The 1153433-nt window shown below is 44.2% G+C and overlaps 1 protein-coding gene across 3 annotated transcripts; it reads left to right on the plus strand.

Annotated features, from left to right (window-relative positions):
* The first annotated feature begins 152378 nt into the window (after positions 1 to 152378).
* B3GLCT (beta 3-glucosyltransferase) lies at positions 152379 to 785244 on the plus strand. Of its 3 annotated transcripts, XM_068267036.1 has the most exons (15): positions 152379 to 152528; positions 325783 to 325838; positions 410367 to 410406; positions 415315 to 415424; positions 544556 to 544632; positions 579607 to 579718; positions 583916 to 584052; positions 647935 to 647998; positions 709884 to 710015; positions 726712 to 726781; positions 727610 to 727723; positions 740533 to 740632; positions 765226 to 765345; positions 768537 to 768681; positions 780128 to 785244. In XM_068267036.1, exons 1-15 carry the CDS (start codon positions 152480 to 152482, stop codon positions 780287 to 780289), a joined length of 1488 nt encoding a protein of 495 aa, XP_068123137.1. In that variant the 5' UTR covers positions 152379 to 152479; the 3' UTR covers positions 780290 to 785244. The 3 variants fall into 3 exon arrangements, with proteins under 3 accessions (XP_068123137.1, XP_068123136.1, XP_068123138.1); XM_068267037.1 differs by lacking the exons at positions 152379 to 152528; positions 325783 to 325838; positions 410367 to 410406; positions 415315 to 415424 and adding an exon at positions 511793 to 511986; XM_068267035.1 differs by lacking the exons at positions 544556 to 544632; positions 579607 to 579718; positions 583916 to 584052; ... (6 more) ...; positions 768537 to 768681; positions 780128 to 785244 and adding an exon at positions 425283 to 427414.
* The last annotated feature ends 368189 nt before the right edge of the window (positions 785245 to 1153433 follow it).

Below are 1153433 nucleotides of genomic sequence, written 5' to 3' on the forward strand. Positions count from 1 at the left end.
TTACTACTATTCAAAGCATCTATAGACATGATTATTATCAGCACAGGACCAATAAAGAGCTAATACTGCGGATGAAGGTGGGCCCCTCTGATCCAAGGGCCCCGGGGTGTTGCAACCTCAGCACCCTTATTGCTACGCCACTAATAACATGCACTATAGATTACTTTTTTCCTATGTTACTATCGCTTACAGCAAGCAGTAAAAATCTTACAGACCTGACCGGTTTTGGACTAGTCCAACTTTCATGGGTAGTTCTCAGCAATTCTATTATTCTTTACAAAAGCGCTCCCTGTAAAGAATCTATACAAACATACCAGCCAGCCATCCTACTTGTTTGCACAATGTTTTGGAAGTTGTACTAACTGCCGTCCAGTAAGTGCTTTTGCAAATAAAGAAATCCCTGAGATTTTCCCATGAGGAAATGGACTAATCCAAAAACTGTCAGATCTGCCAGATTGTAACTATCTATTCTAAGTGACAAACAGACGCAGAACATTTATATCGCGCTTTTCTCCTGGCGGACTCAAAGCGCCAGAGCTGCAGCCACTGGGACGCGCTCTATAGGCAGTAGCAGTGTTATGGAGACTTGCCCAAGGGTTCCTACTGAATAGGTGCAGGCTTACTGAACAGGCAGAGCCAGGATTCAAACCCAGGTCTCCTGTGTCAGATGCAGAGCCCTTAACCAGTACACTATCCAGCCAAGTGACAGCATCAGCATCATAGTGAAATATACATTTGCAGTAAATTTTATTCTGGATCAAATGTACATTTTATGTGTATGAAATTTACATTTTTACAATTTTTCGTGGGGTTGGGATACATAAATCTTTAGGTCAGGCCAGAATAGTGTTTATACCAAAACCAGGTTAAAACGAATTGCATGAGTCCTTTATCAGGGCCAGATTTACCAGAAGGCACTGTGGGCACTTGCCTACAGGCACCTGATGATGGAAAGGCGGCTCAGTCCCCTCCCCTAGTGCTTCTCTCCTTCCTTCCTTATACAGAGTCCTGATGAGTGTGTAAATGAGAGGTTACTCACCCAGCTCTCGGCATTCCAATGATGAAATCTCCCTTCAGTCAGGGGCACCTCTAGCTACTTAGATACTGAGGAAACCTTTGGCTACTTAATGCTAAGTGACACCTGTAGCTATCTATGGCAGGGAAGGGAAGTAAGGAAGAAGTGAGAGTTTGTAGGTTTATGGAGGGCGACGTCTAGGGGTGCCAGGACATCTGTGCCTATAGGCTCCTGTGAAGTAACTCCAGGCCTATCTTTTATAAACCAATTACTGTATGGCATCACAAAATACTATGAGCAAGGAGGGCTTCCTAAATTTATGACATTAAGATAAGTAGTTTATTCGCCAAGTACGGCCGAGCCGTACTCGGAATTGCTTTTGGTACACATGGCTTAGGCAAAGAAGAAGCACTCCACATTGGCGGAGTACTGTACATGATAAATTATTAGTTGAGCCATTTAACATTAATTGAGCAATGTAATGATCTGTGCCTGTGTCATCCTGCTGGTGGCAGCACTAGGAACTTGAGGTGGACTTCCGCTGTCTACCAGCAGATGGCTCTCATATTGCTGGGAGCAGTGCAATTCCTAGGCTCACCAGCAGATGGAACCTGAACTGAAAATTAAAAGTCAAAATAAGCATACACAAGTCATACTTACCTTCCATGTAGTCTACTCCTCAGTGTCTTTCTCCTGTCCCGCGTCCTGTTTGTTCACTGTGATCAAGGGAATTATCCGTCCTCCATTTTGAAAATGGCCAGTACACAAAACAGCTTTCTGGTCAGCACACAGTTAAACTGTAACATCGCCCACTTGAGCCATAGGGAAACATGGACATTACCTGGTACATCAGTTTTCCTCTCAGCTATAACTGACAGCAACTGATATTTTACTGACAGCAACTGATATATTACAGATCTGACAAAATATTGTCAGAACTGGAAGGGATTATTGTCAGAAGAAAATGGTGAGCTTCTGAGAGGAACTAATGGCAAGGTAACTATGTAATGTTCATTTGAAGTTACCTCATGTGTTTATTTTAAATATTTTTACTCAGTACAGGTTCTCTTTAAGGCCGGACTTCCTAGCAGCACATTGCTAGGTCATTCCGTTTGTCTGCTCGCTGCAGTTGTGACTCTGGCCATCAAGTCCTGTGTTCCTGAACTCTGTTCCAGTATTCTGTACTCCTGGTATTTGATCCTTGCTAGTCTGACTATTCTTTGTCTTCTGCCTTTTGTACTTTGTATTCTCTGATTACTGATCCTGGCTTGTACGACTATTCTTCCGTGTGCTGATTCTGCTGAGACGTGTCTGTGTATATTTGGTATATGTATATATTGTGTGACCTGTGCCCTTGCATATTCACTGTAAATATTAGTTAGTTAGTTAGTCAGGGTGATATTGGGTCACAGTGGTCACCTTGTACGATTGCATGCATATTGGTTGTATGTGTATGTGCATTCTTGTAAATAAACACATTTATTATTCTACTCTGTTGTGCAGACGTCAGTATTTCAATTGTGATCTTCCAGTTTGTTTAAACCAAAACGATTGCCATGCAGAGATCGTGGATCTGCCAGTCTAGTTCCAGTCACGACCACGATCTGCATGGCCAATCGTTACAAGCAAGATCAATTATTCAACATCACAACTGCTGTAGTCAAAATATCAAAGATTTTATTTATAACAAGAGACTACGAAAGATTAAACAATCCTTATTTATCCCCACAAGCCACCCCATAACCACCCCTCATAAAAACATTTCCCCTCATCATGGCAATGAGACCCACGCAAAGCAAATGTCGCCCACAACTATACTGCCTGCACTGTGTCCACAATAAACTGGGCATCCTCAGTCAAAAGTGGAGAAAACTTAAACTTGTTAACAAGTAAATCTTTATAGATAGTATGATTGGATTGGGTCGGGCAAAACCCTAAACCTCTGGACAGGACCTGAAGTTCAAATGCCTTTAGGGTATACCCTGAAAGATTTATAACTTCTAATGTTTAATCTTCTCCGCTGGGTAGATGTACAGAGGGATCTGCCACTGTTATCGCAAGCATCATATGGTCTGTTGTTTGGAACTAATCTGTGGATAAATGGCTGTGATTGGGCTGTCGTCAGAAGGCATACAGTTGCTTCTTTGATCTTTACATGCTGTGATATAGTGATGTCTATGGACTCTTTATGCAAATCCAACAGTTGTTGATCCATACAATAATACATAATTGCTCTTTCTAGGAGCTAACAAATTTTCAGTTTTCTCCACTTTTGACCGGGGACGCCCAGTTTATTGTGCAGGCTGTATAGCTGTGGGCGACATTTGCTTTGTGTGGGGCTCATTGCCATGATGTGGGGAAATGGTTTTATGAGGGGTGGTTATGGGGTGGCTTGTGGGGATAAATAAGGATTGTTTATTCTTTTTTAGTCTTTTGTTTAAAATAAAATCTTTGATATTTTGACTACAGTAGTTGTGATGTTGAATAATTGATCTAGCGGTCATGTGGGAGACAAATGCCTGAGAAAGGTGTTGGTTGAAAAGGGGAGTGTTCCTCTCAAGTTCCAAAGAGGTGTGTGATCCCCGCCCTAACTCCTCCTTGCTGAAGTGAGGGATATAACTTGACAGAGGGCAGAAAGCCCAATGTCCAAAGTCCTTCATCTAAAATCTGATGTCGAGTTAACATCAACCGGCAGCCAGTTGAACACTGGCAAATCACTTGGATTATTTCTCACAAAAGGGCCTCTTAGCCTCTTTGGCAATCGGCCGTCTTGGACTTTCGCCCAAAGACTTGCGATTGCCGCATGGACTACCAATAACGGTATTTGAACTGTACATTAAGACATTCTGTTTCTTTTCATCTCTACTCTCTTTCTATCAAACCAATCTGTTCTGCCGGACAGGTATATTTACCTGTGGGCTAAAGTATGCTGTGTGTATGTAGTTTTAGAATAAAACTAACGATTTTATTGTTCAGTCTTGTCTGTTCTGGTCATCTGATTGCTGCTACAACGAATCTGCCCTCTGAAGAGTCAGTCATACTACCGCATTGTTTTATTATTTTCTTATAAATTGTTGATTTGCTAGCTAGGTTGTAAATAACCGTTTCTCTTTAAGTGACTTTGAGTTTACCTCGCTTTTGCAGATATGGCTGGCTGATTACATAACATCAGGTCATGTGACTGGCTTCTCTCTATACTGCATACCTAGGAAGTTGGGAACCTGCCATTAAATAACAGATATCTTGGTAAGAAGGAGCCTTGTAATGGGGGTAGATACAGATGAATAGTGATCTATCACCCCGTGAAGAGAAAAAAAATCAGCTCATTGTCCTTTGAAGTGGCAGGAAACAGTTTTAATTAAAAATAAAGATGCGCAGTTCTACAGAACCAATCAATTTTCAACTTTCATCATTTTATAAGCATAACAGCAATGATAGATCATTTCATTATACGATGATATAGTAGTGGGTTGTTTTGCAGATTCATTTTTTGTCACATTAAGACAAACCTCACATGTTCCGGAAAATGATGGATTCTCCCTTTTACATTTATTTGCGGTTTGTTTTTCTTGAAACATCAGTTATTCCTGGAATAATGTGTTTATTTCTGAGGCTTTGCGCTGCATTTCCAATGGCCAATTTAGATCATTAAACACCATGTACTGCTGACAGCAGATGACCTTGAAATGCCCTTGTTAATTAGAATGTGTAGATGACTGTACGGGTCCCGGTGTGTCCCCGTCTCTCAGAAATGAATATGGCATCTGCGATGCAGTTCTTGTTTTGCGGAGTGACCTCTGCACTCACAGAATGAGAGGCTTTCTGGTGTGTTTAAAACCCAGTAAGACTTTCTGAAAAATATAATATTATGAGGAGGCAGGAAAATCATCACCTAGATAATAGTTTCTCTCCAGTGCCGGTTCTAGACTTTTTGCTGCCTGAGGCAAACTTGTGAGGATGTGCCCCCCACCCCGATTTGAAATGATCGCACAGCACTCTCCTTCATTTAATGTTCTCACATGACATGCTGCAGCTCAACACAATAGCACGCTTGCTGGCTCTGAGTCTGTGACAAACAAACTGTTCACCCTCAGTCACTCCATTCCTCCTCAGTCAGGACAGCAGTGCCACCGCCTCCCTTCTGCTGTGCGAGCCAAATATAACACTGCTGCTCTCGTGCCTCCCCCCTCCTCACTCACTGTCAGACTCCTCACACAGCACAACATGCTGCTTTTCCCCAATGATGACCTCTTCACCTTCACCAGGGGGTCTTAGGGTTTGGCACCACCAGGGGGGGTCTTATGGTTAGGCACCACCAGGGGGATCCAAGGTTTAGGCACCACCAGGGAGGTCTTAGGGTTAGGCACCACCAGGGGGTCTTAGGGTTAGGCACCACCACCAGGGGAGTCCCAGGTTTAGGCACCATCAGCGGGAGGTTAGGGATAGGCACTGGTAGAGGGAGAGTGCTGTGTGAGAGTAAGATTAGGTTTAGTTGCAGTAAAATATTATCGGTAATATTTACCAATGTTTTACTATGCTTTAGACTGTACATATATTTTTGTTTTCTATTGTTATAGACAATATTTTGCATTTTTATTACTGATATTTTAACATATTTATTATTCTATCCCAGACAAAGATGAAGAAACGATAAAAATATTGTTATAGACAATATCTTAAAATTTGGGCTATACCCTTTTTTCCTGGCACCCTTATTTGATGTATGCAGCTACATGTGCCTCTTAGTATTAGGTAGCCAGAAGTATACTGCATAGCTAGAGGTGCCCCCAAGTATCAGCTTCGTAAAATAACCACAGAATGCCGAGAAGGGTGAGTAACCCCATGTTTACACTCTCAAATAGGTCTCTGCATAGGCAAGGTGGGAGGGAGACACTAGGGGAGGCGAGTGAGCTGCCTTTCCATCATCAGGCGCCTGCAGGCATGTGCCTACCGTGCCTTACGATAAATCTGGCCCTGCATGGACCTCATGGTCCTTAGTATACCAGGTCTGTCTATCAGTCATTCATTGTCTGATTCATTACGGCTTCATTTAGTTTTTGTATGGTTGTATGTAATTCTTCATGAATGGAGTCTATGCATCTCAGCCTGCACCTCCCTGTTTTGATTTTTCCAGCATCAGGTCTTCTCCCATGAATTGTGTCTTCACATTTTTTTTTATATTTTCAAAAGTATTTATTGAACAAAGCCTCAATCGGACATACTGTGTAAGTGTGTCATATGGATCTCCCTTGGGGATCAAGAGAATAATAATTTACAATGACTAGATAGTTCCCGAGTGCAATTTCAAACTGAAAACTGACCACTGGAAAAAGAGATTCACTTACCTGGGGCTCTGACCAACCCCCTGTAGCCGTCCTGTGCCTGGCGTGCCAAACCGATCCTTCGGTCCCACGCCGCAGCTAATCTGCCGATGGGCCACTGCCTCGTACGCATTCATGTCGGCGAGCAACGAGGTCAGCAAAGGTTTTCTCTTACTGCACCTTCGCACTCGCCTATGTGAATACGTACAAATATGCGCGCAGCCAGGGCCCCGCAGGCGATCAGTCGGCAGAAACTAAACTAAGCCATTGACAGGGGACCGGAGGATCAGTTTGGCACGTCGTGTGCACGGGACGGCTGCAGGGGGGTGGTCGAAGCCCCGGGTAAGTAAAAGATTTTTTCCTGTGGTCAGTTAAAGAGAACCCGAGGCGGGGTTCTTACATCGCAATCCCCATACAGAGGCTGGGTCTGCCTATAGAGCCCAGCCTCTGTTGCTATGTAGCTTCCTCCAAAGCCCCCCCTGCGCGGTGTGAGACCCCATTAATCACAGCCGCGCTGTCAACACGCAGCGTGTCGCAGCGCGCTGTGTTTACCTCAGTAATGCCAGTCTCGCCGCTCCCCCGCCTCCTGAATCGCTCCGGTCCCCGCCCACGTCCCTTCTCTCGCCGCTGATTGGAGGGAAGGGACACGGGCGGGGACCGGAGCGATTCAGGAGGCGGGCCAGAGCGGAGACTGACATTTGTGAGGTAAACACAGCTGCATAGCGCAGCTGTGTTTTATGGGGTCTCGCAGCGCGCAGGGGGGGCTAAATAGCAACAGAGGCTGGGCTCTATAGGCAGACCCAGCCTCTGTATGGAGATTGCGATGTAAGAACCCCGCCTCGGGTTCTCTTTAAGGTTCACTTTAAAGTGTACCAGAGATGACATGTGACATGGTGAGATAGACATGTGCATGTACAGTGGCAAGCATACAGATACTTGTGCTGTGCTCCTTTTCATTTTTCCCTGCCTAAGGGCTTGTTCACACTGCAGGCGTTTTCAGGGTTTTTTTCGCCCGTGTGCGGTTTTTAAAAATGCCCCCAACTGCGTGGACAATGAATGTCTATGAGAAGGTTCATATCAGTGCGGGTCGTGCGCTGTGCAGCTAGCAAAGCGGTGCGTGTACCATTTTTTGAAGCGATTCCGCCTCAATGGAAAGTATAGGAGAAATGCAAAACGCTCACAAAATCGATTTGTGTAGCGATTGCGTTTTTAAGAATAAATACACAGTATTTATTATTTTCCATTTCAAAGAGTCCACTTCCTGACTTGCGCCAGGGAGTGAATTACAAAACCGCTCGGAAAAAAACGCTTTAAAAAACGCTAAGCACAAAAACGAATCGCCCACCCAAGCGACAGGAATCGGAAAAAAAAGACACCCCAAAAACAGCCCAGCGTGGAATGGAATGCAATGTGAACAAGGCCTGAGGGCTGGTGCACACCGAGCGGCTTTTTGGGCGTTTTCAGATCCGCTTGCGGCTGCGGATCTGCTTGGTCAATGTATCTCAATGGGGTGGTGCACACCAGAGCGGCAGGCGTTTTGCAGAAACGAAAAATGCCTGGGTGAGGCATTTTTTGGATTTCGGATGCGTTTCTGCCTCAATGTTAAGTATAGGAAAAACGCAAACCGCTCTGAAAAACGCCTGTTCAGAGCGGTTTTGCAGGCGTTTTTGTTACAGAAGCTGTTCAGTAACAGCTTTACTGTAACAATATATGAAATCTACTATACTGAAAACCGCAGCAGCAATCCGCAAAACGCTAGCAAAACGCCTCATAAAAATAAAAAAAAGCGTTTAAAAATCTGCTAGCGTTTTGCGGATCTGCTTGCGGTTTTTGGTGTGCACCAGCCCTGAAAGAGTTTATAATTAGCTATGGAGCTGACAGTTTTTCTCCAGTCAGGACTAAGGCCTAGTGCACACCGAAGCGTTTCCGCTGTGGTTTGCGATCCGCTTGCGGGTGCGGATCCGCTAGGGTAATGTATTTCAATGGGCTGGTGCACACCAGAGCGGGAGGCGTTTTGCAGAAACGCATACTCCCGGGCTGCTGCAGATTTTGGATTGCGGATGCGTTTCTGCCTCAATGTTAAGTATAGGAAAACCGCAAACCGCTCTGAAAAACGGCACTTCAGAGCGGTTTGCCAGGCGTTTTTTGTTACAGTAGCTGTTCAGTAACAGCTTTACTGTAACAATACATGAAATCTACTATACCAAAACCGCTACACAAAACCGCAAAACGCTAGCGGAAAAGCTGCTAGCATTTTGCGGATCTGCTAGCGGTTTTTGGTGTGCACTAGGCCTAAGGGCTGGTGCACACCGAGCGGCTTTTTGGGCGTTTTCAGATCCGCTTGCGGCTGCGGATCTGCTTGGTCAATGTATCTCAATGGGGTGGTGCACACCAGAGCGGCAGGCGTTTTGCAGAAACGAAAAATGCCTGGGTAAGGCATTTTTTGGATTTCGGATGCGTTTAGTTAATGCGTTAAGTATAGGAAAAACGCAAACCGCTCTGAAAAACGCCTGTTCAGAGCGGTTTTGCAGGCGTTTTTGTTACAGAAGCTGTTCAGTAACAGCTTTACTGTAACAATATATGAAATCTACTATACTGAAAACCGCAGCAGCAATCCGCAAAACGCCTCATAAAAATAAAAAAAAGCGTTTAAAAATCTGCTAGCATTTTGCGGATCTGCTAGCGGGTTTTGGTGTGCACCAGCCCTCAGTCTGCTCACTGATAACAAATTACAGCTATAAAACACTTTCCTAAGCAGATACCTGGGCTTTTTACTGTGAGAGGAAAAGATAAAAAAAAATTCACTCTGGGAGACTTGAGACACTGCAATTGAGCAGAGACTAAGAAACATTAAATCTGCTTTGTAAATGTTTGTACATAAAATAAAACCTTGATATATCTAATGCTGGGCATACATGGTGCGTTTCTGCGGCTCAATTATGCCGCCAGATCGACTCCCGCACGTCCCCGCACGCTCCTGGATCGATTCCCACTCGTCCCCGCGGGCGCTTTTCTTATCTTCTGCTCATTTTTCCCATTGTTCCGCCCACGGTATCGAGCGCAGAATCGATCCGGCGGGTGATCGGACACGTCAGAAATGATCAATCGAGGCATCTAATGGCTTGATTCAGCCGCAAAAATGCACCATGTATGCCCAGCATTAAAGAGTCATTTTTAGGAGTAGAAGGACAGATCCAATTGTTTTATCTCATTAGTTTATTTGCATAGTTTCATTATAGGCTCTTCCCCATGGAATTAATTGTCCCGCTAGCACTAGTGTGTTTTAAAATACCTCTGAATTTTTGTGCACCTATTCCATACATTGTATATCACTCTTTTTATACCTGGCTTCCTCTCTCCTGCACACAGGGGAGTACAAAGCTCAATGGCCACACGTCCTTGTTTGTTTAGTAAGGTAATAACTTTTTCTTTCGGATAAAAGCCCAATTTCCATCCACAATCGCGGCTCTTTCATGACTATTACAATCTCATTGTTGAAATTCCTGCCTTCATTTTCATTGAGAACCGAAATGGGTCACACATGCTGAGAAAACACGGATATTGAGAATCCAAGCAAGAGGTTACCGTAGCAACAAATCCCATGTGACATTTTCTTTTCACCTCTGAGTCCTTCGTTTGTATTGTTATGTGACGGCTGAGGGAAAAAGTAGTGAACACAGCCAAAGTTAAACGCATTAATATGCATTTAGTAATAAGCTGCAACATTATTGTTCTGGCTGGCGTGTTAACATTTTAGCGACAACTTGGCTGATATTAGACAGAAAGCTTTTGTACCATAACTTTGCAATGTGCTGTTTATGTACAGAGAATGTGTGCGTGGGGGGCGATCCTGAACTTTGCCTTTATAGTGGGTGAGAGCTTTGTTCTCTCTCCTTCTTTATTTTGTATGAAACACAAAGTTCAGTGGAGTTCAGTCCATTCAGTGATATTAAATTCTCCACAACTCTGTTGTTTCTGTGGAATGTCAGTACCAACAAAAGTTAAAGGAGAACTCTGGGCAAGTGTATAAAAAGACGTACCGGTATGCAGTATGTGTACAAATAAATAGGAATGCTCATTCAGATTCTGCGGAATTGAAATGTCTGCATTTCCCATCGGAATACAGTAATCGGAATTTGATTTACCGCAACTTGGTAATTTTATTCTAATCACAGAACTGGGAAGCATCAAAACCAATCAGAGAATGCAGAATTTTTCTGCAAAAATCGGATTACAGTAATTTTAGACCAGTCGCAAGGCTCCGCTTTTTCGATTTTTTTTTGTTTGTCATTTTATTGTATTAATCCAAAATTTCATACAGCGCTCAGATGCCAACAACAATCAATATGATTTATATTATTAGAACATATACAATGTCTACACCAATATGGTGTGTACTCCGGATAACCAGTATGTGTCCCCCAGTTCCTGAGACTGTGGGTGCGCTCCTAGAAGAAAGGCTTGAGTAAGTCCTTCAATATAAATATAGTCTCTGTGCCAGGTCAGCGCCTCAAACCATAAGTACACTCTGTGGGAATTACACCACCACCAGGAACACCCTAAAGGATCCCAGGAACACCCCGTGCGGCCTCCCCTGTGAGGGAGCGAGCGGGACCCCAGCGACATCGATACGGCGGTCAGCCCGGGAGGCCACACGGGGTGGAGCCCGTTCCAATACTCCACAGGCTTACCTATAGCTGATGGCATGTGAGTGGAACCTTTTTAATAAAGTGTCATTTTTACTGCTATCTGCGCAATGATAGTGTTTGTTTGCATTGAGGTATAACTTGCTCTAAGAAGATAAAAAGGGAGATTGGATTGGGAGAGACAAGCCACAGGGTGTGGGGAGCCTTGAAAATACCATAGAGGCGCAATAAGGCCACTGTAATATCTGGCCCACAAGTATTGGTGAGTGTGGATCCTTTAGGGTGTTCCTGGTGGTGGTGTAATTCCCACAGAGTGTACTTATGGTTTGAGGCGCTGACCTGGCACAGAGACTACATTTTATTGTATTGTCTGATGCAAAACATGACAAATAAAATACTCACCAGAAATGTGAAAATCGGAAAAACAGAAAATCGTCAATCAGAAAAATGGAAATCGATAAAACCGGAAAAACAGAACATTTGGAAAAATGGAAATCGGAAATTGGCTTTGTCAGAAATCGGAATTTAGGCCGAATCGGAAATAGGCATTTCCTAAAAATAAATGATCATATTGTGGTCTATTTGCTCTGCTGTAATTTCTTGCAGTTTCTGCAGGTCCGGGCAGTGCGCCTTCTGTGGCCGGGAGCCTTCTGCGCATGCGCAGTTACACAGACTTGTAGCCCCGCATGCACAGAATACTCCTGGCCACAGGGGTGCGATGGAGGAGGCCTACAGCCTGGAACATGCGCAGTAACCCCTGGTAGAGGCCTGCGCGGGTCTAATTTTTTAAACCTGAACTACACCTGCAGCCCCGCTACCCGCACCCGACCCGCAACCCGCATTCTGGAGAATCTGGTACCCGCACCCGCAGATCCGCACCCGACCCGCAACCTGATAAAAATCAAAACGGGTACCTGAACCCGACCCACATTTCGGGTACCCGACCCGATGGAGGCCTCTAGCCCCTGGATTGCAGACTTTAATTTGGCTGCAGCAGTACAAAATTTCCCGAAACTGTATCCCAAGCTGCTGAAAGATCTAGCAGTCAGGATGGAACACTCACCTTAGTCTCTTGCCATGAGCGAATTACTGCAGATCTGGATAACGACTGTTGCCTGAGGCCTCTTTTCCATGGATGGCCAAAATGCTAGTTTGTGGAGCAGTTCAGCTGCCTGGCTGCCGTTCGGCTGCAATTAAATGCAGCCGAATAGCAGAGTTGGTCAAATGTGACATGCGGTGACGTTACTTGGTGGCGAAAAAACATGTGGCTGTGCTCACATGCAACTATATTGAGGAGTGCCTGTCCACTGTGTGTCTGATTGCAGAGCGTCAAAACAAGAAAGAACAATACAGAAGAATTTACTAAGATTTACATATTTTGTAACATCTTTTTATTACAAAAGGTATAAAGATGAACATTCTACACTCTTAGGGCTGGTTCACACTTGTGCGATTCTTCAGAGCCTTGCTGATCACCGGCAATCAGCAAAGTGCTGCTACAATGTATCTCTATGGATACATTCACACTGCAGCGGTTGCGATTTTGATTAATTGCAATTGGGGGCGATTGCTCTGCGTTTCTTGTTTTATTGAACGGGAATCACAAGCGCAAATCGCGGCAGAATTGTGAGATTTTAGTTAAAATTGCAATTGCGGAGCCGAACATGATCGCCGAGTAGCGGTGGTCCAAGCGCCGAGACTGAACTAGCCCTTAAAGTGACCTTGAAGTGGAAAAAAAAGTGCGCCTAAAGCGTTCTTTCCTCAGGAGGAGGAAGCCTCTAGATCCTAAAGACACTTCCTTCATCCTCCTCCACAGCCTGGTTCCAGTGCTGGCTCAGTGAAATAGAGCTTGTTGGCAGGCCCACTAACTCCGTCCTGCCCAGCTTTTTCAGTAGAAATTAGGTCCAATCATTTCCATGCTCCATGCACAGTAGCACGAACCCAATTGCACTTGGCTATTCCTGAGCCCGAGCGGGACGGTGCTAGTGCATATGTGCCAAGGAGGCATACATTTGGGGTCTCAGCGCTGGAATGGAGCTGAGGAGGACAACGGAGAAGCTTCTTTAGGATCCAGGGGCTTCCCCCTCCTGAGGTAAGTATCAAAATCAGTGCAATGAAAATCTCCCAGGTTTGCTTTACGTTTGCAACAAAGCATGTAAGAAAAACAGTACCAATACATATTTGTGATTCTCTTCTGCTTGCATGAGAAATATACTACGTAATAAATAGTAGCAGTATATCCCTGCTCGATAGAATAAAGTACTGTTGCAATATAAGTATAATCTTCACCTCAATGGACCGTACTCTGGATTGTGTAATGGTTAAGGGCTCTGCCTCTGACACAGGAGACCAGGGTTCGAATCTTGGCTCTGCCTCTTCAGTAAGCCAGCACCTATTCAGTAGGAGACCTCGGGCAACACTCCCTAACACAGCTACTGCCTATAGAGCGCGTCCTAGTGGCTGCAGCTCTGGCGCTTTAAGCCAGCCAGGAGAAAAGCGCGATATAAGTGTTTGTCTTTGTCTTTTTTTGTCTTAGCCAAGCGGGAGATTAAATACAAGGAGGAAAACAATAGCCATTAAAAAAATATTTAACCTCTAAAATGGCAACTTGAGTAAACCACAGAGGAAAAGAGTGGCATAGATACAGAGATGAAGCTATTCATCATGTTACCCTTACTCAGTAAGGCTTACTGTATCACTACTACAAGTTTCTGTCCCCCGAACTCTAACCCATACAAGGAATCAGAGTGAGGGTGGACATTTTCTAAGGATTTATTATTTTTGAAATAAAGATAGCTCTTCAGATAAAACCACTGTTAAATTTCCTTTCAGACACATGTACGTAACTTTGCTTATGGTTTTGTCGCATTTCTTGCTCATCTCTGAATGTTTACTTTTGCACCATTTCTCTCCTTTTTTAAATAAATCACAATAAAAAAGTATAGCCCCTTCACCTTGTGCAGGCTGATATGGTCATATGACTAAACCAGACTGCATTGGGGCTTTGCCATGCTGATCCATACTAGTCTGCATGGTCCATGAAATGGGGGGACTCTGCAGAACTCCTTCCTCTCTCCCACAGTGCAGGAGATTTGGGCACACACTGAATAACTTTGGCGTTGTCAGAAGACGGAGCAGCAGTTACATTTAAAACACTATAATTCGACCTCCAGCAGCGGCTGGAAGCCGAATTACATCATTCCCCACTATCCACGTGGACCTAGAGGGGGAATAGTAATAAACACCGCTGGGACTTGTGCAGCAGCAGGATAAGAAATCTTTACCTTTTCTCTAATAGATCATCTGAAATCTGAATCATCTCAAAGATCAGTCTGTATGGCTGATATTGTGGTGAAACCCCTCCCACAGTGTGATGTCATGACCAAGGTCCTGACAGTGTGTTGTGTGTGACCCTCGTTGCATTGGGGGAGTAACAGCTTTTTAAAACTGCCAAGCATGCACAGAACTCTCAGTAAGCGAATATTCAGCACAGATCGCCTGGCAGAACTAAAGATGTAGCCACCTGTAATAAATGTAAAGATGTACATCAGAGAGAGGAAACATTTTACAATAGGCAAACAATGACTGAATAATCTATAAATGAATATTGGAAACAATAAGCAATTTTATTTATTATGTCATTTCCACTTAAGTTCCTCTTTAAGGATTATATACTCATTTGCATAAGCCAGGCCAGAGAATTGGACTCAAGTAACCCTTGTCATAGGCATCCCCTAATTGTATATAAATGTTTTCAGAATCTTCAGATAAGTGACATGCTTGGTAAGATCTAATTTATAGATTTATTACTAAAGACACTTTAAACTGTTATGATGAATTTTCCTCAGCAAGCAGAAATAGCCAATGATCCTGCCAAAGTTAACCCCCTGGGGTACGCATACTGCAGATTGAGATCGCAGTCTCTAGATATTTGTCTTTCATGGAGCTTGAGTTTAATTATACAGAAGATAGCAGCTTTCCCCGCTGTGCCAAAATCCTCAGTGAAAGGCTTGTTTTCAACCCATTTTCAATGTACGGTAAGTTGAGCAAAAAAGTTGCCCTGTAGGCAAATTTGCATACAACAGGATATGCAAATGTGAAGGGGCTAATCAGAACCCTGATGTGTCATGCAATTAGCTGCCAGCTGTTTCAATGTACTGTCTGTTGGTTGATTAATTGGCACTTCAAAATTCGATAAGTCACTAAAATTTCAATTACTGTATATTCCGGCGTATAAGAAGACTGGGCATATAAGACGATTCCCCAACTTTTCCAGTTAAAATATAGAGTTTGGTATATATGGTACTTGCCATATAAGACTACCCCTCTTCCAACGCACACCAAATAAAAATTAAAAAAACATCATATACTGGTGCAATGAATGAACAGATACTAGTGCTGTATTGTATGTGGTACCTAATATATAACAGTATATACTGTAGGTGATTGACTGGTTGGATTGGTCAACTCTCCCTCTCTCTAAGTGGATTGGTCAGCTCTCATTGTCTACCTGTTTATCAGAGCAGTATGAAAGAAGAGATTGCGTTGTGCCCAAAACACTCCTTTCACCCTTCTGGCCCACCCTTGTATCCTTATTTACCTCCTTCTCTGCCTTTCAGAACTCTCATATGTGCGCCTGTGCCACTTCACTACAGTTCTCAGCAGCGAGATCTGAGAGGTGGTAACATGATCGGGGGTATCACCCGGCATCAATGACACCCGGCGTATAAGACGACCCCTGACTTTTCAGATGATTTTTAAGGGTTAAAAAGTAGTCTTATACACCAGAATATACTGTACTCAAGAAAAAATAGCAGTAAGACTCCTTTCCCACTTGACTTCTACATCACCTGCAGACAGTATAATGTCCGCTCCGATGGTCCGCAGTGATGTTGCTGGGGCCCGGAGCAGATGCGCTCCCCCTTAGGCAGGGCCGTTTTTAGCCCCATTGGGCCGCCGGGGCAAAAGTAACTTGGCCCCCCCCCCCCCTAACAACCCACCACCACTGCAGGAACTCCCCCCCCCCCCCCTTCCCTGTCTCCCACCTAGCATAGATAGCCAGACATGTCCTCATGACTAGGTAGCCTCCCCCCTCCCAGTATAGATAGCTAGATGTGTACTCCATGATTGGGTGCCTTCCCCCTAGTAAAGCCAGTTGTGTCCCTCATGATTAGGTAGCCCCCCTCGTTGTATAGATAGCCAGATGCGTCCCCCATGATTAGACAACCCCATAGTATAGATAGCCAGATGTTCTCACGTGGTAGGTAAATAGCTAGGTGTGCCCTCACCCCGTCATGATTAGGTAGTCTCTTCCTTCCCCCCATATGCAGAGCAGTGAGGTGCAGGGATGCAACCTTACCTGTCAGCATCGCTGTGACCTTCGGCAAATCTTTTCCATATTGCACAGTCACAGCGTGTCCTCTGTCCTCCAGAGGCGTAGTACTGAAAGGGGGCACTAGAGGCCGCAGAGAGGAGACGCTAAACTGTGGAAAGTAGAGAAGACCTGCTGAACTTCCCGGCGATGCTGACAAGTGAGAAACCGATACTTGCCGTTACGCATCTCTGCATATTTGCAGATGGGGAGCACTTGGGGAGGCCCTTCCTGTCGCTGCTGCCTCATGTCCTCCACCACCCGCACCCTGCACAGAACTAGTGTTGTCCGGATCATGAACGATTCGGATCTTTGATCCGAATCTATTTTATGAGTCGATCATCCGAATCATCAAAATGAACGATTCGGATCGCAAAAGGGGCGGGGCCATGAGCGACACGCCCCCTCTCAGCGGGCAGCGGGGTCCTGGAAGCAGGGATCGCTCTGTTGGAGGGGAGGCAGCCTTGCAGGGAGACAGGTAGATGAGAGAGAGGGGACATGGGTGCCACTGCCAGATATGAGTAGAGCACACATACTGGCTATAACGTGCTGCTCATTATAGGCTGTCTGTTCCGTAGTGCTGCACAGTGATCACATTGGAAGCTTTTGGCTCAGCACAGCTCAGTAACTTTGCAGACAGTGTGATTGAAAGGCAATATAATCCTCCTGCACTCAGCACTAAACAGCTGCACTTATCTTCTGGGAATGCTTTATTTCACTGTGCGACCTTTTCTTTCAAAGTGTACAGATGAACATGTAGGTGAAATATATGTAAAGCATAAATGTGGGTATTACGTGCAAACATTTCTGCTCTCTGCTCGTCCCTCCTCCCTTCTCTGTCCACTCCCTGCCCTCTGTCCATCTTCTCCCCTTCTCTGTGTGTCCACCCCCTCCCCTTCTCCTGTCCACAGACCTGTCCTGCTGTTCATTTCACCCCCGAATGCTTCCGGTAGTAAAATGATCCGAGATTCGGATCAAAGATCCGGATCTCTTCAATGATCCGATTCGAATCATCCGGATCATTGAAAAGATCCGAACTTCCCATCTCTACACAGAACCCAGCGGACAAATTACATTTTTATATAAGAGAAGCTGGGAGGCCCCCCCTGGGCTCTGGAGCCTGGGGGAAATTGCCTTAATGGTATCGCCGGCCCTGCCCATAGGCTATATGGGGGAACGCATTCGCCTGGCCCATGATTATCACGGACTGCACAGAAGTGTGGTCCGCTTACTGCCATACTGCCACGGATCCCGCAGATCGGTTGCAGAGTGACAAGTCAAGGGTGAATGGCTCCTAAAGGTGTGAATGAGCAGTGACAGAATGTACTGGAGAATCATTTCCACAAGCAACCATGCAATGGGTTGGGGGGCAGCTACAAACATGTAAGTGCAAGGATGCATATTTATCTCTGAGTGCTTCAGAGAGCAGAGTTGCCATTGCTGGAGAATAGCTGGTGGAGAACCATGTGATTCCTTTGATTAGGTGTTAGATTTGTATGCCTCTGATTTGCTTTCCTAGTCCACCACTTAAAGTAAAACTACACTCAGAATGTCCTCTCTGCTCTGAAAGATTAGCCACAATAGCATGATAACTTGTAAAATGTATTTGTTACAGCTGATACAAATTCTAAAATAAATCTGCACTGTTTCTACTTTCTGATTCATGGAAGCAGACATATTGTTTACAGCCTGTGCTTTCAAATGAGCTTATCTGCCATCTCTGCCATGGCAGTCAGGTGGTCCAGGGGAGAGATCAAATTACAACTTGTGATTAGACACAAATGAGGCTGCTTTCCTGCGGTATAAGCCAAAGAGAGGAGAGAGAACGCCTGCACTGCTGTGAACTGCTTTATTGGAATTCTATGTCGGTGTACATCATGTAGATAAAGTATCGTGAAAAACAAACATGTCACATACCGGAAAGTATCTGGATGCAAGGTGTGGTGGGTGCTAGCCGTTTCGCGCAATGAGCGCTTCTGCGGAGTCAGCCTCCGTAGAAGTGCTCATTGCGTGAAACGGCTGTAAGGCTTTCACGCTCAGCACCCACCACACCGGCCTTGCATCCAGATACTTTGTTTGTTTTTCACGATAATTTATCTACATGATGTACACCTATATGGAATTCCAATAAAGCAGTTCATAGCAGTGCAGGCGTTCTCTCTCCTCTCTCTGGCTTATACAGATTTGACTACAGCCTGAGCACCAGGGCCGGGCCGAGGCATAGGCTGGAGAGGCTCCAGCCTCAGGGCGCAGTGTAGGAGGGGGCGCACATTTCATTCAGCTGTCATTCCTAATTGTGTTTGAAGCAGAAAGAAATAAGAAAAGGGGATACATGGCAGTGACTGCAAACCAGGTAACTAGATATTAAGGTGTTGGGGAGGTTGTGGGCCCTGTGGCCCTCCTAGTCTAATAGCAATCAGTGTGTGGCGGCTGGGGTGGCAGGGATGGAGGGGCGCACTTTGGAGTCTCAGCCTTGGGTGCTGGAGGACCTTGTCCCGCCTCTGCTGAGCACGCTAAGAGGATTGCCGATATACTGAGTGTCTGGTTTGCTCCCCTGTTTCCATCACCGCACGTATCACTGCAGTGCCAGCACTTTTCTTTTTGCCCTTTTTTTTGCCTTGTTTTCCTTCAGTCCTGCATAAGAGTTCAGGTCCACTTGAAAGTGGAACTAAACTCAGAACGTCCTCTCTGCCAAAAAAGATTAGCCACAGCATGATAACCGTTAGGGGAAAAAAAATCTTCATTATAACATATTGAAATCCTAAAAAGCTTACGTTTTACTTGATTTCAAATTCCTGGGAGCACTGAAAGGGTTAAACGTCAGTATTTACTTATGAGCAAAGAGCTACAGCAGTCTGATTCACAGCTGTTGATAAGATTTAATTGGACACTTTGTGTTTGGTTAAAAAGATCGCACATCAGTGATTTTTTTTTCAGCAACTATATGTGGAATAAACACATTTTTATTGTGAAGGGAGATGGCAGTGCTTCCTAGTTAGCCAAGTATACCCTCCATACTGTGTATCTGTGACCAGTGACATTTATTTCTTTATTGTGCAAACTTTGGCGGATTACCACATTCTTGCTGGAGGGAGTCCTGTGGCAGTCATGTGTTACCACTGACACTGAGCTGCTGAATGACTGTATTTATACCGAAAGACATTTGCTGCACCAACAACTGCGCATTGGAACTGTTTTAGATGCATATTTTATGTTTCACTGGCTGGTGAACTCTTACAGAAATAGGGAAGGATGTGGAACAGACATTAAGGCTACATTCCCACCAAGACATTGCGTTTTAGGGAACGTTAGGCCGGTTACACACCCAAAAACGTGCAGGAGATGGGAGTGCTTTGCCGTAGATCATTTCTGGACTAGAGTTATCTCATATGCAAATGCGATCTGCGATAAGGCCATACTCAAGGAGGTGAAACTATGCCTGTTTAACTACCACAGTGGCAAAGGGGACAAAAGCAACACCAAACCATCGGCTTTGTATCATATTATCCTAGTGGCAGCTAGAAGAGTTCTTTTTCAAGTTTGGATAACCCCACAACATCCCTCCATTTTATTACTAAAAAAGGAACTAGCACAACTTTTCTTGATCGAAAAACTATACACGTTACAAGCAATGGACAAACGGACTAAAGTTTTTTTTAAAATCTGGAAAAGATATATCTTGGGAGCCTTTACACAGCCTGAAATTAATCTGCTTATGGGATCTTTCATCTGGACCAAATGGTATCTATTGGAACAGATAGGAGGAAGCTTAGGAAACCTAGAATATAGGCCAGGAGAGCCAAATCGCACCCTTTCGTTGCCAACATAAAAACTATTAAGCTCGCAAACCCACATTGGTCTTCCTTTTTCCCTCAGCTCTGAGAAAAACTTGAAAAATGGCAAAATTTCACAGAACAGCCCAACATGCAGATCTTATGGGTCTTATGTAGACCTCTCCTTTATGACTTAGGAATGTTATAAAAGCACAGCAGCCTGAAAAATTCACACTGAGAGAGAAGAGGATGGGGGGCGTTTCTCTTGGTTATCGGGGATTTGGGAAGGGGGGAGGGCACGGGAGAGTTCTTTTTTTCTATGTGTTCCTATAACTGCAAATGACCATACAGTAGTTGACTCTATGTATCCAAAATATGCTTATACTAGTTCCCTGCGCGGAACTATTATCTCTTTGAGAGCCAATTTGCTGTAATTTTTGTGAAAGGGAAAGAAAAATGCTGAAAATTTTGAAATAAAATATGTTTAAAAAAAACAAACGTGCAGGAGAACGGCTCCTGCATGCGTTGCGGCGTGTCGTCGGGAATCTGCAGTGCGACGCTGAGTAGCGGCGGTAGTTTTTAATTAACCCAAAGGGGAAAAGCCAATTCCCGACGATAAAATGTGTCGGGATGCCGGGGTACCGCAACGCATCGAAACGCAGCGTCTGGTGTGAAAGGTAAAATTAAAGTCTATGGACTTTCATTTTACCTTGGTTAACGCAAAGTATAGACTTTGCGTTAAAACGCCGAAAAAGGGCTCTGGTGTGAAAGAGCCCTTATGGTCACATAACGTGCCCCTAACGCAACGTATGGTGGTGTTGAAGTTGGACGTCAGGTTGAGCTGCGTTATGCGGATCTCAAAGCAGCCGCTCCAGGTTAGTGTTAGGAAGTCCGGATCTTTTTAAGGATTCAGATCATTTGAATCGGATCATTGAAAAGATCCGGATCTTTGAACCGAATTATTTGAATCATTTTACTAGGGAAGCAGACTGGGGGTGAAATGACTAGCAGGACAGGACTTTCCTTGCACTGTACATTCTATATGTTCCTGTTTCTTCCAGACAGACATTCACTGTGAACCGAATCTTTCATTGTGATGATCCGGATGACTCGACTCACAAAAAAGATCCGGATCAAATGAACGATTCGTTCATGATCCGGACAACACTACAGTTCCACCACCAGTCACCACAGTGCAGTGAATATTAATTAGCCATGTGGCTGGCCGCAGAGGAGGAGGGGAGACCTCCTCCTCCAACATTACTGAGCATGTGCAAACAGTCTAATGTGGCTTAGCCCAGTATAATGTACAGCATGCAGGACTTTGTTTAAACGTGCTGCGTTACTATGTAACGCAACGTGTACACTGTGAACAGCACATTGATTTTACAGCGCTGTGAGTTAGGCTGCGTTACTGGCTGCTGTAACGTGGGATTTTAACGTCCCTGTGAAACCAGCCTAAATGTATGTAACACAAAGGGGAAAAGAGGCGCTCAAAGTATGATAAAATTGAGTTGAAAACAACTAAAATGAAAAAAGTGTGAGGTGGCTTACCTCAATAAAGACAAATTCGTATAATAAACAACAAACTTTAATTTGCACTGGCAATGCGTTTCATGGGTTTATGCCCACTTCCTCAGGCCGAATACAGTGCCAAAGTAGTAATAAGCCTGAGCAAGAGGCGCCTCTTGCTTTTTTTATTTTAGTTGTTTTGTAATACAATTTTATCATACCTTGGGCGCCTCTTTTCCCCTTTGTGTTACCCACCCTCCTTCTGGAGGGGTGTTCTTTTTGGTCAAGAGTATTTTCACCACCCCCATAACCATCTAGAGTTTTTTATAAAGAAAGAGACAGTGTCCTGCTCAACTGGACAAACGAGAGGAGTCGGGTTTGTGCATCTCCACCGGCCTATTGGTTGCCCATCTGCAAACTTCCTTTGTGAGTACCACAATTAACATCTTCACCATTTTACCACTGTTTTGGCTTACCGCGCCATTTGAGCCCCCATTGTCTCTGTGCTTTTTTCCCCCTCCCTGGTGTTCCTTGATCACCCTACACACCTGCATTGGATGTATGTGACTAAAAAGTACTTTCCTGGAATCCCTTATTTTTGTTTAAAGGGTTAAAAAAAATCAACAGTCAATGATAATGTTTATTCAGCTGTCATACAGACAAATCTCAAACTATTTAATTTATAATCTATGCCCTGCTCTCAGAAGTGTTTTTCTCAGCCACACAGGAGTTTTTTGACCTGTTGTAAGGATCCCTAATTTTTGTCTGTCTGCAGTCCTGCTATGGCAATAGGTTTGGTGCTCTGTCATAGCTGCTCTATTGCTGTGTGCGTTACCATTCTGTTTTGATATGTGTGTGAATGGACATCCGGCTTATCATGTTAATAAACTTCAAATTATACACTACTGAGTATGCAGACTTTCTGGATTATCCTATATGCTTTAAAACTGGTCCAACACCTCTGATGTGCAACTTTTTTTCTGCTAATGGACTCTGATATGGCAATAGGTTTGGTCCCAGCTTTAACAAATTATTGCGCAGTCATACAACTTAGCACCCAAATGAATTTGACTTCCTTTTCTTCCCACCAACAGAGCTTTCTGATGGTGAGAGCTGATTGCTGCTGCGATTTGTTTTGTTTGTTTTTTTTAATTAATTTAAAAAGTTTTTTTTTTTTTTTTTAAATAAAATAAGCAAATTTATTCTTATTTTTTCCCTACCCCGAGATTGCACCATGTCATACAACTCTCATAGGCATCAGCCTATGAGAGGGAATCGACTGTGTGCCTCTCCTGGGGACAGCTCAGTGACAGAGCTGTCCCCCGCACAGCGCTGCGGTAGATCGCAGCACTGTACAAATTATTTTGGCCGTTTTTTTCTATGTACAGCCTGCCAGCCACGATTGTTCGCGGCCGTCTTCCCATTCCTTCTGTAGGGAATGAGCGAGATGACGCACCGGTGCGTCGTGTAGAAACAAGAGAGCCACTCTGCAGTCGCCATGCTGCGTTAGATGGTTGAAGAGTGGTTAAAGGACTCCCGAGGCGAAACCTTTAGGGCTGGAACCCACTAGAGCGATTTTCTGAGCGTTTAGGGAGCGTGAGAAATCGCTAGCGATTTCTCTAAACGCTCTGCCAATGTAAATGGATGATTCAAATGCCACAGAAGCGATTGCGATTAGCAAAATTGCAAACGCAGGACATGCAGCATTTTGTTAGCGGTTACGCTTCAATGTATATAAATATATAATCACTGGCGTAATCGCTCATCAAAACTAGCACAGAGCGATTTTGCTAGCGATTTAAAGATAATGTACACTGTAACAAAATTAAAAATAATTGAAAGGACCAAGCAGACTTTAAAACGCTAATCGCTACACAACCGGTGGCAAATTGATTACACTTTCTAAAATCGCTCCCTAAAACGCTCATGAAATCGCTTACAAACTGGTCATACAAAATGCTAGCGATTGCGATTAGCGACAGCGTTTTGTAGTGGGTTCCAGGCTTGAATGTATCTTTACTTACATGGGGCTTCTTTCAGCCCCTAGAAGTCATCTGGGTCCCTCACCACAGCTCTGGGCCTCCCCGGTGTGCCGATGGCTGCCTGTAAGCATCACCGACCCATCGTTGGATCAGCGCTTCTGCGCATGCAAGCGCCCGCACTTACACCCATGTTACTGGGCGCATACTGCAGACTACTGTGTAGGGGCAGTATGCGCTTGATGACATGGTCACATACGCGAGCGGGTGCTCGCATGCATCCATACATGAGCAGAACTGACCCACCAATGGGTCTCCGATGTTTACGGCTGCCAGCGGGACACCAGGGAGAACCAGAGCTATAGCAAGGGACCCAGATGACTTCTAGGGGCTGAAAGAAGCCCCAGGTAAGTAAATAAACATTAAGGGTTTCGCCTCGGGAGTCCTATAAGAGAGTGATTAGGGATTGGATTTCCCAGCCAGCAATCCCTGCTGTTACATTGGCAGTCCTGCCTTGCTTTAATGAAAGCTCAGTACCCAGTTCCTAGATCCTGTCTTGCCTTGCCTGATCTTGTCTTGTTCGAGCCTGGTTGAATGCATCTCGGTTGCATGCATTCTGAATCCTGTTTCTCCTGTCTAGCCTGGAACCTGCATCTCGGTTGCATGCATTCTGAATCCTGTGCCCGGCCGAGCCTCGTCCTGCCTGGAATCATCTGAGTCCTACATATCCTGTTGTATGAATTCTGTGAGTCTTACAAGTCTTGTTGCATGAGTTATGCAAATTTACAATCACGATTAGACCGTGTTTAGCTGCATAACAAGTATCCTGAATATCCTGTGTTTTGAATCCTTTTCCTGGATATCTAGTCTGCAATCACTGTTCAAGAAACCTGCATTGAGCTGTATTCATATCTGCTTGAATTGGATGTCCTGAGTATCTTCACTGTAAATAAACTGCACCATAAAATCTATCCCAGTTTTCTGCACATCATTGGGAGTATCAGATCAGCTAATCGTGATACCTGTAATTACTTATGCATGGTAGTTAGTCAGCTCCAACTGCAGAGAAATTGTCATTTAGAGCTCTGGATTTTTAACCCTTACAGTGAGAAAAAAAGAGGAACTCTTCGAATTTCACTTGGGACAATATAAATCTAAAATATGGTGACAAGAGGCTTGATTCACTAAAGCGTGCTAACATAATTAGCAGCACGCCAAAAAGCTTTGCACATGCAAACTAGGGTGCTAAGTAGTTTGCACGGGCAAAGCTGTTACTGATTATGCATTACGCGCTACCCGGTGCGTGTGAAACGTCGCAACGGTGCGCACGAAAAAGTATGCTTATCAGGCTATTTTGCACGCGGACGGTGCAACGTTTCTCGCTCACCGGTGCGATGTTTCCCGCGCAACGCGTAGTTCTACATTTTGCGCGCAGTAGAGCATGCAAAGGCACTTTGCACATGCTAAGGGGCATTTCACTGGCGTGCTAACATGTGAATCAAGCCCAAGGTGTACAACCTGAAGTTACCCACAGTGAAAACGCAATGTAAAGCAGGGAACACACTCGGCAGAAACACTAGGGTTACGGAAAACACAGCAAAAATGCACATAATGCAAGTCAATGGGCCGCATGGAACAATGCATACACTTGCGTTCTGCGATGTGCGTTTTTAAAAACGCTAGTTTTGTTGCATGTTTTTAAAAAAACGCATCAAAAACGCACATAATTAAAGTCAATAGTGATGCAGTGGTATTGCAGTTTAGGCCCGGTTCACATTAGCGGTCGCCGTCCGGAATCGCCGTGCCGGAGCCGGACCGCATGCAGAACGGACGGAACGGATGCACGGCATAGCAATGAAAGCCTATGCGTCCGTTCACATGAGTCCGTTTCTTCCGGACCGGATCCGAACCGGATCCGGCATAAGACCCAACATGCGCTATTTTTTGGTCCGGCTCCTCCGGCAGCCGTATCCGGAGCGGAGCCGGACTGCACCATCCGGCCAATACAAACCAATGAGAACCGGAGAGCGCACAACACACTGGCTAAAAATCCGGATGTTCTACCCCACTTCCTATGCGTATTGAAGCGGCGATTTTGGATGGGGACACATGGGCAAGCATTTTGGAGTGGAGCAGCAGTGATTTTAAACGTGCTGGAGATGTTGGCAGTATGTCGGAGGTGGAGGTGAGTGCTAAACAGCGGAGGGCCTGATTCCACAGGTCCACCTTCTGCTGACCTCCCAGACCCCAACATTTTTATTCTATTTCTACTATCTTTTGCCAAACGGATCCGGATCGCATCCTGATGAACACCTGATGCAACCTGACCGGATCCGGATCGGATCCGGATCAGAACCGTACGGTTCCGATCCGGATCCGGTCCGGATCCGGTCAGGTCATCCGGTCCGTTTGGCAGAGAACCGCAAGTGTGAACCGGGCCTTAGAGTGTTTTGTATGCGTTTTGCATGCGATTTATATCTGTTTTAAAAAAAACAAGTTTGATATATTTCCGCTTTGACTATGCATGAAAAAGCACATGCGAACCGCAAACGCATTCAAACTCATGCAAAACGCAAGAAAAACGCATGTGCGGGGAAAAACGCAAAACGTATTAAAAAACGCAAGTAAAATGCACTGAAAATGCACAAACGCATATGCAGTAAAACGCTACGTTTCCTGCACTGCCAAGTGTGCACCCAGCCTTAGGATTTTTTTGTTGTTGTTTTGTTCCAGGGCAAAACCCAGGGGATAAACAGTAATATTGTTCTTAAAGAAAACCTGTACTGAAAAAAAGTTCCCCTGGGGGGGTACTAATACTCACCTCAGTAGGGGGAAGCCTCTGTACCCTATCAAGGCTTCCCCCATCCTCCTGTGTCCCACGGCGGTCTCGCTGCAGCCCCCGGAACGCACAGGTGACAAATCCGACAGCCTGTGCAATATTTACATCTTTGGGCTCCAGCGGGGGCGCTGTTACGGCTCTTCTGACGGAGATAGGCGCAGGAGACTTGCGCCTGCGCAGTAGAGCGGCCCGACGGAGATCGGCTATTTTCGCCTTTCTCCGTGGGAAGAGCGGATACTACGCCTGCGCTGGAGCCAAAAGGTAAATATTTACATCGCCGACGCTCCAAGTGGATTTTCTCCGCCGCCGTGGGACCGAGGAGGACGGGGGAAGTCTCAATAGGATCCGGAGGCTTCCCCCACCCGAGGTGAGTACCCCCCCAGGGGAGTTTTTTTTCGTTACAGATTTTCTTCAAGACTGTCAGGAGGAAGTTCCCCAGTGTCAGGAGGAGATCTTTGCAGGTAGACAGACATTATACATTTAGCTATTTCGATTGAAAATACGAACTCTCAAAAACTCCTAAGCAAATAGGTTTAGAAACAAATTTTTTTTCCTAGAATGTAGTCAGCCATAATACTGACAGTCACTGTAGTATTTTTGTGCTATTTGCTGAGCAGTGAATCTTGAGATAAATGCTGGTTTCACTGCCAAACAACCAACATTAATTCATTGTCTTACAATCCCCCCTAATGAATTCATAGGAGGCAGGGACAGCGAGCTCAACCATCTGCGGATAAGAGCTGTGCATACTGCGAGTGGATCCATTTCTATTGCTGCTCATATTCCTTTTATCTCCCATCGTCTAGCAGTCTGCACATACCAGCACCTCGACTTACTGTACATGTTTTATTATATTTGTCTTTCTCTGTGCCGATACTTTTACATTAAAGGACAACTCAGCTTTAACTCCACATATTTTATAACTTCCTTCACAAAGCTGTATTGTAACAATCAGTATCAGCTTCAGTCTTCAATTGCTAAAAACATTTCTGTAAACTTTTTTGAAACCATGGCAACAGTGCATAGCTTGGGGTACAAGACTACCCAAGGTTTTTATTTTTCTGTGTGTCAATGGTTCCCAAAGTCTGCACAAAGCAGGATGTAAACTTTGATACATTCCAGCATCCTCTAGTTTTACTCCAATAACACATTTCTGACACAGTGAGGAGGGACCCTGCCCCTCTGTTGGTGAGCTATGTGTACAAGTCACTTCTTGAAATGTATAGGGAAACTTTTGTGTGTTTTTGTTTGTTTTTGTAGGGAAAGTGGAATGGCTCTTACAAAGCATTCTGAATAGAGCTCTTGGTGAAAGGAATTTACGGTGCCAGCCCAAGCTGGTTATTGGCAGGAACCCAAAAGCTCACAAACTTGGTCATTGAGTGACTGTGTGTCCAGGTTACAAAAAGTGGGTGGAGTTAAAAACTGTTTTTTCTGGGAAATTGTAAACTGCAGCCCTTCTTCACTGTTAATGACAGGGTTCCCAAACTTTGCCCACATGGTCACTGGGTGACTGAGATTAATAATCAGGGAAGTGGGTGGAGCCTAAAAATGGCAATCAAAAATGACATGTCGCTTTTCAAAGAGAATATTAAAATTGCTGCCATTCTTGCACTGTTAATGGCACAAGCCTCAAACCTGGTACAGTTGGTAATTGGGTCACTGGGGTTTAACCACTTAATGTTTACAGTACAGTATATCTACTCCCCTAAAAACTTCATCTAAGCCTCAGGGGAGTAGATATTCGTAACTCTGCTACAATCGCCGCTGTGCGTGCTCTCATGTGCTCACGCACTAGTTCTCACTGCTACATGTTAGCCTGGAGATCAATCAATGGGAACGCAGTTCCCATTCATTTTTCTAGTTCCCCGTGTCCATGATCGCGACATCAATTAGATGCCTGCGGTCATTTGTAAGCACTGTAAGTTACACTTACACGCATTAGTGCCTGTTTGTGTACTAAAAACATGCACAGTAATCTAATAACTGAGGACATCTTGTGGCCAAAGAGTAAAATTACACCTACAATCATTTACTTTAATAAAGAGACCTACACATAATTTAAAATTAACCCCTTACCTCCCACTCTCTCCCATAAATGCCCAAATAAAACTTTTGCATTTAAAAATAATAATAAAATAAAGTAAAAAAAACAAAATGACATAAATACTTACCTTAGGGACTGAACTTTTTTATATGTATGTCAGGAGGGTATATTATTGTTATTTTATTAAATTATGGGCTTGTAAATAGTGATGGACGCAAAACTGTAAACCTGCACCTTTATTTCCAAATAAAATATTGGCGCCATACATTGTGATAGCAAGATAATTTAAATGGCGTAATAACCAGGACAAATGGGCAAATAAAATACGTGGGTTTTAATTATGGAAGCATGTATTATTTTAAAACTGTCATGGCTGAAAACTGAGAAATAATGATTTTTTTAATTTTTTTTCTTAATATTCCCATTAAAATGCATTTAGAAAAAAATAATTCTTAGCAAAAGGTACCACCCAAAGAGAGCCTAATTAGTGGCAGAAAAAACAAGATACAGATCATTTTGTTGTGATAAGTAGTGGTAATGTTATTGGCAAATGATTGGGAGGAGCGCTGAAATGTGAAAATTGCTCTGGTCCATAAGGTAAAAATACACTCAGGGCTTAAAGAGAATCTGTATTGTTAAAATCGCACAAAAGTAAACATACCAGTGCGTTAGGGGACATCTCCTATTACCCTCTGTCACAATTTCGCCGCTCCTCGCCGCATTAAAAGTGGTTAAAAACAGTTTTAAAAAGTTTGTTTATAAACAAACAAAATGGCCACCAAAACAGGAAGTCGGTTGATATACAGTATGTCCACACATAGAAAATACATTCATACACAAGCAGGCTGTATACACCCTTCCTTTTGAATCTCAAGAGATCATTTGTGTGTTTCTTTCCCCCTGCAGCTATCTTCCACTGAAGTGTCAGGCGGTTTCTTCCTGCAGAGTGCAGACAGCTCTGCCTGTATGTAATTCCTCAGTATGTGAAAGCCCAGCCAGCTCAGAGGAGGATTTATCCAGCTTGTAAAAGATAAGAGAGAAGAGAGAAGCTGCCCTAATCTAAATAAAACACAGGCAGTGTGCAGAGAGGTTCCTGGAGGGGGGAGATGCATCACAGAACCACAACACTGAAGAACTTGGCAGCCTTCCAGACACAGGCCGACAAGTCTGACAAGAGAGAGATAAGTTGATTTATTACAGAGATGGTGATAGTAGAATGTGCTGCAGTAAGCCAGAACACATTAGAATAGCTTTTGGAACTTGTAGGATGATAAAAAACAGGATGCAATTTTTGTTACGGAGTCTCTTTAAGTGGTTAAATTCAGAAAAGGGGACAGAGCCACAAACAGTTAATCAGATTTGTTTAATTTCATGGGAAAATACAAATTATTGATGCCAAGGACCCCAAAGCTCACAAACCTGGTCATTGAGTGACTGTGTGTCCAGGTTACAAAAAGTGGGCGGAGCCAAAAACAAATTTTACTGGGAACATGTAAACTGCAGCCATTCCTACACTGTTAATGGCAGGGTTCCCAAACTTTGCCCACATGGTCACTGGGTGACTGAGATTAATAATCAGGGAAGTGGGTGAAGCCTATAATAGCCTATCAAAATTCACCTGTTGATTTTCAAGGGGAATATTTAAATTACTGACATTTTTACACTGTTAATAGCAGATGCCTCAAACCTGCTACAGTTGGTCATTGGGTGACTGGAGTTCAAATGCTGGAGAGGGGTGCAGCCACAAACAGCCAATCTGATTTGTTTAATTTCTATGGGAATATACAAATTATTAATGCCAAGGACCCCAAAGCTCACAAACTTGGTCATTGAGTGTTTGTGCGTTAGGGTTAGAAGAAGTGGGTGAAGCCAACACCAGTCAAATACCTACACGGGCAACGCCGGGTCATCAGTGGCTGGAGACAAATACAAATTTCACTGGAAAATGTTAACTGCAGCCATTCTTACACTGTTAATGGCAGGGTTCTTAAACTTTGCACAGTTGGTCACTGGGTGACTGGGATTATTATGTAGAAAAGTGGGTGAAGCCTACAAAAGTGAATCAAATTTCACCTATTGCTTTTCAAGGGGAATATTTAACTACCACCATTCTTGCACTGTTAATGTTAACCTGCTACAGTTGGTCATTGGGTGACTGGGGTTCAAATTCAGAAAAGGGGGTGGAGCCTAAAACAGTTAATCAGATTTTTTCATTTCAATGCAAATTATTGATAACAAAGACTTGGTCATGGGCTCACAAACTTGGTCATTGAGTAATTGTTAGAGATGTAGCGAACAGTTCGCCAGCAAACGATTCCAGGCGAACTTTGGGGGTTCTCGTTCGCCTGGACCAAGCGAACTTTTGCGGAAGTTTGATTCGCCCCATAATGCACTATGAGGGTCAACTTTGACCCTCTGCATCACAGTCAGCAGGCACATTGTAGCCATTCAGGCTACACTAAGCCCTGGTGCTCCACCTCCCCCCTTATATAAGGCAGGTTTGCCGGCCATTACACCCACTTGTGTGCCTGCTAGAGACGGACTAGGGACAGCTGCTGCAGACTTGTTCTCCTAGGGAAAGATTAGTTAGGCTATTGGCTTGCTCTTGGCTGATTGTTATTGCTAAAATAGCACCCCTCAACAGCTCTTTTGAGAGCTCTAATGTTTTCCTGATGTGTTTTTTTTTTTGTGTGTGTGTGTTGCTCACTGACATTATACAGCCCTATCTTTTGCAGCTGGACCTTGGTTATTGTTATTACTGTGCCAGCCAGGCCCTTCCTAACTATCTATACTGGGACACCTACCTATGCCTACCTAACTACTGGGGCACCTACTTACCTATACGGGGACACCTACCTACCTATACTAGGGGGCCTACCTATGCCTACCTACCTATACTGGGTCTCCTACCTATGCCTAGCTAACTACTGGGTCTCCTACCTATGTCTTGCTAACTACTGAGGCACCTACCTATGCCTACCTACCTATACTGGGACTTCTACCTATGCCTACCTACCTATACTGGGACTCCTACCTATGCCTAGCTAACTACTGGGACACCTACCTATGCCTAGCTAACTACTGGGACACCTACCTATGCCTACCTACCTATACTGGGTTTGCTACCTATGCCTAGCTAACTACTGGGACACCTACCTATGCCTACCTACCTATACTGGGTCTCCTACCTATGCCTAGCTAACTACTGGGACACCTACCTATGCCTACCTACCTATACTGGGTCTCCTACCTATGCCTAGCTAACTACTGGGACACTTACCTATGCCTACCTAAATATACTGGGTCTCCTACCTATGCCTAGCTAACTACTGGGACACCTACCTATGCCTACCTACATACAAGAAGATAATAAGGTCGTTGCTTCATTGTGGACAGACCAAATTTGATCAGCTGGACAGTCACTGTTGTTCTATCATGGAGGCTACCACAGCCCTGCGACCATATGGGCTTGAAAACCGCCACGGCCTACACTCTCGCCAGCATGGCCGTCACTACGCAAACAGCTGTTTGCGGTGCGTTACACAGTGAGTTTGGTGTGTCAGTGTGAAGCAGAAGTCTAATTACACTCCCTGATTGATGTATACACATGCAAGATGTTTTTAAGCACTTTAGGCCTGCAATTTAGCATTCAATGTCATTTCTGCCCTTAAAACGCTGCTTTGCGTCACATCCAGATTTTTCCCCGGGACTTTGGGCATGTATCCCACTCCGCCATGCCCCCCTCCAGGTGTTCGACCTCTTGAAACATCTTTTCCATCACTTTTGTGGCCAGCATAATTTTTTCTATTTTTCGAAGTTCACATCCCCATTGAAGCCTATTGCGGTTCGCGAACCGAAAATCAAAGGTTCGCGACATCTCTAGTAATTGTGTGTTAGGGTTAGAAAAAGTGGGTGGAGCTGACACCAGCCAAATGCATACCCAGGCAACGCCGGGCAATCAGCTAGTTTTTTATAAAGTTATTGCCACTTATCGTTTACACCCCGTGCCCTTTCTTCCAGACCCCCTTTTTGCATGTTGTCTTGTCAGTACAGTCAGTGTTGTAAATTGGGCCTCAGCAGAGCTTTAGTAGATCCCCATTATCATTAACAGGAATTGAACTAAAGTTATACAAAATAATTCTGAAAAGGAAAAGTTATACAAACAACTTTCGTTTAACCCTTTACTCTATGACACCCTTTCTCTACGGTTAGGTTCTAAGAGGTGGATTCAGTCTATGTATACTCAGGACAGGATGATAGCCTTGTAAATGATTTTATATAATTGTATAAGAGGTACAATAGTGCATTAAAAGATTATTGAAAAATGTGAAAAATAATTAACAATGAAACACCAGGGCCAACAGTGATATAAAAATGAAATAAAATGTATTTTGTCGGTCCAGTGTTGGATTACCTGGAACTGCATTTGTAATGTCTGCTGACTTACCTGATTTATTCTAGTAAATATGTAATCTCCTCATATTTCCACATGTACAGATATGAAACATGAATGTAATAGCGCACTCTCAAAAGTTAAAATAATTCATCTTACCACACTGCCAGAATTAAGACCCTCTTGTCGTCCAGCTTGGAAACCTCCTCTCAATCTTGCATCCAGGACTTCTCACGAGTGTCACCTCTCCTACCACAAGCTATCCATCATGCTTCAAGCCTGGAAATTTTCAGATGTACCCTTAAAGGGAAGGTTCAGGGTAACCTTTAAAAAAATAAAAATCCATATCCACTTACCTGGGGCTTCCTCCAGCCCGTGGCAGGCAGGAGGTGCCCTCGCCGCCGCTCCAGAGGCTTCCGGTCGTCTTCGGTGGCCGACCCGACCAGGCCAGCTGCCAGGTCGGGCTCTTCTGCGCTCCAAGGACGGGCTCTTCTGCGTCCCACGCGGGCGCGCTGACGTCATCGGACGTCCTCCGGGCTGTACTGCGCCTGCGCAGTAGTTCAGTAGTTCTGCGCCTGCGCAGTAAAGCCCGGAGGACGTCCGATGACGTCAGCGCACCCGCGTGGGACGCAGAAGAGCCCGTCCTTGGAGCGCAGAAGAGCCCGACCTGGCAGCCGGCCTGGCCAGGTCGGGTCGGCCACCGAAGACGACCGGAAGCCTCTGGAGCGGCGGCGAGGGCACCTCCTGCCTGCCACGGGCTGGAGGAAGCCCCAGGTAAGTGGATATGGATTTTTATTTTTTTAAAGGTTTCCCTGAACCTTCCCTTTAAGATACACCTTTTCAGACAAGCTTATAATTGCTATAGCTAGAATATAAAGCTCACTGCCTTTTCTACTAACCCCCTTGTCTACTCCCTCCAGTGTCTCAACCCAACTACCCTCTAGATCAGGGGTCTCAAACTCGCGGCCCGCGGGCCATTTGTGGCCCTCGATACAATATTTTGTGGCCCTCGCCGGCAAAAGCTTCCTTATAGTTCGCTTCAGTGCTCCCAAGTAATCCGCCGCATCCCCGCTGCTAAACGAGGGCTGCAGAGCCCCCAAATCGCCCGGGGGGCAATCCGCCGGCATTTCCTGCAAGGGGCAGAGCTTTCAGCTTCAGCTCTGCCCCTCCTGACGTCAATCGCCGCCTCTCCCCGCCCCTCTCTGTGAAGGAAGATTGAGAGGGGCGGGCAGAGGCGGCCATGCGCCGCAATTGTGAAATTCCTTATGCGGCCCAGCCTCATCCTGACTTTGCCTCCTGCAGCCCCCCAGGTAAATTGAGTTTGAGACCCCTGCTCTAGATTATAAGTTTACACGTGCAGGGACCTCCCCCTTTTCCTTCCTGTTTCTATGCAATTTATCAAATGAACATCCGTCAGTATTGGTGATGTTATTCAAACTACACATCTATTGTATGTATCTGTACTCGTGTCACTGGTTGGCTTGATTGTACAGTATGTTGAACTGCTCATGTATCCATGCTCTCCATTGTTGTATGGATACATGAAAGAAATGTTGCAGCTGCGTAGCAATCCCCGCAATCTCAGATCCACAGGTTCTAATAATCTAGTCATACCCAGAGTCCATTTGGAAACGTTTGGTCCCAGAGCCTTCTGTCATGCTGCTCCTACGTTTCGGAACTCCTTACCTCAGCAGATCAGGACAGCTCCATCCCTGGACATGTTTAAATCCAGACTGAAAACCCAACTGTTCAGTTTGGCATTTGCAGAAATGTAACTTTTGTTGTGTGAATACTTCATCCTACTACCAATTACTCAATCTAAGAGAGCCTAAGCGCTTTGAGTCCTATGGGAGAAAAGCGCTATACAAATGTTATTGTATTGTATTGTATTGTATTGTATTGTTGCATGTTTTGCAGGTTGTACAGCTCTACGGAATATCAGAAACAGAATCATTTTATTTTGCCAAGCATGACTGGGTTGTGCCCGGAATTGGACTTGGCACATACAGGGCTTACCGTAGGTATAGGATAGGACACTCAATATACAGCAGAGAAAACACCATTAGGCTCCCTGCACACTGCACATCCGATTTGCGATTCCAATTCCTATTTGCGAATTCAATTTTCCTGAATGCTATCAACAGAAAAACGCAGAAAAAATTGAACATGCAGTAACGATTAAAAATCGGAATCACATGCAGTGTGCAGGGGGCCTTACACATACAGCAAAGGTAGCACAGCCTACAAATACTGCAAACGTAACACAAAAAGATAACCGCTAATATATGCAATGCACTGCTGTGTGAACATTATTTGTCTTTAAAGTGTAAGATAAAAAGAAAAACTTAAAGGGAGGGAAAGAGGGCGGCTGGGGGCTGACTCTGTGCCTTGAGGTCCTGGTGGAGATGGACCGAGACCTCCGGCCTGAAGGAAGTCAGCTGAAGAAGCAGTGGCTAGGGTGTGCGGGATCGTTGGGGATTGTTTAATGCCCTGGAGCACTGTCTGGAGATGTGGAGGAGGTCTAGAGGGGTAAGTGGTTTCCCAATGATCCTCTCCGGTTGATGTGATGACCCTCTGTAGTTTGTGTCTGTCACTGGCAGAGGAGCCAGAATACCACACCAGAAACTCCTGGGCCGTACCAAACTTCTTCAGTTGGAGGACGTAGAACAGTCTCTGCTGGGCTTTCCTCTGGGTGGAGGCGGTGTTGGCCTTCCAGCTCAGGCCGTTAGAGATGGTTGTGTTGACACGCTATAAATAATAATAATAATAAAAATGATTGCTTTGTAGAACTTCAGTTTGAAAACAAGCACCTGCAAACAAGGCTTTGGGGTTTTTGGGGTTTTTTTTATTAAAGAAAGCTTTATTAAAGCATAAAGAGAAAGTGGATATACCAACAAACAAACAATGAACAGTACAATATTCATAGAGAAATAAAAAACAACAGGGGGAGCATATACATACTGCTAAAGAGAAAGTACAAATCCGATCCACCTGGAAAATGGGTGACTAAAACCACCCTACTGAGATTCCAGGGATCATTTCAAATATAAAGTCCAATAAAGTCTGTAAGCTCACCAAACCTGTATAAAAATAAAAGGAAAAAAACAACAAAATAAGACAAACCATGTCATGTCAAATAGCATCAATAATGGGTCCTGATAACCAATAAAGGGTTTAAAGAGACTCTGTAACAAAATGTTCAGCCTTATTTCTTCTATCCTATAAGTGCCTATACCTGTTCTAATGTGGTCTGTCTTACTGCAGCCTTTCCTAGTTGCACAGTAGCTATAATATCTCTGTTATCTAATCTAATCTTCTTTACTTTGTCAGCTTTGTGGGCTCAGGCTGGAATGTTCTGCTCTGCTGTGATAGGATAGAAGTTATGCACACCCTCTCCATGCCCCCGCAGGCTCTGTATGAGTCACAGACTGAGCTTATCTGAGCCTATCACAAGCTGGTTAGCAGCCATGTCTTTTGCTTGTAAACACTGCCTAAAAATGGCAATTACAAGCCAGGATTGCAGCAGGGAGTGGTAGAAACAGCACAGAGGGGCCCAGGAGAACATAATGAATAGAATGGTATGCTTTTTATTGTAAGAATTTTAGAGTACAGATTCTCTTTCAGAGAAATACAAAAAAGAGAGGATCCAGTGAATGTAAGAAATCCATAATAAAATGATCATGTAGGCCTTTCATAATTGTCTATAGAGTTTCCAGTTTTCCCAGATAAGATCGAATTGAGTTAGATTCCCAATACTAAAATAATACATTCTATCCATTAACATAATCATGTCCAATCTCTGAGCAATTAAAGAGATGTCAAGGGTAGATGATTTCCTTTGGTGCAGCAAGAAGCATATATCTATACAGAATGCGAAAAATACCAGGTACATCGTCACTGGGAATATATAAAAGAGCTTGAGAAGCCATTAGTGAAATCGGAAATCCAAAAACCTTGCGGGCCATAGTTTTCCATTTATCCCAAAATTTAATAGCCTCGGGGCATTCCCAAAAAGTGTGTATAAGCGTACCATTAGAATGACATCCGCGAAAGCAGAGCGAAGACACAGAAGGATAGAATTCATGTAATTTGGCTGGGGTGTAATACCACCGAAAAAGGAGCTTAGCTGTGTCTTTAACAATATTAGATTTGACTACTTTAGGAATTGAGGCCCATGAAACTGACCAGTCTGATAAAGAAATCTGAATTCCCAATTCACGTTCCCAAGCTCTCATATATAACATTTTTTCATCAGGGTTACGTCCGAGGAGTAATGCATAGAGTAGTGAAATAAGACCCCTACGTCTAGAACCTAGGTTCTCAACGTGTGGTACCCGTACCCCAGGGGGTACTTCTGATGGTTCCAGGGGGTACTTGAGCTTGATACATTTAACCACTTCAGTCTATCTGGACGGATATATCCGTCCAGATAGACTGCACAGCTGCTGCGGGGCCATGAGCGCTCCCGCTGCCTTTTGCTGCCCCTCAGATCAATGAATGGGAATACAGATCCCATTCATCGATCAATGTCCCGCTAAGAAAAAACGACAGCTTTCTCCGGAAAGCCGCGATTTTTCTATGTCCCACGTCACCCCTTCTGTTCCTGCAAGCGAGAGCCATCTTATGGCCAAATAGTAAAACTACATCTACATATATTTTACATATTTTTTTTATACACGCACGCACGCACACACACACACACTCTTTAATTTAAAATCCCCTGTTTACATCCACATTCTGAAAAAACCCACAAAAAAGTTTTTTAATAAAAAAAAAAAATTACAATAAAAAAAAAACATAGTTACCTATAAGGGTCTGAACTTTTTTAATATGCAAGTCAAGCAAGTGTATTACTGTACTTTTTTAAATTATTAGCTTGTAAACATTGATGGATGCAAATTGAAAAAATGCACCTTTATTTCCAAATAAAATATTGGTGCCGTACATCAGGGCTGTGGAGTCGGAGTCGGAGTCGTGGAGTCGGGCAATTTTGGGTGCCTGGAGTCGGAGTCGGGAAAAAATGCACCGACTCCGACTCCTAATTAATTTGTAACTGTAATTAAAATAGAAAATATGATAAAATGTTCTATTTTTTAGATAATAGTCATAAAAAATAATGTATATATACAGTATATATACAGTAATAGCTGTGCTTAGTCCACAAAAATGAAATAAACCAATCAAAATTAGTTACTTGTGCTGCTTCAATAAAGCAGTCCCCGTATTTTTAAGGTCAGATATACATATCTGATTGTGACTGTATAGATGTGTACACAGGAATCTCTTATATATACTAAATAACATCTATGCTGTAAGAATAAAGCCTGATGTGTAGCTGTGTCACTAATAGAGATGGTCAACGAGATGGAAATAATTCTGCATTGATGCTGATTCATGCAAATGTATGCACTCCCTTTGCTGATGAAATCAAATAATTTGATATGTTATTAAAATTTGGTTTGGTGACTACAAATTAAAGGGTAACTGAGATGGATGAAAAGTAAAGCTTTATACATACCTGGGGCTTCCTCCAGCCCCCTTCAGGCTAATCAGTCCCTCGCTGTCCTCCACCACCCGGATCTTCTGCTATGAGTCCTGGTACTTCAGCCGGTCAGCGCTGTCCGGCTGCATGCCGCTCCCACAGCCAGGAAAATTCTGCACCTGCGCAATAGTGCTGCACAAGTGTAGTATGCTCCTGGCGGCGGAGTGTGTGCATGCGCACTACGCCCGACTGGCTCAAGTACCTGGACTCATAGCAGAAGATCCAGGTGGTGGAGGAGGACAACGAGGGACTTATTATCCTGAAGGCGACTGGAGGAAGCCCCAGGTATGTATAAAACTTTAATTTCATCTGTCTCAGGTTTACTTTGTTACACAGTAGTACTATACTCTACATATGCACTCCCCACAGAGCTGCAGGGAATCCACTGAGAATGTTGTGCACATTGAACACAGAGGTGTTGTCTGTTTACAATCTCCTTATTCCCCTGCAGGGAACCTGCACATCATTCTTACATGTACCCACACTTGCATTGCCTAGGGCCTGATAGATGTTCTTTGTTCCGGTTTGTACCTTTTACAAGTACTCTTACCAAGGACTAGTTTTAGTCTAAAGGGAATAAATATAGTAGTCTACATATGCTTCTCACTTCAGTTGTCTTGTAAAATTCCTAAGCGTTGGCAGTTAAGAGACAAATTTCATGTTACATACTTTTAATCAACAAAATTGTAATATGCAAATTAGAGGAGTCGGAGTCGGTGGAATCCTAAACTGAGGAGTCGGAGTCGGTGGATTTTTGGACCGACTCCACAGCCCTGCCGTACATTGTGATAGGGACATCATTTAAATGGTATAATAATTGGGACAAATGGGCAAACAAAATACATGGGTTTTAATTATGGTAGCATGTAGTATTTTAAAGCTATAATGGCTGAAGACTGAGAAATAATGCATTTTTTCAATTTTTTATTAATATTCCTGTTAAAATGAATTTAGAAAAAAATAATTCTTAGTAAAATGTACCACCCAAAATTAGTGTTTTAGCTAATTAAAAGCAATAGTAAATGCTTGGAAATTGTTTAGAACCAATTATTATGTACTACAATTAAATATATATTTGTCATTGAGTACTTGTGTTAATGTTCACTATGCTAGGGGGTCCTTGGGGAGTACAGGGTTTAAAAAGGGGTACATACCAATAAAATGTTGAGAAACACTGGTCTAGAAGACCCAAAATAAAGAGATTCTAATGTTTTTAGTTCATTATTGGGAGGGGAAGGGAATTGGGAACAAAAGAAATGTCGAATTTGACAATACCGCAATGTTTCACTAAGGGGGGCATCTGTACCAAATCTGAACACTGAAAAAGAAACAAAATTTCTCCCCCAACCAAAATGTATTAGCTGAGGTTAACCCCCCCCCCCCCCTTCTCTCCACCAGGAAAATACCTGAGGGCTATTAAAAGCAGCGGGGAATCGAGGGTTCCCCAAAAAGCATAACCCAGAGGAAGGAGGGGATATCAAATCAAATTGAGGGGCTATAGACACCCAGAGTTTAGCTAGGGATGATACTATCCTGTCTTTGTGAGCAAGGGAAGCTATGTCACGACCAGTTACCATTGTGATTAAAGAGGGCAAGTAAAAAGGAAAAATAGTGATGCCTCAAAATGATACCACAGAGGGGGAGTAGATTCTAGGCTTCAATCCAATATCTGTCCCAGTTTAGCTGCCAATAGTGCCATAGACTAGGGAGGCCCACACCACCCTGAAGCAGATATTTGTATATTACGTGAGACCTGCAAACAAGGTCTTAAAGAGGAACTTCAGCCTAAACAAACATACTGTCATTAAGTTACATTAATTATGTTAATTAAAATAGATAGGTAATATAATCTCTTACCCACCCTGTTTTAAAAGAACAGACAAATGTTTGATTTCATGAGCGCAGCCATCTTTTTGGTTGAAAGGAGGTGACAGGGAGCATAAGACACAGTTCCAACTGTCCTGTGTGCTGATCACTCCTCCCAGTTGCTAGGCAACGTGAATAACAACATAGGAAATCCCATCATGCTTTGCACAGCATCAGGGAAAAAAAGCCCGGGCAGTTTTCTTTGATGGGTGGAGCTTAGCTAAAAATGCAGCTAAAAATTATACTTTGGTAAGAAAAACAAAGTTCTGATGCTGTGAAACTGTTAAAGAAACACCAAGCCTTTTAAGTTCTGCTGAGTAGATTTTTAGTCCGGAGGTTCACTTTAACCTTGTTTTGTTTTCCTTCTTTATTCACCATTCTACAACAAACGTAAATGATGTTTAAACATCCCTCATCCCTCACCACGGGAGAGTGCGCTGTCTGCTTTCAGCCTAATCCATTCACCAATGCCACCATTTATTAATCAATTTAGCCTCTTGTTTTGCTGGACTGTCCTCTGTGAGGTCACGGCTGTCAAGAAAAGCAAAGGGAAGATTTTTCTACTGTGATTATTTTCACCCAGCATGACAGCAAATTAACATATAAGCACTCTATGGATAGAAGATATGTGCACTCTGAAAGCTAGACAAGTTTATTTCATTTTAATTCAAGCACAAGTGCCATTTTGGAGAAATATATTCTCTTTTTATTCTACACAAGCATTCTTAAAATTCAATTTGAAATAGAGCTGACCTTTCAGGATTTAGATTTCATTTATTGGAGCATAATAGAGGTGTCCTTTCACAAAGCTCTTATATGGGCTCTCGCTAGACTGTCACAGCAAGAAAAAATCTTTAACTATAACCGCTGCTCTCACGCTCCCGGGTTACTGTACTTTACACGCTACACAGTGTTTTACTTCCCTGTTTTAAAGAAGCATGATGACAAAAACCTCTAGATATTAAAATACTTATATACATCTACCGTATTGCTAGTCATGTAAGATGCACTTTTTCTACCCCAAAATTAAAGGGGGGGGGGACCAGTCATCAGTGTGTTTTATATGCCGAAGGTCTGTCCAGGTGTTCCACCCCACAAGCTCTTACCCATCCAATTATGCCCAATCTCTTCCGTCCATCTCCGTCGCTGTGTGCAGCTGATTCTGCCACTATATCCACTCGTCCTGCATAACCTCCGTCCTTCCGGGTTCACTGGTGCCCTCTCGCTGCGCACGGCGTCAGGTCATGCATGACATGCACAGCTAGATAGTGCCAGTGAACCTGGAAGCATGGAGGCCTTGCCTGACGAGTGTATAGAGCAGCAGCACCAAATACAGTGGCAGGGATGGATGGAGGAGATGGCGCACATCACTGGATGGGTAAGAGCTTGTGGGGGAGTAACACCTGGTACCTAGATGGTAGTGTAGCCAGTGTAGATAGCAGTGTAGTCAGTGTAGATAGCAATATAGTCAGTGTAGATGGGAGTGTAGTCAGTGTAGCTGGGTGTGTAGCTGTATTAGCTGGGTGTGCAGACAGTGTAGCTGGGTGTGTAGTCAGAGTAGCTGGGATCGTAGTAAGTGTAGATAGCAGTGTAGTCAGTGTAGATGGGAGTGTAGTCAGTGTAGCTGGGAGTGTAGTCAGTGTAGCTGGGAGTGTAGTCAGTGTAGTTGGGAGTGTAGTCAGTGTAGCTGGGTGTGTAGTCAGAGTAGCTGGGATCGTAGTAAGTGTAGATAGCAGTGTAGTCAGTGTAGATGGGAGTGTAGTCAGTGTAGCTGGGAGTGTAGTCAGTGTAGCTGGGAGTGTAGTAAGTGTAGTTGAAAGTGTAGTCAGTGTAGCTGGGAGTGTAGTCAGTGTAGCTGGGAGTGTAGTCAGTGTAGATGGGAGTGTAGTCAGTGTAGCTGGGAGTGTAGTCAGTGTAGCTGGGAGTGTAGTCAGTGTAGCTGGGCGTATAGTCAGTGTAGCTGGGAGTGTAGTCAGTGTAGTTGGGAGTGTAGTCAGTGTAGCTGGGTGTGTAGTCAGAGTAGCTGGGAGTGTAGTCAGTGTAGCTGGGAGTGTAGTCAGTGTAGTTGGGAGTGTAGTCAGTGTAGCTGGGTGTGTAGTCAGAGTAGCTGGGATCGTAGTAAGTGTAGACAGCAGTGTAGTCAGTGTAGATGGGAGTGTAGTCAGTGTAGCTGGGAGTGTAGTCAGTGTAGTTGGGTGTGTAGTCAGTGTAGCTGGGAGTGTAGTCAGTGTAGATAGCAGTGTAGTCAGTGTAGACAGCAGTGTAGTCAGTATAGATGGGAGTGTAGTCAGTGTAGTTGGGACTCGGAGTGTAGTCAGTGTAGCTGAGAGTGTGGTCAGTGTAACTGGGAGTGTAGTCAGTGTAGACACATCATGTTTTGTATTTGGTTTTTTTCTAAACCTAGGTGCATCTTATATGCCAAAGCGTCTTATATGCTGAAAAATACGTTATATACATTTGTCCCAGATTAAAGCTCCGTACACATGTCAGATGAAACTCAGCCGAGGTGGTTGCTAGCTACCCTCTCTGCTGAAATTCGAGCATGTGTGCAGCCCCCGATGCCCTGGCCAGCAATCCGCCAGGCGGATCGAGTTGGGCGATCGCTGACCAAGTGCATTGTTTTCTCCACTCATCCCATTGCCGCATGGTGACACTCACACGCCACGCTGTTGTTCCTCTTTTGCATAGCAAGATAACAGGTTGCTAGTCTGCTGGCCAGTGACACGTCTGTACGGTGTCAGCCCCGTACTGTTGCCCAAGGTATCAGGTGACAATTCCTTGCTGGCGACTTCCTTTGTGTATGTGTACGGGGCTTAAATGTGATATTCATTTTTTTACTTCTTATGTAGCTATGTCACTTACACTAGGTATTGTTCCACGGCCCTGAACCTCTTCCTGACAGGTTTAGTCTATCTCCTCATGGGGGTTTTCAAGTTTCCTTGTGGAAAGTCGGTCTATCTTACAACAGTCAATCAAAATTCACCTATTGGTTTTGAAGGGGAATATTTACATTGCTGCCATTCCTAAAAAGTTAATGGCAGACTCCTCAAACCAGCTACACTAGGTCATTGGGTAACTGGGGTTGAAATTCAGAAAAGGGGTCAGAGACACAGACAGCCAATCAGAAATGTTTGATTGATAAACTGCTCCCATTCTCAAATTATCGATGACAAGGACTCCAAAACTCACAAACATTTGTCATTGAGTGACTGTGTGTCATGGTTACAAAAAGTGGGTAGGGCCAAGAACAACCACATGTTTACATGGGAAAATGTAAATTGCAGCCATTCTTACACTCTTAATGGCAGGGTTCTCTAAGTTGGCACAGTTGGTCACCGGGTGACTCGGATTAATATTCAGGAAAGTAGGTGGAGCCTAAAACTGCCATTCAAAATTCACCTATTGATTTTCAAGGGGAATATTTAAATTGCTGACATTCTTACACTGTTAATGGCAGAGACCTCAAACCTGCTATAGTCAATCATTGGGTGACTGGGGTTCAAATTCTGAAAAGGGCTTGGAGCCACACACAGCCAATCAGATTTGTTTGATTGATTTTAAATGGGAAAATGTCAACTGCTTCCATTCTCAAATTATTGATGCCAAGGACCCCAAAGCCCACAGACCTGGTCATTAAGTGACTGTGTGTCAAGGTTAGAAAAAGTGACTGGACCCAACAACAACCAAATACATACGGGGGAAACACTGGGTCTTCAGTAAGTATACTATATAATGAAAGACTGGGCTGTCAGATTGCAGCCATAAAAGTTGCAGATTCTGTTTTGACAACTTTTTAAGATACCACAATGTACCACGCATTCCTGGAACTGAATAAAAGACCTGAAGAAACTTGCACACCTGGACAGCGACATCTTTTTCTTGGCTACATGCAAAAAGGAGAAACTCATACCTCAAGGACTCAAGATACAGAATCCCACTCTGCATACATATAACAGCAGCTTTGCAGAAAACCTCAGCAGGAGGAGCTCGGAGAGATTACGGAATACCTTAATAAAATCTGCTATATCCTAAAGATAATTGTAAAGAATAATAGACAAAGCCTGAAATGATCTCTGTATAATTTAACTGTTTATTAAAAATTATGTTTTTGTATTCAATCTCTAAGAGAGTTAACATTGTGTTTAATAGCAGTGGAAAGAAGCAAAGAAAGCAAGCATTAACAGAGCTGTCAGCACTCACAATATTGGGATGAGGTGAGTATACTCCAATTTGATAACGCGCTTAACCACTTCAGCCTTCAGTCATTTTTCACCTTATGCATCCGAGCAATTTTCACCTCCCATTAATTCGCCAATAACTTTATCACTACTTATCACAATGAATTGATCTATATCTTGTTTTCTCCGCCACTAATTAGGCTTTCTTTGGGTGGTACATTTTGCTAAGAATAATTTTTTTCTAAATGCATTTTAATGGGAATATTAAGAAAAAAAAATGGGAAAAATTCCTTATTTCTCAGGTTTTGGCCATTATACTCTTAAAATAATACATGCTACCATAATTAAAACCCACGTATTTAATTTGCCCATTTGTCTCGGGTTATTATACAATTTAAATGATGTCCCTATCACAATGTATGGCGCCAATTTTTTAATTTGGAAATAAAGGTGCATTTTTACAGTTTTGCGTCCATCATTATTTACAAGTTTATAATTTAAAAAATAATAGTAATATTCCCTCTTCACATGCATATTAAAAAAGTTCAGACCCTTAGGTAACTATTTATGTTTTGTTTGTTTTTTATTGTAATTTTTTTTTATTAAAAAAATGTATTTGGGTATTTTTTGGAGTGTGGGGGGTAAACAGTTAATTTTAAATGTAATAATTTGTATTTATTTTAAAAAATAAATGTATGTAAATGTAGTTTTACTATTTGGCCACAAGAAGGCCACAGTGAATATTTTTTTTTTATTCCTGTAAGCAAGCGCGCTCGCTCGCTTCCAGGAAGTGAAGGGAGGATGGGAAACTTTTTTTTTTCTTTAGAAAGATTGCGGATTCTGAAAGAAGCCGTCGGTCTTTCTAACGGGGAGTTAGATCAATGAATGGGAACTGTGTTCCCATTCATCGATCTCCGGGCTAACGGGCGGCGGCATGGGAGTGCGCGCAGCAGCGCACAGAAGCGCAGTAGCAGCCTTTTGGACGTATCAGCAACGACCAAAAGGTGAAAGTAGTTAAACAAGAATGGTCCAATCAATGAGGGTCTCCAAGGAACTCATAGGCGGCACCAATGTTTGGGGTGTGTAAAGCAATCTACAATGGGTTGCAAAAGTATTCGGCCCCCTTGAAGTTTTCCACATTTTGTCACATTACTGCCACAAACCTGCATCAATTTTATTGGAATTCCACGTGAAAGACCAATACAAAGTGATGTACATGTGAGAAGTGGATCGAAAATCATACATCCTTCCAAACATTTTTTACAAATAAATAACTGCAATGTGGGGTGTGCGTAATATACTGTATATAAAAAAGGAGCGTTCTATAGTGCATGAGCCAGACTTTAATATTTACTTATAACATAAAAGCAGAAATTGCGCTTGCCAACAATCTTTGGAGAAGGATCCCTCAGATGATGAAGGCGTAGTTATGCCAAAATGCCTAATGATGATGGAGGCATGTTGAAGCTAGAACCTGCCCACTTTTCACAAGCCCGGAAGTCCTGTCCATCTGAACATCCGTGCTACTGTCCACAGCATTGAGGGGTGAGCTGCGCAGTGTTGGGAGAGAGATCCTGCTCCATAGATTGATGACAAGCGCGATTTCTGCTTTTAACCACCCTGGCGTTCTATTAAGATCGCCAGGGCGGCTGCGGGAGGGTTTTTTTTAAATAAAAAAAAAACTATTTCATGCAACCAACTGAAAGTTGGCTGCATGAAGGCCCACTAGAGGGCGCTCCAGAGGCGTTCTTCTGATCGCCTCCGGTGGCCAGAAGTAACACGGAAGGCCGCAATGAGCGGCCTTCCGTGTTTTGCTTACTTCGTCGCCATGGCGACGAGCGGAGTGACGTCAGCCGACGTCCTGACGTCAGCCGCCTCCGATCCAGCCCTTAGCGCTGGCCGGAACTATTTGTTCCGGCTGCGCAGGGCTCAGGCGGCTGGGAGGACCCTCTTTCGCCGCTGCTCGCGGCGGATCGCTGCAGAGCGGCGGCGATCAGGCAGCACACGCGGCTGGCAAAGTGCCGGCTGCGTGTGCTGCTTTTTATTTCATCAAAATCGGCCCAGCAGGGCCTGAGCGGCACCCTCTGGCGGTAATGGACGAGCTGAGCTCGTCCATACTGCTAAGGTGGTTAACTTGTAAGTGAACTACTTTTTATCCGAATATTAAAGTTTGATTCATGCACTATAGACTGCTCCTTTTTTATGTAGATTGAGGTGAGCACTATATATACTCGTGTAGAAGCCGTCCTGTATATAGGCAAACCCCACAACCTTTGCCCCTGAAAAAACATAACGTGTGACCCGCGGATAAGCCAACCCACCAATGTCTCCTTCCTCTATGATGGGCAGAGTGCCTCCCCCCTCTGTGGTGCAAAATGTGGTGCATGTGAGGCAGAGTGAAACATGCTGGCAGAGTAAATGTATGTCATGATGCAGTGTAGTTCAGCATAGTGTATGTATGTGATGATGCAGTTAATGAGTGTATGTATGTTCAGCACAGTGTATGTTCAGCACAGTGTATGTTCAGCAAAGTGCTGTGAAGTGTACATATAGCTACCTTTCCTGGCCGGCCATCTTCCCATCTCCTTTGCAGCTCTGTACTTGCTACAAATGCAGGCTTCAGTGTCTTCTGGTCTCTGGGCAGCCATCTTCTCTTCTCCCTTGCAGCTTTGCACTCACTGCTGGCATCTAGTGGCCAAGTATGGAACTGCAAGAGAAAAAGGAAGTGGCTCCCAGGAGAAGAAAGTGAAACATGACATCTAGCAAGGAGAGCTGCAGGGGAGACAGTGCCAGGAATGAGGAGAGGTAGGTATCCCCACACACCCTCACACATGACTCGCATATAAGCTGACCTCCTAAATTTTGGGACACTTATAGTACCAAAAATTGGCTTATATGCAAGTATATACAGTATACATTGTTCTTTGCCTCTGCAGTGCTTTTTTTCCTTCAAAGTACCACTTTCGCAGAGTTTGGTTACACGCACAAACTTCAGCTAAGTTTTATACATGTGGAGTCTTTTTAATCCTTACCACTGCTGGTTATGATTCTGTCTTGAAACAGCTGCGACAATCACTGTACACTAAAACTGTTTTTCTCTCAGACAACAATACTGATGGCAGGTTCCGCATGACAGATATTTGACGTTGAAAAATAAGGCAATAATTTAGAACCATTTCTTTTATTGCGCTTTGCGGAAAATGGGCTATAATGTTCAATTAGGCGTTTTCTGCCCTTGCATGATGCCTAACGTGCCTTAGCGTATGAGGCCCCAGAGCTGAAAGCTGTCTGCCGCCGTCAATAATACCCTTTTGGATGTGCAATCTGCATCACATACAGAAATTGCTGAGGGCAGACTTTGCATGGTAGAAAATTGTACCGTATGTGGAAGCGTGGCGGCACATTTCATAAAAAAGCGCATTCTTCTTCGCAGCTATTAATCTTGGTAAGCTTCAATCTCTCCTTCTAGGTGATGATTTTACTGAGAGTTACTCGTATGGAGGCGGGTGATAATGTTATGTACAGAAAGGAATCCATCAGCCAAGCAGATAAGCTGTGAGGAAAGGACACCTGAATGTTATGCGGCGGGTGTCTTAGAGCTGACGACTTGCTGCAAGCACAGCACCTTGTGTCGCCCCACTGATTACCCAGAATAGGCTATTCGGTGATATTGGGATGCAGCATCAGTCCGTGGTTTATGTCTCTGCCTCTAGCTCAGCTCCTACAACCTGCTGTAATTCTGACATAACAGATGGCCTGTAAACAACCGCATATTGTTTTACATAATGCTCAATATTTGTACAGGGTGATTTATTGCACACTGTAAAAATACTTTAATGCCCGACCGGGGCCGAAACTGCACAGAGGATAAAAAAAAAAATGATCCTTCCTTTCCACAAAGCATTAAATAAAAGTTTCTCTCAAGCTCTATCCTTTACTACAATTCATTTTTCAAACACCTTTTTTTTCCTTTTGCTTATGAGTCACTTTGAAAAGATCTTTTAAATATGTTTTTATTTTATTTCTGCACATGGAAGAAAATAGTGCGTCTTGAAGTTAAAGTGGACCTGAACTTTTGCACAGGACAGAAGAGAAACACAGAGAAATGCACTCTGTATGTATTTAAAGGGTTTAGCCTGTTTAATTCCCCAGAGCAGCTAATTTGTAAACACAGGATGTTAACCCTATGGGTTTGTTCATACTTGCCGATTTTTCAATGCATTGCTGATCGCCGGCGATCAGCAACGTGCTGCTACTAATGTATCCCTATGGATACATTTAAACTTTGCTATTTTGATCAATCGCAAACACGCTGCATGCAGCGTTTCAGGGGTGATTGTGCTGTGATTCTCATTCTATTGAACGGGAATCACAAGCGCAAATCACGCTGAATGGAGATATTTTTCCCGCAAATCGCGGATCTGAACATGATTGCGGGCAAGCGGCGCTCCAAGAGCCGAGTGTGAACTAGCCCTTAGTCTGCTTCCATGAAAGCAGGAAGTAGACACACTGCAGATTTATTGCATGATTTGTATGAGCTGTAACAAAGAAATGTTTTTTTTCTTTAAAGGTTATTATGCTGTTGCTTATCTTTTAGAGCACAGAGGAAGTTCTGAGTTTAGGTTTCGCTTTAAAATTACCTTCCAAAAGGTGTTTCTACCTCCTGCTAAGATAAACAAGCTCTCCCAGACAGAGTCTACTGATCCTTAAATGATACCCGAGTTCAAAATAACTTACCGGGGCTTCTTCTAGCCACCGAAGTCTTGTAGGTCCCTTGCTGTCCTCCCGGTCCTCTTCCTTGATCCACCGTGTGGTCCGGTAAAGTGCGCACTACAGCACATGTGTTAGCCGGTGGCGCGCCTCCTTGATTATGCTTCCATGGCAAGGAGCATTCTGGGCATGCATGGTTACTAGCCTTATTATTATTTAGTATTTATATAGCGCCGACATCTTCCGCAGCACTGTGCAGAGTATATTGTCTTGTCACTCAACTGTCCCTCAGAGGGGCTCAGAATCTAGTCCCTACCATAGTCCTATGTCAATATCGTGTAGTGTCTGTATCATACTCTAGGGCCTATTTAGGGGGAAGCCAATGAACTTATTTGTATGTTTTTGGGATGTGGGAGGAAACCTGAGTGCTTGGAGTAAACCCACACAGACGCGGGGAGAACATACAAACTCCTTGCAGATGTTGACCTGGCTGGGATTCGAACCGGGGCCCCAGCGTTGCAAGGCGAAAGCGCTAACCACTACGCCACCTTAGCTTACTGCAAATGCACAGAACGCTCCTGGGCCACAGAATGGATGGACCAGGAGGACAGCGAGGGACCTACAGGACTACAGGGGCTGGAAGAAGCCCCGGGTAAGGAAAAGAACACTCTTTATTCAAAGGGTCATTAGCTCTGCGCTGTTTTATAGTTTAAAATAGAGTGTGATTTGTTAACTGCAAATATGACAGAAAGATGCAATGTTATAAAAAAGCTATATAGCTGAAAATAGAAATAGAGGATCTAGTTATATACTTGGGGGGATCTGGTTATATGCATTAGAGGGAGGGGGATCTGGCTATGTACTGGGGGGATCTGGCTATATGCATTAGGGGGAGGGGGATCTGGCTATATGCATTAGGGGGAGGGGGGTCTGGCTATATACTGGGGGGATCTGGCTATATGCATTAGGGGGAGGGGGATCTGGCTATGTACTGGGGGGATCTGGCTATATGCATTAGAGGGAGGGGGATCTGGCTATGTACTGGGGGGATCTGGCTATATGCATTAGGGGTAGGGGGATCTGGCTATGTACTGGGGGGATCTGGCTATATGCATTAGGGGGAGCGGGGTCTGGCTATATACTGGGGGGATCTGGCTATATGCATTAGGGGGAGGGGGATCTGGCTATGTACTGGGGGGATCTGGCTATATGCATTAGAGGGAGGGGGATCTGGCTATGTACTGGGGGGATCTGGCTATATGCATTAGGGGTAGGGGGATCTGGCTATGTACTGGGGGGATCTGGCTATATGCATTAGGGGGAGGGGGATCTGGCTATGTACTGGGGGGATCTGGCTATATGCATTAGGGGGAGGGGGATCTGGCTATGTACTGGGGGGATCTGGCTATATGCATTAGGGGGAGGGGGATCTGGCTGTGTACTGGGGGGATCTGGCTATATGCATTAGGGGGAGGGGGATCTGGCTATGTACTGGGGGGATCTGGCTATATAGTAAAGGGGGATTTGGCTACCACCACATATATAAGACCGCCCCGAAAATAAGCCCTAGCACATATTTTTTATGAAAAATGAATATAAGACAGTGTCTTATTTTAGGGGAAACATGGTCTTAGACTCTATTCTTTACTAATGTTCTATTCTTTACTACACATACTATTCATTATATCATAAGGTTTTTTTTCGCTTTAACTCACTTTGGGCCGCACACTACTGCCCATGCTTGGTCCTGGCCCGCGCACACCACCATATTGTACTCCTGTTTACGGGAGCATTCTGAGCAAGCGCACTTACGGTGTTTTCAAACTGCGCAGAACATTCCCGGCCACAGTGTTATCAGGTTGTGCAAACGGCCAGGACCGCACATGTGCAGTAGTCTGTGACTTTATGGAGCTGTCAGTGGCACAATGGAGGGGACCGGAATAATGGCACAGGAGCGGATGGACTACAGGGGGCTGGAAGAAGCCCCAGGTAAATAAAAATCCTTTTAGCAATTTGTCTCAGGTAACCTTTAAAGCAGTAGGATCAGCCATACTATGCCAGGGAAAAAAACACATATATAAGTAGATAAATACTTGATCTACTTACATAACACATGTATTATACTGTCCACGTTTTGATTTTAGTGAATGTTATATAGTAAATGACGAGAATTCTGTTCCTGGTGGGGGCCATGTCTTTTGCCCACAGTTAAGGCTAACTCGTGATGTCATTTCTGCCCTTTACTTTTTTTCTTGTCTCCTCCAATCGCTGAGTCGCCTCAGCCTTGCTTGTAAACACAAGTGAGTAGGGGATTAGGTTTCAGATAAGAAGCTGGCAGGGAAATAAAGGGAAGATGAGGAATAGATTATAGATAAAAAGAACCCCCAGCATGCAATTCTTTGGCACGACTACAAATGGGCCAGTGCTCCTTAAGTATGTGATAACTCCAAATCATAACAGCAGAAAAAGTTTTGAAAGTTTTGAATGCAGGCAGGGGTGTAGCAATAGGGGTTGCAGAGGTAGCGACCGCATCGGGGCCCTTGGGCCAGAGGGGCCCCATGGGGCCCTTTCTAAACCAAAGTATAAGCTGTTTATTGGTCCTGTGGTGGTAATAATCACTTCTATAGAAGCTTTGAATGGTAGTAATCATTAACAAACTGTTCCCCATCCCCTTCTTGCACCTCTAATACTGTAGATTTTGTTACGCCGTATCAAGTGTTTTGTATAGAGTGCCTTGGGGGGCCCAATGTAAAACTCGCACCGGGGCCCCGAGCTCCATAGCTACGCCACTGAATGCAGGATTAGCATCTTTATCACTTAATACACTCAGACCAGTTGCTGTTGAAATTTGATTTTTATGGTGACGATACCGCTTTAACAGGTGAGTTATTATAGGCTTGTCTTGAGTGTTATTAGCCTAGGATGCTGGGCTCTGTGTCCTGTTCAGAGAGCTCCTTATCTCTTCCCTGTACTGTAATCCATAATAAGACAAAATCATAAAGATGTCAGCTGTGAAAGGAATACGCGAGAGAAAACTCCAGGTGAGAATATGAAAAGAACAGAAAAGAGAGAAGAGGCACAAATCTGCCAGCAGCACTAAGGTCAGGCAGCACATTAGACAGACTTGTTATTTACTTTCAGCCCGACGCTGAGCAGAAGCTTGTAACTGTAACACAATTAACTAACAAGTGAAATGGTCATTTCAAGACGGTAAAATGCCACTGGAGGTGCTGTGTGATGCTTGATCTCAGTTACAGAACTTAAAGTGTAACTGTCGGGCATAAAATAAAAGATCAATTCTTTATTTTTATCTGGTAAACAAGTAATAAGGATGCTAACCAGGCAATCCAAAAGATAAAATCACTGTTACTTTTCTTGTTGATAAATGATCATTCCTCAGTTTACCTGACTCTTATTTGGTACACACAAAGGAAGTTGCAGGGCATGCTGGGTTGTCCTTATGTGCTTCTTTACTTTCCCTCAGACTTAAAGTGGTTTAAAACCCTGACATAATATTCAATAAAAACATGTTTTCCTACTTTTTATATGCCATACGGTTATTATATTTGCATTTGTGCATAAGTATTATTATTCATTTAGAAGTTATAGGTTCCCAAAAGTACAGTTTTTTGCTTTGTGAGCTGACTTTGCATCTTATTAATAACTGGTTTTATTCATTGCTGTATTGCAGGCAGAAATGCTTTCAGTGTCTCTCTGTCTCCAGCAGCTTCTCTGCAGTCAGAGAATGTGTCACATTCCTCACTTGATACATTTAAGTAAACACAAGATAACATTATCTAAAGTTGGGATGCCTCCACATGTCACTACACTGAACTTTCAAGCTCTGTGTGTAACCCTTCCAATGCTAGTCTAGTAAAAAAAATGCTGGTTACATATAATATTCTGTAAATAATGTTTTAGAGCAAAGATAAAATGCTGGGTTATATTCCGCTTTAACTAATGTAGCCTGATTGGCTATGGCCTCTTTCCCTCCTGGTTTCCCCTCCCACATCTGTTCCTCTTTGATTGGCCAATATTGCTCATGCTGAGACAATGCACTTTCTATAGTGAAGGGCGGGCAAATCAGGCAGAGGAGAGTAAGGGAGGAAATTACATCAGGATTGGCTTCAAAATATCCACAGTTAAAATGGGAACTGCTAAGAAGTATTTTCTCTTTTTTTACTGTTGAAAGATCACTAAAATCAAAACGTGGACAGTGAAATGCATATGTTATGTAAGTAGAGCAAGTATTTATCTACTTGTATATGCATTTTTTTTCTGAGTATGGATGACAGCTCATCTTTAACCTGTACCTGAAATGGTGTCTGTAGCTGGGGCGAGGGCACAGGATGTCTGTCAAGGACTGGAGGAAGCCACGGGTAAGTCGATTTTTTAATTTTAGACAGCTTGGACCTTCTCTTTAAGGCCATATGCACACCTAATGTTAGCGGTGTGAAGCTGTGCAAGCACCACATCACACTGCAGAAATCAGCCTACTTATGACCAAGTGCCATGGGGCGGCTACAAGGTCATATGCATAGCACCGCCCCCAGCTAGTGACGTACTCCCTGCTAACCACTGGGATTTCCATCGGTCCGCACATGCACGCCGCGTTGCAGCATGCCCCCGTCGTACACACTAGGGGCTTGATTCACAAAGCTACCTGTTAGCACGCTTGTGAAAAGCCCCTCTTCACGTGTAAAAAAAAAAAAAGCCGCGCAAAGGCCTGCGCGCAAAACTTTTGCGCGTGCACAGCGTGGTGAGCACGAAACGTCGCAGTACGGTGCAACCTTATAGGCACATGATGCGACGTTAAGGTCGCACCCCATACGACCTTATAGGCGCATGGAGTGCACCGTTTTCATCGCACTGCGATGCGATGATTCGCGCGTGATTTTAAAAAATGGTGCTAACCTACTTAGCACCCTGGTTAACATGCCCAAAGTCTTTAGGCATTCTAAGTAGGTTAGCATTGCTTTGTGAATCAGGCTCATTGACTTGCATTGCTTCCCAATCCATGTGGTAGGCATGGATAATGCGGTAACGCGCTGCAAATTTTACGTCGGGATTGCTTTGGTTTGGATACTTCCGCTGCACTGCGTCGCACCGATTTTGCTAACATTGCAACTGTATATATGAAAAGGGATGTGAACAGGTTAGGGGTAAACTATGGGTACACTATATCCCATCCCCCCCCCCCCTTCTCTGGGTCCTACAGCAGCTGTCATGACTATTGTTATATGCTTGATGCTTCCATTTCAGAACATTGCTAGTCATGGGTTGTTTAGCTTTAAATCTGTGGGGCCCGATAACAAACTGCCCTTGTGGGCATATCATTTTTTATAGTTGAATAATTTAGTTCTATAGTTTGAATAATTCATCTCCATTTATAAAATGTTATAATACAGCCCCATTGTGCGCTTTTCATATCACTGGTGGATTCTGTTCCAGGCGCAATATGATTCGCCACAAGAGCTTTAGCAGCTTCAGTCAGTGCTGTCAGTCTACCACAGCAGTCAGTGGAGAATCCAAACATGAAGACCCTGTCACAGCTTGTGAATAAGATGTGATTTGTACCACTTTCAATTATTCTTGACATGTTTTCCACACTTCATCCACTCTTATTTCCTGTATTGCTTCACTTATTTATTTCTGTATAACCTCTGGCTACCTGTTTTAATGGTCTTATATTTAGCCCATCTATGCACTAACAAGGACAAGAACCATTGGTATCTGAAACACTGTAGTAAATCCCCGTTCCGGCACTCAGGGCAATGAGCCGCTCGGGCAGCCTTTCCTCAAGGGACTGCTATGAGGATTAGGTACTTTAGGCGCACAGGCTTATGGTATTGCCATAGAGGACATGCAAAAAAGTGGTTCATCAGCTCTATGTGTTTAAATCGGGTGCCAGCACTTTTTTCTTTATTCCCATTTTATTTCAGACTCTGGCTACAACATTGCTTAGTCATAACATTTTTCTATAATAATCTTGTAATGCACTAGTTTTACTTTTGCAAATAAATTATATAAAATCACTTAAAGCAAGTCTGAAGTTAAAGTTAAAAAAAAAAGATACCTAAGGAGAGGGAAAGCTCTGGGTCCTATAGAGCCTTCCAGTTCTTCTCACAGTGTCCTTGTTATCCCGGGAGACTTTGGAAGTCTTCAGAAGCACTTGGGTTCCCCGGAGGCTCTGTATTGCCCACGCGTGAATGCGCGAGAGAGGGTGAGTGTGCAGTACAAAGCGGCCCGTCTTCGGAAGCCCAAGTGCTTTTGAAGACTCCCGAAGCCAGCCCAACAAGAGAAGAAGAGATACAACCCATGGATTGTAGACTGCTAACGGGGGAACCTGTGGGGGAAGGAGGACACCGTGAGGAGACCGGGAAGGCTCTATAGGACCCAGAGCCTTCCCTCTACTTAGGTATCTTTTTTAGTTTTTTTTATTTTAACTTCAGACTCCTTTTAAAGAGAACCCGAGGCAGGTATTTTGAATCTTAAGAGAACACGGAGGCATGTCCTGTGCACAGGGACGGATTTGTGGGAATGCCCCCAAGGCACAGGACTAGGGCGATTAAATTTGTAACATTCCGTGGGGCAGCCGCTGGTGACAGAGAGGCGGGAAACCTTGAGGACTGAAGAGGAAATTGGGAGCAATGCGCCGATGAACTGCTGGCTGCTGCCATTGACTCGAGTGAGCCTGCCTGCACCTGGCAACCGCCATCCGGCCGGTACACCGCAGACTCTCCCACTGTCAAGCCCCAGGCAGCTGAGCTCCGAGCTTCTAACTTGCGAGGGAGAGCACATCTTGTAACAAGGCGTCCTCCGCTGTCAATCAGTGACGTCACGTCACAGCACAGGCGCTGGCCAGGAGACTAGGATGGGGAGGTCTCGTGGTGCCGCTGGGGCTGATGGATCCGTAGGAGCTTCAGTGCACCGGCGCCCTGGAGAACGAGACCTCCCTTCCCTATTTACCAGCTGTGCACACACCCCTGGCTCCAGCTTTGTGTCTGGAATGCACCCACCCTGCACCTTTGATTGTAAGTTAAATATATATAGTTTGAAATCATCTGCTGCCTTCAACATCATGTCATGTGCCACTGACTGCAAAAATCAAATGTAAAATGACAATTGCTGGGTGGTGATGTTTACTGAGGCCCCCCCTCCCCTTTAGAATTAATGTGATTTTATATTAATTAGGTAATTATATATCCTAGGACTTCTTACCACTCCCCATCCTCTGTCTTTGCTGACTGTGGTTCCCTAATGGTCTGCTTCTGCCCTGTCCAACCCTTGCTCTCTGTCTTGTTCAGTAGCACTTTACAGCGTGTGTGCGGTCAGGGAGTGTTCTGCGCCTGCGCATTTTGCTAACTTTGCTTGTGCAAAATGCTCTGAATGGTATTTCAATCAGGGGCCCTCCTTTACGGCACATGCACTCTGACGTGGGCTTCATTGATTGGCTTCTGGATTGTGGGCTTCATCGTGGGTGAATGGTGATGACCAAGCAAACCGGTTACTGGGGGCTGGAGGAAGCCCCAGGTAAGTATAAATCTTTTTCCTTTAAAAAAAATCCCTGAGACGGGAAAAAGTTTTAATTTACGTACCTGGGGCTTCCTCTAGCCCCTCATAGCTTTACAGGTCTCTTGATTTGTTCACGGTCTGTTAGGCTGTGTCGCTATCCCCCTCCAGAAGCTTGTCTACTAGACCACTTGTGGCTATTGCACATGCGTGACCCAGGCCGTGCGCCTCCTCAATCACGCTCCCATTGCTTTGAGCATTCTGCCCATGAATAGAGCAAGATTAAGGAGATATGCAACCTGGGCAACATATGCGCAGTAGCCCACTACTTGTGATAATTCAGAGGAAGTAGCAACACAACGGAATGGACAAGGCGGGAACCATGGGACTTACTGTATAAGGCTATGAAAGGCTCAAAGAACCCTCAGGTAATTAAAAAAGAACTTGTCCCCCCTCTCAAGTTTACTTTAAAATCACACGCTGAAGGAGTTGCTGCTTTTTCCTTGTTGGGAGCATGGATGAGTGTTCCAATTGGTACCGCTGTTTTAAATGGTTCTGAACAGAACTCAAATTTAAACTAATGCGCACTGTGAAAGGTCAGTTAGTAAACAATGCGGGAAGGGGGGGTGGGGGGGGCGGTTGGTGATACTGGACCTAGGGTGTAAAAAAGTACAAATCCGGCCCCGCCTGTGCATAATCACATGCCTCTGTGTCTTGCTGGTTGGTCTTCATCAGTGCATGGCATGGAGAAATGTGGCTCTATGGAGTAGGACTTGAAACACTCAGAGGTACAGACTAACCAGCAAGCTCATGGTGAACCAGAACTCATCGGAGTGTGTCAATTAACAGCTGACACATCATTGCATTCCAGTGGATCTGGAGGTGTGTTTAGCTTCTAAGGAAGACAATGGCTAATTTGCATATTTCAGCAGTGATGCATTGGGAGACATCTCAAGCTCACTCCAACCTGAATTATCGCAAATACTTTCTGTTTTCAAAAATCAAACTTTTGTTTTTAAAATTAATTTAAACTGGTTTTAAGACAGCACAACCTGCAAAATAACTTGTAAATCATTTTTTCCCAATATATTTGTTGCTGCATAAAGAACAAAACCCCCCAGAAAAACAATTATTCAGAGTATTAACTATTTTTCCACAGTGGTTACTTCCAAATCCTGTCAGGGTTTATTGGGAGAGGACAGCTACTAAATAATATTTTCAGCGGTTTACTACCCTGCCGCACTGTATCAGATTTGTCAGGAGCGTGGAGATATGTGTAAATAGTTTTATGACAATCTGTCACAGTGTCCCTTTTTAGGGCAGCGCTCTGAAAATTGCTGAACGCTGCTTTTTTTTCCCAGTAATTAAACTGCCAAGAGAAAATGCTGCCCCTGGAAAATCAATATAAACAAGAGGACGCGTGTCACACACAGCAATTACATCTCTCGCAGGCCCTTTTTACCCCCATCCAAATTCCCTCGAATGTATTCTGCGTAGAATGGATATTACCATAATAAAAAATATCACGGATTGTTGCACTATAGCACCTACGGTGAAAACATTTTACTCAGCCAGAAAAAAAAACCATTGTCATGCGCGAGTGATCTGACATTACTATTTTCAGCCATAAGCAGCAGCATTTAATTCACTTGCCCCATCCATTACTTGCAAGTGAATTAAATGCAGCAGAACAGGTTTACGCTTTACCGGCCACGCAAGAAGAGAGACTTTAGCCCATATGCAATTCACTTTTTCTCCTGAGTTCTCTCCTTGGTGATATTTTAACACCTGATCCCATATGCAATTAATGTATTTTTTGGACTATAAGGTTCACTTTTTCTTAACCAAAAGTGGGGATAAAAGTCACTTATAGTCCAAATGCAGGGAGTTCCTGACTTGTGAACGCTTGCCAATACGAACCTCCAACTCACCGCAATGACGGGGACTCCCAGTACTGCAGGGCATGCATTTTTCAGTCTAATAGAGGCGGTGTATGCCTATGCGATTAACCATTCCATTGCAGCATGTGTCTAGGGATGCGCAGCCTTCCCCCCACTTTTTCTTGACTCCCAGTACTGGGCCCATGCAGAGGAGGAAACAGGGGGACAAATGGAGGACACAGCGGGACACAAAGGGGCATAAAAAAGGACACAAGGAGGACACAAGGGGGATGGAGGAGGACACAAGGGGGACACAAAGGGGCACAGAGGACACAGGATGACACAAGGGGGACAGAAGAGGATACAGGGAGACACAAGAGGTACAAGGGGGCATGAGGTACAAAGGGGGGCATAATCCACAAGATGCCCCTTCACCATGGATGCACCAGGTTTAGTATATATTTTTTCTTTGTTTTTTTTTCCTCTAAACCTAGTCGCGTCTTATGGTCAGAAGTGTCTTATAGTCCAAAAAATATGGTAACTTTTTCTCCTAAGTTTTTTCCTTAGAAATAATTTTTCATCTTCGGTTTACAATAACTTTTATGCACTTTGCAATGAAAAAAGTATCAAAATGTAGGTAAAAAAGTACTACTAAGCTTATTTTCAGTATTTTCTTTCTTGCTGGTGGTTTAAAAGACATGTCATTGACGTGTTTAAAAGTATCACATTGGAGAAAACTTTTAGAGAAAAAGTGAATTGCATGTTGGTTCTTGTCATAAAGAAAAAAATACTCAAAATAAATTTTGATTTGTGAGTGTTTTTTTCACCAACTTTTAGGTACTTTTTCAATTGTAAACTACTTAAAAAGTATCTTAAAGAGAACATGAAAATTATCTGCTAGGAGATAACTCAGGAGAAAAAGTTATTTGCATGTGCGCCTTTGCAAGATGAGAGGGTCTTCAGGATTACGACAGGAATGTAATTGGCAGCTGCTTCTAAGGTCAGTATAAAGATCTGCCCAGTGAATGACAAAAGGGGCAAGAGTTAAGCAGGCCATACACTGGCTCGATTCACGGCCGTTTCGACAGCAGATCCGATCCTGGGATCGGATCTGCTGCCAATCGCTTGCGCTAAACGCACCCGCCGATCCGATTTCCTCCCGAAATCGGTTCGGTCCGTCGATCGCGCCGTGCGGGAAATTACCCTCGATCGCCCGGCGGTAGGAGCGCGTCGCTTGCGGCGTACAATTCGGGCCCGATCCGAGCATGTATACATTACCTGAAGCTGGCTCCGGGGTCCTCTTCTCCTCGCTGCACCGCATTTCCGCATGTCCCAGTGTACGCTTATACTTCCTGTGTCACTCCGGTGACCAGGAAGTTGAAATAGAGGGCGCTCTATTTGAACTTCCTGGTCACGGAGTAACACAGGAAGCGCCGGGATGGAGCAAGAACAGCGGTGCGGTGCAGTGCGGAGAAGACGCCCGGGAGCCAGCCTCAGGTAATGTATACGGGGGGGGGGGGGGACAGGCGGCAGGAGCAGCTGAACAGATTGTGATCGGTTTCAGGCTGAAATCGATTCACAATCTGTTTGCAGTAAAGGCAGCCATACGATCCCTATCTGATCAGATTCGATCAGATAGGGATCTGTCAGCTGGTCGATCTAATGGCACATCGACCAGTGTATGGCCACCTTTACTGTATATATGAAGGTGAAAAAAGTTTCATTACAGGAATGGTACAGTTAGCTGAACTAGAGAATACTCTAGTGTATAAGGCAGTAATTGGCACAAATGGAAACCGTGTACATGAAATCAGGCACTCAATTCACTTTTTCACCCAAGTTTTCTCCTAGGAGATAATTTTTCATCTTCAATTTAAAATTTCAACTAAAAATGTACCAAAAAGTAGGCTAAAAAGTATTTCAAAATTATTTTGAGTATTTTCTTGCTTTTTGGTGGTTTAAAATGCATTTTAATGACAAGTTTGAAAATATCACCTAGGAAAAAGCGCAGGAGAAAATGTTAATTGCATATGGGCCAATGTTTCATATACTGTTTAAAATATCTTTTCAGCACTCTGCCATTGAAAAAGTACCAAAAAGTCAGTGTAAAAGTACTGTCATGATTATTCTGAGTATTTCCTTGCTTGCTGGTGCCTTAAAAAGCATTTTATTGACAAGGTGTAAAGATATCACCTAGGAGAAAACTTAGGAGAAAAGGTTAATTGCATATGAGCCCAGGGGCCATATGCAATTAACTTTTTCTTCTGAGTTTTCTCCTAGGTGGTATTTTTAAACTTGTCAATAAAATGCCCTTTAAGACAAGACAAGACAAGACAAATAACATTTATATTGCGCTTTTCTCCTTGCGGACTCAAAGCGCCAGAGCAGAGCAGCAGCCACTAGGGCGCGCTCTATTGGCAGTAGCAGTGTAAGGGAGACTTGCCAAAGGTCTCCTACTGAATTAGTGCTGGCTTACTGAACAGGCAGAGCCGAGATAAGCCACCAGATTTAAGCCACCAGAAAACAAGAAAATACTTAAAATAATTTTGATAGTACTTTTTAATTTACTTTTTGGTACTTTTTTAGTGAAAAGTACTGGAAAGTTGTTTTAAATAGAAGATTAAAAATTATCTCCAAGGAGAAAACTCAGGAGAAAACGTTAATTGCATATGGCCCCAGGGCCCATATGCAATTCACTTTTTCTCCTCAGTATTCTCATAGAAAATAATTTTTCATCTTCTGTTTAAAATAACTTTGTAGCCCTTTGCAACAACAAAAAAATACCAAAAAGTAGATGAAAAGGGAGTGTCAACATTATTCTGAGTATTTTCTTGCTTGCTGGTGGTTTAACCTCTAGAGGACCGTGTCCCGCCGATGGGCGTGACTGTGGTGGATCCCCCCAGGACCACCTAACGCCGATTGGCATAAAGTCCTGGGGGAGTGTTTTGGAGGGGATCATGCGTGCCGCTGCGCGCGCATCTCCACTTGGATGACGGAGCTCCGCTCTGCCTTTACTCTCCCAGCGGCGATCACCGCTCAGAGACCATTGGACGGCAAAACCGCTGTATTTTATTGCTGTACAACGCTGTGATGTATGGCAGCGCTGTACTGGGGACAGCCATGTGACATGGCTGTCCCTCTGGCAGGCTCAGGGGTGATCCGCTGTCATAGGCTGAAGCCTATGTCCGCCGATCACAGTGATTGGCTGGAGCAAGGGAGGGGGGAACATAAAATAAAAAAAAAAAATACTAGAATTTATTAGCAAAATAAACATAAATATATATATATATATATATATATATATATATATATATATATATATATAACATCCTGGGAGCGATCCTTGCCCACCAACAGAGAGCTCAGTTGGCGGGCAGCAAAGGAAGGGGGGGGGGGGAATCACTTGTGTGTTGAGTTGTGCGGCCCTGCAGCGAGGCCTTAAAGCTGCAGTGGCCAATTTGTGAACAATGGCCTGGTCTTTGGGGAGGTTTAAGTCCATGGTCGTTAGGTGGTTAAAAGGCATTTTATTGACAATTTTGAAAATATCACCTAGATGGAAAACTAAGTAGAAAACGTTAATTGCATATGGGTAAGTAAAAAGAGTTTTATCACAATTATTTTGAGAATTTCCTTGCTTGCTGGTGTGGTTTAAAGGCATTATATTAACAGGGACTTAAAATTTAACCTAGAAGACAAAAAGTTATTTCCATATGGGCCCATATGTCCAAGCTCCCCTTACAACTCTGGTTTCACCCAGACCTTTGGTTGCACAACTAGAGTGAAGTTCAAAATACTGCTTTAGGTCGGGAGAACACAAAGTAGAATCTTGAAGTCTTGAAAACATGGCAAAACATGTACTGGGTTCATTCCTGTTTTTGCTGCAATGTTAAATTGCACAGCAGTTTGCTTATTCCTGCACTACACACACGTTTTCAAATTAACTACATTGTACTGCAATGAAATATATTGTGACGCAATCCGAAAGATTGTGATCGATCGTGGAAAACCAGGTGTAGAAAACGTGATCGCAAATGCAGAACGAAAACACAGAACGCCGTGAAATCACCAACACAAGTGTGCTTCCGACCTAAGTGTTTGTGCCCATTTAGTGTAAACAAACATCTGCAGTGGGAGCAAGAGAGGCAGAGTGTAATGCTGGGTCTAACGTACACACAGAAAATACAATAAATCAAGGTCAGGTCGAAGCTTGGGTCATACACGAAAAGTCAGAAATGCGCGGTACAGAAGGACTAATGTAGAGCTAGGTCAAAAACGGGCTAAGATTGTTACACAGGTAATCAGATGACTACAGTACAAGGGATAGAGACAGGTGTTAGGTCAATATTCAGGCAGACGTCATACACATAGGATCAGATATACGAGGCACAGACAAGGATGAGACAGAGACAAAGTCGTTAAGCTAGCCGAGGTCTATAACGGGCAACAGATGACTGAGGTACAAAGGGATGAGACTTTAATCAGAGTGGTGGACTTGCCGGATCATACACAGAAATACAATAAATACTATAATTACAATATATATATATTACACAGTTCTAAACTGACTGGCGTACATATATATATCGGGCTGATGCGCAATATATGAAATGTAGCTCTCAAACAACTATCTCACTAGGATATGGACCAAGAACCAGCATACTGATTAGTATCAAGGCCAACGAGCAAGTGAATACTATGGCCTTAAATACCCAAGAGGCAGGGCAAAAGCCCAGCCCCCAGAATTGACATCACCTCCTGCAATAAGGTGTCAGCTGATGACATCACAGCTGACACACCATCAGACACGCCTCCTCAGCCTATAAAGGCAGCCCTGAGCTGTGCGCGTCCTGCCAGAAACAACACGCCGACCCACATCTACAGGGGAGCCAGGAATGCGAACATTCTGATTCACGTCTACAGGGGAGCCGGGGATGCGACTGACGGAAGCTTCCTCCAGCTGCTCCACACTATCAGAACAGTCTCCAGAGACCACAACAGATATGTTTGTTACACAGAGATAACCCATTAGCATCTGCAGCAGCCACCAGATCTCAATCAGAAACATCAGCACTATAGGTGAGGGGAATTTTTCAAAACACAATACAGTTACCATATTTAAAGAGACTCCGTAACAAAAATTGCATCCTGTTTTTTATCATCCTACAAGTTCCAAAAGCTATTCTAATGTGTTCTGGCTTACTGCAGCACTTTCTGCTATCACAGTCTCTGTAATAAATCAATGTATCTCTCCCCTGTCAGACTTGTCGGCCTGTGTCTAGAAGGCTGCCAAGTTCTTCAGTGTTGTGGTTCTGCTATGAACTCCCGCTTCCAGGCCCCTCTATGCACACTGCCTGTGTATTATTTAGATTAGGGCAGCTTCTCTCTTCTCTCTTATCTTTTACAAGCTGGATAAATCGTCCTCTGAGCTGGCTGGGCTTTCACATACTGAGGAAATTCCGACAAGGGCAAAGCTGTTTGCAGGAAGAAACGAGCAGCCTGAAACTTCAGTGCATGAGAGATGCAGGGGGAAAGAAACACACAAATGATCTCTTGAGATTCAAAAGGAAGGGTGTATACAGCCTGCTTGTGTATGGATGTATTTTCTATGTGTGGACATACTGTACATCAACCTACTTCCTGTTTTGGTGGCCATTTTGTTTGTTTATAAACAAACTTTTTAAAACTGTTTTAAACCACTTTTAATGCGGCAGGGAGCGGCGAAATTGTGTCAGAGGGTAATAGGAGATGCCCCCTAACGCACTGGTATGTTTACTTTTGTGCGATTTTAACAATACAGATTCTCTTTAAGTATGTAGAAAATGGCAGACTGGAATGGCTGAAATGGAGATTAGATCATGTAAAGGAAAATCACATCTCCTTTTAAAAATGCTGGAGGAGTTTCTTACAGCTAGGCCTCAATTCACAAAGCTTAAAGAGAACCTGTACTGAGTAAAAAATATTTAAAATAAACACATGAGGTAACTTCAAATGAACATTACAGAGTTACCTTGCCATCAGTTCCTCTCAGAAGCTCACCATTTTCTTCTGACAATAATCCCACCCAGTTCTGACAATATTTTGTCAGATCTGAAATATATCAGTTGCTGTCAGTAAAATATCAGTTGCTGTCAGTTATAGCTGAGAGGAAAACGGATGTACCACGTTTCCCTATGGCTCAAGTGGGCGATGTTACAGTTTAACTGTGTGCTGACCAGAAAGCTGTTATGGGGTAATGGCTATTTTCAAAATGGAGGACGGAAAATTCCCTTGATCATAGTGAACAAATAGGACGCGGGACAGGAGAAAAACACTGAGGAGTAGACTACATGGAAAGTAAGTATGACTTGTGTATGCTTATTTTGACTTTTATTTTCAGTACAGGTTTTCTTTAACTCCTGTCTTTAATAAATCTTCTGAGCTGTTTTACAGCTCAGAAGAGTTATCAAAGACAGGAGTTAAAGCGGACCCAAACCAAACATTTTTTTAATTAAAAATATTTAGTTGCACCACTCTGACACGTACAAAGATAAATAAACACTCCTTCAAACCTATGAGCATTTCAGTGCATGCTTTTCACCCTTCTCTTTTCATAGCTAGGGTTATACTGGGGGCAGCCATTAGCAATTCCTCCATTGCCGGACACCATCTACTCCACCAGTTTGCCGGAAAAATCCCGGCAATTTGAAAGGTAGGGAGGGGTTCCTCCAATAAATGTAAAATATTATATATTTGTCATCATGCTGCTGAAAAAGGGCTGCTATTTATTATTATAATTTAGAAAATAGATTTTATTTCTGAAATCTTGTATTTTTAATTTGGGTCCACTTTAAGCTAAGTGAATTGAGGTCATTATCATTATTAAACGATGGAATGGCAATATTTTGACCCAGGGAATTGATCCAGTTGCCTTTGTGGGGTCAGGAAGGTTTTTTTCCTCCTGAGAGGTAAAACTAGTCCTTTATCACAACAGCTGCAACACTGACAAGCTCTCCCATGTCTTATCTCAGTTTGCAGTTATTTTCCTGGCCGTTAGAGGTGCTGTAGCAGGAGGATAACAGTCTTTACCAAGACCAACTCCGTGCCTAGCGAAACACATTGGGCTTGATTCACAAAGCGGTGCTAACCTAGTTAGCACGCCTAAAGACTTTTGGGCGTGATAAGCATTGCACTAAGTAGGTTAGCACTGCTTTGAGGGAAAAACTCGCGCACAAAGTTTTGTGCACAAAGTTTTGCACGCGAGTTTATTTTATCACGCCTAAACTGAGTTTAGGCGTGGTAATGGGCTTTTCACCAGCGTGCTAACAGTTAGCACGGCTTTGTGAACAAAGCCCAATGTATGTAAAGTACTGCTTGACTGCATGGAGGATGTCACAGTACAAGCAGTTTTCTTCACTACAGCACCCCGAGAGGTAACCAAAATGACAAACAAAAAATGATATAAAATACAGAATACAAAATATAGACTTGGTAACGACAGTGATAAAAGTGGATCCATCTGAAAATGGCGCCTGAGAATAATGGCGCACGGTGTTGCCGCTAATCCGTTTGCCGCTTATCGCTATTTAACGTTAAAGCCTTATTGTTATTTAACGTTAAAGCCTTATTGTTATTTAGCGTTAACACACAGAACCCTCTCTGTACCTATCCCTAACCCTTAAACCTCCCCTGGTGGTGCCTAACCCTAACCACCCCCCTGGTGGTGCCTAACCCTAACCACCCCCCTGGTGGTGCCTAACCCTAAGACCCCCCTGGTGGTGCCTAATCCTAACCACCCCCCTGGTGGTGCCTAACCCTAACCACCCCCCTCGGTGGTGCCTAACCCTAAATCTCCCCTGGTGGTGCCTAACCCTTAGACCCCCCTCGGTGGTGCCTAACCCTTAGACCCCCCTGGTGGTGCCTAACCCTAAGACCCCCCCAGTGGTGCCTAACCCTAACCTTGACAGTGTTACATTAAATCCATTCACCGTTTTGCAGTTAAATAACGTCTGCAGTTTGGCTTATGTAGAGCGCTATTGATAAATAACGTTACTGTGGGCAATAACGTCTGCTGTTTGGCAAATGAACGGCACTATTGATAAATAACGTTAGTGTGTGCCACTATTGGTAAACAACATTAGTGTGTGCCGTTTTTCTTCTTTTTTCCCTGTGCGCCATTATTATGCAGTACTAACGATAAATAGCGATAAGCGTATCTTTTTAATGCGGCGTCATTTTTATGCATAGGCGCTGTGCGCCATTATTCACTGATCCGTTTTATTGTATCTGTGTCACGACTGGTAAAGAGTTCTTTTCACTTCTCTTTCTTGATGGCTGTTACTGGGGAAACTGAACCAAGGTGGCAACAATAGTCTGACACCAGGTCTAAACTACACCTATGACTCTGAATCTAAAATGAAAAAATTGGCTTGTGTTTCACTTTTGCGGTGACTACCAGACCCACAGTACCTGTAAATCCCCCAAGGAAGGCTCTCTGCTGGGTTTTCCCAACAATCTACTCTATACAAACAGTACATCAATACCCACCATCCAGTGCAGTCATGGGGAGCTTCACTACTGGGGGTTTTATGAGAGATCCACAAAGTGCAGACACAGTGTGTGGTGACCAAAATCATTATTAGTGATAAGTCTCAAAAAAAGTTTGATGTACACCTGTACACACTTGGAATAGGCATCCAAAATGATTTTTGATGATCATTTCTGGTTACCTAAGTTGCAAATGTGTTGAGGCTTTTAACACACTCTAACCACACAGGCAGGTATCCCCAGAGGAGACACACACGGCACACAATTTATCCCTAGACGCACCACAAGAGGAGGATTTACACATAGTTGACTTCAATGAAGACACAAACATTTAGGCCAATTCGTTCTAATTTTATTTTATACTGCCTGAATACAGGTAAAATTGTATTTACAATTGTCATGGGGTCATCTCACCCCGGGATCCAGAAGAAGGCGAAAAAACCCCCAGAGGCAAGTTAGGTCTGATTTGTGCCTCGGAGGGGAAAAAATTCCTTCTTGACTCCTATGTGGCAGTCGGCTTTTACCCTGGATCCCAGGTATCTCCCCAGATCATGCTGCCTCGCTGTCTCTGCTGGGCATCTTCTGTCTTCTCTTCTTATCTGGTTGGGAATCTTCTGTCACCTCTTGCAGGGACATCCACAGATGGTGGGGGGATTCTGGCTACATATACAAGGAGGGGGGAAGGATCAGCCTATCTATACAAGGGGGGAATTTGGCTACCTTTGCTGTGGCGGATTTGGTTACTTATGCAAGCGGGGACTCTGACTACCTATACTAGGGGGGACTTTGGGGAAACATAAGTGGCAGAATGCTACCTTTATCGGTGGGAATTTGGCTACTTATACTGAGGGTAGGAGGCACATAATGTTACTTTTACTGGGGGGGGGGGGGGAATACAGCTACCTATACTTAGGGGGGACTCTGGCTAACTATACAGGGAAAGGGAGGGGGAGGGGATCTGACTACCTATACAAGGGAGACTATGGCTGCCTATACATACCTCTCGCTATTTTTAATGGAGTCTCTTGTTACTTATACATAGGAGCGGACTCCTACATATCGGAGGAGACTCAGACCTACCTACGCTAGGGTTGTTTTTGCCCAACTATACTGGGGGGGGGGGGCTAAAAGGCTCCTTAACTGGTGGAATATAAGGCTACCTATACTGGTAGGAGTCTGGATACACATATGTGTATGATCAGAGCGTCTTGGTTTGATCTAGACAAGAGAGGTCTGAGCCCCATAAAGTGTCTGCCACGGGGCTAAAAAGCCTCCTCTGGCCATGCGGTAAAAGAATGTCAAATCCAGTAATATGGAAATCCATGGAGGGAGACCCAGGTGCACTCGATATGAGCGGATGTTCTGCCATCTGCCCTAATCCAGGAAGCGCCCCTATGTCTTCATGCACCGGTTACATCACCTCAACTAGGAGATCCACTATGTGTCTGACCAGAGAGTCTAGGTCTGATCTATACAAGAGGGGTCTGAGCCCCACAATGCGTCTGACCAGAGCGTATAGCTCTGATCTATACAAGAGGGGTCTGAGCCCCACAATACGTCTGCCACGGGGCTAAAAAGCCTCCCATGACCATGCGGTGAAAGAAAGTCAAATCCGGTAATATGGAAATCCATGGAGGGAGACCCAGGTGCACTCGATATGAGCGGATGTTCTGCCATCTGCCCTAATCCAGGAAGCGCCCCTATGTCTTCATGCACCGGTTACATCACCTCAACAAGGAGATCCACTATGTGTCATGTCCGATAATAAAGTGAATATTCAGTGTTTGAAGTGGCCTAGATGGAAATAAAGCTGCGAGAGCTCTCAGAATGTTTCTGGCCCTCCCACTAGCCACATAGCATTCTGATGGTTACCAAGGACTCGCCATGCTGCTGCTGCTTCAACCCCATTGGTGGAATAGGCTCTTCACCCAGAGAGTCCTGCACATCCCCCCACTGACCACCTGGGAAAGAGTTGTAAACCCCTGCTGGCCACCACACTCCACCTATCACTACCTACTGGCCATTATAATCCACCCATCATTACCTGCTGGCCACTTCAATCCAACTATTACTACCTTCAGGTCAGTACAATCTACCTGTAACTCCCTACAGGCCACTACAATCCACCTATTACTACCTGCTGGCCACTATAATCCACCTAATACTACATGCTGGCCACTACAATCTACCTACCATTACCTGCTGGCCACTACAGTCCACCTATTACTACCTGCTGGTCAGTACAATCTACCTGTCACTACCTGCTGGCCACTACAATCTACCTGTCGCTACCTGCTGGTCAGTGCAATCTGCCTGCCACTACTTGTTGACCACTACAATCTACCTATCACTATCTGCTGGCCACTACAATCTACCTAATACTACCTGCTGACCACCACTACAATCTACCTATCAGTACCTGCTGTCCAGTACAATCTACCTGTCACTACCTGCTGGCCACTACAATATACCTGTCACTACCGGCTGGCCACTGTAGTTTACCAATCAGTACCTGCTGTCCACTCTACCTGTCACTACTTGCTGGCCACTACAATCTACCTGTCACTACCACCTGGCCACTACAATCTACCTGTCACTACCTGCTGGCCACTACAATCTACCTGTCACTACCACCTGGCCACTACAATCTACCTGTCACTACCTGCTGGCCACTGTAGTTTACCTATTACTACCTGCTGGTCAGTACAATCTACCTGCCACTACCTGCTGGCCACTACACTATACCTGTCACTGCCTGCTGGCCACTGTAGTTTACCTATCAGTACCTGCTGTCCACTCTACCTGTCACTACCTGCTGGCCACTACAATCTACCTGTCACTACCACCTGGCCACTACAATCTACCTGTCACTACCTGCTGGCCACTGTAGTTTACCTATTACTATCTGCTAGTCAGTACAATCTACCTGTCACTACCTGCTGGCCACTATAATCCACTTATTACTACCTGCTGCCCATTACAATCTACCTATCACTATCTGCTGCCCACTACAATCTACCTATCACTATCTGTTGATCACTATATTTTACCTATCACTACTTGCCAGCCACTAGAATCTAACATTTGCCCCTTACTAGAATTTAATGATCAATACCTGACTGTCACTACAATCTGCCCATAACTACCTGCCAACATACCTATCTGCCCATACCTACCTGCCAGTAGAATCAGTTTCTGACTTTGTATGTGTGTGGGGTGGACACAGGTTGCCTCTCCTGGGGAGCCAAGTAGGTCGCACATGGTCTTGCAAGCTGGCAAGCCACAATCACTGAAAGAGATCAGAAAGACAACGTGTTAGTTTAGTCCAACAACGAGATAAAATAAATATTTCAACATCCAGTTGCATATTATGCATACTATTATGCATGGTCACACTGACCATCCCTACTGCTGATCTCAGTGAAGGTGGGGGGAATCAGACTCCAGGGAGGTCTTTCCTGGTTAGTGTAGTTAGGATCCCATTGAGCAATATGTACAGTGTGCTGTACTCATCTGCTGGATGTATATCTACAACCTTATCTGGAGATCATATATTATTTATGTTGTGAATACTGTGCTGGAGTGGTAGAACTGTGAATTATGGGACAAAATGAAGACTTACCACCTCCATGTCACCAGTCCTCCAGGAACAGGCCCGCCCGGGAGAAGGGGCCGCCAAACGGTCGCGGAGTCTCTGTCAGGGGGGGAGAAAACAGGTTGATTAGTCATACTGTTCACACAAAATAATGATCTAAAGATCAATTGAGATTACATTGAAATAGTTCTAGTTTTGTAAAGGAAAGTGTCTTTTTCCCCCCTAGTTATTACAGTTCATATTTTGCATACAAAAGATGCTCAACTTTGTTCAAAGCTGCTCAAAAAGTCTCACTAAATGTTGCAGCTGCATGGTATAGTGCAGTCAGCATGAAATCTAAATCTATGGATATGCAGCTGTGACTGATTGATGCAGTGCAATGCTATGTGCCACTGATCTACCGCCACGCCTCCCCCACCTCTATTTGTTCAAGTAAAAATCCATACAAATTATGATTGATGTGTCACATTGTGCTATAGATTCCCATGACAGGGAAATTTGATGTGTGTATGGCTCACTTTAGTATTGGTCTGTCAGAGGCAAAATACTAGACAATGTGACAGAAATCCCTATTTATCACTTTAGGGTAGGTATGATCCTAACACCAATTAGATTCAGCTGTGGGGATAAAAATGTATGTTGCAGTTACCAATACTCCACTATATAAGCTTTGTATAACATTTTTCATGTGCAGCTTTGGCTCTCCTTTCCCATTGCTCAACTCAATCTGCTTAATCCTCTTACAGAGAGACCTCATTTCTAACACATGACCCTAAACTCCCATCATAAGGGGTAACCTGTTTCCTGACAGCTAGGACTGACCTCTTTCCAACATTAACCCCTTCCTTATGGCTAATCCTAACCTGCCCCCCTAATATTAATGTCTTTCTGATGCCTAACCAGCCTAGCGTCTAAAACTTACTAAACCTAAATCCCCCCCAGCACACACTACCTACCTAATGCCTAGACCCCCCCCCACACACACACACACACATACACTACCTGCCTAATGTCTAAACCTAAACTCCTCCCCCAGCACACACTACCTACCTAATGCCTAGACCCCCCCCCCCCCCCACACACACACATACAGTACCTGCCTAATGTCTAAACCTAAACTCCTCCCACTCCAGCACACACTACCTACCTAATGCCTAGACCCCCCCCCCCACACACACACATACAGTACCTGCCTAATGTCTAAACCTAAACTCCTCCCACTCCAGCACACACTACCTACCTAATGCCTAGACCCCCCCCCCCCCACACACACACATACAGTACCTGCCTAATGTCTAAACCTAAACTCCTCCCCCTCCAGCACACACTACCTACCTAATGCCTAGACCCCCCCCACACACACATACAGTACCTGCCTAATGTCTAAACCTAAACTCCCCCCCCCCCCGCACACACTATCTACCACACGTCTAACCCTTCACCCGTCTGCACAAACAACCTACCTACCTAATGCCTAAACCTAAACTCTTCCCCTGCGCACACTGCCTACTGAATGCCTAATCCTTATTAACCCCCCACACACTCAATCTACCTACCTAATGCCTAACCCTTAACCCCCCCCCCCCAGCACACACGCACACACGCTACCTGCCTAAACCCCCACACATTAACTACCAAAGTGCCCATTTCCACTAGCCGAGATACGATGCATTTGTGGCAAAAAAAAGCCAAAAAATGCTAGTTCTCGGGCGCCACCATAGACACCTAAAAATATCAGCATTTGGGAGCCTGCGGTGCCCGATATATAGCGGGTGCTGTACCATCACCTGCTATTTACCGTGTGTCCATATTTCTGCTCCGCCGCGCAAATACTGATATATTTCACATTGCGCCTATTGCGGCACTCAATTAGTCCACTTGCTGCATGCGCCCTTTTTTATCCTTTACTTATGCGCAGGAAAGAAACTGACATCCTGCTGCATAATTCTGCACATTCTGTGCATCTTTTTTATTACATTAGCGGCTGTGAAAAAAATGTGTGCCTTTTTCTGCATACAAACACACATGGTGTGAAGAAAACACACACAGAAAACTGAAAGCCAAGTGTCCCGTGCATTACAGTGGATGAAATACGGTATTCCCTTTACTAATCTCTTACGTGTAGGAGCAGGTTCACTCAACCGGAAGAGTGGGTGCACTCTCCGGCCTGTCTTCTGATCCCAGGACTTCTGGATAGCCAGGGCAGTCGGCATGGCATTCCTGGTTCTTTCACGGTGCTGGAAAAAGAAATATATATTACATTTTGAATGAACACAGAGAACAATAAATATTCTACCTGACTTGCACTAATTAGGGTTAATTAGCTGCAATAGGGAGGAATAATAATACTCACCAGAGATCTCTGCACTTCAATGAGCTGTGAGTACAGCAGGATGGCGTCAGGGCTGGGTGTGATGATGAGGGGTGGTCTGGAGAAAAGACGCCTCACTGCAGAAAAAAAAAAACATCACATTAAGCACAAGAAAATGTAAATTCATTGTGGACTTTTGATGAGAGATATAATAAAGGCATGCCTATTGCTAGTTTTGCCCTAAAAAGCATACCTCCCTCTTATTTGACAAAGTTGGGAGGTTTGCTACAGACACACTGCCAGGTGTTTTGCAAGTGTTTTTGATGCATTTGCACTTTGAAAAACGCATTCCAATTGACTTGAATGATACTTGCCGCAAAATCACCATGATTTTGAAATACCGCAGCAAAATTGATTTCAAAACACAAACACATTGCAAGCAAATGATTTGCCGTGTCTCTCAGCCTAAATTACTATGGTACATTACCCTGAGGATGCAGTTGCTATGGCAGCTGAAAAGCCTCAGTGGCCTCCCTGGTGGTAAGCCCGACCTGAGCTCGGGCTGGGAGAGATGAGCTGCGAGCGGTAAGCCCGAGCTCAGGTCGGGCTAGGGAATACTCTGCCATTTAGGAGTCCCGCGCACGATCGCTGCTGCGTAGCGGGACTCCAGCATCTCCCCAGGCTCTCCCCGGCCTTTCTGCGTACATCACTGGCTGCCGGGCTCCCCATAGCCCTGCTCTTGTTCCGGGGGCCAATCAGAGCAGCGGCGTGATGTCACGGGGCGGGACAAAAATGTAAGGTGGCCCTGAAGCGTCGCACAGGGCAGAAGAAAAGAAAACAGATCTGCATGTGTTTTTACATATATACTGTGTAAATATGTATATACTGTGTGTGTGTGTGTGTGTGTGTGTGTGTATGTATATATATATATATATATATATATATATATATATATATATATATATATATATATATATATAGCGGCTTGCAAAAGTATTCGGCCCCTTGAAGTTTTCCACATTTTGTCCCATTACTGCCACAAACATGAATACATTTTATTGGAATTCCACATGAAAGACCAATACAAAGTGGTGTACATGTGAGAAGTGGAACGGAAATCATACATGATTCCAAACATTTTTTAGAAACAAGTAACTGCAAAGTGGCGTGTGCATATTATTGGTCTGAGTGCACTCAGTTGCCCATAGACATTGCCTGATGAGTGCTAATGACTAAATAGAGTGCACTTGTATGTAATCTAATGTCAGTACAAATACAGCTGCTCTGTGATGGCCTCAGAGGTTGTCTAAGAGAATGTTGGGAGCAACAACACCATGAAGTCCAAAGAACACACAAGACAGGTCAGGGATCAAGTTATTGTGAAATTTAAAGCAGGCTTAGGCTACAAAAAGATTTCCAAAGCCTTGAATATCCCACGGAGCCCTGTTCAATGGATCATTCAGAAATGGAAGGAGTATGGCACAACTGTAAACCTACCAAGACAAGGCCGTCCACCTAAACTCACAGGCCGAACAAGGAGAGCGCTGATCAGAAATACAGTCAAGAGGCCCATGGTGATTCTGGACGAGCTGCAGAGATCTACAGCTCAGGTGGGGGAATCTGTTCATAGGACAACTATTAGTTGTACAGTACACTGCACAAAGTTGGCTCTTATGGAAGAGTGACAAGAAGAAAGCCATTGTTAACAGAAAGCATAAGAAGTCCTGTTTGCAGTTTGCCACAAGCCATGTGGGGGACACAGCAACCATGTGCAAGAAGGTGCTCTGGTCAGATGAGACCAAAATGGAACTTTGGCCAAAATGCTATGTGTGGCAGAAAACTAACACTGCACATGACTCAGAACACACCATCCCAACTGTCAAATATGGTGGTGGCAGCATCATGCTCTGGGGTAGCTTCTCTTCAGCAGGGACAGGGAAGCTGGACAGAGTTGATGGGAAGATGGATGGAGCCAAATACAGGGCAATCTTGGAAGAAAACCTCTTGGAGTCTGCAAAAGACTTGAGACTGGGGCGGAGGTCCATGTTCCAGCAGGACAACAACTCTAAGCATAAAGCCAGGGCAGCAATGGAATGGTTTAAAACAAAACATATCCATGTGTTAGAATGGCCCAGTCAAAGTCCAGATCTAAATCCAATCGATAATCTGTGGCAAGATCTGAAAACTGCTGTTCACAAATGCTGTCCATCTAATCTGACTGAGCTGGAGCTGTTTTGCAAAGAAGAATGGGCAAGGATTTCAGTCTCTAGATATGCAAAGCTGGTAGAGACATACCCTAAAAGACTGGCAGCTGTAATTGCAGCAAAAGGTGGTTCTACAAAGTATTGACTCAGGGGGCTGAATAATTACGCACACCCCACTTTGCAGTTATTGATTTGTAAAAAATGTTTGGAATCATGTATGATTTTCGCTCCACTTCTCACGTGTACACCACTTTGTATTGGTCTTTCACGTAGAATTCCAATAAAATTAAATCCTGTTTGTGGCAGTAATGTGACAAAATGTGGAAAACTTCAAGGGGGCCGAATACTTTTGCAAGCCACTGTATATATATATATATATATATATATATATATATATATATATATATATATATGTATATATATATATATTTGGGCGCATGTGGCAACTAGTGGACAAAAAAGGGTCGCCATTCACTTCCATAATAAATCTAATTTGATGGGCGCCGAATAGGAAAAAAGGTCGCCGGAGATTAACGTTTTAAAACGGTGCCTGGATATTATTAACGTTTTAACACTGTGCTCATGATGATTAACGTATACAGAATGCGCCTGTAACGAATCGCGTTTATAAAAATACTAAACATATTTATCGTATTTAACTAAAACGTTATTTAAAATTGTATCCCTTTGTTTGTAAAACATTATTATACACATAATAAAGTGATCAGTAAATATATTGCAATATATTTTTTACAGTCACTATTTGTAAAACATTATTATCCACACAATAAAGCGATCACTAAGGGGGGTTTTAGGGTTAGGGACCACTAGGGGGGTTTTAGGGTTAGGCACCACCAGGCAGGTCTTAGGGTTAGGCACCACCAGGGGGGGATTTAGGGTTAGGCACCACCAGGGAGGTCTTAGGGTTAGGCACCACCAGGGGGGATCTTAAAGTCACGCACCACTAGGGGAATTTAGGGTTAGGCACCACCAGGGGGTCTTAGGGTTAGGCACCACCAGGGGGGCACCACCAGGGAGGGTCTAAGGGTTAGGGATAGGTAGAGGGAGGGCTATAAACAATATTTTCCGATTTTATTGCATGAAGAAACGATAAATGAAGGTTGCACACAATATTATACAATTATAATGATTATACATATATTATAATTTTTTAACAAACGTAATTATAAGTTTTACTTTTAAAACAGGGAAAATTATCATTTTCACAATTTGCGATTTCATACACATTCCCTAATGTTTTATTAATTTGTAAAACATTATTGTAAACGAATTACAACACAATATTTGTATATGTTACCGCTTATCGTTTACACCACGCGCCCTTTTTCCCCGATGCCCTTTTTGCATGTATGCCTCAGTATCTATTACTTGACATAAGGGTGCAGTTGCCACAGTAATGTTAAAGTCTCTTGTACACACATTTTACATCAGCAGGAGGATGTTGCTGTGGCAACATGGAAAGGCAGTGGCGTAGCTAAGGAGTTGTGGGCCCTAGTGCAAGTTTTCCATTGCCCCCCCCCCCCCCCCAGCACTCTATACGTAACAATTGATACGGCACACCAAATCCTGCCAAGAACAAGCACAGTGTCAGAGGTGCAAGAAGGGGATGGGGAACAGTTTGATTACTGATGATGATTACTACTATTCAGAGCATCTATAGGAGTGATTATTACCGTCACAGGACCAATAAGGAGCTAATACTGTGGTGGAAAGTGGACCCTCTGGCCCAAGGGCCCTGGTGCGGCCGCTACCTCTGCATCTCCTATTGCTGCGCCACTGTGGAAAGGCCTAGATTTAAAAAACAAATGAACCCTTGATAGGGGTAGCCATTTATTATATAAACGCTAAATACTACTAATAAATGTCCTCCCTTGGAAACCCCCTATGGCTGATAATGTGAACATCTAGTGGAGATATGTGGAAACATAGTGTCATATTGTGTGTACTGCTGATACTTACAGTGTCCAGCCAGAGTCCAGATTCTGCCACAAATGATGAAAAACTGCCAGGCAAGGACTGGTGGCACAAGGCAGAGCCAAACGTAGCAAAGCAGTTGGAAAAACATGTTGTAGAAGTAAGATATAGCCAAATTCAGGGATCAGTTCAGGGAGAACACCAGGTATGCTGCTGCATCAAATGCTGCTAAGCCTGGAGTGACAGTTGAGGTGGCTCTTGCAGCAGCTTGAGCCCGTAACTGCCACTGCTGGAGGCTGGCTCATGCAGCAGTGTGAGACCATAACTGGCTCATGCAGCATCATGTGACCATAGCTAATGACAACAGATAGCACAGCAGTGATAATGATTAGAATGGTGCTTTTTATCTACTATAATGTGCAGAAAATAGAAGCAATGAGTACAGTGCTCCTCAGAAGCGCCTCTTTCAGGCTTTATATACAGGTCTGTGTAAATAAATGTATTATTTAAAGCCCAGTTTCAGGATTTTTAAATAACATTTTTTAGTATATTCATAATGTATATTTTCCTGTATGTGAAAACACATTAGCTCTGACAGCACATGTTAATCAATAGGCTGGTTCACATCAAATGTTTTTTTGTATGCATGTCAAAAAAAGCCTTAGTAACTATTACTTTCCATGAGGATGCAGTTACTACAGCGATAGTAAAGGCCCTGGTACCACTACATCAGCAGGGTGTTGCTATAGCTTCTAGCTCAGGGTACAGAGGCCTAACAATGGCGGGTAAAACATTCCCTGGGGAATACAAGCATGCATGGGGCACAAGTGGTTAGCAGTGGGAGGGGGGACTGTAGGCTGTCCATTTTCTTATTTACTGACAAATATGTTGAAATCTGGCATTTAAGGGGTTTATACATCACTTTTTCATGCCAAACTTTAAAATCTGTTTTCTCAAAAACTACAAAGGGCCTTTTTCCACAACACAGCTGAATCGCAAAATCGCAAATCGCTAGTGATTTTTAAATCGCTAGGGTTGCTACTTTATCATAGAAATCATGAGAAGTATTTTCCACTATAGTCATTCGATTTCTAAATCGCAAATCGCGATCACTTTCTGGACCGATTTTCAGAGGGATAATGCAATGCAAATGAAAATCGCAAATCGCAATCGCCTAACAAAATTAATGAAAAATCGCAATCGCTGGCGTTTGTGATTTGTGATTGCGATTGCTAGTGGAAAAGGGCCCAAAGTGTTTTTTTCTTTGCCATAAATAGTGAATTTGTGTCGGGGGCTTCGCAATTAACGTGGACAGTCAGCACCATAGACTTCAATGCAAAATTCATGGAACTCTAAATGTAACTCTTGAAGGATACCAGAGCTGAATGAAAAAGTAAAAAATTCCTCCGCTCCCCTCCATTATTGCGCAACCACCCATCCCCCCGCAGCCAGGTCAAGCATTAGCGCGCAGGCGCTGACCCAGCTACCTTCTGGGCATGCGCGCACAGCACTCCCGGCTACGGGTGCATGATTAATGATGCGTGCTTTCTGATGCCTTATGGTAGCCACTAATGATCCAATCTTTTTCATCCAATCTTACCAAATCTTTGTAGTATAAGGGTAAATTGAGTGAATATACTGAATGGATACTTCAGGCAGTTACCTTATATTACATAGAAATGGTAAGATTGGATGAAAAAGATTGGATCATTAGTGGCCACCCTAACTCTAATCTCTCCCCACCCTAAAAGCTAAAACTTACCTCCCCCTACACTTCTCACTAAGCCTATAGCTCTTTGTTGCCCCTCCATTGGTCTGATTCAAATGTAAGGTATTTCCTATACCTCTATACTGTGAGTCAGACACAGTTGTCTATATTTGTGCACGTTTTTTCTGCATAGAAAAACTGATTTAAACTGAAAACTCATACTAATCAATGGCCTAGTTCACAAATCTATCAAATAAAGGCACCTGGAAATTTGGGCGCGTAGTAAGGCTGATGGTAAAATATTGGTATTAAATACCAACATTTTACTATGACTATGTCTAACCCCGATGCCTATCCTTAAAGAGTAACTGCCGGGCATAAAATCAAAAATCAGTTCTTTATTTTTATCTGGTAAACAAGTAATAAGGATGCTAATCAGGCAATCCAAAAGTTAGAATCACTATTACTTTTCTTGTAGGTAAATTGTCATTCCCCAGTTTACATGACTTTTATTTGGTACACAGAAAATATGGTACACAAAAGAAAAGTTGCAGGGCATGCTGGGTTATCTTTTTTTGCTACTCTACTTCCCCTCAGACTTAACTAATGCAGCCTGATTGGCTAAAGCCTCTTTCCCTCCTGTTTTCCCCTCCCACACCTCTGTTCCTCTCTGATTGGCCAAAATTTCTCAGGCTGAAACAATGCACTTTCTATAGTGAAGGGCGGGCAAATCAGGCAGAGGAGACTAAGGGCGGATATTACATCATGACTAGCTTCAAAATAGCCAGAGTAAATATGGAAACTGTCTAGAATAGGATTCTCTACTTTTCCTTTATAAAATTCACAGGAATCATTAAGGGGACAGTGCAATACATATGTTATGTAAGTAGAGCAAGTATTTATCTACTTATATCTTTAGTTTTTTCCCCCTGAGATAGTATAGCTGACAGCTCCTCTTTAACCCGCCAACACACCCCTCACACATATTATGTGCCTAATGAGTAAACCTTAATCCCCCCCCCCACACACACACACTACCTATGTAATGCCTACCCCTTAACCCCCCGGCACAAACTGCGTACCTAATGAGCCCCCCCAGCACACACTTAACCCCCTTGGCATACACTACCTGCCTAATGCCTAAACTTAAACTCCCCCCCCCCCACCACACACACTATCTACCTAATGCCTAACCCCTAACCCACCCACCTGTACAAACTACCTACCAAATGCCTAAACCTAAACTCTTCCCCCGCGCACACTAACTGCCTAACCCTTAACCCTCACAACCACTCAAACTACCTCTACCTAGCTAATGCCTAAAACACACACACACACACACACACACACACACACACACACACACACACACACACACACACACACACACACACACACACACACACACACCACACACACACACACACACACACACACACCACACACACACACACACACCACACACACACACACACACACACACACATATATATACACACACACACCACACACACACACACACACACACACACACATATATATACACACACACACCACACACACACACACACACACACATATATACACACACACACCACACACACACACACACACACACACACACACACACACACACACACACACACACACACACACACACACACACACACACACACACACACACACACATATATACACACACACCACACACACACACACACACACCACACACACACACACACACCCACACACACCCACACACACACACACACACACACACACACACACACACACACACACACATATATACACACACACACCACACACACACACACACACCACACACACACACACACACACACACACACACACACACACACACACACACACACACACACACACACACACACACACACGCACACACACACCATTTGCGTGAAAAAAAAAACTAATCAGGCACCACCATAGGGGCCTAAAAATATCAGCATTTGGGAGCTTGCAGTGCCCGATATATAGCGGGTGCTGTACCATCACCTGCTATTTACCTGGGGGCCATATTTGCTCTCCGGTGCGCAAATACTGATATGTTTCACATTGGCGCCAATTGCGACACCCAATTAGTCCATTTGCCGCATGCACCCTTTTTTTCCTTTTTTACTCATGCGCAGGGAAGAAACTGACGTCCTGCTGCATAATTCTGCACATTCTGTGCATCTTTTTTTATTACATTAGCTGCTGTGAAATAACGTGTGGGTTTTTTTTGCATATAAACACACATGGGTCTTGATTCACAAAAGCGTGATAACTGATATCACGGTCATGCTATGCAGTTATCCTGCGATCTGCCGCGTGCGAAGGTTTGCACGCGTAAAGGATTACGTTCACGTGTAAACATGTTTGCGCGTGAAAGCACGCGTCAGCGCATGCAAACCTTTTTTTTTTTTAACAGACGTATTTTATTGAAATTTTTTTTCCAAAAATACATACAAAACATACATTGCCCATCCCACCCTAACCCAACTCCCTCCCCCCCCCCCCCTCTCCCAGGTGTGCATCGCAAGGATCATGTCTTAAATAGGTAGGTAGGTAGAACCTATGAACCGGGTTGGACAGTCTAGTGATAATAGTGTGCGAGTATAAACTATCAGCATTTATGACACATCAGAGGAACACAATTCTGCTAGTACACCAATGGAGTATCACCTTAGACTAGTTGAGTGACAGCATAGTAGAAAACAAAAAGAGAGTACAAGATGTGACTTTCCCTTAGGCCCTAGGCATCAGAGAGAACATCATGAGAGGTAAGATGGTCTAACCAGGGTAACCATATCAAATTGAATTTCTGGGGACAATTTCTATTTAAATATGTTAATTTGTACCATGTCATTGCCTTATTGATTTTCTTAATCCATAGGGCCCTAGAGGGAGGGTCGTCAGAGAACCATTTATGGAAAACTTCCTTCCTAGCATACATACACAGAATGTTAAATAGGGTAATGTGGTGTGTGGAAAGGGTAGCATCAGTGTATAGCCCCAAGAGTAGACTCCTAGGATCTACCACAACCCTCTCTCCCAGAACCTCGGTCAACAAAGCAGCCACCTGTGTCCAGTAATTGTGAATCACGTCACAAGTCCAGGTCATATGGAAGAAGGATCCAGGTTCCCTTTTACATTTTGGGCAGAGCTCCGATCTATCTGCATAAATGGCATGTAACTGAAGTGGGGTGCGATATGTTCTGTAGATTAATTTGAGATGCAGAAATTTGTCCACAGCAGAGATCGAGACCCCTTCCATGCAGCTTAGGAAATCCCCCCATTCTGTGTCGGATAGAGGACCCACATCGGACTCCCACTTGGTTCTGGCTTTATCGAGTCTAGGGGTGGATAGTGGGGCCAATCTGGCATAGACCTCCGAGAGGGGCCTGTCCAGATGTTCCCGCAGGAGGTTGCTTTCTATTGGGTCAGATTCCCACGTCCAGGAGCCTGGGAACTGGGTCTGCCATGCATGCCGGACCTGAAGGTACCGGAAGAACATTTTGTTCGGCAGGTGATATTTAGCTTTCAGTTGTGGAAAAGTTAGTAACGTTCCAGCTGGAGCCAAGTGGACCACCTGTTTGATACCCTTGGAGGCCCATAATTGCACGTCAGGAATGGAGGTAAAATTTGCCAACTTAGGGTTGCCCCTGAGTGGTGTGAAGGGGGAGAGGGTGTTCGGTTTCCGCAGGTCAGATCTGCTATTCTCCCATGCCTTGATGGTGGTTTTCATTGGGGCTGTGATATTGGAGAATTTATTGATTCCCCTAAAGGGAAGGTTGGTGAGAGATTCCTGGGACCCGACGACTGCCGCTTCCAATAACGCTGCAGTGTTGCGTTCATCCTGACCAAACCACCATCTTGTGGTGACGAGAATCGAGGCCAGGAAGTACTTTCGTAGATTGGGGAGAGCGAGCCCACCACCGTCAATGGGGAGTTGCAGTGTGGCCAGCGACAATCTCGGTACACCCTCCCCCCAGATAAAGCTGGATAGTATCGAATCCACCATCCGAAAAATGGATTGGGGGATCCACACTGGCGATTGGCTCAAGACATAATTGAACCTGGGGAGAAATAGCATCTTGGAGAGATTCACCCGCCCCACGACTGAAAGCGGAAGAGAGCGCATGCAAACCTTTATTTAACACGCACACGTAATCCTTTAGGCTAGTGCGCGGCAGGTTGCGTGATAACTGCATAGCACGGCCGTGATATTAGTTATCACATATAAATGGCGCTGCATTAAAAAGATACGCTTATCGCTATTTATCGTTAGTACTGCATAATAATGGCGCACAGGAAAAAAAAAAGAAAAACGGTACACACTAACGTTATTTATCAATAATGGCACACACTAACGTTATTTATCAATAGTGCTGTTCATTTGCCAAACAGCACACTTTATTGCCCACAGTAACGTTATTTATCAATAGCACCCTACATAAGCCAAACTGCAGACGTTATTTAACTGCAAAACGGTGAATGGATTTAATGTAACACTGTCAAGGTTAGGATTAGGCACCGCTGGGGGGTCTTAGGGTTAGGCACCATCAGGGGGGTCTTAGGGTTAGGTACCACCAGGGGGGGGGTCTTAGGATTAGGCACCACCAGGGGGGTGGTTAGGCACCACCAGGGGGGTGGTTAGGGTTAGTCACCACCAGGGGGGTCATAGGGTTAGGCACAACCAGGGGGGTGGTTAGGGTTAGACACCACCAGGGGAGTGGTTAGGCACCATCAGGGGGTCTTAGGGTTAGGCACCATCAGGGGGGTCTTAGGGTTAGGCACCACCAGGGGGTGGTTAGGGTTAGGCACCATCAGGGGGGTGGTTAAGATTAGGCACCACCAGGGGGGTCTTAGGGTTAGGCACCTCCAGGGGGGTGGTTAGGGTTAGGCACCACCAGGGGGGTGGTTAGGGTTAGGCACCCCCAGGGGGTCTTATGGTTAGGCACCACCAGGGGGGTCTTAGGGTTAGGCACTAGAGTTGGGCCGAACGGTTCGCCTGCGAATGGTTCCATGCGAACTTCAGTGGTTCGCGTTCGCGTCCCGCAGGCGAACCTTTACGGAAGTTTGGTTCGCCCCATAATGCACATGGAGGGTCAACTTTGACCCTCTACATCACAGTCAGCAGGCCCAGTGTAGCCAATTAGGCTACACTAGCCCCTGGAGCCCCACCCCATTATATAAGGCAGGCAGCGGCGGCCATTACGGTCACTCGTGTGCCTGCGTTAGTGAGCGTAGGGCGAGCTGCTGCAGACTGTCTCTCATAGGGAAAGATTAGTTAGGCTTAGCGTGTTCCTGGCTGCATACCTGTTCTGTGAACCCACCACTGCATACCTGTACTGTGAACCCACCACTGCATACCTGTTCAGTGAACCTGCCACTGCATACCTGTTCTGTGAACCCACCACTGCATACCTGTTCAGTGAACCTGCCACTACATACCTGTTCTGTGAACCCACCACTGCATACCTGTTCAGTGAACCTGCCACTGCATACCTGTTCTGTGAACCCACCACTGCATACCTGTACTGTGAACCCACCACTGCATACCTGTTCAGTGAACCCACCACTGCATACCTGTTCAGTGAACCTGCCACTGCATACCTGTTCAGTGAACCCACCACTGCATACCTGTTGTGTTCAGTGAACCTGCCACTGCATACCTGTTCTGTTCAGTGGACATGCAAGATGTTTTAAAGCACTTTAGGCCTGTCATTTAGCATTCAATGTGATTTCTGCCCTTAAAACGCTGCTTTGCGTCAAATCCAGATTTTTCCCGGGGACTTTTGGCGTGTATCCCCCTCCGCCATGCCCCCCTCCAGGTGTTAGACCCCTTGAAACATCTTTTCCATCACTTTTGTGGCCAGCATAATTTTTTTTTTTCAAAGTTCGCATCCCCATTGAAGTCTATTGCGGTTCGCGAACTTTAACGCGAACCGAACGTTCGCGAACCCAAAATCCGAGGTTCGGCCCAACTCTATTAGGCACCACCAGGGGGGGGGGGGGGGGGGGGGTTTAGGGGTTAGGGATAGGTACAGAGAGGGTCTGTGTGTTAACGCTAAATAACAATAAGGCTTGAACGCTAAATAACAATAAGGCTTGAACGCTAAATAACAATAAGGCTTTAACGTTAAATAGCGATAAGCGGCAACCGTATTAGCGGCAACACCGTGCGCCATTATTCGCAGGCGCCATTTTCAGATGGATCCGATAAAAGTAACACGATGAATAAAATGTATAATGATTTCCAAGACACAAAAGGGGGAAAGAGCCCTGCCCTTGCGAGCTTACAATCCAAAGGAAATTAAGGGGGGGGGGGGGGGGAAGAGTATACGATAAAATATATACCCTTATGATCGATTTGTACCAATAAGTCAAAGAAACAATCAAATAAAACTTTTAGTTCTTATATCTTTCTATGTTTCTGTAAAAAAATTATCATTTTTTCTCAATTGAGTAAAGTTTATTTTTGATTTAAAATTGGTTGTTTCTATCCAAAAAATGGAAAAATTTAAATATTTGATTGTTTTGTGTATGGCCACCTTCAATGCCACTCATGGATGGTGACAATCACAGAGAACCCCTTTAATGTAAGCCTAATACACATGGGCAAACATTCACTGTAATATTTAATGAAATTATCAGATTGTTCAATACTAGGGAGAGCGTTAGTCTCCTGACTGATTGGAAATGACTGATAAATGTCCACTTTGTCAAGTGATTTGATATAGTGCTAAATATTGATCGCTCATGCGCATAACATATGGTGTGTACGTGTAAATGATTGATTTCTGCAATGTGACAGGAGCAGGAAATCTGCTGTAATTACCTGGGAACAAAACATCAGCCATTCCTGGGAATAAGGAAGCACTATCTGTGATGATTTGCTCAGCTGCCTGTGCAGGCAGGCAGCCCTTTGACCATTGTGTAGGTTTGCATACTGCAGGACTCTGGAAAGAAGAGTTTCTGTCAGTTTTGCAGCTTGTGCTTGCAGAGGAATTTGCATACGTTGTCATGCAAATTGCCTGGCCACATTCATTGGAGGCGTGTACTATAAGTACTATGTCTTTCCCACAATGCTTCGCTGGTCATTTCCTTTCCATGGTCTGTTCCTGATGGACACTGCTGGAGTGTCAGCCATTGCTATCTAGTATAGTTAATTCCTGGGGGTTGCTTTAGGCTCCCCTTCTAGCCCAGTCAGGTTGTATTATCTGTATTGCCTGTTCTGTCTTGTCTTGCCTGTTGCCATTGTCCTGTCCCAATGGTGGTCGACAGGAAATGGTTCTGATCTCTGTTCTTGGAGTATAGCTGGTGCAGCGGTTGCTACCAGCTATCTCTTCTGTTCTGTCTCCTGGGATCGCGCTAGCTACTTTTCGCTAGCGCTGGGGATCCTTCTGTTCTGTCTTCTGGGATCGCGCTAGCTACTTTTCGCTAGTGCTGGGGATCCTTCTGTTCTGCTACTCTGTACCTGGATCGCGCTAGCCACTTTTCGCTAGTGCTGTGGATCCTATCTCTCGTTTGTCCCTGTTTTCGTGTGTCTGTCTTGTCCGCTACGCTTGCTGCAGGCTCGGTGAGGTAACTGTTAAGCAAGCGCTCGCGTCCTCTGTTTCATGTTTGTCTGTTAATGGTTAGTTAGGCGTGCTTGTCTCTATTGTGCTTATCACGTGGAGATCGCGCATAACCGCGTGCACTGTTGCGAATGAGTGCGGTGTTCGCAGTTAGCAGTTCTCCTTATTGTATTTGCTGTGCCTTTTCTACCCTCGTATTCTATTCTGATCTGCCTTGTGTCACGTCTGGCGATCGCACCTCTCGCGATCGCGTTCCTATTTCGTATCTGCTGTTGTGTGTGCGTGGTTGCGGGGTGGTGACTGGATTGGCGCACACACATACAACCTATCCCTTTGCTCAATCTCATTCGCAATCGCCTCTCTTGCGATTGCGTTCTGCGCTTCGTACAATTCCTGTCTGGCACTTGTGGAGGTACAGAGGATTGGTTCCTCTGCACTCCCCAGCGCCATCTGCCGACAGGAATTTCCCTCTACAGGTGCGTAGCACCTTTTGCTGGGTGCCTGCAAATATACGCTTGTGGAGGATTTCCGCCGTGTCAGCGCACGTGTTGTGCGCTGATCACGGAGAAAGTTCCACAATCGTTACACTATCATTGTATTCAGTATCCTTGCATGCATTTGAATAGGAGTTCTTTGTAAGAAACATTATTGCACATTATTTCCTGTCGCAGTATTTGCTGAAAACTGGTCTTGCACTGGACCTCTGGTCCTCTGTCCAGATGGTAATACTAAACATGGAAGAGGGCGGGGGCTGCGCAACAGCGCTGGAAATTTGTGCGCACCAAGCGCCGCCAGTAGACAGCAATTTGGGTGCCGTCAAAAGATGTAGCCCGAAGTATTTTAAAAACAGCCAGCAATAGCTGTCTTTCCCCGGAGTCCACGGCGGCCTGGAGGGGGAATAGTAACTCACGCCGCCAGGACTTTTGCAGGAGCAGGATGAGACTTTTTTGATTTCCCAGCTGCCGTTTTTGCATGTATGCGGAGATGTACATGTAAGGGTGGAATGAGAAATTTGGCCTTGTCGGGCAAGTATAATAAATCCTGCACTGGGTGAGTGGGAGATGTGCGCAGTGAGGTGGATGGGGAAATCAGCTGGTACAGATACAGAGTCTGCAGGGAAGCTGTGCTATAGATAGTGCATCTTATCTCCTAGATACATAAGCAGAGAGTTAATTTGACATCCGAAGAGCATTTTCAGGAGCTCTCTGGAACAGCAGCTGTCATATCCCGTGCATCACAAGTAACGGAAAGAGTTACACTCTTGTTTAAAGGGCACCTGTATGCAGGGCAAGTCTTAGGTTTCACAGCGCCCTGAGCGAAACCTGATTTTGGCACCCCAACACCACAACCCTCCCCTTCCATTATTTTATAATAGGACACACATCATCCCACCTTCCCGGCTCCACTCCATCCTTTTCCTTACATTAACTTATAATAATACTCCACCCCACCCTTTAGAGTAGAGCTGTGGTGAGGGACACATTGGGCTTGATTCACAAAAGCGTGATAAACCAGTTATCACGCCTAAAAGCTTTGCATGTGCAAACTCACTTAATTCACTAAACTCACTCAATTCACTAAAGCGTGATAAGTGCTCTCACAGCAGTTATCACATGATAAGTGCTCTCACAGCAGTTATCACATGATAAGTGCTCTCACAGCAGTTATCACGTGATAAGTGCTCTCACAGCAGTTATTACGTGATAAGTGCTCTCACAGCAGCTATCACATGATAAGTGCTCTCACAGCAGTTATCACATAAGTGCTCTTACAGCAGTTATCACGCGATAAGTGCTATGATATGTGATAACTGCTGTGAGAGCACTTATCACGTGATAACTGCTCTGAGAGCACTTATGTGATAACTGCTGTGAGAGCACTTATCATGTGATAACTGCTGTGAGAGCACTTATCATGTGATAACTGCTGTGAGAGCACTTATCACGCTTTAGTGAATTGAGTGAGTTTAGTGAATTAAGTGAGTTTGCACATGCAAAGCTTTTAGGCGTGATAACTGGTTTATCACGCTTTTGTGAATCAAGCCCAATGTGTCCCTCACCACGTGTCCCTTATCACGTGATAACTGCTGTGGTAGCACTATCACAGCAGTTCTCACGCTTTAGTGAACCAAGCCCATAGACTTCCAGGGGCTGGAAGAAGCCCCAAATAAGTAAATCTGTTTTTTGTTTATTTTAATTTCCTGATGATTTTTGTAATACAGCACAGGGAACATTTACGACTGCATCACATGAAAACGTTTAACTTAAATTTAAAAATTATAAAAATCCATTTAAATCCATTTAACCAAGGATTGAAGTTTATTCCAATCAACCAACTGATACCCCCTTTCCCACAAAAAAGTCTTTACCTTTTCTCAAATAGATCATCAGGGGAGCTGAATGGCTGATATTGGGGTGAAACTCCTCCCACAGTGTGATGCCAGGACCTAGGTCCTGACAGTTTCCTATCTGTGAGCCTTGCTGCATTGTGGGAAATAACAGCTGTTTCTTACTGCCAAGCAACCAGTATATTTCTCTGTGCATATGTACTGTAAATCTAAAACAAAAACAACAACCTTTTAGCCTATGGCAATGTTAGAGGGTGTGATTATTGATAATGGATGTTGGTGCTGTCTAATTTTTTAATGTATGTCAATCAAACAATATAAATAATTTAATTAAGGTATTGAGATAACAAATACAGTTCATGCCCACATGGTCAGTGGGTATGTTCAGTGCTTGGCAGCTTAGCATATACAGAAACCGTGCCTCCACACATAGCAAGCATATATCTCCAACCAACAAAACGAAAAAAAAGAACTGGCAAAAATTGCTGGCAATAACAACAGCGGTTGCATTTTACCGGTGCCCCACGCTTTATTTTTTCGTTTTGGTGGTTGGAGAAATATAAATAAATTACATGGCGAATATCAATAATTTCTTGATTTCTCTTCTATCTTTTAACTTTTTACTTTGCAATGTATTGATTTATTTTTTTCCCTAATTTTCCTCTTTAATATCTTTAAAGTGAAGGTCCAGGGTGATCTGCACCGGAGGGGACCACCGGAGCTGCGGCAAGGGAACAAGAAGCTGCCAGGGGCTGGAGGAAGCCCCAGATAAGTACATTTTTATTTTTATTCATCTCGGATCTTCCAGCACATAAGTGTTTGCTGTTTAGTGGCTGGCACTGTAGTTCTAGATTCAGAGCTCCAAATTATAATCTGCTGTTCCGTATCCCCAGAAGTCTTCTTGTGATGTGTGTTTACAGCCTGACCAGCCATTGCACAGTATGTTATCTCAGCAATAAATGGACTCTCCAAAATTCCATGTTGGATATTATCAGTAGTGCAGCTGGGCACTGGAAATGTGGGAGTAAAGATTCTCTGTGCTTTATACTATATGTTTTAAGAAAAAGCTGATGCAAAGCAGTTAGATGGGATTAGGGTTCGTTCATGATTGTCACTACTATTACTACAGCCATGATAGAGATTTATTAACAAATCCCTATTTATTTACCAAGAGAAGGAAGAAAAATGGGACCGTATTTTGTATACAGTTCCTAAAATGCATGTAAGCCAGACGTCAGCATTAAACCTCTGGGTTGTGTGGTCCCACACTCGCTTTGAAGGTTATTAACACTTAGGGCTTGATTCAGAAAAGGGTGCTAAGTGTTAGCACGCCAGTGAAAAGCCACTTTGCATGTGCTAACATGCTTTGCACGTGCTAAGTAGTTAGCACATGCAAACTACTTAGCACCGTAGTTAGCACACATGGGGAAGGAGAGAGATGCTGCTGAAGGGAGCTGTACATAAAAGACAAGGACTGCTGTACATGAATGTTGCACCCAGAAGAGGGGGATGCACATGGGGTGGGAGAGGTGCTGTCATGAATGAATAGGGTACAAGAAGAAAGTTGGCCTCGGCAGAAAATTTATAAATATAACCTTTAACTTCCTTAGCAGTAACCCCAAGTCAGGCTTGGGAAGGAAATCCGCAGCTCAGAGAGGTAACCCCGAGCCTGACTAGGGATAGCTGCCCGGATGTATATGCAGAGCCTGTGAGCAGCGGGCATTTGTAACCAGGGGCGCCTCTAGCCATTTTATCACTCCAGGCAAGAAAACCTGTAGCGTTCCCCCCCCCCCCCCCCCGTGCTGCCCCCTCCCCCCATGAAAATAATCGTAATACGGCAGTGTTTCACCCAAAAATAATCGTAATCCTGAAGCACTTCACCAGAAAATAATCATAATACGGCAGCGTTTCACCAGAAAATACACATATTGCAGCTTTCAGAGCAAATAAAACTGTACTTTGGGAACTTGTCAATGGGATATAAAAAGTGGGAAAACACATTTTTTTTTCCGAATATTATGTCAGAGTTTAATACCACTTTAAAAGGTATTCATGCATGCATGAAAAAGGGAGCCTTGAAAAAGAGCTTGGCTGGATAACGAAATGGCACAGTGGATAACAAAATCTGATAACGATTAACATCGCTGTCAAACTTGGTTAACGATAAATACCTTTGTAAAAACAGACGAGGAATAATAACAAAAAGATATTAACCACTTGAGGACCGCAGTGTTAAACCCCCCTACCGACCAGGCTCTTTTTTGTTGCACTGGGCTGTGCAGGCTTTTCAGCCTCCTGCACAGCCCGGCTATGGAGCCCAGCGATCAGACTCCCCTCCTTTTTTTGTGCCGCCTGAGGTGTCCGATCGCTGTGGCAGTATTTTTTTGTTGTTGTTCAGCCTGTATCAGGCTGTTTCACCCTCCCTCCCTCCTCTTCCCTCCTCCCCTTCGAGATCCTGCATTGAACAGGACAGCGATCCGTCCTGTTCCGCCTCTCATAGACATCAGCCTATTAGAGGATGGCGATCCCCGGCCATCAGAGGATGTAAACAAAGGGGATTTCTTTCCGCTTTCGTTTACAAACAGCCTGCTAGCCACGATCGGCAGCTAGCAGGCTAATCACGGAGCTCACCTCCGTGAATGGGAAGGGAATGATCGCAGCTCTAGGACTTGACGCCAATTGGCATTAGATGGTCCTGGGGCTGCCGCCGTGTTCACGCCTATTGGCGTGACACGGTCATTAGGTAGTTAACATTAAAAATCGTTACGTAATTCAACAATACAGCTTAACCCAACCCTACTCTCACACAGAACCCTCCCCTGGTGGTGCCTAAAACCAACCACTTCCCTGGTGGCGCCTAACCCTAACCCCCCCCCCCCCCCACCGGTGATGCATAACCCTTTTACACGTAGGAATTATATCTTTGATAACGGAAAATCTGTACATACAAATGAAATACTATGACTACAACTATAATGTTGCAAGCTTCTAAAACGATAACATGCTTCAAAAACGGTAATGTTCTAATGTTGTTAACGATATTTATCGCAGCGCCCTTTTTTTCTGCTTTTTTCGCCGTATTAACGATAATTGCATTAAAGTCTACGGCGGCGCCCCTTTTGTCCACCCTCAACCAGCGCCCTTTTTTCCTGCTACTGTATTTTATTCATGATGAAAATATAATCTAGGAGAAAACTTAGGAGAAAAAGCAAATTCAATAAAGGTTATAGGCTTGGGAAATGTCCACCCAAATGCTGCCAGCCGGCTATCACACATGAATTTTATCCTATAACAGTTTCTACTCCTCCCCAAATAGCAGTTTTTCTGGCAAGAGCAGTATTTGGCACGCTACCCATCCAGGTGTCATAAAACATTAGGAACTGTGTAAAAGGGCATCATTAATAATGTACACATGGGGCAGTGTGAATGCCGGACCTGATCACCCGGGTGCATCGCCAGCACAAATTAAGATAAGACATACAGAGAGATGAAAATGCTAAAATAGCACTCAAAGCCTTAAATAATCATAGTGAGTAATGACCCTGCCTTGGAAACGTTTATGTAGAAGATACAAAGCAAGCTCTGGCTCTCTGACACTACCCATATGCCAGATGTCTCGCAGAGGCTTCAGATGGGTTTGTTAACTGGCACCTGATCCCATTCAGTCTTCCCAGAATGTCACTGTGACTAGATAATTTTATTCTGATTCACCAACTTAAAGCACATCATGCGCCTCTCTGTAGCTACGTCTAAATGTCATAGATGTCTGAATAGCTAAGCTATACGGATAACGCACACCTGCAGGGCACTGATGTACCCATCTATCCATGCTTGGCTACGCAAGTGGCAAGGCAACAGAAGGAGAATGGGAAGAGGTCATTCGTATTACTAAATAAACATATGCTGGGGAGGAAGCACGATCGTTATTGTGTAACGATATGCATATGTTGTTGTTTATTCTACTTTATGTTGCTTTTTGTCATTTTTCTCACTGTGTTTAGTGTCCTCAGGGATGACATCCCATGACGGATTTCTGATACTCCGATGACCTGGAGACGTTTGAAATACCCATTAGAGGAGTGTTGCATTTCTCCCTGTATCGCATCTTATTTCACGATCTGAAGAATGCTTCAGCAACCAACAGAAAAAACATTTAGCAAGTCGGTTCTTGAAACCAATTTTTAAGACTGATGTGACAGGCTGACAAAACCAAGATGAATATACTATAGCGCGCACAGAATAGGATGCACCCTTGTCAGATGACAGAGAGGAGCGTTTAGCGGGCTGATAGTCACAAAGCAATTTCTCCTCATGTATGGATATAGAATAGATTAACCACTTCACTATCTCCAGTACTAAGGCCCACAGTCCCAAACTATTCCTCGTGCTTATTTCTGTGCTGCTTTCTCTGATCACAGGGCATTTGTTGCATTATGTTTTCTTGCGGGGGGGGGGGGGGGGATTTTTTTTAATTCTACATTTGTAAATACACACATGAAAAAAAAAGATAAAATGGGAAATTTGGAGAGAAAAAAAATTATATACAGTATATATATATATATATATATATATATATATATATATATACTGTATATATATATTATTTCAAGGTGGTCAAAATATTTTAAAGAAAACCTGTAACGAGAAAAAGTTTCCCTGGGAGGTACTCACCTCGGGTGGGGGAAGCCTCCGGATCCTATCGAGGCTTTTCCCCGTCCTCCTGTGTCCCACGGCGGTGGCAAAAATATAAATATTTACCTTCCCGGCTCCAGGGCAGGCGCAGTATCGGCTCTCCGCTCGGAGATAGGTAGAAATAGCCGATCTCTGTCGTGCCGCTCTACTGCGCAGGCGCAAGTCTCCTGCGCCTGCGTAGTAGAGCGGACCCAACGGAGATCGGCTATTTCCGCCTATCTCCATGTGGAGAGCCGCAACAGCGCCCCCGCTGGGGCCAGGAAAGGTAAATAGATCAGCGCTTGTCAGGCTTGTCGAGGGAGGATTCCGGGACACTTCGCGGATGCCAGCGCTGGACTGCCTGCAGTTACAGGGGAGGGGGAATACTCATTGGGACCCTGAGGCTTCCCCCTCCCGAGGTGAGTACCCCCCAGGGGAACTTTTCTTTTGTTACAGAGTCTCATTGCAATGAAAAGTATGCTTGCCTGTACCTGGTAATGTGTGTGTTTAGAGGTAACGCACTGCAGCAGTGCATTACCATAACGCAACACGTTACAATGCGACGCTAACATGGCACTGTGAACATCGCATAGACTTTTTATTGCAGTGCGTTAAGCTGCGTTATAAGACTTTATAATGCAGCACCACAACTTCCTACTGTGAACATAGCCTCAATCATACACCTGAAACAAGCATGCACCTAATCCAATCAGCTTTTTGTGAGAAAAATCTGATCTGCATACTTGTTCAGGGTCTATGGCTAAAAGTATTAGAGGCAGAGGATTAGCAGGGCAGCAAGGAAATGTGCATCGTTTAAAAATAAATAAATATGGCAGCAACCAAATCCCTCTCACGTAAGGTTCCCTTTTGTAAGGGACTTACCTCTGGGATCCAGCGATGTGGCCGTCTCTGCCAAGTGCGGGTCGCGTCCTGGCACTTCCGCATGTCGGCAGCCATCCTCCACTGGTGACGCTCTGCGCATACTGGTGGGTGAATGTCTCGCTCCTCTCGGCCGCAGTATGGTCTGAGGCGGCGACAGAGGTAGTGTCAGCTGACAGGATAGTCAGCTGACACTTAGGCAGGGGTTTATATAATAAATATAAATATGGTGGATGCTGACCCTGGCTGGGATTGAACCCTGGTCTCTTACGTCGGAGGCGATGCCCTTGACCAGTATGCTATAGCTGACACACAGTCAGGATGTTTTGCTGTTCAGTATTGGTTATTCAGCTGACATGTATTGCCACCTGTGTCAGCTGATCTCTTTGTCAGCTGGCACTTAAACAGGATTAATGCCTGAATGTGATTGGCTGTTGTGTGCATGTGGCCGGCCACTGATTGGATGCTGTCAGTATTTAAACCTTGCTGTGACAGTTGCATGTTGCCCATGATCAGTGCCGGCCCTAGACTTTTTGCCGCCTGAGGAAAAAATGATTGCTGCCGCCACCCCCCCCCCCCCGTGGGGGGGACCGCCGCCGAGCTGGAGGGGTAGCGGGCAGGGCGGGGGTATTGGGCCTAGCGGCGGGGAGGGGGGTCGGACCCCCCCCTCCATCGCCTGGTTCCCTCGTCCTCCGCTCCCCTCCAGCCTTAAATAGATAAGAAGCGCAACTCGTAAGAGGCAGTGGGCAGGGAGGACTCACCTCTTCCTCGCTCGATCCAGCGTGCGCTCCACTGACGTCCCTTCCTGCAGCGCCGTGGGCGGCGTTGCAGGAAGTGACGTCAGTGGAGCGCACGCTGGATCGAGGAAGAGGTGAGTCCTCCCTGCCCACTGCCTCTTACGAGTTGCGCTTCTTATCTATTTAAGGCTGGAGGGGAGCGGAGGACGGGGGACCCAGGCGAGGGAGGGGGGGGGTCCGACCCCCCTCCCCGCCGCTAGGCCCAAAACCCCGGTCCTGCCCGCTACCCCTCCAGCTGGGCGGCCGGCTCCCCGCACCCACCGATGGGCGGATGCCGCCTCTAGAAATTTGCCGCCTGAGGCAAAAGTTTCACCCCGCCTCATGAGCGGGCCGGCCCTGCCCATGATAGCTCTTGCTTGCTGGTTGCTCTGTATACCTGCTCTTGTTATATTGGATTATCTGGATTTCGACCTCTGCTTGTTTTCTGGACCTCCCTTGTCTGCTGCCTGAACCGACCTATTGCCTGGATTATCATTACGACTGTTTGCTGCCTGGTTTGACCTCAGATACATTCTTTGACCTCTCTCCTGCCTAGCCCTCCTGTACTGCGATATCTCTGTTTACCCGTGTATGACCCTGGACTGTTGCTGGACTTTGCTACTCTGTGTTCTTGTTTAGGCCTGGAAGTTTATTTGCTCACCCTGCATTCAGCTCTAATACCTTGCACACTAAAGGCCTGGGTGTAACTGAAGTCGAGTAGGTGTTGTCTTCTCACCTCTCGTTCAAGCGGGGATGCCCCACATAGGGTGAAGCGTGTGGAGGTAGATTAAGGCATTGGTGCTGATTCGTGAGTGCATATTCCTACAGGCCTGACACCTTTAAAGTGGATCCGAGATAAACTTTTACTTATTGCACAATTGTGTTCCTTTCATATAGTTTATAGGGCATTACTCAAGCCAAATACTTTTTTTGTTTTGTTATAATACTGTTATTCCCTATAAACTAAACAAGCCTCGCCCACAGCTTCTCCAGAGAGCCTTGGCACTCTGAGTCTTAGTAGCAAGAGCTTATGGGAGCTCAGTCTGGGCAGGAGGAGGAGGTTACTAGCCAGAGATTTCAGAGGCAGAGGGGAGGAGGGAGAAGGAGAGGGGAGTGAAGATTTCACAGGCTGAGGGATGGAGATACAGATCAGCTTGCCTGTGTGTAATGTGACAAACAGAAAATGGCCGTTGTATCACAGGAATAAATAATCATAAACTGTAGAAGTTGAAGCTAGATTTGCTGTGTAAACTATCTAAACTTTAGATAAGATATGTAGACAAGTTACTTGGTATAATTAGTGTTTCATCTCGGATCCGCTTTAAGTGTAGGAAAAAGAAAACTGAATACTTGTTTCTAATTAGGTAGAATTAGATGACCAAAGAAAACTTGTATTGTATAGATTTAAAGAGACTCTGAAGCGAGAATAAATCTCGCTTCAGAGCTCATAGTTAGCAGGGGCATGTGTGCCCCTGCTAAAACGCCGCTATCCCGTGGCTAAACGGGGGTCCCTTCACCCCCAACCCCCCCCCCTGCAAAATCAACGACCAACTTGGTCGTAAATTTTGCTCTTCCTGGAGGCAGGGCTAACGGCTGCAGCCCTGCCTCTTAGCGCGTCTATCAGACGCGAATCGCCGCCTGTCCCCCGCCCCTCTCAGTGAAGGAAGACTGAGAGGGGCGGGGGAGAGGCGGAGGTATGCGTCTGACAGACGCGCGGGAGGCAGAGCTGCGGCGGTTAGCCCTGCCTAAATGCGGAAGCGCTCCCCCGCTGTACGGAGGGGATTTGGGGGATCAGGGACCCCCGTTAAGCCGCGGGATAGCGGCGTTTTAGCAGGGGCACACATGCCCCTGCTATCTATGAGGTCTGAAGCAAGATTTATTCTCGCTTCAGACTCTCTTTAAGTTGTGAAAACGTATCCATTTTTGGCATCGCACTTCAATGAAAGTGATGTATAAGTACCAAGTACCTCAAATATCCCCCCCAAATAACTCCACCTAGAAAACTATACCCCTTAATAGAGATGGCCCGAACCTCCGATTTTTGGTTTGTGAACCTTCTCCAAACGTTCGATTTGCGCAAACTTTCTCGAACCGCAATAGACTTCAATGGAGAGGCGAACTTTGAATACTAGAAACATTTATGCTGGCCACAAAACACCTGGAGGGGGGCATGGCGGAGTGGGATAGACGCCAAAAGTCCCTGGGAAAAATCTGGATTTGACGCAAAGCAGCATTTTAAGGGCAGAAATCACACTGAATGCTAAATTGCAGGTCTAAAGTGCTTTAAAACATCTTGCATGTGTATACATCAATCAAGGAGTGTAATTAGAGTACTGCTTCCGGTCCAGGCGTAGGTGGAGGGTGGATCCGGAAGTGCTAAGTCGAAACGTTGTCTGGTGATGTCCGCATGTCCGACATCACCGTGAGATCGCTGGAGCATCCTGGCCTTGCCTGCATGGACATGGTAGAAGGATTACTGGCAGTGGTACCTTTATTGCGTTGTGCTGTGACACACCCTTAAACGCATTGTAAAGCATAGTTGGCAGCTTGTTCTGCAAGTGCTGCATCCTTTCTGCCTTCAGGTGAGTTGGTAACATGTCCGCCACTTTGTGTCTATACCGAGGGTCTAGTAGCGTGGCCGCCCAGTACAGCTCATTCCCCTCGAGGTTTTTTTAATAGGGGGGTCCCTCAACAGGCTGGACAGCATGAAAGACACCATCTGCACAAAGTTGGATCCAGACGTACTATCCATCTCCTCTTGCTCTTCCTCAGTTACGTCAGGTAAGTCCTCCTCCTCCCCCCAGCCACGAACAATACCACGGGAACTTCGAGCAGCACAAGCCCCCTGCAACGCCTGCTGCGGTTGTTCTTCTGCCGCCGCCTCCTCCTCCAAAGAAACACTTTCCTCATCATCCGAGTCTGACGCCTCTTCCCTACATGACTCTTCCTCCTCCTCCCCCCTCTGTGCTGCCGCAGGTGTTGAGGAAACATCTGGTTCTGTTGAAAATTGCTCCCACAACTGTTCCTCCCGTAACTGTTCCTCTTCACACCCCTCCACAGCTTGATCCACCACTCTACGCACGGCACGCTCCAGGAAGTACGCGTACGGGATCAAGTCGCTGATGGTGCCTTCACTGCAACTCACCAGGTTGGTCACCTCCTCAAACGGCCGCATGAGCCTGCATGCATTTTGCATCAGTGTCCAGTTGTTGGGCCAGAACATCCCCATCACCCCAGATTGTGTCCTTTTACTGTAATTGTACAAGTACTGGGTGACTACTTTCTCCTGTTCTAGCAGGTGAGAGAACATAACCAGGGTCCAATTCCAGCGAGTTGGGCTATCACATATCAAGCGTCTCACCGGCAAGTTGTTTCTCCGCTGAATGTCTGCAAAGCGTGCCATGGCCTTGTAAGACTGCCTGAAATGGCCACACAACTTCTTGGCCTGCTTCAGGACGTCCTCTAAACCTGGGTACTTTGACAGAAATCTTTGAATTACTAGATTCAGCACATGTGCCATGCAGGGTACATGTGTCAGCTTTCCCAAATTCAACGCGGAAATGAGATTGCTGCTGTTGTCACACACCACGTTGCCGATATCCAGCTGGTGCGGGGTCAGCCACTGATCCACCTGTTTGTTAAGAGCAGCCAGGAGAGCTGGTCCAGTGTGACTCTCTGCTTTGAGGCAAGACATGTCTAAGATGGCGTGACACCGCCGTACCTGGCATGCAGCATAGGCCCTGGGGAGATGGGGTTGTGTAGCTGGAGAGGAGATCGCAGCACCAGTAGAGTTGAACTGCCATGCAGCCGAGGAGGAGGAGGATGATAGTGAAGAGGATGTAGCAGGAGGAGAAGGAGAGGAGGTGGCAGGAGGCCTGCCTGCAAGCCATGGAGGTGACACAAGTTGGTCCACTGCACAGCCACATACTCCCTGCTTGCCTTCGGTCACCAGGTTGACCCAATGGGCTGTGTAAGTAATGTAGTGTACTAGCGGCCCTGACCGTGCTTGGCAGACCAGGCATCCGTGGTCAGGTGGACCCTTGACCCAACACTGTGTGCCAGAGATGACACCACTTGCCTCGCCACTTAACGGTACAGTTTGGGTATCACCTTTTTAGAGAAATAATTGCGGCCTGGTATCTTCCACTGTGGTGTTCCACTGTGGTGTCCCAATGGCCACAGAGTCCACCAGCTGGTATGGTAACAGCTGGCGAGCTAACAGTTCCGCCAAGCCAGCTGTCAGACGCCGGGCAAGGGGGTGACTGGCAGAAATTGGCTTCTTCCGCTCAAAGATTTCCTTCACAGACACCTGGCTGCTGTGGGCAGAGGAGCAGGAACCGCTCAAGGGCAGAGGCGAAGTGGAGGAGGGTGGCTGTGAAGGTGCAAGGGAGAAAGCGGCTAAAGATGATGCACTTGAAGGAGGAAGAGGAGAAGGAGGGTGGCTTTTTTTTTGCGTGCTGCTTTTGCTCAGGTGCTCTTCCCATTGCAGTTTGTGCCTTTTCTCCATGTGCCTTCGTAAGGCACTTGTCCCTACGTGGGTGTTGGCCTTTCCATGGCTCAATTTTTGGAGGCAGAGAGAACAGATGGCATTGCTTTGATCTGAGGCAGACACACTAACAAATTTCAAAACCGCTGAGCCCCGCTGGGGTGATGGCACTATGGTGGCATCAGCAGCTGACGTTGAAGGGCATGTTGGCTGGCTGTCCATAGGTGGCGATACATGCTGCCGGACACTGCCACCAGCTGTTTCTGATGACGAGCTCCCCCTGCTTCTTTCATGAACTCATCTCCTCCTACTCCTCTCTGACTCCCCCTCTGAACTGTTCCCCTGTTCATCTCCTCTATTGGGAACATACGTGGGATCTGTATCAACGTCATCAATCATCATAATCATCCTGCACAGCTTTGTTTGCCTCAGACATCTCCAAAACTGCACCAACAGCAGGTACTTCATCATCCCCCCTCCGCACACGTTACGTCCATAGTGTCGCCTAACTCAGACATATGAGGTGGTGTAACTTGCTTAGCGCCTTCATCTGGTTGTAACAATAATGGCTGTGCATCAGTGATTTCCCAACCAAATAACTCCTGCGAACTGTTAAATGTAGCGGATGTGGTACTTGTAATAGCGCTGGTGGCTGCGGAAGATGAGGTGTTCTGTGCTAAATAGTCAAACACGTCCTGACAATCTTGGGGGTTGATGGGACATGCCTTCTTCTGAGCACTGTACTTTGGTCCAGGGCCGCACAAAATCACATTAACACGACCTCGTACAGACCTGCTGGGTAGCCTGCCTCTGTGTCTGCCTCTACCTGTTATGTCAGTTTTGTCCATATCGGGGGGGATGAAGTGAAAGGTGTGCACTGACTTAACTAATACAATGTGCAGTTACACAGGTGTAGTTAAGGTAAGCACGGAGTGGTATATCACACTGCGTGCACTCACGTAGGTATGTGGGTGCACTGAACACAACAGGTAAGTATATGCAGTGATGAGGTGGGTTCACTGAGCACAACAGGTAGGTATATGCAGTGATGAGTTGGGTACACTGAACACAACAGGTAGGTATATGCAGTGATGAGGTGGGTGCACTGAACACAACAGGTAGGTATATGCAGTGATGGGTATTACAATGTGCACCTGTCACACACAGACAGGTAGCGGACAGGCACAGTGACACTGTGTGCGCTCAGCTCACGCAGGTAGGTGGGTGCACTGTGAACAGGTAGGTAGGTATATGCAGTAATGGGTATTACAATGTGCACCTGTCAGACACAGACAGGTAGCGGATAGGCACAGTGACACTGCGTGCGCTCAACTCACGTAGGTAGGTGGGTGCACTGTGAACAACAGATAGGTAGGTATATGCAATAATGGGTATTACAATGTGCACCTGTCAGATACAGACAGGTAGCGGACAGGCACAGTGACACTGTGTGCGCTCACGTAGGTGGGTGGGTGCACAGTGAACAACTGGTAGGTATATGCAGTGATGGGTAATGTTCACCTGTCACACACACAGGTAGTAACTGAATGTGCTGGGCCTGGCAGTGGCACACCACAGTATGAATTATCAAGGCTATCTATGCAACCCAAGTGTCAGTGGGACACACAGAAACAAATATAGATCACAAGATTAGCTCTCAAAAGTGCTGTTGTGGGGTGCTATTTTAGCAATAAGAAGGAGCAAGCTAAGAAGCCTACAAGAGCCTAACTAATCTTTCCCAATGAGAGAGTCTGCAGCAGCTGTCCCTTCTCTATTTACTCCAGGCACACGAGTGAGTAAAATGGGCGCCGATGCCTGCCTTTTATAAGGGGGGGAGTGGCTCCAGGAAGGAGTGTAGCCTGATTGGCTACAATGTGCCTGCTGACTGTGATGTAGAGGGTCGAAGTTGACCCTAATGGTGCACTATGGGGGGCGACTCGAACTTCCGGTAAAGTTTGCGGTTCTCCGATCGCGAACATCTGGATGTTCGCCTGGAACCATTCGTTTTTACAGAAGACAACATTCATTTTTTTCTAAATATTTTAAAAGAAAACAGGGTACACTGCATTCCAAATTATTATGCAAATCGTATTTAAGTGTCATAAAGATTAAATATTTTGTTTTTTAATTAAACTCATGGATGGTATTGTGTCTCAGGGCTCTTTTGATCACTGAAATAAGACACCTCTGACAACTAGTTTGCCAGGTGAGCCCGTTTAAAGGAAAAACTACTAAAAAAGGCTGTTCCACATTACTAAGCAGACCACTGTTTTCAAGCAAAATGTGAAAGAAAAATGTTCTCTCTGCTGCCGAAAAGTATGAAATAGTTAAATGCCTTGTGCAAGGTATTAAAACCTTGATATTTAACGAAAACCTAAGCATGATCATCGTACTGTTAAAAGATTTGTAGCTGACTCAGAGCACACATGGGTTTGTGCAGATAAAAACAAAATGAGGAAAGGTTCTGCCAAACAAATACATCAGATTAAGAGAACAGCTGCTAAAATGCCATCACAAAGCAGCAAACACATATTTGAAGCTGCTGGTGCCTCCGGTGTCCCGCAAACATCCAAGTGCAGGATCTTCCAGAGCATTTCAGTGCATAAACCTTCTATTCAACCACCCCTTACCAAAGCTCACAAGCAGAAACAGCTGCAGCGTGTAACTACACGAATAATTATTTTAAAATAGTCTTGTTTACTGATAAGTGCCTTGCAACTCTTTATGGTCCAGATGGTCCAGATGGATGGAGTGGTGGATGGTTAGTTAACAGTCACCACATCCCAACAAGGCTGCAATGTCACTGAGAAGGTGGCGGAGTATTGTTTTGGGCTGGAATCATGGGAAGAGAGCTGTTTTAGGGTCCCTGGATGTGTGAAAATAACCTTTGAAAAGTATGTGGAGTTTCTGACTGACCACTTTCTTCCATGGTACAAAAAAAGAACACTATTTTAAGTGAAAAAAATCATCTTCATGATTGACAATGTACCATCTCATGCTGCAAGTATTACCTTTGCATTATTGACTACTATTGGCATAAAATGAGAGAAACTCATGGTGTGTCCCTCATTTTTCCTTGACCTCAATGCTTTTGAGAACCTTTGGTGCAGCCTCAAGCAAAAGAGCTATGCGAATGGGAAGCAGTTTATATCCAAACAGCAGCTCTGGGAGGCTATTTTGACATCCTGCAAAGAAATTCAAGAAGAATTCGCCAAAAACTCCAAACTCCAAAAAGTTCAATGGATGCAAGAATTATAAATCCACTGTCAAATAAGGGCTCCTATGTTCATACATAACTTGACCAGTTCTGATGTTTTTGATTTAAATAGATTTTGATTTCAGTACATATGACCTCCTAATGCTGCTAATAAAACTAAGGACCATTTTCAGTTCTTTACAACCTATAAAATGTTTTGAAACTATGCTGTGCATAATAATTTGGAACAGTGCATTTTAAGTTTTTTTGTTTTTGGAAAACATAGCATTATCATTTTGGAGGTTTGTTCAATGACATTCAAATTATACTCTAATGATAGATGATTCATGCTGACCACCACTTGCATCAACTGTTTTGAAAAATAAGAGAAAAATATATAATTTGCATAAAAATTTTCCAAAACCCACCTTAAAATATATTTGACCAGTTTTGTACAGGGATATTCCATATTATAGTGATTTGCTCACATTTTAAGATACTGTTTGGTTATTTTGAATCTCAGATTTTATGTATAAATTATTTTAAAGCAGGAGGATCAGCCATACCATGCTAGGAAAAAAAACACGTATGTAGGTAGAAGATAAACACTTAATCTACTTACATAACACATGTATTGTACTGTCCACAGGGCCGGATTTGTACTTTCCAGTGTCCTAGGCCTGCTGTCGCCAAGCTTTTGAAAGTTTTGAATGCAGAATTAGCATCTTTATCACTTAATACACTCAGACCAGTTGCTGTTGAAATTTGATTTTTATGGTGACAATACCGCTTTAAGCTTTTAAGCTTCAATACATGGTACCATTGCATATGTGTATATTGTGGAGATACACTGCCTAATCATGTGTATTTTTGGGGAAGTGTTACCTTATTTTGTGTATTTTGGGGGAACGCTGCATAAGTATGTGTATTTTGTGGGGAAATACTGCTACGCTATGTGTATTTTGGGGTAAATCACTGCCAAATTATGTGTATTTTTGGGGAAAATGCCGCCTAATCATGTGTATTTTGAGGAAAACCCTGCCTCGTGTTATATAATTTTGGAGGAAACTGAAAAATGATGTGTATTTTGTGGGGAAACACTGACTTATTTTGTGTATTTTGAGGGAAACTCTGGCAAATTACCATCAAACGTTACCATCAAAAAAATGACCTGCTAATACTGCAGTGCATAGTATGCACAGAGGAAACAGCACTTCCCTTACCTGCTCTGGGCTCCTCCAGCAATGAGCAGCCTCCTCTCAACATGAACGCACACTCTAATGCTGGCATTTCCTTCTGCATGTTACGTGTAATTACACAACGCAGAAGAAACCTTCAGGATGAGCGGAGGTCGCTAAGTGCGCAGTTTCCGCTGCACATACTCTGCACTGCAGTATAAACTGGGCTGGGGGAGTGCAGCAAGGGAACAGGGACAGAGAGAGGCACAGAGGCTTACAGAAGGAGATACAAAGGTTAAAAGGAGGCACAGAATGAAAGAAGGAGGCACAGGGTGACAGAGGCAAGAAGGTGGAGAGAAAGTTGCACAAGAAGGTAGAAGGAGGAATGGGGGACAGAAGGAGGCACCTGGGGACATAAGGAGGCACAAAGGGAGACAGACAGAGGCATGGGAGGGCAGAGGTGGCATAGAGGGGAACACTGAGGGCACAGAGGGCCACAGAGGAGGAACAGGGGATAGAGAAGGCAGTTTTTGAATTATACAGCCCAAAACCGTGGCCCAAAAGATCCATACAAGCAACAGTATCTAAGGATGTGTAAAAATAAATACAATATAAATATTAACACGTAGTATGTATACAGTATATATACAGTTCTAGGTGGCCAACTGTAAAGTTTGCACCAGGGCCCACCAGGGTTCTGTAGCTTTCCCGCTGCATAATGTGTATAGTTTGTATATATTCTGCTAGTTGACAACTTGTTCATCGTCCAGACCGTCTGCATAAAACTCTACCTAATAAAAAAATCTGTGAGAAAAACTTTTAAGATTTATAAGATAGTAAATGACTAAGTTGCTTTTATTAGGATATTTCGCTGTGCTAGATTTCATTACTCTAATTCCGCCCTCACTGCAGTTTATTGTTTTTTATAGTTGAACAGTTGTGCTGCCTCTGAGCCGCACTCCTCTTTATGAATCTTTCAGGTTCTTATTGAACGGTGTATTCCCAGAGCAGCTTTGGTGTGTGGAATTTCCAGAGATTTCTTTTAATGCCTTTTTCTCCCGATCTCCGTGGCCTTCTGTGAAATTGTAACAGCGTGACAAATACGCCAGTAACTTTCATAATTGTGCCTGGTTGATGCATGAGGCTCCCATAGCTGGCGAGAGTCGTGGAGGCAGAGTATAGTTTTCCTCTCAGAGAAGCAACTAAAGGTTGCTTCTAATGGGGTTTATCAAAGTGGAGGTACGAGCGAGCTTCTGCGGCGATGACAATGTTCCTTTATCACAGCTTTTACAAAGTCTATCAATAGAAATGTTTGTTGCTGAAAAGGTCTCAGAGTTTCAAATCTTACCAGTTGCACAATAAAACTTTTTCTTTTGTGTGGGCTAAACAAATGTCTTTACTGGCTTTTTTTTTTTTAATTGAAGGCCTGTGTTAATTGAAGGCATGTGTATGTATATATATATATACATACACACACATCACATACATATATATATATATATATATATATATATATATATATATATATATATATATATATATTGGTAAACAGTATATTGTTTAAAGGGGACCTGAACTCCAAACCTCTCTGCTCTAAAAGATAAGTAACAGTATAATAACCTTTAAAGTGTACCTGAGATGAATTTATAGTAAAGATTCATACATACCTGGGGCTTCCTCCAGCCCCCTTTGGCATAATTGGTTCCTTGCCTCCGGCTTACGCCTCCTGGATCCTCCACAATCTTCCTGGTAACTTTGGCCAGTTGGGGCAGGCGCAGTGAGGCCACAAATGCTTTCCCGTTGATCCATGGCTAGTGCCAAGGGTGCCATGCCTGCCCCCTCCTCTCCCATGCTGCAATGTCCATTCCATGTCTGACCAGCTGCTGCCCACCCCCCTGATCTGCCGCATGCTGCTCCTGCCGCGCCCGCGTTATGTCTGCCCCCCTCCTCCCCGCTGCGTCCTCTGTCACCCGAATCCAATAACAGACCACAAATCATCAGCACGACGAAGAGACAGAATAGCGGCTTGCGATTCACAGTGACCACGTGTGAGCTTCAAATGCAGGAAGTGACTGACTAATGACATCACTTCCTGCATTTGAAACACACCACGGTCACTGCTGGCCGCTATTCTGTCTCTTCGTCGCGCTGATGATTTGCGATCTTGTTAATGAGTTCAGGTGACAGAGGACGCACGGGGAGGAGGGGGGCAGACATAACGTGGACGTGGCAGGAGCAGCATGTGGCAGATCAGGGGGGCGAGCAGCAGCCGGTCAGACATGGAATGGACATTGCAGCAAGGGAGAGGAGGGGGCAGGCATGGCACCCATGGCACTAGCCATGGATCGACGGGAAAGCATGTGTGGCCTCACTGCGCCTGCCCCAACTGGCCAAAGTTACCGGGAAGATTGTGGAGGATCCAGGAGGCGTAAGATGAGGAGAAATTGGACAGGCTAAACTCTCTAAATACGTACAGGGTGTATTTCTCTAGGCTTTCCTTCTGTCCTGTGCAAGGGTTTGGGTCCACTATAAATATGAACAGTAATGATATATATAGCAGAACATAATAAATTATTCAGGACATCCATTTCTGCTTATTCCGGTTTCAGTGCCAGAAATGCTTCTTATATCTATTTATTGCTTTATATTGGTATGTAAATAGGTACTTCCAGTGATGTTTAGCCTAGGCTATGATGTGATGCAGCCTCCTTCTTCAGAGCACTGTGTGGGGGGGGGGATCATTCGATGTTCTTGCTCACTTTACTGATGGGGAAAAAAACATTCCACAGTGATTCACATTGCCATTACTAAAGATGTCGGCATCACTGATAGATTTAGGTAAACAAATAAAGGAGAGGAAATATTTTACAATGGACAAACCTTGGATTGCAAGTAACTTGGCTTGCAAGCCTTTTGCAAGGCAAGCAAACATTTTATTAAATTATAACTTCATAAGCAAGCAAGGTCTTGCAAGACAAGCACTTTACATATTGATGTGGTAACCCCCACCTTTTACCCCTATTCTTTACTGAACACTTATCCAAACACTTACCATTCCAACTTGTCCCTAATACAAGAGTCATCAGGAAAGTAACAGCTGTTTTCAATAAATTAATTCTGTTTTTTTTTACTTTTTTTAGACACACTGTATCTTCTAATTATTCCTCCATGTTATTGCTTCCTTAATTTAAAGGAGTTGTGAGGTGAAAAAATAAATGTAGCTTTACTTACCTGGGGCTTCTCCCAGGCCTACAAGTCTCTCTGGTTCCTCTCTGGTCTTCTCTTGGGTTTCGCTGGCAGCCTCTGAAGGATCGCTGACCCATTGGGTTGGTGTTTTCTCAGTTGTGATTATGTGAATCGCATATATATATTATATATATATTTTATCAATTGTGGGGGTTGATTCATTAATAGCATTGTGCCTGTCAGCTAGTGTTGGGCGAACAGTGTTCGCCACTGTTCGGGTTCTGCAGAACATCACCCTGTTCGGGTGATGTTCGAGTTCGGCCGAACACCTGACGGTGCTCGGCCAAACCGTTCGGCCACATGGCCGAACTAAGAGCGCATGGCCGAACGTTCCCCGAACGTTCGGCTAGCGCTGTGATTGGCCGAACGGGTCACGTGGTTCGGGCCCGAACGCGCTCTGATTGGCCGAACGGTCACGTGGTTCGGGTAAATAAATACCCGAACCACGTCATATCTCCGCCATTTGTCTGTGGGTTTAGCTTTGGGTAGGCAGGCAGGGTAGTTCGCTCTCCAGCCACGCTAGCCAGGGTCCCCCCCAGTCATTGTGTGTCGCTGCTGGGAACAGTAGTACACCGCTCGCTCAGCCACACTATATATATAGCATTGTTTACTGCCACTGTGTACCTCACTCAGCCACGCTATATATAGCATTGTGCTTTCTGACACTCTGTGTACACGGCTTAGCCTGGCTATATAGCATTGTGTGTACTGCCACTGTGCACCTCGCTCAGCCACGCTATATATAGCATTGTGTTTTCTGACACTCTGTGGACACGGCTTAGCCTGACTATATAGCATTGTGTGTACTGCCACTGTGTACCTCGCTCAGCCACGCTATATATAGCATTGTGTTTACTGCCACTCTGTGTACACAGCTCAGCCAGACTACATAGCATTGTGTGTACTGCCACTGTGCACCTCGCTCAGCCACGCTATATATAGCATTGTGTTTTCTGACACTCTGTGTACACGGCTTAGCCTGACTATATAGCATTGTGTGTACTGCCACTGTGCACCTCGCTCAGCCACGCTATATATAGCATTGTGTTTACTGCCACTCTGTGTTCACCGCTCAGCCAGACTATATACCATTGTTTACTGACACTCTGTGTACACGGCTCAGCCTGACTATATAGCATTGTGTGTACTGCCACTGTGCACCTCGCTCAGCCACGCTATATATAGCATTGTGTTTTCTGACACTCTGTGTACACGGCTTAGCCTGACTATATAGCATTGTGTGTACTGCCACTGTGCACCTCGCTCAGCCACGCTATATATAGCATTGTGTTTACTGCCACTCTGTGTACACCGCTCAGCCAGACTATATACCATTGTTTACTGACACTCTGTGTACACCGCTCAGCCAGACTATATACCATTGTTTACTGACACTCTGTGTACACGGCTCAGCCTGACTATATAGCATTGTGTGTACTGCCACTGTGCACCTCGCTCAGCCACGCTATATATAGCATTGTGTTTTCTGACACTCTGTGTACACGGCTTAGCCTGACTATATAGCATTGTGTGTACTGCTACTGTGCACCTCGCTCAGCCACGCTATATATAGCATTGTGTTTACTGCCACTCTGTGTACACCGCTCAGCCAGACTATATACCATTGTTTACTGACACTCTGTGTACACCGCTCAGCCAGACTATATACCATTGTTTACTGACACTCTGTGTACACGGCTCAGCCTGACTATATAGCATTGTGTGTACTGCCACTGTGTACCTCGCTCAGCCACGCTATATATAGCATTGTTTACTGACACTCTGTGTACACGGCTCAGCCAGACTATATAGCATTGTGTACTGCCACTCTGTGTACACGGCTCAGCCAGACTATATATCATTGTGTGTACTGCCACTCTGTGTACACCGCTCAGCCAGACTATATAGCATTGTGTGTACTGCCACTCTGTGTACACCACTCAGCCAGACTATATAGCATTGTGTGTACTGCCACTCTGTGTACACCGCTCAGCCAGACTATATAGCATTGTGTGTACTGCCACTCTGTGTACACCGCTCAGCCAGACTATATAGCATTGTGTGTACTGCCACTCTGTGTACACCGCTCAGCCAGACTATATACCATTGTTTACTGACACTCTGTGTACACCGCTCAGCCAGACTATATACCATTGTTTACTGACACTGTGTGTACACCGCTCAGCCAGACTATATAGCATTGTGTGTACTGCCACTGTGTACCTCGCTCAGCCACGCTATATATAGCATTGTTTACTGACACTCTGTGTACACGGCTCAGCCAGACTATATAGCATTGTGTGTACTGCCACTCTGTGTACACCGCTCAGCCAGACTTTATAGCATTGTGTGTACTGCCACTCTGTGTACACCGCTCAGCCAGACTATATAGCATTGTGTTTACTTCCACTCTGTGTCTGCTGGGCCTGGGAACAGTAGTACACCGCTCACCTGCCACTGTATAGCATTGTGCTCTGTGTCGCTGCTGGGAATAGTGGTACACCGCTCACCCGCCACTGTATAGCATTGTGCTCTGTGTCGCTGCTGGGAATAGTGGTACTGTATAGCATTTCTGTACTGCCACTGTACTGCTGCCAGTCAGCGTGTACTGTAAGGATAAGTGAAATGAGGAAGAAATCCGGTGAAAGAGGAAGGGGCAAGGGAAGAGGTGTTTCCCCTGACGGTTCACGTACATGCCACAGGGGAGCACCCAAGAAAACCCACTCAATACCGCCCATGTTGTCCAGGACAACAACCCTCACAGATCCAAAAGAACAGGACCAGATAATTACTTGGATGACCTCTCAAGCGTCCAGCAGTGGGTTAAGCAGCACCAGCACATCACGCACGAGGTCCGAGTCCTCAGCCAGTTACAAGGAGCCAGTGGGCACAAAGCTGACACAACCGGCAGCGACACCACGCACACAACTGCCAGATAACCAGTCCGATGAATTACCTCAGGACACAATGGGGTATTCGCAGGAGCTATTCCCAGCCCAACAAACTTCCACCTTTCAAAGGTCAATGGAGGAACAGCCAGAAATGTTGTGCCCGGATTCACAACCATTAACTGTGGGAAATGCACCGCGCACTGAAATACAAGGCGAGTCCGAGGAGGACTCGGAAACCCAAATCCCAGAGCAAGTTGGGCAGGAGGGGTTGCAATTGCAGGAGGTCGGCCGACAAGATCTGGAAGACGACGTTGGAGTGAGCTGCGCAGAGGTTGTTCTGGGGAGCTCTACTCCACGGCGGCGGCCCCCCACAATGACATATGACGAGTTTGAGGAGATGGAAGAGGAGGGTATGGACAATGTGGACAGAGACCCAGATTTTGTTTGTGAACGAGAACATCGCCGTCGTAGCAGCAGCACAGATGAGTCTGTTGAAGAACCCACTGCTGCACGAGTTCGCCTTGTGCCACAAGGTAGGCGGCGCGCAATTTCAGGCACCACAAGCGTGGAAGTTCAAGTGAGAGGCAAAAGAGGAGCAAACAGAAATCGCCAGCAAGGAGGTAGGTGCTCCAAAGTCTGGGCTTTCTTTGAAGACTGCACTGAGGATGTTACCATGGCGATTTGCAAGGTGTGCAAGACCTGCCTGAGCAGGGGGAAAAGTATTAACAACCTCTCCACCACCAGCATGAGCCGCCACATGCTATCCAAACATCCCACTTTGTGGGCAAACGCGGCAGGACAGGGTACCAGCAACACTGCCTCCCTTGGGTTCACCAGACTCACCACCAGACCCGCCTCAGCAGCAGCAGTAGCCCAGCCATTGCGTGGTTCACAACATTCACAAACATCAGACGACGCTGACACTGTCACTTTCCGGAGTAGTGCTCTTGAGGTCTCCCAGTGTTCATCAAACACAACAACCAACAGCCCTTCCGTGTGCAGCGCTACGGTTCAGTTGTCTGTGTCGGAGATGTTTGAGCGCAAGAGGAAATTGCCAGCAAATGACCCCCGGGCCGTGGCAGTAACAGCCAGCATAGCCAAGCTTCTGGCCTGCGAAATGCTGCCATATCGAGTGGTGGAGACAAACAGCTTCAAGGGCATGATGTCAGTGGCCATCCCACGTTACGTGGTTCCCAGCCGCTACCACTTTGCGCAGTCTGCAGTGCCTGAGTTGCGTGAGCACGTGGTCAGCAAAATAACCCAAAGTTTGAAGAATGCCGTTGCCTGCAAGGTTCACCTCACCACTGACACTTGGACGAGTGCGTTCGGACAGGGTCGATACATCTCCCTTACCGCGCACTGGGTGAACCTTGTGGAGCCTGGCAGCGATTCCTCACCTGCTACGGCGCGGGTGTTGCCCACGCCGCAAACAGCTGCACCGCCGTCCCTCCCACTGGATAACAACAGCAGCACCTACCTCTCTGACTCCTTCTCCTCCAACGCATCTCAAAGCTGTACCTCATCCGGAAACGCTAACCCAGCAGCAGTAGGATCGTGGAAGCAGTGCAGCAGAGCTGTTGGCATGCGTCAGCAAGCGTTGCTGAAGCTGATCTGCCTTGGGGATAAGCAGCACACAGGGGAGGAAATTTGGAAGGGAATAAAGGAACAGACGGATTTGTGGCTGGCACCGCTGGACTTGAAACCGGGCATGGTTGTGTGTGATAATGGGAGTAGTCTCATTCGCGCTTTAAGGTTGGCTAAGCTGACACACATCCCTTGCCTGGCGCACGTGATGAACCTAGTAGTTCAGCGGTTCCTGAGGACATACCCAGGCGTGGCCGATCTTCTGTTGAAGGTTCGTCGAGTGGCCAAACATTGTAGAAATTCCAGTACTGCTTCGGGGGCACTCGCCAAGATGCAGGAGCGCTTCATTCTCCCCCACCATCGCTTGCTGTGTGATGTCCCTACGCGCTGGAATTCTACGCTGCACATGCTAGCACGCTTTTGTGAGCAGAAGAGTGCAGTGCTCCAGTACATGACGGCGCAGTACCGAGGCGCATCCGGACAGCTGCCAAGCTTCTGTGGATCCAATTGGGCCAACATGTTGGACCTCTGCCAAGTCCTCCAAAATTTTGAGCAATCCACGTTGCTTGTGAGCAGTGACAACTCTTCAGTCAGCATTACCATACCACTGCTGTGTTTACTGAAGAGGTCAATGTTGAAAATCAAGGAAACAGCTGTCATGATGCAACTGGGGGAATCTGAAGGAGAAAACGATCAGCGTGATGGTACCAATATCAGGCCATCCGCCTCAGGGAACGCTGGCCCCAGCAGCTATGACGAAGAAGAGGAGGAGGAACAGCTGGAGTTGGAGCAGGAATTTCATGCCACCACTGACGAGGGCCAGAGCGGTGCACGTTGGACTTCCACAATTCAGCGCGAATGGTCAGCAGAAGCAGACCAGGAGGAAGGTGACGACTATGATGCATCACAACAACTATCACAACGCTCACAAGAGGATGATGAGGATTCTGGTAGGACTCTTGCACACATGGCTCAATTCATGCTAGACTGCATTGAACGCGACCCACGCATTGTGCGCATTCTGGACAACACCAATTACTGGGTTTATACCCTTCTGGATCCACGGTACAAACACAATGTTCCAAAACTGCTTGAAGAAAGAGTCAGACAGGTCAAAATGGAAGAATACCAGCAGGCCCTTGTGGAGACTTTAGAGAGGAGATTGACATCCTACCCCTCCTCTAGCCAGTTGTACGCCGACAGACTGACTTCCGCAAACCCAGGACGACCAGGAGGGCAGCAAACAACGCAAGCCGCAGCTAGTGCCCAAAAGGGAATGGTATCGGCAGTGTCCTTGGAGTGGGAAAATTTTCTGACACCCATGCAGCAGCAGCCCACTGAACAGGAAGCGTGCAGATCCACCTCCAACACCGATCGCCTGGAGAAGATGGTCAAGGACTACATGTCAGATGACGTAGCTGTGTCGAACAATCCATCTGCACCCTTCAACTATTGGGTATCGAAGCTAGACACCTGGCACGAACTGGCAATGTACGCAATAGAGGTGCTGGCTTGCCCGGCAGCCAGCGTTATGTCGGAACGCTGTTTCAGTGCTGCCGGAGGCATCGTCACAGATCGGCGTATCCGCCTCTCCACAGAAAATGCAGACCGTCTGACTCAAATTAAAATGAATCAATCCTGGATTGGAAACGACTACGCAACACTCCAGGACCCCAACCAAGTAACATGACCAATGAACATCTGGGATGGTGTAGCGTTTCCGGTCCCTGTTTATTGAACCTCTCAACTGTATTACATTTATGACTGCATGGCGGCAAAAAGCATTGCTGCTATATCCGCACGCTTTTTGTCCTCATGCAAGGCCTGGGTTGTTGTGTCTCAAAAAGCATGGCCTTCTCCTCCTGCGCCTGCTCCTGTTCCATCACGTGTGCTGCTGCTGCTGCTGGGTTAGCGTTGCCGGTCCCTGTTTATGGAACCTCTTATCTTTATTACATTTATGACTGCATGGCGGTACAAAGCATGCTATCCGCACGCTTCTTGTCCTCATGCAAGGCCTGGGTTGTTGTGTCTCACAAAGCGTGGCCTTCTCCTCCTGCGCCTCCTCCTGTTCCATCACGTCTGCTGCTGCTGGGTTAGCGTTGCCGCGTGGTCCCTGTTTATTGAACCACTTATCTTTATTACATTTATGACTGCATGGCGGTACAAAGCATGCTATCCGCACGCTTCTTGTCCTCATGCAAGGCCTGGGTTGTTGTGTCTCACAAAGCGTGGCCTTCTCCTCCTGCGCCTCCTCCTGTTCCATCACGTCTGCTGCTGCTGGGTTAGCGTTGCCGCGTGGTCCCTGTATATTGAACCACTTATCTTTATTACATTTATGACTGCATGGCGGTACCTCATGCAAGGCCTGGGTTGTTGTGTCTCACAAAGCGTGGCCTTCTCCTCCTGCGCCTCCTCCTGTTCCATCACGTCTGCTGCTGCTGGGTTAGCGTTGCCGCGTGGTCCCTGTTTATTGAACCACTTATCTTTATTACATTTATGACTGCATGGCGGTACCTCATGCATGGCCTGGGTTGTTGTGTCTCACAAAGCGTGGCCTTCTCCTCCTGCGCCTCCTCCTGTTCCATCACGTCTGCTGCTGCTGGGTTAGCGTTGCCGCGTGGTCCCTGGTTATTGAACCACTTATCTTTATTACATTTATGACTGCATGGCGGTACCTCATGCAAGGCCTGGGTTGTTGTGTCTCACAAAGCGTGGCCTTCTCCTCCTGCGCCTGCTCCTGTTCCATCACGTGTGCTGCTGCTGCTGCTGGGTTAGCGTTGCCGGTCCCTGTTTATGGAACCTCTTATCTTTATTACATTTATGACTGCATGGCGGTACAAAGCATGCTATCCGCACGCTTCTTGTCCTCATGCAAGGCCTGGGTTGTTGTGTCTCACAAAGCGTGGCCTTCTCCTCCTGCGCCTCCTCCTGTTCCATCACGTCTGCTGCTGCTGGGTTAGCGTTGCCGCGTGGTCCCTGTTTATTGAACCACTTATCTTTATTACATTTATGACTGCATGGCGGTACAAAGCATGCTATCCGCACGCTTCTTGTCCTCATGCAAGGCCTGGGTTGTTGTGTCTCACAAAGCGTGGCCTTCTCCTCCTGCGCCACCCTCCTCCTGTTCCATCACGTGTGCTGCTGCTGGGTTAGCGTTACCGGTCCCTTTTCCTGGAACCTCTTATATGTATTACATTTATGACTGCATGCCGACAAAAAGCATGTTACCTGTGCAAAGAAAACAGACATTTCCCGCATTTAAAAGACAGTTTTCCCTTTGAAACTTTAAAATCGATTTTCTCAAAAACTATAACCTCTTTTTGCTAAAAAATTTTTTCCTCTTGTACCCACTCCCAAGGTGCACATACCCTGTAAATTTGGGGTATGTAGCATGTAAGGAGGCTTTACAAAGCACAAAAGTTCTGGTCCCCATTGACTTCCATTATGTTCGGAGTTCGGGTCGAACACCCGAACATCGCGGCCATGTTCGGCCTGTTCGGCCCGAACCCGAACATCTAGATGTTCGCCCAACACTACTGTCAGCGCACAGTCCTGGCAGCCTAATGCACGCTTTTTAGTTAAGAACGATCCTTCTGAATGCCACGTAATAGTGACATAGCGCGCCCACGATACTTCACTAGCTTCACTAGCATGGGCGATGCTACATGAATTAACGCAGCAGCGGCTATGCTAGTGAAGTATTGCGGGCGTGCTGTGTCACCATTCAGAAGAATCGGCCCTAACTAAAGAGCGCACGGTACGCTGCCAGCAGGGGCGTAGCAATAGCCATAGCAGCTGCCATGGGGCCCTGGAGCATAGAGGGCCCAGGTGGTACTTTATTTATTCACTATTATTAACTTTCTTGTGTTTCTCCACCCATTGACTGTGTCTCAGTGCCCATGAACTATGTGCAGTGTTGATTGCATGAGACGGTAAATTGTCCAATTAACTCATATCCATAGGTAGGGGCAGTTGGCATTGCTCAAGAGTACATAGCAAGAAAATGAACAGCGCTACTTAAAAACAGACAAGTGCCTACCTGCAAAAGTGTGCAAGCCCCACTTGTGGGATAAAATACACACCGAGCATACACATGACCTGTCTACCACTGGAGGATGTTGGTTTCCTGTAACAGCTTGCATGCAACCTATTAAGTACTCGTCCCTCCCACTTCGAAGAAGTCAATCCTCCATGGGAGGGGCCTAACACTAACTAAATCCTAACCTATGTATATGCATAGCCTGGGTTCGCTACCAAGTAAAATTGAAAAATTGAAAATTGCGCAAAAGGTGGATCAGTGAAACACCAGGCCGCACTTGGCACTTGTCTGTTTTTAAGTAGCGCTGTTCATTTCCTTGCTATGTACTAATTTAATTTGTTTTTGGTCAGCTGCTCCCACTTAACAGCCATGCTTTTGGTGTATATGCAGAGCTTCTGTTTGGGTTCAAGGTGCGTTTGTAGTTCCTGGGGGGGGGCTCAGCGCACCTCTGATTGTGGGCCATTCGGAGGCGGCCTGGTGTTGCGCTGATCCACCTTTTGCGCAATTGCTCAAGAGTGCCTACATCTGAGGGCCCCATGAAAGTTTTGCTATGGGGCCCCATAATCTCTAGCTATGCCACTGGCTGCCGGGACCGCGCAGCATGCGATTGTTAAATTAACTCACGCTCCTTCAAATTAACATGCACTGATGGGCATGCTACTTTTAGGCTGCTTTCACAGTGGGAGGTTACAGGCGCACGTTAGAGCAGCCTGTAACGCAGCCCACCGCACAGTAATGAAAAATCAACGGGCTGTTCACAGTGCCCACGTTGCATTACAGTGTAACGCTGCATGTCAAGATAAAGTGCTGCATGCTGTACGTTATACTGGGCTAAGCAGCGTTAGACTGTTTGCACATGCTCAGTGATGTTGGAGGAGGAGGTCTCCCCTCCTCCTTCTCGGCCAGCCACATGGCTAATTCATATTCACTGCACGGTGTGACGTGCAGTGTTTACTTCCTGGAGCGCTGCTTTGTGCGGCGATTGGCTGGCGGGACCACGTGATGCGGATCACGTGGTCTCCGCATCCATAGCACAGAAAAGGCGCACCAAGAGCTGCATAACGCGGCTCTAGGTAGCGTCCTCCTCCAACACCACCAGGCGTTGCATTAGGGGCACGTTATGCGAACTATAACGTCCTCTAAAATGCAATGTCCTGGTGGGAAAGCAGCCTTAATGAATAAACTCCCTTATATGTTAATATTTTACTAGCAGACCTAAGCCTGTTTAAAAATGGGCTCTATGCCACCCTCACAACCCCCCACCCCTCCCACCCATGACTGCCGCTGCCGGCCACATCTCAGCACCCCCCACACGCACACCCATGGTTCAGCGCGTGCCAGCACAGGCCCTCCCCCCCTCCCCCCCCCCCCCCCCGGCCCTGTCCTTCTCCTGTCCCAGCGCAAAAGCAAGGATACAGGGACAGGGGAGGATGCAAAGACACAGATTTTATAGTATAGGATAGTAAAAGCATAAAAATAAGTGAAGTGGAATAATGCATGTAATTAGTTTAGTGAAACAACCCCACTGTACTCAGCTCTACATCCTTGCAGACTGTAATCATCAATTCCCGACTAGTTCCTCCCTGCTCTGTGTGTAATACAAAAAAGGTGCACACTGGGGAGGATCAGAGGACTATACGATGTATTGGAAGCGTAGTTACATTGTTTGCCACAAGGGTGCAGTGTGAGGAGGTGGACTGGGTCAAATTACTTGCTGAGGAAGAACCTCCCACTCCCCCTTCTTGTTCTGGCAGAAACCAGACGGGAACTTTCAATATACTTATTGCAGAAAGAACAGACATGCAATGTTCAAAACTTCCTGCTAATCAATGCAAATTTGCTATCTCATAAAAAACTGAGTCTGATGTAGGGCTTTAATTTGACTGAGCACAGCCCTTTATCTAAATGTGTATCCTGGATGGGAAACTGTATTGATCGTATAGCATTTTCCTGAGCTGTTCAGTATGACCAGGGTGTCGCTGCAGAATCATTTCTCATTATTAATGTTCAGTGTTTCTGTGTCTTAGAGTCTAAACTCCAGAGTTTGGTTTTATATTAGAACTTTAATTAAATTTAAATTGCTTTGAATGCGGTACATGAGTATTACCACAATATTGGATACTAAATTAGTGGTTCTACGCCCCGTGAATATTAACTGCGGCCATCCAATATTCCGGAGCTGAGAGAACTTCATATATGTTTTATTAACTTATATTTTATTAAAGAGACAGACGTAATGAAGAGTTTTATGGTTCTGTTCTTGTGGTCTTTCAGGTGTAGTCAGACTGTTCTTCTGAAAAGTGATACATTAAATTGTGCTCTGTGACAGTTGAGCAATAAGGAAAAGGTGGGGGACATTTCTGTTTTGTTCTCTCGCAGCTTTATTCACTCTAATTTGAAATGTTGGGAACAGAACATACCAATAAAAATAAAATTAAGCTTTTGCTGAAGCCATCTTTAGCTCCTCCTCCCAAGCTGGGGGGCTTTGGGACTCAGAGAAACTTACAACACACTGTAAGTTTGCTTTGTTCATACAGAATGTATTTGCTATTATTCAGCTTTATGTGAGCAAAGAAGATCTTGCATGATGCATTACTAATGAATATGCAAATCATCCCTTCATGACCCTTAAAGAGGAGCTGTGATGAAAATGACATAATGAATAAAATTGCTTATTTTTTACAATGTTCCCTTATAGACTCTTTAGTTCTGCCATGCGATCTCAGCTGAATGTTCGGTACTGAGAGATCTCTGCACAGAGGGAGATATTGCTTGCTTGGCAGTTGGAAAAAGCTGTTATTCCCCACAACCCAACAAGGTTCACAGGCAGCAAACTGTCAGGACCTTGGTCATGACATCACACTGGGGGAGGGGATTTGCCACAATATCAGCCACACAGACCTTTCTGATGATCTATTCGAGACAAGTTAAAGATTTTCTATGGGAAAAGGGGTATCAGCTACTGATTGGGATGAAGTTAAATATTGAGCTCAAGTTCTTCTTTAAAGAGAATCTGTATTGTTAAAATCGCTCAAAAGTAAACATACCAGTGCGTTAGGGGACATCTCCTATTACCCTCTGTCACAATTTCGCCGCTCCTCGCCGCATTAAAAGTGGTTAAAAACAGTTTTTAAAAGTTTGTTTGTAAACAAACAAAATGGCCACCAAAACAGGAAGTAGGTTGATGTACAGTATGTCCACACATAGAAAATACATCCATACACAAGCAGGCTGTATACAGCCTTCCTTTTGAATCTCAAGAGATCATTTGTGTGTTTCTTTCCCCCATGCACTGAAGTTTCAGGCTGCTCTTTTCTTCCTGCAAACAGCTTTGCCCTTGTTTGTAATTCCTCAGTATGTGAAAGCCCAGCCAGCTCAGAGGACGATTTATCCAGCTTGTAAAAGATAAGAGAGAGAAGAGAGAAGCTGCTCTAATCCTAAATAACACACAGGCAGTGTGCATAAAGGGGAGTTCATAGCAGAACCACAACACTGAAGAACTTGGCAGCCTTCCAGACACAGGCCGACAAGTCTGACAGGGGAAAGATACATTGATTTATTACAGAGACTGTGTTAGTAGAAAGTGCTGCAGTTAGCCAGAACACATTAGAATAGCTTTTGGAACTTGTAGGATGATAAAAAACAGGATGCAATTTTTGTTACGGAGTCTCTTTAAAGTAAACCTGTGGTCAATCAAAAGAAAAAAATTATACATACCTGGGGCTTCCTTCAGCCCCCTTCAGGATAATCGGTCCCTCACTGGCCACCTCCGCCGCCTAGATTCTCCAGTAGATGCCCCGTTCCCTTGGCCAGTCTGTGCATGTGCGGCCCTGCTGCACGGCCTGTCGCAGGGAGCATTCAGCGCCTGCACAGTATGCAGGCACCAAATGTATGTGCACCAAAACTTGCTAAGGACTGCCAGTATTAGAGGGGTAAGCAGGGAACGGGGGACAGTTAGTTAATGATCACTACTATTCAAAGCATCTGTAAAAGTGATCATTGCTGGTACAGGACCAACTAAGAGCTAATATTACCATTGACGGAGAGCTCCCTTCAGGGCCCCTCAGGCCCAAGGGCCCCGGGGCGGTCGCAACCTCTGTATCCCCTATTGCTACACCACTGGATCCAGAGGCTGTACATGTGCTCAGTAATTGGGCAATCAGAGGCTCTGCACTGTTACACTAGTTTTCTTTTGCCCCCACAGTTTGAAGTTAACAAGAACTTGTTTCTTTGCACTTGTAGGGAGAAGTGATTATGGAAATATAAATTCAGTTTCTTTCACGATTGTTCTTTGTATCCCTTATTTTCCAATAAAAGCCTTATCTTTCTTCTCCACTTAATGTAGCCGGAGTGAGTGATAAATCCTAATACAGTTTTTCAGCTCATTTGAGGGGAAGGTTCCAGTTTTCTAATTACTGTACTTGCTGCATGGAGAGGTAAGCTGTTCATTAGGTTTTGACTCATTTTCTTGATTGCTTTTCCAAGCATGGGTCAAATGTCACTATAGATTTTCCCATATCCTGGCATTTACCTTTATACCACTCCTTACCAATTAATTACTATTTTCATATCTAAAAGGTTTCCACTTTATGCACCAGATTGGCATAAGTAGATTATAGAATGCATGTAAATCCATGCATGACAACGTGTCAAGATGGTCAAATTAGTTTTCTGCGTCACCCACAGACCACAGTACAGCACCTCTCTGTTATTAAGAGCTATCGATGTCAACTCTGGCATATTTCTCTTTTGCATATTCACATCAACCAAACACTAGGAACAGCAAGTGAATCTGTTAATGTTATTTAATATGTACAGTATTTGTGCTGTACAGAACACTTATAGTATTGTCACTACCTGTCCCTCAGAGGGGCTCACAATCTAATCCCTACCATAGTCTTACAGTATGTGTATGTATGTATCGTGTAGGGTATGTATCGTAGTCTAGGGACAATTTATGGGGAAGCCAATGAACTTATTGGTATGTTTTTGGGGTGTTGGAGGAAACCCGAGTGCCCAGAAGAAACCAGGGCAGCTTCTAGGCTAAATTGCACCCAGGGCAAGGGATGATATGTTCTGGAGGTCTCTTGTCCCCCCTGCACACCTGGGCGGAGCCACAAAGCCAATCAGATTGGGAAAATGGAAAAATGTAAAAGGCTGCCATTCTCACTATAATAAAGCCAGAGTCCCCAAACTTGGCACAGTTGGTCACTTGGTAACTGAGGTTACAAATTCATAGAAAGTGGGCGGAGCATAAAACATCCAATCAAATTTCAGCCGTTTTAAATGGGAAAATGTAAACTGCAGCCTTTCTTACACTGCTAACAGGCATTTCACTTGCTGAAGACAAAACGTAAGGGAAAATGCCCCAAGAACAAGCCGGAACTGAAGACAGTTGCAGTAGAGGCCTGGCAGAGCATAACCAGGGATGAAACCCAGCGTCTGGTGATGTCTATATGTTGCAGACTTCAGGCTGTAATTGACTGCAAATGATTTGCAACCAAGTATTAAAAAATTGGAAGTTTGATTTATGATTAATATTATTATGTCCCATTATTTTTGGTCCCTTAACAAGTGGGAGGTACATATGCAAACTGTTGCGATTCCTACACTGTTAACCTGATTTGAATGTACTGTAAATACCCTCAAATTAAAGCTGACAGTCTGTAGTTAAAGCATATCATAGTTGTTTTATTTCAAATCTACTGTGGTTGTGTATAGAAAAATGTTAGAATTGTGTTGATGCCCCAATATTTATTGACCTGACTGTATGTAGTCTCAATATCAGTATTGCTGCCAACTATGGTCTTCCCCTGGTCCTCAGTCCAGTTTCATAACACTATACAGATGTAGGAAGTGTGGCTTTAAAGAGACACTGAAGCGAAAAAAAAATTAGGATATTATGATTTGTATGTGTAGTACAGCTAAGAAATAAAACATTAAAATCAGATACATCAGTCGAATTGTTTCCAGTACAATAAGAGTTAAGAAACTCCAGTTGTTATCTCTATGCAAAAAAGCCATTAAGCTCTACGACTTTTGCTGCTCTGAAAGAATCATTTGATTGAATCAATCATTTTGAATGCTGAGTATTGTGTAATCTGCACATATTAGAGAATGATGCAATGTTAGAAAAAAACACCATATACCTGAAAATAAAAATATGAGAATATTTTCTTTGCTGCTAATCTTCTAGTAATTATTCATAGTACACAACCAATTCATTATATCATATTTTTTTTTTATTCGCTTCAGTGTCTCTTTAAAGAGAACCCGAGGTGTGGGTTATAGTTTAACATGTTAAACATGCTACCCGATCCGGGGGGCAGGCTGGATCAGGTATCCGCTATTCCCACCGGTTTCCGACGCTCCTGTGGCCTGCAGTCCTTTAGTTTCAGTTTCATGACCTCTGGGGTCACGACGCTGGAAGCTCTGCTCTGTCTCTCATCACAGAGTAGAGCGCAGGTAGGCGGAGGGAGTGGCCGGGGAGAGGTAAAGCTGCCCAGTGGCAGCTTGGGAAGGGGTATCAGGAACGCCCCCAGTGGGCGTTTAGCAGGTAGTGCCTCTCCTGTATGAAACGTCCCTTCCCCTCGAGATTGGCGACAAGCTGAATGTCGGCAATTGTGGAGGGTTGCAGCATTGCGTGGGGGCAGAGAGGGGCGCATAGGGGACACAAAGGTATGTCATAGAGCAGAAAACCTGCCTCTGTGTCAAACCTGCCCTCCCCCTCTGCGTCACCTCGGGTATACTTTAAATGAAAAAAAAATATATATGTATACTTTTTATAAAGCAATATCCCCCTGGGCACTATATATATATATATATATATATATATATATATATATACAGTGTATATATATATATATATATATATATATATATATATATATATATATATATATATATATATATATATATATAAAACAGATGTAATTTCAACAATTTTACTGAACAATTCAGGTGGAGACTGATGGGAATGCTTTGCTCTGTTAGGTGGAAAGTTAGCTAACCTGGGATTTTCTGTAACATTTCTATAAAGGAGGAAGGTGGGCAGATCTGACAGATGGAGGTGAGCGTGTTCTACTGGAAAAGCACGCAAAGGGAGAAGCGAACAAAGCACTAACTCTTCTTATAGATCCTTCAGAAATAATGTACTTTTTCTGCTTTCCTTGATGGCGTTCTAACTGAAAGCGTTTGGCAGAGTTCAGTGAAAGCTGCATCCATAGGACAACCAGCTGTTCTAAGTAAAACACGCCGCTGTGTATATTCACCCTCATAATGTGCGATTTCAGGCTTTTAAAGCCAATTTTCGAAGTCAGTGGATGACTTTCTGCTAATGGAATTTAAATATTATGGCTCCTGAGACCAACTAAGACTATATTGACACAGTCATGTGATGCAGGCATGCATATAGCACCTAATGCCATTGCTTTTTCGGCATTCGGTGCTTTTTTTTTTTCTAAGGCGTAACACTGTTTAGAGCACAGCAGTGTCAGTACAGACCGAAGGCGTAGATGTTCTCATTTGAGTGCAATGCAAATAAAAAGCCTGAATGAATGATTTGGCTCATTACACTCCTCGCACACCAGAGAGAGCTCAATACATGGCTGTGAATTGAATTCCACCTTTTTGGCGCACATGCAGCAGCCTAACTATCTGTGATGGGGCCCGATAGCAAAATCATTACAGTGTCTCCTGACTTGTTAACCTGCAAATGAAAGGCAATCACTCTGGAGAGACCCTGCACCACGCTAAAACAGCAGCCAGGAACACCACAGTACGGAATACTGATCCTGTTCATCAGAAGCAGCTGAAGCTCGGGTTTACACAACAAAAACAAAAGGACTGGCCAGTATAGATGGCTCTACTGCAGACGATTTATTAATATATATTTTATAAACGATCACGTCATTTTAGGAAGAACCACAATGACCATATGCTAATTACTGCTAAAAATTATAGCAGCACATAACACCAATTGTGGTCCAAATCCCAATAGTTGTGTCAACTGGAAGGCATGGTCTACAATTGTAAATTTCCAATGAGGCAGTTAGTGACGAAGAGGTTGATTCATTAGTCATAACGTGCTAAGCAGTGCGGATTAAACACTTCAGGGCCACAGGCTTACACCCCCCTAGTGACCAGGCTATTTTTTTTACAATTCAGGGCTCTGCAGCTTTAACAGCTCGCTGCAGGGCTGTACAACTTAGCACACAGATGATTTTTTTCCGCCTTATGTTGTCACCAACAGTGCTTTCTGTTGGTGGCATCTGATTGCTGCTGCAGGATGTTTTTTTTTTTTATTAATTTATGTTCTATTTAATTTTAAATAAATATGTGTAATTTTTCCCCCTCTCCCCGAGAACCCATCAGCCTATGAGAGGGGATTGCGTTCGGAGCCGCTCCAGGGGACAGCCAAGTGACAGAGCTGTCCTCAGTACCGCAGCGCTGTACAATCTTTTAGTCTGCCAAGAATGATCGCCGCTGGCAGACTGTTGATGGAGCTGAGCTCCCTCACTCAGGTGGGGATGCGCGTGCATCCGCACGCACGATCCCGCTAATCTCCTCCCCCAGGACTTGACGCCTTTCGGCGTTACCACTCTGCGGCCGCCAATCGGCGTTAGGCGTTTGTAGAGTGGTTAAGCCAGCAAGTGACCACCCGTGATATTTTACTAGCGCGGTCGTTGCTACCGGAGCAGTGCTTTTCAGCGCTGCTAGATTTGGGCTCAGCCGGCGCCTCCATAGACTTCAATAGAAATCATTCCTATTGAGGCGCTCAGTGAGTGGAGCCGAAGTTGTTTAAAACATAATAATTCGGCCTCCAGCAATCGCTGGAAGCCGAATTATTTCATTCCCCCACTATCCATGTCGGCCTGGAGGGTGAATAGTAATTAAATCGGCCCGGACTTGTGCAGAAGCAGGATCAGCTATATACCGCTGTATCCTGCGCCCAAGTCTACCGGCGCCGATTTCAAATGTACTCGTTGATACGTTAATTAGGGCTAGGTTAGGGACTAGGTTAATGTTAGGCATAGATGCAGAGAATCAACAAAACAAAAAATCAGCACCAAGGAAAAACAATAGTTTGATCGCTGCCGAGAAAGGACAGAGTCCAAAAGTCCAGACATATAAAAGCTATTAAAAAGTCAGTGCAGATCGTAAATGAATTCACTGTTTTACAATCAATCGTCTTTCACCAAAGTGATCATTGAGTTCTCATATCCAAGTGGTAGACCGTCAGTTTATAAATTTGGTGCCAGCCGCCTGCACTCTTGATCCCCTGATGACGCAAAACCGGTCGGGAAAGAGACAAGCGGCACCTTTTATACTTTCTTTGTGGCTGTTTCGGGGTTCCCATTGTTTGGGCCCTGTATGTAAGTTTTATTGAATTTTATTCTTCCTTTTTTATGGCTATGTGCTATGCTTTTTAATAAACGGGTTACACTTAGATCTACCGTTTATTTGCATGTTTCTTTGGCCTTTATCTTCCGGATGGTGTACCCGAACTAACATAAGGATTTTTGGAAGTCATGGATCCTGGGTGGTTCCTGGTCCTCTTCTTACTACTAAATGCGAGACATACAACCTTATAACATGGGTTGTCAGCAGTTGGTAAGCTCCCTCTAATCCTTTGGGTTCTCACATCTACCATTTGGATGTGAGAACTCAATGATCACTTTGGTGAAATACGATTGATTGTGAAACAGTGAATTCACTTACGATCTGCACTGACTTTTTAATAGCTCTTATAGATGCAGAGAAGGTTAGTATGAGAATAGGCTGGGATAGGTGATAGAATATCGGTAACACTACTGGTAGTGGCTGGATAGTGAAATGGATAAGGGCTCTGCCTCTGAGATAAGTGACCAGAGTTCATATCTCAGCTCTTCCTGTTCAGTAAGCTCCCCCTATTCAGTAGGAGACCTTGGGCATGACTCCCTAACACTGCTACTGCCTATAAACGCGCCCTAGTGGCTGCAACTCTGGTGCTTTGAGTCTGCCAGGAAAAAAGCGCTATATAAACATTCTTTGTCTTGTCTACTGATATTCTACTAATGGCAATAGTCACGCCCATTTTAACTTGCTTCTTTTTTTTTTACATGTACACCAAATAGCCATAGCAGCCTACGTTTTTGGGTATTCACACTATGTTCAGGCCATGCCATTGCTCTCAGTGGGTAGGCTTGGAACACTGCAACACCATAGCTCTGGGCTGATGATGCTAGGTCTTTTCCCAGTGACGCTAGCCAACCCTTGTAGTATAACTTTATTAGCATCCTGGGCTGTTTTCTGTTAACTGCAGAATGGGTATGACCCTTTGAGTTGATGTTCTGACCAGGGGCGTAACTAGGCCCCACCGGGCCCCCCTGCAGATTTTCTGAGCGCCTCCCCCCCCCTCCCCCCGGGGCCCGCTCGCGGCCGTTTTGTGGGTGCTGGAGGGGTGGCAGCATGAGGGGAAAGCCTTGCCCACAGTCGGCGGGGAGAGGGGTAGTTCCCCCCTCTCCCTCACCTCGGGGCTCTCCCCTCTGCGCTCCCCTCCAGCTCGTAAGTGTCTGTGTGGCTGTGGTGGGCAGCGAGCGGCGGGCAGATACATACCTGCTTCCGTGCGTTCCATCGGAGACTTCTCCCTCTAGCGGCTGACGTCACTTCCAAGTGACGTCAGCCGCTAGAGGGAGAAGTCTCTGATGGAACGCACGGAAGCAGGTATGTATCTGCCCGCCGCTCGCTGCCCACCACAGCCCCACAGACACTTACGAGCTGGAGGGGAGCGCAGAGGGGAGAGCCCCGAGGTGAGGGAGAGGGGGGAACTACCCCTCTCCCCGCGGACTGTGGGCAAGGCTTTCCCCTCATGCTGCCACCCCTCCAGCACCCACAAAACGGCCCCGAGCGGACCCCAGGGGGGGGGGCCGGGCCCCCCCGCGGGCGCAGGGGCTGCAGGGCCTATTCCTACGCCCCTGGTTCTGACTTAGTGTTCCTGGCTGCATACATTTGCATTTGGCTGCTAAAGAACTGTTCATCTTGTTAGGAAACCGCTTGGCTAATGTTTTTCAATGGAATGGTGCACACCAGAGAAGTTCGTTTTTTCCCCAAACGCAAACTCGGGGGCTGCAGCATTTTTTTGATTTCTGAGGGGTTTCTGTCTCAATGTTAAAGTACAGGAAAGTGGAAAACCGCTCTGAAAAACGCTAGATCAGAGCAGTTTTCCAGACATTTTTGTTACAGAAGCTTTTCAGTAACAGCTTAACTGTAACAATATATGAAATCTGCTACACAAAAACGCTCCAAAAAACGCTAGGTATGTTTTGAAAATCTCTTTGAGGCCCCATTCACACTTAAAGTGATTTTTCCGCGATTTCACGCTGAAAAATCACTGGACACTGCAGCGATTTTCCTGCGATCGCTTTTAGCGCTTCTATAGCACTGAAACGTGATCGCCGGGAAATCACCTGAAAATGGTGCATGCTACGCGTTTGCGTTTGGCGATTTGTGTTAATCGCTGGCGATTAACGCAAGTCGCCTAAGTAAGAACGGGCTCATAGGGTTTCATTGCACTAGCGCTTCAAAAAGCGCTAGCGCTTGAGCGTTTTGCCGAAATCGCTGGCAAAACGCTCTAGTGTGAATAGGCCGTAAACATGCCTAGGAATCGCTCTGAAAATCTGCTTCAAAAACCTCTAGCATTAGCAGATCTGCTAGAGTTTTTTTGGTGTGCACTGGCCCTTCAACTGTCCATGGAAAAGAGGCATTAAACAGCCAAGAAACAGTGAGAGATAGAGTGAGATAAGGTTTTACTGCAGGAAGGTTCAATGGGTCATTAGCTCTGCGATGTTTTATAGTTTAAAATACAGAGTGTGGTTTGTAAACTGCAAATATGACAGAATGATACAGTGTTATAAATAAAGCTATATAACTGAAAATAAAAATATGAGACTCTTTTCTTTGCTACTAATGTTCTATTCATTATCCGTACTACACATATAATTCATTATATCATAAGAGGGTTTTTTTTTCGCTTCAGGTTTGCTTTATCAACTAACCCTCTTTACTTACCTATTTTCAGCAGATACCCAACATTAACCCATTCGCGTTCTGTCGTTTTCACTTGAGCAATGTTTACCTCCCATTCATTAGCCTATAACTTTATCACTACTTATCACAATGAACTGATCTATATCTTGTTTTTTCCGCCACCAATTAGGCTTTCTTTGGGTGGTACATTTTGCTAAGAGCTACTTTACTGTAAATGCATTTTAACAGGAAGAATAAGAACAAAACTGAAAAAATTAATTATTTCTCAGTTTTCAGCCATTATAGTTTTAAAATAATACATGCCTCCATAATTAAAACTCGCGTATTGTATTTGCCCATATGTCCCGGTTGTTACACCATTAAAATTATGTCCCTATCACAATGTATGGCGACAATATTTTATTTGGAAATAAAGGTGCATTTTTTCCGTTTTGCATCTATCACTATTTACAAGTTTAAAATAAAAATAAAATCTTTACATTGATATTTAAAAAGTTTAGACCCTTAGGTAAATATTTACATGTTTTTTTATTTTTTTTATTGTATTTTTTTTTTATATTAAACATTTTATTTGGGTATTTTTGGGAGGGTGGAATGTAAACAATAGTTTTATAATGTAAATGTGTGTTGAGTTTTATTTTTTTTACTTTTAGTTGTAGTTTTACTTTTTGGCCACAAGATCGCAACCATGAGTTTGTTTACATGACGTCACTCCAAGCGTAACATACGCTTAGAGAGATGCATGGGGACGCAACAGCCAGAAAAAGCAAAGCTTCCGAGAGGAGCTGTCGCTTTTTCAACGGGGGACAGGAATCAGTGATCGGGCACCATAGCCCAATTCACTGATTGCCTGGCTAACGAACCGCGGGCCGGGAGCGCGCGTGCACGCACGCGTTCGGCAGCGGGAGCGCGCATGGTTCCTGGATGTAGTTTCTACGTCCAGGAACCAAAATAGGTTGACTATGTATGCATCCTGTTTTACATGCAGGCTGGTAGATTTGATTGAGTATGTTGCCTGTTTTTAGACCTGAAGCAGTAAAGCATAGGCTCCACACACTAGAATTAATACTGGGTTTTGGCAACTGGAAGCTCTGCTGATATACACCCTCAAGGAAGTGTTGCCTATCTGTAATCTGCATAGATATTGATGATTCTCATTTATCCCAAGAGTCTGATGCTCCTGCTTCTGCCTGGAGCAGCAATATATGAGGTCTATGCATCTGATTACCGAGTGGTGGTATCTGAAGACAATGAATTTTACACAAGAATTGTGATGGAAGGAATATAATTAAAAATCATGGGGCCCTCCAACCCAAACAAAAACAGAGGAAAAAATCCTAATAATCCAATACATCATGTCACTGCTTATTATTTGCTCTTTCCTGCACGCTGCCCACAGCAGCTTTAAGGCCCATACACACGGGCACAACTGTCGCCACAAAACACGTGGCACGTGCATGTTGCGGCGACAGGTCCTCCTGTGTATAAGGCGCGCGCCACGAACTGTCGCTACTCAGAGCTGTCACCTGGCGATTGACTTGGCCAATCGCCGGCAACAGCTGTCGCAGCAACCGTCGCTAGTCCGCCACGCGTACTGTGTGTGTATGTGCGGACTAGCGACAGCTACCCAAAGCGAGAAGGGAGCTTCCGGCGGGGGGACGAATCTTTCGGCGGCAGCTTCCGCCGCGTCTCTGCCTGTTGGGCAGAGACGAGTAGACAGCTGTCGCTCAGGCGGAGCTGTCGCCCAGCTGTTGCGCACACGTCTCCTGTGTGCTAGCAACAGCAACAACGGTGCCCGGTGTGTATCAGCCTTTAGGATTGTTCCAGAAAAAATCCAGATTGTTCCAAAAATAAACGTATGATAGAATGAATTGTGTGTGTGTGTGTAGTACGGATAATTCATAGAACGTTAATAGCAAAGAAAAGATTATCCTATTTTTATTTTCAGTTATATAGCTTTGTTTATAATACTACATAGTTGCAGTTTAAAATCCTCATTGTGTATTTTAAAGCATCTTTTTTTTTGTCCTGGTTTCTAATACAGTATATATAGGAGCTGCCATTTTCCCCCTCCCCTTCCCTCAACCACTTCAGCCTTCAGTCGTTTTCACTTTATGCATTTGAGTAATGTTCACCTCCCATTCATTAGCCTATAACTTTATTACTACTTATCACAATGAACTGATCTATATCTTGTTTTTTCCGCCACCAAGGCTTTCTTTGGGTGGTACATTTTGCTAAGAGCTACTTTACTGTAAATGCTTTTTTAACAGGAAGAATAAGAACAAAACTGAAAAAATTCATTATTTCTCAGTTTTCGGCCATTATAGTTTTAAAATATTACATGCCTTCATAATTAAAAAAACACGTATTGTATTTGCCTAATAGTCCCGGGTATTAGACCGCTTAAACTATGTCCCTATCGCAATGTATGGCGAGTCTGGCGACAATATTTTATTTGGAAATAAAAGTGCATTTTTTTCCGTTTTGCATCAATCACTATTTACAAGCTTATAATAATAATAAAAGTAAATATTTCATCTTTACGTGGATATTTAAAAAGTTTAGACCCTTAGGTAAATATTTATGTTTTTTCTTTTTTTTATAGTAATGTTTTTTTTTATTATTATTATAAAACATTTTATATGGGTATTTTTGGGAGGGTGGGATGTATATTAATTTTTTTATGTAAATATGTGTTTATTTTTTTTATTTTTTTTACATGTATATTTAGTTTTACTTTTTGGCCACAAGATGGTAACCTTGAGTTTGTTTACATGACGTCACTCTAAGCCAGGGGTAAGGAACCTATGGCACGGGAGCCAGATGTGGCTCTTTGGATGGCTATATTTGGCTCACATACAAATCAGTAGGGATTGATTCACTAAGCTTCACCTCTCAAGCAGCGCAGCTTAGTGTGGCAGCGCAAGTAACATTTTAAAAGTAGACACGCTACTGCTGTAGCATGCACTACGAACTTACTCGCGCTACCCCAAAACAAACAACCACTGCTCCAATTGTCCCACTCTGGACCCTGTCAGGTCCAGTGACTTTGTAGGACGAAATCTCCACACTTTGATTAGGCCAATAGGCTGCCTGTCATTTGACAGGCAGCCTATTGGCCCAAAGTGCGGGGATCTTGTCCTACAAAGTGAATCAACCCCCAAGTCAGCTAGCTAACTGTACAAGCTGTTAGTCGGTATTTCTCCTCTCTGGCTCTCAGGAAAAATGCTGATGTTGCTGGAAACCAAGAGAAGCTGAATACTTGTATGACACTGCCGCTGCCTGGCAGATCAACTGTATACACATCACTATGGCAACAGGGACGTGAGCCCTACTGTCCCAGTTTGAAACATATGGTATGGCTCTCACGGAATTACATTTTAAAATATGTGGCGTTTATGGCTCTCTCAGCCAAAAAGGTTCCTGCCCCCTGCTCTAAGCGTAACGTGTACACTCAGAGGGACGTAGGAGGCAGAAAAAGAGAATCGGTCGCTTTTTTTGCCGGGGAAAGGTATCAGTGATCGGGTACCATGTCCTGATTCATTGATTCCTGGGCTATCGATCCGCGGCTGGGAGCCCGCGTACACGCACACGATCGGCCGCGGGAGCGCACATGGACTTTTGGACGTATCCTCTACGTCCAAAAGTCTTCAACGGTTAATTATCCAGGGTAAGGTGTGAAGGTAATCAAGTGTGACTTTGCCACAGAAATAGGGTAATAAAAGCCTCTAACAAACATTTAAGTGTAAAAAGCGGAAGATTGGATTTTTTTTATTAATTATCCACAATGTTAGCATGTATTTTTAACGTGCTATTGAGATGCCCTGGGGGCTAAAAATGCTGCTCGGTTCCCTTTAAGCTGTAAAACAGAGCAGAGGTAATGATATTTTGAACTTTCCTGCAGTAAAACCTAAAGTAAAATCTCAAGCAAGCTGTATCTCACTGTTTCTTGGCTGTTTAAGTTCTTTAGAAAATGGAACAGAGTTCGACCAACTTGGTCCTCTAGCTCAGAGAAGCACTTTTGTATAGATAACAACTTTTCCTGTACTGGAAAAAAATATTACGATTTGCTACTAATGTTTTATTTATTATCTGTACTACACATACAATTCATAATCTCATAAGTTTATTTTTGCTTCAGATTTACTTTAACAGTGGCAGTGAAGCATACTTTTCATTGACTGTATGCTTCACTGTATGCGACACAACGGTCAAATAATGCGTTGTGTGGTATGACTTTTTTGTTCCATTGCATTGCTGTTTTTACAGCGACTCCCACTGTGAACCTAGTGTAAAGGTTCAAAAAATATATTATTATTTATTAGTATTATAAATTCACATAAATAAGCCCCTCACCTGGCTTCTGTCATGTTTTCGGCTGGCTTGCCTGTGTGCTGTACTCGGCTGGCGGTTATGCTGGGCTTGCTGGTGGTGATGCTGGGCTGCCTTACTGCTGGTGATGCTGTGCCGGCCTAGCTTTGCTGGATGCTGGGCCTGGGGCTTTGCTGGGTGATTTGCTGGGGGTTTTGCCGGGCTGGGCAATTTGCACGGGGTTCACTGGGGTGAGGGCATTTTTGGGCATTTTGCTTTGCTAGGGGCTTTACTAGGCTTTGCTGAGCTGGAAGCTTTGCTTGGCTGTACGCTTTGCGGTGCTGGGGCCCGATGGCTTTGCTGGGGGCTTTGCTAGGCTGAGGGTTTGCTTTGCTGGGGGCTGTGCTTTACTGGGCTGCCCCCCCCCCCCCCCCGGGGCTTTGCTTTGCTGGTCTGGGGGCTTTGCTTTGCTGGGCTAGGGTCTTGGGGCTTTGCTGGGCTAGGGGCTTGACTTTGCTGGGCTGAGACCCAGGGGCATTTCTTTGCTGGGACCGGGGGCTTTGCGTTGTTGGGCCTGGGGGCTCTGCTTTGCTTGGCTGAGGCCCAGGGGCTTTTCTTTGCTGGGACCGGGGCTTTGCGTTGTTGGGCCTGGGGGCTCTGCTCTGCTGGGGCTTTGCTAGGCTGTGGGCTTTGCTTGTCTGGGGCCCAGGGGCTTTACTTTGCTGTGGGCTTTGCTAGGCTGGGCTGGGGCTCAGGGTCTTTGCTTTCCCCTGGGTTTTGCTTCAGCATAGATAGCTAGGTATAGATGCCTTCAGGATAGGTAGGTAGGTATAGATGCCTTTAGTATAGATAGCTAGGTATAGGGGGTTTTTAGTATAGGTAGGTAGGTAAGTATAGGGACCTTCAGTATAGGTAGGTAAGTTTAAGGGCCTTTAGACAGTGCAATTCAGCTGCCAGAAATTACATCTTTTCAGAGTTCATGGTGGCCTGGAGGGGGAATAGTAATAGTAGGCCGCCTGGAAACTTGCAATAGCCGGGTGAGACGTTTTTTGGCTTCACCCTGCGACCAAATATCCCGACGCCTTTTTTGCATGTATATAATGTCCATGTCCAGAGTGAAGCTCTTCCAGTCACATGCTCTCTGCTCCGTATCCTGGGTTACCATTGCCCATTCCATTCCTAAGCCACACCAGCAAGGAAGCGTGTATGCCTACAGTGTGTCTGCTCTTGATGGAGAGGGGGTTGGCCATTGATATCTTGCTTGGGGCATTAAAATAGTTAAAAGAACATTACCAATTTATAATTTGAGCCTTAACGTTTTTAAAACCTTGATAACATAATTTACATTAAAATCTATCTCTACCTTCAATTTCCCATCACCTTTTGAACTTCCTTTACTATGATGCGTCCAATACATGGAGTTGGGAAGGGATTTTTTTCCCTTTTGGGGCTAATTGGATCATGCCGTGTAAGGGTTTTTCGCCTTGCTCTGGATCAGTGGTCCTCAAACTTAGGCCCGTGGGCCAAATGTGGCTCCCTGAGGCTTTTTTACCGGCCCCTAACACACACAAAATGTATTACTTATAGATGCGGTCAACTACATCTTTAAAGTGAACCAGAGACGAAGCACCCTCATGTATTTTACCATATATATCAGTGGGAACATTAGAGAAAACACCTACACTGCTTTCCGTTTCATTCTTCACTGCTCAGCCTGTTTCTTATCAGCCCTGATAAAATCCCCGACTGAGCATTCAGTCTGGCTTTGCTCAGGAATCATTATAGCTGAGTCTGTCTTCTCTGATGTCTTTTCAAGCCCAAGCCTGCCCCCTTCTGACTTTGCTATAATGACTCAGCTATAATGATTCCTGCAGTGGTATCATATTCCAGGAAGATTTGCAAAAGGCAGTCATAACTCTAACTTTAAATATTGGTGGTCCGCATACAGAATAACAGTGCTGGCACCACCCATCCACATGGAAGCCAGAAAGCAGTAGTTCGCTGGTTTCCAATCAAATTCCACATCAGGTGACACTGCTGTCCAATTGGACTGCAGGTTGTCAACTGGGTATGCTTCACTGTCTTGCTCGCAAAGACTTCTACATCTTTACATCTTTATACTATATGTATACTCTGGCCTCTCAGCAATCTGAAGTATGTTGACCCAGCTCTGGGGACCCCTGCTCTAGATCAACAGGGATATGTGAGGGAGTAGGCTGGTGTTGTACTTTGTTTCTGGTTGAACTCGATGGACGTATGTCTTTTTTTTTCAACCCAAATAACTATGTAACTATTTAATACATACTGTATCTTTACTGACCTATGATGCTTCTTATTTGGTCTGCTTACTGGCTGAATTTCATTCCCCTCTTCTTTCCACTAACCCTCCACCATGTATCCAATGTGGTCAGGGGATTGAATGGCACCTTGGCCATGCCCCCTTCAAGAGTTTTGATTGGAAGGAATGCTCAGCCTGCATCTCCACCTGAAAAAGAGATCAGGACTGCTAGATGCAGCTAGAGTCACATTTCAAATATTTCATTGTACTATTTCAGGAATGAGATGGGAAACTGGTGCAAAGAATGAAGCAGGGTGAACACTTGGCAGTGCGTGAAAGGTCGCGTTTTCAGGCATGTGCATTTTTATTGCGTTTTCTTTGCGTTTTCTTTCCGCACATGCATTTTTCGTGCGTTTTGTATGCGTTTTTCATATGCGTTTTGTGCAAATCACTAGGAAGTCAACAGGAAGTGGAAATACATCAGAAAACATTTTTTTTTACAAAAATGCATATAAAAACGCATGCAAAGTGCAATACATTGCATCACCCTTGTCTTTCATTATGTGCGTTTTTGAAAAATATGCAACAAAACCAGCATTTTAAAAACATTTATTAAAAAACACATACACGTGCGTATATTCATGTGTCCCATTGACTTAACATTATACGCGTTAACGATGCATTTTACGCAACAGTAGCGTTTCTGCTTAGTGTGTTCCCTGCCTGAGGTTGGAGGTGGGCTTTAATCTGATCCTATGCTAATGATCGATGGAATGCTGTCTTTTTTTTTTTTTTACATATCTAACTATATATTCACATGTACATCTAAAAAAAACCAAAACATAAAAAAGACCACAGGTTTGTGTTAAATACCATCATCTGTCAGGTGATGCTATGGAAGGGAAATGAGTGAAGGGGACATTCGACAGAAAATGTTCCAATTGTTAGTGACTTAATATATATGACGCCGCTCAGTATGGCTCCATGCTCTTACGCAGGTGATCAGGTAGGGTCTTCAAAGCCAAGCACCAGCTGAGAGGCTGCTGGAAAGAACATCAAAGGCAGATGAAAGTCAGTCAGTCCAACGTGGTGACCTCCTCCAATGTGTGCAATCTGCTATAGGATTTCTCTCTGAAACCTAGTGCATAGGACGTGCTGAGCAGACAATGAGAATAGTGGGTTTTTTTTTTTTGTGAACAATTTTGAAAGAAAGTGTTTGATAGGCTCCATTCACACTTTGAAGCGCAAAATGCCGACGAGTTTTGCCAGCGTTTTGCGGGAGTGATTTTTTTTCGCGATTTCATGCAGAAAAATCACTGGACAGTGCAGCGGTTTCTCCGCGATCGCGTTCAGCGCTTCTATAGCACTGAAACGTGATAGCCGGGAAATCGCCTGAAAATGGTGCAGGCTACGCATTTCCATTTCGCGATTTTGGGTAAGAACGGGCCCATAGGGTTTTATTACACTAGCGCTTTCAAAATCACTAGCGTTTGAGCATTTTGCCGAAATCGCCGGCAAAACGATAAAGTGTGAATGGGGCCTAAAAGGGTCACAAACATGCAGTCTTCATGAACGTAAGTGTACATATATGACAGGATACACCAATGCTCATTCAAACACATTCCAGCCGGTACTTCCTTTATGTTAGGGCCCATTCACACTTGCTGATCGCAAAACGCTAGCGATTTTGCTAGCGTTTTGCTCTGGCGTTTTTTGGCGATTAACGCCCCCCCCAAAAAAATCACCATTCACACCTGGCAATTTTTTAGCGATCGCGTTTTGCACTTCTATAGCCCTAAAACGCGATCTCTGGGAAATCGCCTGAAAATGGTGCAGGTTATGCGTTTGCGTTTGGCGTTTTTGGGCGATTTGCAGCGATTAGCGCAAATCGCCCAAATGAGAACGGGCCCATAGACTTTTATTACCCTAGCGCTTTGAAAAGCGCTAGCGTTTGAGCATTTTGCCAAAATCGCCGGCAAAACGCTAAAGTGTGAATGGACCCTCAATGTGAACTCTTGCACAGGACAGAAGGAAAACAGAGAGAAATGCATCCGGTATGTATTTAGAGAGTTTAGCCTGTCTAATCCCGCCTCATGCGTGACTACTCACAATTTGATCTCTCAGCTGTGTCAGCTGGCTGCCTCAGTAAAGCAGCTAATTTGTAAACACAGGATGTTGACCCTATGTCTGCTTTCATTAAAGCAGAAAGTAGACACACAGATATATTGCAGGATTTGTATCAGCTGTGACAAAGTTTTTCATTAACCCTTTGACCCTTTGCGGACCAGCATAGTTTCCATCTGCGTCATGCTTGTGGCTGTTAGGCGGGGGGGGGGGGGGGGAGCATTGCCCATGGAACAGGAGGGATGCTGCTGCACATAGATAGGGGGCAACCAGAAAGCTGGCCTATTGGAGGCAAAAGTATAATCCGCCCTTGGATGAAGTAGTGAGAATATAATCGGAAAACCAGAAGAAAGTTTGATTATTTGATTATGCAACTTTATATAACATGTGCCGTCTATTGTACAGCACCATAGAAAAAGATGGTGCTATACTAATCAGTAATAATAATAAGTCCTGACAAAGCAATGTGATAAGCATAAAGCGATTGTAGACTTTGTATCCCTACATGTATACATGAAAATTAAGGCGCCTGGAAAAAAGACGGTGGGAATTGTCGCCAGTAAAATATCGCTAACGTTAGCGATATTGTACTAGTGAATTTAGATAGTAAAATATCAATAATATTTACCAATATTTTACTTTGGCTAAACATAACCTGGTGGTGCCTAAACCCCAAGACCCTCCCGGTGGTGCCTAACCCTAAGACCTGCCCCACCGGTGCCTAACCCTTAGATCCCCCCTGGTGGTGTCTAACTCTTAGGACCCCCCCCCATGGTGCCTATCCCCCCCCCTCCCCCCGGTGGAACATAAAACTTTTACCCTTAAATCCCCCTTCTAAATGTAGCCCCCCCCCCCCCCCCCCGCGCATGCCATAATGTAGTTATCTGCAAGCCATTTTTTCCGCAATGCCTCTCTGCAAAAAATGGCCCCTTTTGCCACTAATCAGGTGCTTTGCGGAAGCCACAATTTGTGGTAAAAAAGGTAAAATTGGGCACCCTGAGGCCACCGCCCTAGCCGCCACAGACATACGCCCAAATTTCCATTGCTGCTAAAAGTGGCTTTTATCACAGGTGCCTATGGCAGCACCATATTTTCTGTAAGGGCTCCAGCGCCCCTTTTTCCTGCCTTATTATTATTATTGATTTATATAGCGCCAGCATCTTCCGTGGGCTGTACAATAGCATACAGGGTATAACAATACAAAGTATACAATACAACAGTTGATATAAGACAAAAGGGTATAACAGCTAAAGCAGTAAAAAATTAACTACATATTTTACAAGAGGTGGAAGGTGTGTACACCCATTACACAGCGTTGTGAGACAAAAGGGGGAAGAGAGCCCTGGCCATAAGGCCTTAGGCCCCTTTCACATGGGCTGTAGTTGAGCAGTGCGTTTACTGCTACTTAAACACTTATGGAAGCAGCTCAAGTGTTTATGTGAGTTTGTAAGCGTTATTGTGCGTTACTGATAGGCATTTAGTGGGCGTTTAATATGCGTTTGCGTTTGGATGTAAAATGCTGTGTTAACGCATTTAGTAAATGTTTGTTGTGCAGTAGAAAGCGTTTTTTTTAAAAGGCGAACACCTTCAATTTCGAAAAGTTGTCTTTTTGAGAACAGGAAATGGCCTAGTTGGCCTGGAATTAATGTTTAGGCACTAACCTGGAAGTGTTTACCTTAACTTGGAAGTGATACTGGTTGTCATAATAGGAAATGTTTATATGATCTAGGAAGTAAAATAAAATGTGTTGAACTTGGAACTTCACCTACAAAAAGAGGTGTAAACTAACAGAACAGTGAAGATTACTTTCTGTTACACCTCAAGGCATTATGGGCCACTTCCAGTCCTCCAAGACACTCACCAAACACTTGCCAAATGATTGAGTAGCATTGGCAAGCATTTAGACGCGATTGCATCACCTCCAGGCAAGCGTTTGTAGGCAGTAGGCGTTCCCAGACGCGACATGCAGTGGTTTACAAACGTACGATGACCGCACAGCTCATTGAACGCCTACAAACGGTTACAGTTCAAAAGAAAATAACACCCCCATTCGCTCCTATTATAAGGACAGCAGATAGGCGTTCACACAGCTTACAAACGCCTGGAATAAACGTTCCTGTGAAAGGGGCCTTACAGTCTAAACATTTAAGGTATAGGACAATAGGTAAGGGGAAGCTGCGTATGGAGTGGTAGAAATGGTGGTTAGTGGGCAAGGTGTCCTAGGTAGGAGAGTATGCTTTCCTGAAGAGGAGGGTTTTCAGATTGCGCCTAAAAATAGTAAGTGTGGATGAGTGGTGGATGTGTTGAGGGAGAGTGTTCCAAAGGAGGGGAGAGGATTGAGAGAAGTCTTGTAAGCGGGAGTGGGAAGAGGTGATCAGGGAAGAAGACAGAAGGATATCATTAGCAGAGAGGAGATTACGTTTAGGATGGTATCTGGAAATAAGTTGATTAAGATAGGAAGGAGCTATATTGTGGAGAGCTTTGTAGGCGAGAGTTCCTTTGTGTAACTGGCAGCCAGTGAAGGGACTGACAGAGGGGGATTGGGCTGGAGAAGCAGGAGGGGAGGTGGATGACTCGGGTAGCAGAGTTAATGATAGACTGTAGCGGGACTAAACGGTTGGCAGGGAGGCCACAGAGCAGAGAGTTGCAGTAGTCTAGACAGGAAATAATCAGGGCATGCACCAGAAGTTTGGTAGTGTCGTGTTAGAAAAGGGCGGATGTGGGAGATGTTTTTTAGGTGAAGGCGACAAGAGGAGGATAGTTTGTCATTGTGTGGTTTGAATGTGAGACTTGAGTCCAAAATTACACCTAGACAGCGAGCCTAGGGGACAGGTGTTATGGAGGTGCCATCAACAGAAATAGTGATGTCTGGCAGGGGCACTGAGTTGTGAGGTGGGAAGACTACTATTTCAGTCTTGTCCATATTGAGTTTTAAAAAACAGGAGGACATAAATGAGACAATAGCATTGAGACAGTCCGGGACACGAGCTGTTAAGGCAGGGGCTAGCAATAGGGGGTGCAGAGTTTGCAACCGAAGGGCTCTCCCTCAACTACAGTATTGGCTCTCTATTGGTCTTGTGCTCATAATAATCACTTCTATAGATGCTCTGAATAGTAGTAATCATTAACAAACGGTTCACCATCCCCTTCTTGCACCTGTGACACTGTAGTTGCCATTGGCAGGTTTTGGTGCGCCGTATCAATTGTTATGTATAGAGTGCATTGTAAAACTTGCATCGGGTCCCACAGCTCCTTAGCTACATCACTGTGTTAAGGTGTCCAAGTCAGGTGCTGAAATGCAAATCTGGGTATAGTCAGCATATAGGTGATATTGGAAACCAAAGGAGCTGATGAGCTGACCAAGACCATATGTGTAGATAGAGAAAAGGAGAGGTCCAAGGACTGAGCCTTGGGGAATTCCAACAATGAGGGGACGTAGAGAGGAGGTGGTGCCGGAGAAGGCAACTCTGAAGGTCCTATCTGAGAAGTAGGAGGAAAGCCAGGAGAGTGCTAGACCCTGAATGCCAATGGATGAGAGGATTTGAAGAAGTAAAGGGTGGTCCACTGTGTCAAAAGCGGAAGAGAGGTCTAGGAGGATAAGAATAGAGTAGAGGCCTTTAGATTTAGCAATCGCCAGGTCGTTGGTTATTGTAAGTAGGGCAGTTTCGGTTGAGTGGCTGGGGCGGAATCCAGATTGGAGGTCATCAAACAGAGAATTGGCCTTATCCCTACACTACTCATAAGTCGTCTTTCCACAATAGAGATGACCAATAAATTGCACATTTTTCCAACAATGCAAATTGTGTTGCATTCTGAATGCAGGGTCAGATTTGTCTTATTTATGCCTGCATGCAAACAATTTGAACCAAGGTGTAAAAATAAACATTTTGCTTCCATTTTACTGTATATTAACTATTTGACATTCCTGGACGTGAAACTCACGTCCAGGAAGCCATGTGCGCTCCTGCGCGTCCACGCGGCCGATCGCGCGCGTGCACGCGCGCTCCCGGCCGGCGGTTTGCTAGCCAGTGAATCAGTGAATCGGGCAACGGTGCCCGATCACTGATTCCTCTCCCCCGCAGAAAAAGCGACAGCTTCTCTCGGAAGCTACGCTTTTTCTGCTTCCTATGTCGCTCTAAGCGTACGTGGTACGCTTAGAGTGACGTCACTGTAAACAACTCATGGCTGCCATCTTGTGGCCAAAAAGTAAACTACATCTTAAGGTTAAATAAAAATAAAAATACACATATATTTACAAAAAAAATACAATTTCAATCCCACCCTCCCAAAAATACCCACATAAAATGTTTAATTAAAAAAAAACAAAAACATTACAATTAAAAAAAAAAAAAAAACACAAATATTTACCTAAGGGTCTAAACTTTTTAAATATCTATGTCAGATTGAAATATTTCTTTTTTTTTTTTATTATAAGCTTGTAAATAGTGATGAATGCAAAACGGAAAAAATGCACTTTTATTTCCAAATAAAATATTGTCGCCATACATTGTGATAGGGACATAATTTAAATGGTGTAATAAACGGGACAAATGGGCATATACAATACGTGGGTTTTAATTATGGAGGCATGTATTATTTTAAAACTATAATTGCCGAAAAGTGAGAAATAATGATTTGTTTCCGTTTTCTTCTTATTCTTCCTTTTAAAATGCATTTACAGTAAAGTGGCTCTTAGTAAAATGTACCCCCCAAAGAAAGCCTAATTGGTGGCGGAAAAAACAAGATATAGATCAGTTCATTGTGATAAGTAGTAATAAAGTTATAGGCTAATGAATGGGAGGTGAACATTGTTCGGATGCATGAAGCGAAAAACGACTGAATGCGAACTGGTTAAGAAGAAATAAAAAAGGTTTTATGGACGTGCTTCTACTGCTCTTCTTTGAAGATTATATGGTATCAGAGGGGAATGCACTCCTATCTTTAATGTAAGAACATACAATATATGCATAGAGGAGGATGTGTATGCCATGCTGAACCTTTATGTTTGCTACAATAATAAGAAGCCCATCTCCACAAACAGATGTTCTCTTTCTTCAGTTTAACTCAATGGCCAGGCTTATTTTTATTTATAGCTGATGGCATAGAAAGCATGCTGTTCTATCTGAAAAGTGAAGATGACTAGCATGACTATATGTGTAGGATGGATAATAATTGAATGTTATTGTTGTATCTTTTATATTACTGATGCTTAACCCCTTTGGGACCAAGGACTTACAGTTACGTCCTTTGTGGCTGACAGGACGTAACTGTAATGTCCTTGAAGTCCAGCCGCTCCTGACACAATCGCACACACCCGAACGGGAAGATTCAGCTGTCATATGACAGCTGACATCTCCCCTCACTGATAAGGAGCCATGGCGATTGGCTCCTGATCACGTGATCACTATGATCACTGCAGATCGTAGTGATCTCTGAAGCAGTGGCGGCGGCTGAAGAAGAAGAGGACCCACTCACATCTCCTGGTGTTCCTCTGGCGATCGTCGCTCCCCGTCTGCTCTGCCCAACATCCAGCCTTGCTCTGCAGCTAAGTTGTGGGTTCTGGCTTGATGACGTCATGATGAAGCCGGGACCTGGAACTTAGCAGCAGTGCAAGACTGGATGGTGGCAAGAGAGGAGGCGGGGAGAGCTGCTCATCGCTGGACCCAGGAAGGTGAGTAAATAAGGCTGCCTATACTGGGGACACCTATCTATACTGGGAACACCAATGCCTGACTATACTGGGAATACCTATGCCTGGCTATCTATACTAAAAAAGCTAAATTTCTCTGGTCCTGAAGGGGGATTTCCACCCCGCTCCTCAAGTGGTTAAAGCATCACTATAGCGAAAAAAGTAAGCAGTTAAAATATGACAGAACCGACAGGATTTTGACTAGTCCATCTCCTCATGGGGGATTCTCAGATTTTATCTGCTTACTTTTTTTCACTGTAGTGGTCCTTTAAAGTAAAATTGTAACTTAAAAAAAGAAGTTATATACCTACATCAGTAGAAAAAGGACCCTGGATAACCAAGGTTTTTTTTTATTGTGTGGGCTTTTGTGGGTGCAGTAGGCATTTACTTACCAACCAATCTATATGGAGGCCTCTATTTTCTATCTCCTCCTGCCGCAAAACTACAATGCATGCTGGAAGACGCGTTGATGTGATTACATTTACATTTCCTGGCCAGGAGATGTAACCCCATCAATGAACTACATCTTGGGGCCTTCATCGCACGCCCCCAGCATGCATTGCGCCTTCCAGGGACACATCATAGATGTGAAGATAAGTCTGCAGAAACTGCGTGATGCTATGGTGCCAATATGGACCAGGATCTCTAAGGAATACCATGAAGAATTAAGGCAGTTCTTCAGGCAAAAAGGGTCAAACTAAGTACTAGCAAGTACCTAATAAAGTTGCCAGCAAACCATATAAATTTTCCTGCCTGGTTCATGTATTAGTATCCCATTTAGTAATCATGAGCTCCCAAAATGCCAAATGCTGCAACAATAACCCCCAAAGAATCAAATGCAGCCACTATCAAACAAACTAGCAAACGTTACCTTAGACACGTTACCTTAGACACATGAAATGCAGCAAACGGTACCTCCAACACATGTCATGCAGCAAAACAATCCATTACTTCTAACACATGAAATGTAGCAAACATTACCTTCCACACATGAAATGCAGCAAACATTACCCAATGTGGAACCAGGAAGCCTCTGGAGTATCTAGAGGCATCCCAGTACTTAAAGTGGGTCCGAGATAAACTTTTACCCATTGCATAATTGTGTGCCTTTCATATAGTTTACAGGGCATTCGTCAAGCCAAATACTATTTTTGTTTTGTTTTAACACTCTAATTCCTTATAAACTAAACAAGCCTTCGTCCACAGCTTTTCAGAGAGCCTTGGCACTCAGTCCCAGGTAGCAGGGGCTTAGGGGAGCTCAGTCTGGGCAGGAGGAGGGGGAGGTATTACTAGCCATTGATTTCAGAGGCAGAGGGGAGGAGGGGGGAAGAGAGGGGACTGAATTTACACACAGGCAAGCTGATAGCATCTCCAGCCCTCAGCCTGTGACGATTTGACAAACAGAACATGGCTTCCCTCATTGTATCACAGGAATAAATATTCATAAACTTTTAAAGCTGTTTGCAGCTAGATTTGCTGTGTAAGCTATCTAAACTTTAGATAAGATATATAGACAAGTTATTTGTTATAGTTACTTTTTCATCTCGGATCCGCTTTAAGCTACGTTTTGAAGCTACCTTCTTATCATCTGTGGGATGCACCTTCAGAGCAGATAGAGATAAGTTGTGGACACTTGCCAAAGACTTCACAATCATGTCAGTTAAGAGGGGACCAGGTGTACCAAAAATTAGATACTTACCTTGATATTACTGCACAGAGGCAGAACACATACAGAAAAAAGTTGTATTTTTTTCCAGAACAAAAAAAGGATATTACCAACTGTATCAATGTATACTTCCGCAGCAACCAACAGCTGCCTGCTTACTTCCAGTCTAAACCACTTCCTTTTGTCAGATGGACACGCACAGGAGAGTGTAATTGCACTATCAGCAGAAACCACGCATCTCTGCTGACTAGCACGCAACACACCTTTAAGTCTCTAGCGAGGAGATGTGGCTGCAGAATGACTGGGGGCTAAATGTGCAGGCAAGTTCAGTGTTCTCCCCAAGCTCTTTTAGGCGGGTGCTCCACCCGGCTAGTTTTGGTGACCACCCGGCTGTTATCTGCTCACCTTCTCCTCTGCTGTAAGCAGAGAAGCGCCAGCCCTGCCTTTTTTCATCTCGTCCCACCCGGCTACTTTTTCATACCACGGGCTGGAAAAAAAATTCTGGGGAGTACACTGAAGTTAATGTAGAAAAAGCCTGCAGCACGCCAAGGGGTCCATAAACTGGCTTTATTAGGAGTTGCCACAGATGGAAATTCGAGGAGATTGCTTGCCCAGCACTGCATATAAAGCAGCAGCAGGAGAACAGCTGACAATAGCTAATCAAGGAGCTTATGCAAAGATAAAAGCATGCTCTGCCAGATCGCTGTTGTGCCTGGAGATAAACAACATTAATAGGTTTATGGCCCCGGAGCTGGAGAGGTTAAAGAACAACTCCGTACAATTCAGTTGGATTCCTCAGACCCCCATAACTATAAATGTAGCTTACATCCCTTAAAAAAAGAGAGGCTGTCACAATAAGAAGAAAACTCACCAAATCCTCCTCCCTCAGAGCTGTATTCCGACCTTGAGAAATGGTCAGATGACTAACTTACAATCCCATTCCCCCCCCCCATCCCAGAAAACCTCACAGTATGGTGAGTGATTGAGTGACCTAGCAAAAGTCTATGGGAGCTAACAGTGACTGCTGGGGGTGTTCTGTGGCAACGCAGGTGGTGGGGAGAGGTTCCACAGTGCTTTAGAAATACTTCAGGTGAAAACCTCCGCAGTGGCTCTCGTTGGGGGCGGAGTTTCACAATTTTACTGAGCAGGGGGGTCCCTTCCACTAGCAATCACTGATTCTAGCATAACTTACAAAGAGTATTAAATTAAATGTGTTGTATATTACCTACTAGATAGTCTTTAATAATTACCACTTTTCAAGGCACATACAGAGCTTACCAATACCATAATGGTACCAATGAAGAAAAAAATTCATGCACACCTGGAGCTTCCTCCAGTCCCCTCCGGCCTGATCGCTCCCTCAGCGCCATCCTCTGCCTCTTGGATCTTCGGTATGGGGTTCCGGTATCTTGGCCAGTCGAGGCTTACTTCGAAATGCGCAGCCCGACCGAGTGCGCCTGTCGCCGGGGCTTTCTGCACTTGTGCAGTACTACTGCGCAGGTGCAAGACGGGAGCGTGCACAGCCGCACTGCTAAACTTACCGCGACTGGTGGAAGATAGCAGGACCAAAGGAGGTGAAGGACAGCGCAGAGGGAGCGATCAGGCTGGAGGAGGCTCCAGGTGTGTATGATTTTTTTTTACATTTTGTCTCTGGTACACTTTAAAGCAAACCCGTGCGAAACTTAGGAGAAAAAGACAGATACTTTCCTTGAGGGAAGCCTCTGGATTCTCTAGAGTAGGGTTTCTCAGCTGAGCTCCTGTGGGACCGTAGAGTTCTAGAAGAACCCTTTAGGGGTTCTGCATCATTTAGATACTTCTACAGGACAAAATAGTCCACATTCCCATTTCTGCAGGACAAAATACTGCCGCTTTGTCAGTGAAGCAGCTGGCGTATTGATCTATGCAGTGCCTCATCACCCAACCACAGTACACTTAATTTTACTGATGCATGGGACCACTGGCATAACCATGGGCGTCTGCACAGTCTGTGAGACGATGGTGTCGAAGCAAGGTGATAAGAACAGTTTATAACACAGGCAAAATGGGGCAGCCTTCTCCCCCTTGCCATCAGCCCCCCTCCCCCTGGCCATCCCGCTGCCTATTATGTAACAGGCAGCGTACCAGCAGCCAGCATCAGACCTCCAATCAGCCAGCGAACAGGGAGAAGCGGGCGCTAATACCTCTCAAGTGATGTCGTGTCACTTCTGCATATGCAGCACGGTGTCCACAGAGGGTACCCTGCGCCCGCTTCTCACTGGTCGCTGACTAATCAGAGGTATCATGCTGGCATGTTGCCTGTTACATGATAGACAGCGGGGGCGGACGGACGGCCCTGATCGGAGATCATCATCATGGTGAATGGGGTGGGGGTCCCTGTCACTACCTAAAACTGGGGAGCACCTGTCACTAAACACTGGGGGGGGGGGGGGAGGAGGTTGGGCCGTTTGCTGGCGAGAGGAGGGGCCCGGACTTCTTCCTTCCTCCTCCACCACTAGGCCCCCCTCCTGTGCTTCCCTTGCTCTGCGGCTCACACCTACAGTAAAGCGGCAGTGACAGAGCTTACCTAATGCCCCATTGAGTCTCTCCAGGTGTACGAGACGAGTCACTGCCGGGAGACTTGGGTGCAGGATACAGCTGGTATGGCTTATCCTGCTTCTGCACAAGTTCCTGGCGACGTTAATAACTATTCCCCCTTTAGGCCGCCATGGATGGTGGGGAATGAAATAATTCGGCTTCCAGCAGTTGCTGGAGGCCGGATTATAGTGTTTTATAAGTAACTTTAGCTCTGTCTTCTGACGGTGCTGAAGCTACTCACTGTGCACCGCTATAGCCGTAATTACTATTACGGCCTATGGTGGCGCCGGCTGCGACCAAATCTCCTGCACTGGAATGGAAGTGTTTGCTCTCCAGTGCTCCCGCTGCAGCCACTAGGTGTCACTGTCCTCTCTGCCTTCCTATCGGTCTGACACACATTGCGTGATGTGCAGAGAAATTCAGACCAAGATAAAGGCAGAGAGCAGAGAGGACAGTGACACCTAGTGGCTGCAGCTGGGGTGCTGGAGAGACATGACAGGGGTATAGGTAAGCTCTGTCACCGACAAGTTAATCCATAGGTCTGAGTGGCAGGGTCAGGGGAGCACAGGAGGGGGCCCCAGTAGAGGAAGCAAGATATCCGGGCCCTTCCTCTCTGCTGGGCACAGGGGTAAGGGGAGACTGATGAAAGGAAGGGTCCTCCCCTAAAAGTTTTGAAGGTGGGCCCCAACAGGCATATTTCCACCAGTGTGCGACTTCAGAAAAGCATGGCCAATCAGCACAAAATAAAAAATTGAAATGTGTGCTGATTGGCAGTGACGGAGAGCTGTGTTATAATGGAGGGCCGGGGGCGGGGTAAAACATGTAGCCTGAGCCTGTACTCTGCACCATGTCAGAGCAACACAGGCAGTGAAATCTCATTTGGCTGCTTTCTGCTGAAACTGGTGATCCGAATGTATTGGTGTGAAACCTTTGTAAGGCCTAGTGCACACCAAAAGCGCTAGCAGATCGTCAAAACGCTAGCGGTTTTGGGAGCAGAGAGCAGATATTTGGCCGGGTGCACACCAAGCGGATTTTGTATGCGATCCACCAGCCGCATCAGCCAGTAAAAACGCTTGGCTATTGTATTTCAATGTGTGGTGCACACCGGCGGTTTGAGGTTTTTTAGCAAACCGCAAACGCGCAGCAGGAGGCGCGTTTGCGGCTTGGCAAAAACCTCAAACCGCCGGTGTGCACCATCCCATTGCAATACATTAGCCAAGCATTTTTTCAGGCGGATGTGGCCGGCGGATCGCTCCAAAAACCGCTCGGTGTGCACTGGGCCTAACAGGGTGAGGAGGAGAAACAGAGCAGCAAGGGAGGAAAGAAGACAAGGCAAGTGAAGGAACAAGAAGCAATCAAATTCAAGATGAAGGGCAGAGGGGCTGCACTATGGGGGGAGGGGGGGGGGGGCACTTGCTGCATGGTCAGTTTTAGGGCCACTGAGCACTAATGATGGGGCAATGGCTGCAAACATCACACCATAGGGACAAGACTGCATTCCATGTGGGATGATAGTGGCTGCATTTCTTGTGTGGGCGGAGATTGCATTTCTTATGTGGAGTGATAGTGGCACAATTCTTATGAGAGGTGATGGCAATTGCAATTGTGTGGTGCGATGGTGACTGTATTTGTTTGGGGGTAGTAACTGCTGTATTGATATTTGGGGGGCACTGTTTCTGCATTTATAATGTTTGTGCTAATGGTTGCTATGTTTATCATTTTGAGGCCCATGACTAATAAAAGGCTAATATCAGATCAGTTCATTTTGGCGCGCGGTTCTGAGAGCCGAGCACCGAAGCTGGGCGCCGTCATAGCAGCAATGCTATGATGCATGCCCCGCGTTGCGGTAATTTGGGGCTCTGGCGGCTGCCAGACCCCGAATTACATCTCCCTCCAAGTTGCGACAACTCGGAGGGAGAATAGTATTTAACGCTGCCTCAGAGTTTAGCGGCAGTGGGGAAAGCCGTAATTCGGCTCTCCCCGCGCCGAACTGAGCGGCGCCGACATAATATGTACCTGGATAATACACATATGTGTAACATAAGTTGTACGTGTAATTTTTATGTAGAGGTTCCCTGAGATATGAACATTTTTAGAAGGGATCCTCCAGGCAAGAAAGGCTGCTCCCGAGGCTTCACCTCCAGCTTTGGGACACCCTATAGAATAGATCATTGCCATGCGTGGCATCAGGTTCCATGGAAAAAGCAGAGGACATTGGCTCCATCAACAAGGGCTTGTTGAAGAGCTTAAGGGGTCCCACCGCTGGAGTGGCAAGGTGGTCGGGCACCGGAAGCCCCACTACTTAGGTAAGTACCCAAACTGAGGACTTTTTTTTCCTCTCCAGGTACACTTTAATAAAGGAGGGCCCCTCTACCCCCGGATGTTCACATGTGTACATGGCACTTTGCCTCCCATTGAGCTGAATAATGGCTCAATTCTGGGCAGAGTTAATAATTATTTTTTCCCTGAGTCGTAGCAACTCGGAGGGATAAGTAACTGGGGGTCCAGTGATCGCCGGATCCCCGAATTGCCCGAGCCGCGGACTAAAGCAGTGTTGCAATAGCTGTGCCAAACTCAGGCGCTATGCAGGGCTTATCAGGCGACGCACTCGGTTCTCACCTTCTACAACCCTATTGCTATGCCACTTTTCAGGGGCGCCCCCAGCCATTTTGTCACTCCAGGCGAGAAAACCTGTGCCCCCCCCCCCCCTTCACCAGAAAATATACATAGGCAGGGCTCCTCTCCCCCCCTTTCATTAGTTACCCCTATTAGCCCTGATACCTGCCTGCACCTATAAAAAAAAAACACGTAGGCACAAAGGGGGACAGAAGGAGGCACAAGAGGGGGACAGAAGATGGCAGAGGGGGATGTAAGGAGGCACATGGAGACAGGAGGCACAAGAGGGGAACAGAAGGAGGACAGGAGGATAGAGGAAGGCGCAGGGGACAGAGGTGGCACATGGGGCCTGAAGTAGCACATGGATACAGAAGGAGGCACAAAGGGTAACAGGAGGCAGAGTGAGACTGAAGGAGGAACAGGGGGGCAGAGGTAGCACAAGGGGACACATAAAGGCAAAGGAGACATAAGGAGGCATAAAGGGGCACAGGAGACAGAGGTGTCTCAGGGAGACCAAGGGTGGCAAATGGTACAATTTTTCATTTTTTTTCGATTAGATAATTTAGTTCGATTATTCTGTTAGATCGAATATGAAGATTTTTCCAGCATGTCCGATCTGATTTTTCTCGAAAAAACAGGTTAATCGTCTACATAAAAATATTTTCAACTTTCATTCGATTCGATCATTTAGATCGAATAAACGGGATAATCGAACGTTTTTATTGTACCATGTATGGCCACCATAAAGGAGACCTAAGGAGACAGGAGGCAGGGAAACAGAAGCACAAACAGGGGGTCAGACATGACACACGGGACTGAAGGAAGCACAAATGGGACAGAAGGAGGCACAAAGGAGAAAGAAGGGTGGACAGGGCACAGAGATGGCAGCTGCCTGCAACTTGCGATAAGTAGATTCTGCAGAAGCAAGTATTAGAACACCCACAGGGTGTGGCTTAATTTGGGGCAGGGCTCAATCCAGCAACCTGGCGCCCTCCAGGACCAATGGCACTCCAGCCAATAACCTGTACTGCCTATGCCTAGTAGAGGCCCTGTGCCACTTTCAAATAGGCATGGGCGTAGGGCCTGGGGTCGCAGCAGTCGCCTTCGCGACCGGGCCCGGCTCCTGAAGAGGCGGGGGAGGGGCCCATACCCGTTTCCAGGCCCGTGCTGCCTGTGCCGCTCGCTGCCCTGAGGGTGTGCGCTGTAATGGAGGGGGGAGCCGGAGCCGCGGGGAGGGAAGCCCGACCTCTCCCTCCCTTCCTCTCCCCGGGCTCCCCCCTCGAAATTCTGAGTGAGCGTGCAGGGTAGCGGCGCTATACTAAACTACTCACCTCCGTCTCAGGTTCCAATCGTCGCTGGTCTCCTCCCTCTCCGCATAGATGCTGATACACACGCTGCGTACACGCTGACGCAGCGTGTGTACCAGCATCTATGTGGAGCGGGAGGAGACCAGCGACGATTGGAACCTGGGACGGAGGTGAGTAGTTTAGTATAGCGCCGCTACCCTGCACGCTCACTCAGAATTTCGAGGGGGGAGCCCGGGGAGAGGAAGGGAGGGAGAGGTCGGGCTTCCCTCCCCGCGGCTGAGGCTCCCCCCTCCATTATTGGGGTGGGGGCACCTACCTAACCTGACCTAACCTGGCGGGCAGCTACCTATCCTGGGGGGCACCTACCTATTCTATCGTGGGGGGCAGCTACCTAACCTATCGTGGGGGGCAGCTTCCTAACCTATCCTGGGGGGCAGCTTCCTAACCTATCCTGGGGGGCAGCTACCTAACCTATCCTGGGGGGCAGCTACCTAACCTATCCTGGGGGGCAGCTACCTAATCTAACCTATACTGGGAGGCAGCTACCTAATCTAACCTATACTGGGGGGCAGCTACCTAATCTAACCTATCCTAAGGGGCACCTACCTATCCTATGGGGCACCTACCTATCCTATCCTGGGGGGCAGCTACCAAATCTAACCTATCCTGGGGGGCAGCTACCTAATCTAATCTATCCTGGGGGGCAGCTACCTAATCTAACCTATCCTGGGGGGCAGCTACCTAATCTAACCTATCCTGGGGGGCAGCTACCTTATCTAACCTATACTGGGGGCAGCTACCTAATCTAACCTATACTGGGGGGCAGCTACCTAATCTAACCTATACTGGGGGGCAGCTACCTAATCTAACTATATACTGGGGGCAGCTACCTAATCTAACCTATACTGGGGGGCAGCTACCTAATCTAACCTATACTGGGGGGCAGCTATCTAATCTAACCTTTACTGGAGGGCAGCTACCTAATCTAACCTATACTGGGGGGCACCTACCTATCTAACCTATACTGGGGGGCAGCTACCTATCTAACCTATACTGGGGGGCAGCTACCTATCTAACCTATACTGGGGGCACTTACTTATCTAACCTGTATTGGGACACCTACCTACCTAGTTAGCCTATACAGGTGGCAACTATACTGGCTACCTATATTGGAGGCACCTACCTAACTAACCTATACTGGGGGCATCTACCTATCTAACCTATGATGGGGGCAACTATTCTGGCTACCTATATTAGAGGCACCCACCTAGCTAACTTGTACTGGGGGCACTTACCCATCTAACTTATACCGGGGGTGCCTGCCTATCTTACCTATACTGGGGGCAACTATACTGGCTACCTATGCTGGAGGCACCTACCTGGCTAACCTATACCGGGGGCAACTATACTGGCTTACCTATGCCTGGCTACCTATACTGAAGGGACCTATAGCTGGCTATAGGGATTTGTGTGCGTCGAGTGTTGCTGGGAGGGGGGCCCACATCCAGATTCCGCATCAGGGCCCAGAGGTTTGTAGCTACGCCACTGCAAATAGGTAACATTCATCACCGCAAAAATTAGGCCATACCAGGAGGAAAGAGGGACAGTTGGATTTGCTTTGAATAGCAAGGACTGCCCCTAAAAAAAGACCTATAACATGGTGTTATAAGGACTCCAATAGCTGACAGCAGTCTGAGAAAAAAAGTTGGAGAATCCTAAATACCTATGACTTTTTTTTTTTGTCTGAAAAAATTACGCAATAGGGTAAACAACCCTGATAGTGAGCAAAACGCCTTGCCTAGGTCAAGGCCATGCCCAGCGCTACGACCAACACTCCCCGCACCCTCCTCTCACTCTACACACCGTCACCAAACGCTAACTTTCTTCCCTTTCCCTCTGATCAGGGATACGGGTCTCGGCTCAGCCAATCAGAGCGCTCCTCTCGGCGGCCAATTAGAATGTTCCCTGGGCCGGCCAATGAGGACGCGCCTCTCATGCGGACGTCAGAGGTTGGCTGAGCCTGTCAGAGTAGTGGCAACTCAGCTCAGTGCTGCTGTGTGTAGTGAGGATGTAAGCTGCGCTGTGTCTCCTCCGCTATCAGTGTGTGCAGAGATAGGACGGTGCTCCAGCAACATGCAGGGCGGCATCTGCCTGCTGCTACCTCTCCTCCTCCTCCGCTCAGGTAAGCAGCGCAGCCTCCCTCCGCTTCTAGCGGGGGAACTTTCTGTGGCTTGTAAGCTCTTCCAGCAGCCGGGTGAAACTTTCCTGAGCCGATCTGTTCCAGCTGTGCTCCCGGTGCTGAGAGCTGGACCCACTGCCAGAGTGACTGAAGGCGGCTGCTGTGCCTTACTGAGGCTCCCACCACTTCCTCCCCAGTCCCCACTACCCCACATTAGGAAGCCCATTATGCTTTATGGGATGCTGTTCATCTGACCCTAGGACTTCAAGGCTGAAGGGTAGGGATGGTCAGAAATGCTGATGTCTAAATTCCGATGAAATGATCTCTTTCTGAGAAAAGCACATTTTTATTTTTTTTTTGCAATTTTGCGGATTTCTGCAGAAATTCAATGTCCACTTCCGAATAATTTTTTTTCAATAAAGTTAATTGCACAAATATAAAACCAGGGCTGTGGAGTCGGTACAAAAATCATTTGACACCGACTCCTCATTTAAAGGAATACTATCGATACCCAAGTGTTCTAAAATGACAGTGTGCAAATAATGTCTAAGTAGCTGTGTAAACATTTTCCTACTTTTTTCATGTTAAATATCAGAGGCAAAAACTGTAATTTGTTGAGGGTAGGATTTAGCTATATTGGGACAAATCAATTGCAGAAGGGGTGTCTGCTTCAATGCACAGCCAGAGTTACATATCAGACTACAGAAAGCAAATATCAAACATATCAAACTCTGAAAGCAAAAACAGTATGAAATGCTGTGAGAATTAGTTACATTTCCTCTGCTCTCTTCAGACAGGTCAGTCAGAAGCACAGGACACAGGAGCTGCAGCTGTTCTCTCTGTCACACACAGAGCTACACATAGAGTTAACTGATCAAGTGTGAGGGGAATTTCCCCTCTCCTCATGGCTCAGAGTCAGTTTTGAAAGTATTTTGATAACAGTAAACAAAGAGGTTGCTACTAAAATGTATACACCAGTACCTAGCAGCACTTCCCAAACAATTCGTGTGTCAATTGAAAAAAATATGTGAATCGATAGTATTCCTTTAAGAAACCTCCGACTCCAGGTACACAAAATAACTCTGTCTTCTCGACTCTGACTCCTTAGTCTAATTTTTACAAATGCTATGGATTTGGCTAAAAAAATCACCTGACTCCAACTCCTCAGTTTACTGAAACCACCGACTCCAGGTACCCAAATTTGCTCTGACTCCTTGACACCGACTCCACAGCCCTGTAAAACATTGAGAAATTGCAATTTTTTGCAGATGTATGCTATTATGCCGAAACAGCGTTTTGGATTGGCAACAGCGGTAAACGTCTGCATTCTCTGATTGGCCTAATACTTACACAATCTTGTCCACGGTAATACGATTTCCACTGAAAATGTATGCGTTCTCTGATTGGGCTAAAATTTGACATGGTAATCTGATATCCGTGAAAAAATTCTGCATTTCCTGATTGGTCTAATGCTTCCGAGTTCTGTCATGGGGCTAACATTTCCGAGTTGCGATAATGCGGTAGTTCCGTAGAATTTTGGTTTCCACCACAGTGCGATGAGACAAATCACATTTATATTGTGCTTTTCTCCTGGTGGACTCCAAGTGCCAGAGCTGCAGCCACTAGGGTGTGCTCAGAAGGCAGTAGCAGTGTAAGGGAGACTTGCCAAAGGTCTCCTGCATAGGTGCTTGCTTACTGAACAGGAAGAGCCAAGATTTGAACTCTGGTCTCCTGTGTCAGGCCCCGTTCACATCTAAAAAAGCATAATGAGAGCAATTAGTGTGGTAAAAATCACTGGACACTGTAGCGATTCCATAGTGATCGCGGTCAACGGCTTATAAGTACTGTACCGTGGTCGCTCCAGAATCGCCCAGAAAATACTGCAGGTAACATGTTTGCGATTATCGCTAATCGCAAAATGCCCGTGATTGGTGCCAATAGGATAACAAAGCTCTAGCGCTGTAACCAGCTTAGCGGTAATGACGAGCTCAGCTCGTCCATTACCGCTACTCAGGATTGCTCAGGCCCCGGTGGGCCGATTTTTCACAATTTTTTTTTTTTTTTGAAAACCTGCAGCTAGCACTTTGCTAGCTGCGTGTTATCAATCGCCGCCGCTCACCGCCGATGTGCCGCTAACCACCGCGTTACAGGCCCCCCTGAGCAACCTGGCCAATCAGCACCAGGTAGCGCTAAGGGGTGGATCGGGACTCCCTCCGACACCATGACATGGATGATGTCATCCCAATCCTCGCCATGGCGATGGAAGCCAAACAGGAAATCCCGTTCTGAATGGGATTTCCTGTTTGCTCTGATCGCCGGAGGGATGCCGCTGCACAGCGGTTATGTAGCTAGCGCTATGCTAGCTACATGATTTAACAATTTTTTTTTAAAATGTGCTGTGCAGCCTCCCTGGCCATTCTAATAGAACGCCAGGATGGTTAGAAAAAGCGCTAGCCCTTTAGCGGGGGTATCGCCCGCTAATTACAAAGTGTGAATGAGCCCTCAGAGAGACAAAGCCCTTAACCAGTACACTTTCATTTCTGATCGGAAACTCAGAAATTGGCATTACGCTTACATTTTCTGACCATCCCTACTGGAAGGCTTGGAAGGGTAAAGTAGAGATACTGTAGTCCTCTATAATAAAACCCCTGTGTCCCTGCGTAGCTGGGTCCGCGCTTTTTGCTACTGCGCATGTGAGCAGCACGGACCCGGACAGCAGTTGTGACTGGAGGACGGGGCCAGTGATTCGGGTGGACGGGTGTGCGCACTAACATGCGGTGGTGGTGGTATCACTACCTAGAGCCTGTTTTTTAATTGGCTTAGGTAGACTATAAAGCTGGTGAGAGATGGGGTTTTCAGCAATTGCAGTACTGAGATTTGTCTTTCTTTCACTGCGTTTCAGATATTGTCTGTTTGAAATGGAGCATACCCCCAAATTGTAAAAAATGATTAAATTTGTCACTTATTTTGGCATTCTGTTTATTTTTATTTTTCTACAAATGCATTTATTTTGGTTAACCTAGTACTAAATAATCATTTGATTCTTGTCACACGGTTTTGAGAATGTGATCTGAAGTTTGACTTCCCATTTTTTTGGGTTTGTAATTATTGGGAATTAGCTTTGCAGAACTGGATCTTTGCAAAGAGCCCATTGGATTTAAAGGGAACCCAAGGTGAGAAGGATATGGAATCTGACATGTTTGTTTCCTTTTAAATAATGCACATTGCCTGGCTGTCCTGATGATCCTTTGCATCTAATCCTTCAAGCCATAGACCCTGAACAAGCATGCGGATCAGATGCCTATGACAAATCTGACAAGATTAGCTTCATGCTTGTTGCAGGTGTGTGATTTACACCGTGCTGAGCAGAAAGTTCAGCAGGACTGGCCGGAAACTGATATTGTATATAAATTATAAATATGGCAGCTTCCATACGTATGTCTCACACCTCGGGCTCCTTTTAAGCCCCGTCTACACGAGGCGATAGCCTCTCCCGCATCCCCGCCCGTGCGCGCCGCGTCCCCGCTTGCTCGTGCGCGCCGCGTCCCCGCTTGCCCGTGCGCGCCGCGTCCCCGCTTGCCCGTGCGCGCGTCGGATTCGATCCGCCCTCGACCCCGCGCCGCTTATCTTCCGCTCGATTCCCTGCCATTGTCCCCTCATGGGGAACGAGCAGTGACTCGGCGGCGGCAAAATCGGACCACATCATCGGCTCGATAAGTCACATCGCCTCCACATCTCCCCATGTACACGGGGCTTTAAGCTAGTGATCAGTTAACTGGTAACATTAATCATGGTGTCAGTTAATCATTTGTTTCTGAATCAGATAAGCCCCCTGCTATTCCAGTTCCTGTAGATAAAATAAAAATCTATTGAGAAGTTTAATTGTTTGCCATTCTCTGCTTAAAGTATGCACATTTATGCTTCTGTATAAATCTCACACTCTTGGACTGCTGTGACGTATCTGGGGAAGCTGGGGGTGTTAAGGCTGACTGGCAATTATTGCTTATTCTGTTCTTGCAATCTTCTTATCAGAAATGTGCAGTTCTGTGTTGCTTTTATTGCTGATCTGTTCTTTATAAATCCTCTACATATTGCTCAGAGCTGTACAATAACTGAAACAGGGTCAACTATAAACTAACCTCATCCATTGCAGCATACTTGCTAATACTGATGGCACATAGTAGAAAGATAATAGGCTGATTCATCATATTTTTGACCTGACAGTACTAGAATGTCAGGAAATTAAGGGCAATTTTTTCGCTCCCTGCAGAAATGAAGCAATCAGTTCCACATTATGGATTGCTTTAACAATCCATCAGGTTGGAAATTTATTTCAGATGGGATCTGAGAAAAGATTGTATTTTGCAAGAACTGTTGTCATTAGTTTGCAAATGAGCAATTCTTCATCAGCTGCATTGAAAATTGTTTGACCATTCGAATATTGCCTGGATGGGTGTGTTATTGTAAGAGGTGGTGAGGCATATAGCTTAGGCTCTAGTCTTTTTTAGGGGACCCAGCGGGAAATCTCATTGGTAACAAATTCTCGAATCACAGCTCCCTCTACAGAACGAAGCTTTTTGATTGGCCAAATAGTGTGAGTGTAGTGTACTACAATCTATCTGAAACCTAAAAGTTCGAGAGAGTGCCGTCTACTCAGTCATGTCAGCAAAATTTCCCTATTAGCTTTCCTGCTAGGTCCCTGAAAGTAGAAGACGACGACGACGAGGGTCTTTTGCTAATGCCATGCTACATATCCTAGTGGTGATGAACGCTGTTTAAAGTGTACCAGAAATGTAAACATAGGCAGAATCGATACTTACTCAGGGCTTTCTCCCGCCCCATAAACGCGAGAGTCCCATGCCATCCTCCTGCAGTCTGCTGTTCAGCCGCGATCAGCCCCGGTAACTGGCTCAGTCGGGTCCAGTCTTGGTCTTCTGTGCATGCGTGGACCTCAGCGCATGCGCAGGACACCCAGACTGAGACGACTGAACCTGTTTCCCAAGTGGTGTTCTCCTGAACCCAACACTGCTTGCTGGGACCCTTGTCTTCTTTGCGCCCATGCTCCTGCCATTGTACGCGGGCTGCTGCACTGCGTGGTTGCCAGTATGGCTTGCACCTGTGCAGTAGCACAAAGCTGCTCATGCTGTTCTGCAGCACATAGGCACTGTTGACGTACTGGTACATGCTTGGAAGCACAGACTTGAGAACATATTCGACAACTTCTAGTTGAATACATTTAGATGGTCCCACTGTTGGATTGGTGGGGTCGAGGAGGATAAGGGAAACTCTGGGACTATTCAGAGGCTTCCCACTACTCAGGTAAGTGTTCAATTTTATTTCTTTCCTTTTGCTTCAGGTCCTCTTGAAGGCATATCTAGTGGGATAAGGAAAGGAATGTCAGAGAGTGGGAGCATCATTAGAGAAATTTTAAATGCCAAATTCCATTAATCTCAGGTGTGTAAGCAAGAAGTTTTTAATCATGGATACCATTTATTGGTTAACTTAAAAAGGAACTCCAGTGAAAATAATGTAATACGTGCTTCATTCTTACAATAATTATGTATAAATTATAGTCAGTGTTTGCTCATTGTAAAAGCTTTCCTCTACCTGATTTACATTCTGACATCACATGGTGACATTTTTACTGCTGTTAGGTGAAGGCAATGAAAGTAACTGCTGCTTGCTTTTTTGGCAGTTGGAAACAGCTGCAAACGGCTATTTCCCACAATGCAACAAGTTTCACAGACAGGAAACTGCCAGGACCATGGTCCTCAGTTTCCTGTGGGAGGGGTTTGACCACAATATCAGCCATACAGAGCCCCCTGATGATCAGTTTGTGAAAAGGAATAGATTTCTCATGTAAAAGGGGTTATCAGCTACTGATTAGGATGAAGTTCAATTCTTTGTCACAGTTTTATCTTCAAAAGTATATATAAAAGAGTAAGCTTTCGGCCCTTGGGCCTTAGACTGAATCCTGTATGCTTACAATACAGCTTTATACATACAACATCAAAGGGGATACATGGATTTTTTTAGGAAACATAAATACATGTCATGATGCCTTCATTGCAACAAAACATCCAAAACTGTGTCAGAGGTTGTTATTTCACAGGCATCATAAATTCCTAGTTCAAGAGTTTTTTCAGTTTGGGCAGAGAAAGAAAAATAATTATGACATTAAACATCATCAACCTCATACCAATTTAAGAAATTGGCATCCTTGTTCAATATTTTATCTACTGAATTGAACCAACGTATACGTTTTGTCTCTGCTATCAATCTCTAATTTTGTGATGTAAAGCCACCCTGCAAGGCAGTGACCCGAAGATCATTCAAGCTGTGTCCATGGGAACTGTGTCCATAGGAACTTTTACTGATGGCTAACACGGTACTATATTCTACTGTTACTACACAGGTGTGTACACACCTATTAGTAGCATGAAAGCTGTGACAGACATTTGTACGATTGGGGTGTCATGTAGGAAATTCTATGTCCCGGGTGAACAGCTTGTAATAATCATCCTTAAATTGAACGTGAGACTGGTAATTTACTTTGCTGGGTTTTCCTTTAGCCCCGTTAAGGGTGCTCCTCCCTCGCCGCAGTAGTACCACACAGGCGCAGATTTCTCCTAGGGACAGGAGCATGGTGGGGAAACGTGCCTGGCTAGGCCGCGGATGCGCAAGAAAGCACGACTCAGCCAGGCTTTCGGGGACAATTGCGGGTGACCGGAATCACCCAGGGAGACGGCGAGGGAGGAGCTGCCTTAACGGGGCTTAAGAAAGCCCCAGGTAAGTATGGAACTTGAGACGCTTCTCCTTGCCTCAGAAGGGGAAGCCTCTGGGTCCTAAAAAGGCTTCTGTGCAGGCGCATACGGCTTGCACCTGCGCAATAGAGCAGACCTGATCGGGCTCAGCTATTTGCGCCAGAGCCCAATTGGAGAGCCGCTACTGCGCATGTGCGCACGCCAACAAGGAGCTCCCCAGGTGGTGGTGGTGGTGGTGGGGTCCCAGCGCTGAACCTGTCTACTGAGGAAGAAGGGGGAGGCCTCCTCCAGGGATGCTTTCTTCTTATTTTTTTGTCATTTCAGTTCCACTTGAAAGAGAATCTGTAACAAAAAAAAACAAACAAAAAAAGTTTTGCTTACCTGGGGCTTCTGCCAACCCCGTGCAGTCTTCCTTTCAGTTTCCGGTCCTCTGATCCTCCATTCTTCTGCCGCCAGCTACTGCGGAAGAACGCAGGACACTATTGTGGACGGGAAAGATACGCGTGGCTTGCTGTCGACTTACTAGTACCAAAAGCAGCTGGCGGCGGGAGAACGGAGGATTGTCCTTTCAGTTCCGCTTTAAGGTGCCCATAGTGCAATCAAATAATTTGATCTTCCCGTTTGACCAAAACAATCAAATAGAGATGAAATCAAAGGTTTAGTAAAATAATCTAATGCTGTTGAAATTTTTTTTATAAAGTACAGAGGGGGGTGTGTGTGTGTGTGTGTGTGTGTGTGTGTGTGTGTGTGTGTGTGTGTGTGTGTGTGTGTGTGTGTGTGTGTGTGTGTGTGTGTGTGTGTGTGTGTGTGTGTGTGTGTGTGTGTGTGTGTGTGTGTGTGTGTGTGTGTGTGTGTGTGTGTGTGTGTGTGTGTGTACTGTGTGTGTGTGTGTAGTGTGTGTGTGTGTGTACTGTGTACGTGTGTACTGTGTACTGTGTGTGTGTGTACTGTGTACTGTGTGTGTGTGATTTAACAGCCTGAGCAATACCCCTGCCAGCAGTTTGTTTATATTCCTCTCCAGAGCAGTATGTGCCCCGTGTCCCCTCTGTGTGTTTTGCACCTCTGACCTGCGGTTTCTCCTGAAGCGCCCCTCTGGGTATGATCGGGGCATTGAGTGGTTAAACACAGCTCTGTACTCTGTGCGGGAATTTTGACTGCATTGTGGAGGGATTGAAACTTGAATTTGAGCTATGGACACGTTGGCTCTATCCCTATATAGATGTTTGGAAGCTTCTCCAAATATTGATCAATCAGATTGCCTAATGCTTAACTAGCTTGTAGCTTCCCTGAACCCTGCGGAGCAGCACACATGCTGAGCACACTGCTGTCTGATATTTTTACAGAATGGAGCTGAAAGCAGCTGGATAGCGTGTGTTATTTTTGAGCTGCTATTCACTATGCTTGCAGTGTGATATGACCGTGCACCTTGTGCAAGCGCTGCTCCGCAACATTCCATTAACACTTACGGCAGCCTATGGGTGCCCTGCCATGCCTCTTGGCCACGCTATAGGAAGTACAATTAAAATCAGTGGGGTTTTGATGAATGTGCCTGTGTGTCGGTAATCTCATGGTGGCCAAAGGCAAGCCAGTACTAGTTCAGTTAAAGGGAACCCGAGGTGAGGGGGATCTGGAGGCTGACATGTTTATTACCTTTTAAATAATGCACATGGCCTGGCTGTCCTGCTGATCTCCTGCTTCTATTACTTTAAAGAGGAGCAGCAACCAAGGATTGAACTTCATTCCAATCAGTAGCGGGTACCCCCTTTCCTGCTAGAAATCTTTACATTTTCTTGAATAGATCATCAGGGGGGCCTGTATGGCTTATATTGTGGATGAAACCCCTCCCACAGTGTGATGTCATGACCTAGGTCCTGACACTTTGCTGTCTGTGAACCTCATTGCACTGTGGGAAATAAGAGTTTTGCAACTGCCGAGCAAGCAGGTCCTCCCTCTGTGCATAGAACTCTCAGTAACGAGCATTCCGTACAGATAACCTGGCAGAACCACCAGTGATGGATTTTAAAATGTAAATAGGGAGGAGGAAAGATTTTGCAATGGCGTTTTGGGATCACTTTCAATCGCTAGCGATTTTTCCAAAACGCTTTTCCAATGTAAGTGGATGGAGCAGATTCCACTGCAACGATTGCGATAAAGGGAATCTCAGTCATAGGACATGCAGCATTTTGGAAGCATTTGTGCTCTAATGTATTGTATTGGGGGCATGGGAATCGCCTCTAAAATCACTTACGAAGCTCTATCACAAAGCCTATGGCAGCCGATCACACTGATTGGCTGGCGGGGGGATTATAAAAATAATTAAAAAAAAAAAAGGGCACTAAAATATTAACATAAATATTTACAAAAAACAATCATCCTGGCAGCGTTCTTAGCCCACCAACAGGGAGCTCTTTTGGTGGGCAGAAAAGGGGGGAAGGAAATCACTTGTTTGGTGAGTTGTGATTAAAGCTGCAGTGGTCTATATTAGTAAAAATGGCCTGGTCACTAGGGGGGTTTAAGACCGCAGTCCTCAAGAGGTTAAAGCCGTTCTGTGGATTGCAGTGTGTTTTTATGGTCCTAGCTTTCCTTCTGCTCCCTTCTTTTATTGAAACACATGAAACGTATGATCCCATGCATGCGTGGACATTTCGTTCTGACCTATAATATAGTAATGTGTACTGAAGCTGCAATGCTGCTGAAGTTGAGGTGCTGATAACATCTGAAATGGCTCATTTTTGTAAATAGTAGCTGTGATACATTTTTTTTTTTTTTTTAGTACAGAAGCAAACTCACTATACCCATACATTGCATTATTCATCAGGACTTCATATTTAAGTCATGTTAAGGACCCCTAAGTATTTGCATCTCTGGTGCCCATTATAACATTTAGGGCTTGTTTACACTATCAGCGTTTGATGATTATTTAATTTTTTTTAAGCGCTGGTGATTTTGCAAATCGCCCTAAAAGCGTTTGTGTAATGATTTCCTATGACAGTGTTCACATGTGTGCATTTTGATTTTTATTGAAATAGCAAACGCGCTACATGTACCATTTTTCTGAGCGTTTTTGCTCAATGGAAGGGATAGATAAATCGCAAAGCGCTTGAAAAATCACTTTGTATAGCATTTTCTTGAGCGCTTTTAAGAATAAATACATTGTATTCATTCATTTCCCGGGTCAAAGATATTACTTCCTGACTGACGTCAGGAAGGGAAAGTCATAATCGCTCAGCAAAAGTGCTTAGAAAAGCGCACGGTGCAGAGAAAAGCGATTTGAGAAACGCTGTAGAAATCACTCACCGCTTGTGATAGCGCTGGCGGTTTGTAATGTGAACAAGGCCTTAGTGTGGGTGCCTAATTCTTGCGTCTAAGCTTGTCTGCCTTTGCCTTGCCCCTCAGTCCAACCTACAAACCTTGTACTACCCACCTTTTCATCTCTGAACTGTCTGCCAATCACTGATCCTTAAGGTGCGTACACACATGCGACTATAGTCGTTTGTAACGATCGTTCCCCGATTTTTACCAACGACGATCGTTACAAAAAACGAACCACCGACTATTAAGGCAAACGACGAACGAGCCAAATCGCTACAAAAGAAAGTTCTGTCTCGGCGGATTTTAACCAACGACGATCGTTTGCAAAAGTAGTACATCATTGGAAACGGTCGGTCGTACTAGGCTTGACATGCGCATTTCACTATTTCTTCGTGAAACTTCTTTTTTATGCGCAGGCGCAATAGTTGCTTTTTGTGATGTAACGTTCGTTCTAACGATCAGATCGTTACACACCTTTTTAAAACTAACTTTAGTTAGGTCGTTCTTTCATCAATTAAAAGTTCGTTCGTCGTTCTTAACGAACGATCGTTGTCGCATGTGTGTACGTAGCATAAGGCTGGGAGCACACTTGTCTGTTTTTGTGAAAACTCCGAACCAATGTTGATCAATGGGCAACACTTGAGAGCTTGTTCACACTGCAGGCGTTTTCGGCTTTTTTTCACCCGCCTGCGGTTTTTAAAAACTCCCCCGACTGCATGGCCAATGAATGTCTCTCTGACATTTGTCTGATATGAACTTTCATATCAGCGATGGTCGTGTGCGGTGAGGCTAGGAAAGTGGTGCGTGTTCCATTTTCAGGGCGATTCCGCCTCAATTGAAGGTAAATCGGCGGACGCATACAAAAATGCGCAATAAGGCAATTGTGCTCGCGTTTTAAGAATAAATATATTGTATTTATTCCTCTCCGGGTCAAAGTTCACTTCCTGACTTGCGTCGGAGTGAATTACAAAACCACTAGGAAAAAAGGCTTAGAAAACCGCTATGCACAAAAACGAATTGCCCACCCAAGTGTCGGGAATCCGAAAAAAGACGCCTAAAAACCCAACGCAGACGGGCACGTGAACGGAACGCAATGTGAACAAAGCCTGAATGTGTGTTTTCCCATGCAGAAAAACACTGACAGCAGGGAAGCACTTTGTGCCTTCCCTGGGTAATGGAAAGCATTGTCCAAACTTGCTGCATTTTCCTTGAATGGCCAGGAAAATGTAGGCAGTGAAGGCCTATGACAGTGTCCCTTCTCACCAGGCTGGTTGACTCATTTGCTTCGATCGCCGCTGTCCTGCAAATACGCATGTGTACCCCAGTTCCACCTCTGCTAAATCCTCCACTCAGTCCCGGGAAACTGATTGGTGCCCGGCAGAAGCATGGGAATTCTCATCAACATGGAATATTCTCATTGGTTCGATGTGGACCAATGAAAGTTACCCTTGTTGCTCGGCAGAATTGGTCTATTTTAATCCTGTGGAGAGCCCCATGCTCCTGCCGGCCTCTGGTCTGTTGAGTTCACTGGATGCAAAACGGATGGTGCAGATGTGCTACGTAGCAAAGCATGTACTGTCCTGTTTTGTATCCGCTGCAAGTGGGAGCCCGGGCCTCCGTGCTTGTTTTGTTGCAGTCAGTCAAGTTGTGATATGATGTTAGGGATAGTTCACACTTGGTGCTTTTTTAGCGCTTTGCTGATCGCCGGTGATCAGCAAAGCGCTGCTCCTAATGTATCCCTATGGATAAATTTACAGTTCAGCGTTTGCGATCAATTGCAAACACTCTGCATGCAGCGTTTCGAGGGCAATCGCGCTGTGATTCTCATTCTATTAAACGGGAATATCAGGAGCAAATCGCAAGATTTCATCTGTTGAATTGCGATTGCGGACACAAATGTGATCGCGGGGAAGAGCCAAGAGTGAACCAGCCCTTACTTGTTATGACTCTTAAAGGGAATCTGAAGTGAAAATAAACTTATGGATATAATGAATAGTATGTGTAGTAAAGCTAAGAAGTAGAACATTAGTATCAAAGATATGAGTCTTCTATTGTTTCCAGTACAGGAAGAGTTAAAAAGCTTCTCTGAGCTCTCTGTTCGGATGCAGTGAAGCATTTATACATCAATAAAACAGTAAAGACAACTTCAGATAAGGTTTTACTGCAGAGACGTTCAAAGGGTCATTAGCTCTGCTCTGTTTCATAGTTTAAAATGTACAATTTATCTTAGAGAATGATGCAATGTTATAATAAAAAAGCTATGTAACTGAAAAAATGACCCCTTTCTTTGCTACTAATGGTCTATCAATTATCCGTACTACACCTACAATTCTTTATATCATATCTTCCAGATCCCTGCCTCAAATAGACCATACTACAGATGTGTAATAGTAACATACAGCCATGTACATGTGATGTTATCAGTTGGGTCTCTACTAGGCTGGAATTGTGTCCTGAGGGGAGTTTCTGTAACAAAGCAGATCTCTTGCCTTTGGCTGTACATTATATGTTACTGGGATGTGTCCCCTATTCCCTCGCTCAGGTGAGGCTGTATTCTGATCTGATGGTTGCTGAAGATGTAACATCTGTTCTCCAAGCAGGGCTGATGATTCTGGGACGTGACATGCTCTGCTTCTGACATCCATACGCCATAATCCATCAATACCACCATTAGCGTGCTTCACCCTATCATTAATCTGTGAGCGTTCCTTCTTGCATAAAGCACTGTAATATGAATCTGTGTCAAATGGAATTTCTGAGGAAACATACAGTATATTGTACTGAAAGACTGAACACCTACAGGCTGCCCAGAGAACTGGCAGCCTGTACTTGCTGATGTAATGATGGCGTATGACGAGAAATGGCTTCGGAGAACATCTGGTGACTGCAAGTGACATCTAGTGTGGAATTTGGCTAAATAGTCCATTCTTCCACATTGGACTTTCATTAAAGTATGTATATAGCTGCAGTGTTCTCCCCAGGCTCTTTTAGCCGGTTACTTCACCCGGCTAGTTTTGGTGAGCACCTGGCTGTCATCGGTTTACCTCCTATGCTGTAAGCAAAGTTGCGCACAGAAGCACTAGGCCTGCATTATCTCATATTACCCCAACTGGCTACTTTTTCATGCCACCCGGCTACTATTCATGCCACCCGGCTGGAAAAAATTTCTGGGGAGCTGTATGTTCTAACATCCCGTAAGCATAGAGGATTCAGAAGGCGCGATAGCTGAAAACTTACCCTTATGCATTTTTAAAGTAAAAGGGAATTGACCCCCCAAAAAATCAACCAGATACTTATGGAGAGGGAAGGCTCTGGGTCCTATAGAGCCTTCCCGCTCCTCTCATGGTTCCAGTGCTGGAACCCCCGGTAGCAGTATACGACCAATTGGTCAACTACTGCTTTCTGCCGCGAAGAGGCTTTGGGAGCCCAAGTGCTCCCGAAGATGGAGGCTGCTCCATACGGAGCACTCACGTGTGCACACTCACGTGTGCGTAGTATGGCACCGTCTGTGTTCGGAGAACTCAGGCTCCTGAAGACTTCTGAAGTCTCCCGCGGCGGGGGATTCAAATGGGGAGCCGGTGCTTAAATGAGGGGACCGTGAGAAGAGTGGTAAGGGCACTATAGGACCCAGAGCCTTCCCTCTCCTTAGGTAAGAGTCTGGTTGACTTTTTTTTTTTTTTCTTTTTTTTTTCTTTTGGTGGATTCCCATTAGCTTTAAGTTGGCCAATAAATGATATCATCCTGATTCAAAACTTCTTGATTTAATTTTCAGTTTTCCTTCCCTGTGCAAAATGCTAATCTGGCTCTTGTAAATCCAGCCTGGCTAATTAGTTATCTGTTGCACATCCACCACAGTAGTTGTGATCTCTCACCTAATAGTTCACCAAATAGGTTATTAGCTGGTTTGGGTGACTATATTATCATTTCCATGCTATCACTTTGCATTGTAAGCACGTTTGGTCAGAGCGGTCTCTCCTGCTGTTTCTAGTATTGCTGTATTTTTATTTTTGTTCTGCCTTTCTTTGCAGTTTGCATGTTGTGCTGCTTACTTGTACTTTTGTAGTCCTCTTGTTGTATGGGATAGCTGTGTTTTCTATCTGCACAGTGCCGTAGAAGATAATGGTACAGCAAATGATGATAATAAAAGGGTACCTTAAAGCAGCAGAGACGGCCATACTTTTCCAGGAAACAAAAAAACATATCTAAGTAGATAAATACTTGTTCTACTTAAAGAGGAACTCCAGTGAAAATAATGTAATAAAAAAAGTGCTTCATTTTACAATAATTATGTATAAATGATTTAGTCAGTGTTTGCTCATTGTAAAATCTTTCCTCTCCCCGATTTGCATTCTGACATTTATTACATGGTGACATTTTTACTGTGGGCAGGTTATGTAGCTGCTGCTAGCTGTTTTGGCTGTTAGAGACAGCTGTAAACAGCTAATTCCTGTCTGTAAATCTTGATAGATTGTAACAAACTGCCAAATGTACCGCGGGCCCAGTGCTTCTTGTGGGAGGGGTTTCAGCACAAAATCAGTCATACAGCGCCCCCAGATGGTCTGTTTGTGAAAAGCAATATATTTCTCATGTAAAAGGGGGTATCCGCTACTGATTGGGATAAAGTTCAATTCTTGGTTGGAGTTTCTCTTTAAATAACATATGTATTGTACTGTCCATGTTTTGATTTCAGTGAATTTTATATACTAAGTAAAGAGAAAACTGTTCCATGCATTTTCCATCTTTACTGCCTCTGACTGAAGCCAATCCTGATGTCATATCCTGACCCTTCTTTAGTCTCCAATAAACTGTACAGGTAGTCCTCGGTTAACGAACGAGATAGGGACTGTCGGCTCGTTCTTAACCTGAATCCGTCCTTAAGTCGGGACTACCTGTACTGTTGACATTTTTTTATGCAGAGTAAGTGCAGCGGAAGATAAATAGAGGACATGTTTCCTATTCCATGGCTGTAGAAGGTCCCATCGTGCTGCCTGGAAGCTCCGCTGCCCGTCCTCTTGCTCCGTCCACTGTTCCCTGGCGGCTTCACATGTGTCGCATAATGATGCAATTAGGAGGCGCCGCCACTAGGGGGCTTCTGATTGCGTCATTATGCGACGCATAAGAAGCCGACACCGGGAACAGTAAGCAGAGCGAGAGGACGGGCAGCAGAGCTTCCAGGCAGCACGATGGGACCTTCTACAGCCATGGAATAGGTAAGATGTCCTCTATCTTCTGCTGCGCTTACTCTGCTTTAAAAAAATTACAATAGTACAGGTAGTCCCCGGCGGCGTGACGTCATCGCGGTGGGGCGGAGCTATGGGCGGGTCGTTCGTATCGGCGGGTCGTTCGTAAGTTGGGCGTTTGTAACTCGGGGACTACCTGTATTGTCATATCTAGCTTACTTTGTAAACACGTGAGCACAGCCTGGATTGTATTTCAGCAGCTTCTACAGAAGGTGTATTTCCCATCTCAGCTTCATGTCACACTGAGCTGCCCTCAGCCAATCAGTGAGGAGCAGGAATGTGGAAGGGGAGATAACAAGCTTCCCTCTCCTTTGCAATGTACTTGTACTAAATAGAGCCCGGCTGACTAAGTTAAGATTCGTTCTAGCATAAACATTTGATTATATTGGAATAGTACAATAATTCTCAGCGCAGTCACTTTAAAACGACCCAGCCTCTGTATAGCCTGCCGCCACCCAGGGGGGGTGATTTGGGGCAAGACTGTCACGTGATCATCAAAGCTGTGGTTTTCCCAGCACTTAAGAATGGGATTCAAGTTCTACTCATGAATCCTGCTTTGCCCACTGAAGCCCGCTGTGCAGTAACAGCTCGCTGCTCCATGCACAGTAGCAGCGGCTCAGTGGCTCTTAAAGGGAACCTTAACTGAGAGTGATATGGATGTTTCCTGTTAAACAATACCAGTTGCCTGGCAGTCCAGCTGATCTCTGTGGCTGAATCACACCCTGAAACAAGCATGCAGCTAATCCAGTCTGACTTCAGTCAGAGCACCAGATCTGCAGGCTTGTTCAGGGGCTGTGGCTAAAAGTTTTAGAGACACAGGCTCAGCAGGTGATTCAGGCAACTGGTATTATTTTTAAAGGGGTTCTGTATCCCTATATAAAAACAAAAAGTGTAACTTACCTGGGGCTTCTAACGGCCCCCTGCAAGTATCCTGTCCCACGCTGTCACTGAAGAATAATCCGTTCCCAGCCGCGGGTCACTGTCCAATTATTCGTCTAACTAGACGACTGTTGCTGCGCGGCCGTGCATGGCCTCGCTCATGCTTTTTGTTTTTATATAGGGCTACAGAACCCCTTTAAAGGAAAAATCCATATCCTTCTCAGTTTAGGTTCCCTTTAACACTACCGGCGGCTCACTCTCTTCTTCCGCCTACGTCCTCAGCTGGGCCGGCCGGCCGCATGAAGTCATGATTTTCTTTAAATCAAGCTTTAGCACTAAATTCACAATGCAGTAACGTTAACAAACATGACAGAAAATCATACTATAAATTTGATAGTATTATGTCATTTTCTGTCAATGCATGTTTGAAAATGTTACTGCATTGTGAATTTATTGCTAAAGCTTGATTTGAAGAAAATCGAGAATCGAAATCGCAATTTCTGACAGAAATTGGGCAATTCATTATTTTCCTAAAATCATTCAGGCGTATGGGGCTTACAATTTATTGCTCTTGACACAAAAGAAACAATCAGAACATAAAATCACATTGAGGGTCCATTCACACTGTACCCTGATGCATAAAATCGCTTGTAAGGTATTGCACTATTCCCAATGTAAAGTGCACCTTATATCAAATAAAACCACTTTAGATAACATCAATAAAACAGTCTCTGGTGTGCTTGAAAAATGAAGATAGTAAACCGAGAGCCCAATATAGTGTAGTATTTAAGTCAATTATGCAGATTGTTATACAAGCAATAAAGTTATACTCACAAACATGGGTCACCACACAGGCAACCACTATCAAGGCAGGTGGGGGTGCATTAGAACCTGACCCCACTTAGGTTTAAAGGAAATGTCCAAGCAAAATAAAAAAATGTGTTTCACTTACCTGGGGATTCTACCAGCCCCATGCAGCCATCCTGTGCCCTCGTAGTCTCTCACTGCTGTTCCAGTCCCCCGCTGGCAGCTTTCTGACCTCGGAGGTCGGCGGGACGCATTGCGTACATTTTTACGCATTCCCGCTAGTGCAGGAACATTAACACATACATTTTTACGCATTACTGGTTCAATGCGTAAAAATTTACGCATTAAACCAGTAATGCGTAAAAATGTATGTGTTAATGTTCCTGCACTAGCGGGAATGCGTAAAAATGTACGCAATGCGTCCCGCCGACCTCCGAGGTCAGAAAGCTGCCAGCGGGGGACTGGAGCAGCAGTGAGAGACTACGAGGGCACAGGATGGCTGCATGGGGCTGGCAGAAGCCCCAGGTAAGTAAAACACATTTTTTTTATTTTGCTTGAACCTTCCCTTTAAGAAGTCGCTCTCTGTAGATAGGAAAACAATGGGGATTCAATCCCCCCCCCCCCCCCCCCACCAAGGGTGGACTAAACTAAATACAAACTTTTGAACAAAGGCGCCAACAAGAATAAAAATGTTTAAAAGCCGTTTAAAAGGGGGACGTTTTGGTGGAGTTGCCTCCCTTGGAGATTAACAGACTGAGATCTGTTATCTTAATTTAGAATAACATTTATTAGATGCTCCAATATGCAACTCGTTTCTCAGGTCTCTATCGGGCTTCATCAGGCAAATGATTGGAGAAAACAAATATGGTCTGTACAGCAGCCAAGCGCCTCTGTGTATGCAAAGGATTTACCTGTACTACTTACCCAACCAGGTTTCGTACTTCCTAAGGTTTACATTAGTGGAATTCTAGTGTTTCGATAGTTGGAGAGAGTCGGGAATTTTAACGTGCATCTCAGATACTCTGTGAAAGCAAACCGATCAGCAAGCACATTGACCGCAATATAACTGAGAGAGATGTTTTACCCTGAGTTAGAGGAATTCTGAGGTGAGAGGGATATGGAGGCTGCCATATTTTTCCTTTTAAGCAGTACCAGTTCCCTGGCTGTCCTTCTGTTGGCATTCCCACGCACAGCGTGAAGTGCATTACCGCAAAATGCCCACGTTGACAGTGAAGCATCCTTTTCGTTTACTGTATGCTTAGCTGTATGCGACACAACTCACGGACAACGGGCACTGTGGTGGCTTTCCCATTCTGTTGTGTTCTTGCTTTTACATGGAAATGAATGCAAGGCCAGATGTGAACCTAGCCCACACTGTAAGCTCATCTGTGTGGTTTCAGTTTACCTAACTACAGTATAATCTTGTTGTATTAAACTCTGCTATAGTAAACATTCGGGTATAGTAGACTTAATATCCAGGTCCTGGAAAATCTCCAATATAAGTATATTGGAGTAACGCCTGGCATAGTAAATCTTGATATAAGAGAACTTCTGTTATAGTAAACCTGATTTTTGGCCCCTGTGGTATTCTGTATCCAGCTATAGTGGAAAGTGGGCGGGCACATGCGTCATACGTCAGTTGGAGACCCATGAGCTATGGGCAGGCTGGATGCAAATTGTACCCTGCTCGCTATCTGCACGCTACTCTGGGACAGCGAGGATGACCTCAAAATCACAAGCCGGTGAGACCTATGCTTGCTGTGTAAACTGCTGCATGATTACTGCAGGAATTGCCTGTCATCTGTGACTTGCTTGTGCATGGCTGCAACACTACAGCATAATCAAGGCTTCACAGAAATGTGGACAGGGGAGCACACTATCAGTACTGCACCTGCATTAACTGGTGAGACCTAATCTTCCTGTGCAAGCTGCTGCCTGTGTGTGCATGACTGCAACACAATAGTATCATCCAGGCTGCACAGAAATGTGGACAGAGGAGCACACTAAATACTGCACCTGCATTATCTAGTGAGATCTTTGCTTCCTGTACAAGCTTTTGTGAGATGATAGCATGCATGTTCCTCACTAAGCACTGTGCATTTTGAGCAAGCCAAGACACTGTCTGTTCTCACTTGCTGAAACATTGAAAAGAAAAGTCTCCCAATTATTGACTGAATTACTATAGTATACTATACGAGTATGACAATTTCTCATAGTAAACTACTTTGCCCGGTTCCTTGAAGTTTCCTATGACGAGATTACTGTATATTGTATAACTGTAATATAAAATCACTTTGTAAACCTAAGAAAAAATAAAAAGGCCAAAGACAGTATTTTTTTTCCTCCCAGTAATATGCTTTCTGCCATGATGAATATTTTCTTCTTTCCATCACAGACATTTTTATACGTGTTGAAAATTGTTTTAGAACCTTGTATATTACTGTACATTTTTTTTTTTGATTGGAATGTACTAAAGAACCGGTTAAACAAGCTATCGCTGCATATTTATATCTCTCGCTAACAAATCTATTTTAGCATTTGCACATTGGTGTTGTAAGCTTATGAATTCTGGAGAACAATGAAGTGGAAGCTGCTGTAGTCGGGCCTTCAGCTCAGTTCTCGGGGGTCTCGCGTAGGAGGCTGGTCTGCCAAGAAAGTGACTTTGCACAATAAAGTTTGCTAAAATAAGCAGTGTGAGCATCGTAATTATTGGTAAACTTTACATTCTAATTAACCACTTCCATACCAGCAGTCTCTGGCCCCCTTAAAGTGAACCTCCAGACTAAATATTTACTCAGCAGCACTGAAAAGGCTTGGCGTTTCTTTAACAGTTTCACAGCATCAGACCTTTGTTTTTCTTACACAAGCCTCATTTTTTGCTGCATAGAAGCTAAGCTCCGCCCCACCACAGAAATCTGCCCGGGCATTTTTCCCCAGTGTAGCGCTGCCTTAGATTGCAGCGCTGTACAGTGTAAATAGACAGCGGTTTCGCCTTCTAACAGTCTCCTTGGGGCGCTCGCCGCTGGGAGACTGATGACGTCGGTCAAGTGGAAATGTGCGCGTATCGGTGCATGCGATCTGCAAAACTCCCCCCCCCCCAGGACTTGACGCCAATTGGCGTTAGGCTGTCCTGGGGCTGCCGCCGCGTTCACGGCAATTGGCGTGGCGCGGTCGTTAGGTAGTTAAGTAAAAAAAAAAATAGCTGCCTGATCCGGGCGGCTGTACGCATCAGGTAGCCGCCGTCTCCGCTGCTCCCGTGGCCTCCAGCCTCTTTATGACCCCTGGGGTGATGAAGCTGGAAGAGCTGCTCTGTGTGTCACACGGAGGAGCGGCAGGGGGAGTGGCTGTGAAGAGTCAGAACTGCCCAATGGCAGCTGGGGAAGTCCTGCAAGAACACCCCCAGTGGCGTTTAAGCAGGCAATACTTCTCCTTTCCCTTTGAGATTGGCGACAATTGCATTTAGCCAATTTTGGGGGATATGACGTAGCGGTTTGGGGGGCAGAGAGCAGAGGGGGGTGGCAATGAGGCATTTCCTGCAGCAAGGAACATGTCTGTGTCCCCATCCCCCTGTCGCAATGCCTCAGGTACACTTTAACCCTTAACTTCCTGATAAACCAGCAATTTTTTTTCATAAATTTAAGTAATTGAAGAATCTCCCCCAGCCCCCTCCCCCAAGGTTATCATGCTGTGCCTAATCTTTTATAGCAGAGAGGAAGTTCTTAGTTTAGGTCCACTACAAGAAGTGGTTCATATTCCCTGATAACCAAAAGCAAGAAGTCAGAATTTAGTTTTTTAGGCCCCATTCACACTTACAAAACGCCGGCGATTGTTTTGCAGGAGTAATTTCACGTGGAAAAATCACTGAACACTGCGGCGAGTTTGCCGCGATCACGTTTAGCGCTTCTATAGCACTGAAACGCGATCGCCGGGAAATCGCCTGAAAATGGTGCAGGCGACGCACTTGCGTTTCACATTTTTGGCCGTTTTGCGGTGATTAGCGCAAATCACCCAAGTAAGAACGGGCCCATAGGGTTTCATTACACTAGTGCTTTTAAAAAGCGCTAGCGTTTGAGCGTTTTTGCCGAAATAGTGTGTGAATGGGCCCTTAGTGTTTCTGGTGCGTTGGATAAATGCTGGCATCAGTGGAGACTAGGAAAATCCTTGTAGATAAATCAGTTACAAAGCTCTCCTCAAGCCTTGCATAACTTTATAAGCACACTGTACTAAACAAACAGAACAAAGCTGTTCACTTTAAAGCGCAAACGTACTCTTTACTACACTTGACCTGTTTCCCCTTGCTCTGTGAAGTAGCTGACAGAAGCTAAACAGGCTCATTCTAATTTTTTGTGAGGAAAATGCTGTGTTTGAAACATTGCAGCCTAGAGCGCTGGCAACTACTTCCATCCGCCGTTAGATGTCTGTTTATCCACTATAGGCCTGTAACTTCATACTGTATTAAGACATTAACGCTGTAGTTCTGTACAACTTAATGCTCATCTTCCTACAGTGGCCGCTAATATCAAGCAAGTTAAATTGGAACTATATTCCCTTTGCACCACTCCACAATAACTTGAAGAAAACTTTATTTGCTAGTTACTGATAAGGTTAATAGAATGTCTTTTACTTTGCTATGAAGCGTGTCAGCTAAATGCTGCACAGCTCCCCAGATTATTTGTTTTGCTACCTGCAGTTAAATGGTACCTGTAATGAGGGAAACAAGCTACACACTCACCTGAGAAGTGGAAAGGCTTTGAATCTCATAGGATACATGTCAAACTCAGGCCTGTACGCTAAATTTGGCCTGCAGACCTACCATATTTGGATATTTGGCTTGCAAGTGGTTTCCCCACTTTGTATCAGAGGCGCTTGACCCCAATACAGACCCTATTTTGCTGTCTCCAGTTAATTGCCTGAAGCAGGATTGTGACCTGCGAAACGCATTGCACCTCGGAGATTGTAATAAATGTGATTTATAGTGACGTTCTTTAGTCTTTTTCTTCGAGGGAGGCAAGTTCACCAAACTTCCCCCTTTTAAACGGATTTTAATCGTTTTTATCCTTGTTGGTGCCTCTTTATACACCTTGCAACCAATTTGTATTACGTTTGTCCCACTCTAGACCATCAGGGAAGCTATATTAGGGGTGGATCCCTAGATCACCAGGGAAGCCATATGGGGGATAAAGAGGGACTTTATTGAGAAGGGAGGCGGACCAATAGACACGAGAGAACTGTTTTTTTTAGGGGTGTGAAGAGGACCACTAGAAACCAGGGAACTGTATAGGAGCGGGAGGGGGGAACAATAGAAACCAGGGAACTGTATAGGAGAGGGAGGGGGACTACTAAACACCAGGGAGGGAAGGAGGGGGACACCAGGGAACAGTATAGGGGAGGTAGGAGTGCCAGTAGACACTAGGGAACTGTGTAAGGCGAGAAGGGGGGGGGGGCTACTAGACTCAAGTATATTTACTCCAGTAAATATGGCAGCTTCCATAGGTTTCACACCTTGGGTTCCTTTTTAAAGAGAGCCCGAGGTGGGCTCAAAAAAAAAAGAAAAAAAAAAGTAACAACAACCTGCAGGAATGTCCCTGGCGGGCGTTTTGAACAGGGAATTCCACTCCCCTGTGTTTACCTCCGAGTTGGCGAGAAATCTTGTCGCTAAATTCAGGGTGTGTGGGGGGGGGGGGGGGGGGAATTAGCGTGGCGGTGGGAGGGCAGAGGGCGGTGGTTGGGGCATACAGAGCCATGTCATTAGGCAGAGAATGTGCCGCTGTGTCCCATCTTGCCCCCCTGAAGATCCACCTCTGGTTCTCTTTAAGTATCTTTCTGAACCTGCGCCTAGGCTTGGGTTCTCTTCTCCCTAGCGGTATGGACAGATATATCCGTCCATAAAAACATGCTGTGAACAGTATAAACGTGCAAACACATCAATACTCTCCTGCACTGTATACTAGACCCTTGCTTGACACATTTTGGCAAATTACAGGGAAAAAAAAGTTTTTTTTTGTTTTTTTTTTAAATAAATTTTATCACCTTTTTGCACAGAAATCCTGGGAAAATTGAACGCCAGGGAGTTTAATGTGGTAATCTGTGGCAAAAGGGCAAACTGTGGTTTGAAGAAAAAAAAAAAAACATTCCTCTGTTCTGCTCATGAAGTCAGTAATGCTCTCTAATTTCAAAGAGATGAATGTTCAGTGGTGTATAAAGAGAAGCTGGCGCTGGTTGCAGCCTCCCGTGGTGGTCACGGGAAACAGGTGAACCGTTGTACAACTGAGGATAAGCCGATTGTCACTAAATATGTCAATCAGCTGATTACTTACTGTATAAATCAGGCATGGGCAAACTTGGCCCTCCAGCTGTTAAGGAACTACAAGTCCCACAATGCATTGCAGGAGTCTGACAGCCACAATCATGACTCATAAAGGCAAATGCATTGTGGGATTTGTAGTTCCTTAACATCTGGAGGCCCAAGTTTGCCCATGCCTGGTATAAATAGGTCTGTCTTATTGAGGTGATCCTTCACATTGCATGTGTGCCTTTATTCTTCTGGAGCTGATAGTAGCCGTGGCTGACCATGGATGCCATTTATGAGCTTGGTGTTTCCAGAGTTCTCCTGTGCTGTCCCTGAAGTAAATTTTTACGAAGTATAATTTGGTTAGAAGTTTCTTGAAATCGGTGAGAAAGAAAAATGCAAAAGTTGGATACTCCACTGCTTATCACCGGGACCCTCTTCTTCTTGTTCATGTTCTGCTTCCCATCCGTGTATGAGTGCGGCCACAGCATGCAAGCGCGATGACAGTCCGCTCCTGTGCAGTAGCATAGAGCCACGGAGGATGAAGTCGAGCACAAGCAGATCCTGTGCTACTGTTCAGGTGTGGGCTGTCCTTGTGGCTGTGCTCACACACCGCTGGAGGGTGGATGCACAAACATTATTTATATGGCGCCAGGATATTCCGCAGCGCTTTACAAAGCACAATAAGATGACAAGGGGAACATGGATACAACCAAAAAATGTACAGCTAACTCAAGCAGCACAAGGATTTCAACAAAAGCAGTAAACATTAGGTTTACAACAACTGGTTGTTGGTTCCTCTGATGATATGTTAGTACGCTAAATGGCTGTCAGGCCAGCCACCTAACCCCACTTGAACCCTCGGTAAGTGATGCCCAACTGGATTGAATAAAAGGTGTGTTAAAGAGACTCTGAAGTCTCTCTTTTTTTTTACCAGCTTTTTCCTTATACTCCAGTTCAGCATGATTGCCCCACTAGATTCGCCGCATCCCCGCGGCAGATGAACGATTTATTGCTGACAAACAGCCCTGCAAAGCTCCCGGGCTTCGCAGAGCTTTTCTTCCTGGAAGGGCAGAGCTTTGAGCTGCAGCTCTGCCTCCTCCGCAGTCAATCTCCTCTGACCGCCTCCTCTCTGCCTCTCTGTCTTTCTTTCACTGAGAGGGGCGGAGAGGAGGCGGGGATCCATGGAGATTGATTGCGGAGAGGCTGAGCTACAGCGCTAAGCTCAGCCTCTCCAGGGCACCACAATCCGCAACCAGCAAAGTCCTAGAACTTTGCTGGTCTATTACAAAGCAATAAATCATTAATCTGCCACAGGGATGCGGCAAATCTGGTGGGGCTATCATGCTGAACAGGATTATAAGGAAAAAGCTGGTAAAAAATTAGACTTCAGAGTCTCTTTAAGGCCACAGTGCCTCTACAGGGAGTTCAGAATTATTAGGCAAGTTGTATTTTTGAGGAATAATTTTATTATTGAACAACCATGTTCTCAATGAACCCAAAAAACTCATTAATATCAAAGCTGAATATTTTTGAAAGTAGTTTTTAGTTTGTTTTTAGTTTTAGCTATTTTAGGGGGATATCTGTGTGTGCAGGTGATTATTACTGTGCATAATTATTAGGCAACTTAACAAAAACAAATATATACCCATTTAAATTATTTTTACCAGTGAAACCAATATAACATCTCAACATTCACAAATATACATTTCTGACATTCAAAAACAAAACAAAAACAAATCAGTGACCAATATAGCCACCTTTCTTTGCAAGGACACTCAAAAGCCTGCCATCCATGGATTCTGTCAGTGTTTTGATCTGTTCACCATCAACATTGCGTGGAGCAGCAACCACAGCCTCCCAGACACTGTTTAGAGAGGTGTACTGGTTTCCCTCCTTGTAAATCTCACATTTTATAATGGACCACAGGTTCTCAATGGGGTTCAGATCAGGTGAACAAGGAGGCCATGTCATTAGTTTTTCTTCTTTTATACCCTTTCTTGCCAGCCACGCTGTGAATTACTTGGACGCGTGTGATGGAGTATTGTCCTGCATAAAAATCATGTTTTTGTTGAAGGATGCAGACTTCTTCCTGTACCACTGCTTGAAGAAGGTGTCTTCCAGAAGCTGGCAGTAGGACTGGGAGTTGAGCTCGACTCCATCCTCAACCCAACCCATCCATAATCCCCATGGACTAGTCTAAAACCTGTTGGTGCTGTCAGATTTTAACTGCTTACTTTTTTCGCTGGAGTGGTCCTTTAATAATGACGTGGCAGTTAATGGAGCTGAGGCTGCTCTCCAACTCCGAAACAAAGCTCAGCAGGTATCTTTATTCTCTATTAGGCAGTAGCATAAAATAAAAGGGTGTATGTAAATAATCCATAAGTAAACCTGCACAATTCTAATAAGTAATAATGTGCAAAGTCCCCCACAAACCAGTCATGATCATTCCCTTCTTATTAACCAGTACTGCAAGCCTGACTGCCATTCCATTGTAAAATGACTTTCATTCTGCAAAGACGTCCCCTCCTTTCCTCTCTGAAGCCGGCCTGTATATTATTCCTGGTAGGTAGGCAGACAGCTTGTCTGTGTGAAGTAGCAGATTTATGAGGTTCAGAAGTACTGATGTATTTACCAAATCAATATTGTTATAATTGGATTTAGTGTTTGCAGTGTGATGGTACACATTGATATTTATTAAGGAGCAGACAGAAGTTGAAGTATTCTCGTCGTGGGAGACGTGTTAGTTGTCATCGCTACCTTCCTCCTGCAATTTTCCCGCTACAATGCGCTCCACTCACCTGGAACAGATATGCAGATGAGGTCAGGGAGATGTCAGAACTCTTGATGTACCTACTTGTCCTACTGGAGTCATTCAGAGAGGATTGTAGTCCGATAGCGTGTTTGAGTTCTGAGCTGACAGCTTGGCGCCGCAGTTAATGTCAGAGTGCGGCGTAGTGTAAATGTTGGCAAAACCTGCCAATTAGTTCAGACCCCCACCGTTTCCCTAGACTGATGTAAAAAATACAGTTGTCTTTCCTTGACTTGGCCATACTTTGTCCCCTCCTTCTCCAACATTGTAGCAGATCTTAAAGAGAATCTGTACTCTAATATTCTTACACTAAAAAGCATACCATTCTATTCCTTATTTTCTCCTGTGCCCCTCTGTGCTGTTTCTGCCACTCTCTGCTGCAATCCTGGCTTGTAATTAACAGTTTTAGGCAGTGTTTACAAACAAACTAACCAGCTTCTAATAGGCTCAGCTAAGCATAGTGTGTGAGTATGCAGGGGGCCTGCAGAGGGTGTGTATCGCTTCTACCAATCACAAGCAGCCCTGCACATTCCACACAATCAAAGCCTTAGCCCGACAAACAGGACAGAGGAAAGATACATTGATTTATTACAGAGACAGTGTAATTAGGAAGAGCTGCAGTAAGCCCCAGCACATTAGAACAGGCATAGGAACTCATAGGATAGAAGAACTAAGGCTGAAAAAATTGTTACAGAGTCTCTTTAAAGGACAACTGAATCAAGAGGAATATGGAGGCTGCCATATTCAATTTATTGTAAGCAATACCAATTGGCTTTCCTGCTGATCCTCTGCCTCTAAAGCTGCATCTACACGCGTAAATGAGGCGGCGATATTCCTTATTAATCGAGCTGCTGATGCGGCTTGATTGATAAGATCCGACAGGACGGATCTCCCCACCGCCGATTCCCTGCTCATTCCCCGCGAGGGGACAATGGCAGGGAATCGAGCGGAAGATAAGCGGGGACGAGCGGGGAATTGAATCCAGCGCGGCGAGCGGGGACGCAGCGGGGACGTGGAAGAGGCGATCCGGCTGCTAATCGAGCCGCCGGATCGCAGCCTCATCTACCCGTGTAGATGAGGCTTAATACTTTTAGCCATAGACCCTGAACAAGCATGCAGATCAGATGTTTCTGCCATTATTGTCAGTTCTGATAGGATTAGCTGCATGGTTGTTTCTGGTGTGATTCAGAAACTACTGCAGCCAAATGGATTAGCAGGCCTACCAGTCAACTGCTAATAAGGCAGCCTCCACATCCCTCTCGGTAGTTATCCTTTAAAGTGGACTCAAATTAACAATACAAGATTTCAGAAATAAAATCTATTTTCTAACTTATAATAAATAGCAGCCTTTTTTCAGCTGCATGATGACGAACATAAAATATTTTACATTTATTGTAGGAACCCCTCCCTTCCTTTCATATTGCTGGGACAGAATCCGGCAGACTGGTGGAGGAGATAAAAAAACAGGCTGCTACTGATGATGTCACAGGGGAGGTGATCTCAGCTTGTGTGAGATTTCACAGATGACGCTGCTGTGAGGGAGGGTAGCTGATGACAAACACACCCATGATCTAAAACCTCCTACTAAGCTCAGAAGTAATTGCTGCCACCTGTATAACCCTAGTTATGCAAAGAGGAGGGTGAAAAGTATGCACTGAAATGCTCATAGGCTTGAAGGAGTGTTTATTTATCTTTGTGTCAGTGGTGCAACTAAATATTTTGAATTAAAAAAAAGTTTGGTTTGGGTCCGCTTTAAGTGGCATAAAACGTAAACCTAGCCCCATGTTCAGGGGTGCATATATTTACTGCGAGTCTTTAACCCATGAGCATCTTCAAACAAAATATATCGTTTGAAGATGCTGCACTCATTTTAACCTCTGCTGGTAGAACTTCTTCTGCCTACTGAAGTCATGCAGAGCGGTGCAGAGAACATTTTTATAGTTACCTATTTTTCGGCTGCTGAACAGACTTCCTGTCTTCATCCACCCGCAGCGCTGCACTCCTGGCATCAGAAGATACTGTCAGCGGTGCAGCACCACCCGGTGGTGGAAGAGGGGTGATGGCGTGGCAGGAAAAATTATACAATACAATAACATTTCTATAGCGCTTTTCTCCCATAGGACTCAAAGTGCTTAGGCTCTCTCAGATTCAGTAATTGGTAGTAGGATGAAGTATTCACACAACAAAAGTTATAATTCTGCAAATGCCAAACTGAACAGGTGGGTTTTCAGTCTGGATTTAAACATGGCCAGGGATGGAGCTGTCCTGATCTGTTGAGGTAGGGAGTTCCAAAACGTAGGGGCAGCATGACAGAAGGCTCTGGGACTAAAAGTTTCCAAGTGGACTCTGGGTATGACTAGATTATTAGAACCTGTGGATCTGAGAATGCGGGGATTGCTATGCAGCTGCAACATATCTTTCATGTATCCAGGGCCCAGATTATTCAGGGATTTAAATGTCACTAGGCCAATCTTGAATAGGACCCTCCATTCTATAGGTAGCTAGTGAAGGGAGTGCAGGACTGGTGTTTTGTGGCAGTGACGGGGTTGGTTTGCAGTCTGGCAGCAGTATTCTGTATCAGCTGTAGGCGGTACAAGACCTTTTTTGGAAGGCCGGTGTAGAGAGCATTACAGTAGTCCAGTTGGGATATGATGAAGGCATGGACTAAGGTTGCCAGATCTTCTGGGGGGATGAGGTGCTTGATTTTTGCAATGTTCTTCAGGTGAAAATAGGATGATTTCACCACAGCAGAGATTTGAGTTCTGAAGTTTAAATTCCCATCAATTAGAACTCCCAGGCTATGCACATTTTCAGAGCTGCGTAGATCCGTGCCTCCTATTCCCAGTGATGAAGACTGCAAGTTAAGTTGTTTTGTTATCATGCCCTGCCCTCCAATCAGGACTTCAGTTTTGTCTGCATTTAGTTTCAGCCAGTTGTCATTCATCCATTGCTGTAGTTCACGTAAGAAGGCGTTTATAGTTAGAGTTGGGTCTGTCACACCAGGCTTGAAGGAAAGATATAGTTGGGTGTCGTCTGCATAGCAGTGGTATGTAATGCCATGTTTTTGGATTAGTTTTCCAAGCGGTAACATGTAAATCGTGAAAAGCAGGGGAGAGAGGATTGAGCCCTGGGACACCCCATACTTAAGTCATACAGGGGTGGACAGGAAGGGCCCCATAGACACTTTGGGTTCTGCCACTCAAGAAGGATTGGAACCACTGAAGAACTATGCCATCAATGCCGCAGTATTCCTGTAGCCTGTTTATCAAGATGTCATGATCAACTGTATCAACGGCTGCAGAAAGGTCTAGCAGTATGAGGATCGAGCACTCTCCTCTGTCTCTTGCCATGAGCAGGTGGTTGCATATTTGGATGAGGGCAGTTTCAGTGCTGTGGTGTTTCCTGAAGCCAGACTGGAATGGGTCATAACTGTTGTTTTGTAGGATTTTGGCTTCTAGCTGGAGATAAACAGCTTTTTCAATTAGCTTGCTCAGAAAGGGGAGGTTAGATACAGGTCTGTAGCTGGTCATTGCATCTGGGTCCAGGGAGGGTTTTTTGAGGAGAGGCCTGATGATTGCTTCCTTCAGTAAAGCAGGAAATATCCCTGATTGTAAGCAACAGTTAACAATTTTGAGGAATACCGGTACAAACAGGTCGGGGCAGTTCAACATGAACTGTGTTGGGCCAGGATCCAGGTCACAGGTAGTTAGGCAGAGGTGAAGGAGGATGCTTGATGTGACTTCTTCATCAATTTCTTTGAAGTTTGACCAAGGTGTTACGTTGTCTCTGCTAATGGTCTTCAGCGCTATATTAGGCTCAGATGCTGTAAGTTGGATGGCGGACCTTATAGCGGAGACTTTGTCTGTGAAGAAATGGGCAAATTGGTCACAGAGGTCCTTTGAAGACTCGATATTAAGTTTTTGTCATGCCGGGTTGCAGAGTTTTTCCACTGTGCGGAACAGTTGGGCTGGTTTGTTAACTGCATTTGCAATCTCTTGTGATAGAAAGGATGATTTTTTTTTTCCCGTGATTACCTTTTGGTAGTTTTTCAAGTGGAGGATTAAGGCATGTTTGTCTTCTGGGGACTGAGATTTGCGCCACAGTCTCTCAAGTTTTCGGCCTTGTCTTTTCAGCTCTTTTATAGCGTTATCAAACTACTGTACATGATGGTGTGGAGTAAGATATTTGTGCACAGAGGAGTAATGGTCTCAAAGGTGGAGGACACACATTTGTTGTATTTAAACACCAGAGTATCAGGGTCCAAGCTGGAGTCAGTCAATTCATCAAAGCTAAGGTTAAGTCGGATATGTTGAGGTGTTAGCCCTTTTAAGCGGCGGTATTTTATTTGATTCTTGACCTGGTGTTTGACAGCTGGTATTGAGAGGGAGAAGTAGATAGTGTGATGGTCTGACCAGGCAACAGGATTAATTTCCACATTGGCTATTGACAGCCCAGTATGGAATATAAGGTCCAGAGTGTGACCTTTCCTGTGAGTAGCAGAGCTGATTGATTGGAGGAAGCCCAGTTCATGTAAGGCATGAGGTAGCTCTATTCCAAATTGTGAAGAGGAGTCATCCACCCATGTATTGAAATCTCCAAGAACAATCCATCTGGGGTGTTCCAGTGTTAGGTTGCATAGGAGGTCTACAAGTTCCTTAAGGAAGTCTGAGTATTTTTCTGGTGGGCGGTAGATCAGCAATATGTTAATGTTTTTTTTTCTCAGCTGAAAGTTGCACCCTCAAGCATTCAAACGAGTTAGTAGGTCCTACAGTAAGTGGTCTGATTTTCAAATTCTAATAAAGTTTGAGTTTATCTGGCTGCTAAAAGGTTAAATTGTGAAGAAGGCTTGAGTCAGGTATCTTAGATGTACAGTATGGGGAGAATATTGGTATGTTTTATATAAGAGTCAAAAAACTTGTACTGCTCTTGTAATTGGGAAAAGGGCAGTACAAGTTGCCTCTGCCCAGCCTCTTCCCTATGCTCCTCCCACCTCCTCTGCCGACACATCTGGAAACCGCTGATTTACGGATGCTCCATCGGATTCTGCGGAATTTAAATGTCCGCATTTCCCATCAGAAATCAGCATTCTCAATCATAAATCAGATTTACGCAGAAATTCTGCATTACCGCTACTCTGCAATTTTAGCCCAGTCACAGAACTCTGAAGCATTGGGCCAATCAGAAAATGCAAAATGTTTCCATGAGAATCAGATGCAGTAATTTCAGACCAATCTCAACACTCTGATACTACCAAGTAATGAAAAGTGCGCTTGACCTTAAATTTCCGTGGTATTACAAATACCGCGTTAAAATTCTGCATTCCCTGATCCAATACTTCCAATTCAACTTGAAAATATGACGATCCTCTTCCTCTTATAATTTTTAGCTGTACAGGGAGTGCAGAATTATTAGGCAAATGAGTATTTTGACCACATCATCCTCTTAATGCATGTTGTCTTACTCCAAGCTGTATAGGCTCGAAAGCCTACTACCAATTAAGCATATTAGGTGATGTGCATCTATGTAATGAGAAGGGGTGTGGTCTAATGACATCAACACCCTATATCAGGTGTGCATAATTATTAGGCAACTTCCTTTCCTAACTGGCAGAATGGGTCAAAAGAAGGACTTGACAGGCTGAGAAAAGTCAAAAATAGTGAGATATCTTGCAAAGGGATGCAGCACTCTTAAAATTGCAAAGCTTCTAAAGCGTGATCATCGAACAATCAAGTGTTTCATTCAAAATAGTCAACAGGGTCGCAAGAAGCGTGTGGAAAAACCAAGGCGCAAAATAACTGCCCATGAACTGAGAAAAGTCAAGCGTGCAGCTGCCAAGATGCCACTTGCCACCAGTTTGGCCATATTTCAGAGCTGCAACATCACTGTTGTGCCCAAAAGCACAAGGTGTGCAATACTCAGAGACATGGCCAAGGTAAGAAAGGCTGAAAGACGACCACCACTGAACAAGACACACAAGCTGAAACGTCAAGACTGGGCCAAGAAATATCTCAAGACTGATTTTTCTAAGGTTTTATGGACTGATGAAATGAGAGTGAGTCTTGACGGGCCAGATGGATGGGCCCGTGGCTGGATTGGTAAAGGGCAGAGAGCTCCAGTCCGACTCAGATGCCAGCGAGATGGAGTAGTGGTTTGGGCTGGTATCATCAAAGATGAGCTAGTGGGGCATTTTCGGGTTGAGGATGGAGTCAAGCTCAACTCCCAGTCCTACTGCCAGTTTCTGGAAGACACCTTCTTCAAGCAGTGGTACAGGAAGAAGTCTGCATCCTTCAAAAAAAACATGATTTTTATGCAGGACAATACTCCATCACACGCGTCCAAGTAATCCACAGCGTGGCTGGCAAGAAAGGGTATAAAAGAAGAAAAACTAATGACATGGCCTCCTTGTTCACCTGATCTGAACCCCATTGAGAACCTGTGGTCCATCATAAAATGTGAGATTTACAAGGAGGGAAAACAGTACACCTCTCTGAACAGTGTCTGGGAGGCTGTGGTTGCTGCTGCACGCAATGTTGATGGTGAACAGATCAAAACACTGACAGAATCCATGGATGGCAGGCTTTTGAGTGTCCTTGCAAAGAAAGGTGGCTATATTGGTCACTGATTTGTTTTTGTTTTGTTTTTGAATGTCAGAAATGTATATTTGTGAATGTTGAGATGTTATATTGGTTTCACTCAGGGCTGTGGAGTCGGTCCAAAAATCCTCCGACTCAGTTTAGGATTCCTCCGACTCCTCGACTGCGACTCCTCTAATTTGCATATTACAATTTTGTTGATTAACAGTATGTAACGTGAAATTCGTCTCTTAACTGCCGACGCTTAGGAATTTTACAAGACAACTGAAGTGAGGATATGTAGACAACTATATTTATTCCCTTTAGACTAAAACTAGGCCTTGGTAAAGCATTCTTGTAAAAGGTACAAACCGGAACAAAGAACATCAGGCCCTAGGCAATGTAACTGTGGGTACATGTAAGAGTGATGTGCAGGTACTCTGCAGGGGAATAAGGAGATTCTTCCTCTATTACACATTCTTCATGCACAATCTGAACAAGGTTTATGGGTGACAGATAACCTCTCTGTTCAATGTGCACAACATTCTCAGTGGATTCCCTGCAGCTCTGTGGGCAGTGCATATGTAGAGTATAGTACTACTGTGTACCAAAGTAAACCTGAGGCAGATGAAATTAAAGTTTTATACATACCTGGGGCTTCCTCCAGCCCCCTTCAGGCTAATAAGTCCCTCGCTGTCCTCCTCCGCCACCTGGATCTTTTGCTATGAGTCCAGGTACTTGAGCCAGTCTGGTGTAGTGAGCATTCACACACTCCGCCGCCGGGAACGTACTACACCTGCGCAGCACTATTGCGCAGGTGCAGAACGCTCCTGGCTGTGGAAGCGGCACGTAGCCAGACTGTGCTGACTGGCTGAATTACCAGGACTCATAGCAGAAGATCCAGTTGGTGGTGGTGGACAGCGAGGGACTGATTAGCCTGAATGGGGCTGGAAGAAGCCCCAGGTATGTATAACACTTTTCTTTTCATCCGTCTCAGCTACCCTTTAAATTTTGTAGTCACCAAACCAAATTTTAAAATATCAAGTTATTTGATTTCATGAGCAAAGAGAGTGCATACATTTGCATAAATCAGCATCAACGCAGAATTATTTCCATCTCATTGACCATCTCTATTAGTGACACGGCTACACATCAGGCTTTATTCTTACAGCATAGATGTTATTTAGAGTATATATAAGAGATTCCTGTATACACATCATATATACTGTACAGTCACAATCAGATATGTATATCTGACTTTAAAAATACGGGGACTGCTTCATTGAAGCAGCACAAGTAACTCATTTTGATTGGTATATTTCATTTTTGTGGACTAAGCACAACTATTACTGTATATATACTGTATATATACATTATTTTTAATGATTATCTGAGAAATAGAACATTTTATCATATTTTCTATTTTAATTAGTTACAAATTCATTAGGAGTCGGAGTCTGTGCATTTTTTTCCAACACCAGGCACCCAAAATTGCTCCGACTCCACGACTCCGACTCCACAGCCCTGGTTTCACTAGTAAAAATACATTAAAATGGGTTTAGATTTGTTTTTTGTTAAGTTGCCTAATAATTATGCACAGTAATAGTCACCTGCACACACAGATATTCCCCTAAAATAGCTAAAACTAAAAACTACTTTCAAAAATATTCAGCTTTGATATTAATGAGTTTTTTGGGTTCATTGAGAACATGGTTGTTGTTTAATAATAAAATTATTCCTCAAAAATACCACTTGCCTAATAATTCTGCACTCCCTGTAGACCCTGAACAAGCATGCAGATTAGATGCTTCTGACTGAAGTCTGACTGGATTAGCCACATGCTGGTCTCAGGTGTGTGATTTAGGCACTAATGCCAGAAAGCTCATTAGGACTGCCAGGCAACTGGTAACGTTAGAGGGGAGAGATTAATGAATGGGAATGCAGTTTCCCATTGATCTAATTCCCTGTGTGAATGACCGCCGTCTATTGTTTTTTGTGAATGACGCAGCATACCATACTTACACGTCCACGCATAACTTCCTATTTATGTACTGATAGTACATGCAGGAAAGGTATGCGCGAGGACATCTTGTGGCCAAATAGTAATATTACACCTATACATACTTTTTTTTTTTTTTAAATAGACCTATATTTTCATTTAAAATTAACCCCTTGCCTCCCACACTCCCCAATAGTTACCCAAATAATTTTTTTGTAAAAAATAAAATACGCACGCACACACATATATATACAATTAAATACTTATCTTAGGGACTGAACTTTTTTTTTTAAATATGTATGTTAGGAGGGTATATTACTGTTAGTTTTTAAATTATTGGCTTGTAATTAATGATGGACTCAAAACTGAACAAATGCACCTTTATTTCCAAATTAAAATATTTCCCTAGTACAATGTATGGCGCCAATATTTTAACGTTGCTATAACCGGGACAAATGGGGAAATGTGTAGCTTTTATTCACAGTAGAATTTTTTTTTTTTTAAAGGGAAGGTTCAGGGAGGGGATTAAAAAAATAAAAATAAATTTCCACTTACCTGGGGCTTCCTCCAGCCCGTAGCAGGCAGGAGGTGCCCTCGCCGCCGCTCCGCAGGCTCCCGGTGGTCTCCGGTGCCCGACCCGACCTGGCCAGGCCGGCTGCCAGGTCGGGCTCTTCTGCGCTCCATTTCCTGGGACTTCTGCGTCCCACGCCAGCGCGCTGACGTCATCGGACGTCCGCCGGGCTGTACTGCGCATGCGCAGAACTACTGCGCATGCGCAGTACAGCCCGGCGGACGTCCGATGACGTCAGCGCGCCGGCGTGGGACGCAGAAGTCCCAGGAAATGGAGCGCAGAAGAGCCCGACCTGGCAGCCGGCCTGGCCAGGTCGGGTCGGGCACCGGAGACCACCGGGAGCCTGCGGAGCGGCGGCGAGGGCACCTCCTGCCTGCCACGGGCTGGAGGAAGCCCCAGGTAAGTGGAAATTTATTTTTATTTTTTTAATCCCCTCCCTGAACCTTCCCTTTAAAGCTATAATGGTTGAAAACTGAGAAATGAGTTTTTTTCCTTTTTTTTTTTTTTTTTGTTTGTTTGTTTGTTTGTTTGTTTGTTTGCTTATTATTCCATTAAAATGCATTTAGAGTAAAATAATTCTTAGCAAAAAGTACTACCTAAAGAAAGCCTAATTGGTGGCGAAAAAAAAATAATCTATAGATCATTTCAAGTACTTTCAAGTAAGTACCGAAAAAGTTATTGGCAGATGAATGGACACAGCGCGGAAAAGTGAAAAACCCTTAGAGGTGAAGTGGTTAAATCACAACTGTACATATGCCCCATGATACAGTTAATGGTTTGAATCAGTGCCACTGTGAGAAATCAAACATTTCATGTATTTTACTCCATATTTTCACTTCTCAGAGATCGGACCACATATTTTATATTTGCACTTCGCTACGTATGTAGATGGCTTTTGAACAGGGTGTCATTTGTTTTATCTATAAAACTAATTAATTATTCCCATATCATCTTCAGTTCAATGCAAGATTTTTTTTCCTGCACTTTTCCAGTCAGAAGTTCTTGTTTTTCTCAGAAGTGAGGCAGCTATATATTTAGATATCTATAAATACCAAATTCTCTATTTGGCAACTGGATAAATGTTTTTGTAGGAATGTGTATACCATATATCCATTCCACTTAATGCAGAGCTCCACTTGTTTTTATAAGAAAAATTAAAGATGAGTTAACGGCCTAAATGGTTTTGGGGATTTTCAAAATGTTCCACCATGAATTCTGCATTGACATCAGTATATCCCCCAAATGCACTTCATTCTGCACTTGAAAATGGCAGCACAGAGCAGGAAGCAAAATTGTCATCCCCAGGCAAAAAAAATCTTTTTTTTTTTTTTTTTTTTTTTTGTGTGTGCTTCCTTTGCAATGATTCATTTTTTTTATGGGGATGTTTTGTATATTAACGATAAAAACGTGTATGCATATTTTGCACAGTGCTTTGCAGAGTTTATTTAACAATTCATGTTGCTTTCTGACCTTGTGAGGAAATGGTTCTAAAGTTCTCATGGAATAAGCAGTACTGAACTGCACTACAGGTGATAGGAGGGGGGGGGGGGGGGGGGGGGTGTCATATTATACATAATCTAAATTCTGAAATGTTGGTGAGGTTTTAATGTGTAAATGTTCTTTCCCATTAAAATGACTCAGGTTGTGTGGATTAGAGCAGAGTTTGATCCTCACACACAACACAACTTTAAAGTGTATCCGAGGTGTCATGTGACATGATATAAACGTGTGTGTGTGTGTGTGTGTGTGTACAGCAGAGAACCTATTAATAACCAGGCTATTTTACTTGCTTTATTTTGCTACCTGAAAGAGTTAATTTTTAGGTATGGAAGTGACCGCTTCTGTCTTGTTGGTACCTTGTTGGGAGTAAACTTCACTGATAAGCAAATTACAGCCATAAGTTTTCCTGACAGAATACAACTTCTGAGAACAGGGGAGATAAAAAACTTCAATAGTTCATGTATTTTCACTCTGGGACACTAAATAGATTGCTGCTGGTTAGAGACAGCAAAACATTTAACCTACGTAGTGAACATTTCTTTTTATAAAAGAAAACCATGGGATACGGTACTTAGTCCTTTTTAGGAGTAGGAGGATAAATAGAATTGTTTATCTCATCCGTTTATTTTCACCTCAGGTTCATTTTAAAGTGGATCCGAGATGAACTTTTACACATTGCATAATTGTGTTCCTTTCCTATTGTTTATAGGGCATTCCTCAAGCCAAATACTTTTTTGTTTTTGTTTTAATGCTCTAATTCCCTATAAACTAAATAAACCACTCCCACAGGTTTTCAGAGAGCCAAGGCACTTTCAGACAGTAGCAAGGGCTCATGGGAGCTCAGTCTGGGCAGGAGGAGGGGGAGGTGTTACTAGCCAGAGATTTCAGAGGCAGCGGGGAGGAGGAGGGGGATTAGTTTTCTTTGCTCAAGATACAGATAAGCCTGCCTCTGTGTAATGTTTACAAACCACATGGCTTCTGTCATTGTATCACAGGAAGAAATAATCATATTCTATTAAAGCGGTTTGCAGCTAGATTTGCTGTGTAAACTATCTAAACTTTAGCTAAGATATATAGACAAGTTACTTGATATAGTTCGTTTTTCATCTCGGATCCGCTTTAAGAAGCTATGCTGTCGGTACCTTGATTCCCTATGTACACTTAAAAGGATTCACAATCTGCCCTCTAGTGGATTCTGCACAGCAATACTCGAAGAATTTGTCCTGTAACCACAATACATTAGACAAGACACAAGACAAATAGCATTAGCTGGACATAGCTATGTCAAGGCTCTCAATCACACAACAAATACATGATTGGGCCTTAATCACACCATATAAAACAAACAAACGTTTCAGGTCACTTTTTATACCCCCATCTAACTGTGAAAACATTTTCAATGAAATTCAGGACTGGACAAATCCCCAGGAGTCAAGTAGCCAGGGCAGCATAAATATTATAGCAGCAGTGTAAATCTGCCTATACACTGTCTAGTCTTGATAGTTTTTAGTGTTACTAAATCTGTGCAGTTTTAAGGTAATCAGATCTAATTTGTTAGATTGACCCTTAAGGTGGCCGTACACTGGTCGATTTGCCATCAGATCGACCAACAGATAGATCCCTCTCTGATCGAATCTGATCAGAGAGGGATCGTATGGCTGCCTTTACTGCAAACAGATTGTGAATCGATTTCAGCCTGAAACCGATCACAATCTGTGGAGCTGCGCCGCTGCTGCCGCCCGCCAGCTTTATATTACCTGCATCCGACCGGAGCGTATCCCCCAGTCTCTGCTGTCTCATCTCCGCTCTGGCCTCCAGGGCTGCAGCTTCACTGAACTTCCTGTCCGGGGAAGTTTAAACAGAAGAGGGCGCTCTACTGTTTAAACTTCCTGCCGGGACAGGAAGTAGCCAGCCGGAACCCAGCACGGAGAAGTGACCGCGGAGACCAGGGGATACGCGCCGGCCGGATCAGGTAATTTATTGCTGCTTTATTGCGTCGGTCGTCGGACATTCGAACACCGCTATCGACGCACTCCCGACCTGCCGGCGACCGAGGGAAATCTTCTGCACGGACGGATCGATGGGAATCATCGGGAACTATCATTTTCGGACGGAAAGAGCACCTGAGGATCCTCTGCCTCTAATGCTTTCAGCCATAGACCCTGAACAAGCATGCAGCAGATCAGGTGTTTCTGACATTATTGTCAGATCTGACCAGATTATCTGCATACTTGTTTCTGGTGTTATTCAGACACTACTGCAGCCAAGTAGATCAGCAGGGCTGCCAGGGAACCTGTTTCTTTTAAAAAGAAATAAATGTCACCCTCCATATCCCTCTCACTTTAGTTGTCCTTTAACTTTTAGGCTAAGTTCACAGTGGGACGTTAAAGTCGCGCGTTAAAACAGCATTTAACGCAGAATAACTCACTGCAATGAAAAATCAATGCCCTGTTCACAGTGCACACGTTGCGTTGGTGTCTAACGCTGCACGTTAAGTAAAAGTACTGCATGCAGTGCGTTATACACGTTATTAGCTGCGTTGGACTGTTTGCACATGCTCAGTAATGACTTGGAAGCATACTTTTCATTGCCTGTATTTTTTACTGTATCTGCTGTATGCGACGGTAACGCTGCGTTGCCACTTTTTGGGCGAGTTGCGTTGTAAGCTTGCGGTGCGACTTTAACGTGGCATCAAAACGCAACGTCCCACTGTGAATCTAGCCTCAGGCTAGTTCAACATTGGGGCATTGTGTTGCGTTTGAGCGTGCACATAAAACAATCATAAATAACATCGGTAGAGGTATGCGATGTAATGCACAAACATTGGGCCTGTCACCATGTGTGATTCTAGCAACACACTGCATGTTCTGCGTGTAACAATGGAATCCGTTACATGGCATCACAACTTATGAGATGTGAGCTGTTCATAGACTTTGAATCACACCACCTTACCGTGTGCTGGTGGAAGATGGGTCCCTCTCAGATCATAGTTTGGTCAGAGAGGGACCAAGCTGATTGACTCCCTCTACATCAGGGGTGCCCACACTTTTTCGGTTCGCGAGCCACTTTAAAATTTGCCGAGGCTAGGAGATCTACCGGCGTTTTAAATGCACGCACCCCCCCCCCCCCGAAAGGTAGTTAAGCATATGTGCCTTCAGTATAGGTTGGCTGGGTATGGGATAGCTGGGTATAAGTGCCTCAGTATAGGATAGCTGGGTATATGTGCCTCAGTACAGGATAGCTGGGTATAGGTGCCTCAGTATAGGATTGCTGGGTATAGGTGCCTCAGTATAGGATTGCTGGGTATATGTGGCTCAGTATAGGATTGCTGGGTATATGTGGCTCAGTATAGGATTGCTGGGTATATGTGGCTCAGTATAGGATTGCTGGGTATATGTGGCTCAGTATAGGATTGCTGGGTATATGTGCCTCAGTATAGGATAGCTGGGTATATGTGCCTCAGTAGAGGATTGCTGGGTATATGTGGCTCAGTATAGGATTGCTGGGTATATGTGGCTCAGTATAGGATTGCTGGGTATATGTGCCTCAGTATAGGATTGCTGGGTATATGTGCCTCAGTATAGGATTGCTGGGTATATGTGCCTCAGTATAGGATTGCTGGGTATATGTGGCTCAGTAGAGGATAGCTGGGTATATGTGGCTCAGTATAGGATTGCTGGGTGTATGTGGCTCAGTATAGGATAGCTGGGTATATGTGGCTCAGTATAGGATTGCTGGGTGTATGTGGCTCAGTATAGGATTGCCGGGTATATGTGGCTCAGTATAGGATTGCCGGGTGTATGTGCCTCAGTAGAGGATTGCTGGGTGTATGTGGCTCAGTATAGGATTGCTGGGTATATGTGGCTCAGTATAGGATTGCTGGGTATATGTGGCTCAGTATAGGATAGCTGGGTATATGTGGCTCAGTATAGGATAGCTGGGTATATGTGGCTCAGTATAGGATTGCTGGGTATATGTGGCTCCGTAGAGGATTGCTGGGTATATGTGGCTCAGTATAGGATTGCTGGGTATATGTGGCTCAGTATAGGATTGCTGGGTATATGTGGCTCAGTATAGGATTGCTGGGTATATGTGCCTCAGTATAGGTAGCTGGGTATATGTGCCTCAGTATAGGATTGCTGGGTATATGTGCCTCAGTATAGGATTGCTGGGTATATGTGCCTCCGTATAGGATTGCTGGGTATATGTGCCTCCGTATAGGATTGCTGGGTATATGTGCCTCCGTATAGGATTGCTGGGTATATGTGGCTCAGTATAGGATTGCTGGGTATATGTGGCTCAGTATAGGATTGCTGGGTATATGTGGCTCAGTATAGGATTGCTGGGTATATGTGGCTCAGTATAGGATTGCCGGGTATATGTGGCTCAGTATAGGATCGCCGGGTGTATGTGGCTCAGTATAGGATTGCCGGGTGTATGTGGCTCAGTATAGGATTGCCGGGTGTATGTGGCTCAGTATAGGATTGCCGGGTGTATGTGGCTCAGTATAGGATTGCCGGGTGTATGTGGCTCAGTATAGGATTGCCGGGTAGATTTGGTGTGTGTGTGTGTGTGTCTGTCTGTCTGTCTGGCCTTCTCTCTGTTCTCGGTGTTTGGCATGGCTTGAGACTGTTGAACCGTTCCTTGCTGTGTTCTGCAGCAGCCTCCTGGTTACCTTCAGGCTAGTATGTGCTGTTGTCTGTATTCTGCTCATTAGCTTGACTGGCAGAAGGAAGTTCCTGCCTGCCCTTCAGACAGAAATACATATTTACCTCAGTGAGCGAACATTTCAGAACTCACTGACAAAACATCTCACAGCAACAAGTATCTGCCACCTCTCCTTTGTTTTAGGATTGCATTCACAAATGATGCCTTTTGTGGGAAATAATGCTTCTGCTGCTAAAATTCTGGCTTAAAGTGAACTTCCAGACTAATCATCTACTCAGCAGCACTGAAAAGGCTTGGTGTTTCTTTAACAGTTTCACAGCAACAGAACTTTGTTTTTCTTACCCACACCTCATTTTTAGCTGCACAGACTCTAAGCTTCGCCCCACCAAAGAAATCTGCCCGGGCATTTTTCCCCTGATGCTGTGCAAAGCATGATGGGATTTCTGATGATGCTGTTCTCGTTGACTAGCATGCTCAGCTGGGAGGGGTGATCAGGACACAGGACAGTTGGAACCGTGTCTCATGCTCCCTGTTACCTCCTTTGAACCAAAAAGATGGCTGCCCCATGAAATCGCAAACATTTGCCTGTTCTTTTAAAACTGGGTGGGTAAGCCATTGTATTACCTATCTGTTTTGATTAACATAACTAATGTAACTTAATGACAGTATGTTTGTTTAGGCTGAAGTTCCTCTTTAAAGTGAATGTAAAGTGACCAGAAAGTTAAGTCAGATACTTGCCTATGAACAGGGAAGGCTCTGGATCCTATAGAGCCGTCCCTGCATCTCTTGCTCCCCTTATTCCAGAGTTGTCACACTCCGTTGTGTATATTCGATCAACTGTTGTATTAAATGTCCATGAGCCCTTGGGAGGCTTCTGAAGATGGAAGGCTCTGTATTGCGCATGCCTGAGGTCACATGCACAATATGAAGCCACCTGTCTTCGGAAGCACTTAGGTACACAAGTGCTTCTGAAGCCTCCCGTGGTGGCAAATTTAAATGGGGGTGATGGCATTGGAACGAGGGGAACAAGAGGACAGAGATGTCTCTATAGGATAAAAAATAAAGGAGATACTCGCCTGTTTAGAATGAAGGCTCTAGATCTCATAGAGCCTTCCCTGTCCTTTCTGCATCCCATTGCTCCACGGTTGTCCACCTGGTGAAGTAATCCAACTAGAATTTGAGTACACCTTCGAGACTCCTCAGAAGGCTTTGGAAATACTTGCATCCCTGAGTGCGTGTGGAGACTCCCCCGTATTGCGCAGGCATGAATCTGACCTGCCAGGAGCCGCCCATGGGCACCGGACAGCTGCTGGGAGTTGTAGGATGCATAGAAGTTGGTATCCCGAGGATCGGTATGTAGGTTCTGCCCTGCAATCCCACACAAGTTCTGTCCCCGTTATCCCCTCAGGCATGCCGGTTAGTTGAGGCTTCCAGTTGCCTGAGTCCTCTATAGCAAGGACCTTGCTGTACTGTAAGTGACATCAGCATAGGAAAAGGTAGCGAGTAGTGCATTTTTTTTCTGTGGGAGAAATGTACATTTTATATGTATGGATTGTACATTTTACAATCGATAACGATAGCGATCCTTTAAAATACGGACTAGCGTGGCAGCCAGCGAAACATAGAGCTTCTGTTAAAAGTTAGCAGCAGAATCGGCAGTGTTTTTTTATCATGACAGATTCCCTTCAAGTTGCGTGCCTGGATATAATGCTAGCAGTGAGAGGCAATAGAATATGCTTGTGTGTGAAGGCAGCACACAGTGATTTGGCAGGTTGGCACAGCCAGCTAACGATTGCCTGAAGAAAGCAGCCTACTGAGCAGCGTGCACACACAGCATCTGCAGCTATCCTGCTCTCAGCGTGGTGGAGGATCATCATCTGCTCTGTAGCCGCACTGCATTGTCACATCACATTCTGTCTCTCCATGCTGTGCTACAGATCCACATCAGCCTGTTGATAATGCACTCGGCAAATGAAATCACAAGCTTAGCTGCCAGCCTCTAATGCGGCGTGTGCGCACCGGCGCTCTGGTGTGTGGAAGTATTAAAGTAATGAGCTACTGTGGCAATCAATATACACAAAGCATGAGGAGTTTAAAGTACAAGTTCACATATCTTTAACAGAAAGAAAATGAATGTGTGCTAATTCTGCCCTTAGGTATCTGTTTATAATTTCCAATGATTATAGTGTTGACATATTGAAGGAAACCTGAAGCAAGAGGGATATGGAGGCTGACCTATTGATTTCCTTTTCAACAATACTAGTTGCCTGGCTATCCTGCTGACCCTCTGCCTCTGATACTTGTAGCCATGGACCCTAAACAATGCAGCAGATCAGGTGTTTCTGACAAGATTAGCCACATGCTTGTTTCAGATGTGTTATTCAGACACTACTGATGCCGGAATGATCAGCAGGGCTGCCAGGCAACTGGTATTGTTTAAAAGGAAATAAATATGTCATCCTTTTATATAATTCTTGCTTCAGGATTCCTTTAAAGTGTACCTGAGACAGTGCCCAGCAATAAAATATACATACCGGGGTCTTCCTCTGGCCTGATCGCTCCCACGCTGTTGTCTTCTGCTTCACTGTTCGCCCACTACTGGCCACAGAAAATCCGTCAGTCGGAGCCAGTCGGCACATGCGCAGTCGGGCCAGGCGCCTCCCTTTGTAGCTCACCTCGGCGGGAGTGTTCTGCGCCTGCCTAACGACGTAAATGCGACCGGGCCGCGCATGAGCATTTGGCCCTGGACTGGAGGCCTTTGGGGGCCAATTGTGGGTGAACGGAGAGTCAGAAGAGGACGGCGTGGGAGCGATCAGGCCGGAGGGGGCTGGAGGAAGGTATGTATATTTTATTGCGGGGGCTTCATCTCAGGTTCCCTTTGAAGTGTACCTGTAAGAAATATATACATCCGCTATGGTTCTCGGTAATTCGGACGACAGAGCAGTGCTTGTGGGGGGGATGGGGGGGGGGGGGGGGGGGCGGCATGCACAATTAGGTTGCCATCACCTGGCCAAGGTGACCGGCTGGGTGAATCGCTTGTGAAACGGCTGTTGGGGGCTGCTGTACATAGCTTCAGGGACACTGAAATTGTGTTAGAATATGAGGCACTACAATATTAAAAACTTAGACAATCGATTTAGGAAACGCCCAGTTAAAGGACACTTGAATTGAAAAAAAGTTACATACTTGCCTCACTAGAGGGAAGCCTCTGGATTTTGCAAAGGCTTCTGGATCCTCCTGCAGCCCACCGATCCAGTGCTGGGACTAGAACTATAACTGGCTAAGCGTGTGTCAAATAGTCTTTCTTCTGCCATTGAAAAGGGAGTCATGGCCAGGAGCGAGGTCAGAAAAAAATCTAGTCGACATATAAAGGGATATATAGACCTATAGGTATAGAGTCCCTGCCCTGGATCGGTGGGCTGCAGGAGGATCTGGGAGACTTAATTGACCATCCAGATGTTTGTTATGGACTTAAAGGGGCAATAAAGTGAAAAATTTTAACGTTATCATTATCTTTTTGTATCATTTTTCTGGTTGTTCGGTTCTCTAAGCCTGTGTCCACCCTGTAAAGTCTGATATCCTTGTATGGGAGCAGCTCTTAGAATGGTGATGTGGCAATATGGTATTCATTCACTTTAGTTTCGGAAGCCTCCTTGTTAGAGACAGCATGTAAATTGCACCTTTAAGCTACACTTTGCAGTCTGTGAAATGCTGTGTAATTAAAACTGCATGTAGAATATCGTCTGCATGCTGATTTAGAACACTGTTTTCAGTTATGAAACTTTTTATTGTGTGCTACAATTAATGTCTAGAGATCGGTTTTAGCTCGCAGCACATACCAGTACTTTATACCAATTCAAAGAGTGTATGGTCTGCCGGCACTACAAGACTTTTGGCTCTATGCGTACGTAGGTACGCATCAGCGTGCGTCCCATGGTGAGATGCATGGTCTACGCTGACGCGTAGCTTGTGACGCTTTAGCGGGACGACATCTCTCGCAGTGGATCAGCCTCCAAAGAAGGACCGCCGTGCGAAATGGCCGTTAGGCTACCGTCTCTGCCCTGCACCCACCACCACCACCCTCTGATATGGTAGGACATTCATCTTACTCAGAAATGTTGACGTTGTCATCCTAGCACGAGTTGTTTTGCTTATGACTTATGCACCTACCAATGAACACGTTTACATGTTGTGGTTCATACTTTATACCGGTGGCTCTGGGTGTAGTGTCCATCAGCTCCTGTTGTCTTTTTAGTCTGTACTTTTTTTTGTTTGCATAACATTCCTCCAGGCAGTCCAGTTTCCTCCCATATTCCAAAGATCTCCTGGTAGGTTAATAAACTCCCCTGGTTTACTAAGAGCCAGTAGACAAGAACTCTGGGCTCCCACAATGCTCTGGGAAAGAAGAAAGGGGAGGGCATAACAAACAGCATAAGCTAAGCCGCAGAGGGAGGGCGGGGGCTACAAAGCAATATACAGCAATATGTCGCTAATAGATGCGTTTTTGATGCTAAAAACAGGACCATTATTCTGGAGTAATTTGCTGCATTCTTGCTACGGTTCCTCTTTAAAGGTAACATTGAGTTTTCATCTTCTGTTCTTCTGAAAAGCCTTATGTCTGGAGCCATTTCTTACCAGTCGTCATCCCCCCCCCTCCCCAATTTCACAGTCACCACACAGTCATCACATGAGGTAGAAGCTGCAAATCTCACCTTGGCTCAGTCTTTCCATGAAGCAGTATGCTTCCTGAGCAAAGCCTGATTATACATTCAAATAGATTTCATGCTCAATTTGGTAAGTAAATGCCTCTTCTAGCTGAAATAACCTATAGTTTTCCAGAGTAATCTCAATTTCCATAAAGTGCCCTCCACCCCTCCATTTACATAGGCACCACCTTTCTTGTGTTTTGGAACAATTGATTTTTCCCTTCCTGTGAGTGTTCGCGGGAGACTCCGGTTTCCCCCCCATCTCCGCTCCTTCCTTAGCGTGCATAACTTGATCTTGATTAATAGGCACTTTTCCATTTCTGCGCGGCACACATCAGGCTTATAAGATATGAAAGAGAATGCATGACCGGGGTGATGAAAACAGCATATTCCTTTTTTTCCACTTTTTAATAGGAGTGGGAACCTTTTAGCCCCGCGGAAAATATGCTAGATGGGCTATTTGTGAAATTAAATCAAAAGGCGAAAGATGTACTTTTCTACTTGCAGGCAGAAGCGAGCTGCAGGTTTAGGTTAGCGTTAATGTTTAGGCTGCAATAATAAAAAAAATAAGACAAAGGAGCTGATTTTATCTGAAGAAATTGGATGACATGGGACTATAATTGTGCTCTGAGTCTGAGAGAATTGTGGTTTTGTTTACATGACAGCAATGTGTTTTCAATGTATGCCATTCATGTATGCGTAATAGATCTGATCACTTTGTAACATTCCGAATATTATAGGGTGCCTGATCCCAGAGGCAGTTTCAGACTGTCAATCGGTGTTATAGCTGCGCTGGGGTGTGATGATGGCACCGCAATGCTAAAAATAGCCTGTGGGGGTTACCCTGGCAATGCAAGGTAGTTTTACTTCTGGCTGCAAGCCAAACAGGAAGTGAGGCTCTCTAGCGCTCACTTCCTGCTTCCTGTGACCAAAATTAGAAATGCACGGAAGAGTATTGAAAAAATATGCCTCTACGCATGCGCGCGCCGCACATGTATGTAGTTTCTGGAACACTTACATTGCACCATGTATTGTGTTTGAGTGGTTGTAGTTGGAGACCAAATCCTGGTAAGGAAAGAGTAGTTATGTCAAATTCTGTTCTGAAATTTATCCGATAGCAAAGTCCTGGTAAATGGGCAGGAGAGGTTTGGTACCTTTTCCAGATGTTTGAAGACGAAATAAACCCAAATTTGAACTGAAACATTTTGAAAGAAGTACCCTAATGTTGATTAGTATAAATTAGAAATACATTTTCAAGTTCAAAAGTCCATTGTGGTGCTGTGCTTGCCTGTAGCTGTGCACCTACTCATATGGATTTTAGGCCACTTGTTCAGTGTGTGGCGTCATTTGCGCTGGGGCACAACATATAGGGGTGTATTCATTGGGGTGTACATTGTGTTTCTATGATGAGCTGTGTGCAAACAAACGTGCGATTCCTGTGCTGCTACAGATGTTAATATGGTGGGCTTGTATTGTGTGTACAACTTCCTGCTTTTTATGATGTTATCAAGGCCTAGAGCCTACCTGTGAAGAACTTGTGCTCCTGTAATCCCTCACCAACTCCTCCTCTGAACTGCAATACTTTGCGCTGTTGGGGGGTATAGTAGCCAGCATTATGGCTGCAATAATCTCCTGTATCTGTTATGCATAAAATGGAATATTTATGACTTGTTTAGGCCGGTGGGAGGATTGCTTTCCTGCAGACTGAGCCTCTTCACTGGTGTAACAGTAAAAAGGGTGCCGCGATAATTTGGGGCTGGAGATCTCACATCCATTTAAAAATTGCCATTTATTGAAAAAAATTCTTAAAAATAGGTACTATTCCATAGCCGTATTCAAGGAATGAGAGAAGGTGGTAAAAGACATGCACAGGTCAACAGCCGGTGTGCACGCCTACGCTGGGAGCTTCTTCAGGACACCGAACCCCCCTATTAGCTACCCTTAAATAATGTACTCACTGTGGTTTGAGAAGATGCAGGCCCAACGCCCACGCCGCACGCTCCCCCTCTGTCTATCCACTTCCAGTTCCTGGTCGCATGTGCGCTCCAATGGCCAGAAGCTGGAAGTGGTCATTCAATCCGGCGGCCAATCCGCCGCCATCGGGTGAGAGAGGGACTTCCCTGGTTGTATAGACGCTAGCGAAGCGTCTTGGGGTACCCGCCCACCACTGGGACGTCACTACCAATGGGAACCCCCAGCAGAACCCACCAATGGGGCTATAAGATGGTTGAAGCCGCTGCCGGTTGTCAAAGCAACCCATATTCAAGGCTAGAGGCTGAAAATAATCCATCCAAGGGAAAGTCTGCTCCACTAACACAGGGGATAAGGAAAATTTTGCCCAATAAACATTAATCTAGTGTATTCAATAAAAATTGGTATCCCCATGAGAAGCAACTCTCCCAATTATATGCAGACATCAGGGGGTATGCTGAAGTAGGTGATTCCACCTGCCAATATAACAATAATTATACATTAACCCATTCAGGTTCCGTCGTTTTCACGTGAGAAATGTTCACCTCCCATTCATTAACCTATAACTTTATCACTACTTATCACAATGCACTGATCTATATCTTGTTTTTTCCGCCACCAATTAGGCTTTCTTTGGGGGGTACATTTTGCTAAGAGCCACGTTACTGTAAATGCATTTAAACAGGAAGAATAAGAAAAAAATGGAAAAATTCATTATTTCTCAGTTTTCAGCCATTATAGTTTTAAAATAATACATGCCTCCTTAATTAAAACTCACGTATTGTATTTGCCTATATGTCCCGGTTATCACACCGTTAAAATTATGTCCCTATCACAATGTATGGCGACAATATTTTATTTGGAAATAAAGGTGCATTTTTTCCATTTTGCATCTATCACTATTTACAAGTTTAAAATAAAAAAAATATAGAAATATTTCATCTTTACATTGATATTTAAAAAGTTTAGACCCTTTGGTAAATATTTACATGTTTTTTTTTATTTTTTTTATTGTAATGGATTTTTTTTTTTTTATAGTAAACATTTTATTTGGGTACTTTTGGGAGGGTGGGGGGTAAACAATAGATTGATAATGTAAATGTGTGTTAATTCTTTTTTTTTTTTTTTTTTTTTTTTTTCAGGTGTAGTATTACTTTTTGGCCACAAGATGGCGGCCATGAGTTTGTTTACATGACGTCACTCTAAGCGTAGCACGCACTTAGAGTGACACATCGGGAAGGGAACGGCCAGAAAAGGCGCAGCTTCCGAGAGAAGCTGTCGCTTTTTCAGCGGGGGAGAGGAATCAGTGATCGGGCTCCATAGCCCAATACATTGATTCCTTGGCTACCGAATCTGCGGCCGGGAGTGCGCGGTAGCGTGCATGGTTCCTGGACGTAGAAACTACGTCCAGGAACCAAAATAGGTTAAAGAGACTCCGTAACAAAAATTGCATCCTGTTTTTTATCATCCTACATGTTCCAAAAGCTATTCTAATGTGTTCTGGCTAACTGCAGCACTTTCTACTATGACAGTCTCTGTAATAAATCAATGTATCTTTCCCCTGTCAGACTTGTCGGCCTGTGTCTGGAAGGCTGCCAAGTTCTTCAGTGTTGTGGTTCTGCTATGAACTCACCCTTTCTGGCCCCTCTATGCACACTGCCTGTGTGTTATTTAGATAAGAGAGAAGAGAGAAGCTGCTCTAATCAGCTGGATAAATCGTCCTCTGAGCTGGCTGGGCTTTCACATACTGAGGAATTACAAACAAGGGCAAAGCTGTTTGCAGGAAGAAAAGCGCAGCCTGAAACTTTAGTGCATGGGGGAAAGAAACACACAAATGATCTCTTGAGATTCAAAAGGAATGCTGTATACAGCCTGCTTATGTATGGATGTATTTTCTATGTGTGGACATACTGTACATCAACCTACTTCCTGTTTTGGTGGCCATTTTGTTTGTTTACAAACAAACTTTTTAAAACTGTTTTTAACCACTTTTAATGCGGCGAGGAGCGGCGAAATTGTGACAGAGGGTAATAGGAGATGTCCCCTAACGCACTGGTATGTTTACTTTTGAGCGATTTTAACAATACAGATTCTCTTTAAGTACAAAAGATGGAAATAGGGAAATGGATAATCTTAAAGTAGCAGAAAATATTTAAAAATATGAGAATGGGAAATACAAGCAGTCTCATCTATAAAAAAACAAACAGATAATTACGCTCATTTAGGCCAAGAGGACCTGTTGCTTCAAAAACTGAAATCCAGAACTTTCCCTCCTAAGTAGTTTTTTATGCTAATCCCCTCCCCTTCTGTCCACTGTCACCTTCTCTAACTCAAAAAACCTCAATTGAGTAGAATCGCTCCCATGTACTGTGTTCATATGCTCCATTACTTTGGAGCTGGTTGTGTTTACTTTTAAATTTAAATAGAAACTCCAGTGAAAATAACAATGAAAAAAAGTACTTAATTTTTACAATAATTATTTATAAATTATTTAGTCACTTGTTTGCCCATTGTCAAATCTATCCTCTCCCTGATTTACATTCTGACCTCTGTCACCTGGCAACATTTTTACTGCTAGCAGGTCATGTCTGGGGAAAGAGATGATGCAGATTTGGCAGTTGGAAATAGCTGTTGTTTCCCACAATGCAACAAGGCTCACTAACAGGAAACTGTCAGGACCATGGCCCTGACATCACACTGTGGGAGGGTTTCACCACAATATCAGCCATACAGACCCCCCTGATGATCTATTCAAGAAAAGGTAAAGATTTCTCATGGGAAAGGGGGTATCTGCTACTGATTGGGAGGCAGTTCAATTTTATGGTTATGGTTTCTCTTTAAGCTGTACATTTTGTATTTATTGTTAATTTGTAAATAAAAATGTGGCTTCAGGAAAATTGATCCTTAACGCACTCCTTAAATTAAACCTAAGTGAACCTTGGATAAAAACTCCAACATGATTGCCTAATGCTTCATACACACTTGAGATAAAAGTCTTTGGAAAATGCAAGATCACAGACCAATCTTACCCCCTTCCATGTAGTATGAGAGCCATACTCTACACAGGTTATTCTATGGAGCTGAACTCCCCATCAGATAAAATCTTTGCAAGATGCTGCACACAAAGATGCCCGTACACTTTCAAAAGATCATTATCTGCAAAAGATCTGTTCCTGCAAAATATCCATTCCTGCAAAATGCATTCATAGTCTATGAGATCTGCAGATCATCATACACACTTGGTTTAACAGACTTCATCTGCATATCTGGCAATCATCTGCAGATCTGAAGATCCATCCTGGTGGATCTGATCTGCAGATGATCTGCAGATGATTGTCTGTTAAACCAAGTGTGTATGAGGATCTGCAGATATCATAGACTATAATGCATTTTGCAGGAATGGATCTTTTGCAGGAACAGATCTTTTGCAGATAATGATCTTTTGAGTGTGTGCGGGCATCTTTGTGTGCAGCATCCTGCAAAGATTTCTATCTGATGGGGAGCTCCGCTCCATAGAATAGACTGTGTAGAGTATGGCTCTTATACTGCATGGAAGGGGGTAAAATTGGTCTGTGATCTTGCCTTTTCCAAAGACTTTTATCTCAAGTGTGTATGAAGCATAAGAAGAGGGAAGCCTCCGGATCCTGTAGGGGTTTCCCGTTTCCTCCTCCCTGCTGCTGGCACTCGCCGGGACCATCCGGAAGATCCGGGCCACGCTCCTCTTGCATAAATGTGGAAGTGCTGCACCCTTGCAGGGACCTTTTTGCTCAAAGGAACTTCAGGCTGTTGTCTGGAGCGCTATTGGCTCCCATGAGCACTGCCAGAGTGCATAAACTTTCAGGATTCGCTGTGCGGTCCAGTAGCTGCTCACTGCCTGATATGCAGTGGTGATTCCGATTAGTAAAACATCGATAACTTTACTGATATTCTTCTATCATTAAACATAACCCTATACACACCTGAGCTCTCCCACTACCGATCCTTAACCGAATCCTCCCTGGTAAAATCCCCGGCAATATCTGTGCCACCCTTATTGCAAAATACTCACTCCCTTTGCTAATTATCTGGCACCGGCTACCTAATCCCGCACTGCAAAAATTACCTCCTGGGCACAGCTATAGCTGCAATTAACATTGTGGTCTATGTGGAGCCCATTTTAGCATACTGTTGCCAGTACCCATATTAAGGAACCAGGGCTTTTTGGGGCCCGCCGCGTAGCCCCGAAGCGTGACGTGGCTATAGCCGTAATGGTATAGTACACACCCAGTGCATGGGTTATTCGGGGATCCGCCGATTGCAGCAGCAGAATAAAACAAGACCAGTGTGACAAGCACTGGATTGCTTCTATGCCCTCTTCATATTTGCTTACAAACCCAGCTGCTGTTAGCATTTGCCTTGTTGTATTTTAGGTTTAGTTGGGCTATGAACCAACATTTTGGCTGCAATTTCTAACCCCCCCCCCACAGCTTAGTTTACATAGACCTTTTCAAATGCCTGGGCAGGTGAATGAAGCATTTGTATGTGCTTTGTCCAAGTTGTTTTCAGTGCGTCAGTCATCAAAGCATATGAACTCTTATAGATGTGTATTGGTGGTATTTGGCCGCATATTCATGTATTCCCATCCTTTTCAGTGCATGCTGTATTTGCTTTGACAACCCGCAAACATGACAACCTTTTTGGGAGAATTGAAATTTAGTATTTACATGTAAACTATAGCAAGACATACACTGATTGCCACTCGATGTGGCAAATCCCTTTCTTGATTGAAATCTGATCAGAGTGGGATTGACTCCTACCACACACTGGACATTGATTTTCAATAGATTTTAGCAAGAAACCCTATGGACCATCAATCAACTGCTGCTCCTGCCCCAGTCAGCTGGTCATTTTGGTCAAAATCGATTGAAATTTTGATTGTTTGGACATTAGGCATAGATTTTTGGCTGTTTCAAGTAATCAAACCTGCCGGGAATTGAACGAGAAAATGGATGCGTATTTCCAGCCTTCAGGTACACTTTATATATGGTCAATCTATTTTCCACAGTGCTTTAAACAGTGTAAAGGGAATAGTAAGAATGTACTTAACATATTAGGTAAAAATTTTTTTTTTTAAATATTATGTATTGCAGGAGAGTGTTCTAGTAATTTACAGGACCACATTGTGAGTTAGTTAGGAACGCACTTACAATTTTTTTTTCCCTGGTCCAATTTTACTAGACATAAACATACTAGCATTTCAAAAATTGTGCCAAGATATCCATATTAAATTGCAAATGGTAAATAGTTTTTTTTTCCACTTGGAGACACTACAGTATATGGTTACATCAGTAGCAGTATTCGACAATACAACCTCATTCTTCAGCTGTCTGTATGTCTTGTTCTATAACATGCCCATCATAACCAACATAGCTAAACTTGCTAGTTATACAATACAACATTATAAAAGGGAGAAAAGATAGAAGAAAATAGTTGTGAAGAGTTCCATGGCCTTCTCCTATGTTTGTTCCTTTTGACCCACCCTTCATATGATCAGTTACAGAGGAGACCCCATTTTTTTTCATTCTCCCATCCCTCCGAAATCTTGCCATAATTTTTAGGAAAGCTACAATTCGTTTGTGATAGTTTGTACAAAGTGGGTGCTTGAGTTATTTTATTTAATCCACATTAATTGGGGTTTGGGTTTATCCACTCTAATACCACATAGCCTAGAAGTTTCACAGTGAGTGGCTTATATTTGTCTTGCATGATATCCTCCATTCTGACCGGAAGCATCATCTGGCATTGGCTTAGGTTTTTGGTTCAAAATTCTATTCCTATTTTTTTCCATTCCCTCTTCAAATAGTTTTACATTTAAGCAATCCCAAAATATGTTCCTAAAGCATTAAGTTTCTTAAGCCGGTCAGGCATGTAACATATGCAGTGAAGGAATTTAATCTGCCTCATTTCGTCTCTGGCTGAGACAATTTCCCAAGGAAATTCCTCCAAGACCTCCTCACAGTCTTTAGCAAAGTTCGGAATATCGTTGACCCATTTTTGAAAGCACCTTTCTAGTTTATTTGTATTGAGTGAAAGTAGGTCTTGGTAGATTGAAGAAAGGCATAGGAATTGATTTCTGGAATAGAAGGGTTTCCAGATTTCCTGATTTGCATCAATTTAATTTCCAGATTGTGGCATTAAGGCAGGATGCACTGACAGATATCTAAATGCGTACATGGAACAGAGGTGGCCAGTGATTTGGGCGCCGCATCTAGTGGTAATGCTGATTGCTAGTAAATTATCAGTAACATTACCTTTATTCTACTACAAGGGTGTCAAAATTTGTCCTAATTAGTAATTATATTTGGCAGGGCTGTGGAGTCGAAGTTGAGGCGTCTGGGTACCTGGAGTCGGTGGTTTCATAAACTGAGTCGGATCATTTTTGTACCAGAGCAGAGCAATTTTAATAATAATCCTAACATTTGTATAGCAGTTTTCTCCTGTTGGACTCAAAGCTAGAGTCACTAAAGGGACGCTCAAGAGGCCGCCAAGCAGTGTTAGGAAGTCTTGCCCAAGGAATTCTTACTGAATAGGTACTGACTTTAGCCAGGAATCAAACCCTGGTCTTAACCACCCTGGCGTTCGATTAATTGCGGCCGTGGGTGGCTTTTTTTTTTCCTTTTACAAAAAATGTGTCTTCGTTGGTGTAGCTAGCACTAGGCTAGCTACACTTTGCCCCTAAGTATCCCGGCACTGTCCCACCTCCCTTCGCTCCATATTTACCAGGCCGCGATCCCGCGATGGCCAAGAGGGGGGGGGGGGGGGTGCGGTCTGTATAAAACAGCGCAATTGGGGGGGAGGGGGATGGTGTAGCTAGTCAAGTGCTAGCTACACCCACTCTGAACATGTGGTGTAAAAAGGGGCTGAGCAATCCACCACGGCGGTAATGGACGAGCTGAGCTTGTCATTGCCGCCAAGGGGGTTAACGGGAACACTATTCTGCATTTTGGCTACCTGGAGCCAGAGTCGTGGTTTCATAAACTGAGGAATCGGACTTGGATAATTTTTGTAACGACTCCACAGCCCTGATATTTGGCCAGCGAGGGTAAATGTGAGTTTAAATTACAGCTGGCCCTGTGATATTAACTTTTTGTGGCTTGTACTGCAGCATCACCGTTCACTTTTAACCTCTAAATGTGCATTTAAAAGCACTGCATGGGCACAAGATCTACTTGATAGGATATTGTTAGTTACTGATTAGCCTACTATATCCTGTTCCTGTTAAAGAGACTCTGCAGCGGCTTTAAAAACGGCTTTTTACCTTATATTCAACAGGGGCATGTTTGCCCCTGCTAAAACGTTGCTCTCCCGCGGCAGAACGAGGGGTCTTTACCCCCCAAATCCTGTTTTTGTTTTGTCTTTTCTTTTTAAAAGGGTGAATCCCTCCACTGGCTTCCTATCCAGTCCAGAATCAGATTCAAGATACTGTCTGACCTACAAATCTGTCCACAAAACCTGTCCAACCTACATTTCCGATCTTACTCAGAGGTACACACCTAGCCGCTCACTCCACTCTTCCAATAAACTTCGCCTAACCGCCCCCCGCATCACCCAGTCCCATGCACGCCTCCAGGACTTCTCAAGAGCTGCTCCAACACTATGGAACTCCCTACCTCCACCCATTAGGGCAGCCCCCTCCTTCAACATCTTCAAGAAAGCCCTCAAAACTCACCTTTTCACTCTGGCCTACTTCCCCTCACACGTGCTCTAAACCCACAGCTGAACTCTGGTCTCCTACCTCTCGTGTCCCTACCTCTCCCTTTAGATTGTAAGCCTTTGGGCAGGGTCCGCCTCCTTTTGTGTCCAACCTGATCGTGCACCTCCATTACTGTGAACCCATGCTAGGCATCTGAGTGACCCTAACTTGCCTAATCTCCATGCTCCATCCAGTGACTGACTAAGCATTACCTTGTACTCATACTGTGCTGCATGATCTGATCTTTCTTGTATTCAGATATTGTCATTTTACTTTGTCACCCCTAAATATTGTATGTATCCCTATTTATTGTCCAGCGCTGCGTAATATGTTGGCGCTTTATAAATACAATAAATAAATAAGAGCGACATCAGCATTTAAAGCTTGGAAGAACAAAGCGAAATCGAAAGCCCAATATGGTGTAATATCATTAAGTTGGTTGTGGTTTAAAGCGAAATATTTAGATATACTCACAAACCTGGGCCACCCACAGGCAACCACTTCAAGTGCAGGTGGGGAGTATTAGAACCCGACCCCACTCAGGTTTTTAAGATGTCGCTCTCTGCAGAAAGGAAACGGGGCAGCACCCCTCCACCGAGGGTGGAATCAAGATTTCAGCAAGGCTTGGTGTACAGAGGCGCAAGAGTAGAATAAAAACGTTTAAAAACAGTCTAAAAGAGGGGGATGTTTAGGTGGACTTGCCTCCCTCAAAAATATAAAACTCAATTGAGTCACAATATATCAATACAAAAATTGTATTTAACTCCACTTAGTGCAATGCGTTTCGCAGGTGTGGTCCCGCCTCATCAGGCAAAAAGGAGCATAACTCAATGGGTCTAAATGCAGAAATTAGCGCCTCCGAGGCACTCACTTCTGCATTTACATCCATTGAGTTATGCTCCTTTTTGCCTGATGAGGCGGGACCACACCTGCGAAACGCATTGCACTAAGTGGAGTTAAATACAATTTTTGTATTTGATATATTGTGACTCAATTGAGTTTTATATTTTTGAGGGAGGTAAGTCCACCTGAACATCCCCCTCTTTTAGACGGTTTTTAAACGTTTTTATTCTACTCTGGCGCCTCTGTACACCAAGCCTAGCTGAAATCAGCATTTAAAGGGACAGTAATAAACTATCTCATAAAAAGCATTTTAAGCTAAAGTCATCATTAGGTCCATTCGGTGATGGATTGTATTTTGGTAACACTTGAAAAAGGCCTTGCGGCCGAAACATTGTTTTCTGCTACTATGGTGCTAATAAACCCATAAACCAATATCCCCCCCCCCCCCCCACCAATAGACAATATCATTACATTGATTGTAAGTTAATTCTTCTGACTTATCAATATAAAGCAATATAAACCGTATTCTTCTGCATTTACAGTGGTTTGCAAAAGTATTCGGCCCCCTTGAAGGTTTCCACATTTTGTCATATTTCTGCCACAAACATGAATCAATTTTATTGTTATTCCACATGAAAGACCAATACAAAGTGGTGTACACGCGAGAAGTGCATTAAATACTTTGTAGAACCACCTTTTGCAGCAATTACAGCTGCCAGTCTTTTAGGGTATGTCTCTACCAGCTTTGCACATCTAGAGACTGAAATCCTTGCCCATTCTTCTTTGCAAAACAGCTCCAGCTCAGTCAGATTAGATGGACAGCGTCCTGGCTGGGATTTGAACCGGGGACCCAGTGCTGCAAGACGAGAGTCATATCCATGACATCACCATGCTGCAGTCGCCAACCTTGAGGTTTTATTTGACATCTGAGATGTCAGGTGGATTTGTTTGAAATTACATTGATTATGCACTGCTCTGGTGAAGTGAAGACTAAAAAGCAGTTAAGGGTCTGTGATCAATTCTATGGGCTTGATTTCTAAATCCTTTTCAATTAAAAATGGTGTGAGACACGGATATCATCTCACACTTGCTCTTTGAATGAGCACGGACTGTTTCTCTCAAACTCTCACAACTGCTCACTGCGGCCTGGCAACTGCTCACTGCTGCCTTATAACTGCTCACTACTGCCAGGTAACTGCTTTCTGAGCACACAGCTCAACAGTCCGTGGAAAAGAGGCGTAAAAGTCTAAAAGTATCAAAGGAGAAGTTCTTTGAGCAAATGAACATTAAATGTAACTGGTTGCAGGTTACTTCTCCAATTTCAGATACCAATCTAGCACATACACTATACCTAATGTCCCCAAGATTTTAAGTAGCACTTAAAACAAAATCAAGACAAAACAGAAGCTATTCCAGTTAATATGACCCCAGAGCAGCAGCCTGTTCTCACGCCAACTTACTCAAAGTTCAATTGGAAAACTATGGGGTTTGTAATACTTTGGCATATTGTTGGCTAATAGCAATTAAAGAGAACCCGAGGTGGGGTTCTCACAACGAAATCCCCATAGGCTGGGTTTGCCTATAGAGCCCAGCCTCTGTTGCTATTTAGATCCCCCCTAAATCCCCCCTGCGCTCAGGGAGACTCAATAAATCACAGCCACGCTGTGCGGGCTGTGTTTACCTTTGTAACGTCAGTCTCCGCTCTCCCCCGCCTCCTGCAGAGCTCCGGTCCCCGCCCACGTCCCTTCCCTCCAATCAGCGGGGAGGGAAGGGACGGGGGAGGGAAGGGACGCGGGCGGGGACCGGAGCTCTGCAGGAGGCGGGGGAGAGCGGAGACTGACGTTACAAAGGAAAACACAGCCCGCTCTGACAAGCTGTGTGTAGACAGACCCAGCCTCTGTATGGGGATTTTATTTTCAGAACCCCGCCTCGGGTTCTCTTTAAGTCTCATAAAAAATGTATTATGCTTGGATTAAAGAATAGGGTACCATATCCATGCTGCCACTTGGAAAATCGTCCAAAAACATGGTCTAACATACCTTTGCTATGCTGATTACACCCAGTTATATTTATTGTTCAAACTTGGCGGGAGAGACCCTACCCCACAAATAAATGCGTGCTTAGCTGAGCTTCAGGAGTGGATAAATAACTGGCTAAAACTAAATGCTGACAAAACTGAGGTTCTTGTTATTGAAGGTCAGTGCTTGACAGCAAAGCAGCTCCAGTTTCAGCACCACTAAAGATAAGGAGCTCAGACCTGAACAGCTCAGACTTTGTGCGCAGCCTAGGTGTACTGACTGGGGAATTAAGTTGGGGAATCAAATCTCTGCTTTTGTGAAACATTTTCTTTCACCTAAGGAACATTGCAAGGATTAAGCACCTCATACCTCCAGCAGATCTTCCAACCCTATTTCATGCTGTCAACGCATCATGGCTGGACAACTGCAATGTTCTCTACACATGCTTTCCAAAAAAAGACCTGCACCGCCAGCAAATAGTCCAGAATGCCTTCGCAAGACAACCCTGCTGTTGCCACATAGCACCGACTCTTTTCTCAGTCCACTGGCTACCGATAAAAGGGAGAATTCTATTTAAGATTGGCTTATTGACATTCAAATCCTTGCACAATCTGGGCCTGGTTACCTGAAGGATTCTTTACAGCTGTATTACACCTCCCACAATCTTAGATCGAAGGGATCTAATAATTTGGTCAGCTCCAACTGAGGACCATCTCCGAACTTTTGGGGACAGAGCCTTCTGTCATGCTGCCCATACACTTGGGAACTCCCTGCCACACCCAATCATGGTATCTCCATCCCTAGATGCATTTAAGTCCAAACTAAAAAGCAACCTCTTTAGTCTGGAATTTATGAACACCTGACTTTTTTTCCTCTAGAACACAGTCCAGCCTGCGACCATGTGTTGATACGAGACATATCTACAAGCTGAGTTCCGAAGGGAGAACAGTTATTGTATTGTACATGTCAAACATCGCTAATTGGCAAAATTAAAGAAAAATTCCACTTTTGTTGAGTAAAAACCTGATGCTTTTAGTTTGGCTGAATCCATAGCAATTATATAGGGTTTAATAGCAAAGATTATTTTAACTTGATTGCCTTTTTAATTTGCAAATGAAATAGTCTTTCCTCAGTGCTACCAGCAGCCTGGGAGATAGTTTGCTGCTACAACTACTTTGAGGTTTCTGGACAGTCCTATGGCAACAGTGCTCTAGAGCAGTGTTTCTCAACATTTTATTAGTATGTACCCCTTTCAAAACCCTGTACTCACCAAGTACCCCCTAGTATAGTAAACATTACCACAAGTACCCCTAGACAAATTTATATTTAATTGTAGTACATAATTGGTTCTAAACAATTTCAAAGCATTAACTATTGCTTTTAATTACCGTAGCTAAAATACTAACTTGGTGTTTACATAAGATTTATAATTTTCTAAAAATCTAAATTTGTTATTGTAACAAAAGGTCCTAAATATCTTGTACTATATGCTTCCTGGGTCTAAGACCTTATATAAACATTTTATACACAAACAGGCTTGGGAAGAAAAACTAAATTAACTGAAAATGTCAAATTATCAAAAGTAATTTATTTATAAATCCATAATAAAAGGTTAAAATTTGACCACAGCGCAAACACATAAGAGATGCATTGATCTGATATCTACTATTCCAGCCACCTGGGCCCAAGTTAACTGTCCATGACTCGTCAGTCACATGGGAGGTATAACCATAATTGTCCAGAAAAAAAGTTGCATATGCATATATGTGTGCACAAAAAATTATGGTATATAGATAACTGCACTCTTGAATAGCCTATCGGGATTCCCAGCCGGATGTTAATAAAATCCACTTTTTCTTTGCAGTGGTTATAGTAGAGCCTAGTCCACCAAAGTAGTTCCTTGTGCAATATGCGATTTATAGTTGAAAGAGGTCCCAGAGTCTTTGACCACATATATTATCACTGTATTTGTTCCTCTATATTGGTCAATTGTATATTGTCCGCCAGGAAAGTTTCTTATTTGACATTTTCAGTTGATTTAGTTTTTCTTCCCAAGCCTGTTAGTGTACTAAATTTGTTATTCTTGATTAAGTATATCAAACCTGAGTACCACCTGGAACCATCTGAAGTACCCCCTGGGTTACGCGTACCACATGTTGAGAACCTAGGCTCTAGAGCAGTACTGAGATTGTTGGTTTTGAAAAATCTCAGCTGGCCCCAGATTGAAGTGGGAATATGCTTTCTAAGAACATTACTTTGATCTGACGGCATCCATAGCGCTCTGTTTGACAGCAGGGGCTGGTATCGTGAATCTAAAGGACGAAACTCTGCCGGGCAGGCCAATAAAGATTGCCTCGGGCCAGAATGTAGCGCGGGTGCCGTAGCCCACCGATTTGTGTAACCTAAATATCTTGCATGTCAGATCTTAACCCATTCAGGTTCCGTCGTTTTCACGTGAGAAATGTTCACCTCCCATTCATTAGCCTATAACTTTATCACTACTTATCACAATGCACTGATCTATATCTTGTTTTTTCCGCCACCAATTAGGCTTTCTTTTGGGGGTACATTTTGCTAAGAGCCACTTTACTGTAAATGCATTTTAACAGGAAGAATAAGAAAAAAATGGAAAACATTATTTCTCAGTTTTCAGCCATTACAGTTTTAAAATAATACATGCCTCCATAATTAAAACTCGCGTATTGTATTTGTCCATATGTCCCGGTTATTACACCGTTAAAATTATGTCCCTATCACAATGTATGGCGACAATATTTTATTTGGAAATAAAGGTGCATTTTTTCCATTTTGCATCTATCACTATTTACAAGTTTAAAATAAAAAAAATATAGAAATATTTCATCTTTACATTGATATTTAAAAAATTTAGACCCTTAGGTAAATATTTACATTTTTTTTTTTTATTGTAATTTTTTTTTTTTTTTATACTAAACATTTTATTTGGGTACTTTTGAGAGGGTGGGAGGTAAACAATAGATTTATAATGTAAATGTGTGTTAATTCTGTTTTTTTTTTTTCAGGTGTAGTATTACTTTTTGCCCACAAGATGGCGGCCATGAGTTTGTTTACATGACGTCACTCTAAGCGTAGCACGCACTTAGAGTGACGCATCAGGAAGAAGACGGCCAGAAAAAGCTCAGCTTCCGAGAGAAGCTGTCGCTTTTTCAGCGGTGGAGAGGAATCAATGATCGGGCTCCGTAGCCCGATACATTGATTCCTTGGCTACCGAATCCGCGTCCGGGAGTGCGCGTGCACGCGCACGATCGGCCGCGGGGGCACGCGGTAGCGCGAATGGTTCCTGGACGTAGAAACTACGTCCAGGAACCAAAATAGGTTAAGAGATGGGCTAGTGATGCGTCTGTACAGAAATCATATCTAAACTGTCCCCCGAGGGATTGATTCCTAATCCCTGTAGGTAACAGTCCATGTATGAGGCTTAAAGTGTTCCAGTAGGCAAAACAAAAGTGCCTCTGTCCTCCTCCAACACCCCATTCCTGCGCTGAAACACCTGACAAACCGCTTGCGCATTACTTCAAAGCCACTTGGCCTTCGGGCAAGAGCTGCGCCTAATCGAATCTGTGCTACTGTGCAAGTGCGAGCCATCTGCGTCTGAGCAGTAGCATGGCCGCAATTTTCATCAGGTTTTTTTTTTCATCAGTGATCCTGTCCTGTTACTACGCGGTCAATGCAACATATCCGTCGATTTTCAATCAATTGCGACCGTCACAAACTCGTTGTTTGAATAAAAGTGTGAATTGATCCTATTGATTAACATAGGAATCGGTTCACCTCTGTTAGGATCCGGTCCGTTTAACGGGCTGTTTAAGATGCCGGTGTGAACAGGCTCAAAAGGTGCCAATTAACAGTACAATTTTTCACCGTATGTGATCTTTCGATGCGATTTTTTTATGATCAAATTGTATAGAAAGATTGCTGTTTATGAAGGCAATTGATGGTGAATGATTCATTGATTGCTTTGGCTATCATTCATAAAGCATTCCCGCAAGCGGAAATGCTGAAAACAGCTGACTTTACCGAGCACTTAGCAAAATGTCTATTCATAAAAGCTGTTTCCGCATGAAAAGCTGACGTTCCCGAGCAGAGCGATAAATTACCACCTTGTGCGGTGATTATCTCAACACGTCGCCATATGTCAATTCATAAAGATTAGAGCAGGCGGAATCAGTACGGAGAATACCGCTCCCTTTGAAGACTCGATAGGCATGCATATAACAGCTAAGTTGATGGAGACAGACCTCCCAGGCAGCAGCAGTGAGGCCCGGTGCACACCAAAAACCGCTAGCAGATCCGCAAAATGCTAGCAGATTTTGAAACGCTTTTTTTTCTTTTTCTGTCGCGTTTCGCGGTTTTGTGTAGCGGTTTTGGTGTAGTAGATTTCACATATTGTTACAGTAAAGCTGTTACTGAACAGCTTCTGTAACAAAAACGCCGGCAAAACCGCTCTGAACAGGCGTTTTTCAGAGCGGTTTGTGTTTTTCCTATACTTTAAGGCAGAAACGCATCCGCAATCCAAAAAATGCCTCACCCTGGGAGTATGCGTTTCTGCAAAACGCCTCCCGCTCTGGTGTGAACCACCCCATTGAGATACATTGACCAAGCGTATCCGCAGCCGTAAGCGGCTGCAGAAACGCTGAAAAAGCTGCTCGGTGTGCACCAGCCCTGAGAGCAGAGCAAAAAAGGCATCCAAGAATACCCAGGCTGTGTTTTTTTAACCCCTTGGGTACCTGTTTTCAGATATATTTCACATCAGAAAGCCTGGCATGTGTAACATTTCTTGAAGTTCTTCTAAGCTGTGGCAATTAAATAGATTGTTTAGAAAGACTCAGGGCCTGTTTCCACTTGTGCGGTGGGAATCGCCGCGGTAAAAATTTGCATGCGGGTGTGACTTTCGCATGCGGTTGTATGCAAATTTTCATGCAAATTCGCATACGATTTCGCATGGATGACGATGTATGCGAATTTAACCATGGCAGTGCCTGTGTGCTTTTCCATCGATTCCATGCAAAATCGTATGCGAATTCACATAAATTTGCATACCAATGGCGCATGCGAAATTCGCTATTAAATACATTGTATGCGATTCGCATAGCGTTGTGCCGTATGCAAATTCTGATAGCTCTGCCGTGCAGATTTTTTCTGCACAGAAAAACGCAAAGGAATCCTGACACGGGGAAACAGTCCCATCCACTTGTATTGTCTATTCGAATTCGCATGCGGCAAACGCATAATGGAAACGGACCTCGTTCACACTGCATGCGTTTCCAGCCGCGTTTTGGGAACGCGTGCAGGAGGCCGACACGCACAACATCAGACAGTGCATAGAGTGCACTGTCTGATGTTCACACTGCATGCGTTCCGGACCAGTGCGGTCCGGGAACGCATGCTGCACGCATTTTTTCTAAAAACGCGCGGCTGTCCCATTCACTGAAAGCCATGCAACGCATACAAACGTGGATGGCTTGCGTTCCGAACGCACAGCCGTCCGCTTTTATAATGTGAACGGGGCCTAATGGACAGATTCAGCGCCGATTCAGGGCAAACAGAGGCAGTTTATAAAAAAAAATGCACATCTAAAGGGATTCTGGGGCTGCCTCTTCTATTGTAACGCTGTCTCTGGAGGAGAAAATGTAACAACTCGAGCAGCTTCTCCTGTTTCTGCCAGCCTAGTTCGGGAAAATACCGCACTGCTATCGCAACTGTAAACATTTTTATGAATGAGCACACAGAAGTCTAAAATACCGAATGCGGTATTTTCCCGCATGGATTTTTTTTTTTACTGAACACACTTCTATGAATGATAGCCTTTATAGGATAAAATCGATCCGAAAGTTGGAAAGTATGATGGCATAAGTGAATCGTTCAGTAAATGTGAACATTCGATATTGCCTTCAGATTACTTGCGATCATTCAAATCGCATCGAAAGATTGCATTTAGTGAAAAATTGTACCGTTAATGGGCACCTTTAAAGAGACTCCTGATCGGTTTGACAGCTTCAAGCTTCTTGTGCCTAGACTGGTCATCTGCTCTTGTAACATCAATAACACGATTCCCCTTGTATACTCAGTAGGACCTGCAAGAAAAATGCTTGTTTATCTTTTCAGTTTTGTGCTCATCTTCCCCTTTTTTTGCTCATATCTGAAAACGATGCAATTCTGGTGTTTTTGTGGGGGAAAAAAAAAATCATGCAGGTCTATTTTTTTTTTCTTTAAACTTGAAATTGGTTCAAAGGCAATGTGTCCTGCAGTCCATGGGACTAACATTGTGTAATGTGTGTGTTTTTGCCCATGGCTTTGTCCACATATCCAAGTGTTGAAGAATATCCGCTCTAAGGGCCCATTCACACTAGAGCGTTTTGCCGGCGATTACGGCAAAGCGCTGAAGCGCTATCGCTTTTTAAAGCACTAGTGCAAGAATACCCTATGGGCCCGTTCTCACTTGGGCGATTTGCGTTAATCGCCGGCGATTAATGCAAATTGCCAAACGCAAATGTGTAGCCTGCACCATTTTCAAGTGATTTCCCAGCGATCTCGTTTCAGTGCTATAGAAGCGCTAAACGCGTTCAACGCAAAAAATCGCCTGAGCAAAACGCTAGAAAAAACGCTAGTGTTTTGCATTTTACAAGTGTGAATGGGGCCTAAAATGATTTCAAGAGTAGTGAAGCGAGGCCCGAGATCCTTGAGTAGCACTTTTCTGTAAAAGTTTGTCCATGCTTATCCATAAATAGGAATAAACTGGTACACTTCATATGTGCGGCTGCCAAAGCATTAAGGGTCCTTATCCAAGTAAACAGCTTTTAATAGACAAAGTCTGGCAGACTTATCATATGGCAGAGATTGCTTGTATAAAATATTTAAATAATGGCATCTGCAAGTCTGATGCTCTTTCGAGTAGATTGGAAAATATGTTCTTTATTAAGGTTGTTTTGCTTCTTAGAATTTGTAATTTTCTTAAAAATTTTGCATTTCACTGTTACTTGACTAGTCCGGTTGCATCATCTGGTGATTCTATATTGACGCTGTTTTTCTGTGGAGTCTTTTCAAGCCCAAGCCTGCCCCCTCCTGGGTCAGATTTCCTACTCAGAGCTGTTGACATGGGAGGGGCTGCTGCTGTGGAGAAAGAAGCTCTGAAACAGACAAGTGTATCTGTGTGCATTGTGCAGCCAGTCATTATCTACTGTATGCAGTTTCATTTCTATGAGAGACACTTCCTATAGGCAGCCACACAGCATGCCAGAATAATACAGTTGAAAGCACACAGATTAAAGCCTGCAGCAGCCCTGCTTGTCTATAGTCTCATAGAGCCTAAACAGCACATCCAGAACAGTTTATATCCTGGAAGCAGAAGGGATATGAGCCGGCGGCCATATTGGATATTTCCTGGAGCAATAATGGATAAACACTCAAAAAGGCACACCAGAGTGGCGAAATTATCAGGTAGAGCATTTATTCTTTTCAAGCTATCGACCGATAAGTTTATTTTGTGTGAATCGTTCATCTCTGGTTCCCTTTAAACTCTAGATTTGTATTTATTGTTAAAGCTAATGGGAACCCATATGTAAATAAAAAAAAGTCAGATATTCTCCTAAGGAGAGGGAAGGCTTGGTCCTAATGAGCCTTCCCTCTCCTCTCCAGGTGCCCTCCGCTCTGCGCTGGCTCCTACGTTCATATCCCCCGCTAAGAGGACTTTGGAAGCAGAGTCCTCCCAAAGACAGGGGGCTCCACACTGGGTATGTGCGAGTGCGTCATAGAGGGCGCGAGTGCGTGCGCAGTGTAGAGCGGCCCGTCTTCGGGAGCACTCAGGCTCCCGAAGCATTTGCAAAGCCTCCCTTCGGCCGGGAAACAGCTGTATTTGACCAAAACGGTCGAATACCGCTACGGGGGAGCCAGAACAACAGCGGGGACCGGGAGAGGAGAGCGGACGCTTCATGGGACCCAGAGCCTCCCTCTTCTTAGGTGAGTATCTGACTTTTTTATTTAAAAACGGGTTCCCATTCACTTTAATTAGTAAATAAAAATGTGGTTTCAGGAAAAGTGATCCGTTCACACACTTTTTAAATTGAACCCAAAGCGAACCTTGGCTAATAACCCCCAACATGCTTGCCTAAGAGGGAAGCCTCCGGATCATGTAGGGGCTTCCTGTTTCCTTCTAGCTGCTGCTGGCACTTGCTGGGACTCCCTGTAAGATCGGGGCCACACTCCTCTTCATGCATAAATGCGGAAGTGCTGCATCCTTGCAGAGACTTTTTTGCCCAAAGGAATTCCAGACTGTTGCCTGGAGTGACATTGGCTCCCATGAGCGCTGCTGGAGCGCATAAACTTTCTTACTATATGCTGTCCGGTCCAGTAGCTGCTCTCAAGCTCCAGAAGCCCCCCTTACCCCCCCCCCCCATATCCTCCCCTCCTGTTTTACATCATAGACACCCTGCTCTTCCTTCAGCACCATGCCCCAGTGCCAATAGAAATATTATGCTCCTCCTTCATTGCCTCCATCACCACCCCTCAGTCCCCAAGACAAATAGAAACATGCCTTTGCTCCTTCACATATCATCTCATTGCCATCCAGCTCCACCTCTAGCCCTACCCCCAGGGCCAATAGAAAGTTAATGCTCCTCTGCTTAAACCCGCCCCCTTCCCATGGCGGCTAATGCAAATTGATGCAGCCGAATTAACAACTAAAATGTTTTAGTGCAGCTTGGGGGAGACTGGAAAGTGTGTGGCAGCGGCGCAGCACAGCCAGCTTCATCCCAGCAGTCGGACATTGAAGACAATCCAGGATATGTAAGAGTCTGCACAACAGAAACAGCTGCTGGAACAGCACAGGCATCCATGTGAGTGCATAATGTGTGTCACTGTGCACTGCATGGGGCCGACAAATTTTCTTGATAGTGGCCTTTTAACTGTGTAACCCAATGCAGTGTTTTCAGGTGAGTACACACGGTTTGACACTACCCCACCCCCCCACCCCCCACTAGCACTATACTGTTGTCACACACAAGAACACTTAGCAACAGAACTACAGGAGCACTTTAGACAGAAACGCCTGCACTGAACATCGTTACTGGCAAATGACCGAAACCAAATAAGCGATGTTCACCCCAGAGGCTGAAAGGGAACAGGATATTGCGGGATTCGGAGCAGTGGAGGTGAATTGATTTAAAAATAGAACTTCAATTAGTTAATGGGATTGCCAATTACCTGGTGCCAATATTGTACGCTGCCTCTGAAGTCCTTTGTACTGTAGTATCCTTTAAGGTACTTCAGAGTTCATGTTACCATTCCTAAGAACCACCGTTCTGTACAAAGTGCCATGGCAACATATGCAAATTATGTGCAAATTACGCTCCATTTGCTTGATGTAGCAGGAGTATGGAATGCTGGCGTTTTTTAACTGGGTGCTAAAATGGTGCGAAGCCTTTAAGGAGCTCTCCGCGGCTTTGAAAATGTGCCAAGTTGATTGGCAAGATCTCTAATTTGTGTGTATAAAACTATTTTTTGCGACTTGTACAAGGTGAAAATTATCTGTACTTTCCTCCCGCTGGCGATGAATATGTTTTTCTCTATAATCAAGAAAGCCACTTTGGAAAATATCTTACAACAATGCCAGGAATAACCAGCAGCACATAGGGCATTAAAAACCAATTTAAACAAATTCATTTAGAGAAAAGCACGGACAATGGACCTGCTTCTATTTGCTGTAATAATGAGGTGAAAGCTGAGCATTAGCACTTCTGCAAAGGAAAGCCGTAATGAGCCATAAACACTCGGATGGATGCTATAATATCTGTTCTTAAATTTTCATATATTTATGGGAGCGACTGTGCTGTTTTCATCCTGGCAAGACACTTCAATTTCTATAGTGAAGCTTCGTACCTACTTCACACTTTTTTTTTTCTAGCTGAAACGCTTGTGCACGATTATCTTAGCCCAAAATCTACAGCGTGTACAGGTGTGTCCCACTATTGTTGCAAATTAATCACACTGAGGCTCCCTGCACACTGCAAATCCGAATTGCGATTCCGATTTTCCCTGGATGCTATAAACGGCGCAGCATGCAGTACCGATTAAAAATCGGAATCTCATGTGAAAAACTTTAAAAAATCGGAATCGCATGTAGTGTGCAAGAGGCCTAAGGCCTCCTGCACACTACATGCGATTCTGACTTTGATTTTTAATCAATTTTCATGTGATTCCGATTTTTTTATCGATATTGCATGCTGCGTTTTTTCTCCGTTTTTTCTATTCGATAGCATCCGGGGAAAATTGGAATCGCGAATCTTAATCGGATTTGCAGTGTGTAGGGAGCCCAAGGGCCAGCTCACCCTCGGCACTTGGAGCGCTGCTAGCCCACTGTCACGTTCGGCTTCTCGATTTTAACCAGTTCGCATTCAGTCGTTTTTCGCTTCATGCATCCGAACAATGTTCACCTCCCATTCATTAGCCTATAACTTTATTACTACTTATCACAATGAACTGATCTATATCTTGTTTTTTCCGCCACCAATTAGGCTTTCTTTGGGGGGTACATTTTACTAAGAGCCACTTTACTGTAAATGCATTTTAACAGGAAGAATAAGAAGAAAACGGAAACAAATCATTATTTCTCACTTTTCGGCAATTATAGTTTTAAAATAATACATGCCTCCATAATTAAAACCCACGTATTGTATATGCCCATTTGTCCCGTTTATTACACCATTTAAATTATGTCCCTATCACAATGTATGGCGACAATATTTTATTTGGAAATAAAAGTGCATTTTTTCCGTTTTGCATTCATCACTATTTACAAGCTTATAATAAAAAAAAAAAAGAAATATTTCATCTTTACATAGATATTTAAAAAGTTTAGACCCTTAGGTAAATATTTGTGTTTTTTTTTTTTTTTTAATTGTAATGTTTTTTTTTTTTTTTAATTAAACATTTTATGTGGGTATTTTTGGGAGGGTGGGATTGAAATTGTATTTTTTTTGTAAATATATGTGTATTTTTATTTTTATTTAACATTTAGATGTAGTTTACTTTTTGGCCACAAGATGGCAGCCATGAGTTGTTTACAGTGACGTCACTCTAAGCGTACCACGTACGCTTAGAGCGACATAGGAGGCAGAAAAAGCGTAGCTTTCGAGAGAAGCTGTCGCTTTTTCTGCGGGGGAGAGGAATCAGTGATCGGGCACCGTTGCCCGATTCACTGATTCACTGGCTAACAAACCGCCGGCCGATCGCGCGCGTGCACGCGCGCGATCGGCCGCGTGGACGCGCAGGAGCGCACATGGCTTCCTGGACGTGAGTTTCACGTCCAGGAATGTGAAATAGTTAAGCCAAAATCTTGCTATTCAGTGCAATTTGCGTTTGTGATTTACGTTCAGTAGAACGAGAATCGCAGCGCAATTGCACCCCGAAACGCATTTGCGACTGATTGAAATCACAAACGCTGCAGTGTGAATGTATCCATAGGGATACATAAGTAGCAGCGCATCAGCAAAGCGCTCAAAATTCGCCAAGTGTGAACCAACCCTAGAGGTGGCTGTACACTGGTCAATTTTTTTTTTTTTTTTTTTTATTCATGTCTAGCCGATTAGATCATTTGATCTAATCTGCTAGAAAATAATGCTGCAAAAGATTTCTGATCACTTGATCTTCGTCTGAAATGGATTCGGTCGATCATGCCGTATGGAAGATTTTGCTCTGTGGCGCTCCCTCCAGTGTCTTCTCTCCACCTCAGGGCTTCTCCCCTTCTCTTCTCTGCTGGGGAGGCCGTGTCATTTTACAAATGCTAGAGGCCAAACATTAGAGGCCTCTAGTGGTCAAATAAGGTACGTGCAATGGTGCCCCTAGTGTCTGTCTATTCTTGTATAATATTGTCTGTGTTTGTTAAAGCGGATCCGAGATGAAAAACTAACTAGAACAAGTAACTTGTCTATATATATATATATATATATATTTATCTTATCTAAAGTTTAGATAATTTACACAGCATATCTATCTGCAAACTGCTTTAATAGAATGATTATTTCTTCCTGTGATACCATGACAGCAGCCATGTTGTTTGTAAACATTACACAGAGCCCGGCTTATCTGTATCTTGAGCAAAAAAAAACTAATCCCCCCCCCCCTCCTCCTCCCTCCTCCCCCCTCCTCCCCTCTGCCTCTGAAATCTCTGGCTAGTAATACCTCCCCCTCCTCTTGCCCAGACAGAGCTCCCCTGAGCCCTTGCTACTGTCTGAAAGTGCCTTGGCTCTCTGAAAACCTGTGGGTGTGGCTTGTTTAGTTTATAGGGAATTAGAGTATTAACCACTTCACCACTGAGGGGTTTTACCCCTTGAAAACCAGAGCAATTTTCACCTTTCAGTGCTCCTTCCATTCATTCGTCTATAACTTTATTATTACTTATCGCAATGAAATGAACTAAATCTTGTTTTTTTCGTCCACCAATTAGGCTTTCTTTAGGTGGGACATTATGCCAAAAATTATTTTATTCTAAATGTGTTTTAATGGGAAAATAGGAAAAAATGTGGGAAAAAAATATTATTTTTCAGTTTTTGGCCATTATAGTTTTGAAATAATGCATGCTACTGTAATTAAAACCCTTGAAATGTATTTTCCCATTTGTCCCGGTTATAAAACAGTTTTATGTCCCTATCACAATGTTTGGCGACAATATTTTATTTGGAAATAAAGGTGCATTTTTTTTCAGTTTTGCATCCATCCCTAATTACAAGCCCGCAGTTTATAAAGTAACAGTGTTATACCCTCTTGACATAAATATTTAAAAAGTTCAGTCCCTAAGGTAACTATTTGTTTGTTTTTTATTGTATTTTTTATTTTATTTTTTTTATTACAAAAAAAAAAATTGGGGAGTGTGGGAGGTAATGAGTTAATTTATTGTGTAAATGTAATGTGTTTGTATATGTAAAATGCTTTAGGGTGTAGTTTTACTATTTGGCCACAAGATGGCCACAATGTGTTTGTTTACATGCGACCTGTAAGCGTCCGAAAGGACGCTTACAGGAAGCAGTACGAGGCTGAGAAGATCACAATGATCGCACTGTTTCTAATAGAAGCAGCGGATCATTGCGGGGGCTTAGATCAACGAATGGGAATGGATTTTCCCGTTCATTGATCTCCGGGCGAGTGGGCGGTGGCATGCACGAGCGGCGGGAGCGCGCGCACGAGCTGCGGGAGCGCGGACAACGGCGGTAGCGTGGAAGGTACGGATTTCTCCGTCCCTGGTTTTTTAGGGGGGAAAAAAGGGACGTAGAAATTCGTACCGTGGGGGGGTTAAGTGGTTAAAACAAAAAAGTATTTGGTTTGAGGAATGCCCTATAAACAATAGGAAAGGAACACAATTATGCAATGAGTAAAAGTTCATCTCAGATCCACTTTAAGCAACTGCCAAGTCAAATTCCTTGTAAATACAAATGTACTTGGCCAAAATAAAAATGATTGATTCTGGTGCAACATTCTTGGTGAACTATAGTTTGTGCTTGTTTTATGTAATGGTACAAATGTAGTAGTGGGATTGAAGCCACAGATAGGCCACATTAATGCACCACTGTAGCGCAGATTTTTAAAATTTAAAACACATGTAAACGCATACAAATAAGTATGTTTCTTCCAAGGTAAAATGAGCCATAAATTACTTTTATATTGCTGTGGGGGGTTGCTTCATGGGGGATTTTCAGCTTGGCCTTTATTCTTTATAAAGACACTCTCTGAAAAGGATTTGTACAAAGATGCTGGCCAGCCTCCCTGCTCACTGCACACTTTTTTGGCAGTTGGATGGAGCAACTGCCATTCACTAAGTGCTTTTGAAAATAAAAAACACCGAGAACCCCCCATGAGGAGATGAGCTAGTCCAAAACTGTCAGTTCTGTCAGATTTCTACTACTTACTGTAGGTAACAGCAACATTGGAGAAAAGTAATTAATACCTAATTTTAGCCTGGCAGAAAAGTACTTCTTATTTGTATGCATTTACATGTATTTACAATTTTTACAATAGTGGTCCTACCTCCTGGGCATTACGGACGAGCTCAACTGGTCCAGTAACACGCAGGGCACTGCTCAGGCCCTGGTGGGCCGATTTGGACATTTTTTTTTCTCACAAAGTGCTAGCTGCGTGTTTCTTCCGATCGCCGCCGATGCGCCGCTACCTGCCGCGAAAGAGGGCCGCCCTCCGCAGGCCCCGTGCGCAGCGTGGCCAATCACCGCCAGGCTGCGCTGTGGGGTGGATCAGGACTCCCCCTGACGTCATGATGTCATTACGATCATTGCCATGGCGACAGGGGAAGCCCATACAGGAAATCCCATTCAGGACGGGATTTCTTGTTGTACATGGGCGCCGGCGGCGATTGGAGACACTGGAGGCGATCGGAGACACTGGGGGGACGCCGCAATCATGTAGCTAGCGCTAGGCTAGCTACATGATAGAAAAATAAATAGGGCCGTGCGGCCGCAGGAATCAGAATGCTAGGGAGGTTAATGCTCGGTGAAGAGAGGTGCAGTTGACGTACAGTCACAGCGCTGGCTGGTTATGCGCCAGTTTCATGGTATTTAGATTACCTGTGTTTTTTTCATCTTACTATCCTGATGTGTGTGAAGGTCTGTGCAGCTCATTATACACTGCATATCCCATCTTCTATCTCTCCATTCATCCACTTCACAGGTGCAACTCTATCCACCATATCTCGTCTTCTGCTGCTGTGAACCCTCTGAATATGCTGGTGAAATGCATCAGGCGATTGCAGCTTACATAAAATGATATGATGATCTGTTGGAACAGAGTGTGTAATTGTTCATTATGGGCTGAAATAGCCTTGTGTCTGACCATATACAGCACAGTATGCAGGACTTGCCTCACAGCTGTGCTCCAGATTGCTAATGTAACCCAGTCTGACACAAAGCTAATATGATTAAGGATTACAGAGCGCTGTGTGTGTGTGTCATGTTGTTTTTGAGCATAAGCAATTTCTGTGTTTTTTTTTTTTTTCAGTAGGAAGCTACATTTTTATAAAGTACTGTATTACTTTAGATATACTATGTACACTAAAATGCATTTTATATTTTGTATTGTAACACACCCCTACCTTTTCACTCCTTCATTGGGTTTCAATGTACAGGTAGTCCCCGGTTAACGAATGAGATAGGGACTTTAGGTTGGTTCTTCACCTGAATCTGTTCTCGAGTCAGAACATTGTGCTATCTCTGTCCTCTGTACCTCCTCTGTGCCTCCAGTGTCCCCCTCTGCCCTCTGTACCTGCTTATACAAGCCATTTTTTTTTTCTTTGAATTAAAAAATCCATTTTCTCAAAAACTAGAAGTCCAACGTGAAAATGTTTTTGACTTGTTCCCATGGAAATACAGAATCCATGCCGTTCATATTGGCGGGTCGTTCGTAACTCTGGCGTTTGTAAGTTGGGGACTACCTGTATTTGTCTAGGTATTGTACTCTAACCCTCCCACTGTATTGGGTGTTGGTTTATCTGCCAGTCACTATTAAACTGTACCTGATGGGAAAAAAGTGTCCCTAGTGGGTACTTACCTTGGGAGGGGGAAGCCCTTGGATACTAAAGAGGCTTCCCCCGTCCTCCTCAGCAGAGGGGAATCCTGTGCTGGGACCCCCAATGATCTGCCCACAAGGGCTTGTCAGTGAAGCACGCAGGCGCAGTGTAGTGGCTTTCTGATGCGCTCTGGCAGAAATAGCCAATGCCTTATCGGGTCTGCTTTACTGCGCAGGCTATTTCCGCTGGAGCCGCTACTGTGCCTGCATCGGCAGACGGGAGTAAATATTGTCTTCTTGTGATCAGGGCTGCCAGTGTTGGATCAGGATTGCGGAGGGAGACGAGGCAGCCTCATTAGGATCCAGAGGTAGGGACCCACCAGGGGCTGTTTTTTCCCCTACAGACTTACTTGAAAGCATACCTGAAGTGATGAGAGTTCTCTATGCAAATGACCTTGTAGAAAAGCAAGTAGAATACAGCTAGTTATCCTGCATAGTAAATAGAAGGCAAAACCCTTTTAACTGTTTTTAACTTTCCAGCACTAAAATACTAACCGCACTGTTTTTTCTCAGAGAGACTTTTGTTTGTGTTGTAGCTGAATGAAGTAGATTTTAAATCAGACTGTCATGGCTGCTGTTCAGCTTTTAGTCTTAAAAACGAAACTCTTAGTGGCCACAGGGGTTCGTTGGATCATATTGTTTGGTATTTCCTAAAGCTAGATATTTTTTGGAAGGCGGTTAGGGACTTATTTTGCCAAGCAGATCCCTCTAGATCCCTGGATATTGATTTTGGGTCTTCCTCTATGAAATAGTCTCATCCCTACTCAGAAATGGCCAACATTATCTTGGTTTGCGGCCAGATTGAGTGGTGCTTGCTGGAAATCAGCTTTGCCTCCAACTACTGCTAGTGTCCATAGCAAAATATTACATTTATTAGGAATATAGACTGACTGCCCCCAAGAATAATGCCATGGCTTTAAATGAAAAGGTCTGGGACTTTTGGGACAAATGTTGTAATGGCGGAAATGAATGTTCTTAGAGGGTTGGCTACTTTGTTTTCATGGGCCTTTATTCACCTTGATATTAAATATCAGTGATGTTGCTTACCTGATGCCTAAACCTACCTTAACACTATCTACATTCCTAATGCTACCCCCCCCCCCCCCCACTACACCTAGCACTAAACCCCTACTTATGCTTAACACTAACCCTCACAATGACTTCTGCTAACGCTATCGGAGCTCGGCTGTATGATAGCTGAGCTTCCAAGGCTAAGCTATATAACCAAAGCCCTATGTTATATCTAGAGCTTGGCTAATAGCCAACCTCTGACACCAAAGTAAACACTTGGCTCTTTACGTTGTGGTCTTTGGAATAGCTGACAGACGTGTCGGGGCGTGCAAATTTACCTGATCCAGTCCCTTAGATCTTTTTCGTAAGAACAAATTTTGTGCTTTTTCTTTGGAATCAATTTACGGTAACCCCCTTTTCAGCCAGGCTGTGGAGTCGGAGCAATTTTTTCGGTATCTGGAGTCAGTGGTTTCAATAAACTGAGTAGTCTGAGTCTGATGATTGAGTCTGATGATTGAGTCTGATGATTGAGTCTGATGATTGAGTCTGATGATTGAGTCTGATGATTGAGTCTGATGATTGAGTCTGATGATTGAGTCTGATGATTGAGTCTGATGATTGAGTCTGATGATTGAGTCTGATGATTGAGTCTGATGATTGAGTCTGATGATTGAGTCTGATGATTGAGTCTGATGATTGAGTCTGATGATTGAGTCTGATGATTTTTGTACCAACTACACAGCCCTAGTAAGAGACTAAGGCCTTGTTCACATTATAAATCGCCAGCGCTATCGCAAGCGATGAGCGATTTATTGAGCTTTTTTAAGCGCTTTTCCCTGCACATAGAAAAGTGCTTTTGTAAGTGCTTTTCAAAGCGCTTTTGCTAAGTGATTCGTTTTTTTGGGTTTTTTTTAACTTCCTGACGTCAGGAAGTGAACTCTCTGACCCAGAAATGAATAAATACAATGTATTTATTCATAAAAGCGCTCGGGAAATTGATATACAAATCGCTTTTTCAAGCGCTTAGTGATTTCCCTATAACTTCCATTGAGCCATAGTGCTCAGAAAATGGTACCGTATTTCGCGCCGTATAAGACGCTCCGGAATATAAGACGCACCCAGGTTTAGAGGGCAAAAACCAGGAAAAAAAAAAAACTAAACCTGGTGCGTCCATATTCCAGGAGCGTCTTGTACATATCCTTGTGTGTCCTCGTGTGCTCCTGTGCCCCCCATATCCTCATGTGTCCTTCTGTGTGTCCTCCTGTGCCCCCATGTGTCCTCCTGTGCCCCCATGTGTCCTTCTGTACCTCCCATGTGTCCTAATGTGCCCCCCATGTGTCCTAATGTGCCCCCCATGTGTCCTTCTGTGCCCCCCATGTGTCCTGTGTCCTCATGTACCCCCCCACGTGTCGTTCTGTGCCCCCCCACATGCCCTTCTGTGCCCCCCATGTGTCCTCCTGTGCCCCCATGTGTCCTTCTGTACCTCCCATGTGTCCTCCTGTGTGTCCTAATGTGCCCCCCATGTGTCCTTATGTGCCCCCCATGTGTCCTCATGTGCCCCCCCACGTGTCCTTCTGTGCCCCCCATGTGTCCTCCTGTGTGCTCCTGTGCCCCTATATGTCCTCCAGTGCCTCCCATACGTCCTCCAGTGCCCCCCATACGTCCTCCAGTGCCCCCCATACGTCCTCCAGTGCCCCCCATATGTCCTCCAGTGCCCCCCATATGTCCTCTACTCCCCCCCCCCCCCACCCCCCAGCCTTCCTCCCTCCCTCCCACCTGCGTCTCCTGGCCCCCCCGGATGGAGTGTCAATAGCGGCGGCAACTTACCTGTGGCAGGCTCCTGCGCTGATCCTATATCATCGCGCTGCCCCCCCCCCCCGCTAGCCTCCTCTGCCTCCCCCCTCTGTATCTGGCCCCCCCGGGTGAATGAATAAGTATCGGCAGCTTACCTCCGCCGTGCGCCCGCGATGACTGCAGACGTCCGGCTTCCAGGCACTTCTCACTCTAGTGGCCGGCTTTGAACTGCGCGTCATCAGTTCAAGCCGGCCACTAGAGCGAGAAGTGCCTGGAAGCCGGACGTCTGCAGTCATCGCGGGCGCACTGCGGAGGTAAGCTGCCGATACTTATTCATTCACCCGGGGGGGCCAGATACAGAGGGGGGAGGCAGAGGAGGCTAGCGGGGGGGGGGGGCAGCGCGATGATATAGGATCAGCGCAGGAGCCTGCCAAAGGTAAGTTGCCGCCGCTATTAACACTCCATCCGGGGGGCCAGGAGACTCGGGCAGGCATGGGGATAGCAGGCAGGGAATCCCCAACATGGCGGCGGGTCGGCGGTTCGGAACGACGGGCGTTATTAAGTTGGGGATTCTCTGCCTTTGCCGTATAAGACGCAGGGACTTTTTCTCCCCATTTTTGGGGGAGAAAAAGTGCGTCTTATACGGCGAAAAATACGGTACATGTAGCGCGTTTGCGATTTCAAAGAAATCGAAACGTTCGAATGTGAACACTCTCATATGAAAAATTGCACAAGCGCTTTTAGGGTGATTTCTAAAATCGCTTGTACTTAAAAAAAAATCCACAAACGCTCATAGTGTGAACGAGCCCTAAGGGAAAGGAGTTGAGGAGTCGGAGTAATTTTGGGAGTCGGAGGTTTCTTAAACTAAGACGTTGGAGTCGGATGATTTTTGTACTGACTCCACAGCCCTGCTTTTCAGATTTGAGATTATCTTCTTGATTATTATTGAAACTATACTATCAAATAATTCAAATTTTATAAGTAACATTTTTGCGCCAGAAAGCAGAAATAGCGTTGGACTTTGTGTTTGGGCAGAGCAAATCCATTTTTTTTTTAAAGCGGATCCGAGATGAAAAACTAACTATAACAAGTAACTTGTCTATATATCTTATCTAAAGTTTAGTTTACACAACAAATCTAGCTGCAAACAGCTTTAATAAAAATGATTATTTCTTCCTGTGATACAATGACAGCAGCCATGTTGTTTGTAAACATTACACAGAGGCAGGCTTATCTGCATCTTGAGCAAAAAAAACCTGATCCCACCCCCCTCCTCCCCTCTGCCTCTGAAATCTCTGGCTAGTAATACCTCCCCCTCCTCCTGCCCAGACTGAGCTCCCATGATCCCTTGCTACTGTCTGAAAGTGCCTTGGCTCTCTGAAAACCTGTGGGCGTGGTTTGTTTAATTTATAGGGAATTAGAGTATTAAAACAAAAACAAAAAAGTATTTGGCTTGAGGAATGCCCAATAAACCTTAGGAAAGGTCCCAATTATGCAATGTGTAAAAGTTCATCTCGGATCCACTTTAACTTGCAAGTCTCTGCTCACCCGGGAAATGGAGGCCTCCCCAGCAAATGAAAGACACCTGTGAGCAGCTGTTAGTCTAATCGGACTGGAAATTCAATCAAATATCTTTGATTTCATTAACTTTTCAAGTATTCAGATTGCCTGTTAGCTATTTATAGCTCATTTATACGACCAAGGTTTGTACTGTTGCTTTACCGCCTCTGCACAGATCCGCTGATATACAGTAGCTTGGAAGAAATAACGTATTATGAAAAACTTGTTACCAATATGGGCAGATCTCATTCTCTCTGTGCCAGGAAAGGTGTTGCAAACAGAAATTGAGTTCTGTTGGTTTTATGTTTCCCAGTTGCTGATAAGATATCTGCTATGTAGCCTTCCAGCAATATTCTTTTGATGTGTTGCTGTATAACTTACAGACATTGTGGGCATATTTCTTGCAACCTGTTAAGTTTGCTGCAGATAACCCATCATTCATTTCAGTTTTTATTGATTTGTTTATGCTTAGAATATTTATGGATAGAATAAGGCAGTAACATTTCTAATATCAGTAGTATTTCTATATATTGAGTCAGGAGTGATGCGCGATGTGACAAAATTCAGACGGTTTAGTGTGAGAGTTTTTACTATATTAAAGAGCTGCTCTACCCAATAGAATTTTGGATAGATTTGGGAGCATTCTGTCTGGGAATTGTATGCATGCGGTTCCCTACTTACAGACAGGTTCTGTGCGATTGTTTTTTTTTTTGTTTTTAGTTTTCTTTTTTAGTTGAATTTGTACATTGAGTGTTAACCTACCTAGCATTAGGCCTCGTTCACATCAGGGCCGTTTCTGTGCGCTTTTTACAGCGCACTGCCCTGTGCGATCAGCAAGGTATTTATTTTCCCATGTAACTAAATGTAGCTGGTTCACATCTATGCGCTGCGCTGAGCAGCGTTACAGAAACGTAGGGTTGCATGCATTTCTGTGCGTTGAGCTAGAAAGTGCACATCAATGCAAGTGAATGGGTGCGCTTTTTTAGCGCATAGAAGCGCATGCGTTTTTTACCCCTAATTGGAGAAAAAAATACATTTACATACAAAAACAAAGTTTTATTGACAACTGCTGCTGGTACAACAAGCAAAACGTGCTTTAAAGACGCGCAGCGCACAGAAACGCGCACTAAAGCGCGCACAAGCGCATGCGTTTTTTACCACGCGCTTTCACACATTTTTCAGCGCAGCAGATGTGAATGAGGCCTTATGACTATTTCCAGATTTAGGGACAGTGTCGGGCATACCGTTAAGAAGGTTAAAGTGAAACTTAAGTGAAAACTAAATGATATAAACAATTGTATCTATCCTACTCTTAAAATGATTTTTAGATATACCACAATTTTATTTTGTTTAAAAATGTAAAAAAATGGCAGATTTATAATTTTGACTCTGCTGAATGTTACAGTCTCTCTGTGACCCAGAGTGCTCAAACCTATGAACTATTGACCTTTTTTATGTATCCTCTCCTGCCAGAGAACAGGTCTTCCTAGAGCAAAGTATCTTATGGCTGTAATTCCTTATCAGTAGTTTGACTGGAGAACAACTGTCAGTTGCATAGCTAAATATTAACTCTTTTAGGCAGAGAAAGAAGAAAATCATCACAGCATATTTGTGCTTAGCACTGTACATATGCACGTCTAGCTCATTATGTTACATGTCACTTAAACAGACTCTGTAACAAAATTTTGAGCCTTATTTCTTCTATCCTATAAGTTCCTATACCTACCTGTTCTAATGTGCTTTGTCTAACTGCAGCCTATCCTAGTTGCACAGTGGCTGTATAATCTCTGTTATTTGATCTAATCTTCTCTCCTCTGTCTGCTCTGTCGGGCTGAGGCAGTCAGGCAGGAATGTGCTGTGCTGCTTGTGATTGGATGGAAGCTATACACACCCTCTCCAGGACTCTATATGACACACACTGATCTACTCTAAGCCTATCACTTGCTATGTCTTTTGTTTGTAAACACTGGATAAAAATGGCAATTACAAGCCAGGATTGCAGCAGGGAGAGGCAGAAACAGCACAGAAGAGCCCAGGAGAACATAATGAATAGAATGGTATGCTTTTTATTGTTAGAATTTGAGTACAGATTCTTTTTAAAGCGGAACTGAATATCTTAAAAAATAGTTTTACTTACCTGGGGCTCCTGCAAGCCCCTTGCAGCCGTCCTGTTCTGCGCCAGTCCTCCACGATCCTCTGTTCTTCCGCCACCAGCTACTTTCGTTTTCGCCAATGGGCCACTGTGCGGCTCTGGCCACGCCTGTCCTTCGCGTTCCAGTCTGCAATAGCGCTATTGGAGATGGGAACGCAGAAAAAGGATACGCTTGGCAGGGCTGCGCAGGCACAGTGAACCCTCAAATTACAAGTAGAGTAACAAAACTAGCTGGCAGTGGGAGGACGGAGGATCGTGGAGGACCAGCGTGGGACAGGACGGCTGCAAGGGGCTGGCAGAAGCCCCAGGTAAGTGAAACACTTTATTTTTAGAAAATCTTCAGTTCCGCTTTAAGCTTTTCTTTAAAGTTTTTAAACTACTTATAACATGTGACATATACAGCATATCTCTGTGAAATCTATTACAACAGACACAATAGAAGTGATTGTAAACTATTGAGGTTGAGCCATGAGTGGTAGTGTTCTCACCAGAATAGTTTTTTCCAGCCAAATGGCATGGGGTGGGTTGTAACAAGGAAATTTGGTGGTGAGGAAAATGTAAACATTCGCTATTTTTATTAGATTAAATAATTCCCATGCATAATTAGGCATACCTCCCTCCAAACATAATTAGGCAGAATCCTTCCACCCCACCCCCCCACCCCATCCCCCCATCAGATTGTTAGGTATCTAGTTGTACCCCCAAAAGTATTACTGTAGGTAGACCCAATACCAATAGGTTTGCCCCCAAGTATTATGTAGCCTGAGGTGCCCCCAGTATTAGTTGGCCAGAGGTAGCCCTCCCCAAATGCATACATATGAATTCGGGCGCAGGATACAGCCGGTATATGGCTTATCTTGCTGCTGCACAGGCGTTAAATACTATTCCTCTTCTAGGTCCACGTGGATAGTGGGGAATGATGTAATTACAGTGTTTTAAAAGCAACTTCAGCTCAGTGTTCTTACTGTGCACCTCTATAGCTGTAATTCCTATTACGGCCTATGGTGGCGCCGGCTACGCTCAAATCTCCTGCGCTGTTATTACATTGCTCGCCCCAAAGTTGTCTTGTCTATGCCCCTAGCCTAGATCGCCAAAGGTCCCCCCCATATATGTAGCCCCCCAGCTTGTCAATTCCTACTAGCCCAGGGGTAGGTAACCTTGGCTCTCCAGCTGTTAAGGAACTACAAGTCCCACGATGCATTGCAGGAGTCTGAAAGCCAAAGTCATGATTAATAAAGGCAAATGCATGCTGGGATTTGTAGTTTTATCACAGCTGGAAAGCCAAGGTACCCTACCCCTGTACTAGCCATAGGCAGGTCAATTGAGGCTCGAGATGCCTAGCTGATCGATAACTGTTCCATTAGAATTTGATTGGATAGTGATAGTAGAATTTGATTGGATAGTAATAGACTCCAATCACAGCAAGCTCAAATTATGACCAATATTGCGGGTTGATCGCTGAAGAAAACGCCTATCCCAATCATGTGTTGTCACCTGCAGGATGATGTTGATGCTTTTGTTGAATCTAAGGTATAATTGGTCAAAAAGATTGTATAGTGTATGGTCAGCTTTAATATGAACTTTTTAGTTGGGTTCAGGTCATAGTAGGAGCTTTTAGAGAGGAACTGGTTTTGATTTGCTGGCTGTACTGGATAAGCTAGTGGATGCCCAAAGTGTGGATTACAAGGAAGCCGATTATTCCCCGGTTTTGTCTTTTTCGTCAATGCAATCATCCAGAAGTGTATAATGTAATCAAGGGTAGATGTGGACTTTATAGTTGAATGGAATCCAGAATTTTATATTTTGGGTATTAAGTCATGAGAAGAACTTAAATCTGATTGAGGCACAAGAGTTGTACAGGAAAATAACTTGCAGTGTGATTAAAACACATTGCTCTGTGAGCAGTGGGAGACATTTCTGTAGTAGTTTGAATTCGAGGCTAACATAGCAAGACATTGGAAAACCCAGACCCCACCTTCACTCCGGGACTGTATTGGGGATGTCAGTGGGGATCCCAAAAAATGGAGGACTTGACCTCTCTGTGTACGCAAGAGACTGGGAATTCTGGGAGACCTGGATCAAGTGGATAGAATTTAAATTCCAAAAACATACGGATAAGTTAATTGGCTCCCCCTAAAATAAAAATTGGCCCTAGACTACAGTACTTACACTACATAATATAGACATATGGCAATGGTAGGGATTAGATTGTGAGCTCCTTTGAGGGACAGTTAGTGACAAGATATATATATATATACAGTGGAGGAAATAATTATTTGACCCCTCACTGATTTTGTAAGTTTGTCGAATGACAAAGAAATGAAAAGTCTCAGAACAGTATCATTTCAATGGTAGGTTTATTTTAACAGTGGCAGATAGCACATCAAAAGGAAAATCGAAAAAATAACCTTAAATAAAAGATAGCAACTTATTTGCATTTCATTGAGTGAAATAAGTTTTTGAACCCTCTAACAATAAAAGACTTAATACTTAGTGGAAAAACCCTTGTTTGCAAGCACAGAGGTCAAACGTTTCTTGTAATTGATGACCAAGTTTGCACACATTTTAGGAGGAATGTTGGTCCACTCCTCTTTGCAGATCATCTCTAAATCCCTAAGGTTTCGAGGCTGTCTCTGTGCAACTCTGAGCTTGAGCTCCCTCCATAGGTTTTCTATTGGATTAAGGTCCGGAGACTGACTAGGCCACTCCATGACCTTAATGTGCTTCTTCTTGAGCCACTCCTTTGTTGCCTTTGCTGTATGTTTTGGGTCATTGTCGTGCTGGAACACCCATCCACGACCCATTTTCAGTTTCCTGGCAGAGGGAAGGAGGTTGTCGTTCAGGATTTCACGATACATGGCTCCGTCCTTTTTTACCGTTAATGCGATTAAGTTGTCCTGTGCCCTTAGCAGAAAAACACCCCCAAAGCAAAATGTTTCCACCCCCATGCTTGACGGTGGGGACGGTGTTTTGGGGGTCATAGGCAGCATTTTTCTTCCTCCAAACACAGCGAGTTGAGTTAATGCCAAAGAGCTCTATTTTGGTCTCATCAGACCACAGCACCTTCTCCCAGTCACTCACAGAATCATTCAGGTGTTTATTGGCAAACTTCAAACGGGCCTGCACATGTGCCTTCTTGAGCAGGGGGACCTTGCGAGCCCTGCAGGATTTTAATCCATTGCCGTGTAATGTTTCCAATGGTTTTCTTGGTGACTGTGATCCCTGCTAATTTGAGGTCATTCACTAACTCCTCCCGTGTAGTTCTAGGCTGCTTTTTCACCTTTCTCAGAACCATTGACACCCCACGAGGTGAGATCTTGCGTGGAGCCCCAGAGCGAGGTCGATTGATGGTCATTTTGTGCTGCTCCCATTTTCAAACAATCGCGCCAACAGTTGTCCCCTTCTCTCCCAGCTTCTTGCTAATGGTTTTGTAGCCCATTCCAGCCTTGTGCAGGTCTACAATTTTGTCTCTGACATCCTTGGACAGCTCTTTGGTCTTTCCCATGTTGGAGTCTGCTTGATTGATTGATTCTGTGGACAGGCGTCTTTTATACAGGTGACTAGTTAAGACAGGTGTCCTTAATGAGGGTGACTAATTGAGTAGAAGTGTCTAACCACTCTGTGGGAGCCAGAACTCTTAACCACCTGAGCGGTCTGGACGAGCTCAGCTCGTCCAACACCGCCGGAGGCTGCCGCTCAGGCCCTGCTGGGCCGATTTTAATGAAATAAAAAGCAGCACACGCAGCCGGCACTTTGCCAGCCGCGTGTGCTACCTGATCGCCGCCGCAGCGCGGCGATCCGCCGCGTGCAGCGGCGAAAGAGGGTTCCCCCCAGCCGCCCGAGCCTAGCGTAGCCGGATAAAACAGTTCCGGCCAGCGCTAAGGGCTGGATCGGAGGCGGCTGACGTCAGGACGTCGGCTGACGTCCATGACGTCACTCCGCTCGTCGCCATGGCGACGAGGTAAGCGAAACACGGAAGGCCGCTCATTGCGGCCTTCCGTGTTACTTCTGGCCGCCGGAGGCGATCAGAAGAACGCATCCGGAGCGCCCTCTAGTGGGCTTTCATGCAGCCAACTTTCAGTTGGCTGCATGGAATAGTTTTTTTTTTATTTAAAAAAAACCCTCCCGCAGCCGCCCTGGCGATCTTATCAGAACGCCAGGGTGGTTAATGGTTAGTAGGGGTTCAAAAACTTATTTCACTCAATGAAATGCAAATCAGTTGCTATCTTTTATTTAAGGTTATTTTTTTCGATTTTCCTTTTGATGTGCTATCTGCCACTGTTAAAATAAACCTACCATTGAAATGATACTGTTCTGAGACTTCATTTCTTTGTCATTGGAGAACCTTACAAAATCAGTGAGGGGTCAAATAATTATTTCCTCCACTGTATACACTGTACAGCGCTGTGTAATATGTCGGCGCTATATAAATACTAAATAATAATAATAATAATAATAATAAAATACGCTAGGCAGTATGCTTTTCTCTTTCAATAAAATAACTTTGAATTTACACCAGGCATACGATTTGACTCTCCTGCATCTTCAGGCGTTCTCTTTTGGCTGTCCCCAGTTCTTGCAAATGCTCTACCATACATGATCTACAGTGTTCTACCCAGGCCCTTTTAGGCGGGTGCTCCACCCGGCTAGTTTTGGTGAGCACCTGGCTATCATCGGCTCACTTCAACCTATGCTTTAAGCAGAGTTACACAGAAAAGCACCGGCCCTGCATTCTCTCATCGTGTCCCACACGGCTACTTTTTCATGCCACCCGGCTGCAATAAAATTCTGGGGAGGACATTGATCTAAACTGTTTCTTGTCGTGTTCTGTTTACTTTTTTTTCTGTATGTGAATCTAGAGGGTGCAGTAGCACTAGCAACTAAGCTACTACTGGTATGGAGGATAAATATTAGATCTCTTATATCACAGATACCCTGCCCGTAAAAAATACCTGATATCAAGCTATCGCCCTGGTCTGTCAGCTTTCTGTGCATGTTTTTCTGTGTGGAGAAGGGCGTGTGCGTTTTTTTACAGAGGGTGCTGTAAATGGTGAGAGGAGTACCTGCAGTGCAGTCTTTTGTTCCAACCTGCATGTGTGGGGGGGGGGAGCGCATTTGGGTGTGGGCTGCGCATAGATGCAAAAACGACACAGGGTGAAGCCTAAAATGTCTCCAACTGTGTGGCATTGTAGTGTGAACTGACCCTCCTCATTGGTTGCTTATGGAGACCAGGATGCTAGTCATTTCAACTTGATCCCAGGGTAGTATGTGTAGCATGAATGGATTATGCTTCCTCTGCAAAAATACATTTTCCTTTAACCCATTATTTTTATTAATCATGAATATATCTAAGGAAACTGAAGGAAAAGTGCGTCAGTTGCCCAGAGCAACCAGATACAGTATAGTCTCGTTATAATAAACTCTGGTACAGAACGCTACCTCTCCAGATCCCAGCCAATCTCCATTACATATGGGAGAAACTGCTGGTATAGTCAACCCGGATATAATAAAACCTCTGTTATAGGGAACATGTTTTTTGGCCTCTATAGGACGCCACCTCTGGGTACAGTAAACAGTGAATAGTTAATGCATTATGTCGTGTAAAAATAACGTATGGTCTGCTGCTCTCTTCAGGCTGGTGCTGCAAGTCCCGCCCACTGAGGTAGCGAGCCACTCACTTCTGCAATTTTTATGTAGCCCTGGATACTGTACCAGCAATTTGTCCAGCCTGGCTATGCAGCCATAAGATATGCTTAAAGAGGAACTCCAGTGAAAATAATGTAAAAAAAAAAGTGCTTCATTTTTACAATAATTATGTATACAGAGAGTGCAGAATTATTAGGCAAATGAGTATTTTGACCACATCATCCTCGTTACGCATGTTGTCTTACTCCAAGCTGTATAGGCTCGAAAGCCTACTACCAATTAAGCATATTAGGTGATGTGCATCTCTGTAATGAGAAGGGGTGTGGTCTAATGACATCAACACCCTATATCAGGTGTGCATAATTATTAGGCAACTTCCTTTCCTTTGGCAAAATGGGTCAAAAGAAGGACTTGACAGGCTTAGAAAAGTCAAAAATAGTGAGATATTTTGCAGAGGAATGCAGCACTCTTAAAATTGCAAAGCTTCTGAAGCGTGATCATCGAACAATCAAGCGTTTCATTCAAAATAGTCAACATGGTCGCAAGAAGCGTGTGGAAAAACCAAGGCGCAAAATAACTGCCCATGAACTGAGTAAAGTCAAGCATGCAGCTGCCAAGATGCCACTTGCCACCAGTTTGGCCATATTTCAGAGCTGCAACATCACTGGAGTGCCTAAAAGCACAAGGTGTGCAATACTCAGAGACATGGCCAAGGTAAGAAAGGCTGAAAGACGACCACCACTGAACAAGACACACAAGCTGAAACGTCAAGACTGGGCCAAGAAATATCTCAAGACTGATTTTTCTAAGGTTTTATGGACTGATGAAATGAGAGTGAGTCTTGATGGGCCAGATGGATGGGCCCGTGGCTGGATTGGTAAAGGGCAGAGAGCTCCAGTCCGACTCGGACGCCAGCAAGGTGGAGGTGGAGTACTGGTTTGGGCTGGTATCATCAAAGATGAGCTTGTGGGGCCTTTTCGGGTTGAGGATGGAGTCGAGCTCAACTCCCAGTCCTACTGCCAGTTTCTGGAAGACACCTTCTTCAAGCAGTGGTGCAGGAAGAAGTCTGCATCCTTCAAGAAAAACATAATTTTCATTCAGGACAATGCTCCATCACACGCGTCCAAGTACTCCACAGCGTGGCTGGCAAGAAAGGGTATAATAGAAGAAAAACTAATGACATGTCCTCCTTGTTCACCAGATCTGAACCTCATTGAGAACCTGTGGTCCATCATAAAATGTGAGATTTACAAGGAGGGAAAACAGTACAGCTCTCTGAACAGTGTCTTGGAGGCTGTGGTTTCTGCTGCACGCAATGTTGATGGTGAACAGATCAAAACTGACAGAATCCATGGATGGCAGGCTTTTGAGTGTCCTTGCAAAGAAAGGTGGCTATATTGGTCACTGATTTGTTTTTGTTTTTGAATGTCAGAAATGTATATTTGTGAATGTTGAGATGTGATATTGGTTTCACTGGTAAAAATAAATAATTGAAATTGGTATATATTTGTTTTTTGTTAAGTCGCCTAATAATTATGCACAGTAATAGTCACCTGCACACACAGATATTCCCCTAAAATAGCTAAAACTAAAAACAAACTAAAACAAACTAAAAACTACTTTCAAAAATATTCAGCTTTGATATTAATTCGTTTTTTGGGTTCATTGAGAACATGGTTGTTCAATAATAAAATTATTCCTCAAAAATACAACTTGCCTAATAATTCTGCACTCCCTGTAAATTATTTCGTCAGTGTTTGCCCATTGTAAAACCTTTTAAATCCCTGATTTACATTCTGACATTTATTACATGGTGACCTTTTTACTAGGCAAGCTTTGAAGAAGGTAGGTAGGCACTCAGTAAATTACAGATGGGACAGATCACTGAAAGGCAGTGTGCAAAACTTCAGCAGAAGCTACGTGCTCACGACATGAATAGTTCAAGCATTGTGACCATTTCAAGTAGGAAAGAAAACAGAAGATGTCTGGCACTGTAGCTTTAATGTGTGACAGCAGGTGTACAGTTGATTGGCAAGCAAACACACAAGGACAATGTCCGTGAAGATAATACTTATCGTGCTCTGCTGAAGGTGGAGAGGCGACTGTGGGTGCACGGCCTTACAGCCGTTTCACAATGGGGTGAGCCTTGCTTCTTCGGAGGCTTTTCGTGCACGAAAAGCCTCCGAAGAAGCAAGGCTCACCCCATTGTGAAACGGCTGTAAGGCCGTGCACCCACTGGCGCCCACAGTCGCCTCTCCACCTTCAGCAGAGCACGATAAGTATTATCATCTTCACGGACATTGTCCTTGTGTGTTTGCTTGCCAATCAACTGTACACCTGCTGTCACAAATTAAAGCTACAGTGCCAGACATCTTCTGTTTTCTTTCCTACTTGAAATGGTGACCTTTTTACTGTTGGCAGGTGATGTAGATGCTGCATGTTTTTTTGGCAGTTGGAAACAGCTGTAAACCGCTATTTCCCACAATGCAGCAAGGTTCCCAGACAGGAAACTGCCAGGAGTACGTACTCAAGATTTTCTTGTGGGAAGGGTTTCACCACAATATCAGTCATACAGCGCCCCCTGGTGGTCTGTTTGTGAAAAGGAATAGATTTCTCATGTAAAAGGGGGTATCAGCTACTGATTGGGATAAAGTTCAGTTCTTGGTCGGAGTTTCTCTTTAACCTTGTAGTCCACCAAATAAGCAAGTGCTTGTACTGTACCTGCAATGGGGAGAACGAGTTGCTTTTTTGCAGCAGAGAATTTACCAGGGCATGCTGGGCCATTTGTAACAATTTCTGATATAGTAAATGTCAGAGTAAACCACTTTACCTGGTCCCTTGGAGTGTACTATAAAAAGATTATACTTCAGTTAATTTTTTTTCCTCCTATTTACCATCTTAAACCGGATTGCTTGCTCCAGGCAAATCCTCCACGTTCTCATTTAGCTTTCTTTGCACCTGCTCCATTCCCTTATACAGTCAGAGAAAACTTGAAGAGGAAGAAACTCTCCCGAACATGTTTCTAGTCTCCCGTGATAAGTGTGTGCCATTGGCTTACAGCCACTGATGTAGATAGAGGCATTATACTAAGCAAGGTTTTAGACAATATTCCCTTGATTGTAGAAGTCTCTATGAGTAGATGGTGGGTGACTTTGCCTCCCGCGGGGTTCTCATATGAATGCCGCGTCGCTATTCTTTTTCCAGTTCGCTGCTTTTTTTTTTTTTTCTTCAGCTGAATGTAACTAAAGATTGCAGCATTTTTATGTATGGCTTTGAAATAACTTTCACTTGTTGAATGCATTTGAATGCCTCTCTGCTCTTGCTTTTCAGTGCATTCATGCACAGGAATGCCACCAGCCTTTCATCATATAAAACAAAATGTATCATTTTTGCTCGGAGTAGCACAGAGCTCTCAGTGAAATAGTCAAGTACATTGCCGATAAATTGCTTCTGACCTGTTCTTTATTTAGTAATAATAAAAAAAGTTTTAGTGGCTTTATGTAGAAAGTTTTATATAGGGATAATACCGATTGGCTTGCTCAATATATTGAAAGATTAAAGGTTTTGGTACAATATCCTCAGGCTGGTATGCTGTATAATGGACCTAATCCTAAAGTGGACCTGAACCGAGTAAAATGATTTAAAATAAATAGTGTTGATGTTTGAATTGGGAACATCGAGTTCACCTGAACACCGCACTTCAGCACCATTCAGCGCTGAACCTGCGGATAGGGTCATGGGGAGTTCACTCACTAGCGCTTCACAGCGAGTTTCACATGACTCACAATTCCTCTTTACTGCTTTTGAAGGGGGAAGTATCAGAGTCTCGTGAAACAGGCCGTGAAGCACAAGTAAGCGACCGCCCACTGATCTTGTCCACAGGCTCAGTGCTGAATGGTCCTGAAGTGCGGTGTTCAGCTGAATTAGGGAACAATGTTCTGGATTTGTACACCAAAGCTATTTAGGAAGATATCACAGAAAATCAAAGGCTTACAAGACTATCACAGGCTCCCCCATGAGTTCTGGCACAGAAGAGCTACACCATGCCTAGGAACGGGTGTGTAGTGGTTAGCCCTCTCGCCTTGCAGCGCTGGGTCTCTGGTTCGAATCACAGCCAGGCCAACATCTGCAAGGAGTTTGTATGTTCTCACCGTGTCTGCATGGGTTTTCCTCTGGGCACTCCGGTTTCCTCCCACATTCCAAAAACATACAGATAAGTTAATTGGCGTCCCCCTAAAGTGCCCCTAGATAATGGGGACTTAGTTTTGGCAGTGTTTACAGCCTTTTATATACTAACAGAGCCTCCAGCAAAGTTTTGCAGCCTCCCTCTCGCTCCCAGCGGGCTCCTAGCGGCTTCTGGCGTCTGTACACGGTTCTGTGTGTCGTGTGACACAATGTGGGTCAGGTGACTAGGAGCAAGAAGAAAAGGCGCCCTTGCCCCACACTGCTTTTATTTAAGGTTACTTGTTTGTACTGACCTGAGGAAGCGGGCTGAGACCCATGAAACTCGTTGTCTACAACTAACCACTTGATGATAAATACTCATTACGTTATATTCAAGTGAGCCTTCTTTGGAGGTAAGACACCTCTTTTTATAATACCGTAAAGTAAGTATACTCAGACCTATTAGTAGGGAATCTGGGCGCCTCCCCAAAACTTTTTTTTTTTCTTCAATAGAGTTTTTATTGATAATATCAATCATGAATTGAAACAATCAGTACAATACTGTAAATGAATTGGTAACATCTTGCATTTTTTATCCTAAATAGCTCACAGACATATAGCATACAAAGTATTCTCGCTACTTTGGTTTGCCTTCTCAGAAACTGGATTGGATTATGAAGTTGGTGCAAGATGAGGCGTTTGTTGTGCACTCTTAAGCATACCTCTTATGTTTGCTACGTGAAAGCTTATTTTCTAATAGAGTAGGAGGACCGGTGGATGGTGACCTCCTGTGTTCTTGTAGTTATATGGGCCTTGAGGGAGGGGTTGATGTTGTTCTGGGGGTGGGTTTAGGTGGGTAGGGTAGTGAGTAAGCTTAATGCTGGTTTAGTTTCAGGTTAGACTTATACTCTGTTCACTTTTCATGACCACTCTGGGTGGAACAGAGTATACTATATTAGTTAATGGGACTGATTTCCCTGGTCTATGGGGGGAGGGGGGAAGATAGGAGGAAGAGTGGGGTTTGTTAGCTATTGCTGTATCTGCTTTGGGCCGGTTACATGGGTATTTTGCCCTGGATTTTCGTTCGTGTGTACTTTCACGATTTCTATAAGGTTGAGTTCTGAGGTCATCTCTGCACCAAGTTCTACTGAGAAGAGTCTTATATTACGTTTACTGAGGCTAATTTGGCATGTAACTACTACATAACAGTGTAGGAATTGCCTTACTACGTATAACATATAACATCATAAGTTTAAACAGTCAAGCTCAAACTCAAGTACCACCTGTAGGAGTAAGGGATGTGGAGGAGGGGCCAGAGGGTAAAAACATTTACTCAGTGCTGGTTAATTGAGTGTTACTTTTATGGGATCGTTGTTGGATTCACTTTTTATTGGTAGCTCCAATGGGAAGGAAGCTCAAAGCTACATTTATGGTGTGTGACCCCTACTCGAAGGCTTTGTTCTAACCTCAAGTTGTTTTGTACTAGGTTCTTGAGGTGTTCCATCTGAATCTCCTCTGGAGATTTCCATGCGGCTAGGATTAAGTGTCTCGCAGCTAGAAGAATATGACAAACCACTGGCTGTGAAGCTTCTTCTAACTCGTTCAGGCCGATGGTTAGGAGGGCTAGTTGTGGAGTTAGTGTGAAGGAGGGGTGGGTATTATTGAGCTGATTAGTTGTTCAATCTTAGACCAAAGAGTTCTAGCCCTGTTGCAGTCCCAGACCATATATTTTAGCGAGCCCACCTCAAGTTGGCAATTCCAGCATAGGGGTGAGAGTTGCTTGGAAAAGTGAGCTAGTTTCCTAGGGGATAGATACCATTTGGATAGTAGTTTTTGGGATTGCTCCCAGTGGGAGTTGCATTTTGAAAATTTTCTTATGAGCCTATTGGCTGTTGGTATGTCAGTTATAGTAATGTTTTTATTCAGGTCCTGGGCCCAGCGGTTTGCGTATTTTATAAGAGGGTTGTTTCTATGGGATATGAGATTTTCATACCAGATAGATATGTTGCCGGATGTAGGCAATCTTGTCGCTAGTCTGGTTGCTAGTAGCGTGTTGATTTGAGAGATTCGTAAGGACGTGGAGTTAATTAGGTGGAAGATTCTGTGGTAGGTGAATCTTTGGGACTCGGAGATTAAATTTTGTCCTTAAGTCGGAGAATTTCAGGAGCTGGTTATCTATATATAGATCATTAATGTGGGTTATTCCCTGTTGTTTCCACATATTTAGTGATAGTTGTGGGCTTAGTAGGGAGAGAGTGTCTAGGGGTAATCTTGTGGAGGTTAAGTTCCGTGGGCTGTCTGGGGGATGTTTGGTAAAGTACTCCCATGCTTTTAGGGTTGCCTGAATTGTTGGGAAAGTGGATTTGGGGGTTTTTCTTCCTAGTGATAGGGAGGCTAGTAGTGCTTGAAGGTCACATTTTAGTATATCCTGTTCTACTCTGGCCCAGGGTTTGTTAGCATAGTTGTTCCACCAGTGTTTTGCCATCTCTAGGTTGGCTGCATAGTAGTTCAGTTCTAGGTTCGGAAAACCCATCCCCCCTAGTTGTCTTGGGAGGTTCATAAATTGGCCTGCTAGTCTAGGTTTCCCCCCCCCCCCCCCCCACACACGAACTTGGTAATTATTCTGTTGATTTCTGTGAAGTAGGATTTTTTGATGGGAATTTGGATAGTGCGGAATAGATAGAGGATCTTGCGGAGAATAAACATCTTTACTGCTGCTATTTTACCTGACCATGATATTGAATTTTTCTAATGACTGGCATTCGTTCTTGACTGATGATATGAGAGGAATATAATTGTGTTTGAACAGGTTATTAAGGTTTTGTGATAGACTGATGCCCAGATATGGAATAGAAGACTTTGACCAGGTGAATGGGAAATGCTCTTGGATTTCTTTCTCCATCTCTGGGTTCGTGTTTATACCCATAATTAAGGATTTGTGTGTGTTAATTTTGTAATAAGAGGCATCCGAAAATTGCTGTAGTTCCTGTAGTACCTGGGGGATTGACTGTTGCGGTTTTGTCTCCCCAAAACTTTTTAACAGGAGCAAGAAGGCACAAGAGGTTACTGGAGGCTCGGTGAGTATTAGGTGAGGGGGAGGGGGGATTTGTGCTTTTTCAGCTGTTTGCTCAAGCAACTGGCAAGCACATGTACCCGGCAGCAGGCAATCCCCACTGGTGCTGGATGCTGTAGACTTTGCTGTATTTTTATGTAGGTGATTTTACATGCAGAAGCCTACTTTAAAATAAAACATGTCAACATTTGGGAACTAGAATTAGCATGCTATCCTATACAGGTATGTAAATGACAACTGAAGTGACAAGAATATGGAGGTTGCCATATTTATTTCCTTTTAAACAATAACAGATGCCTGACAACCCTGCTGGTCTATTTGGCTGCGGTAGTTTTTCAATCACACCAGAAACAAGCATGCAGCTAATCTTGTCAGATCTGACAATGTCAGAAACACCTGATATGCTGCATGCTTGTCCAGGGTCTGTGGCTAAAAGGATCTGCGGGATAGCAAGGCAACTGGTATGGTTTTAAAGGAAATAAATATGGCAGCCTCCATATACCTTTCATAGTTATAAAATGTGATTTATTAAAAGGAAACTATGGATTTTATACCTATGGTTTCTAAAATATCCTCTTCAAAAAAATTCCTTTTATCATGACAACTTGTACAAGATGGCAAATATTTTGGCATATCAGCCTTGATTAAGTGCTTTGTGTTTCTATTGGAACATGCTGTGTGCTGGAAATAGTGAATTAATATCTGAAAACTGAATAAAAAAACCAAAGGATTAAGCTGTGCGAGTCACTCACCCACACAGTCATTGAAACTCCAACCGCTCTGTGTTAATATTTGGAGCACTTTTATGGAATCGGTAGAACTTGGAAGGTTATTGCATCCCAGCAAATAATCCTAAGCGATGTGCTATTCATTTTATTTCAATACTAAAAATGCGTAGTATTGATAAAACTGAACTCCTAATAGACTCTGCTAGTCATAAAATGCTCAGAATTAGTGAGGTGATATCACACTGAAACGACTACATAAAGAGGCATTTTATAGTGTTGTTTTGGCTCCAGTCCTGCAGTTTGCTAAAGAAAGCTCGCCGATATTTCTCTAAGTAACCATTTTGATAGGCTATTGTAAAGTTTAGTTTCAAAGTCATCTTTGTGATTGTTTTTTTGTTTTCCTCTCGGGCAATTTTTTTTTTTTTTTATACTGCAATGAGTTTTACTAGTGAGTAATCTTTCAAAAATCCCTTCAAGGATAATTACAGTGGTTAGGAGTACAACAAAGTTGCATTTGAGGCTTGTGCGCTTTAGGTGCTGAATCTCAGCTTCGTCAGCAGTTTTGGCAGTTTTTTTTTTTCAACCATAATCTTTTACCTAATCTCCAACTCCCCCTCAAGGAAAATTACCTTTTTGGTGCCCAAATTTAACCTCTTACTGTAATTCCATTTCTGTAGCCTAACCTTAATCCTAGGATGTCAACTAGTGACTCCAGTCCCAAGGGCCGAGGTCCTCACGCATTCTTGGCACAGCTCAAATTAATTTGATGGGAGTGAATCAGGAAAGGTGGGTTTCATCAAGTAGAAGACAGATTCACTGATCTGCATGCTTCTTCATGGTCCATGGCTTAAAACAGGATCAGCAAGCAAATGTGCTTAGTTTTAAAAGTGGGGAAAAATGCAGCCTTTTGCATCCCTTAACTTAGTGTCCCTTAACCTCTAGCCGACCGCATCACGCCGATGGGCGCGGAAGCCCCAGGACCGCCTAAAGCCGATCCTGGGGCGTAAAGTCCTGGGGCGGGGATTTGCATTAGATCGTACCCGCATCGCCACTTGGATGACGGAGCTCTGCTCCGTCATCAGTCGCCAGGAGACTGTGAAATCGCCGTCTATTTCGTCTGTCAGGAGAGCAATCAGCTCTCATTGGCTATAGCCTATGACAGCCGATTGTTGTCATAGGCTGGTGACGGGAGGGTGATAGGGAGAGTTATTAACCACTTCGCCATATCTGGACGCATATATCCGTCCAGATAGGCAGTGGTGCTGCATCCATGTGGTGCGCGCGATCGGGCGCGCTCCCGCTGCCTCCCGCTGCCCCCCCGATCAGTGAATGGGAATATAATTCCCATTCACCGATCTAAGTCCCCAGCAGAAATACCGACGCTTTCTCATCAGAGAGCGTGGTATTTCTGCCCCCAGGAAACTTCTTCTCTTCATTTTAGTTCCTAGATGCGACATCGTTCGCATCCAGGAATTTTTTGAATGTGGCCATCTTGTGGCCAAATAGTAAACTGCACCCACATACTTTTATTAAACAAAAAAATACCTTATATTACATCTAAAATTAGCAGTTTCCCTCACAAACTAAAATTACCCAAATACATTTTTGTATTAAAAAAAAAAAAAAAAAAAATTACAATAAAAAAACAAACGAAAAACTACATAAATAGTTACCTAAGGGTCTGAACTTTTTAAATATACATGTCAAGAGAGTATCTTATTAAATTTTTTAAAATTATAAGCTTGTAAATAGTGATGGACGCAAATTGAAAAAATGCACCTTTATTTTTAAATAAAGTATCGGCGCCATAGATTGTGATAGGGACGTAATTTAAACGGTGTAATAAGCGGGACAAACGGGCACATAAAATGCATGGGTTTTAATTACTGTAGCATGTATTCATTTTAAACTATAATGGCCAAAAACTGAGAAATAATGATTTTTTTCCATTTCTATCTTAATCTTCCTGTTAAAATGCATTTACAGTAAAGTGGCTCTTAGCAAAATTTACTACCCAAAGAAAGCCTAATTAGTGGCGGGAAAAACGAGATATAGATCAATTAATTTTGAGAAGTAGCGATAAAGTTATTAGCGAATGAATGGGAGGTGAACCTTGCCCGGATGCATACGATTTTCGGAGATGTAGGCTGAAGTGGTTAAATTTTTTTTTTTTTTTTTTTTTTTTTTACATATTCTATTTTTCAATAAATAAACATTCTGGGAGCAATCATAGCCCACCAACAGAAAATCTCTGTTGGTGGGCAGAAAGGGGGGGAATCACTTGTGTGCTGAGTCGTAAGGCCCTGCAGCGAGGCCTTAAACCTGCAGTGCCTTTTTTGTAAAAAAAAGTTGCCTGCTCACTAGGGGGGTTTAAGCCCGTGGTCCTTAAGTGGTAAAAGAACGGAAGCGATAGGGATATGGAGGCTGCCATGTTTATTTATTTTTATGCAATACCAGTTGCCTGGCTATCCTGCTGATCCTCTGCCTCTTAAACTTTTAGTCATAAACTTTTAGCCATAGACCCTGAACAAGCATGCAGCAGATCAGGTGTTTGACATTGTCAGATCTGACCAGATTAGCTGCATGCATGTTTCTGTTATTCACACACTACTGCAGCCAAGTAGATCAGCAGGACTGCCAGGCAACTGGTATTGTTCACTTCAATAATCACCTTGATGTCTGCTCTAAGTAGCTCACCTGGATAAGGTAGCTGGCCGATGCACTTTCCCTGCAGGTTCACCACTCCTGCTCCATATAATTCACAGTCAATAAGGAAAAGGCACTCCACAGGCTTCAAACTTCCGTTTGTTTTATTGCGAGCAAAGACACTACATGTTACGGGTCACCTGACCCTTCCTCAAGTGTACCACCCACAACACTTCCTTCCCTTTTTAAAGGCCCACCCTTACAGGTAGTCCCACCCAAGTGCATCATTACAACATCACACAGTCAATATATACAGAATCTTATATTCCTATACAGGGAACTACTATACTGTCTACCCTGCAATGATTTGTGGAGGAGTCATCAATAATCCCGCAGCATTTACCATCCCACAATTTATTCTTTCCTGAAATAAATCACAGAAAACATGTATAACTTACATACTCATTTAGGCCCCTTGGGCTCACACAATCCAATTTCCTGATCCACTCCACTTCTTTACGAAGCAACACCTTTTCTCTCTCCCCCCCCCTCTTTGAAGAGGGGGGACAGTATCTAATACCATCCATCTCAGCTGAGCGGCGGAATGCCCAGCCAGAACAAAGTTCCGGCCTACAGGGACATTCTGCTTCTCAATCCCCTTCTCCAGATTTTTACGAACATCTGCAATGCTCCGTTTGTGTTCCTGAATGCGAACCTTCACACTACGGGTTGTTTCCCCCACGTAAACCAATCCGCAGGGGCACTTCAGTGCGTAAATCACATGTGTTGTATCACAATTATAACTGCCTCTCACGGATACCCTCTGGCCTGTATGGGGATGGGACAGATATTCACCACGAATGATCCCAGAACAGCAATTACACGAGTAACAGGGATGGGTCCTCTCCGACCCTGCAACACAGGTTGTTTCTCCAAAGCTCGTTTGCACACATGATTGGCAATAGTCCTGCCTCTCCTATATGCAAACAGGGGATACTCTCTAAACAACCTCCCACACTCTGCATCTTTTTGTAAAATGGGCCAAAACTTACAGACAATCCCCCTTATTCTCCTGGACAAATGCCCATAGTGGAGAACAAAGGAGATCCTACCTCTGCCCTTCCTCGCTTTCCCCTTAGGCTTCAACAGGGACTCTCGTTGAATGGCAGCGACCTCCTCACTAACCCTGACCAAACTAGAAAGTTCAAACCCCTTTGCAAGAAAATTGCCAATCAAACGGCCAGCAGCTTCATGGTATTCAGCATCAGTCGATGCAATACGACGTGCCCGCAAAAATTGCCCTTTTGGGATGCTTTTTTTCAATCGCTCATCGTGGAAACTATCCATGCGTAATAAATTATGCCTTTCCGTCGGCTTTCTGAACAATTTTGTGCAGAAACGTCCCTCTTTTTTGGATATGGTCACATTAAAATAATCAATGCTCACCTCAGAGCATTCCGCAGTGAATTTGATGGTTGGATGCATTTGATTCGCCTCATCAACCATCATTCTGAAGGACGACTCCGTACCGTGCCACAGAATCAAAACGTCATCCACAAATCTGAAATAACCATAGAGCTGCTGCCCATACTTTGTATTATGGATGAACATACGATCCTCAATATCAGTCAGAAACAAATTTGCAAAGGACGGAGCAACCGGTGATCCCATGCTCGTCCCCTGCATCTGAACATAATACTTGTCACCAAACTGGAAATAATTCTGTCTTAAAACCATTTCAAGACAATCCAATATGAAATAAATTTTATTGTGATGCAAACTGGTTTCCAGAAGCTTGGTTTCAATACACGCCATCCCCTCATCATGGTACATCCAGGGTGCATAGCAATAGATCATCAGGTACACTCTCCATAGCATTCAATCTGACCAACAGGTCAGTCGTATCTTTTAAAAACGTTGGAATCCTTAAAGCCAACAGCTGCAAAAAGGAGTCCACATATTTGGACATCGGGTACAAAACCGAATTCACACTGGAGACAATTGGACGTCCCGGGGGGGGGGGGGTCAACAAGGCTTTTGTGTATTTTAGGCAAAAGGTACAACTCGGGTATCTGTGGATACTCTGTCACAAGAAAGTGGGCAATAGATTTGTCAATGGTCCCCAACAAGAGGGCTTCATTCACCATCATATCAATCTTCTTTTTAATTTCCCAAGTCAAAATGAAATCACACAGCCTATAGTGCCCCGGGACGGCCAACTGTCTCTCAGCTTCTGCCACATAGGCAGTCCGATCTAACACTACGATTGCACCCCCTTTATCTGCCTTAGTAATATACACATCTTTGTTCTTAGATAAACTTTTCAAAGCATGCTTTTCATTTCATGACAAATTATCTCTATACTTTTTCTCTTTAACGTTCTCAAACACCTTCTCAACTTCACTAAGTACAACAGACTCAAAGGTATCAATGGCATTACATTTAACATCAGGAGTCCAGGTGCTTTTTTTTTATATAAGCCCCCTTCAGAGTTTTCTAAACCAGTCTCCCAATCATCTCTGAAATGGACCTTCAGTTTTAAATTCCGCACAAATCTAAAGAAGTCCACCTCCCATTCAAATTTACTGTCCCAGGAAGCGGGCACAAATCCTAAACTCTTCCGTAATAATGACATTCCTCTTTCAGTTAAATTATATTGTGACAAATTCACCACCAAATTGCTTACCTCGCCCCCTGCTGCCCTCTCTTTGGGTATTGATCCCTCGGGATAGGGTGGCGAGGGTTCTTGCGTGGGTAGGTTTTGTCCCCTTGGGCGCTGACTGCGCCTGAACCTCCGGCTGCAGGGTTAAAGGAGTCCCCTGGTTGCCGAAAATCCTCTCGGCCACTTCCTTGTGCTGCTCCAGCGGAACCAGACGAGGAGTCCTCCTGGGTTCCACTACCACTCGGTCCTCCAGCTCCTCCACGCGGATAACGTTTCCACCACTTGCGACGTCTTCCAGCCGGAGGTTTCCTGTGAGCTGCTCCTACTGCCGATTCACTTCCGGGGTCACCTGCTCCCTCTTCCGGTTGTGGTTGCCGGCGCCAGCGTCTCTCCACTTTCCACAGGGGATACTCTCTAAACAACTTCCCACACTCTGCATCTTTTTGTAAAATGGGCCAAAACTTACAGACCAGGAGAATAAGGGGGATTGTCTGCATCTTTTTGTAAAATGGGCCAAAACTTACAGAGTGTGGGAGGTTGTTTAGAGAGTATCCCCTGTTTGCATATAGGAGAGGCAGGACTATTGCCAATTATGTGTGCAAACGAGCTTTGGAGAAACAACCTGTGTTGCAGGGTCGGAGGGGGACCCATCCCTGTTACTTGTGGAATTGCTGTTCTGGGATCATTCGTGGTGAATATCTGTCCCATCCCCATACAGGCCAGAGGGTATCCGTGAGAGGCAGTTATAATTGTGATACAACACATGTGATTTACGCACTGACGTGCCCCTTCGGATTGGTTTACGAGAGGGAGACAACCCGTAGTGTGAAGGTTCGCATTCAGGAACACAAACGGAGCATTGCAGATGTTCGTAAAAATCTGGAGAAGGGGATTGAGAAGCAGAATGTCCCTGTAGGCCGGCACTTTGTTCTGGCTGGGCATTCTGCCGCTCAGCTGAGATGGATGGTATTAGATACTGTCCCCCCTCTTCGAAGAGGGGGGGGGAGAGAGAAAAGGTGTTGCTTCGTAAAGAAGTGGAGTGGATCCGGAAATTGGATTGTGTGAGCCCAAGAGGCCTTAAAGAGACTCTGTAACAACAAAAACCTCCCCTGGGGGGTACTCACCTCGGGTGGGGGAAGCCTCCGGATCCTAATGAGGCTTCCCACGCCGTCCTCTGTCCCACGGGGGTCTCGCCGCAGCCCTCCGAACAGCCGGCGACTGTGCCGACTGTCAGTTCAATATTTACCTTTGCTGGCTCCAGCGGGGGCGCTGTGGCGACTTTCGGCACGGAAATAGACGGAAATACCCGATCTCCGTCGGGTCCGCTCTACTGCGCAGGCGCCGGAAACTTGCGCCTGCGCAGTAGAGCAGACCCGACGGCGATCGGGTATTTCCGCCTACTTCGGCGCCGAGAGGCATCAGAGGTAAATATTGCGTCACGGCTGTACGGAGGGCTACAGCGAGACCCCCGAGGGACGCAGGACGGCGTGGGAAGCCTCATTAGGATCCTGAGGCTTCCCCCACCCGAGGTGAGTACCCCCCAGGGGCCGTTTTGTCGTTACAGTTCCTCTTTAATGAGTATGTAAGTTATAAATGTTTTCTGTGATTTATTTCAGGAAAGAATAAATTGTGGGATGGTAAATGCTGCGGGATTCTTGATGACTCCTCCACAAATCATTGCAGGGTAGACTGTATAGTAGTTCCCTGTATAGGAATATAAGAGTCTGTATATAATGACTATGTGTGATGTTGTAATGATGCACTTGGGTGAGGCTACCTGTAAGGGTGGGCCTTTAAAAGGGAAGGAAGTGTTGTGGGTGGTACACTTGAGGAAGGGTCAGGTGACCCGTTACATGTAGTGTCTTTGCTCGCAATAAAACAAACGGAAGTTTGAAGCCTGTGGAGTGCCTTTTCCTTATTGACTGTAATCTGGTATTGTTTATAATGAAATAAATATGGCATCATTCAAATGTATCTCACTTCAGTTGTCCTAAATGCATAAACAGTTCAGATACTACTGGAATGTAACAGTGGAACTTGATGTGCATTGTTTGTCTTCTGTTGGTAGTTAATGAGGAGCAGGAGGATAAAACCATCTCTGCTTACGGCTACGCAGAATATCTGATTCTATACATCTGAAGGTCACAGGCAGAGCATAATACATTAATAAGCTCTTACATACTTAATTAACTGAACCAGCCTTGGTTACTTGTTCATTTGAATAGTTAGCCTTTCAGAGCCTGGGATAATGCTGTAAAGAGTGTTCAGGCGAAGGATGCTAAGGTGTGAGATACAATCATTTTATGTAATCAGTCCTTGACGCCTATTGACTTGTACATTCAGGGGTACTGTGAAGACATCAGAGGTGGTAAACATTTGTGTGACCATTGCTGATAAAGACCTTGGCCATGGACCTGTCCTCCCCCCCCCAATCTTGTAACCGCTATATTTTTTTACATAGTTATCCAGGAAACAGTATGGAAAGAACCTGACCCTTTTACAGCGCACCTCCGGTGCAGATAAAAAGAACTGGGTATGCTAATGATTACGTTATAATTACGTGGCACGCCGTACGTGTAATAATATTCACTGAAGCCCTGAATCAGCTGGGTTTTGTTGCGAAGCTCTGCCTCCTTGCCCAATATGTAATTTCTCAGCACCCACGGCATCAAAAATAGGAACAAAATGGAGTGCTATGACCTGACTGTCCTTCAGTACCTCTCAGATGGCAGTACACAGTCCCAAAAGATAGGCCAGCACCTCCAAAAAACAGTCCCACACTTCACAGTGTGGGACTGTCCAGCCTGAAGAAGGGCTGAGAGGTCTGAAACAGCGAGCTGTCGCTAGGTAGCAGCCCCATACTACTAACCATTTTTATGGATTTTTAAGGTTATTCTAATAAAGAGCTATGTTTTTTTTTTTCTGTACATAAAAGAGCTGACTTTTTGGCCCTTGCCAAAATGGCAGCAGCCTTTCTCTGTGATCTGTAGAAAGCTTGAGGGCTTTCTGGGCAAGGTAGGTGGAGCTAGGTGTCAAAACACAGTTGATTTGGGGCTTCAGTGAAGATTACATGGATGGTGTACCAGGGATATTTAAGCATTTACATACCTCAGTGTTTTCTATATACCCAAGAGGTAGTAAACGTGTAATGAAAAGAGCCCCTGGGGTGTACTTGCCATGGGAGGGAAAACTTCTAGATCTTAATGAGGCTTCCCCTGTCCTTTTTGCAGCCCCTATCCAGTGCAGACAGTCCTTGAAAATCCACTGACAAGTCCTGGGGCACTTGTTCGGCTTGGTTCGGGCTTAGACATAAATAGCCGAGGCCGATCGCATCTGCTCTACGTCTTCACCTCTGCAGTAGAGCGGCTGTGCAGGCGCAGACACTTCGCAGCTGGCAAGGGGTGAATTTACTACCGTCAGCTGCTTGTAGAAAAGAGGTCTTTAAATAATACCTCTGGTAAAAAAGGACAGGGTCTGTCATGACACATCCTGTCTTAATGATGGATTTGGGGGAGGCGGCCCCCCTCAGCCTTAAATACTTACCTGATCCGTAGTCATTGTGTCACAGGTAATGCCCCACCTCCCACTTCTTAAATCAAGGCCATGTCTCTGAAGTCTGCCGAAGCTTACCTAAACCATCTGCCCGTTGCCATGGCTCATCCCTCAGCTTGGCAACCACCAATTAGGCTGCAGCTGTCGAGGTGGGGATGGGCCGTGGCAACACAAATGGGCATGGCAAGAGGCTCTGTGGCGATTGTGAAAAACTTGTCACACCCACAATATCAAAGGGGCAGACCAATCACCTGCCTGGAGGGATGACAACAGAACAGGTAAGTATTTCATCTTGACCCTCCCCCCTTCCCCACCAAACAGAATCATAAAGACAGTCTGTCATGACAGACTCTGTCTTTTTACTAAAGGTACTTTTTATGCCATTTGTTTTTCTTCTTAAAGAGACTCCGTAACAAAAATTGCATCCTGTTTTTTATCATCCTACAAGTTCCAAAAGCTATTCTAATGTGTTCTGGCTTACTGCAGCACTTTGTACTATCACAGTCACTGTAATAAATCAACTTATCTCTCTCTTGTCAGACTTGTCAGCCTGTGTCTGGAAGGCTGCCAAGTTCTTCAGTGTTGTAGTTCTGCTATGAACTCCCCCTTCCAGGCCCCTCTATGCACACTGCCTGTGTGTTATTTAGATTAGAGCAGCTTCTCTCTTCTCTCATCTTTTACAAGCTGGATAAATCGTCCTCTGAGCTGGCTGGGCTTTCACATAGTGAGGAATTACAGACAAGGGCAAAGCTGTTTGCAGGAAGAAAAGAGCAGCCTGAAACTTCAGTGCATGAGAACTGCAGGGGGAAAGAAACACACAATGATCTCTTGAGATTCAAAAGGAAGGCTGTATACAGCCTGCTTGCGTATGGATGTATTTTCTATGTGTGGACATACTGTACATCAACCTACTTCCTGTTTTGGTGGCCATTTTGTTTGTTTATAAACAAACTTTTAAAAAACTGTTTTTAACCACTTTTAATGCGGCGGGGAGCGGCGAAATTGTGACAGAGGGTAATAGATGTCCCCTAACGCACTGGTATGTTTACTTTTGTGTGATTTGAACAATACAGATTCTCTTTAAGTCTAGCCACTAAACCAGCAAGACACAAACTGAACAGGCTCAGATTAAGTCCTACAGCTGGATATAAAATCTTTGCTAGCTATCCCTCCCATTAATGAACTAATTAGGATAAGCAAAGACCTGCTGGAAGGATATCAAAGGGAGAACGAGTAAAATGTAGACAAAAACACCAGATAAAGCGAAAATACTAAAACGGAACAAAAATATTGAATTTTTCTTTGAATAGGGGATACTCTTTAACAAAACTGTTACCTGCATTTACCTCCTTGACACATGATTGGTATTTGGGCTCCAAATCAATGTTTATTTTTTTTCGTTTAGTTCAGTTTTTAGGCTAGGTTCACAGTGGTCAGTTGCAGAACACATACCTTATGAGTGTGAACTGCAATGGAGATTGGACATAGACTTTAAGGCCTCTTTCACAGTGGGACGGTGCGTTTGATGCGACGTTAAAGTCGCACAACGTGCACCTAACGCAGCGCATGTAGGTTATAAAATTGGATGTTATTTTGTACTACGTTATGGGTCTCTTGGTGCGCCGTTTTCGTCATACTGATGGAACGAAAATGGTGCATGCGTTACATTTAAAAAAAAAACACATTACTGAGCATGTGCAACACACATAACGCAGCAAATGTATTGCTAAACGCACAGCATGCAGCACTTTCTAAATATTGCTACACGTTACACACAACGCAACGTGTGCACTGTGAATGTCGCACAGACTTAGTATTGCTGTGCGTTAGTTTGCGTTGGAACATTTTCTAACGTGCGACTTTAATGTCACACTGTGAAAGAGGCCTAATACAAAGCCTGCATGCAGCGAGTTAGAATAACGCTTTGTTACAATGCAGTACTGTGAACAGGCCCATAGAATTGTAATGGCAGTGAGTTGCCATGCAGTAGGTTTCTGCAATGCAACTGAGCACTGTGAACTAACCCGATATCATGATCTTGCCCAAAGGAGCCAATTAGTGTTCTTTACCTCAAACTTTTCCCCCTCATGATTTGGCTTATGTTGCTTCACAAGCTGTCCCAAAATCTCTTCTGCAAAAATGCTGCTGAACTGTACTTGGGCATTTATGACTGGTTTTTGCAGTTCTGCCTGCAGAGAGTGAGGAGAATTTCCTACTAAGGATACAGGTGGAAATAATGGTTAGTGATGGAAAAAAAATCTCCTATTTTCCTTTCCCTTTTTTAAGGGAAAAAAAAAAAATCTATTTTGCAGGCTGCCATTGACTTGGAGGTAATTACATTAGGCCAATTAACTCCTTAGCTGCCGGTCATACAACTAGCAACGTCTCCAATTGGCTCAAGTTGTTCTCTTTCTGGGTAACTTGAAATGTATTTGTTTAGGGAAGTTTCTTGTTCATCACATAGTTAGGACTGGAACCCACTAGAGCGCTTTTTTGAGCGTTTAGGGAGCGCTTTAAATTGCTAGCGATTTTTCCCTAAACGCTCTGCCAATGTAAATGTAACAAATTCCACAGTAGCGATTGCGATTAGCAAAGTCTCAATCGCAGCAGGTCATGCAGCATTTTGGGAGCGTTTGCGCTTTAATGTAAAGTATTGAAGCGCTGGCAAATCGCTCATCGATCGTTACACATCGATTTGTATGTGATTTTAAATTACTGCATACTGTAAAAAAAATTTAATAAATTTAAAGGACCAATCAGAATTAAAATTGCAAATCGCTATCACAATCACTGGCAAAAAGCTTACACTATTTAAAATCGCTACCAAAATCGCCAGAAAACGCTCATGAAATAGCTTGCAAAATGCTAATTAGAAACGCTAGCGGTAGCGATTTGTAGTGGGTTCCAGGACTTGGGGTCCTTTTCCATTAGATATGATTCGATCCAAAAATCTGATCTGATTTTGCTGATCACAACAGCACTGCAAATAACATGTAAATCTTGGTGCTGTTTTTTCACTAGTACAATTTTTCTCCTTGAATTGCAATCACCGGCTTGCATGGTTTTTAGTGCGTTTGCGCTCATATCCGACGGATCACAGTAGTGGAAAGTGAAATCCACTATTGAATTTTCTAGTGGAAAAGGACCCCAATGGAGATCCTGTTTTTTTTTTCAACCACTTAAGGACCAGGGGATTGTTGTTTGATCTGTGCTGCGTGGGCTCTCCAGCCTGCAGCACAGATCGTGATTTAGGCAGGGCGATCGAATTTGGTGTTTCCATGGAAACACCACTTCGACCTGCTGACGCCTATCGGCGTTAGGCGGTCGTATTGGGTTGAGATCCATGTCAACGTTTACACAGAATAGAAACCAAAATAATACATGTATTGCATTACAGCTGTATGCCAGCAGATGCCTATTTGTTGAGACAATATATTTAGCTTTTTATTTTTTTAAGTTTATTACAAAGCGGTTTTAATATGGTGTTTTTTTTTTTTTTTTTACAAGTTTAAACCAATAGCTTTACCAACAAAATCTAATTACTTGGTGTATTTAGTTGCCAGCTGCAGCTTCCTCTGTTGCTTCAGGCAGACTTTCAGCTTCCTGCTTGTTGCCCTGGGCAGACCTCATAGCAGTCAAGCTGTTCACACTTAGGCCCACTATTTCTGGTGCTGTCATAGCCATGTGGCTGCGCTTCTGCCTTTTAGCTAAAGCATCTGATACACGTCAGGGAAGAATGGTGCCATATTGTGCCAGTGACCATGGCAAAATTCCTTAACACATGAATGATCAACTCAAGGAAATATCTTTATTTAGTTTTTAGATGCTCTGGAAACAAATTAGAATCTGCTGCAGTCTATATTGATTTTTTGTTTTGCTACCTGGGACAAATTCCCTGTTTTTTCCCTACAGGAAAAGGTAAAATTCACCAGTGTAGGTAGACATGGCACAAAATAAACCACACACTGTAGTGGGGGCGTTAAAACCTTCTTCAAGGTTTTATTGTTGTATCTTTATTTCTGCCCCTGAGACATTATGGTCAGTATGAATGTGTACCTGAGGCGACATGTAACATGAGATAAATGTGTATGTACTGTGTACCAACATATTACTAACCAGGCTGTTTTAATTGTTTTATAGTACTACCTAAACGGGTTAACTTCTAGGCATGGAAGTGACAGCTTCTGTCTTGTCTGTACCTTGTTGTGAATATAGTAAACATCACTGATAAGCAAATTACAGCCATACATGTTTTCCTGGCAGATTACAATTTCTCAGGGCAGGGAGAGATAATACATGAACTATTGACCTTTTTCTAACTCTGGGACACTTAAAGGGAAGGTTCAGGGAGGGAGACAAAAAAAAAATCCATATCCACTTACCTGGGGCTTCCTCCAGCCCGTGGAAGGCAGGAGGTGCCCTCGCCGCCGCTCCGGAGGCTCCCGGTCGTCTCCGGTGGCCGACCCGACCTGGCCATGCCCGGCTGCCATCCTGCATTCATCTGTTCATCATCTGGGTCACAAGGAAGAGTGTTTTTTTTTTATTTATTCCAAAATGGTCCGGGTCACAGCACGTCCATTAGGGCACAGAGCCTTGGGAGCAAGTACAGAGAGGTGAGGAAGGGCGTCCCTAATGTCACAGGGCGTTCTGCATGAGTGCCTTACCTGCTAAGGACACCCCTTTCTGTTTCAAGCTACCGACAAGCTGCTATCTCCGGGCCATCCTAAAATACCTCTTGACCTCCCAACAGATACTCGACTTCTACTTAGTTTTTTTCTTTTTTTTTTTTTTTTATAGCAGCACCAGTGGCATAACTACAATTCATGGTGCCCCCCAATGTTTACACCCCTTACCTTGCCTGCCCTTGATGGCCTTGAGAGATGGCCAATAGGAGTTGCTTACATTGAAAGACAGGGCCAGGAGCCAATGGTAGCGGCTTACATTGAAAGACAGGGCCAGGAGCCAATGAAATCAGCTCCTGACCCGCTCACAGGGCTTTGCCGTCATAGAGACAGCGGCGAGATTGGCGGGAGGGTTGAAAACGGTGGATGCGCGAAGGTGCGGCTGATTGAAATCTACGCCCTGCCAGCCAGGTAACCACCAAAACAGGGCGTAGTTTTCAATCACTGCGGTCCTAAAGTAAAGTTTCATGCAGGGGTTCCCTGAAGGTCCAAAAATTATTTGAAGGGTTCCTCCAGGGTAATGAGGCTGAGGAAGGCGAATCTATGCTATAGGCTACTGTCTTATACCCTTGCAATGTGAATAGCAGCAGGCACCTCACTTAAGTGTGAAGCTCAGCAGGCGGTCCTGGGACCAGACTTACACTACAGGATTTCTGGCTGCGGGAGATTTACTTCACAATAGGTAACATTTCAGCACTCTGGTTTCTAAGCCATTACATGGTATTTTTAGATCTGCGCCTTCACATTAGCAGCATTTCTATTATGTATTCAGTCTGGAACAGAAGTGGTATTTAACGTTAAGAATCCGCCGAGAAATGTAGACCGTGTTGAGTATTTAGAAGTTACAATAGATGTTCGGAATCAAAACGGAAAGCCCATTTTTACAGAAATTTAGAAGTATCCACTTTCAGGGTGAAACGGCGGCTTTTCATTTTGCAATAATAAACCCAAAGCGTGACTACAGAGGAGTTATCGCCAGTATGCTGTAGGCATTCGCTCACTGACAGGTTATCTTTGTTTGGTGACCAGAGTATGTGTTTAATCACTGTCCACTGCACTAGCAATCCATAACATCTTGTTTTCTTCCTTGTGGTTTAATATTGATTCACATCCCAGTGTAGAGTGTTTAATAGTTCATTACTCTGTAGACAGGGTTAAGTCTGACACAGTCATGCAAGAAGTACTTAAAATAAATGGTACTTGGTGCCTTTCCATACTGCTACCCAGGCAAGGGGGAACGCGCAGAGAAATCAGTTGCTGACACATTAATTACTGTGCAGACTTGGAAATGCACTGGCTACAAAACAAGGCGGCCTTGTGATTGAATTTGCCATCAGGTGTGACAGACAGCTGTGTTTATTAACCTTTCCGGTGACTGGGTCATCAAACATTCCTCTCTGTTCCCTGGAAGGTGGACTTCATGGAACAGATAATCGATTTTTTTTTTTTTTTTATCCATGAGCATTTTAATTGAAAAACCATAAATACGTTACCTCAAAAGAAACCTGCATTGAGAGAAATACAGGGGCAGCATTGCTCAAAGTGGATGTCACTGAAATAAAATAAAACAAAAAATAGATACTTATAAGGAGGGAAGGCTCTGGGTCCTATTAGGGTCCTCTCACGGTCACCTCACTCTAATCTGCTGCCATGGAAGGCTTCAGAAGTCTTTCGAGCCGCTCACTCGTGCACTCTTGCAGGTGCAATAAGGAGCCGCTCGTCTTCCAGAGCACTCTGGCTCCCAAGGGCTTCCGAAGTCTCCCGTATCGGCAGATTGGAACAAGGTGGCTGCGCTGGAATGAGGGGACCGTGAGAGGAACGGGAATGCGCTCTATAGGACCTAGCACCTTCCCTCTCCATAAGCACCTGTTTTTTTTTATTTCAGTTAACATTAGCTTTAAAAAAAAGTTGTTCTTGTCTGTTTTATCGTGTTGATATTTTATAACCATTAAGGTCTCCATACATCTATCAATTGAAACATAGCGGACGCTGGGGTATAGCTTTTTAAAGGACCTATGTCACGAAAATCTATAAAAGTATATTTAAACATCTGCAATTAAGCAGGGCTGTGGAGTCGTGCAATTTCTGGGTACCTGGAGTCTGAGTCGGGAGAAAATACGACTCCTAATGAATTGTAGTACGCTCCCAGTGGCAGAGTGTGTGCATGCACACTACGCCCGACTGGCTCAAGTACCTGGACCCATAGCAGAAGATTCAGGTGGTGGAGGACAGCGAGGGACTGATTAGCTTGAAGGGGGCTGAAGGAAGCCCCAGGTATGTATAAAGCTTTAATTTAAAGCGGACCCAAACCAAACATTTTTTTAATTAAAAATATTTAGTTGCACCACTCTGACACATACAAAGATAAATAAACACTCCTTCAAACCTATGAGCATTTCAGTGCATGCTTTTCCCCGTTCTCTTTTCATAGCTAGGGTTATACTGGGGGCAGCCTTTAGCAATTCCTCTATTGCCGGACACCATCTACTCCACCAGTTTGCCGGATTTTGTCCCGGAAATTTGAAAGGGAGGGAGGGGTTCCTCCAATAAATGTAAAATATTTTACATTTGTCATCATGCAGCTGAAAAAAAGGCTGCAATTTATTATTATAATTTAGAAAATAGATTTTATTTCTGAAATCTTGTATTTTTAATTTGGGTCCACTTTAATCTGTCTCAGGTTTACTTTGTTACACAGTAGTACTATACTATACTCTACATATGCACTCTCCACAGAGCTGCAGGGAATCCACTGAGAATGTTGTGCACATTGAACACAGAGGTGTTGTCTATCACCCATAAACCTGGTTCAGATTGTGCATGAAGAATGTGTAATAGAGGAAGAATCCCCTCATTCCCCTGCAGAGTACCTGCACATCACTCTTACATGTACCCACAGTTACATTGCCTAGGGCCTGATAGATGTTCTTTGTTCCTGTCTTCTTCTTCAAGTACTCTTGCCAAGGACTAGTTTTAGTCAATGACTAAAAGTATTAGAGGCAGAAGATCAGCCGGCTAGCCAGGTAACTAGTATTGTTTAAAAGTGATTAAATATGGCAGCCTCCTTATCCTTTTCACTTCAGTTGTATTTTAAAATTACTAAATGTTGGCAGTTAAGAGATGCATTTCATGTTGCATACTTTCAATCAACAAAATTGTAATATGCAAATTAGTGTCGTCGGAGTTGAGGAGTCTGAGAAATCCTAACCTGAGGAGTCTGAGTCGGTGGATTTTTGTACCGACTCCACAGCCCTGCAATTAAGAAGTACGTGTCTTCCAGAGTAAAATGAGCCATAAATTACTTTTCTCCTATAATGCTGTTACTTACAGTAGGTAGTAGAAATCTGACAGAGCCGACAGGTTTTGGACTAGCCCACCTCCTCATGGGGGGGGGGGGGTTACAGGGATTTCTTTATTTTCAAAATGCACTTAGTGAATGGCAGTTGCTCCGTCCAACTGCCAAAAGTGTTCGGTGAGTAGGGAGGCTGGTTAGCACCTTTGTATAAATCTTTTTTTTTTTTTTTTTTTTTTTTTTTTTTTTTTTTAGGCAGTGTCTTTATAAATAATAAAGGCCATGCTGAGAATCCCCTAAGGGGAGATAAACTAGCCCAAAACCTGTCGGTAATATCAGATTTCTGCTACTTACTGTAAGTGACAGCAACATAGGAGAAAAGTAATTTATGGCTCATTTTACTCAGAAAGAAACCTACTTCTTATTTGTATGTGTTTGAACTGTCACAAAATTCTTACAATTTAAGTCAGGCTAAGGTATAAACTTCAGCAGGTACTGTGACCATACGTGATTTGACAAAAATGAAATTTTTGGCAATTTGCTTTTGATCATATAGTACTGGGCGCTTTTATATACGCACACACTACACATACACCTACACACACCTACACCTACACACACCTACACCTACACACACACACACACACTACACCTACACACACACACACACACACACACACACACACACACTACACATACACACACACACACTACACACACACACACACACACACTACACACACTACACATACACACACACACACTACACATACACACACACACACACTACACACACACACACACACACACACACACACTACACACACACACACACTACACACACACACACACACTACACATACATACACATACACACACACACACACACTACACATACATACACACACTACACATACATACATACACACACTACACATACATACATACACACACTACACATACATACATACACACACTACACATACACACACTACACATACATACACACACCACACACATACATACACTACACTACACGCCACACGCACCCTACACGCCACACGCACACCCTACACGCCACACGCACACCCTACACGCCACACGCACACCCTACACGCCACACGCACACCCTACACGCCACACGCACACCCTACACGCCACACGCACACCCTACACGCCACACGCACACCCTACACGCCACACGCACACCCTACACGCCACACGCACACCCTACACGCCACACGCACACCCTACACGCCACACACACCACACGCACTACCCGCCACACACACTACAAACCACACCCACACCACACACACACACACACACACACACACACACACACACACACACACACACACACACACACTCACTACATGACACACACACACACACACACTCACTACATGACACACACACACTCACTACATGACACACACACACACACACTACACGACACACACACACACACACACTACACGACACACACACACTCACTACACGACACACACACACTCACTACACGACACACACACACACACACACTACACGACACACACACACTCACTACACGACACACACACACTCACTACACGACACACACACACTCACTACACGACACACACACTACACGACACGACACACACTACACGACACACACACTACACGACACACACACGACACACACACGACACACACACGACACACACAAGACACACACACGACACACACACAGACACACACACAGACACACACACAGACACACACACAGACACACACACAGACACACACACAGACACACACACAGACACACACACAGACACACACACAGACACACACACAGACACACACACAGACACACACACAGACACACACACAGACACACACACAGACACACACACAGACACACACACAGACACACACACAGACACACACACAGACACACACACAGACACACACACAGACACACACACAGACACACACACAGACACACACACAGACACACACACAGACACACACACAGACACACACACAGACACACACACAGACACACACACAGACACACACACAGACACACACACAGACACACACACAGACACACACACAGACACACACACAGACACACACACAGACACACACACAGACACACACACAGACACACACACAGACACACACAGACACACACAGACACACACAGACACACACAGACACACACAGAGACACACACAGAGACACACACAGAGACACACACAGAGACACACACAGAGACACACACAGAGACACACACAGAGACACACACAGAGACACACACAGAGACACACACAGAGACACACACAGAGACACACACAGAGACACACACAGAGACACACACAGAGACACACACAGAGACACACACAGAGACACACACAGAGACACACACAGAGACACACACAGAGACACACACAGAGACACACACAGAGACACACACAGAGACACACACAGAGACACACACAGAGACACACACAGAGACACACACAGAGACACACACAGAGACACACACAGAGACACACACAGAGACACACACAGAGACACACACAGAGACACACACAGAGACACACACAGAGACACACACAGAGACACACACAGAGACACACACAGAGACACACACAGAGACACACACAGAGACACACACAGAGACACACACAGAGACACACACAGAGACACACACAGAGACACACACAGACACACACACAGACACACACACAGACACACACACACAGACACACACACACAGACACACACACAGACACACACACACAGACACACACACAGACACACACACACAGACACACACACAGACACACACAGACACACACACACTCTACACGACACGACACACTCACTACACGACACACTCACTACACGACACACTCACACACACACACACACACACACACACACACACACACACACACACACACACACACACACACACTACACACACACACTACACACACACACTACACACACACACTACACACACACACTACACACACACTACACGGACACACACACTACACGGACACACACACTACACGGACACACACACTACACGGACACACACACTACACGGACACACACACTACACGGACACACACACTACACGGACACACACACTACACGGACACACACACTACACGGACACACACACTACACGGACACACACACTACACGGACACACTCACTACACGGACACACTCACTACACGGACACACTCACTACACGGACACACACACTACACGGACACACTCACTACACGGACACACACACTACACGACACACTCACTACACGGACACACTCACTACACGACACACTCACTACACGACACACTCACTACACGACACACTCACTACACGACACACACACACACACACTACACACAAATATTATGTATTAGAGAGAGAGAAAGCAAAATTAAAAGTTCATGATTTGCTCAAGACAAAGGAATTGTATAAAACCAATTAAAAATACATTACTCATCTCCTCAATCAAACAATAAATCCGTTGACTAGCAACCACATACGTGCACAGCAAAGAAGTAAATTGCAAATGGATAATCAAATAAGACTAAACAATGTACCAGAATAATCATGGAGCCAGCACATACTCCGTTAAGAGTCCTTAAACCAGACTCCCCAACACTGCCGGTTGGCCTATTGAACAAGCCCTTAGTGGCTGCAGCTCTCAAGCACTTTGAACCCATCAGGAGAACCGCGCTTTACAGATGTTAGCATTATTATTAATTAATCATTTGGAAAGCACTAATGTGCTAAATAAAACCGTGCTAAATATTACAAGCCGAAATGCAGATAAATTGCCTACAGTAATAGTGTAATCACTAACTGGGCCAGTACACAGGCCTGACCAACACGCAGCAGACAGATCCCTTGCCTTACGTGTATTGCGATGAGCGGGCTTTAGGCTTCTGAATGGTTAATATGTCATAACGTCAAAATCACACTGCTTTTAGTGATATTAGACCCCGTTTTATCTATGCTTGGTGCATTGCAAAATAGTGTAATAAATTATGCTAACTTACTGCTCCTACAACTGTGTTGTAACTGATTGCATTAAAGTGGTTTAAAACCCTGACATAATATTCAATAAAATAATTTTCCTACTTTTTTATATGCCATACGGTTATCATGTTAGCATTTGTGCATAAGTAGTAGTATTCATTTAGAAGTTATAGGTTTCCAAAAGTACAGTTTTTTCCTTTGTGAGCTGACTTTGCATTTTATTAATAACTGGTTTTATTCATTGCTGTATTGCAGGCAGAAATGCTTTCAGTGTTTCTCTGTCTCCAGCAGCTTCTCAGCAGTCAGAGAATGTGTCACATTCCTCACTTGATACATTTAAGTAAACACAATATAACATTATCTGAAGTTCGGATGCGGCAGCATTTCACTGCACTCAACTTTCAAGCTCTGTGTGTAACCCTTCCAATGCTGGTCTAGTAAAAAAAAAAAATGCTGGTTGCATAACATGCTGTAAATAATGTTTTAGTGCAAAGATGAAATTCTGGGTTATATTCCACTTTAAAGAGGATCTGTAACATGAAAAGATCCCCTGGGGGGGTACTCACCTCGGGTGGGGGAAGCCTCCGGATCCTAATGAGGCTTCCCACGCCGTCCTCCATCCGTCAGGGGTCTCGCTGCAGCCCTCCGTGGAGTCCGTGCAGCGGTGACGTCAATATTTACCTTCCTGGCTCCTGCGCAGGCGCTCTGACGGCTGTCTGCTCCGAACTACACGGAAATACCCGATCGCCGTCGGATCTGCTCTACTGCGCAGGCGCAAGTTTCCTGCGCAGTAGAGCGGACCCGAATGACATCGGGTATTTCCGTGTAGTTCGGAACGGAAAGCCGCCACAGCGCCCCCGCTGGAGCCAGCAAAGGTAAATATTGAACTGACAGTTGGCACAGTCGCCGGCTGTTCGGAGGGCTGCGGCGAGACCCCCGTCGGACAGAGGAAGGCGTGGGAAGCCTCATTAGGATCCGGAGGCTTCCCCCACCCGAGGTGAGTACCCCCCAGGGGATCTTTTTAATGTTACAGAGTCTCTTTAAATTAAGATTTATAAATACCTGGGGCTTTCTCCAGCCCCATCTGCACAGATCGCTCCCACGCCGCCGTCCTCAGTCTTTTTCCCTCTTCAGTACTGGGTCCCGTAACTTAAGCTAGTTGCGGCCAGTCTGACTTAAGAGAAGTGCACTCTTTATGTATCTCTCCAGCTGCCGCCGGAGAGATACGTAGAGGGCACAGTTCTTTTTTCGCAGACTGGCTGCAACTGGCGGAAGTTATGGGACCTGGTACTGAAAAGGGAGAAGGTTGAGGACTGTGGCGTGGGAGCGATCTGTGCCGATGGGGCAGGAGGAAGCTCCAGGTATGCATAAACTTTAAATTATATCATCTCTGGTTTTCTTTAAGATTGCCACACACCGTATTATCGAATGATCCAATCGGTTGTACAGAAAAATTGGAAGCTTTTTTTTTTTTTTTTCATTCATTCAAGAAATCTGATCCTATTTCCCATTTTTATTCGATAAAAGATCGGGAGTGATGGATTTTTCTGATACATTTTATATAATAATAATCCTAACATTTGTATAGCGCTTTTCTCCTGTTGGACTCAAAGCACTCGAGCTGCAGATACTAAGGGGGACGCTCAAGGGTCCACCCTGCAGTGTTATGCTGGGAATACACATTACAATTTTCTGTTAGATTTACCTGCCAGATGTCGGAAATGTATCTATCTTACCATCTACCTGCCTAGCAATTAGGCATTGTTCTACTCAGCAGGAGATAACCAGAAGACAATGCACCAGAGATAATGACCACTCTCTACAGAAAATAATCTAATTATGCATTCTAACAGAAGAATCTAACAGAAAATTGTATGGTGTATTCCCAGCATTAGGATGTCTTGCCCAAGGACTTCTTACAGAATAGGTACTGACCCTAGCCAGGATTCAAGCCCTAGTCTCCCATGTTAAAGGCAGAGAGATCCTTTAACCAGTGTGCTATCCAGCCATATGAAAATCGAATGGTGTAGGGTAGATTGACAATTTCATGATGTGCAGACCCAAGCAATTTTCGTTGCGTTTTAAATCTTTAATTATAATTGGGGAACCATACAGAGTTCCCCAACCCTGTCCTCAAGGCCCACCCTGTCCTCAAGGCCCACCCTGTCCTCAAGGCCCACCCTGTCCTCAAGGCCCACCCTGTCCTCAAGGCCCACCCTGTCCTCAAGGCCCACCCTGTCCTCAAGGCCCACCCTGTCCTCAACCCACCAAGGCCCACCAATAGAACATGTTTTGCAGGAAACCACACACAATCACAGGTGGAGTAATTAGTTCTGCAGCAGAGCTGATTAACTATCACTGTGGCTTTATACAAAACATGCACTGTTGTTGGGCCTTGAGGACAGGGTTGGGGAGCTCTGAATTTGAATACATGTGTGTGGTACATTTGTCAGATTTGTGAAATGTTCTGAATCAGAAAAATTGATTGCAATTCTTGAATTGAAAGAATTAAAAAAAAAAATGTATGGTGTGTGTGGACACCATAATACGTAGCATGGGAATTAACCAGGCTATCAAGTAGCGTACACAGTGTGCTTTGTGGTGTAACGTGCACTGTGTAAAATAGCCCTTAAAAGGGAACTGCAGCCTAAACACACATACTGTCATAGTTACATTAGTTATGTTAATTAAAATAGATAGGTAATATAATCTCTTACCCAACCTGTTTTAAAAGAACAATCAAATGTTTTTTTTTCATGGGGGCAGCCATCTTTTTGGTTGAAAGGAGGTGACGGTGAACATGAGACACAGTTCCAACTGTCCTGTGACCTGGTCACCCCTCCCAGCTGCGCACTAGGCTTCAAATCGCAAATTAAAAAAAATTAATAATTTGCGCCAAAACAGCAGAAGGAGAACCACATCATCAGAAATCCCATCATGCTTTGCACAGCATCAGGGGAAAAATGCCAGGGCAGTTTTCTTTTGTGCAGCTATAAATGAGGCTTGTATAAGAGAAACAAAGTTCTGATGCTGTAAAACTGTTAAAGAAACACCAAGCCTTTTCAGTTCTGCTGAGTAGATTTAGTCTAGAGGTTCACTCTTTTACATTTTGTGCTACCATTTCATGTCTGCTGGGTCTAGTCTGTAGTTTCCCTAACTCTAACAGTGACACATGGCATATGTGAGAAACTTGTCCATATAGTCCCAATACTACTTAAAACTTTCCTTCCCATCCCCCCCCCTCCAAAAATAAACCAACCGCAAACAAAACAAAAAAAAAATACTGAGATGGCACTTTATACCAGTGATAAATGACAGGAATATGTAACCCAGTGAACATGTAGCTGCATTTTTCCACCCAGGGAAATCAAGGACTCTTCACACCGTAAGGGTAAATAATCTTTAAAAGGAAAGGTCCAGGCAGATAAAAAAACAAAATCCACTTACCTGGGGCTTCCTCCAGCCCCTGGCAGCCGTCCTGTGCCCTTGCCGCAGCTCAGGTGGCTCCCGTTCTTCTCCGCTGCAAAAGCTGACCTTGCCAGGTCTGCTTCCAGTGCGTTTCACCACACTGGTCACGTGGTCTGGCAGACTTCATCAGGTCTGCACTGCACATGCGCAGTAGTTCTGCACCTGCGCAGTTCCGTCCTGATGACGTCAGCCAGACCACGTTACCCGCACGGTGGAGCGCACAGAAAGCTGACCTGAAAGCTGACCTGGCGAGGCAGCGGAGAAGACCGGGAGCCAACGGAGCTGTGGCGAGGGCACGGGACAGCTGCCAGGGGCTGGAGGAAGCCCCAGGTAAGTGGTTTTTGTTTTTTTAACTGCCTGGATGTATCCTTTAAGGCTACTTTCCCACCAAGACGTTGCGTTTTAGGGGACGTTATGGTCACATAACGTGCCCCTAACGCAATGCATGGTGGTGTTGAAGTGGGACGTCAGAGTGAGCTGTGTTATGCAGCTCTCAAAGCAGCCGCTCCAGGCTAATGATAAGTCCGGATCTTTTTAAGGATTCGGATCATTTGAATCGGATCATTGAAAAGATTCGGATCTTTGAACCGAATCATTTGAATCATTTTATTAGGGAAGCAGACTGGGTGAAATGACTAGCAGGACAGGACTTTCCCTGCACTGTACATTCTGTATGTTCCGGTTTCAGCTCTGAAGAGCTTTGAGAGAGAGAAAAGAGCAATATTAAGGTTCTGTCTTGTTCTCTGTGTACTTTTTTTACTTTAAGATCAACCGTACACTATTGTCTGGGGGTGTGGATAAGAGGAAGAAAAGATTGAAGTTGTTGGAGATGAGGTTGCTCAGAGTGGCATTTTTGATAAGCGTAGTTATCCTTGGTATCACTGTTCTAGAACAAGCTGGCTGCCAGCACAGTCAAGATTCCCAATCCATGTGCTCATTTGGGTCAATGATCTTGAAAATGAAGGCCTTCATCACACTGAAGTTCAGAAAGCTTTATTGGGTTTCTGTGTAGCCTTTCAAGCTTGTACCTGTGAAACCCCCACAGTTTTATGAGAAAGTCTAAACTGGCTGCCATTGTATTTGTCTAGCGCTGCTTTGAACATTGCCCCAGTCCAACCCTCCTGCTGTTTTCTGTGGACTGTTGGCTGGTGTTCTGTTTACAATGGAATGTATGGGAATGTCCGCCAAACACCTAAAATCACTGCAGGCTTTATGAGCAGTTTGCAGGTGTTACAATGCAGAACACAAACACACCTCCGCTGAATTGGATTGCTGGCTTCCCCTCTAGTGCTTAACAAGCTGTAACAAATCCTAGAAAAATGCCCATTCAAATGCCAAAACACATTGGTTGTAATTATAAATGGCATAAAAACATTACCAGTGTAAACAAAGCCTCAGTCACAGGGCAGTTTCTAGGCTAAAATGCACCCAGGGCGAGGGTGTAAAAATTGCGCCTCCCCCCCCCCCCCCCCCCCTGCGGAGCCAGTTACAGGTGCCCGCAGTATAGGTTGGCCAGGTCTAGTTGCACCCAGTATAGGTAGCCAGGCATAGGTGCCCCAGTATAGTTGCCCCCAGTATAGGTTAGCCAGGTAGGTGCCTCCAGTATAGGTACCTGGTATAGTTACCCCCAGTGTAGGTTAGATAGGCAGGTGCCCCCTGTACAGGTTAGCTAGGTGGGTGCCTCTAATATAGGGAGTCAGAATAGTTGCCCCCAGCATAGGTTAGATAGGTAGGTGCTTTCAATATAGGTAGCCAGTATAGTTGCCTCCAGTATAGGCTAGCTAGGTAGGTAGGTGCCCCCAATACAGGTTAGAAAAGTAGGTGCCCCCAATACAGGTTAGATAACAGTCACCTGCCTCCATTCCAATCGCCGCTCACTCGCCGCTGGTCTCCTCCTTGGCCTAGCCGCTGATACACATACTGCGGCGGCCTGCGGAAAAGAAGGAAGGGAGAGGTCACGCTGCCCTCCCCGCGGCTTACTCCCCCCTCCATTACAGCGCCCCCACTCCTTCAGCGCTCAGGGCGGCCGTACGGGCCGCACGGCCCTAGAAACGGGCCTGCTCAGTCACATGACCACTGCTAAAGCTGACAGTATGAAGAAAAAAACTTCAGTGGTCTGAAAAAAGTGGCAAATGCCAACCCACATAAGATTTCTTTGCATCTTAACAATCTGCATGCCCTCTAACTGTATGTTTCTGCTCCACACATGTGACATTTTTAACTCTGACATAATAATAAAAACGTGCTTACCTACTTTTTATTACACAGTTATCATATTTGCTTTAGTGCACAAGTAATATTGTCCATTTACAAATTACAAGTTCCTAAAGTACATTTTTATCTGCTCTCAAAGCTGCCATTGCATTTACTTGCATAGCAGCTGTATTTATATATTACAATCTAGTGATTACTTCTCAGCTCTCTCTGCTTTAAGGCTGCTTTCATAGTAAGACGTTACAGGCGCACGTTAGTGCAGCCTGTAACGCAGCCCACCACACAGCAATGAAAAATCAATGGGCTGTTCAATGCGCACGTTGCGTTACATTGTTACGCAGCACGTTCAAACAAAGTGCTGCATGCTGTGCGTTATACGCGACTAGGCCGCCTTAGACTGTTTGCACATGCTCAGTAATGTTGGAGGAGGAGGTCTCCCCTCCTCCTCCGCGGCCAGCCACATGGCTAATTAATATTCACTGCACTCAGTGACGTGCAGTGTTTACTTCCTGGAGCGGCCGCTCTGTGCGGCGATTGGCCGGCGGGACCACGTGATGCTGATCATGTGGTCTCCACATCCCATAGCCTAAAAAAGGCGCACCAAGAGCTGCATAACGCGGCTCTTGGTAGCGTCCTCCTACAACACCATCAGACGTTGCGTTAGGGGCACGTTATGCGACCTATAATGTCCCCTAAAACGCAACGTCCTTGTGGGAAAGAGGCCTTACTATTAGTGCAGCTCCATTTCAGTACTGCCAGGGATGTATACTAATTGCAGCTGGGAAAGTAATGTAAACAAAACATAATGGATGAGGCAGGGAGATTTCCACTAAAGAAGAAAGTGCTGTGCATACCTGTTTGTTTGCTGTTCTGCTAACAATTTATATTTTGTGGTAGTAGGTTATATTCTGTAAATAATCTTTTAGAACAAAGAAGAAATGCTGAGTTTCATAGCACTTTGTTTGTTTTTGTGATTGAGGGAGGCTGCAATAAGTACATGAAGGGTGCATGTCCAGTACATACTGCCTTAGCTCGCAATCCAGAACCCGTCATGATGTCCTGCGCTGCTGATCCACTGTCTGCATTTCAGAGATACCAACAATCTGCAATTATAACTGGGAAGTAGCTTCTTGTACAAGAGGCTAAAAGTAGTTTCCAGAGTTGAAAGCTGTAATTGCACGCTGCTAAGCAACTAACCTCCAGCTTTTGTACAAAAACAAGTATGGTTACCTTGGCTTTGGGCAACCACTTTGCGTTTGCTTGACTTTGACTTTGTTTACAGCTAGAGTGTAGACTTGGATGAAATGACCCTGGGTTATCCCTCTCTAGCCCCCATCCAGTCTGTTGCTAGCTGTTGTTTCAATGAACAAACTCCCTGAGTATCTTTTTTTTTTTTTTTTTTTTTTTTTTTTTTTAAGCCAAACGCCAGACAAGTATACAACAATTCTTTCCAGTTATGTGTTCAGTATATCCATTTTCAGGTGTCACTATCACTTCACACATTCGGTGGGCTAGAATCTATCTTGTATCCAGGAGATTTTAGCTTGTCATGGCTGGAGTCCTTTTTCAATAAGCTGGTTTGATTTAGTAAAGCACAGAATACAGCAAAGGAGCCAATAAAGTCAAATTGTTTTTCTTTTTTTTTTTTTTGCCTTTCTTTTCATTTTTTTAATCCTATGCAGCTCTTGTCTCAGCAAACCATAGTGAGAATAGCAGTGAATTAATATATTTGCTGTTAGTTATGCAGTTTTTTTTTTTTTTTAGTAAAGCTCTTATTTGTTCTTCCCTAGCAAACCTTGTAAGATTTAAAAGAAAAAAAAAATGTTTTGATGCTATTGGGACCAAGTACAACTGCTAGAGTCATTAAAAGCAAACCTGAAGCGAGAATAAACTTGTGAGATAATGAATTGTATGTGTAGTGTAGCTAAGAAATAGAACATTAGTAGTACAGAAAAAAGTCATGTTTTCCTGTCCAAAAAGTTAATAAAAACTTCAGTTGTTCTCTAGGTAACAGAGTAACCAAGCAGCTCAGGGTGACCCAAACTACTAGGAATGTTTAGCGGGCTAAAAGGAACCAAAAAGCCCTCCTACTAAAAAGCCAAGTCCGTAACAGGCTGTCTACATGTGGGTTTTATATGGCTGTGTAAAACTTAAAGCTATAGGCTTGCTATACACCAGCAGCTCTGGATGCTTGCTTTGCTTAACAAGGGCGAAAAAGGGTAATTTGCATATTTAGTGGTAGTGCATTGTGGGTAACCACAAATGTTCACTTATAACTGAATTATTACACATTTCCTTCTGTTTTAAAGAGACTCTCAAGTGAGAATAAATCTCGCTTCAGAGCTCATAGTTAGCAGGGGCATGTGTGCCCCTGCTAAAACGCCGCTATCCCGTGACTTAACGGGGGTCCCATTCACCCCCCAACCCCCCCCCCCCCTGCAAAATCAACGACCAACTTGGCCGGAAATTTTGCTCTTCCTGGAGGCAGGGCTAACGGCTGCAGCCCTGCCTCTCAGCTCGTCAGACGCGCATCGCCGCCTTTCCCTCGCCCCTCTCAGCGAAGGAAGACTGAGAGGGGCTGGGGAGAGGTGGAGGGACGCGCGAGAGGCAGGGCTGCGACGGTTAGCCCTGCCCCAAGGCGGAAGTGCTCCCCTGCTGCACGGAGGGGATTTGGGGGATCAGGGACCCCCGTTGAGCTGCGGGATAGCGGCGGTTTAGCAGGGGCACACATGCCCCTGCTATCTATGAGGTATGAAAGGAGATTTATTCTCGCTTCAGACTCTATTTAAGAAAGCTTCTCTAGGTAAAAGAGCTTCTTTGAGCTCTTCGACCCAACATGGGTCTAATACAGTACTGTTTTCTGAAGCACTTAACCACTTCAGGACCACAGGCTTTACCGCCCTAAAGGCCAGACCATTTTTTGTAAAATAGGCCACTACAGCTTCAAGGCCAAGCTGCAGGGCCGCACAACTCAGCACACAAGTGATTTCCCCCCCCCCCCCCTTCTTTTCTCCTCACCAACAGAGCTCTCTGTTGGTGGGCATCTGATCGCTCCCCCAGTGTTTTGTTTTGGGGTTTTTTTGTAAATATTTTTTGTATTTATTTTTAAATAAATTACACTTTTTTTTTTTTTTTTTTTTACTAAACCTCCCCCGCCAGCCGATCACCGCCCAGACTTTGGAGTGTCGCACGGCTGTCCTCAGTACAGTGCTGGCGTAGATCGCAGCGCTGTACACGATAATTAGATTGCGGTTTTGCCGTCTAACAGTCTCTGAGAGGCGACCGCCCAGGGCTCGCTACATGATAGCCGCTGTGCAGCGGCATCCCCCCGCCCTCTTCGATCGCCTCTGGCGATCTCCGATCATGGCGACGGGCGGCATGACGTCACCGTCGTGACGTCATTGGGAGACCCGATCTACCCCTCAGCGCTGCCTGGCACTGATTGGCCAGGCAGCGCATGGGGTCTGGGGGGGGGCAGCACGGAGCGGCGGGCAATCGGCGCAGAGCGGCGGCGATCAGAGGGCACACGCAGCTAGCAAAGTGCTAGCTGCGTGCTGCAAAAAAAATGTATCAAAATCGGCCCAGCAGGGCCTGAGAAATCCCCCTGCGCGGCATAGCCCGTGCTCGGCACGGGCTTACCGCCAGGGAGGTTAATCAAGATTAAGGAGCCTTTATCGCGCAAGCTTTTATCTGCATGTTATGATGTTGGATTGAAGAATAAAGACTTTTTCTACTTTCACCTCAACACCTGGTGTAACGGGACATTCCTTTGGTTGCTATCTGGATTCTGGCATCGATTTCCCTGCTCCCAAGTGCCTGTGGAGTGTGTGTGTAGCAGCCTCTCTGTTTTTTGCTGATAGGAGAGTAAGTTCACCTGGCTGGTCTTTATGCTTGTTGTGTGGAGCGGGGCTATCGGAGCCACAGGTTGCATAGACCGAATGGCAAATCAGCTCTCCTATACTGTATTTCAGCTATGTATTCTTCTGTTTGCCTGGAATTCATTTAAAGGATAAATGTACTTATAAATATGCTGCATAAGTCCTAAGTTCCCTCCTGATCAATACTGAAATTCTAATGCATTACTGAGTTTGCACACATGAACTGATCTCAGAAACCCGCAGTTACATATGGTTTAAGAACACTTGACAAGCATTATGCACACAAAAAAAGCACTACTGGGGTGCTGCAATCCCCCCCCCCCCCCCTTACTCCCCGGCGGTTTTTTTATATATCATTCTTTGATTCCTGTAAACTCCCCATTGCATTTCATGGTTGTTTCACATTTATATACTGTAGAATTGGAAGGGAGGCTGGAGAACTTGAGCCTTTCTGTGCCTTAGAGGAACGGAATGCCTCAAGGTCATTTCAAATAGACCAGATAGTGGCCACAATTCACCAAGCTCATCCTGTCTTTAATAAGGATTCTTTGCTGATATTATGGTTCTCTCCCTGGTGATAAAGCACGTAGTATTTGTCAAGAACCGGCCCCACGGCACACCTGCAGATACGGTTCCCGACTGGGGGTTAGATTAGATCGCGAGGGGAGCAGACTTATTCAAGCTAACACAAGCCTGTCACCCCCTCAAAAACACTTCTCACTGCCACCACTAGCTGCTGCTAGACACTTCAGCAATTCCCTCTCTGCTGTCGAGTGGTCTGCACTTAGTCCGGCATTTTCGTATTTGGGTCCGCTTTGCGCTTTAGACCAAATACGGGAATGCCACACACAATCGCACAGTAGCAAGGCACAATCCGGCACTGAACTTTTAACGCCAATTACACTGCAGTCTCTTTCTAAGCTATGAGCTTTTAGTACATCAGAAGTCAGGCTTATTAAATAAATATTTAATATTCCAAAAAGTGGAACAGTGCAGACAAGAATATATACAAAAATTTGCAAAAACAAAGTAAAAATTACAAAGACACACGACAGTTTGCAAAAATAAAAACGGGAATCAAACATTACCAGTACGAGGTCTATCTTGGTCGTGGGAGGGCATGCATTTACGATTCAATCAGGATCATCTCTAGCTATGCGCTACCTCCAAGAGAAGATGATCTGTGACTGTCCTAGGCCGATTTATATAGTCCGATTTGTAGCCCCGGGGGGTACAAGTCCAGATAGTATTTAATTTCCCAGAGTGTGATGGCACATCTTTGCTTGCTATGATATGCAAATTCCAAAGGTTCCTGTTTTAGCTTTCAACTGTCCAGACCAGACAGTCTGATTGTATATTGGCTGTTTACATATACACAATGTTCAAAGCAATGCAACACCTTTTTCAGCAGATTCAGGACAGAATAGAGGGTTGTTACCTAATTAACCGAGAGTTTTAAACAAAGATGGGAGGAAAACTTTGAAAATTGCTCTAAAGTAATGCTCGGTCTTATGCTAGAATTGGAGGAGACTGATTTGTCTGAAATAGATAAAAAAATTGCGGAAATATTTGAATCTCTTAAACCTCTTTCTGACCATCCCCTATATATTACAAGAAATAAGAACTTAAGAACACATATTGAGAAATACAATAAAGACCTTGTCACTAGAAAAGAAAATAAATTTGAGAAAGATAAAGCGGCTTATAATTTTGGTTATGCCTACAGGTGGGGCAGAGCACCACCTAAGGGCAAAAAACCTATTCCTCATAGACACCCTCCTAAAAAACCTGATCAGCAACCGCCAACTGATACTCCGGTAGACTCCAGTGTGGTGGAGGATTCTGATTCATCAGTGGGTATTAATAGCCATTCTTCAGCCTCCTCGGCTGGACCAAATTCTAAAGTTTCTATACGTCCAGCTACTAGGTCAACCACTAAAGCAGAACAGAAATCTAGTGATTCCCAAAAAATTAAGAATAGAAGTCATAAAAGTAGGAAAAAGAAGGACGCCAAGCCACGAAAAGGCCCCATTAATAAATATTTACTGGTTAATGCTGCTGAATCCCAGGAGGAGGAGAGCGAGTCAGAAGTGGGAGCATGTGGTTATTCAGACTCGCAGTCCTCATCTTTGGGTTTTTTAGAGGAGGACGGGGGGATGAACATGGCAGCCTAGCCAACCCTCCCGATACAAGCCTTCCTATGAGCACTGTTGATATGCAAGTTATAAACATTTCCGGCTTCGAGTTTTCTCGAGGCATTATTGATCTTTTAGCTAAAGGCCTGGGGTTTTGCCCTAACAGTGCCCTAGATAGGTTCGAGTTTGTGAAAGATCTACACTTATTTGGTCGCAGTCTCACCCTGAAAGTTCTACATAAGAGAAAAAGTGAATCCCCCCTAGGGGGGATAATTTCCGACTGGAAGGATTGGTCCAATCAGGACTATCGAGCCCTGATGGACCTGGTAAAGTTGAGTGAAGAGAGTAGTCAGGATGAGGACATTGATCTGTTCGGGTTTCCAACCCCCAGCAGATCTGCTAGCGAAGCAATAAATCGACAGTTCAGACCCCGTTCGACCACACTCCCCCCTTTTTCGATTTGTCCCAGCATTCACACATTTGTTGCTTTAGTTGAGGAGGACATTCGAAAATTATGGATAGGAAAAAATGATTTTTCTAACCTCTCTGAGGAAGAAAATCAAGTACTTACAGAATTGCGCCAAAATAAAGACATTGTAATTAAACCGTCTGATAAGGGGGGGAACGTGGTCATCATGAGATCTGAGCAGTATATCTACATGTGTCAAAAAATTCTCAACAATAAAGAGTGGTACCGGAGGGTCTCTGTATCCAGGGTTATCTCGAATCAGAGGAGGCTTTTTGATCGTATTGATATGGCAGTGAGAGACGGTGTTATTACAGCAGAGGTGGGATGCACCTTGAAGGTGGAAAACCCCACCATTCCCACTTTTTATGCTCTGCCAAAGGTACACAAAAATCTTCAAAGACCTCCCGGACGACCAATAGTCTCCAGCAATGGATCACTGTCTGAGAAAATTAGTGTCTACGTTGATAGACACTTACAACCTCACGTCCACCGTCTACCCTCGTATGTGCGCGACACTCTGCACCTCCTAACTATTTTGGAGAGTTTGCAACTTCCCTCTGATGCGCTTTTGGTGACCCTGGATGTGGAGGCCCTCTACTCAAGTATACCACAAGAGAAGGGGGTTGAAGTGGTTGGTAAAGTCCTATCCGAAATGGATGTGTGTGAGGGACCTCACAACCAGTTTATCTTGGATCTTTTGACGTTTATCCTACAGAACAACGTGTTCGTATTTGATGGGTCCTACTACCTCCAGGTGCAGGGAGCGGCAATGGGAACGACTTGTGCTCCGTCCCTTGCCAACCTGTACCTGGGGGAGTGGGAGCGACACCTGTTCGGAAGTGATGGCCCTGTCATGTATCTGTGCCACATTGTGTCTTGGCACAGGTACATAGATGACGTCCTCATGTTCTGGACAGGAGGAAAAGGACTCTTGGATGACTTTGTGAATACGCTGAACTATAATGAGTGGAATCTTACGTTTACAATGGATTGTCATCCTAATTCTATATGTTTCCTAGATTTAACGGTCAAGGTTAACGATGAGGGATTTTTGTCCACTCAATTATATCGCAAATCAACAGCGTCAAACGCCTATTTACATGCTAAAAGTGCTCACCCCTCTCACACTATACGTGGGATTCCTATGGGTCAGTACCTGCGGGTACGCCGCAATTGCACTGATGAAGCTACTTTTGAAAAGGAGGCGAAATTGTTGCGATCTCGGTTTAGGGAGAGAGGTTATAAAGACCGCTGGCTTAAACATGCCTATAAACGGGCAAAAACTGCGAATCGCGCAGATTTATTAATCACCAAAAAGAAAAACTATTCAAAACAACAAAGAAACACGTTTAATTACTCGTTATAGCGATCAATATAAGGAGGTGGACAAGATCCTTCATCGACATTGGCACGTTTTGAGAGGAGACAAAACAGTGGGGGATTTCGTGTCTCCAAATCCAAAAGTCACCTATAGACGTAGTAAAACCTTGAAAGACATGCTCACTACAAGTCACTTCTGGGGCAAGAAAGGCCCTGGGGGACACTGTAAAGTTAAGGGCACATACAGTTGTGGCGGATGTGCCTACTGTCGTTTTTTGGAAATTGGTAAGTCAGTGATATTACCTAATGGCCGGAGATGGTTATTGCAGCATTTTGTGAACTGCAACACCAAGGGAGTGATTTATTTACTCCTCTGCCGTTGCGGATGCTTCTACATTGGGAAAACCTCGAGAGCTCTCAAAGAGAGAATCAAGGATCATGTGGGAGACATCACGGGATGTAATTTCAAATCCCCCATTTCCAGACACATACATTTGGAACATCGAGGGGATGCAAATTACATTAGGTTTGTGGGCTTAGATATGGTCCATCAACACCCAAGGGGGGGGGGGGGAATCTGGATAGATCCCTCTTACAATTGGAGTCTCGGTGGATTTTCAATCTGAGAGCCACTGAGAACAAGGGACTTAATGACAGTATGAACTACCGGGTATTTTTACCCACCTAATTTATTTATTAATAGATGTAGACCTCTTTCTGATGGTTGCTCCGCCTCTCCAGGGTTCCCCTTTCCTTCCTCTCCCTTCTTTCCTTCACCTCTTCCTTCAATCCACCCTCCCTTCTTCCTCCTCTCCTTCACTATCCCCCTCCATTCCCCCTTCCCCCCCCCCCCTTTTCCTCCATCCCTCCCTCTCATTCTTCCCCCCCCTTCCCTTTTCCCTTCCTCTCTATATCCTGTTTGTGTGCGGTCTTTTTCTGCAGTAAACAGTCACCCAACTTATTTTTTGCATCTGGCCTTTCTTCTTTATGGTCCAGATGTTGTTTATAACTTTGAGCCGTCCATGTACAATATTCTTTGATCAAAACATTGATACAAATGCAGGCATCAACCCTGTGTTCTCGTCCTGAGCCCCTTCTTCGGTCTGGGCTCATGTTCCAGGACTCATTTGCGGGTATGGATGCTGTTATATTAAGAATGTTTTTGTTTTCTATTTTTTGTGTTTTGCTGCTGTTTTGTTTAGGTTTAGGATGTATATATTTATGTATCTTTTTCTTTTTCATCTATGTGTCCTTTTCTCCCTCGCCCCGCCCCACTGACCCCCCTACAATGGACGATCGTCAGGTGGCTGCTAAACGGTGGCCTCCTACTTCCGGGTTCGCCGCAATTTGCATTTGCGTCCCAGCGGCGGTCTGGATGTTTGTTGGTTGGGCTTCCGTTCTGGGCGGCGCAGGTTTGTGGGCATCCGCCTTTCGGCGCGTGCTCACGCTTCTGCGTCCCGCTCTTGCGGCCTTGGAGCGCGGCATGCGCTCCAGTGACGATGCGGCCACGCCCACTCTACACGGGGAGGCGTAATGGGGAGTGTCTCTGTGGCTGGGAGGAGGGAGCAGGTCACATGGGGAGGCTTAAAAACGCCATTACGGCGTTTTACCTCCGTGATTTAGCTGCTTTGCCTTTGAAAAGGCCGCCAGGGGCGGCGAAACATGTCAGGTGTTTAGCAGCATTGGGGCTCCCTTTCCACCATCATCCCTGACTCATAACTGATCCCAGCTATGGCTGACTTTGCGGAGAGTATATCCCAGCAGGACTGGTAACTATGCTGGGGGTCATTTCATGGCTGTGTGACTTTTACATGTGGCAAATCATGGCTGAATATGCTTATGCTTTTGCTGGTATTGCATGAACTACTACCTGGAAGCCTTGCCTTGCTGTGCCTGTGTTTACAACGCTCAAGCTTTGCCATATATGCTGGAATACTGTCATGCATTTCTAACTGACAGCAAGCTTGATCAATGGCAAGTCACTGCATGAACCACTGCCTGGAAATCTTTGCCTTGCTGTGCCTATGCCTCATAACGCTTATGCTTTGTCATACATTCTGGAACACTGTCATGCACTTCTAACTAACAGCAAGCTTGAAGTCCTGTGTTCGTTGCATGAACTACTGCTGGGAAATCTTTGCCTTGCTGTGCCCATGCCTCATAACGTCTATGCTTTGTCATACATGCTGGAACACTGTCATGCACTTCTAACTAACAGCAAACTTGAAGTCCTGTGTTTGCTGCATGTTGTCAGATATGATGATTCAATTTAATGGCAGGTCACTTTTGCCACCAAGGAGCTATCCGATTGATACAATCAAGGATCTTCATATATTCACGCTTGGATAATATCTCTGAGGAACTTATCCTTTATCAGTGACCCCTGCGAGTGGGGGGTCACTGGGTTGAAACAACAGTGTGTGCTCATGCTTTATGAACTGTCTACACAGTGGAATACGTTTTCCTTTTTTTCAGCCATTTTCTTGCTAGCACAGCCATTGCTATACCTCTTCTGTGGATTTTTTCATCTTGGTGCCAGCTTTTTGGATCAGTGGGGACTGCAGCCCCATTCATAAAGGGTCAGGGAGTAGTTTGGAAGGTTAGCCCCATGTTTTGTACTGGTTTTAGTGGGTTTTATGTATTTACATTGTAAAAGGGCTAGTGTGTGTTTTTGTCAGACATATCTTAATAAAGTATTTTTCTTATCTTCATGCACCCAAGAGCCAATTCTCTTTCTTGTTTACCTACTACATTAATGTTGGCATAGTGCATGAAGATTTTTTATCATTATAAAAATTATATAATTATCTTGGCTCCTATTTGACCTCAGCCCCTTACCTCAGAGTTATTGTTTTTGTTACCTAATTACCTGTTACCTTGCTGGAGGCCACAGTGTCCAGAGGACACTGAATGCTAATGTACTTTACATGGCCATACATACAATCAAATTAGCAGCTTCCTTCAGCCAGGTGACAATTATACCCCCAAAGCCAGACACATCTGAAATAGTACACAGCAGACAGAAAAATGAAAAATATGCTACTGTATTACCCCAATATGACAAACAGCTACTATATCATGACAGTATTCCCTAAGCAATTTACCTCAGGCAAACCTTAAAAGAAGGATTTTGTCATTAAGTTAAGGAGTTTCTAAAGTTATGATTTCATTCCTTAAAAGAACGACAGAATTGTAAAGTTAGAGACAGGGTATTACGTCACAGAGAAGAATGCATGTATGAAGTGTGTGAGGAGTAGATGTTCTCTGAACAAATACCGGAGTCTGAGTTGGAGTCGGATGATTTTTCTACTGACTCCACAGCCCTGCGTAATATACCTTCATTGACAAGACGCTAATTGCAGGTTAATGATAAATTTGCATAGCACCACTAGTTTTAACCCTTGAGTGGGTACTGATTTTTATTTTCTTTTAATCTCCAGACATTAGTTTTGTATATATTTTATTTTAAAAGCTGCTTGAAAATTGTAATGCTAATCTTCCTCTGATATGGAATTGCATTCTGTGTGCGTTTCTGGTTATTTTGGGTCTTTATCATGAGTGATCATCGTTCCTGCTATATCACATGTGCAAAGCTGATTAAATGGTAATTATTTAAGATCTTGGAAGTATTTGCGCTAATGTTACTCTTAGTACAGGCTGCCTCTTTGTGGTGAAGGGACGACATAGCTTACGGATTTAGCAGCATCGGTCCCTATCCCAGCGTGAGGCTGAGCGCTAATCATACAACAGTATTGAAAATAATCTGTCCCTTCAAAATATTAATTGTGTTCTCCTGCAAAATACTTTTTTTTTTTTTTTTTTTTGGCCTCCACTGACCTATTATACATGTTCACAAAACTGGGCTTTTTTTTGGGACATTTGGATCTGTTGTGAGAAAATCTGATCTGATCAAAAAAAAAGATTGTGGAGATGTTTGCTAAAGTACCAGCAAAACGAAAACTGCCACGTTTCCTCATCGCTGGTGGCTGATGGTTCATTACATCTGGGTTCAAGCTAAAACTCTGCAACTGCTAAACTCTTCAACCCTGTAGATAAAAATTATTTAAGAACGGTTATGTGGAATTTATTTCTTAGTTTGCTGTAGCTGTATTTTGTTAGGGCTTTTTCACACCTAGTGCTTTTTCCCTATGGATACATTCACACTGAAGCATTTGCGATAAGTCGCAAACTCACTGCATGCAGCGTCTTTGGGGCGATTGCACTATGATTCTTGTTCTATTGAACTGGAATCACAATCGCAAATCGTGGGGAAGCACCGAATGTGAACTGGCGCTAAAAATTATTGCTGTCAGAGTATGGGAAGATTAGATTGCTTTAGCTATACCACTCAGCAAAGGTTTGTCAGTTATAGTTTAATGTTAGGTACACCATCTTGTGTGGACTTAATTCAATGGAATGCTAGTGGCAGATGGGCACACACGCACTTACTCACACTTTATATTAGTTTGTATCACACTCACTCACTCACTATTTATATTAGTGTGTATCACACTCACTCACTCACTATTTATATTAGTGTGTATATGTAGGGCTGTGTATCTGTTTAGTTCATGAAACCGCCAACTCCGACTCCAGGTACCCAAAATTACTCTGACTACTCATCTCTGACTCCTTAGTCTAATACTTACCAGGGCTGTGGATTTAGTACAAAAATACTCCTGACTCGGACTCCTCCGTTTATGAAACCACCAACTCCAAACCAGGTACCCAAAATTACTCCTACTCCACAGCCCTGATATATATATATATGTGTGTGTGTGTGTGTGTGTGTGTGTGTGTGTGTGTGTGTGTGTGTGTGTGTGTGTGTGTGTGTGTGTGTGTGTGTGTGTGTGTGTGTGTGTGTTCATATATTGAATATGTAGTATATATACACTGACCACTTCATGGTCTGGTAGACTAATGTATGAAGTGGCCACTACGTGCATTCAATATACGAAGTTGACAGAACCAATTCCTGAAGCCTTTTCCAAAACTAGGTAGTCAACAAGAGCCAGCTGATAGATGCCCAAAGAGTGAAGAGCAGAGGTCAGAAGTCCCAAGCAATGGCGGCAAGCAGACAGTTCACAGATGAAATTGAAGGGAACATTGAGAGGACTAGTGGACAGGTGAGCAGACACTTGAGCGGAACTGAGGACTCTGAGCAGAGGAGGTGCAAAGTAGAAACCGGAATTGAAAAGAGGTGAGAGAGGCGGGAAAAGACAGATGTTTTTGAATCCAAACTTTGACTCCCTGCAATGTGTCCTCTGCATCCGCTTGCTGCTGCTACAGAAAAGCTTTCTTCCAGGCTTGGCCAGCTGGGTCCTGGTATTTCACGTTCTGGTGGCAAGCCAAAGTCCAAACGTTTTGGTAAGCAGAAGTTGTGTTGTCGTGTTGGCCACTTCGTAGCCAGATTTCAAATATAAATATCTACATTAGGAAAACCCCAGTTACTCCTTTTGGGTTATTTTATGCCTTTTGTGTTTGATAACTCATGTTAGTATATGTAATTTCTAGCTCAACCTTATGAATCTTCCAATTTGTCTTCAAATATTGTATCTGAAGTCTTGTCTTGTTTCATTCTAAAGTCCATTTACTGCTGTCCTATTATTGTCGGCAGCCGCGCTATCCTCCGCTCCTTTAAGCCTGATAATCCCTGGCAGCTGCGCTGTATATATCCATCCCCTTCAGCAGCGAGATAGCTCCCCCGTCTTAGCAAGATGCAAGTCCAGCGTATCTTGTCTATACTGTACTTGTTATTCTGACTGACTCTGCACCATAATCATACTCCTTCCACCTCCTGTTGCACGGAGCCATCTCTCCTAAGCCCATTGACCGGTTTAATGATCAGATGAAAGCTTGAAATACAATTTCTATTCCGCACAGTACCACTATTGTGCTGCAAGGTACCATATAGTATTGAGCGGATTTCTCTCTCCCCCACCTTCCCCTCTATTCTCCAGTTTTTACCTAGTACACTTTTATCTTTTCTTCTTATACATATTTTTTCACAATTTGCAGTGTAAGAAACTTCTACTTTTAGGGCTTGTTCACACTGTGTGTTTTTTTTTCTTTTTTTGTGCTGCCAATTTTTAAAAGCGCTGTGCAATGTTGCTCTATGCAAGTGTTCTCACATAAGCGATGAGCTTGAAGGGGCACTACAGCGAAAAACTGTAAAATTTAAAATATGTGCAAACATATACAAATAAGTACATTTTTTTTTCCAGAGTAAAATGAGCCATAAATTACTTTACTTTTCTCCTATGTTGCTGTCACTTACAGTAGGCAGTAGAAATCTGACAGAAGTGACAGGTTTTGGACTAGTCTATCTCTTCATAGGGGATTCTCAGCAAGGCTTTTATTCTTTATAAAGATATTTCCTAAAAAGGATTTAAACAATGATGCTGGCCAGCTTCTCTGCTTCCTACACAGTTTTTTGGCAGTTGGACAGAGCAACTGCCATTCACTAAGTGCTTTTGAAAATATATCCCTGAGAATCCCCTATAAAGAGATGGACTAGTCCAAAACCTGTCACTTCTGTCAGATTTCTACTACCTACTGTAAGTGACAGCAACATAGGAGAAAATTAATGTATGGCTCATTTTACTCTGGAAAAAATGTACTTCTTATTTGTATATGTTTGCACATATTTTAAATTTTACAGTTTTTCGCTGTAGTGCCCCTATAATTTCCGAGAGCAAACACGGCTCCTGTACCATTTCCTCAGCGTTTGTGCTTCAATGCAAGGTATAGGGAAATGGAAAAACGCTTGAAAAAGCGCTTTGAAAAGCGATTTGATGAGCGGTTTTCAAACAAATACATTATAATAAAATATTCAGTTCCAGGTCAGTTCACTTCCTGATCGTCGTCAGGAAGTAAAGAAAGAAAATTGGCAAACAAGTGCATAGAAAAGCGCTTAACAAAATGCTCTGCAATTGCACTGGCGATTTATAATGTGAACAAGGCTTCATTCAGATGGCTTTAACTTTTAGAGTGTGTGTCACCTTTCTGACAGCTGATGATCTTCAGCAGTTCTGGAACTTTGAGGATATTGTTATGTGCCATCTTAAAGGAGTACAGTATGGGTAAAGTGTTTAACGTACCTGGGGCTATTAGTGGCCACCTCTCTGGGAGGGAGGGCTAATTAAATAATAAACCTGGCTTCAGCCTATGACAGCGGATCGCTTCTCTGCTGCCCAGTACAGCGATGCCATAGATCACTGGGCTGTACATAGGCGTGCGCGATCTCATGCAAATCCCCGCCCCAGGACTTTAAGCCGATCTGCATTAGGGGCTTATCGGCGTGACTTGGTCATATGGGAGTTAAAAACTCACTGGGATTCCAGCAATGTCTGGCAGTCTCCCTGTGGGCTCCTAGTGGCTTTCCGGCGTGGCGCACGGAAGCTAGCATGTCACATGACCCGATGTGGGTCATGTGACTGGCTGACTTGCGTGGTTCATGTGACGACGCCAGAAAGCCGCTCAGTCCGCTAAATTGTGTGGGGAGACTGCCAGGCATCGCTGGAGTCCCGGTGAGTTTTTGAAGGGAGAGGCTTCACCTTTTTATAGCCCATTGCTCAAACAACCAGCAAGCACATGTATCCGGCATCATGCAATCTCCACCGATGCCGGATACTGGGCACTTTTCTGTATGCTGTATATATATTTTGCTGGCTACACGCTGTCACATATGCTGTATCTCTGCTGTGCATCTTTCTGACTGCCTGGAGATTAGCTGTAATTCTTTCTAATCTTAGTATATATTGAAGCCAATTCCCTGATTTATGGGAGAGGAAGGCCTCAGTAGGAGAGTTTGTCTCCATGTTGTTAAATGATTAGGCTCCCTATATGCATACATTTGAAGCAATTACATGAGCAGGCAGAGAGGTTGAGTCCTATAGACAGACTATGGTTACCATGGATACACAGTAGCTTGGTTTGAATTCTTTTAGTAGGATTTGAAAATATTAATTGCCTACAAATGGAAATAGAAAGCCAATGTATACTCACATAAATAAAACTACCAAATGGCAAAGAAGCACTTAAATAATTCATCTTTTTGGATTATGTGAATTTTTGAGCCTGAGCTGGATGGTTTCCACACCTATGAAGAGTAGAATGGGACTTTGGTTGAAGTAATATTTCTTATAAATGAACTGTTGCGTTTTCCACTGCGATTTTTTTTCTTTGAAGTTTGTTTCCACTTTTCTTAAAGGGGCACTATGGTGAAAGATAAGTACATTTTTTTCCAGAGTAAAATGAGCCATAAATTACTTTTCTCCTATGTTGCTGTCACTTACAGTAGATAGTAGAAATCTGACAGAAGCGACTTTGGACTAGTTCATCTCTTCATGGAGGATTCTCAGGGATTTATTTATTTTCAAAAGCACCTCGTGAATGGCAGTTGCTCTGTCCAACTGCCAAAAAACTGTGTAGCGAGCACGGAAGCTGGCCAGTATCCTCGTTAAAATTCTTTCTACGGAATATATTAATAAAAAATAAAAGCCTTGCAGAGAACTCCAAGGCATGAAGTGATGGACTAGTCCAAAACCTGTCACTTTTGTCAGATTTCTAGTACCTACTGTAAGTGACAGCAACATAGGCGAAAAGTAGTTTATGGCTCATTTTACTCCGGAATAAAATGCACTTCTTATTTCTCTATTTTTGCAACTATTTTAAATTTTACGATTTTTCGCCATAGTGGCCCTTTAAGCCAAAGTCTTTATTTAGCAAATCTACATACATTTCACGTTTGTCAAGCTCCATTCCATGGACATGCCTTTGATTACTTTGGTGTAGGGATGGTTTAATGAGGTGCTGATTATTCCAACTTGCATGCAGATCTAGGCCCCTTTCACACTTACACCGTTCCGTCGCGTGGCACAATAATCCTGCATCCCGTTGCAGCAGCAATAGTAGTCCTGTAGGGCTATCACATTGGGTGGGGTGCGGTGTGGCGGGTCCTGTCGGGATGATGCAAGAGCTGCAGTGGGTTGTGCGCATTTAACCCCAAAGTGAGGCATACTTTAATTGTAAACATGTTGGGCGGAGTCAGTGCCTACCTACGCCACACCCGGAAGTAGCCAGTGACAGGAGGACTGTGTACGCAAGCGTTTGACACTGAGGGCGAGGGGTTCTAGTGGGATGCCACAGAATTGGAGTATGAGTGGCCAGGTGGACCTGCGGAGCTTTAAGTGCAATATTTGTGCTGTGTGAGGAGTTTATGCTTTTATGAACTATGCTATGGTCTCTCCATTTGTATTTCATTTTGAGCTAGACAAATTTTTGTTATATTGAAGCCCTTCATTCGAAGCTGCCTTGGAGTTCACTATATGCTAGTTCCATCTGGCTGTGAGGTGGCAACGATTCGGTGAGCCCCTTTGATGTTGGGGTTGGCGGTTTGTTCTCACGTGATGGGCATTTATTTCCACTACACATCTATTTTTTTTCTTTTTGTTTTTAATAATCTTGTTCTTGAGTGCTTTTTTCCTTCCTTTACATTACCACTAGATGGAAAATACATTAGCTCTGACAGCCAATGTTAATCAATGTAAGTCTGTGGGCTGGTTCGCATTTAATGTTTTGTTGCTTGTGGGGAAAAACTTACATCGTGCTGCTTCTCTCTGGACACCATGCACGTTTTTACTAATTGCTTCATTCTGCTGTGAGGAAAATTTGTTTTTCCACATACGAATGGTGTCTGGAAAAACACCGTGCCCGTGAAACAAACCTTTAGACTTTGAAGGGTCTTTCTACCAGATGTTTATATTGTACTTCTGAGTGGATGCTAGCAGTGTAAAATGCCCAGCAGGTTCCAGTGTTTGTCAGAAAGCTGAGGTGAGGTACATGCGCTGAGGTGAGTTCAGATGGCTTTTCCTCTCAGTAGCCATCCCCTTCCTGTCACTTTTCTTTGTGCTGAATGAGGTTCCATGTGGTGTTTGAGGATGTAATAGAGCCAATTACTTGCTGCACTAGGGAAGCCATGAAGGAGAGGCGAGTTCTGAGATTGCCGCTGGGTCAGGTGAGCCAAGCTGCCGCTGCTTGTGACTTTATCCTGGGAGTGGAGGGGGGGGGGGGGGGGTTACGCGGACCAGCGGAGGGGACTAAACTGGGAGACCTCGACATTGCGGCGGGTTGGCGGTTTGTATCGGCAGACGTTTCCTAAGTCTGAGTCTCCCTGTCTTTGGCATATAAGATCCAGGGGCTTTTTCACCCTGAAAAGTTGTCTTATATGCCAAAAAATATAGTATGCATTAAAGGGGTTCTGTGGGGGGGTGTTGCAAATAAAAACCGACACTTACCTGGGGCTTCTATCAGCCCCCTGTAGCAGTAATGTCCCACGCCGTCCTCCTCTGATCTGCCATTCTCTGCCGCCGACCCCGGTCTAGCATGACATGCAATCCAACTGCGGCTGCTCGCTCCCGCGCACGTCATCGGAAGCTTACTGCCCAGGTGCAGTACAATAAAACTTTCTACTGTGCCTGCGTAGTAAGCTTCTGATGATTGTTAGACGAATAAATGCCCGGTGTCGGCGGCAGAGAATGGCAGATCAGAGGAGGACGGTGTGGGGCATTACTGCTACAGGGGGCTGATAGAAGCCCCAGGTAAATGTCTGTTTTTATTTGCAACACCCCCCCACAGAACACCTTTAAGCTTTACAATAATGGCTTTTTTATTACTGTACAAGCTATTGTTTGTTGCACACAGTGAGGGTTACTTGCTTTATTTATTTATTTAGTTATTTTTTTTTTACTGGTTTGTTACTGGAACCTGTAGTATACACAGTGTACACAGTGCTCTCCCAATGCATTCTGCAGCTTGCTTATAGCGTGTTGGTCCATTTTTAGAAGTTTTAAAAATGGATTTGCAGCTCTGTTTGCTGGAAGGTCTTAATAGAGCTTTAAACTTTAGTATTGCAGTTTGTTGACAAATTCGCTTTTGCTGGTCTCTCTGTGGAATTCCGTTAAATATGGAAATGCCCTCTCCATGGTCCTGAAACTCTAGCTATAGCCTGCAGTGGCTGCTGCAAGTGACCTTTTTACAATGAGTTTCTGATGAAATTCCACCAAGCTGAAATGCTAACTTGCTGATTCAGTAACCTGCTGAATACATTGGACTAGAATCTCTGCTGAATACATTGGACTAGAATCTCTGCTGAATACATTGGACTAGAACTCTAATACAGGATCTGTGCTTCCAAGTAGAGCTGTATGGAGACATGTGAGCTGGAACTTTTTAAGTCTTAATCTGATGAATTGCATCAGTCTTCAGTTTCTGTAAATCCCAGTGTGCCAAAATAAGTTTGTACTATGTATGTATCTCTCTCTCTTTACAAAAGTGCTACATGGAGTGTATCTATATGAAAATGCCAGTGGCCTCCCTACTAGCTTTCATACTATTCTAAAATCTGGAATGAGCAGCTGTAGTTCAGGAAGTGCTTTTGAAATTAAACAAACAAAAAAATAAACCCTACAATACCCCATAAGGACATGGACTAGTCTTTCACTCTAGATTTCACATAGACACATTTCACTCTAGAACAAAGGTAGTGATAGTCTAGTGGTCTGCACCGGAGGGGACCGGAAGCCACCGGAGCTGCGGCGAGGGCACAGGACGGCTGCCAGGGGCCGGAGGAAGCCCCAGGTAACTAGACTTTTGTTTTTTATTCATCCTAACCCCTTTAAAAGTTTTATATATATATATATATATATATATATATATATATATATATATATATATACTAATTACAGAAATGCTTCTGTTTTGCAGTCTTGTGATGATAGTAGTAAACATCACTCAGTGTTCTCCCTAGGCTCTTTTAGCTGGGTGCTCCACCCGGCTAATCTAGGTGAGCACCCAGCTGTCATCGGCTCTCCTCCTCCTCCTATGCTGTAAGCAGAGTTGCACCGGTCCTGCATTCCCCCCTCGCACCCCACCCGGCGACTTTTTCATGTCACCCGGCTAGAAAAAAAATTCTGGGGAGAACACTGTCACTGATAAGCAAATTACAGCCATAAAAGTTTTCCTGGCAGAGTACAACTTTTGAGGGCAGGGAGAGATAAAATACATGAACTGTTGACCTTTTTCTAACTCTGGGACACTTAATAGGCTGCCGAAGATTAGAGACAGTAAAACATTCAACCTACTTTGTGAATGTTTAAATATAAAATAAAACCCTGGGATACATAATACTTTTAGTAGTAGGAGGATAAATGTAACGATTTATCTCATTAGTTTATTTTCACCTTGGGTTCATGTTGTTTAAGTCATGTTGTTTATGTGTGGGCGAGCATGGGTGGTATTCTCTTGTGCCTGTTCTGTCGCTTTTTAGCTACTTCCTCAACTCGAGTCACAGAATCACTTGGCAACAAACAAGGATAATGGTGGGCATCCGGCATAATTCACTTGTGAAGCAGGCCTGTAGCAAGGAACTGAACCTTGCATGTATTATTAAAAGCTGGGTGACAACTAGAGCCACTGCCTTGTGCGTTTTCTCATTTCCTGTTTCGGTTGGGGAAAAAAAACCCTCTGCTCGGGCTCCTACTTGTGAGATTAATATTGGCAATTACATACCCATGAGCCTTCTGGGATATTAACATCAGTGGAGGCTGAAGGCAGTCCCCACTTGTTTTTGCTCCTATGTTTCGCCATAGTTGTGCAATTAAAAAAAACGGACTTTTTTTTTTGTCCTCCAAACAATGTTGAATAAGAAGTTACCATTTATTTAGAACTGAGGACTTCCTTAAAGGGACACTTAAGCCAGGAGTAAAAAAAAATCAGTTTTATTGCCTGGGGCTTCTACCAGCCCCCTCCAGCTGTCCCGCGCCCTTGCAATCACTCATGGAGCCTCTGGTCCCCAGCTGCCAGCTAGTTCCGTTTTTGCTGACAGGGAGTTGGTGGGCTTTCTGCGCCTGTGCACGCCTGGCCACGCGTATCCTTCTTCATGTTCCTGTCCTCAATAGTGTTCTGCACAGGCGCAGGATGCTATTGCTGACAGGAACGAGAAGAAATATACGCATGGCCAGTTAAAATGTAGAGAAACCGAGAGCCCTATATAGTGTAGTATGTTAAGCATAAATGAAGTAAAGGTTATCGAGAGAAAATTATACTCACAAACGTGGGTTACAACAAAGGCAGCCACTGTATAGGCAGGTGAGGAGATTAGACCTGTCCTTACTCAGGGATAAGAAGTCCCTCTCTGTAGATGCGAAAGGGAGTAGATCACTCGTCCACCAGGAGTGGACACGGTATAGCAGTAGGAGAACAGAGGCGCCAGCAGGATAAAAGCGGATACAAACTTTAAAATTTGTTGGGAGGTAGTGGTGGACTTACCTCCATAAAGCAGACACGAAAGACTGTCTGAATAGCAGCAATCACATTTATTAAATAGGACCCCAAAAAAGTGCAACGCGTTTCGCAGGCCCAGCTCGCTTCATCAGGCAATAAACGTGGGGACAAGAGAGAATTTTGGCAATAGCAGGTGTAGCGCCTGAGACTCCGTGAGTGACTGCGGAGACTCCGTGAGTGACTGCGAGGGCACGGGATGGCTAGAGGGGGCTGGTAGAAGCCCCAGGAAAGTAAAACTGATTTTTTTTTTATACCTGGCTTAAGTGTCCCTTTAAAGTGGGGTTAAATTCTGACATAACATTCAAGCAAAATGTGTTTTCTTACTTCGTATTACCCATACAGTTATTATATTTGCTTTTGTGCACCAGTAATATTGTCCATTTACAAATTACAGGTTCCCAAAGTTTAAATGATCTGCCCTGAAAGCTGCCATTGAGTTTTATTCATAGCTGCTGTAATTTTATATTAAAATCTTCTAGTGATAATTTCTCAACTGTGTGCATACTAGAAGCAGAGACTGCTCATTTTCAGCACACGTAGGAATGTAGCAACAGAGAAATGTAAACAAAAGATAATGTCGTCACCTCTATGGATGTGAATCATAAGCTGAAGGAGATTTCCACTGAAGAACAAAGTGCTTTGTTTAACTGTTTGAATGCTGTTCAGCTACAATTTTTGTTTGTGATAGTAGGTTTAAGGCTGTAAGTAATCTTTCAGAGCAAAGAAGAAATTCTGAGTTTGACCATTTTAAGGCCGTATTTTAGCCTCCCTCTTTGAAGCATGTGGTAGTAAAATTTAGCATTAATTTGCACTCTCATAGAAATTTGGGAGGAGCTGGGAGGAAGCCTGGGCACAAGCTCCTATTTTCCTGTGTGGACAGAGCTGATCCAAGTTGTCTCCTCCTTGTACTGTTGTGGAATTAATTTTGTGACCAGTGCTGCAAGTTAAAGTGCAGTAAAAAAATGTCTTTATTATGGGCAGGACAGGGCAGTGAGGGTAAAATATGGCTTTAAACATACTGGGGAGGGTGTGTAATGTTTTAACCACTTCACCACTGAGGGGTTTTACCCCCTGACCACCAGAGCAATTTTCACCTTTCAGCGCTCCTTCCATTCATTCGTCTATAACTTTCATTACTTATCACAATTAAACGAACTATATCTTGTTTTTTCCACCACCATTTAGGCTTTCCTTAGGTGGGACATTATGCCAAGAATTATTTTATTCTAAATGTATTTTAATGGGAAAATAGGAAAAATGTGGGAAAAAATATTATTTTTCAGTTTTCGGCCATTATAGTTTTTAATAATGCATGCTACTGTAATTAAAACCCATGAAATTTATGTCCCCCTTTGTCCCGGTTATAAAACCGTTTAAATTATGTCCCTATCACAATGTTTAGCTCCAATATTTTATTTGGAAATAAAGGTGCATTTTTTTCAGTTTTGCGTCCATCCCTAATTACAAGCCCATAGTTTATAAAGTAACAGTGTTGTACCCTCCTGACATAAATATTTAAAAGTTCAGTCCCTAAGGTAACTATTTATGTATTTTTTTATTGTAAATTTTTTAATTTTTTTTTGATTACAAAAAAAAAAAAAAAAAAAAAATTGGGAGTGTGGGAGGTAATAAGTTAATTTTTTTGTGTAAAAGTAATTTATTTGTATGTGAAAAATGTTTAGGGTGTAGTTTTACTATTTGGCCACAAGATGACCACAGTAACTTTTTGTTTTAACGCGACCTCCAAGCGTCCTTCCAGACTCTTGGAGGAAGTACTAGGAGGCTGGGTAAGTGTTTTTTTTTCACAATGATCGCGCTGCTCATCGGAGAGCAGCGGATCATTGCGGGGCTTAGATCAACGAACGGGAATGGATTTTCCCGTTAATTGATCTCCGGGCGAGCGGCCGCCGGCGTGTTTACTAGCGGCGGGCGGCGTGTTTACGAGCGGGAGCGCGGGCAGCGGCGGGAGCGCGGAAATTACGGATTTCTCCGTCCCTGGGGGTTAAAGTATGGAAAAAGGGACGGAGAAATTCATACGGGCGGGGGTAAAGTGGTTAAATGCTTCATTACATTCTGGGCAGGAAAATGAGACTGCATAGCTGCAGTGCTGCCCACAAAGAGTCAACCTATTTTTAGGAAATGGAGGAATGCTCAGCCAGAATATCTTCTTTGTTAGGGAGGCAACTTCCTCTTATTTGGTAGCATGGGGCTACAGTTTGCAGCAAACCTTATATTCAATATATGTAAGTATGGATGTGCAGTGCCCAAAAACAGTGTTCATTGCTAATTAACCCCCTTGGCGGTATGAAAAATACCGCCAGGGGGCAGCGCAGCAGTTTTTTTTTTAATTATTTTTTTTTTTTAAATCATGTAGCGAGCCGAGGGCTCGCTACATGATAGCCGCTGCTCAGCGGCATCCCCCCAGCCCCGCCGATCGCCTCCGGCGATAGGCGATCAGGAAATCCCGTTCAAAGAACGGGATTTCCTGGAGGGCTTCCCCTGTCGCCATGGCGACGGGGCGGAATGACGTCACCGACGTCAGCGACATCGGGACGTCATTGGGAGACCCGATCCACCCCTTGGCGCTGCCTGGCACTGATTGGCCAGGCAGCGCAGGGAGTCTGGGGGGGGGCCGCGCGCCGCACCGGATAGCGGCGATCGGGCGCGCGGCGGCGATCGGGGTGCTGGCGCAGCTAGCAAAGTGCTAGCTGCGTCCAGCAAAAAAAAAATTATGTAAATCGGCCCAGCAGGGCCTGAGCGGCACCCTCCGGCGGCTTACCCCGTGTCACACACGGGGTTACTGCTAAGGAGGTTAATGAATATTTATAATCCTATGCATCACAAATCGGTGGCTGAACAAGGGCCTTAAACGGCTTTCCACGGTTCAGGTGTTGGAGGCAGTACATGTGTACAATGCAAAATATTACCTAGCTACTAATGAAAAGAAACCTGAAGATAAGTGGTTCTCAAATTTTTTTGGGCGAGGCTGCCCTTGATGGCTTTGACATTTATTCAAGGCACCCCCGGCAAAAACAACTACCGCAATGCCGTTATGATTGTTAGGAAGCCCCCCTCCAAGTAGCTAGTGATACTTATGTCAGCATCCCCCTCCAGGCAGTTAATGACTGACACCACCCCCTATCAGGCAGCACCCCCCTCCAAATTATCAGTGACCCCTCCATTGGGCAGCATCCACCACTCCAGTTAGTGAGGCAGCATTATGTAGCATCCATTATGTAGCATCCCCCTGAATGAACAAACATGACAAGGGATACAGAGTCAGTCTTGTAGAGCACAGACCTATCCCCACATGGGAGCTGCAGCATCACCACAGCACCCACTCCAGATTGTAAGTGACCTCCATTAGCTGGACAAACATTTCCTTATCTATCCAGGCCAAGGCACACTGATCCGTCTCAACACCCCAATTCCTCTGATGTCCAACTTCAACCACGGCTGCTTTGTAGAGAAATATGCAATTGCATTACTGATGGCAATGCACAAAGGATAGGGATGCATGCTGAGGCACCCCTGGGGAGGTGCACCAGGGTGAGAACCCCACCCGTAGATGAAAAAAAAATGATGTGAATTGTTTCCATTAACCACTTAGGGACCGTAAGCTTACACCCCCCTAGTGAGCAGGCTATTTTTTACAAATTAGGCCACTGCAGCTTTAAGGGCTTGCTGCAGGGCCGTACAACTCAACACACAAGTGATTCCCCCCCCCCCTTTCTGCCCACCAACAGAGCTTTCTGTTGGTGGGTTCTGATCGCTGCCGGCATGTTTGTTTGTTTTTTTTATTTGTTCTTTTTTTTTTAAATTAATTTATCGCAGTGCTGTGATCTCCGCCCACAGGACTTTACACCAATTGGCGTGGATCGGTGGGCAAGAAGTTAAAGCTATCCCGAGCCGAAGCTTGGGTTCAAAATAAGATCTTAACCTGAAGAGAGGGAAGCCTTCAGGTCCTGTTAAGGCTTCACATGGTGGGCCTATGTCCCTCATCACTGAGCATGGCCCTCCTCCATATCTGGGCTGTGCTCCTCCTCTGTTACCAGCGTGGCCATGCAGTACCCACATGAACACGGTACGCATGCGCAGTAGCACAAAGCCTGTGGCTCCGTCTAACTTTGCATGCACGGGCTTGCTCGCACGGCTACTGTGCGGCCACACTGAAAGAGAAGGTGCCCCCCCTTCCTATTCCATACCATTGGATGACTCCATCAGCATGTCGTGTACCCCACTCATGGTTCATCCTTTTATCCACTGCCCCTTTCTTATTCTTACCCTCCCCTTTTACTCTCTCCCCTCCATACTCCATGGCAAAAATAAAAAATCCTGGTGCCTAAATGTCTTGCCATGAAGGTTGCTCTGTTGTTAGAGACACTATAATACCTGCACCTTCCTGCTAGGGGGATTTAATCTTCTGATTATGATAACATGTATATTGTGACCTTCCTTCTCTTAATAAACACCCTTGGAATGAAAGAGAAGGTGCGCGACCCCAGTATGATTAGTGACAATGCCTTGTTGCTAATCCTCTAAGGGGCGGGGGACATCAGAGCACCAAGGGAAGCCTCAATAGGATTCTGAGGCTTCCCTCTCTTTAGGTAAGTATCTGATATTGTACCTGAGCTTCGGCTCGGGATTCACTTTAATGTGGATCAGAGGAAAAAATTACTCCTTGAATAGATGTGTTCCTTTCATATATTTTTAGGGCAATCCTCAAGCTAAATACCTTTTTTTTGTTTGTTTTAATACTCTAATTCCCTATAAACTAAACAAGCTTTACCCACAGCTTCACCAGAGTGCCTTGGCACTTTGAGAGGCATGTAGCAAGGGCTTATGGGAGCTCAGTCTTGGCAGGAGGAGGAGGTTGGAGGAGGGTGAAGTTTTCACAGGCTAAAGCCCCATGTACACAATACAATTTTTTGTCCGATTCGGTTTGATTCGATTCAATCCGACATGTCCGATTCAATCCGACTATCTAAACTTTAGATAAGGTATATAGACAAGTTACTTGCTATAGTGCGTTTTTCATCTCGGATCCACTTTAAAGGGACTCCGAGCAGTGCAGAAACTATGGAAAGATGCATATAATTTTAAAGCTCTCTTTCTCCTCTTTCCAATGATATATAAACCGCCACCCTACGCCTTTTAGTTTTCGCTATTTTCGCAATTGAAATTGCCGCGACCGTGATTTCAATCGCGAAAATAGAGAATACTAAAAGGCGTAGGGCGACGATTTAGGTGTCGCCAGAAAGAGGAGAAAGAGAGCTTTAAAATGATAGCCATCTTTCCATAGTTACTTGTATTATACAGGACGACACTTTCCCCAGTGTCAGCAGCTCCATTCAGCAGAATGGAGCTTCTGACTTTAGGAAAGTGTCGTCCTGTGTAATACAATGTAACTATGGAAAGATGGATATCATTTTAAAGCTCTCTTTCTCCTCTTTCTGGCGACACCTAAATCGTCGTCCTACGCCTTTTAGTATTCTCTATTTTCGCGATTGAAATCGTGGCCGCTGCAATTTTAATCGTGAAAATAGCGAAAACTAAAAGGCGTAGGGCGGCGGTTTATATATCATTGGAAAGAGGAGAAAGAGAGCTTTAAAATGGTATGCATCTTTCCATAGTTTCTGCACTGCTCGAAGTCCCTTTAAGGGCCCAGTCGCACTTGAAAGGGCAAAACGCCGGCGATCTTTGCCGGTGTTTTGCGGGAGTGATTTTTTTCCATGATTTCACATGGAAAAATCACTGGACAGTGCCACGATTTCTCCGCGATCATGTTTAGCGCTTCTATAGCACTGAAAGGCGATCGCCAGGAAATCGCTTGAAAATCTTGCAGGCTACACGTTTGCATTTTGCGGTTTTGAGCGATTTGTGGTGATTAGCGCAAATCTCCCAAGGAAGAACGGGCCCTTTAGGGTTTTATTACACTAGCGCTATCAAAAGTGCTAATGTTTGAACGTTTCGCTGGCAAAACGCTCAAGTGTGAATGGGCCCTAAAATCTTTTTGTGAGCTGTTCATACTTGGCCTGGCAGGTTGTCTCTGATATTGTGTTTACTTGACCATTAGGATTATGCACCGTGGCACATTTTCATGCATAATACAAATGCTTATGTCAGACGCTTGTTGCGGAATTTGGCGCAGCGCGGTTCTTACCGTAAAGTTGACAGTTTGGAACACATTATCGGCTTTTGCAGCTCTTGTAGGTTCCGTAAATACTTTGATCTCTCGCAGTCCCGGTTTGAAAAGCTAATATTATTTAGTGACAATCTTTAGGTTTAAGATGTAAATGCGTTCTGTCATTTGGTTTTACATAATTTATACTGGAAGCTTAACGGGCCTTCATTTGTATTCTGCCAGCGCAGCGGCGCCACATTCTGAAAATGTTCCTGAAATATGTGTGTTTGTAGAACGGACTCTCCACCCCTCCAACTTACTGGTTAATTAGCATTTCTGCGCAGTGTAATGCAGATTTTTGTTTCATGCAGCTGACGAAACATCTGTGTGGAGATTAAATTATTACTCTGAAGACTCGTGAATGAGGAAAGTCAGAGCCGATTAAATGGGAGTGGATGGATGGGGAAAAGTTTTGAAAGATGAGGTGATCTCTGTTCAGAGCGAATGTGCAGCTGCTTGAAGTCTGTTTATTCCCCCCCCTCCCCCCAAGCTTTAGTCTATTGGCGAGGCTACTGTGGGTTTATTCTAGAAATATATATTCTGGTGAGTAAGAAATATGGCTTTTCTGAATAAGCGGACAGCTGGGGAGCTATTAGCTGTTCAAAGCTGAAGTTAAAACGGACCTAAACTCAGAACTTCCTCTCTGCTCTAAGAGAAAAGAAACAGCATAATAACCTTTACAGAAAAACATGACTTTGTTACAGCGGATACAAATCCTGCAATAAATCTGCACTGTCTACTTCCTGCTTTCATGGAAGCAGACGTAGGGTTAACATCCTGTGTTATCCCTACCTATCCTGTGTTATCCCTACCTATCCTGTGTTATCCCTACCTATCCTGTGTTATCCCTACCTATCCTGTGTTATCCCTACCTATCCTGTGTTATCCCTACCTATCCTGTGTTATCCTTATGTTACAAATGATAATATGGATGAGATCTGTTTCATAAACGGAGTCAAAAGATTTTTGTACTGACTTCACAGCCCTGTCCACTGCATTTCAGCCCCGTTACAAAAGGACCTGCTAAAATCATTGCAGTAATCTTGTTAACACAGGTAAGACGGTTGACGCACACAAGGCTAGAGATTATTCTGTCATGTTTGAGTAAAGGTGGCCATACACTTATAGATTTGCAGCAGATTCGACCATCAGATTGGAAATCTATCTAAATGCATTATTGGACCATTAGATCCAATGCAACTCTATGGGCCATGGATCTACTACCAGCAGCAGATACACCTAGGTCTTCCATCCTGTCAGATCAAATCCATCAAAATCGGCCACCAATCGATCAATAGATTCTATAGAATTGATTGATGGCTGAAATCAACCAGTGTATGGGCCCCTTTAGAAAAGCAGACACAAGCCGTCAAGATTTCACTTGAATAAACTATTTATCAGATCATCAAGAAGTTGAGAGAGAGAGAGAGGTTTAATTGTTGTGAAGAAGGCTTAAAGCGGAACTGTAAATACAATTTAAGCACACTGTTTGACTTACCTGGGGCTTCCCCAAGCCCCCAGCAGCCATCCTGTCCCGTGCCGGTCCTGCCCGCGCCGCCGCTCTCCCGCCGCCAGCTAGTTTCGGTTTCGCGGCCGGGCCACTGCGCCTGTGCGGCTCTGGCCACGCGTATCCTTTCTTCGCATCCCCTGCTATTGCAGAGGGGAACGCGAAGAAAGGATACGCTTGGCAGGGTTGCGCTGGCGTCGACTTTGAAGTCTAGGAACGGAACTTAGCTGGCGGCGGGAGAACGGCGGCTCGGGCAGGACCGGCGTGGGACAGGGCGGCTGCTGGGGGCTTGCAGAAGCCCCAGATAAGTGGAACACTGTGCTTAAATTGTATTTACAGTTCCGCTTTAAGGATGCCCAAGAAAGTCAAGCAAGCGACAGGACCGTCTCATAAAGATGACTCAACTGCAGGTCTGGGTGCCACCAGTGCGGAGCTTGCTCAGGACTGGCAGCATGCAGTTGTGAGTGCATCTGGATGCACAATGAGGCAAATACTTTTGGAGGACGGCCTGGTTTCAAGAAGGCAGCAAAGAAGCTACCTCGTTTCAAGAAAAACATTAGGGACAGGCTGAAATTCTACATAAAATACATGGTTTGTACTGCTAAGGACTGGGGTAATGTCATATATATTTTTTTTTGTATTTTTTTTTTATGAAGCCCCTTCCCAAATGTTTTTGCCATTTTGTAAAATGATTGTCCGGAGAAGAAAGGGTAAGTGCTTCCATCCGTTTTGTCTCATGCCAACAGTAAAGCATCATGAAACCATTCATTCATGGGGCTGCTGCTCATCCAAGGGAGTGGGCTCGCTCACAGTTTTGCAGAAGAACACAGACCTCGATAAAGAGTGGTGCCAAAATATCCTTAGACAGCAGCTTCTTCCAACCATCAAGAACAGTTTGGTGAAAAACGAACAAAACAAACAAAACACAGCATGAGGGAGCACCATGTCATGAAGTGAAAGTGATAATTAAGTGGCTCTGGGAACAAAACACATAAGTTTTGGGTCTTTATAGCCAGGAAACTTCAGACTTTAATCTGATTGAGAACATGTGGTCAATCCACGAGGCATGTGGACAAACAAAACCTCACAAATTCTGACAAACTCCAAGCATTGATTATAAAAAAGGGGGTTGCTATAAGTCCGGCTATGAAGTTGATCGTCAGCATACCAGGGTGAATTGCAGAAGTCTTGAAGGGTCAACACTGCAAATATTGACCCTTTGCATTAACGTGATGTAATCCTACAAAATAATAGGCAAGTGTCCCTGCGCCTGTCCGTGTGTCAGTGCTTTTTAGCACTGCGCATGTGCAGGGACAAGACGCAGTGACACTGCCAGAGCCGGAGGAATACGGGGCCAGAATGTGTGTGTGTGCGCACGCGCGCAACAAGCACGTACAGGCTCGCGCATTTTAGACGTGCACGTCGGAGGCGCGCATGCTTTGGCGAGGACTGACCTAGAGCCTGTTTTTAAACGGGCTTAGGTCGCCTAGTTAACAATAAAAGCCTTTGAAACATATGAAATGTTTGTAATTATCCTTCAATACACCACAGAATTACTGACAAAAAGATCTAAAAACACTAAAGCATCGTTTCTGAAAAGCAGTATTTGTCAACTTCTGGCCAAGACTGTGAGTTGCTCCATCAGAAATCTGAAAGAAAACCTGAAGTGAGAGGAATGTTGCCGAATTAAAAGTACATAGACACTGGAAACTATGACATGGACAGCAATAAAAAAGACAAAAGTTGTGAAATGGGGAATTGTAGTTTCCAAAAATACAACTTTTTTTATTTTATTTTTTATAAAGCCAGTTCACTCCCTCTTATAACTTGTCCCTATTCAGCCCACACCAGTACAGCATTGTTTGTAAATTAACACTTAAAAAAACAACATACTTTTTTGAGTTTTGTTTTTTTTAAGTGTGAAAGGATCCTTACTCTTGCAAATAAATTAAAAATTGAAAATATTTTTGAGAACATGACCCTTTAAAAAGTAGTCATATACGTAAAACACATAGCTAATCTATTGCAGCAACAGTCTAGAAATGTCTTGCCTTTATGACCTTCTTGGCGCTTGCTGTTAGCGGTAATCCCCGCCTCAGGGTTACTGCCGGGAAGTATATGCAGAGCTTGAGCGCAGGGCTGTGGAGTCGGAGGCGGAGTCTGAGCCATTTTGGGTTCCTGGAGTCAGTGGTTTCATAAACTGAGGAGTTGGAGTCTAATGTGAGTAAGTGCAGGGGCTGCTGAAGATCTCACTGTGGTATGATCCCCCCCCCCCTTCCTTTTAGGCTCTAAAAGCACAAACATTTTTTTACCGTTTTTAGACCCTACAATATGGAAATAAGCGTACCACCAGGGAGGATAAAATTACACTTTAGTGCAATTAAATGTGTTTTGAATATATGCCTTTTGCATTGGTAGTGCAGTGGTGAATGACCTTGAATTGAGGCTTTGGATATCCTGTTCGTTGCTCCACCGCCGTTCTAATTTTTTTGCTCTTTGTGATAAAGGAAAATTGAGGATTTGCTTAACAATTTTACAGATCATTTTTATTTGACTAGATCTGCATTTAATATGTGAATTTCACACATTTCAGTTGAACTCTGGCAAGCCTCCCTTTTTTCCCAGTTTTGGATAGTGATGGAAAAAGTACAATGTTTGTCTGCGTTTTATTGCTGCAGCCTCCCAGAGACTTTCCCTCAATGTCACATCACCTTGGTGTTGATTTAAAACAGATTACATTTATTCTGCTTATAGCTTGACTGATCGGCCAACCCACACGGTCACTCACAATGCTAATAAAACACAGGTCACATTTTTTTTTTTTTTGTGAGTTTGCAAAGGGTCGTTTGTTCTTATTTATCAGTCCACTAGAAGATGCTTCACACTAAAATCCTAAAACATTGCTAGACTCCATACATGTAATATAACAAATCTAATCTAGAAAAAATGTTTTTTAAAAATACTCAACATTCAAATAATGAATGAATCGTATACATAGAAAAAGGCCCTAATACCAAAAGGTGGCAACCTTATCATTTTCACTTCTTCAGGTTGTCTTTTAACAGTTGTATCTATAGCAGTGATGGCTAACCTTGGCACTCCAGCTGTGACAAAACTACAAATCCCATCATGCCTCTGCCTCCCCGACTTATGCTTAGAGCTGTCAGAGTATTGCAATGCCTCATGGGACTTGTACTTCCTCCACAGTTGGAGTGCCAAGGTTAGCCATCACTGATATATAGTCTTAACCCTAAATAAGACTTTTCTTGAATCCCTTTATTTGTGTTTAAATTAATTTTAAAAATTCTTTACACCATCTTTTTCTCATGGATTGGGTGGACATTTCTACTAAATGATGTACACATCAAGCAATTCTTTGATGTTTAGGAAAGCTTCATTAATACTTTAACCACTCCCTTGAGAACAAATTATTGAATCCACTTCCACTGCTCTTCTGCAATGCATATAGATTTTTTGAAGGCCTCGGATTCAACCAGCTGGCATGGTAAACGCTGGTGGGTTTGCAGTTCTGACAAGCCAACTGTCAGGCAAGGGGGTTACTTTGCGACATTGTCTCCCCAACCCCACACCTCTGAGGGTGGGAACGCTGACTCTGTGGCAATGACCATGAAGCAGACAGGCTGTAAGTCAGAGTGAAGGACATTTGAGAACTAGGGAGGGGAGGAGGCAGAAGGTGGAACACAAGAAGGCTAGCTTGCGCTTTTTACAGCTTCTTTCTATAAGCACTTACTGCCACAGGGATTTGTGATGGGACTCCAGGTGCCATCTCAGCTAAGATGTTCCTATGTGGTTGCTGGTCTTCCCACGACTAATTTGATGGTGACACATGATGGCTTTTGAACTGTCGGCAGAGCTGACATAATTATTTCTATACTTGTATCTCTAGAAATCACTGGGAGTAGTGTCTGGCTTACCCCAGGTAATGGCACGCTGTACTGTCTCCCTCTTTTACCCTGTGACCTCTCCCTGCTTCTTACCCTCTTCCTTCCCTCTGTGAGGCTTGGTCTCTCCCTCTTCATTCTCTTTCCTGTTCCTCATCATCCTCATCACTTACAGTCTCAAGCTCACAGTAGTCTGCAGCAACAGGGACATCACACCTTGTGGTAACCTGAGGACTGTTGTGGGAGTGTCTGCCTTGCTTCTCTCCTTGATCCGATACCACCGCTTGCACATCACTTTTGTCCATCCATGCCAGGGGAAATGGCTCCTCTGAGCAATCTGATTCATTTCAAGGGGCTGCTGTGGTAGTGGTGGTGGTGTTGCAGTTCACCAAAGCAGAGTAGTATGAGGAGGAGGGTGTCGAAACATTGACAGCATAAGAGGTGGAGGAGGTGGAATGCTGAGTGAGCAGACAACCACCTCCTCTGCATTGAGGGAATTAAGTTTTCTTCCTTTGCAGAAGACCGCGTATGCCTTGACCACAGGATGACACACCACCACAACCCACCACAACCCGCTGACATGGAGGTCACCTGTAACACACTGTACAATCAGACTGCTGTTTCCACCTGTGCAGAGAGTCCAGGAACCACTACTGAACATGTACAAAGTTGCCTCCGAAGTAGCAGGATATGTTTTTGTTAGGGCCTATTTCCACTACACGCAGAGTGGATGCAGAAAAACTGACTCCAATGGATGCCTATGGGAAAATCTGCATCAGAAAATTGTGTTATGGGGAAACGGGCCCATAGGCATTCATTGGAGTTTTTCTGCATCCAATCTGTGTGTAGTGGAAACAGGCCCTAAGACAATACTCAGGAATGTTTGAGATGGCTTTTGGATGCCCTTTTATGTTGTCCTATATTGCTGGTAGATTTATAATATGTACTTAAGTTTTGCTGTCCTTGTTATGACTGTTTTGTTTGTATTTTTCTTCTAAATGAAAAATCTAATCAAAATTAAAAATCCAAGTTTAAAGTTTTTTTGGTGTCTCCGGTGAATTACAAAAGTTTTTTTTTTTTTTTTTTTTTTTATATGCTTTGTTGACCAGTTTTGAACTTTGGACTTTTTTTTTTCTGTCCTCTGCACTTTTTTTCTCTGCCAAGAGTTTCATGGCCTGTTATTGGTTAACATTATGGGTTGTGGGACTGTCCCACTCAAGCCCAACTGCGGTGAAATTGTCATTTAGAGCCCTGGATTCTTAACCCTTCCAGTGAGAAAAAAAGAAACAGTCTAGTTCTATGTAGATATAGGACTGTACATGCTCATGTTTAAGTCATCATGTAACACTTTGGGTACCTTTTTTAAGGACAAACATGGAAGGGAAGAAAAACCAAGTCTACTAAGATATTATAAAACTATCAAAATATTTATTTATAACTCCTTTCATAAAAAGATTAAAAATAACCTCAGCACAAACGCATGGTTGAAGATAAATTGGTCTGGTATTCACTGTCTTGGCCACCTGGACCTAAATGGATAGCTATCTATGACTGATCGGTCAGTTGAAAATTGATAAAGTGACAGCTGTTCAAAAGTACTCAGTATTGTATATATTGTGATCTTCCATAGCTTAAATCACAACCAGAGGGGATATTGTACTCCACTAAGATTTCTCCTTGTGTGCTTAACACTTAAAGGTTGGTTAGTCAGTCGATCAAGAAAATCCACCAGGATACAATCCTTATGCAGGTTTGACTGTATGAACTTATTATTACTGGAAATATTTCTCTGTAATGGTCAATAAAGATTAGTCCGCCATAAAGAACTAACTAAAGGTGGCCATACACTTGTCGATTTGCCATCAGATTGACCAACAGATAGACCCCTCTCTGATCGAATCTGATCAGAGAGGGATCGTATGGCTGCCTTTACTGCAAACAGATTGTGAATCGATTTCAGCATGAAATCGATTCACCATCTGTGGAGCTGCCTCTGCCGCCGGCCACCCTGCATACATTACCTGATCTGGCTGGCGCGAGTCCCCCGGTCTCCGCTGTCTACTTCTCCATCCTGGGCTCCAGCAGCTTCATTGTACTTTCTGTCCGGGGAAGGTTAAACCGTAGAGGGCGCTCTACTGTTTAAACTTCGTGTCGGGACAGGAAGAAGTGAAGCCTGCCAGAGCCCAGCGGATAAGGAACAGCGGTGACAGCGGGTATACACTTCGGCCGGAAAAGGGAGTGTATTGCTGCTAGCGTCGGTCGTCGGACATTCGAACGCCACTGTCGATGCTCTTCCGCGTGGACGGATCGACGGGAACGATCACAGTAATCAAATCTGCTGTATATCGGCGCGAAAATCGTTGTGTATGGGCCCCTTAAGAACGGACTAATCTTTATTGACCATTACAGAGAAATATTTCCAGTAATAATAAGTTCATACAGTCAAACCTGCATAAAGATTGTATCCCGGCAGGCTTTCTTGATCGACTGACTAACCAACCTTTAAGTGTTAACCACACAAGGAGGAATCTTAGTGGAGGACAATATCCCCTCTGGTTGTGATTTAAAAACTTTGCAAAATATCCTAGTGATATTAAATAGTGTGGAGTACTAATTCAGGATTGAATGCTGGAACTTTTTTCTGTGTAGGCTAGCTACACTAAATAGCCTTTAAAAAAAAAAAAAAAACACCCGCGGCCACATGGCCAAACAAAATAGAACGCCAGGGTGGTTAATGTGTAAAGTTGAATATGGCAGAATGGTGGGGTAGGACTTTGTGCATGACTTGTTGGGCACCACATTGTGATATTTTGTGTGAATTGTGGAGTGCGATGGGGGTAGGGACAGCCTGATGTGATCTGAAGTGGCTCCAATGATCATGGCTGTGAGCCTGGGGTGATGTCATGTGACCCCCAAGCTGAAGACCCTGAAGAAGCCATGTAGGATTTTTGGGAAATGGGGGAACAGAATTGAGTTATGTAGGAGGATAGGAGGGATTAGTTGGCTGGAAAGTATAATGGTTAAGGGCTCTGCCTCTAAAAGGTGACCAGGGTTCAAATCCTGGCTCTCCCTGTTCAGTAATCCACAATCTATTCAGTAAGGAGTCCTTGGGCTAGACTCTCTAACACTGCTACTGCCTATAGAGCATGCCCTAGGGGCTGCAGCTCAAGCACTCTGAGTCCGCCAGGAGATGAGCGCAATATAAATGGTATTTGTCTTGTCTAGTTAGAAATAATATGGGGAAATGAGTTTTAGGAAACCTTGTTTATTAAAGCGTGGTGTGACATTGCAACTTTGCATGAATGTCTCTTCCCAGCTTAAACCGAGTGTTCAGAACAAAGCAAACCGTGTAAGGTTGCATGCAGATTCTTAGCAACTTCTCAATGTTTCTGTGTTACTAAGTAAACTTACACACCTTGAACTTAAAGGTATGCGAGACACACATCATGTATCTATGAAAAAAGTAATTTTTCTTTAGTCATACATTGCACTAAATGGCACAAACCATTCATGCAGCCAGTGTCATTCAACGCATGTATGTATGGATACCCTAAATAATAATACCCTAGGGGGTCTTATTTACTGAAAGGGGACCTTTTGGTGGGATTTTTGATATTATGTCCTCAGCAACCACAAAGTGCAAAAAAAAATAAATTTGTTTTCTGAAAGGTCAAATGGTAGGACTTTCCCTTGGCCCTGCATGTACCCAACAAATAAACTACCGTGTTTCCCCGAAAGTAGAACCTCCCCCGAAAATAAGGCCTATCTTATATTTCAAGCAAGCTTGAAATATGACATCCCCTGAAAATAAGACCTAGCTGGGCTACACAATGTCCCCCCCCCCCCCTTTCGCTCCCTCCCTCTGCAGAGTGGCGAGTGGAGCATTACCGTTAAAGCAGAAGTAACTCACCGGCTTCTGACGTGCCAGCGTTTCACCTCAGGGGCGTCCAGCTTCCTGTCCTTGACAACTGCGGCTCTCATCATGTGACGCACGCACGCACGTCCGCGTCACATGGCAAGAGTCGCCGTTGTCAAACAGAGGAACCCAGGCGCTGCTGAGAAGAGAAGTTATCGCTGCCATGTCGGAAGCCTGTGAGTTTCCTCTGCTATAATGCTTCTCTTGCCACTCTGCAGGGGGAGGGAGAGAAGTGCTTTACTGGGCTGGGGCTGCCGTTCTGGACCAGGGCACTTCAGGGCAGCACATCAGGGAGGGAGGGAAGGGCTTAACTGGGCTGGGGGCTGCCACTCGGTAACAGAATTGTATGTCCTCCCCGAAAATAAGACCTACCACAATATTTGAGGCTAAAATTAATATAAGACAGTGTCTTATTTTTGGGGAAACATGGTAGCTAACCATCTGGGGTGTTTGATTATTCTCAGGTAACTGAAACCTTTTTGGCGTGAATGTTTACATATTCTATGGCGTGTATGTAATACGTGACTGAAGAATTGAAATAGCCGAGGAGGGAAAAAAATATTTTTTTTTTCTGTACATTCCACCTAATTCTACACAGAATCCACGTGGCCACCATATTTAATGCTCCCAAGGTTTGGGTATTTCAGAGGGTCTCGTGGTGGGCCTTTTATTTTTTGTAGTGCATCATAACTTCACCAAAAGCGCTGTACATTGGGGAATCAAAATCAGCATCGTATTTTTTCTTTGAGCAGCCAAATGGTTTGACTTTTCCAGGTCCATACAATGTACCAAACAAATAATTTGCATGCATGGAAAAACTCTGTATAGACCACTTGTAGCATAAATACCTTCAAAACAGATACTTCTATAAGTCATCTTATTTACATATTTTAAAGTTAAACTGTTATAAAAAATATACATTTTAAGCATGCTTTCTCTTAAAAAACCTAAGAATATTTCCGCATCTGTATAATTAAATGGCACTGGTTTTTCTGAAAAACAAAAATGCTAAATTGGTTTGGATAGACTTAGGATTGTCTGAAATTTTAACGCAAAGGCATCACAGAAATGTAAAAATAGCTATGAAAAGGAAGGTGGTCAAATATGTATAATGAAGTTGTTTAGGAATGGTCATGAGATTGCCCAACCGATGTAAGCTTTCTTTGAAAAGTGCTGCAGTGTACAGTGGTATGAATATGGACCTCTTATTTAGATGTTCATAAATGTACCTCAGTGCTTTAGGAGGATTTGGGTGACCTTTTACACAAGAATACCTAGGTAAACGGACAGAGATAGTGTAGTATCGTTAATAAAGTTGTAAGTATATGCAGCTATACTCACAAGCGTGGGTTGCAGATTGGTTTTCCAGGTCCTGCTGGAAGCTGGATGTTCACTCTCCTGTGTTTATAGTTTTTAGGGTAAGGAACTATTACTTCCAAAGGAGGTTTATTTGGATACTCGTAAGGATAGAGGCCCCAACATATTCAGTGGGATGCGAAAGTTTGGGCAATCTTGTTAAGTCATGATTTTTCTGTATAAATCGTTGTTTTTTTAAGATAAAAATTGTCAGTTAAATAGATCATATAGGAGAGACACAATGATATTTGAGAAGTGAAATGACGTTTATTGGATTTACAGAAAGTGTGCAATAATTGTTTAAATCAAATTATACAGGTGCATAAATTTGGGCACTGTTGTCAGTTTATTGATTCCAAAACCTATAGAACTAATTACTGAAACTCAAATTGGCTTGGTAAGCTCAGTGACCCCTGACCTACATACACAGGTGAATCCAATTATGAGAGAGCATATTTAAGGGGGTCAATTGTAAGTTTCACTCCTCTTTTAATTATGTCTGAAGTGTAGCAACATGGGGGGTCTCAAAACAACTCTCAAATGACCTAAAGACTAACATTGTTCACCATCATGGTTTAGGGGAAGGATACAGAAAGCTGTCTCAGATTTCAGCTGCCTGTTTCCACAGTTAAGAACATATTGAGGAAATGGAAGACCACAGGCTCAGTTCAAGTTAAGGCTCGAAGTGGAAGACCAAGAAAAATTTTGAATAGACAGAAGCAATGAATGGCGAGAACAGTCAGTCCACCCACAGACCAGCACCAAAGACCTACAACATCATCTTGCTGCAGATGGAGACACTGTGCATCTTTCACCATTCGGCGCACTTTACACAAGGAGATGCTGTATGTGAGAGTGATGCAGAGGAAGCCTTTTCTCCGCCCACAGCACAGACACACTTGAAGTATGCTAAAGCACATTTAGACAAGCCAGCTTCATTTTGGAATAAGGTGCTGTGGACTGATGGAACTAAAATTTGTTATTTGGGCATAACAAGTGGCTTTATGCATGGAGGAAATAGAACACAGCATTCCAAGAAAAACACCTGCTACCTACAGTAAAATATGGTAGTGGTTCCTTCATGCTGTGGGGCCGTGTGGCTAGTGCAGGGAACGGGAATCTTGTCAGAGTTGAGGGATGCATGGATTCCACTCAGTATTAGCAGATTCTGGAGAGCAATGTCCATGAATCAGTGACAAAGCTGAAGCTGCATCGGGGCTGGATCTTTCAACAAGACAACGACCCTAAACACTGCTCAAAATCCACTAAGGCATTCATGCAGAGGAACAGTACAACGTTCTGGAGTGGCCATATCAGTCCCTAGACCTGAATATAATTGAAAATCTGTGGTGTGAGCTACAGAGAGCTGTCCATGCTCGGAAGCCATAAAAACTTGAATGAACTAGAGCTGTTTTGTAAAGAGGAATGGTCCAAAGTACCTTCAACCAGAATTCAGACACTCATTGCAACCTACAGGAAGCGTTTAGAGGCTGTAATTTCTGCAAAAGGAGGATCTACTAAATATTGATTTCATTTATTTTTTTATGGTGCCCAAATTTATGCACCGGCCTAATTTTGTTTAAACAATTATTGTTCACTTTCTGTAAATCCAATAAACTTCATTTCACTCCTCAAATATCACTGTGTGCGCCTCCTATATGATATATTTAACTGACATATTTTATCGTAACAACTAACGATTTATACAGTAAAATCATGACGATTAACAAGGTTGCCCAAACTTTCTCATCCTACTGTATATAAAAAAACTACTAGTTGTTAAAATAAGAATGAGGTAATCTCTTACCTCTCCTGACGACAAAAACACCAGTAGTAACAGGAAAGTGTTTATCCAAAACACAAAATAGACAACCCGTTTCACAGGTACTAGCCCGCTCCCTCAGGTCAATACAGTGTTTTGCAGCAAGGCGCATAGGATATGGGCACCTATGTCTATTTTGTGTTTTGACTAAATGCTTTTCCAGTGTCCTTGTCATCAGGAGAGGTAAGAGAGTACCTTTCATTCTTATTTTAACTATTAGAAGTTTGTGTGTGTGTATATGTGTGTATGTGTATGTGTGTGTGTGTGTGTGTGTGTGTGTGTGTGTGTGTATGTGTGTATGTGTGTGTGTGTGTGTGTGTGTGTGTGTGTGTGTGTGTGTGTGTGTGTGTGTGTGTGTGTGTGTGAGATATAGATATATATATCTCACACACACACACCAGCACAAACCAAATGATATGCAATACTATGCAAAGTACTGGAGATTCCCAGTCTCCATAAGAAATATATAAATACAGATAGGCTGCAGCACACAACAGGAAAGCAGTGACAGGTGCTCTTGGTTACGCTTTAACGCGTTTAAGCTCACCAACTGCACCAAAGTGTCCCCAATCTGGTGAGTCCTACTCTAACCAGGCAACAATGCTAGTTTTTTTTCTATCAGCGTTCTAGTGGGAACTATGCCAAAAGCCCAATAGTCAACTAAATGGGAGAAAGGAAATTTAAAACACCTCCCCTTCTACTAGCTACTGACTGAGCTAATATATAAATAATATATACCAGGGGATGAGCAGCACAAACCAAATTACAGGTAGTCCCCGGTTTACAGACGCCCGACTTACGAATGACCCGCCAATACGAACGGCCCGATCACCTCGCGATGATGTCATTTCCGTGGGGGAAGTTTGAAGAAGCGGTTTCAAACATCCCGACTTAAGAACGGATTCAAGTTAAGAACAGATCTACAATCCCTATCTCGTTCTTTAACCGGGGACTACCTGTATATGCATTACTATGCAAAGCATGCACGCAGCACTGGAGATCCCCAGTCTCCAAGCCGCATAACCAAGAGCCCCTGTCACTGCTTTCCTGTTGTGTGCTACAGCCCGTGTGTGTGTGTGTGTGTGTGTGTGTATGTATGTATGTATGTATGTATATGTGTGTATATATAATATTTACACTTGGCCTCCAGCCTTACAAGTATCAAAGTGCTTCAGGTTTGGTTTCTATTGAACCAATTTCATGACTGATCTGATCTGTCTTTCTGACAGGTATCCTTTGGTAATTGTGGGACTAGATTATTGATACCGTAAAGGAAAGCAGAAAGTCTGTATTTGTGATGGGCGCTGATACTGAGGCTTTTGTACAATGGATTCCTTATTTTCCATTATAAGAAGTGTTTCTGACAAAGGAAATTGCACATAGCTGCAGTGTAATGAAAAGGCTTTTATGCATGAATAACAAGAAGCTATGTGTGAATTGGCTATTTGTGCATTCATAAATATACATGCAAAACGCTGATAAATATTGAAGCGTAAGACTGTTGTGGAAGTGTTTCGCATGATCGGGTGTGGGGTCTGTTATCTTTAATGCACAGCATTAGCAGCCTACTATATTTCCGGTGCTTTATATGTGTTCCATAATAATGGTTTTATGAGATTTTCGGGGTGGGGAGGAGAGAAAAGTAAGAGGGACTCTTAAGTGTTGTAAAGCAAAAAATGTCAAGTGAGAGTCTGTATGTTTCTGGGGAGACTCTAACAGAATGAGTGGGAGGAAATGAGCTAGGATGAATGAAAGTGTGAGGCTTGGGGAGTAGGATGAAATAAATGAAGGAGAGGGTTGGGAAAAAGGATGAAAGGAGTTACTGGGAGGACTGGGTAGAAAGACAAGAGGAGTGACCTGGGGCATTGGGGAGAAGGATGGAAGGATTATGGAGAAGGACGAGAGGAGTGACCTGGAGGATTGGGGAGAAGGGTGGGAGCATTGAGAAGGATGAGAGGATGGACTGGGTGGATTGGGGAGAAGGACTAGAGAAGTGACTGGGAGAACTGGGGAGAAGGATGAGAGGAGTGGCGGGGAGGGTTGAGGACGAGAGTAGTGACCGGGAGGATTGAGGAGGGCTAGAGGAGTGACGGAGCGTATTGGGGAGAAGGATAGGAGGAGTGACTGGGAGGATTGGGGAGGAGGGTAGGAAGAGTGACGGGAAGGATTATGGAGAAGGACGAGAGGAGAGACTGGGTGGATTGGGGAGAAGGGTAGGAGGAGTGACTGGGAGGATTGGGGAGAAGTATGAGAGGAGAGACTGGGTGGATTGGGGAGAAGGATAGGAGGAGTGACTGGGAGAACTGGGGAGAAGTATGAGAGGAGTGTCTGGGTGGGTTTGGTTAGGATAGGAGTGGCTGGGAGGATTGTGGTGAAGGACACGGGGAGTGGCGGGGAGGATTGTGGAGACAATATTAGACTTATGTCTCTGCTCCTAATATTTTATTTCTTAGCTGTACAAATCATCATCCTAATTTTCCGCTTCAGCGTCTCTTTAAGGTTTAGGTTTTGACTGCAGTGGAAGATATTTGCTTTCCGCAATTTATGTATTTTTTCCTTCCTTAATCTGCATGATTTATGCCTATTGTACATATGATGGATGTAAGCTCGCCTCATATGATGAATCTGTCAACTGCTATTGATGCAGATATGTGGAATAGGATCACACTGTGGAAAGAAAAATAACATATTGGCTTCAAAATTACCCTTTTTAGACAGTCTCGTTTGAAATCCTATTTCTAGACTTTGTTTTTTAAAGAAATTGCCTGTAGACAGTAATTAAGATGCTTTTTTTAACATGGACTTCTCTGGTCTCTTAACCTTCTCTTCATAGTTTCCGGGTTACGTCACACATGACGTGACTGAGAGTAAATCTGCGACCATCATCCAATATCTCTCTGCCCCGCAATTCCTGTTCAAGGCAATGAATGCCATGATGAGGCTTTTTTAGTTCTATATATCAACTTGTATATCTTTTGTTTTACGGGAATGTTAAAGGGAACCAGAGGTGAGAGGGATATTGAGGCTGACATATTTCCTTGTTAACAATGCCAGTTACCTGGCAGCCCTGTTAATCTTTTGGCATAAGTAGTGTCTGAGTCAAAACCCTGGAACAAGCATTTGGCTAATCCAGTAAAACCTGAGTCAGAGTACCTGATCTAATGCATGCTTGTTCAGGATTTATGGCCAAAAGTATTTTTAGAGACACAGGATCAGGAGGACTGCCAGGTAACTGGTATTGTTTACAAGGAAATAAGTAGGGCAGCCTCCATATCCTTCTCTCCTCAGGTTCCCTTTAAATGAAATGCATGACTTTTCTCTGCTAGAACACACATTTTTCTTTTGATGCTATGGTACAAAATGTGTGCATTTTTATTACATTTTGATTGTGTACCTCTTCTGGACAAAGAGAACGATGTGTGCACAGTCTCCTGGTAACAGCACCTGCGTTTGTAGTGGTCAAGTGGTTAAATAGACTATTCAATGTAAATAAACAACCTACTGATCTTCTCAGATAACATCGAAGGTAGAATATTTATTGTACTCCGTGTAGTCTCTTTAACAGGAGCATTGCTAGCCCCAAAGATCAGTGGCACATGCCCCCGATCTATTCTGAGGTGCCCCAAATGTCCCCCAGGCAGGGTAAGCTATGATGACTCAATGGTGGGGGCGGTGGTGCATCAATCGGGGGTATGCTAGGTACTGTGGTGCCTCTGTTTAGGCATACTGAGTGCTGTGGTGCCATGCTGGGCGCTGTGATGACGTAATTGGGGCTTGCAGGGAGCTGGACCATGGCAATTTTCACAACTCAGCGCTCCTCCCTTTTAGTGGCCAATAACAACATCCCTAATTATCATACCTAAATGATCTGTTTCAGAGAAATTCCTTGCTATGTACTAATTTAATTCGTTTTTGGTCAGCTGCTCCCTCTTAACAGCCATGCTTTTGGTGTATATGCAGAGCTTCTGTTTGGGTTCAAGGTGCGTTTGTAGTTCCTGGGGGGGCTCAGCGCATTTCTGATTGGAGGCCATTCGGAGGCGGCCTGGTGTTGCGCTGATCCACCTTTTGCGCAATTTTCGATTTTTCAATTTTATTTGGTAGCGCACCCAGGCTATGCATATACATAGGTTAGGATTTAGTTAGTGTTAGGCCCCTCCCATGGAGGATTGACTTCTTCGCAGTGGGAGGGACGAGTACTTAATAGGTTGCATGCAAGCTGTTAATGGAAACCAACATCCTCCTCTAGTGGTAGACAGGTCATGTGTATGCTCGGTGTGTATTCAACTCCACAAGTGGGGCTTGCACTCTTTTGCAGGTAGGCACTAGTCTGTTTTTAAGTAGCGCTGCTCATTTCCTTGCTATGTACTAATTTGTTTTGTTTTTGAATGTCAGAAATGTATATTTGTGAATGTTGAGATGTTATATTGGTTTCACTGATAAAAATAAATAATTGAAATGGGTATATGTTTTTTGTTAAGTTGCCTAATAATTATGCACAGAAATAGTCACCTGCACACACAGATATCCCCCTAAAATGGCTAAAACTAAAAACAAACTAAAAACTACTTTCAAAAATATTCAGCTTTGATATTAATGAGTTTTTTGGGTTCATTGAGAACATGGTTGTTGTACAATAATAAAATGATTCCTCAAAAATACCACTTGCCTAATAATTCTGCACTCCCTGTAGATAAAACCCACACATTTTATTTGCCTATTTGTCTTGGTTATCACAGCATTGAAATTATGTTCCTAGGAAAAAATGTATGGTGACAATATTTTATTTGGATTTTTTTTTCATGTTTTATTTTTGGTTTTCTTTTTGTACTCTGCCAAGGACGGGTTCGCTCGCGGCGTGCATAGAGAGCAGAAAAAGACCATCTATGCTCCTGGGACTTTAGATGACGTTCTGTGGTGTGTAGATATACTGCCCGAGATTCGATATGTGGTTACAGGATACATGAGGTGACATAAGCATATACAGCTTTACTTACCTGAATCTTCTTCCAGTCCTTAGAAGGCTCTCTGGTCCCTTGCTGCAGTTCCTTCTTCCTCCAGGGTCCCATTGTGAGCCCCGTGCTTCTGTGCAATTGTCCAACTCTTGCGATCATGCATTCTGTGCACGCTTCCAGCAACAGGAGCGTGATCACAGGAGGCAGGGGCCTGCACATGGGCAAAAGCCAGCGATCACTGCGAGGCTAACAGCAGGACCCTGGAGGAAGACTGAACTGCAGTGAGGGACCAGAGAGACTTCGAGGAGCCGGAAGAAAGCCCCAGGTACGTAAAGCTTTATATGCTTATGTCACCTCATGTATCTATTTTTTTTTTGTTTAAATATCTACAGTTTAAAGTTAAGCAGGAGATTTAAAGCGGAATATAACCCAGCATTTCATCTTTGCTCTAAAACATTATTTACAGCATATTATATGCAACCAGCATTTTTTTTTACTAGACTAGCATTCGAAGGGTTACACACAGAGCTTGAAAGTTCAGTGCAGTGAAATGTGGACGCATCCGAACTTTAGATAATGTTATCTTGTGTTTACTTAAATGTATCAAGTGAGGAATGAGACACATTCTCTGACTGTGGAGAAGCAGCTCCACACAGAAAGAGTCAAAGCTTGTCTCCCTGCAATACATAATGAATAAAACCAGTTATTAATAAAATTCAAAGTCAGCTCACAAAGCAAAAAACTGTACTTTTAGGAACCTATAACTTCTGAATGAATAATACTTATGCACAAATGCAAATATAACCGTATGGCATATAAAAAGTAGGAAAACATGTTTTTATTGAAAATTATGTCAGGGTTTTAAACCACTTTAACGATTGAACTTCATCCCAATCAGTAGCTGATATACCCCCTTTCCCATGAGAAATCGTTACCTTTTCTCAAATAGATCATCATTGGGGGGGGGGGGGGGGGGAGGTGTCTGTGTGGCTGATATCGTATCGTGATGAAATCCCTCCCACAGTGTGATGTCATGACCATGGTCCTGACAGTTTTCTGTCTGTGAACCTTGTTGTATTGTGGGAAATAACAGCATAGAACTTTCAGTAAACAAACATTTTGTACAGATCACCTGGCAGAACTAAAGATGTCACCACCTGTGATAAATTTCAAAATGTAAATCAGAATCGGGAAAGATTTTACAATGGCCAAACACTGACTAAATAATCCGTAAACGAATATTGTAAAAAAAAAAAAAAAAAAAAAGCAATTTTATTCACTGTCATTTTCGCTACAGTTATTCTTTTTAAGGCTTTGAATTGACTAGAATGCTTTTTCTTTCCTTAAAAAAAAAAATCTCTTCTGTCTTAATTTGCATTTCCATTTGCTCCTGTTGCACATATGATGGATGTAAGCTCATCCTGTATGATGAATCTGTCAGCGGTTATTGATGCACATATGTGGAATAGCATCACACTGTGGAAGGGAAAAATAACATATTGACTTCAAAATTACCTTTTGAGACAGTCTTATTTGAAATCATATTTTTAGACTTTTTTTTTTTTTTAAAGAAATTGCATGTAGGCAGAATTCATCCTTCCTCACCAGGCCCCCCTGGACCTCCTCTTAGGTCCTGGGCTACCTCACACCAGGATGGCTGCAGGTGAATGGCATTAGTTACCTGGTGGTGACACAAACAGGGATTGTTGGGGTAGGTTATTGATTTGCAAGGAGCAATACAAAATGTTCAACTTTTAATTTGTGTCAGAGAGTAGAGCACAGCTTATAGTGCTAGTCTACTTCAGGAGACTTCAGGGAACCTCATAGGGAACATCCAATCACAGCACCCTCTACAGCAGGGGTCCCCAACCTTTTTTACCCAGCCCGGTATCCAGACCAAATTTTTCCTGGGGGGGGGGGGGGGGGTGTTTTGCGGTGGCATTTTGATCTCACGGGCTCCAGTGGTGGGTTTAGGGGAGCGGGTGCAGTGCAGGCTGCCAGGTACAGGTGTAGGCAGGGTATCTAGGTATGGTTAGGGGCCAGATTTGTGGGAGAGTCGCGGCTGCTAACCAGAGAGGATGAGGAGGATGCTCTGGGCACAGAGGGACTCGGGATGGGGGCTTGGGAGGGCTGCAAGAAGCCCCAGGTAAGTTAAAAATCATTTTTAGGGGCCTTGTTACTTTAACACAGGCTTGCTATCGATCCCCTCTCTCTGCATACCGTTAAAGAGGAACTTCAGCCTAAAAAAAATACTATCATTAAGTTACATTAGTTATGTTAATTAAAATAGATAGGTAATATAATATCTTATCCACCCTGTTTTAAAAGAACAGGCAAATGTTTGATTTCATGAGGGCAGCCATCTTTTTGGTAGAAAGGAGGTGACAGGGAGCATAAGACACAGTTCCAACTGTCCTGTGTGCTGATCACCCCTCCCAGTTGCTAGGCAACGTGAATAACAGGAAATCCCATCATGCTTTGCACAGCATCAGGGGAAAAAAAAGCCCAGGCCGTTTTCTTTGATGGGTGGAGCTTAGCTAATTATGCAGCTAAAAATGATGCTTTGGTAAGAAAAACAAAGTTCTGATGCTGTGAAACTGTTAAAGAAACACCAAGCCTTTTAAGTTATGCGGAGTAGATTTTTAGTCCGGAGGTTCACTTTAACCTCCGCTGCTCCACACAGTCAGGTGGCTCCCTGCGTGGGTGACCGCCACTGCTCCACAGGTTGCACTCCTCAGCAGTAAGGATCCCTGGATTCCTGCCTGCTCCCTCGATACACAGCACGTTGCCCGCCAAGTCGCAATCTGCCGCTTGTGCGACTCCATCAGCGCAATCACTGCCAGGGGAGCAGAGCCAACCAGTTACTGATGGGGCGGAACATGGCATTCCGACCAGCAAATAGCTGTGCAGGGAGAGCACTGAAAACAAAGAACAGAGGGGGCGAGACTAGAGGCTGTTTCGAGCGGCCAAAAGTAAATTTACATTACAGCACGTGGAGAGGCAGGGGAAAGCCACGGCCCGGTGCAACACTTCCCACGGCCCGGTGTTGAGCTGCGGCCCGGTGGTTGGGGACCCCTGCTTACAGTACAAAGCCTTGTTTGGCCAAATAGTGTGAGCGTAGTTTACTGCAACCGATCTGAAACCTAGAAGTCCAAGGAGGTTGCTGTCCACCCAATATTAGTGGAATTTTCCTCTGAGGTTTCCTGCTGGGTCCCCTTAACTAGATTAGCACCAGCTAATGATACATCATGGGTAGGGATGGTAATGAGTTGCATAGAAATCCATGTTTTGCTATGTAACAGTGTAGAATAGAGATTTTGGGGTTGATTCTTTGATCGCTGCTAATCTTGTCTGCACAGGCAGCACACAGCAATATTACAGTTACTACCACAAGCAGTGTTCTGCATTTTTCGCAGTTAGTGCAACCAGCAAGACATGGGTAATGCGAACTTTGCTGCAGTACCACTTGTTACCTTAGTAACGCAAGCACTGCTGGCGGTAGTAATGGCAATGTAACTGGCGGTTACTGCATCAACACCTGTGTGATAATTTTATTACACGGCTGGAGGTTTGTCTCCTGCAGTATAAGCTATGAACTGCATGACTGGCAAAGTTATACCTAGCTATGGAATCCCTTAAAGCTCACAAGAATGTGGAGGAGGACATATTAACTTCCTATTAAAGCAGACCTGTGAGGGAAGCATCTGAATTACTCATAGGCTTCCCCGATCCTCCTGCAGCCCACCACTTCTCACCTGGACCATCTTCTTCCTCATGGCTGCACTCTTGTCACACATGAATCAGAGCATTGCTACATGATGGTCCTGTTCGACAAGCCCTTGCGGAATACGTTCAGAGGGTCTAAGTGCTGGAACAGTGAGCTCGATGGGGACAGGGGAAGCCTCAGTATTATCCAGATGCATCCCTTTTCTAAGGTTTCTTAGTTATTCACTTTTGCACTTTTTATTTTTCTCACAGGTACATTTTAAATAAAGTAAATAAAACAAGAAAGCTTAAGGAGAACTCGAGGCGGAAAGCAGTCCAACGATCCGCTCCTTGCCCTCCTACATTGCTTTGTTCATCTGCTGTCGCAAGTGAAGTTTTCTTTTTCAAGTTGGCCACGACCCCAGAGGTCACGATGCTGCAGCTTCTCGTTTTTCACAGAGCTCTCAGAGAGCTTAGAGCCGTGCTGTGACACAGAGGGGTGGAGAGAGGCAGGGCAGAGTTCTGGGAAAGGCAGAGAAAAGGCGGGAATAGGATGGAGAAAGGCAGGGAAGTGACGTTGCTAATGCTTCCTACAAGCTGCTTGTCAGCAATTTCAAGGGGGAAAAGAGAGCTGTGCAGAGGGGATACAGAGGCATGTCACTGAGCTAGAAGCATGCCTTGGTGTCCATTTGTAGAAAAGCATTCGCCTTGCGTACACTTTAAAGTCTACCAGAGATGTACTAAAGAAAAAAAGTTTTATACATACTTGGGGCTTCCTCCAGCCCCATACGCACGATCGCTCCCACGCTGCCGTCCTCACTCTTCTCTAGCTCCGGTACCGGGTGTCGTAAGTTCTCTGTCGCGGCCAGTCTGCCTAAGAAATGTGCGCCCTCTACGTATCTCTGCAGTGGCCGAGTGAGGACGTTGGCGTGGAAGCGATCCGCGGGCATGGGGCTGGAAGAAGCTACTTTTTTTTTTCAGTACGTCTCTGGTTTCCTTTAAAAAAAATAAAAATACACCATCAGTATTTCTTTATCCTTGTTGCTAGGAGTCTTACTCTAGCTGATTGGGAAATGGTATAGCTCAGAAAGCTGGGTCAAACGTTTTCTCCTGAAGAGGATAACTTGATGAATCTTTCTCTTTTGTGTAATTAGTACACAAGGCATAACACGTACCAGCCTGCTGTATTTTTTAGATATTCCCGGATTGTAAGTGTATTGATCAGCAGACTGGTAATATCCAGTTTTCGATTTAAAAAAAAATCTCAAGTCTAATTTAAAAGCCAGAGATTGTTTGTTTGAAAACGAGCAGTTCTTGAAGTCAATAAATCTATAAACAATTAACACTTCTAGCTCTATTGTCTTCAATGGAGAATAGAAAGAAAATAGAGGTTAGTAGCGGTGCTTTTCCTGACACCTTTGCACTGTGTCAGTATGCCTGGACACGCTGACTGCCAGCTCATGTACGATGTGGAGAGAAACTGTATTATGTGAGTCCCCCCCGCACCCAAGAGCTTTTGTTGGTTGGATTCTGTGATTCCATATGCAGTCCTCTTACAACTGTCTCGAGTTTTTTTTTGTCTGAATTTTTCCGAGATGCAATGTTGTCTTCATGTACAAAATTTGCAGTGCTGTTTTTATTACATAACATTACAGTATTGTATAAACTGTTATAAGTAGTTTAAAAATTTTTAAAATCATATTGAAAACAACCAAAAACCAGAGTTTATACTATATGTTCAAATCCAGAGTTGTCTGAAAATATATCATTTATCCACGTTTCACCATGTTTAACTCAGGATTCACCTTACAAACAATCTTTCTGAACACAACCTGTCTCTTAAATTGACACTAAAGCCTGAAAGAAAAAAGTTTTATTCACTTAGGTCTTTTACCAGCCCCCGGCAGCCGTCCCGTGCCCTCGCAGCCACTCATGGATCCTCCAGTCCTGCGCAGGACGCTATTGCCGATGGGAATGTGAGGAAGCAGACACATGCCTGTGCAGGTGCATTGCGCCTTGTCGCTTGAAAATGAAAGTAGCTGGCGGCGAGGGACAGAAGGATCCGCGAGTGACTGCGAGGGCAGAGGACAGCTGCACGGGGCTGGTAGAAGCCTCCAGTGAGTAAAAAGCTTAAAGAGACTCTGAAGCGAGAATAAATCTCGCTTCAGAGCTCAAAGTTAGCAGGGACACGTGTGCCCCTGCTAAACCGCCGCTATTGCGCCGCACAAAGGGGGTCCCTTCACCCCCAAACCCACCCCAGCACGACTTGGTCGTGCATTTGGTCGCTCCTGGAGGCAGGGCTAACGGCTGCAGCTCTGCCTCCAGTCGCGTCTATCAGCGGCGCATCGCCGCCTCTCCCCCGCCCCTCTCAGTGAAGGAAGACTGAGAGGGGCGGGGGAGAGGTGGAGATACGCGCTGACAGACGCGCGTGGGGCAGGGCTGCAGCGGTTAGCCCTGCCCCAATGTGGAAGCGCTCCCCCGCATTACGGAGGGGATCTGGGGGGACAGGGACCCTCGTGCAGCCGCGGGATAGCGGCGTTTTAGCAGGGGCACAAATGCCCCTGCTATTTAGGAGGTCTGAAGCGAGATTTATTCTCGCTTCAGACTCTCTTTAAGCATCCCTTTAAAGGGAATGTCCAAGGAAAATAAAAAAATGAGTTTCACTTACCTGGGGCTTCTACCAGCCCCATGCAGCCATCCTGTGCCCTCGTAGTCACTCACTGCTGCTCCAGTCCCCCGCTGGCAGCTTGCCGACCTCGGAGGTCGGCGGGATGCATTGCGTACATTTTTACGCATTCCCGTTAGTGCAGGCACATTAACACATACATTTTTACGCATTACTGGTTCAATGCGTACATTTTTACGCATTCAACCAGTAATGCGTAAAAATGTATGTGTTAATGTTCCTGCACTAGCGGGAATGCGTAAAAATGTACGCAATGCTTCCCGCCGACCTCTGAGGTCGGCAAGCTGCCAGCGGGGGACTGGAGCAGCAGTAAGTGACTACGAGGGCACAGGAGGGCTGCATGGGGCTGGTAGAAGCCCCAGGTAAGTGAAACTCATTTTTTTATTTTGCTTGGACATTACCTTTTAAGTAGTGGACCCCCTGTACTTCCCAAGGATATTGAAATCTATAGTTTGTGCAAAAGGGAGAAACAGCGATAGGCACCACGGCTCCTTGTGCAATAGATACTATAAATAAGTGTATTCAAGCTTAGACCCAGTATGCAGCGTGCTCAAGGGTCCATAGAGACAACAATTGCATATCATGTGAAGGAAGAAAGTAGATCCAGCACTACATTCATGTCCACTAAATAAGGTTTAATTTCTTAGGCGTGACCATTCCTGAATTTAGACTACATCATCATGTTATGCATAACATCTTACAAGCAACAAGTTCAAATCATACCCGATCTTCAAGTGGGGCAATGTGGGAGCAGCGGTACGCCTAATGTCCGTTTCAATCAATGAGCGTGTTCAGAGGCAAAATAGTCCACATCGTTGAAAAGTGCAGTGCTTAGTTCACACGAAGGTTGACAATGCATAAAAGTACTTATCTTGCTCACTGGGCAGGGTGGGGTGTCAGGTTGCAACAGTGGGCGTTGCTGGTGCACGACCTGACAACAGTTTCACAAACTAACTTCTAGCCTCTTCTGAAGGGCTCTCACCGGCCTAGAAAATCAATAATATACAGTACTTTTATTTGTAGATTTTTAACATTTTATGACTGTTGTATAAAATATGGACTATTTCATTAATTTAATTTTCTTTTTTATTGCAGTCTTTCTTTGCAACGCTGCTGCTCACAGTGCTGAAGAGAACTCTGTACATCCCTTGGTAAGTAGCTGCATTATAGCTGGATACTCGATTCAGTCAAACAGCCTTACTATTCACCTCACCCACTCCATGATCTGATCACTAATTGAATGGCTGTACACGTTGTTGTTGTGTTGTCTCCATTATCCCTTGTACAGATGGGATGAGCCTTTGCTCACTACTCCTGATGCTGTTATAGATTTATTTAGTCACCATACGCACAAAGCCAGAGAGAGCTTCAGTCATGGGACTGTTTTTTGTTCTATCAATTTCAGAGTCAGACTATGGACTTCACCATTATATCCCTTCTCATGTGACATATGCCTGGCCAAAGTAATGGTGCAGGGGCCAGGCATTAATTTTGCCAGTGGGGGCATAGTAAGGGGTGGGCAGTGGTGTTAGTGGTAGGGAATGGGTGTGGATGGGCTTCTGACCCAGGACTATCTTTGCTGTTGTCCAGTAACACACACGCACGCGCGCACACTCTCACACTCACTCTCACACTCTCTCACTCTCTCACTCACTCTCTCACTGACTCTCTCACCCACCCACACACTCACACACACACACACACACACACACACACACACACACACACTCACACACACACTCACACACTCACACACTCTCTCTCACACACTCACACACTCTCTCTCACACACTCACACACTCTCTCTCACACACACACACACTCTCTCTCACACACTCACACACTCTCTCTCTCACACACACACACACACACACACGCACACACACACGCACACACACACTCTCACACACACTCTCACACACTCTCTCTCACACACACACACACACACACACACACACACACACACACACACACACACACACACACACACACACACACACACACACACACACACACACACACACACACACACACACACACACACACACACACACACACACACACACACACACACACACACACACACACACACACACACACACACACACACACACACACACACACACACACTCTCTCTCTCTCTCTCTCTCTCTCTCTCTCTCTCACACACACTCTCACACTCTCACACTCACACACACACTCTCACTCTCACTCTCACACACACACACACACACTCTCACTCTCACTCTCACACACACACACACACACACACACACACACACACACACACACACACACACACACACACACACCTACTGTTTCCCACAGGGCTGAAGACTCAATCCCTTGGTCAACAGTTCATGGTCAAGTGCTGTACAGATTTGTTTCTAGCCTACAGCAATACATTCGGGGGGGGGGGGGGTCAATATTGCAGAAAGTGTTTAAATGTGATTTGTCGCCAGGTTGTCTCCTTTCGAAATTAAGAATACCTACCTTGTTGAGCATTTCTATGTACAGTAAGTAGTTAGACCTTGTATGCCTTTTATTTCACCAGTTCTAAAATTGTAAATTCTTTAGCTACTGCATTTTGACATTGGATAAGTTATCTTTAATTAGGTCTTCTACGCTTTTTTTTTTCAACCTTCCAGCTATTGAGTTTGTCATTTTTGTTTATATACTCCTATGACATTGGCAAAGCTAAGATGCATGACTTTACATTTATCAATACTAAACTGCATCTACCATATGTCTGCATATATACACATGCTGTCAAGATCCATCTGTAATTTGTCACTAACCCGCTGAGTGTTGAGAAAGCTACATAATCGTTTGTCATCTTCAGTTGCCCCCCGATTGTTGTATGAACCATGGTAGATGATCTCCAGGCTGCGGGGGTCACTGAAGGTGGAGGGGGGGAAGATGATGTGAATCGTAGTTCTGAGGTGGGGGCATCAGTTTCACTGGAGGGTCCCTGATTTGTAGTTCTGCCTGATTGGCAAAACCGGTTTCTAAAGGCTATGTCACATATATTTCTTGCAACAACCATCTTTGAATGCGCTTACTTCTAACATTGTTCAATGCTATAAAAATGCCATCTTGCATCTGACCTTTCCTTATTCAGAACACAACTAAAATGTTAGTACATGCTAGTAAAATATCTTGTTTAGACTATTGTAATTTGTGGACTTCCAACTATCAGACTGGCACATCTCCAATCTGAACTGTACTCGGTTTCTCGACTCATTCATCTGTCTTCTCACTTTTCCTCTGCTGGCCCTTTCCATCAAACTCTTAATTGGCTGCAAATTAACCAGAAGATCCATCTCAAACGCTTACCCGTAACCTACAAAGCTCTCCACAGTCTCTCCTCTGTACATTGCATCACTAGTTTCCAGATGCTACCCCAACTGCAATCTTAGATCTGCAGATTACCTTCTTTTGTCCTTTTAAAATCACCTCCACGTATTCACATATAGATTTCTCACCTGCCTAATGCTGGGAATACACGGTTCGTTTTTGCCTTCGTTTAAACCTTCGATTCGTTCGGTAAACGAATCGAGTGTTGAAAACGTATGTGAAAATAGTCATAATCTCATTATAGTTTCGATTAATAGACCCCAAAAACGAACGACTAGTGATCGAACATGTTTGATATTATCTCTCTTTATCCATCTAATCGAGCCATTGGTAGGCTTGATGGCTGTTCAGATCGATTATACATTCGTTTATGCTAGTCCGTCCCTGTAAAAAGGGATTTTCGTTTCGTTTCTTTGCAGCCTTCGATCATTGGAAAAACGAAACCATCAGAATCGGAAAAAAAAACTAAACCGTGGGTGGTGATATTAACCGTATGACTGATTATTTCGGGATCGAAAAGGACAAAAGGCACAATCGAAACGAAGGTTTAAACGAAGGCAAAAACGAAACGTGTATTCCCAGCATTACTCTCCCTCTAGAATCTTCTTCCAAAACACATGCGTAACTCTCCAGCCTTTTAAATCTTTAAGTGCTCCCTTTAGAACTCCTTTTTTTCTGACAAGCATACACTCCTTACTGCCTCTAGGCATACATTTATTTTAGAATACTGCATACCGTATTTTTTGGACCATAAGACAAACTTTCTCTTCCAAAAGTGGGGGGGAAAGTCAGTGTGTCTTATGGTACGTATGTAAAAAAAATATCTGCAGAGTGCAGCTTTTTATATACCTCTCCAGGTCCTCCTTATGTTCCTCCATGTCAGGCTGCTGCAAATGGAGCGCCTGCGGTAATTCAGGCCAGCCTTTGCTGGTGATCAGCGAGACATCAGGCAGCGTTCCCCTAAGTGGTAAAGAGTGTCTAAAGATGATGATTTGCGTATTCCTCGCTACAGAGTGGAGGGAGATGACCCCTAATTGTATTCCGATCAACAGCTGTTGCACTGTAGCACAATCAGACACTGCATCGGCACACTCCAAATCAGTTTCCTCTTAGCACCCTCTCACTGCCCCTACACTTTTCCCGGTATTGCCCCCTCCTGGATTGGCTGCCAGCCCTGCATTGCCCAATGATTGGTGGAGATTCTTCTAGGTCCCGCCTGTGGAGGTATCAGAGCCAGTAGCAATGCTAACATTATAATAATGCCGTTAGTAACATCTGTGTCATGCTAGTAGCAACTTGTAGCCGCCTTAAAGTGAACCTCCGGACTAAAAATCTACTCGGCAGAACTGAAAAGGCTTGGTGTTTCTTTAACAGTTTCACAGCATCAGAACTTTGTTTTTCTTACCAAAGCATCATTTTAGCTGCATTTTTACCTAAGCTCCACCCATCAAAGAAAAAAAGCCTAGGCTTTTTTTCCCTGATGCTGTGCAGAGCATGATGGAATTTCCTATGTTGTTCACGTTGCGTAGCAACTAGGAGAGGTGCACAGGACAGTTGGAGCTGTCTCATGCTCCCTGTCGCCTCCTTTCAACCAAAAAGATGGCTGCCCTCATGAAATCAAACATTTGCCTGTTATTTTAAAACCGTGTGGGTAAGAGATGATATTACCTATCTATTTTAATTAACCTAACTAATGTAAACTAATGAAAGTATGTTTGTTTAGGCTGGAGTTCCTCTTTAACCTGTATTGTAGTCAGAAATCATTTTCTAATGTAGAACTGTCAGTCATACCAGAAATCCACTAAATATTAAACATCGCTTTGCAAACATTAAAAACCCATTAAATTGGCAGCGAACCTGTTTAGTTACTGTGTAATTTATGGGAACGCATCTGTCTGGATTTCTTCTTTTCCCATCAGTTTCTTGCATACATTTTTATGATTTTGATAATTTTCGGTTTTCTTATCAGTACTAAGATGAAAGCTGTACAAGCTTTGGACATGCAAGAAAAATGGAGTAGCCTTGCTGTAGATTATGCTCTGTTTATATTAATATCATGTTAGCAGTGATGTACTCCCTCTGGTCATATAGCTACAGAAATCAGATTGAAATTTCCTCCTCTAAACAAATAACCAGAGAGGAATGATGCAGTTCTATTTAGGCCGCAGCCAGATGCACTATTAAGGGATACCCTGCAGCAGTTCTATTCCTCGTAGATCCGATGAAGGAACATAGACCTCTTATTTGTGGAGATGCCTTAAAGGGCCTTTACAAAATGAACTAGAGTCTTGTCCTTGCTGATGAGGCTTCTATGTTATTAACTGTAGAGGAGCAATGCCTGCACCTTTACCTTCAGCCACTGCATTACTGCTAATATTCTACTTAGTAGCCGTCGTACTGTGGACTCGGTGAACTTGTTATAAAGAACTCTGTTAAAGTGATCCCAAGCCGAAGCTCGGGATCTAAATCAGATACTTACCTTAAAGAGCGACTGTTAGCTCTAAAATGCCCCCTCAAAAAAACACATATGTAAGTAGATAAATACATGCTCTACTTACATGACAGATGTATCGTAGTGTTCACGTTTTGATTTCTGTTATTTTCATGTTTATATATTATAAGGCTCCTGTTGCTGGCAGGGGCCATCTTGTGTCCGGCTAGATCTTCTCCCCCCCCCCCCCCCCGCATCCCCCTCCTCCCCGCACTGACTCTGAGCACAGCGGGAAGGAATAAATGCAGCAGCCACACACAGACTCACCTAATAATGGATCCAAGCGCTGTCGTTCCCATCTATTCTCTGCACTAGTGCAGAGTGTAGGATACTGCAGCGCATGGAACCATTATTCCGGGAGTCTGTGTGTGTGCACCACCTTTATCCTTCCCCAAAGCTCAGTGCGGGGAAAAAGGAGAATGCGGCGGCGGCGGGCGGCAGAACGGCGCGGGGGGGGGGGGCGCAGACATGCCACTGGAGGAGGGGGGCAGAGGACAGTGACAGGAGATAGCCGCTGGCCCACCTCCGTGCGCTCTAACAGCAGCGGCGACCAGGCAGACAAGGGGAGACCAGGCGGCCAATCGCAGTGCAGAGAGATGAGTGACAGAGGCATCAGCCGATCAGGCTGATTCAGCATGCCTGTCACTTCTGTCTGCGGCTTGCGTACACTTTTAGAGCCTGGGGCATGAGGAGAGAAATCTACAAAAGTAAGAATGATTTGAAACTTTTACATTGCCTGGTTAGCATCCTTTCTACTGCTCTATTAGCATGCAGTAGAGAACTTATTGTGTATTTTCTGCCTAACAGTTACTCTTTAAGAGACAGAAGCCTCATGATCCTATTGAGGCTTCCCGCTCTACTCAGATGTCCCCCGTTGCTGAGTGCGTCTCCCCTCCAGATTGGTGCCGTGCTCCTTCCCCTCTCGTAGCGTGGCTCCGCAGGAGATACACAAGCATGGCCGCAGTAGCATGGAGTCCTCAGATACAGGGATATACGGCCCCAATGTGATTATTATGCATTGTTGCTTATCGTCGGGGGGGGGGGGGGGGGGGGGGTGTTAGCGACCAGGGACATTAGAATACAGAGGGAAGCCTCAATAGGATCCTGAGGCTTCCCTCTTTTGAGGCAAGTATGTAATTTTGTACCGAGCTTTGGCTTGTGTCCTCTTTTTAACTTTAATTCTCAATCAACCAGAAAAGAAATCCCGGTCTTGCAGGTTGCACAAAGCTATTTTTACAGTACATTATACAATAATAGCTCTATTACATAAAGGACCACTATACTGAATTTAGCAGAATTTTAATAAAGTCCTAATCAAAAGCATGTCACTATTTTTTTTTTCATTAAAGGGACTCCGAGCAGTAACTATGGAAAGATGCATATCATTTTAAAGCTCTCTTTCTCCTCTTTCCAGTGATATATAAACCGCCACCCTACGCCTTTTAGTTTTCGCTATTTTCACGATTGAAATTGCCACGGCCGCTATTTCAATTGCGAAAATAGAGAAAACTAAAAGGCGTAGGGCAACGATTTAAGTGTCGCCAGAAAGAGCGCTTTAAAATGATATCCATCTTTCCATAGTTACATTGTATTACACAGGACGACTTTTTCCTGAAGTCAAGAAGTTTTAAACCAGGATGATACCATTTATTGGCTAACTAAAAATGAATAAAAATAAGCAAGCTTTCGACCTTTCAGCCTTCGTCGGGCTTATATCCTGTTAGTTTGCAGGCTGGTGGTACAGACAGCTTATATACATGCAACATCAAAAGGGAAAACAGATATTTTTTTTTTCAAGCATAAATACATGTCATTAAGATGCCTTAATTCAAACAGATTATCTAAATGGGGTTAAAGGTTGTTAGCTAAGATAAGCATCCTTGTTTACACCATGCTCACAGACCTGGTTTAGGATTGACCCAGAGGTATCGTAAATTCTTAGTTCACAAGTTCAGCTAGAATGGCTGAGAAAGTTTAAATATCATCCGCCTCATACCAATATAAGAAGTTGTTGTCCTTATTTAAACCGTTCTGCACAGCTTTGAACCAATTTATAAATTTTGTTTCTGCTATTAATCGATCATTTGACGTTTTGCTGAATGGAGCTGCTGACACTGGGGAAAGTGTCGTCCTGTGGAATATAATATAACTATGGAAAGATGGATGCGTACGTACGAAAAGGGCGTCGGGAAAAAAGGGCGCGTGGTATAAACGATAAATGGCAATATCGTTTATAGAAATTATTGTGTAGAATTTCGTTTATAAATAGTGTTTTAAGAATTTATAAATCACTAAATAATGTGTATGAGATCGGCAATTCTTAAAACGTTAATCTTCCCTGTTTGTAAAGTGAAACTTATATTTTCGTTTATTAAAAACCCTCCCTGTACCTATCCCTAACCCCTAGACCCCCTGTTGGTGCCTAAACCTAAGACCCCCCTGTTGGTGCCTAAACCTAAGACCCCCCTGTTGGTGCCTAAACCTAAGACCCCCCTGTTGGTGCCTAAACCTAAGACCCCCCTGTTGGTGCCTAAACCTAAGACCCCCCTGTTGGTGCCTAAACCTAAGACCCCCCTGTTGGTGCCTAAACCGAAGACCCCCCTGTTGGTGCCTAAACCTAAGACCCCCCTGTTGGTGCCTAAACCTAAGACCCCCCTGTTGGTGCCTAAACCTAAGACCCCCCTGTTGGTGCCTAAACCTAAAACCCCCTATGGATAATAATGTTTTACAGACATTAATAAATAAAAAATGTAAAGAAAAAAAATGTAAATTATTTTTTTGGGTGGATAATAATGTGTTAGAAATGTTTTAGAAATAGTGATTTATTATCTTCATAAACGTTATTCGTCACGGGCTCATTTTGTAAACTTAAATCATCACAAACATAGTTATAAATCCTTAAAAATCTCCAGGCGCCGTTATAAATCCTTAAAAATCTCCGGCGCCTTATTTTCCCCGTTCAGCGCCCATTAAACGATATTTATAATGGAAGTGAATGGGGCGCCCTTTTTGTCCACTTGTCTCATGCGCCCAAATCTACTGCTTCCAAGATGGATATCATTTTAAAGCTCTCTTTCTGGCGACACCTAAATCGTCGCCCTACTCCTTTTAGTTTTCTCTATTTTCATGATTGAAATCGCGGCCGCGGCAATTTCAATCGCGAAAATAGCGAAAACGAAAAGGCGTAGAGTGGTAGTTTATATATCATTGGAAAGAGGAGAAAGAGCGCTTTAAAATGATATGCATCTTTCCATAGTTTCTGCACTGCTCGGAGTACCTTTAAGAGTACTGATTGATTTTAAATACAATTTTAAATAAACTTCTGATGTTCACATCTCTATAGTAAATAAGCGTCATAGGCATTCAAGAACAGTCCATAATATGCAATAGGGAAGAACAGCAGCTGCATGAGGGATAAAATTAATGGATTTAAAGGAGAACTGTAGTGAGAGGTATATGGAGGCTGCCATATTGATTTCCTTTTAAGCTATACCAGTTGCCTGGGAGCCCTACTGATCTATTTGGGTTCAGTAGTGTGAATCACACCAGAAACAAGCATGCAGCTAATCTTGTCAGATCTTACAAAAATGCCAAACACCAGATCTGCTGCATGCTTGCTCAGGGTCTAGGGCTAAAAGTATTGGAGGCAGAGGATCTGCAGGATAGCCAGGTAACTGGTATTGCTTAAAAGGAAATCAATATGGTAGCCTCCATATACCTTTCACTACAGTTCTCCTTTAAGTGGATATCTTAGGTCTGTTGCATGTGACCTGTGCGTGTCTCAGCTGACAAATTATTATTTTATTACCTTTGAGCAGTGAATCCCTCAGCAGTGGAGCGCTAAACATCACCTTTTTCTCACTTTTCTATATTCTTTTCTGCTGTAATCTAAGACCTGTTGCTCAGCTACCACAAGTCTAAATAAAAAAGCTGAACAGCTTCTTTCCTGCTCTGTACATAGTCTTCTATGATCTGTCCCCACCATTTGCTCATCACTAATCTCTTGTAGATATGACGTTTGTAATCACAGCAAATGTACAATGGAATTAGGAGGAAATTGCCATCAAATGGAACTGCATGGTAATTTGTGTGTGGAGTGTTAAAGGACAACCAAGGTTGCATTTCTCTGCCTGAAAGGGTAAACATCAGGTATGTGAGCTTTTCTGTCCAGGTCGCACTGGGTCAGACTATAGCACAACACTCACTTATAAGTAATTACAGTCATAAAAGTCTTTACTGTCAGTAAATGGCTTATGAGAGCAGGAAAAGGATAAAAAGGGTCAATATTCATAGATTTGCGCACTAGTATACTTCAATGAAGGTGTCATTGAGCAGAGACAATGACAAAAACTAGATTCAAATATGAAATAAAACTGTGGGATATCCAAAGTCATTTTTAGGAAAAGGAGGATAGATGCAATTGTTTTAATTGTTTTTCTCATCAGTTTATTTTCACCTTGGATGTCCTTTAGATGCAGTATTTTTCGGATCTGATTTCTTGGCAAAGGCATATTACCTATTTTATTTTTGTACATTTTTTGTGCAATTTGTGTTTTTTGCAAGTGACATTGTAAGCTTTTTTTTTTTTTTTTTATTTGAATTTTTTTTTTTTTTTTTTGTGTGTGCAGACAAACCAGTAGTGAATTCTTTGACCCGGAACTCAATGTCTTCTAAAGCAAATTTGCCTTAAAAACGCTTACAAAATTGCTGTTCTAAGAGTTTAACCACTTTGCAATATCCCTATACCTTGCATTGAAGCACAAACGCTCCGCAGATGGTGCAGGACCCGCGTTTGCGATTGGAAAGAAAGCTCATCGCTCATGTGACAGAACACTCACATTGGATTTCATTACACAAGTGCTTTTTTTACAGTGCTTTTAAAAACGCAAGCGATTTTAAACAAGTTCATAGTGTGAATAAACCCTGACTCAGAATGTTTCCAGTGGTTCTTTGTTATTGGAGTTTCCCTTTAAATTTTTTTCTAGCCAAAGATTTTTTACCGCCACCTTCCAGCAAGTCTCCTCATATTGTAGAACTTTCACTTTATCCAGACAGACAGTTGAAGGTCTCATCTACTTTATAAAGACAGAAAATCCTTTATATCCTTGGCCTTGACTGGCTTAAGGTACAGGAATAAGACACGGCTTATAAATAATGGCCATCAAAGTGCCAGAATTTGTGACGCTGCTCTGAGAAGGCTCCTGTGTGATGAGAGTGGCAGGAAATTGAAAGGGAAGATATGGATGGGGAGCATTCAGTGCGTTCGCAGCTTACGCCTTTCAAATATATTCCTTATCGCTTTCATTTAAATATTTCAGCTTAGTTGTGCTTGGTGATCAGATTTAACTTAATGAAAAATCATCATGAAAAGCTGCTTGCAATGTTCAGGCTATACACTTGGCTTAATATTAAAGGTAAAGCCCAAACACAAATAGGTTTCCCCCTGTTTTAAATATGTATATTTGTATTTTTATCTTATGACACAAAACCTTTTTTAATGCAGAGCTATACAGAAAACATCAAGCACTTCATATTACAGACTGTCCCTCAGAGGCAGCTCATATTACAGAGAGCTGACCCCACTTTAAAGGGAACCAAGCACCACTTTTTCTTCTTGGTTTCTAATAGCTTTTGGAGCTGCCATGTTCCCCCCACCCCTTCTAGCTACCCATTATTTATCCAGGGGAATGTGTGAAGATGGCATCTGTGACTTCTGTAAACTCCAGTGTCCAATCTACCCGCTGATAAAAGCGTTTTTGTTTTTGCTCTGCTAATGTGTGCAATAAAGTAATTACATCAGTCCTTATCTGCTTGAAACTTCTGAAGTTGGGAAAGCTTCAGAAGTAGGTTAAAGAGGAACTGCAGCCTAAACAAACATACTGCTATTAAGTTGCATTAGTTATGTTAATTAAGATAGGTATTATTAACTCTTACCCACCCTGTTTTAAAAGAACAGGCAAATGTTTGATTTCATGAGGGCAGCCATCTTTTTGGTTGAAAGGAGGTGACGGAGCATGAGACACAGTTCCAACTATCCTGTGTGCTGCTCACCCCTCCCAGTTGCTAGGTAACGTGAATAACACAGGAAATCCCATCATGCTTTGCACAGCATCAGGGAAAAAAGCCTGGGCAGTTTTCTTTGATGGGTGGAGCTTAGCTAAACATGCAGCTCAAAATGATCATTGGAAGAAAGAGGCGCCCTGGTTGGATAAAAACTTCTAAAACAGTTTAAAAATGAAAAGAAGATGGTGTCTTAGCTCAATGACGAAATCTTTGTAAATAAACAAAAGATTTTTAATTTAGCCTGTGCTAAATTAAAAATCTTTTGTTTATTTACAAAGATTTTGTCATTGAGGTAAGACACCTCATCATCTTTTTGTTTTTACTGTTTTTAGAAGTTTTTATCCAACCAGGGCACCTCTTTCTTCCAATGTGCATAGTATACCCCCGTACACAGCCTGTACGAGGGGTGGTAACAGAACATCCATGGTTACTACCACGGTAGCCATCTGTTTCCTTTTTCGTCAAGAGAGCGACCATATCAAGGTCCATTGGGGACCACCCCGAGTGGAGTCGGGTTAATCATCTCCACCTGCTTCATGCGGTCGGTTGCCCTATGCTACCCACCTTTGTGAGTAGTATTTCACATTATTATTCCTCAACATTAACTACTGACGTATTGCACTACTGGGCTCCCGTTTTTGTCTCCTGTACCTTTTTCCATAGGGTGCGAGGACACCCCCACAACATTTTTCAGCTCAAAATGATGCTTTGGTAAGAAAAACAAAGTTCTGATGCTGTGAAACTGTTAAAGAAACACCAGGCCTTTTCAGTGCTGAGTAGATTTTTAGTTTGGAGTTTCACTTTAATAAAGCCCTCTGATAAACTTTTAAATGTAAATAAGAAAAGGTAAAATGTAAGTATTTTTTTTATTAATGAGTCACATTGTTGGCATGCATATTAAATGTGCTGTTGAGATGGCTAGGGTGGTAAAAATTGTGCTTGGTTCACATTCATTTAAAACCAGTCGACCTTCCAGTATGTTTTCCATTGTGATAGAAATTAGGAGTCTTACACACAGGTAAAAAGAGTGGCACTCATATATAGGGAAGTGGGTGCCCAAGCCTCAATGGATCCTCACACCCAAGGGTCCCATCCAAGTATAAAACGATGTTGGAGGCTGGCACATCCAAAGTAGAAAAAGCTCTTTATTGAAAAAACATTAAAAGCAGTGGTAATACAGCAACAGCCCGCTGTTTCAGGTGTCAGCCCTTTCTCAAGCTGTTTCAACCACAAGAACAGAGTGAAGCACGTACACTTACATACTGCCCACCCTCAACAATAACCAATCAGTTCAAATTTCAAAACAGCCAATCAGTTTACCTGCATGGTCCTGCGGACCTGAGTGGAAACATGTCCCTGACTTGCAAAGCGCAGCCGCTATAGCATCTGCCGGGGCTCAGTGTCGTCACCACATACACCAAAACCTTACCTGGCTTTCCATTTGCTGGTAACGGACCATGTGACTAACTTCTGTGTGACGTCATCACGCAGGCGCCACCCGGGGTGCACTTGTACAACATGCGCATAGCTCAGTGCGCATTAGAGATCTGACGTGACTGGATGCCGCCCCCTGGGTGGAAACATCCACACGTCACATGTAAACATAACGCTGCCCAATACATGGCAGCCAATTGCGGACCCTCAAGTAGCGTCTCCATAGCAACTCCACACAGTAAATATAAACAATCTCACCACGTCCTCAGCAGCAAATAGATGTCAGCAGACTTCCACAAACAGGATCCGCAGATGCAGGAAACCGAAAGCTCTGTAGAAAAGAGCAAAATAAAATACATTAAAACATACAGCAAGATTACAACAAGGCATATCATATACAAAAGCCCAATTCATACTCACGATTGAGTCCTCCATTACCCATCACCCCCAATCTCCTTATCCATCCCGCCTCCCTTCTCAACAGTCCATTAGTCCTACTATGTTTTCCCCTCCAAGTACTGGGAACCCCATCAATAACATGTACCTTTAATTGTGACACACTGACACATCTGTGTAAAGTGAGCTGAAACTGCCTGTTTGTTATCACCATTACGGATAGCACATTTATGGGAACAGATCCTATCCCTAACCTCTTGCGTAGTCATGCCCACATAACCTAAGCCACATGGGCATTTTAAATAATAGACAACAAAACTGGACTCGCAAGTAAAGTCCCTGATCATGTATTTGGTGCATTTAGTAGGGTGATAAAATTCAGGACCCTTATTGATGTGTCCACACAGGTGACAGCCAATACACGGATAGGTTCCCACTATCCTAGTGGACACTGGTTCCACAGGAGCGTGGTAAAAAACCTTATCCCTAATGGTTGGTGCTCATTTAAAAGACTGAAGTGGGGGGTACCTAAACTCAGGAATATTTGGGAATGCATTACTCAAGAGATGCCAATGGCGTCTAATGCTCTTACCAATCTCTGCACTGCAGGTGTTATATGTTGAAACAAATGGGAGACGAAACTGATGATTAGATCTTTTCTTTCTGGAACTAGTATTAAGTGTCAGTGTCTGTGAGGGATAACCCCTCTGTTTAAACGTATGAGTCATGTCCTTCTGACGTTGATGAAGGCTATCAGGACTTGCAACAATTTTGTTAAGTCTGGTAAATGTATTGGGCAGCGTTATGTTTATATGTGACATGTGGATGTTTCCACCCAGGGGGCGGCATCCAGTCACGTCAGATCTCTAATGCGCACTGAGCTATGTGCATGTTGTACGAGTGCACCCCGGGTGGCGCCTGCGTGATGACGTCACACGGAAGTTAGTCACATGGTCCGTTACCAGCAAATGGGAGGCCGGGTAAAGTTTTGGTGTATGTGGTGACGACACTGAGCCCCGGCAGATGCTATAGCGGCTGCATTTTGCAAGTCAGGGACATGTTTCCACTCAGGTCCGCAGGACCATGCAGGTAAACTGATTGGCTGTTTTGAAATTTGAACTGATTGGTTATTGTTGAGGGTGGGCAGTATATAAGTGTACGTGCTTCACTCTGTTCTTGTGGTTGAAACAGCTTGAGAAAGGGCTGCCACCTGAAACAGCGGGCTGTCGCTGTATTACCACTGCTTTTAATGTTTTTTTCAATAAAGAGCTTTTTCTACTTTGGATGTGCCAGCCTCCAACATCGTTTTATAGAAATTAGGAGGAAATCTGTGCAAATACAATGACAATCTCCTTAGAAATAGTGTCCAGGTCTCCATGCCTTGCTTTTTTGGATGTGTTATTCTCTTTGTAAAAAATAAAAAAAAATCTTAATGTCCAGGCTTGAATTTGCTCATGTGGCTCAGATTGGAAAGGCAAGACTGTTGACCACATGGAAGATACGCTTCAGGCAGAGTTTACGCTTGAGGGCATTGCAGACTTTTTCACAATGTGCAGCGTACGCCAATGCCACAGCCCATATTAGTTTATGGATTTGTTCACATCGAATGCGGTTTCTGTAGGCAGGGGGAAAAAAAACTTGCTACCTGCAGCATATTATCACACCACAAGTGAATCCTGTTGTGGACAGTCAGCTTCTTTTACGTGATAGTCATAGCAAACAAAAAGTAATCTGTTTTAAGCCATGGGTGAAGGTGTGAACACCCCCTTCAGGGTAATGATCAGCCACGACCATTGTGGATATGCATTGTTGAGTTTAGTACATAGCAAGGAAATGAACAGCGCTACTTAAAAACAGGCAAGTGCCTACCTGCAAAAGAGTGCAAACCCCACTTGTGGGATATAATACACACCGAGCATACACATGACCTGTCTACCACTGGAGGATGTTGGTTTCCTGTAACAGCTTGCATGCAACCTATTAAGTACTTGTCCCTCCCACTGCGAAGAAGTCAATCCTCCATGGGAGGGGCCTAACACTAACTAAATCCTAACCTATGTATATGCATAGCCTGGGTGCGGCTAATCAAGTAAAATCGAAAATTGAAAATTGCGCAAAAGGTGGATCAGCGCAACACCAGGCCGCCTCCGAATGGCCTCCAATCAGAGGTGCGCTGAGCCCCCCCAGAAACTACAAACGCACCATGAACCCAAACAGAAGCTCTGCATATACACCAAAAGCATAGCTGTTAAGTGGGGGGGGGGGCTCAGCGCATCTCTGATGGAGGCCATTCGGAGGCGGCATGGTGTTGCGCTGATCCACCTTGTGCGCAATTGTTGAGTTTAGATTTCCCTGCCACATCTATTTGTCACCAGTGTTCCTGATGGCTGGAAGACTGCGGAGTTATGTGCTTCTGTGAAGTGCCTCAAGCCTGGTCTAGTATTCACTTCTTGAAGGCCAATAAAGCAGAGTATGATGATACTACCACATCAATGGACCAGCTGGAAATGCAACTCTTAAACCCAGTTTCCACTAGGTTATGCTTGTTTAAGTGGCATATTTGTGTCTGAAGCTTCCTGGACAACGTGCTTGCTTGTACACAAAATGTGCGTCATCCACAGCTGCACAATTCTATTCTATCAAATCACAAGTACAGGTAGTCCCTGGTTGATGAATGAGATAGGGACTGTGTTTGTTGTTAACCTGAATGTGTCCAGAAGTCGGAACACTTTGCTATCTTTGTCCCCTGTATCTCCTCTGTGCCCCCAGTGTTCCCCTATGTGTCACCTCTGCACCTGCTTATACAAGTTTAAAAAACATTTTTTCTTTGAATTTTTTTGAAATTGATGATTTTCTCAAAAACTACTAGTCCAATTTGAAATACTTTTTTTGACTTGTTCCCATGGAAACACATGCTGTTCGTATCGGCGGGTCGTTCATAAGTTAGGCGTTCGGAAGTCAGGGACTACCTGTACTCCATCCTAGTCGGCAGCCAGAGGAAGGTGAACTGCGATATCAATAATTCCTTAGCCTCAAATGAAAAGCTATCACTTTAGATTTCTTAGGATTAAGTTTTAATCCTGAGAATTTATATAATGCTGCTCAGTGTAGTCAGCGAGTCATCATCTGTTTATGGGTAAACTTTGTAATCTAACATTTTACACTTGCATCTCAAAACTATCTAGCTTTATGACTCTACTACTAGGTATTTTATTTGTTTTATTGGAAAGCTATAGATCATTTTCAAGAAGCACCATTATCCAATGTAAATTTGACTAGTGTCTTGTCTATGGATTTCTATTGCACTGTAACAAAAGTCTTTAACGTATCCATTTCTTAAGCCTCATACGCACTGGGAGCAAAAATTGGTGGACTCCAAATGCAAAGCACAAATTACGCCATAAACAATTGAGCCTTGATGGTGCATTCTGAAAAACTGACATAATGGATCACTTTGGTAGATTATTATTTATAGTCAGCAGTGTGTACTGAGCTAGGAATGATTTTTAAAATGTACCAGATATGAAAAATAAAGATTTATACATACCTGGGGCTTCCTCCAGCCGCATGTGCACGGATCGCTCTTACGCCGCCTGCAGCTCCGGTATCAGGTGCCTGTACTTTGGCCAGTTGCGGCTAGACTGCGCAAGTGAAGTGCGCTCTCTCCATAACTCTCCATCGGCTGCTGGAGGGATACGTAGGGAGCTCACTTCCTCTTGCGCAGACTGGCCGCAACTGGAGGAAGTACGGGACCCGGTCCTGGAGCGGCAGGCAGCGGAGGACGGCGGTGTGGGAGCGATTTGTGCACATGGGGCTGGAGGAAGCCTCAGGTATGTATAAATCTTATTTTACGTCTCTGGTTCCTTTAAACTCTGTCCACGAAGTCTACGGCACTTCCCCTACCTAGCTTCTTTATCATTGAATGATCATTTGGACTTTCCTTTGCATTCTTCGGCTGTTGTTTACATCACATCGCTTTCCTCTGTAATTGATTGTAGAACGATCCCTCATTGGGCATTTCATGTAATTGTCTGGCGTTGTGTATGTATCTTCACAAACACCTACTCATCCAGCACCAGAGAAGTTTTAATTCGCCTTCTCACAGAAAAATGGAAAGCAGAGTTGTGTGTGAAGAGGTGTGGTGCCCAGTTCGAGACTTTGCATTGGGGCCCAGAGGTTTGTAGCTATGCCACTATACTCAAGGCACAGTGAAAATAACCGCTTTCTGGTTTTGTTTAATCCTATACTGCCGGTTCAAAGGTGCAGGCGGATGAACTCACAGCTGACACAAGGGTTCTTTTCAAGCTACCGCCTGTCCTTCTATTGTAGTCACAAGAAACAGGACTTGACAAAGTATGCTTTAAATCTGTGACGTTAACGGCTGGAAATAGTACTCAAATTGAGGAGCTTTTAGAAAATGCAAAAAGAAAAATGCTGGGCAATTAAAACAAAATACATAATCATCTTGTTCTGTTTTAATGACACTAATTTTTAAAGGCATAATTTACATAGCGCTGCTTTAAAGATAAAATGACTTGCAAGCCTCACACTCTGTGAATGTATATTTAGCAACTTGCAAAGCCCCCATTCTGTGTTGGCTACGACTGGAATCAGTCAGCATTTGCTTTGCTTCGATTGAGAGGTTTTGTTTACACTATGAAAGCACATCGCAACCATTAAAAGCAATACAATAACTGGCCATCATTGGAGGATATCTGAGGCCATAGCTGTGGATTTCAGAAGAATGGCTTTGAATGCTATTAAAAAATACATTATGCCGTAAAGAGACACTGAAGCGAAAAAAAAAATATTATGTAGTACAGCTAAGAAAAAAAACATTAAGATCAGATACATCAGTCTAATTGTTTCCAGTACAGGAAGAGTTGAGAAACTCCAGTTGTTATCTCTATGCAAAAAAGCTATTAAGCTCTCCGACTAACTTAAAAAAAATCAATTAACCCTTCACACACTCACATGCAAATGTTCAAACAAATGCATTCACAGATTTACTCATCCAGGCACAACTGTTATCCCTACAGCTAAATTAAAAGCCAGGGTTTTAGTTCACAGAAGAATGCATTCTTATGCTTAGTCACCTATACTGCGCAGAAGTACCCAGGTACTGTGCCTGGATATATGTATGTTTACTCCGACTAACTTAGTCGTGGAGAGGGCTGTTATCTGACTTTTATTATCGCAACTGTAATTGAACTGTTTACTTTTCCTCTGCCAGAGGAGATGTCATTACTTCACAGACTGCTCTGAAAGAATCATTTTGAATGCTGAGTGTTGTGTAATCTGCACATATTATAGAATGATGCAATGTTAGAAAAAACACTATATACCTGAAAATAAAAATATGAGAATATTTTCTTTGCTGCTAATCTTCTAGTAATTATTCATAGTACACAACCAATTCATTATATCATATATTTTTTTCGCTTCAGTGTCTCTTTAAAGAGGAACTCTAGTCAAATATACATAATATACAAATATGTATAGAATACAACTGCTATTATTTAACTATATTAATTTTTAATTATTTAGTCAATGTTTGCCCATTGTAAAATCTTCTCTCTCCCTGATTTACATTCTGAAACTGATCACAGGCGGCCACATCTTTAGTACTGGCAGGTGATCTCTGCATAATGCTCGTTTACTTGAAAGTGCTGAAGCCAGTAAAAAAAATCTTTGGTCTCCCAGAGTCCTCTAGGGGAAGAGACTATCCAATAATAAACAGCCTAGGCTAAGCCTTAGTAACACGGGGCTACATACCAATATTAGTGTGTGGTTTTATTTATCTCAGGCTTCTACCAACCCCTGTAATCTTGTAGGTGGCCTGATAAAATCTGTGACTCGGGTAAGTTGAGCACTACTGCACATGCTTTGACCAAGCAGCATGCTTCCTTCATCTCGCTCCAGTAACTCGGAGTGTTCTGCACATCCGTGGTTATGAGTCTCAACCAATTGTGCATGTGCAGAGCGCTCCTGGCTATGGCTGTATGATCAAGGAGGTGCACCACCAGGTCAGCACATGTGCAGTCGTGGGCGACTTGGCCAAGTCTCTGACATAACCGGGCCGCATCAATGAAGGGGACCAGGAGCACAGCGAGGGCGGAACAGTGCTTTTCAGCGCAGGTAGATTTGGGCGCAGCGGGCGCCACCGTAGACTGTAATAGGAATTACAGGTATAGCGCACTCAGGAAGTAATTTCGGCGCCAGCAGAAGATGGATCCGAAGTTTATTTTAAAACACAATAATTCGGCCTCCAGCAATAGCTGGAAGCCAAATTATATCATTCCCCACCATCCATGGCGGCCTGGAGGGGGAATAGTAATTAACACGGCCGGGACTTGTGCAGAAGCAGGATCAGCCATATACTGGCTGTGTCCTGCGCCCAAGTCTACCAGAGCGGATTTCAAATGTATGCAGCAAGGGACCTACAAGACTTTGGAGGCAAGAAGGAGCCCCAGATAAGTAAAAGCAGACTCTTTCATTATGATTTCGTTATCCATTAATTTTTGACTTGCTGATAAGTATATTGTCTCATTTTCTTCTTTTCAGAATTGCCTTCAACATACATTTCACTCTCATTCAGTATTTTTAATTAAAACTTCAAAACAATATTTAACAATCTGTAAATAAGGATTGTCTGTCTATTGCATTTTTTGCTGTATTTAAAGTTAACTCCGTAGTGTGTATGGATATAAAGGCCGCAGACGGTGCCAGCAGTACAACAGAGTACGGTTGCTATACTTGCAGAAAAGTGCAATTTGAGCTTAATGTCAGTTCTGGAAATTCTTAACGGAGGCAGATTAATGAAATGAATTAAAGAATGACTTGTACAGTTCCAGCCTATGGCAATTCTATAATGAAAGTGGATTTTTCCTTTAAAGTATTGTTGGCCATTGTGTAAACTTAATTTTAATCCACATATGTATGTTAATTGGAAATCCTCTTGAGTGTACACTGCGCTGCTGTGCAAATACAGGCAATGTTTTCCTTTTAAGTTAAATCCTCATTCCTCTGTATGTGAGCTGAGCGTTAGGCTACCGCAGGTCACATCTTTACAAGCTTGCGTTATGAGAAGGTGAAGGCAGAGCTGGAAGGAAAGATGAAATTCTAATTTCAATCTAACAGCACCAGTAAGTAATTTCCACACAGGGCTGCAGATGTTAGTGTCAGATAGGGAATGGATTCAGATGACTTGTGCATGCTAAGCCTGGGGGTTGGCTTTTATTGGTAAGGTTTGGCAGGTGAAATGTTTCTATCTACCAGTCATCACACTGATATTACTGTGTCATGACTGCAGTGTCAAATGCAATGCTCGGAAACTATGTACCTAATGTTTTGTGTCACATTGATAATGATCACCTTTTTATCCTAAAAAAACTTCTATGTAATGTTTCTTTTAGATCTTACAGACTTCTGATGAAACTGAAGTATAAAAATACAAATTAGTTTGTAACTTTTTTGTTTTAAGAGGGTCAAGAAAAACTATGAATTTGCAGGTTACCAAAAACTATTTTAAAATGGATCTACACTCAGAACTTGTTCTCTGCTCAGGCACAGCATGATAACCCTTTAGGGAGACATTCTTCATTGCAATTTATGGACTTCCTAAAAAAAAACCCTGAAGTTTTAACTGGATTCACTTTCAGGAGCACAGAAAGGGTTAAGCCTCAGTCTCTTCCTATACAGGCAAAGTCATGGCAATATCATTCACAGCTACTATTAAGGCTAATTACACTATGATGTAGCTAAACAAACAAACACAGGTCAGTGCAGTGGATTTTTACAGCATTTATATGTGGAATCAAAACTTTTCATTGTGTCCTGTGCTTGATTGTAATTTTTTTTTATTTTGTCGGCTTTATTTTCCATGAATTCATCTATTCTTATATCCTATCAATTAAATTTTTTCAAAACCCCTTTACGTCTTTGGTTCAAAGTTGGGTAAACTTCTTATGGTTCTAAATACGGTAGTTAAATGTTGGGTCTCTCTTATTTTATGGATTTCTTATACAATTCTTATTGTTGGTTTAACCAGAGTGCTTTTTTAAAAATACCTTTTTAAGGTGTTCTTGGTTCCAATCTTTTATTAGTCCATATTCTGTATCTGATAGTTTCATTTATGTCAAGATCTTCTTTTCCCTATAATTAATCCATTGTTTTACTTTCTGCAAGTGTATTGCTTTGTAGGAGTCCATACCTTTAAAGAGAATCTGTATTGTTAAAATCGCACAAAAGTAAACATACCAGTGCGTTAGGGGACATCTCCTATTACCCTCTGTAACAATTTCGCCGCTCCTCGCCGCATTAAAAGTGGTTAAAAACAGTTTTAAAAAGTTTGTTTATAAACAAAATGGCCACCAAAACAGGAAGTAGGTTGATGTACAGTATGTGCACACATAGAAAATACATCCATACACAAGCAGGCTGTATACAGCCTAACTTTTTAATCTCAAGAGATCATTTGTGTGTTTCTTTCCCCCTTCTGCTCTCATGCACTGAAGTTTCAGGCTGCTCTTTTCTTCCTGCAAACAGCTTTGCCCTTGTCTATAATTCCTCAGTATGTGAAAGCCCAGCCAGCTCAGAGGATGATTTATCCAGCTTGTAAAAGATAAGAGAGAAGAGAGAAGCTGCCCTAATCTAAACAATACACAGGCAGTGTGCAGAGAGGGGCCTGGAGGGTGGAGATGCATCACAGAACCACAACACTGAAGAACTTGGCAGCCTTCCAGACACAGGCCGACAAGTCTGACAGGGGAAAGATACATTGATTTATTACAGAGACTGTGATAGTAGAAAGTGCTGCAGTAAGCCAGAACACATTAGAATAGCTTTTGGAACTTGTAGGATGATAAAAAACAGGATGCAATTTTTGTTACGGAGTCTCTTTAAGGGCTGTCACTCCTCCATCTTGTGTCTTTTCATTTTCTCATATGAAATTCAAGTTTTTTTTGCCATTCCATACAGAACGTTCTGTCTTATTGGTAGAACCAAGTAGTGGGGATTTCAAAAGGAATATTCTGTAGAAGAGAAAGCAGTTTAGGCAATGTTTTCACCTTTATTATTTCTATTTTATATAAGCTATTAAAGCGGGGTTTATTCCATGATCTTAGGAGATAAATATATTGGTTTAACACCTGTTTATAGTTGTACTTAAAGAGGAACTGTCACGAAAATCTTAAAATTTAAAACCTACAAATAAGAAGTACATTTCTCCCAGAGTAAAATGAGCCATAAATGACTTTTCTCGCATGTTGCTGTCACTGTAGTAGTATAAATCTGACATTACCGACTGGTTTTGGGTTAGTCCATCTCTTCATGGGGGATTCTCAGCATGGCCTGTATTCTTTATAAAGACATCCCCTGAAAAAGATTTATACAATGATGCTGGACAGCCTCCTTGCTCACCATACTTTTTTTGGGGGAGTTGGACGGAGCAACTGCCATTCACTAAGTGCTTTTAAAAATAAAGAAAACCCTAAGAACCCCCTATGAGAAGATGGGCTAGTCCAAAATCTGTCAGTAATGCCAGATTTCTACTACTTACTGTAAGTGACAGCAACATAGGAGAAAAGTAATTTATGGCTCATTTAACTCTGTAAGAAACTTACTTCTTCTTTGTATATGTTAACATGTATTTTAACTTTTAAGATTTTTGCGACAGAGGTCCTTTAAAGATTGTTTTTTTACTGTAACATATTTTGATTCTCAAGTAATTAATGTATTTAGGATGCTAGTCCAGTTTGTTGGTTTTATTTTCTGTATGTCTTATTTCATACTGCTTATCCCCAATGCTTGTTTTCTCAGTATTAATTATCTAATTGTAGATTTTCCATGAAGTTTAATAGTGTATTCATTACTGCTTGAGCAGAGTACACAGGGTCATTCAAAGTCAACCCCATGAAAAATGTATTTTGCTCTCTACAAGTATTTAAACTCCCTTAAAAAGATAGAACCAAAACAAGAAGATAATTGGAAAGAAGCACTTGGAGTAAGGAAAGGTGAAATTAATTGGAAAGAAATATATCTAAACTGGACTTGCAAAAATACTGATTTTTAGTTGTTACAATACAAAGGTGGCATCTGACCGCAAATCAAATTTTTTATTTGCAGCTTGGAAAGTACCAAATGCTGGAAATGCCTTAAAAGGTACCTTAACACTGTGACAAATTTAAAAACTGGAGGAGCAAGCATGTATAGGATGGTCTCCTCATGCCCATCACCCACCCCTTCTCCTCTATACCCCTCCATTACGTTTTAATAGCACCCCAAAGCTACTTCCGGGTCAGGAGGGTTGGGGAGCAGTGCGGAGGGAGGTGCTACCCAGTGATGCACAAGCTTGATCTGTGGCCGGCAGCGCTCTGCGCATGCGCACTACAAAGTTGTGATGTTGTGCACATGCGCAGAGCACTCCTGGCCGTTGGAACCTATTGAAATCGAACTGAGGGGAATGGAGGAGAACATGCTCGCTCCCCCCGTTTTTAAATTTGTCACAGTGCTAAGGTATCCTTTAAATAACAGTAATGTAGGCCCATACTATGGCATTGCATTGAAATTGGGAAAACTTGTGAAAAGTAAAAGAATATATTGATTTCAGCTAAGCAACAACAAAGGTGAATCCTAAGAGACTGCACCACACGAGTAATCAAATATAAATAATGAGCTTTATTACCAATATTACAAAAATTCAGATAAAAACAATTAAAACAATGAATTCTAGGTAGACACAGTGTAACAAGCCCAATGGCTAAGGGTAATACAATGATAGCTGATATACAAAAAATAAATCCAGCCCAACCTTCACTCACAACCAGAAATAGTTCAATAGGTACAGGACCAGGGTGAGAAAGTATCACGTGCTATGTGCAAAAACAGTAAGTATGCAGGACTCTGCAAAGTGCATAAGTGCATGAAAGTGACAAAGTGGTGATACAAAGACAACAGCAGTCCCACCAAGGGGAAACATGCAGTGCAAAGAGCAGAATGAAAGTGCCAACAGGGGAGAATCCGTGTGCAAACGGAAAACTGGTGCAAGAGTAGGACTCACCAAGGTGCAGGAACTGGAGGAGGAAGGGTAGCGTCTGCCTAAGTATGTGCCACATGGGGACAGCCGTCTCCTGTACCTATGCCAATCGGTTTCTCGCATGGTGGGAAGAGGAGTATGTCCATTCCCCCCGCAATCCTTTTAGAAACCAGCTTAGGGCGTGGTCCAGATACGTGGACGATGTGTTGGTGTTTTGGTCTGGGACTTGTGCTACCTTTAATGACTTCATGCATTATATTAATGCTAATGAAGCTAATATGGCGTTCACATCAACCATAGCACGAGAGAGGATAGCATTCCTAGATCTAGAGCTGGTTATAAGAGGGAATAGTTTAATTCCAATGGGGTTTCGCAAAGAGACAGCATCTAATGCATTACTTCATAGGACCAGCTTCCATCCAGAGCATGTCACCCGCACACTCCCTTATGCCCAGTTCCTCCGACTCCGTCGTAATAACGCACTCGACGACGACTTCCGTCGACAATCGGTGGACCTGGGCGGCAGATTATTGGCTAGAGGATATGAAATCAGCTCAATTCAGCAGGCTTTTAAGAGAGCAAATTCTCAGGAGAGGAAATCCCTACTAAGAAAGGAAAAGAGAAGGACCTCAACAATGACCAAGAAAGTACCAATGTCATTCGATTTTACAGCCATGGCGGATCAGATTAAAAATGTAATGACCAAAAATTGGGACATACTTTTAAGAGATCCTATATTAAAGCCTCTGGTATCAGAAGGACCCATGTTTTCGTTTAGACGGGCCCCCACAATAGCCTCACAAATAAGTAGAAGTGAGTTCAAAACCCCATGTAGAACTACTTGGTTGGAAAAGTTTAAGCCACACGGAAACCATAGGTGCGGTCGCTGCATATCTTGTAACCAAATGCGCGTCGGTAGCAGCTACCAGCTGGGGCCAGTACGACGTAAAGTTAGTGAATTTTTCACATGTCAAACAGAGTACGTCGTTTATGCGATATGGTGCCCGTGTGGCAGATTCTATTTAGGGGAAACGACAAGATCGATTAATAGACGGTTCAGGGAGCATTTTAACTCTATTAAGTCAGGCCATGGCTCACCAAGATTAATTGAGCACATCAAAGAGGCCCACGGTGGCAATCCTGCTGTGATGTCTTTTGCAGGAATTATCCATGTTCCTCCATTAAGGAGAGGAGGAGACCGTGAGAAGAGACTCAAGAGAGAGGAGGTGCTTCTTATCTTAGGGACTGATGCCATGGGCCCTTTGGGCCTTAATGATTATACGGACTTTTCCTGTTTCCTGGATCCATGAAATGTGTATAAAGTGTTGATGTGATTCAAGCAAAGCTAGGGTTATAACCCTCCATATGGTTCCTGAACACCCTCCGTCCCCTCCTATTCCTTTCATTTCCTTTTTCCCTCCCTTCCCTCCCCTTCTATTTTCCCTCTTTCCTTCCCCAATTCCCCTCCTTTCCGCCCTTTGTCTTTCCTTCCTCCACCCCCTGTTCTTCCCTTTTCCCACCCCCCTTTCCTCTCCCCCCCCCCCCCTTTTTTTTTTTTTTTTTTTTTCTTCCCCCCCCCCCCCCCCTCCCCCTCTCCCTCCCCTCGTGAAAAGACGTCCATAAACCTTGATTGTCCAGTGTAAGATTAATAATGCCTACTTCTCATTCTCCCCTTTCCTTTCATGCCCATCCTTTATGTGCATTTTTAACTACACGTGCACCACGACAGTATAGTCACCTCATGTAATTATGGAGCAACCCAGCACTTTAATTTATATTAGGGCTGCGAACCATTCTTATCTAATGCACATGCACTTGTGATATTAATATTTTTTTATTATAATATATTACACATAATTATTTAAGGCCTGTTCACAATAGAAACTGTCACTACATCACTGTATCCTATTCAGGGCTGCAGTTAGGCCTTTCGCCACAAGATGGCGCTTAACTCAGGAACGGAGGATATCTATTGCAATAGCAACAGCAGCCACCTAATGCAGTGTGGTCTGCGTAAGCCTCCGTTTCCATCTGACGTCACACTCCCTCATCAACCAGCGCTGGAGGGCGTACACGCGCCCCGGCACAGGATTGGCTTGTAGGGAGCAAGATGGGCGGCTCTAAGCGACGGAAGTCCGCCGCAAGTGCCACTATTTTAGTCCGGCCAGCCAGCACACAGCCCATAGCCTCCGTGGAAGCGCGTACATAGCGCGAAACGGCCGTCAGGCTCTTCTGTGCCCAGCACCCACCCACCTACAACAGCCTTCTTACATGGTATGTCCACTTTCTTCATATTGTCTTTGTGATATGATGTTATACCACCTTTGGAATAAATGACATTACACAGCAAGTGCCGGCTTACCCACTTTGTTACTATGTATGCATCTACTATCCACTTGCAAGCCTGAGCACGCTGTCTGCACCGAAGGTTTAGAAGACTGTTTTTCCTGCCGTTTCCCTCCCAGCGCATCTAGTTAGCTGTAGTGCCGACTCCGCTTCTTCTTTTCCACTTGTGCTACACTTAAAGTTCAATTCTTGGTCGGAGTTTCTCCTTAAGTGAGTATCTGTTTTTATTTTCACTTCAAACTCCCTTTAAACCATATCTCTGAAATTTGCAGCGTTCCCAGAACTGCTGAGCTTCTATCCAGCTAGAGGAGTTGTAATAAGCTGCAGGACAGCAGTGAGGAAGTGATGAATAAGCTGTCTTTGTTGAGCACATCTCGCATGACCGTAACCAGCAGATATATCATCGGAGAAACACTTATCCGCTGTCTTGTAATTGTGGCTAAGAGGTGCCCTGTAGGGTTACAGAGATTAACAAGGACAAAGGAAACTAGTCCCTGTTGAAGGCTGACCTTTCGAGAGGAAGTGAAATATGAAAACTCAGAACGTGAAGTACCAGTGGAAGTGTTGCCATGTAACAAGACTGGTTATTTAATTGTGTGCCTTGCAGTTTTGCTGCCTGGGTGCAGAAACATTTCCAAGCCCAGCAGCTTGTTCCTGCAAGGTCAGCGCTTACTGTAGAGAGAACTGCCATTTAACTTTCACCAAGCGGGTCAGAAGGAGGGCTACATTTTATCGACATAGCTAGGCTGGCAGAAGCTTAGCATTCATAGCACAAGTGACCAGCATTGTTATAGGAAAGAATACTTTCTCATCATGCTGCCAGTTTGTGCACAAACAAGATTTGCAGAAGTTCTTTTCCTCTGGGCCTCTGGGATTAGGGCTCTCTGGCTGCTCACCCAACTCTTGACAAGTTGGCAGTGTTTAGTTTCTTACGAGCCATCTGTGCAAGGCAGACTACATAACACGGAGCGGCAGCAGCTGGCAATTCTCAGTTTCATTTATTTATTAGTCCAGGATGGCTGACTGACATGTTAGCCCATTGGCTTTTGAAAACTGGGCACCATTTGTCAAAGCAGGTTGTTTTGGCACACACAAGGGGCCGCATAGTGCCGGTGTTTGGTGCTGCTGTAGGTGCAATACTATAGTCTGCAGCCAGTGCATGTGTATTTCGGATACTGGGAATAGCCGGACCGTGAATTACTTGTTCCCACCGAAGTTGCTACGATTCAGAGGGAGAGTAGTTTTTAACGCTGCCGGGAATTTCAGCGACAGCAAGGTGAGCCATCATTTGGCTCACCTTTTGCCCAACTCACCCGTTCCGATTCTATACGTACGCCCCTTTGGGTATGGTACTATTTGGCTTTATATGGTACTATTTTGGCACGGCACAAATCTTGAACTTGCAGTTAACTAGAAATGTAAACTTAAAATTTGCCCTTAAACTGTATCCAAGGCGAACCTCGGGTCAAAAGTCAAATACTTGCCTAAGGAGAGGGAAGCCTCTGTACCCTGTAGTGACTTCCCATCCTATCTTCTGGTCCACCGTTGCTGAGTACAGACTCTTTAACCACCCTGGCGTTCTGATTAAATCGCCAGGACGGCTGCGGGAGGGTTTTTTTTAAATAAAAAAAAAACTATTCCATGCAGCCAACTGAAAGTTGGCTGCATGAAAGCCCACTAGAGGGCGCTCCGGAGGCGTTCTTCCGATCGCCTCCGGCGGCCAGAAGTAACACGGAAGGCCGCAATGAGCGGCCTTCCGTGTTTCGCTTACCTCGTCGCCATGGCGACGAGCGGAGTGACGTCATGGACGTCAGCCGACGTCCTGACGTCAGCCGCCTCCGATCCAGCCCTTAGCGCTGGCCGGAACTGTTTGTTCCGGCTACGCTGGGCTCGGGCGGCTGGGGGGACCCTCTTTCGCCGCTGCACGCGGCGGATCGCCGCGCTGCAGCGGCGATCAGGCAGCACACGCGGCTGGCAAAGTGCCGGCTGCGTGTGCTGCTTTTTATTTCATTAAAATCGGCCCAGCAGGGCCTGAGCGGCAGCCTCTGGCGGTGTTGGACGAGCTGAGCTCGTCCAGACCGCTCAGGTGGTTAAGGAAATCTGACAAACTTGTTGTATTGCACATCGTGACCATGCTCCTTTTCAAGCATGAGCATGGCCGTATGGCAAGAGCAAGGCTGCGCCTGAGCAGTAAGCCAAAGCCGCTCGTGCAAGAGCATCTTTGTGCTACTGCACAGGCATAACCACACTTGCACATGAAAAGAAGCACACAGGAGGGCCCCAGGCAGTGGTGGTGAACAGCATGGGGAGCACCTGGAATCACATACTTCCATAGTTATTTGGGTTGAAAAAAGACCTGCGTCCATTGAGTTCAACCAGAAAATCCAGAGGCCTCCCTCTTCTTAGTTAAGTATTTGATTATTGGACCTGAGGTTAACCTCTGGTTCTCTTTAAGCCCCTTGCACACTGTGTTGCTTCCCTACCAGTTCTCAAACTTTACAGTTGTTTATGGAGCATTCCCATCGGTATTTTGGAAACCAATGGGAGCCCAGTGCCCATGGGGCTCTGAGAGCTGGATACCAGCGTTTTTCTGTGCAGAGAGCTCGAACGGCAGAGGAACGTGACTGTGACTAGTACCGAGTGGGCGATGATGCTACTGTAGAAAAACTATCTGTTTAATTGGAAAACTGATCATTTTTTACAGGATTACTTTCCTGTAATTTTTTCCCAGTACGGTGTGAATCCAGCTTAAAGAGGAACTCTACTGAAAATAATGTAATAAAAAAGTGCTTCATGTTTACAATAATTTATAAATTATTTAGTCAGTGTTTGCCCATTGTAAAACCTTTCCTCTCCCTTATTTACATTGACATTTATCACATGGTGACATTTTTACTGCTGGCAGGTGATGTCACTGGAAGGAGATGCTGCTTGCTTTTTTGGCAGCTGTAAACAGCTGTTAACAGCTGTTATTTCCCACAATGCAACAAGGCTACCACAGTGTGATGTCAGTACCTCAGTGCTGTGACGTGCTGACATCACACTGAGGGAGGGGTTTCACCACAAAATCAGCCATACAGAGCCCCCTGATGATCCGTTTGAGAAAAGGAATAGATTTCTCATGGGAAAGGGGGTATCAGTTACTGATTGGGATGAAGTTCAATTCTTGGTTATGGTTTCTCTTTAAAGGGAAGGTTCAAGCAAAATAAAAAAATGAGTTTCACTTACCGGGGGCTTCTACCAGCCCCATGCAGCCATCCTGTGCCCTCGTAGTCACTCACTGCTGCTCCAGTCCCCCGCTGGCAGCTTTCTGACCTCGGAGGTCGGCGGGACGCATTGCGTACATTTTTACGCATTCCCGATAGTGCAGGAACATTAACGCATACATTTTTACGCGTTACTGGTTCAATGCGTAAATTTTTACGCATTGAACCAGTAATGCGTAAAAATGTATGTGTTAATGTTCCTGCACTAGCAGGAATGCGTAAAAATGTACGCAATGTGTCCCGCCGACCTCCGAGGTCAGAAAGCTGCCAGCGGGGGACTGGAGCAGCAGTGAGTGACTATGAGGGCACAGGATGGCTGCATGGGGCTGGTAGAAGCCCCCGGTAAGTGAAACTCATTTTTTTATTTTGCTTGGACATTCCCTTTAAAGTACCTAAAAGCATGTCGCCTAAAATTTATTCTCAAAAAATTTTGGTCTGCTAACCCTGTTCTTCCTACTGCTGTGCTCATAACTTTCATGAGTAAAGACTTTTTTTTTTTTTTTTTTAAATGCACTGTTTAGATTGCTGCACAGGGCAGTAAGACAAACACTTAGAAATGTGCATCTGGCCGCAGACTGGCAACATCTTGTTTGTTTGAAACACCCTAATGAGCAGTGCCTGCTAGGTCTATTCCGTTTATGCTGCATGAATCCTTGCAGCAAAGTGTCACCACATTTTTACGCTTAACCTAAAAATCTTGCAGTTTGTCTGATCTGTCAGCACCACGTTTCCTAATGGTTTGAGAACACTCGCCCTTGTCATTCATCTTCCGTAGTACTGAGACTTAGGAGAGTGGCAGTGATGACCCATAGAGATGTGCTGTGCTATTAGCCTTTCCTTTCATGTTGATTGACTCCAGAAGGCTTGAAACAGTAACCCAATAATAGCTGTGGTGGTTATAGCCAGTAATCTAGTAATAGCAGAGTAGAGACACCTTTGTGGGGGTAATCACCACCTTGGTGCATCATCGATTTTTGCTTTTGTTTTTGGAATATTCTTTTCTCCAACAGGTAAACATCAACATAGCTTGATTTTTGTGGAAGTAGCTATTGCAGTGAAAAAAAGTGAACCATCCATGACCTCCCCTAGGTGCTTGTGGGCATAAACTAGATTTAAAGAGACACTTAAGCCAGAAAAAAAAAAAAAGTTTTAGGGCCCTTTTCCACTAGCAATCGCTAGTGTTCACGCTGAACGCTAGCGATTGCTGAATCAAAAAAGCTAAAAATTTACCGGCGATTTCCCGACGTTTGCGGCCGCTATTTTGCTATGCTATGCACTGCATAGCAAAATCGCGGCAAAAGTCGCTCCGCGGCGCGATTGCGATCAAGTAAAAAACGAATCGCGGTAGTGGAAAATACGTACCGCGATTCCTATGTCAAAAAGCAAACCGTAGCGATTTTAAAATCACTAGCGGTTTACGGTTTTGCGATTAAGCAGTCGCAAACGCCCTAGTGGAAAAGGGCCCTTACTCACCTGGGGCTTGTACCAGCCCCCTGCAGCAGTCCTGTGCCCTCGCAGCCACTCACTAATCCTCTGGTCCCCCGCTGCCATCTAGTTTCGTTTTTGCCGACAGGCCCGTCAGGACTGGCCACGCGTAGCTTTTTTTTTTGTAATTAGCGCAATTGCGGACCGCAACGCGTACAAAAATACGCGTTTCCGCATTACGCACGCATAGATATGCGGCCCGCAATAGTGCTAATTACAGTCGGGAATGCGGAAAAAGCTACGCATGGCCAGTCCTGACGGGCCTTTCGGCAAAAACGAAACTATCTGGCAGCGGGGGACCAGAGGATTAGTGAGTGACTGCGAGGGCACAGGACTGCTGCAGGGAGCTGGTAGAAGCCCCATGTGATTAAAACTCTTTTTTTTTTTCTGGCTTAAGGTTCACTTTAACACAGAATTGTGCCTACATTCCTGGTTTAACAGCTTTTAATGCCAAAATTATTACCATGGGTATGTTAAAACTTCAGCAAAAAGCTTTTTTGTTTTAGACTTTTGGCCTTAGTTCACTAAGAGCCGATCAGTAAATCAAAACTGTGGTAAAATATGCAAGAAATGCAAACAGCGCAGGGTATAGGAAGTGATCAAAGTCAATTTGTTAGATAAATGAATAGCTTATGCAAGTACAGACAGTCTCACTTCATCTGTGGTAAATCTGAATTGTAACCATTGATAGCAATATCTCGAGCTAATAAAATGCACTATACCTCAAAATACACGTATAAAGAAGGTGATGCTCCAGTTGGTAGTGGATAAGGCTAGTATGTATGGAAACAGTGTTATTACAGAAATTATATACAGTATAATCTTGTTATAATAAACCTTGATATAGTAAACATTTGGGTATAGTAAACTACCTCTCCAGGTCCAGGCCAATCTCCTTTATAAGTCTATGGGAGCAATGCCTGGTATAGTAAACTCTGATATAATAAAACTTCTGTTTAAGTTAACATGTGTCATGTCGGTGTGAAACCCATGGTCTGCTGCTCTCTTAAGGCTGGTTGCAGCTAAACTGATGCCTGATAACATTTGTAAGACAAGAAGAATGCGCTGGATATACAACACTGTACAAATAAGCAGCCAGGGGAAAATGAGGAGTAATGTGAACATAAACAAGAGGATGCAGCGTTACCACTTCCATTTTGCAATCACCGATAAGTTTTGTCACAGTCCTCCCACAGGATTGTACGCACTCCTGGGTATCTCTTCCCTTGTTAGCGATGACTCTCCTGGTAGCGTGTGGAGCGCAGTACAGGCTACTTTCACTTGTAGTGCAGACCAGAGCGAGCCTACTCACTGCAAAACTGAGAGTAGAGTGATAAGTCCAGCCTGCAGAGGTATCAGAGTCACTCACATCACAGATGCAAGTGGCTTATTGTGATTGGCTGTATATTGAAGAGAGGCTTCATGATTGGCTCAAGTGTGAGCAGAAAGTTTTGTAGAACGTGTGCTGCAAGTCCTGCCTATGGAGGATACAAGAAGTGAGTGGCTGCCTCTATTCAGTGAAGGTTACAATTTTTAAGGAGCCCTGTATACTGTACTAGTGATTTCCCCAGCCTGGCTATGCAGCTCTAAATTATACTTAAAACCACTGAGGAGAAAAAAAGTGTAAAGATCTAGCACTGTAGCTTTAATGCAAAAGCAGCAGGTGTATAAGCATAAGCAATAACTACATTTGCAAAGAGATGTAGCGTGAGGTGTAGAGTACTTATCGTGCTTTGCTGGAGTGGGGGAGACAGCTGTGGGTGCCAGAGGGTGCACGGCCTTACGATCGTTTCGCAATGGGGTGAGCCTTGCTTCCTCGGAGGCTAACGTGCACAATGTGCTGAATGGGAAGGGCTATTGAAATAGCCGCCTTCCGTGTAAAGTCCCCGCCTACCTGTCTCATGTGACGTGGTGCCAGACCATTGGGAAGGAGCTGAATGAGCGTCATCACAGGGCGGAGTAAACACTTCACCGCGTATAGAAGGAGCAATTGGGGCTGGAAGAGGGACGCATCACTATGGCAACCTTGTCCGTCCCCAGGCCTTACCGAAGGCGGCAGCTGCAAGCTGTCAGCCAATGGACGGAGAGGGGGCGGACAAACCATGCGCACGATCAAAACAATACATTAAAGGGTGCAATAAACCTTCCCCAAGTTAAATCAAGGACAGGATCTTGGAGTAGGATGGGCCAATTTCTTGTAACTACCTTTTTGATTTATTTCTCCATAGGTGAAAAGTCGAAGGTTAACACCCCCCGATCCTTTATTGTGCCGATTGGGATTGTGTGTTCTTCTCCTAATTAATTCTGATCTATCTTTTTTTAAGGCCTCCTTCATAGCTGACTCTAACTCTATCGCATCATAGCCTCTCGAAAGCAGACGACGTTTGAGTTCTGTGGCTTGTTCTACGGAGTCCTCCAAACTGGCGTTGTTTCTGCGTAATTGCAGGAATTGGCCAAATGGGCGGGACCTCAGAACATGGTGGGGGTGATAACTTTCGGAATGCAAAATTGTGTTAGAGGCCGTCGATTTACGATAGCCTCTTGTCACAACTGTACCTTCAATCGTCAATTCTAAATCCAAAAAGTATACCCTTTCACTGGAATGCTCCATTGTAAACAACATATTAACATTATTGGTATTCAAGTATTCCAAAAACTTAGATAAAGATAAAACATCTCCTGACCAGAAGGCCAAGACATCGTCCACGTACCTGGACCACATCTTCAGGTAAGATCTAAAACGATTGTCCACGGCGTTGATGTATCTCTCCTCCAAGGCCCCAAGGAAGAGGTTCACATAGGTGCTAGCGACCGGAGTTCCCATCGCGGTGCTGGAGATCTGGTACCAGGCGTCGCCAAGCACTTGCGCTGATCACAGCGTAATAAGGGTTGTGTAGCTCGATACACCACAACATTAGCTAATAAGCATTTGCCTGGGTATTTTACCTGGCATTTAATTGTGGTGTGGAAGATTGTGTGCGCTTAACTATTTCCCTCTGTTGTATCGCAGGTTGCAAGATTCCCTTTGCGGCTTGTGATTTAACTTGGGAAAGGTTTATTGCACCCTTAAGGCCTCTTTCACATCAGGACGTTGCGTTTTAGGGAACGTTAAGGTTGCATAACGTGCCCCTAACGCAACGCCTGGTGGTGTTAGAGGACGCCAGATTGAGCCACGTTATGCGGCTCTTGGTGCGCCTTTTTTGTTCTGTAGACTGCGGAGACCACGTGATCGGAAAACTCCGCATCACGTGGTCCCGCCAGCCAACCGCCGCACAAAGCGGCCGCTCCAGGAAGAAATGCATTACGTCAGCAGTGCAGTGAATATTAATTAGCCATGTGGCTAATCATTGCGCATGTGCAAGCAGTCTAACACGGCTAAAACCGCATATAACGCACAGCATGCTGCACTTTCATAGAACGTACAGCGTTACAATGCCACGCAACGTGGGCACTGTGAACAGCCCATTGATTTTTCATTACTGTGAGTTGGGCTGCGTTAGAGGCTGCTCTAACGGGCGCCTGTAACGGCCCACTGAAAGCAGCCTAATGTATGGTTTTGATTGTGCGCATGGTGTGTCCGCCTCCTCTCCGTTCATTGGCTGACAGCTTGCAGATGCCGCCTTCGGTAAGGCCTGGTGGCGGACTAGGTTGCCATAGCGATGCGTCCGTCTTCCAGCCCCAATAGCATCTTCTATACGCGGTGACGTGTTTACGCCGCTCTGTGATGACGTACATTCAGCTCCTTCCCAATGGTCTGGCCCCACGTCACGTGAGACAGGTAGGCGAGGACTTTACACGGTAGAAGGCTATTTCAGTAGCCCTTCCCGTTCAGCACATTGTGCACGTTAGCCTCCGAGGAAGCAAGGCTCACCCCATTGCAAAATGGTCGTAAGGCCGTGCACCCTCTGGCGCCCACAGCTTTCTCCCTCACTCCAGCAAAGCACTATAAGTACTCCACACCTCACGCTACATGTCTTTGTGAATGTAGTTATTGCTTATGCTTGTACACCTGCTGCTTTTGCATTAAAACTACAGTGCTAGACTTTTACACTTTTTTTCTCCTCAGTGGTTTTTTGCAATGTTTTATCTAATTTGTCTTGAGCACGTTTACACCACTAGCCACCAGTATCACCAGCATTTACAGTTTTTTACTGAGTGCCTACCTTTCTTCTAGTTTGCACTAAAGTATGCTTAACCTTGTAGTCCACCAAATGTGCAAGGGCTTCTACATTGCCTACAATAGGAGAACAGAGTTGCTCCTTTGCAGCAGAGAATTGTTCCAGGGCATTCTGGGCTATTTCTTGGACAATTTCTGATATAGTAAACTTCTGATATAGTTAACCTCTTTTCCTGGTCCATTGGCATTCAATATAACAAGATTATACTGTATGTTCACTAGACATACAAGGCTTTTAAACGCAACGGCGTTATGATTATTTCAAGATTTAGGGTCTAAAAGCTGTGCAATTTTTCTCACAAGCTTTTAGACACTAAAAACTAGACATACTACAGAGAGATCTGCAGCAGCTCCTGCATATAACTCACTCAGGCACTGGATTACTGCTCGGAGCTGCGGATTTCCATCCCAAGGCTAACTCGGGATTACCGCTAAGAAAGTTAACCTCCTGAGCGTTACGCCGCTCAGGTGGTGTTAATGTTCGGATTATTAATTTTTGCCCGTTTTTTTAATATTTGTGGCAAATGCAGGGCTGTATTTAGGGTTTGGGCTCCCCTAGGCACCCCAAACCTACGGCGCCCCCTAGGAGGACGTTCACGCGTCGCGGTGAAAATGGGTGTGACCACAGAATGCAGTGGGCGTGTCCATAACACAGTGGGTGTGGCCAATTAAAATTTCCTAGTAAGAGTGCAGCCCAAAGTCAGTGGGGCCATGGTTTCTCCTCTGGTATGAGTAAAGTGACCCTAAAAAAGCAAGTAGGAAATGTCCCCCCCTCCCCCCCCCCCCCCCCCCACACACACACACACACACACACACACACACACACACACACACACACACACACACACACACACACACACACACACACACACACACACACACACACACACACACACACACACACACACACACACACACACACACATTAGCCAGTGTTCTCTTGCACACAATAGTGGTAGGTATTAGAGTATGAGCTCCCCTGAGAAAAGTCAGTAACATGACTGTTCTCTGCAAAGTGCTGCAGAAGATGCCAGTGCTATATAAATACATAATATGGTAGGACATTAGACTATGGGAGAATTAGATTGTAAGCTGGTCAGAGGATAGTCAGAGACATGACTACGTACTCCGTGAACTACTGCTGAAGATGGCAGTACAATATAGTACAGTGGTATGGCAGCATGATGGCGTAGTGGTTAGCACTCTCGCCTTGCGGCGCTGGGTTCCTGGTTCGAATCCTAGCCAGGTCAACATCTGCAAGGAGTTTGTATGTTCTCCCCGTGTCTGTGTGGGTTTCCTTTAGAGACTCTGGTTTCCTCCCACATCCCAACAACATACGATACAGATAAGTATAATGTTAATTGGCTTCCCCTAAAAATTGGCCCTAGACTACGATACTTACATACACACATGACTATGGTAGGGATTGGATTGTGAGCCCCTCTGTGGGACAGTTATGTGACAAAACAATACATACTCTGTACAGCACTGCGTAATATGTTGGCGCTATATAAATAGTATAAGGACAGTAGCCAGGTCTATAGGTGTCCAAATGTAGACATACTATAGGTGTCCCCAGTTTAGGTAGTAGTCAGGGGCGTAACTAGAAATCACTGGGCCCCCTTGCAAAACTTTGGATGCCCCCCCATAGGGGCCAAATAATCATAATGGGGCAGCGTTTCCCCATAAAATAATCGTAATGTGTGCAGCATTTCAGCAGAGAATAATCACAATTTGGGCAACATTTCACCAGAGAATAATCGCAATGAGTGCAACATTTCAGCAGAGAATAATCGCAATGTGGGCAACATTTCACTAGAAAATAATCACAATGTGGGCAGCATTTCAGCAGTAAATCACACAGTGGGCAGCATAACACCAGTGGGCTGGCTGGGTAGCTGGGTGAGCAAGCAGTGGGCTGGCTGAGTAATTAATTGCAGTATTTGTATAGCGCCTTTCTCCTGTCGGACTCAAAGCACTTGCGAGGCAGTCACTAGAGCGCACTCAGTAAGCAGTAGCAGTGTTGAGGAGACTTGCCCAAGAAACTCCTTACTGAATAGGTGCTGGCTTACTGAACAGGCAGAGCCGAGATTTGAACCCAGGTCTCCTGTGTCAGAGGCAGAGCCCTTAACCATTATACTATCCAGCCACTGCCTGGCTGGGCGAGCGGGCAGTGGGCTGGGTACCTGGCTGTGCGAGCGGGCAGTGGGCTGGGTACCTGGCTGGGCAAGCGGGCAGGCTGGGTGGCTGGGCAAGCGGGCAGTGGGCTGGCTGGGTACCTGGCTGTGCGAGCGGGCAGTGGACTGGCTTGGTACTTGGCTGGGCGAGCGGGCAGTGTGCTGGCTGGGCAAGCGGGCAGTGGGCTTGCTGGGTACCTGGCTGGGCATGCGGGCTGGCTGGATACCTGGTTGGGCATGCGGACAGAGGGCTGGTTGGGTACCTGGCTGGGCATGTGGGCTGGCTGGGTACCTGGCTGGACATGCGGGCTGGCTGGGTATGCGGGCTGGCTGGGTACCTGGCTGGGCATGAGGGCTGGCTGGGTACCTGGCTGGGCATGCGGGCTGGCTGGGTACCTGGCTGGGCAGCGGGCTGGCTGGGTACCTGGCTGGGCAGCGGGCTGGCTGGGTACCTGGCTGGGCATGCGGGCTGGCTGAGTACCTGGCTGGGCAGTGGGCTGGCTGGGCGAGCTGACTCCTGGCTGGGTAGCTGGGCTGCAGCACCAGCGGCGACTCAAGTCTTCTTGCCAGCGGCTCCTTCGTGTCTCCCGGGCTTTTCCCGACTCGCTCCTGCCCTCCAGCAGAGTGGCAGCGGCCAGCCAGGACGTGATCCTGAACTCTGCATGCCGCCGCCTGGTCTAGTGACGTCACTAGACCAGGCGGCGGCATGCAGAGTTCAGGATCACGTCCTGGCTGGCCGCTGCCACTCTGCTGGAGGGCTGGGGTGAGCGAGTTCCCCTCCATTTGTATGTGCGACATCCGCCGCTCCCCCCCCCCATGCCCCCAACCCCCCCCCCCCCAATTTTTTTTTAATGAAGAAATTAAAAAAAATAATAAAAAAAAATGAATTTTAGGTGCCCCCCCCCCCCCTGAGGACCCGCCCATGACACCGGCCCACGGGTGCCTCTTAATAGATACGGCCCTGGGCAAATGGCTATAAATCCTCTAGCTAGCACTAGGCTAGCTAGAAGAAGTCTCCGGCACCCTTTGATCGCCGCCGCTCCCCCGTTTATACATTACCCAGCCTGGATCCAGCGATCGGTGCAGCCTCCTGGGACAGCTCCAGTCTTCACTATGGGGAGGATCGCAGATGACGTCGCCGACGTCATGCGCAAACCCGAACCTCCCCATAGAGCGACCAGAGCTCCGCCGGGGGGCTACGCGATCGCTGGATCCAGGGGGGGGGGGGGGGTGGTAACGTATAAACCGGGGAATCGGCGGGATCCAGGGGTGCCGGAGGCTCTTACTAGCTAGCCTAGTGCTAGCTTAAGGATTTACAGCTATTTCCCACATTTATTTCATTAAGGGGGACTCCTGGGGCCACAGAGGTCGGGCATACCGCTGAAGTTAAAGAAAACCCAAGCCAAAGCTCAGGTTCAGCACAGTGGCACACAGCCATGCATGAGCAGCTCTGGCTTACTGCGCAGGTGCGACCGTACTCGCGCAGACACAGTGCTTGAGGAGGAGTGTGGCCTAGGTCAGATTACAAGCCCATGTTGGTAATCTTTGCAGGGTCTGTGCTCTGTGAGGGAGGTGAGAGGAGAACATGGGAAGCCTTATTAGGATCCTGAGGCTTCCCTCTTCTAGGGAAAGTATGTGATTTCGTATCCTTGCTTTTGTTAATCTTTTTTTATGTGCAAACATACAGTTATCCTTTGTTTTAAGATTTGTGTATTTTCTAACAGTCTTTAGGCTTCCTTGTGGGGATTTTACATATTGAATCAGACAGGTGGTCCCGTTCACTACAGACTGTATCCAACCCACTTTTCACATAGTCCGGAGCTGCTGACTGCTGCTGACTATCTGGTCACCTCCTTCTGTTCATGGCTTTGGTTCAGTGCTTTCAACAGCCGCTGCATGAGCAGCTTTATAGTTTAATTACCGTACTTAAAATAGGGACTGTAATTGATTATTTATATGAATATAAACTGCAGAAATATTCCGAGATGAAATCATGTAGGGAAGACCTTTTTTTTATTATCAGCGCCAGGCTGTGTGGCTCTAGTTATAAATCTGGCTGGAAATGGGAAATTGCAGGCTATGGAATGGGGTTAAGTATGAAATGCAGCTCACCAGGGAGGGGAGTATAGGAGGGAGAACAAGCTGTTCAGTATCATTAACCCCTTCAGGAATTGAGTTATATAGTGTCAGAATGCTATGCGTGGCTTCCGGCAGCAGGAGGCACATAAACTGGAAATTCCACATACAATTTGCTATCAACCTGAAATCTATTCGTAAAGTCATTTCATTTAAAATTAATTTTCCATTTCGATGAATTCTTAAAGTGGACCTGAACTCTTGCACAGGACAAAAGGAAAGCCGAGAGAAGTGCATCCTGTGTGTATTTAGAGAGTTTAGCCTGTCTAATTCCCCCTCATCTGTGACTAATCACCAGTGTCATTTGATCTCTTCAGCTGTGTCAGCTCAGGAATCTCCTCTGCCATGGCAGAGCAGCTAATTTGTAAACACAAGATGTTAAAAAGAACCTGTAACAAAAAAATTCCCCTGGGGGGGGGGTACTCACCTCGGAGAGGGATGCTTTAAGGTCCTGATGAGGCTTCCCCCTCCCCTGTAGCTGCAGGCAATCCAGCGCTGGCTCCCCCGAAGTGTCCCGGAATCCTCCCTCGGCAAGCCTGACAAGCGCTGATTTATTTACCTTTCCTGGCTCCAGCGGGGGCGCTGTTGCGGTTCTCAGCACTGAGATAGGCAGAAATTCAGCACTTGCGCAGAATGCTCCCAGCCGACGGGGAGAGATAGAGACAACGGAGCGCACTGTGCATGCTCAAACTGGTCACGACTGGCTGAAGTTGTAGGACCCCGTCCCGGCGATGCAGAAGGCTGAGGACCGCGGCGTGGGAGCGAACTGTGCCGATGGGGCTGGAGGAAGCCCCAAGTATGTATAAAACGCTGACAAAATACTCCTCTCTGGTACACTTTATGCAATACTGTTGCCTGGCTGCCCTGCTAATCCTCTGCCTCTAATACTTTTCGCCATAGGCCCTGAACAAGCATGCAGCAGATCAGGCATTTCTGATATTATTGTCAGATCTGACAAGATTAGCTGCATGCTTATTTCTGGTGTGATTCAGACACTACTGCAGCCAAATAGATCGGCAGGGCCGCCAGGCAACTGGTATTGTTTAACCTATTTTGGTTCCTGGACGTAGTTTCTACGTCCAGGAAACATGCGCGCTACCGCGGCCGATCGCATGCGTGCACGCGCACTCCCGGCCGCGGATTCGGTAGCCAGGGAATCCATGTATCGGGCTATGGTGCCCGATCATTGATTCCTCTCCCCCGCTGAAAAAGCGACAGCTTCTCTCGGAAGCTGCGCCTTTTCTGGCCGTTCCCTTCCCGATGCGTCACTGTAAGCGCGTGTTACGCTTAGAGTGACGTCATGTTAACAAACTCATGGCCGCCATCTTGTGGCCAAAAAGTAATACTACACCTGTAAGAAAAAAAAAAAATTAAAATTAACACACATTTACATTATAAATCTATTGTTTACCTCCCACCCTCCCAAAACTACCCAAATAAAATGTTTACTATAAAAAAAAACCAATTACAATAAAAAAAATAAAAAAAATGTAAATATTTACCTAAGGGTCTAAACTTTTTAAATATCAATGTAAAGATGACATATTTCTATATTTATTTTTTTTATTTTAAACTTGTAAATAGTGATAGGGACATAATTTTAACGGTGTAATAACCGGGACATATGGGCAAATACAATACGTGAGTTTTAATTATGGAGGCATGTATTATTTTAAAACTATAATGGCTGAAAACTGAGAAATAATGAATTTTTTTCAGTTTTTTCTTATTCTTCCTGTTAAAATGCATTTACAGTAAAGTGGCTCTTAGCAAAATGTACCCCCCAAAGAAAGCCTAATTGGTGGCGGAAAAAACAAGATATAGATCAGTGCATTGTGATAAGTAGTGATAAAGTTATAGGCTAATGAATGGGAGGTGAACATTTCTCAAGTGAAAACGACGGAACCTGAATGGGTTAAAAGGAAATAAATATGGCAGCCCCCATATTCTTCTCATGTCAATTGTTCTTTATCTTGGTGGTTCATTTTACATTTTTAAATTCTGCAGTGGTTACATTCAACCACGATCTCCGTTTAACAGCTTGCAGTTACACTAATCAAAATAACAAACTACTGCATTTGATTCTGTGCCAAACAGAATAAATTTGTATAAAATTATCAAAATTAGCATAAATTCTACTTTTTCAGCACCTCATTGACAATGCATACCTCAAAATACTAATTATTTTTGCACAAGTCCCTTTCGCTAAAGCCGTTGCAAATGTATTGCTGTACAGTAGCAATTGATTTCAAATAAAAAATAAGTTCTAAATCAGTGCAGAGGAGTAGTTAAATGGCCCCCACTGTCATGGAGCATCAAAAAAGGCTTAGTGCAGTATGTTAGTTATTTATTTTTCGCTTTAGCAGTGATAATTATAGCATTAGCTTCCAGTAGTTGTGCTCACTTTGTCAGATCATGTGGGAATCAATACCACTTTGCAACAGATGAACACCATAATACAAAGAGGCAGTTCCATCACGCCATTCGAGAATGTTACTAGAACTAGAAATAGAATATTGCACCTTGTTCAGCCATCAGTTAAAGAGAACCAGAGACGAAGCACCCTCTTGTATTTTACTTTATAAATCAGTGGGAACATGACAGCAAGCACCTAATCTGCTCTTTGTTTCATTGTTCTCTGTTTAATCTGACTGTTATCACCTCTGATAAAAATCCCCGACTGAGCACTCGTAAAGATTATAGCTGAGTCTATCTTCTCTGGTGTCTTTTCAAGCCAACGTCTGCCCCCTTGTGTCTCTGCTATAATGACTCGGCTATATTTATTCCCAGCAAAGCCAGACTGAATGCTCAGTCCGGGATTCTTATCACAGCTGATAATAGACAATTTTAGCAGTGAGGATGAAACAGAGAGCAAGGTAAGTGTTTTCTCTAATGTTCTTACTGATATATATGGTAAAATACACAAGGGTGCTTCATCTCTGGTTCCCTTTAATGCAGAACGTTTTGAATCTGGTTGATACCATTTATGAGCTAAGTTAAAAGAAAACGATCTTTTGGCCAATAAGCCTTTTTCAGACTCTCTTCTAGTCTGAAGAAGGTTTACTTGGCAAAATCTTGTTCTTTTATGTTAAGTTGGCCAATACACTGTATCATCCTGATTCAGAACTTCCTGCTAATGTTACTAGGAACAGTCCTACATGACAAGAATCTGATATTTTTGTGCCATAAGACGCTGGAGCTCTACCAGACTTTAGTTCTCTCCCACACTTCATCCCCACTGACGTGTGTCGTACTTAGGCTACCTGCCATAGTGACAGAACGGTGGTGACATACCTGTACAACCTTGTCCACAAAATGAATGCAGATTGTAATGTTTGCTATAGCATATTTTAGTTCTGTTGGTAATGTTGGCATACTCTGTCTAGATTTCTGCTAGGGACAAACTCAATCCATCATTCAAAACTGTCATTTTCAAAATGATGATCAAACTTGGGAAAGTTTTAGCAAAACTACATGAGCTTACAAAACTACCACTTTTAAATAGCCCAGGTTGTTGGCTTTCCATAACGGTGACATTTGTGTCCTTTTTCTGCCGTCCAGTTACTTCTGGGACTATGCAAAGTATGGTGCTAAAATACTTTGTGGCAAAAAATGCCCTGCACGAAGCCACATGCACACTTCAGAGTTAATGGCCTGCTAGATGCCCAACTAGCCATCAACTGAGAGATATGTGGTATATTTTTAACCATGATCGGTTATAGAATAGATTTAGGTTGTTTTTGGGTTGAGGCCTATGTATAGTGAATTGTTTTTAGTGACAAACTGGGACCAATTGAATTGAAAGAAAAAAATATTCTGTATCACAATAAAAAAGCTTGTTAAAAAAAACAAAACAAAACAGAAAACAGTGACAGAATTTAATTTTAATATATAAATTGTTACCTTAGGGACTCCATTTTTTTTTTAAATCTGTATGCTGTGAAGGGTGTTTTACTGTTATTTTTGCAAATAATGGCTTGCAGTTATTGCTAGGATACAATGAGAAAACAAGAAACACAACATAGACAAAATACACCTTTATTTCCAAATATGATATTATCCCCATACATTGCACAAGGGATATCCTATAAAGAACAAGTGACACCCATGCTAACCTAGAAATAAAAAACACAAATATAAGTAGATAAATACTAGTTGTACTTACATAACAGATGTATTGCACTGCCCACATTATGATTCCTGTGAATTTTATAAAGGAAAAGCAGAGAATCCTATTCTAGACAGTTTCCATCTTGGTTACCTTTGACCTCCTGACAGCATTTACTCTCTCACACTTTTCTTTTCTCCTCTTGCTAATTGTGTATTTGTTGCCCTCCCCCCTCCCAGTGTCTTCGGACACTCCCACTGAGGTCTTTACTAGGAAGTGCACTGTCTTATATCATTAGGAGGGAGAAATAAAGGAAAGAGGAGGAATATAATATAGATGAAAGACCCCCCAGCATGCAACTGTTTGGCAATGGCAATTAAAGGGCTGGTGCTCCTAAGGTATGTAATAACTCCAAACCATAACAGCAGAAAAAGTTTTGAATGCAGGATTAGCATCTTTACCACTTAATACACTCAGACCAGTGCTGTTGAAATTTGATTTTTATGGTGACAATATCGCTTTAAAACAAACCTGATACTGCTATTAATGTTCTATTTCTTAGCTGTACTACACACACAATTATCTCATACATTTATCAACCACAAAAAAGCCTAATTTGTAGCAAAAAAAAAAAAAAAAATCATTAAGGTGTGATAAGTAGTGATAAAGTTATAAGCCAATGAATGAGGAGCGCTGAAATGTTGAAGTGGCTTGCGACCATATGGTGACAACAACCCTGTAGTGGTTTTAATGTGGTGTTTCTGGCTTTTTCTGTGTTATTATTGAAATGAAATTACCATGAAAATTACAAACTGTTTCAATTTCCTTGCAAGGGGGCAAACTTGCATGTTGTTTTTTTCCCCAAACTTGAGTTCTGCTTTAAACCTTTATAGAATTTTTCACCTTGTTGACACAAAGGTTGTCACATGGCGGCAGTAAGGGATGGGTACACTGGCAGCTGATTATTTCCATGACAACTGGCCTTCCTACAGTGCATGCTTCTATGTAATTGAACTTATTTCTCTTTATGACTTCATCTACTTCAAAGCTTGTGTGCTGCAAAGGTTGCTGGAGGTGCTTACATTTTGTTTACAGCCAATATTGTCTAAGTTGAAATTGCCCTCCGTGTTGTGGCCATAATCTACCTGATGCTCCGTCTTTGTGATTAATTAGAATCTTGCTGATGAGTCTGGTAGAGTAGAGGAGAGCAAATGTTAAATAAGAAGCTTTACAAGCCTCAACCATAGTCTGAGTGGTGGAAACTTCTGCAGTTTTGTGCCTCAGCTCAGAGTGTGAGCTGAGGCACAAAAATACATTTGTGTTTGTGGCAAGAAAAACTTCAAAATATAGAACCAGCTTAAAGAAAACCTGTACTGAGAAAAACGGCCCCTGGGGGGTACTCACCTCGGGATGGGGAAGCCTCCGGATCCTAATGAGGCTTCCCCTTTCCTCCTAATGAGGCTTCCCCTGTCCTCCTGCGTCCCTCGGGGGTCCCGCTTTGCCCCTCCGAACATCGGCAATGTAAATATTTACCTTCCCGGGTCCAGTGCAGGAGCAGTAGTGGCGCTGCGCTCCGAAGTAGGCGGAAATACCCGATCTCAGTCGGGTCTGTTCGGCCGGCTTTGAAAGGCTGCAATGAGACAGAGGCATATTCTCTGTCTCAAGATATGCCTCTTTGTCCCCACACCGCCGCTCTCTGCCCCCCCCCGGGAGAACAGAAGATCGTGGAGGACCGGTGCGGGACAGGAAGGGTGCAAGGGGCTGGCAGAAGCCCCAGCTAAGTGAAACACTTTGTTTTTTAACTATTCAGTTCTGCTTTAAATCCTCAGGAGAATACCTTAATATTATGAGCTCTTAGTGTAGCTAATTCACAAATAATATGCAAGAGTTTCTCCCCTTTTCTTTCTTTTCCCTTTCTCCTTGATCTTTTTGTTTCTTATTTGTAATGAGTTCTCCCCTATTTGGCACGGAGAAGGGGAGGTACTGTTGTACCCTAGTCTGCGTATGAGAGAAATCGTTAAAGGACTTACGAGGCCTAAAGCTAAAAAAAAAAAAAAAAGTTAAAGTTGAGTACCTGCATCTCTTTCAAACAAACGGAGGACGCCATCCGTGCCCTCTGAGTCGTTCCGCCAGGTCCCCGCCGCTCAATAGCCCCCCCAGCCGGTCACGGCCGGGCTGTCCTGCCTCTGCCAATATGGCCGCCGGAGCTGGCAATATGGCCGCCGGAGCTGCGCAGCTCTAAGGCGAACCCCCCGATCCAAGCTACAGTAGCGTGGATCGGGGGGTTGGCCCTAGAGCTGCGCAGCCGCACTAGCGGCTGTGCGGACTACGCAGCCACGGCCAGCTCCGGCGGCCATATTGGCAGAGGCAGGACTTCCCGGTCGTGACTGGCTGGGGGGGCTATTGAGCGGTGGGGACCTGGTGGAACGACTCGGAGGGTGCGGATGGCGTCCTCCGTGTGTTTGAAAGAAATGCAGGTACTCAACTTTTTTAACTTTTTTTTTTTTTTTTTTTTTTTAGCTTTATGCCTCGTAAGTCCTTTAATTACTATTCCCCTCCAGGTCCACGTGGGTGGTGGGGAATGATGTAATTAGGCTTCCAGCTGGCTATCCAGAGCACAAAGAATTGCAACTGATCCCTCACATCCAGGCCACCGCTACTTTAGATGACTCCCATTGGGGAAGAGACATTCGGGTCATATCCACCAACACAGCTAGGCACAAGAATACCTTCTTCCCCTCGGCTGTCAACCTTCTGAACTCTAAGTGGCTCCCACCCTAGGCCTGCAGTCAGATCGACTGCTCTGATAGAACGGTGGTCTGTCCCAGCCTCCAGCGTCAGTGTTAAAGGGAAGGTTCAGGGAGGGGATTCAAAAAATAAAAATAAATTTCCACTTACCTGGGGCTTCCTCCAGCCCGTGGCAGGCAGGAGGTGCCCTCGCCGCCGCTCCGCAGGCTCCCGGTGGTCTCCGATGCCCGACCCGACCTGGCCAGGCCGGCTGCCAGGTCGGGCTCCTCTGCGCTCCATTTCCTGGGACTTCTGCGTCCCACGACGGTGCGATGACGTCATCGGACGTCCGCCGGGCTGTACTGCGCATGCGCAGTAGTTCTGCGCATGCGCAGTACAGCCCGGCGGACGTCCAATGACGTCAGCGCGCCGTCGTGGGACGCAGAAGTCCCAGGAAATGGAGCGCAGAGGAGCCCGACCTGGCAGCCGGCCTGGCCAGGTCGGGTCGGGCACCGGAGACCACCGGGAGCCTGCGGAGCGGCGGCGAGGGCACCTCCTGCCTGCCACGGGCTGGAGGAAGCCCCAGGTAAGTGGAAATTTATTTTTATTTTTTGAATCCCCTCCCTGAACCTTCCCTTTAAGCTGCTCAGTTCTGTACTGACGAGAATGATTTGTCTATGTTTATTATGTCTGTTCTGTCTGTCCGTAGTTTTCACTCTGTCAAAGCAAATTGTCTCCCTCCTGAGCTGTGTTTACATCTTCTGTGCCAACGCCAATTCCGGGCACGACTTATGTCGTGCTTGGCCAATAAAAAACCTTTTCTGATTTGTCTTCTGATTTCTGAATTAGAGTTTTAAAAGTCACTTGAGCTCCATCTTCTGACAGCGCCGAAGTTACTCACTGTGCACCGCTATAGCCGTAATTCTTTTTACGTCCTATGGTGGCGCCAGCTGCGACAAATCTCCTGCACTGGATTCCTTGGGTTTGCCTGGCCTGTCAGTATTCGTCCTTGATATGTGGTTTGTGTGAAGATTTAGCTTTATTCAGCTTCTGGGCCTCTATGTATGCGCAGAACATGCCAATGGAGGTAGATACACCCATTTTAGGTGTACAGCAAAGTCCCTGTTATCCGGAACTCGGGTAACCCGAAGTCTCAACTAACCGGCATGCCTGAGGGGATAATGGGGACTGTGATTTGTGGGGTTTTGCAGGAAATAAAACCCTCACTGAGCCTCCAGCGGCATCTTCTAGCCTTCCTGTGACTCCTAGCGGCTTTCTGGCATGCAGGGCTCCTGGTGTGTCATGTGACCCAATGGGGGGGGGGGGCTGGGTAACACTAACGAGTAACATGACCCTGGGCAGATTTTTGACACTCTTCACTTTGAAGTGTACTTACCGTACATTTGTTGTCAGTGGTTTAGACGGTAGTAGCTGTGTGTTAGTGTAAATTTACTGTCCTATCAACATAACTCAGTAATACAAGATGTACACTGGCTATTTTACATTGCATCAGTGTCATATCCTCAGTGTTGTCCTACAAAAAGATACAATCAAATATTTACAAAAATGTGGTGAGGAGAGCGGGAGAGAGATCTGTTCTATAGAACTGTTGCAAAAAATAAGTGCTTTATAAAAAGAAAACCAACATTCTCTCTTCATGAATAAACCCTGGTCCATAAAATGTCAGTATATGCTTCATTCTGGCGTCTCCAGGGACCTCCGCAGTATATATGTAGATATATGTGTATGCATAATGCAGGGACAGACGGAGTCTCCAGGGAACTGTATGAAAGATCATCTTACAGCCCGCTATAGACATTGAATGTGAAAGTGCACATCCATTTATGTTGCTGGGTTACATTCTCATATGCATGTCTGGGTGTGCATCACCTTATATTTTTATGGAAGTGTCATAATATTGTGGAGAATTAAAGGAAATTCATTTAGCATCAAGCTTGTCATTTAAAGGGAACCTGTTGACAGGCAGATTTTACTTTCACAGCAGCCAGTGCCTGAACTCTTAGATAAAGCCCCAGAAGGCAGTTTGCTCCATCACATTACAGCTGTATCAGATTTTTATCCCTCACTTCCTCCCTTTAGCATCACCACAACATTCACTGCTGAGTCTACACACTTCTGATAGGCTCCTGTGGTAATGTAAGTATTGGGATTCAATTGATAAGTCATGTAAGAGAATCAAAGCATCTCCGTGTTAGAAATTTCTCTGACAGTGGAGATGGTGACCATTTTGTGCAGCATATGCCACAGACGGGAGACAAAGGTCTTTATAGGAACCTGAAGCAGGATGTATATGGAAACTGCTATATTTTATTTCTTTTTAAAGTGAACGGGAATTGATAAAAAAAACTACAACAAATAAAAGCCAAATACTTCCCTAAGGAGAGGGAAGGCTTTGGGTCCTATAGAGCCTTCCCACTCTTCTCTAGGACCCTGTTTTGGCACTGGCTCCCCGGTAGCAGTATTCAACCAATTTGGTCAAATACTGCTCTCTCTCTCTCTCTCTCTCTCTCTCTCTCTCTCTCTCTCTCTCTCTCTCTCTCTCTCTCTCTCTTCAAAATTGTATCTATGGGCAATTTGCACACTGCGCCATGGGCGGTGCAAATTGCATTTTGTCTTTAAATGCAGAGTTCAGGCAAAGATGTGGGTAGAAGGGCTGTGCAGGGCGATTACCATTTTCTACTTCTACAAGGGTAAAAAGTTTCAGCCTTAGAGATTGTATTTTTCTTTTCAAACTAATCAGCAGTGATGGCTTCCATTATTCAGCCCTGACAGTTCTCTTTAAGTAGATAAAGGTGACATGGCCTACTTGCATAATGTTTGCTTTTCCAAGAATAGAATCGGTACACTTGGTCTTCCTGTGTTGCCATCTTATGAGCAAGTAGTTCTTTTATTAGGAAGCTTGTCACGTGGAACTCCCTGCCAGTGCAATGATCCAACCAACATCCATCTGAAAGCACAAGAACGGCTTTACTTAATGACCACTTTTTACGCAGTGCTTTGAAATATCTTCTTCCCTTATAATGCAGACCTCTTACGTTAATATTGCTTCTACTAGAATATTCAGTATAATAGGACAGCATTTAACATTTATCCACAATACACTTCTCTGCAAGGATTGCAATCATTGCCCAACTGTGGCCCAACACTACCTTCCATTGCCTCCTTTTTATGACTTTTTTTTAATGGATTCTCTTCCCTCTCACTCTACCTAAAACAAAGGGGCTAGGGGTGTTACTATGGGGGCTGGGCCTAAAGCTGTGGGGGCCCCTATCTGCTCACCTTCTGATACAGGAGCCTATCCTCCATAACCAGGGCTGTGAAGTTGGAGACTGAGTAATTTTTGGTAACTGGAGTCGGTGGTTTCATAAAACTATGGAGTCTGAGTCGGATGATTTGTGTACCAACTCCACAGCCCTGGTAAGCATTACACTAAGGAAACAGGGTTTTTTTGTGAACCAAATTTTTATTTTATTCTTCAATCGTTATTCCTTCAGATAGCAGGTGATATATGTAGAAACAACATCAGACCTTCACTTCACATAAAAATGCCTGACACGTGTTTCGCGGCCAAAAGCCGCTTCCTCAGAGGCACACCGTATACAAACATCCGTGGGCCTATTTCACAAGAACGCCACCGCAATCTGAAGTGTTTAGAGAGAAATACCCTCAACGCCGATCCCAGACAAAGTGGGTCTGATGTTGTATCTCCCTATATCACCTGCTATCTGAAGGAATAACGATTGAAGAATAAAAGAGAAATTTGGTTCACAAATTTTGGGTACCTGGAGTCAGAGTGGGTGGTTTCATGAATTGAGTCAGATGATTTTTGTACCGACTCCACAACAGGTGTTTTTGTGACTATACTTGTACGGTTATGGATATCATGATGGCCACCCTTGTTTTATGACCTATGCAAGATGGTCCCTCAGGTTGTCTGAGTCACTAACAGAAGCGGTTTGAACATCGGGGAGGGGGCAGTGATCTATAGTTACCCCCAAGGAAAGGGCTCCAAAAAAAAAAAAAAAGTTCCCCTACGGAGAGGTTTAGTTTTGCCGGTGACATAACCCACCTATGATTGGTGACTGTGACAATGCTCTGCAGCCTCATTTTTTTAAATTCAAGCCAGAACATTTTTTTTAATTCAAGCCAGGAGGTTGTAAAGCTGCATGGATGGCAGCTCTATTTTTTTTTTTTTTTTGATAATATAATGAAACAGCGTGATGAAAATGGTAAATATTATTATTAATTTTTTTTTATTATTTCATTTGGATGCAAAGAGTAGAAGTGAAACTCCACACTCTTTGAAAAATAAGAAACCCTTTTAGTTCAGCTTTACATATTCTATCCATCTGCTTACCTTGTATAAATCCTAAAGGTGCCCATTAACCGTACAATTTTTTCATCAGATGCGATTTTTACCATAGAATGGTACCGAAAACCGATGTTAAACAATTCTATGGGCAATCAGATCCAAAAATGTAATTGTTCCAAATGTTGGATTTCGAAATTGGAAGAGAGAAAATGTCCTAACCCATCTGTTTATGAGAACAGTCGATAATTACTTTTCGATTACTTTTCATCTTAAAAATTGCATCTTTACCCTCAGCTACTTCACACTGTGTAGCAGACTGCATCCAGATTGGGGAGATCCGAGCAGTGGCTTGTTGCTCAGTGCGGATGGAGTAAATAAACAACCCACGCTAAGCCACCGTGCTGCCCATGCTATGCCACCGTGCTGCCCACGCTATGCCACCGTGCTGCCCACGCTATGCCACCGTGCTGCCCACGCTATGCCACCGTGCTGCCCACGCTATGCCACCGTGCTGCCCACGCTATGCCACCGTGCTGCCCACGCTATGCCACAGTGCTGCCCACGCTAAGCCACCGTGCTGCCCACGCTAAGCCACCGTGCTGCCCACGCTAAGCCACCGTGCTGCCCACGCTAAGCCACCGTGCTGCCCACGCTAAGCCACCGTGCTGCCCACGCTAAGCCACCGTGCTGCCCACGCTAAGCCACCGTGCTGCCCACGCTAAGCCACCGTGCTGCCCACGCTAAGCCACCGTGCTGCCCACGCTAAGCCACCGTGCTGCCCACGCTAAGCCACCGTGCTGCCCACGCTAAGCCACCGTGCTGCCCACGCTAAGCCACCGTGCTGCCCACGCTAAGCCACCGTGCTGCCCACGCTAAGCCACCGTGCTGCCCACGCTAAGCCACCGTGCTGCCCACGCTAAGCCACCGTGCTGCCCACGCTATGCCACCGAGCTCCCCACCATCTTGATTGGAAATGGCAGCAAAGCAAAGGAAAAAAATGACGGGAGATGTTAGTAAGGTAATGAAGGATTGAGGAAGCTGGGAAATGACTTTAGAATTAGTGAGATCCAGAACACAAGTAGTGTTGTAAGATATGAAAATTAAGAAGTAGATGGGAAATGGAGAAAAGCATTAAAAGTGCTAAACCATCGCTTTCCTCAGGGAGAAACTGATCATATTACAAATTTAAGTCATGATTTATCATTTCATGTGTCCTTTAAAATCTTAATTCTTTGCCTTAATAGAATCCTCATTCTAATTACATATGACACTGATCATTCAGATAAAAATATATTCGCGCCCCTGGGCTCCAAAGTCATTCTCAGATAAAGCAAGTAAAACTGAACTAGAGGAGGAAGCGGATGACATTCCCAGCACAACTAGAATTGGATGATGAATATTAAAATGTTTGCAGAAGCCCAATTTTTGCTGCCTTTCTGTAAGCGCAGGTGTGCTTCAGAATATAATTGCACTTTAGAGACACATGGCAGGAATTAAATGGGGAAATCGTGAACATCGAGATTGCGTATATTTAAAGTTTGCCTGAACTCTTGCTTTAAAGGGATAATCCAGGAATTATTCTGAATCTAAACCACTTCTGCATAGCCCACAGATGGCAGATTTGCAGTAACCATGTCTGCTTATGGAACAAGGCTTTTAACTACTTCAGAAAAAATCCGCTCCAACTGGAAAGTTAAGAGTCCAGCCTTTATTTCATCATAGTTGCGGACACAGGCATGAAAGCTTGCGCGTATAAGAGCTGCAATCACTCCTTGGACCTTAGGCTATGACTAAGGAGTGATTGCAGCTCCGATACGTGTGAGCTTTCATGTCAGTGTCCACAATTACGTTAAAATAATGATTGGGCTCTTAACTTTCCAGTTGGAGCAGATTTTTTTTCTCAGGTATATACATCTGGTTTGATTCACACTTGGTGCTTTTTCAGCGCCGGCGATCAGCAAAGCGCTGCTACTAATATATCCCCAAGCTTGTAGACCCTAAAGATAAGAAAGAAAAAAAAGACATCTGCAGCAGCTCCTGCATGTAACTGACACAAGCATGGGATTACCACTCTGAGCTGCAGAGTTCCGTCCCGAGCCTGACTCGGGATTACCACTAAAGAGATTAACCACTTCCCGACCGCCTAACGCACAGAGGCGGCCGGGAAGTGGAGCCCTGAAGGACCGGCTCACCCACAGAGGCGGCGGTCCTTCTAAGGAGGATCCGTGACGCGATCCTCCGCCGGCGCCTGTCACCGCTCGCCCGCCGCAACATCCCACCGGCTATACGGAAGCGCCGGCGGGATGTTAACCCCGCGATCGCCGCATACAAAGTGTATAATACACTTTGTAATGTTTACAAAGTGTATTATACAGGCTGCCTCCTGCCCTGGTGGTCCCAGTGTCCGAGGGACCACCAGGGCAGGCTGCAACCACCCTAGTCTGCACCCAAGCACACTGATTTCTCCCCCCCCCCTGCCCCAGATCACCCACAGCACCCATCAGACCCCCCCCTGCCCACCCCCAGACCCCTGTTTGCACCCAATCACCCCCCTAATCACCCATCAATCACTCCCTGTCACTATCTGTCAACGCTATTTTTTTTTATCCCCCCCCCCTGCTCCCTGCCCCCTCCTGATCACCCCCACCCCTCAGATTCTCCCCAGACCCCCCCCCCCCCGACCACCCCCCCTGTTTACTGTATGCATCTATCCCCCTGATCACCTGTCAATCACCTGTCAATCACCCCCTGTCACTGCCACCCATCAATCAGCCCCTAACCTGCCCCTTGCGGGCAATCTGATCACCCCCCCACACCAATAGATCGCCCACAGATCCGACAGCAGATCACCTCCCAAATCCATTGTTTACATCTATTCTCTCCTCTAAACACCCACTAATTACCCATCAATCACCCATCAATCACCCCCTATCACCACCTGTCACTTTTACCTATCAGATCAGACCCTAATCTGCCCCTTGCGGGCACCCAATCACCCGCCCACACACTCAGATTGCCCTCTGACCCCCCCTTATCAATTCACCAGTGCATTAATTACATCTGTTCTTCCCTGTAATAACCCACTGATCACCTGTCAATCACCTGCCAATCACCTATCACCCATCAATCACCCCCTGTCACCCCCTGTCACTGCCACCCATCAATCAGCCCCTAACCTGCCCCTTGCGGGCAATCTGATCACCCACACCATTAGATCGCCCGCAAACCCGCCATCAGATTACCTCTCAAATGTATCGTTTACATCTGTTATCTTCTCTAAACACCCACTAATTACCCATCAATCACCCATCAATCACCCCCTATCACCACCTGTCACTGTTACCTATCAGATCAGACCCTAATCTGCCCCTTGCGGGCACCCAATCACCCGCCCACACGCTCAGATTGCCATCAGACCCCCCCCCCCCCCTTATCAATTCGCCAGTGCATTAATTACATCTGTCCTTCCCTGTAATAACCCACTGATCACCTGTCAATCACCTGCCAATCACCTATCACCCATCAATCACCCCCTGTCACTGCCACCCAACAATCAGCCCCTAACCTGCCCCTTGCGGGCAATCTGATCACCCACCCACACCAATAGATCGCCCGCAGATCCGACATCAGATCACCACCCAAGCGCAGCGTTTACATCTATTCTCTCCTCTAAACACCCACTAATTACCCATCAATCACCCCCTATCACCACCTGTCACTGTTACCCATCAGATCAGACCCTAATCTGCCCCTTGCGGGCACCCAATCACCCGCCTACACGCTCAGATTGCCCTCAGACCCCCCTAATCAATTCGCCAGTGCAATATTTAAATCTGTCCTTCCCTGTAATAACCCACTGATCACCTGTCAATCACCTGCCAATCACCTATCACCCATCAATCACCCCCTGTCACTGCCACCCATCAATCACCCGCTGTCACTGCCACCCATCAATCAGCCCCTAACCTGCCCCTTGCGGGCAAACTGATCACCCACCCACACCAATAGATCGCCCGCAGATCCGACATCAGATCACCACCCAAGCGCAGCGTTTCCATCTATTCTCTACCCTAAACACCCACTAATTACCCATCAATCACCCCCTGTCACTGCTACCTATCAGATTAGACCCCTATCTGCCCCTTGGGCACTCAATCACTCGCCCACACCCTCAGAATGCCCTCAGACCCCAGCCCTGATCACCTCGCCAGTGCATTGCTTGCATCTATTCCCCCCTCTAATCACACCTTGAGACACCCATCAATCACCTCCTGTCACCCCCTAGCACACCTACCCATCAGATCAGGCCCCAATTTGCCCCGTGTGGGCTCCTGATCACTCGGCCAAACCCTCAGATCCCCCTCAGACCCCCTTCCGATCACCTCCCCAGTGCATTGATTGCATCTATTTTCCCCTCTAACCACCTCCTGAGACACCCATCAATCACCTCCTGTCACCCCCCCTAGCACTCCTATCCATCAGATCAGGCCCAATACAACCTGTCATCTAAAAGGCCACCCTGCTTATGACCGGTTCCACAAAATTTGCCCCCTCATAGACCACCTGTCATCAAAATTTGCAGATGCTTATACCCCTGAACAGTCATTTTGAGACATTTGGTTTCCAGACTACTCACGGTTTTGGGCCTGTAAAATGCCAGGGCGGTATAGGAACCCCACAAGTGACCCCATTTTAGAAAAAAAGACACCCCAAGGTATTCTGTTAGGTGTATGACGAGTTCATAGAAGATTTTATTTTTTGTCAAAAGTTAGCGGAAATTAATTTTTATTGGTTTTTTTTCACAAAGTGTCATTTTTCACTAACTTGTGACAAAAAATAAAATCTTCTATGAACTCGCCATACACCTAACGGAATACCTTGGGGTGTCTTCTTTCTAAAATGGGTCATTTGTGGGGTTCCTATACTGCCCTGGCATTTTAGGGGCCCTAAACCGCGAGGAGTAGTCTAGAAAACAAATGCTTCAAAATGATCTGTGAATAGGACGTTGGGCCCCTTAGCGCACCTGGGCTGCAAAAAAGTGTCACACGTGTGGTACCGCCGTACTCAGGAAAAGTAGTATAATGTGTTTTGCGGTGTATTTTTACACATACCCATGCTGAGTGGGAGAAATTTCTATGTAAATGGACAATTGTGTGTAAAAAAATCAAACAATTGTCATTTACAGAGATATTTCTCCCACTTAGCATGGGTATGTGTAAAAATACACCCCAAAACGCATTATACTACTTCTCCTGAGTACGGCGGTACCACATGTGTGGCACTTTTTTACACCTTAAGTGCGCTAAGGGGCCCAAAGTCCAATGAGTACCTTTAGGATTTCACAGGTCATTTTGCGACATTTGGTTTCAAGACTACTCACGGTTTAGGGCCCCTAAAATGCCAGGGCAGTATAGGAACCCCACAAATGACCCCATTCTAGAAAGAAGACACCCAAAGGTATTTCGTACGGAGTATGGTGAGTTCATAGAAGATTTTATTTTTTGTCACAAGTTAGCGGAAAATGACACTTTGTGAAAAAAAACTATTAAAATCAATTTCCGCTAACTTGTGACAAAAAAATAAAAACTTCTATGAACTCACCATACTCCTAACGGAATACCTTGGGGTGTCTTCTTTTTAAAATGGGGTCATTAGTGGGGTTCCTATACTGCCCTGCCATTTTAGGGGCCCTAAACCGCGAGGAGTAGTCTTGAAACAAAAATGACCTGTGAAATCCTAAAGGTACTCATTGGACTTTGGGCCCCTTAGTGCAGTTAGGGTGCAAAAAAGTGCCACACATGTGGTATCGCCGTACTCGGGAGAAGTAGTATAATGTGTTTTGGGGTGTATTTTTACACATACCCATGCTGGGTGGGAGAAATACCTCTGTAAATGACAATCTTTTGATTTTTTTACACACAATTGTCTATTTACAGAGGTATTTCTCCCACCCAGCATGGGTATGTGTAAAAATACACCCCAAAACACATTGTACTACTTCTCCCGAGTATGGCGATACCACGTGTGGCACTTTTTTGCACCCTAACTGCGCTAAAGGGCCCAAAGTCCAATGAGTACCTTTAGGATTTCACAGGTCATTTTGAGAAATTTCGTTTCAAGACTACTCCTCACGGTTTAGGGCCCCTAAAATGCCAGGGCAGTATAGGAACCCCACAAATGACCCCATTTTAGAAAGAAGACACCCCAAGGTATTCTGTTAGGAGTATGGTGAGTTCATAGAAGATTTTATTTTTTGTCACAAGTTAGCGGAAATTGATTTTAATTGTGTTTTTTCACAAAGTGTCATTTTCCGCTAACTTTTGACAAAAAATAAAATCTTCTATGAACTCACCATACTCCTAACGGAATACCTTGGGGTGTCTTCTTTCTAAAATGGGGTCATTTGTGGGGTTCCTATACTGCCCTGGCATTTTAGGGGCCCTAAACCGTGAGGAGTAGTCTTGAAACGAAATTTCTCAAAATGACCTGTGAAATCCTAAAGGTACTCATTGGACTTTGGGCCCTTTAGCGCAGTTAGGGTGCAAAAAAGTGCCACACATGTGGTATCGCCGTACTCAGGAGAAGTAGTATAATGTGTTTTGTGGTGTATTTTTACACATACCCATGCTGAGTGGGAGAAAGATCTCTGTAAATGGACAATTGTGTGTAAAAAAAAATTAACAAATTGTCATTTACAGAGATATTTCTCCCACCCAGCATGGGTATGTGTAAAAATACACCCCAAAACACATTATACTACTTCTCCTGAGTACGGCAATACCACATGTGTGGCACTTTTTTGCAGCCTAACTGCGCTAAGGGGTCCAAAGTCCAATGAGCACCTTTAGGCTTTACAGGGGTGCTTACAATTTAGCACCCCCCAAAATGTCAGGACAGTAAACACACCCCACAAATGACCCCATTTTGGAAAGTAGACCCTTCAAGGTATTCAGAGAGGGGCATGGTGAGTCCGTGGCAGATTTCATTTTTTTTTTGTCGCAAGTTAGAAGAAATGGAAACTTTTTTTTTTTTTTTCTCACAAAGTGTCATTTTCCGCTTACTTGTGACAAAAAATAATATCTTCTATGAACTCACTATGCCTCTCAGTGAATACTTTGGGATGTCTTCTTTCCAAAATGGGGTCATTTGGGGGGTATTTTTACTATCCTGGAATTCTAGCCCCTCATGAAACATGACAGGGGGTCAGAAAAGTCAGAGATGCTTGAAAATGGGAAAATTCACTTTTTGCACCATAGTTTGTAAACGCTATAACTTTTACCCAAACCAATAAATATACACTGAATGGGTTTTTTTTTATCAAAAACATGTTTGTCCACATTTTTCGCGCTGCATGTATACAGAAATTTTACTTTATTTGAAAACTGTCAGCACAGAAAGTTAAAAAAATCATTTTTTTTGCCAAAATTCATGTCTTTTTTGATGAATATAATAAAAAGTAAAAATCGCAGGAGCAATCAAATAGCACCAAAAGAAAGCTTTATTAGTGACAAGAAAAGGAGCCAAAATTCATTTAGGTGGTAGGTTGTATGAGCGAGCAATAAACCGTGAAAGCTGCAGTGGTCTGAATGGAAAAAAAGTGGCCGGTCCTTAAGGGGTAGAAAGCCCTAGGTCCTCAAGTGGTTAAGTAAGGATGTGACTTTGTACCTGAGCTTTAAAATATATAGGCCTGGATGCAATTAACTTTTTCTCCTGAGATTTCTCCGTGGAGATAATTTTGATATTCTCTTTAAAATAACTTTTAAGCATTTTACAATTGAAACAGTTCCCAAAAGTTGGTGAAAAAGTACTATCAAAATGATTTAGAGTATTTTCTTGCTTGCTGGTAGTTTAAAGGGCATTTTATAACGAGGTGTAAAATATCACTCTGTAGAAAACTCAGGAGAAAACATGAATTGCGTATAGGCCACAGTCTGGAGCACAGTGACCTGTCGGTCCTCTTTATCTGTGGAAAGGAAGCATGAGATGGTCACTAGCTTTGCTATACACGTGGGAATCACAACAAAACCTCATTGGAATCCCCATACATTTTGAGAGGTTAAAGGGGAACTGAAGAGAGAGGTATATGGAGGCTGTCATGTTTATTTCCTTTTAATCAATACCAGTTGCCTGGCAGACCTGCTGGTCTATTTCTCTGCAGTAGTATCTGATTAAAACCAGAAACAAGCATGCAGCTAGTCTTGTCAGATCAGACTTATAAGTCTGAACCACTGAAACACCTGATCTGCTGCATGCTTGTTCAGGGGCTATGGCTAATAGTATTAGAGGCAGAGGACCAGCAGGGCTGCCAGGCAACTGGTATTGTCTAAAAGGAAATAAACATGACAGCCTTCATATACCTCTCTCTTCAGTTCCCCTTTAAAGAATTTAGTGTCTGTGTATTTCCCCTGCAGCTATAAATTAACCTGCTTGGCTGAGGCTCCGCTTTTCCATGAATTATTTGATGGCGCTGCTCTCAGCATTGCATTATGCTTTGGTACTGCCTCGTAGCATCTGCTATTTTCCTTCCCATTTTAATCACAAAGCAGTAATGTAGTAGCAGTGGGATGTTTTCTTGATTATGCTTGGTTTGAAGTCTTACCTAGAGCAGCTTTACAGAAAGTAATATGCAGGTTAATACAAAGATTAATTCAGCTGTTGGGGACCTTTTCTTTTAAGCAATAAAACTGCAGCTAATGGGCTTTTCAAGCTTTTAAGGACTTTCCATCCAACCTGTAGCCCTGGGACCGCATGTGTCCAGCAGAGCGGTGCTTAAAGGGACCCTATAGCAAGAAAAATGTATCTGAAATACTGCTAGCCCCATGTACAGAATTTAATTGTAATTACAGTCAAAGCTGTAATTTAATCCTTGTTAGTACAGATGTCATGCCCTGTGCAAATCTAACTTTCTGCACAGCCACATGGGCTTGACCTGGATGCAGTGGCTATCTCTGCCTATTTTCATCCACGTTGTGAAGTATTTCCCCACCCACTTTTTCCTCCAATAGCTTGTTTATTCTTCTAGGATTATTTAAATAATGTATGCAAATTTGCACAGGTTAAAAATGGACCAATCGAAATTTCACTTCAGCATGATTTGGTTGGTCCATTTTCAAGCTACATAAATTTGCACATGCTCAGTGGAAGTTTAGGTAATTGGCTCTCACCAATCCGTTCTGTGAGCAGACTGTAGAGACATCCAGATCCCGACTCCTCACCCAGCGCTGCTGGTGATCACCTGTGACTACCGCGGTTCAACCTGCTTGGCAACCGGAACATCCGAAAGAGACATAAGGTCTGCACTGAATTAACTTGCATCTGTTGGGCGAGTTGCGCTCTTGGATGAATGGCCAAAGCAGCAGTAATTCAAATAGACATGCGGGTGCCCGGGAACAGGGGCTGGCAAATGTTTGCTTTATAATTTGTTTAATCCTGCTTCAACATAGAATGTTTTGTATCTCATTGACTATCCCCAGTCCTGAGGAAAGGAAATGGAAGGCAGTAATAAGAATAAGTCAGACATTTTCAAGCTACTTACGCACACTGGATTAAACTTGGCCAGGGCAGCTGGTAAAGATTGCCTCTGCTTAGATTTTAAGTGCATGTACAGCGGTTGCCTAAAACTCTGTCATGCCATATCTCTATCAACCCCCAGAGCGCATTATTCTCCCCATTCACCTTTCTTGTAGAAAGCTGCTCCCTTGTGCTCACCATGCAATTCATTCATGTTGTTTGATCCTCTGTGATACTGCATGTCAGCATCTTTACTGCTGGCAGGCATGAAAAAAATGGACAGCGCCTACTGCCCTTATTTATAAACACACCCTAGATGTGATAAACTAAAAGGTTTAAAATATATATATATATATATATATATATATATATATATATATATATATATATATATATATATATATATATATATATATATATATATATATATATACAGAGAGGGAGATGCTGCTTGCTTAGCAGTGGTAACAGCGGCTATTTTCCACAATGTAATGGGGTTGACATTCACAGACAAGAAACTGTCAGGGTCATGGTCTTGACATCACACTGGGGGGGGGGTTGCCACAACATCAGCCACAACATCAGCCTCATAGACCTTTCCTGATGATTTATTTGAGTAAAGGTAAAGATTTCTTATGGGAAAGGGGGTATCAGCTACTGAATGGGATGAAGTTCAATTTTGCATTTAAGTTCCTCTTCAGTTCTTCCCTACCCTGCAAAAACTAATTATTTGCTGCAGTCTCTATTATTTCCTAGTTTCCTATCCTGGATATGAACTAATGCAGTACCTCTCCCAGACAGCATGAGGTGCCAAAACCAATGAAATCACAGGGTTTGTTGCTGTTGCCTGAATATTGCAATTTCTTTCCTCACCTGTCTCCTCACAGTTAAGGATAAGAGTTTTGCAAGAATTTCATTTTCTCTGTGAAATCCTGTCACAAGAAGGATACTGAGACTGATCCTTAGTCCATTTAAAAAGAAAAATTTTAAGTACCAGGTTGTTTTACCGATCCTTTACTTGTCTTAAAGGAAATATACTGCGTCCTTCACCACAGTATAGAAGTCAAAACTATACAGAGTATCCATAAAATGTACTTTAGAGGGTTATTTTAGTGCCTGCAGCCAACTTTCAGCTATTTGTAGATGAGAAACTGTCCATTGCGTTCTTACTGGAATTCTCAAACCACCAATTTTTATATAGCGATTTTGTGTTTTTTTTTTTTTTTTATCTCAAGCTCTTAAAGTGAACCCAAAAAATCCTGTAGAGGCTTCCTCTGTCTCCCTCGCTTCTGCTGGATGATCCGGGGCGCCAAACTCCTCTTCTTGCATCAGTGGTTTTGGCTCACGGCGCGGACGTACTCGTTCAGGTGCATTACGGCTGCACGCATGCATGAAGAGCTAATCCAGTCAGACTTCATTCAGAAGCATCCAATCTGCATGCTTGCTCAGGGTCTATAGCTGAAGGTATTAAAGGCAGAGGATCAGCAGGACAGCCAGGAAATTTGCATTTTTTTAAAGAAAATGTCAGTTTCCATATCCCTCTCAGTTCATGTGTGCTTTAATAGCTGCTGTGTTGTCTGGGCCCATGGAAGCTGCACATTGATTTAGGAAGGCTATGTGAGACAATCTCATTGGCTTACATTGATGGACAGGGTCAGGAGCCAATGAAAGCTAAATGCGGCTCCTGACCTCCAGCGCACAGAGCTCTGCCATCATAGGGATGGCAGACAGAGGCTCCTTCGGCGATGGGAGAGCGGCGGGAGTGTTGGGTCTGTGCAGCGAATTGTCCGTAAGCGCCACACTTGCAGTGTCTGGTCCTTAAAGGGATACTGTAGGGGGGTCAGGGGAAAATGAGTTGAACTTACCCGGGGCTTCTAACGGTCCCCCGCAGACATCCTGTGTTGGCGCAGCCACTCACCGATGCTCCGGCCCCGCCTCCGGTTCACTTCTGGAATTTCAGACTTCAAAGTCTGAAAACCACTGCGCCTGCGTTGCCGTGTCCTCGATCCCGCTGATGTCACCAAGAGCGCACAGCGCAGGCCCAGTATGGTCTGTGTCTGCGCAGTACACTCCTGGTGACATCAGTGGGATCGAGGACACGGCAACGCAGGCGCAGTGGTTTTCTGACTTTAAAGTCAGAAATTCCAGAAGTGAATGGGATGCGGGGCCGGAGCATCGGTGAGTGGTTGCGCGGGCACAGGATGTCTGTGGGGGACCTTAGAGTGACACATCGGGAAGGGAACGGCCAGAAAAGGCGTAGCTTCCGAGAGAAGCTGTCGCTTTTCCAGAGGGGGAGAGGAATCAATGATCGGGCTTCGTAGCCCGATACATTGATTCCTTGGCTACCGAATCCGCGGCCGGGAGTGCACGCGCACGATCGGCCGCGGGGGCGCGCGGTAGCGCGCATGGTTCCTGGACGTAGAAACTACGTCCAGGAACCAAAATAGGTTAAAGTCGGAAAACCACTGCACCTGCGCAGCTGCACCTTCGCAGGTGTATTGCGCAGGCCCAGTACAGTCTGCGCCTGCGCAGTTTGCTCCTGGTGACTTCAGCAGGAGTGAGGACACGGCGCAGTGGTTTTCCGACTTTACAGTCGGAAATTCCAGAAGTGACCTGGAGGCGGGGACTGGAGCGTCAGTGGGTAGCTGCGAGGGCACAGGGCGCCTACAGGGGACCACTAGAATCCCCAGGTAAGTTCAACTTTTTCCCTCAACCCCCCTACAGTAGTCCTTTTAAAGAGACTCTGAAGTCTCCTAAAAAAAAGGTTTTTACTGTAAAAATCTCTTTAACATCATTGCCCTATTTAAATGCTGCATCCCCGCAGCTGAATAAGGAATAAATCACCCCAAACTCCCCTGGCAAAATCCACAACTTTCTTGGTCGTGGATTTTGCTGCCCTAAGGAGGTAGAGCTTCAGGCTATAGCTCTGCCTCCATGCACGTCAATCAGCGCTGATAGCCACTTCTCCCCCGCCCCTCTCAGTGAAGGAAGACTGAGAGGCGTGGGTGAGGCGGCGATCTGCGCTGATGGATGTGTGTAGAGGCAGAGCTGCAGCCGAAAGCTCTGCCTCTTCATGGAAGGAGCCCCGCAATGTGTTTGGGGTGATTTATTGCTTTTTCAGCCACGGAGATGCAGTGCTTTAATAGGGGCAATTATGTTATTTTTAGGACTCTCTTTAAGATGCCAGAGACTGCCGGTACGGAAATAGTTAAAACAAAACAAACAAAAAACAAACCCCTAAACCTCTCTTTTGAGCAGTTAAGAGTGTTGCCTTTGATGTAGTGTTTGGTCCTTTGACCAAGGTTCAAATCCCGGCTCAAGCCAGTACGTAAAACAGTAAGACGTTTTTGGGCAAGGCTCCCTAATGATCCTGGTGGCCTGTAGAGTGTGCCCCAAGTGGCTGCAGCCCTCAATTGCTTTCAGTCTGCTAGGAGAAAAGCCCAATATAAATGTTCTTTATCATCTTAATTAAAGTAAACCTGAACTGAAAATCAACAGATGAGCTAAACAATTGTATCTATCCTCTTACTCCAGAAAATGCCTTTTTGTTTAGGTTCTCACTGTTTCATTTTCTGTTAAGAGCCTAAAAAAGAAGGTTGCATGTTTTACTGCCGGGACAATCACGATCTACCGGTAGATCGCGACTGCCTATTTGGTAGATCGCGGTCACATGGACGTGTCACAATACATTTTGCGGCCGGCAGCTGTATAATGTGGCCGGCTTGGCCACGTCTCATCAGATTCTGCTGCCGGCCACTGGCCAATCGGAAGGCAGGGGAGGAGAGAGGCGGTGCAGCTGAAGAGGAGGAAGCCGCGACATTATGGCTGGGGGCGGTGCCGGGCACAATGCATCCATGCACGCTGCCTGCTGCCCCTTTCGCCCGCTGGAACGTTTCCTCAGCCGCCTGCTGCTCATCTGCACTCCAGCCAGCCATGGCTGATAGAGGGGAGACCAGGACAAGACACCGGTGCTGGAACTAGAGGGAGGTAATTGGCCCAGGCACCTACACCTAGTGATCTATACTGAAAGCACCTAAACATAACTATACTATACTATACTATACTATACCTTTCTACCTATACTGAAGGCCCCTACACCTAGCCATCTATGCTGAAGGCACCCACACCTAACTACACTATACCTGGCTACCTATACTGAAGGCCCCTACACCTAATAATCTGATAATAATAATAATCTGAACATTTGTATAGCGCTTTTCTCCTGTCAGACTCAAAGCGCTCAAGAGCTGCAGCCACTGGGACGCGCTCAGGAGGCCACCCTGAAGTGTTAGGGAGTCTTGCCTTGAACTCCTTACTGAATAGGTACTTGACCTAGCCAAGATTCGAACCCTGGTCTCCCATGTTTTAACCAGTACACTAACCAGACATACTAAAGTCACCTATACCTTTATATAGATGCCTATATATAGGTACCTATACTGAAGGCACCTATACCTAGCTACCTAAGGCTGCTTACACACTAAGACGTTACAGGCGCACGTTAGTGCAGCCTGTAACGTTCCCCCAACATACAGCAATGTAACACAAGTGGGCTGTTCACACTGCCCACGTTGCGTTACATGTAACGCTGCACGTTATTCCGAAAGTGCAGCATGCTACGGCGTTACAGTGGCTTAGGCCGCGTTAGACTGTTTGCACATGCTCAGTCAGGTTGGGAAGGGGCGGAGAGCGGCCAGGCAAATGGCTAATTAATATTCACTGCACGTTGTGACGTGCAGTGTTTACTTCCTGGTGCGGTCGCTCTGTGCGGCGATTGGCCGGCGGGACCACGTGATGCCGCATGCGTCCAAGAGTACGCATCACGGACGCCAGAGTGAGCTGCACAACACGACTCACTCTGACGTCCACATCGAAGAGCACCAGGCCTTGCGTTAAGTGCACGTTATGCAACCTTAACGTAGCACCTAACGCAACGTCTTGGTGTGCAAGTAGCCTTAATGTTGGTAGATCTCCTGGACTCGGCATATTTTAAAATGGCTCGTGAGCTGAAAAAGTGTGGGCACCCCAATTTTACTGTCTCAGCTGAATGACAGTCTTTTAATTAGTCACACCGTTCAGAGGAACAATCTATAAACTATTGACCTTTCTATTAATGCTGTAAACAAAGTTGTTCTCTGCCAAGCAAGGGTTTTATTACTTAATTAGTAATTGGTTATCAGTGAGGGTTACGCCATGATTTGACTAGGTTCCGACTAGAGAGAAAAAGTACATGCCTGAATGTTTAAAACAAAAATAAAAAAAAACAAGCGCACAGGTTGGTTATTTGCAGGAGTGGCACTGTACATGCACATGTCTATAGCATAATGTCAGATCTCAGACAATACACTCTTTAAGGAATTTAAATTTTTTTCTTCTTTTTTTTTTTTTTTATCCCGTCAGTGTTTAACTATTGCCACTATTGTAGTGGGAGGTGAAGGAGAGCATCTAGTTAATAAAAGTTTTTCTCTCTGAACTTGGGCTTTAAATAAACTATTCAATTTCACCTCTTCATGTTCCGTTCACTTCAGCCTTTTTTAATATTGCAGTGAGTGATCTGGCTGGTGATGAGAGTGATGTTGTTTCATTGCTTGCTGATAACCTGTCAGCCAGGTTTCAGCTAGGAGCACAGCAACGCCGAAAGAAGTCTGCTGGTTTCTGCGGTAGAGTGATGTGTAAAGTGTTGTTCATTCCTGCTGTGAACTGAAATGTCATCTCGTAGTTACATGAGCAGGAGTACAGCATTGCCCCGAGCACAGGGCAGCCAATGAAAGGACCAGGAAGAGCTGGAAAGGAGGACTTCATTGCATCTGGACCTTGGTAATATTTTAGTTTGAAAATAAAACAAACCTCCACCTAAGGGACGGTCATAAATTATGTAGTCTTTTGGGGTTGGTAGCATACATTTAATTTTACCGGCCGGGAGATGTAACATCATGTCTAAATCTTCCAGCATGCACTGGGGTTGGCTGGTGGCATGCTACATTCCCGATGGGAGGGCTACAGAGCAGCCCCCTGTAGATGAATAAATGCTAATTGCCCAACCCATAAGCCCACAGCATTTATGAACCTATCTTAGGGGGAATTTCCCACAATGCAACAAGGTTCACAGGTAGGGACTGTCAGGGCCATGGTCCATGACATCACGCTGTGGGAGGGGTTTCACCACAATATCAAAAATCTATTAACCCTTCGCACTCTCGCATGCAAATGTTCAGACAAATGCATTCACAGATTCACTCATCCAGGCACCACTGTTATCCCTACAGCTAAGTTAAAAGCCAGGGTTTTAGTTCACAGAAGAATGCATTCTTATGCTTAGTCACCTACTGTATACTGCGCATAAGTACCCAGGTAAACATAGGTGTCCTAACTCTGGCCCTGTAACATGCATAGTGCAGACATGCAAACACATTCATTGCATCAAACCTGTCAATGGATTAGGAGCACACTGTCACGGAACAGCCGTAAGAAACGCAGGTGAATCTAGAGAATTCACAGTCTATTTCCTGATCGCTCCCTGTCGGATCTGTGCAGTCGTGCAAGTGATCAGAAAACGACACTTTTGTGTTTTTTTTTTAAATCCAGAGATCTGTTCCCCTGTGAGCAAAGCATTCCCTTCACCCCTCAGGAATGTCGCACGTGGCCAGATTCCCTGCAGGGACCAGCGCCTTTCCCCCCACAGCCAGATGGCCCCATGAAAAGAACCAGGAAACTGGCTCTCCAGGGGGGCCATGACAAAGCAGCCGGAGCGGCAGATATGAAAACCTGTGGAATAGGGTTTCTTACCTATTAAATGGAGACCGTATATCGCACAGCTATAAAATTCATATAGTCTTATTTGTTAAAGTCTGCCCAACGTGCTGATATGAAATTCATCACCATAGCCCGTCCGGTTATTGCAGTATGAATCTTCTCAGGAACCTGACCCGCTGCCCTAGCCATGTCTGATGTCATATTAATCGGTATTTTCCGACAAGTAAATATGACATGTATCGTTCATGAGTTGCGGCATTTTATAAGTTTAGCCCTAAAATCTCTCAGAGGGAATGATCTGTTATTGGTTGGTAACTCATAGGGGGCCGGCATTGCCACACCCCCAAACCAGCTTCATCAAAAGCACATGGCCGGCAGGCGGGCCCTCAGTCCTCCACATTCCATCTGTATGAGAGCTGTCTGGTGCTAGCCAGAGGACACATGGCTAGCCGCCATCTTGATCGTCCATCTTGTCTGAACTGAAACAAAGGACATTTTCCATTTTGCTTGGATTTTAAATTGAGCTGAAACAAAGGACTTTACCAAGGAACTTTGATTCTTCCCACTAAAGGACATCTTTCCAGGAACTAAGTATTTTTTCTCCCTTTCTTTTATTTTTCATGCTGGCTATTAAAGTGGACCCAAATTAAAAATACAAGATTTCAGAAATGAAATCTATTTTCTAAATTATAACAAATAGCAGCCTTTTTTCAGCTACACGATAACAAATATAAAATATTTTACATTTATTGGAGAAACCCCAACCCTCCCTTTCAAATTGTCGGGAAATAATCCGGCAAACTGGTGAAGTAGATGGTGTCCAGCAAAGGAGGAATTGCTAATGGCTGCCACCTGTATAATCCTAGTTATGTAAAGAGAAGGGTGAAAAGCATACACTGAAATGCTCATAGGCTTGAAGGAGTGTTTATTTATATTTGTATGTGTCAGAGTGGTGCAACTAAATATTTTGAATTAAAAAAGTTTGGTTTGGGTCCGCTTTAATGTTTCAATAATTGTTGATTTTAACCACTTCACAACGGAGGGGTTTTACCCCTGAAGCACCAGCGCTATTTGTGCCTTGCAGCGCTGCTTCCATTGATTGTTTTCAGTGATATGATTGGTTATTGGGGACTGGGGTCCCCATAACCAATCATTGCACTGCAGAGCGGGGGTGTGTGTGCGCGTGCGCGCGGGTCGCGGGGGCGCGCGACCGCGCGCTGCACATTTGTTTACATTTAATTGTTATCAATGGAGACTGCTTCTGTTTGAAGCAGTCTCCCATTGTGTCCGCAATCGGCGCGTCTAATTGGATTTAGGAACGCTTGTTCCTAACATCCAATTAGTCACCTGCTGTGCTGGCTGGCTGGAGTGTGCGCGCGAGGTCCCCGCCCACTCCCAGCCAGTAAACAAACAAGTATGCCTTTCTCCGTCCCTGGGGGTGAAGCAGTGCGCAGAGGGACGGAGAAATTTAGCACTGGGGGGGTAAAGTGGTTAATAATTGTCTGTATATATTAACTATTTATATTGCCGTGAATAAAACACTTTACCAAAGTCATTCACTGTTCCGCTACCCTATTATTCAGCATACACAGGAACTGAACTCAGACTTCTGAAGAGACGCTACTATTGTTGTTGTTAGCCGGACAGAATCGAGTGTTAACCGTTTTTATTTGCAGGTCGAGAAATAACCAGTTAGTGAGTTCCTCTGTCTCAGAAAACGGTGGTGGTGGCAGTTATTCCCTGAAATAGTGTGTAAAGTTGTAATTACCGTACCTCACAGGCTCCCTTCTGGTCGGACTGCTGCCCAAATTTCTGTCTGTTTCTGCGCAAAGATCGCGACCAAAGCTTGCATGGTCTGTGTGCTGAAACCGATTGGAAGGCAATTTGCGGTCTGACCACTAGGGCTCCTGTGACACACAGATCCTGACGTCCTCTCCTGGGACAGACAATGCATCTTACCAATCGCACAAGGGAGCGAACGTTCTGTGTCCATGTGCACCATGCACATACACCAGCATAAGCTGTGTGCATGCTGTTTTCTAGCCACACCCCCTTCAGCACCTCACTTTCCCTAATAACTTATTTAATGTCCTAACTAGAGGCGATGTGCCTGGATATATATATTTTTTTCTTGTTACTGACCCCTATGGCTAGGGTCTAATTCAGTGCACTCCCTCCTTCCCTTGTATGTGTTTGTCAGCATGCACACAGCTTATGTTGGTGTATGCGCATGGTGCACATGGACACATAACGTTAGCTCCCTTGTGCGATTGGTAAGATGCACTGTCTGTCCCAGGAGAGGACGTCAGGATGTGTGCTCCTAATCCATTGATATGTTTGACGCAATGAATGTGTTTGCATGTCTGCACTATGCATGTTACAGGGCCAGAGTTAGGACACCCATATTTACCTGGGTACTTCTTCGCAGTATAGGTGACTAAGCATAAGAATGCATTCTTCTGTGAACTAAAACCCCGGCTTTTAACTTAGCTGTAGGGATAACAGTTGTGCCTGGATGAGTGAATCTGTGAATGCATTTGTTTGAACATTTGCATGCGAGAGTGCGAAGGGTTAATAGATTTTTGCTGTTTTCTAGCCACACCCCCTTCAGCACCTCCCTTTCCCTAATAACTTATTTAATGTCCTAACTAGAGGCGATGTGCCTGGATATATATATTTTTTCACCACCATATCAGCCTTCTTCTGAGTTGCGGTGGTATTTGCCCTCCAGGTTAAGTCGTCAGAGATGGTTGTACCCAGAAGGCGGACACTGGGAACCCTAGCGACTTCGGTATCCTCGATGTACATTGGAGGGATTACTGGCGTACTTCCTGAAATCAATGACCATCTCCACGGTTTTGGCTGTGTTGAGAACCAGCCTATTCTCTCTACACCAATCGCAAACTCTGTCGACCTCCTGGCTGTAGGCCTGCTCGTCATTCTCACTAACCAGGCCAACAATTGTGGTATCGTCTGCAAATTTGATGGTTTGGAGTCCGCAGTGGATGTGCAGTTATTCGTGTATAGAGAGAACAGGAATGGTGACAAGATGCAGCCCTGGGGAGCTCCAGTGTTGGTCACTCTGAGTCTGGAGGAGATGTCACCCAGCTTCACAACCTGGGACCTGTTAGAGAGGAAGTCTGTGATCCAGAGACAAAGAATTGGATGGACTTCCAGCTCCATGAGATTGTCGTGCAGAATACTGGGGCAGATAGTGTTAAAGGCCGAGCTGAAGTCCAGGAGAAGGATTCTCGCGTATGAGTTCGGCCTGTCTAGGTGGTCAGTGATAAACTCCAGGCAGATGTTGATAGCATCGTCCGTGGACCTGTTTGCTCTGTACGCGAACCGGAGAGGGTCCAGACGGTCTAGAGTGGTGTTCTTGAGCAGAGCCAGGACCGCTTTTTCAAAGGTCTTCATGACTACTGATGTTAGGGCTACGGGCCTGAAGTTGTTTAGGTCTGAAACCCCTTGCTTTTTCGGGACGGGAATGATGATGGATTCCTTGAAGCATGTAGGACCTTCCCTTCGCTGAGGGACCTGGCATAGATAGAGGTGAGGACAGGGGCCAGCTGCCGTGAGCAGGACTTCAGACATGCAGGTTGACACACCATCAGGGCCAGATGCTTTCCTGGCATTCAAGGAAGACAGGAGGCGAAGAACGTCAGTCTCGGATACTGCCGGGGAAGGGCTTGTGCTCGAGCTAGGTTCAGTGCTCCTAAAGGCAGAGGGTAGGAGGGCGGAAGGAGTTGTCTGCCCTCCAGAGGTAGCCGGGGCCTCAAACCTGCGATAAAAGTTGCTGAGTTCCTCGACTGGCTTGGAGCAGGGTGTAGCCTGTTGGGGTGGGGGCTAGTGGCAACCTTTAGGCCCTTAAAGACAGCCCGAGGGTCGTTTGAGCGGAGATTGTTCTGAATCTTTTCAGCATATGACCTGTTTGCAGCACGCAGTTCCCTGTTGAGGGAGTTCCTTGCCGACCTGAAGTCCTCCAGGGAGCCAGACTTATGAGCGGCTTCCTTGCGCTTCCGCAGTTGGCGCTCTTCCGCAGTTGCCGCAGTTTGAGTCACGCCCCTAGTGACGAAACACGTAGGGCAGAGCCTAGGACACGCACGCTACCCCCTCCTGCAACACGCGGATGGTCTACGAGCGGTGATGCGGATAGTATAAAGTGGTTTTGTCTTTAAAATTGTTCTGTCCTTTGGGAGGTAAGTCCACCACTACCTCTTTTTTAAAAAAATTGTTTTGTGCATTTTATACTTTTTGTTCCCTCTTTTTTATCTATTGTTCCGCTTAAGTAGATGTACACCAACACTGCAGAGTACAGGCCAGAAGTGGTGGCACTTTCACACACGGGGCTCAGGAAGACTAGGTGCAAAGTAGTTAGTTTTGGAGAGTTCCTGAGAGTGAGTTAAAGGAAGCACTGATGAAATCGCAAGGAAATTAAGTAACTCGTTGAACGGTTTAGAAGCTTATTATCATTCCAGTGTGATTCCGGGCTGGTTCTTCAGCTGTTGCTCGCAGAATTCCCTCATCTTCCGGAGACGGCACTGACAGATGTCTGTCTGCCTCTCTGCGCGCATCGATCGAAATAAAACCATTAATTCCATCTAACTCACTCGTTCCGAAGCCATGCGGGGAATGGTAATTGAAACTCAAATATTTCCTGATTCTTTTTTTTTTTTTTTTTCATTCCGCTATTTAATTCTTCAATAACATGCAATCATTTTATGTTCTGTTTATCCTAGTTTACAACGGTAATTTATTCCGAAAATGTATTAATCGTCTTGCACTTTAATCAACTTAGTGTTCCGTATTCATTACCTATTTGGCTTCGTTATTTTGGTACAGGACCTTAAAGTGAACCTGTGGGAATGTTGACATAGCGGTTGTGAAGTGTAATAATAATAGCACTCTAGCGGATTGATCTGGCAGAGGAGCAGAATTTGCCAACTGTGCAGATGATCATTGAAGTAAATGTGCAGTGAAAAGGAGAGAAGCATCACCGTGAAACCTTTAAAGCAGGGGTGTCAAACTCAAAGTGGGCTGATATTGTACACTGTGACCAGGTCGCGGGCCAACCGCAATATCTACTGGCCACCTTTCTCCCTTATAAAGTTCCCTGGTGACTAATGGCTCTCCTCCAACCCCTATACAGTTTGCCTGGTGTTTAGCTGTCCTATCTTCCCTCTACAGTTCCCTGGTGTTTAGAGGCCTCCACCTTCCCCTATACAGTTCTGTGCGGTTTAGTGCTTTCCCCCTACTTCCCTGGTGTTCTAGGGCTTCACATCCAATATAGCTTCTCGGGTACTCTAGAGTGGACCAAACATAATGCAAAGTGGGGAAACCACTTAAAGCTGATCCGAGATGAAAAAATAACTACAGCAAGAAACTTGTCTATATATCTTATGTACAGTTTAGATGGTTTAAACAGCAAATCTAGCTGCATACTGCTTTAATAGAATATGATTATATTATATTTACAGCAGCCATGTTGTTTGTAAACATTACACAGAGGCAGGCTTATCTGCACCATCAGCACTCAGACTGAAAAAAAACGTATCCCCCCTCCTCCACCCTCCTCCCCTCTGCCTCTGAAATCTCTGACTAGTAATACCCCCCCCCCCCTCCTCCTGCCCAGACTGAGCTCCCATGAGCCCTTGCTACTGCCAAGGCTCTCTGAAAACTGTGGGTGGGGCTTATTTAATTTATAGGGAATTAAAGTATTAAAACAAAAACAAAAAAGTATTTGGCTTGAGGAATGCCCTATAAACTATAGGAAAGGAACACAATTATGCAATGAGTAAAAGTTCATCTCGGATCCACTTTAAGGGCCAGATTTAACCTCCTTAGTGTTCTGGACGAGCTGAGCTCGTCCAGTGACTCCGGAGGGCACCGCTCAGGCCCTGGTTGGCCGATTTGAATATTTTTATTTTTTTTTTTAAACACGCAGCTAGCTGACTGATCCGCTTGGCGGATCTGTGAACTAACTGTTGTTTAAATGACAGTTAGGTCCATACATGTGTACAAACGACTTATTTTTTGAAAGTCTATTACTTTGACACTAAAAGCAAGGAGTTTTGAATCAGGATGATACCATTTATTGGCTAACTTAGAGATGAGTAAACAGTAAGCCTTCGGCTTATAAAAAGCCTTTGTCGGAATGGTCAATCTCCTTGCGTTTACTGATAGCTAACACGGTACAACACTCTACTGCTTCTACTTTGACACTAAAAGATATTCAAACAACAAGGCGTTTGATCAGTCACTTAATCAAGTCCATTGTTCTATCCAGTTCATTGTCCATTATCAAGTACAACTCCATGTAAATTGGGTAAATTAGCATATCAAACGACTTTTGGGTCAGTGTGTACTTGATGTCTGAACGACTTGTTGTTTGAACTACAAGTAATTTAAACGACAAGTAGTTCAGAAATATCAGAAGTGTGTACGCACCTTTAGATTGGTCAGATATGCACATACCCTGGAAGCCTTGGAGCCTCAGGATCCCGGTGGCGGTGTTAGCAGTTGGTTTCAGGTAATAGAACGGTTCCATACAGATCAGATACCTTATCGTTCCATTCCTTGCATATCATACACCTCAAAAGATAGACCTCTTGTACAGTAATACAGTTAAAAACATTAAAAGCTTTACTTTTAAATCCACTTACATGGTTTTCAGTTGTAGATCCGCACAGAGTTTTTATGATGAGCTCTCCCCTGTTGTCTGTGTTGGGGATCCTATACCGGTCCACGTTGCAGATTCTGCCACCATTAGTCCGCCACATGCCAAGAAGCGCTTTAATCCTCCATGCACCGCCGTCCACTTCCTGATAGGCCCAGTCTCCGCCCTATCGCTTTCCATCATAAAAACTCTGTGCAGATGTACAGTTGAAAAACGCTGCCTTTAAAAAAATAAAAAATTTTTTTTTTAAAGGGGACATACAAGTTTTTGCTTTAGTAAGGGGGGGAGAAGTTATATCACTTTCAACTGAGAGATACATTCTTTAAGTATTAGGTTAATGCTTAAAGAGCACCAGTAACGATTCATTGGATAATACAAATATTCAGGATACCCATTTTCCTGGTTTCAGCATCAGAGACGCTATTCCTTTATGGCTGTATATTAGCATGTAACCCCGTCTTCCCAGTTAAAGAGAAACTCCGACCAAGAATTGAACATTATCCCAATCAGTAGCTGATACCCCCTTTTACATGAGAAATCTATTTCTTTTCACAAACAGACCATCAGGGGGCGCTGTATGGCTGATATTGTGGTGAAACCCCTCCCACACGAAACAAGAAGAGTACGTACTCTTGGCAATTTCCTGTCTCTGAACCTTGCTGCATTGTGGGAAATGGCTGTTTACAGCTGTTTCCAACTGCCAAAAAAAGCATGCAGCAGCTACATCACCTGCCAACAGTAAAAATGTCACCATGTAATAAATGTCAGAATGTAAATCAGCGATTTACAAGATTTTACAATGGACAAACACTGACCAAATCATTTATACATAATTATTGTAAAAATGAAGCACTTTATTTTATTACATTATTTTCACTGGAGTTCCTCTTTAAAGAGAACCTGTACTGAGTAAAATTATTTAAAATAAACACATGAGGTAACTTCAAATAAATATTACATAGTTACCTTGCCATCAGTTCCACTCAGAAGCTCACCATTTTCTTCTGACAATAATCCCTTCCAGTTCTGACAACATTTTGTCAGAACTGAAATATACCAGTTGCTGTCAGTTATATATCAGTTGCTGTCAGTTACAGCTGAGAGGAGAAATGATGTGTCCATGTTTCCCTATGGCTCAAGTGGGCGATGTTACAGTTTAACTGTGTGCTGACCAGGAAGCTGTTATGGGGTAATGGCCATTTTCAAAATGGAGGACGGAGAATTCCATTGATCACAGTGAACAAACAGGATGCAGGAGAGGAGGAAGAGATTGACGAGTAGACTATACAGGAGGTAAGTATGACTTGTGTATGTTTATTTTGACTTTTAATTTTCAGTACAGGTTTTCTTTAAGTTTAGCCTACGCTTCATGTCACGCAGCCTCCTGCCCCAGAGCACTCTGGAGATCAACTGATGTTGCTGCTCACTTGAGAGATGGGGGAGGGGAAAAAAAGCTCCCACAATGATTCAGCTTGCCAGCAGTAAAGATGCTGGCATCACTGATGCGTTTAATAATGTAAAAGGGTCAGACAAGAGTTTACAATGGGCAAACATGGACAAAATAATTTATGAATGAAAATTATAAACTATTTTATTCATAAAGTTATATTCAGTAACGTTCCTATTTTGACTACAATTTCCTCCCTTAATAAAATGATGACATTATGATGTGATACTTAGTTATTCAGTGTCTGATGGGTAATCTGCTGAATATTTACATGTTTTTTTGTTGTTTTTTTTCTAAATGTAATCAAGCCAAAATGTGCTGATCGCCAGATTAGATCATGTGCCAGTATTTTTGTTATGCTCAGAAACTTAAAAAAAACAACAACAAACCCTGAGGACACAGAGGCTTAAAGGGAACCTGAACTGAGTAAAATTATTTAAAATAAACACATGAGGTAACTTCAGATGAACATTACATAGTTACCTTGCCATCAGTTCCTCTCAGAAGCTCACCATTTTCTTCTGACAATGATCCCTTCCAGTTCTGACAACATTTTGTCAGAATTGAAATATATCAGTTTCTGTCTGTTATATATCAGTTGCTATCAGTTATAGCTGAGAGGACAACTCATGTGCCAGATAATGTCCATGTTTCCCTATGGCTCAAGTGGGTGATGTTACAGTTTAACAATGTGCTGACCAGGAAGCTGTTATGGGGTAATGGCCATTTTCAAAATGGAGGACATAGAATTCCATTGATCACAGTGGGCAAACAGGATGCAGGGAAGAGAAAGAGTTTGAGGAGTACACTACACAGGAGTGTGTATGTTTATTTTGACTTTTAATTTTCAGTTCAGGTTTTCTTTAATGAAAGCTTGTTACAGAATAAGAAATGTACACAGGCATTGTGGGAGCCGCCTTGTATTGTAGGAAATAACAGCCGTTTACTGCTGTTTCCAACTGCCAAAAAAGGAAACCGCATCTCCTTCCACTGGCATCACCTTCCAGCAGTAAAAAGTCACCATGGGATAAATGTCAAAATGTAAATCAGGGAGAGGAAAGATTTTACAATGTGCAAACGCTGACTAAATCATTTCTAAATAATTATTGTAAAAATGAAGCACTTTTTAAAATTACGTTATTTTCACTGGAGTTCCTCTTTAACCTCCCCGGCTTTCTATTGAGATCGCCAGGGCGGCTGCAGGAGGGTTTTTTTTTTGGCTGCATGAAAGCCCACTAGAGGGCGCTCCTGTTGCATATTTCTGATCGCCTACGGCGACCAGAAGTAACAAGAAGGGCCACGATGAGCGGCCCTACTTGTTTTGCTTTTCTCGTCGCCATGGCGACGAGCGGAGTGTCGTCATGGACGTCAGCCGACGTCCTGACGTCAGCCGCCTCCGATCCAGCCCTTAGCGCTGGCCGGAACTGATTGGTCCGGCTGCGCAGGGCTCGGGCGGCTGGGGGGACCCTCTTTCGCCGCTGCTCGTGGCGGATCGCCGCAGAGCGGCGGCGATCAGGCAGCACACGCGGCTGGCAAAGTGTCGGCTGCGTGTGCTGCTTTTTATTTGATAAAAATCGGCTCAGCAGGGCCTGAGCGGCAGCCTCCGGCGGTGATGGACGAGCTGAGCTCGTCCATACCGCTCAGGAGGTTAAAGAGAACCTGAACTGAAAATAAAAAGTCAAAATAACCATACACAGGCCATACTTACCTCCTGTGTAGTCTACTCCTCCATCTCCTTCTCCTTTCCTGTGTCCCATTTGTCCACTGTGATCAATGGAATTCTCCATCCTCCATTTTGAAAATGGCCATTACCCCATAACAGCTTCTTGGTCAGCACACTGTTAAACTGTAATATCACCCACTTGAGCCATAGGGAAACATGGACATTACCTTGCACGTTCAGTTGTAACTGACAGCTGCTGATATCTAACTGACAGCAACTGGTATATTTCAGTTCTGACAAAATATTGTCAGAACTGGTTGGGATCACTGTAAGAAGAAAATTGAGAGCTTTTGAGAGGAAGGGACGGTGAGATAAGTATGTAATATTAATTTGCAGGTATATCATGTGTTTATTTTAAATCATTTTACTCACTTTAGGTTCCCTTTAAGCGAAGAATTAAGAGTTTGTTTTTTTTTTGTTTTGTTTTTTTTAACAAAAAAAATATATATACCGAAAACGTGGCCTGATACAGTCTCGGAAACCCATAAAAGGATAATGAGAGACATATTCATTAGAAGAGAGGCTTGTGTGAGGAGGCAGGGAGAAAAATATATTCTTGAAACAATCAATCGGTTTAATAACCTAGAACAAAACCATAAAGAATCCCAAAATAAAGATGTTTAACAGGCGTTAGCTTGAGAATGGATCTTAAATGGTAACGTGATATTAGGCTAGATGGAATTTTATTAATGTAGGAGGAAGTTTTCTAAGTTTTGTGACAATGGATACTAGCAAGCGCTATAAATTTAACAAAGAGAACAAATTCACGTTATGTGTATTATTACAAATAATAACATAACAAAAGACAGAACACAGGAGATAATGGATGTGTTTAGGGAATATTATCAGAGGCTTTATGAGGATAATGCTTCAAGAGATAGTCAGAAAGAAGAAAACAAACCAAGATGGATGCTTAGATGCAATAAAGACTTAAGTGTACCAGAGCTGGAATACAGTAAACGGTTTATACATACCCGGGGCTAGGCCTGAACTATTTTAGGAAAAGATTGAATTGCACGATTTCTGCCAGAAATTGTGATTTCGATTCACGATTTTTGAGACACAACAATGGATCAGCACTGCGATTGCGAGCATGAGTGCTCCCAGTATAGGTTAGCCAGCTATAGGTGCCCCCAGTATAGTTTAGCCATCCAGATCCCCTTTAGTGTATATAGCCAGATTCTCTTCCCCCCACCCTTTAGTGTGTACCGTTCTCCCAGGCTGCTCCATCCTCCCTCCCGTCTTGCCCAAGTCATGGTCAGTTGCACTTCGCTGAGCATGCCGCCTGGTCGCACACTCCCCACCAGGGGCGTATCTGTCTAATATAGAGCCTATGGCAAACACTGAAATTGCGCCCCCCTCCTGTTGCAGCCCACTTCCACTCCAAAAACAGCATCCTTTGTGTTATGGTTGCATGTATTTTTTGGCTTGACATATTGCTGAAATAGATAACATAATCAATAGGATTTCAGGTCTGAGTGATGAAGAGGCATGGGGGCAAGCATGCGGGTGCAGCACAGGGCTACGCATGGTGCCCATAGTGCTGTGGTGCCCATGGCATGAGCCATGCCTGCACCCCTCTAGATATGCCTCTGCTCCCCACTCACGCTCCTGAGGCCGGAAGCATTCTGCGCCTTTGCAGTATTAACTGTGCAGAACACTTCCCGCCACTCTGGGCAAGACGCCAGAGTGGCCTGAAAGGTGTGCATGGGAATGGAGGAAACTCCAGATACATGTTCTGCCTCCCCCTCCCAATTGTCTAGCTACATACTCACAAAAACCCAATTGTCTTTCTACCTCAGACCTTTCACAATTTTCTTTCTTTCTCAGACCTTTCACAATTGTCTTTCTACCCTTCCACCCCTCACAGCTTACTATCCAGTTCCAGGGCTCCCCACCCCCAACTGTTTTCTGGCTGAATACCCTTCAGGCACTAATAGACAGACTAATAAAACAACTCGAAATCGGTCAGCCCTATCTGGGGCTTCCTCCAGCCCCATGCGCACAGATCGCTCCCACACCGCTGTCTTCAGTCTTCTCCGTCTTCTGTACTGGGTCCTGTTACTACCTCCAGTCACGGCCAGTCTGTGCAAGTGAACTGCATCCTCTACGTATCTCCGGCAGCTGCTGGAGAAATACGTAAATAGCGCACTTCATTTGCTGAAGACTGGCCGTGACTGGAGGAAGTAACGGGATCCGGTACAGAAGACTGAGGACAGTGGCGTTGGAGTGATCCGTGCGCATGAGGCTGGAGCAATCTCCAGGTATGTATGAAACGTTTATTTTATTCCAGCTCTGGTTTCTTTAAAGCTTAGTAAACTAATCTGTAGAACAAGCAGGAGAATTGGATAAAATTGCATTTAAAGTGACACTGAAGCGGAAAAAAAAGTATGATAGAATGAACTGTATGTGTAGTATGAATAATTAATAGAACATTAGAAGAATAGAAAAGTGTCTCATATTGTTATGTTATATAGCTTTAATTTTATAACATTGCATCATTCTCTAATATGGACGTGGCCATGATGTGGGCAGGGGCCGCGCTCAGCAATGGGGGCTTCTGAAAAGTGAGGGAAGCCTCAACAGGATCCTGAGGCTTCCCTCTCTTGTTGGTAAGTATCTGTATTTGAACCCGAGCTTCAGCTCGGGGTCGCTTTAATTATTTGTTGTCCAGAAATGATCCGCTCTTGCTCAGGCAATTTGTGCTGTTCTGTGGAGAGGAAAGGGGTGTTGTGCAAGCTACTTCAAGCTGCAGGAATGCCATTTAAAGTTCCAGCATGGGGGAAAATGAATCAGGGATAGTAGACTGCCCGAATGGATCACCTATTGGGCAAGCAACTCCTGGGGGTCACCTATACACACTTTACATTTTTGGCCAAAACAGTCATTCATGACTGATTACTTTGGCAGAGGAAAATCTAAAGTGGGTACAAAGCTTTATAATGAAATTAAATAAGGGGAAAAAGGTCTATCAACAAAGGCCCACATAATAGTAACACCTAGAACGGAAAAAAGAAATCTAATATGTAGTGACTATTGTCTCAGTCTCATCATTGGATGTAGACATTAAAACTCTAGTGTCTTGGCCTTACAGAAAGTTTTGATCCCTTATCTAAGGAAAAAAAAAGGCTAAAGCTGGCCACTAACGGTCCAATTTCTAGTGAAAAATCGTTTGAGCGATCAGAAATTCTGATCGGATTGGTTGTAAATAATCTCCATTGGTGGGCACAATTGATTATGAGTGAAAAAAATGTCATCCGAATGAATTTTCGTTGAACCAAAATTTGGATTTTCTTGTTGGTTGTGATAGATAGGAAGCAAAGATTGGTTCATTGATGGTGTAGTGAACGATGTATTACAATATTACACTTCAGATCAGAATTTGTGATCGCTCGAACGATTTTTCGCTAGAAATTGGACCATTAGTGGCCAGCTTAAGAGTTCTTCACAGGCTGGCTTTTGAGTGATAATTATTTCTGTAATAGTTAATACATGGAGATCGATAAACACCCTGGACATCTGAGCACATCAACATCTGAAGATGTCAATAGACTTAAAACATTTCTTTGTAAGGATAGGTGATGGTGTAAGAAGCATAACTGAATTGGTTAATATTCACAAAGTCAGTACTTCTCAATTAACCAACGCTTTTAATGAATCCTATATAGTGAGCAAGTGTTTGAGGAAAAAAAGGCTAGGCTTATGGCTAAACAGTAGGACCCTGCATGTCGGTATAAGGTGCTAACCCTTTTTGTGAGACCTGTGTGGTAAATTTTAGTGGGAAAACATCCCCATGTTGAATGACCCCTTGTGCTCTCCTGATCATGTGGCATGTGATTACATGAGTTCCTTGTGGGACAAAAGTGCACTGCAGAAGACCAAGTTTTAAATGAAAAATATCATGAGGAAAGCTGTGATGGAGACCATGAAATGTCTGACACAGATGGACTTCCTGCATTGTTTTGGTCAATGGCAAAAGTATATGCAGCACTATGTAGATGTAAGGGGATTAATGTGTTAATGTGTTTCAATAAAAATGTTTTATATTTTCAGTCCTGCTAGTTTAACAAACTTTGTGTTCTTGATTTTTAAGATTTGAATACATATCTTTTTTGCATTTGCCTGAAGTTCTATTTTTTAATTCGTTTGGTTTGGATTTTGCTGTAGATAGTCAATGCACAGATATAGTCGGGCAAACAAAGATGACATTGCTGAAGTTCATATATCATATTGCTCGTCCTCTCTGTAGTTTGAGAAATCATTCTGAGTTAATGATGCTCTGCACATTTTCAATTCTGCAGTCTATTTGTCAGTTTTAATCTTTTTCGCCATTAGTCCGATGATTTGTGACTATAGGAGACTTGTCGAAAGTCTTCACTTAATTGTTAGCTGAGTAGACAAAATGAAGCCTGTTCTGAAATGCTAGGAAGTATTGGTGGTCGTATGGAACCAATGTGACTGTACAGCTGGTCAAATTCCTAGGAACAAGTTAAATCGGATTCCGTAAAAGAGATGTTAACATTTACAACACTTCTTTTCTATGGCAGAGCGAATTTTTGCAAAAACATTTCCTTTGCTGCCCTCTACTGGAAAATGTGAGGATTACAATAATTTTATTTACATTTGCCAAGTAATGACTATTATACTGTAGTGACTTTTTAGTACTGCATTTAAACTGCAGTTTTCTATTAGCTAAGTGATTTTTTTTGTCCACTGCTTATGTACCCATAACATTACAGGCTCTATGGAGGTAGCTAATGCTTTTCAGCATGGCTGATAAGCACATCCAAATGCGGTGCAGTGGGCCTAATAGACTCAAAGCCAGATGTATACTCTTAGTGCCCCTAGGCCAAATTTCTTGTTGCTCCCCTTCCATGTGCAGCAGCGCCCCCACATTTCATGTTTTGCCCCCTCACCCATATGTAACATCCATACTCAGCAGCCCTTCTCTTTCATGTACAGCTCTCTTGGGCAGGACTCAGTAGCTTCCCTCTTCTATGCGTTTTTGCCCATTTAAACCCCCTCTTTTCAATTTGCAGCAGCCCCTCTTCCACATCCAGCCGCCCCCTTTGCTGCAGCCGCCCAATGCCCGGCCTTTGTGCCCTTCCCAGAAATCCGGGATATACTGCTTTACTAATCCAACCCTGCTTCCATCTTCCACCATCCGAAAAGTAAAATAATGCCACCGTCTTCACCTTCTAGTACAACACTACTTTTTTAACTGTTATATCGACAGACACGCTCACATTTTATAAGTATATTTTGTGTTATTTAACGTTTGGGCTATGAGCTTAAATTTCGCACAGTAGTAATTTTGCAGTGAAATTCACAATTCCGATGCAAAAACATAATGTGAAGTTTCAAACTACTGGGAAATTCATTTTGCACATACGGTAATCCTAATTAGAATGTCATATTGCATTAGAATCATATTCTGCACGTACTCCTAATTAGAATGCGTCATATTGCATTGACTTATAGTTTCCGTGAAATATTTATTTATGGAAATAGGCTCATTGATTTGGGGAAAAATAATTTTTGCATGGATTCCCATGAATTTTTGCACATATATTTTCAGCATGTGGTGCAAATGACTATTGCCTGTGTGCTCATAAATTGTCTTATATATACGGTACTCGGCTATTTGCAAACGTGTTTACTAATGTCTGTTGACTTTAATGGTTTTGTGAAAAAGAGATTTTAGATGAATGCCCAATATACTCATTGATGTGAAAATATATTTAAAGCGATTTAGTTAATTTTGTCTAACCTTGTGAAAATTATGTGAAATTATAATCACATGCGGGTTCATGATTACAATCAAGATCATAATTGCGAAAATTACATGAAATTTCTCCAAAGCGAATGATCCATTAGAAGCAACACTATGCTTGAGTTTGCTATGAAGGATTTGGGACTTCTTCCCTTTCCGTGTAGCTAGGTTGTATCCAGTGCACCATTTGGGATATGGTCATACTTTTGGGTTTGCTGCACATATTGAGATACATTTATTCAGAATCTTCAGTTTTTGTCATCTCTTTTCATGTCAAGTTATCGGAGAATGGTTGCCCTAGTTTGTAAGTAAATCTAGTTGAGTCTTAAGGTACCCATTTAATTGTACAATTTTTAGAAAACGAATATATATTTTTAATCCGATTATTCTAACCTTATTGAATGAAAACAGAAAAGCTGGAGGACCCGACCGATCTTGAGCAGTTACATTATTAATAGTTTCAAGCAAATAATGTTCAGTCAGCGTGACAGCACCTATAACGCTAGCTAAAACAGCCTTCCTCAAACTTTTCACTGTCTAGGAACTCCTCAAAGAATTTTGTAACCTCAGGGAACCTCTTCATAAAAATGTTCTCTCCCCTACCATTTTAAATGCATTTATTTCTATGAAGTATAAGAAACTAAATGTTCACATTGATAAAATGCTGCCACCTTGGTGCTTCTTCCCTCAGGTAGAGTAGAGAAGCACACTGAATTTTGGCATATTTACCTGATCTCTCAGGGGAGACACAGAGAGACAAAGATGCAGCTCAAGTTCCATGTCTCTTCCTCTCCCAGCCATAGTCAGGTCACATTACATAGTATGTAGTGAGGGAAAGATGGCTGGGAAGACTGAACTGTCACAGAGGATTCAACTTCCAAACAGGCCCGGATTTACTTCAGAGGAGCCTATTGGCACAAATAACCTGGCAGCTTAGACTTTGCCCTCTAGGAATCTACAACCCCCCCCCCCCCCCCCGAACCGCACCTCAAGTGTGCTGGCTGTCCCAACTGTCACTTCTCCCTTACTTCCCTTGCCCATCATAGGTAGCTACAGGTGCCTCTTAGTATTAGGTAGCCAGACGTACCCTCAATGTTAAGTAGCTAGAGCTGCCCCCAAGTATTAAGTAGCTACAAGAACCTCAATATTAGTGTCCCCAAGTATCGGGTAGCTAGAGGTGCCCCTGACTAAATGGATATCTTTTCAGTTGAATGCCGAGAGCAGGTTGAGTAATCTCTTATTTACTATCTCATCGGGACTCTGCATAGGGAAGGCAGGAGGGAGGCACTTGGGGAGGTGAGTGAACCGCCTTTCCATCATCCTCTCCTGTAGGCACCTGCCTACAGTGCCTTATGATAAATCCGGGCCCTGCTTCCAAATCCAAAGTACCCTTTTGCTGAATATTTGCAGGGAAATTGAGACCTTTTTTTGATAGGTAGTGAACTTAGGACTTGAAAGTTATCAGCACAGAACTGAAAGTGAACAATTCTCACATTGCTTACTGCCACTATACTTATAATGTCCTTGACTTGTAATATACACACTGTCTGCCCTTGTATTGTTTTTGTTTGTGTTTGTTAAGCAACTGCCAAGACAAATTCCTTGTAGGTGCAAACTTACCTGGCGAAAATAAATTGATTCTGATAAAACACGATGGCACTTATTATTCGTTGGGAACCCATAATTCCAGCACATGGTATTACCAGAAGCCTGCAGAGGGAGACTTACTACACTTGGCACATTAGGATTGATACACCTGTGTTAATGCATAGCACGACCGTGATACACATTTAGCATGCAATGTGACACGTGCAAAGGTTTACGCGCGTAAAGATTTACGTGTGCGTGCTAATGAAGGTTATCACGCGGTAATGCGCGCACTTTGCCACGTTACCGCGCACACGTCAATCTTTATTCTCGCAAACCCTCCTGCGCGTCACATTACGTGCTAAATGCATAGCACGTCGTGCTATGCATTAGCACGGCTTTGTGAATCAAGGCTACTGTCTGCAGCATGAGGAGCTTCTCTACAGGGATGCTGAAGGGGGAATAGGGAGTGGTGGTGTCTTACTGGGGTAATAATAGTCAGGTTTTGTTTACCATAAGTGCTTTGGTTTGAAAATCCTTTGAAACCTTTATTTTATCTCCTACAAGTGTAAATAAACTGGGTTTACATACCATAACTTAAATCTGTTTAACTTCTTATACATTTTCGTTATATCCATATGCACGTCCCTTCTAATTTTTCACTTTATATTTTTTACAGAAACATGAGAAAAATGAGCTGCGAAATCCGACTCCATTGGGTAAGTTATTCATTCTGTCGAATGACACTTTTTTGAGAACGGTACCTCAAATCATTTTTGATTTTTTGTTGTTGTGTGTTTCACATTGTAAAGAGGCTTAGGACTTTGCAGCAACCAGATGTGGAAAGGTTGTGTGTGTGTGTGTGTGTGTGTGTGTGTGTGTGTGTGTGTGTGTGTGTGTGTGTGTGTGTGTGTGTGTGTGTGTGTGTGTGTGTGTGTGTGTGTGTGTGTGTGTGTGTGTGTGTGTGTATATGTGTGTGTGTGTATATGTGTGTGTGTGTGTGTGTGTGTGTGTGTGTGTCTCTGTCTGTCTGTCTGTCTGTGTGTGTACGTGTGTGTACGTGTGTTGGTTGTCTGTCTGTCTGTGTGTGTGTGTACGTGTCTTTGTGTGTGTGTGTGTGTGTGTGTGTGTGTGTGTGTGTGTTTTAAATCAAATGGTGAAAATTTCAGATTAATTTGAATTACTAACAGTATAAAATTCTAATAGGGCAAATAATTATACAAGGAGTTATTATTATTATTTAATATTTATATAGCGCTGACATCTTCTGTAGAGTATATTGTCTTGCCACATAACTGTCCCTCAGTGGAACTCCAACCCTACCGTAATCCCTACCATAGTCTGATGTCTATGCATGTATTGTGTAGTGTATGTATCGTAGTCTAGGGCCATTTTTGGGTTAAGCCAATTAAGTTATCTGTATGTTTTTGAAATGTTGGAGGAAACCCACGCAGACATGAGAACATACAAACTCTTGTTTCAGAGGAGTGGAGACAAATTAAATTTGTCAATGAAACTGTGTATTTCTGAAGGCCATTAAAAAAATTGGCATTCAAAACTATAGCATATCTTTGGACAAAAACTAAAATCCTTCATTGAACGGAGTTCCTGTATATGATGCAAAGTGTACATGGCTTGAGATGCCCATCAACGATGTAGCTTTAAGTGTACAAACTTCCCAAGTCTCTATAGTGGAAGGATAAGCTGAGAAAGTCTAGGTCCACACTAGACATGGGTGCAGGACGGAGCCAGCGGTCCGTGATCCAAGCCAAGGGAACGCAAACGGATCAATGCTGCCTTTTTGCAGCATACTTTTTTGATCCGTTTGCATTTTGTTTTGTTTTTTGGCTGAGGGGGTAGCAGGCCTGGATGGAGGTGGCAGTGGGGAAAGGGGACTTCACCCCCCCCCCTCACCTGGGTCCTCTGTCCCCGCTTCCCCCTCCAACTACATGAGGCAAAAATGTAAAGTATGGCAGCAGCGAGCGGGGGGCTTAACTCCTTCTCCTACTACTTCATCCACTCCCCGCGTCACTGCCGCCCTCTATTTGGCTGAGGGGGTAGCAGGCAGGATGGGGCTGGCAGCGGGGAAAGGGGACTTCAGCCCCCCCTCACCTGGGTCCCCTGTCCCCACTTCCCCCTCCAACTACATGAGGCAAAAATGTAAAGTATGGCAGCAGCGAGCGGGGAGCTTAACTCCTTCTCCTACTACTTCATCCACTCCCCGCGTCACTGCCGCCCTCTATACTTCGGAAGGCGGCATTGCAGGCAGTGATGCGGAGAAAGGAGGAGGTAAGCTCCCCGCCCGGCTGCTATACCCCTCCAGCATGGCGGCCCCCTCTCTCCCCACAGGCTCTGACATAGAAACGGATCCGTTTCTGTGTCCAAATCTGCCGGTGTAGAGGGGGATCCTTTTTCCTATTGCCTACCACTACCCCTGTGTGTATCAGGTTCCAGACCCGTTGCATGAAAATGCAGCAGATCCGGACCTTCCACAACGGTTTTAAAAACTGGTTCCCGCAAACGCAGACTGATCCGGTTTTTGTTTGGGTGAAGACTGCTGCTATTTTTAACATTGCTATCGGTGGCTCCAGTTTTGATCCGGTTTTAAAAACGGAGCCACAGATAAGTTTCCGGACCCAGTGTGAACTAGCTCTAAACTAAAGGTGGCCATATACTGGTCGATTTGCCATCAGATTCGATCAACAGATAGATCCCTCTCTGATCGAATCTGATCAGAGAGGGCTCATATGGCCACCTTTACTGCAAACAGATTGTGAATCGATTTCAGCCTGAAACCGATTACAATCTGTGGAGCTGCTACCGCACCCCCCCCCCCCTCCCTCATACATTACCTGCTCCGGCCGGTGCGAGTCCCCTGGTCTCTGCTGTCTTCTTCTCGCTCCGGGCTCCAGCTACTGAACTTCCTGTCCAGGGGAAGTTTAAACAGTAGAGGGCGCTCTACTGTTTAAACTTCCTGCCGGGACAGGAAGTTCTGTGTAGCAGGAAAGGCCCGGAGCGAAGAAGAAGACCGCAGAGACCAGGGGACTCGCGGCGGCCGGAGCAGGTAATGTGTACCCGCTGTATTGCGTCGGGCATTCGAACGGCGCTAACGATGCACTCCCGACCTGCCGGCGACCGAGGAAAATCTCCTGCACGGATGGGGCGACGGGAACGATCGATTTCGGACGGAAATCGATTGTTCTGTCAGCGGTGTGTGCGTGGCAATTTCACAGCCGTTTCGATCACTGTGATCGAAACGGCTGTATATCGGCGGGAAAATAGTTAGGTGTATGGGCCCCTTTGCTTTGAACAGATAATTAGGATAGTCCCTCATACTACATTGATGTGGAAAGATTGTCAAGATTCGTGTCATTGATGTGTACCTATGGAAGTTGTTGACGGGACAGGCAGCTTTCCTATGTTAGCCACACATCTTATCCACAGATCTAAATTAAAGGACACAAGCTGCCAGCTCACATTCCCACTCACTGAACGAGGTGTAAGGCATGTTCAAATGAAGCTGGAGTGAACTCTCACCCTAAAGACTAATGCACGGGCCGATGCGCCCTTATCAATCGAGCCGCTGATGGCTCGATTGATAATTTCCGACAGGTCCGATGACCCACCGGATCGATACCCTGCGGGCGGACAATAGTGGGGAATCGAGCAGAAGATAAGGAGCGCCCGTGGGTATGAGCGGGAACCTATCTGGCCAACCACCCGCGGGGATGAGCGGAGACTCGGCGGGAGTCGATCCGGCAGCTAATCGAGCCGCCGGGTCGACTCGTGTATGCCTAGCATAAGACCAGCTCCTACCGGACATGGGTGCTGATATTAACCTATAGCATAATGATTCACTGAATCAAAATTTGAGGCAGCAGCATCAGTCACTTGCTTCAGACTTGTAGATAAGATAGGCAGGAAACAAAGTATTTGACTAGTGTTGGTGTTCGAATTTTGGCATAGCTGATTCAAAACACCAGATTACTTCCACTTGCTGCTGGTCAGGAGAGTTCACTGCCTTGCTAGTTACGTTGCGTTTCATGTAACTGATACTTTATCCTTCCAATCCGGAAGGAGCAAGTATCGGGGTCACATGAAATGCAACATGACTCCCAAGGCACCAGTGACTGCCTCCTGACCCTGTCCGCTTGTGTAGTGCTCAACAGTGGCAAGCGGGGAGAATTCAGGTGTTTTGAATCAGCTATTCAGCCAAATTTTAACACCATTGTTATCTGTGACAATTAATAAATATTTAAAATGTGAAAGCTTATTCCTGTGTAGCTCTGTGTTGCTTCCTACTGTCTTTCTTGTTGTTTTACTTCTTAGCCAACTAAAATGTGATTATAATAATCTGAGATCAAATATCCCTTTTTGGGGCTTCTTGGTATGGTGGTACCTGTCGGTCTAAAATAAGTTAGTAACTTTGTATTTCTGACTGTACAATATTTGTGTTCGCCAACCAACATGTCTGCAAGTGAACCTGAGGTGAGAGTGATAGGGAGGCTGCCATATTTGTTTCCTTTTAAACAATACCAGTTGCCTGGCAGCCCTGCTGGTCTTTTTGGCTGCAGTAGTGGCTGTGTAACACCAGAAACAAGCAATGTCAAAAACACCTGATCTGCTGCATGCTTGTTCAGGGACTACGACTAAAAGTATTAGAGACAGAGGATCAGCAGGGCTGCCAGGCAACTGGTATTGATTAAAAGGAAATAAATATGGCAGCTTCCATATAACTCTCACCTCGTATTCACTTTAAAATGAGGACCTAACTAAATATCTATTCAGTCTATTTTTAAAATGGTTGACACAAGGAACAGTTATCTTAACATTTGCACAATAATATTATGTGTGGAGCCAATTTTATTACATTCTTGTCCAGGTCATCTTAAAGAGGAACTCCAGTGAAAGTAATGGAATAAAAAAAAGTGTTTAATTTTTACAATAATTATGTATAAATGATTTAGTCAGTGTTTGCCCATTGTAAAATCTTTTAAATCCCTGATTTACATTCTGACATTTATTACATGGTGACAGTTTTACTGTTGGCAGGTGATATAGCTGCTGCATGCTTTTTTGGCATTTGGAAACCGCTGTAAACAGCGATTTCCCACAATGCAACAAGGTTCACAGACAGGAAACTGCCAGGAGTACCACGGTCCTCGGAGTTTCTTGTGGGAGGAGTTTCACCACAATATCAGTCATACAGCGCCCCCTGATGGTCTGTTTGTGAAAAGGAATAGATTTCTCATGTAAAAGGGGGTATCAGCTACTGATTGGGATAAAGTTCAATTCTTGGTCGGAGTTTCTATTTAAAGCTCTGGGGGTAGAGGAGTTTTGAAACTCCCTGTAATTTTCTACAGAGTAGCTATTTGTACAGAGACTTTATTCAGAAATATTAGCCCCTTCCTCCTCTCTAGGCAGAGTACATTGGCAATTCTCAGAAAACACGGTAGGTATTCCCTCTGACAGGGCTGGAGCTATCTTGCAGATTTCTGAACATGAGCAGGTGGTAAACGATTCCTTTGATTATGGAAGCCAAGGAAACCCATTTCCTTTTATGTGTTGGTTACAGGTAGTAATTTCCCCTTTTTCATTGAAATGTTCTGACTTTTCTTCCCTGATAGAACTTGGAGACATTGTCATTGTGATACAGAGTCAGAGTAATTCTTTCCACAAGAACAGAGCGCAGGAGCTGAGAGCAGACATCCTGACACAGGCGGCAGCAATCAGGACGGTAGGTCACCTTTTTTCATCTTCCATTCTATGCACCAAATTTCAAGAGATACAAGGGCTGATATTCTATATGCCTCAAGCTCCGGGTTTTGGACATGTTGGGCTGATGTGTAGATTCTTTCTATCTGTAATTGTCTGATTACTTTGCATATGATTCAAAATGTACGACAGTATGTGACTGTTCAGGAGAATGGGCACAGAAGTGTGGCTACTACTGGCATCCAGCAGATGTTGGTCTGTGAGCAGACAGTGTTCCTTATATACACTCTTATAATCCATGTAGTCATTGTTTTTGCATGAATTACCTACTGTATAGCTGCTTACGGAGGTAGTAAGTGCAGCTTTGAAGTGGTAGCCATACATCTAGGGCAGATTCCACCAAGAGACTAATCTCTCTGTAATCGAATCTGATAAGGAGCTCTGTCAGCTGCAATTTCATGCTGAAATCGATCAGGAATCGGCCTTGTGACGCTGTATCTGACCGCCTTGCCGCCCTGACACTGCCCCCCCTAATATTAAATACCCCCCAGTGCCTCGCGCAAGCTTTACCTGTCCACTTCCCCCGCTTGTACCCTGCTGGCTCCGGGCGTTCTCTGTTCTCTACACACGCGCCACGTGGTTGCCTAGTAACGTGGCCGTGTGATGTCTGACATCATACGCGCACCCTTACTAGGCAACCACGTGGGGCACGTGTGTATGGAGAGTGTAGTGTGCCTGGAGGATAAGCGAAATCTGCGGACAGGTAATATATAACTTGCACCGGGGGAGACCTTTAACATTAGGAGGGACAGCACTGGGGGTTTTGTCTCATTTGTTGTTCGTCCAGAAATTGCACGTCGTTACTGCCGCACACCTGATCGAGCAAGTCAGCACATCTTGCAGCATGTGCGATCGACTTATGTGGCCAATTTCGTCCTGAAATTGGTTGCATTGTCGGTCAGGCATGCACTCGGCGGCACCGATTTTCATCTGATCATAATAATTTAATAGGATGCTCGATCGACCGCCAAGTTGCCTAATGTATGGCCACCTTTACTGTATAGAGTCAACTATAAGTCAAGAATTAAACTACAAATGCTACAACTTAAAGTGGAATATAACCCAGAATGTCTTCTTTGCTCTAAAAGATTATTTACAGCATATAATATACTAACACAATGTTTTTTTTTTTAGTAAAACAGCATTCAAAGGGTTACATCACAGGGCTGACTCTTTCTTCTGCAGGGAGAACCCGCATCCGAACTGCTGTTAAAGGAATACTATCGATACTGAAGTGTTCTAAAATGACAATGTACAAATAATGTCTAAGTAGCTGTGTAAACATTTTCCTTCTTTTTATGTTAAATATCAGAGGCAAAAGCTGTAATTTATTGAGGGTAGGATTTAGCTATATTGGGACAAATCAATTGCAGAAGGGGTGTCTGCTTCAATGGACAGTCAGAGTTGCATATCAGACTACAGAAAGCAAATATCAAACATATCAAACTCTGAAAGCAAAAACAATATGAAAAAGCTGTGAGAATTGGTTACATTTCCTCTGCTCTCTTCAGACACTTCAGTCAGAAACAGAGCTCCCAACAGCTGCAGCTCCTGTGTCCTGTCTCTCTCTGTCACACATAGAGCTGCACATAGAGTTAACTGATCAAGTGTGAGGGGAATTTCCCCTCTCCTCATGGCTCAGTCAGCCATCAGTTTTGGCTCAGTAAAGTTTGAATGTATTTTGCTAACAGTAAACAAAGAAGTTGCTACTAAAATGTATACACCAGTACTTAGCAGCACTTCCCAAATAATTCCTGTGTCAATTGAAAAAAATATGTGAATCGATAGTATTCCTGTGAAGCGTATCTTGTGTACACGTTCTTTACTTGATACATTTATGTAAACATTCTCTGGCTGTGCAGGTCTTCAGCTGATGAGTGCTGGGGTGAAACACAGGTCAGAAATCACTGGTGGCTGCATTCACAACAGAATTACAACAGTTATGAATAAAATGCACCAGCAGCTTTCAAAGTAAATTAACTGAACTTTGGGAAGTTATAATATCTAAATAAATATTAATACTTGTGCACAAAAGCAAATATGATAATTGTATGGGTCATAAAAAGTAGGAAAACACATTTCTGTTGAAAATTTTGTCAGAGTTTTAAACCGCTTTAAGCCTCTGCACATGCTTACAAAATGGCAATTTTATTAGTGGCATACAAAATTCAAAATGCGGTACCAAATTGACCCAATAAAATCCCATTTAAAACCAAAGACCAGCACATGGAACTACACTGTAACTAACGTGTGCTGGTCTTTGGTTTGAAATGGGATTTTTATGGGTCATTTTGGTACCGCATTCTGCATTTTGTATACCCCTAATAAAATTGTCATTTTGTAAGCATGTGCACAGGCTTCAGTTGTGGTATTTGTAGTTTAATACTGAGAGTTACAAACTGAAGCAGCTCCTCCGCAGAGAAGTGCATTTATTAACTGGTTGGCCACCCACAAATTTCTATATTTTGTACAAGTCAAATTTAGGTTTGATTTGCTTAACCACTTGAGGACTACAGTCTTTCTAACCCTTAAGGACCAGGCACTTTTTTTCCACTCAGACCACTGCAGCTTTCACGGTTTATTGCTCGCTCATACAACCTACCACCTAAATGAATTTTGGCTCCTTTTCTTGTCACTAATAAAGCTTTCTTTTGGTGCTATTTGATTGCTCCTGCGATTTTTACTTTTTATTATATTCATCAAAAAAGACATGAATTTTGGCAAAAAAATGATTTTTTTAACTTTCTGTGCTGACAATTTTCAAATAAAGTAAAATTTCTGTATACATGCAGCGCGAAAAATGTGGACAAACATGTTTTTGATAAAAAAAAAACCATTCAGTGTATATTTATTGGTTTGGGTAAAAGTTATAGCGTTTACAAACTATGGTGCAAAAAGTGAATTTTCCCATTTTCAAGCACCTCTGACTTTTCTGACCCCCTGTCATGTTTCATGAGGGGCTAGAATTCCAGGATAGTATAAATACCCCCCAAATGACCCCATTTTGGAAAGAAGACATCCCAAAGTATTCACTGAGAGGCATAGTGAGTTCATAGAAGATATTATTTTTTGTCACAAGTAAGCGGAAAATGACACTTTGTGACAAAAAAAAGAAAAAAAAAAAGAATCCATTTCTTCTAACTTGCGACAAAAAAAAATGAAATCTGCCACGGACTCACCATGCCCCTCTCTGAATACCTTGAAGTGTCTACTTTCCAAAATGGGGTCATTTGTGGGGTGTGTTTACTGTCCTCGCATTTTGGGGGGTGCTAATTTGTAAGCACCCCTGTAAAGCCTAAAAGTGCTCATTGGACTTTGGGCCCCTTAGCGCAGTTAGGCTGCAAAAAAGTGCCACACATGTGGTATTGCCGTACTCAAGAGAAGTAGTAGAATGTGTTTTGGGGTGTATTTTTACACATACCCATGCTGGGTGGGAGAAATCTCTCTGTAAATGACAATCTTTTGATTTTTTTACACACAATTGTCCATTTACAGAGTTATTTCTCCCACCCAGCATGGGTATGTGTAAAAATACACCCCAAAACACATTGTACTACTTCTCCCGAGTACGGCGATACCACATGTGTGGCACTTTTTTGCACCCTAACTGCGCTAAAGGGCCCAAAGTCCAATGAGTACCTTTAGGATTTCACAAGTCATTTTGCGGAATTTGATTTCCAGACTACTCCTCACGGTTTAGGGCCCCTAAAATGCCAGGGCAGTATAGGAACCCCACAAATGACCCCATTTTAGAAAGAAGACACCCCAAGGTATTCCGTTAGGAGTATGGTGAGTTCATAGAAGATTTTATTTTTTGTCAAAAGTTAGCGGAAAATTGATTTTTATTGTTTTTTTCACAAAGTGTCATTTTCCACTAACTTGTGACAAAAAATAACATCTTCTATGAACTCACCATACTCCTAACGGAATACCTTGAGGTGTCTTCTTTCTAAAATGGGGTCATTTGTGGGGTTCCTATACTGCCCTGGCATTTTAGGGGCCCTAAACCGTGAGGAGTAGTCTGGAAATCAAATTCCGCAAAATGACCTGTGAAATCCTAAAGGTACTCATTGGACTTTGGGCCCTTTAGCGCAGTTAGGGTGCAAAAAAGTGCCACACATGTGGTATCGCCGTACTCGGGAGAAGTAGTACAATGTGTTTTGGGGTGTATTTTTACACATACCCATGCTGGGTGGGAGAAATAACTCTGTAAATGGACAATTGTGTGTAAAAAAATCAAGATTGTCATTTACAGAGGTATTTCTCCCACCCAGCATGGGTATGTGTAAAAATACACCCCAAAACACATTGTACTACTTCTCCCGAGTATGGCAATACCACATGTGTGGCACTTTTTTGCACCCTAACTGCGCTAAAGGGCCCAAAGTCCAATGAGTACCTTTAGGATTTCACAGGTCATTTTGCGAAATTTGATTTCCAGACTACTCCTCACGGTTTAGGGCCCCTAAAATGCCAGTTCAGTATAGGAACCCCACAAATGACCCCATTTTAGAAAGAAGACACCCCAAGGTATTCCGTTTGGAGTATGGTGAGTTCATAGAAGATTTTATTTTTTGTCACAAGTTAGTGGAAAATGACACTTTGTGAAAAAAACAATAAAAATCAATTTTCCGCTAACTTTTGACAAAAAATAAAATCTTCTATGAACTCACCATACTCCTAACGGACTACCTTTGGGTGTCTTCTTTCTAGAATGGGGTCATTTGTGGGGTTACTATACTGCCCTGGCATTTTAGGGGCCCTAAACCGTGAGGAGTAGTCTTGAAACCAAATGTCGCAAAATGACCTGTGAAATCCTAAAGGTACTCATTGGACTTTGGGCCCCTTAGCGTACTTAGGGTGTAAAAAAGTGCCACACATGTGGTACCGCCGTACTCAGGAGAAGTAGTATAATGTGTTTTGGGGTGTATTTTTACACATACCCATGCTAAGTGGGAGAAATATCTCTGTAAATGACAATTGTTTGATTTGTTTTACACACAATTGACCATTTACATAGAAATTTCTCCCACCCAGCATGGGTATGTGTAAAAATACACCCAAAAACACATTATACTACTTTTCCTGAGTACGGCGGTACCACATGTGTGACACTTTTTTGCAGCTTAGGTGCGCTAAGGGGCCCAACGTCCTATTCACGGGTCATTTTGAGGCATTTGTTTTCTAGACTACTCCTCGCGGTTTAGGGCCCCTAAAATGCCAGGGCAGTATAGGAACCCCACAAGTGACCCCATTTTAGAAAGAAGACACCCCAAGGTATTCCGTTAGGTGTATGGCGAGTTCATAGAAGATTTTATTTTTTGTCACAAGTTAGCGGAAAATGACACTTTGTGAAAAAAAACCAATAAAAAATCAATTTCCGCTAACTTTTGACAAAAAATAAAATCTTCTATGAACTCGTCATACACCTAACAGAATACCTTGGGGTGTCTTTTTTTCTAAAATGGGGTCACTTGTGGGGTTCCTATACCGCCCTGGCATTTTACGGGCCCAAAACCGTGAGTAGTCTGGAAACCAAATGTCTCAAAATGACTGTTCAGGGGTATAAGCATCTGCAAATTTTGATGACAGGTGGTCTATGAGGGGGCGAATTTTGTGGAACCGGTCATAAGCAGGGTGGCCTTTTAGATGACAGGTTGTATTGGGCCTGATCTGATGGATAGGAGTGCTAGGGGGGTGACAGGAGGTGATTGATGGGTGTCTCAGGGGGTGGTTAGAGGGGAAAATAGATGCAATCAATGCACTGGGGAGGTGATCGGAAGGGGGTCTGAGGGGGATCTGAGGGTTTGGCCGAGTGATCAGGAGCCCACACGGGGCAAATTAGGGCCTGATCTGATGGGTAGGTGTGCTAGAGGGTGACAGGAGGTGATTGATGGGTGTCTCAAGGTGTGATTAGAGGGGGGAATAGATGCAAGCAATGCACTGGCGAGGTGATCAGGGCTGGGGTCTGAGGGCATTCTGAGGGTGTGGGCGGGTGATTGAGTGCCCTAGGGGCAGATAGGGGTCTAATCTGATAGGTAGCAGTGACAGGGGGTGATTGATGGGTAATTAGTGGGTGTTTAGGGTAGAGAACAGATGTGAACACTGCACTTGGGAGGTGATCGGACGTCGGATCTGCGGGCGATCTATTGGTGTGGGTGGGTGTTCAGTTTGCCCGCAAGGGGCAGGTTAGGGTCTGATTGATGGGTGGCAGTGACAGGGGGTGATTGATGGGTGGCAGTGACAGGGGGTGATTGATGGGTGATTGACAGGTGATTGACAGGTGATCAGTGGGTTATTACAGGGAAGGACAGATGTAAATAATGCCCTGGCGAATTGATAAGGGGGGGTCTGAGGGCAATCTGAGCGTGTGGGCGGGTGATTGGGTGCCCGCAAGGGGCAGATTAGGGTCTGATCTGATAGGTAACAGTGACAGGTGGTGATAGGGGGTGATTGATGGGTGATTGATGGGTAATTAGTGGGTGTTTAGAGAAGATAACAGATGTAAACAATACATTTGGGAGGTAATCTGACGGCGGGTTTGCGGGCGATCTAATGGTGTGGGTGGGAGATCAGATTGCCCGCAAGGGGCAGGTTAGGGGCTGATTGATGGGTGGCAGTGACAGGGGGTGATTGATGGGTGATAGGTGATTGGCAGGTGATTGACAGGTGATCAGTGGGTTATTACAGGGAAGAACAGATGTAATTAATGCACTGGCGAATTGATAAGGGGGGGTCAGAGGGCAATCTGAGCGTGTTGGCGGGTGATTGGGTGCCCGCAAGGGGCAGATTAGGGTCTCATCTGATAGGTAAAAGTGACAGGTGGTGATAGGGGGTGATTAAAGGGTGATTGATGGGTAATTAGTGGGTGTTTAGAGGAGAGAATAGATGTAAACAATGGATTTGGGAGGTGATCTGATGTCGGATCTGCGGGCGATCTATTGGTGTGGGTGGGTGATCAGATTGCCCGCAAGGGGCAGGTTAGGGGCTGATTGTTGGGTGGCAGTGACAGGGGGTGATTGATGGGTGATTGATGGGTGATTGACGGGTGATTGACAGGTTATCAGGGAAGATAGATGCATACAGTACACAGGGGGGGGGGGGGGGGTCTGGGGGGGGGTCTGGGGAGAATCTGAGGGGTGGGGGGGTGATCAGGAGGGGGCAGGGGGCAGGGGGGGATATAAAAAAAAAAATAGCGTTGACAGATAGTGACAGGGAGTGATTGATGGGTTATTAGGGGGGTGATTGGGTGCAAACAGGGGTCTGGGGGGTGGGCAGGGGGGGGTCTGAGGGGTGCTGTGGGCGATCAGTGGGCGGGGGGGGGGCAGATCAGTGTGTTTGGGTGCAGACTAGGGTGGCTGCAGCCTGCCCTGGTGGTCCCTCGGACACTGGGACCACCAGGGCAGGAGGCAGCCTGTATAATACACTTTGTATACATTACAAAGTGTATTATACACTTTGTATGCGGCGATCGCGGGGTTAACATCCCGCCGGCGCTTCCGTACGGCCGGCGGGATGTTACGGCGGGTGGGCGGAGCCAGTTGCCGGGGGAAGCGCGCGTCATCAATGACGTGATCGCTCCCCCGGCATGCCTAAAGGACGCGCCGCCTGAAGGCGTATTGCGGTCCTTTAGGCGTCCACTTTGCCGCCGCCCATGGGCTGTGGGCGGTCGGCAAGTGGTTAAAGGGACTCCGAGCAGTGCAGAAACTATGGAAAGATGCATATCATTTAAAAGCTCTCTTTCTCCTCTTTCCAATGATATATAAACCACCACCCTATGTCTTTTAGTTTTCGCTATTTTCGCGATTGAAATTGCCGCGGCCGCGATTTCGATCGCGAAAAGAGAGAAAACTAAAAGGTGTAGGGCAACGATTTAGGTGTCGTCAGAAAGAGGAGAAAGAGAGCTTTAAAATGATATCCATCAAGCCATAGTTATATTGTATTACACAGGACTAGGGTTGCCGCGGTTTACCGGTTTCACGATATATCGCGGTATTAATTTACATGGTAACCGTACCGTGCACATTTCCGAAATACCGGTTTGCCCTATTTCCGGGTTGACGTCAGGCGCTGGCTGCGTACGCGTCCTGTAATGATGACGCGAGTGCGACCTGCCGCGACCGCGGCATGTAATTTAAACGCTGCTCCCCTAGCGGCTGGAGCGCACACGCATCTACGCACCACGTAGGCACGTACTCCTCCTCCTGCCTTCCCGCCCAGAGTCTGTGAGTGCTGCGTACTGCCGCTGCGTAGCTTGTACGACCCAGGAGGGAGCCATATTTCCAGCCAGGCCAGCAACAAAGTAAGGCAAGGGGGAAACGCCCTAGAGCCACCCTAAAGGAAAAAATAAGGGCATCGCCACGCCAACGCCAATTCGCCACCACCACCACCTTAAGGGTATGCATCCAGCCCCACCTGACCTCATGGCCTGCCGCCTGAGAGCCTCCCCCACTGTGTCTGACTCTGGGGCCTGGGCCTGCCTGCCACTGCCAGCCTGAGCCAGCTAGGAAAGCAGACCCTGGCTGCATGGTGCACCTGCTGCATGTATTTAGAGAGTTTAGCCTGTGTGAGTGCAAGCAAGTCATTTGATCCCCAATGTGTCATCATCTCTGAGACTGAGTCTGACTACCACCTGTGCTGTGCATAAGCTCGTCTGATCACAAGTTGTAATTTGATCTCTCCCAGTCCTTGTGCCACTGCCACTGCCACGGTGCCACCAATAAGCTAGTTGTAAAAGAGAATTGCACTGCAGAATGCTTCCTGAGGAGGATTTCCACCAGCCACAGATCATGCAGGCTGAGGCATCAGAAATGCAGCCAGCTGAGTCAAGAAATATGCAGGATGCTGATCCTAAGATGCACAGAAGAAGTAATATGCAGGAATAGGAAATTGAGCTACACAAAAGCATGCAGGCAACAGAGCCACAGCAAACGGCAGAAAGAATCCTGCTCCATCCACCAAATAAAAAAGTCAAATCTGCAGCATGGGAACATTTTGGATATCCCAAAAACGACCGTGGCTTTGTCATGGAGGACGGATTTCCAGTATGTCGCAATTGTGGGCGAAAAGTGGCTGCCAAAGGAGGAAACACCTCGAACATGTTGGCTCATCTCCGAGAACACCATCCCTCTGTGTCTCACTCTCTACAACATAGCAAGGTATGTATCCATCCATTCCCATTTCAATTTCCTCACTGCCTAATTTTTTATCAATGCTGCATTATTGCTGTGTACTTTAACTTTTAGGCCTGTGCATGCCTGTGCAACCAGAGACGAAGCACCCTCATGTATTTTACGTTTTTTTAACATATATCAGTGGAAAAGTTGCAACATTATTAGAGAAAACACCCTGACCTGCTCTCTGTTTCATTATTTACTGTCAGCTTGCTTCTTATCAGCCCTGATAAAATTCCAGAGACCCCGACTGTCTGAGCGCTGTTCAGTCTGTCTTTGTTCAGGAATCTTTATAGGTGAGTCTCTTTTCTGTGCTGTCTTTTCAAGCCTAAGCCTGCCCCCTTCCCCTTGTGGCTCTGCTGCTCATGAATCATTATCTGCCTGTGCCTGAGTCATTATAGCAAAGCCAGACTGAATGCTCAGTCTGGGATTTTATCAGGGCTCATGGGCTGATCAGAAGCAATCTGAATGAACAGTAAATAATGAAACAGAGAGCAGGCCAGGGTAGGTGTTTTCTCTAATGTTCCAACTTCCCACTAATATGGTAAAAAACATGAGGATGCTTTGTCTCTGCTTTACTTTAAATGTAAATTATATATACATATTTTAGTGAGTGATTTTGTGGTAATTGTTTCTTCTTTCTGTAGGATGAAGCTAAGAAGACTGAATATTCCAGCACTGTTCAACCAACTGTCATGCAGTCATTTATAAAGGGAACAAAATTAGACCCCAAGTCTAAACAAGCCAAAGATTTGAACCGTGCTGTGGCATACTTCATTGCCAAGGACATGATGCCCTTAAGATTAGTGGAAAAACCTGGCTTTCTACACCTGATGAAAAAGGCCATCCCACTGTACAAGGTGCCATCAAGAACATACTTTTCCAGTAATGAAATACCTCGCATGTACAAAGAAGTGAGATCCAGTGTTGAACAACAGCTGAAGGAAGCTATGTGGTATGCAGTCACCACAGACCTGTGGACCAGTAGCAGTGGAGGAGGGGAACCATTCATTAGTTTTACAGTCCACTACCTCTCTTCAGATTGGAAACTGATATGTCATTGCTTGGAGACTCTCTTTTTTCCAGAAGACCACACTGCAGAACACATCTCTGAAATGTTTGACAACATTCTCCAAGATTGGAATCTTCCAAAGGAAAGCCTGTGTGGAATTACTACAGACAACGCGTCAAATATGAAGAAGGCCTTTTTAGAGTTCCCTTGTGTTTGGCTCACATGTTTTGGACACAATTTAAATTTGGCCATTAACAAAGTCTTGAAAATGCAAAGGGTAGAATCAGCTGTCAGAGCCTGCCGACATTTAGTACAGGGTTTTTCTAGGAGTTGGAAAAAGAAAAGAGATTTAAAAAAGAAACAGTCAGACCTGGAACTTCCTGAGCATGCCCTAATCCATGATGTGGTAACAAGGTGGGGATCTACATTTGAGATGATCTCCAGGTTCCTGGAACAGCAACAGGCTGTCTGCGCAGTGCTGGCCATTGACCGAGGTACATGGCACCTCATGCCAAAAGACAGCGACATTGCCACTCTTGAGAATGTCAACAAGATTCTTCAACCACTTCATGAGCTCACTGATGCCCTTGCCTCTGAGAAACGGGTCACACTGTCCTCACTCACACCAATACTTGAGCACATTGGCAATGAAATCCTTAAGGAGCAAACTGAAGACAGCATACTTACCTCACAGATGAAGACTATAATGAGGGAAGACTTGCTAGAAGGGAGATACACAGAGTCAATGCAACGTGTGTTGCACATCTCCTGCTTACTAGATCCGCGATTTAAGAGAAGCTTTTGTAAAAACCTGGATGACACAGTTGAGGCATGTATTGAAGAAGCTGAGAATCTTGCACCAATGTCACACTCACTAGAAGAATCCACTCCAGTAAATGAAGGAGCAGAGGGAACAGAAAGCCGTAGCACTACCAGTTGTACCAGTACCACCACCACCACTAAGAAAGAGAAGGGTCTATCTGGGTTGCTACAGCGAATCACATCATCCCGGCAGAACAAGGCAACATTAGGAAATGAAAACATTCATGAAAAAGTGCTGTCCGAAGTGTCCATGTACATATCTCTTCCTACTATCAGCAGTGACGCTGACCCTCTTTCTTGGTGGAAAATGCATAGGCAAGAAATGCCTCTTCTGGCAAATGTGGCAAGAAAGTATCTCTGCATACCTGCAACAAGCGTGCCTTCAGAGAGAATCTTTAGTACCAGCGGACATATCCTGTCTCCTCAGCGGTCAAGGATGAGCCCTGAAACTCTCAACATGCTTACATTTCTTCACCATAACCTGGCCTAAACAAATACATGTTAATCTCCGACTCTCATGATGAGTTGTGAATGTGAATTTCATGTCAGATAGATGGGTCGAATTGGATAATTTCCGACAGGTCTGATCTGATTTCCGATGGTTTTTCTGATTGATTTGCATTGATCATGTAAGTGGTCAGAAAATCAATCAGGAAATCGGATCTGTCTGAAATTATCTAGTATAGGTCGACCCATCTGTCTGATGGGAAATTGCATGGTGCACAACTTTAGTGACTGTAATATACTCATTGAATACCAGTCTGGTGGTGGTGGTACTGGTACTCACTCAGCCCAGGGCCTGGCATAAAGTGTCTGTGAGTGACTCTGTGTACTTACTTACTGTTGTTGGCAATTTTGAATTGACCTTCACTTATCGTATTGCTGATGTTTTCCATGGATTAGGGCATGCTCAGGAAGTTTCCATGCAATTTCATGTCAGATAGATGGGTCGAATTGGATAATTTCCAACAGGTCTGATCTGATTTCCGATCGTTTTTTTGATTGATTTGCATTGATCATCTAAGTGGTCAGAAAATCAATCAGGAAAACGATCGGAGATCCGATCGGATCTGTCTGAAATTATCTAATATAGGTCGACCCATCTGTCTGATGGGAAATTGCATGGTGCACAACTTTAGTGACTGTAATATACTTATTGAATACCAGTCTGGTGGTGGTGGTACTGGTACTCACAAAGCCCAGGGCCTGGCATAAAGTGTCTGTGAGTGACTCTGTGTACTTACTTACTGTTGTTGGCAATTTTGAATTGACCTTCACTTATCGTATTGCTGATGTTTTCCATGGATTAGGGCATGCTCAGGAAGTTTCCATGCAATTTCATGTCAGATAGATGGGTCGAATTGGATAATTTCCGACAGGTCTGATCTGATTTCCGATCGTTTTTCTGATTGATTTGCATTGATCAAGTGGTCAGAAAATCAATCAGGAAAACGATCGGAGATCCGATCGGATCTGTCTGAAATTATCTAGTATAGGTCTACCCATCTGTCTGATGAGAAATTGCAGTGCACATTTTAGTGTGTAATAGTGTACTACTCATTGAATAGTACCAGTCAGTCTGGTACCCAGCCCAGGGCCAGCCAGGCATAAAGTGTCAATTAGCCCTGTAACTGTTGTTGGCAATTTTGGATTGAACTTTAGTTAATCTCATGATCTGTTGGAAGGGTCACTCTCCATGGGAAGATTTACCCTCAGCTCTGCTCTTGCTCTGTTGGCAATTGGATTGACCTTTAATTATTGTATTTTTGGTGTTTTCCATGCAATTTCATGTCAGATAGATGGGTCGAATTGGATAATTTCCGACAGGTCTGATCTGATTTCCGATCGTTTTTCTGTTTGATTTGCATTGATCATCTAAGTGATCAGAAAATCGCTCAGGAATACGATCGGAGATCTGATTGGATCTGTCTGAAATTATCTAGTTATAGGTCGACCCATCTGTCTGATGGGAAATTGCATGGTGCACAACAAGACTTCAGGACAGGTTCTGGCTGTAATATAATACAATGCATGGCATGCAATTTATTACACGTTAATAAAAGTTAAGATTAAGAACCAATTAAAGTGGAACTGAACTCAGAAGAACGTTCTCCTCTGTGCTCCAAAAGATATGCAACAGCATGATAACCTTTTCCTTGTTATACCTGAACCTGATACAATTCCTAAAATAAATCTGCACAGTTTAGCAGATAGACATAACATACTGTACTTTCTCATTTTCAAATGGCCTTATTATCTGCCCTAGTGCCCTCTCTTTGCCATAGGCAGTCATGTGACACACAGGGGAGAGATCAGATTACAACTTGTGATTATTAGAGTTTAATCATCATTAGACACAAATGAGGGGGAATTAAACAGGCTAAACTCTCTAAATACATACAGGGTGCATTTATCTATGTGTTTTTTCAGTCCTATGCAAGAGTTCAGGTCCACTTTAAGAATGACAGCCAGCAAAATAGCAAATTGCTCTGTTGTGAATTTTGGATTGACCTTTACTTTTTGTATTGTTGGTTTCAAGCATGACAGGAGGTCAGACACTAACCCTTAAGGGTTTAATAAAGAGGAGTTTGTTTAAATTTGACTGTCTCATTTTTATAAGGGTATTTGTAATGAGAATAATTGTACAATACCGTATACCGTGATACCGTCATACCGCGGTATTTTTTTTGACGGTTATCATACCGTCAATTTTCATACCGTTGCAACCCTACACAGGATGACACTTTCCCCAGTGTCAGCAGCTCCATTCTGCTGAATGCAGCTGCTGACTTTGACAAAAAGTCGCCCTGTGTAATACAATATAACTATGGAAAGATGGATATCATTTTAAAGCTCTCTTTCTCCTCTTTCTGACGACACCTAAATCGTTGCCCTACGCCTTTTAGTTTTCTCTATTTTCGCGATCGAAATCGCGGCCGCGGCAATTTCAATCGCGAAAATAGCGAAAACTAAAAGGCGTAGGGTGGCGGTTTATATATCATTGGAAAGAGGAGAAAGAGAGCTTTAAAATGATGTGCATCTTTCCATAGTTTCTGCACTGCTCGGAGTCCCTTTAAAGAGAACCTGAACTGAAAATAAAAAGTCAAAGTAACCATACATAGGTCATACTTACCTCCTGTGTAGTCTACTCCTCAATCTCTTTATTATTTATTTATTTATTGTATTTATAAAGCGCCAACATATTACGCAGCTCTCTTTCTCCTCTCCTGCGTCCTGTTTGTCCACTGTGATCAATGGAATTCTCTATCCTCCATTTTAAAAATGGCCATTACCCCATAACAGCTTCCTGGTCCACACACTGTTAAACGGTTATATCACCCATTTGAGCCATAGGGAAACTTGGACATTACTTTGCACATTCAGTTGGTACTGATAGCTGCTGATATATAACTGACAGCAACTGGTATATTTCAGTTCTGACAAAATATTGTCAGAACTGGAAGGGCTCACTGTAAAAAGAAAATGGTGAGCTTCTGAGAGGAACTGACTGTGAGGTAAGTATGTAATATTCATTTGCAGCTACATCATGTGTTTATTTTAAATAATACAACAAATACCTATGTTATGTTCCTTTTTTTCCTTTCTCTACCTGAAAGAGTTAAATATCAGGTATGTAAGTGGCTGACTCAGACAGGAAGTGACTACAGTGTGACCCTCACTGAAATTCCAACTATAAAACACTTTCCTAGCAGATAATGGCTTCTGAGAGCAGAAAAGAGATAAAAAAGGGTTAATAATTCATAGATTTTAGCTCTGGCATACTTCAATGAATGTGTCATTGAGCAAAAACAATAAAACAGTTAAAACTTAAAAAGTAGATTTAAACATAAAATACAACTGTGGAATATCTTAAAAAGTAATTTTTATGAGAAGGAAGATCGATACAATCGTTTATTTCATTAGTTTTTTTTTTTTTGCCTCGGGTGTCCTTTAAGTAAACTGTAGAGGGAGACTTACATTTCTGGCTTATAGCCTTATAAAATGCAGTTGCTACTGTCCCCATTTGCGGAGTCCCTCTCCTACTAGCCCCTACTCCCCCTGCTGCTGATAATAGCATTCTGAAACTAATTTGGTCAAGTGCCAATGCTGGAAATCATTGCAGCTCTGCTTCCCTCCTGCCTGCATCAATCTGTCCTTCACGATCACTGCTCCTGCATGTACCATGCCCAGCCAGTCAAGGACCTCACACTGCACTTCCCGATATGAATGTTCTGCCAGTGCCTCCTTTCCTGCATTGATGATTTCTGCTCCCAACACTCAGCAGTTTAAAGAGCCCGTCTGCTAGTAAGGTAAACATGCTCTTGCACCAGTGCTGATAGCAATGTTCTATCACTGCTACAAGGTTTTCTGTTTGCAGAGCCCCTCTGCTACTAGGTACTAACCTCTGCTGCTGTTAGAGTATGTCCACACTTGTCCATTAAGGATCGGGTCCATTTCAAATGGTTCCGTTTTTCTAAACTTTTTTTTTTCTTCCCCCGTTTTTTCCAAAAATGCATTTTTGCAGCACAAGTTTCCAGTCCGTGGAAACGTATGCCCAGCCGTGGGGGGAAAGGAGGCCGCCATGCTGGAGGGGGTAGCAGCCAGGACGGGTGACAGCGGGTGGCGGGGAGTCCCCTCTCACTCACCTGGGTCCCCCGTCCCCGCTCCTCCTCCAGCTATTTGCGCAAAAACTAATGTATAGGGGCAGCAAGCGGGGAGCTTACCTTCTTCACCCGCTCGCCACATCACTTCCTGCAATGCTGCCCTCCGAAGTATAGAGGGCGACATTGCAGGAAGTGACGCAGCCAGCGGAGGAAGAAGGTAAGCTCCCCGCTCGCTGGCGCTATACATTAGGTTTTGCGCAAGTAGCTGGAGGGAGAGCTGGGGACGGGGAACCCAGGTGGGGACCCCCTCCCCGACGCCCATTGTCACCCCTGTCCTGGATGCTACCCCCTCCAGCATGGTGGCCCCCTCCCCACCCACAGGCTGTGACACAGAAACTGATCCATTTCTCTGTCCAAAACCGCCTGTGTAGAGGGGGATCAGTTATCCTGTTCCCCTGCACTAACCTCCGTGTATCCGGATCCATGTGCGTTCCGGGAAAATGCTGCAAATCCGGACCATCCGTTCAGGTTTTTAAAACGAATCCCCCTGAACGTAGTCTGTTCCGTTTCTTGGTTGGGTGAAGACAGCTGCTATTTTTATCATTGGTATCCGGGGCTGAAAAACGGAGCCACAGATACGTTTTCGGAGCAAGTGTGAACCTGCCCTTAATGTTGTTCGAGGCAAAATACCAGGGCCCATATGCAATCAGTTTTTTCTCCTGTGTTTTCTCCTAGGAGATAATTTTTCATCTTCTATTTAGAATAACTTTTCAGCACTTTGCATTAGAAAAAGTACCAAAAAGTAGGTAGAAAAGTACTTTCAAAACTATTTTAAGTCGTTTTTTGCTTGCTGGTAATTTAACATTTTATTGTCAAGTTTTAAAATCTCACTTAGGAGAAAATTCAGGCGTAAAATTGAATTGCATATGGGCCCTGGAGCAGTTAACCCTTCATTCTCCAATCATCTTTCCCACGCTGTGCTGCTGTTAATGTTGTGTATTAACCCTTTAACAGCAGCAGCGTGGGGAAGATATTTGGAGATCATTCTTGCCTCATACAATGCTAACAGCAGCAGTGTGGGGAAATTCCAGCTTAAAGGGAATCTAAACTGAGAGGGATATGGATGTTTCCTTTTAAACAATACCAGTTGCCTGGCAGTCCTGCTGATCTCTTTGGCTGCTGTAGTGGCTGAATCACACACCTTAAACAAGCATGCAGCTTATCCAGTCTGACTTCAGCCAGAGCACCTGATCTGCATGCTTGTTCAGGGGCTGTGGCTAAAGTTTTAGAAACCCAGGATCAACAGGAGAGTCAGGCAACTGGTATTATTTTAAAAAGACAAACCCATATCCTTCTCAGTTTAGGTTCCCTTTAAGGCAGTGGTGCTCAACCTTTTTTGGCCCGAGGGCCGAACTTCAAATCAAGAAAAATCTCGAGGGCCGGAACACATGCATACAAAATTTCGATGTAAAACTTTTAACGTTTTTCTAGTAACAGTTAACATGTTGTTGGAAATGGAAAGAAAACGACAATATAAGAAATGTTGTACTCACCATTTGATGTACATTTTCTTAATGAGAAGTTTGCGGCTGTTTTTCAGAAACCAATTTCTGGATATTTGGCTCCAAATTTGTAACATTTATTCTTAATACAGAATGAAGATGATCATCTGTGATGCGAGAACGTGAGCCAGTTTTTGCCCTTTTCATCACTGAGAAAGTTTGCTCACAGACATAAGTACTGGCAAAAGTTGTGAACATTTTCAGGCCGTGTTTCCGCAAATTTGGAAAGTCCTGCAGTGGGAGTTCCGCATAAAATTCAGGTAGCAACTTTTCTCTAAACTTGTCCTGCAGCGATGTCTGGCATTGTAACTCAATCAGTTCCAGTTGTAAATCACTTGGTGCAGTGGAAACCTCAACTGAAAATGGGTTTTCAAACAAACGGATTTCATTCTTGAGGCTGTGAAAATCTTCAAACCTTTCTTCAAAACTTTCATTCAGCAGCTTCAAAAGTTGAATCATTTTTCTCCTTGGGAAGGGACTACTCTGTTCTTGTCGCAAGGCAGCGCAGGTTGGAAAGTGCACCAATATTTCTTGTTCTGCTTGTTCTATGAACAGTTGCAATTTAGTTTTAAATGCACTTATGTCTGCATACACATGACAGATAAGTTTGTTTTTGCCTTGCAGCTTGACATTGAGCTCATTCAAATATTCCGTCAAATCGCAGAGAATTGCCAAATCCCACAGCCATGAGGGATCGCCAAGCTCAGGAAGTTGCTTTGATTTTCCAGTCATAAAGATATTGATCTCGTTTCGAAATTCAAAAAAGCGTTTCAATACCCTTCCCCTGCTCAACCAGCGGACTTCACTATGATAAATGACATCTTTGTGTTCTGATTCCATTTCATCTAGTAATTTTCTGAAAGTTCTGTGATTCAGTGCATGGGATCTTATGAAGTTAACAGAGTGAACTACTTTCATCACATGTTCCAAATTCAACTGCTTCCCACAGAGATTTTGCTGATGTATAATGCAATGGAGCCCCAATGGTCGAGATCCATTTGATTCGATCACCTTTTGACTTACTCTTGCAACCAACCCATTGTGCCGTCCAACCATGCTTTTTGCACCATCCGTAGTCACTCCTACTAATTTACTCCAGTCTAGCGCAAGGTCATTGATCACTTCTGACACTTCTCTGAACAAGTCTTCACCAGTAGTTGTTCCATGCATGCTCTTCATTGCTGCCAGTTCCTCAGTAATTTCAAACATAGGGGTAACACCACGAATAAATACTAACAATTGAGCAGTGTCACTCACATCTGTAGATTCATCAGCTGCAATTGAAAACATTACAAACTGACTTGCCTTTTTCTTTAGCTGTAGCTGAAGATCGCTTCCCAAATCTTCCACCCGTCTCGTGATAGTCATACGCGACAAGCTAACAGCTTCAATTTCACTCTTTTTTTCCGGGCACAGTTCTTCCACTACAGCCAAGATGCACCTTTTTACACATTCACCTTCAGAAAATGGTTTGGCTTCCCTACTCAATATATGAGCCACTCGAAAACTTGCTCTGACTGCTGCTTCATTCTCTTTTCTTTTTTGATTGAACATTTTTGGTATTCCACCAAGTTCTTCACGCAATTTGGCAATTTTCTGTTCTCTGTGCAAACCAACATATTCATCATACTTAGCCTTATGTTTTGTTTCATAGTGTTGTTTGACATTGTACTCCTTAAACACTGATGCTGTATACTTGCAGATGAGACACAATGGTTTATCTTCATGTTGTACGAAAAAATACAAGTTTGTCCACTTCTCTTGAAAATTTCTGCACTCCGAGTGCACCTTCAGCTTTTTACAAACCGACATTGTGCCACTTACAGGGCCTGTAGTGTGCCCGTGTATGTGCAGAGGCAGATTAATGCAGCAATGGTATCAGAGTCCAGTACGGTACCTGGGTGTATGCACAGGGCAGATATTAATGCAGCAATGGTATCAAGAGTCCAGTACGGTACCTGGGTGTATGCACAGGGCAGATATTAATGCAGCAATGGTATCAAGAGTCCAGTACGGTACCTGGGTGTATGCACAGGGCAGATATTAATGCAGCAATGGTATCAAGAGTCCAGTACGGTACCTGGGTGTATGCACAGGGCAGATTGATGCAGCAATGGTATCAGAGTCCAGTACGGTACCTGGGTGTATGCACAGGGCAGATTGATGCAGCAATGGTATCAGAGTCCAGTACGGTACCTGGGTGTATGCACAGGGCAGATATTAATGCAGCAATGGTATCAAGAGTCCAGTACGGTACCTGGGTGTATGCACAGGGCAGATATTAATGCAGCAATGGTATCAGAGTCCAGCCTGTAGTGTGCTGGCTGAGGAGGCTGTCAGCTCTGCTGAGGAGGAACAGAGGCCTAATTACTCACACGTGGCCTGCCTATAGTGTGCTGGCTGAGGGGGCTGTCGGCTCTGTGTGGGCCTTAGGGGGGTGTGGGCCTGAGGCGGCTGTCGGCTCTGTGCTGGCTGAGGGGGCTGTCGGCTCTGTGTGGGCCTGAGGGGGCTGTCAGCTCTGTGCTGGCTGAGGGGGCTGTCGGCTCTGTGCTGGCTGAGGGGGCTGTCGGCTCTGTGCTGGCTGAGGGGGCTGTCGGCTCTGTGCTGGCTGAGGGGGCTGTCGGCTCTGTGCTGGCTGAGGGGGCTGTCAGCTCTGTGCTGGCTGAGGGGGCTCTGCGTGGGCCTGAGGGGGCTGTAATTATGCTGAGGACGGAGGCTGCCCGCGGAGGGAGAGGATCGGGTGGTTATAGGCTGAGGACGGAGGAAAAGGATCGGGTGGTATTGTTACAGAGTCAGACCGTTATCCTTGCATCGGCATTCGGCAAGTTAAGTAAGTAGTTGCGCGCATACACCCGCGTGTGCTGCGTATTCAGCCCCGGGTAGCGCTGGGATAGTTAGAAAGCCTTCCTCATTGGTTACTGCAGGAACCTTCCTCCAATAGGAATCAGCCTGATTCCTATTGGAGGAAGGTTCCTGCAGTAACCAATGAGGAAGGCTTTCTAACTATCCCAGCGCTACCCGGGGCTGAATACGCAGCACACGCGGGTGTATGCGCGCAACTACTTACTTGCCGAATGCCGATGCAAGGATAACGGTCTGACTCTGTAACAATACCACCCGATCCTCTCCCTCCGTCCTCAGCCTATATCCACCCGATCCTCTCCCTCCGCGGGCAGCCTCGGTCCTCAGCATATAACCACCCGGTCCTCTCCCTCCGCGTGCAGCCTCTGTCCTCACCCGATCCTCTCCCTCTGCAGGACACCTCCGTGGGCCACATAAACAGGCCTCGCGGGCCACAAATGGCCCGCGGGCCGTAGGTTGGGCACACCTGCTTTAAGGGAATACTATCGATTAACATGTTTTTTGGGGGATTGAGAGAGTTCCTGAGGTGCTGGTAAATAATTTTTACATTGCGTTTGCTTCATTTGCTTTCATTTGTTTCAATTTACATTACATTTCATTTGCTTATCTCTTTTATTTACTGTATCAAATTCCTTTCACTCTTAACTGTCAGCAAGTCTGCTCAAATCTGACAGCAGAGTGAACCATGAGGGGAGGGGGAATTCCCCCCAGGGCATCTATTAATCCTGTGTGTGAGAAAGCTCTCAGCAGCTGCAGCTTGCCTGTGTCCTGTGTCTCTGACTGAAGTATCTGCATAGAGCAGAGGAAATCTAACTTGTTATAAACATTTGTAATTGTAACACCACAGCTTTTCATACTTTTTTTGCTTTCAGAGAAAAATACTGTGTAATCTGATGCATTAAATAAAAAACACTGTCTGTGCATTAAAGCATACACCCCTTTTGAGATTGATTTGTTCCAATAGAGCTCTCATTTACCATGAAAGGTTAGAGAAACTGGGTTTATTTAGTCTAGAGAAAAGATGCCTTAGAGGAGATCTAATTAACATGTATAAATACATCAGAGGGCAATATAATAGCTTGGCGGATGAGCTTTTTGTCCCTAGGCCTTCTCAAAGGACTAGAGGACATGATCTGCGCATGGAGGAAAAACGTTTTAGCCATTTATTTAGGAAAGGGTTCTTTACAGTAAGAGTGATTAAGATGTGGAATGCATTGCCACAGGAAGTCATTATGGCAAACTCTATACCTGCATTTAAAGGGGGCTTAGATGCTTTCCTTGCGTTGAAAGACATCCATGGCTACAATTACTAGGTTATACCTAATGTTGATCCAGGGATTTTATCTAATTGCCATTTGGAGTCGGGAAGGAATTTTTCCCTTTTGGGGCTAATTGGACCATGCTTTGTTAGGGTTTTTTCGGCTTCCTCTGGATCAACAGGGATATGTGAGGGGGCGGGCTGGTGTTTTACTTTGTACTGGTTGAACTCGATGGACGTATGTCTTTTTTCAACCAAAATAACTATGTAACTATGTAAGAGCTGAATCCTACACACAATGAATTAAAGTAGGAACATGTTTACACAGCTACTTAGACATTATCTGTACATTGTCATTTTAGAACACTTAGGTATTGATGGTGTTCCTTTAAGAGAGTCAAAAAGTTGGTTCAACTTATATTAAAGTATATTTTTATTAATATTCAGGTCACATACACCTGCAGAGTGTGTATGATGTATTCCTGGATTCCTGGTGTTATTGGTATAGCTATGTTTTTTGCCTCAGTTCTCTATCTCCAACTTTCGCTCACCTGCTGCCCTCTGCTGTTCATTGCTGCTGCCATGTCCTCGGACGTTTAGCTTTGTGGTCATGCCGCATAACCACGAGGAGACTATAGGCTGGAGGATTTGGCAGTAGGCAGCAGCTTCATGGATACTCCTGGTGGCTGGAGCAAGAAAAGGTAGCTATACTGATCAGGAGCGCTGTAAAAACAGCGACGGAGATTTTGGCACAGCTGGTACCACCATAGGCCGTAATAAGAATTACATCTATAGCAGTGCTCAGTGAGTAATTACTATAAAAACACTAATTCAGATGCCAGCAATCTGCTTTACCCAGCGCCCAAATCTTCCAGCGACTTAATTGTATATATGCTACTGATTACCCCAGCCATGCTCTGCAGAGAGTGAGTTATGTCATCTGATTTGGGTGCCGCCATAGGCTATAATGTTAATTATGGCTATAGCGGCGTGGCCTGGACTTCATTAAAATTACAGTAATTCTAGTGCAGGCAATAGCCAGACCCCGAATTGTGCGTCCAGTGGAACAAATTAGGTAATCTGTAGGGGAATATAATACATTCCCAGAGATTACCTAGCACAGGGAGAGACATCCTTTGTGTTCTCCCTGCACCCAAATCACAAGTGGCCGGAACATACAGTATGTACGCTCAGGGAGACCAATGGGAAGGGGCCCTGTTGCATTATGTGAAATTCATATGAAAGTACTATTGTAGCATTGTACTAAGGTGACGCCCATCTTGGATGCAACTGAAAGGGGCCCTCTAATGTGGGGAGAAACATAAAGAGGGTGCGATAAAGGCCCCCTAGTTGAGTATCTTAAAATGGGTGAAAGATTTATGCATTGGCGTGCGAAAAGGGAGTTAGGGGCGTATTCATAAAGCTGCACTGCTGTAGCAGCGTGAGCTCCATGATCAGCACTGCACTCTACATTGAAGGCTGTACGCTATGCTCGCTCTTGAAGCTTTAGTGCTCTTTCCTTAGTTACCGGCTCCTGACCATAAGACTCAGTTAAATTTGGAGGACAAAAACCAGGGAAAAATACACACACACACACACACACACACACACACACACACACACACACACACACACACACACACACACACACACACACACACACACACTAAACCTGGTGCATCCATGGTGAAGGGGCATCTTGTGGATCATGCCCTCTTGTACTTTTTGTGTCTCCCAGTGTCCTCCTCTGTCCCCCTTGTGTCCAACTCTGTCCTCCTTGTGTTCTCCTCTATGCCCCTTTGTGTCCTCCTCTGCATGAGCACAGTACAGGGAGTCCCCAACATTACGGCAGGTTGGAGGTTTGTATTGGCAGGCGTTCACAAGTCAGTAAATCCCTGTATTTGGACTATAAGATGTAGTGCCTTTTTTTCCCCCACTTTTGGGGGACAAAAAGTGAGTCTTATAGTCCAAAAAATACAGTAAGCACGTTGCTTACATAGCTACGCGTGTTCCTTTAAATGCCAGCCGCTGCTTTGAAGTATTGCGACTGCGATACTTCACTAGAGAGGCCACTGCTATGTTAATTAACAAAGTAGCGGCCAGCATTTAAAGGAAAGTGTGTTGCTATGTGTAAGCATGGTACACTGCAAGAGCGAGCATAGCATGCAGCCTTGAATTTGGAGTGCAGTGCTGATCATGGGGCTTGCGCTGCTATAGCAGTGCAGCTTCATAAATCAGCCGCTTAGTGCCTTCCCGAGATTTTGGACTCTGACATTGTAGATTTTCTTTAGGAAATGGAATTTTGAGTAGGAAATGGTCTTTAAAGTGAACCCGAGGCTGCACTCCGCCTCCCGGATGCATCTGCGCCGCTCTCCATGGCCCTGTTCATCCTGTGATCACCAGCAGAAGAATCCAACATGGCAGCGACCCAGAACTACTTCTTTTTAGTTCCCTTGCTAAGTCTTGTTTGTATATGTTTACATGTGTCTTAAATTTTTTTATTTTTTGCGATAGTGGTCTTTTAACTTGTGCAAACCAACATTGTGTCCCCCTGCCACAGTTTGTCCCAAGGGCAATGTAAGTTTATGATGACTTGCACACTATTGCAACATGACCCGATGCAGACAGTACTGGCTAAATCCCTGCAAGCCCACTGCAAACTCTGCAGTGCGTTGAAGCATGACCCATGCCTACTTGATGGATTATGCAGCAAAGCAAGTCTATGGGGACACAGGGGGCGCTCGCATCGCCGCTGAGTTACAAAACTCTGCTCCGTAAACAGCCTGCCAGCTCGATCAAAGCTGACAGGCTATAAAGAACAAAACAAAAAAATGGTCTCAAATGCTTGTACAGCTCTCCGATCTAGTGCAGCACTGCACGGGGGGCAGCTCTGTCACTGAGCTGTCCCCAGGAGAGGCTAACAAAGTGATCCCTCTCATAGGCTTATGCCTTAGAGAGGCAATCGCAGAGATTGGAGGGGGAGGGATAAATGAAAACAAAAATAGATATTTTTATAAAAAAATATATATAATTAAATTAATAAGTAAAAAATTGCATCAGCAATCAGATGCCACCAACAGAAAGCTCTGTTAGTGGCAAGAAAAGGAGTCAAGATTCATTTGTGTGCTAAGTTGTACAGCCCTGCAGAGTGCCATACAACAATTATTTCCAAAACAATACCATAACTCAAAAACTATAAAAGATAAAAGCAGCAACAATGGGCACAAACAAAGCACTAACCAATCATGATGCACTTTTTATTTGTGCTGACTGTAGGGAGGCCAGTTTCACAGAGTTGGATATCACGGATAGAAAATGAACAATGTAACAGGCGCCAGCACAGAGTAAAATAGATTAAAGAGAACCCGAGGTGTGTTTAAAGAATGTTATCTGCATACAGAAGCTGGATCTGCCTATACAGCCCAGCCTCTGTTGCTATCCCAAACCCCACTAAGGTCCCCCTGCACTCTGCAATCCCTCATAAATCACAGCCGTGCTGTGAGGCTGTGTTTACATCTGTAGTGTCAGTCTCAGCTGCTCCCCCGCCTCCTGCATAGCTCCAGTCCCTGCCCCCGTCCCTTCCCTCCAATCAGCAGGGAGGGAAGGGATGCAGGCGGCGACTGGAGTTCTGCAGGAGGCGGGGAGAGCAGCAGACTGACACTATAGAGATAAACACAGCCAGCTCTGACAAGCTGTTTGTCAGCAGCGTGGCTGTGATTTATGAGGGATTGCAGAGTGCAGGGGGACCTTAGGGGGGTTGGGGATAGCAACAGAGGCTGGGCTGTATAGGCAGATCCAGCCTCTGTATGCAGATAATATTCTTCAAACCCACCTCTTTAAAACCAGGTTAAAAAAGAAGGCAACGGTGGACTTGCCTCCCGGAGGTCAGACTCAGACCAATATTAAAAAAAGCTTTTATTTTCATAAGAAAACTCCAAATTGTGATTTCGTGGGAGAACCTGCCTCCTCATGCAAATTTAGTGGAATTTCTGTTTCCAAGTGTATTCAACATTTTTGTCGGTCATCATAACTCCTTTTTGTTATCCTTTCCATCTCTACACATGGAGCCAGTTAGCAGGATGTCGGCAGCCCTAGAAATCGTGCAAAATCCTTGCTCCACAATTGCTGGACGCAATGCTAGAAGTAGCTGTACAGAAATACTTTATATAAAATGATCTCCCTATTTGCCATCTTCTGGCCAGCTAGCCCCAGGGAATAAAGCAAAAGGGCACATCAGTAAATCTGCCATTGGTGAAGTTTATGATGAAAAGCCTAATAAGAATAATGAAGGAGAAACTGTTACAGAGTACTCGGTTAAATCCGAGATCCACAGTAACCTTTCAAGAGGAACTGCCCTTAAAGCAGGATTGTCAGCCATAAAATCAAATTCCATTTACCCACTGCTCTGTATTTATTATGTAGTCTACATCCTGACCCTATATTGCATCCCTTCCACTATAATCATATATGTTTCTGCTGTACTGAATCTTATCTCAGTCAGCCTGGCTCTATTTTGTACATTGCAGAGGAGCGGGAAGCCCGTTATCTCCGCTCCCACATTCCTGCTCTTCACTTATTAGCTGAGGGCAGTTCAGTGTGAAACGAAGTTGAGAAGGGAAATACACCACCCTGTGCAGAAGCTGCTGAAATACGATCTATGCATCTATGCTGTGCTCACATGTGTTTATAAAGCAAGCTAGTAATGACAGTGCAGTTTCTAGGAGAAAAAAAAAAGTAAGAGAGGAAATTATATCAGTTGGCTTCAGTCAGAGGCAGTATAGATGGAAAATGCCTGGAACCGGTTTATACAATTCGCAGAAGTCATAACGGGGATTGTATAATATATTTTTTATGTAAGTAGAACAAGTATTTATCTACTTATAAGTGTTTTTTTTTCACTGGGATAGTATGGCTGTCCCTGCTGCTTTAAGTTCAGCTTTATGGCTATAACTTCTAGCTCCTGTTAAGCTGAAGGCTGCAAATACTTTCATATTCAAGAGGGGAAAATTGTACTCGGAAGGAGAAACTGATAAGCTTCCTGTCTAATGGGATGTAAGGCAGGCAGGAAGATTGAATAGCTTATCGTCTACATTGCAGACAGAAGGTGGAAGAAATTGTTAAGGTAGGATGCAGAAGGTTAGAAAGATTACCATTTACGAAGGGATGATTCTGTCACTGGAGGACCTTCGTATATATCGAGGTATAAGAAGTTGTATGGAATTTGGAGGAAGTTATTCTACTTGCAGATTTGTGCCTGTCGGTGCATGGCTAATGCTATTTAGGGAAGAGAGCTGGATAGCTGTAGATAAGGGCATAAAGAAAAATACTAAACAAACTAATAAACATTCCTGTTAAAATATATGGGATGCACACCAGTACATATGCAGAAATGGAAATGTTCAGCCAAGTCTGTTCCTTCTGGGGTGCTGTGGTAAACCCAAAACAGGAGTGATAGCACCCTGTATGTATTTAGAGAGTTTAGCCTGTTTAATTCCCCCTCATCTGTGTCTAATCACTAGTTGTAATTTGATACTCCTCTGTGTCACATGACTGCCTATGGCAGGTAAGCAGATAAGCCCATCTGGAAGCACATGATGTAAACAATATGTCTGCTTCCATGAATCAGGAAGTAGAAACTGTGCATATTTATTGCAGGATTTTTATCAGCTGTAACAAATACATGTTTTTTTTGTTTAAAGGTTATTATGTTGTGTATCTTTTAGAGCAGAGAGGAGTTCTGGGTTCAGGTCCACTTTAATAAACTGAACAGTCTGAGTCGGATGATTTTGTACCCACTCCATAGACCTGCAAGGGTTGTGGAGATGGAGTCCAGGAATCGGAGCAATTTTGGGTACCTGGAGTCAGTCGGTGGTTTCAGAAACTGAGGAGTTAAAGTCTAATGATTTGTGTACTAACTCCACAGCCCTGGACGCAGCAAAACTACTATAGTGTCTGAGACAGATGCTCTGTCACCACAACATCAGGGATCCTTGTCAATGCTTCTAGCCTAACGTGGTTTGTCTAGATTTACTCCCTTGGGTAATAACTCCGTATTTTTGGCCACCTAAGCATGATTCCCATTTAGTGTTTATTACATATCGTATTCATTTATAACTTTATTAGTAGCTGGTTGCGTGCGAGGCAGGAGTGCACGCCCCATCTCTCTAGACATCACACCTGCACTCCATGTTGGCGCACGCAACATCCCCCAGCATTTGTACTCCTTCCTGACGCGTACGTGATCTGATCAGTGTTGCAGCCAATTACAGCAGGGCAAGGCATGAGGGGCCGTGTGTGTGAGGATGATGGGCCCTTTGCTGTGGCCAGTCTGGGCTGGGTAGGAGGGGGCATGTACGGGTTGGAGGGACATACCGATAGAATAGGGAACCCCAGAAGTAAGATGCGCTCTGTAATAGACCCAACAGGTTAGAAAGGATGGTGCTGCCCATCTCCTTCCCAAAGAGTGTGTCATTAGTGGGCACCTTTAGTTGTATTTTTCTCCTCTATATCGAAATAGTGAAATTTTTTTTCTGTGGTGGTTGCTGGAGAATACTTGAATGTTCCAGCCAATAAATTTGCTTTTGGGGAAGTTTTTGTAAACTTTTTTTTTAACCTGGTGTGTTTTGGAATCCGCTAAATTGGGCACCACCGCACGGCTGGAAATGTGGGCGGTGCTTAGACTTGTGGCTTTAGAGGCACCCATTGTATCATTTGGGCACCAGAGGCACAGCTTGTAAACAAAATTTGAGTGAGTAATAGTGACTGGAGGCAGCACAGATATTGGTTGGTAAAGGGACACTTAAAGAGGAGCTGTCAGCCATAGTATGTCAGAAAAAACCAAACACATATAGAAGTAGATAAATACTTGCTCTACTTACATAACAGATGTATTGCACTGTCCACGTTTCGATTTTAGTGATTTTTCTATAGTAAAAAAAGAGAAAATCCTGCTTAGGATTTTTCTATTTTAACTGCGTCTATCTTAAAGCCAATTCTGACATAATTTCCTCCGTTATGCTGGGAATACACGGCTCGATTCTGAGATGGCTCGATAGATAATTTCAGACACATCTGATCTCCCTCCTGATCGATTCTGTATTGAGGACAATAGAAAAAGATAAGAAAAATGATTGGAAGATAAGAGAATCGCCCACAGAATTGAGCGGCAAAAACAATCAAGCGCAGAATCGAGCGCCAGAATCGACCCGTGTATTCTCAGCATAACTCTGTCTGTATATGCTTTGCCCGCCCTCCTCCCAGTCTTCAGGCACTCCCACCCAGCTCTGCAATAGAAAGTGCATTGTCTAAGCATGAGAAATATTGGCCAATCAGAGGAGAGGAAGAGGAGATGAGCAGAGGTGTATGGGAGGGAAAACGGGAGGGTAAGAGGCTTCAGCCAATCAGGCTGCATTAGTTATGTCTGAGGAGAAAGTAAAGAAGAAAAAGACAACCCAGCATGCCCTGCCACTTCCTTTGTGCGGCTGTGTACCAAATAAGAGTTAGATAAACTAGGGAATGATCATTTATCAACAAGAAAAGTAATAGTGATTTTTAACTTTTGGATTACCTTGTTAGCATCCTTCTTACTTGTTTACCAGATAAAAATAAAGAATTGATTTTTTTACTTTGTGCCCGACAGTTACACTTCAGGCAATGGAGACTGTGGTGCAGATATCGGCAGAGGGATCGGCAAGGGGGTAGGTGGGTTAGTGTGTGAAGAGGGTAAGGTACACTGATAGTAGAATACTGCTTGTTAAATTTACGGATATTGTACTATTGGTATTAGCCAGTTCCCATTAATGGAATATCTGTAATTTTACCGATATACTGTATACCATAGTTACATGGAGGCTGCCATTTTTGTTGCTGCCATAGCGCTTCCGTGTGAGGCATAGCTATGAGCTGCAGCCCTGCCTCACACGCGTCTGTCAGCGGCAGATCGGCGCCTCTCCCCCGCCCCTCCCAGTCTTCCTTTGCTGAGAGGGGCGGGGGAGAGGCGGAGATCTGCCGCTGATAGACGCGTGTGAGGCAGGGCTGCGGCGGTAAGTCCTGCCTCACACGGAAGCGCACAGGGCAGCAAAATCCACGACCAAGAAAGTCGTGGATTTTGCAGGGGAGAGGGAGGGGGGAGTTTGGGGGGATTTAGATAGTTTAGAGCCGCGGGAATGCGGCGGTTTAGTTAGGACTAATGTGATGAAGAGATCAATGAAAAAAATACGTTTTTTTTTAGAGACTTCAGAGTGAACCAGAGATGAACATAAACTAGTGAGATAAACAATTGGATTTGTCCTCCTTCTCCTAAAAATGACTCTCTTATGCTGGGAATACACCATACGTTTTTTTCGGCAGATAGATGGTTCGATACATAATTTTCGACACGTCCGATCTTATTTTCGATTGTTTTTCCGATCGATTTTTCATAAAGTGAATGGAAATGGATAAGAAAAGATAAGAGAATCGAGCGGAAAAACGAAACGAAAATCGATCGGATGGAAAATCGACGGTAAAAACGCATTGTGTATTCCCAGCATTACATATCTCAAGATTTTATTTTATGAATAAATATTTACAAAGCAGATTTAATGTTTCATGGTCTCTGCTCAATTGCAGTGTCTCAAGAGTCTCAGAGTGAAAATCCATGAACTACTAACCTTTTTATCTTTTCTCCTCACTGTAAAAAGCCCAGTTACAGTATCTTCTTAAGAAAGTCTTTTATAGCTGTAAATTGTTATCAGTTAGGAGACTGGGTCCTGACTGGAGAAAAACTGTCAGTTCCATAGCTAATTATAAACTCTTTCAGGCAGGGAAGAAAGAAAAGGAGCACAGCACAAGTGTCCGTATGCTTGCCACTGTATATGCACATGTCTATTTCATCATGTCACATGTCATCTCTGGTACGCTTTAAAGGGAACCTAATGCGAGAAAAATATAGAGGCTGCCATATTTATTTCCTTTTAAACATTGTGTATTGCCTGGCTGTGCTGCTGATCCTCTGTCTTTAATACTTTTAGCCACAGACCCTGAACAAGCATGCAGATCATGTGCTCTGACTGACGTCTGACTGAATTAGCTGCATGCTTGTTTCAGCTGTGTGATTCAGCCACTACTGCAGCCAGGCAACTGGTATTGCTTAAAAGGAAGTACATATGGAAACCTCACTTTAGGTTCCCTTTAACTTTTGTAAACTAGGCCGGGCTTTCAGTTGTTCTTGCTGTATTCTTCCTTGCTTTTATCTTTTGTTTTGCCACTAGATGTCAGCATTGTATGCTAGGTTGGCCGAAAAGATACATTTCCCAACTTTTAGCAATAAGTACATTTTAAATCAAAGTACAGTAGAATCCTGGTTCTCTGGCACCAGTGGGGTTTTGATGATGCCGGGTGAGTGAGCTTTCTGGTTGTTTGAGACTCAGTGTTAAAAATAGGTCCAGCTAATACAGAGCTATTCACCAGTCTGTATACATACCATAAACTCTGTATTAAATATTAAAATACAGTAATTTAAAGTATATTAACCTTGGGGGAGCCGTGGAACTTTAAGCACAGCAGAGCCCACAAACAGCCCAAGAAATTGGCCTTCACCACTGAGAGTACTGCCAGCGATTTGTGCTGGTTGGTTGAGATGGTTGGTTAGCTATGTTCTGGATAATTGGGAATCTTCCGTAGTGTGTTAAATAGAGAACTCAGCTTTGCACTTCTGTCACAGCATGAGCTGTGGAAGATGGGCAGCAACCAGCTTAGTGGGACACGGCAGGGAAAATAGAGCTTTCATACCACACTTACTGATCATGAAAAGGTGACAATATTGCCGTCCACAAAGTCAGAGAAGTCCACAGTGTCTGAATGGCCAGTAAAAAATGATACAGCTGATCACGGCAGGTGTAGTCCAGATAATCTCATCTGTACTGGGCATGCTCAAACCATACTCTGGCATGCCCAGTACAGATGTGCTCATCCATGGCAGGGGCACGGCCACAAGAATCCCATTCCGCTCTTCTCAAAAAGGTTTAGAGGGACCCGGTGCTGCAATGGTGAATTACAGGAGGACCATCCAGAGGCTTCCTACCACTGAGATAAGTATCCTATTTTCTTCTTTTGTTTCACTATAGGTATGCTTTAACCACTTGTGTAACAGCACTCTCTAGCCCTTTAAGGACCAGAGACTTTCTGGTACAAAAACGGAGCTCACAGATGTCTGGCCGCATGGGCCCGTTGCTCCTGGCCTTGTGATCACTGTGAGCCAATGTGATTGGTTGTTATGTGATGTAATCTAGTTGTATGGCCACTGACGAGACTAAAAAATGTAAATTTTTCAGCACTTCAAAGAAGGGAGGAGTAAGGGCTGTGTTTCTATAGTGCCTACAGTGCCTTTAGGAATTTTGCACTAGTTTCTCTGGCAGTTGTTGTATGTGATGTGTGACTTGTCACAAAAATGCTTTGTACTTTATTATAATCCTGTAATCATAAAAGCAAAAGTTACAGAATTAAAAATCGCTGGATAGTGTACTTGCTAAGGGCTCTGCCTCTGACACAGGAGACCAGGGTTTGAGGCAGGGAACACACTTGACTGTTTTGATACGCATTTTCTGCACAGAAAAATTGAGAACTCCTGTTAAATAGTGGGCTAGTTCACACGTAATGTGTTTTTCACGCACATAAAACAAAACTGACGAGTGGAAGGGAGACGGCGTGTCTCAGAGTGCAGCTGCTGCCCCTCCGCTCACCTGCTGGGACTAATAGGTAATTGGCTGCTTTTATACTTACAGGGCCCCGGGGAGCAGAGGGGCAATGGGGGGGAAGCTTTGTGCTGGGGGGCCCCAGCGCTACAGTTTGCCCCAGGGCCACAGGGCGCCTTAAACCAGCCCTGTCAGTAAGGAAACCACAAGCAAAACACCCTAACCCTGTTACTACCTACTGAGCATGTCCTAGTGGCTGCAGCTCTGGCGCTTTGCATCCGCCAGGAGAAAAGCGCAATTTATATGTTCTTTGTCTTGTGTCTACATATTTATTGTTGAGTACATGGGTAATGTGAGTATTGCTACGGTAAAGCTATTTGCGTAACATGCATTACCATAGCTGCGCTCACATTCATAATGTTCCATAGGTCGTGCTAATAGGATAACTCGCAATACACTGTTGATGGTAGTAACAGTAATATTGCTGTGGGCTACCGGCGCATAGTAATATAACCAGCGGTTATTGGATTAACCCCCTAATCTTTTACTTTCCATTCCCACTCAACTGCCTAAAAAAAGTATTTTATAATCTGTACATGCATTCCTGTTTTGTTGTTGTTTGTAAATAGGGGACAGCCAATGGATATATGTGTGTGTGTGTGTGTGTGTGTGTGTGTGTGTGTGTGTGTGTGTGTGTGTGTGTGTGTGTGTGTGTGTGTGTGTGTGTGTGTGTGTACAAAATGTACTGCACTGTTTGTTTCATATTTTTTGTTTTCTGTTTTTTGTTACAGTATTGTTGTTAGTAGGAAACAAGTTAAACGCACATTGAAAACAACAGTGTCAATCCGTGTCAGTGTCAAAAATGTCAATCATTTATGACTTCACATGACTCTACTTACAAGTAAATTGAACTTTCCAATAACCACTTGTTACCCTGACTTTTTACCTTAAACATTTCTAGTCCCTCAAACTTGGCATTGTAATGTAAATGATTGTCATACTAAACATCCACCAGCTGATGGCAGTGATGTACTGAACAAGAAGACCAGTGAAAAGTGTGGTGCAGGGGAGCAAGAGCAAAATTCACACTACTAGGCTTCATATATAAATACGCAGCTAACAGAAGATGGCTAACATTTGACTTGCTGAAGCATTCTTACAGATGCATTTTATAATTCATTTTACTACTATCAGGTAGTAATGAGTCTTCTCTTACACTGGAAATTCCAATATCTGATTCCGATTTGCGATTCCAATTTGCGATATTCACTGAACGCAAGAACACGCAGAAAAAAATTATCATGCAGGACCTTTTTATTCAAAAAATAAAAACAAATGCCCTTATGGACAAAAAATACAATAGACCCTTCTTATATGTGTGGTGCGCGCTTTTAAACTATCTGATGTAGAATAGTGACATATATATGTATCCTAAAACAGCAGCGCTCCAGAATCTGATTAACTAAAATTAGGTGGGATATTACCCCTGATGATGGGGAGGACACTGAGGAAAATACAGAGGGATGGGAGGAATTTTTTACCAAAAGTGGGTTGGAACTAATGAAAATTTTAGTTAAAAGAAAAACTGGTCGGTTGGAAAGGTTGGGTAAAGAAATTGAACAAATTAAATTGAAAATAGAACCCCATAAAACAACTGAAGTATATAAAGTAAAATCAAAACGGTTACAGGAACAACTGTCTGACAATGAAAAAACAATTACGGATAAACAATGTAAATTTGCAAGAGATTTAGAAGCACATAGGAAAAAAACAGCTTATAAGTGGCAACCTATAGTATCTGAGAGGATAGAGGAAAATAAAGCTACAACAAGCCAAATTGAGGTAATAGTACAACAAAACTGGGAATTGAGTGGGGGTGGTCAAATCCCTAATAACTCAAATGAACTTAGGAAACCAAATGTATTCATATCCCAAAAGGGGAGGAAATAGGGGTGGAAGGGGCACTTATGGAAATGTACCCTACCATCAGGGGCAATGGAATAATGGGAGAGGGGGTACAACGAGGCAATATTCTCAAGTAGAAACTTATATCCGATTCCAACCGTTTCTCAAGAATCGAGAGATTGAACAACCTCATTTTTTAGTCCCACGCCCCAGACATTGGAGTAAAGATTGGAGAAAGGGGAGAGCCATGGGAAAATCCACAATATACCCCAAAAAAAGAGGACCAGAAGGGGGTGCAGAGCAGGGAAGAGGGAGCAAGAGAAGACAGTGAGGGGTAAGGGGGTATTTAATTTAAGTGGTGTTGATTTAAATCAAAAGGAATTCCAACTTTTGGATCAAGGCCTGAAGTATGCCCCTAAAAAAAGTCTGAATAAATTTTAGACATTTATCGATATTCAGAAATACACCAGAAAATTAAATGTCAAAAATATTTTATCCAGAAGGAAGGACCATCAAATAGAGTAAACCAAATACCCCTATTTAGAAATGCCTCAGTTTTTAACACTCAGGATTCCTCTAACCTTAAGGCCCGGTTCACATTAGCGGTTGTTTGCCAAACGGACCGGATGACCTGACCGGATCCGGACCGGATCCGGATCGGAACCGTACGGTTCTGATCCGGATCCGATCCGGATCCGGTCAGGTTGCATCAGGTGGCAATCAGGATGCGATCCGGATCCGTTTGGCAAAATATACGTAAAAAAAAAAAAAAATGTTGGGGTCTGGGAGGTCAGCAGAAGGGGGACCTGTGGAATCAGGCCCTCTGCTGTTTAGCACTCACCTCCACCTCCGACATGCTGCCAACATCCTGCCAACACCTCCAGCTCGTGCTGCTCCACTCCAAAATGCTTGCCCATGTGTCCCCAGCCAATATCGCCGCAAAAATCCGCATAGGAAGTGGGGTAGAAGATCCGGATTTCTCAGCCAGTGTGTTGTGCGGCCTCCGGTTCCCATTTGTTTGTATTGGCCGGATGGTGCAGTCCGGCTCCGCCCCGGATACGGCTGCCGGAGGGGCCGGATGAAAAAATAGCGCATGTTGGAACGGAGGCCGGAGTCCGGATCCGGCCCGGATCCGGTCCGGCTCCGGTTCTGCAGAACGGACCCATGTGAACGGACGCATAGGCTTTAATTGCTATGCCGTGCGTCCGTTCCGTCCGTTCTGCAGGCGGTGCGGCTCCGGCACGGCGATTCCGGAGGGCCACCGCAAGTGTGAACCGGGCCTTAAGCTGTAGAGATCTTTAAGGATAGAGTGTTAAATGATCTGAAAAGGATGGAGATCAAGAAATATAATCAGGAACAAAGTACAGTGGAAATAATCAAAGATAAAGACCTGGTGATCCGCGCCACGGACAAAGGTGGTGGGGTGGTGGTGTTACGAAAAGACCAGTATTTCAAAGAGCTAGATGGGCTGGTCTATGATGAACAAACATACGAAAACCTAATGGGTGACCCTACGATAAAGATCAAACGTGATATGACATTAAAGTTGGATGAAGGTCTGATGAATAGTTTGGTAGACAGGGCTACAGTAGAATACTTGGTGCCATCTGTGCCCAGGGTCCCTGTGGTCTACCAGCTACCTAAAATTCACAAGAGCTTTATTGAACCTCTGGGGCACCCAATTTTAAGTGGGGTGGGCTCTATCACACATCGATTAGGCCAATACATTGATTCTATTTTACAGCCTAATGTTAGAACCCTACCAAGGTTTTTATTGGATACAAAACACACTGTACAAGTACTGGAACAACTGGAAATAGAGGGAGACATTTTAATGGCCACAGCCAATGTGGGGTCATTATATACCAACATCCCGCATGATGAAAGTATAGAAGTAGTACGTTCTTTCCTAACAGGAGACCGCAACCTCTCCACTCCCATCATTGTATTTCTAATGAACCTATTGGAGTTCGCATTAAAAAATAATTATTTTTGGCATAAGGGAGATTTCTTTAGCCAGATCTTCGGCTGTGCTATCGACTCGTCCTTCGCACCGAGCCTGGCAAATATGTATATGGCTCGGTGGGAGGAGGAGGCCATAAAAATTGAGGGAGAAAGGGTGCGACTATGGCAGAGGTATATACATGAGCTATAGATCTTCTGGGCAGGAGACGAGGTAAGTTTCCATGATTTCATTGAGAAGATAAATCAGTTAACCTCCCTGGCGTTCTATTAAAATCGCCAGTGAGGCTGCGGGAGGGTTTAAAAAAAAAAAATATTTCATGCAGCCAACTGAAAGTTGGCTGCATGAAAGCCCACTAGAGGGCGCTCCGGATGCGCACTTTCGATCGCCTCCGGCGATCAAAAGTAACAAGGAAGGCCGCAATGAGCGGCCTTCCTTGTTTCGCTTTCCTCGTCGCCATGACGACGAGCGGAGTGACGTCATGGACGTCAGCCGACGTCCTGACGTCTGCCGCCTCCGATCCAGCCCTTAGCGCTGGCCGGAACTGTTTGTTCCGGCTGTGCTGGGCTCGGGCGGCTGGGGGGACCCTCTTTCGCCGCTGCACGCAGCGGATCGCCGCGCTGCGGCGGCGATCGGGTAGCACACGCGGCTGGCAAAGTGCCGGCTGCGTGTGCTGCTTTTTATTTCATAGAAATCGGCCCAGCGGGGCCTGAGAAATCCTCCTACGCAGGTTACCCCGAGCTGAGCTCGGGATAACCGGCAAGGAGGTTAAGGCCTAATATCCAGTTGACAGCTGAGTGCAACCAGACACATATCAATTTCCTGGATCTGGACAGCTATAGGGATCAATCTGGTTTTAAGATCAAATGTTTTTTCAAACCGAAGGATCGAAACAGTTTTATCGATACACGGAGTTGCCACCACCCACAGTGGCTAAAAGGAGCCCCAAAGGGACAATTTATGCGAGTTTTGAGAAATTGCTCAGATTTATCGAGTTATTTTGAACAATCTGAGGTCATTAAAAACAGATTTTTGGAAAAGGGATATAAGGATAGCTGGTTGAATAGACTGCAACAGGAGGTAGCTGAAGTAGACCGCGATACATTAGTTTTTGGGGAAAGAAGGCAATAAGGGGGAACAAAAACCCTTTGCCTTTGTCTCTGAGTTCTCTTCCCAATTCAAACAGATGGAAAGAATTTTCCATAAACACTGGAGCATCCTTCAGGGTGATCACATCCTGAGGAATGTACTTCCCGATAGACCTTCCTTCATCTACAGGAAAGCCCGGAGTCTAAAAAATCTTATCGCACCAAGTTGTGTGGCCCTCCAGTAAAAGGGCAGCTAGTAAGTTGGCACACGCCTGGTTTCTTCCCCTGTAGGAGCTGTAAATGTTGTAGAGCAGTGGTGCCCAACCTTTTTTGGCCCGAGGGCCGAACTTTAAATCAAGAAAAATCTCGAGGGCCGGAACACATGCATACAAATTTTCGATGTAAAACTTTAAACGTTTTTCTAGTAACAGTTAAAGGGATACTGTAGGGGGGTCGGGGGAAAATGAGTTGAACTTCCCCGGGGCTTCTAATGGTCCCCCGCAGACATCCTGTGCCCGCGCAGCCACTCCCCAATGCTCTGGCCCCGCCTCCGGTTCACTTCTGGAATTTCTGACTTTAAAGTCAGAAAACCACTGCGCCTGCGTTGCCGTGTCCTCGTTCCCACTGATGTCACCAGGAGCGCACGGCTCAGGCACAGACCATACTGGGCCTGCACAGTACACTCCTGGTGACATCAGAGGGAGCGAGGACACGGCAACGCAGGCGTAGTGGTTTTCTGACTTTAAAGTCAGAAATTCCAGAAGTGAACCGGAGGCGGGGCCAGAGCATTGGGGAGTGGCTGCGCGGGCACAGGATGTCTGCGGGGGACCATTAGAAGCCCCGGGGAAGTTCAACTCATTTTCCCCCGACCCCCCTACAGTATCCCTTTAACATGGTGTTGGAAATGGAAAGAAAACGACAATATAAGAATTGTTGTACTCACCATTTGATGCACATTTTCTTAATGAGAAGTTTGCGGCTGTTTTTCAAAAACCAATTTCTGGATATTTGGCTCCAAATTTGTAACATTTATTCTTAATACAGAATGAAGATGATCATCTGTGATGCGAGAACGTGAGCCAGTTTCTGTGTGGGGCTGCCCGCTCTGTGTGGGGCTGAGGGGGCTGTCTGCTCTGTGTGGGGCTGAGGGGGCTGCCAGCTCTGTGTGGGGCTGAGGGGGCTGCCCTGTCTGTGTGGGGCTGAGTAGGCTGCCCTGTCTGTGTGGGGCTGAGTAGGCTGCCCTGTCTGTGTGGGGCTGAGGAGGCTGCCCTGTCTGTGTGGAGCTGAGGAGGCTGCCCTGTCTGTGTGGGGCTGAGGAGGCTGCCCTGTCTGTGTGGGGCTGAGGAGGCTGCCCTGTCTGTGTGGGGCTGAGGAGGCTGCCCTGTCTGTGTGGGGCTGAGGAGGCTGCCCTGTCTGTGTGGGGCTGAGGAGGCTGCCCTGTCTGTGTGGGGCTGAGGAGGCTGCCCTGTCTGTGTGGGGCTGAGGAGGCTGCCCTGTCTGTGTGGGGCTGAGGAGGCTGCCCTGACTGTGTGGGGCTGAGGAGGCTGCCCTGTCTGTGTGGGGCTGAGGAGGCTGCCCTGTCTGTGTGGGGCTGAGGAGGCTGCCCTGTCTGTGTGGGGCTGAGGAGGCTGCCCTGTCTGTGTGGGGCTGAGGAGGCTGCCCTGTCTGTGTGGGGCTGAGGAGGCTGCCCTGTCTGTGTGGGGCTGAGTGGGCTGCCCTGTCTGTGTGGGGCTGAGGAGGCTGCCCTGTCTGTGTGGGGCTGAGGAGGCTGCCCTGTCTGTGTGGGGCTGAGTGGGCTGCCCTGTCTGTGTGGGGCTGAGTGGGCTGCCCTGTCTGTGTGGGGCTGAGTGGGCTGCCCTGTCTGTGTGGGGCTGAGGAGGCTGCCTGAGGAGGAGAGCATCGGGTGGTATTGCGTAGTAAAGTATCGGCGTAGTCCCGCGCATACTTGATAATGTGCTGGTATTCAGCCCCGGGTAGCGCTGGGATAGTTAGAAAGCCTCGCTCATTGGTTAGTGCAGGAACCTTCCTCCAATAGGAATCAGCCTAATTCCTATTGGAGGAAGGTTCCTGCACTAACCAATGAGCGAGGCTTTCTAACTATCCCAGTGCTACCCGGGGCTGAATACCAGCGTGTATGCGCGGGACTACGCCAATACTTTACTACGCAATACCACCCGATCCTCTACCCCTCCGCGGGCAGCCTCCTCAGTCTCCCCCAGCCTCCCCCTCCGCAGGACACCGCCGCGCGGGCCACAGAAACTGGCCTCGCGGGCCACAAATGGCCCGCGGGCCGTAGGTTGGGCACAGCTGTTTTAGAGAATCCAATAGTGAAAGAAAGGTAAGTATTCAATCAAATGCAAATGGAAGGGTCAGTAAAATTAGGCAATTTATTACCTGTGCTACAGTCGGAGTAATTTATGTGATATGGTGTAGTTGCGGCCTACAGTATGTGGGCCGCACTACCAGGTCACTGAAAGAAAGAGTAGGGGAGCACATAAATAATATTAAAGGTTTTGAACAACATAGCCTTTCCATGCACTTTAAATTGAAACATCAGTGTGACCCAAGCCAAATGTGCTTTTGTGGGGTGGACAATTTATATGTTCATGGAGGGGTTGTAATAGAGTAAGAGAAATTTCGAAAAAAGGAATGTGGATATTTAATCTAGAAACATTGTTACCTGCTGGTCTAAATGCGGATTTTGATGTGAATTGCTTTATAAGGAATGATTAAAGGCAGGAAGGGGAGGAGGGGTCATGATGTATAAGAATAATGTATATGAACAATGTATATGTATGTGGATCTGCAAATGACCATTCTGACAGGTGTCCGCTGAGAATTGCGGGTTTTTATAGTTCTTTTTATATATGTTTTTTATGCATATTTTTTATTCTGACAGGGTAGTGCAGTGTGAACCCTGTGTGGAGAACTATAGTGAGCTTTGAATTATGTTGGTACGCATATGCGCATTGGATGCGTCCAACTGGTGAATGTAGACAGTTGCTTTAAGTTGAGAGGCACAAAAACACAAGTCCGTGGGCATGCGCACCTTCCGGTGGCTATTCGCACGGTTTGTGAATACAGGTAGCTGCTACGAGTTCAGAGGGAAACAAACATAAGTCCGTGGGCATGCTCACCTTTTGCTGACTTTCAACACTGTTTCTGAGCCCTACGCACGAACAATAATGTTGTTGATAGAGGGAGGAGTAGAACGATACTATATGAACGGCCGACAGAGCATCTAGAGTCAGCCTGTCACGCTTGGAGGTGTAATCTCCACAGTCAGCATACAACACATAAGCTGACGTGAAGGAGGTACACACACCAGCACAAGGAATCAGGATATCCCCAGTTTAGTGGAGGAGAGGACTGACTCCAATAGGAGATTGTGGTGCACAGAGCCGGTGCAGATCCGAACAGCCACAAACAACACTTTCGTAACAACGTCTCAGCGCAAAGTAGCGCTGAGCGCACAACCAGGACTGAGGAGATCAGGACAGGTAGACAGAATGAACGCTTGCTAAACTAGCCACTACTTAGTGACAGCAAGCGTCCACAATAAAACAGACTGGAATGAGGTAGCCAATGCGTTTGCAGCAATGGCGTGCCTCACAAAGACAGGACAGGATAGTCAGGAAATAGCAGGATCAAGATAGATGAACGTAACACAGATAAATATACAATAAGTATGATTTCCTAGCGTATTACAATTACAGCTATCAATGAAACTATTTGTAACGTGTGACTAACATATGTATATATCGGCAATGAACCGATATATGACATAAGCAGGAACTCTGACTAAGACTGGAGTAATACAGGGAACAGGACTCAGAAGGATTCGCTATCTCTTCGCAGAGATGAACGCAATCCACAAACAGGACCAGGAACAGGATACTACCTCAGCACGGGTGCTCACGATACGCGCAAACTACCAAAGCGTGCTGGAAGGCTGACTGACTGAACACAGGAAATAAACAGTTCATGTACGTATATATCAGCGACACTGATGTATCAACGTAACACGAATACAAAGAAAATAACAAAATGCGCAAGTATGCGTATATATTGGCGATGAACCAATATATGACACAAGACAAGCAAGTAACAACTTCTAGAACAAGAGCAGAACTAGGAGGACTCGCTGACCCCTTCGCAGGAGTCAGCGCAGTCCACACGGACTAGGAACGCGGTGGGGCACGAGCAGAGTAACAGACTGAATCTGAGACTATGGTAGCCCATCAAGCATTGCAGGAAGCAGTTCTTTATACTGAGGTCATCCAATGGGAGCAGACCTGCAGATTCCCACACAAGTGAATGGTAATTAATCACAGGCTGACAGCAGGAAAAGGCAGACAATGATATGCAGCCTGCAGGAAAGGGATTGCCCCTCCATTGCAGCAGACAATGTTTGTTTACACAAAAGCATATTAAACTGTCATTAACTTCAGAGCGACTGCAGATGGAATCAGCAACTAGTTTAAGTGCAAACCAAACTATGCAAGAAAATGTATGTAATGACATCAGAACTGCTTGGGTTACAATACCACTGCAGCCAGCAGTAAACGCTGCAGACATGATCATAACATTACCCCCCTTAAAAGCGGATACCAGACGCTTTTCAAAACTGAAATTCCCAACAAAACAATCTGACTGATAATTCATGATGACCGGGACAGCCCGGCAAGACCAAATTCCAGAATCAGTCCCCACAAGACTGGACCCATCAGAACCAGAACCTACAGAACCATGCCCGTCAGCACTACAAGCCTCAGTGTGAGACCCATCAGAACCACGACTTCCAGAAAAAAAAAACCAGAAACTCTCTGAGCGATACCCACCGCCTTCCCGGGACTGTCCAAAAACGCCAAAGCCTTTGCAATGCCCACCGGAACTGTCCCTACCAACACAAAACCCACCGTTGAACCAGTCCAAGGTACCAGGACAAGTTTCCTCAGAGATCTCCCAGAACACTTGGAAGCTCCAAAGAGATCCCCACAGGTCAGAACGCCCCTTAGGCTCACATGGAGAACCATCAAGAACCCCTATGGAACCCAGGGCAACTCTAGAGTCAGGGTCACAAGGACAAACATCAAGATCAGGGTTTTTAGGGACCAGAACCATCTCCGGGCATGCAGGCCAACCGGCAACATCAGAACATGTCTCCACTAGGGAAGCGTGTGAGCACGCCAACACAGACACACTTGGGCACTCTGGCATACGAAGCACATCTGGGCACACCGGCACAAGAGAGACTTCTGGGCATGTCAAGGAACTGCGAACCTCAAAGTCAGTCAAGGTAGGACCGAAACCAGGACTGGGCAAAAAAAAATCATCATGACTAGACTTCACAGTTACTGGATTTTCACTAAAAAATGCAGGATCAGACTTAGATGTCTCTGATTCCAGCAAGGTTATTAACAAATCATGTTCAGGGGCATTTACAAGACAGGACAAATCTTCTGATGTATGCACCGAACTAGACAGGGTTCCCATAACTTCTTCTGGACTAGACAGAGACTCATCAAATACACTGGATTGGAGCTCATGAAGGGCTGCAAAACAAGTCAGTAGTGCAGCAATCCCCACTGAACTAGGCAAAACTGAGTAACTCACTGGACAGAAAGGGGACTCTGGAACTTCTGCCACACCGGCCAGAGAACCAGAATTTTCCAGGATACAGGGCTGGGTTTCAGAAACACTCATTAACCCGGACTGAAATTCTGAGATTTCTATTATTTTTTCCAGCGAGTCAGAATTATCCATGTTACAGGGCAAGACTTTTGAAACATTCAGAGGACAGGGCTGGAGTTCCTTGGCTGTTACAACACTGGAGAGGGACTCAACAACATTGGTTAAATCAGACTGTGTACAGGGCAAGGTATCTAACACACTTGCTGACGAGGACAATATTTCAATGGCTTCTGCTTCGCTGGGCAGAAATTAATCAAGTTTTATTAGAGCAGACTGTAATTCCAAAACAGCTGCTAGACAAGTGAATATTACTGCAACACCAACTGAGGTAAGCAGTGCCTCAGACTCCTCTGCTAGAGTGTTTGAAGTATCCAATGTACTGGGTGAAGCATAAGACTCTGTGATCACAGCTTCACTGGACAGGATCACTGAACAGTCCATATTGCAGGGCAAAACCATGGAAGCACCTGCTGGACAGCATAATGATTCTGTGACTTGAGTTTCATTGGAGAGATCTACTGCACAATTCATGGTACAGGGCAAATTTACTGGAACATTTTCTGAACACGGTAATAATTCTGCGATTTCGGATTCACATAGCAGACGCTCTGAGTTATTCACGAAGCTAGAGTGAGGTGTAGAAACAGGAAGATCAAAACACAATGTTTGCGCATCTAAATCACCATTCAATTGTGAAATTGGAAAATTCAGATGCTGGGGTTCTGAGGTTTCTGGACAGGATTGCTGGGACTCGGAAACTGATGTAGTGCATCTATTGGCATCTGCTGGATCAGACAGGAGTTGAACTTTATTAACACAGGTAATTTCTGCAGAAGTGTCTGCAGAGACAGGCAAGATTTTTCTGGTGTCTGTTTCACTGAACAAAGACTCATGAGTACTGGCTAGGCTGGACTCAGAAGTCAGCAGGACCTCTGGATTCTCTGCTGAGAAATTTGTGCAGGGCAAAGTTAAGAAAGTATCAGTGGCTTCTGTTTTACTGGGAAGTAACACTGAGTTATCCATGGTACAGGGTGGAGTTACAGGAACATTCACAAGACATGGCAGGGACTCAGTAACTGGAGAAGTGGGACAGTCTCCAATTGACAGTGTGTCTTCCCTGGTATCAACTGATTGAATCGCATAAAAATCGTCCAAAATCATTTTCCACACATCGATCAATGGAGCCACAAGGTCATACCCACACACACCAGTTTTTATTAGGTTATAGGCAGACTTAATGCATGCATTCAATACTAATTCACTTTTTGCACTGTAAAATTGACAAAATGAACTTGAATCATTCTTCCATTCATTGACCAGAGCTTCCATCTCTCCTTTCTCAAATGGAGGATTCCAAGCATACTTAACAGGCAGATGACAGTTTGCAAATGTGGTTTTGGCAGAAACATACATTGGATTATTTAGCAGGCGATTGGCAGATTTCTTATTCCTAAGGATCTCCAATACCTGTAGCAAGTGTTGGACTGTAGTGTATGCAAATTTTTCTTGCTGCACGAATAGATTGATTTGTTCAATACTCTGTAATATATCCTCATAATCATACTCAGATAATTCTTTTAAACAAAAATCTTTATTTTCCCTAGCCAGTGATGAAAGTTCATTAGTAGTTTCATAAGTCCATTTAACTCCCCTGAAAGACAAATGCATTTTATTATCTGTTAATGGCAGAATCTCATTGCAGGTCTGATGCGCAGTCGCTAAAGATAACGATTCTGCAGATTGGACACGTTTCTTAGAACGTTTGCGTTTTGCCTTTGACCTTGCTGTTTTTGGTGATTTATTCAAAGCTGCAGGAAAATTATCAGTAACACTTTCTGCTTGCTGCTCATTCTTGCAAGCAATTGAAGGAGCAGCTGATTGGCCTGCTGCCAGGAGTTCATTAAGAGGAAAAGGCAATGGATCTATGCACAACCAATTGTGAATTACAAAAGCTATAAATTGCAAAGGACTTTGTCTAAACTGAGTGTGATCTAAGACATCGATTGCCCAATCAAAAAGTTTGCCCTTAAAAAGAGCACAAACGATCCAATCAGACCAGGTAGAAATTGCAGAAGCCCGAAAGTCGGGATTGGCCAGAACTTTAACCAATTCTGATATAAATTTGTCTGTAACTTCAGGACCAAGCTTTTCAAATTTTTTAAAGGAGCAGGACCCCTGACAAACAGTGTCATAATTTCTGGAAATTCCCCCCACAATAGGGATTGGTAATGGGGCTACCATAATGTCACGCTTGGAGGTGTAATCTCCACAGTCAGCATACAACACATAAGCTGACGTGAAGGAGGTACACACACCAGCACAAGGAATCAGGATATCCCCAGTTTAGTGGAGGAGAGGACTGACTCCAATAGGAGATTGTGGTGCACAGAGCCGGTGCAGATCCGAACAGCCACAAACAACACTTTCGTAACAACGTCTCAGCGCAAAGTAGCGCTGAGCGCACAACCAGGACTGAGGAGATCAGGACAGGTAGACAGAATGAACGCTTGCTAAACTAGCCACTACTTAGTGACAGCAAGCGTCCACAATAAAACAGACTGGAATGAGGTAGCCAATGCGTTTGCAGCAATGGCGTGCCTCACAAAGACAGGACAGGATAGTCAGGAAATAGCAGGATCAAGATAGATGAACGTAACACAGATAAATATACAATAAGTATGATTTCCTAGCGTATTACAATTACAGCTATCAATGAAACTATTTGTAACGTCTGACTAACATATGTATATATCGGCAATGAACCGATATATGACATAAGCAGGAACTCTGACTAAGACTGGAGTAATACAGGGAACAGGACTCAGAAGGATTCGCTATCTCTTCGCAGAGATGAACGCAATCCACAAACAGGACCAGGAACAGGATACTACCTCAGCACGGGTGCTCACGATACGCGCAAACTACCAAAGCGTGCTGGAAGGCTGACTGACTGAACACAGGAAATAAACAGTTCGTGTACGTATATATCAGCGACACTGATGTATCAACGTAACACGAATACAAAGAAAATAACAAAATGCGCAAGTATGCGTATATATTGGCGATGAACCAATATATGACACAAGACAAGCAAGTAACAACTTCTAGAACAAGAGCAGAACTAGGAGGACTCGCTGACCCCTTCGCAGGAGTCAGCGCAGTCCACACGGACTAGGAACGCGGTGGGGCACGAGCAGAGTAACAGACTGAATCTGAGACTATGGTAGCCCATCAAGCATTGCAGGAAGCAGTTCTTTATACTGAGGTCATCCAATGGGAGCAGACCTGCAGATTCCCACACAAGTGAATGGTAATTAATCACAGGCTGACAGCAGGAAAAGGCAGACAATGATATGCAGCCTGCAGGAAAGGGATTGCCCCTCCATTGCAGCAGACAATGTTTGTTTACACAAAAGCATATTAAACTGTCATTAACTTCAGAGCGACTGCAGATGGAATCAGCAACTAGTTTAAGTGCAAACCAAACTATGCAAGAAAATGTATGTAATGACATCAGAACTGCTTGGGTTACAATACCACTGCAGCCAGCAGTAAACGCTGCAGACATGATCATAACACAGCCCCTGATGAGTCATACCTATGACGAAACGCGTAGGTCGGAGCTATGCTAGACGCTGTCGGCATATGCGGAAGTATTAGATCAGGCAAGCGGTGGCGCGGGGATTCAAGGCGGCTATTGACAGAGTGGTCACCCGGGGACCCAGCTATGTTATATGCGCTATTCCCAAGTCAACCAATTGTGAGTGCGGTCTTAATATTTTAAATGGTTTTACACTATATGGAACTCTTTTTTTTTTTTTTTTTTTTTTTTTTCCAATTCTAATTTTTATTGAAAGATATGGTAAGCAGATAACATAGGAACTGTAACATGTTATATGAGAAATTTCTACAGACATTGTACTCAGAGCATCATACATTTGTACAGGTAAACATTGAAATCCGAACTCGCGAACACAGGTTTTATTCTTTCGTACTCTTGTTGCCCTGGATTGGCTTTTGTCAGATTCTATGGCCTCCTATCTAGTCAATTTCTAACCAATATTTGGCTGACTGATAAGTAGGCTCGGGTCTGACTGTGGTGTTTGATTGACGCAGTGGTGTCTAGACCTATCAATCAAATTCTTTTGTATTCTTTTGGTTTAGGTAAGCCCATCCTGGGTCTTGTTTTATGGTATTGGCCTTTTCCAAAGTTTACAGAGCTTGGTGTCGCTTTTGTATTACTGTTCCACAAACTTGCTGGGTTTATAAGATATATTAGCTAAGATGTAACAGATTATAGTGTCTTAACTGTAGATTGTATATATGGGAAAAGTTTGATCATATCCAGTATTGGATAGATATGCTAAACATATACTTAACGACTAGTACTATAAAATTAACTATGGGTACCTTAACAGAACAAACAAACAAGAACCTTTGTGTCTCACCTATACTTCATAAGTAGCATGTGACGTTGTAATATAGTATACCACTATGTATTATTGTTCAAAATTCTGCTGTTTATTTATGTCTTATTGTTGGGAGGGAGGACATCCGGGTCTAAGGTAATTTTCCATTGTGATGCTTTTCTTGTATACTGCTATTAGAGAGTCAAAGTCTAGTTTCTCTGTGGACTTCCAACTACTAGTTATCATACCTTGTGCTGCTAGAATTATATGACATATATGTATACGATTTTTTATGTTTATTGTATCTAGACCAATACCTAGGAGAGCCATTTGTGGCGATAGCTGAAAGTTTGGTTCTAAGTAGTCTTGTATGTGACCTTCTGCTGCCTTCCAGAGTTCTGCAACAATTGGACACTCCCATAGCATATGTATCATAGTACCTATGGAACCTGAGCACTTCCAGCATGTTGGTGAAGAGTTAGTAGAAAAGGTTGCCAGCTTTCTAGGAGTGATATACCATCTGGTTAGTATTTTTATATGCTGTTCCCAGTGGGAGATGCATTTAGATAATTGAGATATTTTTTTTTGTGCTAAGATTATTTGGTCAATTGAAATATCGGTCTTTAGATCATATGACCATATCTTGGTGTATTTTTCTATGGGTGACTCCCTGTTTGTTAGAAGTTCATTATACCAGCTTGATATTCCACCCTGGATTGGTTTGAGCGCATTAAGCATTGTGAGTGTTTGGCTGTGAATTTCAGGGATGGTTATCTTCTTAGTTCTTAGAAAACTGGCAATTCTTTGATATGTGAATAACGTGTTTTCAGAGATTCCAAATTCTTTTCTTAATTCTGTAAATGTTTTGATAGTGTTGCCAACATACATATCGTTGAGGTGTCTAAGTCCCATTGTTATCATAGGTATTGCATTTATATCTGGGATCATTACTTGTATTGCTGTCATTGGGATTCTAGGAAGGATAAGAATGCCTTTGTAAGGGGGGTGTTTTAAAAACACTTCCCATGTCAAAAGTGTAGTGGTAATAGACGGGAAGGAATGTTTGGGCGGTTTATGTCCTAATAGCATGCTGGATAGGAGATCTCTTGTGTTTGTTTTGAGAACATCTTGTTCTAAGAATACCCATTTTTTATCTTTGGGTTGAGACCACCAAGCTTTGGCAAAGTCTAAATTGCATGCATGGTAATATGTTTCCATGCTTGGTAACCCTATACCTCCCTTTTTTTTTGGGCCATGTCATTATGTTATGCGTTATTCTGGATTTTTTCCCTGCCCATATAAGGGTATTAATGACTTTCCGTAATTCTTGAAAGTAAGAGGCTTTAATAGGGATTGGTAACGTACGAAATAGATAGAGGATTTTCGGTAGCAAGAACATTTTAAAGGAAGCCAGTCTTCCTGACCATGTAAGTGAGAATTTGTTGAGGGATTGCGATTCCGTTTTGAGACTTTCTAAGAGAGGGATAAAATTATACTTAAAAATATCTGATGCCTTTGCTGTCAAATGTACCCCCAAGTACTGCACTCCTGTGTCTGCCCAAGGAAAATTGAATTTTTGAGTAATAGAAATTTTAAGGTCTAGAGGTATATTTAGTCCTAGTATATATGATTTAGTTTGATTAAGCTTATAATATGAAGCTTCTGAAAAAGAGGTTATCACTTTAATCAGATGGTGTAGTGATTCTAAAGGCTCTGAAAGCACTAGGGCGACGTCATCTGCGAAGAGACTGATAGTATGGGAGTTCCCTCCTATGTTTATTCCCTTTATTTCAGGTGTTGATCTTATCTTTTGAGCTAGCGTTTCCATCAAGAGGACAAATATGATGGGAGACAGCGGGCACCCTTGTCGGGTGCCATTTGTTATGTCAAAGGCATCAGATAGGAAACCAGCTGCATTGACTTTAGCTGACGGCTTAGTGTACAGTGACATGATGGCATGTAATATTGGTCCCTTAAATCCAAATTTGGAAAGGGTAGCTTGCAAGAAACCCCAGTGTACTCTGTCGAAGCCTTCTCCGCATCCAAGGTGAGGAGCAGAGAAGGCATCCGACAGAGCTCCAAATGTCTTAAGATATTTAGCATGCGCCTTGTACCATCCGGTGCCTGTCTTCCTTTCGTGAACCCCACTTGGTCCGATAGAAGAAGTTCCGGTGTTATATGCATTAATCTGTTGGCGATTAGTTTGGCATATATTTTTGTGTCCGAGTTTAACAGGGAGATAGGTCTATAATTGTTGGTGTGTTGTGTGTCCTTTCCAGGTTTAGGGATAACTGTAATTGTGGCTTGTAAATATTGTTTGGGTATTTGTGTTCCAGCCATAAAGGTATTGAATAGGTCTGTTAAGAACGGGGTTAATGTGTGGGAGAACGTCATATAGTATTCATTGAGGAAGCCGTCAGGGCCTGGGGCTTTGTTTTTCTTTAGGGATTTAATGGTTTTAAGCACTTCGGGTTGGGAGAATGGGATATTTATATCTGCAAGTTGGTCTGGTTTGATCATAGGTAAATCAATTGAGGATAGAAAGTCGTTGATTACATTAGGAGAGGGTTGTGTAGTGGTAGGGTCCTCTTGCAGATTATATAGTTGAGTATAGTAATCTGCAAATGCATTAGCTATTTGTTTGGGGTGCATAAGTTTATATTTTGTGTTTGGGTGAATTATTAAGTGAATCATTGATTTGGATTTCCTATGTCTGATGAGATTAGCTAAGTATTTTCCTGCTTTGTTATTACTAGAATACCTTGTGGCATTTGTTTTTTTCATATCAGCCTCGTACTTATATAAGAGAAAATTTCTTAAATCCTGCCTGAGGGAATGTAATTGTTTATTTACGGTGGGGTCTAAAGTTGCTTTGTGGGCTTTTTCTAGTTCTTGTATTTTAGCTAATAGATTTGTGTATGTTTGTTTCCTTTCCCTATTTAATTTAGCACTCTGTTGTAGGTATAATCCTCTCATAACCGCTTTATGGGCTGACCATACAGTGGTTTTGTTAACATCAGGGGTATTATTAATGGAAAAATATTCTTCTAAGTGGCTTTTAAAAGTTGGGATAAGGCTTGGGTTGGCCAGGATGGAGTGGTTCATTCTCCATATTTTAGGTTTTTGGGTATAGGCTGGATTTCTGATAGTGAGTTGTACCGGAGCGTAGTCTGACCATGCAATACTTCCAATGGAGGTATCAGTGACTGATTGTAGGAGATTTCTGTCAACTAGGAAATAATCTATGCGTGAGTATGTGCGGTGCACCGAGGAGTAGTAGGAGAAATCTTTTTCGGTTGTATGGAGGATTCTCCATGGATCTAGTAGATCATTCCATTTGGCTACTTTTGCTAACAGTATGGTATGGGTTGTATGTTTAGTTGAGGTGTCAGCCTTTGTTAGGCATGCATTAAAGCCGCCCCCTATCAGAAGATGACCCTGTTTTATTTTATCAATTTTGCGGAGAAGTTTCTGAAGGAAGTGCTTTTGTGAAGAGTTGGGGGCATATAGTGCAACAATAGTGTATAATTGGTCGTTGATTTGACCTACATAAATTACATATCTGCCTTCATCATCTAAAGTTATTGACAAAGGGTTAACCTTGAGGTCCTTATGGAACGCCAAGAGTACCCCTCTTTTCTTTTTAGAAAAAACACTGTGATATACAATCGGGTAATTGCTAGAAGAGCATAGTTTAACGTCTTTCGATAGCAGATGTGTTTCTTGTGCCATGAGAACATGAACCTTTTGTTCCTGGGCGTCCTTCCATAGCATTCTTCTTTTAAAAGCAGAGTTCAGGCCCCGGGTGTTAATTGAGTGGAATTTTAAGTTATAGTCATAAGCCATTTGTATGCTTGTATGGTGTAGATGTTCATATCTAGTGGTATGTATAGCCGATTAAACAGGTGGAGCATAAGTTTGACACATGTCAGAAGCTGAGGAGACTGGTAGATAAGGTACCTCAAAAGAAAAAACATATATAACAAGAGTTCACACATAGGTTCACACTAAATAATGTAGAAACAAGTTCAACTTCTACACTGTAACGTGGGGAAAAGCAATTCCAACAATTGCTCCGTGCTTATTCACTTGTCAATCTTAAACACACTTGGCCTGGTCCGGCTGCCTCTAAACTTGTGCTATCTCTATCCTTGTAGGTTGTTGGGAAACTTACACTGATCATCTTAGGTCTTGGTGTTAGAAGTGGAGTCCTCTTGCATTTGGATTTTCAATTGTTTAAGGAGCTTGACTCCTGAGTCTAATGATGCTACTGCGTATTGCTTGTTGTGTATTGAGAAGAGTAGCTTGGTTGGGAAGCCCCATTTATAGACAATTTGTGCATTCCTTAATGCCTTGGCCAGAGGTTGCAGGGCTTTTCTGGACTGTAGGGTCGCTTGGGATAGATCTGAATATAGTAAGATCTTAGCAAAGGGATCTGGTAATGTGCCATTTTTCCTTATTGCCAATAGAAGGTTTTCCTTTATTTGATAAAAAAGGAAGCGGACGATAACGTCTCTAGGAATGTGATCTGGAAGGTGAGCAGGTTTTTGCAGACGGTGCACTCTATCAATGGTGAGTTCTATTGATGTTGCAGCAGGCAGCGTCGCTTTAGTGAGTGAGGTTACAAAGTCTCTTAGCTCTCCAGAAGTGACTGTTTCTGGTATGCCCCTTAGTTTCAAATTATTTCTCCTGGAGCGATCCTCCATGTCTGATGCTTTTGATTTAAGCCATGCCAGTAAATAACCCAGCTGTCACTTCTGGTAGAATCTACTCAAAGGGTTGAAGGAGGTGACTCTATCCCTTGAGCAGCACAATATCCAACCCGGAGGACTCTTGCAAGAGCCAACCGCACTTTGTACTGCACCGACCCTAAAACTGACGTTACCTGCCTGACCTTGCTTGTATTATTGCTTGTATTATTGTTATTGTCTTATGCCTGTCTTGCTTGTATTATGTTACTGTCTATGCCAATCTCTGTCTTTGCTCTATTGCTGCTGCCATGTGAACCACAACCAATTCCGGGTACGACCTCGGTCGCACTTGGCGAAATAAAGATTCTGATTCTGATTCTGCTATATCTTTGGTATTTTGCTCTGATGTGTCCACCATTAAATTGTGCTGCTTTACTATGTCTACAATCTTGTTCTCTGCCATGTCCACTCTCTGGCCCAATTCCGCCATCTCCCTCTGTACAGTAGTGTTAATAGCTGTAAATTCTGCCACTAGTGATGTTCTGAATGATAGTATCATTTCTTTGAGGTATTCCTGGGAGACTGTTTTGTCAGTGGCCGGGAATTCTGTTATGTCCGCACTGCACGCGGATGCGCTGATGCTAGGCTGTGTGTCTGGGCCTACCTTAATGCAGCTGCTGTTATTGCTGTGATCCCAGCGAGGCCGCGATCTGGCTGGGCCGTTCAGCGGCGAACTGTCTGTGTCCTGCCCCGGGGGTGAGAGAGTGCGTGTGGCCGAATCCTCTCCTCCTGTCGCCCCATAGTTGCTGTCTGCCTCAGGGTCTTGTCGGGCTGCAGTCTGTGCCGGCGCCGGAGCGCCATCTTGGTTCCGCCTCGTGTTGCGCTGTGCCTTCTCGCTGAAGAAATCTGTGAGTTTCTTCGGCTTCAATGTTTGTTGTTTCCTCTTGTTTGAGGAACTCCCTTCGGTGTCCATCTCCTCCTGCATTCCGGCCGGGTAATCGGGTGGATAGCTTCGCTTTGGGTTGCTTTATTTAGTGCCGAGACCTGGAGCTCAGGCTTCACACAGCCGTCCTGGACTCAGTCGTGGCCACGCCCCCCTCTATATGGAACTCTTTTAGTCATGCAGTGTTATTGACTGGAACTGGAATATTGGAACTTGTCTATGCATCCCCCATATGCTATCAATCCTACCTCCGGAGAATAAAGGAGGCTTGCTGGCTGAGTGCGGACACGGTGGGGGTGTGTCAAGGTGGTCACTTAAGGTGTTATACTGTTAAAGGAGAACACGGTTATTTTGATAGGGGAGAAGGTGGTGGTGAATCTAAAATAGCTAAAACAGATTTACGCTTTTGGTCCTTTTCTCTTTTTATCCCTCTCCTATATGACGTGTTGAATCTGAACGGAGTCTAAAGTGTGGAAACCTTAGGAGCCAACAAGCCATAGGCGGTAGGCCTTTCATTGCTTTTGTAGGACCTTTTTATTGCATCAGAAATCGGAGTTGCGTGTAAAATCGCATCAAAATCGGAATCGCATGTAGGGTAAAAGAGTCCTAACAGCCACTTGTCGTTGTAATGTGGATTTTATAAATGAAAGTGTACCTGTATCCCCCACTTAGGGATAGTATGGAAGGTAAGCAGTGCTGGAAGCTTTGACACACAGGCCAGCATATGAAACCCCACAGACTTCCATATTGGGGTGCACACTGATGATGTGCATTGTGGTTTTGTATGTCAGGATGCATTTTCTGTGCATGAGGCATACATTTCACATAGTGCAAGGGTAAAAAGGCACCCAGAAGGGATAAGATTCAGCTAAAAACCAATAAAATTAAGATTAAGTAGAGGTGGCTTTCCTCTCAAATGGCACTAGAAGGTATTACAAAAAAAGTTCATTTTGCAAAATAAACTTTTTTGAAATACTTTCTAGTGTTGTTTGAGAGATAAGCCATCTCTAATTTATCTTTATTTTTATTGGTTTTTAACTGAATCCTCTCCCTTCTTGATGCCACTTCACCCTTGTTGTGTCAAATACCTCCCCTTTTATGGGTGGACTATTGGTCTATAGTGGTTTGGCCCAATCATGCCACATTTGAGACACACCAATGGAGATGGGTCATAACTCTCCACCTGCATGATTCTGGTTGGTTGCTTCATGTAACCCACTTTTTTGAGTATCATTCCATCCTTTTTGCTCTGCAACTTGAGTGACATATTGCACTACTGGGCTCCCATTGTCTGTGTTTTTTCTTGAAGACGTAAAGTCACCTTATCGATATTACACATATTAGTGCATTGTATTGTGGCTGCCAACACACACTAATGCATGTAAAGGCATGCAGTGTGCACCACAATATGTGGGGACATTAAATCAGGTACACATCATAAGTGTGCACAAAATCTAAGGCTGAATCTGGGCAGCATTACTTTCTTGCTGCGGCCCCCATTTACAAATCTGCCAGGGCTCTCCACAGCACCTCCAAGTGGTAGTCCATCTCACACTATGTGTTTGTGTAAGACATCGTGCCCATCAGCTGTCAGGCTGCCATGCCATGGGCAAATCTGCCATACCTTCTGCACTAAACTCGAAAGTAATTGCTGTGTCGCATGGGGGGTGGGGCTAGCATGGCCACTTTGTCAGAACTGGGGGCGTGGCTTATTAGCCACACAGTGGCTGGATAGTGTACTGGTTAAGGGCTCTGCCTTTGACATGGGAGACCAGGGTTCGAATCCTGGCTAGGTCAAGTACCTATTCAGTAAGGAGTTCAAGGCAAGACTCCCTAACACTGCTGGGTGGCCTCTTGAGCGCGTCCCTGTGGCTGCAGCTCTTGAGCGCTTTGAGTCCGACAGGAGAAAAGTGCTATACAAATGTTTGGATTATTATTATTTATTATTCTCTATTTTTCCATGTGACTAAAGGGGAATGGTTTGACTGGAAGCAGTTGTAAGTCTTTGAGGAAAGCATGCTTTGTTCTTGGTCAGTGGCCTAAAGTATTGGAATTCTCTTGCATTGCAGCTTGTTTGATCATACAGTACATGCGTTGGATTTTTAGTATTTATTGGCACATGTACTCTGCATTTTATATGGGTTTTAATCTCGGCTCCTTCTGTTCAGTAAGTCAGCACCTCTTTCAGTAGGAGACCTTGAGAAAGACTCCCAGCACCCTAGTGGTTGCAGCTCTGGCATTTCGAGTCCACTAGGAGAAAAGCGTGATATAAATGTTCTGTGTCTGTTCTATTCTCACACCATGGTTTATGCTGTGGAACTTTTAGTGAACCCGAGGAGGTTTCTTAGGGGGCAGATGGGACACAGGGCATGTTCTCTGCCTCATGACATGCCTCTGTGTAAACCCCCCCCCCCCCGCCCTCCCCAAAGCCACGCTATAGCCCCTCGATAATAGCGAAAATATTGTCGCTATCTCGGAGAGTAAATAGAGGAGAGGGATTTCATGCTCAAAACGCCCGCTAGGGGCATTCCTGCAGGGTTTCCAGAGCTGCCATTAGGCAGCTCGCTCTCCCTGGCCGCGCCCCCTGCTGCTCCCCCGCCTCCCTGCACGCTGCTGTGAGAGAGAGCTCTCTCTCCTTTCAGCGTCGTGGCCCAGAGGTCACAAAAGTGAAAGTGGGCCAATGTGGCCCACAGGAGTGATGGAGAGCAGTGGTTTTGGCGGCTACCTGATCCGCTTAGCCCCCGAAACAGGTAGCATCATTTTTTATTTTTATTTTATGAGCCCATCTTGGGATCTCTTTAAAGATAATATACCATATATACTTGTGTATAGGCTGACAGCCTATAGCGCAGCACGGTGGCGTAGTGGTTAGCGCTCTCGCCTTGCAGCACTGGGTCAATATCTGCAAGGAGTTTGTATGTTCGCCCCGTGTCTGCGTGGGTTTCCTCTGAGTACTCCGGTTTCCTTCCACATACAGATAAGTTAATTGCCTTCCCCTTTAAATTTGCCGTAGACTATGATGCATACAATATAGACATATGACTATGGTAGGGACTAGGTTGTAAGCCCCACTGAGGGACAAGACCATATACTCTGTACAACGCAGCATAATATGTCGGCACTATATAAATACTAAATAATAATACAGCATGCACTGTACATAGGGTCCTGCACATAGAACTAGATACGGAGTTTGTGTGTGTTTACTATGCGTATCGTTAAAAAATACATAATTAGGGATGATACTTTTGGTAGTTATATGGAACTGATTAATTTTTTACTGGATGTTCTGTTCTGCTGCAGTGGATTAGGACTTTTTTAATAACTGTATATTCTAATTGATGGATAGTCTTGTAAATCCTTTTGAATTTTGATTGGTGGTGTGGTTGTTGGGCCTTGTTTTCTGTCTTGGGCTGTGTATTGCCAGGGTGATGGGTGTGGACCACCTTCCCTTTGGTGCTATTCCAGTTTGACTAAAGTTATAATGCTGTTTGAGCCTTGGATGATATTTGCTTGATCTCAAGCAAATGAGTGATACATGTGGATTTGTTTTGTTTATTAGCACCAACCATCTGCAAGAGCTTTTTCTACTTTGCCTTGAGTTGTTTGGTTGCTATGCTCTGAAATACCTTCGCTGGTCTTCCTAAGCGTTTACTCAACTTGGCTTGAATTGTGTGTTGAAGACTGTGAGAGGAAAACCGCACTGGAACTGATTAATTGCCCACACAAGCTTTTTAGTTCCTCAGGGACTTGGTTACATGGCCATAACATTTGAGAAAAACATGCTTTATCTCTGGGTCAGTAGATCAACAAAGCTATATTATTGACTTTGTCATATTTTTTCTTCACTAAGCATGCAGCATATTTGTTTAGATGATGAGGTTCTGTAAGAAATATGGAAATATGAGTTGATCCAAACCGTTACCATATTTTCCGGCATATAAGATGCACTTTTTCTCCCCCAAAAATGGGGAGATAAAAATCCTTGCGTCTTATATGCCGAATGCAGGGAGTCCCTGACTTATGATCACCTGCTGATATGAACCGCCGACCTGCCGTGATGTTGGGGACTCCCTGTATGGTAATGCCTGTGTCTGTGCTTCCCCCTTTCTGGGGACAAAGGGTACACATTGGGGACAGAAGGGAACACAATAATTGGAGAAAACATGTACAAGGTGCTCCTGGACCGTGGACACACCAGGTTTAGTATATTTTTCCCCCTGGTTTTTGCTCTTTAAGCCTGGGTGCATCTCATATTCCCTAGCGTCTAATACGCTGAAAAATATGGTAAGTGTTGATGCAGTGTGGTAATGCAGTTGTGTAGACCTATACTTGCTTTACATAACCTGCCTATGACTGCACTGCTCAGCACCCTTAGGGCCTGTTTCCACTGGCTGCATTGCCGCGGTGTGATCGCCACACTGCATGTACTTCCAGTCGCGCAGCTATACGGCTCAATACAATCCCTATGGGACCCGCATGTGAACTGTGTAAAACTGCAGCATGCTATCCATCCACATCTTAGGACATTTGGTGAAGCAGTAGAAGGGGATCTGAGATCACTGAACTGGCAACCAACGGTCCATCAAAATTTGTCCTTTGAAGAGAGTCAGGCGCCACAGGAATTACAACGGGCTGATTCAATCATAATTAGGCCAAGTGACAAGGGTGGAAATCTAGTGTTGTGGGGAAAATAAATGTTCCTGAACGAGTGATTCAGAAGTCTATAAAAAAACTGACTACTGACCAATTTCCAGACATTGTAAAAAGGTTGAATATAAAGTTGGACGAAGCCTTGCAGGAGGGAGCCATCAACCATGATGAGTGGAGGTTCATGAAAGTTGACACCTTTAGGATCCCGGTATTATATTTGATACCGAAGGTCCATAACAATGCGGAATGACCGCCGGATAGACCTATAGTGTCGGCAATGAGTAGCCCTTTCGAAAAGGTGGCTACCTTCCTGGATGCCAATTTGAAGCATCTGGTGGAGGGATTGCCTTCCTATGCACGCGACACGAGACATGTACTCTATCTCTATTGAATGATTTACGGGTAGGTCTAGCTGATCTATTGGTCGGCATAGACGTCGAAGGCCTGTATACATCAAACCCACATCATGTGGGTTTGGTAGCGACGGAGTTTTTTAAGTAATGTGGCAAAAGTGCAACTGGGTAGGTGCCAACTGATCATGGACCTATTGGAGATGGTTCTGACCTGCAATTGCTTTAGATTCGACAGGATGTACTACCGCCAAATCAGGGGATGTCAATGGGCGCGGTGTTTGCCCCGGCGTATGCATGCCTTCATTTAGGCCTCTGGGAGCGCCAAGAAGTGTATACCAATATTTCATTTGGGGTACACGTTGCGTCCTGGATAAGAGTCATAGATGACGTACAAGAGAGGAATTGACTATTCCTAGATCACTTGAATATGAAGACAGACTAAAAACTACTACCTTTAGAAAACCAACTGCAGGAAACAGTGCTACATGCAACAAGCTTCCACTCTCCCTCCCTGATACAAGGAATACCAGTCAGACAATTGATGAGTCCGGCGTATAAATACAATAAATAAATAATGACAAAACACTGGCACTTATAGAGGTTAGATCCAAAAATCATTGATGCAGTGGGCAATTATCCCAAGATGGCAGCTAAAAGGGCACCCAGCCTCTGGGATTTGCTGGTGAAATTGGAGTTTCGTGACGCCACAATCGACGAGAATGTGGTTGGGACCCTCTGAGGCCAACTGGGATGTATCGCTGTGGAAAGTGCAGTGTATGCCATTTATGTGACCGAACAAACGTATTTCATGATGCAAGGGGACGAAAGATATATGAAATTCCGACGTTTATGAACTGTGAGAGCATATATGTAGTTTATATGATAACGTGCCTGTGCGGCTTAAACTACGTCCATAAGACTACCAGTATGCTCAAAAAACGGATTCAAGAGCATGTATGTAACATAACTGAAGGGGATGAAACTAGTCCCTTATGCCGTACATACACGACTCGTTTTGTGCACCGGATCGAGCCAGCGCATCCCCGCTCGTCCGCGCGGATCGATTGCCGCTCGGCCCCGCTGGCGCTTCCTTATCACTGCTCTATTCCCTGCCATTGTCCGCCGGCGGAAATCGAGCAGGCGCGGGTCGAGCGGCATGATCGGGCCAGCTGAATATTAGCAGCTGGCCGGATCAGCTGGTCGATACACGGTACAGAAACGTACCGTGTATCCCCAGCATTAGGCTTACATTTTAAATTGAATCATGGAAAAAACCCGGAGGGTTTGAGTTTTAAGGGCATTGTGAAGATGGACATTCTGTCAAGGGGGGTGACCTAGACAGAAGGTTATGCCAAATAGAATCCAGCTGGATCTTCAGATTGGGAACGGTTATTCCCTATGGGTTAAATTCTGACCTACCCCTAGCACCCTTTCTCCCTCAATAATTGTAAAAACCCTCATAATAAAACCCTGTACCTTTTAAATGAAAAATCTATCCATTATGAATATGGAGCAATCGATACAATTTGAATGGTATGTGTGGTGAGTGGTGAAATGAGTGGTTTGACAATTGATGGAATACTATCAGTGGCCACCGTGTAACTGATAAGTTACTGTGAGATGTTAATTAAATGATTACATCACGAAGACCATCTGAATAAACTGGTGTAAATATACTGGAATAAGCTGATGATTGTAAAATCATGACACCGCTGTTATGTATCCTGGTACTGTGAGCGACAGGAGGCATATGATGGTTAACCAATAAGAAACCCTGATGTGGGAGGAGTATGCAAACTGCGGGGACTTTTTAATAAAGTGTGAATAATCCGCCCACTAGCATCTGACGAAGGCCGGTGAGCTGCTGATACTAGTGATGTGGGATGAGCAATGTGGTGACATCACATCCGGTTCTGGGTAACGAGTGAGAGACACCGTGGACTAAATGAAAGAGCGTCGGGGGTAACACTACAGGACTCAGCGCTGAGTGGATGAAACCATGCAGCAAGGGTGCAGGCACCCAGGACTGTCCATTTGACACGCAAGGACTGCGTAGAAGGATTGGTGAGAGCCCACAGTGGCAACCAATGCAAATGTACTGCATGCTTGCAACCGACCTAGCGTCTTCACTAACAAGCGCTGCTGCTATTAATCAAGTGTAAGCCCTGCTATTATCTGTTCACGAAGTCCATATGATGTTTAACAGCTTCTGAATTAACCACATATACAGGGCCGGCCGACCCGATGTGAATGGCACAGCCAGCTGTACAACAGTATAGGTTGGTTAACCACAAGTTTGCTCGGTTTTAAAGGGGTTCAGGGGTAACTTTGTTATGGCAGTTTTGTAATAAAGATGAATATGTTTAGCAGACAAGTGTGGAATTGTATGGTGTTGGTATCCATAAATCTAGCCCTACAGTGTCTTATCCCAACTGGAAACTCGTGTCAATGGAAATGGTCCCATTGACTTACACTGACTGCAGCTTGTTTGCGGTGCAGCGATTGCATCGCATGTATTGGAAACGGGCTCTTAGAGGGAACCTGAAGACCACTGAGAGGGTTTGGAGGCTGCCATATTTATTTAATTTTAAACAATACAATTTGCCTGGTTTCCCTATTGATCGGTTTTCTGTAATTCTTTTAGCCATAGACCCTGAACAAGAATACAGATCAGATGTTTCTGACAAAAATGTGACAACATGCTTGTTTCAGATGTGTGATTCAGACATTACTGATGCCAGAATAATCAGCAGGACTGCCAAGCTAATGGTATTGTTTAAAGAGTACCTAAGGTTAACAATTAGCACAGAGGCGCTAAGTTTTACTATTAGACTGCATTAGTTGTTTTTTGTGCTTTTTTTATTGCCTGATGAAGTGGGATATGCCCGCAAAATGGGTTGCACTTACCTGGCATATATAAATAAATTGTTGAAATAACAGCATCCTTTGTCTACCTTTGAGGAGGTAAGTTCACCAACTAACCCCCCCCAGGTTTTAAACTTCTTATGAATTTTTACACTTCTGGCGCCTCTGTACATCTGCATCACTACTGTGTCCATCCGTGGTGGAGGGGATTTGGCCCTCTTTTTCAAACTACAGAGAGTGACTTCTTAATCCTGAGTGGGGACAGATCTAATACTCCCCACCTGCCTATTTAGTGGTTACCTGGACAGTAACCCAGACTTGAGTATAAATATGTACTTACACCTTCACTTTCACAGTTCTAGTACGTGCTACACTATATTGGGCTCTTGGTGTCTCCCCTTTTTCCTAAGGATAAAAATGACCGAGTCGGCAATGATTGGCTCTGTATGAATGACTGCATCCCAAGTGGCTGCGGCCCACCCCTAGCTCGACAGCCGCGGCCTAATTGGTGGGTGCTGAGCTGGGGGTGGGCTGTGACCATGCAGACAGTTTTCCGATGAGCTTTGGCAGTCTTTGGAAACCTAGGGACCACTCCACTTTCACGGAGGGTGGCGGAGCGTCATCTGAGCTCCAAAGACAACAGGATAGGGTGTGGTGATGCTGTGTTGTCTTGGCTGGTGGTGATGTCTTACTGGCCTGGTTGCAAGTTATGGTGTGGTGATCTTGGCCTGCCTGGGAGTGATGCTTTGCTGGCCTGACTGGCATTTACAGTGCTGCCCATAATTATTCATACTCCTGGCAAATTTTGACTTAGTTACTTTTATTCAACCAACAAGTATTTTTTTGAAGGGAAATGACATGGGTGTCTCTCAAAAGATAAGATGTTGTACTAGAGGCATTATTGTAGGAAAAAAAAAACATTTCAGCAAAAAGTGTCCAGTCAAAAATTATTCATACCCTTCTAAATAATCAATAGAAACACCTTTATTGGCTATTACAGCAATCAAACACTTCCTATAATTGCAGACCAGCTTTCTGCATGTCTTTACAGGTATTTTTGCCCATTCATGTTTAGCAATGAGCTCCAAATCTTTCAGGTTGGAAGCTCTTCTTGCCATCACCCTGATATCAAGCTCCCTCCACAGATTCTCAATTGGATTCAAGTCAGGACTCTGGCTAGGCCACTCCAAAACGTTAATGTTTTGTCTAATCATTTCTTCACCCCTTTTGCTTTGTTTTGAGTCATTTTCATGCTGAAGTGTCCACTGGTGCCCAAGGCCAAGTTTCTCTGCAGACTGCCTGATGTCGTCGTTAAGAAACCTCATGTATTGCTCTTTTTTTCATGGTGCCATTTACTGTGATTAGGTTCCCTGGTCCATTGGCTGAAAACACCCCCAAAGCATTGGGTTCCCACCACCATGTTTGACAGTGGGGATGGTGTACTTTGGGTTGATGGCTTCTCCTTTTTTTACGCCAAATGAAGGAAACATCATTGTGACCAAACAATTCAATTTCTGTTTTATCTGACCATAACACAGAAGACCAAAAGTCGTCTTCTTTGTCTAGATGAGCATTTGCAAAGGCCAAGCAAGCTTGTGTGCCTTCTCTGGAGAGGTGGCATACTGCTTAGTCTGCATTCGTGGAACCCAGCAGTGTGTAGTATCTGTTGGATAGTCTGCCTTGAGAAGACATTGCCACCAGCAAAGCCCAGATTCACCAGAATGGCCTTGGTGGTGATCCTTGGATTCTTTTTCACCTCTCTTACTATCCTCTTGGCCAGCACATGTGTCACTTTTGGCTTCCGACCACATCCTCTGAGATTTTAAACAGTGCGGAACATCTTGTATTTTTTAAGAATACTTTTTTTGTAGCCACTGGAACTTGAAAATGTTTAGAAATGGCCTTGTAGCCCTTTTCTGAGTTGAGCCACAATGCGCTGCCACAGGTCCTCATTGAGCTCCTTTGTCTTAGCCATTACTGTCCACAAACCAACTGCAGAGAGCTGCTTTTTTCTTTTTACCTGTGGAGTTGATTAAAACACCTGTTTCCAATTAATCAGGATAATTAGGATGTTTTAGGACAGTTTGGACTATTTGGAATGGTATAGAATTTTAGATTTTCCCACAGACTGTAACAGTTTGTGAAGGGTATGAATCATTTTGGACTGGACACTTTTTGCTCAAATGTAAATAAAAGCTGAGAAATTATTTTTTCCTACAATAATAGCTCTTACACATCGTCTTATCTTTTGGAAAACACCTATGTCGCTTCCTGTCAAAAAATTACTTGCTGATTGAATAAAAGAAACTTTAAGTCAAAATTTGCCAGGGGTATGAATATTTATGGGCAGCACTGTATGCTATGGTGTTGCTGTGCAGGCTGGTGGTGATGCTGTGCTAGCCTGGCTGGCAGTTGTGCTGTCAAGTTGCTGGAATGGCTGGCATGCTGTGCAGTGCTGCATGCTTGGCTGTGCTAGGCGGGCTGGCTCCAGGCGGTCTGTGGTGGCCCAGCTTTGGGGGTCCCGGTGTATCCAACTGCAGTGACCTGAATTTTTGGGTTGGTGTAGCGGCGTCCCCGCTGTTTCCATGGCTGAGGCGATGCGCACATAAGACGAGGAGTGTCGCATGCTGTGTGTAGTGGGCAGAGATACAGATGCTCATAGCCTGACTGGGGATCACATGGGGCCAGGCAGCCAGTGAGGTTGCCACTGGTTGCCTGGCCCCATGTGATCCCTGGCCAAGCTGGAAAGCATCTGTGTATCTCCACCCCCTGCACACAATACTCCCATCTTCAATGGACATCACCGCAGCCATGGAAACAGGATGCCACAATGTTCGGGGCACTCCCCATTCGGGGCACATGTGAGGTCTATGGCACTCGCCACAAATGTATTGCCCTAGTGACGTGCCCGTTAGGTACTCTTTAAGGCAGGAGTGCCCATTGCGTTGATCGTGATCTACCAGTAGATCGCGAAGGACTGCTGGGTAGATTGCGGTCAGATGCTCAAAGTAGATAAGCCACAGAATTTGACACTGGGCTCTTGAGAGCGCAGTATCCATCTCTGTGACCCCTCCTGGCAGTTCAGTGATTGTGTCCTTGGCTCCTCCCTTCCAGGTTACCAAAAACTGAAAAAGAATGTACATTTCAGAATTATACCAAACTAGTTAGAAGGCCCGCCCAATAAAACATGGGTGCTAGACTTCGGCCGCCACCCCCCTACTGCGTGTGTGCACAAACACACACACATGCTTGTCGTCCTCTGTCCGCGTGTCGCTCATGTGTGCCAGGAACAACGCATGGACACAGGAGTATGCAGCGACAGGCAGTTTGATTAGCATAATCCATTGACGGGAACACAAAATGGGTTAACAGCTTACAGCTGTTCTGCAGCAATGGAGGTTGATCTACCCTTTAACGTTGTTGCCATACATTTTTAAAGGTATCTCAATTTTTCCTGATTACTCACAACTGGGGATGCTGAATGATGCAAATCGTTCTGAGTTGATGGAGGATTCGATTTGTCCATTTTTAAGCTGAATAAATTTGCATACAAAATTTAAATAATCCTGCATCAGATCAGAATTATTTGCTTCTCATTGCCTTTTCCTGCGTACAACCTCCTGTGTGCATAGAAGTAGTGTTGAAAGTAACTCACTGTGGTACCATACCTTTGTGAGAACTGTTTGATCAATAACGTACTGCAGAAAGTAGTATGTTGCTATAAAAATGAAAAGACAAGTGTTATGAGTCTGTCTTTCTTCCATTGTTAATTGCCTTTAAAGAGAACCCGAGGTGGGTTCTAAGAACGCTATTTATACACAGAGGCTGGATCTGCATATACTGCCCTGCCTCTGTTGCTATACCGATCCCCCCCCACATTCCCCCCTGTGCTCTGCTTCCCCCCCCCCCCCCCCATAAATCATACGCCGAGCTGTCGACACACAGCGTGTCGCAACTGGCTGTTTACTTTTGGAAGTGTCACTCTCGCCGCCCCCCCGCCTCCTCCATAGTGCCGGTCCCCGCTCGCATCCCTTCCCTCCAATCAGCGGGGAGGGAAGGGACACGGGAGGAGAGCGGCGCTATGGAGGAGGCTAGGGAGCGGCAGAGACTGACACTTCCAAAAGTTAACAGCCGGCTGCGACACACTGTGTGTCGACAGCTCGGCATATGATTTATGGGGGGCAAGCAGAGCACAGGGGGGCCTATGGGGGGAACTGTATGGCAACAGAGGCCGGGCAGTATATGCATACCCAGCCTCTGTGTGCTGATAGCGTTCTTAGAACCCATCTCGGGTTCTCTTTAAGGGCTCGGCCACACTATAAGCGCTTTTCTGAACGATTGTGATTCATTAGCTTTTTAAAAATCACTCCCATTCACGTTCATTAAAATAGCCGTAAAAATCGGCGTGATCGCGTACGTGTAAAATTGTGGCAATTTTTTACTGTAATTTTAATGAAAGTGAATGGAAGCAGTTTTTAAAAAGCACTGATCAATCACAAGCACTCAGAAATACACTTATAGTGTGACTGGGTCCTAAGTGTTAGGAAAAATTGCAAAGAAAGTCAAAATGGACAGACTCCTTCACCATCAAAAGGGACTCAGCAGCTGGGGGAACCTCTGATGGAAAGAGGCAGATCCAAACCCACAACTGCATCAAGACACACGTCAGAATGTCAACAACTTGTGTAAAGCCCAATCTACACAATACGATTCTTTGTACGATTCTATTTACGATCCGATTAAATCCGGCATGTCCGATCAGGATTCGATTCAATTCGATTCGACATTGCAAAATAATGGACATGTCAGATTTAATCGGATTGCAAATAGAATCTTAATCGAATCGCACAAAGAATCTTATCGTGTAGATTGGGCTTAAGTCCTGGAACCCACTAGGAGCGCTTTTCTGAGCGCTTTGTGATGTGAAAAGCTCTTGCTAATGTAATGCTATGGGGGTGATCCCACTAGAGAGATGTGATTTTATAAAAAGCCACCATAGCATTGCATTATAAACATCTTTTTGAAATCACTAGACCTGGAGCTTAGAAAAGGCTTCTAGTGGGTTTGAGCCCTTAGGCCCCTTTTACACTTAAAGAGAAACTCCAACCAAGAATTGAACTTTATCCCAATCAGTAGCTGATAACCCCTTTTACATGAGAAATAGAATGATTTTCACAAACAGACCATCAGGGGGCGCTGTGTGACTGATTTTGTGCTGAAACCACTCCCACTAGAGGCTCTGAATACCACGGTACTCCTGGCAAACTGCCACAATGTAACAATGTTCACAGACAGGAAATGGCTGTTTAGAGCTGTCTAACAGCCAGAACAGCTACATAACATGCCCACAGTAACAATGTCACCATGTAATACATGTCAGAATGTGAATCTGGGAGAGGAAAGATTTTACAATGAGCAAACACTGACTAAATCATTTATACATAATTATGGTAAAAATGAAGCACTTTTTTTATTACATTATTTTTTCCAGTAACCCTCCAGGACAGGTATACATCGAGATCTGGCCCCTCCCAGGAAACAGGAAACATCCCACAGCCTCTCTATAAATTAAAATAATTGTCAGGTGATCGGCAGTATGGATGTTTCCTGTTCCAGGGACAGGTCTCTCTATACCAGTGCTGCAGTCCTGGAGAGCCTGGGGGGCTAAGGGCTGTTGGCGCTGCGGGAGACACGGCAGATCATTAGGCTTTGATACCTGGTGTTCCCTGCGTACCTCCCTTCATGGCACATAGTCTGGTGGTCCTGGAGGGGAGATGGCTGCAGCGTTACTTTCTTTCATGGCAGTTGCCGCCGGCTGGAAGGACGAATGGAACAGAGCAGGCGTAGGCGGAGGCTGTAAGCCACAGTCTCATGTTCCAGGACTTTAGATGGCTCAGGTACTCCCGGATTTCGTCACTTCCGCCCGCCGGATAGACAGGGCTGCGGCGTCCCAGCGTCTTCGCACTCGTGCAGACGCAAAATGGATACAGCAGAAGCAACAGCAAGGCCTGAAACCAGCCAGGTGGCTGCTCATGATTCAGAGCCAAGGTGACAGGAGCCTAAACGGGATTCTAGCAAGGTATTGCAATGGGTCTGATTTTGCTTCTGTCTAAGGGCTTCGGTGTTTTGCTGATTGTGCTGGCTGTATCTGATTAAGGGACTAAAAGTGATTAATGCATTTCTGTGGAAAGTAATATCACTAACTATGGAGCTTTAAAGGCAAATGTGGTTACATAAGTCTTTTTTGGTTTGTTTGTTATTTGTGTTATATGCGTAATCTGCAGTTACATATAAGGATTACCTTTGAACAAAATTTTCTGCCATCTCATTCACATATTCTGAGAATCTGTCTTCTCAGTCAGTTAACAGTTGTTTGTAACGGCTTGAAGGAAGCCTAGACTGGAGGGAGATTGATTTTTCCTTTTAAAATAATGCCTGTTGCCTGACTCTCCTGCTGATCCTGTGTCTCTAATAATTTTAGCCAGAGCCCCTCAACAAGCGTGCATATCAGGTGCTCTGACTGAAGTCAGACTGGATTAGCTTCATGCTTGTTTCAGGTGTGTGTTTCAGCCACTATTGCAGCTAAAGAGATCAGCAGGGCTGCCAAGCAATATGTATTGTTTGGGGGGAGATGTCCGTGTCCCTCTCAGTTGAGGTTCCCTTTAAGCTCCTACTACTGCAGGAACAGTTATTCCATCTTCACCTGTTACTCAGCCAATTAATCAGTAAGCAGTGGTAACTGCACAAGCTCCTGCTACTTTGCAAATTGATTTACCACCTCTACCTACTTCTTAATCAGTTATCCAATTACCTGTAATTAATACTGATATTACTGTTGGCACACCTGCTGTGGATCAACCTATATAGGGAAAAAAAAAAAAAAAAAAACAAAAAAAAAACTGATGCATTATTAAAAAATATAATTCATTAGGCTATGAAAATCGGATGTTCCCGAGTCTGTTTCGACACATGACCTATGCAGGAACAGAAAATGAATAGCCGATGGTTTTTTTTCCCCTGTTTTCACATCAACTAAAAAAATTGTGATTAACAGTCAATGGAAAAATCCTGATAGAAATTTTTTCATGTGTATTAGTATTCATTTAGAATGAATTTAGTTCCTAAAAGTACAGTTTTTTTGCTTTGAGAGCTGACTGCATTTTATTCATAACTGGTTGTATTCATTATGTATTGAACGCAGAAATGCTTTGAGTTTCTGTCTGTGTCCAGGAGCTTTCACAGTGTGACGTTAAAATTGCACGTTAGAAAATGTTTCCACACAGACTAACGCACAGTAATACTAGGTCTGTGGGACACTCACAGTGCACATGTTGCGTTTGTGTGTAGCGTTATTAGAAAGTGCTGCAGGCTGCATGTTATACACGTGACGTTATTAGCTGCATTGGACTGTTTGCACATGCTCAGTTATGACTTTGAATCATACTTTTCATTGACTGTATGCTCTGTTTGCGAGGATAACTGGGAATTAAGTTGCGTTGCAACTTTTTTGGGGTGTTGCGTTGTAATTTGTGTTACAACCTTAATGTCGCATCAAAACGAAACGTCCTTCTGTGATAGAGGCCTGAAGGAAGAAATACTTTCGGGAGGGGCTCCGACCGAGAGTTGAATTTTGTCCCAATCAGTGGTTGATACCCCGTTTTTTACATGAGGAGTCTTCCTTTTTCACAAGCAGACCATCAGGGTCACTGTGTGGCTGGTGTTGTGGTGAAACCTCTCCCACAAAGAAATTGAGTACATACTCTTGTCAGTTTCCTGTCTGTGAACCTTGCTGCATTGTGGGAAATAGCTGTTTATAGCTATTTCCAACTGCCAAAAAGAGCATGCAGCGGCTGCACCGCCTGTCCACAGTAAAAATGTCACTTTGATACAATTAAGTAAACACAACATAATTTTTTTCTCCACCTCGCATACGTCCAGGTTTCTCTGCACTGAACTTTAAGTCAGGTGTGTGACCCTTTGAATGCTGTTCTAATTAAAAAAAAAAAACTTATTTGTGCAAGTTTTCATCTGGCTGCGGCTAACACTTGTGTTGGCCGCACCCTGGATTTATGGATGCATCAGGTTGAGCGTCATATCAAAATTGGTTCCAGTGAAGAGACACTTTTTTTTTACTGTTATGTTTTAAGCGATTAATTTCATTATTGATACAGCACATCTGAATCTATAAGATTGACAGCAAGAGCAGCAGTTTTATCTAATGTCTCCGGAGAAACCTTTATATATGAAGATGGGATGGAGTAGCATATCTAAAATAAGTTGTCAGTAAAGTATCAGCTTATCCTGAATCTCAAACCTTTGAACCAATTTATAAAATACCAGAAGTTCAGGATAGAATCTCTTTTCTCTCAGAACACTTCTGGCAGCGAATCGTTTTCTTGAGGACGCCTATTGGCATGTCACGGTGGAGATGAAATCCCAGAGATTTCTCAGTTTTCTGAGGCCGGATGGATAATTCTGGAAAAAGTCACAGCTAGAATCCACTCAAAGCATACAGGCCTGGTGCACACCAAAAACCGCTAGCAGATCCGCAAAATGCTAGCAGATTTTGAAACGCTTTTTCTTTTTCTATGGCGTTTTGCGGATTGCTGCAGTGGATTTCAGTATAGTACATTTCATATATTGTTACAGTAAAGCTGTTACTGAACAGCTTCTGTAACAAAAACGCCGGCAAAACCGCTCTGAACAGGCGTTTTTCAGAGCGGTTTGCGTTTTTCCTATACTTAACATTGAGGCAGAAACGCATCCGAAATCCAAAAAATGCCTCACCCCGGCATTTTTTGTTTCTGCAAAACGCCTCCCGCTCTGGTGTGCACCACCACATTGAGATACATTGACCAAGCGGATCCGCAGCCGCAAGCGGCTGCAGAAACGCTGAAAAAGCTGCTCGGTGTGCACCAGCCCACAGTTCTTAGGTTTTCTGATAAGCTCTTTGGAGCAAAAGGTATTTCTACCAGAGCAAGATATTGAAAGTAATGCAGCAGGTAGAAAATTTCAGGACATTACAAATGCTATCAATCAGGGATGCAATGAAACTTTTGGGTCTGTTGCTTTCCATTACTCCAGCAGTCCAGTGTACCTTAAAACAGTGTTTCTCAACATTCTATTGGTATGTACCCCTTTTAAAACCCTGTACTCACCAAGTACCCCCTAGCATAGTAAACATTATCACAAGTACCCCTTGACAAATATAATTTTAATCATAGTACATGATAATTGGTTCTGAACAATTTCCAAGCATGTACCATTGCTTTTAATTAGCTAAAACACCAAATTGGCATTTAAATAAGATTTATAATTTTCTGAAACTCTAAATTTGTTGTTCTTGGTTAAGTATATTAAGCCGGAGTACCCCCAGGAACCATCAGGAGTACCCCCTGAGGTACGCGTACCACACGTTGAGAACCTAGGCCTTAAAACATACCTGCAGTGTTGGATTCTAAAAAGATGGGACAAGTCCGTTTATTCCCTGGACCAAATTATATGGATTCCAAACAGGGTGACAGAGGACCAAATATGGTTGACAATTCCCCAGTCCGTTTCACAGGGAATGCTTTTGGCAATTCCCTACGGAGGCGATACTAACGGATGCAAGCCTATCAGGCTGGGTGTTTCACAGTCAAGGGTTCGAAGTACAGGGTCTTGGCAGCAACAATTGAAAAATCACTCTTCAAATTTCGGGGAAGTAATGGCGGTGAAGTTAGCCCTGGTGGCAACTCAACACATGGTATCATGAAAGGATGTACAGTTGAGGACTGACAACTCCACTGTTGTAGCATACGTAAGTCGGCCAGGGGGAATGAGGTCACAGAAACTTTTTAGTCTGTCACTAGAGACCCGGAATATTGTGGAGTAAAAGTCTGTTTGGGGAAACCCAGCCACAGATTTATTTGCAACAGAAAGAATACCAAATGTCAACATTTTTGCTTCCTAAACATCGGGGACAATCCGTCAGCAGTGGTCTCAGATTTGGGATTTCAAACTAGCATTTCCATTTCCACCCCTGAACCTTCTACTTCTAGTTTTGGAAAATATTTCTGTATCCAGGATGACAGTCAGACAGTACCAGGCATAGACAAGGTGAAGTTGATAGCCTAGTTACTGAGGAATTAATACTTAAGAGTTATGGGTGTTTAGGAACAGTTAAGAGTTTATTCTGAAAATTGGAGACATTTTCTATAGAACTCAATAGATAGTTTTACCAAGTTTCTATCCAAATCCATCCAAGGATAAAGAGAGGCATTTGCTGAGTGTTAGTCAAAGTCTTATGGAACATTTTAGATTCGGAACTGGTGCTTCTCCTCTGGAGATGTGTAATGCAGCAATGCAGAAGAATTTGGAAACGTTTATGCGGCATTACAAACTAGATCGTATATCTACATTTGACCAGGATTTCAGAAGGAAGTCTTACAAGCGGTCAGCCCACCCTAAGTTGGTGATGGTTTTTTATTTCTTGTTCATCATCTCGATGTATACCTGTCCTGGAGGGTTACTGGAAAAACTAAACATTAGCTTACCTGGTAATGCTATTTTAGGTAACCCTCCAGGACAGGTGGGTAACCCACCCTTTTTGGGGGATAATAGTATGTATATAAACAGTATTATGAATGTAATATATGGTCATTTGTTTCATGACTATGTAAGTGTTGAAATCATATGTAATACTTCGTGATTGGTTTTTTTCACTATCATAGTTGGTTAGGTGGTCAGGTAGTCTAGACTTGTTTTTCTGTATTTTTCTTTGTTACATACTGCCGATCACCTGACAATTATTTTAATTTATAGAGAGGCTGTGGGATGTTTCCTGTTTCCTGGGAGGGGCCAGATCTCGATGTATACCTGTCCTGGAGGGTTACCTAAAATAGCATTACCAGGTAAGCTAATGTTTAGTTTCAGTGGAGTTCCTCTTTAATCAGTTGGTGTGCGTTAGTGTGTGTTAGGATGTGTTAGTGCGCGTTTGTACGTGTGTTTTCCATAGCAGTGCATTGGGAAGAAGATTTCAGTTAAATTGTGTCAAGTGTGAAAGGTGCCATAGCATGAGCATTACTTTGAAAATCCGTCTTCTTTCAGTTATAACTGAAAGCAACTGATTAAGTGTAAAGGGGGCCTAATAGGTGGTTCATGGGACCTCAGCACCAAGCACAGCTTAATAGTGTTTATAGTCAGCAAGATTTGGTTTCAGCTGTAAAGAGAAGACAATGAGACGCAGGTCCATTTGTAGCAAGAAAGCCATTGCTAAAACGTGAGAATAAGAAAGAGGCTTACCCAGGGGCGTAGCAATAGCCATAGCAGCTGCTATGGGGCCCTGGAGCAGAGGGGGCCCAGGTGGTACTTAATGTATTCACTATTAAGTTTGTGTTCCTCCACCCTCAAACTTTGTCTCAGTGCCCATGACCTGCGGTATGTGCTGTTGCATGAGAATGTAAATTGTTCAGTTAACTCATATCCATAGGGTAGGGGAAGGTAGCATTGCTTAAGAGTACACTTGAGGGCCCCTTGAAAGTTTTGCCATGGGGCCCCATGATCTCTACCTACACCACTGGGCTTACTGGACTATACTGAAGCCTGGAAGAAGGTCTAATGGACTGTTGAATCAACATTTGACAAATTAGGTTAAATACACTCTAACCTATAAAGGTAGAAGACCGAGAGCCCAATATAGTATAGTATATATCAGAGGAAGGGGATGTAATATGAAACGTAAGTATTATACTTACAAACCAGGGTTAACTCCAAGGCAACCACTGTAAAGGCAGGTGGGGAGAATAAGCCTGTCCCCACTCAGGAATAAGACGTTGCTCTCTGTGGATAGGAGGAAAATAAAGGGTATGTCACCCTTCCACCAAGGGTGGACTTGTAGATATGCAGAGATGTACAGAAGCGCCGGTAGGATAAAAGTCACTAAAAACGTTTAAAATGTTCGGGTGGCGGTGGTGGACCGGCCAACCCCAAACAAAGGTATGCCTCTGTAAGTGACATGTACAAACTACAGAGGGTCATCAAGTGCAGTGGAGGGGACCAACGAAACACCCTTGCCATCACTGGACCTCCTTCACACCTCTAGACTGAGAACCAGGGCCAGTAAGATAATGAGCGACCCCTCCCACCCTGTCAAACGCTACCTCAACCTCTTCCCAACAAGCCGCTGCTACAGATCCATCCCCACCTAAACTTCAAGGCTTCTTTCCCCAAGCGGTCCTTCAAGACCACCTCACAACCAAATCTCCTAGTCTCCTGTATCTGTATTATTTGAATCACTCTTGTATTTTGAATCTGTTATTGTCCGTTAAATTGTACTATTGCCTAGCCTGATTGTATCAAAAACGATTCCAGGTGCGACCTCTGTCGTACATTTCGGAATGAAGCAGATTCTGTTATAGCTATGGTACAGTTAAATAAGCAAATGTTTATAATCATGAAAATCTAATTTTTATTCATGTACTTGTTTTATCATTTACATTTGTGTCTGTTTATTCTTTCTAACAGCATGTGGTGCGCACATCTGTTCTAACTGGAGATGTCCCTCTGTTCCCCATTACAGTTTCTGTCTGTGATCTATAGACCACATACTGTATGTTTCTCCATCCTACACATGGTAATCACATGCGATTTATGCTGATCACTTGTGCAGCTGCTGCCTTGCAGGGAGCTGGGACGGCCTGGCAGACAAGCAGATCAGCTGCACCTAGCAATCCGATTTAATATTTCCAGAAATAAATAATCCACTTACTGTGGGAAGTAGATCAATATTGTTAGTGAACTTTCGGTAAACTGACTTTTAAAAGAGATTCCTTGGAGATGTATCATTAAAGGAACATTTCAGTGAAATTTAAAGTGGACCTGCACTCTTGCACAGGACAGAAGAAAAACCTAGAGAAATGCACCCTGTATGTATTTGGAGAGTTTAGCCTGTCCAATTCCCCCTCATCTGTGACTAATCACAAGTTGAGATGTTATCTCTCAGTGGTGTCAGCTGGCTGCCACGTCAGAGCACCTTATTTGTAAACAATAAACATGAAAGCCGGAAATAGATGCACTGCACATTTATTGCAGGATTTGTATCAGCTGTAACAAAATATTTTTCTTTAAAGCTAGATTGCCACCATAAAAATTAAATTTCAACAGTGTATTAAGTAATAAAGATGCTAATCCTGCATTCAAAACGTTTTCTGCGGTTATGGCTTTGAGTTATCTCATACCTTAGGAGCACTAGCCCTTTAATTGCCATTGTCTGGCAAAACAGGTGCAGTCTGGGGGTCTTTTTATCCATAATATATTCCTCCTCTTCCCTTTATTTCCTTCTCCTTCTAATGACACAAGTCAGTGCACTTCCTAGTAGAGACCTCAGTGGGAGTGTCTGAAGACTCTGGGAGGAGGGCAGGTAACAAACACACAATTAGCAAGAGGAGAAAAAAAGTGAGGGAGGAAATGTCAGGATTGGCTTCATTCAAAGGTAACCAAGATGGAATCTGTCTAGAATAGAATTCCATACTTTTCCTTTATAAAATTCACAGGAATCATTACGTGGATAGCACAATACATCTGTTATGTAAGTAAAACTAGTATTTATCGACTTATATATGTGTTTTTTATTTCTAGGTTAGCATGGGTGTCACTTGTTGTTTAAAGGTTCTTATGCTGTTGCTTATCTTTTACAGCAGAGGTGAAGCTCTGAATTCAGTTACTCACCTGAGGCTTCTTCCAGCCCCCTGAAGTCCTCCCGATCCCTCGCCATAATTCTCCATTCCCCCGCCGACCCGCTCTGAACACTGCATGCGGAGCCCTGTGCGCCTTCTCCATCGTGCTCCCCTGGTCCGGAGCATTCTGTGCTTGTGCAGTCAGTAGAAATTACTACGCATGTGCAGAACACTCCCAGCCATGGGAGCGTGATGGAGGAGGCACACCGGCAGCGCCGTGCATGGGCTGTGGTCGGTGACCCGCCAGCTTACGGAGGGGGACACCGGGGGGAATGGAGCATTGTGGCATGACCAGGAGGACTTCTGGGAGCTGCAAGAAGCCTCATGTAAGTAACTGGCCACTTTAAAGGACACCCGATGTGAAAATAAACTAATGAAATAAACAATTGTATCGTCCTTCTCCTAAAAATGACTTTTTAAGATATTTCACAGTTTTATTTTATGTTTAAATCTACTTTTTAAGTTTTAACTGTTTTGTTTTTGCTCAATTCTTTGAAGTATGCCAGAGCTAAAATCTATGAACTCTGGACCCTTTTTATCGCGTTCCTGCTTTCAGAAGCCATTTTCTGCTAGGAAAGTGTTTTATAGTTGGAATTTCTTATCAGTGACGGTCATACTGTAGTCACTTCCTGTCTGAGTCAGGACTGAGTCAGCACTTACATACCTGATATTTAACTCTTTCAGGTAGAGAAAGAAAAAAAGGAACACAGCATAGTTATTTGTGTGCTAGGCACTGTACATACCCATGTCTATCTCATCATGTCACCTTGGGTATCCTTTAAATTTACATGCCCTTTTTTCTTTTTCTTTTTTTTTACTTAACTTTTAAGTCATTTTTAAATACTGTGTAGCCATTTTGAGATACCAGCACATACTTAGGCGGAGCTAAGTATTCCAAATAATATTCCCCTCTAAGTAGTCTGTCCTGTGTTAGATTTGACTAGAAAACAGTGATTCTACTGTGGTGAGAAATGGGGAGTCACAAACAGAGGCTCAGCCGATACTGAAGCTGAGGAACTGGGTGAATAAAGACAAGCAATCATTATATTCAGCTTGATATTCAGGTAAAGGTCTTCATTTACAAAGTGACATGTCAACAGTAAATCTGCTGTCAGTGATTCGTGCAGCACTGCCTCTTCTCTTCATTCCGGAGTACTGCTTTAACATTTTGCGTATAAAAGCCGTCAAATTCTCTCACAGGGTCTTAACGCATCTGAAACTTCCATCTACAATATGAATGTCGTGTTACTAGAGGTCATGCTGAAGTTCACCTGGCTATGACTTTCATCTCCCATGAGGAATGGGGTCAGAGAGATTTATGTATAGTATAAAAAGTATCCATTGTTTACTGTAAATGTGCATCTTAGTCACTTCCTTGGCGGCCATAAAATGTGAAAACATAAATAACAATAACAAAACCGTGTTCTCCATGTGCATTTCTAAGCGCTGCCTCTGGAACAAATGCATTCATTTTTCTACTTGAATTATTGCCCGTGGCTGGTCAGTCTAATAACAAAGGCACTTTAGAAATTACATCTCATACATTTTCAAAACTGGGTTACAGCAGAGCATATTTTTAAGGTGCGCGGATCACGCCTTACTCTTTAATACTGTACAAGGAATATCACAGTGAAAGTTTCTTAAAGGACAACCGAGGTGACGTAACATGATGAGATAGACATGTATGTACAATGCCAAGCGCACAAATGACTAGGCTGTGTTCCTTTTTTTCTTTCTCTGCCTGAAAGAGTTAGAAATCAGGTATGCAAGTGACAGTTTCTGTCTAGGTCGTTACCGGGGCGGACTGGGTCAGACTATGACCGGGTGCACACATTGCAGAAAGGCTTGTGGAGCGGGAAACGCTGCATTTTATGCAGCAATGTTAGTTTATGGGACGCAGAAGGTCCAGCGTTACACTTGCGTTTTACAGTAAGCGTTCTGCAGACGCTGGTAGTGTTGCATAATATGCAGGCTGGCTGCCAAACGCACATAATGAAAGTCTATAGTAACGCATATGCATTGCGTTTTTCATGCGTTTTTTTATGCATTTTTCATTAAAAAGTAAAGATCTGTGATGTTTCTGCTTCCTGTTGTCCTGCGTACATTTAAAAAAAGGATACAAAACGCGTATGCGTTTTGCATTAGCGAACTGCAAACGCATTAAAATGCACGCAAAACGCATGAAAAACTCATCTGCATAAAAAAACCGAGACGTAGCGAAAAGGCAGTAAAATACAATAGCAAATTGCAAACGTACCATCCGAAAACGCTACTTTTTCACGCTGTGTCTTATGTCAACCCAGTCTATAGCATAACCATCACTGGTAAATAATTACAGCCCTAAAACACTTTCCTGTCAGTAAATGGCTTTTGAGTGCAGGAATGCAATAAAAAGAGTCAAGAATTCATATATTTGGGCTCTGGTATACTTAATGAAGAGAAAAACTTAAAAACTATATTTAAATATAAAATAAAACTGTGGGATATCTAGAGAAAAAAAAAAAGTCATTTTTAGTAGGAGGAGGATAGATGCAATTGTTTTTCTCATCAATTTATTTTCACCTTGGGCGTCCTTTAAAGCATCAGGGACAGTCATGCTACCCCAGGAAAAAAAAAACATGTACAGTATGTAGATAAATACTTGTTCTACTTGCATAACAGATGTTTTGTACTGTGGCTTGCAAAAGTATTCGGCCCCCTTGAAGTTTTCCACATTTTGTCACATTACTGTCACAAACATGAATCAATTTTATTGGAATTCCACATGGAAGACCAGTACAAAGTGGTGTACACATGAGAAGTGGAATGAAACTCATACATGATTCCAAACATTTTTTACAAATAAATAACTGCAAAGTGGTGTGTGCATAATTATTCAGCCCCTGAGTTAATACTTTGTAGAAGGGTATGTCTCTACCAGCGTTGCACATCTAGAGACTGAAATCCTGGCCCATTCTTCTTTGCAAAACAGCTCCAGCTCAGTCAGATTAGATGGACAGCGTTTTTTAACAGCAGTTTTCAGATCTTGCCACAGATTCTCAATTAGATTTAGATCTGGACTTTGACTGGGCCATTCTTAACACATGGATATGTTTTGTTGTAAACCATTCCATTGTTGCCCTGGTTTTATTTTTAGGGCCGTTGTCCTGCTGGAAGGTGAACCTCTGCCCCAGTCTGAAGTCTTTTGCAGACTTTAAGAGGTTTTCTTCCAAGATTGCCCTGTATTTGGCTCCATCCATCTTCCCATCAACTCTGAACAGCTTCCCTGTCCCTGCTGAAGAGTAGCACCCCCAGAGCATGATGCTGCCACAACCATATTTGACAGTGGGGATGGTGTGTTCAGAGTGATGTGCAGTGTTATTTTTCCACCACACATAGCGTTTTGCATTTTGGCCAAAAAGTTCAATTTTGGTCTCATCTGACCAGAGCACCTTCTTCCACATGTTTACTGTGTCCTCCACATGGCTTGTGGCAAACTGCAAATGGGACTTCTTATGCTTTTCTGTTAACAATGGCTTTCTTCTTGCCACTCTTCCATAATGGCCAACTTTGTGCAGTGCACGACTAATAGTTGTCCTATGGACAGATTCCCCCACCTGAGCTGTAGATCTCTGCAGCTCGTCAATAGTCACCATGGGCCTCTTGACTGCATTTCTGATCAGCGCTCTCCTTGTTTGGCCTGTGAGTTTAGGTGGACGGCCTTGTCTTGGTAGGTTTACTGTTGTGCCATACTCCTTCCATTTCTGAATGATCGCTTGAACAGTGCTCCGTGGGATTTTCAAGGCTTTGGAAATCTTTTTGTAGCCTAAGCCTGCTTTAAATTTCTCAATAACTTTATCCTTGACCTGTCTGGTGTCTTGTTTGGACTTCATGGTGGTGTTGCTCCCAATATTCTCTTAGACAACCTCTGAGGCCGTCACAGAGCAGCTGTATTTGTACTGGCAATAGATTACACACAGGTGCACTCTATTTAGTCATTAGCACTCATCAGGCAATGTCTATGGGCAACTGACTGCACTCAGACCAAAGGGGGCTGAATAATTATGCACACCCCACTTTGCAGTTATTTATTTTAAAAAAAATATTTGGAATCATGTATGATTTTCGTTACACTTCTCACGTGTACACCACTTTGTATTGGTCTTTCACGTGGAATTCCAATAAAATTGATTCATGTTTGTGGCAGTAATGTGACAGAATGTGGAAAAGTTCAAGGGGGCTGAATACTTTTGCAAGCCACTGTATTGTAAACAAAGAGAAAACTGTTCCAGGCATTTTCCATCTTTACTGCCTCTGACTAAAGAAAGTCCTGATATAATTTCCTCCCTTAGCCCCTGTTCACACTGCAAGAGCTTTTTTTAAGCGCTTGTGATATTGTGAAGCTCTTGCTAATGTAAGGCGATGTATGTGTTCTCACTTAAATTACGTGGTTTTATAAAAATCACCCTTAGCATTGCATTAGCAAGAGCTTTTCAATTCACTAGCGCTTTAAAAAGCTTATGCAGTGTGAATTAGTCCGAACTCATTTTTTTTTCTCCTGTGCCTGAAATGGTGTATGCAGAACTGCACTGTCATATCTAGTTTGATCTGTAAAGATCAGATTTCAGCAGCTTCTGCTGAGATGTGTATTTTCCTTCTCAGCCTCGTATCACACAATTTCCCTCTGAACTGCCCTCAGGCAATCGCCGATTTACAGGAATGTGGGAGGGGAAGAAGAAGAGATTAAAAAAAAAGCTTCTCTCTCCCCAGCAATGTACCAGAAAAAAAGCTGGGATAAGATTTATTACAGCAGGCACATTTATGATTATATCGAAATGATCATCAGGGTCATGATGTAGACTACTTAATAAACACAGAGCAGCGGGTAATTGGAATTCGATTTTATGACTGACAGTCCCACTTTAATACATGCCAATGTGGATGGGTGGAATTACCAGTTACCACTTGACAATTGTTTTCAAAAATGACACACTTCTTATAGCGATGAGATCCTTTCTTGTGTGGTGTAACCTTAAGCTTACCACCTCAGATGTCGCTACCTTTTACAAAAACTGAAGGTATAAGTAGCAAGCCAAGCAGGATGGGGCAGTGCTGGAATGGTAGACTAATGCAGGGTGGAATACAGACTAGATGAAGAGGTTGAGCGGCAGGGAATGACGATCGGCAGGACACAGCTGCGGTGATAACGGCGGCAAATCAACAATCACTAGGCAGTCTAATGCACTGATAACAGTTGTTATGATTGCAGTGGTAACAAGATGCTACAGGAGGAAGGAAGAAGCAGCAAAGGGTAGTATTTGAGCCACGCACAACAGCGTAAATCTGACTTGACAGAGTGATCTGCCTTCTAAGTAGCTATTTATGACGGGGAGTTAAGTGACACAACCTCAGCACTCCACTAATGGTGGTCCAGTTCAGTTTAAATGTAGCTGACAGCTACTTTAATTCAAACCTGAGTTGAAAGTAGAGTTTGGAGATAATTCATTATAGGTGCAGTAGTAGGGATGGTAAATAGAACTTTCCTAGAGTCTCATATTCTTAAAAGCTTACATATCAAACCTGAAGTGTGCGCAGCAGCCATGCCAGTGTGACAACAATCTGGTTCATTGAGCTCTCACACATAGTAATAATTAACTTTTGAATTTTCTATCACTATCCTGTTATCAGGAGTGTTTTTTTTTAGCCAAATATAAGTGTTTTGTCTGCTATACACTTTTCAGGAGAGCTGAATGCTATTCCCACTTCCTTATCTGCACAGATAAAGCATTAGTCTTTGCTATAATAAAAAAAAATGGGAACACAGACAAGTTCTTAGTAGGATAGGTATTATGTGTCACTTCAGTTATACTTTTATTGTGCTCGGTAAAAGGGCTAGTAGGCCTGCTAGTGCATGACCTCTTTTCAGGGACACTCTAGAGCTGTGAATTGGCACTTTTTTTATGTTTTGCAATGATTTCCAGACCATGTCAACCTTTCTTGGTTGTGGTTTTTTGTCAGAAATAGTGATGTAAAAATTTCTCTCTGAGAAATATTTTCTTTGTTGTAAATCCACCCATTGATCCTCATATGGGTTTGCTTACAGTTGACAGAGTACCGCGAGCAATAACAGGATGCCCCAATGCCCACGCCAACTTTTGCGAAAGCGCCTTGGGGGACTCTCTAAGCTGCTTGATGAATGAGACAAACGTCTGCTATATGAGGTTGTATCTTGTCACATTAGCTGCCCAAGAGAGTTACTACCATAGCTTTATCATGGATTTGTACACAAGAATGCACAGCTGTGCTTCACTCTACCTATAAGAAGGAAAAAGAAATCTTCCGTTTCTGAGAGCCCTGCGGGACCAATTTATCAGCTGTCAGTTAAACATAGCTGGGAGAATGGTCTTAGCAGAGAACAAGATGACCTAGTCTATGCCATTGACTAGATTATTTTATTACATATGGAATTCAGTTTCTTCTGGGTAGTTTCTACTGTATTTACATCAATATCCATCACTGCAGTATCATTTTCCACTAGAGGGCAATGTGTATGGAATGAGGTCTGTGTGTTTTCGGGAGGGTGGGGACACAGTGGGAAAGGAGATGCCTTCAGAGAGGCTGCAATGAGGGAGATAATTATCATATTTACTTTTTTTTTTCAATATCAATGGCCTGGCTATCTGTGGCTTTAGCTTTATTACTTATAGTGAAACCAAGGTGAAAATAAACTGATGAGATAAACAATTGTATGTATCCTTCCTCCTACTCCTAAAAATGACTGAACTAGTGACCTTTTTTCTATTTCCCTCTTCTCTCAGAAGTTGTATTCTGCCAGGAAGACTTTTATGGATGTAATTTGCTTGTCAGTGATATTTACTATATTCCCGAAAAGCTACTGACAAGACAGTAGCTGTCACTTCCATGCCTAAAAATGAACTCTTAGGCAGCAAAATAAAATAAGTGTTTATCTCATCATGTCACCTCTGGTACGCTTTAAGCCACAAACCCAGAAATAATTAGAAAATCTCATGCTTTCTAATTTAATTAAGACCTGTAGGAAAAATGCCCAATTGAGTACTTACTTCAATAAATGTTACCTCTGCAAGATCCGGAGGCTTCCCCCATCCTGCTCATCCTCGACAATCCTCCACCTTCCCCCCGAAAAACCACTTGCTGACGGCCTGTTCATGTGCACTAGCATGGACCACTGTGGTATCGGCGGAAAAAGTCTGATCAGGTCCATGTTACTGCGCAGGCATGAGCCGTCTGCGCAGTAACACAGACCCAGTTGGGCTCTGCTTTTTCCACAAAACAATGGGCGGGTCTGTGCTACTGTGACGCAGTGCAGCTGTGCTTTGGGGGTCCTTGCTCACGAACGGCTTGGCGGAGGAAGACTAGGAAAGCCTCTGGAGGATACACAGGCTTCCCCCGCCTGAGGCAAGTATCTGTTTTTTCCCCCGTTGGACCTGACAAGTTTACTTTAAGTTTGCATGCATGTATGTGTCAGGTGTGTGATTCAGACGCTACTGAGACGAGGAAGATCAACAGGACTGCCAGACAACTGGCATTGATTAAAATCAATATGACATCCTCCATATCTATGTCACTACAAGATCACTTAAAAGGAATAGTTTAGTATGTTTCGATTCCTAAGCCGTTATGGTGAAATGCAAATGTGAAGTTGTTACCAAATCTCTGTGCTTGTATTAGTTGTGGGCTGTCTGTTCTTTGCATAGGGAAATTGAACACACAGGAAATGCGTAACGATAGGTGTCAGCAACCAGAGAGAGAATCTGATTCTTGGAGATCTGCAGTATCCCCAAGAATACAGATATACCTAATTATTGGGGATCTGCAGAATCGCCAATAATCAAATATGTCTAACCTCTAGACACCTGAGTGTGTAAGTGTTTTGGTGCATCAGTAACCTTTGGAGCACCGGGGTAGCAGGTGGTCCAATAAGTAGAGAAGACTCTACTGCAGTCAAGGACACCTGGAGAGGGAGTCCCTGACTGATAAGGAGCAGTGTCCCCTCTGTAGAGCAGGGGACCCCTGCGGGAATGCTGGACACCCTGAGGGGGGGTGACAGCCAGAAGGTCAGACAGGCCGGGTCGGCAACAGTGTATCAGATATGCAAGGTACCAAATCAGAGATCAGAAGAATAGTAAGGAAAGCTACAGGTCATAACAGATATCAGAACAAGGCCTAGTCTGAGGTGTGAGGTCCGTGATCTCAACACCCTGGAACTATGCTAGAGAATAACACAGATGATATACAGTATTCCTAGTCTGGGGTGTGAGGGCCGTGATCTCAACACCCTGGAACTATGCTAGAGAATAACACAGATGATATACAGTATTCCTAGTCTGGGGTGTGAGGGCCGTGATCTCAACACCCTGGAACTATGCTAGAGAATAACACAGATGATATACAGTATTCCTAGTCTGGGGTGTGAGGGCCGTGAGCTCAACACCCTGGAACTATGCTAGAGAATAACACAGATGATATATAGTAAATGGCTAAGTGTGGATTCCCAGGTCCTCCTGGTTCCACCACACTGAAGGATCTGACTAAGGTCTGAGTGCTAACACATAGGCATTCACAACGCCAGACAACCAGCAACTGAACAGCAGGAGATATATATAGTAAAGCGCCCCACAGCGCCGCCCAGCTCCCATCAACCAATCACTGACTGAGCAGGAATCAGCTGATCATCCTCCTATTGGTATAAAGAGCTTGACTTGCAGCGCGCGCGCGTAGCGCTCCATCTGTGTGCACTACTAGGTCCAGACAGCCCAGACACATGTTGCTGCGGGGAAACCGCCGCACTGGACGCGGAATCCGCCGCCTTACCGTCAGAACATGCGGCGGCCCCAACGCCATCCTTCCCATGTGCACCATTAGTTCCAGATAACCCAGACGCATGCTGACGCGGACAAACCGCAGCATCAGACACGGAATCAGCCGCCTTACTGTCAGAACACGCGGCGGCTTTTCCGCTATTCATCACAAAATGACTGTGGATTATGAAGGACTAAGCACTGGACATATCAGTCACGGAATAATGGCCCTTATTCAATTCACTTCATCTCCTAAGTTTTTCATCTTTTGTTTAAAATATTGTTTCAGCACTTTGCATTTTAATACATCAGATCAAGTGTGTGATAACATGGGCATGGGGAAGCATGCTCACGTGGTTTTTTTTTTATTTTTTATTAAACTATGAATGGGAATATCTCCACGCTGCAGGGAATCACCGTGGGCTAAATTAGGCCTACAAACTCAGAACTAATATACGGATAAACTGTTCTGACTCAGAAAAGGCTCTGTTGCAACCATGTGATTTAAAAAAGAATGAAAGTAAAAGACCAACATAACTGCCAAGTATAACTGATGTTTTATAAATGGGAACCCAAAGTGCAGGGGCGCCTCTTGCTATTTTGTCACTCCAGACGAGAAAGCCTGTGAAGCAACCCTCCCAAAGTCCCCAGAAATGTGGGAAGCGTTTCACCAGAAAATACACACAAAGCAGGCAGCGTTTCACCAGAAAATGCACATAATGAAGGCAGCTTTCACCAGAAAATACACACAAATCAGGCAGCGTTTCACCAGAAAAACCACATAATGAGGGCAGCTTTCACCAGAAAATACACATAAACAAGGCTCTCTTCCCCCCCCTTCCCATTAGTTCCCCCTAATAGTCCTGGTGAACATTTACTCACCTGACAGACTTCTCCCCCAGAATGCAGCTCCCCCGATGATCTTCCTGCAGCAACTCTGGCTGCAAAACTCCCGCGCTGACAATGTCAGCCAGATTTTGGAGGAATACATCGACTGAATGGAGCCGCGCAGAATCACGAGGGACCATGAGGACTTCAGGGGCCTGGAAGGAGCTCCAGGTAAGTAAAACTGGCCAGATGTATTTCACTTTAGGGGTACCCTTTAAGTCTCGCTTCCACACTATTGCTACTAGTATGTAAACCGATGTGCAAAATTTCAGAGTTATTTTTGATTCAAGACCGCAACTTTCTAGCTATACCTTGCTAAAGCAACGCTGTATGACATAGGCATGCTGTGGTTTTCTATTAAGGAAATTGCAGTGTAGAAATTAGTCTGACATTACACTTAGTGATCAGGACAGCCAGTTCTGAAAATATGTATGTTAGGCTTCCTTTGAAGTTTGCATGGGGACACTTTGAAGCCGCAGGTGCAAAGACGAGATATTAAAACGAGAGGCAGCTACAAACATCTTGAAGAAATGGCTGGCCGGACAATTACTGATGGACACTGCTCAGTTCTACCTTTCACTACAGTGATAGCAGGTATGCACATGGCTTATTTCTAGCTATTATTTCAAAGAATAAGACCAGGGGGAAACGTACTTCTTCTGCTTGCCTCTGCTTCGGGTAAAACCGAGAGATTTCCCTGCCTGCCTAGGGGACAGGAAGCACAAGATACATCTTTAAATAGCCCCATCCTCCTACCGATCCTCAATGCCTTCCTGTCCCCTGGACAGACAGGATACAATCTTCCGGACCGCTGGGCTCCACGTCCGAGGGTAAGGCCAGCCCTGCTCCAGCCTGCCTGCGGGAGTCTTCCTATGAGGACTCTGCATGGCGACAGTTTGTAGTGGTGGTCGAGGCGGAGGAAAGGGCTAGTTAAGCGGGCCTTCCATGTTTTAGATGCGCCTCTGAAGGCCCTGCTTCACGGCTCGCGTGTGGCTACCCGATGGTAATGCTGAGCGAGGGGTGGCGTTTCCGTTTGAGGCTCTGGCAGAAGTCATTAATTGGTGGCCCAGGAACTTCCGGCAGGAAAAGCGGACCTCATGGGAACGCCGCTAGCGTCTATAAGGGCGCACAGTTGCATAGACGCTGCGGCATAGTGTGCTTCAGAAGCGTTTTCTCTGCCATCCGCCGTGAAGAATACCTCTCAGGGCAGGGACACTATGGCACATACTGTATGTGTAGCTACTGTGGCCAGCAGCGCGATCTCCGGTAAACAAGGAAGCCGTCTCACTGTAGGAGTGGGCGTAGCTGAGGGTCAGCGTGCGTATGACGTCATGACGCATTTTGGCGCTCTGCGCTTTCGTTAGATTTAGTCACAGTGCGCTGTCGTCATACTGCCAGAGAGTGTAGCGGTTGGCTGTACCGCTGAGAGGCGCATTTTACATCTTTTATTTGCCATTAAAGCCTACCCTTGGTAATGCACTATAGTGCGCTCCATTTCTTCTTTTAGATTTGTTTACATTGCCTTGATATATGGAGCAGCACACTACATTATACTAAGGAGCTGGGAGGAACTGTGAATGTGACTGTACCCCTCGTGTAGGAGCGCAAGGAAATTTGCCTCTCAACAGATGCACCCATTATCCTTACCCCCACGCTTTAGACTGTCTTTACCCCCACCTTTTAGACTTTTCAGCCCCCCAGTGTTTCCAGCTCGATTATGCAATCTTGCAGACTAGAACAGATTTTTTTTTTACCAAAGTGTACAAAAAAACCTTGGAGGAAAAATGAGAAAGGCGTATACCCCAAGCAACACAGACAATGATTTGTTACTTAAAATATCATAACTTTATATGATAATTGTCCAAAAAATAGAAAACTATTAAAAAGTAGGCGGTGGTTGATCAAGCCACCATCAACCTGCATTCACACACTCCATGCATACTGCAAACTTGATAGGACAAATATACTCAAACCCCAACAAATTTGGAGCACTTTTTGTTTTTACCAAAGGCATTGATCTGCTGTTATGAAAGACATTTGCATGATCTTGTTTTGTTGTTAGCTCCTTGTATGTCCTACGTTGTATGTTCACCCATTTATCTACTGTGCAGTGCTGTGTAATACATTGGCACTTTATACATAAAATAAATAATAATTATTCTAGATGGTGAGTTAAAGGAGGTTTTTTCCTAAAGGAAACCTGTGAGAAAAAGAGCCCAAATGGGTACTTGCCTTGGGAGAGGCTTGCCAAAGCGACTGCGATATGAAGAAGCAGAGGTAGAGCCAGAAGAAACAAAGATCTGCCCCTCTTAAAGGAATACTTAAGTGAAAAAAAATAATTTTAACTTACCTGGGGCTAGCCAGTCGCCAAGTGTCGGTGGCTATTGTGTATGCGGGACCCCAAGCTGCACGCACCGTGATCACACTCCCGGCTGCATGCTCAGTAGCGATTACTGCGCATGCGCAAAACTTTTCTTGTCATAGGAGTGCGATCAGGGTGCACGTGCCTCGGGGCCACGCATGTGCAGTAGCCATTGACTATGTGTGACTGCCCAGCTTTGCAGGGGTCGCCGCTGCTGGCTGGAGGGGACCAGGAGGACGTCGTGGGCACAGGACGAGTCCAGGGGGCTGGAGAAAATGTTTTTCTTCGCTTAAGTATCCTTTAGCCCTGATGCCCAACTTTAGAGCGTGTGCAACTCCATTTAAAGGCCAACTGAAGTGAGAATAATACAGAGTCTGCAATATGTATTTTCTTTTAAACAATACCAGTTGCCTGGCAGTCCTGCTGGTCTATTTGGCTGCAGTAGTGTCTGAATAACACAAGAAACAAGCATGCAGCTAATCTTGTCATATTTGACAATAATGTCAGAAGCACCTGATCTGCTGCATGCTTATTTAGGGTCTATGGCTACAAGTACCAGAGATAGAGGATCAGCAGGCCAGCCAGGCAACTGGTAGATCTTAAAAGGAAATAAATATGGCAGCCTCCATATCCCTCTCAAGTCAGTTGTCCTTAAAAGAAACACATTTTTTGTGTTCTAGGCTAGTAGAACGTCCTCCATTGAGGGGAGTAGTAAATACGAAGGAGGCACTCAATTGGCTTCAAACTTTTTAAACGGTTTATCAAATCCCAGTAATACACGACATGTTTCGGGGCATATCCCCTTCATCAGGTGTCCATTGAGGGGAGACAGGTTGTAGCAAGCACCCTTTCCTGCTGAATGATGTATATAGTTTCTTATTCAGGAAAAACCTTTTTTCTTATGTGTTTGCCTAAAATGATTGCTGTCATTCCAAAATCTCACGTAGACAGCTCTCGTAAATTGTGTTCTGTTCAACTGCTGATTTCTGTTTGTTATTGTTTCTGCAAATGGGCTGTACTTACATTTCTCAGTAATGCACAGCACTTGTGTCAAATTGACTCAAAACACGTCAGTCGTAAATTCTAATTTCTTTTCTAGTCCTACAAGCTTGGCTTCGAGCCGTGTAGTCAAGTCTTTTGTCTTCATAGCAGTGTCAGTTCTCTGGTTTGGATGCCGGTCTTCCTTTCATGAACCAGGCGAGGCTTGATGGTGTCAACAGGTTGCTGGCGCTGGTATTTCACACTGACTTCATTGCCTGAGAGGATCCAATATGCACTCAGTGTAGGATTGCAAATAATGATTAAGAATTTATATTTTTTTAATCTCATACTTCATTATAAAAACATGAAATAATATAGAATGAGCCTTGAAGTAATTGAGAAACTGTCTGAAAGAAAAGTGTCTGGTACTCGTAACCAGCAGTCTGAACTGTACTGTTCTCTTCTGTTGTTAGAGCAGTAACAGCTGTAGCGCATGGAGAAAGCTCACCTGTCTAATGCACTCTTATTCTCATGCACATAATAGATGGTTCTTGGTTGAGGTGGCCCCGTGTACAGTGGCCCCGATGCATAGCCAAAAGACCCAGAGTGGTGGATCATCTCTGCCAAATTCACGCTAAGTGCATTGTTCTTGAATACACAGTAAGGTGTCACGGGTCAAAACCACTACTGCTACTGGAAGAGAGGATCAGCCGGTGCTAGCCTCTTCCAGAACGCCTCTCTGGATAACGTAGTACACACTCCCAAAAGGAATGAGGCTGCACACTGAAAGCTTGAAATGCAAATAGCTTGTATTGACAGAACACATTATATGTTACGGTCTTACGCCCTTCATCAGATGTAGGTCGTAAGACCATAGCATGTAGTATGCTCCGTCAATACAAGCTATTTGCATTTCATGCCTTCAGTGTGCAGATACTAGGTTATAGTTGGAACAGAGGCGCCAGTGTAGAATAAAATATTTAAAGAGTTTAACCAGTTGAGGACCGCAGGCTTACACCCCCCCTAGGGACCAGGCTATTTTTTTACAATTCAGCCCTCTGCAGCTTTAACAGCTCACTGCAGGGCCGTACAACTTGGCACACAAATGAATTTTGCCCCTTTTTCTTGCCAGCAATTTAATTTTATTATTTTTTTAATTAAAAAAAACCTTATTTTTCTTCAATTTCCCCTACCCAGCATCCCTCCTTTCCACCATAGAGCCAATCAGTGTGGTCAGCTCTCATAGGCATCAGCCCATGAGAGGCGATCATCTTTTGAGCCGATCGAGGGGACAGCTCAGTAACAGAGCTGTCCCCATACAGTGCTGCAGGAGATCGCAGCACTGTACCATGTAAATAAATGGCGCTTTTGCCATCTAACAGTCTTCCGGCAACAATCACCACCGGCGGACTGTTTATGGAGCTCCGCTCCGTTACTCAAGCGGGGATGCGCACGTGATCCCCTGCAATACACTCCCCCAGGACTTGACTCTAATCGGCGTTAAGCGGTCCTGGGGGAGACACCTTGTGGCCGCCAATTGCCGTTGGGTGGTCGTAACATGGTATAAAAGGGAGGTAGTGGTGGACTTGCCTCCCCAAGTACACTCAAAATGGTAAATTTTTAGTAGAAAAAATGTTTTTACTTGTAACTCCAAAATGCAACACGTTTCGCGGGTCTATACCCGTTTCATCAGGCTATAACAACTGTTCAATGAGTCCAAGCAGGCAAAGCGCCTCCCTTGGACTTATTTATCAGTTGCTCCTGTTATAGTCTGTTGAAGCGCCACGAAACATGTTGTATTTTGCACTTACAAATAAAATAATTTTTCTACTGAAAATTTACTATCTTGAGTCTACTTGGTTAGGTCTACCACTTCTTCCCTTTTTAAACTCTTTAAATATTTTACTCTACACTGGCGCCTCTGTTCCAACTATAACCTAATATCTGCACACTGAAGGCATGAAATGCAAATAGCTTGTATTGACGGAGCATACTACATGCTACGGTCTTACGATCTACATCTGATGAAGGGCGTAAGACCGTAACATATAATGTGTTCTGTCAATACAGGCTATTTGCATTTCAAGCTTTCAGTGTGCAGCCTCATTCCTTTTGGGAGTGTGTACTACGTTATCCAGAGAGGCGTTCTGGAAGAGGCTAGCACCGGCTGATCCTTTCTTCCAGTAGCAGTAGTGGTTTTGACCCGTGACACCTTACTGTGTATTCAAGAACAATGCACTTAGCGTGAATTTGGCAGAGATGATCCACCACTCTGGGTCTTTCGGCTATGCATCGGGGCCACTGTACACGGGGCCACCTCAACCAAGAACCATCTATTATGTGCATGAGAATAAGAGTGCATAAGGCAGGTGAGTATTCTCCATGCGCTACAGCTGTTACTGCTCTAACAGAAGAGAACAGTACAGTTCAGACTGCTGGTTACGAGTACCAGACACTTTTCTTTCAGACAGTTTCTCAATTACTTCAAGGCTCATTCTATATTATTTCATGTTTTTATAATGAAGTACGAGATTAAAAAAATATAAACCTTAACCAGTTGGCAGCCTTGCACACATTATCTCGAGTTAGCCAGGGTGTCTTCAAATGGCATAAGCCGTTTAGCTGCCTAATGCAGCTGTGCAGAGCTGCGCAGGGAGCTTCTTTATGTTTACTTGCTCCGGTTGGCTGGATCGGTGTCTCCTGTTCATACACTGGCAGCGCTGCACTCCCAGCATCTTCTCCAGAGTTTAGATCACATGATATGACGTGCTCGTAACCCAGGGGATGGTTTCAGCGATGTAGGGACACCACTGAATGGTGGAAGAGGGGTAATGAAATAGAGTAATGTGTCTGTACAATAGGAGAGTCCTGAGGGAGTCCTGTCCCATTTGGGAGACAGAAATGTTGGCCTTTTCTCTCTACTGCACATAGTTTGTAAATTCTCCCCGTGTCTGCGTGGTAAATGTACATTTCTCTTCTGCCTATGCCTTGTTAAAGGACACCCTTGCTGGCCCCGAAACAATTGTTGGCCATCAGGTCAGATGTAAATTGCATGTGTGTGTGATGGAACAATAAAACTTCAACATGGTGTTCCAGCAAGTCCGTGTGCGGATTCCTCCTTTTGATGATATGATCTCAAGCTTACTGGACTTGTAATACCACATGTTGGATAACTATCCACTTGAGAGGAGGGGCAGCAAGGCATCCACAGCAGTATGGACATTGCACATAAGTTTGTAACAGTTTGTCAATGAGTCTGCTAGAAGATATATAGGTGACCCATAGTGACTGTGATGCTCTTGCCTTAGCACAAGATTCTGCATTGGAAATGATAGTGATTCTGTCCTGCTCTAACCCTGGCTACTCTACAGATTATCCTGCTTTCTGCCTGCTCTAACCCTAACTACTGTACAGGTTATCCTGCTTTCTGCCTGCTCTAACCCTGGCTACTCTACTGATTATCCTGCTTTCTGCCTACTCTAACCCTGGCTACTATACCGATTATCCTGCTTTCTGCCTGCTATTAACCTGACTACTCGACAGTTTATCCTGCTTTCTGCCTTCTCTCTAACCCTGACTACTCTACAGATTATCCTAACAGCGAGGAGAACGCCAGTGCATACCACTAAGGCTGCATCTGAAATGACCACCAGCTCAGTGTGCAGCACCTAAATAGATTTTCTGCACACTTCACATTCAATTCAGATGCAAATCATATGCAAATCTGCTACTACTTATCATGCAAACAGGAAACTCAGGAGGAGGGGCTGGGAGCAGCTAACCTGACAGTTACATAGTTACAAAGTTAAGGAAAGGTGGGGGTAAAGGCTGCGCATCCCTAAACACATGTTGCAATTGAATGGTTAATCACACAGGAATACACCGCCTCTGCCAGACTGAAAAATGCATGCCCTGCATCCAAGACAAGTGCTAACATTTATTAAACTAGGAGGAACTTTAGCTTCCAATATGGTTTGCATGCAAAGTATATAATACTAGAGACTTACGCCACGGTGAGGCAAACCTCTGGGCAAGTGACCTAACCTAAATTTAAAACCTTGGGCGCAGCTAAGCAAAAAAATGTGTAACTTACATTTGGTTGAACAGCGAGGAGAACGCCAGTGCATACCACTAAGGTTGCATCTGAAATGACCACCAGCTCAGTGTGCAGCACCTAAATAGATTTTCTGCACACTTCGCATTCAATTCAGGTGCAAATCATATGCAAATCTGCTACTACGTGTCATGCAAACAGGAAACTCAGGAGGAGGGGCTGGGAGCAGCTAACCTGACAGTTACATAGTTACAAAGTTAAAGAAAGGTGGGGGGAAAGGCTGCGCATCCCTAAACACATGTTGCAATTGAATGGTTAATCGCACAGGCATACACCGCCTCTGCCAGACTAAAAAATGCATGCCCTGCATCCAAGACCAGTGCTAACATTTATTATAACATGTAAGTTACACATTTTTTTTGCTTAGCTGCTCCCAAGGTTTTAAATTTAGGTTAGGTCACTTGCATAGTTATTTGTGTGCTAGGCACTGTACATACCCATGTCTATCTCATCATGTCACATGTCACCTTGGGTATCCTTTAAATGTGTCCCTATTTTCCATTGGGAGAGGTCAGTAGGACAGTTCAAATCAACCAGCAGGTGCCTTTTCAAGAATCGCCTGTCATCTTTTTCATTTGTTTTTTTTTATCTTGCTATAGTGTGTTTCTTAGCACTGTTCCAAGCCTTTTTTTTATACCTACTGAATAAAGCAAGAATACTTCTTTTCTCATAGAAAATCAGAATGAATGACAGGAAGGCATCAGAAGTAATTATGTAAAAAAATCTTTGACCTTTGTTGTTGTGCTTTCCCCTCCTGAATACATCATGCATTAAAAATGAATAGACCTTTCCACTGATACATAATGTATCCTGCACACCGTGCTATTAGACTTTCTGGACGCCGCGATGTGTGGTGTTATGGAACATCTTAATAAAAGTGTCATCATTAGAAGGTGATGTTGAAGGGGAACAGAACTCAGCGTTGTCCCTTTTCACCACTATGCTAACATATTACTTTGAAAACTATTTTATGTGATGCTATAAAACCTCATTCAGACAGGATGAGCGGCTTGTGATTTGTTTGTTCGTTAAGGAGCCCATGGTACTTATCCAAAGTACTCGTATGCGAATGAAATGTGCTGTCTGCATAATGTTGGCTTCTGTGTCATATTTAAAATGTGTTTCATCTTTAGCAATAGCCAAGTCCTCTGTTTTAATTTATTGTCCTTCAATGAGATAATCAGTTCAGGGTTCTCCACCTTCCCTGAATGTATCCTGAAAAGTTAAAACAACCCAAAAACATACTTGCCTAAGAAGAGGGAGACCTCTGGTCCTGTAGAAGCTTCTCATTTCCTCCTCAGTGACCCTCTGGAAAGGCGGGGCCACGCTCTTCTTCTGGCACAAGTGAGGCTGCTGTGCTACACCTGCACAAGCACGTCCACGCCTGTGTAGTAGCACAAGCGGCTCCGGTTTACTGCATAGGCACTGCCTGAAGGGGCAGCATGGCCCTGATCTTCATTCTAACTAGCACTTATTGGAATCATTCAGGGGAGTGGGTAGGGATGGGGGGGAGGGGGGAGTCTATGCTTGGTAACCGGGGTACCAGAGGAAGGTGTGTGAAACCTTTAAGGTCCTGGAGGTTTCCTCCTTCTTGGGTAATTATATTTTATACCCGAGGCTCGCCTTGGGTACACTTTAAAGCAGATTTACCTATAACTAATTATAAACAGTTAAGTCACTGGACTCCAAACAACTCAAACCTTAGCCCAATGGAGCACATTAGGGACCACCTCTATTGATTTGTTCAACTGGATCAACCAAATCAACCCAGGGGGATGTTTTGCTTGATTTGGTCATCTTTAAATAGACAAGATATGTCTAATGTGAAAGTTCAAGCACCCTTGGGAAATAGTGACCATAATAAGACCTACAACTTAACAGAGTAGTGAGCAAGGGAGCAATTAAAGCTATGAATTTTAAAAAGGCTAACTTTATAAAGTTCAGAGACTCGTGTAGTCTTAGACTGGAATAGTAAATTACAGGGCCAACGCACTGAAAGTAAATGTAAAACATTCAAAGAGATTTTTAATAGCTATTGAAACTTTCATGTCTTAAGCTGCGTACCCACCTGGCAATTTTCAAAGCGATTTCAAATGACATCGCAAGGTGGGTACAGGCGTACAATTGCGAACATCGCCTAGCGTCGTGCCGATGACGACGGACCAACACGGTGGATTGGATCTTTGAGATCCCTGACGACACTGCGCAAAGTATAGTGATCACGGAAGTCTCGCTCGCACCGCCGCGTACCTCTTGTGACCTTGCACTTTAACCCACCGACAGGAAAAGGCGTCGCTGACAACCGTCATCAAGGGGACGTCACAGGAGCCGTCGGGCGGTGAGTATGCAGCTTTACAGGAATAAAATTCTAGATCTAAGAAAAGTCCAGTATGGATCAAGTATACCATTTAGGATGTGATTAGGAGTGTCTTTAGTGCCCTAAAGCCTTAGGGACTAAATCTGCATTAAAGAATTATAAGAAATGTAAGAAATGTAACAAATGCAAAAAGGTAAGCAGACTTGCAAAACTGGACGCGGAAAAGAAAACACTAGTGATATAAGGTCAAGTCTAAAAAGGTTTTACAAATTCATAAATTCAAGAAGGCCGAGGATATACTGTAGGACTTTTACAAGATCTGTCAGGGAACGTGGTTGTGGAGTACAGAGCTAAAACCAAGATTTCAAATGCATGCTCTGCTTCTGTCTTTACCCAAATGATGCCCTTAACTCATAATATGGCTCTAGGTTGTTTCCACTTTACTTCATTCAGCATGATTTGCTTAACAAATGAAGGTTAGGAACCCCATATTCTTACCTTCCTGTGTTAGAGACTCAGAGATGGATTAAAATAATAGATTTATACACACCTGGGGCTTCCTCCAGCCCAATCCGCATGGATCACTCCCACACCACTGTCCTCAGCCTTCTCTATCACCGGTATTGGGTCCCGTAACTTCGGCCAGTCGATGCAAGTGCAGTGCGCTCCCTCCGTACTGCGCAGGCGCTTGTGTAAGGCAGGCGCCGGAGAGATGGAGGGAGTCGCTGCGCATGCGTAAAACTGGCCGCGACTGGCTGAAGTTATGGGACCTGGTATCGGCGATAGACGGCTGAGGACAGCGGCGTTGGAGCGAACCATGCGGATGGGGCTGGAGGAAGCCCCAAGTATGTATAAATCTATTCTATGACTTTATCTCTGAGTCTCATTAGGCCACAGAAGGTCCAAAACCTGCCAGTCCCATCAGATTTCTAGTAACTGCTGTAAGTGACAGCAACACAGTCATTTATAGCTCATTTTACTGTGGGAGAAATATACTTCTTAGTTGTATGTTTTTACATGTATTTAAAATTTTACAATGTTTGCAATAGTGGTCCTGTAACTACCCATTGTCTTGTCCATTGAGCTTGTGCACAGTGGGGTCCAGCTTTCTTGTGTTGGCTCACACATGTGGAACCTGATGAGGCTGACATATTGCGTGTTCTGATCTGGTTTTCTTCTCATTACAGTTTTAGAGAATGCCTGAATTTTGTTGTAGCCTTTCTTGTTAGCTACACCAGATCATGAACTAAGTGCTTCCACCTGCAGAATTGCTGGTCACTTGCTATTTTTTTCCACCATTGTGATGCAATTCCAGTGTCTGTGTATGAGAATATATGATCAGCAGTTACAGATATGACACAGAACTGTCTGGTACCCAACAATCATATCACTGTTTAAATCAGAGGTTACATTTTTTTTTTTCTCCTATTTTGATGTTTGATGTGAATATTACCAAGATTTGGTTTTGTATCTGCATCATGTTATGCATTGCTTTGCTGCTGTATGAGTGATTGATTACATAACTGCACGTTTACAGGTGTCCCTAATAAAGTGCTCAGTGAGCCTATATTACTTTGCTCCTATAGATGGGCGTTTCCCTCCAGCGTGACTGTCAAGGACAGATTTATAATTTTCCCACTTTTAGGCCAACTTCCCCTTAACTTACTACCCATGCGCTGCAGTGACCCTCCCATTCCGTGTGCAGCCCCCTCTCAAGGGCATAATGTCCATGTACAGCATCTCTCTCTGTTATACTGTATACAGCTACCTTGAGCTGCATCTCTTTTTTTTCTTCCATTCCATGGGCAGCCCACTTAACCACTTCACTTCCCTGGTAATTTTTACAGTTCAGCTCAGCTGTTATTACTTTGGCAATAACTTTATCAATAATTATCACAACTAAATTATCTATTTGTTGTTAGTAATTACCTTATTTTCTATGCATTTTAAAAGGAAATTAGGGAAAAAAAGCGAAAAAATACACAATATATACACTTTCATACATTATATCTTTAATGTAAACAGTTCTATTGTACATTAAACCCACACAATTTGTCGATCACTCCTGTTTATTTAAACATGTTTTGATAATGTATTAAATGTAACAATTAAGTGATGTATACAATCTGCTACTGTCTGCTCCTGGAATGTGTATTTTACACATATTTACTAATTAATTCTGCTGTTGAATTCCCTAGAAGGAGGAGAGGGGTTTCCTGTAATTACTTTACAACTCTGTAGTGATGTTATCATGTCAGAGATACAGTGTTATCTAAGATTTTGTAGGGAGGAGAGTGCAGAGACGTATGTTAATGTCATAAGGACACCAAGTGGTTAAAGAGAAATTTTAGCTAAAAGGGGGGAAAAAAATAAATCAATATATTGCAAAGTGAGAAGTTAAAAAAAATAGAAAAGAGACCAAGACATGATCGCTATTCGCCCTGTAATTTGGTCATGTTGTTTGATCCACAATCAGCCTGCACCATCATTACTAGTGGCAGGCATGGAAAAAAACAGCCAGCACCAACTGCCATTATCTATAACCACTCCCCTAATAATGCGATAGGCTAAACGTTTTTTCTTTTTTATATATATATAGATATACATATGCGCAGAAGGAGATACTGGTTGCTTGGTAGTTGAAAACAGCCTTGATTTGCCACAATGCAACGAGATTCACATACAGGACACAGTCAGGACCTAGGTCATCACTCCTGACATCGCACTCTGGGATGGGTTTCATCTTAATGTCCAGCCATTCTCGTAGGCAGCAGCAGCCAAAATCCCAAGTCTATGAGGTATTTTCTGAAATCCGGCCCTGACTGTCCTGTGTTGTCTGGATGCTCAATTGAAGCTGCCCTATTTATTTACTGTTAAACAATACCAGTTACCTGGGAGACCTGCTGATCTATTAGTCTGCAGTAGTGTCTGAATACATCAGAAACAAGCATGCAGTTAACCTTGTCAGATCTGACAATAATGTCAGAAACACCTGATCTGCTGCATGCTTGTTCAGGGTCTATGGCTAAAAGTATTAGAGGCAGAGGGTCAGCAGGCTTGCCAGGCACTTGAGATAAATATGGCAGCCTCCATATCCCTCTCATCTCAGGTATCCACCTCACAGGACACCGCTACACATGCTTAGATCAGTGATCTGCAAACTTGGTTCTCCAGCTGTTAAGGAACTACAAGTCCCACAATGCATTGCAGTAATCTGACAGCCACAGTCATGATTCATAAAGGCAAATTCATTGTGGGACTTTACAGCTGGAGAGCCAAGTTTGCAGATCACTGTGCTAGATTCTTGGCTGAGACGGCCTGGAATGGCTGCCTTGGCAGTTCAGTCTACTTTAGTGTGTTTGAGACTTTATAAATGCTTGCAATAGAAGTACACTTATGCTGTGATGAGCTCTAGAAGTTTGGTTTCATTTCTACAGAAGTTGTGTTGTTGTTTTGTGTTGATTTGATAGGAATTATGCATGATGTTACTCTCTCTGCTGTTGAAATGCATGAATAATTCATAGATCCTCACATCCTACTGTACATTATAAAGATATTAGAAGCCACAAAGGAGTCCCTTAGCTATGAATTTATAGGCCGAGTGCCATTTTGTGATGGCTGAATTGATGGGTGACTTTATATTTCATTGCGAAAGCAGCAGGATTCCATAGATGAATAGGACCCATTGCACAGTGTGCCCACAATTCCATGCTAATTGTGGCCTAAATGGTGTTTTAGTTTATTCCCACTGGTTATCTAATCCACCTTGAAACTCTTGATGGTTAGTGGAGGGCAGGTCATTTATATAACATTAGCCACGCCAGTGAGAGCAACAAGCAGACTTTCTCAAGTGTTGTTTAACCACTTCACCTCTGAGGGGATTTACCCCTGAAACACCAGAGCAATTTTCACCTTTCAGCGCTCCTTCCATTCATTCGTCTATAACTTTATTATTACTTATCGCAATGAAATGAACTATATCTTGTTTTTTTGCCACCAATTAGGCTTTCTTTAGGTGAGAAATTATGCCAAGAATTATTACATTCTAAAAGGGGTTTTAATGGGAAAATAGGAAAAAATGTGGGAAAAAAATCATTATTTTTCAGTTTTCGGCCATTCTAGTTTTTAAATAATGCATGCTACTGTAATTAAAACCCATGAAATGTATTTGGCCATTTGTCCAGGTTATAAAACCGTTTAAATTATGTCCCTATCACAATGTTTGGCGCCAATATTTTATTTGGAAATAAAGGTGCATTTTTTTCAATTTTGCATCCATCCCTAATTACAAGCCCATAGTTTATAAAGTAACAGTGTTATACCCTCTTGACATAAATATTTAAAAAGTTCAGTCCCTAAGGTAACTATTTTTTTTTTATTGTATTTTTTTTTTTAATTACAAAAAAAAAATTGGGGAGTGTGGGAGGTAATGAGTTAATTTTATTATGTAAAACTAATGTATTTGTATATGTAAAATGCTTTAGGGTGTAGTTTTACTATTTGGCCACAAGATGGCCACAGTGATGTTTTGTTCATGCGACCTGTAAGCGTCCGGAAGGACGCCTACAGGAAGCACTATGAGGCTGGGAAAATCACAATGATTGCGCTGTTTCTCATAGAAGCAGCAGATCATTGCGGGGGCTTAGATCAATGAACGGGAATGGATTTTCCCGTTCATTGATCTCCGGGCGAGCGGGCGGTGGCATGCACGAGCGGCGGGAGCGCGGACAGCGGCGGTAGCGCGGGAGGTACGGATTTCTCTGTCCCTTGGTTTTATAAGGATGGAAAAAGGGACGGCGATATCCGTACCGCGGGGGGTAAAGTGGTTAAACGCCTGAAGCCTCAGTTCACATCTGTTTTGTTTACCTCTGCATGGAATAGACATTCATTTCTACAAACTTGGGCTTTTACAAAATGCAAAACTTTTTTTTCAGTGTAAGAATGTAAAGTATCCACGGCAAGTGATCACAGGTGGACAGCTCCTCATGTCAGCAGGGTACCACTTTAAAGGGACCCAGAGCGCTACATAAAAGTGAAATTAGGACTTATCTGGGGCTTCCTCCAGCCCCCCCCCGTAGCCCACGAGGCCCCCCGATATCCTCATCAACCCTCTCCTGGTCCCACTGCCGGCTTCAGCAATTGGCGGCTCTTGGGTGAAGTAACATGTGCGCACCCCCATCATGTCATCATGCTGGTCAGCATAAGCCTCCTGGGCATGCGTGGTTCTCGAAAGACTACAACCGTGCACGAGGGTTACGGAGACCTCGTGGGTCCTGGGGGTTGGGGGGGGTTATTTGTGGTACACATGCGACATGTATGAACCGTATGAACTATATGTGTTGTATGTATGGATTAGATTGCTGTTCACATCCCATCTGATCTATAAGGTTACATTTAAGCCCCTGGAGTTACCCTCAAGCTGGAGTTAACTTCAGGCCAGCATAACTGGTTTTATCTGTTTTTTGAAGGCCGAAATCATTGCCTGTGAACGAGGTGTCCACACTCGGCTGTGTTGTATTGCGCAGAAGTGGATATCATGATTTGTACTGTGATCACGCGCCTACGACAGCAACCGTATATGCGCTTGCGTGTGTTATGGTTTAGGGAGTATAATTTGATTGGGAAAATGCCTGGACTCCGGGACTTTTGCTGAGACCAACAGATGTGATGGATTGTGTCGCCAGGTGTTTTCCCCTATGGAGGATTGACGGAGTCCCCTCTTACTTGGGTGATGTTGCTACAACACTTGGTAAAGGATGCATGCTTACTCATAATTACTAACATTTAGTCTATGATTCTGCAAATACCTTCTTAAAGATACATTTACATTTATAACAGAATTATAGAACAATAAATACTATTATTGTTTGAATTATTCAGTTTTGCCTATATTCCTCTTTACCCTACTATGCTTTGTAGCAGGGCTTAAAAACACTATATTTTGGGGCAAAACAAGGCTGGTGGAAGCCCCAGGTAATATAACATTTTATTTTTATGTAGCGCTCAGGGTCCCATTAAACCCATTGTTGATCAGCAGATCTGACCTGTCGGAAATAATCTTACTCTCTTGTCAATTGTACAGGAGATTGCATTGTGTGTACCCGGCATGATGGCCTGCCATATTGAGCGTGGCCCAGGAATACCTTTTAGGGACAATTCCCCCCCCCCCCCCTGAAAATCCTGGGCTTGCCCCTGGACGAGGATGTATATTTCAGAGATACTGTACATATTCACAACATATGTTAAATTATTGAAATGTTTATGCAATGTCTGTCAGCATGTAGCAAAGTAAGAACAGACCCCGAGATCTATTTTTTAAACACACTGATTAGGAGCTGTTAAGTACATACATTTAAATTTGGGCCAGTTCTCCAAATAACCTCAGCTTAACAAAGTCTTAAGAAATCAGCATATTATAGTGCTTCATACATTGCCAACATAAGCATTTAAAACAAGCAAAAGCAAGATAATGGTTTTCTTTAAGGAAACTGGAGATTTGAAGGTTTAGAACCTCTTCCAGGTTTCTATCCATGGTATTTCACACATGATAATCAATGTAAACATTGTTTTTTGTTCTGTGAGAGGTTTTAAAAGGTTAATCAGCAGATGTTCTTATTGCGTTTTAGCTAGTGAAAGTTAGTTGTATAACATCACCACAATGATTATCAGGGCCGGTTCTAGCTCCAGTGGGCCTCCCCCAGGATAGCCAGGTGTGTCCCCCAGGATTAGGTAGCGCCCCACCAGTATAAATTGACAGCTGTACCCCCCAGTATTAGGTAGTCTCCCTAGTATAGATAGCCAGATGCCCCCCGTTTTAGGTGGCCTCCCCATTTCCCCGCCATATGCAGAGTGATGCCAGCAGAAGCAACAATAACACTCACCTGTCAGTGCCGCCGTTGAGAACTTCTGCAAGTCTTCTCCTCGTCGTACAGTTCCATGTCTCCTCTCTGACTCCTCTAGTGGCACAGTAATGAGGCGCCACTAGGGGGCAGCAGAGAGGAGACACGGAACTGTGATGGGGAAAAAACTTGGAGAAGTTCCCGGCAGCGCTGACAGATGAGTTGTAATGTCATGCTTCCGCTCACATCACTCTGCATATGGGCAGGCGAGGGGGGACACTCGGGAGACTCTTCCTCCTTCTCCTGCATGCCGCTGCCTGCCCAACTAACGGCTGCGGTGTCTGGCTGGCCGGCCAAATTGCAATTAAAAGCTAAAGATGGGACAGGCTTGGCCTCCCCCTCCCCCCCCCCCCCCAGGCTCTGGGGCTTGACCCCCTTGCCTTAATAGTAGCGCCGGCCATGATGATTATACAAAAATCTATGCATCTTGCTATAAATGTATTTTAGTACCTGGAGCAAGTGACTGTCCTGACAAACTTCCAACCTGAGAACGATAAGTTCCTTCACAATTTTTTTTTGTAAAACCAATCTTAACTTTGAGGCCCCTTGCACGCTGGCCATGTTGTTGCTCCGCAGTACTCTCCCCGCCGCAGCTTGTCGCAAGGGGGATGCAAGTCTATGGAGACTTGCACAGTTGACTTGACTTGACACGACAGAAGTATTCAAATTGCTGCAATACCGTTGCAAAGGCTGCAGCGTGTTGCCACATGATCCACGCTTACCGCACAGAGCAGTAATAAAAGTCAGTGGGCGACGCAGGCAGCGTGCACGACGGGAGCACGGTGCGTCCGACTGGAGTCCCAGGGACGGAATTCCTGTCCAGCAGGGATTACGTCACTAACCAGGGGGTGGGTCTATGCATATGAACCTGTCACCGCACAATGGCGCAGGGTCACATGGAGCCTCATATCCATGCGTCTGTAACTAAACCTCTCTGCTTGTATCTGGGAATATAAAGCAGAAGACCGAGAGCCCAATATAGTGTAGTATGTATTGGAACAGGGTTCGTAAGTATTATACTTACAAATCTGGGTTACCCCTGAGGCAACCACTGTATAGGCAGGTGGGTGATATGTCTGCACTTATCTGATGAAGGGGACCCTCTGTGGCCCCGAAACAATTGTCATGCTGTGCATTCAATAAATGTGCTTGGGAACTTGAATTGGTGTGCCGACCGACCTTGAATCGTTTGTATAGGCAGGTGGGGAGATTAGGCCTGTCCCCACTCAGGACTAAGATGTCGATCTCTGTAGATAGAAGAAAAGAGGGTGTAACACCCTTCCACCAGGGGTGGAAAACTTGATATAAGGATGTACAGAGGCGCCAAAAGAATAAAATATGCTAAAAAGTTTAAAATGTTCAGGTGGCCGTGGTGTACCAGCCACACCCAAAACAGGCTTGTATCAACTCTGCTTGTATCAGAGTTTCGGCTACATTGTAGCGCAAAACCTTGACACCACTAACAGACCTCTAATGCTATTAACTCTTTAGCAGTCAAATAAAGTAAAACTTTATTTGGCTGCAGAGCTGTATTTTTGGCTTGGGAAGTGTGCCTTCCCCAGTCTGGCAGTCTCGGCAGAGTGGCGGCAGGGAGCTCTCATATTTACCTATCCGGACTGCTGGATCAGCTTCTTCCTGAACCGCAGCGGTAATTTAATCCCAACATGTCTTCTCTGTTCCAATCACATGATATGACCTATGACGTGATTGGGATCCAAGAGAGCAGAGCGGCCATTTAAATATCGGCATTGAGGGGAAATTTGGGCGCCTGCCGCCCCCGATAAGTATCAGAATGTGGAAGGTTAGACAGCCAATCAGCAGGATCGTCTCTCATAGGCATCAGCCTATGAGAGCGATCCTTTGCGTTTCCCCTCCAGGGGACAGCCGAGTGATAGGGCTGTCCTCAGTACAGCGCTGAAGTAGATCGCAGCGCTGTACAATGTAAATAGACGGCAGTTTTGCCGTCTAACAGTCTCCGCTGACAGACTGTTGACGGGGCTGAGCTCCGTTAACTCAAGCGGGGATGCCCCTGCTAATCTCCGCCCACCGCTCTTTACACCTTTTAGCATTAGGCGGTCAGGAAAGGGGTTAAGGGTCAGGTGTGTGGAGGGAGGGCGTGTTTTTTTTTTTTTTTAACAAATCATTTTATTGATTTTAATACAACAAAACAGTGCCGAGAGGCCACAACAGGACAAGGGTGTGTGTGTTTAAGGTTAGTTTTAGGCATTAAAGAGGAACTGAACTCAGAATATGAAAACAAGCATTGCAATCCATGTTAAAAATTGTAGGCAAAAACAGTACAATATATGTACAAAAATATGTGAATAAACTATAATATACAATTATATTGATAAGCCACACCCTCTGTGACTTACTCTGCTGCGGCAAGGCTCCCAGAGATCAATGGGAGATTTTCTCCTGCTTATGCAAATCCCCTGCAGCTTTGTTTGTTGATACAGTGAGTCATCAGGAGGCGCCCATGAAAAGAGAATCCTGACAGCCAGCTTAGGGACTGTAGAAACTTAACTTTGTTGTAAGGCAATGGGAAACACTCGGCTAGCTGATAAAAGTGCAATTAGAGGGCAGCATGATGCAGAGCTGTGCATGGAGGGTCCATGGGCAAAAATCTGTCTGGTCTCTCCCCATTGTTATACACTGTGAAGCACCAAACCTCTCTTAGTGTGTGTAAACTGATAACGAGAGGGGGACATTGGGCTTGATTCACAAAGCCGTTTCTAACTGTTAAGCACGGGCGCGCTAAACCGTTAGCACGAGAAGTTCCGCTATCGCGGACTTTTGCGCGAGCAAAAGTCCACGTTATCGCACGCTAATGTCTGGGATCGCGGCACCTTGCACGCGCAAAAGTCTGCGAGTGACACTTCACGTGCTAACTGTTTAGCACGCCTGTGCTAAACAGTTAGCACGGCTTTGTGAATCAAGCCCAATGTGTATCTAAAAGGGTTGCTTTTTGGCAAAAAAAAGTTTTTCCTGAAATTAGCAAGAGTGAAGTAATATCGGTGAAGCGCTTCACAGTGTAAAAAGGACTGAACAAGTTTTTCCCAGAAAAAACATGAATATATATATATATATATATATATATGCTTCACTGTTAATGTTTCACTCTATATAAAACTAAACAAATATCCAATAAAAAAATATAACAGTCCTTTTTACACTGTGAAGCGTAACTGAAATTAACTAGAGTGAAGTAATATCAGTGAAGCATATGTGTGCCTGTCATATTTTTTTAGTGGACATTTGGTCAGTTTTATAAAGAGTGAAGCATTAACAGTGAAGCATATATATTTATGAATTTTGGGAAAAACCTGTTCAGTCTTTTTTACACTGTGAAGTGCCAAACCTCTCTTAGTGTGTATGAGAGCTGAGATGATCACCGACCTGAATCATAAGTAATCACGGGTGGTGACATCAATCAATCATTTTTTTTATTGAAATAAGAAAAGACAAATACAGTAGCGAGTTATATAAAACATAGGTACTATTAGAATAGCAAGCAGGATGAATACAGTTATCTTCACAATGAACGCAAGTTAGACAGGGGAAAGGTTCCCAAGCCATAGTGACATAGCTCACCCTGTAGATCCAATAGGCTCGCTAATCCATGTACAATGACGAACATAAAATAAGATGTATAATATGGCAGGACTTCAATATTAAGAAAAAACAGACAAAAACACACAGACTTATAACCGACCAAATAGTTAAATTACTAACACAAACCAACAGATACTAAAATATCATAGTGAACACATCCCAAACCATCCAAGCTAATCAAAAGGTATTCCATAAACAAAAAAAAATTATGGGGGCTTACGATTACGTGATTGGAGCCACAATGTCATATCCCAGTCCTCCCATAGACCCCACAGCTCGCCATGTGCCTTGATATTATCATGGCTTCTGGCCGTTAGATCTTCCAATCTCCTAACATCATTAATCTTATCTATTAAAGAGTAACTGTCAGGCTGCAGAAGCTAATTTAAACCTCTATTCTCCTGTGTTAAACAGTTTAGAAGGAAGCCCAAAAGCAATTAGTGAAGATAAAAATCTCAGTTACCTTTGATGTGTGCTTATCAGCAAGTCTGTTATTCTTAAGAAGACGCAAGCCGCATATTACTGCAAAGCATTCTGGGGCTCTCCCCTCGGCTGCTAATGAGACCTTACAGCAGCTTGTAATCGAGTAGCACTGATAAATCTCGGGCAGACTACACTGCAGGAGTCAGCTATTGTTCCTAGCCACATGGCTCATTAATATTCACTGCACACTGTGTTATTTAGTACAAGCTTATCTGTGATCAGGAAGCAGGCAGGACATGACGACACATTTGACAGAAAAACATGGAGCCTGCCATGAGCTGTCAGGAGCATCTATCTCTGCATATACTATATACAAATTCTGTGAAATCCAAACGTGGACAGTGAAATGCATATGTAATGTAAGTACAGCCAATCTTTAGCTACTGATATATGTGTTTATTTTCTCTGAGACCTTATACCTAACAGCTCCTCTTTAATATTGTTTTACTAGGAATCGTTGTGGATTTCCAAAATTGGGCAATTAACCTCTTTGCTGCAGATAATATATGTAACATAAGCTTGCACCGCTTACGAGGGAGATTCTTAACAGGAAGGCCTAGAAGTGCGTTAAGCGGATGCAGGTCTACATGGGTTTCAAAAACTTCTGAAATGAGTAATGAAACAGTCTCCCAAAAAGGTTAGAGGACAGTCCCAGAAAATATGCATCAGCGAACCCACCTTGTCCTTACACCTCCAACAAGTTGGTGAGGTATTTGGGAACCAACGGTGTAATTTCTCTGGAGTCCTGTACCAGAGCAAAATAATTTTATAATGGTTTTCTTTGTGGATTGAGCATTGCGTGGATTTAGCAATAGACTGCCAGATCTTGGACTACATTGGAGGTGTGATATCCATAGAGAGGGCCCGAGACCAATATTCCATGTACCTGTGGGAAGGTAAAGTGTCTGCTGGAAAAGCACAGAGAATTTTATAAATAGAGGAAATTAAGTGTGTCTGCGTCGGGCCATTATTGCATAGACTTTGAAACGGGGTAGGTGAGGAGGTAAAGTCTGAATTTCCTAAGGATTTAGCATAATGTTTGATTTGATGAAAATTGAAGCGTAGGGCAGGAGTTAAATTGACCCGTTGGGAGAGCTGGTCTGCAGAAACAAATGTTTTTGAAATGGGATCTAGAAGATGCCTAAGTTGAAAGATATTGCCATCTGACCAACCCTTAACTACTAAAGATGATAAACTATTAGGGATCAATGGATTAAAAATTACATTAACGAAGGACGAGGGGTTAGTAGTAAGGGGAAACTTTGATGAGCAGTAATGCCAAATATTCTTGGTAAAATGCATGGTACGGAGGAGAGGGTTGACCGTGTCAGGGAGTCTTGATGACCAAAGGAGAGAACACGGATGAACAGGGGCTAACCAAAGTTTTTCAATTTGCATCCATTTAGAAAATGCGTGCAATTGGGTCCAAGAAATCACATGTCTCATGTGGGCAGCTAAATAGTATTTTGTGATATCAGGAACGCCCAGACCTCCGAGTTCTCTCCTGGTCAGCATAACCGAATGTGGGATCCTAGAGGATTTGTTTAACCAAATATAATGGAGGATATCTTTTTGCAGGGCCGTTAAGGTCGTAAAAGGCACTTTTACCGGTAGAGTTTCGAAAAGATATAGTAGTTTCGGTAGTATAGACATGGATATGCTACAAATTCTACAGAGTAGGGATAATTTGAGGGGAGACCAGGTTTTCAATAAGCGCCTCACTTCTGCTAAGTAACAACGAGAAATAATTAACCGAATAGAAGCTGTCGTAGGTAGAGGTGAGATGTATACCCAAATATTTAATTGAAGATGGGCACCAGCTATATGGAAAGGAAGCTTTTATAATGGAGGCCAATTCTAGAGGAATATTAATCGGGAGTGCCTCTGTCTTAGAGGAATTAACTTTGTATCCAGAGAGGGCACCAAATTCGACTAGAATCCTATGGAGACAGGGAAGAGTAGTCAGGGGGTTAGTCAGAGTAAGTAATATGTTGTCTGCAAATAAAGATAATTTAAATTGTTTAGAACCCACACAAATTCCCATGACGTCTGGAGATTCCCAAATAGCTGAGGCCAGTGGCTCAATGCATAGGACAAATAGAATACGAATCAGAATCATTTATTTCGCCAAGCATGACAGTATCACGCCTGGAATTGGGTTTGGCACATACAGAGCTCAACATCTACAAGGACATGAAAAATAGTGCACTAAACAAGAGACATACATGATAAAGCATTTAACAAGATACAACAGATAGCATTTAGCAAGATACAACAGAAAGTGGAGGCAGACTACGAGGGCTCGGCCCGTAAGTCCCAAGCACGTCTGCGAACCTAAGAAGGATGGGGTGGTGGTGAGACGTGGGTGGAGTTCAGGAGATTGACTGCTGAAGGGAAAAATGAGTTCCTATGCCTCGTGGTCCTAGTGGGGATGACCCGGAATCTTCGCCCCGAACGCAGGCGACTGAAGTAGCAGTGGCCCGGATGTGAGGGGTCCATGGCTATCTTCAGCGCCCTAGTGTGTAATCTCGAGTTGTAGAGTACATCAAGTGGAGGGAGGGGTTTCCCGAAGGGGTGATAAAGGACAGCCCTGTCTAGTCCCGTTTTTTATTTGAAAGGGATCAGAGGCGACCGAGGGCAGTTTGATTTGGGCCGTAGGGGCTGAGTATAAAAGGGAGAGAGCTGTTGCAAAAGAACCCGAAAAACCCAAATGCTTCAGAAGGGAGAACATGTAAGGCCAACTCAGCCTGTCAAAGGCCTTTTCTGCATCTAAACTAAGCAGCAAGGCTGTAGCGTAAAAATCAAGGAAAAGTGGGGGGTTGGGAGGCATATGCAATAAACTCAATCCAACACGCTAGTTATAAAAAATACAAAAAGATACTTTAATTAATTACTTTTACAAAGAACATTAAAAATGTTGCACATGTAATGCAGCCAGACACTCAACGCCACTACTCACACGTCCACATACAACCCCTCCTCACTGCGACCACCTGATGTGGTCGGGGATCCCAAAAAAATATATATATTATTGTGTCCAATCCAGTGTGGAAAAAATGGAAGTGTCCTGCTTAATCTCAGCAATAGTATAAGCTTGAACAATAAGGGAGCGATTTAGTAGCAAGCTGTTGAATGGTATCTATACACAAGAAGGATGCAATTCTTAGGTTAGTGGATTAGTAGATGAAGCTCATGCAAGCAGCAGCAGTAAGCGGTGTATCCACATCATGTAATAGGCAGTTCATGCTGCAACATAAACAGACAATGTCTGTATACTGTACCCACTCCGGGCGGCAGAAATGGCAAAGTGCAGCTTGTGTTCCTGGTCTCTCAACCCACCGCCGGAGCTCACGGCTAGGGGAGAGACATTACAGTCCCAGGAAGTCCACTTGTCGCAGTGCAGTGCAGGATTACAGTTTTGTCAGCTTCCGAAACGGCTGATGTGCTGATGTGTAGCCGGACCAGAAGGGTTGCCAAAGATTGTCAGCAGCGGACAACAAACCCCAGCAAGCAGTGAAAGGCAAGGGCGGAGAGCAGCAGGAGGCGAGGCTGGCTAACACCATGTGCGGCATCCGTAGCACGCCAGATGCCCTGACATGTTTTGCCGGGACTTCCGGCTTTCTCAAAGGGAGACGTGGTGAACGTCATGTCCGTGCCCTGCCTAAATACACACACGCGGCCATTCAAACAGGCAAGCGTGTGCGTCATCCACTCACAAACAAGCCACAGCCAATCAGACACTACAGGGAGGAGCTGAAACCGTAGTAAACAGCTCCAGCGTGTGAGACTCACACACGCTGATGGTAAACAGTGAATGATGGCAGGTGGCTGTATCTGGGCGGTGCAGGCAGACAGCACATACGCACACAACATACATGTAATTCATACTTGAATATTGCCACTACCCTTAAACAAAGGAGGGGATTAAAGAAGAATAAATGAAAAAAAACAAAAACAAAAAAGTCTAGGGTTTGTTAAATTGGAGCCGGCATTAAGGCATTTCATAATGAATCTAACCAGGGGCATCATAGAAACAACCTAAAACTCAGGTCAGATGTCCCCAATATGAATGCTAAACTAGCAAACGAGTACAGTAATCAATAATTCAAAAAGTAATAAACATGCCATGTACAAGAATGTCGCAGGAGGAGGACCCGGGTCCCGACCCAGTCGAGGCAGTGCGCCAACAGACACAGGGCGCACAGAGGGGAACACCAATCACAAGAAGGGGAGGAGCAGCACGACCGAAGGAGCCAAGGCGCAGACCAGGGAGGGAGGGAGGGAAAAACCCATTCGCCATAAACATGCAGCAAGGCTGGTGTCTTAGTATGGTTCACAGAATCAATGAGAGAAATTGTTGGCCTAGTATTATCCCCTGCTTGTCGAAAGTATGTAAAACCTACTTGATCTTTATCGATCAAATCTGGAAGGATACTAGCGAGCCTAGTCGCCAGAATTTTGGTAAACACCTTGTAATCGATATTAAGGAGAGCTATGGGATGGTAACTACCGCAAGCCGTCTCGTCTTTACCTGATTTCAGAATAAAACTGATGGAGTGATCAACATACTGCGGACAATTTAAACCGTTCATCAGGTTGTTAAAAAGTCTGACCATATACGGTGCCAGGATGTCTTGGAAGGTCTTATAGTAAACATTAGGAAGCCCGTCTGGGCCTGGTGCCTTATGTAGGGGACGGGTGGTGATTTAAGAGGGGGATTCCCTCTGTCAAGCTACCTACAGGGGAGGACAAGGGCGGCTGGATGATGTAAGAGGGGATTCCCCCTGCGTAATACCTACAAGTAGGAGAAGGGGGGTGGGGGTGTTTGACATGAGAGCGGATTCCCTCTGCAGTGTTACCCCCCTACCTCTGCCGGACAGGATACGAATGGGGAGAGCTGCATGACTACAGGACATGATATGAGATCTGGCACAAAACGAATGGGGAGAGCTACAGGATGACAAGCAGACGATCTCACACTGCAGGAGGCATAGTTAGAGAAAAAATAATACTTTATCAAGGCATGTGCCAGTATAGTGCAAGGCAGCAGCAGAAGCCACAGCTGTCACTTTCCTGTAACAGGGCGACTGATGATGACCTCATGACACTGGGCTGCAAATCTCATTCTGTGGGCGTGAATGGGCATGTCTAACTCCAACTGTAACACCGCCCACAGAATCAGACTCTGCACTTCCCATGGAGTGAGAGCTGCAAAATGGAGGGAGAGAGTTGCAAGATCGGGCCTGCCATTCTTTTATTCATAGTTGTATTGCACAAATATATCTACTTTTATATTGCCCTTCACAAGTGTTTTGTGTCTAATCATTCATTTCAAAGGGATAAGGAGGCTCAATTTAGTGACTTTTTTTGGGTTCAGTTTTAAAGGGGGATCTGTGTTAGAATAGGTTAGGCCACAGTAAAATATTGTTAATGTTACCGCTATTTTACTATAGTGGATAATAGAATATCAGTAAAATTACTGATATTATATTACCGTTATTTTGTGCCCATTGCTAGAATTGGAGCTTTCATAGGTGTGCTTTCCCAGGCACCTGAAGTAGCTGGTAGTCATTGAGAATTTGAACAAAGTTCTGACATTTTCTTCAATTGAGTTGCTGAGTGTGTGTTTGTCCATCAACAGAGCTGAATCTATTGAAAGATCCTCCCAGATACTTAAATGTCGGCAATGCTTGATGTCTTCTCTAGGTTATATTCACCGCTCCTCTTACCCCGCTAGGATGGTTTACTGAGGAATATTGCGGTTCTCTACATACAGATCACTGACGCCACACACTTATGTGCTGAGCAGCAAATTAACCTCCTTGGCGGTAACCCCGTGTGTGACACGGGGTAAGCCGCCGGAGGGTGTCGCTCAGGCCCTGCTGGGCCGATTTACATAATTTTTTTTTCAAACACGCAGCTAGCACTTTGCTAGCTGCGTGTTTGGTCTGATCGCCGCTGATGCGCCGCTACCCGCCATGGAAACAGGCCCCCCCCCGCATACCCCTTGCGCAGCCTGGCCAATCGCGGCCAGGCTGCTCTATGGGGTGGATCGGGATTCCCTGTGACGTCACGACGTCGGCTACGTCGATGACGTCACTCCGTTCGTTGCCATGGCGACGGGGGAAGCCCTCAAGGAAATCCCGTTCATAACGGGATTTCCTTATGGGCAAGCGGGGCCGGCGGCGATCGGTAGGTACGGGGGGGACGCCGCAGGGAGGCTAGCTACATGCTAAAAAAAAAAAAAATGTGAAAAAAACCCTCCCGCGGCCGCGCAGCCGCATTTATCATACCGCCAGGGAGGTTAATGAGGACTTCTAAAGCCTCCGATCTCTATTCAAACCATTCAAAAGGTCATTGTTAGAAGTAACCACACAAAACACAAGCAGCTGAGTTGCAGAAAACGTTTAGTACATATTTGTCTATAAGCTGCCCAAGCACATGATTCCCCCACCGGTTATTTTCTGTACAACAGACCACAGGGACTGGATATCGTGTTTACAATGGATTTTGGCTGTGCCGCTATTTTACAGTAAGAAAAGCATAGTGGTAAAAGCCAGACTGCAATGATTGACACACGCAAAGCTTGCTGTTAGTTCCTTCAGCTGGGCTTCACTAATCATAAGAGCAGATGTTTGGAACAGGAATTTCAGCAGCAGGAGTACGCCCGTCCACTATGCTTGCTAAGCTTTCAGATGCTTAATGGACAGCTGAAGTGAGGGGGGGGGGGGGGGGTAATAAAGGCTGCCATATTTACTTCCTTACCGCCAAACAAGCATATGCAGATCAGGTATTTCTGACATTGGCTTCAATTCACTAAGCTTATCTCCTATCTTTAATAACGTTTCTAGAGTTATCACCATGGTGATGAGGCATGTCGTATACAGGAAACCTTTTTACCTCAGGCAAACCTAAAGTTAACTCTTCTGTCTTTAAGTTAACTCTCCAATCCTTAAAATAACTCCAGAGTTAAAGACAGGCTGTTAATTAACTGCGTGTAAAAATAAGTACAGAGGAGGTAACATAAGGAATGAAGAGATAAGATAACTCTTACTGTGTGGAGGTAAGTTTTCTCTTGCCTTTTTATCTCCAGCATGATCTTAGTGAATTGAGGCCATTGTCAGGTCTGACGAGATTCGCTGCATGCTTGTTTCTGCTGTTATTCAGAAATTACTGCCCCCAAATAGATCAGCATGACAGCCAGGCAACTGGTATTGTTTAAAAGGAAATAAATATGGCAGCCTCCATATTCTTCTCACTTCAGTTGTCCTTTAAAATGAAACTGAACTCAGAACTTTCTCTCTGCTCTTAAACATTGGCTACAGCATGATACCTTTTATGGAAAAAGCAACTTCTTCATTACAATTTATGGGAATCCTATAACAAAAAACCCTGACATTTTAACTTTGTTTTACTTTGCTGGGAGCACTGAAAGGGTTAAGCCTCAGTGTTTACCGTATGGTGGAGAGCTGCCTTGACAGAGCTCCTGCAGTTTATTCACAGCCGTGAAGAACTAATTCAACATTTCTGGCTAAACAACTGCAGAGCACACAGCAGTAAATTTCTTCAGCAACTCTGTGAAATAAAGACTTTTCATTGTGTGCTGTGCAAGAGTTTAGGTCTCCTCTCATTTAATGTGACCCCGAACACAACTGAGAAATGCTGTATTGAACTTACCTGGGGCTTCCTCAAGCCACCTGTAGTCAATGAGGTTCCTGGGCATCCTCTGGGCTCCATCAGCTGGCTGAGAGTCATGCGCAACTGCGTCTGACTTGAGCGCCCATTGCCATGAGCAATCTGCGCATGAACTGGTCATTCTTTTGAGAACTGTGCATGCGCAGAACACTTACTGTTACTTTAAATCTCTGCCCAGAGATCAGCTTCGCCTTTTCAGACAGTGTTGTTCTATTAAACACTATTTTCCATTTCTGATTCTGCTTCATTTGTTGCAGCACGTTCTGCATCTGGCTGTTCATGCTCTGCAAGTTTCTCTTTTTTTTTTTTTTTTTTTTTTACACTTTCTTTTTTCTTTTGTATAATGGGAGCCACGTGGCTTTTTTATGATGGCTAAGCAAATACGTCTTTGCTTTTGGAAGTGAGCATATGATGTTTTTTAATTTGCCGAGAAGGTTGATTAATGGGACGCCATACAAACAATGCCTTCTGTTTGTTTTGTTCCCATGATAACGATAGGTTTATTTTGGAAGAACTGGCATGACTGTTAGTCCTCAGCAGTATCATCCTCTGTTCAGGCCTGCTGAAGGAGGCCGCTTCTGCCTTTAATCATTATCCTGCTGTTTGCAGCCTCTGTATAGCTTTGTTTTTCTGCATTTAACGTATTACCGCAAGATCAGTTTGTTAATGAAACGCTAAATGACGGACGTTATATCGCTGAGCTGCTAAACATTTTTTGTAAATAAGAACTGTTTAAAGCAGGGATGTCAAACCGGTCCTACGAGGGCCGTAATCCTCACACATTTTTGATACAGCTCAAATGAATTGATGGGTCTGAACCAGGAAAGGTGTGGCCCATCAGGTAGAACACATTCCTCTTTCTCAGTCCATCCTAAACACTGGCATGGATCTGGCCCTCCAGGCCTGGAGTTCGACACATGTGGTTTAAAGGGAACCTTAACTCTAAAGAAAAAAAAAAAGCTTCACTTACCTGGGGCATCTACCAGCCCCCTGCAGTCATCCTGTACCCTCGCAGTCGCTCACGGCTCCTCCGGTCCCCCACCACCAGCTAGCTTCGTTTTTGCCGACTGGGTCGGCGGAACCGCCACGCGTACCCTTGCATGCATTCCCACTGGTGCAGGAGGCTATTGCGGACAGTAAAATGTACGTGTTTACCCGTTGCACCTGAGTGACTGCGTGGGCACAGGATGGCTGCATGGGGCTGGTAGATGCCCCAGGTAAGTGAAAAACATTGTTTTGCAATGGCAAATTGAACCAAATTAAATTGAATCCTGATCGGGCATGTCGGATTGAATGGAATCAGACAAAAAATTGTATGGTGCAGATGGGGCTTTGGAGTTAAGGTTTCCTTTAAATGTATGCCACGTAGTGACATATAGTAAAATGCAGTAAATAATTTAGGATTCCCACTTTTATGGCAATTTTCCCGGCACCAGAAACACTTGCTATATCTATGTATTGCTGTTTAATAATATTGATTTATAAAGCACCACTATATTCCTTGATGCTGTACAGTGTACATAATACAGAGCATGGTAGACACAAAAAATATAGGCTCTGGTCAGGGGCATAACAAGGAATCACTGGGCCCCCGTGCAAAACTTTGGATGCCCCCCGCGCTTTCTGCACAGATAAACAGACATCCAATGTTGTTCCATCGGCTAGTGCACACCTAAATGTGTTTTTCCTCATGCAAAAACTGACAACAGTGAATCCGAATCAGAATTGACTTTATTCGCCAAGTACGACAGTTGTCGTGCCCGGAATTGGTTGTGGTACACATGGCATAGGCATTTCTTACATGACAGACAAAACAAGAACCGACAAGAATATACAATGAGATGGGTATAGCAGCATAGATTGTAGAAACTGGGGGACAGTTCATTTGAGAGCACTGGCAGCTAGAGTGAAGGGCAGTACTGCCCAGAGTGGTGAGAGTTCAGGGATCCGAGCATTGGCTAGGGGCTAGGCGCTACGGACGGTCACGGAGGGAGGGTTTGGAGTTCAGGTGGAGGACAGCTTGAGTGAAAAATGTGTTCCTGCACCTGGTAGTTCTGGAATATATGGTCCTGTAATGTCGGCCTGTTTGCATAACTTCGAAGTAGCGGTTCCCCGGGTGAGAGGGGTCCTGTGAAATCTTGGAAGCCCTCGACCCCAGTCTCACTGTGTGGAGGAGGTCCAGTGGTGGCAGGGGCGATCCTATGATCTTCTCCGCTGTGTTAATTACCCTTTGGAGTTTGTACTTGTCCTTGGTGGATGCCCCTGCATACCATACAATTATGGAGGAGCAGAGTATGGATTCCGTGGTATCGGTGTAAAAGCTGGTCAGCAGTTCGCGTGGCGTACCGAATCTCTTCAGTTGACGCAAGAAGAATAGCCTCTGCTGGGCCTTCTTCTGTATCCTGGAGGTGTTTTGCTCCCACCTAAGGTCCTTAGTTATGGTTGTGCCGAGGAACCGTATGTCGGACACCCTGGAGACTGTATTTCCATGAAGCACTGCACACATTTTCTCTATCAATTACATTAGCTTCTGTGATAAAACGTGCATGTTTTCACACATACAGACACACATAGTGTGCAGAAAACTCATACAGAAAATCAACAGATGCGTGAGCTCCCAGACTCCACTTATTACACTTACTCTGTCCATCTCTGATGGAGCAGAACTGGCTCTGCAGACTTCTCCATCATCACTACAGTACACAGCACTTGGGGAGGGGTAGAGAGGTTGGGGTAGGGCATTGTATACACTGAATAGGGACTGTCTACAAATCTTTGTCTGCAAAACTTTTTATGATCCCTTATCAGTGGCTGAGCAGATGCAGTCATTAGAACAATTGTGTAGAGAGTAGAAAGCTTTTTACCTCAGTGCCCTTAGTTGTCAATCTTTCAGGACAGGCAAAATAAACATCTTTCCCCACCGAGGCCCCCTGAGGCTGCATCCCTTGCAGAGTCTATTGTTATACCCCTGGCACTGGTACATAATACAGAATTGGCACAATGGGTGTAAGAGGCACCTGGTTATGGATAGAACTGAGAGACTGTCTTCTTTGCGGTGAGCCACCTCAAGTCTCTCTTCAGATTTTGTTGTTTTAACTTAGTTCAGTGAACAGTGTTGTAGCAACAGTGAGTTAAATTTTCAGTTACTGAGAAAAGAGAATCTAGTAGGAGTGCCACATTTTTCGGCCAAACTTTCTTCAGGGAAACCTTTGCAGGATACAGCATTTTAGCCAGAAGAGGGAGCTACAGTGCTGTGATGGCAAGGAAAACGAGATAAAATAGAGAATATCACATCACCATTGTCCAACATAGCAGCGAAGAGCACAAACAGGTCCTAAGAGGCAAGTAACAAATTCATTAAAAAAAAAGAAAAATAATACACACCGGTAACTTGTAAATGCACCAAAGATCCGTTTGAAAACTTAATTACTTGTTTTGCCCAATTTTCTGCTTGAAGGGATTATTTTTTATGTTTTAGAACAGGAGCAAGGGGATATTTATTGCCCTATGTCATAGTGCTTTCTTTCCTAACAAGGGTCACAGAACATGAATAACAAATGTTTTCTTTATCACCACAGAAAATGCACTACACAGAATGATTAATTTTGTGGAAACCGCACTTCTAATCTAAGAGCACGTCTTTGTGGAGGAAACAAATAGATGTATTTTTTTTTTCCATTTGCACCTTCTGTGCTTTTGCAGGCAGAATCTTCGCATAGCTCTTTTTTTCTCCCCCTTCATGAAAGAAATGGTGAAATTAAATAGCCATGTAACAGCATGATAGGTCAGTGTGACCTTACATAAACACCTTCAATAAGAGGTGTTATCAGTAAGCTAATGTTCCCTTTATGGATTTATGCTTCCTGGGCTTGTATTTTATACCTCTCTGGGTTCTTTTTACCTATCCTAACAAGCAGTACGTTTTGCCGTTTGCAATATTGCTCGGTTTGTTTTTTTTTTACTTCATACAGAAAAGTTTTTAGAAAGGTTGCTTGGCACCGAGTTACTTTTTTTGTGTGCGCCATCATTTTTTTCCCCTCTGTTTCAAGCAGCCGCGTCGAGGAACTCTGCTTCAAAAATGAAATTACTGTTACCCCTTGATATTGTTAATGGACATCCGAGGCAAAAATTGAGGAGAAAAAACGTTGTATCGATCTTCCTTCTCCTAATATTAACTTTTTTTTTTATAGATAGCCAACAGTTTTATATTTAAATCTAATTTTTTAAGTTTTTACTGTTTCATTGTCTTTGCTCAATGACCCCTTCATTGAAGTATGCTAGAGCTCAAATCTATGAATTATTGACCCTTGTTTTATCTCAATCCTGCTCCAGGAAGCCATTTACTGACCGGAAAGTATTTAATTGCTTATCTTGCTTATCAGGGAGGGTTATGCTATAGTCTGACCCGGTCCCGACCCGGACAGAAACTGTCACTTGCATACCTGATGTTAACCTTTTTCAGGCAGACAAAAAAAGGGGAACACAGCCTAGTTATTTGTGTGCTAGGCAATATACATACACATGTCTATCTCACCATGTCACCTTGGTTGTCCTTTAAAGAACATCTAAAGGAGAAAATTCATTACATCCATTCTTTCCTTGTTTATAAACATAAGTATTTTGTCCATAAATAGCATCCTAATATCTTAATTTTTGCTTTTAAAGGAAATCTGAAGTAGTGCTAACAGAAAATAAAAAAGAGGTGGATACTTGCCTATGGTGAGGGAAGGCTCTGGATCCCATAAATAATAGTCCTCACCAAGTCTCCTTGTTCCACCGCTTTCCCTCAGTGAAGTTATGTATCTTCAGCCCTCCTCAGGCAGTCTTCAGAAGTATTCCCATCCCGAGTACTCCCGAAAATGAGCACATCTCTACTGCCCATGTGCAAGTTCAGATCTGCTATTTTTCGGAAGTGCCCGGGGGCCCAAGAACTTCCAAAGACTGCCCGTGGAGGGCCAACGGCTTATTCAACTAAGCTGGTTAAAAAACTTCACCGGGGTCTGGTGCTGGAACAACGGCACAGAGCGAGGATTGGAAAGACTCTATGTGATCCAGAGCCTCCCCTCTACATTTGTTGTTTTTTTTGGGGTTTTTTTTAGGTTTTTTGTTTTGGTAACATAACACATACTAGTTGCCAGTGATTCCAATGATTAAGAATCAATGAGTCCCAGCTTTACATTGAATTCAAAGTTCCATAAGTACCCATTGACAAGTTTCCACTAGCCATGTTCAGCACTTTGAGCTACAAGACCTAGCACCATAGTACATTAGATACTAGAGCCAAAAATCTTAGTAGCAAGGTTTGGTTCACTAAAATGGCCCATTCATGGAATGGCCGACAACGGACAAAGAGACATGTCGACAAATCCTATGTTAAATATAGGATCCTTTTTGTTACAAAAAACAAAACCGCATACATTTAGACAGTTGCCGACATGTCTGTTCTTTCGAAAAATTGGTGTGTTTTGTTACACACAACAATTTGTATAACTATTGGTAAATTCCAATCAAAGCCGGATCAATAGTACCTCTAATGGCGCCTCCTACCCTCCCGTACTGTTCTGTCCGGTGTCCATTGTCCCAACTTGCATATATGATTGCATGATTTCAAACAAGGGGTTCGTGCCATGACTGGTGACAGCACTTCCGCTGCTACCGTGCACTGCATGAATCTAATGTCTTTTTAAAGCCTTTGGCAGGGGATCTGGCTTCAACTCAGAATCCTATAATAGGGAGCAAGAGATGAAGCGCAGGTAAAAAGGGCACCGGGGGTGCCATGTTAACCACTTAAGGACCACAGGTTTTATATCTGTAGTATCACTTCCTTCTGTCTCCTCATGCTGAAGCCTTGCTAAAATACAACCTCAGCATTGTGTCCTCCCCTTCAGCCTGGTTCCTCTGCCTGCCTGGATCAAATTACTTTTCTTTTCACAGTGCGAGAGAGGAGAGACAGGAAAACTGCTGCAGCCTGTCTTATCCTGTCTGAATATGGGGGGGGGGGGGGGGGGTGGAGTTATGACATCAATCCCCCAAGCACCCTTTACCCCTATGGTTTGGGGAAAAAAATTCACTCTGGCCTAATATCACACTGAGGGCCTGGATTTCAAGACCATATGTGGAATACGGACTCTGGGAGCGAGAAAATCACACTTTATTATGTGTGATTTTTGTATATCTTGGCAACTTATTAGGTTTAAAGCAAACTGTAATTCATAATATAGGTTCTCTTTAAAAATCGTGACGCCATGGGCAGCAATGTTAAAAGCTGCAATTAGTGGCTATAAATGGTAATTTGGGCAACTGAGGTTTATAGCTGCTATTTACCATTCTAGTCTTTTTTATAGCAGCTATTTAGCCATTTATAGTAGAATATTAGTAATTTTACTGATATTCTACTAGCAGCTATCTCCAGGCCCTTTTAACCAAGCACCTTTTTTAAATGTACATGCGGAGGGATGCTAGTGCTTTTTAACTGCATAAATGTAAGTGCACTACTTAGAACTTTGCAATCAAATAAAAGGTTTTACAATATGCATGGAATGTTTGGTCTTATCTTTCCTTCTCTGAGGTAATGTGAACTTTGGGTGGATACATTGAATTTTGGAGCAGGTTGAGATTGACATGATCCTGAGGCTGTTATAAAATACAGCAAATCCTACCCAGAATCCCCTGACAATTTCAGCCTAGGGCAAGATCCCAGGCCTCAGTGCAAGACCTGTCCATACTCCCAGAAGCTTCTCCCGGCAAAACACAAGTGAACTCCTTTTTACACTCCTTTTGATAGATAATCCTTTTAGTAAACGTGTGTTCTCTTAATGGAAATCGCTTTGCTGCGTCTCTGAACAAATCTCATAGATTTACTCAGCTTTTTTCTTTAAAAACTGGCAACCCTTTTAGTAAACTGATTGACTTCTCATTAAAGTGCACCTGAACTCTTGCACAGGACAGAAGGAAAACATAGTTACATGCTTCCATGAGAGCAGGAAGTAGACACACTGCAGGATTTGTATCAGCTGTAACAAAGAAAGGTTTTTCTTTTACGCCGACACATTGCGTTGAACATTATATTTGTATAGCAAATTCAATGCAATTATATTGTAATGGTTCTTTAACATTGGCATGTTAGCAGTGCACTGCGATTGAATCCATTGGAAGAATGCAAGGCATGCTGGGTGGAACGAGACCATATGCGAGTTTACAGTTGCAGTGAAAGCATCCTTTCCTTGTGCTGTATTCTTCACTGTATGCATCACATTGTATGCATACCGCACAATGTTACTTTTCTCTTATGTAGCATTTATATCCTATTTCTACAGAGTACGCAGCGCAACGCCCCAGTGTAAAACTAGCCTAACTCTACCCCAACTCAAAGCAGGATAATCCACAAGGCAACCTAGGCAGGGGCTTGGGGCCTAGTGGGCGTCAAGGGGCCCACCTGTCACCTTCTTTGACCTCTCTGTACTTCAGCTTACCTAAAGGACCACTAGAGGGCCCTAAAAGGACCACAAGGGGGGCCTTCAAATCAACAATCTTGCCTAGGGCCCCATTACATCTTAACCACTTAAGGACCAGGCGAGTTTTGATTGATCTGTGCTGCGTGGGCTCTTCAGCCCGCAGCACAGATTGGGTAATAGGCAGGGTGATCATACTTCCCCCCCCCCCCCCCTTTTTCCCCAGTAGGGGGATCTCCTGCTGGGGGGGTTCTGATCGCCACCTGTTTGTGCCTTGCGGGGGGCTCCTGAAAGACCCCCTCCGCAGCGATATTCCACCTCCCTCTCTTTCCCTCCCTCCCTTTCTATGGGCGGTACAGGACGGCGATCCGTCCTGTACCACCTCTCCTAGGCTTCAGCCTATCAGATGCCGGTGATCCCCAGCCAATCAGAGGCCGGGGATCGCCGATCTCCTTTACGGCGCTGCTGTGACAGCAGCGCCGTACGATGAAAACACAGGGGATTATTTCCCCGGGTGTTTACATTTAGCCTGCGAGCCGCGACAGGAGGCTCGCAGGCTTTTCACTGAGCCCCCCCCCGCCTTGAACTGACATGGAACGGCCGCTAGTGGCCGTTTCCATGGAAATCCACAAACGACCCGCCGCCATTGGCTGGTCGTTAGTGGTTAATCCATCCATGCCCCAACCAACCACTGTTTCTGGTGTGCTACTACTGGTTCTCTTGTATAGACTAAGATTTTTATTGCAGAGGCGTTGAAAGGCTCATTAGTTCTGCTCTGATTCATAGTTTAACTACTTTAGGACCAAGCTAATTGAAATCTACGCCCTGTTTTGGTGGTCACCTGGCTGGCAGGGCGTAGATTTCAATTAGCTGCTGCTGCGCACATCTGCCATTACCATCGCTTCCGCCTATCTCGCTGCTTAATCCCCGCCGTCTCTTGCCGCAGCTCTCTTGCTCTGCCTGTCTCTACGATTTCATTGGCTCGTGATCCTGACTATCAACGAAAGGCGCTCCCATTGGCTTATATTGATAGGCAGGGTCAAGAGCCAATGAAAGCGGCTCCTGACCGGCTCACAGGAACTCTGTCGTCATAGAGACGGCAAAGTGGGTGGCCCAGGTTCACAACGTGCGGCGGGTAAGTGCGGCAATTCATCGTTATCCGTCGGGATTCCGTCGTCTTTATACCAGCTTTCTCTGGGCTTAAGGGGGTAGAGATCGCTGGTACTTAAGTGGTTGAAATACAGTGTGGTTTGAAAATTGCAAATATGGCAGAATGATGCAATGCTATGAAAAAAAAGCTATATACCAGAAAATAAATACAGTACAGACCAAACGTTTGGACACACCTTCTCATTCAAAGAGTTTTCTTTTTCAGGACTATGAACATTGTAGATTCACACTGAAGGCATCCAAACTATGAATTGACACATGTGGAAGTATAGTGCATAACCAAAAAGTGTGAAACAACTGAAAATATGTCATATTCTAGGTTCTTCAAAGTAGCCACCTTTTGCTTTGATTACTGCTTTGCACACTCTTGGCATTCTCTTGATGAGCTTCAAGAGGTAGTCACCTGAAATGGTTTTCACTTCACAGGTGTGCCCTGTCAGGCTTAATAAGTGAGATTTCTTGCCTTATAAATGGGCTTGGGACCATCAGTTGCATTGTGGTGAAGTCAGGTGGATACACAGCTGATAGTCCTACTGAATAGACTGTTAGAATTTGTATTATGGCAAGAAAAAAGCAACTAAGTAAAGAAAAACGAGTGGCCATCATTATTTTAGAAATGAAGGTCAGTCAGTCTGAAAAATTGGGAAAACTTTAAAAGTGTCCCTAAGTGCAGTCTCAAAAACCATCAAATGCTACAAAGAAACTGGCTCGCATGTTCCACACTTTTTGGTTATGTACTATACTTTCACATGTATTAATTCATAGTTTGGATGCCTTCAGTGTGAATCTACACTGAAGGCCTGATTCACACAGTCTCCTCTTAACAGTTGTTCTAGAGATGTGTCTGCTGCTAGAACTCTGTGTGGCATTGACCTGGTCTCTAATCTGAGCTGCTGTTAACCTGCGATTTCTGAGGCTGGTGACTTGGATAAATTTATCCTCCGCAGCAGAGGTGACTCTTGGTCTTCCTTTCATGGGGCGATCCACATGTGAGCCAGTTTCTTTGTAGTTTCTTTGTAGCGTTTGATGGTTTTTGAGACTGCACTTGGGGACACTTTCAAAGTTTTCCCAATTTTTCAGACTGACTGACCTTCATTTCTTAAAGTAATGATGGCCACTCGTTTTTCTTTACTTAGCTGCTTCTTTCTTGCCATAATACAAATTTAAACAGTCTCTTCAGTAGGACATTTAGCTGTGTATCCACCTGACTTCTCCACAATGCAACTGATGGTCCCAACTCCATTTATAAGGCAAGAAATCCCACCTTTTAAACCTGACAGGGCACACCTGTGAAGTGAAAACCATTTCAGGTGACTACCTCTTGAAGCTCATCAAGAGAATGCCAAGAGTGCGCAAAGCAGTAATTAAAGCAAAAGGTGGCTACTTTGAAGAACCTAGAATATGACATATTAGTTGTTTCACAATTTTTGGTTATGCACTATACTTCCACATGTGTTAATTCATAGTTTGGATGCCTTCAGTGTGAATCTACAATGTTCATAGTCCTGAAAATAAAGAAAACTCTTTGAATGAGAAGGTGTGTCCAAACTTGTGGTCTGTACTGTACATGAGACTCTTTTCTTTGCTACTAATGTTCTATTAATTATCCATACACATACATTTTTAATATCATAAAAAAAAATTTGCTTCAGAGTCACTTTAAAGGAACACTGTGGCAAAAATTAAGCTGCTACTTCTATCCTTTTAAATAACGGCAGCAGAATAAATTATTCAATATACTTGATTCCTTGTGCCTGCCAAGACGGCTAAGTGTACTTTTGCAATAAGGATTCCAATTCATCTTACAGCGATTTGCAATAAGGTCAAGGCTGAACGATAGAAAGGAGAAACTTTTACTCTCTCTGGCCCAGGAGAGTCATCTCACAGCTCACCACAAACGTAGATTAAATTCCCTTATAAAATGCGGCTATTGCGGTGACATTATGATGTTAGATGTGTGAGGCGTGGTTTTTGCTGTGGCATATTTGTCCCCCTAGATTTGAATCCTGCTTCTTTGATTAGCTGGCTGGTTTAGGATAGTGTGCTAGGTTCTGAAGGAGCTGAAGGTCAAAGCTAACCTGATCTTGAGGATTCGTTACATTGTAAGAAGCCCTCATTTTAACCTATTTCACGGCCAGTATCCTTGAAGTAATTGTTTTGCTTGAGCTTCCAGCAGGGTGGCATTCATTACTGTAGTACCATGTTTATGCTTGTCCCGCAACAAGTAAATCTGCTGGCTCTGAACTGGCACGCCACTTTGTGGTTGTGCTTTGTGAAAGTGCTATGGATCTGCCAGCTTGTCTGAATAGCAGTAGTACTGTTATTATTGTTTTGTAAAGCTCCGGCATATTCTGTGGCACTGTATAGAGTAAGAAACGAGAATGGGGCACATAATAATATAGATAATGGCATACACCAAATATAGACACTGGTACAAAATACGGAATTGGTAAACATGGTAGTCACATGGTAGCATGACAAATGTAACATGATGAATAAAAAGTTCAACAAATGCCAAGACACAAAAGGGGGGCATAGCCCTGCCCTTGCAAGCTTACAATCTAAAGAAATAAGTGGGGAACCAGAGGTGGGGTAGATAACAATATGTATATGTAGAAGCAGTGTGTTTTTAGGTTATCTCGTATGGAGTACAATTTGGTCAGAGGTTTGAGGGGGAATGGCCTAAGTTAGATTGTATGCTTAGAAAAAGTAAGTTTTGAGGGAGCACTTAAAGAGGAACTTCAACCAAGGATTGAACTTCATTCCAGTCAGTAGCTTAACCCCCTTTCCCATGAGAAATATTTACCTTTTCTCGAATAGTTTATCGGGGAATGTCTGTGTGGCTGGTATTGTGGCGAAACCCCTCCCATGACAAAGGGCCGGACATTTTGCTGTCTGTGAACTTTGTTGAAATTTCACTGGTTTCACCGCAATATCAGCCATATGGACCTCCCTGATGATCTATTTAAGAAAAAGTAAAGAAAAGGGGATAGCAGCTACTGATTGGAATTAGATGTGTGAAGCGTGGTGTTTGCTGTGGCATATTTGTCCCCCTAGATTTTAATCCTGCTTCTTTGATTAGCTGGCTGGTTTAGGATAGTGTGCTAGGTTCTGAAGGAGCTGAAGGTCAAAGCTAACCTGATCTTGAGGATTCAATACATTGTACGAAGCCTTCATTTTAACCTATTTCACGCAGTGGCTGGATGGTGTAATGGTTAAGGGCTCTGTCTCTGACACAGGAGACCTGGGTTCAAATCTCGGCTCTGCCTGTTCAGTAAGCCAGCACCTATTTCAGTAAGGAGTTTCTTGGGCAAGTCTCCTTAACACTGCTACTGCCTACTGAGTGCGCTTTAGTGGCTGCCTCGCAAGTGCTTTGAGTCCGACAGGAGAAAGGCGCTATACAAATACTGCCATTATTATTATTAAATTCGAACCTGGGTTCAAGTTCCTCTTTAAAGATTTCGAAGGTTGGAGAGTGACAGATGTGTTTTTTTAAAGGCGATTCAGGAGGGGTGAGTTACGGGAGATGCATATAAATGATTTAGCCACTAAGCAAATTCACATATAGCATTTTTCCCCCAAGTCTAAATATAGTACTTCAGCTGTTTATGTCACAATTTGGAAAGAGTTTGCTCCAACACATGCTCTGCACATGAATCAAGCATGCATATTTTTTATTGGCTTTCCATCATATAACTTGAGTTCCTCCAATGTACTGATAGAAGCCACAAAGTGTTCAGCCAACACGCAAAATAATAACACAGTGTAACATATGGCAGGCTCACTCAGGCCATCCAATACTTTTCTTTCCATTCCATGTGGCCTGATTGTGCCTTTTTTTTTATATTGCTAGATAATATGATGTCAACTGATTGTACAGAGTGCACATGTAGTCAGGAGGAAAAAAAGTGAAATACTTAGAAGTGGTAAGTCCCTGGTTCAGAGGATTCCCGTATCCTCCTTAAGTGCAATGTTCAAGTGCTGGTCTCTCTAACCCTATTCTACAAAAGCTTGTCCAATGGGTTTCTTCTGGTAGCCCTCCTGGGCATGCAAGAGTGCATCCAGACTGGACATGCATGAGTAATGTCCACACATGTCTGACCAGTAGGAGTTGCTGCTAATGCACAGAGAAAAGAGCCATGCAGTGGGTTTGTTCTGCTCCACATGTGTGGACCATACTTGTGCAAGCCCAGTCCAGATTCCCTCATCCACAGGAGCTACAGCTAGCGTATATCCCCCATTTATTTTCCTGTCCTTCGAAATCCCCTAAACAGGTTTGTTTTTAAAAATAATGCCCCTTATTCAATTAACTTTTTCTTCTTGGTTTTCTCCTAAGAGATACATTTTTATCTTCTGTTTAAAATTACTTTTTAGCATTTTGCAAGTGAAGAAATACCCAAAAATAGGTGGGAAAAGTCCTGAAAAACGTATTCTGCGCGCGCATCTTTTTGCTGGCTGGTGGCTTATAAGGCAGTTCAGTTTATTGATGAGTTGTTAAACTATCACCTTGGAGAAATCTTAGGAGAAAACGTAAATTGAATAAAGGCCATTGAATCATTTGCCCCCTCCCTCCTTTCTGAAATAGTTTGAAGTCTAGTGTAATCATTCATAGACGAGCACAGGGTAGAGCCAGTTAACGTACAAGTGGGTTTTTGCCCTAATGGTTTAGTGAAGTTATGTGCACAAGCATGGAAAGGAGGAGGACATTTCATGCAGACAATGGCCCGTATGCTGTTCAGTTTTTCGCCAGAGTTTTCTCCTAGGAGATCATTTTTCATGTCTATTTAAAATACAGTAACTGAAAAAGTGTCAAGAATTGGTGAAAAAGTACTGTTAAAATTATTTTGAGTATTTGGTGGTCTATAAGCGATTATATTAACGTGTTTCAAAATATCACCTAGTAGAAAACTCAGGAGAAAATGTGAAGTGCATATCCACTCTGAGATATCCCTTCAAATGCCTTTTCTGGAAAGTAAGTGCATCTTGCCCTCAGCTTAAAGAGAACCTGAGATAAAGGCTGTAAAAGAATTAGGACTATAGATATAGATATAACTATAGATATAACTATTTATCTCATCAGTTAATTTTCACTTTAGGTTTGCATTGTGATTATCACTAGTGGCATTATTTTGTTGGCATTCATTAATTGCGGCTTCCTGTGGGAAAAGCACATTATTTTTGGGTTACTTTTAGTTGTAATTCAATTGTTAAACTTCTAATTAAAAACACTCATAAATTGCCTTTTCTTTGAATCTAATCCTTGTTCTGGTCCATTAAGATCAAAGTGACCGTGAATATATATTATCAGAGACTACCACAGCATTAATGTGTTTTTATAAAGGCAGGCAATTGCGCTGGCTCGCCCCATTTCAGAGGCAGTTATCGCAACCTACAAGAAAAACAAATGAAGTTCAATAAATGCTCTTGACATGAAACAGCAGCACAAGCTGAAATCTTCCAGGTTTCACTTAGAGATAAAAAAAACACGCTCTCTATCTGTACTCTGCCCACTAATCTAGAAAAATAAGCCTTTTCCAATATTACTCAGAAATGTGTGATTGCAACATTTTTAAGTGATTCTTATGAAAACGATTGAAGAAAAGTACATGTAAAATACAAGCTGACCCTGTATGAATTGTGACGCGCAGGCTGACCCTGTATGAAGTGTTGTGACAGACACACATTACACAGAGACCGGCGCACGCACACACGAACACACACATGTGCACAAACACACAGCCAGCACACACAAAACAGCCAACATGCACACTCACAGCTAGACACACAGATGGCGCACACACCAACAGACAGAGATACAGACAGATGCATACACACACACACACACACACACACACACACACACACACACCAGCCAGCTCACACACCAGCCAGCTCACACAGACAGACACAAACCTTCAGACAGTAATATGAGAGTTTACCTACACAATCTGAATGGAGGTGGTAAAATTGGCCATTAACTGGCCAATCATAGTTGAAGGTGTGTACCAGGCTTTCGGTGTGATTATAGATAATCAAGAAGATATATATTTATTTCTACTTGCAGATTGTATGCAGCCTGTTTTGGGAGTGATCTTGGGATTGTGTTATATAGCCAGTACTAGCACTTTATTGTATCCTTCAATGCAGCAATTTTGACGATTTTGTATTAATTTATTTGGTTTTATTGCTACAGAGGTCTATGCTTCCAAATAATGCAATTACTGTCCAGCTAACTTGTACCGGTGTTGAACAGCTGGTGATTGTCACTCAGAATATCACTGTATGGTCTGTGTGCTAGCCATTACTTTAATGAATGAGAGCAGTAGCCGGAGGCCTGTCATTTGTGCTGAAGTTTCAATCAGCTTTTATTAGAATCTAATTTAAGTAATTTGAATGTTCATATTCTTATATAGGAATATAGTAAAATAAATCTATTGAGAGCTTCTTCCAGAAGTGGGAAATATATCATAAAACCACCATTATACTGTATAGTAAAGCTTGAACATAAAAGTAAAGACTATCTTAAAGGATACCCGAAGTGACATGATGAGATAGACATGGGTATGTACAGTGCCTAGCACACAGATAACTATACTGTGTTCCTTTTTTTCTTTCTCTGCCTGAAAAAGTTAAATATCAGGTATGTAAGTGGCTGACTCAGTCCTGACTCAGACAGGAAGTGACTACAGTGTGACCCTCACTGATAAGAAATTCCCCTTTTTACTTCTTTCTTGCTTTCAGAAGCCATTTTCTACTAGGAAAGTGTTTTATAGTTGGAATTTCTTATCAGTGAGGGTCACTCTTTAGTCCCTTCCTGTCTGAGTCAGGAGGCAGCCACTTACATACCTGATATTTAACTTTTTCAGACAGAGAAAGAAAAAAAAAGGAACACAGAACGGTTATTTGTGTGCGTGGCACTGTACATATACCCATGTCTATCTTATCATGTCACATGTCACCTTGGGTATCCTTTAAGTTTTAATAGAACAAGAAAGTCAGAACAATGTGAAGCTACCTATACATATCCTTGGATGTGATAGTTTAGGTTACAATATAGCCTTTGTACTCAGACGTTGACTCATTCTATAGTCTTGCTAAAGCTGAGTACCAATGGCCTGATGGATCAGGAATCTCTGCCTACTCATCTGGCAGTATTGGCAAACGTTGCTTGCGCCGTTGCGATCGTGGCAAAACCCGCAGAAGTCATTGAGGATTGAAACAATTCTTAACGATTCAATCCACCATGGCCATCGCTCAAGAATGAAAGATGATCGCTGTGGGTGGAGTGTGTCGTGAAACATTGTTTGAGTTTTTGTTAAACAAAAGGCAAATACGCTTCGTTTAACGTATTGTGAAAAAAATGCTTGTTTTGCGAAAAATCGTGTCGGAGGTATGGGTCTTAAGGGCCACATTACAGACAGGGGTGCAACTATACCCCTCCAGGCCTCCCAGCAAACAACAATCGAAGAGCCTGATGCATCGCTGACCATTCACTGTTATATTATCCTTTTTACTGCCTGAAGAAGCAGGGTCATACCTGTGAAATGTGTTGCAACACTTTGTAGGGTATGTCAATAAATGTATGTCCTTTTAAAATGTACAGTTTTTGTGTCTGCTTTTAACAGGTAAGTCTACCACTGCCTTCCAAGCATTTTTTTAACAATTTTAGTCTATTTTATTTGTTTGGCCCCTCTGTTTACTACATACAAAACAACAATCGAGGCACACTGCAGCAAACAACCTTCCCCCTGCATCAGCTCAAAATTGTTTGCATCTCATTGACTATCACTAGTCTCAATCAATGATACAGGTCTAGAAGGTGTCTGCCACATATGTGAGCAATATCTGCAAGAACACTTGAATTAAAGAGATGACCAATAGAAGTAAATAAAGGACTCCAGTGGTGTAAGAGCCAACAAGATAACTTTATATTACACTCTAATAGGTTTCATGGATTAACACATGGTTTTACAGTCTCTTTTTTTTGCCAGCAGTTGGTTATTCTCCCATTTTGTCAATTAGAATTCACATTTATATATTTTTTGTTGTTGCAGAAGCCACCTCCTGTGCTGCTCCTCCATGAGACCTCAGAAAATGAGGGTGCATGGACTGTTCTTCCTGTCATTCCATAGTAAGTATCCGCTCTCTAACATTTACTGTGAATGTGATGTGTTTTATTGTCTTTTAATCTGTACAAAAAGACTGATGAAAAGCTGTAGTTTTTACAAAGCTGACTTGTAAATATATTCTAGCAGATTAAAGAGTCTGAAGCCTTAAAATCTCTTTTTACTTGCCAGTCCTCTTCAGCAATAAGATCATAGCTGAAATGCCACATTCCTGCGGCAGACCAATGTCTTTATACCTCCCAAATCCCCGGGGCAAAACGTGGGGATCGCTTCCTGGTAGAGGCAGAGCTTTATGCATTAGCTCTGCCTCTGCTGGAGTCAATCTCCAGCAATCTCCACCTCTCCCTGCTCCTCTCAGTCTTCTTTCACTGAGAGGGCCGGGGAGAGGCAGAGATCAGCAGAGATTGACTCCAGCAGAGGCAGAGCTACTACAGCGCAAAGGTCTGCCTCCCCCAGGCAGTAAAGTCCACAACCTGAAAAGTCGTGGAATAATGCACTGGGATTTGGGGGGTATAAATACATAGTTTGTATTGCTGAAAAGGACTAACAAGTGAAAAGAGATTTTTGAAGGCTTCCAACTCTCTTTAACCACCTGAGCGGTACGGACGAGCTCAGCTCGTCCATACCGCCGCAGGGGATCGCATGACCCCGGGTGGGTTTTTTTTTCTTACTAAAAATTGTTTTAAATCATGTAGCTAGCACTTTGCTAGCTACATGTGTCCCCCGATCGCCCCCGGCACTCTCTGATCACCCCGATCGCCGCCCTTATACATACCTCCCCCCGGAACCCGCGATGGAGCAGCCTCTCCAATAGCCTCCAGGCGTCGCTATGGGGAGGATCGGGACTGCGCATGACATCATGACGTCTTGACATCAGACGTCATGTCCGATCGTCGCGATAACGACGACAGAAGCTGTTCAGGGACGTTGCGGTTCTCGCAAGATCGCAGCTAGGTAAATATAGCCGGCCGCGATCAGGGGGGGGGGATCAAAGCGGTGCCGGGGGACTTAGGGCACATGTGTAGCTAGCCTAGTGCTAGCTACTCTATTTAAAGCAATTTTAAAACAAAAATTTCCCTCCCGTGGCCGCGTGGCCACATCAATTGAACGTCAGGGAGGTTAAGGACCTACTTCTTGCTGAAATAAATTATTCATCCATGTTGGTATGTACAGTTGTGCGCATAAGTTTACATACCCTTGCAGTATTTGGGAAACATTGGCCGTTATTTGTAAAAAATACAATGGACCATGCCCAAACTGTTGTCTTTCATTCACAGTTAGCGGTTGGGTTATTATCACACAACTGTGTTTTGTTTTGTTTGTCTGTTCTTGTTTCTTTAACATCATAATGACAAGTGTAAGCACCCAAATGGCAGTCATGAAAACACACACACACACACACACACACACACACACACACACACACACACACACACACACACACACACACACACACACACACACACACACACACACACACACACACACACACACACACACACACACACACACACACACACACACACACACACACACACACACACACACACACACACACACACACACTCTTTGCTTGGAATTACAGTAGTCTCTGTATTGAACCTCAGTGAAATTATGGGCTCTTGACACTTACCTGCACTTTTTCTGCTAAGGGGAAAGCTAAAGAACTATCAAATAACTTATAAGAAACATTTATAAAGATGTGGATATTGAGGAGTTCTGTTGACACCAAGCCATGGTCAGGTAGACCAACAAAACGTTTTTAGCCAGAACTGCCAAGAAAAGTTAGTAATAACTTCAACTAGCACTCAGATTTATCTACAGAAAAGTGGTGTGGCTGTTTCTAGATGCTCAATAAAGGAGACATTTGAGGTGAAATTGTCTTGAGTTGAGTTGAGTTGATGAAAAGAAGCCATAATGTCACATAATAGACCACGTGAAATATGCAAAACCGCACCTTGTCAAGCATCAAAACTTCTGAAAAAAGTAATTTAGAGTGAACAGAACAAAATTTAACTTCATGGTCACAACCATGGACGCCATGTTTGGAGAGAAGTCAACAAAGCGAATGATAAGTACACCATCCCTGCTGTGAAGCACATAGGTGGATATATGATGTTTTAGGGGTGTGGCAGCTACAGTGGCACAGGGAATTTGGTTACATTTGATGGGAAGATGAATGCAGCATGCTATCAGGGAATATTGGAAGACCATTTGTACCCATCACAGGAAAAATTGATGTTAGTCCTCATAGGAAAGTAAACTGTGTGCCACCTGAACTGGGTGCAGCCAAATCTATCCACCTCCAAGCTCAGGGGCATTGATATAACCTGGGCCTGCAACTAAAGTTACTAAATGTGTGTGTGTGTGTGTGTGTGTGTGGGGGGGGGGGGGGGTAGTTACTCCAGGCCTCATGATTCCAAAAATTGTATAAAGTTAATTGTGAATGATTTCTTGGACAATCACAAAAACACACAGATGAATTAAATAAATCATTAAAAACCCCAAGAAACCTCTGGAGTGATGTGCTTGCCCCAATCACACACATCACACAGCCTAAAAGGACAAGCCACTAGAGGTGACACACAGGCCCCAAAGTATGTGTATATATTGTATTGCAATGATGAGGGCATCTTTATGGCTCCAATGAGTCAGTTCCGAGAGTCCCTTGAGCACTTGAGACTATTAGATTCACAACAATCACATGTTTGGATATATTTGATTAAGCAGCCAGACACTGTACGTCCGCCTGGACAGTGGTCACTTCCTGGTAACAAAGTCCAAAGAGTCAATGCGGAATCATAAACTTGACAAGCTTGTCTGTTACCGTCTATCCCCAAAAAAGACATCCCCTGAAAATAAGACCTAGTATATATTTCGAGTATGCTTGAAATATAAGACCTCCTCCTAAAATAAGACCTAGTGGCTGTCAGACTGCATCCCCCTAAAAGAAGCCCTAAGCGGCAGATCAGCTCTCTCCCCCCTCCCCGCTGCTACCGCTCCTGGCCCCTTCCTGCATAAAATCCAGAACCTCCTGTTTATTCCTGGCATAATTCACATACCGCAGATTAGCGGTGACGTGTGGTAAAGGCAGCTAATGTATCCAGTAAGAGCGCTGTCCTATACAGGTAGTAAACAGAGGTTACTGCCTGTATAGGGCAGCGCTCTTACTGGATACATTAGCTGCCTTTTAGCACACGTCACCGCTAATCTGCGGTGTGAATTATGCCGTGAATAAGCAGGAGGACCTGGATTTTCTGCAGGAAGGGGCCAGGAGCGGTAGCAACAAGGAGGTAAAGCAAGCCTGCAGGCATTTGGGGGGAGGGGGGCAGAAGGGGGTGAGCAGGTCTGCCGCTAAGGGCTTCTTTTAGGGCGGTCCGGACTTTCTGCAGGAGGGAGCCAGGACCAGGAGCGGTGGGAGTAAAACGGGTGGACGGAGAGCAGGTCTGCCGCTTAGGGCTTCTTTCAGGGGAATCTACAGGTCTGACTGCCACTAGGGCTTATTTAGTAGGGAGCAGGGGGAATCTGGCTATATACACTAAAGATGATGGCTACCCCCACAAAATATAAGACCTCCCCGGAAATAAGCTCTAGCACATTTTTTGAAGGGTAAATTAATATAAGACAGTGTCTTATTTTCGGGGAAACACTGTAATAGCATTAGTAAAGCGCAGAGTTCTCCAAGTAATGTATCAAACAATTAACATGGGGCCACATAGAGTCCAGCAATAAGGCTGGTCATAATGGCAGCGCTCCTCGCTTTTAAAAAACTGCTAGCACCCCTGTAACTTTGCCTCTCAGTAGGCACCATTAGTCCTCTTGGCCCAACTATACTCACACAGGGTCAGCTGTGTGAGATAGACAGTTCTCCGTCTGGCGTGTGTGGCTGGTATCCCGCGATCTGCCTGCGTCCGCATGGCATCTCAGTGGGGATCACCTGGAAGCGATGTGGACCTGTAGTGATGATCGAGCATGCCTCCTGAGGCTCCTCCTTCCTACATGGTTCACCAAATCTGCATCATCAGTGTGGCTTTTGGGAAGAGGAACTTCCGTTCTTATAGGTATGGCTTCAAGTCACCTGACTAAATCCCAGTGGCCATCTTTAATACTGGCAGAATAGCCCTTACAAGAACAAGCGTATTCCACAAAGCAGAAGTTTGTCAGAGCAGCAGTTCATTAACCTCCCTGGCGGTAAGCCCATGCTGAGCACGGGCTATGCCGCCGGGAGGCACCGCTCAGGCCCCGCCGGGCCGATTTGCATAATTTTTTTTTTTGCTGCACGCAGCTTGCACTTTGCTAGCTGCGTGCAGTGCCCGATCGCCGCCGCTACCCGCCGATCCGCCGCTATACGCGTCGCCGCAGCTGCCCCCCCTCCCCCCAGACCCCGTGCGCTGCCTGGCCAATCAGTGCCAGGCAGCGCCATGGGGTGGATCGGAGTCCCCTTTGACGTCACAACGTCGGTGACGTCATCCCGCCCCGTCGCCATGGCGACGGGGGAAGCCCTCCAAGAGATCCCGTTCTTTGAACGGGAGGGGTTGGGGGGATGCCGCTGAGCAGCGGCTATCATGTAGCGAGACCTCGTCTCGCTACATGAAGAAAAAAATTATTATTTTTTTAAAAAACGTATTTGCTGCCCCCTGGCGGATTTTGACAAACCGCCAGGAGGGTTAACCCTTTCCACTCTGAGTTTATTCCTAAAGGGAGTCGTTTCTACTAGGAGTTTTTTTTTTACAGAAATGCACTCTCCCTCTTACTCTCGCTCCCATTCTTACATAGAACGTAACACAGTAACATGGTATATCTTATTTTAAAGAACACATTATAACATTTAATTTCATACCTTATTTGGATAGTTTGATGTCTTCTATTGGCTGGTAGCAGAGAAGTTGGCCAAAGTATGGTACACTTTAAAGCAATTTCCTGGGTGTAATCCTGGCCTGCGTGAGCAAGTTTCGCAATAATAGGTACTTTTTCGACTGCCACCTGGTGTCTTCCTTTCACTGCACACTGTGCAATCTTTGGTGTTTCGATTGGGCATATTAGCAATGAAATGCTGGATACCATTTAGACGCTCCTCCACGCCCAATGAAGAAGGGCGGCCATATCTCCGCTGAGGCCTAAAGGCTCGTTGTTCGCGAACCAACTCAAGAATTAGGTTCTTGCGGTAGCTGATATGATCCTTTGGTTCATGTGGATGCAACTGGTTGTAAATTATGAAGCTATTCACTACTGCCAGCTCCAACAACCAAAAAAGGTCTTCCTCCACCACTTCAGTGACTTTCTGTTGAAAGAGTAACTACTGGTATAATGATCAAATCGGTCAACTGCTCCCATGTGTTTAGTATATTTTACGACTGCTGTGGGCTTCTCTACATTTTCAGTCACTCTACCTTTCATTCTTCTCTGCTGTGTCGTTGTAGTAGCAGGGTAGAAAGTGCTAAGCATCTGTATAATACGCTTATTCTTCCATTCCAACACCATCTCTTCACTGTCAAGTTTCCAAGCACGAACTTCACAACTCTTCAGTTTCATTTTTTTTATTTCACTTGGTAGACTTTTACGATTGGGCATGACCATTCCAATTATGTGATTTTCTTTTAGTAACTCTTGTGCCAATATGTGACTGGTATAAAATTGATCTGTAAATAAATGGTTTCCATGTCCAGGAGTGGCTTGTTTCAGATTTGTACAAAGATGGACAATGAGAGCTGAAAATGGCAAGTCTGGCCTTGGCAAGCTTTCCGTAGTTGCAGATCCATAATACGGTTCAAACGCAAAGAGGCAAAGAGGTATCCAGTCTCACAATCAGCCATAGAAAACACTCGTAGCCCCCACTTGCTTGGTTTCTGAGGATTGTACATCTTGTACTTTGATCTTCCTTTAAAACTAATTGTGCTTTCATCAATCACTACATTCCTATGGGGTACAAACAGACTTTTGCATCTTTCTTTCATATGCTCTGTCAAGTTCCTGACCTTCCAACCCCTAGATTGATGGCCTTCATGACTACTGATGGGTGGAGAAACATGCAGCAATCATTAATCTGACTAAATTGCTCGCCAGAAAAAATATCTCCAAAAAAGGGGGTGTAATTAATCCACTGAGTTGAGAAAAAATCCTGAATATGTCCCCTTTCTTGCAGTGCCAGTCTAAGAATTACTCCAAAGTATGCCTTTATTTCCTGCATAGTAACATCAGTCCAGCTCCTCCAGATGGATCTGGGTGAAGGAGGATTATTTTCTAACTTCCTTTTTGCATAATCATTTGTTTCATTAATAATTTCTTGTAATAGGGCCGGTGTAAAAAAAAAAAAAAAAAGCTCAAAAAACCCACTGACAGTTTCTGGAACATTAGCTGCAGGCAGTTGTACCCCTGCAGTACACACAGTAAAAGGAAAATTATGCAGCAAGCAGTCACTGGTAGGAGAGAAGCTTGCCCATTTTATGTGATAACCATCACCTTCCCCACGTTCAGCAGCCTCCCCACTTTCATCAGCCTCATCAATATCAGTGTCATCACTGTAGCAATATACCTCATCATCAGTGACAGTATAGTCACTGTCCTCACCAGAATCCTGCACATCTGATTCTGTGCTGCTGTCCTCCATAATCCGCTGTGCCACCTTTACCTGCTGCAGAGGTTGCCATTGCTCCGCTCTGTAAAGAATTTGCAAGGAATCTTCAATAAATAACCTGGAACCTGCTAGGGATCTGCCAGGAATCTGCTATGCGGGACATACAAGTGGAAAGGGTTAAGGATACAGCACTGGTGCACTTGTACCCATCAGCCTGGAGTGCAATTGATGTTCCAACATGACAGTGGAGCACAACATTGCGGTATTACTGCCCATGCAGGGCTAAACACTCAAGATTTTGGAAGAACTGGAGGCTTTTTGCCAAGAACAACGGGCATCTTTACAATATGAAAGTCCCTCATCCACCGCTACCACAAAAAGACTGCAGGCAGTCATTGATGCTAAAAAATGGGGGTGAGGGGATCATTATGCTGTATTATGAACTAAGTGCGTCTAACTTTTAAACAAGGACCATCTTCATATTGCTGTGTTTTCTTTAATTGTATTATTTTGGTGTAACGATTGCTCTTTACTTACCTCTCCTCCGCATCCTGGATTGATCACTCGATCTGGCTAACCCCTCGGATGATGTAGTACTTTTTTCATGGTATTATGCCAGCTCGGGTTCTTTTTTAAAGAATGGTACATATTTTACAATCTGCCAGGGTATGTAAACTTGTAAACACAACTGCATATTGTTGATATAACTGAGCAAAATGATTAAAAAATCAAAAACAGTCTTGTTGTGGGTCCTGGTGATACACATGCTTTAACCATTTCAGCCCACGGGTATTTTTCACCTTATGGATGTCCCTGCTGAGCAAATCCTATGTAGCGTACAAGTACGCTACATAGGAAACAATGTGTTGCTGCATTGTAACTGGGGAAGTGACTCAGGCTTTAATAGAAGCCTGCGATCACGGTGTCCTGCGGGGAGATTAATGAATGGGAATTTTGTTCCCATTCATAAATCTAACGATCGGCAGCCAATCTCCCGTTACCAGCAACTTCGCAATCGCGGGCAGCTGCCCGCACAATCTCGTGCAAACCCACCAAACTGCAGGGACGTGACTAGCGTGGCCCTGCGGCTGTAGCAGCTGCCGCTGCAGATGTGAGGCTCATGTCCGCGCGGCATAAATGGTTAAAGGACAACTAAAGTTAAATATGTAATTTCTGTGACCAATAAGGTAACAAGACTGACAAGATGGCAAACATTTTTTAATGCTTAGTGGTACAACATTTAATTGTTCAATTCCCCTTTTCCACATTTTCTGCCTGTCTGCTGCTGGTATTTATTGATGGCTCGATTGTACAGGGAGTGCAGAATTATTAGGCAATAGAGTTGGGCCGAACCTCCGATTTTAGGTTCGCGAACCGGGTTCGCGAACTTCCGCGGAACGTTCGGTTCGTGGAAACGTTCGCGAACCGCAATAGACTTCAATGGGGAGGCGAACTTTGGGAAAAAAAATTCTGCTGGCCACAAAAGTGATGGAAAAGATGTTTCAAGGGGTCTAACACCTGGAGGGGGGCATGGCGGAGTGGGATACACGCCAAAAGTCCCCGGGAAAAATCTGGATTTGACGCAAAGCAGCGTTTTAAGGGCAGAAATCACATTGAATGTTAAATGACAGGCCTAAAGTGCTTTAAAACATCTTGCATGTGTATACATCAATCAGGTAGTGTAATTAAGGTACTGCTTCACACTGACACACCAAACTCACCGTGTAACGCACCGCAAACAGCTGTTTGTGTAGTGACGGCCGTGCTGGACTGGTGCGCACCATGGCGAGAGTGCAGGTTTTGGTGGCTTTACAGCCCATATGGTCGCCTGGCTGATGTAGCTGAATGACAGAACAGTGACTGTCCAGCTGATCAAATTTGGTCTGACCACAATGAAGCAACGACCTTATTATCTTTTGTGTGCCCCCCGAGACACTCATCTAGGCGCCGGTCATTGCTTCATTGTGATACGCAAGCCCCTTCACCACGGCAAGGTAATGATCATGAAGGGGAATGGGCGCATGTACATGCCTTTTCTTTTGTTGTTGCAGCTGCCCGCAGTGCAGCCAGAAAAATTAGGCAGTCATGTACACGCACCAGAAAAATTATTACAGCGGCCGCTGCTAGCAGCGGCCTAAAAAATTCAGCAATCCGCCTGGAGTCCCGGACCCTGTTGGTGGTGGCGGAGAAGGTATGCAGTGGCGGGTTCACAGAACAGGTATGCAGTGGCAGGTTCACTGAACACAACAGGTATGCAGTGGTGGGTTCACTGAACAGGTATACAGTGGCGGGTCCACTGAACAGAACAGGTATGCAGTGGCGGGTTCACTGAACACAACAGGTATGCCAGTGGTGGGTTCACTGAACAGGTATGCAGTGGTGGGTTCACTGAACAGGTATGCAGTGGTGGGTTCACTGAACAGGTATGCAGTGGCAGGTTCACTGAACAGGTATGCAGTGGTGGGTTCACTGAACAGGTATGCAGTGGTGGGTTCAATGAACAGGTATGCAGCCAGGAACAAGCTAAGCCTAACTAATCTTTCCCTATGAGAGACAGTCTGCAGCAGCTCGCCCTACTCTCACTAATGCAGGCACACAAGTGACCGTAATGGCCGCCGCTGCCTGCCTTATATAAGGGGGGTGGGGCTCCAGGGGCTAGTGTAGCCTAATTGGCTACACTAGGCCTGCTGACTGTGATGTAGAGGGTCAAAGTTGACCCTCCATGGTGCATTATGGGGCGAACCGAACTTCCGCAAACGTTCGCCTGCGGGACGCGAACGCGAACCACGGAAGTTCGCATGGAACCGTTCGCAGGCGAACCGTTCGGCCCAACTCTATTAGGCAAGTGGTATTTTTGAGAAATAATTTTATTATTGAACAACAACCATGTTCTCAATGAACCCAAAAAACTCATTAACCACTTGAGGACCCACCCTTTACCCCCCCTTAAGGACCAGCGCTTTGAGTGATCTGTGCTGGGTGGGCTCTGTAGCCCCCAGCACAGATCATGTAGCAGGCAGAGAGATCAGATCACCCCCCTTTTTTCCCCACTAGGGGGATGATGTGCTGGGGGGGGGGTCCGATCTCTCCTGCCTGCATGTGGCTGGCGGGGGGGCACCTCAAAGCCCCCCTCCGCGGCGAAATTCCCCCCTCCCTCTCCTACCTGCTCCCCCCCCGGAGATCAGGGCTGCACAGGATGCTATCCGTCCTGTGCAGCCAGTGACAGGACGTCCCCTGTCACATGGCGGCGATCCCCGGCCGCTGATTGGCCGGGGATCGCCGATCTGCCTTACGGCGCTGCTGCGCAGCAGCGCCGTACAATGTAAACAAAGCGGATTATTTCCGCTTGTGTTTACATTTAGCCTGCGAGCCGCCATCGGCGGCCCGCAGGCTATTCACGGAGCCCCCCGCCGTGAATTGACAGGAAGCAGCCGCTCGCACGAGCGGCTGCTTCCTGATTAATCAGCCTGCAGCTGGCGACGCAATACTGCGTCGCTGGTCCTGCAGCTGCCACTTTGCCAACGCGCGGTATGAGTGCGCGGTCGGCAAGTGGTTAATATCAAAGCTGAATATTTTTGAAAGTAGTTTTTAGTTTGTTTTTTGTTTTAGCTATTTTAGGGGGATATCTGTTTGTGCAGGTGACGATTACTGTGCATAATTAATAGGCAACTTAACAAAAAACAAATATATACGCATTTCAATTATTTATTTTTACCAGTGAAACCAATATAACATCTCAACATTCACAAATATACATTTCTGACATTCAAAAACAAATCAGTGACCAATATAGCCACCTTTCTTTGCAAGGACACTCAAAAGCCTGCCATCCATGGATTCCGTCAGGGTTTTGATCTGTTCACCATCAACATTGCGTGCAGCAGCAACCACAGCCTCCCAGACACTGTTCAGAGAGGTGTACTGTTTTCCCTCCTTGTAAATCTCACATTTTATGATGGACCACAGGTTCTCAATGGGGTTCAGATCTGGTGAACAAGGAGGCCATGTCATTAGTTTTTCTTCTTTTATACCCTTTCTTGCCAGCCACGCTGTGGAGTACTTGGATGCGTGTGATGGAGCATTGTCCTGCATGAAAATCATGTTTTTCTTGAAGGATGCAGACTTCTTCCTGTACCACTGCTTGAAGAAGGTGTCTTCCAGAAACTGGCAGTAGGACTGGGAGTTGAGCTTGACTCCATCCTCAACCACGAAAAGGCCCCACAAGCTCATCTTTGATGATACCAGCCCAAACCAGTACTCCACCTCCACCTTGCAGGCGTCTGAGTCAGATTGGAGCTCTCTGCCCTTTACCAATCCAGCCACGGGCCCATCCATCTGGCCCACCAAGACTCACTCTCATTTCATCAGTCCATAAAACCTCTAAAAAGTCTTGAGATATTTCTTGGCCCAGTCTTGACATTTCAGCTTGTGTGTCTTGTTCAGTGGTGGTCGTCTTTCAAGCCTTTCTTACCTTGGCCATGTCTCTGAGTATCGCACACCTTGTGCTTTTGGGCACTCCAGTGATGTTGCAGCTCTGAAATATGGCCAAACTGGTGGCAAGTGGCATCTTGGCAGCTGCACGCTTGACTTTTCTCAGTTCATGGGCAGTTATTTTGCGCCTTGGTTTTTCCACACGCTTCTTGCGACCCTGTTGACTATTTTGAATGAAACTCTTGATTGTTCGATGATCACGCTTCAGAAGCTTTGCAATTTTAAGAGTGCTGCATCCCTTTGCAAGATATCTCACTATTTTTGACTTTTCTGAGCCTGTCAAGTCCTTCTTTTGACCCATTTTGCCAAAGGAAGGGAAGTTGCCTAATAAAAATGCACACCTGATATAGGGTGTTGATGTCATTAGACCACACCCTTCTCATTACAGAGATGCACATCACCTAATATGCTTAGTTGGTAGTAGGCTTTCGAGCCTATACAGCTTGGAGTAAGACAACATGCATAAAGAGGATGATGTGGTGAAAATACTCATTTGCCTAATAATTCTGCACTCCCTGTACAATCAAAAATTCTCCCCTCTATTCCAGCACAACTCTTTTCACTTCTGCTCACTGCCTGAATCACACACTGCTGTGCTTGGCTGCCCATCCTTATCATCTTTCCTTTATTTCTGCATTACTGTGCCATCTACTTTTGTAATATACTATACTTTGTGGACTACCAACTAACAGACTGGCGCCGCCCCAATCTGTACTGAACTCGGCTGCTCATCTCATTCATCTTTCTTCCTGCGCTTCCTCTGCTGCCTCTCTCTGCCAAGCTCTATATTGGCTGCAAATGAATTTGAGGATCCATTTCAAACTCTTAACCCTAACGTAAAAAGCTCTCCTCAATCTCTTTCCCCTGTACATCTCCTCATTAGTTTCCAGATACCAATTCAACCACAATCACATCTGCATGTGGCCTTCTTTTGCCCTCCTCAAGAATCACCTCCTCACTGGCACGTATACGAGATTTCTCATGTGCCCCTCCCCCCCCTCCCCGCCTCTGGAATCCTCTTCCACAACATATCCGTCACTCTAGATATCTTTAAATGCTCCCTAAAAGCTCATACGCTCTAACTTAGGCCATTTCCCTTTTGACCTCTGTCCAAGTTGTACTCCTTACTAGATAACCACAAAACACAGTGCCTCTAGGTATGAATATTGTATACTTCCCCACCTCTTGACCCTCTTCATTCTTTCAAATTGTAAGCTCACAAGGGCAGGACTCCCTCACTCTTTTGTGTCTTGGAATGTGTTATACATTTTATTCATCATATTACTTTCGTCACTGTAATTACCAATTCTGTATTTTGTACCAATTCTGTATTTTGTATATTGGTGTTCACCAATGTCTGTATCATTGCGTACCCCATGTTTGTTTCTTACTTTGTACAGCACTACAGACTATGTTGCCACTTTATAAATCCTATAATAGGAAACAAAAATGGCAATCACCATATCCTTATCAGATCAGGTGTACTTTAACCTCTTCACCTCAAAGGGTTTTTCTGCTCAAAAAACCAGAGCAGTTTTCACCCGTCTGCGCTCCTTCCATTCATTCACCTATAACTTTATTACTACTTATTACAGCGAAACAATCTATATCTTGTTTTTTTGCCACTGTATTGGCTTTCTTTGGTGGGTACTTTTTGCTAAAAATTATTTTCTTCTAACTCAGTTTTAATAAGAAGAATAAGAAAAAAATTGAAAAAAATTTCTCAGTTTTCAGCCATTATATTTTCAAAATGAAACATGCTACCGTAGTTAAAACCCACACATTTTATTTTCCCGTTTGTATCGTTTATTGCAACGTTTAAACTTTTTCCCTTGTACAATGTATGGCGCCAATATTTCATTTGGAAATAAAGGTGCATTTTTTTAAGTTTTGCGTCTATCCCCAATTACAGGCCCATAATTTATAAAGTAATTGTAGTATACAGTTTTTGTATACATATTAAAAAAGTTCAGTCCCTAAGGTAACTATTTATGTATTTTTTTTTTAATTTTGTAATTTTTTTTTTATTAAAAAAAATAAATAAAAAAAAAAAGGTAACTTTAGGGGAGTGTGGGAGGTCAGGGGTTAATAATAATAATAATAATAAAAGGTAACTAGGGATAATAAACTGAAAAAAAAGGGAGATGTAATATTACAATTTAACCACAAGATGTCCTCAGTAGTGACTTCAGCTCCGTACTGTTTGTACGGAAACAGAAGCACTACGCATACGGAATGAATGAATGGCCGAGCCGTCTGTATAGAAGGCTGCAGCCATTCACACGGGGAATTAGATCAATGAATGGGATTTGTTTTCCCATTCATTGATCTAGCGGCGGGCGATCGGCGGTAATGAGCGGCGGTACCGAGCGCGGGGGGGCGAGCGGGGGGCCTGGCGGGAGGGACGTAGTACCTACGTCCCTGCACAGAGTTATGGCAGTTTGCAGGGACGTAGTTACTCGTCCCGGGGGAGGGGAAATGGTTAATCTGTCTTCTGTTTACCTATAGACCTAGTCTGTTCCATCACAATCCAAATCCACTGCTGATGATCGGATGAGAATAGAATTAAGCTAAGGATATTGATTTTGAAAGAAAAGATGTACCCATGCATATTGAAATGCTAAAGTTAAAGAGAAATCGAGAGCCCAATATGGTGTAGTATGTCAAAATTGATTGGATAACTGAAACAGTGAGATGGTAATACTCACAAACACGGGTTACCACCTAGGTAACCACTCATTAGGCAGGTGAGGAGAATTGACCTGTCCTCACTCAGGATTAAGAAGTCGCTCTCTGTAGATAGGAAGAAAGGGGGTAGATCACCCTTCCACCTGGGGTGGACTCAAATATATTGGTAAATGAACAGAGGCGCCAGAAGGATAAAAGTACATAACATTTTTAAAAAATTGCTGGGAGGAAGTGGTGCACTCGCCTCCGTTAAAGCAGACACCAAGGACTGTAAATACATAGATATACACATTCATTGAAAATACTCCAAAGATGCAACGCGTTTCGCGGGCACAGCCCACTTCTTCAGGCAATAAGCAGGGGATAAACAACAGCAATTCAGTTATAGCAAGCAGAGCACCACTGATACCAATATATTGAAATGCTGCTTTTATTACTATGCCTTTACAAACATGACCTTGAAGGACAACTGTAATGAGAGGGATATGGAGGCTGACCTATTTGTTTCCTTTTAAGCAATACCAGTTGCATGGCTATCCTGCTGACCCTCTGCCTCTAATACTTAAAGCCATTGACCCTGAACAAGCATGCAGCTGATCATGTGTTTCTGACAGTAGTGGGCATAATTCTTTTTCACCTGTTTTCCTCTGTTTTCACCTTATCTACAGTGACGTATCTAAGCAAGATAGCGCCCATGGCAAATACTAAAATTGTGTCCCCCCCCCCACACACACACCTACATACAATCAACAGCAACCTGTCTAACCTTTCTGGGTAGGGTAACCCCTTCACGCAATTAGAACACATACGCACACACAAATACCAGAATTTAACAGTCACTAAATAAATTAGGCTATCCTGCTGTTGCTAAACCATAGACCCTGAACAAGCATGCAGATCAAATGTCTATGACAAATCTGACAAGGTTAGCTGCATGCATGTTTCAGGTGTGTGATTTGGACCCCACTGACCAGAGAGACTGGTGTTGTTTAAAAGGAAATAAATATGGCAGCCGCTACTCTCATATGAATGAAAACAATGAAACATTTGCAGTGATTATTATAACATAACAAAAGCCTGATTACCTATTACATATCAGTAGGTAGATACTGAGCTTGAAATAGTGTATTTGGATATTTGAGATAGACTGTGTACAAGAGCTGGCCACAGAGATGCCAGCAGGGTAATGGTTAAAGTGCAGAGAGTGTCATAAATAAAAGTAAACACAGCACACTGAAATAAGGCTGAGGAATGACAGAGAGGGGAATGAATGGGAGATCCTGTAACCTCCAGACCTGCAGCATCTGCCACTATCTCAGGGGACTGAGACATGATCTGTGGTAGGGGGAGCATACGGGAGGGGGGGCTGCCAGGACAGGGAAAAATGGGAAAGTTGAAAGGCTAACTCTCAATAGCGTCTAATGTAGATATATGTCAAAGACTGAGGTGGCCAGGCTGCTGAGTGATTGTTACTCCCTTAGACTCCGCACTGCGCCCTCCCCTGTTGTTTGAAGAGGGAGGGTGCCTGGGGCACGTGCCATGTGTGCACGCTTCCAGATACGCGTCTGCTTATCTGTTATATTTTTCAGCTCCCAAGAAGCAAAAACATAATATAATTAAAGAGAATCTGTACTGTACAATTCTTACAATAAAAAGCATACCATTCTATTCATTATGTTCTCCTGCGCCCCTCTGTGCTGTTTCTGCTTCTCCCTGCTGCAATCCTGGCTTGTAATTGCCATTTTTATGCAGTGTTTTCAAACAAAAGACATAGGCTAGTGATACGCTGAGAGTAGCTCCGTGTGTGAGTCATGCAGGGGGCCTGGAGAGGGTGTGTATAGCTTCTATCCATTTGCAAGGAGCACAGCACATTCCAGCCTGACTGCTTGAGCCCGACAGACCCAACAGATGAGAGAAGATTAGATCATATAACAGAGATAATACAGCCACTTTGCAACTAGTAAAGGCTGCAGTAAGACAGACCACATTAGAACAGCTATAGGAACTTATAGGATAGAAGAAATAAGGCTCAAAATTTTGTTACAGAGCCCCTTTAAGGTAAGAAAAGTAATATTGAAATGAAGTTAATCAAGAACAATTTACTTTGAGTAATTATTTTGCCTGTAAATGTGCTGAAAGGTTATTTTTATCAGAGATTAGTTAGACATTTATGAGAAGTTTTGTGAATATAGACCATTATTGTCAGATCTTACAAGATAAGCTGCATGCTTGTTTCTGTGTGGTTCAGACACGACTGAAGCCAATTAGACCAGCAGAGCTGCCAGGCAACTGGTATAAATTAATAAATATGGCAACCGCCATACACCTCTCATTACAGTTGTCCTTTAAATTTTTGATATTGGTCCTTTAAAGGACAACTAAAGTGAGCATATGGAGGCTGCCATGTTTATTTCCTGTTAAACAATGCAGATTGCCTGGCAACGCTGCTGATCTATTTGGCTGCAGTAGTGGCTGAATAACTCCAGAAACAAGTATGCTGCTAATCTTGTCAGATCTGACAATGTTAGAAACACCTCATCTGCATATGCTGATTCAGGGTTTGTGGCTAAAAGTATTAGAGGCAGAGGATCAGCAGGACAGCCAGGCAACTGGTATTGCTTAAAAGGAAATAAATATGGCAGTCTCCATATCCCTCTCACTTCAGTTGTGCTTTAAAGAAAACCAGAGATGAAGCACCCTCATGTATTTTACCATATATATGTAAACACCTACTCTGCTCTTTGTTTCAGTTTTCACTGCTCAGTCTTCTTGTTATCAGCTCTGATAAAATCTCCAACGGAGCATTCAGTCTAGCTTTGCCCCGTAATGATTGTAGCGGAGTCAGTCTTCTGTGATGTCTTTAAAAGCCCACGCCTGCCCCTTTGTGGCTCTGCTTTCCTGCTATGAGGATACATAGTAGGAAAGCAGAGCCACAAGGGGGTAGACTTGGGCTTGAAAAGACATCACAGAAGACTAAGCTACAATCATTATGGGGCGAAGCTAGACTGAATGCTCCGTCAGAGACTTTAACAGAGCTGATAACCAGAAGACTGAGCAGTGAAAAATGAAACAGAGCATGTTCCCATTGATATATATGGTAAAATACATGAGGGTGTTTCATCTCTGGTTCTCTTTAATGATTTGTATGCTATTTTGTGAAGAATGTTTTACCACAGACTTTAGGAAAGACCCTTTTCATAATAGTTCTTTTTAAGGAACAGGAGGGCATACTACTAATCCATAGAAGGGCATATTTGTTCAATATAGTTTCCTATAAGGCATTCATGCATTAAATAGATGTAAGAAATGTGGTTGTAAGAGTATTTGTACAAAAACTGAGCAAAATGTTTGCTGTGCAGTGCTCTGTCTATATGGCTTTTGAGGTCTGCACATAGATTTCACTCTCTGATTCATTGGACACCCATCTCCGTGGGTGCTGGGATAAGATCGGCATAAAGGCGGTTTCGCTTACTGCTTCTTCCAAGGCTCTGTTTCTGTGCAAATACTCTCTGGCTTTTCAGAGCTAAGAGCACGGTTTACGGTCACAGAGACACAGTTAATCAAGCCATGTGGAGTGCTCCTGCCTGCAGCGTGCTCTGCCAGTGAGTGCTTGCCAATTACCTTGTGCTACATGTGCTATCAGCCGTGCTTGTGGAGTATACCTGCTCTAAATGGATCACAACCTGAATAATCACCATCTGACAAATGAACTTATTTTCTGACCAGAGAACTTATGGCAATGTCCCATTCTTTATTTTATGTTCATAATCATCCTAATATATTTGTTAGAAGGTTTAGTTAAAGAGTAGCTTTAACTAATTATAGAACTTAATCCCAATCCGAAGCTGATTTCCCCTGAAAAATCTTTACCTTTTCTCATATTGATAATCAGGGGGGGTCTGTATAGCTGCTGTTTGCAATCTACATGTTGCCACTCGGTACACTTATCCAACGACATGGCCTGACGTACCACTGCTACGCCGATGACACGCAGCTATACCTGTCCTTCAAACCTGGTGGAACAGACCCTACTCCAAAAATAAACTCTTGCTTAGCTGAGCTACAGGCATGGATGAATGATAACTGGTTGAAACTGAATGCTGACAAAACTGAGGTCCTCTTTGTCCAAAGCCAGTGCACGCCATCAAAACAGCTCTATCCTAAAGCAACACCAATCAGGATTGGGAATTCAGACATAAACAGCTCCAACCTCGTGCGCAGCCTTGGCGTACTAATCGATGGGGATTTGAGTTTCAGAAACCAAATTTCATCTGTAGTTAAATCTTCCTACTTTCATCTGAAGAACATTGCAAAGATTAAAGATCTGATTCCCCCAGAGGATCTTCCAACCCTAGTCCACGCCTTCATCACATCACGGCTGAACTACTGCAATGCCCTTTATGCTGGCCTTCCCAAAAAGGACCTGCGTCGCCTGCAATTAGTGCAGAATGCTGCTGCCAGATTGCTAACAAACCAGCCTCGCCACTGTCACATTACACCGATCCTTCGCTCACTGCACTGGCTACCAGTAGAATGGAGAATACTCTTCAAGACTGCTGACATTCAAATCCCTGCACAATCTGGGCCCTGGATACATGAAGGACTTGCTGAAGCTGCACCACACCTCTCACAACCTCAGATCAGCAAGTTCTATAAACTTGGTCACTCCCAGAGTGCACCTCAAAAAATCTGGAGATAGAGCCTTCTGTCATGCTGCCCCTACTCTTTGGAACTCCCTGCCACACCCAGTAAAGACAGCACCATCCCTGGAGCTATTAAAATCCAGACTGAAAAGCCACCTGTTTAGCCTGGCATTTCCGGACTTATAAAATTCTTCCTCTGTACCACGATGGTCTGAGCCATGCTTATGCGCTTTAAGTCCTATGGGAGAAAAGCGCTCTACAAATGTTATTTGTTGTTGTTGATGATGATGATGATATTGTGGTGAAATCACTCCCACAGTGTGATGTCATGACCATGGTCCTGGCAGTTTGCGGTCTGTGAACCTCATTGCATTGTGGGAAATAGCTGATTTTTCCAACTGCCAAGCAGTAATCTCCCTCTGTGCATAGAACTCTCAGTAACGAAACAGAACTAAAGTTGTTGCCACCGGTAATAAATTTCAGGATGTAAATCGGGGAGAGAAAATATTTTACAATAGGCAATCACTGACTAAATACTCTATAAATGAATATTGGAACTTATAAGCAATTTTATTTATTATGTTATATCACTACTGTATCTCTTTAAGCACAGTTACAGATTGGCAAGTCACGACCACGTCACTCCTTTGTTCTTAAAATTGGGTCTTATACTCCGTCTCCATTAACTGGAGCCTGTGCAGAATCCGACATCAGAGTCTGCTAATTGGTTGTCACAAAATGTCTTCCCAGCTCTATACTCCATCAATTACTGTCAAAGGCATTTTATGTCAGACTTTTTTTTTTTACCTGCATTTTTTTTTTTTACTTTTTAACAGGAGCCATCACAATCCCATCAATGTGTGACACATGGAAGCAGTACTTACATTTTTATGGCATGCAAATATAGAAACTGGAAAAGGTTGTTTAAACTACAAGGTTATAAAGAGCACCATAGGAAAGGAAAAAAACTGACTATTAGCGAAGTGTTGGCTTGAAAGCCTAGTGTACAGATACAGGCTCCCTGCATACTGCATGCAATTCCGATTTTTAATTGTTTTTTACAAGCGATTCCGAATCGTTACTGTATGCTGCGTTTTTCTGTTGATAGCATTAAAGAGAATCTGAAGCGAGAATAAATCTCGCTTCAGACCTCATAGATAGCAGGGGCATGTGTGCCCCTGCTAAAACGCCGCTATCCCGCGGCTTAACAGGGGTCCCTTTACCCCCAAATCCTCTCGGTGCAGCGGGGGAGCGCTTCCTGGTTGGGGCAGGGCTAACCGCCGCAGCCCTGACCCACGCGCGTCTGTCAGCGCGTATCTCCGCCTCTCCCCCGCCCCTCTCAGTCTTCCTTCACTGAGAGGGGCGGGGAAGAGGCGGCGATGCGCCGCTGATAGACGCGACTGGAGGCAGGGCTGCAGCTGTTAGCCCTGCCTCCAGGAACGACCACATCCACGACCAAGTCTTGCGGGGGGGATTTGGGGGTAAAGGGACCCCCGTTTAGCGGCGCGATAGAATTATTTTCGCTTCAGTGTCTCTTTAAGGGCCCGTTTCCACTGGAGCGGAAACCGCTCCGAATCCGCTGAGTTTCCCCGCACACAAATCGCACAGGGAAACTCTGCCATAGGGGATGATGGCACCGCCAGCCGAATTGCTTGCGCTAGCGATTTGGCCAGTACTGCCCGCAGAATTCGCTCAGGAGGCTGCGAATCCCATAGCCGTGCATGGCACGGCTCATGGGATTCGCCTGCGATCCCGCACACCCGGAAGTGCCGTCGTACGCCTCCCTGACGCGTGTGGCACGGGGGAAAATCAGAATTGCAAATCTGTATCGCAAATCGGATTTGCAGGGAGCCACAAGCTGATTTAGAAAGCCAAAACAAGGAGAAAAGGTTCCTCAGTGTGCCCACATTGATCATATGAAATAATAGCACAGGCGCTGAGCTTTGCACCAGACCTATTTGAGTTTTATGCTCTGTTTTTTATTGCCTGATGAAGCGAGAGATGCCCGTGAAACGTGTTGCACTTTCTGGAGTATTAAAATAAATTGGTGTTGTTTTGAATATACACAACACTCGTGTGTGTCTGCTCGGAGGAGGTAAGTCCACCTCTACCTCCTCTCTTTTTAAACGTTTTAGAATATTCTATCCTGTTGGCACCTCTGTCTGCTTATACAATTGGCATACTTGCCATAATACTGCTTCTCCAAGTTCATTTTCAGTACTTTTGATAAAATTCAGGGCCCTTACACAATGGTGCGGTAAATTTACCACAACCCACAGCAGCCTAATGTACCTCTATGGGGTAGTTCATACTACCCACGTTGTGGCACGCTGTGCCTACTGCCCTATCTAACGCTAGCTCATCCCTATGTTGCCATGCGGCGATCTGCGTCGGACCAAAAGTCATGTAAGTCTATGGCAATACAGGGTTTTTTAAAAAATGTTGGCAGTGGTGTTGCAAAAGCGCATGTGCGGAAGCATATTTTTACAAAATGCTACCACGCACTTCTGTGTTTATCAAACAGGAAGTGAGCGCAAGCTAACGGCACATCCTGTTTCGATGTCAGCCAGAAGGGGATTAACGTGTATTAATGCTGTTATCCCCGAAGGCCTGTTTTTGGCGGTGCCGCCAATCCAGTCTAAAACCGGTCTCAAGGTCAAACGCTATGGTATTTTTTCGGCATGTTAGACAGGCCCAAGTTTAAAGGGCAAAGGCCAGGGGAGAAAAATATATGCTAAACCTGGTGCATCCATGGTCCAGGTGCATCTTGTACATGTTGTCCCCCAGTGTGGGACATGCTCTGTCCCCAGTGTGTCACCTTCTGTCCCTAGTGTCCCCTGTCCCTGTATGACCCCTGTTGTTTACTTTGTGTCCAGGGACCCCAAGTATGTCCTGGGTTCCACCCCCCCCCCCCCCTTGTCCTCCTGCCACTTTGTATAAGTAGGAGAAGCGACAGCTTGGCTCACATAATCCATGGCTCCCGCAGTGATCGCAACCTTTCCTCTCCCGCCCTGCTCCTCTAGTGTCAGCTTCTGCTGATGATGCAATCAGCATTAGCTGGCACTAGAGGAGCTATGCAGGAGAGGAGAGGTCTATGTTCGCAACAGGAGTCATGGATTAGGTGAGCCAAGCTGCCACTTTTCCTACTTATACATAGTGGCAGAGGAGGACTCATGGGGGGTAGAGCGTAGGACAAACTGATAATGCAGGGAGTTCCTGACAAGTTGGCGGTTTATATCAGCAGGCGGTCGTACGTTTATTCGGCATATAAGACACAGGGACCTTTTTTCCCAATTCTTTGGGGATAAAAATTTTATTATATGCTGAAAAATATGGTACGTCGATGTACAGTGTCTTTTTAAATATACAGTATATTTTATTTATAAGTAGCTTATAACATCAAAAATACTTTATTTATACTACATTGCCAAAAGTATTGGCAAAAACTCACATGTATATAAAGTCAAGCGCCTTCTTACACAAACATTTGTGGAAGAGTGGGTTACACTCTCAGGAGCTCAGTGAACGTCAACTCACACCACGTAAAATCACAGACCAAACATACTGAGGCCAACATTACGCTGAAATCTAGGACTTTCTGCAGAGTCGTAACATCTTCATATTACCTGGAGAACCGTGCATAGCTTTGGGTTTCATTGGTGTAGAGGTGGTAGTTGAGGCCAATTGAAAAGATGTTAGCCAAGGGAGGAAGTGTAGAGATAGAAGAGTAATGAGCCAAGGACAGAGTCCTGGGGGACTCCCAACTGTGAGAGAAGTAGGTAGAGAGAAGGATCTGTTAAAGGAGATCTGGAAGGAGCAGTCAAAGAGGTAAGAAGAGAACCAGGTCAGGGTTAAGTTCCAGATACCAATAGAGTGTAGGGTTTGGAGAACAGGGTGGAAAGGTCCAGGAGGGCAGGGGTGGAATAGTGGTTGTTCAATTTAGCCAGGATAAGGCCGTTGGGGATGAACTTATTGAATGCTGTCTCTATGGAGTGAGCACATACTACTTGACTATATGCCATAACTTTGCTAGGGCTGGGTGTGGTTATATACGCTCACAGAGGATTAAACTAAAAAATGCAGAGACAATGCCTAAAGCCTAGTAGACAACAAATTGGGACTAGATACTCACTGAGATATCTGGATATATGCTATCTGCTTAACCACCCTGGTGTTCTATTAGAACGGCCAGGGCGGCGGCGCAGCACATTTTTTTTTTTATTTTTTTTTTTTTAAATCATGTTGCAAGCCTAGCCGCTAGCTACATGATAGACGCTGTGCAGCGGCATCCCCCCACCCCTTCCGATCGCCTCAGGCGATCAGAGCAAACAGGAAATCCCGTTTAGAACGGGATTTCCTGTTTGGCTTCCCCCGTCGCCATGGAGACGATCGGGATGACATCATGGCGTCGGAGGGAGTCCCGATCCACCCCTTAGCACTGCCTGGCGCAGATTGATAGGCAAGGCTGCGCACGGGGTCTCGGGGGGCGGGGGGTCTGTTATTCGGCGGGTAGTGGCGTCCATACCGCTAAGCTGGTTAAAGGACAATTGAAGCAGGAGGAATATAGAGGCTGCTATATTTATTTCCTTTTAAGCAATACCAGTTGCCTGGCTGTCCTACTGATCCCCTGCCTTTAATACATTTAGCCATAGACCCTGGACAACCATGCAGCAGATCAGGCGTTTCTGACATTACTCTCAGATCTGACAAGATTAGCTGCATGCTTGTTTCTGGTGTTAGACACTACTGCAGCCAAATTAATCCACAGGGCTGTCAGGCAACTGATATTTTTTAACAGGAAATAAATAAGGGCAGCCTCCATATTCTTCTCACTACAGTTGTCTTTTAAATATATGTGGAGACTGTGCTAGGAGTCTGTGTACTTATGCACACTTATATGGGGTTATACTAAAAAAAAAAAAACTGGGTGAGCAGCACAAACCACACAATAGTAAGCAATATCTGCACGCAGCAATAGAGTTCTTGGGCTTTTGGCATTGTCCCCATTAACAAGATTTAAAGAGAAGTAGCATTTTTTGCACAGTTGGAGTAGGGCTCACCGAATGTCAGCCACATTGGCATAGTCTGTAAGCTTGAACACATTTACTAATGCTGTAAATGTGACCAAGATCCCCTGTTACTTTTTGTCAGTGGTGTGCTTTTCTTGTGTCTTTCATTTTATAGTCCCTTTTCAAGACTTTATACCAGTAGATTCAGCACTATGGTTTCACCCAGGCACCATCACATCTATATATACAGTGCTGCCCATAATTATTCATACCCCTGGCAAATTTTGACTTAGTTACTTTTATTCAACCAGCAAGTAATTGTTTGACGGGAAATGACATAGGTGTCTCCCAAAAGATAATAAGACGATGTACAAGAGGCATTATTCTGGAAAAAAAACTTTTTTCAACTTTTTTTTACATTTGAGCAAAAAGTGTCCAGTCCAAAATTATTCATACCCTTCTCAATAATCAATAGAAAAGCCTTTATTGGCTCTTACAGCAATCAAACACTTCCTATAATTGCAGACCAGCTTTTTGCATGTCTCCACGGGTATTTTTGCGCATTCATCTTTAGCAATGAGCTCCAAATCTTTGAGATTGGAGGGCTTTCTTGCCATCACCCTGATGTTTAGCTTCCTCCACAGATTTCCAATTGGATTCAAGTCAGGACTCTGGCTAGGCCACTCCAGAACGTTAATGTTGTTGTCTGCTAACCATTTCTTCACCACTTTTGTTGTGTTTTGGGTCATTGTCATGCTAAAAATGTCCACTGGTGCTCAAGACTAAGTTTCTCTTCAGACTACCTGGTGTTATCATTGAGAAACCACATGTATTGCTATTTTTTTCATGGTGCCATTTAGCCGTTTACTGGGATTAGGTTACCTGGCCCATTGGCTGAAAAAAAATACCCGAAAGCATTAGGTTCCCACCACTATTTTTGACAGTGGGGATGGTGTTCTTTGGGTTGAAGGCTCCTCTTTTTTTTTACGCCAAGTAAGGGGACATCATTGTGACCAAACAATTCAATTTTTGTTTCATCTGACCATAACACAGAAGAACAGAAGTCTTCTTTGTCCAGATGAGCATTTGCAGAGGCCAAGCGAGCTTTTGTGTGCCTTTTATATGGAGAAGTGGTGTCCTCCTGGGTCTGCATCCATGGAAGCCAGCAGTGTGTAGTGTCTGTTGGATTGTCTGCCTTGAGACATTGCCACCAGCAGAGCCCAGATTCACCAGGATGGCCTTGGTTGTGATCCTTGGATTCTTTTTCACCTCTCTCGTATTCCTCCAGGCCAGCACAGGTGTCACTTTTGGCTTCCAACCACGTCCTCTGAGATTTTCCACAGTGCGGAACATCTTGTATTTTTTAATAATGCTTTGCACTGAGGCCACTGGAACTTCAAAATATTTAGAAATGGCCTTGTAGCCCTTTCCTGACTTATGAGCAGCCACAATGCGCAGCTGCAGGTCCTCCTCATTGAGCTCCTTTGTCTTAGCTATGACTGTCCTCAAACCAGCTGCAGAGAGCTGCTGCTTTTCACCTGTTGAGTTGATTAAAATAGCTGTTCCCAATTTATCAGGGTAATCAGGATGCTTTCAAACAGCTTGGGCTATTTGGAATGGTATAGAACTTTGGATTTTCGCACAGATTATGACAGTTTGTGAAGGGTGTGAATAATTTTGGACTGGACACTTTTTGCTCGTATGTAAATAAAATAAGAAATGTTTTTTTCCCACAATAATGCCCCTTGTACATCGTCTTATTATCTTTTGGGAGGCACCCATGTCATGTCCCATCAAAAAATTACTTGCTGGTTGAATAAAAGTAACTTTAGGTCAAAATTTGCCAGGGGTATGAATAATTATGGGCAGCAGTGTACCTGTCATCTACTTGATGAAGACATACACACTGTTAGCAGCAGTGTACCTGTCATCTACTTGATGAAGACATACACACTGTTTGGATCTAACCTGCTTGCCACGCTAATGATAATTCAATAGTAGGGTGGAAACAAAAGGTGGCATGGGGGAATAAAACAATTCTTGACATTGCCAGTCTCACAAGGACATATTTGAACAACAGTTTTTTGAAAGTTTTTTTCGTACTAGACTGATTTTTTTTTTCTTTTTTACCCCTCTAAGGCTTTGCCTTCAATTTTGTATGCTAGCAAAACTGCCAATTTTAGTAACTGTCAAAACAGTTTTGCTTCTAAAAGTAACTTGGAGTCTAGACTTTAGCAAATAAATGCCTCCAGCTACTGTCACATGGCTTGATACAAGCTAGTCAAAGAGAACTCTGTCCCCTTTGTCAAGTCTTTGACATAAACAGTCATTAGCAGAGAGTACTGTTGTGTTAGGACAAGATATGCTAATACTGTTGACATGGTATTTGTGGAAGTACAACAATTATGTATGCTTAGCGCAGACTCTCATTAATGCACAAAGTGTCATTGGGCAGCTCAGAGCTGCTGGCGTCAGAAAACTTTGCCTCCCTGCCTGGTTGTTTACTTTGCCCTTCTATCTAATCGATAACGGCATCTATCCAAAGATGTCACATTATTTCTTTTTTTTTCTTCAGTGTTTCCCTTCAATGGCAGCTTGTGACTGTGTAAAAGCCATCTTGTGAATTACAAAGTGTGATCCCATTGCATCTTTCAAGCCCCTGCAGAAGTTTAGGCAGCTCTGAGTTATGGGGTTGCCATTAAAATGCTAAACCTTAAAGCAAACCCGTGTGAAATGTAGATGATAAATACAGATACTTACCACAGTAGACCCCCTCCTCCTTCCAGTTCTGGGTCTCCCAGGAGCTTGTGGCTGCGCTCCTGTAGGAGAATGAGCAGTGGCACACTGCGGCTCACACCTGTGCAGTAGCACGAATCAGCCGCTCAGGTTCAGTGGAAAAAGCCGAGCATGTTTGGCTCTGTGCTGATGCGCCGGCGCAAGAGCTTTGTTGACAGGCTTCGGGAAGTCACAGCGTTGGAACAGTGAGGAGCAGAGGGATGGATGTAACCTCTGGATTATCTGGAGGCTTCCCTCTAGCTAGGCAATTACCCATTTAGGGAATTTTTTTTTCTACAGGTACACTTTAAGGCTAGTTTCACAGTGGGACGTTAAAGTCCCACGTTACAGCAGCCAGTAAGGCAGCCTAACTCTCAGCACTGCAAAATCAATTGTGCTGTTCACAGTGCCCACGTTGCGTTACATAGTATCGCAGCACGTTTAAACAAAGTTCTGCATGCTGTACATTATACTGGGCTAAGCAGCGTTAGACCGCTTGCACATGCTCAGTAATGTTGGAGGAGGAGGTCTCCCCTTTTCCTCCGTGGCCAGCCACATGGCTAATTAATATTCACTGCACTGCAGAGACTCGTAGTAGGACTGTAGTGTTGTCCGGATCATAAACGAATCGTTCATTTGATCCGGATCTTTTTTGTGAGTCGAATCATCCAGATCATCACAATGAAAGATTCGGTTCACAGTGGATGTCTGTCTGGAAGAAACAGGAACATACAGAATGTACAGTGCAGGGAAAGTCCTGTCCTGCTAGTTATTTCACTCAGTCTGCTTCCCTAGTAAAATCATTCAAATGATTCGGTTCAAAGATCCGGATCTTTTCAATGATCCGATTCAAATAATCAGAATCCTTAAAAGATCCGGACTTCCTATCACTAACCTGGAGCGGCTGCTTTGAGATCCGCATAATGCAGCTCAGGCGTTGCGTTAGGGGCATGTTATGCGACCATAACGTCCCCTACAACGCAACGTCTTGGTGGGAAAGTAGCCTAAAGGACGACTGAAGTGAGTGGGATATGGAGGCTGCCCTATTCTTATCCTTTTTAGAAATACCAGTTGCCTGGCAGCCCTGCTAACCCTCTGCCTTTAATACTTTCAGCCATAGACCCTGAACAAGCATAAAGATCAGATGTTTCTGACATTGTCAGATCTGCCTAGATTAGTTGCATGCTTGTTTCTGGTGGTGTTCAGACACTGCAGTCAAATAGATCAGCAGGACTGCCAGGCAATTGGTATTGTTTAAAAGGAAATCAATATGGCAACCCGTATATTCTTCTCACTTCAATTGTTCTTTAAGGGAATCCACCCCATCTATTTTGATGCAAAGGGGAGATAGTAGTACATGTGGTGCTTAGTGACTTTTCTACTTTCCCACATATGTACATGCATACTTACATAACTTCCTGTTCAAATGAACCCTCTTTCCTAGAAACAAGTTTATACTTACAGTAACAGACTTTATTAGGCTTACTAACTATGAAAACACGTTTGTTTTTTTTCCTTGTTTTTTTTTTACCAAGTCTGGTAGTAAAGCATTGTACCGTGTTAGTCATCAATTAATCCCTAATATAGTCACATGTCCATCATAGTCAAAGGCCAGTTTGACAAAAGCGGATTAATTTTTTGTATTTTTTGGCGATATGGGGAGAAAGCTGAGTGCCGAGCAGAAACTCGCGCGAACACAGGACATACAAACTCTGGACAAATAGTGTCCTGGTCAAATATGAACTGTAGGCTCTAGTACTGCAAGGTAGAAGTAGGGTCACAGTAATAGATTACCACCCAATGTGGCAAAAACCTAGATCTCTCTCTGACCTGAATCTGAGAGGGGGGTATTTTCCTTCCACACAGTGCACAATTTTCTGTAGATTTCAGCATGAAGTCTGTTTAAAATCAAGAAAACTGTGGCCTGTTGATCTACTGCTGCTCCTTTCCCCCGAATGATTGGGATTTTCCATGCAATCGATAATTTTACTCGATTTTCACCCAAAATCAATGTTAAACTGTACACATGTTAAACTGTAATATCAGCCACTTGAGCCATAGGGAAACATGGACATTACTTTGCACATTCTGTTGTAACTGACAGCTGCTGATATATAACTGGAATATTTTAGTTCTGACAAAATATTGTCAGAACTGGAAGGGATCACTGTAAAAAGACAATGGTGAGCTTCTGAGAGGAACTGACAGTGAGGTTAGTATGTAATATTCATTTGCAGCTACTTCATGTGTTTATTTTAAATACTCACTTCAGGTTCCCTTTAAGTACTTTCTGACATGGTCCGCCATGCATTTTTTTATCCAGGAAATTTTACATACGGTAAGTGTGACTGCAGCTATTTTAATAAATCACTGTGCTGTTGATTGGTGGATGGGAGTCTGAGTTAGGCTCTTAAACCACAAGCTCATTATTTGAATATTTATCATATCAGTAAGGGGAAGACAAACAGCATGCCTAGAAATAGTAGAAGCTCTGTTTCTAAGCTACCTGCTCTATAGCTTCTATCATATTCTATTATACTAGTAAAAAGGCTCGCCCATTTAAAAAATGGGCTATAGGCCACGGCCGCTATCCCCCGCAATGTGCGCACAGATGCGTCCCGCTCGCCCGTCCCTTACCACTATCCGAAGCACACAGGGAGATGTTGCTTGCCTGGCAGTTTGAAAAGCTGTTATTTCCCATAATGCAATGAGGATCATATTCTATTATATTTGCACATGTTTTCTCTGACAGTGTCTGTACCACTTCTACTATTTTTAGCTGAGTAGGAAGTGGATGGACCACCCACAAATTGTCCCTGCAAACTGGACCACCCACAAACTGCTGGTGTTCACTGGCTTTTGCTTACCTTGACATTTGTTCGATGTCCCAGAATTCAGCTAGATGAAACATTTGTAATCCAACCAAGGTCAGGCTGAGGCAGAGGCTGGGGAGGCACAAGCCTCTGGGCGCAGAGCCCAGAGGGCACGCTGTGCTCCTCCCCTTGGCAGGCCATATGCAGAGCGGCATGCACAAAGTGAGCTGTAATCGTTACCTGGCTCAGAACTTCTGGACTTTGTCTTCACCCTGTCGCACCATCCCTCTGTCTCCTCCCCATGCCTATCATTACTGCGCCACTGGAGGAGTCAAGACGGACTATGCAACTGTGAAGACGATACCCGGTGGAGGTAGGAAAGCAGAGTTTGGGGAATTCCCAATGTTAAACTCTGCAGCCAGGTCCCATGGCTTTGTTTCTACACCACGAAGAATTCCGTACGTGGGCCCTCCCATCACCTCATTCAGCTTCAAAGGTTGGCACATCTTGTATAGAGAGCAAATAGTACATTATTCTGAAAACTTTTCTCTTTCCAAAAAAACAAAACAAAAGCAAAAACCAACACTGCAGCTTTGAATGAACATGTCTCCTGTAATTGCACTCATTATATTTCATTGTGCAGTTGATTTTTGGCCTTTGGTTGAATAGGTACATGACTATAGCATTTTACAGTCTGTGTTATTTTTGGAGGCAAGAATTCATTTGGCAAATTGTTTCCCTTCATTTTGTTGAACTTTGTTTTAGTTCATAATTACGCCGTTGATTTTCCGTTTAGTTTTGTCTTAACAACTAACCTCCCGTCTTTCAGAATAGCAATTATCCTTGCGTTTTATGTGGCTGCGCATGTTATTGCAATCGTTCTGTGTTTGGAATAACATGTGAGTGCTTATTAAAGTCTTGCTAGGGAACAGCATCGATTCCGTGCTGTAATATTCATAGCGAGGTGAAGTTCTGAGTTGGAATTGCTATTTAATAGCACTGAATTCATAATAATTGCATTTATTGTCAGATGTGGCGCCCTACAGGGAAATGAGAAAATGGGCTGCGTTTGGCCTTAGAAAGATGCCACAATAGCTGTTTTAGTGTACAGCGGTATTCTGGAAGTGGGAATATTGATTTGTTCTCTGCAGTTGTCCACTTCCCAAAGCAGCAAAAATATCAGCATAAAGTTTCCTGACTATTATTAATAGTTAACTGAGAGGAATGGACAATCCAAAATAATGATAAAAATGTCTCTTGCCTTAACCTCCTTAGCGGTATGCCTGACACTGTGTCGGGCGTACCGCCGGCTGTCCCCAGGAGTCCCCCAGTATAATTGTATGCGATCGGATAGCTGTAATAGCTTCAGCTAGCAGTAGGCTAGCTAGTAGTGGTGGCCGGCATCCCCCGATTACTTCTGATCCCCCCGATCATTATCCCCCCCCCCTGGATCCAGCGATCACGCAGCCTCCCTGCACATCTCCGGGCCTCTCTATGGGGAGGATCGGGTCTGCACATGACGTCATGTACGATCCTCCCCATAGAGAAGAGCGGAGCTGTCCGGGGAGGCTGCGCCAAACGCTGGATAGAGGCTGGGTAATGTATTAAGCGGGGGGGATCAGAAGTAATCAGGGGGATGCCGGCCAACACTACTAGCTACCCTAGTGCTAGTTGAAGCTATTTCAGGTATGGGATCACTTAAAATTATACTGGGGGACTCTCGGCTGCAAACCCTCCGGCGTGCGTAACGCTCAGGAGGTTAAAGAACAAGCGACACCCATGCTAACCTAGAAATAAAAAAACACATATATAAGTATATAAATACTAGTTCTACTTACATAACCGATGTATTGTGCTATCCACGTAATGATTCCTGAATTTTATAAAGGAAAAGCAGAAAATCCTATTCTAGGCAGTGGCCATCTTGCTAAGCTAACACTGACATCATATCCTCCCTGACTCTTGTTTCCCCCCCTCCCTTCTCTTGCTCATTGTGTATTCATTAGCTGCCCTCCCTTCAGACACTCCCACTGAGGTGTATACCAGGAACTGCAGTCTTTTTTTTTTCCTCCTCCACAGTAGTAAACCATTTACAGCCAGGGAGATCTCATTCTGAATGGGGGGAGGGGGGGGGGGGGGGTAGCATGCAAGTAAGGAAAAAGTACAGGTCCTTCTTTTAACATCCTTCCCTGTATCTAAAAATCCCTCAGCTGTTTTCATATGGTCTGTGAACAAGCAGTGTGTGTAAGCAGGGCAGAAACAAACAGTAAATTGTTCCTCTATGGATAGTGACAGAAAAGTGGAACCTAGCTACATGGTATGGCTCTAGCATAGACACCGACACACATTGTTACAAACAGCTGGTAAGCAAGGCATTTTTTTCCACACAGGCTGTGATGAGATCCCTGAAAAGCTTTCTATTGTTGGCTAAAAGCTCTTGTGTAAAGTGCGCCGAATGATTGAACGATGCACAGTATCTACATCTGCAGCAAGATGATGTTGTAGGTCTTTGGTGCTGGTCTGTGGGTTGACTCTGACTGTTCTCACCATTCCTCGCTTATGTTTATCCAAGATTTTTCTTGGTCTGCCACTTCGAGCCTTAACAGGAACTGAGCCTGTGGTCTTCCATTTCCTCAATATGTTCCTAACTGTGTAAACAGACAGCTGAAAACTCTGAGACAGTGTTTTGTATCCTTCCCCTAAACCATGATGGTGAACAATCTTTGTCTTCAGGTCATTTGAGAGTTGTTTTGAGACCCGCATGTTGCTACTCTTCAGAGAAATTTAAAAGAGGAGGGAAACTTACAATTGACCCCCTTAAATACTCTTTCTTATAATTGGATTCACCTGTGTATGTAGGTCAGGGGTTACTGAGCTTACCAAGCCAATTTGAGTTCCGGTAATTAGTTCTAAAGGTTTTGGAATCAATAAAATGACAACAGTGCCCAAATTTATGCACCTGCCTAATTTTATTTTATCAATTATTGCACACTTTCTGTAAATCCAATAAACTTCATTTCACTTCTCAAATATCACTGTGTGAGACTCCTATATGATATATTTAACTGACATTTTTTATCATCACAATCAACGATTTATACAGGAAAATCATGACGATTAACAACGTTCTACAACACGGGAGTCAAAACTGGCTCAAACTTCCTAAAAAGTACTGAAAAGAGTGTCGCAAATCTCGACCACTTGTTTATTGTCTGTGTCTGCACAGACTACATAATGATTATTAAAAAATGCAATATAAATAATAACCTGATATTGTGACTGTGATATCATAAGCACCTGTATACTGCAACCCGGTGTTCTAGGGCTAGCCACACCCCACAGCATGTGCAGCCAGACATACAGCTGCCTGCACACTTACTGCCACACTTCTGAGTTTACTGTGAGGGGGATCAGCAAAGACCCCCGCCTGGGCATAAAGTCACAATATCAGATTGTTATTATTATTTTTATTGCATTTTTTAATAATCATTATGTAGTCTGTGTAGACACAGAAATAAACAAGTGGTCGAGATTTGCGACACTCTTTTCAGTACTTTATAGGAAGTTTGAGCCAGTTTTGACGTGTGTGTGTGTGTGTGTGTGTGTGTGTGTGTGTGTGTGTGTGTGTGTGTATATATATATATATATATATATATATATATATATATATATATATATATATATATATATATATAATAATTTCCTGTACGAGTTATCGGCATTGTTCTTTTGATTGACAACGTTGACCAAACTTTCGCATCCCACTGTAAAACCTCTGGGTGAAGCCTCAGGGTCTCAATGAGGCTCCCCCATCCTCTGCAGCTTGGGGGAATCAAGCATGGGCTCCCTCGAAAGTCCCTTGATAAGGCTTGACCTTTCCGCAATCCTGCGCAGGCGCATTAATGGCTCTACGGGTAAGGTGGAAATAGCCGAACCCGATTGTCTACTGTGCAGGCGCAAAGGACTCACATCTGCGCAGTAGAGTGGATACAATCGGGTTCGGCTTTTTCCGCCTTACCCGGAGAGCCGCTAGTGCACCCGTGAAGGATCACGTTGCAGCGTTGGATTGCCGGGACACCGAAGGACCACCCATTAGGATCCAGAGGCTTCCCTCTCCCGAGGTAAGTATCATCCAGAAGGGTTTTTATTTTTTCATTACAGATTTTCTTTACAAGGAGATAAATATAGCAGCTTCCATATCCCTCTCACTTCAGTTGTCCTTTTAATGGTGGCCATACGTGGTACAATTTTTTCATACAAACTTACCATTTATATGTAGTATAAGGGTAAATTAAGTGAATATTCTAAAAGGATAATTTAGGCAGTTCCCTTATATTACATAGAAATGGTAAGATTGTATGAAAAAATTGTACCATGTATGGCCACCATTAGGTGGTGTGCTGCCTCTACCTCCTGTACTTGAATTGTTAATAACTGACAGCAGGCCAGACTAGCACTCATTCCCAATTTCCCATAACCAATCTGTGCTGTGAATGCTTCCCAACCCAAAGTCATATTTTACTACCTACTTTTTATTATCTCAACCTCAATATAAGGGAACGCAGTTATTCCATTATTGTTCAGTGTGAAGGTCTCAGTTCCATCTCCAGCTTGATTATTCCTTAGTTTATATGTTCAAATGAATATTGTCTGATTCAGTCCCCAGTAAAAGCCTTTTGTCTTTGTGCCTTTCCAGATAGCCCTTTTTTGGCTTTTGGAATTAAAGGGAATTGCCGTAAACTTTTCACGCTTCAGTTGTAATGGCAGATAAAAACTAATAACCATTGCTTGCTCTGAGCTGATGTGTCATTGAAATGAGAAGCTTATAAATGTTTATCGGAGTTAGATTCTTAAAGGGATACTGTAGGGGGGTCAGGGGAAAATGAGTTGAACTTACCCAGGGCTTCTAACGGTCCCCCGAAGACATCCTGTGAACCGGAACATCACAAAAAGAACAGTAGTTCCCTAAATCACCGCACCACTCGAATATTCAAAAAACTCATCATCTTTATTCAAAAAGTCATTAAAAACACTTAAAAACATAAGATGGCCGCCATGCAATGACAATGTAAATCAAATGTACATAAATATCAATATATATGAAAAAGCTCCACGATGTGCAAAAGTAACAACACAATAAAACCAATCAGTTGTAGGTACCCACAGTCAAACAGATGACCTAATGGATACAATATGTAGGTATCAACAGCAAAAAGGTGACATCAAGTAACATACAACATACTTAAACAAAATAGTGCTAAGAAGGATGAATGGAAACCAACAAAGTGCCAGTGTGCATAGAGCAGCTCAAGAAAGCTGCTAGTAGGAAAGTGCAGCGAGAACAAAGTGACAGGTGCAAGAGGACAGCAACGTACAGCGCTGAGGAAGGCTGGTGCTTACCAAGCAGAAGTAGTGTGGAGCATGTAGAGCATGGCGTGCCAAACACCGCCGCCGCGATTCGCCGCCACTAAAGTACGGCGGCTTTCTTTTGTTTGATCCTGTGAACCGGAGGCGGGGCCACTCACCGATGCTCCGGCCCCGCCTCCGGTTCACTTCTGGAATTTCAGACTTTAAAGTCTGAAAACCACTGCGCCTGCGTTGCCGTGTCCTCGATCCCGCTGATGTCATCAAGAGCGCACAGCGCAGGCCCAGTATGGTCTGTGTCTGCGCAGTACACTCCTGGTGACATCAGCGGGAGCGAGGACATGGCAACGCAGGCGCAGTGGTTTTCTGACTTTAAAGTCAGAAATTCCAGAAGTGAAATGGAGGCGGGGCCGGAGCATCGGTGAGTGGCTGCGCCAACACAGGATGTCTGCGGGGGACCATTAGAAGCCCCGGGTAAGTTCAGCTCATTTTCCCCCGACCCCCTACAGTATCCCTTTAAATGTCATCACTGACTGTAGTGCTTCCTTTCCCAGCATGCACTTTAGCTTACATTATCGGTATTAATATATGAAGTGTAAACAGCCCATTGTATGTATTAAAGTTTTGCAGATACCTATAGCAGGAACTCCTCGTGGATATTCTTCTGTGAAGAGGACACTTCTGTGAATGTTCAAAAGCTCGTGGAAACACTGCAAAGATATGACAGCTCTAAGGTATGTCCTTGCCGTCCTTTAAATCATAGACCAATCTTGTGTGAGTTGGGTCATATGTTACCCCATGCAAAACATCAGTACAGTGACTCTCGCAAATGAAAAATTGTTAACTCTCATTGTTATCTGCAGCAAGTAACCTTCTAAGTATGTTGGTAACAGTGGAGTACGGCCAAGGACTCAGCCTGAACCACAGTCAGAATACTTTACTTATGAATGTCTTAACCCATTAGCCGCTTCAAAGGAGTTATCTCCTTTGAGATCAGTGCTCAGTGTTTTACCTCAGCCTGCAGAAATTGTTGTGCTGTAAATTCTTGGAATGCTTTGATGTCTCTCTGCTAGCAGAAAATATAGAAACTGAAAGCAGAAATCCACTGTTATTGTCTCACACTGCCCCTGGAGTGACAAGTGGCCATAAATACACTTTACAGCAGTTAATGCAACAAATAAGTGCTAAAATAAATTGGCCTGGAGCACTTTTAAGCCTCTAAATATATTTGCTGCTAAAGGGTTTAAAGGGAAGGTTCAAGCAAAATAAAAAAATGAGTTTCACTTACCTGGGGCTTCTACCAGCCCCATGTAGCCATCCTGTGCCCTCGTAGTCACTCACTGCTGCTCCAGTCCCCCGCTGGCAGCTTGCCGACCTCGGAGGTCGGCGGGACGCATTGCGTACATTTTTACGCATTCCTGCTAGTGCAGGAACATTAACACATACATTTTTACTCGTTACTGGTTCAATGCGTACATTTTAGGTAAGTGAAACTCATTTTTTTTATTTTGCTTGGACATTCCCTTTAAGAGAAACTGTAACGACATATTATAGAATACAGTAAATTATTCAGGATGCTCACTTTTACATTAAATATCCTGGTGTCAGCATCAGAAACCCTTCCTATAGCTATATACTGCTGTATATTGTCTTGCTATTCCACTGAGGTGTATCCTAAGCTGGCTGTCATGGAGAATCCCCCCCCCCCCCCCCTGCTCCCTAAGCATTCTGGGAGACACACTGTTTTTATACTGCCTTTAACCTCCCCGGCATTCAATTCCCAGGATTTCTTTGCAAAAAGTGATAAAATGTATTTTTAAAACTTTTTTTTTTCCTGTAACTTGCCAAACTGTGTCAAGCAAGGGTCTAGTATACAGTGCAGAAGAGTATTGATGTGTATGCACGTTTATACTGTTCACAGCATGTTTTTATGGATGGACATTTCTGTCCATACCGCTGGGGAGGTTAAGTAGGTAGAAAAAAAACAAAGTTTTGTAAAAATGGCTAGTTAAATTATGCAAGCTTTCTGGGATCTAGTCCCCTTCTTCAGGCATATACTAGATCCGAAAAAGCTTTCAAATGTAACTTTATCAGTTAGCCTGATAAATAAATGGTATTACTTTTTTTTAGCCTGATAAATAAATGGTATTACTTTTACAAAGCTTTGTTTTTTCTACCTACATGTTTGGCTTTGTACAGAAACTGTTTTGCTACTAAACTGGCTTTAGAATTCTCAGTAATGAACATTCCGCTGAGATCATCTGCCATTACTAAAGATATTGCCATCTGTGATAAATTTACAAAGTAAATCGGGGAGAGTAAAGATTTTACAATGGGCAAACACTGACTAAATGTTGCTAAAAAATTGGCAATTTTATTCATTATTTTTGTCAAGGTTACTGTTTAAAATCAGAAAGGGGTAAAGTGATCTGGGAATTTTTACAGCAAAACTGCAGATCAAAGATCGGATAGAGATAACAATCTTTTTGTGATTGTGTTTTTACTGAATGTTTTGATATACAGTACTCCCCTATCAATATAGTGAAGAGAAAAAAGAGTCTTTTTGCTCTTCGTATTAACCAGATTGTTGACTGTGCTTCAAGATCTACACTCGCGTGAGATATCATGTGACTGAGTTAGCATATGCAAGTGCCCCTTGTCCAGCAGATAGTTGACCAGTCTTTTAGCTCTTTAGTCTGTTGATTTGATTTACTGGAAGTGTGGGCTTCCACCTGGAGTGATTACAATAATCTGTACACAACAGAAGTACAGTACTGTTACAATTTTTGATACTACTTTTTCAGCAGGAAATATTATATATATGCTTTATTTGATTTAGCTCAGTGAATCCTGGATTTATGATGCTTCCAGGATAGGTCTAACATTACTAAGCAGATAAGATATTCACAGGTGGTATCTCTTTATTGTAAATAACTTAGTAAAGTCTTAAATATTAGCAAACATACTCCACGCACCCTGCCGGTGTCCAGTTGTATTTAATAAGTCTTCATAACACTTATTTTTTTTAGCAAAAAATATCCATGTCTCCGTCTGATGTCTAAATATATAAGATGATGATCAGTGAAAAGAGTCTGAAGAACATCTATCAGACCAAAAGCTCACTCCTTTTAAAGGGAAGGTCCAGGGACTATGAAAAATAAATAAAAATCCTTTTCCACTTACCTGGGGCTTCCTCTAGCCCGTGGCAGGCAGGAGGTGCCCTCGGCGACGCTCCGCAGGCTCCCGTTGGCCGACCCGACCTGACCAGGCCGGGCCTCTTCTGCGCTCCATTGTGCGGTCCACGCTGACGTCATCGGACGTCCTCCGGGCTGTACTGCGCAAGCTCAGAACTACTGAGCCTGCGCAGCACAGCCCGAAGGACGTCCGATGACGTCAGCGCGTCGGCGTCGACCGCACAATGGAGAGCAGAAGAGGCCCGACCTGGCCAGGTCGGGTCGGCCACCGGAGACCACCGGGAGCCTGCGGAGCGGCGCCGAGGGCACCTCCTGCCTGCCGCGGGCTGGAGGAAGCCCCAGGTAAATGGATAAGGATGTTTTTATGTTTCATAGTCTCTGAACCTTCCCTTTAAATCTTTTAGAGTTGGCCAATAAATTGTCACTTCCTTATTCTAAACTTCAAGTCTTTTAACAGGTGACCTTCTTATATTTTCATCGTTTACATTAGGTACTCCATAAGCACTGGTAATTCTGGGACATGCTCATGAACCAGACAGTTTGCCACACGCAGATCAGGCACCAGAACCAATCAAACTCACACAGACACCCCAAGTAGCCCCCAGCCGTTACAACTATGCCTGTCTATAATTGCCAGGAGTGTCTGCCTGTGTGCGTTCGGTTGATGCCTTCTCAAAATGTGGCCCCTTGTCTGTCTCAAAAACATGTCCCAGAGTTTACATCTACGTGTTCTTTTGGATTCTGCAGCCAACTGTGGCAAGGTATCAGACAATTCGGGTGCATACTGCTACTGGACAACTCGGGCACTCCAATACAAATTAGTGACAAGCGGGCGCTAATGTGGAGATTCGGGCGCCGGTAAATAGTGGGCGCCAGGGCAGCCTGCCATGAAAATGCTTTTACAAAAATAGCAGACGCTTGCGGGCGGCCCTGGTATTTATAGTTTATGCGGCGGACAGTTAAGATTAGTGTTAGGAAAAGGACACCATTTTGCTTAGAAATTTTGATGTAGGAGTAAGTTGTATGTTCTACTGGCCATCCCAGTGTACACAGTATTTTTCAAACTAAATCTGTAGTATACTTATTTAACTTTATTTATTTCATCATATCAGAATGTCCTGGTTGGGGCTTTGAGAGCAGAAGCAGAGACTCAGAAGCCTGGTCATTAGGATAGTGTAATGGTTAAGGGCTCTGCCTCTGACACAGGAGACCAGGGTTCGACTCTCGGCTCTGCCTGTTCAGTAAGCCAGCACCTATTCAGTAGGAGACCTTGGGCAAGTCTCCCTAACACTGCTACTGCCTATAGAGCGCGTCCTAGTGGCTGCAGCTCTGACGCTTTGAGTCCACCAAGAGAAAAGCGCGATATTAATGTTTTGTTTGTTTAAGATGGTCAATGAGATGCAAAACTGAGTTGATGCAAATTTATGCAAGTTTTTTAGGCAAATGTATGCAGCCTAAAAATGAACTAATGAGATTCCACTTTGGCAGGATTGCATTGGGCTATTTTCAAGCTGCATAAGTTTGCATACAGAATGTGCATGATCCTGCATCAACTGTTAATTATTTGCATATTATTGACCATCCCTAATGGTCTCATACAGCCAACTTGCTTGGTTCTGCCATTTTCCATTGGCACTTGCACAAAGTTCTGCTTCCCTAGTTTACACTTTAGTAACATAAATTCTGACTGAAGCAGCTCGTCGTCTGTTTGAAATCTCTTTTCCTTTTGTCTTTCAGTACCACTTCTTAGGGAAAGCGTTGTTTGATGAAAAATCGACTATAATTCACCATTATGCATTTGCAGAAGATCCATCCTTTTTTAAATACCCAGATTTTGCTGCTGGCTGGGCTCTCAGTATGCCGCTTGTTAAAAGGTAATCTATTTCACAGCTGAATAAGCATGTTTTTCCATTGCAGTTTGTGTGCACCGATAAATATCAGAAAGGAGTCGGTGAGATTAGCTTCAAGTAAAGGGCAAACAACTGGTCCCTTTTCTTGGCCTTTTTATATTTGGGCTGCTTGCCATATTCATTTGTTCTACATTCCTGCTTCAAATATGAAACCAGAGATGGTATATTTGTATGTTTTGTAGGCCGAACAGGGGTAACACTTTTAAAAAGATAATTTATCTTGTGGGACTCTAAATACATTTTTTTGACAAGTTATTTTTCATGGAATCAAGATGGTAAGAAACAAATAGGTTTGATTTGTTGTCCCTATTTTTGACAACAAATAAACTGCTGCATTTTGGTCCATTTTCATCTGGCATAAATTTGTATAACGTTACCATTACTTTTGCATCAACCATTGACCATCCCTAACGGACTCCTCACCCCTGACAAACAACCAGCAATTAGTGCCAGTGCTGTGTCCCTTAACACCTATAGTCTCAACCTGTGTCGCATGTACCCCAGAGGGTAGTTCTGATGTCCAGAAGGGGTATTTGGACTTGACATAGTTAATTATGTATAACAAAATTTTAGTTTTTGAAAATGATAAATCCTACATGAACAAGACAAAATTGGTATTTTAGCTAAGTAAAATAAATGGTGAATGTTTGGAAATAATTTATAAACCATTACAGTGTATTGCTATTAAAATTATAGGGTTCAAGGGGTACCTTGACATAATCTTTTCTGTCTGATGGGGTACATGGGAAGTGCAGACTTTCATTATGAGGTACATACCAAAATAATGCTGAGGAACACAGCCTTAGCACACCAAGTCCTGTCATTATGCCCTTCCCTTTCCACACCCAGTCATAAATACCAGTGTTCTCCCCAGGCTTATTTAGCTGGAAGCTCCAGCCGTTGCACAGAGAAGCTCCGCCCCTACATTCCACAGTTGTTCCCCACCCTGTCATTTTTTCATGCCACCCAGCTGGAAAAAAATCATGGGAAGAACACTGAAATACCATAATTTTCTTTCTACCCCGTCCCAGTAAGAAGTGCTGCTATGATGATATTTCCCGACGTTAACTCAACATCTCCCTTCAAGATCTACTAATCAATAGGGATGGTCGCTGGATTCCGCGGAATTACAAATTCCGTGATTCCGGCCGGAATTTGGTGATTCCGTTCCGTTAACACGGAACGGAATTGCTAGTTCACTATCGTGGAATTTCCGTGAAAAATTATGAAATTCCGTGGAATTTTACAGAATGCAACTTTTTTCCCCCCACCAAACGGATTTCTGCCTAAAAAGCAATATTTCTACTCAACAGTCTTCCTTATCTCCTTGCTTCCTCCCTTCCTCCCTCCCTCCCGGAGGGAGGAGGGTCTTGTCTTCCAGGGAATTGTAGGATTTCAAAAGCCAGCTTACATACATTGGCCAGGAATCGAACCCAGGTCTAGTGCTTGGTAGGCAGCTCTCCTCACCACTATACCACCACCAACACTACATGCTAAAGCCAGCCTAGCATGTACCATTATCATATATCCAATAGAAAAATGAGCTTGCTTAGGAATTTGTAGGATGTCAAAAGCCAACTTGCATACATTGGCCAGGAATCGAACCCAGGCCTACCGCTCTGTAGGCTGCTATCCTAACCATTATACCACCAACACAACACACTACAATGCTACATGCTGAAGTCAGCCTAGCATGTACCATTGTGATATATCCAAGAGAAAAATGAGCTTGCTTAGGAAATTGTAGGATTGCAAAATCCAGCTTACATACATTGGCCGGGAATCGAACCCAGGTCTAGTGCTTGGTAGGCTGCTATCCTAACCATTATACTACCAACACAACACACTACAATGCTACATGCTGAAGCCAGCCTAGCATGGTGAAGGTGATTTGGTTGCAAGGATTTTTTGCATTGAGCCTATTTGCTGATCTGTATTAAGTCAGCCATACGTGCTGGTAAGAGTATTTTAAATTACTACAAAACCCATGAGAAGACTGTGAAGTTGTGAGCAAGGATAAAAGTGGATTTTTTGGGACTTTTACTGCATTTCATGTTTTTCCCTTACAGGACTATGTTTTATGTACATCAAGCATAGATTGATGCAGATGTGAGCACTGTACCAATTTTACAATTCCGCGGAAAGCGTTGACCATCCCTACTAGAGAGAGAGAGAGAGCGAGATGAATCTACATGGCTATCTGGGGTTCTCTTCGGACAACTGTTGAACACAAAAGGCAAGGCCATGCCTGGGTGGGCTTGAACCACCAACCTTGCAGTTAACAGCCAAACGCGCTAAACAGTTGTGCCACAGAGACTGTGCACGCAGTTGCTGTTGAATGATTTTATGGGGATGTATGTGTGTCTTTTGGAGGGAGGAAGTAAGTCTGCTCCAAGACGTTTCAGCATGTAGTGTTGGTGGTATAATGGTTAGGATAGCCGTCTACAGAGCGGTAGGCCTGGGTTCGATTCCTGGCCAATGTATGTGAGTTGGCTTTTGACATCCTACAAATCCCTAAGCAAGCTCATTTTTCTCTTGAATAAATCATAATGGTACATGCTAGGCTGGCTTTAGCATGTAGTGTTAGTGGTATAGTGGTGAGGAGAGCTGCCTACCAAGCACTAGACCTGGGTTCGATTCCTGGCCAATGTATGTAAGCTGGCTTTTGAAATCCTACAATTCCCTGGAAGACAAGACAATAGGTACTATGGGCTATCATTTTGCATAAACAAGGTTCCATTTGCAATTACTTTAATTTTGTAAAAATCCGGCGGAATTTTCGTAGCAACGGAATTCAGCGCTGGCGGAATCCGCAAATTCCGGCGGAACGGAATTTGCTGTTTCCGATCATCCCTACTAATCAATAATAAGTTCAAAGGCAATGGTATGCTATTATTTCTAATATATTAAAATAGTAAGCATTCAGGGGCACAGGGCATAAATTAGTACTTTTGCCCCTTGCTCTCAATTCACTAAGATCATAATAGTGATAAAAATACAGGTAAAAACTTATCATCACACATCAATCAGTATTCTAGGTATTAATTCACTAAAGAAGCTTTTCTTTTCAACATGTAGTGATAAACTTTTACAGTGAGAGTGTTATGTTATCAATCCAGTCCTTAAATTATCACCTCTGTAGTTATTCTCACATGCAATAGATAGGGAGGGGAGGAGAACAAGCTGGCAGGATGTAGCTCCACCCTTCCTGCTTCCAGGATGATTACAGCTAGTTTGTGTAGGTCAGTCAGAGTAGAAGAGAGAGAGGCTGAGGCTGTGTGTGTGGCTAAGTCTGTGTGTTTCTGTGTCTCTGTAGAGGAATTTCGGTGTGTGTGTGCGTGTATATGTATAATGCTTGGTGTGTCTTTCTCCCTCCCTCACTCTGTGCCTGCTGGTATGTTCCTCTCTATGCAAAATCCCCTTCTGGTATATAAGTGGCTGACTCAGTCCTGAAAGGAAGTGACTACAGCGTGACCCTCACTTATAAGAAATTCCAACTATAAAACACTTTCCTAGCAGAAAATGGCTGCTGAGAGCAAGAAAGAGATAAAAAGGGGAATGTCTTAACAGTGAGGGTCACACTGTAGTCACTTCCTGTCAGGACTGAGTCAGCCACTTACATACCTGATATTTAACTCTTTCAGGCAGAGTAAGAAAAAAAGGAACACAGCATAGTTATTTGTGTGCTAGGCACTGTACATACACATGTCTATCTCATCATGTCACATGTCACTTCGGTATCCTTTAAAAACAGCTCAGAAACCTTATTAAAGATAGATGAGCTTAGTGAAAACAAAAACATGCTCTGTGTACAGAGATAGACATATACTAGTAATCACTTTACATAAAAAATTGTATTGTGTGACCTATTCTTTTAGGGGCATGACATTGTTTGAAAATGGGAAAGGAAATTACTAGTTAAAGATTTTATTGTTTTCAGCACCGACCCTTTAGGTCAGCAGAACTGCACTGAATTGGGAGGAATGTCTTCTATTCAGCCACTTCAATGCACTCTAGGCTTGATGAGCCTAATTCTGTATCTTGTCAAAAAAACAAAAACCCTGTGTTTTATAAAGTTTCAAATTGTTTAACATCTCATAGCTAAAATGTGAAATGGAAGAAAAGACAATTGTCAGAATATTTTGAAGCACTCTCCATTATCATTTAAGCACCACTTGCGGCGGCATGATACAAATGGAGTAGTGTAATCGTTATAATAAATGGCTGTTGAATTTCAATATTATGGCACATTTCACATCAGAAATGGAGCTAATATAGGCTGTCCAATATTTTTACCTCCAACCATTTAAAGGTGTTAGAGAAGCACAGTTCCATCTTCACACTGGGTGAAAAATGGCATTAATAAATGTAACGTAGGTAATAGGTTTCCATTTAACATCTGAATCACCAATTCAGAACCCTGCAATGGCTGCTAAAGTAAGCAATAAAGACAATAGTCCCTGAAAAGTTATTCTGCGGAAATAAATAGGGTTTTGCTTTATATAGCAAAAACAGAAAGTTAAATGTGACTGTTTGTTAATCCATAAAAATGCAGACATGATCCGATAAAAATGGCTCACAGCACGATGTTATGCCAGATGATCGCGCTGAACATCATCTTAGGACATGGGAAAAATGTAAGACCATGTAACATGGCACTATATGGTAAATGTAAATGATCATGTTGCCAGGTTATAATTTTACATACTGAAATGCCAGCTTCAACACATTGTATCAAGCCAACTGTCCTCCATAGCAACATTTCTACTCCTGGTCCCTCTACTTCTTAGTTCTCCTGCAGAAAGTAGAGGGAAAGCTGCACCTACAGAGGTCAGGTCAGATTGGAGACCTAAACTGGCTGCATCGGGTGAGTGTTCTCTTGCTTCTGCTGCCATCACTCTGAATAGAAGTGGGGAAAATCTAGGGGTTCCCTAGGAGGTGGGGCGAGGAAAGAAGTCTGGGGTCCCCTCCGGTGAAATAGCTGAATCGTCCCTGGCTTCTAAGTGAATGGGGTGGGCCTCTTACTCCACTTGCGAGCGCTGCATCGAGAGCAGGGTCCACCAGAAGATCCTTTGGCTGCCCAGTCTGCTACTACCCACAAGTGGTGTCAGACTGTAGCCCAAATTGTTGTAAACTTAATTTTTTAATGTCTCAATTTGCAATGTCTACACACACACACACACACACACACACACACACACACACACACACACACCTACACACACACACCTACACACACACACCTACACACACACACCTACACACACACACCTACACACACACACCTACACACACACACCTACACACACACACACACCTACACACACACACACACCTACACACACCTACACACCTACACACCTACACACACCTACACACACACACACCTACACACACACACCTACACACACACACCTACACACACACACCTACACACACACACCTACACACACACACACACCTACACACACACACACACCTACACACACACACACACCTACACACACCTACACACCTACACACACCTACACACACACACCTACACACACACACCTACACACACACACATACACACACACCTACACACACACCTACACACACACACACACCTACACACACACACCTGCACACACCTGCACACACACACCTACACACACACACACACACACACACACACACACACACACACACACACACACACACACACACACACACACACCTACACACACACACACCTATCATTAAAATTCTTCTTTAAATACTGTTTAAAAGGGTTTTAAATGATTGTCTGTTTTTATTGGTATTCTGTGTTTAAACCCTTTGATGCATAGCATGTTTTTGAGGTTTTAACATGGTAACTGGTAGTCCTGGAGATAAGATGATGGACAGTGATAAGATGCTGGTTAAAAAATGTTAACTTTTTCTCACGCTATAACAAATATTTACTTAACTTTGTCACACTTGGAGATAAACCTAGACAGGTGTGAAGTTGTGGCGATTCTCATAGATGATATTTCAGAAGGAGGGGGGGGGGGATATTAAAGAGGCTTCAACCTTTTATGACACTATTCAGAGCTACAATAATGATTTTCTAGGCTTTGGGCTTTGATACTTTTTTTGTGTATCCATACGTATTAGCTGGTAGCTCTTCTACTCCTGAAACATAGCAGACCTCAAACTTCTGAAATACGTTTCCTATGAATGCTGAAATAAGGTATTAACCTAGTATAAGATCTGTGTATAAACTTTGTTCATGTTTGAAGTCTAATTTCAAACATTACAGCAAAAAGTCCTATTGTCAAGTCCTGTTACATTTCACAAGAGGCTGAATAACTGAGGATACGTTATAGTATTTATGAGCTCAACATCTTTGGACTCTTGCACAGCTGGAAACCTCAGAACAGCATAGCAGGAGGCTGTTTTATGTCTTATCTTGCATGTTTTTTTTTATCAGAAGAAATACAATGTGAAAAAACTTTGCCTACAGAGATATGAGGAATGCAGCAGAACTGGGAGGTAAAGCAAACTTTTAACTAACTTGTCATTTTTGACGAAAGCGTACTTTTGTTGTCCTCAAGAGTGTTTTACCTTAACTAACTTAATGTCAGCATTATATGGTGAGTTGTACATTTTTATCAGGATGAGTGAGGCTGAAAGCACACCTAGGGTCGTCCTTTGCACCAGATATTTTACTCTTGTTTGGCCGCATTTTTCAGTGCAGTAGAACTCCAGGACTACGGTGAAGTTTATTTTTAAAGTGACACGGAAGCAAAAAAAAAAAACCTTATATGTTTAGTATAAATAATTCATAGAACATTAGTTGCAAAATAAGGTCATATATATTGGCCCAATAGGCTGCCGAGGCTTCCGTACTGCCCTGTTTAATGATGTCACTCCCATGACCTGTGGCGCACGTGTGCTGCAGGTCATGAGAGGGCGCCAGTAGCCAAGGGAGTACGGAAGCCTCGGAGGTCTCTGCCGTTATAGCAGCTGAGGGTGTCCTGCTGTGCCCGGATTGCGCTAATTACACAAGGCTGATGCATGGACATAATCGGCGGCAAGATTTTCAGAAATGGACCAGCTTCATAAGGCATTACAGCGGCTGCTATGCCGCGCGGCGAGTCAGGAAACTTGAAATCACGCTGCTGCCTCACCGCGGGGACCAGACAAGCATTGCAGAAGAGACACATTGCAGATCAGTACAGCGGCTGCTGCTATGCCGCACGGGGGGGGGGGGGGGGGAAAGCCATCAGATGACAATGCTGCTGCTGCCGACTGATGAGAAGCCTACTAGCAGACGCAAGCGCCCAGATAGGTAATATTTGCAACATTCGGACTATAAAACGCAGTAACTTTTTCTCCCCACTTTTGGGGGAGAAAAGGTGCGTCTTATAGTCCGAAAAATACGGTAATTCATTGATGTGGTTACATCTAGCCAGGAGATGTAATCCCATCAATGGGAGCTACATCTCCTAACATGCATTGTGTGTCCCCCCAGCATGCATTGTGGCTCCCAGCGACATAGGACATCACTGTGGGAACCTGCAGTTCTGCGGCATGGGAGACAGAAAATGGAGGCCTCATTATAGATGGTAGAGGTGCTGAGTAGCCCGCTATAGGTAAGTAAATGCCTGCTGCACCCCAAAGCCCACACAATTAACAAACCTCCCTTAGGGTGAGACTCATCTCACAAGTTTTCAAAATTTTGCTTACAGATCACTTTAAGGCCTGGAACCCACTACAAAACGTTCTCGCTAATCGCAATCGCTAGCGTTTTTCGTGAGCGTTTTGTAAGTGATTTCATGAGCGTTTTCTGGTGATTTTGGTAGCGATTTTAAAAAGTGTAAGGGCCCGTTCACACTTAAAATCGCGGAACGCCGGCGATAACCGCCGGCGTTTTGCGGGAGTGATTTTCCCGCGATTAGCGCGGAAAAATCACTGGACACTGCGGCGGTTTTGGAGCGATCGCGATTAGCGTGCTATGCACGCTAATCACGATCGCGGAACGCTCGTCGCCGGCAAACCGCTGCATGCAGCGCGGTTGCGGTTATCGCTAACCGCAACCGTGGCAGTGAGAACACTGCCACTCGCTACATTGTGTAGCGGTTCTTGCAGAACCGCTAGCGGTTTGCCGTGAGCGGGAATCGTGCGATTCCCGCTCTGGTGAGAATGGGCCCTAAGCGGTTTACCAGCAATTGTGTCACGATTTAAGATTAGTGTTAGCTGAGCGTTTATGGAAATCGCTAGCGTTTTGAATCACTCCCTAAACACTCAAAAAATTGCGCTAGTGGGTTCCAGCCCTAAGTGGGTGTTTAGTGGTAGGGTCTTTTCTCTATAATCAGTGATAGGACTGCATCCTTAATGTATCCTTGAACTGAGTGGGTATTTGCCTTTTCATTATACCATTGTATATGTGATGCTGTGGCATATGACACAGCACCATCCTTTTTGTCTAGTTCCCCCTGTGGTCCCCGCTCTACTCTGTTGAATCCATTTAAATCTTCAAGTGGTGAAGAACAAATTTGGGTGGGGTTGGCAGCTCTCCTGCTACGAACACCCCTTTCTCCCCTGACCATGCCCACCTGCACCGCACCTCCGGCTTAATAATGGTCTGTTAAAAAAATAAAATAAAAAAGCCACTGCATAACTCAGCTACTCCCATCACCGCCTCTTCTGTCCTGTTAGTTCTGCCACAGAGTCCTCTCGCATATGCCGGCATCTTCACAGCAATGGCCCTGACCCGGAAGTACTTCTGTCGTACTTCCGGGTCAGCACCATTTCTGTGAAGATGCCGGCATTTACGAAAGGATACTGCGGCAGAATGGCAGAGCTGACCGGACTGAAGAGGCAGTGATGGGAACCTGGAGTAGCTGAGCTATTCGGTGGCTTTCTTTTAACCCCCCTGGCGTTTTAAATCCTCATGGCCGCAGGTGGTTTTTTTTCACCTAATTTTTTTTTGTTATCATGTAGCTAGCCCAACCCTAGCTACATATTTCCCTGCTCCCTCCCTCCCACTCTTCCGATCAAACCCATCAGGAAATCCTGTTCTGAACGGGACTTCCTGTAGGGCTTCCTCCGTCACCATGGCGACGAACGGAATGACGTTGTGATGTCAGGGGGAGTCCCACTCCACCCCATAGCGCAGCCTGGCGGTGATTGGCCAGGCTGCGCAAGGGGTCTGTGGGGTGGGCTCTTTCACGGCAGATGGCAGCGGCGATCGGGTAAGACACGCAGCTAGTAAGGTGCTAGCTGCGTGTTTAAAAAAAAAATTATGCAGATCAGCCCACCAGGGCCTGGGAAATCCACCGCGGCGTTACTGGACGAGCTCGTCCGTAACGCCCAGATGGTTAAATAGTCTGAAGCCAGTTTAAAAACCGCTTTTTGCCTTTTATTTACGTTAGGCATGTTTGCCCCGTTAAAATGCCACTATCCCGTGGCAGAACGAGGGTTTTTACCCCCCAAATCCCCTGTGGCACATTGCGGGGAGCGCTTCCGTGAGAGGCAGAGCTTTCGGCTGCAGCTCTGCCTCTACACGCGTCTATCAGCGCGGATCGCCGCCTGTGTTTGGAGATAAAAAGCCCTTTTTGAAGTGGCTTTAGAGTCTCTTTAAGCAGCCCATTAAAAAAGAAAAGTTCAGGAGTACTTTAACATTCCTGTAGTTGTCTTGGCTCATTGGCAAGTATATCAACAAAGATGGAAAACATTGCACCAAATCAAAGGGTTTACAATACAGCTGCTGTCAAAAGAAGGGTTTATTGTAATAAAGTGAAATCACAGAATGTGTTGTGCATGAATTATGTTTCCTGAGTGGTGTTTGGAGGTAATCCTGTGAATATCACGATGCTCATCTTCTGTCTTATTGTTTGTTCAGAACAAACTTCAGTATTTTTGTATGTTTCGTTACTCCTGCTTGATTTTGCTTATACCAGTTGTCACATTTGATTCTGATGAATAACCGAGGTTCAGAATCAGAATCTGTTTTATTCCGCCAAGTAAGTTTGCACTTACAAGGAATTTGTCTTGGCAGTTGCTTAACCTCCTTGACGGTATGGACGAGTATATCCGTCCATTACCGCCGGAGGTCGCCGCTCAGGCCCTGCTGGGCCGATTTTTATGAAATAAAAAGCAGCACACGCAGCCGGCACTTTGCCAGCCGCGTGTGCTGCCTGATCGCCGCCGCGAGCAGCGGCGAAAGAGGGTCCCCCCAGCCGCCCGAGCTCTGCGCAGCCGGAACAAATAGTTCCGGCCAGCGCTAAGGGCTGGATCGGAGGCGGCTGACGTCCATGACGTCACTCCGCTCGTCGCTATGGCGACGATATAAGCAAAACAAGGAAGGCTGCTCATTGCAGCCTTCCTTGTTTATTCTGGGCGCCGGAGGCGATCGAAAGAACGCCTCCGGAGCGCCATCTAGTGGCCTTTCATGCAGCCAACTTTCAGTTGGCTGCATGAAATAGTTTTTTTTTTATAAAAAAAAAACCCTCCCGCAGCCTCCCTGGCGATTTTAATAGAACGCCAGGGAGGTTAACAAACACAAACAAAAACAACGCAAGGACAAACAGTGTGTATATTACAAGTCAAGGACATTATGCAAGTATAGTGGCAGTAAGCAATGTTTGAATTGTTCATTCTGTGCTGATTACTTTCAAGTCCTAGCAGCTCTAGCGGGGTTCTGCATTAAGTATGGCTACCGCTTGATGAAAAAAGCTGTTCCGTTACATAGTCAGGTGTCAGATTTTGCATGTGCATCACCCCTCCCCTGGAATCCCCTGCCACAGTACATCCGTTACTCTCCAACCTTTGATATCTTTAAACGTGCCCTCAAAACTCCGTTTTTCCGACAAGCATATGCTCTACCTTAGGCCAAGTTCCCCTTTTGACTTCTGGCCAAGTTGTACTCCTACTGGATAACCTAAAACACACTGCCTCTACGTATGAATATTGTAACCCCCCCCCCCATTCCTTTAGATTGTAAGCTCATAAGGGCAGGACTCCCTTTCCCTTTTGTGTTTTGTATTGTGTTCCACATTTATTCATATTAATTTTGTCACTGTGATTACTAATTACTGTGATTACTAATTCTGTATTTTCTACCGATTCTGTATTTTGTACCAACTCTGTATTTCATATGTTGTTGTATACCATTGTCTGTATTATTTTGCACCCCATATTGGTTTCTTACTTTGTACAGCACCACGGAATATGTTGGCACTTTATAAATCAATAACACACGGGGGTCTTATTTAATCAACATTTCTCCTGAGTTTTCTCACAGGAGAGGTTTACACACTTTGTTAATATGCATTTTAGGCTAGGTTCACAGTGGCCAGTTGCATAACGCATGCATTATGGATGTGAATTGCAATGGAGATTGAACATAGACTTTAAAGGATACGCAAGGTGACATGTGACATGATGAGATAGACATGTGTATGTACAGTGCCAAGCACACAGATACAGTGGTTTGCAAAAGTATTCGGCCCCCTTGAAGTTTTCCACATTTTGTCACATTACTGCCACAAACATGAATCAATTTTATTGGAATTCCACGTGAAAGACCAATACAAAGTGGTGTACACGTGATAAGTGGAACGAAAATCATACATGATTCCAAACATTTTTTACAAATCAATAACTGCAAAGTGGGGTGTGCGTAATTATTCAGCCCCCTAAATCAATACTTTGTAGAAGCACCTTTTGCTGCAATTACAGCTGCCAGTGTTTTAGGGTATGTCTCTACCAGCTTTGCACATCTAGAGACTAAAATCCTTGCCCATTCTTCTTTGCAAAACAGCTTCAGCTCAGTCAGATTAGATGGACAGCGTTTCTGAACAGCAGTTTTCAGATCTTGCCACAGATTCTCGATTGGATTTAGATCTGGACTTTGACTGGGCCATTCTAACACATGGATATGTTTTGTTTTAAACCATTCCATTGTTGCCCTGGCTTTATGTTTAGGGTCGTTGTCCTGCTGGAAGGTGAACCTCCACCCCAGTCTCAAGTCTTTTGCAGACTCCAAGAGGTTTTCTTCCAAGATTGCCCTGTATTTGGCTCCATCTATCTTCCCATTCAACTCTGACCAGCTTCCCTGTCCCTGCTGAAGAGAAGCACCACAAAAGCATGATGCTGCCACCATCATATTTGACAGCTGGGATGGTGTGTTCTGAGTGATGTGCAGTGTTAGTTTTCCGCCACACATAGCGTTTTGCATTTTGGACAAAAAGTTCAATTTGACCAGAGCTCCTTCTTCCACATGTTTGCTGTGTCCCCCACATGGCTTGTGGCAAACTGCAAACGGGACTTCTTATGCTTTTCTGTTAACAATGGCTTTCTTCTTGCCACCCTTCCATAAAGGCCAACTTTGTGTGCAGTGCACGACTAATAGTTGTCCTATGGACAGATTGCCCCACCTGAGCTGTAGATCTCTGCAGCTCATCCAGAGTCACCATGGGCCTCTTGACTGCATTTCTGATCAGCGCTCTCCTTGTTCGGCCTGTGAGTTTAGGTGGACGGCCTTGTCTTGGTAGGTTTACAGTTGCACCATACTCCTTCAATTTCTGAATGATCGCTTGAACGGTGCTCCGTGGGATGTTCAAGGCTTTGGAAATCTTTCTGTAGCCCAAGCCTGCTTTAAATTTCTCAATAACTTTATCCCTGACCTGTCTGGTGTGTTTTTTGGACTTCATGGGGTTGTTGCTCCCAATATTCTCTTAGACAACCTCTGAGGCCGTCACAGAGCAGCTGTATTTGTACTGACATTAGATTACACACAGGTGCACTCTATTTAGTCATTAGCACTCATCAGGCAATGTCTATAGGCAACTGACTGCACTCAGACCAAAGGGGGCTGAATAATTATGCACACCCCACTTTGCAGTTATTGATTTGTAAATAATGTTTGGAATCATGTATGATTTTCGTTCCACTTCTCACGTGTACACCACTTTGTATTGGTCTTTCACGTGGAATTCCAATAAAATTGATTCATGTTTGTGGCAGTAATGTGACAAAATGGGGAAAATTTCAAGGGGGCCGAATACTTTTGCAAACCACTGTAACTATGCTGTGTTCCTTTTTTTCTTTCTCTGCCTGAAAGAGTTGAACATCAGGTATTTAAGTGGCAGAGCTGACCGGACGGAAGAGGCAGTGATGGGAACCTGGAGTAGGTAAGCTATTTGGTGGCTTTCTTTTAAAGAGAGTCTGAAGCCAGTTTAAAAACTGCTTTTTACCTTTTATTTATGTTAGGCATGTTTGCCCCGTTAAATGCCACTATCCTGCAGCAGAACGAGGGTTTTTACCCCCCAAATCCCCTGTGGGACATTGCGGGGAGCGCTTCCGTGAGAGGCAGAGCTTTCGGCTGCAGCTCTGCCTCTACACGCGTCTATCAGCGCGGATCGCTGCCTGTGTTTGTAGGTAAAAAGCCCTTTTTGAAGTGGCTTTAGAGTCTCTTTAAGCAGCCCATTAAAAAAAAAAAAGTTCACGAGTACAAAGATGGAAAAACATTGCACCGAATCAAAGGGTTTACAATACAGCTGCTGGCAAAAGAAGGGTTTATTGTAATAAAGTGAAATGACAGAATGTGTTGTGCATGAATTATGTTTCCTGAGTGGTGTTTAGAGGTAATCCTGTAAATATCACGATGCTCATCTTCTATTATTGTTTGTACAGAACAAACTTCAGTATTTTTGTATGTTTCGTTACTCCTGCTTGATTTTGCTTATACCAGTTGTCACATTTGATTCTGATGAATAACCGAGGTTACATAGTCAGGTGTGACCTTTATTGAAGTCGGCCTTTGTTAGAAAGATCCACTCCTTACATGGCATGGCTGCATTTCTTAATGATGTGTTTGCTCTCTAGATATTCGCTTGCCAGTGGAGAAGCTGGCTGATGTGATTTAAACAAATTCAGGCAGTTTCATTGCATATCTCCATAAAAAGCCTTCTGTTTCTGGGCAGCAGAAATGTGGTCAGTTTTACGGCATCTGGAAGTAGCTGAGCAAACCACACAGAGAGCTTACCAAGCCGTGATGTTACCACATAATATAAATCAGAACATGGAGGCAGTTCATTCAGAACAGTCCTATGAAAGCAGAAGTGAAGCAGTACGGTGCACAGAGTAACAGAATTCAGAGAACCAGGTGACCAGTTTGGTCAGGTAATTTGTAAAGCTGTGATTTGCTGGCCACAGTCATGCATACCTTCTGTGTAGGCTTAGGCCCTGTTCACCCTATAGAAAAAAAGCTATGTTTTACGGAACACAGGAAAATGTAAAATTGTACAGTGATTGTTAGTAATAGTAGTGGAGCAATTAACCAGAGGATCCAGTTCTACTTCTTAAATCTAACTTACTAAGCTCTCCACAATCTCTCTCCTTTGTACGTCTCCTCACTAGTTTCCAGATACCAACCTAACAGCAATCTCAGATCTGCACGTGGCATGAACGTGTACAAGATTTTGCATGTGCATCATCCCTCCTCTGGAATCCCCTGCCACAGCACATCCATCACTCTCAAACCTTTGATAACTTTAAACGTGCCCTCAAAACTCATATTTCTGACAAGCATACTCTCTACCTTAGGCCAGTTCCCCTTCTTACTTCTGGCCAAGTTGTACTCCTACTAGATAACCTAAAACACACTGCCTCTAGGTATGAATATTGTAACCCCCCCCCCCCCCCCCCCCCCATTCCTTTAAATTTTAAGCTCATAAGGGCAGGACTCTCTTTTCCCTTTTGTGTTTTGTATGGTGTTCCACATTTATTCATATTAATTTTGTCACTGTGATCTGTATTTTCTACCGATTCTGTATTTTGTACCAACTTTGTATTTCATATATTGTATACCATTTTCTATATTATTTTGCACCCCATATTTGTTTCTTACTTTGTACAGGACCACGGAATATGTTGGCACTTTATAAATCAATAACACACGGGGGTCTTATTCAATCAACATTTCTCCTGAGTTTTCTCACAGGAAAGGTTTACACACCTTATTAATATGCATTTTAGGCTAGGTTCACAGTGGCCAGTTGCATAACGCATGCATTATGAGTGTGAATTACATAACTATGCTGTGTTCCTTTTTTTCTTTCTCTGCCTGAAAGAGTTAAACATCAGGTATTTAAGTGGCAGTTCCTGTCTGAGTCAGGACTGGGTCAGACTACAGTGTGACCCTCACTGATACGAAATTACAACTATAAAACAATTTCCTAGCAGAAAATGGCTTCTGGCCGGGGAGCCATTTCTGACCAGGCCCTGGGAGAAGAGCCATATGGACGTTGAGGGACCTCCCGACCTACGGTGGGCTGGAGAAAGCCCCAGGTAAGTTCAGATTTTGATTTTAGCTCGGAGTCCCTTTAAATCAGCCATAAAGTCCCTAAAAGCCAAAGCTTGCAGAACGTTCTATGCAATCAGGAAAGAACTGTACCCCCTCAAAACAGCAGTGAAGGTCTGGCTAAAAGTCTTTGACATAGTCATAGTCTAATGTCCAACCCTAATGTTATGTATTTGTATAACACTCACATCTTCTGCAGCATTTTACAGAGTACACAGTCATGTCACTGACTGGCCTTAGAGCTCACAATCTAATCGTGCCTATAATGTCCCACCATATTATTATTATTATTATGTATTTAAATAGCACCAACATCAACTACAGCACTTTAAAGAGTACATAGTCATGTCACTGACTGTCTCTCAGAGGAACTCGCAATCTAATCCCTACCATAGTCATAATCCAATGTCCTACCATAGATCCTCGGACCTCTCCTTTTCTCTATCTACACTTATTGTCTTAGTCAGCTCATCGGTTTCTTTGGCTTCCAATATCACCTATATGCTGATGATACCCAGATTTACATTTGCAATTGCCTTCTTAATGTCCTCCTGTTCTCTAAAACTCAATATGGGCAAGACTAAAATGGTAATTTTCCCACCTCACAACTCAATGCCCCTGCCAGACATCACTATTTCTGTTGATGGCAGGCACTTTTATAACACCTGCCCCCAGGCTCACTGCCTAGTTGTAATATTGGACTCAAGTCTCTCATTCAAATCACACATTGACAAACTATCCTCCTCTTGTATCCTCCACCTAAAAAACATCTCCCACATCCGTCCTTTTCTCACACAAGACACTACCAAACTTCTGGTGCACGCCCTTTTTTTATTTTACGACTATTGTAACTCTCTGCTCTGCGGCCTCCCTGCCAACCGTTTAGCCCTGCTACAGTCCACCATGAACTCTGCTGCACGACTCATCCACCTCTCCTCCCGCTTCTCCAGCCCAATCCCCCTCTGTTGGTCCCTTCACTGGCTGCCAGTTGCACAAAGGATACAATTTAAAATCCTTAAGCAGGCCATACACTGGCTCGATTCGCGGCCATTTCGACAGCAGATTCGATCCTGGGATCGAATCTGCTGCCAATCGTTCGCGGTAAACGCAGCCGCCGACCCGATTTCCTCCCGAAATCGGATCGGTCCGTCGATCGCGTCGTGCGGGAAATTACCCTCGATCGCCCGCGGGTAAAGTGTGCGTCGCTAGCGGCGGCCGATCCGATCAAGTATACATTACCTGAGGCTGGCTCCCGGGCGTCTTCTCCGCGCTGCACGGCTCTGTTCCGGCTCCATCCATCCCGGCGCTTCCTGTGTCACTGCAGTGACCAGGAAGTTCAAATAGAGGGCGCTCTATTTGAACTTCCTGGTCACGGAGTAACACAGGAAGCGCCGGGATGGAGCCGGAACAGAGCCGTGCAATGCGGAGAAGATGCCCGGGAGCCAGCCTCAGGTAATGTATACGGGGGGGGGGGGGGGGGGGGACAGGCGGCAGGAGCAGCTCAGCAGATGGTGATTCGGTTTCAGGCTGAAATAGATTCACAATCTGTTTGCAGTAAAGGCAGCCATACGATCCCTCTCTGATCAGATTCAATCAGATAGGGATCTGTCAGCTGGTCGATCTAATGGCACATCGACCAGTGTATGGCCACCTTTACTCTTGCCTACAAAGCTCTCCACAACCTAGCTCCTCCCTATCTAAATCAACTTATTTGCAGATGCCATCTTACACGCAATCTCTGCTCTACTAACAATATCGTTCCTGTCTTCTTTCCTGGTCACCTCTTCTCACTCCGGCTTTCAAGACTTCTCTCCATCCTCTCCCCTCCTCTGGAACACTCTCCCTCAACACATCCGCCACACACCCACAAACAGGTGGCTTTGAATCATTTATCTGCTTGTTTTTGGAATGTGAGAAGGAAACCAGAGTGCCCAAACGTCACATAAATCATACCGCCCAACATTTTAAAATTAGAAACCGGGACACAGGCCACACCCCCAACACACCCCCTAGTCACGCCTACCATAAAGTTTTTTTTAAGATTTTTTTAAAATTAATTTTGATGCCGTTATATTTTTTTAATAAATGTATGCCTCATACACCCTGCCCGTGGGTGGGGAGGAGGGTAAGGGTGCCCGTGGGTGGGAAGGAGGGTGAGGATGGGTGCCACTGTAAAAAATAATGATCGAGGCGCCAGCCGCGCCTAAGTGGGATGCGGGCATCACATTACTACCTCCCTCCCTTGAAATCTGCCCCCTGTGTGTCCCCCGTTAGCAGAGTGTGCAGTGGAGCGGGCTGTCATCTTAACTGCGTCCATCGATGCGTACCGACATCTGTCTTCATTCTGCTTCCTGTGACGTCACAGGAAGCTGGATGAAGCCGGACATCGGTACGCATCGATGGACGTAGGTAAGATGACAGCCTGCTCCACTGTGCACGCTAACGGGGGACACACGGGGGGCAGATTTCAAGGGAGGGAGGTAGTAATGTGATGCCCGCATCCCACTTAGGTGCGGCTGGCGCCTCAATCATTGTTTTTTTTTACCCTCACTGCCCACTGCCGCCCCGGGACTTGGGGGGGCTCATACTGTGATAGCGGGAGAGCCCCCCAAAATTGTGACAGTCCCGATGAAATCGGGACGGTTGGGCCCTCTGCATAAACACTGGGAGAACATACAAACCCCATGCAGATTGGCATTTTGTATAGCTACGTCAGGCTATATTAATAGACCATGGTTTCATGTGTCCTCTTGGTGCATTTAGGGCTTGATTTTAGCTTACCTTGAAAAGGTCAGAATTTGAAGATCGAAATAGTGGGAGAGATGGGCATGGACAGGGAGTGTCAGAAGTGCCAGAGAAACTTGTGTATGGAGTGGCTTCTCACTGTCAGATGCAGTGGCGGTATCTGTGAAATCATGGCAGTTATGCTGCTGTAACCTGTCTATGCGCTGCTGGCTGTGTATGTGTTAGGCTGCTGTAACCTGCCTATGCGCTGCTGGCTGTGTATGTGTTAGGCTGCTGTAACCTGTCTATGCGCTGCTGGCTGTGTATGTGTTAGGCTGCTGTAACCTGTCTATGCACTGCTGGCTGTGTATGTGTTAGGCTGCTGTAACCTGTCTATGCGCTGCTGGCTGTGTATGTGTTAGGCTGCTGTAACCTGTCTATGCGCTGCTGGCTGTGTATGTGTTAGGCTGGACATGCTGCATGGGAATAAAAGTATAAGTTGGATTTTGGTGTGCAGAAATCTGTTCACATATTTCTGGAACTACCCAGATGGTGTCCGGTGTCTCTAGTTACATCCACCCATTCTGCTGTTTTTCCCTATACTTTTATAGTTCCTTTCCTTTAGAGCTCAAACATTTTAATGCAAATGTGTTAAAGTGGATCCAGGACAGAAGAAAAACATAGAAATGCACCCTGTATGTATTGAGAGTTTAACCTGTCAAATTCCCCCTCATTTGTGTCTAATCACAAGTGTAATTTGATCTGTCAGCTCAGGAATCTAGCCTGATACAGCAGAGCAGCTAATTTGTAAACGCAGAATGTTAATATGTCTGCTCCCATGAAAGCAGGAAGTAGACACACTGCAGATCTATTGAAGGATTTGTATCAGCTGTAAGGGCCAGTGCGCACCAAAAAGCACTAGCGTAGTCGCAAATGCTAAGCGCTTTTTAAAGTGATTTTTCTAGGCGATTCGAGGCACATGCCTAGCGACTTTCTAAGCACGGCTAGCAATTTTTTGAGCGTCTTAGTGTATCGTTTATTTTTTTGTTACAGTAGAGCTGGTACTGAACAGCTTGGAAAATCGCTCTGATCTGGTGTTTTTTCAGAGCGATTTTCCACTTTCCTATACTTAAAATTGAGGCTGAATCGCCTCAGAAGTCAGCAGAAATGCTGCAAGACCCGCGGGTGTAATCTTGTGTGATCCATCCCATTCAAATACATTAGCCAAGCGCTTTTCAAAGCGTTGGCGTTATTAAAAGCGCTCAGAAGCGCTCTTGTGTGAAACCAGCCCTAACAAAGAATTGTTTTTCTTTAAATGCTGTTGCTTATATTTTTGAGCATAGAGGAAGTTCTGAGTTCAGATCCACTTTAAATCCCTAAGAAAACCTATCCAACTTTTTTTCAAAGTGGAATTTAATAACCATTTACCAAAGTCTGTCCAATTATAAATATAGCTGCTACAACATACTTTCCCATACCCAGTCATGCCAGACTAGGAAATGACTGCTGTTATAGGGAGTCTCCAGGGTGCCATCTGATAGGTGCAGTTTGGTGTAGCTGCTCTGTCTGTGTCCGAGTGACCCATGGGAATGCATCTTACACAACCGTCCCGAAAGGCTCCATTCATCAGCATGAAACAAGGCCGCCAGAGACCATTGCTGCCATGGGAACACTTGTGAAACGGGCGTTTAAAATTAGAATGAAGTGCTCAAGTACAGAACAAGGGATATATCAACCCAATGAAGATGGCTTCATTTATTCTTTTACAGAATTGCCTGATAGCTGTGGTTCTGTTTTAAATGGCTGTGGGATTGTTATAAGACTGCACAGCTATATAACACTTATCACATAACAAGTTACACTGCAGCAGGGTTTTTGTAAAGAATAGATGTAACCTGCAAAGTAAGATGGTATGTATCAAGATTGCTACTGAGTTAGCGATCATGCAAAAGGCAAGAACCGCACAGGTTTTTGACAACAGTGATAAGACACTATCACCAGTATCTAGTAGTAATAACAGATTAAAGCTACACTTTTTTTTTGTGTTGGTATTCATGATGTTGTATTTGTGACCAGTTAGTAGGTAGATATTACATTTTTAGATCTGATAAAGAGACCATTCTCATGAAATCGTATTTTATACAAAATTAATGCTAGTGCGTTTTAAGAGTGTCATAACCGGGGCAGAACCCTTTTTTAAACTCTACAAATACACTAACATGGCTACAATAATCTAAGTTCCTGGGAATACAATTCCATCGGCAAATGCAGTTGAGAAAGCTTGTAAACAAATGTCACAACGCAAGCACTTCTGGAAACTGGAAGCTTTCTGTTGTCATGTCAGTTTATGAGCTTGATTTTAACGGCCTGGACAGAGAAGTTAAGCTTCCCATTGATTTTCATGGGTCTATATAACTTGCTGTAACATTACAACAGTGGTGCTTGACAAAATCAAGCTAGCAGGGGATCAAATCTATTGTGCTCCCAAAACTTGGCACTTTTTTGCTCTTCTGCTGAATTCCTATGCCTTTTGTTTGTGCTTTTTTTAAGCCAACTTATGTTCCGCTTGGTATGAGACAATGCTTTACACTTAGTAGGTTATTTTTGGGTGTCACTCAAAATCTATCCTAGCAGAGCAATCCATTCTTAAATGAGACTAAACAATTTCAGGACTATGCAAAGCTAAAAACAAAATGTGCTGCCAGTATCTAATGAAGTAAAAATACCGGGCAGCACATGTTTGCAATACATTTAGGGACATGTTTGAAAATGGAAACTAAAGAAGACCTTACATTCCGGCTCATATTCATAAAATAACAATAAATAGACCTCTTCACATTCTTCCCAGGGCTGTGCCGAGGGGGAGGCTGGGGAGGCACTGGTCTCTGGGCGCAGAGCCGAGAGGTGCTCCCCTCACACGGCCATATGCAGACCGGAAGGGGAGGGTACAATTTACTCGTCAATGGTGTCAGGAACCTCAGTATGTCTTCTCAATGTCGCATAGTTCAGCGTCTCCTCTCTGACACTCTGTTGTGACGCCTCTCATTACTGCGCCACTGGAGGAGTCAGAAAGGAGACGCTGAACTGTGCTATGTGGAGAAGACTTTCTGAGGTTCCCAACGGCGCTGAAAGGTGTGTTGTACCCTCAATTTCTGCTCTGCATATTCGGGGGGGTGCTCACTAATCCTGGGGGCACATCTGGCTATCTATACTGAGGGGCTTCCTAATCCTGGGGACAAATCTGTCTATCAATACTGGGGGGGATTATCAAACACTGGGGGGAACATCTGGCTATGTATACGAGGGTAAAGGGGGGGGGGGGGGGATCCTACCGAATACTAGGGCACATCTTAGATCTGGACGTGGATGAGGAGGAATGGGAGGATTGTCTTCTAACCTCTAAATCTATTTCACCACGTGTACGGGACAAACTAACCCAACCCTACATTACACACCAGAGCTACCTTTACCATCTCAGGTAGCTAAATACTCTCCCAATACTTCTCCTACCTGTCCCAAATGCAACAAGCACAACCCCTCATTTTTACATATGTTATGGGAATGCCCTCCAATATCAAGATTCTGTAAACAAATAGTAGATTTCCTACAGGACCAAATGTGTTCCCCTCCAACTCTTGACATTAAAGTATGTATCTTAAACATTTTTAATGATGAGGTAAATACATTTGATAAAACCTTCTTAATTGAAACCCTATGTGCAGCTAAGCAATGTGTGGCCTTTAGGTGGATGTCCCCTACTAGCCCTACCTTTTCAGACTGGAAATCAAGAATTAAAAACTCGCTACCCTACAAACAACTAGTATATAAGCACAGGAAGTGTCCTACTAAATTTTCTCTTATTTTGGGAACGCTGGTTAAAAAGCCAACACGTCTAGAGTAATCGCTACCAGTTGCCAATCACAGTAAAGTTAACTGGTGTTTTGCAGATCTTAATACAGCATTATTTTCTTAGTAATTTGTACACATTACTTTGCCTATTATGTATTAATTCTGTAATCAATACATTGGCTCCCTCATATGCTACCATGTTACATTTCAGCCGAATGTGCATGGTTTGTATACATTTTTATACCTTTGTATATCATCCCTTTTGTACTGCATCGTGATATTATACTTGTAACCTTGTTTATACCATCCAATAAATGAAAGTTCATTTGACGAAAAAAAAATTACTGGGGGCAGGGACGGATCTGGGGGGGGGGGGGGGGGGTACAGGCGGGTATCTTGCCCCAGGCGCAGTTTGTTGAATTCTTAAAAAGGCGGCAAAATTTGGATGGGGAATGGCAGTTTAGGCGCCAAAACCTGACCTTTAGGTGCCAAAACTGGATGGGGAATGGCAGTTTCGGCACCAAAACCTGACCTTGCCCCAGGCGCAACTTGGTCTAGATCCGTCCCTGACTGGGGGCACATCTGGCTGGATAAACTTGGCATGGGTATTCCTAATATTCGTGCGCACATTTGCTACCTATACTAGTGCTGGAGGACCTGTTCTCAACCCTAGAGGCTGGAGGTTGGACAGTTCACAGGCTGCTATTCAGCCTAACCAATCTACATCTGCCATTCCCACAGCAAGACAGGCTATACAAATATAAAAAAAATTATTTGTGTGATACACAAAACTTACATGTTGCACATAATGATATATTCCACATAATGTGCATAGAAAACACAATCGTAAACGTGCAGACTTGACCACTTCAGGACCACAGTGCTAAACCCCCCTAAAGACCAGGCTATTTTTTACTAAAAGGGCCACTGCAGCTTAACCACTTCCCGACCGCCGTATATACAATTGGTGGCCGGGAAGTGGACCCCGCAAGGTCCGCCGTATTGACAATTGGCGGCGGTCCTTGTAGGGGCATGGGCGGAGCGATCGCGTCATCAGTAACGCGATCCTCCGCCTCCGCCTGGCGCCGCTCACCCGCCGCAACATCCCGCCGGCCATACGGAAGCGCCGGCGGGATGTTAACCCGACGATCGCCGCATACAAAGTGTATAATACACTTTGTAATGTTTACAAAGTGTATTATACAGGCTGCCTCCTGCCCTGGTGGTCCCAGTGTCCGAGGGACCACCAGGGCAGGCTGCAGCCACCCTAGTCTGCACCCAAGCACACTGATTTCTCCCCCCCCTGCCCCAGATCGCCCACAGCACCCCTCAGACCCCCCCCTGCCCACCCCCCAGACCCCTGTTTGCACCCAATCACCCCCCTAATCACCCATCAATCACTCCCTGTCACTATCTAAAAACGCTATATTTTTTTATCCCCCCCCCTGCCCCCTGCTCCCTCCTGATCACCCCCCCACCCCTCAGATTCTCCCCAGACCCCCCACCCCACCCCATGTACTGTATGCATCTATCCCCCCTGATCACCTGTCAATCACCCATCAATCACCTCCTGTCACTGCCACCCATCAATCAGCCCCTAACCTGCCCCTTGCGGGCAATCTGATCACCCACCCACACCAATAGATCACCCGCAGATCCGACATCAGATCACCACCCAAGCGCAGCGTTTACATCTATTCTCTCCTCTAAACACCCACTAATTACCCATCAATCACCCATCAATCACCCCCTATCACCACCTGTCACGGTTACCCATCAGATCAGACCCTAATCTGCCCCTTGCGGGCACCCAATCACCCGCCTACACGCTCAGATTGCCCTCAGACCCCCCCTTATCAATTCGCCAGGGCATTATTTACATCTGTCCTTCCCTGTAATAACCCACTGATCACCTGTCACTGCCACCCATCAATCACCCCCTGTCACTGCCACCCATCAATCACCCCCTGTCACTGCCACCCATCAATCAGCCCCTAACCTGCCCCTTGCGGGCAATCTGATCACCCACCCACACCAATAGATCGCCCGCAGATCCGACATCAGATCACCTCCCAAGTGCAGTGTTTACATCTGTTCTCTACCCTAAACACCCACTAATTACCCATCAATCACCCCCTGTCACTGCTACCTATCAGATTAGACCCCTATCTGCCCCTAGGGCACTCAATCACCCGCCCACACCCTCAGAATGCTCTCAGACTTCAGCCCTGATCACCTCGCCAGTGCATTGCTTGCATCTATTCCCCCCTCTAATCACACCTTGAGACACCCATCAATCACCTCCTGTCACCCCCTAACACACCTACCCATCAGATCAGGCCCTAATTTGCCCCGTGTGGGCTCCTGATCACTCGGCCAAACCCACAGATCCCCCTCAGACCCCTTCCGATCACCTCCCCAGTGCATTGATTGCATCTATTTTCCCCTCTAACCACCCCCTGAGACACCCATCAATCACCTCCTGTCACCCCCCTAGCACTCCTATCCATCAGATCAGGCCCAATACAACCTGTCATCTAAAAGGCCACCCTGCTTATGACCGGTTCCACAAAATTCGCCCCCTCATAGACCACCTGTCATCAAAATTTGCAGATGCTTATACCCCTGAACAGTCATTTTGAGACATTTGGTTTTCAGACTACTCACGGTTTTGGGCCCGTAAAATGCCAGGGCGGTATAGGAACCCCACAAGTGACCCCATTTTAGAAAAAAAGACACCCCAAGGTATTCTGTTAGGTGTATGACGAGTTCATAGAAGATTTTATTTTTTGTCAAAAGTTAGCGGAAATTGATTTTTATTGGTTTTTTTCACAAAGTGTCATTTTTCACTAACTTGTGACAAAAAATACAATCTTCTATGAACTCGCCATACACCTAACGGAATACCTTGGGGTGTCTTCTTTCTAAAATGGGGTCACTTGTGGGGTTCCTATACTGCCCTGGCATTTTAGGGGCCCTAAACCGCGAGGAGTAGTCTAGAAAACAAATGCCTCAAAATGACCTGTGAATAGGACGTTGGGCCCCTTAGCGCACCTAGGCTGCAAAAAAGTGTCACACATGTGGTACCGCCGTACTCAGGAAAAGTAGTATAATGTGTTTTGGGGTGTATTTTTACACATACCCATGCTGGGTGGGAGAAATTTCTATGTAAATGGACAATTGTGTGTAAAAAACATCAAACAATTGTCATTTACAGAGATATTTCTCCCACTAAGCATGGGTATGTGTAAAAATACACCCCAAAACACATTATACTACTTCTCCTGAGTACGGCGGTACCACATGTGTGGCACTTTTTTACACCCTAAGTACGCTAAGGGGCCCAAAGTCCAATGAGTACCTTTAGGATTTCACAGGTCATTTTGCAACATTTGGTTTCAAGACTACTCCTCACGGTTTAGGGCCCCTAAAATGCCAGGGCAGTATAGGAACCCCACAAATGACCCCATTCTAGAAAGAAGACACCCAAAGGTATTCCGTTAGGAGTATGGTGAGTTCATAGAAGATTTTTTTTTTTGTCCCAAGTTAGCGGAAAATGACACTTTGTGAAAAAAAACAATTAATATCAATTTCCGCTAACTTGTGACAAAAAAATAAAAACTTCTATGAACTCACCATACTCCTAACGGAATACCTTGGGGTGTCTTCTTTCTAAAATGGGGTCATTAGTGGGGTTCCTATACTGCCCTGGCATTTTAGGGGCCCTAAACCGTGAGGAGTAGTCTTGAAACAAAAATGACCTGTGAAATCCTAAAGGTACTCATTGGACTTTGGGCCCCTTAGCGCAGTTACGGTGCAAAAAAGTGCCACACATGTGGTATCGCCGTACTCGGGAGAAGTAGTACAATGTGTTTTGGGATGTATTTTTACACATACCCATGCTGGGTGGGAGAAATACCGCTGTAAATGGACAATTGTGTGTAAAAAAATCAAGATTGTCATTTACAGAGGTATTTCTCCCACCCAGCATGGGTATGTGTAAAAATACACCCCAAAACACGTTGTACTACTTCTCCCGAGTATGGCGATACCACATGTGTGGCACTTTTTTGCACCCTAACTGCGCTAAAGGGCCCAAAGTCCAATGAGTACCTTTAGGATTTCACAGGTCATTTTGAGAAATTTCGTTTCAAGACTACTCCTCACGGCTTAGGGCCCCTAAAATGCCAGGGCAGTATAGGAACCCCACAAATGACCCCATTTTAGAAAGAAGACACCCCAAGGTATTCCGTTAGGAGTATGGCGAGTTCATAGAAGATTTTATTTTTTGTCACAAGTTAGCGGAAATTGATTTTAATTGTTTTTTCACAAAGTGTCATTTTCTGCTAACTTTTGACAAAAAATAAAATCTTCTATGAACTCACCATACTCCTAACGGAATACCTTGGGGTGTCTTCTTTCTAAAATGGGGTCATTTGTGGGGTTCCTATACTGCCCTGGCATTTTAGGGGCCCTAAACCGTGAGGAGTAGTCTTGAAACGAAATTTCTCAAAATGACCTGTGAAATCCTAAAGGTACTCATTGGACTTTGGACCCTTTAGCGCAGTTAGGATGCAAAAAAGTGCCACACATGTGGTATCGCCGTACTCAGGAGAAGTAGTATAATGTGTTTTGGGGTGTATTTTTACACATACCCATGCTGAGTGGGAGAAAGATCTCTGTAAATGGACAATTGTGTGTAAAAAAAATTAACAAATTGTCATTTACAGAGGTATTTCTCCCACCCAGCATGGGTATGTGTAAAAATACACCCTAAAACACATTATACTACTTCTCCTGAGTACGGCAATACCACATGTGTGGCACTTTTTTGCAGCCTAACTGCGCTAAGGGGTCCAAAGTCCAATGAGCACCTTCAGGCTTTACAGGGGTGCTTACAATTTAGCACCCCCAAAATGTCAGGACAGTAAACACACCCCACAAATGACCCCATTTTGGAAAGTAGACCCTTCAAGGTATTCAGAGAGGGGCATGGTGAGTCCGTGGCAGAGTTCATTTTTTTTGTCGCAAGTTAGAAGAAATGGAAACTTTTTTTTTTTCTCACAAAGTGTCATTTTCCGCTTACTTGTGACAAAAAATAATATCTTCTATGAACTCACTATGCCTCTCAGTGAATACTTTGGGATGTCTTCTTTCCAAAATGGGGTCATTTGGGGGGTATTTATACTATCCTGGAATTCTAGCCCCTCATGAAACATGACAGGTGCGCAGAAAAGTCAGAGATGCTTGAAAATGAGAAAATTCACTTTTTGCACCATAGTTTGTAAACGCTATAACTTTTACCCAAACCAATAAATATACACTGAATGGGTTTTTTTTTTATCCAAAACATGTTTGTCCACATTTTTCCCGCTGCATGTATACAGAAATTTTACTTTATTTGAAAAATGTCAGCACAGAAAGTTAAAAAAAATCATTTTTTTGCCAAAATTCATGTCTTTTTTGATGAATATAATAAAAAGTAAAAATCGCAGGAGCAATCAAATAGCACCAAAAGAAAGCTTTATTAGTGACAAGAAAAGGAGCCAAAATTCATTTAGGTGGTAGGTTGTATGAGCGAGCAATAAACCGTGAAAGCTGCAGTGGTCTGAATGGGAAAAAAAGTGGCCGGTCCTTAAGGGGTAGAAAGCCCTAGGTCCTCAAGTGGTTAAAGGCCAAGCTGCAGGGCCGCACAACACAGCACACGAGTGAGTTTCCCCCCACCAACAGAGCGCTCTGTGGGTGAGGTCTGAACGCCCCCCAGTTGTTTATTATTTATAAAATAAATATTTATGTTGTAATTTTCTGTAGAAAAACAGTTTCTCCTGCCTCCCTCCCTCCCCAGCCAGCCTACTATCACAGCGATCGGCTTCAGCCTATCACTGACGATCACTGTTTTGTGCCCCAGGGGGACAGCCATGTCACACGGCTGTCCCCAGTACAGCGCGCTGCTGCTGATCGCAGCGCTGTACTTTGTAAATAGACGGTGATCACGCCGTCTAGCGGTCTCCCGAGCGGCAATAGCCGCTTGGAGACTGAAGAGGGGGCGGAGCTCTGACCCCCGAGAAGGAGATGCGCACTCATCCTGCGCTTGATCTCCTTCAGTAGCCGGCTCCAGGACCTAACGCCAACTGGCGTTAGGTGGTCCTGGAGCTGCCGCCGTGGCCACGCCCATTGGTGTGGAGCGGACTTAGAGTAGTTAAAGGAAACCTGAACTGGGGTGGGGGGGATGAGTTTGATACTCATCTAAGAATGGAGAAGGCTCTGGATCCTATTGAGTCTTCCTTTCCTCCCTCCATCTTATTGTTCCAATGTAAGCCTGACCAGCCTTCTGATGGGGTTACGGGATTGATATATCATGCAGGGACCCGAATGGTCGATGGGAGCCTCAGCAGAGGACCCAAATGGATGGCATCAGGTGTTGTATTTAGTGAAGCGTATGCAGTGAGCCTAGCAAGAACAGAGGCTGTTCGTTACGATAGGGTAGCATTGATTTCATCCCCATCTGCCTCATCCAGTCAATCAAATTGTTGCCGCCCACAGAACTCCTACTGAGATTCTTCAGAGTGATTATTTCCTGGTTTCATGGGAGCATGAACAGAAACTGTTAACCTCCTGTGTTTACATATTAGCCTCTCTGAATGGCACACCCGAGGCACAGATCAGACAGATGACAGCTCAATTTACAGTGTCCTATTACTAGCAGATAAGGGAGATTTAGACAGGCTGTTATCTCTAAATAATCACAGGGTTGGTTTCTCTGTGTTTCCTTCTCTCCTATGGAAGAGTTTAGGTTGGCTTAATGGAACGAACGGATCCGTTCTGAACATACTGATGTGAATGTGTCCTATTGCATTGCATAGGATTCGTTAGCATCTGTTTGGGTCTGTTCCTTTCATTTCCAATAAATGGAAGGTGTTTATGTGCCATGTGAAAAGAGCATAGGTCATCTATTTTTTATTTTTTTTATTTAGATTCAGGTTTTCATCAAGTAGCTTCAATGTTTAGTAATGACAATTGATATTTTTTGCACGTAGTTGTGACTGAAGCAAATGACTGGAGACAGATCATAGAACAATACTTTATCATATAGCAGCTCAAGCACTACAACACTGGCTTCAGAAACTTTCAAAATACTTATAGATTTATTCTACCCTGGGAGGAAAAAGTTTTTATACAGTAAATTTTGCATGTAACCTCATTATCTTTCATCAACTTTGTAAAAGTTCAAAAGGTTCCAGGGTACAGCATTGCTGTGCGAGAGTTATTGGATAGTTGCTAAATTTTTAAAGAAAACCTGATGTGAAAAGAATATGGAAGAGTGCAGCTGGGGGCTTCTATTTGGATAAAATATTTTACTTGGCTATTCTTTTTTCTGTCTGTAATACAATCCAAGAGACTGAATAAGTATGTCAATCAAATTAGATTCTAGGAGCAACTGCATGTTTTCTAGTTATCAGAGAGGTTACCGAATCCCAAACATCATTTTGAAATCTAAGCAATTTACATTTTTAAAGGGGGAAAAATAATGATAGCATTCCTAATCTTATACCTTCCAGTTTCCTGAAGTAACATAAGCTAGACATAGGTACACATGGTATTACTCCTACTAAAAAAATGTCTAAAGTCCTTTTCTATTGTCCTGCGCTGTTAGTCAAATGATGTTGTCAAATTTAGCCCGATGCACTGAAAAGTAAATAGAAGGCAAACCACATTTATCTGTCTGAGAAAACACTACTGATTAGAGTTTATAGAGAAAGGACTGGTCCGCTTCAATGTCTCCACAATTTATTAGGTACTTATCCCAGAACAGCAGAACATACAAAACGCTGATATGTTTCGGACCTAACCTGGTCCTTAATCATAGCAATGTTGCTATGATTAAGGACCAGGTTAGGTCCGAAACATGTCAGCATTTTGTATGTTCTGCTGTTCTGGGATAAGTACGGACCAGTCCTTTCTATACATTTTCAACACTGGCCTGGGCTCCCTGGGTCCAGCTCTGTCTTCTGATTGAGTGTAGCGGTGTATCCTCTCTTTTCTCTTGATTAGAATTTAACAGCTGAAAAACTAAAAAGGCTGTTATTTCTGTTCTTTTTTTGTTTGTTTGTTTGTTTTCAACTGAATGAAGCCAGTTTTACATCAGACTGTCATGGTTGCTCTTTAGTATGAGGCATTAAAGGAACAGGGACAGCCATACTCTCCCAGGATAAAACATATACAGAGATATAGATATAGAGATATATATATATATAGATATATATATATATATAGATATAGATATATATATATATATATATATATATAGATATATATATATATATATATATATATATATAAACTACTTGTTCTACTTGCATAACAATACATGTATTGTACTGTCAACTTCTTGATTTCAGTGAATTTTATACAGTAAATCAAGAGAAAACTGTTCCTGGCATTTTCCATCTGAACTCCCTCTGACTGAAGCCAATCCTGATGGAATTTCCTCCCTTACTTTTTTTTTCTTTAGAAACTGCATTGTCATAGCTAGCTTGCTTTGAAAACACATGTGAGCACAGCATAGATCATATTTCTGCAGCTCACTGAACTGCCTTCAGCAAATCAGTGAGGATCAGGAATATGAAAGGGGTGATGACGAGCTTCCCTCTCACTGGCAATGTACCAAATAGAGCCAGGCTGACTGAGCTGAGATTGGAGTGCTTGCAAGATTGTAAGGTTGCAGGCTGCATAATAAACGCAGAGCAGTGGGTAAGTGGAATTTGATTTTGTGGCTGACAATCCTTCTGTAAAAAACAGTCATGGCTACCTAGAGACAAATTACGGTAAATGCTGTTGCTCTGATCGTAAAAAAAAAGTTTGTTGCCAGCATGAAATTTGTTGCCAGCATAAAAGATGCAGTTAAGGGAACATGGTTTTATGCGGATTACATGCTTATTCCATGCACTGTTGATTTATATGTGTCAATTTGTTCATCTCTCTAGTCTGGTTGCAGGTCTACCCTTTAACATCTTAGCGACAAATCTGTGGTTATCAGATATGCGTGGGTATGGGCAAGTTCAATCAGATGTGTTTGAAATATTACCAAACAATGTCCTTTATATTGTGTAAAGCTTACAGTTGGCAAGCTCCATTCTTGGCCAGAAGATTTTTTTGTTCAAGCTCATACTCATGCTGTTGCAAGGAAACTGATCTAAATGGTAAGGTAATCAGATTGTAAACACTTTAGACTTACTTAGAGAAGATTAAGAAGGGTGATCCAACACTCTTCCTAATGTGGCCAGCAGTTTTATAATGTAGAGTGCCCCAGGCTGAATGGTGTGGATGATGCTCTGCTACTGCTGCCCAGACTGTTGACACTGCTTGAGAGCAGGTTTTCTGAGGTGGACTCACCCTGTAAATCAGGGGTCTCAAACTCAATTTACCTGGGGGCCGCATGAGGCAAAGTCAGTATGAGGCTGGGCCGCATAAGGAATTTCACAATCGCGGCGCATCGCCGCCTCTGCCCGCCCCTCTCACTCTTCCTTCACAGAGAAGGGCGGGGAGAGGCGGCGATTGACGTCAGGAGGGGCAGGGCTGAAGCTGAAAGCTCTGCCCCTTCCAGGAAATGCTGGCGGATTGCCCCCAGGCGATTTGGAGGCTCTGCAGCCCTCGTTTAGCGGCGGGGATGCGGCGGATTACTTGGGAGCACTGAAGCAAACTATAAGGAAGCTTTTGCCAGCGAGGGCCACAAAATATTGTATCGAGGGCCGCAAATGGCCCGCGGGCCGCGAGTTTGAGACCCCTTCTGTACATGCTTCGACTACTTTGGAAGCGGTTTTGACAGTGAACATCTCACCTTGATAAAGAGATCTCGAAACGTTGGTCTAGTCCCAGGCAGAACTACCCAGATTGATCTTGTTTCTACTAACACTAAAATGCCTTCATAATCTGTATATCCTAACACACAAGATGGTCTGGAATTCAGGTCCAGTGACCGTTTTCCTGTCCATGCAAAACCGAAAACTTTGATGCAAAAGATTAGGTCCAGGATATATTGGACCATCTTCTGTCAAAAAGAAGATTCATCTATTTGCTTTCAACTACCTCTTCAGAATTTTCTGAAACACTAAAGGATTATCTTGGTTTTCGAATTTCAGGTCATAAAGAGAACCCAAGGTGGGTTTGTCAAATTATATTAGGACACAGAGGCATGTTCTCTATACAATGACCAGCCTCTGTATCCTGTGAATGAGCCAGAGGTAAATCACAGGCTGGTGCTTTTTTTTTTTTTTTAAATGGGGATAGCAGAGCCCGAGGGGTGGGTGTGGGGGAGGGGTGGCTGGAGGCACAATGGAGGGACACAGGGCATTGTATGCAGAATATGCCTCTGTGTCCTAAAATGATTTGACAAGCCCACCTCGGGTTCTCTTTAAAGGGTATCTGTATTGGGAGGAATCTAGGGGATCCCATCGTCATTCCCTTATAAGCAATACCAGTTTCCTGGCTGTCATGAGGAGCTTTTGTCTTTAGTAGTTTTTATGTCACAAACCTGCAACGAGCATCCAGCCGGTGGAGTCAGGGCAGAGTTAAAACATCTCCTCTGCATGCGTTTTCTGGGCTTTTGATTTAAAGAATTAGTAGCAGAGCATCCGCATTGCAGTCATTCAATCAGCATTGTTTATAAGGGAATAAAGATGGCTGCTCCTGTATTCGCTCACTTCAGGTTCTCTTCAAGGCCGTCACTGATGATCCAGGTTCATCCTCCTTCACCTAGCTCTAGTTAAGTGGCTGGATAGTGTAATGGTTGAGGGTTCTGCCTTGGACACAGGAGACCAGGGTTCGAATCTTGACTCTTCCTGATCAGTAAGCCAGCAACTATTAAGAAGGAGACCTTGGGCAAGTCTCCCCAATACTGCTACTGCCTATAGAGCACTCTCTAGTGGTTGCAGCTCTGGCGCTTTGAGTCTGCTTGGAGAAAAGCGCTATATAAATGTTCTTTGTTTTGTCTGATTTGAGATGGTAGCTGTCTGCTGACTGTTCTCAGTTTTTACTTTACATGTATCCTCATCTCCATTTACTACCAATACTGTACAAATGCTGCCAGCCCTGTTACTCAAATGCATAAACACTGCCAGCACAGACCTCTGCTTCTTCATCTCCCACAGTAAATTGACCTGTTCCTGGTGAACAGCAGTATGGCAGTCTCCTCAGCATCATGCCTTGTGTATGTTAGGGCTCATAGCCTATTATTCCTTGCAGATTTCTCCACACCCTGCGTGAGCCCGTCATTCAGTGCTAGTTGGATAGTAACAAGACAACTTGGCCGCTGTGCCTCCCAACGTTTTGATGTCTTAGCTTTGTGAATATGCCATGTAGTGTTGGCAACCATAGAGTACACTACAACCATCCAGATCTTGACATTAAAGGGAAGGTCCAAGCAAAAAAAAAAAAATGAGTTTCACTTACCTGGGGCTTCTACCAGCCCCATGTAGCCCTCCTGTGCCCTCGTAGTCACTCACTGCTGCTCCAGTCCCCCGCTGGCAGCTTTCTTTCATTAAAAGTAGTCAAAAACAGTTTTAAAAAGTTTGTTTATAAACAAACAAAATGGCCACCAAAACAGGAAGTAGATTGATGTACAATATGCCCACACATAGAAAATACATCCATACACAAGCAGGCTATATACAGCTTTCCTTTTGAATCTCAAAAGATCATTTGTGTGTTTACCTTCTGTCCCCTTCTTCTCTCATGCACTGAACATTACAGGCTTCCTGCAGACAGCTCTGCCTGTGCCTGTGTTTGTAATTCCTCAGTATGTGTCAGCCAGCTACTTTCACAGCCTAACAGAGGAGGATTTTTATCCAGCTCTCTTCTATCACTGATAAGATAGCAGAGAAGCTGCTGGCTTATGTAAATAAAACACACACTGGAGTGTGCATAGAGGAACAGACCAGCACGGAAGAGTTGGCAGCCTTCCAGACACAGGCCGACAAGTCTGACAGGGGAAAGATACATTGATTTATTACAGAGACCGTGATAGTACAAAGTGCTGCAGTGAGCCAGAACAGATTAGAATAGGTTTAGGAACTTGTAGGATGGTAGAAAAAAACGTTGTAATTTTAGTTACAGAGTCACTTTAAAGTAAAATAAGCCACTGCAGGTACAAGTGAACATTGCCTCTTCAGTTCTAAGCACACGTTCCACAATTCACAATACAGTTGTGTTGATTTTTTTTTTTTTTCCTACCGTAGTGAAGCAAATTGATTTATATACATTCCCTTTTTTTCAGTGTGTTTTTAGCATTCTCGTTCCCTCCCCAAGGAACAAACTGAGATAAATCAAACGGTGGAATCTAAAAGTGGCAGAAAATGCTTGCCAACAAATGTTCTGGCACAGGAGTTCCCGCTGTGGGCCACTAATTCATAAAGCGTATAAATGATTTATGCCTACGCTATCTGAACGGGACGTTTAAAACCACTTAGTACAGAAGGGCGTGAGAATTGGAATTGATGCTTCTTTCCATCTCCAAAAAAGAGACGGGGAAATCCAGATTGTGTAATTGCAGTTTGTCGGCGAGGTGTGCCAGAAGTGTTTGTTGTGGAGCCTGTTAATGACCCTATAACACTTCCATCACCCACAATCTCAATTCCTGTCATATAATATCAGACGGTCTTGTTGCTTGCTTACCTTTCGGATGAAAAGCAGCTTTGTCCCAGGTCACTGTCAGTTGAATACTGTATTTTGATAGGCATGACTATTGTAAATCTGTTTTTGCAATTTGTAATGTAACTGTAACTTGATTAATTTATTTTTTGAAGGGGTGATTTTGGAGTTTTGGAATTCAGTACAGGAAATGTGCACATCAGTAGCATTTCCTCCAACAAAGATTTATGTACACAAGTTGAGAATTGTTTCTAATGCTGCTTGTATTATTATTGTAAAAGGGGTGTGTACAATACTATGCGAAAATTTTATTTTTTTACACATACCTAAAATGTTTGCACCGTTTTGTGGTTTAACCACTTGAGGACCGCCCCCAGCCGATGGGCGGCGGCAAAGTCCGGGCCCAAACGACCGCAATACGCCCATCGGCGGGGGCGGCTGCGGGAGTGGCTATGCGGCGATCGCGTCATTCGTGACGCGATCAGCCGCCGGGGACTGGCTCCGCCCACCGCTCGTAGTAACCCGCCGGCCGTTCGGAAGCGCCGGCGGGTTACTAGCACCCGGATCGCCGCTGCACATATGTATAATAGGCTTTGTAATGTATACAAAGCCTATTATACTGGCTGCCTCCTGCCCTGGTGGTCCCAGTGTCCGAGGGACCACCAGGGCAGGCTGCAGCCACCCTAGTCTGCACCCAAGCACACTGATTTCCCCCCCCCCCCTGCCCCCTGATCGCCCACAGCACCCCTCAGACCCCCCCCTGCCCACCCCCCAGACCACTGTTTGCACCCAGTCACCCCCCTAATCACCCATCAATCACTCCCTGTCACTATCTGTCAACGCTATTTTTTTTTATCCCCCCCCCTGCCCACTGCCCCCTCCTGATCACCCCCCCCCCCAGACCCCACCCCGTGTACTATATGCATCTATCCCCCCTGATCACCTGTCAATCACCCGTCAATCACCCGTCAATCACCCCCTGTCACTGCCACCCATCAATCAGCCCCTAACCTGCCCCTTGCGGGCAATCTGATCACCCCCCCACACCAATAGATCGCCCGCAGATCCGACATCAGATCACCTCCCAAATCCATTGTTTACATCTATTCTCTCCTCTAAACACCCACTAATTACCCATCAATCACCCATCAATCACCCCCTATCACCACCTGTCACTGTTACCCATCAGATTAGACCCTAATCTACCCCTTGCGGGCACCCAATCACCCGCCCACACGCTCAGATTGCCCTCAGACCCCCCCTTATCAATTCGCCAGTGCAATATTTACATCTGTTATTCCCTGTAATAACCCACTGATCACCTGTCAATCACCTATCAATCACCCCCTGTCACTGCCACCCATCAATCAGCCCCTAACCTGCCCCTTGCGGGCAATCTGATCACCCACCCACACCAATAGATCGCCCGCAGATCCGACATCAGATCACCTCCCAAGTGCAGTGTATACATCTCTTCTCTCCTCTAAACACCCACTAATTACCCATCAATCACCCCCTATCACCACCTGTCACTGTTACCCATCAGATTAGACCCTAATCTGCCCCTTGCGGGCACCCAATCACCCGCCCACACGCTCAGATTGCCCTCAGACCCCCCCCCTTATCAATTCGCCAGTGCAATATTTACATCTGTTATTCCCTGTAATAACCCACTGATCACCTGTCAATCACCTATCAATCACCCCCTGTCACTGCCACCCATCAATCACCCCCTGTCACTGCCACCCATCAATCAGCCCCTAACCTGCCCCTTGCGGGCAATCTGATCACCCACCCACACCAATAGATCGCCCGCAGATCCGACATCAGATCACCTCCCAAGTGCAGTGTTTACATCTCTTCTCTCCTCTAAACACCCACTAATTACCCATCAATCACCCCCTATCACCACCTGTCACGGTTACCCATCAGATTAGACCCTAATCTGCCCCTTGCGGGCACCCAATCACCCGCCCACACCTCAGAACGTCCTCAGACCCCAGCCCTGATCACCTCGCTAGTGCATTGCTTGCATCTATTTCCCCCCTCTAATCACACCTTGAGACACCCATCAATCACCTCCTGTCACCCCCTAGCACACCTACCCATCAGATCAGGCCCTAATTTGCCCTGTGTGGGCTCCTGATCACTCGGCCAAACCCTCAGATCCCCCTCAGACCCCCTTCCGATCACCTCCCCAGTGCATTGATTGCATCTATTTTCCCCTCTTACCGCCCCCTGAGACACCCATCAATCACCTCCTGTCACCCCCCTAGCACTCCTATCCATCAGATCAGGCCCAAAACATCCTGTCATCTAAGAGGCCACCCTGCTTATGAAAGGTTCCACAAAATTTGCCCCCTCATAGACCACCTGTCATCAAAATTTGCAGATGCTTATACCCCTGAACAGTCATTTTGAGAAATTTGGTTTCCAGACTACTCACAGTTTTGGGCCCGTAAAATGCCAGGGCAGTATAGGAACCCCACAAGTGACCCCATTTTAGAAAGAAGACACCCCAAGGTATTCTGTTAGGTGTATGATGAGTTCATAGAAGATTTTATTTTTTGTCAAAAGTTAGCGGAAATTGGATTTTTATTGTTTTTTTCACAAAGTGTCATTTTTCACTAACTTGTGACAAAAAATAAAATCTTCTATGAACTCACCATACCCCTAACGGAATACCTTGGGGTGTCTTCTTTCTAAAATGGGGTCACTTGTGGGGTTCCTATACTGCCCTGGCATTTTAGGGGCCCTAAACCGTGAGGAGTAGTCTAGAAAACAAATGCCTCAAAATGACCTGTGAATAGGACGTTGGGCCCCTTAGCGCACCTAGGCTGCAAAAAAGTGTCACACATGTGGTATCGCCATACTCAGGAGAAGTAGTATAATGTGTTTTGTGGTGTATTTTTACACATACCCATGCTGGGTGGGAGAAATCTCTCTGTAAATGGACAATTGTGTGTAAAAAAAATCAAACATGTGTCATTTACAGAGATATTTCTCCCACCCAGCATGGTTATATGTAAAAATACACCACAAAACACATTATACTACTTCTTCTGAGTACGGCGATACCACGTGTGACACTTTTTTGCAGCTTAACTGTGCTAAGGGGCCCAAAGTCCAATGAGTACCTTTAGGATTTCACAGGTCATTTTGAGACATTTGGGTTCAAGACTACTCCTCACGGTTTAGGGCCCCTAAAATGCCAGGGCAGTATAGGAACCCCACAAGTGACCCCATTTTAGAAAGAAGACACCCAAGGTATTCTGTTAGGTGTATGATGAGTTCATAGAAGATTTTATTTTTTGTCACAAGTTAGCGGAAATTGATATGTATTGTTTTTTTTTTCACAAAGTGTCATTTTCCGCTAACTTGTGACAAAAAAAAAAATCTTCTATGAACTCACCATACTCCTAACAGAATACCTTGGGGTGTCTTCTTTCTAAAATGGGGTCACTTGTGGGGTTCCTATACTGCCCTGGCATTTTAGGGGCCCTAAACCGTGAGCAGTAGTCTAGAATCCAAATGCCTCAAAATGACCTGTGAATAGGACGTTAGGCCCCTTAGCGCACCTAGGTTGCAAAAAAGTGTCACACATGTGGTATCGCCGTACTCAGAAGAAGTAGTATATTGTGTTTTGGGGTGTATTTTTACACATACCCATGCTGGGTGGGAGAAATCTCTCTGTAAATGGACAATTGTGTGTAAACAAAATCAAACAATTGTCATTTACAGAGATATTTCTCCCACCCAGCATGGGTATGTGTAAAAATACACCCCAAAACACATTATACTACTTCTCCTGAGTACGGCGGTACCACATGTGTGGCACTTTTTTGCACCCTAAGTGCGCTAAGAGGCCCAAAGTCCAATGAGTACCTTTAGGATTTCACAGGTCATTTTGCGACATTTGGTTTCAAGACTACTCCTCACGGTTTAGGGCCCCTAAAATGCCAGGGCAGTATAGGAACCCCACAAATGACCCCATTTTAGAAAGCAGACACCCCAAGGTATTCCGTTAGGAGTATGGTGAGTTCATAGAAGATTTTATTTTTTGTCACAAGTTAGCGGAAAATGACACTTTGTGAAAAAAAACAATTAAAATCAATTTCCGCTAACTTGTGACAAAAAAAAAAAAATCTTCTATGAACTCACCATCCTCCTAACGGAATACCTTGGGGTGTCTTCTTTCTAAAATGGGGTAATTTGTGGGGTTCCTATACTGTCCTGGCATTTTAGGGGCCCTAAACCGTGAGGAGTAGTCTTGAAACGAAATTTCTCAAAATGACCTGTGAAATCCTAAAGGTACTCATTGAACTTTGGGCCCCTTAGCGCAGTTAGGGTGCAAAAAAGTGCCACACATGTGGTATCGCCGTACTCAGGAGAAGTAGTATAATGTGTTTTGGGGTGTATTTTTACACATACCCATGCTGAGTGGGAGAAATATCTCTATAAATAGACAATTGTGTGTAAAAAAAATTAAACAATTGTCATTTACGGAGATATTTCTCCCACCCAGCATGGGTATGTGTAAAAATACACCCCAAAACACATTATACTACTTCTCCTGAGTACGGCGATACCACATGTGTGGCACTTTTTTGCAGCCTAACTGCGCTAAGGGGCCAAAAGTCCAATGAGCATCTTTAGGCTTTACAGGGGTGCTTACAATTAGGCACCCCCCAAAACGCCAGGACAGTGAACACACCCCACAAATGACCCCATTTTGGAAAGTAGACACTTCAAGGTATTCAGAGAGGAGCATAGTGAGTCTGTGGCAGATTTCATTTTTTTTTGTCGCAAGTTAGAAGAAATGGAAACTTTTTTTTTTTTCTTTTTTTTGTCAGAAAGTGTCATTTTCCGCTAACTTGTGACAAAAAATAAAATCTTCTATGAACTCACCATGCCTCTCACTGAATACTTTGGGATGTCTTCTTTCCAAAATGGGGTCATTTGGGGGGTATTTGTACTATCCTGGAATTTTAGCCCCTCATGAAACCTGACAGGTGCGCAGAAAAGTCAGAGATGCTTGAAAATGGGAAAATTCACTTTTGGCACCATAGTTTGTAAACGCTATAACTTTTACCCAATCCAATAAATATACACTGAATGGTTTTTTTTTTATCAAAGACATGTAGCAGAATAACTTTCGCGCTCAAATGTATAGGAAATTTTACTTTATTTGAAAAATGTCAGCACAGCAAGTTAAAAAAGTCATTTTTTTGCCAAAATTCATGTCTTTTTTGATGAATATAATAAAAACTAAAACTCGCAGCAGCAATCAAATAGCAGCAAAAGAAAGCTGTATTAGTGACAAGAAAAGGAGGTAAAATTCATTTAGGTGGTAGGTTGTATGACCGAGCAATAAACCGTGAAAGCTGCAGTGGTCTGAATGGAGAAAAAGGCTCTGGTCCTTAAGGGGCGAAAAGACTGTGGTCCTGAAGTGGTTAAAGGAAACCTGAAGTGAAATTAAACTTATAAAATAATTCATTGTATGTGTAGTACAGATAAGAAATGGAACATTTAGTAACATAGAAAAGTCTCATATTGTTTTCCAGTACAGGAAGAGTTAAAAAGGTAATTTGTTATCTATGCAAAAGAGCTTCTCTGAGCCCTCCGACACCAACTTGTTTAAATACAATCCTATTTTCTGAAGCACTTAAACGTCAAAGAAACAGTTCAAAAGGTCATTATTTCTGCTTTGTTTTATGGCTTAAAGAGGAACTCCAATGAAAATAATGTAATAAAAAAAGTGCTTCATTTTTACCATAATTATGTATAAATGATTTAGGCAGTGTTTGCTCCTTGTAAAATCTTTCCTCTCCCAGATTCACATTCTGACATGTATTACATGGTGACATTTTTACTGTGGGCAGGTTATGTACCTGTTTCTAGCTGTTCTGGCCTTGCAGACAGTTGTAAACAGCCATTTCCTGTCTGTGAACATTGTTACATTGTGGCAGTTTGCCCAGAGTACCGTATGGTACCAGAGCCTCTTGTGGGAGGGGTTTCAGCACAAAATCAGTCATACAGCGCCCCCTGATGGTCAGTCTGTGAAAATCCTTATATTTCTCATGTAAAAGGGGGTATCAGCTACTGATTGGGATAAAGTTAAATTCTTGGTCGGAGTTTCTCTTTAAGACAGTGTGGTTTTAAAACTGCAACAGTGACCGTATGATGCGATGTTATATATATATATATATATATATATATATATATATATATATATAAGTACAGAGGGGCTGCAGCACACAACAGGAAAACAGTGACAGGGGCTCTTGGTTACGCTTTAACGCGCTTAAGCTCACCAACTGCGCCAAAGTGTCCCCAATCTGGTGTCCTACTCTACCATGCAAAATGCCAATTTTTATAAGCAGTCTAGTGGGAACTAAACCAAAAACCCTGAAATGTCAACTAGATGGAAAAAAAGGAAATTAAAAACACCTCACCCTTCACCTAGCTACCAAACGAACTCTCTTAACATGTGCAAAGCACTCATTTATATACTTAACTGTGCTAGAGGTGGGCGTGGTCATGCAGGCTCACAGGGGAAAATTATAAATAAATTACCAAGGGGTGAGCAGCACAAACCAAATTTTTTATGCAATTCTATGCAAAGCATGCACGCAGCGCTGGAGGTCCCCAGACTCCATAAGAAATATATAAGTACAGAGGGGCTGCAGCACACAACAGGAAAACAGTGACAGGTAGAGTAGGACACCAGATTGGGGACACTTTGGCGCAGTTGGTGAGCTTAAGCGCGTTAAAGCGTAACCAAGAGCCCCTGTCACTGTTTTCCTGTTGTGTGCTGCAGCCCCTCTGTACTTATATATTTCTTATGGAGTCTGGGGACCTCCAGCGCTGCGTGCATGCTTTGCATAGAATTGCATAAAATAATTTGGTTTGTGCTGCTCACCCCTTGGTAATTTATTTATAATTTTCCCCTGTGAGCCTGTATGACCACGCCCACCTCTAGCACAGTTAAGTATATAAATGAGTGCTTTGCACATGTTAAGAGAGTTCGTTTGGTAGCTAGGTGAAGGGTGAGGTGTTTTTAATTTCCTTTTTTTCCATCTAGTTGACATTTCAGGGTTTTTGGTTTAGTTCCCACTAGACTGCTTATAAAAATTGGCATTTTGCATGGTAGAGTAGGACACCAGATTGGGGACACTTTGGCGCAGTTGGTGAGCTTAAGCGCGTTAAAGCGTAACCAAGAGCCCCTGTCACTGTTTTCCTGTTGTGTGCTGCAGCCCCTCTGTACTTATATATTTCTTATGGAGTCTGGGGACCTCCAGCGCTGCGTGCATGCTTTGCATAGAATTGCATAAAAAAATTTGGTTTGTGCTGCTCACCCCTTGGTAATTTATTTATAATTTTCCCCTGTGAGCCTGCATGACCACGCCCACCTCTAGCACAGTTAAGTATATAAATGAGTGCTTTGCACATGTTAAGAGAGTTTGTTTGGTAGCTAGGTGAAGGGTGAGGTGTTTTTAATTTCCTTTTTTTCCATCTAGTTGACATTTCAGGGTTTTTGGTTTAGTTCCCACTAGACTGCTTATAAAAATTGGCATTTTGCATGGTAGAGTAGGACACCAGATTGGGGACACTTTGGCGCAGTTGGTGAGCTTAAGCGCGTTAAAGCGTAACCAAGAGCCCCTGTCACTGTTTTCCTGTTGTGTGCTGCAGCCCCTCTGTACTTATATATTTCTTATGGAGTCTGGGGACCTCCAGCGCTGCGTGCATGCTTTGCATAGAATTGCATAAAAAAATTTGGTTTGTGCTGCTCACCCCTTGGTAATTTATTTATAATTTTCCCCTGTGAGCCTGCATGACCACGCCCACCTCTAGCACAGTTAAGTATATAAATGAGTGCTTTGCACATGTTAAGAGAGTTCGTTTGGTAGCTAGGTGAAGGGTGAGGTGTTTTTAATTTCCTTTTTTTCCATCTAGTTGACATTTCAGGGTTTTTGGTTTAGTTCCCACTAGACTGCTTATAAAAATTGGCATTTTGCATGGTAGAGTAGGACACCAGATTGGGGACACTTTGGCGCAGTTGGTGAGCTTAAGCGCGTTAAAGCGTAACCAAGAGCCCCTGTCACTGTTTTCCTGTTGTGTGCTGCAGCCCCTCTGTACTTATATATTTCTTATGGAGTCTGGGGACCTCCAGCGCTGCGTGCATGCTTTGCATAGAATTGCATAAAAAATTTGGTTTGTGCTGCTCACCCCTTGGTAATTTATATATATATATATATATATATATATATATACCGTATTTTTCGCCGTATAAGACGCACTTTTTCTCCCCCAAAAATGGGGAGAAAAAGTCCCTGCGTCTTATACGGCAAAGGCAGGGAATCCCCAACTTAATAACGCCCGCCGTTCCGAACCGCCGACCCGCCGCCATGTTGGGGATTCCCTGCCTGCTATCCCCATGCCTGCCCGAGTCTCCTGGCCCCCCGGATGGAGTGTTAATAGCGGCGGCAACTTACCTTTGGCAGGCTCCTGCGCTGATCCTATATCATCGCGCTGCCCCCCCCCCGCTAGCCTCCTCTGCCTCCCCCCTCTGTATCTGGCCCCCCCGGGTGAATGAATAAGTATCGGCAGCTTACCTCCGCAGTGCGCCCGCGATGACTGCAGACGTCCGGCTTCCAGGCACTTCTCGCTCTAGTGGCCGGCTTTGAACTGCGCGTCATCAGTTCAAGCCGGCCACTAGAGCGAGAAGTGCCTGGAAGCCGGACGTCTGCAGTCATCGCGGGCGCACTGCGGAGGTAAGCTGCCGATACTTATTTATTCACCCGGGGGGGGGGGGGCCAGATACAGAGGGGGGAGGCAGAGGAGGCTAGCGGGGGGGGGCAGCGCGATGATATAGGATCAGCGCAGGAGCCTGCCAAAGGTAAGTTGCCGCCGCTATTGACACTCCATCCGGGGGGGGGCAGGAGACGCAGGTGGGAGGGAGGAAGGCTGGGGGGGGGGGTTAGAGGACATATGGGGGGCACTGGAGGACGTATGGGGGGCACTGGAGGACATATGGGGGGCACAGGAGCACACATGAGGACACACAGGAGGACACATGGGGGGCACAGAAGGACACGTGGGGGGGCACATGAGGACACAGGACACATGGGGGGCACAGAAGGACACATGGGGGGCACATTAGGACACACAGGAGGACACATGGGAGGTACAGAAGGACACATGGGGGCACAGGAGGACACATGGGGGCACAGGAGGACACACAGAAGGACACATGAGGATATGGGGGGCACAGGAGCACACATGAGGACACACAAGGATATGTACAAGACGCTCCTGGAATATGGACGCACCAGGTTTAGTATTATTTTTTTTCCTGGATTTTGCCCTCTAAACCTGGGTGCGTCTTATATTCCGGAGCGTCTTATACGGCGCGAAATACGATATATATATATATATATATATATATATATATATATATATATATATATATATATATATATATTAAAAATGTGACTTTTCTTTGCTACTACTGTTCTAATTTGTTATCCGTACCACACATACAATTCATTTTATTATGGTTTGGTTTTTTTCGCCTCATGTTTGCTTTAAAGAGGAGCGTTCAGCCATACTATCTCATAAAAAAACACATATATAAGTAGATAAATACTTGTTCTACTTACAGAACATATGCATTGCACTGTCCATATTTTGACTTTAGTGATTTTTCTACAGTAAAACAAGAGAAAATCCTTCTTAGCATTTACCATTTTAAGTGTGGCTATTTTGAAGCCAATCCTGATGTCATTTCCTCCCTTACTCTCCTCTGCCTGATAGTGCATTGTCTCAGCAGAAGAAATACTGGCCAATCAGAGAGGAACAGAGGTGTGGGAGGGGAAAACAGGAGAGAAAGACGCTTCAACCAATCAGGCTGCATTAGTTAAGTCTGGGGGAAAGTAGAGAAGCAAAAAAAGACAACCCAGCATGCCCTGCAACTTCCTTTTTGTGTACCTAATTTTGTGTGTACCAAATAAGAGTCAGGTAAACTGGGAAGTGATCATTTATCAACAAGAAAAGTAAGAGTGATTTTAACTTTTGGATTACTTGGTTAGCATCCTTATTACTGGTTTACCAGATACAAATAAATAATTTAATTTTAATTTATGCCCGACATTTACACTTTGAGAAAAAAAAAACTTTACTAAAAAGTACTCTATATCAAGTAGTGGACATTGGTCAGTCCTAACAATCATTGTGCTTACTTTGTAATAAAATATGAACTGTAGCTACAAACAACAATCAATTGAACAAACAAACAAACACAGAACATTTATATCGCGCTTTTCTCCTGGCGGACTCAAAGCGCCAGAGCTGCAGCCACTAGGACGCGCTCTATAGGCAGTAGCAGTGTTAGGGAGACTTGCCAAAGGTCTCCTACTGAATAGGTGCTGGCTTTCTGAATAGGCAGAGCCAAGATTCGAACCCTGGTCTCCCATGTCAGAGGCAGAGCCCTTAACCATTACACCATCCAGCCACTTATATTGAAGGATGTGCTTTACAAATGTATGGTACTTTTCAACTTCTTCAGAAGCAAGTTATATAGTTTTAGACCAGGGGTAGGGAACCTATGGCTCGGGAGCCAGATACGGCTATTTTGATGGCTACATCTGGCTCAAATACAACTCAGTAGGGGTTGATTCACTAAGCTACACTGATCAAGCAGCACAGCTTAGTGTGGCGGCGCAAATAAAATTTTCAAAGTAGGCATGCTACTCCTGTAGCATGCACTACCTCAAAACGAACGGCTGCTCCAATTGTCCCACCCTGGATCCTGTCAGGTCCAGTGACTTTTTAGGACGAGATCTCCGCACTTTGATTGGCCCAATAGGCTGCCTGTCACTTGACAGGCAGTCTATTGGGCTAAAGTGCGGAGATCTCATCTTACAATGTCAGTGTATCAACCCCCAAGTCAGCTAGCTAATTGTACAAGCTATAAGTCTGTATTTCTATCGTCTAGCTCTCAGGGAAATTGTTGTTGCTGAAACCCAAGAGAAGCTGAAGATGTGTCTGACACTTCACCTGCCCAGCGGATCAACTGTATACACCTCACCATGGCAACAGGGTCGAGAGCCCTCTGCGGCGCTTGCGCACTGTTCCAGTTTGAAACCTATTGTATGGCTCTCACAGAATTACATTTTAAAATATGTGGCGTTTATGTCTCTCTCAGCTAAAATGGTTCCTGACCCCTGTTTTAGACAAAGGTCAGCAATGTCATATTGGACACAGCACAAAGAAATGAGTGGAATCAATATATACATAAAGTGTGTGTGTGTGTGTGTGTGTGTGTGTGCGTGCGTGCGTGCGTGTGTGCGTGCGTGCGTGTGTGCGTGCGTGCGTGTGTGCGCGTGTGTGCGTGCGTGCGTGCGTGCGTGCGCGCGCGCCGCGATCACTCAAAAACGGCTTGACCGATTTGAACGAAACTTGGTACACAGATCCCTTACTACCTGGGATGATATGTTCTGGGGGTCTCGCGTCCCCCCTGCACACCTGGGCGGAGCTACAAACAGCCAATCAGATTCCACTTATTTCAGTCGATGGGAAAGGCTGCCATTCTCACAGTAATCGAGCCAGAGTCCCCACACTCAGCTCAGTTGGTCACTAGGTGACCAAGGTTACAAATCCAGGAAAAGTGGGCGGAGCATAAAACAACCAATCAAATTTCAGCCATTCATTTTAAATGGGAAAATGTAAACTGCAGCCATTCTTAGACTGTTAATCGTAGGGGTCTCAAACTTGACACAGTTGGTCACTGCGTGAATGCGATTGAGATTCAAGAAAGTGGGTGGAGCCTACAACAGCCAATCAAAATTCACCTATTGATTTTCAATGGGAATATTTAAACTGCTGCCTTTCTTACACTGTTAATAGCAGAGACTTCAAACTTGCTACAGTCGGTCATTGGGTGACTGGGGTCCAAATTCGCTAAAGGGGCGGGGCCACATACAGCCAATCAGATTTCCTTGGTGGATAAACTGCTTCTAATAAATACAACAAAAAGTGCGCTCACTCACTCCCGGTATCCCAGATACAAAATATGTGCAAATTTACAAAATGTAAATCACTTAGTTCATCATATCACATGTCCATGGATCGCAGAATCAGTCACCAAGCATATAGTGTGTAATCCAAAGTCTGTACAGGTAATCCTGCGCTCACATGTATCTCCTCCACTCCGTGATAGTATTATACATAGAAAAAAGAGAAAACACAGAACATAGCATAATACTGTTTAAATGACCTATATCCTTTATACAGTCCCCAATGCCTTGCATGCACACATGAATCCACCAACGGTCAGTTGTCATACGCCCTCACCGTGTGGTACCATTTACCGTGCCACACCCAGCAGAAAGAGCCCTGTGCAATAAGCACTCAATCAACCTTGGCAGTAAATGGTGAAAAGACAGGCACTTTCCGCAGTGATTACACCATAAACAGGGTCTTGCAGGTCCTCACCCTCTGCCGTGGCCGCCCAAGCACAGACAGCAATAAAAGCACAGACCCACAGGTTCGAATCACCTCCTCCTGTGTGTGAGTTCTTAACCACCACCACTAGCCTCTCACCTTTTCGGCTGCTGCCCAAATTATAAGACAGCAACCACACTTATGACTTTTATCCCCGGCACTCTCCTCAGCGTTTCTTCAGCGTTTCGTACCTGATGAGTACGGAGGTACGAAACGCGTTGGGCGGAGCTTAGAGGCGTTGGACAAGTCGGCTTGCTGGATTACATCTGTTTATATGCGCTGTTTTTATCTGGGAGATGTGAGTGCACTACTTTTTAACTTTTTAATAAATAATACAGTTTTACACTATGTTGAGCTCCTTCAGTCATTAGGTTGGATGAGCACTTTTGCTGGGAGATTAGTATTCCGCTGAAGAAACGCTGAGGAGAGTGCCGGGGATAAAAGTCATAAGTGTGGTTGCTGTCTTATAATTTGGGCAGCAGCCGAAAAGGTGAGAGGCTAGTGGTGGTGGTTAAGAACTCACACACAGGAGGAGGTGATTCGAACCTGTGGGTCTGTGCTTTTATTGCTGTCTGTGCTTGGGCGGCCACGGCAGAGGGTGAGGACCTGCAAGACCCTGTTTATGGTGTAATCACTGCGGAAAGTGCCTGTCTTTTCATCATTTTCTGCCTAGGTTGATTGAGTGCTTATTGCACAGGGCTCTTTCTGCTGGGTGTGGCACGGTAAATGGTACCACACGGTGAGGGCGTATGACAACTGACCGTTGGTGGATTCATGTGTGCATGCAAGGCATTGGGGACTGTATAAAGGATATAGGTCATTTAAACAGTATTGTGCTATGTTCTGTGTTTTCTCTTTTTTCTATGTATAATACTATCACGGAGTGGAGGAGATACATGTGAGCGCAGGATTACCTGTACAGACTTTGGATAAACTGCTTCTATTCACACATTTTTGATGCCAGGAACCTGAAAGCTCACAAACTTGGTCATTGAGTGACTGTGTGTCCAGGTTACAAAAAGTGGGCGGAGCCAAAACCAACTTTTACTGGGAAAATATAAACTGCAGCCATTGTTACACCGTTAATGGCACGGTTCTCAAACTTTGCACAGTTGGTCATTGAGTGAATGAGATTAAGATTTTAGAAGGTGGGTGGAGCTTACAACAGCCAATAAAAATTCACCTTATGATTTTTAAAGGGAAAATTTAATTTGCTACCATTCTCTTATAATGTTAATAGCTGTTAATAGCAGATGCCTCAAACCTGGTACAGTTGGTCACTGGGTGACTAGGGTTCAAATTCAGAAAGGGGGCAGAGCCACAAACAGCCAGATTTGCTTAGTTTTCAATGGGAATATACAAAGTATTGATACCAAGGACCCCAAAGCTGATAAACTTGATAATTGAGTGACTGTATGTCGAGGTTAGAAAAAGTGACCGTGCCAACAACTAAATTTTTAACATGGCAGGGTTCCCAAACTTTACACAATTGGTCACTAGGTGACTGGGCTGAATATTTAGAAATGTGGGTGGAGCCTACAACAGCCAATCAAAATGTACCTATTAGTTTTCAAGGGGAATTTTCACATTGCTACCATTCTTACACTGTTAATGCCAGAGGCCTTAAACCTGATACAGTCAGTCATTGGGTGACTGGGGTTCAAATTCACTAAAGGGGTGGAGCCACAAACAGCCAATCAGATTTGTTAGATTGATTTCAGCCATTCTGTTATTGGCAGGGTTCTCAAACGTGACACAGTTGGCCACTGGGTGACTGGGACTAATATTCACCTTTCGATTTTTAAGGGGAATAGTTACATTGATGCCATTCATACACTCTTAATGGCAGAGGCCTTAAATCTGGTAAAGTCAGTCACTGGAAGACTGGGGTTTAAATTCTGAAGGGAGCGGGCCAAAAATAGCCAATCAGATTTCTTTAATTTCAATGGTAAAATGCAACTTATTGATGCCAAAGACCCCACAGCTCATAAATTTGGTAATTGAGTGACTGTATGTCAAGATTAGAAATAGTGGGCAGAGCCAAAAACAACAAACTTTTTACATGGGAAGATCTAAACTGCAGCTTTTCTTACTCTGTTAATGGCAGGGTTCTCAAACTTCACACAGTTGGTCACTGGGTGACTAGGATTAATATTCTGAAAAGTAGGTGGAGCCTACAACAGCCAATCAAAATTCACCTATTGATTTTCAAGGGGAATATTGAAACTGCAGCCATTCTTACTCTACTAATGGCAGAGGCCACAAACCTGCTACAGTTGGTCGTTCAGTGTCTGGGGTTCAAATTCAGTAAAGGGGCAGAGCCAAAAACAGCTAGATTTTTTTGCTGGATAAACTGCTTCCATTAGCACAATTTTGATGCCAGGAACTCAAAAGCTCACAAACTTGGTCATTGAGTGACTGTATGTCAAGGGTACAGAAAGTGGGTGGAGTTAAAAACAGATTTTTCTGGGAAATTGTAAACTGCAGCCTTTCTTCACTGTTAATGGCAGGGTACTCAAACTTTGCACAGCTGGTTACTGGATGACTGGGATTAATATTCAGAAAAGTGGGTGGAGCCCAAAAATGCCAATCAAAAATCACATGTCACTTTACAAGAGGAATATTAAAATGTCTGCCATTCTTGCACTGTTAATGGCACAAGCCTCAAACCTGGTACAGTTGGTCATTGGGGTTCAAATTCAGAAAAGTGGACAGAGCCACAAACATTGAATCAGATTTGTTTCATTTCATGTGAAAATACAAATTATTGATGCCAAGGACCCCAAAGCTAACAAACTTGGTCATTGAGTGACTGTGTGTCCAGGTTACAAAAAGCGGGCGGAGCCAAAAACAAATTTCACTGGGAAAATGTAAACTGCAGCCCTTAATACACTGTGTATGGCCGGGTTCCCAAACTTTGCCCAGATGGTCACTGGGTGACTGGGATTAATATTCAGAAAAGTGGGTGGAGCCTACAAAAGTGAATCAAACTTCACCTATTGATTTTCAAGGAGAATATTTAATTGCTGCCATTCTTGCACTGTTAATGGCACAGGCCTCAAACCTGGTACAGTTGGTTATTGGGTGACTGGGGTTCAAATTCAGAAAAGGGTGTGGAGCCACAAACAGCCAAACAGATCGTTTAATTTCAATGCAAATTATTGATACCAAAGACCGCAAAGCTCACAAACTTGGTCATTGAGTAATTGTGTGTTAGGGTTAGAAAAAGTGGGCGGAGCCAGCACCAGCCAAATACATACCCGGGCAACGCCGGGCAATCTGCTAGTTTAAAATAATTACCCTAACAAGCAAACTAATTTAACTGAGCACCAGAGCCTCTGCCCATCATACCCTGCGTATGTGACATTGGTGGTGCACAAAATATTACAGTACACACAGGGATCTCGGAATAGAATACCTAAGGTTAAAAAAGAAGGGGTGGGGTAATAATCTTTTGCAGGTGTTTCTCACATTGGCTGAGGACATAAGGGCTCATGCACAAAGCACTGTAATATTGCCGTGCACAGACAGCGTACAGCAAAAAACGTTACTTCTGGCAGCACTATACTGTGCATTACACTGTTAGCGCTACCCGTGCTACATAGTACAAGCTTTGCTATGGTAATGTGTTACCAGTAGGAACGCTCGCTACTGTGCCAAGGCTAATAGAATAGCACACACAGTACACACTGCCGGTAGTAATGGTAATCTTACCATGCAGTGCGCTATTAGTGCGACCCGCGATACTTGTGCACGGGCAGCGTAGAGCAGTAAAACGTTTACCATATTTTTCTCTTCATAAGACTGCTCCGGACCATAAGACACACCTAGGTTCAGAGGTAAAAAAAAACAGGGGAAAACATATATTAAACCCTGTGCGTCTATGGTGCAGGTATGTCTTTTGGTTGCTATAGGGACCTTGTATCAGTGAGCTAGTAGCTTGTGCTCTAAATAGCCGAGGCATAGGGCTTAACAGCATGCAGCGCTGTGGCACCTGGGAACATGGACGCTGTGGCACTAAATGTTGAGATATGACTTTAAGCAGTTTAAACAGGTAGAGGAAGGTTCCGCAGTTCCGATCTCACCCAAACACTTCCTACCTAGGTAAGTAGTGAGAAGGGAGGACACTTCCAGACATTGCAGCCCAACGCATCTGGCTCCCGGTACTCAGAGAACACAGGATGAAGACAAGTATCTGGCACAATGCTTCGGGGGGACACTGCACTAAAGTCCCCAATCCACTGCTCAGCTCCAGTGTGCGTTCAACTGTGTTCGGGGGAGAGTGAGAACAGGGACCTACTGCAGACTCCACGTGCTACGGATCTCACGAAAACACTTCTGCATATGTCATTAGGTATGCGGGCCGTTCACACCGATGTACAGCGGGGGAGAGCAAGAACATGGACTAACTGCAAACTGCTTAATTTTGGAAGCACGTGCAGTTTGCAGTTAGTCCATGTCCTCGCTTGCTGCGCCAGGGTTACCGAGAGGAGAATGATGCACTTATTGCTGTTGCTGTGGGGACTAGTAGGGGGACACTGGCACATAAGACACAGTGACTTTTTCACCCCACTTTTGTGGGAGAAAAAGTGCTTCTTATGGTCCGAAAAATACGGTACTTCTGACAGCACTATGTTGTGCGTTACACTGTTAGTGTGACCTGTGCTACCCGAGTAGCATGAGCTTTGCTACAGTAGTACGCCTTACTAACGAGCATTATTGTAGTAATGCTCGCTACCGTGGCAAAGCTAATAGCTTAACTCGTTGTACAGACTGCCGGTAGTAATGGTAATATAGCTGTATGCTGTCAGTTGCAATATTCCCTCTTTTTTGTGCATCAGCCTCATAGCTCCTTATGTTACAAAACTTTAACTTGCAGGACAGCATTTTATGAACATTCTCATTTACATTACAAATGTACTGTCCGTTCACTTTTTATTGTGTCAGTGTAATGGATTGCGGAGACTCTGACAGCGAGGCGGCTGGTTTCGCGTTCAGACCGGCGGTTTCTCCGCAGCAGCATGCGTCTGGTTTGTCTGAGCCTAGTAGTGCACACAGATGGAGAGCTACGCGCGCGCGCTAACAGGCAGGCCCTTTATGCCAATAGGAGAGGGATCAGCTGATCAGGACGATCAGCTGATCCAAGCGCAGTAGGCGATTGGCTGAATGGGACTGGGCGGCGCTGAGGAGCGCTCTGCTATACAGGATCTTCTCAAAAAATTAGCATATTGTGATAAAGTTCATTATTTTCTGTAATGTACTGATAAACATTAGACTTTCATATATTTTAGATTCAAATACACACAACTGAAGTAGTTCAAGCCTTTTATTGTTTTAATACTGATGATTTTGGCATACCACTCATGAAAACCCAAAATTCCTATCTCAAAAAATTAGCATATTTTATCCGACCAATAAAAGAAAAGTGTTTTTAAAACAAAAAAGCCAACCTTCCAATAATTATGTTCAGTTATGCACTCAATACTTGGTTGGGAATCCTTTTGCAGAAATGACTGCTTCAATGCGGCGTGGCATGGAGGCAATCAGCCTGTGGCACTGCTCAGGTGTTATGGAGGCCCAAGATGCTTCGATAGCGGCCTTAAGCTCATCCAGAGTGTTGGGTCTTGCGTCTCTCAACTTTCTCTTCACAATATCCCACAGATTCTCTATGGGGTTCAGGTCAGGAGAGTTGGTCGGGCCAATTGAGCAGAGTAATACCATGCTCAGTAAACCATTTACCTGTGGTTTTGGCACTGTGAGCAGGTGCCAGGTCATGCTGAAAAATGAAATCTTCATCTCCATAAAGCCACCCCGGTGGGGTGTCCAGGAGTTGCAGGGACTCCCTGTCCCTCAGAGGGACTTCTCTGCAATCCAGTTAGGGACTCTATCCCATAGGAGTCCTTTGACTGCAGTAGAGTCTGACTCCCAGCAGTTCAGGGAATCACTGGCTCTCTGGGTATCTCCAACCCAAACTAGGAGATACTTGTTATACGGTCTAGGGTCACCTGCTCCTCAGGTGATCCAGGCTCATATACTGTTGCACCAAACACTTACACGTCATCAGGTGTCCAGAGGTTAGTTATACTTGTATTATTGGTGATTCTGCAGATCATCAATAATCAGGTATATATCTGTATTCTTGGTGATACTGCAGATAACCAATAATCAGATTCTCTCTGTGTGCTGACACCCATCGTTACAGTCAGCTTCCTAACCAGTAGTTTGTTTTTTTTTGTTTTTTTTTGGCTTGCTCTCAAAAACACATTGTTCATATAGCTTTAAAGGTAGCGGCTTGGCAGGGATGGAAATGCCTTATATGTTGAACTAAAAATCAGCATGGAAAATAAATCAGTATTATAGAAGCAGAGTCGTCGAAGGATTTATGTATCAATTTCAAAACCTCCAACAAGGAGTGTACATTCACATTAATAGTGGCTTTCTCTATAGTGCTCCTCCATAAAGCCACAATTTATTTAAGCCCCCAGGCAACATCTGTTATTTTGAAAGAAGTGACCGACAAGCTCCTACAAATAATTTCTGCTTTATGCGCATTTTGCTCAGCTAAATGTGATCAACTGCGATAGGAAGTCGTGTAAGCTAGCATTTTAGTTTCAAAAGTTTTTATTGCAGAAAAGCAATTTTAAACAGGTAAAAGATTATCATCAATCCCCATGCAGGGGGCTTATGATGGAAAAGTGAGTTCAACAAGAAACAAATTAAAACATAATAAAATATATAACCGGTACCAATGTCTAGATACATAATTAGGTCAACATGGTAGGATGAAGTACTGTCAGCAGAGGTAAGGAAGAGCATGTGCCAAGCTATCTTAACGAAAATTAAGTGAAAAATATTAGATAGCGAGGACCCCTACTGTCCGCATAGTCGACCCAGGGGGACCATGTGTTAGTAAATTGTATCAATCGATCCTCTGTAATTGCGACCATTCTCTCTAGAATCATGGTTTTATGAACTTTATCAATTACGTGTTGTAAAGAGAGAAGTGAATCTTTCCATCGGGAGGCTAAATAAGTTTTTGCAGAATTCACAATATGCTGGATTAGCCTGTGGGCTGGATGTTTGACATTATTGGGTTTGTCACCCAAAAGGAAAACCGAAGGCGTGGAAGTAAAGGGAATTTGGAGGACTGTTGATATTAGACCAGCAATTTGCGACCAAAAATTCACAACCAGAGGACAAGACCACCACAAATGGGATAAAGATCCTTTTGCACCGCAGCCTCTATAACCTAGAGGGGAAGCTTGAGGAAATATGCTTGAAACCCGCTCAGGAGTCAGGTAGGCTCTATGAAGGAGCTTATCATTGGTTTCGAGCGTAGAGAAGTATAGGCTTCCTTTCATAAGAGTCTCAAAACAATGGGCCCATCTTTTTGGGGTTTGATGGAAATTTAATTCCGCTTCCCATTTCTCCAGGACGGGATTCATAGCATCATGGGCCCGAGTGTCTAATAGGCTGTACAGGTATGATATAATTCCACCTCCTAGAGGAGAAGAGTTGCAAAAGTTCTCACAAAAAGTAAAGGAGGAGTCTGAGGATAGCTGGCCTAAGGAGGACCAGAAGTAGTGGACTTGTTGAAGGTGGAATAATTGGTGAGGTCTACAGGAGAGGGTCTCGGATATCGGATAAAATGGCGGGAGGAATTAACTTCCCGAATCTCTGGAAATTATTTAATTTAGTGTATTGGGAAGAGGCTAGCCATGCAAGGTCAGTGCTTAGACCTGGGGGAAAATCAGGGTTACCGAATAGGCATGTGGACAAGGAAGGAGTAGCTTGTAGGCCCAGGATGTGTCTATATCTCTTCCAGATTTTGAGGGGGTGTAAGGGGAAGCCAGGAGGCGGCGAGTAGGGTGCAGTAACGAGGACCAGACCAATGCCTCCACTTTATGCGGAGGCAAAAGTGCTGATTCTAGAGAGACCCACAGTGGAGAGCTGGGGCCAGCTTGAGTAGGTGGGACATGGGCCAATTGTGCAGCGATGTAATAGTTATAGATATTAGGAACTGCCGGCCCTCCCGCGTATTTAGGAAGTTGCATCCTTTTGGAGGATATGCGGGGGGGGGGGGATGGTGTGCCCAAATACATTTTGAGATTTCCCTTTGAAGTGGGATGAGTGAATCTTTTGAGACCAGTATGGGGAGGACCCTAAAGTAGTACAAAATTTTAGGGAGTAGGGTCATGCGAACTGAGTCTAACCGCCCACTTAAAGATATCGGTAGCTTAGCCTATGTATTGAGTACGTTGAGGAGTGACGCCAAGAGGGGGATGCAATTTAACCGAAACATGTCTGATGGGTTTTTAGATAATTTGACTCCTAGATACTTCACAAATTTAGATTGAATATGGAACCCAAAATGAGAAGCTTGTTCTGCAGTAACTGAGCTAGAAATATTGCAGGGGAGGATTTCGGAATTTGTAATGTTTAGAGATAGCCCAGATAGTTTCTTAAAGGATGATAAAAGTTCCAACAATGAAGGTATCGATGTAATGGGGCTAGTTAAGGTCAGAGCTAGATCGTCGGCGAATAGTGAGACTTTATAGGTTCGCTGGCCTATTCGGTAACCCTGTATATCAGCTGCTTGCCTAATTTTAATAGCAAGGGGCTCCATACATAGAGCAAATAGGGCTGGGGACAGAGGGCAACCCTGCCTGGTACCTCTTTCAATTTTTATTGTGGAGTGACGTGTGGAGGGCAGTTTGGTGGAAGCAAATGGATTAGAATATAATGATTTAATTGCTTGAAGGAAAGAGCCTGATAAACCAAATCTTTGTAGGGCATAAAACATATAGCGCCATGACAGGGTATCGAAGGCCTTTTCGATATCGGGAAGGAGCACTGCTAGGGGGTGTTTAAGACGATGAGCATGGTGAATTATATTTAAGAGTTTTTGAATGTTGTCAGTGGCCTGGCGTTGAGGTATAAAACCTACTTGGTCTTTATGAATAAGTGATTGCATCATTTTATTGAGACGGGTTACTGTAAGCTAGCATTTTATTGTTAGATGGTATATGTTATGAATGAGACAAGCTTTGCCACTAGACTTGGACTTTGCTAAGATCTCTTTACTTAGCAGTAATGCAGGAGACCGATCATTATAGTTTAGTTATAAAAGTTTTATTTATATATATGTTATTGCCAGGACCCAAAATTTGACCATTTTGAATAGTGGTTGGCCATTATGGGAAATGGCCAGCTGATGCGTCCAATACATGAAATGTTGACTTTTTTCAGAACGCAACATGACTAAATGTGGCCAGCCAAGTCCCAAAGTGCCTTCCCTGGTACATCTTACCGCTGTCTGTGCCGTCCCTTCTGCAGATCTGTGGAACAGAGCAGTGACCTGGGTAAGTCCTGATGTCTCGAAGCTGCAGCTTACTGTTCCCCTGCTGTGCAGAGCTGCGGGCTGCACTTAAGTGCCCTACTGTGAATCCTGCAGAGCCCGAAGCTGCAGCTCGCTGTTTTCCTGCTGTGCACAGCTGCTTCAGCACACATGATGGACAAGACCACAGAGGCACAAATCATATGCCACATATATTAAGCGGGGAATACACAGGCATCAGTAAGAGGCAGCGGTGGAGGCATGGGCAGTGGGGAAGGCACTTGGCCAGCCGTATTAATTCATGTTGTGTTCTGGCCAGCCAAAGTCCAAAAACCGTTAGTTCTTCATGCATTGGCCACATCAGCCATCCATTCCCATATTGGCTGGCTAGGAACAGAAGTGGCCAGACTTCGGGTTCTGGCCATAACATATACAACCATCATTATTTATTATGCAGTAGGAGAACAGAGACGCCAGCAGAATAAAAGGGGATAACATTTTTAAAATTTGCTAGGAGGAAGTGGTGGACTTACCTCCATAAGGCAGACATGAAAGACTGTCTGAAAAGTAGCAATCACATTTATTATATAGTACCCCAAAAGTGCAACGCAGTGACTGACTGAGGCGCTACACCTGCTATTGCTGGAATTCTGTTTTGTCCCCCAGTTTATTGCCTGATGAAGCAGGCTCGGCCTGCAACACGCATTGCACTTTTGGGGTACTATATAATAAATGTGATTGCTACTTTTCAGACAGTCTTTCGTGTCTGCTTTATGGAGGTAAGTCCACCACTTCCTCCAAGCAAATTTTAAAAATTTTATCCACGTTTATTCTGCTGGCGCCTCTGTTCTCCTACTGCAAAATCGTGTCCACCCCTGGTGGAGGGGTGATCTACCCCTTTTTCTCATCTTCAGAGAGCGACTTCTTAGCCCTGAGTGAAGACAAGTCTAATCTCCTCAACTGCTTATACAGTGGTTGCCTGTGTGGTAACCCACGTTTGTGAGTATATTCTTCTCACTAATTTGCCTTACTTCGTTTATGTTTTAACATACTACACTATATTGGGCTCTCGGTTTCTCTACATTTTATCATTATTTATTACTTCATGTAGGGTAAGCAAATGGCTATTGAAACATGTGAGCAAAAACTAACAATACTGCTGGTGAATGAGGATACATTAAAAGTTAACTGTGTTAAGAGATAATATTCAAACAGCATAGAAAAACAAATTCTGGAAATGACGCATATACAGTAATCAGAAAGCTTTATCAGGCAATGAAAACCAAGGTCCTCAGTCCAGTGTTATCCAAAAAATCCATGGATTGGCTATTGCTAAAAGCCGCACTTTATTTTATATCATATCATTTATAATCCTTTTGGCATTGGATTAGGTGGGCTCATTCCATCACTATTTGAAGCCTGGCTGCTTTAGATATGTTGAGCCAGTCTATGAGCTGGGAATTTTCAGCCTGTAGGGTAATCAGCCAGTAGTATTCCCTGTGGATCTGGGGATATAGTCCAGTCCAAGGATGAGCTAATCAGTGTGGTCACGAGGCCCAGAAGCTCTTCACACTCAAACAGCACACCATATATGACATAATGAGCCTATTTGGTTTTAACATCTAAAATATACATTTGTTCTGCCCGGGAAGATTCTATAAAGACTTTCTGGGGTCTGATGAGTACGGTGCAGAACCTCAACACTCGTCTTTATATTAAAGAAGTAGCTTCTACCCTTAGATTTTGTGGTAAAGGACTTTTTTTCTATTGTAAAGGTAAAAATAAAATCCCTCTCCCATTAGGGAGGTAGATCGTAAATTTATCCTAGTGAGGCGCCGGGAGAGAACTAAATATAGGTAAGATATCAAACCACCGTCCGGGGGGTCTTAAAGAGAATCTGTACACTAAAATTCTTACAATAAAAAGCATACCATTCTATTCATTATGTTCTCCTGGGCCCCTCTGTGCTGTTTCTGCCACTCCCTGCTGCAATCCTGGCTTGTAATTGCCATTTGTATGCAGTGTTTACAAACAAGACATATCAAGTGATATGCTGAGAGTAGCTCAGTGTGTGAGTCATACAGAGTGTGCAGGGGGCCTGGAGAGGGTGTGTATAGCTTCAATCCAATCACAAGCCGCACAGCACATTCCAGCCTGACTGCCTCAGTCCGACAGACCCGACAGAGGAGAGAAGATTAGGTCATGTAACAGAGATAATACAGCCACTGTGCAACTAGAAAAGGCTGCAGTTAGACAGAGCACATTAGAACAGGTATAGGAACTTATAGGATATAAGAAATAAGGATGAAAATTTTGTTACAGAGTCTCTTTAAGTTATACCAATTCTCAAAATATATCTGCGAGATGGATGTCACGTGGGAAAAACACAGATGCAGGGAACCGGCATTTAGTTCTAAATTGGTCCCAGTCAGGGATTTTGCCATTGACTAGGAAATGTCTAATCTAAATAAAACCATGGGATTTCCACCATAAAATGTAGTTCAAATAGCACATTCTTTTGTTGAAGCCAAATTTTTATAAATATCTATTTTAAAGCACCTTAGAATATACAATGTTGATGATTCTAAAAGTATCTCCACTTTGGAAAACGTGTTTACAAAGGACCACCACACATCCACTCAATGGAGTACAAGAAGAAAATGAACCAATGGGACCCTCATGGGGTGACTAAACTTAAACTTGGTGAATATCTAATGTTATGAAATAGATCATTCATGACAGAAAACCATACAAGTGTTAATTCATTACATATACAACGTACTGTAGATATTTAAAACAAGTGTTACGGTAATTATTGTATCCATAAAACCAATCAAATACATTAGTCACAGGAATAGAGAGCAACCCTTATAAGAAGTCCAGACATATGTCTCTGGAACTTGTAAAAGGAAATATGATTTTTTTGGGGGGTAGATGCTTAGAATTTGAAATATTGAATCATTCATACTGGACATGTTTAATGAACCAATGTTCACTTCTTCAGGAGAAATTAAATGCCCCAAACATAGTTGGTTTGAGCACATTTAAAATGCAAAATGCACACCAATAAAAATGTGGTACAGAATGTATGTTCCTAGAAAACCAGGGCAAATGAACCCAGATCAAGGATATAGGAATTAAAGATTGCCATGTCGTATAAGACACTTTTCCGTACTACAACTCTGCGGGGATTCTAGCGCACAAAAGGAGCGGAGACACAGAAGATAGAGCGGGCACACGGTGGGAGAAGAGCCTGCATTGCACAGGAGACAGATGCCTACAATCCCAGGCAGCCACGCGGTATGCAATCCAACTGCCTGAACCATTTATACACTTGAGCCAGGGGGAACTGAGACACTGGGGAGAGAGCGGCAACTCACTTGGCACAGGGAAGAAGGGGACACAGGAGGGCACATAAGGGACACAGGAGGACACTATATGGGGGAGAACTTGTACAAGCTGCTCCTGGAATATGGACGCACCAGGTTTAGTGTGTGTGTATGTATATATGTATATATATATATATATATATATATATATATATATATATATATATATATATATATATATATATATATATATATATATATGTGTGTGTGTATATATGTATATACAGTGGCTTGCAAAAGTATTCGGCCCCCTTGAAGTTTTCCACTTTTTGTCACATAACTGCCACAAACATGAATCAATTTTATTGGAATTCGACATGAAAGACCAATACAAAGTGGTGTACACGTGAGAAGTGGAATGAAAATCATACATGATTCCAAACCTTTTTTACAAATCAATAACTGCAAAGTAGGGTGTGCGTAATTATTCAGCCCCCTTTGGTCTGAGTGCAGTCAGTTGCCCATAATAATAAAAAATTCCCATCCAGGACTCGACTCACAAACGGATGTGATATTAATCACTGGTATTTATTCCATTGTTGCAGAAATATGTACAGTATAACAAAACAGCACGACGTTTCGGGCATAGGCCCTTTATCAAGTGCTCAAACTTCTGATAGGAACAATGCAACATATATAGACAAACTTAACACACCACACCCAGGCCCATTGTGTCTGCCGTGGATTCGTTATTGGAACCTTTGGGTGTTCTGATAGACACTTGGTTACAGCCTATTGTAAAATCTGATGAAAGGTGTCTAAAGGATACGACTCATTTTCTCAACACGTTAAGCCAAATTAATGCCAGAGACATTAGTTTGTTAGTGTCTATGGATGTGATCAATTTGTATAATAACATCATACAAAGTGAGGCATTAGTATCGGTCTAGGAGCAACTGAAAAAACGATAGTAGGATCAATAATGAGTTGCTGTCATTCATTATGACTTTGTTGGAATTCAGTTTGTCTCATGCTTACTTTAGATTTGGTGATGATTTTTATCTGCAGGTCCTCGGGGTACCAATGGGGGCGCCGTATGCCCCTACTTATGATTGTGGACTTGGAAATTGAGAGGTGTGATGGACCCCTCATCCCAGTAGGACTCCCCGAGATCTGCATGGTAATGTCCTGAGGCTGGTGAACTACTCTGCATTGCTGTCAGTTGCCCATAGACATTGCCTGATGAGTGCTAATGACTAAATAGAGTGCATCTGTGTGTAATCTAATGTCAGTGTAAATACAGCTGCTCTGTGACGGCCTCAGAGGTTGTCTAAGAGAATATTGGGAGCAACAACACCATAAAGTCCAAAGAACACACCAGACAGGTCAGGGATAAAGTTATTGAGAAATTTAAAGCAAGCTTAGGCTACAAAAAGATTTCCAAAGCCTTGAACATCCTACGGAGCACTGTTCAAGCGATCATTCAGAAATGGAAGGAGTATGGCGCAACTGTAAATCTACCAAGACAAGGCTGTCCACCTAAACTCACAGGCCGAACAAGGAGAGCGCGATCAGAAATGCAGTCAAGAGGCCCATGGTGACTCTGGACGAGCTGCAGAGATCTACAGCTCAGGTGGGGGAATCTGTCCATAGGACAACTATTAGTCGTGCACTGCACTAAGTTGGCCTTTATGGAAGAGTGGCAAGAAGCAAGCCATTGTTAACCGAAAAACATAAGCAATCCCGTTTGCCACAAGCCATGTGGGGACACAGCAAACATGTGGAAGAAGGTGCTCTGGTCAGATGAGACCAAAATGGAACTTTTGGGCCAAAATGCTATGTGTGGCAGAAAAATAACACTGCACATCACTCAGAATGCACGATCTCCACTGTCAAATATGGTGGTGGCAGCATCATGCTCTGGGGGTGCTTCTCTTCAGCAGGGACAGGGAAGCAGGTCAGCGTTGATGGTAAGATGGATGGAGCCAAATACAGGGCAATCTTGGAAGAAAACCTCTTGGAGTCTGCAAAAGACTTGAGACTGGGGCGGAGGTTCACCTTCCAGCAGGACAATAACCCTAAACATAAAGCCAGGGCAACAATGGAATGGTTTAAAACAAAACATATTCATGTGTTAGAATGGCCCAGTCAAAGTCCAGATCTAAATCCAATCGAGAATTTGTGGCAAGATCTGAAAACTGCTGTTCACACATGCTGTCCATCTAATCTGACTGAGCTGGAGTACTTTTGCAAAGAAGAGTGGGCAAATATTTCAGTATCTAGATGTGCAAAGCTGGTAGAGACATACCCTAAAAGACTGACAGCTGTAATTGCAGCAAAAGGTGGTTCTACAAAGTGTTGACTCGGGGGCTGAATAATTACGCACACCCCACTTTGCAGTTATTCAATTGTAAAAAATGTTTGGAATCATGTATGATTTTCGTTCCACTACTCGCGTGTACACCACTTTGTATTGGTCTTTCACGTGGAATTCCAATAAAATTGATTGTTTGTGGCAGTAATGTGACAAAATGTAGAAAACTCCACGGGGGCCGAATACTTTTGCAAGCCACTATATATATATATATATATATATGTATATGTACCAATAAGTGGGTCAACACAGAAGCATAATGGTTAGCACGTTTGCCTTGTAGCACTACAATCATGGGATGAATTCCTGTACGTGCATGCAGTTTGCATATACTTGTGTTTGTCTAGGATGTTGTCAGGGCTTTAATTTTCCTCCCAAAAAACCCCCCAAAATATACTCAAAGATTAAGGCCGGTTTCACATTAAAAACGTGCAGGAGAACGGCTCCTGCACGCCTTGCAGCGTGTCGTCGGGAATCTGCGGTGCGACGCTGAGTAGCAGCGGTAGTAGTTAATTAACCCGAAGGGGAAACGCCGATTCCCGACGATAAAATGCGCCAGGATGCGTCGTACCGCAATGCATCAAAACGCAGCGTGCGGTGTGAAAGGTAAAATGAGTCTATGGACTTTCCTTTTACCTTGGTTAGCGCAAAGTATAGACTTTGCGTTAAAACGCCGAAAAAGGGCTCTGGTGTGAAAGAGCCCTAATTGGTTTGGGCCAGTGGGGGATTCTCTTTGTTTTCAACAGCATTTCCTGAACAGCAGTTGCAAAGTCTAACTGACAAAATAGTGTGCAAGTGAATAGGGAGGCTGGCTGGTGTCTTACTATTTTGGCAGTTAAACTGCTGTTCAGGAAATGCTGTTGAGAACAATAAAACCCTGAGAATCCCCTATGAGGAGATGGACTGGTACAAGACCTGTCGGTTCTGACAGATTTTTACTGCCTACTATTTTCGCGATAGTGACCTTTTAAGTAAATTGTCCTTGCATTCTGGGTATCCTGTGAACACGTGTGTCGCTGTTTGTTTGTATATATCACTGCGCAGAGGATTCCACTTAATTGGTTGTGTGACTTTGGAAAATTGATGCCGGTAATAACAGTAATCGTATAAAAAAATATATAATTTTAATCTGTTCCTGCAGCTCTCTTTACTTTGGCCAGAAACAGCCTTTTTTGTTTGATCAGTGTCAATTAACAATTTAATTCTTCTGTGAATTAAATGTTATAGAAAATTAAAACATTTTAGCTTCAAAGAAAGCGAATACAATTTTCTAGGCACTGCCTATTGAATTGCGTTCTGTTCCCCCCATTGTTCTGCAAAACCAAATGTACTAAATGTGAACACTACTCTTTCTGGTTCTTGGAAATACAACATCAGACAGGTTTTCCCGTGTTCTGGCATTTATAAATATTCACTTTAATTTGGGAAATGTAATAATGGATTTTTTTTTCTGAAGCGGTCTTGTTTATTGAATACACCATAATTATTTCTTTCTTGCACCCGTATAATTTAAATGAAAGAATTTGCAATTGGCCATATAATTAAATGAAATGTAACTGGCTGCTTTTAGCATTGTTGTTTGTTTTTAGGAGGAGAACAAAAAAGTAAATAGTTCTTATAATGTAAAGTCATGGTGGATTAGCTTAATTGCTGTTGAATTTTCCAGACTATAATCTAGCGGTTAATTTTGCAATTTAACGTGGCATGTTGTCATGTCTTAATATAACTTGTTTAACATTAACTTTTCTAGGCTTGCCGAGATCCTTATTAAAGATCCACCTACTTCAGACTTCACAATAGACTTGAAACACGAAGTAAGTTTATTTTCTTGCTCACATTTTCTTGGACAAATATAATAGAAGTAAGTGGATGCATTCTTCCTATGATATTTACCAACACAGATGAGTTTCCTCCAGCAGACCTGTTTCTCCAGCAGACTTGTTCTTCTAGTCAATTATTTTTCCTGTCTGTACCCAAAGGGTAACTTGCAGTGATAGGAATAGATATATGTAGAGAGCTCTAATCAGAGACCTGATCTACAGATCGGTTAAAGGGGAATTAAACTTCATCCCAAGCAGTAACTGAAACTCCCTTTCTAATGAGAAATCTTTACCTTTTGTGGAATAGATCATCAGGGGTGTCTGTATGGCTGATATTGTGGTAACACCCCCCTCCCCCACTGTGTGATGTCATGACCATTGTCCTGACAGTTTCCTGTCTGTGAACCTTATTGCATTGTGGGAAATAACAGCTGTTTCCAACTGCCAAACAACCAGTATCTCCCTCTGTACATATGTATATCTACAAAAAAAAACCTTTTAGCCTATTGTTAGGGGGTGTGGTTATAAATAATGGCAATTGGTGCTGTCTGTTATTTTTTCATGTCTACCAGTAGTAAAGATGACTATGTGCGGGCTGATTGTGCATCAAATAATCTGAACAAATTACGTAGCGAATATCAATCATTTCTTGATCGCGCTTCTATTTTTCAACTTCTCATTTTACAAAGTATTTATTTATCTTTGTCTTTAGTTATGACTACGGTATGTAAAATTTGCTAAATACCTGAAGAATGATCTATACAGTAGCAATAAAAAGTATGTGATCCCTTTGGAATTATATGGATTTCTGCACAAATTGGTCATAAATTGTGATCTGATCACAACAATAGACGATCACAGTCGCTTAAACGAATACCCTACAAATAAATGTTTCCATGTTTTTATTAAGGGTTATTTCACACTAGAGCCAGTTTCCTGTGTTTTGATGCAAAGTCGAAACTTTGCGTTAACCAAGGTAAAATGAAAGTCCATAGAATTCGATTTTACCATTCACACCCGACGCTTCCTTTCGGTACGTTGCGTTTCAACGCACCCGGGGGCTTTTATCGTCGGGAGCCGGCGTTTTCCCGTCGGGTGAATCAATAGCTACCGCCGCTGATTGCGTCACACCGCAGCATCCCGACGACACGCCGCAGGCTATTCAATGCATGCAGGAGAAAGGCTCCTGCACGTGTTGTCTTATGTGAAAGAGCCCTTAACACACCATATAAACATTCAAAGTGCAGGGGGAAAAGCTATGTGAACCTTTGAATTTAAGCAACAACTTAAACGTTTTGATGTTAGTGGGCTGTGCCTCGTTTTCTCCACACATAGGCCTCAATTCACTAAGCTTTATTAAACACTTTATCAAATGTTTTATCGATAAAACGTTTAATAAACCTATAACACCTTAGTGAATTCAAAATTAGATTTTACCCATGAGGTAAATTATCAAATGTTCGATAATGTGTTTGATAAAGCCTAGTGAATTGAGGCCATAGTGTTGTGTTTTTCTTCTAAACAACTCAACTTTTGTTTCATATGTCTAGTGAATATTTTGCCAGTACTGCTGTGGAATATCTAGATGCTCTTTTGCAAACTTTAAACGTGTAGTAATGTTTCTTTTTTTGGGGGGACGGTAGTGGCTTCCTTTGTGGTATCTCCCATGAAGTCCATTCTTGTTCAATGTTTTACATATCATAGATTCGCTAACAGGGATTTTAGCATATGCCAGACACTCTAGGATTCTTCCTCACCTCATTAAGCATTCTGCGCTGTGCTCTTGCAGTCCTCTTTACAGGACGGCCACTTCTAGGGAGAGTAGCAGCAGTGCTGAACGTTCTACATTTATAGACAATTTTTCTTAGGCCCAGTGCACACTAAAACCGCTAGCAGATCCACAAAACGCTAGCGTTTTTTTTTTGCGGATTGCAGAGATTTGGCCCAGTGCACACCGAGCGGACTTGGATGCGATCCGCCGGCCGCATCCACCTGTAAATCCGCTTGGCTATTGTATTTCAATGGGCTGGTGCACACCGGCGGTTTGAGGTTTTTAACAAACCGCAAACATGCAGCAGGAGGCACGTTAGCGGTTTGCTACAAACCTAAAACCGCCGGTGTGCACCAGCCCATTGAAATACAATAGCCAAGCGGATTTACAGGCGGATGCGGCCGGTGGATCGCATCCAAATCCGCTCAGTGTGCACTGGGCCTAACTGTGGACTGATGAACAGCAAGGCTTTTGGAGATACTTTTATAACCCTTTCCAGCTTTATGCAAGTCAACAATTCGTAATCGTAGGTCTTCTGAGAGCTCTTTTGTGCGAGGCATCATTCACATCAGGCAATGCTTCTTGGGAAAAGCAAACTCAAAACTGGTGTGTTTCTTATAAGGGAAGGGCAGCTGTAACCAACACATCCAATCTCACCTCATTGATTGGACTCCAGCTGGCTAACACCTCACTCCAATTGGCTCTTGGTGATGTCATTAGTCTTGGGGTCCACATACCTTTTCCACCTCCACTTTTGATGTTTACATGGTGTGTTCAATAAAAACATGGAACCATTTAATGATTTATGTGGCATTAGTTTAAGCAGACTGTGATTGTCTATTGTTGTGACTTAGATGAAGATGAGATCACATTTTATGACCGATTTGTGCAGAAATCCATATAATTCCAAAGGGTTCACATACTTTTTATTGCTACGGTATATCTTTATCGGGTGTTGGATAGTATATAATTGGTTCAAAATTATTTGTATTATTATTTTGGATGTGTATAGTGCCAGCATTTTCCATGTTGTTTTGTTTATGACTGAATGCAGTACTGTTTGGGTAGTTAATGGTTTCATTAAAGGGAACCAGAAGTGAGAGGAATACGGAGGATGACATATTTCTTTTCTTTTAAACAATACCAGTTGCTTGGCAGCCCTGCTGATCATCTGACTCTCATACTTTTACCCACAGGCCCTGAACGAGCATGCAGATCAGATGTTTCTGTCAAAAGTCTAAGATTAGCTGCATGCTTGTTTGCAGCCAAGGACATCACCAGGATTGCCAGGCAACTGGTATTGTTTAAAGGGACCCTGAACAGACATCAAAAATGGAATACTGAACTTACCTTGGGCTTCCTCCAGCCCCCGGTAGCCCACTCAGTCCCTCGGCATCCTCTGGGTCCACTCCAGTGGCGGCTTCATTAGCTGCCCGACTTGACTGGGAGTAGTGAGAAACTGGGCAGGGAACCGCGCATGTACATTGTCCATGTGTCTGGGAACTGTGCATGCACAGAACACTCACGGCTATGGCACGTGATCAAGTCGCGTGTGCGGATGGGCCGCGCATGTACTGACTCCCTGCCAAGTCACGCAGCTAACGGAAATGCCAGCAGGAAAACGGAGGGGACCCAGAGGATGCTGGGGGACCTTGCGGACTCTGGGGGGCGGGAGGAAGCCCAAGGTAAGTTCAGCATTCCATTTTTGACTTCTGCTTAGAGTCCCTTTAAAAGGAAAGAAATATGGTAGCAATCATATCCCTCTCACTTCAGATTCCTTAAAGTAAAATGTTACACAAATCCTCGTTAGAGGTCAGTAGCAGCACAGATTAAAGATCATAGCAGCTTAGCAGTCATAAAGCGGGCTCTCTCCTGATACATCAGTCTAGGTGCAAGATAATTTTTTTCTTGCCTGTGTATATTTTGGAAAGGCCTTGTGGCTTGACATGAGCAAAGCAGAAAGATCAAGGATCTGACATACCGCTTTGATATAGAGTTTGTCTAAAATATACTTGACCAGAGGTTGTTATTGGTATAAATGCTGTCAGACATTACAGCACAGCAAACTTTTTATTCTGCTGTCTGGTTTTCTGGGGAGATGAGCTCATTTCATGTTTGACTTCAGTTAGAAAAATGTAACAAGTAAAAGCCCAACAGTTTCTTTTTTTTATATTCTTTTTTTTTTTCTTTGTGGATGCTGATGACTGTAGATTTCCCACAATTCTGTGGCATCCTTTCCTCCGACTGGCAATATTTTCTCCCAACTGTCACTATTTCAGTTTAATAGCCTGGTGAAAGAATTACAAAAGTGGCAAGCTTAACCATTTCGCATGCCAATGTTTTTACCCCTTAAGGACCCTGAGATTTCTTACACTGCTGTGTCGCTTTTAATACAGCAGTACATTTTTAATTACTTATAGCATCTAAGGGCCCGTACACACTGCTGCGCTTTTAAAATCGCATGCGATTTTTAAAATGCAAAGCCTTCATGAGAATAGAAAAAACGCATCGCACCAGTGTGTACAGGTCTTCACAACTTTCATGATTTTTCAAAAGACCTTGCCATTAAAAAACGCATGCGATTTTAAAAGCGCAGTGCAAGTGCAGTGGTGTGTACAGGCGTGATATTTATTTTGTTTTTGCTATTTTTTCAGTAGAGTCTAGGCTTTCTCTGGGTAACATTTTTTCCAAAAATGATTTTATTTTATGAGTACAAATTGGGCATTAATGCAGAAAATATAAAATTTTTCATTTTTCACCCTGTCGTATCAGTCCCACAAATATATTCTTTGGACCTCTTCTGGTTAAATTGATACTACATAAGCGCTGTTTTATTACTAACTGGGCATGTGGCGGACCATTATCCCCAGCTTGCGCGTCTGTATCGATGGGTGCTTTCGTTGGGGTGATGGGGAGGGGGGGGGGGGGCATAACTAGGTAGCGGCAGAGCAATGCATCTGTAGAGCATCGGGGCTCTAAGCTGTTGTTCTAGCAGTCGCATCCAATAGCTACAGGCAGCAGTGGTTATAGCTGTAAACCCAGGTATAGGTGTTGCAGGGGTTAACAAGAGATTAATAAGCTAGTCTAGGTAAGGGTTGAAAGTTAACTGGGGGGAAGAAAAACACTTAATTTTATTGACTGTCACTTTATTTATTTTTTTAACCTGTAAAACTCTCTTTATTGAATGATAGTTGCAATTTGCTGTAGCAACAATCATTCGCTTTTACAAAGGTTTGTGCATGCACGGGAGCGCGCACACGCACGTGCATGCACGGCGGCAGAAGGGAGGTTTTTAATCTTAGAAGTAGATTCTACATCCTACAACCTACAGCAGCACTTTTTTGGATGTAGAATCTACATCCTAAAAAGGGAACTAGTTAATAAGTGAAAAGGTTTATTTACAAAGCCGTGTAGCTCTGATCAGTCCGACTATTTACAGTGACTTCAGTGGAAAGCTGCAGTGTACAAAGGTAGAAATCTGTATTTAGTAATCAGGAGGAGACAAAATGTACGTATGTACCAGACAATCAATCATTTGTCATCAAGAGGTTTTAAAAAGAGACTCAATATGTTGAATAATGTCTCCAACCATGGCTGTTTATCTGTTATGTTTGGTCTACACAAATGTCCCCTTCAACCCGAACAAACGCTGACCTTTCTTGTTGAGAAGCAGACCTTTTTGTTTTTTGGGTAGATGATATAAGACCACTGGAAACTTGTTAAAGATACAAATGGTTTCTTAAGTGAGTTGCAGATACAGGTTCGGTGTGTGCCTACAGAAAAAAAACTCTCTTGGCTTAAATGTGTGGCTGCTACCTCCAAGTGTAAGTTGATATGGATGCTACACTACAACAAAGTCTTATCAACCTTTTAGGAAGAGTGGAAGAATCATTGGGTGCATGTTGCTACCCAAAGTAGCGTTTTTCTTTGGCCAGCACATCTACCTGAACTTAAAATAAACCGAAGAGATAATTAAGTTTAAAAGCAATAGTTCATAGAATTTTCATTGTAAGGGGTCAAATTGTGTTTTTCTGGCCGTGCTCCCGGGCCGTAGGCAAGAGCAGCTGTACTGTGCATCTGTAAGGTTTAAGTATGGCCAGTAGAATGGCGCGCTCATGCAAGAGCATCTTCATTTTACTGTTCATGCTTTCTAGTCCACATGTGGGAGCACTGCTGGAAGAAAGCTATTCGACTCGCGCTGAGCCATATAGATAGAGGGTCCCTATGTTGGACTTGTAGTCTGCAGGAGGATCCAGGAAGTCTCTGGACCATCCAGAAGCTTCCTACTACTGAGGTATGTACTATATATAAGGTGTTTTTTTTTTTGTTTTTAACACTTCAAGTGTGCACTTCAGGTGAAACCATTTTCGTACCAGCAGTCTCTGCCCCTTTAACCAGAGACTGCTGGTACTGTAAAACACCCACCTCCCAACAAAGCGCTGTGCATACCCGCCGCTCTGACCAGTCACGTTGCTGCCCCATTGCTGCAGGGTCCTCTCTCTGGCGTCTCTATGATGGCAGAGCGCTGTCAGCCAGTCAGGAGCCGCTTTCATTGGCTCCTGACGCTGTATCAGTGTGAGCTAATGTGATTGGCTCAGTGATCACACGGTCAGGAGCCAATGAAAGCGGCTCCTGACCAGCTCACAGAGCTCTGCTGTCATAGAGACGGCAGAGTGAGTGAATCGCGGTGGTTGCAGAGTGGCGGGATCGGCGGTAACAGTGGTAGCACGGAGTGCCTAAGCAGTAGAATCTACTTCCTGTCAGAGCCGCAGCACCACCTGCTGGACATAGATTTGTACTGCTTAAAGAGACACTGAAGCGGAAAAAAATATGATATAATGAATTGGTTGTGTACTATGAATAATTACTAGAAGATTAGCAGCAAAGAAAATATTCTCATATTTTTATTTTCAGGTATATAGTGTGTTTTCTAACATTGCATCATTCTCTAATATGTGCAGATTACACAACACTCTGCATTCAAAATGATTCTTTCAGAGCAGTCTGTGAACTAATGACCTCTCCTCTGGCAAAGAAAAATAAAACTGTTTACTTACTAATAGTTGAGATAATAAAAGTCTGAAGACAGCCCTCTCCACGACTTTGAAAGTCGTAGAGATGAATGGCTTTTTTGCATAGAGATAACTGGAGTTTCTTAACTCTTCCTGTACTGGAAACAATTACACTGATGTATCTGATCTTAATGTTTTATTTCTTAGCTGTGCTACACATACAAATCATAATATCATCATTTTTTTTTTCGCTTCAGTGTCTCTAAGTCTGGAAAAATTACATATCAAATTTTAACTCTGCTTTATATTTAATCAACTCTAAGTCACAGGACCAAATAAAATAGTACCTGTAGCTTATGAAAAAGTCTGGGGGTGTGGACATGTAATTCAGGCCGGAGGCCATATTGCTTTTTTTTTTGGTAAATTGTGTTCTGGCGAACACCGGCACCCAAATAAGTCATGGAGTGCTTCTATAGCCATAATTCACATTACCGCCTATGGTGACACCCAAATCATCGGAACAGCTCTGTGCGGAAGCTGCCTGTCTCGTCTAGAGTAAGGTAAAGGACATGTACAACAGACCTGTAAAATTGGTCACCCGAAATATTCTTGGATAGGGATGATCATTGGGATGCAAATAATTTATCCTTGCCTTCAAAGTTCATGTAAATTAGATGCTGCTTAAAAGTGTACCAATCAGAATAACTTCTTGTCAATGAAACACACTGTTAAACATGGGGGTGAATCTGTTATGCTTTGGGAGCCATGTCGAGGGAAAACCAACACCATGCAATTCCAGATTCCAAAATCAACTTTTTTTTTTTTTTATATGGTACCAGCAGTTTATAGCTAGCATTTAATGACCGCTCTGTATAACTGCTTTTGAGGCTCTGCTATTTTCTAAACATAACAATAAAATATCTTGTGTACAATTCTCTCCATGGTAAATCTATGACAGATGTATAACAGTCATACTGGTTCCAGACTTCAATAACATATAAAAAGAGAAGTATAACAAACCCATAGACGTGTTGCAATCAGTTGCAAATTATGACAGCAGCGACATTCATATTGCCATTTTCTGTAGTGTTTATATGTGTGTGTCCTGAACAGCTGGTGAGAGCCTTATGTTTCTAAAGAACGTTTCTGAGATGACATTATTACAAGTGATCATAAAGCTCACATTTATTCATTTTTTTTACTTTGAGTTTATTTTGTTTCATCCAGTTCAGATCTGCTTCAATCAGAAGACTAAAGCTGGCCACTAACGGTCCAATTTCTAGTGAAAAATCGTTCGAGCGATCAGAAATTTTGATCGGACGAAAAATCGTTCACTACACCATCAACTAACCAATCATTGCTTCCTATCTATCACGACCACCAAGAAAATCCAAATTTTCGTTCGACGAAAATTCATTCGGGCGACATTTTTTTCACTCGTTAATAATCGATTGTGTCCACCAATGGCGATTATTTACAACCAATCCGATCAGAATTTCTGATCGCTCGAACGATTTTTTGCTAGAAATTGGACCGTTAGTGACCAGCTTAAATCTAAGTCTGTCTTCTAGGCAGGTGTAGTGGAACAGGAATGTCCCCTCCAGCCCCTTCCAGACCCCCCCCCCCCCCCATACTCTGTGCTGTCACCCCCAGCCCCTTACAGATCCCCCTCCCTATACTCTATGCTGTCATTTCCAGCCCCTTACAGATTATTATTATTATTATTTGGATATTACGCAGCGATGTACAATACATATGATTACAGACAATAATAACAGGGGGTCAGCACAATACAGGTAATAGACAATAGATACAACAATAAAAAGCAATAAGATACACAATACAATACAGGTAGTATAATGCAGATCATAGACTGGAGTGGTAGTGCTAATAATACAGGTTTACATATTCTGGGTAGGGTGTACAATCAAGTATGATGCATAAGGGGAGAGGACCCTGCCAAAGGCTTACAATCTAGAGGGAGGGTGTGGTGACACAAAAGGAGGGGGGTATATCAAGAAGTTCTCGGCAGAGAGCGTTAGGGCAGCATCGAGGTGAGGTAGGCCTCCTTGAAGAAGCGGTTTTGTGGAAGGCCTGACAGGAGGATGTTGCAGTAGTCCAGGCGGGAGATGATGAAGGCATGGACAAGGAGTTTGGCAGTGTCTGCGGTCAGGAAAGACCGAATCTTGTAGATGTTGCTTAAATGAAAATTGCAGGCCCTAGCAATAGTTTGGAGGTGGGGGGTGAAGGAGAGGGCTAAATCCAGGGTGACACCCAGGCAACGGGCTTGTGTGGTTGTTCATAAGATTGTGCCGTTGACAGTGACATAGATGTCTGTGGGGGGTGGAACTGCACAGGGCGGGAAGATTAGGAGTTCAGTCTTATCCAGGTTTAACTTTAAGAACCTGGAAGACATCTAGGATGAGATAGCCGAGAGGTCCCCCCAATGAGATAGCAGAGAGGTCCCCCAATACAGATCCCCCCAATACTCTGTGCTGTCACCCCCAGCCCCTTCCAGATTCCCCCAATACTGCCTAGATTTCTGCATTATTTAGGTATGGACATGCTCACTGCTACAATAAAACCTTGACCACATCACCATTATAGACTGGACTATATTCACAAAATGTTTTTAAGATTTACCCTAGGACTTTATCACATCTGGTTTTGGTTTGTACTGAAGTTTTTTTTTTATTTTTTTTTATTTTTTTTTTTATGAACCTTTAATGTGCAATCTTCTCCACCCGTCCGGCTGCATCTGCTGAACTTAGTAGTTCCCAGCAGTGTCACTTGCATCCACAGACTACAACTCCCGACATCACATGCACTACAAAATTCAGAGCAGAAGGAGCACCACCCCGTAGTCAGTTCACTTTAAATTATTCAGATGCAGGTTAATTAACCAGGAGGTTCCGAAATCCATTTAACCTAGAGAGTTTAGCTTACAGTAGCTTTTCCACGGGCAGTTGAACTGTGTGCTCAGCAAGCAGTTGCCAGGCAGCAAGTAGAAGTAGCTGTGAGAGTTTGAGAGGCATTTCACTGCCCATCAACAGTCCGTGGAAAAGAGACCTAATTCAGCTTTCTGTAAGGGTTAATTCAGCTCTCTCGCTGTAAGGGTTAAGAATCAGAATTGAGCAACTCACTGATAACTAATCAGTGCTTATTAATTCCTGTATCTCTGAGAGAAAATCCTTGTGAGTGCAGGGAACGTATGTAGTGGAGTCCGCTCGACCGACCACCCTGCAGGGTCAGAGCAGGAACGAGGCAACTTCACCCCAAGCGAACAGTATCCAAGAAAGTGATCCGCTCAATGATCCAGCGAAATAGAAAATCTTTATTGCAGCAGTAAAACACGACACAACATCACTTTCTTGGATACTGAGTGCAGGGAACAGGTGAATAATTCAAAAGTTCAAGATTTGTTAGTATGAGGGCTGAATAAACATAATTCAGTTAGGGTAGTCAAGACTTAAGTTAGTTTATTTTTCACCCTTTAAAGCAAAATAAGTCTATGGTATTCTAGGGGAATCCCAATAAGAATTAACATTATAGATAATACTAGCAGACCCAAGCCCGTTTTAAAAGCGGGCTCTAGGGTCTGTGTTTCTCGCCGCCGCATGTACTGCGCATGCACGCACACCCGCCACACACACAGCCGTGCACCCACCACACACCCGGCCGCCCGCTTAGCTCCCTGGCCCCGTCCCTGTCCTCCTGTCTCTGTGAAGCTGGGTCCGTGCTGCGCACATGCACAGTAGCAAAAAGCATGGACTCAGCTACACAGGGGCAGCGTGCCGTAGGGACACAGGGAATTTATTATAGAGGATTGGTTATCTCATCAGTTTGCATTGTACTGCTCTGCATTCGCTAATGGTGTAGGCCAGTGATCTGCAAACTTGGCTTTCCAGCTGTTAGGAAACTACAAGTCCCGCAATGCATTGTGGGAGTCTGACAGCCACAATCCTGAATCATAAAGGCAAATGCATTGTGGGACTTGTAGCTCCTTAGAGAGGCACTTAAGTGAACTAAAAAAATGAGTTTTACTCACCTGGGGCTTCCCTCAGCCCCCTGAAGCTGTCCGGTGCCCTCGCAGCCTCGCGCTGATCCTCCTGGACCCGACGGCGACCACTTCCGGTTTCGGCATCAGGACCCGACAGGCTGGGAACACGAGTGATTCTTCGCATTCCCAGCAACAATAGCGCCCTCTATGTTGCTATAGCAGCCCTCTATGCTGCTATAGCAACATAGAGGGCGCTATTGTGGCTGGGGACGCGAAGAATCACTCGCGTTCCCAGCCTGTCTGGTCCTGACGGCGAAACCGGAAGTGGTCGCTGTCGGGTCCAGGAGGATCAGCGCGAGGCTGCGAGGGCACCGGACAGCTTCAGGGGGCTGAGGGAAGCCCCAGGTGATTAAAACTAATTTTTTTTTTAGTTCACTTAAGGTTCACTTTAACCTCCCTGGCGGTATGAATTGTGCGGCCGCGGGAGGGTTTTTCTCACTTTTTTTTTTTTAGCATGTAGCTAGCCTAGCGCTAGCTACATGCTTCCCCCCTCCCTGTGGCGTCTCCACGTACCTTTAGATCGCCGCCGGCGCCGCTTGCCCATAAGGAAATCCCGTTCTGAACGGGATTTCCTTGAGGGATTCCCCCGTCGCCATGGCGACGAACGGAGTGACGTCATCGACGTCGTGACATCACAGGGAATCCCGATCCACCCCATAGCGCAGCCTGGCGCTGATTGGCCAGGCTGCGCAAGGGGTATGCGGGGGGGGGGCTGTATTGCTCCGGGTAGTGGCGCGGCGGGCGGCGGCGATCGCAACAAACACGCAGCTAGCACAGTGCTAGCTGCGTGTTTGAAAAAAAAAAAATTATGCAAATCTGCCCAGCAGGGCCTGAGGAATCCTCCGCGGCGGCTTACCCAGTGTCCAGCACGGGGTTACCGCTAAGGAGGTTAACAGCTGGAGAGCCAAATTTGCAGATCACTGGTGTAGGCAGAGTTATGTAAAGAGAAACCTCACTCTACCCTCAGCTACCTAATGTAAAGGGATTTGTAGGACCAACAAAGTTCCTCGGGTAATGCTGCCTTTAATTACATGCTTATATACCAGCCCCGTTTCTTGCCCCGTGCGGAGCGTGCCGCCGCCCGGGGCGCTGTTGGGAGGGGGGCGCTATAATGGAGGGGGGAGCCGGAGCCGCGGGGAGGGCAGCCCGACCTCTCCCTCCCTCTCCTCTCCCGGGCGCCCTCCGTGCTCCCCCCTCAGATGCAGAGTTCGTGAGCAGCAGGGAAGCGCTGTTTACAACTCACCGGCTGCCTGGCTCCAAGCGCTGCTCTCTCGCCGCTGGTCTCCTCTCTCTCTCTGTATACGTACTGATACACGCTGCTTCCGGCTACAGGAAGCAGCGTGTATCAGTACGTATACAGAGAGAGAGAGGAGACCAGCGGCGAGAGAGCAGCGCTTGGAGCCAGGCAGCCGGTGAGTTGTAAACAGCGCTTCCCTGCTGCTCACGAACTCTGCATCTGAGGGGGGAGCACGGAGGGCGCCCGGGAGAGGAGAGGGAGGGAGAGGTCGGGCTGCCCTCCCTGCGGCTCCCCCCTCCATTATTGGGGGCATCTACCTATCTAACCTATTCTGGGGGCACCTACCTAATCTAACCTACGCTGGGGGGCAGCTGCTAATCTAACCTACGCTGGGGGGCACCTACCTATCTAACATACACTGGGGGGCACCTACCTAATCTAACCTACACTGGGGGGCAGCTACCTATCTAACCTATACTGGGGGCAGCTACCTAATCTAACCTACGCTGGGGGGCAGCTACCTATCTAACCTATACTGGGGGCAGCTACCTAATCTAACCTACGCTGGGGGGCAGCTACCTATCTAACCTACACTGGGGGGCACCTACCTAATCTAACCTACGCTGGGGGGCAGCTACCTATCTAACCTACACTGGGGGGCAGCTACCTAATCTAACCTATACTGGGGGGCAGCTACCTATCTAACCTATACTGGGGGGCACCTACCTAACCTATACTGGGGGGCACCTACCTAACCTATACTGGGGGGGCAGCTACCTTATCTAACCTATACTGGGGGGCAGCTACCTAATCTAACCTATTCTGGGGGGCACCTGTCTAATCTAGCCTATACTAGGGGGCACCTACCTAATCTAACCTATACTGAGAGGCACCTACCTATCTAACCTAGGGGGGGGGCGTAATTTTTACACCCTCGCCCTGGGTGCATTTTAGCCTAGAAACTGCACTGTTATATACAAAACATGTAAAACGCTTTAAATCTCTACAATAAGAAAAACTCAGCCCTAGTGAAAGCAGGCTCATTATAGCATCTACCAACTAGTAGCTGAATACTAAATCTTTACCTGCCTTACTATAGTCGGTCATTCAATTATTTTTCAACATTTTACAGGACATTCAAATAAAACCAAGTCACAAAAACCATTGCTTATTTTATTTTAAAATCAACATCCAGCATAACAGCATTTTGCGAGGCCAACTGTTTGTTGCAGATTTATAGTCACATTCTTTTTATACGTTTACATTAATGTGGGTAATGAAATGCTTTATATTTCGAATGCTCCTGTAAAAGTGCAATCAATATTTTTAGCCTCACAATATTTTGTAATGCAGGACAGCATTTTATAGTAGAATATGCTATTATAGTTATGCAGAGAATTTAACATTACGCTATTTAGGTATCACCTTTAAAGGGAAGGTTTACGGTCCCTAAAAAAAAAAAAATGCTAATCCACTTACCTGGGGCTTCCTCCAGCCCGTGTCAGGCAGGACGTGCCCTCGGCGCCTCTCCGCAGGCTCCCGGTGTCCTCCGGTGGCGCACCCGACCTGGCCAGGTTTGGGCTTTTCTGCGCTCCAAAATGCGCCTCACGCGGGCGCGCTGACATCATCGGACGTCCTCCGGGCTGTACTGCGCAGAACTACTGCGCCTGCGCAGTACAGCCCGGAGGCCGTCCGATGACGTCAGCGCGCCCCCGGAGGAGAGCGGAAGCCTGCGGAGCGGCGCCGAGGGCACGTCCTGCCTGACACGGGCAGGAGGAAGCCCCAGGTAAGTGGATTAGCATTTTGTTTTTTGTTTTTTTAGGGACAGTGAACCTTCCCGTTAAAAATGCCAAAAATTACTTATACTTGCATTCCATTGCTTGTGAACTTAGCTTTTTAAGGGTAGGAACACACCAGGCAGTGCGGGAAAGGTAGCGTTTTAGTGCGTTTCCATGCGTTTGCGTTTTTGTTCCACATGCATTTTTTTGCATTATGCATGCGTTTTAATGCGGTTCGCATATATAAATCACATATGCGTTTTGCATGCTTTTTGCATGTGTTTTTATGCAAATCACTAGGAAGTCAACAGGAAGAACAAATAGTGTACATCCTCAAAAAAACCCACTAAAAAACACATACAAAATACACTAAAACGCAATACCTCTGTCACCATTGACTTTCATTATGTGCGTTTTAGATTTTTGAACAAATATGCAGCAAGAGAGCGTTTTTTTAAAAAAAAGCACATTGAAGAACGCAAGCATACGCGATTTTTCATGCGGCCCATTAACTTGCATTATATGCATTTTCGCTGCGTTTTTCGCAACACTAGCATTCCTACCTAGTGTGTTCCTACCCATCAAGTGCATCGAAAGAAAGCAGGTCTTATTGGTCTGTGATGGAGACGGGCAAGCTATGATTCCCTGTTCTCTGGCATATTCCCTTACTAAACAGTTACATTAGCATTACAGGAATAGTTACTGACTGCTCAGTAAACTCATGGTGAACCAGAACTCCTAGGGGTTTGTAAACCCCTCCCTCATTTGCATTGTTCCACCCTTCCCTTCTTCCATCCTGATTGACTGGAAATCTCTGCAGCTGTAAGTCAGGATTGTACACTTGCAGATCAGATAAGTAGGTACCAAGCCAGTGGGTGGATTTTCAGATTATTTTTAGTTTATTTAGATCCTGTTTATTAAGGGATTTTACTTTTTTTTTTTTTCTAGAAATGCACGTTTTTCTTACAAAAGGCAGAAGAATAGTGTCTGTGTATAGGGGTTAATGAAAATCTGCAGCAAAAAAACAAAGTATGGCCTAGTGCACACCAGAGCGGTTCTGCTGCGGTTTGCGATCCGCTTGCGGGTGCGGATCTGCTAGGGTAATGTATTTCAATGGGCTGGTGCACACCAGAGCGGGAGGCGTTTTGCAGAAACACATACTCCCGGGCTGCTGCAGATTTTGGATTGCGGATGCGTTTCTGCTTCAATGTTAAATATAGGAAAAACGCAAACCGCTCTGAAAAACGGCACTTCAGAGCGGTTTGCCAGTCGTTTTTTGTTACAGTAGCTGTTCAGTAACAGCTTTACTGTAACAATACATGAAATCTACTACACCAAAAACGCTTCACAAAACCGCAAAACGCTAGCTGAAACGCTACAGAAAAAGAAGAAAAAGCGTTTCAAAATCTGCTAGCATTTTGCGGATCTGCTAGCGGTTTTTGGTGTGCACCGGGCCTAAGAGAGGATGAATTGTATTGTTAGTACGGATAATTACTTGAGTAGCAAAGAAAAGTCTCTCCTGTTATTTTCCAGTACAGGAAGAGTTAAAAAAAACAACTTGTGTTGTTATCTATGCACAAGAGCTTATCTAACTTGGTTGAACTCAGTCTTGTTTTCTGAAGAACTTAAACACAAAAAAATGCCTTTTAAACCACCAGCAAGCAAGAAAATACTCATAATTATTTTGGTAGAAATTTTTCACTTACTTTTTGTACTTTTTCAATGAAAAGTGTACTTTTTCAATGAAAAACTTACCTTTTGGTGTGATGCCTCAAAGCATTCATCTATGTCGTCCCATCCTATTGATTAGGGCTTGTGGAGGAAAAAAGAAACTCAGGGACAGCGGGAGCCCTATCTAGTGTAGCAGGGTAAATCAATACGGCAAAGGTGTATTGTGTATAACTGGGGTACTCAAAAGTGTGGCTTCCTGATTGAAGCAACCGCTCATAAGCACATGTGGGGGAAGTTCCATCCCTACTCAGCCTTGGGTGTTGATTGTGGTCACTGCTCCTAAAAATAACTTATATAAATATTAAAGTGCATACCTTAGCTGGGGTAACTATGAACTGAAGGTAGAACGACTGGAGGTGGCCATAGAAAATGAAATAACTAAAAACCTTACCGTTTAGAAATGAAGGTGTGGATTGGCCTACCTGCATGAAGAAGACTCGAGTGCAATCATAGCATGCACATATAATAATAAAAAATAAAATCAGCTGAAAAGAACGCATTTCACATGCAAATGCTGCTTCATCAAGTCAATATCATGCCTTAAACAAAAAGAACATTAATAATGCAACTGCTGCTAGCTTCAAGACTGGTTGTAGTTTTTAAGTTTAATATAAATATTTCAGTTTAAAAACAATCCCCTGGTCCTCAGCTGGCTTTAAAATGATTAATTCCACCACATCGCAACTTAAAGGAGCACTCCAGTAAAAATGTAAGCAGTTAAAATCTGACAGAAATGACAGGTTTTGGACTAGTGAATCTCCTCATGGGGGATTTTCAGGTTTTTTTTTTGTTCTCAAAAGCATTTCCTGAATGGCAGTTGCTAAGTCTAACTAACAAAATAGTGTGTAAATGAATAGGGAGTCCTGCTGGTATCCTACTATTTTGGCAGTTAAACTGCCATTCAGAAAATGCTTTTGAGAGTCTACAGAGGCGCTTGGCCCAACTATATACCTGCATGTAGTGATGGGCTCACGAGTAGTTACCTACTCGAATTTGTGATTCAAATGAGGCTTAATTGCCTCAGCTGAGCGGCTGGGAGAGAGGGGGTTACTTACCCATAAGTTCGTCTTCTATGGCTATCATTCATAAGTGTGTTCGGTAAAAGAAATCCATGCGGGAAAATACCGCATTTGGTATTTTAGACTTCTGTGTGCTCATTCATTAAAATGTTTACAGTTGCGATAGCAGTGCGGTATTTTCCCGAACTAGGCTGGCTCTAGGCAGTCGGTAGGCTGGCGGAAACACGAGAAGCTGCCTGAGTTCTACATTTTCTCCTCCAGAGACAGCGTTAGACTAGAAGAGGCAGCCCCAGCATCCCTTTACATGTGCATTTTTTTTAAGCTGCCTCTCCTTGCCCTGAATCTGCGCTGAATCGGTCTATTAGTCTTTCTAAACAATCTATTTAATTGCCACAACTTAGAAGAACTTCAAAAAAATGTTACACGTGCAGGCTTTCTAATGTGAAATTTATCTGAAAACAGGTACCCAAGGGGTTAAAAAACACAACCTAGGTATTCTGAGATGCCGTTTTTTGTTCTGCTCTCACTGCTGCTGCTTGGAAGGTCTGTCTCCATTCACTTAGCTGTTATCCGCATGCTTATCGGCTCTGCCAAGGGAGCGGTATTCTCCATGCTGATTTCGCTTGCTTTAATCTTTATGAATTGACATATGGTGACGTGTTGAGATAATCACCGCACAAGGCGGTAATTTCCCGCACTGCTCAAGAATTGTAGCTTTTCATGCGGAAACAGCTTTTATGAATAGACATTTTGCGAAGTGCTCGGTAAATTCAGCTGTTTTCAGCATTTCCGCATGCGGGAATACTTAATGAATGATAGCCTATGAGTCCCAAACGTCTTGCACATGTCCTATGGGATGCATTGCAAGACTCACTACCACACTTCCTCCTTCCGGCTTGTAGGAGGAAGTGCACGGTTTTGAGTCTTGCAACGTGTCCCATAGGCCGTGTGCAAGACGTTTGGGATGCACACAAGACGACGGAATTCTGGGTAATTAACCCCCCGTCTCCCATGTACACAGCTGAGGCAATTAAGCCTCATTTGAATCATAAATTCAAGTAGGTAACTACTCGTGAGCCCATCACTACCTGCATGTATGTACTTCTACACCCGGTGCCAGAAGTGGAGACCCACCTGTGAAACCTGTTGCATTATCCCTGGAGTATGTAAATAAACTTGTTCTATTGAGTAATATATTGGCAATTCTTGTGGCTGCTTGGAGGAGGTAAGTCCACCACTACCTCCTCAAGTTTTAAATTTTTTAGGTATTTTTATCCCGTTGGCGCCTTTGTATCCATACTATGCTATATTAAGTCCACCCCCAGTGGAGGGGTTTTACCCCTTTTTCCTCATCAACGGAGAGCAACTTCTCAATCCTGTGTGGGGTCAGATCTAATCTCCCAACCTGCTTATACAGTGGTTGCTTTGTTAGTATTCACTTAATTACTTTGCCATCTTCATTATATTACTATATTTGGCTCTTGGTGTCCCTATGCTATGCACCACAGAATTTTAATTGGGCTTACATGTGGACTTTGACTGGGCCACTGGAACTTTTTGATTTTGTTTTTTTTGCCGCAGCCATCCAGTTGTAGATTTGCGTGTGTGCTTGGTTCATTGTTCTGTTGCATTTGCCCCTTCAGCAGTCAAATTGCAACACGTTTGACTCTGTAGAACGTTGATTTACAGAGGAGTCCCTAGTCAACTACCATATACGACTACAAGGTGCCCATGTCCCGTGGCTGCACAGCAACCCCAATTCACCCCCACTTGGGGGCGTGTGCACACACACACACACGTACACACGTACGTACACACACACACACACACACACACACACACACACACACACACACACACACACACACACACACACACACACACACACACACACACACACACACACACACACACACACCACACACCACACACCACACACCACACACCACACACCACACACACACACACACACACACACACACACACACACACACACACACACACACACACACACACACACACACTACTTTGCTTGACAGTATAAGAGGTGTGAGCTGATCTGCGGATTGTTTTTTACCCAAATGCTGTGCATTCTAGTTAATTATCTCCACTTTGATCTGGTCTATCCCAAGGGCAGTGTTCTAAAAGTCTTGATTTCTTCAGATGTATTTTTGCAAATGTAAGCCGTGATGCCAGGCACTTCTTCTAAGAGAAGAGGCGTTTTCATGGCAACCCTTCCAAACAAGCCAGTCTTTTTATAATTGTAATGTCATGAACTTTACCATTCAACATGCTAACTACAGTTTGTAGACTCTGAGATTTTTGCAATTTCTCAAAGCTTTGCACAGTCTGACCTCGGGGGGGGGGGGGGGGGGATTTTATGATGATGTCCGCTGTGATGTCCACTCCAATAGAAGACTTGTAAACGTCTTAAAGGTTTTGCACATGAGGATAGTTCTTCTCCCTGTAAATGAGTGGACTTCAGATTGTTCAGAAGTGGCTTTAGTGGTCTTATAACCCTTCCCAGATTGCAACAATTGCGTTTTCTAAGATCATTGCTGACGTTTTTACTCCTTGGCAATGTGTTAACACTTGAATTCACCAGATCAACAGACTGACACAACTTTTATAGAGGTGACCACACTGACCAATTAATGAATTTTCAAATCTCCGCAGCAAATGTTAACATGTTTCACTTTTTTTCCATCTCCGCTATGGTTTACATACCTGAATTATATTGTTTTCCTTGTACACAGCATCATCTTACTTTGCTGTCTAGAATTACAGACCTGCTATCACAGTTATCTGGGCTTCCCTCTTTTTCCTAATAATACAAAAATGTGTTTCTAAAGAACATTTGATGCTTGTTCTAGACATTAAAGTATACACCTGTGCCTAAGCTGTCATATTGTCATTGAGTTATGACACCGGGCAGCATGGTGGCGTAGTGGTTAGCGCGCTTGCCTTGCAGTGCTGGGTCCCTGGTTCATTCCCAGCCAGGTCAACATCTGCAAGGAGTTTGTAGGTTCTCCCCATGTCTGCGTGTCTTCCTCTGGGAACTCCAGTTTCCTCCCACATCCCAAAAACATTCAGAGAAGTTAATTGGTTTCACCCAAATTGGCCCTAGACTACGATATATACACTATACGATACATGGACCTATGACTGTGGTAGGGATTCGATTGTGAGGTCTTCTGAGGATCAGTTAAGTGACCGGACTAATATACTGTGTACAGCACTGCAGAAGATGTTGGCGCTATATAAATGCTAAATAATAATAACAAGACAGTAGAAAGTTAATTATCTTTTGAAAACCGTGTATTAGACCATAGCTTTGCAATGTTTTCTGAGTTTAGGTATGCTCCAAGTGAAATATACTTGTCCACACATGGACAGCTGGATGCTGTTCAGTGTTTAACCCCATCCCCCTGTTCTTTAAGTAACATTGGATGCAATGTAAATAGATAGCACCCTAATTAGCATCTATGGGCACAGGATTCTGTCTTTTTCTTCTATTTTTCCTACCATGAAGGTGTGCAATATGGTCCGCTGTAGCCTGGTATATTAGTGTGGTTCGTGTAGTGTTCGGGACCTGGAGTTTTTTCCACCTTGCCGCTGCTTGGGTCCGTTGTCTGTCAAGGTACAGGCCTTGGGAAGTCCACCGCTGCTACCCAGTAGATCAGGTCTTTCCTGAGGTAGGACACCGCACTGATCGGGAAACCTTTGGCCTCCCTGGATCCCGGCTCCATCCATCCGTCCATTGGCTGCCGCTGCTCCACCGCGGCAGGGACACGGTTCAGCCCCTCCATGATGCCAGCCACTAAACCGAAAGCAAGGACCGCCACAGCCGGATGTTTCTGTTACAGCCAGATTATTTTGACCAGCCCTGCTGAATGCTGCCCAGGAGTTGGGACCCACCACATAAATTAACACTACTGCACATTTTGAACTGGAACACGTTGGCCAGTAGGGCTGCACGATTTCTCGGTTTTAAACCGAAACCGCGGTTCCTGTGAAGACGATTTGGGGATCATCTGGATCCGGCGGTTTTCAATCTTTAGTGCCCGCGCTTGGCCGCATGGCCATGGTCCGCCTACCGCAGCCGCTGCGCCGAGCCACAGAAGCAGTGCATATTTATGATGTTAATGAGCCGGGCAGCGGGGGGAGGAGAGTTCAGTCCAGAGCGGCACACAGCTTCTCCAATCGCTGGATAGCAATGGAATGACGGAGGCGGTAGGCGGAGCTGTACGCTCTAGTACAGCTCCGCCTACCGCTGCCGTTATACCATCGGTATTCAGCGATTGGTGAAGCTGTGTGCCGCTCTGGACTGAACTCTCCTCCCCCTGCTGCCCTGCTCATTAGCATCATAAATATGCACTGCTGCCACCGGATCCGCCCCCCCCCCCCCCCCGAGTCCCGTACGGCAGCGTACCTACCTATACTGGGCACTTTACTAGCTATACTGGGGCACTACCTATTCATACAGAGCACTATACTAGCTATACTGGGGCACTACCTACCCATACTGGGCACTATACTAGCTATACTGGGGCACTATACTAGCTATACTGGGGCACTATGCTAACTATACTGGGGCTTTATGCTAGCTATACTGGGTCACTATGCTAGCTATACTGGGGCACTATACTAGCTATACTGGGGCACTATACTAGCTATACTGGGGCACTATACTAGCTATACTGGGGCACTATACTAGCTATACTGGGGCACTATACTAGCTATACTGGGGCACTATACTAGCTATACTGGGGCACTATACTAGCTATACTGGGGCACTATACTAGCTATACTGGGGCACTACACTAGCTATACTGGGGCACTACCTACACATACTGGGGAACTATACTAATTATACTGGGGCACTATACTAACTATACTGGGGCACTATACTAACTATACTGGGGCACTACCTACACATACTGGGGCACTATACTAGCTATACTGGGGCACTATACTAGCTATACTGGGGCACTATACTAACTATACTGGGGCACTACCTACACATACTGGGCACTATACTGGGGCACTATACTAACTATACTGGGGCACTATACTAACTATACTGGGGCACTACCTACACATACTGGGCACTATACTAGCTATACTGGGGCACCACCTACCCATACTGGGCACTATACTGGGGCACTACCTACCCATACTGGGCACTATACTGGGCACTACCTACCTATACTGGGCACTTTACGAGCTATACTGGGGCACTACCTACACATACTGGGGCACTATACTAGCTATACTGGGGCACTATACTAACTATACTGGGGCACTACCTACACATACTGGGCACTATACTGGGGCACTATACTAACTATACTGGGGCACTATACTAGCTATACTGGGGCACTATACTAACTATACTGGGGCACTACCTACACATACTGGGCACTATACTAGCTATACTGGGGCACTACCTACCCATACTGGGCACTATACTGGGGCACTACCTACCCATACTGGGCACTATACTGGGCACTATACTGGGACACTACCTACCTATACTGGGCACTTTACGAGCTATACTGGGGCACTACCTACCCATACTGGGCACTATACTAGCTATACTGAGGCACTACCTACCCATACTGCCGGACACTATACTATCTATACTGGGACACTATACTAGCTATACTGGGGCACTATGCTAGCTATACTGGAGCACTATACTAGCTATACTGGGGTAACTATACTAGCTACACTGGGGCAACTAAACTCCCTATATTGGGGCTACTATGCTAGCTATGCCGCTGCACCCCAGTCCCCCCCCCAGAACCCGCTGCGCACGACACTGTACACTAGGACGCCAACCAATCCCCCCCACCCCCCCCCCCCACCCCCTCCTCCACCGCGCCCCCTGTCCCCGGAGAAAGATGTGGTCAGAAAGTGGACCCTGGGCCGGAAAAGGATGGAGACCCCTGCCGTACGCCACAGTCCACACAATATTGTTCAAGCTCAGGGGTACATTGTGAATTAAGTGCTAAAGCTTGTTTTGGAAAAACTCGTGAAAAAAATCGAAATCACAATTTCTGACAGAAAAATCGCAATTTTAATTTGTACCCAAAATCGTGCAGCCCTATTGGCCAGCACTTTCAAATGTCAGCAATTGGGATCCTCAGCAGCATCAGCTATCACCACAGGTTTCTATGAAGAACTGGGTCTTCACTGCTGAACCTTCACCTTCCTCTGTCCCCCTCCCCTATGTCTTCTTAGGGATGATAGATGATTGGCAAGTGCGACTGGTGGCACACTTTTGGACATTATCCCCCCCATCCTTCTAGAACCTGTATGAGCCAAAATCAATTCCGCATACAATCCTCCGTTTGTACTTGGCAAAATAAATTATTATGATTCCGATTGGAAATAAACTTTAAGTATGCAAAATACCTTTATTCCATTTTTAAAGCCATTCACACAGTAAGGGCTGGTGCACACCGAGCGGGTTTTTTGACGTTTTTGCAGCTGCTTGCGGCTGCGGATACGCTTGGTCAATGTATCTCAATGGGGTGGTTCACACCAGAGCGGGAGGCGTTTTGCAGAAACGCATACTCCCGGGGTGAAGCATTTTTTGGATTGCGGAGGCGTTTCTGCCTCCAATGTAAAGTATAGGTAAAACGCAAACCGCTCTGAAAAACGGCAGTTCAGAGCAGTTTTGCAGACGTTTTTGTTACAGAAGCTGTTCAGTAACAGCTTTACTGTAACAATATATGAAATCTACTACACCAAAAACGCTTCCCAAAACCGCAAAATGCTAGGTGAAACGCTACAGAAAAATAAGAGAAAGCGTTTCAAAATCTGCTCGCATTTTGCGAATCTGCTAGCGGGTTTTTATGTGCACCGGGCCTAAGTAGTGTAACCAGAGCTTGTTAACCCTAGTGCTTGTACCTTGACTGAGAAAACTGCGGCAGCTCCGGCCTTATTCACTTCACACCTTTAGTTTAATTTTGATTAGCGCTGATTTAATTTTGAAATGTGTTCTAAAGGACGCAGGTGACTCACTCAACACTGCTGCTTAATGGCTAGCTATCAAACACAGGAAGGTCAGTTGGAAAATAATTTACCTTGCCAGCTAACACAATAAAGAGAAGGTGCAGAAAGTACGAATGACATATGTCATTGAACTCCTCCGCTTTATCTATTTCTGTCATCTGGAATTAAAAGGGAAATCCTTAAATCCTACACTTAAGCTTGTTATTAACTGTTTTCCTGAATGAGGGATCAGGGCTGTCAGGTCTCTGTAAACTATAATAAATCATTATTCGTTTAGGGCCACTGACACAAGTTTTATTTATATCATCTATCCTAGCCTCTTGAAGCACTTGCTGTTGTTTATGAAAACTTTTTTTCTTTACATTCTTTACTATTTTCCACTAACCCAAGCCTGGCGTTGCTTGGGTATGTATTTGGTTGTTGTTGGGTCTGGCCACGTTTTGTAACCTTGACACCAGTGATGAGCCAAAATTCTGCATTTTCATAATTGCGACATGAAAGTTGCAATTAAGAGATAAAATTGTAGTTCGTAATGATACGAAAAAAATCGTAAATTTGTAATTGATAATTTCCTGTTTTTTGTAATCCTGTAAATTATCCGAATTATGAAAAATTATGGAAAATGGAAATTGTAATTTCTTGTGATACTCAAAATTACGGGTAACAAAAAATCGCAATTCCGAGTTACACGTGAAATTATGGAAATTATGGGTAACATGAAAAGGTAATTTAGTGTTCTAAACGGAGATTTATCCCAAAAACGGTCGTAACTACGGAAAGTTTGCCTATGGTCATAATTGAAATTTTATGTAATTTTTCGTGGTTAAAATTTTTCCATTCCGATTGTAATCATATTTACGAAAACTACTCAAAATGTAGTAAAATCATAATTACACATTACGATCATCACTGCTTGACACACAGTCAGTCAATGACCACGTTTGTGAACTTTGGGGTCCTTGGCATCAATAATGTGAGAATGGCTGCAGTTTAAATCTTTCCATTTAAAAATGTGGTGGTTGTTGGCCCTGCCCACTTTTTTTCTAACCTTGACACACAGTCACTTAATGACCAAGTTTGTGAGTTTTAGGGTCCTTGGCTTCAAGAATATGAGAAGGGAAGCAGTTTATCAATCAAAGAAATTGATTGGCTGTTTGTGGCTCTGTCCCCTTTTCTGAATTTTATCCCCAGTCCCCCAATGGCCGGCTGTAGCAAGTTTAACGCCTCTGCCATGAACAGTGTAAGAATGGCAGCAATTTGAATATTCTCAATGAAAATTAACAGATTAATTCACCCAGTGACCAACTGTGCCAATTTTGAGAACAATTCAATATTCAGAATGATCGTTTATGAACAAGTCTTCGTATGAACAATTGGAAGTGATCATTTGGAAACCCTGATGGACAAAAATCTCCTAACCAATCCGTTCAGATTAATGAAATTGATCTGAAATTCCTTCAACAATTGGGGGAAATATATTTATCAAAGTGAGACATTTTAGCTGGGGTATAGTACCAATACCAGCATATTTTTAAATAATTCTCCCAGTGAAATGTAAAGTGAGTGGTTGTAATTATTAAAGGGAACCCAAGGTAAGAGTAATATAGAGGCTTCCATATTTATTTCCTTTTAAACAATGCAAGTCCCCTGGCTTTCCCTCTGATCCTCTTAGCCAGAAGCCCTGAACAAGCATGCAGATCCGTTGCTTTTTTATTTGCTCCTGGCCCTGTGATTGATGTGAATCAATCACAATGATCACAGCTTCCAATAGGAAAAGGATGGTTCTGGTCTTTAACCACTTGCCGACCGCGCACTCATACCGCGCGTCGGCAAAGTGGCAGCTGCAGGACCAGCGACGCAGTATTGCGTCGCCAGCTGCAGGCTGATTAATCAGGAAGCAGCCGCTCGCGCGAGCGGCTGCTTCCTGTCAATTCACGGCGGGGGGCTCCGTGAATAGCCTGCGGGCCGCCGATGGCGGCTCGCAGGCTAAATGTAAACACAAGCGGAAATAATCCGCTTTGTTTACATTGTACGGCGCTGCTGCGCAGCAGCGCCGTAAGGCAGATCGGCGATCCCCGGCCAATCAGCGGCCGGGGATCGCCGCCATGTGACAGGGGACAGCCTGTCACTGGCTGCACAGGACGGATAGCGTCCTGTGCAGCCCCGATCACCGGGGATGAGCAGGTAGGAGAGGGAGGGGGGAATTTCGCCGCGGAGGGGGGCTTTGAGGTGCCCCCCCCGCAACATGCCAGACAGGAGGAGCGATCAGACCCCCCTGCACATCATCCCCATAGGGGGGAAAAAGGGGGGGGCGATCTGATCGCTCTGTGTGCCAGCTGATCTGTGCTGGGGGCTGCAGAGCCCACCCAGCACAGATCACAAAAAATAACGCTGGTCCTTAAGGGGGGGTAAAGGGTGGGTCCTCAAGTGGTTAAGGGGCCAAAGGCGTTTGGTCCAAAAAGGGTTAAGGAGAAACTGTAAGGAAAAAAGAGCTTCTATGGGGTACTTGCCTTGGGAGAGGGAGACGTCTGGATCCTATTGAGGCTTCTCCTGTCTTCTTCAGTCTCGGGGATCACGTGCCGGCAGCCTCCAAAAATCCACAGAAGAGCTTGTCAGCGTAGTAAGGGCTTCAGTGCGCTGCAATCAGGGCTGGCACTACCATAGAGGCAAAGGAGGCAATTGCCCCAGGGCCCCCAGTGGCTACAAGACGAAAAAAAAAATCAAAAAGACCTTATAGTTTTTGAGAAAATCGATTTTAAAGTTTCAAAGGAAAAAAATACACATTTAAAAACCGGCCGACTTTAACGGTTAATAGCAAATCCGCCTTAAATGCTAGAAACCCTAAATTTGCAGGATATGTTAAGGAGATCATTGGGAATAAGAGGAAAAAATACCTTATAGTTTTTGAGAAAATCGATTTTAAAGTTTTGAAGGAAAAAATACTTTTAAATGCGGTAAATGTCACTTTCAGTAGCAATCCTAACGGTAGTGTAATTTTACATGTATTAAAAGAAAGAACAATAAATTTCCTGACGGGGTTTGCAGGGGGTCCATACGCAGCTGCAGCGCTTTAGCCAGGGATTGCGATACAGCCGCAATATGGCTGTATGAAGATCCCTGGCATTTTTTCCTATTTTCCCAAAAAAATTTTTTCATGTTTAGGGTGTGGGAATTTTTTTTTTAATGATATGGGGTCCCCCCTCCTGAAACATTTTTAACCCCTTGTCCCCCATGCAGGCTGGGATAGCCAGAATGTGGAGCTCCGACCGATTGGGGCTTCACACCCTGACTATACCAGCTGCAAAAAAGGTCCCTTAATGCAGATTTTTGTTCTGGGGTATCTGGGGGGGGGGGGGGTCCCCAGGTTTATTTTGCCCTGGGGACCCATTGTTGCTTAAACCGGCCCTGGCTGCAATATTTACCTATCCGCGCTCCTGGACAGACACAGTGCAAGCTTCCCCTTGGGCTCCAGCTTAAATAGCCAAGCCTGATTGGGTCTGCTGTACTGCGCAGTGGAGCGGACCTGATCGGGGTAAGCTATTTCCGCCGGAGCCAGAGAAGAAGCTTGTGCTGCACCTCGGCAGGAGTGTGGATAGGTAAGTATTGTTGCATGTTGTTTGGGGGCTGCTAGCGCTGGATCCCCAAGGCTGAAGAGGATGGGGAAAGCCTCATTACAATCCAGAGGCTTTCCCCTCCTTAGGTAAGTACCCCCCAGGGGCACTTTTTCCCTTACAGGATTACTTTACAGAACAACTGTAGCGAACATAAGATAAATAATACATTTGCTAATTTTTTTACAATATTCATAAATGTTTTAGTCCATGTTTGTCTATTGTAACATGTTTCCCTATCCTTATTTGCACTCTGAAATGTATCACAGGTGGCGACATCTTTACTGCTGGCAGTTATCTCTGTGCTTTGTTTCCTGCGAGTTCAGAAGCCAGTATATAACATACCAAGGTCCATATGCAATTCACTTTTTCACCTGCGTTTTCTCCTAGGAGATGATTTTTCTTCATCTATTTAAAATAACTTTCCAGCATTTTTTAACTAAAAAAAGCATCAAAAAGTGCATTAAAAAGTACTATCAAAATTATTATATTAGAGTATTGTCTGGCTTTCTGGTGACTTAAAAGGCATTTTATTGACAAGTTTAAAAATCTCACCTAGGAGAAAACTCAGGAGAAAGTGAATTGCATATGGGCCTAGGTCTCTCTGCCCTGGGAGGGAGAATTCTGCACATCCAATCAGCCTAGGCTGCGCATCACTGGGAGGGTGGGGCTGCATACTGCACAGCAATATATAGACCTAGCAAGTGTTCCTGATGCTGAAACCGTATAAATGGGTATCCTCTCAATCCTCCTGGTCCCCTCCATTACACCACTTTTAGCCCTGGTAAATACCCAGACTGATCCAGTCGGGAACTACTGCATATATGCGGTCCTCAGTTTCCTGTTAAAGGAGCACTACAGCGAAAAACCGTAAAATTTAAAATATGTGCAAACATATACAAATAAGTACATTTTTTCCAGAGTAAAGTGAGCCATAAATTACTTTTCTCCTATGTTGCTGTCACTTACAGTAGATAGTAGAAATCTGACAGAAGGTTTTGGACTAGTCCATCTCTTCATAGGGGATTCTCAGCAAGGCTTTTATTCTTTATAAAGATAATCCTGAAAAAGGATTTAAACAATGATGCTGGCCAGCCTCCCTGCTCGCTAAACAGCTTTTTGGCAGTTGGAAAGAGCAACTGCCATTCACTAAGTGCTTTTGAAAATAAATATATCCCTGAGAATCCCCTATAAAGAGATGGACTAGTCCAAAACCTGTCACTTCTGTCAGATTTCTACTACCTACTGTAAGTGACAGCAACATAGAAGAAAATAAATTTGACTCATTTTACTCTGGAAAAATGTACTTCTTATTTGTATATGTTTGAACATATTTTAAATGTTTTAGTTTTTTCGCTGTAGTGCCCCTTTAATGAGCAGTTACAGACTGTAACTGCAGTTGCGCAGAACATTCCCAGTCTCTGATCTCCCAGAATGCATAGGAAGGGGCGCCGGGGGGAGAATTCTGCATAATAGACACAGACAAGACACAGGACATTTATTACATAGTTATTTGGGTTGAAAAAAGACAGTCCATCGAGTTCAACCAGAAAATAAAGTACAACATCTGCACCCTCACATATCACTGTTGTTCCAGTGGAAGGCGAAAAGCATGGTCCAAGGTTTATATCGCGCTTTTCTCCTAGCAGACTCAAAAGCGCTAGAGCTGCAGCCACTAGGACGCGCTCTATAGGCAGTAGCAGTGTTGGGGAGTCTTGCCCAAGGTCTCTTACTGAATAGGTGCTGGCTTACTGAGCAGGCAGAGGCAGAGCCCTTAACCAGTACACTATTCAGCCACAGCCTATACTAAGCCTCAGTGGGAGAGCGGGACTACACACCAATATACAGCAATATATAGCTGTAGGAAGTGTTTCTGATGCTGAAACCAGGATATTTAACGTAAAAGTGGGCAACCTGAATAATTTTCTGCATTCTACTACGTCCCTATTTAAAGTAATCTTGTCATGTAGTATTGTTGCTCACATCCTTCTAAAAAGGCAGGCTGACTGGCATTTTACAGCTACAATCAATTTTAGGCCACTTACCTGAAACAAATATGGAGATCATAACAGTCACAGGAAATTCTTCCTTTAACCAGCGAGATTCAGCCAGAGGATCAGTATTCTAGGTTGAACACGATCATCATTAGAGGGAAAGCGGCAATGGTAACCTCAATATTTCTGGAGAATATAAAATGACTTGCACACCAACACTGAGGTCAAATTGCATAAAGTTTTGTATTAATAGAAAAGTTGAACAGAGTTGGCTTGAGCCATAAATATACAAAATGTTACAGTTTGAGTATACACAATAAATGGGAGCAAATCATGTGCCCCATGGGATAATGAACCTTGTCTGTTGGCTTTTAGCCAGTGAGTGCTAAACAACAATGGATGATGGAGGGGGTCTGATGTCGGTACATATAATGAACTAATTGCACTATTTCATGTATCCTCTAGGTGGCGCCGCCCTATGCTCTGAAACGGACACGTTCGCTACTATGACAAAGACCCGCCTACGGACTTCTGTTTGTGTATCATGTATGCAATTTCTTCTCTATGCGTACCCGGACGTCTGTCTCCGCCCACGCATGCGCGGCGGCCATGTCGGGGCTGGCTCACGCTGCCCTGTCATGGTTGGCGGCGCAGGGCGGGGACGGATGGTTCCGGATGTGACGTCATGACGCCCGCGGCGCTTGCCGCGTGACGTCATTGGCGCCATTCGGGCCGGCCCGAAATGTCCGGAGCGGGCGTGCCACCATTGGGATAGGTATATATTGTATCTTTTTCTTACTCTGCTCACAGCAGCCATTCAAGGAGCTCAGGCATATACCCTCTGACGAAGGGATACCCCCGAAACGGCGCTGTCAGGGTATTAACCCCTTTTGGGATAACCTTGTATACTATTTATCCTTTTGTCTACTCTGGCTATTGACTGTTTGTTGTCCACTTCTCTGATTGTACATATGGATAATTGTTGTTTAGCACTCACTGGCTAAAAGCCAACAGACAAGGTTCATTATCCCATGGGGCACATGATTTGCTCCCATTTATTGTGTATACTCAAACTGTAACATTTTGTATATTTATGGCTCAAGCCAACTCTGTTCAACTTTTCTATTAATACAAAACTTTATGCAATTTGACCTCAGTGTTGGTGTGCAAGTCATTTTATATTCTCCTGTATGTGTAGGGCCATTGAGGTGGTCCGGTTTACTGACTTTTTGCACCCATTTGCTACCTATACTGTGTACCTGCACGGCAGGTGTGTGAACCAGGTGTGCAAACCTTTCTCATTGAAACCTCAATATTTCTGCCATGACAGATGTAATATATAAGGAAATAAAAAGAATGTGGTGCAGAGAAAGTCTCAGACCTCTCATCTCTTCTCAACCCAAAAGACAGCCTGACGAATGCTCTAGATTATCTGACCTGTGTAGTAATTGCCTTCAATTATTAGAAAAGTCTAGAGTACAAATTAAGAAGCCATCATTCCCCAAAAACTCTGTATGGTACATAGAGCGAATTTTTATTTTTATCAGTAGATATTTTTTATTTATATAGCGCCAACACTCCCGTAGCTCTGTGCGTAGGACAAAAGTAGAAGCAGTAGAGTGTTGTACCGTGTTAGTCATCAGTAAAAGCAAGACGTTTTGAATGAGGGTGATACCATTTATTGGTTAACTCAGAGCTAAATAAAAAGTAAGCTTTCAGCTAATAAGCCTTCTTCGGACTTAGTTCCTGCATATACTGAGAATATGTTAAAGCGTAACTGTCGGGCATAAAATAAAAAAATCAATTATTTATGTTTATCTGGTAAACAGGTAATAAGGATGCTAACCAGGCAATCCATAAGTTAATAATCACTCTTCTTTTTGTTCTCCATAAAATAATATTCCCCAGTTTCCCTGCCTCTTATTTGGTACATCTGCCACACAAAGGAAGTTGCAGGGCATGCTGGGTTATCTTTTTATCTTCGTTACTTTGCCCTCAGACATAACTAATGCAGCCTGATTGGCTGAAGCCTTCCTCTGCTGTTTTCCCCTCCACACCTCTGTTCCTCTCTGATTAGCCAATATTTCTCTTTCTACTGCAGAACTGGGTGGGGGTGTCAGAAGACTGGGAGGAGGGTGGGCAAAGCATACACAGACAGAGTAAGAGAGGAAATTATGTCAGGATTGGCTTCAAGATAGACAGTCGAAATGAAAAATTGTAAGAAGGATTTTCTTTTTTTATTATAGAGAAATCAAAATGTGGACAGTGCAATACATATGCTATGTAAGTAGAGCATTTATCTACTTGCGTATATACTCAAGTATAAGCCGACCCCCCAACTTTTACCTTAAAAATCTGGAAAAAATGACTGACCCGAGTATAAGCCGGGGTAGGAAACGTAGTGTGTGCCCCCAGCCAGAACGGAAGCAGTATTAGACTGGTAAATGCACAACAAAGTCATTAAACGCAGAACAAAGTTATTAAACGCAAAACAATGGCATTAAACACAGAACAATGGCATTAAAATCAGAACAATGAGGAAATCTTCAGAGAAGGGAGGGGGAGAACATCTTGCTGACCACCTCCCTATCACTGCACCAGCCATTCCAATATAGATTACTGTGTCTGTAGGCTGCCCAACCCGACCCCCACATGCAGAGCGATGTTGGCCCTGTCTTGTTAGATTACATGGCCATGTGTCACACTGCCCACCCGACACCCCCCTCCCCTTCTGAAGAAGAACGTGCATATCTCTGTACATTTCTGTGCCCGTCCATCTCTCCAGCATATGCATAGCTCTCTGTATGTGTCCGTCTGTCCCTGGGACCCCCGGCATACCTGCATAAAGAGCTGTGTCAGTCTGTCCCCCCGCACGCTTCTGTGACATCTGTCCTTTGGCGTTTGCAGGCTTTTACAAACATCCGTCCCGCCGGCATATGCAAAGATTTGTCCCACCGAAAGTCCGTCCCCCCGGCAAATGCAGAGCTCCACGTGGTTCTTAAATCACCGTTCCACGCCGGTGTCTCCTCCATAGCCAGTCAGTGGCAGTTTCTTATGATCCCTGTGGTTGAGCCACCACTAGAGGGCATCATAACGAAGAGACTGCCACTGACTAGCTATGGAGGAGACTGCGGTGCGGAACGGTGATTTAGGAACCACGTGGAGGTCTGCATTTGCCGGGGGGACGGACTTTCGGTGGTACAAATCTCTGCATATGCAGGCGACACGGATGTTCGTAGAAGCCTGCAAACGCCAGGTCACAGATGTCACAGAAGCCTGCGGGGGGGACAGACGGACACAGAGCTCTTTATGCAGGTATGCCGGGGGCCCCGGGGACAGACGGACACACACAGAGCTATGCATATGCTGGGGCGATGGACGGGCACAGAAATGTACAGAGATTTGCACGTTCTGCTTCAGGGCGTGAGAGGTGGGGGGAGGTCGGGCGGACAGTGGCTGTTGGACTGACAGGGACCCATCTAGCAGCTGACTCTAGTATAAACCGAGACCCCCACTTTTGAGACACTTTTTTTGGTCTCAAAAATTCGGTTTATATTCGAGTATATACGGTATGTGTTTTTCTTTGAAGATAGTATAGCTGACAGCTCCTCCACAGCTTATATACACTGGACATTAAGGAGCAAAAGAATGTTTCTCCTATGAATGTCCAGTGCATATAAGCTGTGTTTCTTAAAGCGGACCCAAACCAAAAAAATTTTTAATTAAAAATATTTAGTTGCAGCACTCTGACACATACAAAGATAAATAAACACTCCTTCAAGCCTATGATCATTTCAGTGCATGCTTTTCACCCTTCTCTTTTCATAGCTAGGATTATACTGGGGGCAGCCATTAGCAATTCCTCCATTGCCGGACACCATCTACTCCACCAGTTTGCCGGAAAAATCCCGGCAATTTGAAAGGAAGGGAGGGGTTCCTCCAATAAATGTAAAATATTTTATATTTGTCATCATGCAGCTGAAAAAAGGCTGCTATTTATTATTATAATTTAGAAAATAGATTTTATTTTTGAAATCTTGTATTTTTAATTTGGGTCCACTTTAACATGTTGTCAGTATATGCAGGAATGTAGTCAATAAATGGTATCATCCTCATTCAAAACTTTTTGCGTAGTACAAAACAAATAGTGGGGAACATAGGAACCTGAGAAGTTTAAATGTCTGTACAATCAGGACATTCAGCAATACAAATACATAAATTGTTGTGTGGTTTTTGAGACAACACCAATACTGCACGTTATGATAAATTACATCAGAGTAAGAAACACTAGGAGGAGGTCCCTGCCCTTGTGAGCTTACAATCTAGAGGATAGTGAGTTGGACACAATAGGGAAGGAGACGAAGGATGAACTCTCCTCGAGACAGACCATGGCAGGAAAATTCTCAGCTACATACTCTTGAGAAAAAAAATGTACCTGGTGATCATTACTTTTGTTAAAACAATAAATACATAAACTTCTACTGTTTTACACACGTTTAGTATACAGCCTTTTTTTTGTTTTTGTAAGATAATGTTCTCAAAATTACCTTTACTAGTTAATGCAAAATGGACGTTTGAATACGCCCTGTTTTTGCACTTTTCAATTCAAAATGAACGTTTTAAAATGATCTGTATGTTGGCGCTTGATAAATACAATAAATAATAATAATAATCTGTTTTGCTTCACGGAGGGAGGATTGAAATAAGCGCTTTCCGTTGCCAATGGTCAATAGGGAACAGGTTAATGACTTGCCTCATTTGCTGAATCTTTACAAAGCAGGAAGTCGTCTGCCGTCTTTTGGTATATTGATACGAGCCTATTGTCTGTAATGGACGTTAACGTTGCACATTAGGGATGGTGGTTTATAGAGAAACAGGTACATGCAAACCTGCATTCACAGCATGATTTGTAGGTTTGAGAACGTATGTTTTCCGGAACAAACACTGGTGGGTTTTTTCCATTTAGCAATCTAACCACACACCATCATTTAAGCACCCTATATTAGACCAACACCCCTCTGCCCCTTTCCCTGCCCGCTCATTCACCTTGCATGTGAGACGGGCTGATGACATGTCTGTGCAGAGGTAGCATAGAAAGCTTTGTCTGAGTTACAGCCAAACAAAAAAGGTCTTTATAGTTGCTAAAAGATTCACTGCTGCGTGTTCTTCCTATTGAACATAAGCAATTGTAAAAAACGTTATTTCTGATTGACTAAAATGGCCTCAATTCACTAAAGGCAGTTCGGTAAAATCATTTTGGTCTGTAAAATACCGCATTTGGTATTTTACACTTTTGTTTAAAATTCACTAAAGATTTTCCGCATAAAGCAGAAGTTCAGTAATTTACAGAAAAAAACATGCCTCAATTCACTAAGCCCTGCTTGGTAAGTGTCACTTATCAGCCATGGAGCAGGTCCGCGTTGAGGCAGGGGAGCTGTGTGTATGAGTCGGGGTGTTCTGTCCAGTGCATCTCTGACATGCCTTTAGGTGTGCAGCAGCCACCAGGGAGAGCTCTTCTGTATGCCAGAATACAGATTATCACATCTAAAGGGATGCAGAAAAGTCTCATAAATGTCTCCTTCGCCTGCTCTGCTACAGTGAAGACACCGCCTTCCACCATGTTGGATCTAATCAAGATGAGAAGAGCTGTGTGGCTTTCCCTGTTGGCTGCCTGGCTTTCCGTTTTGGCTGTCTGTTAATGTTACCACACAGAGAGCATTCAGAGAGGGAGTAATGGGCTGGTAGGAGCTGGAGAAAAATATCAAACACTTTTTTTCCTGATTTACTGAATGCGTAAATCTTTGAGAATTGCAATTTCTTGAGACAATTACCACACAAGTCGGTAATTTACTTCACTAGCCGGTAATTCTAATTTTATATGCAGTAATAGGTTTACTGAATTAGAATTTGGGAAGGTGATTGGTAAAATCAGCTGTTTTCAGCATTATGGAATGTGGAAATGCTTAGTGAATTGTGTCATCCAACTATCACCATTAGAATCATTATCATTAGTTTTGGGACATCGAGGTTTATTTTCCTTAAATCTAATCGTATTTATCAGATCTCTTGGGTGATTCATTGCTTAAATATGTACCTTTAGTCAAAGTTATTCTTGAAAGTTGTGGAATATTCATAACTGACTGCTGGATCAGTCTTATATGACTAATGGAGAGGGAACAAACCGTTTGCCTGGCCCTGTGCTGAACTGTTCGCCAACGAACAGTACCTGTGTCTACATCAGTTTTGACAAAGCATTTAAGGCGGAACTGAAGTAACATTAAAAAAAAAGTTTCACTTACCTGGGGCTTCTGCCAGCCCCCTGCAGCTGACCTGGACTCTGTCCTGGACCAATCCTCCATTTCCCTGCTGTAGATCACTTTTCTTTACGCAGTGGAAGCCAACTTCTAAGTCGACGTTCACTGCACCCTGGCCATACGTATCCTTGTATGTGTTTCTATAGCCAGAATTGCGAAAATCTCTACTGTGCCTGCGCACACATAATTGAAGTGAAAGTGAGCCGTTGCGTGGGAATGGAGGATCAGTCCAGGTCCAACTATTATCCCAGAAAAATCTTGACATCTGCATCCAGACTGGAGATAACAGTATCTTTGTTTACATACCTACATTTGTGTGTAAACAACTGAAAACACTCTCTGAGAAGCTCTCTCTGTGCTTCAAGCACACACATAGTTCAGAACAGGTCACTAGAAGATTTGAATATATAATAAAAAGCAGCTGGAATAAAATGCATTGGCAGCTTGCAGGGCAAATAAACTACACTTTGGAAACTTGCAATTTGTAAACAGCGAGGGGAACGCCAGCGCATACCACTGAGGCTGCATCTGAAATGACCACCAGCTCAGTGTGTAGCACCTATATAGACTCTCTACACACTTCGCATTCAATTCAGATGCAAATCATATGCAAATCTGCTACTAATCATGCAAACAGGAAACTCAGGAGGAGGGGCTGGAAGCAGCTAACCTGACAGTTACATGGTTACAAAGTTAAGGAAAGGTGGGGGGAAAGGCTGCGCATCCCTAAACACATGCTGCAATTGAATGGTTAATCGCATAGGCATACACCGCCTCTGCCAGACTGAAAAATGCATGCCCTGCATCCAAGACAAGTGCTAACATTTATTAAACTAGGAGGTACTTTAGCTTCCAATATGGTTTGCATGCAAAGTATATTATACTAGACACTTGCGCCACGGTGATTTGTAAACAGACTATGGCTTCAATTCATCAAAGGGTGTTCGATAACAAAATCCCAGTCCTTAAAATACCGCATTCGGTATTTTACACTTCACTGTGCTAATTCATCAATATTTTCCCATGTGTGGTAGAGGTTCGTTAAGTTACCGAAGTACTACCGCTTCAGTTCATCAAAGGCTGTTAGATAACAGCAGAGTGGTGCAGAGCAGCTTGGAATGTCTCTGTGTTGTTACAAGCTGATAACAATAGAAGGCATCCAGACATCCCTTTACATGTAAGCGTGTTATATTTACTGTTACTTATACTGCCTCTGCTGCTCTGAATCTGTCCATCAGTGTTTCTTAACATTTTACTTATTTGCCACAACGTAGATAAACTTCCTGGAGACATTACAAATGCCATGCTTGGTGATTTCACCACTTGCATCTTTGCATATTCAAACAGGGACTCAAAGGGTTACACCACCGTTCTCTCTGCTCACTGCCTAGGAGGTCTGGAAGCTTGTGTGGAGAAGCCTGTGTGACCTATCAGCGGCACTTGCAGGAGAACAGGGGCTGTTTCTATTGGCTGCCTGCTCCTGCTAATCATGAAAACATTCACACAGAAGGCTTTCGAAGCCTGTAACGACAGGGGAGAGCTGGAGATAATCACCGAATGTGTTAGCGAATGTGGTAACCTTGATGTATTAACATTTACTGACATTTGCTGACATGTGTTGAGCACAAGTCGGTAATTTATCTCATTGCTCTGTCATTTCAGCTTCTCATTCGGTAACCGCTTTGATGAATTAACATTTTCTTAAGTTCTCCGTTAAGTCAGCTGTTTTCAGCATTACCGAATGCGGTAATGCTTGATGAATTGAAGCCAATATTACTTGTGCACAAAAGCAAATATGATAACTGTATGAGTAATAAAAAGTAGGAAAACACATTTTTATCGACTGTTATGTCAGAGTTTCACACCACTTGAAGTAATACGCTGGCCGGTGGAGCACATCCTTGAGCATGCGCCCGTGGCCAGGAGCTCTCTGCGCATGTGTGCGACATTGTCATACATATGTCATAAGGCACACGATTAAGGACGCGCACCACTTAAAGACCTCGCCCACACGGAAGTAGCCGCAGGTGATTTTTGTTGGCGAACACTTGGTCACAGGGCCAGGCGAAGTGTTTGTTCCATCTCTAATGACTACGCTGTTGGAGGCAGTCAGAACTGTGCCACAATATCCAACCTGCTTCTCGGTAGAAATGTGAAAGAAGTTATAGCACAACATTTAGAAAATGAGCTTGAATCTGTGACAAGTGATTCTAAGCATTTATGTTCTCTGATGTTTATTCAAGTTTAAAGGATGGCAGCACAAGTGCATTGCCTTTCCAACGCATTGACAAACATGTTTGAATTGCATTTAATCTCAGCCTGTCAGCCACTTACAGAGTTCAAAGCTCTCAGAATTGAAATCAAAACACAGCAGAAAAGAACCTGCTGCAATCAGAAAAATAAGGAGCGGAATGAAACTGAATGGGAATCTGTGTGCATGTTAAAATCAATTTTATAGAAGCATTTAACCTATTAACTGCAATTTAATTAGCGGCTTGCAAGTGACCCAGATTATTTTAGATTTTTGTTTCTTATTCCCAATATCTCTTTGCTACTAAGTTACAGGCAGTTCCCTGGAGTTACAATTTTTCATGCATATAAACAAAATTGTCTCCATTTTACTTATTTTGTTGTTACAGCATTGTGTACACTACATTCCAAATTATTATGAAAATTGTATTTAAGTGTCATAAAGATTAAATATTTTGTTTAACCAGCTGGGCGGTATGGACGAGCTCAGCTCGTCCAGTACTGCCGGAGGCTGCCGCTCAGGCCCTGCTGGGCCGATTTTAATGAAATAAAAAGGAGCACACGCAGCCGACACTTTGCCAGCCGCGCGTGCTACCTGATCGCCGCCGCAGCGGCGGCGAAAGAGGGTCCCCCCAGCCGCCCGAGCCCAGCGCAGCCGGACCAAACAGTTCCGGCCAGCGCTAAGGGCTGGATCGGAGGCGGCTGACGTCAGAACGTCGGCTGACGTCCATGACGTCACTCCGCTCGTCGCCATGGCGACGAGGAAAGCATAACAAGAAGGGCTGCTCATCGCGGCCTTTCTTGTTACTTCTGATCGCCGGAGGCGATCAGAAGCACGCATTCGGAGCGCCCTCTAGTGGGTTTTCATGCAGCCAACTTTCAGTTGGCTGCATGCAATAGTTTTTTTTTTTTTATTAAAAAAAAACCGTCTGGTCGTCAGCCTGGCGATCTTAATAGAACGCCAGGCTGGTTTAATTAAACTAATGGATAATGTGTGCGAATAAAAGGAAAATGAGGATGGGTTCTGCCAAACAAATACTGTATATACTCGCGGATAAGGCTAATTTTTCAGCACAACAGAGCTGAACAGTTACCCCCCTCAACTTATATGCGAGTCAGTGGAGCAGAACGGATGGCGGAGCAGGTTTTGTTACTGGCAGAGGAGCATAAGGATCATGTACTAGTGATCCTGCTCTTGCCAGCTATCTCCTTGCTGTGTCCGTGCCTCCCATCCCCTGCAACATGGTGTTCAGAGTGCACTACTCAAGATTACCTGTGTCCCCTGGCTTGTGGAGCGGAGCGTGCAAGCAACGTGTCAGCGGTGCAATGATCAGGGATTCTTCCTGTGTGGCAATCGCTGTGTCTCATATCTATGACGCCATCTAGTGGCGTCTTGAGAAACAGCTGTATCATCCTTGGGGCACATCTGGTTATGGGGAGGAAGGGTGACTTGTACTGGAGGCACATTTGGCTATTTGGGAGAAGGCTTATACATGAGTTAATCCCCTTTTCCTTGTTTCTGTGGGGAAAGTGGGTACCTAGGCTTATACACGAGTCGGCTTATATGCGAGTATATACGGTACATCAGATTAAGAGAACAACTGCTAAAATGCCATTACAAAGCAACAGACATATTTGAAGCTTCTGGTGCCTCCGGAGTCCTGCAAACATTCAAGTGCAAGATTCTGCAGAGTATTTCAGTGCGTAAACCTTTCTATTCAACCACCCCTAACCAATGCTCAAAAGCAGAAACAGCTGCAGTGGGCCCAGAAGTACAAGAAGACTGATTTTGTTTACACTTGTTAAAATTGTGTGTGTATTGTTGCACAGGGTAAACAACCACACATAGTGAAAGTCAATGGAACGCTCCAAATTTAAGATTGATTGATATGGAACTCCAAAATCTATCAAGAATAGCTGCAGTATCACAGAGGTGTATTTACAGTAAGGAAAAAGTTGCAGCGGACCCAAACCAAACATCTTTTAACTCAAAATATTTAGTTGCACCACTCTGACACATACAAAGATAAATAAACACTTCTTCAAGCCTGTGAGCATTTCAGTGCATGCTTTTCAACCTTCTCTTGTCATAACTAGGGTTATACAGGTGGCAGCTATTCCTTCTGAGCTTAGTAGGAGGTTTTAGTTCATCGCTGTGTTTGTCATCAGCTATTCTCCCTTACAGTGGCGTCGTCTATGTGAAATCTCACACAAGCTGAGATCACCTCCCCTGTGACATCATCAGTAGCAGCCTATGTTTTGTTTTTTGTTTTGTATCTCCTCCACCAGTCTGCCAGAATCTATCCTGGCAATATGAAAGGTGGGGAAGAGGTTCCTCCAATAAATGTAAAATATTTTATATTTGTCATCATGCAGCTGAAAAAGTCTGCTATTTATTATTATAATTTAGAAAGTAGATTTGATTTCTGAAATCTTGTATTTTTAATTTGGGTCCACTTTAAGGAAGACCACTATGCAGTGCACATATAGAAGTGTTCTTTACCAGCATAGCACCAATGAAAAACTAATAAGATGGATGAAGAAGGACCCCTCGGGTCCAGGGCCCAGTGCGGTCACAACCTCTGCACCCCCTTTTGCTATGCCACTGCATATAAGTAAAGAAATCTGACACCTTTCTGCATTTTCCCACATAGCACGCACATTGCTATTTCTAATTTATTTTGCCATCCCTTGGAATCCCATTGCACTGTAAAAAAAAACCTTAAAAATGCCCACTACCTTAAAAATGCCCACTATATTGCACAATCAAGTGAGGGATTATGAAAATTATTAGCGCTGTGCGCAAGCCACTGTATAAGAGCTGCAGCAATAAAAAATAAGTAATTGGCAGTGTAGGAGTGTGTATCCCCCAGTAGAGCTGAAGACTTTTGCTACCTATTGCTGTATAGACCAAAGTCACGTGATTGCACAGCATTCCAAGTATACTAGTCAGTGGCACCACTGCACGGTGCTGTCTCCTACATGATAACTTGTGCATGGTGCCTAAAAGGTAAGTTGCTTCAAAACACACTTTGAAGGCCAAAATGGATATCCATGTACACAAGTGCTGAAGCAGGAATTGGGAACATGTTGATCGCGATTTATCCATCAATTTCAGCCATGTAATCAGCAGGTCCAATATCATTGCATATTATACTTGATAAGTTGATATCATTGTCAGTTAAGTTATTGAAATTCATTAAATAGAGCCTGAGGAGGGCTCATATACTCATATAACTAAAAAAAACTTAGGCTACCTGATCCGGGGGGCTGGGCAGATCAAGTAGCCGCCATCCTTACCGCTCTCCGCTGCTCCGTTGGCCTGCTCTGTCTTCCTTGCACTTTCAGGACCTCTGGGGTCAGGGAAGCGGGGATGTGGCCAGGGAGAGAGAGCTGGAAAGCCTGCAAGTACGCCCCAGTGGAAGTTTTGAGCAGGGAATCCCTCTCCTCCCATTACCCTCAGAAATAGTGACAAATATTGTCACTAATTTCGGAGGGCTATAGCATAGGGGGGCAGAGAGCAGCGGTGTGGGAGACAGAGGCATGTCATGAGGCAGAGAACATGCCTCTGTGTCCAATCTCCCCCATACTTCCCACCCACCCCTCCCATGTGCGCACCGCCTCGGGTTCTCTTTATCTTTACAGTCAACACATAAAACACACAATTTACTCACTCCCAGCTAAAGCACTTTCCTACCTTTATTTGGTCAGCAGGTGCCAGTCAGCCAATCAGGTGTACTGTTATACACCTTTGCCTACGGCAGGCAAAAGGTGTATGACCGTACACCTGATTGGCTGACTGGCGCCTGCTGACCAAATAAAGGTAGGAAAGTGCTTTAGCTGGGAGTGAGCAAATTGTGTGTTTTGCAGTTAGCATTCATTTCAGAGGCAGTGGGGTGAATTCCCTGGGGGTGAGAGGTCCGGGGCCCACCCGCACTTCCCTCTGGGTATCGCATGGTGGTTTGGGGGCCCCAGCCAGTGAGAGGGACTGGGGCCCCGGCTGTCGTACGAACCAGTGTTTGTCAGTCAAAACATAAATAAGAAATCTGCTGACTTGAAATGTAACTTTGAAAATTGTACCCAGGCACATGGTGCCAAATGCAGTGCACCCATGTTTACAAGGAAAGTATTAATGTTGTCCTAACTATATTTACCCTCTTATAATGTATTGTACCCTGACCAAAGTCAAACTTAATCAAGACAACTCAAACCCTAGACATGTTTAAATCAAAACTGAATAGCCACCTGTTTAGTCTGGCATTTATGATCACATAACATTTCCCCTGTACACATCACTATGTTCTGATCTGAGACAAGCTTATGTGCTTTGGATCTTACAGGAGAAAAGCACCTCACAAATGTTTCATTGTTGAACGTGGGTGTGAAACGGCATGGAGAGGGAAGCTACCCACTACATCTAGGTCAGGAGAAGCAACAATGCTGATGGTCAGATTTATGCAGGCCTTGATATAGCAGGATACTGTACCATTCAAGTATCAAGCAAAAGACATCACAAGCTAGAAGTTCAGTCAGAGTTCTGCATGGGACCAGTGGCGTTCCTACCTAAGGGCGCAGGGGGGCGGGGCGCACCGGGTACCAGTCAGCCAGGGGGGTGTCGCCACGACCCCCCTACACCTGACTAAGGAGGGGAAGAGCAGCGCTAGGAGGAGGGGTGACAGCAGGGATAGCGGCGGGGAGGGGGAAATATCCCCCCCTCCCTCACCTGGGTCCCCTCCTTCTGCCTCTCTTCTCCCCCCAAAAAGGAGGGGACCCAGGTGAGGGAGGGGGGGATATTTCCCCCTCCCCGCCGCTATCCCTGCTGTCACCCCTCCTTCTAGCTACACGGGGGGGGGGAGGGGGGGAACTATACTACCTAAACTAGGGGCCACTATACTAGCTGGCAGCTGGGGGCCACTATACTGGAGGCAGCTAAACGGGGGGGGGGGGGGGCACAGGGCACTATACTAGCTACACTGGGGGCATCTATGGGGGCCACTATATTACCTATACTGGGGGGGGGGGGGGCACCATACCAGCTACAATGGAGGCAACTATACTATCTAAACTGTGGGCCACTATACTAGCTATACTGGGGCAACTATGGGGGCCACTATACTAGCTATACTGGAGGGAAGCTCTACGGGGGCCACTATACAAACTACACTGGGGGCAGCAACACTACCTACATTGGGGGCAGCAGCTATGCTGCCTATCCTGGGGGCAACTATACTAGCTATATTGGGGCAACTATACTACCTTCACTGGGGGCAACTAGCTACCTACACTGGGGGCAACTGCTAGCTACCTATACTGGGGGCAGTGGCGGGGGGGGGGTGTGTGCTTAGGGTGCTGAAGCACCCCTTAAAATTCTCCAAGCACCCCCCAGCGTGAACTGACTTTCGGCATCTAATAGACGCCGTATCAGTTCACCGCAGCGGCAGAGCAGGGCTATAGTAAAATGTCCGAAGCCCTGCTCTGGAGACTTTGGGAGTTGCTGGCTGCAGAGGATCGTGGGAGCTGCGCACTGGACGGAGGCCGGAACAGGAGCTCTGCTGCAGGTGAGTAAATGGTTTTTTTTTTCTTTTTAATTTATATTAGCAGCCAGGGGTAGCATTTATGTTCTGGCCAGGTCTGCTACACGATTGAAGTGTTTTCTGGACAGGTCTGCCACACGATTGCATGTATTTTCTGGGCAAATCTGCCGACATGATTGAACGTATTCTCTGGGCAAATCTGCCGACATGATTGCATGTATTTTCTGGGCAAATCTGCCGACATGATTGCATGTATTTTCTGGGCAAATCTGCAGACATGATTGAACGTATTCTCTGGGAAAATCTGCCGACATGATTGAACGTATTCTCTGGGAAAATCTGCCGACATGATTGAACGTATTCTCTGGGAAAATCTGCCGACATGATTGAACGTATTCTCTGGGCAAATCTGCCGACATGATTGAACGTATTCTCTGGGCAAATCTGCAGACATGATTGAACGTATTCTCTGGGCAAATCTGCACACATTACGTGTATTTTCACCCGGGTTCACGTCAAATTACAGTTAGCTCCGCCCTCATCCGATCATGGCCACGCCCATTTTTTTTGCCGCGGCGCGCTTCGCGCGCCGCATGTTATAGCGCCTCCCATTTTTTGCCCCTTCACCTTTTTTTTTTGGGGGGGGGGGGGGTGTCAAATGCCCTAGGTACGCCACTGCATGGGACTTTGCAAATTGTGTCACTGCAGCTTCCCACTGACAAATTTTGTGAATCTTCTTTTCTCCAGTCAGGGTCTATGTGTCCCACAAATGATTTAAGATTTTTAATACATCTTCTAAACCTGGTTTGTTTGATGAAATGGTGTAATCTGCATTGTGTTTGCACAGATAATTGTTGGAATCTGTTTCATAATCTTTTTAAGGCAGATTGATATGCAACAGACACGGCTGGCACAGTGCTGAAATAATGTATCCTTCTTAACGGCTCTTAAATTTACTGTTTGTGCAGAAGGATTAATCTCCGGTTTCCATTGATATGGAGCTTTGAATTCTTCCATTTGTTAACAGCAGCTGACACTAATTCTGCAAAACTCCCAACACTTCTGTTTCATTTTGAGAAAAGCTTGAATAGACGTTTCTTCTGCATAAATCCGAAATGTATTCTGAGTTGTGATTGACCCAGCCATGGCTTCTTGCCTAGCTAGGATTATCCAATCTGAATATGGTTTGCAGTAAAATGCTGGTGGTTTTATTGAAGGTGGCACACATCCTAAAGCAATAAAACAGGCATTAAACTTTAGGCACAAATGTTTTTGAAGCTCTGTGTAGACCGTTGGTTGCAGAACTTTTCTGTATTTGTACTTCTGTATATGTTCCTGGAAAAGAGAATGTCAAATATTTTTTAAAGGAAACCCAGGGGATGGGATACCTCAGTGGTGGGAAGCCTCTGCATAGACCAGAGATATTTGGGAAAAGCTTGTAGAATAGGTTTCTTTTGATCGCGTACCCAGCTGTGAATGAATTCATCAACACTGGTCATGCACAGGTAAGGTGTGCAGGTAACCAGTAGAATGAAGGTCCATGCATGAGCAACTTTGCATCTGCACTGAGCATTAACAAGTAAAATCAATGTATACGGAGTCCAGATATGCTCATCTATGGTGGGGAGCTTGACCTGAAGATGAAGAGGGACTGTATACTAGAAGAGGTTTATGATTATCCAGGAAACTGTAGACCAGGGGTCTCAAACTTGCGGCCCGCGGGCCATTTGCGGCCCTCGATGCAATATTTTGTGGCCCGCACTGGCAAAAGCTTCCTTATAGTAAGCTTCAGTGCTCCCAAGTAATCCGCCGTATCCCCGCCGCTAAACGAGGGCTGCAGAGCCCTCAAATCGCCCTGGGGCAATCCGCCGGCATTTCCTGGAAGGGGCAGAGCTTTCAGCTTCAGCTCTGCCCCTCCTGACGTCAATCGCCGCACGGATCGCCGCCTCTCCCCACCCCTCTCTGTGAAGGAAGAGTGAGAGGGGGCGGGCAGAGGCGGCGCCGCGATTGACGTCAGGAGGGGCAGAGCTGAAGCTGAAAGCTCTGCCCCTTCTAGGAAATGCCGGCGGATTGCCCCTTGGGCAATTTGGGGGCTCTGCAGCCCTAGTTTTACGGCAGGGACACGGCGGATTACTTGTAATGGGAGGACTTGAAGCGGACTATAAGGTAAAATAAGCAAAATAGTTTGCTTCAGTGCGAATTTTATTTTGAAATAAAAATCAATGCAAGGGACCGGGTGGGGGGGGGGAGTGGGAGCTGCCGATTGTGAAATCCCTTATGTGGCCCAGCCTCATCCTGACTTTGTCTCCTGCGGCCCCCAGGTAAATTGAGTTTGAGACCCCTGCTGTAGACTATCCAGAGGCATCCAGCTAGGGACATACTACTGACTGCTCCCGCATCACACTATACTGGTTTGCTTTAAAGTATAGAATACGATCAGGAGTCCAGCCATGGAAAGACCCATAGGGCCCAATCCAATTATCTGTATCCCCAAAGTTTTCTCCTTAAAGTTAAATTTCATCTTCTGTTTAAAATAACTTTTATGCACTCTGCAATCGACAAGTTACCAACAATTAGTTTAAAAAAGTATGTCTAAATTATTCTTGCTTGAGTATTGTCTTGTTTGCTGTTAGCTTAAAAGACATTCTACTGACTTAGAAGAACACTTAGGAGAAAAAGGGAATTGGATGAGGCCCATAGACTGCCACAACTGGCTGCAGTCTTCTCATTCTCAGTGAGTCATGTCTGTTTTCCAATCCCCCCCGATATAGTCTTTTGTCTACTTCTTCAGTAGTCATATGACCAGATTTCCAAAACTTGCCTTGTGACTGTACAAGTTTAATTTTAAACACAAAAAAATGTGGGCACTTCTAAAATGTGTTCAGCATTCTGCAACTCTTGAATCCTTTAATTGCACTCTCAAATTCTAAATTTGGGAAATGTAGCCTAAGCCAGTCCTTTCAGCTAGCCCCTGACTTAGCTCTGCTTCTTATGGAATCTGACACCAAAACTCTCTGGGTCAGATTTATCAGTAGTGTCTGAGAGAAACATCTTAGGAGGTTTCTAGAAATCATGCAGAACTGTCTGACATTTTAAGAAGGTAAAATGTATTTCTAAAACAGGAGGAGATTGGAAGGATTCTCAGAATTAGTGCAGTCTGTGAGAGTAGGATGTACCATGGCAGCTTTAAAACAGAAAAAGGTCACTCACAAAAGTATTTTAATGGGAAAACCGCAGCAGTCAGAGCCCTTCTTAGGGTTGGAAGGAGTGAATAATGTCCAGATACTCCGTCATAAAAGAATATATATATATCTGACAGTATAGCTGCTGCCTGGGCCTTACAAGGAAGAGATGTGAGCGACAACTGTTAGAGTACTTTAATTCAGTAATGTGGGGCAAAAAAAAACAGATGCAGCACAAGCTGACAGTTTATCCCTCAGTGGGGCAGCTTTGCATGAGTTTCAGAAGTGGTAGCAGCCAGTTCTTATTTCAACGACAGATTAGCACTGGTTTTGCACAGTTCTAACTGTACAACATTTCTAGAAATTCATGTGAAACTAGTGCAAAAGTCATCTTATTTTGTAAGTAGATAATTTACTCTCAGAACACATGGAGGTTATATTTGTGTTAAAATAGGTAGGAAATAAGAAGAAAAGACTGTCACAATTGCTTTGATAAATCTGGCTCAGAGACTCCATTATGCAGCTTTCCATTTTGCCTTACCTCTTGTTTCCACCTCATCATATTAATAAACCTGCAAGAAGACAGTTCTCTCCTTTTTATTTCTTGAAAGTCCTGCATGTTTCATTTGACACACTGGGGAACATTTATCAAGAGTGTCTGAGGCAAAATATTAGTAGGTTTTTAAAAAATCCGTGCAGAACTGTGTGAAATCTTAAAAAAAAATCACTAAATGCGGTTTCCTTCTAAAGCTTTTGTAAAATAGGAGGGGTTAGAAAGGTCTCTCAGACAGTGCAGTGTGTGAGGGCATTGCTGTTGCGGAGGTACCCAATACATCTGCTGTATTGCATCAATGCCCAGCACTGGAAAGGTTAAGCTCAGAACAACACAGGACACCTGGCAGCAGGGTAGAGGTGCACTTCACAAATCATGCGTAGCCTGCACTGCAGCACAAGCTGTAGAACTGCTATTAAGCACTTCCTTAATCTGCAGCAGTTTAGGAATGGATTTGCACTTTTCTTAACTGTACACTAAACTGTCTATATTAAAGCGGTCTTACACCCAGCATTTCAACTTTGCTTTAAAAGAGTGCTTACAGCTTAGAAACTATTATGCCAGATTTTTTCTTAAGCAAAAATTCACTGAATGGGTTAAACATGACATTTTGCATTTAGCTAGAAATCCGCGTCCGTGCTGAGGTTTAGATACAAATGTATCTTTGTTTGGAATGCAAATAGACATCTGAAAAGTATGTCTGGGAAGCCCTCTGTGCTCTCTGAGAGGTGTTTATTTACATTGTAAATAGATACATTTGTATCTAAACCTCAGCACAGACGCAGATTCCTAGCTAAATGCAAGACTAAAATGTCATGTTTAACCCATTCAGTGAATTTCTGCTAAAAAAAATCTGGCATAATAGTTTCTAAGCTGTAAGCAATCTTTTAAAGCAAAGTTGATATGCTGGGTGTTAGACCACTTTAACCACCTGAGCGGTCTGGACGAGCTCAGCTCGTCCAACACCGCCGGAGGCTGCCGCTCAGGCCCTGCTGGGCCGATTTACATCAAATAAAAAGCAGCACACGCAGCCGGCACTTTGCCAGCCGCGTGTGCTGTCTGATCGCCGCCGCTCTGCGGCGATCCGCCGCGAGCAGCGGCGAAAGAGGGTCCCCCCAGCCGCCTGAGCCCAGCGTAGCCGGAACAAAAAGTTCCGGCCAGCGCTAAGGGCTGGATCGGAGGCGGCTGACGTCAGGACGTCGGCTGACGTCGATGACGTCACTCCGCTCGTCGCTATGGCGACGATATAAGCAAAACAAGGAAGGCCGCTCATTGCGGCCTTCCTTGTTTATTCTGGGCGCCGGAGGCGATCGGAAGATCGCCTCCGGAGCGCCCTCTAGTGGGCTTTCATGCAGCCAACTTTCAGTTGGCTGCATGAAATAGTTTTTTTTTTATTTAAAAAAAACCCTCCCGCAGCCACCCTGGCGATTTAATCAGAACGCCAGGGTGGTTAAGTAGGATTTAAGAATCTCATTATTATCGTGCAGAATAGTCCCCATACTTGTTAGAATTGTTTAAGAAGAAAAAAAACTGTCGGTAATGTTTTGATAAATATGGCCCACTGTATTTGCCATGATGACTTTTATGTTACCTACCAACTTTGTTTTATGCGCCATCGGCTGTGTTATGGAACGTGTGTTTCCTATCTTGTACATCATGAACAATAAAGGTGCTGTATAAATTAATGATTACTTGTACACCTAATATCTCGTGTTTGATTACAATGCAAAAAGAAAGCTCTGAGCCTATAGGTGAAATATGAAAATTTGAGGGTAGTATACATATATTAATATAGCTGTAGCTGTAATATATATTAATGTAGCCAAGCAAAAATTGGCTACAAGTGTTGCAGATGTATTGGTTTACAAAGGATACACAAAATATTTTCCACTTTGTTGTAATTCAATGTGTTTCTCAGCTCAGAGTTTGATTCTTTGTGGGAACACTTCCTTTTACAAGTTTGTTCTTTGTAAGAAATCCAGGGTTGCTGAACTACTGGTGATCTTCATTTTTTATGTTCCCTAACCTTATTAAATCAATCTTATTATTATTATAATAATAGGAAATATTGCAATTTAGTGTTGTTCTTTACAGTCCATAATAATGTGTATGTCGTGGAGTTGGATAAAGAACCCTTTTCCCAGCATACAGCTCCTTTTTCAAATTTTTGGTTTCAAAAATGTCTAATCAACCCCAGAAGGTCCCCAAAGTCTAACCTCACCCTCACATAGCCACAGCATTAATGTGCATCTTGTACTACAGACCTGTGTGTACTAGAGAGCTCCCTGAGATTATTTTAAAAGTATTAGTTTCTTGGCTATATACCAACCTTCTACATCTAATGCCTTCTGAGTCACTTGCCTAGAAGAAGCATGTAGGTGGGGAAAATCACATTTTCCTATATACGGGCTTCAGGTATGGAATTCAGAAAGTAGTCTAGCTAGAAGATCAAAATTACAACCATGAAATTTGGCATCTCTTTGAAGACAAACAAGATGGTGCCCTCCATAGCTCTCTAAATCAAGACGTACTTTAACACAAATGGGTGGGCAGGCTAGGGATCCAGTTCTAGGTGGATTTGGAATTCTGAGATCCACTGAAACCCCATAGAGCCCCATTGTGCAAAATCAGCACTGCAGACAAGATGGTCGTCCTTCATAGTGTGAAGCTTAGAAGGAAATTTGCAAAAATACTTCTCCTCGTAAAAGCTTTATCATGCTGCTTGTGGCGTGTTTTCATTTCCCGACTTACGTTCTAGTAGTGTATTTCCAGCTCGTACCATCTTCAGCACCAGTAATGTTTCGCTCTATAATTACCCTTCTTGTGGTTGTTGTGACCTATACTTATCTTCACTGATTGTAGCATTCTCTGTGTGTCTTGATTAATGAGCTACTTTAGGGAGTACTTATGGTGTTCCAGTGAGTATAATTATGGTGATTAATCCAGGAAATGGCTTCCATCAACTCACACCCATATGTATTAGTCTCTATTGAAAAACCATTGGATTTATATCATTTCATTTTGTTTGAGAACATTCCCACTCAAGAAATTATATATCTTATTGCACATTAATCCCTATCCAGTCACACAGTGTTTTAAAGCTAATCTCTAATTCAGTTAAATATGATGTCTGAATCACAGAGCAGTTTTCCTACTTTAACTACTTGAAGACTGCAGTCTTAAAACCCCTTAATCTCCTGAGCGGTATGGACGAGCTCAGCTCGTCCATCACCGCCGGAGGCTGCCGCTCAGGCCCTGCTGGGCCGATTTTCTTCAAATAAAAAGCAGCACACGCAGCCGCACTTTGCCAGCCGCGTGTGCTGCCTGATCGCCGCCGCGAGCAGCGGCGAAAGAGGGTCCCCCCAGCCGCCTGAGCCCAGCGTAGCCGGAACAAAAAGTTCCGGCCAGCGCTAAGGGCTGGATCGGAGGCGGCTGACGGCAGGACGTCGGCTGACGTCCATGACGTCACTCCACTCGTCGCTATGGCGACGATCTAAGCAAAACAAGGAAGGCCGCTCATTGCGGCCTTCCTTGTTTATTCTGGGCGCCGGAGGCGATCGGAAGAACGCCTCCGGAGCGCCCTCTAGTGGGCTTTCATGCAGCCAACTTTCAGTTGGCTGCATGAAATAGTTTTTTTTTAATTAAAAAAAACCCCCTCCCGCAGCCTCCCTGGCGATCTCAATAGAACGCCGGGGAGGTTAAGGACCAGACACACTTTTCCATTCAGACCACTGCAGGTTTAACGGGTTATTGCTCGGTCATACAGCCTACCACCTAAATTAATTTTACCTCCTTTTCTTGTCACGAAAACAGCTTTCTTTTGGTGCTATTTGATTACTGCTGTGATTTTTAGTTTTTATTATATTCATCAAAAAAGACATGAATTTTGTCCAAAAAATTTTTAACTTTCTGTGCTGACATTTTTCAAATAAAGTAAAATTTCTATATACATTTTTGTCCAAATTTATTGTGCTACATGTCTTTGATAAAAAAAAAAAAATCCAATAAGTGTATATTGGTTTGGGTAAAAGTTATAGCGTTTACAAACTATGGTGCAAAAAGTGAATTTTCCCATTTTTAAGCATCTCTGACTTTTCTGACCACCTGACATGTTTCATGAGGTGCTAGAATTCCTGGATAGTATAAATGCCCACCAAATGACCCCATTTTGGAAAGAAGACACCCCAAAGTATTCACTAAGAGGCATGGTGAGTTCATAGAAGATTTTATTTTTTGTCACAAGTTAGCGGAATCTGACACTTTGTGACAAAACAAAAAAAAAAGTTTCCATTTCTAACTTGACAAAAAAAAATGAAATCTGCAACGGACTCACCATGCCCCTCTCTGAATATTTTGGGGTGTCTACTTTCCAAAATGGGGTCATTTGTGGGGTGTTTACTGTCTTGGCATTTTTTGGGGGGGATGCTAAATTGTAAGCACCCCTGTAACGCCTAAATGTGCTCAAAGGACTTTGGGCCTCTTAGCGCACCTAGGCTGCAAAAAAGTGTCACACATGTGGTATCGCCGTACTCAGGAGAAATAGTATAATGTGTTTTGGGGTGTATTTTTACACATGCCCATGCTGGGTGGGAGAAATATCTCTGTAAATGAGATTTTTTTATTGTTTTACACACAATTGTCCATTTATAGAGATATTTCTCCCACCCAGCATGGGTATGTGTAAAAATACACCCCAAAACACATTATACTACTTCTTCTGAGTACGGCGATACCACGTGTGACACTTTTTTTACAGCCTAGGTGCACTAAGGGGCGCAAAGTCCTATGAGTACCTTTAGGATTTTACAGGTCATTTTGAGGCATTTGGTTTCTAGAGTACTCCTCATGGTTTAGGGCCCCTAAAATGCCAAGGCAGTTTAGAAACCCCACAAGTGACCCCATTTTAGAAAGACAACACCCCAAGGTATTCTGTTAGGAGTATGGTGAGTTCATAGAAGATTTTATTTCTTGTCACAAGTTATCAGAAATTGATTTTTTTTTTTCACAAAGTGGCATTTTCCACTAACTTGTGACAAAAAATAAAATCTTCTATGAACTCATCATACACCTAACGGAATACCTTGGGGGTGTCTTCTTTCTAAAATGGGGTTCCTATACTGCCCTGGCATTTTAGGAGTAGTCTAGAAACCAAATGCCTCAAAATGACTGTTCAGGGGTATAAGCATCTGCAAATTTTGATGACAGGTGGTCTATGAGGGGCCAAATTTTGTGAAACCGGTCATAAGCAGGGTGGCCTCTTAGATGACAGGTTGTATTGACACTGAAGTGCAGGAAGCGCAGGATGTTCTCAAATCGTGACCTGGACATGGCAGCAGAGAACATGGGCATGTGATGTATTGGGTGCGTAGACCAATAAGACCGCATTACATTCTTTTTGACTAGACCCATGTTAAGGAGAAGGCCCCAAAAAATGTTACGTTCGGAAACTTGGAGTGGTTTCCACTGAAAAGGCTGGGCATAGTAGCTTCTTGGATTGGCGGTTGCGTATTGTGTGGCATAACGGTGGGTCTCAGCCACAATTAAGTCGTAGAGACCAGCAGTGATCAGAAAAAAAAAATCTGTCACTGCGGTGGGGCGGGGGAGGGTTTGGCCAGATGATCAGAAGCCCGCAGGGGGCAGATTAGGGCCTGATCTGATGGATAGGGGTGCTAGGGGGTGACAGGAGAAGATTGATGGGTTTCTCAGGGGGTGATTAGAGGGGAGAAAAGATGCAATCAATGCACTGGGGAGGTGATCGGAAGGGGGTTTGAGGGGAATCTAAGGGTTTGGCCAAGTGATCAGGAGCCAACACGGGGCAAATTAGGGCCTGATCTGATGGGTAGGTGTGCTAGGGGGTGACAGGAGGTGATTGATGGGTGTCTCAGGGTGTGATTAGAGGGGGGAATTGATGCAAGCAATGCACTGGGGAGGTGATCAGGGGGGGTCTGAGGGTGTGGGCGGGTAATTGGGTACCCGCAAGGAGCAGACTTGGGTCTGATCTGATGGGTAGCAGTGACGGGGTGATTGATGGGTGATCAGTGGGTGATTAGAGGGGAGAACAGATGTAAATAATGCACTGGGGAGGTGGTCAGGGGGGGGGGGGGTCTGAGGGCGATCTGAGGGTGCGGGCGGGTGTTTGGGTGCCCGCAAGGAACAGATTAGGGTCTGATCTGATGGGTAGCAGGGACAGGGGTGACGGGGTGATTGATAGGTGATCAGGGTGTGATTAGAGAGGAGAATAGATGCAAGCAATGCACTGGCAAGGTGATCAGAGGGGGAGGGTCTGAGGGCGATCTGAGGACGTGGGCGGGTGATTGGGTGCCCACAAGGGGCAGGTGAGGGTCTGATCTGATGGGTAGCAGTGAAGGGGTGATTGATGGGTGATCAGTGGGTGATTAGAGGGAAGAACAGATGTAAATAATGCACTTGGGAGATGAGCAAGGGGTGTCTGAGGGCAATCTGAGGGTGTGGGCGGGTGTTTGGGTGCCTGCAAGGGGCAGATGAGGGTCTGATCTGATGGGTAGCAGTGACGGGGTGGTTGATAGGTGATTAGAGGGTAGAATAGATGCAAGCAATGCACTAGTGAGGTGATCATGGTGGGTCTGAGGGCAATCTGAGGGTGTGGGCGGGTAATTGGGTGCCCGCAAGGGGCAGATGAGGGTCTTATCTGATGGGTAGCAGTGACAGGGGGTGATTGATGAGTATTCAGTGGGTAGTTAGAGGGAAAAACAGATGTAAATCATGCACTTGGTAGGTGATCTGAGGGCGGGTCTGCGGGTGATCAGGTGCCCGCAAGGGGCAGTTAGGGTCTGATGTGATGGGTGGCAGTGATAAGGGGTGACGGGGTGATTGATCAGTGGGTGATTACAGGGGAGAATAGATGTATATAGTACACAGGGGGGGTCTGGAGAGGATCTGAGGGTGTGTGGGGGGGGGGTGATCAGGAGCCCCGAGGGGGCAGTTTAGGATCTAATCTAAAATATAGTGTTGACAGATAGTGACAGGGGGTGATTGATGGGTGATTAAGGGGTGATTGGGTGCAAACAGTGGTCTGAGGGGGTGATCGGGGGGGGGGGGGGGGGTGCTGTGGGCGATCACAGGGCAGGGGGGGAGGATCAGTGTGTGTGTGGTGTGTGTGTGTGTGTGTGTGTGTGTGTTTACTAGGGGGGCTGCCTCCTGCCCTGGTGGTCCCCCGATCACTGGGGCCACCAGGGCAGAAGGCAGCCTGTATAATACACTTTGTATACATTACAAAGTGAATTATACACTTTGTATGCAGCGATCGCAGGGTTAACAACCCACCGTTGACGTCGCGGGTGGGCAGAGTCTAATGCCGGCGGATGCGCGATCCCCGGCTACTCGTCTCCCAGGTACCGTCGCCGTTCTGCGTTACGCGGTCCTGGGGGTGCCACTTTGCCCATGCCAATAGGTAGTTGGCGTTCGGCAAGTGGTTAAAGCATACTTCTGGCCAAGTATTTTTTTTTTTTTGCAATATATTCTGATGTTGCCTAACTAGTGCATACACCTAATAGCAGTAAAAATAAGTGACGTGTCTTACTTGCCTACCAAATAATTAGGTATCAGTGTGCTGCCACCTTGCTTCCCTTTCAAAAGCCTTAAGAGTACTCCTAGCTTCAAATAAATATTACATACTAACCTCACCATCATTTCCTCTCAGAAGCTCACCATTTTCTTCTTACAGGGATCCCTTCCAGTTATGACAATATGTTGTCAGAACTGAAATATATCGGCTGCTGTCAGTTATATATCAGCTGCTGTCAGTTATATATCAGCTGCTGTCAGTTAAAACTGAATGTGCAAGGTAATGTCCATGTTTTCCTATGGCTCAAGTGGGTGATATTACAGTTGAACAGTGTGCTGACCAGGAAGCTGTTAGGGGTAATGGTCATTTTCAAAACGAAGGACGGAAAATTCCATTGATCACAGTGGACAAACAGGACACAGGAGAGGAGAAAGAGATTTAGTAGACTACACAGGAGGTAAGTATGACCTGTGTATGGTTATTTTTACTTTTTATTTTCAGTTCAAATTCTCTTTAAAGAGATACTCCAGTGAAAATGTAATAAAAAAGTGCTTCATTTTTGCAGTAAATATGTATAAATGTTTTAGTCAGTGTTTGCCCATTGTAAACTCTTTCCTCTCCCCGATTTACATTCTGACATTTATCACATGGTGGTATTTTTACTGCTGGCAGGTGATGTCAATGGAAGGAGATGCTGCTTGCTTTTTTGGCAGTTGGCAACAGTTGTAAACAGGTGTTATTTCCCACAATGCAACATTGCTCTTACAGTGTAATGTCAGAACCGTGGTCCTGACATCACACTTTGGGAGGGGTTTCACCACAATATCAGCCATACCTGATGATACGTTTGTGAAAAGGAAAAGATTACTCATGGGAAAGGGGGTATCAGCTACTGATTGGGATGAAGTTCAATTCTTGGTTACGTTTTTTCTTTAAGCTGAATACGCACCACCCAACGGAGGAAGATGGATCCAGTAACGTCTCCCTGTTGACGAACGTTCCACGATCCATCTTCTGGCCAGCGGGTACACGCGACAGGACACAACACGGGCGTGAACAGGAAGTCAATCGATCGCAGTGTGGTGTCATCGGGGATCTTAAAGATCCGATTGGCCGTGACTGTCGTTGGGTTGCCCATCGCTAAACATCGTTAATGTAATTGCGTCTATACACACATCACAAGATCGTGGAAACAATTGCTCGTTGCTCAGAAAAAAAAACCGCCTGTCGTTGGAGAAATCGCATAGAGGGTACGGGCCTTAAGTAATGTGCCTAAGCAGAGAGGAGTGGATCATACATCATGATCTCCCACATTCCTTTGTGCACATGGCAAAGGCCCTTTTCTCGAGGAGGTGGAGCAGTGACCAGGTCAGAGGCAAATGCATGACACAGGCATGCTTTACAAAAAAAAAAGTTACATCATTTTATCTAATCATCCAGTACTGGATTATACTGTTGATTTAACACAACAGAGGTTCACTTTACAGTGATCTGAAATGTTAAAGCAAACCTGTGAGATAAAAAAAATAGATTAGATACATAAATATGTATAATAAATCAGATACTTACGGATACAGAACATTTATATCGTGCTTTTCTCTGGCGGACTCAAAGCGACAGAGCTGCGGCCACTAGGACGCACTCTATAGGCAGTAGCAGTGTTAGGGAGTGTTGCCCGAGGTCTCCTACTGAATAGGTGCTGGCTTACTGAACAGGCAGAGCCGAGATTTGAACCAAGCTTTGAACCCAGATTTGAATCTCCTGTGTCAGAGGCAGAGCCCTTAACCATTACACTATCCAGCCACTACTTACCTCAGTAGAGGGAAGCCTCTAAATCCTCCACAGGATTCCCCCGTCTACTTCCACCTCGTTGTTCGAGTGCTGAGAGTGGGACCTCCAAAGCTTGCGGCTTTTTCTGCCTGCACAGTAACAAGAAGCCACAGCTCAGACTTGGTGGAAAAAGGGGAGCCCGTTCAGCGCCTTGCTAGTGCACAGGTGTGAGCCGTCTGCACAGTGTGGCCAAGCTCCGTGGACAAGCCCTTGTCAACAGGCTTCAGGAGGCCCAGCGCTAAAACAGCAAGGAGGATGGTGGAAGCCTCTGGATTATCCAGGCGCTTCTCTCTACTTGCCCCATTTGGGGCACTTTTGTTTTTTTTATTACAGGTACAATTTAAAGATTATCGCATAAAAGAGACCATTTGATTTTATATTCGACATTGTTAGTCATTGCCAGCAATTAGCTTATGACGTTTTTGTCAGATGTGATGCTGTCGTAAATCTAACATGTCCCTAATACATTTTCTGCTGTAATGACAAAAAAATGTATTTTTAGCTTTCAAATTAAAGCATTTCCTGGACTGCAAAGGTGCCAGACCTTGTCCAGTAGTCCATGCCAGCAGAGGAGCTTGACCAATGTCACATGACTGACCCTTCACCCACTAACTAATGTTATTACTCTTGCTCAGTGTAGAGGGATGCAGGCTGAATTTTGGTAAAGTGACTTTCTTCTCCCCTAAAGATTTGCATTCATGGCACCACAGGGGCTGGATTTAAGTATTTGGAACATACACTTAAAGCCATGGATAAAGTTCTGCCATACAATCAGGGCCTGTGCTACCATTAAGGCAAGGGGGGAAATTGACCCCAAGCCTGTCCCATCTTCGGATAGTTGAAAATTGAATTCATCCAGCCCGACTACCTAGTACTGTGGCTGTTGAGGGAAGCAGCAGCAGGTAGGGGAAAGAGGAAGCCCCCCCCCCCCCCCCATGTGCACCCACCTTGCCTGCCCGTATGCAGAGTTATGCGAACAGAAGCAACAGTAAAACTCATGTGACTGCGCTGTTGGTAGAGTGACCAGATTTTTGTGGGTCCAACCTGGGACGGGGAGGGGTTGTGGGGGGGGGGGGGGGGGGGGGCGCAGTGCGCCGTGGCGAAAAGCGGGGAGGACTGAGGAGCGCGCAGCGATGAAGACCGGGGGGGCTGCGCCACTGCGAAAAATGGGCGTGGCCATGACATTGTATAGGCGGAGCTAACGTAATGATGTAACAGCGAGGCATAAGAAAGCAGTGTTTACGCCATGATGTGGACAAACGAGACTTTGCATCATGGGTGTGCAGAAACTGTGTGATGCTAATAGTATACCGTAACCACAAAGCAGCAAACATAGCCACCTATGACCATTAAATTATAAATGCAATAACAGTTACCCCGGACCCGAGAAAATAAACGCAATGGGCAACATGTCAGCACAAAATAAACGCAATGCGGACAACATGTCAGCACAAAATAAACGCAATGCGGGCAAACATGTCAGTACAAACTAAACGCAATGCGGGCAAACATGTCAGTACAAAATAAACGCAACGCGGGCAAACATGTCAGTACAAACTAAATGCAATGCGGGCAAACATGTCAGTACAAAATAAACGCAACGCGGGCAAACATGTCAGTACAAACTAAATGCAATGCGGGCAAACATGTCAGTACAAAATAAACGCAATGCGGGCAAACATGTCAGTACAAAATAAACGCAATGAGGGCAAACATGTCAGTACAAAATAAACGCAATGCGGGCAAACATGTCAGTACAAAATAAACGCAACGCGGGCAAACATGTCAGTACAAACTAAACGCAATGCGGGCAACATGTCAGTACAAAATAAGCGCAATGCGGGCAACATGTCAGTGCAAACTAAACGCAATGCGGGCAAACATGTCAGTACAAACTAAATGCAATGCGGGCAAACATGTCAGTACAAAATAAACGCAATGCGGGCAAACATGTCAGTACAAACTAAACGCAATGCGGGCAAACATGTCAGTACAAACTAAACGCAATGCGGGCAAACATGTCAGTACAAAATAAACGCAACACGAGCAAACATGTCAGTACAAACTAAATGCAATGCGGGCAAACATGTCAGTACAAACTAAACGCAATGCGGGCAAACATGTCAGTACAAAATAAACGCAATGCGGGCAACATGTCAGTACAAAATAAGCGCAATGCGGGCAACATGTCAGTACAAAATAAGCGCAATGCGGGCAACATGTCAGTACAAAATAAACGCAATGCGTGCAACATGTCAGTACAAAATAAGCGCAATGCGGGCAAACATGTCAGTACAAAATAAACGCAATGCGGGCAACATGTCAGTACAAAATAAGCGCAATGCGGGCAACATGTCAGTACAAAATAAGCGCAATGCGGGCAACATGTCAGTACAAAATAAACGCAATGCGGGCAAACATTTCACCAGAAAATTAACGCAATGCGGGCAAACATTTCACCAGAAAATTAACGCAATGCGGGCAAACATTTCACCAGAAAATAAACGCAACGCGGGCAAACATTTCACCGGAAAATAAACGCAACGCGGGCAAACATTTCACCGGAAAATAAACGCAACGCGTCAAACATTTCACCGGAAAATAAACGCAACGCGGGCAAACATTTCACCGGAAAATAAACGCAACGCGGGCAAACATTTCACCGGAAAATAAACGCAACGCGGGCAAACATTTCACCGGAAAATAAACGCAACGCGGGCAAACATTTCACCGGAAAATAAACGCAACGTGGGCAAACATTTCACCGGAAAATAAACGCAATGCGGGCAAACATTTCACCTGGAAAAGAAAGCATTTACTCACCTGGCAGAAGTCTCCGGCCTCTGGCGCGCTGCTCACGGGACCACCTTCCTCCTGATCTTCTCTCCCGCGCTGACAGGGCTACGGCAAGATGGCGCCCGAAGCCCCTGAGACACAGTCCCTAGTACAGGGCTTCGGCAGCCATCTTGCCGTAGCCCTGCTCGACAGAATCCTTAGCCAATGGAGGCAGAAGACAGGGAGGGAGGGAGCAGGAGCATCAGGGCGGGGGGCGGGTCCAGACAGCGCTGGGAATCCTTAGCCAATGCAGGCAGAAGACGGAGGGAGGGGAGCAGTAGCAGCAGGGCGTCGGGGGGCGGGACATTGACGTCACATACTCCCGCAGCCGGGACGTCCTGCATCTAAATGTGGGACGTTTCCCGGGACCCAAGCCAGCCTGGGACAGGGGACCCCGAATCCGGGACCTGTCCCAGGCAATCCGGGACGTATGGTCAGTCTAGCTGTTGGGAACTTCTGAAAGTCTTCTCCTCATCGCACAGATCCATGTTTCCTCTCTGCTGCCCCCTAGTGGCGCCTCTCATTACTGCACCACTAGAGGAGTCAGCATGGAAATACAGAACTGTGTGATGGGGAGAAGACTTGCTGAAGTCCCTGGCGACGCTGACAGGTGTGTTTTGCTGTCGCTTCCGCTCGCTTCTGCTTTGCATAGGGGGATGGGGGGAAGCTGCCTAAAACACTGAACATCTGGCTATCTATACTGGGGGGGGGGGGGCTACCTAATCCTGGGGCGCACACCTGGCTATCTATACTGGGGGGCTGTCTAATCCTGGGGAGAACATCTGGCTATCTATACTGTGGGGGACTACCTAACCCTGGGGGCAGGTCTGGCTATCTATACTGGGGGGCATATACCTATGGCAGCGTAGAGATGGAAGTAATGATGGAAGCGGTCAGGGTGCTCAGGAGGGCCCCAAGTTACTTTGCTCCTGGGCCCCACTAGAGCTAGAACCAGCAATGCATACAATATAGAATGTGTTCTTAAGATAGGGAGCAATACATAACACAGTTGCATAACGTGTATATAAAAGTTTTATATCTTTAATGATACTCACCCACACTTACCATCTTTAGCCTCAACCTAAAAACCCATCTGTTCAGGCAAGCATGCTATCTCACTTAGGACACTTTGGCCACTGACCACCACTTTACCATCTCATACACAGCTTTTCTTCACCTATTGTCCTATCCCTTAACCTAGAGTTCCCCACCCTGTCCTCAAGGCCCACCAACAGTACATGTTTTGCAGAAAACCACACACATGCACAGGTGAGGCAATTAGTGTCTCAGCAGAGCTGATTAACAACTTGTGTGGATTTCCACAAAAACCATGCACTGTTGGTGGGCCTTGAGGACAGGGTTTGGGAACACTGCCTTAACCCATTAGATTGTAAGGTCAATTGGCCAGGGCTCTCTTTCCCCTTTGTCTCTCAATGCTGCGTAATGTGCATATAAATCTTCCACCACTTGTAAAAATCTGTAGTTGTGTTCATTGCATCAGCTGTAATCTACCATTGTCCTGGATTAAGTGTTATATTGTTTTGATTGCATTATTTTACTTTGTATTCTGTTATACAGCACCACGGAAGATGCTGGCACTATAGATCAACAATAAAAATAAGGAACTTGTATTAACAAAAAATATAAAAGGTCATTTCACAACAATTAAAATACGATGCAGTTAATTTCACCTTTTCATAGCGTAATATGTCCGTTGCAATCTGTTATCTGATCATCGGGAGTTGCAGTCACACATTTATTACAACCCAAGGATGTCAGTAACTGTTCTATTGACACCATAGTGCAAGAAATGCCGCACACTAACACACAAGCTCAAGCCTTTTATGGCTGTGCATTCCCTAAATAAATATACCGTATATTCCGGTGTATAAGACGACTGGGCATATAAGACGACTGGGCATATAAGACGACCCCCAACTTTTCCATTTAAAATATAGTGTTTGGGATATACTCACTGTATAAGACTACCCCCCCTCTTCCAACGCACACCAAATAAAAATTAAAAAAAAATCATATACCGGTGCTATGTATGAACAGATACTGGTGCTGTACTGTATGTGGTACCCAGTACAGTATATAACAGTACATAGGCAATTGACTGGTTGGATTGGTCAACTCTGCCTCTCCCTAAGTGGATTGGTCAGCTCTCCTTGTCTCCCTGTTTATCATAGCAGTATGGAAGAATAGAACACGTTGTGCTCATAAAACACGCCTCTTTCACCCTTCTGGCCCACCCTTGTATCCTATTTACCTCCTTTACTGCCTCTCAGATCTCACACATGTGCACCTGCGCCGCTTCACTACAGACAGTCCTCAGCAGCGAGATCTGAGAGTCTAACAGGATAGGGCGTACCACCCGTCATCAATGACACCCGGCGTATAAGGCGACCCATGACTTTTCAGAAGATTTTCAAGGGTTAAAAAGTAGTCTTATACACCAGAATATACAGTAAATGGTATTTCTTTGTGTTTAGGCATATATTTAAACCTTTACTTACAACTTTCAAATTTAATTCTAATTAAGTAATGGAAAAGTTGTCTCTTTCCAGTACTGATTTTTCATTGTCTTTCTGTTCCATAGATTGCATTATACATATGGCACAAGGTCGATGGGCAAGAACTGACATCCGTACCGGAGTTTTGCACAGAAAGTCCTTCCTCCACCAGCGCTACAGGATGTGCTACTTCATTTAGCAATAGCCTTCCTCTGTGTGTAAGTAAATTGACTGAGTGAGCTGATCTTGTGTCCCTTTACTTTTACTTAATGAACAGCATTAGGCTCTTAAATCAAATCTGAAGTGAAAATGTACTTATGAGATGATGAATTCTATGTGTAGTGCATATAACAAATAGAACATTAGAAGCAAAGAAAAAAGTCTCATGCTGTTTTCCAGTACAGGAAGAGTTAAAACACATGAGTTAAAACACAAAAGAGCTTCTCTGAGCTATTTGAACAACTTGTTTTTTTTGAGGACTACAGCGCCGGATGAGCTTAGGAAGTGAACCAGGGAAAAACTATGCTTAGGTAAATATCTAACATTTTTTGTTTTTTACCGTTAGAGGTACGCTTTAAGGAAATTGGCCACTATTTAATACATTTTTCTTCTATGCGTTTTCACGGGAGGTGTTTTTGTGCCATATCAATACATTTTCTTCTCAACTTAAAAAAATGCTTAAGACAAGATGTCCGAAATAGTTCTTCTTGTATTTCTTGCCTCCTTTTTAGTACTTTCAATTATTAAGTGCTTAAGAAATATTTTGTAGCAAAGATAAGACATATTCAAACTAGTTTGGCTTGCGTACCCGTTTAATCCAAGGTATGCAACTTTAAAGTACTTGAGGATCAGGTGATTTTGGTGCTCGTTGCGGCAGGTATTTCATAGACGCCAATGCAAATGTGGGATATTGAGTGCCCAGTCTGTGATTTTGGATACACAGTGTGCTCGATAGTATATAGCCAATCGGCTATTACTGCAAATAACATGGGTATAGTTTGAGTAGTCGACTGGCTATTTGTAGCCAATCGTCTACTAGTCTGTGTAACTGAACGGCTATGTCAATATCGATCATTTGTTGTTTATTGGAAGGTATTAGGAGGGAAAGTTAGTATCAGGTATCAGGAAGAGAGGTAAGTGTTAGACAGTAGGCATAGTGGGGAGGGGGTAAGCGAGACAATTAGGATAGGGTAAGTCTATAGTAATATATCTGTAATACTACATGACCAATATTTTAACTATCAGTGGCACCTGGCACCAAATCAAAGCAGTGTTATCTCAATCTGTACTCCGCAGTTAGGACCAAAGCCAGGAGTTAAAGAGACACTGAAGCGAAAAAAAAATGATGATATTATGATTTGTATGTGTAGCACAGCTAAGAAATAAAACATTAAGATCAGATACATCAGTGTAATTGTTTTCAGTACAGGAAGAGTTGAAACTCCAGTTGTTATCTCTATGCAAACAAGCCATTAAGCTCTCCCACTAAGTTATGCTGGGAATACACGTTTCGTTTTTGCCTTCGTTTTAGCCTTCGATTCGTTTGGTGAACGAATCGAGTGTTGAAAACGTATGTGAAAATAGTCATAATCTCATTATAGTTTTGATTAATAGACCCCAAAAACGAACGACTAGTGATCGAACATGTTTGATATTATCTCTCTTTATCCATCTAATCGAACCATTGGTAGGCTTGATGGCTGTTCAGATCGATTATATATTCGTTTATGCCGTCCGTCCCTGTACTACGTTTCGTTTCTTTGCAGTCTTCGATCATTGGAAAAACGAAACCATCAGAATCGGAAAAAAAAACGAAACCGTGGGTGGTGATATTAACCGTACGATCGATTATTTCGGGATCGAAAAGGACAAAAGGCACAATGGAAACGAAGGTTTAAACGAAGGCAAAAACGAAACGTGTATTCCCAGCATAAGTCATGGAGAGGGCTGTTATCTGACTTTTATTATCTCAACTGTTCCTGGACTATTTACTTTTCCTCTGCTCAGGGGCGTCTCACCCACCAGGCAAGTATAGGCGGTTGCCTGGGGCGCCATGAGGTGGTGAGGCGCCATGAGGTGGTGAGGCGCATTCCCCCGCCGCTGCTACTGTGACCATGTTTTTTTTTTTTATATTATATTACCTCCCGACTCAGTCCCTGGTGCTCGGCACGCTACCATGTGCTCAGCAGTGCCTCCACCTCCACTTCTCCCCAGCCAATAGAGCAATCAATACTGCTTTTCTCTGCCAGGCTCCTTCTTTAAAGTCATGCCCCTTCTTCTCAGTAGCCACACAGGTAAAGTGTTTACCTCGTGTGGCCCAGCTTTTAACTCCGCCCCACGCCAGTCAAACCAGGAGCCAGCGGCCAGCCAGCTTATGCCCCCGACAGTCTGACCCCCCACCTGTGTCACTGGCTGCACACAGACACTGGAGCGAGACAGCCAGGGGACAGATGCAGTCAGAGGCGTCTCTGTCACCAGGCAACTATAAATTTTGGCCTGGAGCGCCGTGGGTGGGCGTGGGCGCTCTTTCGCTGCGCTGTGTGCGTGTGGTTTTTTTCCCCCATATTATCAGTTCAGCGCCGGGCCGGCTGTGACAGGCAGCTCAGCCTGTGCCCGGTGCCGCCTACTGGTCCGCCCCCTCCCTCTCCCTTCAGAGCGAGCAGCCGCATGTTAGTTAGTTTATACGTGCTGTGCCGCCGCCTAATAGTTCACCCCCTCTCCCTCTCTGTGCAGCGCAAACTACCACACGCTAGTTTGTTTATACGTGTGGCGCCGCCCCCCGCCTGTCACAAGTGCTTGAAGGCACCATGTGACGCACCAGGGACCAGTGCCACCGCCGACTGGCTACACTGCACACACACTATCTGCCGAGGCGACACCTCACAGTGAGTGCCCTCTGCTCTTGATAATTTTTTATATGCCGCCCTGGCTGGCCCTGAGTACCAACCCCCCCCCCCTCAGCCCGCCCATAACACTTGGCGCAGGCCACATACAATTATTTCCTGGTGAACGCTGGCCACATACAATTGTTTCCTGGTGAACGCTGGCCACATACGATTGTTTCCTGGTGGACGCTGGCCACATACGATTGTTTCCTGGTGAACACTGGCCACATACGATTATTTCCTGGTGAACGCTGGCCACATACGATTATTTCCTGGTGAACGCTGGCCACATACGATTATTTCCTGGTTAACGCTGGCCACATACGATTATTTTCTGGTGAACGCTGGCCACATACGATTATTTTCTGGTGAACGCTGGCCACATACGATTATTTCCTGGTGAACGCTGGCCACATACGATTATTTCCTGGTGAACGCAGGCCACATAATATTATTTCCTGGTGAACGCTGGCCACATACGACTATTGCCTGGTGAACGCTGGTTACATTACGATTATTTTATGGTGAATCATTGCTGCATTTAATTTTATGGTGAATCATTGCTGCATTATGGTTATTTTCTAGTGAAAGATTGCCGCATTACGATTTTAAGTGAATCATTGCTGCGTTACAATTATTTTACGGTAAAACGATTATTTTCATCAAGTGGCACCTCACAGGGGGGGGGGGGGGGGGCGCCACAGGTTTTCTCGCCTGGAGTGAAAAAATGGCTAGAGACGCCCCTGCCTCTGCTAGAGGAGAGGTCATTACTTCAGACTGCTCTGAAAGACTCATTTTGAATGCTGAGTGTTGTGTAATGTGCACATATTATAGAATGATGCAATGTTAGAAAAAACACTATATACCTGAAAATAAAAGTATGAGAATATTTTCTTTGCTGCTAACCTTCTAGTAATTATTCATAGTACACAACCAATTCACTATATAATATATTTTTTTCCGCTTCAGTGTCTCTTTAAGTTTTGCTGGATGATTCAGTCTTTAAGTTCAACATTCTAACATCAATTATTGTTTTTGTGGTTCAATGACATTTGCGTTGCCTCTTGTCTTATCTAATCAACCATCTGTGTTTACAAGTAAATTAAAATAACCTGCAGATTAAATTTGTGGCATCCCAATTAGTAATTATCCACTCACTTAAACCCGATTGGCATACATAACACAACATTGTTTATTCATGATTGTTTAGTGAAAAGATAAATATTCTTCCTGATTATTGTGCCCCGAGCCAGTGGGGGATTAAACCAAAGTTTAAGAATTTGAGTAAACTGCATTCATAATGACGTGTAGCTTTTAATTTACTGGTATAAAATATTATGTTGTAGGCTTTATAATCAGAAGACAGTGTGTTTTAGGATATCTAGTAGGAGTACAACTTGCCTTTTGGACAAAGGGGAAGTGGCCTAAGGTAGAGCATATGCTTGTCGGAAAGCGTTTAAAGGTAACAAAGGTTGGAGAGTGACGGATGTTCTGTGGAAGGGCATTCCAGAGAAGGTGAAGCCTTGTATAGGTGAATGCGAGGAGGTCATTCTAGAGGAGGACAAAAGAAGGCCATGTGCAGATCTGAAATTGCACTTGGCTTGGTATCTGGAAACTAGTTAAAGGACACCCCAAGTGAAAATAAACTAATTAAATCAACTATTGTATCTGTCTTCCATCTACTAAAAATGACTTAAGATATTCAACAGTTTTATGTCTAAATCTACTTTTTAACTGTTTTATTGTTTTTGCTTAATGACACATTCATTGAATTATGCCAGAGCAATTAAACTATTGAACCTTTTTATCTCTTTCCTGCTCTCAGAAGCAGTTTTCTGCTAGGAAAGTGTTTTATAGTTGGAATTTCTCATTAGTGAGGGTCACACTGTAGTCACTTCCTGTCTGAGTCAGGACTGAGTCAGCCACTTACATACCTGATATTTAACTCTTTCAGGCAGAGAAAGAAAAAAAGGAACACCGCATAGTTTTAGTGTGCTTGGCACTGTACATACAGTACACGTCTATCTCATTATGTCACACGCCACTTCAGGTATCCTTTAAGGAAGTGTACAGGGGAGAGAGATTGTGGAGACCTTTTTGGAGGTTTAGGTTAAGAGTTTGAACTGGATCATCTGGTTCATTGGTAGCCAGTGAATAGCTTGATAGAGAGGTGCAGCAGAGGAAAAGCGAGAATAAAGAGGAAACAGTGTGACTGACTGCCACCAGGGCTGTGGAGTCGGTACAAAAATCTTCCAACTCCGACTCCTCAGTTTATGAAACCACGACTCCGACTCCAACTCCGGGTACCCAAAATGGCCCCGACTCCAACTCCTTACTCTAATACTTAACAGGGCTGTGGATTTTGTAAAAAAAATTATCCGACTCAGACTCCTCAGTTTATGAAATCAACGACACCAACTACGGCTGCCCAAAATTACTCTAACTCCGACTCCACAGCCCTGACTGCCACTTGCATCAACTATTCAGGAAAATCTGAGTAAAATATAATAGTATAATAATTTGGTGGTAATATGGTAGTATAGTTGGAGGAGGAGTAATACTCATACAATGGTTGCCTTTGAGGTAACCCACATTTGTAAGCAAGTGGGGAGAATATTTCTGACCCAACTTGAATTAAAATTTGTCTCTCTGTAGAATGAGGAAAAAGGGGTAGCATCCGTCCACCAAGGATGGACAATGCAATTCAAAGGAACATCGGTAAACAGAGATGCCACTTAGAATAAAATACAATAAAAGCCAGTTAAAAAGGAGGTAGTGGCAGATTTCTCTCCGGTTATATTACACAGGTAGTCAAATTTCTATAACCGCTTTAATTATGACATAAAACACTAATGCATTTCACAGGAATGTCCTTCTTCAGGTAAAGATGAGTCTCTGTGGCACAGCAGGCGTAGGCTTTTAGAAATTTGACTAGAAAGACAAAAACAAGGGCTCTTGCATTGTATAATATGCTGGTGACAATTCACCCAATTATGCACATACAGGATTAAAAAAATCCTTTGTACGGTCTAAAGTTCATTGCATTGGGTACACACAGAACTCTGTTCAGAAATGTTACTACCTGTGTCATATACCCAAAGGTAAGTTCACCACTACTTCCTTTTTAATCCTGATTTTAGTGTATTTTATTGTAACTGGCGCCTCTGTTTACTATCCTTCCTTTAACTATTTTGGGAACGCAGGCTCTGGGCCCTTTATTTAAGGACTAGGGCAGGGATGCCCATTAGGTAGATCACGATCTACTGGTAGATCGCAAAGGACTTGTGGTAGATCCCGACCCCACTACATTTTCCATTCTGTATATACGTGTGCTCCTGGGTAGATCATTATGACTTGCTAATTTTTTTAAGTAGCTCACAAGCTGAAAAAGTGTGGGCACCGCTGGACTAGAGCCTTTTTTCAATTCCCTACTTCCTGATCGCTGTGGTTGGCTCACAGTGTTTAGGGGGTCAGGAGCCAATGAAAATGGCTACTGACCAAAGTATGGAGCTCAGCTGTGTTTAGATCGCATCCCGTGCACAGGAGCCAACAGCATTAAACTACGCCACATCAGATATAGGCAGCCACAAGTGTAGTTTTAGCTAGCAGCGGTCCAGAACTGGTTAAACTAAGGCTGTATGTTTACAACAAGACCAATTAAAAAATGTAAAACAAAAGTTTATATAAAAGACTAGCTGGTGCTAACTTGTAGCTCCTTCCTGATTACTTCACATGGGTGACAAAGGGATGGGATGGGGGGGGGGACAGAATGCTGTTATCTCAGGCAAACAAAATCCTGCTACATCCTGGTGTGATATTTGAGTTTTGGTAAGACCACAGCGAGTTAACTACAGACTACTTCAATACCTGTGACTCTAGCAATAAGGTTCTCCTTGGTATATTGAACGCAAAATAAATTAAGGTGTTTCAAAAGGGCACCTTCCTATGTTCTAGAATGAAAGTGTGACAAAGTATCTTCCTGACAAGTGCGTAGGTAAAGCTGTGTGTCCCTCCTCCCCCCCCCCCCCCCTCTTTTTTTCTTTTTTTTTGCCTTCAAGCTGGGTGTGATACGGCCTCCGTCCCATCTATAGCAGTAATGTGAGGCTGAGAAAAAGCCCAATTAAAGAGGAACAGCATCAAAGACAAACTCATTAGAAAGAAACATGTCAATCTTTAAGAGAAACTTCATCGTTCATTAACAGATGTTTAAAATGGGTCATCTTTTGATGGGGTTTGCAGATGCAGATCTTCACATGAAAAAGCGAAAACAGCCTCAAAAGAGGTTTTAGCTCTTCATAGCTGAAATATCCTTTTCAAGTGGACTCAGATGCCTATACGGTGTGACTGGATGTTTATCAACTTATTAATTTTCTAAAGTCTATGGGCCTGATTCATTAGCACACCTAAAGACTTTGGGCATGCAAACTAGGGTGCTAACTAGGTTAGCACGCTCACAGCAATTACAGATTGTGCGGTGCGCCGAAATCGTCAAGCAATGCGCCGATAATGCCGCACCATTCACGCACTAATTGGCCTTTGCACGTGAAACGTCACATCATTTGCGAGAATGGTGCGACGTTACCGCCGCACTGCGTGACGATTTTTACACGCCGTGTGATGTTTTCGGCGCACCGTGCAGCGCAAATCTCTTAGCACGCGCATAGGCACTTTAGGCGTGCTGAAGGGCTTTTCACAAGCGTGATAGCACTTAGCACCGCTTTGTGAATCAAGTTCTGTGTGTAATTCTAACCTAAAATGTGATTTTTTTTTTCTACACAGCTCCTAAATAGAGATGTTGATGAACAGCTCACCAGCAAATCTCTAAGGGCAGTCTGGCCTCAATGTCCCGGAGTAGTACGCATGCTCTGGCCTGGCGGTGTGTGTCCCTGATTACCACGAAGCAATCCGGCCACAGGTGCCCAATTAAGGACGCGCACCACCGGGCCAGGGCATGCATACTAACGAACGCATCCAGGCCAGGGCATGCGTACTACTCTGGGACATTGCAACCCAGAAGTAGTACAGGGCAAGCTATCCGCTAGTGAGCTGTTCGATATATCTCTACTTTTAAAATGTGATAATGGCTTCAATTCACTAAGACATGCTGTGAGCTGCTTTCTGCATACACTGGCGTGTTTGCCTCACAAAATGGAAGACCTCACTTATGTGAGTGTTTCTAAGGCTCTGCATCTAATAGATGCTTTTCAACATACCTTGACCTGAATCTTCTTGGATCAATAACGCATATATGGTTCAATGGTCCTTTCTCCCTTTGGGGACACAGGAGGCTGAATAAGCCATTGACTTTACTTTATAGTGTGCATATAGGGTGTTTAATATATAAATATATACCAATATATCGGGCTGGAGCACTTATTACTTTTACTTTATTACTTTATATTAAAATATATTTATTATTATTTTAAAGCAGTTTTTTCTGCTTTTTGTACTAATATATGAATAAATATCATTACATGAATAGAGAGATATTTCAATCCTTTGTTTTTATTTTGATGATTATGGCTTAAAGCTTATAAAACCCCCAAAATCAAAATCTCTGAAAATTAGAATATTGTGAAACTTTTTAATATTCTAGGCTCAAAGTGTCAGACTCTAATCAGCTAATTCATTCAAAACTGCTGCAAAGGTTTCCTGAGGCTTTAAATGGTCTTTCAGTCTGGTTAAGTAGGAATCACAATTATGGAAAGTTGTGCAAAAAGGTGTGAAAGCCTCAAAAGGTAATTGCAAAAGAAGTTGGATGTTCCCAAAGTGCTGCATCAAAGCACATAATAGAAATATATGTGGAATGGAAAAGTATGGAAGAAAAAGGTGCACAAGCAGCAGGGATGACCACAGCCTGGTGAGGATTGTCAGGAAAAGGCCAATTAAAATTGTTGTGCAGACTTTCACAAGGAGTGAACTGAGGCTGGAGTCAGTGCATCAAGTGCCACCACACACAGATGGGTTCTGGACTAGGGATGCTCAAATTCGGCTTCGGGAGATATCCGGATTTTTGCTATCCGGATATCTCCCAGTAATGCTGTGTGGGCTGGGCGGGGGGGTCAAGCTTACCTCTCTGACGTCTTCTTCGCTCGTCCCTCGGCGCCTCCCATGATGCGCTCCAAGCGGCCGTCACCTGATTACAAACACTTCCTCCTTCCGGGTTGAAGGAGGAAGTGTTTGTAATCACGTGACGCGCTTGGAGCGCATCATGGGAGGCGCCGAGGGACGAGCGAAGAAGACGTCAGAGAGGTAAGCTTGACCCCCCCGCCCAGCCCGCACAGCATTACTGGGAGATATCCGGATAGCAAAAATCCGGATATCTCCCGAAGCCGAATTTGAGCATCCCTGTTCTGGACATGGGCTTCAAATGTCCTATCCCTCTTGTGAATCCACTCAGGAACAACAAACAACATCAGAAGCATCTTACCTAGGCTAAAACTAAACCGAACTGGTGTGTTACTCAGTGGTCCAAATGTCCTCTTTTCTGATAAGAGCAAATTGTGCACCTCATTTGGAAACCAAGGACCCAGAGCCTGGAGGAAGAATGGAGAGGCATACAAACCAAGATGCTTGAAGTCCAGTGTGAAGTTTCCACGTTTTGTGTTGATTTGGGGAGCCATGTCATCTGCTGGTGTTGGTCCACTGTGCTTCAAGTCAACACAACCATCTACCTGAAGATTTTGGAGCACTATTCATGCTTCCTTCCACAGACCAGCCTTGTGGAGATTCTGACTTGATGCTTTTCCAGCAGGACTTGGAACCTTCCCGTACAGCCAAAAGTACCAAAACCTGGTTCAAGGACTATGGGATTGTGCTTGACTAATCAGCAAACTTGCCTGACCTGAACCCCATAAAGAAACCATGGGGCATTGCCAAGAAAAAGATAAGACATGAGACCAAACAATACAGAAGAGCTGAAGGCAGTGTGACACGGCTGTCCCCCTGGGAGACAGGAGAGCGATCGGCTGTCATAGGCTGAAGCCTATGACAGCTGATTGCACTGATTGGCTGGTGGGGGAGGGAGGGGGAATAGAAAATAAATGAAAAAAAAAATAGGAAACTGTATTGAAAAATAAATAACATAAATATGTATAAAAAAAATAAATAAACACTGGGGGGAACGATCCTGACCCCACACACAGAAAGCTGTGTTGGTGGGGAGGAAAGTGGGGAATCACTTGTGCGCTGAGTTGTGCGGCCCTGCAGCGAGGCCTTAAAGCCTCAGTGGCCAATTTACAGAAAAATGGCCTCAAGTGGTTAAATGATCTCATGTAATATTAACATTTTCTGAGATTTTGATTTTAGGGTTTACATAAGCTGTAGGCCATAGTCATCAAAATTATAATGAATAAAGGCTTGAACTATCTCGCTTTGCATGTAATTAGTCTATTTTATATATTTTTATAAATATTTCCCCTTAATAATTTAGAATTAGGAGAACCTGCTGCATCATATCACAAGTGTGGATCTTCTCCTCACGTTGTCCTACAGGTTGCTCCATGCCCCATTTACTTGTGTGGCAACAGCACTGATGTGCCCCATGCAGTGACGGGCCACTATGCTTGCTCTCTGTACTTACTGACAGCCTATTATAGCTGTTACTTTTTCTACGATCAATTCCGATCATTCATAAACTATCATTCAGCAACTTGTATTGTTAGTGGCCACCTTTAATGACTCAGTATCCCAGAAGTAGTAGTGATAAAATTCCCGACTGAGCATTCAGTCTGGCTTTGCTCAGGAATCATTAAACAGTTGTGTTTATTATTATTATTATTATTATTATAAAATTATTCAACCCCCACTGAAATTGAGTGTTTTGGCCAGTTTGACATTGATTTTGATCATTTCAGTCATCTTGTTTACAATTACCGTATTTTTCGGAATATAAGACGCTCCAGCATATACGACGCACCTAGATTTAGAGGGCAAAAATCAGGAAAAAATAAATAAACTAAACCTAGGTGCGTCTATGGTGCAGGGGCTTCTTATGGACCTCTTAACTCCCCCAAAACTGTCTTTATCTAAGCTACACTGCCCATCTATACTAACACCTGCTACACTACACTTCCCTTACCCCTGCTGCCCCCACCAACTACACATTACTTCACTAACCCCTACTACAACTACACTACAGTATACTACACTTCCCTCACTAACACCTGCAGCCAACCCAAACTACACTACACTTCACTAAGTAACCCCTCCAGCCAACCCAAACTACACTACACTTCACTAAGTAACCCCTCCAGCCAACCCAAACTACACTACACTTCACTATGTAACCCCTCCAGTCAACCCAAACTACACTACACTTCACTAAGTAACCCCTCCAGCCAACCCAAACTACACTACACTACACCCCTGCTGCATCTCACCTGATCCTGTTGCCGCGATCCTCCCCTCCTCCATCTGCCTGCCATCACCCGAGAGTTGCAGCAGCCTTCATCTGAGGGTCCCATTAGGTGTCATCAGAGGGTCCAGCAATCCCATCCAGTATCCCCGCTCTTTAAGTGTCCAGGTTGCCGGCTCCTCTTCGCTGCAATCATGCTTGTATGCAGCCTCTGCAGTGAAGAGGAGCCGGCGACTTGGACACTTAAAGAGCGGGGATACTGGATGGGATTGCTGGACCCTCTGATGACGTCTGCTGCAACATTGGATGACGGCGGACAGACGAAGGAGGCGAGGATCATGGCGGCAGGATCCGGTAAGTATGTTATGGGGTGAAAATACCGTACCTTTGGAATATGACGCACCCACTTCCCCCCCCCTCCCCCCCCCCCCCCCCCCCCCCCCCCCGTTTTGGGGAAGAAAAAGTGCGTCTTATATTCCGAAAAATACGGTAAATCAAAGAGGCACTTGTAAGTCAGACAAATATAGCATAACATTTATAATGGATTAACCACAAATGTATTTTCTGTGCTCACATTATTATCAATTTTATTCAACCTCTAAGTGACATTCATTGTTAGTAGTAGTACTTAGTACAACATCCTTTTCCAGTTATAACAGCTTTTAAATGTGAAGCATAGCTTGACACAAGTGTCTTGCAGCGATCTACGGGTATCTTAGCCCATTCTTCCTGGGCAAAAGCCTCCAGTTCAGTCACATTCTTAGGCTTGCGCGCTGCAACTGCTTTCTTTAAGTCCCACAAGAGGTTCTCAATCAGATTCAAGTCTGGTGACTGCGATCACCACTCCAAAATGTTCCAGCCTTTAATCAGCAACCATGCTCTAGTGCAGGGTTTCTCAACATTTTATTGTTTAGTACCCCTTTTAAAGCCCTGTCCTCACCAAGTACCCCCTAGCATAGTAAACATTATCACAAGTACCCCTTGAAAAATATATATTTATTCGTAGTACATGATAATTGGTTCTAAACAATTTCCAAGCATTACTATTGCTTTTAATTAGCTAAAATACTAATTTGGCATTGTTTAAATACGTTTTATCATCTTCTAAACCTCTAAATTTGTTATTGTTGGTTAAGTTTTTCAAGCCCGAGTACCCCCTGGAACCATCATAAGTACCCCCTGGGGTACGCGTACCACACGTTGAGAACCTAGGCTCTAGTGGACTTGGAGGTATGCTTGGTATCATTGTCCTGTTGAAAGGTCCAACGTCTCCCAAGCCTCAGGTTTGTGATGGACTGCATCACATTTTCATCCAATATCTCCTGGTACTGAAGAGAATTCATGGTACCTTGCACACGCTGAAGCTTCCCTGTACCTGCAGAAGCAAAACAGCTCCAAAGCATGATCGACCCCCTGCCATGCTTCACAGTAGGCAAGGTGTTCTTTTCTTCATAGGTCTTGTTCTTCCTCCTCCAAACATAGCGTTGATCCATGGGCCCATACAGTCTTAATTTTGTTTCATCAGTCCACAGAACACTATCCCAAAACTTTTGTGGTTTGTCCACATGGCTTTTGGCATACTGCAGTCGACTCTTATTCCTTAGAGACAGCAAGGGGGTGCGCCTTGGAGTTCTGGCATGGAGGCCTTCATTACTCAGTGTGCGCCTTATTGTCTGAGCTGAAACTTCATTACCCGTATCTGACAAATCTTTTTTTAGCTCCTCTAGAAGGAGCTGAGTATCAGTCATTTTAAATCTGCCTAATTGGTGCTTATTATGCTAGATTGCTGCTCGTTAACATCCACAGGTGTTTTCAATACCTGATCAAAAACACTTGAATGAACCTCTGTTCTTAAGAGTGGTAGTCTTTTAAAGGAGTTAAAAGGCAAAATGAGTAAAATGAGGTTTACTCACCTGGGGCTTTCTCCAGCCCCTTGCAGCAGACTGTCCCACGCCGACCGCTCTGCTCCCCGCCGCTGTCCCGGTCTCGCTGCACGGTGCAGAGTCAGACCGCGGGGTCGGCCTTACTGCGCCTGCGCGAGCCGCCGCTGTCGATCATCGCCACGTGGTCCGCGGCAAACTGCGCAGGCAGTTCCCTTTGGTTCCCTTTAAGTCCTTTCAATGTAACATCTAAAGAAAGTGGTAAGACAGCCAAGGAGTCTGCAGCTTTTAAATTTAAAAAAAACAGTTTATAGTCACAGTGCTCATGTATTGGATGAAAAATTCATTTTAAATAGTCCAGTTCTTCATAATGTTAAAATTAACATTGTCACGCATCTTAGCAGTCAACCATAGAAAACAGACTTTTGTAAGTAGCTCAAGAATTGGCATGGAAGATCTTGTCTGATGATTGTTCTTATGCATAAACGACATTTATTCCTTTTTTTTGTTAATTAATGCTAAAGCTTTCCATTTTTATTTCTTGTGCTTGAAGGCAGCTCTCATTTGTCTTTTTAATCATGATTCTTGATACTAATTATTTATTTTTTATTTTTCTTTGGAGCAAACTTTCCACTGCCCCAAACCATACCATCTCATCATGTCTTAATTATTGAAATGAAGTGTTCCAGCAGTTTTTTTTTCTGTGAAAAACAAGGCATACATTTTCAGACAAATTAAAGGAACATTACAGTGAAAAAAGTAAGCGGTTACATTTTGACAGAATTGCCAGTTAGGAAATACTTTAAAAAAAAAAAAGAGAGAGAGAACCCTCAGAATCCCCCATGAGGAGATGGACTAGTCCAAAACCTCTTGGTTCTGTCAGATTTAACTGCTTTTTTTTTGCTGTAGTAGTCCTTTAACCGTTAAGCAGCCAGTTTTAGAGGGAGAGGGATAGGAGGCGCCCATAGAGTCAAGAGCTGTTTGGCAAATCTTCTTCTACTCTTAAGTAGTTATAACCAGGGTAGGTAAGAATAAAATTCTCCTACCTTAAAGAAACAGTATCTTAGACGTGGTATCTTAAACACATTTTCTTATGATTTATTTGTTCAAATGAGCACTTGACAACGCGTTTCACGGCGTAAGCTGCTTCCTCAGGTCTATAGCAAGTGCCTGGAGGTGAAATGTGCAGTCCTGGGGGCCATAGTATTAGTGCTACTAATGCTAATGCACAGTTAGGAGAGTGTTATTCTTACCTACCCTGGTTATAACTACTTAGAGTATAAGGAGATTTACCAAACAGCTCTTGACTCTACGGGCGTCTCCTATCCCTCTCCTAACTACGAACCACCCCCACTCTGGGAAGTGCTCTCTTTTTGTAAGGCCTCCAAAAGGAACTTTTTCTGTCGGAGCAGCGACTGAGTCTCTAAGCCACATCCAAACCCCTGACGGAAGCAAAGCCGAGTGAGGATGGTATTTCCCCACGTGCCCAAAGAATGGTTGCAGGATGAGCAACCTATTTTTTGTGAGTATAACAACTACACTATTACGTAGACCTCTTGGTGATCTGACGATATCATACCAGATCGGGCTCCTGGTCCCTATGTGTCTTTTTTTTCTCACAAGATACAGTTTATTTAGAGGCTTGCAAGTTTTCCAGGTCAATTTATTCTATCACATTTTTTTAATTCTTATTTGATACATTTCCTTGCTTCTAATTAGTACTGCTTTAATGTGTATGTATGGTCACTTGTCACTAGGGGGCAGTGTGAGACAATAACAGAGGACTTTGTTTCTATATGTTCTGCCAGTAGAGAGAGATCAAAGCATTCTATGAATGAATTTACAGCCCAACGACTTCTGCCAAATGAGGTCTAAAGCAGTGCACTTATCTCAAACGAGATAACTCTATTGAAGCTGATAATGGGTTAAATATTCATGTGTTGTCCCGTTTGTCTCTAGCTGCAAATATTTGGACCAATGACAATTATGAAAATGCAATATTTTCACTTTCTTAGCCTGCAAAACAAACCCTCTTTGTTAGAAAACTTCCAGATGTGTTTGTGTTCAGATGTTTGTTTGTAAAGATTTCATTCAGAAAATTCCCAGACTTTTCATAATTCTCATGAATCATTGTGTTCCAGATGATAATTTGACAATATGTTCTGTAGTTCTGCCAACCTTTTTGGCAATTCAACACATTATATTGAATTATTGATAATATTTAGTCTCTATTTAATAGGGAAAATATGTATAAAGTCATTCCTCTGCAATGTTGCCCATGAGTTTGATTTTTGTGTCTGATTGAACTTTTCAATTGTACTAAAAATGTATTCAGGCCATTTTGTAATTTACTGTGATCAAAAACTTACATGTGATGGATATGGTACCTAAAAATATGCCAAATTAATTCCAGATTTGCTTGTCAGAAAAGAAAGATTGGCTGCCCGTAGTAAATACTAGCTAACGTGGCTGTTTACAAGCACGTAGCCACAGATCCCACATGGCTTTGCAGCAATGCATATGAAATAAGTCGGTTTACACACGATACAATAAAATCATCCAATTTTACTGCAATCCAATAAAAACTATCAGTTGCCCTGAAAAATTGAAAGCTTTTTTTTTTCCTTAACTAGAGCAAGAAATCCGATCGGGTTACCCTTTTTTTCTTCTTTATAATTCGGTGGCTATTTCTGATCCATTCTTATGAAAATGTAGTGGTGCGGGGTAGATTGTCAATTAATGTACAAGACCCAAGCAATTTTTTGAGGGCCCTTTCACACTGGTGCGGTAAATTTACTGCACCCTACCGCAGGACAATGGAAGTGTATGGAGACTTTCATACTGCCGCTGTACGGCACGATGTGATGGAAGTGTATGGAGACTCATACTGGCGCAGTACGACACGATGTAATGGAAGTGACGTTTTCGCTGTACCCCCAATGCTTGGATAGATCTACGTTCTGCGTCGACTTGCGGTGAAGTGCGGCAGACCGGAAGTAATGTAAGTCTAAGGCGACGCATGTCAATATGAAAACCCAACGCTTTTTTACGTGTCGCGCATGCGCAGAAGCTTGGGTTTTTTCGCTATACGCTTCCGTGCACGGGTTTGCATCGGCCACAGGAAGTGATTGTCACTTCCTGCTTGGCTGGCTGCCAGACTAGGATTGCCATCTACTAACAGGGCTTATGGAGTGATAACTTAGTCAAGCCGCAGCCTATAGCTCCACTTGTGTTCAACGCACGCCACTCCCATGTTTCTTCCACGAAGGAGGAATCTTGAGAGTGACATGGAGCGTATCGGCTATAGGCGGCGGCAAGTTAAGTTTAACCACACCTCTCCCGCAGCAAGTGCTACTCGTATTTTTGTTACGTGCAACCCTACACAAGAGCTCTGTTTTTCTTCAATAGCCTGAAACATGCCATAAGATTGATTAGCGCCCCCCTTCCAAAGTTGCCCTAGACTATAGTAGGGGTTAATTTGAGTTACTCTGATGAACAGTTGACGTTATTTACACTTTACTCGATAATGCACTTTTGAAAATGTATGTAACATTGCATAGCAATATATTGGTCACGTTTCAGGCAAGATAAATCTATTTATTGTGCTGTTATTGTGAGCAGCATTGATTTTTATTTGTTTAGCCTTGTTCTGCAGCAAGCCATATATAGCAGTGCACGCTTGTATGTTTTAGGAGTTGTGTTGAAGTTCAGTGCAAATACTGCAAGATCTCATGAAGGATATTGCATGCTTGGTTATCATCTGATTTCTGTCCTCCTTTGATTCTTCTTTTAGGGAAAACCTGTGAAGAAGGAAGACCTATTCGTGGCTGTGAAAACATGCAAAAAATTTCACAAAGACAGAAGTACGTCTCATTCTTAAATATAGTGTATTGTCTATCGGTGTATATTGCCAAAATGTGCATTCCTGGTTCATTCAGGGTGCACTTTTAGTACTTACCGTAGGCGCACATTTCCAGAGATATGCCACTGGGTTCAGCGTACTCTGAGTCATTTTGTGTGTCTGTGTGAATAAGTCTACAGTGGCTGGATAGTGTACTAGTTAAAGGCTCTGCCTCTGACATAGGAGACCTTGGGTGAGACTCCCTAACACTGCCTACTGAGAGAACCCTGGTGGCTTCAGCTCAGGAGAAAAAAGAGATATAAATGTTCTGTGTCTTGTCTCTTGTATTGTTTAGGTTAACCACTTAAGTACCAGCGGTCTCTGCCCCCTTAAGGACCAAAGACCGTTGGTACAAGAGACGGCGGCATAACGACGAATACCAGCAAATCACCGCCGCAACCGCCGGCTATGCCGGGAACCTCAGCCACCCACTCTGCTGTCTCTATGACGGCAGAGTTCCTGTGAGCCGGTCAGGAGCCAATGAAAGTGCCTGCCTATCAATGTAAGCCAAGGGGAGTTGCTTACGTTGATAGACAGGGTCAGGAGCCAATGAAATGGGCTCCCGACTGGGCCACAGGGCTCTGCTGTTATAGAGAAGGCAGAGCGAGTGAGCTATGGCGGGGAGACAGCAGCAAGATCGTCAGGAGCGGCAAGAATACGCGGTGTCGGTGTGTTGAAATCTATGCCCTGGCAGCCAGATAGCCATCAAAACAGGGCGTATATTTCAATTAGCGCGGTCCTTATCTGATTAATCTAGGGAATGATTTTTGATGAATGTGTTTACTTACAGTACCTGTTGTCAAGCAGACATGGGAGAAGACAGCCATGCACCTTGAGTACTACAGCGACTATGCAGACCCCACAATCCCAACAATAGACTTGGGGATTCCAAATGTTGAAAGAGGTAAGTAGATAAGTCGTGCTTGAAATATTTCCCTATGCTAGTTTTTTGGCTACAAATATAATTTTGCTTTTCATGATCATTTTCCAGCCTCTTCATTGGTGTAGAGATGATCAATGAAATGCTACTTTCCAGACTTTGCTCATTTTCAAGCAGCATGAAGGATGTCAGAATCAGCAGTGAATTGCATTTGATTTCCAAGCTCCATGAAATCTGAAATAAATTTGCACTATCGTCAGAAAATTTGCATCTCACTGACCATACCTAATGTAGAGGCATGAAGATAATGCTGTATATTGGTTAGTTGTTAAAGGCAGTGCTGCTCAACAGGATACCGGATATCCGAATAGACTCGGATATCCGACTTTTTTAGGCCTATCCGATCGGATCCGGATTCCGGATAGCTGGTCCAGTATCCGGATAGCTATCTGCGGATAGTTGGCTGGGCTATACGGATATCCGCGGATAGTACGGATATCCGCGGATATCTGGACCAGTGAAACACTGCATGAGGTCCAGATGTCATGGGAGCCAATCAGAGGGCTCCCAGCAGAAGCACCAGAAACCAATCACAGAGGGGAACCCTGGCCAGCCCCACCTGACCTCATTAAGCCAATCAGAGGCCTCCCAGCCTAAACCCTGGCTCCCAATCACAGAAAGGAACACTGGCCAGCCCCCCTGGTATAATAAGGAGGGCTGCCATGATGAGACAGATCGTCCTGGCTTGCTGAATGCTTCCTGAGAGACATGCTCCTGCTCCATTGCTGGTGCCCTACAAAGGGCTGTACATAGTTATAAACCTAAGCTGTTCAGTGATTAACCCCTTCACTATCACTACAGTATAGTTAAATCATTCATTTGCTTGATTGATGTCATAAATGTGACATTAAGAGTGTGTGCTGCAGTGCTGCTGCAGCTGCCTGCTATGTGATTGTGTGTGTGTTGTACACACACCAGGCCAGGTGCTGCCTGCCTGCCACGAGCAAACACGTGCAAAGTGCCACGTGCAAACACATGCACAGTGCAAACACGTGCAAAGTGCAAACACGTGCAAACTGCAAAAATGTGCAAACACGTGAAAACACGTGCAAAAATGTGCAAACACGTGCAAAGTGCCACTTTGCACATGGCACTTTGAACGTGTTTGCACTTTCCACATTTTTGCACTTTGCACGTGTTTGCACGGGTTTGCACATTTTTGCATGTGTTTGCACGGGTTTGCACATTTTTGCATGTGTTTGCACATTTTTGCATGTTTGCGCGTGTTTGCACATTTTTGCATGTGTTTGCACATTTTTGCATGTGTTTGCACATTTTTGCATGTGTTTGCGCGTGTTTGCACATTTTTGCATGTGTTTGCACGGGTTTGCACTTTGCACATTTTTGCATGTGTTTGCACATTTTTGCATGTTTGCGCGTGTTTGCACATTTTTGCATGTGTTTGCACATTTTTGCATGTGTTTGCACACACATTTTTGCATGTGTTTGCACGTGTTTGCACTTTGCACATTTTTGCATGTGTTTGCACATTTTTGCATGTTTCGCGTGTTTGCACATTTTTGCATGTGTTTGCACATTTTTGCATGTGTTTGCGCGTGTTTGCACAATTTTGCATGTGTTTGCACGTGTTTGCACTTTGCACATTTTTGCACGTGTTTGCACATTTTTGCACGTGTTTGCACATTTTTGCATGTGTTTGCACGTGTTTGCACTTTGCACATTTTTGCACGGGTTTGCACATTTTTGCATGTGTTTGCACGGGTTTGCACATTTTTGCATGTGTTTGCACATTTTTGCATGTTTGCGCGTGTTTGCACATTTTTGCATGTGTTTGCACATTTTTGCATGTGTTTGCACATTTTTGCATGTGTTTGCGCGTGTTTGCACTTTGCACATTTTTGCATGTGTTTGCACATTTTTGCATGTTTGCGCGTGTTTGCACATTTTTGCATGTGTTTGCACATTTGCATGTGTTTGCGCGTGTTTGCATATTTTTGCATGTGTTTGCACGTGTTTGCACTTTGCACATTTTTGCATGTGTTTGCACATTTTTGCATGTTTGCGCGTGTTTGCACATTTTTGCATGTGTTTGCACATTTTTGCATGTGTTTGCGCGTGTTTGCACTTTGCACATTTTTGCATGTTTGCGCGTGTTTGCACATTTTTGCATGTGTTTGCACATTTTTGCATGTGTTTGCGCGTGTTTGCACATTTTTGCATGTGTTTGCACGTGTTTGCACTTTGCACATTTTTGCATGTGTTTGCACATTTTTGCATGTGTTTGCACATTTTTGCATGTGTTTGCGCGTGTTTGCACATTTTTGCATGTGTTTGCACGTGTTTGCACTTTGCACATTTTTGAACGTGTTTGCACATTTTTGCATGTGTTTGCGCGTGTTTGCACAATTTTGCATGTGTTTGCACGTGTTTGCACTTTGCACATTTTTGCACGTGTTTGCACATTTTTGCACGTGTTTGCACATTTTTGCATGTGTTTGCACGTGTTTGCACTTTGCACATTTTTGCACGTGTTTGCACATTTTTGCATGTGTTTGCACGTGTTTGCACTTTGCACATTTTTGCACGTGTTTGCACATTTTTGCACGTGTTTGCACATTTTTGCATGTGTTTGCACGTGTTTGCACTTTGCACATTTTTGCACGTGTTTGCACATTTTTGCATGTGTTTGCACGTGTTTGCACTTTGCACATTTTTGCACGTGTTTGCACATTTTTGCATGTGTTTGCGCGTGTTTGCACAATTTTGCATGTGTTTGCACGTGTTTGCACTTTGCACATTTTTGCACGTGTTTGCACATGTTGGCACTTGGCACTTTGCACATGGCACATGGCACTTTGCCCTTGGCACTTTGCATTTGGCACTTGGCCCTTTGCACTTGACACTTGGCCCTTTGAACTTGGCCCTTTGCATTAGGCACTTGGCCCTTTGCACTTGACACTTGGCCCTTTAAACTTGGCACTTTGCATTAGGCACTTGGCCCTTTGCACTTGACACTTGGCCCTTTAAACTTGGCACTTTGCATTAGGCACTTGGCCCTTTGCACTTGACACTTGGCCCTTTGAACTTGGCCCTTTGCATTTGGCACTTTGCACTTGGCCCTTTGCACTTGACACTTGGCCCTTTGCACTTGGCCCTTTGCACTTGACACTTGGCCCTTTGAACTTGGCCCTTTGCATTTGGCACTTTGCACTTGGCCCTTTGCACTTGACACTTGGCCCTTTGCACTTGGCCCTTTGCACTTGACACTTGGCCCTTTGAACTTGGCCCTTTGCACTTGACACTTGGCCCTTTGCACTTGGCCCTTTGCACTTGACACTTGGCCCTTTGAACTTGGCCCTTTGCATTTGGCACTTTGCACTTGGCCCTTTGACAGCCTTTTTTTGTGGGGGGGGATTTTAAGTCCCCACATCATCAATTAGTGTTCCCCTTTGAAAAAGAATGATGCTACATGCCTAATTGACCCTTACAAACCTTTTTAAAGCAATTTAAAGGCCACTTCCGGTTATCAATCCGGATATCCGAATCCGGTCGGATACTGGGGTCGGATATCCGAATCGGATTCGGATAGGAAAATTTTGAATTCGGATATCCGACCCGGATCGGATAGCAGGGTATCCGGATCCGAATCGGATTCGGATTTTGAAAAGGGGTATCCGAGCAGCACTGGTTAAAGGCATGAGAATGCAGACCAGGGGGACCTTCCAGGGCTCGCACTGATCTAATTAGAGGGATCATCTGATGTTGGGAACATGGGGGGTAGAGATGGGGAAGGTTGCAGGGGGTTTGGAGAGGAGTGGATGCTTGCCGTGCATCATCATGCTGTTTAAACTGCAGGAGAAGCACAGGACAGAGTGTCTTATCTGGGCTAGACCTCTTTGCTTGTAACTAGGCTTTACCCGTACAAAGCAAAGAAAATTAGCATGTGGAAATGTGGGCATGGCTAGATTTCCAATGTACATTTCCCTACCTCTTGTTTCCCCCTATCCCAGTGATCTGCAGACTTGGCTCTCCAGCTGTTAAGGAACTACTAGTCCCAAAATGCATTTGCCTTTATGAATCATGTGGCTGTCAGGCTCCTGCAATGCATAATGGGATTTGTAGTTCCGTAACAGCTGGAGAGCAAAGTTTGCAGATAACTACCCTATCCCCACCTCTTGTTTCCCCCTATTCCTGTAGATTGTAAGATTGCAAGGACAGGGCCCTCTCACCTTTTGTATCTTGGAAAATTTGTAGACACTTTTTTAAATCAATAATAATAAATTTAGCAGTTACAGATTATCCTATTCATAATCTGTAAAATTAGGGTGCAGTGATCATTGCGGCTATAGCGAAGCGCAGGGCGTAATTTGAGTAGTGGAAATGTCAGCGCAGGAAGTTTTTAGCAGAGGAGACGGTACAGATATTGGTGGATATTACAATGGGGTGGGAGGGAATCGGATAGGGTTAGACATCGATAGGGGATGATCGAGGGAAGGTTGAAGTGAGAATAGGAATAAGTTTAGCAATCGTAAAAATACAAATTTTGTAAATCGCTAAAAATTAGGTAATTTTACGATCATAGTACACAGTGCTTATTAGCAGTATACAGGGATAGTCGTAGTCAGCCAACTTCGCTACGCTGGAACTACGCGTAGTTCTAAGCAATTACACTTCGCAATCTACTTTTTCGAAATCAAAACATTCGCTACGTTTGCATTTCGTAGACTATGCATTAAAATACAAAAGCTTCACGTAGTGTATGCGGACACTTATGCCCGTATGCGGAAGAATGTCCGCATTAATCCGCTAAATATGCGCATGCGTGAACTAATATATGCGTACATTCCACCTTCCAATGCGGAATTGTATACATATAGAAGGGCAATAATATTTCTGCGCATGCGCAATTACAAACAATGATCCGTATAGACGTGGTTACCGCACGCGTAGTTGACTTCGCAATACATGCGTCAACTACGCGTAGCGGGCGACGCTTCGAATAGCGGTACTACGACTACATGTAAATACGTAAGCATAGTTTTTAAACTTCGCCTACTAACTACGATGCGTAGTTGCGGACTACGACGCGTAGATTCGCACTGGCGTAGTTTACGAGCAACCCTGGTAGTATATTCATCACATTACCCATTGCCCAATAGTACTATATTGGTAATCTTACCAATATTCTACTAGTGTTTTTTTCCTGGTGACCATATCACAGCTAGATGGAGGAGGTTAGTGTTAGGGAAAGGCGAGGTTAGTGTTGTTTTAAACAACTGATAAAAGTTTTAAGTGTGTTTAGGGGCAATTACGTTCCTTTGAATCAGCATCGCAATTATTGGCATGCCACTGCTGAGAGTTACTTTTGAAATTGGTTCACAGATTAGACCTATTTTACAGATTGTCAGGCATACATGAAAAAAGGTGTCCGAATTTGGGGCGTCCAGAAATAGCTGATAGTAGAATATTGGTAAATTTACTATTCTACTCTTGCATTTCCAATGATGATAGTAAAATATCGGTAATTGATACCGATAAGTTACTACGGCTAAATCTAACCATATTCTCACACTGAACCCTTCCTCTGCTGATGCACAACCTTAAAGAGAAACTCCGACCAAGAATTGAACTTTATCCCAATCAGTAGCTGATACCCCCTTTTACATGAGAAATCTATTTTTCACAAACAGACCATCAGGGGGCGCTGTATGGCTGATATTGTGGTGAAACCCCTCCCACAAGAAACTCTGAGGACCGTGGTACTCCTGGCAGTTTCCTGTCTGTGAACCTTGCTGCATTGTGGGAAATAGCGGTTTACAGCTGTTTCCAACTGCCAAAAAAGCATGCAGCAGCTACATCACCTGCCAACAGTAAAAATGTCACCATGTCATAAATATCAGAATGTAAATTAGGAATTTAAAAGATTTTACAATGGGCAAACACTGACTCGATCTTTTATACATAATTATTGTAAAAATGAAGCACTTTTTTTATTACAATATTTTCACTGGAGTTCCTCTTTAACCTCTCCCCTTGGACACCTAACATTAACCACCCCCTACCCACACCTGACCTTAACTGTCCGCACCCCACGGCTAACCTTAGCCTTCCCCATGGCTAACCTTAAAGAGGAACTCCAGCCTAAACAAACATACGGGCATTGTTACATTAGTTATGTTATTTAAAATCGATAGGTATTATAATCTCTTACCCACTGTTTTAAAAGAACAGACAAATGTTTGTGATTTCTTGGGGGCAGCCATATTTTGCTTTGAAAGGAGGTGACAGGGAGCATGAGTCTTTTCAGGAGAAGATTTTTAGTCTGGAAGTTCACTTTAACCGACTCACAAAGCCACCCCCTGCCGCATTCCTATCCTTAGCTGTCCAGTCCCCTCCACTGCCAAGCCGCCTGAAAAAAAAACACACTAATTTTCAGGTGCCGCCATAGGCAAACTCCTGCTATTTGTAGCAGTATTTTGCATTGTAGGCAGCCAAGGCGCCCAAATCTCCCCATATTGCCATTATTTAATTTTAACTTCCAACAATCTCGAACGCCCAAGTTTTCGGTTGTCAGACTTCCTTATCTTGCTGCCCCTTCCAATTGGACAAAGAAATTTGGCAGAGCTTTGGAGCTCACCACCTGACCAATCTACAGTTCTGGCAGAGTATTAGCTAAGCAGTTCTTGTCCTCAAATATAGGAGAATCAATTGATCTATTCTGATGCAGCACCAAATGTTTTCTGCAAGGGCAGTGTTACTGCTTGATTAATTCCGATATCCATGAGCGATCTGCTTATAGAGATTAGCTGACACAGTTACTTACGAGAGCTTATGTTGTTTCTGCTCTCATTTATTATTCACTTAATACAATGAATAAAGCGAACTTCCTGGAATGTTAATATTGCTCAGGTTAAAAATAAACGTGTAATAGCGTTAAAAAGAACATCAATTCTTTCACAAATTGAATTTTTCTTGCTGCAGCTCTACATTGTATTTCACTTAAGAATCTATCAGCTTAACTCTCTTTTAATTTAATTTCCTTTCACAATACCATTTCATTAATTAGAGATAGCGAGCATGCTTGTAAAGGAGTTGATTGCTCCACTTGCTTGAAAGTGAACCTGTCACAACTAAAATATTATTAAGTATTAACGAATAGCAAGAACGGTTTGCTGCCTGGACCGTGCTTTAATTAGCAATAAATCACCCGCTTTGCCTTTTTGTGTAAGGTTCTCTATTACGCCTTCTGCTACCTTATTAAACACATGTTTAGTTTAACTTTCCAAAATAGCTATGTTTAAACTGTGATAGCCAATGGATTGTTGTTTCATTTTATTATTGCTCTTTATTTTTTATGTACAAAATACAACGTGGTCAGTAGTGGAGGCGCATAAATACACGAGTAGTTCAGCAATAGAGTTGGGCCGAACGGTTCGCCGGCGAACGGTTCCCGGCGAACTTCGGTGGTTCGCGTTCGCCACCCGCAGGCGAACGTTTGCGGAAGTTCGCTTCGCCCAGTTCGCATCAAAAAACAAAATTTTTACCCTCCATTTCACTGTCAGCAGCCATGTTATGGTCAAACACACTGCTTGAGGACCCGCCCACCCTCCCTTCAAGCTAGGTCCTTTATACCATTTGACTCAGTTGTCTGCCTACACTAATTATGGGACAGCTGGTACACACTCTGCTAGAGAGTTTTAATTCCTCCCACCTCCCTCCTCCCTCCTCCCACCTCCCTCCTCCCACCTCCCACCTCCCTCCTCCCACCTCCCACCTCCCTCCTCCCACCTCCCACCTCCCTCCTCCCACCTCCCTCCTCCCACCTCCCTCCTCCCACCTCCCACCTCCCTTCAACCCTTCAACCTATTCCCTCCTCCCTCCTACCGGAGGGAGGAGGGTCTCTTCTGGCAGGGAATTATACTACTTTAAAAGCCAGTATACATCATACCATAGCTGGGAATCGAACCCAGATCTCACTGTGTAGTGGACACGTCACCCTAAGCACTGTACCACTACAGTAGTAAGTGAAGCTAGCCGAAAATGTACCATTAATGCTCAATGCAATAGAACCATTAGGTTGCTTAAAGGAGAACTGTAGTGAGAGGTATATGGAGGCTGCCATATTGATTTCCTTTTAAGCTATACCAGTTGCCTGGCAGCCCTGCTGATCTATTTGGCTGCAGTAATAATAATAATAATAATCCAAACATTTGTATAGCACTTTTCTCCTGTCAGACTCAAAGCGCTCAAGAGCTGCAGCCACAGGGACACGCTCAAGAGGCCACCCTGCAGTGTTAGGGAGTCTTGCCTTGAACTCCTTACTGAATAGGTACTTGACCTAGCCAGGATTCGAACCCTGGTCTCCCATGTCAAAGGCAGAGGCCTTAACCAGTACACTATCCAGCCACTGTAGTGTGAATCCCACCAGAAACAAGCATGCAGCTAATCTTGTCAGATCTTACAAAAATGTCAAACTGTTGTTTGTTCAGGGTCTAGGGCTAAAAGTATTGGAGGCAGAGGATCTGCAGGATAGCCAGGTAACTGGTATTGCTTAAAAGGAAATCAATATGGTAGCCTCCATATACCTTTCACTACAGTTCTCCTTTAAAGGGAACCTTAACTGAGAGTGATATGGCTGTTTCCTGTAAACAATACCAGTTGCCTGGCAGTCCAGCTGATCTTTGTGACTGCAATAGTGGCTGAATCACACCCTGAAACAAGCATGCAGCTAATCCAGTCTGACTTCAGTCAGAGCACCTGATCTGCATGCTTGTTCAGGGGCTGTGGCTAAAAGTATTAGAGACACAGGATCAGCAGGCGATTCAGGCAACTGGTATTATTTTAAAAGGAAAAATCCATATCCTTCTCCGTTTAGGTTCCCTTTAAGGATTTGTAGCATAAAAGCCAACTCACATTGGCTGGGATTTGAACCTGGGTCTCAATGTATGGTGGACAAGCACACTATCCACTATACCAACTGAAGCTGGCCTGAAATTGCTGGCCTGAACCAGCAATTTCAGGCCAGCAATTTCAGGCCAGCAATTTCAGGCCAGCAATTTCAGGCCAGCAATTTCAGGCCAGCAAGAGGAGGGAGGAGGGAGGTGGGAGGTGGGAGATTAAAATCTTCCTAGCAGAGTGTGTAGCAGCTGTCCCATAACTAATTAGTGTAGATAGGCAAATGGTATAAAGGACCTTGCTTGGAGGAGGGAGGGGGGGTGGGTCCTCCAGCAGAGATGTGTATTTCACTCAATTAGGTGTGGCTCCAGGTATTAGAGCTTTTGAAACATGTTTTCTATCATTTTTCCAGCTGATAGAAACTTTTAAACTTTGAAAGTTCGCCTCCCCATTGAAGTCTATTGCGGTTCGCGAACTTTTTCGCGAACCGAACCTTTTGCGAAAGTTCGCGAACAGGGTTCGCGAACTTAAAATCGGAGGTTCGGCCCAACTCTATTCAGCAAACAGTACAATCGGAATATGAAGCAACATAAGTCCTCCAACGACCTTTGCCTAACTGCCCTGCGCATTTCCCACTCCCATGTGCACTTGCAGGATTTCTCAAGAGCCGCCCCCACCCTCTGGAACTACCTTCAACTGCCCATCAGACTTGCTCCCTCCAAACCCATCTCTTCAAGATGGCCTACTACCCCCTACCCCACAGTAACACTCTACTGAATACTTAATCTACAGCCCAACCTAGTGTTTCCATCATCCCTGCCCCTAAATTGTAAGCCTTTGGCATGGTCCTCCCTTCCCTAGTGTATTCTACATGATCATGTGCTCCTTTCCTATGACCGCCACATACTTGTATTTCCTGGCCAACCTACCCAACCCCAAAATCTCATCATGTTTTTGTACCCGGTTTGCCTTAATAACTTTGTCCTATGTTGTATAAGCTTGTTATGTCTGTCATCCTTTTTACCATTGTATGTATTTATTGTCCAGGGCTGCATAATATATTGGCACTTTATAAATAGAATAAATAATATTAAGTACAAAATACATACATAGTTGATGTGTGGTTTAAAACATAACTGATGCAGGTATATGTTCACTTGTTTAAGTACGGCATAAACAGAAAACAGTAGGGGGAGGACCTTGCAACCACGCAATCTAGAATACAGTCTACAGTGTAGTGCGGTGGAAGCACTAGTCGAGGAGATGGAGCGGCTAGTGGATATGGCAAGGGCAATTTATAAGCTTGTGTTAAGAGATTTGTTTTAAGGAGTTGAAGAGCTGGGGTTGAGATGAGAGGGAACGGGGTCCAGAGTGCAGATATTGAGAAGTGGTTTAAGCCATGTACACACCTCCAATTTTGATTGGCCAATGATTGACAAGTTTGCCACCTCTGTGTAGTATGAGAGCTAATCTACGCAATCTGTTTATAGTATTCAAAATCTGTTTGCTCTCATACTACAAGGAAGTTGGCCATTCATACACCAATCAAATTTGGATGTGTGTATGCTTCCTTAAAGATTAGTGAAGAAAGGCACTGCTATGTTAAGGTACTACAGGCTGGAAATTGCAGTTATGCACAGCGGTATCTTACTGATAGCAATAGCCCTGTATGCAGTGAAGGCTGAGAAGTACAGAGCGTATAAACAGCAGGGCCTTACTGAGAGCAGTAGCCCTGTTTGCAGTCCTGGGTGTAGCGGGAGTTAACGATCCCCATGGCAACATTTTGATTTGCTTCCGAAGTCTAAAGACTGTACCAATAAAAGTCCATGTCTGGCAGAAAAAAATGAAATATTATGAAATATACATACAATGTTAAGTATCTTTTTGCCTAATAAATTACTAAATTTCATTAAGATTTTCCAAATATCGCAACTGTGCCTTGTCCAATGCTGCACATTTCTGATATACTGAATTAATGGCTACTGTGTTTAGTACTGTTGTGCTGGTGTATTGTAAAGCATGATTGGAGCTGAGTATCTTGAGAGCAGTGGGTGGTGCCTTATCAGCCAGAGCTCAAAAACATGTCTACACATGAGACCAGTGTACTATAAGCAGCAGCCTAATGGTGCCCATACACTCGTCAGACTGGCAGCAGATAGATAAGAAATGCATCTGATGATCTATCTGATGTGTTTTTAGAACATTTTTTACTAGGATAAAATTCCAATAGATTTCAGTTTGAAATCTATTGAAATTCGATCTGATGGAATTTTTTAGCCATCAGATTTCCATTAAGGCCAATGCAAAATGATAAGCAATCTCATCAGATCGACCTAAATTTTCCACCCTGCCAGATCGATGGAAATCCATCGAAATCGGCCATCGATCGGTCGATTGGCAAACCGATTTGCGATCGATCGATCTGTATCGATCGGTCGGCCAGAAAATCGGCTGAGTGTATGGGCCCCTTAAAGCTACAGCAACATTCCCACACGGAAGAAGATGCTGGGGCTACTTGATGAATACACCCATAATGCCCCCTAATAATTGGTATCCTTTGAATTTAGAGAGGGGGACTGTTGTCATGTGACTATATCAGTAATCAATTAGAATAGGTATATGGCTGCTTTATTACAGCTGAAATGTAGTCTGGTAGTTCAAATAAAATTACTGGGGATCAATGGATAATCCAGGGGTTTATGAACAAGGTAAAGACCATTATTCAATTCATTTTTTCTTCTAAATTTTCCCCTAGAAGATCATTTTTCATTTTCTGTTTAAAATCGCTTTCTGAAATTGAAAAGGAAAACAAAAACTAAAAAGTAGGTGAAAAAGTACTGGCAATTATTCAGGTTTAAAAGGCATTTTATTGATGAGGTGTAAAATATCACCTAGGGGAAAACTTGAAAAAGTGAATTACAGAGGCCAAGGTCTTCACAGTGGAGACATAGACCACAATAAGAAGTCCAACAGTGGTTTTAACAGCTTTCCACAGTAACACAATGTAAATTATTTTTTTCTTTTAGAATTAGGCCTCAGGCCTCCTGGATTGCTGTGGGATAAATAGAATGCTAACTCAAACAATCAAAAAAGTGTGCATGAATAAGGCAAACTCTTTTGTATGGTATTAAATGTGAACATTTTAAAAATTTAAATCTTGAAAAGGTGAGTATTCAAGCCAGAGCTGGTCGGAAAATGCGGAAAAGTGGTCTTCCCAACATTTTATATGCATCTCACAAGAACTATGCATTTTGCTTATTTTCTAGTTGCATTTGATGGATGTCTTTTTTTTTTTTTTAATTTTTTTTTTAAACAAACTAATTGGGTAAGGCCCGGTTCACAATGGCATTAAAAAAGTCCGTTTGCAGAACTGATCCTAACTGATGCGAATGGATCAAATGTTAACCTATCTGTTCACATTTGTTCATTCACACGGATCCCTTTCGCACGATCCGCTGAAGAGAACGCAAGTTTCCTGCTGCACCTGACTTTTTGGGACCACCGAGCCCAGCGGAACAGATACGGAAGCTGAAGCGATGCATTGGGGGTAATGAGAAAACAGAACGTTTCTTCACGCTAGTAAAGAAACTGATTGTTCTAAGGGGCAAAATCCACTTTGGGGTCGGGGGGGGGTTATGTGGGGAAACTAAACGAAAATGGAGTAGCAACGGAGGGTAATCAGTTTGCCACTGTAGTGCAAGTGTGAACCAGGCCTTAGTGACCAATTTTTGAAAATGAATGCTTTGACAAGGTTGTAAATTTCCTGCAATGGGTTTATAAAGAGTAAAGCACATGTGTTGCTATCTGCGCTTTTTACACTGTGCTTTTTGCAATTCGATTATTGATTTCAGGACCACGTCCATAACACTTTATAAGGTGCCCCTGTAGTTTAATATCAACCTTTTTTTCCCCTACAGGGCACTGTGGAAAGACTTTTGCTATTTTGGAGAGATTTTTAAAGTCAAAAATTTCAAAGGCACGCTGGTTGGTCATTGTGGATGATGATACTCTGATCAGGTATGTGGCTAGTTTAATCCTTCTTTTTCATATTTGAAAGGTACATTGTTTGCGTTTCTCTGTAGACTCAATCAATCAGACCCGCAGAAGGATTTTCTTTTCTTTATGTACTCAACTGTTCTCTTTTGACAATAACAGAGTTTGAGGACGCAAGAATTTGGAATGAATCCATGCTCCATTTGAGTTTCACACCAGGGTGTATCACTGACCTATTTTATTTTGAAATGATTTTTTGTATTTTTATCGTTTATTTTGTATTTGAACATCCATACACAATGCACAGTTATTTTCCCCTAGGGTTTAATGGGCTGTATGTTCAACACCATCTGAGTTCCATTCAGCCTTGTTCACAGAAAGCGTTTTAAATGCCGCATGGGCTTGACTTCTCACATAGATCAATTTTGATGATGGAGTGTTCTATTTTTTATTTTATTTTTTTACACAGCTCAACAATCGCATTTCAAGTAAAACAAACTTTAAAAAAATATATATATAAAAAAAAAACTGTATTCAAAGTAAAAGTTGTTAAAACAGATTTAACCACTTAGGACTATCTGGACAGATATATCCGTCCAGATAGCCTGCACTGCTGCTGGTGCGACGCCGCGTGCGCTCCGCCGCCTTACGCTGCCCCTGAGATCAATGAATGGGAATACATCTTTTCTATGTTACATTTTAAGCTCCCAAAGATTAAAAATATAATAGAATTAAGGTTAGAAAAGTACGGTAATATTGAAATTAAATTGATCAGGAACAACTTACTTATATTCTATACTTATTTCACTTTTTCACCTACCGTATATACTCGCATATAAGCCGACCCGCATATAAGCCGACCCCCCAACTTTTCCCTGAAAAAAACAGGGAAAAATGATTGACCCCCATATAAGCCGGGGGTAGGAAATGCTGGATTGGTGCAGCCCCCCAGTGTGTCCCAGTATAGCTAGTATAGTGCCCAGTATAGGTAGGTAGTGTCCAGTATAGCTAGTAAAGTGCCCAGTATTGCCAGTATAGTGCCCAGTATAGCCAGTATAGCGCCCAGTATGGGTAGGTAGTGCCTCAGTTTAGCTAGTATAGTGCCCAGTTTAGCTAGTATAGTGCCCCAGTATGGCTAGTAAAGTGCCCAGTTTAGTTAGTATAGTGCCAAGTTTAGCCAGTATAGTGCCCAGTTTAGCTAGTATAGTGCCCAGTTTAGCCAGTATAGTGCCCAGTTTAGCCAGTATAGTGCCCAGTTTAGCTAGTATAGTGCCCAGTTTAGCTAGTATAGTGCCCAGTTTAGCCAGTATAGTGCCCAGTTTAGCTAGTAAAGTGCCCAGTTTAGCCAGTATAGTGCCCAGTTTAGCTAGTATAGTGCCCAGTTTAGCCAGTATAGTGCCCAGTTTAGCCAGTATAGTGCCCAGTTTAGCCAGTATAGTGCCCAGTTTAGCTAGTATAGTGCCCAGTTTAGCTAGTATAGTGCCCAGTTTAGCCAGTATAGTGCCCAGTTTAGCCAGTATAGTGCCCAGTTTAGTGCCCAGCATAGGTAGGTAGTGCTCCGCCCCCCGCCCCCCGCTGCTGCTATTACCTGTTTAGGAAGCGGCCGCTTCCTAATCCGCGTTCCTCTTCTTAAGTTTCTTCTCAGAGTATCACAGCAGCGCGCCCGGCGCTGCTGCTGTGACGATGTAGAGTGCAGGAAAGAGCGCGGCTCCCTATAGCGGCGATCTGTATCGCCGTTGCCAAGGGAACCGCTCTTTCCTGCCCCCTGCATCGTCACAGCAGCAGCGCCGGGCGCGCTGCTGTGATACTCTGAGAAGACACTTAAGAAGAGGAACGCGGATTAGGAAGCGGCCGCTGCCTAAACAGGTATTAGCAGCGGCGGCCGGGGGGGAGCGGGGAGGGGGGAGCGGGGCGCGGACCACCCACCCACCCACCCACCACTAGACCACCAGGGAAGACTCGCATACAAGCCGACCCCCCAACTTTTGACCCCCATTTTGGGGGTCAAAAATTCGGCTTGTATGCGAGTATATACGGTATGTGATATTTTAACAACTTGTAAATAAAATAACTTTTACACCACCAGCAAACAAATACTCAAAATAAGGTTTACAGTAGTTTTCCACCTATTTTTTTGGTACTTTTTCCATTGCAAAGTGCTAAAAAGTTATTTTAAATCAAAGATGAAAAAATATCTCCTAGGAGAAAACTCAGGAGAAAAACTGAATTGCATATGGCCCTGAATGTCTTCTACTGGCACCCGAATCATCTAAACCTTGCCATGTCTACTGCTGGCACAATCACGAAGTTAATTTTTTTTAACCTAATGTTTATAACCATTTTTAAGCTCACAAAGCGCAAAAATATAATAGAATTAAGGTTAGAAAATTGCAGTAATATTGAAATGAAATTAATCAGGAACAACTTACTTATAGTATATACTTATAAAATGTAAGTATATAATATAAGTACGTTGTTCCTGATTAATTTCATTTCAATATTACCATTCTTTTCTAACCTTAATTCTATTATATGTTTGCTCTTAAAGGGGCACTACAACTAAAAACTGTAAAATTTAAAATATGTGCAAACATATACAAATAAGAAGTACATTTTTTCCAGAGTAAAATGAGCCATAAATTACTTTTCTCCTATGTTGCTGTCACTTACAGTAGGTAGTAGAAATCTTACAGAAGTGACAGGTTTTGGACTAGCCCGTCTCTTTACAGGGGATTCTAAGGGATATATTTATTTTCAAAAGCATTTAGTGACTGGCAGTTGCTCTGTCCAACTGCCAAAAAACTGTGTAGGGAGCAGGGAAGCTGGCCAGCATCATTGTTTAAATCCTTTTTTCGGGAATATCTTTATAAAGAATAAAAGCCTTGCTGAAAATCCCCTATGAAGAGATGGACTAGTCCAAAACCTGACTCTTCTGTCAGATTTCTACTGCCTACTGTAAGTGACAGCAACATAGGAGAAAAGTAATTTATGGCTCATTTTACTCTGGAAGAAACATACTTCTTACTTGTATATGTTTGCACATATTTTAAATTTTACAGTTTTCCGCTTTAGTGCCCCTTTAAAAATGGTTATAAACATTAGGTTAAAAAAAATTAACTTAGTGATTGTGTCAGCAGTAGACATGGCAAGGTTTAGATGATTCGGGTGTCAGTAGAAGACATCTGGGCACATATGCAATTCAGTTTTTCTCCTGAGTTTTCTCTTAGGAGATATTTTTTCATTTAAAATAACTTTCTAGCACTTTGCAATGGAAAAAGTACCAAAAAAATAGGTGGAAAACTACTGTAATCCTTATTTTGAGTATTTGTTTGCTTGCTGGTGGTGTAAATTTGAATTGTATTTACAAGTTGTTAAAATATCACGTAGGTGAAAAAGTGAATTGCATATGGCCCTCAGTCTTCTAGGAGACCTACCCTGTTTAGTATGTGATGATGTTCAGACCCAAATGCCTCAGTTTTATGCTATAACAGTTTGTGCTCGTCCCATTTTCTGTAGGACCTAGGCTTCAGGTATAACTATTCCTCAGAAATTAGTTATAGATAGCAGATTGTTCAAGATTCCGCAAAAATTCTTAGGGTGCCCATACATCAGTCGATTTTGCATCAGTCATTCAAAAGATCGATTTTATTGAGCAATCAACTACAATGTAGCTAATCAAAAGATAACTGGCGGTCCACACACTACAATTCTTTCCATCATTTCAGAAAGTGTCAGCAGCAGGGTCTGATGAGGGCAGATCGTAGTAGTGGTCAGCTTTCTCATGGCTAATTTACAAACTATTGACTGCTACTGCTTTTTGGAACTTCACAAAAGTCAATGAGGCCATTTAATTGCATTTTTAATCAGTAGCTGATTACGTTATTTTTTGTCTAGGGTATCCTCATCAATGCATTAGCCTCAAAAGGAGAAAAGGCATTTGAATACCGAACTTCTGAGTGGTTACTTTCCCATCCTTTAGTTTTTTATCCAAACTGTATAAGTCCTTACAAATGACATGAAAGACAGCATTGTAACTGAGGATTTGAAAGTTATGCATTACCTTCAATGACGAGTACTAAGCTTGAAGGCTCAGGAAGTAAACATTAAAGAGGCGCTGTAACCAAGGATTGAACTTTATTCCAATCAGTAGCTGATACCTCCTTTATCACTAGAAATCTTTACCTTTTCTGGAAGGGCCTGTTTCCACTACACGCAGATTGGATGCAGAATGGATGCAGAAAAACTGACTCCAATGAATGCCTATGGGAAAAATCTCGTTTAGTGGAAACAGGCCCATAGGCTTGCATTGGATCAGTTTTTCTGCATCCAATCTGCGTGTAGTGGAAACAGGCCCAAAGAGATCATCAGGGGGGTCTGTATGGCTAATATTGTGGTAAAAACCCCTCCCACAGTGTGACAGCTTCCCATCTTTGAACCTTGTTGCATTGTGGGCAATAACAGCTGTTTCCAACTGCCAAGAAAGCAGTATCTCCCTCTGTGCATATGAATATCTATAAAAAAAAAAAATGAAAACAAACCTTTTAGTCTATCGCATTGTTAGTGGGTGTGGTTATAGATAATGGCAGTTGGTGCTGTCTAGTTCTTTTTATGTCTACCAGTAGTAAAGATGATTACATGCAGGCTCATTGTGTATCAAACAATATGAACAATGTCAATAATTTCTTGATCTCTCTTCTATTTATCTAATTTCTCACTTTGCAATGTACCAATTTATTTTTTTCCCCTTTTTCGCTAAAGTTCCTCTTTAACATTTCAATCGCATTACTGCTGTATATGCACATGCAGTTGTCAGAGATCCATTGCCACACAAGATTTCTGTAGAGATCCTGAATCTTAACCGTATATGTAGCAGATAATATACAGTATGTCGGCCTATAATGCTGTCCATGGTACTGGAACCTGTCATGGCTCTGAATTCTCTGATATACAGTGATTTGACATACAGGACATCAGCTGATAAAAATGACTTACGGGATATACTTACCAGTATATCTGTGATGCAAGCAGCACAGACTCTTTACCAGTTAAAGAGACACTGAAGCGAAAAAAAATGATGATATTATGATTTGTATGCGTAGCACAGCTAAGAAATAAAACATTAAGATCAGATACATCAGTCTAATTGTTTCCAGTACAGGAAGAGTTGAGAAACTCCAGTTGTTATCTCTATGCAAACAAGCCATTAAGCTCTCTGACTAAGTTAGTCGTGGAGAGGGCTGTTATCTGACTTTTATTATCTCAACTGTAAGTGAACTGTTTACTTTTTCTCTGCCAGAGGAGAGGTCATTACTTCACAGACTGCTCTGAAAGACTCATTTTGAATGCTGAGTGTTGTGTAATCTGCACATATTATAGAATGATGCAATGTTAGAAAAAACACTATATACCTGAAAATAAAAGTATGAGAATATTTTCTTTGCTGCTAATCTTCTAGTAATTATTCATAGTACACAACCAATTCACTATATCATATTTTTTTTTTCGCTTCAGTGTCTCTTTAATACAAATCATAAAAAATAACCAGAAACATTTACTTTTTCTGAGTCCAGAAGTCAACTCTTTCTACATTGAAGAGCTGTTTCCAGAAGGTTTCAGGAATGTATACAAGGAACATATGAGCAATGTACAATGGTCTCGTATGCGTCACTACATCTATAAGTAAATGTTTTCTGGAAGATGGGTTATTTGTCTGCACTAAAATATAAACTTTTATTCACACTCAACATACAACATTTGACAAAAAGGCATAAAAAACACTTGTTAAAGTGGATCCAAGAAAACTTTTACACATTGTATAGTTGTGTTCTTTTCCTATAGTTTATAGGGCATTCCTCAAGCCAAATACTTTTGTTTTTGTTTTAATACTGTAATTCCCTATAAACTAACCAAGCCATGCCCACAGGTTTTCAGAGAGCCAAGGCACTTATAGACAGTAGCAAGGGCTCATGGGAGCTCAGTCTGGGCAGGAGGAAGGGGAGGTATTACTAGCCAGAGGTTTCAGTGGCAGAGGGAGGAGGAGGGGGGAGTAGATTTTTTTTGCTCAAGATACAGATAAGCCTGCCTCTGAGTAATGTTTACAAACAACATGGCTGCTGTCATTGTCTCACAGGAAGAAATAATCATATTCTATTAAAGCTGTTTGCAGCTAGATTTGCTGTGTAAACTATCTAAACTTTAGATAAGATATATAGACAAGCTACTTGTTATAGTTAGTTTTTCATCTCGGATCCGCTTTAACTTGCAGCTTATGGACACTGAGATAACTGAATTATATATAACACTATATATAATTCGTAATAATCCAAGCCCTCGTATGCACCGGAATAACCTAACATACGCTATACCAAAGTCTCATATGCCAGTAGCATGCAGCTGGAGGATGATTATCTTCATTGCCCTTGGGAGACCAGAAGGATAATTTGATTAAGTTAATTTATCTATTAAATTGTCTTGCCATCATTGTATGCGGAGAACAGTAATTCTTGGCTTGGTTAACATGTAAGGCAGGTGTTCTCTGTGATACTCACTGTGGGGAACTTACTGGCTCTGAGAAGGGATGGGTATTGTTTGGCATAGAATTATTATTTATATAGCACCAACACCTTCCCCAGTACTGTACAGAGTAAATTGTCTTGTCACTTAAAGAGAAACTCCGACCAAGAATTGAACTTTATCCCAATCAGTAGCTGATACCCCATTTACATGAGAAATCTTTAGCTTTACACAAACGGATCATCCGCAGGCTCTGTATGGCTGATATTGTGGTAAAACCCCTCCCACAGGAATCTCTGAGGACCATGGTCTAGGCAGTTTCCTGTCTGTGAACCTCATTGCATTGTGGGAAATAGCTGTTTACAGCTGTTTCCAACTGCCAAAAAAGCAAGCAGCAGCTACTTCCAGTGACATCACCTGCCAGCAGTAAAAATGTCACCATGTGATAAATGTCAGAATGTAAATTAGAGAGAGGAAATATTTTACAATGGGCAAACACTGACTAAAGCATGTATTCATAATTCTTGTAAACATTAAGCACTTTTTTATTACATTATTTTCACTGTAGTTCCCCTTTAACCTCTTGACGACCAGCTAACGCCGATTGGCGTAAACTGGTCGTCTGCAAGTTTCCATGGAAACGGCCGGTTCGAGCGGCCTTTCCATGTCCGTTCACGGAGGCTGTCTCCGTGAACAGCCGGAGAGCCGCCGATCGCGGCTCGCCGGCAAAATGTAAACACGCGGGGAAGAAATCCCCGCTTCTTACATCATACGGCGCTGCTGCGCAGCAGCGCCGTAAGGCAGATCGGCGATCCCCGGCCTCTGATTGGCCGGGGATCGCCGTCATTTGATAGGCTGAAGCCTATCCTACAATGCGCAGGACGGATATCCGTCCTGCGCAGCTCAGAGGGGAAGGGAGAGGGAGGGAGAGGGACGGAGCGCTGAAAACGCTGCGGAGGGGGGCTTTGAAGAGCCCCCCCCCCGCAAAGCGCAGAGAGCCGGCGGCGATCAGACCCCCCCAGCAGGACATCCCCCTAGTGGGGAAAAAAGGGGGTAAGTCTGATCGCCCTGGCTAAAACCTGATCTGTGCTTCGGGCTGGAGAGCCTACGCAGCACAGATCAGCCAGAAAGCCACTGGTCGGCAAGTGGTTAAAGAGGAAATCCAGTGAAAATAATGTAATAAAAAAGTGCTTCATTTTTACAATAATTATGCATAAATGATTTAGTCAGTGTTTGCCCACTGTAAAATATTTTAAATCCTTGATTTATATTCTGACATTTATTACATGGTGACATTGTTACTGTTGGCAAGTGATGTAGCTGCTGCTTGCTATTTTGGCAGTTGGACACACCTGTAAACAGCTATTTCCCACAATGTAACAGGGTTCACAGACAGGAAACTGCCAGAAGTACCTCGGTACTCAGAGCTTCTTGTGGGAGGGGTTTCACCACAATATCAGTCATACAGCGCCCCCTGATGGTCTGTTTGTGAAAAGGAAAAGATTTCTCATGTAAATGGGGTATCAGCTACTGATTGGGATAAAGTTCAATTCTTGGTCGGAGTTTCTCTTTAACTGTCCATTAGAATGGCTCACAATGTAATTCCTACCACAGTCATGTCTTTATATGTATCGTGTAGTCTAGGGCCAATTTAGGGGGAAGCCAATTCACTTAATTGTATGTTTTTGGGATGTGGGAGGAAACCAGAGTGTCTGGAGGAAACCCACATAGACACAGGGAGAGCATACAAACTTCGTGCAGATAGTGCCCTGGCTAAGATTCGAGTCGGGGACTCAGGGCTGCAAAGCGAGAGTGCTAACTACAACGTCACTGTGCTCACATTAGAAATCTGCAGTTTGGCACTATACGCACTGATGGAGTGTTTACGGCACTTGGCTGCAAAATGAATTACATACAATTCATTTACCAGAAGGATCAATGCTTAGAGAATTATTGTAGAGAAGCAGTGTAAAGATTTTCCCATTTATTTGCAGCCACCTGAAGAAAGCACATTGTTGCTGAGGAGTGCATGCTGAGCTGCCACTAGGGAAGCTTTGCTGTATATTGTCTTGAGAAAGAGACCCAGGTGGTCTTGAAAATGTTGGTTTGGTTAGCTACAGTGAAGAATGTACAATGGAGTGCTGAATGTAAGCATCATTTCTTCTGGTGCTTGGAATTAGCGAATCGTCAGAAGACTTTTGCACCTCCATCTCATCTGCTTTGTCATTAGAAGTGCTGGGCATACATCATCGGTTCACTCTTACATAAAACTCAGATTGATGTGGATGGAAACCCTGATTATGAGAAAAACATAAATGCTACTATTGCAGGTTGTTTTTTGGAAATGCGATTCGCCTGACACTAATGCTGAGAAATATTGTTTCTGAAACACTAAAGGTGGCCATTGTGTGACGATTTTACCCTTCCATTGTGGCCATTGTGTGACAATTTTACCCTTTCATAACTGGCAGATTCGATCAACGTTATCGAACCTTTAAGAAATTGAGGCTGCAAACAATGCCAGATCAATCACAGGACAGATAATTTTGCTTGATTGGGTGATGAACTTGTTGTTAGCGCTGTTCTATTTGGCAGCAGAGCCAACTCTCACCTTTCCTATTGCTGTGCGTCCTCCCGTGTCTGGTGGCTACTTTGTGAAATTCAAGCTCATCACTGACCACTTGCCTAAAACATGCCCTGTATTACTTTACAAAGTCAGCAGTAGGGATTAATGAGCACATTTTCATGAGAAGAGTAACTGTACCTGCTTATGTTCCTGAAGACAGAGAGAGTTGATTTACGTAGATTTCAGTCTCCTGCCTTGGCTCTCCATGCTTCACCCCATCCTCGTGACACTTCCTGTTTCACAGCGGAAGTTCTCGCTCTGAAGTATTAGGGGGATGGAGCACAGCATGGAGTATCACAGCAAGAGGCGGACATCCACATCAATTAACTTTGTTTCTCTCAGTCCTCCTCGCGGATGAAAGCAAATTCAGCGACTCTTAAAAATACTTTGCTCACTAATTCCTGCTGCTGACTTTGTAAAATAATACAATATAGAGGGCATGTTTTACGCCAGTAGTTAGTGATAAGCTTGAATCTCTCTTAGTAGTAATTTTTCAGAGAAATTCGAACTTAAGTGCGAAATCGTACTGTGAAATCTTTGTGAAATTAGTTTAGTTTCTGTTCAAAATTGTGATCCATAATTGTACAAAGATGCATTTTGAACTATAACTTTCTCATGCCCATAGACTTCAATGCATTTATGCGAAAATGTGTTTTGGGATATTCTGCTTTCTTATGCTTCCTAGACTTCAATGTATTTGTACAAATATTGCACAAAATTACACAAAAACAAAATTACCCATAAAATCCAAATGGCGATTAGATTCATAAGTGCGAAAAATTACATGACTTTTCACTAAACCGAAATTACTCGTTACAATCAACAATACCGATAGTGGTAGAATCTTTCATTTCGCTTGCATAGGTGATGTGGTCCATGGTTTAAAGGGGTTCTGTGGATATTATTAAAAACAAAAAGTGACACTTACCTGGGGCTTCTAGCGGCCCCCTGTAGCTGTCCTGTCCCTGGCCGTCCTCTACGATCCTCCAGTTGTATTCGTCTAGTTAGACAAGTAATTGGACTGTGAGTGGCGGCGGGGAACAGAGGATCGTAGAGGACTATTCGGGACAAGACAGCAGTAGGGGGCTGGTAGAAGCCCAGGGTAAGTGTCACTTTTTGTTTTTAATAATATCCACAGAACCCCTTTAAGATGTGGAAAATTTAAATTGTTCCAGTTCTTTGACTGGCACAACTTATAAAGCCTTCAGAAATAGAGTCTGAAGAAAGCTTTTTAGAAAGTTACTCTTTTCATTTAACGTGTTCCTGTACCAAACAAAGTGCTCCAAATGGTTTTTACCTATATAAAGAGAAGTCTCTGGATAATCTAGAGGTTTCCCCGTCCCCCTCCTCCTTGCTGTTCCAGTGCTGGGACATCCCGAAGCCCACTGTCAAAGGCTTGTTGACAGTGCCTGGCTGCACTGCACGGATGGCTTGCGCAGTAGCATATAGCCGAACGGGCACAGCTTTTTCTTCCAAACCTGTCCGGCAGCTTCCTGCTATTGCACAAACGCTAGCCATCCTGTAGAGTGCAGCCCTGCTCATTCTTGTACAGGAGTTTGGCCGCGAGCGTCGGGGGTCCTAGTGCTGGAGGAGAATGGGGGTAAGCCTCTGCAGGATCCAGATGCTTCTTTCTACTGAGGGAAGTATGTACATTTTTGTCCATAGGTTTGCTTTATTGAACAAGTGACACCCATGCTAACCTAGAAATAAAATCTATAAGTAGATAAATACTAGTTCTGCTTACATAACAGATGTATTGCACTGTCCACGTTATGATTCATGTGACTTTTGTAAAGGAAAAGCAGAGAATCCTGTTCTAGACAGTTTCCATCTTGGTTACCTTTTAATGACGCTAATCCTGGCATTTCCTCCCTCACTCTTTTTTTTTTCCTCCTCTTGCTAATTGTGTGTTTGTTACCCGCCCTCGTCCCAGAATCTTCAGACACTCCCACTGAGGTCTATACTAGGAAATGCACTGGAAATGCACTGTCTTATGTCATTAGAAGGAGGGGTAAATAATGGGAAGAGGAGGAATATATTATAGATAAAAATACCCCCTAGCATGCAACTGTTTAGGCAGCCGATGGCAATAACTCCAAACCATAACAGCAGAAAAAAAGTTTTTAATGTAGGATTCGCTTCTTTATCACGGGAACCTTAACGGAGAGGGGTATGGATGGTTCCTTTTAAACAATACCAGTTGCCTGGCAGTCCTGCTGAACTCTTTAGGTGTAGTAGTGGCTGGATCGCACACCTGAAACAAGCATGCAGCTAATCCAGTCTGACTTCGGTCAGAGCACCTGATCTGCATGCCTGTTGAGGGGCTGTGGCTAAAAGTATTAGAAACACAGGCTCAGCAGGGGAGTCAGGCAACTGGTATTATTTTAAAAGGAAAAATCCATATCCTTCTCAGTTAAGGTTCCCTTTAATACACTGAGACCAGTTGCTTTTGAAATGTGATTTTTATGGTGACAATTCCGCCTTAAGTTAGCCAATATATGGTGATACCTTGATTCAAAACTTCCTGCTGCAACTGTTAAAGTGTACCTGTAAGAAAAAAAAACAAAGAGATAGATACTTACCTCAGCAGGGAGAAGCCTCTGGATAATGAGGAGGCTTCCTCCATCCTCCCCATCCCCACCGGGACCCTATGAACCTATTTAACAAGGACTTGTCAAATAGGTCCGTACGGCCGCGCTCACATGTGCTTGAGTGACTTTGCGCCTCCACAGTACTGCCCCTCTCATACACGGACAAGAGTGTGGCTGTGGTGAAGAAAAGGGTCCCGGCAAGCAGTGTGGGCTCAAGAAGGATTGTGGAATTCTCCAGAGCATCCAGGGACTTACATATACTGAGGTAAGTATATAAAGTTAGCATTTTTTTTCTCACAAGTTTTACTTTTAAAGCAGATAAAATGGTAAGCACTGTGGAGAGCTGCTGATAAATGTGATATGGGAGGGAGACGTTATTGCAGAGTAATTCATGGTGTTTTATGGCTGTACTGCAGAAAGTGAGTGATTTATTCAGTATTAAGAAAAAAAATAACGCATTTGAAGACCGCTTTATTTCCAAAGTAAATGAAAACATTACAGCTTAAATGGCTGGAAAACATCTACTGTCTCATAAAACGACCTTAAATCGTTTAATAGCCGTAAAAATGCTCACAGATAGGAAAGGACAGTTAAATATTCAGACATGATTGGACCATCATCAGGGATGTTAGCTGTCTGGCCAGAAAAATAGAGAAGGCGGGCACCAATGCTCGTGTTGCCTTAAAAACAGGTTTTATTGGCAGCAGATGGTAAAAACCAGAGGAGGCCCCCGATGGAGAGCGCTCCCCCCTACCTGACAGCTGTTTCACAACAAGCGTTGTTTCATCAGAGGTGTTTTGCGGGGGTGCAGAGAGGCCGGTGACTGCGTTCAATAATGGCCGCTCTATGTATCAGGCAACGCGTCTCATGTCACCGCCCACTCCTCCCACCGTATGTGAGAGTCCTCCCCTCCTCCAATCGGACACTTTGTGTACAATATACGTAGTGCCGTAATGCACCTATCCCTGCAGGGGGCGGGAGAGAATCGCCCAATCATGAGCCGCAAAATACGAAGGATACATGCAGCCTTCAATACGGATTCCGAAACATCCCAATTCACTCCACCTGCTGGGTGGCTATGACAACCACCAAGTACACATCGCCCATAGGAGGAAAGGGTTTCCCACATAATACAGTAGGGCATAAGAAGGCCGGAGTGTAAGTGGACACAGCATCTAGCAGAACAGCCACCACTAATATCTCATGGAAAACACAGAAACTAGTGCAGAGGATATGGGGAGCATACATTATATCCTACAGCAACCTGCCCCGTTACACACCATACAGTGTTCTGAAAGGGGGGAGAGAGAGAGAGGAAGAAGAGTGAAAGAAAAAGAGAACAGGACAACCCGGGAAACGGCAAGGCCCATGAACAACTAACAATATATAAATAAACCCCATACTTTAGGGCAAATACAATAAACCAATATTTCAGCAACAATGACAGCTAGAGAGAGTCAATAGGGCTCCAGAAAACAACTTAATTCGTTTTTATCATTTAATCCTAAACTTCCTACCGCATTGGTCACAGCAATAATTTTTACCTCCCTCTGTAGAAGTACTTTAATTCTATTCCCTCCCCTAGCTAGGGGTTTTACGGTACACAAACCCACAATTTTCATTGCTGTGACATCACCACCATGACAATCGTTAAAATGTTCTATCACCCTCGGACAGCCGTGTCCTGAACCAATCGACCTCTTATGTTCCTGGAGCCTTTCTATCATCTCTCTAGTAGTCATTCCTATATAAAATCTACCACAAGTGCAATAGAGTGCGTATACCACATATTTTGTACTACAGGTAATAAAGTCCTTGATCTCAAAACTTTGACCACCCAGTATAATGCTTTTACGTTTCTCAGTGAAGGGGCAGGTTGAGCAATGCCCGCATGGATAATTCCCACTCGGCACAAAACCTGACAACCAAGTTGTCCTGTTTTTACCTTTAAATTCGCTACAAGTTACTGTGTCGCCAATTGTCCTGCACCTTCTAAATGAGACCACTGGGGGATCCCGTACCTTATCTTTTAAAAAAGGATCGTCTCTCAGCATAGTCCAATTCCGATTAATGACTTCTTTAATCTTTCCTGCCATCGGAGAAAAGTCAAACGTAAAGAATGATCTCCTGGAAGATTGGTTCCCTCTTTCCCCTTGTTGATTTCTCGCTCTTTTCCAGTTCCTTGGTTTACTAAATGCTCTTTGCAGGGCATCCTCCACTACTTTCTCTGGGTATCCTCTTTGTAAAAACCGATTTCTCAAATCATGTGCTTGAATCAGAAAGTCTTCATCCGTCTTATTATTTCTACGTAATCTCATGAACTGGCTGAAGGGAATAGATTTCTTTGTATGGTCTGGGTGATAACTATTCCAATGAAGGACCGCATTGGTTGCGGTTACCTTACGATAACCTCTTGTAAAATAGGGGGCAGGCGAGGGGGGAGGAGGAGAGAAGAGACAGGTAACCTGGAAGGGGCTACCACAGGACGAAACGAAGAAATAATGGACTCCTGTCCTATCACTGAAGAAATGCAAATAGTGAATATAAGTGGGGAGCATATACCTGATGAATGTTTACAGACTCTGAAGAAGGGTTTAAACTTTGCAATTGTCCAACAATTCGAATATTTCAGATTTGAGGTGGATCTATACATGGCCATTAGGCGATTAAATATTGATAAATTTTTTGCCATCAAGCAATCTAAGGGTGAGGGATGTGAACCTGAAGGAGACTCCCCTATAGGGAATCGGGGCTTTATACCTCCAGAGTTATCAACTACCCAGGACTTGCAATGTTTGCAAGTCCTGGAAGATTTATTAAGAGAAAATAAACAGATTGAGGCAGCCCAGCAAGTATTTAAACCATGCAAATATGTTAAACCATTTCCAGTAACAGCGGGATCCTCTCTTGATATTTTTCAACCAACTGTGCTGAGGGAAATGAAGGCCCTGATATATCCAGAAGATAAACCAAATTTAACATCTATGGAAACTAAGGCACTGTCCTGGCTCAGATCACGGGAGGACTTAATTGTCAAAAAAGCCGATAAAGGCGGAAATGTTGTGATTATGAGTATTGACTACTATAAAAAAGAAGCGTATCGGCAATTAAATGATACTGATTGTTATGTTAGATTAAAATCGAGTCCAACCCTGATCTACCAGAGACAGCTTGGATCCTTTTTAAGAATAGGGGTAGAGCAACAAGTGATTACTAAATCTTCCACTTTTTCCTGTGTCTCCAGTGTGGTACTTCCTCCCTAAGATTCACAAGTCCCTGGTGGAGCCACCGGGCAGGCCGATCGTGTCGGGACGGAGGTCTCTTACGGAGCCCCTGTCCCGGTACCTGGACCACACCCTTAGGCCCCTGCTGTCTGGAGTCCCGTCGCTACTGAGGGATACTATGGAATTGCTGGATAGAATTAATGAGTGGCCATATGAGCATGACTGGTCGGTGGCCAGCATCGATGTGGTGAGTTTATACAGCCGTATCCCTCAGGCGATGGGGGTTCGGACGGTGTGGGGCCTTATGCGGGGGGCGGGATGGAGTGGGCAGTTGGTGGACTTTGTAGGCGCTGGCCTGCAATTCGTCTTAGAGCATAACGCCTTTCAATTTGACAATGTATGGTACCGGCAGATATCAGGCACAGCGATGGGGACCTGTGTGGCCCCCACATTCGCTAATCTTTATCTGGCCGAATGGGAGAGGCGTTATGTTCTTTGCGATACCAGTCCATTCCGTTCCTCGATTAGGGTGTGGTCCCGGTACATAGACGACGTCTTGGTCGTTTGGTCATCCACCAGGGACCGATTTGATGAGTTTTTGAATTATCTTCAGGTTAATGATATGAATATGAAGTTTACAAATGAATGGGGAGGGAAGGAGGTGCCATTTCTGGATGTGGTGGTGGGACTATCACCCCAAGGCTATTTTACAAGAGGTTATCGTAAGGTAACCGCAACCAATGCGGTCCTTCATTGGAATAGTTATCACCCAGACCATACAAAGAAATCTATTCCCTTCAGCCAGTTCATGAGATTACGTAGAAATAATAAGACGGATGAAGACTTTCTGATTCAAGCACATGATTTGAGAAATCGGTTTTTACAAAGAGGATACCCAGAGAAAGTAGTGGAGGATGCCCTGCAAAGAGCATTTAGTAAACCAAGGAACTGGAAAAGAGCGAGAAATCAACAAGGGGAAAGAGGGAACCAATCTTCCAGGAGATCATTCTTTACGTTTGACTTTTCTCCGATGGCAGGAAAGATTAAAGAAGTCATTAATCGGAATTGGACTATGCTGAGAGACGATCCTTTTTTAAAAGAGAAGGTACGGGATCCCCCAGTGGTCTCATTTAGAAGGTGCAGGACAATTGGCGACACAGTAACTTGTAGCGAATTTAAAGGTAAAAACAGGACAACTTGGTTGTCAGGTTTTGTGCCGAGTGGGAATTATCCATGCGGGCATTGCTCAACCTGCCCCTTCACTGAGAAACGTAAAAGCATTATACTGGGTGGTCAAAGTTTTGAGATCAAGGACTTTATTACCTGTAGTACGAAATATGTGGTATACGCACTCTATTGCACTTGTGGTAGATTTTATATAGGAATGACTACCAGAGAGATGAGAGAAAGGCTCCAGGAACATAAGAGGTCGAGTGGTTCAGGACACGGCTGTCCGAGGGTGATAGAACATTTTAACGATTGTCATGGTGGTGATGTCACAGCAATGAAAATTGTGGGTTTGTGTACCGTAAAACCCCTAGCTAGGGGTGGGAATAGAATTAAAGTACTTCTACAGAGGGAGGCAAAAATTATTGCTGTGACCAATGCGGTAGGAAGTTTAGGATTAAATGATAAAAACGAATTAAGTTGTTTTCTGGAGCCCTATTGACTCTCTCTAGCTGTCATTGTTGCTGAAATATTGGTTTATTGTATTTGCCCTAAAGTATGGGGTTTATTTATATATTGTTAGTTGTTCATGGGCCTTGCCGTTCCGGGTTGTCCTGTTCTCTTTTTCTTTCACTCTTCTTCCTCTCTCTCTCTCCCCCCTTTCAGAACACTGTATGGTGTGTAACGGGGCAGGTTGCTGTAGGATATAATGTATGCTCCCCATATCCTCTGCACTAGTTTCTGTGTTTTCCATGAGATATTAGTGGTGGCTGTTCTGCTAGATGCTGTGTCCACTTACACTCCGGCCTTCTTATGCCCTACTGTATTATGTGGGAAACCCTTTCCTCCTATGGGCGATGTGTACTTGGTGGTTGTCATAGCCACCCAGCAGGTGGAGTGAATTGGGATGTTTCGGAATCCGTATTGAAGGCTGCATGTATCCTTCATATTTTGCGGCTCATGATTGGGCGATTCTCTCCCGCCCCCTGCAGGGATAGGCGCATTACGGCGCTACGTATATTGTACACAAAGTGTCCGATTGGAGGAGGGGAGGACTCTCACATACGGTGGGAGGAGTGGGCGGTGACGTCAGACGCGCGGCCTGATACATAGAGCGGCCATTATTGAACGCAGTCACCGGCCTCTCTGCACCCCCGCAAAACACCTCTGATGAAACAACGCTTGTTGTGAAACAGCTGTCAGGTAGGGGGGAGCGCTCTCCATCGGGGGCCTCCTCTGGTTTTTACCATCTGCTGCCAATAAAACCTGTTTTTAAGGCAACACGAGCATTGGTGCCCGCCTTCTCTATTTTTCTGGTTTGATGTAAAGTGATGCTATGGCGGTTGCACAGTGTATGTGAACCTTTGGAAGCCTGTTATATATTTTTGCTGGTCAATCACAAGGCTGAAGTGCCAGTCATTCCTTCTTTTTGTGGAAAATGTTAGCTGTCTGGTGTGAGAATAGAAAGGGGGAGCTTCTCGCAAACATAGTATACAAAGGGACAAAAACAGAAATTAAAGTGAAAAACAGCCAATATGTTTGGCAACTATACTTTCTGGTAGCATAAGTGTTGTATGGTGTCCGCTTGTCGTGGACCAATCGTGACTCTCCATGCTGACAACCTGTGTAACGTGTGACGTAGGTACGTCGGGAATGTTACACAAGTACACAAGTGTGTAGGGTAAGCTGAAGAGGTGCCCAATATGCAATAAAATATATTAAAAACAAATACAATAGAAAAAATGAGGTGGCTTACTTTAAGGATGACAAATTCATAAGAAAATTATTTTTATTACTACAAAGCACAGGCAATGCGTTTCGTGGGAACTCGCCCACTTCCTCAGGCCAAATAGTGCCTACAACCATGAAAAAAGGAAAAGAGGCGCTTAGTGCTACAATAACAGCAATATATAAAACATAAATGCACATGCATACATAAATATCTCCATTTCACCATCAGAACATATATACCGGTATGTAACGGATGCATACAATCTATACTTACACAAGTGTGTGTTTGTGACCCTGCAGCAAAAGTCTATATGAAGCTAAATTCCTTTTTCTTTTGCATTTTTACGCCAAATTATCCACCCCTACACACACACATTCACATGCGCACACACAGAGGAGAACTCCCAGCAGCAGCCATTCATTTACGGGGCACCTGAAAAACCTCTTTGCACCAGACATTGAAGCATACTCAGGTGACAACCTGCCATCCAATTGGACAGCAGTGTCACCTGATGGGGAATTGGATTGGAAGCCAGCCAAAGACTGCTCGCTGGCTTCCCTGTGGATGGGTGGTTCCAGCACTGCTATTCTATATATGGTCCACCAATATTTTAGAGATGCAGTGGACTGTATCTATAAGTAATACGTTCTGTGAGTGGGGTGCCGGTAAAAAAGCCTCAGGGGGCCGCATTCCGCCTTAGTTTGAGGACCGCTGGCTTAGAGTTTCACTTTAGAGTTACCGATTACCCAGCAAGCTCATGGGGATTCAGAACTCCTAGGAGTGTGTGAGGGACTACAAAGGACCAAAAAGCACTCTTACTAAAATGTTATGCAAACCAATTTGCCGCCTTAAAATACTGTAGAAGGCATTTGTGACTATTCAGATTGGAGTGGGCATGTGATGTCTCCCACGATGCATCACTGCTGAATATGCAAATCATCCTTTGTTGTCCCTGTAAGATAAACACACCTCCAGAACCGCTGGAATGCAATGGTGTGAGAGCTTGTTGATTGTACAGAGCCACAATAATCCAACATACATACAGACTGTTTTGGATTGGTCCTTGATCCTCATCAGTATGGCATGGATTAATATGGCTCTGTGGGACTTGAAACACCCAGAGTTACAGACTATCCAACAAGCTCATGGTGAACCAGAACTCCTAGGAGTGTGTAAGGGGCTACAAAGGACCAAAAAACCCTCTTACTAAAATGTTATGCAAAACAAGTTTGCCTTCTTAAAACTTCCTGGTTTCACTTTAAGCAGTGCTTTTTTTTTATATCAGGAACATGCAATAGTAATAAAGCCAGCTTGCTGTGCTACACAATGGCAGACATAAAGTATTTCATATCTGCTTCAGTAGCCTCAATAGTAATAGAATTAAAAGAATGTGACAAATTGAGTGACCGCTTTCTCTCTTTTTTTTTCTTATTTGGCCACAGTTGGAATAATAAAGAAACCACATGCATGGCTTAGCTGAAAGCTCAGCGTAACGTTATCTTTTAAAATGTTCTTTGCTCTGACAGTTCCAGCGGGACCTTTCGAGGACCTTTCCCAAGCAGCAGTTTCTCCCCTATTAATTGAGATTGCTCATAATTTCCAAACTATAACTTTGCAATTACACGAAATCTTATTATAAACCTCATTCTGCATATTAGAAAAGGGTCATTGAGAATGTAAGAACATAGTCGCCGTCCCCCTAATGTCAGAGCGCATAATCCACACAGGGGACATGCAGAGAATTCAGATTCCCTGTGCCTGGTGAAGGACAGACCAGCACAAAAAGGCCTCTCAGTAATGACGATCATGGTGTGCTATATATATATATTGTTTCATTAGAATAAGTTATCAATCTCAAAGGAGAACATTGGTTTTTATAGCTGTATCAGTCTAAAAAAAGACTTTATGTAAATTGTGTGCCTGTAGCGATTTCTCATCCCGAGGTGGCTGTTCACTGCCACGTGGAGAATAGATTCACCATTTATCAGTAGTCTTTCATTGCGGTAAATAACATGGTTTAGATAAGAAGATGTGTTTATCCTTTATTAAATCTGTCTGAGGGGATGGCCTGCTGCTGTGTGTTCATCAGGCATACAAATCAGCGGCTTTCATACAGCTCTGTCTTGAGGAAATCACTGTATCCAGCCATTCTCTGTGGTAAACCACAGGTGACAAATGGCAGAAAGCTAATGTCCATTGTATGCAATCATCAATGATGACGGTGGAAATATTTGCAATGTGATAGGTGCAAAGTTATTTTATTGTGCCACCTGGTGTTCCACTGCTAGGGTTGCTCGTAATCAAAATTCTGAGTAGTACTTAATGGCCGAGGGAGAGGGGTGTCAACTTACCCATGCCGCCGCCCAGAGCCGGGACATGGTCCTCCAGCACCCAAGGCTGAGACACCAAAGTGCGCCCCTCCATCCCTCCCACCCCAGCCGTCACACACTGATTGCTATTAGACTAAGAGGCGCCTCAGGGCCCCCAACACCTTAATCTCTAGTTATCTGGCTTGCAGGCACTGCCATGTATCTCCTTTTCTTATTTCTCTTTGCTTTACACCCAACAGGGGAATTATGAGTTGTGAGCCCCCTCCTACACTGCGCCCTGAGGCTGGAGCCTCTCTTGCCTCTGCCTTGGCCCGACCCTGCCGCCGCCTATAGCCAATGTGCTCCACTCCAAACGTCACTCCCACGCTTCCTTCTTACGGGTTGAAGGAGGAAGTGTGGGAGTGACATGGAATACGAGTGGAGCACATCGGCTATAGGCGGCGGCATGGGTAAGTTAAACCCCCCCTCCCTTGGCCAATAAGTGCAACTCGTAATTTTGATCACAAGCAGCCCTACTCTTTACTGCCGAGGGGGGGCCAGGATTATTCCAGCAGATTTGACGGGATTTGGACTAGTCCATCTAATCATGGGGAAGTTTCAGTGTTTCCTTTATTCTTTACAAACGCATTCCTTAGAAAGTATCTATACAAAGATGATGGCTGGCCTCTCTACTCATTGGCGCAGTATTCTGGCAGTTAGACTGGGCAACTGTTATTCAGCAAGTGGTTTTGAAAATGGGAAAAAAAAAACTGAGAATCTCCTATGAAGAGATGTACCAATCCAAAACCTGTCAGATCTGTCAGATATCTACTGCCTACTCTAAGCAAGAGGAATACAGGAGAAAAGTAATATATAGTGCATTTTACTCTGGGACAACCATACTGAATTTACATGTATGTATTTTACATTTTAGTGATAGTGGTCCTTACATTAGAAGATGTGATAAAACTTTTTTTTTTGTAAGGAGTATTTTACATCCTATGGAATTACCATTACTATAGCAGCAATTTGTACTATAAAATGTCTGTCAAACACTTTTTGATGTACTGTGCATGTTAGTCAGCTGCTACTATGTTAATTTGGAATTGTATTTGGTAAAATATGGTGACTTTTGATGTACACTTGTATTATAAGATTGGTGTCTGTATGTGCTTTAGACTACTTTCACACTGGGGCGTTGCCTAGCCTTCTCAGTCTAACCAGGATTTAAGCAGAGGTGAAAAGTTGCATCACGCATTATGCATGTGGTGCGACGTATACAGGGAGTCATACAGTACGTTAAAAGGGTTAACTTGCACTTTATGCGGTACCGCCCTGCAGGCATCGTGTTATGGCAACTGATTCCATCGCACTGCACTGCTAAAGCGTCAGTGTGAAAGTACCATTACAAGATATTTGCATTAGCAATTCGATTATATTGTCCGACACAACACCCCACTGTCAATGAAGCCTTAGGCCGGTTTCAATGATCGCATCGCATCAAAACAAGCTTTATAGATACCTGCAGTATTGAGCCTTCGTGTAATTCTTAGCAGCAAAGCAAATCATAACTTAGGCTCTCTAGAAGTGCATACCCATTGCAAGCAAATGCATTGAAAAAATGTGCTTCCACGCATGTGCACCGCAACGGTAATTTGAAACAGTTTAAAATATTTGCAGCACCATTGACTAACATGACTTCCAGTCAACATGCGTTGCCGCAGATTCTGACCCATAACGCAGTGATGACCTCGCATCAAATCAGATGCTTCCATCGTAGCACATTAGGTATGAAATGTCCCATAGACTTTCATTGCTTTAGCGTCGCCCTGTGTTAAAAATGGGTAACGCTTTGTTATGAAAACACGCTAGTGTGATAGGGGCCTCACTCAATTAAATATTTTATATATGTGCACTTACAGTGGCAAGAAAAAGTATGTGAACCCTTTGGAATTATATGGATTTCTGCACAAGTTGGTCACAAAATGTGATCTGATCTTCATCTAAGTCACAACAAATAGACAATCACACTTTGCTTTAACTAATATCACACAAATAATTAAATGTTTCCATGTTTTTATTGAACACACCATGTAAACATCCACAGTGCAGGTGGAAAAAGTATGTGAACCCCTAGACTATTGACATCTGAAAAAGCTAATTGGGCTGAGGTATTAGCCAGCTGGAGTCCAATCAATGAGATGAGTTTGGAGGTGTTGGTTATAGCTTCCCTGCCCTATAAAAAACACACACCAGTTTGGGTTTGCTTTTCCCAAAAAAGCATTGCTTGATGTGAATGATGCCTCACACAAAAGAGCTCTCAGAAGACCTACGATTAAAGGGAAGGTTCAGGGAGGGGATTTAAAAAATAAAAATAAATTTCCACTTACCTGGGGCTTCCTCCAGCCCGTGGCAGGCAGGAGGTGCCCTCGCCGCCGCTCCGCAGGCTCCCGGTGGTCTCCGGTGCCCGACCCGGCCAGGCCGGCTGCCAGGTCGGGCTCTTCTGCGCTACATTTCCTGGCACTTCTGCGTCCCACGCCGGCACGCTGACGTCATCGGACGTCCGCCGGGCTGTACTGCGCATGCGCAGAACTACTGCGCCTGCGCAGTACAGCCCGGCGGACGTCCGATGACGTCAGCGCGCCGGCGTGGGACGCAGAAGTGCCAGGAAATGGAGCGCAGAAGAGCCCGACCTGGCAGCCGCCCTGACCAGGTCGGGTCGGGCACCGGAGACCACCGGGAGCCTGTGGAGCGGCGGTGAGGGCACCTCCTGCCTGCCACGGGCTGGAGGAAGCCCCAGATAAGTGGAAATTTATTTTTATTTTTTTAATCCCCTCCCTGAACCTTCCCTTTAAGAATTGTTGACATGCATTAAGCTGGAAAGGGTTCTAAAAGTATCTCCAAAAACCTTGCAGTTCATCAGTCCACGGTAAGACAAATTGTCTATAAGGGCCCATTCACACCTGAGCGGGAATCGCACGATTCCCGCTCGCGGCAAACCGCTAGCGGTTCTGCAAGAACCGCTACACATTGTAGCCAGTGGCCGTGTTCTCACTGCCGCGGTTGCGGTTAGCGATAACCGCAACCGCGTTGCATGCAGCGGTTTGCCGGCGACGAGCGTTCCGCGATTTGCGATCGTGATTAGCGTGCATAGCACGCTAATCGCGATCGCTCCAAAACCGCCGCAGTGTCCAGTGATTTTTCCGCGCTAATCGCGGGAAAATCACTCCCGCAGAACGCCGGCGGTAATCGCCGGCGTTCTGCGGTTCTAAGTGTGAATGGGCCCTTAATGGAGAACGTTCAGCACTGTTGCTACTCTTTAGGAGTGGCCATCCTGTAAAGAGGACTGCAAGAGCACAGCACAGAATGCTCAATGAGGGGAAGAAGAATCCTAGAATGTCAGCTGAAGACTTACAAAAGTCTCTGGCATATGCTAACATCCATGTTAGCAAATCTACGATATGTAAAACACTGAACAAGAATGGAGTTCATGGGAGGATGCCACAGAGGAAGCACTGCTGCCCCCCTCCCCCCCAAAACAAAATTGCTGCACGTTTAAAGTTTGCAAAAGAGCACCTGGATGTTCCATAGCAATACTGGCAAAATATTCTGTGGACAGATGAAATCAAGGTTAAGTTGCTTGGAAGAAACACAAGACACTATGTGTGGAGAAAAAGAGGCACAGCACACCAACATCAAAATCTCATCCCAACTGTAAAGTGTGGTGGTGGGGGAATCATGGTTTGGGGCTGCTTTACTGCCTCAGGGCCCAGATCGATTGCTAACTTCGAAGGAAAAATGAATTCTAAAGTTTATCAAGATATTTTGCAGGAGAACTTAAGGCCATCTGTCCACCAGCTGAAACTGACTGAGTCCTGACCTCAACCCGATTGAGATGCTGTGGCATGACCTCAAAAAAGCGATTTACACCAGACATCCCAAGAATATTGCTGAACTGAAACAGTTCTGTAAAGAGCAATGGTCAAGAATTACTCCTGACCGTTGTGCACATCTGATCTGCAATTACAGGAAACTTTTGGTTGGAGTTGTTGCTGCCAAAAAAGGTTCAACCAGTTCTTAAATCCAAGGGTTCACATACTTTCTCAACCTGCACTGTGAATGTTTACATGGTGTGTTCATTGAAAACATGGAAACATTTACTTATATGGGTGGGGTTAGTTTCCGCATCTAAGTCTATGGTTGTGACTTAGATGAAGATGAGATCACATTTTATGACCAGTTTGTGCAGGAATCCATAATTCCAAAGAGTTCACATACTTTTTCTTGCTATTGTATGCGATTTTTAAACATGCATAAGGTCTTAACAAAGTGCCTTTTTGTTTTTATCTCTTTCTTTTTCTAACAAGGGTTAAATCTCAAAAAATGCCTACATAAAATACACAAAATGTTATTTTAATGATTTCTCTCTTTAATAAAATGTGTATTTCTATTCAGTCTCCCAAGATTACAGAAGCTTCTCAGTTGCTATGATTCCAGCGAAGCTGTCTTTTTGGGAGAACGTTACGGATATGGATTGAGTGCGAGGGGTTACAATTACATTACCGGCGGAGGCGGGTAAGTGATTAATGTAATCTGCAAGATGAAATTTTAATATAAATCAACAAAACTGGTTTCACTTAATATTCTACACTTTTATGTACTGTATAGTTTTCAGACCCATGGGTATGCAAAATTAGACAGCTGCATTTTAATTAAATTTACTTCTCGGTGGTTGCAAATAACTCCAGGGCCGCTGGGAAGCACGCAGTATAAAAGTTACTTGGATTACTTTTCTGTGTATAACAAACAAAGCTTAAAGAGAACCAGATATAAAATGAAGGAAAGGTTTTATACATACCTGGGGCTTCCTCCAGCCCCATACGCACGGATCGCTCCCACGCCGCCATCCTCCGCTGCCTGGATCCGCCGGTACTGGGTCCCGTCATTACCGCCAGTCGGCCGGCGGACGCGGCCAATTGTCCGCATCACAGGGGCTCCCTCCATATACCTACGCGTGCGGCTGCATACTGCGCAGCCGCCTGCGTAAGGGTATGGAGGGAGCCCCTGTGCATGCGGACAATTGGCCGCGTCCGCCGGAAGTGACGGGACCCGGTACCGCCGATACAGTAAGCGAAGGATGGCGGCGTGGGAGCGATCCAGGCTTATGGGGCTGGAAGAAGCCCCAGGTATGTATAAATCCTTTTCCTATTTTAGCTGGTCATTCGTCTCTGGTTCCCTTTAACTCTTATTTTGTGGTTTAAATAATCACAGATCTCACAGCTGTGGCACCCTTCTAAAGAACCCAACATGAAAACCTATAGTGTAGGTTGTGAAACACTGCATTGATATCGAAAAGAGTAAAGTCTTTTCTGTTGTACAGAAAGACAACTGTCACAGTCCTGATATGTGTGTCAAAACAGTAGATGATTACAGAAATACTGACTACAGAACTCCACTCTTAACTTCCCTCCTTCTGAAATTGGTCCCGAACTCTTGCTTAGCACACAATGAAAAGTCTTTATTCTACATATAGTTGGTGAATTAAATTAGTGCTCTGTGATTTGTGTTTGTTAAGGCAGATCAAGGTGTCTATTTAGCTCTTAAAGGAGTCATCAGACAAACTTAAATACATGGGCTTAAATACAGCCCATTTACTTACCTGGGGCTTCCTGTCCCACGCAGACAGCTCTTTTCGCAGCTGCCGGCTGGGTCCCCTCCACGGTGCAGAGGACGACCTCGAGGTCGTCTTTACTGCGCTTGTGCGCCGCGCCACTGTGAATCAAGCCCACGTTGTGACAACGTGGGCTTGATTGATGGCGGCGCTTGGCGCAGTAAGGCGGTCGTCCTCTGCATTGTGTGGGGGACCCAGGCCAGCAGCTGCGAACGAAGCTGTCTGCGTGGGACAGTCAGCTGCAAGAGGGCTGGAGGAAGCCCCAGGTAAGTAAATGGGCTGTATTTGTTTGCCTGATGACTCCTTTAATAGTAACTGTGAATAGACTGCAGGAAAGCACTGCGTCTCTGCATACAGTAAACACTGAGGCTTAACCCTTTCTGTGCTCTCACCAAAAGTGAAACCAAGTAAAATTTGTTCAAATCTTTTAGAGCAGAGAGGAAGTTTTGAGCTAAGTTTTACTTTAAAGCGGACCTGTACTCAGAGCTTCCTCTCTGCTCTAAAAGATAAGCAACAGCAAAATAACCTTCAAAGAAAAAAACATTTCTTTGTTACAGCCGATACAAATTCTGTAATAAATCTGCAGTGTGTCTACTTCCTGTTTTCATGGAAGCAGACATGAGGTTAACATCCTGTTTTTACAAATTAGCCGCTTTACCAAGGCAGCCAGCTGAGAGATCAAATTACAGTTGTGATTAGTTACAAATGAGGGGGCATTAGACATGCAAATTTCTCTAGATAGATACAGGGTATATTTTTCTGTCTTATTTTGTCCTCTGCAAGAGGTCAGATCCACTTTAAAGACTTCCCCTTGGTCCTTAGGGCTTATTTCTAGTAGATGTCGTCATTCTGTGTGTGTGATGTCGCGTTCCTGGACAATCGACACAAATGTCTCCAAAGTACATGTGCTTCAGGGAGGAATGCAGTAGTTGTCCGGAAAAACACTTCAAACTGCATTTTTTTTCTTTATAGGAACGCATCCAATTTCCTGCACTTGGTTTAAACATCCCAATGATTTTCAATTGGCTATTATGTACATTTTTCGCATGTTAAGTGTCCAGAAATCTGATCAAAGTGGAAATTGGCCCTAAGTGTGACCACCACTGGGAAATTTTGGAGTACAACTTACTTTATTTCCACAGAATTTCGGCGAGAATATCTCTGGAACACTTTTTCTTGTGCAGTTTTCATTGAAAGAAACCCCTGGCTTTGTATTTGTTTGCTATTGTACTGATGTATTTTGGGTTGTTGTTTTTTAAATCCCCACATACTTTCATTGATTTGGGCATTGCAATAGGAATTACATTTATAAATCACAGCTTTTAAAAAATGTTTTGCAGTTCAAAAGTTATCAGCTGCATTTTTTTAAAAAGATTTCCTGAATATGTGCAATAGAATCTGCTAATTTCTAACAACCTTCATTTCAAGTGCCAAGGCAGCTGCTTAAAGCCGATCCGAGATGAAAAACGAACTATAACAAGTAACTTCTCTATATATCTTATCTAAAGTTTAGATAGTTTACACAACAAATCTAGCTGCAAACAGATTTAATAGAAAATGATTATTTCATCCTGTGATACAATGACAGCAGCCATGTTGTTTGTAAACATTACACAGGGGCAGGATTATCTGCACCATCAGCACTCAGACTGTGAAAAAAAACCTAAACCCCCCCCCCTCCTCCCCTCTGCCTCTGAAATCAATAGCTAGTAACACCTCCTCCTCCCCCTGCCCAGACTGAGCTCCCATGAGCCCTTGCTACTGCCAAGGCTCTCTGAAAACCTGTGGGCGTGGTTTATTTAGTTTATAGGGAATTCGAATATTAAAACAAAAACAAAAAAAGTATTTGGCTTGAGGAATGCCCTGTAAACAATAGGAAAGGAATACAATTATGCAATGAGTAAAAGTTCACCTCGGATCCACTTTAACAGCAGTGCCAAATAGATGCGTCATCCCCCTGGAACTAGCATGGAGTATGTGGGCCAGAGTATGACCGTCTCTGCCACTTGGTCATTTACCTTAATGATTTTTTAAATTGCATAGAAAATCCTGGTTGTTGTTATCGCTTATGATCTGTGTCTTGCTTTCTCCACAGAATGGTATTCAGCAGAAGAGCGGCAAAGGAGATAATAGGTAGTAAATGTCGGTGTTACAGCAATGATGCCCCGGATGATATGGTGCTGGGGATGTGTGCCAGTGGGCTTGGCATTCCCATCACTCACAGTCCACTCTTTCACCAGGTATGATGGCACTTATATTTCATCCCGTTCAGCGATAGGCAAAATTGGCTCTCCAGCTGGTAAGGAACTACAAGTCCCACAATGCATTTGCCTTTATTAATCATGACTGTGTCTATCAGTCTCCTGCAATGCATTGTGGGACTTGAAGTTCCTTAACGGCTGGAGAGCCAAGTTTGCCTATCACTGATCTAATATATTATTATATTATTAATATATTCTATATTATTATTATATTTTATTCCCCAGGATGTGATCTTACCACACACAGAGCAGCACAGCCATGCTTCACACAGTATGATTGGCTGCAGATACTTTGTTTAGAAACATCGGAGACTTCGTGATGACAGTTGTTAGCATTAATGTCTGGCAATTGTGTAACTCATGTGATTAACAGTTTAGAAACAAGTGTAGGGAATATATACAAACTCCATGCACACCACATCGTGAGACTTGAACTTGGGACTTTTGTGCTGCAAGATGTTAAGGTGACCACTAACGATACAATTCACCGAACGATCTTTCATTTCCAATCATTCATATGATCGATCGGAAACCATTGTTCGGGACCACCAACTGGTGAAAATCTCTTAACCAACGCAATCAGATTGATGGAATTGATATGAAAATTAGATCGCTTTCATTCATTTCATTACTTGTTTGGTGAATTACTGTATATTGTTAGTGGCCACCTTTAGACTGGTAGCCATATAGCAACTGAGCACGCACGCGCGTGCGCGCACACACACACACACACACACACACACACACACACACACACACACACACACACACACACACACACACACACACACACACACAGTACACAAACACACACACACACACACACACACACACACACACACACACACACACACACACACACACACACACACCTAGACACACACACACCTAGACACACACACACCTAGACACACACACACCTAGACACACACACCTAGATACACACACACACACACACACACACACACACACACACACACACACACACACACACACTTACTTGCTCGCTAACTTTCTCTTAAAGAAAATCTGTAATGTAAAAAACTACCCTGGGGGGTACTGACCTCGGGTGGGGAAGCCTCCGGAGCCTATTGAGGCTTCCCCCGTCCTCCTCGGTCCCACGGTGGCGGTGAAAATCCTCCCAGAGCGGCAGCGTTGTAAATATTTACCTTTTGGCTCCAACGCAGGCGCAATATCCACTCCTTCCCACAGAGACAGGCGGAAATGGCCAATCTCCGTCGGGCCGCTCTACTACGCAGGCGCAAGTCTCCTGCACCTGCGCAGTAGAGCGGACGCGACGGAGATCAACTATTTTCGACTATCTCCATCAGAAGAGCCGCAACAGCGCCCCCCCTGGAGCCCGAAAAGGTAAATATTGCACAGGCTGTCGGATTTGTTGCCTGTGCGTTCCGGGGGCTGCAGCGAGACCGCCGTGGGCCACACCTCAGTAGGGGGAAGCCTCTGGACCCTATCGAGGCTTCCCCCTACTGAGGTGAATACCCCCCGGGGGGACTTTTTTCGGTACAGGTTTTCAAAGCGCTCATGCAGAAACCGTGCAATCGAGCAAGAGTCAGGCCAGCTTCAGGTGCGATGCAATACCCGCCAGAGTCCAGAGACAGAACACCACACTCCTTCCCTCCCTTCACCTCCACTTTCCACATCTGCGCGCCCCGGCCAAGGCATACCTGAGTGATGAACTGTTTGAATATATCTCAAAGATACAACTGGGACTAGATTGATCGGTACTTTTGCTTGATTGTACTGGTTGTGCATGTGTGCTTTGATGTTTTAATATTATTTTGTTTAATTTGATTTTAGATAAGCGCACCACCGTGAGGACACCCATTCAGTATACACTAGCGCAGTGTTTTTATATGTTTTATACATCAGACTCTTGTGCATTTATTCCAAGGAAAAATATAAGTTACAGTGTGTTACGTCAGTCGGATACACTTATGTTCATTTTGGTCATGGCCTGCCTATTGCTGTTACAGCATCACACAGTTTTTGTGTGTCTAGGCAATATGGAAAGTAGGAATCATAAAAATAGTCCAAGTCTTAGCTTGGAATTCTTGAGCGAATGTGTAATGCTGATACACATTTATATAATCTTGTAGCACAGGTTGGGTCCTGTAATTTATCATGTGCAGTTATACTTTATTTGCAAATTGAGCAGTATTAAATTACCAATATACATTTATTAATGTCAAAACTGTCAGCTCAGTCTTCTCCAGTTACTCCAAATAAGACTATAATTGCTCACTATTTTAAGCAATCAGAGCGCTACTGTGACAGTAATACATTTATGGTTTAGTGGTGTGTGGCAGATGAGACAGAGAACAGATCAATGGGACTGCATTGATTTTGGCATTCATTCAGTACAGATCTTTTGACTTAAAAGCATCTAGAGATTGTTTTCACCTTACGGACTAGGGCAGTTTAACATTTAATGTAATGCCCCTATTGATTCAACAATAAAGGTATCACTACTTATTACACCCATAATATTAAAAAATGTATGTGACAATCTAGACTTTCTTTGGTACGAAGTTTTCGCTAACAAATACTATGCATGTTATTACAATATAAATTAAAAAGGTATGTGCTTCTGGTAGACTTATCACTGTAAATTACAGTGTATGTGCTGCACATTCTTAACAATCTGGTGATCTATTGAAGTAGTAAAAGTAGACAACACTATTATTAAACCTGCTTCAGTCCAAAATATAGATAATGTCCTTCTGAACAATTCCCAGGTCCACATAAAGCTCCATTGCTACTCTTCTTATGGCCGACACATCAACACAGCGTAGCTTTACCCACTCTAGACTTGTAAGTGCATATTTTTATTCTTGCTTTTAACATTAAACTTAGTTTTACGCTATGAGGAGTCTTTTTCGTTTATGACAGTGCATGATTCCAGTGCTGCAGACAGGTCAATAAGAGGAATACTATCCTCCATAAGTTATCATTTCCACCTCAGGAAACTATAGACGGACATCTGGGTGAGTGCAGACATTTAGTGGGAGTGTGCCTGAGCTCACACCAGGATGTCTGTTTTTTTCCACTTGACTAATGGTGGTAGGAGTGACCGCCCAGGGAAGGTGATGGCATTGATATCAGAGCTACACGATTGGTTTTTTCTCTTTTCTCTTGCATATGATGTGGCCATAAAATGAGTAGTGACTGAGCTTAATGTGAAACTGGGGATTGTTCATAAGGACATTATCTATATTTTGGACTGAATCAGATTTAATAGTGTTGTCTACTTTGGATTTAGGCCTTGAGAAGCGGCTCTTGTACTCAATATTATGCATTCTATACATTTTACAGGGGGGGAAAAAGGACAAGACAGAAAAAAAATACTTTGCATTTTTACCCACTATGAAGTAAATAATGCTACTGTGGATAAAATCCACACATTGCATTTGGGTAAATGATGTTGCTGGTACACTGTAGGTAATGGAAGGCTTCCCTGTCCTATTCAGATCCCTGAAGGTAATGAAATGGATAGTGCATTTATTTTCAGGTACCATATATGTTGGAAGGGTCTGCACCACTCACTAGTAATTGAAATCTGTTTATGCAAAAGAACCTGAGGTGAAAATAAATTGATGTGATTAACAATTGTATCTATCCGCCTACTCCAAAACATGACTTTTTCACATATCCCATGGTCTTATTTTAGGATCAAACATTTACAAAGTAGATTTAATTTTTTATTGTCTCTGCTCAATGGCAGTCTATAAACGGGTGGACCGCCACCTGAATGACTTGTGGTGTCTTCCAAGGGGCAACCTCCCGTCCACCCCCTCCATCCCTGGCTGCTGCTTGTTTACCTTCTGAGAGGGCGGCCATCTCCTCCACAACAGTCCCTGGATCTCATAGACCTCAATTCAGCGGTGACCTGCAGAGCCGCAGCGAAGAGACGGGAGAGCGGATCCCGTAGCGGTGCATATGTAGGTAATACTTGCTTCCTGTATATGCACCATTACAAGGGGAACTGCTTTCCTGTCTCTTCACTCTGGGGTCCTGCGGGTCACTGCTAATCTGAGGTCCAGAGGATCTGGGGACTGTTGCAGAGGAGGGGGCTGCAGCCTCTGAAGGCAAATGAGCGGAGGCCGGGGAGGGTGGGACAGCCTGGCTACCCTACTCGGGGCACCTACCTGGTGAAACCTATTCTGGGGGCAGCTATACCTGGCTACCTATACTGGGGGCAACTATACCTGGCAAACCTATACTTGGTGCACCTATACCTGGCTACCTATACTGGGGTCAACTATACCTGGCTACCTATACTGGGGGCAACTATGCCTGGCTTCCTATACCGGGGGTACCTATACTTGACTCCCCCAGTATAGGTAGCATTTACTGCAGCAGTCCTGGGACATGGGTAACACAGCCATCGTTGCTCCTGTGTGGTGAAAAAATGTCTCTCTCTGCTTTAGCACTGAGTACAGCCTGGAGATGTTGATAGAGATTTTGTATTTTAAACAATGGCAACAAGAAACATGTAAGTAAAGCCCCATCTACACCATACAATTTTTGTGCGATTCGATTCATCAATCCAATTCGATTAAATCCGACATGTCCGATCAGGATTCAATTCGATCGGTACTGTGATCTATTTGCCATTGTTTTGCAATGACATTCGACCACACTATCGAATCCCGATCGGACATGTCGGATTGAATCGAATCGATGAATCGAATCGCACAAAAATGTATATGGTGTAGATGGGGCTTAAAACAGAGCTAAAATTTGTCACGCATTTACACTAGATTGATCTAAACCTCAGTTTAAGAAATGTTTAAATACAATGCACAGTGTATAGCGCTCTCCTCTTGCAGTGCTGCGTCCCCAGTTTGAATCCCAGCCAGGTCATTATCTGCACAGTTTTACATGTTTGTGTTGTCCCTGTGTGGGTTTCCTCCGGGCACTTGAACTTCCTCCCACATCTACAAAAACGTACAGATAAGTCAGTTGTCTTCCCCCAAATTGGCCCTAGACTACTATGGACATATGACTATAGTAAGGGTTAGATTATGAGCTCCACGGGTGGAGAATTGGTGAAAAACCAATATACTATCTAACGTGCTTCCGAAGATCTCAGCACTATAGAAATACTAAACTATTCATAAAAAATAAAATTTAAAAAAATTAAAACATCTTTTGTAGAAAACCAGCCAAAAACTGATTTTGTGCTCTGGACTGAGCGGGGAAGGGTTGGTAACCATATAGGGCTTTTCTTTACTCCACGCTTCCCATCATAGACAGATCCTACCTCTGAGAGCTGGCATTAGTACAGACGCATCATGGAAAGCCTTATCCTGAATGGTGGCTACACATGGCCTTAACCTTTTGGCCGCCCTGCAGGAGTTATCTTGCATTATATAACTCAGCACTAGGGATGGTCAATGAGATACAAATAATTTTGAGTTGATGCAGGATTATGCAAATGTTGTATGGGAATGTATGCAGCTTGAAAACGGACCAATCCTATGTCACCTCAGCAGGATTTGATTGGTTCATGTTCAGGCTGCATAAATTTGCATACAAAATGTACATAATGCTGCATCAACTCGAAATTATTTGCATCTCATTGAGCATCCCTGCTCAGCACAGCGGTGCCGCATGATCCAGCTTTACTCGTCCTGCCTCCCCCAGATGCAGAGCAGCACAGGGAGCGTTTTGATATTTACCTGATCTGTTCACTATATCAGTTCTCCTCTTCCTTCTGGGAGCCATGCTGAATGCTGACATCATCCTTCGGATCCTGATCACATGGAGTGAGGCGTAAACGCTGCTTTGGCGCTGCAGATTACAGATCAATTTTCTTGAGCTATCAGTACTCTAGTTGAAACTAGCAAATTCGTTTGAATGTTATAAAACAATCTATTCACCTTTTAGCAGCACTGCCCAAGTTATCTCATGTTAGAGAACTCGGGGCAGGGCTGCTGCAGCTGGCTACACTTGGGCTGCCTCGCCCGGCCTAATGCAGAGCGGCGCAGGGAGCGCTTTTTATGTACCTGATTCAGATGCCTTTGCTCATCCACCACCGAGCAGCTCTGTAATGCTTGACCCAAAGGAGAATGTTAGCATTACAGCGCCACTCAGTGGCTCCCCGTGTCTGTGTGTGTTTCTTCCGGGCACTCCGGTTTCCTCCCACATCCCAAAAACATACAGATACTTTAATTGGCTTCCCCTTAAAATTGGCCATAGACTAAAATATATACATTACATGATACATACCTAGACATATGACTATGGTAGGGACTAGATTGTGAGCCCCTCTGAGGGACAGTTAGTGACAAGACAATATACTCTGTACAGGGCTGTGTAATATGTCGGCGCTATATAAATACTTAAATAAAATCCTGCCTCCAGATCAGGTCATTATCCTAGTGCTCCCTGTGCTGCCCTGCATTTCTCAGGGGGAGGCACACTGGCAGCTTAGGGGAGACAAAAAATATGTGGTGCCGCAGCGCACTTAAAAAAAAAAAAAAAAAGCAGTTAAAAGGTTAAATTAGATGTGCATTTTCTGTCGCACGCCACACTGAGCGGGTGGCCGGGATCGCAGGCGAATCCCATGAGCCGTGCCATGCACGGCTTTGGGATTCGCAGCCTCTGCGGCGAATTCTGTGAGGGGTTCCGGCCGAATCGCACCTGCAAGCGATTCCGCCGCGGCCCCGTCATCCCCTATGGCAGAGTTTCCCCGTTCGAATTATGTGCGGGGAAACTCTGCAGAATCGCCGTAGTGGAAAAGGGCCCTTACCCTTATTTCAATGACTTCCGTTTCAGTTTGGAAATCTCTAAACAGTGTTTGCACCACAGGTGTCAAACTCGAGGCCCACGGGCCGAATGCGGTCCTCATTGTCATTTTATGAAGCCCTTGTGAGCTTCCAATGTCCAGTATTGTTAACAGCAAAAGAAATACAGTACACTGCCTTCCCATCGAGGAGCACATCAGCGACAGTATTTCTGATTGACACATTGTCAGTTTGATTCGGGGTGCAGCAATAACCCATGGGACTCATTTGTTCGGGGGGACAAAGTTAGCATGGGGCCCCCTTCCTTGGTTCAAAACCCTGAACCCTCTCCTGGTAGCTAGTAAAACACACACACGCACCTCCAGAGGCGTATCTAGGAAAAACAACGCCCCCCCCCCCCCCCCCCCCCCCCCCAATGCATCTAACTGCCAGGCTCAAGGATACCCGACTTGAAAATAAAGATTGTTCTTTTATTTATTTGGGGCCTCTTCCAGCCCCCGTAGTTAGTCTTGTTGCTCCCTCGCTGACCTCCTCGTCCTCATCCTCCTTCCACTGTGTGGCCCGGTAAAGTGTGCGACTTAGCTAAGGGTGCTTTTACACTTAATCAGTTGCTCTCAGCTATAACTGAAAGGACTTGAGGAATTGATTTTCAAACTAATTCCCATGTTTTTCTACGGCACAGTTCCTACTATACGCATTTTAAATGAAAGCTTTTCTACAATGCACTGCTATGGAGTAAAAAAGCAATGTATACAATACCAACGCATTAAGGGCTCGATTCACAAAAGCGTGATAACTGCTATCACAGCAGTTATCACACGATCTGCCGCGTGCAAAGGTTACTGTCTGCATGGAGTTTATATGTTCTCCCTGTGTCTTTGTGGGTTTCCTCCAGGCACTCCGGTTTCCTCTCACATCCTTAAAACTTACAGTAAAGTTAATTGGCTTCCCCCCTAGACTACAATACATACACTACATGATACATACATAGACATATGACTATGGTAGGGATTAGATTGTGAGCTCCTCTAAGGGACAATTAGTGACAAGACAATATACTCTACAGAGCTGTAAAAGATGTTAGGGCTATACAAATACTAAATAGTAATAATGAATTGTAACTTAGGTGAGTGAAATCAAATGTGGGAAAGTAATTGCTGCTGCTGCAGAATATTTTGTTATGATAATAATTATTACATTACTTCATTTCTAATTACCTTATGATTTATAACTTAGTTTCAGCTCTGCCTCTTTGACAACGCCTGCCTCAGGCTCTCAGCAGCACAGCACTCACTGTATGTGTGTGTGTCATAATGCCCATGGCTACAGCTACACACACTTTCCTCCTCCAATCATCTCCCACCCCCATCAGCCTTAGCGGCACACAACACAATGCTCCATGCAGCCAATCAGGACAGGAGGGTGATGCGAGCCGTGCAGACATTGCCAGGACAACCAGAGAAGCTTAAGCTGGGAACGGGACATCGCAACACAGTCCTCCTCTCCTCCCACTGTACAGGCTGTGCGCTGGGCAGCATAGCGGTAGACAGCAGAGCGTGAACTCGGAATGGGTGATTTCTCTGCTCACAGATGCGCCCCCCAGGGTGATTGACAAGGGGCGCCCATAGCACGTGCCCTATGTGCACGCCTCCAGATACGCGTCTGCGCACCTCCCCCGACACCTTCTTCCCACATAGCAGAGCAGCCCAGCAGTACAGTAAATATTTAGCTGCTTCAGCAATGCGTTGTCTCTTCTGTTCTGCCTGGCAGTCACAGGTTCTGTGCTCCCATACCTCTTCCCAATCACATGACATGCGTTCAGAGCCAGTGGCTTGAGACCCAAAGCAGCACTAAAGAAGGTAAATATTAAACTGCTGCACTGGGCTACTCTGCAGGAGGAGGAGGAGGAGCAGCACCTTTTCCCCCACCACCACTGTTGCTATGTTAAATCTTAATAAGCCATTTGACCCGAGGCTTGACTGTTTTAGATTTTTGCCCCTTACATGATTGAGTTTGATACCCCTGGTTTGCAGGCTCCCCTGTTCACAAGGATAGGAAATAAGGCAAAAATGATATCAGTGGACAAACAGGCAGCAATAAAAAAAAAATAATAAAAATTGACTGATTTACTTTTTACAAAAAAATCTGATAAAGCATAAAAATATCGCAAGCTTTCTAGAGTTAATAGACCCATGTACATCCATTTTTAATTCAGAATTAATTCCAGTGATTACTAAATGTTAATAAAATCTTTCACAAGCACATTTTTATTACTTGCTTAAATCATTCATATTATAGATCTTGTAAAAAACATCAACAGTACAATAAAACTACGTGTTGCTGCAGTAATCCCATTTATCATTACTCCCCATTTAACGTCCACTCTGTGTGTTTTGTCACAAATGTAATTAACTACTGTTTAAAGAGCTGGGAACATGACGTGCTGATCTTAACACAAATAATAAATCCTACTAGTTAGAATTGATCTGTTTTCTTCTCCTTGTCTTGGCTGGTGGATCTCAAATAACTGTCATTAAGGGAGGCCCATGGGGGGTCATTCAGCATGTCCCCAGCATGTCCCCAGCCTGTACAACTGAACTCTGTTGTCATAATTTCATGCTTTAAACTATTATAATCATAAGCTTACACCAGTAATTTGCTTATATTAAGTTTGTGTTACTTTTTGTTTTAAAAAAAAAAAAGTGCAATGCTTTTAAAGGACCACTAACGTGAATAATTGTAAAATTAAAAATACATAAAATAAAATGCATTGAAATTTATTTTATATTTTACCTACTTTTTGTTATTTTAAAATTTCAAAGGCACTAAATAATTATTTTAAAGAGAAGATGAAAAATTACCACCCACATTTATTCGAATGTATCTCCATCTATCTTTATTCGTAACCCCTCCCACCTCTGCTGGTTCCGATCCATGTGCAATTAGCCAATGAAAGTTGATTTTGTGTGCAGATGCACAGTGCGTTACTTTGGGCGCAGCATGAGTGATTTTCTCTCACTTGCCTACTAATCTTGTTGACTTTGAAAATTGAATAACTCCCTAGGCCGATGCAGTCAGTCTGATTATTGCACTTCGTTTGTAAGGTAAATAATTAAAAAAAAAAAAACACATTTTCTATTTTTTCTAGGTAGTTTATAAACTTTTACCGTCCAGCTTTGAGTTGAGGCAGGTGACAATTTTCAAGTTAAAGAGCACCTGACATGTTAGTACTAGTCCTGGGGCCCCTTTCCATCTTTTTTCCTTTGCACTAGTGTTTAAAAAAGTGCTGTCATTCATGCAAATGAGGCAGTGGAAAAGTTGAATTCAGCCTACTGTCCTGAAAAAATACATAGAAAACAAAACACCTTTATCTGGATGTACAAACACTAATAGCAAGTGAATTCTATCATGCTTCCAAGAAGGGCTTTTTTTAGGAGCTGAATTGGCCAGGTTTTACCTCACACAGTCATGGCTGCTGTGCACATTTTTCAGAAAATACAAGAAGAAGAATAACTTGAGACACCAGGATAGCTCTATATACTTTTCTAGTACACATACAATTAATTATCTCAAATTTATTTTCATTTCAGGTTTTCTTTAAGTCCTAAGGCAGCAATTAAAGGACAGCCGAAGTGAGAGTGATAAAGAAGCTGCCATATGTATATCCTTTTAAACTATGCAAATTGCCTTGCTGTCCTGCTGGCCCTCTGCCTCTATTACTTTTAGTAATAGACCCTGAACAAGCATGCAGATCAGATGTTTGACTTAAAGGAAACCAGAGCTGAAGTTTTATGCATACCTGGGGCTTCCTCCAGCCCCATCCACACGGATCACTCCCACGTCACCATCCTCAGCCTTCTCCTGCTCCGGTATCGGGTCCCGTAACTTCAACCAGTCACAGCCAGTCTAACATAAGAGAGGTGTGCGCTCTTTACGCATCTCTCCGGTAGCCGCCAGAAAGATATGTAGAGTGCACACTTCTCTTGCACAGACTGGCTGTGACTGGTTGAAGTTACAGGACCCGGTCCTGGAGCAGGAGAAGGCTGAGGGCGGAGGCGTGGGAGCGATCCATGTGGATGGGGCTGGAGGAAGCCCCAGGTATGTATAAAACTTTATCAGCTCTGGTACACTTTTTACGTTTTCCACATGCTTGTTTCAGGTGTGTGCAAGGCCGGATTTATACTTTTTGTGCCCCTAGGCCAAGTATGTTGACTCCCCTTTTTTGAGCCGCAGCACCCTTCCCATTCCATGTGTATCATCCATGTACAGCAGACCCTCTCTTTCATGAACAGCTCCCTTGAACCTCGGTTTCCTTTTCATGTGTTGCTCCCCGTATTCACCCTTCTCTTTCATATGCACATCTCTTCTTTTGCGTGCTGGTGCCCCCTTGGGCTGCAGCCATCCAAAGCCTTGGTCTTTGTGGCCCTTCCAGAAATCCAGCCCTGGGTGTGTGATTCAACATAAAAGATCAGCAGTATGGTAGGCAACTGGTATGTTTAAAGGAGATGTATGTGGCAGCCTTTTTCTTCCTCTCACTTCAGTTGTTTTTTAAGAACAACACACACACATAACATATATGCCATGATGCTCAGTGAAGGGTTAATACACAAGTGAGCGAAATATTACAATTAATTATTTTGATGTTTATTTTTCAGGCACGACCAGCTGATTATTCAAAGGACTTTCTTTCCCACCAAATCCCAATATCCTTTCACAAGCACTGGAACACAGATCCAGTGGAAGTCTATAACGTTTGGCTGAAGAACGGCAGGAGGGAAGAAAGGCAAGAAAGAAAATATTTAAAAGAAGACCTTTGATGGTCTTTCTTTCCTAAGGACGTCTGAAGAGATGCTGCACAAATTTATAGTAGATGTAGCTTTGGTTGCAACAGAGGAAGTTCAATCTCCTCACACTGGTGGAAGCCATTTTGTGTGGTTGACCAGTGTTCAGGAGAACGGAGCACACTCACTTTCTGCTAGTGATGTCGCTGAAGGCAGAGGCATTATTTCTTGCAATATCTCGTTTCTTTACGGTTTCAAATGGCTAATGATGGTGTTTTTCATGAACTTGGAATTCATAACTTTTTACACTTAAATATGCTGAACATATTATCAGGAACATTGTCTAACATGCTAAAGGATAACCAACCAAAGTCCAATTTTTTATAAAAGGGTTGTTAAAAGATTCACTTATAGATGTGCAGTGTCAAAAGTAAGACTTGGGATGCTGAGATGACCCAGTTTCGATTATGGGATAAATTCTGCCTCCCTCTCCAATACCAGACCTGAAGATCATGTCATTGAGCAATATCCTCTCTAGCAGCATCTCTCAGTTTGCTGTTAAAGGGGTAACTATGCTGACTGCTATGTTATTGCACTATGGCAATTTGTTGACACATCGTTAGGAATCACTTGTGCTATGAACCTTATGGCGAGACATTAGAATACACCAGATTAGGTTGCTATTCCTGATCAGGATGTACGCCCTGTAGGCTCATAAACTAGCTGAGATTATTTTTATTTTATTTATTATTTTACTTTATAGCTTTTTCCTTATCCACCATATATGAGTACTATACCGGTCTTGCCATCTATTTTTTAGCTGCTTCACCTTTCATTCTCTATCTTGGATCGCACACAACCTGCTTTTGAATAAAGACACTGATCATATGGGCAGGCCACTGGGACTAGTCCAATTATATCAACAAACTATTGATATTAATTTCCCTCCAGTCAGCATGCCAAAGTGGGAAACTTAGTCCTCTTTCCAAAAATGCCAGTGCTCTGTCAACTTAGTAGCCATACCCCTCTGAACAGTAAGTAATATAATATTTGAAGAATGGCGATTGCTGTTAAAACAAAATGATATATGAACCAGCTGACTACAAAAGGCTTACTTCAGAATGAAGTCTGCAGGTGCAGAGTGACAACACAAGGGGGCTCCATAGTGCGTCTTTTAGATTTAGTTATCACATTCACCGACATGATTGGCTTCTTGACTTTGCGTGGTCAAATTTCTTATTACTGTCCAGTTGTTGTATAGTGATTAATTAGATCAAAATGTTTCCACCACATGTAGTATTAACCAACCGACTGTGACACATTTTTGCCTGGCTCAGCTTCCTGTCTAATCTTTCACAGAGAAGTTGCTCCAGAATTGTACATGAGATCTAGATTCCACCTTCCACCATGCCCAACTACTAGAATGTAAGATAAACGAGAGGTCAAAAGAGAAAAATTCTTTCCTTGGAGCCGACTACTTTCAGACAGACTACTTTCCCAGTGAACGCTAGAACCAACAGTAGAATCCCATGTCAAAAAATTGGACACAGTCTTCTCATTTGCCATTGAAAATTATGATTCTTTGCAGTTTAGTAAAGCTTGGTGTTCTCTACGTCATACAAACAGAGGTGTGCAAAACAGGCGAGGTACCGGGCGCTCACACTGCCCGGGACCATGCTCTGCAAGATACACCTCAAGGGGGGGAAGGAACAGTGTAGGCAGCCCCCCCCCCCCGCCTCGAAAATGTGCCTGTGGAGACCAGTGCACTACTGCTCCCACCACTAGGGAGATTACCCAGAACCCATCCCCCACCCCCATGCCTATTTTGTGTTTTGCATTCTTTAAAGGAATACTATCGATACCCAAGTGTTCTAAAATGACAGTGTGCAAATAATGTCTAAGTAGCTGTGTAAACATTTTCCTACTTTTCATGTTAAATATCAGAGGCAAAAGCTGTAATTTATTGAGGGTAGGATTTAGCTATATTGGGACAAATCAATTGCAGAAGGGGTGTCTGCTTCAATGCACAGCCAGAGTTGCATATCAGACTACAGAAACCGAGTATCAAACATATCAAACTCTGAAAGCAAAAACAGTATGAAAAAGCTGTGACAATTACTTACATTTCCTCTGCTCTCTTCAGACACGTCAGTCAGAAACACAGGACACAGGAGCTGCAGCTGTTGGGAGCTTTCTCTCTCTGTCACACACAGAGCTACACATAGAGTTAACTGATCAAGTGTGAGGGGAATTTCCCCACTCCTCATGGGTCAATCAGCCGTCAGTTTTGGCGTCAGTAAAGTTTAAATGTATTTTGATAACAGTAAACAAAGAAGTTGCTACCCGTCTTTCCCCGAAAATAAGACAGTGTCTTATATTAATTTTTGCTCTAAAAGATGTGCTAGGGCTTATTTTCAGGGGATGTCTTATATTTCTATTAGGAAGTGTCTCTCAGCAGAACATTTCCTGTTCCTTTGAATTGTGATGTTCATGGATTTTAAAGTATGCTACTGTACTGATCAGGCACCTGCCCTGTCTTCCCTGCACACAGCTGATAACCTTGCTGTGTGCTGGGATGACAGGATCAGTGCCTGATTGGCACTGCACCACTGTGTCTCCACTTACTGGCTGCCTCTTTCTCTTCTTTAACTTCCGCTAGGGCTTATTTTCAGGGTAGGGCTTATATTTCAAGCATGCTCAAAATTCCAGCTAGGGCTTATTTTAAGGGTAGGTCTTATTTTCAGGGAAAGAGGGTACTAAAATATATACACCAGTACTTAGCAGCACTTCCCAAACAATTCCTGTGTCAATTGAAAAAAATATGTGAATCGATAGTATTCCTTTAAGTCAATTTTGTGACTGAGACAAGAAGCTTTATTTATTAAGGCCCAGGAAGCATTTTCACCATAAATTCTCCAAGGTTTGTGGAGAATGAAAAAATTTAAGCTTTAAATCTTTTTATTTGGAATGAGTACCAAAACACGTACAGAAATTCAAGCGTTGTCCCAAATGGACTCTAGACAAAAGTTAGTAACTATAATTTTGCTAAAATTTTGAGGAACAGGCCATTTTTGAGGCACATAAAAAGTATTTCCTCTTCTGTTTAGGCCCGGTTCACATTAGCGTTCGCTATCCGGATTTTCCGGATCTGATCCGGACCGCATACTGTACAAACGGAACGTACGTTCCGCATAGCAATGTAAAGTCTATGCGGACGTTCACACGCGTCCGTTCCGTACGTACCGGAACCGGATCGGATCCGGACTCTTTTCCAACATGCGCTATTTTTTGGGTTTGGATCTCAGGCCCACGCACCCGGACCGGAGCCGGACCTGAGCCTGACAGCACCATCCGGAACACAGAAACCAATGGGAAACGGAAGGCACAGAACACACTGCCTACAAAAACCTGACGTTCTACCCCACTTCCTATGCGTATCCAAGCGGCCATTTCGGATGGGGACACATGGGCCAAGCATGTCTGGAGTGGAGCAGCAGTGACAGACGTGCTGGAGCGGAGGAACCTGATTCTACATTCTGCTGATCCCAACATTTTTTTCTTAAAATTTCGCTATTTTTTGCCCACGGATCCGGATGGCAGCCTGATGCATGCCTGATGCAAACGGACCGGATCCGGATCGGAACCGTACGGTTCTGATCAGGATCAGGTCAGGATCCGATCAGGATCCGGTCCGTTTACTTGCCAAAACGCAAGTGTGAATGGGGCCTAACTGTTGAAGTTCACTGTATGGGGAAAATGTTCTCTTTCTGAGCTGGAGTTGCCTCAGCTACTTTAGATCGATCAAGCTACAGCACAAAAATTAAGCACTATCTTTTGGATGTTGTCTCAAGTAAAGATATGTCCTTTAGTTGTAAGGAAGGTTGGTCATTGAGATGCAAATAATTTTATTTATGGACCGCCTCTGTCAAGAATGTAGTGTGTGTACAGAGGCCCTCAGCGATGCATCAGCAAGAAATCTACTGATCATCTCACCTAATCCCTGGTGGACTATACTGTTCTCTCTTCTCACCCCTCCTGCTCCATTCTGCACTGTGCATCTATCTTCCCTTTGTACCCCCTCCCCCTCTAGAGCAACAGAATGCATCGCTAGTCTGGAGGCTATTGATACATCTGTACAGCATCACTCAAGAAATGTTGTCTGAGATCGGGCCACGATCCCTGCTCGTGACTGTAATTAAATGTGTTTATCCAGCGTAAGATCTTGGTCCACCCTCGTATTGAAAACAGAGGAAGTTAATAATGATGGCATTTCTGAAAAAAGTCAAGTGATCTATGACAGCCTTTTCAGATACATTAAGAAAGCAGGATACAAGGAAGCTCTTCATTTGACTAAGTGTAATTTGCAGAAATGTCATGTGTAAATTGGAAGCCAACACACCAGAACATCATAGGAGTGCTTATGTCTGTACAGGTTAGCATTGATATCACACAGACTCATCAGATCCCATTACATTTTTTTTTTAAATCTCTAGCTGTGTGAACATAGCCACTGCACTGTTTAACCTCCCTGGTGGTAAACCCGAGTCAGGTTCGGGGTGGAAAACCCCAAATCTAAAATCTGGAAAAAATCACACCGCCAGGGAGGTTAACAAGAAATGTCCTGAAGATCGTCTGCGTTAGTAATTTTTTAAGTGTTAACAAGAAAAATGGTTACTAACACAAGCAAGTACACTATTTGTAACAAGGACAACTGTGCATAACCACCCTAAAATTTCCAAAATATTGAATTTACTGGATGAAAGAATTGATATTGAGTCAGGATCATTATTCATATTAAAGAAAATCTGTAGCAAAAAATGTCCCCTGGGGGGTTACTCACCTCGGGTGGGGGAAGACTCCGGATCCTATTGAGTCTTCTCCCGTCGTCCTCGGTCCCACGGTGACGGCGAAAATCCTCCCGGAGCGGCGGCGATGTAAATATTTACCTCCGTGGCTCCAGCGCAGGTGCAGTATCCGCTCTTCCCACGGAGATAGGCAGAAATAGGCGATCTCCGTTGGGCCGCTCTACTGCGCAGGCGCAAGTCGCCTGCGCAGTAGAGCGGACCCAACGGAGATCGGCTATTTCCGCCTATCTCTGTCAGAAGAGCTGAAACAGCGCCCCCACTGGAGCCTGGAAAGGTAAATATTGAACACACTGTCGTATTTGTCACGCCGGCTTTGAAGGGGTGCAGCGAGACCCCCGTGGGACAGAGGACGGGGGAAGCCTCATTAGGATCATGAGGCTTCCAACTCCTGAGGTGAGTACCCCCCAGGGGACGTTTTTCTCGTTACAGTTTCTCTTTAATGGAGAATGTTGCTTTCTTCGCAAGCTTCTACACAATTTTTTTTTTTTAGGATTCTTATTACATCCTTACAGCACACAATGAAAAGTCTTTATTCTACATCTAGTTGCTAAAGAAATTCACTGCACTGTGCTCTGTGTTTGTTTAGCTAGATCAAAGCGCCCAATAAGCTGTTATCAGCAGCTGAGAATCAAAGCACTGAGGCTCTCTGGCTGTATAGGAAATACTGAAGTTTAAAGAGACACTGAAGGAAAAAAAATTGATATAATGAATTGGTTGTGTGGTACGGATAAATTACTAGAACATTAGTAGCAAAGAAAATATTCTCATATTTTTTTCAGTTATATAGTGTTTTTTATGACATTGCATAATTCTTTAATATTTGCAGTTTAACACACTACTCTGCATTCTAAATGCTTTTACAGAGCAGGCCAGTGAACTATTGACCTGTCCTCTGGAGAGAAAAAGATACAGTGACTGACAGCTGAGATAACAAGCTTCAGAAGACAGAGCTCTCTGCGACTTTGAAAGCCATGGAACTCACTGGCTCTTTTGCATAGATAACGACTGGAGTTCCGTAACTCTTCCTGTATTGGAAATATTAGACTTATGTCTCTGCTCCTAATTTTATTTCTTAGCTGTACTACACATACTAATCATTAAATCTTCAGGATTTCTCTAAATTGTAATTAATTTCCCCCCGAAGGTTATCATGCTGTGGCTAATCTTTTACAGCAAAGAGAAAGTTCTGAGTTTAGTACCACATTTTTCATGAGGGCAGACACCTCTGGTCCCTTTAAAGAGAATCTGTATTGTTAAAATTGCACAAAAGTAAACATACCAGTGCGTTAGGGGACATCTCCTATTCCCCTCTGTCACAATTTCGCCGCTCCCCACCGCATTAAAAGTAGTCAAAAATAGTTTTAAAAAGTTTGTTTATAAACAAACAAAATGGCCACCAAAACAGGAAGTAGGTTGATGTACAGTATGTCCACACATAGAAAATACATCCATACACAAGCAGGCTGTATACAGCCTTCCTTTTGAATCTCAAGAGATCATTTGTGTGTTTAGCTTCTTCCCCCTGCAGCTCTTCTCCACTGGATACTAGTGACAGGCTGATTGTTTCTTCCTGCACACAGCTCTGCGGTGTCTGTAATTCCTAAGTATGTGTTAGCCAGCTTCTTTCACAGCCTAACAGAGGCGGATTTTTATCTAGCTCTCTTCCTACTGATATCAGAGAGCAGAGACGCTGCTGGCTTATGCAAATAACACACACGAGAGTGTGCATAGAGGGGCCTGGAGAGGGGTGTGCATAACAGATCAGCACGGAAGAGTTTGCAGCCTTCCAAACACAGGGCGACAAGTCCGACAGGGGAAAGATAGATTGATTTATTACAGAGACTGTGATAGTAGAAAGTGCTGCAGTAAGCCAGAACACATTAGAATAGGTTTAGGAACTTGTAGGATGGTAGAAAAAAGGATGACATTTTTGTTAAAGAGTCTCTTTAAGGACCAGAGGCTTTTTTTTTCATTCCTCCCCTTCTTGATCACTGTGATTGTAGTCTTTTTCTATAAAGGTTACACTTGCTTGTTTTAATAGCCAACTTTCTTGCTAATACTTAGAATTGCTAGAATTACAATTGCAGAGAGTCCTCATGGCAGAAAGGGCTGGGCACATAGCTGTGGATTTGTAAGCATTTTCGGTACAAAACTAAAGCAAAAGTTTTTGTACTACCCCAAACTGCCAGTTTCTCCAGACGTGTATGAAATATAGGAATTTTAATATTTTTTTCCTTGATTAGAAATTCATATTTTTTAAAGAAATGATAAATGGTAAGCCGAAAAATCTCTTGACAATCGCTTAAAATATTTATCCTTTACAAAGTCAAATTATATACAGTAACTGAGGTTTTATATGTTAAATAATATATCTTTATTGAAAACCAGTGAAACCAGTGGATGCCCTAATGGCTGGATTTCTGAATTTAACTACAGTCTATGATGTTTGAACTTGAAGCGAAAAAAGATGATTATTACTTCAGTAGTGGGGAAACCTCTTGATGGCCCAGATCCTTTCAGCAGCCCACCGTTCCAGTGCAGTGGTTGTGGACTAGTGACCCGAACTGGGCATGTGTGAGTAAGGTCCACACATGCCCAGTAGAAAAAAGCGCTTGTGCACGGAGGAAAAATGTTGTGCAAAACCAGCTTCATTCTACTGGGCATGTGCGCATTTTATATGACCAGTCTAGATGTGTTTATTTAGGGGTGGGATGGGGGAGTACTACGAGAATCTGGGAAGCCTCTGGTCCATCCAGAGGCTACAAACTACTGGAGTAAATGTCTAAAGCCCAATCTACACGATACGATTCTTTGTACGATTCGATTACAATTCTATTTATGATCCGATGAAATCTGACATGTCCGATCAGGATTCAATTCAATTCGATTTGCCATTGATTTACAATGGCAAATCTAATTGAATCGAATCCCGATCAGACGTGTTGGATTTAATCGGATCGTAAATAGAATCATAATCGAATCGTACAAAGAATCGTATCGTGTAGATTGGGCTTAACGTCCCCTACCCCGCTTCTGGTGGACTTTGAGCCATTATGTTGCTGCATCTATAACTGGAGCCAAAGATCAACACTCGTGTTTAGGAATGTTACTTTTAATGAAGCATTTTTTTTTTACTTCTGTTTCAGGTATATTTATGAAATTCTGTTCTTCATTGTAGATTTTTTTAATTTGTGTTTTTCAACAGTAAAACCTATATTTTCTCAATTTCTAGTTTGTGTGTTTTATTAATTAAATCATTTTGAAAGTGAACAAGTTTTCACATGTAAAGCCATGCACAACTTTTACAATTTTCATGATCATTCGTATAATTTTATGTACTTCTGTCTACTAATTTAGTATGTTTCACGGGCTCTAACTTTAAAATGTAAATATTTTTGTTTAGTCACTAATTATTTGTGTGATCATTACACAAAGTCCCATTTCAGTAACATGTAGGAAGGTCGAAGTTTTCATGCTCATCTTGAATATTTGGAACAATGGAAATCCTCCATTTAGCTCTTGGCACTTATAGGTCCAATTTTTTTAAATTATATTTCCTCAGGTCACCAGCAAAAGGGGACCAATAAAACTCTGCATCCTGTTTTTTTTTTTTTTTTCTTAAATCCACCTTCAGACATGATATGACACTTGACTATCCTACATCTAGTGCAGCTGGATAGTGTACTAGTTAAAGGACACCCGAGGTGAAAATAAACTAATGAATTAAGCAATTGTATCTACCCTCCTTCTCATAAAAATGCCTTTTTTTTAGATATTCTACAGTTTTATTTTATATTTAAATCTACTTTTTAAGTTTTTTTACTGTATTGTTTTTGCTCAATGACACATTAATTGAAGTATGCCAAAGCTAAAATCTATGAACTATTGACCTTGTTATGTCTTTCCTGCTCTCAGAAGTCATTTTCTGCTAGGAAAGTGTTTTATAGTTGTAATTTCCTTATCAGTGAGAGTCACACTGTAGTCTGACCCAGTCCTGACTCAGACAGGAACTGCCACTTACATACCTGATGTTTAACTCTTACAGGCAGATAAAGAAAAAAAGGAACACATAATAGTTATTTGTGTGCTTGGCACTGTACATATCTTATCATGCCACATGTCACCTCGGGTATCCTTTAACCTCCTTAGCGGTAATCCTGAGTCACGCTCGGGACGGAAATCCGCAGCTTAGAGCAGTAATCCCATGCCTAAGTGAGTTATATGCAGGAGCTGCTGCAGATCTCTTTGTGGTATGTTTTTACTTCTTGTTTTTAGGGTCTAAAAGTTTGGGAAAAATGACAAGGCTTTTAGACCCTGAATTTGGAAATAACGCCAGGTAGGTTAAGGGCATCACCTTTGATGTAGGAGGCTAAGTATGGACAATGAGATGCAAAAAAAAAATTCTATTCTAATTTTATGGAAATTGATTTAGCTTGAAATGGTACAATCAGATAAAGCTCTTTGCATTAAATTACCATATACATTGGCATTAAATCGGTATTATTTGTGTCTTATTGACCATCTGTAGAGACCAGGGTTGGAATCCAAGCTGGGGCCAGTATCTAACCAGCAATCTTGGGCAACACTCTCTAATGGGCCAGGGTAGTTTACGGACCATGCCCTTAGGGTTGGTTCACACTGCAAGCATTTCTTTTAAGTGCCAGTAATTTGAAAAGTTCTTGGCAATGCTATGTGTTTGATCTCACTTGAACAGTGGGATTAAAAAAAAATTCACCCATAGCATCACTTTAGCAAGAGCTTTTCAAATCACTGGCACTTAAAAAGCATTGGTATTGTGAGGTAGCCCTAAGTGGCTGCAGTGCTTCAGCACTTGGAGTCTGGTGGGAAAAAGTGATATACAAACATAAGCATTTCATGTAGCATATGACTGAGCTGAGCATTCTTGTATGTAATGCGACCAGATAGATGAATACACTGAGCGTTGTGGGCTAATCCTTGCATGTTTGAATGCCCACTGTTGCCTGTAAGGGCTGGTTCTCACTGCAAGAGCTTTTTCTAAGCGCTTGTGTTTTTAAAGGCTCTTGCTAATGTAATGCTATGTGTGTGTTCTTACTTGAGCAATGTGATCTTATAAAAACCACCCAGAGCATTGCATTAGCAAGAGCCTTTCAGATCACTAGTGCTAGAAAAGCTCTTCCAGTGTGAATCAGGCCTTAAAGAGAAATTCCGAACAAGAATTGAACTTTATCCCAATCAGAAATCTATTCCTTTTCACAAACAGACAATCAGGAGGCGCTGTATGGCTGATATTGTGGTGAAACCCCTCCCACAAGAAACTCTTGAGTACGTACTCCTGGCAGTTTCCTGTCTAGGAACCTTGCTGCATTGTGGGAAATAGCTGTTTACAGGTGTTTCCAACTGCCAAAAAAGCATGCAGCAGCTACATCACTTGCCAACAGTAAAATGTCACCATGTAATAAATGTCAGAATGCAAATCAGGGATTTAAAAGATTTTACAATAGGCAAACACTGACTAAATCATTTATACATAATTATTGTAAAAATGAAGCACTTTTTTATTACATTATTTTCACTGGAGTATCTATTTAAATGCTTTATCTAACTAGCAGTTTGCAAGTTTTGACATGTTCTGTTTAGTATGTATAACAGAAATAGCTAGGCCTAGTACAAAGGAAGAAAATTGAGTGCATCAGAATACATGCAGTAAAAAAATGTACTGGTAGTGTGAATAATCTGTAACTTGAAAGTCCACACTAATACTATATACTCTGTTGACAGGCATAGCTGAGAGCACGTTCACATTTCCGAATCATTTTTAATTCTATCCATCCACTGAATTAGCACTAACTGCTATACTAAATAGCCAGTTATGACACCCAATAGTTCCAAAGTAGATGTAGTTGCAATGCACTCATGCTTCTCTACCCGACCTTGAGTGCCTGCCAAAAAAAGAATAACCATATCAATCTTACTTTATAGTCTAAGTGATGTACCCAGTGTAGTATTCCTCATGTAATAAAAGTCTTCCCCCTGAGTTTTCTCCTAGGAGACAATTTTTTATTTTCTCTTTTCAAATATCTTTTTGGCACTTTACAATTGAAATAGTACCAAAAAGTAGGTGACAAAAAGTACTATCCAAATTATTTTGAGTATTTTCTAGCTTGCTGGCGTTGTTAAAGGCATTTTATTAACAAGTTATGAAAATATCACCAAGGAGAAGAAATGAATTGCATATGGTCCCTAGTTTTTAAAGACGATAGAAGAAACAAAAAGCAAATTAGAGTCTTCCCAGCCATTAGCCCTAAACAGAAAAATTATCCATGCATGCATATCTCCATTGGGCAAGAAAATTATAGTGAAGAGCGCAATGAAAGCCATCAGCTGCCAATCCCTTTGCAAACTTTAGAAAACGATCACCCAAACAAATCATCCCTGATTTTTTCCTGTTGCAGTGTAGGGTGGAGAGCCATACAGATAGGGTGCTTGGTTCCAAGCCTGTTCTATGGAAAGTAAAGTAGGAGGAGGGTGCATAATTGGGGGTGCAAAGCAAACACCCAGTGCAATCAGTAAATTCCCAGGTTGTTTAGCACACCATAGGTAGATTTGCAGAAGTATGTATTCCTCAATGCATAAGTCAACACAGTGTTTTACAATTTTTTTCGGGGCCACAGAGTGTTCCCTTCATCAGAAACGGGACCCTCCTTGGCCCCAAAACAATTGTCAAAGGTTGTGTTGACTTATGCATTGAGGAATAATTATTTCTGCAAATCTACCTATGGCAGTGCTGGGCAAACTTTACGTGGCCCAGGCCACTTTCTGCAGACCGTGGGCTGCATTCCTGAAATTCTCCCCCTTTGCAGAGTCGCAAGCGGGCTGTAAGTAGGGGTTAGCACAACAGGGCATCACATGACATCGGGATGTGCCAGAGAGGAACCCATCTGCCTGTTGGCGGGCTGAAGTTACAGCGCACTCAGGCCAGATCTGGCCCTCGGGCCATAGTTTTCCCAGCACTGACATAGGGTGTGCTAACCAACCTTGGACTTTACTGTTCTATGGAAAGGGGAGCAATTAATACTCTACTGGGGGATCTTCAAAGGAAGTTTTCACAGGGACGTTGGCAGTCAGGGGCAGCAATCGCACCAACTGGAAGAAGACAACAACGTCCAGGGACACCTGTTTATATTTTAAGTTTGTTGGCTGGGATAGTGGTCTTGCTAAGAGGAATCTGCAGTGTGCATGTAAGTTTGTCTTCAGCTGTGTTTATTATCCAATTCTGAGCTAACTGAACGGCAGCCTGAGGGTTCTGCCTGCTTCCTAGTTAATTGGAGATTTACATGTTAGGAGAATTTTCTGCTCATCACTGAGGCAACTAGAACATGAAGACCATTATTAGAGGAGACTTCCTTTCTCTACTTACCATACTACAATTGGGTGCCTTGAGGATTCTACTGGCCGGAAGATCCAAAGATCCACATTGTTTCCCCACCACCCTAGAGCAAATAGGATACTGACAGCTAGAATTTAATAGGATTGTTTTTAGGTAGGGAGTAACATGTCTGTTCTCCTAAAGTTCTTAAACCTCTATTTCTGTATGTTAATATCAGTTAAAGACAGGATACATACGTTATATGCTATCCAAGTAAGAATGACCAGAATTGCCTGGGGACTTGGAACTACCCTGCTAAATAGAGATCAGACACGTTATCTGACCAATTTTCTTGATTTAAGTAGGGTGAGACAATCTATGCTATGTCCTATTGATTAGCCTACACGTCAGGTCCTCATTGCAGTTACTATGCTTGCTTGGAGCATATGACCTGCTTACTGCAGGTTCATGTGTAATATTGTATACCAGGAAAACCCCGATTCTCAAAAGAAGCACCCACAACTGTGCCTAATTTAGAAAATATTTTTTAAAAAGTCAATGAAAGCTAGCACTATTCATCTGCCTTAAACAATTAGGGTACTTGGTACTTATCCGTTAGCCGGGCGCATCCGGCAGGTGGCGCTGTTGTAGCGAATTTCATTCATGCTTAGTTAACGTTAGTGCTGTGTGAATGGAAGCGCCGCAGGTGGCGCTAATTACATTGATACGGCACATAACAATAACAGCGTTAATGGGAACTAATATGTATTTCAAGTGGCCGGAACTGTTACTTAATGCAATTAAAATGAAGGCGGCGGCAATTTAACAGATGAAGCCGCCGCCTTCGTCTGTTCTTCGTCTTCTTCTCCCACTTTGCCCTCCTCTGGCTTCTATACAATGCTGGCAGCCTGCGGGGACATGCGTCTCCCCCAAGAGTCGTTCGTCGCGGAAGGGAATCCTGTTTGTTTTCTTGCGACGAACGACTCTGGGGGGAGACGCATGTCCCCCCCCCAGCTGCCAGCATTGTATAAAAGCCAGAGGAGGGCAAAGGGGGAGAAGAAGACGAAGAACAGACGAAGGCGGCGGCTTCATCTGTTACATTGCCGCCGCCTTCATTTTAATTGCATTAAGTAACAGTTCCGGCCACTTGAAATACATATTAGTTCCCATTAACACTGTTATTGTTATGTGCCGTATCAATGTAATTAGCGCCACCTGCGGCGCTTCCATTCACACAGCACTAACGTTAACTAAGCATGAATGAAATTCGCTACAACAGCGCCACCTGCCGGATGCGCCCGGCTAATGGATAAGTACCGGGTACTTATTTCACCTGCAGCTCTTAGGTCAAGGAAACTGCACCCTCATTGTTTTCACCAACTGGCCAATGAGCAAGCAGGTGAAACAGGAAGCTGAAAAACTGAACTCAAGGGATCCAGGTGTCACCTGACTGGATGGGCAGAATAGTGTGGATGTCTGGCTCACAGGCCTGGCTGGACAGGATTACAAATTCTTTGACAGGAGAAATTTTTATAGAGGTGTCATTTTAGTTCCCTCAGTTCCTGCCCTAACAGAAATTGGGTTTATTCACCCTATAGGAACAATAATTCACTTTTTGTAGAGTAGTTAGTTTATCTGCCAAGTTTTAAAGTACACCTGAACTGAAAGGTGCATGGAGGCTCCCATATTTATTTCCTTTTAAACAATACCTGTTGCCTGGCATAATGCTGATAACTTTGACTTCAGTCATGTCTAAACCACATACCTGAAACAAGCATGCAGCTAATCTAGTCAAAATTCAGTTAAAAACACTATCTGCGTGCTTGTTTAGGGTCTGCTACTAAAGCTAGACACACATGTTGCAATTTCCCGTCAGATCGATGGGTCGAAACAATAATTTCCAACATGTCTGATCTGCTCTTGATCGATATTGAGATCAATTTTAATATCAGTACTGCACAAAATCCATCCAGTTATTGGAAGCAGATCGGACATGTTGAAATTTGATTCGACCCATTGATCTGACGGGATATTGCATTGTGTGTATCTAGCATTAGGGTATTAGAGGCAGAGGCTCGGCAGGAAAGTCAGTAAGTCTGCATTGTTTAAAAGGAAATACATTTGGCATCCTCCATATCCTTCTCAGTTCAGGTGGGCTCTCTCTGCTGTCTCTTATTTCCCGTCCCTAGGACTACCACGGTTCATTTTAAAGACCTCGAGGTCAGAGGCAGGAATTGTGGGAAACTACAGCAGGAGCAAACTAGCAAAACGCTATAGCCCTTGCCTGCTGTATCCTAAACCACAGTCCCCCAACCCAGTCCTCAAGGCCCACCAATGGTACATGTTTTGCAGAAAACCACAAACATGCACAGGTGAGGTAATTAGTGTCTCAGCAGAGCTGATTAACTGCCTCTGTGGATTTCCACAAAAAACATGCACTGCTGGTGGGCCTTGAGGACAGGGTTGGGGAACACTGTCTAAACAAACATTTATCTGGAACTCAAACTGAATGCAGTCACAGCTTATGCATTTTACTGTATTGCAGGAAAGCAATATTTATTTTACACTATCCAATCTTCCCTTTAAAATAAATTTTCAGCATTTTGCAAATGAAAAAGTAGGTAAAACATACTGTCAAACTAATTTTGAGTAATTCCTTGCTTGCTAGTGGCTTAGAATGCATTTTATTGACAAGGGCCCATATGCAATATATCCATATCCACGTTTTCTCCTAGGAGATTTTTTTCATCAGCATCTCTTTGAAATACCTTCAGCACTTCAGACTTGAAATAGTATAAAAAACTAGGTGAAGAAGTACTGTTGAAATTATTTTGAGCATCTTCTTGCTTTCTGGTGGTGTAAAAGGCATTTGGACAAGGTGTCAAAATATCTCCTTGGAGAAAACTCTTGAGACAAAATGAATTGCATATGGGCTTATTAGGCTAAAAGATGGAGAATACTGCAGTGGCTAAGTGAGGAATGGTGCCCAAGCTGCTAAAGGAAGGAAAAGGGGATGGAGACCAGTGGTTGCAAGAGAAGACCGACAGGGGGACCAGTGTAGCAGGGGGACGGTTCAACACATGAAAAAGGGAAGGGAGGCGCAAAATGGTGGTGGAGCACATTTGTGGCAGGAGAATTATAATGTAGCTATATTAAAGTTTTTAGCTGTCAACCATCAGTTATGTTATGCTTTACATTAAAGCTCACTGATAAAGTAATTATTCTACAGAAGTTGCCATTTTAGTGTCCAAATCATTGATGATATATAGGATAATTAGATAGATATGAAACTGAGAATACATCAAATAAATTATAGCTTATGTATATAGTCCATCCTTTTTCAATAAAGCCTATGCTTCTCGTTAATGTGCAATTAAAGTAAAGGGTGAAATAAAACAGGGGTGCTCCCTTTCACCCCCCCTTGCTGCTCTAGTCATGGAGCCATTAGCTGAAATGGTTTGTAGTAACCCTAGAATTGGAGGCCGACAGAAGGAAAACAGAATTGTACCCTGTATGTATTTATGTATGGAGTTTAGCCTGTTTAACTTCTTGTGGTCCACCTAACGCAGAATGGCGGCAGGTTCGCGGCTCTCTCGTTCCTATGCGATGCATATTTACGCCATATATACGTCATCTCACCAAGAATGAGATTTGACGGGAGCTCACACGAGCACCTGCTCCCGTCAGCGTGCACAGCGGGCCCACCCAGCGATCAGCCTGTCCGCCAATGATCGGCGCCAGTAGGCTGTTTTTTTGTAGTAATTGTATATTAATCACTTCAGGACCATAGGCTTACAACCCCCTAGTGACCAGTCTATTTTTTTTACTAATTAGTGCTCTGCAGCTTTAAGTGCTCACTGCAGAGCCATACAAGTCAGCCCACAAGTGATCCACCCCCTTTTCTGCCCACCAACTGCTCTGTTGGTGGGCTCTGATCCCTGCTGGCATGTTTGTGTGTATATATATATATATATATATATATATACTGTATATATATATATATATATATTTGTTTCCTTTTTTTAAAATAAATTTGCCTATTTTTTATTTATTTTTTCTTTCCATCCCTCCCTTCCCCCGCCAGCCAATCACTGCGATAGCGTGTGATAGGCATCAGCAAGTATATAGCACTGACATCTTACGCAGTGCTGTACACAGTATAGTCTTACATACAACAAAGAAAAGTCTTGTATGTGTATGCACAGTAATATAGTCTTGTCACCTAACTGTCCCTCAGAGGAGCTGACAATCTAATCCCTACCATAGGCATATGCAGGGCCGGATTTCCCATAAGGTACTGTAGGCACGTGCCTACAGGCATCTGATGATGGAGAGGTGGTTCACTCCCCTTCCTTGGTGCCTCCATCTCCTGATGAGTGTAAATGTGTGATTACCAACCCTGTTCTTAGCATTTCACTGACGAGATCTCACTTCAGTCGGGCACTTCTAGTTACTTGGCCTGGGTATATGTCTATGTATGTATCATGTAGTATTTGTATCCTAGTCTAGGGCCAATTTAGGGGGAAGCCAATTAACTTATCTGTGTTTTTTTTTTCTATACAACATTTCTGTCTTTTTTTTTTATTAACCTGCTGGGCGGTCTGGACGAGCTCAGCTCGTCCAGTACCGCCGGAGCCTGCCGCTCAGGCCCTGCTGGGCCGATTTGGCTGAAATAAAAAGCAGCACACGCAGCCGGCACTTTGCCAGCCGCGTGTGCTGCCTGATCGCCGCCGCTCTGCGGCGATCCGCCGCGAGCAGCGGCGAAAGAGGGTCCCCCCAGCCGCCTGAGCCCAGCGTAGCCGGAACAAAAAGTTCCGGCCAGCGCTAAGGGCTGGATCGGAGGCGGCTGACGTCAGGACGTCGGCTGACGTCGATGACGTCACTCCGCTCGTCGCTATGGCGACGATGTAAGCAAAACAAGGAAGGCCGCTCATTGCGGCCTTCCTTGTTTATTCTGGGCGCCGGAGGCGATCGGAAGAACGCCTCCGGAGCGCCCTCTAGTGGGCTTTCATGCAGCCAACTTTCAGTTGGCTGCATGAAATAGTTTTTTTTTTATTAAAAAAAAACCCTCCCGCAGCCTGCCTGGCGATCTTAATAGAACGCCAGGCAGGTTAAAATGATAAAAACTAAAAATAGCAGCAGCAATAAAACGTCTCCAAAAGAAAGCTCTATTTGTGAGAAGAAAGGGAGGTAAAATTCATTTGGGTGCCAAGTTGGATGATCGAGCAATAAACCATTAAGGTTGTGAAGTGCCGAATTGTAGAAAAAATGGCCTGCCACTAGGGGGGTATAAATCTCTGGGGCTCAAGTGGTTAATTCCCCCTCATTTGTGTCTAATCACAAGTTGTAATTTTATCTCTCCCTTGTGTCACATGACTGCCACAGCTGAGATGGCAGATACGCTCATTTGAAAGCACAGGCTATTAAAGCGTAACTGTCAGGCATAAAATCAAAAATCAATTCTTTATTGTTATCTTGTAAACAAGTAATAAGGATGCTCACCAGGCAATCCAAAAGTTTAAAATCACTCTTACTTTTGTTGTTAAGTGATCATTTTCCAGTTTGCCTGGCTCTTATTTGTTACATTGCCGCACAAAGGAAGTTGCAGGGCATGCTGGGTTGTCCTTTTTTGCTCCTTTACTATCCCCTCAGACTTAACTAATGCAGCCTATTTCTTTCCTGTTTTTCCCTCCCACACCTCTGTTCCTCTCTGATTGGCCAATATTTCTAATGCTTCTCAAGCTACAGAGTCACACAATGACAATGCACTTTCAATTGCAGAGCTGGGTGGGAGTATCTGAAGACTGTCTGTATTTGCATTGGCCGCCCTCCCCCCAGAGTATAGCCCCATCTACACGATACGATTCTTTGTGCGATTCGATTACGATTCTATTTACGATCCGATTAAATCAGACATATCCAAACGGGATTCGATTAAATTCGATTTGCCATTGCAAAACAATGACGAATTGAATCTAATCAAATCTCGATCGGACATGTCGGATTTAATCGGATCATAAATAGAATCGTAATCGAAACGCACAAAGAATCGTATCGTGTAGATGGGGCTTAAGGGAGGAAATTACATCAGGATTGGCTTCAGACACAGGTATCCCAAAATGTCAAATGCCTGAAACAGTTTTCTCTTTATTTACTATATAAAACTCACTGAAATCAAAACCTGGACAGTGTAATACATATGCTATGTACCTATTTATCTACTTATAAAAGTGTTGTTGTTTTTTTGAAATAGTATAGCTGACCGCTCCTTTTTAAGAATATGTTTGCTTCCATGAATCTGGAAGTAGAAACAGTACAGATTTATTTTAGGATGTGTATCAGCTGTAACAAAGAAATGTTTTTGTTTTGTTTTTTTTGTTTAAAGGTTATTATGCTGTTTTGTATCTTTTAGAGCAGTGAGGACGTTCTCAGTTCAGGTCCGCTTTAAGCCTGATTACCTCACTGAACATATATCCTTATATCATTGTACATAGAGGTAGACCGGGCACTGTCACTTTAAATGCTTTAATCTTCTTTACAGCCACAAGTAATATAAATACAGCCGTGTACAGCAAGTGCCGTCCATCCATCCCCCTGGTCACCCGAACCCTGAGCACCCTCACACCATCACTGGTCCAGGTTTCATGTACCTAATTGTGACTGCTGAATTTGTAACTTGTGGCTATAAAGAAGATTAATGCGTTTAAAGTGACAGTTCCCAGTCTACCCCTATGTACAATGAACTTGCATATTTTGAACCGGCAGCACGTCCTTCAGCTTACTTTAAGTGCTGCAACAAAAGGTGTTTTCCAGGGTGAAGATTATACAGCATATGCTTTAAGGGCAGGAAAAGGCCCCCACCCCATTAACATATACTGAGTGCCGAGTGGTTTCTCTTCCTACAGTGTACTAAATATCCTTATATGAAGAGGATGCTTTTGTTTAACTGAAGGACCCAGGAAATTCACTGAAAGAACTGATGGGGATAAAGGGATATCACCCTGACAAGGGAAGAACCAGTGCGTCTGATGTCACAGCCCACAACTCAGCCAGCTTGGAGGGAGAGCTCTTTAAAGTGAAAGCGGAAGCCTGTTGTTCACAGAAGGTAGTTGCAACCTGGACTGAGAGAATACCGTACCCAGATCTATACATCCACTACGTAGCCTACCAGTTAGTTATCATGAAAAAATGGGTGTGTCCTAGATACAGAGATTCCAGTGTAGCAGCAAGGACACATTTTAATCTGTTTGTAAAAATATAGCAACACGCTTTAGGGAAAAACAGATTTTGACAATCCACATGCTTCTGTTGGCAGCACAGTAGCATAGTGTATAACATTCTTGTGTGTCTGAGGTGGTTTCCTCCCGGCACCCCACAAACATATAGATAAGTAAATTGGCTTCCCTGTAAAATTGGCCCTAGACTCTGATGGACACATGACTATGGCAGGGATTAGATTGTGACCTCCTTTGAGGGACAGTTAGTGACAAGACTATGTACTCTGTACAGTGCTGCAGAAGAAAACTGCGGCAGCACTCCGGGGCAAACCCAGGATTTTCAAGGGGGGTTTCCGGAAGGGTTTCCCTCAACCACGCGCAGTACAGTATAATAATATGGTAGGAAATCATGCAGGGTACACACAGTGCAATTTGCCGTCCAACTCACCGGATCTGATGATTATTTCCAACATGTCTAATCTGCTCCCGATCAACAATGGAATAGATCAGGAGCACTTTTGATACAGACAATAATGAGGACAGCCGACATTAGTAATAAAGGGTAAAGCCAAGCATGCACACAGCAGGGCACAGGGCTGTGCTCATACCTGGCTCTGTTAAAGAGGAACTCCAGTGAAAATAATGTAATTAAAAAAAAGTGCTTCATTTTTACAATAATTATGTATAAATGATTTAGTCAGTGTTTGCCCATTGTAAAAGCTTTTAAATCCCTGATTTACATTCTGACATTTATTACATGGTGACATTTTTACTGTTATAAAACAGTATTGACTCGCACACCAGCAAAGTAGGTTGCATAAAGATTTATATTGAAATGTATCAAAAAACACATCTGTTTAGGCAAATGACACATAAAGTACATAAATAGTATACACTGGGGTAAAACAACACAATCCCCCTAGAGACATGCAGCCTATGTAAGCAGCAAAGTACATTGAACAGCTAACAGCATACAAGGAAGCAACTATACATGTATAAAATGCAAGTAGCAAGCACTCAGCATATGGCAATGCAATGTCCCATAGAGGTATAATACCCTGACAGCGCCGTTTCTGGGGGTCCCTTCGTCAGAGGGTATCAGTTAGAGGCTCCTTAGGCTGCATTTTTACTGTTGGCAGGTGATGTAGCTGCTGCATGCTTTTTGGCAGTTGTAAACAGCTGTAAACCCCTGTGGGAGGGGTTTCACCACAATATCAGCCATACAAAGCCCCCTGGTGGTTTGTTTGTGAAAAGGAATAGATTTCTCATGTAAAAGGGGGTATAAGCTACTGATTGGGATAAAGTTCAATTCTTGGTCGGAGTTTCTCTTTAAGTTACCCAGAGACAGGGCCGTTTCTAGGGCCATGCGGCCCGTGCCGCTGCCCTGGGCGCAGAGGAAGGGGGGGCACTGTGATAGGGGGGGAGCCAGAGCCGCGGGGAGGGCAGCCCGACCTCTCCCTCCCTCTCCCCGGGCCGCCCTCCTTGCTCCCCCCTCGGACTGAAGGCAGCAGAGTTAGCGCGCAGGGAAGAGCTGCTGTACACAGTTGTTACTCACCTCCCTGGATCCGATCGCCGCTCCCGCCCTGCTGGTCTCCTCTCTGCCTAGCCGCTGATACACTCGCTGCTGCTTCCTGTGTAAACTGCAATGTAGCCACTGATACACACGCTGCGTCCTGTTTACACAGGAAGCAGCAGCGAGTGTATCAGCGGCTAGGCAGAGAGGAGACCAGCAGGGCGGGAGCGGCGATCGGATCCAGGGAGGTGAGTAACAACTGTGTACAGCAGCGCTTCCCTGCGCGCTAACTCTGCTGCCTGCAGTCCGAGGGGGGAGCATGGAAAGCGGCCCGGGGAGAGGGAGGGAGAGGTCGGGCTGCCCTCCCCGCGGTTCCGGCTTCCCCCTCCGCCATTATGAGGGGGCACCTACCTACTTAACCTATACTGGGCAAGCTACCTACTTAACCTATACTGGGCAAGCTACCTATCTATCCTATACTGGGGGGCACCAACCTAATCTAACCTGTACTCGGGGGCAGCTACCTATCTAACCTATACTGGGGGGCAGCTACCTCTCTATCCTATACTGGGGGGCACCTACCTAATCTAACCTGTACTAGGGGCAGCTACCTATCTATCCTATACTGGGGGGCACCTACCTAATCTAACCTGTACTGGGAGGAAGCTACCTATCTAACCTATACTGGGGGCACTTATCTAACCTGTATTGGGGGCACCTACCTACCTAGCTAGCCTATACAGGTGGCAACTATACTGGCTACCTATACTGGGGGCACCTACCTAACTAACCTATACTGGGGGTACCTACCTATCTAACCTATGCTGGGGGCAACTATACTGGCTACCTATATTGGAGGCACCTGCCTAGCTAACCTGTACTGGGGGCACCTATTTATCTAACTTATACCGGGGGGAGGGGGGGTGCCTGCCTATCTAACATATACTGGGGGCAATTATACTGGCTACCTATACTGGAGGCAACTTTACTGGCTCACTTATGCCTGGCCACCTATACTCGGGGGGGGGGACCTATAGCTGGCTACCTATACCGGGGGGGGGGGGGGCGCGCGGCGCGCAATTGTTACGCCCTCGCCCTGGGTTCATTTTAGCCTAGAAACTGCACTGCCCAGAGATGCTCCAAGCTCTGTACATACGCTGCTGCTTCATCCAAAGTCAACTGTAGCAGGGAAAGAAAGGGGGCGGTGCTGTGAGCTGCAAGATGCCTGCAGGCATTCTGGTGTCTCAACTTGTGCCCGTCCCCAGACACTGCACCAGCCCTGGTCTGAGGGGGGATTCTGGGCAGCTGTAATCCCCCCCCACCTCCCCTTGCATTTGCCTATGGCACTATATAAATAATAATAATGCCTCTCCCCCTCAGTGAAGATGGCTCTGTCTCTCAACAAACCATTGTAGCATAATCTGTCACTGGCCAAATTAAATCATTTCACAGAGGGGCATTTATGGGTACTAAGAGGGGTCAAAAATCTTCACAGTTTCAGGACATCCTACGTTAGAGCATTTGATTGGCGCAGAGAGGTGGTTACAGTATGAAAATCTGAAACTAGCATTAAAAAAAAAAAAAAAAAAAAACTAATAGACCTACATGATGTCCATCTTTAAAAAAAAAACACTCTAAAAAATTGCTCTTGGCTGGAGAAACAAGAAATCTAACTTTAGTGCACTCTGTTATTGGAGAAAAAGCTTAGTAATAAATCTGCAGTGCAAAAGCTCCGCTGGCACAGAGAACTCCCTGAGGTTACGGATGACGATTGGAGAACACAGCGCAGGCTACATATGAGAACTACAATTGCCTCAGCAGACAGGATTATACAAATTAAAACTCTGCATGAAGTATATTATAGACCGGCTACACAATATAAAATGTCTAGAATAGATAGAACAGCTGTTTTAAAAGGGGTTTGTTTCCTGAACCTTTTATGCTTCTGGTCATAAATTGCCACGTTCACAAGACTGTTAATAGACAAGAATGTTGTTATCACACCTAAAGCTGCGGTGGTTGGGTAATAGATACAGAAACTTCTAATAAATACAGACAGGCTCTTTTACCTATGGCGCAGAAGTCTCTCTACCAAAACCGATGAAAACATCTAGTAAACAAAACCTCTCCACTTTACAAGGCTATGATTAGTTATGCAATAGGCAAGGAAGGATATCCCGCTGCACCGTTGTAGGGTAAAAAGATTTCTCCAACTTTATTTTAACACATCGGCAAAAACACAGACAACAGCTCATGCGTATCGGAGCTCTGCATGGCTCCTTAATCATAGCTATGAGCTATGATTAAGGAACCATGCAGAGCTCCGATACGCATGAGCTGTTGTCTGTGTTTTTGCCGATTGTGTTGGAGAGATCTTTTTACCCTACAACGGTGCAGCCCATTAGAAAATATTTGGCAGGTAGAAACCTTATCTTTGCCCCCTGGGTTCACACATTTAGCAATAGGGATGGCACATGGAATGGTTATGATGTTTGGCTGCAATGTAGCCGAACATAGCGGCAAGGAGAAAAGTTCAGTATAAGAAGATAGCTATGAGCTATGATTAAGGAGTCATGCAGAGCTCCAATACGCGTGAGCTGTTGTCTGTGTTTTTGCTGATGTGTTAAATAAAGTTGGAGAAATTTTTTTACCCTACAACGGTGCAGCGGGATATCCTTCCTTGCCTAACTGATGTTTTGGTATCCCAGGCTCCTGTTGGCTACACTGGTGGTTGCAGCGATCCATCATTTACTACTATGATTAGTTATGTTGCAGCTTAACTTTGGCATGAGGTATTACAAAGTACCAGGAAGGGCTGGTACACACCACAAGAGCTTTTTAAATGCTAGAGATTTTAAAAACTCTTGCTAATGCAATGCTATGGGGGATTTTTACAAAATCACACCGCTCCAGTGTGAACACACACATAGGGTAACATTAGTAGGATCTTTTAAAATCACAAAGCGCTCAGAAAAGCTCTCCTGGTGTGCACCAGCCCTAATATCTTCCTGTCCTTCCCTCTCAACACTAACCTCCCTTCCCATGCCGAATACTAACCTTCCTTTTATGCCCATCACTAACCTCCTTCCCCAAGCATGACACTAACCTCCCTACCCATGCCTAACACTAACCTTCCTCTTCATGCCCATCACTAACCTCCCTCCCCACGCAGAACACTACCCTCCCTACCCAAGCCTAACACTGACCTCCCTCTTCATGCCCATCACTGACCTCCCTCTTCATGCTCATCATTAACTTCCCTCCCCAAGCCTAACACTAACCTCCCTCTTCATGCCCATCACTAACCTCCCTCCCCATGCCCAACACTAACCTTCCTCTTCATGCCCATCACTAACCTCCTTCTCCAAGCATGACACTAACCTCCCTACCCATGCCCAACACTAACCTCCCTACCCATGCCCAACACTAACCTCCCTCCCCATGCCCAACACTAACCTTCCTCTTCATGCCCATCACTAACCTCCCTCCCCATGCCCAACACTAACCTTCCTCTTCATGTCCATCACTAACCTCCCTCCCTACACAGAACACTGACCTCCCTACCAAAGCCTAACACTGACCTCCATCTTCATGCCCATCATTAACCTCCCTCTTCATGCCCAACACTAACCTCCCTCTTCATGCCGAACACTAACCTCCCTCCCCATGCCGAACACTAACCTTCCTCTTCATGCTCATCACTAAACTCCCTCTTCATGCCCATCACTAAACTCCCTCCCCACGCAGAACACTACCCTCCCTACCCAAACCTAACACTGACCTCCATCTTCATGCCTATCACCAGCCCCCCCCCCCCCCCCCACCATGCACATTGGCTCTACACAGTAAGCTGTAAAAGGTTATGCTGCTTGTGTAATTCCAATGGGTAACAAAAAGTTGATGCTTTCTTTCAGGCCACATACTCAGAATTCCACTTTGGTCATTTCAGCTCAAAGGCTCTTCCCTTTGCTCTGGGATGAATGTTCCTCAGCTCAATCTCTCTAACGTGTATGTATACATATTCTGCTTATTTCATTTCTTTGACATGTATGCAAGGGGTTTATAGGGTAAAACATGAAATCTTCAGGTAAAAAAAAGTATTCTTGACAGCACTACTGCGCTTCTATGGAGGCTAGGGGTATCCTCCGCGGAAGCGCAGCAGTGCGCTAAACGGTCGTCAGGCATCCTGTACCCAGCACCCACCACCACCACTGTACCTCCTCTCACGACTGGTATGTGTGCCACCATTTTTTGAATACTGCAAGCTTGCTCCTGTGTATTTTATCATTTTGTACCAATAGATCAGCGTTTACAGCAGTGCCAGCTTTACATCTCTTCTATCCATCATATGCATCTTGCTGGTTGCTTGAGCACGCTAGTGAAGCTGAAAAGGAGGAGTCCACATTGACATGCCATCAGTGCACAGCTCACCACGTTCGTGGTTGCACTGCAGTGCCAACCTGCAAGCACTTTCTTGAACATCAAAAATGTATACTTGCCTAGTAAATTATTTTTCTTCTCTTGGTCCCTGGTCCAGTTGTGTACTGACCACGCTCCCTCCACCAATATCATACTGCACCACCTTCTGGACTGGTACAGAGCGGGATGCAGAAGTTTCCACAGTTAGCAGCATTTCATGACATTGCTGTCTATCAGATCAGTAAAGGAGACTGAACCATGAATCAGAGGTGCTGTGGAGGGCTTCTGCCAAGTTTAGGCAGTACGATGGCTTGTTTGCAACCTTACTATCCTGGGGTGCCCACTACAGTGTAACTATTGCCCAGGCTCAGCTGCTTGTGGAGAACTTCAGCATAAGTCCCTCCTGCAATACAAGCTAAACTATTGGTCAGCCATTTTTCAAACAGACATGTAGTCTTATTGGTCAGCCATTTTTCAAACAGACATGTAGTCTCTGTTATATGTTAACTTATGATCTTCTTCAACAATATGGAACATTGTTCTGTGTTGCTGCTTTGTGCAGGCTGGCTACGGAATCATTTGGAATTCAAAGTGGAGATACAATATATGGGTTTGTACTTTTCTTTATCTGTTACTGAAAATTCACTTAAAATATTATACAAACAACAGAATCACCAGAGGAGTCAGTAATCAACAGTTTATGTGGATAATGTAGGGCTGTGCGGTACATACCACTTATTTAAGAATGACTGGACTATAACTATCATTCCTAATTGTAATAATCTAATACCTGTAAATATTAATTATAATGACATATCAAGTAATGTATTCTCCTAGCTACTCTCACCCCCGCTTTCCTTCTCCAACAAAATTACTGCTAGCAGATTACTGGGCAGGAAGGAAGCTGTATGTCTGAACATGAGGCAAAATCAAAAACTAAAGGCAATTTTAAAACTGATAACTATAAGAAGCTGATGCATAACAAGTAACAACCAGTTTGCAATAGTTTGCGGGTGGGTCAGGCACACACACAGCTGCATTGTGTTGATTGTCTAGATGACTAGCCAATGTCAAGCAAACATGGACGCTGGTCTGCTGGCAACCTCTATTGTTGAACAATGCACTGTAGTTGGGTTTTGATCAGTTTGAGGCCCATTTTACACTTGCCTGGCAATCCTGCAGTGCATTACCCTATTTTACCACAGGGTAACACAATGGCAATGCAGGCAATTGGGCCTAGCACACTTACAGCATTGCACATGAAGGGCCCGAGCCGCCGCAAAGTCAACAGCACATTACCGCTGGACTTCCATGGCGACACAGCGGCGGAAGTTATGTACGTCAATGGGCGATGCAGGAAATATCAACATGTTGCGGTGCGACGCTGTTGTACTATGATATTTATTGACTTTCCTTGTGTCTATTGTGCAAATGTAAAATGTAGTTTAGACCATGTGCAGGCCATGTGTCTCCTTCTAACAATAGCAAAATGGCTGCCGCTCAGCTAGGAGTAGGTGTGGCTGAGGTTAGAATAGACTATAAGAGCTTATCTGTGGGAGGAGTTCGCTAGTATATAGCCAGCTAACACACAAGAGAGAGGGGGCTTTTTCCTGTTCCACAGATTAAGGGTGAAAGGCATGCTTCTCTGGAGTACTGTGCAAGGCGGGAAGCACATGCCAATTTGATTGAAAGGAAAAGTCACTTCCTCTGCGGGTCCATTGGTCTGAGCAAGATTTTACAATGATTGCTGAAAGATAAGTCATTAATTAGTGTTTACTTATTATTGTAAAGATTGGATGTGTATGTTTTTTTCCTATTTGTGTTTGCAATTGTACATTGTACATTCTAATTCTACTATTACTTATGTTTTGCATTGCATTACCTTAAATATTTTGCTTTAGTAAACTCACGTTTCTTGCAACAACTGTGCATTTCCTTGACAATTACGATATTGACATAATAATGTAATCCTACAGTAGCATTACAGATGCGCATGCATGTACCAATTGGAATATATTGGGGAAAACCGGGAAGCCCAGTGACGTACTTCCTGTCCTGCAGGGAATCCGTCACTGGGCGAGGGATTGCGAGGGGTGGGGAGAAGCTGGCGCTATGCACATGACCTTGTTGGTGCTCCCTGCTGCAGGGTCATATGATTGACAATTTGTGTGTTGCCGTGCAATGCTACAAGGGCAGGGCATCACACCGCAAATGCATAGGTCAGGTGTAAAACTGTCCTTAACGAGGAACTTAAGCCTAAACAAACATACTGTCATTACGTTACATTAGTTATGTTAATTAAAATAGATGGGTAATATAATCTCTTACCCACCCTGTTTTAAAAGAAAAGGCAAATGTTTGATTTCATGAGGGCAGCCATCTTTTTGGTTGAAAGGAGGTGACAGGGAGCATGAGACACAGTTCCAACTGTCCTGTGTGCTGATCACCCCTCCCAGTTGCTAGACAAGGTGAACAACAACATAGAAAATCCCATCATGCTTTGCACAGCATCAGGGAAAAAAAGCCCGGGCAGTTTTCTTTGATGGGTGGAGCTTAGCTAAAAATTAAACTACAAATCATACTTTGGTAAGAAAAACAAAGTTCTGATGCTGTGAAACTGTTAAAGAAACACCAAGCCTTTTCAGTTCTGCTGAGTAGATTTTTAGTCCGGAGGTTTACTTTAACCACTTCTCTACCACAGGTTTTTTCCCATTTAAAAGCTCTTCCCAATCATTCGGTAATAACTTTATCGCTAATTGTCACACTGAAATGACAAACTAGGCTTTCTTTGGGCAGTCGTTTTTGCTAAGAATTATATTATTTTATATGCATTTTTGACAGGGAAGAAGAAGAAAAAAAATGAAAAAAAAAACCACCATTTCTCAGCTTTCAGCCATTGCAGTTTAAAAATAAAATATGCTATTGTAGATAAAACAGACACATTATATTTGTACATTTGTCCCGGTTGTTACAATGCTTAAATTGTGTCCCTAGTACAACGTATGGCGATAATATTTTATTTTGGGTTAGGGGTGAAGGAGTTCGAAAAATAATGAAAATGCATTAAATTTTCTATGGTAAGTGTGTAATGGTGTATTTGGAAGTAGTTTGACTTTTTGGCCACAAGATGGTGCTATACTAACTCTGTTTTCTAAAAATAGAAAACAGAACCAAGTGTTTACATGTGTTTGCAGGTGTTTATAAACAAGGATGTAGAAAAGTGTGGCAGAAGTTGCTAAGTGGTTAAAGATAACCCAAGGTGTGTTTAAAGAATGTTATCTGCATACAGAGGCTGGATCTGCCTATACAGCCCAGCCTCTATTACTATCCCAAACCCCACTAAGGTCCCCCTGCACTCTGCAATCCCTCATAAATCACAGCTGTGCTGTGAGGCTGTGTTTACATCTGTAGTGTCAGTCTCAGCTGCTCCCCCGCCTCCTGCATAGCTCCGGTCCCTGCCCCGTCCCTTCCCTCCAATCAGCAGGGAGGGAAGGGATGCAGGCGGGGACCGCAGTTCTGCAGGAGGCGGGGAGAGCAGCAGACTGGCACTATAGAGATAAACACAGCCAGCTCTGACAAGCTGTTTGTCAGCAGCGTGGCTGTGATTTATGAGGGATTGCAGAGTGCAGGGGGAACTTAGGGGGGTTTGGGATAGCAACAGAGGCTGGGCTGTATAGGCAGATCCAGCCTCTGTATGCAGATAATATTCTTCAAACCCACCTCGGGCTCTCTTTAAGTGAACCCGAGGTGTAAATAAACTGATTTAACAGAAGCAGCTGATTGCACAATTGATAAAGCAAACCTTCCTTTTCATCCTACAAACACTTCTGCCACATTCCAGGCTGATGGGATCAGCGTCCTCCTGATGCCTGGGAACAGTCTGCTCACTCTGAAATGCTGATGTGCCAGAAAAATATATATTTTCTATTCAGTAATAACTGCAAGAGTCCATGAAATCACAGCTACTCTGTCTTCTTTGTGAAGAATGATGCCATTTATTGGCTATCTCAATAGATTAAATGAGCGAGCTTTTGAAATAATATACTACTTCCTTTTTGGCTGCCATGCTGTATCCTGCACTGAATGTTAAATCTACAATGGATATACATTGGGGGCTCAGAGAGAAGCACAGAGATCATTTTGCTAATACACATGATTAGAATTAGATTTTTTTTTTACAACAGTCTGATAGTGCCCAGAGTCTGTCCTCATGAAGACTTGTCACACATCTTGGAATCACTAACTTGGCACCCTTCACAGTTTAAATATAAACTTGCCTTCTTATAACAGAAGATATTTGAAATTATTCTGTTATGTGAGCAAGTAGGAGCTCCCATGATGCATCACTGCCATATATGTAAAGCATTGCTTTGTGTCAATGAAAGCCAGAGTTGTTGAAATACAAGTGTGCTTACAGGTTATTAATTATACACAACTTGGCTACAGCTCAGGGAGTAACTATAAATCAGGGGCCTCCCAGCAAAACTTTGATGGGGTTCCTTAGTGTTCACACCCATTCCCTTGCCTACCTCTTGTGACCTTCACACTCTGGGGGTCGATCTTGCAAGGCTCATAAAACAAGTGTAGGCCACTGTAATCTTCACATGTAGGCACAAAAACACCTAATCTGAGGGATTTCTCAGAGGAAGTGAAGTAGTATTTGGGTCCCCCTTCCAGCTCTGGGCCCCCTGCAAATGCAGGGGCTGCCCCCCTATAGTTACACCCCTGATGCAGCTGTTTCAGGCCCATTGTAGAAAGGAATTGAGAAGTTAAGTCAGTTTAGGCTGCTTAAAATGACATAACCCTGCAGGGAAAGGGATGGGCTGCCATATTTATCTTCTTTTAATCAATTCCTTTTACCCGGCTTTTGATCCTTTGCCTCTCATATGTTAACCTTTAGCCGATGGGCGTGGCCGCGGCGGCACCCCAGGACCACCTAACGCTGATCGGCGTAAGGTCCATGGGGCCTGTTTTGCAGGAGATCGCGTGCGCTGAACCTCCGCTCCACCTTCAGTCTCCCAGGGGCGATCGCAGCTAGGAGACTGTTAGACGGCGAAACCGCTGTCTAATTGGCTTGTATAGCGATGCGATTCGCGGCAGCGATGTACTGGGGACAGCCGTGTGACATGGCTGTCCCCCTGGGAGACAGGATAGTGATCGGCTGTCATAGGCTGAAGCCTATGACAGCTGATCACGCTGATTGGCTAGTGGGGGGAGGGAGGGATGGCTGGGGAATAAATGTTGGAAAAAATAGGGAAATTTAACACAAAGCTCTGTTGGTTGGGAGAAAAGGGGGGGGGGGGGAATCATGTGCTGAGTTGTGCGGCCCTGCAGCGAGGCCTTAAAGCTGCAGTGGCCCTTTTTAAGAAAAAAGGCCTGGTCTTTAGGGGGTTTAACACTGCGGTCCTCAAGTGGTTAACCTCCCTGGCCTAAAATGCCAGGGCAGTATAGGAACCCCACAAATGACCCCATTCCAGAAAGGAGACACCCAAAGGTATTCCGTACGGAGTATGGTGAGTTCATAGAAGATTTTATTTTTTGTCACAAGTTAGCGGAAAATGACACTTTGTGAAAAAAAACTATTAAAATCAATTTCCGCTAACTTGTCACAAAAAAATAAAAACTTCTATGAACTCACCTAACTCCTAACAGAATACCTTGGGGTGTCTTCTTTCTAAAATGGGGTCATTAGTGGGGTTCCTATACTGCCCTGGCATTTTAGGGGCCCTAAACCGCGAGGAGTAGTCTTGAAACAAAAATGACCTGTGAAATCCTAAAGGTACTCATTGGACTTTGGCCCCTTAGTGCAGTTAGGGTGCAAAAAAGTGCCACACATGTGGTATCGCCGTACTCGGGAGAAGTAGTATAATGTGTTTTGGGGTGTATTTTTACACATACCCATGCTGGGTGGGAGAAATACCTCTGTAAATGACAATCTTTTGATTTTTTTACACACAATTGTCCATTTACAGAGGTATTTCTCCCACCCAGCATGTGTATGTGTAAAAATACACCCCAAAACACATTGTACTACTTCTCCCGAGTATGGCGATACCACATGTGTGGCACTTTTTTGCACCCTAACTGCGCTAAAGGGCCCAAAGTCCAATGAGTACCTTTAGGATTTCACAGGTCATTTTGAGAAATTTCGTTTCAAGACTACTCCTCACGGTTTAGGGACCCTAAAATGCCAGGGCAGTATAGGAACCCCACAAATGACCCCATTTTAGAAAGAAGACACCCCAAGGTATTCCGTTAGTAGTATGGCGAGTTCATAGAAGATTTTATTTTTTGTCACAAGTTAGCGGAAATTGATTTTAATTGTGTTTTTTCACAAAGTGTCATTTTCCGCTAACTTTTGACAAAAAATAAAATCTTTTTTGATGAATATAATAAAAAGTAAAAATCGCAGGAGCAATCAAATAGCACCAAAAGAAAGCTTTATTAGTGACAAGAAAAGGAGCCAAAATTCATTTAGGTGGTAGGTTGTATGAGCGAGCAATAAACCGTGAAAGCTGCAGTGGTCTGAATGGAAAAAAAGTGGCCGGTCCTTGAGGGGTAGAAAGCCCTAGGTCCTCAAGTGGTTAAAAGGACAAATCCATTTCCTTCTCAGTTTAGGTTCCCATTAACACTAACCTCACCTCCGCTAAGCCTAACACTAATGTGCCACTACATTTAACACTAACCTCACTGCTGCCACACCTAACCCTAACCTCAATGCCGCTACACTGAACACTATCCTTACATACTGACCTATGGTGTCCTCTTGCTGAACATCATATTGCTGCACCTCTGCTTGCCAAGTCAAGGTGAATCTATTACCAAGTGGTGCTGAAACTAAGCACCCCGGGACATTATTGCCCCAATTAACATTGCAGGCTATGGTAGTGCCAAGGTCGTCTTATGCAGCTTCCTTCACACTAAAATACAATTTATGGCTTGAATTCAGCTTTACAAGGATGAACATTATTAAATTAATTAATACAAAGTAGTAATTTAAGCTTTAATGAAGCTCCAATGTCTACCACCACTAAATTACACTACGATTTTAAACATTTTATGATAACATGGATTAAATAGTGATGATTGAATTAAAACATGATGGTAACAGTTACATAATTGCACGGTTGTAAAACATTAATGAGCTCCCGTCAAGTACTAAATTCACATAATTCGTCAATATAATTACCTTATTCTTTGGTTTAAAAAAATATAGTTAAATAGAGGCTGGAATTGCATTTGTCACTAAATCTACATTTCACAATGAAGCACTGTTCAGAGAAGACATTACAACAGGCCTTTTTTGACAAAATAAGGGTATAAGAGGCACCCTGGTGTAATAAAAGCATCTAAAAGCAGTTTATAAACGGGAAATAAATTTGAGGTAGCTTACCTCAGTGACGAAAAAAATCTTTGTATTTTACAAAGGTTTTTATTAGCTCCCTTTGCTGAATCTGTCATTTAGTTTGGCACTGTTATTGGCCTGAGGAAGCGGGCTCTGACCCGCGCAATGCGTTGCCTGTGCTACTAATAAAAACCTTTGTAAAATACAAAGATTTTTTTTGTCACTGAGGTAAGCTACCTCAAATTTATTTCCCGTTTTTAAACTGCTTTTAGATGCTTTTATTACACCAGGACTCCTCTTATACCCTTATTGTGCAATCATACCCCCTTTCCTCACCCGTCTGAGGGGTGGGTACAGACCACACGTGGCTTCGACCACGGCGGATATCTGTCCCCTTTCTTTTACCAACGAGAGCGACCGCATCCAGGTCCCTAGGGACCACCCCGAGTGGAGTCGGGTTTGTTGTCTCCACCTGCTTCCTGCGGTCAGTTGCCCCTCTGCAACCCACCTTTGTGAGTAGTGTCTTACTTTTATTACGTTCCATTGTTTTTGACATACTACACCATTGGGATCCCACTTTTGTCTCCTGTATCTTTTCACTAGAGGGTGTTTTTGACACCCACATCCCACTACTTTTTTGACAAAGGAAAACATAAAACAACCAACACTATCACACACAAAAAAAAATCAAAATACAATGTAGGTCTGAAAGCAGAACTGGAGCAAAATAAGAAAACAAATAGGTACCGTACATAGAAAAGTCAATGTAATACCAATTTTAAAGACCTTTATTGGGGTCATTACAGCCCTTGCATAGTTTGGTACTACAGTTTGAATCCACGTAATGTGCCTCTCATTTGCTGATAGGCTTCTGCAGACTATAAAGCAGGTGCTGCTTAAAAGTGCTCTTAACTATTGTGTGTGTGTGTTTTTTTTTGTTTTTGTTTAAAGACCTATTCCTTAAAGTGAACCAGAGACGAAGCACCCTCATGTATTTCACCATGTATATTAGTGGGAACTTTAGAGAAAACAACTACCCTGCTCTGTTTCACTGTTCACTGCTCAGCCTGCTTGTTATCAGCCCTGATAAAATCTCCGACTGAGCATTTCTCCGTCTCGCTTTGCTCAGGAATCATTATAGCTGAGTCTGTCTTCTCTGATGTCTTTTCAAGCCAAAGCCTGCCCCTTTCTGGCTCTGCTTTCCTGTTCTGTATATTCACAGCATCACAGAGAGGTGTGATGATATGGGAGGAGTAAGGGTATATTGAAAAACTTTTTTTTTTAAATCTATATTTGTTAGTCATAAGAGGTTTTTAGAAATGGTGATTTCATTTTGTACACAGCCCACTAAATAATATGCATTTCTGATGAACTGTCTTTTGCGTGGAGTTATAAAAACACAAAAAAGGCACACGAGAGCAGGGAAAATACCAGGTATAGTATTTCTTTTGTAAAATCTATCGGGGAAATGTTGTTTTTTTTTGTGCCAAAGCATTCATCTCTGGTTTCCTTTAAAATCTAAGATCTATTAAACTGAGAAGGTTTAAAACTTTCCCCATGGGAATGTTGATCCTCAGTACACGGTATCCTCACCAGCAAGAGTTTTTTCTTCATGCTAAAGACAATGCAAATATTCTGAGCTGATGTCAGTTTTGTTGCAAATTGCCTGCACCTTCCAATGACATTAACCCCCTTGCTGTTACAATTCTGGCGGCAAGGGGGCAGCTTTTTTATAAATTTTTTTTTTTTTAAATCATGTAGCGAGCCGAGGGCTCGCTACATGATAGCCGCTGACAAGCGGCATCTCCCTATCCACTCTGATCGCCGAAGGCGATCAGCGTAAGCAGGAAATCCCGTTCAGAACGGGATTTCCTGCTGGGCTTCCCCGGTCGCCATGGCGACCGGGCGGGATGACGTCATGGACGTCGGGACGTCAGAGGGAATCCCGATCCACCCCTCAGCGCTGCCTGGCACTGATTGGCCAGGCTGCGCAGGGGGTCTGGAGGGGGGGGAGCGGCGCGGCGAATCGGCGGCGAGCGGTGGCGATCGGAAACTGCACGCAGCTAGCAAAGTTGTGAAAATCGGCCCAGCGGGGCCGGAGAAATCCTCCTATGCAGGTTACCCCGAGCTGAGCTCGGGATAACCGGCAAGGAGGTTAATAAACAGCAAGGAACTGAACGATTTGGATTGGCCCAATTCCAATCTTCAAGTAAATTGCAGAAAAATTCACACTGGAAAATTGGCGTTATGTTGAGCATCTCTGCATCTTTTCCCTTTTAATTTCATGCCACTGCTGCCCCTCCATTTCTCCGGACCCTCACTCAGACCTCAGATCAGTGGCGACCGGAGAGAGAGGATAGGCCACACACTACCTGCTACCATGGAGAACTTCTAATGTGGAAGTGAAGTCGGGCAGGTAGTGTGTGATCTCTCCTCTCTCTCTGGTCACTGCTGATCTGAGGTCTGTGAGTAATGCAGTGGCAACCAGCCCTCCCACCCCTGCCAGCAACTACAGATCCCTCAGACCTTCCACCCACTCCAGTCAGAACCCATAAAGCACCCAGATCTCCCACCCAGCCAGCACCCATACAGCACCCAAACCTTCCAGCCAGCACCCATACCACAGCTTGACACTGACCTAGTGATCAGAGGTGCCCTGAATCCCCCAGGACCCTGGCAGCACCCCTGGTGGCCACTGGGCCTTACAACAGTCATGAGAAAATCATTTATCCAGGATGCAAATCAATCTGAGAATTAGTGGAAGCTGAACTGAAACTATAAAGCCGGTTCAGGAACAGACATTTATTAAACCGGCTATTCCCAAATCTGGTTAGCCTGCTGTAAGTTCTTATGTTGTTCTCCACCCACATGTGATACGCCTATAATATTATTATTATTATTATTATTATCGTGTATTTATACAGCACTGACCTCTTTACAGTACTTTACAGAGTATATAGTAACACATAAATTTAAAAAATGCTGTACTGTGAAGTGCGTTAGAGCAGAGGGAAGGTACATAGGGGTAAATGGAATCCTTTATTTTGTAAACATGCATATTGGGGTACATATTACCACTATCATTAGAAGCATTCTATTATTTCACAGCTTTCTCTGAGCTTTAAAAACATCCTGTCAGTTTAGAGATCTGCAGCTACAGAAAACCTGACAGGACTGAACCATTTCCTGCATGGGGACGGGGGGGAGGGGGGGGTTTACTACCAACTCCTCACCCTAAGTAATCGCGTACATCAAAAAAGGGCGCGTGGTGTAAACGATAAACAGTATTATCGTTTATTGAAATATTGTGTAGAATTTCGTTTAGAAATAGTGTTTATGAGATCGGCAATTCTTAAAACGTTAATCTTCCCAATTTGTAAACTGAAACTTATATTTACGTTTGTTAAAACCCTCCCTATACCTATCCCTGACCCCTAGACCCCCTGTTGGTGCCTAAACTTAAGACCCCCCAGTTGGTGCCTAAACCTAAGACCCCCCTGTTGGTGCCTAAACCTAAGACCCCCCTGTTGGTGCCTAAACCTAAGACCCCCTGTTGGTGCCTAAACCTAAGACCCCCCTGTTGGTGCCTAAACCTAAGACCCCCTATAGATAATAATGTTTTACAGACATTAATAAATAAAAAATGTAGATAAAAAAATTTAATTAATTTTTTGGGGTGAATAATAATGTTTTAGAAATGTTTTAGAAATAGTGATTTAGTATCTTTATAAACGTTATTCGTCACGGGCTCATTTTGTAAAGTTAAATCATCACAAACATAGTTATAAATCCTTAAAAATCTCCGGGCGCCGTTTGTTAAAACGTTAATAATCTCCTGCGCCTTTTTTTCCCTTTTCGGCGCCCGGTAAACAATATTTATAATGGGAGTGAATGGGGCGCCCTTTTTGTCCACTTGTCTCATGCGCCCAAATCTCCTGCTTCCAAGTTATCGCCTTGCTATAGGAAATGTCTACGTGTGAAGGGGACAAAGTTTCCAGCAATGTGTTTTATGGTCTTCACTCATCACACAGCTTACAAAGCCATTTTTGTTATCAGTGTGTCTCCCCATCTCAGCATGGACAGCAGCCGAGGAAGTTACAGGAGATGCTGCAGATTAGCTCCCAGCTGTCATAACTCTCAACTGTCCCTTATTCAAAGGGACAGTCCCTCTTTGGCAACCAAATCCCCCTGTGCAAGGAGAGAGAATTCTTTGTGTTATGCATGATGAGGGGTGTGGCTGGGGAATGGTTAGAGGTGTGGCAGGGGTGTGTCTTCAAATGTCCCTCCTATTTTTCGCAAACTGTTGGGAGGTGTGCAGAAATTTCATAACATAAGGAGCAGCCAGTCAGGAATGGTGTGTTCCTATGGCAAGGTGATTATTTATGAAGTGAGGAGTTGACAGCAAAATAGCTTAACCACTTCACTACTAAAGGGTTTTTCCCCTTCTGGACCGGAGCAATTTTCACCTTTCAGCGCTCCTCCCATTCATTCGCCAATAACTTTATAACTAATTATCACAAAAAAATCATCTATAGCTTGTTTTTTTTTTAGCCACCGATTAGGTTTTCTTTGTGTGGTACATTTTTCTAAGAATTATTTTATTCGAATACATTTTAATGGGCATAATAAGAAAAAAATTGAAAAATTAATTACTCAATGTGCGGCCATTACAGTTTTAACCACTTCACCACTGAGGGGTTTTACCCCTTGAGCACCAGAGCAATTTTCACCTTTCAGCGCTCCTTCCATTCATTTGTCTATAACTTTATCATTACTTATCGCAATGAAATGAACTTTTTTTCACCACCAATTAGGCTTTCTTTAGGTGGGACATTATGCCAATAATTATTTTGTTCTAAATGTGTTTTAATGGGAAAATAGGAAAAAATGTGGGAAAAAAATCATTATTTTTCAGTTTTCGGCCATTATAGTTTTTAAATAATGCATGCTACTGTAATAATTAAAATCCATGAAATGCATTTGCCCATTTGTCCCGGTTATTACACCATTTAAATTATAGTGTACAAGATACAGAGGCGCCAAAAGAATAAAAGGTAATTAAATGAACTTAAAAAACCAACTGGTTAAACAGAGGAGGCAGCGGTGGTCTAACCCCCTCCAAACAGATACAGGCAAGGACTGCGATTCAGACAGTCAACAATTTATTCGGAACTCCCAAAAACAATGCAACGCGTTTCACGGGCCATAAATCCCGCTTCCTCAGGCAAAATACAGTAGGAGTCACAGCATCTGTATTATATCAGCGAGCTCGGCGCCTCTCTCAGAGATGCTTCGATAGCGGCCTTAAGCTCATCCAGAGTGTTGGGTCTTGCGTCTCTCAACTTTCTCTTCACCATATCCCACAGATTCTCTATGGGGTTCAGGTCAGGAGAGTTGGCAGGCCAATTGAGCACAGTAATACCATGGTCAGTAAACCATTTACCAGTGGTTTTGGCACTGTGAGCAGGTGCCAGGTCGTGCGGAAAAATGAAATCTTCATCTCCATAGAGCTTTTCAGCAGATGGAAGCATGAAGTGCTCCAAAATCTCCTGATAGCTAGCTGCATTGACCCTGCCCTTGATAAAACACAGTGGACCAACACCAGCAGCTGACATGGCAACCCAGACCATCACTGACTGTGGGTACTTGACACTGGACTTCAGGCATTTTGGCATTTCCCTCTCCCCAGTCTTCCTCCAGACTATGACACCTTGATTTCTGAATGACATGTAAAAGTTGCTTTCATCCGAAAAAAGTACTTTGGACCACTGAGCAACAGTCCAGTGCTGCTTCTCTGTAGCCCAGGTCAGGCGCCTCTGCCGCTGTTTGTGGTTCAAAAGTGGGTTCATGCTTCCATCTGCTGAAAAGTTTTATGGAGATGAAGATTTCATTTTTCAGCATGACCTGGCACCTGCTCACAGTGCCAAAACCACTGGTAAATGGTTTACTGACCATGGTATTACTGTGCTCTATTGGCCTGCCAACTCTCCTGACCTGAACCCCATAGAGAATCTGTGGGATATTGTGAAGAGAAAGTTGAGAGACGCAAGACCCAACACTCTGGATGAGCTTAAGGCCGCTATCGAAGCATCCTGGGCCTCCATAACGCCTGAGCAGTGCCACAGGCTGATTGCCTCCATGCCACGCCGCATTGAAGCAGTCATTTCTGCAAAAGGATTCCCAACCAAGTATTGAGTGCATAACTGAACATAATTATTTGAAGGTTGACTTTTTTTGTTTTAAAAACACTTTTCTTTTATTGGTCGGATGAAATATGCTAATTTTTTGAGATAGGAATTTTGGGTTTTCATGAGCTGTATGCCAAAATCATCAATATTAAAACAATAAAAGGCTTGGAACTACTTCAGTTGTGTGTAATGAATCTAAAATATTTGAAAGTCTAATGTTTATCAGTACATTACAGAAAATATTGAACTTTATCACAATATGCAAATTTTTTGAAAAGATCCTGTAGATCGTTTTGTTGTAATAAGTAGTAATAAAGTTATAGGTGAAAGAATGGAAGGAGAGCTGATAAGTTAAAACTGCTCCGGTACAGAAGGGGCAAAACCACTCAGTAGTAAAGTGGTTAAAGTCACAAAGAACCTTGTGTATGTGGAGGTGATACTGAAGTACACCAATTTCAACACTGTGATAAATTAGACTCATGAACTTTCAGTGCACAATCTGTTTTAATTAGAAGATATATATTGCCTTAAGCAGTGAGCATGCTAATTATATTGGGAAAGGCAGTGGCTTGGCAAACACTGGCTTTGAGAAGGGGGTCCATGCTGTAATAATACTGAGTAACATCGCTGTAGGGGACCTCATTACTTTACAGCCAAGCAGTTGTGGAACAATTCTCAGTATTGTTCTTAATTAATTTGGTTAACCTTTCAGTTCATGGTGTAATAAAATGTTATAAATTTTATTTCAATGTTCTCTTTTATTTAGTTCTTGGCAGAGAACGTTCATAAAATATTATTACTTCCCATTTATATAATACATGCAGGGGTCATCCTTTTAGGACTGAAGCACATAAGACTTTGGCTGTATGCATTATCCTATCATATCTTATTTTCACTATCTTTTATAATACTGTTTTAGCACCTATCAGCCAAAGTACTAAAATGATGGTGAGCAAAGTAATATAAAAGTGAAATACTTCCGGACTGGGAAGCAGGAGATTTGGGCGCATGAGACAAGTGGACAAAAAGGGCGCCCCATTCACTTCCATTATAAATATCGTTTAATGGGCGCTGAACAGGGAAAAAAAGGCGCCGGAGATTATTAACGTTTTAACAAACGGCGCCCGGAGATTTTTAAGGATTTATAACGGCGCCCGGAGATTTTTAAGGATTTATAACGGCGCCCGGAGATTTTTAAGGATTTATAACTATGTTTGTGATGATTTAAGTTTACAAAATGAGCCCGTGACGAATAACGTTTATGATACTAAATCACTATTTCTAAAACATTTCTAAAACATTATTATCCACCCAAAAAAATAATTTACATTTTTTTCTTTACATTTTTTATTTATTAATGTCTGTAAAACATTATTATCCATAGGGGGTTTTAGGTTTAGGCACCAACAGGGGGGTCTTAGGTTTAGGCACCAACAGGGGGGTCTTAGGTTTAGGCACCAACTGGGGGGTCTTAGGTTTAGGCACCAACTGGGGGGTCTTAGGTTTAGGCACCAACAGGGGGGTCTTAGGTTTAGGCACCAACAGGGGGGTCTTAGGTTTAGGCACCAACTGGGGGGTCTTAGGTTTAGGCACCAACAGGGGGGTCTTAGGTTTAGGCACCAACAGGGGGGTCTTAGGTTTAGGCACCAACTGGTGGGTCTTAGGTTTAGGCACCAACTGGGGGGTCTTAGGTTTAGGCACCAACAGGGGGGTCTTAGGTTTAGGCACCAACAGGGGGTCTAGGGGTTAGGGATAGGTACAGGGAGGGTTTTTAATAAACGTAAATATAAGTTTCACTGTACAAACAGGGAAGATTAACGTTTTAAGAATTGCCGATCTCATACACATTATTTAGTGATTTATAAATTCTTAAAACACTATTTATAAACGAAATTCTACACAATATTTCTATAAACGATATTTCCATTTATCGTTTATACCACGCGCCCTTTTTTCCCGACGCCCTTTTCGTACGTACGCCCGGACTGATGCATTGTGAGACGTTTTTGGATTGCATTGTGCTGAAAAGTAATTTTATAGATAAGGTCCCATATGCAATTCACTTTTTTTACCTAAGTTTTCTCCTAGGTGATATTTTTAAACTGATCAATAAAATGCATGTTAAAGCGGATGCGAGATGAAAAACTAACTATAACAAGTAACCTGTCTATATATCTTATCTAAAGTTTAGATAGTTTACACTATCCTCCCCTCTGCCTCTGAAATCTCTGGCTAGTAATACCTCCCCCTCCTCCTGCCCAGCAGTGGGAGAGTGGCAGCTACAGGACTGCCTAATGGCATCAGGTCCTGTAGGCGAAGATTAGCGGGGAATGCGCACGTGGATGCGCAAGCATTCCCCATTGAATTACGGAGCTCCACTCCGTAAACAGCCTGCCAGACATGATCAGAGGTGGCAGGCTGTTAGGGAAAAGAAAACCACGACTGTCTTTTTCTTTTGTACAGCACTGCGATTAAGGGCAGCGCTGTATGGGGGACAGCTCTGTCAATTAGTTGAGTGGCTCACAATCTGATCCCTCTCATAGGCTGATGCCTTATTGGATCTCAGGGAAGGGGGGTGTGAGGGATACAATTTTTAAAAAATAGCAGTTTTTAATAAACAAAATAACAATAAAATTAATTAAATAAATAAAAAACACATTGCAGCAGCAATCAGATCCCACCAACAGAAAGCTCTGTTGTGTTGGTGTGAAGAAAAGGAGGCAAGATTCATCTGGCTATGCCCGAGCAATAAACTATTAAAGCTGCAGACTGCTGAATTGTAAAAAATCACCTGGTCACTAGGGGGTATAAGCCCATGGTCCTCCTCAAGTGGTTAAAAAGTATTTTTGACAAGGGCCCATATGGAATTAACTTTTTCTCCCCAGTTTTCTTCCAGGAGATCATTTTAAAATAACTTCCCATCATTTTGAAATGAAAAAGTACTAAAAAAAATTGAAGAAAAAGTTATATTAAAATTAATTTATTGACTCGTTTAAAAATATCACCTAGGCGAAAAAGTGAATTGCACATGGCCCTGATGTATAGCCACCTTTAGGCACTTTTATGGAGCCAATGGATATTATCAGCAATATGGTAGCTTGTCAGTGCAAGCTGGAACATTTGGTTGACTATGTTCAGTTATTGTATAGGCAAGCACCAAAATAGGGTTAAGGTGTTTAGGTTGGCGGTGGGTTAGGCATCAAGAATGAGTACGTTTTCTTTGAGGGAGGGGTTACAGCTAAGTGTCAATAAGTGATTGCTATTTAAGGGGAAGTTGTAGTTCTGTAACAGGAAGTGGTTAATATTAAGAGCGGGAGTTAGACAACAGGAAGGAGTTAATGTTGCCTGGGCTCGTTAAGGTTAGGTGTTCAGATGGAGATCACTAAGGAAAAACTAATCATTAGGAAGAAGTGCAGGGATCCCAGATGTTAGTTAGCTCTATTGTAAAATCCGATAGTAGATTATCACTTGCAGCACTTTACCGATATTCTATCATCTTTAGTTGGTGGTCAAATAAGTCATCACATCTGTTGTAAATCAGGTCCCCTGTTTTGATTCAAATGCCTCCAGGATAGAGATGGCCCGTACCTCCGATTTTCGGTTCGCGAAAGCTCGGTTTGCGCGAACGTTCGCAAACCACAATAGACTTCAATGGGGAGGCGAACTTTGAAAACTAGAAACACTTATCCTGGCCACAAAAGTGATGGAAAAGATGTTTCAATAGGTCTAACACCTGGAGGGGGGTATGGCGGAGTGGGAAAGACGCCAAAAGTCCCGGGGAAAAATCTGGATTTGACGCAAAGCAGCGTTTTAAAGTGAACCTTAAGCCAACAACGTTTTTCAATATAAGGATATTACCTTATTCCTTTTTTATATCCCTGCAATTTCGCCTGATTAGCGCCGCTGCGGAGCCTTTAGTTCGTTTGTTACCGGCAGGAGTAATATTTTTAATTTATTCAAAATGGCGCTGCTGGCCGGAACTATTTTCGTGTCAGCCAGCGCTTCTTAGCTTCCTGCGTCTCAGGCTCCTAGCGTCTCAGGCTCCTACACAGGAACAAGATTAGCTCTCAAAAGAGCTGTTGAGGGGTGTTTTTTTAGCAATAAGAATCAACAAGGAGCAAGCTAACAAGCCTACAAGAGCCTAACTAAGCTTTCCCTATGAGAGTCTGCAGCAGCTTTCCCTTCTCTAATTAATGCAGGCACACGAGTGAGTCCAAAGCCTGACGCTGCCTGCCTTTTATAAGGGGGGGCGTGGCTCCAGGAGGGAGTGTAGCCTTATTGGCTACAATGTGCCTGCTGACTGATGTAGAGGATCAAAGTTGACACTCATGATGAGGGCGAACCGAACTCACGGGAACCGTCCACCAGTGAACCGTTCGGGCCATCTCTACTCCAGGGTTGGAGCTTTCTTGATTTGGCAGGGCAAGGCATTTCAAAGGGTAGCGGCAGCATGAAAAAGGCTCTGGCTCCAAAAGTTTTGAGTTGGACTCTGTGGATGGTCAATTTATTACATATATGCATCTCCTAAGAAGGCAGAAAACAAAGTTAAAGCACCAGTTTTTGGACAGTGGCAAAAATGGCTAGAGCCTGTTTTCTAATTGTTCCCTCCTTGTTTGCTGTTTGTGTCACCATCAAGGTATTATATCACTTTCTGTTGTGGGCACAGACAGGACCAACAATAAATTAAAACACTTTTTGTAGTATGGAAACAGTTATAAGTTCTGTCAAGTTTTTACTGCTTTCCCGATCTTCCTGTTTCAAGTACTATTTGGGCTTACATCACAGCCCCCACATCAGGTAGATACGTTATGCATGTAATATGAACAGCTAGATATTAAAAATGTTTATAATGCGTTTAGGTTTTTGTTTGTTTGTTTGTTTTACTGTTATGCTTGCGCAAGACCATTTAAAATAACTGTTTTGTACTCCTCTTTTGCTTGCATTCAAGTGCCTGTAATGTCTTTCCTCCCCATCTAGTGGACCTCATATCTGACGTAGTCACGTCTCCTGCAGTGATATGTCACATGGCTACTGCATTGATGTCAGCCATTCAGCTGCCAGGAAGGTGTGACTGTTCTTCCTGTTGAGGCCACACCTCCTAGATGATAACCTATCATTGCTGTTTAGCAAGGAGGTGTGGTTTTATTTGAGATGGCCGTTGAAGGGGGTGGGACATTTTAAACAAAAGCGGTCACAAGGACAATATGTGAGGGAAATGCCACCAGTGTCAGCTTGAGTGAATATCCAAAACAAGGGTTTGGATGGAATGGCACTATAACACCTTGTTATGAGGTGACATTCTGCTAAGGAGACATAGTGGCTACACAGCTGTGTGTTTTTTTTATTTTTATTTTTTTCTGTTTGTGGTTTTCCACAGAAAGGGCTTCTGCTTTCAATAAAGTGCTGTAGGCTTTATTACGCTGTCATGGCGTCACTTAAAGGCAGCTAAGCTCCTCATAAATAAAGAATTGGCAGATATTTGCTGGACAGTTCTGAGTGCCTCACGCCAAAACCTCTGAGTGAACAGATTTATTATTAGAACAGGCTGGAAATTTTACACATCTATAGTAGAGTTCCGGGCCAACATTTACTATTGTGGTGGATGGTTAATAATTTATGCTGTAAGCAAAGATGTGTAACGTACTACAAGAACAGCACAGGATGAGAGAACAAAACATTCCAGCCTTAGAGCAGGCCTAAAATGAAGCCTTTGTATGTCTTCCAATAATGATTCAGTCTAAATAAAAACTGAATGGATAATTATTTTCAATTTGTAGTATTATCATGCATTTATATAGTGCAGACACATTCTCCACAGTGATTTATAGAGTACACTGAACAGTAATCGTCGCTGACTGGGGCTCATAAACTCCTGTCCCTACCACACCTCATAGCCAGTTTTGGAAGTAATCTAACAGGATTGTTTTTATCCTCCTACTCAAAAAAACATATTCCATATTTTTTGGGGGCACAGATGGTTTGGTTAAGGTTTAGCCATGGCAGGGAGGGTTAAGGGTAACTGTGTGTGTGTGTGTGTGTGTGTGTGTGTGTGTGTGTGTGGGGGGGGGGGGGGGGGGGGGGGGTTGAGGTTAGCTGCAGGGTAGGAGAGGTTAAAGTTAACTCTGATAAGGCATGCTATTTGTTATAGTGAATCAACCCCAGTGTGTGTGCTTTGCCAGAATCAGACTCATTTCCCACCTGATTACACCTCTCAGAGAAAAGAGTCCCCCGCTGGATAAATTACTCACCAAGCCTCCAGCGACATCATGTAGCTCCAGGCAGGCTCCTGGTGGCTTTCTGGTTGCCTCTGTGTATGGCTCTCGGCATGTCACCTGACCCGTGGGTCACGTGACACATCGAGGGCTGTGCATAGACACCAGAAAGCCACCTGGAGCTACAGGATGTTGCTGGAGGCTCTGTCAGTATTTTTTGGCCAGCTCCCCCCCCCCCCCCCCCGTTCCAGATAACGGGGACTTTGCTGTATATATATATTAATGCAAGCTTGCTTTTTTTGCATTAGCCATTAGATGTTATCATCCATATTTCCTCCATTGCTGCTTACATTGTACAGCTTTGAACAAAGATTCATGAAGGCCATCTGAGCTGGATGCCTGGAGATGCTTTCATGAAGATGCAGCTGATATCAGGGGCGTAGCAATAGCCATAGCAGCCATAGCAACTGCCATGGGGCCTTAGAGCAAAGGGGGCCCAGGTGGTACTTAATGTACCCACTATTAACTCTCCTTTATTTCTCCGCCCTCTGACTTTGTCTCAGTGCCCATGGACTATACACAGTTTACATTGCATGGCAATGTAAACTGCCCAATCAACTCATATCCATAGGGTAGCATTGCCCGAGAGTGCCTAGATCTGACGGCCCTATGGAAAATTTACTATGGGGCCCCATAATCTCTTGCTACGCCACTGGCTGATATAAACTAACATCAAGCATCATTCATTTGCAGCGCATCAAAACAATGAAATTTAGATTAAGTACAAGCAAAACAGATATAAATCATGTTTCAACTGTGAGTTAAAAAAATATGACTTTCTAGTCAGCCTGAGACAGAGCTAAGGCCTCAAACATTTATGCTGTGTGCACACCTGCTGAAATGTGTCCGATTCTCCATTTTGCATTGAGAACGCAGGGCTGCACATGCAGTGTATTGCTATGGGCTGCTCACAATTCAGTCATTTTTGGGGGGTTCTAATTTTGGGTTGCAGAAAAAAAAATTGCATTTTTTTTCACATGCCACGCTCTTTTTGAAGCCAATGTATTTTAATTCTAATTGGAGTGTAAGTAGCTCCAAACTGCAGCTGCTGCTCCCCCTTAAATTGTTTAGATTCTAGAATCAACACATGTCAATCTTTGAGCGCAACTCATCCTGCGTTTTTTTTTGTTTTTAGCTGGGACGGTTAAGGTTAGACATGGGGGAGGAAGGGTTAAGGGTAGCCATGGGGGGAAGAATGTTGCAATAGTGGGACAGTTAGAGAGGAACTCCAGTGAAAATAATGTAATAAAAAAAGATTATGTTTTACAATAATTATGTACAAATGATTTAGTCAGTGTTTGCCCATTGAAAAACATTTCCTCTCCCTGATATACATTCTGACATCAAATGGTGACATTTTTACTGCCGGCAGGTGATGTCAGCGGAAGGAGATGCTGTTTGGTTTTTTGGCAGTTGGAAACAGTTATAAACAGCTGTTATTTCCCACAATGCAACAAGGCTCCCATAGTGTGATGTCAGGAGGACCTTGGTCCTGACATCACATTGTGGGAGGGGTTTCTTTCACCACAATATCAGCCATACAGAGACCCCTGATGACCTGTTTGAGAAAAGGAATAGATTTCTTGTGAGAAAGGGGGTACCAGCTACTGATTGGGATGAAGTTCAATTCTTGGTTACAGTTTCTCTTTAAGGTTCGCCGGGGGGGAGGGAGGGTTATGGGTAGTCGTGGGGGGTGTGGTGGCGCGGATAAGGTTAGCCATGGCAGGGAGGGTTAAGGGTAACTGTATGGAGGAGGAAAGAGGGGGTGATGGTGGGAATGGTTGAGGTTAGCTGCAGGGTAGGAGGGGTTGAAGTTAGCTGTGTGGGGGGGGGGGGGGGTGCGGTGATGGGGACAGTTAAGTTAGACGTAGGGGATAGGAGGTTGTTAGACGTAGGGGATAGGAGGTTTGAGGTTAGCCATGGTGAGTTGGTTAAGGACAGGCATCGGTAGTGGGAGGGTTCAGTTTGAGAATAGGCTTAGATTTAGCTATAGTAAAAAAAAATATTTAATACCGATATTTTACGATTGATTTTTTACACTTTATTAGTAGAATATTGGTTTACCAATTTACTACTATCAGGTGTCCTTGGCACCCAAATTTCCGGGGTGCCCTTTTTTGAGGTACATCTTTCAACCCACTCCTCTTATGTGTCCCCCTCTCTACCCACCTCTTAGATTATACGTCTATTTGGCAGGGCTCTCCTTCCAGTGTGCTCTTCTCTGCCACCATATGGACTCAGTGACTCGTCTGCTATATTTATCCCTACTTTGTTACTTCACTATATTGTGTACCATTGTTAAATTCTATGACGTCCTCATGTAACATTGTTTAATGTCTCCCCTATCTATTGTACAGTGCTGCGTAACATGTTAGCACTTTATAAATTAAGTTTAGTAACAATAATAATATCCCTTACCATTACAGTAATTGTACTCTTACACTGTTCCGTTTACAGATCGGCAGATCGGATCCGTTTGGAACGGATCCGGTTTGATTTTTTGGGAGTTTTTTTCCCTCCGTTTTTAACTTTTTAAATATGTGTGTAGCATACGTTTGCAGTCCATGGAAACATATGCCCGGGGGGGGCGCTGATCTGGAGGTGGAAGCAGTCAGGACAGGGGTGACAATAGTTGGCAAGGTGGGGGGTCACCCCCCCCCCCTATCTCACCAGGGTCCCCCGTCCCCACTCCCCCTCCAGCTATTTGTAGAAAACATGTTAAATGTAATGTCAGCAGCGGGGACGCTTACCTTCTCTCTTTGCGTTCAACCGCTCGCTGATTGACCTCCTGCAATGCTGCCCACTATACTTCAGAGGGTGGCATTGCAGGAAGTGATGCAGTGAGCGCAGGAAGTACAGAAGGTAAGCTCGCTGCAGACATTACATTTAAAATTTTTTACACAAATAGCTGGAGGGGAAGCAGGGACGAGGGACCCAGGTGAGGGAGGGGGAGCGACCCCCTTCCCCGACGACTGCTGCCTCCCTCATCCTGGCTGCTTCCCCCTCTAGCCTATACCTGGGGACACCACCTGTGCTGAGGGGCGCAGGTAGTAGGCAATCCGGATCTCCCTACGTGTCTGTGTAGAGGGAGATCTGTTTTTGCATTGCCTGCCACTACCCCTCCGTGTATCCGGATCCATGTGCGGTCCGTGAAGTCCCGACTAGTCCAGACCCCCCGCCTTCAGTTTTTCAAACCGGATCACCAGAACGCACATGGATCCATTTTGAAACTGAGTGAAGACTGCTGCTATTTTTAACATTTGTATCTGTGGCTCCGTTTTTGATCCGGGCCAAAAAACAGAGCCACGGATACGTTTTTAAAATAAGTGTGAACCTACTCTAACAGTAATTTATTCTATTTTTAATCCTTCACCCAGTGATCGTTACTTTTCTTTGTTTGAAATACTAGGCTGAAAATGCTGCAGATAGGTATATGGTGCAGACAAATTCCTACTATGTCCTTAGGAAGACCAGCATCTATCTCAGACACACGTGATGCTTTAAGTGTTGACTGTTGAGAAGTTAAATTAAATTCTTACTTTGTGTAAGTGTGTGAAAAAAAGTTTATGGGATAATACATTGAATCGTGTGATCAATTCACATATTCTTTGTGCAGTGCTGCAAAAAAAAACAAATTGTAACAATTTAGCTCAATTTCAGATATACGTATTCTATCATATCTAGTTTATGTCCCTCTATTACAGCCTATAACATTTTATATTCCGTGAAATTAGACATCAAGTTTGAAGGTAATTTAGTTCAATTACTTGGTACTTGATATAACAATCAAATGACATGAAATATATTACTTTTATTATTTTTAAGTCACAATTGCAGATCATTGTATCAACCGAGAATGTAGGTTAGAAATTCTTTCTCATAAGAAAAAATTGCATTCTGAGACAAATTCCTTTCCTAATCTAAGATATGAAGTTTGGGATCTGTAGTTGAAGTTATGGTGCCATTTTATAAGGGCTAAAATGTATTCACTGGAGTTTTTCTGCACAGCCAGGGCTCATAAGGCCAAGTGAAATTTTCTGGGTGCTTCTAAGTTAATATAGTGGATGATTCCACTGATGTAACTTTTTACACTTTTAATAAAACTTTAATTCAATACACAGAGTAGTTGTTGATGGAAGCTGGAATTATGGACAGGGGAGGCCCCGTGGAAAATTGGAAGCCGCCACAGACACCCATACAAATATTGACTATGGCGGAAAATTAAATAGCGGGCTGCCCCAGCGCCTGCTGTTTTATAGCAATAAACAATATTTGGATGGGTGCCTATGGCGGCGCCCAAATAGAAGCCACCCCTTAGTAAAAAGCCAAAAGGCACCTGCAGGACTCCCAGACCATGAGAAACAAAATTCTCTGGTCTGATGAGACAAAGATTAATCTCTTTGGAGTGAAAACCAGGTGTCACATTTGGAGGAAACCAAGCACCACTCATCCCCGGGCCAATAACATCCCTACAGTGAAGCATGGTGGTAACAGCATCATGCTGTGGGGATGCTTTTCAGCGGCAGGAACTGGGAGACAAGTCAGGATAAAGGGAAAGATGACTGCAGCAATGTACAGAGACATCCTGGATAAAAACCTGCTCCAGAGCGCTTTTAAACTCAGACTTGGACAGCGACCCATCTTTCAACAGGACAACGACTTTAAGCACACAGAATCAGAATCAGAATCATCTTTATTGTCGCCAAGTACACCGATTGGTGTGCCCGGAATTGCTTGTGGTTCACATGGCAAATGGCAGTTCGGGAACATATAACAACGCAAGGCAAACATACAAAGCAAACATTTAAAGCAACAGCAAACATATAAAGCAATGGCAGGATTGAGTCTTGGGGGGGTCAGAGTTTACAGCTATGAGGGAGGGTTTCCCTGAGGGCTAGAGTGTCTCAGTGGTCGGACCTGGTGGTGGTGGTGGTGGGGGGGGGGTCTTGAGTTTAGCGAGTTCATCAGGAGGACCGCTTGGGGAAAGAAGGTGTTCATGCGCCTGGTGGTTTTGGAGGGGATGGATCTGAAACGGCGTCCTAATGGTAGGGGCTCGAAGTAGCGCCTGCCTGGGTGGGAGGGATCGAGTAAGATCTTGGAGGCCCTTGCCTTCATTCTCATTGAGTAGAGGAGATCTAGCGAGGGTAGGTGGGCGCCAATGATCTTTTCTGCTGCGTTTAGCACTCTGTTAAGTTTGTATTTGTCCCTGGCGGTTGCTCCTGCATACCAGACGATGATGGAGCAGCAGAGGATGGATTCGATAGTCGCGGTGTAAAAGCTGGTAAGCAACTCCCGTGGCATACCGAATTTCTTCAATTGTCGCAGGAAGAATAACCTCTGCTGTGCTTTCTTCTGAGTTCTGGTAATGTTTTGCCCCCATTTGAGGTCGCTTGTTATAGTTGTGCCTAGGAACTGGACGCTTTGAACTCTGGAGACCTCAGACCCATCAATAAGCACGGGGAGAGGGGCAGGAGGGAGTTTCCTGAAGTCCACAATCAGTTCCACTGTCTTTGCCGTGTTGAGAACGAGTTTGTTGTCCTTGCACCAATTACAGATCTTCTCAATTTCCTTTCGATAGGCGTCCTCCCCATTTCTGTCGATGAGGCCAATGAGCGTGGTATCGTCTGCAAATTTAATGACTTTGACGGAGTCAGTGGCCGAGGTGCAGTTGTTAGTATACAGAGAGAACAGGAGTGGGGACAGCACGCACCCTTGCAGTGCGCCAATGTTTGTGGTTCTCTCGCTGGAGAAGCGACTGCCAAGTTTGACCCGTTGTGTTCTATTGGAGAGAAAGTCCTTTACCCACTTGCAGAGGAGGGAATCTACCCCAAGATACGTAAGGTTGTCGATCAGGATGTCAGGACAGATGGTGTTAAAGGCTGAGCTGAAGTCCAGGAAAAGGACCCTGGCGTAGGCTCCTGGTATGTCAAGATGCTCCGAGATGTATGCCAGGCTGACATTGATGGCATCGTCTACTGATCGGTTTTCTCTGTAGGCAAACTGGTGTGGTTCGAGGAGGGTAGCCGAGATATCAAAGGAGTATATCAAAGGAGTGGCATCAGGACAACTCAGTGAGAGTCCTAACCTTGAGTGGCCCAGCCAGAGCGGTCAGGAAAAGGTTAGAGGGACAGAGAGGGACATTTATCAAGAGTGTCTGAGACAAAATATTGGTAGGTTTTCTGAAATACGTTCAGAACTGTCTCAGACATCTTAAGAGATAACTAGATAGTGTAATTTCCCTCTAAATCTGTTGTAAAATAGGAGGAGTTCAGAAGGTCTCTCAGACAGTGTAGTGTGTGAGGGCAATTGCTGTTGCTGAGGTAACCAACACAGGCTGCTGTATTGATAACAGCAGGCTCTGAGGAGGAATTCAGCAGAGGGGAGGAGCACCACACAACTCATGTCTAGCCTGCAGTTCTACATCTGTAGAACTGCTGTCAAGCACTTCTTAATCTGCACCAGTTCAGGGATGGATTTGCACTTTTCTAAACTGTAGAGCAGCTCTAGAAATGCATGCTAAATTGCCATTATTACCTAGGATTTTAGAAGGTCCTTATTATCATGCAGAACTGTTCCCCCTGCTGCTTAGAACAGATTAAGAAGAAAAAACTGTTGGTAATGCATTGATAAATCTCCCCCAGAGACTGCTGATACTGAAGTGGTTAATGAAATAATAATAAAATGTTATATCTAAACTAGTGACCTGCCACGCGCATGCGCGCACCCACCCATCGTGCATGTCGGCCGCGCACGCACCTACCGCACAGCCGGCTGCCCGCTCACACGCCCGCCTGGCTCCCTCCCTGTCCCCACCCTGTCCTCCTGCTTGTGTGAGGCTGGGTCTGTGCTGCGCACATGCGCAGTAGCAAAAAGCACAGACCCAGCTACACAGAGATAACTGTCCATGATGCTGTACGCAGGGACAGTTGCCTATTATTATATAGGATATGGAGTGCTTAAAATTCTGCCTTTATAAACATTTGTTTCCTTTATGGTAAAGAAAAACAAGAGATTTGTGACTAGTTAAAAAAAAAGATCAGTTTGAATGAATGATGCAAAAAGTAAAAGTAAGTTTCTTTTTTTTTTTTTTTTTTTAGCTCTTTTTCAATACCCTTTAATGTCATGAAGAGTCAAAACCATTTAAAAAATCCAGAAGTTTATAAATATGCCACATTATTTCTAAACCTATCTCCTTTAACCAGTTCACCCCCAAGGGTTTTTACTCTAACGGACCAGAGCAATTTTCACTTGTCAGTGCTCCTCCCTTTTATTCCCTAATAACTTTATTACTACTTATCACAAGAAAATGATCTATACCTCGTTTTTTTCGCCACCAATTAGGCTTTCTGTGGGTAGTACATTTTGCTAAGAATATTTTTATTCTAAATGCGTTTTAATGAGAAAAAAACAAAAAAAAAGAAAAAAATCATTATTTCTCAGGTTTTAGCCATTATAGTTTTAAAATTAAACATTCTCCTGTGGATAAAACAAACATATATTATTTGCCCAGTTGTCCCAGTTATTAAACCATTTAAATTATGTCCCTATCACAATGTATGGCGACAATATATTATTTTGAAATATAGGTGTTATTTTTCTGTTTTGTTTTTTTTTGTTCTGGCCATAATTACCAGCCCCAATGTAATAAATTAAAATTAATTTTCCCCCATAAAATATAGATTAAAAAAAGGTGAGTCCATAAGGAAACTATTTATTTATTTTAAGCTGAATTTTTTTACAAGTGTTTTTTTGGGGGGTGGGAGGGTTGTAAGTGTAATTTTATTAATGATGTGTATGTAATTGTGTATGTATGTATTTGTATGTGTAATATACTTTTTGGCCACAAGATGGCGCTAGTGAACACTTCGTTATAGGAAGTGATCACTTTTTTTTTTTTTTTTTTACACTTTATTGAACAGTAACAATTTCCTGTTTTTGTGAATGGACGTAGCCGCTGTTCGCGGTCACGTCCATTCACTCCAGGCACTGCGATTGGGTAGAGGACCGTTTGGTCCTCTTCCCCAATCACTCAGCACGGGATCCCGGTGGAATCGGCGGCGGTAGCGGCGCACACACGGCGGTAGCGGCGGCGGGAACGTGCGACGTATTAAAACGTCATGTTGCTGTTAATTGGGTAAAGCATGATGTTTTAATACGTTAGGGTGTCATTAAATGGTTAAATTGCCCCATTAGTGACAGGGATATGGAGGCTGCCACTTTGATTTCCTTTTTATCAATGCACATTGCCTGGCTGTCCTGATGATCTTTCTGGCTTCAGCAGTGTCTGAATCACATACGTGATAGAAGTATGCGGTTGCTGTGGTCACACTTCAGTCAGAGCACAAGCCAAGGATCATCAGGCAATGTATGGCAGCTTCCATATCCCTCCCACAACAGGGTCCCTTTAAATGGTATCTATTGAAATAAAGCCATATAATAGGGAAAATATAGAGTATTGTCACTGGAATGAAATGCAAAGTGTGGGTGCATATTTTAGCTCCAGCTGAGAAGGAATTACAATTGCGTAATTGCTGTCCTATTTAAGCAACGACGAGCTAATGAGCCAATGCAGCGAGATGAGTAAGACTCTCTCACGTGGGATTTTAATTGCTGCGCTTGGGACAGAGAAGAGGACTCTAATGATGGAACCTGTCGCTAGCATCCCCGAGAGATACGGCAAATTAATGAACGCACCACCCAAATGACTTCCTAAAAATGGGATTAATAAATATTCTAATGAATACCAGCAACCAAACTACGCCAAATTTCCTTGTGAGAAACATTGACAGCTATGTGGTATAAAGTACTCAGATCTTTAAAGATAATGAAGTATTTGCCATTTATGTAACTGCTGTTCAGTCATCCTGATTATATCATCCTGATTTAAAACTTCTTGCTTTTGCTGTTCAATCTATCACTCTGCTGTGTGCCAGCTGCTTTCTTGGCGTTGTGTAGCTTGCAAATTGCTGTTGGCAAAATGGGAATATACTTCTAAGGGATTACGTAAGGGGAGGGCAGCGGTGCGTTAGACGCCATCACTTCCTATTACATTACCGCTCATTTCATTTAGATACACTTCTAATGTAGTCCAAAAACTGACAATTTTATTATCTCTCCCCTGTGTGATGGAATTCACTATACATTTTATTCATTGTGTTACCTTTATCACTATCATTACCAATTCTGTATTTTGTATTGATTATGTATTTTGTATATTGGTGTACACCATTGTCGGTATTATGTACACCATGGTCGTTCCTTACTTTGTACTGCACCACAGAATATATTGACGCTTTATAAATCAATAATAATCATATAAGTTGAATACTATCAGCAGACATGCCAGTCAGCCATCTTGCAAGTGCCGCACACACGCTCTCTTATCTTTCTGCTGCCCCAGAAGCACTGAAAACGGGGAAGTGTTATGCAAATTGTGGCTTTCTTTCTAGAAAGTCATAAGCAGTGTCATCTATCAACATGGCAGTGGGGTAGTGTTATAAAACACCAAAAGTAAGCAAAGTTAGTGTTTGTATATCATAACAACATTGCAGCCAAATCCTGGGGAGACAGGAAGTTTGGGTGCCACCATAGGCGTCTATACTAATACTGTATATACAGTGGGAAGCGAAAGTTTAGGCAACCTTGTTAATCCTCATGAGTTTCCTGTATAAATCGTTGGTTGTTACGATAAAAAATGTCAGGTAAATATATTATACTAGTGACCTTAGCCAGTTTAAAAACGGGCTGGGTCTGTCTCTGCGCCTGCCGCGCGCATGCACGCACCCGTCCGCCGCGCACGTCCGCCACGAGCGCACTTGCACACACGGCCTCCCCTTCAGTGTCTCTGAGTCCCTCCCTGCACATGCGCAGTGCTACAAAACACACACGGGGACACAGAGACACTTTATTATAAAGGATATCAGACACACACAGTGATATTTGAGAAGTGAAATTAAGTTTATTCGATTTACAGAAAGTGTGCAGTAATTGTTAAAACAAAATTAGGCAGGTGCATAAATTTGGGCCCCACAAAAAAGAAATGAAATCAATATTTAGTAGATGCTCCTTTTGCAGAAATTACAGCCTCTAAATGTAAATGCTTCCTATAGGTTCCAATGAGAGTCTGGATTCTTGTTGAAGGTATTTTGGACCATTCCTCTTTACAAAACATCTCAATTTCATTCAGGTTTGATGGCTTCCGAACATGGACAGCTCTTCTTAACTCACACCACAGATTTTCAATTATATTCAGGTCTGGAGACTGAGATGGCCATTCCAGAGTGTTGTACTTGTTCATCTGCATGAAAGCCTTAGTGGATTTTGAGCAGTGTTTAGGGTCGTTGTCTCGTTGAAAGATCCAGCCCCGACGCAGGTTCAGTTGTGTCACTGATTCCTGGACATTGGTCTCCAGAATCTGCTGATACTGAGTGGAATCCATGGGTCCCTCAACTTTGACAAGATTCCCAGTCACTGCACTGGCCCCACAGCCCCACAGAATGGTGGAACCACCACCATATTTTATTGTAGGTAGCAGGTGTTTTTCTTGGAATGCTGTGTTCTTTTTCCTCCATGCATAACGCCCTGGTTATGCCCAAATTACTCAATTTTAGTTTCATCAGTCAACCGTACCTTATTCCAAAATGAAGCTGGCTTGTCCAAATGTGCATACCTCAAGCGGCTTTGTTTGTGCTGTGGGCGGAGAAAAGGCTTCCTCTGCATCACTCTCGCATACAGCATCTTCTTGTGTAAAGTGCGCCAAATGGTTGAACGATGCACAGTGACTCCATCTGCACCAAGATGATGCTGTAGGTCTTTGGTTTTCTTGGTTGGCCACTTTGAGCCTTAACTTGAACTGAGCCTGTGGTCTTCCATTTCCTCAATATGTTCCTAACTGTGCAAACAGCTGAAATCTCTTAGACAGCTTTCTATATCCTTCCCCTAAACCATTATGGTGAACAATCTTTGTCTTCAGGTCATGTGAGAGTTATTTTGAGACCCCCATGTTGCTACTCTTCAGAGAAAATTAAAAGAGGAGGGAAACTTACAATAGACCCCCTTAAATACTCTTTCTCATAACTGAATTCTCCTGTGTATGTAGGTCAGGGGTCACTGAGCTTACCAAGCCAATTTGAGTTCCAATGATTAGTTCTAAAGGTTTTGTAATCAAAAACATGACAACAGTGCCCACATTTATGCATCTGCCTAATTTTATTTAAACAATTATTGTGCACTTTCTGTAAATCCAATAAACGTCATTTCACTAATCAAATATCACTGTGTGTGTCTCCTATATGTTATATTTAACTGACATTTTTTATCATAACAACCAACGATTTATACAGGAAAATCATGACGATTAACAAGGTTGCCCAAATTTTCGCTTCTCACTGTAGGATGATATTTAGGCACTAGAGGCGCCCAGTAAAATTACAGGTGCCAGGGCCACCAACTATTCAAACTGCATCTACAAATAGTGGGCACTAATTTATCGAGCGTCTCTGACACCAAAATTCCCCCCTGTGGATATACTGTATATTTTAAACAAAAACATAACATGTTACCTTAGGGACTCAACTGTTTTATTATGTATGTCATGAGGGTATATGGGTATATTACTGCTATTTTTGCATATGAGGGCTTATAATTAATGATGGACGCAAAACTGAAAAAGTACACCTTTATTTCCAAATAAAATATTGTCACCATACATTGTGATAGGGACATCGTTTAACCACTTAAGGACTGCAGCCTTAAAACCCCTTAAGGACCAGACACTTTTTCCATTCAGACCACTGCAACTTTAACGGTTTATTGCTCGGTCATACAACCTACTATCTAAATGAATTTTACCTCCTTTTCTTGTCACTAATACAGCTTTCTTTTGGTGCTATTTGATTGCTGCTGTGATTTTTAGTTTTTATTATATTCGTCAAAAAAGACATGAATTTTGTCAAAAAAATGATTTTTTTAACTTTCTGTGCTGACGTTTTTCAAATAAAGTAAAATTTCTATATACATTTTTGTCTAAATTTATTGTGCTACATGTCTTTGATCAATAAATAACTTATTTTTTTTTCATTTGGGTAAAAGTTATAGCGTTTACAAACTATGGTGCAAAAAGTGAATTTCCTCAGTTTGAAGCATCTCTGACTTTTCTGAGCACCTGTCATGTTTCATGAGGTGCTAGAATTCCAGGACAGTATAACTATATATGCATATAACTACCTTTTGTGTTCAATGAACCCACCTCACTGCATATAACTAGCTGTTGTGTTGAGTGAACTCACCTCACTGCATATAACTACCTTTGTGTTGAGTGAACTCACCTCTCTGCATATAACTACCTTTTGTGTTCAGTGAACTCACCTCTCTGTATATAACTACCTTTGTGTTGAGTGAACTCACCTCACTGCATATAACTACCTTTGTGTTGAGTGAACTTACCTCACTGCATATAACTACCTTTGGGTTAAGTGAACCCACCTCACTGAATATACCTAGCATCCTCCCGAGATGGACAAAATGGACAAACCAGGTAGAGGAAGAGGTAGAGGCAGACCCAGAGGAAGGCCACCTGGCACCGGCAGGTCTGTGCAAGGTGGTGTTGCTGTGTTTTGTGCGGACCTGGCTCAAAGTACAGTGCTCAGAAGAAGGCACGTGCCATCACTTCCCAAAATTGTGAGGACGTGGTTGAGTATTTAACACAGAACACCTCATCTCCCACAGCCACCAGCGCTACAACAAGCACCACATCCGCTGCATTTCACACTTCGCAGGAGTTATTTGGTGTGGAAATCACTGATTCACAGCCAATACTGCTACAACAAGATGAAGGCGCTAAGCAAGTTACCCCACCTCATACGTCTGAGTTAGGTGGCGATAGTATGGACGTAACATGTGAGGAGGGGGATGAAGAAGCACCTGATGTTGGTGCAGTTGTGGAGGTGTCTGAGGAAAGCAAAGCTGGGCAGGAGGATTATGATGACGATTATACGGATGCCACGTATGTTACCAATAGAGGAGATGACCAGGGGGACAGTTCAGAAGGGGAGCCAGAGAGGAGTAGGAGGAGAAGAGTCCACGAAAGAAGCAGAGGGAGCTTGTACTCAGAAACAGCTGGGGGCAGTGTCCGGCGCCATGTATCGCCAGCTATGGACAGGCAGCCAACATGCCCTTCAAGGTCAGCTGCTGATGCCACCGTAGTGCTATCACCCCAGGGGGGCTCAGCGGTTTGGAAATTTTTTAACGTGTGTACCTCAGATCGGAGCAAAGCCATCTGCTCTCTCTGCCTCCAAAAATTGAGCCGTGGAAAGGCCAACACTCACATAGGAACAAGTGCCTTACGAAGGCACCTGGAGAAAAGGCAAAAACAGCTATGGGAAGAACACCTGAGGAAAAGCAGCACCCAAAAGACAAGCCACCCTCCTTCTCCTCTTCCTCCTTCAGGTGCAGCATCTTCAGCTGCTTTCTCCCTTGCACCTTCACAGCCACCCTCCTCCACACAGCCTCTGCCCTTGAGCGGTTCCTGCTCCTCTGCCCACAGCAGTAGCCAGGTGTCTGTGAAGGAAGTCTTTGAGTGGAAGAAGCCCATTTCTGCCAGTCACCCTCTTGCCCGGCGTCTGACAGCTGGCGTGACGGAACTATTAGCTCGCCAGCTATTACCATACAAGCTGGTGGAGTCAGAGGCTTTCCGTAAATTTGTGGCCATTGGGACACCGCAGTGGAAGATACCAGGCCGCAATTTTTTTTCACAAAAGGCCATACCCAAACTGTACAGTGCAGTTGAGAGGCAAGTGGTGTGATCTCTTGCAAAGAGCGTTGGGTCAAGGGTCCACCTTACCACGGATGCCTGGTCTGCCAAGCACGGGCAGGGCTGCTACATTACGTACACAGCCCATTGGGTCAACCTGGTGACCGATGGCAAGCAGGCAGTACGTGGCTGCGCAGCGGACCAACTTGTGACACCTCCACGTCTTGCAGGCAGGCCTCCTGCCACCTCCTCTCCTTCTCCTCCTGCTACATCCTCTTCGCTGTCAACCTCCTCCTCCTCAGCTGAGTGTCAGTTGAACTCTAGCGGTGCTGCCATCTCCTCTTCCTCTCCAGCTACGCAGCCCCATCTCCCCAGATCCTACGCTGCATGCCAGGTACGACGATGTCACGCAATTTTAGACATGTCTTGCCTCAAAGCGGAGAGTCACACTGGAGCAGCTCTCCTGGCTTCTCTTAACAAACAGGTGGAGCAATGGCTGACCCCGCACCAGCTGGAGATCGGCAATGTGGTGTGTGACAACGGCAGCAATCTCCTTTCTGCTTTGAATTTGGGAAAGCTGACACATGTACCCTGCATGGTACATGTGCTGAATCTGGTCGTGCAAAGATTTGTCTCAAAGTACCCAGGCTTAGAGGACGTCCTGAAGCAGACCGGGAAGTTGTGTGGGCATTTCAGGCAGTCTTATACGGCTATGGCACGCTTTGCGGACATTCAGCGGAAAAACAAGTTGCCGGTGAGACGCCTCATTTGCGATAGCCCAACTCGCTGGAATTCCACCCTGCTCATGTTCTCTCGCCTGCTAGACCAGGAGAAAGCCATCACCCAGTACCTGTATAATTACAGTAGAAGGACACAATCTGGGAAGATGGGGATGTTGTGGCCCAACAATTGCACACTGATGCGAAATGCATGCAGGACCATGCAGCCGTTTGAGGAGGTGACCAACCTAGTGAGTCGCGCTGAAGGCACCATCAGCGACTTGATCCCCTACGCTTACTTCGTGGAGCGTGCCGTGCGTCGAGTGGTGGATGAAGCTGTGGACGAGTGTAAACAGGAACAGTTACGGCAGGAGGAGTCGTGGGAGCGATTTTCATCCGAACCAGATGTTTCCTTGACACCTGCGGCAGCACAGAGGGGGGAGGAGGAGGAAGAGGAGTCGTGTGGGGAAGGAGAGGAGTCAGACTCGGATGAGGATGAGGAAGGGGTTTCTGTGGAGGAGGAAGAGGCGGCGGCAGAAGAACAACCGCAGCAGCCGTCACAGGGGGCTTCTGCTGCTCCACGTTCCTGTGGTATTGTTCGTGGCTGGGGGGAGGAAGTGGACTTGCGTGACGTAACTCAGGAAGAGCAAGAGGAGATGGAGAGTACGTCTGGATCCAACTTTGTGCAGATGACCTCTTTCATGTTGTCCAGCCTGTTGAGGGACCCCCGTATCAAAAAACTCAAGGGGAATGACCTGTACTGGGTGGCCACGCTACTAGACCCTAGGTACAGGCACAAAGTGGCGGACCTGTTACCAACTCAACAGAAGGCGGAAAGGATGCAGCACTTGCAGAACAAGCTGGCAATGATGCTGTACAATGCTTTTAAGGGTGATGTGACAGTACAACGCAATAAAGGTACCACTGGCAGTAATCCTCCTCCTTCCAAGTCCACGCAGGCAAGGACAGGACGCTCCAGTTATCTCGGGGTGATGTCGGACATGTGGACATTCTTTAGTCCAACACCTTGCCGTAGCCCTTCTGGATCCATCCTCCACCAACGCCTGGACCGGCAGGTAGCCGATTACCTGGCCTTAACTGTGGATGTAGACACTGCGAGCAGCGATGATGAACCCTTGGTCTACTGGGTCCGCAGGCTTCACCTGTGGCCAGAGCTGTCCCAATTTGCCATCCAATGTCTCGCTTGCCCTGCCGCAAGCGTCCTGTCAGAAAGGACCTTCAGTGCAGCTGGAGGCATTGTCACTGAGAAGAGAACCTTAAGTCACAACAGTGTTCAGTAGTGTTGGTCGAACACCTGGATGTTCGGGTTCGGGAAAGTTCGCCGAACATGGCCGCAATGTTCGGCATGTTCGGGCTGAACCCCGAACTCCCCGAACATCCCGCTTTTGGGGGCCCTATGGGGTCGCAGGCATAAGGGGGAGCATGCCCCGATCGTGGGGGGGGGGTCGGAAATTCCCCCCACCCCCTCCGCTAGCGCTCCCCCCTCTGCCCGCTTCCCCATACAAAAGTTTCAGGAAGTACCGGTCCGGTGGTAGTGGGTGGCTGGCAGTGGGCGGCACTGTGAAGTGAGTGACTGAGGAGGGGGAGTCCGGAGAGTGACGTGTTGAGGGAGGCCGGGCAGCGGGCGGTTCAGCAGTAGTACGGTACTACTGCTGAACCGCCCGCTGCCCGGCCTCCCTCAACGCGTCACTCTCCGGACTCCTCCTCCTCAGTCACTAACTTCACAGTGCCGCCCACTGCCAGCCACCCACTACCACCGGACCGGTACTTCCTGAAACTTTTGTATGGGGAAGCGGGCAGAGGGGGGAACGCTAGCGAGGGGGTGGGGGGAATTTCCGACCCCCCCGCGATCGGGGCATGCTCCCCCCTTATGCCTGCGACCCCATAGGGGGGCAGTATTCGGCCGAACAGGGCCCTGTTCGGCGGCCAATTAGTAGTTCGGGGCGAACCCGAACTTAAAAGGCCGAACACCATCAGGTGTTCGGCCGAACTCGAACATCACCCGAACAGGGTGATGTTCTGCAGAACCCGAACAGTGGCGAACACTGTTCGCCCAACACTAGTGTTCAGTACCTCACCTTTATCAAAATGAATGAGGCATGGATCCCGGAGGGCTACTGCCCGACCGAAGACTAAGTCAGTCCCCACACACAGCATCTCTGCCTGCAGGCCGCTTGACTGCCTTCTCCGCCACCACCAACAGGGTCCAGGACTCTAGGCGGATTCCTGAATTTTTACTATACGCTATACAAATTTTTCTGCTGCGTGTACATGCCTGCCTAATTTTTCTGGCTGCACTGCGGGCGGCTGCAACAAAAAAAAAAGGCATGTACATGTGCCCATCCCCTTTCATGATCATTACCTTGCCGTGGTTGTGTATCACAATGAAGCAATGACCGCCGGCTATATGAGTGTCTCGGGTGGGGGTTGCACACCAAAGATAATAAGGTTGTTGTTTCATTGTGGTCAGACAAAATTTGATCAGCTGGACAGTCACTGTTCTGTCATTCAGCTACATCAGCCGGGCGACCATATGGGCTGTAAAGCCACCATCACCTGCACTCTCATCATGGTGCGCACAAGTCCAGCACGGCCATCGCTACACAAATGGCTGTTTGCAGTCACTGCATACCTTTCACTGCATCTGTGACTGCACATTGTATTATACCTGGCAGTCAGTGCATACCTTGCACTTGAATGGATGGCAGACTTGCCCTCCATAACTGATTCTCGTGAAAGGCAAGTGGTGTCATCTTTGTCCGCCATAACAGATTCTCGTTAAAGGATTTAAAGTGAATTCATTTCAAAAACAGCAGGTCCTCCCAAGTCCCGTATTGTTATTTTTGGTCACTACCTCGGGGCGGGCATGCCATGCCTGCTGCCTTCCTTGCCTGGATGTGTGGTGGTAGCCGTTTCTTAGGCTCCAACTCCGGAACGGAATAGAAACCGGATTCCCCGGCCATTACCCGTGGTCAGTCACCATGGTACTGAGAAAATAGTACCATCTATAGTTTCACACAATTGAAAAAATGGCAGACTTGCCCCCCATAAAACATTCTTGGCAAATGCTTTTGACTTGGTTTGTCTTCCGCTGGGTCAAGGGTCCATCTGACCACAGATGCCTGGTCTGCAAAGCACGGTCAGGGCAGGTACAGCATGGGTCTCAGCAGGCTCCCACTTCGGACCTGTAACGGTTAATGCCACTACTCAGATGACTGATTATTGGTGATCTGCGGAATCACCAAGAATACAGTCGCTATACTCGATTGTGTGATCCGCAGAATCACCAATAATACCAGTATAGCAAGAACGAGAGCAGAGCGTAAGTGTGTGTCTGGTACCACCGTAACACTAATGGTTTTACAGGACCTTACCACAGGAGTTGGTAAGGAACACTCAGGACACCAACAGAACAGACTAGACACAAGGCCCCCTAGTGGGGCTGGAAGATACAGACAGAGAAATACGGTACTAACGGTCACCTGTGGAGCAGGTAATTCAGACTTGACTGCAGTCTAAGAGATACAAATAATACGGCTCTAATGGTCACCTGTGGAGCAGGTGATTCAGACCTTACTGCAGTCTAAAAGATACAAATAACCCGGCTCTAATGGTCACCTGTGGAGCAGGTGATTCAGACCTTACTGCAGTCTAAGAGATACAAATAACACGGCTCTAATGGTCACCTGAGCGAGTGTGAGTGTTAAGGTGCGAACAGTAATACTTTGGGGACCGCCCCTGAAAGACAGGTGCAAGAGCAGATAGGAATACTGCTCAGCAACAAGTTCCTTCCGTAGTCTGGACTCTCCACGGGGAGAAGTCAGACAGGGAGAGGGAAGGACAGAACGTGAGTGACACCAATGGAGGAAGTGTCACTGACAGATCTGCGAACTATCTCCTAAAGGAGAGATAGTTCTCGAGGTCAGGCAAGCCAGGTCGTAAACACACGGACAGATACAGTACAGATTCAGAAGGCAGAAGCGGAGTCTAGTAAACAGGCAGAGTTCGGCAACAGGGTATCAGATATATCGGGGTACAGAATCAGGAGGCAGATGCAGAGTCTAAGGGTAAGCCGGAGTTCGGCAACAGAGTATCAGAATAGCAAGGTACAGGATCAGAGTTTAGAAGAATAGTCAGGCAAGCAGAAGGTCATAACAGATAATACAGTATAATTTCCTAACGCTAAGGTGTGAGATCCGTGGCCGTCAACACCTTTGGAAACTATGCTAGAACACAGATACAGACAATTAGTACTTTAAACTATCAACAGAATCTGGCTAAGTGTGGATCCCCGGCTCCGGCCGGTTCTAGCACACTTTGGGATCTAACTATGGTCTGAGTGCTGACACACAAGCGTTCACGACGACAGATAAAGACAGAGTAACAACTCCAGGTTTAAATACTGACAGCAGATTCAAGCAGCCCCGCCCGAGGGGCTGAACCAACCTGCAAGGAAAATTGACAGGTGGAAGTCAGCTGACCACAAAGTCAGCTGATCTGTCTCCTCTGCCCATAAAGGTCCTTTAGCTCCATGTAAAGGTCCTTTTGCTCCATGCGCAGTCGTGTGGACCCAAGCTGCTGCAACAGAGATCCCTGTCCCAGCTGAGTCGGGAAGCGACACCCGGGATGGCTTGGCCAGAGAGGTGACATCAGGTGTGAAAGCAGCTGCGCTGCTTTCCACCACAGGGGTAACGTTCAAGATCGTTACATTACCCCCCCCCCCCCCCCCGAGGCGTGGACTCCGGACACGCCCCAGACAGGTCCCCAGGAGACAATGATTGCGACGTCCTCATCTCACACCCACACTTCACCTGATCAGGTACCAGAGTCGAGGACTGTCCTGTTTCAGATTCTGGATTTTGGAACAAAGTATATGGTTGAAAAGTTCAGTGTTATTTACAAAACATGTTACTCCCTCAGGAGACGAATAAAGCTGTCCCCCGCAGTGTGAGTTTCTACGATTGACAAGATCTATGTTATGTTTAAAACATTTCCCACACTCAGAACATTAATGTGATTTCTCATCAGTGTGAGACTTCTCATGACTGAGAAGTACTTCCTCACATACAGAACACAAGTATAATTTCTCACCTGCGTGAGATTTCCCATTAACCACAGGTTGCAGTTCAGGTACAAAAGAGTCCCCACACTCAGAACATGAATAAAGTGAGGCCTACTATGATTGACACGATCTATATTATGCTCAGAACATGAATGTGGTTTCTTATTACTTAGAATCTGATCAGATAATGGAACTGAGGACTGCACGGTTTCACACTTCTGAACTTGATTTGCTGCAATAAGCAAGCTCGACCTCTGCGCAGCAGATCCATGACTATAAATAGAGCCATCACTCTAATACAGTTCGGAAATGTTATCCGCATTGTAGCTCTCAAGCTGTACCTCAAGACTAATCTCTGATCCCAGTGAGGTCGCACTTCCCCTATACGAGTTCTCACCAGAATGTGATTTCTCAGGAATAATAGGTTGTGCAGGATGTACGTGGGACTTTCTATGATTGAGGAGATCTGCATAATATACAAAATCCTCTTTACACTGTGAACATGGAAAAGATTTATCAGACGGACGGGAGGTATCTGGTTTCTGGAGACCGGGATCTGAACAAGTACCAGATCCCGTATTTCTAACTATGGTCTGAGTGCTGACACACAAGCGTTCACGACAACAGATAAAGACAGAGTAACAACTCCAGGTTTAAATACTGACAGCAGATTTGACAGGAAGATTGACAGGTGGAAGTCAGCTGACCACAAAGTCAGCTGATCTGTCTCCTCTGCCCATCAAGGTCCTTTAGCTCCACGTAAAGGTCCTTTTGCTCCATGCGCAGGCGTGTGGACCCATGCTGCTGCAACAGAGATCCCTGTCCCAGCTGAGCCGGGATGGCTTGGCCAGAGAGGTGACATCAGGTGTGAAAGCAGCTGCGCTGCTTTCCACCACAGAGGTAACGTTTAAGATGGTTACAGGACCGGAATCGAACCTTGATTCCCCGGCCATTACCCGTGGTGACAATGGCAGACTTGCCCTCCAAAACTGATTCTCGTTAAAGGATTTAAAGTCAATTCATTTCAAAAACAGCAAGGCCTCCCGAGTCCCGTATTGTTATTTCTGGTCACTACCTCGGGGCGGGCATGCCTTCTGCCCTCCTTGCCTGGATGTGTGGTGGTAGCCGACCGTTTGTTAGGCTACAACTCCAGACCGGAATCACACCAGGAAGGGTTCCCCCGCCATTACCCTTGGTCACAATGGCAGACTTGCCCTCCATAATAGATTCTCGTTGCAGGTACTGAACAGCAAGTAGAAAATGTAATGTAAAAAAAATAGATGTAAGCTTTAACAATGGTAGAGAAAGAACCATCGAAAGTTGATAAGGCAGACAGACATTACCTAACCAGACATCACTGAGTGAGAAAGAGCAATCTCGCCATGGTGCGCACTGCGCAGTAGTCCACCACGGCCGTCACAACACAGACAACTGTTTGTGGAGCATTACACAGTGAATTTGGTGTGTCAATGGGAAGCAGTACACTAATTACACTCCCTGATTGATGTATACACATGCAAGATGTTTGAAAGCACTTTAGGCCTGCAATTTAGCATTCAATGTGATTTCTGCCCTTAAAACTCTGCTTTGCGTCAAATCCAGATTTTTCCCCGGGACTTTTGGCATGTATCCCACTCCGCCACCTGGGGGTCCAGGTGTTAGACCCCTTGAAACATATTTTCCATCACTTTTCTGGCCAGCATAAGTGTTTCTAGTTTTCCAAGTTCGCCTCCCCATTGAAGTCTATTGCTGTTTGCAAACTTTTTTGCGAACCGAACCTTCAGTGGAGGTTCGCGAAATAGGTTCGCGAACAGGGTTCGCGAACCGAAAATCGGAGGTTTGCAAGATCTCTACGGAATACCCCTTAGTGGTTAACTAGTTACATAGTAGAGTATCAGTAAATGTACCTATATTCTACTGTTGGCACTGTTCCTGTGCCTGATTTTTCACGGTGCCCAAAATTCACGTATGTGGCAAAAGGTGTCTTGCCTGGAACCGAAAAATGGCTAAAAAAAACCCCTGATCTCTGTTTTGGCACTGGGAGTCTGTATAAATACCAATACAGTAGAATCCATTATAATAAATTCCAAGGGACCAGGAAAAGTAGTTTACTATATCAGAAGTTTACTATATAAGAATTAGTCATACATTGTATATTTATACAGACACATTCGTCGGGACCTGAGGACTGAGTTTACCATATCCAGAGATTTACTATATCAGAGTGTACTATAATGAGATTTTATTGTACTGATTAAGCCCTCTATCAACCTCCCCCCCCCCCTTAACCCCCACCCCACCAAAAAAAACAAACATTTATTTTATTTTTAGTATTATTCTTTCATTGCGCTTTTGTTATGTTCTGTGGTCACTTCTGATGTATCTCAGTACAGACCCGTACTTTTTACTCTTCATATTTTGAGTTGCTCCTCTACTATAGGCAAAGAAGACAATATACTGGTGGTTGATTAATACAAGAAAAATGCTCTCTTGTCAGGTCCTCTTGTGGAGCAAAGCATGCAGGTAATTATACCAGTTCCTTTATGTTTACTAAATCGTCAAAGCAGAGAGATTCTCATTTCGTGTCGCCGAGATAACGTTGTACTTTTATGGGAAATGACTAATCCTGAAAGTATTGTAATGGGAAAAAGAGGGACAGTTTCCATTTAATGAGATTTAACCATTTCAGCCCGCGGGATTTTTCACCTTATGCATCAGAGCAATTTTCACCTCCCATTCATTCGCTAATAACTTTATCACTACTTATTACAATTTATTGATCTTTATCTTGTTTTTTCCGCCACTAGTTAGGCTTTCTTTGGGTGATACATTTTGCTAAGAATAATTTTTTTATAAATGCATTTTAACAGGAATATTAAGATAAAATGGAAAAAAAATCATTATTTCTCAGTTTTCAGCCATTATAGCTTTAAAATAATACATGCTACCATAATTAAAACCTATGTATTTTATTTGCCTGTTTGTCTCGGTTATTACACAATTTAAATTTTGTCCCTATCACAATGTATGGCGTCAACATTTTATTTGGAAATAAAGGTGCATTTTTTCAGTTTTGCGTCCATCACTATTTACAAACTTATAATTTAAAAAATGTTCATAGTATACACCCTTCAGATCGTCTCGAGAAATTCTGCCCAACTAACAAAGGGTTATGCTTCAGAGGATGCGGTCAGCGGGGCACCTTTACACACGTGTGGTGGTCTTGCCCGAAAGTTCGCAGGCTCTAGATCAGAGTTTACCAAGTGATCTACACTACCATCCGAGCGCAGGTTCCGAAGCTACCAGAGGTAGCCCTCCTAGGTATTAGGCCTCCTGATCTCACAAGATTTCAACATAAACTACTAATACATATTTGCCTCGCCGCAAAAAGAGTGATAGCGGGCTCCTGGAGGACCCCCGCACTTCCCTTTAGCTCATTTAAAACTAAACTTAGTCATGCGCTCTGTTTCGAGAAGATGAAAGCTATTCTAGATGATTCGCTCCGGCAATTTGAAAAGGTATGGAAGCCATACTTTTCCCAATACTCACATTGGCTCCCAGCCTCCCTCACTACTATTTGACCCCCGCTCCCATACTGTAGGGAAAGGGCAGGTGGGGTGGTGACGGAGCGGCGAACGGTTTCCCCTTCCCTAATCTCCTTCTTTCCAATTCCCTTCTCTTACTCTCTTCTCTCTATAAATGGTTCTGTCCCATTTACCCAACAGTTCCTGAAGCCCTGCATCTAGGAGACCAATAGAGTCTGGGACTAATTCCCTTCAATCCGAGCTACCAGCCCAAACAACCCCCAGGCTGTTTACCCAAAATAGGGTACCTTTAGTCGAGTGCTACCAGACCGCCAAAACTGAATGGCGGCCACTGTCATATTGTTGGATGTCTAGCTATTTGTCGACTGTCTTGAGGTGTTGGTGAGTGATGCCTTGTGCCACTGACACCTATGATAATTTTATGACAAAGATCTGCGGTTGCAGAATAGAATGTACCTTATGTTGTGCACATTTCAATGCAGTTCTATATTTCAGATATGTTTATATGGATCTGTTTACTTTTATATTGAAAACAATAAAAAAAATTTGTGAAAAAAAACAACAAAAAGTTCAGACCCTTAGGTAACTTTTTATGTTGTTTTTTTTTTTTTATTGTAATTTTTTTTTTCGTTAAAAATTTTATTTGGGGAATTTTTTGGTTTTGGGAAATAAACAGTTAATTATAATATGTATAAATTGGCATGAAAAATGTATGTAGATGTAGTTTTACTATTTGGCCACAAGATGAGTTTTTTTTCCTTGTGCTTCTCGCTTACCAGAAGCACAAGGAGGACGGGGACATTTTTTTTTAGAAAAACTGCGGTCTCTGATTAGAAACCGTCGGTTTTTCTGCTGGCAACTTAGATCGGTGAACGGGAACCACTTTTCCGTTCACTGATCCCAGGGCTACTGGGGGACATTACGGGGACACGCCTGCGATCACATGCAGGAGCGCGCCAAAGCGCGTCTCTGCAGCAGAGCAGCCACCTGGACGTGAGGATCACGTCCGGGCGGCTGAAATCATTACAGAAGCCCTGGAACAGGCCTCAGTGTGCAATGCTCCCCTGCCTCTCTGGAGGCTCCTGATAAAATTCTGCAAGCCCAGGTTTCTGGTGGAGTTCCAAAAGATTACAGAAACCTCAACTTTCAGAATCAGCAGTGCTTGAAATGTATCGTCCGTAGCTGGCTTTCCCTATCTGTGTTCTGCTTTGAGAAACTCGGAATGTTATTTAAAAAAAGACTACAAGATACTGACCCTTTTTGTAGATTGATCAGCACTACAGCTTTGGAACAAATGCACCTAATGACTCGCAAAACTTATACAGGTAGCAAATGGTAAATGAAACTGCATCAGCCATCACAACAGCTGTGGCTTTTCGGATGTTTAAAACAAACACCATGCAAGCATTACCTCCAGTCCACTGTGGGCTAGTGTTGGGCGAACATCTAGATGTTCGGGTTCGGGCCGAACAGGCCGAACATGGCCGCGATGTTCGGGTGTTCGACCCGAACTCCGAACATAATGGAAGTCAATGGGGACCCGAACTTTTGTGGTTTGTAAAGCCTCCTTACATGCTACATACCCCAAATTTACAGGGTATGTGCACCTTGGGAAATTTAGCAAAAAGAGCTTATAGTTTTTGAGAAAATCGATTTTAAAGTTTCAAAGGGAAAACTGTCTTTTAAATGCGGGAAATGTCTGTTTTCTTTGCACAGGTAACATGCTTTTTGTCGGCATGCAGTCATAAATGTAATACATATAAGAGGTTCCAGGAAAAGGGACCGGTAATGCTAATCCAGCAGCAGCACACGTGATGGAACAGGAGGAGGGTGGCGCAGGAGGAGAAGGCCACGCTTTGAGACACAACAACCCAGGCCTTGCATGAGGACAAGAAGCGTGCGGATAGCATGCTTTGTACCACCATGCAGTCATAAATGTAATAAAGATAAGTGGTTCAATAAACAGGGACCACGCGGCAACGCTAACCCAGCAGCAGCACACGTGATGGAACAGGAGGAGGCGCAGGAGGAGAAGGCCACGCTTTGTGAGACACAACAACCCAGGCCTTGCATGAGGACAAAAAGCGTGCGGATAGCATGCTTTGTACCGCCATGTAGTCATAAATGTAATAAAGATAAGAGGTTCCATAAACAGGGACCGGCAACGGTAACCCAGCAGCAGCAGCAGCAGCAGCAGCACACGTGATGGAACAGGAGGAGGCGCAGGAGGAGAAGGCCACGCTTTGTGAGACACAACAACCCAGGCCTTGCATGAGGACAAAAAGCGTGCGGATAGCATGCTTTGTACCGCCATGTAGTCATAAATGTAATAAAGATAAGAGGTTCCATAAACAGGGACCGGCAACGGTAACCCAGCAGCAGCAGCAGCAGCAGCAGCACACGTGATGGAACAGGAGGAGGCGCAGGAGGAGAAGGCCACGCTTTGTGAGACACAACAACCCAGGCCTTGCATGAGGACAAAAAGCGTGCGGATATAGCAGCAATGCTTTTTGCCGCCATGCAGTCATAAATGTAATACAGATGAGAGGTTCAATAAACAGGGACCGGAAACGCTAAACCATCCCAGATGTTCATCGGTCATGTTACTTGGTTGGGGTCCAGGAGTGTTGCGTAGTCGTTTCCAATCCAGGATTGATTCATTTTAATTTGAGTCAGACGGTCTGCATTTTCTGTGGAGAGGCGGATACGCCGATCTGTGATGATGCCTCCGGCAGCACTGAAACAGCGTTCCGACATAACGCTGGCTGCCGGGCAAGCCAGCACCTCTATTGCGTACATTGCCAGTTCGTGCCAGGTGTCTAGCTTCATGCCCGGTTTCAGGTCCAGCGGTGCCAGCCACAAATCCGTCTGTTCCTTTATTCCCCTCCAAATTTCCTCCCCTGTGTGCTGCTTATCCCCAAGGCAGATCAGCTTCAGCAACGCTTGCTGATGCATGCCAACAGCTGTGCTGCACTGCTTCCACGATCCTACTGCTGCTGGTGCTGGGTTAGCATTTCCGGATGAGGTACAGCTTTGAGATGCGTTGGAGGAGAAGGAGTCAGAGAGGTAGGTGCTGCTGTTGTTATCCAGCTGTTTGCGGCGTGGGCAACACCCGCGCCGTAGCAGGTGAGGAATCGCTGCCAGGCTCCACAAGGTTCACCCAGTGCGCGGTAAGGGAGATGTATCGACCCTGGCCGAACGCACTCGTCCAGGTGTCAGTGGTGAGGTGAACCTTGCAGGCAACGGCATTCTTCAAGCTTCGGGTTATTTAGCTGACCACGTGCTCATGCAACTCAGGCACTGCAGAGCGCGCAAAGTGGTAGCGGCTGGGAACCACGTAACGTGGGATGGCCACTGACATCATGCCCTTGAAGCTGTTTGTCTCCACCACTCGATATGGCAGCATTTCGCAGGCCAGAAGCTTGGCTATGCTGGCTGGCTGTTACTGCCACGGCCCGGGGGTCATTTGCTGGCAATTTCCTCTTGTGCTCAAACATCTCAGAGACAGACAACTCAACCGTAGCGCTGCACACCGAAGGGCTGTTGGTTGTTGTGTTTGATGAACACTGGGAGACCTCAAGAGCACTAGTCCGGAAAGTGACAGTGACAGCATCGTCTGATGTTTGTGAATGTTGTGAACCACGCAATGGCTGGGCTACTGCTGCTGCTGAGGCGGGTCTGGTGGTGAGTCTGGTGAACCCAAGGGAGGCAGTGTTGCTGGTGGTACCCTGTCCTGCCGCGTTTGCCCACAGAGTGGGATGTTTGGATAGAATGTGGCGGCTCATGCTGGTGGTGGAGAGGTTGTTAATACTTTTCCCCCTGCTCAGGCGGGTCTTGCACACCTTGCAAATCGCCATGGTAACATCCTCAGTGCAGTCTTCAAAGAAAGCCCAGACTTTAACTGGCTGAGGACTCGGACCTCGTGCGTGATGTGCTGGTGCTGCTTAACCCACTGCTGGACGCTTGAGAGGTCATCCAAGTAATTATCTGGTCCTGTTCTTTTGGATCTGTGAGGGTTGTTGTCCTGGACAACATGGGCAGTATTGAGTGGGTTTTCTTGGGTGCTCCCCTGTGGCCTGTACGTGAACCGTCAGGGGAAACACCTCTTCCCTTGCCCCTCCCTCTTTCACCGGATTTCTTCCTCATTTCACTTATCCTTAAAGTACACGCTGACTGGCAGCAGTACAGTGGCAGTACAGAAATGCTATACAGTGGTGGGTGAGCGGTGTACCACTATTGTCAGCAGTGACACAGAGCACAATGCTATACAGTGGCGGGTGAGCGGTGTACTACTGTTCCCAGCAGACACAGAGTGGAAGTAAACACAATGCTATATAGTGTGGCTGAGCCGTGTACACAGAGTGGCATTAAACACAATGCTATATAGTCTGCTATATAGTCACCCCGAACAGGGTGATGTTCTGCAGAACCCGAACAGTGGCAAACACTGTTCGCCCAACACTACTGGGAGGGAACGCAGATTTTAGTACCTAAACACACGATACAACATGTTTTCCGGGGTCGGACTCTGAGGCACATACAGATGGTCCCGATCATCATCCTCATCATACAACTCTTCTCCTGAGTCTGACCCACCCACCACCTCTGCCACCCCAACATCCCCAGACACAGACCCCTCATCGTCCTCAACATTAACTTGGGATGCTGGCCTGAGCCAGACCTCCTCCTCCACATCAGGCCCCATCATCTCCTCAATGGCAGCCCTCATTAATCGCTCTGGCGACGGACTGATGGACACAACGTTCTCCTCCGGGGAGGGCTGCTGCTGACCACTGGCTGCTGGGGTGGATGTTATAGCTTGCGTGGGGCGTTGGCTGTTGCTGTTGTTGGGAGTGCTGCTCACAGCGGAGGTCTCTGGGGAACTCATGTTGAGCTCATATAGTGGTTGACGGTGAGTGGAGTATTACTGATCCCAGCAATATACACACTGACTGGCAGAGTACGCAATGCTATATAGTGTGGCTGAGCGGTGTACACAGAGTGGCAGTAAACACAATGCTATATAGTCTGGCTGAGCGAGCGGTGTACTACTGTTCCCAGCAGAATCAGAGTGGCAGTAAACAATGGTATATAGTCTGGCTGAGCGGTGTACACAGAGTGTCAGTAAACAATGGTATATAGTCTGGCTGAGCGAGCGGTGTACTACTGTTCCCAGCAGAATCAGAGTGGCAGTAAACAATGGTATATAGTCTGGCTGAGCGGTGTACACAGAGTGTCAGTAAACAATGGTATATAGTCTGGCTGAGCGGTGTACACACAATGCTATATAGTCTGCTATATAGTGTCAGTAAACAATGGTATATAGTCTGGCTGAGCGAGCGGTGTACTACTGTTCCCAGCAGAATCAGAGTGGCAGTAAACAATGGTATATAGTCTGGCTGAGCGGTGTACACAGAGTGTCAGTAAACAATGGTATATAGTCTGGCTGAGCGAGCGGTGTACTACTGTTCCCAGCAGAATCAGAGTGGCAGTAAACAATGGTATATAGTCTGGCTGAGCGGTGTACACAGAGTGTCAGTAAACAATGGTATATAGTCTGGCTGAGCGGTGTACACAGAGTGTCAGTAAACAATGGTATATAGTCTGGCTGAGCGGTGTACACAGAGTGGCAGTAAACACAATGCTACATACTCTGGCTGAGCGAGCGGTGTACTACTGTTCCCAGCAGACACAGAACAGTAAACAGAATGCTATATAGTGTGGCTGAGCGAGCGGTGTACCACTATTCCCAGCAGACACAGAACAGTAAACAGAATGCTATATAGTGTGGCTGAGCGAGCGGTGTACCACTATTCCCAGCAGACACAGAACAGTAAACAGAATGCTATATAGTGTGGCTGAGCGAGCGGTGTACCACTATTCCCAGCAGACACAGAACAGTGAACAGAATGCTATATAGTGTGGCTGAGCGAGCGGTGTACCACTATTCCCAGCAGACACAGAACAGTGAACAGAATGCTATATAGTGTGGCTGAGCGAGCGGTGTACCACTATTCCCAGCAGACACAGAACAGTGAACAGAATGCTATATAGTGTGGATGAGCGAGCGGTGTACCACTATTCCCAGCAGACACAGAACAGTAAACAGAATGCTATATAGTGTGGCTGAGCGAGCGGTGTACCACTATTCCCAGCAGACACAGAACAGTGAACAGAATGCTATATAGTGTGGCTGAGCGAGCGGTGTACCACTATTCCCAGCAGACACAGAGTGGCAGTAAACAGAATGCTATATAGTGTGGCTGAGCGAGGTACACAGAGTGGCAGTAAACAGAATGCTATATAGTGTGGCTGAGCAAGCGGTGTACTACTATTCCCAGCAGACACAGAGTGGCAGTAAACAGAATGCTATATAGTGTGGCTGAGCGAGGTACACAGAGTGGCAGTAAACAGAATGCTATATAGTGTGGCTGAGCAAGCGGTGTACTACTGTTCCCAGCAGTGACACAATGACAGGGGGGACCCTGGCTAGCGTGGCTGGAGCGCGAACTACCCTGCCTGCCTACCCAAAGCTAAACCCACAGACAAATGGCGGAGATATGACGTGGTTCGGGTATTTATTTACCCGAACCACGTGACAGTTCGGCCAATCAGAGCGCGTTCGGGTCCGAACCACGTGACCCGTTCGGCCAATCACAGCGCTAGCCGAACGTTCGGGGAACGTTCGGCCATGCGCTCTTAGTTCGGCCATATGGCCGAACGGTTTGGCCGAGCACCGTCAGGTGTTCGGCCGAACTCGAACATCACCCGAACAGGGTGATGTTCTGCAGAACCCGAACAGTGGCGAACACTGTTCGCCCAACACTACTGTGGGCCACCAGATGTTGGCAGTTAATAGGCATAGTACATGTGCACTAGTCATCAAGTTTTGCCTTTTGTATAGCTGTGTTTGTTGATGCCAGGAGGACACTTAGAACAGATTGTTGCTGACGCACTGATGCTACGAAGCAAACCTGTTAAACTCTACCCCACCTGAGGATCTACACACCTAAACAACATTTTTGATCTCTAAGTGTCATCTCCGCTGGCCAGAGCTGAAGAAGCAGCTATCTCTGTTTCATTGGGGCTGTTATCTTTCTGTTTAGACCTTCTGAATACCTTACTTGGAGAACTGATATTCCTCTGTGACATCTGGCAGCTGCTCCAGGCACTAAAGCACCATTTGTGCCTCTGCCCGTCCTCTGCCAAGAGTTCAATTACACTATACAGTCAGTAGTAGCAGTGGGATAGTGTGCCATTTCAGCCATCAGTAAAAGCAAGAAGTTTTTAATTAGGAGGATACCATTTACTGGCCAACTTAAACAAAATTAAGTAAGATTTCAGCTAATAAACCGTCTTCAGACTCTGTTTCTGAATCTCACAACAAAACTGTGCCCTCTTAAAACAGAAGGTGTTTGCGATTATTCCATTTGGAGCGAGCATATGATGTCTCTCACGATGCATCACTGCTGAATATGCAAATCATCCCTTTGTTGTCCCTGTAAACTAAACACACCTCCAGAACCGGAATGCAATGATGCATACACACAGCTTTACCGGTATATACATTTGTACACCAGAAGGGGGTACAGATACTTTTTTTTTTTTGCAAGTATAAATAAATGTCATTCGTATATCTTAAAGAGACTCTGAAGTCTCGGAAAAAACATATTTTTATTTAATAAATCTGTTTAAAACTTTAACCCTAACTAAACCCTAACTAAACCACCGCATTACCGCCGCTTTAAACTATCTAAATCTCCCCTAACGCGCCCTCCCTCTCCCCTGCAAAATCCACGACTTTCTTGGTCGTGGATTTTGCTGCACGCATTAGCTTCCGTGTGAGGCAGAGCTATGAGCCGCAGCCCTGCCTCACACGCATCTGTCAGCAGCGTATCTCCGCCTCTCCCCCGCCCCTCTCAGCCTTCCTTCACTGAGAAGGGCGGGGGAGAGGTGGAGATCCGCCGCTGACAGATGCTTGTGAGGCAGGGCTGCAGCTCATAGCTCTGCCTCCCATTTTCCCCTCCCACACATCTGTCCCTCTCTGGTTGGCCAATATTTCTCATGCTGAGCAGCTGAGAAAATGACCCACTCCTGCAGCAGCTTCTGAAATCCAATTCATACAAATAAACCAGCTCTGCAGAGTTCCACAGGGAGGATTTATGACAATGCACTTCTTACTACAGAGCTGTGTGAGAGTGTCTGAAGACTGTCTAGGTATGCATTGCCTGCCCTCCTCCCAGAGGATAAGAGTAAGGAAGGAAATAATGTTAGGATTGGCTTCAAGATAGACACAGTCCAAATTTTCTGAAATAGTATGGTTGACAGCTCCTCTTTAATAAAGGCACCATGCCGGTCATGTGTCAGGGCCAAAGGTGATAGGCTGCATAGAGGCTACACAGAGAAGTAAGGCGGACCTGTCCCGTTGCCAACACGTGGTAAAGTATGAAGCTCCTCTGCTGCGCTACTCTGCAAGATCTGGTGGTGGTGGGGAGCTGCACACATGGGCGGTTGAGGGGCAGTGCACACGGCACCATGTTGTTGTTTTTTTTAATTAGCCATTCCAGGCGCAGTGGGTTGGCTGGCTGCAGAGGCTTGCTGGGGGGCTCAGCCTATTTAAGTTACACTCTGACTGGCTCTATGGCAGGCAAAGAGACTAATGCCAAACCAACTGCAAGTTTACTCAATGACACTTGGAAATGTATTATCTGACGTGTGGCATTTGTGTTGTGTATTATAGTTGATCTAGATGAAATGTTGAGAGCTACAGAGACTTCCTGCCTAGTGAGATTAATGATATTGCTGATTTAACTGGATTTTGAAGTACATCTGTAGTCGTACAAAAATAAATTAGGGCCAGGATAGAGCCCCAGTATTCGGTAGGTAAGATACATCCCCCCCCCTCCCCAGTATAGGTAGCCAGATATGCCCCAGTGTTAGGTAGGTAGGTCCCCCACTATAGGTAGCCAAATGTACCCCCAGTATTACACAGGCTCCCCACAGTATTAGGTAGCCTCCTCCCCAAGTTGGATGGCCAGATCTCCCCCAGTATTGGGCATCCCCCTCCCCAAGTTAAATAGTCAGATTGGCCCTTAGTATTAAGTATTTTCCCTATTCAATCATGCACAAAAATCAATGGGAAACTACAATGCACTGTTACACAGCTCCAATACTTAGGGGTTGCAAAGCAATCCAGATAAAGAAAAGAGTGCACTATAGCAGTGTTTCCCAACACTGTCCTCAAGGCCTACCAACAGCGCATGTTTTGTATAAATCCACAGATGTAGATAATCAGCTCTGCTGAGACACTAATTACCCCACCTGTGCAGGTTTGTGGTTTCCTGCAAAACATGTACTGTTGGTGGGCCTTGAGGACAGGGTTGGGGAACTCTGCTCTATAGTGTATAGTATAAAAGTAGTGCGCTTATGAGATAAAAGCTGCATTTGCACTTATAAAAAGTCTTTAGACTTTTTTAGACTCATGTTTGGCAGGATCCCCCTCCCGTTGGTGTATGGCTTTCTCCCCTACGGCACCATGGCAAGCAGCGCAGGTGGTTTGGACTTCGGGTGTGCAAAGGGTGAGTGGGTCCTAGCTACTATGTGCCTCCAGTGTCATTAAGCACTTCGGCATTACCATGCCTTCATCAGACAGGGTGGGTGCGTAATGACCCACCCACTCTGCGCACACCTGAAGTCCCGACCACCCAGACACCATGCACTGCTGGCCATGGCGCTGGTGAAGAGAGTAATTACACGTTTTGGCATTACTACGTATTCGTCAGGGTGGGCGTAGATGATTAAAATTGGATTAATGCACTATAGAGCGCTCTTTTGTTCATCCAGATCACTTAGGTATTCCCCCTCCCCAAATTAGATTGCCCGATGAGCCCCCAGTACTAAGTAGCCCCCTACCCAAGCTAGATAGCCAGATGTGCCCCCATATTAGGCAGCCCCACTTCCCAAGTTAGATAGCCAGATCATCCCCCAGTATTAGGCAACCCCCCTCCACAAGTTAGAAAGTCAGATCAGACCCCAGTATTGGGCAGCCCACCTCCCAAGTTTAGATAACCGGATCAGCCCCAGTATTAGGCAGCCCCCTAAACTTAGCAGCACCACCCCCCCCCCCCCCCCCCCCTCATGCAGACTCAAAAATGGAGCCTGTAGTGCTGCCTATAAGCTTGAACAGAGGCGCCAGAATAGTGTAAAACGTTAAAAAAAAAAACACTTAAAAAGGGCGGCAGTGGTAGACTTGCCTCCCCAAATAAGTAAAACATGTGTTACTTAAAGTTTCAACAAAGATACCATTTATTTAAAGAGACACTGAAGCGAAAAAAAAAATATGATATAATGATATGGTTGTGTACTATGAATAATTACTAGAAGAGTAGCAGCAAAGAAAATATTTTCATATTTTTATTTTCAGGTATATAGTGTTTTTTCTAACATTGCATGAGTGATGCAATGTTAGAAAAAACACTATATACCTGAAAATAAAATGTGCAGATTACACAACACTCAGCATTCAAAATGAGTCTTTCAGAGCAGTCTGTGAAGTAATGAACTCTCCTCTAGCAGAGGAAAAGTAAACAGTTCAATTACAGTTGAGATAATAAAAGTCAGATAACAGCCCTCTCCAAGACTAAGTTAGTCGGAGAGCTTAATAGCTTTTTTGCATAGAGATAACAACTGGACTTTCTCAACTCTTCCTGTACTGGAAACAATTAGACTGATGTATCTGATCTTAATGTTTTTTTTCTTAGCTGTACTACACATACAAATCATAATATCATGATTTTTTTTTTCGCTTCAGTGTCTCTTTAAGTACTCCACAATGCAATGCATTTTGCAGGTTCTATCCTGCTCCATCAGTGTCACGACTCCTGCTAGCAGGGTATTTGCTGATCACATTTAGTAGCATATACAAAAGGTCAGGACACAGATTTGCAATGAATTAGTGTTTAATATGAACAGTGCTATATACATATATACAAATATAACAATCACAGTACAGAATCATCAAGCAGAATCGACATCAAACACAGTCCAGGGTCAATATACACTAAGATCAGAACCCCTACAATATTCATACAAGAATACACTCTAGCTAATCTGGGACACAGAGGAGCAATAGAGCAGGGCAGAATAGGACGCAAGCCAAAGGCTCACACAGACAGGCAGACTGGAATCACAGAGCAAGGCAAGATAGGATGTAAGCCAGAGGCCTACCCAGGCAGTCAGACAAAGGGGAAACACAGAGCAGAGCAAGAGAGTGGACCAACAAGCAGTAGTCACACTGACACGAGGATCTGCGTAGTGTGAAGGGAGTGGCCAGCTTAAATAGGAGCTGGCAGCCTGCCCGGACACCTGTGGAACAGAGACATGTGTAACCCATGATACTCCATCTAGTGGTGAGCCTGTTAACTGCAGGCAACCAGGAAAAGCAAACAGAGCCACCTGCTGGTGACTTGTGATGACACCAGCAGGTGAAGCAGGAAGCAACAGCGTTTCTGACATTACCCCCCCTTTCAAGAGCAGCCTCCGGATGCTCCAAAATGTTACCTGCCCCCCCAGGTAGAATCCGGAGAGGAGCAAGCCAATCCAAGGATCACTCTGAATAAAACTAGGAATTCCACCACCAGGGTCCCCTGAGCCACTTCGATAACCAACCGTCTCAGCTGCCAACCAGAGCCCCAGGACACCGGAATTAATGACTGCACATTTGAGCACTGGACTGAAAACCCACAAACTGCAAGTGATGCCTTGACCCAGACAGCATTCGCCAACAGGTATCAATGCAGGTTCCCCAAAGACACTGGCAACCCCATCAGGGTGCTTTCCAGTATCTCCGAGTAAGGCGAATTCCTCCGAAAGAGAGAGAAACCTAGAACAGGCTTGCCACAGTTCCGAAAGATCACCAAGACTGCGGAAACCATAATAGCAAATGTTCTGTAACACAGGGACATGACTAAGCAAAAGAGAGCTCGTGCAGATCAAAAACATCCAGAGAGAGTTAGGTGGCTCCAGCAGCTTGCTGATAGTGCCGGCAACAAACATGGCTCTGTTCAAAAAAATCAGAAACGAGGACCCCGATAAGCAAAACCCCAGTTTACCCAAAGCAATCTTCAGACAGCTGTATTCTGTAGGCAACAAATGGGAAAAAAGGCTGACTGGAAGCAACAACCTGCTGAACAAAAATGAACATTTTTTCTGGGTGAATGACAGGAAAGCACATAGTCTCTGTATACATGGCAAAAATGCAAAAATTCTCTGGGTACATGGAAACATTTAACAAAATCACCTGATAAATGGCAGGAATACACAAAGTCTTTGAATGCACAGAAAAGATGTACACAGTTTCTGGGTACCTAGAAAGAATGCAAAAAGTCTCTGGGACCAACACTGGCGTGCACCCAGTCTCTAAGGACATAACAAGTATGCACACAGTTTCTGAGGGCATAACAGATGTGCATTAAGTCTCTGCGGGAATAACAGGTGTGCTCAAAGTCTTTGAGGGCACAACAGGCATGCAGAAAGTCTATGAGGGTACCACAGGCATGCACAAAGTCTCTGAGGGTACAATGGGCATGCACAAAGTCTCTGGTGATATAGCAGAAGTGCACACAGTACCCAAAAGTATGGATAACAAAGTTTCCAATGGCAGTTGTGCAGAAGCTGCTGGCAAAATTTGTGATGACCGATCAAGAACAGTTTGCAGTGAGGAGATTGAAACAGCAGACAAGTTTTGCAATAACTGATCTGGAACTACTGACAAGACTTGTGGTGATTGTGCAAGGGCATTTGGTAAGGTCTGCAATGATGGCTCTAGCACAGCTGGCAAGGCTTGTAACGACTGAACAGGAACAGCAGGAAGAATTTGAGATGGTTGAGCCAGAACTATTGGCAGGAGCTGAAGTAGTTGTGCTAAAACAAACATCTCTCTGAAAGACTGAGACCATACACCATCAGCTGTAGGTGGACTTAAAACACAACCTGTTGCACACTCACTGGTTGCAAACTGGAGAAAAGTACCATGCATATCATGTTGACTGACTGGAGACTGAATCAAAGCACGATTTATTGTATACAAACTGATTGCAAGCTGGAATGTAGAGCAGTTTATTACATGTTGGTTAACTTCAGGCTGAACTGATGCACAACTTACAAAGCACAAATCGGCTGCAGATTGGTTTGAATTGTATGACATTGTATGTGAACTGGTTTCAAAGTGCTCATCTTTGTCAACGTCAGTATGCTGATTGATTGAAGACTGAATTGGTGTACAATTTTTAGCATTCAAACTGGTTGCAGACTGATCTGAATTACATAACATTGCATGTGAACAGGTTCCAGAGTGATTTTCTTTGAAAACATTAAAGGGAACCTTAACTGGCGGGGAAAAATAAATTCACCTACCTGGGGGCTTTCCCAAGCCTCCTGCAGCCGCCCTGTGCCCGCGCCGGTCCTTCGGTGCCCTCCGGTCTCCCTCCGCCGCTAAGTTTCGTTTTCGGACGACTGCCAGTCGTCCTCGGGCAAAGCGTCCTCTTCTTCCGCATTCCTCGTCGTAAAGAGCCATAAAGCGCGTCCGCATGACGCGTTTGGCGTCATGCGGACGCGCTTTACGGCTCTTTACGACGGTGAATGCGGAAGAAGAGGACGCTTTGCCCGAGGACAACTGGCAGTCGTCCGAAAACGAAACTTAGCGGCGGAGGGAGACTGGAGGGCACCGAAGGACCGGCGCGGGCACAGGACGGCTGCAGGAGGCTTGGGAAAGCCCCCAGGTAAGTGAATTTATTTTTCCCCGCCAGTTAAGGTTCCCTTTAATATGATGATTAGCTGCAGACTGAACAGAAACACAATTTTTAGAACACAAATTGGTTGCAAGTTGGTTTGAATTGTATGACATTGCATCAGAACTGGTTTCAAAGCGTTCATCTTTGTAAACGTCTGTATGCGGATCGATTGCAGACTGAATTGGTGTAGAATTTTTTGCATAGAAACTGGTTGCAGACTGATTTGAATTGCATAACATTGCGTGTGAACTGGTTCCAGAGTAATTATCCTTAGAAACAATATGCTGATTAGTTGCAGACTGAACAGAAACTCCATTTTTGTTACACAGATTGGTTGCAGATTGATTTGAATTGCATGATATTGCATGTGAACTGGTTTCAGAGCAATTATTTTTGGAAACATTTGTATGCTGATTGGTTTCAAACTGAGTTGAGGCAGAATTCACAACATGCTGACTGGATTCAAACTGGACTGGTACAAAGTCTATAGCATACTGATTGATTACAGATTGATTCAGATTGCATGGAACTGCATGTGAACTGGTTGCAGAGTGATTATCTGTGGAAACATTTGTATGCTGAGCAGTTTAAAACAAAATTGAAGCAGAGTTTACAACATGCTGACTGGTTGTAGATTGATCTAGATTGCATGAAACTGCATGTGAGTTCTTGGCAGACAGATCATTATTACCATCATTTGTAAGCAGATTGGTTGCAGACTGGAGTGGAATACAGTTTGTAACATGTTGATTGGTTGTAGATTGATCAGAGTTGCATGAAATTGCATGTGTATTGGTCACAGGCTGAACATTACCATAGTCCCTTGCACATTGGTTAACTGAATTGTTACACATAGTCTCCTGCATGTTGGTTAGCTGAATTGTTACACAGTCTGTAGCATGCTGGCCATTTGCAGGTTGAACAAGATTGCAATTTTTCACACGTAAATTGTCTGCAAGCTGAAGTATTACCCCGTCTTTAGCAGGCTGGTTGGTCACAGACTGGATCAAAGTACAGGCAGCAGCTGAAGTAGAAATGGCTGGAACAACCACAGTCGACGTTGGAAGTACAGTATGGACAGGCGACAAATGCTGTATAGAAGCGGTAGGAAAGAACCTCTTCTTTTTAGACTTTGCTCTGCGAGAGGATTTTGAAACTGGAACAGCTACATTTACTGGCTTAGAAACTAATGGACATACTGCTGCTGAGGACAAGGAATGAGAAACAGAAGAGGAAAATTGAGAGTCCTGTAAAACAGGACGCAAGAGAGAACGAATCTTATACCAAGCTGTCAGCAAAGGAGAAACTTCTTCATACACACAAACTCCTATATCGACAAGGTACCGCACATCTTCCACACATTTTTGTACTACCTCTCTGGTCTCATCGCAATAATGCTCAAAAAATTCAGCTTGATCATCCTTCAGCCAACGCAGCAAACAAACTATATCATCCTGATCAAAAGGAGGTACATCATTTTGGATAATGGGACCAAACGACATCAGATCAGTCCAAATATCCAACAACGGTTGAACTTCCTCCATGCAAAACATTCCTTGCTCAACAAAATCTTGCACAAGCTCATACAACTCACTTAATTGGTCTTTAGAGTATTCAGAAAACATGATCTGACACGTAGTTTTATGCTCCTTAGCAAGGCGCACATATGAATCCACCTGATTGGGATTAATTTTCTGGGCAAAGATTTCATCTTTAAGTTCTATATCATCCTGATCAAAAGGGGGTGCATAGTCATCAGGAATAGGTACAGAGAACAACAAATCACTCCAATTCTCAAATAACAGTCGTACCTCCTCCATGCGAAACACTCCTTGCTCCACACGACTATGCATAAGACTAAATAGCTCATGCAATTGGTCTTTAGAGTGTCCAGAGAATACTTTTCGACAACAGGCCTTGTGGTTCTTAGCCAGACGCACATATAAATACGCCTGAGTGGGATCCATTCTCTGGAGTCAGCACACCGGATACTGTCAGAACCCTTTGTATAGCCACAGTGATCAATGTATTGGCAGATCCTACTGTCACGACTCCTGCTAGCAGGGTATTTGCTGATCACATTTAGTAGCATATACAAAAGGTCAGGGCACAGATTTGCAATGAATTAGTGTTTAATATGAACAGTGCTATATACATATATACAAATATAACAATCACAGTACAGAATCATCAAGCAGAATCGACATCAAACACAGTCCAGGGTCAATATACACTAAGATCAGAACCCCTACAATATTCAGACAAGAATACACTCTAGCTAATCTGGGACACAGAGGAGCAATAGAGCAGGGCAGAATAGGACGCAAGCCAAAGGCTCACACAGACAGGCAGACTGGAATCACAGAGCAAGGCAAGATAGGATGTAAGCCAGAGGCCTACCCAGGCAGTCAGACAAAGGGGAAACACAGAGCAGAGCAAGAGAGTGGACCAACAAGCAGTAGTCACACTGACACGAGGATCTGCCTAGTGTGAAGGGAGTGGCCAGCTTAAATAGGAGCTGGCAGCCTGCCCGGACACCTGTGGAACAGAGACATGTGTAACCCATGATACTCCATCTAGTGGTGAGCCTGTTAACTGCAGGCAACCAGGAAAAGCAAACAGAGCCACCTGCTGGTGACTTGTGATGACACCAGCAGGTGAAGCAGGAAGCAACAGCGTTTCTGACAATCAGGCAATCAAAGGAGTAAAAACTATTACAAGTCTGGGGCCAAGCCAAACGCCTCTGTCTACATTGGAACCATCTCCGTCATCTTTGTCTGCATTGGAACAATTGACTCTACCGAGGACTCTGTATTCCCAACCAAGAAGCCTCTAGATCAGCCACAGGTTTACAGCTACTAAAGTGATAATCCAACCCCCCCCCCCCCCCCCCACACACACACACACACTTCTTACAGGTTTGTAACTAAGGTTGGAAAAGAAGCCACCCTTTACATGGATATTTCTTTTTTATGGACCATCTCAATAAAGCAACTTTGGCATAGCAGCTACTCCATGGCAAAATGAAAATGTGCAGTCCCAGAAATGACGCAATCAGTAGGAAATGTGTCCTGTCAAAGATTTGTGAACAAGCCATTAATCTCCTCACTGCTGAGACCTTGCAGGCGAGCAAACATTGCAGGAGATTGCTGACTTGTAACTTCAGGCACCACCGTGCATGTCAAGCAAGATACCTAAAGCTGCAGTGAGAATACTCTGAGGATTTGGAAAGCAGATGCTCTTTACACAGGACTGAGAGTTCCTAGACGGCTGTTGTGCAGTGAAAGGTTTAGAACTCATTATATTAATTGATTACTCCCTTGGTCTATATTACATTAACCATTGCGCTCATTTTATTTTCTGCTCTGAAATGAAGTGGACATTCAGCTAATGAGACAGAAAACAAATATGATGATTTTTTTTTATTACAGCATGTCAGGCTGTAATCAAATCGGTGAGATTTGTCTTTAATAAAATCTCAGGATACAGCTATAAGCCTATATAACGTATTATGGATGCAGAGATGCCAGAAGGATAAAAAGATCTAAAACTTTAAAAATGAGGAGGTAGTGGTGGACTTATCTCCTTCGGGCAGAGACAGAGGCGCTTGGCATAGTACCAGACCTGTTTTGTATATGCTCCATCTTATTGCCTCGGGAAGCGGGTCACTGCCATGAAACACATATTTTATTGGAAAATGTAAATACATTTTTTTGCTGAAAATTGATCGGCATTTTCTTATGTCTGCCCGGAGGAGATAAGTCCACCACTACCTCCTCAATTTTACACGTTTTAGATCTTTTTATCATTCTGGTGCCTCTGTATCCATAATAGGTCAATACATATACACCCTTGCTGGAAAGGTGTTATCTCATTTTTCCTTGATCTACGGACAGCGACTTCTTAATCTGAGTGGGGACAGGTCTAATCTCCCCACCTGCCTTTACAGTGGTTGCCTACGCAGTAACCCTGACTTGTGAGTATACTGCACATACTCTTTCCACACACCTTCATTTACCAGTGCATACTACACTATATTGGGCTCTCGGTGTCCCTCTTTTTGTTTTTTATAAGCCTATATTGTGTAATATGTGTAGTACTGTGAGGTATGGGGCCCACCTGCAATTGCAAAATGCTCTAAAAAATGCTAGCGTTTCTGAGAGCAATTTTGTTACTTAAAGGGAAGATCCAAGGAAAAAAAAAGTTCTACTTACCTGGGGCTTCCTCCAGCCCCTGGCAGCCGATATATCCCTTTCCGCAGCTCTGGTGTCCTGGGTTCAAAACCATATCCCAACTGTCAAGTATGGTGGTGGGGCCATCATGGTTTGGGGCTGCTATGCTGTGTCAGGGCCTGGAAGGATTGCTATCATCGAAGGAAAAATGAATTCCCAAGTTTATCAAGACATTTTCCAGGAGAACTTAAGGCCATCTGTCCAGCAGCTGAAACTCAGCAGAAGATGAGTGTTGCAAAAGCACAACGACCCAAAGCACAGAAGTAAATCAACAACAGTATGGCTTAAACAGAAGAAAATACGCCTTCTGGAGTGGCCCAGTCACAGTACTGACCTCAACCCCATTGAGATGCTATGGCAATTTACACCAGACATCCCAAGAATATTGCTGAACTGAAACAGTTTTGTAAAGAGGAATGGTCAAAAATTACTCCTGACTCTTGTGCACATATGGGGCTTGATTCACAAAGCGGTGCTAACCTACTTAGCACGTCTAAAGTCTTTAGACGCGCTAACCAGGGTGCTAAGTAGGTTAGCACCGGATTTCTCAATCAGATCGTGCGCTAACTTTGCGCGCGTAAAGTTTTACGCGCGCAAAGTTTTACGCGCGCAAAGTTTTACGCGCGCTAAGTCCCATAGGCTTTAATGGGCACTTCGCGCGGTGCGCCCTGTGCTCTGTGCAGTACGCGCGTAAAGTTTTACGCGCATAAAGTTTTGCGCGCGTAAAGTTTTATGCGCGAAAAGCTTGTTTAGACGTGCTAAGGGGGTTTTCACAGGCGTGCTAACAGTTAGCACCGCTTTGTGAATCAAGCCCATGATCTGCAACTAGAGGAAACGTTTGGTTGAAGTTATTTCTGCCAAAAGAGGTTTTTTTCTGCCAGAAGAGGACATTTTCTTTGAAGAGAGAAAATTCACAGTGAAGAATGTGATCAGTTTATAACTAGGTGACCATGATCATGTGATGAAATCTCATGAGCGCTTCCTGTGTAGCTAAACAGGAAGTAGAAGTGAGATAACATCACATGACTGAGACAAGTCTATTAGGAATTTGTATGTTAATAACATGCCTCTCAAGGTATTCCTTTCACAGAAAAATAGTGTAGGAGGAACTGATCATCCCTGCTTACCTGGTGCTATAATAAAGAAATAAAATCGAAATCACATGACATTCATTGAAGTGTTATTGAAGCAAAACAAACATATACTCAGTGCAGTTAAAAACTTATTTTTTTATACTTCTTGGCATTTGCATTATAGGAAATGTTTAGGGGGGGGGGGGGGGGGGGAAGAACCACAATGGCAGTTTCTTTTGCACTGAAATAGTGCCTCGTTTTTGAGAAAAATTACAGTATAATGATATTTGAATAGGTAGAAAGAACTAGAGTTTATATCCCCATGCTGGACTTTATTTGATGCAATATAATGGAGCAAAGCCCATTTCTTCCATAGACTTAGAGTTGATCTATTGGGTGGTGCATGAATGTAGGCTTTGTGGTAGCGGAATCCATTGTACGTTTCCAAGTTGATAGAAACAGGAGTATAGAAACTGCTGGAAGATAATGAATCCTGGATATACATAACTGCGCCTTTTCTCCGAACAGCGGCCTCACTATCATCATGGCAAATTGGACATTTCCTTAGTGTGGGATTGTATTCTGTTTCAATATGCACTCATGCCTCACTGATCTATTTCTACTGTTCTCTCGTATTGTCCAGGATTACTGAGCACAGCACACAGGCCTGGCTCCAATGTGAACAGGGCTGAGCAATAGAATACTTGATGACTGTAATTTAAGCATTGTGTTTGCCAATGAGCAGTGAATATGGGAGGTATAGAGGACAGGAACGATGGATGATATGAAATAAGCTGACTATATTAATGCCAGAGGAGCAGCCCTAAGGGGATTCACTGCTGGCTAATTGCAAACGTAAGGAATTGGTATTAAATCACACCACTGTAGAGAGAGAGTTAAAAATGAATGAAAATCTGTATTCTGTTCTTTTAAAGAGGAGCTGTCAGCCATACTATCTCAGGAAACAAACAAACAAATATATAAGTAGATAAATACTTGCTCTACTTGCATAACATATGTATTGCACTGTCCACGTTATGATTCCTGTGAATTTTATAAAGGAAAAGTAGAGAATCTTATTCTAGACAGTTTCCATATTTACTGTGGTTATTTTGAAGCCAGTCATGATGTAATATCCGCCCTTAGTCTCCTCTGCCTGATTTGCCTGCCCTTCACTATAGAAAGTGCATTGTTTCATAGTTACATAGTTACATAGTTATTTTGGTTGAAAAAAGACATACGTCCATCGAGTTCAACCAGAGAACAAAGTACAACACCAGCCTGCTCCCTCACACATCCTTGTTGGTCCAGAGGAAAGCGAAAAAACCCTTACAAGGCATGGCCCAATTAGCCCCAAAGGGGAAAAAAATTCCTTCCCGACTCCAGATGGCAATCAGATAACATCCCTGGATCAACATCATTGGGCATTACCTAGTAATTGTAGCCATGGATGTCTTTCAACACAAGGAAAGCATCTAAGCCCCCTTTAAATGCAGGTATAGAGTTTGCCATAACGACTTCCTGTGGCAATGCATTCCACATCTTAATCACTCTTACTGTAAAGAACCCTTTCCTAAATAAATGGTTAAAATGTTTTTCCTCCAAGCGCAGATCATGTCCTCTAGTCCTCTGAGAAGGCCTAGGGACAAAAAGCTCACCCGCCAAGCTATTATATTGCCCTCTGATGTATTTATACATGTTAATTAGATCCCCTCTAAGGCGTCTTTTCTCTAGACTAAATAAACCCAGTTTATCTAACCTTTCTTGGTAAGCGAGACCTTCCATCCCATGTATCAATTTTGTTGCTCGTCTCTGCACCTGCTCTAAAACTGCAATATCTTTTTTGTAATGTGGCGCCCAGACCAATCAAGCTGCATTAGTTAAGTCTGAGGGGAAGTAGGGAAACAAAAAAAGTCAACCCAGCATGCACTGCAACTTCTCTTTTGTGTACCAAAATGTTCAGTGTACCAAATAAGAGTCATGGAAACTGGGGAATGATAATTTATCAACAAGAAAAGTAATAGTGATTTGAACTTTTGGATTGCCTGATAAGCATCCTTATTACTTGTTTACCGGATAAAAATAAATGATTGATTTTTGATTTTATGCCCGACAGTTAATCTTTAACTTCTTGCTGACCGCGTCACGCCAATGGGCGGGGAGGGAACAAAAATTAATAAATAAATAGGCAAAAATAATTAAAAAAAAATAAAGATAAATATTTGCAAAAAAATAAATAAAAAAAATAAACACTGGAGGGGCGATCAGACCCCACCAACAGAGAGCTCTGTTGGTGGGGAGAAAAGGGGGGGGGGGGGGGTTGGAATCACTTGTGTGCTATGTTGTATGGTCCTGCAGCTTGGCATTAAAGCTGCAGTGGCCATTTTTGTAAAAAATAGACTGGTCTTTAGGGGGTTTAAGCCCATGGTCCTCAAGAGGTTAAACTAAATTTGGTAAGATTACCATCGTATTAGCTTATTAGTGTTTTAGGCTTTTATGTTAGGGTGGGTTCAAACTGCAGAGACAATCATAAGGACTGTTTTGCAGTTATTGCTCTTTTGCATTTTAGACAGTTCCGTGATTAACCTCTTGCCGACCACTTCACGCCAATTGGCGTGAACGTGGCGGCAGCCCCAGGACCACGTCTAATAAGTCTGTACAGTGCTGCGATCTAAGGCAGCGCTGTACTGGGGACAGCCGTGTGACAAGTGTAAGTGGTTAAAGTGTACCCGAGGCGAAATGTGACATAAAATAAACATGTGTATGTACAGTACAAAACATATTAAAAACCAGGCTGTTTTACTTTTTTGCTTGAAATAGTTAATTTCTAGGTATGGAAGTGACTGCTTCTGCGTCTGTCTTGTTGGAAATATAGTAGATATCACTGATAAGCAAGTTACAGCCATAAAAGTTTTCCTGGCAGAATACAACTTCTGAGGGCAAGAAGAGTTAAAATACATGAACTATTGACCTTTGTCTAACTCTGGGACACTTAATAGGCTACCACTGATTAGACAGTAAAACATTTGACCTGCTTTGTAAATGTTTAAATATAAAAGAAAACTGTGATGAATAGCGGAAAAGCCGCCGCATGTTCTGACAGTAAGGTGGCTGATTCCGCGTCTGATGCGGCGGTTTGTCCGCATCAGCATGCGTCTGGGTTATCTGGAACTAATGGTGCACATGGGAAGAATAGCGTGGGGGCCGCCGCATGATCTGACGGTAAGGCGGCGGATTCCGCGTCCAGTGCGGTGGTTTCCCCGCAGCAACATGTGTCTGGGCTGTCTGGAACTAGTAGTGCACACAGATGGAGAGCTACGCGCGCTGCAAGACAAGCTCTTTATACCAATAGGAGGAAGATCAGCTGATCTGGGCGGTCAGCTGATTCCTGCTCAGTCAGTGATTGGTTGATGGGAGCTGGGCGGCACTGTGGGGCGCTTTACTATATATATCTCCTGCTGTTCAGTTGCTGGTTGTCTGGCGTTGCGAATGCCTTTGTGTTAGCACTCAGACCTTAGTCAGATCCTTCAGTGTGGTGGAACCAGGAGGACTTGGGAATCCACACTTAGCCAGTTACTGTATATCATCTGTGTTATTCTCTAGCATAGTTCCAGGGTGTTGAGATCACGGCCCTCACACCTCAGACTAGGAATACTGTATATCATCTGTGTTATTCTCTAGCATAGTTCCAGGGTGTTGAGATCACGGCCCTCACACCCCAGACTAGGAATACTGTGTATCATCTGTGTTATTCTCTAGCATCGTTCCAGGGTGTTGAGATCACGGACCTCACACCTCAGACTAGATCTTGTTCTGATACCTGTTATGACCTGTGGCTTTCCTGACTATTCTTCTGTTCTCTGATTTGGTACCTTGCATATCTGATACACTGTTGCCGACCCGGTCTGTCTGACCTTCTGGCTGTCACCCTCCCTCAGGGTGTTCAGTCTTCCCGCAGGGGTCCCCTGCTCTACAGAGCGGACACTGCTCCTTGTCAGTCTGGGACTCCCTCTCGGGTGTCCTTGACTGCAGTAGAGTCTTCTCTACTTATTAGATCACCTGCTACCTCGGTGGTCCAAAGGTTACTGTTGCACCAAAACACTTTCTCACTCTGGTGTCTAGAGGTTAGTCATACTTGATTATTGGTGATTCTGCAGATCCCCAATAATCAGGTATATCTGTATTCTTGGGGATACTGCAGATCGCCAAGAATCAGATTCTCTCTCTGGTTGCTGACACCTATCGTTACAGAACGCCAGACCAAAACAATATGGAAGCACTTAGCACTCGTCTGGACACACTCACCACCTCGGTGGAAAATCTTATCAGAGTGATGGATGGTCAACAGGCCCAGATCTCTGCTTTATCTGGGTCACTACAAGTCCTACAGACGACTGTCAATTCAGTGCGATCCCCTCCAGTCACAGACTTGAGAATGTCTGTACCGGAAAAGTTTTCTGGCCATAGATCTGAGTTTCAGAATTTTAAGAATCGTGTGATGTCATATTTTGAATTGAGACCTAATCTGTCAGGGACAGAGGCACAGAGAATTACCTTTATCAAAACCTTACTCTCAGGGGATGCTCAAACCTGGGCGTATAATTTACCAACAGGGCATGAAGCACTTAGGTCAGTTGAAGAATTCTTCAAGTCCATGGCCATAATTTATGACGACCCAGACATTGCGTCTACCTCTGAGCGGAAGCTAAAAACCTTGCGTCAAGGCAAGGATCCAGTGGAGGTCTATGCAGCTGAGTTCAGGAAGTGGTCAGTGTCGGCTAGGTGGGGGGCTTTTGCACTACTAGATTGTTTTTTATCGGGGTTGTCAGACGCAGTTTCGCGGCTGATGTTGGGATACCCTGGACCTAAGACACTCGAGGAAGCAATCTCTCTGGCAGTGCGTGTGGATCGTCTGTTACGATACCAAAAGCAAACCCGTGGTAAAGACAGGGTTAGATATGTCTCCTATGCCATGTCTCCACCTACCTCACCGCCACCTGAGCCAATGCAAATTGGTCACTCCAAATTAACTCATTCAGAGAGGAATCATAGGAAGACGGAGCAGCTTTGTCTATACTGTGCAGAGAAGGGTCATATAGTGCGGAACTGCCCCAAGAAGTCTGGAAACGCTGCCGCCTAGGTGTAGTCAGAGGTAATACCCTGGGCGCGCAGTCTTTACCTCTACATAATGATCATCTGTTACTCCCTTGTTCGGTCACATGGGAGGGTCAGACTGCTTCTACGGAAGCCTTTATTGATTCTGGTTCAGCAGCTAATTTTATCGATTACGAGTTTGCAAAAAAATTGGGTATACCTATGCTTCCCTTGAATCAACCCATCTTGGTCACTGCGGTAGATGACTCTCCTCTGCAGAGTAACCACCCCTTGTCCCAGACTCCTAATGTGCATCTCAAGGTGGGGGTCTTACATGGGTAGAGTCTGCAATTTCTGGTCTTGCATATGGCAACCTCCACCGTCATTCTTGGCATGCCCTAGTTACAAATTCACTCACCTCAGATAGACTGGGTTACGGGTCAGCTAACGAGCTGGTCGTTCCACTGTGATCATCATTGTTTAGCGAAAGTAACCTTGGGTAATACCAACGTTCAGGTTGAAGGTGTACCAAGACAATACGCAGAATTTGTTGATGTCTTTTGCCCAAAGTCAGCAGACAAACTTCCCCCCCCATCGTGCCTTTGATTGTCCTATCGATCTGAGATCTGGTTGTATGCCGCCCAGAGGTCATCTTTATAATCTATCTGGGCCAAAGAAACTAGTGATGCAGGAATACATCAGGGAAAACTTGGTGAAAGGGTTCATACGTCCCTCTCGGTCACCAGCAGGAGCAGGGTTTTTTTTTGTGAAGAAAAAAGACGGAGGTCTTCGCCCCTGTATTGATTACAGAGGACTGAATAAGATCACTGTGAAAAATCACTACCCTTTACCATTGATTGACGATTTATTCACACAGGTGACCAACGCCAAGATTTTTTCTAAGCTAGATCTCAGGGGTGCATACAATCTGGTTCGCATCAGAGATGGAGACGATTGGAAGATGGCCTTTAACACACCCGATGGGCATTACGAATACCTGGTGATGCCCTTCGGGTTGTGCAATGCGCCAGCCGTCTTCCAGGAGTTAATCAATGAAGTTTTCAGGGAAGTGTTGGGGAAGTTTGTTCTGGTTTATTTGGACGATATACTAATCTTTTCGTCCAACCTCGCTGAACATCGCAAGCACCTCAGATGGGTATTGGAGAGGTTACGACAGAATCAGCTGTATGCCAAACTAGAGAAATGCCTCTTTGAGTTAGAGTCGGTAGCCTTCCTAGGTTACATCCTCTCCACTTCTGGTCTCTCGATGGACCCAGGGAAAGTTTCTACTGTCCTGGACTGGCCTCAGCCCGTGGGGCTGAAGGCACTCCAGAGGTTCCTGGGGTTTGCCAATTACTACAGAAGATTTATTAAAGGGTACTCTACCATCATCTCTCCTCTCACCAGTCTCACTAAGAAAGGGGCTGATACTCATCATTGGTCACCTGAGGCTCATACGGCCTTCTCGACTCTAAAGAAGCTGTTCTGTTCTGCCCCAATACTGAGGCATGTTGACGTCGCCTTTCCCTTCATTGTAGAGGTTTATGCCTCAGAGGTGGGGGTAGGAGCGGTGTTGTCACAGAGGTCAGGATTGCAGGGCAAGCTACATCCATGCGCTTACTTTTCTTGCAGATTTTCACCTGCCGAGAAAAATTATGATATCGGCAACCGGGAGCTCCTAGCCATCAAATTAGCTTTTGAGGAATGGCGACACTGGCTGGAGAGTGCAGAACATGTTATCACGGTTTACACAGACCATAAGAATTTGGAGTATATCGAGGGAGCTAAGAGACTTAGCCCCCGTCAGGCCCGGTGGTCCCTGTTTTTTTGCTAGATTCAGATTTATAATCACGTATACTCCCGGAAGTAAGAATATCAAGGCCGATGCGCTCTCTAGGTGTTTTGAGCCCGAGTCAGTGCAGTCTGTCGATCCGGAGACTATCCTGCCCCCAAAGGCGCCAAAAGGATAAAAACAATGTTTAAAATGTTTAAAAGTAGTTGGGGAGGCAGTGGTGGATCCGCCTCCTTCAAGCAGACACAGAAAACTGTGCGATATAATCAGCATAAATTTATTAGTACACTCCAAGAAATATACAACGCGTTTCGCGGGTATGAGCCCGCTTCTTCAGGCAGTAAAAGTAGGAGTACACTATTGGGGGAAGAGACAAAGGCACGTATTGGTATATGATCTGACACATATGCTCAAAAATTAATTAAAATTAGTTTTTGTTCTGAGGTATACATTATGAACTGAAATAAGGTGTGGGGCCCTTTGGGATAGGTTCTTCTGAAGGTGGGTGGGGATTAAATGTGTGTTTTAACTAGAAAGAATGTGGAGGAAAGATGGGGGTTTTTTTGTATAACACTGGGAGTGATGGTTATTTATACTAGGGGAGGGACAAGAGCAGCCTTGGTGGTCGGTGAGTGGGTGGTCAGGAAAGGAGAGGGTTATGGATATTATTAAACTGAACTGTTAAATGTAGAAGGCCTTTGCAAGAAACTACATCCATATACTTAAATGTAAAACACAGAGGGAGTGAGTAATTTACATCAGAGTGAATTGGTCATAGAGAAAACGCATGTATAGGTGGATTAAGTGATAAAATCAAAGAAGAGCTTACCAACAATCTGTCAGTAATACACCTGGCGCCTTGGTGCCTAGGTATTGCTTCCTGGTCGCTTAAATAGTGACTGCACCGCTCCCTATTGGTTGTGTGCTGAGCGGGCAGTCCTGGTTAATCAACCCGTGTATGTGGCCATTAGCGTCAGCGTATGTGATCAAAGGGCGCCTGAGTGTTTCCCTGGCAACGTCTTAGGTGGACGCGTGAGGCGTCCAATTCCGTAACGCTGTGTGCCGCCTTCCGTATTGGGCGGAGCTACATTCTGCATCATCATCGCCCCGCCGAGGTTTTTCACAGGCTGGGAGTGGGCGCTTGCTGTACGCATGTGTGGGGTTTTATATGCGCCATGTTGGAAGTGGGAAGCTTGCCAGAAGGGATGTTTTACGAGGGGTGACGGGCGTATAAAGGACTTATGTCATAATTAATTGATGCCAAGGGCAGGGGCCTTTGATTCCATAGTATCAAGCCACTGTATAAACTTATCCCAGTTGTAGCCATAGATCGTATATAGTGCTATTGGTTTTTAGTGCACTAGTGGCCCCAAGTGGAGAAAATTGGTAGTGTTCATGGGAGAAAAACGTTTGTATGACAGATAAAATACATAATAATACACATTAAAATACAGGTCTATACAAATGTATTTTACAACAGAGTCTCAGGTTTAGTATTAGGGCTGATATACAAGGAAAAATTGTGATAAAAACAGCACCATTCACATTTGGACATAAAGAACAGAAAAAATGGAATATTCAACAACTTGGGGGATAAAAATAAAAGATAAAGCTGTTTACCAATACAATACAATACCAGTATTGTATTTTACCAATACCAGTATTGGTAAACAGCTTTATCTTTTATTTTTATCCCCCAAGTTGTTGAATATTCCATTTTTTCTGTTCTTTATGTCCAAATGTGAATGGTGCTGTTTTTATCACAATTTTTCCTTGTATATCAGCCCTAATACTAAACCTGAGACTCTGTTGTAAAATACATTTGTATAGACCTGTATTTTAATGTGTATTATTATGTATTTTATCTGTCATACAAACGTTTTTCTCCCATGAACACTACCAATTTTCTCCACTTGGGGCCACTAGTGCACTAAAAACCAATAGCACTATATACGATCTATGGCTACAACTGGGATAAGTTTATACAGTGGCTTGATACTATGGAATCAAAGGCCCCTGCCCTTGGCATCAATTAATTATGACATAAGTCCTTTACACGCCCGTCACCCCTCGTAAAACATCCCTTCTGGCAAGCTTCCCACTTCCAACATGGCGCATATAAAACCCCACACATGCGTACAGCAAGCGCCCACTCCCAGCCTGTGAAAAACCTCGGCGGGGCGATGATGATGCAGAATGTAGCTCCGCCCAATACGGAAGGCGGCACACAGCGTTACGGAATTGGACGCCTCACGCGTCCACCTAAGACGTTGCCAGGGAAACACTCAGGCGCCCTTTGATCACATACGCTGACGCTAATGGCCACATACACGGGTTGATTAACCAGGACTGCCCGCTCAGCACACAACCAATAGGGAGCGGTGCAGTCACTATTTAAGCGACCAGGAAGCAATACCTAGGCACCAAGGCGCCAGGTGTATTACTGACAGATTGCTGGTAAGCTCTTCTTTGATTTTATCACTTAATCCACCTATACATGCGTTTTCTCTATGACCAATTCACTCTGATGTAAATTACTCACTCCCTCTGTGTTTTACATTTAAGTATATGGATGTAGTTTCTTGCAAAGGCCTTCTACATTTAACAGTTCAGTTTAATAATATCCATAACCCTCTCCTTTCCTGACCACCCACTCACCGACCACCAAGGCTGCTCTTGTCCCTCCCCTAGTATAAATAACCATCACTCCCAGTGTTATACAAAAAAACCCCCATCTTTCCTCCACATTCTTTCTAGTTAAAACACACATTTAATCCCCACCCACCTTCAGAAGAACCTATCCCAAAGGGCCCCACACCTTATTTCAGTTCATAATGTATACCTCAGAACAAAAACTAATTTTAATTAATTTTTGAGCATATGTGTCAGATCATATACCAATACGTGCCTTTGTCTCTTCCCCCAATAGTGTACTCCTACTTTTACTGCCTGAAGAAGCGGGCTCATACCCGCGAAACGCGTTGTATATTTCTTGGAGTGTACTAATAAATTTATGCTGATTATATCGCACAGTTTTCTGTGTCTGCTTGAAGGAGGCGGATCCACCACTGCCTCCCCAACTACTTTTAAACATTTTAAACATTGTTTTTATCCTTTTGGCGCCTCTGTTCTACCTGTACTGTACTATACATCCACCCTTGGTGGAGGGGGATACCCCTTTTTTCCTGATCTACAGAGAGCGACTTTTTAGTCCTGAGTGGGGACAGGCAAAACTCCTCACCTGCTTATACAGTGGTTGCCTGGAGGTAACCCTGGCTTGTGAGTATATATTTTTACTCTTTCTCATTATACCAATTGTCTAAACATACTACACCATATCGGGCTCTCGGTTCTCCCTCTTTTTGTATATCCTGCCCCCAAAGGTAGTCCTGGCAGCCACTGAGACTTGGAGAGATTGGTCAACCACTTTGAGTCCCTATCAACAGGATGTTCCAGAGGGGAAGCCAGAGGGAGTCATGTTTGTGCCACTGCCCTTTCGGTTACAAATTCGACAGTTTTTTCATTCTCACAAGAATGCCGGTCATCCTGGAGCCACCAGAACTCAGGATCTACTGGCTAGATGTGTCTGGTGGCCTAGTTTAGTGTCTGATTGTAAGGAATTTGTAAGGGAGTGCACGATCTGTGCGAGGAGTAAGCCCTCTCGTCAGGCCCCCGTGGGAACGTTACAGCAGGGCCGGGCCGAGGCATAGGCTGGAGAGGCTCCAGCCTTAGGGCGCAGTGTAGGAGGGGGCGCACAATTCATTCAGCTGTCATTCCTAGTTGTGTTTTAAGTAGAAAGAAAAAAATAAAAGGGCATACATAGCAGTGACTGCAAGCCAGATAACTAGATATTAAGGTGTTTGGGAGGTTGTGGGCCCTGTGGCCCTCTTAGTCTAATAGCAATCAGTGTGTGACGGCTGGGGTGGCAGGGATGGAGGGGCGCACTTTGGTGTCTCAGCCTTGGAGGACCTTGTCCCGCCTTTGCGTTACAGTCTTTGCCAGTCCCCAATGAACCTTGGACTCATATTTCCATGGATTTTGTGGGTGAACTCCCTCAGTCTGAAGGCAAGTCGGTCATTTGGGTGGTAGTGGATCGTTTCAGTAAGATGGCGCACTTTGTCCCTCTGAAAGGACTCCCCTCAGCCCAGGAACTGGCTGATCTCTTCATCCAGCACATCTTCCGGCTGAATGGCATTCTGGAGAATGTAGTGTCAGATCGGGGAGTCCAATTTGTTTCTAAATTTTGGAGGTCCTTTTGCCATCAATTAGACATGGAACTCACATTCTCATCAGCCTACCACCCTCAGACCAACGGCCAGACCGAGAGAGTTAACCAATCTCTGGAATAATTTCTCAGGTGCTATGTTGCTGATGCGCAAACTGATTGGGTAAAGTTTTTGCCATTTGCAGAGTTTGCGCACAACAATCTGAAAAGCTCTTCTTTTGGGTATTCCCCTTTTCAAGTGGTGTCAGGTAGATCACCTAAGTTTGCTCCTTTGCCAGTCGCATCAACTCCTTTTCCAGCTCTGGAGGACTGGCAGAAGGCCTTGAAAGAGATTTGGGGAATGGTTAAGAGGAACCTAGGGAAAGCTTTCCAAACCCAGAAGAAGCAGGCAGGTAGACATCAGTCTGTAGAGTGGAGATTCTCCCCTGGAGATCTGGTGTGGGTGTCCACTCGTCATTTGGCCTTGAAACAATTGTCACCCAAGCTAGGTCCTAAATTTAAAGGACCATTTCCAGTGGCCAAGAAGATTAATAATGTCACATATGCTGTTGATCTCCCACCCAGCATGAAAGGTGTGAGATCGTTCCATGTGTCCCTGTTGAAACCAGCTGTACAGGTGGACTCCTCTCCCCCCCCCCTGTGTTGGTGGATGACCAACCAGAGTATGAGATTGAAAAGATTCTGGATTCTCACCTGGTGCAGAATTCCGTGCAGTATCTGGTCCACTGGAAAGGATATGGCATAGAGGAGAGATCTTGGGTGCCAGATTGCCGCATGCATGCGGAGGAATTGAAGAAAGAGTTCCATGATTTACATCCTGGAAAGCCTGGTGGAAAGTGTCCGGAGTCCACTCCTCGGGGGGGGGGGGATGTACTGTGATGAATAGCGGAAAAGCCGCCGCATGTTCTGACAGTAAGGCGGCTGATTCCGCGTCTGATGCGGCGGTTTGTCCGCGTCAGCATGCGTCTGGGTTATCTGGAACTAATGGTGCACATGGGAAGAATGGAGTGGGGGCCGCCGCATGTTCTGACGATAAGGCGGCGGATTCCGCGTCCAGTGCGGCGGTTTCCACGCAGCAACATGTGTCTGGGCTGTCTGGAACTAGTAGTGCACACAGATGGAGAGCTAAGCGCGCGCTGCAAGACAAGCTCTTTATACCAATAGGAGGAAGATCAACTGATCTGGGCGGTCAGCTGATTCCTGCTCAGTCAGTAATTGGTTGATGGGAGCTGGGCGGCGCTGTGGGGTGCTCTACTATATATATCTCCTGCTGTTCAGTTGCTGGTTGTCTGGCATTGCGAATGCCTTTGTGTTAGCACTCAGACCTTAGTCAGATCCTTCAGTGTGGTGGAACCAGGAGGACTTGGGAATCCACACTTAGCCAGTTACTGTATATCATCTGTGTTATTCTCTAGCATAGTTCCAGGGTGTTGAGATCACGACCCTCACACCTCAGACTAGGAATACTGTATATCATCTGTGTTATTCTCTAGCATAGTTCCAGGGTGTTGAGATCACGGCCCTCACACCCCAGACTAGGAATACTGTATATCATCTGTGTTATTCTCTAGCATAGTTTCAGGGTGTTGAGATCACGGCCCTCACACCCCAGACTAGGAATACTGTGTATCATCTGTGTTATTTTCTAGCATAGTTCCAGGGTGTTGAGATCACGGCCCTCACACCCCAGACTAGGAATACTGTATATCATCTGTGTTATTCTCTAGCATAGTTCCAGGGTGTTGAGATCATGGACCTCACACCTCAGACTAGATCTTGTTCTGATACCTGTTATGACCTGTGGCTTTCCTGACTATTCTTCTGTTCTCTGATTTGGTACCTTGCATATCTGATACACTGTTGCCGACCCAGTCTGTCTGACCTTCTGGCTGTCACCCTCCCTCAGGGTGTTCAGCCTTCCCGCAGGGGTCCCCTGCTCTACAGAGGGGACACTGCTCCTTGTCAGTCTGGCACTCCCTCTCAGGTGTCCTTGACTGCAGTAAAGTCTTCTCTACTTATTAGACCACCTGCTACCCCGGTGGTCCAAAGGTTACTGTTGCACCAAAACACTTTTTCACTCTGGTGTCTAGAGGTTAGTCATACTTGATTATTGGCGATTCTGCAGATCCCCAATAATCAGGTATATCTGTATTCTTGGGGATACTGCAGATCGCCAAGAATCAGATTATCTCTCTGGTTGCTGACACCTATCGTTACAAAAACCCTGGAATACTTAAAAAAAAAGTCATTTTTAGGAGCAGGAGGATAAATATAATTATTTATCTCATCAATTTATTTTCACCTCAGGTTTATTTTAAGGTCTGATGGGGAATACTTCCTCACAAGTCCTCTTTAGGAACAATTCTGTTGAAATCCTTTTGTCCACCAGCTTTGAGTTCTAGGCACATGAAAATTGGAAATGGCTGTGTTCCGGGTACCATGTTCCATTTTTCCATTGAAGTCAATAGCGCCAACTTCTGCAGTTAATAGCCCCCGTGCATGTGATCATGACCAAATTTGCCATGTATGTTAAGATGGCCACTAAGGGTCCAATTTCTAGCGAAAAATCGTTCGAGCGATCAGAAATTCTGATCGGAAGAAAAATCGTTCACTACACCATCAACGAACCAATCTTTGCTTCCTATCTATCACATGCAATCAAGAAAATCCAAATTTTGGTTTGACAAAAATTCAATTGGACGACTATTTTTATAATCATTCACAATGGATTGTGCCCATCAACTGAGATTATTTTCAACCAATCCGATCAGAATTTCTGATCACTCGAACGATTTTTCGCTAGAAATGGAATGGGACAGTTAGTGGCCACTTTTAGAGAGATCAGTAGGAAAATGGTAAAATTCTTTGCTGTGGTACACTGTACTGCATTATGAGTGCTGTGTATGCATTGTATACATTTCATGTAAATGAACAGCGTGGCTGATCCCCCTTTCTGAGCCTTTTTAACCCCTTGTCCCCCATGCAGGCTGGTATGGGGGGTGGAGGGACCTGGAAGGAAGAGGAGGTCAAGCCTCCCCCTGGTGACAATAGCATGTACGGGGGCTTTGCTATTAGCTGCAGAAATTGGCGCCATTGATTTAAAAAGAAAATGGCTGCAGAAGACAAAAACTGGAACATGAAATCCCTTATTTGCCTCTGGAACACTGCATTTTAACAAAATCGGAATTTGACTGTTCAGTACGGTGAATGGCTCGTTTTAATTCCACTGACCACACTCTGCTAAAGTCCACACTAATTTGGCAAGCATATAGCCTATGCAAAAAATGCCCGGTCTCCTAATCAAGATTGGTCATCTGTGGGCCCACCACCGGCGCACACCTGAGGCCTCTCACACACTAGAATTAGTCCCTGCTAGATCGCTAGTAGCTAAAAAGATGCTTTACATGAATAGCAGTAGACTTCGTGCGGTGATTGACTGCCCATCAAAATGGCTCTGATTGTACTGTAGTTGGTAATATTTGGCCAGATAATTGTGCAAACCTCAGCCCACAACAGTTGTAGAGTCAATCAATACACAACTTTAAAGCTCCATAAACATCTTGAAACCGATCACATTGAAAGTGCTAAAGCTGGGCTTTCATCCAATGCTGCAATAGATGCGGAAGTATGATACTGGTAAACTCACACACTTCGAGGGCATCACACATGGGAGTGATCTGTGACACAGTATCTGTGTCACCTCGGTAAGAGAGCTGCAAGCTGGAAGTATGGTGCGTCAAGATGCCGGGCACTACACACACCATACTTGCAGCAGTGCCGGGACAAGATCCTTCAGCGTCCAAGGCTGAGACACCAAAGTGCACCCCTGCATCCCTCCCACCCCAGCCGTCATACAATGATTACTATTAGAGCAAGAGGCGCCTTAACCCTCCTGGCGGTAAGCCCGAGCTGAGCTCGCGCTATGCTGCGCAGGAGGATTTCTCAGGCCCTGCTGGGCCGATTTGCATACTTTCTTTTTTTTTGCAACACACAGCTAGCACTTTGCTAGCTGTGTGTGCATTCCGATCACTGCCGCTCCACGCTGAATCGCCGCTGATCGGCGCGCCGTGCCGCCCCCCCCCAGACCCCGTGCGCTGCCTGGCCAATCAGTGCCAGGCAGCGCTGAGGGGTGGATCGGGACTCCCTTGGACGTCACGATGTCCATGACGTCTGTGACGTCATCCCGCCCCGTTGTCATGGCGATGGGGGAAGCCCTTCAGGAAATCCCGTTCTTTGAACGGGATTTCCTCATCAAAGATCGCCAGAGGCGATGGAAGCGGGCGGGGGGATGCCGCTGTACAGCGGCTATCATGTAGCGAGCCCTAGGCTCGCTACATGATTTAAGAAAAAAAAAAAAATAGTGCTGCGCTGCCCCCTGGCAGTCTCTAGTTATCTGGCTTGCAGTCACTGCCATGTCTTAGTTCTCTCTGCTTCAAACACAATAGGGGAATGATAACCGAGTGAGCTGTGCACCCCCTCCTATACTGCGCCCTGAGGGTGGAGCATCTCTCGCCGGTGCGGCCCTGACTTGCAGCTTGCATCTCTCCTACAGAGGTGACCCAGATATAGTTTCAATGAATGTTCTCATTACTGACTGGCATAGTGTGTTTCAATGCCAGAGCTGGATTCTTTTGTCTTTTTACTTCCACTAAAATTAATTCCTTTTGTTGATCGTTAAATCTTTACATTTTTTTGTAGTTTATATATCTTCATTTTTATTTTACCTGTGAAATCCAGTAAACACGCCATGTGCTAAATGCTGTCTTTAAACAGTTTCAGAAGACAGAAAAGATGCTCTAAATTGATTGCGCACGAATCCTATTCTACGGCAAAGACTGCAGACATCAGATGATGATCACTGCATTTTCATTTTATGTATTGCTGGCCACTGTAACAATCAGATTTCCGTAGTGATGTACTGTGATTTACAGCATTCATTTTTTATACTTTGACCTATGATATCGAACATTTATACCATTTTTCAAATTCCACACCATAGCAAGACGAAATGAAACCTCGCTGGCTGAGATTGCCGTCCTAGACCAATAATTTATTATCTTGCCGAAACCTCTATGTGAAAAGATCTTGACAAATAAAATTGAAAGCTAGTATCATTTTGAGATAATGTATTTTTTTTCTAAGGCAATGTGAAATGCATTCTGATTACCGTACATGCCACTTAGAGATTACTGGGCAAGCAGTTGTTTCAGAAATACTTATGAATTTACATTTAAATGGATGTAATTGGTCTAGTTGTATGGTCTTAATTACATTTTATGCTTTCAGACTTTCATTTGGTGTTTTTTTTTTTTTATAATAATTTGTGTTGAGAATTTTTTTTTTAAAATCTTTATGTTTGGCTAACATAACTGCAATATAAGGGATATCTAGAAGCCATGTAAAGAAATGAGTAAGTACTGTATATAAGCTCGTGGGCATAGGCCTGAGACAATATTGGGCCCGATCCAATTTACGTTTTCTCCAAAATTTCTCCTAGGTGATATTTTCACATCTTATCAATAAAATGCTTTTTAAGCCACCAGCAAGCAAGAAAATGCTCAGAATAATTTTGACAGTACTTTTTCACCTACTTTTTGGTACTTTTTCAATTGCAGAGTGCTGAAAAGTTAATTTAAAGCGGAATATAACCCAGAATTTCTTCTTTGCTCTAATAGATTATTCACAGCATATTATATACAACCAGCATTTTTTTTTTACTAGAACATCATTCAAAGGGTTAACACAGGCTTTAGAAGCTTCAATGCCTTCAGAGCTGGCCATGGAAAGTTAAACAATGTAATCTTGTGTTTACTTAAATGTATCAAGCGTGAAATGTGACACATTCTCTGACTGTGCAGGAGCTCCTGGAGACAGAGAGAGAGAAAGAGAGAGAGAGTCAAACCATGTCTGCCTGAATGAATGAATGAATGAATGAATAAAAGCAGTTAATAATAAAAAGCAAAGTCAGCTCATAAAGCAAAACTGTACTTTTGGGAAGCTATAACTTATAAATGAATAATAATACTTATGCACAAATGCAAATATGATAACTGTATGGCATATAAAAAGTAGGAAAACATGTTTTTATTGAACATTATGTCCGGGTTTTAAACCGCTTTAACGATCTCATTGCTGTCTACCTGATGCAGCTAACTCGCCCTGCCATCTCCATGGGGGGTACTAGGAGAGTGTAAGCAGTTGGCTGATGGTGTAATGGTTAAGGGCTCTGCCTCTGACACAGGAGACCAGGGTTCGAATCTCGGCTCTGCCTGTTCAGTAAGCCAGCACTAATTCAGTAGGAGACCTTTGGCAAGTCTCCCTTACACTGCTACTGCCAATAGAGCGCGCCCTAGTGGCTGCTGCTCTGCTCTGGCGCTTTGAGTCCGCAAGGAGAAAAGCGCAATATAAATGTTATTTGTCTTATCTTGTCTTGGTTCTCAAGAGGATAAAGAATAGAAATGCTTGAGAAAATGAGCTTGATGACTTTTTTTCTTCTTATGTAACCATACAAAGAATGGTGAGAAGATATGGCACAATGGTGAGAAGATTCTGTATATAATTCTATTTTTCAATTCTGCCAGATGAAAGGTAGGAAGAGGCAAGAGTTGTGTAAGATATTGTCAATATTGCCATATTTACTACTAAGCAAGTAACCTTTCAGAGATAAATTTACTCTGCGAATTGCCATGTATGTTTATTAAGGTAAGATCTAACCCTCTATCATTATATAAAGAGCAAGCAAAGGAAAACCTTTTCAAGCCCTGATAACAGTCTTCACTAATGAAGAAAATATATATAACGGGGTATAATCAAGAAAGGCTAAGAGGTGGTCTGGGAAGGTTAGAGATTCTTTGACTCTCATTTACTTAGCAGAGGTAATGCTCATTTTTATACATACATATACAGCTAAAGAAGGATATACAGGAAAATTATATGAAGAAATGATGTCCAGGAGGAGGCAAATCCAAGCTCTGTCGTTAAAGCAGCAGGGACAGCCATACTATCATAGGACAAAAAAAACACATATATCAATAAATACTTGTTCTACTTACAGAATACATGTATTCAGAGGTGGCCTTAGAGTATGCGGGGCCTGGGGTGAGTGTCATATGCGGGGCCTAGAGACATATGCTGTGGATACACGTTGTGGAAGCACACACTGTATAGGTTAGATAGGTAGGTGCCTCCAGTATAGGTTAGATAGGTAGGTGCCTCCAGTATAGGTTAGATAGGTAGGTGCCTCCAGTATAGGTTAGATAGGTAGGTGCCCTGCAGTATAGATTAGATAGATAGGTGCCTGCAGTACAGATTAGATAGGTAGGTACTCCGTAGTATATATTAGATAGGTGCCTGCAGTATAGATTAGATAGGGTGGTGCCCTGCAGTACAGATTAGATAGGTGCCTGCAGTATAGATTAGACAGGTAGGTGCCCTGCAGTACAGATTAGATAGGTAGGTAGGTACCCTGCAGTATAGATTAGATAGGTGCCTGCAGTATAGATTAGTCAGGTAGATGCCCCGCAGTATATATTAGATAGGTGCCTGCAGTATAGATTAGATAGGTGCCAGCCAGCCTGCAGTATATGTTAGATAGGTGCCTGCAGTATAGGTTAGATAGGTACCTGCCTGCAGTATAGGTTAGATAGGTGCCAGCCTGCAGTATAGATTAGATAGGTGCCAGCCTTCAGTATAGATTAGATAGGTGCCTGCAGTATAGATTAGATAGGTGCCAGCCTGCAGTATACCTTAGATAGGTGCCTGCAGTATAGATTAGGTAGGTGCCCCGCAGTATAGATTAGATAGGTGCCAGCCTGCAGTATAGATTAGATAGGTGCCTGCAGTATAGATTAGATAGGTGCCAGCCTGCAGTATAGGTTAGATAGGTGCCAGCCTGCAGTATAGATTAGATAGGAAGGTGCCTGTAGTATAGATTAGATAGGTGCCAGCCTGCAGTATAGGTTAGATAGGTGCATGCAGTATAGATTAGATAGGTGCCTGCAGCATAGGTTAGATAGGTGCCTGCATTATAGATTAGATAGGTGCCAGTCTGCAGTATAGGTTAGATAGGTAGGTGCCCCGCAGTATAGATTATATAGGTGCCAGCCTGCAGTATAGATTAGATAGGTAGGTGCCCCGCAGTATAGATTATATAGGTAGGTGCCCTGCAGTATAGATTATATAGGTAGAAGCCCTGCAGTATAGATTATATAGGTAGAAGCCCTGCAGTATAGATTAGATAGGTAAGTGCCCTGCAGTACAGGTTAGATAAGGTGGCTGCAGAGCTGGGGAGAGCGGGCATAGTTGTTAAAACGCACGTGTCTTCACCGATGCTCACAGCTACCATCTAGTTCCTCTCCCAGCATCTGTGTATTGGTAACAGTGCCCCCCTGTGGTGACATGCGGTCACGTCATCCCAGGGGGCGCTGTTACCAATACACAGATGCTGGGAGAGGAAATAGATAGTGGCTGTGAGCATCGGTGAAGACACGTGAGTTTTAACAACTATGCCCGCTCTCCCCACCGCTGCAGAGGGTACGGGGCCTCCTCAGGCGCGGGGCCTGGGGTGATTGCCCCACTTGTCACCCCCAAAGGCCGGCTCTGCATGTATTGTACTGACCACGTTTTGATGATTTCAGTGAATTTTATATAATAAACTAGCTGATGATTCGACATTGCCCGGGTATGTATTTGGCTGGTGTCGGCTCCACCCACTATTTCTAACCCTAACAATTACTCAATGACCAAGTTTGTGAGCTTTGTGGTCTTTGGCATCAATAATTTGCATTGAAATAAAAAAATCTCATAGGTTGTTTGTGGCTCCACCCCCTTTTCTGAATTTGAACCCCAGTCACCCAATGACCAACTGTACCAGGTTTGAGGCCTGTGCCATTAACAGTGCAAGAATGGTAGCAATTAAATATTCCCTTGAAATGCAATAGGTGAAGCTTTATACACTTTTTTAGGCTCCACCCACTTTTCTGAATATTAATCCCATTCACTGAGTATGTAGAAGCTTTCCAGAGGCGCCAATAGAATAAAAGTCACTTAAACGAGCTTAAAACCGATGGGGCAGTGGTGGGCCTATCCCATCCATGCAGACAAAGCAAACAAAGGAAGGACTGTGGCATCAACAGTCAAACAACAATTTTATTTATACTCCACGGTAAAAATAGGCAACGCGTTTCACGGGCTCAATCCCGCTTCATCAGGCCAATCAAAAAGGAGCATACAGCTTAACAGCATCAAAACCACACTGAGCGCCTCTGTGACAGAGGCGCTCAGTGTGGTTTTGATGCTGTTAAGCTGTATGCTCCTTTTTGATTGGCCTGATGAAGCGGGATTGAGCCCGTGAAACGCGTTGCCTATTTTTATCGTGGAGTATAAATGTCACAGAGGCGCTCAGTGTGGTTTTGATGCTGTTAAGCTGTATGCTCCTTTTTGATTGGCCTGATGAAGCGGGATTGAGCCCGTGAAACGCGTTGCCTATTTTTACCGTGGAGTATAAGTACAATTGTTGTTTGACTGTTGATGCCACAGTCCTTCCTTTGTTTGCTTTGTCTGCATGGATGGGATAGGCCCACCACTGCCCCATCGGTTTTAAGCTCGTTTAAGTGACTTTTATTCTATTGGCGCCTCTGGAAAGCTTCTACATATTGCTAAGTCCACCCTTGGTGGAGGGTTGTACCCATCTTCTTCCCATCTACAGAGAGCGACTTTTAATCCTGAGTGGGGTCAGGTTAATCTCCCCACCTGCCTTCACAGTGGTTGCCTAATGGTAACCCTGGTTTGTGAGTATTAAATTCTTATATTACTCATTATTAATTATCATCTATACAATATCACACTATTGGGATCTTGGTGTCCCCCCTCCCTTTACCATTCACTGAGTGAACAACTGTGCAAAGTTTAAGAAAGAACCCTCCCATTAACAGTGTACAAATGGCTGCAGTTTACATTTTCCCAGTGAAATTTGTATTTGTCTCCACCCACTGATGACCCGCCGTTGCCCGGGTATGTATTTGACTGGTGTTGGTTCCGCCCACTTCTTCTAACCCTAACGCACAAACACTCAATGACCAAGTTTGTGAGCTTTGGGGTCTTTAGCATCAATAGTTTGTATATTCCCATAGAAATTAAACAAATCAGATTGTCTGTTTGTGGCTTTGCCCCTCCCTAGCATTTGAACCCCAGTCACCCAATGACCAACTGTAGCAGGTTTGAGGCATCTGCTATTACCAGTGTAACAATGGCAGCAATTTAAATATTCTCCTTGAAAATCAACAGGTGAATTTTGATTGGCTATTATAGGCTCCACCCACTTCCCTGAATATTAATCTCAGTCACCCAGTGACCATCTGGGCAAAGTTTGGGAACCCTGCCATTAACAGTGTAAGAAGGCCTGCAGTCTACATTTTCCCAGTGAAATTTAATTTTGGCTCCGCCTACTTTTTGTAACCTGGACATACAGTCACTCAATGACCAAGTTTGTGAGCTTTGGGGTCCTTGGCATCAATAATTTGTATTTTCCCAAGAAATGAAACTGTTTGTGGCTCTGTCCCCTTTTCTGAATTTGAACCTCAATGACTAACTGTACCAGGTTTGAGGCTTGTGCCATTAACAGTGCAAGAATGGCAGCAATTTTAATATTCCCCTTGAAAATCAACAGGTGATTTTGATTGGCTTTTTTAGGCTCCACCCACTTTTGTGAATATTAATCCCAGTCACCCAGTAACCAATTGTGCAAAGTTTGAGAACTCTGCCATTAACAGTGAAGAAGTGTTGCAGTTTACAATTTCCCAGAAAAATCTGTTTTTGACTCCACCCACTTTTTGTAACCTTGACACACAGTCACTACTCAATGACCAAGTTTGTGAGCTTTTGGGTTCCTGGCATCAAAATTGTGTGAATGGAAGCGGTTTATCCAAAAAAAAAAGCAAATCTGATTGGATGTTTGTAGTTCCACCCCTTTAGTAAATTTGAACCCCAGTCACTTGATGACAGACTGTAGCAGGTTTGAGGCCTCTGCCATTAACAGTGTAAGAATGACAGCAGTTTCAATATTCCCCTTGAAAATCAATAGGTGAATTTTGATTGGCTCTTGTAGGCTCCACCTACTTTTCCGTATATTAATCCTAGTCCCCCAGTGACCAACTGTGTCAAGTTTGAGAACCCTGCCATTAACAGTGTAAGAATATCTGCAATTTATATTTTCCCATGTAAAAAGTTGTTTTTGGCTATGCCCACTATTTCTAACCTTGACATACAGTCACTCACTGACCAAGTTTATGAGCTTTGTGGTCTTTGGCATCAATCAGTTGCATTTTACCATTGAAATTAAACAAATCTGATTGGCTGTTTTTGGCCCACTCCCTTTTCAGAATTTAAACCCCAGTCTCCCAATGACTGACTGTACCAAATTTGAGGCCTCTGCCATTAAGAGTGTATGAATGGCAGCAATGTAAATATTCCCCTTGAAAATCAAAAGGTGAATTTTGATTGGCTGCTGTAGGCTCCACCCACTTTCCTGAATATTAGTCCCAGTCACCCAGTGGCCAACTGTGTCAAGTTTGAGAACCCTGCCAATAACAGAACGGCTGAAATCAATCTAAAAAATCTGATTGGCTGTTTGTGGCTCCACCCACTTTAGTGAATTTGGATCCCAGTCACTCAATAACTGACTGTATCAGGTTTGAGACCTCTGCCATTAACAGTGTAAGAATGGTAGCAATGTAAATGTTCCCCCTTGAAAATCAATAGGTACATTTTGATTGGCTGTTTTTAGGCTCCACCCACATTTCTGAATATTAATCCCAGTCACCCAGTGGCCAATTGTGTCAAGTTTGGGAACCCTGCCATGTAAAAAATTAAGTTGTTGGCGCCGCACACTTTTTCTAACCTTGATATACAGTCACTCTATCAAGTTTATCAGCTTTGGGGTCCTTGGTATCAATACTTTGTATATTCCCATTGAAAAATAAACAAATCTGATTGGCTGTTTGTGGCTCCGCCCCTTTCTGATTTTGAATCCTAATCACTCAGTGACCAACTGTACCAAGTTTGAGGCATCTGCTATTAACAGTATAAGAATGGTAGCAGCTTAAATATTCCCTTTGAAAATCAAAAGCTGCATTTTTATTGGCTGTTGTAGGCTCCACCTACCTTCCAAAATCTTAATCTCATTCACCCAGTGACCAACTGTGCAAAGTTTGAGAACCCTGCCATTAACGGTGTAAGAATGGCTACAGTTTATATTTTCCTAGTCAAATTTGTTTTTGGCTCCGCCCACTTTTTGTAACCTGGACACACATTCACTCAATGACCAAGTTTGTGAGCTTTCAAGTTCCTGGCATCAAAAATGTGTGAATGATAGCAGTTTATCCACCAAGGAAATCTGATTGGCTGTTTGTGGCCCCGCCCCTTTAGTGAATTCGGACCCCAGTTACCCAAAGACAGACTGTAGCGAGTTTGAAGCCTCTGCCATTAACAGTGTAAGAATGGCAGCAGTTTAAATATTCCCCTTGAAAATCAATAGGTGAATTTTGATTGGCTGTTGTAGGCTCCACCCACTTTCTTGAATCTTACTCGGATTCACCCAGTGAGCAACTGTGGCAAGTTTAAGAACCCTGCGATTAACAGTCTAAGAATGGCTGCAGTTTACATTTTCATATTAAAAATGAATGGCTGAAATTTGATTGGCTGTTTTATGCTCCACCCACTTTTCCTGGATTTGTAACCTCGGTCACCAAGTGACCAACTGTGCCAAGTGTGGGGACTCTGGCTTGATTACTGTGAGAATTGCAGCCTTTTACATTTTCTCCATTGACTTGAATGGGTGAAATCTGATTGGCTCTTTGTAGCCCCGCCCACATGTGCAGGGGGCCACGAGACCCCCAGAACATATCATCCCAGGTAGTAAGGGATCTGTATACCAAGTTCCGTTCAAATCGGTCAAGGCGATTTTGCGTGATCGCGGCACATACATACATACATACATATACACACACACACACACACACACACATACATACATCCGATTTTATATATATATAGATAAAGAGAAAACAGTCACGGAAGAAGCACCGACGTGTGAAACGGCCGATTGGCTGCCCGTTTCCTTGCCCTGCACCCACCTCCCTCTGCCTCTATCCTGGCAGGATCTGACTTTGTATGTTTGCTCAGGCATGCTCAGATGTACCAAAATTCAGTTCGGGTACATTCGAATTCGGGTCCGCATGACATTCGAATTCGAATTCGCCTTCGACCACGAAATTCAGTTTGGATTCAGATTCGGTTCGGGTGTCGGGCTCAAAATTCGGTAAAAAATTTGTGTTTGCGAATTCGGATTTTTTTTTAAAGGGAAATCACATTGAAATAGGTGCAATAAAAAAAAAACAAAAAAACAAAAAACGTGATGTGTGGCACTGGCAGCAGGCAATGCATTGTGTGGACCCTGGCGGTGGGACCACTGACAGCAGGAGGATAAATACAGCAGCAGTAGGAGCAGTGACATGTGGCACTGGCAGCAAGCAAAGTATTGTGTGGACCCTGGCGGTGGGACCACTGACATCAAGAGGATAAATACAGCAGCAGCAGGAGGAGTGACATGTGGCACTGGCAGCAGGCAATGTATTGTGTGGACCCTGGCGGTGGGACCACTGACAGCAGGAGGATAAATACAGCAGCAGTAGGAGGAGTGACATGTGGCACTGGCAGCAGGCAATGCATAGTGTGGACCCTGGCGGTGGGACCACTGACAGCAGGAGGATAAATACAGCAGCAGGAGGAGGAGTGACATGTGGCACTGGCAGCAGGCAATGCATAGTGTGGACCTTGGCGGTGGGACCACTGACAGCAGGAGGATAAATACAGCAGCAGTAGGAGGAGGAGTGACGTGTGGCACTGGCAGCAGGCAATGTATTGTGTGGACCCTGGCGGTGGGACCACTGACAGCAGGAGGATAAATACAGCAGCAGTAGGAGGAGGAGTGACGTGTTGCACTGGCAGCAGGCAATGTTTTGTGTGGACCCTGGCGGTGGGACCACTGACAGCAGGAGGATAAATACAGCAGCAGGAGGAGGAGTGACATGTGGCACTGGCAGCAGGCAATGCATAGTGTGGATTATTTATTACACACTACAGATGATAATGAAATCACACAGTAACAGTGAAAAAAAAATAAGTGAATGGGTACTAGTAGTATAGTAGTAGACACAAGTAGTAGTAGTACGCACGCAGGTAACTAAGTAAGAAACACCTAGCGTACTACACTATAAGTAAGTCATGCGGCAGACAGTCGGTGACAATTACAATTGGTCACACACGGTCAGACGCAATCAATCAATCAATAGGCTCAGGCAGGTGACAGTCACAGGTCAATCACAACGGATGCTGGTGGTGGTGGCCTGTGTGTGTTGTAACTCTTATTTATTACACACTACAGATGATAATAAAATCACACAGTAACAGTGAAAAAAAAAAATAAGTGAACGGGTACTAGTAGTATAGTAGTAGACACTAGTAGTAGTAGTATGCACGCAGGTAACTAAGAAGAAACACCCTAGCGTACTACACTATAAGTAAGTCATGCGGCAGACAGTCGGTGACAATCACAATCGGTCACACACGGTCAGACGCAATCAATCAATAGGCTTGGGCAGGTGACAGACAGTCACAGGTCAATCACAACGGATGCTGGTGGTGGCCTGTACAGTCAGTCACTAACTAACACAGTACTGAAACTAATAAAGTAACAGACTACAGCAGTAATAATTAATTAACCAAACTAGTACTACTAAGTACACAACTAACTAGAATCCCTAACCTACCTAAGCTAGTAGTAGGCTAAGGCTACCTAGGCTAGCAGGCCTAGCCTGCACACAGACTAACACTAGACTAGCACAGTATACACTATACACTAGCTGACTAAAAACAATCAAAATACTAGCTAACTAAATAAGACAACAATAAATGTGTTTAGGATGTGTTTAGGAAGCAAAACGCTAGGTTTAGCAGTGAAATGCACTTGCTTAGACACAGCACAACACTGGAGAATCTCTCAGTACCAAGCAGTCACACAAGTGCGTGGATCCGCAAGATGGCCGCCGCCTTATATAGAGGGGAGGGCCAGGCTCCCCTCCTCTGATTGGTTGCTAGGGTTGCCTGGTCCTCGGCTGGAGGACTTCTGATTGGCCCAATGACGTCATCCCCGAATCCCGAAGCCGAAACCGAACCCAAAGCTCCATCCGGCCGAATTCGAGTGTGCACATTCGGGAGACTTGACATTCGGATTCGACATGGAAGGCATTGTTCGGGTTCGCATTTGGCAAACCTTAAAAATCACCCGAATTTTCGGGTAGACTTCGCATTCGGGGTCCTGCTGAGCACCCCTGTGTTTGCTGTCACTTTATGCACAAGTTGTCTGATCATGACTGACACATCTACCATTGTATGATGCAAACCGTTTTATTTTTATTTTTTTTACGATTTTTGATACGGAATAAATTCAGGGAAACTGCAGTGCCTGATTGCCTGTCACTTCTCTTTAATGATCCATGTATTACATCTGCTTTTCATCATGAGCACACAGCTTCTGTTATTGAGGCAGTAATTGGTGACACAGGACCTCTCATCAAACTACTCTGCCGTCTTGCTGCAATAGAGACTGTAGTTCTTGTAGTGACGGTCCTTTGCACGCAATCTCAATCGCATCTTCCATCTTTACTGCTTCTAACTGAAGCTAATCTTGGTGTTATTTTCTCCCAGAAACTGCACTGCCATATGTAGCTTACTTACATGTGAGCACAGTATACTGTAGGTCGTATTTCAGCAGCTTCTGCAGAGGGCTGAGGTGTATTTTCCTTCTCAGCCTCATGTCACACTGAACTGCACTCAGCCAATCAGTGAGGAGCAAGAATGTGGGAGGGGAGAAAACATTCTTCCCTCTCCTTGGCAATCTACTAGAATAGAGCCAGGCTGGTTGAGATAAGATTCATTACAGGAGACAGATGTATTATTATATTCAAATGCTTGCAATGCAGAGTCAGGATGTAGACTACTGAATAAACACAGAGCAGTAATAAATGGCATTTGATATTGTGGATTGTATGGCTGACAATCCTGCTTTAAAGAGGAGCTCTAAGCCATGCTATCTCAGAAAAAAACCACATATGTAAGTAGATAAATATTTGCTCTACTTATAGTGGCTTGCAAAAGTATTCGGCCCCCTTGAAGTTTTCCACATTTTGTCACATTACTGCCACAAACATGAATCAATTTTGATTGGAATTCCACGTGAAAGACCAATACAAAGTGGTGTACATGTAACAAGTGGTTCGAAAATCCTACATTATTCCAAACATTTTTTACAAATCAATAACTGCAAAGTGGGGTGTGCGTAACTATTCAGCCCCCCTGAGTCAATACTTTGTAGAACCACCTTTTGCTGCAATTACAGCTACCAGTCTTTTTAGGGTAAGTCTCTACCAGCTTTGCACATCTAGAGACTGAAATCCTTGCCCATTCTTCTTTGCAAAACAGCTCCAGCTCAGTCAAATTAGATGGACAGCGTTTCTCGATTTGATTTAGATCTGGACTTTGACTGGGCCATTATAACACATGGATATGTTTTGTTTTAAACCATTCCATTGATGCCCGGGCTTTATCTTTAGGGTCGTTGTCCTGCTGGAAGGAGAACCTCCGCCCCAGTCTCAAATCTTTTGCAGACTCCAAGAGGTTTTCTTCCAAGATTGCCCAATATATGGCTCCATTCATCTTCCCATCAACTTTGACCAACTTCCCTGGCTGTCCCTGCTGAAGTGAAGCAACCCCAGTGCATGATGCTGCCACCACCATATTTGACAGTTGGGACAGTGTGTTCTGAGTGATGTGTAGTGTTAGTTTTCTGCCACACATAGAGTTTTGCATTTTGGCCAAAAAGTTCCATTTTGGTCTCATCTGACCAGAGCACCTTCTTCCACATGTTTGCTGTGTCCCCCACATGGCTTGTGGCAAACTGCAAACGGGACTTCTTATGCTTTATTGTTAACAATGGTTTTCTTCTTTTTACTCTTCCATAAGAGCCAACTTTGTGCAGTGCACGACTAATAGTTGTCCTATGGACAGATTCCCCCACCTGAGCTGTAGATCTCTGCAGCTCATCCAGAGTCACCATGGGCCTCTTGACTGCATCTCTGAAGAGCGCTCTCCTTGTTCGGCCTGTGAGTTTAGGTGGACGGCCTTGTCTTGGTGGGTTTACAGTTGTGCCATACTCCTTCCATTTCTGAATGATCGCTTGAACAGTGCTCCGTGGGATGTTCGAGGCTTTGGAAATCTTTTTGTAGCCTAAGCCTGCTTAAAATTTCTCAATAACTTTATCCTTGACCTGTCTGGTTTGTTCTTTGGACTTCATGGTGTTGTTGCTCCCAATATTCTCTTAGACAACCTCTAAGGCCATCACAGAGTAGTTGTATTTGTACTGACATTAGATTACACACAGGTGCACTCTATTTAGTTATTAGCACTCATCAGGCAATGTCTATGGGCAACTGACTGCACTCAGACCAAAGGGGGCTGAATAATTGCGCACACCCCACTTTGCAGTTATTTATTTGAAAAAAATGTTTGGAATCATGAATGAATTTCGTTCCACTTCTCACGTGTACACCACTTTGTATTGGTCTTTCACGTGGAATTCCAATAGAATTGAGATTCATGTTTGTGGCAGTAATGTAACAAAATGTGGAAAACTTCAAGGGGGCCAGATACTTTTGTAATCTACTGTATATATATATATATATATGTATATGTATATATATATATGTATATGTATATATATATATATATATATATATATATATATATATACCACAGACTCAACCACACACACACAGACACAGCCTCTGCCTCTCCTTCCCTGGCTGTCCTACACAGGCTAGTGGTAATCAACCTGTCAGCGGTAGGGGTTGAGCTGGGGCGTAGCAATAGGGGTTGCAAAGGTTGCAACCGCATCAGGGCCCTTGGGCCAGAGGGGCCCTGAAGGAACCTCCCTCAACTGCAGTATTAGCTCTATATTGATCCTGTGTTGGTAATAATCACTTCTATAGACACTTTGAATAGTAGTAATCAGGGGTCTAGTCCTGGAAAAAGAAGTGAGTGGACTCACCCTAAAAACCTCTGCGTCGCGCGCACGCACAGCGTCAACTCGCCGGAACACTGGAGGAGGTAAGTCCCGCCCACTGATGCCGCTGCCAGCCATCGCCGCCAGCCACCGCCGCAATCGTTATGGAGGGGAGAGCCAGGAAGAGGAGCCCCAAGGTGAGGGAAGGGGGGGGGGGAAACGTCCACCCTTCCCCGCTGCTCTGCCCAATGCTCCTCTCCACTGCGCTGCTCCCCTCCAGGGTGCTAGGGTGGGCGGCGTCCACTCTCCAAAAAAAGTGAGTGGACGTTGAAAGGAGTGGTTGCTATGTAAGTTCATATCACGGCCTTGTCAGATATCAGATGCTTTAGACTACTTAATTTCCTGGCGCCAGGACATAAAATGGTTAACAAAAGACACACACAGACACTGGAGATGTGAGCACACAATATGCTAGTTCTTTACTGCAATTACTTTCCTTATATCCTACTCAATACAGGATTTGCTCATGCGCAGTATATCATCATATGTCACCATAATTACAGAAAGTCATGTGATTTACAAGAAATAGCACAGTTCAATGATCACGGGGAAATATGTTATTTATGACCTTCCAGGTGTCCCCATTTGGGGCACTTAGGGGTTTTGCCCAGCAAGAAGAATTTGCCTATTCTCTATTTCATGCAGCCAGCTCTTCCTGCACAGATCTGTGTGGGTGGCTGATTGTTCTATAGACACATTAATATCACATTGATCAGATACATGTATGCTTGTATATGAAATTAATCTATATACTAATATATATATATATATATATATATATATATACATATATATACATATACATACATATATACCTACATATCCTTTCAGTCCCCCCTTTGGTCATTTCTTCCAAAGGAAGAAGATGACCATACTAAAGCCAATACCTAAAGCAGGCAGAGCTAGCATCACAGTGGGCAAAATTTTGGTCTAAGCCTCCTAATGGTCAAAACATGAATAGCTATTTGGTAAAGTACTCCTACCAAAGAAAATGATTAACCAACCTGTAACCTTAAACAACCAATTAAACAATGTTGGCCAATCTAATGGTCAAACAAATCAGAAAATAAGAAAAGAACCAAATCAGAAATTACTCAGGAAAAAACCCAAAAATTATTTTTCCTGATGCAGATCAGAATTAAGAACAATTCTCTTTCCTGATGTAATTTAGTAAAAATCTTATGCGGACTGCATGCATGGAGTACACGCATGTGTTTAACTTAGCCCGCAGCAGGAATATTTCTCTCTGATTATTATAAGGAGCTTTCTTATCTCAGCACTTACTCCAAGAGAAACTTCCATCTGCTCTTATTTTAGAAAAGGCTTGTCTGAATACTAGGCCTCAGATAGGCCAAAGTCAAAAACCCTTATGATGGCAACTAACTCCTGCATAAGGTGGCTATGCAACAAGATATGAGATTTTGGAGAGGGTGGTCTTGACTCTACAATTTAGTTCATAAACTGTTTGTGAGGCATGGCAGACTTCCCACCCTCCATCAGCCACTGTACTCCAAGCTATCTCTGTAGTATTCACTCTAAGTTACACATTCCTGTTAAAACAGGGGGTGGAAAGATAACACCAACCCGACTACAATCATACTCAGGCCTTAATGCCCAGAGTACAGAGGCTGAGATCAGAAATACAGGAGTACTGCCAGAACTCACCAAGCAAGTCAAACTTAGCTACAGGCCTCAGTACAGGACATATCTGTGAAAGGGAATACACAGATCACAGCAGGAGACCAGGGAACATGGCTACATGAGACCCTCAACATCTCTGGCCTTCCAATTATCCCATATTAAATATACCAATCGGGTTGCTCAAAGCAACTGTGGTGCTGTGAAATTGTAATCCATCACACCAATCATACTGACCAAAGCCTGTTATGCTTGCTCAGACAAACAGATAAACAAACTGATTTAGTAAGGGAAGGGAATGTTAGCTAATTGACTTTTTACCACAGTAATGGTAAATATCTATACAGACACACTACAAATCAAGGCAGAAAAAGATGTAACTAATTGCAACCGCTGTCATAGATACTCTTTCAAGGTCAGGACTAGTGTTGGGCGAACATCTAGATGTTCGGGTTCGGGCCGAACAGGCCGAACATGGCCGCGATGTTCGGGTGTTCGACCCGAACTCCGAACATAATGGAAGTCAATGGGGACCCGAACTTTTGTGGTTTGTAAAGCCTCCTTACATGCTACATACCCCAAATTTACAGGGTATGTGCACCTTGGGAGTGGGTACAAGAGGAAAAAAAAAATTAGCAAAAAGAGCTTATAGTTTTTGAGAAAATCGATTTTAAAGTTTCAAAGGGAAAACTGTCTTTTAAATGCGGGAAATGTCTGTTTTCTTTGCACAGGTAACATGTTTTTTGTCGGCATGCAGTCATAAATGTAATACATATAAGAGGTTCCAGGAAAAGGGACTGGTAACGCTAACCCAGCAGCAGCACACGTGATGGAACAGGAGGAGGCGCAGGAGGAGAAGGCCACGCTTTGTGAGACACAACAACCCCGGCCTTGCATGAGGGCAAGAAGCGTGCGGATAGCATGCTTTGTACCGCCATGCAGTCATAAATGTAATAAAGATAAGAGGTTCCATAAACAAGGACCGGCAACGCTAACCCAGCAGCAGCAGCAGCAGCACACGTGATGGAACAGGAGGAGGCGCAGGAGGAGAAGGCCACGCTTTGTGAGACACAACAACCCAGGCCTTGCATGAGGACAAAAAGCGTGCGGATAGCATGCTTTTTACCGCCATGCAGTCATAAATGTAATAAAGATAAGTGGTTCAATAAACAGGGACCACGCGGCAACGCTAACCCAGCAGCAGCAGACGTGATGGAACAGGAGGAGGCGCAGGAGGAGAAGGCCACGCTTTGTGAGACACAACAACCCAGGCCTTGCATGAGGGCAAGAAGCGTGCGGATAGCATGCTTTGTACCGCCATGCAGTCATAAATGTAATAAAGATAAGTGGTTCAATAAACAGGGACCACGCGGCAACGCTAACCCAGCAGCAGCAGACGTGATGGAGCAGGAGGAGGCGCAGGAGGAGAAGGCCACGCTTTGTGAGACACAACAACCCAGGCCTTGCATGAGGGCAAGAAGCGTGCGGATAGCATGCTTTGTACCGCCATGCAGTCATAAATGTAATAAAGATAGGTGGTTCAATAAACAGGGACCACGCGGCAACGCTAACCCAGCAGCAGCAGACGTGATGGAACAGGAGCAGGCGCAGGAGGAGAAGGCCACGGTTTTTGAGACACAACAACCCAGGCCTTGCATGAGGACAAAAAGTGTGCAGATAAAGCAGCAATGCTTTTTGCCGCCATGCAGTCATAAATGTAATACAGATGAGAGGTTCAATAAACAGGGACCGGAAACGCTACACCATCCCAGATGTTCATTGGTCATGTTACTTGGTTGGGGTCCTGGAGTGTTGCGTAGTCATTTCCAATCCAGGATTGATTCATTTTAATTTGAGTCAGACGGTCTGCATTTTCTGTAGAGAGGCGGATACGCCGATCTGTGACGATGCCTCCGGCAGCACTGAAACAGCGTTCCGACATAACGCTGGCTGCCGGGCAAGCCAGCACCTCTATTGCGTACATTGCCAGTTCGTGCCAGGTGTCTAGCTTCGATACCCAATAGTTGAAGGGTGCAGATGGATTGTTCGACACAGCTACGTCATCTGACATGTAGTCCTTGACCATCTTCTCCAGGCGATCGGTGTTGGAGGTGGATCTGCACGCTTGCTGTTCAGTGGGCTGCTGCTGCATGGGTGTCAGAAAATTTTCCCACTCCAAGGACACTGCCGATACCGTTCCCTTTTGGGTACTAGCTGCGGCTTGCGTTGTTTGCTGCCCTCCTGGTCGTCCTGGGTTTGCGGAAGTCAGTCTGTCTGCGTACAACTGGCTAGAGGAGGGGGAGGATGTCAATCTCCTCTCTAAAGTCTCCACAAGGGCCTGCTGGTATTCTTCCATTTTGACCTGTCTGACTCTTTCTTCAAGCAGTTTTGGAACATTGTGTTTGTACCGTGGATCCAGAAGGGTATAAACCCAGTAATTGGTGTTGTCCAGAATGCGCACAATGCGTGGGTCACGTTCAATGCAGTCTAGCATGAATTGAGCCATGTGTGCCAGAGTCCTACCAGAATCCTCATCATCCTCTTGTGAGCGTTGTGATAGTTGTTGTGATGCATCATAGTCGTCACCTTCCTCCTGGTCTGCTTCTGCTGACCATTCGCGTTGAATTGTGGAAGTCCAACGTGCACCGCTCTGGCCCTCGTCAGTGGTGGCATGAAATTCCTGCTCCAACTCCAGCTGTTCCTCCTCCTCTTCTTCGTCATAGCTGCTGGGGCCAGCGTTCCCTGAGGCGGATGGCCTGATGTTGGTACCATCACGCTGATCGTTTTCTCCTTCAGATTCCCCCAGTTGCATCATGACAGCTGTTTCCTTGATTTTTAACATCGACCTCTTCAGTAAACACAGCAGTGGTATGGTAATGCTGACTGAAGAGTTGTCACTGCTCACAAGCAACGTGGATTGCTCAAAATTTTGGAGGACTTGGCAGAGGTCCAACATGTTGGCCCAATCGGATCCACAGAAGCTTGGCAGCTGGCCGGATGCGCCTCGGTACTGCGCCGTCATGTACTGGACCACTGCACTCTTCTGCTCGCAAAAGCGGGCTAGCATGTGCAGCGTAGAATTCCAGCGCGTTGGGACATCACACAGCAAGCGATGGTGGGGGAGATTGAAGCGCTCCTGCATCTTGGCGAGTGCCCCCGAAGCAGTACTGGAATTTCTACAATGTTTGGCCACTCGACGCACCTTCAACAGAAGATCGGCCACGCCTGGGTATGTCCTCAGGAACCGCTGAACTACTAGGTTCATCACGTGCGCCAGGCAAGGGATGTGTTTCAGCTTAGCCAACCTTAAAGCGCGAATGAGATTACTCCCATTATCACACACAACCATGCCCGGTTTCAGGTCCAGCGGTGCCAGCCACAAATCCGTCTGTTCCTTTATTCCCCTCCAAATTTCCTCCCCTGTGTGCTGCTTATCCCCAAGGCAGATCAGCTTCAGCAACGCTTGCTGACACATGCCAACAGCTGTGCTGCACTGCTTCCACGATCCTACTGCTGCTGGGTTAGCGTTTCCGGATGAGGTACAGCTTTGAGATGCGTTGGAGGAGAAGGAGTCAGAGAGGTAGGTGCTGCTGTTGTTATCCAATGGGAGGGACGGCGGTGCAGCTGTTTGCGGCGTGGGCAACACCCGCACCGTAGCAGGTGAGGAATCGCTGCCAGGCTCCACAAGGTTCACCCAGTGCGCGGTAAGGGAGATGTATCGACCCTGGCCGAACGCACTTGTCCAGGTGTCAGTGGTGAGGTGAACCTTGCAGGCAACGGCATTCTTCAAGCTTCGGGTTATTTTGCTGACCACGTGCTCATGCAACTCAGGCACTGCAGAGCGCGCAAAGTGGTAGCGGCTGGGAACCACGTAACGTGGGATGGCCACTGACATCATGCCCTTGAAGCTGTTTGTCTCCACCACTCGATATGGCAGCATTTCGCAGGCCAGAAGCTTGGCTATGCTGGCTGTTACTGCCACGGCCCGGGGGTCATTTGCTGGCAATTTCCTCTTGCGCTCAAACATCTCCGACACAGACAACTGAACCGTAGCGCTGCACACGGAAGGGCTGTTGGTTGTTGTGTTTGATGAACACTGGGAGACCTCAAGAGCACTACTCCGGAAAGTGACAGTGTCAGCATCGTCTGATGTTTGTGAATGTTGTGAACCACGCAATGGCTGGGCTACTGCTGCTGCTGAGGCGGGTCTGGTGGTGAGTCTGGTGAACCCAAGGGAGGCAGTGTTGCTGGTACCCTGTCCTGCCGCGTTTGCCCACAGAGTGGGATGTTTGGATAGCATGTGGCGGCTCATGCTGGTGGTGGAGAGGTTGTTAATACTTTTCCCCCTGCTCAGGCGAGTCTTGCACACCTTGCAAATCGCCATGGTAACATCCTCAATGCAGTCTTCAAAGAAAGCCCAGACTTTGGAGCACCTGCCTCCTTGCTGGCGATTTCTGTTTCCTCCTCTTTTGCCTCTCACTCTAACTTCCACGCTTGTGGTGCCTGAAATTGCGCGCCGCCTACCTTGTGGCACAAGGCGAACTCGTGCAGCAGTGGGTTCTTCAACAGACTCATCTGTGCTGCTGCTACGACGGCGATGTTCTCGTTCACAAATAAAATCTGGGTCTCTGTCCACATTGTCCATACCCTCCTCTTCCATCTCCTCAAACTCGTCATATGTCATTGTAGGGGGCCGCCGCCGTGGAGTAGAGCTCCCCAGAACAACCTCTGCGCAGCTTACTCCAACGTCGTCTTCCAGATCTTGTCGGCCGACCTCCTGCAATTGCAACCCCTCCTGCCCAACTTGCTCTGGGATTTGGGTTTCCGAGTCCTCCTCGGACTCGCCTTGTATTTCAGTGCACGGTGCATTTCCCACAGTTAATGGTTGTGAATCCGGGCACAACATTTCTGGCTGTTCCTCCATTGACCTTTCATAGGTGGAAGTTTGTTGGGCTGGGAATAGCTCCTGCGAATACCCCATTGTGTCCTGAGGTAATTCATAGGACTGGTTATCTGGCAGTTGTGTGCGTGGTGTCGCTGCCGGTTGTGTCAGCTTTGTGCCCACTGGCTCCTTGTAACTGGCTGAGGACTCGGACCTCGTGCGTGATGTGCTGGTGCTGCTTAACCCACTGCTGGACGCTTGAGAGGTCATCCAAGTAATTATCTGGTCCTGTTCTTTTGGATTTGTGAGGGTTGTTGTCCTGGACAACATGGGCGGTATTGAGTGGGTTTTCTTGGGTGCTCCCCTGTGGCCTGTACGTGAACCGTCAGGGGAAACACCTCTTCCCTTGCCCCTTCCTCTTTCACCGGATTTCTTCCTCATTTCACTTATCCTTACAGTACACGCTGACTGGCAGCAGTACAGTGGCAGTACAGAAATGCTATACAGTACCACTATTCCCAGCAGCGACACAGAGCACAATGCTATACAGTGGCGGGTGAGCGGTGTACTACTGTTCCCAGGCCCAGCAGACACAGAGTGGAAGTAAACACAATGCTATATAGTCTGGCTGAGCGGTGTACACAGAGTGGCAGTACACACAATGCTATATAGTCTGGCTAAGCCGTGTACACAGAGTGTCAGAAAACACAATGCTATATATAGCGTGGCTGAGCGAGGTGCACAGTGGCAGTACACACAATGCTATATTAGTCAGGCTAAGCCGTGTACACAGAGTGTCAGAAAGCACAATGCTATATATAGCGTGGCTGAGCGAAGTGCACAGTGGCAGTACACACAATGCTATATAGTCAGGCTAAGCCGTGTACACAGAGTGTCAGAAAACACAATGCTATATATAGCGTGGCTGAGCGAGGTGCACAGTGGCAGTACACACAATGCTTTATAGTCAGGCTGAGCCGTGTACACAGAGTGTCAGTAAACAATGGTATATAGTCTGGCTGAGCGGTGTACACAGAGTGTCAGTAAACAACGGTATATAGTCTGGCTGAGCGGTGTACACAGAGTGTCAGAAAACACAATGCTATATATAGCGTGGCTGAGCGAGGTGCACAGTGGCAGTACACACAATGCTATATTAGTCAGGCTAAGCCGTGTACACAGAGTGTCAGAAAACACAATGCTATATATAGCGTGGCTGAGCGAGGTGCACAGTGGCAGTACACACAATGCTATATACAGCGTGGCTGAGCGAGGTGCACAGTGGCAGTACACACAATGCTATATATAGCGTGGCTGAGCGAGGTGCACAGTGGCAGTACACACAATGCTATATTAGTCAGGCTAAGCCGTGTACACAGAGTGTCAGAAAACACAATGCTATATATATAGCGTGGCTGAGCGAGGTGCACAGTGGCAGTACACACAATGCTATATATAGCGTGGCTGAGCGAGGTGCACAGTGGCAGTACACACAATGCTATATATAGCGTGGCTGAGCGAGGTGCACAGTGGCAGTACACACAATGCTATATTAGTCAGGCTAAGCCGTGTACACAGAGTGTCAGAAAACACAATGCTATATATATAGTGTGGCTGAGCGAGGTGCACAGTGGCAGTACACACAATGCTATATATAGCGTGGCTGAGCGAGGTGCACAGTGGCAGTACACACAATGCTATATATATAGCGTGGCTGAGCGAGGTGCACAGTGGCAGTACACACAATGCTATATTAGTCAGGCTAAGCCGTGTACACAGAGTGTCAGAAAACACAATGCTATATATATAGCGTGGCTGAGCGAGGTACACAGTGGCAGTAAACAATGCTATATATAGTGTGGCTGAGCGAGCGGTGTACTACTGTTCCCAGCAGCGACACACAATGACTGGGGGGGACCCTGGCTAGCGTGGCTGGAGAGCGAACTACCCTGCCTGCCTACCCAAAGCTAAACCCACAGACAAATGGCGGAGATATGACGTGGTTCGGGTATTTATTTACCCGAACCACGTGACCGTTCGGCCAATCAGAGCGCGTTCGGGCCCGAACCACGTGACCCGTTCGGCCAATCACAGCGCTAGCCGAACGTTCGGGGAACGTTCGGCCATGCGCTCTTAGTTCGGCCATGTGGCCGAACGGTTTGGCCGAGCACCGTCAGGTGTTCGGCCGAACTCGAACATCACCCGAACAGGGTGATGTTCTGCAGAACCCGAACAGTGGCGAACACTGTTCGCCCAACACTAGTCAGGACTAGCAGGACAACTGTAATGATGGCTACTTTCAGATTTAACCATACTAGAAGGACTCTGCTAATCACACATATGGACACTCGGCAACTATACTCACAATCAGGATAAGACAAAACACAATAGCAACATGGACCCTTCACAAAACAATTATGGCCAAATTGAATCTACTAAAGACCAAGGTATCAGAAAATAGGAGACTTGTTCCATGAAAATCGCCCACTGAGATAAGGCCTGCTGAATTATATGTGTAGTAACACATATGCGTACGTATATATATATATATATATATAAAAAAAAAAAAAAAAAAAAAAAAGCACAAGGAGTTGCAGCACACAGCTCTTTATTCAGAGCAAACAAAATTTCAATCAGCAAACAGTTTCGGTCGTCCCCGACCTTTGTCAATGCCAATGTTGGCATTGACAAAGGTCGGGGACGACCGAAACTGTTTGCTGATTGAAATTTTGTTTGCTCTGAATAAAGAGCTGTGTGCTGCAACTCCTTGTGCTTTTTTTGTATACTTCAAGGGGGCCTGGGCATCCCCAGTTGCGAGCACTCTCAACCTCCAGCTTGTGACAGCTGCTGACCCCCCCTGGACTCTATATATATATATATATATATATATATATATATATATATATATATATATATTTTACCGTCTGATAAATATACAATGTTATAGTTATCTGTGTTGAAGAAAGATGTGTGTACATAAAGTTTAACCAAAAACAAAGCACCACACCGGCTCATTTCACTGCTGGTCCAGAGGAAGGCAAAAACCCTTATAAGGCATAGTGTAATTAGCCCCAGAAAGGGAAAAATTCCTTCCCGACTCCAAAATGGCAATCAGAAAAAATCCCTGGATCATCAGCACTTGGCCTTATTTAGTTATCGAGATAAAAAAATATCAGCTCATTACATATCAACCCATTATCTAACTTACAAAAACCCTAATCCTAATCTTTACTTAAAGGGTGATATCGCAGAAATAAAGGCTTTTACTATTCAAAAAACATTAACCCATATTGTGACTTACAACTAACTCTCCATCTAGAATATCCTTAATATCGTAGCCCACCCCAATAGGTCATAAAGTTATTTTTAGATAAACCAAGGTTTTCCCCATAGCTACTATTAATAGCTTTCCTACGGGCCCAATACACATGAGAATGTCCCACAATCCATACAATCTTCCTGGGTCTAAGATCCAGATCTTGTTCCATTCTTCAACAGACGACACACGCAACTATGAAACTGATGAAAAGTCTCTTTTCCCACTTGGAATTCAGGACTTAGTCGAACTATTTCACCCAATACAGTGGATCCAGTAGGAAATCCTTCTGTAAAGATAGACTCAGGATAGCCTCTGGTCAGACTCCCTCTGGATGGATCCCCTCCAGATGGCCTCTGGTCAGGTAGTCAGCTCTTATCCTCCTCAGGATAGATGTCTGGCAAGTTGTTTCTGAAAGAAAAACAAAAATGTGCGAGCATCATGTTTTCCCAAAAATCCAATAAATTATTTATTTTTCCTAGTACTTGTAATACTAATGTGATTCATACTCTCCACCATGAACTTCAAAACATACTTAGCGGATCTTTCTATGATCCCAACGGATCTCTCGCAATACCCCGTTCGCATGATGTAGCTGTACCCGTGCGAGTATGTGACTCCATACATGGCAGAGAGGATGAACTCCCAATGAATTTTTACACCATGATGAATTCCCATTTTTCATTCTTCCATTACAAGTCACATATCCATTTTCATTCCATCATACCTGCCACAATCATACCACAAACCAAAAATAGTGATGTATTTAAAGAATGTAGGTGGCCCTAATGCAATATCTACCTCACTACCCCTTCTTACTACACCACTTCATGAAATGACATGACACAGACCACTAGGCCTGGGCAGGGCTGGACATGTGTATAGCAGGGCTGGACATGTGTATAGCAGGGCTGGACATGTGTATAGACAACAAACTAACATGACAGTTCCCATATTCCTCTTTCCCCTCTTTTTGACCATACATTGGGGTGGGTTTACTTTAATGTAACAGCTCATCCAGAGTCACCATGGGCCTCTTGACTGCATCTCTGAAGAGCGCTCTCCTTGTTCGGAGTGAGTTTAGGTGGATGGCCTTGTCTTGGTGGGTTTACAGTTGTGCCATACTCCTTCCATTTCTGAATGATCGCTTGAACAGTGCTCCGTGGGATGTTCAAGGCTTTGGAAATCTTTTTGTAGCCTAAGCCTGCTTAAAATTTCTCAATAACTTTATCCTTGACCTGTCTGGTTTGTTCTTTGGACTTCATGGTGTTGTTGCTCCCAATATTCTCTTAGACAACCTCTAAGGCCGCCACAGAGTAGTTGTATTTGTACTGATATTAGATTACACACAGGTGCACTCTATTTAGTTATTAGCACTCATCAGGCAATGTCTATGGGCAACTGACTGCACTCAGACCAAAGGGGGCTGAATAATTGCGCACACCCCACTTTGCAGTTATTTATTTGTAAAAAATGTTTGGAATCATGAATGAATTTCGTTCCACTTCTCACGTGTACACCACTTTGTATTGGTCTTTCACGTGGAATTCCAATAGAATTGATTCATGTTTGTGGCAGTAATGTGACAAAATGTGGAAAACTTCAAGAGGGCCAAATACTTTTGTAATCTACTATATATATATATATATATATATATATATATATATATATATATATAAATATATATACCACAGACTCAACCACACACACACAGACACAGCCTCTGCCTCTCCTTCCCTGGCTGTCCTACACAGGCTAGTGGTAATCAACCTGTCAGCGGTAGGGGTTGAGCTGGGGCGTAGCAATAGGGGTTGAAAAGGTTGCAACCGCAACAGGGCCCTTGGGCCAGAGGGGCCCTGAAGGGACCTCCCTCAACTGCAGTATTAGCTCTATATTGATCCTGTGTTGGTAATAATCACTTCTATAGACACTTTGAATAGTAGTAATCAGGGGTCTAGTCCTGGAAAAAGTGAGTGGACTCACCCTAAAAACCTCTGCGTCGCGCGCACGCACAGCGTCAACTCGCCGGAACACTGGAGGAGGTAAGTCCCGCCCACTGATGCCGCTGCCAGCCATCGCCGCCAGCCATCGCCGCCAGCCACCGCCGCAATCGTTATGGAGGGGAGATCCAGGAAGAGGAGCCCCAAGGTGAGGGAAGGGGGGGGGGAGGGAAACGTCCACCCTTCCCCGCTGCTCTGCCCAATGCTCCTCTCCACTGCGCTGCTCCCCTCCAGGGTGCTAGGGCGGGCGGCGTCCACTCTCCAAAAAAAGTGAGCATTCATGCAGAACTCGACCCCTGGTAGTAATCATTAACAAACTGTTCCCCCTCCCCTTCTTGCACTTCTGACACTGTGGTTGTCCTTGGCAGGTTTTGGTGCACCTTATCAATTGTTATGTATAGAGTGCTTGGGGGGCCTCATTGTAAAACTTGCATCAAAGCCCACAGCTTCTTAGCTACACCACTGGGGTACATCCTGCCTGCGTGTGCTCCTCCCCTCTCTATCCACTGCATGTGAGAATGACAACAGAGGTGATAACTTAAGGACTGGAGTAAAAAAACAACATTCTCACTGTGAAAAATTATCACTACACCTTAAGCAAGCTTCCTTAGTGAATTAACACTTAAAATACTGATTGATGTGAGGTGATACGTTTTCACTTGCCTTATCACCAGCATGATTGTAGTGCATTTTGGCCTATGTATGTGACAGCCATACATTTTTTCAACCTTCTTTCAACAAGGACTGAGATGTGTGCCGCACCAAATTCCCATAAAGTGCTGCCTGGTGTGATGATGTGTTTGACCTGATCTGAAAGTGCTCACATGCCATCATCCGGGACACTCACCAGAGTTTAATACCTTATGTGAGGGTTTTTTCAGCCACAAGTGGTGCAATTAGGTGTTTGGGAGGTGAACCCTAAAGCAGTGACTCAGAATAAAAGAATCCAGGGTATAAGCTTTAATGATAGTCATACAGGATAAATCTTTCTGGCTAATTTGATCACTTTGATGGAGTCTGACGTTGATCTACTGCCCCCAACAGAATCAATTGATAAACTTCTAATATATACCGAAATCTTATGCCAATTGAACGTGGCAAGCTGGTAGATCAATTACTGCTCCGATAAGAAAAGATTTCCAGGGTTAGTAAAGACCAAAGCTGTATATTTTCCTGTAAAGTGCTGCAGTTACGAGACGCAGCATGTGCGATATTTTATTCTGAAATGGAAACTCAGCAGTGTGTGACACCCAACAGAACTTCTGAGAATGCAAGCAGATAAATTCAGAAAACAATTACATTTTAATCAGGCTCGGCTCTTTTATCGGATGTCCTCATCAGCTGCACCTTTCCACTTTGTTGGCGCTGCAGACAAGAACACATTTGTCCTCTCGGTCACACACTGATGCCTTTCGCTATTAACACATGACAACTTAAAAGAGAATTGGCAGATCAATAATTATTCAACAATGATCCAGATAGCGTTTTTTTTGTGATTGATCACCGCTCCCAACTCAGCACCTTTATTTCCTTTATCCAAATGAAATGACGAGTACATATAAATTCCCGGCAAGAATATTAAGCATGGCCACATTATAATTAGTCTTGTCATCTTACGCTCAGAGACATGATGCAGTTGTACGTTATCATTATGAAGTTATAGAGCATTGACAACTTTACAAAGTACATAGTCATGTCACTAAATGTCCTTTAGAAAAGCTCCCAATCTAATGTCCTTCCTGACCATATTCTAAGGCCAGTTTTTGTGCAAGGAACCAGTTTACTAATCAATATGTTTTTGAAACGTTGAAGCAAATCCATGCAAGCATACAAAGCAAGTATCCTCACTAAGATTATGATAGTGATCTGAGTTGTGGTACCCATACATCTAGCAATGATGGATGGGCAGATCCGACCAAGAGACAAATCTCTCTCTAATCTTATCTGATTAGAGAGAGATCTGTCAGCTGCCCATACACCGCAGGCCGATTCCCGATCAATTTCATGCTGAATTCGTTCAGGAATAGGCCTTGTGATGCCGCCTTGCTGACCCTGTCCCCCCTAATGTTTAATGTATCCCCCCCAGTGCCCAGTACACTCTATATATTTCCTGTCCGCTCCATCTGCCATCCTTACACACGCCCTTGACTAGTAAGGGCGTGTGTGTGATGTCACACACGCTCCCACGTTGCTAGGCAACCATGTGGGACACATGTATGGAGCAAGGAGCGTGCCCCGAGCCATTGGATGACAAGCGGCAGCCCATTAACAGTATTTAGAATAAAATAATTTTTAACAATGTACCACCCAAAGAAAGCCTAATTGGTGGCAGAAAAAAACAAGATATTGATCATTGAGGTGTGATGAGTAGTGATGAATTTATTGGTGAATTAATGGGAGGAGCACTGAAATTTGAAAATTGCTTGGATGCATAAGGTGAAAATACACTGAAGGCTGAAGTGGTTAAGTGTACTGGAACTCTGAAACTCTTTTTGCAAGCAAAATCTTTATGTGAGTTCTGCTCACCAAGAAAATTCCACAAAAATCTCTTCTTTGTGCATCGTGGTTTTTGGAAATTATACCATTTTATGTCTAACTCTTTACACTGAAGAGCTGTTAATGTCAACAGTGCTCACTCAGTGTTTGATCTTGCTGTGCTCTTTAGTGTAAACACACTCCTCTCGTATGGAGCTTAGAGGCAGTGATATACTTTAGTGGCTGTAGCATTTATCAGTCTTTACTTGGAATTGAACTGTATGTGATACTCTGTTGACAGCGTCCTGCCCTTGGAATCACATATATTATGCATTGTTGTATGAAAACAAAAGAATATGAACTATTAGTGATGTAATAAACATTACGTTATAGCAAGCTTTTCTGAAAGGTGGGCTGCTCTTTTAACATTCCAATAATAATATTGTAACTTGTTTGGCCTATTGTATGTATAAGTGGGCAATGACAACTGGATATACAGTGCTGCCCATAACTATTCATACCCTTGGCAAATTTTGACTTAAACTTACTTTTATTAAACCAGCAAGTATTTTTTTGATGGGAAATTACATAGGCATCTCCTAAAAGATAATAAGACGATGTACAAGAGGAATATTGGAAAACAAATTCTCAGCTTTTATTTACATTTGAGCAAAAAGTGTCCAGTCCAAAATGATTCATACTCTTCTCAATAATCAATAGACAAGCCTTTATTGGCTATTACAGTAATTAAACGCTTCCTATAATTGCAGACCAGCTTTTTGCAGGTCTCTACAGGTATTTTTCCCTATTCATCTTTAGCAATGAGCTCCAAATCTTTCAGTTTGGAGGGTCTTCTTGCTATCACACTGATCTTTAGCTTCCTCCACAGATTCTTAATTGGATTCAAGTCAGAGCTCTGGCTGGGTCACTCCAAAATGTTAATGTTGTTGTCTGCTAACCATTTCTTTACCACTTTTGCTGTGTGTTTTTGGTCATTTTCAAGCTTAAATGTCTACTGGTGCCCACGGCCAAGTTTCTCTGCAGACTGCCTGTTGTTGTTGAAAATCCTCATGTATTGATCTTATTTCATGGTTCCGTTTACTGTGATTAGGTTCCCTAGTCCATTGGATGAAAAACACCTCCAAAGCATTAGGTTCCCACAACCCTGTTTGACAGTGGGGATAGTGTGTACTTTGGGTAGTGTTGGGCGAACACCTGGATGTTCGGGCCAGATGTTCGGCATGTTCGGCCCGAACCCCGAACTCAATGCAAGTCAATGGGGACCCGAACATACCGCAATACGGCCCCCCTATGGGGTCGCAGGCATAAGGGGGGAGCATGCCCCGATCGCGGGGGGGGGGTTGGAAATTTCCCCCACCCCCTCCCTAGCGCTCCCCCCTCTGCCCGCTTCCCCATAAAAAAGTTGGCGTAAAGTTAAATAGTACCGGTGGTGGCTGCTGCAGTGGCTGGCTGGCAGTGGTGTGAGTGAGGAGGAGGAGTACGAGTATGACGCGTTGAGGCCGGGCAGCGGGCGGTTCAGCGGTAGTACCCTTGTGGTACTTCCGCCCTTTCTCTGACCTCACGTCCTCTACGTGATGACGCATACGAGGGTACGCGTCATCACGTAGAGGACGTGAGGTCAGAGAAAGGGCGGAAGTACCACAAGGGTACTACCGCTGAACCGCCCGCTGCCCGGCCTCAACGCGTCATACTCGGACTCCACCTCCTCACTCACACCACTGCCAGCCAGCCACTGCAGCAGCCACCACCAGTACTATTTAACTTTACGCCAACTTTTTTATGGGGAAGCGGGCAGAGGGGGGAGCGCTAGCGGAGGGGGTGGGGGAATTTCCGACCCCCCCCGATCGGGGCATGCTCCCCCCTTATGCCTGCGACCCCATAGGGGGGCCGTATTCGGCCGAACAGGGCCCTGTTCGGCCGAACAGGGGCCCTGTTCGGCCGGGCATTGAGCAGTTCGGGCGAACCCGAACAGTTTGGCTGAACACCATCAGGTGTTCGGCCGAACTCGAACATCACCCGAACAGGGTGATGTTCTGCAGAACCCGAACAGTGGCGAACACTGTTCGCCCAACACTAACTTTGGGTTGATGGCTTCTCATTTTTTTTACGCCAAATGAAAAAAACATCGCTGTGACCAAACAATTCAATTTTTGTTTCATCTGACCATAACACAGAAGACCAGACGTCTTCTTCTTTGTCCATATGAGTATTTGCAAAGGCCAAGCAAGCTTTTGTGCACCTTATCTGGAGAAGTGTCGTCCTCCTTGGTCTGCATTCGTGGAACCCAGCAGTGTGTAGCATCCTTTGGATTGTCTACCTTGAGACATTGCCACCAGCAGAGCCCAGATTCACCAGGATGGCCTTGGTGGTGATCCTTGGATTCTTTTTCACCCCTCAGTGTGGAACATCTTGTTGAACTTGATGGACGTATGCCTTTTTTCAACCCAAATAATTATGTTTTTTTTTTTTAAAATAATACTTTGCACTGTATCCATTGGAACTTGAAAACATTTAGAAATGGCCTTGTAGCCCTTTCCTGATCACTGAGCTCCTTTGTCTTAGCCCTGACTTTCCACAAACCAACTGCAGAGAGCTGCTGTTTTTCAACCGTGGAGTTGATTAAAATAGCTGTTCACAATTAATCAGGGTAATTAGGGTGCTTTAGAACAGCTTGGGCTATTTGGAATGGTATAGAACTTTGGATTTTCCCACAGAATGTGACAGTTTGTGAAGGGTATGAATAATTTTGGACTGGACACTTTTTGCTCAAATGTAAATAAAAGCTGAGAAATGTTTTTTTTCCACAATAATGCCTCTTGTACATCGTCTTATTAACCTTTGGGAGACACCTATGTAATTTCCCATCAAAAAATTACTTGCTGTTTGAATAAAGGTAACTTTAAGCCAAAATTTGCCAGAGGTATAAATAATTATGGGCAGCACTGTATATTTATCCAAAATGTTGTGTTTTAAAAGTATGTTTGAAGGTCTCTGGGCTTGGTGCATGATGGACAAGCTATAAGCGAGAGTTTTAAAGAGGTGGTGAGGTTTGTGAAAAGTCCTGGGTGCGGGTGTAAGAGCAGGTGACCAGGCTGGATGACAAGAGGGTTTTATGGGAGGAGCGTATTTTCCGTGATGAATGGTCTCAAGAGATTAATGAGAAAGTGTAAGGAGGTGAACAAATATTTAGAGCTTTATTTGATAAGGTTAGGAGTTTGAGCTGGATCTTGAGGGCAGTTGGCAACTAGTGGAAGGAGTAGCAGAGAGAAGCAGCATCAGAAGAGCAGATGGAGAGGTGAACGAGATGGACACCAGAGTTCAGTAGGGACTGGAGAGGTGCCAGTCTGTTTTTTGGTAGGCCGCAGTGTAGGGTGTCACAGTACTTAAGACAGGACATTAACAGAGCATGTACAAGCATTCATCAAGAGATTATATTTCTGTGTTTGTTTTACTCTAAGCTTTATATTTTTACTATGGTTTCCAGCAAATTAAATACATTCTAACAACTTAAATTGTACCTGTTGAAAAAAAATAATCAAGTTCTGAATGGAGTTCAATGATAATATTTAATGACATACAGTTACATAATAGTGATAGCATATTTTATTTACATTTTTTTTACCAAGCTATTCTTGATACAAAAGTTTTGGAATAACTCTTTAACTTTGTTTTAAACTGCAGAATAGTTTTAATGCCCACTTTAAAAGGATACCCGAAGTGACATGTGACATGATGAGATAGACATGGGTGTGTACAGTGCCTAGCACACAAATAACTATGTTGTGTTCCTTTTTTTCTTTCTCTTCCTGAAATGGTTAAATATCCGGTATATAAGTGGCTGACTCAGTCCTGACTCAGACAGGAAGTGACTACAGTGTGACCCTCACTGATAAGAAATTCCAACTATAAAACACTTTCCTAGCAGAAAATGGCTTCTGAGAGCAAGAAAGAGATAATAAGCATCAATAGTTCATAAATTTCAGCTCTGGCATACTTCAATGAATGTTGAGCAAAAATAATAAAACAGTTAAAACTTAAAAAGAAGGTTTAGACATAAAAAAAAACCTGTGGAATATCTTAAAAGTCATTTTTTAGGAGAAGGGGGATAGATACAATCGTTTATTTCATTCGTTTATTTTCGCCTTGGGTGTCCTTTAAAAATTGCCAGTCCTCCAGTTTAGACTAGTGAATGTTTCTTGTTAAATCTGCAGAATTTATCAAGGTTGTGTGTTACTTGTACCAAGAAAATGCTATTAGGAACAGATTTTGGGTTATTTGGCAGGTCAAGGAGAGATTTTGGACAGAATGCGCATATGGTCAAAATTAATTCAATGTGTAAACTTGATTAGATGGCATTTGTTTTCTGTATGGAAAGACTAATGATGCTTAGCCTGAGTTTGCAAATTACAAGCTTGCATTTTTTTTTCCAAAGAAGCAAAAATTGATACATATGACCTTATATTTGCCTTTTTCCTGACAACAAATGAATTCTGATTTAAAAAATAATACAAGGTAATATAAAAGGAACCTAAATACTTGCTGCATTTTTGTATTTTAGATAATTTTAGATGGAAGTTCTTGTTTTATTAATATTAGTACGGTATTCATGTCTCAAGGCAACAAAGCATCTCTATAGGGATTTGTGTTGGGCAAGGTGAGGGCTTGGTGTTAGGAAAGAATGTACATTTTGAGGCTTCCCTCCCTGCTGTGTTGCTGAGCGCGGCCCCCCCGAATATTAGTGACAATGCACTGTTGCTAATCCTAAAGGGGACGTGCAGTTCTTCCTGCTCCAACATGGTCATGCAATAGCCGACTCAGCCCGACCATGCACACGCAGTAAGCCAGAGCCGCAGGCTCCGTGCTACTGCACATGCGCTGCTACTGCGCAGACCTTCTTCCGGAAAAAGAGCAGTATGGTCCTGATGTGAAGGGGGCCGGGCTTTGCAGCAGCAGCAGCAGCGAGAGAAGCCTCGATAGGACCCTGAGGTTTCTCTCTTTTAAGGTATATATTTGGTTCACTTTAAGGTGGGTGTAGGTTAGAGTGGGCACTAGGAAGGGGTTTTGGTGAGAAGTGGAGTCATTAAAGGATAATTGATAAATGGGGAAAAGTGACAAAAACATAGATAAAAGGTCATGTAAGGTCCGTCGGTGTACGCCAGCGGCGGAATGCCAAGACCAGAGCTGCAGCTCCCACTTCCGGGTCTCGGCAAGCCGCTGACATCACTGGAGGGCAGGAGGCTTCTCAGAGCTCATTGGCCAAATGGAGGACGCGCTCTCAGTATGCGCTCTGCCGAAGTAACCAGTGACATTGACTTCCCTGCTTGTGTGTCAGCTGATAGCTGACTCTCTGGAATTCTATTGGTTTGTTTCAATTCTGCTTTATGTTGATTAGTTAGTCCTAGTATTTAAACCCGGTGAGCGCCCCCAATCATCGCCCATGATAGCATTAGCTTTGGCTTGTTGCTGGGTAGCGCTCACTGTCTGATTTATTCCTGTTGCTGACTATTGCTTTGTATCCTGACCACGTTTAACCTCTGATTGATTCCTGTTGCCGACTATTGCTTTGTATCTTGACCACACTTAACCTCTGATTCCTGTTGCCGACTATTGCCTTGTACCTTGTCAATGCTGTCTTGCCACCTGGATTGACTTCTGCTTGGATACAGATTTGCATGAACTCTGCCTGGACTGACTTTGGCCTGCCTTGACTACGCTATCTCTGGAAAGTGTCCATTTGGACTCCCTCACCGTCACCAGGAACTCCTGTCACTTCTGCTACTTGGCTCACTAGTCTGGATAGCCTCATCTACTAGGCCTCAGTTGACTATCTTGTATATTCATATCTACGGTGCCCAGTATTGCATTGCGTTGAATATTCAGGTTGTCTGGTGATTAGCTATCTGTCAATCTGTATGCTACATCTACCTGCAGGGTGTAATGTAGTATTGTGTTAGGCAGGAGTTTGTGCAGGTTTTAGGGGCTGGGCTCTGGGTCAGTCATATGAGCATACAGCTTGACCTGTGGTTATTGACCAGACAAGCCTGACAGGTCCATAACAAATTGGGTATCCTGATTTAGTGGCATCAATTAATTTGAGCTGTGCCAAAAATGTGTGAGGACCTCAACCCTTGAGGACTGTAGTTGGACATCCCTGGTTTAGACAAAGAATGCAAAGACTAGATCAGTCTATGCTGCTAACTAGTCCGTGTAGTGAGTGACTCAGCAGGGTAATCTGCCATTGCAATCCCAAATGCTAACCAGTTACAATGTATATATCTTCAGTGGGGTTCCCCTTCACAATAGTTTGACAACATGCTATCTTATTGTACTTTTCATCCAACATGTATATATATGTTTGTACATACCTTGTTGGATGTAACTACAGAGCAATAGTTGTGAGCTGTGTATGTATTTGTCACCCATTATTGTCTATATTACACAGCTACGAAAAATATGATGTTACTATCTAGATAAATAAATATTAATAAAAAAATATAAATGAGTAGTTTAGAATCTGAATGAGAGAGGAAAATGAGTGCAGTTTTATGCAGACAGTCATTTGAGTAACTACATAGACAGCCCTTGACTACCATTTAAATGCAGTAATGCATGTTTATTCCTTGAAGAGAAAATACATAAAATATGAGATGGCATATTTATTCTTAGTTTATGTCTTTTATCCAAATGAGGTAGATTACAACTAGAGTTAAAGTAACTTAAGAGAGGAACTCTTGGTGGAACGAAACCAGTCGTGGCCTAGCCTAAATTGTTTTGGTGAATTAATAATCAGAATCATCATAATTTTACTATAGAACATATTCGTACACTGTGCAATTATGCACATACATTATATAACTATCTCCTGGATGGTTTTAATATTTAAAGTGGTTCATGTTTTGAAGAGTTTTTATTATACATTTAGAAAGCAATTTTCATGAAAAGTCTCTGAAATATGCCTGGCACTAATGATGACTGTAACTCTCTAAGTATCTATGAGAAGTAACCCTTGGACAGAAAGTAATTACGTTAGGAATGGTTTGGCAACATCTGCAAGTTGTACAGTGCCTCGTTACCAGATGATAAATAAATGACAATGACAACTGAAGGGATTCGTTTTGGGGATACTACTTTTTTTTTTTTAAGCAGTTATCCTAGTTTGCTGTTACATTGTACTCTGCAAATAAGGGACATTACTGATTATAACTTAATGAATACTGTATATGAACTTGTTTTTCACAATATTCATTTATACATTATTCAGTCAATGTTTGCTCAATGTAAAATTTTATATCACCCTGATTAACATTCTCGAATGCAACCTTAAAGAGGAACTTTAGCAAAAAGGGAAGACAATTAAGTCAGTAAATTGCAAAGTGAGAAGTAAAAAAAATAGAAAAGGTGTCCAATTTAAGCTCTTTCTGAAGAGTTGTGGTACTAAGGAGGCATTGAGCAGGAAGCTTACTCCATTTGATGAGCTATGTATGGGAAGGGGCCAGTATAGAGGGACACTTTCAAGAACATATGTATTATTAAATGGAAAAGAAGACCCAGCCGCATCAATCCGCATTAAGTGGGAGAAAGAAAGCATATCTTCTGGGGGTGCAAAGAAATACAGACGTTTTGGACAGAAGTCAGGGGCTTTGTACGGTTAAGTACTGGGATAGAACCTCCGGAGGACCCCGCCTTTTTTCTGCTGCACTGCAATGATTGGCCTATAAAGAAATATGAGAAATATTTGATGAGATTTCTGGTAAATGCAAGAAGAACCCTTATAGCCAAGCACTGGATGTCGTCACAGAGTCCAACGGTCTGGGAATGGTTTGGGGAAATTGAGTGGGTCTGGAAAATGGAAGAACTAACTAGTTATGTGCATGGAAATAAGGAAAGCCATGAGAAGAGATGGAGGCAATGACAGGAGTTTAAATCCTTAAAAGAGTAAGAGAGGGAAAGAAGGAAGACGGAACAATTGGGGCCCCCGATACAGTAAACCAGTAAAAGACAAGTGTGAGGCGTACTAGATTGACCCAAGGGTGAGTGGGAGTATGAGAGATGGATGGATGGCGAGGAATATGTGGGTAAGGTGTATGATGTATGATGAATCCCTTAACAGAAAGTAACAAGGATCGGTAACTACATAAGGAAGGGATTTATGTGTTGTAGATGCTCTTTGTGTAGCATAAGTGTTGGAGGTATATAGAATATGGAAAGAAGAAAGTTGAATTAAAAAAGAATGGATATATGCACTAGTGCAACCTTTTTTTTTTTTTTACATAATTTATGTATTTTTGTAGCCCTTCCTTTATTTATTGGATATATGTGTTATTTGTATTTTGGAAAAACTGAAAATTGAAAATAAAGATAATTAAAAAAAATTTTTGAAAAGGAATCAAGAAATGATTGATATTCGCCATGTAATTTGTTCTTATTGTTTGATCCACAATCAGCCTGCATGTAATCATCTTTACTACTGGCAGACATGAAAAAAATACACAGCACTAACTGCCATTATTTTTACCCACATCCCCTAACATTGCGTTAGGCTAAAAGGTTGTTTTTTATAGATAAACATATGCACAGAGGGGAGATACTGGTTGCTTGGCAGTTGGAAACATCTGTTATTTCCCACCATGCAACAAGGCTCACATGGTCCTGACATCACACTGTGGGAGGGGTTTCACCACAATATCAGGCATACAGAAATCCCTGATGATCTACTCGAGAAGAGGTAAAAATTTCTCATGGGAAAGGGGGTATCAGCTACTGATTGGGATAAAGTTCAATCCTTGGTTACAGTTCTTCTTTCTGTCCCTCAGAGGGGCTCACAAACGAATCCCTACCATATGTATCGTTTAGTGTATGTATCGTAGTCTAGGGCCAATTTTAGGAAGAAGCCAATTAACTCATCTGTATGTTTTTGGGATGTGGGAGCAAACTGTAGTGCCCAGAGGAAACCCACACAGACATGAGGAGAACATACAAACTCTGTTTAGATAGTGCCCTGGCTGGGATTTAAACCGGGGACCCAGCACTGCATGGCGAGAGTGCTAATCACTATGCCGTGCTGATTCGTACAAGACAGAAGGTAACTATGGCAGCAAAAGGTAGAAGGTGCTGAGTAGTGCAGAAAACAGTAAACACAGCTTTGGAAGTGAACAGCAATATATCTTTCTACATTAACTGCAGTTACTGTATTGAAAATATGCAGGCCTTGGAGGGTTGTAGTGGCTTGATTTTGAATATTGATATTGTTGCAGGGAAGAACCTCCAGCCAGCCGGACATGTCTCCTCCTCTGAGAGACTGCTAGTGGGTCTAATGGCGACCATACACGATACAATAAAAACGCTCGATTTTCCCGTTTATTTGATCTAAATGATCAAATTGAATGAAAGTTGAAAATATTTTTTTTTCGATCAAGAAATTCAAACGATTATCCCGTTTTTTTCGAGAAAAATCTGATTGGACATGCTGGAAAAATCTTTATATTCGATCTAACGGAATAATCGAGCTAAATTATCTAATCTACAAAAAAATTAAAATTGTACTATGTATGGCCACCTTTAGGTAGACGTGAAATGCTATCAGAACAATGTGTGTATGGTTTACTTTTTGAGGTGGGTGAGGACGCAATCGGCATTCAAAAAGAGAGTAAAGAAGCACATTTGATTATTGACAAGATGGGCAGATTTACTGTCATTTCAATTATAGCCTGAATGGTGTAATTTTCTCAGAATATGCACTTATTCTTTCAGATGGTAAAATTGTACCTTGCTTGTTTCCTGCATACTGGGAGCGCACATTTTTTTTTTTGTAATCAATTTTTTTCATGGTTTATTTACTAGTAAGAAATATTGTTCTGTTTTTTGAAATGCACCCTTAATCAAATCAGATCAAATAAAAAAAATAGCTTTATCGGCATAACCAAGATACATACAGGCACCGCCAAGACAAGATGAAATGGGGAACATGGAAGGGGGAAGGTGAGTCCTGGGAGTTGGGGGTGAGATAGAGGTACAATGGGTAAGCAGTCTGTGGACTTTTTTTAGGTTTACAGTTCATTTATGATTCTCTCAGTCTGTGGCATGTTGTGACTAGAGATGGCCCGAACGGTTCGCCGGCAAACACTTCCCGGCGAACTTCCGTGGTTCGCGTTCGCGTAGAACTGCAAACTTTTCTGGTTCGATCTGCCCCCATAGTGCATCATTAGGGTCAACTTTGACTCTCTACATCACAGTCAGCAGGCACATTGTAGACAATCAGGCTACAGTCCCTCCTGGAGCCCCAACCCCCCTTATCAAAGGCAGGCAGCGTCAGGCTTTTCACTCACTCCTGTGCCTGCAGTAATTAGAGAAGGGATGGCTGCTGTGCAGAGACCTATAGGGAAAATTTGGTTAGGCTCTTGTAGGCTTCTTAGCTTGCTCCTTGCTGATTCTTATTGCTAAAAAAGCACCCCTCAACAGCTCTTTTGAGAGCTAATCTTGTTCTTGCGATCTTTTTTTTCTGTGTGTGTGTCCCACAGACACTTGTGTTGCATAGACAGCCTTGGTAATTCCTACTGTGTGTGCAACTGCCAGGCCCAGCACATTCAGTGACTACCTGTGTGTGTGATAGGTGCACATTGTAATACCCATCACTGCATATACCTACCTGTTGTTCACTGTGCACGCACCTACCTACGTGAGCGCACGCAGTATCACTGTGCCTGTCCGGTACCTATCTGTGTGTGACAGGTGCACATTATAATACCCATCACTGCATATACTTACCTGTTATTTACAGTGCACCAACCTACCTACATGAGCGCACGCAGTGTCACTGTGTCTGTCCGGTACCCGTCTGTGTGTGACAGGTGCACATTATAATACCTATCACTGCATATACCTACCTGTTGTTCACAGTGCACCCACCTACCTACGTGAGCGCACGCAGTGTCACTGTGCCTGTCCAGTACCTGTGTGTGTGACAGGTGCACATTATAATACCCATCACTGCATATACTTACCTGTTATTCACAGTGCACCGGCCTACCTACATGAGCGCACGCATTGTCACTGTGCCTGTCCGGTACCTGTCTGTGTGTGACAGGTGCACATTATAATACCCATCACTGCATATACCTACCTGTTGTTCACAGTGCACCCACCTACCTACGTGAGCGCGCACAGTGTCACTGTGCCTTTCCGGTACCTGTCTGTGTGTGACAGGTGCACATTGTAATACCCATCACTGCATATACCTACCTGTTGTGTTCAGTGCACCCACCTACCTACATGAGCGCACGCAGTGTGATATTTAATACCACCAGTCACTTCCTCTCAGCACGTCTGTCAGCCCGTATCGCCGCCTTTCCCCCGCACCTCTCAGTCTTCCTTAACTGAGAGGGGCGGGGGAGAGGCGGAGATCCGCCGCTGACAGACGCGTGTAGGGGCATAGCTGCAGCTCATAGCTCTGCCTCACATGGAAGCATACAGGGCAGCAAAATCCACAACCAAGAAAGTTGTGGATTTTGCTGGGGAGAGGGAGGGGGAGTTAGGGGGGGATTTAGATAGATTTCAGCGGCGGGGATGCGGCGGTTTAGGTAGGGCTATCATATTACACAGAATTTCATAATATTAGTGTCTCTTTAAAGACGGTTTCCCTGGTTGCAGTATATTTGGGACACTGCAGCAGGAAGGTAGCCTCACCCTTGAGGGTCTTCTGCTCACAGTGTTGACCACAGGTATTCTCTCTGGGATTGTACATCTGTTTGAGTCTCCCAGCCTCGATTTCCAGGTTGTGGGCACTCAGCCTGCAGACACTCAGGATTTGCCTATCTTGGGAGTTTGAGAGATTTCCCAAGTATGGGGCCAATGTACGGTATATTCTCTCTGTAGGGACTGGTATAAGGTTAGCTTTCATGTTTTATTTTACTCCTCTATTTATCCACATCGTCTTCTTTGCCCCTGGCTGTGGTGTGTTTTATTTGGGCTCTTGTTCGCTGTTGTTGTGGATTTGGGGGAAGCATAGAGCTGACCACTGCTTTCATGGCTTTTCTTAGGCTTAATTGTGCCTCATGGCTTTATAGTGGAGTGAATCATGACTGCTGTTCTGTGGGTGGGCCCAACTACAGAACATAGCTTTGATGTCCATGTGGGGGGCTCAGAACACATTGTTGAGATGTGTGGCATTATTCCTTATGCTATTCTGATTCTTTTACCAGAGCTATCTGTACCCTTCATCCTCATTCACCACAACCATTCATACTATCGTTCAGTGGCATAGCTAGAGATTATGGAGCCCCATAGCAAAACTTTCATGGGTCCATCAGATGTGGGCACTCTTTAAGCAATGACACCTGACCCTACCTATGAATATGAGTTAATCGGGCAATTAACATTCTCATGCAATTTACATTGCATATAGCCCATGCACACAAAGATTGTCAGGGTGGAGGAAAGTACAAATTGTTAATATTTAATTCTTTTGCATTTGATTGGATGCTTGCTGTCAACCCACGTAAACCTTCTCCTTTAGAGCATGGAAGTGTCACTGTTCTCCGCCTCAGGACTGATTAGTTTTTGTTTTTGTTTTGTTTTGTTTTTTGCAACTGGGAATGTAATAATGAGATGCAGTTTGTGACAACTGACACAACTGTAGAGTGGCCAAGCCTGAGGTCTAACGATGAACATCAATAAATACATGAAAAATGAACAGTGTTGCAACATTTTCTTGCCTCGCTCTACAACTCGCACACAGAGCGATCAGTAGACAGAATTACGGGATTATTTCCTAGGAGTGCTGATGTTGTTATATTACCCAACAAAGAGGAATACTTGGTGGAAAGCTCAACTCATTTAACTGCAGTATACTTCCAAGACTGCAGAAAACTCAACTGTTTCAGCAAAAAACTAATTTAAGTCAAGACAAGTGCAATGGCTGTTTCTGGAAAACATCTTTGAATTAGAAGCAGTGCTCATCCGATAAATAGAAATCATTTATGTACTGGAAATTGGATTTTTTCATTTTAAATCAGGCTTGCAAAATATTAAAACTAAGCCTTTTTATGAGGTTATAGTAAAGGCATAAGATGTAACTTTACTTTTTTAATGCAAGAAAAAGTAGCTGACCTCTCTCTACCTTTTTTATCTTGTCAAACACTGTGGGCCATATGCAATTAACTTTTTCTCCTGAGTTTTCTCCAAGGTGATATTTTTAAACTTGTCAATAAAATGCCTTTAAAGCCACCAGCGAGCAAAAAAATACTCAAAATAATTTTTATAGTACTTTTTCACTTACTTTTTGGTACTTTTTCTATTATAAAATGCTGAAAATCTATTTTAAAAAGATGTTGAAAATTTCTCTCCTAGGAGAAAACTCAGGTGAAAAAGTGAATTGCATATGGCCCTGCATGTTTTGTTAATCACAATACAGTTTTCACTGTTACTTACATATTGGCCACAATTCACTATGCTCATCTCCTGTCTTATTAATTTACCTCATGCAAACCTTAAAATAAGGAGTTTTCTCCTAGGTGATATTTTCAAAATTGTCAATAAAATGCCTTTTAGACCACCAGCAAGCAAGAAAATACTCAAAATAATTTTGATAGTACTTTTTCAGCTACTCTGTGTTTGGTACTTTTTCAGTTGCAAAGTGCTGAAGGCTTATTTTAAATAGAAGATGAAAAATGATCTCCCCTTGCGGAAAACTCAGGAGAAAAAGTGAATTGCATATGGGCCAGGATGTTAATTCACAGAGAGGAATGCAAGACTAAAGTGTGTGAGGAATTATCACGTGGTCTGAGGTGTCGTTACGTGGAGTGTTAATACAGACTGCAATGTAAAGTGAAGCATTCTAAGCTGAGAGAGAGAGACACCAAGCATATATACAATATATATATATATATATATATATATATATATATATATATATATATATATATATATATATATATATATATATATATATAATTTATTTATTTATACACACACACACACACACACAAAGCCACACATGCACGCACACTCATGCACACAACTACACATACAAAAACACACACACACACACAGAATTTCACACATAGAGACGCAGAAACACACACAGTCCTATCCACACACACCACCACAGACACTTTCTCTCCTTGCCTGGCAGTCCTACTCAGGCAAGCTTTAATTGTCCTGGCAGCAGGAGGGGTGGAGCTAAATGCTGCCTTTGTGTGCTCCTCCTCTTCCTATCTACTGCATTAAGAATAACTACAGAGGTGATAACTTAAGGACTGAAGTGACAAGATAACACTCTCACTGTGAAAGCTTATCAGTACATGTTAATAAGCGCAAGCTTCGTAAGTGAATTAACACTTAAAATACGATCGATGTGTGGTGATAAGTTTTCACCAGCCTAATTATCACCAGCATGATCTTAGTAAATTGTGGCCAAAGTCTATCACTTCTATATTACGCACCAATGCCTTTTTTGTCATGTATAGCAATGTCTGTATATTATGTACCCTTCTTTGTGTTTTTCATTGTACAGAGCCACGGAAGACGATGGCACTATATAAATCATTCATAATAATAATAATAATCTATAAAGAAAAGGCACATCACTAATGTCACATTACAACTTTTCTGCATTTAAATGGAGAATCCATTTTAAGTTCTGACTGCTGAAATTTAAGGCTCTAAACCACATAGGACCCAAGTACAAAGTGGATCTATTTTACTGGAAACCAGTGAAGACTTTGCAGTTGGCTGCTGCATTCTGTACTAGTTGTTAGGGGGCACATAACTTTATCCATGGATAAAGTTTTTGTTTTATTGGCTCAGAACAATTGGTAGCCAACAAGTTTTAGAATTATTATGAAATAAGTTTTGTTAGCAGAAAACAAACAAATGATCTTAACAGGTTAACCATTCTGCAAACCAGCCATAAAGCACAGGTCTTTGTTTACCCAAAACAGACTACTTTAAAATGTATCTGACATGCTAACTAACTGCTATCCTTCATATTTCATAGCTCAATTTAAACCCATTATTACCAATAAATACAAAGTAGTTTTACATCTTAGAGGACAACTATCAAAGTTATCTAAAATTCTAAATGCCAGTTATGCCACACATACTTCCAGTAATTACTAGCAGATAGCAGTACAAAGGCTTTTTTTCATCTTTTCATTTTTTTCATTTGAAGAAAATAGGGCATTTACAGAGAACAGTTTTCACTGTGGGCATTACTATGGAGGCCTGTGTTCAGCACATCCAGCATACAGAAATAATCTTCACAGGCTGTAATACTATGAGTAAAATGTCTTCAGAATGATAGAGAGCAGAAATATAGCTATAAATAATGTATAACCATTTAATGGCAAGCATATGTATTAAAATGTCATGCTTTAGCCTATTAACGGCAACATGACGTTTTCATACGTTGCGCGTTCCCGCCGCCGCTCCGCACGTGTCCGCGCCGCTACCGCCGCCATTACCGTCGGGTTTCCGAGCTATGTGATTGGGGAACAGGACCGAGCGGTCCTCTACCCAATCGCAGTGCCTGGAGTGAATGGACGTAACCGCGAACGGCGGCTACGTCCATTCACAAAAACAGGAAATTGTTACAAGTGTAAAAAAAAAAAAAAAGTGATCACTTCCTATTACGGAGAGTGTTCACTAGCGCCATCTTGTGGCCAAAAAGTATATTACGCATACATGCACATACATAATATGAACATACACAGTATTAATAAATTAATACATTACACTTCCAACCCCCCTCCCCCCCCCAAAAAAAAAAACCCTTGTAAAAAAAATCAGCTTCAAATAAATAAATAAATAGTTGCCTTAGGGACTCAGCTTTTTTTCAATCTATATTTTATGTGGGAAAATTTATTTTACTTTATTACATAGGGGCTTGTAATTATGGCCAGAACAACAACAAAAAAACTGAAAAATAACACCTATATTTCAAAATAATATATTGTCGCCATACATTGTGATAGGGACATAATTTAAACGGTTTAATAATCAGGACAATGTGGGCAAATAAAATGAGTTGGTTTTATCCACTGGAGAATGTTTCATTTTAAAATTATAATGGCTGAAATCTGAAAAATAATGATTTTTTCCATTATTTTTGTATTTTTCCCATTAAAACGCATTTAGAATAAAAAAATTCTTAGCAAAATGTACTACCCACAGAAAGCTTAATTGGTGGCAAAAAAACAGGTGTAGATCATTTTCTTGTGAGAAGTTGTAATAAAGTTATTAGGGAATAAAAGGGAGGAGCACTGACAGGTGAAAATTGCTCTGGTCCGTTAGGGTAAAAACCCTTGGGGGTGAACTGGATAAATAACTCATCAGCGGTTCCTGTATCTCTGTCTGCCTCACACAGTGTAAAGTAAACAGAGATTGCAGCCAGGAAGAGCTCATTCTGAATGGGGAAGGGGAGAAGCATGCAAGTACAGGTCCTTCTCTTCAGATCCTTCTTTGTACCTGAACATCTCTCACCTGTTCTCAAATAATCTGTGAGAAAGCAATGTGTATGTGAGCAAGGCAGAAACAAACAGTAAATCATTCCTCTGTGAATAGTGACAGAGAAGTGAAACCTATCTACATGGTACAGCTCTAGCCCCGATGCCGACTTTGTCACAAAAAGCTGATACACAAGGTTTTTTTTCCACATAGGCTGTGATCAGGGACTTCTAAATTTTTTTTTATTGTTACTGGCTAAAAGCTCTATAGGTATGTGAGGTTTACAGAATTACAGTTTCCTTGATCGTTCCTCTTTAAACTCTGGTATATTATAACCAAGAAGACCCAGACTAAGAAGTTTCATTACAATACCGTGACTAAATATACAGATATACACAAAGTCCCAAAGAGACTTTTTTTTTCTAAAAATTGAACTGTGACCATCACTGTGATTGGCTTACAGCGATCACAGGGTCAAGAGCCAATGAAATTGGAGCTCTTCTGTCATTGTCACAACAGAGCATTTGAACTGCAGTAACGACAGAGCAGTGTGAGGCCGAGTGGCAAGAGTGATGGAAATCTATGCCCAGGCAGGGATAACCACTCCCAAACAGGGCATAGATTTCAATCACTGCTGTCCAAGTTAATTAATCAAAAAACTTCATAGAAAGTAAAATAAACTAAAAAAAAGTCAACAAGACAAACCCTTTTCCTCAGAACCTCTTTTTGCTGCCTCGACCTTTCATCCAAGCCTTACTCTAATCATAAGAATGAGAGAGCATTTTCTATTAACAGGTACTAAAATGTGCTGGAGGGCGTATTTGGCACACTCCCACAGCAAGCGATGAGGGAATGTTGTTTGTTTGCTGTCTTTATTTTCTCTTTAATTGAGTGCTGTATGTCTCTTGTAATCAAACAGCAATACAATCAAATGCAATTATGGGCTCGTTATAGCTGTAGACACAGTTGGTCTGCAGTAATTGGGCTTTGCTGCAGCCATCTCAGTCTGTAGAATGGACCTGCCAACTGTTCCAAAGATATACAATATCAAATGTAACTTACTGAGTGGAATCGGAGGAGCTCAAGGAAGCCAGCGGTTTAATGAGGCAAATTGCTCTTGGAAACATTAAGCTCAACCACCAGGGTGAAAAGTCACAATTATACAGCAGACGTATCTCTTTAGAATATTGAGGCAGATATTTTACTATGGAAGGTTACTGCCGAAAATGAGAGAACAGATTGTCACATGAGGAGGAAAGCCTGTTACTGAGAAACAAGTGAGAGGTTAAGCAAGCTGTCAGCAAACAAGGACATCGGCAATAAATATTTAAAGGATTAGTTAACATAAATTACAAGATAGTCTGTGGGGGCGAGAAGTTAATATTTTCAAGTATAAATATGTAAGCGTGCCAAAGATTGACTGTATTGAGAATAAAGGGCAAGATAGGATGGGAAGCCTTGCAGCTTTAATAGATTCTAAAAAGCCTGATGTATTTAAAGAGGAACTTTGCCGAAAAATAGAAGTAGCGTGGAAAAAATAAATCAATACATTGCAAAGTGAGAAGTTGTGGCAGCCGCACACTCTGGCTGCCATTTGCCGACTCCAGATCACATCGATCATGTGATCGGCAGCCAGTGAATGGCAGCAGAAAGTGTGCGGCTGTGATGCATGGACGAGACCCACAGTGCTGGAGAAGGTAAACATTACTCCACTACCTGTGTTAGTCTACATGTGGGTAGGAAGAGGGAACAGGAGTGGGCTCCCACATCCCCGGGACCCCTTGTGGTTGCAGGGGTCGCAGGGGCTATTATTACGTCCCTGTTAGTCATGTAATTCGCTCATTTTGTTTCATCCACAATGAGCCTGCACATAAACATCTTTACTACTGGCAGACGAGAAAAAAAACTGCACCATGCATTCAAGGCTCAAAATGAGAATTTCTCTGTATTCAAACTGTAGAGTTACTCTCCCTGATAAATCATTAGAGGCTGTAAAACTCTGAATGGCTGAGAAACACATCTGAGTGCAGGGAACAGATAACAAGTTTAAAAGTTTAAAATATTTTTTTATGGGAGCATTAAAGAGAGTCTGAATCCACTTAAAATTAATCTTTTTATTTAACCTTTTATACTATCACCCCATCTATAACGCTGCTATCCCGCGTCAGAACGCTGTGTTTAACCCCCCTCCCCCAAATCCCCAGGCAATGTTGGGGGAGCACTTCCCAGAGCTTTGGCCTGCAGCTCTTCCTCTACTCCCGTCAATCGGCGCTGATCGCCGCCTCTCCCCGCCCCTCTCAGTTTTCTTTCACAGAGAGGGGCGGGGGAAAGGCGGAGATACACGTGGATTGATGCGAATGGAGGCAGAGCTACAGCTCAAACCTCTGCCTCCCTGGGCAGCAAAATCCACAACAAAGAAAGTCGTGGATTTTTGCCTCGGTGTTTGGGGAGGGGGGGTTAAACAAAGAGTTCTGCCATGGAATAGCAGCATTTTAGATTGGGTGATAGTGTATAAGGGGATTGTTAAATAAAAAGATGAATTTTAAGAGGCTTCAGAGTCTCTTTAAATAAATACTACCCTCATGCACCTGGGAGAGTCATAATAGATTTCATGGGCAGCGCTACACTGGGGCACGCTGGAGCACTGGCCCCCACCTTGGAATCACTGTGCCCCCCCAAGTGCCCCCCCCCACTCAGTAACATACAGTTAACTGCCGTAATAAATTAATAAATAAATCTGGATGATACTTATAGTTGCAAAAAAATCTCCCTACCTCCTTCTGGTTGTATGTCAGTCAGCAGGAATAGAGTCTGAACAAGGCTTACAAGCTGAAAGCTTACTGTTTTTATTTTTAAATTAGCCAATAAACTAGAGCTTGTACAAGCTTTAGTCTACAGCATTGCTTAGCTCAGGGGTCCCCAAACTTTTTCGGTCAAGGGCCGGGTCAACATACTTCAGACAGTTGGGGGGCCGGAGTATACATAAAATGTAGAAAAACATAACATTGAGCCTATGTATTGTAGACAGCGCCTATTAACATGGGCAGCCCTCATGTCTCCCATTTAACCAGAGCAGATGTTATGCCCCCAACACAGCATGTGCAGGTAGTATATCCCCAACACAGCATGTGCAGGTAGTATGCCCCCAACACAGCATGTGCAGGTAGTATGCCCCCAACACAGCATGTGCAGGTAGTATGCCCCCAACACAGCATGTGCAGGTAGTATGCCCCCAACACAGCATGTGCAGGTAGCTTCCCCCCAACACAGCATGTGCAGATAGCTTCCCCAACTCAAAAAGTGCAGTAATTATGCTACCAATATGTCATGTGCAGATAGTATGTCCCCCAGCACAACAAGGTCAGATAGTATGCCTTCCAACACAGCATGTGCAGCTACTATGCCCCCAACAGTGCAGATATTGTGAACCTAACATAGCAAGTCATTTGTGAGCCATAATGTCACCCAATGACCTACAAAAGCCTGCAGCACAGTCTCCCCCATACACACATAATCACTGTGGCAACATACACTTCACAACCCTCCATTTCCCCTTCGCAAAAGATCCATAACATTTCTGCACAGCACTGACCAAAATATATGTGATTATGCTTCTTACAAATCATCCCCTTCACCCAGTAACTCAGAAGCCAGCGAATGACTGCTTTCTGGCTTCAATGTGGAACCAGTGGAACCACAAGTGTTGTGTGTGTGTGTGTGTGGGGGGGGGGGTGCGACTTGCACCAGGTGGTGTGTGTCCGGCTGCCCTGAGCGCTGAGGGAGGGGGGCGCTGTAATGGAGGGGGGAGTCAGCCGTGGGGAGGGCAGCCCGGCCTCTCCCTCCCTTCCTCTCCCGGGCCGCCCTCCATGCTCCCCCCTCCGACTGCAGAGTTAGTGCAGGAAAGCGCTGTAAATAGTAACTCACCTCCCTGGTTCCATCCGCTGATCACTTGCCGCTGGTCTTCTCCTCTGCATAGATGCTTATACACACAGCATGTGTATAAGAGTCTATGTAGAGGAGAAGACCAGCGGCAACTGAGCAGCGATTGGAACCAGGGAGGTGAGTTACTGACTATTTACAGCGCTTCCCTGCACTAACTCTGTGTCGGAAAGGGGGAGTATGGAGGGCGGCCCGGGGAGAGGAAGGGAGGGAGAGGTCGGGCTGCCTCCCAACGGCTGACTCCCCCCTCCATTATGGGAGAGAGGGCACCTACCTACCTACCCTATACTGGGGGGCAGCTACCTATCTAACCTATACTGGGGGGCAGCTACTTATCTAACCTATACTGGGGGGCAGCTACCTAATCTAACCTATACTGGGGGGCATCTACCAATCTAACCTATACTGGGAGCAGCTACCTATCTAACCTATACTGGGGGGCAGCTACCTATCTAACGTATACTGGGGGGCAGCTACCTAATCTAACCTATACTGGGAGCAGCTACCTATCTAACCTATACTGGGGTGCAGCTACCTAATCTAGCCTATACTGGTGGGCAGCTACCTTTCTAACCTACTGGGGAGCAGCTACCAATCTATCCTATACTGGGGGCAGCTACCTATCTAAACTATACTGGAGGCACCTACCTATCTAACCTATACTGGGGGGCAGCTACCTATGTAATCTATACTGGAGGTGCCTACCTATCTAACCCATACTGGGGGCACCTACTTATCTAACCTGTATTGGGGGCACCTACCTACCTATCTAGCTAGCCTATACTGGTGGCAACTATACTGGCTACCTATATTGGAGGCACCTACCTATCTAACCTATGCTGGGGGCAACTATTCTGGCTACCTATATTAGCCCACTGCCTTACTGTTACACAGTTACATTACAGTTAGCCCCGCCCATGTGATGGCATGGCCACACCCATTTTTGCCACGGCGCACTTCGTTTTTTGGGGGTGGAGGGGGGTGTCGGTAAATTATGCCACTGTGTAGAACAATGGTGCCAGAACTGCTAATATATATGCGGGCCACCAATATTTAAAAATGCAGTGGACCGCATCTATAAGTAATACATTTTGTGTGTGGGGGCCAGTAAAAAAGCCTCAGGGGGCCGCATTCAGCCCATGGGCCTTAGTTTGAGGACCACTGGCTTAGCTACTGAAATAATGAATTACACACTGTCAGGATTTCTCCTGTAGCAAGTCCTGTTGGTTGCAGTGGAACTGCAACCAGGCAGTTCTGATTTCTCTGCATGCATTCAGTTGCGTAGTTTTGATTGCATTCACAATAAGTGTTATTGCCATCTGCATTCACTCTGCAATTCAGAGCACTACGGTGTGATTGGCTAGTGCTCGAGCTAGTTCTGATCCTGTGGACATCATTGTTCTTCCAGTCCTGCTAGCCTGGACACAGCCAACACTATGGTATGATTGGTTAGTGGTCCAGCTAGTTCTGATCCTGTGGACATCATTGTCCTTCCAGACCTGCTAGCCTGGGCGCAGCCTCACTGCTGTGTTGAATGGCTGGCGCTCCAACTGGTTCTGATCCTGTGGACTTAAAGTCCTTCCAGTCCTGCTAGACTGGACGCTGTCACCATTGGCTAGCGTTCCTGCTTCCTGCTAGTTCTGATCCTGTGGACTTGACTATAGCTGCGGTTGCTATTAGTTACACTCTTTCCTGTTCTGTCTTGTTTGTGTGAATGTTTGCTATCGCTGTGGTAGCGATTAGGTTGGCAAACATTCCTTCCTTCCTGTCAGTTTGTCTGCCCTTGTCTATTCAGTGTGGTGGACATCAGATGCTCAGCGCTGTGGTCGCACTGAGCAACCATTGTGTCTTGTTTTATTGTGGTGGTTATTGGAAGCTTAGAACTGCAGGCGCTCTGAGCAATATTGCTCTCTAATCTATAGCTAGTTGTAGAGTTGAAAGCTGCCTGCTCACTACCCTGCTGTATTATCATAGCTCCTGTAGAGTTGATAGCTGCCTGCTCACTACCTTGCTTTATCTTCATAGCTCCTGCTGTGATCTACGTAGTCTCTTCCACAAGTGCATCCTGCACTATTACCTGATATTACCCAGTCTCCTTGCCTTGCCTAGTGGTTCTGGTGGTACTCCTGCCTTGCCGGCCTCAACCTCTATACCTTGCGCATTAAGGCCTGGGTGTAACCGTAGTGGGGTAGGTGCTATCGCGTCACCTCCTGTTCACGCGGGGACGCGCCACATGGGGTGAAGACTGCAGAGTTATATTGGGGTATAGAGGCTGAAGGAAGACTAGATCTGCCAGGCCTTACACACACATAGTGTTTCTCTCCCTCCTGCCTCTTCCTCCACACCTTGCTTGTAGAGCTCTGAGACACAGGCTGGGGGCTGGACTGATTTGTCTGTGATCTGACCACACAGGAGCAGCTTGCTACCATGTATGGATTAAACAGGAAAATGTAACATTTTATTGTTTCGTGTGTGACCACCTTTAGACATGACAAGCAATGATGCCACATGCCCCACTGGCATTTTGGAAACACTGGTATTTTGCACATTTTCTGTAGTGATCAGTTTCACTTTGACAAAAAATGAATGAAATGGTTTCTTTTGTGCTAATACATTGGCCCTTGAGAAGATTACATGTGTCATTTTATGAAAATTACATTACTTGGTCAGGCTAAAATCTGACCTCCATGATTACATATAATTACTCACTGGAAAGAGCACTTTGTAGCATACGCTGGAGGATACTCAAAATAAATATATTTTGTCCAAAGTCTGTCATCCTATTAATGAATGGATTAGGGTTTTATTTTACTTGGCCTATACTAAATGTATAACTACTACAAACATTGCTTATACAATAAGCATGCAAATTACAGCAATCTATTACAGATGTCTGCGCACCCTCTGTGCCAGGGCCGATAGGTAGACATAATAAGATTCTGTTTTTAGGTTGTTTTACTAAAAGTCTAAAATTCCTAGTAAAACAATGAAGTGAAAGAAAACTGGAAAAAGATATGAACTTACTAAAGTTCACTTTGTGACTGTAAATTGTACAGTTAACCAGAGATGGATTATGATGGAATCGGGTCCTACACACCCTGGTGAAGGCCGATTGGCTGAAACGCGTAGGTGGGCAGAGACTGGACAACGCGGCATGTGTGAGCCTCGGAAGACCTTGCTGATCGCCACTATGCAACTGGCTGACTGGCTGACAATGGTTAGATTGCGGGCTCCACCGAAACAATCCCCCACGCAGCAATACACTTAATGGTCCAATACGCACTGTTGATGTGCCCTGAGCGGGAGATGGCCTCATGAAGAAAGTGGTGAGAAGTATCCAATCAAAGGCTGCTGAGCCAATGCAACACTAGTTGCAACTATCTTTGTCATCAGCGTTATGTTAGCACTTTAGCAATTAATTGCTTTATAAAATCTTAAAGGATCAGTTTGAGCTTTTGTGCTGACCCTGTTAAGTGGCTTATTTTCTCACTAGTCTACCTAAGCCCGTTTAAAAACGGGCACTAGGTCTCTTCACGCCACCATTGCCGCCAGTCAGAGCGCGAGCGCACCCGCCCGCCACACACGCACCCATCCGCCCGCTCTGCTGGCCGGCCCGCCCTGCGTCCTGTCCCAACGGCTGTCAGTGCTTATGCGCAGTAGCGCAAAGCACTGACACAGGGACAGACGCAGGGACACTTGCATTTTATTGTATAGGCTGGTGAGCCTGTGCTATAGCAGTGACGCAGGCACTCATTAATCTCTACAGAGTGTGGTTTGCCTTCTTAAAACAGAAGGTATTTGCGATAATTTAGATTTAAATTTGTCACTATGGTTACACACAATGCACACTGCTCAATATGCGAAGAATTATTTATCTCTTTATGCCCCGGAAGCCTGGCTTACATCCACAAGCGCTGGTGTATAGCAAGTCTGTATTGCTATACACCAGTGGTTCTGCATATAAGCCTGGCTTCAGGGGCATAGAGAGATAATTTGCATATTTAGTAATGGTGCATTATGGGAGACCACAGTTACACACTTAACTCTGAATTATCGCAAATGCCTTCTGTTTTAAGAAGGCAAATCACACTAAGCATTGCTTTTTAGTAGGAGGGCTTTTTGCTCTTTTTTAGTCCCCTGTACTCACCCCAAGCTGCTGGGTTACTCTGTAATCTCTATAGAGACACTTTATCCTATTGGTCTATCAAATGAGTAATTTTGTCTTTAGGCCAATTTTGAGGAATCATTCTACCTGATGGGGAAACTGTAATGCTAATTTCTGATTGATCTGCAAAAGGTCCTGTTTTTTTCTGTTTTATGAGCTGCACAGCTATTGACCAGGGCTGTTTGATGGGAGGTGTTAATGTACGCGTGGGGAGGAGCATGGCAGAGATTCAGAAGTCTACCTCTAGTCAGTCCAACATTTTGCATGTTTGCAAATTTTAATTGCTTTTATATTGTGCTTTGAAACAACTCCTGTGTTGATATCAATAAAGTTTGTATTATCTTTTAGCACTTTAAGGGGCCTTGTACACTACTTTTTCTTGGTTTTTGGAATGGAGCCCAAGGCAAGATAGATGCTTCGACTCCCCCTGCTGGTCACCTGGCATTATTAGTAAAGTGGGGAGGGGGAACAGGGCAAGCAGAGGTGTCAGCCAGATGTTGAACACTCACCAGGTCCTAGGCACTTGATTAAGATGACTTGTGGATGATCAGGCTCTAGTTAAATTTTTGTTTGCACTTATAAGGCCTATTTTCCTCTGTGATTTTCTGCATTTTTATGGATTGTTTGTGACCAACAAGGCACAAGTAAATCAGCATTATAATGTAAGGCACATGGGTACTTTTCCATAAGTGCCATCCAATTGCAATCCGATTATACCTAATCAAAAATGTCGGATCAATTGCATTTCTTTATAACATTTGAGGCTGTGTAAAAAATATAGGAGTGCAGGAAAACCACACTGCAGTCCTGGTGCTATGCAATTTTCTTGTAATCCAGCAAGGATTAACATTTTTTATTGCATTTTTTTCACTCCTCTGTCAGAAATCGCAAATGCAATTGAGTCTTAAAACCTGTCTGAATGCACAATAGTCATGTCACAACGCATACAGTGAGTATAGATAAAATCGCAATCTCATTGCACCGTTTGCAGTTGTAATCGTGATTTGTAGGGGAAAACAGCGAAGTGTTGATACTTCTAGATTTAGGCAGCTTTTATTCTGCAGGTGGCTAATAAAAGAAGTTTGGTTGGAAATTTATTTTTCTTCTCATTCACACATACAAAGCTATTTACACCACTTTCATTTGTACCTACAAGTCACATACACATATTTTCCAATATGTTTAAATGATATTAAATGATAACACTTTTATTTGTACATAGATTACTTTATTGTACAAGAGATATTATATTTATATAATATTTAATAATATATATACTATATATATATATATATATATATATATATATATATATATATATATATATATATATATATATATATATATGCATATGCATATGCATATATATATATATATATATATATATATATATACAGTGGCTTGCAAAAGTATTCGGCCCCCTTGAAATTTTCCACATTTTGTCACATTACTGCCACAAACATCATTCAATTTTATTGGAATTCCACGTCAAAGACCAATACAAAGTGGTGTACACGTGAGAAGTGGAACGAAAATCATACATGATTCCAAATTTTTTTTTTTACAAATAAATAACTGCAAAGTGGGGTGTGCGTAATTATTTGGCCCCCTGAGTCAATACTTTGTAGAACCACCTTTTGCTGCAATTACAGCTGCCAGTCTGTCTCTACCAGCTTTGCACATCTAGAGACTGAAATCCTTGCCCATTCTTCTTTGCAAAACAGCTCCAGCTCAGTCAGATTAGATGGACAGGGTTTGTGAACAGCAGTTTTCAGATCTTGCCACAAATTCTCGATTGGATTTAGATCTGGACTTTGACTGGGCCGTTCTAACACATGGAAATGTTTTGTTTTAAACCATTCCATTGTTGCCCTGTGTTTATGTTTAGGGTCATTGTCCTGCTGGAAGGTGAACCTCCGCCCCAAACTCAAGTCTTTTGCAGACTCCAAGAGGTTTTCTTCCAAGATTGCCCTGTATTGGGCTCCATCCATCTTCCCATCAACTCTGACCAGCTTCCCTGTCCCTGCTGCAGAGAAGCACTCCCAGAGTATGATACTGCCATCACCATATTTGACAGTGGAGATGGTGTGTTCAGACTTCAGAGTGATGTGCAGTGTTAGTTTTCCGTCACACATAGCATTTTGCATTTTGGCCAAAAAGTTCAATTTTGGTCTCCTCTGACCAGAGCACCTTCTTCCACATGTTTGCTGTGTCCCCCACATGGCTTGTGGCAAACTGCAAACTGGACTTCCTATGCTTTACTGTTAACAATTTAAAATCAAATACAGTACCCACAGGTTGCGCTCCACAATCTCCAAAGTCACAATTTACCACACTATTCATTTATTCACAGTCCGGTGGTGCGCACTATTTAGACAACCACGTCCATCAAATCCAAATTTTCCTGATAGTTGTGCTCTATTCCCAAATCCTTCAATAGATCCAGAGAACCAAAACAAATTGCACCTTAATAAATAAAAGAATATGTAGTGTAGTCTGTTTAAAGAGAATCTGTACTCTAATATTCTTACAATAAAAAGCATACCATTCTATTCCTTATTTTCTCCTGTGTTTCTCTGTGCTGTTTCTGCCACTCCCTGCTGCAATCCTGGCTTGTAATGAACAGCTTTAGGCAGTGTTTACAAACAAAAGACTGGCTTCTAACCACAGTATCATAGGCTGAGAACTAGCTTACTGTGTGACTCATGCAGAGCTTGGAGGGGGTGTGTAAAGCTTCTGCCAATGACAAGCAGTGCTGCACATTCCACACATTCCAGCCTTAGCCCGACAGACAGGACAGAGAAAAGGAGATAAGATTTATTAAAGAAACAGTGCAAGTAGGAAAGGCTGCAGTAAGACAGGCCACATTAGAACAGGTATAGGAACTTATAGGATAGAAGAAATAAGGCTTAAAATTTTGTTACTGAGTCTCTTTAAGTAACATAAAGATTAGCACCCTTTTTTGTGACAGACACACTTTAGGAGCAGTGTTTACGTTCACCAGGGTTAGAGGCCCAACACCATCTACTTCAGGCACTCCCCCCCAGTTATCCCTGCTCACCAGCAGTAATCAGCATCAAGCTTTACATCAATGCACCAATGTGCTGGAATTAAACTGTGTGGTCACCAAGGGTAATATGCTTAGGAGGTATCTGGAAACTCAAACAGGAACGATCATGTGTAAAACCGCAATTTAATTAAAACAATTAAAAGGTAATGCCCATACATAAAAAACACAAGTGAACAGCATATATGTCACCATCTCTGGGTCAGGAAGACTGCAGCGTCCCGCATCCACTTTCCACGTGTCCCGCTTGGTGCATCGGCCTTAGCTACGCCTTACCGGTTTCGTCATAAAATGACTCCAGAGTCATTTTATGACGAAAACCAGTAAGGTATTGCTAAGGCCGATGCACCAAGCGAAACACGTGGAAAGGGGATGCGGGATGCTGCAGTCTTCCTGACCCAGAGATGATGACATATATGCTGTTTACTTGTGTTTTTTATGTATGGGCATTACCTTTTAATTGTTTTTATTAAATTGCGGTTTTACACATGATCGTTCCTGTTTGAGTTTCCAGATACCTCCTAAGCATATTACCCTTGGTGACCACACAGCGTAATTCCAGCACATTGGTGCATTAATGTAAAGCTTGATGCTGATTACTGCTGGTGAGCAGGGATAACTGGGGGGGAGTGCGTGAATTAGATGGTGTTGGGCCTCTAACCCTGGTTAACGTAAACACTGCTCCTAGAGTGTGTCTTTCACAAAAAGGGTGCTAATCTTTATGTTACTTAAACAGACTACACTATATATTCTTTTATTTATTAAGGTGCAATTTGTTTTGGTTCTCTGGAGCTATTGAAGGATTTGGGAATTGAGCGCAACTATCAGGAACATTTGAATTTCTGTTAACAATGGCTTTCTTCTTGCCACTCTTCCATAAAGGCCAACTTTGTGCAGTGCACGACTAATAGTTGTCCTATGGACAGAGTCTCCCACCTGAGCTGTAGATCTCGGCAGCTCGTCCAGAGTCACCAAGGGCCTCTTGATTGCATTTCTGATCAGCGTTCTCCTTGTTTGGCCTGTGAGTTTAGGTGGACGGCCTTGTCTTGGTAGGTTTACAGTTGTGCCATACTCCTTCCATTTCTAAATAATCGTTTGAACAGTGCTCCGTGGGATGTTCAAGGCTTTGGAAATCTTTTTGTAGCCTTAAGCCTGCACTCATCAGGCAATATCTATGGGCAACTGACTGCACTCAGACCAAAGGGGCAGAATAATTACGCACACCCCACTTTGCAGTTATTGATTTGTAAAAAATGTTTGGAATCATGTATGATTGTCGTTCCACTTCTCACGTGTACACCACTTTGTATTGGTCTTTGACGTGGAACTCCAATAAAATTGATTCATGTTTGTGGCAGTAATATGACAAAAAATGTGGAAAACTTTAAGGGGGCCGAATACTTTTGCAAGCCACTATATGTGTGTATATATATATATATATATATATATATATATATATATATATATATATACATACATATACATATATATACACATATATATATATACACACACTGAAAAATACCGTATTTTTTGGACCATAAGATGCAGGTTTAGAGGTCAATAATTATTACCAAGCCTGGTAGTCTATGGTCGGGGGGGGGGGGGGGGGTTCTTATGGACCTCCCCCCCCCCAAAAAAAAAAAAAAAAAAAAATTGTTGCTACCAAGTTTTTAGTTGAAGTTGTACTTTAGGCTTCCCTGTCTTTTTTTTCTATTGGATTTGTATGTCAGCTGATAAAGCCTGAATACCTGTGTACTAGAGGCTTGATTGACAGAGCTGTTATGAAAACTTACTGTGTTTGGGGAGACTGTAATAATTATGGATTTTGTGTAGAGGAGGTGATTCATAGATCAAATATTCTTTCATTCGGTTATTCCATCATCCAGCAGAAATTAATGTGGAACCCTGGCACCAGATTTGAAAAGGTCTCAGTTTTTGGTATGGCGGTATATTAAATGCTCTGGATTTTTAACACATACCAAATATAATGTTTATCATTAGAAAGCAAGGCTTTGTGTCCTGTTGATTTACAGAGGCAGCAGTACGAGGGGTGGCTGTTTGCTTCCTGCTCTTACATCTTGGGAGATCAACAAGGTCCAGCAGGAGAAGGAGCAAGGCAGCCATCCACCCGTGGACAACCTGAAATCACACGTGCGCCACTGGGGTCATGCGGTGACTGAGCACAATTAGCCAGGAAGTACGGAGGAGCCGGGAGTGGGGAGAGCTGCATGTTTTTTTTAAACTGGCTGCAGATGTAGGGAGATGGAGGCAAAGGAGAGCAGCACGCGGCAAACGAGAGCAGCAGACCGTAGCATGTGCTATGCCCATGGGTAGATGGCTGCCTTGCTCCTTCTCACCCTGGACCCCGCTGATCTCCCACCCGCAGCCGGTTCTCTGTATGTATGCCCGCGGGTGGATGGCTGCCTCACTCCTGCTCTCATACTGAACCTCGCTGATCTCCCATTCATAAAGCCGCAGTAGCATGGGTTGTGGGGTTGAGCTGCAGATGGAGACGCCAGCTCGTAAGTGCTCCGCTGCGCAGTCTTCAACCGTATATTCGCTGTATAAGATGCTCTGACATTTTCTCCCCAGTTTTGGGGAAGAAAAAGTGCGTCTTATAGTAAAAAAATAAGGTACTTGTTGGATGTTCAACACATTCAAGGAAGCCCTCAAAACCTACCTCTTCAAGATGGCCTTCCAACCCCTTACCACACAGTAACTATCTACTGAATGCTTTTTTACAGCCCTACCTAGGGTGTCTATCTCCTCTCCCCTTATATTGTAACTCTTTGGCAGGGTCCTCCCTTCCCTAATGTGTTCAACATGATTGTATGCTCCTTTCCTATGACAGCCTCAAACTTGTATTACTGGGCCTACTTAACCGGTCTAAAATCCAATGATCATGTATTTTGTACCGTTTGCCTTGTAAAGCTTTGTCGTATGTTGTATAACCTTGTTAAGTTACATCTGTCATCCTTCCTTGGTATCTGTCATGATTCTGATGCATTGGTGTGCAATGCATGGGAATCGCAAGGAAGATTGTTCTGTCAGTATGCAAGAAACACTGAGAATGGAATTAAAGGAATAAACATAAAGATTTATTGTAATCAGTCTCAAGAGATAAACAGCATAAATGTCGTACATTAAGTTCATGCACAGAGTATGCAAAAGAGCTTACAAACAAACAAACAATCAGCATTAAGATCATGCAGAGAGTCAAATGAACAGGACGCATAAACAATTGAGATTAAGTTTATGCAGAGAATCTGACCATCAGGATGCATACACAATTAGCATTAGGTTCTATGCAGAGAATAGTACTATCAGGATGCGTAAGCAGCTGGAAACTAACACATAAGCAGAATCTATCAGGTATTGCAGATGCTATGGACCCCCTGCATATAGGATAATATGCAAAGGTCTCCAAGCATAACAATAGTGTGCACACTGAACCCCAGACCTGACTACTATATACACATGAGCATCATATACATTATATACAAAGGCAGAGCATCAGAATTATAATCGGCAGGCAACGGAACGTCATACATGCAGGGTCAAACCAGAGATACAAACAAGATACAATCGCTTAGGCAAAAGGTTAGTCAGATACAGAAAACAGGTCAAACACGATAATTACAGATACAAGGCTGAGCAAGACAAGAAGGCTAGGACTCAGGATCAGGAACGGACTTTGAGGCTAGAACTCATGATCAGGAACGGACTTTGATGAGCTAGCACAGGGTGGTCTGTTAAAGCAGCTTATATAGTGTGCAAGAAAGTCAGATGACAAAGTCCAGGTGATCACAGACCTGCCCTCATTAAATCTGCAAAACAGTTCTTGTGAGTGAGACCTCTGCTGGTGGCAGAGAATAGTTCAAGCAGTTTCAAACACTGAGGACACAGAGGACATCTGCTGGCGAAATGGAGGAAGTTCATCAATAGTTCAGGAAATTTGCCAGCAGATGCATTTCGTGACAGTATCATTGTATGTATTTATTGTCCAGCGCTGCATAATACTGTATGTTGGCGCTTCATAAATACAAAAAAGAATAATAATGTTCTCCAATGGTTTAAGGAAAATTTACATCTAATCGGTCACGGCTGAAGCTGTATAAATCTGTAAGGAGCAAGCAGGATATGGAGGCTACCATATTGATTTCTATTTAATGGACAGGTCAGAGGAAAATAAAAAAAACAAGATCTAGTTACCTTGGGCTTCCTGGCGAGGTTGGCATCTGCAACAGAGAGGATCCTGGGACATCAGCGTTGCGGCGAGAGACATATCACCTGCCAGGGGCCAGATGAATCCCCGGGTAAGTAGATCTTGTTTTTTTTTATTCTCCTCGGATGTGTCCTTTAAGCAATTCAAATTACTAGGCTATCCTGCAGATCTTTCCCCTTTAAAATTAAAGTCTTTGACCCAGAACAAGCCTGCAAATCCGATCCTGTGTCAGTGGTGTACCTACCATAGGGCTGCATGTGCTCACAGCACCGGGTGTAGCCATGGCTAGGGGTGCCGCTGTGGTGCTCAGCCACTGTGTTCTTCCACCTGGGACCGTTTTTCATAGTTTGGGCAACATTCGGGAAAATAGCAGCCGGCAGTGCAGGGAACTGAACTACTTCCTGCACTAGATGTAGCACCCCTCCCCCTTCATGTCCCGTGGACAATGTGTCCCCTCGCTCTCTACACACAGCCTGCAGTGAGTGAATATGCAGAGCAGCAGGGTGAGTAGAGAGAATGATTGCTTTGCTGCAACTGGGACTTTAGCAGGGAGAGGTGGCAGGATGTGTTAAGTGCTTCAGTTGTTGCCTGTCATTAGTAGCCATGTGCTCTGGCTGCTGTAAAACAAGAGTGCCCATGACTATTGATTATTTACCCTGATCAGAATAATCAATAATGCAGGGCAGTATGCTGTTGCAGAACCCAGTGATACAGATGCTAACAGCCGACTTCTGTAGTGAGCAGAAAAGCAAGCTCAAGGTAATTTAGATTAGCTTGATTGCAGGTAATATTATTTCTTTTGCCAGCTCCCCCTCCCACCCTGTTGTCTCCCCCATGACCTTTTCCTATTTTCAGATCTTAGTGGCTCAGTTCAACAGCATGTCCCTGCCAAACAGCACTGGTGATGTCTGCAGTCCTGGTAAGAGCGTCTTCCTGCCATTTCTCCTCTCCCACCAGTGGGAGGCACTTTAGCTTGATGCTGTGTCAGTACTTATATTTGTACACAGTTACTGGGCTTGTGGACAAAGGCCAGAAGCTAAGTTCTGCTTGAAATCTTCTTAGCAACTACTGCTACATCATTGTTTTAAGATGCCCACCCACTTATCGATTTTCCTGTATCAATAAGAGTGATCGAATCTGCAGGGAATTGATTTTTCAAAATTATTCCTTTTCGATCAATTTCCAATTGAATTTTCACCTAATATCGATCAAAAGTATTGATGAGATCAGATGGAAGTTTTACATTGATTGGGGGCGTGGCAGGAGCGGAGGTCAATTGACAGCCCATTGCATTGCACTGAAACAAAACAGTGCAATGCCATTTATTGATGTTCAGTAGATTCCCTGCAGCTACCGAATACTGGGCGTTACTGCTGGCTACTTATGCTGGAGGGGATAGTGGTGTATCTGGCTGCTTAATACTAGCTACCTATACTGGGGAGGGAGGAGACACGGCTGGATATCTATGCTGGAGGGGGTGGGGGTGTGCATCTGGCTGTTTAATACTGACGGCTCCTCTGGCTAACTATACTGGGGGGAGGGGAGCTACAGCTGGCTACCTATGCTGCTTGTGTTACCTCTGGCTATAAATTGTATACTGGGGACTGCATCTGACCACTATACTGGGGAGGGCTTTGTCTGGCTTCCTAATATCGGGGTTCTTTTGGCGACCTGTATTGGGGGGAGGTTTGCTTCATCTGGCTACCTAATACGGGGGGCTCCACTGGCCACCAATACTGGGGACCCATCTAGCTATCTATGTGGGAGGGGTAGGGGGTATTTTGTTTTCTGATGTGTTTTTGTTTCTTTGTTTTGGTCTCTTGAAGAAAAATAAGTCTGACATTATGATGTCAAAAAGAAATTAAAACAAATTGATAACCGGGATAAATTAGATTAAGCTGAAATCTGAAATACGGTAATGAAAAAACGATGCAGTAGAACACTATACACTCATTTGCAGCTGTCGTTTTTACACAGGTCATTTATAGCTCAGTATACCAAGGTAATTGTTTCCTATCCATTTTTTATTCAGTCGGACGGTGATCAATTCCTACATGTCAAACTCGAATGGGTTGGAACCCCCAAAAAGCCGACTGTCAATAAGGATGCTTATTTGGATTCCGCAGAAATAATATTTCAGCATTTACGACTCTGTAATTTTAGCCCAGTCACCGAACTTGGAAGCATTGGACCCAACAGAGAATATAGAGTCAACTCGGAAGTAATTGGCCAATCAGAGAATGCAACAAATGACCAAAAAATGGACCCCTTGGAAAACGGAAATCTGCAAAATTGGTAATTGGCATTGGCGAATGGCGATAATCAGAATTTCCGTGGAATCATAAATTTGCATTTCCGACCATCCCTGATTGTCAACAGCTCATGCATGCGCACTAGCGTGGCCTGCTCGGGGTCTGGTGGAAAACTACTACTGCTACTGCACATGCAGAGTCATCTATGCAGTAGTATGGACACGATTGGGCTTAGTTCTTTCCCCCTGAGTCCGAGCAGATCCAAGCTACCTCGCTGGTGCAGTGGGGCCGCGCTTTCGGGGTCCTATCACTGGATTGGACTGGCTGAGGATGATGGGGGAAGCCTCCGGAGAATCCAGAGCCTTCCCCTATTCTCCATAGGCTTCCCCTACCTAGATAAGCAATCCAATATGCCTGTAGTAAACCTCACAGCTTTGCTTTAAAGAGAATCTGTAACAAAAAATAGCCCCTGGGGGTTACTTACCTCAGGAGGGGGAAGCCTCTGAATCCTACAGAGGAGATCTTCCTCCTCAGTACAGGAGATCCAGCTCTGGGACCCTCATAAGATCTCCTTGTTGGCTGCTTGTCAGCGTGCTTGGGCTCTCTGGAAATAACTAAGCCTGATCTGGTCCGTTCTACACAGGCACAACCTGTATGCGCCTGCACAGTAGAGTGGACCGGACTGGGTTTGGCTATTTCCGGAGAGCTGCTACTGTGCATGTGCGCTGTGGCAATTGTAAATATCAGGGTTCGAATCCTGGCTAGGTCAAGTACCTATTCAGTAAGGAGTTCAAGGCAAGACTCCCTAACACTGCAGGGTGGCCTCTTGAGCGCGTCCCAGTGGCTGCAGCTCTTGAGCGCTTTGAGTCCGACAGGAGAAAAGCGCTATACAAATGTTCAGATTATTATTATTATCATTATTATTATTATCATTGCCGCTCTGTGTCCGGGAAAGCCAGCACTGGATGCAGATGGCTGAGCAGGACGGGGGAATCCTCTTTAGGATCCAGAAGCGTCCCCCTCCCATGGTATGTACCTCTTAGGGGAACTTTTTTATTACAGGTTTACTTTAAGGCCACCGCTTTGTATGTTTGTACGGCAAATTAGATCATCCTGAGATTGCTGACATCATTATATTGAATCATTGATGTGCTGTGGAAATCTTGAATTTCCTGAATAAAACTATACAGAACCTATAGAGAATCTGTGAGGGCAGTGTTCCCAATCTAAGGCCTGATACACACATCCAATTTTAATTGGCCAATTTGACCACTTCCATGTAGTATGAGAGCGTACATACACAATCTGTTCAGAGTATTCAAAATCTTATGGCCCTCATACTACAAGGAAGTGCTAAAACTAGTCAGTGATTGGCCAATCAAAATTGGATGTGTGTATGCACCCTAACATGATTTTCAGTAAAGTTCATACACCTGAGGAAGGATAGCTCAGGACACTAATTGTTTTATGTTTTACCTCACATGACTCACTTTTCTTCTCACTGGTAAACTATTTTTATAGCTTCACTTTACTTCATCATTCACTGACAATTAAAAGGCATGAGCTAAGTTTTGTGTTAATTAGCACCTAATTAGGCACTTGAATTAATGCATATGAAAACACTGCATAAATTAACTCGGTTTGAATTTAATAAGTCATTCATGAAAGCTTTTTCTGTTTTGCATGGCTGGCTTATGGATTAATATAAGACTAAGCAAATTGCTTAGTTTGTCTTCTCATTGCACATTCTGTGCTGCTCTTAAATTAGAAATTATATTAATTATTATCATTAATCTGTCACTACTATTTTCCACTGATGCAGTATTAACCACATTCATTCTATCAGGGCTGGGCCGAGGGAGAGGCGAGAGAGGCTCCAGCCTCAGGGCGCAGTTTAGGAGAGGTCGCTCAACTATCAATCCTCTATTGAGTTTGATGCAGAGAGAAATAAGAAAAGGGGATACATGGCAGTGACTGCAAGCCACATAACTAGAGATTAAGGTGTTGGGGGCCCTGGGGTGCCTCTCAGTCTAATAGCAATCAGTGTGCGACAGCTGGGTGGGAGGGATGGAAGGGCGCATTTTGGTGTCTCAGCCTTGGGTGTTGGAGGACCTTGTCCCGGCTCTGCATTCTATTATAGTAGACGAGTGGCCTATTTACTGTATAATAGTGCCAACAGGTTCCTATAGCTGTTAGTTTACCTCTATGCTATATAAAATGAAATAAGGTTAATTATGTACAATTCAAAGTTTACCCTTCTGAGATATTTATACGCCAGTCCCTGTGCTAAGAAAATCTTAACTTAATCCCCCCTCCCTTCCCGTAAAGAGGCCAAGAGGCTAATAAATCCAGTAAAGGCTTAAAGACAAACTGTATGCAGGGCCACACTGACTTCCTCTAAGGTTTTAAATAGCAGCCAGTGATGCCAAAAACTTGTCCTGTGAGTCCACTCATCTGAACAAGAATGAGTCAGGCAAGAGCGCCTGGCTTCATATTTACATCTATTAATCTCCCAGATTAGCATTTTGGGAGATTACAAATGCACCGGTTGAAGTCAAAATATGAATCTGAGTTCAACTCAAATAGCAGCTCCCTGCGGCAAGTTTTCGATGAAGAGCACACAAAGCTCTGTGTCACTAGGAGTCCAAGCATGCTAAGAATCTTCCTAATCTTCCATGTGCAAAATTCAGAGAGCATTTAACAGGAGCGGACATGAGGGAAGGAGAGCTGAGACGCCTGAGTGCAACAGAACTGCAGCCAAAAAAAACCCTTTAAAATGATTATCACATATTTCAGTTTTCTTTTTTGCTGTCTACGCCAACTAGGAAGATTGTTACATACTGTTCGCTGTCACTGTGCCAGCATGTCAGAAAGGGAGGACATTTGGATGCGAGCGGCAGTATGGGAAAAAGGGTGCCGCCATGTGATTCAATGATAAAAGCTGCTGGATGCTGTGCAGACAAATTTGACCAACCTTGGAAGGGGTGGGGGGTTGGGGGACATGGGTGATCTAAAAAAAAAATGGGGTTAATCTAAGGTAGCAATGGTGCTCGCTTTTTTTTATCGATACCCTCGGGCGCCCAAATGTCACTTTTTTTGTGGCTAATCATTGCAGCAACCTCGATCACCCAATTTTCACAGAATTACAGCTAATCTTGGCCTCGAGTGTTCATCATTTCCACTAATCGTGGTCAGGCGCCCAAGTTTCCTTGCACCGCCGCTAATTAGGTTGCCATCATTGCCGCCAATCACGGCTGGCCACCCAAATTTCCCTGCACTGCAGCTATTACCCTTTCTGCTCCACTCTCGGAATTCATGGTCTGACAGTGGAGCATTGTCCACAGCTCCCGATGTCAGACCACATCAGCTTATTTTTTGGGTAACCCCTATCAATTTTTTTAAACAGCCACCCCCCCCCCTCAGGTTTTTTTTCCTGTGTGTGTGTGTACGTGTGTGTGTGATGGGGCAACATGGATGACCTCTAGAGCTCACTCTGTGTCAAGCTAGGCACACACATCAGATAAAAGTCTTTGGAAAATGAAAGATCCCAGACCAATTTTATCCCTTCCATTTAGTATGAGAGCCATACTCTACACAGTCTATTCTATTGAGCTGAACTCCCCATCAGATAAAAATCTTTGCAAGATGCTGCACACAAAGATGCTGTACACATGCAAAAGATCAGTATCTGCAAAAGATCAGTTCCTGTAAAAGATCTGTTCCTGCAAAATGCATTTATAGTTGTGATGATCTGTGCCTCTGTTGTCCTGCTGGTGGCATTACTTATGAACTGTGCTGTGAACTTCCATTGTCAACCAGCAGGTGTCTCCCCTGTTGCTGAGAACTGTGCAGTTCCCCGGATCACCAGCAGGTGGAACTATGTGAACTTCCTGATAGATCACCTGATCAATGTGCTGCTATTTAAGGCCGGACATCCTAGCAGCACATTGCTAGGTCATTGTGTCTTGTTTACTGCAGTGTTGTGACTCTGGCCATCAGTCCTGTATCCTGAGCTCCTGGTATTTTGACTCCTGCTTGTTCGACTAATCTCTTGCCTTCTGATTCTGTACTTCTGATCCATTCTGATTTCCTGGTATTTGATCCTTGCTAGTCTGACGATTCTTCTGTGTGCTGATTGAGTTGAAACGTGTCTGTATATATTGTATTATTGTATATATTCTCATATTGTGTGTGTTGCTGTATATATTTGTATAGATAGATAGATAGATAGTCAGGGTTCTGGTATTTGTGGTGCACCACGCGTTGTTTGATTGTATATTGTATGTGTATGGTGATCTGCATTTGTACACTTGCATTATTGTAAATAAAACACATTTATTATTCTACTCTGTTGTGCAGACGTCAGTATTTCTATTGTGATCTTCTGGTTTTGTTGGAACCAAAACGATTGCCATGCAGAGATCGTGGATCTGCCAGTCTGGTTCCAGTCACGACCACGATCTGCATGGCCAATCGTTACAATAGTCTATGATATCTGCAGATCGCATACACAGCTTGTTTAACGGACAATCATCTGCAGATCAGACAATCATCTGCAGATCTAAAGATCCATCCTGGTGGATCTGATCTGCAGATGAATGTCTATTAAGCAAGGTGTGTATGAGATCTGCAGATATCATACGCTATGAATGCATTTTGCAGCACCTGAATTTTTGCAGGAACTGATCTCTTCATCTCATCTTTGTGTACAGCATCTTGTAAAGATTTTTTATCTCAGTCATGGGGAGTTCAGCTCAATAGAATATACTGTGTAGGAATGCACTCATACTACATGGAAGGGGGTAAAATTGGTCTGTGAGCTTTCATTTTCCAAAGAATTGTATCTGATGTGTGTACCCACCTTCAGGTGAAGCAGCCAGTTGCAGCTCAACGCTCCCTATTGGATGTGTTCCAACATCAGGAGCTGTGGAGAATGCTCCACTGTGAGATCATGAGCTCTGGGAGTGGAGCAGAAGAGGTTAAAGGTATTATGGGATGTCTGCAGCAGAGGAAAGAGGAGCAGCCCCCATAGCCCATCACAGGGGTTCAGGGGCGCCGCGAGGCATAAAGCAGACCACACGGCCGCTTGGGGCCTCAAGATCTTAGGGGCCTCGGCGGCTCCGTGACGTCGGCGTGACGTCACTGTTTTCCCACAGCCCCGCGGGGCTGGCAGAGCAGAGTAGGGCTACGGGAAGATGGCCGCCACCGAAGCCCTGCTCTGGAGACTATTTATGCCTCCAGTACAGGGCTTCGGGTGGCCATCTTCCCGTAGCCCTGCATTCAATCAGCGCGGGAGATTGGAGGAGGGAGGGAGCTCCGTGGGAATTGCGCGCCTGAGGAGCCGGCCGGGAGAGGAGACGGGGAGAGAAGACTTCTGCCAGTGCCAGGTGAGTAAATTCTTTTCTTTTTGCAGCCCTAATTGCGTTTATCTGCTGAAAATGTGCCCTAATTGCGTTTATCTGCTAAAAATGTGCCCTAATTGCGTTTGATATCTGCTGAAAATGTGGCCCTAATTGCGTTTGATTTCTGCTGAAAATGTGCCCTAATTGCGTTTGATTTCTGCTGAAAATGTGCCCTAATTGCGTTTGATTTCTGCTGAAAATGTGCCCTAATTGCGTTTGATTTCTGCTGAAAATGTGGCCCTAATTGCGTTTGATTTCTGCTGAAAATGTGGCCCTAATTGCGTTTGATTTCTGCTGAACTGTGCCCTAATTGCATTTGATTTCTGCTGAAAATGTGGCCCTAATTGCGTTTGATTTCTGCTGAAAATGTGCCCTAATTGCATTTGATTTCTCCTGAAAATGTGCCCTAATTGCGTTTGATTTCTGCTGAAAATCTGCCCTAATTGCGTTTGATTTCTGCTGAAAATGTGCCCAAATTGCGTTTGATTTCTGCTGAAAATGTGCCCAAATTGCGTTTGATTTCTGCTGAAAATGTGCCCAAATTGCGTTTCATTTCTGCTGAAATGTGGCCCAAGTTGCGTTTGATTTCTGCTGAAATGTGGCCCAAATTCAGTTTGTTTTCTGTTGAAATGTTGCACAAATTGCGTTTGTTTTCTGTTGAAATGTTGCACAAATTGCGTTTGTTTTCTGTTGAAATGTTGCACAAATTGCGTTTGTTTTCTGCTGAAATGTTGCACAAATTGCGTTTTTATTTTCTGGTGTCCGGGGTAACTGTTGCTGCATTTATTATTTAATGGTCATAGTTGGCTATATTTGCTGTGCTACGGTTAAGCTCCGCCCATACAATGTCATGGCCACGCCCATCTTTCGGCGCGCTGCGCGCGCCTCAATCACCCCCCGCATCCATTTTCCCCCGCAAACAGCCCCGCCTCAATCCGCCCTCCCGCTCCACCCACATGTCATGGTCATGCCCACTTATGCGGGATAGCCACACCCATTTTTCACCCTGGCGCAGGACAGGGTCACTTACTACAGTCCGCTTGGGGCCACAAAAACCTTAGCTGCACCCCTGCAGGGGTTGTAGGGGTTATTGCTATATCATTGATCAGTAGTAATGGAGGATCATTGGTTAGGAATTGCAGGGCATCTTTTTTTTTTTTTTTTTTTTTTTTTTTTATAAACCCCGACCTCCAATAATTCATTCTATGACACTTGGATAATTCTGGGTAAAAAAGAAAAGGTAATTTTGCATATGGCAATGAAGACAACATTACAAATTATTATTATAGACTATCAAATCATTATCTTTCATGGTGCTGTAAAAAGTAAGAAAGAAGCATGTCCAGAGGCCGTTAGGGCCCTTTTCCACCTGCAATCGCTAGCGTTCACGCTGAACGCTAGCGATTGCTGAATCGCAAAACCGGCGATTCCCCCGACGTTTGCGGCCGCGATTTTGCTATGCTATGCACTGCATAGCAAAATCGCGGCAATTATCGCTCCGCCGCGCGTTCGCGTTCCCCGCAAAAACGAATCGCGGTAGTGGAAATGACCTACCGCGATTCCCATGTTAAAAAGCAAACCGTAGCGATTGTAAAATCGCTAGCGGTTTGCGTTTTTGCGATTCAGCATCGCAAACGCCGCTAGTGGAAAAGGGCCCTAAGCAACAAAAGTGTGACAATTACTAATACCGGTATATAATTAGTTACACTAATCATTACCATTAATTGAGCCTTAAATGAAACAAAAACTGATGAGAGAAAAAATTGTATAACTCCTCCTACTCTTGTAAACTACTATTGATGAACACAAATTTCGGATTGATGTAAATTTGCATTGCCATTGTCATTTATGATGCAAAATCGTAGTGCAAAGATTTGGAAAAAAAATCATACTTAATTTCGTCTGTAAATGTAATCATTTGTAATTTTGAGTAAATGTTCGCATAATTTTCATGTAATATTGTGCCAACTTTAGCAGTTAATAGCAAAGCATCCATACATTATTTTGCCACCACAATACTTACATATGTTAAGGAGAATAGTGGGTGCAAGTAAAAAAAAATATTTTTTTTTTCAAAAGGACCTTGTAGTTTTTGAGAAAATCGATTTTAGAAACTTAAAAAAATAGATTTATTGTTTTGTCTCAGGCTCAGCTCAATGACACAGCCTGGCAGAGAACTAAATATATTAACAGTGGTGGAGCTAAGGAGCTATGGACCCCAGTGTAAGTTTTACATTGGGCGCCCCAAGCACTCTACACATAACAGTTGATACGGCACACCAGAACCTACCAATGACAACTACAGTGTCAGAGGTGCAAGAAGGGGATGGGGAACAGCTTGTTAATGAAAACTACTATGCAAGGCATCTATTGAATTGATTATTACAAGCACAGAACCAATAAACAGCTAATCTGTCTGTCTGAATAAAGTATTTTTTCAAAAAGAGCTAATACTGCTATTGAGGGAGGGCCCTATGGGGCCTCTCTGGCTTAAAGGCCTCGGTGTGGTTGAGACCTCTGCAACACCTGTTTCTATGCCACTGTATATGAACTATTGTCCTTTTTTTATCTATGCCCTGCACTTAGAAGCCCATTTCTCTGCCAGAAAATATGTTATGGCTGTAATTCCTTATCAGTAAGGGCCGTTATAGTCTGACTGGGTCCCGACTGGAGAGAAACTGTCACTTGCATAGCTGAATAATTGCGCTTTCAAACTGAAAAAGAAGAAAAGGAACACAACATAGGTATTTGTATACTTGCCACTATACATACACACGTCACTTAAGGTCTAACACATGCAAATAAAATGTGAATGAAATAATTAATTTAAAAAAATGCACCTCTTTTGGCCAAAAAGAAAAAAAAAATGACTTGCTTGTGAGGAATGAATGCCTTTCTTTTTCTCTGACACAATGAGGGACTTTAGATGTGGGGACTTCTTAAAGTGAACCTCCGGACTAAAAATCTACTCAGCAGCACTGAAAAGGCTTGGTGTTTCTTTAACAGTTTCACAGCATCAGAACTTTGTTTCTCTTATACAAGCCTTATTTTTAGCTGCACAGAAGAAAACTGCCCGGGCATTTTCCCCTGATGCTGTGTAAAGCATGATGGGATTTCTGATGTTGTTGTTCTCGTTCTGCTGTTTTGGATGTGACATTTGAAGCCTAGAGTGTACAGCTGGGAGGGGTAATCAGGACACAGGACAGTTGGAACTGTGTCTCCTGCTCCTTGTCACCTCCTTTCAACGAAAAAGATGGCTGCCCCCATGACAAAGATATGGGCTGGTTGAAAACAACAAAAAACACAGGGACACCAGGAGCCCAGTATCGTGTAATAACGTCTATCAATGTTGTAGATATGCAAGAAGTAAAGTATTATACTCACAAGTGTGGGTTGCTATATAAAGAGCAACCACCTTCCGTGCATGTGGAGAAGTACCGTCTCCACTCGGCCTTTTTCGGTCGCTGCTCCTAGTAAAAAAGAGCGCCCTACAGATAGTAGGGGTGCTCACCCCAGTAGAAATACTAGGGTCACAGATATTAACATACAGCAAGAGGAGGCGCCCATAGAACGTGTGTAGATCTGCTCGTTCAATATATCCAATATACAAATTAAAATAAATAGGTAAAGAGAAGATGCTCTTACCTGATACAACAATTTGAGACAATGATATACAATATAATAATTTATTAGGCTAGCACCTTGACAACGCGTTTCGCGATAGACAATCGCTTCATCAGGTCATGTAAAGTGCTAAAAAGGAAACAAAGGATGGCTTTCAGACTAAGATGAAAATAAAAGAATTATAACATAGATGTTCATAAAATATTAATTAATATCTAAACAATAATGAAATAAAATATTACCAATCTATCCATGTAATATATAATTAATAAGAGATTTACATAAATATCTATATAAGAGGCAGGGATAACATAAAAATAGCAAATGGTACAATTGTAAAAACTGTAGGTACACATACACGTGTATACACATATACACATATACACATATACATATATAAAAATATGTACACACACGCAAAAAACCATGCCCACCAATGAAATAATACGTTTGGCCAGTAGATGGGTGTCCAAGCATATAAAACACAATATACAAGGAAAACTGTAACGAATATGCAATATATATATATCAACAAGGCTAAATAATAAAATAGATGAAGCATGTACAATTAATTAAACATACTGCGCTACAGTGGGCCCCATAGTATAAAATAGTTTCTGCCCTAGAATGGGCTCTATGGGGATAAGAAGTTGGTGGAGGAGGGATCCCCAGTGTATAGCGGGAAAGACTTCTAGAGCCAACTATTAAAACAATAAGTATGCGCCCAGAGATAAATAGGGGCCGGAGGATGGCAGGGTTACGCCCGGAAGAACGGGGCCAGTGTCAAATGTGCGGACACCGGGTACGCGAGGGGGCATAGCAAGTGGAAGAGTGGGGACTCACCTCTCGAGCTGCAATGCAAAGTCCGGGCGCCATATGCGCACGGACACAGGTCCGCATCTAAAAATAGAAAGGAAAGCGAGGAGGGACAGTCCTGGGCATGCGCGCACGAGTGCTGTCGCATGACGTCATGTCCGGTTGGCGTAAGGGAAATCTCAGGGAAGGCTGCCCTGTAGAGTGTATATATATCAGGGAGGGCTGCCCTGTAGAGTGTATAATGTGGGAGCATAAAAGTTTATGCTGCTAACGGCATAAAGAATGAACATCTATGTTATAATTCTTTTATTTTCATCTTAGTCTGAAAGCCATCCTTTGTTTCCTTTTTAGCACTTTACATGACCTGATGAAGCGATTGTCTATCGCGAAACGCGTTGTCAAGGTGCTAGCCTAATAAATTATTATATTGTATATCATTGTCTCAATTTGTTGTATCAGGTAAGAGCATCTTCTCTTTACCTATTTATTTTAATTTGTATATTGGATATATTGAACGAGCAGATCTACACACGTTCTATGGGCGCCTCCTCTTGCTGTATGTTAATACCCATGACAAAGATGGCAGCCCCCATGAATCACAAACATTTGCCTGTTCTTTTAAAACAGAGTGGGTAAGAGATATTACCTATCTATTCTAATTACCATAACTAATGTAACTTGATAACAGTATGTTTGTTTAGGCTAAAGTTCCCCTTTAAAAAAATGGCTGTATAATGCTTTTTATGAGAGCCATGCTGGAAAAAAAATCATGAAAATAAACCCAGACCTGCAAACTCAACACTTCCCCACCAAAGTCTAAAAATTGCTTTCAAAGGTGAATTTCTGATGAATTCTCTGCCACGAATACTTTAAACTCTCAATCTTTTTGAAAGAAAGGAAGATAATATTTGACATTGCAGCACATCCCATGACATTTCATGAATTTCACACCAATTGATATGGCTTTTTTTGCATGTGGAAATGATTACATCATACAAATGAATTTCGTGCCATTTGCACATTCTGTTTTATGCTAGCCTTCAGTTCAGGGCTTTTTAGTGACTTATAAATAACTCCTAAAAAATAAGATGATTGCTTGTCAAACATTTACAGTATTTCTGCTGCTCATACCAAAGCACTTGATACCAGCTAGACTATAATGTGTTACAGTGCAATCCCTTTATAGTAAACTCCAAAGGACCAGGAAAAGTGGTTTACCATATCAGAAGTTTACCATATCAGAAATGGTCAAACTCAAGCACAAAGTATACAATAGTATACATGTCAAATTGAATCGAATCATGAATCGGACATGTCAGATTGAATCAAATCATATCAATGAATCAAATCAAATTGAATCGAATCTGACAAAGAATCATATGGTGTAGATGGGACTGATTCTCCCAGCTGCTTATGACTCTTTTCACAAAAGGAGTCTCTGCACGGGTCTGGTTGCCTAGCAACAATGTAAACACATATTCAGCAGCTCAGCAGAGCTCAGCAGTTAGGGTTATAACGGCAATTCCTGCTAGAAGTGGGTTATACCACTGAAAACTATGTAGGCAGCAGTTATGGTTGTAAAAGAAAGTAAAAAATAAAAACACCCCTAGCAAATGGATTAGCCTCCCAGTCCTTCATATGTCACTAATTACAATACATCTTATATTGATGAAAACATTCATTTTTAAAGAAAACTTTTTACACTATTTTAGAAGGATGTTTAATAGTTTATGCATAAACCACTTTTTATTTTTCTCCTCATTCGCAGAAGAACCCCTTTAAAAGGAAATAAACATGGCAGCCTCCATATATCTCTCTCTTCAGTTCCCCTTTAAAGTTAAAAACAGGAGCCAACCCACCTCACTTGTGTATGTATTAAACCTAGGCTTGTGCGCATGGAGTCCATCAATGAAATTGATCATAATGCACTATGCACGCAAGCCCAGTCTGCCTAGCTTATCACACATACAGCATACAACATGCACACAGCAGCTGCTTCCCTCTGATAGGGATAAGTCCCAATAGTTATAGTACAGCACTGCAGCAAATGACTGTTGGCCGGCTATATTATTCACAACTTGTCAACACTTAATAGGAGCAGTGGCGTAGCTAAGGAGCTGTGGGCCCCGATGCAAGTTTTACAATGGGGCCCCCCAAGCACTCTATACATAGCAATTGATATGGCGCACCAAAACCTGCCAATGGCAACTACAGTGTCAGAGGTGCAAGAAGGGAATGGGGAACAGCTTGTTAATAATTACCACTATTCAAAGTATCTATAGAAGTGATTATTATGAGCTCAGGACCAATAGAGAGCTAATACTGTAGTTGAGGGAGGGCCCTTCGGGGCCCTGATGCGATGGCTACCTCTGCACCCCCTATTGCTATGCCCCTGAATAGGAGGCAATGCATCACTGTTCATATTCCTCCAATCGATATTAGTTGTGGGCTACCAGCCCACCATGACTCATGGGTCTCTGGCTGACGTATGACTCATGTACCCACCCACTTTCCACTATAGCCAGATACAGAATACAGAAGGGGCCAAAAAACAGGTTTACTGCAACAAAAGTTCTATTATATCCGGGTTTACTATACCAAGAGGTACACCCATATACTTATAATGGGGCTTGGCTGGGACTTGGACATCTTAGTTTACTATATCCGTGTAATGGTTTGCGGAGACGCCGCCGCGCGGCCTGACAGCGGGGTGGCTGTCTCCGCGTTCAGACTGGCGGTTTCCGCACAGCGGCATGCGTCTGGTTTGTCTGAGCCTATAAGTGCACACAGATGGAGAGCTACCTGTACGTGTGCGCGCGCTAGGAGGCAGGACCTTTGTGCCAATAGGAGAGGGATCAGCTGATCAGGGCGATCAGCTGATCCCAGCGCAGTGGGTGATTGGCTGAGTGGGACTGGGCGGCGCTGAGGAGCACTGCACTATATATACTTCTCGCCTGTCAATTGCTGGTTGTCTGCCGTTGCGAATACTAACGTGTGAGCACTCAGACCAGTCAGATCTCACAGTGTGTTAGAACCAGGAGGACCTGGGAATTCACACTTAGCCAGATTACGTTTGTGTTATATGTTAGACCAGTTCCAGGGTGTTGTGACCACGGACCTCACACCCAAGCTTAGGGATACTGTGTCAGTAGATGTGTTATACTTTAGACCAGTTCCAGGGTGTTGTGGCCACGGACTTCACACCCAAGCTTAGGGATACTGTGTCATTGCTGTGTTATCATTTAGACCAGTTCCAGGGTGTTGTGACCAAGGACCTCACACCCAAGCTTAGGGATACTGTGTCATTGCTGTGTTATCATTTAGACCAGTTCCAGGGTGTCGAGACCAAGGAACTCACACCCCAGTCTAGGACTTAGCTATACTTATATGTTATGACCATTTGCTCTGTCGACCTTTCTCTTGCTCTCTGATTCGGTACCTCTGCATATCTGCCTTCCTGTTGCCAGACCCTGCCTGTACCCGGTTACCGAATCAGTCTCTCTCCCTCTCTCTGTACCTGATCTGCTTGTGTGTTGCCGACCTGGTCTGCCCGACCACCCAAGCTGTCACTCTCCCTGAGTGCCCAGTCTACTGTACTAGCAGTGACACCATTCCATCAGGTGTTGGCTGCAGTATAGTCTGATTCCCAGTATTGCAGGGAATCATTGGCTCCCAGGTTATCTCTATCCCCTCTCCTAAGAGATAATTTCCACACAGCCAAGGGCCACCTGCTCCTCGGGTGGTCCATGCTCAAAACTTCTGCGTCTCTCGCCCCACGAGAGATAGCCTACTGTTGCACAAAAACACTTACTCATTACTAGGTGTCCAGAGGTTAGTCATACTTGTATTATTGGTGATTCTGCAGATCATCAATAATCAGGTATACATCTGTATTCTTGGTGATACTGCAGATCACCAATAATCAGATTCTCTCTGTGTGTTGACACCGATCGTTACAATCCGAATGTTATCTATATCAGCGTTTACTATAATGAGATTATACTGTAAAATAACACAGTCCCCTTTACCCCTCCCACCTTCTGCCAGTGATACACGGTGCCCAGCCTACTTTTCCAGGGGCGGAGTTCACACATCAAGTGCAGGTTGATGGCATTATAACAGTCTTCTCAGTACCAGATCTACATACAAACAACTTACATGAAGTGCAGAATTATTAGGCAAATGAGTATTTTGACATCATCATCCTCTTTATACATGCTGTCTTACTCCAAGCTGTATAGGCTCAAAAGCCTACTACCAATTAAGCATATTAGGTGATGTGCATCTCTTTAATGAGAAGGGGTGTGGTCTAATGACATCAACACCCTATATCAGGTGTGCATAATTATTAGGCAACTTCCTTTCCTTTGGCAAAATGGGCCAAAAGAAGGACTTGACAGGCTCAGAAAAGTCAAAAATAGTGAGATATCTTGCAAAGGGATGCAGCACTCTTAAAATTGCAAAGCTTCTGAAGCGTGATCATCGAACAATCAAGCGTTTCATTCAAAATAGTCAACAGGGTCGCAAGAAGCGTGTGGAAAAAATAAGGCGCAAAATAACTGCCCATGAACTGAGAAAAGTCAAGCGTGCAGCTGCCAAGATGCCACTTGCCACCAGTTTGGCCATATTTCAGAGCTGCAACATCACTGGAGTGCCCAAAAGCACAAGGTGTGCAATACTCAGAGACATGGCCAAGGTAAGAAAGGCTGAAAGACGACCACCATTGAACAAGACACACAAGCTGAAACGTCAAGACTGGGCCAAGAAATATCTCAAGATTTTTCTAAGGTTTTATGGACTGATGAAATGAGAGTGAGTCTTGATGGGCCAGATGGATGGGCCTGTGGCTGGATTGGTAAATGGCAGAGAGCTCCAGTCCGACTCAGACGCCAGCAAGGTGGAGGTGGAGTAGTGGTTTGGGCTGGTATCATCAAAGATGAGCTTGTGGGGCCTTTTCTGGTTGAGGATGGAGTCAAGCTCAACTCCCAGTCCTACTGACAGTTTCTGGAAGACACCTTCTTCAAGCAGTGGTACAGGAAGAAGTCTGCATCCTTCAAGAAAAACATGATTTTCATGCAGGACAATGCTCCATCACACGCGTCCAAGTACTCCACAGCGTGGCTGTCAAGAAAGGATATAAAAGAAGAAAAACTAATGACATGGCCTCCTTGTTCACCAGATCTGAACCCTATTGAGAACCTGTGGTCCATCATAAAATGTGAGATTTACAAGGAGGGAAAACAGTACACATCTCTGAACAGTGTCTGGGAGGCTGTGGTTGCTGCTGCACGCAATGTTGATGGTGAACAGATCAAAACACTGACAGAATCCATGGATGGCAGGCTTTTGAGTGTCCTTGCAAAGAAAGGTGGCTATATTGGTCACTGATTTGTTTTTGTTTTGTTTTTGAATGTCCGAAATGTATATTTGTGAATGTTGAGATGTTATATTGATTTCACTGGTAAAAAATAAATAATTAAAATGGGTATATATTCAGCTTTGATATTAATGAGTTTTTTGCGTTCATTGAGAACATGGTTGTTGTTCAATAATAAAATTATTCCTCAAAAATACAACTTGCCTAATAATTCTGCACTCCCTGTAGTGTAAAGATCTGTCCCTGTGAGGGCTCATTTGACTTATTGTAATGCAATTCAAAGTAGTCTGTTGATGCAGAACCCCTCAGGACACTGGGTCTGGGATAGCAGGTGTCAAAGCATCGATCAAGATGCCTTTTCAGGTACCTGCTTAACAAACTATGGAAGAAAGAAACGGCACCCCACTGGCTTGTTTTTCTATCAAGCTTGTATTGAGACAGAAGGCACACTACAGTATATGTTGCAGACCTGTCAGTCCTTCCTCAGTTGTACAATGTTAAAGAGACACTGAAGTGAAAAAATAATTATGATATAATTAATTGGTTGTGTAGTATGGATAATTACTAGAAGTACTTACACTACATAATATAAAAACATAGACATATGATAATCGTAGGGTTTAGATTGTGAGCTCCTTTGAGGGACAGTTAGTGACAAGACAATATATAAACTTACAAAATCAGTGAAGGGTCAAATAATTATTTCCTCCATTTGACCCCTCACTGATTTTGTAAGTTTGTCCAATGACAAAGAAATGAAAAGTCTCAGAACAGTATCATTTCAATGGTAGGTTTATTTTAACAGTGGCAGATAGCACATCAAAAGGAAAATCGAAAAAATAACCTTAAATAAAAGATAGCAAATGATTTGCATTTCATTGAGTGAAATAAGTTTTTGAACCCTCTAACAATAAAAGACTTAATACTTAGTGGAAAAACCCTTGTTTGCAAGCACAGAGGTCAAACGTTTCTTGTAATTGATGACCAAGTTTGCACACATTTGAGGAGGAATGTTGGTTCACTCCTCTTTGCAGATCATCTCTAAATCCCTAAGGTTTCGAGGCTGTCTCTGTGCAACTCTGAGCTTGAGCTCCCTCCATAGGTTTTCTATTGGATTAAGGTCCGGAGACTGACTAGGCCACTCCATGACCTTAATGTGCTTCTTCTTGAGCCACTCCTTTGTTGCCTTTGCTGTATGTTTTGGGTCATTGTCATGCTGGAACACCCATCCACGACCCATTTTCAGTTTCCTGGCAGAGGGAAGGAGGTTGACGTTCAGGATTTCACGATACATGGCTCCGTCCATTTTCCCGTTAATGCGATTAAGTTGTCCTGTGCCCTTAGCAGAAAAACACCCCCAAAGCAAAATGTTTCCACCCCCATGCTTGACGGTGGGGATGGTGTTTTGGGGGTCATAGGCAGCATTTTTCTTCCTCCAAACACAGCGAGTTGAGTTAATGCCAAAGAGCTCTATTTTGGTCTCATCAGACCACTGTACCTTCTCCCAGTCACTTACAGAATCATTCAGGTGTTCATTGGCAAACTTCAGACGGGCCTGCACATGTGCCTTCTTGAGCAGGGGGACCTTGCGAGCTCTGCAGGATTTTAATCCATTGCGGTGTAATGTGTTTCCAATGGTTTTCTTGGTGACTGTGGTCCCTGCTAATTTGAGGTCATTCACTAACTCCTCCCGTGTAGTTCTAGGATGCTTTTTTACCTTTCTCAGAACCATTGACACCCCACGAGGTGAGATCTTGCGTGGAGCCCCAGAGCGAGGTCGATTGATGGTCATTTTGTGCGCCTTCCATTTTCGAACAATCGCACCAACAGTTGTCACCTTCTCTCCCAGCTTCTTGCTAATGCTTTTGTAGCCCATTCCAGCCTTGTGCAGGTCTACAATTTTGTCTCTGACATCCTTGGACAGCTCTTTGGTCTTTCCCATGTTGGAGAGTTTGGAGTCTGCTTGATTGATTGATTCTGTGGACAGGTGTCTTTTATACAGGTGACTAGTTAAGACAGGTGTCCTTAATGAGGGTGACTGAGTAGAAGTGTCTAACCACTCTGCGGGAGCCAGAACTCTTAATGGTTGGTAGGGGTTCAAAAACTTATTTCACTCAATGAAATGCAAATCAGTTGCTATCTTTTATTTAAGGTTATTTTTTCGATTTTCCTTTTGATGTGCTATCTGCCACTGTTAAAATAAACCTACCATTGAAATTATACTGTTCTGAGACTTTTCATTTCTTTGTCATTGGACAAACTTACAAAATCAGTGAGGGGTCAAATAATTATTTCCTCCACTGTATATATACTGTACAGCGCTGCGTAACATGTCGGCGCTATATAAATACTAAATAATAATAATAATAGAACATTAGTGTCAAAGAAAAGAGTTTCATATTTTTATTTTCAGTTATATAGTGTTTTTTTTTGTTTTTTTTATAACATTGCATCTTTCTCTAATATTTGCAGTTTATACACTACTCTGCATTCTACATGATTTTACACAGCAGGCCAGTGAACATTTGAACTGTCCTCTAGAGAGAAAAAGAAAGTGCAGTGGCTAACGGTTGAGATAACAAGCTTCAGAAGACAGAGCTCTCTGTGACTTTGAAAGTCGTGGAGCTCAGTGGCTCTTTTGCATAGATAACAACTGGAGTTTCTTAACTCTTCATGTACTGGAAACCATATTAGACTTATGTGTCTGCTCCTAATGTTTTATTTCTTAGCTGTACTACACATACAAATCATTATGTCATAATTTTTTTTCAGCTTCAGTGTCTCTTTAAATCGCACTCCACACACATATACTATATCACACCCTTGCGTGCGAATACATTTTATTCTATAACATTAACCTGCAACAGTTCATATAGAGTCCAGGTAAAGGGGCACTCTGATTCCCAGCAACTCCCAGAGCACTTCAATCCAATCTAATGACTACCCAGAATCCAGCTTGTGAAAGCATAAAAGGTCACAATATATACTTCACCTGGCACCTAGACAGCATAGATATTTAAATCTTACATTAGCAATAAATTTTTTTCAAAAAACATTCTAGCTGTGCTCTTTCATTCATACCCTTGGGTTTGCCATGTACACAGAGTGAATCCAGCAGGCCTATTTCTGAAGTATAGCCTTCTTCTGTCTATCACCTACCATGGTGTTACTGAGTCTACGTTAGGCAAAGGACAGGGCAGAATTATGCTTACATCATTTTAAACCTTACTATCCCCTAATGTGCTATTCATGATGATGTCCTCCAGACTAGAATGGGGTGGGAGGTAGTAATTTAATGACAATAGGATTGCTCAGATACAGTCTTACTGTACTAAGGCAGTGTCCTGGGTAGAGAAACACTTTAACATTTAAGTCCAGGATAGCATGAGGTAAGAAGAAGCTCTTGCAGGTTTTTAGTGCTATCTGTGACCTTACTTGGGAGACCTTCTATTACTTTCTAATCTTGAAATCCCAGTGGATCTAAATGAACCCTTGGAGTCAACTGGTGGTTATAGAATGTTAGGGATAGCAATAGGATCAGAATCATTTATTTATTTCACCAAGTACAAACAGGGGTTGTACCCGGAATTGGTTTTGGCTCATACAGGTTCTGGAAGGATGGGGAGATTATGTCTGAAGGGCAGAGACCCGAGGAGAGGGGAAGTGCAGCTGAGGGGGAGGCGTGGCTGAAATCAAAAAAGGAGCAAATGAGGAGACAACATCTCCTCCCCTCCAGTCTGCGAGACAGCATCTCCTCCCCTCTAGGCTGCCTGTGATCAGACATGTATAGAGTCTCCTCCCCACCAGGCTGCCTGTGAGATTTGCAGTGTCTTCCCCCCTCCAGACGTCTCCTACCCTCAGGCAGAGAAAAGTACACAGTGTGGCCAAATATAGCTTCAGAAACCTTCTGAAGCTGACTGCTGTGTTTGAAGGTGAAAAAAGGATTGTGTGCTGGGATGGGGAGGGGGGATTCTGCAGTTATTTGCGAACTATGCTGGGATATTGTGTGTGTGGTGTGGGGGGAGGTGGGGGAGTTGAGACACTGTGTGTGTTTATGAAGGGGAGGGGGGGGGGGGGGGTTGGTGGTAGATCTCCTGAGCTCGGCAATTTTTAAAGTAGCTCGCAAACCGAAAAAGTGTGGGTACCCCTGCTCTATGGGAACTAGAGGCATCCCTCTTCTAAGGTAAGTATGTGATTTTGCACCCAAGGCTTGCCTTAGGTGCACTTTAAAACCCAAATATATTTTAAATCCTTTTCACACTACCCAGAGCAGAAATATGTTTTTGCCTTTCGGGATTGATTTAAACTGGGTTGTGTCAGGTAAAATTCCCAGCTTCAACCTTCGATAATCAGACACAAGTGTCATTTCAGGATTGAATAAAGAGTTTAAGAAACCTTGATGTCAACACATAATTAATACCACTCCTTGACAAAACTTGAGCAGTGATATATAGTTATTTTCCATCTACCTTTCACGAGAAATGTCAGCTATGAAATTATAACCTTCCTCCAGATAAAATTTCTTCCAAGGAAAAATTTCAGAAGAACAATGAATGAATATATTAAGCACTGAAAACAGATTCTCCCATCTTCCCCTTAATAAATCAAAAACACCATGTCAGTGAAACTAAATCACAGTACTATTTTGCTTAAAAGCTCTTTTCTGCTTTAGACATTAAAGAGAAACCGTGACCAAGAATTTAACTTCATCCCAATCAGTAGCTGATAACCCCTTTTACATGAGAAATCTATTCCTTTTCACAAACGGATCATCAGGGGGCGCTGTATGGCTGATATTGTGGTGAAACCCCTCCCACAGGAAACTGTGAGTACCATGGTCCTGACAGTTTCCGGTCTGCGAACCTTATTGCATTGTGGGAAATAGCTGTTTAAAGCTGTTTCCAACGGCCAAAAACGCAAGCAGCAGCTGCTTCCAGTGACATCACCTGCCAGCCGTAAAAATGTCACCATGTGATAAATGTCAGAATGTAAATCAGGGACATAATTATTGTAAAAATGAAGCAATTGCATTGATTATTTGATTACATTATTTTCATTTGAGTTCCTCTTTAAAGCATTGATCTTCCAAGCAAACCTGAAAAGAAAATAAACTGAAAAAAATTAAGAACTACCTAAAATCCTACTTCTAAATGAGACTTTCTTGAAATCCTATTTTCAGCACTCAGATGTAATTTTCTAAACCACAGTTTAAAATCTCTAATTAATTATCACTGAGCGTTAGGTTACAGATGACAGATTGTTATTTACCGCCCTGTATTATTAACCTTTACAGTGAGAAAAAAAGATAAAAGGAACACAGCTTAGTTCTGTAGGAATGTGGCCAATGGCGTAACAATAGGGGCTGCAGCCCTGCACCCTAGGGGGGCGTTGCTCCTCTGGGGCCCGCTCAGGGCTGTTTTGGGGGCAGGAGGGGTCGCAGCATGAGGGGAGAGCATGGTCACACATCAGTGGCGAGGGAGAACAGTCCCCCTCCCTCACCTCGGGCTCTCCCCTCAGCACTCCCCTCCAGCATCAATCAGTGGCAGCAAGTTGCGGGTAGTGATGGCCCGAACCTCCGATTTTCGGTTCGCGGAGCGCGTTCGCCACCCTCCGCAAAAGTTTGCAAACTTGCAAACTTTCGCAAACTGCAATAGACTTCAATGGGGAGGCGAACTTTGAAGACTAGAAACAATTATGCTGGCACAAAAGTGATGGAAAAGATGTTTCAAGAGGTCTAACATATGAGTTTTTGCATGAATGAGTGGGATAGATGTCAAAAGTCCCAGGGAAAATCTGGATTTGATGCAAAGCAGCGTTTTAAGGACAGAAATCACATTGCATGCTAAATCGGAGGCCTAAAGTGCTTTAAAACATTTTGCATGCGTATACATCAATCAGGGAGTGTAATTAGAGTACTGCTTCACACTGAAACACCAAACTCACTGTGTAACGCACCGCAAACAGCTGTTTGTGTTTCGACGACCGTGCCAGACTGGTGCGCACCTGTAACGATCGGTGTAACACAGAGAGGGTCTGATTACCGGTGAACTGCAGTATCACCGAGAATACAGAATATACCCGATTATTGATGATCTGCAGTATCACCGATAATCAGATATATCTACTAACCTCTGGACACCTGAGATAACAAGTGAGTGTAGAGTGTAACAGAAATAAGTTCCCTCCGCTGGCCTAGACTCTCCCGGGGGAGGAGCTAGGCTGAGAGTAGGAAGGACGGAGTGTGAGTGACACCAGAGAGAGAGGGTGTCACTAACAATTCTGGGAACTGCCTTTAACAGTTCTCGAGGTCGAGCAAGCCAGGTCGTAAACACACAGACAGATAAAGTGCAGATTCAGGAGACAGATACGGAATCCAATGAACATGCAGGGTTTGGCAACGGAGTATCAGAAATAGCAAGGTACAGAATCAGGAGGCAGATACAGAGTCCAGGAACGAGCAGAGTTTGGCAACAGGATATCAGAAATAGCAAGGTACAGAATCAGAGTTCAGGAGGATTAGTCAGGCAAGCAGAAGGTCATAACAAATAATACAGTTCAATATTCCTAACGCTAAGGTGTGAGCTCCGTGATCATCAACACCTTTGGAAACTATGCTAGAACATAGACATGACAAGGTCTGAGTGCTACCACGTTGTGATCGCAACGCCAGACACCAGAGAAATGACCAGCACCCAGTATATATACATCAGCGCTTCCAGCGCCTCCCCTAAGTGCTGGACCTATGATAAGTGGTGGAAATGTCAGCTGACCAGCTTGGTCAGCTGACCTTCTTCTGGCTATTCATATAAACTCTGCCTCGCGCACGTCATTCTGAACCTGTGTGGACTATCAGTCCCAGCCACACCAGTCACGCTTTGCAATGTCTCTGCTGGCCTGCACGCGGAGTGAGACGCACCGCTATCAGCACATGCGGTGGCCTCCCCGCGCCTGGTCAGACTGTCAGTAGCAGGCCTATGCGCGCAAACCGCGCGTCAGACGCGGCGGTTTCTCCGCGTTCCGCTATGCCATCTGCGGAAAAAGCCGCCTCATCCTGCGTCCATGCGGCGGCTTTTCCGCGTTTCTTCACAGCACCATGTTGAGAGTGCAGGCGATATCAGTTTTCAAGCCCATATGATCACCAGGCTGAGGTAGCTCAATGACAGAACAACAGTGACTGTCCAGCTGATCGAATTTGGTCTGTCCACAATGAAGCAGCGACCTTATTATCTTTGGTGTGCCACCCCCCGAGACACTCATATAGCCAGCGGTCATTGCTTCATTGTGATATGCAAGCCCCTTCACCGCGGCAAGGTAACGATCACGAAGGGGAATTGACACATGTACATGCCTTTTGTTTTGTTGCTGCAGCCGAGGTGCAGCCAGAAAAAATTAGGCAGGCATGTACACGCCCCAGAAAAATTATTATAGCGGCAACTGCTAGCAGGAATCCGCCTGGAGTCTTGGTGGACCCTGTTGGTGGTGGTGGTGAAGGCAGTCAAGCGGCCTGCAGGCAGAAATGCTGTGTGGGGAGCGACTTAGTCATGGGGCAGGCAGTCACACGGTGTGCAGGCAGAGATGCTGTGTGCGGGGACTGACTTAGTCTTCTCATTGTAAAGCATAGTTGCCAGCTTGTTCTGCAAGTGCTGCATCCTTTCTGCCTTCTGGTTATTTGGAAACATCTCTGCCACTTTGTGCCTATACCGAGGGTCTAGTAGCGTGGCCACCCAGTACAGCTCATTCCCCTTGAGTTTTTTTATACTGGGGTCCCTCAACAGGCTGGACAGCATGACGCAGGTGTTGAGGACTCATCTGCTTCTGCTGAGAATTGATCCCACAACTCTTCCTCCCGTTCCTGTTCACGCTCCTCCACAGCTTGATCCAAAATTCTACGCATGGCATGCTCTAGGAAGATGGCATATGGGATCAAGTCGCTGATGGCGCCTTCACTGCGACTCACCAGGTTTGTCACCTCCTCAAACGGCCGCATGAGCCTGCAGGCATTTCGCATCAGTGTCCAGTACTTCGGCCAGAACATCCCCATCTCCTCAGACTGTGTCCTTTGACTGTAGTTGTAGAGATACTGTTTGACGGCTTTCTCCTGTTGTAGCAGGTGGTGGAACGTCAGGAAGGTCAGGCTATCGCAAATCAAGCGTCTCATCGGCAAGTTGTTTCTCTGCTGAATATCGGCAAAGCGTGCCATGGCCGTGTAAGACTGCTTTCGAGATTGAGCACATGTGTCATGTAGGGTACATGTGTCAACTTTCCCAAATTCAAAGTCGAAATGAGATTGCTGCCGTTGTCACACACTACGTTGCCGATCTCCAGTTGGTGCGGGGTCAGCCACTGATCCACCTGCTTGTTCAGAGCAGCCAGGAGAGCTGCTCCAGTGTGACTCCCCATATTGAGGCAAGACATGTCTAAGATGGCGTGACACCGTCGTATCTGGCATGCAGCATAGGCCCTGGGGAGCTGGGGCAGTGTAGCTGGAGAGGAGATCGCAGCACCAGTAGAGTTGCGCTGCACTCAACCGAGGAGGAGGACGACAACAACGAAAAGGATGTAGCAGGAGGAGAGGTGGTGGCAGCAGGCCTGCCTGCAAGCCGTGGAGGTATCACTACGTCCGCTGCACAGCCACGTACTGCCTGCTTGCCAGCAGTCACCGGGTTGAACCAATGGGCTGTGTAAGTAATGTACCTGCCCTGACCGTTTTTGGCAGACCAGGCATCCATGGTCAGATGGACTTTTGACACAATGCTGTGTGCCAGAGATGACACCATTTGCCTCTCAACTTCATGGTACAGTTTGGGTATCGCCTTTTTGGAGAAATAATTGCGGCCTGGTATCTTCCACTGGGTGTCCCAATGGCCACAAATTTACGGAAGGCCTCAGAGTCCACCAGCTGGTATGGTAACAGCTGGTGGGATAACAGTTCCGCCAAGCCAGCTGTCACTACTGGTAGACATTGGCTTCTTTCACTCAAAGATTGCCCTCACGGACACCTGGCTGCTGCTGTGGGCAGAGGAGCAGGAGCCGCTCAAGGTGAGAGGCGGAGTGGAGGAGGGTGGCTGTGATTGTGAAGGTGCAAGGGAGAAAGCGGCTAAAGAAGATGATGCACCTGAATGAGGAAGAGGAGAAGGAGAGTGGCTTTGCTTTTGTGTGCTGATTTTGCTCAGGTGGTCTTCCCATTGCAGTTTTTGCCTTTCAGCATGTGCCTTCGTAAGGCAGTTGTCCTTACGTGGGTGTTGGCCTTCCCACGGCTCAATTTTTGGTGGCAGAGAGTGCAGATGGCATTGCTCTAATCTTTTGCATACACACAAAAAAATTTCCACACCGCTGAGCCACCCTGGGGTGTAGGAACTATAGTGGCGTCAGCAGCTGATGTTGAAGGGCATGTTGGCTGGCTGTACATAGGTGACGATACATGGCGCCAGAGACTGCCACCAGCTGTTTCTGACGATGAGCTCCCCCTGCTTCTTTCAGAAATTCGTCTCCTCCTACTCCTATCTGACCCCCAATTTGAACTGTCCCCTTGGTCATCGTGTCTCTTAGGATCTCCTGTGGCATCCAGGGCAGTATCATCATCATAATCATCCTCCAAAGCTTCGCTTGTATCAAACACCTCCAAAACTGCACCAACAGCAGGTAGTTTAAGCTCCTCCTACTCACACCTTAGGTCTATAGTGTCGCCTAACTCAGACATCTGAGGTGGTGTAACTTGCTTAGTGCCTTCATCTTGTTGTAACAATAATGGCTGTGAATCAGTGATTTCCCCACCAAATAACTCCTGCAAAGTATGAAATGTAGCGGAAGTGATACTTGGAGTAGCGCTGGTGGATGCGGAAGATGAGGTGTTCTGTGTTAAATAGTCAACCACGTCCTGACAATCTTGGGAGTTGATGGGACGTGCCTTCTTCTGAGCACTGTACTTTGGGCCAGGGCCGCACGAAATCACGTCAGCATTACCTCGAACAGACCTGCCAGGTGACCTGCCTATAGGTCTACCCCTGCCTCTGCCTCTACCTGTTTTGTCCATATCGGGGGGGGGGGGATGAAGTGAAAGGTATGCATTGACTTGACCAATACAATGTGCAGTCACACAGGTGCAGTGAAAGGTAGCAGTGACTGGTATTACAATAAAATGTGCAGCTATCACACAGGTGCAGTTAACAGGTATGCACAGACTGGTATACTAAACAGTGTGTGGTCACACAGATGCAATGAACAGGTATGCAGGGACTGGTATTACAATACAATGTGCAGCTGTCACACAGGTGCAGTTAACAGGTGTGCACAGACTGGTGTACTAAACAGCGTGCGGTCAAACAGGTGTAGTGAACTGGTAGCAGTGACTGGTACTACAATACACTGTGCAACTGTCACACAGGTGCAGTTAACAAGTATGCACGGACTGGTATACTAAACAGCGTGCGGTCACACAGGTGCAGTGAACAGGTATGCAGGGATTGGTATTACAAATGTGCAGCTGTCACATACAGGTACTGTGAAAAGGTGCAATGACTGGTGGTATATTACACTGCTTGCGCTCACGTAGGTAGGTAGGTAGGTGCACTGAACAGTGAACAGGTGCAGTGATTGGAATTACAAATGTGCAGCTGCCTGTCACACACACACACACACACAGGCAGGTACCCTGAACAGGTGCAATGGCTCGTGGTATTAACAATGCGTGCGCTCACGTAGGTATAGGTAGGTAGGTGCACTGAACAGTGAACAGGTGCAGTGATTGGGATTACAAATGTGCAGCTGCCTGTCACACACACACAGGCAGGTACCCTGAATAGGTGCAATGACTGGTGGTATTAACATTGCGTGCGCTCACGAAGGTATGGGTAGGTAGGTGCACTGAACAGTGAACAGGTGTAGTGATTGGGATTACAAATATGCAGCTGCCTGTCACACACACAGGTAGTCACTGAATGTGCTGGGCCTGGCAGTGGCACAGTAGGAATTACCAAGGCTGTCTATGCAACACAAGTGACTGTGGGACACACACACACACACACACACACACACACACAAAATACATCACAAGAACAAGATTAGCTCTCAAAAGAGCTGTTGAAGGGTGCTTTTTTTTAGCAATAAGAATCAGCAAGGAGCAAGCTAACAAGCTTACAAGAGTCTAACTAAGCTTTCCCTATATCTCTCTTTGCAGCAGCAGCAGCTCTCCCTTCTCTAATTACTGCAGGCACACAAGTGAGTCCAATGCCTGACGCTGCCTGCCTTTTATAAGGGGGGTGGGGCTCCAGGAGGGAGTGTAGCCTGATTAGCTACAATGTGCCTGCTGACTGTGATGTAGAGGGTCAAAGTTGATCCTAATGATGCACTATGGGGGCGAATCGAACTTCCGGAAAAGTTTGCGGTTCTCCACGATCGCGAACCACGGAAGTTCGCCGGTTCCCGTTCGCCGGCGAACAGTTCGGGGCAGGAACACATACCTTCAGGCTCGTACTGACCCACCGAACTGCCGATGGAAACATCGGTGGGCCCCGCCTCCTGGGGGCCCCAGAGCGGGCACAGCGCAGGAAGGGGGTAAATTGGGCACACAGAGCGGCGGGGAGGGGGGGAAGCTTCCCCCCCTCCCTCACCTAGGGACCCTCTCTTCCGCGCTCCCCCTTCCGCACTCCCCCTCACTCCAAAATTGCAGCCAGCGGCAGCGAGCGGGGAATAGCTTTACCGGCATGATGACATCAGAGGAGATCCATAGCTCTGCGTGCCGCTGGCTGGTCTCCTTCTCCTGCAATGCACTGACCAATCACGCTCCCACAGGAAGTACTGCGAGAGCGTGATTGGTCAGTGCATTGCAGGAGACGGAGACCAGCCAGCGGCACGCAGAGCTATGGATCTCCTCTGATGTCATCATGCCGGTAAGCTATTCCCCGCTCACTGCCGCTGGCTGCAATTTTGGAGGGAGGGGGAGTGCGGAAGGAGAAGCGCGTAAGGGGGAGCCCCTAGGTGAGGGGGGGAGAAGCTTCCCCCCCTCCCCGCCGCTCTGTGCTCCCACTGCCCCCCTACCAAGCTGGGGGGGGGACTTAGAACTGGCTGCCTACCTAACTGGGGACACCTTGACCTGCCTACCTAAACTGGGGGGGCTCCAGGTGAGGGAGGGGGGCTGGGGGGGCTCCAGGTAAGAGAGGGGGGGAGGCTTCCCCCCCTCCCCGCCGCTCTGTGTCCACTGCACCCCCTTCCACCATGGGGGCCCCCACTAACTGCTACCTGCCTTTGTGGGGATATCTGCCGCCAATCTAATTGTATTTTGTGGGGATATCTGCCGCCAATCTAATTGCATTTTGTGATTATATCTGCCACCAATCTGATTGTATTTTGTTGGGAAATCTGCCGCCAATTGGATTGCATTTTGTGGGGATATCTGCCGCCAATCTATTTGCATTTTGTGGGGATATCTGCTGCCAATTTGATTGCATTTTGTGGGGATATCTGCTGCCAATCTAATTGCATTTTGTGGGGATATCTTCCACCAATCTAATTGTATTTTGTTGGGAAATCTGCCGCCAATTTGATTGCATTTTGTGGGGATATCTGCCGCCAATCTATTTGCATTTTGTGGGGATATCTGCCACCAATCTGATTGTATTTTGTTGGGAAATCTGCCGCCAATTTGATTGCATTTTGTGGGGATATCTGCCGCCAATCTATTTGCATTTTGTAGGGGGTCTGCCGCCAATCTGATTGCATTTTGTCGGAAAATCTGCTGCCATTTGACTACTTGATGAATTTTCATGAGGCATGTAACTACTTGATTATTTTATCTAAAATGTATCTGGTAGGACCTAATCTCTGTGAATAACACCGCTACTTATTTTGTGTTTTTTTTTTTTAAGTCTGCCCATGACTCATCATGACCAAGCCCATGTTCCAGTGCGTCATGACACTCAGGGGGCCCCAGGCTGAAACTTCCTTGGTGGGCCCTTAGTGTCCCAGTCCGACCCTGCATACCTTTATGCATTCCACGCGCTTGAGGTTCCACACTCTAAGAGTCTGGTGCTACTTCCTGTCTAAACAGGAAGTAGCCTGAGGCACTTAGAAATCAGACCTCCGTGGTGGATTTAGGTATGTGTTCCTGCCCGGTGGCTGCTTCCACTGATTGATTCTGGAGGGGAGCGCTGAGGGGAGATCCCGAATTGAAGGAGGGGGGAGTAGCCCCCCTCCCCACCGATGTGCATCTATGCTCTCCCCTCATGCTGCGACCCCTCCTGCCCCCCAAAATGGCCCTGGGCCCAAGAATAAAATGCATTATAAATTACTTTTTCCTATGTTGTTGTCACTTACAATATGTAGTTGAAATCTGACAGATCTGACTTCCTCATGGTGGAATCTCTGGTTTTCTTTGTTTCCAAAAACACGTAGGGCTTGCTCACAGTGTTCAGTTGTGTTGCAAAATAATTCAGCATGTCAACTCTCTGTCCATAGAATAATACTATGGGCTGTTCACAGTAGCGCGTTGCAACAGATCTTGTTATTCTAACTTGCTGCATGCAGGCTTTGCATTAAAGTCTATGGCCAGTCATTATTGCAATTTACACTCATTATAACGCATGTGTTCTGCAATGGACCACTGTAAATCCAGCCTAACTTATCAACAGTTGTTCACACTGGTGTAACAATAGCCCTGCGGCCCCTGCCATTGTGGGGAGCTGCTGGGAGCTAAGGTGCCTGAGCCAGTGTGCTCCCACCCATCGACGGGTGGTTACAGCAGCAGTGGCACGCTCACCTATCTCATCTGTTGCTAAGCTACAGTGTGGGTCCCGACTGGGATGGCATGCCCATCGCTAAGATCGGCACATATCACCACGCTGTAGCTTAGCAACCGGCAAGATTTCTGAGCACTTCCTGTGCTCCTAATCAGGTCCACAGTGCTGCAACCAATCAGAGGCAGCTGGAGGCTTGATAGTAGGTCGATGTCACTGGGGCAGGGGAGGACTGGCCAGGGGGGAAAGGGGGAGATTTCCCCCCAGGCTGCCTCTCATTTAATGATTTAGGGCTGGTACAGTGCCTGTTGCATTCAGGTTTTTGTATAAGGCAATGTGAAACATTAGGCTGGCTGAGAAAAATAAAGGTGCAATTACGGAGCAATTAGAGGACGGGTAAGCTGGTAAATGTTCACAGCAAGATGCAGAGCAGAGGCTTGCCTACAGGGTCCATAGAAAAAAACCTCTGTCTCTGTGTGTGTGTGTGTGGGGGGGGGGATCTTCGGGAATTAATATGGCCATACATCTGTTGTCTCAGCGATCAACCAACTGTTTTGATAATTACTATCGGATTGGGTGAAAATCGGTGCAGCAACAAGCATGCCCAATTGACCATTTTTACTGATTTTGGTCGGAAATTGGTTGAGTCTGAGATGCTGGGAAATCTCAGGCCGATGTGGTTGATTTGGTGCGCAGCGGTAACGACGTGCGATAATCACGAACGCCGGACACAATGGAAACCCTTTGCTGTCATCCCTCCAAATGTATTATGTGACCCCCGGTGCCTGTGCAGTTATACTTTACCTGTCACACTGCCCTGAAAGTGTCCTTGCTGTATTTCCACATGGGCGCCCCACATGACTACCAGCATGTAGCACGTGGTGTGCGTGTATGATGTCATTTGGGCTGGGGCTGCCATGGAAACGGGCCTTCAGTTGGTGTTTTCCCCCCAGGCTGAAAGGTCCCAGTCCTCCCCTGCACTGGGGGGTGGGCCCAGTGTCCAAGGCATACATTTACTTGAGCTGGGTAAACGTGCTTACTGCTACTGCAAATACTCATCCATGCATATTGCACGCATGGGTGGGGGAGGCTGGTGGGCATTCTTGCCAAATTTTGCTTGGGGGGCATTTGTAAAGAATAAATTATATATGGAAAGGAGGAGATGGACTAGTCTAAAACCTGTCGGACCTGTCAGATTTTTACTGCCTACTGTAAATGACAGGAGAAAAGTATTTATATTGCATGTTACTCTGGGACAAATGTACATCTATGTAATTATATAATTAAGCTTGCTCTTTTATCTAAATTCAAAAGAGACAGTAGCTCCACTTTTATATATTTACCTCCTGTCTGCCCTAATGATTCCAGTCTCCTGCAGGATACCATCTGAAAACCACAGGCAGCCAAAGACGTTCTCAGTTTAGAAAGAGAGAAAAGAAATCAATGATGAATTACTATTGTATTATTGATCAGAAAGCATTCTGTGGACCATCTGGCATAGTTATAAGTACTTTAACCACTTCATGATAAAGAAATTCTGCAAACATTTACAGACTAGGATAACTGAGGATTTTTGGAAAATGACTGAGATCAATTATGATTTTTCCATTATCTCCATAGATAGCAGAATGATACCTTTATAACTTGAGTGACATCAATGAAGTTTGTAAAAGAGGACACCGCTCTACCCCACCAACGGATTTGAATTGTGCTGGACCAGGTTAGCAAGACCTCAGGAATATTTCAACACAATGGAAGGTCTGCACAAATTCGCCGTAAATCCTCTTTATTGTTAGGACATATCCAAAATTTAAAGCATCAAATCTCAAGCTGACATGTTTCAGACCTGCTGGTCCTTAATCATAGCTGAGTTTGCATGGAACACCTTTGACATATATATGCACACCTGACCCACAGCTCCACCCTTTGCCCACCCTTTGAGTGACATCAAATAACAACCCAAAGGGGCCCATACAACTAACAATTTTCCCGCCGATATACGGCCAATTCGATCACAGTGATCGAATCGGCTGTGAAATCGCCGCGCACACCGCTGACAGAACGATCGAATTCCGTCTGAAATCAATCGTTCCCGTCGATTCCCGTCGATCCGTCCGTGCGGAAGATTTTTCTCGATCGCCGGCGGGTCGGGAGTGCGTCGATAGCGGCGTTCGAATGCCTGACGACCGACGCAATACAGCGGGTATACATTACCTGTTCCGGCCGGCGCGAGTCCCCTGGTCTTCTTTCCGCGCTGGGTTCCAGACTGGCTGCAGCTACACAGAACTTTCTGTCCCGGCAGGAAGTTTAAACAGTAGAGAGTCCTCTACTGTTTAAACTTCCCCTGGACAGGAAGTTCAGTAGCTGCAGGAACGGTCTGGAGCCCAGAGCGGAGAAGAAGACAGCGGGGACCAGGGGACTCGCGCCGGCCGGAACAGGTAATGTATGCAGGGGGGCATCAGCAGGGGCAGCTCCACAGATTGTGATCGGTTTCAGGCTGAAATCGATTCACAATCTGTTTGCAGTAAAGGCGGCCATACGATCCCTCTCTGATCAGATTCAATCAGAGAGGGATCTATCTGTTGGTCGAATCTGATGGCAAATCGACCAGTGTATGGCCACCTTAAAAGGTAAATTGTGGTGCATCTCATTTCTGTGCATTGAAAGATAATTATTAGTCCTCCTTGGCTGCAATTCACTAAAGCTGATTACTCACCGCCTGACAGAGGAAGATGGATACAATGATGTCCCCCTCATGACAAGCGTTCCACATCCATCTTCCGTCCGGCGCTTATGTGTGACGACACACGACGGCACATGATGGGTCACGGACAGGAAGGCAAGCAATTGCATGGTTGTCAGGGATCTTAAAGATCCGCTGTAATGGTAGTTATCGACGCCGATGATGTTCACGTGATCACGTGCCTGTACCCCTTCCATGAGATTGTTGCTCAAAGTATTGCCAGTGGTGGGAAAAATTGCTTTGTGGGTATTTGCCTTAAAGGGACTTCGAGCTCTAAATAAAAACAAAATTGGTACTCACCTGGGGCTTTCTGCAGCCCACCGTAGGTCGGGGGGTCCCACGGTGTCCATCTAGCTCTTCTCCCAGGCCTTCACTCAGAAATGGCTCCCAGCGGCTCCCGGCCAGAGTGTCGGGCTCCTTCTTCCTGAAACGTCACATCTGTCATCACCACGCCGGCCGCCTTGCGTCATCACGGCGTGACAGTACTGTGCATACTGCGCGATTTAACAGACGTGACGTTTCAAGAAGAAGGAGCCCGACACTCGGGCCCAGTGTCGCCGGGAGCCGCTGGGAGCCATTTCTGAGCGAAGGCCTGGGAGAAGAGCCAGATGGACGCCATGGGACCTCACGACCTATGGTGGGCTGCAGAAAGCCCCAGGTGAGTATCAATTTCGTTTTTATTTAGAGCTCAGAGTCCCTTTAAGCATTGCCCCATGTGGTAAAACAGAAAAAAACTGAATTTGCCAAACATTTGGTGAAATATTAATTCACTATCGCTGTTACCACATGGAAAACTAAAACTACCAACTAGTGAGGTAAATTACCGACTTTTGAGGTAAATACCTCATAAATGTAGATTCACAAAGAATAAAGCATGTGGCAAAACAAGTGAGATGTTCGTTATTTTACAAACATCCAATCAGAAGGTTATAGAAGGTATTATATACTGGAGATATGAGGAATTTAGGAAACAGAGCAGTGAAAATTTGAAAACTAAATAAACTATTCAAGAAAATAAAAAAGTAATAACACATATTTCCCTAATTTCACAATATTATGATGTAGCAATTAAAAATGGTTAATAAAATACTTATGGTTTTGAGCTGATACAATTTTTTGGTTAATGTTATGCACCTAAGACTTGCACTTCACTTGTCAGCAAATAACAAAATGATATCTCTTGCATCTATTTCCCCTGCACTGCAATTATCCTTTAGCCACTTGGAGGACCACAGTGGTAAACCCCCCTAAAGACCAGGCACATTTTTGCTAAAATGGCCACTGCAGCTTTAAGGCCAAGCTGCAGGGTCCACACAATACAGCACACGAGTGAATCCCCCCCCCCTTTTCTCCCCACCAACAGAGCACTCTGTTGGTGAGGTCTGATCACCCCCCCCCCCCCCGTGTTTATTTTTTTAAATCAATATTTATGTTCATGTTTTTTTTACAGTTTTTTTTTTTACTATTTTTGTCCTCATCCAATCCCCTCCCTCCCCCCAGCCGGCCACTCACGCGATTGGCTGTCACACGGCTGTCCCCAGTGCAGCGCTGCTGCTAATCACAGCGCTGCACAGTGTAAATAGATGGCGTCTAACAGTCTCCTGAGCGGCAATAGCTTCTCAGAGACTGAAGCCGGGGTAAAGCTCCGCCCCTGAGAAGGAGATGCGCTCGATCTCCTTCAGTAGCCGGCTCCAGGACCTGACGCCAATTGGCGTTAGGCGTTTCTGGGGCTGCCGCCGCGACCACGCCCATTGGCATGGGGCGGTCTTTAGGTAGTTAAGTACTAAATGAAATGCTGCATAATTCCTTAAAATACTAAATGTAATAACATATGAGGTAAAAAAAAACCCTTTGTGAATTTTCATGCAGTTTTTTTGGGGTAAATTACTGAACTATTACCACATGTGTAAAAATCTTGGTAAATACTACATTTTTCTTAACAGCATGAGGTAAATGACCAAACATGAAATTGAAGCCCTCATGTCAATTATATTTTCATGCATTTATATACACAGCTATACATTCAGAGACTTGAATAGGATCACGAGTTGATGGACAATATAGTCTTTTATCATAAAGTTTTCCAATCTCAGCACAACATTAATTTCTTGCTATGCCGTAGAGAAAAAGTACCGGTATTTAGTATTTTTGTGTGTTGGTTTCTGAGATTTTATACTGTGCTGAATTAATGTACAAAATAAAAATGCCCCCAAAATATCTAAATTTCTGTGTTTATTAATAATAGTATAATTAGGTCAGCTATATCCACTATTAGGAACTTTAAGTACAGAAAGTTTGTTGAAAGCTATACCTTGTTGTGAAGCCCTTTTTTGAAATCTGATTTGCATCATTTGTTATCTTGAAAAGTACTCTGGCACATTTTTATTATTTTACTTTGCATACCTTAGATGTTGTTTCTTCTGATGCACAGCATTACTTCATACACAGTTATTATTTTCTGTCCCAAAGCTAAATCTGTGTAAGTGCACATTTCACAATGTTTAACATTTTGGAGGAGATTAAAACTCTAAATGAAAACTTAACTTTTAATGGGCATTGAAGCATACCTGAAGCGAAAAAAAACAACAACTTATGCTATAATGAATTGTATGTGTGGAAGGGATAATGAATAGAACATTAGAAGCAAATAAAAGTCTCTTAATTGTATGTTCAGTTATATAGCTTGTTTTTAATAACATTGCATCATACTGTCACAGTTGCAGTTTTAAAACCACACCTTGTCTTTTAAGCTATAAAACAAAGCAGAAATTATGACCCTTTGAACTTCCCTGCAGTAAAACCTTATCTCAAGTTGTCTATCACAGTTTCTTGATTAAGTGCTTCAGAAAACAGGACTGTATTTGACCCAGTGGGTTGAATAGCTCAGAGAAACTCTTTTGCATAGATAACAACTGAGGTTTATTTTTTTAAGTTTTTTTGGTACTGGAAAACAATATGAGACTTTTTTCTTTGCTACTAATGTTCTATTTCTCAGCTATACCACACATACAATTCAATTAGCTCATAAGTTTATTTTTGCTTCAGGTTTGCTTTAAAAATTCCAAGCTGCATAGCAACTATTCAAGTGACAAATGACTGATAAATAAGCAGGAAGGGTTAACATATAAAAGGAGAGTAAACCCCCAGCAATTACTTACTTAACTGTGGAAGACCCCAATCTGCCTCCATACAAATTTACTCCAAAAACCCAACATGTTTCACCCCCTCAACTGGGGGGCTTTGTCAGGGGTACAAATTTTAATTACCATTGAAAGTTAAGTTTTAATTTAGCGTAATAATCGCCTCCAGAGGTGTAAACCATTGCAAATGGTCTTAAAAGTCAGTTTTGTTTAGATTGAAGTGTACATTTTACAGTGAACTTTGTATAATAATATGTATCCTGGCAGCAAAAAATACATCTCCTAAAGTTAGATCTAAGTAAGCATTGATATACTGGTGACCTTTGCATCTATGCTTTCAACGCTGCCCTTGCGTAATAGATAGCGGAGAGGCCGCCGCGGCGGTGAGCGGCATGGCGGCTGTATCCGCGTCTCACCCGGCGGCCTCCACCGCGCAGTTACATGTTGGAGTTTTGCCTGGTCTCTCAGTGGCACATAGACTGAGGGTGACGCGCGCGCCAGGCGACAGGACCTTTATGCAAGTAGAAGGGGAGTCAGCTGATCAGCCGGTCAGCTGACTCCAGCAGTGCTCCGGATTGGCTAAGTGACTGGGGCGGTGCTGCGGAGCGCTCTTAGTATATATAGGACCTGCCTGTCAGTTGCTCTTTGGCTGCTGTTGCAAATGCTACGTGTTAGCACTCAGACCTTAGTCAGATCCCAAAGTTGCTAGAACCAGCAGGAGCTGGGGATCCACACTTAGCCAGATTCCGTTGATAGCTTAAAGTACTAATTGAATGGTATTATTTGTTATAACCTCTGCTTGCCTTGACTACTCTTCTGCCTACTGATTCTGTGTCTATGCCTATCTGATCTAGTTGCCGACTCAGCTTATACCTTACTCTGATTCAGTCTTCTGTCTTTGTACCGTATCTGTCCATGTGTTGCCGATCCTGCTTGTCTGACTCTCCTACCCTCACCATTGAGCTTAGTCCTGGTGAGGGATTCTCTGTTTAGTAATCACCTGCTCCTCAGGTTGATAGCTGCAGTACAGTCTTAATCACCTGCTCCTCAGGTTGATAGCTGCAGGACAGTCTTAATCACCTGCTCCTCAGGTTGATAGCTGCAGTACAGTCTTAATCACCTGCTCCACAGGTTGATAGCTGCAGTACAGTCGTAATCACCTGCTCCTCAGGTTGATAGCTACAGTACTATCTGAATCACCCGCTCCTTGGGTGATAAGTACCTTCTGTTCTACTGTGCATCACCCGCTCCTCGGGTGAACCGATCACTAATTCATCTGCGTCTCCAGCCTGCTGGAGTACTGATTCCTGTGTTTAATAGAGATACCTCCCTCGACCAGCTCCTCTGGGATAGTGGGTATCTCTAGCTATATTTACTGTTGCACCATTTATCTTACACCTGGTTGTCCTGTGCCTTGCTATACTTGCATTATTGGTGATTCTGCAGATCACCACATAATCAGGTATAACGTCTGTATTATTGGTGATACTGCAGAATAATCAGAAACTCTGTTCTTGCTGACACTGATCGTTACACCTTGTTAATAAAAGACTTCTTGCATACAAGCACTAATATGGCATATACAAAATTTAACTTCACTTGTATCAAATAGCATAGCCAGTTTCCTAACGTTTTCTAGTCCTGCTTTCCCACCTTCTATATAGTGTACATATAGCATACTCCAAATAATAAAACCGATGTAAACACATCAAATGCTGAATATATTTTTTAAACTCTTTAATTTTCTACATTTGTTAAGATATTAAAATTTCACATATGTAGTTGCTTCTAGGACAAAGGTAACTTGTTTGGTGTGCAAAGTGCCACCAAATCCCTATATTGCTGGAAGTGCTTTTTGAGACAAAGAACAATGATTCATTTTAAGCATCCTCAGTAAACATGTTTAGATTTTTTGGGGGTAATTAAGGGCTCGTTCACACGGGTGTCTGCTGGGCTTTTGGCGGTGGCGTGTTTGGCTGCGTTGCAGAAGCATCGCTTTCGGGATTTCCGTGGCTTTCAGTTGAGGGTCGGCGTTTTTCTTCCCCATAGGGGGACATTAGCCGCGGTGTTTATCCGCCCCAGGACACTACATGTAGGGCCCAGGGTCACCTCGAGTCAGGATCAAAATGCTGAATTTGCGCAAATGCTGGTAAAAGCCCGGTACAAACGCTCCCATTCACTTGAATGGGAGCATTTAAAGCCAAGTCCCGAACGCCGACGTTAAATGCGGGGCAGACACTTGTGTGAACCAGTTTGCAGATATTATTATTATTATTATTTAGTATTTATATAGCTCCGACATATTACGCAGCGCTGTACAGTGTATATATATATATATCTTGTCGCTATTTGTCCCTCAAAGGAGCTCACAGTCTAATCCCTACCATTGCCATATGTCTATATTATTTAGTGTAAGTACTGTAGTCTAGGGCCAATTTTTTTGGGGGGGGAGCCAATTAACTTATCCATATGTTTTTGGAATGTGGGAGGAAACCGGAGTGCCCGTAGGAAACCCACGCAAACACAGAGAGAACATACAAACTCTTTGCAGATAGTGCCCTGGCTGGGATTCGAACCAGGGACCCAGCGCTGCAAGGCGAGAGAGCTAACCACTACGCCACCATGCCTTGATAAAGGGGGACCATGCGCGCCCCCGAAACAATTATTGGATTATCCTGTGGAAACTGGCACAATAAGGTGAGTATCTTAATTTGCGGTGTGCTGGTAATATCTGCAAACTATATGTTCAGTTGTGGCACTGCCTATGCCACTTTACAAGCACCCCAAAACAACCGACGGTGTGCCAACTTCACCCTGTGACATTGCACCTGTGTTAGACAGCCCTAAGGCATTTGGAAAGCAAAGGTGCATATCTAGAGGGATGTCAGACATGTTAATTTTCTGTTAACACGCCTTAGCTTATTATGTGTACACTCAAATACTTAAAAAAGGAAAAAAAGGGGTTTTTAAGTGTCAAAAAGCAGATACATCTTTGACAGTACTTATTCTAGACATATATTGATTAATAATAAGAACACTTAAAGAGAGTCTGAAGCGAGAATTAGTGTTGGGCGAACAGTGTTCGCCACTGTTCGGGTTCTGCAGAACATCACCCTGTTCGGGTGATGTTCGAGTTCGGCCGAACACCTGATGGTGTTCGGCCAAACCGTTCGGCCACATGGCCGAACTAAGAGCGCATGGCCAAACGTTCCCCGAACGTCGGGCTAGCGCTGTGATTGGCCGAACAGGTCACGTGGTTCGGACCCGAACGCGCTCTGATTGGCCGAACTGTCACGTGGTTCGGGTAAATAAATACCCGAACCACGTCATATCTCCGCCATTTGTCTGTGGGTTTAGCTTTGGGTAGGCAGGCAGGGTAGTTCGCGCTCCAGCCACGCTAGCCAGGGTCCCCCCAGTCATTGTGTCGCTGCTGGGAATAGTAGTACACCGCTCGTTTAGCCACACTATATAGCATTGTGTTTACTGCCACTCTGTGTACCTTGCTCAGCCACACTATATAGCATTCTGTTTACTGCCACTCTGTGTCTGCTGGGAATAGTAGTACACCGCTCGCTCAGCCACACTATATAGCATTCTGTTTACTGCCACTCTGTGTACCTCGCTCAGCCACACTATATAGCATTCTGTTTACTGCCACTCTGTGTCTGCTGGGAATAGTAGTACACCGCTAGCTCAGCCACACTATATAGCATTCTGTTTACTGCCACTCTGTGTACCTCGCTCAGCCACACTATATAGCATTCTGTGGCCTTCTCCTCCTGCGCATCCTCCTGTTCCATCACGTCTGCTGCTGCTGGGTTAGCGTTGCCGGTCCCTGTTTATGGAACCTCTCATCTTTATTACATTTATGACTGCATGGCGGTAAAAAGCATGCTATCCGCACGCTTCTTGTCCTCATGCAAGGCCTGGGTTGTTGTGTCTCAAAGCGTGGCCTTCTCCTCCTGCGCCTCCTCCTGTTCCATCACGTCTGCTGCTGCTGGGTTAGCGTTGCCGGTCCCTGTTTATGGAACCTCTCATCTTTATTACATTTATGACTGCATGGCAGTAAAAAGCATGCTATCCGCACGCTTCTTGTCCTCCTGCAAGGCCTGGGTTGTTGTGTCTCAAAGCGTGGCCTTCTCCTCCTGCGCCTCCTCCTGTTCCATCACGTCTGCTGCTGCTGGGTTAGCGTTGCCGGTCCCTGTTTATGGAACCTCTCATCTTTATTACATTTATGACTGAATGGCGGTAAAAAACATGCTATCCGCACGCTTCTTGTCCTCATGCAAGGCCTGGGTTTTTGTGTCTCAAAGCGTGGCCTTCTCCTCCTGCGCCTCCTCCTGTTCCATCACGTCTGCTGCTGCTGGGTTAGCGTTGCCGGTCCCTGTTTATGGAACCTCTCATCTTTATTACATTTATGACTGCATGGCGGTAAAAAGCATGCTATCCGCACGCTTCTTGTCCTCATGCAAGGCCTGGGTTGTTGTGTCTCAAAGCGTGGCCTTCTCCTCCTGCGTCTCCTCCTGTTCCATCACGTCTGCTGCTGCTGCTGCTGGGTTAGCGTTGCCGGTCCCTGTTTATGGAACCTCTCATCTTTATTACATTTATGACTGCATGGTGGTAAAAAGCATGCTATCCGCACGCTTCTTGTCCTCCTGCAAGGCCTGGGTTGTTGTGTCTCAAAGCGTGGCCTTCTCCTCCTGCGCCTCCTCCTGTTCCATCACGTCTGCTGCTGCTGGGTTAGCGTTGCCGGTCCCTGTTTATGGAACCTCTCATCTTTATTACATTTATGACTGCATGGCGGTAAAAAGCATGCTATCCGCACGCTTCTTGTCCTCATGCAAGGCCTGGGTTGTTGTGTCTCAAAGCGTGGCCTTCTCCTCCTGCGTCTCCTCCTGTTCCATCACGTCTGCTGCTGCTGCTGCTGGGTTAGCGTTGCCGGTCCCTGTTTATGGAACCTCTCATCTTTATTACATTTATGACTGCATGGCGGTAAAAAGCATGCTATCCGCACGCTTCTTGTCCTCATGCAAGGCCTGGGTTGTTGTGTCTCAAAGCGTGGCCTTCTCCTCCTGCGCCTCCTCCTGTTCCATCACGTCTGCTGCTGCTGCTGCTGGGTTAGCGTTGCCGGTCCCTGTTTATGGAACCTCTCATCTTTATTACATTTATGACTGCATGGCAGTAAAAAGCATGCTATCCGCACGCTTCTTGTCCTCATGCAAGGCCTGGGTTGTTGTGTCTCAAAGCGTGGCCTTCTCCTCCTGCGCCTCCTCCTGTTCCATCACGTGTGCTGCTGCTGGGTTAGCGTTTCCGGTCCCTGTTTATGAAACTTCTTATCTTTATTACATTTATGACTGCATGGCGGTACAAAGCATGCTATCCGCACGCTTCTTGTCCTCATGCAAGGCCTGGGTTGTTGTGTCTCAAAAAGCGTGGCCTTCTCCTCCTGCGCCTCCTCCTGTTCCATCACGTGTGCTGCTGCTGGTGCTGGGTTAGCGTTACCGGGCCCTTTTCATGGAACCTCTTCTCTGTATTACATTTATGACTGCATGGCGACAAAAAGCATGTTACCTGTGCAAAGAAAAATGACATTTTCCGCATTTTTATATGACATTTTTTCTTTTGAAACTTTACAATCAATTTTCTCAAAACTATAAGCTCTTTTTCAAATATTTTTTTTCCTCTTGTACCCACTCCCAAGGTGCACATACCCTGCAAATTTGGGGTATGTAGCATGTAAGGAAGCTTTACAAAGCACGAAAGTTCGGGTCCCTATTGACTTCCATTATGTTCGGAGTTCGGCGCGAACACCCGAACATCACGGCGATGTTCGGCGAACGTTCGCGAACCCGAACATCTAGGTGTTTGCCCAACACTAGCGAGAATAAATCTCGCTTCAGACCTCATATATAGCAGGGGCACGTGTGCCCCTGCTTAAACCACCGCTATCCCGCGGCTTAACGGGAGTCCCTTGACCCCCAAATCCCCCTCCGTGCAGAGGGGGAGCGCTTCCTGGTTGGGGCAGGGCCAACCACTGCAGCCCTGCCCCACGCGCGTCTGTCGGCGCGTATCTCCGCCTCTCCCTAGCCCCTCTCAGTCTTCCTTCACTGAGATGCGCGGCTGATAGACGCGAATGGAGGCAGGGCTGCAGCCGTTAGCCCTGCCTCCAGGAGCAACCAAGCCTGCGACCAAGTGTCGCAGTGGGGGGTTTGGGGGTGAAGGGACCCCCGTTTAGCAGCGCGTATGCGGCGGTTTAGCAGGGGCACACGTGCCCCTGCTAACTATAAGCTCTGAAGCGAGATTTATTCTCGCTTCAGAGTCTCTTTAATGTAACAAATGAAAAGAACACATGAATATATCAAAGAGGGGTCTCCAAGATGGCAGGACAGCAACACTTGTGAAATAAAATTATATTTATTTAAGGTTAAAAAAAGATGTTTCTATGGAGAATATAGACATTCAAAAACAAGAATTATTTTGCAAGTCTTCCATGTAGTAGATAAATTAAAAAACATTTTTAGGAGTTTACTCTTTACTGTATTAACCTTATTCAAAATGTCTGCAAACTATAGAAATAGGAGAGTGCAACCATGAAAGTATAATGATAATTTGTAACTTTTTGTGGAACAAACTGCTTAGCACTTCTAAGCATCGTCTGCAGGAAAACTGTATTTTTAATACTTGAGACATATGTGATATTGTGCTGAATGGCTCAGTGGTTGACTGCTGCATGGGCTCTGAGTCTGAGATCTCAATTAATAAAATATTTTGCTTTTGTTGGCTGTACAGAGCAGATGGAAATGTAATGATGGGTCATTCAATTCAGAAGCCAAAGGAAATGATCAGATTGCCTTACAAATGATCTTACCATCAGCCATAAAGGCAGCAGAGCACAAGCTGACTGTCTGAGGGAAAACCTCAAACTGCCAACACAAAATCATGTGACAAGAGATGTATCCATCTTGCCTGGCCCGCTTGCTCACCAGTGCACTGGTGACAACGTTGCCAAACAAAACATCCAGAAAGTACCATTACATGATAATGGCCACAAAAGAGCAGCATAGATGCCAGACCTCTAGCGTTTGAACTTAAAGAATACCCGAGGTGAAATGTGCCATGATGAGATAGACATGGGTATGTACAGTGCCTAGCACACAAATAACTATACTATGCTCCTTTTTTTTTTCTTTCTCTGCCTGAAAGAGTTAAACATCAGCTATGCAAGTCAGTTTCTGCCCGGGTCAGGACTGGGTCAGACTACAGAGTGACCCTCACTGATAAGAAATTACTACTATAAAACACTTTCCTAGCAGAAAATGGCTTCTGAGAGCAGGAAAGAGATAAAAAGGTTCAATAGTTCATAGATTTTAGCTCTGACATACTTTAATGAATGTGTCATTGAGCAAAAACAATAACACAGTAAAAATGTAAAAAGTAGATCTATATATAAAATAAAGCTGTGGAATATCTTAAAAAGTCATTTTAGGAGGAGGAGGATAGATACAATTGTTTATTTAATTACTTTATTTTCACCTTGGGTGCCATATGCAATTTACTATTTCACCTAAGTTTTCTCCTAGGAGATAATTTTTCATTTTCTTTTTAAAATAAAATTTCAGCACTTTGCAATAGAAAAAAGTACCGAAAGGTTGGTGAAAATGAATTATCAAAATTATGTTGAGTATTTTCTTGCTTGCTGGTGGTTTTAAATGCACTATTTTGTTGACATTTTTTTTTTTTTAAATACCACCTAGGAGAAAAAGGCAGGTGAAAAAATTCATTGCATATGGCCCATAGGCCCTTATTCAATTGACTTTTTCTCCAGAGTTTTCTCCTAGGAGATAATTTTTCATCTTCTCTTTAAAACTTTTCAGCACTCTGCAATTGAAAAAATATTGTGAATGTTTTCTTGATGGTTGATGACTTAAAACGCATCTTATTAATAAGGTGTTAAAATATCACCTAGAAGAATATGAAAGAGAAAAAAGTTAATTGAATAGGGCAAGGGAAAGAAGACACAGGGATGAAGAGCCTTGCAGAATGGAGAAAAGTAACCGGATATGGGAGGAGCATGCCTGCAGGATAGGTGAGAGAAGCTCTTCTGTCACATTCTGCACCAGTTGTTTCCAGATTGAACACTGCTAGCAACGTAACCCGCCGCCGATCGAGAAAATTGTTCTGCCTTGCCTAATCAACCAATCTATCAATTTCGAACAGAAATTGGACATCATTGGTGGCGCTGATTTCTAGCAGGTTCGAACACAGTAATCAAATCTGATGGATATTGACTAGTAAAATCATCAAGTGGCCACCTAAACAATTGACCTGCTGGAGACCTTTTCATCCATGCATTTATTTGATTTTATTTATTAAAACAAGAGAAGTAGTAAAAAAATGTGGCATATAGGACTGACTTTATGCTGGAGTTTTGTTTTTCCATCCAAGAGTAACTATACTCACCTGCACCAATGTCTGCCATATACTGAATTATTGACTTTTGTCAGTTTCAACTATTTTACTGTTTTTGAAAATGTTCACTAAAAATTACTGAAACAGAAAACATGTAGTAAAGTAAGCATTTTTACTTTTGTGCCTTAACAGTGTTAGAGGAATTTACAATGCAGCTGAAAACAAATACTGTATATAGCATAGAAATGGCTAAATAATAATTGTAGCATGTGCATATTATGCATTCCTGATCTTTTGCAACTCCAGCGTGTCTGTGTTTGTCCTTGTTCAGGCATTTAGATAAGGTAAAGTAGCCTGGGAACAAGCTAGATCATAAAAAATGTAGTGATACAAATGTCTTTTTGAAATCTAACTTATTCTTCATAAAACATATCCTGTTTCCATGTAATCCCTATTCTCTAATGGAGTGGGGCTTATCCTCCTCTACTATGCTGTATAAAATAGTGTTGCTGTCAGCCATCTTTGCTCCTATTTAGGGCCAGTTTTAGACTTTTTGCTGCCTGAGACAAACTCGTGAGGATGCGCCCCCTCCCCCCCCCCCCCCCCCCCCCCCGCCCAACACACACACACACACACACACACGCACACATGATTTGGAATGATTGCACAGCACCCGACAATTAGCTCTGCTTCATTTAATGTTCTCACATGACATGCTGCAGCTCAATACCATAGCACACTAGCTGGCTGTTTGTCTGTGAGTCTCGATTCTCCTTCTACTCTGACTGCATGCTGTAATTGTGAACACACAGTACGAAAATGCTGCCCCTGTAATCTCTACGCTTGATGCAAGTGTTTCACCTTGCTTCATGAGAGAACTGGCCCTGCTCCCATTGTCACTAGAGTTGGGCCGAACGGTTCGCCGGCGAACGTGGTTCGCGCGAACTTAGGTGGTTCGCGTGCGGGTGTCGCACGCGAACGTTTTGCGGCAAAAGTTCGCAAAAAATCGGTTCGCCCCATAATGCACCTGAGGGTCAACTTTGACCCTCTACATCACAGTCAGCAGGCCCAGTGTAGCCAATTAGGCTACACTAGCCCCTGGAGCCCCACCCCCCCTTATATAAGGCAGGCAGCGGCGGCCGTTATGGCCACTTGTGTGCCTGCATTAGTGAGAGTAGGGCGAGCTGCTGCAGTCTCTCATAGGGAAAGATTAGTTAGGCTTAACTTCTTCCTGGCTGCATACCTGTTCTGTTCAGTGAGCCCTCAGCCCACTGCATACCTGTACTGTGATCCTGCCACTGCATACCTGTTCAGTGATCCTGCCACTGCATACCTGTTCATTGATCCTGCCACTGCATACCTGTTCAGTGATCCTGCCAGTGCATACCTGTTCATTGATCCTGCCACTGCATACCTGTTCAGTGATCCTGCCAGTGCATACCTGTTCATTGATCCTGCCACTGCATACCTGTTCAGTGATCCTGCCAGTGCATACCTGTTCATTGATCCTGCTACTGCATACCTGTTCAGTGATCCTGCCAGTGCATACCTGTTCATTGATCCTGCCACTGCATACCTGTTCATTGATCCTGCCACTGCATACCTGTTCATTGATCCTGCCACTGCATACCTGTTCAGTGATCCTGCCAGTGCATACCTGTTCATTGATCCTGCCACTGCATACCTGTTCAGTGATCCTGCCACTGCGTACCTGTTCAGTGATCCTGCCACTGCATACCTGTTCATTGATCCTGCCACTGCATACCTGTTCAGTGAACCCGCCACTGCATACCTGTTCTGTTCAGTGAACAGTTTGGTGTGTCAGTGTGAAGCAGTACCTTAATTACACTACCTGATTGATGTATACACATGCAAGATGTTTTAAAGCACTTTAGGCCTGTCATTTAGCAGTCAATTTTTCCCGGGGACTTTTGGCATCTATCCCACTCCGCCATGCCCCCCTCCAGGTGTTAGACCCCTTGAAACATCTTTTCCATCACTTTTGTGGCCAGCATAATTTTTTTTTTTTTTCAAAGTTCGCATCCCCATTGAAGTCTATTGCGGTTCGCGAACTTTAACGCGAACCGAACCTTCCGCGAAAGTTCGCGAACCCGGTTCGCGAACCTAAAATCGGAGGTTCGGCCCAACTCTAATTGTCACAGGACCTCAGTGTTGAAGTGAGATGATCACTGTCCCTTTCTAGATGCAGGTATAGCTAATTCTATAGTGAATAGCTGACCAGGTATGCAACCGGTTGTCACCAGCCTGGCAAGACTTGTACCAGGCTGGTGACAACAAGACTGAACCAGCTGAATAATTGTATTCTTTCTTAAGCCCCGCACACAAGCCAGATGAAACCTGGGCGAGGCAGTCAATAAGCCCAACCCCACCCCCCAGGACTGCCCCACCAGCAATCTGCCCAGCAGATTGGCTAAGTGAAAGCGGAGAGCATTGTTTTCTCCACTCACAGACATGACCAGTGTTGGGTCGAATTTTCGCATCGAAATTCGCAATTACGCATCAAAATCGTAATGCAAAATGTAAGGAAAATCGTAATTAATTTCATATGTAATAGTAATACTTCATAATTTCGCGCAATTTTCGCTAAATATTGCATAATTCTGTGCCAATTTTAGTGGTTAATAGCAAAAGCCCCATACATGCAATTGCTACCAAAATTGCTACATATGTTAAAGAGAATAGTGGGTACAAGTAAAAAAAAAAAATTTAACCACTTGAGGACCCAGCCTTTACCCCCCCTTAAAGGACTTACGAGGCCAAAATGGCTAAAAAAGCCAAGTACCTGCAAGATGTTTAAATGCACGGAAGACGCCGTGCGCCCTCCGTGCAGTTCCGCCGGGTCCCCTTCCTGAGATCGCCCCCTTGCCGATCGCGACCCCACAGGCCGGGTCGGGCTCTTGTGCCGCTCCCAATATGGCCGATTCCGCGATCGGCAATGGGGCGATCTCAGGAAGGGGACCCGGTGGAACTGCACGGAGGGCACGGATGGCGTCCTCCGTGCATTTAAACATCTTGCAGGTACTTGGCTTTTTTAGCCATTTTGGCCTTGTAAGTCCTTTAAGGAACAGCACTGTTTTTTGTGATCTGTGCTGGGTGGGCTCTGCAGCCCCCAGCACAGATCATGTTGCAGGCTGAGCGATCAGATCGCCTCCCTTTTTTCCCCCCTATGGGGATGATGTGCAGGGGGGGGTCTGAGCGCTCCTGCCGGCTGGCATGTTGCGGGGGGGGCACCTCAAAGCCCCCCTCCACGACGAAATTCCCCCCCTCCCTCTCCTACCTGTCCCCCCTAGTGATCGGGGCTGCACAGGACGCTATCCGTCCTGTGCAGCCTGTGACAGGAAGTCCTCTGTCACATGGCGGCGATCCCCGGCCGCTGATTGGCCGGGGATCGCCGATCTGCCTTAAGGTGCTGCTGCGCAGCAGTGCCATTCAGGCAGAACAAAGGAGACAAAAGTCTCCTGCGTTTACATTTAGTCTGCGAGCCGCGATCAGCGGCTCGCAGGCTATTCACAGAGACCCGCTCCGTGATCTAACAGGAAACGGCCGCTCACGCGAGTGGCCTTTCCTGATTAATTAGGGAGGCACCTGGCACCTGTCCTCCAGCTACCACTTTGCCGCCGCACGCTATGATTGTGCAGTCGGCAAGTGGTTAACCTCCCTGGCGGTAACCCTGACCTACGCTCGGGCTAGCCGCCACAGAGGATCACATGGCCCTGAGAGGATTTTTTTTTACAAAAATTTGCAGTAATAGCTTAAGCTAGCACTTGGCTAGTTAACTATGTCCCCCAAGTTTCGCTGCTCTCCACCGATCCCCCCCGATTGCTGCCGTAATACCGACCCCCCAGGGATCCCGCAATGGCGCAGCCTCCCAATCAGCTCCAGGCTTCGCTATGGGGAGGATCGGGACTGCGCATGACGTCGATGACATCAGACGTCATATCTAATCCTTGATGAGTGATGAGTGAAGCTGAATGGTGAAGCTGTGGCTCTTGCGGGATCGCGGAGGGGTAAATATTGTTGCCGGCGATCTGGGGGTTTAGTTAGGTGTGGCGGGGCTTGGGGGACATAGTTAGCTACCGAAGTGCTAGATAAAAGGTAAAAAACACATTTTATTAAAAAAAAAATCTTCCCGCGGACGCAGCCTCTGAAACTGCGTACCGCCAGGGAGGTTAAAAACCAATTTTCTTTGCATTTTTAAAATCCTTTTTTCTCAAAAACTACAAGGTCTTTTTGGAAAATTCTTTTTTTGACTTGTACCCACAATTCTCCTTAACATATGTAGCAATTTGGTGTCAAAAGCATGTATGGGGGCTTTGCTATTCACTGCCAAAGTCGGCATGAAATTACAAATGACTATACGAAAACAATTAAATGTACAAATCGTAATAACGCGTAGGCGAAATTGCAAAAATGTATGCAAAAATTTGCATAAACGTAATCAGCCGATTACGATCATCCAACATGACGTCACTCCCTAGCTGCACCATTCACCCTCTCTCTCCATCCCAACCCCCCCCCCCCCCCCCCCCGCCCTCAGAGGAGGTCACAATCTAATCCTACCATAGTCATAGTCTAATGTCCTACCATATTATTATTATGTATTTATATAACATTGACATCTTCTGCAGCACTTTACAGAGTACATAGTCATGTTTTAAATAAAACTAGAGCACTTGGCGCTCAATCAATATGATATGGCTAGTGTGAGCACAAATCAATATGATCAGGTCACTCAGTCCAGCGAAAGTGTCTCATCCAAAGACATATAAACCAGCATTGTTGCTGAATCAACGTTCCGGTGGTGATGGGAACAGTATTGCTGTAAAGTGGGAACTCAAAACTCGCGCGGAGACGCTGGAACGCGTTCGAAAGTGACATTCTCCTTTAGGTTTCGCCCCCTTGCCCAGCCCCTGGCTTGCGCTTTGTCTTTAGTGAAACTGCAGCCTCGTGACGTCATTACTTTCTTAGTAAGGCTTTGTTCATCCATTTCAGCTGAGAGTAACGGTTCCTGGTGTGAGCTTCGCGTCACAGGAAAGAGCGACATACGCCTGGAACGCATCCGGAGTGCACGCGGTGATGTCACTACCCGGCGGATGTGGAAGGAGACAGTTCCAGCGTCTCCGTACGAGTTTTGAGTTCCCACTGCCTGAGGACTGCTGTGTACTCCGGAGCTACCCCGGACACAGGACGGAGGACATAATTTACACTTGGGAGGTATTCTGTATATCCTCCAGAGGTACTACACTTTACAGCAATACTGCTGGTTTATATGTCTTTGGATGAGACACTTTCGGTGGACTGAGTGACGTGATCATATTGATCTGTGCTCACACTAGCCATATCATATTGACTGAGTGCCAGGTGCTCTAGTTTTATTTCTGATCACCCTTTTAGGGCTTGAGGACTGGCCCTGAGTTCACCTTGGCTGCTATAACATCCACCAGTGCGCTACTGCTTTGTTTTATTGTACATAGTCATGTCACTGACTGTCCTCAGCTCACAATCGAATCCTACCATAGTCGTAGGCTAATGTCCTACCATATTATTATTATGTATTTATATAGTGGATAATCAGCACCGGGCGTCAAATACCCTAGGTACGCCACTGGTCTTCCCAATACTGGGAGCACATTTGCTACTTATGCTGGGGTGGGCACAATTTGGTTTGGGGGATGCACATTGGAATCTCTGCCTCTAGTGCTGGAGAATCTTGTCCCACTCCTGCTCATACTTATTATGGTTGTAAACTCATGCCACAGGTGTCTCCTTCTGTAACATTCTGTTTCTCTGTATCTTTTATTTATAATTGCATAATCCTTTATAATAAATGTAATGATCCCGCAGTCTGAGTAATGAGTTCTTTGGAAACTGCATTGTTACAGAACCCTCACAAACTAAATGTTTAAAGTCTTACTTTTTGAATTAGCAAAAGTCTGTATAGAACCATGCTGACTTGATTAGAAAGTTTAGAATGAACTCTATTTACTTTGCTGCTTTGTTAGCCTGCAAATCCATTCATTGTTCTGTTGCCTATTGTTCTCTGCCTACCTGTGATTACTCAGTGTCCTTCTCCTCCTTCCTACCCTGCTGCAGTCTGTTAGAATTTAAGTATTATATGCTTGAATTCGTAGGCCTCAGTTACTTTAATAGAGTTAGTTAAAAGACTTGATGTGCAGAATCGCCCTTTAAGGAGAATTTCTCTTAGAGATAAATAAAGACAGTTCTGATTTTCGGTAGAACATTGTACTGGATCTCCCAAGGCTGTATCAGAGATATCCAGTGCAGAGGCCAGACCAGCTGGCGACGAACAACATAAAAATGAGCCATTGTTATGAAAATATTCTCACAAGAACATTAAACAATGGCCTCCTCAGAACAAGATGACAGTTCCTTGGAAAATGGAATTTTTCAAGGCATGCGCAGTAAAGACTGTGCTTGTCATGATATCACGGGGTCTTATCAGCCAATAGCAGGCGATGAGTTATTGATCCGTCCCTGCTCAGATGATGTCACATTTAACTCTTTGATGTTCATATAAAATAGGGAGACAGGATGGCAGAGACTACTACTGCTTCTTCTGACTTCTGGCTGATGACTTCCACCCTCTACTCTTTTTGTAATGTATTGTCATCTTATCTAACTGTATGCTGTATATAGGCCTAAGTGCAACATAGTATAGATGTAACATAAGAGAAAGCCTGGTTTTCATCCAAAAGGAATGGACCAAGAGCCTGTAATGCAAAGAGGACTTACTATAGACCAACTGCTTCGCTGAGGTGTAACGAACCTGTAGAGATACTGTAAGCATCTGTATATCTGTTTACTGAATAAACTCCTGAAACTTTGACGACGTCTAAGAAGTTCTATCTCCTATGCTGTTGCTGTGATGAGAGTCAAGTTATCACACTTCCAGTGATATGGTGCCGAACGAAGGTGTAGTGTTGTTGCCAATAGCAACCAACGTATAGATTCTTACACAGTCCTTTGACAGATATGAGAATTCAATAGCTCTACAGACAAACTTTATAAAATAGTATAATTGTGAAATGTAAGACATGGTTGCCACTGTTACCTTGCTCTATGCTGAGCTGAGTTCTTCATCTTCAACTGAGTTTAGTTCATCCTAAAAGAGAAACAGTCATAAATATTCATTGTTAATCGTCTGCATCTTCTTTACGAAATAGATGAACAGTCTTGTCTGCTAGCAATGTTTTTCTTCGAGTTCTGTTGCCCATTGCCCAACTTATGTAGTCCTGCTGACCTGACCTTGCCTATATTTATAGAAGGGATGAGTGACAGGGTGATGCAGACAGGTTATGACAGTGGTGGAACGGAATTCAAACAAATAAAGCAGATGGCGTATTATTGAGAATCAGAGATGCATTAATGTAGAAATCCAAGCCTAATTGCATGCAACATGTGATATCACCAGCCGTTTTCCTGTATAACGTATCCAATAAGGCTTTATTGGGACATGGTCTTTTTCACCCTGTCACTTGAATAATGCCATTGAGTGCAGATCCCTAGAAATGTCTATTTGGCTGTGTATTTTAAATTAATTTATAATTCCTTGTATTATTTTAATGTATTCCTACTTAAAGTGGTACAAAACTCAGAACTTCCTTTCTGCTGTTATCCGACGCAGTACGAATCTACGTCCAGCAGGTGGTGCTGCCGCTCTCACTGGACATAGATTCTACGTCGCACTGAATCGTGCGTCCCCGCCGATACCACCACTCTGCACCCACCGCAATTCGCTCGCTCTGCCATCTGTAAGCTCTGTAAGCAGGTCAGGAGCCGGTTTCATTGGCTCGTGACCGTGTGATCATGGAGAGCCAATCACATTGGCTCCCATTGAAAGACAGCGTCAGGAGCCAATGAAAGCGGCTCTTGACCGGCTGTCAGCACTCTGCCGTCATAGAAATGGCAGAGAGAGGAGCCTGCGGCGATGGGGCAGTGTCGGGAGCGGTGGATTATTGCGGCAATTCATTGGGAAGCAGCGTTTTACCGCACCAGCAGTCTCTGGTCCTTTAAGGGAACCAGAGATGGCACAAAGAAAAATAAGTTATACATACATGGGGCTCCCTCCAGCCCCATACGCGTTAATGCGCTTTGAGTCCTATGGGAGAAAAGCGCTTTACAAATGTTATTGTATTGTATTATTGTATTGTATTGTATTGTATTGATCGATCCCACTCCGCCATCCTCCGCTGTCTGCTTCTACAAGAACCGGCTCCCGTCACTGACGTCATCGGAGCCGGGCTACGATAGAGAAGTGCGCCCTCTACGTATCTCTCCATACACTGCTGCAGAGGTACGCAAACAGCGCACTTCCCTTACTCTTAGACTGGCTCCGACTGACGGAACGGCGGGGAGCCAGTTCTCGTAGATGCAGGAGGGAGGCTGCGTGGGGTAGATCAGCGTATATGGGGCTGGGGAAGCCCCAGGTATGTATAACTTATTTTTCTCCTTAATCTATGGTTCCCTTTAAGAGGGCAGAGACTGCTGGTACAGACGTGGTTAAAGATATGCCACTGCATGATAACCTTTAGGAGAAACAAGTCTCCATTACAATTTATGGAAACCCTAAAAAACCCTGAAATGTTAATTTCCTGCACATTCCCTGGATGGCAGAGAGGGTTAAGCTTCAGTGTTTACTTATTATCACAGCTCTGATTCACACTTGCTGATAACAGCTATTTATTCAGGCTTTTCCGCCTAAATGCAAACAGAACAGCAGCAGTGTATTTTGTTAGCAACTATGAAGACTTTTCATTGTGTGTTGTGCAAGAGTTCGGATCCACTTTCAGAAGAATCATTCTGGAAACAGCTAAACAGCAGAGCTACTGGATAGTAGTTTAGCCCTGTGCTGAAATGAAGTGGGAGAATGAAGACCACACAGGACTACTTCAAGTTAAAGAATTGCAGAGCGGTAATGAACTAGTCAGTATTGGAATTATACAGAGCTACGTAAAGATATGTATTTTTATCCTGTTTTAAATGGATTCTAAACATGAACGATAAAATGATATCTTTCTCTTATGAATTCTTTGTGATCAGTGTGACTAGGGGCTTGGCAGGGGCATGTCTAGAGGTGTGGCAGGGGCGTGTCTTAAAGTGTCCCTGTTTCTTAACTCAAAAAGTTGTGTACATACATACATACATACATACATACATACATACATATATATACAGTGGGTTGCAAAAGTATTCGGCCCCCTTGAAGTTTTCCACATTTTGTCACATTACTGCCACAAACATGCATCAATCTTATTGGAATTTCACGTGAAAGACAAATACAAAGTGGTGTACACGTGAGAAGAGGATCGAAAATCATACATCATTCCAAACATTTTTTTACAAATAAATAACTGCAAAGTGGGGAGTGCATAACTATTCAGCCCCCTGAGTCAATACTTTGTAGAACCACCTTTTGCTGCAATTACAGCTGCCAGTCTTTTAGGGTATGTCTCTACCAGCTTTGCACATCTAGAGACTGAAATCCTTGCCCATTCTTCTTTGCAAAACAGCTCCAGCTCAGTCAGATTAGATGGACAGCGTTTGTGAACAGCAGTTTTCAGATCTTGCCACAGATTCTCGATTGGATTTAGATCTGGACTTTGACTGGGCCATTCTAACACATAGATATGTTTTGTTTTAAACCATTCCATTGTTGCCCTGGCTTTATGTTTAGGGTCATTGTCCTGCTGGAAGGTGAACCTCCGCCCCAGTCTCAAGTCTTTTGCAGTCTCCAAGAGGTTTTCTTCCAAGTTTGCCCTGTATTTGTCTCCATCCATCTTCCCATCAACTCTGACCAGCTTCCCTGTCCCTGCTGAAGAGATGCACCGCCTGAGCATGATGCTGCCACCACCATATTTGAGAGTGGCGATGGTGTGTTCAGAGTGATGTACAGTGTTAGTTTTCCGCCACACATAGCGTTTTGCATTTTGGTCAAAAAGATCCATTTTGGTCTCATATGACCAGAGCACCTTCTTCCACATGGTGGTGTGTCCCCCACATGGCTTGTGGCAAACTGCAAATGGGACTTATTATGCTTTCTGTTAACAATGCCTTTCTTCTTGCCACTCTTCCATAAAGGCCAACTTTGTACAGTGCATGACTAATAGTTGTCCCATGGGCAGATTCCCCCCACCTGAGCTGTAGATCTCTGCAGCTCATCCAGAGTCACCATGGGCCTCTTGACTGCATTTCTGATCAGCGCTCTCCTTGTTCGGCCTGTGAGTTTAAGTGGGCGGCCTTTCTCAGTAGGTTTACAGTTGTGCCATACTCCTTCCATTTCTGAATGATCACTTGAACAGTGCTCCATGGGATGTTCAAGGCTTTGGAAATCTTTTTGTAGCCTAAGCCTGCTTTAAATTTCTCAATAACTTGATCCCTGACCTATCTTGTGTGTTCTTTGGACTTCACGGTGTTGTTGATCCCAATATTCTCTTACACAACCTCTGAGGCCCTCACAGAGCAGCTGTATTTGTACTGACATTACATTACACACAGGTGCACTCTATTTAGTCATTAGCACTCATCAGGCAATGTCTATAGGCAACTGACTGCACTCAGATCAAAGGGGGCCGAATAATTATGCACACCCCACTTTGCAGTTATTTATTTGTAAAAAATGTTTGGAATCATGTATGATTTTCGTTCCACTTCTCATGTGTACCCCACTTTGTGTTGGTCTTTCATGTGGAATTCCAATAAAATTGATTCATGTTTGAGGCAGTAATGTGACAAAATGTGGAAAACTTCAAGGAGGCCGAATACTTTTGCAACCCACTATATATATATATATATATATATATATATTTTTTTTTGTGTGTGTGTGAAAGTCAACCTCCACAATTTGACCCTCTTTACCTGGAATTGTTTAATTACTCAAATATACGTCTATCCACCAAACTCCGCACCTAAATACCATAATCCCCCTGATATAGTCTCTCCACAGGCAAAGGAGACAAGTTGTGAAAAGTGGAACAAAGCAAACTGACACAAAGAAAACAAAGTATATGTTGTCCATAGCAGCCGGACTCCTTCATCCACTACTCAGTGTGGTTCATTTATAATTACAATTTCATTGAGAGAGAGGTGGGCAGAGAGAGAGAGAGACAGGGAGGAAGAGAGGTGGAAAAGAGAGAGAGGGGGAGGGGGGGGGGGGTAGTAGAGAGACAAGTAGAAAAAGGGGATAAAAAGAGAGGGAAGGGTAGATTTCTTTCTCCTTCTTCCACACTCAGGCCTCAATTCACGGAGCATTATCAAACGTTTATCAAACACTTTATCAAACGTTTGATAATTTACCTCATGGGTAAAATCTCATTTTAAATTCACTAAGGTGTTATATGTTTGTTGAACGTTTTATCGGTAAAACATTCGATAAATATATAACACCTTAGTTAATTCAAAATGAGATTTTACCCATGAGGTAAATTATCAAACGTTTGATAAAGTGTTTGATAAACGTTTGATAATGCTCCGTGAATTGAGGCCTCTGACTCGGCTCCACCAGCACGACAGCTGCAACTGCAAGACCTCTGACCTCCTCATCTGACCTGGCAAGACGCTAAGAACTTCAGCTGCCAGAGCCACGGAGGCTGCCGAATGTTAAATAGCAAAGGAAAGTGAGATCTCCAGCTCAAGCTGAAGCCACACAGGACAGAGGCAGAATAGTGTCCTCTGACTTGAGGAGGAGAGGAAGCTGGGCAGCATCGGCAGCAAACACAGGCACAGCTCACAGCACGTGATGGATGCATGTTCTTTATGGTACTCTCCCTGGGCGAAGTAGAATCAGGTAGCAGCACACATCGGGGTACTGAGCTGCACTCAACGCAACACTGTATAAGTTGCCTGCTGGTCTGCTGTGTGTTTCCTCCCTGCCTTCAGTGCCTGGCCGTGATCTTTCATCCTTGCCAGCCGCTGCCACTTGTGACCAGTCATGCCAGACCTGGACATCCAGCCTACCGACGGGCTGCCTGGATGATAGCGCGGTTGGGCACTTTGACTCCTGGCCGCAAGTGTCTGCTCGTCATCCACCCTAAGCAAGGCTAATTTATCTGATGCCCTAGACCGCGGCCTAGGTGGCCATGCCAGAAATCAAGTCCAAATGGAGCAGGCTGCAATGCACCACCACTGTTTTTTTTATAATATAATGAATTGGTTGTGCAGTACCGATAATTACTAGAACATTAGCAGTAAAGAAAATAATGTAATTTTTATTTTCAGTTATATAGTGTTTTTTTTATAAATTGCACCATTCTCTAATATTTGCAGTTTACACTCTACTCAGCATTCTAAGGGCTTGATTCACAAAAGAGTGGTAACTGTTAGCACGGCCGTTTTTGCGCGAATTTTCGCATTGCGCGCGATCGCGAATTTCCACACGTAACGATAACGTTTTCACGCGCAAACATTAATTTTTGCGTGAAAACGATATTGTTTTCGCGCGAAAATTCGCGTTTGCGCACGAACACTTTGTTTCGCGCGAAAACGGCCATGCTAACAGTTAGCACTCTTTTGTGAATCAAGCCCCAAATGATTTCACACAGCAGCCCAGTGAACTATTGACCTATCCTGTACAGAAGAAAAACAATACAGTGACTGACAGTTGAGATAACAAGCTTCAGAAGACAGAACTCTCTGTGACTTTGAAAGTCGTGGAGTTCAATGGTTTTTTTGCATACATAACTACTGGAGTTTCTTAACTCTTCCTGTACTGGAAACAATATTAGACTTATGTCTCTGCTTCAGTGTCTCTTTAAGTCTGACTCGCAGATAATGCCACCCCTACACTTTTACACTGAGTCAGTTCTAAATTTCTCAAATTATAGCCGTGTATATATGGTGTACATACATTACAGGCTCTGGAGGCAACAAACTGGAATACCAGCCTATTTAAAACCATCACTAGAGATGTTGCGAACTGTTCGCTCGGCGAACATCTCTGGGGCTTTTACTACTTCCGGGTCGCTCTGACCCGGAGTAGTACGCCTGCGCTGCCCGGCAAAGCGCATCCTAGATCGCGCTCCTGTTGCCGGGCACTCTCTGCGCATGTGCGTGACGTCGTTCATGACGTCACGCACATGCGCAGAGAGTGCCCGGCAACAGGAGCGCGATCTAGGACGCGCTTTGCCGGGCAGCGCAGGCGTACTACTCCGGGTCAGAGCGACCCGGAAGTAGTAAAAGCCCCATGCTTTCAGAGATGTTCGCCAGCGAACGGTTCGGGAACCGTTCGCTACATCTCTAACCATCACTACTCATGCTAAGTTATTTATGTATTGCTTGTCACTAAAGAAACAACTTTTGTTATTAATTTTCAGTCAATTATAAAGACTATTCTATAAAATCTATAAAACTGAACAATAAAAACAGAACAATCCCACAAAAAAACTACATGCTGCAAGTTAAAGGACAACCGAGGTGAAAATAAACTTATAAGCTAGACAATTGTAACTATCCTCCTCCTCCTCCTAAAAATGACTTTTTTAAGTTATCTCCCAGTTTTATTTTATATTTTTATCTACTTTTAAGTTTTTACTGTTTCATGCACTCTTCTCAATGGCACATTCATTGACCTTTTTATCTCTTTCCTTCTCTCAGAAGCCATTTTCTGCCAGGAAAGTGTTTTATGGATGTAATTCCTTATCAGTGAGGTTTGTGCTATAGTCCTGATCCGGACAGAAGCTGTCACTTGCATACCTGATTTGTAATTCTTTCAGGCAGAGAAAGAAAAAAAGGAACAAAGCTTAGTAATTTCCGTGTGTTCTGCACTGTACATACACATGTCTATCTCATATGTCCTTTAAACTTTAAAGGACCCCAACCCTGTCCTCAAGGCCCATCAACAGTGCATGTTTTGTAGAAATCCAGAGAGGTAATTAATCAGCTCTACTGAGACACTGATTGCCCCACCTGTGCATGTTTGTGGTTTTCTGCAAAACATGTACTGTTGGTGGGCCTTGAGGACAGGGTTGGGGAACTCTGCTTTGAAGGACATTCGAGGTGAAAATAAACTAATGAGAAAAACAATTGAATCTATCCCCCTTCTCATAAAAATGACTTTTTTTTAGATACCCCACCATGGTTTTATTTTATATTTGAATCTAGTTTTTACTGTTTCATTGTCTCTGTTCAATGAAACCTTCATTGAAGTATGCCATGGCTCAAATCTATGAATTACTGAAACCTTTTTATCTCTTTCCTGCTCTCAGAAGCCATTTACTGACAGGAAAGTGTTTTATGGCTGTAATTACTTATCAGTGAGGGTTATGCTATAGACTGACCCAGTCCCAACCTAGACAAAAACTGTCACTTGCATACCTGATGTTTAACTCTTTCAGAGAGAGAAATAAAACAAGGAACACAGCCTAGTTATATGTGAGCTTGGCACTGTACATACACATGTCTATCTCATCATGTCACATGTCACCTCAGTTGTTCTTAACCCATTCGCGTTCCGTCGTTTTCACTCGAGCAATGTTCACCTCCCATTGATTAGCCTATAACTTTATCACTACTTATCACAATTAACTGATCTATATCTTGTTTTTTCCACCACCAATTAGGCTTTCTTTGGGGGGTACATTTTGCTAAGAGCCACTTTACTGTAAATGCATTTTAACAGGAAGAATAAGAAAAAACGGAAAAAATTCATTATTTCTCAGTTTTCAGCCATTATAGTTTTAAAATAATACATGCCTCCATAATTAAAACTCACGTATTGTATTTGCCCATATGTCCCGGTTATTACACCATTAAAATTATGTCCCTATCACAATGTATGGCGACAATATTTTATTTGGAAATAAAGGTGCATTTTTTCCGTTTTGCATCTATCACTATTTACAAGTTTAAAATAAAAAAATATAGAAATATTTCATCTTTACATAGATATTTAAAAAGTTTAGACCCTTAGGTAAATATTTACATTTTTTTTTATTGTAATGTTTTTTTTTTTATATTAAACATTTTATTTGGGTACTTTTGGCAGGGTGGGATGTAAACCATAGTTTTTTAATGTAAATGTGTGTTGATTTTAATTTTTTTTACTTTTTGTTGTAGTTTTACTTTTTGGCCACAAGATGGCGACCATGAGTTTGTTTATATGACGTCACTCTAAGCGTAACACACGCTTAGAGTGGCGCATCGGGGAGGGAACGGCCAGAAAAAGCGAAGCTTCCGAGAGAAGCTGTCGCTTTTTCAGCGGTGGAGAGGAATCAGTGATCGGGCACCGTAGCCCGATACATTGATTCCGTGGCTACCGAATCCGCGTCCGGGAGTGCGCGTGCACGCGCGCGATTGGCCGCAGGAGCGCGCGGCAGCGCGCATGGTTCCTGGACGTTGTTTCTACGTCCAGGAACCAAAATAGGTTAACATAGAAATCTGAGCATTTATCAGCTTAGTAGATACATGGATCATGATAATGTTTGCCAGCAGCCAAATTATACAAACTCACTTTGAAAACTATCAAGAGTGCCACAAGGAAAAATATGCATTCCACAAGGTTATAGATGATTACCCTAACTTTCAGAAGGTGCTGCATTTGGAGAAGACAAGACAAATAACATTTACATTGGTGGACTCAAAACGCTAAAGGGCTGCAGCCACATTGAGCACCCTCCACGGGCCACCAGGTTCATAAGGGAGCCTTGCCCAAAGACTCCCTACTGTTTTATGTAGTGGTTTGAGCCAAGTTTCGAATCCTGGTCAAAGGCTCAAACAATACATGAAAGGCAGCACCCTTATCCAGTACACTGCCCAGGTTTTAGTAGCTTCATAAAGTGAGCGGTCCTGATTTACGAACCCATCAATGTTTAGGGTAGGAGGCCTTTGTGACTTTCAATGCATAAGAGTGATTTTCCTGGCATAAAAGAACATTAATCTCAGTACAATATTTTCATATTTCTCCAGGGAACATTTATCGATCACATTCAGCATTGCAGCTTCAGGAGTTATGAGTCTGACCACAGTAGTCAGTATCAAGCCAGGTATTTATATATACTGTGATTTTAGTCCAGTATATTTTCAATTCTCACCAAAACATATGCATGAATATGTATATATATATATATATATATATATATATATATATATACAGTGGAGGAAATAATTATTTGACCCCTCACTGATTTTGTAAGTTTGTCCAATGACAAAGAAATGAAAAGTCTCAGAACAGTATCATTTCAATGGTAGGTTTATTTTAACAGTGGCAGATAGCACATCAAAAGGAAAATCGAAAAAATAACCTTAAATAAAAGATAGCAACTGATTTGCATTTCATTGAGTGAAATAAGTTTTTGAACCCCTACCAACCATTAAGAGTTCTGGCTCCCACAGAGTGGTTAGACACTTCTACTCAATTAGTCACCCTCATTAAGGACACCTGTCTTAACTAGTCACCTGTATAAAAGACACCTGTCCACAGAATCAATCAATCAAGCAGACTCCAAACTCTCCAACATGGGAAAGACCAAAGAGCTGTCCAAGGATGTCAGAGACAAAATTGTAGACCTGCACAAGGCTGGAATGGGCTACAAAACCATTAGCAAGAAGCTGGGAGAGAAGGTGACAACTGTTGGTGCGATTGTTCGAAAATGGAAGGAGCACAAAATGACCATCAATCGACCTCGCTCTGGGGCTCCACGCAAGATCTCACCTCGTGGGGTGTCAATGGTTCTGAGAAAGGTGAAAAAGCATCCTAGAACTACATGGGAGGAGTTAGTGAATGACCTCAAATTAGCAGGGACCACAGTCACCAAGAAAACCATTGGAAACACATTACACCGCAATGGATTAAAATCCTGCAGGGCTCGCAAGGTCCCCCTGCTCAAGAAGGCACATGTGCAGGCCCGTCTGAAGTTTGCCAATGAACACCTGAATGATTCTGTGAGTGACTGGGAGAAGGTGTTGTGGTCTGATGAGACCAAAATAGAGCTCTTTGGCATTAACTCAACTCGCTGTGTTTGGAGGAAGAAAAATGCTGCCTATGACCCCCAAAACACCGTCCCCACCGTCAAGCATGGGGGTGGAAACATTTTGCTTTGGGGGTGTTTTTCTGCTAAGGGCACAGGACAACTTAATCGCATTAACGGGAAAATGGACGGAGCCATGTATCGTGAAATCCTGAACGACAACCTCCTTCCCTCTGCCAGGAAACTGAAAATGGGTCGTTAATGGGTGTTCCAGCACGACAATGACCCAAAACATACAGCAAAGGCAACAAAGGAGTGGCTCAAGAAGAAGCACATTAAGGTCATGGAGTGGCCTAGTCAGTCTCCGGACCTTAATCCAATAGAAAACCTATGGAGGGAGCTCAAGCTCAGAGTTGCACAGAGACAGCCTCGAAACCTTAGGGATTTAGAGATGATCTGCAAAGAGGAGTGGACCAACATTCCTCCTAAAATGTGTGCAAACTTGGTCATCAATTACAAGAAACGTTTGACCTCTGTGCTTGCAAACAAGGGTTTTTCCACTAAGTATTAAGTCTTTTATTGTTAGAGGGTTCAAAAACGTATTTCACTCAATGAAATGCAAATCAGTTGCTATCTTTTATTTAAGGTTATTTTTTCGATTTTCCTTTTGATGTGCTATCTGCCACTGTTAAAATAAACCTACCATTGAAATGATACTGTTCTGAGACTTTTCATTTTTTGTCATTGGACAAACTTACAAAATCAGTGAGGGGTCAAATAATTATTTCCTCCACTGTATATATATATATATATATATATATATATATATATATATATATATATATATATATATATATATATATATATATATATATATATATACACATATATATATATATATATATATATATACACATATATATATATATATATATATATATATATATATACATATATATATATATATACATACATATATATATATATATATACATATATATATATACATATATATATATATATATATATATATATATATATATATATATATATATATTTGAAACGATTGCTAAGTAGCGCAAGGTAATTAGAATGACCACACACTATGCGCGGTCCTGGCAGTCAAGTAGCGGCCGTGCTAGTGAAGTATCACAGTAGCGATAAGTCACTACTGCGTGGAAAGATAGAGCATCAGCCGTTGCTAAGTAACACACGCTACACTGTCACTAGTGTAGCGTAAATGGAAATATCAGTAAGTCACGCTGATTTGTTAGTGCGAGTAACAGCAGTTTACTTGCACTGTTTGCCTGCGTTACTGTTAATGAATCAACCCCAAAGTAGTGACCTGTATAAGGGCTCAATCCCACTAGCAGCCTTTTCTAATCGCTAGCGATTTGAAAAAAAGCTCTTGCTAATGCGATGCTATGGGGGATTTTTATAAAATAACTTTGCTCTAGTGGGATCACCCCCATAGCATTACATTATCAAGAGCTGTTCAAATCACAAAGCGCTCGGAAAAGCGCTCCTAGTGGGTTCCAGGCCTAATTTAGTTTGTGGATGAAAGTAAAGCCTCTGGATGGTCCAGAGACTTCCAGATTCACAGTGAAACCCACCTTTCCAACGCAGGGTCCATCTCCAACTTCTGGCCAAGCTCCCAGCTGTGGATGAAGCCTTTTCTACATGGGATTTTTATTTATATCATAGCAAACCGGGGTGAGGTTTGCTAAAAGACTGGCGGGTTGGATTTTGTGCTATTGCTGACATATTCAGCGCCCACAATGAAGACTTGATTATAAATTACTGCAATTTCACAATGATTGATTCAGTAACCTTTCAACATTCCTCAGGAGGACGAAGAGAACGGACATCAATTTACTGCTGGAGAATAGAACACATTTAGCGTATTAATTTTACACCCTTGTTTCATTGAGTTTTACTATTATATGTACAATGAGGATAGACAAATTTAATATAATATGGTTGGATTTTTATTGTGAGCTCCCACACACAGGGCCGGATTTACCATAAGGCACACTAGGCACGTGCCTACAGGCGCCTGATTGGGCAAGGGCGGCATTACAAATGTCCCTCTTCTAAATTTCAAACCTGAGAGCGTAATCCATGACAGTCCCGCTTGCCCCGCCCACTCGCGTCACGTTTCCGCGGCCGCCTCCAACTCACAGTCAAAGCTTAGGTTAGTCAGGCAAAGTCCCGCTGTCTCCGCCCACTGCCGTATTTACGCCTGCACGCAGCGCTGCAACTTGCTGCAAGCCTTCAGCGCTTGTCAGGCTGTGCTGCTGCAGGGAGAAACTATGTGGACGGGGAGGGCATCGCTTTACTAACTGCTAAATTAGCCTGCATCCTGAGCCCTAAACAAGGGGGAGAGAGACGAGTGACAGCAGAGGAAAGAAAAAAGCTCCGCTCTTCTGTTCACATACCTGGCTGACAGCTGACAGCATAAGATGTTTAGAGCACCGCCTCCCTCTTTCCTCCCCTCTGGTGTTGGTGAGTGCTGAGGCTGCGTGTCACCAATAGATGTGTTAGCGCGTAATTTGAGAAGAGACGTGAGGACACTGGAGCGTGTTATTTCTGAACTCCGGAGTACTGGGAGCAACACAGGGAGGAGGAGGAGGAGGAGAGGGACAGCAGAGATGATCAAAAGAGCTGTGTGTTGCTAGCTGTCAGCTAACACACAGCAGTGTAGAGAGACAGCCAGAGATCAGCATGCCTGCTTCAAAGGAGTTGGGGACGTACAGAGGAGGATACAGCCGCAGTCAAAGCCAGTGACAGAGAGGTAGAAGGCAATATACTCTGTCTGGCTTCTTCACTTTGTCTTTACTCATTCTCTATTTTTACTTCCCTTTGTTACTGTTTATTTCAGTGCTTCCCCTAATGCCCACCCTCTGTGTTTCCTCCTCATGCTCACCCTCTGTGCCTACCCCACCAGTGCTTCACCTTCATGCCCACCTTCTGTGCTTCCCTCACATGTCATTTCTTTGTACATCTCCCACCCATTCCCTCCCTCTTTGCTTCCCCCCCCCCCTTACACCCTCTGTGTGTACTCCACCAGTGCCCACCCCCTGAATATTCCTCTTGTGCCCACTTTCTGTGTTTCCCCTCCTCATGCCCACCCTTTATGTTTCTCCCATCCGTGCCCACCTGTGCTTCCCCATTCCCTCTCTGCGTACCCCGCCCATTCTCTCCATCTGTGTGCCCACCCTCTTTGCATACCCCTCATGTCCATCTTCTGTGCTTCCCGCGCATGTCCTTTGTGTTTCTCCTGCCTTTGCCCACCCTCTGTGCATTCCTCCCATGCCCACCCTTTGTGTATTCCCTCCGTGCCTCCCCCTTTGTGCATTCCCCCCATGCCCCCACTTTGTGCATTCCCTCCGTGCCCACCTTCTGTACATTCCCTCCGTGCCCACCTTCTGTACATTCCCTCCGTGCCCACCTTCTGTACATTCCCTCCGTGCCCACCTTCTGTACATTCCCTCCGTGCCCACCTTCTGTACATTCCCTCCGTGCCCACCTTCTGTACATTCCCTCCGTGCCCACCTTCTGTACATTCCCTCAGTGCCCACCTTCTGTACATTCCCTATGTGCCTACCCTCTGTATATTCCCTCCGTGCCCACCCTCTGTGCGTCCCTCTGTAATTCCTACCATAGCTAGTCTAATATTCTAGGTTTATTAATATTCATTATGTATTTATGGACATCATCTTGTAACTGGGTTTGAGTTCCAGCCAGCGTTTGGATTCCAAATTTCAATTGAAATGTTTGGACCGCGGCAGGGAGGTAGTCAACCTATCCTTGCTGCCACCTAAAGCCAATTTTCTCCACGTTGCTTTCCATTGCATTCCATCTCTCCAATGCTTGCTCCTTCAAACACAGAAGGTGAAAGTATTGGAGGAACATGAAACCCGACAAGGAGAGTATCGGCTATAGGCAGCTAGAAGGGTAAGTTAACTGTCTGTCCCTGTGTCATCTGCTGCCCACGTCTTCCCTTCACTGTCCACGAGTCCTCCTGTACTTTTCTTTGGTAACATATTTATTTCATAAAAATAGGGGGCTTGGGTGGGGGCGGGGTTTAGGGGCGCCAGAACTTCTGCGCCTATAGGCTCCTGAGCTGTAAATCCGGCCCTGCCCACACAGTAGTTGTGGTCACGGCACAGAGATTCAGCAATAAAATGATATAGTTCATTGAAAACATAACATTCCTCTGGTTGGTAGACATTTTAGTGACTGGGCGATGACCAGCTTTTTTCATACAGGGAGGGAGTAGAGAGGGTGTTTATTTACAGAGGAATTGTAGTGAATATAGCGTAATAAATAAAATTGACTATTTTTTAACAATATTCATTTAGGCCTGATCCATACTATAAGCGCTTTTCTGAGTGCTTTGTGATTGATTAGCACTTTTAAAAAATTTCTCCCATTCTCTTTCATTAAAATTGCGGTAAAAATCGATGCGATTTTCCGCATACGCGATCGCACGATTGCAGTGATTGTTCCTGTGATTTTAATGAAAGTAAATGGGAAAAATTTTGAAAAAGCTCTCAGAAAGCGCTAATCAATCACAAAGCGCTCAGAAAAGCACTTAAAGTGTGGATACGGCCTTATAGATTATTTAGTCAGTTTTTTGCCATTGTGAGATCTTTTCTCTCCCTGATTTACATTCTGAAATGTATATCTGGTGTTAACATCTGTGCTGGCAGGTGCATCACTATGCATAGAACTCTCATTACGAACAATCCACAGAGGGAGATATGGCTTGCTTGGCAGTTGGAAACAGCCATTATTTCCCACAATGGCTCAATTCACTAAGCAGTTTAGACTAGTCTACAGATGGTTTTTAGTCTAATGATGGTTTGGTGTAATGTTTTAGACCTGTTTTTAGACCTGGTCTAACATTCAGTAATTACACAATTCACAATGGCAAACAAGGAGTAACCACGCCCACTTTTTCTAATAGAGATTAGACCAGCTGATTTCTTGTCGGTAAAGTAATTCTGTAAGGTATTTTAGATGTGAGGATGGAACCTTTTGAATTAATTATGCAGGAGTTTAATTGTATGCAGAGGCGATCTCATCAAAGGAGAAGGATGTCGGTTATAGCTATTTGTTTGGGAATTGCATCTTTCGATCATTTCCCCTGCTTTACTGACCTAATTACCAAATGGTTTAGACCAGGTCTAAAAACCGGAGCAGTGCTTTTCAGCGCTGCTAGATTTGGGCGCAGCCGGCGCCTCCATAGGCTTCAATAGGAATCACTCCTATTGAAGCGCTCAGTGAGTAACGTCGGCTCCTTCAGAAGACGCAGCCGAGGTTGCTTAAAAACATAATAATTCGGCCTCCACCACTCGCTGGAAGCCGAATTATTTCATTCCCCCACTATCCATGGCGGCCTGGAGGGGGAATAGTAATTAAATCGGTCCGGACTTGTGCAGAAGCAGGATCAGCTATATACCGCTGTATCCTGCGCCCAAGTCTACCGGCGCCGATTTCAAATGTACTCCTAAAAACAGGTCTAAAACATTTGGTAGTAGTGAATTCCCCTTTGATGCAACTGACCAAACCATCAGTAGACTAAAAGCCATCAGCAGACTAGTCTAAACTGCTTAGTGAATTGAGGCCAATGCAACTAGATTCACAGACAGCAAACTGCCAGGACCATGATCCTGACATCACACTCTGGGAGCGGTTTCACCACAATATCAGACGTACAGAGGCGAAAAGATTTTTCATGGGAAAGGGTGTATAAGCTACTGTTTGGAATGTCTTTAAGACAGGGCAGAGGAACTTTACTGTACAAAGGAAGCAAAAGAGGTGCAGATTGGAACCAACTTAATACTTGTGTGTGTGTGGGTCTTACAAATTATGAAACAATAAATTGCATATAGGAACAACCACAGGCATTATTGAGATTTACAGCTCTTGAAGTCAATGAAACTAAACCACAGCCCAAGTGACACAGGTTACAAACAGAAGTGAGAAATGCAAGCATGATCCCAAAAGCTGCCACTGCCTGGGACCACCATCTACATGCTGCAGCACAGGGGGCAGAGTGGGCAGCCCTCCCCAGTGCCCTCACCACCAGGGAAACCACCCACCAACACTACCCAAATTAAATGCAAACGCAAGGGGCCGTAACAACAGACCCTACATGGGAATCATCTGCAGGGGGGCCCAGAAGCCACAGGGGGCCCAGTGGGGGGAGAAGTTTCTTTTCCCTATCCTGAAAGACTGACAACTAAGGGCATGGAGGGAAAAGCTTTCTGCTCTCTGCACAATTGTTCTAATGCCTGCATCTGCTCAGCCAGAGTCCCTATTCAGTGTTCAGACCGGTCTTGTGTACAGCGCTACTCTACACCCAGCCTTTCTACTGTTAAAGGTAAATAACTTACAACATGAGACATCTCCATTAAGTGCCAAAAACGTAGAAATCTTTATTTACTCGGCCGAGGACTTTCTCACAGCCAGCATATAGACACTGCAGCTAACACAGCTCTGCACAGGCGGAGAGAGTGGATTTCTCCTGGTGTGCAGAGACTTTTAAATCCTAATTAATATGATAAAATATTCCTCCTTTTGGGCAGTTCTTTCTGGTAAAAGTCCAACCAGCATCATATCAAGGTAATTTAGTCCTCCTTCTTGGGCGGGATTACTTGTTCTTCAGAAGATTTCCTCCAAAGTTAACTTTCACTTTAATTTCTCTGAAATGATCTCATAGCCAAGTTTCTATTTCTCCAGGATGAAATATCCAGTTCAAACTGCTTCTGCTCAAGGAAATCTTTGTGCCTGGTACAACAGACACGAGGGGGAAGGGAGGTGTTCTGGAATACAGAGGCTTAAAGACAGTAACTGTATTCTACATACACATTAATTTTGGTTACATTGTGTGATTCCTAAAACAATACTATAATCATATTCTTAATGTGTCACTCTAGCACACTAATCTAATTACATTAATGTGGTTCTTATAGCCACGTGAGAATATAAGAAATATACATAAGGATTAATTATAAACCTTCATAATTCTTTCCACACTACCCCTCCCCAAGTGCTGTGTACTGTAGTGATGCTGGAGAGCTAGTTCTGCTCCATCAGTGATGGACAGAGTGAGTGTAATAAGCTGAGGCTGGGAGCACACTCGTCTGTTGATTTTCTGTATGGGTTTTCTGCACACCTTGGGCTTGACACACTAAGACAAATAGCATGCCTTATCACAGATAACACGCCTTATCAAAGTTAACATGCCTTATCAGAGTAGGATAACAAACTTATGCCTGTTAATTGGCAATGATGAGCGCTCCACTCGTCCTGCCCTGAGCCCCTGCGTGTGTGTAAAGCTCGCTATGCTACTCTGATAAGGCGTATTAACTCTGATAAGGCGTGTTAACTTTGATAAGGCATGCTATTTGTCAAGCCCCAAGTGTGTCTGTATTAGTGATGATCGTAATCAGCTAATTACGATTACGCAAAATTCTGTGTACATTTTCACAATTACGCCTATAAGTAATTACAAATTGTTAATTTAATTGACTTTGTATTATCATTCATAATTACGTATTAATTTACGCATAATTGGCACGGCATTTCATGCCGACGTTGGCGGTGAATAGCAAAGCCCCCATACATGCTATTGCAACCAACATTGCTACAGATGTTAAGGAGAATAGTTGATACCAAGTTAAAAAAAATGTTTTTTTGAGAAAATCAATTTTTAAAAATGCAACGAAAAATGGTTTTTAACCACTTGCCAACCGCCCACTACCTATGGGCAGCGGCAGGGTGGCTCCCCCAGGACTGCGTAACAGCGATAGACAGCGGCACCTGGGGGACTAATTATCCGGGGATCGTGTGCAGGGATGCGCGCGCATCCGTTGGCATTAGGCTCTGCCCACCTGCGACGTCAACCCGCCAGCCAATTAGCAATGCCGGCAGGTTGTTAACCCTCCGATCTCGCCGTTACTAATGTATAATACACTTTATTATGGTCCCAGTGATCGAGCGACTACCAGGGGAGGAGGCAGCTGTGTATGTAAATACACAAGCACACTGATCCTGCCCCCCCGCCCCTTGATCACCCACAGCACCCCTCAGAACCCCCGATCACCCCCTCAGACCACTGTTTGCACCCAATCACCCCCCCCAATCACCCATCAATCACTCCCTGTCACTAACTCTTAACACTATATTTTAGATTAGGCTCAAATCAGCCCCCTAGGGGCTCCTGATCACCCCCCCCCCACACCCTCAGATCCTCCCCAGACCCCCCCCCCCCTTCCTGTGTACGGTATACATCTATTCTCCCCTGTAATCACCCACTGATCACCTGTCAATCACCTGTCAATCACCCCCTGTCACCACCTGTCACTGCCAACCATCAGATCAGACCCAAACCTGCCCCTGCGGGCTTCTGATCACCCGCCCACACCCTCAGATCGCCCTCAGCCCCCCTCTGATCAACTCGCCAGTGCATTGCTTGCATATATTCTCCCCTGTAATCACCTACTGATCACCTATCAATCACCCCTCACCCCCTGTCACCACCTGTCACTGCTACCCATCAGATCAGACCCTAATCTGCCCCTTTCAGGTGCCCAAACACCCGCCCACACCCTTAGAGACCCCTCAGACCCCCCTATCACCTTCTCAGTGCATTGATTGCATCTATCCTCCCCTCTAATCACCCCCTGAGACACCTATCAATTACCTCCTGTCATCACCTATCACCCCCTAACACTCCTACCCATCAGATCAGGCCCTAATCTGCCCCCTGAGGCCTTCTGATCACCCGCCCACACCCTCAGATCTACCTCCCTGTCACTATCCTAGTGATCTAAAAACAGTGATCAGGGAAAACTGTCACTTTTTTAGTATCCCTAGTGTTAACAGTTAGGCCAATTATTTAGCTAGGGCCCTTTGTTGGGTATTCTGCTGAAGAGGCCGCTGAGACTCTGGCCCAGTGAGGTGAGGGCGATTGGGAAGCCTCATCTGACGAGTCATCCAGATCAGAATACGAACCGGTGAACAGCTGTGGCTCTCTGACTGATAGCAATGACGAGGTTGAGGTCCCGGCTAGAGCCAGGCATACCACACCCCATGTCACTGGACCGCAGGTGGCGCAGGATCAGACCCAAGGGCAGCAGAGTGGTGCTAACGCTGATCCAAGTTTTCTTGGTGAGGCATGCATCAGCAGCGTAGTATCTCCTGGACCTAGCACCAGTACTACCATAGACCCTGGCGAAGTGATGAGCACCAGCATAGTAGTAGAAACTGGTTCGATGGCACGTGCATTAAGACCCGAGTCGCAGCCACCAGCAAAATGGGCCCGTACTACCCATAGTCTCCCAGAGGTGCTGGCAAATTCCAATTGGCAATCCCTTGGTTCCGCCGCACCCGTACTGCCCCCTTTCACTGCCCAGTCTGGAGTCCAGGTGGAGACAAATAATCTAGGATCGGCCCTACACTTTTTTCATCTGTTGTGCACTGTGGATCTCTATGACTTAATTGTGGCTGAGACCAACCGTTATGCCACACAATACGCAACCACCAATACGAGAAGCTACCATGCCCAGCCTTTCCGGTGGAAACCACTCCAAGTTTCCAAACTTAACATTTTTTTGGGTCTTCTCCTTAACAGGGGTCTAGTCAAAAATAATGTATTGCGGTCTTATTGGTCTATGCACCCAATACATCACATGCGCATGTTCTCTGCTGCCATGTCCAGGTCACGATTTGAGAACATACTGCGCTTCCTGCCCTTCAGTGCCAATACAACCTGTCATCTAAGAGGCCACCCTGCTTATGACTGGTTCCACAAAATTCGGCCCCTCATAGACCACCTGTCATCAAAATTTGCAGATGCTTATACCCCTGAACAGTCATTTTGAGGCATTTGGTTTCCAGACTACTTCTCACGGTTTGGGACCCCTAAAATGCCAGGGCAGTATAGGAACCCCACAAGTGACCCCATTTTAGAAAGAAGACACCCCAAGGTATTCTGTTAGGTGTATGGAGAGTTCATAGAAGATTTTATTTTTTGTCACAAGTTAGTGGAAAATGACACTTTGTGAAAAAAAAAAACAATAAAAATCAATTTCCGCTAACTTGTGACAAAAAATAAAACATTCTATGAATTCACCATACACCTAACGGAATATATTGGGGTGTTGTCTTTCTAAAATGGGGTCACTTGTGGAGTTCCTATACTGCCCTGGCATTTTAGGGGCCCCAAACCGTGAAAAAAGGAAGATCACATTGGGTGTTTTTTATGCTCCAAATGTTAAGCAACTAAATTTTATGGAGGAATCTTTGAGAGCGATAGATGACTTCGCGGAAGGAGATTTGATATTGGGAGGAGATATGAATTTTACGCTGGAACCAATTATGGATTCATCATCAGGTAAGTCATTCCTTACTTATAAAGGGATTAAGAGGGGAAGGAAAATGCTGCAAGATAGACAGTTTGTAGATATTTGGCATCTCCAGCATCCTACAACTAAAGACTATACTTATTATTCGCCCCCACATAATATGTACTCCCGTATAGACTACATGTTTGTCTCACATAACCTTCTCTCTGAAAAAGTCGATTCAACAATAGGAAGTGCTACACTTTCGGACCATGCCCCGGTGTACTTGAAAATGTTATTATCAACTAAGAAAGGGAGACCCCCTCCAGTGGAGATTAAACACCTACCTCCTGCAAAGGGAGGATGTTAGAGAAAGAATACTGAATAATATAAATTCAAATTTTGAGATCAATAAGATGGGAGATATTTCAGATATGACTATTTGAGAAGCACATAAATGTGTGATCAGGGGCTGTTTTATACAAGAGGGGAGCAGGGCTAAAAAAAGAAGGGATAAAAAACTAGAAAGGAACTTTTAGCCAACATTGAGAGATTGGAGAGAGAACATAAAGGTGTATTGACGAGGGACCTTCTAGGTGAGTTGGCGAAGGAAAGAGAAAAATATAAAAAATTAATGTTTATGCGAGCAAGGTATGCAATACGGAGATGTCAAAAAATGTATTATGAGCACGGGAATAAGGAAGGGAGGCTCCTGGCAAGAGCCCTAAAAGCCCAACATCAGACCAACTATGTACCCTATATTAAGGACACCCAAGAAAAGAAACATCAAAAAATGAATCAATAGCAAGGGTGTTTAAAGAATTTTATGAAAAATTATATGGGATAGGGAGAGAGGAGGTAGATAGGCGGAAGATAAAAAGAAGAAAGGAAATAGAAGAATACATTCAGGACTCAGGCATGCCGGGGCTAACAGAAGAGGCTAGAAAGAGACTAGAAGAACCAATAACTATAGATGAAGTGAAGAAAGCAATATTTCATTCGTCTGTGGGGAAGGCACCGGGCCCGGACGGATTTGGGGCAGAATATTTTAAATGCTTTGAGTCCGTTCTGGCCCCACGCCTTGCCGAAGCTTTGAATTCATTGGTGGAGAGGGGGGACAGGTGGGGAAAGTATGGGAGGAGCTCACTGGAATCACAGATCACGGTAATATTGAAGAAGGACAAGGACCCAGGCCAGTGCTCCAGTTATAGACCAATATCGTTGCTTAATGTGGATCTGAAAGTAGGGGCACACATATTGGTAACACGATTAGCGGGGATATTGCCGGAATTGATCCATCTCGACCAGACCGGGTTCATAACCCGCAGAGAGACGCGTGATAATGTCATGCGAGCAGTTATGCTACTTCAGCATGCGAAGGAGTCCCGGCTCCCTGTCATGTGCCTCTCGACAGATGCCGAGAAGGCATTTGACAGGGTAGACTGGGACTTCATGAAAGCAGTTCTTACCCATATAGGGTTATGGGAGAATATGCTGGCCTGGGTCCTTGCTCTATATTCCGCTCCGACGGCAAGAATTAAGGTAAATGGGATGTTATCAGAGCCTTTGAAGATTTTTAATGGGACTCGCCAAGGCTGTCCCCTCTCTCCACTGATTTTTGTGTTAACGTTAGAGCCTCTCTTAAGGAGGATTAGAGCAAATATAGATGTAAAGGGGTTGCAAGTGGGAAATAGAGAGCATAAGGTAGCAGGTTTTGCAGACGATCTCCTGTTCTTTTTATCTAACCCCAGGGTATCCCTGCCATGTCTGCTGGCTGAATTTAATAGATATAGGCAATTATCAAGCTTTAAGATCAATTGGGAGAAATGGGAGGCAATGGGAGTAGCTATAGAACAAAAAGAGATTGAACAATTAAAGGAAAACTTCCCTATAAAATGGGTACCATCTACATTGAAATATCTAGGAATAAATATATCACCAGATGTCCAAATATTATATCAAAATAATTACAAAAAGATAGCTCAAGAGGTGAAGAGAGATCTGAATAAGTGGAATAGACCTGAGTTCTCATGGTTTGGAAGGATTAGTATTTTAAAAATGAATATCTTGCCAAGACTAATATACATTTTTCAATCTCTGACCCTGGCAGTCCCAGGATCTTTTTTTTCACTGCCGAGGAGGGAATTTTTGAGATTTATCTGGTACTCGAAGCCCCCACGGATGAATTATAAACTAATGACACAAACTAAAGAGAAAGGTGGGTTAGCGGTACCGACTCCCCAATTATATCATGTGGCAGCTTCCTTAAATAGAATAGTGGACTAGCACAAGAATAATAATGAGAACATTTGGGTGGAAATGGAACAGAACTTGGTTAGGGTACCCCTCTCAGGACTGCCTTGGTTAAATAAGAGCGTGAGAAGTGGACAATTGGCAGGGTGTTTTTTGAATAATGCATTAAAGACAATGGGTCTGTATAGGCGGAAAATTCAGTTAGTGAATCAACCCTCTCCACTGCTCCCGATACTGGATAACCCGGAATTTGTACAGGGATGTCAAAAGAATTCATATCCTTACTGGAGGAGACAACAACAGTTATTAAGAGCAGGGGAGCTGGTGAAAGAAGGTGAATGGGAGCCTCTAGATAAGCTTTTGGTAGATACACAGAGTAGTAAAATAGAATGGTTGAGCCTCATGCAATTTAGAGCATTCCTCGCGAAGCAGGGCACAAAGGAGGAGTTCTCTAGGAAATTAACGCCCTTTGAGAAGTTATGTGTGGAGGAGGGAACTAGCAAGGGCTCCCTGGCGAAAATATATAACATACTAAACGCTCCCCAAGATCTAACAGGCAACTGGAGGATTAAATGGCAGAGAGATATACAGAGGGAACTCACGGATACAGAATGGGGGAACGTACTATATCTTATGCACAGAAGTTCTGTGTCTGTCAGGATACAGGAATCGGTGGTTAAGCTGGTAAGTAGATGGTATTATACTTCCAGTAGATTGAGCGGGATGTATGTGGGGGCAGACACGAGGTGCTGGAGATGCAATCGGGAAAGAGGAACCTTGATACATATATTTTGGAGCTGTGAGGAAATTAAGACATTTTGGGCCATATGCAATTCGAGGAGATAAGAAGCTGAAAACATGCGAGCTTCTTATCTCCTCACATCGCTCAGAATTTACCGGCAAATTCAATTGCCAGTTTCACCTGAGCGATGTCCTTGCGTAAAGGAGCATAACTCAGGCGAAAACTAGGTATTTGCTGAGCGATGCTCCTGTGTGGCCAGCGATGTGGAGCGAGGCATTAGTGCTGGGGAGCTGTCCTTCAGCACCACACCACTGCAGCCTCGCTCCCCGGGAGATGCGCGCATCATCGCAAGGCTCTTACCAGCCGCCCGTTGCCTCCTGCCGCTCGTCGCCGGTGGGAAATTCTGAAAAAACATACCTCCATCGTTCCGGCTCGCCGCATGTCCCACGCCGCTCCTCCGCTCATCTCTGTCTCTGTGAGTATTCTTGGAGCCCGGCAAAGCATCTTCGAGTCTCCCGCCGGGGCTCCCCATTCATCCACTAGGTGGCCCAATGAGAATCATCCTGATTCTAATTGGACCAATGAAAATCAGGATGATTCTCATTGGGCCACCTAGTGGATGAATGGGGAGCCCTGGCGGGAGACTCAAAGATTCTTTGCCGGGCTCCAAGAATACTCACAGAGACAGAGATGAGCGGAGGAGCGGCGTGGGACATGCGGCGAGCCGGAACGATGGAGGTATGTTTTTTTGTTACTTTTTAAATAGGTAAGGAGTCAAAACTGACTCCTTTACCTATTTAAATCCCTGGCATCTAGGGTTTTCTTAGTAAAGGAGGCTCCCAGATGCCAAAAACAGCCCGCAGACACCGACGATAGGTCTTTTCGCCTGCTCAGAGCAGGTGAAAAGTTAGCACCTATGTTTGGCGGGAAGCATCGCTTCCCGGGGGGTGCAAAATGCAATTGCATAGGGGGAAAGGAACTTGCTGGGCGATTATATCGCCCAAGCGAGTTCTTTTCCGCCCTGGGGGTGTTAAATGCAATTGCATTAGGCGACCTTGCTGACGCCTAATTTAAGAACTCGCCAACACTTAGCGCTGGCGAGTTTGGTAATTGCATAGGGCCCTTTGGGAGAATGTGCGGAGATATATTGGGCAGATAGAGGGGTGGAACCCTCCAGAAGATCCAGGATTCTTTTTATTACATGCTAACTCAATAGGCTTAAAGAAATATATGAAATCTGGGATAAAACACTTAATAAATGCAGCTAGAATATTAATAGCAAAATGGTGAAAAACTACACATACCCCAACACTAGGTGAATGGATGAGAGAGATAACACATATATTTAATATGGAGCAACTAGTGCAGGAAAAGAGAGGAAGGGAAAATCAGTTGAAGCAGACATGGGAGAAGTGGGAAGAATTTATGGAAACTGAAGATTATAAAAATATTATAAGCACTAATGAACAGGAAGAGTAAAGAGGGGCTTGCGAGCAGGGCCGGCGCTACCATTAAGGCAAAGGAGGCAGCTGCCCCAGGGCCCCAGAGCTTGTAGGGGCCCCCAGGGGCTATAAGAGGAAAAAAAATTTTCAAATCGGCCTTATAGTTTTTGAGAAAATCGATTTTAAAGTTTCAAAGGAAAAAAAATACACATTTAAAAACCTGCCGATTTTAATGGTTAATAGCAAATCCACCTTAAATGCTAGAAACCCTAAATGTGCAGGATATGTTAAGGAGATCATTAGGAATAAGAGGAAAAAACTATTTTTCAAAAAGACCTTATAGTTTTTGAGAAAATCGATTTTAAAGTTTCGAAGGAAAAAGTATACTTTTAAATGCGGTAAATGTCACTTTTAGTAGTAAACCTAACGGTAGTGTAATTTTACATGCATCAAACGAAAGCGCAATAAATTTCCTGACGGGGTTTCCAGGGGGTCTACACGCAGCCGCAGCGCTTTGGACAAGGATCACTATACAGCCGCAATATGGCTGTATGAAGATCCCTGGCATTTTTTCCTATTTTCCCAATTTTTTTTTTATGTTTAGAGTGTGGGAATTTTTTTTTTTAAAAAAAAATTATGTGGGGTCCCCCCTCCTGAAACTTTTTAACCCCTTGTCCCCCATGCAGGCTGGGATAGCCAGAATGTGGAGCTCCGACCGATTGGGACTTCACACCCTGTTATACCAGCTGCAAAAAAGGTCCCCTAATGCCGATTTTTGTTCCGGGGTATATGTTGGGGGGGCCCCCCAGGTTTATTTTGCCCTGGGGCCCCATTGTTGCTTAAACCGGCCCTGCTTGTGAGAGGCATTCATGAGGGACTAATGAAGTTGAGGTAATAAGGAAAAAAGGTAAGAAAGAAAGAAGAAAGAGAAAATAAATTAGAACCGAGTACCTGGGGCCCCGTTGATTCCCCTTTCTCTCTCCCCCACCAAGTGTATATGGAAGAAGTGAGTGGGGATGCGAATGTGAGGGATGAACAAGAAAAGAGGGAAAAGGGAGGGGGGTATTGGGCGGTGGAAGAGGAATGGAGATTGTTAGGAAAAAAGGGGATGAAAGGGAAGAGGAAGAATGAAGAATGGAGTAAATTTAGGAATAAGGTGTTGAATGGAGATACCCAGATGTAGAAGGTTTAAGGATTAAAGAGCCTCTAAGGGGTGGAAGGGTTAAAGATTAAATAATAATTGGTTGGGTTTTAATGGAATTAATTATATATGTTAAAATTGAAGAATTGATGAGTAAAAGATGTGTTTTTTGTATGTAAGATAACACTTTTTTTGTATAAATAAAGAATCTTTAAAAAAAAAACACGCCAAAAACTGAGAAAATCTTGCCATTTGTGACAGCAATTAAAACTATAAAATATATTTTCTTTTTTCATGTTCAAGATATAACAAAATAAGGGTACAGCTCCATTTTATCTATATATATATATATAAAATCGGGTGTGCGCGCGTGCGTGCGTGCGTGCGCGTGTGTGTGTGTGTGTGTGTGTCGTGATGATTTGAACGAAACTTGGTATACAGATTCTTTACTACCTGGGATGATATGTTCTGGGGGTCTCTGGGCCCCCTGCACACGTGGGCGGAGCTACAAACAGCCAATCAGATTTCACCCATTCAAGTCAATGGAAAAAATGGAAAAGGTTGCCATTCTCACAGTAATCAAGCCAGAGTCCCAACACTTGGCACAGTTGGTCACTTGGTGACTGAGGTTACGAATCCAGGAAAAGTGGGAGGAGCATAACACAGCCAATCAAATTCCAGCCATTCATTTTAAATGGGAACATGTAAACTGCAGCCATTCTTAGACTGTTAATCGCAGGGTTCTCAAACTTGCCACAGTTGATCACAGGGTGAATGTGATTAAGTTTCAAGAAAATGGGAGGAGCCTACAACAGCCAATCAAAATTAACCTATTGATTTTCAAGGGGAATATTTAAACTGCTGCTATTCTTACACTGTTAATGGCAGAAGCTTCAAACTTGCTACAGTTGGTCATTGGGTGACTGGGGTCCAAATTCACTAAAAGGGCGGGGCCACCTACAGCCAATCAGATTTCCTTGGTGGATAAACTGCTTCCATTCACACATTTTTTGATGCCAGGAACCTGAAAGCTCACAAACTTGGTCACTGGGTGACTGTGTGTCAAGGTTACAAAAAGTGGGCGGAGCTAAAAACTAATTTCACTGGAAAATATAAACTGCAGCCATTCTTACACTGTTAATGGCAGGGCTCTCAAACTTTGCACAGTTGGTCCCTGGGTGAATGAGATTAAGATTTTGGAAGGTGGGTGGAGTCTACAACAGCCAATAAAAATTCACCTTTTGATTTTCAACATTTAAGCTGCTACCATTCTTATACTGTTAATAGCAAATGCCTCAAACATGATGCAGTCAGACATTGGGTGACTAGGGTTCAAATTCAGAAAGGAGGCGGAGCCACAAACAGCCATATTTGTTTATTTTTCAATGGGAATATACAAAGTATTGATACCAAGGACCCCAAAGCTGATAAATTTGATAACTGAGTGACTGTACGTCAAGGTTAGAAAAAGTGGCCGGTGCCAACAATTAAATTTTTCACATGGCAGGGTTCCCAAACTTTACACAATTAGCCACTGGGTGACTGGGATGAGTATTCAGAAATGTGGGTGGAGCCTACAGCGCCAATCAAAATTGACCTATTGATTTTCAAGGGGAATATTTACATTGCTACCATTCTTACACTGTTAATGGCAGAGGCCTCAAACCTGATACAGTCAGTCATTGGGTGACTGGGGTCCAAATTCACTAAAGCCACAAACAGCCAATCAGATTTGTTAGATTGATTTCAGCCGGTCTCTTATTGGCAGGGTTCTCAAACGTGACACAGTTGGCCACTAGGTGACTGGGACTAATGTTCAGGAAAGTGGGTGGAGCCTACAGCAGCCAATCAAAATTCACCTTTTGATTTTCAAGGGGAATATTTACATTGCTGCCATTCATACACTCTTAATGGCAGAGGCCTCAAATCTGGTACAGTCAGTCACTAGGAGACTGGGGTTTAAATTCTGAAGGGAGCGGGCCAAATACAGCCAATCAGATTTGTTTAATTTCAATGGTAAAATGCAACTTATTTATGCCAAGGACCCCAAAGCTTATAAACTTGGTCATTGAGTGACTGTATGTTAACCACTTGCCGACCGCGCACTCATAACGCGCGTCAGCAAAGTGGTAGCTGCAGGACCAGCGACGCACATCTGCGTTGCCGGCTGCAGGCTAATTAATCAGGAAGCAGCCGCTCGCGTGAGCGGCTGCTTGCTGTCAATTCACGGCGGGGGGCTCTGTGAATAGCCTGCGGGCCGCCGATCGCGGCTCACAGGCTAAATGTATACACAAGCGGAAATAATCCGCTTTGTTTACATTTGTACAACGCTGCTAACAGTAGCAGCGTTGTACCAGATCAGCGATCCCCGGCCAATCAGCGGCTGGGGATCGCTGTCACATGACAGGCAGAAGCCTGTTAGAGGCTGCACAGGACAGATCCGTTCCTTTGCAGCCTCCGATCTCCAGGGCAGGGAGGGAGGAGAGGGAGAGGGGGAATCCTGCGGTGGAGGGGGCTTTGAGGTGCTCCCCCTGCCAGCCACACGCAGGCAGGAGCGATCAGACCCCCCCAGCACATCCTCCCCCTAGTGGGGAAAAAAGGGGGGAGATCTGGTCGCTCTGCCTAACGTTTGATCTGTGCTGGGGGCTGTAGAGCCCACCCAGCACAGATCTCTGTAAACAGCGCTGGTCCTTAAGGGGGGGGGGGGTAAAGGCTGGGTCCTCAAGTGGTTAACTTTAGAAATAGTGGGCGGAGCCCAAAACAACTAACTTTTTACATCGGAAAATATAATCTGCAGCTTTTTTTACACTGTTAATGGCAGGGTTCTCAAACTTCACACAGTTGGTCACTGGGTGACTGGGATTAATATTCGGAAAAGTAGGTGGAGCCTACAAGAGCTAATCAAAATTCACCTATTGATTTTCAAGGGGAATATTGAAACTGCAGCCATTCTTACACTGTTAATGGCAGAGGCCTCAAACCTGCTACAGTCGGTCATTAAGTGTTTGGGGTTCAAATTCAGTAAAGGGGCAGAGCCAAACACTGCCAATCAGATTTCTTTGCTGGATAAACTGCTTCCATTAGCAGAATTTTGATGCCAGGAACCCAAAAGCTCACAAACTTGATCATTGAGTGACTGTGTGTCAAGGTTACAAAAACTGGGTGGAGTCAAAGACAGATTTTTCAGGGAAATTGTAAACTGCAGCCTTTCCTCACTGTTAATGGCAGGGTTCTCAAACTTTGCACAGCTGGTTACTGGGTGACTGGGATTCGTATTCAGAAAAGTGGGTGGAGCCTAAAAATGCCAATCAAGAATCACTTATCGCTTTTCAAGGAGAATATTAAAATTGCTGCCATTCTTGCACTGTTAATGGCACAAGCCTCAAACCTGGTACAGTTGGTCATTGGGTCACTGGGGTTCAAATTCAGAAAAGGGGACAGAGCCACAAACAGTCAATCAGATTTGTTTCATTTCATGGGAAAGTACACATTATCGATGCCAAGGACCCCAAAGCTCACAAAATTGGTCATTGAGTGACTGTGTGTCCAGGTTACAAAAAATGGGCGGAACCAAAACCAAATTTTACTGGGAAAATATAAACTGCAGCCATTCTTACACTCAGGGAAGTGGGTGGAGCCTATAATAGCCAATAAAAATTCACCTGTTGATTTTCAAGGGGAATATTTAAATTGCTGCCATTTTTACACTGCCAATAGCAGATGCTTCAAACCTGCTACAGTTGATCATTGGGTGACTGGAGTTCAAATGCTGGAGAGGGGGTGAAGCCGCAAACAGCCAATCTGATTTGTTTCATTTCATGGGAATATACAAATTATTGATGCCAAGGACCCCAAAACTCACAAACTCGGTAATTGAGTGTTTGTGCGTTAGGGCTAGAAAGTAGGCAGAGCCAACAACAGTCAAATACATACACAGGCAACGCCGGGTCATCAGTGGGTGGAGACAAATACAAATTTCCCTGGGAAAATGTAAACTCCAGCCATTCTTACACTGTTAATGGCAGGGTTCTCAAACCTTGCACAGTTGGTCACTGGGTGACTGAGATTAATATTCAGAAAAGTGGGTGGAGCCTACAAAAGTGAATCAAACTTCACCTATTGCTTTTCAAGGGGAATATTTAATTGCTACCATTCTTGCACTGTTAATGGCACAGGCCTCAAACCTGGTACAGTTGGTCATTGGGTGACTGGGGTTCAAATTCAGAAAAGGGTGTGGAGGCACAAACAGCCAATCAGATTTTTTAATTTGAATGCAAATTATTGATACCAAAGACCGCAAAGCTCACATACTTGGTCATTGAGTAATTGTGTGTTAGAGCTAGGAAAAATGGGCGGGGCCAACACCAGCCAAATACATACCTGGGCAACGCCGGGTAATCAGCTAGTTAATTATAATAATTTACTAATGAGTGGTTATAGATTTTTAATATCTTATTTGCAATACAAATGTTTAGTCCTTTTTATGGACCTCTAAATTTTATCAAAAATAAATTCACCTTGCTCTGTATCACTCATTCTCTCCCCCTCTCAAATGATTACATTTTTCTTATGTGGTTGCAGCCATAAATCAGCTGCATAATTGTGGGCATTACTTTCAATTGTCCTGTGTACATGGCGGATTAACATTGGGCATTGTGCCAATGACAGTAGCACACTTTTTTCTGGTGTGGCCTTCAACAACTACTAGAATGAATTTGTTAGACCTTGAAACACCAAGAATAAAATTTCGTGGAGATTAAGTAAATTGTGTCCAATGAAGAAAACTTCTAATGGGAAAAGGCCAAGGTTAAAAGAAAGGTAAAACAAAAGAACTGACAGTATTAATTACTCTTCTTAAATAGATTGTCTGCTTACAGCAAAAATAAAAAACAGGATCATGTTGCCAAAGAAAACATGAGTAAGGACACTTTTCTGTTAAGATTATTATTACTTCAGGCACACACACATACACACACCTTGAAACAAAGACAATCACAAAAAATTGATAACACACAGAAGCACAAAGCAAATGGCAGTATTACTTAGGTTATGGGCAGTTATTGTTTTTTAGCATCAAAACTTCATCACTGGAGCATGCCCCATAATACATGCCCTACTTTTTTACTGATTTTGTTGTCATGTGTAAAAAAAATTGTTAAACCTGACAAGCTATTTGTCTGTTTGCCTGCTTACCTGAATTGTGTGATGTTTAAATAAAAACATTACACTTTCAAAATTTAGCTCCGAGGCTATGGCTAGCTTTAACCCTTTCCACTTGTATGTCCCGGATAGCGGGACATTGCGAATTTCCCGTTCCTGTCGTATGTCCTGCTATTCGGGACATTATTTCAGCTGAGGTTTGCAGGTACATCTGGCCCCCAGTAAAGCCTGATCTCTCTCCCCATGTTTAGTGGGAATGTAAGACTACATGTCCACACTGGTGGTACCCCCCTCCCCTAAACCGGAAGTGCACGATCAGCGCTGGCAGGAAGTGGCAGAATCAATTCTGCATTTTTGTTGCTGATTGTTGCTGCTTCTCTGCAGGGTGTTTTTTGCAGTTTCCTGGCAGATTCCTGGCAGATTACTTCTTCCGCAATCCTTGCTGATCCCTTGCAGGTTCTTTCTTGCAGATTTCTTGCAGATCCCTTGCCGGTTCTTTCTTGCAGATTCTTGGCAGATCTCTTGCAGGTTCTTTCTTGCAGATTCCTTCCAGGTTATTTATTGAAGATTCCTTGCAGATTCCTTACAGAGCGGAGCAATGGCATCCTCTGCAGCAGGTAAAAGAAAAATGACAGCGGCTGAGGTGGCACAGCGGATTATGGAGGACAGCAGCACAGAATCAGATGTGCAGGATTCTGATGACAGTGACTATACTGTCACTGATGATGAGGATTATTGCTACAGTGATGACACTGATATTGATGAAGCTGATGAAGGTGGGGAAGCTGCTGAACGTGGGGAGGGTGATGGTGATCACATAAAATGGGCAAGCTTCTCTCCTACCAGTGACTGCTTGCTGCATAATTTTCCCTTTACTGTGTGTAATGCAGGGGTACAACTGCCTGCAGCTAATGTTCCAGAAACTGTCAGTGGTTTTTTTTAGCTTTTTTTTTTTTTTACACAGGCCCGTATGTCTGCACTGTATCTGATGAAGGGGACCCTCTGTGGCCCCGAAACAATTGTCATATGTTGCACATGCAATAAGGAATACATTTCCTGGAATATTTATATTGGTGTGCTAGCCATACTTGAATTACTCATCTGTAGGAGCTGGACTGATGTTACTATGCAGGAAACAAAGGCATACTTTGGAGTAATTCTTAGTAGTGTTGGGCGAACATCTAGATGTTCGGGTTCGGGCCGAACAGGCCGAACATGGCCGCGATGTTCGGGTGTTCGACCCGAACTCCGAACATAATGGAAGTCAATGGGGACCCGAACTTTTGTGCTTTGTAAAGCCTCCTTACATGCTACATACCCCAAATTTACAGGGTATGTGCACCTTGGGAGTGGGTACAAGAGGAAAAAAAAATTAGCAAAAAGAGGTTATAGTTTTTGAGAAAATCGATTTTAAAGTTTCAAAGGGAAAACTGTCTTTTAAATGCGGGAAATGTCTGTTTTCTTTGCACAGGTAACATGCTTTTTGTCGGCAAGCAGTCATAAATGTAATACATATAAGAGGTTCCAGGAAAAGGGACCGGTAACGCTAACCCAGCAGCAGCACACGTGATGGAACAGGAGGAGGGTGGCGCAGGAGGAGAAGGCCACGCTTTGTGAGACACAACAACCCAGGCCTTGCATGAGGACAAGAAGCGTGCGGATAGCATGCTTTGTACCGCCATGCAGTCATAAATGTAATAAAGATAAGTGGTTCAATAAACAGGGACCACGCGGCAACGCTAACCCAGCAGCAGCAGACGTGATGGAACAGGAGGAGGCGCAGGAGGAGAAGGCCACGCTTTGTGAGACACAACAACCCAGGCCTTGCATGAGGACAAGAAGCGTGCGGATAGCATGCTTTGTACCGCCATGCAGTCATAAAAGTAATAAAGATAAGTGGTTCAATAAACAGGGACCACGCGGCAACGCTAACCCAGCAGCAGCAGACGTGATGGAACAGGAGGAGGCGCAGGAGGAGAAGGCCACGCTTTGTGAGACACAACAACCTAGGCCTTGCATGAGGACAAGAAGGGTGCGGATAGCATGCTTTGTACCGCCATGCAGTCATAAATGTAATAAAGATAAGTGGTTCAATAAACAGGGACCACGCGGCAACGCTAACCCAGCAGCAGCAGACGTGATGGAACAGGAGGAGGCGCAGGAGGAGAAGGCCACGCTTTGTGAGACACAACAACCCAGGCCTTGCATGAGGACAAGAAGCGTGCGGATAGCATGCTTTGTACCGCCATGCAGTCATAAATGTAATAAAGATAAGTGGTTCAATAAACAGGGACCGGCAACGCTAACCCAGCAGCAGCAGCAGCACACGTGATGGAACAGGAGCAGGCGCAGGAGGAGAAGGCCATGCTTTTTGAGACACAACAACCCAGGCCTTGCATGAGGACAAAAAGCGTGCGGATATAGCAGCAATGCTTTTTGCCGCCATGCAGTCATAAATGTAATACAGATGAGAGGTTCAATAAACAGGGACCGGTAACGCTACACCATCCCAGATGTTCATTGGTCATGTTACTTGGTTGGGGTCCTGGAGTGTTGCGTAGTCGTTTCCAATCCAGGATTGATTCATTTTAATTTGAGTCAGACGGTCTGCATTTTCTGTGGAGAGGCGGATACGCCGATCTGTGACGATGCCTCCGGCAGCACTGAAACAGCATTCCGACATAACGCTGGCTGCCGGGCAAGCCAGCACCTCTATTGCGTACATTGCCAGTTCGTGCCAGGTGTCTAGCTTCGATACCCAATAGTTGAAGGGTGCAGATGGATTGTTCGACACAGCTACGTCATCTGACATGTAGTCCTTGACCATCTTCTCTAGGCGATCGGTGTTGGAGGTGGATCTGCACGCTTGCTGTTCAGTGGGCTGCTGCTGCATGGGTGTCAGAAAATGTTCCCACTCCAAGGACACTGCCGATACCGTTCCCTTTTGGGCACTAGCTGCGGCTTGCGTTGTTTGCTGCCCTCCTGGTCGTCCTGGGTTTGCGGAAGTCAGTCTGTCTGCGTACAACTGGCTAGAGGAGGGGGAGGATGTCAATCTCCTCTCTAAAGTCTCCACAAGGGCCTGCTGGTATTCTTCCATTTTGACCTGTCTGACTCTTTCTTCAAGCAGTTTTGGAACATTGTGTTTGTACCGTGGATCCAGAAGGGTATAAACCCAGTAATTGGTGTTGTCCAGAATGCGCACAATGCGTGGGTCGCGTTCAATGCAGTCTAGCATGAATTGAGCCATGTGTGCCAGAGTCCTACCAGAATCCTCATCATCCTCTTGTGAGCGTTGTGATAGTTGTTGTGATGCATCATAGTCGTCACCTTCCTCCTGGTCTGCTTCTGCTGACCATTCGCGTTGAATTGTGGAAGTCCAACGTGCACCGCTCTGGCCCTCGTCAGTGGTGGCATGAAATTCCTGCTCCAACTCCAGCTGTTCCTCCTCCTCTTCTTCGTCATAGCTGCTGGGGCCAGCGTTCCCTGAGGCGGATGGCCTGATGTTGGTACCATCACGCTGATCGTTTTCTCCTTCAGATTCCCCCAGTTGCATCATGACAGCTGTTTCCTTGATTTTCAACATTGACCTCTTCAGTAAACACAGCAGTGGTATGGTAATGCTGACTGAAGAGTTGTCACTGCTCACAAGCAACGTGGATTGCTCAAAATTTTGGAGGACTTGGCAGAGGTCCAACATGTTGGCCCAATCGGATCCACAGAAGCTTGGCAGCTGTCCGGATGCGCCTCGGTACTGCGCCGTCATGTACTGGACCACTGCACTCTTCTGCTCACAAAAGCGTGCTAGCATGTGCAGCGTAGAATTCCAGCGCGTAGGGACATCACACAGCAAGCGATGGTGGGGGAGATTGAAGCGCTCCTGCATCTTGGCGAGTGCCCCCGAAGCAGTACTGGAATTTCTACAATGTTTGGCCACTCGACGCACCTTCAACAGAAGATCGGCCACGCCTGGGTATGTCCTCAGGAACCGCTGAACTACTAGGTTCATCACGTGCGCCAGGCAAGGGATGTGTGTCAGCTTAGCCAACCTTAAAGCGCGAATGAGATTACTCCCATTATCACACACAACCATGCCCGGTTTCAAGTCCAGCGGTGCCAGCCACAAATCCGTCTGTTCCTTTATTCCCTTCCAAATTTCCTCCCCTGTGTGCTGCTTATCCCCAAGGCAGATCAGCTTCAGCAACGCTTGCTGACGCATGCCAACAGCTGTGCTGCACTGCTTCCACGATCCTACTGCTGCTGGGTTAGCGTTTCCGGATGAGGTACAGCTTTGAGATGCGTTGGAGGAGAAGGAGTCAGAGAGGTAGGTGCTGCTGTTGTTATCCAGTGGGAGGGACGGCGGTGCAGCTGTTTGCGGCGTGGGCAACACCCGCGCCGTAGCAGGTGAGGAATCGCTGCCAGGCTCCACAAGGTTCACCCAGTGCGCGGTAAGGGAGATGTATCGACCCTGGCTGAACGCACTCGTCCAAGTGTCAGTGGTGAGGTGAACCTTGCAGGCAACGGCATTCTTCAAGCTTCGGGTTATTTTGCTGACCACGTGCTCATGCAACTCAGGCACTGCAGAGCGCGCAAAGTGGTAGCGGCTGGGAACCACGTAACGTGGGATGGCCACTGACATCATGCCCTTGAAGCTGTTTGTCTCCACCACTCGATATGGCAGCATTTCGCAGGCCAGAAGCTTGGCTATGCTGGCTGTTACTGCCACGGCCCGGGGGTCATTTGCTGGCAATTTCCTCTTGCGCTCAAACATCTCCGACACAGACAACTGAACCGTAGCGCTGCACACGGAAGGGCTGTTGGTTGTTGTGTTTGATGAACACTGGGAGACCTCAAGAGCACTACTCCGGAAAGTGACAGTGTCAGCGTCGTCTGATGTTTGTGAATGTTGTGAACCACGCAATGGCTGGGCTACTGCTGCTGCTGAGGTGGGTCTGGTGGTGAGTCTGGTGAACCCAAGGGAGGCAGTGTTGCTGGTACCCTGTCCTGCCGCGTTTGCCCACAGAGTGGGATGTTTGGATAGCATGTGGCGGCTCATGCTGGTGGTGGAGAGGTTGTTAATACTTTTCCCCCTGCTCAGGCGAGTCTTGCACACCTTGCAAATCGCCATGGTAACATCCTCAGTGCAGTCTTCAAAGAAAGCCCAGACTTTGGAGCACCTGTCTCCTTGCTGGCGATTTCTGTTTCCTCCTCTTTTGCCTCTCACTCTAACTTCCACGCTTGTGGTGCCTGAAATTGCGCGCCGCCTACCTTGTGGCACAAGGCGAACTCGTGCAGCAGTGGGTTCTTCAACAGACTCATCTGTGCTGCTGCTATGACGGCGATGTTCTCGTTCACAAATAAAATCTGGGTCTCTGTCCACATTGTCCATACCCTCCTCTTCCATCTCCTCAAACTCGTCATATGTCATTGTGGGGGGCCGCCGCCGTGGAGTAGAGCTCCCCAGAACAACCTCTGCGCAGCTCACTCCAACGTCGTCTTCCAGATCTTGTCGGCCGACCTCCTGCAATTGCAACCCCTCCTGCCCAACTTGCTCAGGGATTTGGGTTTCCGAGTCCTCCTCGGACTCGCCTTGTATTTCAGTGCGCGGTGCATTTCCCACAGTTAATGGTTGTGAATCCGGGCACAACATTTCTGGCTGTTCCTCCATTGACCTTTCATAGGTGGAAGTTTGTTGGGCTGGGAATAGCTCCTGCGAATACCCCATTGTGTCCTGAGGTAATTCATAGGACTGGTTATCTGTCAGTTGTGTGCGTGGTGTCGCTGCCGGTTGTGTCAGCTTTGTGCCCACTGGCTCCTTGTAACTGGCTGAGGACTCGGACCTCGTGCGTGATGTGCTGGTGCTGCTTAACCCACTGCTGGACGCTTGAGAGGTCATCCAAGTAATTATCTGGTCCTGTTCTTTTGGATTTGTGAGGGTTGTTGTCCTGGACAACATGGGCGGTATTGAGTGGGTTTTCTTGGGTGCTCCCCTGTGGCCTGTACGTGAACCGTCAGGGGAAACACCTCTTCCCTTGCCCCTTCCTCTTTCACCGGATTTCTTCCTCATTTCACTTATCCTTACAGTACACGCTGACTGGCAGCAGTACAGTGGCAGTACAGAAATGCTATACAGTACCACTATTCCCAGCAGCGACACAGAGCACAATGCTATACAGTGGCGGGTGAGCGGTGTACTACTGTTCCCAGGCCCAGCAGACACAGAGTGGAAGTAAACACAATGCTATATAGTCTGGCTGAGCGGTGTACACAGAGTGGCAGTACACACAATGCTATATAGTCTGGCTAAGCCGTGTACACAGAGTGTCAGAAAACACAATGCTATATATAGCGTGGCTGAGCGAGGTGCACAGTGGCAGTACACACAATGCTATATTAGTCAGGCTAAGCCGTGTACACAGAGTGTCAGAAAGCACAATGCTATATATAGCGTGGCTGAGCGAGGTGCACAGTGGCAGTACACACAATGCTATATAGTCAGGCTAAGCCGTGTACACAGAGTGTCAGAAAACACAATGCTATATATAGCGTGGCTGAGCGAGGTGCACAGTGGCAGTACACACAATGCTATATAGTCAGGCTAAGCCGTGTACACAGAGTGTCAGAAAACACAATGCTATATATAGCGTGGCTGAGCGAGGTGCACAGTGGCAGTACACACAATGCTATATTAGTCAGGCTAAGCCGTGTACACAGAGTGTCAGAAAACACAATGCTATATATATAGCGTGGCTGAGCGAGGTGCACAGTGGCAGTACACACAATGCTATATATAGCGTGGCTGAGCGAGGTGCACAGTGGCAGTACACACAATGCTATATATAGCGTGGCTGAGCGAGGTGCACAGTGGCAGTACACACAATGCTATATATAGCGTGGCTGAGCGAGGTGCACAGTGGCAGTACACACAATGCTATATTAGTCAGGCTAAGCCGTGTACACAGAGTGTCAGAAAACACAATGCTATATATATAGCGTGGCTGAGCGAGGTGCACAGTGGCAGTACACACAATGCTATATATAGCGTGGCTGAGCGAGGTGCACAGTGGCAGTACACACAATGCTATATATAGCGTGGCTGAGCGAGGTGCACAGTGGCAGTACACACAATGCTATATATAGCGTGGCTGAGCGAGGTGCACAGTGGCAGTACACACAATGCTATATATAGCGTGGCTGAGCGAGGTGCACAGTGGCAGTACACACAATGCTATATATAGCGTGGCTAAACGAGGTGCACAGTAGCAGTACACACAATGCTATATATAGCGTGGCTGAGCGAGGTGCACAGTGGCAGTACACACAATGCTATATTAGTCAGGCTAAGCCGTGTACACAGAGTGTCAGAAAACACAATGCTATATATATAGCGTGGCTGAGCGAGGTGCACAGTGGCAGTACACACAATGCTATATATAGCGTGGCTGAGCGAGGTGCACAGTGGCAGTACACACAATGCTATATATAGCGTGGCTGAGCGAGGTGCACAGTGGCAGTACACACAATGCTATATATAGCGTGGCTGAGCGAGGTGCACAGTGGCAGTACACACAATGCTATATTAGTCAGGCTAAGCCGTGTACACAGAGTGTCAGAAAACACAATGCTATATATATAGTGTGGCTGAGCGAGGTGCACAGTGGCAGTACACACAATGCTATATATAGCGTGGCTGAGCGAGGTGCACAGTGGCAGTACACACAATGCTATATATAGCGTGGCTGAGCGAGGTGCACAGTGGCAGTACACACAATGCTATATTAGTCAGGCTAAGCCGTGTACACAGAGTGTCAGAAAACACAATGCTATATATATAGCGTGGCTGAGCGAGGTGCACAGTGGCAGTACACACAATGCTATATATAGCGTGGCTGAGCGAGGTGCACAGTGGCAGTACACACAATGCTATATATAGCGTGGCTGAGCGAGGTGCACAGTGGCAGTACACACAATGCTATATATAGCGTGGCTGAGCGAGGTGCACAGTGGCAGTACACACAATGCTATATATAGCGTGGCTGAGCGAGGTGCACAGTGGCAGTACACACAATGCTATATATAGCGTGGCTGAGCGAGGTGCACAGTGGCAGTACACACAATGCTATATTAGTCAGGCTAAGCCGTGTACACAGAGTGTCAGAAAACACAATGCTATATATATAGCGTGGCTGAGCGAGGTACACAGTGGCAGTAAACAATGCTATATATAGTGTGGCTGAGCGAGCGGTGTACTACTGTTCCCAGCAGCGACACACAATGACTGGGGGGGACCCTGGCTAGCGTGGCTGGAGAGCGAACTACCCTGCCTGCCTACCCAAAGCTAAACCCACAGACAAATGGCGGAGATATGACGTGGTTCGGGTATTTATTTACCCGAACCACGTGACCGTTCGGCCAATCAGAGCGCGTTCGGGCCCGAACCACGTGACCCGTTCGGCCAATCACAGCGCTAGCCGAACGTTCGGGGAACGTTCGGCCATGCGCTCTTAGTTCGGCCATGTGGCCGAACGGTTTGGCCGAGCACCGTCAGGTGTTCGGCCGAACTCGAACATCACCCGAACAGGGTGATGTTCTGCAGAACCCGAACAGTGGCGAACACTGTTCGCCCAACACTAATTCTTAGGATGGCACTGCAAGAAAGGGGATCTATCCAGGATTTTTTCTCAACTCGGTGGATCAATTACACTCCCTTTTTTGGAGATATTTTTTCTTGTGAGCGATTTAGTCAGATTCATTGATTGCTACATGTTTCTCCACCCATCAGTGGTCATCAAGGCCCTCAAACTAGGGGTTGGAAGGTCAGGAAGTACAAGATGTACAATCCTCAGAAACCAAGCAAGTGGTGTTTTCTATGGCTGATTGTGAGACTGGATACCTTTTTGCGTTTGAACCGTATTATGGATCTGCAACTACGGAAAGCTTGCCAAGGCCAGACTTGCCATTTTCAGCTCGCATTGTACTTCATCTTTGTACAAATCTGAAACAAGCCACTCCTGGACATGGAAACCATTTATTTACAGATCGATTTTATACCAGTCACATATTGGCACAAGAGTTACTAAAAGAAAAAATTCACATAACTGGAACGGTCATGCCCAATCGTAAAGATCTACCAAGTGAAATAAAAAAATTGAAACTGAAGAGGTGTGAAGTTCATGCTTGGAAACTTGACAGTGAAGAGATGGTATTGGCATGGAAGGATAAGCGTATTATACACATGCTTAGCACTTTCTACCCTGCTACTACAACGACACAGCAGAGAAGAATGAAAGGTAGAGTGACTGAAAATGTTGAGAAGCCCACAGCAGTCGTAGAATATACTCAACACGTGGGAGCGGTTGACCGATTTGATCATAATACCAGTGGTTACTCTTTCAACAGGAACTCACTGAAGTGGTGGAGGAAGACCTTTTTTTGGTTGTTGCTGGCAGTAGTGAATAGCTTCATAATTTACAACCAGTTGCATCCACATGAACCAAAGAATCATATCAGCTACCACAAGAACCTAATTCTTGAGTTGGTTCGCGAACAACGAGCCTCTAGGCCTCAGCGGAGATATGGCCGCCCTTCTTCATTGGACGTGAAGGAGCATCTAAATGGTATCCAGAATTTTATTGCTAATATGCCCAATCGAAACACCAAAGATTGCACAGTGTGCAGTGACAGGAAGACACCAGGTGGCGGGCGAAAAACCACCTATTATTGCGAAACTTGCTCACGCAGGCCAGGATTACACGCAGGAAATTGCTTTAAAGTGTACCATACTTTGGCCAACTTTTCTGCTACCAGCCAATAGAAGACACCAAACTGTCCAAATAAGGTATGAAATTAAACGTTATAATGTTTTCTTTAAAATAAGTTATACCATGTTACTGTGTTACGTTCCATGTAAGAATGGGAGAGAGAGGAAGAGTGCATTTCTGTAAAAAAAAAAAAAAGACTCCCTTTACGAAAAAACTCTGAGTGGAAAGGGTTAAAGTTATATACAGTAAATGTATATAATACATTCTGTAAATGAATGGTGCTGTCCTGAATGTGTATTTAGCAACAACAGTCTATTATGTGTGTATCAGTTAGGTAAGATGTAGGGCTAACGTACATTAACTTCTACCTGCCTAAAGTTTCCAATTAGCGTAATCAGCTTTGTTTGGCCAAATAAGATTACACTTACAAGGTATTTGACTTACCAGTTGCTTAACAGACACAGACAAAACAATACTAATGCTGGGAATACACGGCTCGATTCTGAGCTGATTAGATGGTTAGATAGATAATTTCCGACATGTCCAATCTCCTGTTCGATCATCTTGCTGCTCGATTACTGATAGAGGTGAATGGAAAAAGAAAAGAAGAACGAGCGGAAGATAAGAGAATCAAGAGGCGAAATCGTTAGAGCCGAGAATTGAATGGAAAAAAACGACCCGTGTATTTTCAGCATAAAACACAGAGGGTAGATATTACAAGTCAAGGACAGTATATAAATTAAAGTGTTAATAGAGAGGGTGAGAAGTGATCATTCCCACCCAACAGAAGATACCCCATACACTAGTGCATGTACCAGCGTATGGGGTATCTTGTGTTGGGTCATTTACACTGATTGGGTGAGAGAAGAGACTGTCTCCCTTTAGCCCATTAGACCCAACACTTTTCGATCCAAATGCTTTTACCAGCCCCAGATGTCCAGTATTATAATTGTGTGTAGGTCCATAAACTATAGTAAACTATAGTATCAGAGGTAGGGATTATTCTACCCTGTCCTATGGAACCTGACACACTTTTGTGATTGTTCATTTGAACAGATTGCTTGAAGTATCAGTAAAGCAGGTTATAACACCTACCCCGTACATTAGATAGGTGATGACTAATGTGTTTGTTAGCCCTATGTTATCCTTGAAACTAGAAAACGTTATATTTTTGGTAATACTTTGCCTCAGAGAAGGGCCAATAGGGACTACTGCCACACTCTCAGTGTTATGTACACACACAAACACATGCACACATACACACGCACACACACGCACACACACGCACACACACACACACAATGAAAGGAAGAGGGGGCATGAGACACTGAATGTTGACGCACTTCTTTGCAAGGAGGGGCAGACTCTGGGCATACTTCTTGTTTGGCAGGGGCATCATGGTAGCCACCTATGGGGTCGGTCAGGGTCAGCACTTGGGGGTTGGAGGGATGAGGAGGAAATAGGCAGCATTAAGCTTAAAGTGGACCTGAACTCAGAACTCCTCTCTGCTCTAAAAGATACACAACAGCATAATAACATTTAGGCCTCTTTCATAGTGGGACGTTAAAGTCGCACAAATAAAATATTATAATGCAGAGTAACGCACAGCAATGCAAAGTCTGTACGACATTCACAGTGGACACGTTGCATCAGTGTGTATCGTGTAGCGTTATTAGAAAGTGCTGCATGCTGTGCGTTTATCAATTAATCTGCTGCGTTACTTGTGTTGCACGTGCTCAGTAATGTTTTTTTTTTCTTTTTTAAAATATTCCGCATGCGCCGTTTTCATTCCATAGTAAATACATTTTCTAAGTGCGACTTTAACGTCGCACTGTGAAAGTGTATATACATTATGTTAGGGCCGGTCGCATCAAACGCAACGTCCTACTGTGAAAGAGGCCTTAAACAAAAAACATGTCTTTGTTACAGCTGATACAAATCCTAAAATAACTCTGTACAGTTTCTACTTCCTGATTCATGGAAGCAGACGTATTGTTTACAGCCTGTGCTTTCAAATGAGCTTGTGACACCAGTGGAGAGATCAAATTACAACTAGTGATTAGACACAAGTGAGGGGGGATTAAACAGGCTAAACTCTCTAAATACATACAGGGTGCATTTCTCTATGTTTTCCTTCTGTCCTGTGCAAGAGTTCAGGCCCACTTTAAAACCAGGCCGTATATGTATGTATGAATGATCATGTAAGGATTCTGCCCACCATGGATTCTGCAATACAGCTGCTAATTTTTTGTTGCTGCTTTTACTTTCTAACTTGTAAGTGGAAGAACACGGTCTTTGTTTCATTGAGCGACAGGCTTCTGTTTCTCTTCCTGTAGCATCTGACATAGCCTATTGTGATTTTTTTTATAAAATGTGAATATTGCTCTCATCAGGGATGTTCTGCAAATTCAAAACAGAAAACACAAGTCTTTGTCCGACAATCTGAGTACATCTTTTATCCTGCTGAGTAACGCTAACAGTCCTTGCTGGGGAGGAATCAACAAAGGCTCTTCCTTTCTTCTCACTTGCTCACATCTCCTAAACAAGTTTTCCTGACTATAAAATGCGTGCAACCGGGTTGAATAGAAAATGATAATGGATACATGCATCTCTCTTTTGTTCTGTATTTAACAATTGAATTTGAATGTACTGTAATTTGAATATAATCTATCCTTGTGTTCGGCTTTTATTGAATTTTTTTCCTTCTTTTTCTTCTTCTTTTTTTTTTTCCAATAATAAAATGAATAATAATTGTACTTGTATTTATGAAACTACTTTCAAAACTCTACAGTTACGTACACATACCAGAATTTTATTGACATTTTTTTAATCTGATGCGAGGGTACAGGTTCGTGTTGATCGAACACCCAGTTATTCGGGCTCGGGTCGGCTCGGCCGAACATGGTCCAGATGTTCGGGATATTCGGCCGAACACCGAGCCTAATTGAAGTCAATGGGGACCCGAGCATGCCTGCTTTGCAGGCCTGAAAATACTTGCAAAATGAGGGAAACTTCTGCAAAATGGATTGGAAATAGTGGGGGGGCGGGGGGCATTTACACATAGATCTAGTGCCTGTTGGCAGTGGTGAGGCAGGGACACTGTGGCTGCTGCCAATGCCTGGCAGTGGTGAGGCAGGGGCTCTGTGGCTGCTGCTGGCAGTGGTGAGGCAGGGGCTCTGTGGCTGCTGCCAATGGCTGGCAGTGGTGAGGCAGGGGCTCTGTGGCTGCTGCTGGCAGTGGTGAGACAGGGGCTCTGTGGCTGCTGCCAATGCCTGGCAGTGGTGAGGCAAGGTCTCTGTGGCTGCTGCTGGCAGTGGTGAGGCAGGGGCTCTGTGGCTGCTGCCAATGCCTGGCAGTGGTGAGGCAGGGGCTCTGGGGCTGCTGCTGGCAGTGGTGAGGCAGGGGCTCTGTGGCTGCTGCCAATGCCTGGCAGTGGTGAGGCAGAGGCTCTGTGGCTGCTGCTGGCAGTGATGGTGAGGCTGGGGCACTGTGGCTGGCCTGGTTGGCAGTGCTGGCACCTAACCGCTAGCTCCTACCTACCCCAAGCTAAACCCCAATGCGAATGGCAGAGCCAGCCGCGTGTTCGGGTATTTATGTACCCGACCACGTGACCGCTCGGCCAATCATAGCTATGGTCACAGCCAGCTAGGCTGTGTGACCATAGCTGTGGAAAAAGCATCGTCGACGCTTATTGGCTGCCTGCGAAGGTCACCAACAAGCGAGGGGAGGAGACCGAACAGCGAGGCCGAGCACCATGCGGTGCTCGGCTGTGCTCGACCCGAACACGCGAATGTTCGTGGAATAACGAACAGTGCCGAGCACTCCAACATCAGCAGCCAAGTTAGATAGACCTAATAGATCCAGATATCAACCCAATCGCAATCTCAGATCTACACATGACCTTCTTTTGTCCTCCTCCTCTAGAATTACCTCATTGTATTCATGTATACACGATTCTGCATCTAGTTCACCTCCTCTGGAATGGCCTTCCACAACACATTCTTCACTCTCCAACCTTTGATATCTTTAAACGCTCCCGCAAAACTAACTTTTCCCAACAAACATACGCTCTAACTTAGGCCAAACCCCCTTTAACCTTGGGCCAAGTTTCACTTCTACTAGATATTCTAAAAACACACTGCCTCTGGGTATTATTATTGTATACTACCCCACCTCATGTTCCCCACCTATTCCTTTAGATCAGGGGTCAGGAACCTTTTTGGCTGAGAGAGCCATAAACACAACATATTTTAAAATGTATTTCCGTGAGAGCCATACAATATGTTTCAAACTGGGACAGTGCGCAAGTGCAGCAGAGGGCTGTCCCTGTTGCCATGGTGATGTGTACTGTATACAGTTGATCCGCAGGGCAGAGGAAGTGTCAGACACGTCTTCAGCTTCTCCTGGGTTTCAGCAACATCAGCAATTTCCCCGAGAGCCAGACAGAAGAAATACCGACTAACAGCTTGTACAACTAGCAAGCTGACTTGGTGGTTGATTCACTTTGTAGGACGAGATCCTGCACTTTGGCCCAATAGGCTGCCTGTCAATGACAGGCAGACTATTGGGCCAATCAAAGTGCGGGGATCTCATCCTACACAGTCACTGGACCTGACAGGGTCTAGAGTGGGACAGTTGAAGCAGCTGTTCATTTTGGGGGGTGGGCGAGTAAGTTTATAGTGCACGCTACAGCTGCAGCGTGCCTACTTTGAAAATTTTACTTGCGCTGCCACATTAAGCTGTGCTGCTTGAGCAGTGTAGCTTAGTGAATCAACCCTTACTGATTTGTGTGTGAGCCAGATGTAGCCATCAAAAGAGCCACATCTGGCTCCCGAGCCATGATAAGTTCCCCTACCCCTGCTTTAGATTCTAAGCTCGCAAGGGCAGGGCTCTTTCATCCTCTTGTTCCAATTCTGTATTTTGTACCAACTCTGCATATGTATATGAATATTGGTATTTACCATTGTCTATATTATTATGTACCCCATGTTTGTTTTCTCACTTTGTAAAGTAGCACGGAATATGTGAGTGCTTTTTAAATCAATAATAACAATAATAATAACTGGGCCCTGCACTATTTGAGCTGTTCAAGTGAGTCATTTCCTGATCATCTTCCCCCACCCCCTCCTCCGTGGAAAGCCAGATTGCTCCTTTGTACATTGATTAAGGAAAATGTCACCTAAAGGAGTCAGGAAATGTATCCCATCTATATTATTATTATTTAGTATTTATATAGCGCCGACATATTACGCAGCGCTGTACAGTGTATGTATATATATATCTTGTCACTAACTGTCCCTCAAAGGAGCTCACAATCTAATCCCTACCATTGCCATATGTCTATATTATGTAGTGTAAGTACTGTAGTCTAGGGCCAATTTTAGGGGGAGCCAATTAACTTATCTGTATGTTTTTGGAATGTGGGAGGAAACCGGAGTGCCCGGAGGAAACCCACGCAGACACGGAGAGAACATACAAACTCTTTGCAGATAGATGCATTTTACCTGCACTGTGGAAGTATTGTTTTGTAGATACCGATAGCAGTATCAGGCTTTAGATATGTGTTAGCCGGTATACATGGATTGGTACACATGCATATTAATTGCAACAGTGCAAAAAAACGAATAGAATATTCTTTAATGTAGATTTTAAGCTACTTTAATAACTAATATGGAATAACTAGAAATTACTGGTCCCCCCTGCAAAACTTTGGATGCCCCCCCCCCCTTTCCTCCCCCCTCAAAACAGAAATTGGAAAGGCAGCCCAGGCAGCATATTAAAAAAAAAACATACTTCCAGTATAGATAGTCTGGTATACTTGCCCCCAGTATAGACAGCCTGATATAGATGCCGCCAATATAGGCAACCAGCAGGGGTGTAACTAGAAATCACTGGGCCCCCCTGTGAAACTTTGGATGGGGCCCGCTCCCGCCAATAACCTCCCCCTGGGGGCTGGGGGTAGAAGAGCGCTGTACACAAGACCCTGCTGCACACTGAATAGGGACTGTGTACAAATCTATGTCTACAAAGCATTGTATGATTCAGTAGCTGAGCAGATGCAATCATTAGAACAATTGTGCAGAGAGCAGAAAGTTTTTTTCTCACCATGCCCTCAGTTGTCAGTCTCTCAGGACTGGGGAAAAAAACATCTCCCCCGACGGGGCCCCCCGCAGCTTCTGGGCCCTCCTGCTGTTGCATCCCTTGCAGGGTCTATTGTTTGCCCCTGGCAACCAGGAGTTAAAGTGACCGCAGGCAAATAAGATTTTTGCATGATGGACAGCGTACAGAAGGCAGCATAAACACTAGAACAAGAAGGTGGGTCCTGAGACTGAAAAGACCTCGTGGTCTACTAGCAGCAGTCTCTTCCATCAAAACAGCAGGAGACTACATTGTCTAATTGCAGTTGCCAATGTGACAATACAACAACATATTTTTTGTTCTATTTTTGTTAAAGGATCACGAAAAAAGTAGGCAGTTAAATCTGACAGAACCGACAGGTTTTGGGCCAGTCCATCTCCTTATGGGGGATTCTCAGGGTTTTCTTTGTTTTCGACAGCATTTCCTGAGCAGCAGTTTAACTGCCAAAATAGTAAGACACCAGCCAGCATCTCTACTCACTTGCACACTATTTTGTCAGTTAGACTTTGCAACTGGTGTTCAGGAAATGCTGTTGAAAACAAAGAATACCCTGAGAATCCCCCATGAGGAGATGGACTGGCCCAAAACTGTCGGTCCTGTCAGATTTTAACTGCCTACTTTTTTTGAGATAGTGGTCCTTTAACACAAACTGTAAGTCCTTTAGACAATGGTCTTTTGGGAAACATGTACAATCAAACTTTCTCTACTGTTGTGTAACAGGTCTCTAAGAAAATTGCACTACCACCAAATAGTGACATATCTTTTATAGACCCTAGCCATGTTTCCTGATGCTCTACAATGATCTCCAGTCCACAAGAATGGAACTGGAATAAGAACATGAAAACTTTTAGAAAATCTGAAATACAGCGTCTTTTTTGTATCTTGTCTATGTAACCCAGGGCAGGATTTTCCATAAGGCACTGTAGGCAAGTGCCTACAGGCGGGCACCTTATGTGGGAGAGGAGACCCCTCCTCCTCAGATCACTGATCTCAGGAGCTTACAGTCTAATCCCTGCCTTGTATCACTGGCATCATGCACTTACACCCTAATCTTTGTCTTATGTCACTAAGGATGATATGAGACAGTGAGAGTGTAAGCGTCTAAGGACAGTTAGTGACATAAAGAAGGGATAAGAGTTCAAAATATTTTTACATGGGGTGTGGCCTGTTTTCAGGGGCAGAGTTTAGGGCACCAGAATGCCTGTGCCTACAGGCATCTAAGTTGTAAATCCGACTCTGATGTAACCAGAGCAGCCCATGTTCATTTTTTGTAAATTCACAAAACATCTTACAAAACAAGAGTCCTGTTCCAGGCTAACATACCTTTGTGTAAGACGAAGACATGTTGTGTTCAACGGCTTGATCCAGCATGAACTGAAACCATGTCATAATGATAACGATTAAACTGCTCTTAAAGGACAACTGAAGTGAGAAGAATATGGAGGCTGCCATATTTATTTCCTTCTACACAATACCAGTTGCCTAGCAGTAGCAGCCCTGCTAATCTGCAGAAACAAGCATGCAGCTAATGCAGCATGCAGCTTATCCAGTCAGATCTGACAATAATGTCAGAAACATCTGATCTGCATGCTTGTTCAGGGTCTACGGCGGCGCCAGGGGGGAGCTTTGGGGTGCTGAAGCATCCCCTAAAATTGTCCTAGAAACCCCTAAAGCACCCCCCAGCATGAACTGACTTTCGGCATATAATAGACGCCGCATCAGTTCACTGGCAGCAGCAGCAGCTCCGGCAGTGGCAGAGCAGGGCTACGGTAAAATGGGGTCCGAAGCCCTGCTCTGGAGACTTTGAGTCTGCAGTGCCGGGGTTCAGGCACCATTTTCCCGTAGCCCTGCTCTCAGCACGGGAGTTTCAGCTCAGCAAGTGAGGAACGTTGCTGGCTGGCTGCAGAAGAGCTGTGCGCCGGACAGAGGCCGGGACAGAAGGTCTTCTGCAGGTGAGTAAATGTGTTTTTTTTTATTTAACAGGTGTATTTTGTGGTCAAATCTGCTGCTGGCCTGCCGACATTGTGTATGTTCTAGGCAAATCTGCCGACATGATTGAAGTGTTTTCTGGGAAAATCTGCCAACATGATTGAACGTGTTTTCTGGGCAAATCTGCCAACATGACTGAACGTGTTTTCCGGGCAAATCTACCGACATGAGTGAATGTGTTTTCTGGGCAAATCTGCCGACCTGATTGAATGTGTTTTTTGGGCAAATCTGCAGAGTCGACATAATTGAACGTGTTTTCTGGGCAAATCAAAAAATCCTAGAGCCGCCACTGGTTGAAGCAGCAGCTTCTGGTTTCAAATAGCTGAAAGAGCTGCCCTGTTTGAGAAGTTATCAACCCCCCCCCCCCACCTCCCTTTCACTGCCATTATCAAGGGTTGGTGTACAATTCATCAAGTATGACTAATGTCATCCGTTTGAAGCCTAGTCTTTCCACTCAACTCCCTTATGCTTAGTGGGTTTGTTTGATCTAAGCTTGTGGGCAACGAAGTCTAATTAGGTGAGTTGTCTCTGCCTTCCATCTTCTGTTGCTTGTCAGATTAAGTAGAGGAAGTAGAAGGATTCTGCCTGTAGTTAACCCTTAAGGCCTCTTTCCCACCAAGACATTGCGTTTTATGGGACGTTAAGGTCGCATAACGTGCCCCTAACGCAACGCGTGGTGGTGTTGAAGTTGGACGTCAGATTGAGCCGCGTTATGCAGCTCTCAAAGCAGCCGCTGCAGGATAGTGATGGGAAGTCCGGATCTTTTTAAGGATTCGGATCATTCGAATCGGATCATTGAAAAGATCTGGATCTTTGATCCGAATCATTTGAATCATTTTACTAGAGAAGCAGACTGGGGATGAATTGACTAGCAGGACAGGACTTTCCCATCACTGTACATTCTGTATGTGGATGTCTGTCTGGAAGAAACAGGAACATTCTGTATGTTCCTGTTTCTTCCAGACAGACATCCACTGTGAACCGAACATTGTGATGATCCGGATGATTCGACTCACAAAAAAGATCCGGATCAAATGAACGATTCGTTCATGATCCGGACAGCACTATAGTCCCACCACGAGTCACCACAGTGCAGTGAATATTAATTAGCCATGTGGCTGGCCGCGGAGGAGGAGGGGAGACCTCCTCCTCCAACATTACTGAGCATGTGCAAACAGTCTAACGCTGCTTAGCCCAGTATAACGTACAGCATGCAGCACTTTGTTTAAACGTGCTGCGTTACAATGTAACACAACGGCTGCACTGTGAACAGCACATTGATTTTACAGTGCTGTGAGTTAAGCTGCGTTACTGGCTGCTGTAACGTGGGACTTTAACGTCCCACTGTGAAACCAGCCTTAATGTAAAAAGATTGGGTAAAAATGAAAGTTCTTTTTAATAATGAACCATATTTTGAGCATACATTTTTAATTTGCTATTGAGTTACCCTGACTCTGAGAGTGAAAAATGAAGCTTGTTTCCTTTGAGGACAAAGCCCTTTTCCTCACCTTCTTATGTCCCAAAGAGAAAGTGGAGCTAAAATAATGAAGGGACTTATGGTGTTATCTAGTCAACCCCTTAATAAAGGGGGCTATGTCCCCACTTCCTCAGGCATACAACTTACAGTTGTTCGGGAAAGCTAGGCATAGGACATTTAAAGGGGCACTATGGCGAAAAATTGTAATGTGTAAAATATGTGCAAACATATACAAATAAGAAGTACGCTTTTTTCCAGAGTAAAATGAGCCATAAATTACTTTTCTCCTATGTTGCTGTCACTTACAGTAGGTAGTAGAAATCTGACAGAAGCGACAGGTTTTGGACTAGTCCATCTTTTCATAGGGGATTCTCAGGGATTAATTTATTTCCAAAAGCACTTAGTGAATGGCAGTTGCTCAGTCCAACTGCCAAAAAATTGTGTAGCATACAGGGAAGCTGGCCAGCATCATTGTTTTAAATGCTTTTTAGGGAATATCCTTATAAAGAATAAAAGCCTTGCTGAGAATCCCCTATGAAGAGACTAGTCCAAAACCTGTCACTTCTGTCAGATTTCTACTACCTACTGAAAGTGACAGCAACATAGGAGAAAAGTAATTTATGGCTCATTTTACTCTGGAAAAATGTAATTCTTATTTGTTTATGTTTGCAAATGTTAAAATTTACAATTTTTCGCCATAGTGCCCCTTCAACTACTACTTTGAGATAAATTATTTTTTGCACATAAGCAACTCTTGTCTCGTGTAGCATGTGCAGCTGTGTTGGGGGAAGAAGGAAGTGGTGGAGTACGTCTGCATAATTTTGAAAAATGCACTTGCAATTTAAATGAAACATACTTCAATACTCTGGGCATCCCAGGACCATTTGGCATATAATTCCGCTTTAAATGTACAAAACCGGAGATGGAACACTGACAAAGAGTTTAATGATTTTCTTTAATGAATTGTCTGAATGTTTTATAGCATAATTGCCCCTTGAAACTCATTTAATCTGTAAATGAGAAAAAATGCTTGCAAATTGATGAAAACTAATGGGAACTTGCAATTAGTACAGCATCGCTAGCTTACAAAATAAAAAGTGGCTAGAAATATGGTGAGATATTATTAATAAACATGAGGACAGCAATTTACTTTTATACAAATCAATATTATGGTAGAGAACAGAGGCGCCAAAAGGATAAAAACAATATTTAAAAGTTTTAAAATTATTGCTTAGGAGGCAGTGGTGGACTCACCTCCCACAAGCAGCCTCTGAGGCGCCAGGTGCTATCTGGACATACTGCTGTTGTGTGCTCCTTCCTGTAATTGCCTGATGAAGCGGGTTTGACCTGCGAAACGCGTTGCAACCTTATTTGGAGTATACCAATAAATGTCCCTTTTGTGAATACACAGTTGTTGTGTCTGCTTGTGGGAGGTGAGTCCACCACTGCCTCCTAAGCAATAATTTTAAAACTTTTAAATATTGTTTTTATCCTTTTGGCGCCTCTGTTCTCTACCATAATACTGATTGTATCCACCTTTGGTGGAGGGGGATACCCCTTCTTGTTTTTCAAGCCTACAGAGAGCGACTTCTTATTCCTGAGTGAGGACAGGCTAATCTCCTCACCTGCCTACACAGTGGTTGCCTGGAGGTAACCCTGGTTTGTGAGTATACAATTCATACTCTTTCTAATTATCCAATTACCTTGACATACTACACCATATCGGGCTCTCGGTTCTCTCTTCTTTATACAAATCAAGAACATCTGGATTTTATTGGGGCTAGTTAGATGAAAAAATAAAGGGTTATGGATATTTTTATTTCTCGGTATTCAAGTGATTAAAGTGTATTAAAGTATACCTGGGCCTTAGACAAATGGACTACTAAAGATTTGGACAGTGTGAAATGGGATTACTATTTCCTGGAAACCAATAAAAAAAGTGACAGAGGTTCTAACTCTTCCACTACTCTCTCTCTTTCCCCCCACACCCACAACCACCGAAAACAAAGGTATTAGAGAATTGTGACGGCCTGAAATTACACACATGTACCTTATCTAACAGCAACAAAATACTGCCCCTCCATACATCACTGCACTGATTCTCAGATACCGTACAATATCTCTATTCTGGAAATACACTCCTCACTTGCCAAGGACAGGATATAAATGTACAGCCAGCCAACATACCCTTCAACGTCAGCTGCTGATGCCACCATAGTGCCATCACCCCAGGGGGGCTCAGTAGTTTGGAAATTTCTTAATGTGTCTGCCTCAGATCGGAGCAATGCCATCTGTCATCTCTGCCTACAAAAATTGAGCCGGCCAACACTCACTTATGAAGGCACTTGGAGAAAAGGCACAAACTGCAATGGGAAGAGCACCTGAGCAAAAGCAGCACACAAAAGAAACTCCTTCAGGTGCAGCATCTTCAGCTGCTTTCTCCCTTGCACCTTCACAGCCACCCTCCTCCACTTTGCCTCTGACCTTGAGTGGTTCCTGCTCCTCTGCCCACAGCAGCCAGTTGTCCGTGAAGGAAATCTTTGAGCGGAAGAAGCCAATTTCTGCCAGTCACCCTCTTGCTCGGCATCTGACAGCTGGCGTGGTGGAACTGTTAGCACGCCAGCTGTTACCATACAAGCTGGTGGACTCTGAGGCCTTCTGTAAATTTGTGGCCATTGGGAAACCGCAGTGCAAGATACCAGGCCACAATTATTTCTCTAAAAAGGCGATACCCAAACTGTACAGTGAAGTTGAGAGGCAAGTGGTGTCATCTCTGGCACACAGCGTTGGGTCAAGGGTCCATCTGACCACGGATGCCTGGTCTGCCAAGCACGGTCAGGGCCGCTACAGCTCATTGGGTCAAGCTGGTGACTGATGGCAAGCAGAGGAGTACGTGGCTGTGCAGCGGACCAACTTGTGACACCTCCACGGCTTGCAGGCAGGCCTCCTGCCACCTCCTCTCCTCCTGCTACATCCTCTTCGCTGTCGTCCTCCTCCTTGGCTGAGTGGCAGTTCAACTCTACTGGTGCGGCGAACTCCTCTCCAGCTACACAGCCCCATCTCCCCAGGGCCTATGCTGCATGCCAGGTACGACGGTGTTACGCCATCTTAGACATGTCTTGGCTCAAAGCGGAGAGTCACACTGGACCACCTCTCCTGGCTGCTCTTAACAACCTGGTGGATCAGTGGCTGACCACTCCACCATCTGGAGATCGGCAATGTGGTGTATGACCAGGCTTAGAGGACGTCCTGAAGCAGGCCAGGAAGTTGTGTGGGCATTTCAGGCAGTCTTACACGGCTATGGCACGCTTTGCGGACATTCAGCGGAGGAACAACTTGCCGGTGAGACGCTTGATATGTGATAGCCCGACTTGCTGGAATTCGACCCTGGCCATGTTATCTCGCCTGCTAGAACAGGAGAAAGCCGTCACTCAGTACTAGTGATGTCACGAACCTCCGATTTTCAGTTCGTGAACCCCGTTTGCGAACCTTCGCGGAAGGTTCGGTTCACGGAAAAGTTTGCGAACCGCAATAGACTTCAATGGGGATGCGAACTTTGAAAAATAGAAAAAATGATGCTGGCCACAAAAGTGATGGAAAAGATGTTTCAAGGGGTCTAACACCTGGAGGGGGGCATGGCGGAGTGGGATACATGCCCAAAGTCCAGGGGGAAAAATCTGGATGTGAAGCAAAGCAGCGTTTTAAGGGCAGAAATCACATTGAATGCTAAATTGCAGGCCTAAAGTGCTTTAAAACATCTTGCATGTGTATACATCAATCAGGGAGTGTAATTATAATCCACACCGATACACCAAACTCACTGTGTAATGCACCGCAAACAGCTGTGTGCGTAGTGACGGCCGTGCTGGACTGGTGCGTACCGTGGCGGTTTTCAAGCCCATATGGTCGCCGGGCTGTGGTAGCTCAATGATAGAACAACAGTGACTGTCCAGCTGATCAAATTTGGTCTGACCACAATGAAGTAACAACCTTATTATCTTTTGTGTCCCACCCCCACCCGAGACATTCCAATAGCCGGCGGTCATTGCTTCATTGTGATACGCAAGCCCCTTCACCGGGGCAAGGTAATGATCACGAAGGGGGATGGGCACATGTACATGCCTTTTGTTTTTTTGTTGCAGCCGCCCGCAGTGCAGCCAGAAAAATTAGGCAGGCATGTACACGTACCAGAAAAATTAGTGTAGCGGCCACTGCTAGCAGCGGCCTTAAAAATTCAGGAATCCGCCTAGAGTCCTCCTGGACCCTGTTGGTGGTGGCGCAGAAGGCAAGTGGCCTGCAGGCAGGCTGTGTGTGGGGACTGACTTAGTCTTCGGTCGTGCAGTAGCCCTCCGTGGTCCATTCCTCATTCATTTTGATAAAGGTCAGGTACTGAACACTGTCGTGACTTAGGCGACTTCTCTTCTCAGTGACAATGCCTCCAGCTGCACTGAAGGTCCTTTCTGACAGGACGCTTGCGGCAGGGCAAGAGAGAAGTTGTATGGCAATTTGGGACAGCTCTGTCCATAGGTCAAGCCTGCACAACCAGTAGTCCAAGGGTTCATTGCCGCTGCTCGCAGTGTCTACATCCACACTCAAGGCCAGGTAGTCGGCTACCTGCCGGTCCAGGCGTTGGTGGAGGGTGGATCCGGAAGGACTATGGCGAGGAGTTGGACTAAAGAATGTCCGCATGTCCGACATCACCCTGAGATCGCTGGAGCGTCCTGTCCTTGCCTGCGTGGACTTGGGAGGAGGAGGGTTACTGCCAGTGGTACCTTGATTGCGTTGTGCAGCCACATCACCCTTAAACACATTGTAAAGCATCATCGACAGCTTGTTCTGCAAGTGCTGCATCCTTTCCGCCTTGTGTTGAGTTGGTAACAGGTCCGCCACTTTGTGCCTGTACCGAGGGACTGGTAGCGTGGCCACCCAGTACAGGTCATTCGCCTTGAGTTTTTTGATACGGGGGTCCCTCAACAGGCTGGACAACATGAAAGAGGCCATCTGCACAAAGCTGGATGCAGACGTACTCTCCTTCTCCTCTTGCTCTTCCTCAGTGACGGGACGCAACTCCTCTTCCTCCCCCCAGCCATGAACAATACCACAGGAACGTGGAGCAGCAGAAGCCCCCTGTGACAGCTGCCGTGGTTGTTCTTCTGCCGCCTCTTCCTCCTCCACAGAAACACCTTCCTCATCATCATCATCAGTCTGACTCCTCTCCTTCCCCACACGACTCCTCTTCTTCCTCCTCCCCCCTCTGTGCTGCCGCAGGTGTTGTGGAAACATCGGGTTCGGATGTAAATCGCTCCCACGACTCCTGCTGCTGTAACTGTTCTCGTTCATGCTCCTCCACAGCTGTATCCACCACTCTACGCACGGCATACTCCAGGAAGTAGGCATAGGGGATCAAGTCGCTGATGGTGCCCTCAGCGCGACTCACCAGTTTGGTCACCTCCTCAAAGGGCTCCATGACCCTGCATACATTTCGCATCAGTGTCCAGTTGTTGGGCCACAACATCCCCATCCTCCCAGATTGTGTCCTTGTACTGTAATGATACAGGTACTGGGTGACGGCTTTCTCCTGGTCTAGCAGGCGAGAGAACATCAGCAGGGTGGAATTCCAGCGAGTCGGGCTATCGCAAATCAGGCGTCTCACCGGCAAGTTGTTTCTACGCTGAATGACCGCAAAGCATGCCATGGCCTTGTAAGAGCGCCTGAAATGCCCACACAACTTCCTGACCTGCTTCAGGACGTCCTCTAAGCCTGAGTACTTGGACACAAATCTTTGCACGACCAGATTCAGCACAGGTGCCATGCAGGGTGCATGTGTCAGCTTTCCCAAATTCAATGCGGAAATGAGATTGCTGCCGTTGTCACACACCACGTTGCCGATCTCAAGCTTGTGCGGGGTCAGCCATTGCTCCACCTGTTTGTTAAGAGCAGCCAGGAGAGCTGGTCCAGTGTGACTCTCCGCTTTGAGGCAAGACATGTCTAACACTGCGTGACACCGTCGTACCTGGCATGCAGCATAGGCCCTGGGGTGCGGGGGCTGTGTAGCTGGAGAGGAGATCGCGGCACCAGCCAAGGAGGAGGAGGAGGATGACGACAGCGAAGAGGTGGTAGCACATGGAGAGGAGGTGGCTGGAGGCCTGCCTGCAAGCTGTGGAGGTGTGACAAGTCGGTCCGCTGCGCAGCCACATACTCCCTGCTTGCTGCCATCGGTCACCAGGTTGACCCAATGGGATGTGTATGTAATGTAACGGCCCTGACCGTGCTTGGCAGACCAGGCATCTGTGATCAGGTGGACCCTTGACCCAACGCTCTTCGCAATAGATGACACCACTTGCCTCTCAACTGCACGGTACAGTTTTGGTATGGCCTTTTGTGAAAAATAATTGCGGCCTGGTATCTTCCACTGCGGTGTACCAATGGCCACAAATTTATGGAAATCTTCTGACTCCACCAGCTTGTATGGTAATAGCTGGCGAGCTAATAGTTCCACCACGCCAGCTGTCAGATGCCAGGCAAGAGGGTGACTGGCAGACATTTGCTTCTTACGCTCAAATACTTCCTTCCCGGACAGCTGTGTACTGCTGTGGGCAGAGGAGAAGGAACCGCTCAAGGGAAGAGGCGGTGTGGAGGAGGGTGGCTGTGAAGGTGCAAGGGAGAAAGCGGATGAAGACGATGCGCCTGAAGGAGTAAGAGGAGAAGGAGGGTGGCTTGTCTTTTGGGTGCTGCTTTTTCTCAGGTGTTCTTGCCATAGCTGTTTGTGCCTTTTCTCCAGGGGCCTTCGTAAGGCACTTGTCCCTACGTGAGAGTTGACCTTTCCACGGCTCAATTTTTGCTGGCAGAGAGAACAGATGGCTTTGCTCCGATCTGAGACACACGTTTTTCAAAAATTTCCAAACCGCTGAGCCCCCCTGGGGTGATGTTGCTACGGTGGCATCAGCAGCTGACGTTGAAGGGTATGTTGGCTGGCTGTCCATAGCTGGCGATACATGGCACCAGACATTGCCCCCAGCTGTTTCTGAGGATGAGCTCCCTCTGCTTCTATCATGGAGTCGTCTCCTCCTACTCCCCTCTGAACTGTCCCGCTGGTCATCTCCTCTACTGGGAACATACGTGGCATCCGTATAATCGTCATCATAATCCTCCTGCCCAGCTTCGCTTTCCTCAGACACCTCCTCAACTGCACCAACTTCAGGGGGTTCACCATCCCCCTCCTCACACGTTACGTCCATACTATCGCCACCTAACTCAGACGTATGAAGTGGTGTACCTGCGCCTTCTTCTTGTTGTTGCAGTAGTGGCTGTGAATCAGTGATTTCACCACCACCAAATAACTCCTGCGAAGTGTCAAATGCAGCGGATGTGGTGCTTGTTGTAGCGCTGGTGACTGCGGGAGATGAGGTGTTCTGTGTTAAATACTCAAGCACGTCCTCACAATTTTGGGAAGTGATGGCACGTGCCTTCTTCTGAGCACTGTATTTTGGGCCAGGTCCGCACGAAATCACAGCAACACCACCTCGCACAGACCTGCCGGTGCCTGGTGGCCTTCCTCTGGGTCTGCCTCTACCTCTTCCTCTACCTGGTTTGTCCATTTTGTCCATCTCGGGGGGATGCTAGGTATATGCAGTGAGCTGGGTTCACTCAATACAACAGGTAGTTATATGCAGTGAGGTGGGTTCACTGAACAGTAAAGGTAGTTAGATGCAGTGAGGTGGGTTCACTCAACACAACAGGTAGTTATATGCGGTGAGGTGGGTTTACAGAACACAACAGGTAGTTAGTTATATGCAGTGAGGTGGGTTCAATGAACAGTAAAGGTAGTTAGATGCAGTGAGCTGAGTTCACTGAACACAACAGGTAGTTAGATGCAGTGAGGTGGGTTCACTCAACAGTAAAGGTAGTTATATGCAGTAAGGTGGGTTCACTCAACACAACAGCTAGGTATATGCAGTGAGGTGGGTTCACTGAACACAACAGGTAGTTAGATGCAGTGAGGTGGGTTCACTCAACAGTAAAGGTAGTTATATGCAGTAAGGTGGGTTCACTCAACACAACAGCTAGATATATGCAGTGAAGTGGGTTCACTGAACGCAACAGGTAGTTAGATGCAGTGAGGTGTGTTCACTCAACAGTAAAGGTAGTTATATGCAGTGAGGTGGGTTCACTCAACACAACAGCTAGGTATATGCAGTGAGGTGGGTTCACTCAACACAACAGCTAGGTATATGCAGTGAGGTAGGTTCACTGAACACAACAGGTAGTTAGATGCAGTGAGCTGGGTTCACTCAACACAACAGGTAGTTAGATGCAGTGAGGTGGGTTCACTAAATAGTAAAGGTAGTTAGATGCAGTGAGGTGGGTTCACTGAACAGTAAAGGTACTTATATGCAGTAAGCTGGGTTCACTCAACACAACAAGTAGTTAGATGCAGTGAGCTGGGTTCACTCAACACAACAGGTAGTTAGATGCAGTTAGGTGGGTTCACTCAACAGTAAAGGTAGTTATATGCAGTGAGGTGGGTTCACTCAACACAACAGCTAGGTATATGCAGTGAGGTGGGTTCACTGAACACAACAGGTAGTTAGATGCAGTGAGCTGGGTTCACTCAACACAACAGGTAGTTAGATGCAGTGAGGTGGGTTCATTGAACAGTAAAGGTAGTTAGATGCAGTGAGGTGGGTTCACTGAACAGTAAAGGTACTTAGATGCAGTGAGCTGGGTTCACTCAACACAACAGGTAGTTAGATGCAGTGAGCTGGGTTCACTCAACACAACAGGTAGTTAGATGCAGTGAGCTGGGTTCACTCAACACAACAGGTAGTTAGATGCAGTGAGCTGGGTTCACTCAACACACCAGGTAGTTAGATGCAGTGAGCTGGGTTCACTCAACACAAAGCTAGGTATATGCAGTGATGAGGTGGGTTAAGTAAACACAACAGGTACTGGGTATATGCAGTACTGGGTAGTACAATGTGCAGCTCCCTGTCACACACACAGGTAATCACTGAATGTGCTGGGCTGCTGGCAGTGGCACACACACTATGAATTAGCAAGGCTGTGCATGCAACAAAAGTGTCAGTTTGACACACAGAAAAAAAAAGTACAGGATGAGCTCTGAAAAGAGCTGTTGAGGGGTGCTATAAAAGCAATAATAATCAGCCAGGAGCAAGCTAAGCAGCCAAGAACCTAACTAATCTGTCCCTAAGACTAAGTCAGTCCCCACACACAGCATCTCTGCCTGCATGCCGTGAGACTGGCTGCCTGCCCCAAGACTAAGTCGCTCCCCACACAGCACCTCTGCCCACAGGCCGCTAGACTGCGTTCTCCGCCACCACCAACAGGGTCCACCAGGACTCCAGGCGGATTCCTGAATTTTTTTAGGCTGCTGCTAGCAGTGGCCGCTATAATAATTTTTATGGTGCGTGTACATGCCTGCCTAATTTTTCTGGCTGCACTGCGGCTGCAACAACAAAACAAAAGGCATGTACATGTGCCCATTCCCCTTCATGATCATTACCTTGCCGCGGTGAAGGGGCTTGCGTATCACAATGAAGCAATGACTGACGGCTATATTAGTGTCTCGGGGGTGGCACACCAAAAATAATAAGGTCGTTGCTTCATTATGGACAGGCCAAATTTGATCAGCTGGACAGTCACTGTTGTTCTATCATTGAGCTACCACAGCCCGGCGACCATATGGGCTTGAAAACCGCCATGGCCTGCACTCTGGCCATGGTGCGCACTAGTCCAGCACGGCCATCACTACGTAAACAGCAGTTTGCGGCGCGTTACACAGTGAGTTTGGTGTGTCAATGTGAAGCAGTACTCTAATTACACTCCCTGATTGATGTATACACATGCAAGATGTTTTAAAGCACTTTAGGCCTGCAATTTAGCATTCAATGTGATTTCTGCCCTTAGAACGCTGCTTTGCGTCCAATACAGATTTTTCCCCGGGACATTTGGCGTGTATCCCACTCCGCCATTCCCCCCTCCAGGTGTTAGACCCCTTGAAACATCTTTTCCATCACTTTTGTGGCCAGCATACATTTTTCTAGTTTTCAAAATTCGCATCCCTATTGAAGTCTATTGCGGTTCGCGAAAGTTCGCGCCAACCGAACTTTCGCAGGAGGTTCGCGAACCTAAAATCAGAGGTTCGGCCATCTCTATCTAGGGGAAAAAAATTAACAGTACAATCTGATCAAAGAGAGGATCTATCTGCTCTATTGTCCCAGTCTCTGCTGGTTCCCGCTGGCAGCTTCTCCTCACTTCCTGTGCCCAGGCGCCTGTGTAGTATAATGTAGATTAAAATGCACTGTAAATGTATTTTCTCCTATGTTCCTGCCGCTTTCAGTGAGAAGAAAAAATCAGTGAGATCTGACTGATTTTGGACTAATGCTTCTTCTTATGGGGTGTTCTCTAGTAATGAGCATGAATTTTCGCATAATAGCATCCTAATTGTAAATTACAATGCAAAATTGTCATAAAATTTTGGAAAAAAGTAATTCATTTAATTTGTAACTGAAATCAGGAGCCGTAATTTCATAATGTCATGTATTTCACGTAATTTTGCATAATTTTGTGTCAACTTTAGTAGCAGTTAATAGCAAAGTCCGCATGCATGCTATCGACACCCAAAAAAATAAATAAATAATAATTCCTTTGAATTTTCAAAATCGATTTTCTCAAAAAGTACAAACATTTTTTTTTTACTTCTTTCCACTATTCCCCTCAACATACGTGGTGATGATTGCATGTATAGCTTTGCTATTAACCATTTTATCGGTGTGAAATTATGCATAATTATGTGAAATTCTGAATGGTTTACGCAAAATCAATTACATTTCTAAATCATTATTACATATGGCCATAATTGTGAAATTTTACATGTCATTTTGTGTAATTGTAACTAGCAGATTGTGATCATCACTAGGGCTTCTCAGGTTTTTTTTTTAATTTTCAAATGCACTTGATGAACAGCAGTTGCTCTGTCTAACTGCCAAAATAGTGTTTAAATGAGTAGGGTGGTTGACCAACATTGTTACACACATTCTTTTCAAAGCGTGCTTTTGAATACAATAAAGGAAATACTGAGAATCCTCCACGATGAGACTAGTCCATAACCTGTCAGTTTTGCCAATTTTACTGTCTACCGTAAAAGACTGCAACATAGGAGAAAAGTAATTTATTGTGCATTATACTCTGGGAGAAATGTATGTCTTATAAGTATGAATACGCATGTATTTTAACATTTACATTTATTTGCAATAGTGGTGGTCCTTTTAACCATTTATGCCACCTGGATGTGATCCTCACGTCCAGGCGGCTGCTGTGCTGCTGATGCGCGCTACAGCGCGCTCCCGCGGACTATTGCTGGCACCCCGCAAGCTCCCGTGCCACCCACCTGTAGCCCGGAGATCAATGAATGGGAACATGGTGTCCGTTCATTGATCTATGTCCCCGGCAGAAAAACCAACGGCCTCCTATCAGAGGTTGCGGTCTTTCTGAAAAAAAAGTTTCCCGTCCTCTTTTCGCTTCCTGGAAGCAAGAAAGACTAAAAAATAAAATCTCAAAGTGGCCATCTTGTGGCCAAATAGTAAATCTACATCTACATACATTTTTCAATACATAAAACAAACATTATTACATTTAAAATTAACTGTTTATTTCCCACACCAAAAATTACCCAAATAAAATGTTTTATGGAAAAAAAAAATTACAATAAAAACAAAACAAAACATAAATAGTTACCTAAGGGTCTGAACTTTTTAAATATGCACGTGAAGAAGGTATATTACGAACATTTTTTAAATTATAAGCTTGTAAATAGTGATGGACGCAAACTGAAAAAATGCACCTTTATTTCCAAATAAAATATTGGCACCATACATTGTGATAGGGACATAATTTAAATGGTGTAATAACCGAAACAAATGGGCAAATAAAATACATAGATTTTAATTATGGTAGAATGTATTACTTGAAAGCTATAATGGCCAAAAACTGAGAAATAATGAAATATTCCTGTGAAAATGCATTTAGGGAAAAAAAATTCTTAGCAAAATGTACCACCCAAAGAAAGCCTAATTGGTGGCAGAAAAAACAAGATATAGATCAATTCATTGTGATAATTAGTGATAAAGTTATTAGCGAATGAATGGGAGGTGAAACTTGCTCTGTTGCATAAGGTGAAAAATCCCTGCGGGCTGAAATGGTCAAAGGATATCTGAGATGGGGGGAGTGAGATTAGATTTACTTACCTTGGGCTTCTTCGAGCCTCCGCTACCTTCCAGGATGCCACTGTGCCCTCTGAAAGATCCCAGACCACAGCTGTGGTGGTCACGGGCTACTGTGCATGCACATACAAAAAGCCCCAGGTAAGTAAATTTAATCTTCCATCTCCACCTCGTATTTCCTGACTTGGGCTTCAATTCACAAAGAGCTGTTTGATAAAAAATTATGGTATTTTAGACTTTTTTCCCCCAAATTTGCAAAGATTTTCACAGATGCGGTAGCAGTTCGGTAATTTACCGAAAAATGTTGCTTCAATTTACCAAGCCCTGGTCGGTATGTAGAAGTCTCACCAGTGGAGTAGGTTTCTGCAGTAGGCTGTGCAGACAGGTCCACATCAGCCGTTCCTGTGTCCAGTGACAGCTTGATAGAGAGGAAAAGGCTTTCTGCATGAGTTTAGCTGTGCTTACATGCCACTAGAGGTCTCTCTTCTGTGTATTACTTTACAGATCTGAACATCTAAAGTGATATAGAAAAGCCTCGTTGAAAGTCTCCTACTCCTGCTCTGCTACTGTCATGTCCTGCCTGTCAGTGCATCGGATCAAATGGGGGGAGAAGCAGAAGGGGAAGGCTCCCCCTATTGGCTCCCTGCTGTCTGTCAATGGTATTGCATTCTATTTTCCAGTTTCTGACAGATCGTAACTAGAGGTAAATACCGGACATCTGTCTTGTCTTTACCACATTCTCAAATCTTTGTGAATTGACTTTTCCTGACCTGTGTTGAGGTACTTACCACACAAGTCAGTCATTTACCTCACTGGTCAGAAATGTCAGCTTGCCATGCACTAACAGCCGTAGTGAATTGACATTTCACTGAATGTTTCTGCATTACCTCATGCGATAATACTTTGTGAATTGGAGCATAAGTCTTACACCATATTTAGTTTGACATAAGTTCATTTTAAGGTTACACAGGAATTTTCAAAGCATGTTAAACACTGTAATTGATGAGATTAATTTCAAGAAAGAAAGGATCATTTTAGTGTGTTTATGATACATATACATTCAATACAATACACTACATTTTTTATGTGCTTTACAAAAGTTTATAAAATTTTTTTTAATAGCAACAGCAGAACAAAGCTGTTAAAAAGTATTAACATGCTGCATATTTAATAATGTATCACAAGACTAAGCAAGGCACAGGAAACACCAATCTTAATTTTACACTGCTCTAAGTTCAAATATCATGCTTAAGACCCATTAGTATTGAGAAGAAAAACATAAACTACTCTATACAAAAGCCCTTTAAAAACTGAGAATACTGAAAATCGATGCACCCATTCGTCCAGGTTGACATTTATGATAACAGTTAAAGTGGATCCGAGGTGAACTTTTACTCATTGCATAATTGTGTTCCTTTCCTATTGTTTATAGGACATTCCTCAAGCCAAATACTTTTTTGTTTTTGTTTTAATACTCTAATTCCCTATAAACAAAATAAACCACGCCCACAGGTTTTCAGAGAGCCTTGGCAGTAGCAAGGGCTCATGGGAGCTCAGTCTGGGCAGGAGGAGGAGTAGGTGTTACTAGCCATTGATTTCAGAGGCAGAGGGGAGGAGGGAGGAGGGGATTAGGTTTTTTTTACAGGCTTAATGATCAAGATACAGATAAGCCTGCCTCTGTGCAGTGCTGGGCCGAAATTACGCATTAGCGTAATTACGCATCGTAATTCACTACAAATGCACCGTAAGCGTTAGTGTAATTACGCGTAGACTGTAGGTTACGTTATTACGTGTAACAAATTACGCGTAAGACAGTAAACTCCCATTGAAATTACACAGTCTGCCGTAATCGCGTAATATTACGCTCCCGTATAATATAAAAAAGCCGCAGACTTTAAGGGTTAATAGCAAAGCCCCCTTAAGTGCTAAGAGCCTCAAGTTTGGAGAATATATTAAGGAGATCAGAAGGAATAAGAGGAAAAATTTTTTTTTCAAAAAGACCTTATAGTTTTTGAGAAAATCGATGTTAAAGTTTCAAAGGAAAAATATATACATTTAAAAACCCGCCGACTTTAACGGTTAATAGCAAAGCCTGCTTAAAATTTAGGAACACCAAATTCACAGGGTATATTAAGGGGATCAGTGGGAATAAGGGGAAAAACATTTTTTTCAAAAAGACCTCATAGTTTTTGAGAAAATCGATTTTTAAGTTTCAAGGGCAAAAATGTCTTTTAAATGCGGAAAATGTCAGGTTTTTTTTGCACAGGTAACAATAGTGTTTTATTTTCATAGATTCCCCCAAGTGGGAAGAGTTTTACTTACTTCGTTCTGAGTGTGGGAAATATTAAAAAAAACGACGTGGGGTCCCCCCTCCCAGACCTCTTTAACCCCTTGTCCCCCATGCAGACAGGGATAGCCAGAATGCGGAGCTCCGGCCGCGTGGGGCTCCGCACCCTGACTATACCAGCCCGCATGGTCCATGGATTGGGGGGTCTCGGAAGGGGAGGGGCAGCCAAGCTTTCCCCTCCCCCTCCGAGCCCTTGTGCAATCCAAGGACAAGGGGCTCTTCTCCACCTCCGATGGGTGGTGGAGGTGGAGGCCGCGATTTCCTGGGGGGGGGGGGGGTTCATGGTGGCATCTGGGAGTCCCCTTTAAAAAGGGGTCCCCCAGATGCCCACCCCCCCTCCCAGGAGAAATGAGTATAGAGGTACTTGTACCCCTTACCCAGTTCCTTTAAGAGTTAAAAGTAAATAAACACACAAACACATAGAAAAAGTATTTTAATTGAACAAAAAACATAACCACGAAAAAAGTCCTTTAATATTCTTAATTAACCATTAATACTTACCTGTCCCTTTAAAAGCCAGTTCCCACGCAATATCCTCGGAAATATACTAATCAGTTACAATGTAACAAAGTTGTTACAATGTAACAACTTTGTTACTTTGTAACTCCACCGCACCCGACGTCACTCGCCGCTCACCCGCCGGCCGCCGCATACACTCTAAGTCCCCGCCGGCTCCCGCCGTCCACTCCGCCCACACCTGTCACTCATATACATGCTGGCACCCATGATTGGCTGCCATGTGTCTGCTGACTGTGAGGTAAAGGGTCAAAGTTTAGCTCAATGATGATGTATAGGGGGGTAAATCGAATCCACCATGTTTTCACCTGAGTAGGTGAATGCAAATATGCGATCTTCACTGCAAATTATTCGCCTGGTGAATACTTCAGCCCATCGCTAGTTCCCAAATGACCTTCTAGGGACCTCCCAATGTACCAGACGCACATGGTGCCTAAATTACCTGCTTCACCCCGCTGAACCTGGAATTATATTGTAAAGGATACAAGGTGGTAGTAACCATAACCAAGAGTTCAACAGTTCCAGCTCAAGATTTCCTGTGAACGCTGCCATGGAGATATGATGAGCATAAACACATCGCCCTCTATCTTTATCATCACAGAGTTTGGGATAGAATTTTTTTTTTACTTTTTTCACTCTTTAAAGAGGATCCGAGATGAAAAACTAACTATAACAAGTAACTTGTCTATATATCTTATCTAAAGTTTAGATAGTTTACACAGCAAATATAGCTGCAAACAGCTTTAATAGAACATTATTATTTCTTCCTGTGATACAATGACAGCAGTCATGTTGTTTGTAAACATTACACAGAGGCAGTGCTGGGCGTAATGGAAAAAGCTACGCTTACGGATCATTACGCGTAATTTTATGCTATTACGCACTACGGAATTACGCTTACGGCGTAGACATTCAATTTCGGTACATGTCTGTAATTACGCATAGCCCTTACGCAATTACGCGTAAGAATACCGTAATTCAGGTTGTTACGTTTTTCGCTTACGCGTAAAATCCTACTAGCAATTAATGCGTAAGGTCATGCTGCCAAGCGGAAAAGTTGACGCATGGATCAATGTTAGGTAGCTGCCGACTTTAAGGGTTAATAGCAAAGCCCCCTTAATTGCTTAGAGCCTCAAATTTGGAGAATATATTAAGGAGATCAGAAGGAATAAGAGGAAATTTTTTTTTTCAAAAAGACCTTATAGTTTTTGAGAAAATCGATGTTAAAGTTTCAAAGGAAAAATATATACATTTAAAAACCCGCCGACTTTAACGGTTAATAGCAAAGCCTGCTTAAAATTTAGGAACACCAAATTCACAGGGTATATTAAGGGGATCAGTGGGAATAAGAGGAAATTTTTTTTTTCAAAAAGACCTTATAGTTTTTGAGAAAATCGATTTTTAAGTTTCAAGGGCAAAAATGTCTTTTAAATGCGGAAAATGTCAGTTTTTTTTGCACAGGTAACAATAGTGTTTTATTTTCATAGATTCCCCCAAGTGGGAAGAGTTTTACTTACTTCGTTCTGAGTGTGGGAAATATTAAAAAAAAACGACGTGGGGTCCCCCCTCCCAGACCTCTTTAACCCCTTGTCCCCCATGCAGACTATGATAGCCAGAATGCGGAGCTCCGGCCGCGTGGGGCTCCGCACCCTGACTATACCAGCCCGCATGGTCCATGGATTGGGGGGTCTCGGAAGGGGAGGGGCAGCCAAGCTTTCCCCTCCCCCTCCGAGCCCTTGTGCAATCCAAGGACAAGGGGCTCTTCTCCACCTCCGATGGGTGGTGGAGGTGGAGGCCGCGATTTCCTGGGGGGGGGGTTCATGGTGGCATCTGGGAGTCCCCTTTAAAAAGGGGTCCCCCAGATGCCCACCCCCCCTCCCAGGAGAAATGCGTATAGAGGTACTTGTACCCCTTACCCAGTTCCTTTAAGAGTTAAAAGTAAATAAACACACAAACACATAGAAAAAGTATTTTAATTAAACAAAAAACATAACCACGAAAAAAGTCCTTTAATATTCTTAATTAACCATTAATACTTACCTGTCCCTTTAAAAGCCAGTTCCCACGCAATATCCTCGGAAATATACTAATCAGTTACAATGTAACAAAGTTGTTACAATGTAACAACTTTGTTACTTTGTAACTCCACCGCACCCGACGTCACTCGCCGCTCACCCGCCGGCCGCCGCATACACTCTAAGTCCCCGCCGGCTCCCGCCGTCCACTCCGCCCACACCTGTCACTCATATACATGCTGGCACCCATGATTGGCTGCCATGTGTCTGCTGACTGTGAGGTAAAGGGTCAAAGTTTAGCTCAATGATGATGTATAGGGGGGTAAATCGAATCCACCATGTTTTCACCTGAGTAGGTGAATGCAAATATGCGATCTTCACTGCAAATTATTCGCCTGGTGAATACTTCAGCCCATCGCTAGTTCCCAAATGACCTTCTAGGGACCTCCCAATGTACCAGACGCACATGGTGCCTAAATTACCTGCTTCACCCCGCTGAACCTGGAATTATGTTGTAAAGGATACAAGGTGGTAGTAACCATAACCAAGAGTTCAACAGTTCCAGCTCAAGATTTCCTGTGAACGCTGCCATGGAGATATGATGAGCATAAACACATCGCCCTCTATCTTTATCATCACAGAGTTTGGGATAGAATTTTTTTTTTACTTTTTTCACTCTTTAAAGAGGATCCGAGATGAAAAACTAACTATAACAAGTAACTTGTCTATATATCTTATCTAAAGTTTAGATAGTTTACACAGCAAATATAGCTGCAAACAGCTTTAATAGAACATTATTATTTCTTCCTGTGATACAATGACAGCAGTCATGTTGTTTGTAAACATTACACAGAGGCAGTGCTGGGCGTAATGGAAAAAGCTACGCTTACGGATCATTACGCGTAATTTTATGCTATTACGCACTACGGAATTACGCTTACGGCGTAGACATTCAATTTCGGTACATGTCTGTAATTACGCATAGCCCTTACGCAATTACGCGTAAGAATACCGTAATTCAGGTTGTTACGTTTTTCGCTTGCGCGTAAAATCCTACTAGCAATTAATGCGTAAGGTCATGCTGCCAAGCGGAAAAGTTGACGCATGGATCAATGTTAGGTAGCTGCCGACTTTAAGGGTTAATAGCAAAGCCCCCTTAATTGCTTAGAGCCTCAAATTTGGAGAATATATTAAGGAGATCAGAAGGAATAAGAGGAAATTTTTTTTTTCAAAAAGACCTTATAGTTTTTGAGAAAATCGATGTTAAAGTTTCAAAGGAAAAATATATACATTTAAAAACCCGCCGACTTTAACGGTTAATAGCAAAGCCTGCTTAAAATTTAGGAACACCAAATTCACAGGGTATATTAAGGGGATCAGTGGGAATAAGAGGAAATTTTTTTTTTCAAAAAGACCTTATAGTTTTTGAGAAAATCGATTTTTAAGTTTCAAGGGCAAAAATGTCTTTTAAATGCGGAAAATGTCAGTTTTTTTTGCACAGGTAACAATAGTGTTTTATTTTCATAGATTCCCCCAAGTGGGAAGAGTTTTACTTACTTCGTTCTGAGTGTGGGAAATATTAAAAAAAAACGACGTGGGGTCCCCCCTCCCAGACCTCTTTAACCCCTTGTCCCCCATGCAGACAGGGATAGCCAGAATGCGGAGCTCCGGCCGCGTGGGGCTCCGCACCCTGACTATACCAGCCCGCATGGTCCATGGATTGGGGGGTCTCGGAAGGGGAGGGGCAGCCAAGCTTTCCCCTCCCCCTCCGAGCCCTTGTGCAATCCAAGGACAAGGGGCTCTTCTCCACCTCCGATGGGTGGTGGAGGTGGAGGCCGCGATTTCCTGGGGGGGGGGTTCATGGTGGCATCTGGGAGTCCCCTTTAAAAAGGGGTCCCCCAGATGCCCACCCCCCCTCCCAGGAGAAATGCGTATAGAGGTACTTGTACCCCTTACCCAGTTCCTTTAAGAGTTAAAAGTAAATAAACACACAAACACATAGAAAAAGTATTTTAATTAAACAAAAAACATAACCACGAAAAAAGTCCTTTAATATTCTTAATTAACCATTAATACTTACCTGTCCCTTTAAAAGCCAGTTCCCACGCAATATCCTCGGAAATATACTAATCAGTTACAATGTAACAAAGTTGTTACAATGTAACAACTTTGTTACTTTGTAACTCCACCGCACCCGACGTCACTCGCCGCTCACCCGCCGGCCGCCGCATACACTCTAAGTCCCCGCCGGCTCCCGCCGTCCACTCCGCCCACACCTGTCACTCATAAACATGCTGGCACCCATGGGTGCCAGCATGTATATAGGTGACATGTGGGAGAGGCGGGGAGGGCAGCGGAGCCGGCGGGGACTTAGCGTCCTGAACCCGACAGAGCTTCTGATTTGAAGGAACCCCATTGGTCTGCTAAGGACCAATGGGGCTCCTTGGAGCCCAAATACAAAGATGCTTTAGAGAGCTCTGAGCTATATAGCTCAGAGCTCTGTCGGGTTCGACAGGGCTCGCTACATGATAGCCGGTAAGCGGCAGCATCCCCCCACCCACTCCGATCGCCTTCGGCGAGCAGAGTAAGCAGGAAATCCCATTCAGAATGGGATTTCCTGCAGGGCTTCCCCGGTCGCCACGGTGACGGGGTGGGATGACGTCACCGACGTCATGGACGTCGGGACATCGTAGGTAATCCCGATCCACCCCTCAGCGCTGCCTGGCACTGATTGGCTAGGCTGCGCAGGGGTCTGGGGCGGGGGGGGGGGGCTCGGCGCGGCGGGTAGCGGCGACTCGGCGGGGGGCGGCGGCGATCGCATACTACACGCAGCTAGCAAAGTGCTAGCTGCGTGTAGGAAAAAAAAATTATGCAAATCAGCCCAGAGGGGCCTGAGAAATCCTCCTGCGCAGGTTACTCCGAGCTGAGCTCGGGATAACCGGCAAGGAGGTTAAGGAGAAATAGGGATACGCCCCTCCAGCAGGGGTGGACTAGACTATGTACAAGAGTTTAAACAGAGGCGCCAAAAAGAATAAAAACGTTTAAAAACCAGGGGGAAGCTATGGTGGACTTACCTCCCTCGTAGATCAACAGACTTAAGACTGTTATTTAGATTCAAAAGTAACATTTATTGTATGCTCCATAATGCAATGCATTTCGCAGGCTACAATACCGCTTCATCACAGGCAATTTATGGAGAAAAACTACTAAGGGTCTGTGTTGAAACACTATTTTATCGCCGTGTACACACGATGATTGTTTTGAAGCACTTTATTCCACCAATTTAGGAATGTATTGTGGTCTCTGTCCTTTAGCGATTAAAACACGACTCTGTGTCAACTCCGTAATTTTTGGTTGGACTTTTGCCACGGTCCAGGTGTTAGGCCCCTTGTAATAACTTTCCCATCACTTTTGTGGCCATAAACAGGTTTTAAAATTCTCCTGCCCATTGAAATCTAGAAATTCGCTGGATTCTCATATTCACAAATTTTTGTGATTAGTGGATAAGTAGTAGTAGTGGATAATCCCCCACATAGTGGGAGCATTTGTATTTTTTTATTTTTTGGGGGGTGAGGCTGCCGGCACTGCCCCTGCCCCGTTTTGGAGTGTAGCTTGCAGATCATGGTCCAAGGCTTTAAGAGCACCTGGGACCCCCATGTTTGGGCACCCCTGTGTGTCAGTTCTGAATATAGGCATAAAACATGCTGTAGGATGCTTGGAATTGGACCAATCCAAATTGGCAGTAAGTGACTAGTTTTAAGCTGCATAACATTTACCTTAAATTTGCCAGCCAGAATGAGATTTTAAGTAGGTTTTGATGAGTGTATAAAGATAATGAAATGACTAATTAATGGACGTCTTTCACAGCCAGGACACCCACAAATCTAATCCCAGCACTCCACATTATTATTCTCGTTAGATTGAGCAACACCAAGCAGAACAGTAACGCTGGTTTTATGAACAAGTTCTGAGACTGAGCCATGAAAATAGATTGTAATAACTACACCTGTATTTATGAGGTTAATAAAGTCATTTGCCTTGTGCGAAAGGTAATTAAAGCAGCAGCATATAACATTATGGAATTATAATAGCTGATAATAAATTTGATGTAAAAGCAAATGGACTCCCTGGTACAGACACCACATTTATTTAGATGATTACCGGAATGCTTTTCAGTTATTTTTGCAGTGAAAATGTTTGTCATGTAGATTTTGGGGAACCTGAGTCACCCGCCTGCAGCTTGCATAGAGCCAGTGTAGAACCTGAATACCTACTGTGCGTTCTTGCTTTTCTTCTTGGTCAGTGTTTTATTTATTTATTTAATTAATTTATTTATTGTATTTATAAAGCGCCAACATATTACGCAGCGCTGAACATTAATTTAGGTTACAGACAATATTTAGGGGTGACATACAGCAATATGACAATACAGGAATTCAAGAAAACCAGATCACACAGCACAGTATTAGTACAAGGTAATGCTTAGTCAGTCACTGGATGGAGCATGGAGATTAGGCAAGTTATGTTCACTCAGATGTATAGCATGGGTGCACAGTAATGGAGGTGCCAGATCAGGTAGGACACAAAAGGAGGAGGACCCTGCCCAAAGGCTTACAATCTAGAGGGAGAGGTAAGGACACGAATGGTAGGGGACCAGAGTTCAGCTGTAGGTTTAGAGCACTTGTGAGGGGTAGTAGGCCAGAGTGAAAAGGTGAGTTTTGAGGGCTTTCTTGAAGATGTTGAAGGAGTGGGCTGCCCTAATGGGTGGAGGTAGGGAGTTCCATAGTGTTGGAGCAGCTCTTGAGAAGTCCTGGAGGCGTGCATGGGACTGGGTGATGCGGGGGGCGGTTAGGCGAAGTTCATTGGAAGAGCGGAGTGAGCGGCTAGGTGTGTACCTCTGAGTAAGATCGGAAATGTAGGTTGGACAGGTTTTGTGGACAGATTTGTAGGTCAGACACAGTATCTTGAATCTGATTCTGGACTGGATAGGAAGCCAGTGGAGGGATTCTAGGAGGGGATCTGCCGTGGTGGAGCGATGGGAGCAGTGGATAATTCTGGCTGCCGCATTCATGATGGACTGCAGTGACAGCAGGGCATTGCAGTAGTCAAGGCGGGAAATTATGAGGGCATGGATGAGGAGTTTGGTGGTGGCAGAGGTCAGGAAAGGGCGAATCTTACAGATGTTACGAAGGTGGAAGTTGCAGGACTTTGTGAGGTTTTGGATGTGGGAAGTGAAGGAGAGTGCGGAGTCCAGGGTGACACCCAGACAGCGGGCTTGAGAGGTAGGGCGAATGGTAGTGTGGTTAACAGTGACATGCACATCTGGGAGGTTCGTGGATGGCCGGGATGGGAAGATCATAAATTCCATTTTGTCTAGATTTAGTTTCAGGAACCTAGCAGACATCCAGGAGGAGATGGCGGATAGGCAGGAGGAGACCTTGTCCATGGTAGTGGTGGATATGTCAGGGGTGTGGAGGTAGATCTGGGTGTCATCTGCATACAGATGATAGTTAAAACCCATGGAGGAGATAACCTTGCCAATGGAGGATGTGTATAGGGTGAACAGTAGGGGGCCAAGGACCGAACCTTGGGGGACTCCCACCGAGAGGTGGTTGGGGGTGGATGAGGACTCATTGAAGGTGGTCGTGAAGGAGCGGTTGGAGAGGTAGGATGAAAGCCAGGACAGGGCGAGATCGTGAATGCCCAAGGACTGGAGGGACTGGAGGAGTAGGGGATGATCTACTGTGTCAAAAGCTGCTGACAGGTCAAGGAGGAGGAGAATGGAGTATTTACCTTCAGCTTTAGCTAAGGCAAGGTCGTTGACCACTTTGGTGAGAGCAGTTTCGGTTGAGTGGGCAGGCCGAAATCCAGATTGGAGTGGGTCTAGCAGTGAGTTGGCATTGAGGTACTGGGTCAGGCGTTTGTGAACCAGACGCTCAAGGAGTTTTGAGGCAAAGGGGAGGAGGGAGATAGGACAGTAGTTGGAGGGTAGCGAGGGGTCGAGTGAGGGTTTCTTGAGCAGGGGTAGTACAGTGGCCTGCTTGAAGTCTGTGGGGAAGGTGCCTGAGGATAGGGAGAGGTTGAACAGGGTAGTGAGGACTGGGGCCAATTCCATGAAGTGAGGCTGGAGTAAGTCAGAAGGGATGGGGTCAAGGGGGGAAGTAGTGGTATGGGAATTCTGCAGTAGGTGGTTGACTTCCTCGGTGGTAGTAGGAGTGAAGGATGTGAGGGGAGGATAGGGTGGAGGAGGAGCTGGTTGGGAGGGGGTGGGAGGTGAAGATTGGAGATTGGATATTTCCTGGCGGATGGAGACAATTTTGTTGGTGAAGTGGGTGGCTAAATCTGTGGCAGAGAGCGAGGAAACGGAGGGTGGGGGGGGGGGGGGTGGGTTTAAGCAGGGAGTTGAAGGTGGCAAAAAGACGCTGGGGGTTGGAAGCTTGTGCTCCGATGAGCTTGGTAAAGTATTCCTGCCTGCCATGAGCAAGGGCAGTGTGGAACTGCAGCAGGTTGGTCTTGTACTGTAGGAAATCCTGGTTAAGTCTAGTTTTTCTCCATTTCCGTTCAGTGGCGCGTGTTTTCCTCTGGAGGATGCGAATATGGGTAGTGCGCCAGGGCTGGGGGTTAGGGGGTCGGTTGTGGCGAAATATTGGTGGAGCAGCTTTCTCTAGGGCTGATGAGAGAGTTTGGCGATACTGAGCTGCAGCAAGATTAGGACAGGTTAGGGTGGGGAGAGTGGAGGAGAGGGCATGGAGGGGGTCAGCAAGGACACTAGGGTTGAGCTTGCATAGGTCTCGCTGCCATCGACCAGGTGGGTGGGTGGGTAATTTGGAGGTGCCTTCCGTGAGGAGGTTGAAGGTGAGAAGGTGATGGTCTGAGGGTGGAAAGGGTGCGATGTCAAGGTCTGCAATGGTGGTGGATTTAGTGAATACAAGGTCGAGAGTGTGACCTGCAGTGTGAGTGGGGGTGTTGGCGTGTTGTACAAGTCCAAGTGAGTTGGCAATGGTGAGTAGCCGGGTCACAGCAGAGCTCTGGGCTTCATCGATGGGAATATTGAAATCCCCAAGGATGATGGTGGGGAGGTCAGAGGAGAGGATGTGTGGGAGCCAGGAAGCAAGGTCATCGAGAAATTGTGGGGTGGAGCCTGGAGGACGGTATAAGACCGCAACAATGGCAGGGAGGGGGTGGTAGAGGCGGATGGTGTGGGCCTCGAATGATGTGAATTGTAGAGAGGCAGGTAGTGTGAGGACACGGAAGGTGCAGGATGGGGAGAGGAGCAGACCCACCCCTCCCCCGGTCCTGTTGTCAGGTCTGGGGGTGTGACTGAGGTGAAGACCCCCATAGGAGAGGGCAGCCTCTGCGGCAGAGTCAGAGGGGGTGAGCCATGTCTCAGTGAGTGCGAGGATGGTGAGGGATTTGGAGAGGAAGAGGTCGTGGACTGCTGTAAGTTTGTTGCGGACGGATCTGGCATTCCAGAGAGAGAGTGTTTTAGAAAGGACCATTTGATAAGTACAGTATGTACCTTATTTTTTTTTCCTGCAGGTTGGAAACACACAACAAGCACTGACAGCCCCATATATTTCCATTACTGTTTTATTCATTCTATTCCAGCCTCTCTGTGTGTTCAGCTAAATAATTGTTTAGTGGCTGCGCTATCTTGCCAAGCACCCGTGCCAAATCTAAGTACCCCATAGCCGTGAACAGGTCCAGATTTACCATAAAGCACTGTAGGCACGTGCCTACAGGCGCATGATGATGGAAAGGCAGCGGACTCCCCTCCCAGAGCACCTCCCTCTCTCCTTCCCCATACAGAGCTCTGATGAGAGCGTAAATGAGAGGTTTCACCAAGCTCTCGGGACTCCACTGACGAGATTTCCCTTTAGTCAGGAGCACCTCTAGCTACTCAATATTGAACTACTTAACTACTTAATATTAACTACTACTTAATATTAAGGTACTTCTGGCTACCTTATACTAAGGGACACCTGTAGCTACCTGTGATGAGCAAGGAAAGTAAGGGAGTAAGTACCATTGCTGGTACAGCCAGCACACTTGCGGTGTGGTTTGGCAGGGGATTGTAGGTTCATGGAAGGTGAAGTCTAAAGTGCCAGGACTAGGGATGATTGGAAAGAGCAAATTCCATTCCACCGGAATTCGTGGATTCCGCCAGTGCTGAATTCCATCGCTATGAAAATTCCGTTGGATTTTTGTGAAATTCCGCGAAATTCCAGATTCCGGCCGAAAAATTAAAAAAATCGCAAAAGCAACCTTGTTTATGCTATATGGTAGCCCATACACCCTAATAACTGTTCCCTTAGTCCTTTTCGTCTTCCAGGGAATTGTAGGATTTCAAAAGCCAACTTCCATACCTTGGCCGGGAATTGAACCCAGGTCTGAGTGCTTGGTAGGTAGCTCTCTTCACCACTATACCACCACCAACACTACATGCTGAAGCCAGCCTAGCATGTACCATTATGATATATCCAAGAGAAAAATGAGCTTGCTTAAGGATTTTTAGGATGTCAAAAGCCAACTCACATTGGCCAGGAATAGAACCCAGGCCTACCGCTCTGTAGGCTGCTATCCTAACCATTATACCACCAACACAACACACTACAATGCTACATGCTGAAGCCAGCCTAGCATGTACCATTGTGATATATCCAAGAGAAAAATTACCTTGCTTAGGGAATTGTAGGATTTCAAAAGCCAGCTTACATACATTGGCTGGGAATCAAACCCAGGTCTAGTGCTTGGTAGGCTGCTATCCTAACCATCATACCACCACCACTACATGCTGAAACTTCTTGGAGCAGACTTACTTCCACCCTCCAAAAGACACACATACATCCCCATAAAATCATTCAACAGCAACTGCATGCACAGTCTTTGTGGTACACAGTCTCTGTGGCACAATTGGTTAGCGTGTTTGGCTGTTAACTGCAAAGTTGGTGGTTCAAGTCCACCCAGGCATGGCCTTGCCTTTTCTTGTTCAACAATTGTCCAAAGAGAACCCCAGATAGCCATGTAGATTCATATCTCTCTCTCTCTCTCTCTAGTAGGGATGGCCACCACTTTCTGCGGAATTGTATTTTCTGCAATTTTAGGCGGAAATTGGTCATTCCGTTCCGTTTGGTCGGAACATAATTGCTTTTTCAATCCGGCGGAATTCTGAAATTGCCTGTAAAATTCTGCCGGTATCCATTGATGGTTTTAAGCTGAAAATTCAGTTCAATGGCATCAAGTCCTAGAGAGAGAGTGAGAGAGAGAGATCATTTTTCTCTTGGGTATATCACAATGGTACATGCTAGGCGGGCTTCAGCATGTAGTGTTAGTTGTGGTATAGTGGTGAAGAGAGCTACCTTTGAGGCACTCAGACCAGGGTTCAATTCCCGGCCAAGGTATGTAAGCTGGTACATGCTAGGCTGGCTTTAGCATGTAGCACTGTAGTGTGTTGTGTTGGAGGTATAATGGTTAGGATAGCAGCCTACCAAGCACTAGACCTGAGTTCGATTCCCAGCCAATGTATGTAAGCTGGCTTTTGAAATCCTACAATTCCCTAAGCAAGCTCATTTTTCTCTTGAATATATCACAATGGTACATGCTAGGCTGGCTTCAGCATGTAGCATTGTAGTGTGTTGTGTTGGTGGTATAATGGTTAGGATAGCAGCCTGGGTTCTATTCCTGGCCAATGTGAGTTGGCTTTTGAAATCCTACAAATACTTAAGCAAGTTCATTTTTCTCTTGGATATTTCATAATGGTACATGCTAGGCTGGCTTCAGCATGTAGTGTTGGTGGTGGTATAGTGGTGAAGAGAGCTACCTACCAAGCACTCAGACCTGGATTCAATTCCCGGCCAAGGTATGTAAGCTGGCTTTTGAGATCCTACAATTCCTTGGAAGATGAGACTAGGGAGGAAGGAGAGTCTATGGAGTAGAAATTCTAGTTATCTGGCCGAAATTAGTTCGGTGGGGAAAAAAATTTGAATTCCGTAAAACTCCGTGGAATTTATATTTTTCCGCGGAAATTCCGTTTTAGCGCTATAGCAATTCCATTCCGTTGCATCGGAACCAGAATCACCAAATTCTGGCCAGAATCATGGAATGTTTAATTCTGCGGAATCCAGCAACCATCTCTAGCCAGGACATCTGTGCCCATAGGCTCTTGTGAGGTAAATCTGGGCCTGGCCGTGAATTAGCATTACGATCTATAAGAAAGATGGCAGGCGCCATGCGCCAACATGTCCTGTTTTATGTATAATAATAATAATGTGCTAGTATTGTGATTGGTAACCACAGCCCACCTAACATGCTTCTCAACACCCCTCTCTCTGCAGGGAGTACTACACTGAGGGCAATACTTATTATGGGACATTGCTATACAAAATGGCTATACAGGTCTAGAGAGGTCTTGTGGGAGAAGAGGAATTGAACACATTATGGTATTGGTACAGCTTGGTACAACTGCCAGAGAGATCTGAGTGAGACCTGAAACTCAGTGAAAGCAGTAGGGTAGAAATGAGAGTTCTCCCAGCGCTAAGTATAGGAGAGTGGAAAAAATATTGCAGACTACGCCTAGTATTGACAGCACAGCCACACAATAGCACTTACTAAGAATATTAGAACAATCCCGACCCGGGTTTCAGCCGAGTGCCTTCTTCAGAGGATGAGACACACTTTCCACACGCCTGCCCCCTCAGAGGTGGTAAGATTGCAGGTGAGTAAAGTCCCAAAATGGCAAAACTTTTCTCAAGTTATTTGGTGCCAGGACATGGGTGGCTAGCCAACACCACCATAACATATACAGAAGTAGTAGAGAGCCAGGTCAGCACATCAGTTCACTAGTGTGCTGACCTGCTTCTCTACTACTACTGCAGAGGTGGTAAGACTGATTGTGCAGAGTGTCTTATACTTAGCGCCAGGAAGGGACATGACTATACTTTGTGAGGGACATGTCTATAATAATTGGGGCTAAATGGTAAGGGGATATTACTATGCTTGTCTGAAAAAACGCGGAAAAGCCGCCGCGAGTACTCAGAGTAAGGCGGCTGATTCCGCGTTCAACATGGCAGCTTGCGCACATGGGCCTGCATCCACTAGCCTGACGGAGCGCGGAGAAACCGCCGCATGCCCAGTGAACAAGGCGGCGGATTCCGCGTCCGACGCAGCGGTTTGCACGCATGGGCTTACCACTGGCAGTATGGCTTAACGCGGGGAAACCGCCGCATGCTCTGACAGCGGTGCGGCTGGCTGCGCGTTCAAACCAACAGATGCATTACAACACATGTCTGGTGTGGCTGGGACTGAAAGTCCACACAGGTTTAGAAGGACGTGCGCGCGCGCTGAGAGGCAGAGCCTTTATGGCAGTCAGAAGGGTGTCAGCTGATCTAGCCGATCAGCTGACAATTCTATCAGGTTTCATTGGTCCAGCACTTAGGGGAGGCGTTGGAGAGCGCTGGTGTATATATATTGGGTGCTGGTCATTTCTCTGGTGTCTGGCGTTGCGATCACTACGTGGTAGCACTCAGACCTTGTCAGTATCTGTGATATTATCTGTGTTATTATCTAGACCAGTTCCTGGGTGTTGATGATCAAGGACCTCACACCTCAGTCTAGGGAAAACTGTATATTATCTGTGTTATTATTTAGACCAGTTCCTAGGTGTTGATGACCAGGGACCTCACACCTCAGACTAGGAATTAGCTTTACCATCTAGTTATACTCAGACCAGTTCCAGGGTGTTGATGATCAAGGAGCTCACACCCAAGACTAGGCATTGTTGATTATTTGTTATGACCTTCTGCTTTCCTGACTACTCTTCTGATCTCTGATTAGGTACTTCGCTATATCTGATACTCTGTTGCCGAACTCTGCTTGTCTTAGGATTCTGCATTTGTCTCCTGTCTCTGTCCCTGATCTGTCTGTCTGTTGCCGACCCGGCTTGCCCGACCTCGAGAGCTATCTCCTCAGTCTAGAGATAGCTCACAGACCTGGGGGTGACACCCTTCCTTGGTGTCACTCACACTCTGTCCTTCCTACTCCTAGCCTGACCCCTCCCTCGGGAGAGTCTCAGGCTTGCGGAAGGAACGTGTTACTGTGCAGTACTCCTTACTGCTGGGCACCTGCTCCTCAGGTGCAGTCCTCAAAGTATTTCTGTTGCACCAAACAAACACTCTTATTACCCAGGTGTCCAGAGGTTAGAGATATATCTGATTATCGTTGATACTGCAGATCATCAATAATCGGGTATATATCTGTATTCTCGGTGATACTGCAGATCACTGGTAATCAGATCCTCTCTGTGTTACACCGATCGTTACAGCTTGTAGGGGACGTGGCAATACATGTTGTTGGGAGGATTGGCTATACTTGTTTCTTGTATGGGCTTCTACTTGTGTCTTCACATTTTACAACTGAAAATTGTTGAAAGTTAGAGTTGCTTTATATTCAAAGTACTATTTTTAACCTACAAAAAAATAAATATGCAATCTGGGCATTGGTGCCTAGACATTTGCATGCAATTGTATAAGTAGACAGCTGTAGTGTCTGCGACTACTGATCCAGGAATGATTATTTTCATATCCCTGGGATATCCAACCAAAGTCTTTTGATCTGTAAAATAAAGAAATCATATGAATATTCAACACATACAATTTTAAGAAGACACGCAGATAAGTCAATATTTTGCTTGAATTGATTAGTGTAATGGTGGGGCAAATGTACACCAAGATCGCCCCTCAGGAATAGGCACAAGGACTGTTTATTTGCTTATTTAATCAATCTCCTTTGATCTGAAGACACGGGTAAACAGATTACATTACAGCTTATATGACTACACTTTTGATGAACACAATTGTGACACATGCCTGGTCTTTGGGTGAAGCACAGCAGGAAAACACATCTGCAAAGAAGAATGAATAGAATCATGGAAGAAGACACACATTCTAACTCAGTGGGCTCAACATATTGTCAGTAAACAAAAGCAGCAGTTAGTAGGTTCTAAAAAGATGAAGCCAAGCTCTTTATTATGCTTTGGTGACTATTTTTTTTAGCGTTAACTCCAAGCCGTCTTTCCCTGGAGGTAGATCTTCATAAAATTAGAAGTGCGTTGGGCAGAAACGGAAACAAGACGTAGTTATTAGCCAAAGCACTGCGAGATCTCAGCTGTCACAGTGTTAGTACGTAGAACATGAGCGCTGCACTATAGTTCAATGATTTCGGTTTATACTTTGTTTTTCATGGAAGACTGTGTAACCCATTACAGACTTGTCAGCATATTCATTTCAAGCTATAGATTAGGATTAGCCAGAGGAGGAGGACACATTGATAAAGCAGCACTTTTCAGGCCAATGTATCAGCAGTACTGTTGATGGTAAGTAATTATAAAAATTTTAAGTGAACCCAAGCTAAAGCTCAGGTCGAAAAGGAAATACTTACCTAAGTAGAGGGAAGAAGTCCTCCAGCACCCAAGGCTGAGACACCAAAGTGCACCCCTCTATCTCTCCCACCCCAGCTGTCACACACTGATTGCTATTAGACTAAGAGGCGCCCGCCCCCCCACCACCACCACACCAAAATACAATGTGAAACCGGCCTAAAGGCTCCTCTGAGCACAATTACTGGAGTGATGGCAGGAATTAATTGATAAGCTCCTCCGAGGACAGTTAGTAACATGATGGTAGGGAATAGATTGTAAGCTCCATGGTGAGTGGCATATTTAGTGAGTGACAGGCAGCTCAGAGATCACTGTTTGTGCCCATTTGCTGCCCCTTCATCCCACAAGTGCCAGGTCCCATTGTTGGTAGCCACCCATCGCTATGTGCAAACTATGTGTAGCAGGATGAATGTTTATCAGGCTAACTGCTACTGCCACCCTGCTGCCCACAGCCCGCCCCTTGCTCTCCTGGTGCCCTAGGCTGTGGCCTTTGTGGCCTTGCCTGAAATCTGACCATGAATGCCACCATAACATCCTTCTAAATTACTGTCAATTAGCAAATAAGAGTACCTGGAAAAAAGTGTTACTTTTTTTTAATCACAGAAAGGGGTAACTTTACAAATGAGTAAAAAAACACTTTGAGATGTCCGGAAAAGGCATGTGTAGAATTGTTTTTGGACAAAATGCTCAACAACAAAAATTACAGAATTGGTCAGGAAGTCCTGTAGCTTTTTGCAAGCTGTAACATCCACATAAAATGACGCATAATCTGTTGTCACTGTCACTCCCAAACCATGCTGACGACGCCACCTTACTCAATCTAAGCGTCTTCTTCCTATATGACTATTTGCCCAGATTGTATTCATGTGCAAATGTGAGATGGCAGCACAATTTTCATTTATATTGTTTTTGTTCTAGCAGATATGTAATGACACAATCTCGCTGCCATGGGGATAGAGGAAATGTTTTCTGCAGAAATGTGTTACAGGGTTGGAGTATTAAATGAAGTGTGATTTTGCAAAATGCACGGATGTTTAGATTGGCGTATTTGACACCCAACACTTTGTCGCTGCTTTCCTAGATGTCAAGAGTGATGCATCAGAAAGGTACGCACTTACTAGTCACAAAGGAATGGTATAAAGAGATGACTGCATTGCAAAATGATGGGCAGTAATGGGGTAGCCTATACTTCTACAATTTAACCTGCTTTCAAATACTGAACCACAAATTCATTTTAAGCAGCTCCATGTGCACGAGTACATGCATTTACCCTGCTTGCTTATAGTTTAGATTTGTACCATTTTAAGCAGAATGATACAGTAAATTGTGCAATATCTATAGCCTTTCCTCTTGTGTAACCCTTTCCTTACCACTTGCATTGCCTTGCCTGGTTTAAATCCCAGCCTTGTATCAATAAAATTAAATTTTATGAAAAAAGGGAAATATCTTAAACATTTTAATAACCGAGACATATGGGTAAATAAAATGTGTGGGTTTTAATAACAGTAGCATGTATTATTTTAAAAATATTTTTTTTAAATTCCCATTAAAATGCATTTAGAATAAAATAATTCTTAGCAAAATGTACCACCCAAATAAAGCCTAATTGGTGGCAAAAAAAACAAGATATAAATTGTTTTGTTGTTGTGATAAGTAGTATTGAAGTTATAGGCAAATACATAGAAGGAGTGCTGAAAGTTGAAAATTGTTCTGTTCAGTAGTGAAGTTGTTAAGATGAAACAAATATGTCAAGCTCCATGTCCCTCTCAGTTCAGGTGTGCTTTAAAGTTGATCCGAGATAAACTTTTAATCATTGCATAATTGTGTTCCTTTCATATAGATTATAGGGCATTTGTCAAGCCAAATACTTTTTTTTGTTTTAGTACTCTAATTCCCTATAAACTAAACAAGCCATGCCCACAGCTTCTCCAGTGCCTTGGCACTCTCAGACTCATGTAGCAATGGCTTATGGGAGCTCAGTCTGGGCAGAGGGAGGAGAAGGTTACTAGCCAGAGATTTCAGAGGGAGGAGGAGAGGGGAGTAGAATACAGATCAGCTTGCCTGTGTAATGATCACAAGCACAACATGGCTGCTGTCATTATATCACAGGAATAAATAATCATATACTATTGAAGCTGTTGACAGCTAGATTTGCTGTGTAAACTATCTAAACTTTAAATAAGATATATACAGACAAGTTTCTTGTTATAGTTCATTTTTCATCTCGGATCCACTTTAACCACTTCCCGACCGCCGTATGTACAATTGGCGGCCGGGAAGTGCACCCCGCAAGGACCGCCGTATTGACAAATGGCGGCGGTCCTTGTAGGGGCATGGGCGGAGCGATCGCGTCATCCGTGACGCGATCCTCCGCCTCCGCCTGGTGCCGCTCACCCGCCGCAACATCCCGCCGGCCATACGGAAGCGCCGGCGGGATGTTAACCCGACGATCGCCGCATACAAAGTGTATAATACACTTTGTAATGTTTACAAAGTGTATTATACAGGCTGCCTCCTGCCCTGGTGGTCCCAGTGTCCGAGGGACCACCAGGGCAGGCTGCAGCCACCCTAGTCTGCACCAAGCACACTGATTTTTTACCCCCCCTGCCCCAGATCGCCCACAGCACCCATCAGACCCCCCCCCCTGCCCACCCCCCAGACCCCTGTTTGCACCCAATCACCCCCCTAATCACCCATCAATCACTCCCTGTCACTATCTGTCAACGCTATTTTTTTTTATCCCCCCCCCTGCTCCCTGCCCCCTCCTGATCACCCCCCACCCCTCAGATTCTCCCCAGACCCCCCCCCAGACCACCCCCCCCCTGTTTACTGTATGCATCTATCCCCCTGATCACCTGTCAATCACCTGTCAATCACCTGTCAATCACCTGTCAATCACCCATCAATCACCCCCTGTCACTGCCACCCATCAATCAGCCCCTAACCTGCCCCTTGCGGGCAATCTGATCACCCCCCCACACCAATAGATCGCCCGCAGATCCGACATCAGATCACCTCCCAAATCCATTGTTTACATCTATTCTCTCCTCTAAACACCCACTAATTACCCATCAATCACCCATCAATCACCCCCTATCACCACCTGTCACTTTTACCTATCAGATCAGACCCTAATCTGCCCCTTGCGGGCACCCAATCACCCGCCCACACGCTCAAATTGCCCTCTGACCCCCCCTTATCAATTCACCAGTGCATTAATTACATCTGTTCTTCCCTGTAATAACCCACTGATCACCTGTCAATCACCTGCCAATCACCTATCACCCATCAATCACCCCCTGTCACCCCCTGTCACTGCCACCCATCAATCAGCCCCTAACCTGCCCTTTGCGGGCAATCTGATCACCCACCCACACCATTAGATCGCCCGCAAACCCGCCGTCAGATTACCTCCCAAATGTATCGTTTACATCTGTTATCTTCTCTAAACACCCACTAATTACCCATCAATCACCCATCAATCACCCCCTATCACCACCTGTCACTGTTACCTATCAGATCAGACCCTAATCTGCCCCTTGCGGGCACCCAATCACCCGCCCACACGCTCAGATTGCCCTCAGACCCCCCCCCTTATCAATTCGCCAGTGCATTAATTACATCTGTCCTTCCCTGTAATAACCCACTGATCACCTGTCAATAACCTGCCAATCACCTATCACCCATCAATCACCCCCTGTCACTGCCACCCAACAATCAGCCCCTAACCTGCCCCTTGCGGGCAATCTGATCACCCACCCACACAAATAGATCGCCCGCAGATCCGACATCAGATCACCACCCAAGCGCAGCGTTTACATCTATTCTCTCCTCTAAACACCCACTAATTACCCATCAATCACCCCCTATCACCACCTGTCACTGTTACCCATCAGATCAGACCCTAATCTGCCCCTTGCGGGCACCCAATCACCTGCCTACATGCTCAGATTGCCCTCAGACCCCCCCCTTATCAATTCGCCAGTGCAATATTTACATCTGTCCTTCCCTGTAATAACCCACTGATCACCTGTCAATCACCTGCCAATCACCTATCACCCATCAATCACCCCCTGTCACTGCCACCCATCAATCACCCCCTGTCACTGCCACCCATCAATCACCCGCTGTCACTGCCACCCATCAATCAGCCCCTAACCTGCCCCTTGCGGGCAAACTGATCACCCACCCACACCAATAGATCGCCCGCAGATCCGACATCAGATCACCACCCAAGCGCAGTGTTTTCATCTATTCTCTACCCTAAACACCCACTAATTACCCATCAATCACCCCCTGTCACTGCTACCTATCAGATTAGACCCCTATCTGCCCCTAGGGCACTCAATCACCCGCCCACACCCTCAGAATGCCCTCAGACCCCAGCCCTGATCACCTCGCCAGTGCATTGCTTGCATCTATTCCCCCCTCTAATCACACCTTGAGACACCCATCAATCACCTCCTGTCACCCCCTAGCACACCTACCCATCAGATCAGGCCCCAATTTGCCCCGTGTGGGCTCCTGATCACTCGGCCAAACCCTCAGATCCCCCTCAGACCCCCTTCCGATCACCTCCCCAGTGCATTGATTGCATCTATTTTCCCCTCTAACCACCCCCTGAGACACCCATCAATCACCTCCTGTCACCCCCCTAGCACTCCTATCCATCAGATCAGGCCCAATACAACCTGTCATCTAAAAGGCCACCCTGCTTATGACCGGTTCCACAAAATTCGCCCCCTCATAGACCACCTGTCATCAAAATTTGCAGATGCTTATACCCCTGAACAGTCATTTTGAGACATTTGGTTTCCAGACTACTCACGGTTTTGGGCCTGTAAAATGCCAGGGCGGTATAGGAACCCCACAAGTGACCCCATTTTAGAAAAAAGACACCCCAAGGTATTTTGTTAGGTGTAGGACGAGTTCATAGAAGATTTTATTTTTCGTCAAAAGTTAGCGGAAATTAATTTTTATTGGTTTTTTTTCACAAAGTGTCATTTTTCACTAACTTGTGACAAAAAATAAAATCTTCTATGAACTCGCCATACACCTAACAGAATACCTTGGGGTGTCTTCTTTCTAAAATGGGGTCACTTGTGGGGTTCCTATACTGCCCTGGCATTTTAGGGCCCCTAAACCGCGAGGAGTAGTCTAGAAAACAAATGCTTCAAAATGATCTGTGAATAGGACGTTGGGCCCCTTAGCGCACCTAGGCTGCAAAAAAGTGTCACACATGTGGTACCGCCGTACTCAGGAAAAGTAGTATAATGTGTTTTGGGGTGTATTTTTACACATATCCATGCTGGGTGGGAGAAATTTCTATGTAAATGGACAATTGTGTGTAAAAAAATCAAACAATTGTCATTTACAGAGATATTTCTCCCACTTAGCATGGGTATGTGTAAAAATACACCCCAAAACGCATTATACTACTTCTCCTGAGTACGGCGGTACCACATGTGTGGCACTTTTTTACACCCTAAGTACGCTAAGGGGCCCAAAGTCCAATGAGTACCTTTAGGATTTCACAGGTCATTTTGCGACATTTGGTTTCAAGACTACTCCTCACGGTTTAGGGCCCCTAAAATGCCAGGGCAGTATAGGAACCCCACAAATGACCCCATTCTAGAAAGAAGACACCCAAAGGTATTCCGTACGGAGTATGGTGAGTTCATAGAAGATTTTATTTTTTGTCACAAGTTAGCGGAAAATGACACTTTGTGAAAAAAAACTATTAAAATCAATGTCCGCTAACTTGTGACAAAAAAAAAAAAACTTCTATGAACTCACCATACTCCTAACGGAATACCTTGGGGTGTCTTCTTTCTAAAATGGGGTCATTAGTGGGGTTCCTATACTGCCCTGGCATTTTAGGGGCCCTAAACCGCGAGGAGTAGTCTTGAAACAAAAATGACCTGTGAAATCCTAAAGTTACTCATTGGACTTTGGGCCCCTTAGTGCAGTTAGGGTGCAAAAAAGTGCCACACATGTGGTATCGCCGTACTCGGGAGAAGTAGTATAATGTGTTTTGGGGTGTATTTTTACACATACCCATGCTGGGTGGGAGAAATACCTCTGTAAATGACAATCTTTTGATTTTTTTACACACAATTGTCCATTTACAGAGGTATTTCTCCCACCCAGCATGGGTATGTGTAAAAATACACCCCAAAACACATTGTACTACTTCTCCCGAGTATGGCGATACCACATGTGTGACACTTTTTTGCACCCTAACTGCGCTAAAGGGCCCAAAGTCCAATGAGTACCTTTAGGATTTCACAGGTCATTTTGAGAAATTTCGTTTCAAGACTACTCCTCACGGTTTAGGGCCCCTAAAATGCCAGGGCAGTATAGGAACCCCACAAATGACCCCATTTTAGAAAGAAGACACCCCAAGGTATTCCGTTAGTAGTATGGCAAGTTCATAGAAGATTTTATTTTTTGTCACAAGTTAGCGGAAATTGATTTTAATTGTGTTTTTTCACAAAGTGTCTTTTTCCGCTAACTTTTGACAAAAAATAAAATCTTCTATGAACTCACCATACTCCTAACGGAATACCTTGGGGTGTATTCTTTCTAAAATGGGGTCATTTGTGGGGTTCCTATACTGCCCTGGCATTTTAGGGGCCCTAAACCGTGAGGAGTAGTCTTGAAACGAAATTTCTCAAAATGACCTGTGAAATCCTAAAGGTACTCATTGGACTTTGGGCCCTTTAGCGCAGTTAGGGTGCAAAAAAGTGCCACACATGTGGTATCGCCGTACTCAGGAGAAGTAGTATAATGTGTTTTGTGGTATATTTTTACACATACCCATGCTGAGTGGGAGAAAGATCTCTGTAAATGGACAATTGTGTGTTATAATAATTAACAAATTGTCATTTACAGAGATATTTCTCCCACCCAGCATGGGTATGTGTAAAAATACACCCCAAAACACATTATACTACTTCTCCTGAGTACGGCAATACCACATGTGTGGCACTTTTTTGCAGCCTAACTGCGCTAAGGGGTCCAAAGTCCAATGAGCACCTTTAGGCTTTACAGGGGTGCTTACAATTTAGCACCCACCAAAATGTCAGGACAGTAAACACACCCCACAAATGACCCCATTTTGGAAAGTAGACCCTTCAAGGTATTCAGAGAGGGGCATGGTGAGTCCGTGGCAGATTTCATTTTTTTTTGTCGCAAGTTAGAAGAAATGGAAACTTTTTTTTTTTCTCACAAAGTTTCATTTTCCGCTTACTTGTGACAAAAAATAATATCTTCTATGAACTCACTATGCCTCTCAGTGAATACTTTGGGATGTCTTCTTTCCAAAATGGGGTCATTTGGGGGGTATTTATACTATCCTGGAATTCTAGCCCCTCATGAAACATGACAGGGGGTCAGAAAAGTCAGAGATGCTTGAAAATGGGAAAATTCACTTTTTGCACCATAGTTTGTAAACGCTATAACTTTTACCCAAACCAATAAATATACACTGAATGGGTTTTTTTTTTATCAAAAACATGTTTGTCCACATTTTTCGCGCTGCATGTATACAGAAATTTTACTTTATTTGAAAAATGTCAGCACAGAAAGTTAAAAAAATCATTTTTTTGCCAAAATTCATGTCTTTTTTGATGAATATAATAAAAAGTAAAAATCGCAGGAGCAATCAAATAGCACCAAAAGAAAGCTTTATTAGTGAAAAGAAAAGGAGCCAAAATTCATTTAGGTGGTAGGTTGTATGAGCGAGCAATAAACCGTGAAAGCTGCAGTGGTCTGAATGGAAAAAAAGTGGCCGGTCCTTAAGGGGTAGAAAGCCCTAGGTCCTCAAGTGGTTAAGGGAGGTGAGTATGATGTTTTCTCCCTAAAGGCACTTCAGGCCTGAAGTTCCACTTCAACAGGATCATACCATCCCAACGTGTGTATGTGTGAGGAATGAGGTTGTCATTTCAAAACTCACCTCCAGCATAAAAAGTCCAGAATCAGTTAATGTGATTCAAATACATATTCACACAATGATATACCAAAAAACATGAGCAAGTCTTCTGTCAACAGCAACAACAAGGAGAGGTACAGGTTTTCGGACAGGAATTTATTTTCGAAGGGCCAGAAATATCAAAAAACTCTATATCTGGCAACACTGTTAAGGATACAATGAAGCGAAAATAAATATATGATATAATGAATTGGTTGTGTACTATGAATAATTACTAGAAGATTAGCAGCAAAGAAAATATTCTCATATTTTTATTTTCAGGTATATAGTGTTTTTCCTAACATTGCATCATTCTCTAATATGTGCAGATTACACAACACTCAGCATTCAAAATGATTCTTTCAGAGCAGTCTGTGAACTAATGACCTCTCCTCTGGCAGAGGAAAAGTAAATAGTTAACTAATAGTTGAGATAATAAAAGTCAGAAAACAGCCCTCTCCACGACTTTGAAAGTCGTAGAGCTTAATGGCTTTTTTGTATAGAGATAACAACTGGAGTTTCTTAAATCTTCCTGTACTGGAAACAATTAGACTGATGTATCTGATATTAATGTTTTATTTCTTAGCTGTACTACACATACAAATCATAATATCATAATTTTTTTCCGCTTCAGTGTCTCTTTAAATAAATCAAATCCTTCAGCTTTATTCTATACGGGCCTATTTTGTCTCAGTGGAGATTGCAGCGATCTTTAAATTACGACTGAGCACAAAATTCTTCTAGACTACTCCAGGAAATTTCATTTCTAGACAGAAAATCTCCGATTACCTCGACGAGGAGGGACAGATGAGTAAATTGAAAAATGTTTTATTTTGTCTAGTATTATTTAACATATTTATCAGATTACTGCAGCTTGTTATACTACAAACCTATTCACAGGTAACAGGAGGTGTCAATGACCTCGCACAGTTGGTGATACGTAGTTAATGTGCAGGAGCCTTGCGAAGCAGCAGGGAAGGGGGGAGGGGGCAAACAGTTGGCAGGAACAGGAGTTTAGGGTCAGGGACAGGAGTTTAGAGTTTAGGAGAAAGGAGTTTAGGGTCAGGCAACAGGATGGAGTTACTTTGGGAGAGATAATTAGGGTTATAGTGGAACTTTGCCAATAGATAGTAGTGTGTGTGTGTGTGTGGGGGGGGGGGGGGGGTAAATGCATTGCAAGTTGAAAAGTAAAATATATATATATAACAATCAGAATTGAGTTTATTCGGCAAGTATGACGGTTGTCATACCTGGAATTGGTTGTGGTACACATGACATAGGCATTTTTACATGACAGACAGAACAAGAACAAACAGGAATGTACAATGAGACAGGTATAGCAGTGTGCATTTCAGATACTAGGGAACATTCATGGAGAGCACTAGCAGCTAGAGTGTGGGGCAGTACTACCAAAAGTGGAGAGAGATCAGAGATCGGAGAGCTGGCTAGGGCCTAGGGGCCAGGAGCTGTGGAGGGTCAAGTAGGGAGGCGTCGGAGTTCAGGTGGAGGACAGCTTGAGGGACAGCTCCTGGTGGTTCTGGAGTAGATGGTCCTGTAACGTCGGCCTGTTGGCATGAATTCGAAGTAGCAGTTGCCCAGGTGGAAGGGGTCACTCTTGGAAACCCTCGACCCCAGTCTCGCTGTGTGGAGGAGGTCTAGTGTGGTGGCGAGGTGCTCCTATGATCTTCTCTGCAGTGTTAATTACCCTGTGAAGTTTGTACTTGTCCTTGGTGGATGCCCTTGTATACCATACGATGACAGAGGAGCAGAGTATGGATTCCGTGTTGTAGCGGCATAAAAGCTGGTCAGCAATCCGCGTGGCATACCCAATCTCTTCAGTTGACGCAAGAAGAATAGCCTCTGCTGGGCCTTCTTCCATATCCTGGAAGTTTTTTGCTCTCACCTAAGGTCCTTAGTTATGGTTGTGCCAAGGAATCTTACATCGGACACTCTGGAGACTGCAGTACCATCAAAGAGGACTGGGGAGAGCATGAAGGGGGGGGTGCTGAATCCTAAATTCTACAATGAGCTTAATAGTTTTTGTTGCACTTAGAACAAGCTTGTTTTTCTTGCACCAACTGCTACATTTCTCAAGCTCGCTTCAGTAAGGGCCGGGTCATACTCGGCACTTTGCCCGCGATTGCATTCGCTCCGTGATTGCGAATTGTGGGCAAAATCTGGCGATTGAGCGCAATTTGCGCTTGTGATTCCTGTCCCGTTCAATAGAACGAGAATCACAGAGCAATCACCCCCAAAACTCTGCATGCAGCACGTTTACGATTAATCAAAATCGCAACCGCTGCAGTGTGACTGTATCCATAGGGATACATTGTAGCATCGCTTTGCTGATCGCTGGCGATCAGCAAAGTGCTGAAGAATCGCCCCAACGTGAACCAGCCCTAAGTGTGTTCACCTTTGTTGTCAATATACAATATACAGTATATACATACCCTGTTTCTCTGAAAGAAATTCCCTGAAAATAAGCCCTAGCAGGAATTTTGAGCATGCTAAAAATATAAGCCCTAAGTCCAAAGTAAGTTCTAGTGGCAGTAAGGGGAAAAAGTGTGGCAACTTGTGTACTGGAGCCCATGGTCTCACGGGCAGGACCATGGCTCCATCATTGGGCCAATCACTGCACTCGCTGCTACTCAGTGGCTGAATACATAGGTTGAAGCTCAGTGACAAATTGGGAAAGAAGAGGATGCAGACATCTGAGCACTTGAGGGACAGTTCTGCATAGCATTGGGGGTAGGAGGAGGATGCTGGGGGACATTGGAGGACACGGGGACACCAGTAGGACATGGGGTACAGGGAAGGACATGTGACAAAGGAGGACAGGGGATAAAGGAGGACACAGGTGCAGAAGGGGACACCAGAAGGACACCAGAGATGTCGCAAACCCGCATTTTTTGTTTGCGCACCGCGAACGTTAACTTGCAAAAAGTTCGCGAACCGGCGAACATTGCGAACTGCAATAGACTTCAATGGGCAGGTGAACTTTTGAAACTACACACACTAATTCTGGCCACAAAAGTGATGGAAAAGATATTTCAAGGGATCAACACCTGGAGGGGGGCATGGCGAAGTGAGATACACGCCAAAAGTCGCGGGGAAAATTACGGATTTGACGCACAGCAGGGTTATAATCACATTGCATAAGGGCAAAAATCACATTGCATTCCTAAATTGGAGGCCTAAAGTGCTTGAAAACATCTTGCGTGTGTACTATACATGGATCAGGTAGTGTAATTAGTGTACTGCTTCACACTAACAGACCAAACTCGCTGTGTAACGCATCGCAAACAGCTGTTTGTGTAGTGATGGCCGCGCTGGACTAGTGCGCACCATAGCAAGAGTGCAGGCGATGGCGGTTTTCCCCATATGGTCGGGCTGAGGTAGCTCAATGACAGAACAACAGTGGCTGAGTGTCCAGCTGATCGAGTTTGGTCTGTCCACAATGAAGCAACAACCTTATTATCTTCTTGGGTCAGGTGTGCCCCCCAACACATTCATATAGCCGGTCATTGCTTCATTGTGATACGCAAGCCCCTTCACCGCAGCAAGGTAACGATCACAAAGGGGAAATAGCAAATGCACATGCCTTTTGTTTTGTTGTTGCAGGCAGCCGCAGTGCAGCCAGAAAAATTAGGCAGGCATGTACACGCACCACAAAAATTATTATAGCGGCCGCTGCTAGTAGTGGCCTTAAAAATTCAGGAATCCACCTGGAGTCCTGGACCCTGTTGGTGGAGGCGGAGAAGGCAGTCAAGTGGCCTGCAGGCAGAGATGCTGTGTGGGGACTGATTCAGTCTTGACTCTTGGGGCAGGCAGTCACATGGCGTGCAGGCAGAGATGCTATGTGTGTGGACTGAATTAGTCTTCGTGCAGGCAGTAGCCCTCCGGGATCCATGACTCATTCATTTTGATAAAGATGAGGTACTGAACACTTTTTTGACCTAGGCGACTTCTCTTCTCATTGACAATGCCTCCAGCTGCGCTGAAGGTGCTTTCTGACAGGACGCTTGAGGCAGGGCAAGCCAGAAGTTGGATGGCAAATTGTGACAGCTCTGGCCACAGGTCAAGCCTGCGCACCCAGTAGTCCAGGTCAGGGGTTCATTGCTGTTCAGACTGTCGATGGTTCTTTCTCTACCATTGTTAAAGAAATGGCATGGCTGGGGAATCAGGGTTCGATTCTGGTCCGGAGTGGGAGCCTGAGAAACGGCTACCACCAAATATCCAAGGAAGGCAGCAGGCATGGCATGCATGTCCCGACTCGGGGAGGTAGTGATGAAAAATAACAATACAGGAATCTTTTGAGGACCTGTATAATGATGAGTACACTTGAAATCCTTTAACGGGAATCTGTTATGGAGGGCAAGTCTGCCATTCATTCAACTGTGTGATCAACTCTCTTTGGTACTTTCTGCACTATTATGACCATGGGTAATGACCGAGGAATCAGGGTTCGATTACGGTCCAGATGGGAGCCTGAGAAACGGCTACCACCACACTGTATAAGTAATGTACCTGCCCTGACCGTGCTTTGCAAACCAGGCATCTGTGGTCAGATGGACCCTTGACCCAATGCTGTGTGCTGGAGATGACACTACTTGCCTTTCAAACATTGCGGTACAGTTTGGGTATCACCTTTTTAGAAAAATAATTGCGGCCTGGCTGACTGCTGGTATAATACAATGTGCAGTCACACAGGTGCAGTGAAAGGTATGCACAGACTGCTGGTATAATACAATGTACAGTCACAGATGTAGTGAAAGGTATGCACTGACTGTTATATAAAACAGTTTGCAGTCACACAGATGCAGTGAAAGGTATGCAGAGACTAGTATAATACAATGTGAAGTCACACAGGTGCAGTGAAGGGTATGCAGTGACTGCTGGTATAACAATGTGCAGTCACACATGTGCAGTGAAAATGGATGTACTGACTAGTGGTGCTCAAATACCCCTTTTCAAAATTCGAGTTAGGTCGAATTCAAATAGTAAATTATTCGAGATCAGTCGAATATTCGAGTCGAATAATTTTTACTATTCGATTCGACCTCGGAATTCGAGCTCACTATTCGAGTCGGTATTCGAGCTCATTATTCGAGCTGACTATTCGAAATGGCCTTAAATAGCTTCCAACACTTGTTTTGAGGGTGAATGATGCAAGAAACCTCTTTTTTTCCAAGTAACAACAGCAAGTGATTATGTGGGGATGCTCCTTTAAAAAAAAAAAGTTGAAAAGAGAAGTTGTGTCCAGAAATTTGTTCAGTACTGTATATACTTCTTCTTCTTCTTCTTTATCTTCTATATCTTCTTCTTCTTCTTCTTCTTCTTCTTCTTCTATATCTTCTTCTTCTATATCTTCTTCTTCTATATCTTCTTCTATATCTTCTTCTTCTTCTTTTATATTGTCTTCTTCTTCTTCTTCTTCTTCATCTTCTTCATCATCATCTTCTTCTTCTTCATCTTCTTTTTCTTCATCTTCTTCATCTTCTTCTTCATCTTCTTCTTCATCTTCTTCATCTTCTTCATCTTCTTCTTCTTCTTCTTCTTCTTCATCTTCTTCATCTTCAACTTCTTCATCTTCTTCTTCTTCTTCATCTTCTTCATCTTCTTCATCTTCTTCTTCTTCATCTTCTTCATCTTCAACTTCTTCATCTTCTTCTTCTTCTTCATCTTCTTCATCTTCTTCATCTTCTTCTTCTTCATCATCATCTTCTTCTTCTTCATCATCTTCTTCATCTTCTTCATCTTCTTCTTCTTCATCATCTTCATCTTCTTCTTCTTCTTCATCATCTTCATCTTCTTCTTCTTCATCTTCTTCATCATCTTCATCTTCTTCATCTTCTTCTTCTTCTTCTTCATCTTCTTCTTCTTCTTCTTCATCTTCTTCATCTTCTTCTTCATCTTCTTCTTCTTCATCATCTTCATCATCTTCATCTTCTTCTTCTTCATCTTCTTCTTCTTCATCTTCTTCTTCTTCATCTTCTTCATCTTCATCTTCTTCATCTTCTTCATCTTCTTCATCTTCTTCTTCTTCATCTTCTTCATCTTCATCTTCTTCTCCTTCTTCTTCTTCTTCTTCTTCTTCATCTTCTTCTTCTTCATCTTCTTCATCTTCTTCTATATCGTCTTCTTCTTCACTTATTTCTCTTTTCAAATTTTTTTTTTTAAAGAAATGCAGCTATTTTTGAGCGTAACAAATAGCTGGTGGCGCACGCATGTTGGAAGCGCCATTGTATGTGCTCCCTGGCAGTGGAAACACACAGACAGCAGGAGGTAAATTCAGCAGCAGGAGGAGGAGGATGAGTGTGTGGCAGCAGGCAGTCAATGAGGCAGGCAGCGTGACATAATAGCCCTGGTACCTAGCGGTGATACCAGGGCTGTAAATAAACACAGCAGGCAGGAGGTCCCAGACAGCGGTCGTGCAGCCCACATTGTGTCCAATACACAACTGGGACAACACAGTTTTCAACCCGGGCACCTCAGAAAAATTAAACCTTGTTTTTTTTTTAATGGTTTTGTAGTTTTGTTTTTACAACAAATTACACAGACAGATATAGCTATTTTTTGACGTAATAGCTGGTGGCAGAGTGGCAGCAGAAGGTAAATCTGTGTACCCTGGCGTTGGGAAACACAGACAGACCGACAGCAGCAGCAGCAGCAGCAGGAGGAATGGAGGAGTAATGTGAGCAGCTATTGTTTGACGTAATAGCTGGTGGCAGAGTGGCAGCAGAAGGTAAATCTGTGTACCCTGGCGTTGGGAAACACAGACAGACAGCAGCATCAGCAGGAGGAATGGAGGAGTAGTGTGAGTGTGGCAGCAGGCAGGCAGCGTGACATAATAGCCCTGGTACCTAGCGGTGATACCAGGCCGTAAATGAACACAACAGGAGGTCCCAGACAGCGGTCGTGCAGCCCACATCGTGTCCAATACACAACTGGGACAACACAGTTTTCAACCCGGGCACCTCAGAAAAATTAAACCTTTTTTTTTTTTTTATGGTTTTGTAGTTTTGGTTTTACAACCAATTACACAGATATAGCTATTTTTTGACGTAATAGCTGGTGGCAGAGTGGCAGCAGAAGGTAAATCTGTGTATCCTGGCGTTGGGAAACACAGACAGACAGCAGCATCAGCAGGAGGAATGGAGGAGTAGTGTGAGTGTGGCAGCAGGCAGGCAGCGTGACATAATAGCCCTGGTACCTAGCGGTGATACCAGGGCTGTAAATAAACACAGCAGGCAGGAGGTCCCAGACAGCGGTCGTGTAGCCCACATTGTGTCCAATACACAACTGGGACAACACAGTTTTCAACCCGGGCACCTCAGAAAAATTAAACCTTTTTTTTTTTTTTTTATGGTTTTGTAGTTTTGGTTTTACAACCAATTACACAGATATAGCTATTTTTTGACGTAATAGCTGGTGGCAGAGTGGCAGCAGAAGGTAAATCTGTGTACCCTGGCAGTGGGAAACACAGACAGACAGCAGAAGGGCAGTACGCAGCCCACTGTAGGTGTAAAATGTGTGGCTGCAGGCGACTTAATAGTCAAAGTGAACCAGGCTGGCTTAGTGAGCAGGAGCCAGGAGGTGGTAAAGGGTGGTAAGGCACATTAACGATGGTTCTTAGCCAGTTCATGTCCCCCTCTCGCCGACAACAGGGGCCAGGAACTCGCCTTCCACCCACGCCTGGTTCATCTTGAGAAACGTCAGTCTGTCCACAGACTTGTGAGACAGACGTGAGCGTTTCTCGGTGACCACACCACCAGCTGCACTGAAGCAGCGCTCGGACAGCACGCTGGAAGGGGGGCAGGACAGCACTTCCAGGGCGTACTGCGCCAGCTCGCTCCAGATCTCCAGGCGCTTGACCCAATACTCCATGGGATCAACAGGGGCATCGCTGTCAAGCCCGCTGTAGGACCCCATGTAGTCAGCCACCATGCGGGTCAGGCGCTGGCTGTGACCGGTGGAGGATGCTGCTGCATGCACCTCCTCTCTAGTCACTGCTGCCGGAGCCTCTACAGTCCTGTAGAGCTCGTGGCTGAGAGACAGCAGGTCTGTGGGGCGCTTGCTGCTGGATGCAGGCACCTGCTGCTGCCTCTGTGCTGGCTGCTGGACAGTGGGGGTGGAAGGCTGGGGGAAGGCTTCCTCCAAGCGCTCAACAAGGGCCTGCTGCAAGCTCCTTATTTGTTGCGTTTGTCAAGAGGTAGCGCTCAAGGTGCGTATCACCTATAAAGGATGTCATCAAATCAAATATGTTCAGCTTATACTACATATGACAGGTACAAGCCTAAATATAAACACTTTGGCACTCAAAGTCCATGCAAGGTTATTAGCAAGGTAATAACTAAAAGTCCATGTACACAGGCCCTAAAATTTAAAACTTGGACTAGATCACTGGTTTCTTCTCCATAGGTACACACAGCACACTAAAAATAGATTCTTCAAATTGTGGACCCTCCACCAACACCCTTTGTGGTCCACTCACCGCTGTATTAGACCAACCAATGGTCTATATGCACATTGGGACCGTTCCCGGGTCGTCCCCCACCTCTCGATCAAATGCAGTGTGTCTTTAATCCAAACAGACCTCTTCATATACGATGCAGCCTTCTAGCTAAAAAACTTAGTGGAGAGAACTCCACATAGCGTAATACTGCTTAAAAATGTTTATTTAATAAAATGCAATTGCACTCACATGTTTGTAGATAAAATCAGCGCATAGAGTGATTTATAAACGGTCTGTTTGGATTAAAGACACACTGCATTTGATCGAGAGGTGGGGGACGACCCGGGAACGGTCCCAATGTGCATATAGACCATTGGTTGGTCTAATACAGCGGTGAGTGGACCACAAAGGGTGTTGGTGGAGGGTCCACAATTTGAAGAATCTATTTTTAGTGTGCTGTGTGTACCTATGGAGAAGAAACCAGTGATCTAGTCCAAGTTTTAAATTTTAGGGCCTGTGTACATGGACTTTTAGTTATTACCTTGCTAATAACCTTGCATGGACTTTGAGTGCCAAAGTGTTTATATTTAGGCTTGTACCTGTCATATGTAGTATAAGCTGAACATATTTGATTTGATGACATCCTTTATAGGTGATACGCACCTTGAGCGCTACCTCTTGACAAACAGAATTTTATAGAATAGAGGAGGCGATCGGGTGTTGCTATCAGGTGCTGAGTAGGGACACTGTGAGCGCTATCCTCTTTATACAAGTCCTTATTTGTTGCGCTGGGTCTCCTCCTGCAGGCGGCAGGAACTGGCTCAACTTCCCCTTGAGGCGTGGGTCCAACATCATGCTGATCCAGATGTCCTCCCTCTGCTTCATCTGGATCACCCTGGGGTCTCTGCGCAGGCACGTCAGCATGTGCGCTGCCATTGGGAAGAGGCGGGCCACGTCTGCTGGCACATCGACGGCAGTGCTGCTGTCCTCATCCTCCTCCTCTGCCTCGTCAGCCTCATCCTCTCTCCACCCCCGCACCAACTCAGCTGCACTGTGCTGCTCCCCCTCATCAGCAGCAAGGTCAGGGACCTCCACCAAGTCCTCCTCCTCCTCCCCCTCAGAGGTGGACTGTGCAGCTGCTTGCCGCTCCTGCTGGTCCAAGGCTGCCGCTCCCTGTTCCAGCAAAGCATCGAGGGCCCTGTTCAGCAGACAAACCAGGGGCACCCACTCGCAGACCATAGCATGGTCCCTGCTCACCATGTTAGTGGCCTGCAGAAAGGGAGCCAGCACTAAGCACACCTGCTGCATGTGCCTCCAGTCATCATCGGGGACGATGGACGGGATGTTGCTGGTCTTGTCCCTTCTCTGAGCGGCGGAAACAGTGGCCAGGGCAAGGTACTGTTTGACAGCGCGCTTCTGTTCAACCAGACGCTCCAACATCGCCAGGGTGGAGTTCCAGCGAGTCGGAACGTCAAGGATCAGCCGATGGCGTGGCAGATCCAGCTCCTTTTGCACGTCTTCCAGGCTCGCACAGGCTGCAGCCGAGCGCCGGAAGTGACGCACAACGTTCCTTGCCGTTTCCAGCAGTTCGCCCATCCCCTGGTAGGTGCGCAAGAACTTCTGCACTACCAGGTTCAGCACGTGGGCAAGACACGGGATGTGGGTCAGGTTTCCCCTGTCTATTGCGGCAACCAGATTGGCCCCATTGTCGGCCACCACCTCTCCGACTCTGAGGCCTCTGGGGGTCAGCCAAATCCTCTCCTGCTCCTGGAGTTTGGCCAACACATGGGTTGCCGTCAGCTTGGTCTTCCCAAGGCTGACCAAGTGCAGCAGCGCTTGGCAGTGGCGGGCCTTCACGCTGCTGCTGAGGCGGGGGGTTTGGCCAGGTGTGCCGGAGGATGGCAGAGGATCGGAGGAACCTGCTGCAGTTCCCTTGACCCTGCGGGGTGGCACCACCCACTGTGTTGCTGCTGCTGCTGTGCCCGCTGCTGCTCTCCCATCCTCACCCCCTTCCACCAAGCTGACCCAGTGGACAGTGAAGGACAGGTAGCGGCCTGTCCCGAAGCGGCTGCTCCAGGAGTCCATGGTGACATGGACCCTTTCACCAACCGCGTGCTCCAGCCCTCGCTCCACATTGGCCATCACAAAGCGGTGCAGTGCAGGAATGGCCTTGCGGGAGAAAAAGTGTCTGCTGGGGAGCTGCCAGTCTGGGGCTGCACAAGCAAGCAGCGCACGAATGTCGCTCCCCTCCTGCACGAGCGTGTACGGCAGGAGTTGGGAGCACATGGCCCGTGCCAGCAAGCCGTTCAGCTGCCGCACGCGACGGCTGCTGGGAGGCAGAGCCCTAACCACCCCCTGGAAGGACTCGCTCAAAAGGCTCTGGCGTGGCCTTTTGCTGGCACGGGAATCAGCAGACACAGCGGAGGAGGCCACTGAGGACTGGCTGCCAGAACAGGCCTCAGTGTCGGCGGCAGGAGTTGCAGAGGGGGGAGGAGCAGTGCGTTTCCGCACTCCTGCTGGTGCTGCTGGAGGAGCAGGAGGGCGGGTGGCTGCTGTTGCTGCTGCTGCTGAAGGCTGTGCAGTGATGGGTGTGGTGCCACTGCCAGCACCAGATGCCTTCAGCCTCTGGAACTCCTGATGCTGGTGGAAATGTTTCGCAGCAAGGTGGTTGATGAGCGAGCTGGTGCAGAACTTTAAGGGGTCTGCACCTCTGCTCAACTTCCGCTGACAGTGGTTGCAAGTGGCGTACTTGCTGTACACTGTGGGCATGGTGAAAAAGCGCCAGATTGGTGACAGAAACATCCCCCTACGGCATGGAAGCGCTGCTGCCTGTCTCCCTGTGGTGGTTGGGGGTGGGGCTTGGGGGGCTTGGGTGCGGCTGGTGGTGGTACTGGCAGATGCTGCTGCTGCTGCTGCTGAGCCTGAGACACCAGCAGGCTGTGGGACCTGCCTACTGCTGCTGCCAATGCTTGCAATGATGCGCCTCCTTGCAAGGCCCACAAGAGCATCCTCCTCCTCCTCCTCAGAGCTGCTGAGGACGACATCCCCTGGAGGTGGTGGCACCCAGTCTCTGTCTGTCACCGGGTCATCAACATCCTCCCCCTCCTGAAACATGTCCTGCTGGGATGAGGACCCCCCAAACTCCTCTCCTGATGCATGGATGGGCTGCTTGACTGTCGCCACAGTCTTGCTGTCCAATCCCTCATCCCCCAAAGTGCCCATCAGCATCTCCTCCTCAAGATCGCCAACAACAGCAGACAATTTACTCATGATGCCTGGGGTCAAAAGACTGCTGAATGACAGGTCGGCGAGTGACGGTGAACTGGCCTCCTCCCCAGACCCTGCTGGGCGGCTGCTGCGAACAGGGGTGGTGGTGGTGGTGGTGAGGGTGGAGGCCTCAGATGCAGAGCTGATGGCGGGCTGCTCATCCTCCGTCATGAGTTGCACCACAGTGTCTGCATGCTTTTCCTCAATGGGACGTTTCCGACCCGGCTGGAGGAAAATCGGAGCAGGTGCTACACGCTGCTGCTGCTGTGTCTCTGCAGCGTGAGTTGCAGATGCTCCTGCTGGGCGGCGCCCAAGGCGTCCACGGCCAGTGGCTATGGGAGGAATGTTAGCCACTGACGCTGCTGCTGCTGCTGCGGAACTGTGCATGGTGGCGCGCCCGCGCCCGCGGCTTGCCACAATGCTGCTCCCTCTCCTCCTGATTCCCTTGCTGCCCTTCCCCTTGCCCAAACCGCGCTGGCTGCCACTTCCAGACATCTTCGATGTTTTGGGCGTATAGACAAAAGTTTTTTAAAAGGGCGGGTGAAAAGTGGGGTACTTTAATGGAGTGGGTTGGTGGGTGAGGTGACTGAGTGAGTGTCCCTAGTACAGTAAGTAAGTAGTAACAGTCAGGAAGTACAACTAGCAGTTACAATAATCAGTAGTAATCACAAGTAAATTTAGTGTGTGTACACTACAGACAGTGAGTGCACGCACGCGCAAACACGCGCAGGAGCTAGCCTATGAACAGTGACTGAGTGAGTGTCCCTAGTACAGTAAGTAAGTAAGTAGTAACAGTCAGTAAGTACAACTAACTAATTACAATAATCAATCAGTTATCAGAAGGAAATAGAGTGTGTGTAGTGTGTACACAGACAGTGAGTGCACACACGCAGGAGCTAGTAGCCTATGAACAGTGACTGAGTGTCCTAGACTCCTAGTACAGTAAGAGTAAGTAGTAACAGTAAGTACAACTAACTAATTACAATAATCAATCAGTTATCAGAAGGAAATAGAGTGTGTGTAGTGTGTACACAGACAGTGAGTGCACACACGCAGGAGCTAGTAGCCTATGAACAGTGACTGAGTGTCCTAGACTCCTAGTACAGTAAGTAGTAACAGTCAGTAAGTACAACTAACTAATTACAGTAATCAATCAGTTATCAGAAGGAAATAGAGTGTGTGTAGTGTGTACACAGACAGTGAGTGCACACACGCAGGAGCTAGTAGCCTATGAACAGTGACTGAGTGTCCTAGACTCCTAGTACAGTAAGTAGTAACAGTAAGTACAACTAACTAATTACAATAATCAATCAGTTATCAGAAGGAAATAGAGTGTGTGTAGTGTGTACACAGACAGTGAGTGCACACACGCAGGAGCTAGTAGCCTATGAACAGTGACTGAGTGTCCTAGACTCCTAGTACAGTAAGTAGTAACAGTCAGTAAGTACAACTAACTAATTACAGTAATCAATCAGTTATCAGAAGGAAATAGAGTGTGTGTAGTGTGTACACAGACAGTGAGTGCACACATGCAGGAGCTAGTAGCCTATGAACAGTGACTGAGTGTCCTAGACTCCTAGTACAGTAAGTAGTAACAGTAAGTACAACTAACTAATTACAATAATCAATCAGTTATCAGAAGGAAATAGAGTGTGTGTAGTGTGTACACAGACAGTGAGTGCACACACGCAGGAGCTAGTAGCCTATGAACAGAGACTGAGTGTCCTAGACTCCTAGTACAGTAAGTAGTAACAGTCAGTAAGTACAACTAACTAATTACAGTAATCAATCAGTTATCAGAAGGAAATAGAGTGTGTGTAGTGTGTACACAGACAGTGAGTGCACACACGCAGGAGCTAGTAGCCTATGAACAGTGACTGAGTGTCCTAGACTCCTAGTACAGTAAGTAGTAACAGTAAGTACAACTAACTAATTACAGTAATCAATCAGTTATCAGAAGGAAATAGAGTGTGTGTAGTGTGTACACAGACAGTGAGTGCACACACGCAGGAGCTAGTAGCCTATGAACAGTGACTGAGTGTCCTAGACTCCTAGTACAGTAAGTAGTAACAGTGAGTACAACTAACTAATTACAATATTCAATTACAATAATCAATCAGTTATCAGAACTTGGAAATAGAGTGTGTGTAGTGTGTACCAGGGGCGTCTCACCCACCAGGCAAGTATAGGCGGTTGCCTGGGGCGCCATGAGGTGGTGAGGCGCCATGAGGTGGTGAGGCGCATTCCCCCGCTGCTGCTATCGTAACGATGTTTTTTTTTTATATATATATTATATTACCTCCCGGCTCAGTACCCGGTGCTCGGCACGCTACCATGTGCTCAGCAGTGCTTCCACCTCCACTTCTCCCCAGCCAATAGAGCAAACAATACTGCTCTTCTCTGCCAGGCTCCTTCTTTAAAGCCGTGCCCTTCTTCTCAGTAGCCACACAGGTAAAGTGTTTACCTCGTGTGGCCCAGCCTTTAACTACGCCCCATGCCAGTCAAACCAGGAGCCAGCGGCCAGCCAGCTTATGCCCCCGACAGTCTGACCCCCCACCTGTGTCACTGGTTACACACAGACACTGGAGCGAGACAGCCAGGGGACAGATGCAGTCACAGAGAGAAGAATGTGATGTGTCCGTGTTGGAGCCCCGCCCCCGCACAAGACAGCAACACAGCCCGGGAGAAGGGACGTTTCTGCTCCAGACTCGAGATGATAAGCTGCATGCACAGGCAGAAGAGAAGGTATGCAGGCAGGCTGCTAAGAACACTTCCTGTCCTGTGTGCAGACTCCCAGTACTGTTATAACTGCTAGAATGTGCCCTGCTCTTTTGATACTAGAGTTTTCTTTGGAAGCTGGTTAGGCTGTAGGCTGGTAAAGCTGTAAACCTGTGATTTAGTGCTGTGCTGTCTCTCCCTCTCCCCTCTCTGTTCCTCTGCCCCCTCTTCCATCTTATGCTGTCTCTACCCCTCTCTGTTTCTCTGTACTCTCTTCCATCTTATGCTGTCTCTCCCTCTCCCCTCTGTTTCTCTGCACCCTCTTCCATCTTATGCTGTCTATCCCTCCCCCTCTCTGTTCCTCTACCCCCCTCTTATATCTTATGCTGCCTCTCCCTCTCTACTCTTTCCCTCTGCTCGGATTACGTGTATTTTCTGGTGAAACGCTTCCACATTACGATTATTTTCTGACAACGCTGCCCCGTTATGATTATTTTCTGGTGAAACACTGCTGCCCTATGATTCATTTCTGGTGAAATGCTGCTGCAATAAGTGTATTTTCTGGTGAAACGCTGCCACCTTACGAATATTTTACGGTGAACTGCTGCTGCAATAAGTGTATTTTCTGGTGAAACACTGCCACATTACGATTATTTTCTGGTGAATTACGATTCTGAATCACGATAATTACTATTATTTTCTGATGAAACACTGCCGCATTATGATTATTTTCTGGTGAAACGATGCTGCATTATGATTATTTTCCGGGGGGGGGGGCGCCACAGGTTTTCTCGCCTGGAGTGACAAAATGACTAGAGGCAGCCCTGGTGTGTACACAGACAGTGAGTGCACACACGCAGGAGCAGCTAGTAGCCTATGAACAGTGACAGTGAGTGTCCTAGTACAGTTACAGTATATAACTACAATACTAATACAATCAGTAGTAAAGGACAGCAGAAATACTGGTATAGAATAGAGAGAAATAAACAGAGGACAGGAGGACAGCTGCCCACACAGGCAGGCCCTGAGGCCTAAAGCTGTAAGCCTGCAGCAGCTGGCCTGTCTCTATTTAACACAAAGCTACTAACTAAAATACAATGTCTAACTAACTAACAACAATATAGGTGTGTATAGGAGGTGTATGTGAGCAAAAACGCTAGGTAAATGACCACAATAAAGCTCTTGCTAAGCCAAAGCACAAAGGAGCAACTCTCTCTCTATGCAAGTCTCAGGCAAGGACGGAGAAACGTAACATGGCGGCCGCTATTTATAGGGTAGGGGCTGGCCAGGGTCCCCCTCTGTGATTGGCTGCCGTCAGAGGGCCTGGGAGCCCTCTGATTGGCTCTAAGGACATCAATCTGGGCTATGACGCTATTCGAGCTCGGTACCGAGCTCGAATAGCGCCGTTTGCTCGAATAGCTCGAATAGTGAATGGGCTATTCGAGTGTACGCGAATAGCCCATTCGAATAGCTACAGCTATTCGGAGCTCGAATACCGAGCTCGAATAGCTGGAAAAGAGCTCGAATATTCGAGCTACTCGAATATTCGAGCTCTGCTGAGCACCACTGGTACTGACTGCTGGTATATAAAACAGAGTGTGGTCACACAGATGCAGTGAAATGTATGCAGTTACTGCTATATAAAACAGCGTGCAGTCACACAGGTGCAGTGAAAGGTATACCGTGACTGGTATTACAATACAATGCACAGCTGTCACACAGGTGCAGTTAACAGGTATGCACGGACTGGTATATAAAACAGCGTGTGGTCACACAGGGGTGCAGTGAACAGGTATGCAGTGACTGGTATATAAAACTGCGTGCTGTCACACAGGTGCAGTGAAAGGTATACAATGACTGGTATTACAATAAAATGTGCAGCTGTCACACACACATACCCCAATATTCCACCAGTGGGATGAGGCTTATGTCAAAATTAAGCAGCCACCCACATACAAGATGGTATGTGGGTGGTCAGAATGCCCCAGTACTAAGCGACCCACGGATACAGTGTAGGTTCTCTTTAACACCACCCATGCACAGAATAATCCAGAGAAAAATCAGCATAGTGACAAAAGAAAACTTCCTTGTGACTAAGCATGATTGTAGCAGTATAAATATACAGAAAGCATAGCGGTGGGGAGCATTGCTGCTTGCGGTAGTCGGCACACTTCTGTATTCTCCAGCCTGGAATAAGTGGAGGTTAATTGTACTGCATTATACTTCCTCCTGGGAAAGCGCTCTCCATATTTATAAGCATCACTCTATCAGGATTACAGCTGCAAATGCTTCTCATTCATATGAAGTAGTTTGTCAAAGTTAGATCTAATAAAACCAGCTACTGCTACTTTTGCTGTTTAATATCAGTTAAAGCCCACGTAGAAAAAAAAGTTTTCGTTTAGTTTTGCACTGTATGGGAAGTTAGATACCTCTTTAACCTCTTGAGGACCAGTGGCTTATACCTTCCTAGTGACCAGATGATTTTTTACAATTCAGCCCTTTGCCAATTTAACAATTTATTGCTCGGTCATACAACTTAGCACCCAACTGAATTTTACCTCCTTTTCTTGCCACTAATAGAGCTTTCTTTTGGTGGTCTCTGATTGCTGCTGCAATTTTTTTTATTAATTAAAATTGATTATCTTTTTTAAATAAAAATCCCTATTTCTTTTAATTAACCCCACCCTCCCCTAAATTGGCGCTAGACTGCGATCCATACACTACACTACCCATACAAAGGCATCAGCCTATGCATGGGATCAGGTTGTGAGCAGTTGGGAGGGGCAGTTAAGTGACTAGGCTGTCCCCTGTACAGCGCTGCACTAGATCGCAGTGCTGTACAAATGTTTATTGCTTTTTTTTGCTGTATTTCAGCCTGCCAGCTCCGATAGCAGCTGGCAGGCTGCTGACGGATCGCCGCTGTGTTTATCTGCAGGGAAAGCGTTAATCGGCCCACTGCACTTTGACGCCAATTGGCATTAGGCGGTCCCCAGTGAGCCATTCTCCCACCGCCCATTAGTATTAGGTGGTCGGTAGAGGATTAAGGTGTGTCTACTGTCTAGGCCCCCACAAAACAGGCTTTATTTTGTGTTCTTATAGGAGCCTGGAATGGTAAGGCTACTTTCACACTTATGTCACATCGCATCCTGGTACTCTCCCCCGCTGCAGCTTGTCGCAAGACAATGTAAGTCTATTGAGTCTAACACACTATGGTGATGCAGTGTGGTTTACAGTAGTAGTGAAATCAATGCAATGTCCAAAAAGAAAGTGATGTTCCGCCCAATTATCCAGCAAAATAGAAATCTTTATTGTAGCAGTAAACCACGACACGACATGTCTGCTAACATGTTTCGGACACACAATGGTCCTTAATCATAGCATAAAATCCACACAGTGAAAGTAATCACTAAATAGCTAAAACCACACCCTCAAATCCTGGAATTCGCCCAATGAAGGGAGGAAACTACGGTGAGTCCAGGATATAGAGGAGATAAAGTGCACACAGTCTAAAAACATAGCATAAGGAGTGAATGCATATATCTGCTGATGGTGGCTTAGCAGGAGGTAGTGTACCCTCTGACACAATGCCAAAAAACTTACAGGTCCCCCCCCCCTCCCAATTATTACAAGAGATCCAAAAAGTACAGAAAACGCAGAGGAAAAGGCGTACCAGACGGGCAGGTGTAAAACACAGATTTTCCAAATTTTCCCTGATTGAGAATCACTCGACTGACACAGTGGTCAATTTGTCTGCCACTGTTCTCTCAGTCGAGGAGCTCAATTTACTTTCTAAGGGTTTGTCTTTTGCCCCCACCCAGCACCCACCACTTTGACGTGTTCAGCACTTTGCGGGATGTTAACAGGTTTGTCAGGTCTATACTTTTAAAAAAGCATTTTATGGACACTGGAGTTGACCGGTCTCAAGACAGGCATCAGGAAACTTTAACTCTATCTGACATTCGGAGTTTTAAGGATATCTAGTCTCTCTTAACTTTGGAGCAAATGCTCACGGAGACTTCTCCTGTTATATCCGAGGTTTATGTAGAGCCTGTTTCCATACGCAATCCTGCGTTTTATCCTGTCTCGGCCTGTAGTGCCCCAGTCAGGGCCGGATTTGTGGGCAGGCACCGTAGGCCGGGGACTAGGGCGGAGCCTAAGGAGGGGCGGGTTATCAAACTGTCCTAAAAGCTACCCATGAAATCCCCCACAATAATGGCCTGCTTGTCTGCAGCCACCCCTCGCTTTGCTCTGCACACAGTAGCATGACTGTGTGTGCAGGGGCAGCAGCTACAGAGAAGGACAGAGCGGGCATCTTTGCTAACGTAACAGGAGCAGTGTCTGCCCTGCCTGCTGTCACTCCATAGTTCCTCCGAAGCCTGGCCAATAGCATCAGTATAATCATTTGTATCCCCTCCCTCCTCCTTGCTCCTGCCAATCGGAAATTTGGAGGGGCGGGGATATAGGAGATAGTTCAAGGCAAGCACGTTTTAGCCTCCGAAGCTGGTAGGAACAGAAGTGAAAGCACTGTGTTATGGTCAGTCAGCCTTTATAGATGCACATTCTCCTCGTGTCTGTAAGGTATTGCTACTAACACTCCCCTGCTTCTGTTTGTCTAGCCATGCTTTCACCCCCTTTCTCCAGCTATTAACATTAACATCTGCTGTACAACGGCTGCTGTTCCCCAGCACTTCGTTCTCAGTAATAGCGTGGCCGGTGGGGGCAATACCAGGGCAGGGCAGAGGTGCTGACCTCCATAAGGAAAAGTATGTTTACAATTCTGGACATGGAGGGGAGGCTGACAGGACAACACATGTGCTGATAAGAAGTTGTGTGACTGTCATAAGCTTCAGTAAATGTCCAGTGTCCCCCAGCCTGTGTATATACAATATATATAATATATATATGTGGCACCCCCTACCACTACATTTAGAGTAGCACAGAGGAGCATGGTATTATATTTACTTCAGTTGCTGGTCAGATTTAAACTCTTCTGTTCTTCATTGCAGCAGGGCACTTTAATGCTGCATACGTCTGTCGGCTTCTAAGCAGTGGTGTAGCAATAGGGGGTGCAGAGATAGCGACCGCAGAGGGGCCGCGTGGGGCCCACCCTCAACCACTGAATTAGCTCTCTATTGGTCCTGTGCTGGTAATAATCACTTCTATTGGTGCCTTTATTAGTTGTAATCATTAACAAACTGTTCCCCATCCCCTTCTTGCACTTCTGACACTGTAGTTGCCATTGGCAAGTTTTGGTGCGTGGTATCAATTGTTATGTAGATAGTGCTTGGGGGCCCCATTGTAAAACTTACATCAGGGCCCACAGCTCCTTAGCTATGCCACTGCTTCTAGGTGTTCTTGCATGTCATGTGACATGTCAGGTGCTGCAGCATGGCACCCCACTGCAGTGAAAGGGAGTGTGAACCTGACCCACCACTCAATACCAAGCTCTGTCTGTTGTGTTAAGGTGGCCATACACTTACAGATTTGCAGCAGATTCGACCATCAGATAGATTTTTGGTAGATGGCTGTCATGTTGAATCTAACAGTAATCTATCTGATGTGTGCCACACACTAGGAACAGATTTCCAATAGATTTCAGAATAAAATCTATTGGAAATGGATCTAAATGCCTTATTGGACCATTAAATCTGAAGCAACTCTATGGGCCATTGATCTGCTGCCAGATTTTCCATCCTGTCAGCCACAAATCGATCGATTAATAGATTTGATAGAATTGATTTCTGATCGATGGCTGAAATCGACCAGTGTATGGGCCCCTTAAAGGGAATATCCGCAGTCTGTTATAAAAAAAAATAAAAATCCAAATCTACATACCTGGGGCTTCGTCCAGCCCGTGGCAGGCAGGACGTGCCCTCGGCACCGCTCCGGAGGCTCCCGGTGGTCTACCCAACCTGGCCAGGCCCGGCTGCCAGGTCGGGCTCTTCTGCGCTCCAAAGTGCGCCTCACGCAGCCGCGCTGACGTCATCGGACGTCCTCCGGGCTGTACTGCTCAGGTGCAGTCGTTCTGCGCCTGCGCAGTACAGCCAGGAGGACGTCTGATGACATCAGCGTGAGGCGCACTTTGGAGCGCAGAAGAGCCCGACCTGGCAGCCGGGCCTGGCCAGGTCGGGTGCACCACCGGGAGCCTCCGGAGCGGCGCCGAGGGCACGTCCTGCCTGCCACGGGCTGGAGGAAGCCCCAGGTAAGTGGATTTAGATTTTTTTTTTTTATAGCAGACCGTGAACCTTCCCTTTAATTCTACAATTTTATCTAAGCTGCAGCTGCAGCTGCAGGGCAGCACAGGAGGAGGGGTCCTTGGGATGCTGGAAAAAGGTGCCTCATCCCCCTCCTCAAAGAGGCTATGGTCCCTAAGGGCCCTTTTCTACTTGCGGCAATTGTGATGCTAAATCGCAAATCGCTAGCGATTTTGAAATTGCTAGGGTTTGCTAAATAACATAAGAATTGCGGTAGGTATTTTCCACTACCGCGATTTGCTTTTTACCAAAGCGCAAAAATTAGGGACTTGCTGAATTGCAGTTGCTAGCGTTTAGCGCAAGCGCTAGTGGTTCCTAGTGGAATTCCTGAAAGTTGGAAGGAGCAGAAAGGAATGGTGCAAAACAGGTAAAATGTAACTAGACAATAGCAGTGAAAATGTATCCATATATTTTGCCAGGAGCCCAAGTGTATGTGTGTTAGGCATGCTCAAATAATGACTTCAGATGAAATCCGAATAGGTGTTGTTTTGGATTTCATCCAGTTAATTAAACCACCTGTGCGGGTGGGCTAGAGGGGGGGTTAATCTTACCCATCAGGCGTCCGTCCCTCGGCACCTCCCACGATGTGTTCCAAGCTTGTCATGTGACCACTAGTGTTGGGCGAACATCTAGATGTTCGGGTTCGGGCCGAACAGGCCGAACATGGCCGCGATGTTCGGGTGTTCGACCCGAACTCCGAACATAATGGAAGTCAATGGGGACCCGAACTTTTGTGGTTTGTAAAGCCTCCTTACATGCTACATACCCCAAATTTACAGGGTATGTGCACCTTGGGAGTGGGTACAAGAGGAAAAAAAAATTTAGCAAAAAGAGCTTATAGTTTTTGAGAAAATCGATTTTAAAGTTTCAAAGGGAAAACTGTCTTTTAAATGCGGGAAATGTCTGTTTTCTTTGCACAGGTAACATGCTTTTTGTCGGCATGCAGTCATAAATGTAATACATATAAGAGGTTCCAGGAAAAGGGACCGGTAATGCTAACCCAGCAGCAGCACACGTGATGGAACAGGAGGAGGGTGGCGCAGGAGGAGAAGGCCACGCTTTGAGACACAACAACCCAGGCCTTGCATGAGGACAAGAAGCGTGCGGATAGCATGCTTTGTACCACCATGCAGTCATAAATGTAATAAAGATAAGTGGTTCAATAAACAGGGACCACGCGGCAACGCTAACCCAGCAGCAGCACACGTGATGGAACAGGAGGAGGCGCAGGAGGAGAAGGCCACGCTTTGTGAGACACAACAACCCAGGCCTTGCATGAGGACAAAAAGCGTGCGGATAGCATGCTTTGTACCGCCATGTAGTCATAAATGTAATAAAGATAAGAGGTTCAATAAACAGGGACCACGCGGCAACGCTAACCCAGCAGCAGCAGCAGCAGCAGCACACGTGATGGAACAGGAGGAGGCGCAGGAGGAGAAGGCCACGCTTTGTGAGACACAACAACCCAGGCCTTGCATGAGGACAAAAAGCGTGCGGATAGCATGCTTTGTACCGCCATGTAGTCATAAATGTAATAAAGATAAGAGGTTCCATAAACAGGGACCGGCAACGGTAACCCAGCAGCAGCAGCAGCAGCAGCAGCACACGTGATGGAACAGGAGGAGGCGCAGGAGGAGAAGGCCACGCTTTGTGAGACACAACAACCCAGGCCTTGCATGAGGACAAAAAGCGTGCGGATAGCATGCTTTGTACCGCCATGTAGTCATAAATGTAATAAAGATAAGAGGTTCCATAAACAGGGACCGGCAACGGTAACCCAGCAGCAGCAGCAGCAGCAGCAGCACACGTGATGGAACAGGAGGAGGCGCAGGAGGAGAAGGCCACGCTTTGTGAGACACAACAACCCAGGCCTTGCATGAGGACAAAAAGCGTGCGGATATAGCAGCAATGCTTTTTGCCGCCATGCAGTCATAAATGTAATACAGATGAGAGGTTCAATAAACAGGGACCGGAAACGCTAAACCATCCCAGATGTTCATCGGTCATGTTACTTGGTTGGGGTCCAGGAGTGTTGCGTAGTCGTTTCCAATCCAGGATTGATTCATTTTAATTTGAGTCAGACGGTCTGCATTTTCTGTGGAGAGGCGGATACGCCGATCTGTGATGATGCCTCCGGCAGCACTGAAACAGCGTTCCGACATAACGCTGGCTGCCGGGCAAGCCAGCACCTCTATTGCGTACATTGCCAGTTCGTGCCAGGTGTCTAGCTTCATGCCCGGTTTCAGGTCCAGCGGTGCCAGCCACAAATCCGTCTGTTCCTTTATTCCCCTCCAAATTTCCTCCCCTGTGTGCTGCTTATCCCCAAGGCAGATCAGCTTCAGCAACGCTTGCTGACGCATGCCAACAGCTGTGCTGCACTGCTTCCACGATCCTACTGCTGCTGGTGCTGGGTTAGCATTTCCGGATGAGGTACAGCTTTGAGATGCGTTGGAGGAGAAGGAGTCAGAGAGGTAGGTGCTGCTGTTGTTATCCAGCTGTTTGCGGCGTGGGCAACACCCGCGCCGTAGCAGGTGAGGAATCGCTGCCAGGCTCCACAAGGTTCACCCAGTGCGCGGTAAGGGAGATGTATCGACCCTGGCCGAACGCACTCGTCCAGGTGTCAGTGGTGAGGTGAACCTTGCAGGCAACGGCATTCTTCAAGCTTCGGGTTATTTAGCTGACCACGTGCTCATGCAACTCAGGCACTGCAGAGCGCGCAAAGTGGTAGCGGCTGGGAACAACGTAACGTGGGATGGCCACTGACATCATGCCCTTGAAGCTGTTTGTCTCCACCACTCGATATGGCAGCATTTCGCAGGCCAGAAGCTTGGCTATGCTGGCTGGCTGTTACTGCCACGGCCCGGGGGTCATTTGCTGGCAATTTCCTCTTGTGCTCAAACATCTCAGAGACAGACAACTCAACCGTAGCGCTGCACACCGAAGGGCTGTTAGTTGTTGTGTTTGATGAACACTGGGAGACCTCAAGAGCACTAGTCCGGAAAGTGACAGTGTCAGCATCGTCTGATGTTTGTGAATGTTGTGAACCACGCAATGGCTGGGCTACTGCTGCTGCTGAGGCGGGTCTGGTGGTGAGTCTGGTGAACCCAAGGGAGGCAGTGTTGCTGGTGGTACCCTGTCCTGCCGCGTTTGCCCACAGAGTGGGATGTTTGGATAGAATGTGGCGGCTCATGCTGGTGGTGGAGAGGTTGTTAATACTTTTCCCCCTGCTCAGGCGGGTCTTGCACACCTTGCAAATCGCCATGGTAACATCCTCAGTGCAGTCTTCAAAGAAAGCCCAGACTTTAACTGGCTGAGGACTCGGAACTCGTGCGTGATGTGCTGGTGCTGCTTAACCCACTGCTGGACGCTTGAGAGGTCATCCAAGTAATTATCTGGTCCTGTTCTTTTGGATCTGTGAGGGTTGTTGTCCTGGACAACATGGGCAGTATTGAGTGGGTTTTCTTGGGTGCTCCCCTGTGGCCTGTACGTGAACCGTCAGGGGAAACACCTCTTCCCTTGCCCCTCCCTCTTTCACCGGATTTCTTCCTCATTTCACTTATCCTTAAAGTACACGCTGACTGGCAGCAGTACAGTGGCAGTACAGAAATGCTATACAGTGGTGGGTGAGCGGTGTACCACTATTGTCAGCAGTGACACAGAGCACAATGCTATACAGTGGCGGGTGAGCGGTGTACTACTGTTCCCAGCAGACACAGAGTGGAAGTAAACACAATGCTATATAGTGTGGCTGAGCCGTGTACACAGAGTGGCATTAAACACAATGCTATATAGTCTGCTATATAGTCACCCCGAACAGGGTGATGTTCTGCAGAACCCGAACAGTGGCAAACACTGTTCGCCCAACACTACTGGGAGGGAACGCAGATTTTAGTACCTAAACACACGATACAACATGTTTTCCGGGGTCGGACTCTGAGGCACATACAGATGGTCCCGATCATCATCCTCATCATACAACTCTTCTCCTGAGTCTGACCCACCCACCACCTCTGCCACCCCAACATCCCCAGACACAGACCCCTCATCGTCCTCAACATTAACTTGGGATGCTGGCCTGAGCCAGACCTCCTCCTCCACATCAGGCCCCATCATCTCCTCAATGGCAGCCCTCATTAATCGCTCTGGCGACGGACTGATGGACACAACGTTCTCCTCCGGGGAGGGCTGCTGCTGACCACTGGCTGCTGGGGTGGATGTTATAGCTTGCGTGGGGCGTTGGCTGTTGCTGTTGTTGGGAGTGCTGCTCACAGCGGAGGTCTCTGGGGAACTCATGTTGAGCTCATATAGTGGTTGACGGTGAGTGGAGTATTACTGATCCCAGCAATATACACACTGACTGGCAGAGTACGCAATGCTATATAGTGTGGCTGAGCGGTGTACACAGAGTGGCAGTAAACACAATGCTATATAGTCTGGCTGAGCGAGCGGTGTACTACTGTTCCCAGCAGAATCAGAGTGGCAGTAAACAATGGTATATAGTCTGGCTGAGCGGTGTACACAGAGTGTCAGTAAACAATGGTATATAGTCTGGCTGAGCGAGCGGTGTACTACTGTTCCCAGCAGAATCAGAGTGGCAGTAAACAATGGTATATAGTCTGGCTGAGCGGTGTACACAGAGTGTCAGTAAACAATGGTATATAGTCTGGCTGAGCGGTGTACACACAATGCTATATAGTCTGCTATATAGTGTCAGTAAACAATGGTATATAGTCTGGCTGAGCGAGCGGTGTACTACTGTTCCCAGCAGAATCAGAGTGGCAGTAAACAATGGTATATAGTCTGGCTGAGCGGTGTACACAGAGTGTCAGTAAACAATGGTATATAGTCTGGCTGAGCGAGCGGTGTACTACTGTTCCCAGCAGAATCAGAGTGGCAGTAAACAATGGTATATAGTCTGGCTGAGCGGTGTACACAGAGTGTCAGTAAACAATGGTATATAGTCTGGCTGAGCGGTGTACACACAATGCTATATAGTCTGCTATATAGTGTCAGTAAACAATGGTATATAGTCTGGCTGAGCGAGCGGTGTACTACTGTTCCCAGCAGAATCAGAGTGGCAGTAAACAATGGTATATAGTCTGGCTGAGCGGTGTACACAGAGTTTCAGTAAACAATGGTATATAGTCTGGCTGAGCGGTGTACACAGAGTGTCAGTAAACAATGGTATATAGTCTGGCTGAGCGGTGTACACAGAGTGGCAGTAAACACAATGCTATATAGTCTGGCTGAGCGAGCGGTGTACTACTGTTCCCAGCAGAATCAGAGTGGCAGTAAACAATGGTATATAGTCTGGCTGAGCGGTGTACACAGAGTGTCAGTAAACAATGGTATATAGTCTGGCTGAGCGGTGTACACAGAGTGTCAGTAAACAATGGTATATAGTCTGGCTGAGCGGTGTACACAGAGTGGCAGTAAACACAATGCTATATACTCTGGCTGAGCGAGCGGTGTACTACTGTTCCCAGCAGACACAGAACAGTGAACAGAATGCTATATAGTGTGGCTGAGCGAGCGGTGTACCACTATTCCCAGCAGACACAGAACAGTGAACAGAATGCTATATAGTGTGGCTGAGCGGGCGGTGTACCACTATTCCCAGCAGACACAGAACAGTGAACAGAATGCTATATAGTGTGGATGAGCGAGCGGTGTACCACTATTCCCAGCAGACACAGAACAGTAAACAGAATGCTATATAGTGTGGCTGAGCGAGCGGTGTACCACTATTCCCAGCAGACACAGAACAGTGAACAGAATGCTATATAGTGTGGCTGAGCGAGCGGTGTACCACTATTCCCAGCAGACACAGAACAGTGCACAGAATGCTATATAGTGTGGCTGAGCGAGCGGTGTACCACTATTCCCAGCAGACACAGAACAGTAAACAGAATGCTATATAGTGTGGCTGAGCGAGCGGTGTACCACTATTCCCAGCAGACACAGAACAGTAAACAGAATGCTATATAGTGTGGCTGAGCGAGCGGTGTACCACTATTCCAAGCAGACACAGAACAGTGAACAGAATGCTATATAGTGTGGCTGAGCGAGCGGTGTACCACTATTCCCAGCAGACACAGAGTGGCAGTAAACAGAATGCTATATAGTGTGGCTGAGCGAGGTACACAGAGTGGCAGTAAACAGAATGCTATATAGTGTGGCTGAGCAAGCGGTGTACTACTATTCCCAGCAGACACAGAGTGGCAGTAAACAGAATGCTATATAGTGTGGCTGAGCGAGGTACACAGAGTGGCAGTAAACAGAATGCTATATAGTGTGGCTGAGCAAGCGGTGTACTACTGTTCCCAGCAGTGACACAATGACAGGGGGGACCCTGGCTAGCGTGGCTGGAGCGCGAACTACCCTGCCTGCCTACCCAAAGCTAAACCCACAGACAAATGGCGGAGATATGACGTGGTTCGGGTATTTATTTACCCGAACCACGTGACCGTTCGGCCAATCAGAGCGCGTTCGGGTCCGAACCACGTGACCCGTTCGGCCAATCACAGCGCTAGCCGAACGTTCGGGGAACGTTCGGCCATGCGCTCTTAGTTCGGCCATATGGCCGAACGGTTTGGCCGAGCACCGTCAGGTGTTCGGCCGAACTCGAACATCACCCGAACAGGGTGATGTTCTGCAGAACCCGAACAGTGGCGAACACTGTTCGCCCAACACTAGTGACCACAAACATTTCCTCCTTCAACCCGGAAGGAAGAAGTGTTTGTAATCATGTGACCGCCGCTTGGACTGCATCATGAGAGGCGCCGAGGGATGGAGCTAAGAAGTCGCCTGATGGGTTCGATTAACCCCCCCCCTCGCCTACCCACACAGGTGATTTACTTAACTGGATGAAATCCGAATAACACCTATTCGGATTTCATCCAAAGTCGTTATTTTAGCATGCCATGTGTGTGTGGAGGGGGGGGGGGGGGCGTTGATAACAGCGGGCCTTGGGTGGTAAAAAGTACAAATCCGGCCCTGGCCGCAGTGGATTAATTTCAAGACCTTATGGAACAGCGTTTGTTGAACCTTGCATCCCATACTACCTCCACCATCGGCAAGAAGTCTAATTTAAATATTGGGGAGCGTCGGGCCCTCAAATCACTCAAGGAAAATCCTCGAGTGGTAATTAAAAATGCAGATAAAGGTGGAGCGGTTGTAGTTCTGGACACGGAGGTATATAGGAAGGAAGCCTTTAGACAACTTGGTGATACCCAAACATATGTTCCTCTCACTCGGGACCCTACTTCAAAATATTTGGAACAGCTAGACTCTCTTCTTTCTTTAGGGGAAAGCCTGGGTGTTTTGACGAAAAAGATGGCGGAATATTTGAGGGTTAATTCTCCAGTTGTCCCGGTGTTCCATCACCTTCCTAAAATTCACAAGCCTGGCTTTCCCCCTGAAGGTAGGCCCATTGTAGCTGGCATAGGGTCTCTAGGGGAACGGCTAGGTGAATGGGTGGATGGACACCTCCAACCCCTGGTAAGGCATTTGCCTGGTTATGTTCGTGACACCAAACACATCCTAAGTAGCCTTCGGGACTTTGAGTGGCAAGATAGATACAGTTGGATTACTATTGATGTAAGAGCACTTTATTCCTGTATTCCTCACTCTCTTGCCTTCAAGGCTATTGATTTTCACATGACCAGGTATTCGTCTTTTTCTCAAGATCTACGCACATTTATCAGCCTTGCTGTCGATTTCCTGCTAAGCCACAATTATTTTCTTTTTGATTCGGAATATTTTTCGCAGCGTTGTGGGGCTTCCATGGGGGCCAAATTTTCTCCCTCACTGGCTAATCTATATATGGGCTGGTGGGAGGAACTGTTTTTGTTTAGCGACGCCAACATTTTTTCCGATCGTATTATGTGGTATGGCAGATATATAGACGACTTGCTGGTCGTCTGGAACGGCGATCCAGATGATGTACCTAGGGTTATAGATTTCTTAATTGACAATCCCTTAAATTTATCTTTTACTTTTTCCTGGGCTCCTTCCGAAATTAGTTATTTGGACATAGTTTTGGGGGGAGAGCCCACTTCTGGCACTCTCCATTTCAAAACGTATCGCAAGCCATGCAGTGACAATTCCACCTTGAAGGCTAGTAGCTGCCACCCAGCACATACCATCAGGGCCATTCCATTGGGGGAGTTCACGAGGGCCCGGAGGAATTGCTCCTCAGGTGAGCACTGAGTGCGATCTGGTTGCTTTGCGCTTGAAAGAGCGCGCTTATCCGGGGTGGATGATTTCCAGAGGACGCCACTTGGCCCTTAATAAATGCAGGGAATATTTGCTAACACAAAATCCCCGACATCGTGGTGCTTCCCTTAATCGAGAGGTAGTGTTTGTTACCACATACAGTGAAGAATATAAACAGATCGTTTGGATAGTACAAAATCTTTTGCCCGTTTTGAAATTAGATCCTCAAATAGAGAGAGTTATTGATAAGGGCATTCAATTTGTTAGTAGTTGGGCACCCACTATAGGTAGTATTATTTCTCCTAGCCTTTTTACCACCAATACATATCAGCCATGCTGGCTTAATACTGTCGGTTCTTATAAATGCGGTATGTCCACATGCAATTATTGCCCTGTACATACTGTATCTAAAACTGTTACCTCGTTCTCTAATGTGCGGGTCTTTAGTTTGAGACAATATATTAATTGCCACACTAGATATGTGGTTTATGCAGTCTCTTGTTCTCTTTGTCAGGTCCAATATGTGGGCTGTACAACCCGTCCCCTTAGGGAACGTATTGCAGAACATTACAGGGGAGCTGGTTGGCTGACTACTGAAATTTCTAATGTCACCAGGCACTTTCGCCAAATGCATGGCAGTAGTATGATGTCATCATTCTCGTTCCAGGCAGTGGAATGCATTTTGAGACCCACTCGAGGAGGGGATTTGTACAAAACCTTACTCATGCGGGAATCTTTTTGGATATTTCATTTAGATACCCGTATTCCAAAAGGTCTCAACTCCAGATGGGACCTGAACCGTATTACTTAAGAGTGACCATATAAGAGTGGCCTTTTATTTCGGTTAATCTCTGTCTCTTGAATCAGTTACAAATTTATTTTCATATGTGATATAATTGTCTTTATACTTTGTAGTTTTTTGTTTTCTGTATAATTCCTTAGTGTTTTGGATTTTTGTTATTTTCAGAAGTATGGCTTAATAGATCCTTAATGATATATGCATTCACTCCTTATGCTATGTTTTTAGACTGTGTGCACTTTATCTCCTCTATATCCTGGACTCACCGTAGTTTCCTCCCTTCATTGGGCGGATTCCAGGATTTGAGGGTGTGGTTTTAGCTATTTAGTGATTACTTTCACTGTGTGGATTTTATGCTATGATTAAGGACCATTGTGTGTCCGAAACATGTTAGCAGACATGTCGTGTCGTGGTTTACTGCTACAATAAAGATTTCTATTTTGCTGGATCATTGAGCGGAACATCACTTTCTTTTTGGACATTTCACAATTGAGGTAAAGTTGACTCGTTCCTGCTCTGACCCTGCTTGCTGGACAGTTGAGCGGACTTCACTACCTATGAAATCAATGCAAGGCCACTGCAAACTCTGCAGTGCATTGCGGCATGATCTGTATCTACCGCAATGCACATCTATAGTGACGCAGTAAGTGTAGCTGCCCGATCGCTGTTGTGGCGCGGTGGGCAGGTGCAGAGTGTAGTTGCTTTTGTGAGTGCCATCTTTGCCTAACCTCAGGATTCTTCTGCTTCTCTCAAATGGTCCAATGCTGTTGCTTTCCATCTTTCATAATTCTGTGCCATTATTAACTTAGGAGAGAACACTCATGAGTGGATCCACACTCCAAGAAGAACAAGTCATTTAATTAAATTTAATATTTTTGTTTCTCTCATTTACATGCTAACACTGCATTAATACTTTTATTTACCGACAGCCAGTGTGGACAGGATAACCTGTACATATTATTCATTTTCATAGTTTTGATTCTTCACAATTCCCTTTTTGTAAATTAAATTTGACTAAAATTATTCTCGAAAAAATAAAGCCTAAATAAAAGGTTACCCTAAAAATAAAAATAAAATAAATCTTGATTGGTTCCAAGAAACCCACAAACTTTGTATTTTTTCTCTGTATCTAGTACCACTAGCAGAGTTCAAATTATTCTATGTTTCTCTTCCCATACATGTCTCTATATTTTAGGCTTTATTACACCCTTCCTTAATTTGATGATTGAAACAATTCCATAGTTCCCATAACTCTTCAAACTTAACGGAAGATACTCAGTTACTCACTCATGGGCTTTCCATCATCTGCATAAAACAATATCTCATCTTTTGTACAAAGACTAGAATAGACTAGAATTCCATAAAGTACAGCGTGCTAGGAATAACTCTTTGTTTTTCTCCCTCCTGCAGGCGTTACCTTAGGCATTTCCTTGACTTGTCTAAACTTAGCCCTGAAACTCCCAGGTACTATGGATCCTGCTATACTACTTCTAGGCCACAAAGATTCTTCTACTCATTTTCTGGCTCATAGCCTTACCCAAATGATAGCTATAGTGGCTAAAGTTTATCTGGTCTTTCAGTGGAAATCTCCAAATCTAGACCTAGCCCTGGTTATCCAAAAAAACTCATCAAATGATGATCTATGAGCAGATGCTGGCAATCTCTCATGACCAGGGCTGGGCCGAGGCAAAGGCGAGAGAGGCTCCAGTCTCAGGGTGCAGTAAAGGAGGGGGTGCACAACACACTCAGCTATCATTCCCCTATTGTGTTTGAAGCAGAGTGAAATAAGAAAAAAGTGATAAATGGCAGTGACTGCAAGCCAGATTACTAGAGAAGAAGTGGAGGCCCTGGGGCGCTGCTTAGTCTAATAGCAATCAGTTTGTGACGGCTGGGGTGGGAGTAGTGTTGGGCGAACAGTGTTCGCCACTGTTCGGGTTCTGCAGAACATCACCCTGTTCGGGTGATGTTCGAGTTCGGCCGAACACCTGATGGTGTTCGGCCAAACCGTTCGGCCACATGGCCGAACTAAGAGTGCATGGCCGAAAATTCCCCGAACGTTCAGCTAGCGCTGTGATTGGCCGAACGGGTCACGTGGTTCGGACCCGAACGCGCTCTGATTGGCCGAACTGTCACGTGGTTCGGGTAAATAAATACCCGAACCACGTCATATCTCCGCCATTTGTCTGTGGGTTTAGCTTTGGGTAGGCAGGCAGGGTAGTTCGCGCTCCAGCCACGCTAGCCAGGGTCCCCCCAGTCATTGTGTGTCGCTGCTGGGAACAGTAGTACACCGCTCGCTCAGCCACACTATATAGCATTGTGTTTACTGCCACTCTGTGTACCTAGCTCAGCCACACTATATAGCATTGTGTTTACTGCCACTCTGTGTCTGCTGGGAACAGTAGTACACTGCTCGCTCAGCCACACTATATAGCATTGTGTTTACTGCCACTCTGTGTACTTCGCTCAGCCACACTATATAGCATTGTGTTTACTGCCACTCTGTGTCTGCTGGGAACAGTAGTACACTGCTCGCTCAGCCACACTATATAGCATTGTGTTTACTGCCACTCTGTGTACCTCGCTCAGCCACACTATATAGCATTGTGTTTACTGCCACTCTGTGTCTGCTGGGAACAGTAGTACACTGCTCGCTCAGCCACACTATATAGCATTGTGTTTACTGCCACTCTGTGTACCTCGCTCAGCCACACTATATAGCATTATTGTGTTTACTGCCACTCTGTGTCTGCTGGGAACAGTAGTACACTGCTCGCTCAGCCACACTATATAGCATTGTGTTTACTGCCACTCTGTGTACCTTGCTCAGCCACACTATATAACATTGTGTTTACTGCCACTCTGTGTCTGCTGGGAACAGTAGTACACCGCTCGCTCAGCCACACTATATAGCATTGTGTTTACTGCCACTCTGTGTACCTCACTCAGCCACACTATATAGCATTGTGTTTACTGCCAGGGAACAGTAGTACACTGCTCGCTCAGCCACACTATATAGCATTGTGTTTACTGCCACTCTGTGTACCTCGCTCAGCCACACTATATAGCATTGTGTTTACTGCCACTTTGTGTCTGCTGGGAACAGTAGTACACCACTCGCTCAGCCACACTATATAGCATTGTGTTTACTGCCACTCCGTGTACCTTGCTCAGCCACACTATATAGCATTGTGTTTACTGCCACTCTGTGTCTGCTGGGAACAGTAGTACACCGCTCGCTCAGCCACACTATATAGCATTGTGTTTACTGCCACTCTGTGTACCTCGCTCAGCCACACTATATAACATTGTGTTTACTCCCACTCTGTGTCTGCTGGGAACAGTAGTACACCACTCGCTCAGCCACACTATATAGCATTGTGTTTACTGCCACTCTGTGTACCTCGCTCAGCCACACTATATAGCATTGTGTTTACTGCCACTCTGTGTCTTCTGGGAACAGTAGTACACCGCTCGCTCAGCCACACTATATAGCATTGTGTTTACTGCCACTCTGTGTACCTCGCTCAGCCACACTATATAGCATTGTGTTTACTGCCACTCTGTGTCTGCTGGCAACAGTAGTACACCGCTCGCTCAGCCACACTGTATAGCATTGTGTTTACTGCCACTCTGTGTACACCGCTCACCCAGCACTATATAGCATTATTGTGTTTACTGCCACTCTGTGTCTGCTGGGAACAGTAGTACACAGCTCACCCGCCACTGTATAGCATTGTGCTCTGTGTCGCTGCTGGGAATAGTGGTACACCGCTCACCCACCACTGTATAGCATTATGCTCTGTGTCGCTGCTGGGAATAGTGGTACACCGCTCACCCTCCACTGTATAGCATTTCTGTACTGCCACTGTACTGCTGCCAGTCAGCGTGTACTTTAAGGATAAGTGAAATGAGGAAGAAATCCGGTGAAAGAGGGAGGGGCAAGGGAAGAGGTGTTTCCCCTGACGGTTCACGTACAGGCCACAGGGGAGCACCCAAGAAAACCCACTCAATACCGCCCATGTTGTCCAGGACAACAACCCTCACAAATCCAAAAGAACAGGACCAGATAATTACTTGGATGACCTCTCAAGCGTCCAGCAGTGGGTTAAGCAGCACCAGCACATCACGCACGAGGTCCGAGTCCTCAGCCAGTTACAAGGAGCCAGTGGGCACAAAGCTGACACAACCGGCAGCGACACCACGTACAGAACTGCCAGATAACCAGTCCGATGAATTACCTCAGGACACAATGGGGTATTCGCAGGAGCTATTCCCAGCCCAACAAACTTCCACCTTTGAAAGGTCAATGGAGGAACAGCCAGAAATGTTGTGCCCGGATTCACAACCATTAACTGTGGGAAATGCACCGCGCACTGAAATACAAGGCGAGTCCGAGGAGGACTCGGAAACCCAAATCCCAGAGCAAGTTGGGTAGGAGGGGTTGCAATTGCAAGAGGTCGGCTGACAAGATCTGGATGACGACGTTGGAGTGAGCTGCGCAGAGGTTGTTCTGGGGAGCTCTACTCCACAGCGGCGGCCCCCCACAATGACATATGACGAGTTTCAGGAGATGGAAGAGGAGGGTATGGACAATGTGGACATAGACCCAGATTTTGTTTGTGAACGAGAACATCGCCGTCAGAGCAGCAGCACAGATGAGTCTGTTGAAGAACCCACTGCTGCACGAGTTCGCCTTGTGCCACAAGGTAGGCGGCGCGCAATTTCAGGCACCACAAGCGTGGAAGTTCAAGTGAGAGGCAAAAGAGGCGCAAACAGAAATCGCCAGCAAGGCAGGTGCTCCAAAGTCTGGGCTTTCTTTGAAGACTGCACTGAGGATGGTACTATGGCGATTTGCAAGGTGTGCAAGACCCGCCTGAGCAGGGGGAAAAGTATTAACAACCTCTCCACCACCAGCATGAGCCGCCACATGCTATCCAAACATCCCACTCTGTGGGCAAACGCGGCAGGACAGGGTACCAGCAACACTGCCTCCCTTGGGGTCACCAGACTCACCACCAGACCCGCCTCAGCAGCAGCAGTAGCCCAGCCATTGCCTGGTTCACAACATTCACAAACATCAGACGACGCTGACACTGTCACTTTCCGGAGTAGTGCTCTTGAGGTCTCCCAGTGTTCATCAAACACAACAACCAACAGCCGTTCAGTGTGCAGCCCTACGGTTCAGTTGTCTGTCTCGGAGATGTTTGAGCGCAAGAGGAAATTGCCAGCAAATGATCCCCGGGCCGTGGCAGTAACAGCCAGCATAGCCAAGCTTCTGGCCTGCGAAATGCTGCCATATCGAGTGGTGGAGACAAACAGCTTCAAGGGCATGATGTCAGTGGCCATCCCACGTTACGTGGTTCCCAGCCGCTACCACTTTGCGCGCTCTGCAGTGCCTGAGTTGCATGAGCACGTGGTCAGCAAAATAACCCGAAGCTTGAAGAATGCCGTTGCCTGCAAGGTTCACCTCACCACTGACACCTGGACGAGTGCGTTCGGCCAGGGTCGATACATCTCCCTTACCGCGCAATGGGTGAACCTTGTGGAGCCTGGCAGCGATTCCTCACCTGCTACGGCGCGGGTGTTGCCCACGCCGCAAACAGCTGCACCGCCGTCCCTCCCACTGGATAACAACAACAGCACCTTCCTCTCTGACTCCTTCTCCTCCAACCAGGGACGGATCTAGACCAAGTTGCCCCAAGTTGCGCGCATCTCAAAGCTGTACCTCATCCGGAAACGCTAACCCAGCAGCAGTAGGATCGTGGAAGCAGTGCAGCACAGCTGTTGGCATGCGTCAGCAAGCGTTGCTGAAGCTGATCTGCCTTGGGGATAAGCAGCACACAGGGGAGGAAATTTGGAGGGGAATAAAGGAACAGACGGATTTGTGGCTGGCACCGCTGGACCTGAAACCGGGCATGGTTGTGTGTGATAATGGGAGTAATCTCATTCGCGCTTTAAGGTTGGCTAAGCTGACACACATCCCTTGCCTGGCGCACGTGATGAACCTAGTAGTTCAGCGGTTCCTGAGGACATACCCAGGCATGGCCGATCTTCTGTTGAAGGTGCGACGAGTGGCCAAACATTGTAGAAATTCCAGTACTGCTTCGGGGGCACTCGCCAAGATGCAGGAGCGCTTCAATCTCCCCCACCATAGCTTGCTGTGTGATGTTCCTACGCGCTGGAATTCTACGCTGCACATGCTAGCCCGCTTTTGCGAGCAGAAGAGTGCAGTGGTCCAGTACATGACGGCGCAGTACCGAGGCGCATCCGGACAGCTGCCAAGCTTCTGTAGATCCGATTGGGCCAACATGTTGGACCTCTGCCAAGTCCTCCAAAATTTTGAGCAATCCACGTTGCTTGTGAACAGTGACAACTCTTCAGTCAGCATTACCATACCACTGCTGTGTTTACTGAAGAGGTCAATGTTGAAAATCAAGGAAACAGCTGTCATGATGCAACTGGGGGAATCTGAAGGAGAAAACGATCAGCGTGATGGTACCAACATCAGGCCATCCGCCTCAGGAAACGCTGGCCCCAGCAGCTATGACGAAGAAGAGGAGGAGGAACCGCTGGAGTTGGAGCAGGAATTTCCTGCCACCACTGACGAGGGCCAGAGCGGTGCACGTTGGACTTCCACAATTCAGCACGAATGGTCAGCAGAAGCAGACCAGGAAGAAGGTGACGACTATGATGCATCACAACAACTATCACAACGCTCACAAGAGGATGATGAGGATTCTGGCAGGACTCTGGCACACATGGCTCAATTCATGCTAGACTGCATTGAACGCGACCCACGCATTGTGCGCATTCTGGACAACACCAATTACTGGGTTTATACCCTTCTGGATCCACGGTACAAACACAATGTTCCAAAACTGCTTGAAGAAAGAGTCAGACAGGTCAAAATGGAAGAATACCAGCAGGCCCTTGTGGAGACTTTAGAGAGGAGATTGACATCCTCCCCCTCCTCTAGCCAGTTGTACGCCGACAGACTGACTTCCGCAAACCCAGGACGACCAAGAGGGCAGCAAACAACACAAGCCGCAGCTAGTGCCCAAAAGTGAATGGTATCGGCAGTGTCCTTGGAGTGGGAAAATTTTATGACACCCATGCAGCAGCAGCCCACAGAACAGCAAGCGTGCAGATCCACCTCCAACACCGATCGCCTGGAGAAGATGGTCAAGGACTACATGTCAGATGGCGTAGCTGTGTTGAACAATCCATCTGCACCCTTCAACTATTGGGTATCGAAGCTAGACACCTGGCACGAACTGGCAATGTACGCAATAGAGGTGCTGGCTTGCTCGGCAGCCAGCGTTATGTCGGAACGCTGTTTCAGTGCTGCCGGAGGCATCGTCACAGATCGGCGTATCCGCCTCTCCACAGAAAATGCAGACCGTCTGACTCAAATTAAAATGAATCAATCCTGGATTGGAAACGACTATGCAACACTCCTGGACCCCAACCAAGTAACATGAACAATGACCATCTGTGATGGGTTAGTGTTGCCGGTCCCTGTTTTTTGAACCTCTCATCTTTATTACATTTATGACTGCATGGCGGCAAAAAGCATTGCTATATCCGCACGCTTTTTGTCCTCATGCAAGGCCTGGGTTGCGTCTCAAAAAGCGTGGCCTTCTCCTCCTGTTCCATCACGTGTGCTGCTGCTGCTGCTGGCCTGGGTTAGCGTTTCCGGTCCCTGTTTATTGAACCTCTCATCTGTATTACATTTATGACTGCATGGCGGCAAAAAGCATTGCTATATCCGCACGCTATTTGTCCTCATGCAAGGCCTGGGATGTTGTGTCTCAAAAAGCGTGGCCTTCTCCTCCTGCGTCTCCTCCTGTTCCATCACGTGTGCTGCTGCTGCTGCTGGCCTGGGTTAGCGTTTCCGGTCCCTGTTTATTGAACCTCTCACCTGTATTACATTTATGACTGCATGGCGGTAAAAAGCATTGCTATATGCGCACGCTATTTGTCCTCATGCAAGGCCTGGGATGTTGTGTCTCAAAAAGCGTGGCCTTCTCCTCCTGCGCCTCCTCCTGTTCCATCACGTGTGCTGCTGCTGCTGCTTGCCTGGGTTAGCGTTTCCGGTCCCTGTTTATTGAACCTCTCATCTGTATTATATTTATGACTGCATGGCGGCAAAAAGCATTGCTATATCCGCACGCTTTTTGACCTCATGCAAGGCCTGGGATGTTGTGTCTCAAAAAGCGTGGCCTTCTCCTCCTGCGCCTCCTCCTGTTCCATCACGTGTGCTGCTGCTGCTGCTGCTGGCCTGGGTTAGCGTTTCCGGTCCCTGTTTATTGAACCTCTCATCTGTATTACATTTATGACTGCATGGCGGCAAAAAGCATTGCTATATCCGCACGCTATTTGTCCTCATGCAAGGCCTGGAATGTTGTGTCTCAAAAAGCACGGCCTTCTCCTCCTGCGCCTCCTCCTGTTCCATCACGTGTGCTGCTGCTGCTGCTGGCCTGGGTTAGCGTTTCCGGTCCCTGTTTATTGAACCTCTCATCTGTATTACATTTATGACTGCATGGCGGCAAAAACATTGCTATATCCGCACGCTTTTTGTCCTCATGCAAGGCCTGGGTTGCGTCTCAAGGAAGCTTTACAAAGCACGAAAGTTCGGGTCCCCATTGACTTCCATTATGTTCGGAGTTCGGCGCGAACACCCGAACATCGCGGCGATGTTCGGCGAACGTTCGCGAACCCGAACATCTAGGTGTTCGCCCAACACTAGGTGGGAGGGATGGAGGGGCGTACTTTGGTGTCTCAGCCTTGGGTGCTGGAGGGCCTTGTCCCGGCTCTGCTCATGACCATATCCTCCACTTTCATAAGACTTGGAACTCTTGGATACAAAATGCTGACAATACAGGCCTTCCATTTATGATATATTTGGTATACGAATTTATCCATTGATTACTTTTAATATCTCTGCCTTTTTGTCCTGTTTTTGGGTATCTCTCTCCATGTACGGTATGTTTTTCACTTTTATACCTTTGATTACTCTTGCAAAGTTATATTTGATACATGGGCCTTTATTCATCATTGTCTTTGCGATAACTTTTTCCAGTTCGTTTAATTACCGAATTGAAAGTTTATCCATTTCTAGTTGTATTCACCAAGGTTTTTCCACATTCGGTGTGACTTCGATAAAATATCAATAACAATGCGGTAACGTGTCGACATTTCCATTTTACAGCGGTAACTTAACACAAGGCCATAAGATTCCCGTGGAATTGTGGGTAAAAAGGCAGTCCTTTGAACACCACGTAGCACATTCCAAATAGGGCTTAACACCTGGACCAGAATTCTGGAAGTGGCTTGGGACAATCCCACAATTTTGCCAGGTACGGCTTGAGAGGAGCCTTTTCTGAAAAAATGTAGAGCAGCTAGCAATTTAGTTAACCCTGGCACTGCCTATGTTCTCTTACAAGAGGATTCAAGAGAAATGCTGATGTCCTGGTATAGCAAATAAATCCATTCTCTTGCAAATTGATATGGTTCTAGACCTTATTCTTGCCCTTCTGCGTCTTTGAATCACTCTCAGCTGATATGTAACACTTCAAATGGCTCCATCTTCTCTGTCAGCAATGATCTGACAGGAATAACGACAGAGCAGTGAAGGAGATAACTAATCCTAAATTTAATGCTAAACCACGCCCACTTTCATTTTCATGAATTGCACTTTCTTCCGTTTTATCGGATCATTACCGAATGATTACTGAATGCTCGCTAACAGCTGTAGATAACTTTGATGAATCCTGAAATCAACATAGCGAATTCGGTATTTTATTGAGCTGCCGGTAATTGATTCGATAAGTCATGATGAATCGAGGCCATGATGTTTTTAAAGATTGTAAATTCTTTACCACTATTGTATTTATGGTTATGTCCTTATAAGGCAATGTGAGTCACAGCTGTATTGTATTTTCATGAATAATACTGTTTCTTAAAAAAAACTTTTTGAAACTAAAAATAGCCCTGATAGTTTGAAAAATATGCATCCCAATGCAGAATATACTACCAATTCTATTCCCCTCTCTTTTCCCTTCCCATATCCAAATCCAAATCAAATCAAAGATAGCTTTATTGGCATGGCCAAGATTCATTATAGGTATTGCCAAATCAAGGGGAAAAGGGGGACATGGAAGGGGAGTGGGATAGGGGGACAATGGCTAAGCAGTCTGTGGACATTTTTTTAAGCTTACAGTTCCGTTATGCTCCTCTCAGTCTGTGGCATGCTGTGACATAGCTCGCAGTGATTGTCACTGTGGATTCCACTTCTCCCAGTAGGATATATGTTTTTCTCTCATCTTCTAATGTGAGAAAGTCTGGGAATAGTTCCAACAATTTCTTAAAGTAAGTGTCCCTGGTTGCAGTATATTTGGGGCAGTACTGCAGGAAGTGGCTTTCATCCTCAAGGGTCTTCTGCTCACAGTGTTGGCATAGTCTCTCCTACCTGGGTTTGTACATCTGTCTGTGTCTCCCAGATGCTATTTCGAGGTTGTGAGCACTCAATCTGTAGACACTCAGGATTTTCCTCTCTTGAGAGTTTTGGAGCTTTTCCAGGTATGGGGCCATTTTATATTCTCTTTGTAGAGACTGGTATATGGTTAGCTTTTGTGACTGTTTTATTTCACGCCTCCATTTTTCCACATAGTCCTCTTTGCTCTTAGCTGTGGTGTGTTTTATCTGGATTTTTGTTATGACCTGTGGGTCGGGGGTTGAAGGGAGTATAGAGCTGACCACTACTTTCAGTGCACACGGCTTTTTTTGGTCTTCATTGTGCAGCATGGCTTTTTAGTAGTGGGGTGAGTCAGGGCTGCTGCTCTGTAGGTGGGCCCAGAAGGACAACACTCTCTTCTGTATCTCAAGCAGTAATGGGAATCTCCCCAGCTCAGCTCGTCAGGCATTGTTTGAGGTACTCCGATGGACATGGAGAAGGTGTTTGCAGAACTCCAGGTGGAATATTTCTATTGTGCTGGATTCCCATTTTGATTGGTCTGGGTAGGTGGTGGGGCCCCATACTTCACTTCCATACAGTAGGATTGGGGTGATGACACTGTCAAATACTTTCAGCCAGACCTTTACTGGTGGTTTGAGGTGGTACAGTTCTTTCCTGATGGCATAGAAGGTTCGGCATGCTTTGGCTTTTAGCGCCTTCATGGCTGGCTTAAGGCTTCCAAATTGGTTGATTTCCAGACCAAAGTAGGTATATTTATTAGTTCTGCTGATTTCACAGTCATTGAGTATAAAGGATGGGCTCTGGGCTGACCGTTTTTTCCTCTGGAACAGCATGGTTTTGGTTTTCTTTAGATTAATGGAGAGTGCCCATGTTGTGCTAAATTTCTCCAGGATTTTCAAGCTGTCTTGTAGACCTTCCTCAGTTTGCAACAGCAATAGGAGGTCATCTGCATACAGTAAGAACTTCACTGTTGTGTCATGTAGTGCGAGTCCTGGTGCTGGCGAGGCCTCTAGGGCAGAGGCCAATTTATTGATATATATGTTGAAAAGTGTTGGACTCAGGCTGCAGCCCTGTCTTACCCCCCAACCCTGGGGGAAGAAAGGTGTTCTTTTCCCATTCACTTTCACACTGCACTTATTCCCAGTGTATGAGCTCTTGATGACATTGTATGTTTTCCCTCCTATTCCGCTCTCTAGGAGTCTCAGGAACAAACCTGGGTGCCACACTGGGTTAAAAGCCTTTTTAAAGTCCACAAAGCAGGCAAATATTTTCCCCTTCCTTCGTCTGCGTACATGGTACTTGATAAGGGTGTGCAGGGTGTAGATGTGGTCGGTGGTGCGATGGTTCAGTACAAATCCTGCTTGACTTTTACTGAGAACATTGTGCTGGGTGAGAACGGTGAGGATTCTCTTATTCAGGATGCTGTTGAACAGTTTTCCCAGTGTGCTGCTCTCACAGATGCCTCTGTAGTTGGCTGGGTCATAGCGATCCTCTCCTCTGCCCCTCCACCTGCATTTTGCTTCCCCACCTTTTTCCTTCCTCTCTGGCCCTAAAATATTTTAAAATCCTTGAACACCAAACTGTATACCTGTTACTATGACCTTTCGGAGCATTACACTGATTTATTTTACAAAAATAGAACTATTATTGAGAGCTGATATTTAACATCGAGTTACAAAATGACTTGAGTAGAGATAATAGAAACTTTTGTAGGAAAGCAGTGTTGCCCTTTAATGAGGGATTGAAGATAAACTCAATTCCTGTTTTTGTTTTTAGTTTTTTTTACAAAGGGTAACTGTAATCTGCACACTTTTTTTTCTTTTCATAGGTACTAAAGGTGAAACATAAAGAAGGGCAAGCAGAGTGTGCTTCTTGTTTGCTGCCATGTCCAGCTGTGTCTGAGGTCAGTGATACAAAATCCATAGAAGTATAAGAAATGCCAAGTGTCTTAAACATGTCCTGTGAATATTAATTATAGAATGTAATATTTTATTGTAGGGTGAGAATATGAAGATGAATGGAAATAATTCATATCACACATGGAGTGAGGTGCAAACGGGACCTGCTCAAAGGGCATAAATATAATACTAACCACCTCTCTCTGCCACCAGCTCTGCAGGAGGCCAGAGGATGCTGAGGGCACTATAATGGTGGCTCTACAGGGGATGGGGATACTGATTAAAATGAACTATAACGGAGACGCTAAGTCAGGGCACTACAAGAAGCGAATTATAAGTGCAAGCACTAACAATAGAGGCATTATGAGGGAGCTACTCTGCTCCCCGTAAAGCTAGCTAGACTCCCCTCCCAGTATAGTTGCCAGATGCCCCTCCCAGTATAGGCAGCCAAATGACCCCCACCCCGGCATAGGTAGACAGATGCACCCCCCCCCCCCATACATACCCATTTTAATCCCCCTTCCCAGTATAGGTAGCCAGATAAATCCCCCCCAGTGAGGTACCAGATGTCTACCACCCCGTGTAGAGTTTGCAGCAGAGAGGTGAAGTAACTCACCTTTCCAAGATTCAACGTGGATGCATGTGACTTTCTCCTCCCAGGTTCTCTATGGTGCAGCACCACTTGTCACGTGATGACAGGTGGCAAGGTACCATAGATACAGAACACCTGTGAGGAAACATAAGGGTCACGTACATCCTCGGTGGATCCTGGAGTGGTGGTGAGTTACTTAATTTCTCCGCTACACATACTGCATGTGACCGTTCCTTCTCCCCACCCCCCTGCAAAGTCGTTTGGGGCAATGCAACGGTGAACAGCGTGTGTGCCAACAGAGAATGCCCCCTGTGCCATGCAGTGTTATGTCATTCTCACACTAAATATTGATTTATATAGCATTTTCTAGATTGTTCATAATCATTTTTTATTGCATTGTTATTGAAAAACTCTTAACTTTGCCACATTTATTCACATGTACTATTTAACCTTTACACAGTGCTAGTCATTTGTAAATTATGCGAATTGTGAGAAATTGCTGACATAAAGGCTACATCAATCCTCTTGCTTGTGAGACAGATGCATAACTGGATGTGTATTACACCAAATGCTTGACATACAGATTTATCTAACCTTGTCAATCTGCAAAGATTACCTCTGTAAATTAGAAACAACAGTCTCTTAAAGAGACACTAAAGCGAAAAAAATATATAATATAGTGAATTGGTTGTGTACTATGAATAATTACTAGAAGATTAGCAGCAAAGAAAATATTCTCATACTTTTATTTTCAGGTATATAGTGTTTTTTCTAGCATTGCATCATTCTATAATATGTGCAGATTACACAACACTCAGCATTCAAAATTAGTCTTTCAGAGCAGTCTGTGAAGTAATGACCTCTCCTCTAGCAGAGGAAAAGTAAATAGTCCAGGAACAGTTGAGATACTAAAAGTCAGATAACAGCCCTCTCCGTGACTAACTTAGTCGGAGAGCTTAATGGCTTGTTTGCATAGAGATAACAACTGGAGTTTCTCAACTCTTCCTGTACTGGAAACAATTACACTGATGTATCTGATCTTAATGTTTTATTTCTTAGCTGTGCTACACATGCAAATCATAATATCATCATTTTTTTTTCGCTTCAGTGTCTCTTTAACAAAGGTAAAACTGTTGGAAAATTAGTTGTTGTATTTTTAAAATTATCAGATACTTTCTTCCTTGACATAAAACAGAAGCTAGGTCAAAGTCATGAACAAGAAAGTATTTTAAGACATTGGAATTTGCATCAGTCTCCACTTATTATGATTATTTAGTATTCATATAGAGCTGACATCTTCTGCAGCGCTGTACAGAGTATATTGTCTTGTCAATAACTGTCCCTCAGAGAAGCTCACAATCTAATCCCTACTATAGTCATATGTCTATGTATGTATTTGCAGTGATGCAGTAGGTATATGCAGTGATGAGGTGGGTTCACTCAACACAACAGGTAGGTATATGCAGTGATGAGGTGGGTTCACTAAACACAACAGGTAGGTATATGCAGTAAAGGGTATTACAATGTGCAACTGCTGTCACACACACAGGTAGTCACTGAATGTGCTGGGCCTGGCAGTGGCACACACACAGTATGAATTAGCAAGGCTGTCTATGCAACACAAGTGTCAGTGGGACACACAGACAAAGCAACAAGGACAGAAAACTACTGGCAATGGATCAAGAGATTTCCCCCCCTTGCATAAGCAGAAGTCCTTGACCACAGTTGTGGTCAGCATTCTTATGGAGGGGACAGTGGCACCATGGAAGGCAGCAGAACTACAGTGAGGAACTTGATGGACTGCTAGAAGCTGTAAGAAGCTCCAAGTAAGTAAATCTAATCATTCCTCCCACTCTGTTCGGATGTCCTTCAACATGCAAAGTTGATGCAAATTGTAGGCAACTTGGAATTTGGCCAATTCCACAATGCATACAGTTTACATTACATTTACCCAATAGCCAGAATTAATAGTGTCTTATTATCCATTGGTATTGTCCACTAAGGAAAATATTTTTAATCTTCCTTTTGTACCATAACCTGGAGACAATCCATCATTGGCTTCCCACTGTGCTGGTAGAACTGTAACCTAGTAACATCAGATGTGTTTAACAGATTGATATATATTTTGGGAATGCTCAAAACCCAGACCTGTAGAATTCAGCTGATCCATGACCAAACAGACATTACATCCCCCCCCCCCCCCCACACACACACACCAAAAAAACACTAATGTATCTGTTGGGTTCACCTACTAAGAGCAACTGTAGAAATGGGCTCAAGGTGGCATGCTGGTTAATTTAGGCACAGTCATAGCCCACAATGTCATTACCAGCTATGGGGGCAAAAGGAGGGTAATTAAGGCCACCTATTAGGCTGCAGATGCCGTGCTGGAGGAGGGCTGAGGTGGCACAGGTGGGGGTGACCACAGAGTTTCAGAAACACTTTGGTCTAAATCTGACATGGCGGTTTTGCAGAGGAGGAGGCAGCGTTTTAAAAGAGCCATGATTTTACAGATGAGCGGGGGAGTTACTGCTGCAGACACCCACCAATTGTAGTAGAGCTTTGAAGGAGCTTTAAAATGAACCCCAGGTGAGAGTGATATGGAGGCTGCCATATTTATTTCATTTTGAACAATACCAGTTGCCCGAAAAGCCCTGTTCATTTATTTGCCTGCAGTAGTGGCTGAATTACACCAGAAACAAGCATGCGGCTAATCTTGTCAGTTCTGACAAAAATATCAGAAACACCTAATCTGCTGCATGCTTGTTCAGGGTCTATGGCTGAAAGCATTAGAGGCAGAGGATCAGCAGGACAGCCAGGCAACTGGTATTATTTAAAAGGAAATAAATATGGCAGCGTCCATATCACTCTCACCTCGGGTTCACTTTAATTTAAAGGTTTTTAACTTTACAACCTGGACTGCACCTAATTTTACTTAGCTATACAACAGTACTATGATCCACAATGCCCTTGTTTTTCTATATAACGTGTCTGTAAATATTTATCTGTGCAGTGCCTTGCAATGTGTTGGTGCTATATAAACCAGTACTAATAATTATGCTTGCTCTTTTGTACTGCTCCAGCAGATAACTGAACTGTGCTTCTACCCCTTGGTCTACTCTCTCTCTCTTTCCTCTTTCATATTTCTGTGTTGCATGTTGTTCTATTTACTTCCTTCTATCTTGTGAAAGATAATTTTAGTATGGTTGGATAAAATACTTTTTCATCCCATTTCAATCTTGGTGCTCTCATTACGTGACTTGGCAAAAACTCAATAAAGCTTGTAAATGAAAAACAAAACAAAAACAAAACACAAATCTCCAGCTGCATAACGTGTAAAGGACTTTTGTGCAAAAAAAAAAATGATACTCTTATTTGATGATTTGATGCTGATCATTGCCGAGTTTTTTTCTTTCTTGTACCATCTGTTCAGTCTGCAACTCTGCATAGCTCACAGTGCACCTGTGGTGTTATGTGGTGTCTGCAAATAGCTGTTTATTCTTCCTCTGTTGTTCTCTAACAAGTTGTGCCACAGACTAGCGTATTCATTGCAGCAACACAATAAATGAGATCACTTCCATTTTTGTGACTTGCACAGATGGAATAAACCCCATGCAAAATAACAGAAAATAATCATGCTTGGCACAGTGCTTTCTTAGAGAAAATGGCAATAATATTTTAGTAAACAATTACAACAGAAGGTCACAAACGTTTCAGATGCAGGGCCAGTCGACAGCTCTTGAGACTTTTGAGGGGCTGAACTAGTAATCATTTAAATACAACTATTGCTGATTGCCACTAGGCAGGTTATTAAATCTGTTATATTTTCTCAAATATAACATGTCCCATATAAACTTAAAGAGAACCAGAGATGAAGTGAAGTAAAGAATTTATACATACCTGGGGCTTCCTCCAGCCCCATACGCACGGATCGCTCTCACGCCGCCGTCCTCCACTGCCTGTGTCCGCCGGCACCGGGTCCCGTAGTTTCGCCAGTCGGCGGCAGCACGCGGCCAATTGTCCGCATCACAGGGGCTCCCTCCATACCCGTACGCGTGCGGCTCCGTACTGCGCAGCCGCATGCGTAAGTGTATGGAGGGAGCCCCTGTGCATACGGACAATTGGCGGCGTCCGCCGGAAGTGACGGGACCCGGTACCGCCGATAGAGGAAGCGGAGGATGGTGGCGTGGGAGCGATCCAGGCTTATGGGGCTGAAAGAAGCCCCAGGTATGTATAAAATGTTTTTCCTTTTTTTCTCTCTGGCTGTCTCTGGTTCCCTTTAAGTATGTATCATATAACATATGCAGTTATCATGCACCCTACAGTGTGCAGCGTAGGAGATAAGCAAAATGTGCGCATTGGACATATAAAGCATTGGACATATAGAGCCAAATTAATCCATGCCATGCACTGATGAGGATCAAACAATCCGAAACAGTCTGTATGCATGTTGGATTATTATGGCTCTGTACAAATTAACAAGCTGACACATCATTGCATTCCAGCGGTTCTGGAGGTGTGTTTAGCTTCTAAGGGTACAATGGTCAATTTGCATATATTCAGCAGTGATGCACTGGGAGACATCTTAAGCTCACCCCAACCTGAATTATCGCAAATTCTTTCTGTTTTAGGAAAGCAAACTTTTGTTCTTCTTAACACCTTAGTAAGGGGGCTTTTAGGACCATTGTTGTCCCTTACACACTCCAATGAGTTCTGGGTCACCATGAGCTTGCTGGTTAGTCTGTGCCTATTGGACATATAAGAGGCATATTTAACCTCTTCCTGACCGCTACTATACATATCTATGACCCTGAAAACTTCACTTGCACACCAGGATCATAGATATGCGGTTTTGTTTATTTACCCATCCGCTTGCAATCGCTGGCATGCTACTGCTGTTTGCTTGCATCACCATCCTGCTGGTCTGTGATTGGTGAATGGGAACATGTGTTCCCAAAGTTGATCACAGTGCCTGTAATGAATGAAAGCCAGCATCAGCAAGATACTGGTATTCACAAAGTGAAAGAAAAGAACACATACACAACACTTCCTATGTACTGTCCACAGTACAGAGGAATTAAGTGTGGCAACATCTTATGCCCAAAAAGTAAAAATACACCCTCATACACTGTTATATATAAAACAAATAAATACATTTTTAATCAGTTTTTAACTCCTTTCACCCCTAACTCATAGTTACCAAAATAAAACACTTTACAAAAAAAGACATTGTTTTAAAAAACAAAACAAAAAAAGACTTCTGTTTGAAAGTGCTGCCATGTCACCCGCTGTAAACATTGAATGTAAGTATCACGCTTGGTCCTAAATGGATACACAGAGGTCTAGACAAGACGTAGTCAAACTTAAGCTAAGGTCATACACGAGAGATCAGATGTCTGAGGTACAGAGGATGAGACAAAGGCTAAGTCGATAACAGGCTGGGGTCATACACGAGAGATCAGATGGCTGAGGTACAAAGGAGGAGACAAAGGCTAAGTCGATAAGTCGATAACAGGCTGGGGTCATACACGAGAGATCAGATAGCTGAGGTACAGAGGGCTGGGACGAGTAGATCAGGATATCGTCAAGATACACCATGACAAATTTGCCTAAATAGTCTCTGAAAATGTTGTTTACCAAATCTTGGAAGACAGCTGGGGCATTACAAAGACCAAAAAGCATGACCAAATACTCGTAATGTCCGTCTTGAGTATTAAAAGCTGTCTTCCACTCATCTCCCTGGCGAATACTGACTAGATTATAGGCCCCTCTCAAGTCCAGTTTGGTGAAAACCCATGCCCCAAAAACCTGAGTGAACAAATCATCAATGAGTGGCAATGGATATTTATTTTTTACGGTAATTTTGTTCAGACCCCTATAGTCTATACAAGGATGTAAACCTCCATCCTTCTTTTGCACAAAAAAGAACCCAGCTCCAGCAGGAGAAGAAGAAGGACGGATGAAAGCCTTGTTCAGATTTTCCTTGATGTAATCCTTCATAGCCAGAATTTCTGGGCCAGAAAGGTTATAAAAATGCCCTCATGGAGGCATCGTACCGGGCAGCAGATCTATAGGGCAGTCATAAAACCTGTGAGGAGGGAGCTTATCAGCAGCCTGTGGGGAGAAAACATCTGAAAATTCTTCATAACAAGAAGGTAGTTTTTTAAGTTTTATTTCAGTGGTTTGCAAAGGAAGAAACTTAAGATAATGTTTTTCACAGAATGAAGATCAATTAGTCAATTGACCAGTGCACCAATCAATGTGCGGATTATGTAACTGTAGCCAGGGAAGACCTAGAACCAAAGGGCTAGAAGGAATTCTAAGTAGGTAGAACTGCAATTTTTCAAGATGCAGTGCTCCAACCTGCAGAGAAATCTCAGGCGTGATGGAAATAATAATAATAATAGCAGTATTTGTATAGCGCCTTTCTCCTGTCAGACTCAAAGCGCTTGCGAGGCAGCCACTAGAGCGCACTCAGTAGGCAGTAGCAGTGTTAAGGAGACTTGCCCAAGAAACTCCTTACTGAAATGGTGCTGGCTTACGGAACAGGCAGAGCCGAGATTTGAACCCAGGTCTCCTGTGTCAGAGGCAGAGCCCTTAACCATTACACTATCCAGCCAATAAGTCGATTTGCCTGAAAAGGTTAATCATCAATGGCTTTTACATAGATCTTGTCCTGCATAGACAAGGCGGGAATACCGAGCTCAGCGGCCAAAGCGAAGTCAAGGAAATTACCCGCTGCCCCAGAATCAATAAATGCCTGACAATGATACATCTTGTCATTCCAATGTCAAGTTACTGGTAACAATATTTTTTTTTACTCTCATGGGAAGAATCATATCGCCCAAATGAGGTTCCCCTGCCTCACTTAGGCGCTGAAGTTTTCTGGCCTTTTCTTTGCAGGACAATCTTTCGCAAAATGCCCTTTGACCCCACAGAAAAGACACAACCCTTCACTGCCCCGTCTGAGTTTCTCTGAAGAAGAAAGTTTAGAAAAACCTAACTGCAAAGGTTCTTCTCCTGAATGTGAACTATTACTCCCAGAGGGAGTAGAAGCCACTGGGAAAAATGAGCTTTGCCCTGGCGTCGCTGTCTAACCCGCCTGTCCATTCATATGGCTAAGGTTATGGCATCCTCTAATGTCTTAGGATCAGGATGACTAACCAAGATGTCATTGATCGTATCCGAAAGACCAAATAAGAATTGGTCTAATAAAGCTGCCTGACCCCAATTGGTAGACACTGACCACCGTCTGAATTCAGCAGCATATTCCTCTGCTGAACGACGACCCTGTCGCAAATCTCTTATTTTACAAACTGCGGTGACAGTTATATCAGGTTCAGAATATAAAACAGACATGGCTTCAAAGAAACTGTGCACGGAAGATAGTGCTTCATGGTCGGAAGGCAGACCATAAGCCCAAGTCTGTGGATCCCCCTGTAACAGAGATTTGATCAGTGATACTTTCTGTGACTCAGACCCTGTAGAACTAGGCCGAACTTCAAATTGCGTCAAGCATTTATTCATAAATTTACTGAAACTTGCCCGGGAACCTGAGATTTTCTCGGGAAGGTGCATCTTGGGCTCCATGGGGGTATGGAGTATAGAAACAGGAGGGGACGCAGGTTGCCCGTTAGGATCTGAAGAGTCAGCACGTGGTGGTGCATTAGCCAACTGATTCAACTGTTCCTGCTGAGCAGCCACTGTCTGAGAGAGCTGATTCACAGCCCCTGTGAGGAGCATAACCTGTTGTTGCAACTCCTCCATAGATATAATTATTGGCCCGTGATAATATTACGCTTGGTCCTAAATGGATATACAGAGGTCTAGACAAGACGTAGTCAAACTTAAGCTAAGGTCATACACGAGAGATCAGATTGCTGAGGTACAGAGGATAGTACAAATGCTAAGTCGATAACAGTCTGGGGTCATACACGAGAGATCAGATGGCTGAGGTACAGAAGACTAGGCAAGAGAGAGTGGTCAGTAAAGCTAAGGTCAAATCTAAGTCAGTCGGGCAGTTGCATTGAAATACAATAATTGATTTATTAAGAGGCGCATTGAAATACAATAATTAGTTTATCACAGAGTGACAAAGTGCCCAACAAAACCAGCGTACTGATTGCTATCACGGGCAAGAACTGAATGTGAGACAAGGATTTAAATACACTTAGAGCCTGACCAAGGCCGGCCCTAGCCCACAGCAACCAATCAATGTCAGGCTCTGATCAGAGTGTCAGCTGACAGCGTGTCAGCTGACACTAAATCCTCTGGCGTCTTAGTGAGTAGGACGAGTGCCTGCCAGCAGACGCCCGCCCCTTGATGTCACCAGGGACTCCCCAAGCACCCTGGTTGCCATGGACCCTGGGGGCGGAGCAGGAGGAAGTGCGTCGCCCTGAAGAGGAAGTGCCAGGACGCACGCGCGAGCCTGCTGAGAACGGGGAATCGCTGGAGCCAGCAGGTGAGTTCCTTACAGTAAGTATACTAGTGGCTAGCTGCATTCATTGCTTCAAATCTACATTCAAAATTTTAGATTAGAATTAGTACATAATTTGCATCTATTTTGCATTCAAGGCATGCATTTAGCCCCAGTGGGGCTCTGCATGCCTCTGTTAGTTTTCATTTCAGGTGCAGTCTTGAGCGCTGTCATTTGTCTGCCTGCTATAATAAATTGTATACATATTCTAAGAAGTATAATATAAAAACAGCCATTACAGTTAACAAAAACCTTTTTTTATATACAATAATAACAATAATAATAATATTAATAATAATAATAAATATGCACACCATTTTGCAGTCAAATCTATTCCTTAGTATAGTAAATTAATTATTCTTAGGGTTAATCATACCAGCTTTATGTAAATATGATTTAGATGCAGCTATTTATACATCTAAATCTATTTTCGAAATATCACTCCTTGAGCGGCCCGCCCACTTATGGGTTGTGACATCACGCTGTGTGACCACATAACTGCTGTGTGATTGGTCCTTCAGCGGCAATTTTGCTGTGTTCGCTGTGCTCATTAAAAACATATAGGAAAATAAATAACACAAGAATATGCACTTTTGAATACAATTTTTATGCATTTTGGAATACAGTTTTCATTCCACTTGGTGGCAGTGTGAGACAACTTATATACTGAAGGCTGGCTATCTGACTGGCTGGCTCCTGTAAATCCTTGCTGCCTGGAGAGTGGTAGTTGCTTCTCCAACACAGATCCGATCACCTGACCCTGCCCTCCACCTCCCTCTGCTAATTAATGCACAATTAAGGCCATATGCTTTAAAAATGGGAAGCTGAACTAGGAGTGTAACCGTTTGCTTTCAGTCAGACCTTGATTTCCTCTGTTTGTATTTTAGGAACCTCTAAAGTATTATTATTATAAGCATTATTATTAATTGAATTTATATAACAGCAACATATTACACAGCGCTGTACAATACTTAAGATTACAGACAATGATAACAGGGGTGACCGACAATACAATACAGTTAATGAGCAATATGAAAAAACAATACAGGTAATAAGTGATAAGATACACAACACAATACAGGTAGTAATACAATGCCAGATCATACACTGGAGTGGTAGTTCCAATAATACAAGTTCACATTTCTCTGGGTAGAGTGCACAATCAAGTATGATACACAAGGAAAAAGGGCCCTGCCAAAGGGTTACAATCTAGAGGGAGGGGGTGGTGAGACGAAAGGAGGGGGGCTGCATTGTGAGGTTCTCGGCAGAGAGAGTTGGGGCTGCATTGAAGTAGGGTAGGCCTTCTTGAAAAGGTGAGTTTTGACTTCTTGTTTGAAGGTGTTGAAGGTGTTGAAGGAGGGGGCAAGCCTGATGGGCAGAGGGAGAGAGTCCCACAGGATGGGAGCAGCTCTAGTGAAATCCTGAGGTCGTGCATGGAAATAAATAATTGAACAGGCAGTTGTTGTTGCTGCTATGAATGTATTTTTTCAGCCTATTCATTATTTTCACTGCTCGATTTTGTGAAAATGTTGCTCTAAGCCTTGGAAGGTTAACTTGAGAGTATAGCTCGGATTTATTTTGGTTTTGCCTTTTTGAAGTTTGCAACATGATAGATGTGCTTAACAATAATGGCAGAGCACACCTACATCAATCAGCTTCTACAATACACCCAAAGCAGCATAATGGTTTTGTTTTCCAGCTAGAGTGGAACATCTTAATTAACTTGATAATGTTTGCAGTCAATATCTGTTTATATTGCTGCATTAATGGATGCATTTAATTGGCTGCTTAATTACTAGAAAACAAAGCATTGAATAAAGATAAAGGTGAATGCGCCAGCATGATAACTTTCAATTTTGTGTATGAGCTGTTCAAAGTGCTATAAGATTAGCTAAATAATTCAATTAAAAGAGATTACGTATAATTTTCACATAACATTTGCATAATTGATTTTGCCTGCTTTATATGGTAAGAATAATTAAAAGATGGGTGAGTATAAATCTGGATTTATTGAATTTACAGATGTTTCTATTTTTTAACCAGCCTGTAAGCCCATCAGCAGCTTCAATAGAGTAATATCATTTGAGATAATGACCCTTTTAACCTCAGTTGGCAGAACTCTTTGTGCTGTAAATTCGTGGTATGCATTGATCTCTTTCTACTAGCAGAACATATAGAAACTGAATCAGAAGTCCTTTGTTGTTGTCTCACACTGCCCCCTAGTGACAAATGGCCATAAATGCACATTACAGCATTACTTATTAGAAACAGGGAAATGTAACACATAAGAAATAAAAAAAAATGCTAAAACAAATTGGCCTGAAGCACTTGAAAGCCTCTAAATAAATTGTCTGCTAAAGGGTTAAAGTACCCCTGAATAGGGGAAAACATACTGAATGAAGCCTATGGTGAGCTAAATTACCTCCTCCGAAATGTGAAGAAGCTGCTTGTTGTCCTCTTGGTCCTTTCTGCTCTCCGTACTCAGTCCTCTTACCTCCTGAGCCTTCCGGAAGTTCCTCCAAGCGGTGCCGAGCGATTCTGAACTGCACATGTGCAAGTTTTGAACTGCACATGCCCAACGAAAGAAAGCGTGGGTGAGCTTTTACTGTCACTGTAAACACACAGTTCAGAACCATTTGAAGTTACTTGACCTGTTACGTTGAATAGCTCTTCAGTATTCCTTAGGGAGCATTTGGAACCACTTTAGGCTACGTTTCCACTGTAGCGTGACATTTTCGCCTGCAAAAAAATCATATAATATTTTTCTGATTGGTGAAAATTTGCATGCACATTTTTACACGTTTTTTAATGCGAATTTTCGTATGTGAAAATTTGCATTAGTAAAATATAACATAATCTGTCTAGTAACAGCTTAGTCATGACTGCTGACAACTTGCTGTAACCATGGATCTAATGCAAATTTTAGGGCAAATAACGCGAAAATTTGCATTGTACGCGAATCGTACGCGATATCTGAAAAAAAGATAGAGGACCTCAGATTTTTTCACGCGTACAAACGCATATGAAAATTCGCATTGAATGGGAACAGCCCCATTCACTACCATTAGCTGCAAAATCAATGCAAATTTTCTGAGAGGAAAATCTGACACAAAACGCACAAGTGGAAACCAGGCTTTAAAACTACTTGCCCCTCCGAGTAGTTCTGAAGATGAGCTTCTGTACTGTGCATGCATGAGTCTGGGCTTGTGCACGCGCAGTACAGATGTACCTTTTTTCAGAACTTTTTGGGGATGTAAGTAGATCCAAATGCTAGGAGAACAAAAGACCCAACTGGTCGCATAACACATCAGCCAGGGAATGGCGCAGGAACGACAGAACAGCCTGAAGAGCGGGAAGGCTCCCTCGTACCTAGAGCCTTCGCTCTACTTAGGAGTGTATCAAACCTGAAGTAAGTTTTCTCACTTCGGGGTTTGCATTATGCAGCAGCAGTCATGTTTCACTTAACAGGAACAACTAATTACAAACCTCATGTAAGGTGTACTGTATTAATGATTTAAAGAGACACTGAAGTGAAAAAATTATGATATAATGAATTGGTTGTGTAATACGGATAATTACTAGAATTTTAGTAGCAAAGAAAATATTCAAAAAATTTTATTTTCAGTTATGTAGTGTTTTTTTATAACATTGCATCATTCTCTAATATTTGCAGTTTAGACACTACTCAGCAGTCTAAATGGGTTCTAAAGTTCACTAGCCTGCTCTGGAAAATCTTCCCTGCAGAGAGAAAAAAAGATACATTGGCCTCAATTCACTAAGCTTATCTCCTGTCTTTAATAACGTTTCTAGAGTGATCACCATGGTGATGAGGCATGTCGTATTCAGGAAACATTTTACCTCAGGCAAACCTAAAGTTAACTCTTCTGTCTTTAAGTTAACTCTTCAATCCTTAAAATAACTCCAGAGTTAAAGACAGGGCCCATATGCAATTCTATTTTTCACCTGAGTTTTCTCCTAGGTGATATTTTTAAACTTGTCAATAAATTGCCTTTAAGCCACCGAAAGGCAACAAAATATATAAAATAATTTTGGTAGTACTATTTCACCAACTTTTTGCTACTTTGAAGTTGAAACGTGCTGGAAAGTTATTTTAAATCGAAAATGAAAAATTATCTCCTAGGGGAAAATTCAGGTGAAAAAGTGAATTGCATACGGGCCAGGCTGTTTATTAACTGCATGTGAATATAACTACAGAGGAGGTAAATTAACTACATAGGAGGTAACTTAACTGCAGAGGAGGTAACTTAAGGAATTAAGAGATAAGATAACTCTCTGACTGTGTGGTGGTAAGTTTTCTCTTGCCTTATTATCTCCAGCATGATCTTAGTGAATTGAGGCCAATGGCCTCAATTCACTAAGCATATCTCCTGTCTTTAATAACGTTTCTAGAGTTATCACCATGGTGACGAGGCATGTAGTATTCAGGAAACATTTTACCTCAGGCAAACCTAAAGTTGACTCTTCTGTCTTTAAGCTAACTCTTCAATCCTTAAAATAACTCCACAGTTAAAAACAGGCTGTTAATTAACTGCGTGTGAAATTAACTACAGAGGTAAATTAACTACAGAGGAGGTAAATAACTACAGAGGAGGTAAATTAACTACAGAGGAGGTAAATAACTACAGAGGAGGTAAATGAACTACAGAGGAGGTAAATTAACTACAGAGGAGGTAACTTAACTACAAAGGAGGTAAATTAACTACAGAGGAGGTAACTTAACTACAGAGGAGGTAACTTGAGTAATAAAGAGATAAGATAACTCTTCACGGGACCATATGCAATTTCCTTTTTCACCCGAGTTTTCTCCTAGGTGTAATTTTCAGACTTGTAAATAAAATTCCCTTTAAACTACCAGCAAGCAAACAAATACTCAAAATCATTTTAACAGTACTTTTTTACCTACTTTTTGGTACTTTTTCCATTACAAAGTACTGAAAAGTTACTTTAAATTGAAGCTAAAAAAATTATTAACTAGGAGAAAACTCAGGTGAAAAAGTGAATTGCATATTGGCCACTGTGTGGAGGTAAGTTTTCTCTTGCCTTATTATCTCCAGCATGATCTTAGTGGATTGAGGCCTTTGGCCTCAATTCACTAAGATTATCTCCTGTCTTTAATAACTCTTCTAGAGTTGTTACCATGGTGATAAGGCATATAATATTCAGGAAACATTTTACCTCAGGCAAACCTAAAGTTAACTCTTCTGTCTTTAAGTTAACTCTCCAATCCTTAAAATAACTCCAGAGTTAAAGACAGGGGCCCATATGCAATTCAGTTTTTCACCTGAGTTTTCTCCCAGGAGATAATTTTTCATCTTCGATTTAAAATAACTTATAGCACTTTGCAATGGAAAAAGTACCAAAAAGTAGGTGGAAAAGTACAGTGAACATTATTTTGAGTAATTGTTTGCTTGCTGGCGGTTTGAAAAGCATTTTATTTACAAGTTGTGAAAATATCACCTAGGAGAAAACTCAGGTGAAAAAGAGAATTGCATATGGCCCAGGCTGTTAATTAACTGCATGTGAAAATAACTACAGAGGAGGTAAATTAACTACAGAGGAGGTAACTTAACTACAGAGGGGGTAAATTAACTACAGGAGAGGTAACTTAAGGAATGAAGAGATAAGATAACGCTCTCACTGTGTGGAGGTAAGTTTTCTCTTGCCTTATTATCTCCAGCATGATCTAAGGCCTGGGGCACACCAGAGGAGTTTTTCTGAGCGTTTTGAGTTTTTAAATCTGCTGCTAATGTTATCCTATGTGTCTGTGCACACTGGAGCAATGAGGTTTTGTAAAAAAAAACCATAGCATTACATTGGGAAGAGCTTTTGAAACCTCTAAAAGCTCTTCCCAATGTAATGCTATGGGGTTTTTTACAAAACCTCATTGCTCCAGTGTGCACAGACACATAGGATAACATTAGCAGCAGATTTAAAAACTCAAAACGCTCAGAAAAACTCTTCTGGTGTGCCCCAGGCCTTAGTGAATTGAGGCCTTTGTCTCAAGTGTCTTGCAGAGTTCTCTGCAGTGGTGGAGCTAAAGGGCTAATTTGCATAGATAACAACTGGAGTTTCTTAGCTCTTCCTTTACTGGAAACAATATTAGACTTGTGTCTCTGCTGCAAAGGTTTTTTTTTCTTAGCTGTATTACACATACAAATCAAAACAAATCATTATATCACAATTTTTTTTCCGCTTCAGTGTCTCTTTAATCATGAAATCCCCAGAGTTCTGCTGGATCAGGTAAGCAGCATCACAACACGAATGGCTACATTTCATTTAGTGTAATATTTCATCATGTTTCTGTTAAGTTTCTGAAACTACATATTGCTGTGAGCAAAATGGAGGAAGGTCAGGAAATTAACATCTTTCAAGTATCTTTTGAAGCAGAGGTCACTTGAAGCTCTTTTGGCTGTGATCTTCAGAGATATGTGATGCATCTGCCGTGATTTGTTATCGTTTGTTCTTAACTAATGTAGCAGGAGTGCACTTTCCCTATCAGCCAGCGGCATGTTCTCTGTCTTCCTGTACTACACAATCTAATGACTTGTAGGAAGATCTGAGGAAATATATTAACATGAGATAGTAAGTGTTCTGCATTATTTGGAAACATTACATTTCTCAAAATCTCACTGATATACCTCAGGCCCTTCATCAGGACTATTTTTTTTATTTTTATAAATGCATATCACATAAAATGCAGTTAAAAAAAAGAATGCGGGAAAAAAAGCTTTATTATCCTTTATTATCCTTAGCCTTATTATGGGTTCTCCAGGCTCCTGGCAAAGATGTGTGTGACATCATGAAAGGGTGTGACTATCAGTAATCAGTAATCTGCTAAAACAATACATCACTACCAGGGGCGTAAAAATAGGGGTTGAAGAGGTTGCAACCGCATCGGGGCCCTTGGGTCAGAGGGGCCTTTCCTCAACTACAGTTGAGGCTCTCTATTGGTCCTGTGCTCATAACAATCACTGATATGGATGCTTTGAATAGTGGTAATCATTAACAAACTGTTCCCCATCCCTTCCTTGCACCTCTGACACTGAAGTTGCCATTGGCAGGTTTTGGTGCACCGTATCAATTGTTATGTATAGAGTGCTTAGAGGGGCCCCATTGTAAAACTTGCATTGGGGCCCATACCTCTACAGAGGTAAGTATTTGTAACTTTTCTCCTAACAGGTAAACTTTAAAGTTTCCTACATGGGATGAAATAGCGGTACATGCTACGCAGCTGCTAAAACTATTTTGTGGATTACTACATCCAGTACTTGAAAAGCCTGTTCTCTGTGCACAGGGCCGGATTTCTGGAAAGGCCACAAAGGGGCAAAGCAGCTCAAGGGGCACCTGAACATAAAAGTGGAATTACTACATATGAAAGAGGAGGCTGAAAGTGGGGAGCAACACATGGAAAAAGGGAAACTGATGCCCAAGGGAGCTGTTCATGAAGAGAAGGGCTACAGCAAATATATGTTACACCACATTGGAAGACGGGATTGCATATGGAATGGGAAGGGTTCTGCTGCACATGAAGGAGGAGCCACAACATACTTGGCCTAGGGGCACAAAAAGTATCAATCCGGCCTGTCTGTACAGAGAGCACATAGATACGATTATGCATTCGCTGTGTTAGCAATGGGTAGCCATTTTTCTTACTGCCTAGATTACTTGATCCTTTAAGTAGTTCACTTCAAGACTGTGAAAATAAAGCCTATTCATTTATGAAGTAAATGAATCGAACATCTCTAGTTGAGAGCAAGAGACCATCTGGTACCTTCTAATCTGGAGCAAGGGCTTCTATTAATAACAAGAAGCACAATCGTTTTAGTGTTAGAATATTAACCTTTGAACAAATCCATTAGGATATGCAGGGAATTTCATAATTAGTTTTATTATGGTCTCAGCTTTTATCACATAGATGAATGGCCTCTTTGTGTTATATTTACTATACTTCCAAACCTGCGCAGAGGAGAAGATTACACAATGTGCCTCACTCTTGACTTTTGACTTCCCGGGATAAAGCACTTATGACAGAAACCAATTAGTTTTTCTCCGATAATGCTGGGGCATAATCTTTTAAGTATTAAGAAAACACTGAAAATGCATAGAAGAGAGATGGGATAAGTGTTAGTTTATCAATCTACTTACTACTTTATCATTGCAGTGAGTGTCCGCCAGTAAGCAAAAGGACATGAGGGCTATTCTTAGAATTTTAATTAATTTACAGCATAAAACCTGAATCTGTCCCCCACTGTGCCTCTATTTGTCCCATTCCTGTGCCTCTGTTTATCCCCCATGTGCCTCCATTTGTCCCCCGCGTGTGCCTTTGTTTGTCCCCCCATGCCTCTGTTTGTCCCTCCTCTGTTTCCCCTCATGTGCCTCTGTTTGTCCCCCCCCTTAGTGCCTCTGTTTGACCCCCTCTGTGCCTCTGTTTGTCCCCCACTTCGCCTGTTTGTCCCTCCTCTTTGCCTCCATTTGCCCCTCATTTGCCTCCGTTAGTCCTCCCCCTTAATGCCTATTTGCTCCCTCAGTTTTCCCCCATGTGCCTCCATTTGCCCCACCCCTCTTAACAGAGCTGGACTCACCTTCCAGAACGAGTCCAACATTGTCAGTCTATCCACTCCGCCTGCTGCTTCCTCTAACTGTACAGCTTTGCTTTGCTTCCTGTATGTCACGTGGCATACAGGAACCTGTATGTTACATGATATACAATAAGCGAAGCGATGATGTACGCTAGAAGGAACAGGTAGAGGAGAAAAGACAGACAGCGTTGGACTCGGTTTGGAGGTGAGTCCAACACTGCTGGGACATGCGCCGGCATTCAGGGGAAGTTTCAAGCCTCTTCTTTAAGCTTCCCCCACGCAGAGATGATGTCATTGCAATGGGATCAGACCGTTCGTATCGGCGAGTCGTTCGTAAGTCGGGCGTTTGTAAGTAGGGGACTACCTGTACGTTCATATGTAATTACGATTTGTAAATTCAACAACAGTTCAATGATGCTGGCACCACGAAAAGTAAATCATAGCTCGTTATTCAAACGTCATTAAAATTACAGTATGTCAATAACAAAGTAGAAAACTAATGGCCATGGCGACAGCCCACTGTTTCCCACTGTTTCAAGCTTGACACCCTTTATCAAGCCTTATAGCCATATATGTTTTGTGTATATGTATATGTTTTACTTTTCGTGTTGCCAGGCCAGCCTCTTTGGACTGCTGATCGATTGGTCTCCTGGTACTTGGACTCTAGGCTAGGGCACTCTACAAGTTCTTTCACTTCAGTGCTCCTCTTTGAAGTGTAAATTCACCTGTTTTTTTTGTAATCGTTTGTAATTTCATGTAATCTTTGCTTAATGTTTGTTTAATTTTGTAATGACTTTAGCGGTTAGTAGCGAAGCCCCCATGCAAACTATTGTCACCAAAATTGCTACATATGTTACAGAGAATAGTTGGTGTAAGTAAAAAAAAAGACTTTTGCAAAAAACCTTTTTAAGAAAATCGCTTTTAAATATACAAAGGTAAAATGACAGTTTAAAAAACATTTTTCCTTTGCATATTTAAAAGTGATTTTCTCAAAAAGTACAAGGACTTTTTGCAATTTTGGTGACAATAGCAAGTATGGGGGATGTGCTATTAATCGCTAAAGTTGGCACAAAATTATGCAAAAAAAAATTGTGCAGCATTACGATTACGCAACATTACGATTTTGCACTGTAATTGCGAATTTCGATGTGAAATTATGACTATGGGAAATTTCTGCTCATCAAAATTTGCTCTTTACTGAAAAAGATTAGCTGCACCATTAAAACCTGTAAGTACAAATAGTTATTTCATAAGGTTATTTGTGGGCTTCTGCTAGATTAAACTCATAACATAACATAAATATATGATATGTTGCGGTTTTATGCTAGATTAAACCCAGTTTAGGTGGCTGATGATTACTATCTCTGCTTAGAATCTACCTTGTGTACTGAGATCCCCAATATCCTTGAGGGCCCCAGCAAGCGATTGCCTGGCAGATTGACTCATCCAAGTTTCGACAAGGACATTGTTCTCCCAACTCACCCTGCCCGCTTTGTGGCACTCCTTATACGTCGCTCTGTTAGCCGTCCTTCCCCCTGCGTAGCAGCACTCCAGGCTAGTGACGTGGCTGTACACCCTTGGTCCTGCACTTGCATCAGACGGATAACATCCTGATCTCTGCAGGGTGACGTGTTGTACATGTGTAGGGCATAAGAGACTGCGTTTCACTTTTATTGGAAGATTATCAGTTACATGCAAGAAACACTAATTGTAATTGATAAAACTCCATAATGTAATATAAATTATATCCTCACATGAAATGAACAAAACATTGCTCTGGGATAAACTGAGGAATCAGGTGTGCTGGCCAACATTTCTGTGCTACACATTAACAGGCCTGTTTTTTTAGGGCCAAGGCAGGGCACTTTCCAGGGTCCACATGAAGGTGGGAGAAGCAGGCTCATGCAGAGTGCACAGTGGAGCAGAGGGATGAAGTGACTTACTTCTCTAAAATCCAGCACCTGCAACCCATCTTCCTCTTGGGCATCCCAGTCTCCATGACTCTACTTATACTGGGATCACATTTTCCAACCTATACTGGGGGCTTCTCTGGCAACTTATACTTGGGGTCACATCTGGTTACCTATACCATGGGGCTACCTCTGGCTACCGAATAGTAGGGAACACCTCTGACAATCTAATACCGGATGCCCCTCTGACTACTAACTACTAGGGTACCTCTGGCTACCTATACTGGTACCTCTAGCTACCCATACTGGGGAAATTTGTACACACCTGCCCTTAGAGCTATTTAGCCCAGAAACTGCTCTGCCTACTCCTTAAGGATGAGCCAAAGGATTTGAATAACAGTCAAGCAGCTATCACTTTAAGAAGCAGTAATGTCTAGAGTTTTTTTTAATCACATGTACAGATAACTGTAAAAAAAATGTAACCGAAGTGTTGCTTTAATGATTTGTATGGCTCATGGTTTACCATTTCAAAATACATTATATGTATCATAATGCTTGTTGCTCCTCCCCACCTCTTATAAAGTGATTTGACTGAAATGAAACACCGAGTGCACTTCAGAATAACATTATGAATGCATGTCTGGTAGTAACATTTTCCCTTTTGACTTGCAAATAAGCATCCCTCCAGATTGTCGAAGGTCTAGAAAAAATGTTGGCAAACATCCGCCCACTGCTGCCTGCAAGTTGGTGACATCCTTTATCTATGTAATGTATTACCTTTATCTCTTTTTTACCACAGCAGATTACAGTAAAATAGCTGGGATTAATGCCAGCCACTCTGTTTCTACACTGTCCAGTCCACTACAAAATAGGAGAATGGACTAGTCACAGAATAGATAGAGGTTACGGAGGGACAGCAAGTCTCGTAAGGAGCAAACTACTCAGTTTCTTAGCTTCAGACCAGGCACACAAACACATCAGACAATGCAAAATACTCATCAGAAAATGTTACTACAACAGAAGACTGGACAATCATACAGTGGCATAGCTAGACAATATGAGGCGCCATAGCAACATTTCCATGGTGCCATCATATCTAAGCATTCTCCAGCAATGCTACCTGCCCCTACCCTATGAATATGATTTGACTGCGCAATTCACATTCTCATGCAATGCACACTGTGTATAGTCTATGAGCACTGAGACAAAGTCAGAGGATGGAGCAACAAAGCAAAGTTAATAGTGAACACACCAAGTTTCATCTGGGGCCCCTCTTCTCCAGGGCCCCATAGCGGTTGCTATGACTGCCATGGTTATTGCTACACCCCTGCAATCATGTAAATAGGAAACAAGAATTTGAAACATCAAGGCCTATCGTAATTTATTTCAAAATTACCAACACCCCTGTTTGATCCATAAATTCAGTGCATTGCAAGAACATGAAGGACCACTATCCTTATACAGTATATGTATAGATTGTAAGCTCACATGGGCAGGGCTCTCTCATCGGTTTTTGTGTCTTGGAAATTGTATTTCATTTTATATCTTGCAATCTGTGATACCTTTTATCCATCATGTTACATTTGTCACTGTAATTACCAATTCTGTATTTTGTACCAGTGTCCATATTTAGTGTATACCATTGTCTGTATTATTATGTACTCCATGTTTGTTTTCTTACTTTGTACGGCGTCATTGAATAGGTTGGCACTTTGAAACCCAATAATAATACAGATACTTATAAAAATACATTTCTCCCGGATGCACTATCAATTACTTTTCTCCTATGTTGCTGTCGCTTACAGTAGGCAGTAAAAATCTGACCTATTTTTGACTAGTCCCTCTCCTCATGGGAGATATCAGTGTTTACTTTATTTTCAAAAACACTTGCTAAGTGGCAGATATAATCAGTCCAACAGTCAGATTGATATGCAAATGAGAAGAGAGCTATCTTTGTAGATATCCTTTCCAGGGAATGCTTTTGTAAAGAAAAAAAGAAATACTGAGAATCACCCATCAGGAGATGGACTAGTCCAAAGCCTGTCAGATCTGTCCGAGTTTTACTGCCTACTGTTAACAGCAACGTAGAAGAAAAGCAATTCATAGTGCATGTCAGGGCCAGTGCACACCAAAAACCTCTAGCAGATACGCAAAACGAGGTTTTTGAAGCAGATTTCAGAGCGATTCTAGGCATGTTTTCTAAACATGCCTAGCATTTTTGGAGCGTTTTTGTGTAGCAGATTTCAAATATTGTTACAGTAAAGCTGTTACTGAACAGCTTCTGTAACAAAAACGCCTTGAAAACCGGTCTTATCTAGCGTTTTTCAGAGCGGTTTTCCACTGTCCTATACTTTCACATTGAGGCAAAAACGCCTCAGAAATCTAAAAATGCTGCAGCCCCTGAGATTACGTTTGTAGAAAAAAAAAACGACCCGCTCTGGTGTGCACCATCCCATTCACTTTCATCAGCCAAGCAGTTTTCCCCCTGCAAGCGTTTTAAAAAACGTTCCAGAACCGCTCTGGTGTGCACCAGCCCTCCTCTGAGAGAAATATACTTTGTATAAGTATATGTAAGCATGTATTTTAAAGAGGAACTCCAGTGAAAATAATGTAATAAAAAAGTGCTTCATTTTTACAATAATTATGTATAAATGATTTAGTCAGTGTTTTCCCATTGTAAAATATTTTAAATCCCTGATTTATAGTCTGACATTTATCACATGGTGACATTTTTACTGCTGGCAAGTGATGTAGCTGCTGCTTGCTGTTTTGGCAGTTGGAAACAGCTGTAAACAGCTATTTCCCACAATGCAACAGGGTTCACAGACAGGAAACTGCCAAGAGTACGTACTCAGAATTTCTTTGTGGCAGGGGTTTCACCACAATATCAGCCATACAGCGCCCCCTGATGGTCTGTTTGTGAAAAGGAATAGATTTCTCATGAAAAATGGGATATCAGCTACTGATTGGGATAAAGTTCAACTCTTGGTCGGAGTTTCTCTTTAAATGTAACAATTTTTGCGATAGTGAACCTTTAAAACCCAGCTTCATATTGTTTTGTCAGCTTGACTTGGGAGAACGCGCACTTCATCATTTTATTTGGGCGCTTCTGACCCTGGCCACTTATGCCAGATCTCTAAGTGCCAATTTTTATGTGTCAGATCAGAATTAATGCCGGCCTTTTCAGCTAGTAACATCTCCTGATTCTGCAGTATTCATCTGGAATCATTGTTCATTCTATCAGCATTACTCTTGTATTTTCTGCTAGCGGCTTGCCTAGTTTTAGATTGATGCCGGTATCCCTGCTGATGATCCGTTGTGATTTTATCTGCTGTTACATATGGGATGCTCAATTTTCAATTCCTGCATGTATTCCTGGTAATGATCCATGCAGTTTTTAGTCTGCTGTTGAATACATGTCGCTCAATTTAAAATCTCTCCCTGCTACACATCCCAGGCAATTTTTAGAAGCCGCCATTTTGGTGCTCTGAGTGTAAAATTTCTTCTTGGACCATGCCTGGTGGGGTTTTTTTCGCCTTCCTCTGGATCAACAGGGGTATGTGGGGGACGGGCTGGAGTTGTACTTTGTACTGGTTGAACTCGATGGACGTATGTCTTTTTTCAACCAAAATAACTATGTAACTATGTAACTATGTATCATTGATAGTCACTTCTGCAGTTTTTAACCTTTACTGTATATGGCATGGCACTCGGTTTTATATCTCACTCTAAATCCCACGATTTTGTTTCTGATACTATGCAAAATATAACATGATACTTAAACCACTCTATTTAGAAATACAATACTATATTCAATGTAAAGGTAGCTCTTGAGTCGGCACCAACACACTGTAATTAAGCTCTTTTATTATATTAATACAGCAAGTAAGATACAGGTATTAGGGAAGTGACAGACTGTTGTTTTGGGGTATACCTTGGCAAAGGGGTTATACCCCCAAACAGAGGCCTGCCACTGCCCTAATGCATGTATCTGATTTGCTGAATGATAGTGGGAAAAACAGAAGCGCCAGAAACATTAAAATGTACTAAAAACAGTTTCTTCAAGCTCATGCATAAGTTTCTCCCATTTATAGCCTGACAAAGCAGGTGAAATACCTGTGAAATGCGTCAAACACTTTTTGGAGTATACAATAAAGTTATTGCCTGATACAAGACAATTTGAGTCTTCAATGGGGAGGTGAGTCCACCACTAACTCCCACTTTTAAACTGTCTTTAGTACATTTTAATCTTCCTGGTTCCTCTGTTTTTCCATTTATCAATTGCAAATTGTCCACTACTGGTGTGTGTGTGTGTGTGTGTGTGTGTGTGTGTGTGTGCGTGCGTGCGTGCGTGCGTGCGTGCGTGGTGTTATCCCTTACAGCAACTTCTTACCCCAACTGGGGTAAGGTCTAATATCCCCATTGGTCAACACAGTGGTTGCCTTCAAAGTAACCTGTTTTTGTGAGTATACATTCACATTGAATTTGTTTCGTCCATTTGAACTTTAACATACTACACTATTGTGGGCGCTCAATTTTTCTTTTTTCTTTTTTCTCTATAGGCTTCTCCTGATTGGCTGTCTCTTTAACAGTGGCTGAATGTTTGGCCGAATAGCTGCATTTTTGCTAAGTGTTGGCACCAATGGGATTAGAGTGTCAGAGGCTGGCATCTATCATCCCTCCCTGTGTGATAACATTTGCACCCCCCATGTGTTCCCCTCAGACTCACTTACCTTCTTCATGTTCCAGGTGCTGGAAGTCCTGCCTGACATCTCTGCAATGCTGTCGCTGCGTACTTCCTACTTCTCAGTTTGGACACTAGAACCTGATCTGAGAATCAGGAAGCACAGAGTGGTAGTGGTGCAGAGATGACAGATGGGAGGAGGTGAGTGAGTCTGTGCTGCTTGCTCTCATATCGCTGTGAGGGTGTGAAGTAAATTAGGCTACAGTACTGGAGAGGGATTAGAGGGCACAATGGCCTCGATTCATCAACACTTAGCAAATTTGTTAACAACAGTTTGGTAAAATACCGAATTTGTTAACTTCATTTCAGGATTCATCAAAGTTATCTACAGCTGTTAGCGAACAATTCGGTAACGATTCGGTAACGATTTGCTAAAACGGAATAAAGTGCAATTCATGAAAAAGAAAGTGGGCGTGGTTTAGCGTTACATTTAGGATTAGTTATCTCCTTCACTGCTCTGTCGTTATTCCTGTCAGATCATTGCTGACAGAGAAGATGGAGCCATTTGAAGTGGTTATGTATCAGCTGAGAGTGATTCAAAGGCGCAGAAGGGCAAGAATAAGGTCTGCAACCATATAAATTTGTAAGAGAATAGATTTATTTGCTATAACACGACATCTGCATTTCTCTTGAATCATCTTGTAAGAGAACACAGGCAGTGTCAGGGTTAACTAATTTGCTAGCTGCACTATAATTTTTTAGAAAAGGCTCCTATCAAATTGTGGGATTGTCCCAACCACTTTCAGAATCCTGGTCCAGGTGTTAAGCCCTATTCAGAATGTTGCTACGTAGTGCTCAAAGGACTGCCTTTTACCCACAATTCCATGGGAATCTTATGGCCTTGTGTTAAATTACTGCTGTAAAATGAAAATATCGACACGTTACCGAATGTTTACCGAATTGTTATCGAATTCACACCGAATGCCAAAAAACCTTGATGAATACAACTAGAAATCGCTAAACTTCGAATTCGGTAATTTAACAAACTGGAAAAAGTTATCTCAAAGACAATGATGAATCGAGGCCAATGTGGTTACAAATACTGTAGAATACTGAGGGGGAGGTGGAGGACTAGGGGGCAAAATCTGACTACAATCATTTATGTGCGTGAGAATGATAATTTCTGATACCGTAAACTGATATACTTTTCCTGGTCCCCTGTAATTTACTATAAGGGGATTCTACTTTATGAGCAAAAAAGCCACGAAAACGCTTTCACATACGCTAGCTGGCTGCAGCGCAGACAAATGGCTTACACTTTGCTTCTACTTTCGCTTTGGCAGACAGCCAATCGCGATCCTCAACGCATATCAGAGATGAGTGCATGTGTAACACAAGACCAGTGTTGCAGAATAATCAACAAATTACACTTTTTATAGATGAAAATCCGCAAACGTATGACAACATGATTGAAAGATATTTTTACTCAAAAAGTGAAAAGAATATAAGCATTTATGTTTATCACTGCTGCAAAAGACAAAACCAGGTGCCCCTTAGGTGTTAGGTAGGATATGATTTTAAGCATTTAAAGTAAAACCTCGGATTGCAAGTAAATTGGCTTAGGAGCGCTTTGCAAGAAAAGCAAAAAGGTTAATGACATTTTGACTTGATAAGCAAGCAACATACAGTACTAGGGTACTACCTCTCGGTACTTATACTGGGGTGCTAAGTCTAGCGACGTTTTCGGGGGTAATTTCAGTGTTTGCCAAAGGCACTATATTACCAAGGTTCCCGGGGGGGGGGGAGGGGGGGGATCAAGTTAGTAGTTGCACTCAGGGAAGAAACGACTAGCAGTTGGGAAGTAAACTAGTTTTTTTTAGTAAACTAGATATTGCTATTATTATTATTATTATTTGTGCTTCTGAATTGAGTTCACGCTAGGCCACAGCTGTTATCGGTAATAACGTCAAAGTTTTCAAAGTCTGCCTGGTAAACTGTAAGGATTCTGGCAGGTGCTTATATAGCTTTCTACCTTCAGACTGATATGAGGAAGGGAATGTCTTTTTTGCATCAGTGACTCAACAACAGCTATGTGCAAGCCTGATTTGTATATATGATTATACAGCATTGCTCTGTGGGATTAAAGTGTGACTAGTTTCTGGATGTCTTTTTTAAATAATAATAATACAAAAATTGTATGTTCTCTCCAGAATAATGATTAGTATTTATTTTTATGCCTGTCACCTTCCAAAGCAAATATAGTTATCTGAAGAAAATTAGAAGCAAAAATGAATTGTTCAGTACAGGAACATAATCACAACTCATGGACGCCCTAGTTTCAGGTCAGTGATGATAGCTCCCCTCTCCCATCAAGATTCCCCCCCCCCCCACCCACACACACATTAAGATTCACCAATATAACACAAGAAGAAGCATGGGCAGAGGGAGGGGACAAGTTTAGGAAGGTTGTAGCGCTAGAGAAGAAAGGAACTTTTGTAGCAGCGAGAGTTTAATAATTGTCCACTACACAAAGAATTGAATGTGTGCATTAAACACCAAGTGAACACCTGACATATCTGGCTAAGCAAATTTGGCCTAATTG

The sequence above is a fragment of the Hyperolius riggenbachi genome, chromosome 2 (genome assembly GCF_040937935.1).
Source record: "Hyperolius riggenbachi isolate aHypRig1 chromosome 2, aHypRig1.pri, whole genome shotgun sequence".
Taxonomy (NCBI): Eukaryota; Metazoa; Chordata; class Amphibia; order Anura; family Hyperoliidae; genus Hyperolius; species Hyperolius riggenbachi.

Excerpts from the sequence above, each read along its gene's own strand:
- B3GLCT (XM_068267035.1), top strand. The coding sequence starts at position 152,480 with ATGCAGGGCGGCATCTGCCTGCTGCTACCTCTCCTCCTCCTCCGCTCA. Across the intron at positions 410,407-415,314 it reads GCGAAATCCGACTCCATTGG|AACTTGGAGACATTGTCATT; the intron begins GTAAGTTATTCA and ends CTTCCCTGATAG. Across the intron at positions 415,425-425,282 it reads AGGCGGCAGCAATCAGGACG|GATGAAGCTAAGAAGACTGA; the intron begins GTAGGTCACCTT and ends TTCTTTCTGTAG.